The sequence below is a fragment of the Pogoniulus pusillus genome, chromosome 10 (assembly GCF_015220805.1).
Source record: "Pogoniulus pusillus isolate bPogPus1 chromosome 10, bPogPus1.pri, whole genome shotgun sequence".
Classification (NCBI taxonomy): Eukaryota; Metazoa; Chordata; class Aves; order Piciformes; family Lybiidae; genus Pogoniulus; species Pogoniulus pusillus.
In genome coordinates, this window is record NC_087273.1 from 26,732,158 (window position 1) to 27,823,358 (window position 1,091,201).

A 1,091,201-nucleotide genomic window follows, 5' to 3' on the forward strand; every position below is an offset into this window, starting at 1 on the left:
GAAACATGAGCAGTCAAAAAACAGTAAATAAAGGAAAAGTTGAATATCCACAAATAAGTTTGGACAGTTCTAGGGCTGCCAGAACATAAATAGTGTTAAAATGGGTAAGAAATCCCTACTTCAAAAAACAAACAGACAAATAAAAAGAAACCCCAAACTGACAAGACCATCAATTGAACTCATGGTGCTTTTTAGCTGAAGGTACAAAGATGCTCTACAGAACTGATCAGATCTAGGATTTGGCTCTACTGCTTATGTAGTTGAGCCATTGTCCTGATAAAAGGTTCTTATAGTTACAGATTGATAAACCAATTAGCAAGACACAGTGCTTCATAGGAGGAGCAGCTGAGGAAAATGGGGTTGCTTAGTTCAGAGAAGAGAAGGCTAAGGGAAAGTTCACTGCTCTCTATAGCAAGAGGAGACTGAGAGGTGACCTCATCAATGTTTCTAAGTGTGTAAAGGGTGAGTGTCAGGAGGATGGAACCAGGCTTTCTTGGGTGATGCCCAATGACAGGACAAGGGGCAATGGGTCAAAGCTGAGGTATAAGAAGTTTCATTTAAACATGAGGAGGAATTTTTTCCCTGTGAGGGTGACAGAACACTGGAACAGGCTGTCCAGAGAGGTCGTGGAGTCTCCCTCTCTGGAGATACTAAAAAAAAAAAAGCAAATGAATGCATTCCCGTGTGATCCTGCTCCGGCAGAGGAGTTGGACTGGATGAGCTTTCAAGGTCCCCTCCAGTCACTGGCATTCTGCATTCTATGATTCAGTCACTAATGATAGGACAAGAGGCAATGGGCTGAAGTTGTGCCAAGAGAGGTTTACACTGGACATTTTCAAATATGTCTTTATTGAAAGAGCAGTGAGGCCTTGGAACAGGCTGCCCAGGGAGGTGATAGAGCTGCTGTCCATGGAGGCATTCAGGAATTGTGTAGACGTGGTGCTTCTGGATACAGTTTAGTAATCATGGTAGCTGGGTTACGATTGGACTTGATGATCTTAAAGGTCTTTCCCAGCCTTAATGACTCTGATTCTATAGCAGCCATAAAGCTGCACCTCAGGTTGAGAACCTGTGCAACATATGTCTTTTTCCACTCATGAAAGAAAGAGCACACCCAAAGAGGAAGAAGTCTTTTGTCTCCATCTCCTTTGAGAATAACAGTGAGGATATCATCAGACTTTCTGATATCATAACATCCCTAAAAGGTGTAATTTAACAATGCGACTTACAATGTCTATTGTGTGCCCTTTCCCAACCATTTTATGATTGCATTGCCTGTGCCCCTCACATAAGTCACTACTTAAGCTGTAAGAGCCCAATTAATTATTGTGATTCCATGATCACAAACTATCTCACAAACTCTATTCAGGACTTTCTTGTTACAGAGTAGTACCTACTGTTTATGCTGAAAATGTGCAAGAGAACTTGCATGACCTACTAACATCCATCTGAATGTTTTGTATCTAGTCTGAGACAGTGGTCTACACTCCCTCATGAGGCATCTCAAGTATCTTTGACACTTTTCTGAAACAAATCAGTCTATCTCCTGATTGCAGAAGAAATGTAATGAATTTAATTTTGATGCAAGGCTTTAAAATTTGTTAGATAAGTCCCACCCATGCACAGTATATTTTTCTTACTCAAATGCTGGATCTTGTTTAGTTTCCCAAAGCTGTTACATGGTAGTTTTGATATCCTGAGTGTGATGCTCCAGGGCTTCTATGTCAAACATTTTGAGAAGAAAGAACAGAAGTACTTCCTTCATTCAAGCCATATATATAAATAAAGACAGTGCAGATGATGTTATCATTTTAACAAGTGAAAATAAACCTCAGGAATGCTATAGCAAGTTTTTTAAATGGTTTTCCCTTTTAATACAACAATATGCTTTAGGCCACTTTTTGAGGGCAAGTTGAAACTTTTGAGATGGTTCTCACTGATGAAAAGTTTTCAACATCCTGAGCTACATGGAGCTAGGTGCTAGGCAAATGATGCCTACTATACTTCTCAGTAAAGGGAACTAGCCTCAAATGAAATGCAGTTGTGTTACAATTGTGTTTTGTCAGGTCTCATCAAACAGATTAAAAACAAAGCCATTTTTTGTGTCCTTTTTGGGTGCTATAGTTGTTATGTCTCCTGTTTTAGTCTTCCATGTAGAACGCTACGTGCACTATACATTTATTTAGTATGTATGTGCACTATAAATTTGCTACTTACTAATCTAAATTTACTATTCCATTAAAATTAAAAAGAAAAATTTCAAACTTAGGGAAAAACACATTTTTGTGAGCTTTGAGTACTTAACTATGAATTGGTATTCATCGTCGAACTGGAAGGAAGAAGACAGGTAGATAAAACTGTCAACTATGGATGTAACAGCAATTGCCACTCTGCTTTCCTTTCCTCTTTATCTACCTTGAAAGGTTACAGTGGAAAGAAAAAACAATTAAATAATTTTGTAGTAAGCAGGTCATCTTTTAGTGAGCATCAAAAGTGCTCAGCAAAAAAACAATCACATACAAGTACATTCAGGAGTGGTGGAATTATGTTAATGTTGAGTTTCAGTGCACTAGGGGGCAACAAACACAGCATTGCAGTACAGGTGTCTTTTTGTAACAGAAAGACTACCAAGAACTTTTTAAGCCTTATATCCACAGTCCCAAGATGTGAGGAGAAAATAAGACAAATCTTCCTGTTGCTTTCATATATCACTTTCTACTAACTGAATCAACAGCAATAATTTTTACTTCTCTACTTTGTTTCCATTTAAAGTGACAAAGCCTAAGTCCCCTCTAGCTTTGAAAAAAAATGTGCACCCCACAGCCTCCAACATCCAGGTAGCTTTTTAGAACTCACCAGATCTCCAAGGCTACAAATCTTTAAGAACATAGTCCTGTATGAGAGAGATATTCCCAAGCAAAACTGAGAAGCAAGAAGTGTGGAAATAATATTTAAAGGCAGATCTTCGACCAGTGGTCACCCAAAAGCTGGATAACTGAGTGTTGGGCCTGCATCCCTCTTTGTTTACAAAAATCAAGAAAGAAACAGAGTTTCACAACCAAAGAAGCTGGTTGTTGCACCATTTCTGAAAGGATTTTGGAAAAAGCAGTTCCCCTCTTCTTTCAGACTTTTGGACAAAAATAAGCTACCTATCACGGTTACAGGGCTAGCTGCATTCCTCTTCCTTTTCCTTATTTCTCTGAATACATTTTTCCTCCTCCAAGGATATAATGTTATAATCTATCCACTATGCATGGACCAATGTGCTTGCCTCCCTCCTCTGTTTGTGCTCTGATCTGGCTGGGCAAAACCAAGCCAGATGCAGAAGCTGGATAGACATTTCAGAGTACTGGGCCTCAGTTGGCAGGACTCGTTGAGAGACCAGTGAGTGCTGGCTCATGTCCACACAGGCAGATACTTCAGCTCCACCTCAGCCTACAATACAGCATCAGCTCTTCTCCTACAGCCTGTTAAGCTGGTATTAGCACCTGTGAAATTTCTGTTCAGAAATTCATGAGCATAGTAAGTACAACAGATAAGTAACCTTATTATTTACCAATGGCTTGACATACAGAGAATAAAATTTATAGAGAAGCTTTGAAAGCTTATGTGCAAGTCTACTGCAGCCCAAGCATTTCTCTTCCTACAGTAATCAGCAGTGCAAGCTACTCTGGGTGCCACAGACCTGGTTCCTCCACCAAACTTGCCCCATCATGAATTACTGTAGCCTACCTGATCACTTGATCTCAAAGATTTACCCTCAGAAATAATATGTGTCTGGGTCTAGCAGTTCCGTCAGTTCTTTAGGTACTCTGTTGAAGAGTACCTAAAACGTGGTTCTGAGAGTTCACTTGTAGGCATCACAGTTGGCACTAGCAGTAGGAATGGATTTTGATAAGAGAATTGTCCTGCTGTATAATATAACTAACTTCATATGTAAATTGCATTTATGAGTCAGAGCTCTTAACTGATCAATTATGTTCAAATATTTCAGTGTGAAGTGTTGTAGAACAACAAGAAAGTCAGGATAAGCTCACCAAGGTAATGCTGTAAGCACTTCAGCTAAACATCAAAGAGACCATCCTATATCTTAAATTAGCACCAAGGTTCCGTATCCATCAAATTTCACCAGGTGCTGCTTCACAAAGATTTTACTTTAAGGGGAAGGGGGGAAATGCCTAGAACTTGCCAAGTCTTCTAACGGCCTAAAAAGCCTGAAGGAAAAGTGAGATGCACTAAAAACCAGAAAATATATGCTAGTGCATTATTGTCTACGATCAGCCCACTGAGCATTGCTGCTCCAGCTCAATGTTTGAAGCCAACAGCAATGTGCTTTGCCACCACTGAGGCCTTGGACAGGATGACTTGGTAGGGGTGGGGTTATCACAGAATAATCACACCCTTGGGTATTGGGTACACAACCACATCTCAAATCTTGTAACACCCCAGAGGTGTGATTATCTGCTGTCATGCTTTAATTCTTAATTAAAACAAGAGCTGCAGCTCCGATAAGATCTGTGAGAGGATTATGGTCATTCCTGGTTAGACAAGGGGCAACGTGTATCTTTGGAATTAAAATTCAGGTGCTTTGGTGAACTCTGCAATGTTGAACCGTGCTTGAATCCAGCTTGGCTTAGTTTTCTCTTTGATATGATTTAACCATGAGGCAGCACACACAAAAAGCAGCAGTCCCCAGGAACCAAATACTGAGCAACTCAGCAAACCATACAGAGTTGCCATCATTCAAACATCTTTTTTTTCTGTTCATTTTAATCACCTCTCAGCATTTCACATTAAACTGTAAATTCAAAGTGTGTAAAATTAAACAAAACTGTAAACTTTAAGTGTTCTTCTAATGATAGTGGGGGGGAAAAAATGATCATTGTTACTACACGTTCATATAAGTCACAAGCAGCCACAAAAACAGTGGAGGAATGTCTTGATGCAATGTGCACTAAATTACCCAAGTTGCAAATCCAAAGGTGGATATACAGCCCGAGGAAAAATGAACATAAAGTGCTTTTGTGATTTTTAAAAATAAACCTCTTAATTTTATTTTTAACAAATATTAACCCAACTTAAGGTCTCTTTTAAAGGTTACATTTGCATTTGCAAAAAACTTCCGAGCAATTTAACCACAATGAATTTTAACAAGGCAGCTTCCTGTCCTCAATGCTTACCTATTTTTTAAATTTTATGAGACTCTTCTGGCAGTTTTGTAGCTGTTAAGATGAAAGCCTGGATGCAGGCATACTTTAAAAGTAGAGGAGGTGGAAGAAGAAGAATAAAAAGAAGAAAGGAAAATAATCAATTTGGTATCAAATTTATTCCAAAGCCAAAAAGTGTGGGGTTTTTTTCTGATTGTGAAAGAAGACATGCAGGGAGGTCAAAGGTCAAGCAAAGAGGAGACAGTATTGTGTAGGAACTGTCACGCATCACCACCTATTTTGACATGCACAGGGCCGTTTGTTGTCTGTCGAACATGCAAATTAAGTGCCTGCTGTCATAGCTAGCCGATATCTGAAAGTGGAAAATGAGACCACCTGTAACCAGTGAATGGAGTGATGGACAAGCATTCAGAGCTCGTCATTTCCAACGCCATTCACACCACCTCCGAATTGCATATGACATGTAAAAATCTTTTCTTAATATTCACAACCGGGAAGTTTGGGGAATTATGGAGGCTTCAACTGCTGCATCTAATGGGTTCTCCAAGCAGACAGCTGTGACTGTGAGCTGGCTTGATAATTAGGTGTCCAGGAAGATTTTATGCTATGAATCAGTTAAAAGGGAGAAAAGAAGAAGAAAATAATGGCAAGCAAAACTCGCTGGAATGGAAATCATATTAACCCTTGCACATCTTCCTCGGCACTTGGCTTTTGCAATTCCTCTGAAGCAAGATTTGCAGAAATCAGACACATAATAATTTGTCTTCTGTCTCTGAGCAGCACTGTCTTCCTACTCAGAAAATCGCACTCCAATCCTGTTTGATGCTTTGTTTTCCTGAAGAGAGCTGAGAAGCATTAAATCTAAATATGCCAACCCCTCCTCTGTTTGAAAGCAAAGGCAAGGCTTTATCTGAATTTCTAGTTAATAGGATGCATAGGATTCTTAAAGAATGGATTCATTGTACCAAAGTCATGTCTTGTCATGTGCCTGTACATATGAAAATCAAACAGTTTAGCTAGCTCTTCTGTAGTCCTTTGCATGCCATCCTTACTTTTGTACTCATATCTGTCTTTGTGCATGGGATGCCATCAACACTCTAGGCAGTATAAGACAAGAAAAAAATGTGATCTTCCTGATTCTTGCTTCTGATTGATAATAAAGCTGTTCTAAGCCACTTAGAATAGGAGAGTTTAGATGTGCCCAGTTGCACAAGAAGGTTACAAAACTTGTTATTACATTCAGAGCCTAAGTTATTCATGCTAGTGTTCTTTCCTAAATCAAAAATAAAGTTCTCCCATTTACAATTTCTGTCCTAAGTTCTGACACCCATTCTGGACTGGTTTCCTTTCAGACATAAAGAAGACATGTACATGTGCTGCAGACAATCAGCATTCAGGATGTTTTTTCAGCCCAGTGAGGGCGAATCAAGAGTTCATGTATGGAATATTATCCACCAATACATCTAAGCATAAATAGAGATTTTTTTGGGAGCTCATCTGAAGTCCTTCTGTGCAAGGACTGCAGCCCTGCCCCAGACTGCTGAGGAGTGAAGCCAGACACTCAAACCCAGAAGTTAGAGAATTACTGGTATCATAAACACATTTCTCCAAATTATGCAATTAAAGTAAAACAAACAAACAAACCCCCCCCCAAAAAAAAAAAAAAACCAAACCAACCCAAAAAATCTCAAAGCACTGCATTTTAAATTGATTTCATTTTTTTAAAGTGTTACTTTTTTTTTTAAATTTGTATTGTACCAAGGCATAAAATGTGAGAGCTGTTACACCCTTGCCCACAACCTGCATTCATTGCTTCTCTGATTTAGTTCTGATTCTCTCTTCCCTCCTGTGGCAGGGAGAGTTTAGAGAACCTGAAACAGGACTCACTGAGTCCTCTGAGACTGGGAGGGGAAATCAGAAAAGCAAGAAATTAAAAGAACTAGTGAATTGGTACCCAAGGGAGAAGAAACAGAACAGACACTGGAGAAAGAAAGAAAGATGCCACCTGCACATGTTTGGAAGCTATCTCTGTCCCATTTTCTCTTGAATAACATGGCTGCCTTGTCTTTCCCTCTGTGTTCTTGTCCCATGTATTTCAGACCTGCAAGTTTTCTTGAAAGCACTGTTTATCTTAATTTTCCATATGCTCTAAGGAAAAGAAGAGTTAAACACCTCAAGGAGTACTCATTGCCAGTCACAAGTCAGCAAAACCTATTTGTTGGTTTGAATCTTTAAGTCTTCTGGGAAACAAAGCAGGAGAGCTTGGATCAGACACTTCCCAGCCAGTACTACACTGCTGGGCACAGCTGAGAAGTGTGGATAGTTACATCTAAACACTACCCTGAAATACTATCACTGTTTCCTGCTTCCTCACAAACAGCACAGTTTGCTGCTGGGCAAACAGAAATGGAAAAGGAGGGAGGGGTGGGAAATCAAGATCTCTGTTTCATCCCTTCACATCTGCTCCAGAGAATAAGCATGTTTCTCTCTGCCTGGTATCAAGATTCACACAGGATTTAAGACAGGCAGCACAAGAGTGGCATCTCACTAATTATGCTCTAATTCACAAATAGTAGAACATCTAAACCACCAACAGTTAAATCCATTCACTGTGTACATTTCCACAGAAGCAAATGTTTGGAAACAAAACCAGATTAAAGATTTCCTTGTCAAAATACCTTCCAATTACTATACACATGCAACACCCTCACATGCCCCTCCAGTGCCTTTGCAACTGCCAGACTGTCAGTGTGACCAGAGTTGAAATAATCCCTCATCTTGAGCATATTCCAGATCTTTGTATTTTTTAACTCCCTGTAAACTTGGAGAAGAACAAGCCTAAGCATCAGTTACTGGCTTCTGATTTGTCCCTGAGCCAGCTCACTGTCTGCAACATCTGTGCTGGCATAAACAGGAAAGCAGCACATTGCCATGCAAAACCAAAAACCTTCAGCTGGCATTGTTGAAGGACTGTGTAGCATGGACCTACAGCCAGGGCCATACTGTCCATCTGCATATCAGGGAGCTAGATGGGAGTATGAGAAATTGGGTTCCACTTCTGCAGTGTGGTCCTAGGCAATCAGTTCACTTCCAGCAGCATGGGTACATCAGACTCTGATGTCATAACCGCTCTTAAGCCGATACCATAGATTAATAACAACAGTTCCCTTTTCACATATTTTGCTTTGTTGCTACCATGCAAATAAAGCAAGCTTTGTTTTATACATATGAGCTATTAAAATATGACTACAACCTTCAAAGTCTGGAAACGTCCATCTCAGTGTGCCTTGTTCCAAGTTCCAAACAAGAGAGAATAATTCTCAGGCATCAGAAATAGGCTGTTGGGTGTGATGAATTTGTTATCTCCATTACATGAGAAGCTAGAGAGAGACCAATGTCCGTCAGAAAGCTCTTACTAGAGTAAGAGGGCAGAAGTAGCCATCACGTGCCTTCAGGTCAAACCAAGGAGGGAGGTGTGCATCACAGTAAAGCAGTGTCGCTGCAACAGTATGCTACTCTTTCTCATTCAGGTCAGACTTTTCAGCCAGCTGACACATTTCCTAAACTCTGCTTTCACTGGGAATGGCTCAGGCAGGTCATGAGCTGACACTAAGTGCTTTCCCAGCACAGACCTGAGTAGCAGGGACAGGGAGGAGTTTTTTACAAAAGAATTCTACTCTCTAGCATATTGCAAGACCAAAAACCCAAAGCAATCATATTTGAAATGTCTTCCTGCAGGCCACACATTGCCACTCTTTCCTCATAGTAACCAACATGTCAAGCATAACACCTGATTTGCCCAACAACACTGGTAACAATGGCCAATTATTTGTGGAAGAAAGATCTCATGAATACAATTGTGTAAGTCCTCCTACTCACTGTGGCAAGTCACACTCTTTGGAGCTTATCTAGCAAAATAGTCCATGGGATAAAGCATTGCACTTCCAACCTGGTTTGACCTACACACTCCCAGGTCCATATACACCACAAAATACTCATGACTTCTGAAAATTCATCTTCAGTAAGTATTTTACCACTTAATCTGAGACTCCTATTTCTGTAGATATTCCTTGTGGAGATTTTATTTGTTTTTTCTTAATTGATTGCATGTGTCTAGGTTGAGCACTCATCCTGCTGGCAGGAATACAATCCAAGGACATAGAAGTTCTCTTCATTCTGGAGAGACATAAAATATCAGTTGGGCAGACAAGTGAGGCCCTTCACTTCATTTTTGTATGAAGGTTTTATAGAAACTTGCTTATTCTAACATATTTGTCCCTGAGAAGCAATGCAACTAAAAAAACCACAGTAAATGATAAGTTTTATTCAGCTAGGTACAACCTTCAATAAAGCAACCCAATGGTTCATTTTGTAGGAAAGGAATTTACCCAAATGCAAGACCTGTTTACTATTCAAACAGACAGCCATTTAACCCTAACATGACTTAACAGCGGTGTGGACACATGGAAATTTCCCTCTTTACAAGGCAAATTTTCACCCTTATTAAGTAAATAAAATAACAAAAATTCTTCAGAGATTTCCATGAACATTTTCAGGCTACATGACCTATGTATTGCATTATCACTAACATGCATTTAATCATTATCTGTATTATGAAAAATTACTTGCATAGGAAAAATACCTTGCTTGCTTAAATACACACAAGAATTAAAATGCTCAGTTAGGGGTGATTCTTAAAAGCAGCAGACAATTTTAGCCCTGTATTCTCAAGGTGCCAGGGGAAGTATAGGCTGGATGTTAGGAGGAAGTTCTTCACAGAGAGAGTGATAGGCATTGGAATGGGCTGCCCAGGGAGATAGTGTAGTCACCATCCCTGGGGGTGTTCAAGAAAAGCCTGGATGAGGCACTTGGTGCCATGGTCTAGTTGACTGGCTAGGGCTGGGTGCTAGGTTGAACTGGATGATCTTGGAGGTCTCTTCCAACCTGGTTGATTCTATTATTCTGATTCTATGATTCTAAGTATGCATATGAACACAGCACCACTTCTTCATGATTATGTTCTCCAGTTTCCAAGCTAATGTACTGAAGCTTTCCACCAAAAGAATTTCCAACAATAGGTGATGCCACTAATAAGGAAAAAGTACAAACATGTTTTCTGTCATGGAGAGTAGCAAAAGCCCTTAACAGGCCTCCCTGTTGTGAAAGTTATAGTGTCTCACATTAATGCCAAGAGCATCGCAAAACCAAAACAATCCTTCAGTCCCATGAGAAAGTCTCTCCCTAGTCGAGATAAAAGGTAAACATTGGCCACTGTTTTCCTAACTGTCGGCCTTGCTTCTCATGCTCGCTCGACACCTGGTGTGGGCCGAACTTGGGGTGGTCTTAGAAATTGTTTTGGTAAAATTCTCCAATTGTATGGATTGATTGTAACTTTGTGCCAATCTGTAAGAATAACGTAAAGTAGCCTGGACTGGTGGGTTACACCTCTTTTGAACATTATAAAAATGGTGTGCCTTCCTGGATCGGGAGCTTGCTCACTCACTCACTCTCGCTCTCTGCTCTCGACTCTATGCCTGCTCGCTGCCTGCTTCGTTCCTGATCGGCCCTGCCCGACGAAGGGGCCGCAGAGACCCAAAGCCCATTTAGGCCTGATCCTGACAAACAGAGGGACACTGCCCAAAACTTCAAACTTTGCTGAATTGAGCTGCGGAACAGTGAGTAAATCAAAGAAAAGACTCTTCTACCTAAAGACTGAATAACTTTAAAGACTCAAAAGAACTCTAAAGAAATCACAGACTCTCTTTATTTGCTATTTTCTGAAATGTTATTCTACAACCTCAGATCAAAAAGAATTCACGTGGGGAATTTAGTTCGGGAGGGGGATCTCCGTGTTTGAGCAATAAATCACTTGAAATTTACAAGTGAGCCTTCGTGTATTTTCCCCTAATCCCCCCAAACTATCTTTCCTACTGGCTTTCTGCATAAGCTTTGTTTCCCATAGAATTTTTGACTTATTGGTTTTGTTATGTTTTGCCACGTGACTTTATCCAGCTATTTCAGAAATACTCTCTCACCACTCTGAAACACATATGAAAGCAAGAGAGAAGAGCACACAGCATGACTACAAAACGCGCTATCGGAGGAAGTAAACAGCCCCAAACCAAACAGCATACAAAAGTGGGCACTGAACAGTGTGATGAAGTCCTCAAACCGGAGTTTTATGATGGCAGCTTAAAGTTTCTTACATGCCCTTGTGTTGCAGCACAGAATGAGTCAGGGACAGCTGCACCAATTCTACACAATTAGTCAAGGTCAGACAGTGGAAAGGAAGGACACTCACTATTTGTCAAGAGCACAATGGCAGGAGGCTCAGCCTTTCTCCGCCAGGAATGACTGCGCGCTACAGGCATTCAGTCAGTGCTGAAATTATGCCTGGCCCGCCCTTTGTTGTAGTAGAGAGGGGCAACCTTTCCAGACAATCCAAGTGTAACAACTAGCAAGGCAGAGCAACAGCACAAAACCAAGCTTCTTTTAAGTGCTGAAAGCATATGTTCTTGACACAAATTAATGTTTTGACACTTGCAGAGACTAAGGTAATCATTTCTACAAGCTTCAACTGAAAACACTAAACCCGCTTAAAGCTGTTCCTTTATTACTGATTATAAGGGTTGCAGATTAAAACCAAAATCCTAGCAAGTCACTGGCAATTATTTTGCTTACTCTGAAAGGTTTTGGTGATGTCTGTGGGTTTGGGGTTATTTTGGGGGGGAGGTTGTTGGGGTTTTTTTGGAGGTGGTCTGTTTGTGTGTGTTTGGTTTTGGGTTTTGTTTGCTTGCTTGCTTGCTTGCTTGGTTTTTTTTAATGTGCATTTTTCAGTAACCCTATAAACATATTCAGAAAAAAAAAAAGAGTCAAATTCTGGACAAAGACACTACCCTCAACATAGATAGGGAAGCAGAGAGAGAAAACAAGAAAAACAGTACAAAGCATCTCTCATAGTGAGGAGGGGAAGGGGAGTGATAAACAAAACACTTTTAACAATGAGATTTTATTTCAATGCTTAATTATATGCCCTTGGAGTTGCATTTTGAGTTTCTTTGTGACACAGAACAAATACAGAAAAGGCAAAAAGGTAGTTATAAATAATGGATGTGAAGTAGTAAATCTGGTACAGAACTCAGAGCATTACACTGCAATGAATGGGTTTAATTGTGTAAATTCTGTCACTTGTTCATACAAGTGTGGGGGTGCAGAATGTGTTTGCACAATTCTGTGTGACTCTAATGAGACCTTTTTTTAAAGGGCTCTAGAAACGTCAATGCATTTTTAAAAGTTACACTATTTATGGCAATTCTGAATGCCAATATCATATATTATTTGTTCCATCATATTTGCAGTCGTCAAAGGGAAATGATTTCTAAATACTTAAGGTGGGAATTCTTACAATTAAGGCGTTTGGAATTCCTACTCCAAGTCTCTGTAATTAAAAACATCAAAGGGAAAAAATATTCCTTTTCTGGATGCCACCTGAAAACTAGATCACATTAGCTTTGGAAGGAAGGAATTTCTCCTTCAGGTATTTTTGTCAGCTACTGAGGCTGCACAAGTCACACCTGTGGTTGCACACTGCCACAAAAGAATGAAGGATGGAAATCCAGGAGCCATCAGGCCGACCCCAACCGTACTGACCTCTTTCTCAGTTGCTGTCCCGCAGACACATCAGGATGTTGAAGAACATTTTTTTAAATGCTCACCATCTGTTTGGTAGTTTTTTTTCCTCCAAAAAGCTTTCCCCATGTGCTCTGAAGCTGCAGTTAGGGAGCCATCTGCCCCAGCAGAAAAAAAAAAAAAAAATATTAGGGAAAGATTCAGTAAGGAGAGAAAATGGGAGAGATTTTACCTTGACTTAACTTCACATTCAAGATACCATACATTCATAATAAATTTCTACCTAATTAGATCTGAAAAACAGATTTTCAGTATCCTAACTTTAAAACATGCTTTTTCACTTTTTGCACAAATTTACTTCTTCAGGTATTTAGTAAAGACTGAGGTTTGATTGTGTGAACTGCATCTGTTAATTGAAGCAAGAACCTAGTGCACTACCTTCTAATTCTAAATCCTCAATAGCACTTCATTACTGCAGTGTTTACAAAACAAGGCATCCCTGACTGGTTTCTTTATCATATTTCTGATGTCAGCTGAATAAATTAGAACAGGAAAACATCAGAGTACAATGTACCTTTTCAAGCCTTTAGCTTAGTGAACCAGGATAAATTCAGGCAAAATTACCTTTTTTCCAGTCTGGTGGCTTTGCAGGAAGTTGGTGCCTTTTTCTTCTGGTTTAGCAGCCCCTTCCCATCTTCCTTTTTTCTAGAAGAAAGCCCTGCAAGGTAAATGAAATTTGCAAATGGTCGCTTTCAAGATGCTTGACACACACCTTCTGTATTGGTAGGCACAGTTACTGCTTCCTGTGATAATTTAAACCTAAATTCTGTTCATTCTAATCTTTCTCTCTCCCAGTCCAAAGCAGAAGCTGTGCACCATCCTCCATTCACTGGTTCTTATCTAATTGCTAGAAGGTGAAGTCAGGCCCCATGTTTGAACACATTGCTGGTCAGCAGAAAATATTCAGCCTTGTCTAACATTGAACAAGGAAATTTATTTTAAAAGAGCAGAGAGAATTTCTTAAGCTATTCATTTTTTTTCCCCCACTAAATCTATCATAAATCAAACAGACCAAAAACTCTGCTTGGGAATTACTGGATCTGAGAAAGAACTTATTCAAATTAATTCATCTAGCTAAAGGCAACTGTTATTTAACTGCATATTTTGATTTTTTTCAGTATGAAAAGCTAGATATTCCTATTCCATACTGACTTTTCACATATTTGGAAAGCTGAATTGCAAAACCTCAGAGCACATTAGGAAATAATATGTTGCGGCATTATTGAGAGCGTTTTTTCCCCAAACGTGTCTGCTGCTGTACCTACTATCACTACCTGACTGATTTGCAAATTTTCTGCACACAGCCCAAAACTGGAGAAGTATTGCTTTAAACTTTTATCAAGTATAAACTATGCAAGTAATAGCATTTTACATAAAAGTTTTACCCACAGGGGAAAACTAAGAATAATAAAATATTCAATATTAATATTGAGTATCTAGCAACCTACAAGCTATTTTTACAACATTCATTCAAAGTCACTATGCCACCATTGCTCAAACAAAAAATATCATTAAAATCCAGCTAAAAAGGTATCAAATAGGAGCAAAATGTTTTAATAATTTGCCTCAACGTTGTGGGCTGCAGAATGTTCTGAGTACAGATGCACATAGAGAGAGTGATTTGCCATTGGAATGGGCTGCCCAGGGAGGTGGTGGAGGCACCGTCCCTGGGGGTGTTCAAGAAAAGAATGGATGAGGCACTTGGTGCCATGGTCTAGTTGACTGGCTAGGGCTGGGTGCTAGGTTGGACTGGATGATCTTGGTGGTCTCTTCCTACCTGGTTGATTCTATGATTCTATAATGGGTAGTTAAACATTTTTATGTCTAAAGTGTTTTAATTCATTAGCAGGGCTCTATGATAGATGCATATTACACTTAAAACTAGGTATAAGTTTGATGGGTGTACATTTTACCCAATAATAAATAAGAATACTCAGCACCTTCAGGTAGTTTTTAAAACAAAAGTCACTGATGGTGAATAAAATGCAATAAGCAACATTCCTAACAGTATCCAACTTGTCACATTGATAGTACCTTTATGCATTTGACAGGAGTGTCTTCTCTTAAAGAGATTAATAGTCACAACTTACGTATCACCAAAGTTGAACTGATCTATACAGACTGTCAAGAGAAGGGCAAATGGATGGGTAAATTAGAAAACACCGAAATAACTTTCTCACTGCTGTAATAAGGAGGGAAAAGAGGAAGGGTTAGGCCTCTGAGAATTCATTAATTCCTTTCTGATATCACTCATAGTAGTATCTTAGGTTCCTACCAACCCTAAGAGACTGAAACACAGGGAAGTCAACTGTAAAGACATGAGTATAGAGCAAATTATAAACTGAAGCAGAGTTACACTACAAATATGTTAACTCTTAAGGTTTATTTCTATGTGCTTTAAGTATCACTGTATTCATTCATTCTGAGTGCTATGCTGGACTGAAAACCTTTGAAATAAAGATGTCTGAAAGAAGGCAAATGGATCCAATACCAAGACATTATGGACAGATGAAATAAACCACCTTCATCTAAACCAAATAAATCTATTTCTAGTTTAATAATATTTACTACCAATAGAAAGCACTTGTGCAGGCAAAATGCAGTGCACAAAAAAAATTAGATCATTAAACAAGTTATCACTGGAAGAGTTAGTCTTCTTTAAAGAGGTAATCCATAGCTGAACCAGCACAGAAATAAAAAATCCAACTTTTTCTGGCTTCCTAGAGTTAGAGGAATTATGATGACAAAGGTGTGCCTGTAGAATCCATATATTAAAATCTAGTTATTCTCTGAAATATGATACAAATCAAGATCAAAGATTCTACTGTGAACCATCCCAAATAAAGATAGAACTATACTGCAAAGAAAACAAACTCTTACATTCATAATACATCTCATAGTCACGTATAACTGGACATTAAGAGGAATTTCTGCTGCTATAAATACTGTGTTGCAGAAATATATATTTCATTATCTCACTCCTATCTGTTAGAGGCATGAAATACTTGCAGGACAAGAAGAACATAAAAGTTCCTTCCTTTTAAAATTCAATAGTTTGGGGGAAAAAATTTAAAATCAAGTCTGCATTTACTGGTTATTACCTCCAACATCTGCTAAAATCAGTGGCTAAGATAAGAGCTCAGGTTCTGGATATTTGATAAAGGGCCTTGACTTTCAGAGGACAAGTGCTCACCACTTTCTGAATCATTAAGTAGAAAATTAAGAGCTGTGTTCCTCTACCTTGGCAGAAGCACACCACATGATTTAGGTGATGAGTCACTGAGCTGGAATTTCTATGATCAAATATTCACAATGAGATCCTTGAGAATGAGCTACAGACCAAGACCAAGAATTATTCACAGAAGTTATCGGGTGAATAGTTTTGAATAATGAGCACATAGGAGAGTCTTTGCATATACAATCTGTGAAGAAAAAAAAATCAGTCAGTTGTGGAATAAATTATTAATTTTAAATCATGTAGCTGGCTCTAAAGCATATTTACATTATGGTGAACAGTTAGCCTGACTGTACACTGCCTGCCCTGAACGCTGCCTGTGGATTTTAATTGCAAATTTTTCACAACAGCCATGCACTGCAAGAATAAATGTCTGAATTGAAGTGATGGTGAGAGTTCATTGTGGAACATAAAATATATTACTTCTTTGATCAAAGGTCAAACCTAGAATAGCAATGTAACCACACACCGGCTGGGCATAGGTGAGAAGGCTCTCATAAATCCAGCAGAAGTGAAAGCTGTCACTACTTTCTTTTTATGAGCTTGTTTGATGACAGTGGCCTGAGGTATCAATTAAAGGGAGTTACTTTATGACATTATTAGTGCAAAGTGTGCTCAAAGGTGAGCCTATTTGTCATGCCTGATTAACACCAAGTATGGGGAAAAAATTAAAATGGCAACAAACCGAGGAAAATCTGTTTTCAAAGAGACGCAGGCAAACTGCTTTCCCTAACCACAAATTCTAGTTCCTTCTCTCTTCATTTTGGTTTTGTGGGGGGTTGAGGGGTTTGGTTTTGGTTTGTTTTTTTAATTTATGATACAGAATAGAACTTCTTAGCATCCACTGGTACCATGACAGCTATTCGTGCTACAGTGCAGATAATTGTACTGAATATTTGGGTGGGAGGTTTTGGTTTACTGGACTCTTTAACCACACTGTTATTTAACTTGTTACTTCTCACATTCTAAGCCAGCTGACTGATCCTCCTACAGGACTTTGACTCAAGAAAGAGCATGCCAACCAAACTCTTCAGTAATTTTCCTGGCTGACAAGTAGGCTTGCTAAGCACATTTTCAACAAAATCTCAAAATCCTCCAGAAAAACTCCAAGGCTTACAAACACTTCTGAAGAGTTGAGAAGAACAAAGTTGTTGCAACCAAATTAGATTACATTCCAGATTTTTTTTTAGTTTAAATACTAGGCCCTGTGGCCCAGAACTTGACAGAAGTCAAAACACTCAGCAGCAAACCTGTATAGTTGTCTCCTTCCCTACACAGTATTAACACCCAAATTTTATTCATTACAAATCCTAAGCATGAGTCTACATTACAGAATTCTGCCAGCTGAATGACATTTCTTAGAGAGTAATCATTTTACCTGAAAAAAATGTACTTGAATCTAGTCCAATTAAAGCAGTAGTTGCATCTAAATCATCTTAAGTTATCAGGAGGATGTAGGTACACTGTGTGCAATCATGTACCAAGAGGAGTACTGCGTCCAGTTCTGGGCCCCAGTGCAAGAGGGACATAGAACTGCATGAGAGAGTCCAGCACAGAGCCACAAAGATAATTCAGGGAATGGAACATCTCTCTTACAAGGAGAGTCTAAGGGAGCTGGGGCTATTTAGCTTGGAGAAGGGAAGACTCAGAGATGACCACATCAGTATTTATAAAGATGTAAATGTGAGTGCCAGAAGGATGGAGCCAGGCTCTGCTGGGTGATAGCCAATGACAGGACAAGGAGCAATGAGTGAAGATTGAGGCATAGAATGTTTCATGTAAACATGAGGAATATTCCCTGTGAGGGTGACAGAACACTGGAACAGGCTGCCCAGGGGAGTTGTGGAGTCTCCTGCTCTGGAGGATATTCAAAACCTGCCTGGATGCCTTCCTGTCCGATCTGGTATAGACGATCTTGCTCTGGCAGGGGAGTTGGACTGGATGAGCTTTTGAGGTCACTTCCAGCCCCTGACATTCTGTGATTCTGTGATTTTACCAAAATTACTGGGTTTTTTGAGTAAATGTTGGGAAATACTGGTGTCAGAGCACTGGGGCTATAGTAGTTGGGTAAAACACTGTAATGGGATAGCAGAAATGCCCATTATTAAAGGCAGGGGAAGATCCTAGGAATGGCAACAGACTTCTCAGTATCAGGCCAGAATGAAAAAATCAGTTCTTCAGTTTAATTTTTTGCTGAAATCATTGGATGATAACTGATCTCCCATCAATGATAAGAAGAGGAAGACTTTGAGGGGAAATGAGAAAATACTTTGCTGCTGTCACCTTTGCTTCTCTGTGTCTGTAAACCTTTTGTCTGTTATGATTCGGCATGACCCAGTCTTTTTAGGAAAGAATGAATTTGTTACCATTAGTGTTAACTCATAACAAGTGTGCTTCAGTGTGGATTCTTTCCCACTATTTTATCACCTTTCTGTTTGACCTTTCTATTAGGAGGGATAGCTTTCTACAAGATGCTTTAATTACCTAATTTTCATAATATTGCATTCATGCCCTGACCTAATTAAGTGGTAAAGCTCCACAACACTTGCTTGGTATTTCATACGAACTCCACAATTCCTTACTCATTTTTTTTCTTGTCTGTACATTGTCTCCAACTGGCTTTCTCAGTGTTTTATTTTCCCATGCCAGTAAGTTCTCCAGCATTCACACCCACACTGGAGTAAAAAAGTAATTTATAATTAATGGGATGAAGCTGAAAACTGATTTTGACTTTCATGTTTTTCACATAAAGGGAGATTATAGTTAACTTTATTGGACATTTGAAAGACCTGCACAGTACTGAAGAAATTCTGAATGATGTTAAAGAGGAGACATAAACAAGGGACAAAGATCAGAAATGAGAGCTTGAGCATGAGGCATTTTTTTTTAAAGTATCAATTTAGCTTCCTTTTGGCAAGGGGAGGTTAAGGAAAGAGAAAGAAATTGTTTCAGGTTTATTCATCTAATGACTGTTAGAAACCTAGGAAAAGTTCCCATGAAGATGCATAGGTATGCAGTTAAGAAATGTGGTTAGACTTGTTAAACATAAAAACAACATTGCTTATTGTGTCTCTGGCAAAGGAGAAACATTTATTTTTGATAACTGGGTTTATGCTTATTTAGCTGTGGTTTTCTTTTCATTTTTTTCCCAGTGGATTTGAATGGAATCCTCTTGTCTTACACTGGAACCCCAAATTACTAAAACACTTCGGGTCTGGGTGAGGCAAACTGAATACATAGTTATAAGCAGATTTGTATTCTAGGAGACTTCCAGGAAAAAAACCTAGATTATGAATCTGGTTTGAATCCTGTCATCATTCCTTCTCACAGAGTCTGCAAAAAGGCATGAGCTGCACATGCGCTTTAACAAGGGTGCAAGGTGCTGTGCAATGGACAGTTAAATAATGTCATTGTTGCAGAGGGGAAATTAATTATGTGAGATGATATTTTCTCCAAAATCAATATTGTTTCTTAATTTTGCTATTCAGAACTCTCACCACCCTGACCACTACTTTGAAAAATATTTCATTTCTCGCCTGGTCATGGAAACGTTCTGTGGATAATATCTAGATCTAGTAATAACCAGCAAAATATATAAACAGTAATAGAACTGGAGGAGAAGATTCCCATGCTCAAATGCCACTTGCCATCAATATGCCACTTGCCCAGCAGAGGGACTCAAGAAGCTCGTTCTGCTCATGGCAGAAGGCAATGGAGAATCACAAAGAGGCATTTAAGCATTTACTCACAAATTATTATTATTATTATTATTATTATTATTATTATTATTATCCAACTTGCAGGGCTTAGCCACAGTCCAGACAGTGGCCAAACACTTTCAGGGGACGCTGTCTTGTCAGATGTTGAGACTTAATTCTTCCCAGCTTCTGGGGAAAGGATGCAGACAGTCTCTGACCTTGTCTCCTGTCTCTTCTGGATGATCTGTATGTATGTCCAGGAATTCATGGCAGGACCTTCAGGTGCAGAAGGCAGGGTGTTGTGCAGTCTCAGCACGATGTCACTCTGGCCACACAGGCTGATCACAAGCAGGCATCCAGGGTCTGCTCCTGGTAACTTGTGGCAGTGGAGTTTGCCAGCAAACAATAAGGCAGTGTGCAATAGCAGCAGGCAACGACAGAGCACAGCTGAGCACAGCAGAGAGCAGGGGAGCAAAAGCAGGTTGTTTACCTGCATATCTCCTTTTATTAATGTGGGCTGAGATCAACTGCCCTTTGGACACCAAATAGCCAATCAGGATGGCAGTTAGCCAAACCATACCATATTAGGCAAAGCCACAGGCTCACTTTTCCCTAATTTGGGCAAAGCACAGGCCTTGCACTGGGCAGGCACAAGCTAAGTGTGTGTACCTTGTTTACCACAGGGCCCTGGGCAGCCCAGACTCAGCGGTTCCAGGTTCTTTTGTGTCCTTTTTTTGCACTTGCCTCTGGTGGAGCAGAAAAACATGCCTAGGCAAGGCAGGACATGTGTAAGCCTATTTTGGGCCTATCAGACCTACCACAACAGACATCAAACATATCTCAGTGTGTTGACTTCACTCTGTAAAGGGCATCTCAGCCAGTAAGCTGAGAACCTAGCACAGGCAACCTATGCATATTGTGCTTCATCTGTGCATCTGTGGAGGACTTTACACTTCATACCAATTGAGACTAGATCACAGAATCACAGAATCACAGAATGTCTGGGACTGGAAGTGACCTCAAAAGAGTCATGAAGCTGGTGGGAGGCCTGGAACACAGCCCTGTGAGGAGAGGCTGAGGGAGCTGGGGTTGTTTAGCCTGGAGAAGAGGAGGCTCAGGGGTGATGTTATTGCTGTCTATAACTACCTGAAGGGAGGTTGTAGCCAGGTGGCTGTAGACAGATGGGGATCAGTCTCTTCTCCCAGGCAACCAGCAATAGAATGAGGGGACACAATCTTAAGTTGTGCTGGGGGAGGTATAGGCTGGATGTTAGGAGGAAGTTCTTGACAGAGAGAGTGATTGGCATTGGAATGGGCTGCCCAGGGAGGTGGTGGAGTCACCGTCCCTGGAGGTGTTCAAAAAAGACTGGATGAGGCACTTAGTGCTGTGGTCTGCTCTGAAAGTGTGTTTAGGCATATCAGGATGTTTAACAGCACATTGCTGGCTCATGGTCATCCTATCATCAACTAGGACTCCCAGATCCAAGGTATCTTGGCTCTTCACTCCCCCAATATTGCTGAGGTATTTGGAACTGATGATGTCCTAATCCTGTTACTCCATAAACATGTGCAGAAAGTGCATTGCTCTTAAACCTAGTTAAATAAGAATCCACTTCAGTTCCTGAGAAATTTTCAATCTCATCTCACATAGTATGGTGAAAGCCCAGAATCATTAGGAGAAACAGGGATGCTTTGTTTCTTTTGCTTTACAACAAAGCATTAGACTGCCTCCTATTCTTTACAACACAGATTTCTGAAGGAAAACCAAGAAGTATCCCATCTTTCCATGGCTGCATATCCTACTTTGCTGCTTAGAAGGTGGAACATCAAGAAATGTTCTAACAAACAAAACACTTCAGTATTTTCACATATATTCAGAAAATAGCTCATTGTCTGATCTGACATTTTTTACATTGCCATATCTCTCTGTAGGTAAACAGAAACAATAGTGAGTGCCACACAATGGAAGAGCCATTTAACCTGTGAATTGCAAGGTTATTTTTGTAGCTGTGTCCTGTCTAACCAGCGTAGCAGATGATTTACGGTCTCCAGCAGAGCTTCATCATCATTGTTCTCACCTTTATTTCCATCATAGTTAATTAAAGGGAAGGTCATTGTCACCTTATGTTTTAAACCTTCTTAACATAATATATCACCCTGGGTATGCTTTAATAAGGGGATCTGTGAAGGAATGCTGCTATAGGAAAAAAAACTTTACGGCATAATCCATCCTGTTAACAATTACACCTTAGATTTACACATAATGAAAGTTAATAAGCAGACAGAATGAAAGCTACATCTTGATACCCATTCAAACCTTGATTAATTGGCTGTGTGATCTAATGGAATAAACAGTAGTATGCTTTTCTTGACTTCAGGCATATGTATGAAGAATGAGTTTCTAAGGAAAGATCTTCCCCTGAAATAATTTTAGCATACAAAATACTGTACCAGTGGGAAAGGGGAAAGAAAAAAAAGGCACATATTTTAAATAGTAGCAAAGAAATCTCTTCTGATGTTAGATGTACAAAATAAATTACATTTAAATTGGAGATTGGCTCAGACAGATTACAAAATGTTCAAACAATGAAGACAATGGTTCTTAACACAATTTCAGTAGGTGTTAGTATTTTTAACCCCCTGAGGGAAAAATTCAAACTGACTTATAACTATCTACTGAAGAGAACCAACTCTCTAAAATGTACAGAGATCTAGGGGGAAAGAATCATTAAAATGAATATTTAAATATTTGCTCCAGAAGATCTCCAAAAATTCTCTATGCTTAATTATATTAAACTTTTTTTTTTTCATTTTTATGCTTTTTATACAATCAGACAAATTATGGTCTAGACATACATGAAAAATAGAGTTTTGTAGCACTGCTGTACTGGTTAGCTACAGCAAATCCAAATGCTGAGCACTTCGTGGCTTACTAAGCTCATACCCATGCTAGAAGACAAAGGTGAATTTTATATTATTGTTATTATTATTAGATTAGGCAATATACAAAAGTCTAGTTCTTTGTCATTCGTGTCTGTAGAGTTTCCTGTCCTCATGTTATAACTAGAGCAGACTTCAGCTTGCAGCCTTCAGGAAGCAATTCCATGGTTGCCCTGAAAGAGAAATTTTTGTCAACTCCTTCCAACGACAGTTGGAGACATCAGAAGAGCAGCTAATAAACTGCCACTTGGACAGCTTGCTCTTGACACCAAGAATACTTTTGAAAGCATACCTCTCTAGGCCATAGAAACATGGTATTAATTCTCTCCAGAGACAATATAAGTGCATTATCGTCTTATTTGTCATGACTTGTCTTCTGGCAGCATTAATGAAATCCCTGGAGGCCTGAAACCTAGATCTGTGAGAACTTCCATGGAAAAGTCACAGATCAGGTATAGACACTATGAAAAAAAGGTTTCCATACACTCAGCACTATGCTGAAAGCTTGTGGTACTTCAAGACAAGCATATTAGAATACTCATGCAGCAGCAGCTCTCATCGATGCACATGCTGAATGTTGCTGTGTAACTGTGGGGAAAAGGTGGATTAAGTAACTCTCTGCACTGTATTCACCCACCAAGAAGTAGCCTTCATTTATAGTATGCTGATCTAAAACTTTGCTGAAACACCAGCAAGTCATTTTGGCTAGTAGCATAAATAACGTACTGCAACAATGCTGACCTTATCAGGACATCCTGTGCTTACATCTAGCCAGTACTTCAGTAACTCCAGACTCACCATGCTGGTGCAGAGCAGCCAGAAAGGAAAGCAGGACAGTGGATGAGGATGAATACAGATCTTATGCTTCCAAATAGTCTAGCTGGTCCACTTATTCTGCTGTGGGGTTTTTAGTCATCTTTATTAGAGCAGTTCATTTTGCTTCAAGACCAAAGTATTTCATAGAACAAAGCCTAAAGCAAACATTATTACTTTAAATACCCAGCTTGGGAAATGTAGGAAAGAGACCTCTCTTCATACACATTTGCAAGAGTAAGAAACTGGCCACAAGGCATAATCTACACCAATCTGACCAGCTGGAAACCTGAAAGAACCACCAGATGGTTTAATTCATGTTGCCTTCTGGTTGCGTTCAGTTCTCCTATGTTATTGTACAAAATTAGACATTTAGCAGAATAATGCTCTTTGCATAATCGGTGTGTTGCTTTAGCTCCTCCTAAGATGTAAGGAGACCTCTTAAATTTTAAGGTTTTTACCTTTTCTCACCTAAAACTAATATTGCCAATCTAAAAAATTGTTGTCATCAGTCAAACAAAGCAAAAAAATTTATCACTTTAACACCAAAATCCCATTGGGGAAAAAAAAAACCCTGTGTTTCTACTGATCTGTTGGAAGGTAGGAGAGCCCTGCAGAGGGACCTGGACAGGCTGGGTGGGTGGGCAGAGGCCAATGGGATGAGATTTAACAAGACCAAGTGCAGGGTTCTGCACTTTGGCCACAACAACCCCAAGCAGCGCTATAGGCTGGGGACTGAGTGGCTGGAGAGCAGCCAGGAGGAAAGGGACCTGGGGGTACTGGTAGACAGTAAGCTGAAGATGAGCCAGCAGTGTGCCCAGGTGGCCAAGAGAGCAAATGGCATCCTGGCCTGTATCAGGAACAGTGTGGCCAGTAGAACAAGGGAGGTTATTCTTCTCCTGTACTCAGCACTGGTCAGGCCACACCTTGAGTACTGTGTCCAGTTCTGGGCCCCTCAATTCAAGAAAGATGTTGAGGTGCTGGAACATGTCCAGAGAAGGGCAACAAAGCTGGTGAGAGGCCTGGAGCACAAATCCTATGAGGAGAGGTTGAGGGAGCTGGGCCTGTTTAGCCTGGAGAAGAGGAGGCTCAGGGGTGATCTTATTGCTGTCTACAACTACCTGAAGGGGCATTGTAGCCAGGTGGGGGGTGGCCTCTTCTCCCAGGTAACCAGCAATAGAACAAGGGGACACAGTCTCAAGTTGTGCCAGGGTAGGTATAGGCTGGGTATTAGGAAGAAGTTCTTCACAGAGAGAGTGATTGGCATTGGAATGGGCTGCCCAGGGAGGTGGTGGAGTCACCGTCCCTGGAGGTGTTCAAGAAAAGCCTGGGTGCTGAGAGAGCTGGCAGCTGAGCTGGCCAAGCCACTCTCCATCATTTTCCAGCAGTCCTGGCTCACCGGAGAGGTTCCAGGAGACTGGAAAATGGCCAACGTGGTCCCCATCCACAAAAAGGGTCGGATGGAGGAACCTGGGAACTACAGACCCGTCAGCCTGACCTCAGTGCCAGGGAAACTGATGGAGCAGGTTCTCTTGGGGCCAATAACTGCGCACCTGAGGGATGGCAAAGATCTCAGGTCCAGCCAGCATGGGTTTAGGAAGGGCAGATCCTGCCTTTCTAACCTGATCTCCTTCTATGATCAGGTGACCCGCTTGGTGGATGTGGGGAGGCCTGTGGATGTGGTCTATCTGGACTTCAGCAAGGCCTTTGACACTGTCCCCCACAGCAAACTGCTGGCTAAGCTGTCAGCCCGCGGCTTGGATGGTAACACTCTGTGCTGGGTTAGGAACTGGCTGGAGGGCCGGACCCAGAGAGTGGTGGTGAATGGTGCCACATCCAGCTGGCGGCCAGTCACTAGTGGTGTCCCTCAGGGATCAGTGCTGGGCCCCATCCTCTTTAACATCTTCATAGATGATCTGGATGAGGGCATCGAGTCAGTCATCAGCAAGTTTGCAGATGACACTAAGCTGGGGGCAGATGTGACTGAGCTGGAGGGCAGAAGGGCTCTGCAGCGGGACCTTGACCACCTGCACAGATGGGCAGAGGCCAATGGGATGGGGTTCAATAGCTCAAAGTGCAGGGTGCTGCACTTTGGCCACAACAACCCCATGCAGAGATACAGGCTGGGGTCGGAGTGGCTGGAGAGCAGCCAGACAGAGAGGGATCTGGGGGTACTGATTGATACCCGCCTGAACATGAGCCAGCAGTGTGCCCAGGTGGCCAAGAGAGCCAGTGGCATCCTGGCCTGTATCAGGAGTGGTGTGGTCAGCAGGAGCAGGGAGGTCATTCTGCCCCTGTACTCTGCACTGGTCAGACCACACCTCGAGTACTGCGTTCAGTTCTGGGCCCCCCAGTTTAGGAAGGACACTGAGATGCTTGAGCGTGTCCAGAGAAGGGCGACGAGGCTGGTGAGAGGCCTCGAGCACAAGCCCTACGAGGAGAGGCTTAGGGAGCTGGGGTTGTTTAGCCTGGAGAAGAGGAGGCTCAGGGGTGACCTTATTGCTGTCTACAACTACCTGAAGGGTGGTTGTGGCCAGGAGGAGGTTGCTCTCTTCTCTCAGGTGGCCAGCTCCAGAACAAGAGGACACAGCCTCAGGCTGCGCCAGGGGAAATTTCGGCTCGAGGTGAGGAGAAAGTTCTTCACTGAGAGAGTCATTAGGCACTGGAATGGGCTGCCTGGGGAGGTGGTGGAGTCGTCGTCCCTGGGGCAGTTCAAGGCAAGGTTGGATGTGGCACTTGGTGCCATGGTCTAGCCTTGGGCACTGTGGTAAAGGGTTGGACTAGATGATCTGTGAGGTCTCTTCCAACCTTGGTGATACTGTGATACTGTGATGAGGCACTTAGTGCCATGGTCTAGTTCATTGGATAGGGATGGGTGAATAGGTTGGACTGGATGATCTTGGAGGTCTCTTCCAACCTGCTTGATTCTATGACTCCATGATTCTACACATTTGGCAAGTCTTTTTCTGACCTCCCACTAAGGAAGGAGTGCGCAGGTTACTGTGCCAACTCTGTTTGACGTTCAAAGATAAACCTGGCCCCTACTTTAGAAGCTTCTGCTGACTAACAGGTAGTATAGAACTTAAAACTTCTTACCAAATCTCAACTACTAATTAACTAATTACTAAATGCAGGAAACTTCTCTGCTATTCATATGCCCATCAAAGATTCATAATCAATACAGCCTTCACAGTTCCTACAAGGCTTTGCAACCCTCCCTGAAAGCAGTGTAGTCATTCCTCTTTTACTTGCAGGGATTCTGCGTTACAGTATCACAGTATCATCAGGGTTGAAAGAGACCTCACAGATCATCAAGTCCAACCCTTTACCACAGAGCTCAAGGCTAGACCATGGCACCAAGTGCCACGTCCAATCTTGCCTTGAACAGCTCCAGGGACGGCGACTCCACCACCTCCCCGGGCAGCCCATTCCAGTGTCCAATGACTCTCTCAGTGAAGAACTTTCTCCTCACCTCGAGCCTAAATCTCCCCTGGCGCAGCCTGAGGCTGTGTCCTCTTGTTCTGGTGCTGACCACCTGAGAGAAGAGATCAACCTCCTCCTGGCCACAACCATCAACAGGAAATAGAGAAAGGATGACCTACACCTGCTTTTTACAATCACCTTTGCTACCTGTCCCTTCCATGAAAACTGCAGAACTAGAGGCGTCAGGCATTCAGGTGAGTCTTTAAGACCAATGGAGTCTGTCACTCCTCTCAGCTCATGGTGCCTGCAACAGAGCCCCAAAACAAAGTTATGCAGCATGACAGCTCTGGCAGACTTCCTGCAAGGCAAGAGAGATGTTATGTTAGCAAACAGAGAATCAAGCAACTCTGAAAAAGTTTCACAAGTTATAGAAATTTGACAAAATTGTAATACCTCCACTAATCTACAACAGATAATCATAGAATCATAGAATCAACCAGGTTGGAAGAGACCTCCAAGGTCGTCCAGTCCAACCTAGCACCCAGCGCTATCCAATCAACTAGACCATGGCACTAAGTGCCTCATCCAGTCTTTTCTTGAACACCTCCATTAATGGTGACCCCACCACCTCCCTGGGCAGCCCATTGCAATGGCAAATCACTCTCTCTGTGATGATCAAGCCTGACTCTGGTTAGCCAGAAATAGTTCCAGTCTGTCCTCACAATGACTCTTATGTGTATTTTTTTTAAAGTGAGATTATGAAAATAACAGAGATCTTGGGATGCTCCTCATACAGTGACTATCCTGTACTCAGATGAACAATTCTCTTAGCTGCATCACTTCTGACAGCATCCAGTAATAAGCCCATCTGCAGTAGAAGGCTGTCCAGAGAAAAGAAGCAGGAATTCAGAGTGTGCAGAGTATGCAGTGCCATAAGCCTTGGGAAGCAGCTGTGAGACAGAAAACAAAAGATTTTCTTAGGCCTTCTTCAAAGTACTAGGGTATCATCTAAGCCTCCTTTTTCTCCTTCACAAATTAGAGAACAAGTAGATAGCAGATATCTCAAAGAAGAATTTCTGTTCAATTGGTCATCACCAGCAATATGGGATAAAAAACAAACCAAAGGTTTGAGAGAAGGTAAGTCCCAACGTGGCCTAATTTATAGTAGAGGAAAAGATGAGCTTTTTGGCCTCCAGGACTTGGAGTCTTTACTTGACACAGGCATTTTAAGTGACAGAGAATTAAACAGAGATGCAAATAATGTGACATAAAAATATCCCCCCAAGATATACTGCATTTGATACCCTACCTCAAGAAACTTCATAAAAATAAATAATTATATATATATAAATAAATAATTTTCCTTTGGACTGGTCATTATGAAATGACTCAATAGGTGTGCCTAAGCCTAAGATCTAGTCTTAAAGCCTGAAAAAAAAAGCCATTAAAAGTTTGCTGGAAATCAGTAATAGAACTCACACTGCAGTCATAGTGAATGCACTTAACCTCCTGATATACCTACCTATCCTGCTATGGAAGATCTTATGATCAGTACTGTATCAGTATCTGTGTGGTTAGAGCCAAGCTCACAACTTGCCAGTGCATTCATAGCTTGTAAATAAAGTTTTACACCTCTGAAAATTGTGTCAGGTTTCTTGCCCTATCCCTTCCTCCTCAAAATACTTTTTTTCCCCCCTATTTCCTCCCAAGACAGGAAATTCACACTGTTTTCAGGTACAGCCAGAGTTTTCCAACACAAACAAAATACCACCTGTCAAAAAGTCCTTGTATTTGTTGAATTTTTATGGTTTAAAATATGACAACAATGCCTCTTACTAATAGTTTGAGGCTGCATTTACAGGTCTCTTTAAATTTTCCTGATGGTTAGGTTTCAGAAATCTAGTTGGTCATACAGTTGCCTGACAGTTCAGCATGGCCCTCTCTGATGTAAATGATTTGCTGGAGACAAAAAAGTTAAACATTGTGAAACAAGCTCAGTTTTCAGCATTACACAACGGAGGTAGAGAATAGCTAACAATAAAAAGTATATGTATTTCAGGCATTGTTTACTATTTATATCTTTATAAATCATGTATAACATCTCACTGTATTCATATTTTTACAGCATAAATTCCGCAGGTGACAAGTTGTGACAGTCACACAAAATCTGATTTTATGACATTTTTCCACTTGCTGCCTTTGGTATTAAAAAAAATCAGGTTATCATCATTCTGCTTCATATTTATAGCTCCTATAGAATGACATGGAGAAATTTCAGAGTAGGCTAGTTACATTTATATGCATTTGTTTTCCCACATATATGAGACTGCACATATATATATATATATATATATATACACAAAATCAGTAAATTTACTGTAATCCACACCAGCACTGTTAATATAAATCATATAAAAATGCTGTACATTAAGAAGTAGCAATAAATACTCTCGTTGGGACTTCTTTTTAAAAACTATTCCTGTTTCTCTAGAGACTCTGAAGAGAAAACACATCAAAAATAGAATGAACTAACTCTGTTCCCCTTGAGGCCATCAGCATTGTGACTAGGCGAAGCCTCTGAACTGATTGTGATTTACAAATTAAGACTAATCAGTTAAAACTTTCCTCTGATTTCTCCTATAAGTGCCTGGATGATAGAATTCCAAGAACAAGCCAGATTTCCCTTTTCTTAAATCAGGGGGTGTTGTGGAGGACCTGTAGGCCCAAAAGCAGGCTTATTTATGCCTGCTCTGCCTGGACATGTCTCTCTGCCTGCACCAGGGGTAAACGAGCACAAAGGGACACAGCAGACCGGGGCCATAAAGTCAGTTGCCCAGGACACCTGATTGTGTAAGTCCCCACACGCCCAGCTCGTGCCTGCCTGGTGCTGGGCCCACCTGATTCCCATATTTGGAGTCCAGGCCTGTGGGTTTAGCCTAGTATGGTAAGGTTTGGCTGACTGCCAACCTGCATGGTCATTCGAGTGGCCAATGAGACCATTAACTCTCGGCCCACATTTAATCAATAGGGGTGCACAGGCTCACGTGCAGCCTTCCCCACATTGCCTGCGGCTCCGCCACATTGCTTGCTTGCCTGCCTGCGTGCTTCCTTGCAGCTTTATGCCTGCCTTTGTATGAGTGCCTGCTGTGCACCATTGCCACGGGTTGCCAGGAGCAGACCCACTTGTCTGCATTCAATCGGCCTGAGGAGCCAGCATCAGACCTGTGCTCAGACTGCACAGAATCCTGCCTCTGCACCTGAGATCCTGCCTGCATACCCCTGGAGAGAGCAGCCAGCAGAAGCCAGCAGCAAGGTCAGAGACTGTCATTTCCCCTGAAACTGGAGGACTCCAGCCTCAAAGTCCACAGGCAGAGACCCTGAAGAATTGGACACTGGCAATAGGCTGTGACGTAGCTCTGGAGGGTGATTTCTGATTAATCCGAATTGTTAGTAAATACTTGAAATGCCTCTGTAATTTCTATTACCTCTGCCATAAAGCAGAGAGCAGCTTTCAGCTCAGCTTTGCTGGGCAGATAGTATAAGACCCCAGGCGGCATTAAGCCGCGGGGAAAACTCTCTCTCTGTTAATAGTTTGAATGTTTGCTAGTTATTAATAAGTTTCTGTAGATATATATTCCCATAATGTCTTCATAACAGTGTAAAAGAATCATTTTAATATTAAAGTTTAGTGGTTGGGGGTGTATTTATTCACTATTAGAAGTGAATAAATACATATACATATATTTTTATAAATATACTCTCACATTAATTAATTTCTCCCCTCCGCCTAATCTGTGTAGGTCACAGAATACCCCACCCACAACAGGGGGGTACACCAAAATACATGGTTAATTACTTTGTATACTTTGTATACTGGAAAACATACAATGCTGCTTAGGCTGCCAATACTGCTTGTAAAGCATGTAACAGCAAATACAGATACACACTAGAGAAATCACTGGGGTTTATTGCTGACATTATGGCAAGCAACACACCCCCTAAACTTTTCAGATTGTGTCAGGAAGTTATAGAAAAAGATGATCTGATTGTCTGGCACATCTGGACAGGTTTCTTTTCTGAGCACAAAAGTGGAAAGAAAACTGTTTGGGGATCTTTTGCATAACTGGCAGAAGCATTTCTTTATTTGTCTAATTTGAGTTCACTTTGTTCTGTTTTAGTTTTATGAGGATTTGTGAATATTAGGGGATTTGTTTTTTGATTGCAGTTTTTAATATTACAGTTCCATAGTGCATATTACACTGCTTAATGCACAATACATCCTATCTGTAACGCAATTCACAGATTGCATGAGACTGGAAAGGACCCTCTAAGGTCACTTTGTCTAACACCCCTACAGTGAGCAAGGACACCTCCAACTAGAGCAGGCTGCCATTGAATCTGATCTAGAATATCTCTATAGGTGGGGCCTTCATCACATCACTGGGCCACTTGTTTCAATATTTTACCACTCTCATTGTAAAGAACTTCTTCCATATATCCAAACTCATCCTACCCTGCTCCAGTTTAAAAACATCACTCCTTGCCCTGTTGCTACAGGTCTATCTAAACAGACCTTTCCCAGCCTTCCTGTACATCCTCTTCAGATATGTAGGCAAATATACATTCAGAATTGTAGCTGTAATATTTCCCTAGTCCCTTCTTCTCTCCAGCCCAAAATCCTTCAGCCTGTCTTCATAAGGGAAGTGCTTCAGCCCCCTGATCATCTTTGTGCCCTTCCTTTGCACCTGCTAGAGCAGGTCCATATGTCTGTTGTGTTGGGTGCCCCAAAACTGGACACAGTACTCTAGGTGAAGTCTCACCAGAGAAGAGGAGAGGGGCTGGGCATGCTTCTTTTCATGCATCCCAGGATGCAATCGTCTGGGCTGCAAGTGCACATTATTTTCTCATGTCTAGCTTCTTGTCCACCAGTACCCAATCCCAGTTCCGTTTGCCCTGTAATAAGAAATAAGTTTGAGATTTTGTGCTAACATGGTTTTAGGACTGCTTGTCTAAAATAGGGTGGAAAGGAGGAACATAGGATATAGACCTACAAAAGATCAGTAGCATGATGCAGAAAACAAACAAACAAACAAACAAACAAAAACCCTCTCACTCGCAGGAGGTTATAGAAGAATTTACTCCATTTAGCTCAAATAAACATTTCAAATTTAAAATATTGTCCAGATTTTATGGCAACAAAAAAAATTTAGCTCTTTAAATATCATATGCATTTTTTTCAGGCATGTTTTTGAAACAGCTTAATCTTTTGATATTCTTGGAGTACTGCCTAACATTTCAGTAGCATTTTTATCTTTATAAGAATACATTTGTAAAGTAATTTACATGCATCTCTTCCATTTCTATTTTGTCATGAAGCTATCAGGATGTTTTTTTCAGACTATTGCAATATTTCTTAAGTAGCCATATGAAGAATAATGTTTGAATGTTAAGCAGAGATATATTAAACCTTGTTGATAATCAGATTCTGAGTAACTTCTTTTGTCTAAATTCAACTAATTGACAAATGTTTTCCTAGACTCCAGAAGTCAACTAAACAAAATATTTATTTTGTTGTAAAAATTTGAAATGTTTTTGGCATCTCTCATTTTCTTCTGCTGGGGTCCACTCTAATGATGTGCTCTAACAAAGCTTGCAATGGCACAGAGAAATGTAAAGTCTGTTGCAACGATGGAAGGCCAAAAGATAAATCCCACTATATCACTTCAGAATAGGTTTTGCATTATGCTTTACAAAGAACTCTACAGACTTTTTAACCTTTCAACAGGTTATTTATGCCCTTGCATAACAGGCAGTGGTGTTTCAACCCTTCCAGAATGTTCTTCAGAGAATATGCTGGAACTGATCTGACGTCACACATCAGTTGGTCACAGCATTTATTAGAAGACAATTCCTCTTGAGAAAGAAGAAATGCATTAAGTAAATGCAAGTGAAACTAGTAATGACTATGCAACATGTTAATCTGAATGAACTACTATCAATATCTCATGTTAATTCTGTCTCCAAGGACCACCTCCTTGTATGACTACCATATGCTTTTATCCTTTAAAAACGCCAACCCTCTCTAGCATCTATTAGAAGGATTTCTCCCAGGCGTTGTGATCATGTTTCAAACCACTTATACTCTTGGACAGCCAAGGGACTGCTTTCTCTCGATCAGAAACCTAATGCTGAATACTCAATACTTCAATGTGTCAAATTTATGTACTAGCATGAATTAAAAAGCACCAGGCAGTAAACTAGCAAAACTTGAAGAAAAATACGCAGTACAGTTCTGATCTAATACATGTATCTCTGCCAAGATGCCATCTTGCATTGGTTCAATGGAACATTCCATGTCACAAAATGCAAAACACACCACATTGACTCCATAAATATTTTTAACTTCATAACACTTAAATAAGACTTAGGTAAAAATTTGAAAACTATATTTCAATTGTCAGCTTAGAAAACTGATTTTTCGCCCCCTTTAATCAACTTGAAATCTGTTAGGACTTTGATTTCTAACTCCAGTAGGAAGATAAGACAAAAGAAAGTAATTACACCGTCACAATGATAGCTAGCATGTATACTTTAGACTCAAAACCTAGCCTGAATAGTATGTTAGAATGTGGATACTGATTGCTTCCCCAAAATTCCTGCTGTTTTACACACACAGATCTCATGATTAGAAGTTACTCTTTTCATGCATAGTGTATCCTGTAGTTTTCCTTTCTGTTTTACTGAGCAGTCTGTAGTTACCCAGCCCAACCCCGGTCCACACACTAAAGGGAAGACTCATGGAAAGGGGAATTTTACCTCTGTACTGCACAACTGTTCTTCCAAGTCAGAGACTCTGACCTTTCAGGCCTGGGGTGTGACTTCAGGAATGCACCCATCAGAGGTATCCTCCCCTCACTTCAGATGGAGGGCATGAAATTCAGGCAATTATCAAGAGTTCTGTCTGCAAGGCCACAGTGTGTCCGCAGTTGAATGACAGACACAAAAGAGTTTGAAAAGTACTACTCTTTTAAGATAGATGTCACGTCTGACATTTATGGTGTGGAGCTGTCAGCTGGGAGTGACAATACATTCACTGCCTAAATATTCTTCTCGCTCTCCACCCCAGGGCTGCCGCTGCCCAACTTTTGAGTAACTGCAGGCCAAGATCTGGTGCTTAAGGAACAATCATGAAAACTTGTATCTTCAGATAATTCATTCCTTTCCATAGATTGCCACTTCAAGTTTTGTGAGCTCTGGGCTAAAATTACAAGTTAGGAGCACGCTTTGTCAAGCTGGTGCTGATCAAAGGAACTGACAACATAATTGCTTTATCAAGACGAGTATCTATTTGATGTTCTTTTAAGATTCTGCCCAGCTGCACTGCTAAGAGGAAATTTATGAGGTTTTAGAACAGATGTAACCAGGTTTAGAGCTATGGGGATCCTTTTCTTCCTCCAGATGTACATGTAGTCATGTACAAGAATTTCATACTTAGTTTCGTCTCCCTCTGGTTTTTGTGTATGTGTCCCCTCATTCATGTTTCTTGAGCTGATAATGTCATGGACATTTTAATTAATCCATAAAATTCTTAACATAATATACTATGTTTGCTGCAGTGGGAGAATGCTGCTGTGGGAAGCCAGTGGGGGTGGGATCGGGGTACTGGCAAGTCCTCACAGTTTTGAGCTAGCTGCAAGCAGTATAGTATGCTTTATTGAGGCAATACAGTGGCTTATATGGTACTTGGAAGAGGCGTGCACAACTAACCTAGTTTGAGATTGGTACAAGTGGAAAGTACAGGTTGGCAGCATTATGTCAACAACCTGCTGAATCAACCCCCTGGGCTGGCTAACCTGGCCCCTTGCAAGTGGTGCTCCACCTCCTGCAGCTGCACATAGGGGATGCCACCCACCGCCTGGCGTCCTGCCTCGAGATGGACTCAAGGACGCTTTGCAGCATGGGTGCCCAAGTTTATCAGCTCATGTCCTGTTAGCAAGAAAATTCTCCCACAGAAGAATAAAAACTGACTAAATAAAAAAGTAATAGTACTTCAAAATATTTTAAGTCCTGCTATGCATTGCTTTAGACCACAGTTAACTCCTAGTGGTGCTAGAAAGTTGCCTAATCCGTATAGCTGCTGTTATGCAGACTGCATGGATGGAAAGCAGAAAGTTATGTTCTTAAGACTAAATGCAGACTATTTGAACAAGTATTAAGTAACCTGCTGATTTGAAAAGTAAAGCATATTTCATTGTATGGCAATATTACGAAGCACAGAGGAACGATTTATTAAGTAAAAAAGTTCATCTGAATGCTCTACTTTTAATAAAGACATTTGAATAATTTTCCCTATGTAATGGTTGCAGTCAGCCCACATTCAGAGGAACGTTAAACTCACATTGCCATTAATTTTTCATATATGAATTTAAAATACTTTACCAAGAGAATCCCTGGGAGGAACATTTAAAATAATTGCATGCTTGCATTAGTTAGTAGCAATTCAGGATGATGATTCTGTAGTACAGGCTCTGAAAGTTCTGTGAAGTTAGGAAGAAAGCTTTAAATCCATCACATGCACAGCATTCACTGAAGTTTAATGCGATTAAAGAAAATTATTTAAAGTTTCATAAATAATCCAGTATTATATATATTTATCTGCTGTAAGATTCTCTTGTGGTGAAACAGGAGGAAGATGATCACAGCTGAAAGATCTGTAGAAGGGCAGATTTGATGATTGAGCCTAGACTATGTCTCGTGTTTGCAATATAAAGGATTAGTCCTTTGCTAACTAGCTTACCATCCAGCAATCAAAGCGTGATAACTGCAGAAAGAAATTACTCAGTACAAGATTCAGGGAGAGTCTATACAAAATTTGAGTTTATCTAGGCAGACTTCCATTAACTAAGTACAGATGTATTCTGTGCTAATGCTGAATACTAATAGTACTAAATACTGAAGAAGAAAAAAAAAGATAAATTATTTTAAGTTTTTTTTTTCATTTAAAATAATTTTCTTGAAGTATTTTCATTCAAGAATTGACACTTTCATTCTTCAAATTCTTATAGTACTTTTCCATGATTTTTTTCAAAAAGCAAGAGGTGTCTGACTCTGGACATTGAAAAACATAGTTACAATATTTTTTATCTGGTGGGCCAAATTTTAGGCCACTAGGTTTAGAACTCTTTTTTAAAACTTTTGGCCCTAGAAATGTATCAATGAGTTCAAAACTCATCTAAGTTTTGAGCAGCAACATGCTAAGGAAGACTCACTTGGGAAAAAAAAAAAAGGCAGGATGATCATGGATGTTGGTCTTTTTACCCTAGTAAGTGACAGGACAGAAGGCAGTGGCCTTGAAGTTGCACCAGTGGAGTTTTAGATTGGGTATTAGAAGAAACTGCTTCATGTGAGCCCTACGAGGAGAGGCTGAGGGAGCTGGGATTGTTTAGCCTGGAGAAGAGGAGGCTCAGGGGTGACCTTATTGCTGTCTACAACTACCTGAAGGGTGGTTGTGGCCAGGGGGAGGTTGCTCTCTTCTCTCAGGTGGCCAGCACCAGAACAAGAGGACACAGCCTCAAGCTGCACCAGGGGAGATTTAGGCTCAAGGTGAGGAGAAAGTTCTTCACTGAGAGTGTCATTGGACACTGGAATGGGCTGCCCAGGGAGGTGGTGGAGTTGCCGTCCCTGGGGCACTTCAAGGCAAGATTGGAAGTGGCACTTGGTGCCATGGTCTAGCCTTGAGCTCTGTGGTAAAGGGTTGGACTCGATGATCCGTGAGGTCTCTTCCAACCTTGGTGATACTGTGATACTGTGATACTGTGTTATCAAACACTGTCACAGACTCGCCAGGGAGGTGGTTGAATCCCCATCCCTGGAGGACAGAGAGATGTGGTAATAAGGGACAATATTTAGCACTAGTCTTGGTAGATAAACAACGGTTGGACTCCCTAGTCTTAAACATCTTTTCCAGCTTAAACAATTCTATGATTCTGTCCTAGTTCTAAGGTCAAATCCTGGTTAAAAGTTTAACTCTAATTTAAGAGTACTCCGCATCTTGAAAGGAATTCTTTAGAGATTTTGGCAGCATCCAAACTAAAACCAAGGAAGTAGCTCTTCTGATTTGGAAGGCAATTGTAAGAAAGTGAAGCAGGGGTAGATTCACAAAGTAATCAACAAGCTCTGTCTCCATCCAATCCAGAGGGTGCTTGTTCACTTTGTTTTATCTGATTTTGGTTGTTGTTTTCTTTTAATTTATTACTTTTAAAGAACAACAACAGCTAACTCCTCATGTAATGCCTTTCTCTGCTGCAGTATTTCTTTACCTTAAATAAAGCAAACTTCCCTTTCCCTTACGTCTTGTACTTTTCCCACCCAGAATTTTGCCATTGCAGGTGCCTTAGTCTTCTAGGTGTGCCTCTTCTAGTTACTGGCAAATCTTATTAGGTGACAAAAAGGAATTTTACAGTTCAAAATATCCACACATGAGAACCAGATTCCTTTATTCTCTGAACTTTCATGAATAAGAGAAGTGTTGAAGATCATAGACAACTATAATTCAAACATTTACAATGTTAATGCTCCCTCATCTCCTACCACTGAAAGATTTTGCTCTGATTTTGAGAAGAAGGTAAACAGAAAGGCAAGTAAATAATTTAATATAATCATGTGGAAGTTTCTCATACAAACTCCTTTCTTTTTCAAATTCTATTAAATAAATAGTGAAGTCACTATATTATCTGAAATAAAACCCCACTAGTTCAACTCTGCCTAATTTTCAAACACACTATTGCAGTGAATTTAGTAGAAATGTATTGCGTTTAATTCTGGGCAGAATATGGCTCATTGTAAATACCTCCTGTTCTACCATGGTAGTTTAATAAAACACAAAATTGTTTTATGCATCTATAGTCAAAGACAAGATAAAAATGCACAGTTGGATATTCAGCTTTGTTCTTTGACTGCTGTGGCAAGCTCTTATTTTTTGGTGTGTAAACCTTTATATATACAAGTAATATACCAATTAATTTGTCTGGGAGTTTAAGTGATTTCAACTTGAAACAGATATTCTCATCTGGCACATCATTCAATTACCCATCAATATGAATGTTAGGAGAAAAGCTAAGTATAGAGATCTTACTTACATGCTATGTTTTCTCTCCTGCACTAGTATAAATCAAAATTTGGAGGGGGGGAAAAAAAAAAGATTAGATGGCAGTACAAAAAAAGGCAGGATTTCTGCAAGACCCCATCTTGCAGCTCTAAATGGAAAAACATATGAACACGTTCAATAGAGCTGAAGTTTAATATTACTATCCAAATTCCATTTTATCCCACTCTCACTACCACCAAAGGAGGGGTTTTATGTTGGAGATAATATGATACTGCAGTATAAGCCCTCCTCAGATTTCAAACAGGTCAACTTGTCAAAGCTTTTTAAGGGAGCCAATTACATTAATTTTCCACAGCAGAGAAATACATATTTCATTTCCATCTCCCACTAGAGATGGGGCCCAGGGATTCTGTTTCGAAAGGCTCTTATCACTAAGTAACATTCGTACCCCCAAAGGAACCTTTGGCAGTCACTGGTCCATTGATATAATTGAGGAAGGTATGAGCTGTCTGACACTGCCATGGCATTGCTCAATAGCGCTGTGCACTAAGCACTCGGAACAATGAAGCTTCGGCAGACGGCCACATTGTCAATAAATTTCAATTACACTAATTGCCAAGAGTTCAATGAGTGCACTTTCAAAGGGGAGGGGGAAGGACGGATGGAAGATTAAAAAAAGCCTATGCCTATGAGGGCTAAAGAATAGGATGCAATAAATAAACTGCAGCTTCTAATGGGGGCATTAATGTATTTTTTTTAACATGGCTTAACAAGATTTTACAAGCTGTACCGGTTTCATGGATCCTGTTTTACATTTCTTTGTTACAGTCTCCAAACAACCTATACAGAGACTCAATTATGCGGCATTATCTTTCGGGGAAGAATCATTTTCTTAGTTTTTTATGTTGTTCGTGTTCTGTTCAGGATGGATAATGCATTTGAAAGCAGAATGCTGTAATGTCAATTCCATGAGCAAATGAGGCTGCTCACTGAACAGGCATATAGCAACGAAATGCATCACCTTACCCAAGTGACACAGTCACATACCCCAAATTAATTAGAGCTTTGCAGGAAACTTACATATACATGTGTATTCACTCCAATCACTATTAATATTAGGCACACAGCAGCGTGCACAGTATAGATATAAGTAATTGATATGCATACCTCTTACGCACAGATTATTTATGACAATGTCTGAACTTGAATAAAAATATTGGTGACTATTCTGAGCTATATCTGAAAATTGTTTGTGTAATACGTGCCAAGACCCTAAACAAAGTATTGCCTGTTATATTTAGTTCTATTTTGGTTCTAAACATAGCTTTCTTTGTAAAGGGAGAGGAGAAGGCACTTTGTTTAGTGTACTTTCAAAATATTATCAAAACTCTAAATGAGTAGTTGGAAGTAGAAATTTATAACTATGATTACACAGTGCAAGAACTTACAGGACTTTCAACAGTTCCCACTTCACAGAATCACTGAAACATCCAGGCTGGAAAAGACCCTCAAGATCACCAAGTCTAACCTATAACCCTACTCTACAAGATTCACCTTCACTTTGTTAAGAACTGTATCTATGTATGAATTAAATAATTGTTTATGTCAAAAGGGACCTAAGAAAATCTTCAGTTCAACCTTTTCCCCAAAGCAGGGCCAGCTGTAAGGTCAGAACAGGTGACACAGAGCCCTTTGAGTTGGTTTTGAAAATGCCAAGGAAACAGTTTGCCCAGCCTCCCTAAGCAACTTGTCTGTCCTCGTAGCAAAAAAGATTTTCCTTAAGTCTGCTTAGACATTCTCATGTTTTTGCTTGGACTTCATCCCTCTTGTCCTTCACCATGCCTTTGATTCATCTTCCAATTAAAGTCCTTGTTGTATACAGTTTGATGGCACAGACAGTGTGCATCAGTTCCAAAAACATACAAAGCAAAGCGCTGGGGTTGTTCAGCCTGGAGAAGAAGAGGCTCAGGGAGGACCTCATTGCTGTCTACAACTACCTGAAGGGAGGTTGTAGCCAGGTGGGGGTTGGCCTCTTCTGGCAGGCAACCAGCAACAGAACAAGGGGACACAGTCTCAAGTTGTGTTGGGGGAGGTATAGGCTGGATGTTAGGAGGAAGTTCTTGCCAGAGAGAGTGATTGGCATTGGAATGGGCTGCCCAGGGAGGTGGAGGAGTCACCATCCCTGGAGGTTTTCAAAAGAGACTGGATGAGGCTCTTAATGCCATGGTCTAGATGACTGGATAGAGCTGGATGATAGATTGGACTGGATCATCTTGGAGGTCTCTTCCAACCTGGTTGATTCTATGGTTCTGTGTTTAAAGAGTTACATCTGAAAGTGTGGCAATATCAAAAAAAGCATTTGAAGTGTGTTTCCTCCAGTCCAGTTCACTGTCTTTAATGGCATTCAAAAAACAAAGCAAAACTAAACTAAACAAAAATCTGCATGTTCTAAAAAGTCATGCATAAAACTTCAAAAGTTTTTACTGTAACCCAAAATAGAATTCTCAAAGAACGGTACAGAAGAGAATGACAGCTTCAAAATCAGTTCAGGAAACAAAACACGCTTGTAGTTCATATTCTTAAATATTTGTTTCTTTAATAAGAAACTAAAGAACACAATAAAATCACTTCACTTTGATAAAATTAGGTCTTCAACATCTCAGTGCACCACTGAGAATGATGACAATAATGACTAAAGTTGTAAAGGGCTCCATAAGACACCAGAAGAATTTATAGTACAGTAGCTCCAGGCACAAAAGTTGGAAACAGTCACTTATCTACACAGGAGATTTTCTACAATTTAGCTAAAAACAAGAGCAGATGACCTCAGTTTTCTGGGTAAAAGGAACAAATACTATCTGGCAAGAGAGAGGTGGAACAAGTGGAAGACTTAATTTCCTGCTCCTCTTGATTACGTTTATGAGTTTAAGCCCTTTTTTACACCTCAGAAAGACAGGAGCAAGATTTGCCTGTGGTCATATAGAAAAAACTAAGGAAGGGCTGAGAGAAGGACTTAAACCTCCTGGAGGCAAAATGACCCGATCACAGTATACAGAGATTTCTGTGGCTAGCATGACAAGTAGCAAAAGATAGAGAAATGCCACAGCATGGGAAGGAGGCTCATCACTTAAACAGAAGTTAATGACACTACATATACTAGAGCTGAATGAAGTATGGCTAAGGAAGAAGAGCAAAGGTGATGTACTTCTCTGCATGATGTAAAGAATCTCCTAGATAAATCTGGAAGGGAAGAAGTAATCATTATTTTCACCTTAAAGGGCAAAGAAGCAGAAGTAATAAAAAGCATTTAAGAACTATTTTCAGTAATATATAAAGATTCTGAAACACACAAAGAGTAGCCCTGGAAATCATGGTATCTCTAATAAAAAGCGTGGGGGTTTTGGGTTCATGATGTGTTAGGTCTTGTTCAAAAACCAGAGTGGAACTTAAAGCACGTTTTGATGCATTGTACTTTTGCTAACCCAAAGAAAATTAATCTGTGAGTGCTCATTACCAGATGCCTCTTTCCCATCCATTCTTCCCCACCTAAATTTCCAAGAGCTGATCTAGAAGTGGAATTTAATGTGAAAAACATGAAAATTCTGAGAAGCCTTCTGAAGAACCAATGCTTGCAAAGAGGAATAAGCACCAAGAGTTTTTGCACCCAAACAAGGTGAGTAGTGCTATGTACTCTTCACCCTGCACACATGCTGCATACTAACCATCCTGCACACCCATGGACCAGACTTACTGCAGTTTTCATTGCTAGTTATTTAAAGCAGATGTTGTGACCAAAGTACATAAAGTTTGTTTCTCATACAGCTCACAAAACAGTTTGCTCAGGCCAAGAACTCCCTGCTAGGCATTTCTGTTAATTCCAGCATTTTCCTTAGCAATTTCAAAACTGTAACACAAATTTTCAATAGTTTTGAATCACAACATAACAGACTTGTGTTTTGGCTGTGGTAGATGTTCTGATTGCAGATTATTTTTGTTTACTGATGACACAATACTAATTTTAACAACACCAAGTAAAAGCCACATTTAGACTAACAAACATTTACTGTCAGCTGATAAAGAGGTTTTCTAGGGTTTTTTTTAACACAAAAAAATATGCAGACACCAAAACTAACCTGTCAGCCTAAATATGTTACTGTTTATAGAATCATAGAATCAACCAGGTTGGAAGAGACCTCCAAGATCATCCAGTCCAACCTAGCACCCAGCCCTATCCAGTCGACTAGACCATGGCACTAAGTGCCTCATCCAGTCTTTTCTTGAACACCTCCAGGGACGGCGACTCCTCCACCTCCCTGGGCAGCCCATTCCAATGGCAAATCACTCTCTCAGGCAAGAATTTCCTCCTAATATCAGGCCTATACCTCCCCTGGCACAACTCAAGACCATGTCCCCTCATTCTTTTGCTCGTTGCCTGGGAGAAGACACCAAACCCCACCTGGCTACAACCTCCCTCAAAAGAAATATCAAAACCAAAACTAAAATAAAACCACAAACAAAACAAAACAAAACAAAAAAACAAGAAAGACAAACTATTTCCCTGTCTAGTCATTTATATTCTGCTAATCAAAGCAAAGGAATTATTCAGAACACAGCTACACGCAACTTTCTGCATGATTCTGCAGCATGTGAAGAGGTTTTTGTTTTTCAGAGACATAAATAAATGTTATAGTATTTACTGTGTATGGAAAGTAGGATGGAAACATGCAAATATTTAATTCCTCTCAGACCCAAAATCTTAAAGAAGGAATCTTGTGTTGTTGAAAACTGGGAATCTACAGGAGCATCCCATCCAAGCATACTAGAGAAGTGTGATATATTAAACCTGACAGGATGATGTTCATTAATCTTTGAAATGTAGTCGGGACGCCAGTAATTCCAAGAGGCATTACATTAAAATGAAAAGCCCCCTTATGGCAAATGAAGGTAGTTTTTTGTTTCCTGTCATCATCCATTTGTAACTGCCAATAGCCGCTAGTTAAATCAATGCACCTGATAAATATTGCTTGACTGAGGAAATCTAGAGAATCATCATTTCTTAGCACTGGGTATTTATCTTGTTTTCTTCTTACATTTATTTTTTAGCAGGATGGTACTCTGGAAACCTGCTCATACCAGTTGGCTTTTCAGCAATTAACATTGGCCTCAGGGCAAAACTGAGAGGGAGATGGTTTCAGGCCAAAGTGTATACTCTGGCTGTTGCTTTATCACTCTCCTTTGCAGAGAAAGAGGTGTTTGGACAGGATTTCATGATTCACAATGCTTTTATTCAACATGTACTTCTCTCAGATGTATGGTAATATTTGGAAGACGTTGGAATAGAAAAGCTTTGCTTACCATTCAACTACGGGAAAATGAAATTAAATACTGCACCTATAACACAACTCTAAAACTGGATTTATGTCCTGGAAACAGGTGAAGACTGGATCTACTCAATGATTTACCCATCCCTCATCTTTAAACTGCTACAAAATTCAAGCAAAAGAGTGCAAAATGTTTCAGCATTTATTGTTTAATCTTTTAGCTGCAAATCACAGAATCAAAGAATCATAGAATCAGCCAAGCTGGAAGAGACCTCCAAGATCATCCAGTCCAACCTAGCACCCAGCTCTATCTAATCAACCAGACCATGGCCCTAAGTGCCCCATCCAGTCTTTTCTTGAACATCACCAAGGATGGCAACTCCACCATCTCCCTGGGCAGCCCATTCCAATAACAAATCCCCCTCTCTGTGAAGAACGTCCTCTTAATATCCAGCCTATACCTCCCCTGGCACAACTTGAGACTCTGCCCTCATTCTTTTACTGGTTGCCTGAGAGAGAGACTGACCCCCACCTGGCTACAACCTCCCTTCAGGTAGTTGCAGACATGATTTGTAAAGGAAATGCAGAGAAGTGAGTCTAGGAAAAGGTGTGCATAACTGACCCAGTCTTCTAAAATCTCATCTATTTGTTGGGTTTGCATGTAGTATACAAAACATAAAACACAAATTCAAGGTTTATCTCTATTTCTTTGCAAGAAATACTTCTATCTCTCACTTATAGAAAGGCAGTGTGTTCCCAAAGTGCCCATTTCCCATGATTGCTTCACTATTTAACAAACCTAGCCTGTGATCCATGCATTTGAGCAATCTAAGATTAATGATAGATAGGTTTTAAAAAGTAATGGTAAGTATTTGTGTATTTTTCTGTAGTGGTAAGATGCCCACCAAGTTTAGATTTGCAACAGAAAAGAAGCTCTTCCTAGTGATTTATAGATGCTTATTTACCAGATAGGCAAAGAAACAGAAAAAACAATACATTGAAATCTGTTCTGAAGCATAGGGTCAGTGATCTTCTCTGCCAGAAACTTCCTCTTCGATCTTGAGTAAGATAACCTGAACATCGTCTCTCATGTTTAAAACAGGCCAACAAATCCAGCCCAAGATGCAGTGGCACTGTGTAGATACAGATGTTGTAAAGCATGAGGCACGCAGGCAACAGCTTTGAGAGTTGTGAGGATACAAAAACACAGCCCCTAAACCAGATAATATCTCAAGGGAAAGTTATTTCACAAGAATGGTATGTGGCAAATGAACAAATAAAACACAGTTGGCAAATTTGATAACAGTTTTGGTATATAGTTGGTTAGATCCAATACCAAATCACTCTCCCAAGACAGAAAAATCATTAAGAAATAATTTTGCCTCATTAGGCTTTGGTCCTTGACCTCCATGCCAGTTTAGTTGGACATGCTTTTGTTTTGAGCTGTTTAGGCAGATTTTGTTCAGAATTTGTATGCATTTAATTCATGTGTAGCTTGAAGCATAAAAATGATGTCAATAAACTCATCCCAGCTGGCTATGTATTTAAGGTTAGACGTATGTATATGCCTTTTGACCAAAGACTTAAGATTCCATGACTGCCCTGTGCTTTAACCCAGTTACACCACAATATGGACAAGGCTACTATTTTGAGTGAAGGCTCAGATCTTTCAGCACACCCAGTACAGTCTTCCTGAAGATGAATGGCAGGGGAAAGTAGGGCAGGGAGACTATACTGCTGCCTTGCACCACACAAGTATGAAAAGAAAAGCTGGTGGAGGACTGCCCATGTTTTATATCCCACCCTGCATTCACAAACATTAATGCAGACAACATCAAAGGCAATGACCATGATAAAAGCTATTGGAAAGTCTCACTTAGAAAGAAGAGAAAGGAAGCATTGATGTATTTTGTCAGAAATAACCAATATCAATAGCTACATATCTACATAAATGAGCCCATTCCATTTTTGATTTATCTTTTAATATCATTTGATGAAGTCTCACACTTTTGTCATCACTGCCATTCAGTGGCCTTTATCATAACAATGGTCATCATCAGGAATGCTATTATCATCTCTGTCATAAATATAAACCTATAATCTTTGCAGTAAGCTTTATGATTTGGCTTCAGCATAAACAATACAGGCTCATGCTGTTCCACTGATCAGCCTTAGCCTGTAAGAGCTGAAACCCAATTCACTGCCTCAACAGCCAGCTTAAGTGGAGGTGCCTTTAGAAACATAGCCCTGCCTGGCTGGCATTCTCTATCCTTCTCACACCTTCATATTCAGGCAGGGATAGCTTGCTCCTACATTTGACAATATATATTTCACATTTGGTAATTATTCTTCATCACATTATCATAATGTACCATGTCCTAAGGGCAACAGCCCTTTGAGATTCAGTTCTCTTGGCCTCTCCCATTAATACAGGCCTACTGGCTGTTTTATATGATTGAGGTCTGACTCACAGAAATACAAATAACATAAATTTAGGCCACTGGCTTTTTAATCTCCCCTTGGCTCCCTAGTAAGGCAAATGACAATATTCTAATCTGTTTTCCATTATAATTAAGGCTCTCATTTAGTTTATGGTTTTATAATTGGAGAAAAAAATCATAGGTCCTTTCCACTTCATAAGGAAATCAGAGCAATTCTGCACGTTACTGAAGAGGCCATAGGCAGTAACAGAAAATATATTTATATAGAAAGAGAGGTGGCTCAGAAAGGTTCTCCTTTCCATGGTGATGAAAAAACCTGTCCACACAGCACAATTAGCAAGCACAAAATTTGTTTGCATCTAGCACAATAAAAGGAAAGCCTGCCCCATAAGCATAGCAGAAAAGTTAGCATGGAGAGTGATTTGCCATTGGAATGGGCTGCCCAGGGAGGTGATGAAGTTGCCATCCCTGACGATGTTCAAGAAAAGACTGGATGAGGCACTTAGTGCCATGGTCTAGTTGATTAGATAGGGCAGGGTGATAGGTTGGACTGGATGATCTTGGAGGTCTCTTCCAACCTGGCTGATTCTACGATTCTGTGTTTTCCAGGTCTTTCAGGATGCCCTGACACCACAAGGGCCAGAGTGACAAAACTGATGGAAGGTCATATTCCAAACAAGTGTCTGCTAAGAGATGTACTATTGTATTGGCACCTCTAGGGGTATTTCTCACCTGCATTTTCTCAAACAGTGGTGGTTTTTCAAGCTTCTGGTGTTTAGTGAAGCAGATGCCATTGTAGCTGACAGGTGAGCTGGTCTCTCTGACAGAATGCTGAGATGCAGATCTGTATTAAAATAAACCAGCCCCTGTCATCACAAGATTACTCCACAAGTCAGAACATGTCCCAGGAAGGACAGTGATGACAGGATTTATATAGAGGCCTCTTCAAATACTAACTTTATGAACTACAAGATGTACTGCATAAAACAGTATCTAATTGCTGTTTACCATCAGACACACACTTAACACCTAACATCCACACACCATAGACTTTCTACATGGCCACCCTTCTGTTTAAGTTTAAAAGAGCTTCATTGCTTACCTAACTATTGTATATGGGGAAGTGATTCCACATTGTTTTCCCTTTGCTTCTCAGAGAAAACTATAGTGAGAAAGTTATTTCAATTTGCTTACAGAAGAGGCATTAAGATCAACTTCAATTACAGTACTGTTGATCAGCAGTCAAAGAACTCTGCTACAAGGTGATCATGATTTCACTGCTAAGGGAGAGTATTTTTACAAGAATTACTTGGGAAAGGTATTATCTGCCTTGCAGATGATACAAGAGAGTCTGCACATAGCAGCAAGAATCTTTGAAGTGGAGATGGGATACCTGTACGTAGTGCACAATAACCATCCTCCAGAGAAGCCCACTGTTAAGATAGAATCAAGACTACTCTTGAGAAAAGGTCTTCAATTCTATTGTTTTTTTTTTTCTGATAGTGCCAGAGCAATAAATGTCTCAGCTTTTCAAATAGTAACTTAGACTAGCTACTAACAAAAATTCAAACTGAAATTATGTCACAGACAAGAGAAAAAAAGAACTTTGGTGCTCTTCTACCCATTCTCTTTTTGCCTGTTTAAAATATCTTTTAATGGATACTTTTACTGATTTTTTTTTTCTCTTTCATTATTTTTATTCTGCAACTTCTTAAATCTGAAAGAGTCTCTGAAAATGCTGAGTAGTAAAAGAGAAAGGGAAAATAAAGTAAAGACTAAATAACAGGTAATATCAATTTCATTGCAAAAAAGGAAGATGAGAAAAGAGCATTAGGCCTGCATAATTTTGATGGTACCATTTCATCAATGTAGTGTTTTTCAACAATGGGGGAAATAAAGAATCAGATAAGAAGTTGCTCTATTTTGTGTCATGATAAAGGTAAAAATTTTGAAGTTGCTTCTGTCTTGGTGAAGTTGTTCTGCCAGCTTTCAACCAAATCCACTGATGTGTTATTTGGCTTCATGATTCTCTGATTCTGTGATTCTATAAAACACATAATGAAAGACCTATGAGAAGAGAAGTTTGAGCAAGTTTTCTCAAAAGCAGTCAAGTGTTTCCAAAGACTGTTTGTAGGAATAATATAGGAAATATTTACTATTTAAGCCTTAGAAGCAGTGGCTGCGAATATCTTTACGTGACCCTAAAATCTTACTACCAAATACTGAGTCAAACAGTATTCGGAGTTTCAATAGACTGCAATACCTAAATTTAACAGTAAGACAAAATAAATACAAAAGTGAAACAACAGTTTTACTAATCTTGTCACTGCAAAACAGTTTCATAGGGTCTGAATTTCCATCATAATTTGTAGTTTTGCAGAACAGATTGCCAGACTTCAGTACTACAGTATCACAGTATCACAGTATCATCAGGGTTGGAAGAGACCTCACAGATCATCAAGTCCAACCCTTTACCACAGAGCTCAAGGCTAGACCATGGCACCAAGTGCCACGTCCAATCTTGCCTTGAACTGCCCCAGGGACGGCGACTCCACCACCTCCCCGGGCAGCCCATTCCAGTGTCCAATGACTCTCTCAGTGAAGAACTTTCTCCTCACCTCAAGCCTAAATCTCCCCTGGTGCAGCCTGAGGCTGTGTCCTCTCGTTCTGGTGCTGGCCACCTGAGAGAAGAGAGCAACCTCCTCCTGGCCACAACCACCCCTCAGGTAGTTGTAGACAGCAATAAGGTCACCCCTGAGCCTCCTCTTCTCCAGGCTAAACAATCCCAGCTCCCTCAGCCTCTCCTCGTAGGGCTTGTGCTCAAGGCCTCTCACCAGCCTCGTCGCCCTTCTCTGGACACGCTCCAGCATCTCAATGTCCCTCCTAAACTGGGGGGCCCAGAACTGAACACAGTACTCAAGGTGTGGTCTAACCAGTGCAGAGTACAGGGGCAGAATGACCTCCCTGCTCCTGCTGACCACACCATTCCTGATGCAGGCCAGGATGCCACTGGCTCTCTTGGCCACCTGGGCACACTGCTGGCTCATGTTCAGGCGGGTATCAATCAGCACCCCCAGATCCCTCTCTGTCTGGCTGCTCTCCAGCCACTCCGACCCTACTTCTCAGACAAGGCAGTTAAATATATAAATTAATTGACAAAAGATTGAAGATTAAGATTCTTGATAAAAGAATCTGAAAATGTGCTTAGGTAAATTGATAAAATTATGATACAGACAATCATCTCTTTGAATTAAAAAGAAGGCAGCATGCTTGTGTTTAAGCTAGAAACCATTGTGGCTTTGGGAAGAAGAAAATGAAAAATAAAATAAGTCAGCAATGGTTAATATTGATTATCTGAGACAGGTGTTTAAGAAAAGCCTGGATGAGGCACTTAGTGCCATGGTCTAGTTGACTGGATAGGGCATGGTGCTAGGTTGGACTGGATGATCTTGGAGGTCTCTTCCAACCTGGTTGATTCTATGATTCTATGAAACCTTAAAGTGAGTAGGACAGAAGAGCACATTGAAGACCTGAGAAGTTTGGAAGTGAACACAGGCTTCAGATTTCAGAGAATGCTACAGTATCTGTAGGGGTGAGATGTTATCTGTCACTCATGAAAAGCCTAATTATCACAATCAGTTTGTTCATTAGGTATGATACCTCCAGAATTAATTTACATCCACAAGAGTGGATGGAAACACTCCAAAGCCTTATGAAATCCAGGAAATAGAAGACATGCCTGGTCAATATCAGCTCACTTTGCAATACAATTGCATAAAATGTCAGGCAATAAATGGTTTCTCAATTGTTTAGCTCTTATGTGGAATGTCAAAAAATTCTTACAATTCTACAGCCAAAATCATGTTCAGGTCTTGCTGACTCGTGGGTCAAATTGAAGGCCCCGAAATGCAGAAGTCCTAATTTAAACCAAAGACATTAAACTTAAATGTCAATTGGGGGGGGGGTGTGGGGGTGTGGGGGGTGTGGAGGGTGGGAAGGAAACAAAAAGGAGAAAAAGGGAAGGAGTAATCTGAAATTATGACAAAGTCATGTTTAAAAAGGAAGACATAAAATAAATTAATCACTGGTCAAATAAGTAACAATATAATTCATTCTGTGACAGAAACATAGAATCATAGAATCATAGAATCAACCAGGTTGGAAGAGACCTCCAAGATCACCCAGTTCAACCTATCCCCCAGCCCTATCCAGTCAAATAGACCATGGCACTAAGTGCCTCATCCAGTCTTTTCTTGAAGACCTCCAGGGATGGTGACTCCACCACCTCCCTGGGCAGCCCATTCCAATGCCAATCACTCTCTCTGACAAGAACTTCCTCCTAACATCCAGCCTATACTTCCCCTAGCACAACTTGAGACTGTGTCCCCTTGTTCTATTGCCTGGAGAAGAGACCAACCCCCACCTGGCTACAGCCTCCCTTCAGGTAGTTGTAGACAGCAATGAGGTCACCCCTGAGCCTCTTCTTCTCTAGGCTAGACAACCCCAGCTCCACACAACTCTGAGAGATATCCTGCAGTCAGAAAAATATGATTAATCAAATACAAAGAGAGATTTTACATGGGCAAAATTTTGAACACTCTTTTGTTACGGTGTTTTGAACTTGTGCTTGCCTTCCTTTGAGACACTAAGAAGAAACTGCAACACTGGGAGCTACCGAAAGCTAAAGTGTTCTAAAGTTTCTCAGCTGGACACAGCCACCACATGTATAACTAGAAATACCTGCCCCTGCAATTTGTACTCTAAACTGAAAGAAGAAGCACACATTTCTCTCAGGTTTGTTTTTGTTTGGTTTGGTGTGTTGTTTTTTTTTTCTTTATTATATTGCTCAGTACCTCCAAAACATGAATACAATCAAAACACAGTCCTAGGAAACAAGCCAGGACATAATGGTACTGATCATACCATTTCATGATACCTTTCAAAGAATTACTGACAAATAATTTCCCTTGATAATTCCCCTTGGGAAGCTAACATTACTGTTTTCCATTTTACAACTGGAGAAATAGGGGAAAAAAGATTAAGGAACTCTCCCTCTGGCTGCATATCTTGTTAATATTTTTCTCAGAAGCTGTGAGGTGCCCACTAGCTCACACCAATACCTGATTGCAATGATTTTAAATGTACATTGTACCATCAGAAACATGAGCCTCACCTACTACAAAATCATGAGGCTCACAAACAGCTTAAGCCCACTGCAGTGACAGTAAGACACAAACACAGTTGAGTCACATTAAGTTTTCTTCAGATGAAGCACATTAAGAGTTCTTCAGATACAAATGCAGGTCTTGCTGTTCTGGCTCAAACTTGCCACCCATCATGCCCAAGACATTGTCTCCAGCAGTTGCCAACACCAGGTGCTTTGGTGAAAGATGCAAGAATGCCCCTCAGATGCAGGATAATCGGTCTCCCTTGCAGGTCTCCCCCTAATCCCTTTAGTTATAGATTCTCTTAAATCCTAATGTGTGAGAGTTTTCATCCCTTCAACTACTCTTTTTTTTTTAGCATTACTATCCTAACTCTTGTGGATATTTTTGTATTCCATACAAATGCCCCTTCCCACTCAGAGGCTTGCAAAATGCTTGGTTTCATCTTCATCCATGAGTTTCACAGTTTATACAGGCACTTTTGGTAAGTCCTTCCTAAATATCAAGAAACAAGGAAATCTGTGGTCTCTTGATCTTTGTTCTCTGCTGCATGACTTTTGGCCTTTATATCTTAAAATCACATACTTTAGCAATCCCCACTCTCATCTGACTCCTCAGGTAAAACCTTGTTTCAGATACATTTATGTCACTAGCCTCTGTCTCTCTTTTGGTCCTCTCTGCTATACTTTCTTTTTCCCAAGATGGACTTTCTATTAATGCCCAGTAAATTTTGCCTAATGCCATGCTGCTGGCTGATACAATGACTGCATGTGCAATTATTTATTTTTTTCCTGTATTTCTTCCAAAATGATGCCACTCACAGCCACCTAGTCTGACTGAGTCCATGTGAAACTCCTTAAGGCTTCTCTGGACTTGATTAATAAGTAACCTACAAGGAGTTTCCCTACCAGTAAGGTGGTGTTGCTGCCTCATTTCTCCTTCCTCTTCTCAGATAACTAATAAATACATTACACAACCACAGACCTAGTACAGAAACTTGTGGCTATTAACCTTTAGCCATGATGAAAATGGACCATTTGTTCCTGCTTTGTCTCCTGCCTCTCAGCTACTTTTTGATCCATGATATTACAGTGCCCCACGGCTACTTGCTTTCTTTTAAGAGAGATATTATCAATCCACAACCTTCAAAAAACCATGCATGGCTAGCCACAGAATCACACAATAGCTTACAAATCATGACATATTAAGACATAATAACAATTCTGTTTCTCCAGGTGTCCGATTCCTGAGCTAGACTGATTCATGCACTGTAAGTCCTGAGCTGCTAGGTTAGAGGGGATTTTAGAAACTTCTTTGGTTTGTGTTTTCACAAAAACTTCCCTTCCCATTTCCTGACTTCTATAATGAAGAATCTAAAAGAAACAGAACCAGCTAATGTAAGGAAAACTCCATGTTTGGGGCATTTAAGAGAAAATCTCCAGGAGCTGGCAATGCTAAGTAGTATCTCACATATGGTCCTATCAGAAGCCTTTCTAAAGGTATGTTCAACATCCTCTCTGCTCACTTGCTGACACATTCAAAGAGTTTTATTTTATTACTCTGCCAAAGCTTGCTTTGATGATCTGCACTGTTTGCCTACAGATCATTATCTTTCAACTCCTTTTTCTGCTCAGTTTAACTCCAGCTAAGCACCCAGTAAAGTTTATCAGCACCTCTAGAGCTATTCTAGAACCCTTTTAAAAGAAGCAGTCAGCATTTCTACCCTCTTATTATTTGTCCAGTCTTCCCATTTTTAACTAAACTGTTGCTTTTGTTAGAAATTCAACCAAGTCATACTTAAAACTCCTTTAAAACTCTTGGGTGTTCTGTATGAGCATGGTGGCTTACTTCTTTTGAAATTATTACTGGCTTACTACACCTGCACCTTTCAAAAGTTGAAAACTTAGCCTGTGCTTTTATAGATCAGTGAGACCCGGTGAGAGAGAATAAATGTAAATAAGCAGATATTTTATGTTAAAGGATACATGGATTGCACAGAAAAAAACCTAACAATTTGTATGAGTACAACAATGAACACGAAGAACAAAGGGTAAGAAACCCCAGGCAGAATAGAAGCAGATGAAATAAAGACAAGGTGTTCAGGGCAAATACTATACCAAGGATTGCCTTAGTGATTGTAGAAGGCATACTTACAGATACTTATTTTTTTCAATGGTTCATGCATTTCATTTAATTTCCTCTAGATGCTATATCTACCCTTTTGGAGAAAAAGAAAGGTTTCCTGCTCTATCTTGTTTATCAGACCTAGATGAAAGAGGTAGTCTTATAACACACCTTGCAAAAAGTATGTGCTCTTATTAAAGACTCACAAGCACTTGAAGTTTAAAATGTAAACTGTGAGAGCCTCACTTCTGCTCATTTGCCATTGTCCTACTCTTTTGGGTCCTGTGCAGTTGTGGATAATGATAGAACCCTGGAAAACATGAAAATCCCTCTAAGAAATTGTCATAATAAAGGTTTGACGAAACTTACAGCATCAGGGGGCACAAAGGGGGTACAAAGACAGTTTGCAAACACAGAATAATTAAGAAGTTCTGCACAGAGCATTGCTGCTTGGTAGCAATCAGGAATACAAGAAGAAGGAAAAAGTGGGTCAGAATTTGAAGGAGAACAAAGTAAAATAAAGATAAATATACAAACTCTGTCAGAAAGAGAATATGATGTTGGGAAGTATACGATGGCTCCTTCCCAAATTACTGACACAAATACAAATAAGAACCTGGGAAACATCTTGCTTGGTTGGTTTGGTAAATAAAGAACTTTTGTGTGAGGAAGTAGTAAGCTAAAGGTTTATCTTGTGTTACTGTACTTTCTCTACTGTTTATTTGACATATGGGTTCTAGAAACTCAAAGTTTCCACTCACAGAATTTGCAGAAGTGGGATTTTAAGGACAAGGAAAACAATTCTATTTTCTTGTGAACTCTTATATGGGAGATTGCCAAAGTTATGCTTCCCAAAGACCACAAATCAAAAGCAAATTCTGCCACTTCTGACTTCCATGCAGACCAAGAACTTCCCCAGAACTGGTAACTCCAAATGCTAGAACTGTGAAGCATTAGAGGACACAGACCACGTCTAGCCATCCTTGTGCGTCTCCTGAGTTTGTACTTTAAGTTTTTTACACTGTTGTTATGGTCTGACAAGGTCACCATACAATGCCGTATGTGCTGCTGCTGCACCATTTGGGGAATGAATTGCTTATTTCCCCTGCATCCAGAAAGCACATCACGTGGGAAATATTGGTTTACATATCATTTTAAAGCAAAAGCTGATTTCCAATAAAGCCTGCAATTGCAAGAAGAGATGAATTTATTCACAAATGCCGAACAGCACTTCAGATTTCCTAAGGTACTTTGGCACAATAGTTATATTACACTGCCATCCACTGACTCTCTCCTGCAAGAACATGCACTGACACAGCTGCTGTTTTACACTGCCTTGGCTTAATTCCCGCTGAAGGGCCAAGCATCCCCAGACAGATATATTCCCAATTCATTTCCTCCTGCAATGATAACTGTGAAATTTACCAAGCTCACAAAGGGAGAGAAATAATTTCTCTAATAGCCTTAATGGGTTTTTAGAGACCTTGGCTAGCAGCCAAGAGAGACTTAGACATGGCTTTGCAGGCAGCATGAATGCAGAGCTTACTTTCATATGTGTGTGTGTGCACGTGCCTTGTGTGTGTGGTTTCATTGTCAGATGTGTTTCAGGGAAAAAACAATTATTAATTGAACCCCATCAGCACTGATGCGCCCACCAATAGTTTTCCCTCACTGACATCAAGGGATATGAATGAAAACTAATTGTGCTTCAAAGAAAAGGCAAATCACAAGTCTGTTGTAGGATTAGGTTTTTCATTAATTAAGATTGTTGAAATAAACAGCAAGAGAGCTGTTATGGACTTTTTCATGTATACTTTAGTTCCCATTTCTCTATTGAAATGCGAGACTGTCATGTTATTACAAAAGATCAAAGAAATGAACACACTAGAAAAGCCTGACAAGCTTTCAGAGGGAAAAAGAGAGAGAGAGAGTGAGAGAGAGAAGAAAAAAAAAAAAAGAAAGAGAGGGGGGAAAAGGCCAAAACATTAAGTTTTACTTAAGTAAAATTCCCCCAAATAGTCCACCAAAAGTATTTCTAATATTTCACTTACAAAGCATTCAATAATAAACTCTAAAAATTAGAATTTCACAGCATGTGCTTTACTCATACTCTCCTTCAAAGAGGAGCCAAGCATGTAAGGACAGATTTTAGAAGAAATAACTTTGACAATTCAAGGGCTGCTATAATTGCCACAGTAAAATACATTTGTTTCCTTTTTGTTATAATACGTGTTCATCAGCTGGCATATTACAGGAGGAGGTGTCCACACGCCAGCATAAGCACACTGCCTTAAAAACTCTATAGAAGTGGATCTAGGTTTGTGACAACTCCCATACTTAGGAAAGAGTGACTAAGCCATGAAGGACTTCAAATTAAGAGCAGGCTAGGAAGGAAGGAGCATGAGGAGTACAAGGACAGTCCAGCTGGTTAGACTGTTTAGTGGCAGATCTGCATCACAGATGCATGCATGGTGTTGTGGAGCAAGTGCAGAGGAGGGCAATGAAGCTGGTGAAGGGCCTGGAGAAGATATCTTATTAAGAGCAACTGGAGAAGCTGGGGCTGTTTAGTTTGAACAAAAGGAGGCTGAGGGGAGACCTTATCACTTTCTACAACTACATGAAAGGATGTTGGGGAGAGGCTGCTGACTATCTATTAGTGATAGAACAAGAGGGAATGACCTGAAGCTGTGACTGGGCAGGTTTAGACTGGAGATTAGGGAAAAAAAATTCACAAGAAGAGTGGTCAGGCATTGGAATGGGCTGCCCAGGGAGGTTTTTGAGTCATCAACTCTAGGTGTGTTTAAAGCTCATTTGGATGTGGTGCTCGGTTTAGGGTAAGCCTTGTAAAGTAGGGTTGTTGGTTTGACTTGGTGATCCTGAGGGTCTTTTCCAACCTGAATGTGTCTGCGATTCTGTGATAGTCATGAGGGATTGGGGGTCACAAAATCATGTATTCTATCATGACTGTGGTGCAGATGGCATGAAGAGAACTTAAGAAGCCTCCTCTATGGCAGACTGCCACTGCTTGGAGATGGGTTTAAAATATGTTTCATTGTAACAGAGTGTTTAGAAGCTGATGCACATATAACAGGCAGAAATAACAGACCAAACTTAGCGTGTCTTCCCAAATTATCTGCCATGAATACCTGCCCTGGTCATACAAAAGAGTAAGGAGAAAATGTATTTCGAGTGTTTTCATTTGGAGCACTTTAACATGATTTACCAGTCTCTCAGCCCTTTCCATCTCTTAGCCTTTAACCCCTTATTCCAGTCTGCTATTGAAAGTCACTCATTTCACTCTCCTACTCCTACCCACACTGGCAATGGAGTAACTTTTCTTGGGTGGGTTCTTGCTGTCTTCTCACAGTGAACTTTTAGATGCCAGGCATATAATGAGCCACAAACCATCAGTCAGGCAGGAGCTGTAGACCTTCACAAGCACCAGCCACCACCTGCAACTCTTGCTGTTCAGTAATTGCCAATTGCTTTGTTATGCAGCAATATCTACTATTGCTTCTCACTGTTAGCTATTCAAGAACAGCCCCCAGTGGCTCATCAGCCATGAAGTACTACAGATTTCCACAATCTGTGATCTTTATGGATGGATATTATAGTCAGGGGAATCTACATATCTACTATGATTATATCAATGCAGTTTAGCATACTGGAATTGATGCATCTATGTTTTAATAGTGCTTACATAGAGGAGTTTTAATATAGGCTATGCTATTGCTTTATGAAGGCTGGAAAAAATTGCTCCTGAAAAAAGAATAATTGAATGCTGCAACTAGGAAGTTCTTCTTGCTGGATTCTGGTTAATGTAACAGTAAACCTCTATCTCCTTGGGTTTCAGGTTAGTTCAATGATACCTGACTGCAGAGTCCCACTATTTTGAAAGTCACCTACAGAAACACAATAAAGCAGTAAGGCACAAGGCTACAATATTTAGAAGGATAAGAGAAAGGGAATCATTTTTAATAAAAGGTCATGAAGACCACATTTGTGCTTCTGAATCCCAAGATGTTGCCTTTCAAACCATTCCTTTTAGTGCTACCAGAACAGAGTGGTTTCGTTTCAAAACTGAATTTCCTCTTTGCAACTACCTTGATTTTTTTTCAGCCTCAAAATACTTGAGTTATTTTCCACAGCAACATTGGAAGAATAGACTTATTTTGTCTTCATAGAAAAGGAAGAAAAACTTCAAATTCACCAATTTTGCTCTAAACAATAATTCTTTCTCAGACCTCTAGTCTCAGCATAGCAGAGATTAAATGGTGGTTTAAGGTTGGCCCTCTTGAGACAAGTGCTTAAAGCTGTTTGAACATTTCTGCTTTATCCCTTGTCTAAGAGCTGCAGTGCTAAAAAGAGTTCTCTTCCTCAAAGATCATGGATAATACAAAACATTTGCTGGATTTCAGCACTTGTGAAAGTGGGAGACTAAGCACATGCCCTAGAAGAATGCCATATATATGCATCTCCAGAGGCAGAATTGCCACATGCCCAAAATACTTTTTTCCCCTTCTTTTTATTTAATATTGTTTCTAACACCTGGAATCCCATTTTATGTTTGCCTTGCTTTTTCAAATATCTGTAAGCTACTGCAGCACATGTGTATCAATTGACCAACATATTAATGCCATCTTTTAGGGGGACAGGAAATTCCAAATAACTTTATATAGTCACTAAGAGCACTACACACCTCACAGTGCCTAACCAGACAAAACTGCAAAATGGATGGCTGCAACTGGAAAGTGGTAAGCTGCATTTTAGGTCCATAACCTTTACTATTACATACCTAACATTGTTCATAGTTCAGAACTAAAGAAGACATCCCAGGTTCAGCCTCACCAGATTAAAATCTGGTGCCCACTAGTACATAAAGACTGTCATTTGAAAGGAACTTTCTATTCAATTCCAAACTCACCATCTATCTAGGTAGCAATCTCAGACATGAAGCCCTAGGCAAAGCAGAAGGCCATCCTCTAAAACACAGAAAAACCTATTTCCCTAAGGACTCCCGAAAGCTTTGTATGGTTAATATGCTGCCAGGCATACTGAGGCAAGGTTTTCCTCAGCTGCTTGCAATGCCCAGGAGGTGGACAGAGTGCAGAACACATCATGTCACAATCACTTTTGTGGCCACTTATCAGAAAAGCAGCATGGGTTCAACCAACAAAACTTAACCTTAACTTTAACCACAAAAAAATCCCTTTCAAACTTCTCTTGAATGTTGTTTGGGGCTTTTGTCCTCTTTTTATTTTTTTCTCCTTTTTCTTTTCCCTATGTGTGGTGGTTTGAGGTTTTTGCATGTATTGCTTCTAAGATCACAGTTCTACCAATTCAGATGTGTTCTGGTTAGATTTTCTTACTTAAATTCCCTACACTACATTGTTCTTTCTTCCAAGGAGGTAGCAGAGACATCAAAACCACATATACACAGAGATTTCTACTTCTGTGATTGCCTCCAGATGATACAAACAAGATAATTTCTCATTTTGCTTTCTCTATTACATTAATTCCTCTTGTTTACAGACTACGGCCATACTCTTCCACCTTTGTGGAAGTGAACTTGAGGTATCGTGTTCGCCAGCCACTTATTAGTCCATAGTCACAGTGTTGTTTTTCCTGGCATCTTCTTACTTGAAAACTTTAGATCTTCCTTGCATCATGCCAGTTTCAAGATTAACAAAGTCCTCTGTTAGGATCTCTACCTACATTACTTCTTAAGTCTGAAATTTCAATGTATTAAAACTAAACCTTTAATCATTGGAGTAGCAGAGGAGAGGATGGGGGAGGGGCATATGGTCAGCACACAACAGTTTCTCTCTACTGCCCCTATATACTCACACTCCACACCTTCACCACTGACTCTCCTCCTGGGCTCTGTTCTTTCAGGAAAAACATGTGCTCCAGCATGGGACCCCTGTGGGATACAGTCCCATTAGAAAATATCCCCTACTACCCCATGGAGCACTTCCCACTCCTCCAACCTCATTCCTCCTTTTGCTCTTTCACATTCATTTTTTATTCCTTTCCTCTTCCTCCTCTCCTTGTGTGGTGTTTTCCACCCTTTCTTACACACAGTTTCTCCAAGGCACCACCATCTTGGCTGTGGGGCTCAGCCATGCCCTGCAGTGGGGCTGTTGGAACTGACTGAACAAGCTGTGTCTGGGACAGGGCAGCCCCAGTTGCTCCTCATAGAGGCCACACACATGGTCATGCCCTGGCCAAGCCTGACACCTGCACTTGGTACAGGCGAAATGATGAGGATGTAAACATTTAAGGCCAGAAGGAAGCAGCAGAAGGCACAGTCTGATGTGAAGTATTGCATTTCTCCTCTGCTCTGCCCTTCGCTGGCTATAAGCTTATAAATACCTACAAATCATTTACCTCCAAAAAGTAATCAGTCTTTATTTGAAGACTCAAACTGAGACTGCATCACTCACCAGCTTAGTTTTTTTTTACCATTTAAGATGTGTGCCTCATTTTTCATCTCAATTTGCCTGTTGAGTTACTCATAGCCATCAAGGCATGTTGCACTGCCAGCATCGCAGTCTTGCCAGTGTTACAAACACACTTCTGAAGCTCTTGTAACATTCAGCCTCCAATTTCTCACTGTTACTTATACTTTACCCTTTTTTTTTCAGTTTTCACCAATTTCATTGTTCATTCACTAGATCTAGAGATCTGCAATAAAGCCTTCTAGGTGAAAGCTTTATTTTAGAGCTTATCAACTTTTGAAAAAAGGAGGCACACCAACCAGGAAGTCTTTAAGGATATTGTAAGGTCATGTAGAAAGAGAATTAGAGATGAGAAAGCTCAGTTAGCATCTGGTCAATTTGGATAAGGATAATTAGAAGTGTTTTTATAAATACATTAATAAAAAAAGGTGAGTCAAGGAAAATCTCCATTCCCTATTGGATTAAGGGAGGGACATAAGTTATGAAAGAGAAGGAAAAGGCTGAGGTACTTAACAGCTTCTTTGCCTTGGTCTTTAACAAAAAGATTGGCTATCCTCAGGACCACTGAACTCCTGAGTCAGTACACAGGAATGGGGAGCAGAATATTCCTCCTATAATCCAGGAGGAACAGGTTAGAGACATGCTGTGCCACTTAGATCCTTACAGGTCAGTGTATCTGGATGGGATTCATCCTAGGGTGCTGAGGTAGCTGGCACAAGAGCTGGCTAAGCTTCTCTCCATCACCAGTCCTGGCTAGCTGGAGAGGTCCCAGATGACTGGAAATTGGCCAACATGATGCCCATCCACAATGAAGGCAAATAAGAGGATCCAGGAAACTACAGGCCTGCCAGTCTGACCTCAGTGCCTGGCAAGGTTACAGAGAAGACCATCCTGAATGCCTCAAGACAACCAGAGGGTCAGGCCCAGCCAACATGGGTTTCGGAAAGGAAACAATCTGATATCATTCTGTGACTGGGTGACCTGCTTGGTAGACAAAGGGAGGGTTGTGGATGTGGTCTGCCTAGACTTCAGCAAAGTCTCCCACTGCATCCTCCTGGAAAAGCTGGCCACCCGTAGCTTGAGCAAGCATTCTCTTTGCTGGGTTAAAAACTAGCTGGATGAGCAGGCAGAGTGGTTGTGAATGGTGCCACATCCAGTTGCTGTCTGGTGACAAGTGGTGTCCCCCAGGGATCAGTACTGGGCCCAGTTCTATTCAACATCTTTACTGATGACTTGGATGAGAGGAGAGGATCTAGTGCTAGTAAATTCATGGATGACACCAAGTTAGCGGGGGAGGGTTGATCTGCTGGAAGGTAGGAAGACACTTCAGAGAGACCTGGACAGATTGGGCCAATGGGTTGAGGCCAACAGGGCAAGGTTTAACAAGGCTAAGTGCAGGATCCTCCACTTTGGCCACAATAACCCCATGTGGTGCTACAGACTGGGGGATGAGTGCCTGGAGAGCAGCCAGGCAGAGAAAGACCTGGGAGTGCTGGTCAACAGCTGGCTGAACATGAGCCAGCAGGGTGCCCAGCTGGCAGAGAAGGGCAATGGTATCTTGCCTTGTATCAGGAGTAGTGTGGCCAGCAGGACTAGGAATGTAATTCTGTGAGGCCTTACCTCGAGTACTGTGTGCAGCTCTAGGGGCCTCACTTCAAGAAAGATATTGAGGTGATGGAGTGGGTCCAGAGGAGAGCAATGAGACAGGTGAGGGGGCTGGAGGGAAAATCTTATGAAGAGAGGCTGGAGTTGTTTAGCCTGGAAAAGAGGAGACAGGGCCTGGAGCTGCACCAGGGGAAAGTTAGGTTGGATGTTAGGAAGCACTTCCTCAACTGAAGGGTAATTAGACACTGGAATGGACTGCCCAGGGAGGTGGTGGAGTCACTGTCCCTGGAGGTGTTTAGGAAAGGTTGGATGTAGCACTTAGAGACATGGACTAGTTGATGTGATGGTATTAAGTCATAGGCTGGACTTGATGACCTCTTGAGGTCTATTCCAGCCTCAGTAATTCTGTGATTCTGTGAAGGGCTGTCACCTACACGTTTCTAATCTCTCACTTTCCAGGCAGTATTACACTCAGTTCAGCAGACATGTCTTTTTGGTTTTTTAGCTCTAGGAGCACAATCATTTTTCCCCCACAGAGATTACAGCCCCATGCAATTGTAAGAAATATCATTTTCTCTGTGCTCATTTATTTAGTAGGGATATCCTGCCCGTTAGCCCTGATTTTCAAGCTAATAACAGACTCCTAACACACATAAACCCTTTGGAGCTCTGCAGCAGCCTCTTTCATCCCCATCACCTCAAGGCTCAGCTGCACATCTACCCTCCTTTTATGCAAACAGCTAAAATCCAGCTCACCTCCAGTCATTCCAACCCTCACCACCCTGTAGCCTGTATGCCCCTCTAAGCTGCACAACAAGATTACTCTCGAGGAAAGGCACAATCTCCCCTCTATCCACAGAATTTTCCTCATCCAGAATGCAATGTGCTGACCAGCCACAGCCTTGTTATCAGAGCACATGGTGTGTGATCAGTGAGCAAAATAAATAGTTCAACCATTCATTACATTGTGTTTTTCACATAGTTTTACACTAATAATAGTGCATGTGATGCCAGACTGAGGTTTATGCACAAACAGACAGGCTATATGGGCCGAGTATCAAGAAACTCCATGTTATACTTTAGGGAGAATTAGGTCACCACAGAGGGCAGACAACACTTAACACAAAGTGCACTTGAATAAACATTACGTGGAGCTTTGTGAAGTATCCACTGAGGCAACAGCATCACTGCAATCGCCAGTGCTTTAGAAATTACACCTGGGATTTTTTATTTGTGTTGCCATATTTGGGGTTCTCTTTTTCTTTTAAATGTGATCACCCCTGCTCTTTCCATAATTTGTTATTGTGTTTGGGTTTTGTTCGGTTATTTGTTTGGTTTGGGTTTGCTTTCATTTTTGGTTCTGGGTTTTTGGGTTGTTTTAGGGTTTGTTTTTTTTTTGAGGGGGTTGGGCTTTTTTATTTGTTTGGGTTCTAGTACTTTCAATAAAGTATTACTTTGCTGGTTCTCAGATCTTACATGCTTCACCACAGAAATAGTGTCATCCACTCCCAGTGTGCAATAATTTGCATGTGTTCTTGAACTCACTCCGCGGATAGAAGAAACAGCTTCATATTAGAGGAGGATACAGAGGGCCATAGCTAGGATGATTTACCAGTAATTGCTAGTTCCTCTGCATGGGTAGTCCATAGTGGTTTTTCAAGACACTCTTGAAATCAGAAACAAATGTCATCACCAGGAAATACAGGCACAGAAGGTTTAAATTTCTCACACCAACTTACACAGCAGAACAATTACAAGACCAGCTAAATAGTGTTTTTCTAGAACATCTGAGTCCTTGTTAGCAGGTTCATGTGTTGCAGTATGGCCATTGTGTTACAGACAAAATCTGAGTTGAAAAGGTTTGTCTTTTAGTGTTCCTTACCTCAAATCCTGTCTAAAATGTTAGCATTATAGCTTTGCATATCTGGCGTAGTTCACACAGTAGTTAGTTGTGATGTTGTGATGGTTTGGGTGTTCCCCACCCCCACACACTTTAGAAATTACCCAGACTAGTCTCAGTCGGCTCTGGGAATATGAATGAAGATATTTATTTACAGCTAGCACAATATACAAGCAGATATTTACAGTATATACAGTTATAGACAGAAATATACAAGGTAAAAGGTGATACAGAAGCACAACTCCCTTCCCAGAAACCTGAGTCCCCAGGAGGGGCTCTCAACCACCCCTGCACTTTCCCCCTGCCCTTCTCAACCTTACCCCAGTCCTAAAGAAGAACAGAGGTTCAGCCAAGAGGTTAAGAAGCAAAGGTGAGTGGAAGGTGAGGTGCAGCTCAGTCAGAAGCCCAAGGCAGAGTGAGTGAAAATGGCGAGAGTGTTATCTAATGTTTTCATTTCTCCTTCAGCAAGACTCTGAGGGGAGTAGACATCACCATTGTTTTCCTTTCGCAGCCTATGATCTAGTTCTTCTCACCAAAACATTCTACCCTGCTTCAAACTAGTGCAGATGTTGATCTCCTTATGATATTACTAAATCACAATATCTTGATTATGGTCTTTTATTATATTGAAATACTGTGGTATTCTTAAGTCCCAGGTGACTACAAGAGACACAAAAATATGCTCCACTGTACACAGAATGAAAGATATAGATACTGTATCTGGAGAAAAGTGGACATGTACTGTAGATAATTAGGTCAGACTTGACAGCTTCCAAAGTCCGCTTTTGTCCCATAATATTTCTAACTCTTAGATGCAGTTACAGTAAAACTGTTAATAATCCAAAGGGATTGAAGTTTTGAAGGTCTTTGCTCTTCATACCATTTTGGATTTTCTCATTGACAGTAAAAATCATAGACCAAAACTTGTATAAATGAGGATTTAAACTATATTTTTATTTTGGCATTGTAACTGAGCCTAATAACATTGTTTTGCAGATCAGAAGAGATGCTATTATTAATACACTTTGTTAACCATATAAGCAATGCTGTGGGACTTTGACATACTCTGACACATTTGTAATTCCAACTTTAATTAATTTGTAGAATAAATACATTTCTCAACTCCTAAACACTTAATTTCACTCCTCTGCTCGACTCACTCATCAGTGAAAGCTCATTCAAAGAAATCTGAAGGGTAGAATGCAGTCAACTGCAGCTGATTTTCTCTCTGCCTGGAAGTATAATAAAAGTCTAATTTGGTTCCATGGGTATGTAATAACTAACACACAGTCAGACTACTTCCATGAGAATAAGAAGTGTCTCTGCTGGTGTTTTGTTCAACCAAGGAATGCACTTCTGAAGCATATCTCCAAATCTACCCACGTTACCATATTTTCCTTTGCTTTGTGTAGCAGTCTTAGAAAATCCATTTGGATGGAATTAAACTGGAAGATGCCTGCTCCCCAGCAGTACATGTAAAGGTTATCAGGTGAAGACAGGCATTCTGACCACAGGACCAGACTAGAACTAGACCAAAGTAAACCCGGTGGAAACATGTATAGTAGGGGTGCAGGATCATTTAACCCTGCAAATCTGTTTCTATTGCACTGAAGTAATTTAATGGTTAATATTGATGCAGCCAGTGAACTCAGATGCATTGAGTGCAATCAGACCCTCTTTAAAGACTGAGCAGAACAAATCTTCTATGCAGAGTTGGAAAGGGAGTATGAGGGGTCCTGGACTTCTAATTTAAATAAAAGCACAGTGTGGAATGACCAATCTCAACCTGAACTGGTTTGGATTAATTAACCCTGCTGATGCTCTGAATGTAGCATCTAATGGCCATAAGTATTGCAGTGAACAAAGCTCAAAGCTTTGTGCTTCAGGGCTAAATCATGTAAATCCTTTTTCACACTCACCCTCCCACACATCACCCTCACTTAATTTTCTCAGACCATATTATTTTACCTCTCAACAAGGCCAGTACTAAACCTACTAGTTCACACAGTTTCAATTCCTCTAAATCACATGATCAGTGGACTGGAGGGATTGCACCTCTCTTTGATGCCTGCATCTCACTGTTTTTGAATTTAGCAGTTCAGTGCAGCATGTCATAAATCTTCCAGGTCTGAAGTCAGTCCTATGATAAGTCTGGATCTAAAAAAACTAGAGTTGCCCTGGTTTTTCAAAGTCATTAACAATTCAGTAGCTTCCACTATCTTCTTGGAGTTGCTGGGCAGATGGCAGAAGTCTTGAGTCTCCTGGAGGATGTAGTCAGGTTACTAAGAAAAAGATCAGAGGACAAAATATGTATTGAGCATTACACTAAATAGCTAAAGCAATCAGGTGGTGTGTGTGATTGTCACTAGTCCTGCAAACTTGATTTCCTGAAGATACTGATAGTATGTGAATCACTAAAAAACATTCACTGTTCCCTAGTTCACTGTATTAGCCAGAGCTATTCAAATAACTGGGTTTTACATGGGTCTTGTGTACCTACAGTTTCTGTGGCTGCTCAGTTGTAAGACTTCAAAATCTCTGAGCTGATAGAAATAGAACTGGTCAGGTAGCCTTTGCCAAATGTATTATTCAAAGAGTACTGCTGTTATTCATCAAAACCCTTCTTCAGCAAATAGCTCTTAGCAGCACTTGACCAATTCTGTAGCTGGCTGAATATTATTCAATGAATAAATTAATTCATGTATAATGGCAATTTTTGTTGAATAATTTATTTGAGGAATGTTTTTTCAAGTATTTGACAAGCTCCATTAAATTCCAATAAAATCTAAGACATTGCCTAATTAAAAATAATTAAAACTCTGTTTACAAAAATTGGCCTTATTCTCTGCTAAGTTGTACATGCTTTATGGCATTTGACTAACTCTCCTGTTCCCAGATAAAGTTTAGATAACCCAGGCATAAAAGCAGCTCCAGATTGCTCAGAGCTTTAAACACATATTTTCACTGCTATTTACATACTGCAAGAGACATAAAACATATGCTGAAAAAAAGCTGTGTACATATCTATATCTGTGTGTCTTCTAAACCACAGTTAAGATTTCTATCCAATCATGCGATTTGCATTTCACACCATCAATATTATACAGAAATTGTTAGGAAAAAAAAAGCTTTATGAATTAACAACAGGACTAGCATTTCAATATAACACTTAAGATCATCTTACTGTGACAATATCTGCATTTTTTTTTCCTGTGGAAGGCTGTAGCAAACATTATGATTTAAATGTAGCAAACATTATGATTTAAATGTACTTCATGCAGTATATGTGCATACAGAGGAAAGCATAAATCAGACTGTTCTACCTGAAGGGACATTGTAGCCAGGTGGGGGGTGGCCTCTTCTCTCAAGCAACCAGCAATAGAACAAGGGGACACAGTCTCAAGTTGTGCTGGGGAAAGTATAGGCTGGATGTTAGGAGGAAGTTCTTCACAGAGAGAGTGATAGGCATTGGAATGGGCTGCCCAGGGAGGTGGTGGAGGCACCGTCCCTGGAGGTGTTGAAGAAAAGACTGGATGAGGCACTCGGTGCCATGGTCTAGTTGACTGGATAGGGCTGGGTGCTAGGTTGGACTGGATGATCTTGGAGGTCTCTTCCAACCTGGTTGATTCTATGATTCTATGCACCCACTGAAAGATGACATTTAGATTTCCAGGCAACTAATTTCCAGTGAAATTATTGTAATAATTGCTGTCTTCATATTCCTCAGCTGAGCTACTCAATACCTTCTTTGCCTCATTCTTTAGTAGTAGGACTGGTTAGCAATGGAGAGCAGAATGAAGCCTCTATAATCCAAAAGGAAATCGTTAGTGACCTGATGCATCACTTACACATACATAAGTCTGCAGGACTGGATGGGGTTGGATGCTGAGAGAACTAGCAGAAGTGCTCACCATGCCACATTCCACCCTTTACCAGCAGTTCTGGCTAACTGAGGAGATCCGAGGTGACTAGAGATTGTCAAACAGGATGATCATCTACAAGAAGGGCTGGAAGGAAGATCTAGGGAACTATACACCTGCCAGTCTGACCTCAGTGTCAGAGAAGGTCATGGAACAATATGTGTAGGGCAATCAGGGTATCAGGTCCAGACAGCACAGGTCGTAGAATCAGAGAATCATAGAATGGTTTAGGTTGGAAGCGACCTCAAAGATCATCCAGTTCCAACCCCCCACCATAGGCAGGGACACCTCCCACTAGAACAGGTTGCTCAAAGTCTCATCCATCCTGGCCTTGAACACTTCCAGGGAGGAAGCAGCCACAGCCTCCCCGGGTAACCTGTTCTGGTGTCTCACCACCCTCGTTGGAAAGAACTCCTACCTAACATCTACTTTAAATCTCCCCTCTTGCAGTTTAAACCTACCATTCCTCATCCTGTCATTACAAGACCTTGTAAATAGTCCCTCCCCAGCCTTTATGTAGCCCCCTCCAGATACTGGAAGGCCAAGGTTTCCTCAAAGCCTTCTCTTCTCCAGACTGCAGAGCCTGAACTCGCATAGCCTGTCCTCATAGCAGCCCTTTGAGCATCTTCATGGCCTCCTCTGGACATGCTCCAACAGTTCCATTTCCTTCTTGTGTTGGGGGCTACAGGTTCATGAAGGGCAGATTATGCTTGATGTACCTGATCTCCTTCTACAAGGTAACTCACTTAGTGACCACTGTAGGTTTAGTATTAATTGTCCAACCATTGAGATAAATTCCTCCAGAGGACTAAACAGTTCCAAGGGGCAGACAGTCCACCCCAGAGAGAGGACACAGGATATGGAAATTTGTTATTGCACCCCATATTCTGCATGTCCCTAGGTAAGGAACAGACCTCTCTCAGTCTCTGTCTCTTTCTCTCTGCCTCTCTCTCTCCTCTCTGCTCCAAGTGTGTGGTTTCTGCTATCATCTCAGTTCATGTGAGCGTGAGGCCCGGCTGGTGAGCAATTTCTTTCTGCGTAGCTAAGGCCTTTGTCCTGGAGTCCTGTATACTGCTAAATTCCTCTCCCTCTGTGGCTTGAATGGGAGAGGAAAAGCTGCCTGGTTCCCCCCCGCCCCCCACCCCAGCCTTGCCCTGCAGGCGTGAAGGGGGTGAACAGGGACCCTTCCAGCACCGTGCAGTGCCCGCGCTGGAATCGGGCTGGGATTGGCTGTATCCTTCGCGTCTAAGGAAGTGGTAACTCTGCTCTTTGTCTAGAGAGGGTATAAATATTGGGGGCTTCCCACATTTGGGGTTCCCACCTTGGAGTTCGTTCCTGCCTGAACGTTCGTGCCTGCCTGAGACTTCTCCCCCCCGCCCTCGCCTGGCCTTGATACAGAAAGAGCTGTTCCAAAGGACTGCTACATCCATTAAGGTTCCTTTGTGAAAAGCCTAATGACTCTTAACGACCCTCCTGCAGCTGCTGAAAGGGAACAGAGGGACAGGCCACACGACAAAGTCAGCCTGATCGTGAGTTATTTTGGCTCAGCTTTATTAGTAAGTGGGAAACGCTATTAATTAATAGCTAAAGCCTTTTCCATCTTCTGACTTCCAAAATAGTCAGACTGTCAATGGCATCCTGTAGATATTCTCAAGGCAACTGAATCTGGTAATTAAAACTAAATTAATTTCTGTATATATAGTTTTGGGGGCAGGCTTTTGGGAAAATAAAACAACTCTATTTTTGTATAAAAATTCCTGACTCGGCCACATTAATTCCCTGCCTCTGCCACAGCCTTCTCTGGGGCTATCCTGGGGGAGGAGCTGGGCACTGAGGCCTAATATGGACCTGTTGGGCCTGGTGTTGGAGGGAGAGACTTGATGGGTTGAGGCCTAGCTAAGGCCTGGTTTGGGGCCCATCTGAAGACCTGGGCCAAGGGTGATTTCTGAGTGTGTTTATGTCCTTTGTACCTTTATACCTTTTGTACTTGTGTTTGCTTTTGTAAATGGCATTTCCATTTAACCTCCAATTCTATGTGAGTGTTTTCATTTTAGTCCTTTGGGGTAAAACACCTTCTGTCCCAGCTCAGCCCAGGACAGTGACCGAGGGAAAGGCTGTGCATGTTTTCTTACCTGGACTTTAGTTAAACCTTCAACACTTTCCCACAGCACCCTTTTAGAAAAACTGCCTGTGTGTGGCTTGGATGGGTGGATGTCGGAGAACACGTTCGGTGGAGCGCTATGGGAAGATGACTCTTTGGTCACCAATATGGTTAGATGGTCAAATCCACTTTATTTCCATGATACAGTGACTTATATGCACTTCTAGCAAGAGGTGTGCTCCACCAAGATTGGTTACAGTCAGAGGGTCCAGAGCTACATGTAAGGCGTGAATAGGTCAACTTATCACAACATTCTAAGGGTCAGCCTCCATCACCACCCACTCCAGCCCCTTGGTTATCTAGTCTCTGCCCACTGCAGCTGTGTGTGGGGTGCTTAGTTTTTTACAGCTCAATTTCCTGAACTATCTGGGAACCAAAGACGTTCCCAGCACAGGTTGCTCATGTTTATAATTCTTGTGTGCTCTGCTAACAAGAATTTCTCCAACAGGTGGATGCTTCTCTTGACTAAAAACTGGCTGGATGTCTGGTCCCAAAGAGTGGTGGTGAAGAGAGCTAAGTCCAGTTGGTGGCTGGTCACTAATGATGTTACCCAGGGATCAGTACTGGGGTCAGTCTTGTTGAGTATGGTTATCAATCACCCGGATGAGGAGATTGAGTTTTCCCTCAGTAAATGTGCAGACAAGACAAAACCGGGTGGGAGTTTTGAGCTGCACAAAGGTAGAAAGACTCTGCAGAGGGATCTGGACAGGCTGGATCAATGGGCTGAGGTCAGTTGCATGAGGTTTAGCAAGGTCAACTGCAAAGTCCTGCACTTGAGTCTGCTACTGCTACAGGCTTGGGGTAAAGTAGCTGCCCAGCAAAGAAGGACCTCAATTGGCTGACAGCTGAGACAAAATGAGCCAGCAGTGTGCCCAAGTGGCCAAGAAGGCCACCAGCATCCTGGCCTGTATCAGAAACGGAGTTACCAGCAGGAACAGAGAAGCAATCCTGCCCCTATACTTGGCACTGATGAGGCTGCACCTTGAATACAGAGTTCAGTTTTGGGATCATCACTACAAAAAGCTACCCAGGGGAAAGCAGTGCACCCTTAGGGCCAAGACAGCCAACAGCATCCTGACATGCATTAAGAAGTGTCCAACAGGTCTAGGGAGTTTCTCCTCCCTCTCTACTCTGACCTTCTGAGACCACACCTGGAAAACCATGCCCAGCTTTGGGCTCCTCAGTTCAAGAGAGACAGATATCTTCTGGAGAGAGTCCAACAGAGGGCTACAAGGATGATTGAGGGAGTGGAACATCTCTCCTATGAAGAAAGACTGAGAGAACTGTGGGTGTTTAGCCTTGAGAAGAGAAGGCTGAGAGGGGATCTTGTCAACATCTATAAATATTTGAGGGGCCAGTGCTAAGATGAAGGTGATAGTCTCTTTTTGGTGGTAAGAGTGATAGGACAAGGAACAATGGGTACAAGCTACAACACAGGAGGTTCCACCACAACACAAGGAGACACTTCCTTACAGTGAGGGTGATGGAGCACTGGAACAGGCTCCTCAGATTGGTTCTGGAGTTAGGGTTAGGCCTCCTTTTGTGCCTCCTTTTGTCACCAGTCTTTGAGCATGAACCTAGTTTTCCATGCTGCAGTTCTGTCACATATGTTGGTGGTGATCAAAACTTTGCCCTGGTTCTTATTGCCTAGCACAAAATTCAAACCAGATGCAAAACATCAGGCTGATATTTTAGTATCAATTGATCAGTCTTAGGGGGAAAATACATACATATAGGTGGGATCCTTTTATTTAGTAGATCAAAATTATTCACCCCTGAAAGAATGGCGAAAAAGCAGTAGTGGGAATCTGTTCACAAGATTATCCTGTTGGAAGGATTTTCACTACATGGGATTATCTGTAATGAGATTAACCACTGGGAAGTCAAATTCTGAATGCATGCTTCAGGGAGACAAAATGTCCACTAAAACAAAAGAGAAGTGGGAGGTAAAATCTACAGGATTCAAGGTATAGCTTAGTCCTGAAAGTCCTGTTGATCAAGCAGCAATAATAGGAAGAAGATTGGTTGGGAAACAGTCAAGAGACACGTCAAGTGTACATCGTTAAATGTCTAAGGACAGACTGAGGAAAAAGTTTTCATGGAGCAATGTGGAGATGTGGAAAAAAGTATATTAAGTTTTGAGTAGGGTTACAGAGATCAGCTCACATAGGATTAAATAAGAGCCTAGAATGGAGGCTAAACATAGTCTGTAAACCACTCAATAAATTTAAGAGACAGACATTTGGCAAACTATGTTTCTAATAACTAGAACTTCTTTGCACTTGTGCAACATTCAGACAAACCCAAACATGGGTTTTGGCTTTGCAAAAACACAAGGAAAGGAATCGCCACTAAATCTAAACTTAGATCAAAATTAAGATTTTAATCTTCCCAGTTTCAGGACAACTCAGTATTTTGGCACTTCTGATTAACCTCAGATCCTGCTAGTGGGCAAGGTTTCATTTTTTAAATATACTCCAAAGCAGAGACAGAGGTTGTACATTCATCCAGAAGCACAGCTGTAGCTTTAGCTCTCAAACCCTGGGCATTTTGCACACCTTCGCCTTTTCTTGGGGTAAACACTCTCATGGGGCATACTTTCTCTGCAGTGACTCAACTTTCTTCAAATTGAGTCTATCTTGCCCAGAACAGTAACTGATCTCACTCTGTTATCCTTATCCATGAGCTTATCATTTTATTTTCCCTTCCCAGTCCTGATGAAGAGTCACAGAATCATAGAATCAGTCAAGGATCACTTAGTTTCAACCCCCCTGCCATGTGCAGAGACATCTCACACTACATCAGGCTGTCTAGAGCCCCATCCAGACTAGCCTTAAACACCTTCAGGGATGGGGCTTCCACCACGTCCCTGAGCAATCGGTTCCAGGGTCTCACCACTCTCATGGTGAAGAACTTCTTCCTAACATCCAGTCTGAATATGCCCATTTCTATCTTTGTTCCATTCCCCTTAGTCCTATCACTACCTGACATCCTCCCCAGCTTTCTTGTAGGCTCCCTTAAGATACTGAAAGACCACACTAAGGTCACCTTGCAGCCTTCTCCTCTCCAAACTGAAGAGCCCCAACTCTCTCAATCTCTCCTCAAAGGACAGTGGAGTGATAAAGCAGGTTTGGTGGGCACCCAGCACCCATCCAAGGTCAAAACATCACATAGGACAGTACTGCCTATCTGAGGAAGCCCCCAACTTGCAGCTAGCCATAAAGACACAGTACTTCATTACAGGAGCATGATTCAGGAGAGAGAACTGGAGTTGTTCTAAGTGGGATGCCAGACCTGCAAAAACATGTTAAGGTCTCAGTCACGAAGAGTATTTGAAAGGCTTCTTAAGGCCTTGCCTAGTCAAAGACCCTTCATCTGGCAAATGCTGCACACACTCATTCAGTTACATTCTTTTACTTCAAACATACGATTCACCACTCTAGATTTAAGCTTTTAAAACATACCTGCTTAAAACAGTCCTATGCAAATAGCTGCTGTAAATCAATTGTAAACCTTTTGTCATGTACCTGTGAAAAAAAGATGTACATTTAAATAACCTCTACAGAATCCATGTTTATCAGATTTATACATTCTTAGCAAGCCTGTTTGCTCCAGAAGATATTATTCTTACTGTTTTATTAGGCTGAACACAAATTCCACAAGTTTGAAGTAATGAAGACACTCAGGATTTGAAGACTGAAATGTTGTTTCCTAACACAACATCTCTGAAGCTGTGTGCATGCTCTACTAAACACCTCACTATAATATTCCTGACAAACATCCTGTGCCCTGTCTTTTTCATTACTGAGCCTTCAAGAATGCTTGACCGTTCATTTCAAAAGGTGACTAGATCAGGTAACGATAGTTTTTGTTTGCCAAATCAAAATGTGAAGTCAGATATTTGAGAGCAATTGTATATCATTAAATGAAGACACTTTACATTTTTCCTGACTTATTGTTTAATGTACTCTGAAAACTAAATAATTAGTATTCAAGCACCAAGGTGAATGCACCATTCCCATCTATTCATCCTCAGAGAACTGAAAAATCTGCCTCATCTGACATTGAGGACCTAATTTTTAATAGCTGGGAAATAATCAAGAAGCTGTCAAAGTCATACATTTAAAGTTAGGGAAAATTAAATATTTCCAGCAACTAGAGAACTCATTGTTATACAAAGGAACTGAAAACTTCTGTTCCATTTTCTACGTGATAAAATTAGGAATAATCTATCACAGAGTCACAGAACTTTAGAGGTTGGAAAAGGCCTCTAGAGATCATCGAGTCCAACCTCTGTGCCAAGGCAGTATCCCCCAGGGTAGTTCACACAGGAACACATCCAGGCAGGTTTTGAAAGTCTCCAGAGAAGGAGGGGACACAGTCTCAAGTTGTGCCAGGGTAGGTATAGGCTGGATGTTAGGAGGAAGTTTTTCACAGAGAGAGTGATTTCCCGTTGGAATGGGCTGCCCAGGGAGGTGGTGGAGGCACCGTCCCCGGGGGTCTTCAAGAAAAGACTGGATGAGGCACTCAGTGACATGGTCTAGTTGACTGGCTAGGGCTGGGTGATAGGTTGGACTCGATGATCTTGGAGGTCTCTTCCAACCTGGTTGATTCTATGATGATTCTATGATGATTCTATGATGAGACTCCACGACTTCTCTGGAAAGCCTGTTCTAGTGCTCTGTCACTCTCACTGTAATGAAGTTTCTCCTCATGTTGAGATGAAACCTTCAATGTTCCAATTAGTAGCCATTGCACCTTGTCTTACTGCTGCTGACCACCATCATATACTTCACTGCATTATGCAGCACATGAGCTAAGTAGCTAAAAGCAAATATTTTTTAACATGAACTATTTTCCTCTCCAAGTTATCATTATCATGGTAGGCACTAAATAATGAACAAGTGCCCCAACTCCTCTAATTCACTTAAAGTTGTTACATTATCAACTATTTCTAATGCAGTTTGGTTGCTGTCCATAAAAAGGGTGATTTCTATATTACTGGGAAAATGGCATATTTCAACTCTTTCGAAGCTTTGGGAGCAATAGATAAAAGTTCACATTACAAACAAGTTAATTATTATTTCTTCATCAGCCTAAGGAACTGGCATTTCGCTTACAATACACAATTTTTTTTCTCCTTAAACATAGCTTTGTAGCACTGATTAAATTGTTCTCATACAAAGATCCTCTGTAAGAGTGGCTCTGGTACCACACAACGTATCTCTTATGACTTTCATAGTTGCAGCATAGTTTCTATAACTGTGAGTTTAAGTATATAAAAATTACTTTTATAGCTTTCTTTTTCTTTCTCTTTTTTTTTTTTTTGCTGTTGTTGGTTTGGGTTTTGTTTTTTTTTTCTAATCTGACAGCCTTTCATGAAGAACCAAGCAACTGTTTTTCAATTATTATAAACTTAATAATGAAAAATAGTTTGCTGATTTTTCTGGAAAATGTAGCATTTCTCCTCAGAAACAATCAAGCAAAAAGCAGTTTACACTTTCTAACTGCCTCACAAATCATTTGATATTTTTATATTTTGAAGTACCTGTAGTCCTCAAGTTTTCTTAGTTTGAAGTCTTTCAGTTTATTTCACTTTTACATTTACTGTCAAAGTTGTGATACATTCACCTCTTATTTACCAATCAAAACACCCAAATAAATTCAGGTCAGCTTCCTATCACTATCACTGCCCTAATGAGACCCCATCTTGAGTACTGCATTCTGGTTTGGGCTCCTCATTTTAAAAGAGGCAGGGATCTGCTGGAGAAGGTCCAGTAGAGGGCTACAAAGATGATTAGGGGACTAGAATACTGCCTGATGAAGAGAGGATAAGACACCTGGGTCTTTTTAGTCTGGGAAAGAGAAGACTGAGAGAGGATTAAGTAAATGTTTATAAATGTCTGAGGGATGGATGTCAGGAGAAGAGGAGATGTTCTGGTCACTTGCTCCCTGGGACAGGACAAGGAGCAATGGATGTAAGCTGCAGCACAGGAGATTGCACATCAACACAAGGGGGATCTTCTTTACTAGAAGGGTCGCAGAGCACTGGAACAGGCTGTGGAGTCTCCTTCTCTGGAGACTTTTAAAGGTCTGTCTGGATGTGTTCCTCTGTGACCTGAACCAGATTGTATGGTCCTGCTCTTACAGGAGGGTTGGACTCAATTATATCTTTGAGTCCCTTCCAGCCCCTGACATGCTGTGATCCTGTGATACCGTGATCACAGAATATGTGGTGCACTGATCTAACCATTCAAGGTATTGTGCATCATAAAACCAATATGACAAGTATAAAATAAGAAAGCCCATGACAAATAAATACAATATAATCACCTTCAGACGATCGGGACATTGAGTATTCAACAACTGCTCTATGAATAGATAGCAAATATACCTTTCTGAATTTCAGTGGTAGAGGTATTCACACCTTCACAATTTTTAAAATTTAAGATCATTTATTTAAAAAGTCATTGCAAGTATAAAGTACTTTAAATGCAGGAGCACAGAGTACTCCTGTTTGGGAAGCCTTGATTTTAGACCAAGTGAGCTGAGAATACAAAGCAGCCTTCAGAGCACCAGCTCAGTTTGAGTCATTCTGATATCCTTCTGATGGACTGAACACTAGTAATACTTCTCCCTGCTTGTTGTGCTAGGATTTTTTTCCCTCACTTGTCTGAGTGAAAGCTTTGTACTTCTCTGCTCATACTGCCTCGATAAATGAGTCTGTATCCAGCCTGATGGATCTTTTCCACCACAGTTCTCTGAAAACTTCATCTGTCCCTTACCGTAAGCTCAAAAAAAAACCCACTATGTTTTCCAGTACTGCTAGATCAATACAATGAAGGTTTTATTTATCTTTATTTATTTGTTTGGTTGGTTTTGTGGTTAGCAGAAAGATCAGGTATGCTGCTTAGAATTTCTATATGCTTACTGTTGAAAACATATTTTGTTAACTCCTACGTTGTTCTGCAAAGGTTTGATTGATCTTGTCAGGCTTCCTCCTATTCACATAATAGATGAAATGGAAAAGCATTAAAAGTAAGAAGTTAAAGTAACAGGGGGCAGAAAGTAACTGTATGCACTTTTCAACCTTATAGAAGCTGTGCCATTGAGCAGATAGGAACAGGTGATTGATGCTCCAGTTCATGCCCAGGTTTGTGAGTGTGCATAGCATGCCTACTGGCAAAGGTCAAACAGAGGATCTAAGGGTTGCTCATAGGAAGATATCTACCTGCACAGGTGAGAGCAAGTACAAAAGGGCGAGAACAAAAGTAGAGAAGGAGCATGAGGAACTTTTGGGTCAAACTGGAAGGCATCTCCAATATTAGACAGCTGCCCAGGGGGGTGACATTTTCAAACCACAGTTTTGCAGCAGGATGTCTGTGAGTTTTTTGCTAGTATTTCATAAATTCACAGAGTCATAGAATGGTTTGGGTTGGAAGAGATGTTAAAGATCGTCTAGTTCCAACCCACCAGCCATAGGCAAGGACACTTACTACTAGAACAGGTTGCTCAAGGCCTCATCTGCCCTGGCCCCTCCAGAGAGGGGGCATCCATAACCTCCCTGAGCAACCTGTTCCAGCATCCAGAACTTTCAGCTACTTCAAGGCAGATGTTTTAGAACAATAATCCCAGCTGCTGCATTCCCACACCTACACTTGAACAGAGAAAATTTGTGTCTTTGTGGTTAAAGGATCAGTGACTGAATATGGAGCCAGTAACAATGGCTTATTTAACCACTAGCTGATATTAATTCTCTCTCCTTTCCAAAGGGCAACATTAGGCTATTTCCATCCCTTGCTGAGAAGTCATTCATAGTTAAGCTCCTGGTGATTCTGTGTGTCAGGTCAGCTATTCAAAATAGTGCAAGGAAGATGCATGGCTCTAACATTTGATAGCACTGTTAAGTCAGTAATAATAAACATCTGCAACCTGCTGCATTATTTCCTTTTCAAAAGAAATCCATCTCTAATCCAAACTGAATATAATGTTGTTTTCAGCAATAAGCTCCTGGAGTGCCTTAATTTTATATGATTTCTGCTTAAGAAAAAATGCACTTTTGCAGGATCTGCCAAGAAGGGTTATCTGCAGGGATATATAGTTAGCTGAACAACTAATAGCCACCACAAAGAATATTACCAAATTGCATGAGTTATTAGCTCCTAAAGAGTAGTTCTGATGAACAGAGAATGAATTACAATGAAAGGTTAAGCAGAAGTAAAAGTAGCTATACATCTTCTATTATTTGTGCTTCTTTTAAAATACCTATTTTTCATTTTGGAGTTTCTCATTCCCTTAGGTACAGCATGAACTTAAAAGCAACCTAGATTCTTCACAGGATTTTTAGAGTATATGATGGATCAATAATTTGTTGGTTTGTTTATGAAATATGCCAACTTACTGGGACAGAGTCATTTTTAAGAGGAAAGAAAGATCAATATATATGTGCATAGATTTATGGGTGGTTTTGTTGCAGTCAAAATAAGCCTTTCTTTTTAAAGAACTCTAAAAGGCAAGCTTGGCTTTTCGTTCCCATTGATACATTGGCCTGAGCAGGCCACTTTAGTTCTAAATGCTACTTGTGAATCTTTCATTCTGTTAAAGTGCTTTTGGAGTCTAATTTGAGTAAGTTCTAAAAACACAAGCAAAATGTCTACTAAGACTTATGGCAACTACAATTTTTCTGTTTCTTTAAATAAGTGAAATATTTGCCTAGATCTATGAGTCTTTTCCACTGTGGTACTTTTTCTTCCATGAGATTACAAGGATGGAAGTTTCTCAGCAGAAATTACAGCACTTCATAGGAGGAACAGAGGCTTTAGACCCTCCAGTTCCTAGTTGCTTACCCCACACAGGGTCACAGGTTCTTTCCTGGCTCTTGCAGCAGCAAAGCAAGTGTAGTAGGGAGAAAGACTGAGCTCAGTCAGAAGATTAAAGTCTCTGTCTTTGTGGCAGCAGGATAAAGTATACAGTGCATGCAGAACTGCCTGTAAGGGGATAGGGAACATTGCATCTACATCAGTCTCATGTTAGCTTTCAGTACTCTCAGTGCCAGGACACACTCTAAAATTTAAATATTAAACTTACCTGTCCCACTCCCTTTTTGCTGCCAGATCTGAAGACACGAAAGTCCCTCAGGGTTTCAGCAATGCTAATACTGTTTGCTAACTTTTTGCTCCCAGCTGTGAGCATTCATCTCCTGAGAGCACACAGCACTCTTGCAGCCATTCTTCACACATCAGCCAGAAATTCAAATTAGGTGTGTCTCTACCTACCTCATCCTTACAGTTAATTTTGCTTATTTGTGTATTCTATGGCTCTGTAACAACTACAATGGTTATACGGTGGTAGTGCTGTAGATACAATATGTAACTTTTACCTAGCAGATACAGCATTTGCGTGGCACAGAAGTAAAAACAGTCAGTCTGTCCTCTTCCTGTGCAGGTCAGGTCACAAGACAATTTTGCACAACAATCCTAGGAAGAGTGATAGCATCTCCTTCTTGAAAATGCTGAGCAAATCTTTCAGAAATGCAACCTCAGGAGTAGAATTTGCATCTCCTAGGCAGTCCACTGTAAGGTGATCCTATAAGTGATGTGAGTTTTGACATCTGTCTGCCTTGACAATATCCAGAATCCTTCAAAGCCACACTGGTCACTTAGCAGCTGTCTCCTTGCATTCACTGATAGGTGTGATGCATGCCCAAACTGAATGAGGCAAGTTTAACCTTCCCATAGATTGCTTCTGCAGAGGATGGGTTTGAAATATGAAAACACAGCACTTGATGCAAATCTCCCTGTAGTCAGTTGTTCACTGACTCCTAGTCACAGAATAGTCTCTTCCTGAACACAACAAATCTGAGATCCAGGCTTTTCGTGTGACCATGCATTCTCTTTTGCTGCTGCTGGTAGGGAATATTTTTTGATTTACTGAAAACCAATTCAGAATGAGCTGGCCACTGCACCTCAATGTATCTGTTCCAGTCAGATCAGCAAAGGCTTGTCTCCCAAACAAGAGTAAATATTTTAATCAAAGACATTTTATTACATACACATTGCATAATAATAGAAATAAAACATACACTGGAAGAAAAATAACTATTTTACTTACTGGATAGATAACTCTACAAAGTGATAACCTTATTTATTTGGTTTTAAATGTCACTAAGGAATGAATCTTATTACTGTTTGTTGAAGAAAAAAATATACAATTGCATATTTTCAGTCTTTCATGGAGGCTAATTTTTTTGAGTAGTTTGTCCATGATTACAGTGTAATTCCACAAACTTTGCTTAGAAAGTAAGACACCACAAAATTGATTTTTACTGCTTGAGTAACTAAGCTAGTTTATTGATCTTGCAATTCTTTGTGCAATTTCAGATATCTTCCTTAAAATACACTAGAACAGTGCAGGGTTGTGTGTGGGAAGATGATAACATGATACAAGCCTCTTAACCAACCACTCTTAATTCCACTGTTTGCCAAGTTGTATTGTCTTTCTCAATGAATACATTCACTGCCACATTTTCTCTTTCTCACTTTCCCTCTGTCTGCTATAGCATGCAGAGATACTGAAGGCATCATTAAAGTGGAAAAAAAATAGAAGTAAATTTAAAAAATTAAAAAAAAAACCCAAGTTCACCTTGTTAAAATCAAATTAACAATTAAAACAAGAAGAAATAGCAAATAAAATAACAACAAATATTTTATAAAGATGATATCTCTAGTATTTTTGTTGTTGTCTGTCTCAGAGTCAAGAAACAGAGCTGCCCCATCTGTTTATTCGTATGCTAAAGGTTTCCAAATTGACTCATTTAAACCAAGGCATTTACAGGCTTCAATGTCTTGTTATTTTCAGAATTAAAACAAATCCACAAATTATCTAGGGAATTTGGTTTTCCTTGTTCTAATCTACTGTTTGATTACATTGTCAACAGAACAATTGCAAAATCATACAACAAATAAACTTTTCAAGGCTTTGCAGAATGCCTGTAACTTTATAAAAGTAACCAGAGGAAATTTACCTTTCCTGTCTTGTTCTGACTCTTTGGCTGTCGTGGGTAAAATTCTTAGTTGCTGTCCTACTGATTAAAAAAAGAAAAGGCTTCAAACCACAGCATACACTTCTGTCAGGGCTGTCAAAAAGGGAGAGAAAATTACCCAAGAGTTCTGGCTGTTCTTTGAATAAAATGAAGAAGAAAGAGTACTTGTATTTTTCCTCTGTTTATATTTTTATTTCTTTCAATGTACTTGTCCAAATCTAGACATAATTTTTCTTCAGCTCTTTCTACCACTGTTGATTTTATTGCCTGTTTTGAACATTAATTCAGTGCAGCTTAAAGAGGTTACATGTCGCAGGTAAGTAGCATGGATGTAAGTAACTACAGAAGTGATGGCCAATTTCAATGGATAATTTACATGTATGTCCTAGAAAAACATACCACATTTAAGTAATTACTCTTTCTGTTATGAAGTAGATCTCTGTTAACAGTGAGCTAAGCAAAGTGTGAAACTATATAACCTTCCACTCCTTACTGGACCAGGAGGGGAACACTATAACTGATGATGAAGCAAAGGCAGAGGTCCTGAATGCCTTCTTCGCCTCAGTTTTCAACAGTAAGGAGGGAGGAGTTCAGGGCAAGTGGCCTCTTGAACTGGGGGATGGGGTCGGGGAGCGGTGTGTTGCCCTGGAAATTCATGAAGAATTAGTTCAGGACCTGCTGAGTCATCTGGACACCCACAAGTCCATGGGACCAGATGGGATCCATCCCAGGGTGCTGAGAGAGCTGGCAGCTGAGCTGGCCAAGCCGCTCTCCATCATTTTCCAGCAGTCCTGGCTCACCGGAGAGGTCCCAGGAGACTGGAAAATGGCCAACGTGGTCCCCATCCACAAGAAGGGTCGGATGGAGGAACCTGGGAACTACAGACCCGTCAGCCTGACCTCAGTGCCAGGGAAACTGATGGAGCAGGTTCTCTTGGGGCCAATAACTGCGCACCTGAGGGATGGCAAAGAGCTCAGGTCCAGCCAGCATGGGTTTAGGAAGGGCAGATCCTGCCTTTCTAACCTGATCTCCTTCTATGATCAGGTGACCCGCTTGGTGGATGTGGGGAGGCCTGTGGATGTGGTCTATCTGGACTTCAGCAAGGCCTTTGACACTGTCCCCCACAGCAAACTGCTGGCTAAGCTGTCAGCCCGCGGCTTGGATGGTAACACTCTGTGCTGGGTTAGGAACTGGCTGGAGGGCCGGACCCAGAGAGTGGTGGTGAATGGTGCCACATCCAGCTGGTGGCCAGTCACTAGTGGTGTCCCTCAGGGATCTGTGCTGGGCCCCATCCTCTTTAACATCTTCATAGATGATCTGGATGAGGGCATCGAGTCAGTCATCAGCAAGTTTGCAGATGACACTAAGCTGGGGGCAGATGTGGCTGGGTTGGAGGGCAGAAGGGCTCTGCAGCGGGACCTTGACCGCCTGGACAGATGGGCAGAGGCCAATGGGATGGGGTTCAATAGCTCCAAGTGCAGGGTGCTGCACTTCGGCCACAACAACCCCATGCAGAGATACAGGCTGGGGTCGGAGTGGCTGGAGAGCAGCCAAACAGAGAGGGATCTGGGGGTACTGATTGATACCCACCTGAACATGAGCCAGCAGTGTGCCCAGGTGGCCAAGAGAGCCAGTGGCATCCTGGCCTGCATCAGGAATGGTGTGGTCAGCAGGAGCAGGGAGGTCATTCTGCCCCTGTACTCTGCACTGGTCAGACCACACCTCGAGTACTGCGTTCAGTTCTGGGCCCCCCAGTTTAGGAAGGACACTGAGATGCTTGAGCGTGTCCAGAGAAGGGCGACGAGGCTGGTGAGAGGCCTCGAGCACAAGCCCTACGAGGAGAGGCTGAGGGAGCTGGGGTTGTTTAGCCTGGAGAAGAGGAGGCTCAGGGGTGACCTTATTGCTGTCTACAACTACCTGAAGGGTGGTTGTGGCCAGGAGGAGGTTGCTCTCTTCTCTCAGGTGGCCAGCACCAGAACGAGAGGACACAGCCTCAGGCTGCGCCAGGGGAAATTTCGGCTCGAGGTGAGGAGAAATTTCTTCACTGAGAGAGTCATTGGACACTGGAATGGGCTGCCTGGGGAGGTGGTGGAGTCATCGTCCCTGGGACAGTTCAAGGCAAGGTTGGATGTGGCACTTGGTGCCATGGTCTAGCCTTGGGCACTGTGGTAAAGGGTTGGACTTGATGATCTGTGAGGTCTCTTCCAACCTTGGTGATACTGTGATACCTTCTATTTTACAAAGAACCTGAAATAATTCTATTAATACATAATGAATCATATTCCTTTTTTTTTTTTTACAGTTTAATTTCCAAAGTCAAAGGTAATAAAAAAAAATGTATCACCCCAAAAAGTAATGTATCTGAGATGATGTGCTAAATTTTGTATTTTTTTAGATGAATTTGAGCTGGTTAACAAGATATGAAAAGACAAATATGTTGTATGTTAGACCTCCACAATATCCAGTTAATTGACGAGTCTACTTAAAATTACTATTCATATTAGACTGTATTAGAGATATTATTTTCACATCTATTTTATGCATGATTATTCAACTATCTGTTCTATCAGCCGTTGAACAACTCATCTTTTTTCTTGATCTCTGCTATTTATAGTCAGAAATACTTATTTTAGAAGCTCCCACGCTCTCTGACACAGCAATACTCTGCTTTTCCAAGTTTCTACAGCATGAACAAATAATTCCTGGTAATAACTATATGAATCATTTAATCTAATCTAAAGTCATAGCACAGATGCTGAGCTAGGAATTTTGCTATAATACAAAACACCCAAAGTAATTATGAGGTCAGTATGAAAGTTAGAAAATGACTTCATGAGGATTCTCATTTACAAATTTCATTAGGTTTTGTAGAACTGAGTGGGAAACTGATTTTCATTATTTCTCAATTTGCTGGGAAAGATGTTCCATGACTGAGTAGTTGTTTACTGTGCTTAATGTTAGAATTCCTGAAACAATGACTAGTTTTGTTAAAACCCTTGGAGATCAGCTTACACCTCACCTTCAAAGTCCCAAAGGAATGAAATTCATTACAACTGTGATCCCATTCTTTGTGCGTGTTGACAATGTCTTCAGAAAAAAACCCACGGTGATTGAAAAGACCACACAAAACAATTTCAAAATGCTTTAGGCACAAACTATGTGAGTGACAACTACAAATTTAAGTGCTGTAATTCTTTGATTAATATAAAGAAAGTGATTTAGATTATTTTGATAACAGCCTTTAGGGAAAAAAAATGACACTTAAAGGAATATAAAAATTTGAAGTTTGAATTACTCACCTAAGATGTGTTTTTATAAATAACCTGTCACCTATATTTTGGAGGGAGAAGAAAAAAAACAGCTGAGTTATTGGCTTTTTACAAAGTAAACTACCTACTGTATACTCTAGAAGTGACACTTACATTTTTCCTTACCGTATCCAAAACCTCAACAACCTGAAACATATAATAACCTATTACAAAGCCAGAGTATGAACATGATAAGAAAGGAAATTCAGAATTAACTTCTAGTTCACTAGAAAGAGCAAAGCTATGCTCTCTTCAAAAAAATGCTTCCATACAAAGACTTTTCTACATTAATAGCAGTTTTGAGGACTGGATATACAGACCAATAACATGTAACCACTTAGGGCCTTCTACATTAACATGGAATAAAGCTACCTGCTTTAAGAATGTATTTGAAACATAGTTCATCTCAAAGGATCTACTTGTTTGCTGTAAACGAAATCAATTTCCCTCACTTAGATGGTCAAACAAAGAATTAGACATATACATTTTAAACCAGGAAGGAAGGAAACAAACATTCCTCCTACATCACTTGCCTAGACTAAGTTTCAGTTGTTACACCAAGCAACAGCAGCAACAAGTAATGTATATCTTAACACCTTAACAGGAAGTAAGTGACAGCATTTGCTGAAATTGTCATTCATTTTTCGTAGCTAATTTCACATCTGTTCAATTCCTCATCTCATTATTCAAGAAAATAACTTGATCTTACCCAATAAACACATCTTCAGAAAACTCTTTGCTGAGAACTGTCAAATACAGTGGAGTCACCATTCCTGGTGGTGTTCAAGAAATGTGTGGACATTTGGAACATGTTTTAATGGCTGTGGTGGTGTTACTTCAATGGTTGGACTCAATGATCTTAGAGGTCTTTTCCAACCATAACAATTCTATGATTCTATGTTCTATAATACTTGAATATTAAATTATTTTAAAAGAACACAACATTTATGTTTTTCTTGGTGCAAGTGAGTTATGAACAATCAGAAAATTTGCAGAAGGGCTTAACAATAAGTTCAGTCAAAAGCTGTGTCTCAAAGATCAATGGTCCAAATGGAGATCAGTGACAAATGGTCAGGAGTCATCGGTCTTAGGACTGGTGTTGACATCTGCCAGCAACATGGACAGTGGGATTGAGTGTACCCTCATCAGGTTTGCCAATAACATCAAGCTGTGTGGTGTGGTCAAAACACTGGAGGGAAGGGTGGTCATCCAGAGGGACATTGACAGACTTGGAAGCTAGGCCTGTGCAAAATTCATGAAGTTCACAAGGCTAAATGTAAGGCCCTGCACATGGCCCAGGGCAAACTCAAGCACAAATACGGGCTGAGCGTGGCACAGGAGTTTAAACTAGATGATCTTTAAAGTTCCTCCCAACCCAAACCATTCTATGATTGTAACTCATAATTATTTTGCTTATATAAACACAAAGTCAAATGTTAAAAAAAAAAAAAAAGTAGTATGACTAATTGCTGAGAAGAATAAGAACCATAAAATAGCAGAATCATTTTGGTTGGGAAAGAACTCCAAGATCAAGTCTAACCATTATCTAACTCTACCAAACTTGGTGCTAAATTATGTCTTTTGTCTTCCAGTATAACTGCCTTGGTCAACCAGGTCTACATAGAGCTAATTGACCAGAACCATTTTTAGATAGCTTTTGAACATCTCCAACGTGGGAAACTTCACAGCCTTTCCAGGCAACCTGTGCCAGTGCTTAGTCACTATTGAAGTTAAAAGTATTTCTTTCAGAAGAAACTTCCTGTGTTTCAGTTAGTGGCCGCTGCTTGAGGTTCTGTTACTGTCACTGAAAAAGAAGCCTGGCTCTGTCTTCTTTGACTCTTCCTTGAGGTATTTGTATACAATAATAAAATCTTCCCTGAGCCTTCTCCGAGCTAAACAGTCCAAACTCTCTAAGCCCCTTCTTATATGACAGATGCTCCAGTTTGTCCATGTGTCTCTCATAGAGTGTCCAAAACTGGATCTAGCACTCCATACAGGACCTTGCCAGTGTTGAGTTGAGGGGGTAGATCATTTCACTCAACCTGCTGGTAGCATTCCTCATGCAGCCCAGGCACCCACCAATCTTGTTTTCAGCAAAGGCTAATTTCTAGCTTATGTTCAATGTGGTGTCCACCAGAACCTCCAGGACCTTTTCTCCAAAGCTGTTTTCCAGTCAGCGAGTTCCCAGAATATTCTGGTGCATGAAGTTGTACCTTCTGAGGCACAAGGTTTTGCATTTCCCCTTGTCAAACTGTGAGTCCATTTCTTCAGCCTGAATGGCAGCAAAACCCTCTGGCATATCAGTCACTGCCTTCAGTTTTGTGTCCTCAGTGAACTTGATGATGCTACACTCTGCTGCATCACCCAGATCATTAATGAAGATGCTGAACAGAACTAGACCCAGTGTTGATTCCTGAGGTGCAGTACTAATTACTGCCATAAAAGTCAACTTCATGTCACTGACCATCACCCAATTTTTAGTCCAACTCACTGTCTGCTTATCCAGTTCACACTTCATCAGGTTCTCTAAGAGTATCTTGTGGGATACAGACTCCTGAAGATAAAAAGCAGCCCCACAAGAGTGCTTGACCACTCTCTCTACAACTTTGGATACAGATCATAGACTTGTGTAGGTTAAATTTTCCTCAAGCTATTCCTGTCTCAGTCTACATCCACTCCTCGTAGTTCTCCTTGAACCCTTTCACTAAGCAGCAAGACATGGGGCATGTCTAGGTTCTAATTTAAATTCCCAGAGACTCAAATACAGTTGATAGAACCAATAACAATTTACAGAATGCCCTTCTCTCTTCCCCCTTCTTTCCCAAAAGAAAAGGAATTGGAGAGAGAGGAAAGGTGTACAGACTCAAATAAATAATCTCACTGAGATTTGGAAGTTAAAAGAAGAAAAGTGTAACAATAAATAAGAGGTACATGAGGTAGGGAAGTTACAAAGGTGTAGGGAAGGGAAAACAAGGTACAAAACATATAAGTATACAACCAGATTTGATGGCAATGGGTTTTGTCTGCCTCATGGTGATGATGGCCACACAGCGAAACAAAAAGCAGCAGGAAATGGGAATGGTGATGCAGGCAGACAGAGAGAGCAGGAAGTCCCCCCTGCTTTTGTAGATCTTTAGACAGGAAGGGGGATTCATGAATCCCCCCAGGGAGGGGTCAATACCACCTGGAGTCAGATTCAAGGTCACTCCCCCAGAAAGGCTAACCCTGTACAGGGCATTTTTAAGAAAGATGTTGAGGTGCTTGAATGTGTCCAGAGAAGGGCACCAAGGCTGGAGGGGGCTGGAGTACAGCCCTCAAGGAGAGGCTGCAGGAGCTGAGGTTGTTTAGCTTGGAGAAGAGGAGGCTCAGGGGAGACCTTAGTGCTCTCTACAACTACCTGAAGGGAGGCTGTAGCCAGATGGGGGTTGGTCTTTTCTCCCAGGCAATCAGTGACAGAACAAGAGGACACAGTCTCAAGCTGCACCAGGGCAGGTTTAGGATGGATGTTAGGAAAAAGTTCTTCACAGAGAGAGTGATTGGCATTGGAATGGGCTGCCCAGGGAGGTGGTGAAGTCACCATCCATGGAGATGTTTAAAATGAGACTGGATGAGGCACTTAGTGTCATGATTTAATTAATTAGAAGGTAATAGGTGATAGGTTGGACTCAATGACCTTAAAGTTTTTTTTCCAGATTGGTTAATTCTGTGATTCTGTGATTTTATTGGTGAAGACTGAAGCAAAAAAGGCACTAAGCACCTTAGCCTTATTTGTTTATACTGCTGCTAAACCACTCATTCCATTCAACAATAAGCCCATACTTTCCTTGTTCAGAATTTTGTTACTCATGTCAATTCAGAGGTTCTTGTTGCCCTTCATATCCAGCACAGGCGTCAAATCATCTACCATGATTTTCTACACAGTGTTTCGTAAACTCTTTCTTCACGATCTGTTCTCGCTTGATCTATCTGTGCATATTGCCTGTTTGTAGAGGAGCTTCACCATGAGTTCTCTGCTTGTCCATGTGAGTCTCTTCAGTGTCATTTCTAGGCTGAGACACCAAATGGGTACAGGAATTACACCATTGTGCTAATAATAGTACAGTAACCTAGAAAAATCTGTGTGCATCATAAAATAATTTGGATGAACATAGATAACGAAAGGGTGATGTATTGCCCTCCTTATGAAAAAGCTCAGCAGATTCACACAACCTTAATGAAGCCAGAGGTGAGAGAAATGAGCTTTAGCAAAACATCTAATGAGGTATGCATTGAAGATTTAGCCTGTTGAGTAAAATTCTAGTCTGCTATTTTTAAAAGCCTCTAAGGAAATTGGAAGGCAAGCCCACAGCAGTGCTCAGGGAGCTGGACATCCATGATCCTTATGCACCTTTGCAAATCCCAGTTCACACCTACACAAGTTTGCAAAAACTTTGTAAATTCATGGTAAAAGAAGATTTCACTCTCAAAGGCTTTGAAAGCCGTCGATACAATTTTTAAAACTAGCACAGAACTTGACAAGAATCCAATCCAGAAGACAGAGAACTGTAGCAGTGTCGACAGTTTGTTCATAGAGAGGATAGTGTTATGAAGGGGTGTCCCGGGTTTAGGCTGATCCCTCCCCCAGGAAGAAAATTCACAACACAAAACCCTTCTTTTTTGAAAGTCAGGGAAAGATGAAATTGTATTTTCTTATAGTATAAGTATAACAATGTAAAGAGAGATAATAACTAGAGAAGGAAGGAAGGGAAAAAAAATAATACAATAACCTTAAGGGAGATGGGGGAGGGGTCAAGCAGCGGCGAAGCAGCAGTAGCCAAAACAGCAGCCGGGGAAGATAGGCGAAGCTAAAGCAGCCGAAGCCAGCGGGAGAAGGGGGAGAACAAACTGTGCTTCTAGACATTAAGTTCTTGATGCTCCCATGAAATTATACTAATTTATCTATTGTTGCCATTTATGTGGCCTATCCCTGGAATGTTCATCTCTCCCCTATGTCTGAGCTAGAGGATCAGCTCAAACGGCCACAAGGGGCTAGTTGAAATCTGAGTTTGGGGTGAAATGCAATGAGGCCAATTCAAAAGTTATTAAATAATTTATTGATATACACAAAATAATCCCCCCCAAACTTATCTACAACTGTCCACACAAGTTCTCGGATGCAGTTAGCAGAACTATGTTACAGAATGTCTCTGTACAATGGAAGTTTGAAAGGTCTCAGAAATGTCTTTGATAGAGTCTGGCAGCTTAATTCACTGCCTGTGAGGTTAACCAAATTCCTTTAGCAACTTCAATAAAGAATTCAGAATGCTCACTAGTCCTCAGTCTTAATGTCTGTGGCCCAAAACATACGCAGGAAAATATTCAACAGAAGTCCTGTGGTGAATTCCACGTGGGCTGCGATGTGGAATCGGCTGCTGGCTGAGGTGGCTGGCAAGCGGCAGGTGAGCGAGGAACGAATGAGCATGCTGTCATGGAAGAAAGCAAAGCCTTTTAGCAGGCCCATGTTGTGAACACGACAGTGACTCACATTGAAGGCCAAAAACATTGCAAAACCCAAAACAATATTCCTATCTGACTTTCCAGCAGACACAGGGTCCCTGAGAAGATTCCTCTTTCAGGGGGCCGAGACATAACATCAGCTCTGTTTTGAATCAGGGACCTTGGTTCCCATAGTTAGCTGACCATCTGTTGGGGGCTGACCCCCTGGGTGGCCCTGTAGGTTGTTTATGGCAAGGATTATCCAATTGTATAAGTTGATTATAATTTTGTACCAATCTGTAAATTTAACGTAAAAATCGCCTGAACTGGCTGGGCACACCCCTTCTGAACATAAATACTGCACTTACCTTAATTGAGCAACTCTCTGCATCCTCTCGCCTTCTCCTCACTCCTGAACCCTGCATCTCGATCTTAACCCTGCTCTTCCTCTGAATGATACCATGCCTGCACAAACATCGCAGCAATAGAAGCTACAAGCCAGCTCGGCGCGAAACGGGACAGCGCCCGACCCCCGTCAACCTTGCGAGCCGACACCCGACTCGATGGGACCCGCAGACGCCCAAACGGCGCACCGCAATTCGTAATTTCTCTAAAACTCTTCAGAACTGCATTTGGACAGTGAGTAACTGATAAACTTTTATCTAAAGACTGAATAATTTCTCAAGACTCAGAACTTTCTTAACATCACGGACTCTCTTTATTTTAGCCATTCTGCATTTCAATTCTCGACCGCGAACCAAGAGCTCACGAGGGATAACTATAAATAAGTTTGGGGAAGGGGATTTCTAGTATTTATAATAATAAATCACTTTAAACCTTTATAAATCGACCTCACATATTATTCTCCGAACTTCCCCTAAACTCAGTACCACGACACATGCAAGCTCCTTATTCACCTGTTCACCCCCTTTTATAGGACAATGGCCGAGGCTAATGGGCTGCTGACTGAGCAACATCTTACTTCCTAACCTCACCTTCCATTTGGCCTAACCCACTTTGCTTCATAACCTCTTGGCCCAACCTCTATTCTTCTTTAGGACTGGCATAAGGTTGAGAGGGGCAGGGGGAAGGTGCAGGGGTGGGTGAGAGCCCCTCCTGGGGACTCAGGTTTCTGGGAGGGGAGTTGTGTTTCTGTATTACCTTTTACCTTGTCTATTTCTGTCTATAACTGTATATACTGTAAATATCTGCTTGTATATTGTGCTAGATGTAAATAAATAGCTTCATTTACATTTCCAGAGCTGACTGAGCCTAGTCTGGGTGATTTCTAAAGTGTGGGGGGGCAGGGAACACCCAAACCATCACAGCACCCTAAAAAGAAACAAAACAATCTTCTCCTGAAACTCTGACAGAAGCCTGTAGAAGTGGCTAGTAATGGTCCCATAAAATAGATCAGGTAAACTTAAGGTCTGTTGAGAATTCTTTTAATCCACTGAAGTCCTTAAATAATACATAGCCCATAATGAAGAACTGTGCACCAGCTGTTTTGAACTCAATGGACAAGAAAAGGTAAATCCACAAAAGTAAACTAAATTTAAAAAAAAAAAAGGCTCTGACATTAGTGATGAGACTTTAGGAGCAGTCACAGCCGCTTCAATTGCAGCTCTGTAAGATCTATGGTATCACTTGGAGGCAACTCAGACCTCATCTTTTCAATCCTTTCTTAAATACTTTAAAAGATTATTGAATGACATTTTTTGTCCAGAAATTTTACTGATGTACTGACAGAGTAATTTGGGTTGTCACAGAGTAATTTAGGTTTGAAAGGGCCATAGGAGGCCATCCAGCTGAACATATGGCTCAAGGCATGCTTAACATCAAAGCTAGATCAGATTGCCTAGGGCCTTGTCCAATCACATTTTGAGGATGAGTATTGCACAACAAGTCCAGGCAAACTGTTCCAAGGCATTAATGCAGTAATGGTACTAGAAAGACAGTGCAAGAAATTGGGGGTATCTAACAGACACTGGCACATTAAGGATTTCCTCTCCTTCCATCAGTGTTAGAGGGCTCCATGTCATGCAGGACTGCTTGGGCAGAGGGTTCCCAAGAACAGCAACAGTACCAGTGGCACTTCCACAAAGGCTAAGAACAGGCCCTGCAATCTCATGCTATTCTTGGAATGTCCTGGTTTGAAGGGGAAAAATAACATCACTTATATAAAAAAAAGGAACCTGAAAATTAAGGAACTGGCTTATGTTGAGACTGCAAGAAACAAGAACAGTGTGAAGAGGAACTGAAAAGCTGCCTTCAACCATTCTGGGTGTTACCACATGGTGTTGTAAAAATGGGTGAAATCAAGTTGTCTGCATGCTTGCAACACAAAGTAAGCTCCTCTCAATAAATGTATGTTTGAATATGGTCCTGAACATATTTAATGATAGACATGAGATTATGATTTTTTGGTTTGGAGAAGAGAGATGACTCCATAGTAACTGACTGTCAATAATAAAAGCAGTTGTTTCTTCTCATAGGTAAATAGTGATAGAACAAGAGAGAACGGCCTCAAGCTGTGACTGGGTGGGTTTAGACTGGACATTAGGAAACATTTTTTTCCCAGCAAGAGTCGTCAGGCATTGGAATGTGCTGCCCAGGGAAGTGGTTGAGTCACCAACCCTGGACGTGCTTGAAAGTCTTTTGGATGTTGTGCTTGAGGATATGGTTTAAGGGTGAACTTTGTAGTGTAGGGATATTGGTTGGACTTGGTAATCCTGAGGGTCTTTTCCAACCAGAGTGATTCTGTGATTCTTTGCAAACAGCTTCTATGACTTCAACACACACTTAGCTTTTTCTGTATTCTTGCTTTTACTGCCCTTCAATCACTTCCTAACCAACTCCCTTTTGCTCCTCTTTTCAAATGATTCACTTCCTACTAAATTTAATTGTGGAGCTAACAAGATGGATCCAGCAATGAGCAGTTTACTCAAGTCAGGCTGTAGGTTATTTGCTGCTTGTCTATTTAAATTGTCAACTCTGTGTTCATGCAGCGCTTAGAATAAGGAGAATCAATACTTGACTGACCCTTAGCCACTATAATAATAAATATGATTAATAACAATGCCAGGATTATTTTTTTCCTTTTCCCTGTGTAAGAATGCTAACAGAAATAAACTCACTGAGGAAAGATGAAAGCCACCGCTTTAGTAGTTCCCACTGCTCTATCCTATCCATTCCACCTGCTGCTTAAATCTGGATTCACAAGGCCACATAAACAGTCATTCTACCTCAAACTTTGCTCACTTTTTTCACTGTATGAAAGATAAGCCTCTGCTGCTATACAGAGTGTGATAGTTTGTTTAGCCTCCAATATCTGATATCCTTTGCTTCCCGAAGTTACCTTTAGATCATTATTTTATCAGTTAGACCTTTTGCACTCTGATACCTATCAAAAGAGAGCCTCCAGTGTCTGCATGTTGATAGGAAAGTTCTGCTCAGAAAAAAAAATCACCAACTTCTGTCTTATTTAACACATTCTTTTTTTTGAACTATAGTCTGTCTCAGAGTGTGACCACCTAAGATTATTACTTTTCATGCAAAACAAGATGCTCTCCTGTTTATTTAGCTAGTTACAATCCATTCTGCTTTTCATAAAGTTACCTTATAAACATTTGTAGGAAAGAGTATTTATACTACATGTTGTACAGAGCCTAGCAAATTTTAGTCTAAGTATTACTAATAATTTAAAAGAAAAATTGAATTTTGTAATTTTTTAATGTAATATGTCTGTATGAAAAGGTGCAGAATGTTGATGGACTCAGAAAGCCTCATCTGAGATTAAACCCAAAAAAAAGGAGTCAAAATCTGATTATCCCCTCCACCAAATGAGCAGCTTTTGTCTGAAGATGGACGGATATCTCCCATCTGCAGTTAGTCACAATCACCATCACAGCAGGCAGTTACTGTCACTAGATGTAATTCCTTGTGCAAATGTTCATATTAAAACCAGAAGTGTAAGCAACAGCCACTCTATCCAAGATTTATATGTGGTGAAAGCAGTTAATTAACTGTGTTATTCTTATAATTCTTCTTATAACTGTATTGGTTCCTGTAATAATTTTGCTTGAAAAGTTTTTGCATAGGGAAGGCAAAAATGTATCATTGATATCTGCTTTGTGCCCTCCATAGCTAAACACATTTTCACCTCTCTTCTCTATACCCTGGCACGCTTCTGATGTATTCCTAAAAAGTCCAAAGGCTCACAAATTGATGGATAGCAAATTTTCCCATGAAAATTACTGTGACAGAGGAGTGATGCAGGCAGGGACTTGAGAAATACATACATTCAAAATACACAGGAAAAGTGTGCCCTATGGGAGAGGATGGGGATAGAGAGGTAAGAGGCAGATCATCCTTATCACCAGCTGGAGATTCTGGGGTTTTTCGTGGCTGTTTTTACAGTAGCTGTACCAATCAATTCACAGTGAGCTCTGCTAGTTCCTGTCACTATGCTGTTTTCCTGCCCTTCCCTCTGGATGGTCTTATTGACCTTGATTCAGAGGAGGAAGATGATGAGGATGCAAACATAGCATCAGACAGAGAACAAAGAATTCATGTGAAAAGATTTATACAGGATATTCAGGCCCACAAATCAGGTGGCTGAATCTGACAGACAACACATCACATTCAGCAGGGTCTCAGGCACCAAAAAGTCAGTACCTTCTCCAGCAGGAGATCCTGATGATCTTGCTGTTCGTTTAGAATGGGGAAAACAGGGCTTAGTCAGCATGGTGATGTTATGGGTTAGGAACTCTCCCCCACCACCACTGTTGAAATGTGCCAGACTAGCTCAGATGGCTTGGAAGTAAGATGGAGCTATATTCACAGCAAAGCAAAATTCACATGCATATATACACAACATAATTGCAGATATTTACAAGTAGATACATATTAGAAATAATACAGAAATCCAGACTCCCTCCCAGACAAAGAAAACTGCCCAGAAGGGGATCAAAACTACCCTCTCTTTGCCCCTCTACTTTCCCAGATAGACAAACAAAAACAACCAGCAAAGCTTATGTTGTTATTTGTTAGTGGAGAGATTAGAGCAGGGTGAAGGAGAAGCGAATAAGAGCAGCATTGCAGAACAGAGTGTGACAAATCGTTGACATTTTGGCTTTTTGTCCCTTTCAGCAAACCAATTAATGGTATAGACTTCATCATTATTTTCTTTTTCACAAACAATGATCTAATTTCTTTCACTGAAACATTCCAGTAAGCCTCAGATCAGCACATGTGGAAGAATGCCACAACACAAGGGGGAACTTCTTTACTGGGCCTTTTTAGTTTGGAAAAGAGAAGACTGAGAGGGGCTTTAGTAAATGTTTATAAATATCTGAGGGCTGGATGTCAGGAGTGGGGGACAGGCTCTGGTCACTTGCTCCCTGGGATAGGACAAGGAGCAATGGATGTAAGCTGCAGCACAGGAGGTTCCACCTCAACACAAGGGGGATCTTCTTTACTGGAAGGGTCACAGAGCACTGGAACAGGGTCCCATGGAGGCTGTGTAGTCTCCTTCTCTGGAGACTTTCAAAGGTCTGTCTGGATGTGTCCCTCTGTGATCTGCGTTAGGTAATATTGTCCTGCTGTTGCAGAGAGGTTGGACTCGATGATGTCTTTGGGTCCCTTCCAACCCACAAGACTGCTAAAGCTAAGCAACCAGAAGCTGAGTGTCTGAGTGAGGAATGAGCTTTTTATTTAAACTGTTTAAAGGCTGATTGTGTTCCTGTAGGTTTTATCATCTGTAGCACTATATTAGCTAAAAAACCCCAAACATTTAAAAGTTAGACTTGGAATTGTCACACAATTTAGTACAAGAATACTTATACAAAATAAGGGTAAAATTTTCTACTTATGATCACTATGTATCAAAAAGTAAAGTAGTATTTAAATATAACAATCTTTCAGAATGCTTATGTCAACGAGACACAAAATAATCCCAGAAAATGTGCAGAAAATCCACATCTATCCCCTGCCCACAGATGGATAGGCAATTTATTAAAAAAAAAAAAACAGCCCACACCTCCCCAAAAAACACCAAAGCTTAGTCTAGAGCCTCCATGTAGCATATTTAAGCATGTTATTAAAACACGAAGTAGTCAGGCCAGTTTCATTTATTCATGTAACCAATGTTGTCACACTAAATACTATTGTATGAAATTAACTGTACTTACAAAGAGCTACCACAGTGCTATTGTGACCACGAGAAGTGACAAGACCTGCTCAGGATGTTCTGGTATCATCATTGCAGCAAGGTGTTATCTCACACAGCTTTGCACAGCTCGTCATGTCTACCAGTTGCCGTAGAGGAAGAGATGCAAGATCCTCACCCTACTTCCACATAACTTTGTCTGTGGAAAAGTGATTAAGACAGGGTTAGAGAGTGGAAGAGAGACATATTCCAACAGAATGTAAGGACTGTTACGCTACATTTACAACTGTGGCTTAGTGGAAGATAATTGCCTTAGCTTCTAGCTATGTCCTTCTTAAGGTTCTAGGGATATTCTGGCCTCCAGAAGAAAGCAGGACTCAAGTCCAACACACACAGCAATCAACATCTTATGTTGCCAGTATTCTTCTTGTTAATGTAAAGTAGAAGATTCCTGACAATGCAATGCCAGCAGCATCAGACCAGAGATGGTAAAATACAACCGCTCTATCCCTGACATGAATTCTGCAGGAATCCAGAGGACTGGGAGTCAAGCTGTCCTGCATTTTGGTAAAGTCCAGCCCTGCCCATCTCTGCCAAGCAAAAAAGGCAAAGTGTAAATTACATTTGCTAAACAGAGCAGGTATCATTGCCTAGGAGGGCTTCTCTTTCTCATGTTGTCAACATAAGCTCAAAATTCAGTGATAAATAAAGTGTGGAGAGACCTCGATATCAAGCCCGAGGAAAGCCAAGTTATAATGATTATATATTAGCTGTTAAAAAACTCATTCAAAACACAGCACCCAGGATTTTGCAGGAGTGTAGAGTGTTTCTGGCTTCATAAAGACACATATTCGAGGTTTTAATTAGCACTGTGACAATTTTGAAACTGCTGTCAATCAATCTTGGAGGGAAAAAAATACACCACACTTGTCAAGTTTGCATGCCATGGGAGAGTTAAATTGAAATTAAAGTGAATTTTAAAATATGGGAAATAATTGGGGAACCAGGAAAAAGAATCCAGAGAAATAGAAATATATGAAAAGTATGCTGCTCATTATGCTTTTTTACTTTTTTCTAATTAACCTTCGTTCCATTCCCAACTCACCTTTAATAAAATTAATGAATGATCATACAGTGAGTGATATACTGTTCAACATTATGCAGATTTGCCACATCATGTGTACACATAAAAGCATGCCCAAATGACCTAGCATGTGTCCATTGGAAATGCAGCAGGATGGTTTATATTATGTGAGTGAGATTCCCAAAGTGGTAAGTACAGTTTATTAGCATACTCACACAACCTAGTTTCAAGTGCAAAAGCAAAGTTGTGTATTCCCTGAAGTCTGCTTAGGAAGATTACAGAGGATGTTCACATAGAACAAAAGGGTATCAGCATCAAACACTTTCGTTCTCCAGTCAGTGCAGCTCCCATGTAAAAGCTGAAATCTGGGAGGACTGCAAACATAAGCTTCTGAAAGAGAACTGTGGGAAAGGCATAAAACTACTGTGAGACATGCACCCAAAACAGTAAGCTAACAGGGACGAAATAAAGCAAAAGCAACAAGGAAGTGAAGCATGGAGGAAAACCTGACACTGTGCTCTGAAAACAGCTGGGTGAAAGAAACCAGAAATCCTCAGTGGAGAAAACAAGCAACACTTTATTTTGGTCCTAAAGCTACCATATTCATATAAACACATATGTATTGGAGTCAGGGTGTGTGCACACACAATTTATAGATTGAAACATACACAAAACATAAAAAATGTCCTATACAAGTCTATGCAAAACCCACCTTTATCCACAATGTCAGTAAAAAGATGTAGTGCCATCTGTACTTTTTCAAGCAACCAGCTCTCCATGGTACATACCTGAAATACCTCTATTGCTTTAAGGCAAAGACCCTGATACTGTTGTCACTGCAGACAGGTCTAAGAAACTGAAAGAATTTACATACCAAGTGAATAGGAATGACATCTATAACTGCTGTGGCTGTCCAGAAACACAGTTAATACTCTATAAGTCTGAGTCACTGAGAAAAAGTGGCATCCTTCTGCAACATTTTGCGACCTTGGAATTAAGTGGTAAGATAGGCAGGATAAGGAAAACCCAAATCCTAGATAGCAAAGGAGTTCAATTCCTACCCACTGTTCTACTTCAGAAAGCCTAAGTTCAGCATTAAATGAACAAGTGAGGTCTCTCCAAAGCAATAGTTCATAATCCTAATGATAGAATAAAAAAGCTTTGATAAGGGCAAGCTTTAGCTGGTGAGATTTTATACTATAGACTCAGAGGAGCTGCTCATGCATAGGTGCTCTGTGCACCCACAGGGTTCTGTTTCTGGGGAAGAATGTGATGTACAGCACTCTGTAGAAGCCTGTGTGCATTCTGCTCTCTCATGGCCAACCCCCTACATGGAAGGTAATATCCTTCCCAGCTCTTACCCCTTCTTCAAGAAAGCAACCAGAGTTCAGGCTTGCTTAAATGTGAACCTAAATGCAAAACGATGTTGATATAAATAAGTCAGAGACAGAGTCTCTTTCACTCCCTTCATATTTAAAATCTTACTGAGTACATGAAAATAATTCTGGGGCCCCTCCATATCTCACTAATGCCTCTTAATAATTCTGCAGCTCAACCATTAAGATGAGTGGACAAGCTGAACTGGCTCCTGCATATTCATTCTTTTTTCTAAGCCAGTTTTCTTAACCTTAGTTTCTCTTTCATTTCCCAAGGTAAAGATGTTAGCCCTTCAAACATGAGACACGACTGAACAGTTTTCTGCTGAAACTATAACTGTATTTTTTTTTCTCACCTTTTAACAATCATCAGAGACATAAATAGCTGATGTTTGCATTCTTTTTTTCTTGAGGACCGCACTGAATGAAGGTAACTAGCTGCTCTAAAATATTATTTTACAAAACAGCTGGTTTACTTCTGAATAGAAGCAAAGAAATGCCACCTGCTTCAGAATGACTGCTGTTAAACATTTCTGCAAGAATACGGCCAGGTAGATCAAAACACCTACATTCAATTTCACAGGGTGCTAATGCCTCAAACTGCCAACTTAAACAGCTTTCCATGACCTCTACTTCCCTTTATGCATGTACACTTCTTCTGCTGACAAATATATAGTATCTGAAAATGTTTTGCAAACAGAAATTAAATCAGCTGTGTAAATTGGCCCTTTGCAATAAGGCTGTATTTGCTGCTGCTTTTAATCCATGCCCTGTGAGAAGTATGGTTTTAAAATACATACTTGAGTGTACGTACAGAGTTTTAACAGACATGGCATTGCAAACAAGCATAGACAAATATTGTGACACTTGAGTTCTTCATTAAAACTATTTATGATCTATACAGTTCTTCACTAAAACAATTTTTGATCTATACAGTTTTTCTTTTGTGAATAGAGAGCAAAGCATCAGATAACTCCAGAAAGTCAATTAAAAAGAGAGAGAGTTCATCTTAATCACAGGGCTTTTCCTATCTATTTTTTCCACTAGTTACTTAAAACCACTAACTTGAAATCAGTCACATGCTGTCTTCAGAAGTTCACTCAATCAAAGGGCCAAGCTCTGAGTAATCAAAGATCTTAAATCACTGGAGCTCCCAACATCAGCCACGGGAGGATTAAAAATCCAGTAGCCAGAACTCAATTCTTCGATCTAGCCAGCACCAGTGCATTATGAGAAGTCCCTAAAGCCCTAGATCACAGCCCAGCCTTTGCCTACTGTGGAGCTAAGTAGAAACCGTCTTTAATTCCTTAGGAGATCCTATCTTGCCAGATGAAAATAGATATTGGCCTCTGTGCGTAGGATGATTAGAAGAATGAAAGAGGATTAAACGAGATGCAAGGGGAAAGGCTCAGAGTGGCTCATTTACATGGCATTACTGCTGACAGGTGTTAACAGAAGAGAGCAACCTGAAGGCAAAACTATATCTGAATTAAAGCTGTATTTATTTACTCAAGTTATAAAGGGATTAAGTCCTGTTTATTTTGCCACATCCAGCACTGTTTTATCTATTAAGCACTTTGATGCTTACTCAATTGTTGTGTCATGCGTTGCACAGCTGTTTGGGGATGTGTTTATCTTCATTTTAAACAGAAGCTTTTAAATGTTTCAAACATAAAATATAGATGCTAATGGCAAGTTAAACATTTACGGCTGTCTTCTTGTCTCCCAAAATGGAGACAGTTTTAAAACAGACAATGGGAAAAATAAAAAGCACATTTGGAAGTACTTCCCAGATTGCTGTCAGGAAAAACCAAGTAGAGGAGAGTGTGTATCACACATAGGCAGTGTGAACACAAAGGCACTGTCACTGACAAAATCTGATTATTCAAAAAAGCTTTAATTAAGGAGGAAAATTATTTAGCAAAAATTCCACCCAACCCAGATCAGTCTTTTTGTGAATCAGTGTTTGCTCAAAAGTCAGTTTAACCTCTCATAAAGTAGCTATCAGTTTAGAATCATAAAATCATAGAATCAACCAGGTTAGAAGAGACCTCCAAGATCATCCAGTTCAACCTATCAACCAGCCCTATCCAGCCATCTAGACCATGGCACTAAGTGCCTCATCCAGGCTTTTCTTGAACACCTCCAGGGTCGGTGACTCCACCACCTTCCTGGGCAGCCCATTCCAATGCCAATCACTCTCTCTGGCAAGAACTTCTTCCTAATATCCAACTTATACTTCCTCTGGCACAACTTGAGACTGTGTCCCCTTGTTCCATTGCTGGGAGAAGAGACCAACATCCACCTGGCTACAGCCTCCCTTCAAGTAGTTGCAGACAGCAATGAGGTCACCCCTGAGCCTCCTCTTCTCCAGGCTAAACACCCCCAGCTCCCTCAGCCTCTCCTCATAGGGTTTGTGTTCCAGGCCTTTCACCAGCTTTGTCGCCCTTCTCTGGACACGTTCCATCACCTCAACATCTCTCTTCAATTGAGGGGCCCAGAACTGGACACAGCACTCAAGGTGTGTCCCGACCAGTGTTGAGTACAGGGAAAGAATAACTTCCCTTGTCCTACTGGCCACACTGTTCCTGATGCAGGCCAGGATGCCATTGGCTCTCTTGGCCACTTGGGCACACTGCTGGCTCATATTCAGTTGGTTGATAAAATGATGGTAATGAGTTGGATTTTCCTACACCTTCAAATAGATAAATGTATATTAAAAAAAATATGTTCTTATACATGCATACACATATGTAAACAGAAACATACATGTTCACTCTGAGTGAAGCCCTGTAACAGCTGCTCCCAGGTGACCCAGCTCTCAGGGGACTACAGAAACTCTCTCTGTTTTGCCAGCAACATTTAATTGTAAAACCCAGTCTCAGTGCTGCTGACTGTTCTTATACACTTAGCTCCCTCATTTACCATTCCAAGTTTGCAGATGATCTTCTGGGAACTGAAAACCTAACTGCATCACTTAGCTTGCCCTTGCCTGCTTGTGGTTCAGCAGACATACTTTCCTTCTCCTATCCTCATTGTAGTAATATCACTTTGAATATGCTTGTGTGTTAGCCCAAACTTAGCCAAACCATTTTTCACAAAGCATGGTGAGAGTGGTGAGAAGAAAGGCATAAAGACAGACAGAAGCATAAAAAACCTTCCAGAGCTTCATTTTTCAATCCCATACAAAACTATTACTGCTCAGTGCTGTTACAGGCTCACCTGTGTTCATACTCTCTACATGGAAATATATATCAAGCCATGAAGACACACTTGACTGACATCATGCTTATCATTCTTTCAGTAACACCAAGAGTTTTGTCTTCCAGTTCTACATCTGATTCCAGCAGGGAGACCTGACATGCTAAGAGGCTGTGGAGGTGAGCTTCTGTATATTTCTTTTCAGCAAAGAAAAAAACATCAGATAAAGACAATGGAAAATTACTTCAGTCCCAAACTGTAAAAGACATAGTTATGCGTTTCTACAATAAGAATACTCAGCTGCCTTGAAAACCACAGCTAGTAAGACTTGCCACTGCACCTTACACTCATTAAGAGGTCCATCCAGATGGAATGGAGGCAAAGCTAAGCACTTGGTAGGAAAAGCTTCCACGTATTCCTGGCAAAGACTGTACTGCTTTTGTTACTAAAGCATTTCACCCATCTTTTTCTCTTTCTTATTCATTTCACCCATCTTTTTCTCTTTCTTATTATCCATGGGAAGGTATCTGTGCTATGATGGGCAAGAAAAACAAGAGAGTAAGCAAACAAACAAACAAACTTCACAACCCCTTTTCTCCCTCTCCCCTCACCACTTCCCCTCTCAAAAAAAAACAAACCAAAAAAACCAACCAAACAAGAAAAAGAAAAAACCACCTGCCAAACCCCACAAAACAAACAAACAAGAAAGCCCAACAAAACAACAACAAAACAGCCAACCAAGCCAACAAAAATCACAAAGAAAGAAACACATGGAAAAAATGGATTGAAGACTTTAGTAATAGATAGCCCTGCCTTAAGAAAACACTTGTGAGCCTTTATCTCACGTAGGGCAAGTAACCCCCTGTAGGTATAAGGGTCTAGCAATATGTCTATGTCTTTCTTCACATCTCCATGTTCACCAGACCATTAGGTCATGCTTCTAGTCACCTGAGCTGTCCCCAGCTCTCTGAACATGCTCCTCAACCATCCAAGCACTTTTTGCAGCAATGCTCTCGACCCTGCCTGCAGCTGAAGCATGACCTACTTACAGCTGATTTTCAAAGGTACTGTGACCCTGCCATTGTTGAAGATTTTTTTTCCTCGGTAGTGCAGTTCCTTGTATTCTCCTGCAAGATCAGACTCTGCCATTAATACTTCAGAGGTGAATACTGGCCCTGTTACATCAGGTACACTATTATGCACAAAGGAAACAAGACTGAAGTAAACAAGATTTTCAGGCATTAAATAATAATAAAAGAACCTGCAGACTTTAACGAGCCTTTTTATAGAGCTTCAATGCCTCTTAAAGTAAATAGGTCAGTGTTGATAGAAAAACTGGGATCTGATTTTATCCTTTTATATTTTCAGAATGCTTTCCAGCATCCAAGCATAATGTGAGGAAAACCCACAGGCCTATGTGCTCATGCTCCTCTAGCCTTAGTATTGATATTAATGCCAACAAAATTAGTAATTTGACAATTAGTTTCCCACTTACCTGAAAAGACATGAAAGGCAGAAAGAAAAGTAGTTTAACTAAATTATAATGTGGCTGTGACAAGTCAGGTTCCTGACATGTTCTAGCCTTCCAACTTTAACATTTTCATGTCTGCTTGGCAGGTTATTAAAATAAATGAGGGTGTGTTGGACTGCTGTTGCACTTTTCTCTAATGGGACTTCAGGAATTTGCAAGCCGCTACCGTAAATTGACCGATCGTGAAGTCTGAAAGAAGTTGGCTAAAGTGGACAATTAGGAGCATTTCTCCACAGCTGAGTGAAATATTCCTTGTTATTTTAATAATTCAGGCACAGGCTAATTTTTGGAGGCTGAGTTTGTCAAGATAATGTGCCTTGTGCTTATCTGCTTGTCATTTTTAACTCAATCCCACATGTTACAGGTGCAGTCTAGCTTACAAAACAGGCAAATCACTCACAGTGGAATCTGCATATGGAATATAGATATATTGTACTAAGGAAAAACAGGCCAAGAAGTCAACAGAAAACTGTGGTAGGAATGCACATGATGGTAAAAACTTTTGATGTTTGATAGCTGCTGTATCCCTCCTTATGCTGATATAATTAAAGGTGTTATTTGGCACTGTGCATGCACAAATATGCATAATGTAAAGCATCGTGTAGATTTCCTCATAAAGAGAGATGGGGAGGCCACAGCAATCCCATGTGGGATGTAGATGTTCTGAGTAGACACAGTTGTCTTTTTCAACATAAAACATTTCAATGTCAAAAATGTGGAACATGCAGGGAATAGTTTCTTACTTCAACTGAGAGAGTGAAGATTGCCTTTATGAAAGATGAAATAGCTTCTACAATCACTATTAGGGCAGGTCTTGGTGGTGAAGGTTACACTACTGAGCTAGAATTTTTAAATCTCTGGTTCTCTTTTCTCTTCTATGGCACTACCTGTCGCTTCTTCTCTGAGAGGCAATGACAATAACATTCTCACCATGCATTGTTCTCTCATTTCCTCAAGATGGATTTCTGGCCTGACCTGAACCATACAGAATCCTATGTTCAGGTATAAACTAGCTGGAAAAATCTTTAACTAGAGTTAAGACTTAATGATGAGCTAGGAGATTTCAATCCCAGACAAAACAACTTCAAACCTGCAGTGGGTGAGCATTTCAAGAGCAGTTTCTTGAAAGTCAGTATAAGCCTTTAACATACCAGCCTAGAATGAGGAGACCAGGAACTACGTAAAGAGAACTGTATAAAGAACATCTTCATGCTCCAGCATCCTTGAGGGAAGGCACTACATGCCTTCCCTGACATGTCCTGTCCAGCTATCATGGATGGACACCCAGGGAAGAAATACTGTACATATAAAAGTGCATTTAGAGGTTTAGATGGATGGTAAAGAATTTCAGGTTACTTATGAAGGCTAGGCAATAGCTGGCTCTTAGTCTTCTCCACCATGACATACACACATATACAAAGAATCATAGAATCATAGAATCAACCAAGTTGGAAGAGACCTCCAAGATCATCCAGTCCAACCTATCACCCTGCCCTATCCAATCAACTAGACCATGGCACTAAGTGCCTCATCCAGTCTTTTCTTGAAGACCCCCAGGGACGGTGCCTCCACCACCTCCCTGGGCAGCCCATTCCAATGGGAAATCACTCTCTCTGTGAAGAAGGTATGTTTCTGTTTACATATGTGTATGTGTTTGTATGTATAAGAACATATATTTTTGAATATGCATTTATATATTTGAAGGTGTAGGAAAATCCATCTCATTACCATCATTTTATCAACCAGATTTCTCCTCCCTTGAGGTCATGCAAAAGGGCTCTTTCCTAGAAGGCCATGCAATATACCACTGTGAGCTCACCAGTGAAAAAAGTCATGCAGATGGCACAATCTCTGGTATTGCCATCATACCCATATATTCCAACAGGGATGGAGCAATACTACCTTATCCTATTCTGAAACAGACTGAAGACAATTTTATTAACTGGGTTAAGAGATGGAGGATATAGATCCCCAATGGCAACAAAAAGGAGCCCATTAAAACTTGCAGGACCATGAAAGGTCTGGTGGAGAGAGAGTGCACTTAACAGTGATGAGGCATGAATGCTTAAAATAATGCACCATGAGAGTTCCTGTTCGCAGGTCATTCCTAGAGATATTCTAAAACATGGAGAACAATCTGAATTCTGATATTTGCATGCAAATCAGGCTATCCATGTGTGAACAGGAGCATTTATCATATATTATTCATTTCTGATTGCATTTTGAAAGCTTCAGTCATTCAGTCAGGGAGCAAACCCAGTCCGGGGCAGCTGGGGTGGCCACTCAGTGTGAGACATGAACAGCACAGAGAGAACAACTGAAGCAAACAGTTCAACTATTTACTCTCAAAGACTATTTGTATAAAATTATCCATGTAACAATGTGCGCCCATAAACAAGCAACTTGCACTCAGCAACTTGCAAACAGAACTCATGGAACAAATTACATGTTAGAAATTAGTCTGAACGGCTCTCAATGGCAAAACTCTTTATGTCAGACCTATGACATTGTTAAATAATGAAATAGTGGAGAGGAGCGTTTGAAGTCTATGCACACTACCACTTTCCAAGAATACAGGTTTAGAAAAGGGACTGTGGCTGCTGCATCTGGACTTGAGGGAAGAAAAGGTCAACATATGAGCCTAAGACAATTTTCAAGGAAGTTGCTCTCTGCAAGGAAATAATGAGCTGTAAGGGTAGCCAGCAAAATTTGCCTTTGGTCAGGTAGAGCTCTATCTGACCAAGACTGGATCAGAATCAACAGAAAGATGAGATATCTACCTCAAGGGAATAAACCAAAGGTAACAAATTACAATATTACTGAGACAACAGAAGTAATGTCTGCAGTAGGATTCCCACAGCTATTGTCCTGTAGGACCTCAAGTTAAAAACTAAATCTTTCCTAGAAAAGAGCAGAAGAAACATGTAAGCTGGTAACTCTACTCCCTCAGCAAAAGAACATTATCTCAACATGTTACTGATGCCTGTTTTCTCATTATTATTTTTCCCTTCTCTCCAGCAGATTTTTAGCAGAAAACTTCTCTCCAGTGGGTTCCTCAGCCCCTTGTCCTCTCAGAAGAGGCAGAAGGGGACTACACCTTTGTTTATCTGCCAAGCATATACTGGTGTGAATATGATAGAATTGTATTGCTTTATAGCAGGTTGCATGGCCAAGAGGCATGATGTCACTTCTGGTAATACAGATTGCATGCCTAGACTGCATGACTAGGTAATATATAGCAAATTACCTCTGAGAATTATTGGAGGACCTTGTCTGCTTCTGTTTCAAAAAACACAGAAAATCTTTTTCCTTTAAAAAAAACACAAAAGTTATTATTGTTAAAGAGAGGCACTTGAACCCAATGTGTTTCATCACTGAGTATGGAGCTCAAAATGACAAGAACACTGCACTTGACATGTTAAAGTTGCAACGAGAAGAAACTTGGTTTATGTTTGGTCCTCAAAATACATTTTAGTGGCCAAGGACAAGAAGGGAATTGCCAATTATCTGCAACAAACAGAGACAAAAAAAAAACCTTGCTACAAACAATTCCACAACATTTAGAGCTAAAGTATTGTGATTATAAATGGTAGTGTTTGCCTAATTGTTTATGTGTCTACCCCTGAGCAAATCTACGTTCACACACAGTTTGTCTCTTCTCTGGAGGAAATATCCTAACACTTAGAGATCTGCAGCCATTACTGTACAAAACGAGAGCACACTAATGAGTATGCATGCAGGTATTCCCCATATGTACATTCAGATGCAGAGAAGACTTCTATAAACTTAATCTTTAAAATACTTAAATTAAATATTTGCATGTAGAGTTAACATTTGAGCAGTATATGTAAATGCTTATGGCCTGTTCTCCCAGACTGGTTAATAACTGCACTTCTCTTTTGCAGAAGCATTCAGTTGTTGATGCCTGCATTTTATTATAAAGATGTAGATTCAGAGTCCTGAAATTCCCAACATAAACAATAGAGCAACTACATTTCCATTGCCATGCTTTCCTCCTTTTCTCTATTCAGCCTAATTGCTAAACAATCCTATTATCTAAATCATTTTTGAAGCTTCAACTGATATGAAATAAAGAGAGACTGAAACCAGAAGATAGGACACCTCTTCTAACAGGAGAACTACAGTTCCTTCAAGAATTCATTTATGAGTGTAGCTAGAGATAAACATAAGTCCAAACCCACTTAATTCTGAATTGTTACATACAATGAAGCCTGAAATATCTCAGAGAGAATAAGCATCTGACATTTATAGACACTTTTTACTATAAACCACATGGTATGACTTCCCTTGAATATTTATAACAGAAATATTAAGGATAATTTTCAGACAGATTAAAGAATCATAGAATCAACCAGGTTGGAAGAGACCTCCAAGATCATCTATTCCAACCTATCACCCAGCCTTGTCCAATCAACTAGATCATGGCATTAAGAAGCCTTGATATTTCTATATATCCCATAGAATTCCAACCTGTCAAGATACAAATGTGGACAAAAAGCTTGACAAAAGCTTAATAACTGTGGTGGTTTGGGTGTTCCCCACCCCCCCACACTCTGGAAATCACCCAGACTAGACTCAGCCAGCTCTGGAAATTTGAATGAAGCTTATATTTACAGCTAGCACAATATAAAAGCAGATATTTACAGTATATACAGTTATAGACAGAAATATACAAGGTAAAAGGTAATACAGAAACACAACAGCCCTCCCAGAAACCTGAGGGAGGGGCTCCCAACTGCCCTTCCACCTTCTCCCACCCCTTTACCTTACCCCAGACATTGCCTTGTGCCCCAAGAAAGAATGGAGGGTCGGCCAGGGGGGTTAGGGAGCAGGTGGATTAATCAGAGATATGGTAGGTGAGGTTAGAGAGAAATGCAGCTCAAAGCCCAGGCAGTGCACGAAAGCTTTATCTGTGTTTTAACTCTTGTTCTTATATATCTCAGCAAGCCTATGAGTGAAGTAGAAATCACCATTGTTCCCCTTTCACAGCCTGTAGTCTAGTTCTTCTCACCTAAACGTTCTAGATAGCTTCAAACTAACACAATAATTTTTAAACCATCATTTTTATTATGTTATTGTCATTATCAGTGTATGTTCACCAAATATATGTTAGAACTTGAAGCAACTTCATGATAAAAGACTTACTTTACTCAACATTTGAAATTTTATCTACCTCACTGTGGTAGGGTTAAACTTATTGCCCAAAATAAAGTCACCTAGCTCAGAAGATCTGGAAGCAAATGAAGCTACATATTTACAGCAAGCTAAAACCTAAAATCTTTATCATACAATGCATATGTACAAAATATATTTACATATATTTACAATTGTTTGTGGTTTAGAAATAACAGAGAAATCCCCTCCCCAGATAAAGCCCAGAGGGGGCCAACTCTCACCTTCTTCTCCACCCAGAGAGAAAACCTAGAAGACTCCAGCTGTGATCTACTCAGTCAAGGTTAGTGTAGCTGTGCAAGATCAGCCAGCACAGGGGACAAGAAAAGGAGAACGAGGAGGCAGGAAGCAGCAGAGAGCTAAGAACCATTTGTGCAACAGATTATCTACTAGTCCAGCAAACAAATGAAATTATATAGACTTATCTATTATTTTTGTTTTATAACCACTCCTCTATTTTATTTACTTTCCACCTTTTGTTCTATTCAATGTTCATATTTTCAAGTGAAGCTAGTGTGTTAACTCTACCACACTCACTCCACTGTAGAAATTGTTGCCTAGCACCTAACAAGTGAGCCAGTGGAAAATGCAGAAATATTCTGAAGTATATTGTCACATATTTGCCCCATATTTTCAAGGTGACCACATCTTGTTTTCAACTTGTCAACTCACTGCTTAAAAATAACAAGACTGGTTATGTCATGGTATGTTATACCATGATATATTTGGATGATAGTATGCAAGTGTGTTATACAACTACACAAAGCACGTGTAATATTGCATATGAACCTTAAAAATAACCTTTCTACAAATAACTCTTCTCTTATTATGTTTTCCCCTTCAGAAAGCTCTTAGAGAGAAACCTGCCCTTTACAGGAAAAATTATAGTGATTAGTTCCAATAACTTGGGCAACTAAATAAATATTTACAGTATCAGAACATCCAGTAAAAGCTCATGTGCATGGACCTAGGTGGCCTCATATGGATTATCAGTTTTTGCAATTAGTGTGTAAATAAACAAACAGGATTAAAGAAGTCAAGGATACTGCATCACAGAGTGAGTATGCCTTGCTCATTTGTTTTGACAAGCACAGTTCTGTTTTAATTGTGAATAATAATGCTACCCAATAACTTCACAGTTAAAGTATCACAGGATGATTGATGTCAAGAATGTACCTTGAAAATACATCTGCGAGGGTATAACAGGAAGATAAGTTCAAAAGCAAATTTGATCAAATGATATCTGTCTTTTCAAGGGAGTTTTAACTGCTTTTTTCCCTTGTATTTCATCACAAACTTTGTTGTATGTTTCAGTTTTTCAGCCAACCAGAGAGTATTTTCCGAGTTATCAGTCGCTGATGCAAAATAATTCTTAAGAAACTAATTTCATGCTCCCACATACTTTTTCCTTACTCTACTCTTTTTTTCTGGTGTTTCCAAGGGTATCAACTTAGTTGTGTAATGTCAGGCAAAGCAGATTTTCCATGCTTTGGCTTACTCACCTACAAAAACTGTGCAACATGCTGATGGTGCAGAATTAATATGCTGTTTAATCAATCTTCATAGATGCACTCAGCTTCAGAACCGCAGTAGCATGTATGTAGCAAGGACTAACATACTTGACTTCACTTACAGCATCAACAGAGTCATTAACAGTGGAATGCAGTTCCAATTTGTAAGTGTTAAAATCATTAAGGAGTCATGCCTTTTGCATTTTAGAGACAGAACATGCTAGTATTTCTCCAAGCCACATCTGCCATTTTGCTAATGCAGCACTGAATATACTGGAAATATATTATGGTATAGAAGCAGCTCTAAAGTACTGCTCCTGAGACAGAAAGACTGTCACAGTTTTTTCGGTATGTTCAGTTTTATTTTCCTCCAGTGTGTAAAAATGTTAATACTTAAGAGCAGGACTTGCTATATGTCATGAAGCTGTCTTTTTAATGTCTCCCTGTTCTGAGCTATGTTCCCTATGACAGATTTTGTTATGAGATTGCTAACACAGCAGCTGTTTAAATAAGTGTTAAAGATTAATTATTACCATTATTTCACAGGCGTTTCCAAGACATAGCAAATGCTAGATAAACTTTATAGCAAGACAGGGACTGTCCCCACCTTCAACTCTCCACGCCCCCACCCCGCCCCCCCCCCATCCATGAGATAGGAAGAGCTGTTCAGATGTGCTCCTAGTTCATCATCTCTGAAAGTCAATGGACAATTGATCAGGCTACGGTCTTGCAACTAGAGGTCATGATTAGGCCTGTAACACTGTACTGCTTCACAGATGTGATAGCAATTGGGGTGTAGATGCTTAGTAAAGAACTAGCATATTTTTTTCTCACCATTAGTGTTGTTTCTACCTGCTCAGATTTATTTCTTTAAATAGATTTGTTGGTTAATAATGTCTTACATTAACGTCGTCTTGATCACTGAAGAACAGATTGGAAGCTGAAGAAGCTGTGCCTAATTGAGTAACCATTACTACCCCAGTAATGGGACACATGAAGCATTTTATCTGCTTTCTTTGTAGATTGTTAATTTAAATGGATGGTACAGTGATAAACCAGTTAGAGTTAATCAGCTGAAGAAAACCGCAGAGAGACAACATAAGGATCATTTTAATGCTAACTCAGAAAACTACAGCTGCTGTAAAATACAGTCATTAATAATTAATAGAGTTGATGAGAAACTAATTTCTGAAAAACTGGACATAATTCCAAAGCTACTCATGGACAAAAGTCCCTGAATTCCTTCAGCATAATGATCTGAAAAGGTCTCATGTTATAATGAGAAAGTCTAAAGTGTTGCAAAGGAGTTTGGTGTTCCTTAGATTTTGTACCTGCAGTGAAAGCAACTGCAAGGGACACATACAAGGCAGCAGCACCTAGGGCTATACTTTGAATTATAAAAACATATATGTGCTTTATGTGTTTTCAGACTTAATTAAACATCTCAGTATCACCTACTCAGGGCTTTGGTCGCCTATGGACTCTTAACAACAAAATGTGCTTTCAAATTATCGCTGCTGAATGGTATAATTTTTGAACAGGTTTTCTCAAACATTGATAGGAATTTGGGGTTTGGGGGTCTGGAAGTTTTTGGTGCTTTTTTTCCTAGCAATACAAAATGAATAACACACAGTTTAAAGGACTAGGATACTGTTCTTGCTCTATTTATTAATATAAACTTGGCAGGAATGTGAATCAGTTCCATCATGGTTCATAAACTCTGGATGTCCTACTTCCATTTGGGACCAGAAGAGAAGTGAAAGGAAGGCTCTTGTGTCAATGTGAATGTCTGACTTTGTGAGTTTAGAAGATGCCATTAAACATTCCAGGGTGTTGGATGCTCATTGTAATCCATTCTTTGGGAACCTTTGCCTGTGCATCCATCACAAATTAACTCCAAGGAATCTATAGTTATTAGATATGTTCACAAAGAGCACTTCTACACTAGAAAGTGTAGCAAACAAATGAAAAATATCTGGTTTTTTAATGGAAAACCTCTTCAGGCTGCACAATGCTTGAGGTCTATTTACCTTGTGATCAGCAAAGCAAGGTCTTGTCTGCAACAACCGTTCGACAAGTCAGCTGAAAAATATTAACAAGAATTTTGGTCCCAAATTCTTGCTGTTATAAACAGCAAGTCTCTTTAAAGTTAGTGAATTGTAACATGATTACTCAGGTCTGTAAAGCACAAAGTACAACCTGTAAACAAGGATTCTAGACTAAGGTATGGGAATCTTGAAGGGGACAAATCATTACACAAGTACACTGAAACCAGTAGGACTCTACAACAGTAATGGTCTGTTGAATTCTAATCAGGTTTATTAATGGTCTGGATTTTAGGCTGAATAAAATAACTATTTCTGAACAGTTTTTACTCTGAACTCCATAAAGGCAAATACTAGATGAACCCTTACTAAACATAGGAGGAATGACTTTTCCTATGAGTCTTACATCACCCTTGGTTTTTTACAGGAATCAATTAAATCTCTTAATTTAAGATTTATTATCATTGTCCTTGACCTCTTCAAAAAAATCCTTTTATTCTTGTAATCCTCTTAATTTCACAGCAACATTGATCTATAAAACTTCCTTGCAGAGGCAGGCAGCTACTACAGCACTTCTAACTCCATCAAGAGATGAGTGAATGATGGTGCATTTCCCTGACCTCCAGTTTGCTTTATGGAGATACCAGCAGGCAGAATCACTCTGTAAGTCTCCATGTAATAATACTGCAGAAAAGCACCGAAAGAACTAGGTCTGGGGACATATTCCCATTCGTCCATTAACATTTGCTAAGATCATCTAAGGAGTTATAATGAAGCAGTGGCTTTACTCCTTCTCTGGAGAAAGAAGGAAAGGAGCCTATGATCCTTCCTTATGATCACTTCCCTCTGTAGTGAGGAGAACTTGAGAAAGCTTGGATGTTCCAGCTTAACAGCACTCTAAAACAAAGTATCTTTCTATTTAACTTGCTGGTATCCTTGCAAAAATAATCCACAACTGCATCAAAAAATCATCCTGTCTTCAGATTTTAACTAAAAAAACCAGTCTTGTGTCCCTGTTTACGTTGTGGCATGTGATATGATCAGTCTAGCTACTTGCATTCACGTGGGTGGGCAGACAACTAAGCAATAAACAAATTCTGTAGGGCAAAAGCTTGTTCTTTTTAAGCAGCAATCTATAATACCCAACAGCTGAATATTCAGAGAAGATTCATAATGAATCACAACTAACACTGCATAGTACAGGTCACTCCAAATGAAAGGAATGTTTAATTTATAAATTTAAAATTCCTCTAGCCCTGTGTTGATGATGTTCCTTTTCCACTATTGCAGGAGTCTGAGAGTGAAAAGAAGAACTGGCCACTTTGAAGTCTTGGTCTTATTCAATTTTGTGCAAAGATACAGCTACTCTTGACGTTGAAATATTTTCTGGCACCAGTGCCTCCTCACAGCTAAGCACCAAATGTTACCATATCTCCCTCTCTCCCTCATGTGGTATTTGACAACACAAAATGCTGCTCATCCAAACATGAAAACCATATATGGATGCAGTTTTCAAACAAGTGCTGAGCACTCAAAATCTTCTTTCAGATCCAGCTGCTACACACATCTGTCTGTAAGAATCAAGTTAAAGATTATTTGTGCATTGTCAGCAAGCATGCTTTCTGTTCCAGGCTTCCTCAATACCCATATTATTAGTCTACTGAATGCTGAATTATCATAGGATAACCAGGAAGCAAAGATGCTCTGGTTGCTTACTGCAGGGGAGAGAGAGGTGGGGAAATATCAAGAAACCAGAACATTCAACAACTGAACATGTAGCTGGCTTCTCCTCTGTAAAACACCAAAACAAAACAAGGGAGGATAGATTAATTCCCTCTCCAGCAATCTCCTCTTCAGTTTCCCTGAAGGGAGCATAGTCTGCTGTTTCATAATAACATCAATCATCCCCCAAACTTAAGTACAGCTCATTCTATCACAGTATCACAGTATTATCAGGGCTGGAAGAGACCTCACAGATCACCAAGTCCAACCCTTCACCACAGAGCTCAAGGCTAGACCATGGCACCAAGTGCCACGTCCAACCTTGCCTTGAACAGCTCCAGGGACGGCGACTCCACCACCTCCCCAGGCAGCCCATTCCAGTGTCCAATGACTCTCTCAGTGAAGAACTTTCTCCTCACCTCCAGCCTAAATTTCCCCTGGCGTAGCTTGAGGCTGTGTCCTCTCGTTCTGGTGCTGGCCACCTGAGAGAAGAGAGCAACCTCCTCCTGGCCACAACCACCCCTCAGGTAGTTGTAGACAGCAACAAGGTCATTCTCATCAAAGACAGAATACCAGTCCCACCAAAAAAAAAAAAAAAAAAAAAAAATTAATAAGAATAAATTCCACATATTCACATCTACAAAGCCTGGCAGAAATCATCCAAGTAGAGGCTGCCAATATGTCTGCAATCAAGCCATATCTGAGAAATTTAGCACCATTCCAGGCCTCTACAGGGAATGCTTCTCACCTTTTCTTTCTTGCTATCTGAGTCTCAGTATGGCTGCTGTGCTTTCTCTACCACATGAATGTGTCTGGCAATGATTTCTTGGTTTAGAATCAGTACTTTATCCCTGCTACCTAAGTATATCTCTCAATGCCTGGCAAGAAACTGGCTTCTAGTCAGAGAAGAATCGGTGCCATGCACTATTTAGGAGTCAGTGTGATTGCTAAAGCACTCACTTTTGAGAACTTGGACAGAGTAGTGAAAATGGAACAGAGTACTGTTGCGGAGGGGGATTTCTCTTATTCCTCCCCTATTAGGGGGAGGTGAGAAATTAATTTGAGGTGGTGTTAATTTTTTATAAAATTATTTATTAAAATTAATATTTACAAATTTGTACCACCCCCAACCACTATGTAATCAAGTTCTATTGCATGGTTATGAAAACAGTTGGGATATGATATATTTACAGGGATTGGATTATTAATTATCAATTTATCAACTATAGACAGAGAGAAAGATTCCCTTAGGCTTAATGCCTGCTTAGGAGCTATGCTGTTTGCCCAGCAAGAGCTGAAACTCTGTCTGCTCTTAAGACAGAGGTAACTTATTTTACAAAGGAACTAAAGCTTGCTTAAATGTGTTGCTCTTAAGTATTAATCATTAATCACCCTCCCAGGATTGTGTCACAGTGTGCGCCCAGTGTTCGGGTCTTGGTGAGGCTGGAATCTGTCCCGGCTTGCAGGTGAATGAAAGTGTTCCCTGTCTCTGGGGTAAACAGGATTTCTCTGACCTTCTCTCCTGGTGTGAAGTGGTCTCTGCCTTGGTGCTGCTGGTCCTTCTAGATGTCATGTGTCCAGGGATGGTCAGCTGGCAGGGTTTCCAGGTGCAGGAGGAGGATTTGTCCGTGCAGCTTCTGACACGGTCTTCTCAGAGCTAGCAGGCTGCTTGTGGGTTAGCAGACAGTCTGGAAGGTCTGCGGATCTAATTCTCCAAGCTGAAGCAGTGGGCATGCAATGTGTGCCAGACTGCTGGGAGATTGATCTCCGTGGACAATTCGAGATAGCTCTAGGCTTAGGCAGGGGGCTCTCAGCTCCCCATATATGTATGAAGTGCAGGTGTGCATGTGCTCTGCTTCTCAAAGGGCTCGCAGACAGCTTAACTGCACCTGGAGATCAATGCAAGAGGGCTGAGCCTCAGTAATGCTTGCAAGTGGGTGAGCAAGGGCCTGACTCTGTGTCTAGGCCTCGCAAGCAGGTCAGGGCTGCTATACGGATCAGGGAGCTGAGCTTGAACCTCTGAACACTCTGAACACTCTGAACGTGTGGTGCTCCTTTGCACCCCTCTTTATAGACCCTGAGCAGAGATTCATGGCTCGTTTTGGCCACCTAAAGTGACCAATCAGGCTGGCAGTAAGCCCAAACCTTACCTTAATAGGCAGTAGCTGTTTGCCTGGACCCTCCCAATTAGGGAATCACCTGGGCGGACCCCAGGGGTACACGGGCTGGGCGTGTGTGTGTTACACAACCTGTTTGCTACCATGGGTCCTGGCAGAAACACATGTCCAGGCATGTAGAGGCATAGAGAGGCCTCAGTTTTGGGGCTGCTGCCCCTCCACCACAAGTACCTAATAGGAAGGAAAGAAATAATGGAGGGAACAACAGAATCTCTTGAATTCAAGACTCTAGAAGTACATATTAAGCTGTCAGCATTTAAGTATAATAGAAGACAAAGAATTTGCCAACATATCACAAACCTATAATGTGGGTTCAAACTACTTCTCTTCCTTGATAGGTGGTATAATGGAAAGAGAGGAGCAGCAGATGTGATATATTCATTTTTCTAAAACTTGGTAATTTCCCTCATGATACTCTTGTAAGTGAAGCAATACAGGCTACATGGAGATTTAGTTACAACAGGGTGACCACTCACTTGGTAGAATAGGAGTACGTTAGGAATACCAGTATCAGACTGGGAACACAATTCATTTGGAGCAGAACACTAATTTGTCTTTGTCCAAATTCTATTCAACACATTCACTTATAACTTCAATGGCAGAGAAAAGAAAAAAAAAAAAGAGAAAAAAAAATAGATCTTCTGGATATGGAAGGCCTCACACCAAAGATGAAAGTGGTATTAAAATGAACTTGACAAGTCATGAAGACATTCAACAGGCAAATGTAAAGGACTGTGGCTTGGAGAAGTGAAGTGCATATTATGATACAAAGAGAAACTGCACAGCTAGAGCAGTGAGGAGTTGTTACGGTCCTTGAATCCACAGACTCAACATTGTGATATTACTGCTGTGAAAGGAGAATCTCTTTTAGCACATACTGGTAGGACTGTGACATACATGACCAAAGTGGTAAAGAACATTCTATGCTGTGTTAACTCAGCCTTGGCTGAAGCACAGCAGCCAGTTTCCAGCACCATGCCAACTGAAAGCAGAGAAGTGAGAGAAGTGCCCAAGAGAAGAATGGTAAGAAGCTTAGACAACGTGGCTTGGGAAAACAGGTCCAGTCTTGGAAAAAAGCACTGAGAAGAAGCTCTAAAAATACTCAAGATTTCTACTAAAACATGAAATCATCAATACTGTTTCATATTCAGTGAGAGAGAAACAAAAAGTAATCAGCTTTGATGGTAGCAGAAGACACTTAGGTTGCCTTTCAGGAGAAATGTTAAGAACTATTCCACTCTGACAAAGTTACCTGAGAGGCTGCACAGTCTCAGTCACTAAGGCTTTTGAAGAAAATGTTCCATGGGTGTCTGTGAGGCATAGGCTAAGAGTATTTACCTAGGCATGGAAATGCACCAGCTTTCTGAACTCGTTCCCAAACACATACTGCTATGAAAGTTATTATCTGCCTTCTCGAGGATTTAGTCAGAACAGACTGGAAGGTGGAGGAAAGGTTTTGTGCCACACAAAGACTAGGCTTCAGAGTGCTTGGCTCAGCACTTAAGAAGGTCCAAGGCAACCAGCAGAGAAGTGAGGGTTGGCTGCTCTATGAAGCAAGGGGAGACAGGCAGCAAGGCAGGCAGAGGCTTCATCAGCAGGGGCACAGGTATGCTGTATTTAAGAGCAAAGTAGGTCCACTGGCAGCAGTCAGAAGCAAACTTTCAGGCTACTGCTCAAGCTGTATTGTTGAGGCAGGTCAACAGCCAAGCCAGGCAGTTCAGCCCACCGGTCAGTGACTGGCTCAGTGGGGTATGTGCCCAACACGGGCATCTGTAAGAAAGGTCAAGTGGCAGCAGCAAGCTTAAGTACACCACTCAAGCAAAAACAGGAAACCAACGAGAATTCTCACAGCTCTTTCTCACACACCTTCTGGGTGTTTAGCCTGGAGAAGAGGAAGCTTAAGGGGGACCTTATCGCTGTCTATAAAGGAGCTTGTTGCCAGGTGTGGGTTGGTCTCTTCTCTCAGGCAGCCGGTGACAGAACAAGGAGACGCAATCTCAAGCTGCACCAGGAGACTTCTAGGCTGGATGTTAGGGAGAAGCTCTTTACAGAGCTCTGTAATGCTTTACAGAAGTGTAAAGTGACAGGCCATTGGAATGGGCTACCCTGGGAGGTGGTGGAGTCACCATCCCTGGAGGTGTTTAAAAAAAGATTGAATGTGGCGCTTGGTGCCATGGTTTATTTGATTAGACAATGTCGGGTGCTAGGCTGGACTTGAAAGTCTTTTCCAACCTGATTGATTCCGTGATTCTGTATGATTTTTGTGGCTCTTTTACTACAGTTGTATCCAAAGCCACACAGCTGCACCATATCAACTCCAACTTTATTCCCAGGCTGCCAAAACCATAGACGGGAGGGGGTGGAATTAAAGACCCAACAAACAATTAGGAAGTGACATGGAATCCACTGCTGCATTCATTTACCTTTCTTCAGTGAGTACCTCCTAATGTTTTTGTGGGGTTCTGTAGATATCATGTGCATGGTTATTTAGAAATATTATCTGCAAACTCCTACTCTGGCAAAAATTAACAAAATTAGTTGCCTCTTTATAGATGCTAATTACAGTTCAAAGGTGAAACAACTGAACCAGCATAATAAAATAAATCCTGGCACACACACAGAGATAATACTAAGATATTTTAAATACTGACTTCTTGGAATTAATACACATATAAACAGGCAGAAAAATTAAACAAATTCAAAGTTCATATTTCTGATACTAACTGCAATGTTTTCAGATGTTAATATTGCTTTAGAAAGCTAAATTTTGTTAAATAGGTCAATTGTGAATGCCTTCTCTGTTTGCAGTATCATCATTAAAATTAAGAGAGATGAGATCTGCAGGTATTCTTACTGATAAAATAAAAAGAACATGCCAGATGTTGAGTAAGAATCAAAATGTAAATGTGATTAAAATCATGTTACTAACTAGTACCAATGAACCAAATATTTCCTTTTTAGAAAGCTTTGTATGTATCAAAGTGACACCATTACAGGAGTGATATACACAGATTCCATCCGGGGATCAGCTACATCCCTTCACAGCAGATATTACACTTGACCTTCTAGTCTAAAGCTTGTGCTTGCTAGTTTACAGTCAGCTTCTCTTTGAGTCAACTTGTCAAACACATGGGTCACATTTTCCAAATGCCAGCAATAATCTGCAGTACGATCACCCAGAATGCCTTATCTTCAGGAAAGCAAGAGGTGGGGTCATTCTATTCTGTTAAGAAAACAGAAATAAGTGTTCAACATGACAAGTCTCAGATCTCTGAGGCTCTGATAGCCATGCAAAGATTCATTTATCAGAGCCCACAGCTTCCCATCAGCTTGGATTCTTCTCTTGAGGTAACTGCTTGAATTGCTGCACGTGGCCTGGGCCTCCTCACAAACCTCCTCTAGAAAAAACAAGCTCTTCCCTAGGTCTGCCATGCTTCTGCAGCAAGGTACCCTGCTCAAGTCTCAGCAGAAGGATAAGTGGTATGACAACTGACTAGTGAGCAAAACAAATAGCAATTGCAGTACCAGTTCTTGTTTTAATTGTAAGGAAGCTCCAACGATGCTCAAATCAATGGTCACAAATCCAGCACAAGATTTTAGTTTTTAAATGGCCTAATCTTGTCATTTTTCTACTGTGTTTAGTTCAAGTGTTGCAAACTTCATATATTATCTGTTGGCTGAGACTGTGATTTTCAGAGCTAATGTAGGTAGCTGACAGAGACTATGCTCCTTCTCCATTCTATCTGTCCACATTAGTCGTTACCTGAACTGGCACATATGTGAGGGATTGTGCTGCCTGCATTAACTGCTATCAAATCATTCAATCTGTACAATACCTATGACCGAATCATTTTAATATTATACCATAGATTGATGAATTTTATGGATTAGATCAGTTTAAGATGATGGAATTTCCCAAATTATATTGACTTGGAGCATTGGAAGAAGGTGTGAAAAATGAAACTGAGAGTTTTGGTGATAAATCAGATTACAAGGTGTTCTGTTAATGAGTTACCTTAAGATTCCTCTGCCTTCTTGTTTGTCTGAGCCCAAAGTACTTTTGGTTACTCGGGTGTATTTCTCTAAAACATTTTGGCATTTTTAACCACACCCCAAGAGCAAGAAGTGTTCTTGTTCAGAGTTTTGGGGACAACAATATCTGGAGACAAAACAATGAACTGACTGAACATACTGGGGGAAAAATGGGCAAATTAGAACCTTTCCCCTGGGATATAAAATATAGCATTTGATATATTAAGTTATTATTCTGTTCTCAATAAAAGCCCTCACCACCACAAAAAAAAAAAAAAAAATTAAAATCAACTCTAAAATTATTGTAGTTTTTCACTTTGAAGTTATTCCTTCTCTACCCTGGATTGCAGTTCTTCCTCCTCTTCTTCATTAGTCAGGCTCGTGCTGCATTCCCCAGCAGTGGAATATTCAATTATTTGTTCTGACTCATGTAATTCCCTGTATTCCAAGCTTGTTAATGTCATTACAGGGCTGAAATAAAGTGATTACTCTAAATGAGTATTTATCCGATAGGCAATGCAGTTCCTGCCCCCTCCAGCTGACAACAGATGATTGCAAGTGTTCTCTGCTCCTTCACTTGCACCTCCCCCTACTTCTCCTGTCAAGGAGGAAACCATAACATTGTGGTGCTCTGTGAAATACTGTCAGATGGCGTAAAATACATATAATAAAATAAAAAGAAGCGCAACCTTCCCCGGCAGAGTTAAAGCTAATGACCACTGCTTCCACTCCCAGTCAGTGATGACAGGTTGAACTAACTGATAATGGCATGCCTGCTGTTGAGCTGGCCACTTATGTTATTTCTCTTGACATGGTTCTGGGGAAGGCCTAATTTTTTTGACATTTGACCATGCAAATTTGAGTCCTGATACATTATTCTGCATTTACATCCTCCCAGTGTTGCTGTTTAAAATGTGCTACAAGCTCCTTGAGCTCAGCTAATAAAGGCCACAGAATGAAAGAAAGTTAAATATGAATGTAAGAAGAGACCTAAATGAAGGGCTAGCTTGTACATCTCAGAGATGACCTTCTGGAAATGAGCAAGTGGAAAATCCTTTTTAAAGCAAATGGTAAGAAGTGTAACATTGATCTTATTTTTTTTCTTCTTCAAAAAATTTTTTTTGAGATTCTAAAATATTCACAAAAAGGAAAACATTAAGTTTTACACAGACACTTCTTCAGTCAGCAATTCAGCTGAGTGTATTTTAAGCCCAGGTTCCATTAATGACTCTTAGTAATACACCTTTCCCAAAGAGCCAGAAATTCTTAGCGCTTCATTAAATATAAGAAAAACTATGGCTTGCTCTCTCTCTCTCTTTCTTTTCACTTGCTCTTAAATTTTTCACATTGTTGAAGTCTAAATGTATTACCTGTGAGCAAACCCAACTTTTTTTCCACCTCTTAAAATTAATTTGTATAAATTTACTGCTTATGAACAGCAATAGCTTGACAGCTCTGAGAAAAACACATCTCACTTTAGCAAGAGAGTGGGTGCAGGGTAGACCTCTGGCTCCTCAGCCAAGGCTTTTACATCAAACCCAAGTGAATCATATGCAGGAAGAAGTCAGCACTGAATGAGCCTTTTACACATGCAGACAAAGGTGAGTTGTGGTAAACCTTTTGTTATCTTGTTTTTCTCTGTTGTCTTTTCTCTGCCACTGCTTTTTATAACTAATGTCTTGGTGCATAAGCCAATATCCACTGAAGTCAGTAGAAATTTCTCCAGCTTACATGTTCTGCTTCCCTCTCACATGAAAGCACCAGTAATGACATAGCTTCAAGAGGATTATGCTGCATCCAGCTCCCAGTGTCCAGCATGTTGTTAGCACCCAGAATGCATGAGGCTTCCCCTAGTCAATCACACTCAAAACCAATGTATTTTATGAACAGTACCTCTAAGCACAATTAGAAGAGAAATCTGCTGTGAATGAAACTTTGGCCACTGTGCAATCTGGGCCTCCCAAGTAGTCCATCCACACTGTAAAGTTGCATTAGCTTATTCTGTAGCAATACTCATTTATACAACCCTTATTTTTCTAGCAGGTTCCTCTGATTTCACACATGCTTGCTGTGACAGGTTATGCAAAATTAATAACCTGTATTAATTTTGATATCCAAGCAAAGATTGTTAATAACTATGAAAACTGTTTATTAACATTAAAACTCACCAGAAAACTTATTCACAGGGTTAAAAAATGCATCGGTTTGTAAATTATACACTCAGGGAACAGGCGAAACTAGAACATATATCTCTTAAAGTGGCAAATGCAAACATTATACTGGAAGAGAAGATTCTTGCAGTTGATTATACCATGTATCCACTAGAGGACACAGGAAGCTCCTTTCTGCTTATGGCAGAAGGCAATTAATGAATTAGAAGAGGCTTTTAAGTATTTATTCACAAAATATTATCAGGCAGTACCCAAAGCACATGGAGGGGTTGCTGTTAGCAGTCTCAAAGCTGTTAAAGGCTTTGAAGTTTTCCAGGCTCTTTCCTCAGGAAGCTGGAATTCTATAGCATAGTCTCTGATCTGGTTCCTCTTGATTCCCAATTCAGCAGAAGCCTTGAAGAGGGGCAGGCAGGATGCAATGTGATGTGCAATCTTGCCACAATGTCATGCTGGCTATGTAGGCTGATCACATGCAGGCATTTAGAGTCTGCTCCTCGTAATCTCAAGGTGGTGGAGTTTCCAGGCAATTTCAGGATGCAATGAAGCAGCAAGAGCACACTGTGCTACCTGCTCATCCCTTTCTATCCACACAGCCCAAGACTAATGGGCCTTTGGACATAGATTAGCCAATCAGAACGGCACTTTTCCAAGCTTGACCACATTAGGTGAAGACAGATCTTTGATTTTCCTTTCCAAGGAAAGCAGTTGCTTCCCCCAGCACAGAAGGGGGAGAAGGGGGACACATCCAGACAAGCCAGAGCCCTCTCTCCCACAGTTGCTTCTCCCCACTACAGAAGTGGGGAGAGAGCAGAAAAAATATGCCTGGGCAAGCCAGGGCATGGATAAGCCCATTTTTGGCCTATCAGGCCTACCACAACACTTGCCAACGACTAAACGATCTGCAATGCAAAATGAAAGACACAGTTTGTGTGATACTGGTATGGTTTAGTCAGAGAACTTGAAGATGTTGTGATGGTTTGGATGCTACCCGCGCCCCCCCCCCCCCCTTAAGAAAAACGCCTAGACTCAGTGGCTCTGGAAATTGAATGAAGCTTTATATTTGCAGCTTAGCACAATATACAAGCAGATATTTACAATATCTGCCTACCAAGGGTGCAGCCCTGCTTGATCTGCTGCTCACAAATAGAGAGGGGCTGTGTCATGGAGGGCCCATAGGCCCGAAATAGGCTTATACATGTCCTGCCTTGCCTAGGCATGTTTTTCTGCTCCACCAGAAAGGTAAGCACAGGAAATGGGACACAAAGTACCTGGAGCCACTGAGTCTTTCCTGCCCAGCTTGTGCCTGCCTAGTGCAAGGCCTGTGCTTTTCCCAAATTAGGGAAAAGTGAGCCTGTGGCTTTGCCTAATATGGCATGGTTTGGCTAACTGCCATCCTGATTGGCTATTCTTGTGTCCAAAGAACAATTAATCTTGGCCCACAATGATAAAAAGGAGATAGGCAGGTGAGCAATGTGCTTCTGCTTCCCTGCTTTGCTTCCCTGCTCTTTCCTATGCTCTCTCTCTGCTGTGCCCAGCCCTGCTGCTATTGCACACTGCCTTATTGCTGCCTGCTAAACTCCACTGCTGTCAGTTACCAGGAGCAGACCCTGGATGCCTGCATGTGATCAGCCTGTGTGGCCAGCGTGGCATCATGCTGAGACTGCACAACATCTACCTCTGCACCTGAAGGTCCTGCTTAGAATTCCTGGACATATATACAGATTGTCCAGAAGAAGCCAGGAGAACAAGGTCAGAGATTGTCTGTGTCCTTTCCCCAGAAGCCAGGAAGATTCAAGCCTCAATGTCCAACAAGACAGAATCCCCTGAAAGCATTTGGGCACTGGCTGGACTGTGGCTAGCCTCGGTGAGGTTAATAATAATAATCTGTGAGTAAATGCTTAAATGCCTCTTTGTAATTCTCTACTGCCTTCTGCCATAGAGCAGAAAGAGCTTGGGCCCAGCTACTGGGCAAACAGCGTACTTGACCGCAAATGGCATTGACCGTGGGAATAGTCTCTTCCAGTTCAATTAATGTTTATATATTTGCTGGTTTTATTAGATGTAGATATTATCCATAGAATGTTTCCATAACCGTGTAAGAACCAAAATACTATTAAAATTAGTGGTTGGGGGTGGTGAGAGTTCTGAATAGCAAAATTAATAAACAATATTAATTTTGGAAGATATCATCTTGCATCAGTTAATTTTTCCCCTCCCCAACAGGATGTTTGGGGATGTGGTGGTTGGAGGCTGCCTGGAGTCCAGTGACCATGAAATTATAGTGTTTTCAATATATGGTGAAACCAGGAGGGGCATCAACAGAACCTCCACGCTGGACTTCCAAAGGGCAGACTTCAGGCTATTTAAGGAACTAACTCAGAAAGTTCCTTAGGAAACATCCCTTAAAAACAAAGGGGTCCAGGAAAGTTGCACCTACTTCAAGAAAGAACTCCTGAAGGCACAGGGTCAGCCTGTCCCAGTGTACCAGAAGACAAGCCAATGAGGGAGGCAGCCAGACTGGATGGGCAAATTGCTGCTAAAGGAACTAAAGATAAAAAAAGAGAGTATATGGCCTTTGGAAAAAAAGGGGAGGTTTCCCAGGAAGAGTTCAAGGATGTTGCTAGGTCTTGTAGGAAAAAAATTAGAGAGGCAAAAGCCCATTTAGAACTTAGGCTGGCCACAGCTGTGAAGGAGAATAAAAAATATTCCTATAAATATATTAATGGCAAGAGAAAGGGCAAGGACAACCTCCAGTCCTTATTAGATAGAGAGGGAAATATAGTGACAAAGGATGAGGAAAAGACAGAGGTGCCTAACACCTTCTTTGCCTCAATCTTCAATAGTGGGACAGGTTGTCTCCAGGACAGCTGGACTCCTGAAATGGCAGATGGAGTCAGGGACCAATATAGTCCCCCTGTAATCCAATTTCACCAGGACAATTTGAACAGCCATGTTGAATACCCATGCTACAACTTTTCAAATGACAGTGTAAGCACAAGAAGGTGCAAATTTGCTTTGTAATTTCCCTTTGAAAACTCAACAGACACTTAGCTGAAAGGAAATCACATTTTACACTGTATTTCCCCAGAGGGAAACAGTCATCAACACCCTAGTATTCATCACCAGTTTGTTTTTGTAATCCAGTAGCACAGTAACCACTAGCCCAGTGTGCTCTTTAGAGGATAACTGGTATTGGCATATAACCAGTGGAGCACCTGGGTAAAATGACTCTTCGTTCACCAATATGGTTAGATGGTCATAATCCACTTTATTTCTGTGATACAGTGACTTATATGCATTCTAGCAAGAGGCGTGCTCCACCAAGATTGGTTACAGTCACAGGGTACAGGGTTACAGGTAAGGCATGGATAGGTCAGCATACCATCACAATCTGAGGGTCAGCCTCTGGGGCTGGCTAAACTCTGCCCACCTGCAGCTGCACTCCACCCCCTGCAGCTGCATGTGGGGGGAAGCCACCCTGTGCCTGGTATCTAACTCTCAAGATGGACTCAAGGACATTGCCAGCACGGGTTGCTCATGCTTATGATTTCTGTGTCCTTTGCTAGCAAGAATTTCTCCAACAAACTGGAATATTTTAATGAGAGAAATGAGATTATTTGCTGTGAAAAGAAAATAAGGTGATCTCTATAGTACCCATTTGTTCTGTTGAGAAATATTAAAACAATGGTGCAAAGATGACCTTACTGCTGTCTACAACTACCTGAGGGGTGGTTGTGGCCAGGAGGAGGTTGCTCTCTTCTCTCAGGTGGCCAGCACCAGAACGAGAGGACACAGCCTCAAGCTGCGCCAGGGGAAATTTAGGCTCGAGGTGAGGAGAAAGTTCTTCACTGAGAGAGTCATTGGACACTGGAATGGGCTGCCCGGGGAGGTGGTGGAGTCACCATCCCTGGAGCTGTTCAAGGCAGGATTGGACGTGGCACTTGGTGCCATGGTGTAGCCTTGAGCTCTGTGGTAAAGGGTTGGACTTGATGATCTGTGAGGTCTCTTCCAACCCTGATGATACTGTGAAGATAAGTCAGTCTCTGCCTGGCTGTCACTGTGTTAACTCTTCTGCCTGAACCTGCATATTCTCAACTAATCATTCTGCTTCTAACACCTTGCTGACCTCTCCAGCTCACCTTGCATGTAAGGGAGAGTCTAAGATAAGGAAGGAGGTGGAAAGAAGGAGGGGGGTTGGTTGGTAGCCCCTCCTGGGCACTCTGACTGCTGGGAGGGGTCTTGCATTTCTCTATTACTTTTAACTTGTGTATTACTGTATACAGGTGCAAATATCTGTAATATATTGAATATATATGCTTGTAAATTGTGCTAAGCTGCAACTATAAAGTACCACTCCTTAACTTCCAGCCAGATGAGTTAGTCCAGTTAATCTGGGCCAGGGGTGGGGGGGGGAGGGCGTGAAACTCCAAAACCACTTGACCCAGTAAGAGAGAAAATAAAAGATTTGAAGTGAACCGTTAAAAGTTTTTCAAATAAGTGGTACCTATCTAATTTAAACACTTTAGAGTGTGTTTGTCTGAGAAAAAAAGCATCCAAAGATACAGTGACATGAGTGGAAGCAGAAAGGAAGGGAAAAAAACAAAAGAGACACTGGCCAAAGCAATACACTCTCTGAGGATCATGATTTTCCACAGGAAAAAATTCCACTGAGTTAGTTGAAAAGGCCAATGTCCAGCAGTGTAAGCTCAGAGTTTCTAAACCTATTCATATTGTCTCTATTTCACTACCAACATTTCCCACCTAACTACTTCTCAAGGAATTGAAGAACAAAAATAAATGCTAAGAGATGACAACAGAATGGGATCTTTTTGACCCCTTAATAGGGAGCAAAACCATGAGAGTCATTACATTTGTTTCAGCCCTTCAGAAAGGATTATCAAGCATTGGAACAAGCTGTCCAGGGAGATGGTGGAGTCACCACCCCTGAGGCTATTTAAAAGATGTGTAGATGTGGTGCTTGGGGACATGGTTGAGTGGTAGTGGTTTAGCAGTGGTGGCATGGCAAGCTCTGAGTGAGTGGTTGGACATGGTGGTGTCAGAGGTGTCTTCCAGCCTCAACAGGTATATGATTCTATGACTCCAAATACACAAAGCTTCTTCTCAAGGTCAGTTTATTACACCTCTTCAATACCAACAAAATGCAAGTTAGAATTTGCAAATAGCTTATGGTTCTGATTTAATTTGTATAGCATGTAACAGCACTTCATAAATTGCACAGGCTGTCTTGTCTTCTTGGAGACTCAATTTATCCTAACTCCACAGCAAATTGCTTTAAATATTAGTATTTTCCTGACCATAATTCAGCAAAGAAAAATTTTGTAGCCATATTGACTAACAGCTACTTAATACAGAATTTATCACCTTTTTTTTCAAGTGAAAGTGACTGCATAATGAGCAATACTAATGTTGTTCATATTTATGCATTAGATACATACTACTACCCTCTGCAGAAATAAATTATTCCACCTACAATGCTCTCTTTCGAGCCAGAGTCTGTTTTATAAATATATACCATAGATTTAGAAACATTCAGCTGCTATCTATGCACTCACATAATCTGAAGCATACATTTCATCCTTTCCTGAGTTAGAAGGGTGTGTTACAAAATCATCTTATATCCACTCATACTTTCACATTGCAATCGAAAGCATTTACCCAGCGGCTGCATCTTTAAAAACACATCCTGAATTACTGACCAGTTATTAAAACATCAGTAAAATCCCAAACTGGGACCTCTAATGCTCAGTAGAATTTAAAGGCTGTTACAAGGATTTCAAACAAACTCATAAAACTCAGAGATAGGTGAGCAGTGGAGCTTAGCTGACTACTTAGCTGGGTTATCAATAACAGAATCAGAATAACACGTTCAGCTAATGCCTAAAAAGAGAAAACTGGCCTATGCAGAGGAAGCAGGTAGATCCCTTCCAAAGACCTCTATTTCTGAAAATCCCATCTCTTTATAAGATTAATGCAGGATTAATAGCAGTGCAGCTGTATTTTTGTCACTTTAGCTAACCACAAATATTCTGCTTCTACATGACATTACCTTAATGCTAGCTAAGTATAACTCACCACGCTCTGGGGTTATTTGCTGTTGCGATTTTAGCTTGCGCTCATACTTTGTCCCAAGTAGTAAATAAAAAAACCCTGCCTGACTAAAATAACTTTTGCCAGCGACATTTTGATCTTGCCTGTCCCTACTTGCAATTCCTGCTACCTTTGCAGTTTCTGCTATTAATATATATGACCTCGATTAAGCAACAGAGTTAGGCCACAGGCTTACTGCTCTCTTAGACCCTGCGCTCTGTTGGACTACAGTCTTTATGCTCATGTTGCAGTGACCTGGATTTTCCCTGTTTCAAAGAACCTGTAAAGTTAATTTGGAGAGAAGCAACAGCAGCGTACAATGGGAAACTTGTAAGCAGAAGGCATAAGAAATGGTTTAGAGCACAGGCTGACTAACAGAACAAATTAACAGCGAGAACCTGGGCAGCAAAGACCAGACAAATCACCTGAAAGAGCAAGAACGCACTCCCGAAAGGGTGGTTAGAGTGACATGAACTGGGAGGGATGTGGCAATATGGAAAAATTAATCAACTCTCTGAGACTCATGTTCAGGACATACTGGCCATCTGTTGCTTCTAGAAAAGTCTATGTCAAAAGTAAGATAAAAAACCACAGCCTCTGAGAGCCTTGAAACATGGCTTGGCAACGTGGAAGAAAATACTTTCCTGGACTCTCCGTGAAAATCCCTGTCCACTTCTCCCTATTCTTGTGCTGGGGAGCCTGGGAAAGGCTGGCCCTGGCAAGTTCCACATTGCTTGCTACTTGAATTGATACTCATTTACTGTGGTTCATTTACTCCCACTATTGGCAATAAACACAAACAGGAAGCAATATGTATCAACAACATGAAAGGAGGAAGGGAGGGAAGCAGGAGGGAGGAGAAGGTTTAACAGTGAAGCACATTCTCCAAATAATTTCAGGCAGCTCAAATGCTGCAAATGAAGCACAACCAACATCTCAGGCAATCCTGAAGTAGCTCTCCTGTAAAATGATATCCTGATAGAGAAGCCAGGACTAACTCTTAGCAAACTTAGAAAGCTATTGATGCAATTTTTGTGTGGATCTTGACTATCTGGATGCCCTAGGAGATGACAGAATCACTATGGTTGAAAAAGACCTTTAAGATTATCAACTCCAACCATTCTTTAAAGCCACCAGGGTCACTACTACACCATATTCTGAAGCAACACATCCAGATAGCTTTTAAAAACATCCAGGGATGGTGATTCAATCACCTTCCTGTGACTTGTGAGAAGGGACCAATGCCCAGCTCTCTGAAACCTCCTTTCATGTAATTGTAGAGCACTAAGGTCTCCCCTCAACCTCCTTTCCTTCAGACTAAACAACCTCAGCTCCCCAGCCACTCCTCATGAGACCCTTCACCAGATTTGTTGCTCTTCTGTGGTCACAGTCCAGCAGCTCAGTATCTCTCTTACATTGCAGCACCTAAAACTGACCACAGTACCCAAGGTGCAGACTCACCAGTGCTTGGTACAGTGCGACAATTGCTTCTCTAGTCCTGTTGGCCACACTACTCCTGATGCAGGCCAGGATGCTGTTTGCCTCAGCCAGCTAGGCACACTGCTGGCTCATGTTCAGCTGCCTATCAATCAATGCCTCCAGGTCCCTTCATGCCAAGCAGCTTTTCAGCCACTCAATACCAAGCCAGTAGCTTTGCATGGGGTTGTTGCAGACCAAACGCAAGTTTTTTGATTTGGCCTTGCTGAAGCCCGTACAATCAGCCCCAGCCCATTGAGCCAGCCCATCCAGAACTCTCTGAAGACCCTTCCTATCCTCTGGCAGATCAACATTCCCACCTAACTTGGTGTCACCTGCAAACTTACTGAGGGTGCCCTCAATCTCCTCATCAAGTTTGCTGATTAAGATATTAAATGAGAGCGGCCCCAGCACTGAGTCCTGGGAACATCACTTGTGACTGGCCACCACCTGGATTTAATTCCACTCACTACCATTCTCTGGGCCTGGCCATCCAGACAGTGTTTGATCCAGCAGAGTGCATACTTGTCCAGGTGTGGTAGATTTAGGAAATCACCCCCCAATTTAAAGTTTGCCAGACCAGCTCAGACCGCTTGGAAGTAGGATGAAGCTGTATTTTACAAGCATATATACACAATATATTTACATATATTTACAATAATATACAATTCAGAAATAATATAGGAATCCAGTTCTCCCCCCTGGATAAAGAAAGCCTGGAAGAAGCCAACGCCACCTTCTGTCCCCCAAATAGAAAACCAGCAAGGTCTCACCTGTTATCTGGTCAGTCAAGGCAAGCACACAGCCATGCACAGGGAAGCAGTGGTGCAGGTGGAAGTCAGAAGGCAAAGTGAACAGAGAGAGAAATTGTTTATACATTGTCATTTTATCTCTCTTAGCAAACCAATGAATGATACAGACTATCTTTTTTTTTTTAAACTAATGCCCTGCTCATCCAGTCTATAATCAAAGAATGTCCAGAAAGTTCCTCTCTTTTGTTTATAGTTTAGAACCAAAAGTAGAGCATTAGCTCTTAAACTGCTACTCTGAGCATAAGGCAGACATTTTTCTTGTGAGAAGGCTGTGGGGAACATCATCAAAGGCTTTACTGAATCCAAGGAAAACAATATCCACAGTCTTTCCCTCATCCATTACTCAGGTCAGCTCACTATAGGAGGAGATGAGGTTTTGTCTCAGTTCTAGTTTAAATTTCCCAGAGACTCAAATATAGTTAGTAGAACCAATAACAATTTATAGGATGCCTTTCTCTCTCCCCCCTACTTTTTTTTCAAAGGAATTAGATGTATAGAGGAAAAGGTAAAACACACCCAAATAAATAGCCTCACTTTGATTTGGAAGTTAAAAGAGAAAACTTTAATGATAAATAAAAGGTATTTGAGGTAGGGGAGTTACAAAGAGGTATAGGGAAGGGGAAATAAGATAATATACGATCAGATTGATGGCAGTGGGTTTTGTCCACCTCGTGGACTGATGGCCACGTGGTAAAAAAAACAGCAGCAGAAACAGGAAGGTGGCACTGCCTAGCAGGGAGACAGGGCAAGGGAGAGCAAAAGAGGAAGTTCCTCTGTTTATAGGAGGGTAGACAGGAGGTGGGAGTGGGCTAAGCACTACAGGTGCAGCAAGGTTCAGGCCCACCCCCAGGGAGGAGTCAGGAGGACCTGGGGTCAGGGTCAAGACCACTCCCCCCAGGAGGGTTAACCCTTTACAGGTTTGTTAAGCAGGACCTGCCCTTCATGAACCCATGCTGATTGGGCACGGTTGCCAGATTGTCAGGTGAATGGTTCAGTATGGCACTCAAGATGATTTCTTCTATGACCCTCCCTCACACACAGGTCAGACTGAGAGATCTGTGGTTCCCCAGATACTCCTTCTGGCCTGTCTTGTATCACATTTGCTAAGCTCCAGTCAACAGGGACCTCCCTGGTTAGCCAGGACTATCATGAAGTGTGTCTCAGTAAGCACATCTGTCAACTCCTCCAGTGCTCCTGGGTGCAACCTATCTGTCCTTATAGACTCATGTATGTCTAGGTGGTTCAGCAGGTCACTCACCATTCCCTCTTGGACTATGGAGGTCTCCATCTGTTCCCCATCCTTGCCTTCCAGCTGAAGATGCTGGCTACCTAGGAAACAGCTGGCCCTGCTACTAAAGACTGAGGCAGAGAACACTGTTTTTCCCTCATCCTTAGTCACCATGTTTCCCCATGCATCCAATAAAGGATAAAGATTCTCCTTAGTCTTCCTTTTGTTGTTGGTGGTGTATTTATAGAAGCACTTTTTATTATATTTTACAGCAATAGCTAGATTGAGTGCCAGTTGGGCTTTGGACCTTTTAATTTTCTCCCTTCATCCTTGTAGTCCTCTTGAGTGTTCTGTACACCTTTCCATAAACTCTCCTGTTGTTCCCAAGTTCCAGACAGAGCTCTCCATCCATCCAGGCTAGCTTTCTTCCCTGAAAGCCTGTCTTCTGACACCCAGCTGTCAGATATTCATAAACGTTTATTAGATCCTCTCTCAGTCTTCTCTCTTCCAGACTAAAACCCCCAGGTTCCTTAGCCTCTCTTTATCAGGCAATGTTCCAGTCCCCTAATCATCCTCATAGCCCTCTGCTGGACCCCCTCCAGCAGATCCCTGTCTCTCTTAAACTGGAGAGCCCGAAACTGAATGCAGGATTCAAGATGGAGTCTCACCAGGGCAGAGTAGAGGGGAAGAAGAACCTCCCTTGATCTGCTGGTGTTGTGGTAGGCCTGATAGGCCCAGAATAGGCTTACACATGTCCTGCCTTGCCTAGGCATGTTTTTCTGCTCCACCAGAGAGGCAAGAATGGGAAAAGAAGACAAAAGGACACAAAAGAACCTGTAGCCACTGAGTGTGTCCTGCCCAGGGTCCTGTAGTAAACAAGGTACACACACTTAGCTTGTGCCTGCCTAGTGCAAGGCCTGTGCTTTGCCCAAATTAGGGAAAAGTGAGCCTGTGGCTTTGCCTAATATGGTATGGTTTGGCTAACTGCCATCCTGATTGGCTATTCTGTGTCCAAAAGGCAATTAATCTTGGCCCACATTGATAAAAGGAGATACACAGTTAAACAACGTACTTTGCTTCCCTGCCTTTGCTTCCTTCCTCTTTGCCATCTTTCTTTGCCGTGCTCTGCCATTGCCTGCTGCAGTTGCCTGATGTCTTATTGTTTGCCTGATAAATTCCACTGCCATGAGTTACCAGGAGCAGACCCTGGATATCTGCTTGTGATTGGCCTGTGTGGCCAGCGTGGCATGGTGCTGAGACTGCACAACATCTGCCTCTACACAGATTGCCCAGAAGAAGCCAGGAGACAAGGTCAGAGATTGTTTGCCTCTTTCCCCAGAAGCTGGGAAGAATTAAGTCTCAATGTCCAACAAGGCAGAGTTCCCTGAAAGCATTTGGGCACTGTCTGGACTGTGGCTAAGCCCAGCAAATCAGGTAACAATAATAATTTGTGAGTAAATGCCCCTTTGTGATTCTCCATTGCCTTCTGCCATAGAGCAGAAAGAGCTCCTTGAGTCCATCTACTGGGCAAGAGGCATATTGACCACAAGCATCATTTGACTGTGGGAATTTTCTCTTCCAGTTCAATTAATGTTTATGTATTTTGCTGGTTATTATTAGACCTAGATATTATTCACAGAAAGTTTCCATGACCGTGTAAGAACCAAAATATTTTAAAATTAATGGTCGGGGGTGGTGAGAGTTCTGAATAGTAAAAGTAATAAATATTGACTTTGGAAAAATGTCATCTTGCATAATCAATTTCCCCTCCACAACAGCTGGACACACTTCTCCTAATACACCCCAGGATCCCATTGGCCTTCTTAGCCACAAAGGCACATTGCTGTCCCATGGATGTTATGCACCAGCACTCCCAGGTCACTCTCCTCAGGGCTGCTCTCCAGCAGGTCACCTCCCAGCCTGTACTTTTGCAGTTCTTAGTTTCAATTCTTAGTTTAGGTTCTTAGTTTCCATTATAGCTCTTGCCCACCAGAGGACTTAAGAAGCTCCTTTCTGCTCCTAAAGCAGAAGGGCACAATAGAATCTAGCTACAGAATTTCTTAGAGAGGCTTTGAATATTTATTCACAAAATAGTATCAGACAGTACCCAAAACTTGAAGGGAATTCTGTCGGTGTCTTGCAAGTTGTTGCAGGCAAAGCAGAACATAATGTGGCAGGGCAGAGCAGGCAAAGTAAATGTAAAAGTGAAAGCAAAAAAAAAAAAAAAAAAAAAAAAAAGCCTTGTGGCAGAAGCCTGATTATTGTTTTGCCCCAAACTAAACATATTAGGTGAAGCTAGGAGCTTGCTTTCCCTTATTTGCCTTATTTGGGAGGAACATGTCTGGGCATGTCTTGGACCCTCAAAGTGTGTGTCTCCAAGCCTTTTGTCTCCTCCTTGCACTCTGCTTCCCACCTGGCCCCGGCAGAGGGAAAGGAACCATGGGATCATGCCTGGGCAAGCCAGGATATGTATCCTCCATGACACAGTCCTTAAGTCAAGATGGTCCAGGAAGTGTAGACAGTAGTAACTGCCACTGCAGGAAACAAATCAAAGTGACTTCCCTGCAAAGAAAGATAGCGATGGAGTGTCTGTGAAGGGAAACATCAAATTATTGTTCTCTTTCCCTCAGTTTCATGAAACTTCTTGAATACATGACATGGTGGCTTAGTTTTGCCAAGGATATCAAGTCTACAGAAGTGGTATGTCACTCTCAATCTTGCAGTTGGAAATGACAAAGCAGCAAGCACGGTGTAACAAAGTCAAAAATAAGATGGCCCAAATGAGTTGATTTATCTATACCAACCAGATCTATGGAGAGTGTCTTGGAAAAGAAGTCTGCTTTCATTACTCCAGCGTAACCCTCTCTCTGCCTAGGCCAATTGCCTCTTTACGTAGCTAATTAGAGCAGAGACACTCTGCTTATCTCACCAGCTGCTCCACCGAGATGCAGAACACAGTTGTGTCTTCTCAGCCAGCCACAAGACAAACATGTGAATGTCTGCTGTGGAAAAATCATTGTTAATGCCTATTCCACAGCTTGCAAGCTCTCATTTGTTACCAGTATCATCGAGTGACTTTGGAAGATGGTGAAAAGGTTCTTGCAACACTAAGAATCTGGCTGCACATTTGAATATGACAAACACAAAGGTGGATGCATGAACAAGACCTTTTCATGGAGACAAAAGCAGAACAAGCATCAGGGAAATGAAGCTGGCATCTGGTCTGTTGAGCAGTGATGCTAGGTGAGTGGGTTCAGGTACTCTACCAGGGCATTGACATGAGCCAGGAAAACAAATGTCATTGAACACAAAATTCACACTTCTGAGTCACAGCCTCTTTACTATTGATTCTGGAGTGTGAAAGTGCACCACCTTGTTTGAGGGGAAAGACTCCTTTTGACATAAAACTGCTAATGGAATGTGCTCAGACCTGGCCTCTGTATTTGGTTTTTTAAACAATCCTATTTTTATATGACAAAAGACTGGTAACTCACTTTGGTTTCTATTAACTCCCAACTTTAATTTCTGTTGAGGTCATTGTTTTGTACTGCTTCAGAAATCAGACTGACCATTTCTTGACTTTGCTGTAGTGATCACACTTTAAAACTTCTGTTTCAGGAGTGGGGAAAACTGATTATTCTAAGTAATAAACCTGTACAGCACAGCAGCATTTTAAGATATTGAATCCTACACTTGAATTTTGGGTTTGCACCTTTTCAAAACTTTGGATGGCATATAACATTTGAAAACATCTATTTATTTTCTTAATTATTATTTTCACCTCATAATCTTAGTTTCACGATAGTTTTGTGAGGATTAGTCTGAATCAAACTTAAGGCTTTTTTTTCCCCTTTTTTCCCTTTTCTTTCCTTTTTTTTTCTTTTCCAAAACAGAGCTGGAATCTGGTCTGCAGCCTCATTTTCAGTAATCTGGAGCTGTTTTTGGTCCTTTGATCATGCCAAGCCTTACAGACAGAAAAGTTCTACTTTAAAATTCCACATGTGTTTGGAGATGTCAATAAAGTTCTTTTAAAGTGTCAGAAGTGATTGCTCTGTTTGTAGTTTTACTAATACCAATTGCAACCCTGTTGTCTCCAATCAGAAGAGGGTAACTAAAGCAACTAAATGAACTCTTCATATTCCCCTACCCACCCCAGACAGCAAACTGCGCAAAACCACCTAGGCACATAATCAGATGCACACATGTACACACATGCCAGCCTGCTTCTTTGGAAGGGATATGTTAAAGCATTTTCACTTGGGATAATGAAGGAAACATGTAAATATGGCCCTTTATGCTTTCAAGAAAAGCTTTGAAAATGCACATACTCCACTCCCCCTAAATTATGGTAGAAGATGGGTCATAATAACTGATGTAATAGGCAAGAAGGGAGAAAGGAGCACAATTCCCTAAACTCAATAAAATAAGCAATTACTCTTGTTATCTGAATGGCTCTGTCAGTGGAGAAGTTGTCTGTGTCATAACAGAATCTAACAAAGCCTGTTGCCTTTAAGCATCAAAGAGTTTGGCCTTATTATCTTTCTAAGATGTGCATGTATAATAAGTTTTCCCAACAAATGGCGAGGCAGCGTCTGTGGCAAAATATAAAACGGTGATAAACTATGTCCAAATGATTAATTCACAGAATTTCTCCATCACACTGCAGCTACATGTGCCCGTCTCTTCTGTTATGCCCTTGGAGATTTTCATACTAAACGTATGTGCATATTTTTCATGGCCACTGATATTTGAATTGCAGCCTGCTCCCATGCAGAACATAAAACACTTCAAACTGCATAATGCTGACTAAATTATAAGTTCTCCAGTGGCCTGAGGTAGCAAGGGCCATAATAATGAGTGTGCTTAAGTGGTTTGTGTAGATCTTTTTTCCCCTTTAATTTTAATGCCCTGACTTGCTGCTGCCTTTTCTAAAGCTAGGGATTGTCTCATACAATCATAACAACAGGGAAATAGAAACTGCATTATGCTTTGAAAAAACACAGGATGCAAAGCAGAGGCCTCAGTCATCAAGCACAGTGATAGTCAATTCAGCCCTGTCGATCACATGGAACAAAAAATGCTTTGGTGACTTTGTCCATACTTGTAGTCACATATAAAGACAATTCAGACCACAATTACCAGATACAATAAAAACCTACAAACCATCCAATCACTTTCATAAAGCGCATGCCAAAAAGAGTAAAATCGTTAAATAAATTGAAAACAAACAAACAACAACAACAAAACCACCACAGCTGGAAGCTCACTTGATTAAAATAATCATGACAGCAAGTAAATGAAGCCTGCCAAAATACTGAGAACTTTACTCATGGCATCACAATAGGTCAAAGCGGACATCTGTATGAGCTGTAATGAGCACTTAGCAATCTTTGCAGTGTTTTCAGTGTTCTGGTATTGGTTATTTTTCTTGGGTTTACTCAAAAGACAAATGGACAAAAGTGCTTACACTGCAGCAATGCTCACTTCCACAGTAATTGGAAAAATATACACAAACTGCGCTAGTATCCACGGATGTTTATAGTCAGGCAGATAAAAAGGGCCTGGGCACATGTTATCCGTTTCCATCAACTTCCTCCACCTCTACACAGAGGCCATTTTTGGATAGCAAATTGAGGCGGGGAGAGCTATTGACTTCTGAAATCAGAGCAGAGGAAGACAGGCTCCTTGCAAAGTCCTTTTCATGTGCCCCTCTTCTTTCCACAAGGTTCCAGGAAGTTCATTTCTACATTCCCCACTCTATGGGACTGAGGCAGATGTTTTAACTCACTTATCACGGGATACAGACTAACCTCCATCTGCACCTAACCGCTTTGTCTGGCCTACAGTCTGAGGCTCTATTTGCAGAGGACTGTGAACAGATGTAGCTCAAGTGTTCCTGTGTTGAGTTTTAAGACCTTTTCTTCACTGTGAAAACAAAAAATAAAATTCTTCTGTAAGCATTATCAAGACTTAAATGAACACTTTTGCCCTAGCTTCAGAATCCTGGTGTGGAGCTCCTGGGTCAGCGAGTAGTAAGAGCAACTCTGTTGGCATAGCAGGTAAAGACCTGCAGTGGCTCTGCCAGCTGCCTACAACAAATAAGAAGTCTTGATGAACACCAAGAACTCCCAGGAGGCATCATCTCTTCCCTCTGGCTTCTTTGACACATCTTCACAGTATCACAGTATCACAGTATCACCAAGGTTGGAAGAGACCTCACAGATCATCAAGTCCAACCCTTTACCACAGTGCCCAAGGCTAGACCATGGCACCAAGTGCCACATCCAACCTTGCCTTGAACTGCCCCAGGGACGACGACTCCACCACCTCCCCAGGCAGCCCATTCCAGTGCCCAATGACTCTCTCAGTGAAGAACTTTCTCCTCACCTCGAGCCAAAATTTCCCCTGGCGCAGCCTGAGGCTGTGTCCTCTCGTTCTGGTGCTGGCCACCTGAGAGAAGCGAGCAACCTCCTCCTGGCCACAACCACCCCTCAGGTAGTTGTGGACAGTAATAAGGTCACCCCTGAGCCTCCTCTTCTCCAGGCTAAACAATCCCAGCTCCCTCAGCCTCTCCTCGTAGGGCTTGTGCTCGAGGCCTCTCACCAGCCTCGTCACCCTTCTCTGGACACGCTCAAGCATCTCAGTGTCCTTCCTAAACTGGGGAGGCCAGAACTGAACGCAGTACTCGAGGTGTGGTCTGACCAGTGCAGAGTACAGGGGCAGAATGACCTCCCTGCTCCTGCTGACCACACCATTCCTGATGCAGGCCAGGATGCCACTGGCTCTCTTGGCCACCTGGGCACACTGCTGGCTCATGTTCAGGTGGGTATCAATCAGTACCCCCAGATCCCTCTCTGTCTGGCTGCTCTCCAGCCACTCTGACCCCAGCCTGTATCTCTGCATGGGGTTGTTGTGGCCAAAGTGCAGCACCCTGCACTTGGAGCTATTGAACCCCATCCCATTGGACTCTGCCCATCTGTACAGGCAGTCAAGGTCCTGCTGCAGAGCCCTTCTGCCCTCCAACTCAGTCACATCTGCCCCCAGCTTAGTGTCATCTGCAAACTTGCTGATGACTTCCATAACTGAGCACAATGAATTCACTCTCATTTCCTTGTTTAGTTTCCCATTCTTTTGGACACTGCTTAGACATTTTAGTTATTCAAAGTAAGTTCAAAGTGAGACAATAAAGGTACTGGTTAGTTTTCAGAGAGTACAGCCCTACTTGTCATATCTTGAACGTCTGCAGTTCCTTTCCTCTCTTTAATTTTACACTTCGTGACTCAGGTATTGGGTTGCAAATACAGTCTAGAATTATTTATTTAATCTGTCTTTGCACTTGAAATAAAATCAGGAGACTATTCACAGAACCCCAGAGGGGGTGAGGTTGGAAGGAACCTCTGGAGGTTATCTTGTCCAACCTCCTTGCTCAAGCAAGGCCACCTAAACTAGCTACCTGCGACCATGTCAAGACGATTGTGGAATATCTACAAGGATAGAGACTCCACAACCATCTGGCTTTGTATTTGCACCCTCATTTCAGACATTGGTACATGCTGATAAGATCTTCATAGTGGTCCTTCACTGAACTCTCTCTGATTTCTCAGCTGATACATATTTCACCAGCTTCTCCATGAGAAATTTACAGGAGACAAATTTGAAAGCCTTAAAGAACTCAAGTTAGGTGATATCCACTACTCCCTCCTCATCAGAAAAGCCAGTCATTTCATTGTGGAATGTTACAAAGCTGGTCAAACATGATTTCCTCTGGTTGAATCTGTGATGGTTTGGGGGTTACCCCGCCCCCCCACACTTTGTATTTGCCCCAGCTAACTCAGACGGCCTCTGGGAATATAGATGAAGCAATTTATTTACAGCTAGCAGAATTTACAAGCAGCTATTTACAATATATACAGTTATATACAATTATATACAGAAATATACAAAGGATAAACAATACAAAAGCACAACTCCCCTCCCAGAAACCTAAGTCCCCAGGAGGGGCTCTCAAACCACCCCAACACCTCCCCCGGCCCTCTCAACCTTACCCCAGTTCTCAGGAAGAAGAGAGGTGCAGCCAAGAGGTTAGGGAGCAAGGTTAGTAGGAGCAGGGTTAATGAGATGTGACCAGGTCTAAGGCAAAAGAAAGAGAGAGAGACAAAATGGAGAAAAAGTCTTTCTTCTTCCCAGAGTTCTCAGCGAGACTGTGAGAGAAGTTGACATCAATTGTTTTCATTTCACTGCCTGTTATCTAGTTCTTTTACCAAAACATTCCAGCTTGCTTCAAACTAGCACAGAATCCATGCTGATTCCTCCTCATGACGTTCTTGTCTTTCGTATACCTGGAAATTGTTTTCACAATTATCTGCTCTATTACCTTTGAAAGCACTGAAGTGAGGCTGACTGACCTGTGGTTCCCTGGGTCCTCCATTTTGCCCTCTCCAAGTCAGGAGTGACATCTGCTTTGCTCCAGTCCTCAGATACTTAGCCACCATGATCATTCAGAGATTACAGAAGGTGGCTCTACAATGACACCTGTCAGCAGCTTACAGGTGCACTCCATCAGGGCCTGTGGGCCCTGGACACAGTCTGTCCAGTTTGGTTATTTATTTCCCAACCTGATCTTCTTCCAGCAAGGATAAGTCTTCCTTACTCCAGACTTTCCCCTTGGTCTCTGGACCCTCAAATTTCTGAAGTCAGGTCTTACTGGGAAAGACTGAGGTGAAGATGGCATTCAGTACCTCAGCCTCTTCCACGTCATGTTTCACAAGGGCCCTTGACTCATTGAGCAGCAGGTCACAGTTCCCCTGGTTTTCCTTTTTTTCCCTTTAAGTAGCTCAAGAATCCTTTTTTCTTACCTCTGATATCCCTTGCTAGATTCAATTGCAGATTAGTTTTGGCTTTCCTAGCAGCATCTCTGCATTCTCAGCTTGTGTCTCTCCTTTTTATAACAGATTTTGCCAGGAGCAACTTGCTAATCTGCACAATCCTCTTGGCATTTTTCTCTGAACTCCTCCTCATTGCAATGGACTGCGCTTCAGCCTGAAGGAAGTGACCCTCAAATATCAAACAGCTTTCTTGGGCCCCTTTTCCATGCAGGGCCTTATCCCATGGGAGTGTACCAACAGATCCCTGAAGAGGCCAAAGCCTGCTCTGCTGAAGTCTAGGTTTGTGATATTGCTTTTTGTACTGCTTCCTTTCTCAGGATTTTGAACTCTGCCATCCCATGGACACTGCAGATCAGACTGCCTTCAACCTTCACATCTTCAACTAGCCCTTCCTTGTTCACAATCATGAGGTCAAGCAAAGCACCCATATGCATTGGCTCCTTTACCAATTGGGTGTTGTTCTCGGTGCTCTCCAGGTAACTCCAGGGCTGTAGTGTTCCACCAGCAGGTATCAAGGTGGTTGAAGTTCACCACAAGGTCCACAACCTGTAAATATGAGGCTACTTCTGTCTACAGAAAGTCTCATCCATTTTCTCTTTCTGCTCATGCCACCCATAGCATACATTCACCACAATGTCACACATACTGGCCTGGTCATTAATTGATACCCATTAAGTTCTCTCATCCATCCCATAGGTAGATCTGTTCTCTCACATAAAGTGCAGCTCCACCATCTTCTCTTCCTGACTTGCATAACTCCATTTCAGCACTTCCATCCTGTGGGCAATCACACCTTGTCTCTGTGAGCCTGACACCATAAACCTTGGGCTGCACACAGGTTTCTACATACTCATACTTATTGCTGCGTGTTAGTGTATGTACACTTCGGAGACAAGATGCTGACTCACAATAAAGGTCTGGGATCTTTCTGTAATGATGCCTTGTAAGCACTTCCTTGCTTATGTGCAAATGCTTGAGGTGACCCTGCATAAGCCATGTTTTGTTAACTTTGTTTACTCCTATTCTTACCACTGTTAATATTAAATAAGATCCTGAAAGCCCAGTGTTTGGTGTCTGAGCAATTCTTTTGCCCACATGCATACACAGCTAGCCATAAGTAATGACACATATATTTGATCATGATTGTTGTACAGGGTATACCACCAAGAAAAGGCAAGACTGGCTCAGCATACCTGATTTGAGTTCAAGGGGCACCAGGCATATTTTGTAATATCCTGAAACATATATCTGCATATTTTGGTACCTTAATCCATCCAAATGAGTGATTTTCCAATCTTCATGCATAGATAGATCATATATTTGGTTTGGGCACCTTTTTCATTGTGCAATCTGTTTGCTTTACTAGCAAAAATAAGTTGGGCATGTATTTTAACACATGAAAAGTCAGGCAAGTGTCTTGGTCCCACAACATAAATTTGTGATTCTTAAAATGCAAAACTCCTAAAATTATTCTATTCTCTTCATTTGTCTGAAAAAAAATAAAAGGGCAATCATCTAGCTTCAATCAGTTTCCTTGTTTCTGGCATAACTTGTCCCATGTTTTAAAGAGCTGAAACAGCTCCTGTTGGGTTTGCTGTAAAGTGCCGGAGAGCACTCCAGGGCTGCAAGCACCTGCAGCACGTCCGTCTTGCTGAAGTCAAAGGGGTTCCACTGAGTCCAAGTGGACACCTAACCTACAAAGTGGTTTTCTGAGGGAAGTGCCAGCTTTGATTTGTATCCTTATTCAGAGAGCAGTGAGCCTACAACTCACATGTGGCTACAGGCAGATTTTAATTTGAAACTAAGAATGCTACAACCAGTACTACTGCTACAAGAGAAGAGTCAACTCTGCTGACAGTGTGGCGTGTAGCCATCCTACATAGCATTCTCCTGAGACAGGCATTCCAGCTCTTAAAGATGAATGAAATGTTTTCTTTGTCGTCCTGATCTTAGCTTATCCCCAGAGATTTTTCAGAGAAGGTTTGAAAATAAAAATGTGGTTTAGGAAATCTTATTTACAAAACAGCATGTAAAATAGTCAGCTTTCATTACGTTTTAATGAGCAGGTAAGCTTTGTTCAGCTTCAGAAGTGGAATACTTACACCACCTTCCACAGTAAAACAATGCATTGCTTATCTCTTGGGCATTCACATGTGAGTCTTGTCAAAATCTATTGCAGAGTTCTTAAGTGTCATTTTTAGGATGAAAGATTGTTAGAGAAGTATCTCACAAACAAACTTTCAAGAGCTGACTGATGTTTGAGGCATCTTGCTGTGAGTAAGACACTGCAGTTTGTTCAAATTAGTTTACAAGATTTCTCATTTTCAGCTCATTAAAAGCACGAATGCTGGATGCTAACGAATTATGGAAGGAAGGTGATTTTTATCTATCCCTTTGGAGCACACCCTGTGTTCCTCAGCTCTCTTAGGATTTAATATGTGATGAAAGGTTCAATTTAGCAAAGAGAACATTAAATTAACAATAAAAAGGGCTTCCACCCAGTACTTCAAAAGGACATTTATGGCATGCCTCTAAAGTTCTACCTGCACTTTATGTTTTAATTGATTTGAGTGAAACACATGTACATTTTTCAGTCCCTTTGGATAAACAGTCATAAAAACCGGACACCTATTTTTTCAAGTAAAATGCTGTACAAAATGGTCACTCAAACTGAAAGTCTCATCTAAAAAGACCATGTCTGTGTGGCTCAGCCTCCTTGTTAAAGGATTTCCTTTCTCCATAAGAAAGAAATTCCTCTTTCCTACCAAAACCAGCCCTATGAAACGCTTACCAAGAGCAGCAAGTAAGCTGATAACTTGGTAATGTGGCCACCTGTCAGTTAGGCACTGACCCAATGCTACTCACTGATTTCATAGAAACTGCAGAAAAGATGTTAGCTTGTAGTAACTTTCAGGTGCAACTAACATGTGATTTAGAGATGCAATGTCACAGAGGGAGCAGGTTTCTTGTTCTGCAAAATTTTATTCACCCCATCTTGGAACATCATCTCTTTGCAGGCTGAAATAAACTGCAGACACACACATTCCCTCTCCTTAAATTACTCTTGCTTTGATGTTGTTCATGGCATAGTTTTAAGACTGCATTAACCAAGCACCAGGCAGAAATATGGGTGCAAACTGGTTCCACTCATGGCTCTAAGTAAATGTAAGCACTGTTAAGACTTATTTCTAGCTTCTGTGTCCCACTCACTAAAACCCTTGACCTTTGTCTGTGCAGAATTACCCACAGCCAAAAGGAACACGCAAAAGCCAGGTACTTAAATTAACCCCTCACACATGCTTGAGTAGTTAGGCACCTCATTCTGCTTGGATTTACAGTAATGCCTCCCATAAGTTGCAATTACTGAGTGGCCCTCCAATTTTTATTTAAATGCCAGTCAGACCACTTCTCTCTCCTACATCCTTCCACCAGCTGAAGAAATACACCAGCTACAGTTCTTGTGGTGCAAGAGATGCCATTGTCACTATAAAATGTTCCTATTAGAATAACTGAGCACTTTTCAGAGCAGTCTGGACCACCCTAAGGAGATATTGCTGAAAGACAGACAAAGCAATAATCACTGATTACACAACTATTCTATTGCCAGAATTACACGCTGTGTTTGCTCTTCATGTTGTTTAATTCTGTTTGGAGACTGCATCCTTCTGACAATGAAGACAGGTCATAGAGCTTTAGTGATTAAAATGAGCATCTTCAATCCCCTTAATTTATAAAGTATTTAAATCTTTGCACTTCTGCGAGGGCTGTCACTTGCATTATTTGTCCTTCTCTTTTTAATGGATGGTTGTAGTTCCCCTACACTGATCTGAAATCTGACACATTCTTTTCTAATTAAGGACATCTAATGGGAAAGTTACACTTTCCCATGATGCCTGCTGCAATAAATCCTTCTAATTATTAATGTATCCAAGCAAGTGACATCTCATTATTTTGGGTGACTTCACAAAGCCATTTGACAGGAAATAATGATGACTCAACTCTGAATCTAAATTTGGAAGAATTTAAGCAGATCAGAGATTTTTTCACTACCCTAAAAATTCATCAATTCATATAGCTTAAACTCATTCTCAATCTGAAGAGTTTAGATGAGCTAAACTTCTTCCCAGTGCAATGGGGATGCTGACTGGATTGGAGAACAACACTGGCATATTTTGAGGCCTATATGGGAACACAGCATTCCCATCATATTTTACATCCTTGAGCTTTGTATACTTCATTTCTACAGTAAATAAAAGTAACAGTTGAGGACGCACAAGGACAGTTTTAGGCAGTACTTAGAATTTGGTTTACCAGTCACCAATATTGTTTTGGTTGGTTCTCCTTTTCCTTATGTAAACAGGATGAAGCTTAGACCCTGTATCTGTTTCAGAGAGCACTCAGTGAGTTCACCCTGCTTCCCTGTCATGGAGGGACAAAAATAGGCTTATTCATGCCTTGCCCTGCCTGGACATGTTTTTCTGCCCATAACCAGAGGTAAACACATAACGAGCACAAAGGGGCACAATAGGCCTGATGCCATAAAGTCTGGCCTGCCCAGGGCCCCTGATTGTGTAAGATGGCTGTGTAAGACCCCACACACACCCAGCTTGTGCCTGCCTAGTGTAAGGCCCATGTGACTCCCATATTTGGAAGGTCCAGGCCTGTGGCTTTTCCCTATTATGGTAAGGTTGGCTAACTGCCAACCTGATTGGTTATTCTAGTGGCCAATGGACCATTAATCTCAGCCCACATTTGATAAATGGGGGTACACAGGTAAACAAAGTGCTCAGGCTCCTCCGGATTGCTCACTTGCTCTCATTATTATGCTATAGCCTGCCTGTATCTACGGAACTCAGTCTCCTGTGCAGCCATCCACCTATTGCACACCCACTGCCTTATTGCCTGGTACGCGCCACTGCCACTGAGTTACCAGGAACAAACCCCACTTGTCTACATGCAATCAGCCTCTGTAGCTAGTGTAAGACCATGCTGAGACGGCACAGCATTGTACTCCTTCTGCACCTGAGGTCCTGCCTAAGAATCCCTGGACAGAGCGTCCAGAAGAAGCCAGTAGACAAGGGCAGACACTGCATCCTTCGCCAGGAGAACAAGTTCAGAGACTGTCCTTTCCCCAGAAGCTAGGAAGATTCATTCTTTCCCCTGAAGCCAGGAGGATTCCAGCCTCAAAGTCCATGGGCAAAGGGTCCCCTGAAGATTGGACACTTGCAGAGGCTGTGACGTAGCCCCAGAGGGTGATTGATAATAAGAATTTGTAAGTAAATGCTTTAATGCCCCTGTAATTTCTATTGTCTACTGCCATCAAGTAGAAAGAGCTTTCAGCCCACCTTACTGGGCAAGCAGCATGTTGACCCCAAGCAGGGATTAAGCTGCGGGGGAAGTCCTCTCTCTGTTTAATAGTTACTGTTTGAGATATTCCTATAATGTCCTCCATGACCGTGTAGATCCAAATTAATATTAAAATACAGTGGTTGGGGGTGGTGAGAGCTCAGAATATTGAAGTTAATAGATTATATATTTTTATAGAATATTATCTCACACCAATTAATTTCTCCCCTCTGCCACAATCAGCGTAGGCAGCAGAATACTTGGAGGGCAGAAGGGCTTTGGAGGGCAGAAGGGCTCTGCAGCGGGACCTTGACCGCCTGGACAGATGGGCAGAGTCCAATGGGATGGGATTCAATAGCTCCAAGTGCAGGGTGCTGCACTTTGGCCACAACAACCCCATGCAGAGATACAGGCTGGGGTCGGAGTGGCTGGAAAGCAGCCAAACAGAGAGGGATCTGGGGGTGCTGATCGATACCTGCCTGAACATGAGCCAGCAGTGTGCCCAGGTGGCCAAGAGAGCCAGTGGCATCCTGGCTTGCATTAGGAATGATGTGGTCATCAGGAGCAGGGAGGTCATTCTGCCCCTGTACTCTGCACTGGTTAGACCACACCTTGAGGCCTGTGTTCAGTTCTGGGCCCCCCAGTTTAGGAGGGACATTGAGATGCTTGAGCGTGTCCAGAGAAGGGCGACAAGGCTGGTGAGAGGCCTTGAGCACAGCCCTACGAGGAGAGGCTGAGGGAGCTGGGATTGTTTAGCCTGGAGAAGAGGAGGCTCAGGGGTGACCTTATTGCTGTCTACAACTACCTGAGGGGTGGTTGTGGCCAGGAGGAGGTTGCTCTCTTCTCTCAGGTGGCCAGCACCAGAACGAGAGGACACAGCCTCAGGCTGCGCCAGGGGAGATTTAGGCTCGAGGTGAGGAGAAAGTTCTTCACTGAGAGTCATTGGACACTGGAATGGGCTGCCCGGGGAGGTGGTGGAGTCGCCGTCCCTGGGGCTGTTCAAGGCAAGGTTGGACGTGGCACTTGGTGCCATGGTCTAGCCTTGAGCTCTGTGGTAAAGGGTTGGACTGGGTGATCTATGAGGTCTCTTCCAACCCTGATACTACTGTGATACTGTGATAGAATACCTCTCCGCAACATTCCCATGGAGCTCTCCGTGCATCAGGTCACATGGAGCAATTGTGTTAAATGGAAGAAAAACTGACAGAATTGTTCAGATGGTGGCATCAAGCTCTTGTGTTGGTGCAGGCTGATTCCTCAGCCTCCCTCTCACTGTAAACCTGGGCAATCTGTTCACAGTACAGCAAAATAAGACACTGCAAATTATGAGACTCTCTCACCATCCAAAGCACTGCTATCACTGCCTGGACAGCCACCACCAGGCAAGCATGACCCCTTCCCCACCGCTTGACCCACAGGCCTTGGCCACAGTGACATTTCCCTGGCTTCCTCCCTGCTCCTCAGGGCACAATCCAGGGTTGATGGTCACATCAGCTTCTCTCACTGCATTTTGGAGACCCAGTGTGTTTAAACTGTGCTGGAGGGAGGGTTTTCATCCCGATGACAAACCTAGGGATTCCCCAAGCAGCCAGCCCAAGTGAGGTGGACAGGGAGCTCATTACCTCCACAGTTTGCTGAGGAAAGGGCAACGTTAACTACCAGCCTTTCCCCAGAGTATATCAGCAATCCCCCAGCTTAAACCACCTACCCCCTAGCTTGCACCATCTACCCCCAGCCTGCACCAGCTATCCCCAGCTCACACCAGTTGTCCCCAAGCCCATGTTGCAGGAAGCAAGAGGTAAATTTAGTAAGAGAGTAATCCCCTTGCATTCTAGCCAGGTCCTCAGAGATTACAGGGGCTATGTGCAGATGGACTTACCTCTTAACAGGGATGGGTTGCTGCAGGTCTGACACCAGACACACTTAACAACCCAATTTTGATGTAGGTCCTGTTCACTTCAAAGGGATGCACAAATAACAACAGAATTTCCCATGAATATAGGTCCAACGCCAGCTGCATGAACAGCCCAGCTCGCAGCAGGTCCAGTTGCATTTAAGCAGTCAGATGTATGAATAACACAGTTTATTTACACTTGCAACACACATACAGATTCTCTACGACTGCTGGTGGTAGAAACTTAACTGCAGAAGTTACTATACAGCTTTAACAAAATACAGATTATGATTACGCTCATAATTACGTGGGACAAAATACACTCAGCAGCATAACCAGGCTGCAGCTTACCAAAAGGGCATCCATGATGGTGAAGGCAAGGAGGACAAATCCCATCAATGTGTCCCTAGGGCTCTGTTGTTGAATTCTTGTTCACAAATTGTGTTCCAAAACCAGCTAACATTTATACCTCAGGTTTCTATTGTGTAAAGTGTGGGGGTGGGACTGTAGCCATATCACTAAGTGGACTTTTCTGTTGCACAAACATTTCTTAATGGGTTTTCAGACTTGATGTTTTCTGTTGTGAAAAATTGTCTTCTGCCAGGAATAACCACCTGCTGCCAATAAGAGTTGATTGCATCTGGGAACAGTTAACTGCTGTAATAAGCAGGAGAAAAAGAATGCCAGGGCCACACCAGGCTCAAATAAACATTCATTTTTGATCCCATCATAACCTTGAGGGGCCTGGAGCACAAATCCTATGAGGAGAGGTTGAGGGAGCTGGGCCTGTTTAGCCTGGAGAAGAGGAGGCTCAGGGGTGATCTTATTACTGTCTACAACTACCTGAAGGGGCATTGTAGCCAGGTGGGGGGTGGCCTCTTCTCCCAGGTAACCAGCAATAGAACAAGGGGACACAGTCTCAAGTTGTGCCAGGGGAGGTATAGGCTGGATATTAGGAAGAAGTTCTTCACAGAGAGAGTGATTTCCCATTGGAATGGGCTGCCCAGGGAGGTGGTGGAGGCACCATCCCTGGTGGTGTTCAAGAAAAGCCTGGATGAGGCACTTAGTGCCATGGTCTAGTTGATTGGATAGGGTGGGGTGATAGGTTGTACTGGATGATCTTGGAGGTCTCTTCCAACCTGGTTGATTCTATGATTCTATGGACAGCTGGCCTCCACTTAGTAACAGTGTCTGGTTTAGAACTGGATGCTTATCAGCAGTTATGAGCTTTCCTATTTCCACTATTTGTGCTTCCACCACTTCCATCTCATGGCTACAGTCCCATCCACACACTTCAATTTGGTTTCAAATTCAGGAATCAGTACCTGGGACATCGATTGACCTATCCTCCTTGTCATCTTCTCCTGTTAAAGGGGCATAATCAGTAAGCTGAATCATCATAACACTAACAGCTTTCATCAAAGTCGATTTTACACAAGATGCTGCTATACTTACAATAATTATCATCCCAACAAAACACCAGTACATATTTTATCAAAATTTGGATCCAATCACTAACATCAATCCAGCAATTCACTGGCTCTCAAAGTTCAAGGATGCCCTTCACCACATGTCATATCTTCTCTAGTTGGATGTTCAGGTCCTGTGTAACATTAGGAATGTGAATGCAGCATTCTGTACTGGCAATGTTCAGATAGCCACAAAGTTCATTTTAGTGTAACAGCATTAAGTCCAGTGCCACACAGTTCTATAGAGCTGCTTCTGAAGTAGATTGTAGTTGCCTGTTAAGTAACTGTAGACTGATGTCAGTAGCATTAGCTAATTCTTCCACACGATAGGCTAACTCACTTATCCACAATCACATTCACACAGTAGCAGATCCTAATCCCCAAAGTCCTTTCATTCTCCAGGCTATATATATATATAGTCATTCCTGGGTCTTGCCACCCATCTACATATCCCCCTAATTCTATTTTTGCCTGTTTAGTGTAAGCCACTCAGTGGCATTAAGTCCATGTGAGACACAATGTTGGGAGGTCTGGAGTACACTGAAGTTTGGGCAACTCAGTCCATAAAGAGGTATACACCTTACCATCACTGCAGGCCAAGATCAAATCAGCTGGAATATCTCCAGGGGCAACACAATCATTGTAGGGTACAAAATTTGCACTTACTGCCTTGTATCTATTGCACAGACAGCCCAGTTATGTTGTTTCCAATTAGAACAATGTATCAAGTTTTGGCAAGACCACAACACTGACTTGCTTGATACTGGGTCAGAGGAGAATCCCTTGTCAAACGGTGTGAAACCTTGAGGGCCATAGTTAGATTGAAACCAGGAATAAACGTAGTTACAACCAGTTCCTTTACTACGGCCTTGCTTATGAGCTTTCCTATAATTTCCATTATTTGTGCTTCCAACAGCCCACACCAGTTACCTCCAGGCTGCACCAATTATCACAGTATCACAGTATCATCAGGGTTGGAAGAGACCTCACAGATCATCAAGTCCAACCCTTTACCACAGAGCTCAAGGCTAGACCATGGCACCAAGTGCCACGTCCAATCCTGCCTTGAACAGCCCCAGGGACGGAGACTCCACCACCTCCCCGGGCAGCCCATTCCAGTGTCCAATGACTCTCTCAGTGAAGAACTTTCTCCTCACCTCGAGCCTAAATTTCCCCTGGCGCAGCCTGAGGCTGTGTCCTCTCGTTCTGGTGCTGGCCACCTGAGAGAAGAGAGCAACCTCCTCCTGGCCACAACCACCCCTCAGGTAGTTGTAGACAGCAATAAGGTCACCCCTGAGCCTCCTCTTCTCCAGGCTTGCACCACTTATGTTCTCACTTCGCATTTGTTATGCTCCAGCTTGCATCAGTTATGCCCCAGGTTGCACCAGTTGTCCCCCAACTTGGTGTGCCCCAGCTCACACCAGTTATCCCCTGCCTCAGGCCGACAGCTCGCACCAGTTGTGTCCCACCAAGCTCTAGCTGTGTCCCACCTCGCACCAGCTCTCCTTCACCTCGCACCAGGTATCCCTATTCTCAGCTAGTTTCTCTTGGCCGCTGCCGCAAAGCCACTACCGCGAAGCCAATTGCGGGGCGACAGCGCCCCCTGGCGGCCAGATGCCGTCATGGCGCTCCACCCGCACTGGCCGGTGTCGGGAGCTGAAGCTGGGGGGCGGAGGTTGAGGCCGCGGACAAGGGTGGAGGCTGGGGCCGGGTGCCGGAAGCCAGCGGCTGCGGCTAGCGGCCGACGATTGCCGGGCGCTGGGCCCGAGTAGAGGCGGGAACTGCGGCAGAGGCAGTCCCGACGCTGAGGATACCGCTGGTAATCTCATTTAATCTTTGATCATTTTTATCACAGTTCTGCAGTGCACTTTCTTGGAGATTTTGCTTAGAGAACGCTCGTTTCTGTGCTTGTCAATAGGCATGAATAATTCAAGGCGATTTGGCAGAGGCTGAAGTGCCCATGATAAGGGTATCAAGAGATCAGAGGAGACTCAAAGTTTGCAGAAGGGGTGAAACTGTTAAGCTGCATCTCCGATGCCTGGTCTGCCTGTAAAAGGCAGCCCTTGCACAGCGGGCTTTATCCAGCAGAGTCCTGAGATGCTTAGTGCACCCTCTCCTGTCCTGGAGTCCAGCTGGGTGGTGCTGTAAAAAGTGGTTATTTAAAAAAGCTCTCTGAGACTGCAATTTGAAATTCTTAGGGAGCAGGCATCTTTTATTCCTGGCCAGCAGATGGTCGGCAATAGCTCCACAGAGTGTCTGCCTCACCATCACAGACACCAAGCTTTTAGACCCTTGTTACACGCAGACCTATCCCATTCGCAGCTTTTGCCTCCCACCCGTGCATGCTCTCAAGTTCCGGAGTCTCACACCTGTTGGGCGAGGGCATCTAGGAAGGTGAGTTAGGCTGTTTCCATTTCACCCCCTCCCTCCCCCCCCGCCTAGTCTCTCAGCTGAGTGCCTTGGGGATGGCAAGAGGGTAGGGGCTCATTTTCTTCTTGTGGAGCCTCTTTCTGCTGCCTTTGCCTTAGGGAGGGTAGGGTGTGGCTGCACTGAGCCGTCTCACCCTCCCTGACACTAAACGTTTCCACTGCCTCTTTCAGCTCTGCCACCAAGCTGAGCAGACCATTCACCTGGTCACATTGCACACAGGTGTTGCCTCTGTTTATCTCAGGTACAAGTGACAGGTTCGGGCACGCCTTGCAGCTGGGGACGTGGACAGTTGTATGCTCCTGTATAAGTGCTAACTGCATTGCTGCATTCCTTCTTGCAATAGCTTTTGGCTGAGTAGAAGCCGCAGCTGGGTCCTCTTCTGAGCGGGCGATGACCACTAGTTGAGCTAGCCCCAAGAGCCAGGAGGGGGACTGCACCCTGCCCTCAGGCCTGCCCTGTGAGCCCTGCTTGCACCAACTGCTGCAATGCCCAATTTGCCCACCATGTTTGCCTGCCATATTTGCTTCACTCCCTGGGGTCTGCTCTATGAGGAACTTTGTCCACTGTCACTCTTCCCCCCCACACACACCGAGTCAGAGCTTCTGCTCACAAGGCGCTCATTCTTCCCACACTGGAGGGGGGGCTCAGGCAGTCTCTCTCTCCTTGTACTTTTGCCTTCACAATTTTGCCAATGTAAGAAGGCTCCTCTGGTGCACTCCTCTGCTCTAGATCCCTACGCCTTGGTGGCTTCGCTGAAATAGCAGGTTTATAATTGCTGACATCACCCTTGTCCCTGCCCACACTGAGTCAGGACCTCGCTGTTTCCTGCTCTGGCTGGGGCCTTCATCATGATAGGACTCCTTTCACCTTGCAGCTGCTACAGGCTTGGATGGTGCTGACTGACTTTGCAGATGGTCCATGTTGCTGGCTTACAACCACCAGGTCCCCCAGGTCTTTTTCCGAAGAGGTGCCTCCCACACCACTCTGCCTGTATTGTTGCACAGGTTTCTTCCTCTACTAGCTCATTCCTACACCCTGTGCCGATCCTGGATGACAGCTCTACTGAGCATGCTGACTGGCCCCCCCAGTTTAGGGTCACCTGCAAACTTGCTGATCAAACAATGCATCACCTCCTGCAGGTCACTTACAAACATGACAAACAGGGCAGGTCCCAGGAGAGAGTTGGGCAGTGGTAGTGTTCCTGTCTGGGCACCTAGACACTTGCAAATGTTTTTATAGTGTTTCTATCTTCTCATTTCAACACTCAGAATATATTGAGCAGATCATAGAGCAGTTTATCACTAATGCCAGTGCAAATTCTTCCTGCAGCTTTCTGTTGTCAGTGCTGGTCACTACATAATGAGCTGAGCAGGAAATATTACTAGTTGTCTACTGCTGAAGGAAAACTCTGGCAGAAAACTGATTTACTCAACATCACAGAATGTGTCTGTTGTCAAGGCAGGAGCAGTACTCAGAATGTGCTCCCTCCTGGTCACACACTCATCCCAAAAAATCATCATGTGGCAACTATCAACAAGAACATAGTCTTCCATTCAAACCCTGAGACAAATAAATACTTCCACCATCCACTGACCTCTGCATGAGTCTTCACTGCATTATAAATACATGTGTCTTGTTTACAAACAAAAGGGCAACACAATGGTGAAGCAAATAGACATCTGGACTGCAACATGCACTTGGCTCTGATAATAACCACTCATTGGGGAATGCTAAAAACCTGGGATGACAGGCTGAAATAAAGCAAGTACACAAACTGAAAACAGAAGCTAGCAAAAATGTTTTTGTTGGAAATGCAAAGTAAAAAATTGTTACTTGGTGGTCTTATGGGTAATTTCCAAACGAGAGTGGGTTTGATTTCACAAAATACTGTGTTTCAAGAGAAATGCCATTACACACCTCTTGTTCATTTCTTAAAAACTTTCTATGCAAGTTTGAATTTGAAAATGCAAAAAGCACAGGAGAGTGGTTTTCTCCTTTGCCAAATCATCCTTTGCTTCATCTAAGAAATCACTGGAGTGTCTTTGCCAGAAGTCTTAAAGGCCTGAAATGTAAAACCTAGTTCTTCCTGTGTTTGTGTGGAAGTACATTAGAAGGAATCCAGTGTAACAGGGGGAAACCATACACATAAACTGAACGTGGCATAACATGGATTGCCATCCAATCATCAACTCTGGCTTATGTATTTGCTTCTTCTTGGGCTTTTCCTGCCTGTAGGGAAGAAGCAAACTGCAGCAGAAAGCCAAGAATATTCTTGTGAAACGTCTGCACAACTCTTCCCATATCACACATTGACTTCAGGAGAGAGAGCAGGTGTTAGTCATGGTGTGCTTATGCACATTTCCCCCACATTAATTTCAAATAAACATAGGTACATAATGGCCAACATAGGGCAAGACTATGGCTCGTTTTCACACAATAAACAGGCTACACCAGTAGCATTGTTTTGTTGCTATATCTGGCCAAGTCAGTGTTTTGTCTTGGGTTTGAGTCGTACTTCATCCTCTTGGTCTCCAGTCTCTACGTATGAATTGCTCTATGTGTTTCGTTGACCCAATAGAAAAGAAAGGCAAGATTAAAATAAAGTCTGCTACTAGTATGTGCAATACTTGCTTTATCAAATTGCTTCTTATCAGATGGGAGAGTGACGGGGCCATCCAAGGCACTAAACAATGGCACAATGAAAGCCAACAGGGAGGTGCGCTCCAACAAATTAAAGCAATATCCGAAGTAGTATGACAGACAGTTACTTATCTAGGAACATAACTGCTCTGGTAGGGCATAAATCCTGCCAGGTTGGTTTAACCCTTGCTTTCATCCTGGTGCAGGTCCAGAAGTAGATGAGCAAAACAATGGAGGTCTCAGCCCCAGCAAAGCCTTGGGGGCTAGGGGATTAGCACACATGTCAGATGTCTTGTGCATCCCCTCAACGTGCATGTGTGCTCACATGAGGCATGAAGCTTTGAATTCATTAGCCAGAACAATGATGCTAGTGCCTATGGCCAGTTTAGTTTTCACAACGATGTACTTAATGGGGGGTGATTTAGAAACCTCCTTTCTCCACTGACCCTCCACTGGGAGCCGCACCCCAGTTTGCAGCTCGTTAAGTGGGAATCATGGCAGCCGCATGTTTGCAGCTTGCACTAGATCAGCAGCAACTCAGTTTTTCTCTCCTTCCCTCTGCCTGGAATATTTTGTATTTTACCCCAGGATTATTATCGTGAGTTCTGGAAGCATCTGTACAGGAAACTTACTCAGGGACCAAAGCGTTGTGAGTACCTATGCTGGAGTTAATGCTAGGACTCCATAAGCACCGTTAGAATTTTCCTGGTTTTGCATTCCTATTCATCCAAGTTCTGATGGTTTAAACTGTTTAATTATTTGTTCATAAATACCCTTTGTGTAACTACTTCCTGTCAACCAAAATTTCAAAGAACCACAGGGAATTTTCCCTGCTTTTAAATATTAAAAATAAAAATGTTCATACAGAAATTAATATTCATAATAGATTATTGATTTCTAACACAATACCCATGTTCTCCTTGTATATGTATACTGTTGTTTGAAGAGGACAAATTGTGTGATAAAAACGAGACCTCAATGGATTAACCCCCAAGTACCAAGGAAGCTGTCTGGTACTTGATCAGTAAGTCAGCAGCAGCAGCAAGTTTGCAGAGGACATCAAACTAGGAGCAGGTGTTAATCTGTTGGAGGGTAGGTGTGCCCTGCAGAGGAACCTTGACAGGATGGATGGGTGGGCAGAGGCCAAAGGGATGAGATTTAACAAGGCCAAGTGCAGGGTTCTACACTTTGGCCACTACAACCCCAAGCAGCACTGTAAGCTGTGGACAGTGTCTGGAGAGCAGCCAGGAAGAAAGGAAACTGGGGGTACTGGCAGATAGCAGCTGAACATGTGCCAGCGGTGTGCCCATGTTGCCAGGAGAGCCAATGGCATCCTGGCCTGTATCAAGGACAGTGTGGCCAGCAGGACAAGGGAGGTTATTCTGCCCCTGTGGTTAGCACTGGTCAGGCCACACCTTGAGTACTGTGTCCAGTTCTGGGCCCCTCAATTCAAGAGAGATGTTGAGGTGCTGGAACGTGTCCAGAGAAGGGCAATGAAGTTGGTGAGGGGCCTGGTACACAAACCCTATGAGGAGAGGCTGAGGGAGCTGAGGGTGTGCAGCCTGGAGAACAGGAGGCTCAGTTGCTGTCAACAACTACTTGAAGGGAGGCTGTAGCCAGGTGGGGGGTGGCCTCTTCTCCCAGGCAACCAGCAATAGAACAAGAGGACACAGTCTCAAGTTGTGCTTGGAGAGGTATAGGCTGGATGTTAGGAGGAAGAAGTTCTTGCCAGAGAGAGTGATTGGCATTGGAATGGGCTGCCCAGGGAGTCGCCATCCCTGGAGGTGTTCAAGAAAAGACTGGATGAGGCACTTAGTGCTATGGTCTAGTTGACTGGATAGGGCTGGGTGCTAGGTTGGACTGGATGATCTTGGGGGTCTCTTCCAACCTGGTTGATTCTATGATGCAATTAGACCTGATGGGTGGGATGCTCTATTTCCAGATTATCTCAGCCCAGATTCTGTCACAGTTCCCAGTTTAAATCCAGAGTGGCTTGGGTTTGGTGGAGTTACACCAGTAGAAATCAGGCCAGTATCTGGTTCTTTAGCTCAGTATTTTTTTACAGGAAGGTACAAAGTGAGCTCTTTTGTTAGAATTTCTCAGTGAGTCTATTTGCCAGAAGTAGAAAACCATTATTACATTTGGGCAGAGCTATCACAAAACCCAGCACATTTAGGAGCCATCTAGGAGCACTGCCTAATCTAAGAACACCATTGTCCTCTAAACTGAGCCACAAATGGACAATATTAATGTTGTAAGTCTAATAATCAAGGTTAACATTTCAGGATAATTCAAAAGGTGCATCTGTCGTCAGGTAGAAGGAATTGCTTGGCTGAAAATAATTAACTGCAGTGTGGGAAACTTCTCCTAGAGCCGCTGGCTTCCAGAAGAGTTGGTCTGCCAGCTGGCTGGCTGAACCACACTACTAGTCAGCATGACTTCACAGTCTGTTACCTGGATAAAAGAGAGGAAAACACTTGTGGCTCCACTAGTAAGAGTTGTTCTCTTATTCTAGGATTTGCTATCTGTTTCTAAATCTAACAGATTGTTTCCTAACCCTGTACTTATTTCAATGAATTTGTTTTATTGTACTTGTCAATGTGGTGAGTGCCAAGAGTGATGTTAGATGGGCCAAGGAAATGCAGGGGATTGCAGTCTTCAGTATGTATTGGTTTCTTTTTCCTCAGAATATTCAATCTCACCATTTTAACATCGACTCTCACCCACTTCAGGATGATGCTGTGCTTGCTTGAATGTTGATAACACAAAGAAGCACAGCAAATTTTAGCTAGAGCCTGTTCACTCATGTTTGCTCACTTTGTCCAAGGAAGTGGAAGGAGGACCCCAAAGTTCACTGTGCAGGCTAAGAAGCCAAAGCACATTTGAAGAATGGGAACCATGCATTCTATATTGCTGTGCAACTGAAATGATAGGATTGGGACACAGCTGAGAAACTACTATGAGGTTCATCATAAAAGGAGGTCTATAAGCCACCAAAAGACTAGCAGAGGTGTATACAGAACACACATACTGTTGTCTGAAGAAGACATGTAGATGACAAAGTATCTGTCTACAGAATTCCAGAAACTGTGATAAACATGAGACCTCAAGGGACCCACCCCCAAGTACTGAGGGAGCTGTCTGGTGTCATTGCAAGGCCACTCTCCATTGTGTTTGTGTAGTGAGTGCCACATAGGCCCAAACAGGCTTACATATGCCTTGCCTTACCTGGACATGTTTTCCTGCCCTAACATGTTCTTCTGCCCAAACCAGGGGTAAACACATTAAACGGACAGGAGGGGCACAATAGGCCTGGTGCCAACAAAGTCTGGCCTGCCCAGGGCCCAGGTTGTATAACATGTGCTTAGCGTATGGCCCACCAGGTGTAGGCTCCATGCTCTGCCCATATTTGGGGGTACCAGACCTGTGGACCCTTCCTCATTTGGTGTGTTTTGGCTGACTGCCAGAAGCCTATTGGAGGATATCATGGCCAAAGGACCATCAATCTCGGCCCACATCTGATAAATAGGGCAATGCAGGTAAACAAGGTGCTCTTGCCACTCTCTCTGCTCACCTCTCCCTGCCTGCCTGCTGCCTGGGGCCACTACCTCTGTTCGCTTTACAGGATCCTTTGTTCCACGACACTCTGCACCGATCCACTGGATTGAGCGAGGCGTTCCTGGCCAGCCGCCACTCCAGCTCGCTGTATCACCCCATCACGTTCATGGAATCTTCTCGGACAGCGTGCCCCAATTCAAATTGAACTATCAGCTCCACGCAAAATCAACCACGTGGCTTTACACATATTTTGGGAACACAGATACTGAGACCTCCAACTAGTGAGTATTTGAACTCTCTTGGTTCAAGTTGCTAAAGAATTTTACTAACTTTACCAGTGGCACTTTGTGCTGCAAGACTCTCTGACCAGGACATTTCTAAAACCTCTACCAAGTTGCTTAATTCGTCTGTAAACAGACATTCTGCAAAACAGTTTCACCAACCGTGTACCAAGAATTTGTGTGGGTTAGCTGTACATAAGTTTGGGCGAAATTCTCTTTGTATATATTAATAAATTATTTAATAACCTTCAAATCGACCTCATATCTTACCCCAAATGCAGACTCAAACCCGTCCACAACAGTTTGAAAGCTCTTGGTGATTAAGCAAGGTTTCTGAGGACCGGAAAGAACCATATGTTAGTCAGTCTTATCTTCAAAAAAGGCAAGAAGAAGGATTAAGGAGAACCAATTTACCTCAACTTGATTGAGGGGTCTTTGATGGAGCAAAATAATCCTGGAGATAATTTTAAGACAGTGCTTGAGAGCAGTCAGCATGGATTTACAAAGAGGAAATAATGCCTGACCAACCTGATAGTTTTCTACAATAACTGTCTCAGTGGATGAAGAAAGAGCATTGGACGTGGTCCTGATCAATCAGCTCTAAGTGGTATGCTTGAGCAGAGGAACACTGGACAAGACAATCTCCAAAGGTCTCTTCCAGCCTTAGCCATTCTGTAATAACACTGTAAAATTAATCTGTGTTGTTAAGGACTACACACAACTAAAATGCACAATAGGAGATAAGCAACACAATGTATTAGGAGCATTTATAAACTGAAGCTGTTATGTTGTATTCTGTGGCCCAGATGGCTTGAATGTGGATCACTGCATACACCACCTAATTACCAGCACAGAAATTGGTGCTTTCTGTTTGCTGTGAGTCTGAGTAAAGGAATTTGAACTACGGATTTCAAACTGAATTCATGGTAAAAAGTAAGCGCTTTGGCTTTCTGAACTGCTGAAGAGTCCCAGGGGATTCAATACTAATCCAAATACTGAAGAAACAGCCTGAAGAAGAAAACCAGTAATCCCAATCTAGTAAAAATACTTTCTGCTTCCATCCCTAATTATTTCCCATTTGTTTTCTTTTTATTCCATCTTCCCCTTCTTAGGACACAGTGGCAGCAGAGTGACCTGGAAAAAATAATTATGAAGAAATCTGTTGAGAACAGTGAGAACATGCCCATGGTGATCAAATCCACTGCATAGTGCTGGCTTCTCTCTGTGCAAAGTGATTTTTTAATACAGCTCAGCAAAGGGAAATTTCTGCTCCCACTAATTGCAGGCCACTGATTTGGTGGTGTTACAAATCACCCAGACTTATAAACCCCAAAAATTCAAGAGCCACATAACAAGTATATGAATGAACACAGAATATTTTGAGACCATTTATAAGAGTGTGTCTTGAATTGGCCTGTTTTTTTTTCATTCACCCATTTATCACCTCAAGAACCCTGCTCCAGTACAGTTCTAGCCACTGCTATCAGCCATAAGGCATTCCTCTTAAGACCAGACAGACCAATTCTGAGAGTGTTGTACACATCTCCTGATGAGAACTGGGAGGAGTAAGAAGTCAGTTAAAATGCAATACATAATGTTGGGAATACAGCAAATCTTACTTCAAAAATCTATTTGCTTTTGGTTTTATGACTGCATGTTAACTCCATTAAGTTTTAATGCACACTGGAAAGCTATGAATGACAAGTGGCAAAAATTGCTTTGAAACAATTCTTTGCTGTGACACTTTAAGGAGGACAGTGCATTAACAGCTTATTTCAATAATACAAACTTCTGAGATCACATATTCTGAACGAGCTTTAAATATAGCACAAGAAGTCCAGGTTTAATGGACAAAGCCTGTTTCCACTAAATGTACCCTTGTACTGCCAAGAGAGCTTTGAAACAACAACAAAAAAAATCTGGAAGTGGTAAGAAAGTTTGAGGCTATTAGTGTCAGAGTCAGACCAGCCAAGCAATTCTAAACTAAGGTGATCTTGGTACTAAGGAAATCTGTTCGCATGAACTTTTACGTTCCACTTCACTTTGGAAACCGCAGTTGTTCCCTAGAGAAGCTACCTGGCTTCTGAGGCATTTGCTGAAGCAGAAGAAATACCACAGACAATTGCTTGAATAATTTCCAGATAATGAAGCATCTTTATTTAAAATCTGATCTTGATTAATACACAAAGTGCAAGAAAAAGAGAAAATTAAATTCTAAGAACTTTCTGAAAGTTTCCAGTAAAATTGTCAGTTCTGCTCAGCAAAATAAGACATTGGTCACGTCCATAATTCTAGACTGAATAAGAACTGTTTCTTGCAGTGTTTACTTCTTCTGGCAAAACCAACAATGAAACAGAAACTCTTCATTATGAGGTAAGAAAACTTTGCTAACAAAGATCTTCATTTACACTAAAAAAGAGGACACAGAAAATGAACAGCAAACGGGAAACAGTTTTTCACCTTCAAAATGTCTGTCAATCAGGACAGGTCAATGAAATTATGTTCTCCACCTCTGAGTCATCTCTTTGTCCAAGCACACAATCTAACCATGACCTTCACTGGGTGTCATGGCTGGCACCTCTTACAGGTACTGTGGATACCTTAGGGCATGGAAGTGTCAGAAGGTATCTAGATAACTGAATCAAGCTTCTGGTCTAGGCTGGTCAGATACTGGCTTTTGAGGCTCCAGTGACTGCACTATCCAGACCTCTACTACATACTGCTGAGCTGATAGACACATGCATGTAGCTATTGGTCTCGAACCTACCTCCTAATAACCAGCCATGGTAAGCAACCTGTTTTGTGTCTCCACTTACAGCTAAATCAGGCAGAAAGAACAGACCACCTTGAAGAATTAAGTGCACCATAAAACTGTGTCTTTTTGTTCCTGTGTTAATAAAGCTAACTCTTTAGATAGTGAGACTTACTGATGGAACAGCCTGAGGAACCTTTTCTTGCCTGCTGTGTAAACACAGTCTATACTCATGTGCTGATTGGTGTCCTTTGACAGTGCCATCTTTTGTTCAAATCTCTTTGCTAACATCCCCAGATTTATGGCACTATTTAACCTTAGTCACAATGTATCTTAGGAATTGGTAAACAAATACATAAACTAGGGGAACTAAAGTCTAACTCTTCCCCATCTTAGAGCAATGTCTTATGGGGCTGCACCACATGAATCTTGAATTATTTTCTGCGCAGCGAGGCAGACTGAGCCAGAGGAACAAAAGCGTTCCCTTTAAAGCCTTGAGGTTTTACAGTCTCTGGACACTGGTACATAAGAGTTCGAACCCTCTCTGATTGTAGAAAAATGCATCTCAACGTTGCAGTGACTTTCACACTGAACTATTATTCAATGCCTTATTGAAGAATACCTAAAAAAATATAAATGAACATCAACTCCCCTAGTTTATTGGTGAGTACTTCTCCTTCCAAAGAATAAGGCACACATGGTCTTAACAGGAATGTAAAGCCTTCTCACTTTGAGGTTTCTCTACTAAGCAGGATTGAGGTGACTCTCTGCAGAGAGTACAGGGTGTTTGGATTGCCACTTTGTGCATGAAAAGCACAAAACCGCATAGGGAAAGTGTGCTGCCATAGGTACTAGGTAGTAGGTGACAGGTTTCAGCTCATTACAGATCACTTATTCCCAGTAACATTGAGACGCTCCAAGGTGCCACTGCACAATTTTGGTTCAGAAGCAACAACTGTTTCCTAGTCATAATAAAAAGCTGCAATTATTTCTCTGCTGCATTTTAGAGTATATTAACCAAAACCATCGACATGTTTCTTTGAGAAAGGACAGAGCCATTAGCTTAGTATTATATAGTTTGCACTCAGCATGAGGTCTGTCCTGCCATGCCATCTGAAAACGCTGAAAACTGAAATTAGGTATTTTTACACTAAATGGTGAAACTAACCTTGAAGCACAATTCTGCATAAGGAGTGATTTTCTGGGGCATCAGACATGCTGTAAACACAAAATACCATGCTAAATGTCGATAATAACTTTGTTGATGCATGTGCACTGCAAAAGAAAAACTTGGCCAAAATGACTTTGCACATGGCTGTAGTATTGACACTTGAAATGTTAACAAGAGTGCCAAGGACCTCAGGGCACTAACAGGCTTTGACTGCCCTCATCAGCTCAAAAGCATCACTTTTTTCTACAGTATTCCCCTGAAACCTCTTCTCCTCTTCCCCCTAGGGATCTAGATTTCAAGGTCAGCTCTGATGCAGCACAGCTGCATAACCTGGTGGAGCCATCCTGGAGCAGTACTTCATATGGCCAAACTAATGAAGTCATCACAGAAGCAGCTGACACAGCCAGAGGCACCTGAGGGACAGCAGCGGCATCACCACTTTCACTGGTGCTCTTATCTCTGTCTATCACTACATTCCCTTCTGTCCCTATCTTTTCTAAGCCCCACTACAATCAATATGGTGAGAAGGATGGAGTTCTGTATAGAAGTAGTTATTTGAGAGCTCTCCTCTGCATTGACTCTCCAAGATCTGCTTGACTTTACATACATGATCACTCCTGGACTCACACTGAGTTCAGCCAGTTGTAAAGTTACATATTTTTGAGTCTTCAGAAAGACAGATTCAGAGGCTTCTGATGACTTGTCATTTTAATTGCTTAACAGAGGTTTCTGAGTAGATTTTTTTCCCACTCATGTATACTGTATCCATTCCTTTCAAAATCATTACAAAAAACAAGTTACAAAAATGCATTTTAAGGACCCGCCAGTGTTGCTGTTCCACAAAACCCAGTCAGCGACATTTGTTCTATTTTCAAAACAATCAATCAGAAATACAAAACATTTTGACACTATTTCTGTTTAAATATTGGTGACAGATTATGTGTTTCTTTAAATAAAGTGCTATTTTTACAATTAAGTATTTAATACTTACTTTTACTGCTGTTCTAACCTCTCAAAGTTGAGTAGATAAAGTGTATTTCGTTTAAGGAAAAATGCAGCATTACTGTTCCCTTGTATTCCTTCTCATGAAACCATTACATTTTCTATTTGAACTCCTCTATATCCAGTGAATAGAGGCATATTCAGTTTAAGTATTTCTCCATACAGAAACTCATAATTCCTGGTGGTTTTCATGCCTTCTTCCATGCTTTTGATGCTCTTGACTGTACCCATACAGGCCTCCTGTATCTATGGGTAAGAGCTGAATTAAAACATCCATTTTCTTCTACAGTCATTCATTCCTCCTGCTCTTCTGACTTTGTTCCTCTCAAATCCAGACCACTCATGCCTTGAACAATTCAACACTTAGGTTGAACTATAAAGGCAATCTCTTTTTCACAGTCTTTGATTCTTTGTGGGATTTGAATGCACGACTGCAGGAAGTCCTATGCAGGTGTAGTTAGGACTAACTTCTCAAATTTTCATTTGTACACTTGGATTTACTCAATCAGATGCCGCTTCAACAGAAGAAAAAAGCCAAAAAAACACCCTTTTTTTCCCCAATGGCTACCTTTTGGGAGAAACAGCTTCTTGTGGTTTTATAGTGCAGCCAGGTGCTGTAAAGAAAAAAAAAGAACAACAAAAAAAATCTGAAGAATTGCAATCAGCAAGCCTCACAGCTTTAAAGACTACAGAGTCATTCCACAACTACTGGAAATAGGTCCATATGTTCCAGTATCATTGTGACACTGGACTCGATGTGACCCTGTAATTCCTTTTTACTCAACTTAAGCCCTCTCCTGTAATGAGAAGATGAAAAATCAGTCAAATGTACAGACATCATCCACTGCCACAAACCCTTCCAGTACCTCTTTTCTCAAAGTGTATTTTTCCAGACAGTGACTACCTAAATCCTGTATCATTTTTATTTGCAAGTCTATAGTGATTTTGCTCCTATTTTCACTTCTCACTGTGCAATCTCTGTAACTCACTCCTCTGGCTAATTTCCATTCATTTGATATTTTTATTCCAAATCTCCCAAAGTGGAAAGTAAATACACAAAAGACTCCTCAGTTCCCCTCCACTTCCATTACATACTTTTAAGATATCAGATGTCTAAGTAAGTATCAAGATGCAACATGCTGTCATGTAAACACAAACTGCAAGACCAGGATTTCCACAAAGAAATATGAATTGAATGGCATCATTATTAATCATAGGCACAGTTACTCCTCATTTAACTTAAAAACATTCAGTTGTTCCTTTTGATATCTAAATCCTCCCTTTGGTTCAGTGCCCCTGCTGGAGGTAAGGGTGTTCTTTTCTTCTTCCTACCTGTTGTAAATTGAGTGTCATGTTTAGGTGGAGGAGAGCAGCTGGATCTCTATGCCGAGTGACAAGGATCATCTTTCTTTCATGCATTTCAATAAATTTGATATCTGAAGGTAAACTAAGCTAACATACATAAACATATGGGACCTAATGAGATGTATCCCAGAGTTCTGAAGGAATTGGCTCATGCAGTTGCAAAACCACTCTCCGTATTTGAAAAGTCCCTGGTGATTAGAAGAAAGGAAACATTACACCCATCTAGAAAAAAGGTAAAGCAGACAACCCTGAAAATTACTGATCTGTCAGCCTCACCTCTGTGCCTGGGATCATGGAACAGATCCTCCTGGAAGCTATACTGCAACACATGGAGGACAGGGAGGTAATTTGAGACAGCCAGCATGGCTTCACCAAGGGCAAGTCCTACCTGACTAACCCTGTGGCTTTCCATGATGGGGTAACTATATTAGTGGACAAGGGAAGACCAACAGATGTCATCCATCTGGACTTTTCCATAGTCTTTGACACAGTCCCCCACAAGATCCTTCTCTCTAGAGATAGGGATTTGATAGGTGGACTGTTCAGTGGGTAAGGAATTGTTTGGATGACTACATCCAAAGGGTAATGATTAACAGCTCATCATCCAGAGGGAGATAGGTGACAAGTGGTGTCCCTCAGGGGTCACCAGTGTTGTTTAATATCAGTGACATAAAGAGATTGAGTGCAACCTCAGCATATCTGCAGATGATACTAGCGGAGCAGTGCAATTGCTAAAGCTTTATCAGTGACATAGAGAGATTGAGTGCAACCTCAGCAAATCTGCAGATGATACTAGCAGAGCGGTGCAATTGCTACGGCTGAAGGACAGGATGCCATCCAGAGGGACCTGGACAGGCTGGAGAGGTGGCCTGTGAAGAACCTCACAAGGCTAAATAAGGAAAATTGCAAGGTCCTGAACCTATGGGTCACTCCAATCCTCAACTTCGGGCTGTGGGATAATGCAATTGAGAGGAGCCCTGCATGAAAGAACTTAGGGGTGCTGGTAGATGAGAAGTTGGACATAAGCCAGCAGTGCATGCTTGCAGCCCAGAAGACAAATTGTATCCTGGACTGCATCAAAAGAAGCATGATCAGCAATTCAAGAGCTCTGGGTGAGAGCTGCGTCCAGCTATGGGACCTCCAACACAAAAGGGATATAGACCTGCTGAAGCGGGACCAGAGAAGGACCACAAAGATGATCACAGGCTGGAGAACCTCTCCTGTGAAGACAGACTGAAAAAACTTGCTGTTCAACCTGCAGAGGAGAAGGCTGTGGAGAGACCTCATAGCTGCTTTGCAGCACCTGAAGGGGACCTACAGGAAGGCTGGGGAAGGACTGCTTGCAAGGGCTTGTAGCGATAGGATGAGGGGCAAAGGTTTGAAACTGGAGCAGGGTAGATTTAGGTTGCACATATGGAGGAAGTTCTTCACAATGAGAGCAGTAAAATATTGGAACAGTTTGCCCAGGGATGTGGTCAAGGCCCTGTCCCTGGGGACACTGAAGGTCAAATCTGATGTGGCCCTGGGTAGCCTGACCTAGTTGGAGGTGTCCCTGCTCACAGCACGGCGGTTGGACAAGATGGCCTTTGAAGGTCCCTTCCAACACAATGCAATGTGTGAAATCTGTTAACTGGAAGTTAGATTTACTTCCAACAAATCTTTGGGGTTTCTTAATACTCTAACAGATAATTTGTGTCCTTCAGAGTATAAACCTTGGATGCACTCTTGGCTTTTTTCATGTAATTCTTGGAGAAAGGGGAAATTTCTACAGACATGGGCAAGTCAACTTCACAAACTGTTTCCATTTTTTATCACAGATTTAAAAAGGAAGACTTCCTTACATATATATAACTAGCATATGGGATTTTATTTCTGCTCTTCTGGAAGAAATCATTTCAGTTGGGTTTGCTGCTTTTTAGTTTTATAGATTCCACATGAACTTTTATCAGCTTTTCATTTCTGATTTGGCACATCTGTGTTGAGATGTAGCCCTCTCTCCTTTGGTGGAATTTCTTTCAATTAAACTGCAGACCACTACCAGATCTCTTCAGCCCCACTGCATGACTCCATGAATTTTGACCTTCCCTCAATCCTCCCCCAAGAAACCTCAACCCTAAACAATTTGTTCTGGCCATCAGGCACTCAGGAAATCCAATTTTCTTTTTCACCAGAATTGCTTAAGCAAAAAGGTCACTAAAACTACAAACAAAAATTTTCCTGGGGTGATGTAATTTCCTCAGAAATCTCGACTTCATGCTGCCACTTGCTGTTTCATTGAAGTTGGAGTCCAGACAAAGGAGGAGCATTTTGTTCCTCAAAGCAGTCATCTTGCCTCATGCCTCCATGGGTTGGTCATCTGCTCTAAATTTAAACAGTGAAGTGGCAAGCTAAATCTGTGTTTTACACAGTTCATTGAGTTAGAAAATACCAGTATCTTCTTAGTAGCTTCTCTTATCAAGAACAGGGTGATTTGCATGCACTGGCAATTTTCCAAGTCCTTTTTTTTCTCCTTTGAAAATTACCAAAGTGTCAAAAAAAGCCCTTAACATTCACTCTTGGAATTCATTAATTTTGGCAGACTATTCTGAAAGTCACCAATTAATTCCAAATAAAAATAAGAGACAATGGCAACACTCTTCATGTCTACTCACAATAGGGACAGTAACTATGGTGCCCTCCCTGTAATCTAAATGGCTTATGGATCCAGTGAATCCACTGAAGGATTTATATCACAGCACAGTGTGTTTGGGCTGAGATGGGGTTAATTCTGCTCAAAGCATCTTTCTAGTGCTGTGCTTTGCAGTGCTGTAACTGAGTGCTGATAACAGAGTAGTATTTTAGCTACAGCTGAGCTGAGCACCCAGGCTGGGTTTTTCCAACATCTCCCCTGTCCAAGAGTAAGCTGAGAGGACACAGCTGAGCCAGCTGACCCAAACTGGCCAAAGGGACATTCCATGCCATATGACATCAGCTCAGATACAAGAACAAAGTGAAAGAAGCAAGTTTGGGGAGATTTGTCCATGGTGTCTGTCCTCTGAAAGTAACCATCAAGCGCAGAAACCCCTGCTTCCCAAGACCAAACACCATCTGCTGGTAGAAGTAGAGACTAACATTTCTCTCTGCTTTTGCTTTCTGTGCAGTCTATTGCTCTGTTTATTGTTACTATTAAATTACTTCTATCTTATGTCTGGCTTTTGTTGTATTTTCCCCTCTCCCCTGCTCATTTAAGAAGGAGACTGACAGAGCAGCTTTGGTGGGCATTTGGCCCCCAGCCAGGGCCAAAACACCATATACAGCTAGGGCAGTCACCTGCCCTCTGCAGTTCAGGCAAGGCCTGGACTATGTGGCTAGCACAGCCTATCCCGGTTACTTCCGTGTGGTGGTTTAGAGCTAACCTTCTAGCCTGATTCTGAATTATAAACATAGAATAGGAAAATTCCAGAGATGTTGAATAGAAAAAAGTAGTAAAAAGTAAACAAAATAGGAGATTGGATGCAAAAGAAAAATAAAAGATAAGTCTCTATTGTTCCATTCGCTTGCTGGTTTGGTATATAATTTGCTGAACAAACTATCCTCTCTTCATTTTCCCTTCTTCACTCTGGCTGCTACCTAGTCCCTATGCATGGCTTCACTGAACTTGGCTGAGACTCCTTATGGCTAAGTAGATAGCAGCAGTGGAGCCTGATTTCTCTCTTTCGCCCTTACTGTGGTGGTGGGGGAGCTATTTGACTTTTTTCCCTCGTCTAAGGAGGTTTTTGTGTTATTTCTGAATGGTAAATAATTATAAATGCATGTAAATATATCTTGTACATATACATTGTGTTTTTATGCTTTTAGATTTTAGCTTGCTTGTAAATATAGCTTCGTGTTGCTTCCAAACCTTCTGAGCTAGTCTTTTATTTTGGAGGTAACTTCAACCTAGCATACACCAGCATAGGGAGCAAGAATTCTCTACCATTCTGACAGAAACAGCAGAATCATCTCACTTGCTCCCTCAGGGAGCAATCAATGTACAAAGGAATCTTTCTCCCAACAGTGGGTTTTATTATAGTTGAAATAACTCATCTGCCAAAATCCAACAACTCGTCAACAACTATTCCAAGAGTTCTTGTAGCATTACAGCAAGTTCAGAAGCAATGACCTGAGCAGGAGATACTCAACCAGAAGCTATCTGAGCCTAAAACAAACCAGCAACTGCTTCTGAACTGCCAAAAAACCCCAAGAACCAAAACAAACCAAAAAGAACAGTCGCTATCTTCCCTACACAAGCCTGTTAAGTGAAATTAGTTTTACGTCAACTTCTGATGGTTTTGCTCTGTTTCTACCTCTCCTGCTTTTCCTGCTACCACATTTCTTACAAGTGTAAACATACATAATCACTCCAGTTATCTTTTCCAATCTAGAAACACTCATCTGGATGCTTTACTACATCTGTTGGTGCCATTTCATACCAGGTTTGAGGAGTAGTGTGAACTGAGACATTTTGGAAGGAACTGAAGCTAAGGCAGCTTCAAAGTCATGGACAGGGAATAGTGTAGGATCTGTAGACATTGCCAGGCTTGGTGATGGCAGTTAGGCTACAGATCTTCCCCAATTATAACCTACATTTCCAGAAAGTCAGATTTTAGCAATTTTCCCCGATTTTTGATTTCTGGGTCCTATAGATATATTTGGATTGTATTTCATTATCTTCTTTGCACCCCTACAGACTGGAAACTTCACAGAAGCAGAGCTATACTGGCAGCCACTGTTTTAGATACAGAGCTTTTAAAATTACTCAAAATATTGCAGAAATCACAGTGACAGGTGTGAAACAGTGCTGCTGGCACAGCTGGAAGAGCAGGATGTTTTTATTATCCTGTGAGCCACATCTAGCTTCCTAAAAGGACAAATCATGAAATGTCATTCTGGCTAATGGTGTCCAGACAGGCTCCTAGGATGAGCTGTAGAGAAAATGGTGGCTGTGGACCATGAAAAAAGCATAAAATTTTCAAATATTACTTTTGAAACACATCACTGGATGCAGCCAGCTACAGATGCCACGATGCCAATCCATGATTAGATTGTAATGAGCTACAGAATTCTGTTTACACCAGAAAAAGCTTGGGAAGGTTTCCATTTCAGAAACCTTTTTTTTTTGTGGGAGCCCAACATATCTTAACCTGAAGTACTGGTAACAAAAGGTTGTGAAACAAATACATGAAGCAAATAAATTGCTAAATCAGATGTTCTAGAGGAACATAAGGATTAAGCAGCTGAACTGCTGAGTACAGAGAACCGGTTCTTGTTTAAATTGGAGTAGAGTTGAGAAGCAATGATACAAATGCTAATTTTTGTAGTGGTTTAAGAGAAGCTCCAAGGAACAGAACAATGAGATGTCTAGTAGTAAGAGGCAGATCAACATCAGCTGTAACAAAGAATCTAAAATGTTGTGGAAAACCAAAAAAAGGGGATCAAAAAGGGATCTGAAAAGTCTTGTCTCACCAAACTACTGGAATTCTTAGAAGGTGCCAACGATCTTGCAGATAAAACAGGTTCAGCTTGGCTTGATGCCTGGATTTTTACAAGGCATTTCACAAGGTCCAAGGCTTGGGGTGAGAGAAAGTGAGACTAAAGAGTAATTTTTTTCCACTACTAGCATTTCACAGGGATCTGGATATTTAACTCAGGATATTTAATGATTTTGAAAAGGCATACAGAGCGAAGTGCAAACTTTCCCATGTTTCCATGTAAATAAAGGCAAACCAAAGACCGGCAAGCAGACCAAAGACTGGCAGAAGGATTTCATGAGACATCAGTGCCCAAAAAGTAAGACAGACAAAACTTGATGAAGACAAATAGGACGTTAAAGCACATGGAAAAAAAGGTGTATGTGTAGTTATATAAAATGATAGACCAGCTCTGAGCTCACTCAGTAGATAAGATAGGTTGTAAGAGACAGTTCCAACTAATACCAGTTCAGCCTTCAGAGTCAAAAAATCAGAGTACTAGAAGCAATTAGGGAAGGATAAGAGAATTGAAAACAAAATAGGACTGAAAAACATACATCACTATCATGATATTCCTGCATCTTGAGTATGGTATGCTAGGCTGGTACCTCCAAGTCTGAAAGGACATAATAGAAAACAGGTCAGAAAAAAATATGGTATAGGGAATGATTGAGCAGCTTTTAAGTCTTCTGTCTGGAGAAAATATGACTGACTACAACAGGTATCTGCAAAATCATTAGTGGTATAAAGGCAATGGAGAGGCAAAAATTATCCACTGTATCTTCAGATGAAGAAGTCAGGGCATGGCAAATGAAAGCAAGCAGCTCTTCACACCAGTGTCAGGTAAGATCAGATGATAAAGCTGAATAGATCATGAAACTTGGATTTGACTCAGTCCAGTTGCTCTTACGCTCAAAACTATTAGACATTCCTGGAAAATATTTCAAGTTCCAGAGCCCACAAAAGGGTCTCACTGCTACTATTTTTCAATAAAAAGCAGCTTATCTGCTGCAGAAAAATCTTTTCATCTACATGATCTCTTCTCTGCCTTCTTAGTTGCTTCTGTTGCTCTTTCACAGCTCTGTTTCATGGAGCTCTCGTACACAAAACCTCAAAAGCTAAACCTCTGATGGCAGCCTCCTTGCAGCATCTTGTCAACTGGACAGCAGAAGAACTGTTGCCTCCATTCTTACAAAAGCATATTCTCCCCAGCACTGCCACCATTACGGTCTTTGGCTATCTTCAAGACACTATTAAGCTCAGTGGTTAGGCTCAGCAAGTTGCTTGGAGACATGCTACATCTGTATGCTTTTTTCAGTTCTTGAGGCATTCCAGTGAATCACAACATGTTACTACATCCCAAGTAGCAGCTTCTGCTCACCTACTAGTACCTACAGCAGAGGCTCTTCAAGTTTGGGATGTTATCAAGAGATATCCAGAAGTTCTCACCCATGCTGATTACTCTGAAAATGGGAAGTATGCTGCACAATGCATAGTGACATTTGATGGTGGCTTTCTGGCAGGCAGACTATTTGGCATACAAAAAGCAGCAGACACTCATCACCCCAGCCCTGCCCTGTTTTCCACAAGACAACCGAAGACCTGCAGTTAGTACCTACTTTTACACACCTAAGGATAATCAGCTGACTGAGACTGGAACAACTAGGACCTGCTCATTATTGAGGCCTCCCAAAGAATACAATACCTGAAATATTACTTAATATAAACCAGTGAACAGATAACATTATTTTATGATTGGATGCAAGCACCAAAATAAGCAGCTGAAGGACACTAAGTCACACTTTACCATGATCGATTTTTCAAGGCCATTCAGTGGCTTTCATGTTCCTCCTAAAACATGGACCCACATATGAAACCCACACATGAACAGGTTTTGCCTCATTCCTTAACCTTGCCTATCAGATGCATACCTGCCTTTAGCTCATTTGGCTGGCAGGTCAGAGATTTGCAGCTTTTATATCTAATGATGACTGTAGTACATGTATTTATTTGTTACAGGTCAACACCACCTTTCTGTGCATTCTGATAATAGATAGTACATTTTAAAAGGCAGTTTCTCCAGCACTTAGCACTGGTCATTGGAACAGAGGTATTCCAAAGAAACAATCATATAAAAATATTTATTATACAAAATAACTAAACACACACATACCTAAATACATAATTAACACAGCTATCTAACCCAGTATGCTGAATTGTAAACCCTAAATACATTTAATCTACCTGATCACACTGAAAAAATTGTCTCCTATGAATAGCATGCAAAAGTAAACTATGAATTACACAGAAATGCACCTCCCACTCATGACATATTCACACTATATATAGTAGAGTGTATATTATAGTTCTCTATACTTATATCCATGTTTTGTGCTTAATAATGCCTAACAAAAACTTATGCTTATTTCAGCTAATACTGAGGTTTGTATAAAAGTCTTACAAATAATCTACCCTTTCATCTTGCAGTCACCTCTGCAGTCTCAGTAAGACACACATGAATCATTAACCCAAAAAGCAGTTAACTGGCTTGTTTGTCACGTTCTGTCTTCTAACCAGTATTAATTTCAGGTGCTACTTACACTGGGAATGACTTGGAGGCCGTGTGTTACTAACACTGCTCTCAAAGGAAGAGTGAAAGTTGTGTATAGTTTCTTGTAAAATCTGTCTCTCTCGTCCCTGCAAAAGTACAATAAATTAAAATAAAGCATTTGTGAATTTATGTTTTAAAATAACTTACTAAGAGTTCACCCAAGAAAGAAGTGCCAAAATGCATGTCTATGGCCACAGAGTCACAGTGTACTGTTAGAAATAGGAACAAATCCTATCAGAAACCTCGCTAAAAAACCTTGTAGTAATGTTTTCCTGAAACTACCAGACGTTAATAGAAACATTTTCAGTTATCTCCTTTCTAGCTTTACAGCATGGTGCAATACCTATAAAAGAAAAACAATAGGTAAGTCTGTATCATTTCCTTTGTTTGCTGGATTAGTATATAATTTGTTGCACAAACAGTTCTTGGCTGTGATGCTTCCTGCCTCCTCCTCTTCTTTTGTCCGTGCTGGCTGATCTTATGTGGCTACACTAACCTTGGCTGAGCAGATAACAGTGGGGCCCGGTTTTATCTCTGGGAGGAGAAGAAGGTGGCTATTAGCCCCTTCTGGGTTTGTCCAGGGTGGGGAGGATCTCTGTGTTATTTGTCACTTGTAAATACTTATAAATAAACGTAAATATATTTTGTACATATGCATTGTATTATATGCTTTTAGATTTACTGTAAATATATAGCTTCACTTTGCTTCCAAATCCTCTGAGCTAGTCTGGTGATTTTAATTGGAGGGGTAATATTAACCCTACCACCTCAAAACTGAAAAAAGCAGCTGAGAAGTCTCATCAGGCCTGAATAAAGAAAGGCTCCAGTTCACAATCCATCTGACACAAACATTGCTTACTGTATGCCACTGTTAGCAAATTTGTTTACATCTGAATTAAATTAAAAGGCAATAAAAACCTGTAAGGAATTGTAGGTGCTATCTACCTGATCACAGAGAAATCAAAACCTGTTAAACAAAACAGAGACCTTTCCTTTCACATTATGTTCTGTAGCTGGCCTATACTGGCCAGACTACTTTTCGTGGCATCGCTGAAATCAATATTCAATATGCAAATGAAAACAGTAATTTGGCTCTTCTAACTAATAGCTTCAACCAAATCTTGAAACATATGTTAAGATAACAACGTAAGCAAACCCTGAATTAGTTTACCAAGTACAGTACTTCAAAATGTACCTTTCCTGCATTTAGTTCAGAAATAGCTGCCAGAATTTGCTGCCTTGATCCATCAGTTTTAATACCCAGCTCTTTCAGATCACCGTCAGTAAGTGTAAGGAAGGCTTCCATGTCCACCTAGACATGAAAAAGAAAAAAAGACAAATTTACCTAGGCAAAGGTTGACTATCAAAGGTCAAAAGTGTCTGGGCTTTCTCCAGCTTACTGTAAATTTCATGCACAGAAAATTTTGTCAATGTACCAGTCTGTTGTCAGGTTTTAAATCTGTTGCTAACAATTAATTATCACAGTATACATCAAATATTGAGGTTTTTTAAGATAAGCTCTATGAATATAAAACATACTCTCTATGAAAATTCCTCTACTTAGAGTAGAAGCTACCCAAAGATTTCTCTTTCCTTTCCCTCCCCTTGAAGTGTTTTTGGAATTTCAGAATATTGTGTACTTTTCCAGTGGCTCCTGAGGATGACCTGAGGTTTGTTCATTTATTATTTTTAATTACATCAACACATCGTAGAATGAGTTGGGTTGGAAGGGACCTTAATTACCACCTAGTTCCAATCCCCATGCTGTGGGAAGGGCCACTTTCTACTACACCACACTGCTCAAGGCCCCATCTAACTTGGCTTTGAACACTTCCAGAAAGGAAGCATCCACAACTTCCCTGGGCAACCTGTTCTGGTGTTTCACCACCTTCACTGTAAAGAATTTCTTATTATCTAGTCTAAATCTTCTCTCTTCCAGCTTAAGTCATTCCCCTTTGTCCTATCATTAATCAAGCCCCTGTAAAAAGTGCCTCCTCAGTTTCTTGTAGGCTCTCTTCATGTACAAGATGTGTTGTGATAAGAACAAGTATCTGAAATTTTTGATATTGATATAACCTTCACATGTACAGCATATGCAGTTCTACAAAATGCTTCTTTCCCTATCATGCATGGGAACAATAATTAGCCCTTTGCATTATGATAAAGCTAAATAATCTGTGTTTGTGGTGCTGTATCCTGAACTCTGCAGCAATGTTAATTGATTTTGTGTGTCCCTTCACTACTTCTGCCTTGGGCCAAACACACATGCAGTTATTCTTTACATCTGATGCTGTCTTAAACATTGTAATGAATTAGTTTTAAATCTTTTCATCAAAACTTACTTTCACTAAATCCTTCAGGTAAGTCACTGTCACAGGTCTCATCTACAATGATGCTTTGGTTCCCCAAACTAATCCACTTCTTGTTTACTCACAACAGAGAAATAAGAGCAAGGAGCCATCTCAATGACTCACACTCTGTTGCTCTCCTCTGTAAATATGTCAGCTGTGATTCCAGGGATAACACAGTATGCCCTATAAACTGTTTAGCCACATTGGATACAGACATATATAGAAAGCACAGAATGTATCACAGTATCACAGTATCAGCAAGGTTGGAAGAGACCTCATAGATCATCAAGTCCAACCCTTTACCACAGAGCTCAAGGCTAGACCATGGCACCAAGTGCCACGTCCAATCCTGCCTTGAACAGCCCCAGGGACGGCGACTCCACCACCTCCCCGGGCAGCCCATTCCAGTGTCCAATGACTCTCTCAGTGAAGAACTTTCTCCTCACCTCAAGCCTAAATCTCCCCTGGCGCAGCCTGAGGCTGTGTCCTCTTGTTCTGGTGCTGGCCACCTGAGAGAAGAGAGCAACCTCCTCCTGGCTACAACCACCCCTCAGGTAGTTGCAGACAGCAATAAGGTCTCCCCTGAGCCTCCTCTTCTCCAGGCTAAACAATCCCAGCTCCCTCAGCCTCTCCTCGTAGGGCTTGTGCTCAAGGCCTCTCACCAGCCTCGTCGCCCTTCTCTGGACACGCTCAAGCATCTCAATGTCCCTCCTAAACTGGGGGGCCCAGAACTGAACACAGTACTCAAGGTGTGGTCTAACAAGTGCAGAGTACAGGGGCAGAATGACTTCCCTTGTGGGAAAAAACCCACATTGAAGCACCTTTCTCTGTGGGAAAAAACCCACACTGAAGCACCTACCTATATTAAAATCGTAGCTTCAGTGCAAAAAGTACTGACATTTGCAGCATCCTGAAGAATGCCTTGAATATTACTGAGTACATCTTTCAAGGTCCTCTCTGCCACCAGAAATGGCTGTAGAATTTTAAATTTGAGATTGCCAATCACAACTCTTATGCAATGTGTGCTGCACCCCAGCTCTTCTGAAAGAGTTAACAACAAGAAAAAATAATTAAAAATACATACCTCTTGTTCCTCAAAAATAGGCTGGTATTTCTCAAGTGACAATTTTTTAAGGATGCCAGTCAGCTCATCTGAAATAACAGAGAAGAAAACAAACAATTAAACAAAAAAACATCCCATAGATCAGGAAAGATGTCAGTGACCTCTGCATTGTTAACTGCTGAAGACATATATTTAAATATATATTCCTCACAGGAAACATGGTAACAAAATCCCAATCACATTGACTCTGCATCAGAAATTAAAAGATGAGTTTACTGTTTTCTCACTTCTGTATACTCTTCATTCCATCTAGTCTTACCTTGCTAGGATAAAATCCTTCTTTTGTACTGCCCTTTCCTCCTCATTGAAAAGACATCAAAAAACCAAACCACTAAGGACAACATAGGTACTTCAGTTACTTAGCATCTACACTACTTGGTGTTTGGCCCAGATCACACTGGTCAGGCAGCAGAACTGCCTCAGCAGGCAATGAACTGAACGGTGTATTTCCATGTCATGATCCAGAAAGATCACATGTAGGGTAAGCAACCACTCAGCTGCTCATTCAAAACACTGATAGAACAAGGGTATATCACAGAATCACAGAATTAATGAGGTTGGAAAAGACCTCTAAGATCACTGAGTCCAACCTATTACATAACACCTTCTAATTAACTCAACCATGGCACTAAGTGCCTCATCCAGCCTCTTTTTAAACACCTGCAGGGATGGTGACTCCACCACCTCCTCAGGCAGACCATTCCAATGCAAATCACTCTTCCTGTGAAGAACTTCTTCCTAACATCCAACCTAAACCTGCCCTGGTGCAGGTGGAGGCTGTGTCCTCTTGTTCTGTCACTGGATGCCTGGGAGAGGAGACCAACTCCATCCGGCTGCAACCTCTCTTCAGGTAGTTGTAGAGGACAATAACCCCCAAGCCTCCTGTTCTCCAGCCTGAACACCCCCTGCTCCCTCAGCCTCTCCTCATAAGGCTGTGCTCCATAGAATCACAGAATCAACCAGATTGGAAGAGACCTCCAAGATCATCCAGTCCAACCTAGCACCCAGCCCTATGCAGTCAATTAGACCATGGCACTAAGTGCCTCATCCAGGCTTTTCTTGAACACCTCCAGGGACGGTGACTCCACCACCTCCCTGGGCAGCCCATTCCAATGGGAAATCACTCTCTCTGTGAAGAACTTCCTCCTAACATCCAGCCTATACTTCTCCTGACAAAGGATACTTCCAGCCTCATCACCAGCCTTGGTGCCCTTCTCTGGACACATTCAAGCACCTCAACATCTTTCTTAAATTGAGGGGCTCAGAACTGTGGCCTAACCAGTGGCGAGCACAGGGGCACAAGAACTTGCCTGGTCCTGGTAAACACACTATTCCTGATACAGGCCAGGATGCCATTGGCCTTCTTGGCCACCTGGGCGCACTGCTGGCTCATGTTCAGTCAGCTGTCAACCAGTACCCCCAGGTCCCTCTCTGCCTGGCTTTTCTCCAGCCATTCTGTCCCCAGCCTGTAGCACTGCATGGGGTTGCTGTGGCCAAGGTGCAGAATCACGCACTCGTCTATCCAGCCTGTCCAGGTCCCTCTGCAGAGCCCTCCTAAAACCTGGACCTCTTCTTATTCCGTGCCTGACATCCAGGCATCTTGAACACCCATAGCTGAAATACAGCTAATATGAAATCTGGGCAGAATTTAAGTCTCATATGCTTACCTTTTAAGGCCAACAGCACTAGATTTCGTCTCAAAGTTTAGGGAAACCAAAGTGGGAAGTCCTGATAGTGACTCATCCCACATGTTTAGGCACTTAAAAAGTGTTAAGTGTAGTTTTAGAATAACCTGCCATTACCTCTCTTAACTACACACTACCTCTCTCAACTAAGGATTGTTTCTTTTTATTGCTTTGCTGTCACAAGTGACTACTTCTTTTTTTTTCCCCCCTCAGAAGTACCAAAGTGGTCAGTCAAACTTAGAAATCCAAATTCAAAATTAAATGAATGACTACATTACACAACCCATCTATATTCAATGTTTCCCATATAAGCTCATTTTCATTGTAAAAACATCACTTTTCCATTCCCAAATATACTTTGCTTTTATTTATTTAACTTCTTTGTCTTTTGATTGTCCCTCTTCCTTCATAATTAGTAGAAATGTGAAAGAGAATTTCAGTCAAGGTTCTCTGAAGACTTCAAGTGTCTTGAGATGGGCACACTTTTCTGTGCACCACTCTAGAAGCCTCCTTCTTTATATAGATGAACCCACTGAAAAATGAAGTGAAAAATTCTAGTTGACTCTCATTTTCTGCCAAGGTTTTGTTTTTTTTACCTCAGGTCCAATTACTTTGGTATGCTTAGAATGATTTGGCAAGGCTAAAAAGCTAAAAGCTTTAGACCCCTGACAAGTGAGGTTCATCCATGGGAAAAGGCAAGCAGCTTTAAAACCATACCAGAAGAACTTTTCCATGCAATTTGATTAAAAATATCATCTACAGGAAGAAAATAAAAGTTTTGTTAGAAGCTCTTAGATATATTATTAAACTTTTTTTTTTAACATTTTTTGATAGTCTTCTCACAGTATGCTTTAATCATAGGTTGTGATATGGGAAGAAACTTCCAGGGTCTCTAATCCCAGAGCCTTGTTGTCATAAACTGCAACATCTAACACCTTTCACACAATATTTTCAGCTAAAAGTCTTCCATGTTTTCTTTTCCTCTTTCCCTCTTCCAGCTCCTGTATTATGCATTGTCTGAACAAAACTTGAAACCTCTATCTTTCACAATTCTTGAACACATTTCTCTTTGCTTTTATATTATGTTTTTCTTCTATTCATACCTCCACCTCCTCCTACTCATACCTCTATGTCCTTACCTACACCTCTGAAGAAAGAAAAGGCTCTCAGAGCTCTTACTGATTCTGCTGCATTACTCCTATTCATCACCTCCTTTGTACTACTCTGTAGTAGTAGGGTAAGATTACCTTTCTCCAAGTTTTCAGAGCCTCCTTTTACTCTCACATGGTTTTGTCTTTCATGATTCTCTACATCACTGGTTCTCAGAATAGGGACAAGCTGTTGATGGTCCACCAAGTGGTTTCCTAAAAAGAAACCATGCACACCTCTGAGCCCTGCTGCCTTCTGTTCCTTCGCAGCAATATGCAAAGAAAATCTATTTTTTTATTAATTTAAGTTTACTTGAGAGTAAAACAAAGTTAACACTGTAGGGCTTCTGTACTTACTCTTCTGATTACTGCTAGACCTATGAACATTTGTACAGCTGCTGCTAAATCACATGACAGCAAGAGAAGTCCTTGAATTAAAAGACAAGTATGACGAACCCAGGAAGTACTTAGGCTTCTGATAAACTACCTCTCCTACAGAGGAAGCTCACTATCATAGTGCTCAGGGAGCAGTCACAATATTTGGCTGCAACAGGTGAAATCAGAGCAGCTGATAGCTTAGAGAATCCCCATCTCACCCACCATCAAGCTACCTTCCCTTTCTTATATATTCCTAAACCAACGCTCATGTTATGAAGCAATCATTATATAATGGTACTAACTGAAATATGTAAGGATTGCATTACAGCTAAGCCATGAAGAGAACAGAAGATGGGTCAAATATCACCTTTCTTGGGCATCAAATGGAGGTACAATGACAACGGACAAAGCATAAATGAAAACAAAACCAATACAGACACTTTCAAAAATCCCCAAAATAGTATAAAATGCCTCTTGCAGGGACTTCCCACTTTTGGCTTTTGCAAGAAACGCTGAACCAGATGATCCTTGATGTTCCTTCCAACTTGGTATTCTATAATCTCTTATTTAAATGACTCTGCATCATGGGGTTTGTTTGTGGAGGTTTTTCTCCACTTTTTTAGATGTTTACAGAAGAAAAGAAAGTAAATGATATCCTGTTTCCACTACAGTAAATATGACTTTCAAAAAATAAAGTCTTGTAATTAAGACTTTTAAGAATAAAACTTGAAAGGCTGCAATCTTATTGAGAAAACAGTAATATTCTTTCCTTTGACCTAAATTTAAAAGTAAGGTTCAAATAAGGCTATTTTTTCAAGTAAAAAAATAAATGCAATGCCACTTTTAAAATCAACTGCATGTAGCTGTGACTGGCTGTGAATCAAAACTGCATTTCTGTAGTGCCATGCTTCACAGTATTTATATTTTAAAAAAATCAAATGCAAAGAAAGCATTTTGTACCCTCAGCAAAGGGTGAAAAACAGGATTTAAGCAATAAAAGTGGGAAGGAAGACCAGGTAAGAGTAGGCTACCTGCATGCCCTATGCTAACTCAGTACTGATCTTTCCTCAAATGGAATGGGTCACACCTTTTGGGAGATCAACTGTCAGTTACTGCAGGAATGCCAATCTCACAGTACGAAACACCAAAACAACTTCTCCAGAGAGAAAGAAGTTCTCAGTCTTGTGGGGATACACACTAACCCAATACAGTTCTGGCTTTAAATGCTTGGTGCTCTCATTAACTCATCTTGTTTAATTATGTGACTTACCATCTTCTGTAATAGTACCACTGCTGGAACCATTGCTCTTGCCCTGTCTGTGAGATGAAGAGAGGGAGGACTCTGCATTGTGAACCTTAGGAGATGGGGAGGGTGATGGGGAAGGTGTGAGAGTTGGCGATGTACTTTTAGATGTAGATGAAGTCCCAGATGGAGGCCTTTTGTTCATCTCCAGTTTTTGCTGTAGTTAATAATACAAACATTTCAGTTTAAAAAAAAAAAAGTTTACACACATATGACACTTCAATAGCACTTAAGTTGCATATAATTTCTGCAGAGCATGTAGTCACAACTAAAAGCTTCTTGATGCATATTGAGCCATACTGATTTATCCCAGGTTAGAGTCTGTCCCCTCAAATTTATCAAGAAAAAAACATTTATTAAGCCTGTAATTCTGGAATAAGGAAGTGATTTTTTATAAAGCAATACCATAAATAGAAGCACTACAATAATTCTTTCTGTAAAAGCTGAAATTACTTTTGACTCTGAAAACACTTCTTTTTAATCCAGATATTTAATAAAACAAATAAAGCCTTAATTAAAGCTTTTTAAAGTATATCAGATACTGATTTGAAGCAGCACTTTATGCTGGATCAACCAGAACTACATAGCAAGCACAAACTGTATTTAAACCCCTTGCTCCACTGGAATGAAAGTTTCCAGTCAACTCTTAGAATTTATTATCTAAAATGACTCAAATTTTCAATTTTATTAACTCTTTTGTAAACATTTAATCAATTTGGAGGCATGGAAAAAAAGGAAATTAAGTTAATTAAAATGAGGAATAAGAATATGTATGTATATTAGTGTTTTCCAAAGCAAGTTAAGGTACATCATCTCCTAAATTCTTCAATCTACACATGACTTCATACATTTTGTTGTTTACATGACATGATCTAAAAAATTGTCTTAGGTGATTTTTTCCTGGTTAACTTAAAATATCTCTGCTCAGTCAAGCTGAGCTGGGTAAAAAGGGAGGAAGAGATAATGACAGTAGCTCATCTCTCTGATAACTTTTCTTCACTGCTATGGCATAAATGAAACTTTTCTAGTTAATGAAAGATAACTGTGTCCAGCAGAAGCATGGAAGTGATCATGCTCCTGTACTCAGCCCTGGTGAGGCCACATCTTGAGTACTATATTCAGTTCTGGGCACCACAGTGTAGGGAAGACATTTGAGTGTGTCCAGAGAAGAGCAACAAGGCTGGTGAGGGCAGAGTGAGAGGATGACAGGAAATGGATTTAAGCTGTGCCAGGGCAGGTTTATCTTTGACTTTGAAACAGAAATGTGTAAATGTGGCACTTTAGGATATAGTTCAGTGGTTACGCTGCTTTGGTTACAGTTGGACTCAACAATCTGAAATGTCTTTTTCAAACTTAATGACTCTGTAAGTCTACAAAACACAGATTAGAAAGATAACACTACTAGATAGTAACATTCCTCCAATATTCTATCCTACACCAGGAGTAGGGGGAATGGAGCAAAGCTGGAGATTCAGACTGGACACGAGGAGGAAGTTGTTCAACGTGAGAGTGGTGAGATCTTGGAATGGGTTGCCCAGGGAGATGGTTGAGGCCCTGTCACTGGAGGTGTTTAAGGCCAGGCTGGATGAGGCTCTGGCCAGCCTGATCTAGGGTAGGGTGTCCCTGCCCATGGCAGAGGGGTTGGAACTAGGTGATCCTTGTGGTCTCTTCCAACCCTGACTGATTTTATGATTCCATGAAGAAGATGGTGTTGGTCCCTTCCAGGGTTTCTTTGTCTGGGGTGGGGTGTGTTGGATTGGATGTTTGTATTATTTCTAAATGGTACATAATTGTATATAATTGTAAATACATTTTGTATATATGCTTGTAAAATTAGATTGCTGTAAAGTACAGCTTTATCTTACTTCCAGACCTTCTTCTGAGCTAGTCTCAGAAGATTGTTTTTAACCCACCACATTTTCCAAGATATAAATAAGCTGAGAGGAACTGCTAAGAGTTTAATTATAAATACATTGGTTAGACTACCTCTGAAAGAAATAAGCATTTGGTAGCTGTTCAATAGAGGAGATGTTACTGAAGAAAGAGGGTAATAAAGTAGTTTTGTCTACATGAAAGAAAGAGATAGATCATTTATAACCCAGGGAGCAGTTAGCCAGGATAGAAAGGCAGGAAAGTTTATTAAGTGCCAGAGAAGCAGTATGAGCCCATAGCTTTTCAGAGCCCAGCAGAATTACAAATTTTAGCTCCCAGTCTCATCTTTGAAAAGCAGCAAGTAGTCTCCTCAGAATCAGGACTGACAGACCAAAGACAAAGTGACTATTTGCAGAAACTCTTTTGGCATTGGTAGGTGCACATTTATTTTTCTGATTTTTGTCCAGCAATTGCCATTAACCCACTGAACAACTCTGTAACTTCATTTATCATAGATATAGACCAATTGAATGCACATATTTCTTACTGCTGTCATGTAAGACTGCAGAATGAGATAGGAAGTGTAATGATTTTATACCCTGACCATTTTTTGTTTCTTTGGGCAAATTTTCAAGAAGAATTCCAAGAGAAGATGAGAAGCAAACAAAACAAAGCAAAACAAGCTGTTTTAGGATTACACAAGCAACCAAGTTGAGAAATTTTGCTCTTAGTCATGTTTTTTTACTGTATTCCGAATATCAGACATCAGAACTAAATCCCCAGATTTTCTTCTTGGTCTCTGAAATATAGTGTTTCCCTGTGGGAATAAACCCATACATTTCTCAATAGTGACTCCTGTTACAATGCTGCATTCTAACCTGATTCCATAGATTCTGATGATTTAAACCTTAACCTTAACAATTTTATACAAAGGAGCTCTTAACTTCAAAGTATATGCATGGAAATGGACGGGTCACAAGAATAAAGCTATACCAGGAAGCTGATAGTTAAGTCACCACAGATAATGTAGTCTGGACTCACAAGCAAAACCTGTCTTTGGTGATAGCTTAATAGTCACACTGTTCAAAAATAACACTTTGTGGAGCAGACTGGATAAATGCATACTGTTGTGGTCAGCAGATTCTAGCAGGACTTATCTCAAGTCATGCACTCAGGTTGTGCCTTTGGAGGAAAACTAGCTGCACTACTGCAAAGTCCAGAGAGAACTAACTTAAAACACTGGAGTCAATGAAGGCCATAGAAAGAAGTATGAGAAGCCAAAATTAACAGTTCAGGTATACCCTAAGATCAAGTACTGTATTTGCTGGTTTTAAAATAGTGGGAAATTGTTAATAAAGCAAAATTCTGTTTTATCACTAGGTCTGATCTTTTCTAGACTTGTAGAGGTTTGTAGACCTTCTTGGCTGTGCATTGTCATGCACTTATATTGATCAACCATCCACAACTGAGATATGAACTACTAAGATCAGTCAATTTAGAAATGAAAAAATTACCTTTACAACATGTCCATTGCCAACAACTGGAGCGCTCTGCAAATCAGACAGAGTGGATGAAGGAGGTGACTGAACTGGACTATGTTGTTGGCTGGGTTTCTGTTCAGATAAGCCTGCTGCTTTTCTTCTTTGGGCTGCAATCTGAGACAAAACATTATCTGCACTGCCACCTAAGAAAAGAATAAAATGAAAACAGAGTCAAGAAAACCATCACACCATAGTATTTCTTAATTCTCAATTCACATCCCTCCACTCTTTTGAAAACTGACTGAATGAAACAAGTCTCTGATATAGGTTTTATGAGCTGCTTCACTATATTGTTATTATGCCATGTACAACACATGCAGCTTTATTTTCAATTGAAAATCAATTGTTATTTTAAACAAAAAGCAAGCAACATGGGTTAAGACCAGCTCTAAAAAAATGTATGTTACAATGAGCAAGTATCCATTTGCCTCATCACAGGTGTACTTGATAAGACCAACGTGCTTTTTCTGAGACAGGGGCTAAATTATGAGACTTCTGTAACATGTGAGGCTTTTGTTCCCTTATGTAAGTCTCCAAAATCCAGTCCTGTTTCAATACAATTTACAGAAGTTTTGTTTATACAGCTGCAGGAGCCATCACCACAAACACTATTTTTTCAGCTGAGTCAGGAAAAAAATTTACTTTCTTATTAAAAATAAAAGCAGGGCAGGACCTGATCTGTTATGCAGTTCTCCTCCATGTCTGTTAATTCCTGCAATGTTATTAGATCCACCAGAAGAATGGGGAGAATGATTGAAGTTATTAGAATTTGAAGGAGATGCAGGTCTTCTTGCGAATGTTGGTAACTTGACTGGTCTATTACCTTTGCTAATAGACGTCTGGAAAACAAAAAGAAGAATCATTTTCATCTTCCTTCTTAGAGGGAAACAAAAATCAAACTTCAACTGCTATTTCATCTTGTGCAAGTTCTGAAACTTCCACTGAAGAACACATAGGGTATCTGAAACAATGTTGGTTTGGATATACAAATATATTGAAGATATACTGATATAAACACACAATGCACTTGAAAGACAATATACACACTATTATGAAAAGAGGGATTATTATCACTTGAAATCTTTTTTCCTGCAGAATCCTGACTTTCTTTCCCACCTTACAAAACAGCTACCATCTACTTCGCATCCACCATATCCTTGTTTCTTCCTCAGCTGCAACAAGTGACACAAACATTCCCTCCTCTAGTTGCATTTTCATGTCCTCTTCAACTTAAACATCACCTGCATCATTTTACAGGCTATTGTTAACTGTCCATGTCCTACTTCAATTCTTCTACTTTTACACCATTGGACACTGCCGAACATCTGACATATGGCTCTTGCAGCTCAGCTTTTTCATGTTTCATATTCTGTTGCTCAAAACACTTCTTCCAACTCTGACTTACTAGGCTTCTCTCCTTCTCCCTATTCCCTTAGCAAAACCCTTCTTCCCTCACAGAAGGATCAACGGCAATGCTTCCTCTGCTCTTTATATATGGGTGCCAATTATCCACTTACATCATTGCAATCATCTTTTTTACAATAATGAAAATTTGCCTTCCTGTGATCCATCACTTCCCTTCTAATACTCCACATTATTCCATCTAAACCACCTTAATTAAAATTAAGCTAACTTTCACTTACAAAAGTAAGACAGAAAGAAGACCCTCCTGAAATGTCTTCATTATCCCATTTCTACAACTGACATGAAATACAGTTCTGGAGTAGTAAAATAAACTCTTCTCTACACTTGGCCATTAGAGTGTAAAAGTCAGGGGAGTAAACACTTCTTTTTCTCCTACTATCTACAAAAGTAAAGGTTGTCAAGATTGTTTTGCTTCCTGTTTCAAGATAAACAAGCTCTTCTCCTTTTGTTTTGTGCTTTTACTAAAATGATTTTAGAATCAGGTAAGCTTCTTCTGTAGAAATTATTTATTCAGACTTTCCCCCTAATTAAAGTATTTGCACATGGCTATATGCTTTGAAGACTAATTGCTACAATTTTATTATTAACATTTCAGAATATTCTGTCTGTATACTTCTGCCTCTGATATTTCTTCCCTCTCCTTCAGCTCCTGAGAATCGAGAAACTTTCATTCTTTTCCTCCACCTCTACTTTTCTTCCAAATGGGAGCCACACTTCACCATACCTACCTTGGCAACTAATATATACAAGTAGAACCAGTGCCCACTTTAGTAGTTAGCAGTCAATTTGTTAAGGCTTTGTTCTGGATAACAGAAAACAGGTCATTCCATTTCATACAAAACATTTGTTCCAATTACGTTCTTTCTGCAGAGATGCATATTCCTCCGAACAGCAGACCTTAAAAGGACCAAGCACTACTGAGACACTGCCTTTAAAGTCATCTCTAATCAGAAGCACAGAGTAGCTCTCCAGTAAGCAACGCCTCAACATAACAGTCATTTTGTACACATTTTGTTTGCTTACTATATCAGAGTTCCCACTGCTGTTAAAATCGTGCTTGATCGCCTTCTGTGGCCAGGCCGTTCTCATCTGTTCAGCTTTGCCATCTTTGCTGAGTCGCGGTCGGTCAGAATTCCAAAGCTCAAAACTGGAGGGTGGCAAGAAAGGTGGGATCACTGCTTTCAGCTTGTCACTGGGCAGCCTGGTGAACGGAGCACTGCTTCTCAGCTGCGAGAGGGAAACAACAAAAGGGGAAAGAGCAGCCTGTCAAGAAACACAACTGGGAACTGACAGCCTCAAAATTTTAAGTTAAATAAAAAGGCAGAGACAAATGCATTTTTAAACAAAGTAAAATGGAAACAGGTCACAAAAACAGTACTTCTGACACTGTACAATGCACAGCAACAGACAATCCAGTGGATGCTCTGACACCTACTATCGGGCTGCCCATTCCTTTAATACAATTCATGAAGTGCCAGAAACTGCCTCTTCCTTTACCGGGATGAATCTTACTTCAAATGCCATTTAACACTAGTATGAGTAATTAATTTCCAAACAAATGAGGTAGTCTTTTCTGTATTCCCAGGCAGGACACAAGGAAACAGTAAACAACTGCCTGCTCCTCCTACATCTGCTCTCCAGAAAGAGAAAAAAAGTCACCAGCACAACTAATTTGGTTCTCTGGAGCTCTGTCAGTCACATAATAAATCACTGAATCTTCTTCAAAAAGAGCATAAAGGATAACCACTAAAATCTAACGACTTCTCCAGAGAGCAAGATGTACAGGAATTTAAAGCTACAGCATAACAAAAGAATTAGAGTAATACAAATAAATATTCAAAATTAAGTATTTCATAGTTGCTTCTACTACTAACTTCTCACCTTCACACTGTGATGTTCCATTCACATTTTCCTCACAGCATACTGTTTGTCAGCAATTCATTCAGTCTGTTTCATCTATTTTACTAATTCACTGCTGAGGTACATACACACACAGAGGTATGAGTAGCTCTTGAAAGGAAGTCAATACTTGTGAACAGCTTCCATTACTACTTGTAATACTCCCTACTCTAAGAACTACTGATGTATTGCAGCCTGTCAGCTCATGCCTAGTGACCAAAACCAAAGGACAGCTCTCTTTTTAACAGTGAGTTGGACAGCAAGTAAAAAAGTGAAAAATTATGTGGGTTGCACGACCTTCTGAACTGGGCTGGACACACCAAGAGCACTGCAACATACCATGGTTGTCAATAACTCATCATCCTTCCCTCCATTTGCAGGGTTCACACCTGAAAAATAAAATATAAATATTTAATATAAAAATAATATAAAAAACATAAATTACACTGGGTTGCTTTCAAGCTCCTATTTTTGTTCTTAAAGATAGCTTATTGATTTCAAACAGTCAACAGCTTTGCCCTCAGTAAGCACACACAATTTAGATTTCCAGTGACACTGTCATGTACCTAAATTAAAGTTAAGCCAACAATCTTATTTCAAATCACAAACTGTGTAGGTCTTGCACAGAGAACTCTACATTTTCACTAGATGTACTCAACAATTTGGTATTTTCTGACTTCTCTTCTTGGAATTACTTGTTTCCAATATACAAATTAATTGAAGATACTAACATTTGAGTGACCCGCCCCTACTCTCCACCTTAATGGCATTTGCTACAGAACAGTAACATCATTTATCTTACCATTCTCCTGCTTAAATGATGCTGCATTCATGTTCAGTATGATCAACATTCATGAACATAAACATTTCTCTCTGTGCTACAAATACACTTCATATATTTCCAGCTATATTAAGTTAAATATAATCTGAATCAATAAATTAGAAATAGCATCATCTTGACTATCCCATGAGAGCTCATTTCCCATAAGACAACTGTGGCTTTACCACTAGCTTTGTTATTTGTAATCCAAGCTGCAGTAGCATCAAGATTTCCAGAGGCGTCCGTATCACTCTGTGAAACTGCTTTTATGGTGGAATTTAGTAGTGGTTCAGGCTCATCAGGAAAAGGCACAAACTGATTGGAAGGAAATCCATGGCGCAATGTCTGAGTCAGCTTCAGCTTACGGAAACGATTGGACATCCTGCTCCACCAGGACTAGATTGATAAGAAGACACAACAATTTAGTTCCAACTAAAAGAAAAAAAAAGAGAAGAAATGCACAATTCAGTAATCCTTACAGCACTGACAAGGAGTTTTTGAGACAAACTACAAAATCAACATTAAAGTGGTTTGCAATTATGAATAGAATCCATGAGCATAAGATCAACCTCTTTCCTTACTTTTCATCTGGTAAATGCCTTACAATATCCTTCCATGCTGTCTGAAAAGGCAAGTAAAAGTACTAGGGCAATTTGGAAGTTTTTACAGCTACATGGTAAATATTTAACCTTCCCAGTAACTTCCAATTTCATCATCCATTCTTACACTCTGGTAGCAATGAGCTGGCCTGTGTACTTCCTGCTTTTTAGAGGAGTTCATCCAACTTACATGAAATTTTCTCCTTAAGACCTTCAAAATCAGTGGCAAACAAGAAGAGTTCTGACAGTATTCCTGTAAAACTAAAGACTAACAATCCACGCAGTGCTACTACACAGATACCTAAACTCTACCAGACTGGAAAGACTATAAACTAAAAAAGAGCAAAGCAAGGAACCACAAACCTCAGGACTACTACTTCTATAATTGACACCATACAGGTATCACATACATGGGAATTGTTACACAAAAGGACCATCTTTGCTCAAAACAAAATTTATCCAAGTATTTACAGTCTCACATTTTCAAAGGCAGACAGCACAAAATGTTTCAAGTATTTAGGAGGATATTTCTCTAGACTATACAAGACCTATAGGCTATATTAAGAAGATTTATGCAATCTGTATCAAAGATTATGTGGCTTGTAGGTAACTAAGTCAGATTATAAATATCTTCTGATGATTTCTTATTGAAATTGCTTCTTCCCTTTCAGGAACACTTAAAAAAATAATAACTCTATGTAAAAGTAATGATACTTCATCAAGACAGCTTTATGTGATATCTATCCAGGTAATTTATTTTCCTAGTTTACTTTTTATTCCTAGCCATTCTTTCTCAAGCTACATATTCCCCTCTATCCTTGGCATTTAACATTTTTCAACTGCTTACTGATATATGTCTTCCCCACTGTCATACAGTAGAAATAATACAAACTGCCAACTTATTGCCTGTAAATCAATCCTTCTGACACATGATCATTAAAAATATTCTAAATCTGCACAGAGCATTAGTAATGGATAGACTTCTCAGACCTTCATATCTCTTTGGAGCCACAACTAATAAAGATTTACATTACTTTCGGCAATAAAGACCTGATCAAAAAAGGCAAGAAAGACAACAGATCCAAGGAAGCAATAAAACCCACACAGTTCACTATTTTTTCACCATTAAAAAGGAAATAAAAGGGAAAAAAGTCTAGTTTTAATACAGTACAATGATCTCAGAAAGCAGACTGCCTACACAGCGTGGTTAGGTTTTGTTCACTGAAGCTAGCTTGCCTCTGTAACAAAGCTTACACCTTTGTTACTCTTCCACAGCGCTTCTGCTTTATTAACATAAGATCATATTACAAACTAATCTGAAACAAACTAAGTACAGCCACTATGGTACCACACAAAAAAAAACCCTACTACTCTCTGTCCGTAAAGGAATGACAGGGGAAAGGTTCATCTTATCCTCTGCTGTTCAGAGTATGGCTGGCTGAGCTCTGAAGTTTCCAATCTGCTGTTGTGGGAGGTGGTCACCTCTCCATCTACCCTGCCACAGCATACATGAACTTGCAATAAAGGGCTTGAAAGCAGACTGAAGCAGGCAAGTAATAAAAATGTATTTGTGGTTAAAAAGAGTCTGTCAAAAGGCTGCAATCTAGCAGCGGTGTTAGAAAAGACAATAGCATCAAACAACAGAAAATGCTGCTGCCATTTGAAAAGTATTTCAGACATTTTTAACAGTATTAGGCATGAAAGAGAAAGAACGAAAGATGTCTGCCCTCAGACAACCTTAATCTAAAAAAAAGAAGCTAAATGTGATAATTCACACTCATCTAACACCTATATTAATTTGTGGATGAAGCACAAGCAAGAAGAAAAGAGAGGAAATAATTTTTTTCCACATGGAAAAGGCAAAACTTTATTTCCAAGTTCACAAAAGTCAAGAAGCAAAACAGTTAATAGTTCCTGATTCAAAAGGGTAAAGAATGAGACCATAGTCATGCACTACATTACCAGCAGAGCCTGTATTATGTATACATTGCAAATAAAAGAAACATCACAAAGTAAGAAGTCTACTAGTTAATGACAACAATTTTTCAAACTGGAAACACTGAAAAGCATTTGTCTGTTTGGTTGTTTTTTAAACTTCAAAACCAGCCTATTAATATAATTAATAGGAAGGTAAGAAAATCTGTGCATTTATTTATCAGAGTAAAAATATTTATTTGTCTGTTTGGTTGTTTTTTAAACTTCAAGACCAGCCTATTAATATAATTAATAGGAAGGTAAGAAAATCTGTGCATTTATTTATCAGAGTAAAAATATTTGACACAAATTAAAACAGGACAAAACTGACTAAAATTACCCTAGAGTAATTATTATTAGACAACATGAGCTCTGAACAAATCAAGGTAAGAGAATGACAGAAGTTACAGAAATCAGGCAAAAGGTAGATACATACTTGGTCTTACCCTAAAGAGAAAATCTGAAAATTTACCAATTAAAACACTGCACTTGAAAGGCTGTCAGCAAAAAAACCTGCATGTCACCTGTGCTAGTTTGAAGCTAGCTAGAATGTTTTGGTGAGAAGAACTAGGTTAGATGCTGTGAAAAGCAAACTCTGGTGATGTCTACTTCACTCATAGGTTTGCTGAGATGTATAAGAACAAGAATATAAATATAGATAACACAGTCGCTGTCTGGGCTTTGGGCTGAACTCTCTCTCACCAACCTAATCTGCCATCTGTGTGACTAATTCATCTGCTTCCAAACCCCTCTGGCTGACTCTCAAAACTACCTTTAAACATAAGACAAAGTCTTGGATAAGGTAGAGGAGTAGGGAGGAAGGTGGAAGTGTGGCTGAGAGCCCCTGCTGGGGACTCAGGTTTCTGGACTCACTCAATTTCTAGAACTGCTGAATCTAGTCTGGGTGATTTTCCAAAGTGCGTGGAGGCAGGTAACACCCAAACCATCACACCACTACAGCTCATAAGAGATGGCTGGTATGGGTTTGTTGGGAATAAATCCCACAAAAATCAGTACCTTGGTCTGACAAAATAACTATCCAAGTGTGCAGGAAGGAAAAAAAAGTGTAACAGATTGGCTTTACTAATGCTTTATTACCATTCCATGTAACTCTAATTGAATGACTGAGGAAAATAGGGTTCAAGTAAAACTGATAAAGAGGAAGAATCATGGCCAAAAGCACACTGAGAAACAGATTACCCACAACTGGATCTCAAAGTGGGAAGACATACTCTGTGGAATGAGACAGAAGTTTGGCAATGTTCATTAACAACAGCACCAATGAAATGGAACATATTTTGTACAGTTGGTGGAAGACATCTATCCAAATAGTTCTGTGAGCACCTTAGATACTCTAAGCACTAACAAACTGACATTACTCAGTAGGGGTCAAGCTGGCATGAAAGAAGAAATCCAATGTACAACAAGAGGAATTAAGTAGCAGGAAAGCTATATTAAAGAAAAAAAAATCTGAATCATAACATACAACAAAACTACAGAATCACAGAATGTCAAGGGCTGGAAGGGGCCTCCGCAGCTCATACAGCCCAACCTCCCTGCCAGAGCAGGATCACCTATGCCAGATCATACAGGAATGCATCCAGGCAGGTTTTGAATATCTCCAGAGAGGGAGACTCCACAACTCCCCTGGGCAGCCTGTTCCAGGGTTATGCCACCCTCACAGGGAAAAAAAGTCCTCCTCGTGTTGACACGAAACTTTCTATGCCTCAACTTCCACTCATTGTCCCTTGTCCTGTCACTGGGCATCACCAGGAAGAGCCTGGCTCCATTCTTCTGGCACTCATCCTTTACATATTTATAAACATTGACGAGGTCACCTCTGAATCTCCTCTTCTTCAAGCAGCACAGTCCCAGCTCCCTCAGTCTCTCCTTGTAACAGAGATGTTCCATTCCTTTAATCATCTTTGTGGCTCTGAGCTGGACTTTCTCAAGCAATTCTATGTTCCTCAAGAACTGGGGGCCCAGAACTGGGCACAGCACTCCAGATGCAGCCTCACCAGGGCAGAGTAGAGAAGCAGAAAAATCTCTCTCAACCTATTAGCCACACTCCTTTTAATACACCTCAGAATGGCATTGGCCCTCCTGGCCATGAGAGCACATTGCTGGCTCATAGTCAACCTCCCATCCACTAAGATCCACAGATCCTCTTCCCCTTCACTGCCTTCCAACGGATCAGTCCCCAACCTATCCTGATCCCTGAGGTTGTTCTTTCCAGGTGCAAGACTCCACACTTGCCCTTGCTGAATTTCATTCAGTTTCTCCCTTTCCAGCCCTCCAGCCTGTCCAAGTATGGCTGAATGGCAGCACAGGCTTCTGGTGTGGCAGCCACTCCACCCAGTTTGGTATCATCAGCAAACTTGCTGACAGTGCCCTCTGTGCCCTCTTCCAGGTCATTAATATACCGAACAGAACTGGTCCCAGTACTGACCCCTGTGGGACCTCACAAGTCACAGGCCTCCAACCAGACTCCTTCCCATTGACCACAACTCTCTGGCTTCTTTCCTTCAACCAGTTCCCATCCACCTCACTACCTGATCACCTAGACCACACTGCTTCAGTTTTAGCCAGAAGGATGCTGTGGGAGACAGTGTCAAATGCTTTACTGAAATTAAGATAACCATATCCACTGCTCTACCACCATATATCCACCTGGTTATCAGGCTATCAGGTTGGTCAGACATGACTTCCCCTTGGTAAAACCATGTTGACTTCTCCTAATGACCTCCAATGTCCTCGATATGCATAAGGACAGTGCCAAGGATAAGTTGCTCCATTACCTTTCCAGGTATGGAGGTGAGGCTAACCAGCCTAGAATTACCTGGGTCCTCCTTCTTACTCTTTTAGAGGATTGGAGTGACATTTGTCCTCCTCCAGTCGCCAAGTATCTCTCCTGTCTGACATGACTTACTGAAGATGGTGGAAAGTGGTCTGGGAATGACCTGTGTCAGTTCCCTCAGCACCCACAGGTGCACACCTTCAGGATCGATGGACTTACGGACATCCAGATTACTTAACTGTTCCTTAAGCCAGTCCTTATCAACCAGGGGAGACTCATTTGTCATGCTTTCCTCTGATGCCTCAGGTGTTAGGGACTCCTGAGGACCGTCTCTGGCAGTATAGACAAAGAAGGCATTTAGTAACTCTGCCTTCTTTGTGTCCTCTGTCACCCAGGCACCCACCTCATTCAGCAGATGGCCTACACTGCCTCTAACATCAGCTTTTCCTGAAATGTATTTGAAGTAGCCCTGTTATCCTTGACCTCCCTTGCAAAAAAGTATAGATGCAGAGTGTCTCACTGCAGCAAAAAAAAGTGAATTTCACTGTTAACAGCATGAAACACATAACTGTGCAAGTTGCTCTGGGATGCCACTATGTGATTCTGAGACTCCAAGACTCATTTTGCATATCTCAACTTGACAGAGAGAAAATAAGAAACAGTACAAAGGTTAGGAAATGTAACCTCCACAACAAGGAAACTAAAATGTATTATTTTTGTTTAGAAAAGAAACTAAAATGAAGAGAATATGATAGTTCTTAAATATTTATATACTTCTTATAAAAATGAAGGTGGCCACTGAAAAGAATCTATCAACTTCATATGCAGCAAAAAGAGATATAGATTAGATCAGGGAGAAAAAGGTTTACCACAAGAAGCAAGAGGCAGTGGAACAGGGGGCTGACAGAGATGATGGGACCCCGGGATCACCTTTACCACGGTGAAGAAAAAACAGAAACTTCCTTCAAGGATGTTCTTGGCAAGTTCATTCTGCCTCTTCAGATAAAAGCAAGTAAGCCTCTCAAATTCCCTCCCATTTTTATACTTCCATGATTTAATATACTCCACATTCTGTCATTTGCTATAATCTAGATAGAAAATTTATGTACTGCCTGAGCCACCATCACTATCTTTGTTTTACAGTCCTGGCTCAGCATGAAGCTGTTGTCCACATGGAAGCACTTCTGCTACAAAATGCAGAAGAGGTCCCTCACTTCTACACCCTCTTCCCATGCTGATACAGAGAGACCAGAGTTTGATGGCTTTCCACACATCAAAATATGTCATTTTTACCCTCTCTCAACATTTGTGTGCAGAGTAAGATATGTAAAATATTTGTGGTCAGACAGAATAGTTAATAAAATATTAAGCAATGATGAAAGAAGGTGATGTATTTGCTTTATATAAGCCATAATCAGGTACCTATACAGAATGCAATTTCTGCTGAAAAAGTGTTTATGACCCAACTCATAAACAGTGTAATATTCTCTATTTTTGAGACCAAATGCTTATAACATTCCACACATCGAAATACTAAATTTGTGTCAGTAGTCATGTACATATTTAGCTTTTAAATCTCACTTCATAGAATCATAGAATCAACCAGGTTGGAAGAGACCTCCAAGATCATCCAGTCCAACCTAGCACCCAGCCCTAACCAATCAACTAGACCATGGCACTAAGTGCCTCATCCAGTCTTTTCTTGAAGACCCCCAGGGACGGTGCCTCCACCACCTCCCTGGGCAGCCCATTCCAATGCCAATCACTCTCTCTGTGAAAAACTTCTTCCTAATATCCAGCCTATACCTCCCCTGGCACAACTTGAGACTGTGTCCCCTTGCTCTATTGCTGGTTGCCTGGGAGAAGAGGCCACCCCCCACCTGGCTTCAAGCCTTTGCATTGCAAGAGTTGCAATCCTACTTGTTCAGTCGTGCTCCGTAAAGCAAAAGCTGTTCTGACAATTTCCTATCTAAGTAACTGCCTTCTTAAACAGGTCCGTCTAAACCAATACTGATGCTGTATAATTTCAATTGATATAATAATCATTAAAAATAACCATTTGTTGCTTCATAGTTAAAACTGCTAAACAGATTTGAGCTAAAGCAGAACTTTAAATGATCTTTAAAATTCAAAGCAAACAATAGGCTGAAAATTGCCATATGTTTATCCAATACACTGAAAAAGTGAAATTGTGGACTCAAACAGATTATGACATACACCATAATCAAAACCAAAACTATCCACCTAAGAAAACAACAACAAAATAAACTAATAGTTTTTTTCTTTCTCTTTCACAAAGGGACAATGTAACTTCTAGTATCTCTCTTTAAAGGACACACAACTTGTTCTTATTCTGGTTTCCCACTGGACTATTGCCAATTTTAAGGTGAGGATACAGCACACCAAATGACATGTGAGCCTGAAATGCACACTCTTCCACTCTTCATACTAAATATTAACATTTCTGCCATGATCTTAATTTTCAATGTCAATAGTCTGTTTCCATATATGGTTGAAAAGAAGTCTACCCTCTCTGCTGGAGGTACACATGAGAGGTAGCCTCTCAGTCTCCTGGGCTGTGCCACACAGATCCAGGAGTATTTTCAACTAGAACTCCAGTTCCTTCCTACATCCTTGCTTCTTCCAGGGTCTACTAATATCATAAAAGCAAAATATAGGAACTACTGCTGCAATTCCTACATAAAACAAAGATATAAATAAGCAGTTTCTGACTGATAGGACATGCTAATCACAGCCCCATAAGACACCTGCTCCAATTTAAAAAACAACACACTCTTACAAAAATAATAAAAATTAGCAATGAGTATAAAACCAGTCTGTCAAAACTGAAGTACATTTGGATTTTAAAGGCAGATTTCACAGTATCACAGTATCACCAAGGTTGGAAGAGACCTCATAGATCATCAAGTCCAACATGTTACCACAGAGCTCAAGGCTAGACCATAGCACCAAGTGCCACGTCCAATCCTGCCTTGAACAGCTACAGGGACGGCGACTCCACCACCTCCCCGGGCAGCCCATTCCAGTATCCAATGACTCTCTCAGTGAAGAACTTTCTCCTCACCTCAACCCTGAATTTCCCCTGGCACAGCCTGAGGCTGTGTCCTCTTGTTCTGGCGCTGGCCACCTGAGAGAAGAGAGCAACCTCCCCCTGGCCACAACCACCCCTCAGGTAGCTGTAGACAGCAATAAGGTCACCCCTGAGCCTCCTCTTCTCCAGGCTAAACAATCCCAGCTCCCTCAGCCTCTCCTTGTAGGGCTTGTGCTCGAGGCCTCTCACCAGCCTCGTTGCCTTTCTCCGGACATGCTCAAGCATCTCAATGTCCCTCCTAAACTGGAGGACCCAGAACTGAACACAGTACTCAAGGTGTGGTCTAACCAGTGCAGAGTACAGGGGCAGAATGACCTCCCTGCTCCTGCTGACCACACCATTCCTGATGCAGGCCAGGATGCCACTGGCTCTCCTGGCCACCTGGGCACACTGCTGGCTCATGTTCAGGTGGGCATCCATCAGCACCCCCAGATCCCTTTCTGTTTGGCTGCTCTCCAGACACTCGGACCCCAGCCTGTAGATCTGCATGGGGTTGTTGTTTCAAACTAGGATCATAATGGAAACACAGTTCCAAGCTTATAAACATAGTACCTTCTGCTACTTAGGAGATGTATTTCTAGGCACTGAAATGCTTTGATGCAAACTCCTCCTTAAAAGTCTTCTCTTTGCCCTACCATCTGACAAAAATAAAGTTGAACATATTCCACATTTCACTAGGACATCAGGAAGGAATTCAGAACAGACAACCCCCCCCAAAAACCCAGTTACCTACTAGATCCAAAGTTCTTAGAAATCACTTTCTCTGCTTCATACATTACAGGAAACAATGCACTGGTTATTTATTGAGAATTCATGTAGTTACCTTTAGACCCCCTTTATCATCTGGCAACACTGGGACATTTAAGGATTGTCTACTTCTGGAACAAGGCAAAGATGATCTGTTCAGTTTATTCTTGTCTTTGTCTACTTGCATGCATGCTGATGCCAGTAACCGTACAAGCTCCGTGTCTGAAAGACAAGATGATAATGTTTCGTCTTTAATCTGTTTTGTTTTCCAAAACGATGACTGCTATGCTGACATTTTATCTATAAATCCCATACAAGCAGTACTTGATCTAACTCTCAAACACAAAGCAGATTAATCCCCCAAACCTTATTTCCTGACCTAAGTTTCCCACACCTTCTCCCCACACAGAGTGCTGCAGGCTATCACCTCTCTAAAGGTATAAAATATTACACGTGACCAAATGAACTGCTTCCTCCACTTTGTAGGAGTTTAAAACTATATTGTGACACTCTCTTTTCTCACCTGACACAGAAGAGAGTAGAGAAAAGATAACATTCTTTCTTCAAGTGTAGGTTGCAGAAAAGAAGCTTGAAATTAAATCCCAAAGAGAAAGGAGATGTTCAGCCTGGACAATGAAGGGACTCTAAAGACATGGTAAGAAAATGGTGGAGAAAAAAGTAAGGAAAAAAAGTCGAGGAAGAAAAAGAACAAGCATGTGATCAGGACAGGAGAGCAAAAAAAACAACCTTCTGTAAATCTGTTTTATAAAGAAGTCAGAAACTTTCAGAAGCATAGACAAAACTGACATACATTATGTATACAGAGAGAGGTAACAAGACAAACTGTCATACAAGATGTTAGTCATAAAATCAATCACTGTTTCTTTCTAAGATTTCATATTATTAGTGATCTACTTTTGGCAAAGGAAAGGTATTTACTAGTGACCATAAAGAGTAAATACAGAAAAAATAAATATTAATTCAACAAGAATAGTGTGTTTTGGATTCAGATAAAGCAAGTCAGGTACCATGAAAGGTTAACAGTAACAAATTATACAAGCTAAACAAACTAAAACAAAAAACAAATTTGTTCTAAAGCGGTCCTGTAGAAGCAATCTGAACCTTGAAGTTTGCTTTATTCTCAGCCTTTACAGATGTTGTAAGAGGTTCAGCCAGGAGTACACTGGTTTTGCTCTGACTGCACTCTCTTTGTCCTGTCCCTTTATTGTTGTTTACTGAGCAGAAATTGAAAGCTCCAGTTGACAGCTCTGTGCTACTTACACTACAGACTAGCTGGGCCACCAGTCAAACGCCACTGAACTAGCTCTGGTGACACTGAAAATATTGTTAACATTTTCACAAATGAAGGCAAGCAGAATCCATAAAATCTGTTATCCCATACATGCAAACACTCATCTAACAAAGTAACTCAAAACTCACTGTTTTCAGGCAGTATGCTCTCCTGATCCAGTCCAGACTACAGAGGATACTTCCTACCAACTTTAATGTATTTTCTAGATGGAAAAGGATGTTTATCTGTTTACGTTGTATATTTCCCCAATGCTCTTTGAAATAACATACCTGGATCATTCAGCAACATTATCAGGTCAAAAGCTGTATATCCATTTTTTGCACGAAGATTGACATCAGCTCCTTGATTTAACAAATACTTCACAACATCTTTATTTCTTTATAGGAAGAAGAAAAAAGGCATTGCTCATGTTACAGATAAGAGAAAACCCTAATATTCAATTTTCACCCTTTTATACCAGTGGTCCTCAATTAGAGATCAATTTTCTTTTTACTGTAGTTAACCAAATCTAAAATTTGTTCACAGGCATTCAGAAGCTCCCACGATTCCTTTGTCAGTCACTCTTTACTTACTATTACACTAATCAACACACAGAACATCAGCCTGAAAAAAAAACTAACTTGGACAGTTGCTGAGGCAGAACTTGTTGTCAAATACTTTCCCAATGAAAGGCCGTAAGTGCCCAGGGCATAAAAAGCAGATGGAAAGACAAAGGCAGTAGAGCAGTCATCACTTGCTATCAGTAACACTTTAACACAACTTCATATGCAGAACAGGTAAGAAACTGCATATAGAAAAGCCAAACTGAGGACAATTGATAAACTCCAAACAGTACTTCACTTAGAGATATAAATTATGTAATTGAGAAGAAACATTATCCCATCCTTGAGGTGTTTAAAATGCAGAAACAATCAGCATGAAATAACAACCAACACAAACACTTTCCAACAAAAGCTCATAAAAGCTAGCAACAAAAGGAAAGCACTGTCCCATTCCCTTTAGCCCCTCTCCCCCTTCCCCCACTCATGCACCTGAATAAATAAGCAAGACTTGCCATGTCAGCTAAAAGCAATGCTGTAATTCAGCCTACGAATAAGTGAACAAAAAACAAAGCTAGAGAAAATAAATTTAATACAAAACTCTGTTTGAGCAGAGGCTGACCTTGTATGAAAATGATGTGCATCAGCAACAGAGTAAAGATGTTTTTCAGTAGCAATAGGTGACTGCAAACTCTAATACTGAAGCTGCCAGACAACACTGGGAGGGTTTACAAAATGTGTTGGTGGGACTATGACGTTATCCTGGTTGATTAGGGATAGGTTTTATCCTTCACAGAAGCCTCTAGGCTTCTAAGAAGCCAAATCCTTATCTCCAGGACTGGGATGTCCTTCCACTGAGGCACTGTCTTAGTTGGTTTTACTTAAGCATGAACAACACCAAAGCTTCCACTACCTCAAACAACTGCTTATGTCAGAAGGACTGATTAATATAATCAGAAAGGGAATTTTCATAACACAGTCCTCCAGGAAAGTCAAAACTCACAGAATCACAGAAACTCACAGAATAACAGAATGTTAAGGGCTGGAAGGGACTTCTAGAGATCATCAAGTCCAACCCCCTGCCAAAGCAAGATCACCTGAGGCCACACAGGAACACATTTTTCAGGGTTTTGAAAGTCTCCAGAGAGGGAGACTCCACAAACTCTCTGGGCAGCCTGTTCCAGTACTCTGTCATGCTCACTGAAAAGAAGTGTCTCTATGCATGGAGGTGGAACCTCCTGTGTTCTAGCTTGTTGCCATTGTTCCTTATCCTATCACTTGGCAGCACCAAAAACAGACTATCACCATCTTGACATCCACCTCTCAGATATTTATAGCCATTGATCAGATCCCATCTCAGCCTTCTCAAGACTAAACAGCCTCAGACCGCTCAGTCTTTCTCCATAGTAGATGTCCTAAGTCTTGTCATCATCCTTGTAGCTCTCCACTGGAGTCTCTCCATCAGACCCCTGTCTCTATTGAACTGGGGAGCCCAGAACTGGGCATTGGATGTGGTTTCACCAGGGCAGCATAAAGGTGGAAGAGAACCTAATTAGACCTCATGGACACACTTTTCTGGATGCATCCCAGGATGCCACTGGCCATCTTGTCCACAAGGGCACATTGCTGCCCCATGGGTAATTTCCTGTCCACCAGGACTCCAAGGTCCTTGGAACTACTGCTGAAAACTTTCACAAAGCAATGATAATTTTACCTCCTATTTTTCACCTTTCTCGCACTTTCATAGACAGGTGAGATCTACTGACTGAAGATAAAACCTGGAGCAGCTTTAAAGAGTCCAGCACAGAGCCACAAAGATTACTATAGGAGTGGAAAATCTTTCTAAGGACAGGCTGAGAGAGCAGGGTCTCTATAGCTTGGAAAGGAAGAGAATGAGGGGTGACTTCATTAATGTTTATTAAATATATGAAGGGCAAGTATCAGGAGAATAGAGCCAGGTTCTTCTCAGTGATGTCCAGTGGGGTACTGGGTGCAAGCTAGAACACAGGAGGTTCCACACGAACAAAAGGAAAAACTTTTTCACTGTGAGGGTGACATAACACTGGAACAGGATGCCCAGAGAGATACTGGAGTCTCCTCCTATGGAGACATTCAAAACCAACCTGGACACATTCCCGTGTGACCTACTCTGGCAGGGGGTTGGCCTAGATGATCTTTCAAGGTCCCTTCCAAACCCTAACGTTCTGTGATTCTGCGATCTGTACTTGCATCGTTAATGTGAGCCTTACCAGATGGTAATGAATCTTCCCCTTGCTGAGGGTCTTGTCTACAACAATGGAGAAAAGTTCACCATCCTAAATATCCCATATAGGAACAATGCCAAGTATATGACAGAGACCAGTGTGCCCAGGTGGCCAAGAGAGCCAATGGCATCCTAGCCTGCATCAGGAACAGTGTGGCCAGTAGGACGAGGGAGGTTATTCTTCCCCTGTACTCAACACTGGTCAGGCCACACCTTGAGTGCTGTGTCCAGTTCTGGGCCTCTCAATTCAAGAGAGATGTTGAGATGCTGGAACGTGTCCAGAGAAGGGCAACAAAGTTGGTGAAAGGCATGGAACACAAACCCTATGAGGAGAGGCTGAGGGAGCTGGGGGTGTTTAGCCTAGAGAAGAGGAGGCTCAGGGGTGACCTCACTGCTGTCTACAACTACCTGAAGGGAGGCTGTAGCCAGGTGGGGGTTGGTCTCTTCTCCCAGACAACCAGCAACAGAACAAGGGGACACAGTCTCAAGTTGTGCCAGGGGAAGTATAGGCTGGGTGTTAGGAGGAAGTTCTTGACAGAGAGAGTGATTGGCATTGGAATGGGCTGCCCAGGGAGGTGGTGGAGTCGCCATCCCTGGAGGTGTTGAAGAAAAGCCTGGATGAGGCACTTAGTGCCATGGTCTAGTTGACTGGCTAGGGCTGGGTGCTAGGTTGGACTGGATGATCTTGGAGGTCTCTTCCAATCTGGCTGATTCTATGAAATTCTATGAAATCACATGTGAAGTACCAGACCAATTTCTGGCATCTGACTCTAGTGCCTTCCTGCATTTATACAGTAACTTTAGAGAAAATGACAATCAGCTCTCCAGTGGGTGCACTTCAGAAAACCCTATCAAAAATAAAGGGTGAATAGAAGAATATGAATGGAATGTAAGAATTATTTTAAGACCAGAAAATATGGCACATAGAAGGGTAATTGCCTTGAAGTTTCAGAACTTTATGTAGGTCAATAATCCTGGCAGAGAGTGACACTACCCTAACAAAATACAAAAATCATCGAAGGATGGAATTTGAAATTTGCCTGCCTGGTGCACTGGCATGTTCTCAGCACTTACAGAGCAAGAATCAAGCTCCCAGCTGTGCCACTTGTTCTGAAATCCAAATAGCATTCAGGTCTGCTCTAGAAAGCCAAAGCTAGTGCAAGAGTTATAGAAAACTGAGGTTGTAAGACTCCCAATTTCCTGCACCAGCCTTTGTGCTTCCAGAGTCAGTACTGAAAAGATTTTTTTCAATTGAATATAAGAAAAACAAAACTTCATTACTGCTAGACCCAAAGACAGCACATATCTTACCCATGGTATGTGGCCTGCATTAGTGCTGTCCAGCCATGAACATTATCCTGCTTGTCAATATCAGCATTTTTCTCAACCAGAAGCTGAACAAGGGGCAGCTGTCCAGTTACAGCCGCAATCATTAACGGAGATGCACCATCAACATTAGTAATATTGACCTGACTTAGGTCTTCATCAACTATAGCTTTAACCAGTTGAAAGTTTCCTGAAACACAAAACACAATCCACAAAAGCAACAAGAACTGCTTAGTCACTGAATTAATATGTATTTTGATTTGCTGACACTGGTCTACATGTAGTGCAATTAAAACAGAAAAAAATCAGAGTGCTACAGCAACTGCAAAGCTAAAGCCAAATATCTGTACTGATCTTTGGGTTTTTAATTAATAGTTCAGTACATAAAACTGGCATAAACACGAGATACTGTTCTCCCTACCTATACTTACAGTACAATCTATTACAAGATCATTTTCTGAAATTTAACCACCAAGATATAAAGACTGTATAAACTGCAGTGCACCCCACATGTGAAGAAACAAGTATGGAATACTTCTGTTAAACTGTCATATGATGTCATACAAGGAAAACTGATGGTCAGGAACACAATTTGTCCTTTAAGAGGACAAAGTTCTCTATTCCATTGCCATAGGCTGAAATCGCAGAGAGCAACGATTTTAGAATCGGGAACAGTGGGTACAAAGGCACTCTGAAAGGTGGTGATCATCCCTTCCCTTGAGCAGGCAGAACGACATCCTATGTCACACTGACTTTTAAATTCCTCTTTAAGAGTGGTTCATTGAGTCTGAAATTCTCTACTGATACAAATCCACAACCTACCAAGGAAGAATCCTGTCAGTACTTACCCAGTTTCAAGGCATGAAAGACATCAGGTTGCCTCTTTTCTGAATCTGGAAGAAACAAATATTTCTATTAGCAATCATTTTTAAAAAGCAATTGCATATAAGTACTGTAAAACATGTGTTTAGACATACATTTAAGAAGAACACAGAAGACACTAGTAACCTTTTTATTCCCTTCAGGGAGGATGAATAACTTGTATGGTTCTCTGTGCAGACCTAAAGCTACATACTATAACAAAAGCACCAGTACAGCCTTTTGCCTTTTAACTTCCCTTCTCTATCAGGAAATTATGTATGGAAACTCTCTTATGCTTCCTGCCTGGAAGGCTAAAATATCAATTAAAAAACCACAGCATGGTTTTGTGGTTTATTGCAATCCTCTTTACAACAGCAAACACTTAAATAGTACAAGATGATTTTGAAAGGTGACTTGAAGTTTTACAGGCTCCCTCATTTTTATTTCCTCTTGAGTACTGACAGGTTAATTTGTAAAGGTCACAAAAACAAGAGTGATGATTTAACTACACAGCTTGCTATTTATGCGTTAATAGACAACCTTCAGCTCCCAGATCATCACCATCCCCATAGTAAGAACTGCAATTATTACAAATTTTAATACTCTGAGTGAGAGTGCTCCTTTGATATGGCTTCGAAGTACTCTGCAACTGCTGACACTATGTAAGATAAGAAAAAAAAAACAGGGAAGAGGCTCCATATAAATTTTATAAAATCCTGATATTAATTAGGCATTCCCCACTCCTCCAAGGAACAGAAAAGTAGGGGACATGTTGACTTCTTATTCATCCATACTAACACTTGGCTTTCTTAGAATACACAGTCCACTATCAAAGCCTTTGGACAAGGTTTCATATATTCAGAAAACGTCAGAAAAAAACATCAGGTTACCCTCATCTGATTTTCCACATGCAACACCCAGCAAAGACAGTCTGATGATGAGTTTCAGAAAGGCATTTAACCTTGATTGCAGCTGTCAGATACTGCACATCTCTGCTGAGTCACTCCAGGTCTAAACTTCACTGCAAAACATAGTGTCTACTTCCCATTCAAATTCTTTCAACTTTAAACTCACAGACTAATGCCATATAAAAAAGGCCCTCTGGTACTGGAATTCCTGTCCTTAATGTGGAAACTTTATTAATCACATCTCTTAACCAACTCCTCGTGACGTGAGGCAGATTGAACTTCTTCAGCTGCTCCTTCCAAGGCAGGTTTTCTAGATTTCACATATTTTAAGTTTTCTTTGAGTCTGCAGTATCCTGTCTTTTACAGCCTATTGGTTTTTTTTTATGTCCCCTTCCTTAGTGCTATTTTAAACAGACCTTTTTAATTCTCTTCCTAAATGAGCACCTGGATCGTGTGTTTTAAAAGCAAAATATGAAAACACTTTAAAATATTTCACACATTTTTTCTGTCAGTGACAGCAATCTCACCAAGCTAACATGAAGCAATTTGCAGAAGCTGGGCATCCCAGCCTCACTCAAGGTACCTACTCAAACATTCTCAAAAAACACTTGTTAAAAATTATAAAGAGCAACTTACACATACAAAATAATAATTTCAATTTCTAAATATACAACCAACATTTCAACAAAGTAAACCAAAGAACTAACACTCCATACCTGCCTGAGGTCTGATTGTTGTGAGAGATTCCAGGTAGTCCTTCATGTCTTTGTGTTTGAAGCCAACAGAGATTTCAAAAGGCGTTTTATGTAGTACATTCAGGTGATCAGGATTAGCACCTTTCTCCATGAGCTGCTGTGCCAAGCTCACCTTTCCGCTAACAGCTGCCAGCATTAAAGGACTCCAGCCCATAGTCTTCACAGTGTAATTACAATCAGCTCCCCAGTCTAATAACAGATGAACCACTGCCTCATGTCCATGCTGAGCAGCTGCCATTAGTGGAGTGATATCAGGAAGGTCATCTCTGCTGCTGTTGAGTATACTCGTACTAAAATGGTCATAGTTGTCTACGAAAGCTCCAGACTCCAGCAACAATTTCACCATGCTGACATGGCCGCCTCTGGAGGCCATTGTGAGGACACTGGCTCCTAACTTATTCTGTGCATTGAGATCAGCACCATTCTCTAGCAAAATGTGAGCCACGCTTATATGACCAAACCTCGAGAAAAAGCAAAAGAGGAGAATTACCACATCAGATCACACAAAGGCTTCTCAAAGAAAATCAACATACTCCGGAGCAGAGAAACCTTTGTTACCAAATCAGCCTACTGACTAATACACTATGTGGGATCATGCATGCATCACTGAATGAAACAGTGGTCACTTCACTGGAGGGGAGCAATCAGCAGCTGAAGACTGTAGATTATATCATTCCACGTGTACCAGTGACCACGCTTATAAATGAGGCACCTATGTAAGAGGATGCTCCAAACAAAGCAGCTAGGTTAATTTTTAATTGCATATCATCGATACATTACTTCATAAACCAGAGAGGGACTTTCATCCTTATATTTCCAGGCCTGTATCACGTTCAAGAGTCTAAGTCAGTCTGTTTGCAGATATGTTAATTAAGTACCCTCATTACTACTGAACAAGTATACCTGAGTCAAAACTTCAAAGAAACAACAATAAAGAAAAATACAAAACAGAACAACAATAACAAAAGACCTGAACCATCAAGGAATACCTACAATGGAAGAAGGCTCAGAGAATATAGCCAGTGGCCACAGATGCTGTAAGGTAAGATGGATTTCTCTCAACACTATAGGGACCAGACAGTGGCCTTTGTTTTAGAGAAAGGGCTCTACAACAAAGTGGAAATGTGAATGGCTTCCAGAAAACAATCAATAGAAAGTATTATCCTCTTGAGTCAGCCAGACCAGCATAGAAGTGTTTGGCAGATCAGCACAACGTAAAGCACCAAAACTGAGAAACCAACAAAATGAATTTTGGTGAGAGCAAGGGCTTGAGCTGGTTTCCAGTGGCATAGTCCTTCCTGGAAACTGGGGACACCCAGCATAATGGACATGCTGACGGTTTGGTGGTTCACCTGTGTGCTGCAGCTGCTATGGTAGGCTTGTGTTACGACTTCAGGAGACTGCTTTGTCAGTAGGCTAAATTAAAATCCCATGTTAATATCAAGTACCTTTCAATAAGGAAGCTAGGTATTAAAACGTTAACCCTCCCTTGTGTGAAATATATAAAAGAAGTTATTGAACCCCAACACCAGTTTCACCTGTAACCCAGCTTTGATACCACTTTAACAGAGGCTTCAGTAGTTTGTAAGCAAGCAGAAGTTGATCATGTAAGAGACACCCAAACAGCTAGGTAACCATAACACAATGAAACCATTTACTGTCCCTCAACAGAAGAATCTCTTATTTTAATAAACATAATACATGGACGAGACGTGTATTTTGTGTTCTTATTGCCAAGTATCAGCTGTCAAACAAAGATATTGGCAGGAAAAGGAGGCCTAAGAAGAATCTCTGTCCCTTGTTGGATGCAGGGGGGAAGACAGTGCTTGAAGGAGAGGAAAAAGCTGAGGTACTCAATACCTTCTCAGTCTTTAGTAGTACTATCAGTTTTTCACTGGATACCCAGTTCCCTGAGCTGGAAGACAGGGATGGAGACTACTGTAAGGGTCACAGAGTACTGGAACAGGCTCCCCAGAGAAGTTGTGGAGTCTCGTTCTCTGGAGACTATCAAGACCCATCTGGTGCTAGGGAAGATTATAGAGCAGATCATCTTTAATGTGACTATGGAGCATGTGCACAGCAACCAGATGACCAGGCTCAGACGGTATGAGTCCATGAAGGACAGGTCCTGCTTCATGAACCTGATCCCCCACTATGACACAATCACTTAGTGAATGAGGGAAATGATGAGAGTGTTGTTTATCTGGACTTTAGTAAAGCCTTTGACACTGTCTGCCACGGCCTCTTCCTAAAGAAATTGGCTATGCACAGCTTGGACAGGTGGATGCTTTGCTGTGTAAAAAGCTGGCTGGATGGCCAGGCCCAACAGAGTTGCAACTAAGAGAGTTAAATCCAATTGGCATCCAGTCACTAGTGGTGCTCCCCAGGGCTCAATTCTGTGGCCAGTCTTGTTTAATATCTTTATCAACGATCTGGATGAGGGGACTGCTTTGCAGAGGTATCTAGACAGGTTAGATTGATGGGCCAAACAGAGGGGTTTAACAAAGCCAAGGGCCCCATCCTGCACTTGGGTCACAACTCCATGCAACACTACACGCCTGGGGAAGTGTGGCTGAAACGCGGCCCAGCAGGAAAGCACCTGGGGGTGACTGGTTTATAGCCAGCTGAAAATGAACCAGGAGTGTGCCCTGGTGGCCAAGAAGGCCAAAGGCATCCTAGTCTGTCTCAGGAATAGTGTGGCCAGCTTCAGTAGAGAAGACACTGTCTCCCCATACTCAGCATTGGTGCACCTTGGAAACTGAGATCAGTTTTGGGCCCCTCATTACAAAAAGAAGGAGTGGGTCCAGAGAAGGGCAGTGAAGCTGGTGAAGGGCGTGGAGAACAAGTCTTATAAGAAGTGGCTTAGGAAACTCAGACTGCTAAGTGTGGAGGAGACCTCACTGCTCTCTGCAACTACCTGAAAAAAGGTTGTAGTGAGGTGGGTGTTGGTCTCATCTCCCAAGTAACTAGTGACAGGATGAAAGGAAATGACCTCAAATTATCACAGTATCACCAAGGTTGGAAGAGACCTCATAGATCATCAAGTCCAACCCGTTACCACAGAGCTCAAGGCTAGACCATGGCACCAAGTGCCACGTCCAACCTTGCCTTGAACAGCCCCAGGGATGGCAACTCCACCACCTCCCTGGGCAGCCCATTCCAGTGTCCATTGACTCTCTCAGTGAAGAACTTTCTCCTCACCTCCAGCCTAAATTTCCCCTGGCATAGCCTGAGGCTGTGTTCTCTCGTTCTGGTGCTGGCCACCTGAGAGAAGAGAGCAACCTCCCCCTGGCCACAACCACCCCTCAGGTAGCTGTAGACAGCAATAAGGTCACCCCTGAGCCTCCTCTTCTCCAGGCTAAACAATCCCAGCTCCCTCAGCCTCTCCTCGTAGGGCTTGTGCTCAAGGCCTCTCACCAGCCTCGTCGCCCTTCTCTGGACATGCTCAAGCATCTCAATGTCCCTCCTAAACTGGGGGGCCCAGAACTGAACACAGGACTCAAGGTGTGGTCTAACCAGTGCAGAGTACAGGGGCAGAATGACCTCCCTGCTCCTGCTGACTACACCATTCCTGATGCAGGCCAGGATGCCACTGGCTCTCTTGGCCAACTGGGCACACTGCTGGCTCATGTTCAGGTGGATATTGTGCCAGGAGAGGTTTCGATTGGACACTGGGAAACATTTTTTTACTGAAAAGGTGGTCACACACTGGAACAGGAGGTGGTGGAGTCACCATCCATGAAGGAATTTAAAAAATGCACAGACACTGCACTTCAGGACACGGTTTAATGGCCAACCTGATGATCGTAGAGGCCTTTTCCAACTGAACAGATTCTATGATTCCTACGTTCTTGTGCATATAGCAGCTAAACAGATGTTAGTTCAGGAAATTCCAAAGAACACTACTGTACACTAACAGCAGACATAAGATGAAAACTCTGTAGTCTGCTTTCAAAAAGTACACAGCTGCAGAATCAAGCCTCCAGGGCTAGTCTAGCAACCAGTCCTGAAGACTTCACTGGGTCACCCCAGTGGTGCCTGCAGCTCCTGCACACGATTAATTTTGTGCATATATGCTATCTCCTTTCAACAGCACTAATCACTGCCAGAATACTAAAGACGTACATGGTTCAAAGCCTACCTTTGTACAAACACTTAGGTTTCTTTTCTGGTTATCCATTAAAAAGAAACATGCCCCTCAATTCAAGAAAGATGTTGAGGTGCTGGAACATGTCCAGAGAAGGGCAACAAAGCTGGTGAGGGGCCTGGAGCACAAATCCTATGAGGAGAGGTTGAGGGAGCTGGGCCTGTTTAGCCTGGAGAAGAGGAGGCTCAGGGGTGATCTTATTACTGTCTACAACTACCTGAAGGGGCATTGTAGCCAGGTGAGGGTTGGTCTCTTCTCCCAGGCAACCAGCAATAGAACAAGGGGACACAGTCTCAAGTTGTGCCGGGGTAGGTATAGGCTGGATATTAGGAAGAAGTTCTTCACAGAGAGAGTGATTTCCCATTGGAATGGGCTGCCAGGGAGGTGGTGGAGGCACCGTCCTTGGGGGTCTTCAAGAAAAGACTGGATGAGGCACTTAGTGCCATGGTCTAGTTGATTGGTTAGGGCTGGGTGATAGGTTGGACTGGATGATCTTGGAGGTCTCTTCCAACCTGGTTGATTCTATGATATGATTCTATGATTCTATGTTCTCCCACTGTATGGTTTTCAGTGATATCTACAGTACTTTTCAAATGGCAGTGCATCATTTCTTTAAGATAGTGAGAGGATTCTAGTGACTTAAGTGTACTGTTTTTTAGAGAATAAGCATATGGTTTTAATTAAGAGGGAAAATAATAATGTTTCTGCAAATTTTTCCTCTTTTTTAAACCTTTACAGAATAACAGAATTGTTGAACCCTGTCTTCCTTAGCGGGAAACAGCTGTATGAGTCATTCTTTGGGAACTTTCTATGGGCTTTAACTGAAAAGAGAAATGTTGACTTTGAAACAGATCCTTTTCTTTCACGTATCTTCATCTGTTATCAAACAAACCGAAAACAAAACCACGTTTCTCCTCTCAATAAAGCATTCAATTATTATAGAAAAGCACTGCCCTCCAAGCTTGCAAAAAGTGCCTGTAAACCCAAGGAATACTTGTATGTGCATGTAAAGATAAGCACAAACACGAGCATTAGCACGGGAACCTCTCACAACCCGGCAGAGGGCTACATAAAGCACAGCATCACTGATGCAGAAAACAACCCGGATTTGTCATTACAACTCTCAGCAGTGATTTTCCACATTCTCCAGCAAGCCACTTAGGAAAACACAGAAAAGCCAAAGGAAGCAAATTATTTCTGTTTGCTTCAGTATGTTTTATGTCACAAGTGACTCTTCATCAGGTAGATAAAATACGTGACAGAAATTAACTCTAATTTCTAAGGAAGGAATGAGTCATTTTCACATTCAGGTTCTCTTTTTGTGACTCTTCACTGCCTTAACTCAAGCATCAAGAAATCGCATGCACAGCTTCAATCACCGCATCCCTGATACCGAAAAATGAAACCTAACTCCACCATCATAATACCTACCCAAATTTAAACTCGACAGCTCCTCCTCCCCCGCCCCCGGGGAAGATAACAGGTGACTATTCCGCTACCCCCGGGAAAAGCCCCTTACACCGACACCGACCGGCCGCGGCCTGCAACATGGCGCCTCCCCGCCGAATGACCCGCCTGGAGCCCCGGCGATGCTCCCGGTCGCCCTCCCCCAACCTGAGGAGCAAGATCTTGCTGGCGAAGAAGGCGAACGCCGGCAGCAGCCCCGGGGCGGGACAAGGGAGGGCCACCAAGCCACCTCGGCGGCCCTCCCTTCCCCGCCCCGGGGTGCTGTCGGCGCGATTACCGCCCTGCAGCTGACTAGGCCAGTGCCAGTGCCCCGCGGCAAGGCGGGAGGGCGGCCAGGGATTCTTGAACGCTTGATCTGTCCCCTACCTGGCCGCCTGCATGAGTGGGCTCCATCCGTAGTGGTTCCTGCTCTGTACCGAGGCCCCCTTCCGCAGCAGAAATCGCACCAGCTGCTCGTGGCCTCCCGCCGCGGCGAACTGCAGCCCGGTATTGCCGGCCTCGTCGGTGCAGTCCACAGGCACGGCGGGGACGGGCGAGGCGGACGGTTCCCCGCAGGGCTCCGCCACAGCCCCCTCGGTACCGCAGGAGGAAGGGGCTGCCGGGTCGGCGGTGCCACCGCCGGGCAGCCCCAAGAGGCGCCGGGCGGTCTCGCAGTCACCCTGCTCGCAGGCGCGGAGGAAGAGTTGAACCTGAGGGGGCACTCCGCTCTCCCCCATGGGCAGCACCGGCGAGTCCCGAGCAGCTTGGCCGCCCGCGCCCGCCCTTGCCGCAGGCAGCTTGGCAGCCGCTGGGACGGCAGCGGGGAGGAGCGGACTGTGCGGCGGGAGGAGGCCAGTCGCGCTCGGAAGGCGGGGAGGGGCAGCCGCGGTGGGGCATACGCCGCCCTTCTCGGAGCCGCTAGGAGGCTTGCCAGCTTGACCCGGGGGCTTCCGCGCCTTTCTCCGCCGAGCCACCCAGTCCTGTCCCGGTAGCGTGACCCCTCCTTGCTCCACCAGCGACTGGGTCACTGCGGCTCCCCCGTTGTTTTCCGTCATCCGCTTGCGTTTTCCATGCCGTGTTCGTGCCGTCTTTATAGACTCCCATACAAATAAATGTCTCTGTAGTACACCTTTTTTCTGGCTGGTGTCATCGCCGCCCTCATTCCCTGAGCGGCTTGTTCCCTCTCACCCAACACGACAACCTACACTTCACCCAAGTGTGTCCCTGTCTGTCAGCTTAGGCTATACTTAAGCCTATACTTGCACCTTCATACCCTCTTTTGCCTTTAGCTCAAAACCAGTTTCTTCGCTGAGATTCAGGATTCACAGTTGAGCCATTCCCCCAGCCCCAAATCTCCTGCTCCCTGATAGCACCAGTTTTGAATTGAAAACTTTTGAGCACAAAAATATTTCTTGGGGCATTTCTAAGTATCTTTGCTCTAGCTTGAGCTTCCCAGGTAAGCTGATCTCTTTTCCCAGGCCACCCTGACAGACCTGGTGGCCACCTATGAATTAATAGATGAGGGGCAAGCAGCTGATGTCATTTACCTGGACCTGAGCAAGGCCTTTGACACTGTCCCACACCACATCCTGGTCTCCAAGCTGGTGAAACATGGGTTTGATGGGTGGACCACTAGATGGGTAAAGAACTGGCTTCATGGTCACATCTGAAGAGTGGCTGTCAGCAGGTTCACGTCCAAGTGGAGGCCAGTGACAAGCAGAGTCCCTCAGGGATCAGTCCTGAGACCAGTCTTGTTCAACATCTTTGTCAGTGACATGGACAGAGGCATTGAGTGCACCCTCAGCAGTTTGCTGACAACACCAAGCTGTGTGGTGCAGCAGACAGGCTGGAGGGCAGAGATGCCATCTAGAGGGACCTGGACAGGCTGGAGAGGTGGGCACAAGCCAGCCTCATAGAAATTCAACAAGATCAAGTGCAAGGTCCTGCATCTAGGTCGAAGCAATCCCAAACACCAATACAGACTGGGCAGTGAGTGGCTGGAGAGCAGCCCGGAGGAAAGGAACATGGGGATGCTGGTGGACGAGAAGCTCAACATGAGTCAGCAGTGTGCACTTGCATCCCAGAGGGCAAACCAGATCCTGGGCTGCTTTGAATGATTATGCAAAATCAATAATTTGTATTAATTTTTACACCCAGGTGATGATTGTTAATAATTATGAAAACTGTTTATTAACATTTAAACTCACCAGAAACTTATTCACAGATTCAAAAAACACATAGGTGGAAATTTATACAGGCAGGGCACAGGCAAAACGAGATCACTTATCTCTTAAAGTGGCAAATGCAAATATTATACTGGAAGAGGCTGTGGTGGAGGGGCAGCAGCCCCAAAACTGAGCCTTCACCATGCCTCCACATGCCTGGATATGTTCTTCTGCCAGGACCCACGAGGCAGCAAACAAATTGTGTAACACACACACGTCCAGCCCGTGTGCCCCTGGGGTCCGGGCAGGTAATCTCCTATTGGGAGGATCCAGGCATGTCTCTACTGGCTATTGGGGTAAGGTTTGGCTTACTGCCAACCTGATTGGTCATTTTAGATGTCCTGATAAGCCACGAATCTCGGCCCAGAGCCTATAAAGAGGGGTGCACAGCAGCACCACGTGGTCAGACGGTCCAGACCGTTCAAACCGTTCAGAAGCTTAGAGCATTCAGACTCAGCTCTGATCCACAGCAGCACCCTGCTGCCCTGACCTGCTTGCATGGCCTAGACATAGGATCAGGCCTTACTCACTTGCAAGCATTACTGAGGCTCAGCCCTCTTGCATTGATCTCAAGGCGCAGTCAAGCTACCTGCGAATCCTTTGAGAAGCAGAGCGCATGCACGCCTGCACTTCATACATATATGGGGAGCTGAGAGCCCCCTGCTTAAGCCCAAGAGCAGCCGTACATACTGGCTTGCTGCCTTACATTCATCTACGGAGATCGTCTCTCTGCAGCCTGGCAGACCCTGCTTGCCCGGCATATACTGCTTATCAGCTAAGTCTGGAAAGATCCAGGCCCAGCAGACCCTCAGACAGTCTGCAAACCTGCAAACGTAGCCTGCTAGCTGTGAGACCGTGTCCGAAGCTACACGGACAGATCCTTCTCCTGCACCTGGAATTCCTGCCGGCTGATCATCCCTGGACACACGGCTTCCAGAAGTAGCAGCTCCGAGGCAGAGATCACACCAGGAGAGTAGGTTAGAGAAATTCTGTTAACCCAGAGACTGGGAACTCCTATCATTCCCTGCAAGCCGGGACAGATCTTCAGCTCCACCAAGACCCGAATATTGGGCACACGCTGAGACAGAATCCCAAGAGGGTGATTAATGATTAATACCTGAGAACAACACACCTCTAAGCAAGCTTCAGTTCTTTTGTAATATAAGTTATCTCTATCTAAAGAGCACACACAGTTTCAGCCCTGCTGGGCAGACACTAGAGTTGTTAAGAGGCATTAAGCCTAAGGGAACCTTTCTCTCTGTCTATAGTTGTTGATAATTTGATATTTCCATTTAATAATCAATCCCTGTGAATATATTCCAAGCTGTTTTCATAAACTTGCATAAAGAACTTGGATTTCATAGTGGTTGGGGTGGTACAAATTTGTAAATATTAATTTTAATAAATAATTTTTTAAAAAATCAAAACTGCCTCAAATTAATTTCTCACCTCCCCCTAACAGGGGAGGAATAGAGAAAACCCCTCCACGACAGAGGCTTGTAAGTATTTAGTCACAAAATTGTAAATCAGACAGTACCCAAAGCAGTCTGTCCGATTGGCTGCTGAGACTTGATTTCTCCCAGGCTTCTGGAAAGGAGGCAGACAATCTCTGACCTTGTCCCTAGCTCCTCTGGATGATCTGTGTGTCTCCAGGACTTGTAGTCTTAGCAGGAAGACTCTCAGGGACAGGCAGGATGTCTTGAGGTGTGCACAGTCTCAGCACAGTGTCACGCTGGGGGCTATGCAAGGCGACCATCTGCAGGCATTTGGAGCCTGTTCCTGGTAAGCTCTCCAGGCAAATTTGGGATGCAAAATGAGGTGGCAGCAGCCTCGTGCTGCCTGCTCATCCCTTTATCAACATCCAGCCTGTGCCTAGTGGGGCACTGGACATCAATTAGCCAGTTGGAATGGCACTTTGCCAGGCCTCACCATATTAGCCAAAGCCAGGGCTTTTGCCCTCCCCTCCCAAGGTTGCTTCCCCAGCAGAGAAGGAGTGTGGGAGGTGGGGGGGGGGGGGGGGCAGACAAACACGTCTGGGCATGGATAAGCCCGTATTTACCCCATCAAGCCTACCACCACAGCTGCATCAGGAGATGTGTGGCCAGCAGGTCGAGGGAGGTGATTCTCCCACTCTACTCCACTCTAGTGAGACCCCATGTCGTGGAGGGCCTGTAGGGAAGTCATACCTCTGAGAAAAAGAAAATGGGAAATTTTAGCATGTGTTTTGTGTAAAGACTTTTGTCTCTGCCTTCATGAAAAGGCAGATATATATATTAGAAATAGTGTCATACAAAGGGATATGCTTTTCCAGTGTATTTAAACTCATTACTTAGAGTGCGAGGACAAAAAAGGATCACAGGATGTCAGGGGTTGGAAGGGACCCAAAGAGATCATTGAGTCCAACCCTCCTGCCAGAGCAGGACCATACAATCTATCTCAGGTCACAGAGGAACACATCCAGACAGGCCTTAAAAGTCTCCAGAGAAGGAGACTCCACAGCCTCCATCGGGAGCCTCTTCCAGTGCTCTGTGACCTTTCCAGTATAGAAGTTCCCCCTTGTGTTGAGGTGGAACTTCCTGTGCTGCAGCTTACATCCATTGCTCCTTGTCCTATCACAGGGAGTGAGTGACCAGACCCTGTTGTCCCCCCCAGCAACACCCAGCCTTCAGATATTTATAAACATCTATTAGATCCCCTATCAGTCTTCTCTTCTCCAGACTAAAAAGCTGCAGGTAACTCAGCCTCTCCTCATAAGGCAGTGCTCCAGTCCCCTAATCATCCTCATAGCCCTCTCCATCAGATCCCTGACCCTCTTTAACTGAGGAGCCCAAAACTGAATGCAGTACTCAAGATGAGGTCGTACCAGGGCAGAGTAGAGGGGGAGGAGAATCTCCCATGACCTGCCAGACACAGTCTCTTCTTAATACACCCCAGCATCTCATTGGGCTTCATGGCCACAAGGGCACATTGCTGTCCAACACTCCCAGGTCCTTCTCCTCAGGGCTGCTCTCCAGCAGATCACCTCCCAGCCTGTACTGGTGCAGTTTATTATTCCTTCCCAGGTGCAGGACTCTGCACTTGTCCTTGCTGAATCTTATTTGGTTCCTCTGTGTCCAGCTCTCAGTCTGTCCAGGTCTCATTAGATGGCTGCACAGCCTTCAGCTGTATCAGCCAAGCCTCCCAGTTTCGTGTCATGTTATGAAGGGGAAATTAATTAATGTGAGATTATATTTTTTGCAAAATTAATATTGTTTATTAATTTTGATATTCAGAACTCTCACCACCCCCAACCACTACTTTTAATAATAATAATAATCATCATCATTTCTTCGCACTGTCATGGAAACATTTTACAGATAATAACTAGATCTAGTAATAACCAGAAAAATATATAAATATTAATTGAACATAAAGAGAAGATTCTCGTGGTCAAATGCCACTTGAGGTCAATATGCCGCTTGCCCACTAGATGGATTCAAGGAGTTCTTTTCTGCTTATGGCAGAAGGCAATGGAGAATTACAAAGAGACTTTTAAGTATTTACTCACAAAATTACTCACGGGGCTAGCCACGGTTCCAGACAGTACCCAAACGCTTTCAGGGAACTCTGTCCTGTTGCCTGCTGAGACTTGATTCTTCCCAGGCTTCTGGGGAAAGGAGGCAGATAATCTCTGACCTTGTCTCCTGGCTCCTCTGGATGATCTGTGTATCTCCAGGGCTTCTTGTCTTGGCAGGTGACTTTCAGATGTAGGCAGGATGTCTTGCAATGTGCAGTCTTAGCACGATGTCATGCTGGCTATGCAGGCCAATTGCATGGAGGCATTTAGGCCTGTTCCTGGTAAACTCATGTCAGTGGAGATTCCAGGCAAACAGTAAGGCAGTATGCAACAGCTGCAGGCAACAGCAGGCACAAATAGAACGGCACAGCATGGCAGAGTATGTTGTTTACCTGTGTATCTCTTTTTATCAATGTGAGCTGACATTAATTGTCCTTTGGACACAGAATAGCCAATCAGAATGGCAGTTAGCCAAGCTTGACCCTATTAGGCGAAACCATAGGCTTGCTTTACCCAAATTTGGGGAAAGCACAGGCCTTACACAAGGCCGGCACAAGCTAAGTGGGTGTACCTTGTTTGCCGCAGGAGAAAAACCTGCCTGGGCAAGCCAAGTGTGCTAGTTTGAAGCAGGCTAGAATGTTTTGGTGAGAGAAAGTAGATAATTGGCTATGAAAGGAAAACATTGGTGATGTCTCCTTCCCTCACAGTCTCGCTGAGAGGTATGGGAACAGAAAGTAAACATTAGAAAACACTTTTCGCCATCTTCTCTCTCTGCTTTTGGCTTCAAACTAAGCTACATCTCCCTAACCTCACTGCCACTAACCTTGCCTCTTAACCTCTTGGCTGAACCTCTTTTTCTTCCTAGGATTTGGGGTAAGGTTGAGAGGGGCAGGGGGAAGGTGTAGGGGCAGTTGAGAGCCCCTCCTGGGGACTCAGGTTTCTGGGAGGAGAGTTGTGTTTCTGTATTATTTTTACTTTGTATATTTCTGTCTATAACTGTATATATTGTAAATAGCTGCTTGTATATTGTGCTGCTGTAAATAAATAGCTTCATTTATATTCCCAGAGCCCGTCTGAGTTAGCTGGGGTACCTTCTTAAGTAGGGGGGGGGCGGATAACAGCCAAACCACCACACCAAGACATGTATAAGCCTATTTCTGGCCCATCAGGCCTACCACGACATGTTATCAGCAAATTTGCTGAGCATACTCTGTCTGTCTGTCTGTCCACTCATCAATGTCATTGATGAAGATGTTGGACAGTACTGGACCCAGCACTGATCGCTGGAGTACTCCACTAGTTACTCCACTAGTCCAGCTGGACCTGGCACCACTCTTTGAACTCATATATTACTCATAGCACTGAAGTTAATATATGAGTTCATATATGAACTCATATATTAACTTCATTCCTTTCAGGCAAATAGACAGAAATAACATTGAAAAAATGTACTAACAGACAAAAAAAAAAGATGGTAAGTGCCTGTACTCTAGGATGACTAAGATTAATTCCACCATGTAATATTGACTCTTGCTTCAGAATTGTGATCTGTAAGCAGGCCTCCACTTTGTCTAATATAAACAGCTGCTATAACTTAGTGAGGAATTTAGTTCATTTATATGTTTTAGAATATGCCATAATTTTGGCCAAAGCTTAAAAAAAAATTGCAAATTGGTATTTTTAATCATGGCATCCACACAAGAATGTATGAACAATCAGTCAAGTTTCCAGCATGACAGACCTTCAGTAAGATGTCACATCATACCATATTCCACACACAGAACTGGACTTTTGTTCCAGTACTTTTTGACAGCTGAGCTTGCAATCTATGGCTTCCTTTATGTACAATTTATCTTCTACTCTGTGCGTTTCATGCTTGCTACTTACCTAAAGAGAACATTTGTATCTCAACAATGCACACCTACAGCAAGCAAATATACCAATTGGTGCCTTTGGCATGCACATCTTTAAGTCATCCTGACTTCCATATGACCTTTTGGACAAGGTATTTTGTATGCATATATATTGGTGTATATAGGCATACATATCTACATATGCACATACCTGTACCACAGAGATCTCCAAACTCATACAGGCTTGGTCCTGCCCAAGTCATCCACTAAATAATGTCTGGTTTTATTAGTATGTTCAGTATGAGAATTACACAGCATCCATTAGTCTGATGGCAGATCCTTGAAATAGCTGACAGTTTCTTTTTCCCTCATCAAGTCTGTGTTTTTAAACTATTTTATTTTTAGGCCTCTGTACCACTGTTCTTCCTCTCATCTAGATTTCTCATACATTCCATAGCCTCTGCACTATGCACCCAGCTTCACGCTTGACCCAGAGCCTACTCTGTAAAACAGGGTCCTCACTGAAGGACCAAGGACCTCAGCACCCACCTTTTGGCACAGATCTGCCACTGGGAAAGCAGGGTGCAGCCTATTTCTCGGGCTTACGTGTGCTATGCAGCTGTCTCAAATAAAGACATAACAAAAACACATTAATGAAAAAAAAAACCTTGGCACTGGTAGGACAGTAGGCAAAATAATACAATTTTAAAAACACAAGTACACTTCTGCTGACAAAGGAGAGGAACAACAGCCAAGGTGGGAGTTGTAAGGGGGAGGTATTGTTTCTTTGCAGGGCAACGCTATTTTACACTTAAAGTGATAGTGAACAATGACCCTTAGGTCCGAAGCTATATCTAGTGGGTGTGTTTTAGAATTTGGCTGAATGTTCATCTCCTTGAACAAATTTCCTATCTATCTGCAAAGTATTTGTACATCATGTTCCTCTGATAATTCTTTTTCAGAATACATAAGCGTTGGCTGTTACTAAAACTAGGAACATAATTCTGGAACACATTATCTGGTACTTTCTTTCCCCCTGAAAGCATGAATTTGGGAAGCTATTTGAACTTTGGATTTATTAAAAACAGAGTCTCTCTCAGCTGGTACTTCTCTCCACACCATTTCCATTTTAGAGTTTTGTTTCATTTTGGGTGAAAATAAATAGGCAAATCCTGCCTGACAAACCTGGTGGCCTTCTATGAACAGGTCACAGTATTAATAGACAAGGGGAAAGCAGGTGATGTCATTTACCTGGACCTGACCAAGGCCTTTGACACTGGGCAGTGAGTGGCTGGAGAACAGCCCTGAGGAGAGGGACTTGTGGGTGCTGGTGCATGAGAAGCTCAGCATGAGCCAGCAGTGTGCACTTGCAGCCCAGAGGACCAATCAGAGACTGGGCTGTATCAGGAGAAGTGTGGCCAGCAGGCTGAGGGAGGTGATTCTCCCCCTCTACTCCGCTCTGCTGAGACCCCACCTGGAGTACTGCATCCAGGTCTGGAGCTCCTATTACAAGAAGCATGTGGAGATGCTGGAGTGTGTCCAGAGAAGGGCCAGGAGGATGATCAGAGGGCTGGAGCACCTCTGCTATGAGGACAGACTGAAAGAGTTGGGGCTGTTCAGTCTGGAGAAGAGGAGGCTCCCAGGTGACCTTCTTGTGGCCTTCCAGTGTCTGAAAGGGGCTTACAAAAAAGTTGGGGAGGAACTTTTTGGGCTATCAGGAAGTGACAGGAGTAGGAGGAATGTCGCGAAGCTGGAGATGGGGAGATTCAGACTGGACATGAGGAGGAAGTTGTTCAGCATGAGAGTGGTGAGACCTTTGAATGATTTGCTCAGGGAGGTGGTTGAGGCCCCATGCCTGGAGGTGTTTTAGGCCAGGCTGGATGAGGCTGTGGGCAGCCTGATCTAAGGTAGGGTGTCCCCGCCCATGGCAGGGGGGTTGGAACTGGATGATCCTTGTGGTCTCTTCCAACCCTGACTGATTCTATGATTCTAATGACAACAACAGGAAAAAAATTGCAAAACACTACCAACAAAACCCCTAAACCTTGAACCATTGAAAAAGGTAAATTTTAAAGCTTTTGCAAAGTTTAGTTCCTCTGCAGTTTTATTCTGAAATGTATATTTCATCACTACAAAATATGAATAACTTTTAATAATAATAGATGTGTAAAATGATTCACTTTAACTTATCTCTTCAAGCTTTCATTGTCTGTAATGCAGTTCCTTCAAGAAGCACATATATTTTAGGTCAACATTGCTGCAGTTCAGGTGGATATTTCAGTGAGCAGCAAATACACACTTAATCTCAGGTAGAAGTTTTTATGGTTGATTATGTATTGTTGTGTTTAGCCTTCTTCTCTGACCATGTTTTGAAAGCTCTAGTCAGTATTTTTTTTTTTTTAGGGAAAAATACAATTTCACATTTTTTTAAATAAACTCTCCAAAGGTATAAATTACTCCACTGATCTTCTGTTTTAATTGTGGCACCTGAGAGCACAACTGATCTTCCCACATAGGTTTTATATGACTTTTCTGGTTACGCTACTTATTTCTTATTGAAACTGTTGAAGCTATTGAATTCATAGCTCACTAAACACTCTTGTTGATGTTTTAAAATAAATAAATAAGTCCTCTCAAACCAATTGTTTCTATTGTTATTAACCCATCTGTACCACCTCTCCTTTCCCCTACCTTCCCCCCCAAATAAAGGGCAAAACACCCCCAAAAAAACACAGGATTTCTTATAATGAACTTCTCCATTAAATCACTGTTGTGGACAGAAGGAAACTTATAAGTTGGAGATTGTTTTTTATTGTCTAGGGCTTATTTTTACATTCAAAGTAGAAGTATTTATGCTTTAAGCATTTCAGCTCGGAAATTTCAATCTTCTCATCTTCATTAAGCCCCACAAACTTTTAGAGAAATTTAAGTGAAAGTGTCTTTGACTTCACATTTTTTACGTCTTATCCAAATTTATTTGTGAATGGAACTAATTTATTCTTAATTCCTTTTTCATTAACACCATTATTGAACTTTCCCTTGCTCAACTTCTTCAGATTTATGTGCTTAGACATCGTCCCCAGGGAGCTAACATTTACTGGTCTCAATTTCAATCCTCACTGCAATGATAATCACAGAAAGCCTTCCCAGCTACTTGCTTTAATGGCATTATTATTACTAAGAGCTGCATCTCTTACTTTCCCAGCAGCTATAAACTTTGTGTGTGTGTGTGTGTGTGTGTGTGTGTGTGTGTGTGTGTAAGCAAAGAAATGCTCTCCTAGCTTTTTTTCAAGCCCCTTCTTACTTTTAAAATCTGATGGAAAAGTATGTATGCTGGTTATCTTCTTCAACAGTCTTGTCTGATTTTACTCTGCCTGCTGCTGGTTGCATAGTTGCAATGTCCTGTCCTGTCAAATTCTGTTCCCAGTTTCCCATTTTTTTTAATCTCAAAACTTGGTTTAGTCATGTGATCATATCCTTGTGTTTCTTCCATATTGCTCTGATACTTAAATAAGATACTTATTTCCTCTATTACTTAAGAACCTCTGCAACAGAAATCTCTTACTCTCTTTCTCACTGTTCTTAACACTGTGGTGGTTTGGCCCTGGCTGGGGGCCAGATGCTCACCAAAGCTACTCTATTACTCCCCTTCTTAGATGGACAGGGGAGAGGGTAAATATAACAAGCGAGGAACGTGTCAAGACAGAAGCAATTTAATGGGGCAGAAGTGAAAGCAGACTATGCCCAGATACTTCCCAGGAACCAGGTCTTCAATCCGCTGAGCAGTTGCTCAGGACAAATACCATCAATAAATGCCCCCATGCTTCCTTCTTTCATTTAGCTTTTTTATCTGAGCTGATGTCACATAGTATAAAATACTTGGGTCAGCTTGCCCAGCTGTGTCCACTTCCAAGATCTTGCCCATCCCTCAGCCTACTGCTGGGAGGGGGGAATTTTGGAAAAACACAGCCTTGGTGCTTCACTCAGCACTATCCACAAGACTGGCATGTTACCAACACCCAGCTACTACTGCAAAATACAGAAGATGCTATGGGGAGAACTAACTCCTTCTCAGACAGACCAAATACAATCTCCACCCCTTATTCCATACCATTTGCATCATGCTCAGGTTTCACATATTTCAATATATGTAACCATCTCACTGGATTTGATTGTCATACTGAAATCCCTTCTTGTTTACACTTACAACCTAAACTAATATTTAAACCATCTTAATATTCAACATACAGATTTATACCTTTTAATCAACTGCTATCCCCAGTTATTTAATAGAGATATGTTACTTTTCCATTCCATGAGCTTTTCCCACCAGCTGTGTCCCTGTCTGTGGTGTTCAGGATTGGAGAAGCAGTACATTCTACTGTTGGGCACCAACACCAGCTTGGTTTCAGTCACTGTTGCATTCCTATTCTTGCAAAACTCGCCCTTCACCAAATCAGCTCATCCTACTCTGTCACTCCTGCAATACACAACTCTCATCCTAGATTATTTTGCCCCTAAGGTTAAATCTGCATGAGGTACACACTGAATCGCCCCATCCTTCCTCATTACCCAACAAGTACACCCAGGACCTTGAGTAAAGACAATCTGGTGAATGCCTTTCCCCATGGGAGGAGCAACTCATGCTGCCTTCCCCAGACACTTCCCCATGGTGAAACTACAGAGACCTTGTATCTTCTGACAGTGTGTACAAGTTTTGCTTGGGCAGAACCATGAAAGTTAGCAGATCCTCTAGAGTTAACTAGCCAAGCGGTTTCTGCCAAGTTTGCATTCCAGTGCTTACATACCCTGTTACCCAATGCTCTCAATATGATCTTTAACAGTTCATTATATTTTACAATCTCCCAAGAGGCTTGTGGGTGATAGGGAGTGTGATACGCCCACTCAATGCCATGTTTCTTGGCCCAGCAACTGATGCCATTACTTTGAAAGTAAGTCCCATCATCAGATTCAATTCTTTCAGGGTATCATGTTGCCACAGGATTTGTTTTTTTTTTCCAAGGCCTAAGATGGTGATCTGGGCAGTGGTATCGTTTATAGGGTATGCCTACAACCAACCTGTAGTTGCTTCTACCATTGTGAGTATGTAGCATTTGCCTTGGCACCTAGCCACCACACTTTGTTCCCGAGAGACAACTCTGGTGGCTAACCTGATTGCAGCCAGAAAACCATTGGAATTGGAAAGTTGCTGTATGGAGTCTCACACAACAAGTTATTGAGGCCACAATTCTTTCCCACAACAAAGAGCTCTTCTAAGAGGCTGGCCAGTGTAGACAGCTCTATGATCATCTCTGTATTTACTGTGGCTACATCAAAAGCCCACCCTTTGGGTTCTTGAAGTACCCTCTCCTGAGATAACCTATGCCAAGAATACAAGGGGCCTCTAGGCTGGTCACAATGGGGTGCTTTTCCCACTTGTTCCCTGTTAAGCACATTAATAGAGACAATAATCAGCCTCTAATACAGATAAATCTTGGCATCCCTCTGTCAGTGCAGAGATCCAGACAGGTTCTGTGCCTCTATATACTGATGGCATCAATGTACTTCGTGCACCAGTGTCTACTAACACTTTATATTTTTGTGGGTCTGATCTGCCAGGCCAGCAAATCCACACAGTCCAGTACACTGCATCATCCCTTTCTTCCTCCTTGCCAAAGGCAGGGACCTTTTATTTCTTGTCCTCACCAGAATATTCACTGTCTGACCTTGGTGGTGCCAGATCAGAGGTTCCCTCACCAGGATCAATGAATGTAACCTCAGTTCTTCTCCACCTGCAAGATCATTTGTTGCCTGCTTGTCCACTGTTTCTTCGTTACTGGGACAAGATCATAGTTGGTGTTTGGGTCCCCAACTCAACCATGGTTTCCGCAGATGAAGTTTGGGTGCCTGCTCCAACTACAGTCCTTTGAGAGTACTCAGTGGCTCGATAGGTACAGGCCAGGCCCCAGCACAGAGCAAGAAGCTGTTGCTTTTCATTGGAGCAGGCTGGTCACTTTCTCTCAGGTGATGCTTCAATTTACTGGAGTTACTCACCTGTTCCAAGGTAAAGTCCTAGGCTATGGGAGGTGATACCAGTCCTAGGAATCTGCCCAAATCCTTCCACACACCCTGCCACTCAGGAACCAGCCACCTCAGGGCCCATTTCAGCACCACCTCACCCAGAAGCTGCCTCCTTTTATGCCATGATGAGACCAGGTTCCACAATGCCCATAATGTGCCAGTAATATTGATTAGCAGTATTAAAGAGCTCACCTAAGGGTGGGCAAGGCCCTTGGGAGCCTGCAAATAAAATCTTCTACATCAATCCCAGGCAGGGAAAGATGACAGCTCTCACAAGAGAACTACCCCAGTACAGCAAGGCTACCAACACCAGAAAAAGACACATAGCCACTCTTGCTTTCAACATGTTCCCCAACAGAGCAAAGCAGAGATCCCCAATGCTGCCAGCAAGCTCCATGACCTGCAGAGGATCTTACAACTTAACTATAGAAAGCCTAGCAGACAACTGCTATGGTTTGTTTTTTTTTTCCCGGTCAGGAAGCCAAAAAGGACTCTGGTGGTTTGGCCCTGGTTGGGGCCAGATGCCCACCAAAGCTGCTCCATCAGTCCTCTTCTTATATGGACAGGGGAGAGGGAAAATATAACAAGAGGCCTGTGGGTCAAGATAGAACCAATTTAATGGGGCGAAAGCAAAGGCCACACAGAGAAGCACGGCCAAACAAAAATATTACTCTCTGCTTCCCATCAGCATACAATGTCTGTCTGCTTCACAGAAAACTGGGCTTCACAGTATCACAGTATCACAGTATCACCAAGGTTGGAAGAGACCTCACAGATCATCAAGTCCAACCCTTTACCACAGTGCCCAAGGCTAGACCATGGCACCAAGTGCCACATCCAACCTTGCCTTGAACTGCCCCAGGGACGACGACTCCACCACCTCCCCAGGCAGCCCATTCCAGTGCCTAATGACTCTCTCAGTGAAGAACTTTCTCCTCACCTCGAGCCGAAATTTCCCCTGGCGCATGTAATGGTTGCTTCAGAGGACAGATGCCCTCACACTTGTCTGTTTCACTTCGATTTTTTATGTGAGCTGATGACATGTGGTATGGAATACCTCTTTGGTCAGTTTGGGTCATCTGACTCAACTGTGTCCCTTCCCAAGGTCTTGCCCATCCTTCAGCCTACTGTTGGAGGTGGAATGTTGGAAAAGCACAGCCTTTGCGTAGGTGTGTTATCAACACCCAGTTCAAAACACAGTACTACAAAATATGCAGTGGGGAGAACCAGCTCCATCTCAGCCAAACCAAATACAAACATTCAGTCCTACATTTTGCTCTTTACATCTTCCCAATATCCTCCAATAACTTCCTGTGGGAGTCCAGGAGGATCTCCTTCTCCTTTGATGAACTTCAGGAAGCCCTTGTTGCACTCCCTATTCTTACCATGTTTGTTACTCTATTCTAAGTAATCTTACACAAATAGAAAAGCCCAAGCATGTATGTTCCATACAACCAGATCTAAACCAGCAGCATGTTCCAGAAATGTTGGCTGCATCTTTAGGGTTTACCTCTCCTCCTGTGTACTCAGTACCAACACCATCAGTTGGGTTTTCTTCATTTAGGAAGGATGGTGAGAAAGGGGACAACATAATCCATGGTTATGGAATTACTAGTGCCACTGAATTCTTCAGAACAAAAACCAGCTTCCTTTATATACAGTGTATATGCTCATGTCCAGCATATTAGTATTTGTTCTACAATATTTACACAAGCACACTTCACTATTATTATGCTTGTTATTCCAGCCAGTATGAAACTAGATTTTATACATTATCTGAGATAGATAACCATATAGCTGAATAAGAAGTAATAAAATTATATACACACACACACATTCATCTGCAGTGTTGCATAAAGTGGGGGTTAAATTTAGTGAGAGATGAATCCCCTTGCATTCTACCTGAGTCCTCAGAGACTAGAGGCTATGCGTGACTGCACTTACCTCTTAATAGTGATGATGATCAGAATGGGTTGCTATAAGTCTGATACCAGACACATTAACAGCCCAGTTTTCCTGTAGGCCCAGTTCCCTTCAAAAGGAACAGTTGGATGCACGAATAACAACACAATTTCCCATGATTATAGGTCCAACACCAGATGCATGATCAGCCCAGTTAGTAGGTCCAGTCACATTTAAGCAGGCAAATGATTGCTGATGATAGGAACTTAACTGCAGAAATCACTACACAGCTTTAAGGACACACAATTGTAATTACATGTGTAATTATCAGGGACAAAATACAATCAGTAGCAAAACAGAGGTTGCAGCTTACCAAAAGGGCATCCATTCTAGGGAGAGCGAGAAGGACAAAGCCTGTCAATGTGTCCCTAGAGCTTTGTTGTTGAATTCTCATCCACAAATTAGGTTCCAATAAGGGCTAATATTTATACCTCTATTTTCTGTTGTGTAAAGTGTGGGGGTGGGACTGTAGTCATATCACTAAGTGGTGCAGAAGCATTTCTTCATGGGCCTTTCAGACCTGGTGTCTTTCACTGGGAAAAAAACATCATATTCTGCTAGTAAAAGTCGATTGTAGCCAGGAATAGTTGACTGTTGTGATAAGACAAAAGGAATACCAGGGCCACACCTAGCCCCAGACAACATTCCTTTTTTATCCCATCACAAATGAGGACAGCTGGGCCTTCACCCAGCCAAAGTGTCTGTTTTAGAACTGGATGCTTAACAGCAGTTATGACCTTTCCTTTTTCCACTATTTGTGCTTCCATCACTTCCGTCCCACGGCTGCAGTCCCATCTATGCACTCCAAATTGGTTTCAAATTCAGGAATCATACCTGGATGCTTGTCAGCAAGTTATGCTATCCTGTTTACAATATTTGTGCTTCCAACATGCAGATCCGCCTAAACTACTTGATTTATGCTATTTTGCTAGTGTCAGGATGATTCATTATTATTCAGCACTCTTCTGTCCAGAGCAATAGTTGACAACCTCTCTGTTTGTTGTCACATAGAATATTTATTATCATGTAAAATCAGAAACAGCTCATAGCTGTGTGCTGTGACCCTGTCTGGCACTGACAAGGTTTTTCCCCTTTCTTAGCATCAGACATGTTTTCATCCACTGCTTAGCAATGCTGGTGAGCACCACCCAGTACTGCTAACCAGGCTGAAGCTGCTCTCCTGGGATGACTGGTGTTGTCTGCTGGGTTGATCTTGACAGGCCTCCAACGGGAGAGGATAGTGCAGTAAACAGTCTTTTTGTAAGATGCGTAGAACAAGTGACACCTGGAAAATACAGTTTCTGTGACGCCTGAAAAATACAGTTTCTTCTCCCTGCTGAAAGTGAGAGCTAAACTGTATCAGTTATGTTACACTTATGTTAAGGTTTTTCAAATGTAAAGTCACAAATTCTCACGTCATCTCACAGTCCCAGGATCACAGGTTTAGATGGATGGAGCTGCACCCTGTTAGGGGATGGAGGAAAAATGCTGCCGGACATGTTGTTGAGTATGAAGCAAACAAGGAAGTTTTGACTAAATGTCACAGCTTCTTTTATCCCATAGTACGGCCAAACCATGAGATGGGCTGCCTGTTATTTGGATAATAAATTTTGGCTTTTCACCTGTCCTCTGCATTTTTGAGACCACACCATCTGACTTTTGTTGTGTTTTTGGTTTTTGGTTTTTTTTAACCAAGAACACTGCTTTCTTCAGTGAGTTTGTCTTTAGCTCTCATGCGTTCTTGGCCCAGTTCTGTTTACTTCTAAAGCACCGGTTGTGCTGAGGCAGCAGAATGAAGTCTGATTTTCTACTGACTTGTTTCCCTCAGCCCAAAGCTGTTCTGAGTCCTTTCATGGCAAATAACCTCCCTCATCATCTGCCTAGAGCCTGGATGTCTGTCATGAGACAGGAAGCCTTGGGACCATCCAAATGATCTGCAATGGTGAAAACAGCTTGTTGTGCCAAACTTTCCTTTGCTGGGGGTACACCTGTGCATTTGCCATATGGCTACCAATGTAGATGAAGGTGACAGGGTTACCTTTTCCCTGAAAGGCGAGGGCAACATCCCTTCCTCTCTCCTTCTCCCCCTAATCCCTGAAGTACATGACCCAGCAGCACTGGGCTGGTCCTTCCCTGAGAGCACCTGTGGCTGGGTCAGGACCATTACTGGCTCCACTGGTTGTATTCCCAGTGAAGGCTCAGAGCAAACTGGAGGAATGTGCCAACTACCTTCCAAGAGGGTAGAACACCTCTTCTATGAGGACAGGCTGAGGGAATAGGGTCTCTTCAGCTTGTGGAAAGCTCCAGGGAGACCTTATAGTGGCTTACCAGTATCTGAACGGGGCCTACAAGAGAGCTGAGGAGAGCCTATTTATAAGGGCTTGTGGTGTCAGAACAAGGGACAATGGTTTTAAACTAAAGTAGGTACAGCTAGATTAAAGATTAGGAAGAAGTTCTTTATGTGGTGAGACACTGGAATGAGTTGCCCAGAGAAGCTGCATACGCCTTATCCCTGGAGGTGTTTAAGACCAGGCTGGATGAGGCTTTTGAGGTGTCCCTGCCCACGGCAGGAGGGTTGGAACTAGATAATCTTTAAGGTCTCTTCCAACTCAAGCCATTCTGTGACTCTGATTCCCTGTGGTGCCACAGCCCTCGGGGCCACGCAGCCTACCGACCACCATGGTACGGCTCCAGGGGAGCCGGTCGGGGAGCGGGCGGGCGCAGCCCGCGCCACAGACACGCGGAGCGACTTCGTCGCCCGGGGCCGCAGGCGGGTGGTGCTCCCCGCCCCACGGCACCGACCGTGAGCGGCTCTTCCGCACCGGGCCCCTCAGGGCTGGCCGGCGGTGGCGGGGCGGGGAGGAGGGAGGAGCCGCGGGCGGAGGAGCCGAGAGGGTTTCCTGGCGGGGGCAGCGTTGGCAGCAGGCGGTTGGCGCGGCGTGGGCAGGTCCGTGAGAACTTCGCCGAGTCCTCCTGGGACAGAGGCGCGCCCATCGCCGCATTCGAGTCCGCGTGGGGCCACCCGCGGGCCCGCCGCCTCTTCAGCATGGCCGGCCGCCTCGGCCGCGGGATGCGCTGTGGCAAGCGGGGCCGGAGCTGCCGGGGCGAGGGCGCGCTGCTGGCCCTGGGGCTGCTGGCTGCCGTCGGCTTCCTCGCCTGGCGGCATGGCCCGCCGCCCCGCCACGCCACGCTCCGCGCACCGCAGCCGCCGCCGTCCGCCGACGCGGAGCTGCTGCGGAAGCCGGTGTACGCCAAGCCGGCCCTGGACCTGAGTGCGCTGGGCGAGCTGGGCCGGGCGGTGCGACTGGAGCTGAGCCCAGCCGAGAAGCGCCGCCAGGAGGAGAGCATCCGGCTGCACCAGATCAACATCTACCTGAGCGACCGCATCTCCCTTCACCGCCGCCTGCCCGAGCGCTGGAACCCGCTGTGAGTACCCGCCGCGACACCTGCCGCCGCCTCCGGCGTCGAGTGACCCCAGGGCATTCAGGGCTGGGGCGGAGGAGACGTGCCCACCCGCGGTGCGGTTCGCTAGACCAGCCTTTCCAGGCAGAGGAGCGGCTGAGGTCAGCGGGATAACCGTGTCTCAGCTGCAGCTCACTCAGAAAGGTGAAGGCTTTAAAAACTTTCTTTCCTCTCCCCGAACGCTTTCAAAGCACAGGGGCTTCTTACGAAGTTAGCTGGGAGAGTGGGAGCCAGGCACAGTCAGCGACAGTTCCCTGGAAGTAGCGTGTGAGTGGTGCGTGTGCTGCCCGAGAGAAGTAATTTTCCTTATAGCCCTCTCAGCTTGGTTTGAGCCCTTGAGCCTACTGCCGTGGTTCTGCTGCTGTCCCCTGGGCAGGTCACCCCAGGCATCAGCGTGCTTTTCCAGTCACACCCAGCTTGGCAAATACTGCACTTCCCAGCCTTCAACTTTACGTTGTATTCTTTTCAACTTTTACGTTGCTTCTTATGTGACACAGTATAAGGCGGATTGTTTCATCATCTGATATACCAGGAACATGCTGCTGTTTCACGGTATAGAAATGCTTATAAAGATGTATAATGTTTTCCTAAATTGAGACTTTTCATGTTCTTGGACACTTAGTTGTCAGTGCAAGTTTACCGTGTTATGGTGTAATCACTTGAAATAAGGATTAGGTACTGCTAGGAGCAGTGATTCTAGTTTGTGGGCAACAGATCAGTGCAGAGATATAGTCACGTAATTGTTTAGGTTGGAAAAGACCTGTAAGATCCAATGTTAACCTAACAGTGCCAACTCCACCTCTGAACCATACCACTGAGTCGTGAAGTCAGTGCTGCATAGCAGGTCTGACTGTATAATCAATCAGACCCAGTGCAGATTACTCAGTTTGGCTGAGTGGCTCATCTCAGCATGATGCTGTCATGCGAGTGCTGTCCAGATGGTGAGAGGCATGGGTTGAGTGGTTACAGGTATGTGCCGTTAACCACAGGGGTCAGGACAGAGCCAGGGCCGAGTCTCTGCTTCACCCGATCTTGTCCTCAGCCAGTTTATTTCATTGCAACAAGTGCGTGTGGTACACTAGCAAAGAGATGTGAGAAACTCAAGAGTTCTGCCTCTACCATGCATTAGCTTCAAATCAGTGTGTCCTGTTTGGTAGTTCACCGAAGTGTGGTTATAAATGCTGAATCTAACCTGTGAATACTAGAATGTCTCTTTATAAAAATTGCAAGGCAGGTGCAAGATCTTTTTACCATAAATTTAAGTGTGTTGGTGGACTTGTTTTTCTTGGTTATCTTTTATTCTGCCCCTAGAAGCAGTCTACAGATTGTAATTTAAAGTGGACCATTTTAGTTGCATTTCTGCAGGGGAAAAAAAAAAATCCAATTATTCCAGAATTCTTGCCATTTCTTTCTGACAGAATGTTGGAGGAAATGGAAGAGCACAGTTATTGGTGCAGGGGACATTATAGATGGGAGGGAAGATACTTGAAAATTACGCAAATTGGCAGATGGATTTTACTACAATGAGACATCCTTTTTAATTTGAATATTTGGATGTTGAAATGACAAAATGTATCCAAACCAAAAGGATTGCAAGGCATCACTGGCATAATCTGAGAGATAACAGCCTACTGAGTCTGGGGCTGCAGTGTACTGTTGTGGCATTTTCTGGCAGACTCCTCATACCTTTTCACAAAGCTAAATCTAAATTATGGCAGGACTATCACACAACAGCTATCCAAGTCACACAACAATTACTAAAAACTCCCACCTTCTCCAAAGACAATTTTGCAATAGTTAACTACCTGTATTACTGCAATAAAGTTAACTGTGTCTCTTAAAAAGGAAGACCATGTGAAAAAGATCTAGGAAGAAGAAACAAAAATCTTGAAAAAAGGTATCCATGAGCCCGTAGAGATAGAAAATTAATTACATGTCAGCATAAGTCTAGTTGGTATAGGTTCAAAAGTCAAGTCTAGGAAAAATATGATTTAGTTTCTTCACTTTAAGGTTAGTAATGCTTGACTACTCATGATCTTCAAGGAACATTTGGGTGAGGCTACAATAGTAGGTAATAAGTAGTAATGGTAGACTTCAACCAGACTACATTTGCCCACAAAAATGATGCAAAGGCTAAATTTTTAGATATCAATAAAACAGGTGACAAATGCACCATGTTTTAGTAGAGTCCTGGATGAGAAACAGAGAACCATGTGCAAGCAAGCCTTGGATCTCTTCCAAGTCTATTGTTTGCAGACTGTGGTGGGGAATAGAATTAGTAGCAGATAGATAGGCATGATCATAGATTCATAGAATCAACCAGATTGGAAGAGACTTCCAAGATCACAGAGTCCAACCTATCACCCAGCCCTATCCAATCAACTAGACTAAGTGCGACTCCACCACCTCCCTGGGGAACCTGTTCCAGTGGCAAATTACTCTCTCTGTGACGAACTTCCTCCCAATATCCAGCCTATACCCTGCTTGGCACAACTCTTTACATGTTCTTCTGAAAACTGATCCTGTTTTCTACTGAAAGACAGACCTGGAGAACTTAACAGTTTCTATCACTTCCTGTTGATGGTTCCTGCTTCCTTTAACTGTCTGCACTTGAGGTCAGCAACTGATAATAGTATGTTTCATCACAAAAACTTTTTAGTTTTATTGCTGTCTAGAATTATGTTCTGTATGTGTGTATACATAAATATACCTATGTACATATGTGTGTATATACACACACATAGTATCACAGTATCACAGTATCATCAAGGTTGGAAGAGACCTCATGGATCATCAAGTCCAACCCTTTACCACAGAGCTCAAGGCTAGACCATGGCACCAAGTGCCACGTCCAATCCTGCCTTGAACAGCTCCAGGGACGGTGACTCCACCACCTCCCTGGGCAGCCCATTCCAGTGTCCAATGACTCTCTCAGTGAAGAACTTTCTCCTCACCTCGAGCCTAAATTTCCCCTGACGTAGCTTGAGGCTGTGTCCTCTCGTTCTGGTGCTGGCCACCTGAGAGAAGAGAGCAACCTCCTCCTGGCCACAACCACCCCTCAGGTAGCTGTAGACAGCAGTAAGGTCACCCCTGAGCCTCCTCTTCTCCTGGCCAAACAATCCCAGCTCCCTCAGCCTCTCCTCGTAGGGCTTGTGCTCAAGGCCTCTCACCAGCCTCGTCGCCCTTCTCTGGACACGCTCAAACCTCTCAGTGTCCTTCTTACACTGGGGGCCCCAGAACTGAACACAGTACTCAAGGTGTGGTCTAAGCAGTGCAGAGTACAGGGGCAGAATGACCTCCCTGCTCCTGCTGACCACACCATTCCTGATGCAGGCCAGGATGCCACTGGCTCTCTTGGCCACCTGGGCACACTGCTGGCTCATGTTCAGGTGGGTATCGATCAGCACCCCCAGATCCCTCTCTGTCTGGCTGATCTCCAGCCACTCTGACCCCAGCCTGTATCTCTGCATGGGGTTGTTGTGGCCAAAGTGCAGCACCCTGCACTTGGAGCTATTGAACCCCATCCCATTGGACTCTGCCCATCTGTCCAGGCGGTCAAGGTCCTGCTGCAGAGCCCTTCTGCCCTCCAACCCAGCCACATCTGCCCCCAGCTTGGTGTCATCTGCAAACTTGCTGATGACTGACTCGATGCCCTCATCCAGATCATCTATGAAGATGTTAAAGAGGATGGGGCCCAGCACAGATCCCTGAGGGACACCGCTAGTGACTGGCCACCAGCTGGGTGTGGCACCATTCACTACCACTCTCTGGGCTCGTCCCTCCAGCCAGTTCCTAACCCAGCACAGAGTGTTGCCATCCAAGCCATGGGCTGATAGCTTAGCCAGGAGTTTGCTGTGGGGGACAGTGTCAAAGTCCTTGCTGAAGTCCAGATAGACCACATCCACAGGCCTCCCCACATCCACCAAGCGGGTCACCTGATCATAGAAGGAGATCAGGTTAGAAAGGCAGGATCTGCCCTTCCTAAACCCATGCTGGCTGGACCTGAGCCCTTTGCCATCCCTCAGGTGTGCAGTTATTGTCCCCAAGATAACCTGCTCCATCAGTTTCCCTGGCACTGAGGTCAGGCTGACATATTAAACATCTGCATATGCAAACTATTACAAGTGTTCTTTTGGTAAAATTTTCTGCATAAGTGTTATAGAGGGGTTTGAGTCTGAGTTTGGGGTGAGATATGAGGCTGATTTAAAGGTTACTGAATAATTTACTAATATATACAAAGAGAATTTCCCCCAAACTTACATACAGCTAACCCACACAAATTCTTTGATACAGTCGGCGAAACTATTTTACAGGATGTCTATATAGAGCCAAATTAAGCAACTTGGTAGAGGTTTTAAAAGTGTTCTAATCAGAGAGTCTTGTGGCATAAAGTGCCACTGGTAAAGTTAATGAAATTCCTTTAGCAACTTGAATCAAGAGAGTTCGAATACTCACTAGTTGGAAGTCTCAGTATCCGTGTTCCCAAAATATATATAGCGAAAGCCACGTGGTTGATTTCTCATGGAGCTGATAGTTCAGTTCTAATTGGGGCACGCCGTCTGAAAAGGTTCCACGGGCACGATCGGGCTGATACAGCGAGCTGGAGCGGCGGCCGGCCGGGAACGCCTCGTTCAACCATCCACTGGATAGGTGCAGAGTATCACAGTATCACACAGTATCATCAGGGTTGGAAGAGACCTCACAGATCATCAAGTCCAACCCTTTACCACAGAGCTCAAGGCTAGACCATGGCACCAAGTGCCACGTCCAGTCCTGCCTTGAACTGCCCCAGGGACGGCGACTCCACCACCTCCCTGGGCAGCCCATTCCAGTGTCCAATGACTCTCTCAGTGAAGAACTTTCTCCTCACCTCAAGCCTAAATTTCCCCTGGCGCAGCCTGAGGCTGTGTCCTCTTGTTCTGGCGCTGGCCACCTGAGAGAAGAGAGCAACCTCCTCCTGGCCACAACCACCCCTCAGGTAGTTGTAGACAGCAGTAAGGTCACCCCTGAGCCTCCTCTTCTCCAGGCTAAACAATCCCAGCTCCCTCAGCCTCTCCTCATAGGGCTGTGCTCAAGGCCTCTCACCAGCCTCGTCGCCCTTCTCTGGACACGCTCAAGCATGTTGTGGAACAAAGGATCCTGTAAAGCGAACAGAGGTAGTGGCCCCAGGCAGCAGGCAGGCAGGGAGAGGTGAGCAGAGAGAGTGGCAAGAGCACCTTGTTTACCTGCATTGCCCTATTTATCAGATGTGGGCCGAGATTGATGGTCCTTTGGCCATGATATCCTCCAATAGGCTTCTGGCAGTCAGCCAAAACACACCAAATGAGGAAGGGTCCACAGGTCTGGTACCCCCAAATATGGGAAGAGCATGGAGCCTACACCTGGTGGGCCATACGCTAAGCACATGGGCTTATGCAGCCATGTTATACAACCTGGGCCCTGGGCAGGCCAGACTTTGTGGCACCAGGCCTGTTGTGCCCTTCGTGTCCATTTAATGTGTTTACCCCTGGTTTGGGCAGAAGAACATATTTGGGCAGGAAAACATGTCCAGGTAAGGCAAGGCATGAATAAGCCTATTTGGGCCTATGGGCTCTCTACTACAATAAGAATGTAAAGAAACTACTAAACGGTGGCACAGTTTGTATAAGGCCAGAAGTTAAATATGTTGTAGGATCAGAGAAGGTGGAGGTTGAAAGGAATCTCTGGGGTGCCTAGTACAGCCTCCTGCTTGAAGCAGGGCCATGTCAGCATTGGTGTGTTGCTAAAGGCCCTTCTTGTCCTGTGAAATTTTGAACGTCCCCAAGGGCAGGGATTCAGCAGTCTCTCTGAGCACTTCTTTCAAGTTTACATAGCTGCCACAGAATTTATTCTTCCACACACACTGCCCTCATAATGTCTCCTGGATGGCCCATGTTGTCTTCCCAGTATCTGTCCTCCATTTCTTGAGTTTATACACATATGGAAGGTAACCATCATAGAAAATTTGATACAAGCAATTCTTCTCCATCAGACATCGAGCAGTTGAGGGCCATGTTGTGACTGATGCCCTGTAAGTGCAGTGGGATGGGCTCTGGACTGGGCATTTTGGCTGCTACTGCTCTGCCATCCCCTGTGCAGGGTAAGGCAACATCCTTCTGGGACTTCACCTCAAGTACTCGTTTGACAGGCCTGCAGGACTAGGCAGACAACCAACATGGTCTTTTAGACAGCCTTTTGCAGTTTCTTAGAGTATAAGAAATACCTTTCCATTCTTTCTGCTTGGGTTCTTTTGATTAAAAACTGTTCTCAAGCATTATTCCTGATTTTAGACATCCATTTTAGACAACCTAGAGGTGCTCCAACCCTTTTATTCCCTTCTGTTTTTCTCACAGTAGGAGTTCATTGCATGTTTATTTCAGGGATGGTTGCTGTAAAATCACATTACCCTTGTTTTGGCTGACTCTTCTTGCAAAAGGAACAAGGCAGGGATAGGCATTCTGTGCTGACTCTGTTTTGTGCTGTCTCTTTCATGGTAGAAGCCTAAATCAGCTCTTGAGCCTTGTTTCACATGTGATTGGAAGTAAATGAAATTTTAAGTCTTTATTTACCTAGCAAATGATTTGGAGTAGCCAAGAAAGCATCCAAAATATTGAATGCGATCTGCATGATAATTAGAAGCTATAAACAAAAATGTAGAGATTGGTTCTTTAATTCCTGATTTTTTTGGTGTGTTTTGGAGATATGTTTATATATGTATGTTTTATGTGTTCATGTTTTTGCATGTATGTTTTTATATGTATGTTTAAGTATCTGTATGTAGATAGATATACACAAATGCTTAAAAAATCCTCTGTCATTGCCATTTTTTGGTGTATTGTGTAACAACTTTGTGCTAAGAGTTTTCTGACTTTCAAAAACGCTTTTCCCATCTATTCCCAGGACTTAATGTGATTATTTTACAGTGTCCCTTCGTACCATGGTTGATTTGTTTACTGGGTTGTAAATGCCAGTCTCCTGGCAAATTCCAAGAAGAATCAAGATTTAGGTTTTCTTCCATCTTCTTATCCAAGAATTAACAACATCTGATTTTTATTAGGCATGCTGCTCCTGCCAGGAGTTTTAACCTGACCCTGTTCCAGGAAATGGCACAGCACTCAGGTGTTTCCTCCTCAGCTCACCATGACTGCCTGACTTTACCCAGGAGCTTCCCCTTAGAATCACAGAGTGGTCTGGTTTGGAAGGGACCTCCGAAGGTTGTCTAGTCCAGGGGCATCCTCAACTAGATCAGGTTGCCCAGATCCTTGTCAAGCCTCACTTTGAATACCTCCAGGGACAGGCTCCAGCCACCTCCCCAGACACCTTGTTCCAGTGTTCCACTGCCCTCATGGTAAAGAACTTGTTCCTAATAACCAATCTCAATCTGCTCTTCTTTAGTTTGAAGCCATTGCCCCTCATCCTATTGCTGCAGGCCTTTGTAAACAGTCTTTCTCCATCCTTTTTGTAGGCTCCCTTCAGGTACTGGAAGGCCTCTATTAGGTCTCCCTGGAGCCTTCTCTTTTTCAGCCTGTCTTACAAGCAGAGGTATTCCACTCCCCTGATCATTTTTATGGCACTCCTCCCCCTTCATCAATGCCCTTCCTATATTGAAGGCTCCAGATCTGGACTCACCAGAGCAAAGTGGCAGAATCACTTCATTTGATCTTTTATCCAAAAGTGAATTAACTGCAGCACCTTTTTCTGAGTATGTGTAGGAAAAATGAACTCTTTGGTGAGCAAATCTGCAGCAGTTTGACCTTGTCAGTGCATCCTTCTAACAAGCAGCTGATGGTGTGTTGTGTGCACAAGGCTTGCCTCAGCACAGGTGTTTGATCAGAGTCTGCAAGACACAGCACTCATCTAGTCATTAGGGAATGCTTTGATAAAACACTTAGAGGTGTATTTAGTTTAGTAGTTTTGTAACATCATGGTTGCTGATTAGTGAGGTTTTTTGTTTACTGAGCTTTTCTAGGATGGACAATTGGTAACTAGTAACTGTATTAACTACATCCCTAGTCATTACTTAATTGTTCATTAGCAGCATTCAGCAGGCTTTAAACTTGCAAAGCAGTGTGTCTGTGGGACATCTCAGTGTTTACTCATACAAGTCAAGAGAGGGAATAATAAATTTGCAGCATTGTACACTTGATTTTTGTTTGTGAGTTTTTGTTGTTGTTATTGTGTTTTCACACGCTCCTCTGTTTTTGGAGACTTGATCTTATCACAGTGTACTGTGCTGGATTTTATCCAGTGACTGGCCTGGAGGGTCTCTCCTAAGGTGATTTGTTTCAGCAGACAGAATTTTGGGAGCGTTTACCTGGGCTGGGACTGGGTGGTGGGAAAGTGTGAGCCAGCATTGCTTTAACCCACACTGCTTATGTGTTCCTTATGTGTATCCAGCCTTGCCCTGGATAACGTGGCCGTTCTGGGAGTTATCAGCCTCTTCCTGCTATCTGCTTTGCTAGTTGGGCCAAGACACACCTTCCATAAACATCAGCACCTTTTCCTGTAATATCCTAACACACATGTGATATGTAGGTGTGCAGAACAGATGCAGCCATCCCATGCTCTGATAAGAATTATTTGTAAAATATTACTGATGATTCAGGGTAGTTTTATGTGAGAAAATTGATTAACATGAAAAATTGGGTGGTGTTTTAGAGGAGATAGCAATAATCTGATTTATTATAACCTTTAATTCCACTGGAAGTGTCACATTTCTGTATTCCAGGGTTTGATGTCATAGGGCTGCAATGCCTTTGGCTCACACACTGCTAGATTGCTTTGCCACAAGGAAGGGTGAGGAGCATGTTCAATTGCATGATCAGTCTGGAGTAGGCAACATGGCCTGGTAGCTCTGCAAGGTGGCTCAGAAACGAGTGTCTGTGTTGTGATGCTGAGCATTGGATACATGGATGGACCTGCTAAACCCTAAGCTGCTGCTGGGAGCAGGAGGAAAGGGAGAAGTGAAAAAAGGGGGAAGAAGGCTGCAGCGCAGCTGTGTCCTCTGCCATAGCTTTGGAAGGGTGGAAGGAGGATGAGATGTTTTCTCATGTGTAAAGATACCTGGTAGACCCCTGAGTCTGTATTGCTGCCTCTGCAGTTTATGAGGTGGATATGGAGAAGGTAAAACAAGACTGAGATGCACATGCCTGATGCTGTTTGTCTAGATCAGCTCTACACAGAGCCCACAAAGTGCCATTTTTGAGCTATCTCACTAAAAAGGCTCAACTCTGTTCAAATTAGCAAGAGAAAAGGATGCTGTGTTGTGAGTTGCCTTTCCAATGGCCCACTGTAATGAACCCAGCAAGCCTGGTGCCTAGCCCACCATGTGAAACCCAGCTTGAAGCAGGACTCTTAACAGTGTTTGTTAGGTGGCACTATGATAGTACATTTATGGTAATGCCCTGTACTGTAGTCACATAAATCAAGTTAAATCAGATATAGCAGTAATGTGCCATTGGGAACTTCTTGAGGGAAGTTTCACAATCTTGAACCTGCCTGTATTATTGGTTGTTTGCACTGAAACCTTAAAAATAGACCTTATGTAGTATACATTTTAGAAAGCATTAAATAGTGTCTGAACAGATTGTATTCTTAAGAGGTCTTTGAAAACACACAGGACATTTCATATTTTTTTGTAAGAATATAGGTGACTGTGAGTGTAGAACTTCAAATTTGGAGAATAAAAATGTACATTCCCTTGCTGTATTGCTCTTGCAGTCGTGGTGAAAGTCTTACATAAAAGTACATTAGCAACCACTCCTAATTAACTCATGGCAGCATGCCCAGTGTGCACACATTCATGCTTTCTTTCCCTGTGTATTGATACACATCTCTAAGAGAAACAGCTCCTTACAATGAAATAAATGGAGTAATTACATTAATTGACACAAATGTTCTCCAAAATAGCTCATTTAATTTTGTTTAGGCATTTCCTGACTGATGTCTCCTTAGTTTCTAATAAATAACCTATTGTAAAACTTGCCAATGGAAGACTTTGTAGTGTAGATTTCAAGATTAAATTATTAAACTTGTCAGCAGTATTGTCTTGGTTAGACCATGACTTGCAAATGTAATAAATAAACCCAAAACTCCATAGTAATGTGGATGCATGATGTACATGCTTTGCTTCAGTTTGCATTTTGTCTGGTTTGATGTTTGTTTGAGTATAAGAGCCAGTAAAGACGGTACATAATGAACATGCCTTTAAGTTTGTTTTCAGGTATGTACTCTCGTTTTCTGACTACAGATTTAAAGGGTTGTGGATGAATAGAGTTAGAATTTTAAAATGTTATTTTTTTTAAAGTATAAATTGATAAAGAAAAGCTTTATCTTTTGACATTTGTTGTTTTATGCTTGTCATTTAAGCCACGGTGATGAAGCGAGAGGATTCGGGGAACATCCCTCCAGTGAGCGTGACACAGAGTGCCTGAGAGAAGTGAGGATGATGCAGAAACAGGCTGCTGCTGGAGCTGTGCAGTGCATCAGCCTAGTTCCTGGGAGATAGTCAGAATTAGTCACAGAATTACAGAATGGCTGGAGTTGGAATGGACCTCTGGAAATCATTTGTCCAACCCTCCTCTAGAGCAGGTTCACCTAGAGCAGATCCTAGCCTTGTTTTCTCTGGGCGCAACTTCACTGTGCACTGTAAGTAAATGTAAGTGCGACTCCACTGTGCACTGTAAGAAAATATAAGGCTGCAGAGAACAGGAGCCACTGGAGGAGAGAGGCTCAGCAGGTGTCTTTGCATCACATTATTGTTGTTACCCATTATATAGCAGTGTTCTTTAGTGACCTACAAGTCATACTAAAACTTTCTTTTGTTGGCCCTAAAGAAGCTGCTTGCATGTGCTGGCAGTACGTTTTTTTTCTCAGCAACATATCTTGGTATCTGGTAACATTTTGCAAAACTAACCTGATGAGAGATCATGGGATGTTAGGATTTGGAAGTGACCTCTGGGGATCTTTGAATCCAACCCCTCTACCAGAGCAGAACCATATAATCTAATGTAGGTTGTTCAGGAACGCATCCAGACAGGTCTTAAGAGTCTCCAGAGAAGGAGGCTCCACAATCTCTCTGGGGAACCTGTTCAGTGCTCTGTGACACTTATAGTAAAGAAGTTCTTTATCATGTTGAGATGGAGCTTCCTGCACTGTAGTTTACATCCATTGCCCTTGGTCGGGTTACAGGGTGCAAGTGAGAAGAAGTTGTCCCTTCCTTCCTGACATGCAGCCTTTATATATTTATATACATTTATTAGATCCCCTCTCAGTCTTCTTCTCTCCAGACTAAAATGCCCTAAATCTGTCACCCTTTATTTCTAAGGCAGTGCTCTGGTCCCTTGATCATCCTCATAACCCTCTGTTGGACTCTGTCAAGGGACCCTGTCCCTCTTGAACTGGGAAGCCCAGAACTGGATGCAGTATTCCCAGTGGGGGCTCACAAGGTCAGAGTAGAGGGAGAGAAGAACCTACCTCAATCTGCTAGACACACTTTTAACGCACCCCAGGATCCCACTGGTGTTCTTGACCACAAGGGGACATTGCTGTCCCATGGATAGCTTCTTGTCCACAGACCCCCAGATCCTTCTCCTTAGAGTTGCTTTCCACCAGATCATCTCCTACCTAACCTGTACTGGTGCAACTTATTATTCCTTACCAGATGAAGGACTCTGCAGTTATCCTTGTTGAATCTCATTAGGTTCCCCTTTGCACAGCTCTCTAGGCTGTCCAAGTCTTGCTGAATGGCCACACGGCCTTCAGGTATGTCAGCCCAACCTCTAGTTTCATATCATCAGCAAACTTGCCAAGCAGACTCTCTATCCCTTCATCAATGTCACTGATAAAGATGTTGAATAGGATTGTATCTAGCACTGATCCCTGGGGGACTCCACTAGTTACAGCTTTCTAGCTGGACCTGGCACCATTGATCACCACTCTTTGCAGTGTACTGTGTAGCCAGTTCCTAATCCACCTCACTGTCTGCTCTTCTATCCCACACTTCCTGAGCTTGCTCACAAGGATGTTACGGAGGACAGTGTCTAAAGCCTTGCTAAGATCAAGGCAGACTACATCCACTGGTCTCCCTGCATCTACCCATTCAGTTATGGCATCATAGAATGCTATCAGGTTAGTCAAGCATGATTTCCCCATGGTAAATCCATGCTGACTACTCCTGATAACTTTCTTCTTTTCCAAGTGCCTAGAGATGACCTCCTGAATGAGGCAGAACCTCTTTTGCTTCAACTTACACCCATTGCTCCTTGTCCTATCACTCCTGTGTTTTTTCAGGGATGGAGGTTAGGCTGACTGGTCTCTAGTTTCCTGGAACCTCTTTCCTGCCCTTTTTGAAGACTGGAGTGGCACTGAGTTTCCTTCAGTCCTCAGGCACCAATCCTTTTTACCATGATTTTGCAAAAAGGGTGGAGAGTGCTAAAGCGACATCAGGCAGTTCTCTCAACACTCTTGGGTGCATCTCATCAGGGCCCATGGACTTGTGTTTGTTCAGTTTGTGTAACTGATCCTTAACCCAGACTTTATTGACTAGTGGAGAGCCTTCCTTCTTCCACGCTTTCTCTCCTTCATCCAGAGTCTGGAATTCACAGGGGCTAGTCTTAGGAGTAAAGACTGAAGCAAAGAAGGTATTTAGCAACTCTTCCCTCTCTGCATCCTCAGTTCTCAGGACTGCCTTCTCATTCAGCAGTGAGCCCACACTTTCCCTATTCTTTCTTTTACTAATGATATATTTGAAGAAGGCCTTCTTGTTCGCTTTTACTTCCTTTGCCAGTTTTAATTCTAAGAGGGCTTTGGCCTTGCTTGTTGCCTTCTTACATGCCCTGACAATTTCTCTATAGTTCTCCCAAGTGACAAGTCTCTTCTTCCATGGACTGTGAATTTCTTTGTTCCAGAGATTTCCTTCAGAAGCTCCTCGCTCCTCCATGTGGGTCTCCTAGCACATCAAGCTTCTTTTTTACTCAAGGGAGCACACTTGTCTTGGGCTTGGAGGAAGTGGCATTTAAAAAGTGGCCAACTTTCTTGGGCTCCTTTACCCTCCAGAGTTTTAGCCCATGAGATTCCTGCAAGTAGATCTTTGAAGAGTACAAAATTAGCCCTGCTTTCCTGAAAAAAAAAAAAAGAACCTACTCAACATTGTTAACTTAGGTTGTTTTGTTCCCTGTTTTTTTTTTTCAGTATATAATTTTAATATCTATGTAAATCGCAGAATTAACTAATTTGGAAAAGACCTCTAAGATCATCAAGTCCAACCTATCACTTAACTTTTCTAATTAACTGAACCATGGCACTAAGTGCCTCACCCAGCCTTCTCTTAAAACACCTCCAGGGGTAGTGATTCCACCATCTCTCCGGGCAGCCCATTCCAATGACAGTCACTCTTTCCATGACGGACTTCCTAGTAACATCCAGCCTAAACCTGCCTTGGCACAGTGTGAGACTGTCCCCTTGTTCTGTCCCTGGGTACCTGGGAGAAGAGACCAATCCCTGCCTGGCTACAACCTCCTTTCAGGAGGTTCCTATGGTTGAATAAGATAATGAGAGCATTGAGAACATTTGTTGGACTTCAGATGACAGTGCTACTGCATTTATTGTCCATGCTTGGAGATATATTTATAAGCAACTCATTCCCTCTTGTCCATATTAAGTTTTTGTGAACTGTTTGGTAGTTATGGTAATTTAGGTTTAAGGCAGTGCATCAGGCAGCCAACAGTAAGGACTATAAGTGGTTTCCTGTCATTTAACTTTAGCAGTAGAAAAGTTAGCATCTGCTCTGTAGTTATATAAGGAGAGGAAATTGGGGAACAAAGATCTGTTTGTCTGTGCTAGACAAATTCCTTAAGGAAGATGAGGTGAGTTGCATTGTGGTTCTGGTTTTATGGACATTCAGAGTCCAGACCATTAGTGCAAAGACATCACCTAGCTATTTTAGGTGGCTGAGATGCAGTTAATCTTGTCTTAACGTGATCCTCTATATGGGGAAAGGACACTGTTAGGAATCTCAGGGTGGTGCAGAGGATCACCTTGGTCAGAAACAAAAGCAGCTTGCAGTATAGGCAAGTACCTATTTTGCAACTGCTATCAGTAGTTTATATCCTTTCTTCATTTTATTGATGTATTGTAACTGATACACATTTGTTTTCTGAATAACCCAAAGTAGGAGTGAACTGATTCACTTGGAAAGTAGGAACTTGGATACTTGACAGGCACAGAGAGTAAAAATACATCCTGAAGTTTGCAAAGGTGATGATAAAAGGTACATTGCTAAGGTGATTCTGTTACAAATAGGAGACGGGAAAGGGAAAAGATGAGTTCTGACCGCTAGGCTGTAGGTCAGGTTTTGCACTTGTGAAGCTTGTGTGTCTTGTGAAGTGGCAACATCTAGTGTCTGTGTGCATGCTGCTTATTTGTTGCTCGACAACCGTTTCAGGGATTCATTTGTTGCATTAAGACTTTTTTGCACTGTTCTTTTGCCAGGGTTTAAATTCCCCCGTGGGAATATTTTAGCAGGAGTCTTTGAAATGTTTGTCAGTACAGAGAGGTAATGAAAACTGTGCTTCATTTTAGCAGCAGTATTGGAGACTGAAAACAGTTGAGATCTTGTAGTAATCTAGTACAGAATGTATGTTTTAAGAATAATTTTTGAGATAGCAATGCAAATCTGCATAGAAGTTGATCAACCTTTCTTTTTTTCCCTGTTTTTTACAAGTTGCTGTATGGGATGATCATATTTCTCCCCAAAATAAACTTAATGTACTAAAAAGCTAATCTTTCAGTCACACTCTGTGTGTACCAGTATGCAAGGTGAGAGACATGGTCTCTTCCTGAGGTGGGTTGGCATGTTTGTCATACCAGCCCTTTGTGAGGAAGCACGCTTCAGGGGTCTGGGCACTGTCTGGAGTTCAGCAGCCTGACCTGTCAGGGCACTCCTCTGCACTTGTGTGCTGCCTACCACCATGGAACTAGGAAATAAACCACTCTTTTTAGTTTTGGTCTTTTTTCTGACTTCAGAGACCTAAGAAACATGTATTCTGGTATGTCTCATAGGAGGCTGACCTTTTTCCACAGCGTGTAGGGTGTGCTCAGTAGCAGGAATAAGTGGTGAATCACAAACAGTTTGGGGATTTCCTCGGTCTGTGCCAAATTATGTTTCCTGTCTCCAGCGTGCAATTTTCAGGCAAATCCACTGAAATCTTCAATCTATAATTAGGGTTATAAGCTTCTTTAGACCCTTCAGATTTCCTTTTAAAAGTAATGGAATACAGCATTTGTATTACGTGAATCTTTTAGACACTTTCCAGAGAAAGTTTTCCTGGATGTTTTACTATTTCTTTGTTTTTTTCCTTCAGTTTTCTAAAATGGGTATGTAAAGATCCTACTTCCAACAAGACATGAACTGAAATTACCTGATACAAATGACTGTGATATAGAAGAATATTTTTATTCTGGCAATGCTGAACATAATTTTGTTTTCAACAGGCTGAAGTAAATATGTATTTCTAAATCTGGATTAACATCTTTATTGATGACCTTGATTCAGGCATTGAGATTGTCATCAGTAAGTTTGCAGATGACACCAAGTTAGGTGGCAGTGTTGAAACGAATGAGGGTAGAGAGGCTCTTCAGAGGGACTTGGGTAGGCTAGACCAATGGGCCAACATTAATGGGCTGAGTTTCAGCAAGGCCAAATGCCAGGTCCTGCGCTTGGGTCACAACAATCCCAAGCAGTGCTACAAGCTTGGGGCGGTGTAGTTGGAGAGCTGCCTGGCTGAAAGGGCTCTGGGGGCTGTAATAGACAGGCAGCTGAATATGAGACAGCAGTGTACCCAGGCAGCCAAGAAGGCCAGTGGCATCCTGCCTTATATTAAAAATGCTATGGCCAGCAGGAGTAGGGAGAAGATTGTCCTCTCAGACTCAGCTCTGGTGAGGCCACACCTTGAGTATTGTGTTCAGTTTTGGGCACCACAATACAAGAGAGATTTGGCGGTACTGGAATGGGTCCAGAGGAGGGCAGTGAAGCTGGGGAAGAGCCTGGAGAGTAAATTTTATGAGGAGTGACTGAGGGAGCTGGGGATGGTTAGTTTGGAAAAGAGGAGGCTGAGAGAGACCTCATTGCTATCTACAACTATCTAAAGGGACATTATGGAGAGGCTGGAGCCGATCTCTTCTCACTGGTAGTTGGAGACTGTACAAGGGAGAATGGCCTCAAACTGAGTTTGGATAGGTTTAGATTGGATATTAAGAGAAGGTTTTTCACAGAGAGAGTGGTCAGGCACTGGAATGAGCTGCCCAGGGAGACAGTGGGTTCATCCACCCTGGATGTGTTTAAGGGTCATTTGGATGTGATGCTTAAGGAGATGGTTTAAGGTGAATCTTGCGGAGAAGGGCTATAGGTTGGACTTGGTTATCCTGAGGGTCTTTTCCAACCTGGATGCTGGTGTAATTCTTTGATAGAGTAGATCTTTCTGCATTAAAAAAAGAAAGACAGAAAGAAAGAAAAAAGTTGATGAAGATGTCACTTGTTTTTAATGTGTTTTAATGTTTTAATGAACATTTGGCAAAACAAATCACCTGTGTTGCCAGCTGACGGTGTGAGGCAATGCTCTGTGAATGCCCCTGTTGGCCCTGGAGGGACAGTGTGATGGTTTGGGTGTTACCCGCCCCCCCACTCATATGAAAATCACCCAGACTAGATTCAGCTGAGCTGGAAATTAAAGAATGAAGCTTTATATTTACAGCTTAGCACAATTTACAAGCAGCTATTTACAATATATACAGCTATAGACAGAAATACACAAGTTAAAAAAGTAATACAGAAACACAACATCCCTCCCAGAAACCAGAGTCCCCAGGAGGGGCTCCTAACCACCCTTCCACCTCCTTTCCACCCCTCTACCTTATCCCAGACTTTGCCTTACCTTCAAGGTGAGTTTGGAGAGTCAGCCAGGGGGGTTAGGAAGCAGAAGGATTAGTTACACAGACAGCAGGTTAGAGAGAGAAGGGAGGCAGCCAGAGCCAGTGAGAGCAACTCATTTATATTTTTATGTTCTTGTTTGTATACATCTCAGCAAGCCATGACTACATGTTTGCTCCTATTTAACTGTCACAAGAAACATTCAAAGAGCACACAGATAACATATTACTTCTCAGATAAATCTGAACAACTTTCAAGTAAGATTCTAGAGTATGTTAAAGAAAATACCTCCTCTATTATACAGGTGAAGAAACTAAACCCGGGGAGGGACAACAGAACAAAATTCAAATTTTTCAACTCAGCATCTTACTTTTGCTGTATAAACACTATTTAGACCAATTCCCACCAGTTTCCTAGAGAAAACACTGTTAACCAATGGTATTTCTTTTCTGAGTGACAATCTAATTTTGAGAGCAACAAAAAGTATCATACAGACAAACAATTGTTTACAGAATTACAGAATGTGAGGGGCTGCAAGGGCCCTTGAAAGATCATCATAGAATCATAGAATCAACCAGGTTGGAAGAGACCTCCAAGATCATCTAGTCCAACCTATCACCCAGCCCTATCCAATCAACTAGACCATGGCACTAAGTGCCTCATCCAGGCTTTTCTTGAAGACCCCCAGGGACGGTGCCTCCACCACCTCCCTGGGCAGCCCATTCCAATGGGAAATCACTCTCTCTGTGAAGAACTTCTTCCTAATATCCAGCCTATACCTACCCTGGCACAACTTGAGACTGTGTCCCCTTGTTCTATTGCTGGTTACCTAGGAGAAGAGGCCACCCCCCACCTGGCTACAATGTCCCTTCAGGTAGTTGTAGACAGTAATAAGATCACCCCTGAGCCTCCTCTTCTCCAGGCTAAACAGGCCCAGCTCCCTTAACCTCTCCTCATAGGATTTGTGCTCCAGGCCCCTCACCAGCTTCGTTGCCCTTCTCTGGACATGTTCCAGCACCTCAACATCCTTCTTGAATTGAGGGGCCCAGAACTGGACACAGTACTCAATGTGTGGCCTGACCAGTGCTGAGTACAGGGGAAGAATAACCTCCCTTGTCCTACTGGCCACACTGTTCCTGATGCAGGCCAGGATGCCATTGGCTCTCTTGGCCACCTGGGCACACTGCTGGCTCATCTTCAGCTTACTGTCTATCAGTACCCCCAGGTCCCTTTCCTCCTGACTGCTCTCCAGCCACTCAGTCCCCAGCCTATAGCACTGCTTGGGGTTGTTGGATCCAGTCCAATCCCCCTGCCAGAGCAGGATCACCTATACTAGATCACACAGAAACACATCCAGGTGGAGTCTGAATATCTTCAGAGAAGGAGACTTACTGTGAAGCGTATGAGTGAAGTAGACATCAGCATTATTTCCTTTTCACAGCCTATAATCTAATTCTCACCAAAATATTTGGGCTAGCTTCAAACTAGCAGAGACAGACAGGTTTGTACTTCATTGCCTAAGTGTGTGTGCCTGTGTGTGTGCATGCAGAGGCATCATATGCAATGAGTGTGGCTACGCAGCATTCCGTTCACGGGTGAGAAGCAGTCTGCTGCTGGCCTCGTCTGCCTGAGTGTCGTTTCTCCTCAGTGCTTCCTCATTTGCTGATATTTATTACAAAAGTACCTTATGCACCTTTTTTTTTTTTTCCCTCATAGGAATCTTAATTTTAGGAATGTTCAGATTCAGACTATTTTTTCTTCTTTTTATGCCACAGATCTTAATAGGTGTTGCCCAATCTTTAAATAAACCTGTAAGTTTTGGGTTGTTTTTAAATTGCAAACACAGCATCATTAAATAGTAAATATGTTCTCAATGTGCTGTAGGTAAGCAGTTTTCATTTAATGTAATTTTCTGGGTGTTTTGGGAAGCTTTGATGCAAGGAATTTTGTTGGTCACGTTTTCTACTAAACAGTTCACAGTATCACAGTATCATCAGGGTTGGAAGAGACCTCACAGATCATCAAGTCCAACCCTTTACCACAGAGCTCAAGGCTAGACCAGGGCACCAAGTGCCACGTCCAACCTTGCCTTGAAGTGCCCCAGGGACGGCGACTCCACCACCTCCCCGGGCAGCCCATTCCAGTGTCCAATGACTCTCTCAGGGAAGAACTTTCTCCTCACCTCAAGCCTAAATTTCCCCTGGCGCAGCCTGAGGCTGTGTCCTCTTGTTCTGGCGCTGGCCACCTGAGAGAAGAGAGCAACCTCCTCCTGGCCACAACCACCCCTCAGTTCTCATTTCTTTGTTCAGCTGTCTATAGTGTAGGTTTGGGAGGACTTATTAGTGTCCTGTTTTGGTAGGAAAGATCATAGTTGCACAGAATGCGCTGAGTTGGAAGGGGCCTCCAAAGGTCATCCAGTCCAACCCCCTCTGCACTCAGCAGGGACATCCTCAGTGAGATCAGGTTGTCCACAGCCCTGTCCAGCCTCACCTTGAATATCTCCAGGGCTGGGGCCACAACCCCCTGGGCAACCCGTGCCAGTGTTCCACTACCCTCACGGTGCAGAATTTGTTCCTTACATCCAATGTAAATATGCTCTGTTCTGGTTTGAAGCCATTGCCCTTGTTCTGTCCCTGCAGGTCTTTGCAAACTTTTTTGGTATCTACTGTAACCTTGCAGTCTGCAGGAGCTTAGGTATGTCTTTCAGCCCCTTACAAGCCTCAGGAACTCCAGGCAGTAAGCTGGAGAAATAACAAAATTCAGACATTTCTACACTATTTTTCTTGTTTTTTTTTTTGACAACACTGCTTGTACAGAATTGCCTATGAAAAATGAAGAAATGGTAATAAGTACCATCATTATTTTGAAATTCTTTCAGACCAGGAGAATTCTTTAACAATTTATACATTTGGCTCAGCTGTAAGATTCTTGGCATCCTTATGTTCATTTAGGGAAGTTCATATATATATATATATATATATATGAAATACATAAATACATTCTGGAGCTTAATTCAAAGATTTGCAAACTTCTTGTCTCTCCATAGAGCCAAAGCTATGCATTTCTATGTCTGTCTGTGTTTTTTTGTGAGTTTCTCTATTATATCTTGGCAGTTCTGTGGTCTTCCCCAATTCTGCTTCACTGCAGAAGGCCTTTCAGTTCTGTTGCTATTTTTTTTCTTTTTATATTTTGCTGTTCCTTCACAGTTAGATTTTTACTGTCTAACAATTGCTTTACTTTCCAAGGCACGAGTTATCAGTAATTTATGCTACTCTTTTTACCATGTTGTTGCAGAGGGGAAATTAATTGATGGGAGATGATATTTTCCAAAATTAATATTGTTTATTAATTTTGCTATTCAGAACTCTCACCACCCCTGACCACTAATTTTAATAATGTTTCAGTTCTTACACGGTCATGAAAACATTCTATGGATAGTATCTAGATCTAGTAATAACCAGCAAAATATTTGGACAATAATTGAACTGGAAGAGAAGTTTCCTGCCTTCAAACGCAGCTTGCGGTCAATATGCTGCTTGCCCAGTAGATGGGCTCAAGCCCTTTCTGCTCTATGGCAGAAGGCAGTAGAGAATTACAAAGAGGCATTTAAGCATTTACTCACAAATTATTATTACCCACTCGTGGGGGCTAACCACAGTCCAGACAGTGCCCAAATGCTTTCAGGGGACTTACCCCTGGCTCCTGGGGAAAGGACACAGACAGTCTCTGACCTTGTCTCCTGGCTTCTTCTCGACGATCTGTGTATATGTCCAGGGATTCTAAGCAGGACCTTCAGGTGCAGAGGCAGATGTTGTGCAGTCTCAGCACGATGTCACGCTGGCCACACAGGCTGATTGAGTACAGACATCCAGGGTCTGCTCGTGGTAACTTGCGGCAGTGGAGCTTACCAGGCAAGCAGTAAGGCAGTGTGCAATGGCAGCAGGGCTGGGCACAGCAGAGAGAGCACAGCAAAGAGCAGGGAAGCGAAAGCAGGTTGTTCACCTGCCTATCTCCTTTTATCAATGTGGGCCAAGGTTAATTGCCCTTTGGACACAAGAACAACCAATCAGGATGGCAGTTTAGCCAAACCATGCCATATCAGGCAAAGCCACAGGCTCACTTTTCCTTAATTTGGGCAAAGCACAGGCCTTGCACTAGGCAGGCACAAGCTAAGTGTGTGTACCTTACACCACAGGATCCTGTGCAGGCCAGACTCAGCTGCTACAGGTTCTTTTGTGTCTGTTTCCAATGCTTGCCTCTCTGGTGGAGCAGAAAAACATGCCTAGGCAAGGCAGGACATGTATAAGCCTATTTTGGGCCTATCAGGCCTACCACAACACGTTTAATTTTTTAATATGTATATTTTAATTTTTTTTCAGTAATCTTGGGCATGTTTTGGCCATTGATTGTTCTTTTGCTCGAGATAATACTGTGCAAAGACAGCACAGACATCAGCCCAGAATGCCTCCTATTATTTCTCTTTCTAGACACTGTTTGGGGTTGCAGAAGTTGTCATAATGTTGCTGTGGAAATGGGACTTGTGGAAGACCAGATACCTGAAGGTGTTTGTATGATGTTTCTATGTACTTAGAGTTCTTTTACAATCCTTTATATGTTTCTGCTTACAGGTAGCAAGTAGCATCCAAAATCTTCATTTGAGAATATTTTTTTCTGAAAATAAGCAAATGCAAAATGTACTAAATGTAATTCCCTTCCTTACAGCTGCAAAGAGAAGAAGTATGACTATTATAGCCTGCCAAAGACCTCCGTTGTGATAGCTTTTTATAATGAGGCTTGGTCTACACTTCTGCGAACAGTTCACAGCGTTCTTGAGACATCTCCAGATATACTTTTGGAAGAAATTATCCTTGTAGATGATTACAGTGACAAAGGTAGGAAGAATAATTGTAAATAATGTTGAAAATTTTTTTTTAGGGTCAGGTAGTCCACAGGAGCAAAAGGATAGGCTATTTAGGTAACATACTATAAAGCTGTACAACTTAGTCATCCAATCAAAAAATATTGTTCTTGTAGAATGCCAGTGAGGTTTTTGACTTCTGGACCACCTTTAATTTATAAAGGGGAAGAATGTTTGCTGTGTCATAACATGCTTGCATATACAGATAACCTACAGAGCATTTCATGTTTCCTAATTTAAGCAAGTTTGATTGTTGCAGGATTGTTCTGGTGTATAGTGTAGTGAGAGCTACCTGGTAATCTATTTTTGTTTGAGTTATGGGGCACAAAGACAACGAATGCTGGCACTGTTTACCCTGTGTGAATTGTGTTAAGAATAAAAGTTTTACATGGAAAAAGTTTTGTATAACATTAGAGAAGCACTTTAAAATTTGGAAATGGATTACTGAGGTAAATACAAAGCATTTGTTTTCTTGGTTTGTGCCCATCCAAATTCTGTGCTTTTGCCTTGTCCTTTCCTAACTCAGACAGTACATGATATAAACTCCTTGTTCCAAAACTGTATGTTTTTTTTCTCTGTTATTTGTTACAGAACATTTAAAGGAGCGTTTGGAAAACTACGTGGCTGGCTTACGCAAAGTGCGTCTCATCCGTGCAAATAAGCGTGAGGGGCTGGTTCGAGCACGGCTGCTGGGAGCATCCGTGGCGAAAGGAGACATCCTGACATTCCTGGACTGCCACTGTGAGTGCCATGAGGGCTGGTTGGAGCCCCTGCTGGAAAGGTGAGCTTGTGCTCTGGGGTGGTTTCCTGGAGCAGAGAGAATCTGGCATACTTCTGAAGTGGAAAAACGGCTCTTGGTAGAGGCTTACAAAAGGTTACTGAAGTCTGGGCTGGGATGAGGTAGTGAACAGAGGATCAAGTTCCTCTTCTTCTTCACAAAAGTTTTGCTTTTAAGAAAGAGGAGTTCTTCAACTTTGACTCTACCTTAGAGAAGGTGGTTACTTCTGTTAGCCTGGATGCTGGATGAGAAGGTCTGGAAAGATGCATGCCCTGAGACATCCCCTGTTGCAGGGCAACAAACACATAATCAGACTGGAAAAGTAGTCAATGCCTGACTTCCAGTTCTGAGGTAGTCCATCTCTTTGTCCAACTGGAGAGAGATTTCCATAAGCATATACTGTCTTGAGGCATGCATGTCTTCCTGATTCCTAGTGGAATTTGTGTTCTTGAACTCCTCATCTCCATTTAAAGTTGCATCTGGAATAAGATGTAATATATATTTATTTATTATTTATTTAGTTGTCTTTACAATTGTCATATTCAACCTTTTCCTCAATTTTCAGACCGAATTTATTCCAAATAACTATGAGCAGTGTAGATAGTGGGAAGAAAGGACAAGTGGTAAAAAAATAAAAGAATAAGCTTGTTTTTAACTCCTGTCCTCTGAAGAAAGAGTGAGTACCCAGCTGTGGTGTCAGCTGTGTGATTTGTTCGCTTCGCTAGCACGCCACTAGATGGCAATCTTGAGGAAGGATTGGGATAATTTCAAGTGTACTAAACCACTTCCTGTGGAAAACCAGCCCTGGATGTGTCTTGGAATTTTTGCCCTTCTTGCTGCAGATGCAGAGGTACATATCTAAGGGGGTGTGTTTGCATGATGTATCTTGACTGCTCTGGAAGCAATACAACAATGTTAGCGTTTTGCAGTGCAAACAGTAGTATATGTAAGCTGTCTGTGCATTGTATGGATTAGTTAATTCTTAACTTACAGAAAAGGTGGTGGCTTTTTGCTTCCTTGATTCCTTTCGAAACAGAAATTATGTTCTAGATACCGGTTTTGATCCTTTTCCTTTATAGAGCAACAAAGCATTTTTGCGTTTTGTTGGAAATATTTTCCCTCTGTGTATGTATCATTCTCATTGCTTTGTGTATAAGCTTTTAAACAAGTCATATGTGAGATAGCAATATTCGTGGAAGCCCTTTTTTGCACTCTATCAAACTGAATTTCAATGGGAAATCCTGAAGAAGAAAACAGCTATGTCGCATGTTTCCTCTGGCGACAAGGGACCATTGCATGTTTAAGGCAGTCTTTCCCAGCTCAGACAGTACTTTTTTGGAACCATTTCTGCTTTCTGCCACATTTCACCACCACAAGCTGCTTTAATTTCAGAGTCAGAGCCTCTTGGTCAGCCTGTGGGTTTTAACCTTAATGATCTCATGAGAAACTAACTCCACTTGAGTGACAGATACATCAGGTCTCTTCCTTGTCTGGCAATATAACATGTTCAGTTTTTCTCCTCTGCAGTACTCAAGTTGAAGGGCCAAAACAAGTACCAGCACTTTAAAGTCAAATAAGTAATTTTTTTTACTGAGCTAACAAGATGTCTAAACCTAGTGTAGGGAAAACTGCTAAAGAGGGATTTACAGGAAAAGTGTTAGCTTGAAGTTGAACTCTGCTGCTACTGAGGGGCCATTGCAGAATCACAGGGCCTGGAAGGGACCTTGAAAGATGATCTCGTCCAAACCCCCCTGCCAGAACAGGATCACCTATACCAGATCACACAGGAGCACATCCAGGTGGGTCTTGAATACCTCCAGAGAGGGAGACTCCACAACCCCCCTGGGCAGTCTGTTCCAGTAGTCACCCTAAAAGCGACAAAATTTTTCTTCATGTTTATTTGAAACTTCCTGTGCCTCAAATTCCGCCCATTGTCCTGTCACTGGCTGCCACTGAGAGGAGCCTGACTGCATCCTCTTGGCGCTCACCCTGTACATATTTATAAACATTGATGAGGTCACCCCTTACTCTCCTCCTCTCCAAGCTGAACAGACCCAACTCCTTCAGTCTTTCCTTGTAAGGAGGATGTTCCACTCCCTTAATCATTTTTGTGGTTCTGCATGGGACTCTTTCAAACAGTGAGAGAAGCTGAGGTGAAGGCAGAGGATCCCATGTAAGGGGGTCTTTTGTAAGGGAAAATGCTTTCAGAATGGAATCCAGAAAACCCTTCACAGTACTGATAAATGGGAGGAAAGACTTCTGTCTTCTTCCAAAAGTAGACCTGCAAAAAAAAGTCAACCCTGATGTATTTTCAGTATGGTAAAGATTTTATCTGTCTTGAGCGTGTCCAGAGAAGAGCAACGAGGCTGGTGAGAGGCCTTGAGCACAGCCCTACGAGGAGAGGCTGAGGGAGCTGGGATTGTTTAGCCTGGAGAAGAGGAGGCTCAGGGGTGACCTTATTGCTGTCTACAACTACCTGAGGGGTGGTTGTGTCCAGGAGGAGGTTGCTCTCTTCTCTCAGGTGGCCAGCACCAGAACGAGAGGACACAGCCTCAGGCTGCGCCAGGGGAAATTTAGGCTTGAGGTGAGGAGAAAGTTCTTCACTGAGAGAGTCATTGGACACTGGAATGGGCTGCCCGGGGATGTGGTGGAGTCTCCGTCCCTGGGGCTGTTCAAGGCAAGATTGGACGTGGCACTTGGTGCCCTGGTCTAGTCTTGAGCTCTGTGGTAAAGGGTTGGACTTGATGATCTGTGAGGTCTCTTCCAACCCTGATAATACTGTGATACTGTGATACATCAGCATTGTTGATAGGTCTGTCATTCTTCAGTACTATCTTATTTCTCATTTTTATCTCCTATGTTGCCAGGGTTCCTGGAGGCCTCCTTTATGTATGTTGGAGATCTGATTCTTATGTCACATATCTGTTTTGTTTGGGTTTTGTTGGTTTTTGGATTTTGGTTTGGCTTGGCTTTTTTTTTTTTTTTGGTTTTTGTTTTTGTTTTTGTTTATTTAAGCTCGTGGCTGCTTTTGGATTTGCTGATGTAGTGCTTGGTATAACTTTTTGCTGATGATCATAGTTACAAGAAGAACCACTAGCCAAGAGCCTAGCTATCGTACTCATCTTTGCAGAGTGATGCTGCTTTCTAAATATCTTTAGTGCAGCTACCTAAACAAAATAGGTGTTTTCATGGAGAATGCTGTGCTGGATATGGCAGCCAAGCCAGATGATGAATGTATTATCTTGAGCCATCTGGCATACCTCACTTCCACTGTCCAGAAAGATTGATGCTTGCCAGGTGCTTACAGCTGAGTCCTTTTGATGCATCCTGGGAAGCCTTTTGATGCACCCTTAGCAAAATGTCAGTGGTTATTCCTGTAGCTATCCTTTCCTTGCATTGCAGCATGAGTTGAAAAGGAACAAAACTTTGCGTTAGGTATCTGTGAGTGTCCTCTGTTCTTGACAGTTTGATTTTTAGAGATGTATCTAATGGACACAATTTTTTTTCCTGATCACACTAGGATTGGAGAAGAGGAATCAGCTGTTGTTTGCCCTGTTATCGATGTCATTGACTGGAATACATTTGAGTACTTGGGAAATGCTGGTGAGCCCCAGATTGGTGGATTTGACTGGAGACTGGTCTTCACTTGGCATACTACACCTGAAAGAGAACAAAAAAGGAGGAAGTCCAAGACTGACGTGATCAGGTTAATTTTTATGCATCTTAGGAAACTGTAAAAGCTACAAGTGCTTTTGATTTCATTTTGAAATGCCAGGTGCTGAAAAATACTTAGGAAACGAGCATTTTACAAAAAGTATGTATCTTGTTTTGTTGCTTTTATTTCCCAAATAGCTCACCCTGCTCCTGAAAAAATACTACTCTAAAAGCTGAAATGCCTGTGTAATCTTCCATATGGAATTGTTATTGCACAAGCAGTCTCTGGTCTCCTTGAGACAAACTCCCATAAATTCTTATCAGAATACATAAAGGTGGTAAATGTTTAACTAGTACTAAAGGATGTCCTCTCTGCAAAGGTAGAATGTAATAAATGTATTGTGATCAACGGTGAAAGGAGAAAAACATCAACAAATAAGAAGGCCAAAGTAGTTTTGAAGACTATCTGCACTGCAGTGATAGTGGTGATTCCTTGCTCTGCTTTGAAAAGTGAATCAGTTTAAGTTCTTCATCTGGATCAAATGCTACAGCTCTACCCACCATAATTTCTATAAAGGGCTAACTCATAGGAGCTTATGAAGATGACTTCCTTGTGTGGCTTATTTTTTTTTTTAAGACAAGCTGCAATTAGTATTATCTGTCACTCCATACTGTATTTTTAGGAGAGATAAAGTAAGAATACCAACAGTGCATCAGAAAAATGGATCCTGTAAGCAAAATCCTTATACTTAGTTTGGAAGTTACTATATTTCAGTAGTGTATTTTAAGAAATGAAGCAGTTATTTGGCATTTTAATATCACAGTTTTGTTAGTCCTTGCTTTCATTTATAATGATGGACTACAACAAATACAGAATTCTCTCAGAATTTTTTTGGCCCTTTTCAATGTCACTAATCCTGATTAGAATACCCAGTACTTCACAAATATTAATTAATTAATCCTCAAATTAGAGAAATGAATGTTATTTTTTTTAATGGGAAAAGCAAGCAGTAATTTAAACCTTCTCAGCATATACTACTCTGCAACGTCCTGAAAAATAGTTTCAAAATAGATTAAATGTTTTTAAGGCCTTTAGTTTAAATACAGTGCTTTTCTTCTCCTAACAAGAAGAATTGTCTATGCCACGCCAGGGGGAAAACAGTGAGCAATAAAGCTTCAATGGTAGCCTGAGGACTGTGAACTCAGTAAGCGTCTGGAGTAAGCAGCAGTGCTGAGAGTGGTGTCAGTGACAGATGTGTTTGGAAAGACAAGATCTAGAGTGAGACAGAGGAACTTGACTGGTTATGGAGTTTGCTTTCTTTTTTTTTCCTTCTATCTTTCCTCATCTCTTTCCATTCTTGGAAACAATATGTGACAGTGTAAGACAGTGTTGCTTCAAAAAGATGGCTGGTAGAATTAGTTTTAGCACATTAAGAGTAACTGATCATTCATTGATGTTTACCTCAACAGCAGTTTCTCCTGAAGTGTCAACTAAATTTAGTTCCAACCAGCATTATATGCTTGGCACTTTAAAAAGGGCCTGTTTTCTAAGGCTGTAAGCAGTTAGGAACAGTAATGCATGAATTAAAGTTTATATATATGTGCACACACTACCCTACTGAAAGTACATTCCTTAAGTGTGCTATCACTTGTGGAACCTTGTGGTCTGCCATGAGGATCCCATCTTGATCCCTGCTTTTTCTTTCAAACTTAGCAAACAATTAAAAATAAATACAGATGGGCAAATCCTAGAAATAAAAGAAAATAAATCTTTTCAGGAGCTCCATGTACTTAATTCTGCTCAGATATTCATGGGATCAGAAATGTTGTTATTAATTACTGAAGCACAAATTTGTGTTTACTTAAGTAAAATATGTAAGGATATTGCACTTAGAATTGCAGAGATTGCTAAAATAATTCTTCTACAAAAAAAGCATATGTTCTGCTATGTGAGACTAAGAGGTTAGTCATTTATGGCCACTCATAATTGCAAAAAAATAGTGTTAAGACAATGTTTATCTTCTCTATTTTCATGGTTATTTTTGTTTTAACACATTCTGGAGCTTGCTTCTGATACAGTTTTTTACTACAAAATTAAATTTAAATGGCCTGATGATACACTACTTAACCTATCAATGTCTGGCTGTTACTTTGTATCCAGAAAAGACTGAGAAAATGGAAAATAAATATATACAGTATTTTTCATCTGTTGTTTCTTAATTTGGTACTTCAAACTTTTTATTCCAATCAGAGTTACTGTTCTCTTTTATAGGTCTCCAACTATGGCAGGTGGATTGTTTTCTGTGAGCAAGAAGTATTTTGATTATCTTGGTTCATATGATACAGGAATGGAAGTCTGGGGAGGAGAAAACCTTGAATTCTCATTTAGGGTAAGTGGCTCAATTAAAAGGGCTCAAGTGGCCAAGAAAGCCAACAACATCCTGGCTTGTATCAGAAATAGCATGACCAGTAGTAGCAGGGAAATGATTGTTCCCCTGTACTTGGCACTGGTGAAGCTGCACCTGAAATACTATGTTTAGATTTAGGCCCCTTGCTACCAGAAGGCCATTGAGTTGTTGGAGTGTGTCCAGAGAAGGGCAACAAAGCTGGTGAGGGATTTGGAGAACAAGTCTTATGACAACTGGGGTTGTTTAGTCTGCAGAGGTTGAGGAAAGACCTTAGTGTTCTCTACAACTACCAGAAAGGTGGTTGTAGTGATACAGCTGATAGGTTTCTGTAGCACATCATACAGGCAAGTAGCCCCAGGCACCGAAGGCACATATGGATTGAGGATCATAGAATCATAGCATTAACCAGGTTGGAAGAGACCTCCAAGATCATCCAGTCCAACCTAGTCCCCAGCCCTAGCCAGTCAACTAGACCATGGCACTAAGTGCCTCATCCAGTGAGGTGGGGGTGTTTAGATGTTGCTGAATGGTGTTCTTGTGTCTGCCCACAGTGCTGGAGACAGTCAAGAGAGATAAATCAGTATTAATTCTGTTGTATCCATAGTTTCTAGATTTGCCAGACCTGAAAATTAGGAGCAAGGATACTGAAGAACACTGTAAATTGATTCATTGTTCTTTTAGTCTCTGAAATCATCACCTTCTCAATGACATGAAAGGACTTGTCTTCAAGTCTCCTCTTTCTTGTGCTCTGGTTATTCTAAACTGAAGGAAAAAAATCTCTGTGGTTTTGAGTGGTGCAAGAACAGAGCTTTGGCTAAAAGCATGATGACTAAGAGAGATGAATGAATCCTGATCATGAATGCAGGATCCAGTCAATGTGTCTTGTTTTCAAACTGCCTAATGCTATTTGACCGCATAGAATTTCACTTCATGGACACAACGAACATTTGAACTCTTCTTTCAGAAAGGTGCAAAACACAGTTTCATGTTCCTCCTCCTGTACAAGGAGTGAAGTGGAACATGGTTCTGTTTTCCCCCCTCCTCTTTGCTCTTGGTCCTGCTGATGGCACTGCAATATAAGTTTGATTCTGGGGACCAACACTTGGTACACCTACTGTCTGTCCTTCAACTCATCATTATGGCATGTGCAAAAAGATGGAATCATGTACTTATAAGTGGTTTCTTCTGGTGGAAATTTCATTGCCTATGAGCCTGGATGATAAGTCTCCAGTTGCTTGGGGCCTCTTTTCATCTTTTTGTATTGTTTCTTTCTCTCTGGATGTGGAAATCTGCCTTGAGGAAGGAGCAGCCAGAATGTGTTTGTGTGGCAGGGGAGAGCCTTCTACCTGCTCATCTCCCAACAGATTGTGCAGGAGTGGCTCAGCTGCAAGCCACCAAGCAAAATTGAAGAAGAGGTGGGCAGGAACGGAGTATTTTCCACAGTTTGTCTTTTTTCAGGAGATATCTGTGTATAAAAACTTTATATTTCTTCCAGTCCTAAAACATTAGACTGGAGATGGCAGAGCTCAGAAAGCTTTCTTGTTTATCACGCATTGCTCTAGCATTAGATTGGTTGTGCAGAAGCCCTGGGCAGGGAGAGAGGATGCCAAAGTGGGAGCTGAGCAGGTAGTGTAGAATTTTGTAGTGTTACAATCATCTGTCTCCAAAAAATAATTTTAAAAAATCGCTCCTCTACATGTATCCAGATGAAAGTAAAATGGAATGTCACCTTGTTTTCTTTGTGTGGTGAAGGGAGACAATGTGCTTTTATAAGGAGAGCTGCAAGGTAGCCAGACCGAGTAGAGAAATGTATTATCATGCACATGAGCATGCAACATATGCATGAAATCTAATTTGCTTCTCCGTTGCAGAAGGTTGAATTCATTTTAGGGGAGAATCTTCTGCAGAGGCACTTATGTAACATTTGGTAATCCACTAGGGTTTCTGCGTTGACTTCCTTGCTTCAATTTATTGCTGTTCATTTCTACATGATTATATATAGAGGTTGAAATGTTTTCCATTGAAATAAAGAGAAATAAACCATGTGAGGAGTTGTTTTGCTGCAATATATTTAATTTTTACATGTAATGGGAAAACAAGAGAAGTTTTGAACTGTTTTAATGAAAGAAGCGGAATTTAGTAAGCATTGCTTAGCAACCTACAGTCATGGTTTAGAGAAATTCAGAATTTTAATTATTGAAAAATAAACTTTTCTACTATTTTCTTTTTGGCAGCAATTTAACAGAGATACAGTCAGTCTGTTTTACTTAATTTAAATTAGACTTAATTATAGAAGAGCAGAATAATGTTCTTCCTCCTTAACTGTACATTTTGCCTTTGGTAGTTTTTATGGTCCATTCCTCATATCCTACGTAGCCAAGAGAGCCAATGGCATCCTGGCCTGTATCAGGAACAGTGTGGCCAGTAGGAGGTTATTCTTCCCCTGTACTCAACATTGGTCTGGCCACACCTTGAGTACTGTGTCCAGTTCTGGGCCTCTCAATTCAAGAGAGATGTTGAGGTGCTGGAACATGTCCAGAGAAGGGCAACAAAGCTGGTGAGGGGCCTGGAACACAAATCCTATGAGGAGAGGCTGAGGGAGCTGGGGTTGTTTAGCCTGGAGAAGAGGAGGCTCAGGGGGGACCTCATTGCTATCTACAACTACCTGAAGGGAGGTTGTAGCCAGGTGGGGGTTGGTCTCTTCTCTCAGACAACCAGCAATAGAACAAGGGGACACAGTCTCAAGTTGTGCTGGGGGAAGTATAGGCTGGATGTTAGGAAGAAGTTCTTGCCAGAGAGAGTGATTGGCATTGGAATGGGCTGCCCAGAGAGGTGGTGGAGGCACCGTCCCTGGAGGTCTTCAAGCAAAGCCTGGATGAGGCACTTAGTGCCATGGTCTAGTTGACTGTATAGGGCTGGGGGCTAGGTTGGCTTGGATGATCTTGGAGGTCTCTTCCAACCTGGTTGATTCTGTGATTCTATGATCTCATTTTAAAACAGACTCATCAAAACAGTAATCATCAATAAACATACGCTTCTACGGAATATAGGAAGTATGGAAGTTGTTAACCTATAATAAATTCCATGGTGCTTAATATTTGCTGGCAAGCAGATCTGGCATGATCAAACTCTACTGTAAAAAAATAATCTTGGATGTAGGAAGCCATTGTTTAGAATCAGCTCTCAAAACAGGAGATCTGAAAGTGGATATCTAGTTTCACAGCAGCTTTCAGGTTGGGGTTGGCAGTTGCACAACCTATATCTGAAAATACACAAGTTGTTTGAGATATCAGTATGGATTTCTAGATTTCTTCTGTATTCTCTATAATGCAGTTCAAATGGCAAGTATGTTTGTAACTTCAAAAGAAACTAAAAAGAAAAGAGAAGACTCTCATGAAAAAGAAAAAAATAAAATGTTACATCCAGGAAATAAAGATTATCTACTACTCACTCTCCATAGTTGAATGAATTTCCTATACCATTAAAGAAACCATTAGTTTTAAATGTAAGCACATATAGTATAGTGTTTATAGTTTTGTTACTAAGCACAATATTGTGCCACATGTGAAGGTCTGATATCATATCCAAAACCAGACCAACTGAGACAACATTCATTTTGGGCAGCACAATACAAGAGAGATGTGAAGGTGCTGGAGTGGGTCCAGAGGAGAGCAACAAAGCCAGGGAAGGGTTTAGAGAATAAATCTTATGAGGAGCGACTGAGGGAGCTGGGGATGGTTAGCTGGAGTAAGAGGAGGCTGAAGGGAGGTCTCATTACTGTCTACAACTACCTGAAGGGACATTATGAAGAGGCTGGAGCTGGTCTCTTCTCACAGGTAGATACAGAACAAGGGGAAATGACCTCAAGCTGAGGCTGGGTAGGTTTCGATTGGACATTAGGAAGAAGTTTATCACAGAGAGAGTGGTCAGGCACTGGAATGAGCTGCCCAGGAAGGTCGTTGATTCACTGACCCTGGATGTGTTTAAGGGTTGTTTGGATGTGGTGCTTAGGGATATGATTTAAGGTGAATCTTGTAGAGTAGGACTTGGGATCCTGAGGGTCTCTTCCAACCTGGATGTTTCTGTAATTCTGTGATTCTGTGATTATTTTCTAAACTGAGAGATAGGAGAGAAATAATAGCAAGTAACATTAAGAAAAAACCCACAACCCCCCCTCTCAACCAGTCTGAAGGCAACATCCATCTTATGTATTTGGAAAGCCTCTGTTGTGGCTTTCTGGATACCTAAAAGTCCCAGAAAGAGGGAGAGGGAAAAAAAGTCCCATCTGATCTGTTGTCATTAAGTACAGAAACTTTATTTGCTGCCTCATAGCTTTCATTCCTGTTGTGTTTATTTGAATAACATATAAATAAAACATACATCAACTAATTTCTCTTATCCTCCATTTACAAAGAAGAGGAGCTGTTACCTCTGCATGGCTAATACTTGAGGGGAGTTAGCTCACTGGTGTGCCAGTTCTCAAGAAACTTCTATGAGAAGTCTATTGGAACCATTGGTAATAGTCTCCAGTTTGTTCCAAGAGCAACATCCTGTTCTGCCTTTCCTCCCACATGATAGTTTCAGACACTTTTTCAGGCACCTGTCAGTAATAGGCTTTCTGCCACACTGTGTGTAGTAATAAATGGAAAGTGTCTAGCTGTGCTTCCCTTTAATTGCATTGAACTTGAAGTCAGAGGCTGTGTAGGTGAACTGCCAAAAGTCCAGTTTTAAAAGGAGAGGTGAGACTTGAGACTAGTATTCCTGCTTCCTGGTCGTTTATGGGCTTTATCTCCAGAGCCATGTATTTCCTGACTTGGAGAGCTAAAGGCATGAGGATGAGGGCAGAATGAATTCTGCTAATTCCACATTCAAAGTCAAGTACTTTTCCTTGACAGCAGGTAGGAATGTTGGTTTATACAGGAGAACCTATTTCACTAATGGTGGCTGGACCACCATGGGTCAGTTAGAGAATTAATCTGCTTTTTCTTTCCAATGAAAAAGGTTGTATTTTATGACCAGGCACCCACACCTCTTTTCTGCAATAGTGAATATAGAAATGGAAGCACAAGTTATCATTCTCCAATAATATGATCAGAACATGAAAAACAAGAACTGGAAATATATCTCTGTTCATAGTAGTGCCTACGTAACTTGCCTTGTAGGCCACAGGCCTTCAGAGAAAGCAAAGCTGAGAAAGGGATAATTGCAAACCATATATGACATTATCTACTTGGTACTCCCAATGATTTGCCCTGGCTTCACAAGGATGTTGTTATTGCCTATGAATGAGACACACAATTGTTGTATGCATTGCTTGCAGCATACTCTGATGCTTTTAGGAAGGTATTATCCTTGCAAAGACTTACTGCTACTGTATTCTTCTACTTGCAAAGTTTCAAGTTAATGATGCAGAGTGTCAATTCTTTGTTCAGATATGGCAGTGTGGAGGAAGCCTTGAGATCCACCCTTGCTCACACGTGGGCCACGTTTTCCCCAAACAAGCTCCATACTCACGGTCTAAAGCTTTGGCAAACAGTGTGCGTGCCGCAGAGGTGTGGATGGATGACTACAAAGAGATCTATTACCACCGAAACCCACATGCTCGCCTGGTGAGTTGAAGTTCATTGTTCTTGGCACTTCCACAGAGTTTGTTTTCAGTGAATTAACTATTCCTTTAGCTAATACTTAACATTAAGTGTTTTTTCTATTTATTTTTTATGCTTTATGAAACATTTTCGTAGAATCATACAGTGGTCCAGGCTGAAAGGGACCTTCAGAGGTCAGCTAGTCCAACTCTCTCTGCAGTAAGCAGGGACATCCTCAACTAGACCAGGCTGCCCAGAGCCTCGTTGAGCCTCACCTTGAATACCTCCATAGAAAGGGCCTCAACCACCTCACTGAGCAATGTTTTCAGGTGTTCCACCACCCTCATAGTAAAGAACCTGTTCCTAACATGTAATCTAAATCTACTCTTCTCTAGTTTGAAGCCATTGTCCCTCATTCTGTCACTACAGGCCTTTGTAAACAGTCTCTCTGCATCCTTCACATAGGCCCCCTTCAGATAATGGAAGGTCACTATTAGGTCTCATCGGAGCCTTCTCTTCTCCAGGCTGAACAACTCCAGCTCCCTCAGTCTGTCCTCATAGCAGAGGTGCTTCAACTCACTGATCATTTTTATGGCCCTATTTCCCAAATATAGACTAAGTGTATACATAGTTAATTTTTAATTCCATGGAAAAAATCAGAAATTCTGTAAGACTGGAAGGTGGCCACATTTGTGCCAACATTAAATGAATACATGCATAGATGAAAAAATAAGGTTAAGCAAGGTGACCCAAGTGAGGAGGAGCTGTTTAGCCTGAACTGGGGACTTCTATGAAACAGCTGTTACAGGATCCCATAAATAATGAATTACAGAAGAGACATGCAAGTAATGAATGCTAATCAACAATGTCCAAGGGACAGTAGATCTTTAAGTGAACATTATGGTGATAATCTTTAGCAAAATTAGCTCTCTTGTGATAACTCTAAAGCTTTGGATAGATGTAAGACAAAATGGATTTTTCTGTTTGATTAACTTTGGCACAAGGCTTAAAAAAAAATCAATATCACAAAGATTAATTAAAAGCAGTCCTGGAAACTCAGATGAACATTCTCATGCTAAAACATTTGGAATATCAGTTGTGGGTTGTGGTTTGTTGTTGTTGGTTTTTATTTCATTTGTTTATTTTTATTTAGTGTGTGTCTGTTGTATTTTCTTTTGGGGTGGCTTTGTTTGTTTGTTTCTAAATAATGCTTTTATCTTCTGTTAGGAAGAAAACATAAAACCACTTGCAAAAATTTCAAGAGATAAATGCTGTAAAAATTGAGCAGGTCAGAACAGTAGAACAGCATGTCAATTCATAGCTTGGATATATTTATCCTGAGGAGCCTGTAGGCTGAAAGACAGTAACACTGGAATACCCTCACAATGTTTAGAAACTACTTACATGAACCTCTGGCACAAAGTCCAAACTTCGGGCCTAAAAGAAATCACTCTCTGCTGTTGCTTGTTAATGGAGGTGCTTCTTCTCCCCAGGCACTTCTCTTTTCACAGAAGGTTTTCTGAGTGCTGCCATTCTGGCTTTGTGCAGGGGAGAACTGCCTTGGGGTGGGCTGCTGGGTACTTACCTCTGGCTATGCTGGACCAAAGCTTTGGGACCAGGCAGGGTGACAGGGGTTCTCTACATCTGAATGGCCTACCCCAATAGACAGCTGTGAGGAGAAGAGCGCTCTTGAAACCATTAGGCTTTTAAAGGATGTGCTGGGGAACACTGAGGAGGCAGAATTTTGTTAGCTTCCATCTTATGTTCCTTTGGATTCAACTCGGTAATTAGATTATTGTAGTCTATTCATTTGTAATAATTGTTTAACATCCTAAAAGCCATTTAGGTTTTATTATTAGACTGTGACTTTGAGAGAAATAGGAGTTTTGTGTATCCCAAGATGGGAGCTCACAAGCAATACCAGGCCAGTTCTGCTTGTTGAATGCAAGCTGTAATGCTGTAAAGTTTTCTTGTACAGTTCTGAGCCACTAATGTCAGTGAAGACAGAAGTTGAACGAACTTTAAAGGATATCTGAGTGTTAGTTTTGCATATTGGTTCACTGTAACATGGTGGATGTAAGATGTGTGGGTTTTTTGCACATCTGCTGTCTGTAACACTCTGTGCACCACTTGTTGCAGTGGTTGAGTTCAGGCCGTTTCGCTTCATCTAACCCAAATATTCGGTCCCATAGCATAATGACAAAATGATTGATGCTACAGCTGCAGAATTTGGTTCCATAAAGTTTTGCTTCAAGATGAATGTTCAGACCTCAAAAGCCAATGCATCTTGCTGTTTGTTTATTTCATCAGACATCTCTGCCTCTGCTTTACATCTGCTTTTTGTTTCCAGTGGTATTTTCCATAGCTTTCAGAAATGCAAATACATTTGTGGTTTGATGAAAGAGTGTGTCAGGCAACCTGTAAAAATCTGGGGTTGCAAACAGCGTTTCATGCCTCACTGTCTGAAGTCCCTAGTCAGTATAATATAAAGATAGATTTTTGAAGGCAGACATGAAAAGATGTGAACTCTGCTCCAGTCTGTAACAAGGAAGAGTCTGCAGCAGTAGCATTTCTGTGATTGTTTAAGATTTCCTACGCCCCACCAGCCAAAACTATGCATTTCAAAGGAATCATTAGCAGATTTAACAAATGTCATCAGTTGAGTGTGTAGTTGTCTGTACAGGTAATGACAGATGAAAATGCAGTGGCTAATGGAAGGGAATAATTTAAAATTCTCAAGATTCATTCACTGCTTGTGAGATTTACAGTTATCCAGCTAAAGGAAGCTTTATTTTCCAATATGCCTTCTCAGTTCCCAGCCATCTGTATTCAGGGACTTTCTTTCTTTGTGATTTGGGCAGTTTCCTCAGACAAATTATCTTCTAGAATATTTAAAAGTTTTGTGTGCACCATTCCAAATCTTTATTTTCAACATTTAACAAATGACAGTGTCTATGAGGCTTGTAAATAGTGGAGTTCCTCAGGGGTCTGTACTGGGACCAGTATTATTCAGTGTATTCATTAATGACCTGGATGAGGGCACAGAGTGCACTGTCAGCAAATTTTCTGATGGTGCCAAGCTGGGTGGGGTACCTGCCGCACCGGAGAACTGTGCTGCCTTTCAGAGAGACTCAGACAGGCTGGGGAGTTGGGCAGGGAGAAATTCAATGAAGTTCAACAGGGGCAAGTGTGGAGTCATGCACCTGAGAAAGAACAATCCCAAGTATCAATATAGGTTGGGGACTGACCTGCTGGAGAGCAGTGAAGGGGAGAAAGACTTGGGAGTCCTGGCAGATGGAAGGATGGCCATAAGACAGCAGGGTGCTCTTGTTGCCAGGAAGGCCATTGCCATTCTGGGGTGTATTAGAAGGGCTGTGGTTAGTAGGTCGAGGAAGATTCTCCTGTCCCTCTACTCTGCCCTGGTAAGGCCACATCTGGAGTATTGTGTCCAGTTCTGGAACCCCCAGCTCAAGAAGGACAGGGAGCTGCTTGAGAGAGAGCCCAGTGCAGAGCCACAGAAATGATTAAGGAAGTTGAACATCTTCCTTATGAGGAAAGCTTGAGGGAGCTGGGGCTTGTTAGCTTGTAGAGGAGGAGACTAAGGGGTGACCTCATTCATGTTTATAAATATGTAAGGAATGAGTGCCAGGAAGATGGAGCCAGCCTCTGCCCAGTGATGGGACAAGGGGCAATGGGTGGAAGTTGAGGCATAGGAGGTTCATGTGAACCTGAGGAAGAATTTTTTCCCTGTGAGGGTGACATAGTACTGAAAAAGGCTGCTCAGAGGCATTGTGGAGACTCCCTCTTTGGAGATATTCAAGAACTGTCTGAGTGTGTTCCAGTGTGATCTGCTCTAGGTGATCCTGCTCTGGCAGGGGACTGGACCAGATGATCTTTTGAGGTCCCTTCCAGCCTCTAACAGTCTGTGATTCTGTGCTTCTATGTAAGGATGATGAAACCAAATCCAGCACTCAAACGTGGGGATTTTTCCTGACTAGAAGTCCTACTCATCACTTTAACATACGGCTCCTAATAATGTATACAGATAGTTTAAAAGAGAGCATCTGTTCTGTTGGGGTATTTTAATTTCTTTTTTTAATTCCTTTTCTCTTCAGGAACCATATGGAGATGTGACAGAAAGGAGACTGCTTCGAGAGAAGCTGAAATGTAAGGACTTCAAATGGTTCTTGGACAACGTGTACCCAGAGCTTCATGTACCCGAGGACAGACCAGGCTTCTTTGGAATGGTATGTGGCTGCTGGGAAGGGGCCCTCTCACAGTTTTCTGAGCTCTTCTGTTAACTCAGCATGAAGGTAATTTTATGCCAAAATCAGTTTGGTAAAATTCAGTCAGAAATGGTAGGCTTTAAAACACAGTTTCTATCAAAACTTTATTCTAGGGGATGCTGTTTGTGAAGGAGTTCTCTGAGAGTAGGTAATGCTTTCATGAATTACAGCTCCAAGTGACATCTTGAGACTGTTACAGGCATTCAAGGAAAACTCATTTATTGCTTGAAATGCTGTGTAGCAAAAAAAAACCCCAACAATAGAGAGCACCAAATAATTTTAGTTTTTAATTGATGACTTGAAAATAGAAAGGGTGTGCTTTGCAACATGTATTTACACACCCAATGAAAACTATGATGCTCTGGTGATGGGAGCTGGTGCTGCGTGCTCCTAGATCATACAGGATTTTGTACATCAAAACCAACATGTTAATTTTTAATCCAGTGATGACTTTAGACCAGCACAGATTCACAAGCAATTTGCATTGATTCAGTATTAGAATCTTCTCCTCTTCTAAGAGTCAACAACTTTCTATGCTGTTTGCAGCCCATACATATAAACTATAGCTCCATGTATATCATATTACTGTAATCTCATTTGGAAGGAATGAAAACAGAGATGATGCAGCAAATATCTGCTTCCTCTGAAATATCAGTAGATATCTGCTGTGTGTCTTATTGGGAAGACAAGACTGCACCTTTCTGCCAGGCAAAGATGTGTAAAATACCTTCCTGATTATCAGTGTCACAATGAATTAGAAGCACTTTTGCTGCTAACTCGATCACTGCAGATCTAGCTAAGCTGCATTCCCACACTGCTGCAGTCCATTCAGACCTTATCACAACAGTCACGTCCTGCTGCCATCTGCACTTCAGTTACCAAGTCTCTGCTGGATTTCCTTCACTGGAGGAAAAACCTTGATCACTGTGGGTGTAAAGAGCATACAGGACTCAATTCTCCCCACAGTCTTCCCCAATAGCTTTGTTACTTGCTGAACAAAACCTATCTTAGTGTCAAAAGGCTGTGATTTCTCACAAGGAGCTGTAATTCCCACGGGGAGCTGTAGAAGCTCCTGTAGGGAGCATGTAAGTGGACAGAAAAGCCCTCAGGAGCCTCTGAGAGAGTAGCTACCTCCTCATTTTTTCTCGGATCTTGTACCTGGGTTGGTCTTTTTGTGTGATCACTAACTTGAAAGGTGATAGCCAGTACTTTGAACAGACACCAGTACAACATTGGCTTGGTTTTGTTTTTTTTTTATGCTGAATCACTTGCAAGGTCAGAGACAGTTGAAGCAGTAAGATACTGTAAGTTTTATCTTCCAGGAGCACTTCAAAAAACTTATCCTCCCATCTACCTCCACCCTTTGCTCTCCAGAAGATGGATGGTGGTGATACCTCTTCAACCTGCAGGGGAGGGAAAGGGATCTGTGCAGTTCCTTTTGTGATTTAACTGTGTCTTCCTCTAGACAAGTGTTGACAACACCTAGATATAATAATTCTTGCTCAAAGCTGCTCTAAGTATGTACAGTGTAATATATTCTCTAAAAACAGTTCTTAAATGCTGTAATCTAATTGTGAGCATGATAAGAACACACCCTTTTTTTGGCAGAAAGAATTAAAATGTGATTAAAGTGCAGTTATATTCTTATTAGCAGTGCAAAGTTGGCACCTACTGATTCAGCTAGATTGTGGATATTGAGTGCTGTCTGCTAACTTCAATGCATCACTGATGCTGTTCTTCACTCCTGCCCTAGCCATGTAGTTCTTTTCTGGTTCACAAACAACCTGTGGTTAGAAGTGTCAGCTTTGTTACCAGCTTCACTTACTGTGAGCTTATTTGTTTGTTCAAAGAAATTGCAAAGGGATATGGAAGTTACTCCCTGTCTTGAAAATCTTTACACTGAATTTGAAAACTCTAAGATTACCAATATATATTACTGAAATAAATGCAAGAGTTACTGAGCAGCCCTCAGTGCCATGCACTGACTGCTATTTTTGTTTCTCCTGATGCATAGATAACTTTTTTTACTGTCTGTACTGAGCTTGGTTGGCTAAAAGGTTAACTGCCTAAAAGATTGTGTAAACATAACTAATTTTGAATATTTTAACCTGAATTACATTTGCATTCTTGTAAACTGCTTAAGGCCTAGAAATGAGGGAAATAGATCACCTTACTAGTAAAATGAGTACCCAAAGGATGCAGCATCAATACTGTGAATAAAATCATATTTCAAGAAGGGGTGCTATCAAAGTCATGAGCCTTATCATTCATAAAATGTTTCAGTTTCTTTTTTTAAGTCAGACTTCTCCATAAAAGTTCCAGTAATGGAACAGTAGAGTGAAGTTCATAATGTAGTATTTCATCCATTAAGGCTATGCAGAGGCCATTAGGAGGTGAAATTTTGGAAATTTCAATTGCTGCAGGAGATAGCAGCATTTAGATAGAAAGGTAACTACATGAACTACTTAAAAAATCAATTGCCACAACTTCCAGGGTATTCACTTCTTTGCGTAGCATTTTTGTAGGAGCACACTGCAAGTCCCTACCACTCTTCTAGTGAAAGAGCAAAGAAAATTGATGGAGGTTAATCTGACTGCCCATTTGAGCTTCCAGTGCAGTGGTGCACTAGGTGAAATAGAAGCTTCTTGAGCTCCGAGTGAGAGTGCATCAGATTTCTTCTTATGGCAGCTCAGCTGCCAGAGTAGGGGCATAGTCATGGTCACATGGTTTATCTTACAGCGATATACAGATATGAGGAAGACATTTTTTACAGTGAAGATGATGAGGCACTGGAAGAGTCTCTTGAGGTCAGGTTAGATGGGGCTTTGAACAACTTTATCTAATGGAAGATGTCACTGCCTATAGGAAGGGAGGGTAGGACAATGGAAGTTATTCTTCCCCTGTACTCAGCACTGGTCAGGCCACACCTTGAGTACTGTGTCCAGTTCTGGGCTCCTCAATTCAAGAGAGATGTTGAGGTGCTGGAACATGTCCAAAGAAGGGCAACAAAGCTGGTGAAGGGCCTGGAATGCAAACCCTTTAAGGAGAGTCTGAGGGAGCTGGGGTTGTTTAGCCTGGAGAAGAGGAGGCTCAGGGGGGACCTCATTGCTGTCTACAACTACCTGAAGGGACATTGTAGCCAGGTAGGGAGTGGCCTCTTCTCTCAGACAACCAGCAACAGAACAAGGGGACACAGTCTCAAGTTGTGCTGGGGGAAGTATAGGCTGGATGCTAGGAGGAAGTTGTTGCCAGAGAGAGTGATTGGCATTGGAATGGGCTGCCCAGGGAGGTGGTGGAGTCACCATCCCTGGAGGTGTTCAAGCAAAGCCTGGATGAGGCACTTAGTGCCATGGTCTAGTTGACTGCATAGGGCTGGGGGCTAGGTTGGCTTGGATGATCTTGGAGGTCTCTTCCAACCTGGTTGATTCTATGATTCTATGACTAGATGGTCATTAAAGGTTTCTTCCAACCTCAGCCATTCTGTGGTCACACAATTTGGTCTTCTGGCTTGGGTCAAGCAGCTGCCATGTTTAAGCCATACAGTGTCCTGGGCAGCTGTACAGGCAGTGTGTTTCTGGTCCTTAGGTTCGAGGTAGCTTTGGAATTTTGTATGCAACATGAACTAAACATTTTTACTTAGATTTTTTGTTTGATTTGCTTTTGGTGGAAGTGAGGCTGGTAGACTCTTAGTGAGTTAAAATGAGATATTAGTGTTTCTGGAAAGGCTGGCAGTCCCATTTAGGTTCTTGTGTGGAGCACTGATGTGTTTTTTTCTGTTGTGGCATCTGATTTGGCCATCCTTGAATGTGCACTTGTGAAAGCTCAAAACAACCTGAACCTCAGGTCTGTGTGCTGTGCAGATTGCCCATCTAGATAGGCCAGACTAAGCCTGTTCAGACCTTAGCCGCCCTGGGGAGGTATGGTGTACTAGGAACTTCATCTTGTGTTTTATATTAGCACTGCACTGTTGTTGCACTGTGCAGCTAGGCGGAAACGAGGAGCTGGGCAGTGCTGGCATCTCTACATGTTCTTTGTGACTGTGGAAATGAGTGGCTGCAAGCCTAGGAAATAATCAGGATTCCTCTCCTCTACTGAGGTGTACTAAGTATAGCTGGCATTCAGGGCACATATCTGAGGTAAAGGTTGTGGTCATCTGGTGAATTTGCCTTTTAGCTTGGCATCCAGATTACTGTTAAAAACCAGTGTGGGCACAAACCTCAGGATTTTATCTCTCCTTTTCTGTAAGTTTGACCACTTGGCAGTGAGACTGCATTACATTTTGATACCAGAAGTTTTCCTTTGTTCTTTTGAAACAGTTTGTAGCTGATCTTCCAGAAGAATGTGAAGCAGCCAAGCTGGTAGATGTCCATTGTGGCTACCTAGCTGATAGCATTTTTCGCTTCCTACTCCTAAAAGTGTTTTTGAGTGACTGAATCAGCTGGGAAATAATTTTTCTGTTAGCAGCTTTCTTCCACATTTTCTGCCAACATCATCTTGCTTTCAGTGAATTTCCAAATTCTTAGTCATAATTTTCATTTAATTTAGACCAGAGATAACCTTGGGGGAAAAACTAAGAAGGAAAAATGTTAAGCCTTTATAACTATGAAGACTTTTTCCACCTGTGACAAAAGAGGCAATTTTGTGAATTATCAAAGTAACAGGTGATATATATGGACAGGCTTACAGAAGAAGAGATCTTAGCTGTGTGGCTGAAGTTATATAGTCAAAGAGACTATTACATGTATGGTATTAGAAGTTCTCAGTTGTCATGCTCCAAAACAGCCTCCTTTAGGTTATCTCTTTAAAACTGCATTATCATACAATTTGTAGAGCTATCATTTGAGTATGAATTGGGACCCAAGGTTATGGCTGACTAGACCTGGAGATCTGATGCCCTTCACAGGAAAATATTCACCACTCTGTTGGCTGTACAGCCTCTGAAGGCTTTAAAGAAAGTGGAAGAAGTTCAAGTGTTTGATCTTTATCCAAAGTGAAGACACCATCACTTGAGATGTGCTTCTGTGTTCTTGAGCCCCCCAGAGAGAGGCTGGAGTGAGCAACTGAATTCCAACAGCAGTGTCTTATCATGGATTCCTTATGAGGATTTTAGTCATCAATGTTGCATACCAATTTCAGCAATGCATTTAAGAAGTTAACAGAAATCTTATGATATTTGCAATCATTTTTCCAAAAAGAGTGATAAGAAAATGCTACACACTCAGTCAAATTGTTCCCTGTGATTGCTCAGATCACCTTTGAGGTAAAAGCTTATGCCTGGTCAGAACCCCAAAGCCATTGGCTTAGTACGAATTCACGTCTTGGTGTGTCCCACAGTATCAGCCACTCATACCTCTAATGCATCAGCAGCAGTGCCACCGTGGCAGAATAAAGAGGATTCTGATCTGTTTTATGGATGAAGAGAAAGTTTGGCTGTGTTCCACTGGCTGTATTTATCAACTAATGTAATGAAGTTGTAATGTCAAATCTTTTGTTGATGCTTTGCTTACAGTTGTATGAAATGGATTTTGTCTTAAAACCCCCCAAAACCTAAGAATTATTTGCAGAGTGCCATCTGTATTGTGTCATTATATGCAAGTGTCCAGATGTTAGGAAACAACAGATTTAGATATCTCCAAGCAGTAAGGGATAAATTGCTCTTTAGTACCTTTCCCAGCCTCCAAATGGAGGAGAGCACAGCTGCAACATTTCAACAGGAGGCATATGCTGTAGGAAGACACAGCCAGTAATCCTGCATGGGCAGAATTTTTTAGGACTGAAATGTGTGTTAATGGCAAGGTGACCAACATTTTTTCTTGCTTCTGTTTCTTTAATGCAGCATTCTGCAAAAGAATTCAGGTAAGCCATGGAGAAAATTTTGTTCTTATTGCATGACTTGTTTATGGTGGATATGAGAACAAAGATAGCTTCAAAAGTGACTGGATGATTACTGTTTTGATAGAACTGTTGCATGTAAAAGGAACTTAAATCGTGTTCTTACTTAATAGGGGAAAATACTGCTTTCATAAATTCTCTCATACTTTTACCTGCCTTGCAACAGAGGGTGGGGTTCATTTATTTATTTGTTTGCTTTGGGCATAGATTATGCTGCAATCAGATTTTCAAATCTGATTATTGTCAAATCTTTGTCATTTCAGATCAGGTCATTTAACATCTTAGTATGTGCTATTTCCCCAGATTAGGCTTCCTGATAAAGTGTGGGTATAAGAGAACATTTATTAGTACCTGATAAAACAAACCACAAGAGTCATGTTAATACATGAACTGTCTATGTTTAGAAATATGCCTGCACATATCACAAGCATTTATGCATGAGAGTGAAAAATGAGAGAACACACATGGGAGAATCCTGGCAGTACAAGTTCAGCTTTAAACCATCTGGAATGAGTGTTAATAATCTTGTACACAACTTTTGTTTTGCTGCCTGTATTTGGACATTGAGTAACATGTATAGGAGAGTTGCTGTAGTTCTGGTGGTGCACAGCATTTTAAAACAGGTTATTGAAAATTCCAGGCCACAAAAAGGAAGCACATGCTCGAGCATGTGCTGGGGGCTGACAGTGAAGAGTGCATGCTTGGAGTGGTAGTGAAGGCATTGGGTTGTCTGGAAAGGCACCAGTCTCAAAGGTTTTGCTGTGTTTATCTTTTCTTGGAGCAAGTAGGTAGACAAAATCATACATTACTAAACATACAAAGGGGGCTCTGATCCAGAGGACAGCTGTTGACAACTGGAACTGATTTATGTTTTTAGAGATATGGTTACCATTTTAAACTGGTTATGACATGAAGTTGGCATTTCTTGATGTATAATGTAGAAATCTGAAATTTTATTGTTTATGTAGTTCCATGATAATGTTAAAAATCATCTGTAAATTATCATGTTTATTTCCTTGTTTTTTTAAAGTGTAATTCTTGCCTGGTGTTATGAAGGTAAACAAAATGTCTTCTTTTGACAGCTTTAGGAGGGGTGCAGTGGTTTAGTGCTTTCCCATCAAATCAGGCAGTGCTTTCTGTAGAAAGGTTGCCTGGAGTTTTCTTTTGCTTCTGGTAAATTTGGGCACTAAACTAAGGATGAATCTTATTATACACCACATTCAGATGTTAGTTTATCCTATCCTGAAAAATTACACCAAATGTATATTGAAAACATTCAGAGAGCAATTAAGAGACACATGGCATGTAAAGTTAGAGTTTGGATCCAAATATATACATTATGCTCTGAAAGGAGACCCTCACAACCCCAGCAGCCCTGCAAGGGGTCCCAAGCCATGGTGGCTCCGTGGTCCTTCCCAGTCTCCCAATATACTGCTGTTGCCTTGGGCTGATAGCTTAGGTATGCAGAGTACTGGAAGCTTGGACATCTCTTAGTGAGAGTGGGCACAAAGCAGTGGAAAGAAGATATTAAATAGCAATCAAGCTGAAAGCAGGGGAAGAAAAGTCTATGTAGAACACAAGTATTTAATTTTCTGACTTGTATGGTTTGCTCTGTGGTGGGTTTGTGGGTTCAGTTCCTGTAGGGTTTGTCTTTGTTCGGTTTTAGCCTTCTGCAGTTCCTTTGGGCCTGTTCATTTTAAGAAGCTGAGGATACAGCTAATCATGATTAGGGAAGAGTGGTGAAATTACTCTTTGCTGAAGTAACTCTTCTGAGATCTACTCTGCTTATGTTTTTTTGTCTGTGATATAATTGCACTCAGTAACGGGAGCATTCAGCTTGAACTTACGTTTACAGAACCTGTTTTGCTCTGTGTAATTTTGAATTTGGTTAAATAGCTAATACCAGGAGTCAGTAATTGTTATGGCATCATTTAACTTATTGTCAAGTTACTTTTGTCTCTTGAATACTTAAATGCAAATCCTTGGCAATTTAATGTTTAAAGTAATGTAACTTAATATTTTACAATATGAAAGTTGTACAGTTGTGGTATAGCCCCAGCTGGCTATGAGGCTGCTTACACAACTGCCACCCCAAGGTGGGATGGAGAGAAAGATTAGCAGAGAAAGGCAAAAATCCTGTGGGTTGAGATAAGGAGGGTTTAACAGAACATAAAGAGAGAAGGAATAACAATAATACTGATGAAGCAGCATATAAAGCAAGTGATACAAAATGCTGTACTGACCGCAGTGGCCCAGCCTGTTTGCCTGACCTTGCTGCATGCAGTCAGCCACTTACTTGAAACATCTGCACTTACCTGGCCAGCCCTCACCTTATGAGGCCATGATGTCAGCTTGGCATCTAATAGTCCATTGGCTGGTTCAGCTGGCTCTCTTAGCTGTGGCCCCTGCCAGCTTCTTGTAATAAACAAGCAAATAAATAACCCTATCCTGGCTAAGTCCAGGACTGCACCTATTCTGTCAGAGATCAGTAATACTAATAAAGAATTAATATCACATCAAGTGTCTCTTTCCAAAGGTTTATCTTACCTGCTTTAATAATTTCTGGTCCTGAACTCTGTCTGCTTGTTCAACCTCAAGAAATTACTGGAGTCCTTTTAGAATGAATTCCACTAACATTGCCCATTTGACAAACTGAGAAAAGTATGCATAAGAAAATTGAGCAAGTAGATCCTACAGGGGAAAAAAAGACATGGCAGACTCTTTTGTTCTGCCTGAATTGCTGGTTTGTTGGGTTTCAGCACAGCTTTTCAAAATTCCTACCTACTTCATTTGCAAATACACTGTAACATGGTGTCATTCCTAGGGGAAGCCGTTGTGTCTGGCTGCTTCAGTGCTTCAGTTGTATTATAACCACATTAGTCACAGAGAAATGTTGCCATTGGATCCATTTGCTCTATTCCAGTTAATTTGCAGTAGCTCTGGAATGTAAACTTATGAGCTTAAAGTACTGCAGCATATCTTCCATACTTCAGATTAATACTTTGTTGTTTTGTTTTGATTAGCTGAAGAACAGAGGAATGGCAAACTTCTGTTTTGATTATAACCCTAAAAACGAACATCAAGTAACTGGACACAGGATCATACTGTACCCATGTCATGGCATGGGACAAAATCAGGTAAGATTCATGTTTTATTGCAATATTGACCAATACTATTGTAATTAAAAGAAAAAATGGCATGGTAAAGGTATTGCAGTAGGTGTGAGAGAATATCTTGCCACTATGAGGTTATATTAATCTACTTTTGATCTCAATCTACAAAATGCTTTTGATTCTGATCTATCTTCAGGTCAGATTTTCTTCAGTCTGAAGATGTCTCTGACCAGACCAGGGAACTCATGCATACATTAATTATGGCTTTCCACAGAACTCCTTAACAGGGTATGCTGGTTAGAGGCTAATTGGAATATTTTTATACCAGGAATTAGATCATTGGCTGTGAAAAGAAAATAAAGTGATGTCTGTATTACCCATTTGTTCTGCTGGGATATATAAAAACACAGACACAAACACAGATAAGACAGTCTCTACTTGGGTATTGCCGTATTAACTCTGCTGCCTGACCCTGCACATTTCCCAACTAATCATTCTGCTTCTAACACCCCTTGCTGACCTTTCCAGCTCACCCTGCATGCAAGAGAGATTCTGAGATAAGGGAGAGGGTGGAAAAAAGGTGGAGGGGTGGTTGGGAGCCCCTCCTGGGCACTCTGATTTCTGGGGGGTGGGGTGTGGTGTCTTGTAATTCTGTATAACTTTTAACTGTATACAGTTGTAAATATTTGCAATATATTGTATATATGTGCTTGTAAACTCTGCTAAGCTGTGAATACAAAAGCTTAATTCTTTAACTTCCAGCTGGATGAGTTTAGTCTGGGTGAATACTTGTTGGGGGAGGGGGGAGGGGAGTGGGTGATGCCCAGAACCACTACACAGGCATTAATAGCACAGCAGGGCAGCTATAGTGCTTATAGGCCAGTGTGCATTCATCTCCAGCTGGTCTTGTGTAGATGAGCACATCTCTGAGCTTTTGTCTGTCTATGTCTCCAAAGACCTTCATAATATTGTAAACCTCATCTAGTTCTACCTGTGTCTGTCATCGTGCCTCTTCCTCTTGGTGGTTGTGTAACCGCACAAGATGTTTTCAACAGTATCATCTCCTGGGCTGGGGCTCCAGGCTCCAGAATCCTGGAGAGCAATGATCACCTCTTAACACTTTCATTCATGCTCTTTCGGTTTTAACTTCTGAAGCTGAAAATGCTTGCTAGTGTCTTTCTCCGTGCTGACTGCAACTGGGCACAGCAGTGGTTACTTATGTTACCTATAAAGCTCTCTGCATAATGCTGTGGTAAAAGTGCTGTGGGACACCCTCTGCCAATGTGCAGTGGCTGTTTTGCATAGTTTTGAGTATCCATCTTCTAGAATTGAGGTTTGGTGTGGCATGCAACATGTATTTGCCTACCTGGATTGATGTTTGGCTTCTAGCCCAGATTAGAATGTGTGACATGGGGAGGGGTAGAGAAATATGCAAGGTCTTGCTGAGAATAAGTACATAACTGTGTGGCAGTTTGGGTGTCTTGACTGGGATTTTAAAAGGAAATTAATTTAAACATTAATAGAAGAAAGGAAAAACAATCTTGAAAAAGAGCCAGAGATGTGGCAGATAAGCAGGATATCTCTTACCATTTTGAACTCTGCTTTAAAAATACATAAAAGCTCGAGGAGTGGAAACCAAATCTGTATTGTAGAGAAAGCTTCTTGTATAAATTGTATCTTAAATGAGAAAAGGAAAACGAACAGCAGTTTGAGCACTGTGCTTCAAACTGGAAAAGAAAGTCGATTTGTTTCTGCTAGAAATTTTATTGCCTTAAATATTACAACCTCATTTAGCATTGTTTTTTAGCTTATGTCAAGTTTATGTTGTAACTTTCCTAATGCTTCTCTTCTGGAGGCAAAGATGCAGAGGGGGGACAGGGGAGAATCTTGTGTCATCTGTTCTGACATATGTTTGTCAAGCACACTAAGCCATTTTGCTGCCTCACTTCAGCTTCATGCTCAAGCATACTTCTATGCACCTATGCAGAAAATAAGTTAATCAGATAATGTAGCTAAGCCACTTCCTTATGAGGAAGAGTTGATAGCTTTTGTAGATCAAGAAGTATTTCATGTATGGGATTACATGCTCACACACAGAATTGATTTATAGTTTTATTTTTTTCTTCTCCTTCCTTTACAGATTATAGAGGGTAGAGATACTGATTCTTTTGGTACTTCTCTGACCAAAAAAAAAAGTTTGTTCAAATTTTATCCCTTTCACCAAGGGGAAATAAAGACATAGGATGAAAGTCAAAGGCAAAAGAGAAGTACATTTCAGAGATGAGTTGCCATGAGATGACATTTTTGCAGCTGTCCATTGTTTAGCTAGCACTAAAAGATCGACCTAATTTACTGCGAAGACGCCACAGCGCTGGGTGTTAGTGCTCTTACGTCTCTGCTGGCGGCACATACATCGGCACACCGGGGCGGTAGGCAGCCGACAGAGCAGGGATGCTCTCCGCGCTGTGCAGTTACTGCGCCCTCTGCTGGCATCCAGGCTGCAGGAGGAAGGACAAACGGAGGAGCTACCTGACTGCAATATAAACCAATAAAAGGAAATACAACATGACAGAAGGGAATTGCAGAGCATGAGGAGGGAAGGGCAAAAGAATATCAGTGAAATTTGCAGAAGGCACAGGACACAGTCTCAAGCTGTGCCAGGGCAGGTTTAGGCTGGACATTAGGAAGAAATTCTTCACAGAAAGAGTGATTGCCCATTGGAATGGGCTGCCTGAGGAGGTGGTGGAGTCACCGTCCCTGGAGGTGTTTAAAAGGAGGCTGGATGAGGCACTTACTGCCATGGTTTAGTTGATTAGAAGGGACAGGTGTAGTTAGGAGCTACAAAGAGGGAGCATGAAACGGGCAGAATTAGTGGAGACCCAGTTAGTGTAAAGAGGCAGGGGTACTGAACATGGGAGCACAGATTTTAGCTGACAAATGGAGACATGAGTACGTGTGACAGGCAGTAGTTGCAAAAGAAGTGTACAGAAGGGATTGCTGCAGGTAGGGGAACAGAGGAAGACTGAAACAAGACAAGACATAGAAGCACAACTGAGATGGGAAGCAGCAGGATGTTTCTCTCTGTTTTCTTCCTATCCCTCTCTGCTTTTGACAGTCATTCTTTAAAGTTAACAGGCTGCACCTAGTGGTGTGGCAGATGACAGTGGCAGGACCAAACCATTCAAATTCAAACATGTACATCTGCTACTGCCAGGTGACAGAACTGATGGTGACAGAGTTGGTCATCCTCTAGTTGTATCAGTGCTAAGGAGAGCAAGGAAATCCACCAGCTTCACAGATGTTTGCTGGCAACAGGCAGCCCATAACTTCTGTTTTGCCCTTGGAAGGGAATCTGCCATCTCTACCTCAAGCTCTTCTTCCTGCGCTCTTTCAGTCTGCTCTCATCATTCCGTTTAAGCAGCAAACTCTCATTACAAAGTTTTGCTCCAGTCCCCTGTCCTACACCACACATCATGAACAGCTCCAGTTTCTTCAGTCCATGGTCTTTAACACTTTTTTTCCATGCTGGCTGGCTCCTAGTCTAACATCCTTGTTTTGTCTTTCCCCTCATTTATTCCTCCCACCAGTTACTGTCCATCCTAGGTCATATTTTGCTCCTTTTCATGTGCTTTTTTTCTTTCCTGGCTAGCTCCTATTTTTAATCTTCTAATCTCTTCCTTCTCATCCTTTCATCCAGTTGCAGTTTATTCCATCATTCAGCACTTTGTTCCTCAAATTGTACTCCCTGTTGCACACTTACACTATCTTGTGGTATAAAGGAATGAAGTTTATTCTCCAGGCTTCAGCTCTGTAAAGTTATTCTCCAGAAACATCTTGACATGATTCAACATTATTGAAGGTTAAGTTGGGTAGCCACACGTGTCTTACACTCCAGTGCACCCATCCTCTGGCATGCTAATGGCTGCTGGCTGTTTATATAGGGGACAACTGCAAAACCTCTTCTTACTGGGAACAGTTCTTCACTTAAGTGATCTCTGAATATGTATGTGCACTGTGCTGAGAGGAGAGAGTTCTGTGCTCTTGATTGTTTATGAAGTCCAGCACCTGCTCCCATTTTTTATTTTAATATGTAAAACTACTTTTGGAAAACTAAGGTCTCTGGTAATTTGTTGATATTTTTCCTTAAATCGATAGACTAAGCGAGAAGGTTCCCTTTTGCCCTTTTGAGTTGTGTTTGTCTAAGCAGCCAGAAGATTAACTGTGGGTTGTTTAAAATCAGTGTGTTCCTTATAGCAAAAAGGTGAGGATATGACTGCAGTGGTAAAAGCTGAGTGTATGTGGAAGAGAGGCAGAAAGTAGGCAAAACACTGGCTACTCAATACTTGCATCTCAAGCTGCCAATGTTCTGTGCAAGTGCCTGCTGTGGTAGATGAGAGTGAAAGGCTTTGAAATTTAATACCGCTAAAGCCCGTTGCTCTCTTGGCATGGCTGGGAGACAGTCCTAAGAGCACCAACGTGTGATAACAGGAAGCTGACCTGGTATGGTAAAAGGATGGGAAATCGCTGATGAGCCTGCTTTGTCTGACTGCACTGCTCCAGTATTACCATTTGCAGCTGAGAGATCTGAGACAAATAGGAAGAGGCAAACAGATTGCTTAACAAAGCCCTCAGGTTTTCCCTGAAAGGGATTTTGCTGCTGGTTCTCCTACCCAGAAAGTACCTGTCAAAGATAAACTTTTTTCCTCCGTGCAGAAGAGTGGTACCCAGACACAGAGAGGGATGAAAAATGTGTTCTGGGATCTGATGAAGTAGCCAAAATCTATTTCCATCCCCTGTACCACAGAGCACTGATGCAGGTGGGGTGTATCCTGTAGATTTCCCAGATGCAATAAGCACCGTGTAAAAGGCATTATTAAGTTTCCCATGAGCACTTAAGGGAGTCTACTGGTTCTCTGAAGGAAAGAAATGCAGTAAGGCTACAAATTATTGAGCCATGAATCAGTTTGAAAATGCTTCCTTTCTGCCCACAGAACCATCTGGGCAAGGAAAGAGCACTAAAAACACCTCACCATTTAAGGCAGAAAAGATTTACCTCAGGTATTGCTGGAGCTTGAAAAGGCCTGAAGTATTTATTACTTTTGAAACAATATAGGGTAACAAACTGCATAACGTTCAGTGGGCAAGGAGGCAGCAGTGCTTGGTTGCAACTGCTGTAACCCTAATGCTTAATATTATCCCCAAATTAACCACTTTTAGTTGCTCTTCTCCAAAATCTGATGCAAGTCCTTGAGAGGCCATTCAGGAAATATGTCAGTAGTACAGAGTGCTCTGACTGTAGTAGCTGCTCCATCTATTCTTGATGCATCTGGTGCAATCAGCAGCTTGCAGGCTTTCACTGATATTGAATGCAGATTTCTAAAAGGAGTTATTATATCTTCTAAATCTGCTAATGAGCAGGGCTCTAAATGTGGCCTTGTAAAAGTGGCAGCTGTAAAAAAGTGTCCATCCAGACACAAATGAGCAGAAGTGAAGCTTTTTCTTTATTCATGACTCATAGGCTTAAAACGAGTGCCCTTGCATCTCACTGTGGAGTGCCAAGTAGTAGGCTTTCCATGTGCTAATCAGATACTGAACCCGGGAACTGTAAGTCTGAAGGCCAAGGAATACCCTTTGCCTTTCAGAGTGAAAAAAACAAACCCCTCCCAGCCCCCTTTCTCTTGCCCCCAAACCAACCAACCAAAAAACAACCAACCAGCCTCCCCTGCAAATGATAATAATGAAAAAAACCCAACCAACTAAAAAAAACCAGAGTTTCCTGGGTCTTATCTCAGCAGGTAAGCTTCAAACTTGAAGTTGCTGTCTCAAAATACTCTTTTCTTTTGCAACTTATCACAATAAATGGTGGGAAACAGATTAGCTCTAGGAGGGGATCACTTGCATCACTGCACAAAGAAAAGTCCTGGAGCTCCACAGACTAACACAGTGCAACAGCCATCTTGGCAGAGAAATTCCTGATTGTGATAAAAGGAGGGACAGATTACAAGGAGTCAGCATAGGCTAATCAGAGCTCTTATACCTGGAGATGTATGACAGACTTTGTGATCACATAGTCTTGGTTACATTAAAACCCTACTTCCAGTTTTTCTTTCAAGGTTAATTAGGTTGGTGGTTGCTAAGGGTGATTTTATGGTATGTTCAAGCATATGCATTTCTGAATCCATAGATTCATAGAATACCAGGTTGGAAGGGACCTCAAGGATTATCTAGTCCAACCTTTCAGAGTAAGAATATAGTCTGAATGAGGCCCAGCATCCTGTCAAGCTGAGCCTTGCCATTGTGTAATGTTGGAGAACCCACTACCTCCCTCTGGAGTTTATTTCAATGTCTAATAGTTTGAATGATGAAAAAAAATTTCTGGCCTCCAGTCTGAATCTCTCCAATAGCAACTTGTGCCCATTACCCCTTGTCTTTACTGGGTGACTCTTCGTAAAAGGGAATCTCCCTCCTCATGATAGCCACCCTTCATGGACTTGAACATGGCTATGAGGTCTGCACTAAGCCTTCTCTTCCCAAAGCTGAACAAACCCCATTCTCTTAGCCTTCCTTCACATGACAGGTCTTCCTGTCCTCTGATTATTCCTGTGGCTGTTCTCTGGACCCCTTCCAGCCTGTCTGCATCCTTCTTGTGTAGTGGGGACCAAAACTGTACACAGTACTCAAGCAGAGGCCTGACCAGCACCGAGTAGAGTGGGAAAATGACATCTGTATCCCTACTTGTGATACTCTGAATAAGGCAACTCAGCGTCCTGTTGGCTTTCTTTGCCACTGTAGCACACTGTTGACTCATGTTCACTTTTGTTCACAACCTACTTTTCTAGAGTGAAAGAAAACAAAAGAGGATACTTTCTCTCCCTCATCCTTTTGTTTCCACTAATGCAGCTATACTGTTGGGAACAAGTGATTTTCTGATGAGTATAGAACTCTACTGCATATAATCTAAATCAGATCTAAGCACTCATCTGTGATAGTCATCTAAATTATTTACATGCATGCTAACTACAAACAACTCTCAAACTCTGCTGCTGTTCAGTGAAGTCCAAAACTTGGCAAATGTCCATGGTAAATACAAAACTTCTAAGGAAGCCTTCAACCTTAATTGCTGCAGAAACCAGAATGTCTCAGAGTGTGTTCAGAACACCTCTGTTGAATCTTGTACTACAAGCACAGCCAATAAATTGTCTTTAATAAGAGTTCTGTTCATGTCTAGAAGCAGCTGTAGCTGATGTGCTTCAAATAATATCTTAAAATGTTATATAATAAAATGCTCATCACCATGCATCCTGAGTACTTTGTAAGTGGAAATGAACCTTGACCAAACTGCACTTGGAACTATACAGTGAGCAATTCCTTAATTAAAAGTAACATTGTTTTGTGACAACAGAATTGAGAAGGCATAATGTCAGGCTATAAACTGTTTTCCGTCCTATTTTTAAGGGTGATCTGGAATGTGAAAGCAGAATATTACAGTGTAATTTTGCAAGGCCTTTGATGCTGGAACATCTGTCTTCCAGGGCATTTATTCAGCATTTCATACATTTAAAGTGCTACTAGAATAAAAAAGTGCTGTGGTGAGATTGATTTTCTGTAAAAGAGTAAACAAACAGCGACAGTTAATGCTTCTTGAATATTTCCGGCAGAATTAGTCTCCACAATAGCAACTTTAATATGCTAACTTAATTATAGTATCTTGGTATAGTGTTTTAGTGTACCCTCCCTAGAAATACTTTCTTGTGTGCATAGGAAATGACTGATGGTCCTGTGTTTCTTTTCTTGGGTTTGCAGTTTTTCGAGTATACATCTCACAATGAAATACGTTACAACACTCGACAGCCAGAAGTCTGTGCAGCAGCGGATTCAGGGACAGACTACTTGACAATGTACTTATGTCACGAAAATGTCCACAGTATTCCTGAAGAACAGAAGTTTATTTTCAGAGAGGTAGGTGTGCCAGCTTGGTTTGGGGCTTGTTTTTCTTTTGGGAGTGGTAAAAGGAGAATTGTTGAGATTTTTTTCTTTATATTTTACTGGCTACACATCATGCAGGCCACAACATTGGCATAGATCTCTAGGAGAAATATGCAATCTCAGCTTTTAATATCTGAATGTAGAACCCGGGTGTAGAAGCAACCTGCAGATTGAATACAGAAGCAACATGCAGGAAGAATAGGAAGGTAAGGGAAATGCCCTTCTTAACCTCAGAGGAGCTGGGAAGGTTGACAGAGGTCTCTGTTCTATATACATCTAGTATCTTCCATGAGCTGCTCTATTTTCTCTCACATCTCATGCTTACTGTCTTCTGCTGAGAACTGAGGATCCTCCAAATAGCCCCTTCCCCAGCTAGTCTCATGGTTGGCCTACTTCTGCTCTCCTTTCATTGACTTCTTTTATTTCCCAGTATTTATGCCACTTAATATTCCTGAAACTTCACATCTTAGTATTACTTTACACTCTTCCATGCTTTTGAGCTGCTTCTCCTCTGCAAACCATCTGTCGTGCCCCTCCCTTCATTGAGTGCCTGAACTGCTCCCTGAGCTTTTCTGCAGTATAATGTGCAGTTGTGTAATTTGATGCACCATACTGGGACCAGTGCTGTTCAATATCTTCATCAATGATATAGACAGTCAGATTGAGTGCACCCTCAGCAAATTTGCTGATGATACCAAGCTGAGTGGTGTGACTGACATAACTGATGAATGGGATGCCATCCAGAGGGACCTAGGCAGGTTAGAGAAGGGGGCTTAGGAGAATCTCTTGATGTTCAATAAGGTGAAGTGCAAGGTCCTACACTTGCATCATGGCCAATCCTCATTATCAATACAGGCTGGAGGATGATGAGATTGAGAGCAGCCCTGCAGGAAAGGACTTAGGGGTACTGGTAGATGAGAAGGTGGACATGAGCCAGCAGTGTGCACTTGCAGCTCAGAAGGAAAATGGTACCCAGGGCTGCATCAATAGAAGCATGGCCAGCAGGTTGAGAGAGATGATTCTACCACTCTGCTCTGATGAGACCTCATTTGCAGTACTATGTCCATGTCTGGAGTCCTCAACACAGGAAGGACATGGACCTGCTGGAGTGGGTCCAGAATTGGGCTGCAAAGGTGATCAGAGGGCTGGAGCACCTCTCCTATGAAGACAGGCTGAGACAGTCGGGGTTGTTCATCCTGGAGAAGAGAAGGCTCTGGGGAAACCTTACAGTGGCATTTCAGCATCTAAAGGGGACCAAGAGGAAGGCTGGGAAGGTACTGTTTAGAAGGGCTTGTAACAACAGGAGCAAGATAGATTTGGGTCAAACATTAAGAGGAAGCTCTTCACAACGAGGATACTGAAATACTGGAACAGTTTGTGCAGAGATGTGATGAAGGCCCCATCCCTGGAGATGGTACAGGTCAAACTTGATGAGGCCTTGGACAGCTGGTTCTAAGTGAAGCTGCTATGGATGTGATCTATCTGCAAGACCTTTGACACAGTCCCTCACAACATCCTACTGGTCAAGTTGGAGATATATGGAATTGATGGGTGGATTGTTCAGTGGATAAGGAATCGGCTGGATAGGCACATCCAGAGGGTAGCGCTCAAGTGCAGATGGAGAGCAGTGGCAAGTGGTGTCCCTCAGGGGTCTGTACTGGGGTCTGTACTGGGACCTGTACTGGTTGAGATTTCTATCAGTCCTATAGGCAGTGGGGTCAAGTGCAGATTTGCAGATGACACCAAGCTGAGTGGGGCTGTTGATATGCCAGAGGGACAGGATGTCATCCAAAGCGACCTGGACAAGCTGGAGAGGTGGGCCCAGGTGAACCTCATGAGGTTCAACAAGTGCAGGATTCTGCACCTGGGCCAGAACAATCCTCCCTAACAATACAGACTGGGGGAAGAGGTGATAGAAAGCAGCCCTGTGGGAAAAGACTTGGAGATGCTGATGGACAAGAAGCTGGACATGAGCAGACAGTGTGAGCTTGCAGCCCAGGAACAAATCACATCCTGGGCTGCTTCCAAAGATGCATTGTCAGCAAATCTAGAGAGGTGATTCTGCCACTTTGTTCTGCTCTGGTGAGACCTCAGCTGGCCTACCATGTCCAGGTTTGGAGCTCTCAATACAGGAAGGACATGGACCTGATGGAGTGGGTGCAGAAGAGGTCCATGAAAATAATCAGGGGGTCATGGCATGAGTGAGCTGGGGTTGTTCAGCTTGGAGAAGAGAAGGCTCCAGGGAGACCTAATAGCAACCTTCCAGTACCTGAAGGGAGCCTACAAGAATGATGTGGAGCAGCTGTTTACAAAGGCCTGCAGTGACAGGACAAAGGCAATGGCTTCAAACTAGAGAAGAGAACATTTAGGTTGGATGGTAGGAACAGATTCTTTACTATGAGGGTAGCGGAACACTGGAACAGGTTACTCAGTGAGGTGGTTGGTGCCCCATCCTTGGAGATATTCAAAGTGAGGTGTGACAGGGCTCTGAGTGACCTGAACTAGTTGAGGATGCCCCTGCTGACAGCAGAGGGGGTTGGACTAGATGACCTTCAGAGGTCCCTTCCAACCCAGATCATTCTGTGAAACTATGATTCTATGATTGTGCTCACAGTGAGGGCATTGTACAAGATGATCTTCCAGGGTCTCTTTCAACCCAATGCATTCTGTGATTCTCTGATGAAAAAATACCTTATGCTCTACTCCTGCCCCAACACTGCACACATCTATACCTTTCTTCTGCAGCCTTAATGCCTACTCCTGAAGGGAGGTTTTAATTTTTAATCTCTGAAAGAGTTTCTGAATGCCTGAGAGAAAATAAATTGGATGAAAAATGTGGCCTTGGTCAAGTTCTGGAGTGTTATTATTTGGCTAAGGGAAAAGGTCATATAATATATCCAAATGGTATGTTTACATAATGTGTCTGCATAATGCATCTAACCTCCTCAAGCTCCATGGCTGACAAATTTCATGCTTAAATACTACCATAGGTGACTCTGGTCCAGACTGAAGCTTGCAGTGATAGTACTGGGTTAATTTTATGAATGAAGTTTTATTTTTAATGCTTGCTTTCAGCAAAACCTTTCAAGGTCATATGCATTAATTCCTAAGGCAGCACGTATTGAATGACCCTCAGTGACTTCAGGAAGTACTTGAGCAAACACACTTTTGGAACACATCTGTTTCCACTGCATTGCTAACCATTCATTTTAAGAATTATTTTAATCTTCTTTCTTTTTTGTGTTCACTTTGTGCCTGATTTAAATGTACTGCTCTGCTCCAGTTTCTCTCCTTCAATTGCATTAAATCAAAATCACCAGTCCCCACCTTTCAAGGCAAGTGATGGGTGAGGTGGCAGTACCACATTTCTCTTACTTTGTGTGGGGAAGTGTCAGACACTGGAAAAGCTGTCCTTATGGATGTAGCATAATCAAAGATTTGAACAGCCTTTGCAGCAGCTTGGCAAGAATTAAGCTCTTATGGGCACTGAGTCAAAAACGAGCGAGGCAGATATTGATTAGTCCCCTCAAAAATGTGAATTATCACAACAGAAACAGGAAAGTCATTCAGCAGCTGAGGCTGTCAGCAGAGCCACGAGCAAGCACATGCTGCTGGGCATCGGGGCCTGTGGCTTAAGGCACAATTAGTGTGACACTCCTGCCAGTGGAAGGAGCAGACTTTCAAAGGAGTCAGGGTTATGCTTAGAAACAGGGTGTTGGCATTTTTTTTCTGAAGCTGCCAGAGGCTTTGGAAATAATTATGCGTGGGATGTCACCTGGACTAAAGTGTGCTACTTTGAAGCAGGCTAGAATGTTTTGGTGAGAAGAACTAGATTACAGGCTGTGAAAGGAAAACAATGGTGATGTTTACTTCCCTCATAGGCTTACTGAGACATATAAAAACATAAGTCAAAACATAGATAACACACTTGGCACACCACTCTCACTTGGGCTGCTGGCTGAGCTGCATCTCTCTAACCTCACCCTCCACTTTGGACTAATCCACTTTGCTTCCTAATCCTATGGCCAGACCTCTATTCTTCCTTGGGACTGGGGTAAGGTTGAGAGGGGTAGGGGGAAGGTGCAGGGGTGGTTGAGAGCCCCTCCTGGGGACTCAGGTTTCTGGGAGGGGAGTTGTGTTTCTGCTTTACCTTTTACCTTGTATATTTCTGTCTATAACTGTATATACTGTAAACATCTGCTTGTATATTGTGCCAGCTGTAAATGATAAGCTTCATTCATATTTCCAGAGCTGGCTGAGTCTAGTCTGGATGATTTCTAAAGTGTGGGGGGGCAGGGAACACCCAAACCATCACACAAAGAATTGGACTTGAAGCAGGAAAGGTCTCCACAGCTGGCTATGCTGTCTTTTTATAGCTCGCTATCTTAGTTGACAGCACTCCTGGATTGTAGCAAGTGATGTGAACTAGAGATTAAATGTTCTTGGAGACTCCCATAATAGGAGGATCTGAGGCCTCAAAAGGTGTTCTTTAGGGAATCTCACTGTGGAGGCCTGTCAGACCTTACACCTCTGGCACCTCCAGCAAAGCAAGCTAAGTCCACATACATCTGCAGGCAGGGGGCATGCACATATATTTGTGCCTTTCCCAGTGAAAATATACTCTGTGAAGAAAGGGGAAAATCTTTTGCTAGAAGTGTATCCAACATTTACACTTAACTAACAGCATTCATACTTCACTTGCAAGATGTGCATAAGTTAGTGAATTTAGGTAATGCCTGTATTTGGCTTTGATGTTTTCTGTCCAGATTTGTAGTTTCATAGAATGGTTTGGGTTGGAAGAGGCCTTAAAGGTCATCTAGTTCAAATACCCCTGCCATAGTCTAGGGCACCCTGCACTAGACCGGATTGGTCGAGGTCCCATCCAACCTAGCCTTGAAAACCTCCAGGGAAGGGGCATCCACAACCTCCCATTTCAGTGTTCCACCACCCTTGCTGTAAAGAATTTCCTTTTAATGTCTAATCTAAATCTGCACTCCTCAAGCTTCAGTCTGTTCCCTCTCATCCTTTCAGTACAAGTCTTTGTAAAATGTCCCTTCCCAGGATTTTTGTAGGTCCCCATCAGGTGCTGGAAAGCCACTATAAGATCTCCCTAGCGGCCCAACTCCAGACCTGCTTCAGCAGTTGCATGTCCTTCTTATGTTGGGAGCACCAGAACTGGATGCAGTGTACTCCAGATGGGGTCTCACCAGAGCAGAGGGGAGGATCACCTCCCTTGTCCTGCTGGTCACACTTCTTTTGATGCAGCCCAGGATACAGTTGCCTTCTGGGCTGCGAGTGCCTGTTGTTGGCTGATATTGAGTTTTTAGTCAGCTGACACTCAGAAGTCCTTCTCCTTGAGACTACTCTCAACCTACTCCTTGCCCAGCCTTTGTTGGGATTGCCCTGACCTGAGTGCAGGACCTTGCACTTAGCCTTGCTGAACTTCATGAGGATGGCTTGGGCCCACCTCTCAAGCCTGTGCAGGTCATTTCAGATAGCTTCCTCTCCCTCCAGCATGTCAGCCAGACCTGACATCTTGGTGTCACCTGCACACTTGCTGAAGGTGCGCTCAATCCCAACAAAGATGTTAAACCACACTGGTCCCAGTACTGACACACCATGTGTCATTGGTCTCCATTTGGACACTGAGCTGGTGACTGCAACTCTCTGAGCGTGGCCGTCCTGCTAATCTTTATCCTTTGAGTGAGTGCTCTACCCCTCAAGTCCATGCTTTTCCTGTTTGGTGGCCAGGATGTCTTACGGGATACTGTCAAATGCTTTGCCCGAGTCCACGTAGATGACATCTGTTGCTCTTCCTTTATCCACTGATACAGAAAGCCAGCAAATTCACCAGGCATGATATGCCCTTGGGGAAGCTGTGCTGATTACCACTAATTACCTCTTCTTCATTTTCTGCATGCTAGTAAAGCCTTAGACGTTGCTATTCTGGCGCCATGACAAAAAGCAATAGAAGTGGATGAAGTTAGCACATCTTTTACAGGCCTAGATGTCAAGATAGGAATCACTCTAAATCAATACTAATGTAATTTTAAAAGCAGGATCTTCTGATAAAGTTTCAGAGATCCTCAAGTCAGGCATTTTGGCATGACACAGAATCACAGAATTACCCAGGCCAGAAGGGACCTCTAATGGTCATCTAGTTCAACCCCTCTGCACTGACTAGGAGCATCCTCAACTAGATCAGATCATTCAGAGCCCTGTCTAGCCTCACCTTGGACATATCCAAGGTGGGATGGGGCCTCAACCACTTCTCTGGGCAACCTGTTCCAGTGCTCAACCACCCTCATTGTAAAGAACTGTTTCCTAACATCCAATCTAAATCTGCTCTTCTCTAATTTCAAACTGTTTCCCCTTGTCCTATCACTGCAGGCCTATATAAACTGTCCTTCTCCAGCCTTCTTGCAGGCCCCCTTCAGGCACTGGAAGGTTGCTATTAGGTCTCCCTGGAGCCTTCCCTCCTTCAGTCTGAACAACCCCAGCTCCCTCACAGCAGAGGTGCTCCAACCCCCTGATCATTTTCATGTCACTCCTCTGGATGTGCTTCATCAGGTCCATGCCCTTCCAGTATTGAGGGTGCCAGACCTGGATGCAGTACTTCAGGTGAGGTCTCACCACAGCAGAGTGGCAGTCCTCATGAGGTTCACTTGAGCTTAGCTCTCCAGCCTGTCCAGTCCTGTGACATTTGTTTCTTGTGTGACATTTATTTCTGACTAATGTCTTCTGTTACTTTTAAAGCACACTGAGAGGCCTCTAACGTTTAAGATATGGAAAGCAAACACTATTTCTGTCTCTTGTAGGATGGTACCTTGTTTCACCTACAAACCCAGAAGTGTGTACAAGCTGAATCAAATGCTTACAATGGTAACCCAGCACCATTGCTACGACCATGTACTGGCTCAGACTATCAGAAATGGTTCTTCAAAGAAAGAAGTTGATCCAGATGCCACCTAGGATATAGCTGAACAGGAAAACAAGTTCTCTCTAGTCACCAGTTAGCCTCTTCAAAATCACTGGAGTGATATATTTTTGTATAGAAAGAACTGTGATTAGTTTACAAGCCTTGGATTTACTTTTCTGGATCTGGCACTAAGCATTGAGAGCTCCATAGAGTAAGTGCAGTGGTTGTCTCATGCCACAGAATCTGCTCTTTTCCTTTCCCCTTTATTTGGCTGCTATAGAACTGCGTCTGAAGTGTCTTAGGTCCTTTTCACAAGTGACAATATATTTTTTTAATCTACTGTGTGAAAGTAAGGCAGTCAAAATAATTGCACTAATGTTATCTGCCAACAACTTTAAATGTGTATTTTTCTACTAAACCATTCTGCAGTTGGGCCTTGTAACAAATAGTGGTTGATAATTCATGTCCTTTAAGTACCGAGAAGGTAAATGGAGGCCAGATCTGCCCTAAGTGACTACCACAGAACCCCCACTGAAGACTGTGTGGATTTGCACATGAAGGCAGAGGTCTGCATATTTTTGCACAAATAACAGTCTAGATGCATAATGATTGCACATGCTCAACAGTACTACACTTTAAACGTTGGGACAATTTTAGATGCTTATGGCACTTGATGAGTTCCTAATCATGCTTAAGTCTGGTTTTGGAGCAAAGTGGGGATTTCTTAAAGAAATAAGGTAACAATGTTTAAAAGTGACAGCCTGGGAAAAGCTGTTTAGATTCACAGCTGTGTCCTAGACTGCACAGCTTTAATGTTGTATGGGTTTTCAACATGCATAAAACTTTACAAGATCAGACCCTAGAAGTAATTCTTTTGACCAGTTTCAAAGTTAAAAGTAGTGAAAACAAATCTAAGAAATTGTATCTTTCATCAAATTGTAAACATTAAAATGATTCAGCAACTAACTGGTATGATCTGCAGCTGATATTAGTAGAATTGTCTTTCAAATATAACTTCCATTTCGTCTGAGAACTCCTTATAAAGTTGGCCAGGTCAGTGCATAGAGTCTTACTGAAAACCTGGGGTTTAATCTACAGTGGTACAAGATGTTCTAAGCCATGGTATGTGAGATATGCCTTACCCAACGAGACAAGTAGTCTGTCTAGCAATGTATTTGGTCACTGACCATCATCATTACAATGTTGCTTAAAAAAGTTCAGCTGTTAAAGTTTCTTTATCGGCTGGAGGCATGCGTATGTGTGTAGAAGCTTGAAAATGTCAGTCTCTTTTCCCTCAGAAGTCTTGGCATCTGTTTCAGTGAGTTTTGGGTGTATTTTGTTATTTGTGTTTGCTCATGTTTTCTATTAAAAAAAATGTCCAGTCTTTTCTTTACATTCTTATATATTCATGCCATTTCAGCATACCTATTTATACAGATAAGGGGTGAGTGGAGGGTTTCTGTCTGGTGGAGATGCCTGTGTAAGTTCTACCAAAGTAAACCCATGTAGATGGAATGTTTTTATGAGCACCTTTTGTCTCTGTGGTCTCAAATGATGAATCTGATGTTAGAATGAATAAAATATTTTGTGTTTTGGTAGAATGGGAAATATCTTTCCAACTTTTTTTTTTTCCTTATGGTCAGTGGCTTTCTTTTAATCATTTCTCTGAGCTATTAAGGCTCTGGTCCCTGCAGTGCTTAAGAGAAGACAACTTTATTTTATGGTCGTTCCCATTCCCTTTTCTGAACTCAGTAATGCTTCTGTTCACTTATTCACAGCAGTGGTGTGCAATTTGTGGAGCCAGAAATCAGAACTGTGTGAATAAAACAACCAAGAGAGCTCCAGCAACACAGAAAGCATTTTCTATTAATTTGTGCTTTGCTTTCTTGATTGTTGATTGAATTACATTAGTAAATTAATGACAGCTCACCTATTGCAATTGTAGACAAAACTCTTATTGATCTCCATAAACAATGAGGTTTTCTTGGCTTTGGGACTTCAGGATTTCATATCAGGTGGTAGTACAAAAGTGAAATTTAGTGATTGGAAATTATTTTCCATACATCTTCACACTCTGTACTTGTTTAAAGGGAAGTGTTGATGTTTTGGGTTTCTAGTTACATGCAGATGAGCTGTTTTCTCATATATTGGCAAACCTGCTGGCCTGGATTGAATGTTTGCTGGGCAGTCATACTTATCTTGAGTTCAAAAGTAGACACTTAGGTTGCCTGTTCAGTCCATTTACTTACCATTTTTTCTCACAGATGTCCTTTTCTTCTCCACTCACTGGGGCTGTATTAATACCTGGCTTCAGATTTGGAGGGTGAAGGACTGCATCAAGCACCTTCCAACAACGCACATCTTTCAACTTCCTTTTGCAGGAGCTCAGGGTTACCTGATTCTGGGGGCTCAGGGCCATCACAGGCTAGACTTCGGGCTTCTCCTCAGCAGGGAAGGGACTGGATGTCTCACAGAAATGGAAGAACTAGAGGACTTTAGTCACAAATTAGTAGTCACAAATTAATACTTCGTCTGGTTCTAACATTTTTGAAAAGGAGAGAGAGAGGAACAGTTTCCACATGGTCCAAATTAAGAACCAGTAGGTCTCCCCTTCCTCAGTATTCATCTTCTTTGTATACTTACAGCCATGTCCTTCTTTTTCTGTTTGCCATGGGAAAAAACTACCCATGTGAAGCACCCCAAACCTGCAACTCGAGCTTACTGATAAACTTAGATTAAAATAATGTGATGCTGGTAGCACAAGCTGGGAAATCTCAAGTCCTTCCATTTTGTACCATCACAGTTCAAAGTGAGAAAGGACGTTTTTTAAATACAGAGAGAATGACTGAATGAATTGTCCTGAGAAGATATCCTCCCAGTGTTCAGTACATTGTATAAAAATCTAGGATAGAAATGAAGAAGTCTAAATTTCAAATGGATTTTATCCTGTCCTCACTGCCTAACTGCAAACACAGTGTGATTCTGTGTTCTCCCAGGTTGCTTTCCTTCCTCATCTGATGTTCCTTTGATGTCCTCAGTTATGGACATGGTTGGGGCACAAAACAGTGCAAAATGTTTTACATATTTTCCATATGTTGTGCTGAATACACCTTGTGAGAGAAACAATAATATGCAAGGAGACTTTAACCCTTAATAGGTATTGTCCCCAAAATGAGAATTTGGAAATGTAATGGGGTTGTTTCTGATTCTTAATAAAAAATAGAAATACTTCTTAGTGTCTCTATTTATTTCTTTAAAAGTGCAATCCAGATTGCAGTCTGATATCTATTTTTTATCATATTTCTTTGAATTCATTAAGCAACTATTTTAACTTTAAAAAAAAGTTTATTTCTCCACTATTCTCCTTTCATTGCAACATTGTTCATCTTCTGCATACACTGTATTTTCACTTCAACAAGGTATTAACCTTCCTTCTAGGAAATAAACCAATAAAACTTCCTTACGTGGAGTCTTGACAGAACCATTCCACTGGAAGATTGTTAGAGTTTGCACCAACACACATCACAGTATCACAGTATCACCAAGGTTGGAAGAGACCTCACAGATCATCAAGTCCAACCCTTTACCACAGAGCTCAAGGCTAGAACATGGCACCAAGTGCCACGTCTAATCCTGCCTTGAACAGCTCCAGGGACGGTGACTCCACCACCTCCCCAGGCAGCCCATTCCAGTGTCCAATGACTCTCTCAGTGAAGAACTTTCTCCTCACCTCGAGCCTAAATTTCCCCTGGCGCAGCCTGAGGCTGTGTCCTCTCGTTCTGGTGCTGGCCACCTGAGAGAAGAAAGCAACCTCCTCCTGGCTACAGCCACCCTTCAGGTAGTTGTAGACAGCAATAAGGTCACCCCTGAGCCTCCTCCAGGCTAAACATCATTGTATATGCACCGGTCAGCGTGAATTGAAAGCAGTATTTCTTGCTAGCCCTGCTGAAATAAAGCTTCAAAACTGTGTTCTATTTTTGTTTTATTTATAGGAAGTGATAAGATTTGCTGGAAGGGGAAATTTGCATTGTTCGGTAACACTGGGGCATTGTGCTCCTATTCCCGGTGTGATACTGCTGGGATGGTAATTCAGAATCTGATGTTCTTTTATTTGGCTCTCATAAAGCCTTTAGATTGGGAGATGAATTTGAAGCTGAGCTTTGTTCTGTTCTGGAACTCTGGTAGGAAGTCATAGCAAGATATCTAGAGGGGCTACAGGGTTTGGATAACACAGTTGTGTATGCACACTTGTAAATGTGGGGGGCTTGGCAGTATTTGAGAATGCTGCATGGGCCTGTAGCAAAGACAGAATTTTGGCTGTGCTAGTGAATTAGCTGAGGTGTTTGGAAAAGTCCTTGGGAGGGAGGAAAGAGGTGAGTAGTTGACCTCCCCTTGTGCTATTGGGTGATAGCAGGTGACTGCAGTAGCCATATCTGGGTTTGAATTAGAGTATTGCAATCTTCAGCCACTTCCCATTTACAGAGGGAAACAATTCTGTGTGTATATGCAGTACTAAAATTGCTATGCCTAGATCAATGGTTTTCAATTTTTTTTCCCCCCAATCCATTGTTCACTGATATTTAGATGAATGGACAAAGCCTGTTTAGACTAAACCTAGTCAGCACCAACAGGAATGACATGGCTGTAGATGATGTATTTTTAGAGGCTTCAGGATTTCTAAAGAGGTTTGGAGAAAAAAAACAGTGCAGGACCTTTTCAATGACTTGTAGTAATTTCAAAAGCAAAAATGAAGAAGATGCAGTCACTGGCCTAATGGGTTGCACAACTGGTGGTTTGGCCCTGGCTGGGAGCCAAATGCCCACCAAAGCCACTCTATCACTCCTCTTCTTAGATGGACTGGGGAGAGGGGAAAATACAACCAAAGGCCTGTAATAATATAGAAGCAATTTTAATAATGCAAAGTAAAAGCAAAGGCCACATGTGGAAGCCAAAGCAAACAAAGATGTTATTTTCCAGTTCCCAGCAAGCTGGATGGTGTTTTGGTCACTCCTGGGAAGCAAGGCTCCAATATGCGTAGCAGTTGCTCTAAAGGACAGATGCCATCAACAAATGTTCCCACACTTCCTTCTTTCATTTAGCTTACATATCTGTGCTGACGTCATATGGCATGAAAATACCTCTTTGGCCAGTTTGGGTCAGCTGGTCTGGGTATGGCCCCTCACAAGATGTTGCCTACCCCTCAGCATACTCTTGGGGTGGAGGAAGGTTGGAAAAGTACAGCCCTGGTGCTGGTTTCAGCAGTAGCCAGAACACTGCTGTGTTAACAACACCCAGCTATAGCACTGTGAGACACAGCATTAGAAAGATGACCTAGAGAGAATTAACCCCAGCTCAGCCAAGTCAAATACTATGACATCTTTCTTGTAGTGTGTAATGGAGGAGTAATTAATTAATTGTGAGATTATATTTTTTCCAAAATGAATATTGTTTATTAATTTTTACATTCAAAACTCTCACCACCCCAGACCACTAATTTTTAGTAATAATTGGTTCTTTGCATGGTCTTGGAAATATTTTACAGAGGAATAACCAGATCCAGTAATAACTAGCAAAATATAGACATTCATTGAACTGGAAGAGAAGGTTCCTGTGGCCAATATACTGCTTGCAGTCAATGTACCACTTGCCCACCAGATGGACTCAAGGAGCTCCTTTCTGCTTATGGCAGAAGGCAATGGGCAATTACAAGAGGCTTTAAATATTTAATCACAAAATTATCCCCCAACTCATGGGGCTAGCTACAGCTTCAGACAGTACCCAAACGCTTTCAGGGATTTCTGTTACTGTCTTGTCAGTTGCTGAGACTTCTGATTCTTCCCAGTCTTCTGGGGAAAGGAGGCAGACTATCTCTGACCTGGTCCACTGGATGACCTGTGTATCCAGGACTTCCCATCTTGGCAGGAGACTTTCAGGGGTAGGCAGGATGTCTTGCAATGTGGAGTCTTAGCATGATGTCACGCATGCTGTCTACTCAGGCTGTTCACATGGAGGCATTTAGAGCCTGTTCCTGGTGAACTCAAGGCAGGCAGTTTCCAGGCAAACAAACTTAGAACATCAGAGTTTGTTACTTTGTGGCAGAGCTAACTTATAGCTTAGCATTTCATGGCAAGATGCAATAAGGCACTAACACAGTATACTGCCAGGAACAGGGAGCAATAGCAGCAGGCAACAGCAAGCGTGAATACAATGGCAGACCACGTTGTGTTACCTGCTCAACTATTTTATCAATACAGCCCAAGATAATGGGCCTTTGGACACAGAACAGCCAATCAGAATGGCAGTTAGCCAAGCTTGATCACAGTACATGAAACCATAGGCTTGCTTTACCCAAATTTGGGAAAAGCATAGGCCTTGCACAAGGCAGGCACAAGCTAAGTGTGTGTACCTTGTTTATCACAGAAGGTAAACAAGTCTGGGCAGGCCAGAGTCCTTAGACTCAGTGGCTCCAGGTTCTTTGTCCTCTTTCCTGCATTGCTTCTCCCCATAGCAGAAGGAGGGAGAGCAGGAAAACATGCCTGGGCAAGCCAGGACATGGATAAACCTACTTTTGGCCTATGAGGCCTACCATGAAGTAATGGAAGAGGACCATTTTCCAGAGTGGAAGAGGACTTGCAGCAGATGCAATTTTTTTCTTGGTGGTAAGGGAAAAATAATTTTTCTGGGTTTCTTTAACTTAGCAATGCTTAGAATTAATTTAATTAGCTGCTGAAGAAAATGTGGTCAAGGAATTTGCACCAGTGCAGGTACTTAGACCTGAAATGCATGAACTAGTTTCTTTGTGCTAAGCAAGTCTAAAGAATACCTAAAGAACAAAAATGTTAGCTGTGCAATGCTGTGAGAAGACAGTAATAACTGAAATTGAAAATGACCATTATCAAGAGTGAATTTAACATAACTGTTGTTACCAAAATACAGTTGGAGGATTCACCTGATTGAAATGTTGAAGTGACTGGGTTACATGCTGGGAAGAAAGTGATATTTGATTTTCAAGCAAAGAGAACAGGATTTAAAATTCTTGTGAAATTATATTGTAATGAGAAATAAACAGATGCAGAGGGTGTCTGGGGCAGACAACCAAATAAGAATATAAAGCCTTTTTGCATGACAGATAAAGGATGTGCACTACTGCAGAAGATTTCATCCTAGGACATGCGCTTTGCCAATTTCATGATAGCAAAATATTCTGGGGATTTCTAAGGAAAAGAACCAAACAGTCTGCTGGGCAGGTGGCTGTGTCTGACACAATCTTTAATAAGCACTTTGGTGCAGTTCTCACAGTATCACAGTATTATCAGGGTTGGAAGAGACCTCACAGATCATCAAGTCCAACCTTTTACCACAGAGCTCAAGGCTAGACCATGGCACCAAGTGCCACGTCCAATCTTGCCTTGAACTGCCCCAGGGACGGCGACTCCACCACCTCCCCGGGCAGCCCATTCCAGTGTCCAATGACTCTCTCAGTGAAGAACTTTCTCCTCACCTCGAGCCTAAATTTCCCCTGATGTAGCTTGAGGCTGTGTCCTCTTGTTCTGGTGCTAGCCACCTGAGAGAAGAGAGCAACCTCCTCCTGGCCACAACCACCCCTCAGGTAGTTGTAGACAGCAATAAGGTCACCTCTGAGCCTCCTCCAGGCTAAACAATCCCAGCTCCCTCAGCCTCTCCTCGTAGGGCTGTGCTCAAGGCCTCTCACCAGCCTCGTCGCCCTTCTCTGGACATGCTCAAGCATCTCAATGTCCCTCCTAAACTGGGGGGCCCAGAACTGAACACAGTACTCAAGGTGTGGTCTAACCAGTGCAGAGTACAGGGGCAGAATGTCCTCCCTGCTCCTGCTGACCACACCATTCCTGTTGCAGGCCAGGATGCCATTGGCTCTCTTGGCCACCTGGGCACACTGCTGGCTCATGTTCAGGCGGTTATCAATCAGCACCCCCAGATCCCTCTCTGTTTGGCTGCTCTCCAGCCACTCCGACCCCAGCTTGAAGTTCTCCTTCAGGCCTCCTTTTATTTAAAATGAGCTGTTACCTGGGCACCTGTTATGCATAAAAAAAGGATAGTAGCTATGAAAGAAGAAATTTCTCAGTGCTGAGAACTGGAAAGAAGCAGGGGTTACAAATTATGAATATACATCATGTTGAAAACTTTTTTGTGTTCAACGTGAAAATTTTTGATAGGATTGCAAATGAAATATTTAAAAGTGTCAGAAACAAAGGGTTTTTAAAAGCTAAATTTATCTTCAACACCTTTGTCTTCAATTACATGATACTCTTGCACTGTGTTCCCTCTTTAAAAAAATGTAAACTGTCTTTTTCATGCCCCACTGAATGTACAGGAAGGGATTTGAGCAGCTTACTTTGCCTAATCCTTGTTGTTCAGTATATGGCCTTATTTACTTCCCCATAGTAAATCCCTAGCCTGAAAAATAAAGGTTATTTTCTTAGCTCATTTCATGAAACTTCAGTGTTGGTGTCTCAGTGCTTCCCAAATATTTATTACTCTCTTCACAGTATGACTATGAAGGAAGATCACCTGTATTACTGACAGTGACAAAAAAGAATGAGAACAGATGCACCACATTATTAAATACTGTAATTTGAAGTGTAGCTTTGCTTACTTTAAATTATGTCCGTAAGTACACTCCAGACTTTTGCTGTTCAGACACAGGAGCTGGGATTCATTTGACCTAAGGTGGTCATCTTCAAACCAGAAATGTGCATACAGATGACTTGTCACTCCGGGCTCACACCACAGACAGAATGATGCACGGAATTATGTATAGAGAAAATTTCCTGCCAAGCACCCCAAAAAATGAGGAAGGTGTCATCAAAGACTACCTCTGAAAAGCCTGCCTTAGCTTTCTGGACAAACAGGTGTAAATCTTGGTTTCCTAGACCTACTTTTGGAGCTGTTTTTCTTGTCCATGGTAAGCATTTGCCCCAGGGCATAGGACTTCTAGGTAAGTTTCTTTCACCTACCTCTCCAGCATGATTTCTCAGTGCACTGCACTGGCACCACCAACTGCCAGGCTCTGCTTCCCATGCAAGGGCAAGCAGCAGGCTTCACACTGGAAGGAACCATGCAATATCTTTCCAACCTGTGTTTGGCAAGAAGCAAGGAGGTGCATTTCATTCTTAAGTTAACAAAGGGATGTTTGATGCTGTGTCAGCAGCAAAGAAGCATGTCAACAAGCAGTTACTAATAGTATTCAAAGTGTTCACCCTGTTGTACTGCACAACTTGGACTCAAACTTTCTTTCAGAAAGACCAAGATCTCAAAAGCTGGGGAACTGTTTTCGTTAAGGGAAAATACCTCAATGCTTAGAAACCTGATGACATTCCAAAGACAGTGTGTGTGTGTGTGTGTGTGTGTGTGTGTGTTAATACAACGTGAATACTGTTAAATGATAACCAAAGCCACCCAAGTAGCTGTAGTCCTGGTAGCTAAGTACCGGAGTAAATCACAGAATGGTAAAGGATGCAGGCAGTGAAGAATGATTTTCTGTGAAGCAAATTTTGAGAAACAAACTTGGTGTCTGTTGCAGGTTGAGTTGAGAATGGTGAAACATTGTTTTGCATATGAAATTCTGACTAAACATAAAACTATACAAAATTATACTAAATCAATATGGCATCTATTCCTGTTGGCATCCTACCAAGATCTGTTCTTGGTGTCACGATGATCAGCTTTTTGAAGGAAACTGTTAAAATTTGCAGGTAGCAAAGTGCTAATCACATTATTTCTACAAGCACATAGTTTGATTTATACTAATGCAAGATTCCATGCGCAGGAGCAAAGAAGCAGGTCATGATTTCAGGCAGAATCGTCCAAAACGTGGTGTAAATTATTTGATCAAGAGGCAGCACCACAAGGACAAGAAGCTGGCTGGTTTGCCTGTAAGGATGCATTCTCCTGAACTGCCTGACCCTCAGAAGCAGCTGGTGCCAAAGAAGGTGCAGAGGTTGCTGCTGGTAGCCCAGTGCTGGCAGGTTACAGGCAGAATAGCCAATTCCTGCATGAAGTGGAAAAATGAGAGGTGCCTTTGAAACACATCCAAGAACAATTCCTGAGGTGAAGGAAAGTTGGTCTAATTATTTTACGGAAAGAAAATGCACCGATTAATCTTAGCCCACGCGTGTGGGAAAAGTTCACTGATACCATGCCCCCTTAGGCTGATAAAAGCATGATGAGAACACTACCAGTGGTTGGAAGCTTGGGTAAGACAAACTGTAACTGAATGTGAGTTACACCTTTCAGTAAACTAATTAATGATGGAAATGATTGATCAAGATATGGGGTGGACGCTTCATTACTGATGCCTTTAAGCCACCAACGTTGGGTGTCATTCTGAGGCAGTGGTTGTGAAGCAGTGAGTATTAGGAGATGACTGGTGGAGGCCTTCCAGGCCAAGGTCAGATCATGACGATCTTAGAATTTATTAATCTATGAAGATTCTTTCCAATTTATTGCACGGCTGTCACTGTCGCGCATGAGATATGAATTACATGCACTAGCTTGATCTCCAAAGGTTTGCCACGACTTCAAGAGAATCATGAATACATACAAAAAGTGAGGTGCCTAAGACAGGGTGAAGCAAAGTTGTCTTGCCAGCAACACCTCCTGCACAGGATCCACCTGCCTGGAGACACACAATGACCGGTGTCACCTCCTGGGGCTCTTCAGGAGGCTGCAAATGAGACCACCGCGGCTCAGGGGCTTTGCAAAAGGTGGCTGAGTGTGGGCAGTGCAAAGGTGTGAGGACACGCTAGGCGCAAGACCTAGCGCCTCGGTGCCTAGGTGTGGTATCGGGGTGCGCTGGAGGAAACCTCGGGGCCGCACACGAGTCCTGCTGCAGCCTCAGTTTAGCACAGCCACGCGCGGCGCCAGGCGCAGGCGTGCGGCGAGTTCCGCGGGGGAGCCTCTCCGGGACCTTCCCCTCCTCGGCGTCCGAAACGGGCCCGACCCCCGCGCGCCGCAGCTCCCACGGCCCGGGCGCGCGCCTGCGCGCGGAGGCAGCGCAGCCGGGGAGCGCGCGCGGGGCCTGCCCACGTGCCCACGCGGGGCAGGGCGGGCGCGCGCACGCCAGTGGGTGTCTGCGCGAGGGTGTGAGGGCGCGCGCGTGCCAAGCCGCGCGTGGGGCCGCAGCACCTCCGTGCGTGGAGAGCGCGGGCTGGGCGGCGCGGCACCAACCGCCCGCAGGCGGCCGCGGCAACACCGCCCCGTGTCCGTCAGCCCGACACCTGGGGAAGGTGCCCGGCTCACGGGCATCGCATGCTAATGCCGTGAAGGGAGCGAAGCTTGTCCCGGCCCGGCCGCCACACACTTTGCTCTGCCTCCCGGCCCGCGCACCCACTTCTGCCCGACCCGAAGGACAAGCGGAGGCGGCACCTCCCGTCCTGCCGCGGTGGAGGTGCCCGGCCCTGGAGGCGCCCGCGCCCGCTGCCCCGGCTCCTGGAGAATGCGGCATTAGCACTCCCGCCCCGACTCGGCACCGCTCCCCTTCTCCGCCTCCCCGGCTCTAGGGGGGGCTTTTTCCTTTTCGGCTTTTTCTGCCGAGATCCTTCTTTTATTTTTTTTCCCTTTCGGAGGAGGAGGAGGAGAGGGAAGGAGGGAGGTGTTCATTAAGGGCTGCTCGGGCCCCCCCTCCGCGCCTGAGAGGTGCTTTCCCTCCCTGAGCGGAGCACGGGGAGATCAGCCGGGAAGGCAGAGGCAGGTCCCGTTCCCTCGGTGTGCTGCCGGGGAAAGAGGAGGAGAGTGCTGGGGAGCGTGTCTGTGTGTGCGCGGTGGTAGGGGTTATTTATTTATTTATTGCTCCTGGTGGTTGCAGCTGGCAGACCTGAGAAGGAGTAGGCGCCATTGCCAGAAGGATTATTGCCAGGGGAGGGGGGGAAGAGAGAAGAGACCCCGAGGCTCCAGAGAGGCGGCTCTTTTCCTCCTGCTTTGGCTCCTGCCGCCGGGGATGCGCCCTGACTGAGAGGGGTTCGGCTCCCTTACGCCGCTCCGACCGTCCTCCCCACCCTCAGTCCTCCTCCTCCCCCCCATCCAGCAGCATGCATCCCTCTCCGCGGAGACCGGCCGCTGCCACCTCCAACCCTGCCATGCTCTTGCTGCTCCTGTGCCTGGGCTGGGCGCCGCCGGGCTGGGGCTGGCTGCGGGGCAGCTCCCGGGGGGCGGCCGGGCTGCCCCCCAACGCCACCACGCCGATATCCATCATGGGTTTGATGCCGCTCAGCCAGTCCGAGGAGGACCAGAAGAGCAAGATCGGCCGGGGCGTGCTGCCCGCCGTGCAGCTGGCCATGGATCAGATCCGCAACGAATCTCTGCTCAACCCCTATTTCCTGGACCTGCGTCTCTACGACACGGAGGTAGGGACCACCGCGGGCCCCGCGCCGCCAGGCGCAGGGGGTGGTGCCGCCGCCCAGTCCCGGGGCGCTGCGGTGCCGGGTCGCAAGGGCAGCGCGGACGCCCGGGCTGGGGCTGCGGCTACCGGCGGGGCCGTGCGCGGCGCCTGCGAGCCCAGTCTGCCGGGCTAGCTCCGCAAGGCTTGGACAGATGTGGGGGCACGAGTGGTGGAGGGAGAGGAAGTGAAGCTGGTGGGCTGTATCCTGCACTCGCCCTGCATATCCGGAGCGGCTCCCCCGGCAGCCGGGACTCGCCTCGCCGCTCGTCCCGCCGCCCCGGCGGACTCCTGCCCGGCGAGGCGGGGGCTGCTTGCGGCGCGGGGGCTGGTGCCTGGGTGGCGGGGGTGTCTGCCTGTGGCTAGGATCGGCTGTCCTTGCATGCACGTACACGAGTTGGGAGGACAGCTGCCTCTTGCTGTAGCTCCCTCGCCCAGCAAAGCCGCGGCCGCATCCCTCTCCAAAGCCGCTACCCGGTCAGCAACAGATGCACGCCGGCCGCTTCACTCCCCCTCGTAGCCAGCGGGCACACGCTGCCATCTCAATTTATCCCCGTTCTGCGCTGGGACGAGAAGGGCAGCGTCCGCAGCCATAGCTTGAGGAGGAGGCGGGAAGGCTCTGGCAGGGTTTTGCTGGGTCTCCCTCCTCCGTCTCCCTCCTCCGACTGGCTCGGCGAGAGCAGGTGGGCGCTCGCCGGGGAGGTGCGTGGCGGGTGGCAGCGCGGAGACTCGCCTCGGAAAGAGTTAAATTTGCGGTCCCGCGGACCGTCCGGCAGGATGCTTGCGAGCTGCCCCGCTCCGGACCGCTGCCGGTGCCGGCGGGCCGGGCTGGGAGAGGAGCCCTGCGCTGTGCCTGTGCTGGGAAACATCTTCCCTTTTACCTGGTAGGGAGAGGCAGGGAACGAGGAGAGGGCTTTGTTAAATTAGTTCCCACCACCAACCACCCACAACTGCATTTGGTTTTGGTCGGAACTTATAACCGTGTGTTTGCGAGAGGTACGTTATTGGTTCAGTATCGGGGCTTTCCTGAAGATGGCAGTGGTTTCTTGTGTAATGCTGGCGTCGGGTGCTCATTTCCAAGACAACCCCCGATAAAGCAGCGAGTAGTGAAAATCTTCCTGGCTGTAATTTAAGGAAGCCCCTGTCTTCTCCCCTTCCATTCTCAGGATCCGCGGGGAGCAAGCTGAGAGCAGCAATGACAGGCTGTACTGCTTCGTGACAGTCTTCGTCCCTGAAAACTGTGGCAAAAGCGTCACCTCCGAGGGTGGCTGTTTTTTATTGGCATACATTTGTCGTAGGATTTTTTTTTTTTTTAATATCTCTGATCAGAAATGTGTGGAGAAATACTGGTGAAGATGTAATTTGGGAGATAGCATGCTGCCATCGTGTTGTGTTGTGTGAATGAGCCTGAGGTACTGAAAGGGACTACAGGCAAGATTGGCCTGGAGTAGCTGTTTCTTTCCTTTAAACCCTGAATTTCAGGGAACTCTGCAATCATAATGAAAAGAATTAAGGGGGATTTTCTGAATGGCATTACCTGTTTCATAAAGTGGGGTGTTTGTTAGGAAAAAAACCCGTCACAGTTCTCCTAACCCTGTTTTCATTACATTATTCTATTTAAATTCTTCCCTCGGATGGAATTGTTACAAAAATAACATGCATAGAAAGTAGAGAAGCCTAGGCAGGATCTTCCTTCTTTGTACAGTAACATCGTCATCAATAAGGTGCTGCACTTCATTGCAGTCAAAATATTTTGAAGTTCTTAATACGGATTTTGGATTCTGAACTAGGTAGTTAGCGTTAAAATATTCTGGGAAAAAAAAAAGCCATGCTTGTTCTGGCATGAATATCAGTTTCTTAAAAATCACATTTTTATACTGTTTTGTAATCTAGGGGCATAAAGAAGAAGGGTCATGTTGCCAGCTTGCTGTGTGGCTTCAGAATGCTTTTAAGCAATTAATAAATTGATGGTTATGAAATGCTAAGTCAGACAGACATATATATATTTGGAGCACAGTTGGATCATTATTGCATGCTTAATAGTGATAAGTAAATAATGTAGTGTTCATGAAGAGCACTAGATTGCACCAAAACAGAATAGGCTGATGTCTGGAATACCCATTAAATATATAATGGCAGTGCAAACTTTTTCAGTCGGTTCAGACGTTACCTTATTCCATCAGTGCACTTACGGTAAGCAGAAGGGTAGATGGCTCACCATGCCCACTTGGTCCTCAGCCTGTTTTGTGAGATTGCCAATAAAAAGATATGCCTGAAGGGCCCGGATCCTTATCATTGCATAATCACAGACCAGGGAGTAATTCTCTTGCTCGTCACTTCACAGGTGGCGCTTGTGACATTGTTAGCTCTTGAAAAGAGAGTGTGGAGCCTTGGACAAATGGAGTTTTTTTAATAGCTTGAGAAATAATTGTAATGTATTTATAATGCTTGGGAAATGTATAGCAGTGATCCAGAAACTCATATAGTCTTCCTCACATCTTTCCAGAATCTCCTGTTGTTGCAATCTGATGGCTATGTTGCAATTTTGTGTAGTATTTTAACAAAAAAACCTCTTGAAAAATAGTAATGAAAATAAACAAATGGGATTTTTTTTTTTAAAGTTATACAGTCAGGTAGTTATCTGTCAGGGTTGGACTGAGTGTTATAGTTTGCTTGATATTTCTGATTCGTAGCATTGTCATGTCTTTACTTTCTGATTAGCCATTTAAAGAACTGCAGTGTGCCTTCTAACTTGGACTGCTGTTTGTCAGCACTTGAACTCGCCAGCCTTTGAGCACATGAGCAGCAGCTGTAGCGTTTTTCAAAGCATTGAAACTGAATTAAGCACTCAAGTACAATCGTTAGTCAATGTTTCAACCAGTTGTGTCTGAGTTACACCTTTACTGCAAGATATGACCACAGGTTACACCAAGTAGATAAAAATGTAGAAGCTTCTGTCTTGAGTGTTTTTGGTGGTGGAATGCCATCCTGATCCACTTCAGTGAACTCTGTTTAGCTACCTCACTGGCATGTTTTTATCGTTTTGGGTGTGGGTCAGTCAATACAACAAAGCTCAGGTGTAGGCATTTTCAGAATTCTAGTCTAAGTCAGTTACTTTAATTTGTGCTGTTCATTTCAGTGAGACCAGGAGCAAACTTTAGATGGAACTCATGGGCAATTTCATAGCTATGTTATTTTAGAAACTAAAAAGAAAATTTATAAAATGATAATCTCTAAAGTGTCTCTTCCGAGTCACATTGAAATTAATGGCAGTAATTCACTGATTCCAGTGGCCCTTGGATCAGGTCCTAGAAGTTAAGAGTGCTTGATAGCTTATGGCTTTGGATCAGTAACTGTGATATATTTCTTCTTTACCCCATCTGTCCCTGGGATGGTTGAAAATACAAATAAATGTTTTGGAAAATAATGACATAAACCCCTCTATGCACAAAGGAAAGATGATTTTTGCTTAAGCATCCTGACACACATCTTTTACAAGACAAAACCCAGAATAACACTAAAATAATTAAACATTCTAGTAGACATACTCTCAATTTCAGCAGTACTTAATTTGCTTCAAACAAAAACTGACCATACAGAAACTAGAGGAGGAAGCCTAGTGAAAGAAGACAAGGGCTTTAATGGAAGTTGGATGTCTGCCCTTCTGCATCTGGACATCTATCTTCAAATATGGAACATATTTTTCTCATTTCTTGTAGGAGCAGTGCTGCAAGTGGTGCTCATACAGGCTGAATTTGTTTTGAATCTAAACACGTATAAGTCAAGAAAGCTGTGTGTGCAAGTTACAATTCTGTCACTTTTTTTCTGAAGATCAAAGTGAGTCTTAACAAGCTGAAAAAATACCTTCAGAAGTAAGTAGGGTATATTATCACAAAGAGGGAAGAGAATTCATGCAGTGTTGCTGGTATTATTTTATTTTCTCTAACTGCTACAAATAATTTGTGGTAACCCTGATATAATCTCATAATAATACACTCTAATACATAGAAGGGTGAGCTCTTGAAAATGCAGAGGGTTCCACAAAAGCTGGAGGAAAATGTGCACTTACTGACAATTAATACCTATTTGCCTTTGTCCTATGCTCAGTTAGTTAATAACTTAACTAACTTATCTGAAAACTTGTATTATAAGCAGACCTCTTTATTTTTTTTCTTATGCTAAAGAATTATCTGTATTTTCAGTAAAACTCTCCTCCATGAAAGTGTTGCACAGACCATGCAGCAGTCTGGGTCATTCCTACCATTTATTGTAATAAGGTGTCTATCCAGGAGTGTGGAGCTCAGTGTTCAGTAGCACCTGATGGCTCTTGCAGAGCAGTAAAACAGCTATGAGTTTCCATCTGACAAACTCTGCCTTAAAAGAACTGAACGAGGGCTCCCTGCCTCTCCCTCCCTAGAAGAGGTTGCACACAGTGTTGGTTATGCCCTTTGTCTTAGAAAGCACAGATTCAGGTAATTCCTGACAACAGCTGGATTTGTGCAGGAAATATGGTGCACCAAAGCAGTGAGGACTCTGGGGGTGAGCCTGACACTCCAGTTGCCTGCTCTGAGTATGGAATTTTATGCAGGCTTATTTTCATTGTAGACACTACTCAAAATGGGGCAGATAAGGTGTTGTCATGGTCGTTTAGGAGTAGCAGTCAGTTGAATATACAGAAGATGTCAAGGTCTAAAATAGGATCCTGTTTATAGTAGACTGAACTGGCAGACATTTGTTCTTGTCACATGAGCTTGTGCCTGGCATATGCTGAGGTACCAGCTATTACCAAGTGTACAGGTATTACCAAGTACTTGTGCTGTCTGATGTATGCAGAGTGTAGCATTAAAATGCAACAGGCTACATGTATGGGTGACAGTCCCTGTCTGATCTACTAGTGTTGCTTTGCTGGGAAGGAATATATTTCTTTACAAGAGTCAGCATCCCCTTTGTCTTTTGTGTAATATGGCTCCACTTACAACATAAACTCTTTTTGCTTAGAGTTTTGTGAACTTGGAGGGAATAATCTAAAAGTTAAGTGTTTATGTTAATTCTATGCTGGCTTCTCTACTGATGCTAAAATGTAGGTGGGGAGAGGAGAGAAATCATGTATTCATTGCACCCACTCTTCTGGGTGCGGATCTCAGACCTGCAGCATGTATATCCTCTAAATATCTCTGCAAAGATATTAAAGCCAATGTATCGTTTTTTTGGCATATGTCTTGTAATTTCATGTATAACTTAGACTATACATACTGCAAAACACACTGTTATGGAATCTTTTGATTCAAATGCCAAACACACTCCTTCAGCAGGGAAAAAAGTATTTTTTTTTAATAAAACCAGGAAGAAGGTTCCATTTACCTTTGAAGAAAGAGGAAGAAGGTCCTACCCTCTGATACGGTTATCAATCAGAGTGAATTGGTCAAGTTTGTGGAAAAGGTGGGATGCAATATGCTGGTGATAACTGAAGAAAATATTTGCAATAGGAAAAGGGAGAGGAAAGAGCTAGGAAAGACACATTTAATGCTGCCATTCACATAAAGTTTTAAAGTGTAATATTTATGTTGTTTTAATTAAACACATGTAACCATTTGGGATGACAAATAACATTACATGTGCTGGGGTTTGAGCAGAATTGAGCAGTCTGAAAAACAAGGAGAACAGGCAGGATTAATGCCTGTTCTCTGATAAGAAGCACAGGGAAGCGGCCTTGGGAAGCCTAGCAGAGAAGCTGAGAAAGTTAGCTGCTATCTGTAGCTGAGCTGTGCGAGGGGTCCTTGAAGGGGGCAGGCTGGTCAGCCCTGGGAACAACTGAATGTTTGCTGTTAGCAAGAGCCTGTCAAAAGTATGCACACTTGTATTGAATCCACTATATAAGTACCATTTTTAGCTTCAATAAATGGATTGACCTTACATGTATTGTATTGGTATAAGTTCATGTCATTCCAGTCTCCTGCACAGCCTTTGAGGAACCCAGCATACATGTCAAGGCTACAGACTACCATCTTACATCAGGGATCTCAGTGTGATGTTGCATGTCTGTCTCAAGCTTTGTTCTCTGCTTTAAAATTTTCTTGCTTTATAAATAGTTTCACGGCATGTGGTAGAAGAACAGTGGATATGAGCAAACTGCAGAAGCTTGGAGCCCAACAGCTCTTTCATGAAACTCAGGTGGAGGTCATTGCTCTCACAGGAAAGTCAATACTTTTCCTTAGCAAAGGTCAAAGCATTGCATATGGAGGTCTGCTTCAGGGGAATCAAGTGGTGCAATTTAACCAGGAAATCCTCTCAGTGATCCATTTTGGTTCACATAACTTTTGGAGTGGCTAGGACTAGTAAAGAGGTACAATAAAGCCAGCCACTGTGAATATGACTCAGTCCTGTGAAAAGGAGTGTTGATAGACAGCAGCCCCACATATCTCAGAGGCTGTGGGATTCCAAACTGAGAGGGTAAAATGCACATACATTGCAATTTTCTGAATTTATTTTTGTGTTAGGAATCCTAGAAGTAAATTGCTGGCAGAACCTGAAGTATTCAGGAGCCAGATGCACTGTCTTTGGATTTGAGGGTCTGGCTGAGCCAGAAATGCGATTTGCAGCACTTTCAGGGTCACCTGGCTCCAGCTTAGTGGGCCAGTAGCCTGACTCCTGAAGCAACCTAGTTCAGTCACAGGATCTCTTTGATTTAGAGAAGGTAGCACCCATAAGAATATCTGGATTATATTTTCAGTTATATTTCCTCTCCCCTTGCTGTGCCACCAACACTTGTGGAATGTCTTCTTTGCTAGACAGGGACTCCTTTAATGGCAGAGGATTTTGCTGTGGGTAAGGTCTGCTGGATTTGGGGGGCACTTGATACTGCCTTCTGAGTGGAAATGGGATGTACTGACTGGCAAACACTTTTTATTTTTATCAGTTTTGGGGGGTTTTTTGCCTTTATGATGGACTAACCATGTAATCTCATTGCCAAGTGAGTGATTAATGTCCAGCTTCTGAGCCATTAGTTTTTGTTGCCTTTACATCCCACTTTTTTTTTTCATCATGCTCTCCAAATAAGTGTTCTGAAAATGTGAAAATGAAAGGTAACAAATTTAAGGGAAATATTCACTTTCTCTCTGAAGATAACACTCAGAAGGAACAAAGAATAGAATGGCTAACTCACATGGAGTGCTGAAATTGTTGTTACTGAGGCTTCTGAGAGATAAAGGACCAGATAATGCGCTAAGTGCTTCAAAGTGAACATCATGAATTTGAGGCATAGGATTAGAAAACTTAGGTTTCCTTGTATGGCCATGGTACTTCTCTTAAATAATTAAGAAGTTCTAAGAGGAGAGGACCATTAGAATTATCCAGCTCTTACAATACAGGCCATATATTTCACTTGGATATTTCTGGCTGCTCCACTGTGAACTAGAATATCGTACTTTAAAAAGCCCTCCTATCTTTTCTTCAGGATCCCCCCAAATCCTCCTCCCTGGGAAACTTTTCTCTGTGATTTACTTGAAATCCCTTAAAAAGCTCATTGCTATTTCCAGCTTAAACTCTGCTGCCCTTGTAGCAGCTGATGTTGTGAGAGTAGCAGCTCACAGCTCTTGCATATTCTGCTCTCCCTGCAATTCCTTCCTACAGAGCTGGGAAATCAACAGCAAGATGAGCTGTGGAGGGTGACCAAGGTTTTGTGACATTTTAATGTTTATCGAGAGAATCCTGCCTTGTATGAAGGGATTATATTCCACTGGAAGTGGAAATCTTCTTCCTTTCTAAATATTGTCTCAGACCAGAAGTGAAACCCTTCTTAACTTGCTTTTTGGCAAGCTGTGTCTGCTGAATTTGTGTGCGCCTTCCCTAAGTAGCTGGTTCTGCAGAATACTTTTTAAAATTCTTGTCTGAACCCCATTTTCTTCTCAGCATAAGGCCATTCTTTTTCATAAGCTCGTTCTGCCACATTCCCTTTTAGAGGAGCTCATCCTGACTGCCTGATTAAGTTACTTCCAAAATCTCAGTTATTTTTTTTTCACATATCTTTAAAAATATATTTGCTCAATCTTTTATTTCCTTGAAGTAGTTATATATTTTAATTTACTGTTTACCTGTGGTGGGCCTCAGCTTCTGTTGCAGCTTCACTGAACTACAGAATTAAGTGAAGAATCATACACACAATAGGTGTCTAAGTAACCATTTTACATCCAAAACCTCCAGGGAGTAGTAAGAGACCTCTTTGGGATGTTAATTAACTTCCTTTCCACTGTTTACTGCTTGTGCTTTCACAGGGAATTTATTTTTTTTCTAGGAAAGAGCACCTACCTCTTTTACATGTTTTACTCTATACGGAGTGATAGATTTTGACAGATTAACACCTCCTGTGGTACAAAATGTAACATGTAGCATTTTTGAAGCATTGTGATTATCAAGCATGCACTGCTGTGTATTTTGACAGCATCATATACAGATATTTTAATATATAGTATACTGAAATCTGCATTTCTGTGAGGTCTTTCATATAATTTTAAAGTTCTGTAAAAGCACCTTGGCTTTTGCTTTTCCCTCTTGCCTGTGAATTTGGAGAACCCCAGGTATTAAAAATTTACGGGAGTCTGACAGAGATAGAGAGACTATTTCCCCCCCACCTTCCAGATTCTCCTTTTCTGAAAATTGTAAGCAGGACCAAATTTCCCATTATTGGTGAGAATCTAATCTGGAGGGATGTGCAAGTGACAGATAGGCAGTGTAGTAGAAGAAATTAAATAGCTCCACTATGTAGAGCAGGTGATAGGGAAAGTTTTGCATTCCAGATCCAAGTTCCTCTCTGCTCCTCTTTTGCCATGATGAATGCTGATGGTATCTGCTCCAAATTGTTTCTTTTTTGAGAAAAATTTAAGACTTTCAAGTTAGGTCCCTGAACTGAAGATTTGCTTTCCAAAAGCACTGAGTGATTTGCATTTTCTGTCAACATCAGTGGGAATTGCTGAATACTCAGCACTTTAGAAGCCTGCCCACCTATGAAAAAGCAACGTGCTACTGTGAGGAGGAGACCTAGAATTGCCACTTCTAATTAAGAACAAAGGCATTTATAGTCACTTGCTTTAAAGTTTCAAAATGCCTGATGGGATAAAATGCTGATTTTGTTCAGCCTTTGAGATGCAGATCCTTTTAGGATCAGTATCAATATTCTCAAAATTAAATATCTTTAGAATTAGATTATTGAGCCTCAGAGATCTTAGTTGAGAAATATGCAAGGTACAGGTTATTAAAAAAACCAAACAACCCAGTCATTAAAAAAAAAGTCATTTTTATAATTAACTTATACCTGGAAAGTGTATGTTTGACCTTGGCAAAAATAACAGTTGTGGAGTGACACAGTGGGAGTACTATCCCTAGGGCTTTGTTACTCAAGGCAGGTCTATACAGCTGGCACAATTATGTCATAGGTGGGCATTAGGAGGTGTTATCGCAATGTCAGCAGAATCCCCCAGTGCAGTTACAGCAGCAAAGAACTGTTTTTAACTGGTCTAATAAAGGTCATTTCATTTAAAGGGGATAATTTATTGAAGGGTAGAGAGTGTATTTTCCTTGACCACTGAATTCAAAAGTTTGGTATTAGAAATATTTTTTTAATGCATTATAGAGCAAGTTAGAGATTAAACTGCCTCTGAACATTGAACGAAATGGACTGGGCTGCTGCTATGTTTTTTTGTGTTTTCTTTTTTTCTTTCCCTCCCAGCTTTTTACACATTCCTGTGACTTTCTTCTGAATCTTCTACAGTTTATCATCTTCATTCTTAAAGTGCTGCCACTAGAATTTGATCTATTACTTCAAGAATAATCTCACTGATATTGTATATACTAGTAATTTTATCTCTTTTCTTCAAGCCTTCTGTTCAGAATGGAGGAAATTAATTTGATCTTTGTGCAGCAATGCTAGGGAAGAGAGAAGGGAAGCAGAGATGAGATTCCTAGGTAGCATGCAAGGACTGAGGAACTAGGATGTGCAGCAAAAAAGAATTTTTCATTTGCCTTCTCTGTATGAGCTTCACTAGCTACAAGCAAATCTGGTCAGTTTTGGTAGAGCTGTTGGAAGCAAGTACCCTGGTCACTTAGGTGATACTGTGGGTGTGAAGTAATTTTAGCTCAACAGTCAGCTAGTTGAAAAAGCTGAGACATGTTAGAATAGATAATAGTGCCTCAATATTGAGGCTCCTCTTGGCGTAGGTAGAGGCTTGATGTAAGAACAGGAGTTGCCATCCACAATAAATCATAATAATTTCCAATGCATTACCAAGTTTTTTTAGGATGTGTGAGTGCTCTGTAATCTAATTACACTGAGCGATTAAGCAGCAAGAGCAGAGAGACATGAGACAAGAAGAATGAATGATAACCTACTTTGAAAAAACTAGCATTTGAGGCTGGGATTAGAACATTCTATAAATGTTAATGGGTGTTACTTAAGTGGGAGGAGGTTTTGTGTGCGAGGCGTGAGGTGACATATAGCTAAAATATATAGCCAGCCCTTAACACAGTTAATACAGTCTGTAGTCAACCTCTTACATAAACTAATAACTTCTAAAGTGATTTATGATTCAGAAATACTGATCAGGGGATGAAGAACCCAATTTTAAATGCTGTGAAGACAGAGGTTACTGTGGTAAGGAGGAAAGCACAAGTAATTTTTCCTTTTGCCTTTGGAAAGTATTGGCTATAGGCAATACGTTTATGCCAGGTGTTTGGGGTTTTATTCTTATTTAAGTTCTCAGGAACTGTACTCCTACAAGGGAACATAATTTCCTCCTACAGTTTTCCTCTGAAAATTACTCAGTTTGTGTAGATCTCACAAAGGAGCTGCCAACTGTGAGTCATCTGGTCACCAGCTCACTCCCAAGGTTTTGAGCTAGCTCTAGCAAGAGCTATAGTGATCCTTGCCATGCTGAAGAACAATTATTTACCTTTGGTAATGACTCCCGGAATAACAAGGGCATGTTTCAGATGAGGCAGCCTTCATTTTCTGACACTGAAATCAAGTTTCAAAATTAGTATTGTAATGTTGTAAATTCTGTTCCATACTTGGAAAATACATGTAAATGTAGTCATAGAATCATAGAATCAACCAGGTTGGAAGAGACCTCCAGGATCAACCAGTCCAAGCTAGCACCCAGCCCTGTCCAATCAACTAGACCATGGCACTAAGTGCCTCATCCAGTCTTTTCTTAAACATCTTGAGCTATGCCAGGGGAGATTTAGGCTGGAGGTGAGGAGAAAGTTCTTCACTGAGAGAGTCATTGGACACTGGAATGGGCTGCCCGGGGAGGTGGTGGAGTCGCCGTCCCTGGGGCTGTTCAAGGCAAGATTGGACGTGGCACTTGGTGCCATGTTCTGGCCTTGAGCTCTGTGGTAAAGGGTTGGACTTGATGATCTGTGAGGTCTCTTCCAACCTTGGTGATACTGTGATACTGTGATCTCCAGGGACAGCAATTCCACCACCTCCATGGGCTGCCCATTCCAATGGCAAATCACTCTCTCTGGCAAGAACTTCCTCCTACTATCAAGGCTATACCTCCCCTGGCACAACTTGAGATTTTGTCCCCTTACTCTGTTGCTGGTTGCCTGAGAGAAGAGACCAACCCCCCCGGCTACAACCTTCCTTCAGGTAGTTGTAGACAGCAATGAGGTCCCCCCTGAGCCTCCTCTTCTCCAGGCTAAACAACCCCAGCTCCCTCAGCCTCTCCTCACTGGGCTTGTGCTCCAGGCCCCTCACCAGCTTCGTCACCTTTCTGTGGACATGTTCTAGTACCTCAGCATCTCTCTTGAATTGAGGCAGAGACTTTCCATAGTTAACTGACACAAATAGAAAATGTTTTCTCATTAGTTTTAACTTTGCCTGTGTTCTTCAAATGTTTGGGGTGAAATTTCCTTTAGGACAGAGCAGACATGCAGCCTGTGTTAATCCCTAGGCTGAACTGTTGTGTGATGTTGAAGGAGGAATGTGCTAGGGTAGCTGCACCGCAGTGGTGCCAGTACTGGCATTGCTTTTGAAACATCACACAGACAAAATGTAAATGCAGCTTTCAAAATGTCCATAGAGGTAGAATTCCTGTAGCTCATGCTGAGATCAAGGAGGGGACATAAGCACAGCAAAATATCTCACCCAACTTACTGGCAGGTGAAGCTTTTCTAAAGGTAGAAAGAATAATATGACATATCAGATTAAGTCTTCACAATTGTTACATTTTGGTAGTAAATTCTTAGGATGGTGAGTAAAGTCAGCTGAAAGACTCTATCTTCAAATGTCTGAGAAGGACATAAGAATGTGCTTCTGTTGGTATTAAGCCTCAGGAGATGTTACTCTAAACCTGAAAATTATACCTGTGTGATCAGTCATGTGCATGATTATTTTTTTCATTGAAATTAAAACTTTTGGGTATGCTTTGGCACAAGTATTAGAGGATTAATTAGCAATAAAATTGCTGTTTAAGAAACAGTTGTTTGGTTATATAGTTAAACGTTTTAGTAAGGAAACAGCTTTTAAGGAAGCAATTAACATGAGGTTGCTCTGGTATGTGGTTTCGTTTAACCCAGACATAGGTTAAATGCAGTAGTGCTGAGGAGACCCAAGAGTAGCACAAAAGGAGAAGAAAAGACTGTTTAGGTTGAAGTGTATCTATGGAGTGTGGTGATGCTCCTTGAAATATATGTCCATCCATATGGTACTGAAAATGATTTTGCAGACTCTGATACACTGTTGCTCCCTCATGAATTTAAAGCCATTGGTTGAATGAGATGTGGCAGCATGTTTATTTATTGAAGATGGAAGAGGATGCTGGATATTCAAATCACATTGTTTTTGTTACTTAAATATGAGTGAAGCTATGACTCATGGAGTTCCATATTCCTGTTTGGTTGGTGAAGAAATTTAGGCATAAGATAGAGAGTAGTTCAAAGCACCTTAGCTGCTGAGGTTTGTCAGCATGAATGCCTCCTGATTTCTTCCTCTCGCTTAGTGTAATCAATGCTAAAACAACGCTGGTAAGGAAGACTGGCCCAAGGACTGTTCACCAACAAAATCCTATTTAAGCCTCTAAGAAAAGTATTAAATGGGATTTAAGCAATATCTTGGCCTACACTGGCCCTTCTGCTAAGGGAATACTTTCCTCTTGTGTTTAAAAAAAAATATTTTCAATAATCACATTGTGGAATCATTATCCTAAGAAACAGAAAGTGCCTAGTAAGTCATTGTGTTAAATTGTTGCTGTGCTGGACTGTGCTACCTGAATGTACTTCCTATTTAGTGTTGTGACCAGCTGATATGCTGCGTGTCTCAGTCTAGGGAATTCCCAGAATAAATTTTTACCCTGCTGCAATTCATTTCATAAAATCATAGAATGATTTGAGTTGGAAGGGGACTTTAAAAGTTATCTAGTTTGTCTTCTCCAAAAAATCAAGCATAGCCTTGTACAGGGAGAAACCCAGTATCTTCTTCCTCACATGAAGGCCTCCACACAGCCTTCTGCTTTCTGTCTATAGGCAGTGTTGATTAAGAAAAGCAAGGGTTATGCATCAGGTATTTATGTTCCTCCCTGTGTTTGTGTCCAAGAATGCATCAAGAGGAAAAAGAATTAATATGGCTCTTTTCTTGCCCATCCAGTTGCCCAGATGAGTTGGCAGAAGAGTCATTGTGAACAGTTAGTAATAAATTGAGCATATCTTCTGCTTGTGACTGTTTGCTGGCCCCAAGGCAGACATTTATTGCTTCTTTATTTAATATTATTTTGCTTTTATAACATTTATCTATTTACTGTCATGCTCTCATGTTATGCAACATGTAGGTTGCAATTCTAAATGAGAATGTTTATAGGTAGACTTTATTCAGAGATTTTCTGAATTTCTACAAATTCTCTTTTTAGTTGTATGTCAGTTTCAGAATAATTTATTGACCTAGGACACAGCTCTTAGAAAACTAAAATCTGCAAAACACCTTTACTTTCTGAGAAAACGGATACTTTGTTTTGAAATGTCCATCTGCTCACAAAATGAATTGCCAAGCTCTGAACATATAATTTCAAATTTGATTTATACTAAACTAAACTTCTGCCTATGAGTCCTTTCATTTGTTTTCCTGTCAGATCATTAAGTTATGAAAAGCTCTGAGGTTTTGGGTTTCCATCCCAGCTTGGTACAGGACATTTCTTTTGAAATCTTGAATTTCGACAAGATGGCAAACCAATTTGCTGTTGAGCTGCACGTATAATGACACTACACTGAAAATAGGAGCTTCTTATGTCTTGGGCAAACCAGGATGTCCCAGGCCAGATGTTCTTTCTTTCCCTTTTCCTGGGCTTGACTCTTGTATTCCCCTGCCTTGCCTGTGACTGCATACTAGCAGGTCTGAGGGGTTTTCTGTGCTTGGGGAGAGATGGCTGTTTAGATGGAGGAAAGGGGTCACCCAGGTGGCTGCTTCCACAGGATTAGAGTCTCATTATGGCTTGGAAGCATTTAAGGTGGATGGTGCTTGCCTGAGGAGTGAGGTAGGCTGTGAGTGCTGCAGAAAAGAGCTGCAGGTTCTTCTTTGGTGTTGCGGTCTCAAATATATTTCCTTCTCACCCCAATGAGTTTTGATTATCCTGCAGCAAAGAAGGTTTTCTCCAGCGTTACTATTTTCTCTGCATTTCTGCATCCACAGCTTCCATTACATTCCATAGGCTGGCATATTACTTGGAAAACTGCAAATAGTGTGGTGAAATTAGCTAGCTACTATAGAATGTGAAATGCCTGTCAAAAACTATGTGACTATACATAGGGGCTGAGTCCTCCATATTCCCACAAGTAGCAGTGATTTTAAAGGTAGCATGGCTCTTCTGAGAAAAGCAGAATCAGGCAGAGGATATACACTTTGCACTGATTCAGCTTTTGCATCAGAAGTATATAAAATATTATCAGTACTTGAGACTGTGTATTTCCTATTTGGTCTACGTGAAGCCAAATGAAAATGTGATCTCTGCAAGATAAAACAAACTGAAGCAATCTTCTGATTTGATGATGTAAAGATTGCTGCAAAAACGAGTTCACTATGCAATCACTCTGATCAATCCCTAAAGTATCTATTTTCAAGGCAATCATACTAATCAGTTTATTGATTTGTCACCTATGGATGAATATTCCTGCTACAGAAATGTTTAAAATGACACATGTTTAAAATTAGACTTGGCAGAGCAATTTGCCTGAGATTATTCTTGTGAAGTATTGATTCACAGCACTGCTGTGAGCTGGATTACTGTCCAAATTGGAAAAGCCGGCCGTGGAGAGGTCTTTATCCTTTAATAACAATTAGCTCCTTTCTTAGAGGGACACAGCTGACTGAAGCAAAGGAAAGCTGCAAAATGTCGGGTGACCAGGAAATCTAAGGCCTGCTCTGCAGGGAAGTGGGCTGCAGGGGAAGGAAAGAAGAGAAAAGCCCTGGGAAAGATGATTTTCTGGAGCTGGAGACTAGACACATTGGTGCTGTTCGTGTTAGTAATCATCAGGTGCTCTGAGGAACTGGACCGCACTCGTCTCTCTCTTCTTGGGCTTTCACCTGCCAGCTGCCTGATTGATCGGAGAAACCTAACAGCAGGTGTGTTACCTGCTGTCCATTTAGCCTTGAAACATTTACACAAGCATTCATGGATGTTGAAGAACTATGAACTCCAGGTATCGTTCCATGACACGCAGGTAAATGGACGTAGGTGTAGAGTTGTGTAACGGTTGAGCCCCCTTTGTGAGCACAAATTTAAAGGCTTGCAGCTGAATTCCTCCTTGCTGAATTCTGCTTTGCTCAAACACAGCAAATGTGGATGTCCAGTAAAGTTTGAGCTGTTAGGTAGGTACATGGCTATGACAAGGATCTTGTAGTATAATCATGCCCTGCTGTGTTGGAAACAGGAATAAAGAACATGTGAATTGGGAGGGATGGCAAACCCTATGGCTCTTCAAATGTTTCTGTGGTATCCAGAAAGTGTTGTCCAATTACATGGCTTGCTAGGTTACTCTGTTCTTCTGTACTGCCTTCCATGTCTTCTTCTTCCTGCTTTTTCTAATGGCAGTTCTGTAGATCGCTGCTTTCTATTTCTACTTCATGCTGTGCCACTGAGGCAGGGCATATGCCTGTGTAAAGCCTTGGTTATGATTCAAGGAAAAATAAAGGGCTGATACGAGAGGTAAGGATTCTGAGAAATTAGAAACAGAGTTTTGAGTTGGTGTCTACCATCATAAAACTTTTACATTTGAGAAAATCTGTGGCTTTTTACTGTTCCTTCTTGAACTGAGATATCTACTGTGGAAGTTAAATCAAGACAATTAATTTCTAAGACTTTTAGGCTGGCTAAAGCAACTGTGAAAAAATTTAGCAGTGAAGACTCACGAATCAGGGTGATCTGGGACTGTAAACCTGTTCTGAAGGAGATTTTCACTGATTGAGCCTGTCTTCTGCATCAGAGGTGTGTTGTGGAGGAGACAACCTCAGATTCATAAACACTGACATAACATACACAGGCTCTGTATGCAGTAGCAAACTGCTTAATATTTTGAAGTTTTGAAGTAAGACATCTAAATATATTTTCTTATCTATAAACCTTTATACATGGGCTATACTTGCCATGAATGAGTTGTTAAAATCTGACTCTGTTACACTAATAACAGTTGCACTACATTATATAACAGGAAGAAGGTGTGCTACATCTTCTTTTGAAGCTTTAGAAAATTATCTGAGAGCAATTCTTAAGTCATTTTAATTGTGCATTTGTTTTGTAAGCACTTACATGTATTACTGAAGCCTTTAATATATAACAAACACAACTTCATATGCTGTGAAGTTGAGTGTAGTTTAATAATGTAACATGAATGCATCAACTGCATACACTATTTAAAAGCATGTCTGTCATGTAAATTGCTTTAGTACAATTCACTGTTTATTTGTTTACATGTTCCTACTGCAAATGTAATTATAGGTGCTCAGTCCTGAAAAAAATGGGTATGTCTTCATTTCCCTGGTAAAAAGATGGAAGTGTGCAGTAACATTTCATCTTAAATAACCTAACAATGTAGATGAGAGTTTAAGTGGGCAGCAGTAAAAACCTACTGGTATTTTCTCAGATTCAGTGCTTTTAATCCTATTTCATTTGAGCTGCAGGGGTTTAGGTGGATGTTTGTTTAGTAATTGTGTTTGCATAGTTTACAATTTTTGGAGCAATTCCAAAATATTTTCCCTGACATAAACATTCAAGAGATTTGAATTTCAAAACTTCAGTTCTGTTGCACCGACCTCTACACTTTGAATTGAAATATTGAAGTAATCTGTAATTATCTTGTTGAAGCAACCTCTGGAAAAAGACATGTCATGATGACTTGGAAAGAGATCAACAAAATGTGAGGCATTTAGATTTCTGACTTTATTCCTGGCTCTGAGAGCAGAGTGCATGGCGTCTAGTTTTAAGTACTGATTACAAGCAAGGTACAGAGGTCCTTGTATTTTATACTTTCTGAGGGACAATATGGATACAAGAGAAATCATTCTGTTTATTAATGTTGCAAGCCTGGATCTGCTATGTAATGACCTTATACAGCCTTTCAATTAACTTTCTTTTAAGTAGAAAATACAGGTGGTTGGCTCTATGGACATGAGGTCTTTCAGGAGTGGGACAGATAACTGACTTTTCAATATGGTTAACTATAAAGAGAGAAGAAGTTATATAAAAAAAAAAATTGTGTTGCTTGTGCTGAAACAAAAAAAAAATGGAAGGAAACCCTGCCACCCAACATAGAAAGTAGCAAAAGGGTTGCAGGGTTGTAGCCTCATTCAAGAGCACAGGGAAGCAGAACTGCACTCTGTCTTGTGCCCCCGAGGCTCTGACTGCACATCCTCTGCCTCCCATGAGAGTGCACTGCCTTACCACATGGTAGGGTGCTTTGGGGAGGCTTGTCAGTCTTTTGCTTTGCTACTGTTTTATTTCAACTAATTAAGCTGTTGCTACTCCAGAATGTGAATAGTAACTATGAGGCAGAGAGCGCACTCTTGCAGGAACTGTCTGAGCTCTTTTTATTAAATGAAGCTGTTTCAGCAGGAGCCTTTGGGAAAACTTCATTCAGCAGAGTACTTTATAACCTGGTGGCTTTGACATTGAGCTGAGAGCTGAATGCTTTCTTTGACTGATTTCCTTCAGGTCTCCCATGATTTAATGTGCATTTCCTAATTACTGCATTGTCAGTTCCTTGGAAGTGGAAATCCCACGAACACTTATGTTGTAGTACTTCAGTGTAAAAACATGCTTAAATATTCACTGTGAATGAAGATTGAAAATGGTCTTCTAGTTTAGTGGATGGCTCAAATGGTCTGCAGTGTTTGTTTATATCAGAGGACAATATTAACAGGACTGCTTTGTCCCTTTCCCAGCATGGACATCTTGGAGAGGGATGTGATGTGTTTGCTGCTCTCCAACTGAAGCAGGGTTGAACTTGGGTTGTGTGGAGAACCCTAATCCTTGAAGAGTTGGACAAAGAGTGTGTGAAGGTAGAAAAATGCTTCTGCAGACTTGTGAATCCAGCCATGGAGCAGCTTTTTAATGCAGTAGGGGAAATTATGCCCTTGAGATTTTTACCCTTTAGAGGGGGCATTCAGGTGTAATTGAGTTGTTGGCTTCTGACTTTATTTCTGTCTTTCACTGTATGGCTGACATCTGGAAGCTCTTCTTCTGTGCCATCCTCAGGGTGAGCAGGCTGGTGACTTCTTACAGGTTTGGGCAAATGTAAAAATAGTTTCACTGGTTGATAAAGAACAATAACTTGTTCCTTCAGAGTTATTCTTCTACTTTTACCTAGTTTCTCTGAGCTAGTAGCCGATATAAGGTCTGTGAAGCCGATGCTTTGATTAGTGATGTTAATGGATGCAAGCATACAAGTAACTCTACCACAGGGATTTTCTGAGTAGTGCTGATTTGCGCTCAGATTGCCTGTTGACACTTGGCTGTGTCTATCCTAATGTGTATCATCTCTGACAGGGATGATGACACTACATGTCCCAGTCTGACTTAATGGCTGGTTGTCTTTTCTTTGGTAATAAACTGGTTCATTTGCCATGGAGTGACACAGTAACATGATAGCTGTGTGTCAGCTTATCTAAGGCATACCGTTATGTGTGTATTCCAAAAAAAACCAAGCAGTAGTGGAGTAGTCCCTGAAAGTGACATTGATAAATAAATTATTTCTACCGTGAAAACTTCAAGGCCTGCTGCTTCTTTTCTTTTCCTACCTAAGGAAAAAAAAATCTGCTTTGGACTGAATCATAGAATCGTAGAATGGCTTAGGTTGGAAGGGACTTTAGAAATCATCTACTACAACCTCCCTGCCGTGGGTGGGGACACCTCTCAATTAGATTCAGCTTTTCAAGGCCTCATCCAGCCTGCCTTTAAACACGCCCAGGGAGGAGGTACCCTCAACCTTTCTGGGCTGCCTATTCCAGAGTCTCACCACTATTGTACTGAAAAAACTTCTGCCTAAGATCTAGTCTAAACCTACTCTCCTTCAGCTTAAAATTGTTCCCTCTTCTCCTATCACTAGACACCCTTATGAAAAGTCCCTTCCACTCTTCCTGCAGGTTCCCTTCAGGTATTGGGAAGCAGCCATAAGGTCCCCCCGGAATCTCCTCTAGTCTCCCTCAGCATATCCTCATGGCAGAGGTGTTCCATCCCTTTCATCATCTTTGTGGCACTCCTCTGGACTTGGTTCAACAGCTCCATGTCCTTCTGATGATGGGGACACCTGAGTTGGACACAGTATTCAAGATGTAGTAAACTGAAGCATTATGCTAAGTTTTTCTGATTAATGCACAACATGGCTTAGTAATCACAGCATTACTTATTATTAATTATAGTATTATTTAATAAATAATAGGGAAAATATCTACTGGTTTTCATGCATGCAACTCATTGCATATGGTCTGAAACATTTTACACATTCATTTCTTCTGAGATGCTCTGTGAAACCATGTGCCAGTGCAGGCATAGGAAACAAAAGCACAATGTTTGGTACAATTAACATTTTGGGGACTTTTCTAAATTGGTGTCCTAGGAAGATATTAGAAGACCATGCACTTGGCAAGTCAGTTCTTCCCATCTAACATACATGTGAGCAAGGTGTTGTATTTTGCCTGTTAGAGAATAGTTTCTCAATACACTATCCTAGTCATGAAAATTGTGAACAATAAAACACTTGTCAAATGTTAATTTTAACTTTTCTGAACTGCTGTATCACTGTCCCTATTATTAGAATTGTCTAACTGAAAACAAGAAAGAAAAGACGTTCTGTTATCTACATTTTTTTCCCTCAGAAAACATTTTACTATGGTTTCTGGCAATAGCTCTTTGTTTTGCAAGCCATTATTTAAGGAAGAAGAATAATATGAGCCTGGCTAAATTCCCTGGAAGCCGTTCTTGTGAACTGTCATCAAAGGTATCCAATTTCAGTTTAATTCTAATATTTCACTTTTCAGTGCAGCAGAGGTTCAGAGATGTACAAAGAGTGCACAACAGTTGCCTTATGTTAACCCTTTCTAAACGTTATTTGAGCAATTCCTCATACAGCAAAATGAAATACAGACTTTCCTACCTTTTGGCCCCAGATGGCTCTGGGTTGATGAAAAACTCAACATGAGCCAGCAGTGTGCACGTGCAGCCCAGACAGCCAGCTGTGTGCTGGGCTGCAGCAAGAGAAACATGGCCAGCAGGGCAAGGGAGGTGATTCTCTCCCTTTACTGTGCTCTCGTGAGACCCTACCTGGAGCACTTTGAGCAGTTCTGGAGCCCTCAACACAAGAAGGACATTGAACTGTTAGAGTGAGTCCAGAGAAGAGCCACGAAAATGCTCAGAGGGTTGGAGCAGCTCTGCTGTGAGGACAGGCTATGAGAGTTGTGGCTCTTCAGCCTGGAGAAGAGAAGGCTTCGAAGAGACCTTGGAGTGGCTTTCAAGTATCTGAAGGGGCCCTACAGGAAGGCTGAAGAGGGACTATTTACAAGGTCTTGTAATGACAGGATAAGGGGTAATGGGTTTAAACTGGGGGGGCGGGAGGAGGGAGAGGGGGGAAGATTCAAACCAGGTGTTAGGGAGGGGTTCTTTCCAGTGAGGGTAATGAGACACTGGCACAGGTTGCCCAGGGAGGTTGTGGATGCTTCCTCAGTGGAGATGTTCAAGGCCAGGTTGGATGAAGCCTTGAGCAACCTGTTCTAGTGGGAGGTGTCCCTGCCTATGGTGGCGGATTTGAACTAGATGATCCATGAGGTCCCTTCCAACCTAAAGCATTCTATGATTCTGTGACTCAGTCTTTGTCCATTGATGTAATTCTCTGTCTTCTTAGTGTCACTGTTCATGTATTTCAGGTCTTTGAAATTGCTCAGTATAATGCACGTTATGTATATGAGTGGTGCATATCCAGACATCTGATGTGACAAAGATTATTTGGGCTTGACACTTTTTGTTTCCTGTTACTACTTCTGAGCCATAAAGAATTTGAGCAGAGCTGTTAGTTGAATGATCCAGTGAAAGCTGAAAACCAAGGAGGGGGTTGTGGTACTGTGAAGCTAGATGTGTTTCCTAATAGAGGGGCTCTGCTAAGACTTCATCTGATGTGGACTTAGAGATCTGGGGTAGGATTTCCTGTACCTCACAGGAACAGGCACTTCTCTGTGGAAAAATTCATCTAACCAATTTTAGGAGACTTATTTTGAGACGAAAAGAATTGTACTTGGAGAAAGCTTATTTCTCTCTGTGAAGTATAAAGAGAGCCTCAGCTGGCTATTACAGACATAGATGTCTCCTGTGTGGAGGTCTGTATTGCGTCAGCTAGAGTCTACCTAGCTGTCTGTGGGAATTGTAATGTAAGAAGCTGCGGTAATGATGTGTTTCCATCACCCTGCTTTGCAGTGGGATTTCAGCAGGCGGTCCAGAGAGCTCTTTTTCCACTAGGGCCACTTCATCTTTATTGGTTACAAAATATCTTTCTTTGGTCTCCCTTGACTAGCCAAAACACCTGGAAACCAGGTCAGCAAAGTCATATCATGCTGGGAGCTGGTGTGGTAGCAGCACTGTGGCCAGAAGTGAAGACGAGGAAGCTCCTCTGCGCAACCCTTATGGGCACCCAGTCCACTCCTCACCAGACCTGATGAAGAGCTTGTTGCTGCCATGTTGTGGATAGCTGTGGTGTGGGTGTACTGCCTCAGTGGTGGCTTTTTCAAAGGTGAAATTTAGTGACACTGGGGAAACATATCCTGCTCTCTGGTCATGCTTTTAAATCTTGAATTAGAGTTAAAGAAAGAAGATTGTGAGGAGACCTATTCAAGCAGACTGTACTTTCTGTCAAAATCACAGGGACTGTGATGTCACGTTCCTATCGCCAAGTCTTGATATCAAAAGCCAAAGAAAGGATAGTTTAGATAGTCTTGACATAGATGATCTTTTAAGATCTCTTCCAACCCCTAACATTCTGTGATTCTGTGAGATAGAATTTTGGAAGTTACATGCACTTTCAAAATCAATTTCAACTGAGATGGTGGAGACTTTTAAACTATATTACACATTACAATTCAAAGCTGAACAAAGTAGATTTTTTTAAAATAAAAAAATTAACATTTCAGTCAACATGAAATGGATTATTTCCAGACTTCTCTGTCATAGAATCAGAGAATCAGTGAGGGTTGGAAGGGACCACAGGGATTATCTAGTTACAACCTCCCTGCCATGGGCACAGACACCCTACCCTAGATCAGACTGGCCAGAGCCTCATCCAGCCTGACCTTAAACACCTCCAGAAATTCTTCATGGAGGAATTCAGTGTTTGGGATTTTCTGTTTCTACTAACATGGAAACTTCTTGCAAAATTTTTGCTCTGCATCTGTCTCCTCATGGATTTTCATTGTGTGAAATTGTAGTCTTTACTGTAAAAAGTTTCACAAAGTGTCTCTTTTTAGAGTCTGAGATGAAAATGGAGATCTGTCAGAATAATTGGTTCTGGAAAAGAATTAGTGCGTTTTAGCATGCTTTGTTTAGGGCAGCTTCAATGGAAATTTTTATGCTGGTGTGTTGTGTTTGAATGAATCCAAGCCTCTGGTGACTATTACTGCTCTTGGAGCAATTTGTGTGATTTCTGTGTCTTGTGCAGTCAGCCTCTGAAGAAATACTGCCAGTGATGTCTTCATTCTGCTGTCATTCTCAGGCACATTTTGCAATTTTCTTAGCTTTCACTTGTAGCACAGTGCTAAAACAATGCAGGCACTTACTTTGCTTCTGAAGGCAGGAAATAAAAAAAAAAACAACAACACTGGATCATTTTCAGCTAGGGTAAAGTGTGGCAGCCTTACAAACTGCTCTGAGAATGGTAAACTACTGGATGGCTACCAATGTCAAGAGAAGTAAACCAGGATTTCTTCCAAAGCAAGAGATGGTCAGACAGCCTGACTGGTTTGAGGAGTTGCACTGAATGGTTAAACATTGTCGTTTTTACCAAGTTGGTGGGGTTTTGTTTGTTTGCTTGATTTGATTTGTTTTGGTGTTTGTTTTCTTTTTTTCCATAGGCAATCTTTTAAAATAAAAGTGTTTTTCACTTTCTGATACCATCTGTCCATTTTAAATGCCAACTGATACCATTAGAAGCATTTTCTTGTTTAACACAGAGGTGCAATAAATATTTTAAACATACAGTAGGAATCTGGAATGAAAAAACAGATCAAAGCATGGTTCTCTGAGGCTGTTCATACCCAGTCCTGGTTGTTCTCCAAATCTTCTATGCATGTCATAGTCAAAATACTCAGTCTTGCTGTCCATTTCCTCTCTCTGTGGCTTGGTTCCCTCTACAGAGATCTTGCTTGCAGTTAGCATATGCATTATCTGGGCTCACAGACCTCCTTCTTCTGCCCATGACCAGTGCCCCTGCGTGCTCTGTGATTTCTCATCTACCCACAGTAAGCAGAAGTGGCAGAGATCCAAGAGAGAGGAGTCATTAACAGGAGGCTGATGAAATGTTGTGAAGAGAAAGTAGGCGTTTCACAGGGTTTTAAAAAAGAGAAGGAGCAGGGAAAAGTGTTGCCCCAATATATTATGAGCAATTTCCAAGTACAGGAATCCTTGTGGAGTGCGTAGCTTGGTATCATCTAAATCACAAGAAATTAAAAAAACTCCAATGCTGTGAAGAGAAGGCTATATTTGAAGAAATGGGGTTTGAAGCTGTAGTGAGGGATGTTAACTTTAGAGGTATTTAACCACAGAAAGAAAAAAGAAATACATTTTTATGCACATTTCTGTTTGGAATTGTCTTCTTGTTGGTGACTGAATCCCATGTTGCTCTAGTATTTTATCAAATATATTTCATATTGGAGGTTAGATTCAAAATTTTCTGAACATGATGTTAAATTAATCCATTTAAGGAAAATTATGAACTTTTTGTGATTTCTCCCCACCGTTTTGTGATTAGAAGTCATTCAGTTAAATATTTGTTCATTTTTATTATGAAGGCAGGTGATGCTGAATGGCATTCGCCATTTCATTCCAATGATTTTTCAGTTCTGAATCAACACTAACAGAATTAAGAATTCTTCAATACATAGGAAAAATCTCATGATGATGTGACAGGTAGCTGGAATTGGTTATAATATTTATGTGATACCTATTAAATTATTAAAACCTTACTGATAAAAGCAATCATGTAGGCACTTGTATTACAATGGGAAGAATACTCTTGATCTGACTTTCATTTACAAAAAGCACTGTTTTAAAGTTGCCTTAAAAAAGGCTGATCTCTAAGTCTGTGTAGACAGAAACCACACACTAAGAATGAAATTCAGTTTAAGTATCTCTCCACAAAACTTGAAATACTATATTAATAAAGTAGGGTATTTAAACTGTGGGCTGGGGGAAATGCAGTGACAAAAGTCAGAGGGCTGTTTATGTACTGGTAGCTGCAATCAAGGTGGTGCTGTAATACAAGCGTGCTTTTAAGCCAAGCCTTTATCCTTGAGACTAACATCTCTTAATTAAGAGGTCGTAGGGACAGCATAGAAAGGAAAAAGTGAAAGAAAAGTGAAAACTTTTCTACATATTCACACTTTCTTTATGGGTGAAACTATGAAGTACATTGGAAAGCCTCAGCTTTGCAGCATGACCTGCATACCAAAGAACAGAGAAAACCAGATGACTGACTGTAAGCCTTGAAAGGAATGCTTACATATAGATACTGGTGTAATAATATTTTTAATACAGTAATCTTGGCAATGATGGACATGATGGTAAAAGTGTTAGTAGTCTGAATGTGGTGTTATAACAAGAACTACTAGCTCTTTGTTTCTGTTCTGTTGTAACTGCCGTCTGTCCTAACTTGATCAAAACCTACCAGTAGATGAAGTTGTAAAATATAGTAACCTTGTCTTCATTAGCCTGAACTTCCATGGACTACTTAGTCTATCAATCAAGTGGTTCCCACATCAGAGTCACCAGTCTTCCTGAGAACTAAAATTTATCTTTTTGAAAGGTGCACTTTTTTATTCAGTCTTCCAAGGGTGAAGAATTTACTCTATCTTCTGCAAAGTTGTACCAATAGGCAATTTCATATGTTATTTCTGGTTAAACGTTGATGGTTTCATATTTCAGTTGTAATATATAATGCCATCTCTGTTAGATTTATGATTTATGATCATACTGTCATCTCTCTTTACTGGTTGTGGATCATATTCATTTTACCACTTTGTATCAGCTGTGATAACCAGATAAAGTGCTTTTATTTTCTTGCTATGAGGCAGGAGTTATGGTGTTCACTGAATCAGCTCTCTGGAGGGAGAATGGAAGAGTATCGCCATTCTCCATTCCTCTTCATGATTCCTACTTCACCCTCCTGCTATGGAAGTATGGTTCCTATAGCAATTGACTGCTGTTTGTACTGACATGCTGAGGTCCAAAGAACAATAAAGATATATATATGTGATATACGAAAAGAGACCTATTTAGTTTAAAATCATATATGAAGATAAAAGTGTCTCTGGAAACTTTGACATGTCCTTGAATTGTCAGCACGTAGAGGGTGCTTATTCTCTCATCTTGGAATAATGCTGAGATACAGGCTGACTTCATAAAATGTAAGGACTTTAAACTGTAGTTGTTTCAGTCTGAATTTTCTTGATAGATGACCTTTTCTGCTTGAGAGAAATTTGAAACCCATCTCCCTAATGACAGAAAAACTCATTAGCATGAGAAACCAAGGATATTTAAAGATTCTAGTTTTGCATAGCACTGAAAATTTGTTAATCTTTATTTAAAGAACATTGCATCTATAAATATTCAGTTCTCTCAACAGAAATTGTATGGCAGACTCGTGAAGTACTTTGACGTTAGGCTTACCTGGAAAGCCTGTAAGTGTAAATATGTGTAGCTATGTAGTACTGTAGGAAAAGGTATGGGAATGTGGGCTTCATCTCTCCTGTACAGGAGCTCTTGTGCTTTATAGGCATTTCTTCAAATCTCTGAAAGAGGACTGCAAATAAGATTATCATATGTCAAACAATGGTATTCCTAAAGCTCACAGTAGTTTTCAAACAAGTGCTTTCTAATACCTATCAGTTGTGGGGCTCTCTGCCTTGATCACTATGGAGAATAATTTCATTCTTGCTTTTATGTAAGTATTGCTGGTTTAGTCTTATAAAATTGCTAAGTAGACCTGATCCATAGCCAGGATACATATGTATGAATAAGACCCATCAAATCTGAACTGAGATAAGTGATGATGGATACAAAGATGATGTCTGATTCATCACATCTATTTTTAGATGTCTGAGAAGGTCAGCCTTTATAGTCAGATATTTAGATGTCTTCTTTGGGGTGAGATGAATCTTGTCCTAGAAGAGCCAGTTTCTTTCCACTTTCTATAAAGCTAACCTAGAATACTTAGCATAACTGTCTAAATTTGGTCAAATGAGTCACACCGTGTATCTGGGCATACAGACAGTGAATTGTTTGTACTGCTCAGATACATTAATATCAGGAGCTTTTGGACCAGCTACTTTGCAAAGTTGCACATTTGTTGTTTTCTTGCTCTTCCCAGTTCATGAACTGAATGTCTCTTAATGGAAGAAATACCTTCAGTGCTGTGTGTGGTAATGGAGTACCTGCATACCACCTAGGTTTTCACATGAGGGACCTTCCATTTAGTGTCTGACATACTTGGAAATACATCTTTGCACCCAAGGGTCTCCTATCTCCCATCATCTGTCTATGTCGGCTAATATGTGTTCTTTTTACTGCAACTGTAGATTTCATGTGTCTCTAATTTTATGCTTCCAGTGCTGCTTCCAGCACTGTGTTCACATTTGTTTTCATTATTGTCATTTTTATTATTGTTGTTTCTGTTATTGTCATTTTCCTTAGTGTCACTGTTTTGTTATTGTCATTTTGCTGGATGCTTTTTCTAATTAATGATTCTATAGCTTTGAAAATGTACTCTCTTTTGTTATTTTCTAAACTTATTTCTATACTAGGTCCTTATCTTTGTTAGTATTATTCGTAGCAGCCAGTTTAACAGCAGCAGCAAATTTCCAAGAAATTAACCATCTGTTTATTCATTCCATATACAAATTAAAATGTTTAACATTATGCTTCTTACACTGACAGACTAATCATAATCACCTTTCCCAAAGCTGGCAATTTGTTGTATCATCACCATGATACTTCAGCCACGGTTCAGACTAGCCTGACACACACACACAGAGTCACAGAATCACAGAATGTCAGGAGCTGGAAGAGACCTTGAAGGATCATCCAGTCCAGCCCCACTGCCAGAGCAGGATCACCTATACCAGATCACATTGGAATGCCTCCAGGTGGGTTATGAATATCTCCAGAGAGGGCGACTCCACAAACCCCCTGGGCAGCCTGTTCCAGAGTTCTGTCACTCTCAGTGAAAAAATTCCTCCTCATGTTTACATGAAGCTTTCTATGCCTCAGCTTCCACTCATTGCCCCTTGTCCTGTCATTGGGCATCACTGAGCAGAGCCTGGCTCCATCCTCCTGGCACTCACTCTTTACATATTTATATACATTAATGAGGTCACCTCTCAGTCTCTTCTTCTCCAAGCAGCACAGCTCCAACTCCCTCAGTCTCTCCTTGTAAGAGAGATGTTCTATTCCCTAAATCATTTTTGTGGCTCTGTGCTGGACTCTCTCAAGCAGTTCTATGTTCCTCTTGAACTGAGGAGCCTAGACTGGACACAGTACTCCAGATGTGGCCTCACCGGGGCAGAGTAGAGGAGCAGGAGAACCTCTCTTGACCTACTAACCACAGCCCTTCTAATACACCCCAGAATGGCATTGGCCCTCCTGGCCACAAGAGCATACTGCTGGCTCAAATTACATGTAATTAATGGCTCAGTCACATGTAATTGGTATGAGACAAGATAAAATGATATACTAAATTTCAAATATTCTGAGTCAGTTCAAGTGTAGTTTTCAATTAAAATTCCCACACAGATGCATCAAGAAAAGCAATGGCATTAAAACTGGAGTGCAGTGCATAACAAATGAAACAGAAAATAGTGGCTACAATATTATAAACAGAGATCATAGTCAACAGTGATGCATCTAGGTATGAGCTGTACTCTACTCCATAGTAAATATGAATATGCAAGTAATAGAAAGGGTTCAGAGATGGATGATGAGGCTGCTCAGAAGCTTGCAGATGCTTCAGTCAGAAAAAGTGTGCTCACAATTGACATCCATTTGAATCCCCATGCTGCCTGATTTGGAACACGAGGTCAATCCCAAGTATCGCATTCCAGGGAACTTAGTTGAGATCCCATAAAAAAAACAAAATCAGAACACAAAACCCTCACTAAACTTTTTTTTTTTTTTAATTTTAGCTATTGCATTTTACTTGGGTTAATTAAATATTCATTGGCTCAGCCATCACAAGTACAACCCTGTTGACTGATTTCTGGGTTCACTGGAGAACTCACAGAGATTCTCTGTATTGCCTGTTTTATTTGAGTGTTTAGGGCACTTCTTGTATTGTCCCATGCACAATGCACAGGTGTGTCACGCACACCTCTGTCCTGTACCAATTGCTCTAGCTTGTTTCAACTGATATATAAAATTACTGCTTCCTTTATTATTTTATGTAAAGATTGCCCCAGATCTACCTCTTCTTTTGACTCAGGAATAAAATCATAAGAAAATGTGGTAAAACTCTGGGTACTTGAAATGAAGTTGCTGCGTTAGAGACTTTCCATAGCACAAAAATAAAAATAAAAGAGGACAGAGCTCTGAAGTGAATGCTGGAAGTGGTGAGGAGGGTGATGTGATGAATGGTCAGAAAGCCACTCTAATACTTTAATTGAAAAATAGGCTCACAGTCTCATGTGGTTGCAGAGTAAAACATGAAAAGGTGATAGGATGCATTCAGAAATCAAAAGGCAAAAAAGCAAGAAAAAAAATTATTGTGAGGGTCAGTTTCATGATGTCTTGGAGCCTGGCTCATGACTTTTGAATATCTATAATGGATGATACTAGAAAAATATGAGAGCAGTCAAAATATGTAGCAGTCAAATAAGAGCATAATATTAGTGATCCCTTTTTCAGTGAAACTTAAATTCTTGTCTTTTTCTCCCGTGCAAAGTAGACATTTTCTTTATGTCATTCCAGTTGACTTGTTAGCAACTTCAGACTTATCTTAATGAATTTAATTTATCTATCTTAATCTTTTTCTTTTGGATTTTGTTGTAATGGTTCTATTTCTTAAGAGGCTTTAAAATTTATCTCTGGTAGTTGCGTGCAATTTGTTTAGGTATGATTGTGCCAAAGCAGAAATGTGAGTTGAAATTGTGTGTATAACAGAGCGAGTAATTAATAAACAGAATGAAGTTGGTCAGATAAGAGTCCTCAAAATTTCTGCAAACAGTAATATAATGTGGTAATACTTTATATTTTACTGTAGTGAGTGGATTTTATGGCTTGGTAAAAATACAAAGATGAATAATTTGCTAGAAAACCAAATGATAAATACTTTTTTTTCAGTTCTAAAGCATGTCACTTAGAACTTAGTCCTCCAACTAAATACATTCCTCCTAAAGACTGTAAGACTGAGCAGTTAGTGGTGGTGTTCTACAGAGGTCAATTAACACTGGAGCTGATTTTGTGTCGTGTTCAGGTTATTTATCTGGTGGATGAAATGGGGTGCTCCTGTAGCAAGTTTGTCACTGACACCAGAATGGAGGAATGGTTGATAACTGGGGGCAGGGCTCTATGCAGAAGGAACTCAATATGATTGGGTTGAAAGGGACCAGTTTGTGGCTCTTGACTATAAGACTTTGACATAATGGTGTGGGGCTCACAAGCAGATCAAGTATGGATTAGTGAACTGGACTGTGAGGTGAACTGAAAACTGCCTAAATTGGCAGGCTCAAAGTTTAGTCATCAGCAGCTTTGATCAATCATAGTCTAGGTAGAGAAGTGTCGCTAATTGTGTACCCAAAGCATCAGTACTGCAGGCAATATTTCTTAATTAATGATCAGGATGATGGGGCAGACTATACTCTCAGCAGATCTCCAAATGATACTAAACTGGGAGAAATGGCTGTCATGCCAGATGAGCATGAAGTTCAAAATCCTCTCCCCAAGGAGCAATAACATGGAACAGCAGTACACATTGGGGCTGAACCAGTTAGAAAGGAACTTTCCAGAGAAGGTCTTAGAGGTCCCGGTGAAGAATAAGTTGATCACAAGCCAACCATGTGTCCCTGAGGCAAAGACCAATAGGATTCTGGGTTCACTACATTAAGAAGAGTACTGCCAACAGGTGAGCAGGTTTTGTATAGTATCTGTCACTGGACATACTCAAACATGACTGGACCCAGACCTGGACAGCTTGGTTTTTCTTACCCTGCTTTGGTCCGGGATGTTGTATTGGATGATCCCCATAGGTCCCTTTCAATGTCCTCCATTCTGTGGTTCTGTCATTGTCTAGCAAGATGAGCTAAGTTGAGCCTGAGTGGGTAGTCCAGAAGAAATTTCAGGAACATATGATATATGAAGTCCTGGCAGGCTAATAATTTCCTGCTTTGTCCATGGTGAAAGCCACTGTGTAGAAATTAAGTATGAAGTTACCTAGATTTAATAGGAAACTGGAAAGATAATTGGAATTGCTTAAGGATTATATATTTTGTTTAAACATGGTAAAGAGCCAGTTATGCATGTTACTTCACTCCCTGTCCAGCTTAAAATTTGCAGTCTTAGTAGTGCGAAAGAGTAGGGCTTAAAAATCCCAACACCTAAGAAAATGGCAAGACAAAGGAGAAAAGTGCTTAGTGAAATGAATACAAGGAGGGAATTATTTATATATATACACACACATATATAAATAACTTAAATTCTATAAGAACAGTAGAGATGGATTAATGCTAATTAGTTATGAGCAAAGCTACATTTTACCAGTATTTATGCAAACCTTCATTTTGCTATAAATATTTTGCAGCAGCACAGTGAAGTAAATGAGTGAAGTGTTTGGTACTCCTGCACTCTGTGTTGCAACATTGTTCAGGCAGGTAAACAGACTTCTCTTAAAAACAGACAGGTCTGCCCGACCAAGCAAGCAGCCTGGGAAGAGTTCTGTGCTCTTAATTCCTCAGCCTACCGGAGATGTAAATTTTTGGCAACTTTTACAAGCCACCAAGCATATTAACATAACTGGAACCAGTCAGCAGTTGGTTTAATTTATTATATTAAACCTGACTCAAATGTCAATCTACATGTAAGATGAACAGTGGTAGAATAACAGTTACTCATCATGAGGCTCCAGATGTTTTTAGAGTTGAATTTGAAAGATGCCTCAGGAAAAAAAAAAGCTGTGCAAAAATCTTCAATTATTTGAAAATAAGGTGGTTTATAGAAAAGAATAGAGAAGAAAATAACTTTTATGATTATTATGAAAGAGTCTTCAGTCTGGAATTCAGGGTTGTTTTGAATCTGAAAGAATGTGATTTCAATATAAAGGGAGATCATTATTCCATATTTGTTGTTTATGGCAGTAATAGCAGCAGTAGGAGGAGAAGGAGTAGGAGTAGGAGTAGTAGTATATTCTCACACAACATGTAGTCCTGGGGAGAAGCAGCTGTCAAATTCCCCATCATCCTGAATCATCAGATGAGTAGTGCTCAGTTCCTCTGTATGGAGCCCACAGTACTGGTGCATGTTGGGTTGGCAGAACACTCTTGTGGGTTTCTCATAGGGCACAGAAGTTCATAAAGTTATAAAGTGCTTTACATGTGGCAGTAGTGATGTCGCTATCTGGTACAATCTGAGGTGGGATCTGACATTCTCATTATATGGGGCACCGCAGGATATGATCTTAAGAATGGCTTTTCATAGGTCTGGTAGAAGTCTGCATGGACAGCATTTGGAGAGTGAACCAGGAATGTATCAATGAGACAAAACAAACACAAATTTCTATGAAAGAAATTCTGCTTATGTGGCTAAAGCCTGAAAACCTGTTGATGTGTCCTGTCCAGTGAATGCTGAGGCCAAAACTAACAGTGACTGCTTGCTTTGTTTATTGAAGACTCCATACATAACAGAGCTGGTAACTGGCTTTTAATGGTGTTTTTTGATGTAGCTTCAAATTGCTTTTATGCTAGGACTCCCATAGCTATTGAAGTGAGTTGAGTAGTTCAGAGTATATTTTAAATCCTTGTGGTGGGTTAGGAACTTTCCCCCACCCCTCACTGAAATTTACCAGACTAGCTCAGACGGTCTGGAAGTAAGATGAATCCCTACTTACAGCAAAGCAAAACGTACAAGCATATATGCACAATATATTTACAAGTATATACAGTTACATACAAATTAGGAATAATACAGAAACCCCTTCTGAACAAAGAAACTGCCCAGAAGGGGCTTAAAGGTACCCTCCTCTTTCTCCCTCTGCTTCCCAGACAGGCAAACGAAAACAAAAGCAGAAAAGCTTACCTTGCTATTTGTGAGGAGGGAGATATTAGAGTGAAGAGGAAGTAAATAGGGAAACGTCCCAGGACAGACTGAGAGCAGATTATTTACATTTTGGCTTTTTTATCCCTCTCAGCAAACCAATGAATGATACAGACTTCATTATTTTGTTTTCACAGCCAATGATCTAATTTCTGTCACTGAAGTATTCCAGTTAGCCTCAAGCCAGCACAAGCCTGAAAGTTAGAAGCAGGCAAACTCAGGGCTATAAGCTGTGAACATTTCTGCTGGAATCTAAAAAATAAAAATGCAACATGTTCTTCCTTTCAGACATCTGCACAGAAATTCAGGACACTGTCTATAAATTGTTGTTGATTTTTTTCCTTGGTCTTAGCTGGAGGATGGAATTAAAATTTAATGTGAACTTGATGAATTGGAGAAATAGTCTGTAAAAAATAGATACAATTCAATACAGACAAGTGCAGAGTTCCAGGTCTAGCAACAGAAAAAGTTCGTAAATACTTTACTTGTCTTTGTCTTTGATTCATGTGACTTAGTTTGGCAGTTTTTCTCAGTTTTAGATGAAACATTAAATATTCATTACTATCATTGGGACATATATTTTAACAAAAAAGATTATTAGAGAGGATTTGGGGCCATCACTTCATTCTACACCAATTTACATTGGCTGTAACACATTATCTACCCAGAGAATCTCTAAATCTTCCTTAAAAGATGTTTTTAATTTATACAGTTAAGACTGTCTATCTCAAGTGAAAAGTTATTTGGTAAGAACAAAGACCAGAAACAACATGCACTGAGGTCTAAACGATATTTGAGAAGTGGTTGTGTGAAGCACCTACTGTTTTTTTTTTTTTTTCTTTGCTTATCTCTTTTATGTCTTGTTTCTGCTGTTTTTTCTCAGTTCTTCATTGTTGTACAGCTCATTCACTGAAGTTCTGCATTTCTTCCTGTCTTCCCATGCATAAACTCACATATTAATGTCTGGCAAATGCTGCCAAATGTATGTGAAATAGTTCTTAGCTTCAGTGCTGGGAGATATTATTTCAGCTTCAGATGCACAGGACGTTTGTGACTGCTGTAGTGTTCTGTCCTGCTGCTTCTATATTCTCCACGTGCAGGGCGTTCTGGGGAGGAGCTGCCAAAGGCAGGGAAATGCCAGGGGTATAAATGTACTTGCCACATCATACGGAACACACAAGCCCACGTTCCCTCTCCTTTTTCATTATGAAACAGCTAGGGAGAATGGAAAAGACCTTTCAACCTGTAGAACTTAAATGTGGTGGATTTTCATTGTGCCAGGAGTAATGAAATGTGAAAACATCTCAAATCATTACAAATTCTAGATCATTAAGAAAAAAAGATCCACAGTAGAGGGTCTATGCTTTTTCCTGTTTAGGGGGTGATCATCTTCTCTGTACCTTCTCCTGTTCCTTTCACCTCCTACAGCAGCCCCCTGCCTTCTGCTGCTCCTTACTTGACATCTTTACTTTTTACTGTATCTGCTTAATTGTTCTAGTTCTTGTGTTCCTTCTCTGTGCCTTTTCTTTCACAGAGTGTGATTTCACCTTGCCCTTGTAACTGGCCAAATGATTATCTATAAGGTTTTATTCTTCTGTACATAAAAATACTATCAGGAAATTAGCTTGCTACTTAAACAGCCACACTGCCCTGAAACAGCCTGCTGAATCAGTTATTCAGAGTATTACTGAAACATTGATTGCTGCACTATTCCTAAATGAAGCACAAATTTATGTACTTTATCTTCTCATGACAGTGATAGTCTTAAATCATACTTTTGAGCATACTTTTGTTTTATTGTAGTTTATTTTGAGTAAATGGCTTTCAAACATAAATCACATCATTGTTTCTCCAGCCAGCCTCACTGGGAGGCATAAACTGGCTATTGAAGGTAGAGTTGTAAATCTTAGAAGATAGGACATCACTGAAATTAAAGGTGGAAGAAAGCTGTTTTGCTACAGTATTGATCAGGTAGTTGTCTCCTAGTTGTGGATAATCTGACAACATTTTTCTGTTTGCCACTCAGGAGTATGGAATATTCAGATCCTAGCACTCAATCGTTGTGAAAGGCTTACCTGTGCCTTGATGAACAGAGGAAAACTGAGGAGCAGTCATGTGTAATGCCAGCAGAAAGAAGAGTTACTATACAGAGTTAGTCCTAGGAGCTACTGCACGCATTGTACACAGCAACAACTGTGCAGGGTTTCAGGCAGGCAAAAGTGGCATCACTGCCTTTGTGGTAGGGTCTCATGTTCCACAGTTTTTTCACAAGAAACTGAAGTGCCATCACTGTTGTTTAGAAAGCTGGTTTGGAAAACTGGTATGGTAATAACATGTAGCCTAGCCTCTCTGCAGTTCTGATAAGAATAAAACAAACAAACCCCAAAAACCCAGAATAGATATTTTCACATATGCGGCATGGTGTCAGAAAAGAAGTAACCTATGTGCAGCCTTAGACTTTGCAACCTCCATTCCAGTCTTGGCAGATTTGGAAGGCAGACAGTGTGTTCCTTCCTTACATTTTTTCAAGCTCCTTGATTTTTGTGTGTTTAATAGCATGCTGCTGTCAGAAGCTTACTGAACCTAATGGTTTGTTTGTTTGTTTGTTTTTTAATGGTAAATTTGGGATGGAGCAATGGGAATGCAAATGAATTGATCTTTCTGCTATCTTAAAGAGTGTTGCCTACTACCTGCTTGTACCCTGCCAGGCAAAAACATTGCCACACTAGACAGTCTGATCCCCATGGTCTGTTGAGAAGGTAGATCCATCATTTTTTCTTTGTTTATTGGGAGAGATGCAAAATATTTCTAATTTTAACTCACACTCTAGATCAATATGCTGATTCTGATACGTAGTAGGTGTTGTCCCTGCCATACATAAGCTTATCAATCACACTGATATGCATGTTAATCACTACTTTCCTAGATTCCTTGTCAACCATAAGAAATGCCTTGATGGCATTGGAACCAGCGGCATCAACACTACTACAACATCCAACTCAACTTCCTGTCAAAAACCCTTCTCATCTTCCTGCAGCTCTTGCTCCAAACACTCCTTCCCCTTAACCCCCCACCAGGTCCTGGTGTGAGATCACAGGACAAGATCAGGCATCTGTGCATCAGGTCAAGAGGAGATATGGGAGAGGTATCAGGTATGAACAACCTTCCTGCAATAAATCCCCCTTTTTATAAGTGACACTTTTATGTGCTGCGTTCATCACAAGATGGATTAGCTGCCATGACTGAACAGACTTAAAATATATCCAAACTGTGCCTGAGAGCTGGTCGGATCCATCAAGAAAGCAACTCCAGACTACAGATTTTGTACTTCATTACCTCAAGTGGAGGCCAAATGCAGCAGTTTTTGTGATGATATGGGTGGGGGTGCATTTCTGTCCTGGTGGCACAGAGATGAATGGAGACTGTATTGCTACCAGAGACTGATGTGTCACAGTGGGGCACAAAGCACAGTTGCATTCTTCTCTGCCTTGCAATTGCTTTAAATGCCCTTGTAATCGTCTGCTCCCCAGGACTCTTTCACTTCTGTTGACTACTGCATTTCCTCACCTTCTTTCTTTCTCCAAAATAAGCCTTCAAGTCCAGCTGTAGGCTGGCAGAAGAACATCAGTTTCATCTTCTGGAAAAAAACTTATCCAAGACACATCACTTGAATATCTTTCCGTATTTAATCAGATATAGTAATGCAACAGCATTAACTCAGTGGAGCATAATTTAATAATAACTTACATTCTACAGTGGTTTTGATCCAGCTGTCTGAAAACACTTTAAAGCATTAATACATTAAATTTAACACTGTCCATCTCGTGAAGTAGGTAGGCATTATAGCCTTAATTTTACAGATGAGGGAACACAGGCACAGAGAATTTAAATGCCTGGCCCAAGGTCAAATGAGAGATTTCTGCTAAAAAGAGGAAGGAACAGAGTGCTTCCTTTAGCTTTACAGCAATATATCCAGCTGCTGCCTTTTTATGGAACAAAATGTGTGCATCAGTGAAATGTACATACATTAACAGTTGTATTTGTTTATCTTTGTAGCTGTAACAAGAGAGTAGTATAAATTCACAATCAACAACATACTTCCAAACTGAAGGTGTGCATCAGAGTGAGGAATAGACCAAAGATGACATTTTGATCATTGAGTTTGTTAGGTTATACACTAATCTTCTACAGCATTATTATTTTTTCTTGTTTCTCTCATATGAGGTTTGGTTTTGAGAAATAAATGCACTAAATAAGTGTGTAACCCTTGCAATAGCTATCACAGGTTCTTATGAGTCCAGATCACTGCCTCTGGAGATGAACACAAGACCAGATCCTGGGCTTTGTTGCAGTGCCATAGAGACCATAGGGAGGTACAAAGTCGAGGCAAAGGCTTTATTACAGATGGCTGTACTGACTTTGAGGCTTCAGCATAAGAAGGAGGAGGATCTAGAGTGCTGTCTGGTGCCATTTTGTAAGAATGGGGACATCAGAGTTTGGCCTAGGTCAGTCTGGAAATGTTGGCCAGAAAAGAGGCTGTGCAAATAACTTTTTTCTTCCGAACTTTTGAGGGTGAGTTAAGCACACTAGTCAAGGAAGAGCCTTGCCATGGGGCTTACATTCTGAAAGGGACTAAAGAAGGGTTTCACCATGGTATTTAGAAGTAGTGCTGATGGCTCTGTGTAGACATGGCATCACTAGTTTTCAGAAAGTGGCTGAGAACAACATCAGAGGATATGGGCTGAGGAATGGCCTGGCCATGTAGCCAAGTCACAGCAGAGGCAGGCTGTCACACAGCAAGAAGGCAAGACATATACAGAAGAAAAGATTATGCAATGTCAGGATAGTGGGTAATAATGAGCCTTGTATCTGTATTGCTTATTTCTAATCTTACAGTACTCCTTTGCTGTGTCTCTTGCAGTGTGTTGGGATACTTTTCTGACTGTGGTCACTTGGATAGGTACAAGAATGGGTTTCAATCCATTCCATTCTGTAACCATACATGCTTTTATACACAACAGTAGAATCAAATAATAGAATCATAGAATGGCTTAGGTTCTAAGTAACCTCAGAGATTATCTGCTCCAACCCCCATGCCATGGGCAGGGGTGCCTCTCAAGCACACTTGCACGCCCAAGGCCTCATCCAGTCTGGCCTCCACCTGGACACCAAGTCATTGATTAGAACTCTTTGAGTGTGACTATTTAGTTCCTTATCCATTGGGTTGTACATCCATCAAGTCTATGTCTCTCCATTCTAGAGACAAGGATGTCATGTGGGACAGTGCCAAATGCCTTACACGAGTCCAGGTAGATGATGTCAGTTGTTCTTCCCATATCTACTGGAGCTGGAACTCTGTTATAGAAGGCCACCAGATATGCAAGGCATGGTTTGCCTTTTGTAAAGCCGTGTTGGCTGTCACCAATCACCTTGTTATTTTCCATCTGTCTTAGAGTAATTACCAGGAGATCTGCACCATGATCTTACCTCATACAGAGTTGTCTGTATTTCTATGGGTTTTCTTTGCTCCCCTTTTTAGGGGAAGATTTCTGTGCAAAACAGGTCTTAAATAAAGTCTCTTTAACAGCAATGAGGTCTAACACTGCCTGGATAGATGGGCAGAGTCCAATAGGATGGCGTTCAATAGCTCCAAGTGCAGGGTGCTGCACTTTGGCCACAACAACCCCCATGCAGAGATACAGGCTGGGGTCGGAGTGGCTGGAGAGCAGCCAAACAGAAAGGGATCTGGGGGTGCTGATTGATACCTGCCTGAACATGAGCCAGCAGTGTGCCCAGGTGGCCAAGAGAGCCAGTGGCATCCTGGCCTGCATCAGGAATGGTGTGGTCAGCAGGAGCAGGGAGGTCATTCTGCCCCTGCACTCTGCACTGGTTAGACCACACCTTGAGTACTGTGTTCAGTTCTGGGACCCCAGTTTAGGAGGGACATTGAGATGCTTGAGTGTGTCCAGAGAAGGGCGACGAGGCTGGTGAGAGGCCTTGAGCACAAGCGCTACGAGGAGAGGCTGAGGGAGCTGGGGTTGTTTAGCCTGGAGGCTCAGGGGTGACCTTATTGCTGTCTACAACTACCTGAGGGGTGGTTGTGGCCAGGAGGAGGTTGCTCTGTTTTCTCAGGTGGCCAGCACCAGAACGAGAGGACACAGCCTCAGGCTGCACCAGGGGAGATTTAGGCTGGAGGTGAGGAGAAAGTTCTTCACTGAGAGAGTCATTGGACACTGGAATGGGCTGCCCGGGGAGGTGGTGGAGTCGCCGTCCCTGAAGCTGTTCAAGGCAGGATTGGACGTGGCACTTGGTGCCATGGTCTGGCCTTGAGCTCTGTGGTAAAGGGTTGGACTTGATGATCTGTGAGGTCTCTTCCAATCCTAATAATACTGTGATACTGTGATACTGTGATATTCTTATCTTAGTGTATTTTAATTTCATACATGAGAAAGTTACTGTAAAAAAAAAGGCTTATATGATCCAGAAAGCTGAAGGCAGCTTTCCCTTTTTTTAGTGCTATGTTCTCCTCATTGCAGAGGATAGAGCATGTATGTTTAATCTAACTTTTCTCCCTGGGGCCAAACAAGTTCTCCTAAGGAGATTTTCTTTGTGGCTCTGGAAAAATCACTTTATTTTCCTCAGCTGTTCCATCTTGTTACATGGATGCATATATCCTAGAAGTACTTGAAAATTTGTGATTTTCCTTCCCTCCTTTGCCCGTAATCAGTTGCTGCCAGCCACTTCCACTTCCCTAAGTGTATATTGGCTTATTGTCAATTTGCCCAACATAATCTATGTAAATGCATAGAAATGCTTTTATCTCTACTCTCCCTTCCCACTTAATTTCTTCTAAGATTCTCTGCATCTCTTTCTGTTTTTGTTGCGTGCAGCTCTGTTCCCAAGTTTTGCATAAATACATGCACTTATTCAGTATGTCTTTCCTGCCACCTGAAAATTCCATAGGTCTTTCAAGCAGTGTCAGTTGCATTCATTTGCCTATGCAGAGAGGTTTTTAGATACTTTTAGGAATCATGAGCAAAAAACCTTTGTAAAGCAAAAAAGTCCTGCTGGATTGATTTCCCTTGTTCTCTGCAGAGAAGAGGACCAGAACAACCTAATACTCAAATAGAAAATATGTTCTGACTGCATATGCAGAAATTATGGCTCTTGCTTCCCAGCAGCAAGTATGCTGTGCTAATTGCTGATGGAGGAAATTAAGCCCCAAGGTCAAGGTGGAGTTTTTTATTTGGTGTGGAAAAGCAAATTATCTTTTATAATCTGATCTGTGTAGATTGGTTTGATCTGCATCGATTTTTATCTGAAGATCTATACAACAAAGGACACTTCTATTCAGGTTCACATCACATGTTCAAAGTCCTGCCTCTCCAACAAAATGGCTTTTATTCTGGAAGTGCTGTCTAACTGAAAAATACAAAAGGTTGCCAGAGAGCTGCTTAGAAGATCCAAGTGTCTGTTTCTCCTTAAGACTTTAAGTAATGGGCAGAGAATTTGGCAGGTGAAGGTTTTTCCAGAGATATTTGCTGCATTACAGGCATTTTTTTTTGATCAATTGTAATGCAATTAATGGTGTATTGTCTTCTCACTAATCTATTGCTATGTCAGAAAATATAATAGTGTGCTATATTCACCATATATACTCTATTGTACTGTTCATTCTAAAAGTAATCTCAAAGATGGCCTCAGACTTTCAAGCACCTTTAAGAAACTTTTTTGGAGTATTTTTTATTTCTGGGCAGATGCTTGAGTTGATACAGAATGATGGCTCAAAGGTTTTGACCAGAGTTATTGGACCAGAACTAAGTTTCCTTTTGTACACAGTTTGAAAGTTGCATTTTGAAGCAGGTAAGGTCTCCAAAATGTTCTAATCTTGAAGACTGGCACTAGAGAGCCAAATAGGAAGTTATTTGCCACAGAAGGGCAACTCCTGGTTTCTGAGTTACGCAGGGATGAGCTGGTGGTAGAAGGAGAGTGGAAGAACATGGATAATCAGTTGGTTATTGGAAAGTATATATCGTCCAGACTGAAAAAAAAAAAGAAACAGGAAAACAGAAGGCAAATCTGACACTACCAGCAGCATCCAAAAGTACCTGCGCCCACTTTCAAGTGGAATTCTTTCCAGGAACTTCTTGTGCTTATTTGTGCTACTTTGAGCCTAGCTAGAATGTTTTGATGAGCAGAACTAGATTACAGGCTGTGGAAGGAAAACAAGGCTTATGCCTACCTCACTCATTGGCTTGCTGAGATGTATAAGAATAAGAATCAAAACATAGATAGGGCACTGGCTTCTGCTGCTGGGGAACTGGCTGAGCTGCATCTCTAACCTCACCCCTCTCTGCTATTTCTTTGACTAATCCACTTTGCTTCCTAACCCCCTGGCCGAACCTCCATTCTTCCTTGGGGTTGGGGTAAGGTTGAGAGGGGTAGGGGGAAGGTGCAGGGGTGGTTGGGAGCCCCTCCTGGGGACTCAGGTTTCTGGGAGGACTGTTGTGTTTCTGTATTACCTTTTACCTTGTATATTTCTGTATATAAATATATATACTGCAAATATCTGCTTGTATATTGTGCTGGGCTGTAAATATAAGCTTCATTCAATTTCCAGAGCTGGCTGAGTCCAGTCTGGATGATTTCTAATGTGTGTGTGTGGGGGGGTGGGTAACACCCAAACCATCACATTATTCCTGCCCTTGAGGGTAGTAAGGTTTTCCTTTGCATGTTGCAGTGCCAGGCTCTTGCACCACTTCATCTGCCAGCAATAGAAATCTTGGCTGCTTTCTTCTTTTTTCTATTTTTTTTTGAGAATGTGGGTTTTAATTTTGTTCTGAGAATGGTGGCTGAGGGGTTCAGTGTGGTTTTAAAACAGAAGTGTTTGCAGACACACATCAGAAACTCTTTCCCAAAGGAAAAGCTTGCCTAGTTGCTCTCTGCTTTTTTGGGAGCAATTTCAGTCCAAGTGAGGTACACCTTGGGCAGAAGTTGCCTTTCCTACAGGCTGCTCTTCAGTAGCTGTTTGCTGACTGCTGTCTGGATTCCAGATTCTGTGGAGCTAGAGCTGATTTTCATGATTCTTTTCATCCTGCTATTTTGATTTAATGCAACTTTAATTTTTAATGAATGTATAAGAAATATCTACTTTTTGACATATATAAACTGAAAATTGCAATAAAATTTAGATTAAATGTTTTGGTGAAAGATGGAAGAGTGGTTTTGGCAGGCATTGTAGCACACTGACACCTCACAGATTCATTGTGTCTTATGTTCCTTTCTTCAGGCATAATGTTTAACAACAATATCAATCTTTCTGATTTTTTTTAATTGACTAATGAATAATAATTTCATTACTTGTTTCCAGATTTTGCTGTGATTTTGTATTTGCACAGTTAAAATCCATGTATACTTGGATGTTAGGGAGAAATTCTTCACCATGAGGGTGGTGAGACAACGCAGTAGGTTACCCAGAGAGGTGGTGGAAGCCCCATCCCTGGAAGTTTTTAAGGCCAGGCTGGATGTGTCTCTGAGCAACCTGATCTAGTGTGAGCTGTCCCTGCCCATGACAGGGAGTTGGAATTAGATGATCCTTGAGGTCCCTTCCAGCTCTGCCAATTCTATATGATCACTCAGTGATTTATGTCATTAATACAGACAATTCTATGATTCTATGATACACTTTTGCTCTCAAGATGGATGATTTAAAATACAAATTGTAGTGTGTTTGCTCAGACAACAAGAAATGCTACATGGCATGTAACCTTTGCCAATACTGTTGCAAAATTAAACAATAAGAATTTCAAATGTAAGAGGAAATGTGATCCAAACCATTCTCCTCTTCTTGCAGGAAGACTGATGTAAGACAATGTAAAAAGCATCTTTGTATGAAGGAATTTGTTCCACATAACCATATTTTACTTTTCCTCTGACAAATTCTTTGAAGATGCCTATTTTAATGACTGTTGAAAATTTATTGAAGATCTGGAAGATTATCATCATTAACAAACTTACATCTTCGGTACTTTTGTAGGATTGTCAAATATGATCCTAATTTGCCACAGGCATTGTCTGTTTATTAAAAGTGGCACTTTCCCCTTTTCCTCAAAGTATATGGCTGATACGTGCAGAGAAAACCAAGTCAGGGGACAAAGACTGTGCCTTAATGGCCCTCAACTGCAACATTTCTGGATTTACTCAAAGTGAAGACCTGAAACAGACTCTTCCAGTTGCTACCTGTGTGGCAAATAATTTTAATCAAAGGAACATGAACTGTTTGGTATCTAATTTTCAGAACAAGAGCTTTATCTGTGTGTACCTGTAGTATATGTACACAGATGTGTGCTTATGAACTCCCCATGTGGTGGACAGTATTTTTTTCCCTAAAAGGCACATTTGCTAACCACAGAAGGGGTTAGGTTTGTGTTATGGCCTTTTTCTGTCTTATTATTAAGACCAGATGTAATGTATATTAAGCTTGATCATTTTATCCTGGATACTTGCTTTACAAATTTAATTTAATACAGACAGGCTTTTTTGAGCTACACTGCGTAAAGTCTTATGCTGCACAAGAGGAATTAGTGAGATTAGTGTCTGTGAGCACTCTGCAGGGGATTCGTCATACAGCAATAATTTGGGTCACAATGCCTTATAAAGCCCACGTTAGCAAGAATTTTTCAGCCTGAATTTAAGCTGGTGCATCATTCAAACAAGCAGAACTTTCTTTGACTTTTGACCCAACAAGTATCTTCGGCAGATCATAAATGTTTGGTTAATGACTCCTTCTGGAAAATCTGTTCATCTGTCTGGGAAGAGTTTGCCAAAAGTGCATGTAGCCTGATTAGCCTCTTACATGGTTGGCTAAGTGTAAACAAGGGACTTAATGCTAGTCAGAGCTAAGAGGTTCAAATAAGAGATTCTGATTTCTTTGCCTCTGTCCTAACTAATCTCATGTTGTATGCACATCATGTGCATGTGTCTAAGGAGTAATAGTATCGATAGTTATTTTTTTCCTTGGGATACCTTCAAGTGAATAACAGTAAAATGATCACAATTTTTAATGTCTTGGTAAAACTGTGAGTAGTGCATAAGCTGTTTGCAGAATCACGAACTCGTTCTTTTGGTTTTCATACATTCATTTGAAATGCTTTATTTGCTTCAAAAGGATTAATCTTAATAGCTTTAAAAATGAAAGCCTAAAACTAGCTGGAATTGTTGGCTTAGGACCTACAGCAGGGAATTAGTGGCTTCCCACTCACCACTAATGAGTGGATTTTTTTTTTTTTAAAGCTCTGTTTATTTATGAGCACTGTTGAATACAAATTCTTTTTAAACAAGTTATATTAGGGAACCTGCTCTGCTTGACTTAAAAAATACATTCAACAACCATATTAACAAAATGCCATTTACTCAACTAGCAGCATGACTTCATCTCACATTTTTTTAAACAAGCAGCAAGCTTAAAGGAGAAACTATCTAGATTGTTAGTGACTATAGACTTCTGAAAAGTTAGTTCCAAGAATGAATTTCTTCTTAGCATCAGGTACTCTTTGGGCATCCTAAGATACGAGTGCATTCTATCATTCACTTTTGTTCTGTACTCAATATGTTTCAGAAACACTGCTGAAATACAGTATTGAAGGCAGACAGTAAAGTGATTTGCTAATAATACTGAAGACCACATGCCTTAGGAGTATTAGGGGAAAAAATATTTCACTTCTATGGGATAGCATAAGTGTTCCTCTGTAAAAGCCTTTGTCTATTATGCCAATGTTACTCCTTTTTCATGCGGGCAAAAAGGGAATAAATGTGAACAGAATAAAAACAGACTAGCAGTTGGGTGATTTAGATCCTGGGGAGTTTTAATATATGAAGACAGAAAAGACTAAAACAAAACAAAAAAAAAAGAGAGTTTCTTGACTGTTGGGAATTGGACCAGTAACACTCTTCCTTTTTCTTCTATACTTCCTCTTTTGAATCCACAGTGTGTAAGAGAAAACTATTTAGCCTAGCTAAGAGATTTTATTCATTCTTCTACCACAGTTTTAACATTTTATTATGTTGTCATTGTTACAAAAGGAATTTTTTCTTCTTCTTGACTTTCTGTTTTTTCCATCTTCACATTTTTCTGCTCTTAAATTTTCAATCATGACATTCTTTTCTGGTGTTCCTGTTCTTAAGCTGTGGCACTGGGACGTGCTGTTTCTGGCTCTCAGCATGCTGTGATGAGCATTTCTGGGTAGCTGTTGCCAATGTGGACTCTCCAGACTAATGCATGAATCTGAGCATCTGTGGGAGTCACAGGTGAACTCAGTTAAGCTGAACTCCAAGCAGACAGCCACTTTCCTTACCGCCCTTGTGAATGTGCGTTGGTGTTGGCCTGGGATTCTTAAATAAAGTCTTTCCTGCATCTTACTTTTTTACCTAACACTACTGAAAACCAGATTACTTTTTATTGGGAAGCAGAACTGCACAGCTCTGACCATCTGCTGCTGCTTAGTGGGGAAGCGATTCTGCTCCTGGAACAGCATACCAGAAAGGTCAGCTGGTTTTATTTGCTCAAATTACTCCATTGACAGGTTGACCTGTAATTGTCTTCGTCTGCTGTAACAAATTAAAACTCAGTTATAGTGGGTAATGATTTGCTCCATTATCTGTAAGATAGAGGTGGGATAATTTACAGCATCCCTGTTCTGTACTAGAATTGCCTATCAGATTAATATGTGGGGGAAAAAACAAACAAAACAGACACTGCGATAAAATGTAGCATGAAGTGGATTGTACTCCAGCTCCCACATTGTCCAGGTGGAGATCTTGTTTTGCCTTTCTGATGTGATGTATACAATAACCTGTTGGTGGTTTTGCTAAAATATGTATGCATATGCACACAGAGAAGAACTGACTGTTGTTTGGCACTGGCAAAGGTTCATCTTGGGGGAAGATAAGGCTGCAGATCATTACAAAAGATATATGGAATGATTATAGATCCAATATTTTATGTATTATATAATTACTCTATAAACAGTGTAAAATAGTTTTAATTAGTGCATACTACCAGAGAGTATTGAAAGGTGTTGCTCCTTGACAAGGAAGAGACTGTCAAGCTTGTCTTTGAAATGATTTAGGTTAAAAATGCAATATCTGAAAAACAAGTATTTAGAAATATATGGAAAAGGAACCATTTACACAGCGTGCAACTGCAAATGTGGCATTGATTTTTTTCTCTGTTTATCCCTTGGCAGCTTCCAGCTGAACTGCTATGCATCAGACTCCATCATTATGCCTGGCAGCTGCAGTGCAACATGGTTTTAGAACTTTCTGTGATTTTAGCAGTGAAGCACAGCAAGCACTTTACTGGCAAAAAAAAAAAAAAGAAAAAAAACCTGCAATTGAGATATTTTGTGTATCCATGGTAATGATGCTCAGTAAGGCAGGAGGCCTTCACATTGCATTGTCATTAGTGACTGCTCACAACAGCTTACCCAGTTCTGAGTTGCCTGACACATACAGAACCAGCACAACTTATTGCCCAGTTTTACGTCTCATATAAAAGTCAGGTCCATCAAGATTCGTTTTCTGTATCTCAAATGCCATAGTGCTGGAAAGGAAAGAAAAGGGAGGGGGGGAAAGGTACAGAAGTTACAAAGAAGTGTTCATCGAGTGTGGATGTGGTTTCCTTCAGAGTCCTCATTAATGTTTATAAATATGCACAGGGTGAGTGCCAAGAGGATGGAGCCAGGCTCTTCTCACTGATGCCCTATGATAGGACAAGGGGCAATGGGTGGAAGTTGAGGCATAGGAAGTTCCATGTAAACATGAGAAAGAGTTTTTTCAGTGTGAGGGTGACAGAACACTGGAGCAGGCTGCCCAGGGGGGTTGTGGAGTCTCCCTCTCTGGAGATACTCAAAACCTGCCTGGATGCGTTCCTATGTGATACGGTATAGATGATCCTGCTCTGGCAGGGGGGGTTGGACTGGATGAGCTTTCAAGGTCCCTTCCAGCCCCTAACCTTCTGTGATTCTGGAAATGGTGACCCTGCTGGATGTCCCAGGATGAGCAGAGTATTTCCTTCTGAAAAGAGTATTGTCATGTATATTGTCCACACTCCCATAGATGTGCTATGACATGAAAATGCTTGAATAGCCTAGACAATCAAGTAATTCAGAAAGGCTACGTGACCTGAAAAGAAGCAGCAAGTTCAGGAATAGTGAGAGAAGTGACAGGTATTGGCCAGAGAGGCTTCTGAAAGATACCTTCTTTCTTCAATCCTTAGTGCTGCTGGCATGAAAGCTTTTGTTGTGTACTAAAGTAGTACATTGGTAATACAGCCAAAAACAGAGGAACTTTTTCTTGCTTGTCTTGCTTCTTATCTTCTGTAGACTTTTTCATCAGAAGCAAATGCATGGTGTTTGTATTTAAGCAAGTAAGTTGCTCTGTTATTTTATTTTAAAATCTGAAAAGCATTAGATACTTAAGACATGATGTGACTGGAATTAAATGTAATTCATGTCTCACACACACTCCTTTAAAAAAAGCATGAAAAAGAAAGCAGTTGAGGCTAAAAAACATAAATGAGAACTGGCTTTAAGTGTGTGAGTAGTCCCACTTATGTAAATCTCTGACTCAGTCTTTAGATAAAGTCTTATCATTGGAAGCTATAAATGTGTTCTAATTCTTTTTGAATGAGGATCAATGTGAGGAGGTGTGGAACTCCAGTTTCAATTCAGAACAATTTTATTCCATTTGAATTTTAAACAGAGATACTAAACTTTAACTCTCACATTTCAAAGGGCATTTTTAGAGCTGGTCAAAGGTAAGGGACATTTATATTTTGGGTGTCAACTACTAGTCAAGCACTATGGCATTTTTTATGGATATAAATATTCTCTTGGGTCCCTTCCAATCATGTGTCATTAGATAAAAAATAATCAAATCTAAACTCCCTATAGCAAAATGTTTTAAATTGCAGATATCTACAGAAAATACTGAAAAATCTTTAAAGCCAAAATACTTTGGGGGCCTTTTCTTCAGGAAACTGCCTTAATTAGTCTACTTACAAATGGATATTTGTTAGTATGCTTGTAGGTAAGAGTTAAAATATGTTAGTATGAGACCAAGCCAGTTAGGTGTGTACTGCATTAGTATAGTGCATATGCTTGAAGACACTTCTGGAGATTGTCTAGTCTAACTTTCTGGTCCAAGTAGCACTCTCCTTCATGCTGTAGCAAGTCAGCCACAGCTCAGCCTAACTTCGGAAGTCTTCAGGGTGGAGACTCTGTAGCCTCATCAGCCACCTGCCCTGGTGCTGCTCTAATGTATATTCCTGGCATCCAGCTGAATCTATCAGGCTGTAGTTTGCAGCTATTGCCCACCACTGTTACACTGTCTGAAGGATTGTCATCTTCGTAGTTCCTTTTCAAGTACTGTTACGTGGCCACACCACCTGCTCTCCTGCAAACTAAACCAGCCTAGCTCCTTCAACCTCTCTGTGCTGATTGTGTTCTCCAGGCTACTGACCAACCTGATAACTGGACTTTTGCTGGAGATCCAAAGCTAGCTAGACTAGTCCAAATACAGTGCCAAATAGAAGAGAATAATATCTTTCCTCTTACAGTCTAATTACATCTGATTACATTGCAGGCTAATTGCATCACATCAGTGCTTGAGAAATGTTTGAGAAATATAGGAAGATATTTTCTAAACAATGCTGTTCTTACAAGTTCCACAAAAATGGAGCATGCTTTGCAAGGAGTCTTGTCAGTGTAAGCAGTACTGTGTGATCTGAGAAATGGATGGCAACACTCTGTGCTGGGTTAGAAACTGGCTGGAGGGCCGAGCCCAGAGAGTGGTGGTGAATGGTGCCACATCCAGCTGGCGGCTGTCACTAGTGGTGTCCCTCAGGGATCAGTGCTGGGCCCCATCCTCTTTAACATCTTCATAGATGATCTGGATGAGGGCATGGAGTCAGTCATCAGCAAGTCTGCAGATGACACCAAGCTGGGGGCAGATGTGGCTGGGTTGGAGGGCAGAAGGGCTCTGCAGCAGGACCTTGACTGCCTGTACAGATGGGCAGAGTCCAAGGGGATGGGGTTCAATAGCTCCAAGTGCAGGGTGCTGCACTTTGGCTACAACAACCCCATGCAGAGATACAGGCTGGGGTCGGAGTGGCTGGAGAGCAGCCAGACAGAGAGGGATCTGGGGGTGCTGATTGATACCCACCTGAACATGAGCCAGCAGTGTGCTCAGGTGGCCAAGAGAGCCAGTGGCATCCTGGCCTGCATCAGGAATGGTGTGGCCAGCAGGGAGGTTATTCTGCCCCTGTACTCTGCACTGGTTAGACCACACCTTGAGTACTGTGTTCAGTTCTGGGCCCCCCAGTTTAGGAGGGACATTGAGATGCTTGAGAGAAGGGCGACAAGGCTGGTGAGAGGCCTTGAGCACAAGCGCTACGAGGAGAGGCTGAGGGAGCTGGGATTGTTTAGCCTGGAGAAGAGGAGGCTCAGGGGTGACCTTATTGCTGTCTACAACTACCTGAGGGGTGGTTATGGCCAGGAGGAGGTTGCTCTGTTTTCTCAGGTGGCCAGCACCAGAACGAGAGGACACAAACTCAAGCTACGCCAGGGGAAATTTAGGCTTGAGGTGAGGAGAAAGTTCTTCACTGAGAGAGTCATTGGATACTGGAATGGGCTGCCCGGGGAGGTGGTGGAGTCGCCGTCCCTGGAGCTGTTCAAGGCAGGATTGGACGTGGCACTTGGTGCCATGGTCTAGCCTTGAGCTCTGTGGTAAAGGGTTGGACTTGATGATCTATGAGGTCTCTTCCAACCCTGATGATACTGTGATACTGTGAAATCAGTGCATGAGTCTTCTTCATCGTAGTTGTAAATAATGACCTTAGGATGCAGAGTAAGCTGAAGTTCATCTTTGATTAAGTTGCAGAAGGAAGACAATGTGGTAGGTGATGGCAGGCTAGTTTAATATTGTCTTCTGGCTGTAGGCTGAAAAGATGAGTACCACATCCCTTCTATTGTATTGTCAGGGAGGACAGCACAGGGGGGACCTGTGGTAACTCTGTGCATGGAGAATGCCTCCTGTCTCTTCCAAAAGAGATGCTGCTAGTCTCTGCAAAGGATTCCCTTCACTACTACTTCTGACATCCATTTTTAGTTGTCTCATTAAATGATTATATCATTTTAGAAAATGTATTTTTAAACCTGTGATTATTAATTACTCTGAGAAGATTGACTGTGGAACCCCTCTTAATTCCATACAGAATCAAAGAATCTCAGAAACATGCAGGTTGGAAAAGGCCCTCAGGGTCACCAAGTCCAGTTGGTATCCCTTCTGTACAAGATTCACCCTAAACCATATACCCAAGCACCACATCCAAATCACTTTTAAACACATCCAGGGTTGTTGACTCAGCCATCAACCTGGGCAGCCCATTCCAATGCCTGACTACTCTTGCTGTGAAAAAGTTTGCCTTAGTGTCCAGTCTAAACCTACCCAGTTGCAGCTTGAGGCCATGCAACACACTTGATGACTGTAAAGGATATTTTAAGAAACAGTAGTTATATCACAAACTTGGTCTGTAAGTTATGTGTAAGTTTCTATGTAGAAATTACATTTGAGTAGATTATCTTCTGTTACACTCCTAACCTCTTGGATTTTTTTGGTCCAGTTTGACATTTACAAGAGCTCTCATTTTAATAAAAACAATGGAAACATATTTCCTGTTTTGATGTTTTGGGTTTTTTTTCCTTTCAATTCAACTTTAAAGGATGTTGGTTTCATTTAGAAATGTATTCATTGTGAGCAGCCAGATCAGAATTAGGGTTTAAATGAAATACGACTTGGCATAAAGGGGCAGAGTGGAATCTGCTTTGTAATTATAAACCAGTGTAGGACTCGATGTCCAAAATGCCTAATTTTTTTCTTTTTAATGTTGCATTGACAAGAACAGTCTTGAAAAGAGTACTTTTTCATATGAGGTAGCTTTAGTAGCCAAAAAGATATTCCTATCCCAGAAATCTTGTTCTCTTGGTACAAGATGTATGGTAACAGTGGCATGCAGCCAGTGTGGTGGAAAAGCACAAGCAATTAGTGTAAGAAAAAAAGTTAAACAGATTGACTGGTGCGTAAGGATTTTGCAAGCATCCTGTTGGAACAGATCTGGAGTGTTTGAAAGAGTGCATTTTTGTGCACAGATGTTTTTCTGTAACATTAACGTGTGGAAGTATGAAGATCTTCTTAGGGAAGGTGGCAGCTGGGCATAAAAAGCTGTTGTTTTCGACAGAGAGGAGACAAGATTCGATACATTTACTGTTGATTGAATTATTTGGGGAGTTATGTTTTATGCAGTGAATAAGGTAACATGAGTAACAGTGAGAACAGAAGCTAGCCATAATAATAGAGAAATGACTAAACAAAATCATTCTTGATGAGAGGAGTGTAGAAGGAGAAATTGTACTTTGCACTTTACGCCTTTTTTTTTCCCCTTCCCTCTCTAGATTTTGAACTAAAAGTAAAACTTTCCATTTTTGCAGGGAAGAGTCTCCAAATGTACACATAGAAAAACATCATTTTCTGGAGGACAAAAAAGGGATTTTTTTTACTTAACGTTACTGAAATTATATTTATTCTGCTGTGTTACAGAATACTCCAGTCAGTCTCACATCCTGCAGCATTCAACATGACATAAAATCTTACATACAGAAAGGAGGAACTGAATGGCCAAGCAGAATTGAGTGCTTAAGGAGAAGACTGAATTTAGAGTGATACTGAGTAGAGCAAGCTGTAGGGTAAGGAAAAACTAGAAAGATGAAAGGGTAAGAGCTGGAGAAGGAGAGAGGGAAGGGTAAGTTAAAGCTGAATTTCTCTATCAGGTGGATGAGATGGAGTGGTATGTAAAGAAAACCAACTATCTCACTTGCACTGACAGCCTGAAAAGGTAGTGAGACGGGGAATAAAATGTGACTGGGGGGAATGACTGGTAGTATTTATTGTTTAGAGTGCTTGGATGGTTTTTTGGTTGTTTTAAATTTTAGTCTTTTTTAATGGAAAATAGCTTGTTTGGGCAGTGCCATGGTCTAGCCTTGAGCTCTGTGGTAAAGGGTTGGACTTGATGATCTGTGAGGTCTCTTCCAACCCTGATAATACTGTGATACTGTGATACTGTGAAAGATGAGAGGCTGCTCCGGTAGAGGTAGATGAACAGAGGTCTGCACAATAGGAGGCTGGCAGCAACACAAAGGGAGCTTGCAGAGCATCCAGGAGGCTGTGGCGAAGAACAGGGACCACAGCCCCAGAGACAGAAATGACAGGAGAAAATTTCCTAGAGACAAAGCAGGCTGGGCACAGATTATTGCAACTCAGAAAATCACTGAGTTGGCCAAGATCGGGCTGTGCAGCAAGGACCTGCCTGCATTTGGTGTTGTGAGAGCAATAAATTGAAGCAGACCCAGAAGCTGTCTCTCTCAACTGTCTTGATGATTCTCAGTGGTTGAGGACATCTATCTCAGGCTATTATTTCTTTCCAGAATGTAGTTCTACAATCAATATGTTGCATTAATACAACATGTTATGAGAAGAAAATAATTTATGTAGTCAGAAAATTGTGTCTATCATCCCTGTCTCTGCTGTACAAAATAACACATCTTCTGAATACTTGATACAGATTCTGCCTGGGATGGAGCAATCTCTGTAGCTTTCAGGCTAAGCTTTCCATCCTCTGCTCCAAAAGGCAGACAGTGCAGCCCAGATAGAGGAATTTGATTACACCAGCCAAACAATATAGGATAAGAATATCCTCAAATCCAAACCACTGATGCTTCTAATGCAATAGCAACTACTAATACTTAAAAGTGTTTGCTCTGTGTTCTTTTAGTTTGTGGGGGTTTTGTTTGTTTTGAGTTTCTTTTAAGAAACAACATATAGGAAGACTGAGATGGGAAGTTCTCTTGCAATAATGATCACAGAACTGGTTTCAAGGTTTTTTGTTTAAGACAAGGCACAATGTCTACATTTTCTCCACCTCCTCAAATATCCCACTAGAGTTTGAAGTGCTGTAAGTGAAGGTAACCCAGTGTTTCCATTTAGGAGGTTACTGACAAAATCTTTTAGCAAAGGTCTTGTTACAGCAGCACTCGCAGGCTGCGTGTGTTAGTGAGCAGCTGTGTTTGCTTCATCCCCTGAAGCCCTGACACTACAATTACAGATGGGGTAGCCTGGTATAATACATGGAGCCCTTTGCTCAGCTCTCCTTCCACCAGAAACCAGAGTCATAGAATCAACCAGGTTGGAAGAGACTTCCAAGATCATCCAGGCCAACCTAGCACCCAGCCCTAGCCAGTCAACTAGACCATGGCACTAAGGGCCTCAGCCAGTCTTCTCTTGAAGACCCCCAGGGACGGTGCCTCCACCACCTCCCTGGGCAGCCCATTCCAATGCCAATCACTCTCTCTGCCAAGAACTTCCTCCTAACACCCAGCCTATACCTACCCTGGCACAACTTGAGACTGTGTCCCCTTGTTCTGTTGCTGGTTTCCTGGGAGAAGAGACCAACCCCCACTTGGCTACAACCTCCCTTCAGGTAGTTGTAGACAGCAATGAGGTCACCCCTGAGCCTCTTCTTCTCCAGGCTAAACAACCCCAGCTCCCTCAGCCTCTCCTCATAAGGTTTGTGTTCCAGGCCCCTCACCAGCTTTGTTGCCCTTCTCTGGACACGTTCCAGCACCTCAACATCTCTCTTGAATTGAGGGGCCCAGAACTGGACACAGCACTCAAGGTGTGGCCTGACCAGTGCTGAGTACAGGGGAATAATAACCTCCCTCGTCCTACTGGCCACACTGTTTCTCATACAGGCCAGGATGACATTTGCTCTCTTGGCCACCTGGGCACACTACTGGCTCATCTTCAGCCTACTATCTACCAGTACCCTCAGGTCCCTTTTTTCCTGGCTGCTCCCCAGCCACTCTGTCCCCAGCCTGTAGCACTTCTTGGGGTTGTTGTGGCCAGAATGAAGAACCCTCCACTTGGCCTTGTTAAATCTCATCTCATTGGCCTCTGCCCACCCATCCAGCCTGGACTGAGAAGACAGTGTACCCTAAGTTCCATCCTGCCCTAAAATAACATAGGCTGCATCTTACAAAATCATTTACTGCTCTTTCAACTGTTCTTTGTGGAAAAATTATTTAATACATATTCAATCAACCTAACTTTGGCCATCTAAAATTTTTATGTTAGTGTGACTGAAAGGGGAAGGGAAAAAAGATAATGCCTAAAAAGTTTTCGTTGTAGTCTAATAAGGTTTTACTGTTTTGGAGCTGTTGCTGCCTTCTAGTTGGAAATGTACCACTCAAGCTACATTTACCTTGCAAAGTACCCTGGCCACCACATAATAATGGTCATTGGCCTGAGCAGATCTTTGGGCTGATCCAGTGTCTCAGTTCTTACCAAGCTGCTGTTATGGAGGACAGGTAAACCTGAAGATAGATTTCGTTGATGTCTTGGCTTGGATTTTTTTGTTGTGTTTTGCTTGTTTGTTTTCTTCAAAACAAAGGAAGTGTTTAGTTGTAAGTGTTTATTTCCTAGGATAATGCGATGCTTTCCTGTAGGAGTGTGAGACACTACTATGCTGCCTGCTGTTTTCCTCTTTATCATTTCAGTATAATTTTGAAAGTATATGAATATACATAGCATGCAAATTAGAGTTTATAAATCAATAATGAATAGTATTTGCATTACTACAGATGCAGATTTTGAGGTCAAGTTGCAACCATCTAAAATAGTTTTACAAGCACCTCTCTTTACCTTGTCAAAAATAGCTCCTTTCCGGAAGCAGTGGCTGTCTCATGAGCCACTCAACTATTTTAGATAACTTGTTTTAGCTCTGTGATGCTATTTGCTACATCCTACGTGGATAATCTGTGCAAATGCAGCAGTAAAACAATTTACTTGCTGGTAATCCTGTTGTTCAGAAGGCCAGACCTTGTAAGGCATATTTGTAACTCTGCTTGTACAGTGCCTGGATTAAACAGTGATTCCCTTACTAGGAGAACCAAACGTGAAGTGTATGTTACAATGGGAAAGAAATTCAACTTGCATGAGCGTCTTACTCCTTGAGGTGGAGCTGTGAAACAAAGAAAAGTAATTGTACAAATAAAGATTTGGACATCAGTTTCAGAGTTAAGAAATTAAAGTCTGTGAGAGTGCCTGGAGAGAGAAGAAGGATGAGTGGAGTAACAATCTGATACTAGATTGCCTCTGATACTAGAGGCATATCCAGGCCAATGACCTTAATAATGGTGAATGTCTGCTGTGTATAGAAACATTTATGACTTCATGCTGTAACATAGGTTGTCCTTTATAAAAAAATACCCTTGAATATGTTAGGCAAAGACTCAATTTGCTTGAAAATATCATTGAGAGATCACCCCTGTGGACATACTACAATAGTAGCGTCTTTAGGAGACATCAAACCATATAGCCCGGGAGAAGCAGCAGCTTTAAAATGAGAGCAAACACTCTTCATATGGAATCGAAGTGTTAATAACTTTTACAGATACACAGGCAGATTCACAGCTACTGACTCACTGATTTTTAACTTCAAGAGACTTAGTGTTAGATACTTCCTTTTAGAATGTCTACAAAAAAAATCCCATTTTATCTTTTTTTTTTTTTTTACCCTCTGCATACCATTTGGCTGGTACAGCCAGCTTTGAAGGGCATGTTGCTTCTCTGTTCCTGGTGCCATAGTGATGGCAATAACATTAGTTTGGTTCTATGAAGCCTCAGGGGAGTTATGCACAAACACAGATGACACTGTAACATTTGGCTGAGGAAATTCTTGATTGTAACCTGATAGCATAATGAACAGCAGAAGGTGTCAAGTGTTATTACAGTTAATGGGCCTCACTTTTCTTGTCATGAGCTTTAACATCGCTAATCCTCTTTGCAGCACAGCATCCACTGTGATAAGGCAGGAAAAAAAATGCCATGACTCCAAAAATCTGGTCTTTAGGTTGGTTATAAGGTTTTTGGTTGTGGTTTTTTGTTGTTTTGTTTGTTTTGTTTTTTGTTTGGCTGTTTGGTTGTTTTTTCTCCCTTTTGTGTGAGAGCACAATGCAATAACAAAGCCAGTAGAAAGAATTAGTGGAGTACAGAAAAATACCAGCAGAAGGTAAAGGCAGCCTTCCAGTACAGCTCATGTCACACCTTATATGGACTATCTTGTTTATGGCAAATGAAGCTTTGAAGCCAGCTGCAGCTGAAAATGTGATTGCAAGCATCACACTAGTGGTACTACATCAAGTATTACTATACAGAGACAACCAGAGTCCTCGGACTAGCATCTAAAAATGGGTATAGCATGAAGGACACAAGACTAGTTTCTAGCAACAAAGTACAGGTGACTTATTCAGCAGCTATGTAACAATAGCTACTAAGATAGGTGTCAGTCTCATCTCTCTAGTAACAAGTGATAGGCAAGAGGAAGTGGCCTTAAGTTTCACCAGAGGAGGTTTTGGTTGGGTATTAAAAGAAACATTTTTACTGAATGTGTTATGAAACCCTGGAAGTGGTGAAACAACTATTGGTGTGTTTAAAAGACACATAGATGTGGTGTTGGGGACAGAGTTTTGCACCAGACTTGGAAGAGTGAGATGGTGGCTTGACTTGATGATCTGAAAGGTCTTTTCCAGCAGAAATGATTCTATGATTCTGTGAATGTCAATTCACAGAATCATAGAACATAGCTGGTTGGAAGAGACCTCAAAGATCATCCAGTCCAACCTTCAACCTAGCACTAAAAGGCCAACACTAAACTATGTCTCTAAGTGCCAGGCCTCCATGCTGTTTGAATGCCCCAGGAATGATGACTCCACTTCTGCCCTGGACAAAGTAAACAAGATAAGACGATAAAATCATTGCAGATAACAAGGAAGATGTATCCTGAAAACTATAAAAAAGATAATAAAAGATGAATAAAGCAAACCGTAAACCTTTTATTTATAACTGAAAAAATGTCATTGTATTCCAGTAAAAGCAATGTGAGAAATAATAAATATGTCCTTTATGGAAGCAATTAATGTAAAGGACAGAAGCCTGCTGGCATGAAATAATGATTTGCTGTTCATAAATCTGAATGTGTTATTCAACTGGTATTTACAAAATGTTGTTATATCTAACTAGGGAATTAATAAAGAGATTGGAAATAGAAGGGGCACAGTTCAGTTCTGGGCCCCTCAGTTCAAGAAAGACAGGGAACTGCTTGAAAGAGTCCAGCACAGAGCCACAAAAATAATTATTGGAATGGAACATCTACCCTATGAGGAGAGACTGAGGGAGCTGGGGCTCTTTAGCTTGGAGAAGAGGAGACTGAGAAGTGACCTCATTAGTGTTTATAAATATGTAAAGGGTGAGAGCCAGGAGGATGGAGCCAGGCTCTGCTGGGTGATGCCCAGTGACAGGACAAGGGTGGAAGTTGAGGCATAAGAAATTTAATTTAAACGTGAGGATTTCAAACAAAATATTCCCTGTGAGGATGACAGAACACTGGAATAGACTGCCCAAAGTGGTTGTGGAGTCTCCCTCTCTGGAGATGAATATTCAAGACCCACCTGGATGCATAACTGTGTGATCCTGTGTGATGACCAGTATGATCCTGCTCTGGCAGGAGGGTTGGACTGGATGATGTTTCGAGGTCCCTTTCAGCCCCTAACCTTCTGTGATTCTGTAATGCAGTATCATGCAGCTTTATGAGCTGCAAATAGCTACTTGAACCAAGAAGAATTCCTTTGAAAATTCTAGTTTCAGCACGTTGCAGAAGTAAGCCAGGTTTTCCTACTGTAATTCCTTATTGCACGTGGCCAGAGGCACCAGCTAGCACTTAATGACAGAGACAAGAGATTTATAGCAGCGACAAATACGACGAGCATCAGCGAGGTTATATATAATGGAAGTGCAAGTCACATACCTCTACAACCATAACTCTGACAGAATAAGCACTAAACTCTTGTCCTTAGGGGGTGATTTGAATTATTACTATGGCCTGGTTATGAGGATAGTTTACTTAGTAAAAGATTTGAGCTTTGGCAGAAGCGATGCAAGAAAAGCAAAACTAAAAGTGTGGAAGTAACTTGAAGGCAATTGTGAAACAAAGAACATCACCTGGAATAAAAACCAGGGGTGAATTGTAAAGTGGTCTAAACACCTTTGCATCCAACTAACTACTTTTTTACTTCCTCCTTGTAGGGGGAGAGTCAGCACAGAAGTTGCCCCAGTGAGCAGCTAACTGGAGTAGACTAGATTGTCACTGTTGTGTCTTGAACATGAGCTTGTGCAACTCTTGAATTCTTGAAGCTCACAGCCTTCAAGTGCCCAAGTGCAGTTTTTGTGTTGAAGCAAACCCATGCACCTTCAAGCTGGCACAGATCCTGCTGGGTATGGTGTATGCTAGATGTTGTAGGCAGGTAGCCAACAGGCCTGTCCAAGCTCCTGCTCCATGGATCACTCTAGTTTAAGCCACTGCTCCTTTGCAGTAAAAAAGCAAATTGTTCACAGGCAACAAATATGAATTATTTCCAAGAGCTTGAATTAACTCTTTGCAGCCTGCTTCCTCAGTGAAAGGAAGGGCAGATGGCAGGTGACTGCTCCTCACAGAAAGAACCAAGCCAAGTCTGCAGTTGCTGACTGCTTCAGCTCCTTATCCACCCTGGGCTGCTTGAGAGGGAAGACTTCTGTAGAGCTTTTACATTCATCAAGCTTTATATTAACTAAATTCAACCTGAATTGGTAAATAGTTTACTATTTTCTTTAAAAATAAAATAATTTAAAAACCCTTCACAAAACAAACATCTCTCTTGCTTAGCCTTAGTCACAGCCTAACATCTGTGAAGAAGCATTTCTGTTAATGCAGTGCCAATCAGGGCAGAGAAGCACAGCTTTTCACAGGTGGCTCTCATTTTCTGGGTTGCTGACTTGAGACCTCAGTGTTTGATTTTCAGAAGCACTGAGTACTTGCAGCTGCAGCTGAAGTGAATAGTAGCTAGGCTTTGTGGAAGAGTATCATGAAACAAGTCTTCTGGAAAAGCAGTTTTCAGCACTTTCAGACTGAGCAGCCAAAATTAGTAGTAAGTATGTGGTGGGTTTGTGGGTTTTTTGACCTTTCCCTCTGGGCCGTGTTTGAATCTTTGCCCTGTGTTAACACAGCCTGCTCTTACACATCTCTCTCCCCACACAGATAGAAGGGAAAGTAACACAAAGCCCCCACTATACTGGGTCGAGATAAAGAGTTTTACTGGAAATGAGATCATATAGTGCACAATTACCTTAGCCTATTTGCAGGAAAGCACTGCAAAATGCAGAAGCAGCAGCAGAATCTAGCGACCCACCCCCAGCCCTTAGCCAGCCCAGCAGAAAAGACCAACACCTTAAAACCAGAAAGTGGAAGCAGCAACCAGAAGCAGGTAAACCACACATGTTATAATTGGAACTTCAAGCCCCATGATACTTTTCTCCAGCCAGCACTTTCATTTTAAAGGTGGCATAATGTCAGCATGGTCTCAAATATCAGCAGCAGATTCAGCTCGACCCACGGCAGGAAGAAAAGCAACTATCATTTTCTCTTCCTTCCCTCTTGTTTTCAGAATCACATGAGGTGGTACAATCATGTGCAAGAAACTGTAAGGTCAGGTACAGTGTCTCTGTGTTATGTAACTAATTTCAATTACTGCCTTTTTTAGTGAAGTAAATGAGAAAGAAAAGATCTTGAAGGACTGAAGTACTTCGCCATAGAGCAAAGAGAGGCCCTAAGCTGTTGCAGGCCATAACATGATCTGTAAGTGCACACAGAATATTATGAGTGATTAGTTCTCAAGGGGCCTGCAGGAAGGCCAGGTGAACATCACAGTTAAAGAAGTTGGTAGTAGCTTAGAAATAACAGTACTGTAAGTACATAAAGCATGGCACAGTGATTCCTATCTTCTGTGGTTACTGTTGGGTTTGTTTTATTATGAGGACAATGTAGGGACAGAGATGCATCAAAGATTCATTGATGTGGCAGTCTAACAAAGTCATCTCCTATTGCAGGGAGAAGAATGAACTGTGTGCCTGAGCTGCTGGGTTTATTTGTTAAAATGTTAGAGGGGAAAGTGTGACCTGGAGAAGAATAAGGAATCCTTACAGTCTTGCACACTCCTCTGCATAGCTGTTGTAAAAAATGCTGTAGCTGATTCTGATTAGTATCCACATATCTAATTGCACTCAGCCTGTTTATGATTGTTTGTGCTTAGGATTTTATGGCAATTCTGCATGCAATTAGTTTAGAAGTTGGAAGGTGAGTTTTAATGAATCTGCTTGTACTGATTTAAGATTTCCCCTGGCAGTTGGAAATTGCCAATTTCATTATAGTCAGAAGAATAAGGTGAGCTGTGGTTCAGACTTTCTATCTTAACCCATATTTGACTGAAGTGCTGATGTGAATGGAGCCAGACTGTCAGCAAGAAGAGCTGAAATGCAGGCTCACGTCTTGCTTTCTGTTTTCTGTTAGGGGCAGAGCAATCCTGTTTGGTGCTTATACTAGTACCCAAGTGCTAGATGTCAATGCTAACTTTTAAAGCTCTTGTCTGCCATCCTTTTCCCGCTTCTAAAGCTTTATTACTGCTGTGGTATCAGTCTGCAGAGTGATGCAGTGACTTTTTTTATCTGCATGTATTATCAATACAAAAGTCATTGTAGGTTTAGCGCTCCTACTGAACTTGATGGCTGATAAAATATGACATCTAGAGAATGCTCTGAAAAGATGAACAATTTTTCATGCTACTGACTAAACAGTTCAAACACTGAACATCAGTAGGATTTTGCTATCTAAGAAGTCAAACTCAATGAAATCTTTTTAACTAAGAGAGGAGATTCAGTGTAGGTATAAGGCCAGAGATAGAGGTAAAGCCAGAAGCCCAGCTGAAGTGTATGTACACTAATGCACACAGTATGGGTAATAAACAAGAAGAGCTGGAAGCCTTGGTGCAAGAGGAAAAGTATGATGTTGTTGCCATCACAGAAACGTGGTGGGATGACTCACACAACTGGAGTGCTGTAATCAATAGCTACAGACTCTCCAGGAGAAACAGGTGAGGGAGAAGGGGTGGAGTGGCCCTATATATTAGGGATGCTCTGGATGTCATGGAAGTAGAGATTAAGGATGAACAGGTTGAGTCCCTATGGGTAGGTGGGTAGGAATTAGGGAGAAGGCCAACAAGGCTGACAGCCTGGTTGTAGTCTGTTATAGACCACCCAACCAGGAAGAAGAGGTTGATTTATTATTCTTTAAGCAGCTGGAGGCTGCCTCAAAATCTCTTGCCCTTCTTCTTGTGGACAACTTTAACCTGCCAGACATCTTCTGGGACTTTAACACTGCAGAGAAGAGGCAGTCTGGAAGGTTCCTAGGGTGTATGGAGGACAACTTCTTATCTCAGCTGTTAGATGAGCCTATCAGGGGTGCAGCCCTGCTTGACCTGCTGTTCACAAATAGAGAAGGGCTGGTGGGAGATGGGGTGGTTGGAGGTTGCCTGGGGTCCAGTGACCATGAAAATACAGAGTTTTCAATATATGGTGAAACCAGGAGGGGCATCAACAGAACCTCCACACTGCACTTTGAAGGGCAGACTTCAGCTTATGTAAGGAACTAACTCAGACAGTTCCTTGGGGAACAGCCCTTAAAAACAAAGAGGTCCAGGAAAGTTGGACCTGCTTCAAGAAAGAACTTTTGAAGGCACAGGAACAGGCTGTGCCAGTGTGCCAGAAGATGAGCTGACAAGGGAAACAGTCAGACTGGATGGGCAAGGAGCTCCTGAAGGAATTAAGGAAAAAAAAAGGGGAGGTATCCCAGGAAGAGGTCAAGGATGTTGCTAGGTCTTGCAGGACAAAAAATTTGAGAGGCAAAACCCCATTTAGAAATTAGGCTGGCCACTGCTGCTAAGGAGAGTAAAAAATACATATATAATGGCAAAAGAAGGGGCAAGGACAACCTCCAGTCCTTACTAGATGCAAAGGGGAATATAGTAACAAAGGATGAGGAAAAGGCAGGAGTACTTAACACCTTCTTTGCCTCAATCTTCAATAGTGGGACAGGTTGTCTCCTGACCTCCTAAGCTGGCAGATGGAGCCAGGGACCAGTATAGTCCCCCTCTAATCCTTGAGGAAGCAGTAAGAGATCTGATGAGCCACTTGGATCCTCACAAGTCCATGGGACCTGACGGGATCCATTCTAGGGTGCTGAGAAAGCTGGCAGATGAGCTGGCTAAGCTGCTCTCCATCATTTATCAACAGTCCTGGCTCACTGGAGAGGTTCCTGAAGACTGGAAGCTGCCAAAGTGATGCCCATCCACAGGAAGGGTTGAAAGGAGGAACCAGAAAACTACAGACCTGTGAGCCTGACCTCAGTGCCAGGCAAAGTCATGGAACAGGTCATCATGAGTGCCGTCACAAAGCACCTACAGGATGGCCAAGGGATCAGGCCCAGCCAGCATGGCTTTAGGAAGGGCAGGTCCTGCCTCACCAACCTGATCTCCTTTTATGATCAGGTTACCTGCCTGGTGAATGTGGGGAAGGCTGTGGATGTAGTCTACCTGGACTTCAGCAAAGCCTTTGACATCGTCTGCCACAACAAGCTCCTGGCCAAGCTGGCAGCTCATGGTTTAGACAGATTCACTCTGTGCTGGATCAAGAACTGGCTGGATGGCAGAGCCCAGAGAGTGGTGGTGAATGGTGCCACATCCAGTTGGCAGCCAGTCACTAGTGGTGTTCCCCAAGGATCAGTGCTAGGCCCAGTCCTGTTCAATATCTTTACTGATGATCTGGACGAGGGGATTGAGTGCAGCATCAGTAAGTTTGCAGATGACACCAAGCTAGGAGCAGGTGTTGATCTGTTGGAAGGTAGGAGAGCTCTGCAGAGGGACCTAGACAGGGCTTGCCCACAGGATGGGTGGGCAGAGGCCAGTGGGATGAGATTTAAAAAGGCCAAGTGCAGGGTTCTGCACTTTGGCCACAACAACCCCAGGAAGCGCTACATGCTGGGGACAGAGTGTCTGGAGAGCAGCCAGGAAGAAAGGGACCTGGGGGTACTGGTAGATAGTAGCTGCAGATGAGCCAGCAGTGTGCCCAGGTGGCCAGGAGAGCCAATGTCATCCTGGCCTGTATGAGAAACAGTGTGGCCAGTAGGACAAGGGAGGTTATTCTTCCCCTGTACTCAGCACTGGTCAGGCCACACCTTGAGTACTGTGTCCAGTTCTGGGCTCCTCAATTCAAGAGAGATGTTGAGGTGCTGGAACGTGTCCAGAGAAGGGCAACAAAGCTGGTGAGGGGCCTGGAACACAAAGCCTATGAGGAGAGGCTGAGGGAGCTGGGGTTTAGCCTGGAGAAGAGGAGGCTCAGGGGTGAACTCATTGCTGTCTACAGCTACCTGAAGGGAGGTTGTAGCTAGGTGAGGGTTGGTCTCTTCTCCCAGGCAACCAGCAACAGAACAAGGGGACACAGTCTCAAGTTGTGCCAGGAGAGGTGTACACTGGATGTTAGGAGGAAGTTTTTGCCAGAGAGAGTGATTGGCATTGGAATGGGCTGCCCAGGGAGGTGATGGAGTTGCCATCCCTGGAGGTGTTGAAGAAAAGCCTGGATGAGGCACTTAGTGCCATGTTCTAGTTGACTGGTTAGGGCTGGGTGCTAGGTTGGACTGGATGATCTTGGAGGTCTCTTCCAACCTGGTTGATTCTATGATTCTATGATAAAAAAAGCATTTGGAAATGTGAGTGGTGAACACTGGCGCAGGTTGTCTGGAGAGGTGGTAGAACCTCCATCGCTGGAATCATTCAAGGTCAGCTTGAACAGGGTTCTGAGCAACCTGATCTAGTTCACATTCCTGTTCACTGCATGGAGGTGAACTGCATGACCTTTAAAGGTCCCTTCCAACCCAAACTATTGTATAAGATCTGAAATTTAAAAAAAAAAGTGAAAGCACACAGAGACACCTTTAAACCAGGAAAGAAAAAATATTTCTGAAGCAGCAAACTGAGTATTCTTGAGCAGTTTTCTGCAGAGGCTGCGATAAACCCTGGATAACAGCTCTGAGCCCTCCTGCCACTCAGTGTTTCAAAGACAGGATTTTGTTTCCTTGGTTTTCAGCTTTGAAACAATTCCAAGTGGCGCTCCATGCAGCAGGACAACAATACCTGAAAACTGGGACAGCATAGTCACTAGAAAAATTGCATGCTTTCAGTGCAGTGCAAGTGAAGGAGACTTTCTAACTCCTAGCAATAGTACTATCTCAATTAGGAGAAAAAATTCTGCCAGCTTGCTTTATTACTTTGCTAAGCTGCATTCTATGAGTCACCATCAATTCATCTGGTTTGACCCAATTCAAAGTAAATACTCATCTGCCCTGATATGACCAGAAGCAACACAGCTCTCTGGTAGCTATAACTGTTGTGGAAAGGAAACTACACAGAATGTTTAACAAACAATATTGTGTTGCACCTACTGCCCTGCTCAGAGATGTGTATAATGTTGTGTCAGCATATGGTTTATTTACATGCTGGCTTTTTCTAATACAAAGAATCCTTCTTGCACTTCTTCGTGTAAAATGGCTTCAAATCCTGCCTGCTCTCAGTTCTGTCCTTTCTGCTCTTTGTTGGTGTTTGTCCCTGAGAGACTTTCAAATTGGCCAAATCTGTCAAGGCTTGAAGGTCAGTTGCTGCTATACTGAACCTCACAGATCTCTCTGTTTCCAGTCCTGGCCTGTGCTCAAAACACTTACTGGGGTTCTCTAGCATCGCATCAGTGTTTCTCTACATCTGCCTGTAGTGCTGTTGGCAGGCAGCTGGGATTCAGCGAAGAAGGGAGCTTTTTAATGCTGTCAGGTCTTTGCAGATCTTAAATGTTTTCCTTCATCCTTTTGTTACTGTTGAGTTCATAAGCTAATTTGCTGTGGGCTATGAAATGTGGATAGTCAAACTGGGTGCAATACAATACTGCTGTCTGCTCCTTTGGTTGGTGAATCTTAGCTCTGCTGTTCATTGTCTCCTATCCCCATCTGCCTGGGTAGTGATTTCTTGAAAGCTGTGTGTGCTTAGCTGTTAAACTGTTTGCGGTGTAGGGGAAAATGTGAGATGTTCAAGTTATGCTGGTCATGTAAACTCTGCAAATCCATGACAGGCAAATTGGAGAGAAGAGAGCTGGAAGGGTCTTTGAGAGGCTGTGTTCTCATGTATCTGTCCAAATAGAAATGAATTGATTGTAACTGTCACTTCTTGTAAGTGTTTGTCTATCCTAATCTTAAAAACCTCCTAGGATGGAGATTCAAATCCTCTTCCAGTCATATAGCCTAGATTTCAGTGTTGGGCACAGGAAATATACTCTACTTTGAATCTGTGATGCAAGCCCATACTTTACTGCCAGCAGATATGGAGGAGAAAATGATATCCAAACTCTTTTTAATTTATAACTTGGAATACTTTAATTTACTTACTTAAAAATTTACCACTTAGCATACTTGAGGAACTCTGATGAATGACTACCAGTTTTTGCCTTTCAGGGCAGTGTCACAACTCATTTAACCTTTCTTTACGAGCTGTACTTTTTAGTCTTCTGCTTGGTCCCAGCACTCACCCAATAGCCAACTGTGGGGAGTCTGGAGTTTTAGTAGCCATAGGTGGACATGTTGGTAAGGACCTTGTTAGTGCTATACAGAGCGAAAGGACTTTGCTTGTCTTACAGATAATCATCTTCCTGTATACTACAGTATATAATAGTATGGGCTTGCTTTTTTAAATTAAGTATATAATACATTAGCAGCATCTGCTCCTAATGGTTTTTTATTTTAACCTGTGCCAGTAATCTATAGCTCTGAAAACTTAAAACTTGCATTTGTTCTTCCTGAATGAAGAAGATACAGGCTCATTATTTTAATGGAAGCCCCAGAAGGCTAGCCTAAGCTATTCACTGAGGAGGATGTCGAGGTCCAGAGAACAGAGATTAACAGTACCTCTGTCCAGAGGAGCAAGATCTGTTCTTACGGATTTCTGTGTTGTGAAATTAAGATGCAAACGAGACCATAGATCACCACAAAACTATTTATTAAAGGATAGGGTTGGACAAAACAGAGGGAGAGAGGGGAGAAGGGGGAGAGAGAGATAAAGAGAATGACGGAGAAGAAAAGAAGAAGCAGGGAAGGAAAAGAGCTGGGATCACATTACCCTCAGTCGCAGATGTAGGGGAGAGAAAGAGACGGGTGTGTGGCCCAGGGATGATCCTCTGTGGAGTTTGTCAGAGGTTCTTTGGCTGGTGTGCAGCTCTGGTGGTCTGGTGGAGGTGCCACTGGTGGTCTGGCAGAGGTGCCACTGGTGGTCCCGTGGAAGTGCCACCCTTTGGCAGGCCTTGCTCCTGCCTTTTATACAGTTCTCTGCTCAGTGTCCAGCTGCAGCTCCCCAGGATATCTTCCTGTGTATTCTTATGCATTCGCAGGGGTCCAGCGCCACCGGGGAGAGAGCCTCCGCCCCCTCCCTGGCTGTACCTGTCCATACCCTGAATACACACAAACCTTTTCCCTTGGGGGCAGCTGAGATAAGATGTAGGCATCCTGGGCATTCCAGCCAGAGCGAGGTCCAGGAGTTTCCAAGGCATTGTCTGTTGATTTGCATCCCTGAGCTTTAGGCCAAGCACCCAGTCTGAGTCCAGGAAGGTAACAAAGGCAATCTTTATCTTTGTTGGTTAGGGAGAGACGATGCAATCTTTATCTCTGTTGATGAAAGAGAGAGAGGATTTAGACTCTTACAGGGGACTACTTTTTTTAATATTTTTTTCTGCATAAACCAAACAGAAGTGCTAATTTGCAGTCAGTTGGATGTTGGTCGTGTTAGCTTTATATATTAGCTATTAAAGATGAAGTGTCGGAAGATCACCTCATAATATATTTAACTGGCATCTGTAATTTGGGTGAGCACTTTGTATGGCTCTGCTGTCAGAAGACTTCTCAGTGAAACAAATGACATTCATGGGCCTGTATCTGTACAAGGGTATGTGGGAAGGAATAGACTACTTGGCTCTCCCTGGCTTCTCCTGAAACCTAGTCATGGGAACGCTTTTCTGTTTGTCTGCTTTTCAAAGCAGTACATAAGGCACTTAGTGCCATGGTCTAGTTGACTCGATAGGGCTGGGTGCTAGGTTGGACTGGATGATCTTGGAGGTCTCTTCCAAACTGGTTGATTCTATGATTCCATGTATGGTGGTTGTATTACTTCAGACCAGAAATTATCTCTGTTATACACTTGCAACCCAAATATTCCTCTGGCTTTCTGTAATTCTGAAACTTGCATACAAAGCCCTTCCTCTGAGGCCATACTCAAGCATTCAGCTGCAAGTTCTGGATTTAGTCAGTCAGCACTGAGGCATGCACTAACGACCAGGACTTTTAGTTCAGAAGAGCAATTTATGGAATACCTCAGAAAACAGCCTGCTAACCTATCTTTCAAATTCACAGAACCACACAATGTTAGGGGTTGGAAGAGACCTCGAAAAATCATCTAGTCCAACTGCTCTGCCAGAGCAGGCCCACCTAGAGCATAGGTCACATAGGAATGTATCCACCTGGGTTTTGAATGTGTCCAGTGAAGGAGACTCCAGAACCTCCCACGGCAACCTGTTCAGTGCTCTGTCACCCTCACAAATAATGCATCTTTTTGTTTTTTTTGGATAGATCTTTTGCAGAACATGCCTCCATATGTGTGGGCTAGCATTGTCCAAAATAACTTTACAATTCTTTCACCCTTTTGGATTTCTATTTTTGTCTAGAAGGTGAACTAAAATCAACTATTTGTTGCCATTTACTGAAAGATATCTTTAATCCCACTGAGCAAAGAAAGACAGAAAATGCAAAGGATCTTGGAACTTCTGCATCTGACATGCTTTAGTGATTTTACTGGTGATGATTGTGATGTGCTTCATGAGCTTCTTGGACTGCTTGTGGTGAACATGTGAAAACCCCTAATGTTCCCAGTGAACACATTGCTACTTATGCAGGCAGACAATTGTTCTGAGTGTTAGCGTTTATCTTTGCTTCACTAACGATCTTTTGTTAGCATCAACGAAACAATTTATCAGCCTCTTCTATGAAGATCTCTGTGCATTACCTCTTTTCTTCCAGATTTCCCCACCTTCTAGAAAAGAATTTGTGTATTTAAAAATGGATCCTACAGAAACAGTGAAACAGACTATTCCTTATCAACTGCTACCCTGATGGCATGTAAGAGGTTATCTGAATTTGAGTTTGTGAGGGACAGTTTAAGAGGGACAGGGATCTGCTGAAGAAGGTCCAGCAGAGGGCTATGAGGGTGATTAGAGGACTGGAGAACTGCCTGATGAGGAGAGGCTGAGGGACTTGGGGCTTTTTAGTCTGAAGAAGAGAAGACTGAGAGGAGATTTAATAAATGTTTATAAATATATGAGGGCTGGGGGTCAGGCTTTGCTCACTTGCTTGCTGTTGTGATAGAACAAAGAGCAATGGATGTAAGCTGCAGCACAGGAGGATCCACCTCAACACAAGGGGGAACTTCTTTACTGCAAGGGTGACAGAGAACTGGAAGTGGCTCCCCAGAGATATTCTTTTTCTGGAGACTTTCAAGACCTGTCTGGATGCGGTCCTGTGTGACCTGGTTCTGCTGTGGTAGGGGGGTTGGACTCGATGATCTCTTTGGGTCCTTTCCAGCCCCTGACATCCTGTGATCCTGTGAATTCTTCAGCTGGGGCAGAGGAGGCTAAACCAAAATACATGAAGCACTTGACTGGTGATGGAGAGCCTGGCAGCATCTCAGAGTTCTCACCTAATCTGCTGTCCTGGTTTAAGACAGTTTGCTCTAACAAATAAATTCCCTCTGTGCAGATTGGGAGCAAAAATGAGGAAAACACTCAGAAAATGCCTTTAAGTTGAGATAGGGAGAATTTAATGGCATAATACAATGTAGAATATCCCTAGCCTATTTCACAGACAAGCAAAAGCATGAGTGGCAGCAGAAGCCAGCAAAAAAATTACCTCTCCCCACTCCAAGCCTGCAGCCAGCAAAATGGAAAAGTCCAACACCCCACAACTTAAACTAGAAGCAGCAACTGGAAATAGGAAGCCTCTCATGTTACAACCTGAACTACAAGCTCCATGATACTTCACTCCAGCCAGTACTTTCATCATAAAACCGGCATGACATCAGCATTGCATCAAGTACTCATCAGCAGATTCAACTGAACCCATGACACCTGCCTTACTAAGCTCTGTCTGGAAATGTTAAGTAGAAAAATACAGATGAATCTTCAAAGGTTTTAGAAAGACTTGTAATTATTGACTCACAGCCTTAAGGAAAGAGTCTAACTCTGCTGATAACAGGATTTAAGGTAGGGAAGCCATAGTGCTGGCAATTGAACAACTTGTATGAAATGATCCTGAGAGAGGGTTTAAAATCCTTGTCTCAAGTATGACAATTTAGTTTTTAAGTCATGCTGTGGTGCAATGATGAACTTGGAACACAAACTAGCACTGATTCTGAAAAAATACCAGCTAATAAATGCGGTGGAAAAATGTTTACCTAGCTAGTCAGTGAGTTGCCCAGAACCAACTATGTGTGCCAAGCTGCAAGAAAAAAAAAAAAGGAAAAAAATTGAAGGACATCTTGCAGATGGTAGTTTATGTAAGGCTAAATTGAGCCTATATAGTACACTATGGGCAGGACAGAGCAGTGTGCTTCTCTAAAGGATCCATGAGAGTATGTGATGTCCCGTGTTGACTTCTCAGATTCTAACGTCCCTGTTTCAAAGAAAATTGCTGTCCCTTTAGTCCTGGCATGCCTCACTCCCTGATGCATTGACAAGCAGAAGCTGTGCTCTCTTCCTGCTGTCATCGTGTGCTAGGCACACCAGACTCTTGCTCTGCTCCATTTCAGAAGCTGAGGTCTAGACCATGGATGAAATCTCGCTCATTGTTTGCAGGACAATTATGATCCACCCCGTACAGTCCAGGTAGAGGAATTGTGCCACCATAGGAAGTCCAGCAGCTGCCACGGTACCTGTTTGCTCTAATACAGAAATCTTACCTTGAATCAAGCTAACATGACATGTGCAATCAGTGATATTTATGGATAGAAACATGATACAAATAGAATTTAGACAGGAAACAAAGTGCTGAATGGTCTTTTCCCTGCCATCTTAATCCCCTGACCAACCTGTTAATTTAATCTTTGTTTAATAATTAGATTACAGAGAGTAGAGAAATTTTTTTTGCTTAATGGGAATAAGTGGGAGCAATGAAGTGAAACATTTAAAAATAGCTTTAAATTATATTGTGGAAAATGATAGGAAAAAAAGAAGGCAAACCAACACAGACTTATTTCATGCTTATTTGTGTATATATGAAATAAGGCTCCTTTTATTGCTGTGTAAGAACTCAGTATTTGAGTAAGAATCTGTTTCAAGATGAGAGTATACACTGACTGGGGATTAAGTGGGTAATCTCATGAAGTCCTCTAGTCCTACGATTCTAAACCTGGTTAGGTTCATTTGAGAGTATTGTTTCACTGTGTTTTAAATTTCTTTATGTAAACATTTCATTATAAATCCCACTGAATAGAACACATTATAATTCAGTATTCTGTCATGAACTAGACTTTGAGTGCTGTGGGGATTGGATGAGATTGATGGGCTTTGTTTTGTTTTCAATTTCTTTGAATAGCAATGGTGATTACCTAACAATCTGGTGATTTCCTGTGAGAGATAGAAAGTAAATGTCTTTTCAGCATATGTGGCTTTTACATAGTGGTAAGATGCAGTTTCTTTATAGTAGCTGACCTGTATATCTATTTAATTTTTGTTTGATCTGGTGAAGCTATGAAAGTGAACAGTGACATAAGTTTTATGGCATGTAGAGATGTGGCCTGGTAAGCTCTAAACAGATTCTTAGACTAGAGAAGTCTGGGAGAAAAGACCTGTATATATACTTCCTTTTTTTACTGCTGTGTATGAAAGAACAGCTTTCCCTTGAGACATGGAAGGAGAAATACCATATGTAGTGTGATTGATAAAAACAAGGCTGAGAGGAAAGTAGTTATTTATGTGGATTGTAGCTGAGCAGTAAGACTTAGGCAATTCTTGTCTTCTGTAGAAGATCTGCAATCACCTTGATGCTGCTGTCACTCTAAAGCTGCTGATTGTCATCATAGTATCATAGAATCAACCAGGTTGGAAGAGACATCCATCATATCTGGTCTCAGTCAAGATCTAGTGGTTAAGTACATAGAATAATTGTATTGTGTGTGGTTTTATTCACAGTGATGCAATCTGTAAGATTTAGTAAAAGATGCGTTCCTTGCTCCTACATAAAGCCAAATAGCCACCAAAAGGGAAGGCAAGAATTGATACTTTATTGGAGCTCAGTTACTGCTCCAGTGTAGTAAAGAAATACTTCCATATCTTTTGGAAAGGATAATTTCTAAGAGGCCAGTCAGAATGTCTCTGACATCATGCAGGAACAAGAGTGAAGAATGAAACTCCTACATAAGCAGATGTAAGAAAAAGGGCTCCAATGTAACTTTTTTCCTTCCTTTTCTCTCCAGAGCTGCCTTGCATATGTATGTACTTGAGTGCTAAAGTGGTATTTATGTGCATGGATCTCCCACTAATTCCTAGTGTTGCCTATCATGTTACTGCAGCCTGCTTTCACATCTTTGTCCTTTTCTATCCCAGAATTAATTGTGCTATTGATGAATGTATTTTGGATCCAAAATACAGTTTTTGAATCTTTTGTATACAAAAGCTACAAAGTGAGGCAGTGAGGTCTGTTAAGCACCATCCAGCCATTTCATTGGCAACAACTCTTTTCAAGCACCCAGCTGCAAGGCCATCCAGATGGTGTTTCTGTAAACATCATCTCACCTGGACTTACAGCATCCTTGACTGTTACAGTTGCCTGGTTTACCTCTCCTTCATCTTAAAGATAGTTTCTCACAGTATCACAGTATCACCAAGGTTGGAAGAGACCTCACAGATCATCAAGTCCAACCCTTTACCACAGTGCCCAAGGCTAGACCATGGCCTCCTACTTGTCTGATTTTACCTCCTTCCCCTGACCTCACTGGTCCTCTGCACCTCACCAAACTTCCAAAATGTAAAGTCAGCCCTCCTGTACACTGCTTCTCCACAGCCAGCTTTCCAGGTATAGCTCTGACTTACAGTAAGACAAATCACAGAATCACAGAACTGTAGAGGTTGGAAGGGACCTCCAGAGATCATTGAGTCCAACCCCCCTGCCAAGGCTGCCTAGGGTAGTTCATGGGGTAGGTGGGTTTTGCAAGTCTCCGGAGAAGGAGACTCCACAACCTCTCTGCATAGCCTGTTCCAGTGCTCTGTCACGCTCTCTGTAAAGTTCCTCCTCATGTTGAGGTGAAACCACCTATGTTCCAGTTTGTAGCTGTTGCTCCCTGTCTTATTGCTGCTGACCAGTGAAAAGAGATTGGCCCCAGCCACTTGACACCCACCCTCAGATATTTGTCGTCATTGCTGACATCTCTCAGTCATGTCTTCTCCAGACTAAACAGACCCAGGTCTCTCAGTCTCTCTTTCTAGGGGAGATGCTTAAGTCCCCCAGCCATCTGTGTGGCTCTCTGCTGGACTCTCTCCAGCAGGTCCCTGTCTCTCTCGAACTGGGAAGCCCAAAACTGGACACAGTATTCCAGGTATGGTCTCAGCAGGGCAGAGTAGAGGGGGAGAAGAACCTCCCTAGACCTGCTGGCCACAATTTTCCTGATGCAGCCCAGGATGCCATTTGCTCTCTTGGCCACAAGGGCACATTGCTGGCCCATGCAGACCTTGGTTTTCACTAGCAGTCCAAAGTCCTTCTCCACAGAGCTGCTTTCCAACAGGGCAGCCCCCAACCTCTTCTGGTGCCTATTATTGCTCCCCAGATGCAGGACCCTGCACTTGTCCTTATTGAACTTCATAAGGTTTGCCTTCACCCAGCTTTCCAGCCTGTCCAGATCCTATTGGATGGCAGCACAGCCTGAGGGTTGTCAGCCACCCCCTCGCCCTTCACCCCCCCAAGTTTTGTATCATCAGCAAACTTGCTGAGATACACTCAATGCCCCCATCCAGATCGTTGATAAAGGTATTGAACAAAACTGGACCAAATACTGGTCCCTGGGGAACGCCACTGGCCACAGGACATCAACTTGATTTGTGCCACTGATGAAAACCTTCTGAAATCTGTTGTGGAGCCAGTTTTCAATCCACCGACAGACCAGCCATCTATGCCACATCACCTGAGCCTATCTATGAGGATGTTGTGGGAGACAGTATCAAGAGCCTTGCTGAAGTCAACATGTATGACATCCACAGCCCTTCCTTCACCTACCCATTTGGTCATAATATCATAGGAGACTGCCAGGTTGCTCAAGCAAGATCTCCCCTTGTTAAATCCATGTTGGCTACTCCTGATAATCCTCTTTTCTTCCATGTGGTTAGAGATGGCCTCCAAAATTTGGAGAGGAAGAATTTAGCTGCCCAAATAATACTTGTGAGACAAATTGTTCCTCATCTCTACAGTGGCAGAGAAGTTTTATTGAAGAGTGAGAAATTATTATACTTCAAATGACAAGTAGAATTTCAAATCACAAACTAAACCTCATTATAAATGCTTCAGTTCTGAGTCTTCATATCATTTCTGCTGCACTGAGGAAGTGATAAGGTTGTGTGTTAAATGCTATCACTCCATATTTTGCATAAGGGAGCCTGGAAAATCTTGGTATTATATCGTAATGAAACATGCAGCCATTAGATTGTATTAAACTTTGGCTGGTAAATTGGTCTGTAAATATAAATCCTTTCCTCCCTATGGACATTTACAAGTTATGACAAAAATGCCTTTTGATTTCACCTCTGATGAGATAAATGGAAGGAGAACTTTACTTTTGTTAGGCATGACCATCTACTCTGGCCTGGAAAGGCTGTGTTCCCCTAGTAAGTTTATAAGTTGGATTAGTGAAGGTGGTCACAATTACGGTATCCTGTCCACAAAATAGATAATAAATGTTCCTGCTTCCAACTGCTACACTGGAGAAAGAAAAAAGGCACAAAAAAAAGTGCTGGTTAGATGAAATTGCAAGAGGGCTGATCTCCTTAAGGACAGCTTTGGTCTGAGAAGTCATTCTGGACTATAACATCTTATGGAGACTCTTAATTTCTTCTTTCTGATCTGTATGTGTTTAAGGAAGACACGCTCTTTCAGGAGCCTGTAGAGACTGAAGTCTCACACTGACCAAAACCTGCTACTGTTGTTGAATGCTGACAGACAAAGCATCTAGTGCTCTATGTCTGCCACTGAGGGATGCTTTATCTGAAGGAAAGTGCCACTCCGTCTTACTAGAGCTTTAATGTTTCCTTTGACCATTTATGAAAGTAAAAGGATATGGAAGTAGCAAGTCATGGAAGTAGCAAGTCTTGGCAGAAAGGATGCAAGCCATATATTTTAATTAAAGTTTTGTTTGTTTGTTTAAATCTTGGTTTTCTTTACAGCTTATATTTACTTTACTTGAAATTAGGTAGCTCTGTCTGTCAGCTGTTTTCAGTCTGATTGATTTGAAAGTCTAATAACTGATTTTTTTCAAGTTTAAAATATATGTTTTGAAGTTAGGACCTGAAAACAACCAACATCAATTTACTTGTGTTTTTAATTCACAGTGAGCCACCACAGTTAATTGTATTTATTCATGCTCTGTGTAGAATGTCAGTTGATATTTGGTATAAAAATTGAGTATAATGATGATACATGTAGCAACTTGAGGCAGTATCTTGGTAGCTGATAAAAATGTATGATTCTTGGGTGTATGAGAATATCAAGGAGTAATAAGAACATTTCATAGCTATTTTTAATTGCTTATTAAGACCTTTACTCCAAGAGTATATTCCATCCTGGTTTATCTATTCAGGAAAGCATCTGGAAAGGATTCAGAGTTTGGAGAAAAAAAAGAAATAGAAAAGTGGAATTTGGAAAAATAGCCTTGACCTGGGAGAAGAAGGAAGTCTGTTTCTTTTATCCAAGAGTTGCTTGAGAAGTTACCTGATCACAGCCTGGGGCAGGATTGTATTGGAGATTGTTGCATGGGATAGAACTGGCTGTAAACAAGCAGGGAAGAAACTTCTGACACTGTCTGCCACAACAAGCTCCTGGCCAAGCTGGCAGCTCATGGTTTGGACAGATTCACTCTGTGCTGGATCAAGAACTGGCTGGATGGCAGAGCTCAGAGAGTGGTGGTGAATGGTGCCACATCCAGTTGGCAGCTGTCACTAGTGGTGTTCCCCAAGGATCAGTGCTGGGCCCAGTTCTGTTCAATATCTTTATTGATGATCTGGACGAGGGGATTGAGTGCAGCATCAGTAAGTTTGCAGATGACACCAAGCTAGGAGCAGGTGTTGATCTGTTGTAGAGCAGGAGAGCCCTGTAGAGGGACCTGGACAGGCTGGATAGGTGGGCAGAGGCCAATGGGATGAGATTTAACAAGGCCAAGTGCAGGATTCTACATTTTGGCCATAACAACCCCAGGAAGCTCTACAGGCTGGGGACAGAGTGGCTGGAGAGCAGCCAGGAAGAAAGGGACCTCGGGGTACTGGTAGATAGTAAGCTGAAGATGAGGCAGCAGTGTGCCCAGGTGGCCAAGAGAGCCAATGGCATCCTGGCCTGGATCAGGAACAGTGTGGCCAGTAGGACAAGGGAGGTTATTCTTCCCCTGTACTCAGGACTGGTCAGGCCACACCTTGAGTGCTGTGTCCAGTTCTGGGCCCCTCAATTCAAGAGAGATGTTGAGATGCTGGAAGATGTCCAGAGAAGGGCGACAAAGCTGTTGAGGGGCCTGGAACATAAAGCCTATGAGGAGAGGCTGAGGGAGCTGGGGTTGTTTAGCCTGGAGAAGAGGAGGCTCAGGGGTGACCTCATTGCTGTCTACAGCTACCTGAAGGGAGGTTGTAGCTAGGTGGAGGTTGGTCTCTTCTCCCAGGCAACCAGCAACAGAACAAGGGGACACAGTCTCAAGTTGTGCCAGGAGAGGTGTACACTGGATGTTAGGAGGAAGTTTTTGCCAGAGAGAGTGATTGGCATTGGAATGGGCTGCCCAGGGAGGTGGTGGAGTTGCCATCCCTGGAGGTGTTGAAGAAAAGCCTGGATGAGGCACTTGGTGCCATGGTCTAGTTGACTGCATAGGGCTGGGTGCTAGGTTGGCCTGGAATATCTTGGAGTTCTTTTCCAACCTGGTTGATTCTATGATTCTGCTGTCCAAAACACCAGCTGCCACCTAATGACTGTTTTTGACTTACAGGCTGGTCTTGATTTCATAGGAAACTCTTAACTTTTAAAAAAACCAAAAAGATCAAATAAAATTACATAATGCCTTTTTTTTTTTAAATAGGAATCAGAGGATTTGTAGGCTGCAGACAGCATAAGCATTAAACAGTGTGGTTCTACCCACTGAAAGATAAAAATGGGATTACAATGTGATTAATGAAATTAAGAAGCATCTTTTGAGATGTCTGTCATCTTTATTGAAGTGCCATTGTTAAGAAATTTGTTTCATACAGCAGTTTTTTAATACATGGAAAATGTATGTACATATAATGGGGTCACAAATTCAAGCTTAGTCATTAGGAAAACAGAAACACCCTAAAATCCTTCTTCTACTAAGGAGCAAAAACCCCAATGCATGCAGGAACAGCATCCCAAAACTCAAGTTCCAGTAAATAAATTTTGGGTAATAGAACATCCATTTATGTGGAAAACTCTGCAGAAACTTATTTAATACTTAATTATACATGTTTCTGTTTGTATTCAGTCATCTCAGCCTACTGCAGAGAAAAAAAAGTTTTTATTTGTTAGCCACAGAGAAGCTGTTTCAAGAGGCCTCACTGAATTTCCATCCCATTGATGCAGGGGTGGCAGCAGTAATGCAAATACCCTTGGGCAAGGCTGTTTGTGGTGACTGCTGATTCCTAAATTGAAAAAAAAACCAAACAAACCAACAAAAAAAAAAGGAATTTAAATTATTATTCCACTAAGAATTTTAACAACTGGATGTGAGTCTTGAAATGCAGTGTTAGTAAAAATTGAACAGATGTAGTATGCCTCAAATTATATCAGAGTAGAAGTCCAGGGCTCTCTCTTTGTGTGGGAAACCTTTTCTTCATGGTATCTATGATAAAAATTACTTGGTTGATGGTAAGGAACTGGTCATTGATCTGCAGAAAATGGTATTTTTTGCACAATAATGCACATTTGGAAACAGAAGATCTCAGAAGTAAAAAATTAAGCTTGTGAAGGAGATGGAAATGAATCAAAAAATTATCCCCAAGAACTGTGGTTAAAGAATCATAATCTGATTGGAATATACACAAATGTTCTCCATCCTGAGTTTTGTGTTCAGGCAAAATGTGCACTTCTCTGCTGGAGTTTAAGAGGGACAGGGATCTGCTGGAGAAGGTCCAGCAGAGGGCTATGAGGGCGATTAGGGGACTGGAGAACTGCCTGATGAGGAGAGGCTGAGGGACCTGGGGCTTTTTAGTCTGAAGAAGAGAAGACTGAGAGGGGATCTAATAAATGCTTACAAATATCTGAGGGCTGGGTGTCAGGCAGGGAACAGGCTCTTCTTGCTTGCTGTGATAGAACAAGGAGCAATGGATGTAAGCTGCAGCTCAACAAGGGGGAAGCTTCTTTAAGAGTCACAGAGCACTGAAAGTGACTCCCTAGAGAAGTTGTGGAGTCTCCTTCTCTGGAGACTTTCAAGGCTTGTCTGGATGCGTTCCTTTGTGACCTGAGCTAGATTGTATGGTCCTGCTGTAGCAGGGCAGTTGGACTAGATGATCTCTTTGTGTTCCTTCCAACACCTGACATCCTGTGATCCTGTGAATGAGGTCTGAAAAGTTTACTTTCTTCTAAGTAAACTCTTATGAGGTGGGGCATGAAGGACAGCAGGCAGCTGCTGCTGCCACACTCCCGTTTTGTTATTACCCGTAGGTGGTTTGCCCTGTTCCCTGCAGCCAGCACAGGGACGCAGTGGGGGTCACACTTCGGGAGCAGTAGATGCTGCCTGGCTGCTACATAGCACCACAGCTGCTGCGATTTGGCTTGGGAGTCTGTGCTGGGGGTGTGAGAAACAGAAATGAAAAAATAATGCAGATGGCTTTTATCTACAGCAATGAAAACATCTTAAGTTTGTCCACTGTTTCCATGGTAACCATGCCATCATATAGTCTCCCTGGGTTACAGGCAGGAGGAGGAGAAAACAGAGAGTCTTGAAATATGTAAACCAGCATATTCTTATGAGAAATTGTGTTGCTCAAAAAGCAAATAAATAAGGGTAGGGTTTTTTTTGGAGAGCTGCATCTGTGCTTGCATTTGTGCAATCTCACAATGGCAGCAGCTCTATTGATGGGACTGTCAGCTATTCAGAAAGCCATGTATGAGAAGTAAGTCTCTGTCACATCAGGTGGAATTATTCAGAGGCTTGTGACACTTGGATAAAAGGCTAATATATTAGCACATTACATCCTTTCGGCCTTTGGGTGCAGTCCATGCATATTCTGAAACTGGGTGACTGAATCACCTGGATTGGAGGCATCTCTAATTTTTGTTGTCAGTGTACACTCAAAAGATTGCTCTTTATCATGCTGATAAGTTATTCTGTTACACTGTTTGGTCTTTCCTATTGACAAAGCTGGACTTGGGTAGCAGAGAAGGGCTGCCTGGGTTCTAGCTGCTGCTCTCTGAGCTAGGCAGAAGACCCTTGTGCTGGTAAGGGCAGATTGCATGATGCTCTGTTCCAGGGAAAAGCGTATACCTTGAGAGGGGGCCAGAGAGGAGCAAACATACATGGTGAGCAAGGAGCTTTACTCACAAGGGCAGACCAGCACAGGCATGACTTAGGAGTTTCCACCTTGAGACCTAAAACAAGCTTCAGTCATATTGCCATATGGCCCTGTTGCCTCAGTTCCTTGGTGGTGTCATCTCTCTGTCCCTTTCTTCTTGCAGTTAGATGTGGAAGGGGTGTGGGTTATGACCAAGCCTTATTCCATTAGAGTTTCAATTTGTTCTTTTTCTTTTTGACTTCCATTACTCTCTGCCCTCACTTGCCCTTGCGGATGGCAGCTCAGGTGGCCCAGTTCTTGGGCACAAGATGTTCCTATTCAGCTGGGAGCCCAGGAGGACACTCCATGAATATGTGAAAGGCTGGATTTCATTTACATGAAATTATATTATACATACATAAATATCTAGTGCATATTTATCATCTGCATCTGCAAGACATGTACTGTATCTAATAGATCCTGTACGGGACTGGTAAAATTTTGCCTTCCAAATGCAGACTCACAGAAAATGCTCTGCTTGTGCTTTCTACAAAGCCAAGGCACACAGTTCCATCAACTAAGATGAGTACCATGGACCCAGTGACCACTGTTGACTGGGGCCGAAACACTTTGTCCTTCTGTAATTCTGAAAATCTTGTTAATGGGCAAGAAAGATGCATATAAGTAAGCAAATAAGCACATACTTTATATAAGTAAAGCCAAGCATTTATTCTTCACATAAGTTATTTCTGACACCCTCCAAATATCTTAAACTCCTTTTGTCATGCTGGGTTGCCTTTCCAGCAGATGTCAGGCCATTTGTAGTCTCCTGTGAGAATAACAGTTTGATGTAGAGGCTTGCTCAAGTTGTTTAAAGATGTCTTCATCAACTTCCTTACTTTGATCATGTCGTGTGGTGCATGAAGCCTGTAACGGCAAACACCCCCAGTGTCTGGCAGCGTGAGTGGCATCCTAGCGCCCCTGCACAGACCCTTCCTCCGGCAGCAGCCTTTGGGGTGTGGCTTCCAGAGCAGGCTTCTTCTCACGAGATTGAGTGCTCCTGTCTGATGCTTATTGTGCTTGTGAGGAAATGGTAGCAAGGTATTGTGTGCTGTGTGGTGAAGCTTCTCCCAGCAGGTCCTGTCTTCTGCAGCAATTGATGTCACTCAACTTGATTTTAGTCCCTGCAGTTCCAAAGCTTGATTCAGAGTTCACACCTCTCAAATGTAACCCTTTCCTTAGAGTGCGGTGTATGTTCCTGGTCGTGTGTCAAGTAAGCCAGACTAGATCGCTGAAAACCTCATGTTTTTTTAGCTCATCCTATGCTCCAGAATGCTGTTACCATTCGCCTGGTTTAAACATTGTTTCCCATCAGCTACAAACTGTATCAACAGAGATTTTGTATTTCCTTTTAAGAAGGAATCTGCCCTTTTTTATGACCTTGATCAAAGTAGAGAGCTTTAACATTTGGCAGTCTGTTTGTGTCAAAGCATGATTTGATTGATGGTATAGCCAAGGCATACTTGCTACTCAAAGCCAGAGAGTTGAATCTGCTTGTCTGTCTTAGGTGTTTTCTCAGCACAGAAGTTGGTAGCTGGGAGCTTCCAAGAAGATACTCCTAAGGATGAGAGAAGTGGGGCTGTTTAGTCTTGAGAAGAGAAGGCTGAGAAGGCATCTTCTCAATGTTGATATATATCTGAGGGGCAGATAAAGGTTGTGATCATGGTCTCTTTTTAGTAGTGCCTGGTGACAGGACAAGAAATAAAGGCTAAGACTTTGAACACAGGAGGTTTCACCTCAGCACGAGGAGACACTTCTTTATTGTAAGGGTAACAGAGTACTGGAACAGGCTGCCCTTTTGTGGAGGTTGTGGAGTCTCCTTCTCTGGAGACTCAAAATCCACCTGGATGCGTTCCTGTGTGGTCTGCTTTATGTGATCCTGCTTTGGCAGAGGGGTTGGGCTCCATGATCTCTCAACATCCCTTCCAATCTCTTACATTCTGTGATTCTGTGCTAAGTGCATCTATATGTGTGTGTATATATGTCTATCTATATGTATCTTCTCACCTTCCTAGCCCAACTAACAGAAAGTCTGAAATTTGAGAATTATCAGTACAAAAGCCAGCATAGATACAGCATAAGGTCTTGGGGCAAAAGTGGAGATAGTAGAAGAAATGTGAGTAATTTTCATAGGTGAAAAGGAAACATAATGGTTGTTTTTTTCCACAGATATTCTCTTGGGTGCTTAAATTACTACCTGGCCTGTTTTAGAGAGTTATGGAAAGGAAAAAAAAAACCCTTGTGAGTTCAGGCAGCTGAATGTCATAATGATGAGCACTTTGTGGTTATGATGGCTGCCTGTAGTTTGGTTTTGATTTCTTTCGGTGCAGGTCCTTGTCTCTGCTTTTTGTCTTCTCTCCTCTACTTGAAGTCATCAAACACTCTGCAAGACTCATGTCTGCATGAAAAATAATAATTTGGACATAGAAAAGGTGCTGCTTCCAGCCCTCATACGGTCACCACTACAGAATTTGCAAGAAAAGAGCATAGCTCTTATCATCTGGAGTAAATATAGTGACTGGTATCTGCAATCAGTAAATCTCAGCAGAGCTCAGTCTGTGTTTATCTTGTGTATTTTTATCATGATGTTAGGCATGTTGTAAATCAGTCACTGAATGGCCCTGATTCCTTGTTACTCACTCTCAGCTGATGTGTGTGTTTTCAAGGAGATCTGGATTTTGGAGGACTTTGGAGCACTTTGGGAATTAAAGCTGTAAGTGTAGGAGGGAGAAGGAGAGGAAATACTCGTGAGCTCCTGTCCAGCAGTCTTTGCAAATGCCACTTCTAAATAACTGCTACTCCCTCAGGGTAGGATAGCAAACTTTGCTTCTGCAAGTAGGCTTTGACAATAGAGATAAGCTAAAAAATTGCTGCCTTTCAATTTTATCCAGAAAATGATGAATTAAGTGTTAAAATGCAGTGAGAAACACTAGGTTTACTAAATGATGTGGCTTGGCTGGCTGCTTTAGGGATAGTGTAAAGGGTTCTTTCCTATGTGTAAGTTTACATGGAGAAGGGCAATTCAACTAGAAGGAATTTCACCCTGGATCACAACTTGTTGAAAACTGTTGGTAGGACAGAATTTAAAGAAATAAGAATATGGCAGCATGTGTAACTGTGCTGTAAGGATCTCAAAGTGTTAACAGAAATTGTATAAATCTCTCTCTAAAAATATGCATTTATTAAGAATGTTGGTGGAGCTGCACGAATTTTCACCAGGGCTGACTTACTTTCATATGTATAAATCTTGCTTGCTTGCATGGTCTCTAAAGCAATTTGAAATTCCTTATTTGCATATTTATTTCTTAACCTTAGCATAGCAATAAAATGTATAACCCTCTCCTTTTTATTATGTATCTCATGTTCAATTTTTAAATTACAGCAAGGAACCAATTCATTAAACTGTAAGCTAAGATAACTGCAGGGAGTTTTAAAAAATGAATTTTCTAATGAGGGAAATGTTCTGTGATTTTAACTGCAGCTGTATTGTGATATGATCATGAAACATTTTAAACTTTGGGGCTTTTTTTGGCTGTGTTTGTAAAGAGCCAATATAATGTCAATATCTGCATGTAAAACAGAACATGACTTTGCTTCTGCCATGTCAGTACTTCATTAATGAAAGCTTCTGAGAAGCTGCCTTGGGATAGAGAACTCTTCGATATCTTTCCCCAGCGTGAATCATAGTATCATAGAATCAACCAGGTTGGAAGAGACCTCCAAGATCATCCAGTCCAACCTAGCACCCAGCCCTAGCCAGTCAACTATGCCATGGCACTAAGTGCCTCAGCCAGGCTTTTCTTCAACACCTCCAGGGACGGTGCCTCCACCACCTCCCTGGGCAGCCCATTCCAATGCCAATCACTCTCTGTCAAGAACTTCCTCCTAACATCCAGCCTATGCTTTCCCTGGCACAACTTGAGACTGTGTCCCCTTGTTCTGTTGCTGGTTGCCTGGGAGAAGAGGCCAACCCCCACCTGGCTACAACCTCCCTTCAGGTAGTTGTTGACGGCAATGAGGTCACCCCTGAGCCTCCTCTTCTCCAGGCTAAACAACCCCAGCTCCCTCAGCCTCTCCTCATAGACTTTATGTTCCAGGCCCCTCACCAGCTTTGTCACCCTTCTCTGGACACGTTCCAGCACCTCAACATCTCTCTTGAATTGAGGAGCCCAGAACTGGACTGAAGGGTTAGGGAAGGATTACCTCCACTTCCAAATACTTCTGAAATCATTGATAAGTATTAGCTCACTTTGCAGAAGGAATATGTGCAATATAGTGACAGCCAAACAATCCTGTGTTTGTAACTAGTACTTACAACTAAGAATTTTCTAGAAGTAGCTTCTTACCAGAAGAAAAGATAAGCTAAATATTTCACAGAATCACAGAATGTTAAGGGTTGGAATGGGACCTTGAAAGAACATTGAGTCCAACTCCTCTGCCAAGGTAGGATCACCTAAGGCACACTGCACAGGAATGCATCCAGGTGGGTTTTGAAAGTCTCCAGAGAGGGAGATCCAAAATCTCTTTGGGCAGCCTGTTCCAGTGTTTTATCACCCTCACTGTAAAGTGGTGGAACCTCCTGTATTCTAAATTTTACCCATTCTCCCTTGTCTAATCACTGGGCACCACCAAAAAGAAACTATGACCTTCACCTTGACACCCACCCATCTCCTCCCTCAATGAGATTTCAGTGTCCATGAGAACATATCTTATGGAAAACTAACTCTATCCCAAATGAAATCAGGACAACAGGACTACGATAAGTGTAAAATGAAACAAATGCACAAATGCTAATATTGCATTTGTCTATGTCATCTATGGAAAACATCCACTAAAAAAAAATCTCAGTGACATTTTGTACAGAAAGGAAGACTAAGTTATTTAGGTCATTTTCTAGCTTGCAGTATAATGTGCTCATTCTCTTTGGGAAGAAAAATAATTTTGCTTAAATCTCCATGTATTTGAATCATGCAAATCACTTCAATATACAAATAGCTTTTCCAGATAGCAGTCACAGTGTTGCAATAAGTGATGCTTTAAAATTAAATGAACCAGTTTAAACTTTAGCATTTATGTAGTATTTCCGTGCTGAAAATATATTTCAAAGTGATTATGATGTTGCCTTCTCAGTCTCCAGTTCTTCTATTGCATGCCCTCTTCTTGTAGTCTAAACATTCTGTTCAGGGGTGGAATAGTCAAAATATTCACGATGCTCAAAATAGTATGTGGAAATGAAAATTATCAGGACTTCAAGTTCTTAAGCTTATTTAATTCCATCTTGATGTAGTTGGCAAAGAAGTGGGACTACTCCCTGCACCTTTTATTTTGCAGGATATGTAAGTCAAGCTCGTTTAGCCTTCCTCCAAGACAGACTTTCCATTCCCATTGTTATTTTAGAAGGCTCTCTGTGCATCTGTTGCACTATGAATTAACCATTCTTGAATGCTGATTTGAGATGCACGCAGTAGTCCTCCTTGAGGTTACCAGCTATGTTTGGAAACACTTTAGTAGCTAATTAAAAAAAACATACTTGATGTTTTCACACCTGAATGTGATCACTTGTTGAATTCAAATATTCTTCCCTCTGTTTCCACCCAAAACACTCCAAACTTAAAGCATGTACTTCTGTTCTGCAGTGTGTGTCCAAGCTCTGCTAAATTTTAATGATTCATTATGTTGTTCCTCTGGGTTGTAATATTTTAGTGAATGTCTAAACTCTTGAAGAGGGTGAAATAGGGCAGCTGAATTTGTTAAGGAGACTTACACAGATTTTATGCTATATAGTGTGGTAGAAAATCAAGTATGAGCTTCTGCTCCGCTGATTTGCCTTGCATAAGGCTGGTGCTGATCTGCGTGCTGGAGCACATGTACCAACATCATTGGTGTCAGATGAAAGATTAAAGGGTAAAATCAGACAAAACAAAGCCCTAGCCTATCTTTGCCCTCTCTTACTCCTTTGTTCTTAGGGAAACCCTAAGCTGGGAGGCAAAAAATTATGGGGATCATAGAATGGTCTGGTTTGGAAGGGACCTCCAAAGGTCATGGACTCCAAGCCCCCTGCAGTCAGCAGGGACATCCTCAACTAAATCATGTAGCCTGGAGCCCTGCTGAGCTTCACTTTGAATCTGTCCAGGGATGGAGTCCCAACCACCTCCATGGGCCGCCTGTTCCAGTGTTCCACTATTCTCATAATAAAGAACCTGTTCCTAAAATCCAATTTAAATCTGCTCTTCTATAGTTTAGAAGCCATTGCCCCTCATCCTATCACCACAGGCCTTTGTAAACAGTCTTTTTGTAGGCCTGCTTCAGGTACTGGAAGGTTGCTCTTAGGTCTCCCCAGAGCTTCTTTTTTCTCCAGGCTGAACAACCTCAGCTTCCTCAGCCTGTCTTCATGTGTTCCAATCCTCTGATCATTTTCATGGCCCTGCTTTGGACCCGCTCTGTCAGGTCCATGTCATTCCTGTATTGAGGGCTTCAGACCTGGATGCAGTACTCCAGTGCAGAGCAAAGTGACAGAATTGCTTTTTGGGATCTTCTGGCAACATATCTCTGGATACAGCCCAGGATGTGATTCGGCTCCAGCTTCTTGTCCATCAGCACCCCCAAGTCCTTTCCCACAGGGCTGCTTTCTATCGCCTCTTCCCCCAGTCGGTATTGATAGTGAGGGTTGGTCTGGCCCAGGTGCAGAACTCTGCACTTACTATTGTTGAACCTCATGAGGTTCACCTGGGCCTCTCCAGCTTGTCCAGGTCCCTCTTGTTGACATCCCATTCCTCTGATTTATTGACAGCCCCACTCAGCTTGGTGTCATCTGTAAACCTGCTGGTGGTGCACTCGACCCCACTGTCTTTAGCACTGATACAAAAAATAAACAGTACAGGTCCCAGCATAGATCCCTAAGGGACACCACTTGTCTCTGCTCTCCATCTGCATTCAAGCTGTGGAGCACTAGCCCCCCCGGATGTAACCATCCTGTTCACTGAACACTCCATCCATCAGATCCATATCTCCCCAACTTGGCCAGTAGGATGTTGTGGGGGACCATGTCTAAGGCCCTGCAGAAGTCCAGATAGATCACATCCATAGGTTGTCCCTTGTCCACTGATGTAGTTACTTTATCATAGAAAGTCACTGGGTTGGTCAGGCAGGATTGCCCCCAGTAAAAGCATGCTGGCTGTCTTGAATCACTTCCCATGTGTCTTAGAATATGATTGCTGAAAGATCCTAGTATTTCCTTCTGCAAAGTGGCTCAGTTGGCATTACTGTAACACAAGGGAGAAAGCATAATAGAAATACAAACCTGCTGTATTTTAAAATAAAAAGGTAATTTTCACCTATCTGTGCATGAAACAAACCTCCCAGAGCAGTGAGTCTCAAGGCACAAGAGGCAACTCTGAAGTCACTCAGGAAAAAAAAGCTTTTTTTCTGGTATGCCTGAACACAGAGAGTATCCCTTGGTTACACTACTGGGTTTCTCTGCAGTACATTTCTGTTCACCTGTATATGCAACATGTACAGCTATGTTATATAGTCAAGTTCTTAGTTCTGGATTTGGACAATGCAGTTATGGTGCTTGCTGTAGTCAAAAAAGTGTTTGCATCCTGCCAGCCCAGTGTAAGCAGGTTTATATAGTTATCCTTGTAGAAAGTCAGTGATGCTCTGAGGCAGAAGGCATGAGCTGCTGAGCCAGTACATGTGGCACCAGCAGAAAGCTGTACAAAGGATTGCTGTTATGAAAGCTGAATTGATAAAAGCTTGCTTGTCCATATGCAGTGCAGCCCTTTGCTACAGGGTGTGTTTTTGCCTTGAAAGAATGGGAATCCTGATAGTCTATCCCAAAGGAGTTACTTTCCTTGGTGATCTACCACACCACGACTCATTTCTTCCTTCAGAACAGTGGGGGGATCTTTCTTGTGCAGCATTAGCTCACTTGCATTAATTTTCTTGCATTCACTTAGGAGGTAAGTAGATTCAGGAGAAGAAAACACCGTATTTCTTATAGTTGTACAAGAAGCACAGTAGTGAATACAAGAGTGAATATCCTAAGGTCAGATTCAAACTGTGCAGACTAACTTAATGTATCGACAAGGACAAATTCACACCTGTCAGTGCAGCTACAGCCATGAAAGTCTATAGTCCTGAATCTTTATATTTATCTGAGATCTAGTATGTTTAATGTGTTCGGTGTTTACCTCAAATAGTACCTCTAAGAGTATTTTCTCATGCAAAAATGTCTTTAAGAAACCAGAATTTCCATGATTGCCTACTTCCACTGCGTAGAAGTCATAGAATCATAGAATCATAGAACCAACCAGGTTGGAAGAGACCTCCAAGATCATCCAGTCCAACCTAGCACCCAGCCCTATCCAGTCAACTAGACCATGGTGCTAAGTGCCTCATCCAGGCTTAGGAACAAAACCCTAACAAAAAGCAAAGTCTAAAGTGTTTTAAGCTACAGACAAGAATGAAACTGTGCAAGAAGTGAGGTATGCTGGATGAATAATGCTTGTGGGTTTAAATCCTCACCATTCTAATGTTGCAAGTAAAGCTGCTGCCTCCCATTGACCGTGCTGGTGTTTACAGCCAGTTGTGCACTAAACATAGGCTCAGGGGTGACCTTATTGCTGTCTACAACTACCTGAGGGGTGGTTGTGGCCAGGAGGAGGTTGCTCTCTTCTCTCAGGTGGCCAGCGCCAGAACAAGAGGACACAGCCTTAGGCTGCGCCAGGGGAGGTTTAGGCTCGAGGTGAGGAGAAAGTTCTTCACTGAGAGAGTCATTGGACACTGGAATGGGCTGCCCGGGGAGGTGGTGGAGTCGCCGTCCCTGGGGCACTTTGAGGCAAGGTTGGACGTGGCACTTGGTGCCATGGTGTAGCCTTGAGCTCTGTGGTAAAGGGTTGGACTCGATGATCTGTGAGGTCTCTTCCAACCCTGATGATACTATGATACTACTATGAAATCAATGGAATGAATTCAACTTTATTCTGCAGGTGATAGAGTTGGGCTGGTGGTTAGGCAGAAGTCTGAGTAATTCAGAACGATGCACAACAAAGGAGTGGAATGCTCTTATTGCCATAATGCTGTGTCGTTAGGTTCATTCACAATTTCAGTTATTTTTAAGGTTGCAACAACTTCTTCTGTGTTGTGGCTGTGTAGTCTCACATATTAACTGACAGTGACTGACCTGAGACTTCTTTACCGCTGCAGTGTTTCCAGTTGTTATAAATGACACTCACTGGGAACACTGCATCAGATCTCTAACTTACTGCAGGAACAAAACGACTTGCAATAGTGTGCCAGCTTGAGAAGGAAGGTTGTAATTTAGAGACCAAAAAGAGAACTAAGAGGTGTTAATTATCTCGTCCCTTTGTACATTTGTCAGTTTTTAACTGGCCATTTTAGTTTTAATGTACCAAAGAACTCTGTCCCTTCTCTATTTTGTTACCTAATGCCAATTCATTGGTGTGGCTGTGATATTTGCCATAGTATAACTTTGGAACTGCCCTCTGTGAAAGACCTGAAGGTGATTTTTTTTCAGTTTTGTAAATCAAGATGGTATAATCCAAATATTGGTAACAAGATGATCTTGTTAAAAAGACATGTCAAAAAAAAAGTCCTTAACTATAATACAGCTGTGATAATTGTGATATCTTGTATTTTCCCCTTGTACCACATTGTTATACAACATGAAAATGAATGATTTTTTGTTTGTTAAAGTCATAAAATCATAGAGTCAACCTGGTTGGAAGAGATCTCCAAGATCATCCAGTCCAACCTAGCACCCAGCCCTAGCCAGTCAACTAGACCATGGCTCTAAGTGCCTCATCCAGGCTTTTCTTGAACACCTCCAGGGACAGTGACTCCACTACCTCCCTGGGCAGCCCATTCCAATGGGAAATCACTCTCTCTGGCAAGAACTTCCTCCTAACATCCAGCCTATACCTCCCCCGGCACAACTTGAGACTTGAGTCAATCCAATTGTTACTATTTTAAGTGAAAAATACTCATTTAGTGACAAACGGCAATAATGGGAGACAACATCTTTGCCCCTGTCTTTCTGAAGCAGCTTTGTGTGATTCAGCTTCAATATATTTATTTCTTTTAGCTAGATATAGCCCTTAATCTGCTGTTTCAGTACCTTGGTTCTCTGGCTATTATTTTTTTTTTCATGGCAGGAATATTAATCCAGAGTTATTGGAGAGATTTATGCTGTTAGACTAGTAGCATCAGGATTGTGCACTTAAATCTTCTAGCGTAAACTTCACGTGAATGTCAAAAGTATCTTCTGCCCCAGCACTTTACAGACCAATCTGAAATGTCCTGTAGTCCACCCAAATTAAAATTGGTAGTCTTGTGAGGAGAATGAGGAGAGAGAGTTACTGATGTTAGTATGTGTTACTAATAAGATCACAATTACTTCTTTTGGAGGAATACAAACAGGAATTAATATATTTAAGGTGAGGCTGGACAGGGCTCTGGGCAGCCTGATCTAGTTGAGCATGTCCCTGCAGAGTCAGTTGGGACTAAATGACCTTTGGAGATCCCTTTCAATCCAGACCATTCTATAACTCTATGATTCTACATGGTAGTGGCACTGGGGATTACGGATGGGACAGTAAACACAAGTCAGAGCAGACACAACTGGAATACAAACATGTTTTCAGCTAACTGGTGCCGCATTTAACTGTAGATGTAGGGTACAGTTAGTGGTTTTGCTCCATTTGATGAATGTTTGACATCCAGTTTCCTTGCCACCTGGGTTCCTGTCTGACCTCTCCTTGGTAGGTGTGGTCAGCAGGAGCAGGGAGGTCATTCTGCCCCTGTACTCTGCACTGGTTAGACCACACCTTGAGTACTGTGTTCAGTTCTGGGCCCCCCAGTTTAGGAGGGACATTGAGATGCTTGAGCGTGTCCAGAGAAGGGCAACGAGGCTGGTGAGAGGCCTTGAGCACAGCCCTAAGAGGAGAGGCTGAGGGAGCTGGGATTGTTTAGCCTGGAGAAGAGGAGGCTCAGGGGTGACTTCATTGCTATCTACAACTACCTGAGGGGTGGTTGTGGCCAGGAGGAGGTTGCTCTCTTCTCTCAGGTGGCCAGCACCAGAACAAGAGGACACAGCCTCAGGCTGAGCCAGGGGAGATTTAGGCTCGAGGTGAGGAGAAAGTTCTTCACTGAGAGAGTCATTGGATACTGGAATGGGCTGCCTGGGGAGGTGGTGGAGTCGCCGTCCCTGGGGCTGTTCAAGGCAAGGTTGGACGTGGCACTTGGTGCCATGGTCTAGCCTTGATCTCTGTGGTAAAGGGTTGGACTTGATGATCTGTGAGGTCTCTTCCAATCCTAATAATACTGTGATCTATGTCAACTTCCAACCTCTAGTTTAGTGTCATGTGAAGTACTTACTATGACCTTATATACCTTGATGTAATTTGGGCTTGAACCAATAAGATATAATAGTGAAAAATGGTTTCTATTATAACAGTCTTGGGAGGGTGTTGAAAACTGAAGCTTGCCAAGACTTACTCACCTTCTATTCTTTGTTGGTTATTGTCCTGCACTGGGGTATGAATATATCTAAGCATCACAACAAACCTAAAGAGATGAGGCACAATTACAGCAAGCTTCTATACAAAGCATGGTAAACGAAAGAGGTTTGCAGTTCATTCCCTATCCCATTTTCCTGATCTTTGCAGTGGTCTGCCTCCACCTGTCTGTGGGGTACTGAGTTTCACATTGCTATTTAGAAATACCTAGCACTTCTTCAAGTAATGGAGATAATGGCAATGTAGTTAAGATTCTCACAAAGGCATCAATTTCAGCAACAAAATATCTATAGCTTTTATTAGAGAAAAGGTTATCATTTGCTTGCAAAGAGTCTAGAGACTTCATTCGGGAATACATTCATCTGGTTCCCTGCAGGTCAGTCAAGAGGTGTGCAGAGGTCAGTACATCTATTCAGTGCTTAAACAAGATCAGAACAATGCTGTTAAGAGAAAGCACAGTGGAGTTCCTAAATTCTGGTCACTTAAATGTGTTTAAGATTAAAATTCTACTTCAACAGACTCCCAGCGTTAACCTGCTTTAGCTTTGTTGTGTAAGCCTGGCAGCTCCAGAGTCAAATGCCTGAACCATGTGGCAATGCTGAGGCATCACCCATGTGGGTGAAAAAGTGGTTCAGCAGGGAGGCCAACACATCTTTAGGAAAGGGGAAGGGAGGCATTTGGAGGAAGGAAAACATTATCTTGCCCTCTATTCTAATTCACAGATTCAAAATACAATTGGATGAACATGTCTGAGACAGCCCTTGTGACAGATAATGCTGGGACTGACTCTGGGAGTTTTCCAGTGAAAATGTTCACTATTTCAGCACAACCTAGAGAACTGCTTTCTTGTTGGCAGAGAGGCATCCACAGTCTTAAACACTCTGCTGTTTCTATCCTTAAGGATTAAGAGATAGGTGTGTAGGCCTGCCCAAAAGATTAGTGTAGAATTAGTGTGTGACAACTGTATGACACATTAATCACTACAACTTTTAGTTTAATTTCATAAACTACTGATCATCAACTTCATCATGTTGTAATACTGCATCCTCATTTTGTACAGCATCCATCATCAAGCTAACTGGCTTTATGCATTACAGGATTAAATGACAAATAGTGTGATTTTTCTAGATAATTTTTTGGTGGCAGTAAAGAACCAAATTCTCTTTGAAGAAGTTTCTCTTGTGAGTTGAGTGGAGTGCAGATAGCATTGCTCATAAAAGCTTGCCATGAAAATATGGACAAAAGGATACTGTTTCATTACAGAAGGCTTAGGAGGAGTTCCCTGCTTCCTTGTTTTATTAGCAAGAGCTAGTGTGGCATGCAATCCTGTGCCACAAGGAAGTTATTTCTGCCATTGCACAGTCTCTCGGACAAGGTCTCAATCCACTGCAGTAAAATGTGAGACCACACCTGGAATACTGTGTCCAGTTTTGGGCTCCCCAATTCAAGAGAGACAGGCATCTAGTAGAGAGAGTCCCAACAGTGAGCCACAGGGATGAACAGGGGACATGAGCATCTCTCCTATGAAAAGAAACTGAGATACCTGGGACTGTTTAGTCTAGAGAAGAGAAGACTGAGAGGAGATCTCAGTGATGTCTACAAATACCTGAGGGGTGGGTGTCAAGTGGAGGGGAGCAACCTCTTTTTGGTGGTGCACAGTAGTAGGACAAGGAACAACAGATGCCAACTTGAACATAGAAGGTTTCACCTCAACATGAGGAGAAATTTCTTTACAGTGACGGTGACAGAGCACTGGAACAGGCTGCCCAGGGGAGTCGTGGAGTCTCCTTCTCTGAAGACTTTCAAAATCCATCTGGATGCATGCCTGTTTGGACTACTGAAGGTGATCCTGCTTTTGGCAGGAGGGTTGGACTTGGTAATCTGTAGAGGTCCTTTCCAATCTCTAACATTCTGTGATTCTGTGCACCCTGGTATCGTGTTGCAGTTTTGAAACAGGCAAGTTAAACACATTTTAATGAGTATGACTTCATCCTATATATACTGCAGTCCTAAAGCAAAATATTGCATAGACTAAGGATGTTAACTCAAAGTTATAGATGCAACAAGGGAGAGAACGAGGTTTAAAATTTAAGGATAAGTTAGTGGTCAAGAAAAAGATATCCTAAGTTACTCAAGAAGTGAAGATTTTTCTAAGTAGAACAAGAGAACTAAATGATACTACTTCTTTCTTTCAAAATTATTATATATATATATTTATATCTATACACACAGAGCTGCAAAATTCAAGATGTCTTTAGTGAGCACTTGTGACCTAACTGAAAAAGAGACTGAGAAATACTGACTTCAAGGATAATGGCAGAGAGCAAAGTATAAGTACCAGTTATGAAGCATGGTCTTTCACTGAGTGATTAAAGGTATTTAGGATGTCTAAAAAGTAGACCACACTATTGGTGGGAGCTTACTTTGAGACACAGAACAATTGGTAATGGTCAGAGATCTGTCCCCATAGGCCTAACTCCCTCTATAAAGACACTTTGCTTATGTGTTCTATGTTTTGGAACATATGCCAACTGTGGGTTTTGTATGGAACAGTGCTATGAGTTTGATTTGCATCTTTTCTCCAGCTGAAGGAAAGTAAGGAGAAAGGAAAGCTGTAAGAAAAGCAAAAATGCCCCACATGAAATGCCTGATCAGAACACAGATTAAGTAATCTAATATTCTGCTAACCTACAAATAAGGCTTCTCTGTGATTGCCCCATGGGTGCTATGCAATACAGATGAGAAACCAAGTGATTGTTTAATTCTCTGTGGGAGTAAAATCGACTAACATAGTGATAGAAGTGAGAGATGGAGTGTCCTTGAAGAAATTGTTCAAGATGTTGTGCATATTTGGTGTTACTTTAAAGGAGTATAAAAACAAATGCAGTTTGTTGGTGAGAAAGGATTGGGAGATATGGTTTTGCTGCAGGTTGAGTAAATTTGAAATAGTGAATTTGTAGCTGCTCAAAAGAGAGGGTGACATTTTGTACATGACTGAAGTTTGGTAAATGTGATCTGATATACAGGGAAATCATCGTAGCAAAATCTCTGGAGAAGTTTAAATGTCATACACAGGGAAAATTAGAATGCACAAGAATTCCTAAATGTCTAAATACTTGATAAAATGCAACCTCATGTGGTAGTTTTGCACCACATAGAACTTGGGATTTATGTCCCAAAGGTAAATTACCATGCTGACTTGGAATTTGGGGGTGAAATGAATATTAAAGTGGACTAAATATAAAAGGTAGCAATATGTACAAATACAGATATACATAAGCAACTAGACAGTAGCCCAGCTACCCCTCTGGACACCCCTTTGGACAAAGCCCAGGGGTTATAGGCTGACACAGTATTGTCTCTCCCCACTCCCAGTTAGTGTTCTTACCTTATTGTTGTCTACAACTACCTGAGGGGTGGTTGTGGCCAGGGGGAGGTTGCTCTCTTCTCTCAGGTGGCCAGCGCCAGAACGAGAGGACACAGCCTCAGGCTGCGCCAGGGGAGATTTAGGCTCGAGGTGAGGAGAAAGTTCTTCACTGAGAGAGTCATTGGACACTGGAATGGGCTGCCTGGGGAGGTGGTGGAGTCGCCGTCCCTGGGGCACTTTAAGGCAAGGTTGGACGTGGCACTTGGTGCCATGGTCTAGCCTTGAGCTCTGTGGTAAAGGGTTGGACTTGATGATCTATGAGGTCTCTTCCAACCCTGATGATACTATGATACTATGATACCAGTAACCCAGACAGTGGCTGGCACGGAGGAGAAAAGCCAAGTTCAGAGGAGCACAGAAGGAAAACAGGAGAAAGAAAGAGAGACACACTGTAACTCCAAACTGCATAGATTGTGTTAGACCACTGGAATGGGATAAAGATTTTTGTTCAGCCTCTTGAGAGTCCATTCCCCTGAACTCTTTTTGAATTCTCTAGAAAACTTTTATTTACAATTTAGGACCCTAGGCCTAAAACTGTAACATCTCATAATTTGTAGAGGTTGCAATTATTTGTGTGTATGGATATATTCAGAAAATGTTGTGTGTGATTGTGGGAATGCAAAGTGAAGAAGGATAATAACAGGCAGATGCTGACCTTGGTTCCCACCAGCTACTGGCCACCTTATCTCAGACAGGATAGAGAGTGGACATCTTGTTAATGAGAAAAACAAGGTGGAGTTTATGCAGAGGACTGCATGATCAGGTTACCTGCCTGGTGAATGTGGGGCAGACTGTGGATGTAGTCTACCTGGACTTCAGCAAAGCCTTTGACACTGTCTGCCACAACAAGCTCCTGGCCAAGCTGGCAGCTTGTGGCTTGGACAGATTCACTCTTATATGGGTCAAGAACTGGCTGCAAGGCCGGGCCCAGAGAGTGGTGGTGAATGGTGCCACATCCAGTTGGCAGCTGTCACTAGTGGTGTTCCCCAAGGATCAGTGCTGGGCCCAGATCTGTTCAACATCTTTATTGATGATCTGGACAAGGGCATTGAGTCCTGCATCAGTAAGTTTGCAGATGACACCAAGCTAGGAGCAGGTGTTCATCTGTTGGAAGGTAGGAGAGCCCTGCAGAGGGACCTGGACAGGCTGGATGGGTGGGCAGAGGCCAATGGGATGAGATTTAACAAGGCCAAGTGCAGGGTTCTGCACTTTGGCCACAACAACCCCAAGCAGCACTACAGGCTGGGGACAGAGTGTCTGGAGAGCAGCCAGGAGGAAAGGGACCTCGGGATACTGGTAGAGAGTAGCTGAAGATGAGCCAGCAGTGTGCCCAGGTGGCCAAGAGAGCCAGTGGCATCCTGGCCTGGATCAGAAACAGTGTGGCCAGCAGGACAAGGGAGGTTATTCTTCCCCTGTTCTCAGCACTGGTCAGGCCACACCTTGAGTACTGTGTCCAGTTCTGGGCCCCTCAATTCAAGAGAGATGTTGAGATGCTGGAAGATGTCCAGAGAAGGGTGACAAAGCTGGTGAGGGGCCTTGAGCACAGCCCTACGAGGAGAGGCTGAGGGAGCTGGGATTGTTTAGCCTGGAGAAGAGGAGGCTCAGGGGTGACCTTATTGCTGTCTACAACTACCTGAGGGGTGGTTGTGGCCAGGAGGAGGTTGCTCTCTTCTCTCAGGTGGCCAGCACCAGAACGAGAGGACACAGCCTCAAGCTACGCCAGGGGAAATTTAGGCTGGAGGTGAGGAGAAAGTTCTTCACTGAGAGAGTCATTGGACACTGGAATGGGCTGCCTGGGGAGGTGGTGGAGTCGCCGTCCTTGGAGCTGTTCAAGGCAGGATTGGACGTGGCACTTGGTGCCATGGTCTAGCCTTGATCTCTGTGGTAAAGGGTTGGACTCAATGATCTATGAGGTCTCTTCCAACCTTGGTGATACTGTGATACTGTAAAAGTATAGAGGTATTTTCTCTTTCCACAGGGGCAATGAAACATGCCCACAGGCAATAGAAGCGCATGGTAAGGGAGGAAAAAGTATGAGCAAGGCTTCCATCAGCTCTTGTCTTTTCCCTCTTTCAAATACGTTAACCTGTAAAATATAAACCAACTGTTGCTAACCTCAGGTTGCTGAGTAAATAATTCTGAACTTTGGTGTAATTTCTATGTGTGCCATTCAAGTGGCAGTGCTCATAAACACCCTTTAAATGCTCCCTTTGCTCAATGAAGATTGACATTTTCATGGTGCTCCAGCTGCCAGTGCAGCGAGGCATTGTGGGCATGAGAGAATCAGAATAGTCCCTGCGATTGCACTGAACACAGGTCCCTTCCACCCCCTACCATTCTTTGATTCCATGGTTTTACAAACACGCTGTCTAAACACGCACAGTAATTTTTCTAAGGAATGTTAAAGACATAAGGATGCTTTTTTCATTATTCAGCACTGGAATTTCTGAGTCAGCACCAAAGCGAGAATCGCAAGAGCTGTTCTATTTCATCCTGTTTGCAGGATGCTTTGCACATCCTTTTACTGTGCCTTCCTGATGCTAGCAAAAAGATGTAGCTCTGTCTAGGTTTCAGGTTGTATCCAGTTGTGAGGGTGATGACTGGGCTTCATTTGGGGTCTTTTCCCTTTTTTTCCCTCTTCACTTACCCCTTTCCCCTTCTTTCTGTCACAGCACCATGACCTCTTTTCTAAGGTAAAATATTATAGGTCTGTCTGCTGGATAGACTTTGAGTTTAAAAACACACATTTTTCCCACTCTCCTTGTTTAGGAGTTACAAGGGTTCCTAGTGAAAGGTTATCAAGTTCTTTCTGTATCATCTGTAAATCATGATGTCAAAGTACCAAGAAATTAACAAACCTAATTCTTGCTCTTCTAATCTGTGTATAATGAACCTGGCACCTTTCAGAATTTCAGCACTGTACAGTGTTCAACTTAGAATCATAAAATCAGCCAGATTGGAAGAGACCTCCATGATTATCCAGTCCAACCTAGCACCCAGCCCTATCCAGTCAACTAGACCATGGCACTAAGTGCCTCAGCCAGGCTTTTCTTGAAACTCCACCACCTCCCTGGGCAGCTCATTCCAATGCCAATCACTCTCTCTGACAAGAACTTCCTCCTAACATCCAGCCTATACTTCCCCCGGCACAACTTGAGACTGTGTCCCCTTGTTCTGTTGCTGGTTTCCTGGGAGAAGAGACCAACCCCCACCTGGCGACAACCTCCCTTCAGGTAGTTGTAGACAGCAATGAAGTCACCTCTGAGCCTCCTCTTCTCCAGGCTAAATAACCCCAGCTCCCTCAGCCTCTCCTCATAGAGTTTGTGTTCCAAGCCTCTCACCAGCCTTCCCATCCTTCTCTGGACATGTTCCAGCACCTCAACATCTCTCCTGAATTGAGGAGCCCAGAACTGGACACAGTACTCAAGGTGTGGCCTGACCTCCCTCCCTTGTCCTACTGGCCACACTGTTCCTGATCCAGGCCAGGATGCCACTGGCTCTCTTGGCCACCTGGGCACACTGCTGGCTCATCTTCAGCTACTCTCTACCACTACCCCCACATGTCTTCCTGGCTGCTCTCCATCCACTCAGTCCCCAGCCTGTAGTGCTGCTTGGGGTTGTTGCGGCCAATGTGCAGAACCCTGCACTTGGCCTCGTTAAATCTCATCCCATTGGCCTCTGCCCACCCATCCAGCCTGTCCAGGTCCCTCTGCAGGGCTCTCCTACCTTTTAACAGATCAACACCTGCTCCTAGCTTGGTGTCATCTGCAAACTTACTGATGCAGGACTCAATCCCCTCGTCCAGATCATCAATAAAGATATTGAACCAGACTGGGCCCTGTTCTTTGGAACACCACTAGTGACAGCTGCCAACTGGATGTGGCACCATTCACCACCACTCTCTGGGCCTGGCCATCCAGCCAGTTCTTGGCCCATATCAGGGTTAATCTGTCCAAGCTACACATGCTTTGATAAAGGGAGGAGAAGAATTCCTTGTAGACTGTTTTAATTCTGTTTTTGTGACAGATGTGTGGATCAGAATAGAAACAAAGACTGTTAGGCTATGTAGTATGGAGGTGTATTTGTGGATTGAGTGCAAGAGATGTGGTCAGAGAGCCTTGTTAAATGCTTTTATCTTATGGCACACTAAACAACTTCATGGATATTACTGCTGCACATTTTGAAATCCACTTATTTCTATTTCCCAACTATGTTCTTGAGAGATGGCAAGGTAACACAGCAACTACTTAGCTTGGGTCAATCATATTTATGTATAACATACAAAAAAGAATATTCTAAAACAATCACTAATGGGATTTTCATGTGGAATTTTTATAATTACAGCATGGTGATCTAATAATGTGAAACTTTTTTCCAAGCTGGCTTAGTTTTTTAACTTAACTTCACTTATTTTCCTTGGTGGCTGAAGAAAATTAATGTAATAAACTCTGTAAGGAGATTTCAGTGGTTCCTGATGCACTCCAGCAGAACAATTTTCATCAGAACAACAACAAAAACAGTGCCCTGGTGTCTAAGGGCTGCTCCTCTGCCAAATGAAAACATCCATTTATAGAGCATGGAGCTATTAGGGCTCTTTCCAAACTGAAAAATATAACAGGAAAAAAATGTACTATCAGAAAGCTTCAGGCATTGTTATTTTTCCGGTGATAGGCAGGCAAAAAGATTTCAAAAAGGAATATTACAGTGAGGTAGTGTCAGTGAATGGAGCTTTATGAGTTCTCTAGCCCTGTTAGGAATGGTCAGATCACTGTGGGTGCCAGGCTCTGATGCCTTCTACTGGGTTTAATTATTTTGCCTGACTAAGTGACATTAAACGTTATCTTCCAGTCACAGAGATGCTTCTTAACTGTATCAGCAGTGTTTAACAGCTTTGCTTACTTGAAAGACTCCCAACAGCTTTGTGTGACATATGCATCATTTTTGTGGAAAACTAGGGGTTTATTGACATAAAAATTGTAAGTATTGTGGTCTAATTTTAACTCTAGCACATGGAGATGACCTGGCCAGTGATTACAGTGAGTTTGCATCTGTTTTATGTCAGGCCTGAAGTGATCACATTACTGTTGCTGCCTCCAAATGTTCACCTTATTTTGTTTCTTATGTGTTGTAATGAAAGGGATTGCTTTCCCCAAATTATTAGTTCAGCTGAAGTTTCATCCTCAACTCCAGTCTTAGGGAATGTAGGCGTATCAATAAATGTATGATAGCTCCAAAGACAGAATTGCTTGTCTGCCACGTCACTTCCTTGAGATTAAGAGATGCTGCCATTTAATTGAAATAAATTGCTGTTTAAGGATCACTAACCAAAGACTCAATACACTGATTTCTAGGATTAGCAATGTTTTGAATGTGACAGTGCACCACTGAACAAAATCAATAGCTATTTTATATCCCCAGATAAATGAGAGGTTTTGTTCTTTGCTCATACTTCATTGTGTTTCCATGGCCTACTTTTGAACTTATATTAATGTAGTTAGAACAAAGTCCTCTGATGATGATGATAGTGAAATTACTGTAGCAAATAACTGCTGCAAGGAAGAGGAGGATCAGGCATGTATGAGTAATATCAAAGTAATTCTTTATGAAACTATTTTTACAAGACACTACTGAAAACCATAACTTAAAAATTAGACAACAAGACATGTAGAAATGATGCCATAAATGGACATCCTGGTTAGCCCTGGTAGTGTTAATGGCTACTACCCACTGCCCACTTTATGTGTATGCAGCCATGGATCTGGTTAAGTTATAGGTTTAATATCCTTTAGTCAAGCTAAATATAAGTGAAATTAAATATCCTCTTCTTAATTTTTGTGGTTCAACCTCAGCCAGCAACTAAGCCCCACTCAGCTGCTTGCTTACTCCCCCCAGAAGGGATAGGAGAGAGAATCAGGAAAAAGAAAAAATCCTTGGGTTGAGATAAAGACAGTTAAAGCAAACCCCATGTGTAAGCAAACCAAGGAATTAGTTCACTGCTTCTCACAGGCACGCAAGTGTTCAGTCATCTTCAGGAAAGCAGGGCTCCATCACGTGTTAATAGCTTGTAGTGTTCTGGATGAGGTCCCGATGCCTGCCTGCCTGTCTCAGAGCCCACGACTCATACTGGAACTATTGGCAAAATTAACATTTTCCTCTCTGTTCCAGTGCCACAATAAGGGCTTGTTATGGTACACCTTCAGAAAGTTCAAACAGTTAAATGGTTTAATTTATTAAAGCAACAGATACAACCGCTTCAGAATTAGTGGGGCTACAGGGACTAACTGCAAGATGATCTTGGGTTAATAAATCCTGGCTAATATCTGACACAGTCAGAGACACAAACCTTTGCAATAGCTGTAATATAAAATAGAAAGCACAGCAAAAGCTAAGCTGTGTCTTGAAGGTGCATTTCTTACAAGAAGGGTGTCCCTGTCTTGGGTGGAGAAAAAGGAGCACATCCCATCAACTGTCCTCATCTCCATCTTTCCCTCCCATCTGCTGCTGCACATCTTGCTTCTGGCCCTGCACATCTTGCTGTTGGTGCTGGGGCCATTGCATACTGAAAGATGTTCCTGTGAGTTTTATATCCTAGCCCTGAAGGTCTCTAGCTTCCAGGTGACATTTAGCATGATTTGGGAGGAGAGTTGAGTAACATAGTGATATATGTTTAGCGTGTACTTAGTTTGGCTTATTAGCATACTGAGAGGCATCAACTTTAGTACCAAAATTGCAGATAATTAGGCAAAAGTCTTCACTCAGGCACCCTGTCCCTCAAAATCTGTTATGAAGTTGAGTATTTATGTCATCTGAGCCTTCAGCAGTTTTAGCCAAAACAGGGCCACCCTACCTTCAGTAAATTCCATCCTTCAGCTCTTCAGCAGGCCTGCCTTGTGGATCTTCAGTTAACACAGACAGCTGCTGAGTGTAAATGACCTAGGTGCCAAAGTGTTCTAAATCACCTTGCCTTCCTGTCCCACAGTAAGCTAGGCAGTTATGCCACATGGTTACCTAGGAAGAGAAATGCTATTACTCCAGATGCCCCCATCTCCCCCTGCCCCCTACCTCCTTCTCCCTCTCTTCTTCTGCCCACCTTTTCCTTCTTCTCCTCCCCCAGCTTTATATGTTGAATGTATGGTATGGAATATCCCTTTGTGTATGCCCCCTCCCAGCTTCTTGTGCACCCCTGCCTACTTGCTGGTAGGGTGGTGTGAGAGGCAGAAAAGGGCCTGTAAAAGGGCTGTGTAAGCACTGCTCAGCAATAATCCCTGAATTGTCAACACTGTTTCTACCATACATCCAAAACACAGGCATGTACTAGCTACTATGCAGAAAATTAACTCAATCCCAGCCAAATCCAGCACAATAGTGGTACTTGGACATGGTAGGAGCTTAGCTGGATGCCTTGTAAAGCCAGAGGATCATTATATTATTATTGCAGTAGTTTTTGATTACAGTTGTAAGCTGAAACATGTCTTGAAAGGGTATGCATGTGTAGGAACACTCAAACTGAAAAGTAGGACAGGGAGAATGGAAAATCAGCAAACAATGTGAGTACAACCTTAGTAGATGCACAGATGTCTTTTGTTATAAAACACACCAGGGAGGCAGCTTGCAGTGCAGCCAGCCCAGCTACAGCCTTGCTTCAGAATGGGAGATTTTTTGTGTCTTCCCTGCATGAACCACCCACCCACCTGCTTGCCCCTGATTTCGGGATAAGCTGATGTAACTCACTGGTCAGGAGGAAAAAAAAATCACCTATGTACTTTTATAGTTTCAGCCTATTCAGTATGGGATCAGATGATTCACTGAACGTGTGGCAGGAGCAGAGTCAGGGCTTCTTGCTCTTGTCAGCAGCAAGGTGTTAGTTCAGCTTCAGTCACTGGAATAAGCTGTACCCTCAGCTGCATTAAGCTTTAAGGCTTTTTCTGCTTGCTGTAACTTAGTATTTTTCAGGACTTAAAAAAGCAGCAAAAGGTCTACCTTCATGTAAGATAACTTTCACCCTAAAAAAGAATATTTCTTCCCGTGGATGAGCATGGGAATGTAGAGTGTCCTCAGAGGAGACATTAGTGACCTGGAAAACTGTCTAGTTTGCCCTTTTGAGGACAGGCTCACAGTGGCTTTATTAAAGGTCTTGCGCTTTTAAGGAGAATCTTGTCAGATATGAGATACTGAAGTAGTAGAAGGTAATAGACCCAGGAGAGGAGGAACATAGAAGCCACTACCTGAGTGTTTATGAAATAATGACAAGCAGAGAAGGTGAGAGTATTGTGTCTTTCCCATGGAGGTGATACTTGTTTCTTGCCCAGCCTGGGCAGACTGTCCCAGCCCATCTCACTACTTGTACACTTCCAGTGTGTACAGAGAAGACAGGCTGGTAGGTCTGACAGTAAGATTTAGTCTTATGAGTCTGTGAGGTTCTTTAGGCTGCTCAGTATATCCTCACAGCATTTACTGTTCAGGAAGCATATGTTTTAATATAATTTCCACTTGCATTCTGTGATGGTTTAGCTAATTTGCCTGCTCTCCCAACACAAAAGTGAGGGGAAAAGTAATACACACAACTCAGGGCTGAGATAAGAGATATGAGTTAAATATAACGTAATGTGCTAGTCTGAAGCTAGCTAGAATGTTCTGGTGAGAAGAATCAGATTACAGGATGAGAAAAGAAAACAATGGTGATGTCTGCTTCACTCATAGGCTTGCTGAGGTGTGTAAGAACAGGAACACAAACATAGATGACAGAGTCACTTTCTGGGTTTTGTGAACTTCTCTCTCTCTAACCTAACCTGCCGTCTGTGTGACTAATCCACCTGCTTCCTAACCCCCCTGGCCAACCCTCAAAACTACCTTAAACATAAGACAAGATCTTGGGTAAGGTTGAGTGGGAAGAAGGTGGAAGGGTGGTTGAGAGCCCCTCCTGGGGACTCAGGTTTCAGGGAGGGGAGTTGTGTTTCTGTATTACCTTTTATCTTGTATATTTCTGTCTATAACTGTATATACTATAAATATCTGCTTGTATATTGTGCTAACTGTAAATATAAAGCTTCATTCAATTTCCAGAGATGCTGAGTCTAGTCTGGGTGATTTTGCAAAGTGTGTGTGGGGCAGGTAACACCAAAACCATCACACATAAGATATTATAAGCACAATGCTTAATTACCTTAGTGATCTAAATAATACGATGCATGCTTACCTCAGCTAAGGTGTTTGCAGAAGGAGCACAATGAAATACAGTGGGGGGGAAAAAACACCATAAAAAATAAAAGCAAAGCCAGCAGCTGTGTGGCTCCCACCTGTTTTGCCACCATGCCTGCAGAAAAAGCCAGCACCCAAGAACCCAGAAGCAGCAGCTGAAACAGGAAGCCTCTCATGCTGCAACCCCCATAATTCTTTCCTCTAGCACTTTCATTTTTGAAGCTGGCATGACTGCAGCATGGTAGGAATAACGGCAGCAGGTTGAACTCAATCCATGACACATTCCTTACTTTGTTTTACCAGAAAAGAGTTTCAGCAGAGACTTTGAGTAGCAGCAGTGGATGTACTGATTTGGATGCATCTGATCTTCCCCGTGTTTAATGACTGTTCAGAAACAATGTCATGGAATAGGTTGAAATGGAATTTTTCGGTATCTTGAGCAATTCAGAGTGCAGGTTCCTGATGAGAAAACATCATAATTAGAAAGTAGAAAGTTAAAAATGCACAGTACAGACCTTTACTTCCTGATCTGTGAATAACTGGTAGCAGAAGTAAACTTTTCTTGTGTGTGTGCATAGGAGCTAACTTTGGCAGGGACAAATCATTACTGTTAGAAATTGTAGAAACTCATCTTTCACTCTGTTGTTCCCTGATGACAGTGTTTGGCCTAGCAATGATTTGGGACCCTACACATAACTTTGAAATGTGAATGCACCGTGTTAGCAACAAAGCACTGGATTCCATCCAATTCTGAGTCTATATAAAATTAAAATGCATGGCCTAATGACAAACTACAGGTGAATATGAGAGTCAGGAATGCAGCAATATCCTACCTCTTGCAGAGTATGATTGAGTCAGGGAAATGCGTGCACCGTAGGTCAAATTTTGATATTGGGCTTACTGCAGTCTTCTGCTGCCCCTCTGCAGGCTGCCTGTACTCCTTGTTTATCTTTTGATTAATTTTTAAAGGTCTTAGGTTTTTAACTTGTACTACCTGCATGTGATGGGTAATTGGAAGATGGTTATTCCTTCATGCACTTCTGGTCTTACAGCATTTGCTGAACACTGGGTGAGGAGGTGGGAAAGAATTGTACAGAAGCTATTACAGCTTCTGCATGCTGCTGTTCTCTGCTGAGGTAATGGTCTGTGGACAATCCTAAAGGTCTTTGTATTTCAGTAGCTTTGTACTAGTGTGCTTATGCAAGGGCTTGTATCCCTTTCTCTTCATGGTCTGCGAGGTAAAAGAAAGATGAGGGAAAAAAGAGAGGAGGTATCTAGTGTGAGATACTTAGCCTCTTGAAGCTCCTATGTTATTTTCCAAGGGTAGGTTGTTAGTCAAATTAATACAGATATGTTACACTCAAGAGACATATGTTACACCCAAGAAAGCCAGACATATCTTGGGCTGCATCAAGAGAAGTGTGGCCAGCAGGGCAAGGGAGGGGATTCTGCCCCTTTACTCTGCTCTCCTTGGACCTCCCCTGGTGTACTGTGTGCAGTTCTGGAGACCTCAACACAAGAAGGACATGGAACTGTTGGAGCGAGTCAACAGAAGAGCCTTGAAGATGCTCAGAGCATTGGAGCAGCTCTGCTATCAGGACAGGCTAGGAGAGTTGGGGCTCTGCAGCTTGGAGAAGAGAAGGCTTCGAAGAGACCTTGAAAGTGGCCTTTCAGTACCTGAAGGGGGCCTATGGGAGGGCTGGGGAGGGGCTATTCATGAGGTCTTGTAATGGCAGGATGAGGAGTAATGGGTTTAAACTGGAAGAGGGGAGATTTAAACTGGATGTTAAGAAGAAGCTCTTTACAGTAAGGGTGGTGAGGCACTGGCACAAGTTGCCCAGGGAGGTTGTGGATGCTTTCTCCCTGGAGGTGTGCAAGGCTAAGCTGGATGAGGCCTTGAGTGACCTGTTCTAGGGGAGAGGTGTCCTTGCCTAAGGCAGGGAATTGGAACTGGATGATCTTTGAGGTCCCTTCCAACCTAAACTATTCTATGATTCTAAGAGTATATTAGCATTAATGTCAGGAATATCTGAGACTAATATCATTGGGGGTTGGGTAAGATGACCTTTGGGGGTCCCTTCCAGTCCAGTGTAATCTGTGACTCTCATTCATGTTTATTGGAAAAGCAAAACCCAAAACAAACAAACAAACAAAAAAAACCAACCAAAAAACAACAACCAAAACACCACTAAAAAATACCCAACAAACAAACAACAGCAACAACCCCCCCCTCCCTCACACACACCCGAAAAAAAAACCCTGACCTACACAAAAAGAAAGGATCATGTCAATAATACTCTATAAAGCATAGAGACAGAATGTCCTGTATTTCACCTCCTTATGCTAAAATAAGCAAATAAAAAAAGTCAAATGCAAATTTACTTAAAAATACATTTTCCATACTGGCACTGCAGTGTGTTGGACTACTTCCTTTTTGTTTGAATGCCAACATTTGAGTATGCTAGATCTGAAAAAGCCTTATGTGAACTTCACTGAATAACAGAGCACACAATAATGAAGCAACATACATGATGTTCTCCCAAGTGAAAATGATTCTGAATGCTTAGTAGAGGAGTGTTAACTGTCTGTTAGAAATCTAATTTAGCAGTGTGGCAAGGCTGCCTTGTAAAATGATTTAATCAGTTCTCTGCATTATGGACATTATTTTTTAGAGGGTATTTGATGCATGTCTATCTGCTGCAGCAACATGCCCAGCCTCTTGCACTTTTTTAGACAGGTTAGGTTGTACCCTTTGAAGTGGGATGCTGGTATTCAGTGGAAAAGCAGGGGAGCAGTGTTGATAAGGTACCTGTTGGGTTAGACGTGAGCCCAAGCTCAGGTTAGTAGAGCTGGGATGCACAGGGGACTGTTGAATACACAGGGAAACATATAGAAGCTGTATGGGCAGGTGCTTATTTCTGTCGCTCTTTAGCAGGAAAGATGTTTATTTCTAACTGGGCTCTGTAAGTAAGCTTGTCCCTGGGGTAAGAATATGCAGAAGGTATGAATGGAGAAAGATTTCCAGCATAGTGTGAAGGAGGGGGATTGAAGTAAAAATAATTAGAATGTCTATGGGCAGAAGCAGTGTTAGGGTTATGGAGTACTCAGGGAAGGGATGAGAACTCTACGTGATTGTACATTCATGCACACACATCTGTCACCTGCTATTTCCTTGTCTGTTGTAATCAGTTGGTAGGAAATAAAAAGAATTTATTTGACCTAGATGAAGTTGTTCCAATGAGATCTGTCCTTAGAGGACAAGGGTTCCCAGTGACAATTCAGATGAAGAGTATTTTAGCCCAGATTCACTCAGTGCCATTCATGCTTGTCAGGATTGTTTTGGGTCCCCTTACCTTTTCTCTTTTTACTATGTCTTCTTTCCCATTCATTTTGCTACCTTAAACTTAATCTTCTAAACTTGTTTTTCACCTTCTGGATCTATCAAGTATAGTATTTTCCTGAAAGATGTGGTTGTGTTGCTGCAGTGCATGAATTGCATTTAAGTGTTTCTCTTCTCCTAACCTGTGTTAATTCCAGTGTGAAATGCTGTGCACTGTGCAGCTGGGGAGTAAAGCGGTGGGGAGCAAAGGTCTGGTTCCACAAGGTGCAGCACATGTTGGCAACTTTTGAGGCTAGTCCTACTCCAAGGGAAAGTCCTGAGAAAAACAATGAATGGATATTAAGAATGTTTATTCTAAATCAAATCCCACTTTTCTGCTTTGTTTACCAAGATTAGCAGATGCCTTCTTTCCAGGAATATAGCCTAGACAATCTGGTGTTTTCTAGGGGAAGTTGTAATTAACGTTAAGTTATAAATACCTTAAATGATTATAGCATTTCAATATTTTGTTGGAGTGATTACATGGAAAATGACTGTCATTGCTTTTTGCCTAGCTTTTTGCAAACTCTGACTTGAAAAGAATTATTCTTGGACCTAAGCAAAGGGTGACACATCCCATGTCTGGAGATTAAATATTGTGTTATATTTTTTGTCACCTGTTTGAAGTTGCTGGATGAGCATCAACGCATCAGAAATAGAGAAAGAAAGAAAGAAAGAAAGAAAGAAAGAAGGAAGGAAGGAAGGAAGGAAGGAAGACAAATAATCACTTGCTTGACTAAATGACGTTGAAAAAAAACCCCAACTTTTAACTAGACAAATTTGAATTCATCTAGTTAGAAAAACTGAAGCAAAACAGTCTGATGTTAGTACAAAGAAAACAACAGATGATACCAATTGTCCAGCTATCCACAGCAATTTGTAAACAATGATCTTTATGCTAGCAGGGAAAGAATCATGACAGCAATGTTGTTTTAGAAAGGAAAACAAACCCCAATATTTAAAATAAAATCTCACATGGGAGTCAGAGATCCTGCTGTTATTTTGTGAAAATTGACTGTGCAATTCTTTCTCAAGCATGTTATATATATTCTTATTGCTGTCTTAAGTAAGTGCTAACCGAAGTAATCTTCAGCTTTCCCAATGCAAAGTGAGTCTTGCTGGTATTGGAAAGGTGTGATATAAACCTTAGCTTAGAAACTTTGCAGTTTCTCCTTGCATAGCTTTATCTAAAGAATGGGGTGAAGACCCTATTTGTTTTTCAGAGCTCATGGGTACTGCTCAAAATTTTCCAGACCTCGTTGCATGAATACTGGAATCATTGCTGGGTGAGCTAGAATTAGTGCTGCATTAGAGTCTACTGTGACTGGACATGATGTTGAGAGACTGATTTTTGCCATTCTTACCTTGCTTCAGCTCCAGTGACTGATTGCTATTAAAATATCACAAACTCATTTTGACTGAAAATGTCCTGTGGGGATCATCTGGTCTGATATACTGCTCAAAGTAGAGCTGATCCTGAAGATATACCAGGTTGCATAGGACCTTCTTTCCAAGGATGGACATCTCCTAGGCTCTCCAGTTAATTTGTTCCAGTCCTTGTTCATTCATTTTGCCCTTTTTCCTCTTAAATCTGATTAGAATTTGTCTTACTGTAACAAGACTGTGAATTCTTGTTCTTTTGTTGGGCATCTGAGAAGAGTGGCTCCATCTGTATTCCCTCTGTTAGGGACTAGAAGACTGCAGTTAGAGATCTTGGTAGCCTTTGCTTCCTGAGGCTGAAGGAAGTCAGCTTCCTCAGCTGTTCCTCATGCATCATGTGCTCTATGACCATTTTGATGCCTGTCCTTGAACTCTCTCCTGTTTATCAGTATTTTATATCTGAAGGCTCAAAAATGAGCACACAATTTGAAAGGTAGCTTCTACAATGATGACTAGAAGGGACTAGTGACTTCCATCAAACCACTGGCTATGCTTTTGCTAACACAGAGCAGTTTGCGGTGAGCGCTCACTGCTGCATAGGCATGCTGCTTAATTGTGTTCAATTTCTGGTTTGCTAGACTCCCACTTCCTTTCTCAAAGAGTGATACTTAGCCTGCTTCTCCCTGGCCTGAACTGTTGCTTAGGGCTGTTTTCTCCTCCATGGAAGACTTTGGATTTGCCTTGATGAAGCTTGTGAGGGTGTTGTCAGCCCATACCTTTGACTTGTCAAAACCTCAGTGAAGGGCAGCCCAGCCCTAAAATGTACAAACATTAACAATCTGATTTGGCTGAGCAAGGTGAAGTCTTGGCATCTGTCCTTGTCCACATGGCCCCATGGTGTGTGGGATTGCCTTTCACTTATATAGCTTTTTCCTTTTAGTATCTTCTGAAGACTTCCTGAGTCATTGTAATTTACTGAAATCCCAGATAGTCTCTGCATTTCTAGTTTCTTATAATGGGGTTTAGTATTTATAGGTCCTCAAACTCTTCAGGGACCAATGGAATCAAGTAGCATTTAGATTTCAGTCTAAAAGTCTGAGAGCACTTGCTGGGAGGGGATAGATTCAGTGTAGAAGGATGGTTATCTGGCTCTGACCTTTGTGTTTAGATTATTAGTTGGTATTTAGAGCCTCATGTTTGTGTCTCTTCTCAGATTGAGGTAGTTTGGTCCTGCCACTTGGAAGAATCTTTTTAACTGCCAGACCCAAGATGATCTCAACAAGCCACACTTCTGCTTTTATATTTTAGATGTCCTGATATTTTTGAGTGAAATTAGAAGCATTTCTCTGCCTAGGTGTTCAGATGAAAAAGACAAAAAAAGAAAAAAAAAGAAAAAAAAATCTTCTGCACAGGTATTGGTTTTCTGGTTTATGTAAAAAGAAAACAAAGTTATCTCATACAAAATAAGCATGTTTCATTTAGCAGAAGAAAAAGTCTATTTGAAGATGTTACTGGATGATAAAGATTTTCTCAAAGTTTCAAGTGTCTGAGTGAGTAGATAGGAGTGCTTACAGAAACCTGTGAGATTTTCAAATGGAGCTTGTTTGCAAATGACAGGCAATTAAATTACTTATAACAGATTAAAGCTGTGCCAGTATCACTTCTTTTTCATTATTTGTGTTCTTTTGCACAATCTGGCATAATCTGTGTGTTACTTTTAACAAAATCTGATTTCTTGGGAAAAAAGAAAGTTTGTTTCTATGCTGAGGTAATAATTCCTAGCAGATTAAATTACAGAAGTCTTTCATAAGATATGTCATTTTACATCTTAGTGGCCTTTAGCATCCTTCTTGCTGGACACCATGAACTTGTATTTAAGAACTTATCCAATAGAATCATAGAAGACTTAGAATCATAGAATCAACCAGATTGGAAGAGACCTCCAAGATCATCCAGTCCAACCTAGCACCCAGCCCTATCCAGTCAACTAGACCATGGCCGTAAGTGCCTCAGCCAGGCTTTTGTTGAACACCTCCAGGTGTTCTCCACCACCTCCCTGGGCAGCCCATTCCAATGCCAATCACTCTCTCTGGCAAGAACTTCTTCTTAACATCCAGCCTATACTTCCCCCGGCACAACTTGAGACTGTGTCCCCTTGTTCTGTTGCTGGTTGCCTGGGAGAAGAGGCCAACCCCCACCTGGCTACAACCTCCCTTCAGGTAGTTGTAGACAGCAATGAGGTCACCCCTGAGCCTTCTCTTCTCCAGGCTAAACAACCCCAGCTCCCTTAGCCTCTCCTCATAGGGTTTGTGTTCCAGGCCTCTCACCAGCTTTGTTGCCCTTCTCTGGACATGCTCCAGCATCTCAACATCTCTCTTGAATTGAGGAGCCCAGTACACAAGGTGTGGCCTGACCAGTGCTGAGTACAGGGGAAAGAATAACCTCCCTTGTCCTGCTGGCCACACTGTTTCTGATCCAGGCCAGGAAGCCATTGGCTCTCTTGGCTACCTTTATATTTCTTAATATTTACTGAAGATGAGACATACAGAAACTAATAGTGCTAAATGTTTTTGGAAAGACCAAACTGGATTCAAATGCTCAAATGCCATTTTAAGGTATGTGTGCAAATTCACTGACAGTGTTAAACCAACTCATTGAGGAAGTATGGGATGGCTGGTATAAAGTTGCTTATAATACACCTAGTGGAGATAGTGCGCAAACTAATTGGGAAACCATCAGAACAAGGCTCTGAAAAGTCTCTTTTAAATTGTCAGGAGTTAGCTACTCAAAACAAAAATTATTATTTTGTTACCTGTGAGCTAATCTCTGTTTTCTGTGTGCTGTGGTACAGAGCAGAGGTACACAGCACTCGGAAGTTGCTAATCAGTCTTAAGTACTGAAAAGCCTTTTGTGCATTGATTAGAATGTTAAAAAGCAAAGTTAAGAAAAAAATTCTCTGAATAATGCTGCAAATAACTCTTGTGGTGTAATTTTGCTAAATTTATTTTCTGCTGTGATCTCAAATCATTATAATCTTGTTTCTCATGCTTATGATTGTTCATAATTTATTAATAAAGTAAATCCACAAAAGTGATTACAAAACTATGAGGAAAGCAGCAGGCAAATTTTCTGTTTTCCTTCCCTCAGCAGAGTTTTGTTATCATAGTGAATTTAAAGCACGAGGCATTCTGAAATCTGGAGGTGTAGTTGTTTTGTCATCTGCTTCAGTCTGCTGTCTGTTTAAAAATTCTGGTGAGCTTAGCTTAAAGAGTGATTAAGTTTTGTGGTTGTGGGAGATACACAACACTTTTTTTTTTTCCAGCTCAGGCACATGTTTGCATGCTAACACACCATATGGCACCCAAATTCATGTTAATAGTGTGCACTTTTATGATTAATATGTATCTTTGCCTGTCTCTCTTCTTGTATAATAGCTTCAGCTACATTTTGAGCACACGAAAGGCAGTACTCAGTCTCTCATTGGTTTGCATCTGTCAGTGTCTATAGAAGACAGTGGAGCATCTATGCCTGTTTGCTTCACTGAATTCAGTGTTGCTAGGGAATACAGTCTCCAGTGAACCTCAGGATGGAGTTATTCCATAGTGTTATGAACTGACATATGAGACATTATTTATCACCATGTGCTGTTCAGCTCAGCAAGTTAACTCCATTTGCCTGGAAAGATATGTAGGATGTGGTTGTTTTTGGTTTTTTGGGTTTTTTTTTGCTTGTGAGTTTCTTCTTTGCTATTACTGTGTAGAAGTCTTCTGGTAAACTCTCATAATCTTAAAGCCAAGATATGGCATGTTTCAAAAGAGCATCTTCTTTTGATTATTTTTGCAGAGGGACCTAGACAGGCTGGATGGGTGGGCAGAGGCCAATGGGATGAGATTTAACAAGGCTAAGTTCTACATATTGGCCACAACAACCCTAAACAACACTACAGGCTGGGGACAGAGTGGCTGGAGAGCAGCCAGGCAGAAAGGGACCTGGGAGTACTGGTAGATAGTAGCTGAATATGAGCCAGCAGTGTGCCCAGGTAGCCAGGAGAGCCAATGGCATCCTGGCCTGTATCTGAAACAGTGTGGCCAGCAGGACAAGGGAGGTGATTCTTCCCCTGTACTCAGCACTGGTCAGGCCACACCTTGTGTACTGGGCTCCTCAATTCAAGAGAGATGTTGAGGTGCTGGAGCATGTCCAGAGAAGGGCAACAAAGCTGGTGAAAGGCCTGGAACACAAACCCTATGAGGAGAGGCTGAGGGAGCTGGGTGTTTTTAGCCTGGAGAAGAGGAGGCTCAGGGGTGACCTCATTGCTGTCTACAACTACCTGAAGGGAGGTTGTAGCCAGGTGGGGGTTGGTCTCTTCTCCCAGGCAACCAGCAACAGAACAAGGGGACACAGTCTCAAGTTGTGCCGGGGGAAGTATAGGGTGGATGTTAGGAAGAAGTTCTTCACAGAGAGAGTGGTTGGCATTGGAATGGGCTGCCCAGGGAGGTGGTGGAGAACACCTGGAGGTGTTCAAGAAAAGCCTGGATGATGCAGTTAGTGCCATGGTCTAGTTGACTGGCTAGGGCTGGGTGCTAGGATGGACTGGATGATCTTGGAGGTCTCTTCCAACCTGGTTGATTCTATGAACAGTGCAGTATTTATTTATGTTCTATGAATATTCACCCTCAAAGCATACCAGTCAAATAAGTGTTGCAGGAAGATCTGTGGCAACCAGCAATGCTCTTTTTCTCTCCCCTCTGTCCCTGATCCTGCATGCACACACCAATACACACATATACAATTCTGATTTGCCAAAGTGGGAAATAATATATGAAGTCTATTCACCCACTTCACTGTGAGATCAGCAGGCTTTTATTTGAACAGCTATAAATATTGTCTGTAATTTGTCAATTTGCTTTATATGAAGTGGGAACCATTCACATAACTCTTCTTGCTGGGCTGTAGAAGGGCAGCAGTCATAGTGAGTCATAGAGTCATAGAATGAACCAGGTTGGAAGAGACCTCCAAGATCATCCAGTCCAACCTAGCACCCAGCCCTTTGCAGTCAACTAGACCATGGCACTAAGTGCAGTGAGGTGATGGTTTCTGATAACAGCCTAGTTGGTGCTAGTTGTGCCAAACTGCAGTGTGCCACCTCTCAGATTTTCTCAAAACCTTGAAATCCTAGTACTGACTTTCTAGTATGTGTTGTTGATACTCATTTTAAAATAGATGTGTCTCCTGCACCACTGCTTTCCACAGCTGCCCACTTTTGTGCAGTATAGGTAACCAACAGAAAATCTACTATAGTCTCTCTTACTGCACCTCTGTTTTGTGACAGAAGACTTAATGACAGCAACCTCTTTTCTCCCCTTGAGGCATTCTGAATTTTGTATTTAAGCCACTTGAAATCTAATAAGATATTGAGAGCGCTGTTTCATTTTGAGGGTGGTTTCCTTGGTCATGGTCATTGTCAGTTTATTATTTCACCTTATCAGAACTTCCACATTTTCCTTCAGTTTGTTGCCTAAAAATACCACCAAGATATTTGTAACTTATCCACATAATTTCTCTTGCTTTTATAATGCCATAGTAAGAGGGAAAAAAGAAGATCCTGAGCTGTACAACATACAGGGTTGTTTTTTTTTCACTTGATAGTGTCAGCCATGCATCACAAAAGGATTAAAGTCATCCTATTAGTGTCTTATACCATTTCAACCTGTTAGGATTATGAGTGACAGTCAGTATGTACTTGGCAAAAGGATGCTTTAAAATAAAAAACAAACACAAATAAACAAACAAAACCAACCTGGACAAGTTAGGACTCAGTCTGCCAAAATCATGGAGATTTTTAAGGCAGAGAAGTCTTTGCACAGCTGAAAAAGTGGACCTACTTGTCTATCCAGGTACTAGTCTGAGTATTTTCTAGATTCAGTAGAATTTAGTCATTTAGAGGTCAATTAGCCATTTTTGGTAGAGTTTTAACAAGTCAAAAATTCAATTTACACAGCCATGAATTCTTCTTACACACATGAGCTTTCCCTGCAGGGTAGCAGTGCCTAGCAGAGCATTATGTATCAAGCTAGCAGCAAAAGTCAGTATGGTGCCAAGTATAACCAGAGTGTGGAGGTAAATGGGCGAAAGACAAAGGCTTTGATAGTTTGGAATTTCTTGGTGCATCACTGAGATTTCTGTAGAGTTTGGAATTTCCGTAGAGCAGGAATTACTAGTTCAGGGAGATATCTCAATAGAGTTAATCCTAGAATGACAGAAGGACACATAGACAAAATAATGTCTTTTTTGAGGTTACAGCTCTTGCCACCTTGGTTGGCAAGCAGGCAGGGAGCTGAAGAACAAATGAGTTCATTGTGAGTGCGCCACAAGCATATACTACGTTTAACAAACTTAATTATGTAACTAAGGAAGACAATTAGAGTGACCTAATTAGGCTGAGATGCACAAGGTAGCAGGTCTTGGCTTCTAGTATGGATTGTTTTGAGTTGCCAGGTTTACACTAAATGTATTTGTTTTTAAACATTTGTCAGGTTGATCTCAGGATGACTGCAGGCTTGAACTTTGGTGGACATTTCACCTGCATACAGCCCAGGTCTGTTTTGCTATTGCTTCATCTGCCTTTTTTTTTTTTTTCTTGGAGCATAAGGAGGGAGCCCTCAAGGGTTGATGCAGCAAGGCAAGCAGTACTCTGCTCTTGGCAAGCTCAGTTAAGACTCTCCAAAGGGGAAGAGTATGATCATTTTAGTTGCAGCAATCCCAAACTATGCTCTTGAATGTGAGCTTTGAAGGATTATTTGGCTGTTTGCTAGACTGTCTTCATTTTGCAAAGGAACAACTTTTTGCAGTTTGCGACACAGAAGCAGCATCTTGCTTACATAACTTTAAAGCCAGAGAAATTTAGCATCCTGTGAATGTGACAGGACTATGATTCAGATTCACCATTCCCTGTCTTTGAACTAATGAATTTCCTAGAATATAAACCACAACTAGATCAAGATGAGCCTTTTAAATATGGAAAACTCAAATTATGTTGGGCAAGTTATTAAATAAAAGGCTTGAAGACATATCTGCAATAACCTTGCACACAGAGTTCATGAAATTCAAATCCTTTTTAAGCAGATTTCCATTCCAACAGCAGCCTGTACTTCCAGGGCTGTTCCTTTTCTTTGCTTTGCCTCTAAGGCTTAACTTTGAGTCTTCTCCTCACTGCAACTAATCCTGTGACACCTGAGGTTTGTGTCAGTCTGCCAGTTCCCTTTCAGAGTCTCTCACAGCTATCTGCCTTCCTGCCCTGTTCTGCCCTCAGGATGTGCTTGTGTGGGTGGGAATTGGGTAGCATGCCACTGTGGCACAATGACCTTACACACGGTGACTTTTTGTCATGGAGGATTCAAGCAGGAGGCACATTCAGTCTCTCAGCTGCTGCAGTTCACTTTGCTGCTTTTCAATAATTTATTATTGTGTTAAAAGTCTCTGCTTTCCAAGACATTCACAGAAATGGTAAGTTGTTTGGACTGCATAGTTCTGTGAGTTTATTTTGACAGTTTGCTCTGCATAAAATATAGTGGCCACTTGGGTCAGGAGAAGGTTTGAGTGTTGTAGCCATTGCAGGTGTAGTCCACCTAGTGGAGCAATCCACTGTCAGGTCAGCTCAAGTCACAGTTCAAAACCTGTTTTTCAACCTGGGGGAGGAAAAAGATGCTCTGTTTTTTTGGGGAAAAAGAGCAAAGTATCCTAAAGGATGCTTGGATTTTGAGGACTTTTAGTGCCTGCTGACTGTAAAGCACCGTGCCTACTCACACACTCAGTGTCATGCTGGGTGGATAGTAGTTAAAAACCCCCATGAGTTCTCTCCATACCATCTTTTTTGCCAGGTATTAAGTGGGGAACCCCCCCCCGAACTATAGTGGTTATCTGTGCAGATGTTCACTCTATCTGTTCCAGCCTGAAAGTCCTATACTGTGGTAAATGACTGTAGTCTAGCACAATGTTACTTTAAACCAAATTAAAGTGTACTGTAAATGTGGCATTTATGGACTAACTTAAATGGTAGCTTATCAAAATGATAACATGTTATTTGTGCTGAAGTAAAGCATCTTAGCAGAGTTTTATTCATCAGAGAAAAAGTTCAAATGTTTTACATCACAGAAAGACTTTGATTAAAAAAATCCTAAACATCTGATGAAGTCTGTTGCACCAGATTTTTGCAACCTTTGGGGTCAAGAAATTTCATTTTGCTGTTCTTAATTTATAGATCCCTTTTTAAAACTCCTACTTTGTCTGTCATATTTTTCTTCTGCCTTGTATCTGTGTTTCCAAAATTCTTACTGGAGAATTAAACTTCTTACTGGAGAATTAAACTTAGGTGGCCAAGAGAGCCAATGGCATCCTGTCCTGGATCTGAAACAGTGTGGCCAGTAGGACAAGGGAGGTGATTCTTCCCCTGTACTCTGCACTGGTCAGGCCATACCTTGAGTACTGTGTCCAGTTCTGGGCCCCTCAATTCAAGAGAGATGTTGAGATGCTGGAGCATGTCCAGAGAAGGGCAACAAAGCTGGTGAAGGGCCTGGAACACAAACCCTATGAGGAGAGGCTGAGGGAGCTGGGGTTGTTTAGCCTAGAGAAGAGGAGGCTCAGGGGTGACCTCATTGCTGTCTACAACTACCTGAAGGGAGGTTGTAGCCAGGTGGGAGTTGGCCTCTTCTCCCAGGCAACCAGCAACAGAACAAGGGGACACAGTCTCAAGTTGTGCCGGGGGAAGTATAGGCTGGATGTTAGGAGGAAGTTCTTGCCAGAGAGAGTGATTGGCATTGGAATGGGCTGCCCAGGGAGGTGGTGGAGTCACCATCCCTGGAGGTGTTCAAGAAAAGCCTGGATGAGGCACTTGGTGCCATGGTCTAGTTGATTGGTTAGGGCTGGGTGCTTGGTTGGTCTGGATGATCTTGGAAGTCTCTTCCTTGAGGTCTCTGCTTGATTCTATGATTCTGTGATTCTATTAAAGGAAAAAATATAAAATTGCAAACAATGTTAGTTCAGAAAAAGCCATGCTGGGAGCTACATGTACCACTTAGCACTCTTAATGAAGGACATCATCCTCTGCAGGAAAAGAGTTTAATCTAACTTTCCAAAAATACCAGACGCCTTCTGACCTTTTATTGAAATCCAAATATATTCTCAAGAACATCCTTGTGCTAGCTTAATAGATGTTTTCACATTTTCCAGGTAAAGTGACTTTCAGAAGCTGTAAGAACAATTCTGATGGGCCTCAAAGTCACCTGGTGCCTCTTGCCATCCCTGGTGGATGTTTGTTTAGAACCTTCTATGGTTGTGTGATGGTTTGGACTCTTACCCGCCCCCCCACACTTTTGAATTTGCCCCAGCTAACTCAGACAGGCCTCCAGGAATAGGAATGAAGCTATTTATTTTACAGCAGCAAATATACAAGCAGCTATTTACAATATATACAGTTATATACAGAAATATACAAAGGATAAACAATACAGAAGCACAACTCCCCTCCCAGAAACCTGAGTCCCCAGGAGGGGCTCTCAAACCACCCCAACACCTCCCCTTGCCCTCTCAACCTTACCCCAGTTCTCAGAAAGAAGAGAGGTGCAGCCAAGAGGTTAGGGAGCAAGGTTAGTGGCAGCAAGGTTTATGAGATGCAGCTTCGTCAAAGCCCAGAAGCAAAGTGAGAGACAAAATGGAGAATGCTATCAAATGTTTTCTTCTTCTTCCCAGAGTTCCCAGCGAGACTGTGAGAGGAGAGACAACCATGTTTACCTTTCACTGCCCGTTATCTAGTTCTTTTACCAAAACATGCCAGCTTGCTTCAAACTAGCACAGGTTGTATGTGCTGGGAGGCAGCCTCTGCTGCCGTGTGCCTGAAGCACGCATGAGAGACAGGAATTCAGCTTCATGGTCTGAACCAGGAAGGTACTGAGGGGTTTCTTTCTGTATCTTCTTATTCTCAAAGCAATGCCTTGTTTTAATTTCTGTAGGGGTTTAGGGCCAGGAGCTACCCAGTACCAGAGGGCAGAAGTGATATTTATGCCTTCTGGGGAGTAAAAATAGAAATGCTGCACACCGACTGGGAGTTTACAGAGGGGGGGATGCGTTCTTTTTTGAAAGTCAGGGAAAGATGAAATTGTATTTTCTTATAGTATAACAATGTAAAGAGAGATAATAACTAGAGAAGGAAGGAAGGGAAAAAAACAATACAATCACCTTAAGGGAGATGGGGGAGGGGTCAAGCGGCGGCGAAGCAGCAGAAGCAGCAGTAGCCAAAACAGCAGCCGGGGAAGATAGGCGAAGCTGAAGCAGCCGAAGCCAGCGGGAGAAGGGGGAGAACAAACTGTGCTTCTAGACATTAAGTTCTTGATGCTCCAATGAAATTATATTAATTTATCTATTGTTGCCATTTATGTGGCCTGTCCCTGGAATGTTCATCTCTCCCCTATGTCTGAGCTAGAGGATCAGCTCAAACGGCCACAAGGAGATTCTATTTACAAGTGCATAGGCACAGAAGGCAGTCAGGTAGAATGAGCACATTCACACACTAGGACTAAAACCTTCTGGAATCCTCCACCCCATCCAACCCCAGCACAGGCCTGAGAGCAGGCCAGAGCTGCCCTCCCCTCCCTACCTCCGGCCTACAAGGCCTCCGCAGGCCTCATGAGGCAGCTCAAACCTCCCTGCCAGCTGGGAGCCATCTGCCCCACACAAACATGAGGCAAGCAGGGACCTGCTCTTCCCTAGTGTGCTGGTTTGAAGCAGGCTAGAATGTTTTGGTGAGAGAAAGTAGATAATTGGCTATGAAAGGAAAACATTGGTGATGTCTCCTTCCCTCACAGTCTCACAGAGAGGCATGGGAACAAGAAAGCAAACATTAGATAACACTTTTCGCCATCTTCTCACTCTGCTTTTGGCTTCGGACTGAGCTACATCTCCCTAACCTCACTGCCACTAACCTTGCTCCTTAACCTCTTGGCTGAACCTCTTTTTCTTCCTAGGATTTGGGGTAAGGTTGAGTGGGGCAGGGGGAAGGTGCAGGGGTGGTTGAGAGCCCCTCCTGGGGACTCAGGTTTCTGGGAGGGGAGTTGTGTTTCTGTGTTGTTTTTACCTTGTGTATTTCTGTCTCTAACTGTATATACTGTAAATATCTGCTTGTATATTGTGCTAGCTGTAAATAAATAGCTTCATTCATATTCCCAGAGCTGGCTGAGACTAGTCTGGGGTGTTTCTAAAGTGTGTGGGGGGGCGGGTAGCACCTAAACCACCACACCGAGGAGAGAAGGGAAGGGGGGAGAGGCAGGGAGGAGGAGAGAGCAATATCAGCCAGACACTGCTTTATGACCTGTGACACTTGAAAATGGAATAGAGTGACAGTGTTACAGCATCCTGGGTGTCCAGGTCTGTCCCTTGGGACTCTCTGTCTGTTTTCGGAGGACTTCTTAAGCAGCAACTTGCCCGAACCACCACAAATTTCTTATCAGAGAAACATCTCTCCGTCTTCTCCTTTCCAGGCTCTTCATAAGAGAAGTGCTGCAGTCCCCAAATCATCTTTCTGGCCCTCTGTTGGACTGTCTCCAGTAGTTCCTTGTCCCTCTGGAGCTGGGGAGCCCAAAACAGGACACGATACTCCAGGCGTGGCCCCAGCAGAGCAGAGAGTGAGGAGAACCTCCCTCAGCCCTCTGGCCATGCTCTTCTTAATTTACCCCAAGATACCGTTGTTGTTCTTGGCCACGAGGGCACATTGCTGGTTGATGCTGATTTTTTTGTTCACCAGCACTCCCAGGTCCTTCTGAGAACTGCTTGCCAGTGGGTGAACCCCTGAGGTACATAGTGTTATTCCTTCCCAGATACAGGACCGTACACTTGTCTTTGTGGAACTTCTGCCCACTTCTCCAGCCTGTACAGACTTTGCTGAATGGGGACACCACCAGCCAGCTCTCAACCCACCTCACTGTCCACTCGTCCAGCCCACACTTCCTAAGCTTACTTATGAGGATGCTATGAGATAGTCATAATCTTGTTTCCCTCCACATACTTAGCATGATCTCTCATAAGAGAGGTGCTCCAGCCCTGTGATCATCTTTGTGGCTCTCCTCTGGACCGGTTCCAGCAGATCCATGTCCTTCACATGTTGGGGGAATACTCCTCTAAACCAGAATCACTGCCTTGTGCTGAGAAAGAGCAGCTACATCTTGCAGAGTTTCAAAATTAAACTTTTTCCCATCAACTTTGATTCCAGCTGGCTGCACATCCTCCTGAGCTGTTGCACTGCACCTCAGCAATGCTGTCCTACTTCATACAGCAGCTGCCCTGACTGCCAGAGCTTTAGTGTGGAGTGACTATTGCTTAAGGACATCCAGTTGAGGCCCCATCCCTGCAGACATGCAAGCTGAGGCTCAACAGGTCTCTTGGCAGCCTTATGTAGTTGAGGATGTCCTTGCTGACTGCAGAGGAGGTCCGACTGGATGATTTTTGGGGGTCCCTCCCAGCTCAGACCATTTTATGATTCTATGATTCTAAGTGAGGATGTCCCTGCTGACTGCAGAGGAGGTTGGACTAGATGACCTTTGGAGATCCCTTCCAACCCAAACCATTCTATGACTATAACTTTGTGACCTCCGTGATCTGTTCCTTCACCTTTTCATGGATTGAGGTGAGGCTGACTGGTCTGTAGCTTCCTGGATCCTCTTTCTTACACTTTCTGAAGACTGGTCTGACACTGATTTTTTTTCCAGTAGTCAAGCACCTCTTCTCTTCTCCATGACTCCTTGAGATGGAGAATGGCTTAGCAATAACCCTATCCAGCTCCCTCAGCATTCATGGGTGTATTCCATCAGGGCCTATGAATTTGTGAGTGTCCAGATTGTCTAAATGCTCTCTAACCTGATCCTCCTAGACTGAGGAGGTGTCCATCTTCCTCCAACCTTTTGCTCCTGCCTTCAGGTGCTGGGATTCCTGAGGGTGAGTCTTAATGGTAAATGCTAAAGCAAAGAAGGTATTCAGTAATTCTGCTTTCTCCGTATCCTTTGTAACCAGAATACCTACCTCATTCAGCAACAGGGCCACCTTTTTTCTGGTGTTTCTTTTCCTGTTGATGTACTTGAAGAAGCCTTTCTTTAAATGACACATCTTCTCACATTTGTGACTTCTTCTCTATATTCTAAAAAGCACAGGGAGTGGAATGAAAGGAAATCGAACTGAAATAGTCAGAGTGTGACAGTGAAAGCGTAGGCTATTTATGGTAGTGTAATAATAAATGGTAATGAATGAAGGGAAGAAAAAGAAAGATGAGGCATGTACAAAGCTGAACAATTGACATTAGTGACTCTGTGTTCAGTTTGCCAAAATTATCTCACTTAGCTCTTCATTTTGCACTTGAGCTGCAACTGACAAATGCCTTGTAAATCTACTACAGCACATCACTCTCTCAAAATGAGAGGCAACAAAATACTAAGTAGTATGCAGCAATAGATTTAACTGACAGTGATCTTGGGGCTCAAGTGTCTGAAATTATTGACACCTTTTGATGTTATTTACTGCAAAAGCACAACTGATTTGGTAGAAAAAATATTACAAGGCTTTTGATGCAATAAAGGTGCACATTTGATGAATAATTAACTTTTTTTTGTACCGTTATGAATCACTGTAATGTTAGAATTCTTTGAATAAAAATTAGAAAAGCTGGAGATTGATCCAGCTTATTCTCAATAATAGGAGATATTATTTCTGTTTAAACATCTTTGAATATATTGTTTTTCCAACATGATTCCTCTTGATTTTTGTACTTTTCCATATTCTTCTTTTTTTCCATAAAATGGAGAGATATAGATTATGCAGAGTGGAAGAACTAGAAATGAGCAAGATGTTGATTTCCCTGTTAATATTGAATGTACCAAAATACCTAATAAGTGGGATGTCAGAGAGAACTATGCAATATCATGGAATCATAGAATGCTTTGGATTGGACAGGACCTTTAAAGGTCATCTAGTCTAAACTCACCCTGCAGTGAATAGGAACATCTTCAACTATATCAGGTTGCTCTGAGCCCCAAACAATATGACCTTAATTATTTCCAGGAATGGGGCATCTACTGCATCTCTGAGCAACCTGCGGCAGTGTTTTATCACCCTCATTTGCTTAAGTACACTTTTAATTTATTACATTACTGAAGTACTAAGATTTAGTTTTGCTTTTTACATATTTATGCTCTGAAACAGTGAATATCCAAATGCATTTTAAAGATACTTGAAAAAAAATCTAATTCAAGATGACATTGTGTCTGTGGATGTTCATCTGTTTTAATTAATGCTGCTAATGAGAGAACATCTGCAATGCTGTCTTCTGTAGTGTTATTGGACTGATGAAGAAGTGAATGAATTAAATAAAATGGAATGTACATTGTGGGTGAGCAGATACAGCATGGATATTATAAAATCTGTCTGGTCCAGGAATATCTGAACCAACACTAGTTTGATTCTGGTTCAGATGGTGGTTGCAGCTGCAGAATAATTCATCAGAACTCAGTAAATTGTACTATGGAATCTGACTAATTGCTTACCTTGCACAATAGGATGTCTCTAAAGCCCAAACAGTAGCTTTCTGTTAGGTCTTCATGAGATGATAATGCTTTGAACTCATGTTCACCATCTTACAGACATCCTGACCAGTGTTACCTGCATTATGGATTTCATTGCTGTGCAGTCCTAGAACAACTTCTATATTTGATCAGTGATACAGCCAGAAAAAGTGGATACGGTGAATCTTATCTAAAATTATTCAGGTGTGGATTCCTCCATGGGCTACGGTGTTGGGTATCTGTTCCACTGTGATCATCCATGAGCTGAAGGGGACAAACTGTTCCACTATGGACTGCAAGGGAGTCTCTGGTCCAGTGCCAGAAGCCGCTCCTCCCTCTCCTTCACTGACCTTCATGTCTGCAGGGCTGTTTCTCACACTTTTTTCTTTCTTTATCATTCCTCTTTCACAGCTGCTGTGCAGTGTGTGTATACCTTTCCTTAAATGTGTTAGCACAGAGGTTCCATCAGTGTCACTGCCAGCTTAGGTCAGTGGCAAGTCCAATTTGGAGCTGGCTGAATCTGGCTCTGTTGGATATGGCTCAGCATCTGGTGTCTTCTCACAAAGCCACCCCTGTGACACCCCTGCTATTAAAGCCTTGTCATATAAACTCAATACAGATATGTTATTGTAAGAGAATGGTCTTCTTACCACAAATATAGAAAATGTTTCTTGATTATGTCCTGAAGTTCTGTCTGTGTAACACTTACAGAAAAGACCTCAACTTCCAAGCTGAATACAAGTTCATTACGAAAAGAGAAACACAATTTGATCTTTGCTCTTACTGTATATTCAGTCATGATAGAAACTCAGATGCAGTCAGTTTTGATTATACAAGGTTTATCTGTTTGTTACACTCCAACTCCATTTCATATTGGAGTTTTTAAATTGGAATCATCCAGTGTGAATGTTAGATACTCAAAGAAATAGTAATAAGACCGAAGATAGGTTATCTAAAGGAAAACAAACAAACAACAACAAAAAGCCAAACAAAAGGATAAAAGAAAAATCAATTAAAGTATATAAACTCCTGTTATTAAGAGAGATAGGAAAATATTGTTTATCATGCTGGGTGGATGCTGTTCCTAAGTAGTGAACCAAAAAACATCAAAATTATGTTGAACAAGTAGCTGAGCCTTTGTGAGGTGTTTAAGCAATCATTTAGGAAATGAGATGCCAGAGAGTGAGTGGTGTCACCCTTGCTGTGGAGTCAGTGATTTAAGAGGCAGGTGGCACCCAAGGCAGAATATAAGCTATTAAATGGGATGCCAAGCACCAGTACCTTATTGATAGCACTTTGTACTGTTCTCTGTACTGCAGGCAGGATCAGATAAAGAAGTTGCTAGGTCAAGTCTCAAAGTATGTCAAGAGTTGTCAAGGTAAGAGTGTTAATTATTCACTGAATAGATTAGGATCTCCTCTCCTGTGTCCACCCATAATCTAAAATGAAATCTGATTGCTAGTAGTTAGAAGATGATAGAGGAAAGCATATACAGAAGAGCCCACAGTTTGGGATGGCTTTGATGTAGTTGGTAGAAGGGGGTGCTTTTGGTTTTGGTTTTCAAATTCAGAACATGTGAGTGGCTATGGTGGTTCAGACCAGACTTGGTGCAGGTGTTCAGCATTGTTCTGGAACAGTGATTAGAAGGACAGGGCAAGCTCTTAATCCTACTTCCCCACAACACTGTCCCACTCAGAGTCATGGAATGCTAGGGGCTGGAAGTGACCTTGAAACATCATCTAGTCCAAGCCCCCTGCCAGAGCAGGATCACCTGTACCAGATCATGCAAGAATGCATCCAAGCTCACTCTCTAGAGATATTCAAGACCATCTCCAGAGAGGGAGACTCCACAACCAGTCACCAGTGGTCTGGGATTCAGAAGTTTCCTGAGAAAGGTCACTCTCTCTCTATTAATAAGTTTTGAATTGTTTTTACTCTATGAGCTAGTCTGATTTCTTTTCATATATTTGTGAATTTTAACATTTATAATATTCCCTGGCAAGACATTTCACATCTTCTTTGCATGGCATGATGTTTAGGACAAATGAAAGGGAAATGCTTTTTCTTTTAATGGATAATTATGTTGTCACCAGGTGTTGTGGTTGTTAGAGTGGTGATTCAAGAGCAGTTGTACAAATTCATAGAAAGAAAATCCAGTTCCAGCATTCAGAAGTAAAAAAAGATAATTTCTGACTTTGAAAGTACCTAAGTTACAGATACTAGAAATCAGAGAAGATACCTTAGGAGAAGCACTCCCTGACCATAAAACCAGGCAGAGGATGTAAGGAGGATGTAACTTGATTAATCTTTGTTGTAGCTCTGAGAAGTTGTCTGTATGTTCCTCACTGAGTTTTCTGCATTCTTTGATGTCTTTTAAAATGTGAATGATGATCAGATGAAAATAAATGTTGGTGTTTCTCATCTCTTAGCTCCTTCCAAGTTGGTAGTCTAACACAGACTTCTTGAGCAAGATCTTTCAGTGGATAGGAATAAGTCTTTGTACCTCTGTTCTCCCCGTTCAGAGAAGTCTCATCATGTATTTATGAGCACTTGCTTCTCTTTCCAATGATATTCAGTGCAGAGTGCTGTTGAAAGCTCTCATATCACTTGAAAGGGTTTGATATTTCATTATGCAGATAGCAGCTGTTGGTTACTCCCTCTCATCATAAAGAATGTCAGGAGTTCAATAGATATGAAAAGTGTTTCTCAGGTTTATTTTTGCTCAGCAAGGAGTGTCATGCCAGGATAGAGGTGAGAAACAGTTGGGCATAGCTATCCAACAGCTAGAAATCTGAATACAATCATGCATCAGTTCCAAATAGTTCTCATCACTATGTGAATCTAACAGGATCCATTCAATTACAGGTATCTGCTCTTTTGCCAGTGCTGTGTCGGGGTCCGGAGGCTGGCGAGAGGCGAGATCGGGACACTGATGACTTGAGACAGCAGCTTCTATGCATCAGTACGATTTATTAAGGCCATACAGTGGCTTATATGGTGCTCAGAGGAGGTGTACCCAGCCAGCCTGGGGCTGGTACAAGTGGGCAGTACCGATTGGCCCCAAGTCACGTGCAGGGTGCAGATAGGATACCCTTATCAAAACAGCCCGTGGTTCCACCCCAGGGGGCTGGCAGGGTCAGCCCCCTGGAGCTGTGTCTGCCCCAGGGGCCGGCAGCTTCCAGCCCCCAGCAGGTGTGCGTGGGTTGCTCACAGTGCCTTCCAGCTCAAGGACTTTCTCCCATCACAAGGTCTCATGTTTACAGCTCATGCCCCGCTGTGGGAGAAATTCTCCCACAGTGCTGTAATTACTCAAACCTGTCCATGTTACGGGAGTTAGCAAAGCTTTATGTACCAGACCCGTGTGAATTTCCATTCTGTGCTCTAAGGATTCGAGCTCTGCCTTATGCTTATGGCCCTAAGGGTCTGAGTACACACCCCAATGTCTCACTGTCTGCCAGACAGCCTTCCTGGCAGCCTGCAACCTTCACGAGTTGTGCTGCATCTCTTGATTTCAGTGATGTGTCCCCTTCACATGGAACATCTTTCCTCTCAGCTGTAGCGAGCCTTTGGAAATGGTAGAGAAGGTCTTGTTTGTGTACTCAGCTAATGGGCTGGCTGGTCTCTCCAGAAACATTTCTTGTCCTTGTGCACCCCTTGTGCTTCAGGCAGGGTTTCCTCCATGTGTATGCAGATCCTTTTCTCAGTGGAGGATGATAGTTTCAGTTGCCAGCCTCTGCTAGGAAGAGAAATCAGGAAGGTTAACACTTCAGTCCCCAAACCATTCATTTGGCTATTTTTCTTAATTAAAATGGGTGATTCTGTTTCCTTAGAAATTGAAAGTGTGGCTTTATTAGGTGTGATATTAATCTGTTTTTTTTTTCATAGTGACAGGTAGGACTCTCCTCAGATGTTTGTTTGGTAATTTGCTTACATTTGTCCTTGGGTATTGTCCATGTAATCTGTATCAAGTCAGTGTGTTAAGAGATACATTTGATGTAATTATGTCATTAATATGTATGTTTGTAATTTTTGTGGGGCTTGTCACTGCCTTTTAACTGAGTCTAACACAGCAATTAATGTGTTTGAGGTGAGTATTTTTCAAGCCTCTTTCTTGAAAGAAAATTGTGGCATGTACCAAAACTCACGTGTTTGGAGTTCTGGTTGTGGTACAAACCCATTTCTTCCATGAAAGGTGTCACAGCCATCCTCAGTGCTTCAGTGTGCACTCAAGATGAGCAGCACAGCATGGCTGTCTGTTTTTATATACAAGGCTGTGGTTCAGCTCAGCAAAACAGAGATGCTGACAATTCAGGTGAAAAAGTGAAACTATCTAGCAATATCCTTTGGGTGATATTTTTCATCATTTAAGTTTGTGACTTTTTATGAGGGATCCTTTCCTCTTCATTGCTGGTAGTCATTCTCCAATTAATTAGTTAGCTTCTTTTTATCCACAAATGTCCAGGACTTTATAGTTTCTGCTTTTTAATGTGGATTTTGGTTCTTACGCAGTCGTTTGGTGGACTGTTATTAAATTGCTGCATAGTGTTCCTCCTGAAACTAGTAGCCACTTGGCCTTTACAATTGCAGAACTTGTTTGCTGATTATATTGTGGAAATTTCAGTGTTGTCTGTTCTTGTCTTTCAACAGTGCCCACTTCTAGGGTTATATATATTGTTTGGCAGTAGAAGATCATGAGCAGCAATAGAGGTCTTCCAGGATCTCTGAAAAAGTCAAGTTTTGAAAGGGCTTCATGAGCTTACTGAGGATCTATTCCTCAGTGTGTAAGCAGGAAGAAAGCTTTTCTAACTGCTTGTCTGTCTGGCTTCAGAGGAATATTTTTTGTGTGTGAATGTTTATTTTTTAATATTTGTCACAGACTGTTCTGTTGCTTGCAGGGAAGAATGTTATACACAGTACATGCTATGAAATGTGACAGTAAACAAATGTGAAAGTCCACTTTCTCCCATCTTTCTCATTTTCCCCTATTTTTTCTGACCAGTTATGACTAGACACAGTATTGTTCTTTATCTTTTTCTCTGGACTGTTCTAGCAGTTTTGCTCAAGGAGCACACTGAGTCCTGTAAGTATTTGTGGTGGCCTAAAAGGGAGATGAGATTAGTCAGGAAGAAAGTATGAAGATGGAAAGGTGATAGCATTTCTCCTCCCCCTCTACTTTGCCCTGATGAGGCTGCATCTGGTATACTGTGTCCAGTTCTGGGCCCCTCAGTTCAAGAAGGACATAGAACTGCTTGAGAGAGTTCCATACAAAGCCATAAAAATGATTAAGGGAGTGGAACATCTTCCTTACAAGGAGAGACGGAAGGAGCTGGGGCTCTTTAGCTTGGAGGAGACTGAGGGGTGACCTCATTATTGTTTATAAACATGTAAAGAGCAAATGCCAAGAAGAAGGAGCCAGGCTTTTCTCAGTGATGCTCCATGACAGGACAAGGGACAGAGGGTGGCAGTTGAGGCATAGGAAGTTCCATGTAAACATGAGGAGGATTTTTGCTCACTGTGAGGGTGACAGAACACTGGAACAGGCTGCCCAAGGAGCTTGTGGAGTCTCCCTCTCTGGAAATATTCAAGACTCACCTGGATGCATCCCTGTGTGATCTGGTATGGGTGATCTTGCTGTGGCAGGGGGATTGGACTAGATGACCTTTCAAGGTCCCTTCCAGCAATTCTGTGTTTTTAACTGAATCATAGTGGAAGAGTAGTCCACCCATTGTTTTATGTACCTTATAATGATCAGTAATATATCTCAGCAGTGTAAACCTTTCTCTTTGGGAGAGATGAATAAAGTTTTCAGCATACCCTCCCAAGAAAATCACTGTGTGAATGAAAAGGGGTTGAAAAAGTATCTTCATAAACATGAAAAGATTGAGTAAATTTTAAAAAAATTATAATAGCAGTTCTGAGTCTCCCAGTGAATTGATCGACTGGGATCCATAACTGCATTCTTTAACTGGAGTGAGTAACAATTTGCAGGCAAACAGTTAATCAGTGTTTTGTGATGTTAAGAGTGAATTTTAGCATGAATTTTACTTCATGCTAAGTGCTTCAAATAATAGACTGTATGCCTGTATTGTTTAGAATATTGAATTTTATTTCTCCATAAATTATTTGTGTATGTAACTCTTCATGGGCTACAGATTCTTGCTATAATTTTACTATCAATGTCCTCCTTATTTCATATATGACTTGTAATTCTTTATTAACTGTTAGTTAGTGGTACATTTAAAACATGTAACATAATGAAAAATGAAAAAAAAATTATATCTGGTTTAAGTTGGTATCAAAACCCAACAATCTCTATTTCTGCAGCTTCAAATGGTGAAGCAGATGAGGATAAACACTTGGCTAAATGTCAGTTAAGTTCAGATATCTAAATCTCTAGTGTCCTTGGCAGCTTATAGAAGTAAAGAGATAACTGAGCCTTCTAGTTGCACTTGGAATAAACTAGTCTTTAGTTAGAGGATGGAGAAGTAAGAATGGAGGATGATGCTGCTTCACAATATAATCTGGCCACCAGTCTTTCAAACTGACAAAAAAGCCTTTACCATACTAAATGTTTTGGATGGTTGTTTTGTTTTGTTTGGTGTTGTTCCACATACACACCCCACCCCCCCCCACCCCCCCCCAATAAGCAGGGAAATATTGTGCTGTGTTATGCAATTTAAAGTGTAAAAGAAGTCTGCACAGTAAAAATCTGTATCTATTTGAATAAGTGGGAGTAGTAATTCTATTCTTATAGAAAGAATGCAAATAGAGTATTTTTTTTCCTTGCAACATATTAATTCAGTAAGGAGATCAATATAAACTTGCAAACTCTTTAGTCAAAATCTTTATTCTCAGCACAAAATGCTCTATAATAACTGCTTGGATGCTGATAGTAAGTGAACTGTTTCCTTGAATTGTCATAATGAAATATTGGAGCCTGGCATGTGATCATTCCCTTAAAAACTATATTTAAGGAAGACTTTGTAGAGGAAGCAAGAGAGGGCAGAAAATTTTGTTTCAAAAATGTGAGATAAAGAAGTGGCTGCCAGTGAAGCAGTTGCAGCTGACATGATAGTCTGTTGGCATTCCTAACTTTCAGCATGGTTTGGAATCAAATTCTTAACTTCAGGTACATAATTCGTTTGCTGCAAGTTCCTGAATTAAGTCATTACTTAACAGAAGTTATGAGTGATTAATACTACACTACTGGAGTACTTTTTCAATGCTGACTAGCATCACCCTTTGTTTATTAGTGCTCAGTCATGGTGTTGGTTTATGGTAAAATTCTTTAACTGTGAAGTAACAAAACAAACTAATTATCAGAGGAGGTGAGAACAAGTCAGGTTAGAAATGACCATCAAAGGTTGCTTAGTCCAGTCTGTCGCTCAAAGCAAGGTGAGCTATGAGAGCAGGACAATTAATTCTTAGCACTTTAATATAGTTTTGGTATTTTTGAAGACTTCATGTTGTCCTTATAAATATCAGGCTCTCTACTATATATTTTTTGCACAGAATACCAAGATTGGACAGTAAGGAGAAGTTATTGTAGCATTCTTCCTTAGAGACAGAACTTTCTTTAAAGAGACCATGAGTAGTGTTAAGCTTTCCTCTGACTATGGAAGTCCTGATGACATCTGGTGTTACATTTCAAATTTTGCTTTGGGAAATGGTAGCTCTGAGTGTGAAAGGTTTCAGTCAAGCACATTTTGTTAGGACTTTTTTATTCTTTGTCATATGGCGATAGAAAAATACAGATGTTGCAGCTTTGTCTTGGAAGGAAAACATGAAGGGTTTTCAACAATGTAAGAAAAGGGTATTCTTCTTTTTGAACAATGAAAGAAGAGATGTACTTTTGCTACAAATTGTGATATTGAATATTGCCCTTTTTTTTTTTTTCTCCTAGTGTGACAATGCAAAAGGACTCAAAGCCTTCTATGATGCAATAAAATATGGACCTAATCATCTGATGGTTTTTGGTGGCGTGTGTGCAACAGTTACTTCTATCATTGCTGAATCTCTGAAGGGATGGAATTTGGTTCAGGTAAGGCCCTGAATGGAATACATTCAAATGCAGACTATCTCGTATCTTTGTATCATCTTTTTAATTTAAAATGTAGTATTTGATGCTTTTCAGACAACAATTTGTCAATTGTCTTATCTCAGATTTGAAGGTCAGTGAACTTATATGTAAAGAAGAATAGTTACTTCCACATATCATTGAATTTTAAGGCTTGGCATTGTGTTCAAACTGCTTGCAAGTGTGGGACAGTCGTTGTGTGTCTCATTAGATAAATTAAATAAAATTATTGTATCTCAAAAAACAATCTAAATGAGTTAGTCATGATAGGTGAACAAATCTACAGTTTATCCAAAGTTAGAGGAAACAACTCATCAAGCCTTAAATTATGGTTTATTGATGTCTTTACTTGGTCTCAGCCATAACGGGATAATTTCTATCAACTCTAAAAGTGTTGGAGTTGGATAAATTATAAGTAGCTACTGGATATGTATGTCAGAATTTGACTTATAAAGCACATTTGTGAGTCAGCTGCTTTTCTTTCTGACTTTCTCAAAGGTGAAATTTGTGGAAAAGTTCCCTCTGCTGAGGAGTCAGAATTTATTAATACCAATCAGATGATAACAGCATGATTTTCTCAATTTTTTCAATCGCCTGTCCAGTGATCTTTGGATTGATGACTGTTGATGCAAAGTAGCCAGCCAGTTTTGCTTTCCACATGTGGAAATGCCCTGGCTTCCTATTCAATATTCATGTTGGTCTATCATTTGTGTCATTCTAGAGCACAATAATAAAATAATAATTTATAACAATTACCTGAGGTCTCAGCTACAGGCTGCTCTTTTCCATCAGGAATACTCGCTGAGTGCAGAATGAACAAATGAGACATAATTAAGTTTGTGAAGTAGATGATGATCAGAGTACAAATGGGAAAATCTTAGGAGGATGATCCGAGTAGTTTGTGTTTGCAATGCTTGTCATATCAATTTTTTTCTTCTCATGCTTTCAGAATTTTTTCTGATGTGAAAAACATCAGTTCTACTATAGAAACAAAATAATAGTGTATCTCTAGGCAGAATGGAGAAAGCAACTGGAAACGTGAAACTGTCTTTTAACACTGTCTTTTAAAAACTAGGCAGTCCATGGCCTGTAGCAAAGTATGTGGCTGAAGCTTTGGGAGTTTTTTGGAATGTTTTAAAGCATTGGATTTCCCTGTGCTAAATCCTCTTCATTTGCAGTCATGTTCTGCTTGCTAAAGTCTGAAAATCGATTTGTTCATGAAGTTGCTCAGTGAGAAAGGGGAATTAGAAATCTTCTGTTTACTTTTAAATGCCTGAATTTGCCAGTATATATGTTAACTTATATGATGATATGAAGCACTACTACTAGACAGCATCTGTTCCTTTGTATTTAACCACTACAACTGTGACTAAATCTTAAACATTATTTATGATATCAGTACATGAAGGGATTCTTTGCTACTTGGGCTCAGTATTCTGCAGGCACTAGATAAATGCTACATGGCATAACTCACTTTGTGTCAGGATCTTGTGCATTGATTGACTGAATGATGAAAGAACAGAAATGACACCGTGGCTGGGAAGTGTGACGAGGCTTAGTGGTTAGTATAGCAGCATTGGAAGGTGTTATGTCATACAGTGACAGCAATATGTGTATCTGCAAACTGACAACTGTAGCATATATAAGATGGTGGGAAAATGGAGTGCAAATCCTTCCACTCCTTAGGATCCACTGTGCATCCATCCATCTTTGATTAAGAGCATAACTTGAATAGAAGGGATAGAAATCTGTAGTTCTTGTACGTGTAGCAATAATATTCAGCCTGATAAAAAAAAAAATCTTCCTTAAAAAAAATAAACTTCACCTCAAGGAATTACAGCAAATTCACATAAGTAGTTATAAGAACTTGTGCTCATAGTGAAGTCATTTCTTATTGCAGTCAAGAAGAGAGAAAACAGCATGTAGACAAAAACTAATCTGACATTGCATTACTGAATAGAGGATTTGAGTGTCCGACTCCATCACTTTGTCCCTGTTGAGGCAGTCACAAAAAGAGAGCTCTTAACCCTAGCAGGAATGTTTGATTTGACTTACACAGGTGTCATGTGGTTGAGCAAAGAGATGACTGTCTTCCATCAAGAGAAATGCAGGATGCCAGTAGTAGTGCAGGAAGGAGTGAGGGGGAAAGGAATAACAGAATATAACAACTGAAAAATTGCTCTTATCAGCAAATACAGTATGAAGCTGCAAATTTTTTTCTGAAAGGCTTTCACCCTGGAACTTCACCTTTCTGGGTGCTTGCTTTTCCTCTCTTTGGGGGAATTTGTCTTCTCTACTTCTTCACCATTCTATGTGTTAAAGAGTCTCCAAAAAGCCCCCACAAAATCAAAGGCAAAAAGTGAAAATGTGTTGGAAGTGTTCATGCTGCATTTGCTACTGAGGCAACATAGTAGTGATGAGAGTGGGAAAAAATACATTTTTGCAAGGCAGCTTCACTCTCTGCCCATCTTACTGTATGCTATTGATAATGATATTGGTTTTTTTAAGTGGTTAATTTGGGTCACTGATGGCATGTGACAATGTCAAACAGGGAAAAGTGTCAGAAGCTGAGAATAGCCTCAGTCTGAAGGTGACTTGCCCTATTTTTGTACCATGTCTACAGAGAGGGTACCTTTTGTCCCTTGTAATGACAAATTTTTATTTACTTATAATCAGCAACATAAAGGGAGGTTCAGTTCCCATCTGGCTGCCTTGAACTGCTGGCTGATTTAATTACCTCTTCAATAAAATTAATGATTATTTGTAATGGAGTGTTTTGTAGCTGTGGAAAGAGCAAGCTGTTTTGTTTTGCAAACACTTATGTCACCCTTAAGGACTTTCACTGAGGTGTGCTGGGTGATGCAACCTGCAAACTATTTTGTAAATACACATTCTTAGCAGGACATATGCAAGCACCCATTCCTTACCTTCTCAAGTCAAAAGCCTGTGTGCCAGCAATCCTTACTTTGTGGAATGGCAGCCGGAGTGTGGGCTGGAGGCTGCATGTGTGGCTTTGATCTCTGGTCTGTGGTGTGGAATCCATTTAAACCTTTGGTATTTTGGTTAAAAAGTGCCAATAGTATTCTGTACATCTGACAGTGAGTGATAAAGGCACAAAGGTATAACACTGGGCAATTGCTATTCTGTAGGTGGTACATTGTAGATTTCAATGTAAAATCACTCTAGACTCATCCTATCTGTGTTACTTTTCAATATGAATTCAAGGCAATTAAACAGAGTGAAGAAGAATCAGTAATAGCCTCTACAATGTATTGCAAAAGACCAGTCACATATTTTTATGTCATAAACAGAAGTATTCCTTATAGTGCAAAACAGAGATGTTCTGCAATTTAGCACTAATTTCTCTTCTATTTCAAGTTAGTCAGCCACTATTTACCTTTCCATGTGAATTTCTTACATTGGCAAAAAAATATAATTTGCATAGATGTCTGTTTCTCCCATTTTCTGTTGTCATCTCTCACTTTTCCTGGTTGCCATTATAACATAAACATTTAAGCAGAATGAGTACCTTGACCAAACTGGTCTTATCTTGATTCATGGAACTTCTACATTTTGGAGATTTGTCTTTTTCTTCTGTTGTGCCATTTACATTCTCTTATGGCCTGTTTTGTTTACACTTTTCTTTAACTCTCTCAGTAAGCCTTTGCCAAGGAGAAAGAATAAATCCTGGGGCTTCCTTGGAATATCCTCTGTTTCTACATATTTAATGTAATCTAGTCATAACTGCTGGCTTCTAGGCAGTAACTGAAACAGGTGATGCAGTGATTAAACTGTAATGACATTCAAAGCAGAGAAATCTTGGTTTGGATTCAGCATCTCCTGGTGGAAAGTTATCTGAGAAAATTGTAGGTACCCTAATCATGAATCATTACTCACTTTATATTAATATAGAGTAAATTTTCATGTGTTAGAAAGAGAAAATTCTTTTACTTATCTACCTCATGTAGTTGATAAATAAAGAATACACACTGACATTTGGTTGGTTGGCTGGGTTTTTTTTAACCCAGAGAACCGTAGGTATTCAAGATCTTATCTCTGAATACCCAGGAATACTGGTGGTGTTCAAGAAAATCGTTAATGTTTTCAAGTCTTTGTTTTCCTTCTGAAACAAGGCTAGTATGATTGCATTGTCAATTCCTCCTAATGATTTCTGATCAGTGGCCAATTGCAACCATTTTTTTAACAAAGGATTTCCCAAAGGCTGTTAGCTTCTGTACATGTTCGTGAATATGAGCTGCTGAGGAGAGAGATCCAGAAGGACAGGAGAGACTGTAGCATGAGTCAGAGAACTTTGAGCTAGCTGTGGTATGTGGTGCTCTTTGTTCAGCTGCTGTTGATGGTAAAGAGACTGACTGCGTTGAGAAGAGAGTTAAAAAAGCCATAGGAAGAAAGCTGAGAAAGTACACAGAAGGGGCTGAAATCCAGAAAGGTATGAAGTAGGAGCTGGGAGACATGTTTGTGTGTATCTATAGAAAAAAACTTTAATTAGCTGGCTCTGTGACACATCAAAATTCTGTTTAATACAATATTTCACGACTATATGCAGGCCATAATTGATGTTTTTAACACTTAAATAATGCAAGCCATCATAGAAGTTTCTAGACTGGCTATTGAATTTCTTCTTGTTGATACCTGAATTTTCTAAATCCTCATGCTTGTTACTTGGAGATCTGACATGGGCACATAAACATTTAATTTAAAAATTGTATTTGATTTGGAGTTTTCTGCATTCCTTGTCATGTTTGTTTCAGTACCGTGCATTTGTGTGATTTTTGCCTTCACTGCATAATTTCCATGTGTTATTAGTTAAAGCAATGAAAAGGGCATTTAGACTAGTTTAAGAATATTAGCTACTTCTATCTCTGAGATGCAGGCACTCCCACTTGAACAGGACTTTCTCCCATTGGAATATGACCCAATGCACCACAAAATGAGAGTCTTTGGCTTGTTGGCCCACAAGTCGCCACCTGTTATCTCTCTATCTACTTATTTATTTGAAATTCTTTGTCCATTTTCCTTTCCTATTTTATCTTCAGAGATTGGAGGGATTTTATAGACACTCTGCACTGGAGTTGTACTTTTAATAGGAAAAGCATGTGTGAAGGAGTGTCTCTTGAGGTCTTGTTATTATATAAGGTGCAAACCTCACGACATTCTGGTCTCACTTTTGGGAGTTAGCTGAGCAGGAAAGTTTTGCTTACTTCACTGTAAACATACCTGAGAACTCCTGAACAGGAACAAAACGCAGCAGGACTGACCTTCAGGCAGAATTTCATGTGAATTCTCTCCTCATTTGAGAGAAGCTTTGATTAATTTTGAGAGAAACAGACCTTTTAGTCTTGCAAATCCTCCCCTTGATACACATTGCCAGCAGAAGCTCTGCTGTTATTGATGTGGCCTTGCTGAAGCTCTGTGGTTGCTTCTAGGGAAGCAGATGCAAGGAGAGTTGAAACTGTTCAGCAGTACCATACCTCCTAATTAGACTGCGTTTCTGCACCTGGATGGATGCATACCAGCACAATGTAGAGCAGACTTAGACTTGGAAAGTAGTTGTATATTCAGTATTAAGCTTACATAAATGAATGTTGCAGTGCAGCAGGGGGGGCCAGTTTAAAGCAGGAGACTTAATTTAGTGACAGTAGTTCTTTCACAGTGACAAAAACACTGACTCTGGTTCAGAGTGCTTAATTTCAGTTGTATCCCAGGGCAGACATTAGCTTTACATTACTCTTAGTAGCAAAATTTAGTCCTCAACTTTTAAACTGAAATGTTCAGAAAATTTCCAAGCTCAAGCTATGGTAAGAAATACACATCCTGATTCCAAATACACTGCAAGATTTAAGAGGACCTTCCTTTCCCTTTTTCGGCCTAAATGTATGAAATTGATTTCTGTGACTTTCCCTCAGTTGGAAATTGGCTTCTGACCAGCATTCACTTTATTTAAACATTTTAAGCTGTTCTTTTTCATCTTGTTTGTCTTGTATTTCTCCTGCTGGAGAAAACAGCAAAACTACAGTAGACCTTTGATCTAACTTCAGCAAGATCAGTTCATTACATAAAGCGGAAATAAAGGCATTTCAGTATGGCCCCAGAGTTATGTCAAAGCTGTCAAATACTGAACCTTTATACTTATTCTAAGTATGAGCTACATGTTCTGACAGAAAAAAAAATAATAAATCTTCCTTATTATTTTATGTTCTTTGTAGCTGTTTTTCCATAATCATTAATTGTTTCTAGTTAATGTTGGATCAATAATAAAGAATTGTCCTGAATAACAGGCATAACCTTGCGTTCATGCAAAATAAGGCTTTAATAGAGTTGCAGGAATCAAGCAAGAGGCTCTACTCTACCCTAACGCACACCTTTTGTTTTCAGTTTTCTCTTTTTATATCCTATTCTATTACAGATTCATTACTAATTCTAAGAAAAGGTTGGGTTTTCCGTATCAGTTCTAAGAATGGGAGGTGTCTCTTCCACGCATGTCTCTTTTTATCCGGTGGTCCCTCTGGTGGTCTTCAGTGATGAAGTAAGGGGTCTTCCTCAAGTGTCCTTTCCATGAACTCCAAACTAGTAGTGTCCTTTGTATGACTCTTCCTCTATTTGCTCATGTGCAAAGGCTGTCTCTTCCACCTGCCTCCCTCCCCCCCCACCTTTCTAGTTTCTATTTATTTATTGCTGTTATCTTAAGCCAAGTGTATGCTTCTGTGATGGTTGTGCAAGGAGGAGTGCAGCTCCATTCAAAACCCCCCTTCCTCCCTGTCTGTGGCCTCTTGCCACAAAGTGATCGGATCAAACATATGTTTCTCACAGAATGATTGTCTAGGGTACAGATCCAAACTGGAAAGACAAGAGTGTCACTTTTGTCAGGCTGCGTACTTTGAGGATTGGGACTTTCTTTTTTTTATTCTAAACAAGTCAAATACTCCCCCTTGTTATGAAGGGGCCAGTTGAAATCTGAGTTTGGGGTGAAATGCAATGAGGCCAGTTCAAAAGTTATTAAATAATCTGTTAATATATACAAAGATAATCCCCCCCAAACTTATTTACAACTGTCCACACAAGTTCTCGGATGCGGTTAGCAGAACTATTTCACAGAATGTCTCTGTAAATGGAATTTTGAAAGGTTTCAGAAATGTCTGGCAGCTTAGTTCACCGCCTGCGAGGTTAACCAAATTCCTTTAGCAACTTGAATAAAGAATTCAGAATGCTCACTGGTCCTCAGTCTTAATGTCTGTGGCCCAAAACGTACGCAGGAAAATATTCAACAGAAGTCCTGTGGTGAATTCCACGTGGGCTGCGATGTGGAATCGGCTGCTGGCTGAGGTGGCTGGCAAGCGGCAGGTGAGTGAGGAATGAACAGAGCACACAAGCTCCTTATTCACCTGTTCACCCCCTTTTATAGGACAATGGCCGAGGCTAATGGTCTCTTTGGCCACACTATCACCCAATCACCTTTGGCAATCACCCAAATACACCCAAAAAAGGAAGAACCCACAGGCTGTTCTCCTCCCAAAATGGGGGTGCATACACCTTGCACACGACAGGGGCTTGGGCCTTGTGAAACCCTTCCTATGCGACCAGACTAAACCAGACTAGGTTGTCTGGGTTTCTTTTGTCCTGTTTTCCTGCCTCTGGCTGCAATGCAGACAGGCAGGTGAACATGTCTGGACAAGACAGCCTGTGCAGGTCCCTCTGCAGGGCTCTCCTACCTTCCAACAGATCAACACCTGCTCCTAGCTTGTTGTCATCTGCAAACTTAACAGATGCTGGACTCAATCCCCTTGTCCAGGTCATCAATAAAGATATTGAACAGGACTGGGCCCAGCACTGATCCTTGGGGAACACCACTAGCCACTGGCTGCCAACTGGATGTGGCACCATTCACCACCACTCTCTGAGCTCTGCCATCCAGCCAGTTCTTGACCCAGCACAGAGTGAATCTGTCCAAACCATGAGCTGCCAGCTTGGCTAGGAGCTTCTCGTGGCAGACAGTGTCAAAGGCTTTGCTGAAGTTCAAGTAGACTACATCCACAGCCTGCCCCACGTTCACCAGGTGGGTAACCTGATCATAAAAGGAGATCAGGTTGGTGAGGCAGGACCTGCCCTTCCTAAACCCATGCTGGCTGGGCCTGATCCCTTGGCCATGATTCTATGATTCTATGCTCAAGCCCATTTTGTGACCCCTGGGACTCTCCACCACACCCCTCCATATACATCCCCCTTGAACCTGAGCAGTCTTTTGAAGAAAGATAAAATACACTGAAAAACCCCACACCCATACCATGACATACAAGCTTTGATGAATTCCAAACACAAAGCCTTGTGTTTTAAAGCTAGCTCAATTGAGTGGTAAGGTGTTTAAAATATCTGGCTTAATTTATTGTCAGAATAAATAATGTCTTTTTCTTTTTTTTTTTTTCCTTCCTTTCCCTTTTGGTAATTTCTATGAAAGAATGCTGAAATATTTTCTTGTGTGGCTTTTGTAGCTCCTCAGCTAGGATAGACCTGCCAGGTAGAATCTTACTCAGTTATGAAAATGTTTCAGTATTGCGCCTTGCAGCTCCCTTCACCACTGCAGAAGGTATTCCTCCATGTGCCCTCAGGCTTGTTTACTATTATTTGCTGCTGCTTTTTTCTGGAGGTGGTTTTGGGAAGCCTTAGCTTTATCTGCCCCATCTTCCTTCTGTCTTCCTCACTGTTTCAATATTGTATACAGACTCAAGGTTTACTTCTTTGGGAAATCATTTGTGGTTGTGCATCACCACTGTGCTACGTGAGGGTCTGCGGTACACTGTAATTTCTTTTTCACATTTGGGAATACTTTTTATGGCATGTTTTCCACTACCTTGTCTGTTGTCTGTTTTCTTTACGGTCCAATTCTCTGGGCAGTAGTGCTGCTAAATCACCTTCTAGCCCATAGGTAGTCAGAGCATCTCCTCTTGACTTTCTCTGGGAAATGTGAGGATGTAGGATGTACCCGTGTGATGCTAATACCCCCATTAATGGTAATCTGATTCTGTTCACAGTACTGCCAGCACAAAGAATCACTGTTTGATTTGTTAATCCCATTGCTTCCATTACTCTGTGACCCACAAACCCGGCTTGAGGTCATCTATTTGTAAGTGGGACCATTAGCATAGTTTCTCGGCAATAGCTGCGCCGAATTTTGAGCTCCTCTCTGCATTTTTCCCTATGTCTGACTTTACATAAATCTTGTTTTTATATCACAGTATCACAGTATCATCAGGGTTGGAAGAGACCTCACAGATCATCAAGTCCAACCCTTTACCACAGAGCTCAAGGCTAGACCATGGCACCAAGTGCCACATCCAATCCTGCCTTGAACAGCCCCAGGGACGGCGACTCCACCACCTCCCCGGGCAGCCCATTCCAGTGCCCAATGACTCTCTCAGTGAAGAACTTTCTCCTCACCTCGAGCCTAAATTTCCCCTGGTGCAGCCTGAGGCTGTGTCCTCTTGTTCTGGTGCTGGCCACCTGAGAGAAGAGAGCAACCTCCTCCTGGCCACAACCACCCCTCAGGTAGTTGTAGACAGCAATAAGGTCACCCCTGAGCCTCCTCTTCTCCAGGCTAAACAATCCCAGCTCCCTCAGCCTCTCCTTGTAGGGCTTGTGCTCAAGGCCTCTCACCAGCCTCGTCGCCCTTCTCTGGACACGCTCAAGCATCTCAATGTCCCTCCTAAACTGGAGGGCCCAGAACTGAACACAGCACTCAAGGTGTGGTCTAACCAGTGCAGAGTACAGGGGCAGAATGACCTCCCTGCTCCTGCTGACCACACCATTCCTGATGCAGGCCAGGATGCCACTGGCTCTCTTGGCCACCTGGGCACACTGCTGGCTCATGTTCAGGCAGGTATCAATCAGCACCCCCAGATCCCTCTCTGTCTGGCTGCTCTCCAGCCACTCTGACCCCAGCCTGTATCTCTGCATGGGGTTGTTGTGGCCAAAGTGCAGCACCCTGCACTTGGAGCTATTGAACCCCATCCCATTGGACTCTGCCCATCTGTCCAGGCAGTCAAGGTCCCGCTGCAGAGCCCTTCTGCCCTCCAACCCAGCCACATCTGCCCCCAGCTTGGTTTCATCTGCAAACTTGCTGATGACTGACTCCATGCCCTCATCCAGATCATCTATGAAGATGTTAAAGAGGATGGGGCCCAGCACTGATCCCTGAGGGACACCACTAGTGACTGGCCGCCAGCTGGATGTGGCACCATTCACCACCACTCTCTGGGTCCGGCCCTCCAGCCAGTTCCTAACCCAGCACAGAGTGTTGCCATCCAAGCCATGGGCTGACAGCTTAGCCAGCAGTTTGCTGTGGGGGACAGTGTCAAAGGCCTTGCTGAAGTCCAAATAGACCACATCCACAGGCCTCCCCACATCCACCAAGTGGGTCACCTGATCATAGAAGGAGATCAGGTTAGAAAGGCAGGATCTGCCCTTCCTAAACCCATGCTGGCTGGACCTGAGCTCTTTGCCATCCCTCAGGTGTGCTCTTATCAGCCCCAAGATAACCTGCTCCATCAGTTTCCCTGGCACTGAGGTCAGGCTGACAGGTCTGTAGTTCCCAGGTTCCTCCATCCGACCCTTCTTGTGGATGGGGACCACGTTGGCCATTTTCCAGTCTCCTGGGACCTCTCCGGTGAGCCAGGACTGCTGGAAAATGATGGAGAGTGGCTTGGCCAGCTCAGCTGCCAGCTCTCTCAGCACCCTGGGATGGATCCCATCTGGTCCCATGGACTTGTGGGTGTCCAGATGGCTCAGCAGGTCCTGAACTAATTCTTCATGAATTTCCAGGGGAACACACCGCTCCCCGACCCCATCCCCCAGTTCAAGAGGCCACTTGCCTCCTCCTCCCTCCTTGCTGTTGAAAACTGAGGCGAAGAAGGCATTCAGGACCTCAGCCTTTTCTACATCATCAGTTATAGTGTTCCCCTCCTGGTCCAGTAAGGAGTGGAGGCTCTTCTTGCCCTTCCTTTTAGCATTGATAAATTTATAGAAGTGCTTTTTATTGTCTTTCACGGAAGTGGCAGCCTAAGTTCTAGCTGGGCCTTAGCCTCTCTAATTTTTCTCCTGCATAATTTCTGCAATATTTCCCCTTTGAAAGCTAACTCAAGAAAATATGTTGATTGGCTTCCCATCTGTATATGATTTTTATGCTTTAAAGGTTATGTTGCTTGAAAATGCTCTTATTTCACTGAAAAAAATGTGATAACTTTGTTGCATTTTGGTTGGTTCTTGACAGTTATTACAAGTTTGCCCCTGAATGATCAGATTATATTATTCTGTTTCCCTGATGATTGCAACACTCCAGATATTCTAGAAAGTTGGTTTAAAGCTTCTTTTACCACCAGTTCCCCAAATGTGATGCTTCTGATTATTTTCATCAATTTCTGTAGAGCAGGAGTTGGTTGTTTCATTATGCTATTAGCCAGACTGCTTTACTTTGTTTCTGAAAGGTGGTGTTGACTGTGTTCTGCAAGACGAGCTTGCTAGACTGTTTGGAAAGCCCTGGGTTTGCTTTCTTTGCAGTCCCTTTGACCAGCCTAGATGTGTCATAGGCTGCGATACCATAGTCTGAGGGGGTAACAAGAGACGGGGCAAAGGCCTGATACAAGCCAATCCAAATCCAATCCGATCCGAATCCCATCCAAATACAATGCCTTCATTGCACCCCAAGCATGGGCTTATATACTTTTTTATCAGAAGGCTATACAGGAAGGTTACAAATCATCTCAGACTCCAATTGGTTACATACACCTGCATTAGCACTACGTTAGGATTACACACTACTTGGCATAGACATTCTCCATGTTCTCTCAGCAACACGTATATTGTGTCTGTCAATTCTAAGTCAGCAGAGATAGGCAAAACCCACAGACTCCAGTCTTACACTTGTTTGCATTTGCTACACCAGTCTCTAAGGTCATTCCAACCCTCTATCAGCACTTACTGAACTCTTGCCTGTCTATGGCTGGACAATAGCTGCACCATAGTTAGCCAGTTATATAAAATCACTGCATTTAATATTACTATGTCCAACACAGATGAAGTAACATCCTCTTCCATGGCTGCTGCTACTTCCATTGGAACATTAATCCTGGCCACTGTGAGATAGCAAATACAACTTAATCAAGGGAAATTTTGTATGATAAAAGTTGCTTCTTCATATTGTTACTTTCATGTTATTAACACTACTTCATTTACTCCATGTTTTTTCTTCATGTTACTCTCCTATTACAGGACAAGGGAAACTTTCTCATGTGGTAAATTTAACCTGTTTTCCCCTGAATGCTGTTTTGGCAACAATTACTTAATTATTTATTTTGAGGGATAGCATAATTCATACAAATTCAGCTACAACAGCTCCTGGGCATAGATTGAAGAACAAACTCATAAATCAAGCAATTGCAAAACAAAAGTCCCTTTACATAATTTTGAAATAAAATAAAATATTTATTGGCCTTAAAACCATAGAAAGCTTATTTATGCTTCACTGAAGAAATGTATTTTATGATACGCTGGTATGGTTATTGAATAGAAAGCACCAAAGTACAAATCCTTAGGTAAGAAAAGCTGCTCAAAGGGCATAATTCTGAAGTATATGGTTCATCTGATATTACAAATGGTATGGCATCCCTCTTGATCTGATATCCTTAGTATACCTCTGAAGCAATTCCTGCTGACTGGTAGATATTTGCTGCATGTTTTCCCCTGGTGTCAGTTAAGCTTTAACGTCTGGAGAAAAAGGTCTATAAAGCAGGAGATAGTTGTGTTTTAATTGAACTTAAGGTGATTTGGAAGCACCTGTATTTCCTTCAGCCTTAGTACAGACAGTAAACCCAGAATCTTAGTGTCAGGGAAAAAGGATATGATCACTGTAGCATAGGAGCCTTTAGGTTCTGTTATAAAAACACCAATAAGTGTGTGTAAAATTGCTCCATAGTTGGAGAAGAATGTTTGATCCTAAGATTACACTGAGGACAGGAACATATTCACAGCTCTTAAACATAAACTTAATAAACATAAACTTAAACACAAACATAATGAGTAATTTTCTTTTCCTTCTCATCCCATTCAAGATTACAGATAGAGCCTAAACTTAGCCTTTTTGACTGAAAAATACTTCCACAACTGCACCTTTTCAAGCCTTTCAGAACCTCTTCTCTCTCTGTGTTGTAATTCCCAATTGTAGCTGCAAATCCAGATTTACTTTGATTTCTTGTCTTGTGTCAGTTTCATTCATTTTTTAGGATGTGAGTACCTTGAAATTTCTGAGCTCTGTGTTAAGCTATGACCTATCCTGCTTCTAATTCTCTGCATAAAGCAAAGTGTTTCCTTAGTGAAGTGTAGTTCTCATCTTCCCTTGTTTTGTAGAAGTCCACTAGACTTTGTTATCAAATAGACAGCCTATCAGTTGATTAATAAGTTAAGCAGGATTGACAGTATAATCACTGTGAGTGTTGTTTGTGTTATGCTACAACATTAAGCTAGAAAAAACTTCTGTGTTCATTTGTAATTAAGGTACTCTGAGAGCACAATATCTATCAAGATGTGGATTCATGATGCTGGCTTGCTTACTGAAAGCAAAAATATTAGTGACAAGGCTTCTGAGAAGTTTATTCAAATCCTTTTATGTTCAGATGAGGATCAAGATGTATGTGATTAGGAAGTGAAAGATGCCCAACTCAATGGTCTAAAGTTTTGCATGAAGTGCTTGAGAGATGCAACTTTGTATTCTATAAAACACAGCAAGAAAGTTCTTAATCTTAACCCTCTGGAAAGTAAAAACATGTAAAAGAGTGATGATGGTCTCAGTTTGAAGTAGTCCACAGTTACCAATTAAAAGCTGGATGCTGACTTTTTGCATTTGTAAACAAATTCCCAAACTGGATCCACTATTCTGTTTAAGAATATCTGTAGCTGAAAGGAAAAGATCAGTTCTGGAAAAGTGAGGTACACTTGCAACACTGAAAATAATGTCTGTTGTTTGCTGTAAAGATATGCTGAAGAGATTATTTTCCTAACATCTCTTGTTTAATTTAAACAAACAATCCAAAGATTTGTTTACATAAGTAGAAATTTATTTATTTATTCACTGATTCTCTTCTGAAGCCTTTGAATGCTGCTGAGAAAAGCAAAGTGACTGGGAAAGCAATAGAGAGGATCAGTATTATGTTTAACTATTATTAATAAAATGAAAATAAAACAGTGAACAAGATGAAGACTAAGATATGTGTCTACCTGTATAAGTACACACACACATATGTGTTTAAACTGCCTTCAGTGTTTTTTATGTCTCTGCCTGTTGCTGATGGGGCACAGTTACATTGCAGATAAATGTAGCTGCATTCTCTTACACTGTATCAGGATTAATTGTCTTTCAGAAATGTGGTTGACACGCATAGGTGGGTGCTACATAAGCAGCCTGCTTAGAATTTTTTTTCCTGTGACTTTTTGCTCTCCAGTTGTTTTTGCCTTTCACCTGTTTTCCATTATTCAACTTGCTATAAGAAGATAAGAAAATGTCTCATTTATGAATCTGAAAGAGGAAAGAATCAGAACCAGCAGTTCTGATTACATAACATTACATAACGATCCTATGTGTTATTTGTGGGTATTGATACAGCAATTCAGAATTAGAGGTTACAGACTGCAATTAAACCATTCCTGTGAGAAATTTGACTATAGAGACGGAAGTTTAAGAAACAATTTTTACTTAAGAAATTTCAGGCAATAATTTAAAATTCTTGAGTTTAGCTATTAAAATTTAGTAATGTTACAGTTGCTAAGTACAATGATGCTTAATGACACTAATATGAATGGTGATAACGAGTTCTTTGAGTTGTCAGTGTGAAAACTCTTGTGACCAATGTGACTTTGTCCTTGCTTTTTGAAGGCTTCCTGACAATGTGATAAACTCCTGTCTCTATGCTGGTTTTCTCTTGGAAATAAGAGAAAGTGCAGAAAATGGTTTCTCCCCTCCCCCTCCTCTTTTTTTTTTTTAGAGCAAAGGACAGAAAAGTGCCATAACAGGGCACTGAGTTTCACTGCTGACACATATGGCTTTAGATCAAGACCTCAAGCTACAATTATCATGAAACTACTTTTATTGCAGCTACAATTGTCATGAAGTCACCTTATACTTAGCACCAAGGGTTGCATGTGGCACATCCTCAGTTACAATACAAGACTTCCTTCATAACAAATGTGCTTGTGCTGTCTTGGCTTGTCTCTTTTTCACTGTCTAAGGGCTGAACTACAATAGGAGATTTATGATTCTGCTACTTAAGGCAACTGCCTTAAAAGAAGGTTGTTTGGAGTTTGGTTTTGTGTTTCTCAATTATATAATTTAAATAGGAGATAAAACTAAGTATTTTTTGTACAAATAGCTCTGTGATTTGAACTTTCTTTATAACCCATTTTTAACTTTTCTATGTCCCATTGCCACAAGAAGTGCTAGGAGGACTTAAAGGCAACTCATTGCCAATTAATTAGTCATGGATTGCAGAATGCTCATTTGAACAGCAGACATTATTTTTTTATTACTGGAAGTACACATTTATTATGGCAAATGAACAAACAGGGTGTAATTCAATGATCTAACTGGTTATGTGAACTAGGAAAATGAAACTTTAAATGTTGTTACCCAATATTTCACTGTTTTACAGGCAGATTATTATAGTATTATAATTGTCCTGGAGGAACAGCTTGCATCTCCAGTCACAAATGAATTCACATTGAATATGACATTTTTAGCATAGTTGTAAAGGAGAAAAGGCTCTGTGCAGTAAATCTAATGATTCATTTTTGCTGAGAATAATGGATTGAGTGCTACTTTTGAAATCTTAGCTGCTTGTCCATATACTATATAAATCTTACCTGAATGTGTTCCCCAAAAGCTGAATTTATAAAATGCACAGACCCAGAAAGCAAATCTTAGCCTCAAGTGTAACATTATTGCCTTAGATTCTTAGAGGGATAATGAAATGTGGATCACATTTATTCTACAGAGGTTCAGACTCGTCCATGGATGAAATGAGTTTTGGTGACCCCACTATATGAGGACACCTCTAAGTCCAGTTCCAGCATTCATCTTCTAAACTTGTTGTCAGACATCGTGCTTGATCTTGCAGTGCTTCAGTGAGAACGTCTACTTATTCTGCATACCTTCTCACAAGCCAACTGTGAAGGCATGCTTGATTCTATCCGGAGGAGTCTAGTCCCAGATGATAATGTTTGTGAGGTTTGTCAGTATTTTAGCTTGCACTTTCTATAGTTATTATTAAAAAAAATCAGAAGAGATCAAAACAAACTCTGAATCACAATCAAGATTATTGTGGCCAATATAATTTCCAGGTTTGTACCTCCGTTTGGTCATTGAGGGAAACAAATCTATCTTTCCACAAAATGACAAAAGTGCAGTCAACTGTCTCAAGTGATCCTAGCTTAGTGAAATTAATGTTTAAGGATTGGAATTGGTACTGTCTTGGCTTGCTTGTTAGTAGCTGATACAGCAAAGCTTTATGTGACTGCCTGTGTCACTGCAGAGGTGGAGGACCTGGATTTTCACTTCTGTTAGGGTGCTCCAACCAATATTGCTAAGGAATAATAAGCATAACTACCTTTCAAGTTTATCTGAAAACAGAAGACTGACTCATACATATCTTACAGAATGTTTTGGTCCCTGGAGCGTGGAGTTAGTCTGCTGCCTAAGCCCTCTGAAGGGTAGGATTTCTGAATGGAATGGCTAGCTGCTGTAGCTGTAACCACCTCCATGCTCAGCATGGGAGGTTATTCTTCCCCTGTACTCAACACTGGTGAGGCCACACCTTGAGTACTGTGTCCAGTTCTGGGCTCCTCATTTCAAGAGAGATGTTGAGGTGCTGGAGCATGTCCAGAGAAGGGCAACAAAGCTGGTGAAGGGCCTGGAACACAAACCCTATGAGGAGAGGCTGAGGGAGCTGGGGCTGTTTAGCCTGGAGAAGAGGAGGCTCAGGGGTGACCTCATTGCTGTCTACAACTACCTGAAGGGAGGTTGTAGCCAGGTGGGGGTTGGCCTCTTCTCCCAGGCAACCAGCAATAGAACAAGGGGACACAGTCTCAAGTGTGCCGGGGTAGGTATAGGCTGGATGTTAGGAGGAAGTTCCTCACAGAGAGAGTAATTTGCCATTGGAATGGGCTGCCCAGGGAGATGGTGGTCCCTGGAGGTGTTCAAGAAAAGCCTGGATGAGACACTTAGTGCCATGGTCTAGTTGACTGGATAGGGCTGGGTGATAGGTTGGACTGGATGATCTTGGAGGTCTCTTCCAACCTGGTTGATTCTATAATTCTATGATTCACTTAAGTCTTTGTGTGCTGTACAGTGATCCTAAGAGCCTGACTTTGTATCCCATTACTCTGAAAACTCATGAATGTTCTCAGATTATGTGTGTTTGCCAGGTATTCTTGAAACCATGTCTGTTGCCTACTATATTGCAACTGCTCACTGTGTTTAACTACCATATAGAAAATTGCATTTCTAATTTTAATATCACAGTTTGCTGCTGTTGAACTGGCTGTAGTGAACAAAATGAAAAGTTATTAGCCAAGTCCTTTTTCCTGTTTTGCAATCTAATTGTCATCTGGAGAAATCACCTCAAAGTTGTTACAATAACTTTATGGTCTTGATATGGAGGAAGTTGTATGGCTTTGCTGAGCTTTTAAGCCAGTATTATACATTGAATACTGATTGAAAAAAAAAAACAACAAACAAACCCTTCATGGAGAATCTGCCTGATTTTAGGAATGTCTACAATGTACAAGGCAGCTCCCTTCTTGTCTCAGGTGGACCCAGGTGCTGGGTATGTAGGAATTTGCTTTTCTGTGCTTTATCTAGACACGCTGTAGTTGGTACTGGTTTCTGTCACTTAGCACAGAAGTAGGTCTTAACAAAATATACTGAAATATACTGGAGGGTTTGTTTGTTTTTTTGTTTGTTTTTCGGGGGGGGGGGGGGGAAGATGTCCATCAGATAAGATAATGAAGGTGATGCTGGTGCTTATAATTGTTAAAATAATGCAGTTGGAAGACTTACCCAGAAATATTGCAGGTTTAGAGTTTTCCCCTAAGACAGTCAAAATGACATCTGAGGAATATAGCCAGTACAGTCCTTCATAAATTCTGTTTTTCTGGTCACAAAAACCTTTTAAATATTCTGCTGTGCAGTGTGGCACCACTGACATGATGACTGTGCTAGTTTGAGGCTATTTGAAATATTTTAATGAGAAAAATTGGATTATAGGCTGTGGAAAGAAAACAATGGTGATGTCTACTTCACTCATAGGCTTGCTGAGATGTATAAAAACAAGGACACAGAGATGAGACAGAGTGTCTCTCTGTTGGAGTTGGTGTCTGTTTTCTTCCTGGTCTTCTGCTGTGTAGCCCAACTAATCATTCTGCTTCTAAACCCCCCTCGCCAATCCCCCAAACTCACCTTGCCTGTAAAGCAGATTCTGGGATAAGAGTGGGAGGTGGAAAGAAGGTGGAAGGGTGGTTGGGAGACCCTCCTGGGGACTCTGATTTCTGGGAGGTGTGTTGTGTTTCCATATTAGCTTTAACTTGTATATTTCTGTATATAGCTGTACATATTTGTAATGTATTGTAAGTATCTGCTTGTATATTGTGCAAAGCTGTGAATATAGTTTCATTCCTTCACTTCCAGCTGGCTGAGTCTAGTCTGGGTGATTTCACTAGGGGAGGGAGAGCAGGTAACTCCCAAACCATCACAAAGAATGTGCAGGATAGTTGACATCTTGAGTTTAGGATGATGGTAAAGACAACCCCTGTGCCTTGAGCTGAGGGTGGCTCCCTATCTATATTTTTTTCTCCTGTAGAAGGCTTAACATTGTTGTACCACTTCTAAAATAGGAGCGTTTGCATGCTTTGTCAATCAGTGCCTAAATAACAATGAACGGTAGTCAGGTACTTTGGCAGGATGCGTATCAGTGCTCTCTATCAGCCTGTGGTCTACATGGATGGATACAGAGACTTGCTACCTTGACTCATGTGCTCAGTCTTTGCAGAGGAATTTCGCACTCACCATTACCCTTGGCATTCCTGCCAGCTAAATATACCCTATTTAGTGTATGTCTTGGTTTTGACTGTGTTTTCACACCATAATTTCTAGTTCAATTTATGAGGAAACTAGATGTACACAGCATCCAGAATCCTTTTCTGAGCCCCAGCTCCCTGATGGGGTTTTTGCAGCATTTGACCTGTACATACTGGGATACTTAATTTCATCTACAACTGAGTTTGTAGTTGCTATGAAACCTGAAGGGCAATGAGGCTGGTGAGAGGCCTCGAGCACAAGCCCTGCGAGGAGAGGCTGAGGGAGCTGGGATTGTTTAGCCTGGAGAAGAGGAGGCTCAGGGGTGACCTTATTGCTGTCTACAACTACCTGAAGGGTGGTTGTGGCCAGGAGGAGGTTGCTCTCTTCTCTCAGGTGGCTAGCACCAGAACAAGAGGACACAGCCTCAGGCTGCGCCAGGGGAAATTTAGGCTGGAGGTGAGGAGAAAGTTCTTCACTGAGAGAGTCATTGGACACTGGAATGGGCTGCCTGGGGAGGTGGTGGAGTCGCTGTCCCTGGGGCTGTTCAAGGCAAGGTTGGACGTGGCACTTGGTGCCATGGTCTAGCCTTGGGCTCTGTGGTAAAGGGTTGGACTTGATGATCTGTGAGGTCTCTTCCAACCTTGGTGATACTGTGATACTGTGATACCATATAAACTCATGGTAAGGTTAGAAACAGAAAACACCTTGTTCATTAATTACAGCCTAAGGCTCATTTTCAGAGTCTAGAAGCATATAAAAGAGCAATCCATCTTTTTTCTCCTGAGACAGAAGTTTGAAAGTAGATGACCAATCTTAACAACTTTATTTTTTGTTAAATGTGGGATATGATTGTCACGGAGGGGGATTCTGCCACCTACGCTGATTGTGGCAGAGGGGAGAGATTAATTGGTGTGAGATGATAGTCTATTAAAATATATAATTTATTAATTCAAATGTTCTGAACTCTTGCCACCCCCAACCACTGAATTTTAATATTAATATTTGTTCTTACACGGTTATGAAAGATATTATAGGAATAATATCAAACAATAATGTATTAATAACTAGTAAACATTCAAACAATTAAACAGAGAGAGGAGTTTCCCTGCGGCAAATACCGCTTGGGGTCAATATGCTGCTTGCCCAGCAAGTGGGCTGAAGCTCTTTCTGCAATAGCAGGAGGCATTAAAGCATTTACTCACAAATTCTGATTAATTATCAATCACCCTCTGGGGCTACGTCACAGCCTGTTACAAGTGTCCAATCTACAGGGGACTCTTTGCTCATGGACTTTGAGGCTAGAATCCTCCCGGCTTCTGTGGAAAGGACAGTCTCTGACCTTGTTCTCCTAGCAAAGGATGCAGTCTCTGCCCTTGTCTCCTGGCTTCTTCTGGATGCTCTGTCCAGGGATTCTTTAGGCAGGACCTTTGGGTGCAGAGGCAGGATGTTGTGCTGTCTCAGCACTATGTAATGCTGGCCACTCAGGCCAATAGTGTGCAGACAAGTGGGGTCTGTTCCTGGTAACTTGGCGGCAGCGGTGAGCACCAGGCAATGAGGCAGCGGGCGTGCAATAGGTGCACGGCTGCATGGGAGTCTGAGCTCCATAGATACAGGCAAGCTATAGCACAATAATGAGAGCAAGTGAGCAATGTGGGGGAGCCTGAGAACTTTGTTTATTTGTGTACACCTATTTATTAAATGTGGGCCGAGATTAATGGCCTCTTGGCCACTAGAATGACCAATCAGGTTGGCAGTTAGCCAACCTTACCATAAAAGGGCAAAGCCACATGCCTGGACCTCCCAAATATGGGGATCACATGGGCCCAGCACCTGGTAAGCATGAGCTGGGCGTGTGGGGGTCTTACACAACCACCTTACACAATCAGGGGTCCTGGGCAGGCCAGACCTTATGGCACCAGGTTTGTTGTGCCCCTTTGTGTTTGCTTATGTGTTTACCTCTGGTGTGGGCAGAAAAACATGTCCAGGCAAGGCACATGTAAACCTATTTTTGGGCCTATGGGCCCTCCACTACAGTGATTTTTGGTACATCTGAACTTCTACCCATGTCAATTCTTTGGAATCGATCAAGGATAGGACACTCAAGGTACTTGTCCTACAGGAACAAGTAACTGAATTTTTTTATATATATCAAGTAAGGGAAACCTTCAGTTTATCAACAATCTAGTGGATAACTTTAGAAAAGTGCTCAAAAGAAGAATATTATATAATTTAGATATTGATTACAATCAATTTTTAAACCTTCAGAGTAAGTTTTTTTCCTGTATCGCTGTAGTGATTTTTCACCACCAACATAGATCACAGCATCCCTTATTTTGCCAAAAGTTGTGGCCAAAGAAGCCATGGCATCATATATGAAAGTACATCTACCAAAACCCATAATCTTCTATCTCTTTTTGTTCAGGACACAGTCAAGAAATACAAGTTCTAATATTCCAAAGCCTAAACATTAATAAACATTAATTAAAATTTGATGCTTTCTAAGCTTTATTTGAGCAAATTCAGAGATTAAACATCTCTGTATTTGAAGATACTCTCTGTGCTGGTTCCTAGATCCTATGTGCTGCTTTCATAGAATCATGGACTACATCAGTTTGGAAGGAACCCTCGATTGCCATCTTGTCCAACTCCACTATGCAGACCAGGGACATTTAAAACTAGATCAGATTGTTCAGGCCCCCATCAAGTTTGCCCTTGAATGTCTGCAGACATAAGGCTTCTACCACCTCTCTGGGAAATGTGTTCCAGTGTTCACTGCCCTCACTGTGAATAACTTCCTCCTTATGTCCAACCTGTATCTACCTTGCTCCGGTTTAAAACCATTTCCCCTCATCTTATCTCTACGTACCCTTGTAAGCAGTAGCAGTCTGTCCCCACCTTTCCCAGAGGCCCCCTTTAGATACTGAAATGCTATAAGGTCTTCCCAGAGTCTTCCCTTCTGTGTGCTGAACAACCTCCACTCTCTTAGCCTGTCTTTGTAGGAGAAGTGTGGCATCTTTCTGACTATTTTTGTGGCCTGGACCTGCCTCAGCAGGTCCATGTCCTTCCCGCGCTGAGAACTCCAGAGCTGGACACAGTACTCCAGGTACTTTAATTGTGTATAATAAATAAATACTCATGAATGTCCAGAATGGTTTTCTATGTCAGTGTCTTTATTGTTTTATAATAAAAACTATAAAATTCTGCACTGCATGATAGAATATGCAGATCAGAGATATAAAAAGTATTGAAGTTTTTATTAAAATAGGTACCATTTGATGAAATGAAGCAAAATTAAAACCCAGTATCTGTTAGTATTTCTAATTCTGTGTCTTTATTAGTCTGTATAGCTTTCTCTTGGATGAAGATGTGAGTTTTTAATAGTTTTCTGCATAGATCAGTTTTGAAAGAGTTATCTGAGAGATAAATACTTTAGTATTGTGCTTGAAGAGCACAAACATATGCACTTATGTCTCTTAAGCCTATTTGACTCTGAGTTTAATTTTTGTTCAGAAATATGCTTGTGATATCTGGAGCCATAGAAATGAGACCTATATTTGCAGTGCATGAATTAGATGTTTGTAAAATGCATTCCCTGGGTTTAACATAAATGTATTTCCTAGTCTAGACACTTTAACATTGAAACAAAGGAACTTCTAAGTAGATAGGCAAGAACATTTTCTTTACCATAGGTGTAGTAAAGCATTGCAACAGGTTTCTCAGAGGTGTTGTGGAGTCTCCATTCTTGTAGAACCCCTGCAGTTCCCCTGAGCCTTGACTGTGTTGGGAAAACTGTAACCAGCAGGTTGAGGGATGTGATCCTTTTTCTGGTTTTAGCCCTGAGGAGTTCACATCTGGAGTGGTGTGTTGATGTGCGCAGATCTGGGGAGACAGGAGCATATTGTTATGAGTCTAATAGAGGCCCACAAAGATGATGAATGGATTGGTGTGTCTGCCATATGAAGAGACACTGACAGCACTGTGACTGATTAGCTTGGAGAAAAGAAGGCTTGGGTGGATCATGTCGGTGTGTATGAATACCTGATGGAGGAAATGGTCACAAACTGAAATGTAGGGGTGACAGAACTTGGAAAAAATATGGAAGGTCCATCTCTGGAAGTGTTCACAAATGTGACTGGACAGGACCTTGAGGAACCTGCTTGAGTAAACCTTGCACTTTTTTTTGGCAGGGAGGTTGAAGTAGACAATGTGCCAGGGTGCCTTGTGCCTCAGCTGTTCTGTGATTTTGGAAATGTAGCCCCTTGTCTTTGCTTTAATTTTTGTAGTGTAGACTAAAAAAATTGAAGCAATAGCAGTGAAATTACACTGACGGGCTGAAATCACTACAGATTGCCTTATCAGCTAAAAATAATGAGGAGGTTTTTATTTTAATCCTGTTTAATTCAGATTTCATTTATTGTTACTGTTTTTTCCTAAATCCTCCTTCAGGCTTTAAAAGCAATAACAATGAAGCAGAGAGCTACAGCCTCTGAGTTGAATTGAGTGTGACTCCATGCTCAAATACGTGTTTCTGAAAACCAGAGATCTTAACAGCACAAATGACATTGATTTGACTCTCCTTTGAGCAGAAGGTCAGACTCTCTGATCTCCTGAGCTCTCTTTTGTTCCGTGATCCTGTGATTCTGAAACTGCTGAACCATGGCAGTTCCTCTTATGTTTAGGACACTAAAGATGGTTTATCTTTCACACGTGATAATTCTGAAAGTGTTGGCATTATTGGCAATTGCCAGAGCATGCCAACTTTTTAAATTCTGGGTTTGTGTGTTTCTAGATGATAGCAGAGTCATTGAAAGGTGATCATGTTGCTTGTTTTTTACTTACAGAGAGTTGATTAATTTTATCAGAGCCCTGCAATTGCCGGCGTTGCACCACCAGAGTAACAATTGCAACACCAGTGTGGTTAGATAATTGTTCTCCAGTTTATTTCCATGATACAGCGACTTACATGCTAACTTGGAAGAGGCGTGCATAGCAAGCTTAGTTAGGATTGGTACATGTGGAAGGTACAGATTGGCTTAAGGTTATGTGTGAGGTACAGATAGGTTAAACTTATATAAACAACTTGTAGGGTCAGCCTTCTGCAGCCAGCACTTCCTGCCTCCTGCAGCTGCATGTGGGGGGCTGTTATTCACTGCCTTAGTTCCTGCCTCCAGGATGGACTCAAGGACACTCCAGCATGGGGTTGCTCGTTGTTTAGTAGTTCATGTCCTCTGTTAGCAAGAAATCCGTCCGCATGCGATTACCTTTTTCTCTGTAGATAGGGTAATTTTTATAGTGTCTGTCCTGCAGAAAGGAGAAATAATCTTGAAAATAGGAATATTGTCAGGACTTGAGCATCTCCCCTATGAAGAGAGACTGGGAAACCTGGGGCTGTTTAGTCGGAGAAGAGAAGACTGAGAGGAGATCTTATCAATGTCTACAAATATCTGCGGGATGGGTGTCAATTGAACGGGGCCAATCTCTTTTCACTGGTCAGCAGCAATAAGACAAGGAACAACAGCTACAAATTGGAACACAGGAGGTTTTACCTCAACATCAGGAGAAACTTCTTTACAGTGAGGGTGACAGAGCACTGGAACAGGACACCCACGGGGGGCTATGAATTCTCCTTCTCTGGAGACATTCAAAACCTGCCTGGATGAGTTCCTGAGTGAACTACTGTAGGGAATCCTGCCTTAGCAGGGAGTTTGGATCTCTGGAGGTCTCTTCAAACCTCTTAAGTTCTGTGATTCTATGATTCTTTGTACTGATCTCTTCTGCACTAATTAATTTTATTTTGTGTGTTAGATCATGCATCGCTTTTTATTTGAGCTGCCTGCCGTCAGATCGGTGAAACCTCTTACCTAGTGCCATTTTCTTCTGAGGCCGTTTCTGCAGAGCACTCTTGCAGCAGCAATAGCTTTCAAGAAAGCAAAGTATCTGTTGTGAAGTCACTTCTAATACTTTTCTTGAATTGTGGAAATCGTAGTGTTTTGCCAGAAGTTAAATCCAGTGGCATCCTGGCCTGCATCAGGAATGGTGTGGCCAGCAGGAGCAGGGAGGTCATTCTGCCCCTGTACTCTGCACTGGTTAGACCACACCTTGAGTACTGTGTTCAGTTCTGGGCCCCCCAGTTTAGAAGGGACGTTGAGATGCTTGAGTGTGTCCAGAGAAGGGCGACGAGGCTGGTGAGAGGCCTTGAGCACAGCCCTACGAGGAGAGGCTGAGGGAGCTGGGATTGTTTAGCCTGGAGAAGAGGAGGCTCAGGGGTGACCTTATTGCTGTCTACAACTACCTGAGGGGTGGTTGTGGCCAGGAGGAGGTTGCTCTCTTCTCTCAGGTGGCCAGCACCAGAACAAGAGGACACAGCCTCAGGCTGCGCCAGGGGAAATTTAGGCTCGAGGTGAGGAGAAAGTTCTTCACTGAGAGAGTCATTGGACACTGGAATGGGCTGCCCGGGGAGGTGGTGGAGTCGCCGTCCCTGGAGCTGTTCAAGGCAAGGTTGGATGTGGCTCTTGGTGCCATGGTCTAGCCTTGAGCTCTGTGGTAAAGGGTTGGACTTGATGATCTGTGAGGTCTCTTCCAACCCTGATGATACTGTGATACTGTGAAATATAACTTTTATCAAGTGTTCAAACTGCAAAGTCTGAAATTACACCAGACATGTAGAATTGCTTACTTTATGGCCTGCTTTTGGGGCATATGGAAAGTGTTTGCCTCAGTTGTGTCTGATCATTTCCGGATACAAATGTGGCCTTCTGTGGCTGGATGTGGAAGGTATAACTTCTTGCTGAGTATATTGACAAGAGGATTGAGGAGTAAATGGATTCCAGAAACCTCGCTGTGGCAGATAGACATTAATATTAAAAGGTGTGCGGCATATGATGTGGGCTTATGTAAGCTTAAAATTATTCTTAAACAAGGAAAAATTGCTTTCCAGAAACTGTGAAGTATTGAAAACATACTGCTTCCCAGCTGATAATAAGTACTTTTCAAAAAACTGCAATTTATGTGCAGATAAACAGAACTCACAGCATCTCTTGCCATAATGATATTTGATGGTTTCTGAAGTGTACTAAAAGCAGAGTTCCTGGCCCTCTTTGTTAGTTACCAAACAGCCTTAACAATCAAAAAATATGACAGGCAGTAACATTTAAAAGACCTTTCGAAATATCCTGTCAAGCCAAAAAGCCAAAGAAGGCAGCAGACAGAAATGTACAGAAATCATGTGGGGAAACAGCTGCCTTCCATCCTGAGCAGAGACTGAATAAATTGTGTGGCTTTTGCTTTACTGGAAAAGAAAAAAAGAAAGGAAAAAAAAAAAAAAGAGAAACTCAGGGTGAAATTAATTGCAATGAAAGTAAAGAAGAGAAAAAGTGTTCCATTTTTAATGCAAATTGATAATATTTTGCACAATTGGTCAGTAGTATATCAATGGTCAGGGCATTCTTAGTATTAGTTGAGTTTCAAATGAGAAGAACTATAATTGCTCATCTAATAAACATCAATTTGACCTTATGTGTTCCTGAATCCAGTTGGAAAGATTGGCATGATTGGAGCATTAAATTTAACAGCCACAGCCTCTTCAAGAAAAATCAAGTGGGCAAAAGTCAATAGAGAGGACTCAAAAATAGCATTTGTTGTTGTGACACCTTGAAAGAAAATGATTATATTTCAGAGATTACTGTCAGATTAGAGAAATATGGAGGAAGTAATCAGAATAGAGTTATTCCTTGATGTTTGCAGAAGACCTCCAGATCACACTAGAAAACAAGATGATGAACTCAGAATGTATGTAAGGGAAAATGAAGGTGTATGATAGAGGACTTCAGTCTGCATGAAGTATGTTAGAAGTGTCATGAACAACAACAGAAAGGATTGTTGAACGTAAGGCTTTATGCTTGACATGGTGTATAATTTTGGGGCTTTTTAATAAAACTGCTCCATATTCCGACATCTACAGGCTGCCCTCATTCTAAAAATCAAAGGAGTGAAAAGCTGTCTTGCTGTCTGACATTTAATGAAAACAAAATTAAAAAAGGAGAAAGTAATAACAACTAATGGAAATTAGGAGGTAAGAATATTTGGAACATTGCAAGGTCATGAGCAATCTAATGTAATTAGCCCTGCTCTGGGCAGACATTTGTTCTAGACGACCTCTGGAGGTCCCTCCTCACCTAAATTATTCTGTGATTCCAGGATGGTAAGAGAAAGGAAAACAGCAGTAAGACATGTTTAAGTACGTTAGGAACCAAAAGAATTCTAAAAATGATACTAGTTTGTTAGGAGAAAATAGCATTGTCAGTAACAATGTATAAACAGTAGAAGCATTGATTTTTTTCTGTGGCTCTTTTTTGGGGGAACTGATGACAACAGAAAAGCTGTAAGCTTTTCTGTAGTAACCTGTGAGGATGGTGCTTGGATATTTTAGAACAAGCTGTTCTAAATTTTGGGATTAGCTCATATCTTCTCAGTCCTGACAGACAGAGTCATGGAATATTTAGGCTGGAAGAGACCTCCAAGATCATCCAGTCCAACCTAGCACCCAGCCCTAGCCAGTCAACTAGACCATGGCACTAAGTGCTTCATCCAGGCTTTTCTTCAACACCTCCAGGGATGGTGACTCCACCACCTCCTCAGGCAGCCCATTCCAATGCCAATCACTCTCTCTGGCAAGAACTTCCTCCTAACATCCAGCCTATACTTCCCCTGGCACAACTTGAGACTTTGTCCCCTTGTTCTGTTGCTGGTTGCCTGGGAGAAGAGGCCAACCCCCACCTGGCTACAACCTCCCTTCAGGTAGTCACAGACACAGCAATGAGGTCACCCCTGAGCCTTCTCTTCTCCAGGCTAAACAACCCCAGCTCCCTCAGCCTCTCCTCATAGGGTTTGTGTTCCAGGCCCCTCACCAGCTTTGTTGCCCTTCTCTGGACACGTTCCAGCACCTCAACATCTCCCTTGAATTGAGGAGCCCAGAACTGGACACAGTACTCAAGTTGTGGCCTGACCAGTGCTGAGTGCAGGGGAAGAATAACCTCCCTTGTCCTACTGGCCACACTGGTCCTTCCCTGATAGAGACGGTACCGTTCATCAGTCAAGGGTATACGGTAGCTGCGCTTCCCTGCTAGAACCTCCAAATTGTCTATGTAAGTTTTCTGACAAATTAGTCAAATAATTTTGTTACTTTGTGTCATGAATTTCAATGCCTTGTACAACTGAAGAACTTCAAAGAGACCGAAAGGAAGCTAACACTGCACTAGTAAGTTAAAAGACTATAAAAAACAGTTTGAGTTGACACAGGCCAAAGTGCATCCTACAAAATAGGACACATGATATAGGTTTTGACTAATAATGAAAAGACAGAGGAAAGAGGAAAATGACCAATATGTATACATGAAAAGTTACCTCCCGTCAAACTCACCTTGCTATGATAAAATTATAATTTCTGTTAAGGGGAAGAAAAACAAATCCACACCAAAATTGAACAATTACAAACAAAGCCAATCAACAACTATAAACCCCACAAAACAAAGAAACAATCCCTGAAAACCCAAAGTAAACCCCCAACAAAACAAAACCAAAATTCCTTGAATTAGTTTCTAAGGCATTTGCCTTGCAAGGGTTAGAGAATTGTAAGCAACGAAAACAAGTCAGTATCACAGAGTGGTCCTGATTAGTGAGAGAACAGCACATCCTAATACATTTCACTCTCATCTCTTCTGGGCCATACTCACCTCTTCTGGAAAGCAATGTTCCCTAAAAGGACTATAATCTTTATAGGTAATTAGCTTGTCATTGCAGTGCGATGCTGCACTCAACAAAACAGGAGTCTTGGATGGATAGGCAGATAAATAGGAAAATTCTTAGAAGAAATTCCATGTCCAGTTCTGGTGCCCATATCAGAAGACATTCACAAATGCCAAAGTTTTCAGAGAACATCTATGCAAATGGCTAAAATGCAGTAAAAAGATCTTCTTGTAAAGAGAGATTCCAAGAATTCTGTTCGGCCCCTTAGACAGATGATGGTGACATTTTATCACCTGAACTATGTAAAAACTTCTTATAACCACTTCAGACAAATATCAAGAATAAATCAAAGTGGAAGCTAGATGAAATAAGGGTAGAAATGAAGTATAAATTTTTGACAGAAGAAATATTTAATAGAACAATTTACTGAAGCCTTCATTCAATTGTATCTTACCATCAAGTTAAAAGCAAATGTTGTTTTTTTTCTAAACTATGGAGTTCAGAGCAGTCCTTCAGTATGACATTCATATGAGGTCACCCTAGATCCCTCAAAATTATTTAGTCTAGCCTTATCTGCAAGTCAGTGACACAGACATTTTTACAGGGAAATTGAAGTGTTATCATTTATAGCATGAAAGAATGAAAAATTACCTCTATTTTTTTATTAACAAATTAAAAGCCAAACAAACAAACAAACCAACCAACCAACAAAACAAACAAAAGTAATCCAGTAAACCTTCCTTAGATAATGGGGAAAGCATTTTTTTTCTTAACATATTAAATGGAAGATATTCCTCTGGAAATTGAATGAAGCAGACCTGTAGTGAATATGAACAATTCACTGCACACAAGACAATTTAACAAAAAAAAAAAGAAGAAGAAAAAAAGAAGAAAAAAATAATTAGCATGACTGGATAAGTTCTTTGCTCAGATCTTTAAATAATTTTGATTTTTTTTTCCCCTCCAGAAATCCATGATAAAAAATTTGAATGTCTCTCTGATGATTTTTGAGGACTGTCTATAGACAGGCAAATGTCTTTCAAGATACAGTATTTGGTCTTTTCACGAAGCCAAACATTTTTCATTTTCAACTAGAAAGCATGTTCAGGTGAATCTGATTTCTTGGGAAAGATAGCAAGGAAATAGCATTCAAATCAAATTAACTTGCAGGGAGAGAAAACAATTTTTATATATATATATATATATATATATATACACACACATATATAAAATTTGCTCTGAAATTGGACCTGAAAGAGTCTTATTAAATGTTTGAACACCAGTTGCTTAAATAATGTAAAAAGTGTAGACTCCATTTTCATAATCAGTAATATTCTAGCTATTCTATTGGGAAGAAATATTTGTTTCTATGCCTCATGATGTCAAAGATGCAACAGATTCACTTGCTGCTATGAAGAATTGGAAGTACCCTTTCAGGAAAATTGTCCTCATGCTTTTTAACTGCATTGGGGCCATTTGGCTAGGACTCTAAGTCAACACCAACATTAGCATTTTAATTAATATCTGAAGAATGGCTTAGAAATAGAAACTATTGTTGTTCCTACTTACATGCTTCAGTTCTTTCCAAGGGGTGGTGGTGGACTGCACATCCTATCTTCAGAAGGAGGAACCAAGAGCCACGTGGGCTTCAGAAACACAACTAATGCTTCTTACTCTAGATACTAATGCTAACCTACAGGAGCAGTTTAGAACTAATCTCTACCATGTGGTGGATACTAGGTCTTTAGCACCAACTGGTTTACTAGGCAGATCAGCCCTTCTTTCTTTGCATTGCTCACTGGTGTACACTCAGACTGATGGAACTGAAAGTATTCAGTAGATCCTTGTTCCCTTTCTGTGGCAGAAGCAGCATAAACTACTAAAGAATGGATGATGCCTTCTACTATCACCTAGTAAATATTACTCCTGAACAACTGTTTGGCTTCTGTGTTTTTCACTCCTGAATCTTTAGAAGCCCATTTTGCAGCCAGAATCCTGAATATTCTCAGGGTGGGAATGGGGACATGAGTCTATATGGGTAGAGTTACCACACAGAGCTCATCCAGTTATGTGTTCAAGGCCTTCCACACTATTACTATGGGCACAAACTTCTACTGAAACTGCTGTTTTGTAGAAGCTGAAAATAATTTATTTGCAGAGTACAAAATTTTTAAATCAGTAGAAGCAACTATAACATTTAGTTTGACATCTAATTAAAACTCAGGCTAAAATATTTTATCCCCTGTACATCTTTCTACAGCCTAGTAATTTATGGCTAAGCTAGACCATATCTTTGTAAAAGACATTCATTTCTGATTTAAAATGTTCTGCAGAGGATCCAGCATACCCTTAAGTGAGGTGTTTCATTGATTAATTGCACCCACTCTTAAAATATTTCCAGTCCAACTTTGCTTAGCTTCAGTCTCCAGTCATTCATCTTTGTGCCTTTGTCTGTCAAGAAACTGTTTGCCACTGAAAAATCTTTTAGTGTACAGGTGCTTACAAATGAAGGCTTTGCTGCCCTTGGAAAAATAGTTCAGTAAAAGCAACAGGCATTTTCAAAGTTCCTTAAAGGAAGGAAAGCAGAATTGAAAACATCACTTTGTTTTCAATTCTTTCCAACTTCAAGGGACTAAGGAGAGGAGAAGTATCAGTTTTGTTCTTTCTATATGGTATATTTATACTGAGCATGGAAGAGATGGAGAGAACTTTTTGATTTTCCTCAAACCGTGGCCATGAGTTGAAATGTAGAGTCTGAAATGGTGCTCCTTTTTGTTACCTCACAGATGTCATCCTTTTCAGAGAAGTACAACATGGTTGTTTTTTTATTCTTTCTAAATCATTTCTGTCTCAAGCAGTCATTCCTATTGCAGCAGCTATGAACTAAGGCTTTTTATTTTTTTTTCATCCCTGAATGATAAAATTAAGGAAAAAAAAAAAAAGTAAATGTAGAGAAGGTGGAGTCAGGCTCCTCGGCTTGAAATGTACTGGTAAGGTAAGAAATGATGGATGTAAATTGCAACATACAGATACATTTATTCTATTTTTATTAACCATGGGAATGGTCAGAGACCGGAACAGGTTCCCAGAGAGATTTTTGAATCTTTGTCTGTGCAAATGCTCAAAATTTGACTGTACATGGCCCTAAGTTACCTCATCTTTTAGACACTGCTGTGCTAGTTTGAAGCTAGCTGGAATATTTTGGTGAGAAGAACTAGATTACAGGCTGTGAAAGGACAGCAATGGTGATGTCTACTTCGCTCATAGGCTTGCTGAGATGTGTAAGAATAAAAGCAAAACATAGATAAGGGAGTCCTCTCTTCTGCTGCTGGCGAGCTCTGAGCTGGATCTTACTCTCTAACCTCACCCTCCATTTTCTTTTCTAATCCACTTTGCTTCCTAACCCCCTGGCCGAACCTTCATTCTTCCTTGGGACTGGGGTAAGGTTGAGAGGGGTAGGGGGGAAGGTGAAGGGTCAGTTGAGAGCCCCTCCTGGGGACTCAGGTTTCTGGGAGGGGAGTTGTGTTTCTGTATTACCTTTTACCTTGTATATTTCTGTCTATAACTGTATATACTGTAATTATCTGCTTGTATATTGTGCTAGCTGTAAATATAAGCTTCATTCATATTTCCAGAGCTGTCTGAGTCTAGCCTAAGTGATTTCTAAAAGTGTGGGGGGGCAGGGAACACCCAAACCATCACAACTGCTTAAAGCAGGGAGTTTACGTGTATGATATACTGGTATACTTTTTACCCTAGATTCGTATTTGATTCTGTGAAGCAACACTTCAAGTGAAGTTACATGAGTCTTGATTTCATTGAAGGAAGCTGACATGGTCTTCCTCCTCCACCTGGCTGAGAACTTTTGTGAAGCTTATTGAAAACTGCTTGCCTTTAAGGTTTGGAGAACAACCCTACGAACAAATTACTAGGCCATCTAGCCTAAATTTGCACGGAATCACAGAACTTCAGAATTTGGAAGTGACCTCCAGAGATCATTGAGTCCAACCTCCCAACCAAGGCAGGATCCCCTACAGTAGTTCACTCAGGAACACATCCAGGCAGGTTTTGAAAGTCTCCAGAGAAGGAGAGTTCATAGCCCCCCGTGGGCATCCTGTTCCAGTGCTGTGTCACCCTCACTGTAAAGAAGTTTCTCCTGATGTTGAGGTGAAACCTTCTATGTTCCAATTTGTAGCTGTTGTTCCTTGTCTTATTGTTGCTGACCAGTGAAAAGAGATTGGCTCCATCCACTTGACACTCACCCCTCAGATATTTGTATACATTGATAAGGTCTCCCTTCAGTATCTTTATCGATGATCTGGACCAGGAGTCCATTATCAGTAAGTTTGCAGATGACACTAAATTAGGAACAGGTGTGGATCTGCTGGAGGGTAGGAGAGCCTTGCAGAGGGACCTTGACAGGCTGGATGGGTGGGCAGAGGCCAAAGGGATGAGATTTCACAAGGCCAAGTGCAACCTTCTACACTTTGGCCATAACAGTCCCAAGCAGTGCTACAGGCTGGGGACAGAGCAGCTGGAGAACATCCAGGAAGAGAGGGACCTAGGTGTGCTGGTAGATAGTAACTGAAGATGAGCCAGCAGTGTGCCCAGGTGGCCAGGAGAACCAATGGCATCCTGGCCTGTATCAGGAACAGTGTGTCGAATGAGGGAGGTTATTCTTTCCTTCTACTCAGCACTGCTTAGGCCTCACCTTGAGTCCAGTTCTGGGCCCTTCAATTGAAGAGAGATGTTGAGATACTGAAAAGTGTCCAGAGAAGGGTGACAAAGCTGGTGAAATGCCTGGAAAACAGCCCTATGAGGAGAGGCTAAGGAAGCTGGGGTTGTTTAGCCTGGAGAAGAGGAGGCTCAGGGGTGACCTCATTGCTGTGTCTGTGACTACCTGAAGGGAGGTTGTAGCCAGGTGGGGGTTGGTCTCTTCTCCCAAGCTACCAGCAACAGAACAAGGGGACACAGTCTCAAGTTGTGCCGAGGGAAGTATAGGCTGGATGTTAGGAAGAAGTTCTTGGCAGAGAGAGTGATTGACATTGGCATGGGCTGCCCAGGGAGGTGGTGGAGTCACCGTCTCTGGAGGTGTTGAAGAAAAGCCTGGATGAGGCACTCAGTGCCATGGTCTAGTTGATTGGACAGGGCTGAGTGCTAGGTTGAACTGAATGATCTTGGAGATCTCTTCCAACCTGGTTGATTCTATGATTATATGAAAGGGTTCTTTATTGAACTGGTAATCCAGATTGGCATCTTTGTTGACATGTAACAATAAACTACTCATGTTCTGTATTGCTGATTGCTAAACTTCAGTTTCACAACTTGATCTTTTGACAAACGATTCCATTTGGATAGATAATGATGATGTCTACAATTCCACTTTTTTTAGTAAGTAAATTGAGACATTGCATTTATTGAAAATTACACCATAAGACTTACAATCAGGAAACAGAACTCAGTTTTCATTCACTTGTCATTTGTCTCCCAGTTCTCTAGCCATTGCAAAATATTGCCTCTGTCAGACAAGCCAATGCACAAGTTATGCTAATTAATAGCTAGGAGAAAAAAATAATCTCTTATTCTAGCACAGTATATTCTGTCACAAAATTTAAACAAGTATTACTCTATTACCTAATTCATTCACTTTAATCAGACAAAGGATATGCCTGTCTTTGTAATTTTTTTCCATAAATAAACCCTGAAGTTTGGAAATAAATTTCAGTCAGGGAAGCCAGGCTGTCAGTATTGAAATTCAAAAGTATCTCTAAGATTATACTCTTTGATATGCATCTGACAAAAATAAACATGTTACATAAGGTCCTGATTCATCAGACAAATTAACTATGTGTTTAACTTTTGAGCTTAGAAGTGAATGTAGTAGTACTCACTAAGTACACACGTGTCTTTATTCAAAATGTCAAGAGTCATTATTAGGAGCATAACTGCATTTCAGCTCTACTGACCAATAATATGTTTGTTGAATTGGCTGGTTGGTTCATTTTCTTTTTTTTTTTTTAGCAAAAATAAACATTTAAGTAGTTACAGACCTACAATAAACATATTTTCAACTCCCCAGGTAACCTTCATATTATCAAGGTATTCAATCAAATATGCTTACTAAAAAACCCAACACAAATCAGGGCTTTTAATTTCATGACCTTTCTTTTCCTTTGTGCTCTCTGTCCATATGCAGTTATGCATCACATTTCAGGTAATTTTTGCTACACATTTCTTTTCTCCTTCTTTGGAGGTGTTCAAGAAAAGACTGGATGAGGTATTTAGTGCCATGGTCTAGATGACTGGATAGGGCTGGGTAATGGGTTGGGCTGGATGATCCTGGAGGTCTCTTCCAACCTGGTTGATTCTATGATTCCTGTAATCTTCTCAAGACCATTGTTATGAAAGCTAAGCCAGTATTTTCATCTAAATTGTCTTCTTTGTTCCTTTTACGTTATTGCTGCTATTATTAACATCCTTCCTGTATGCAATATTGGCTTAGAAGTGATTTTTTTCTGAAAGAGGTGCTTCTGTATCCTTGCAGCAGCCACAGCTGAAAAAGATCTCAAAAACTCACCACAGTTATCAATGTGTTTTCTACATGGCAGAGGGTGGTTCTTTTTCCTGTTTTTGTGGTTTGATTTTTGTCTGGATCTGTTTGGAACATTGTAAAAAGAATTTTAAGAATCTATGCTGCTTATACACAATTTTGCATGTGTATAGGAGGTAGCTTTGGGTTGGGTTGGTTGTGTTGGTTTTTTTTGTTTGTTTTTGCATGGAGTGATCTTCCAGCTTTCTGATTAGGAAATACTTTCATATGAGTGATGTTTTTTTCATAAATAAACTGGTCAGAATATGGTAATGCACATGTGTGGTTTGGGGATCTGGCAAGCAGTTCATGGATTAAAGTTTTTCGTACAGATGGTCTGAAATGTATGTAAAGTCATTTGTATTCTGCTGCTTAACAACAGCACCACATTCTCTGATAGCAACTTCCGTACCTTGCAGCAGCATCCATTAAATTCCATGGCAATATCAAGTTATTTTATTGATAAGTAATACCCTTGTTTTTTCCTCACTTCTGCCCCTTGTAAAAACACAAAATATGACTCATACCTGAAAATAGTCAACACATTTTAAGTTGGCTTAATGTTTTCAACAATTGCTTTCATGTGCTGTCCAAGCAGTAAGGCCACACTTTGCTCACTGAGAGTGCACACAATCCTTGTCTGAACCTGCTTTTTCCCACGTGAAGAAATTAAGCCTGATAGAGCAGCTTTTCTTTATCATTCCCATGACTGTGTACTACTGCTCCGTTCATTACCTTGTTTGAAGTTTGTGGTGTAACATGCAATGTAAGAGTGTCTGTGGAACAGATAGCTTAAGCTGTGTGACTGAAGCTACTGGCCGAAGTCTCCAGCCCTTCCTGTTCTCTCCACAAACCTAACACTAGTGCTTGCTTCCCATCTTTTTGAACCATTTATTGTAACCTAATTAGAAATACTCAGTGGGCAAATCTTCAAGAGTCAGGTGCAAGCAGGAATGGCTGGTTGCTTTCTCTAAATGAATTGGGATGGTAAAACATTTTCACTTAGATAGAACATTATCATTTAGCTTATGCAACTTTTTGGTATAATTATGTTTAAAATAAGGTTTGTCACCAGCAGAGTGGTCAGCAGGCCAGTAATAGCAAGGGACTAGATTCTGATTTGCGAGGTTGTGTCCAGTCTGTATTGCAGCCAAATAACAAAACCAGAAGTTACTAAGTTGAAGTAACAAAAATGGAAAGAGAAAAGAAGAGAAAAGGCGCCACTTAGAGCTGTCATTTTGTAAATATATTTGGAGTGCCCAAACCAATTTGTGCTACCAATTTAGTCTCTTCACAGCTATTTAGCTTACTTCTTTCCTGCTTGCTTCAGCATGTGATTACAAGAAGGAGAGGAATTAAATCATAGAATCATTAAATGGCTTGAGTTAGGAAGGACTTTGAAGATTATCTAGTTCCAATTCCCCTACCATGGGCAGGAACAACTTGTACTAGATCAGGTTGCTCAAGGCCCTCTCCAACATTGCTGTCAACATTTCCAGGGTTGGGAGCCTCCACATCTTCTCTGGGCAGTGCCTCCCCACATAGATAATTTTCCCCCCCAATATCTAGTCTAAATCTAGCTTCTTCCAGTCTGAAAGCATTACTCCATGTGTTGTAACTACATACCTTTGTAAGAAATCTCTTTCTAGCTGCCCTGTAGGCCCTCTTCAAATACTGGAAGGCTTCCTTTCAGATAATGACACGTGACATAAGGTCCTCCCAGAGCCTCTCTTCTCCAGGCTGAACAACTCTTAAGTTCCTCAGCCTGCCTTCATAGGAGAGTTGCTCTAGCCATCTGATCATCCTTGTGGCCCACCTCTGGACCTGCTTTATCAGCTTCACGTCCTAATTATTTTGAGGGCTTGAGAGCTGGACACAATATTACAGGTGGAGTCTGAGCAGAGCAGAGTAGAGGGGCGTGACCTTCTGGCCTTGCATCTTTTGCTGCAGCCCAGGAGACAGTTTGCTTTCTCAGTTGCAAGCACACATTGCTGGCTCATGCTGAGCTTCTCATCAACCAGTGAGCTAAAGTCCTCCTCATCAGGCCTGCTCCCTACCTAGTCATTGTCCAGCCTGTGTTTGTGCTTAGGATTTTCCCAACACAGGTGCAGGACCTTATGCTTGGCTTTGTTGAACTTCATGAAGTTGGCATTGTCTGTCACCAAGCCTGTCAACATCCCTCTGGATGGCATCCCTTCCCTCCAGCATGTCAGTTCCACCATGCAGCTTGGTGTTGTCAGAAACTCGCTAAGGATGTTGTGGGGAACAGTGTCCAATGCTGTGTGCAAATCTAGGTAGATGATATCAGTTGCTCTTCCCTTGCCTGTCAATACTATTTACCTTGTCAGAAAGGGCCACCAGATTTGTCAGGCAGGATTTGCCATGTTGGCTGCCACCAATTACTCCTTCACATTTTGTGTGGCATAGCAGAGTTTCCAGGAGGAAATATTGCATGATTTTGCTGGGCACCGAGATGAGCCTGACTGGCCTGTAGTTCCCAGGTCTTCCGTTTTTGCCCTTTTTGAAAATGTGAGCTATGTTTCCCCATCTCCAATCTCTGAAATTTCTGGTTGCCAGGCTTGGCAGCTTCATCTGCTAGTCCCCTTGGGACACGTGGATGTGTCTTGTCAGGTCCCAAGGGATTGTGCATTTCAGATTCGTTAGGTGGTCTCAAACCTGTTCTTCACTTACAGTGAGTAGCTTTTAATTTTCCCAATTCCTGCTTTTACCCTCTCTAACTTGAACGATGTGGGTTAGAGCTCTTGCTGGTGAAGGCTGAGAAGAAGAAGTCTCTGAATAACTCAATCCTCTCCTCAGTTCCATCTGCACTTTAGCTTACCTGGTACATGCTCGGCCATAGTCTGACATTATGGGATTTGATTTTTTGATGACAGAAGACATTTTGGTGGATTGTTCTGTGACCAAAAATGAATTGCAAATGGAAATGCTCCTGATTTTTAAAACTAGAGTACTTCATACTAAAGTCCATGCTAGAAGTACATTTGTGAGCATTTTAAGTTTTGGGTCTTTGTCATAATGTTAATTTTTTGTCTTTTCAAAATTTTTTGAGCCTTTCTGTAGTTTTTTTTATGTTTCTGCTTAGTCCACTGTAGATTACTGAAGATTTTTCAGGCTGGATTTCCCTTGAACTTCACCCATCTAGAATGATAGAATGATGGTGTCTAAGAATGTCTTCTTTAATGTAAAAAAGAAAAAAGAAAAAAAAAGGAGTTTTCCTGGCATGTAATGTAATGATGTAGAAAGCTTTGGAATACATGAGATCAAATGGATCCTAATTTAGATACATCTTGCTTATCAAATGCAAAGACTGATTAATGAATATGAAGTAATTTGAGTAGCTTTGGTAGATGAACTGGTTCCATGGTTTTGCTGAAGCAAATGCAAGAAAAGAGAGAAAAAATAAGTTGAGTTTACTTCTCCAGCACAGGCGGAGTGACCTATGTTGCAGAAACTGTAGGATGTATAGTTTGAGGACTTGAATATTGCATGGGTTAAAAAATCTTAAAATTTAAATTTATGATAATGTCTGGGAACATTTTGGTAATTTTTTTTTCATGTTTTCTTCAACCTTCTTTTCCTGAGATTCAAAAAAACATTTTGAGAACTTGATTTACATGCTGGGAGTTGATTTATAGTGTTACTGACCTTCTCTGTCTTAGCAAACAAAATATAATGTGATCCCATACTCCGTTAAAAAAGTCAGGTTTTGTGTGTGGAAAGGTATCTTCCTTCTGTGCAAGGGCCAGCTGCATTTTCCTAAGAGCTGTGAGAGCTTTGCTGTTTCTGGAAGTCTTCTGAATGGTGTATTCCAGATGAAGCACAGCTGATTGGAAGCTGGTGTGAGACGCATTTAATGACTTAGGTGAGGAGCTGGGTATGGGGACCTGTGGTGGTCCTCTGTGCCTTGCACCTTACATGTCCTCTGTTGATCCTGTTTGCTACCATGCCATTGGTGGATAGAGGCAAAATCTGAAAGGAGAAAGGGCTGTTTCTGTTTGCTTGTCTGTTCCCAAGCCTCTTTCTCACAACCATTGTGACATCAGAGAGGGTACATTGTTCCTTGTGCTCCCTGTTGACAGTGTTAGGAGCTTTTAAAATCCAAGATACTGTTATCCTCTGTGTTACTCTCTTAATGGTTACACATGAAGAAGGAAACTGTCTAGACTGTTAGCTGTCTTATAGTTGAGGACATCACTGTGAATTATGTTTTTTGTAAAGGGAAGATTTAAGGTGTATCGCATTTCCTCTGTCAGTTTTCGACAACTGCCATTAAAACAACCATGTGGTGACTTGCAGGAGGGTTAGGCAGATTCTGCTGCCCTTCTTACTGTGACAACAGAGTACAGAAAGGGCTTTATTAACAAGCAAAAAGACTGGAAGAGGAAAACCAACTTTTTAAAGGAAAAGAGTAGAAAAGATAAGGTGTGTACTTTGAAGGATGTTAAAGTGCTTCTTAGTAAGTTGTCTTATGATATATATCTTTTCTGCAAGTAAAATCAGTTTGAAAAGTAATGTTAGCTTCCTGCTGATTGCTTAGATACTCAAGCTGGTTTGTTCACGTCCATATTTTTTACCTTTTATTTGCTTCAGTTGTATATAGCTAGGATAACCATAACAATAGTTTGGAGGCTGACAGAAAAATCTACTGAGGTGTCATTTCTTCCCACTAAGCTTCTAAATAATTTTTATGTAATTAAAAGAACTCAGAAGATGTGTTTTTTTCCTATGTTGCAGAGGGGGAATTTTGCCGCCTAGGGCAGAAATTAATTGGTGCGAGATGATATTCCAGAAAAATATATGATTTATTAACTCCAATATTCTGAACTCTCACCACCCCCAACCACTGAGTTTTAGTATTAATATTTGTTTTACACAGTTATGAAAGACATTCTAGGAATAATATCAAACAGTAACTTGTGTTAATAACTAGCAGACATTCAAACTATAAACAGAGAGAGAAACTTCCCCATGGCAAATACCGCTTGGGGTCAGTATGCTGCCTGCCCAGCAAGTGGGCTGAAGCTCTTTCTGCAATAGCAGGAGGCAATAGAAATTACAGAGGCATTAAAGCATTTACTCACAAATTCTGATTAATTATCAATCATCCTCTGAGGCTATGTCACAGCCTATATAAGTGTCCAGTCTTCAGGGGAGTCTGCCCATGGACGTCAATGCTGGGATTCTTCCAGCTCCAGGGGGAAGGACAGTCTCTGACCTTGTTCTTCTGGCTTCTTCTGGACCACTGTCCAGGAATTCTTCTGACAGGACCTTCAGGTGCAGAGGCAGGATGTCATGCAGTCGCAGAGGCAGGATGTGCAGTCTCAGCACGACGTAACGCTGGCCATGCAGGCTGATCGTGTGCAGACAATGCAGAGTCTGCTCCTGGTAGCTCAGCGGCAGTGAAGCTTACCAGGCAGTGATAAGGCAGCGGGTGTGCAATAGGCGCATGGCTGCATGGGAGACTGAGCTCCATAGATAGAGGCAGGCTTAAGCAAAAGGCAGTGTGGGTGAGTTGCTTTGTTTACCTGTGTACCTCTATTTATCAAATGTGGGCTGAGATTAATGGCCCCTTTGGCCACCAAAATGACCAATGAGCTTGGCAGTTAGCTGCAAGCACACCATAATAGGCAAAAGCCACAGGCCTGGACCTCCCAAATATGGGGATAGCATGAGCCTAGCACCTGGTAAACACGAGCTGGGTGCATGGGCTTATACAACTACCTTGCACAGTCAGGGCCCTGGGCAGGCCAGACTTTATGGCACCAGGTTTGTTGTGCCCCTTTGTGTTCGTTTAATGTGTTTACCTCCTTTGTGGGCAGAAAAACACGTCCAGGCAAGACAAGGCATATGTAAGCCTATTTTGGGCCTATGTGCCCTCCACAACATCCTAGTGAAAGATGTACTGTCCTTGTGAAAAATAAATGCATGCTTAAAACCGTATACATGTTTTTTACCAGAGTTGTTTTAGTCACTGGAGATTGAAAGTATTTTATAGAATGAACTTCTGAGGCTGAGGGAGCTGGGATTGTTTAGCCTGGAGAAGAGGAGGCTCAGGGGTGACCTTATTGCTGTCTACAACTACCTGAGGGGTGGTTGTGGCCAGGAGGAGGTTGCTCTCTTCTCTCAGGTGGCCAGTGCCAGAACGAGAGGACACAGCCTCAGGCTGTGCCAGGGGAGATTTAGGCTCGAGGTGAGGAGAAAGTTCTTCACTGAGAGAGTCATTGGACACTGGAATGGGCTGCCCGGGGAGGTGGTGGAGTCGCCGTCCCTGGAGCTGTTCAAGGCAAGGTTGGACGTGGCACTTGGTGCCATGGTCTAGCCTTGAGCTCTGTGGTAAAGGGTTGGACTTGATGATCTGTGAGGTCTCTTCCAACCCTGATGATACTGTGATACTGTTAAATATACTATGTGAGCTTTGGAGGAGACCACTTTATGCTTTGTTTCACTGTTTCATGTTAGATGCAATTGCTCAGATTTTTTTATTTATTTTTATTTTTCTTGAGAACAAGGAAGCATCTGTTTAAAGAAGGTATTTTCAGCTTTTGCTTTGTTGACAGTTTGCAGAACAGGCTAAAGAATGTACGTGGGTTATTAATGTGTGTCTGTTCTGACCAGAGAAATACTTTGCTTGTTGTGACTTCTGAATCTCCTCAGAGAAAGTGATTGAAAAGACTGGTGATGATTTTTTAGTCTTTTCTTCTGCTTTCAGTATTATTTTATTGGAAACAAATTTAAGTTCAGTTATTTTACCAGAAATATTCTCACCAGTTGTAGCTAGGGATTTAGCTGAGATGACTCTTGAAATTAAAGGGCCAAGCCAAGTTGTGGTAAGATCTTAGTAAATGGAACAATCTTCATTGATGTGTATGTTTGAGAACTTTCTGAGTGTTTGGTTTCCAGTCTTCTGATTTGCAGAGGCAAAGTACAGTATAACTGGCTGAATGGCAGAGCCCAGAGAGTGGTGGTGAATGGTGCCACATCCAGTTGGCAGACAGTCACCAGTGGTGTTCCCCAAGGATCAGTACTGGGCCCAGTCCTGTTCAATATCTTTATTGATGATCTGGACGAGGGCATTGAGTCCAGCATCAGTAAGTTTGCAGATGACACCAAGCTAGGAGCAGGTGTTGATCTGTTGGAGGGTAGGAGAGCCCTGCAGAGGGACCTGGACAGGCTGGATGGGTGGGCAGAGGCCAATGGGATGAGATTTAACAAGGCCAAGTGCAGGGTTCTGCACTTTGGCTACAACAATCCCAAGCAGCGCTATAGGCTGGGGACTGAGTGGCTGGAGAGCAGCCAGGAGGAAAGGGACCTGGGGGTACTCATAGATAGTAAGCTGCAGATGAGCCAGCAGTGTGCCCAGGTGGCCAAGGGAGCCAATGGCATCCTGACCTGTATGAGAAACAGTGTGGCCAGTAGGACAAGGGAGGTTATTCTTCCCCTGTTCTCAGCACTGGTCAGGCCACACCTTGAGTACTGTGTCCAGTTCTGGGCCCCTCAATTCAAGAGAGATGTTGAGATGCTGGAACATGTCCAGAGAAGGGCAACAAAGCTGGTGAGGGGCCTGGAGCACAAATCCTATGAGGAGAGGTTGAAGGAGCTGGGGTTGTTTAGCCTGGAGAAGAGGAGGCTCAGGGGTGATCTTATTACTGTCTACAACTACCTGAAAGGGCATTGTAGCCAGGTGGGGGTTGGCCTCTTCTCCCAGGCAACCAGCAATAGAACAAGGGGACACAGTCTCAAGTTGTACCAGGGTAGGTATAGGCTGGATATTAGGAAGAAGTTCTTCACAGAGAGAGTGATTTCCCATTGGAATGGGCTGCCCAGGGAGGTGGTGGAGGCACCGTCCCTGGGGGTCTTCAAGAAAAGCCTGGATGAGGCACTTAGTGCCATGGTCTAGTTGATTGGATAGGGCTGGGTGCTAGGTTGGACTGGATGATCTTGGAGGTCTTCCAACCTGGTTGATTCTATGATTCTATGATTCTATTTGTATTCTATGATTCTATGATTCTACACTACAGTTCTTACTGTAAAGCTGTTAAAAAAGTTCCTGGGAAAATTCTGTCTCTCTGTATGCCTATCAAGTTTAAAATACATTCAGTTTTAAAAAATGTTGTTAAAAAGTATTTGGATTTAAATAATTAGCTGTGAATCAAGGTAAACAGTAACTGATGTTTTATAAACAGCTAACAGTGATGGCCTTTCTCTAACCTGAACACTTAGAAAATATTTTAATCATACCTGTGTTATAAAAAGCACCGTGTAAATACTAAATTTAAGTAAACAAACTCTATACTAGATATCTATATGCTTTGCATGTATGGAAATGTTAATATTGATCATAATTTTTCTCTTTTCTTCATCAGTAATCAATTTTTTAGCTTGCTAAAGTACATGTCTTTTTATTCAGCCACGTTTTCAAGTCATAGATTGTGTCACCTTGATTCAAACACTTCTTTTCAGTGCAATAGCTTAATACTTGTGGTGAAAGATTTACTTTTCTGATATGAAAGGTATCAAAAGATATCCCCTTGACAATCAACAATATTCCTCTACAAACAAGATAAGTCCTGCTTTTGCTGTCATTCCTTTTAATAATCAGTACAACTTTGAAGTCACGGAGCCCAGTGCCAAATGGTGTCCCTCAGGAGTCAGTGCTGGGACCAGTGCTGTTTAATTTCTTTGTCAGTGACATGGGCAGAGGAGTCGAGTGCACCTTCAGCAAGTTTGCAGATGACACCAAGCTGTGTGGCACAGTCGACTTGCTAGAGAGCAGGGATGCCATCCAGGGGGACCTGGACAGGATGGAGAGAGGGGCCCAGGCTAAACTCATGAAATTCAACAAGGCCAAGTGTAAGGTCCTGCACCTGGGTCGGTGCAATCCCAAGCACAGATACAGGCTGTGTGGAGAATGGCTGGAGAGCAACTCTAAGGAAAAGGACCTGGGTGTCTGGATTGCTGAAAAGCTCAACATGAGCCAGCAGTGTGAGTGCAGCCCAGACAGCAATCATGTGCTGGGATGCATCAATAGACATGTGGCCAGCAGGGCAAGGGAAGTGATCCTCCCCCTTTGCTGTTCTCTCATCAGACCCTACCTGGAGTACTGTGTGCAGGTCTGGAGTCCCCAACATAAGAATCATAGAATCAATCAGGATTGGAAGGGACCACAAGGATCATCTAGTTCCAATCCCCCTGCCATGGGAAGGTACACCCTACCCTAGATCAGGCTGTCCAGAGCCTCCAGGGATGGGGCTTCAACCACCTCCCTGGGCAACCCATTCCAAGGTCTCACCACTCTCATACTGAACAACTTCCTCCTCATGTCTAGTCTGAACCTACCCATCTCCAGCTTTGCTCCATTCCCCCTAGTCCTCTCACTATCTGGTAGCCTAAAAAATTCTTCCCTAGCTTTTTTGTAGGCCCCCTTCAGATACTGGAAGGCCACAATGAGGTCACCTGGGAGCCTCCTCTTCTCCAGACTGAACAGCCCCAGCTCTTTCAGTCTGTCCTCATAGCAGAGGTGGATCATCCTCGTGGCTCTTCTCTGGACGTGCTCCAGCACATCTACATCCTTCTTGTAATGGGGGCTCCAGAACTGGATGCAGTACTCCAAGTGTGGTCTCAGCAGGGCAGAGTAGAGGGGGAAAATCACCTCCCTTGACCTGCTGGCCACACTTCTGCTGATGCAGCCCAGGATCTGGTTGGCCCTCTGGGCTGCAAGTGCACACTGCTGGCTCATGTTGAGCTTCTTGTCCACCAGCACCCACAAGTCCCTCTCCTCAGGGCTGCTCTTCAGCCAGGACTTCAAACTGTTGAAACAAGTCCAGAGGAGGCCACGAAGATGCTCAGAGGGCTGGAGCAGATCTGCTATGAGAACAGGCTATGAGAGGTGGAGATTTTCAGCCTAAAGAAGGAGAAGGCTTTGAGGAGACCTTGTAGTAGCCTTCCAGTATCTGAAGGGGACCTACAGGAAGGCTGGGGAGGGACTACTTACAAGGTCTTGTAATGACAGGACAATGGGTAATGGGTTTAAACAGGAAGAGGGGAGATTCAAACTAGATATTAGGAGGAAGTGCTTTCCAGTGGGGGTGGTGAGACACTGGCACAGGTTGCCCAGGGAGGTTGTGGCTGCTTCCTCCCTGGAGGTGTTCAAGACCAGGTTGGATGAGGCCTTGAGTGACCTGTTCTAGTGGAAGGTGTCCCTGCCTATGGCATGGCTTTGGAAGTGCATGACCTTTGAGTTCCCTTCCAACCTAAACCATTCTATGATTCTATGATTTTTGATTTATGTCAAGTGATGAATGTTCAATTTATCCTTGTTTTTATGCAATACTTGGTTAGGGGTTCACCTGCTGGAATGCTTTCAATTTCACAGGCACAAAATAGTTTCTTTTTATGCCTCTATCATTCAATATTTCAGCATGTTTGAACAAAAACATGGCTGCAGTCCTGCAGCTTTCCTCATGTTAACACAATACATCTGCAAGGTGCCCACTACTCCTTTAAGTTAAAATACTTAGCTCAGTTTTTTCTTATTGCAATGTAATGAACAAATGGCAGTGTTATTAGGCAATGATGATTATTCTCTGACTGGTGCAGTCAGCAGTGTCAAAATCAAATTTACTAGCAAATACTATCAAATCTTCTCACTGTTGTACCAATAACATGAGCCAATACATAGGATTTTACAGCAGATGCCACAAGCACCTCCCTCTTTCAATTTTTCTCTGTAAACAATAAAAATTTCTACTTTGTCCTGCAAGTCACCTCCTCACAAGCAACTGGGTATTCTTTATTACACAATGATCTTAACTTCCCTTTGAAAACCAAGAGCCTATGATGCCTTCTTTGCTCTTGCAGGTTACATGTGAGAACGTAATTTTGTTCAGGAAAGCACCTATTGCTTGACACAGTCCCCAGAGCTCTGTAAACAGATGTAATTTTTTTTTCACTTAATAAAAGCTAAAATAGCCTTCTGTTTTAGAAATTGAGGCTGAAAACATGTTCCTTTCTACACAACCTGCGAACTATTCATTTCCCTTTATCCACAACTGATTTCCCAGTGAAGTGAGAAGAAAGTTCTTAAGAAGATAAAATAATAACATCTGAATGTGCTGGTGTGCACACAGTACACTTCCTAGTGAAACTGAATGTCACAAAGAGCTTGGAAAGCCAATTTTAGAGCTGATGTTTATTGTCTTTTTCTTTCCTGCCTTTCCTAGCGTTTTCTTTCCACTTCATCTTCTGTTTCTCATTTACTTTCTCCTTCTGTGTTCTATTGCCTTTGAGAACTCCCAGATGATTCTCCTGTACTTTAGTTCTACTTACTCTCACAACTGCTTTCCAAAACAGGATCATTGAACAGTTAATGCTAGCACTTAAAATGAGTGAGCAGCCCAATTAGATCAACCAAGGGTAAGGAAATTCATGGCTCAGACTTATTTTCTGCCAACTCAGGAGGACAAAAGAACTTCAAACAGCTCCCACATTCTGCCAGGCATAGCAGTGCAACATATAATTGGAACCAGAATGTCCATGCTGGTGTGGATGTCACTGTTTTCTGCCCTTAGAGAATAAGAACATTTACTGTTTTCTGAAGTAGAATTCCATAGAAGAAATGAGAGAATTCATAGTTTTGACCTCTTAGATACTGTGTGTGAACAAATAAACATAGCTATTTAGGCCTTCCTAGGAGTAAAAGACAGTAACCAGCCCTCCTGTTCAACTTATGACTGTTCAGTAATTCCTCCATAACTCTGGCTAGCTTCTTACATAACAAAACTGTGTGGTTTGCTTCTAAGTAACACAGTGCATTGGAGAGCAGTGTTATTGTGCTTGATCTTAAAATATACAAAAGAAATCCCAACAGTAGAACGATAAAGGAGGAATCAAGCTGTTGTTGGTTTGTTGGGGTTTTTTGGGCTGTTTTCAAGTTTTGTTTGTTCATTTGTTTTATTTTCCTGATCAAGCTTCCTATGTTTCTGAAAGATTTTGCAGCTCTACTGCTTGTGCTTAAAGTTGTGGGTTTTTTTAAAGCTGTATGTATACATATCCATGCAGACATACCCTTCCTTCTGAGAAAAGAATGCTCTCAGGACCAGGATTTTGAAAGTGTGTGTTTCAGAGATGTGTCTTGCTGCCACAGAACAGAGTTCAACACCATTACCTTTACCAGCTGGCATGCTGATCACATCCCCTTCCTTCCTGTGCCAAGAGTCTGTGCCAGCTCACAAGCATAGACCAGTCTTTCAGAGGTTTGGTACTGAATATGATTTTCTCTTTCCATTGCTTCTTATTGGCAGAATTGAGATAATTTGCCCTGTTGAACTTCTGAGATGAATTCTTACATTTGACAGTTTCCTGTTCTCTGTCTTACTCTTGCCTTTCACTGACTCCCTTTAGTCTTGCCTTCAGTGAAGAAGGTGGCAGAAGCTATATACTGCCACAAAAATGCAACATCAGATTATAGCTTGTTATTAATTTAGTTCTCCTTTATTTGTGCAGCAAGGTAGAAGTTAAGAGACAGTGAGGATATATGCCCTTAGCACTGGCTGCTCTGCTTTTTAGTAGGTTGCCAAGCTGTATTTGATATCTAATGTCTCACGTTTGCTCAGACCAGCTTGTAAGTAATCTCCTCTAGGTATAACTTCCATTTTGGTTCAAGAAGCCAGTTAGATTTTGACTAAAATATATTCTCTCTCACTGTAACTGGCATAAATTTCAGAGTTGATAATCCTAAATAAAGTGTTTACCATTGGAATTTTTCAGAGTTTTTATATATAAGCATATAATTTTATTTACTTTACAGCACAGGATGGTGTCTGAGTCATTTAAAATTTCCCCTCATGTACCTTAATTTTGTTTTTTGAAAGGTGCAATTAAAATTTGTCTGCAATAAGAATTCGTTGCTGGCATAAGAATACTTCTGCAAGTTTGCATCGCTTTATAAAGCCTAACCAAACCTTAGCAGACCTTTGCAGTAGAATTACTTATAAGAGATTTTTAAAGGTTAGTTTCTTTTGCCTTCAATAAATTTCTTATGATAAATATTTGTCAAACATACAGACAAGTTTCTTGTATTAGTTTCTCCATAAGAATATTGTTTCACTTTAGTCACTGTTTAACAAGGCATGTCACTGGTTAATCATGGTGAAAAAAGCCTTCTGACTTGCTGCTGATGCTGCATCAACAGATATCCTGCTTCTTTGTTGAACTCAAAACATTTCAGAAGAGCTTTATATCTGGGACAGTATTTAAGTCCTCAATGTAATTGCTCTTGCCAATTGTTCCACACACCAGTTTAGCATGGAATGAGATTATTAACAAAATGCTAATTTCTAATCCTTCCAATTTCTTTATGTAGTTAGTGCAGAAAGAAAGAGCAAGAGACTGCCACTGCCCTCTAGAGAGTAGGAACAGTCCCTGAGTTAGACATTGACTTCAAGAAGAGCCTTCATCCCCTGCAGAGGGCTAGAGAAACTAAAATAGCTAGTGTGATCTAGCCTGGATTTCTAACTCATTAAGAAGGCTTAATTATATCAACATGTTGGAGATTTTTTCTGTGATATAAATTCACCTTCCATCTGCACAACCCTTTCATCCTTGTTTTTTAGCTTTTAGCTTCTAGTCAAAATATCTTCTCCATGAGCGTCTCAATTAACACCGGAATGTCACTGAAAACTGTTTCTGAATTTGGTATGGGAAAAAAAAAAATAGAGATCATTTGCATGGGAGGCATACATAGCCTCTTACTGCTTGTTGCTCATTTTAAAAGGAATTTGCAAGGAGCTCTTTCTAGCTCACACACTTAGTTGATAGGATTTAGTTTAAATTAGTCCCTGAATGCACCACAGTATCACAGTATCACAGTATCATCAGGGTTGGAAGAGACCTCACAGATCATCAAGTCCAACCCTTTACCACAGAGCTCAAGGCTAGACCATGGCACCAAGTGCCACGTCCAACCTTGCCTTGAACACCCCCAGGGACGGCGACTCCACCACCTCCCCAGGCAGCCCATTCCAGTGTCCAATGACTCTCTCAGTGAAGAACTTTCTCCTCACCTCCAGCCTAAATTTCCCCTGGCGCAGCCTGAGGCTGTGTCCTCTTGTTCTGGTGCTGGCCACCTGAGAGAAGAGAGCAACCTCCTCCTGGCCACAACCACCCTTCAGGTAGTTGTAGACAGCAATAAGGTCACCCCTGAGCCTCCTCTTCTCCAGGCTAAACAATCCCAGCTCCCTCAGCCTCTCCTCGTAGGGCTGTGCTCAAGGTCTCTCACCAGCCTTGTCGCCCTTCTCTGGACACGCTCAAGCATCTCAATGTCCCTCCTAAACTGGGGGGCCCAGAACTGAACACAGTACTCAAGGTGTGGTCTAACCAGTGCTGAGTACAGGGGCAGAATGACCTCCCTGCTCCTGCTGACCACACCATTCCTGATGCAGGCCAGGATGCCACTGGCTCTCTTGGCCACCTGGGCACACTGCTGGCTCATGTTCAGGCGGGTATCAATCAGCACCCCCAGATCCCTCTCTGTTTGGCTGCTCTCCAGATACAGAACACCAACCTTGTAGACCTTTGCTCAATATTGTTTGATAAAGATCAACCATCACTTGGACATAAACCCTGAATTTTCTGCAAGAAGTTAGGTAGAATGCATGATAAACAACTAACTAGATTTCACATCCTTGCTTACACTGTTCTGTAGAAATATGTGCCTCTGTAGTTTACATTGCAAGTTTCAGCTTTTTTGCTCACAAAATTCTTTGTTGTCCTGATTCACTTAAAATGATATGTCTTTTAAATACAAGCAATGGAGTTTTATTCTTTGTACCACAAAGTTTTGCTATGTTTTCTCTTACTGAAACAAGTGTGCTGTGACACATATTTGGAAATGCTTCTGTGTTTATTTCCCCTGTCAAAACTTACTCTCTAAAAACATTAATTTTATATTATTTTTTGTCATCATGGAACTCCTCAAGGAAATATATCCTTGTACATTGAGCATATGACTGACATGTTAATATGAGTTCCTGCTTTGTGATTGAAAAAGACTGGAACTTCTGTCTGATTTTTTTTTTTTTGTTTAGTTATCTGCAATTAGTATCACAGAATCATAGAATCACAGTATGCCAGGGCTGGAAAGGGACCTTGAAAGACCATCTAGTCCAACTCTCCTGCCGGAGCAGGATCACCTGTACCAGATCACACAGGAATGCATGCAGGCAGGGTTTTAGTATCTCCAGAGAGCAAGATTCCCCATCCCACTTGGGCAGCCTGCTCCAGTGTTCTGTTACTCTCACAGGGAAAAAAATCCTGTTCACGTGTAAATGAAGCTTCATATACTTCAGCTTTCACCATGACCCCTTGTGCTGTCCCTCTTGAACTGGGAGGCCCAGAACTGGGCACAGTACTCCAGATGTGGCCTCACCAGAGCAGAGCAGAGGGGCAGCAGAACCTCTCTGGACCTACTGGCCAAAGCCCTTCTAATACACCACAAGAGCACACTGCTGGCTCATGATCAACCTCTCACCCACTAGGACCCCCAAATCCTTTTCCCCTTTGCTCCTTTCCAACAGGTCAGTCCCCAACCTATACTGATCCCTGGGGTTCTTCTTTCACAGGTGCCAGACTCTACACTTACTGTTTTTGAATTTCATCCAATTTCTCCCTGCCCAGCTCTCCAGCCTGTCCAAATAGAATCAACCAGGTTGGAAGAGACCTCCAAGATCATCGAGTCCAACCTATCACCCAGCCCTAGCCAGTCAACTAGACCATGTCACTGAGTGCCCCATCCAGTCTTCTCTTGAAGACCCCCAGGGACGGTGCCTCCACCACCTCCCTGGGCAGCCCATTCCAATGCCAATCACTCTCTCTGTGAAAAACTTCTTCCTAACATCCAGCCTATACCTACCCTGGCACAACTTGAGACTGTGTCCCCTTGTTCTATTGCTGGTTACCTGGGAGAAGAGGCCAACCCCTACCTGGCTACAATGTCCCTTCAGGTAGTTGTAGACAGTAATAAGATCACCCCTGAGCCTCCTCTTCTCCAGGCTAAACAGGCCCAGTTCCCTCAACCTCTCCTCATAGGATTTGTGTTCCAGGCCCCTCACCAGCTTCGTTGCCCTTCTCTGGACATGTTCCAGTACCTCAACATCTTTCTTGAATTGAGGGGCCCAGAACTGGACACAGTACTCAAGGTGTGGCCTGACCAGTGCTGAGTACAGGGGAAGAATAACCTCCCTTGTCCTACTGGCTACACTGTTCCTGTTGCAGGCCAGGATGCCATTGGCTCTCTTGGCCACCTGGGCACACTGCTGGCTCATCTTCAGCTTACTATCTACCAGTAGCTCCAGGTCCCTTTCCTCCTGGCTGCTCTCCAGCCACTCAGTCCCCAGCCTATAGCGCTGCTTGGGGTTATTGTGGCCGAAGTGCAGAACCCTGCACTTGGCCTTGTTAAATCTCATCCCATTGGCCTCTGCCCACCCATCCAGCCTGTCCAGGTCCCTCTGCAGGGCTCTCCTACCTTCCAACAGATCAACACCTGCTCCTAGCTCGGTGTCATCTGCAAACTTACTGATGCTGGACTCAATGCCCTCGTCCAGATCATCAATAAAGATATTGAACAGGACTGGGCCCAGCACTGATCCTTGGGGAACAGCACTTGTGACTGGCTGCCAACTGGACGTGGCACCATTCACCACCACTCTCTGAGCTCTGCCATCCAGCCAGTTCTTGATCCAGCACAGAGTGAATCTGTCCAAACCATGAGCTGCCAGCTTGGCTAGGAGCTTCTTGTGGCAGACAGTGTCAAAGGCTTTGCTGAAGTCCAAGTAGACTACATCCACAGCCTTCCCCACATTCACCAGGCGGGTAACCTGATCATAAAAGGAGATCAGGTTGGTGAGGCAGGACCTGCCCTTCCTGCCAAATCTGGCTGGATGGCAGCACAGCCTTCTGGTGTGGCAGCTACTTCACCCAGTTTGGTGTCATCAGCAAACTTTCTGACAATGCTCTCTGCGTGCTCACCCAGGTCATTGTTGAATATACTGAACGTAACTGGTCCCCTGTGGGACCCCACTAGATACAGGCCTGCAACCAGACTCCATCCCATTGACCACAGTTCTCTGGTTTCTTTTCTTACCAGTTCCCATCCACCTCACTACCTGATCACCCAGACCACACTGCCTCAGTTTAGCCAGAAGGATGCAGTGGGAGGCAGTGTCAAATGCTTTACTGAAATCAAGATAATGTAGTATATAGTTTATGTTTACTTATGCTAGCAGTCTTCTTTTAATTCTCTGTCACACTGTAGCTATGGAGGCTTCCATTCTTCTCATACATTTCACAGTTTTCTCTTCATGGGCCTCTTTAAGCCCAGGCTTTTCCTGCCAAGACAGTTTTATTTCCAAAAGTAACCTCGCTATATTCAAATTCAATTTTATAAAAAACAAATTTCATTTCAAGTTAATCCACATGGATGTGATTTAGCTGCATTACTTAGTTGCTTTCTGTAACTCAGGGGCTTTATGTTGCAGCTGATTTCACATAACTAAAAGTGGGTTGTTTCCTGACTGTGAACTTCCAAATATCATTGTGTGAGTCACTAGCAAATTTCAAAGAGGCAATCAGATTATGGGGAGAGCACAGAAGACAAAGGTATCTTGTTGGAGCAAGTAGTCGTGCTGGAATTAAGTGGTTTATGAAGCTGGAGGGACATTACAAGAATTTTTATGTGAGGTTTTTCTGGTATGAGGCTTTTTTGGTTTGTGTTTTTTTTTTGTTTGTTTGTTTTTGTTTTTTTTTTTAATAAGAAAAACTGGCAATAGAATTTCAGGGAGATCAGAATGGATGGACCAAAATTAGTAATTGAAACATTTTATGATTAAGAAAGCTCACTGTCATTTGGAAGCTATTTTTGTTTCCATTCTTTTGTGTGTTTCAAGAAAATGCAAGACTTTTCAGCTAGCCCAAAATAAGATTTTTGTGCAGAAATTGCATTACTTTGCAAGTATCCATAATAAGCTCACATTGTACAATTTGCCTTTCAAATTCTGTCATTTGTATAGATGTCGTTTGCTGTCAATTTACTGTTTGAGGAATGGTGTGGCAGGCAGGACTAGGGATGTAATTCTGCCCCTGTACTTGGCACTGGTGAGGCTTCACCTTGAGTACTGTGTGCGGTACTGGGGCACTCACTGTGAGATGGTTTTTGAGGTCCTGGAGTGGGTCCAGGGGAGAGTGACAAGACTGGTGAGGGGACTGGAAGGAAAGTCTTAAGAGGAGAGGTTGAGGGAGCTGGGGTTGTTGAACCTGGAGAAGAGGAGACTTAGAGGGGACCTTTATCACTCTCTATAACTACCTAACAACCTGAAGGGAAGTTGTAGTGAAATGGGGCTCAGGCTCTTCTCCCAGGCAACTAGTGATAGGACAAGAGAGCGTGGTCCGAAGCTGTGCCTGGGAAGGTTTAGGTTGGATATTAGGAAGCACTTTCTTGTGGAAAAGGTGATTAGGCACTGGAATGGGCTGCCCAGAGAGGTGGTAGAGTCACCATCCCTGAGGTCTTTAAGAAAAGATTGGATGTGGCACTTGGTGGCATGGTTTAGCTGATGTCATAGTGTTAGATTATAGGCTAGACTTCATATCAGAGGTCTCTTCCAGCCTCAGTGATTCTGTGATTCCCACTGGTATTAAATGAAGACCTGCCATTTCTTTTGGGAAGTGGGTGAGAGGATGCACCTCAGCTAACTTGGAAAAGAAGTAGAAGGTAGGAAAATAGTGTCTTTTGGACTGAATGATGCAAATGGAAGTATTCTGGTTTGAATTGCTCTATTTCTATCACCATATAATTATCACACAACACAAATGAATGTAGGTCAATAATCAACTCTGTGTCTTGGTGCTAATCACAGTGCAGTCAGACATCACTTTGGTCACCTGCTTAGCAATTATTCAATGACCTTAAAGACTGTAATCAGCAAAACTGTTACTATTTTAAAACATAGACTTTATATTATGAAAATAAAATATTTTTTATCTTAAAACTGTTGTTTCAGGAAAGCATGTTGAGTTAAAAGTATTATCTTCACAGAGTTCTGTCATTTTAGATGATTCAGAATTGGAAAGTGTCATGTTTAGGTGGAACTGTAGTCCTGTGATGTACTTTATGAATCTAGAGACCTAACAATCCCTTGTTAGACTCATAAACCCCACTGAATCTGAAGTTTATTGTGCAGTGTTGCATTGCAGTTGAGACAAGATTTGATTTTTCATTTGAAAGTATCATTAGATGACTGCATGTTTCCCCAGTTTGCTGTTGCTGTACTGAATTTCACTGTGCTATAAAACATGCTTCATGTTTTCAGCTACATATACATTTCCTTACAGACGCTCTTCGAGTCTTTCAATCTCAAAAGTCTTGATGTGGATCATATTACTAGGAAAATCTACTGAAGAAAATTGAGAGATGCTTCAGTGTTATTTATTATCCATTTTTAGGATTTTCTTATGAATGAATGGCTCTAGGTCCACAGGTTATTGACTGTACACCAAGCCACTTTCTTTTCTTCAGAATATGTTGAATTTCCCCTTGCTCCCTCCAGAATTTTCACATGTCTTCATTTCCCCTTCTCTGGGCATGCAATTTACTTCATCCTAGTATCAGTGATGCAACACTTTGACCTGCTTTTGCTCGGGTGGCTATGCTGACCTTTTTGTATTCACAAATCTTTTTGCAGGGGATTTTGTCTGCATTTAGCATATTTTTAAGTTCTAAATTAGTTTGATACGTCCAGATCAGTTCCACTTTTTTCTGCGAGCACACCTGAGTGGAATATAATTAAGCCCTGTATGATAAGAACAATTTCCATGGGTACATACTGTTATGTGTAGTACTTGCATTGACATTTTAATGTTGATATTTTATAGCTGCCAAGTGATAAATTTTACAGTCTCTCTTCCAATGTGATATATAATTCTAATTTCCATTTTTGAATGAAATGCAAACAGAATAAAAATTCACACACACACACAAAAATGTAAGAGAACTACTTCAGGATACCTGGCCGAGGTTAAAACATCCTAAGTCAGATTTTAGAAATCCATCATTAAGATGAAAGATTTATGAAAGGTGCTACAAAATAGTAACCTTCTCTATGATCTCTGTTGAACTACATGATGAGGCATGGTCAGACTTCTATAGAGCGGGAACATTTTGGGCTTGTCCATATTTTTTCAATGATATTATAGTGAATGGGAATGGGGAGATGGAGGATGTTCAGACTATACATTTTGTCAGGTGAAGACTGTTCCATGTAGCCAGGTGGGGGTTGATCTCTTCTCCCAGACAAACAGCAACAGAACAAGGGGACACAATCTCAAGTTGTGCCAGGGGAAGTATAGGCTGGGATCTTAGGAGTAAGTTCTTGATAGAGAGAGTGATTGGCATTGGAATGGGCTTCCCAGGGAGGTGGTGGAGTCACCATCCCTGGAGGTGTTCAAGAAAAGCCTGGAGAAGGCACTTAGTGCCATGGTCTAGTTGATTGGTTAGGGCTGGGTGCTAGGTTGGAGTGGCTGATCTTGGAGGTCTCTTCCAACCTGGTTGATTCTATGATTCTATGATTTCATACTATAGGCATACTTTTACATCTCACTTGATAAGAAATGGCAAACAGTAGAAAACATATTGCAAGACATGAGAAAAGCATAACAGATATTTGCGTTATCGATAGATAATGAATAAAAAATGTGACAGCACTTCCATTTTCTATTTCAACTGTTTTTAAGAGTTCATTTATAAGGAGCTTTCTGTCCCATTTGGCTGACAAATACTGACATCTGAATCTTAATGCTACCAGCATCGTCTCATCTTACTAAATCATTCATGAATGTTGCACTACTTTTAGTCTCTTTATTCTGTCAATGATTTGGTGATAAAAATAGAAATGGAGCTTTTTTTTATTTCAGTGATTTGATGCATTTGCAGTAGATGCAGATTGTTAGCTTTTTTAGATGCCTAAGATATGGACCTTAATTTTACAGCCTCCAGGCTTCTAATCTTTTGTTAGTGTTTGTGCTCTTTTAAAGGAATAACTTCTCAACTACCTTTTTTGTACTGAATGGAATCAATATTTCTACAACAGTAGATACATACTTACAAAACAAGAAAAGGTAAATTGAAGAGCATCTCCAATAAGAATGAGGAAATATTATTAGCTAAAACTGTAAATAATTCAAAGAACTAGTGTTGTTCTACTTACAGGGAAAAAAAAAAGAGATAATGCTAAACACTAAAGAGAATGAAGGAAAACAAGAACTGTCTCCCAACTCCTTATATGACCTTCAAGTAATAGAAAATGAATTCATGTTTCTAACTAGGAATAACAACCTAGTGTTTTAAGATGTGTGCTGTGTAAGAGCTGTGGAGCTAAAAGTTGGGGAAAATGTCAAATAGAAGAAAATTCATTCCTTCAGATGAGCCTATTGTGTATGACTGCTTCTGCAGAAATAGTGAAGGAAGAAAAAACATAGAATACAGTGGTGCATGCATCTCTATTTCAAAAGAGAAAAATAAATACATTGTTATAAAGAGTTTGTGGTATGAACAATGAATCTCTGGTCTTCCCTAACTTGCATTAGGCTAAGCAGCTGAATCATAGAATCAACCAAGTTGGAAGAGACCTCCAAGATCATCCAGTCCAACCTAGCACCCAGCCCTACCCAGTCAACTAGACCATAGTGCTAAGTGCCTCATCCAGGGTTTTCTTGAACACCTCCAGGGACGGTGCCTCCACCACTTCCCTGGGCAGCCCATTCCAATGCCAATCACTCTCTCGGTCAAGAACTTCCTCCTAACATCCAGCCTACACTTTCCCTGGCACAACTTGAGACTGTGTCCCCTTGTTCTATTGCTGTTTGTCTGGGAGAAGAGACCACCCCCCACCTGGCTACAACCTCCCTTCAGGTAGTTGTAGACAGCAATGAGGTCCCCCCTGAGCCTCCTCTTCTCCAGCATAAACAACCCCAGCTCCCTCAGCCTCTCCTCATAGGGTTTGTGTTCCATGCCCTTCACCAGCCTCGTTGCCCTTCTCTGGACACGTTCCAGCACCTCAACAACTCTCTTGAATTGAGGGGCCTAGAACTGGACACAGCACTCAAGGTGTGGCCTGACCAGTGCAGAGTACAGGGGAAGAATAACTTCCCTTGTCCTACTGGCCACACTGTTCCTGAAGAAAAAGACCACATTTATACCAAATACTTCTGACTTTCAAGAAGCCCTTTTGAGCCCTGAAAAGCTCCATGGCAATTAAGACACATACTCTGCCTCCTTTGTTTTTAGAGAGGCTTGCACTTTCCTGCCTTACAGGAGCTTTAGAATAAAGCAAAGCTGCACTGCTAAGCCTCTGTACTAAATCTGTGTTGGAATTGTGCTACTCGTTAAAATTTGCTCTAGGATACCTTAGCAGGGATTACCTTAAAAAATAAGTAAAGACAGCAATAAACAAACATCTACCAAATCACATTGGAGTGCAACAATGTGTAGAGTTTAGTTTTGAGGTCAGTTAGCTTTCAGATATTGAAAGGATTTTGTCCTTTTCCGTTAAACCACTTCCTATGATTACGTTGTAAAACTGAACATGTTTTGCTTTCTTTAAACGTATGCTCACTGCTAAATGAGTTTAAAATGCAAGTCAAGAAAGGAAAATGGTGATGCAGCAAGTAAACCAGAATTGAGATTAGGGTGCAGGTTTTTGCTCTTGAAGAACAGGCAGCTGCTCCATAGTAAGCTTTCTTTTTTTAGAACTGAAAGAGAAGGGATGAACAAACACCAATGGATAAACCTTAATGTGAATTGTATGAGAGTGCCTTGCAGCACAGGAAGCAAGTTGTTATGTGAACTGTGCTTATTTTAATCCATGTTTCTTTGATGAGAATTTGCCCTTCATTTGAAACTCTGTACAACATTAAAGTGACATCTTATCTCTTACAGGAAAGGCATCACATAAGTGATGGTAGTTGCTTTTTTCTGGATTCAAAGAATCTAAACTACTTAGGGCAATGCAGTGACTCCACCTGGCTTTGGATTAGGCCTCTGCACAGGAACTGGGAGTGGAAGACCCATGTTCTGGAGTTCTTCTGACATCAGCTTGGATAGCCACAGGGATGTTGCTGAAAGATAAGATGACTGGTGTCTTCTGGAAACTTCTCTCCCCAGTTTTTATTTTCTTTCTCTTTGTTGAGGGGCTGTAGCTTGGAGCTGTATGCTGTAAGGTGATACACTGGTGTTGTGGAGGCAGGGAATTAATGTGGCCAAGCCAGGGATTTATACAAAAATAGAGTTATTTTATTTTCCCAAAAACCTGCCCCCAAAACTATATACAGACATTAATTTAGTTTTAATTACCAGATTCAGTTCGTTTGAGAAGATCTACAGGATACCATAGATAATTTGACTATTTTGGAAGTCAGAAGTTGGAAAAGGCTTGTTGAGCTGTTAAATGAATAGCTTTTCCCACTTAATAATAAAGCTGAGCCGAAATAACTCTCAGCAGGGCTGACTTGATCCAGCAGCCTGTCCTCTCACTCTCTTCTGATGCCATCCTTAAGAGAGTCGTCAAGCAGTATTCAGGTGCACAGAGGGCGCTAATGGGTGAAGCCATCCTTAAGAGGGGAGTGCTGGGCTCTTTCTGGAGCATCTATCCAGGCGGGGTGGGGAGGAAGTCTCAGGCAGGCACGAACGCTCAGGCAGGCCATGATCTCTAAGGCGGGAACCCCAAGAGCGGGAAGTCCCTCAATATTTATACCCTTCCTAGACAAAGAGCAGAGTTACCACTTCCTAGGCACGAAGACCACAGCCAATCCCCAGCCCGATTCCAGCGTGGGCACTGCACGGGGCACCCTTCGTGCCAGAAGGGCCCCTTGCTCACCCCCTTCACGCCTGCAGGGCTGGGGGAGGGGAAAACAGGTCTTTTTGTGCCTTTTCCTCTCCCATTCAAACCACAGAGGGAGAGGAATTTAGGGGTATACAGGACTCCAGGACAACTGGATAAACTGGATATGCTGGAAAAAAACAGCATGAAAGAAGTTCAGTGGAATACCACATCTGCCAATATTGAACTTCAGTTTCTTGATGCTACACTATGTGATTTTTTTCTTTAAATTGCATACTTGAAAGATAAGGTACTAATTTAACTCTCTGAGATTTTATTCCACTTTCTTTCTTACCATCTTCTTGGCTACTGTTTATGTTTTCATAACTCCTTTGGAAACTCATTGTGTCTCTCATTGGCTTCTCTAGTGTCACATTGTGGGAATCACTCCATGATCTTCATAACTGTAGGCACACTTTTGCTGTATCTATTTTGTTTCTACTGTCTTATTTTAGAAGTGGAGAATTGAAAAAAGAACTGGAAACAGTATTTCAGATAAGGGCACATTGTGGATGCTAATACACAGTCCTAAGGATGTTCTCTATTCTGCAGTATGATCTTTTCCTAGAAATGCTCAATATTCTGTTGAAATGTTTGAATACCATTGAACTTCAGTGCGATCTCTGCAGAGGTCATAACCGTGCGATGACTAACATTCTAGAGTGCAACTTTGTGTATACCTCATCAGAGCTGTAGGTTTTATTTGGTTTTACTAAATGGGTATGGCTTCTCATGAGCGAATAGAATCATAGAATCAACCAGGTTGGAAGAGACCTCCAAGATCATCCAGTCCAACCTAGCACCCAGCCCTACCCAGTCAACTAGACCATGGCACTAAGTGCCTCATCCAGGCTTTTCTTGAACACCTCCAGGGACGATGACTCCACCACCTCCCTGGGCAGCCCATTCCAATGCCAATCACTCTCTCTATCAAGAACTTCCTCCTAAGATCTCAGCCTATACTTCCCCTGGCACAACTTGAGACTGTGTCCCCTTGTTCTGTTGCTGTTTGTCTGGCAGAAGAGGCCAACCCCCACCTGGCTACAACCTCCCTTCAGGTAGTCACAGACACAGCAATGAGGTCCCCCCTGAGCCCCCTCTTCTCCAAGTTACACAACCCCAGCTCCCTCAGCCTCTCCTCATAGGGTTTGTGTTCCAGGCCTTTCACCAGCTTTGTTGCCCTTCTCTGGACACATTCTAGCACCTCAACATCTCTCTTGAAATGAGGAGCCCAGAACTGGACACAGTACTCAAGGTGTGGCCTGACCAGTGCTGAGTACAGGGGAAGAATAACCTCCCTCGTCCTCCTGGCCACACTGTTCCTGATACAGGCCAGGATGCAACACTATTGATGCTCAGATACACTGCACTTAATGTGTCTACCTTAGGCTTTCTTGTCTGCCCGTAGAACATAAAAATATTTATGGCACAATTTGATGCCTTATGTGGACTGAGAAATCTGCAGGGATTATTTATAATTCTCATAAATTCTTGAGAGATCTGAAAGCACTTACATGAAAACATATTCAGTGTAGGTTATGATGTCATGGAGTGCTGCATTTTTCATTTGTTACCAAAAAAAAAAAAAGGTAGCAAAAAGCCTCTTTACAGCTATGAGGGAGTTATTAGCACAGATGCTCTGACTTGTTGCAGTCTTAGCTCTAAAGCTGACTGCTGAATACTGTGTATAACTTTGAATACAGGTGTTAATAACAACAGAGAAAGTAAGATGTAATTATTCTATCACCTGTGCAGCTGTGAGGTGTAGATTAAATAATTTACCATGTTTCTTTTAGAAGAAGATAAAAGTAGCACTGCAAAACTGAGTCAGTTAAAGGCAAATTTAAGTCACTGCAACTGAAGTAGCAATTGGAAAGTCATCCACATCCTACTAGCAAACCATGATTTTCTCTGGACTTGGGTCATCAAAGCTGGTAGTTTGTGTGACATTTTAACAGAGTGACCTGTCATGCATGTGTATGTTTCCTTAATGCTCCTTGAGAAGTGGTATTCACAGGAAATCTGTTGACTTGGGAATGGAGCAGAAGAAAACTGTCTTCCCACCATACTACCAGTGATGGCCTTTTGCATTCAACTTTGTGCTTGTCATACTCTTCACTTTCTTTAGCCAGTATTCCTTTAACCAGTATTCCAAACACCATGGGAAAATGCATCTACCTTTTTAAGTTTGATGTATTTTTCATTTGACATTGTTTTCAGAGTGTCTGCAGCACCTGTGCTTTTAAGACAGAGTCACAGAGCAGTGATGTTGTAAGTTGACTTGTGTTCTAGAACATAAATCAATTACAGTCATGGTCCATCATCCCACCCTTTTTTTGTTTTTGGTGGGAATTTGTTATATACCAATATTAAGACTTTTAAAGGTCCATACTCCAGTGACTCCAGCGGTTGCTTGATCACAGAAGCAACAATCGTGGAGTCTTATGACTCTATAAGACTCCACGATTGTTGCTTCTGTGATCAAACAACCGCTGGAGTCACTGGAGGTGATGAGGTTTAAAAGCTCAAAACTGAGAATTTAATATTTGCTTATTTCTCCAGGGATAGGGCCTCAGCTACATCCCTGGGCAACCTGTTCCAGTGTTTTATCACTCTCACTGTAGAGATCTTTTCTTCCTTATGTCTAAACTAAATCTATCCTGCTCCAGTTTCAAACCATTGCCCCTCACCCTATCTATAAGCTTTTCCAAATAGTCCTTCCCTTGCATTCCTGTAGGTCCCCTTCAGATATTGAAATGTAGCTATAAATTCTTCCCAGAACCTTCTCTCCAAGCCGAACAGCCCTAATTCTTTCAGCCTGTCTTCATAAGAGAAGTAGGAGATTTTATAGGAGATCCATGATCTACTGTCACTTAAACTTGCTTCCTGTGTAACACTAATCCTCATAACACACCTATAAATTTATAGATTGTGATTAATTAACTAATTAGCTTTCTCTTTGGTATGATCTGGAAAGTTTCTGACCTCTTGCTGTAGGGTTAGCATTTACCAATTCCAATTGCTTTTGTGGGGTTTGCATATTAGTTGAGGCTGGGAGGCATCTCTGTAGGTTGTCTAGTCCAATTCATGTGCTTGAACAGGACCACATAAAGCTAGTTGCCCAGAACCATGTCCAGATAGCTTTTGAATATCTGCAGGGATGGGACGCTACAACTGCTCTGGGTATCTTTTATCACTACTAAGTCATCCTCATAATAAACAAAACCAAAACCAAAACCAAAAACAAACAAAAAAAGAGAAAACAATCAAGAAAAAAAAAAAAACCAAAACCAAACCCAAAATTTCCCTGATGTTCAGAGAGAACCTCATGTGTTTTAATTTGTGCAGATTGAATTTTGCCCTGTGTCACTGGGCACCAAGTAAGAACAGTCTGACTTCTTCTTCTTTTTTCCTTCCCATCAGATATCTCTACACATTGATGAGCTGCTCCCCAAGCCCTCTCTTAGCTAGTTTGAACAGTCACGGCCCACTCAGCCTTTCCTTATAGGAGAGATCACAGAATCGCAGAATCATTTCTGTTGGAAAAGACCTCTAAGATCATCTAGTCCATCCATTGACCTAACACCACCATGGCCATTAAACCACGTCTCAAAGTTCCATGTCTACACACTTTTTGAACACCTCCAGGGATGGTGACTCCATACTCCGGTCTCCTAATTGTCCATGTTGCCCTTTGCTGGACTCATTCCACCAGTGCAACCCAGTTTCTTCAGAAATATTAATTTGGTTTCACTCTGTTATTTGATGTTTAAGTGTCATATTCTAAAGAATCGTCTTTCAGTTTGCCATTTTTGTTTCCTTACTAAAAACACAATTCTAGAATCTGTAGTTTGATACTGACAGATGGATAATGCTGGAGTCTCTTGTCTACAATTCTGCAAACACACATCAAGAAAAATGGAAAAGTGTTGATTTTGAAACTGGGACTTCATGTTAACCAAGTGTCTTTTACTTGCTGTAAACAAAGGAATTGGGTAACTCCACTGAACTGAAAGAAAACAACACTGTCCTATATAAGACTAAGCAGCAGTGCTTGGAGAATACCAGCTTTCAGTACCTAAAGAAATTATTTCTGAATCCTTCCCACTTTGTAAACTGTGAAGAAGAAAACAGCACCAATCACCCTCACCAAAAGCTCTAACAATCTCCCCTTCTTCTGATTCCCACCAATAGTGCTTATTTATTTTACATAGCTGGATAGTGCTGCCTGGGTCCAAGTCACCCTTGCTCAGCTACAGGTTTCCTTTTGTGCATTTGCAATACTGATTATTTGAAATAGGAGTACAATTTTATATCCATCAGAGAAGAATGAAGGTAAACTCTAAATACAAGTGATGCACATGCTTAAATTTCAGGCAGTAACAAGTCACTAGCTGTGGTGAAGTAAAAAAACACAAGCTTCATGTATAGTCTGGTTTTGAGTTTCTTCTATGGTCTGCTCTTGATCCTGTACTCTCTTTTTCATTCAGCTAACTGTCGCGGAGGGGGACTCTGAGACCTACGCCGATTTTGGCGGAGGGGAGAAATTAATTGGGGTGAGATAATACTTGTGATGGTTTGAGTGTTCCCTGCCCCCCCACTCTTTAGAAATCACCCAGACTAGTCTCAGTCAGCTCTGTGGAGGCACCGTCCCTGGAGGTCTTCAAGAAAAGACTGGATGGGGCACTTAGTGCCATGGTCTAGTTGATTGGACAGGGCTGGGTGATAGGTTGGACTGGATGATCTTGGAGGTCTCTTCCAACCTGGTTGATTCTATGATTCTATGATTCTAGTTCAGCTGGCACAATATACAAGCAGATATTTACAGTATATACAGTTATATACAAAAATATACAAGGTAAAAATAATACAGAAACACAACTCCCCTTCCAGAAACCTGAGTCCCCAGGAGGGGCTCTCAACCACCCCTGTACCTTTCCCCTGCCCCTCTCACCCTTAGCCCAGTCCTAAAGAAGAATAGAGGTTCAGCCAAGAAGAAAGATGTTGAGGTGCTGGAACATGTCCAGAGAAGGGCAACAAAGCTGGTGAGGGGCCTGGAGCACAAATCCTATGAGGAGAGGTTGAGGGAGCTGGGCCTGTTTAGCCTGGAGAAGAGGAGGCTCAGGGGTGATCTTATTACTGTCTATAACTACCTGAAGGGGCATTGTAGCCAGGTGGGGGGTGGCCTCTTCTCCCAGGCAACCAGCAATAGAACAAGGGGACACAGTCTCAAGTTGTGCCAGGGTAGGTATAGGCTGGATATTAGGAAGAAGTTCTTGCCAGAGAGAGTGATTGGCATTGGAATGGGCTGCCCAGGGAGGTGGTGGAGGCACCGTCCCTGGGGGTCTTCAAGAAAAGACTGGATGAGGCACTTAGTGCCATGGTCTAGTTGATTGGATAGGGCTGGGTGATAAGTTGGCCTGGATGATCTTGGAGGTCTCTTCCAACCTGGTTGATTCTATGATTCTATGATTCTATGTTAAGAAGCAAAGGCTAGTCCAAATGGAAGGGGAGATTAGGGGGTGAGATGTTGCTTAGCCAGCAGCCCGAGGCAGAGTGCGACAAAATGGTGAGAGTGCTATCTAATGTTTTCGTTTCTTCTTCAGCAAGACTCTGAGGGGAGCAGACATCACCACTGCTTTCCTTTCACAGCCTATGATCTAGTTCTTTTCACCAAAACATTCTACCCTGCTTCAAACTGGCACAATATTCTATAAAAATATATGTATATTTATTAACTTCCAATATTCGCCACCCCCAACCACTGAACTTTAATATTGCTATTCTTTTTTACATGGTTATGAAAACGTTCTAGGATATATATCTACAGAAACTTATTAATAACTAGCAAACATTGAAACTATTAACAGAGAGAGTTTTCCCCGCGGCTTAATGCTGCTTGGGGTCATATACTATTTGCCCAGTGAGAGTGATCTGAAAGCTGCTCTCTGCTTTATGGCAGAGGTAATAGAAATTACAAAGGCATTTCAAGTATTTACTCACAATTCAGATTAATCGGAAATCACCCTCCAGAGCTACGTCACAGCCTGTTGCCAGTGTCCAATTCTTCAGGGTCTCTGCCTGTGGACTTTGAGGCTGGAATCCTCCAGTTTCAGGGGAAATATGAGTCTCTGACCTTGCTGCTGACTCCTGCTGGATGCTCTGTCCAGGGAATTCGTAGGCAGGATCTCCAGGTGCAGAGGCAGGATTCCGTGCAGTCTGAGCACGGGTCTGATGCTGGCTCCTCAGGCCAATTGAATGCAGACAAGAGGGTCTGCTCCTGGCAACCCGTGGCAATGGCGCACAGCAGGCAATCATACAAAGGCAGGCATAAAGCTGCAAGGCAGTACGCAGGCAGGCAAGCAAGCAATGTGGCGGAGCCACAAGCAGTGTGGGGAAGGCTGCACATGAGCCTGTGCTCCCCTATTGATTAAATGTGGGCTGAGAGTTAATGGTCTCATTGGCCACTTGAATGACCATGCAGGTTGGCAGTCAGCCAAACCTTACCATACTAGGCAAAACCCACAGGCCTGGACTCCAAATATGGGAATCAGGTGGGCCCAGCACCAGGCAGGCATGAGCTGGGCGTGTGGGGACTTATACAATCAGGTGTCCTGGGCAGCTGACTTTGTGGCCCCGCTCTGTTGTGTCCCTTTGTGCTCGTTTACCCCTGGTGCAGGCAGAGAGACATGTCCAGGCAGAACAAGGCATAAATAAGCCTATTTTGGGGCCTACAGGCCCTCCACAACACTAACTAGATTCAATTTCTTGGAGTTTTTTAATTTTATTTTACTTCTTTCATTTATTTGTCTTGCATACTGTGAATGCTGAAAGGAAAATCATCTTTAGGAAATTTATATTTTGTTTTTAGATGGGCTATTGAATAAAATCTAACACATTGAATATAGAAATGTCATGAATTGGAGATAGTTTTTTTTTAACTCAGAGTGGTGATAGAGACTTTAAATGCATCAATATTTATCTCATGCTATTTTTTTACTTTAGAAATTAAATAAAATCTTAATTTTCACCTTTAGGACAGAATAGTCCAGGTGCAGCAGATGGAACTTTGAAGAACAATTTGCAATTAATTTTCTTGTATCAGTGTTGAAAATTTTAAAAGATGCTCTCTTGAAACACGTTTGTTATTTCCACCTTCTAAAACATCTTTCACTTAATAGACTTGGGCTGTCACTTTATGAATGTCTAGTGTTTAGAACCATGATGGCAGTGTCCTAAAGAATGATTTATTCTGATCAGCTGTCAAGAAGATAATACTGTAAACAGCGATATAAAATAATATCAAAACAGATTTCAGACCTGTGTTAACCAAAGAAATAGGAGCACTTCTGGTCATGACTCATCTTGTACCTGCTGCAAGCCTTACAGTCATTTAGCCCAAGCTGTTCAGCCTGGTTCTTCCAGAACAATGGAAACCACTCAGAGAGCTTGGACCCAGAAATCTAGCTGAGAAGAAAGTGAATCTATCACAAAATTGTCTTCCCAGAAAGTGCTATCAATTTTCAAAGCATCCCCTGCAGCCTATCTGATACGACTGTTATATCTTGCAGAACAGTTAGGAGGAAAGGGCTTAAACTACTTGAGATTTTGTATTTAAAACATCTATGGTTTTCTATTTCAATCCTCTATGGATTTATTACTGAAAGCAGAAGGACTAGAAATATTCCAATACTAATAATAGGTGCTGAATCATTCCAAGCCTCCTTTTTAACTAAGCAAGTTCATTCTGCATCGACAGTGAGTTTTAATGACTCTGTGTTTTACAAAAAATGTTTTAGCTCAGAGAATGACAAAGGTAATAGCAGCATGACTACAACCAAAGGAAGACACCTCAGTAGTGCTTTCAACATCAGCTACCATTCATCAGAAATGGCTGAAGAAAAGATGTAATCTGCATTTACCTAAGTGAAGTATTGAAGATAAAAGTAAAATCAACCAATCAAAAGTGGCATAGTGTAAATTCACCAGTGGAGTTCAAGCATATTTTATGACAACTGTGAGGAGGCTTGGGTAACAGCACAACATTCTGTGATTCTGTGAACTGTGTTTTTCTCCTGAGATATGGAAGAGAAGACATCTGTGATCAGAGCTAGGAATAATTTGTTCTGATGTAAAAGACTTGATAATAAGTTTACTATTTTTTCCTAATAATCTGGTTATTAATTTGATTTAGATAATGAAATATTGAAAAGGTACAATGAAGTAAAATACTAGGGTGCTGTCAGATATTTTAAGACAACATATATTTCTGAATATGGGAGTATAAATTGATATTTAATTGATTCTCTGTGAAATCAGTCATTGGTCCAAGACTGTTGAGGACAATAAGGATTGTGCCTTAATCTGTGATTAGAAAGCAGGAGAAAAATGACATAAAATCTGAGTCTGAAGGAAAACATCAGAACTGATTATGGAAGGGCTGAACATGTATCAAATGAGAAATGGTGTCATTCTGGCAAAAGAGGCATTTTAAGTTGAGTACATTGATTGAGAAATTACTAGAAGCAATTAACAATGATGTGATCTAAGTTCCACTATAAAACCACACACACATCACTGCAAATAAGTTCTAAGTCTGACCTTCTGTAAGCCAGTCACCACTTCCTAATAAACAGCGAGTCATGCATGCACCTAAGTAAAGAGAGAGCAAAATGCAGTTATGGACCTGATCCTAGTTTGGCCATAGAAAACTTTTGCATAGAAGTTGGAAAAACAGAAGGTAGAAACAAAAGGAAAAATAGCCTTTATTCACAGAAAACCCCACAGACACTCACAGAAAGTAAAGATTCTTGCACCAAGAAGGAGAAAAAGATGTAACAGAAAATATGATGGCAAATTGAAGTAAAATCTTTTCACTTTTTGGCAGTTATAAAGACAAAGCCTGACAGTCTCCCAGTCTCCTCCCCTCTCCCCTTCCTTCCTTCCTTCCTTCCTTCCTTCCTTCCTTCCTTCCTTCCTTCCTTCCTTCCTTCCTTCCTTCCTTCCTTCCTTCCTTCCTTCCTTCCTTCCTTCCTTCCTTCCTTCCTTCCTTCCTTCCTTCCTTCTTTCTTTCCTCCAAACAGTTTTGCACTCTAGCTATGTCCTGAGATCTTGTTCTTATGATCAACAAGATTTCCCCAATCACGGGGAGCCACAATCTCTACTCTTTCTCTAAAAGATATTTTAATTGCACCATATCAAAGGTCCAAATATCTGGAGTGGGGAATATCAGAACTACTCTATTACTGTGAGGGTCAACGTGAAGCTTTTCAATATTTCCTCTTGACAGCTCAGTGTCACACTGGGATGGAACTGAGCTAGAGCTGCTGCATGGCACTACACTTGGCACTACACCTTGCCTGTTGAAAATGAGTTCACAGTTCTTACCTCTGTGCTCATCCATATTGCCCACACTTAGTGTAATGAGGTGTATCAATTAGGTTATACCTCCTGGTTTTGTGCACCTGAGAATTTGCCACACAAACACACACACAAATCAGATACAAATCTGTGTTAACAACAGTTTTGTGGCATGCAGTATATATCCGAGTCCTTGCTCAGGTCTAAATTTTTTTCTATCCAATCACATTATATTTCACTTTCACTTTTCACAGTTATTGTTTCTTCTAACATCACAGCAAGTCCATATTATTCCCTTTCTTATGACTAAAAGTTATATGTCTTTCAAAATAGCTCAATAACTTCAAATAATACTATGGTGCAAAAAATGATGGTAAAGTGTTTATATTTTTACAGTCTCTCTACTGGCATCTCTTAATTGCCCTAACAGCAAGGAAGAAATCTCATGGAAATAGATTTTTCAATATAAGCCTTAAAAAATGTCTGTTCAGACAGAAAAGAGGCTTGGCAACCTTTGCAATCTATCTGTTTTATGAGGCTTTGGAGCATCTGCAATGTAAGAAGGAATAATACACCTCTGATATTTATTAGCAGTCGTATCTCTACATCTGATTGCCCGATCGTTATATGTATATATATGTATATATATATAATTGCAAACCAAAGGCAGGGTAACTATGACTCCTTTCAGTTGTGTAAAGGTAGCTATTGCAATATTTTGTTTTTTCCTCTTATTCTGATATCTCTGCTTGGGCTAAAGGAATGCAAATGGTCCCCTTCCTCACCTCGTCTTCCAGAATCTTCCAATAATGAGCCTGTCTAGCTTCTTGGAGCAGTTGCTTCTTATAAGTAGCTTTAACTGCAGTGAAGGAAAAGCAAGTAGCTGTTTTGTCTTGGCTAGTCTTAAAACTTGTCTATCACATACCACTTGATTTAAAGAATGTATAAGGTGTGCTATGGGGTTCATAATTTTCTAAGGTGGTTTTCAGAACGTTTTCTAAAGTGGTTCTTAGTAAATCTTGTCATTGTACCCAGTAGTAAGTAGGTATTTCTGAGTTCTTGTGATTCGAGAATGCTGAGCTTTACTACGTCCTAGAGAATCTCCAGAGTTCACCAGAACTGGATTTGTAAGTTATCTTTTCCTCTTAAAAAAAATCTAAAATAGCTTAAAGTCAGAATCAGGCTGGCAGAAGTCTGTTTAAGTATCTATTCCTAGTACTCTTGTAAAAACTTATTAGCTGAGTTTATTCTTGAGAGTATATGCTATACAACGGTGTGCAATTCTTCAGAAAAAGAGAATGTGAAGGAAGAAATTTCCTTTCAGGCTCAATGAAGTATTTTTAAGAATTGCAATTCTTTAAGCTGGTAGAGAAGACAATTCAGCTGAATCAAAAAAAAAAATTCGATTTCTTAAGCTGAAGTGTTCACTGAGTCCTTTACCCAGTGTCATTATGACCAAGAATGCTGTATCTTCTCTAAAGTAGTTTAAAAACCTGCTGCATTTCACCTGTGATCTTAGGTATGAATACCATAGTGTAAAGTACAATACAATACTTCCTTAATCAATATGCCTCAGAGATGACTCATCTGTGCCTTTAAAAGTGCATACAAAGAAAAATGTTGAGTAAGGCCCTTTAAACTGTCATGAAAAGTGTAAGTGCCAGTGTCTGGAAAGTAAAATTAGCAGAAGCCCTACGAGGAGAGGCTGAGGGAGCTGGGATTGTTTAGCCTGGAGAAGAGGAGGCTCAGGGGTGACCTTATTGCTGTCTACAACTACCTGAGGGGAGGTTGTGGCCAGGAGGAGGTTGCTCTCTTCTCTCAGGTGGCCAGCACCAGAACAAGAGGACACAGCCTCAGGCTGCGCCAGGGGAGATTTAGGCTTGAGGTGAGGAGAAAGTTCTTCACTGAGAGAGTCATTGGACACTGGAATGGGCTGCCCGGGGAGGTGGTGGAGTCGCAGTCCCTGGAGCTGTTCAAGGCAGGATTGGATGTGGCACTTGGTGCCATGGTCTAGCCTTGAGCTCTGTGGTAAAGGGTTGGACTTGATGATCTGTGAGGTCTTGTCCAACCCTGATGATACTGTGATACTGTGAAATTAAGAATTAGATACAAATGCTCAACAGAAACCATAATTAGGTGTTGGTGCTGAATGATATTTTAGATAGCATCACTTGAATTATTTAATAAAGGTTTCTCACAGCTTCACTAGAAATTGGATGAATTCTGATGTTTTGACAAATTCATGTTAGGCTTTTGCTTTAAAATTCCAGTAGTACATCACCCAGTTTAAAATGTGATGATGCACATTTGTTGGATGTTCTTGAATGCATTGAAATAAGGATGCTAAATCAAGCTCTAAGATCAGCTCAGCAGTAGTGATTTTCAAAGTCAATATGGCGATAGATATATTTGGGCACTTAGAAAATAACACTTTTGTAGCAACAATGCAGAGCAATACCCTCATTGTTTTTCTGTTGAGATACCAAAATCTGTTGCAGTGAGCAAAACCTTGGAAAACAAGGAGGGGGTGTTTTAAAGAAACAACTGTGTTGAAGGGGAAGCAAAAGAAGAAAATAAACTCTTTCAAACAAGTAGTGGCTTTCAAACCACAAGTGACAAGACAGGCTCTCATTAAATGACAAGCATAAAGACCTCTTTCAACTTCTATTTATTAGCTTCCAGGCATTTTTCAACCTATCACCTACTGTTAAAAAATTAAGGCTTAATTAATTCTACTGCTCAGTTAAAACCTCATGAACAGAGGAGAGATTTCAAGAATCTTAGTTGTGAGTATAAAACACCATTCCTGTGATGCAAAGTGCAAAAGTGAGCTCTGTGTTAAAGCTGTCTTACAAGACTGAGAGATGCCCTTTGCCAAGTGTAATGTTTGCAATTAAAATGGAGTTAAATCATTATTCCATAATTAACTAGTATTCAGAAGTCTTTGAAGAAAGAAGAAAATATACATATTGAGGCAGGACAATCTTGGGAAAAATACTGTCCTGAAATCAAGTAAATAAATCCCCAAAAGGTCTTTTCTTGTTTATTTGGGTTTGTTGTTGTTTGTTATATTTCAACAAGTTGAAATTTTGCAGCTTCTAATAACATGTTTTAAGTATTTACTGCTCTGTAGGTGACTAGCAACTGGCTGTGCCATAATATACATTAAGAGAGATGAGATGTGCATCAGTAGCCTGCATAATGCATTATTCATAGATGCATATCCTTCATTTCCATGTAGCCTGGGCACCCAGAACCTACTTTGCATGTCTATGCCTTTCTTTTTTGTAAAAGGAAAGAGTGGGTCCATAATTTCCCCCCCTATCAGCCATTAACAATACAGACAATATCCACACATGTGAAAGTGATTATAATCTGACTGGTTCAGTATGTTAATAAAACACATTGTAGCCTTCTGCATTGACCTTTCTGGGGACATATAAATCTTACATTAGAGTGATATAATGCAAGTGAGATTTTTTTGTTTGTTTGTTCCTTTTAAAAAAGTAACAACACAAACCCTTCAACAGACACTTTGGTTAAATGCTAAAAAATGGTTTGATTATTAAAGCATAGATGAAATGCTTGTGTTGAGAAAAGGCTGTCTGGCATGCATTCTCACAGAAAACAAGCAAACCAGTAGCTACAACCATAGTTTGGGTAAGGTAATGATTATCACACCAAGCATGTTGCAATTTAATGTTAGTTTAAGTTTACATTCATAAGTCTCTAAATTTACTCTGTTACATCCAGTTAACATAATAATACTTAAATATTGAACAGAAAATATTGCTTCAGGGTCTGACGTTTTTCCTGCACCTTCTCACCCTCTGATAAGAATCACAAGCACTTTTTATTGCTCCTTCCTTCAAGCTCTTATTAAAAACACTTACTTAAAGAGGGGATGATGCAGATGTGTCCAGCAGTGTGTTAGAGGCAGCATTGTATGCCCCATGCTCTTAGTGCCATGGGAGAAGGTCTACTTCCTGCTACTGCTACCTGGAGGAAGACCTATTGTCCATCCAGATACCCCATTCCTTGCTTAGCTGGGAAGGAGAAAGACTGTTGTGGCTAGTGCCATTGAATTAGTTGTTTCTTTATTAAAGGTGATAATGCTTACATGTACAGAGGTCCTTTTTTTCTCGAGGCAATCACATCTTTATGGTTTTGTGATCTGTTTGATTCTCACCACAGAAGCAGAAGGCAGCAGAATTTCCTCTGTTAGGTGTGACGTCATTAAACTTCAATTAACATCTCTTAGACTTTCTGAAACTGTCTTAAAATTCATTGCAGCAGAAAGGCAAGACTTCTGGAGACAGACACTTTGCTTAAGTCCATGCATTACATATTTAAATTTTGCAGTCTTGCATAAAGTTGTTTGTCTGCCATGATTGATTGTTTGTAAATGTAATTTCAATAGAAATCCATTAGTACTTTAATCCTGTAGGCATAAGTGAACAGCTCATTACTTTACTACCCAGTCAAGTTTACAAGAACACAAATTCTTTCACTTTCTTCTCTAAGTTATCAGTAACATTTGAGGCATACACAGTATGACTAGAGATTGACAGGAAAACAGGCACACACTCATTTCTTCTGCAGTCTTTTCAGGGATAGGTATCAAAGGTAGCATAGACTGAGTGTTTAGTTATGATGTAGCACAAAGCCCAGGCATATGATGACCTTCCATGCTTTATGCTACTGTACTTTAATGATCAGGATTGGTGTTTACTAAGTGTTTGCAGTGTTGGACTCTCTGTGTGTTATATCTATAAATCTAAGCATAATTTTTGTAGACAGTTGTTTTGCTTTGCCAGTAGCTAATGACAACACACAGAAGGATCTGTCTTTGACAAGTATCACAAGCAATATGTGCCCCATATGCATCAAACTTGCAGGCTAAAGCAAAGCCTTTAGTGTGACTTTAGCTGTCATTTTTGGCAGGAAAATTTCTCAAATCACAAGGTGTCCAAAAGTTAAATATACTGATCCTGTTAGAGAGTTTTATGCCAAAGAATGTGAGATCTTGGGAAATGTGGCACCTTATGAAGCAGCATATATTTTGCTGTTACTTGTCAAAAATATCATTGGACTCATTAGGAAACAGAATCACAAAAGGCTTCCCCCTCAGGGGGCTAAATGGGCAGTGTACTTATTTAACCTTAACTGACAGACAGCATTACTTTTGTCCACTAATTTTGGTGAGAATTATTTAAAAGGCATACATGAATGAAAAGGTGGATAGGGAAAATAAAAAAGACTTCTGCTGCCTCCTGCAGAAACACCTAACCCCCCCTGACTGTACATGAATAGGTTATTTCTCTGTTTATGTGTATATATACATTAGTCTTGTATACATTTATACAAGTATCATCTTTGCTTTTGCTATATTTAATTAAAAATCTGGTTGCATTTACTGTTGGCCTGACGTGACATAACATCCTATGCAGTCCTGATGGCAGCTCAGTAGGCTGCCACAGACGCTGCAGTAGAGCAAATGCCAACTCACGCCTGCAGGCAGATGGGAAAGTAAAACATGCATGTTATTTCTAAACCACTTTAAAAAGTAACTTATCTTACACCATCAGATAAAAACATATTAAAGAAAATCTGTCTTTTTACACATTTAGATAAATATGTTCTGTAAGGACCAATTACACTGGGTAATGTGTTTGAACAAATATGTAGCAATTAGGGTATTTTGTTCAGTGTATCTGCTGTGACTACAAATCATATTAAAGCCATGTTGGTAGCAATCTTGTTTTCATTGCTTAAAAAGAAATTCATCTGTGAAAGACTGGAAGCTGAAGGAAATATGTCACAGTCTTTGTTTGTTTTTTTTTTAAGCTGTTCAGTTGAAGACTAAGAAATTATTAGCCACCAGGTACTTTAAAACTGGTGACGGTGAGAATCTTCTCTTAATATTGTCCTCGTGACATGTTTCAGTTGGGATAGACTGAATTTTTCAGAATCATAAACCCAAAATAAAGAGGAAAAAGAACCCATAAAAAGAAAACCCAAAAACCAAAACAACCCAAATCCACTGTTCTGGTTTTGACCAGGGGTAATGTTCCTTTGCTTTGCTAAGATGCAAAGGTGCTTTCTATGTAATCAGGTAACTCTTGTCTGCCATACCCATAATTTATGGACTTGTACATGAAAACAGTTTTTCAGCATTTTTTGCTGTTAATTGTAGACTTTCTTCATCTGTGTATTTTCTAAGGAAACATTCAGTTATTTTAGAAGTCGTGTGACATATCTAGCAATACAGAATCAACACCTAAACAATGGGAAATTTGTTTACTGCTGCCAAGAGCTGAATAAAGGTGTAGATAATTAAAACCTGCTCAAAGACTGTAAACTACGTATTCAGTGTAGACTTCCACTGATGGGAAAACCAAAGTGCACTTCTTTTTAGAAACTAATGTGGCTTATAAGTCCTGCTTCATATGCTGTCAGACATATGTTGAGAAACAGAAGTGATAGCAACATAAATCTTCATCTATCTGTCATGTACAATATTCATCTAGATATATGCATACAACTTACATAAGAACAGAAATTAAAAAATGTAGATTAAACAGTACATGAAAGTGGAAAAGTAGGAGATGGAGGGAGTGGGGTTTAGCTACTCTTTTATGTTACATCAGGTATAGAGTGGAATCAGTTGAAATAATTTCCTATTCAACTTTCTATTCATGTTTAGTAAATTTGTTTCCATTAATTTAACAGTTGAGTTTGAGTCAGTTTGGTTTGGTTTTTGGTGTGTTGTTTGTTTGTTTGTTTTATTTCCTAAAGACAGTGCAAAGTTTGCTTCCTAGCTCAAAGTGGGCCTCTGGTCATTCCTCGTGCTTGTCTTTGGGCAGTCTCTCTTTGGTACACAGCCTATGTGAAGTGTTATTTCCTAAACTGGACCAATGTTATTTTCTGGGAAAACACTCATTTCTCATTTTATGTTTATACAGGTGATTATTTCTGCCTGCAAATGTGATAGCTTACCCATAGTTTTATTGAATTTCTGATTTGTTTCCAAGCTCTTTCTTCAGGTTGTTGAGATTTTGTTTATTAGTTCTAATTTTGACCTTTAATTTGCTTAGAGCCCATCTCTATGTAGTGCTGTCTGATGATGTAATAAGAATGCTCTGTGTTCAAAGGCTATTGAATAGTTAAAGCACCAATCCCATACTCAGACAAAAGTGTCAGTGGAATAGCAGTGGCATAAAAAGAAATCAGAATCTCCAGAAGAATCTCCATCTCCTGATGAGTCATGCCTGAGCTCAGAAATAGTGTAGCCTCTCTGCCCCTCTGAATTAGCTTTGCTTACCGGTGAGCAGCCGCTGGAAAGTTTTCTCTGGTTTACTGGTTTCTCTGACAAGAAAGGCAATTCTGGAATTTGAAGCATTTAAAGTTGAGAACAAAAATGCCAACAAACAGCAAAGAGCACACTGGCTCTTGGAGAAAAGTGGAATAATGCCTACGAGGAGTCCAGAAACCAACAGCTTCATGCTCTTTTTCAGCTTTTGATTTCTGTTCAGCTAGTTAGTACACCTTACATTACCAAGGGCTGTCTGAGTTTTGACTCTGTCATTACCTTTCTAAAGAAAACAGTGTAGTAAAGCCCAAAGAATTAGCTCAGCTCTCTGAGCAATTTTGATATACTGGGAGATGTAAGGGGAAATGTGATAATGGGATAAGTATTCAAGACCAGTATAGCCTGTGTCCATATATGAGTGTGACACTTGAAGGTTTTGTGCTCAGAGGTGAGCAATGACAATGACTCTTAGTCCAGAAAACCTGAGCTGCAAACAAAGACTGAAAGAAATGAAGTTATTCAAGAAGGGGTGGGAGGGAAAAATAGAGACATACTTCAAGCACAAAGGAGGTGACTGCCAAGAAGAGAGCAGAGGCAGCGTCTTTCCTTCACTGCAGTAACAAAGATTCATCTCAGACTTCAGGAACAACTTCCCAATGTTATTAAGTGTTTGCCAGAATATTTAAGGAAATTAAACAGATCATCTGCCAGAAGAGCTTAGTTCCCTTCTAGCCTGCTGTAGGACTTGGATCCTGTTACTCCGTGCTCACACACCTGACTTCAATCCGTGACTCGTTCCACTTGTTGCATGTCTAAAAGCTCTTCCTCAAATGAAAAGGAATCTGTAAATGCATAATGATTTTTTTTCATCATGGAAAAAAATACTTCTCAAACGTCAAGCCTCATTTAACAGGAAGTCTGCAATCTTTGGCTAATGTTCTTCAGAAATTATTTTTTCTAATTATCTCCCAAGCTGTACCAAGTTCCCATTCACAGCAGTGATATAGAAATGGATCTCTCATGACAGAACAACAGGGTCTTTATTCCATCTTTACTCTTCGGCAGTATTTATGAAACCAGCTAGTATTCTCTTGTACTATTCTAGTTCTTGGGTTATCATCTAATTTCTTCCCTCTGTGTCTCATTTAGTGGGTATAGTTCTCTTCTCACAATAGATGGAAATATTCTGCTTCCTCCTAGACAGATTTTTCAGCTGATATGTAGCTTTTATAGCCATGGTCAGAATGCATGCATCTCTATATGTACTTAAGGATATTATGTCAGAATATCTGTGGGTCTTTCTAGTCTTACCTGAGACAAGCAATGGACCAAAATAGCCTTAAATTTCATTTTAGTGATGCTAGAAATGTCAGCTAATTTTTTTTTTTCAAGCAAGTGTTGTATTCTGTGTTCATTCCAAACCTCTCTGGCACCGAAGGTCATTTCTGAGGCCAAGACTGAAATCCTCCAATTGAACATGTATTAGTTTACATTCCGCTGAGTATTTATAAATCTGCCATTTTCCTCAGTCTGCTTAATCACCACATGAATTCATGGACCTATTTTAATATCTCAGCCAGTTTCTGCAGAAGTGTCTATCACAAACCAAATGGAGAGTTAGTGGCCAAACTCCTCTCTCTGCTCTTGGCACAAGTTACGCCAGGGGAGATCTATATTTAGTGAAGATTTTTTTTCCTAATAGCCAAAATGTTGTCAAACTCTGAAAAAGGCTGCCTAGGGAAGTGATTGAGTGACCATCCCTGGAAGTATTTAAAAGACCTTGTAGGTGTGGAGTTGAGCGATATGGTTTAGTGGTGGTCTTGGCTGTGCTAGGTTAACAGTTGGACCCGATGATCTTAAAGGTCTTTCTGACCTCAATGATTCTATGATTCAGTGGTTCTATAACTAAATACTCTCAAGGCACTTATGCCATGAAACAACTTGTTACAACTTTAAGGGGTAATTTGAATATGGGATAGTGTTTGTATCTAATATTGCATGTAGAACAGCTTTGAACACCTAAACAAAAAAAATGTAGAAGTTACATTTTCATGAATGAGCAAGCTGAGAAAGTGTGGGGTAGAAGAGCAGACAGTGAGGTGGGTTAGGAACTGGTTGCAAGATAGAGTTCAGAAGGTGGTGATCAATGGTGCCAGGTCCAGCTAGAGAGCTGTGACTTGTGGTTTCCCCCAGGGATCAGTGCTGGGGCCAGTCCTGTTCAACATCTTCATCAATGACATTGATGAGAGCACAGAGTGTCTGCTCAGCAAGTTTGCTGATGACACCAAGCTTGGTGGAGGCTTGGCTGATACAGCTGAAGGCTGTGTGGTCATCCAGCGAGACCTGGACAGTCTGGGGAGCTGGGCACAGAGGAACCAGATGAAGTTCAACAAGGACAAGTGCAAAGTCCTGCATCTGGGGAGGAATAATAAACTCCACCAGTACAGACTGGGAGATGATCTGCTAGAGGGCAGCCCTGTGGAGCGGGACCTTGGGGTCCTGGTGGATAACAAGTTAACCATGGCGCAGCAATGTGCCCTTGTGGCCAAGAAGGCCAATGGGATCCTGAGGTGTATTAGGAAGAGTGTGTCCAGTAGATCAAGGGAGGTTTTCCTCCCCCTCTACTTTGCCCTGGTGAGACCTCATCTTGAATACTGTGTTCAGTTTTGCGCTCCCCAGATTGAGGGACAGGGATCTGCTGGAAAGGATCCATCAGAGGGCTACGAAGATGATTAGGGGACTGGAGGGCATGGCTTATGAGGAGAGGCTGAGGGACCTGGGGCTTTTTAGTCTGGAGAAAAGAAGCCTTAGAGGGGATTTGATAAATGTTTATAAGTATCTGAAGGCTGGCCAGGAGGAGGAGAGACAGGCTTTTTTCACTTGCTCCCTGTGATAGGACAAGGAGCAATGGGTGTAAGTTGCAGCAAAAGAGGTTCTGCCTCAACACAAAGGGGAACTTCTTTACTGTAAGGGTCACAGGAACAGGCTCCCCAGAGAGGTTGTGGAGTCTCCTTCCCTGGAGACTTTCAAGATCTGTCTGGATGTGTTCCCATGTGATCAGTGTTAGATCACCCAGACTAGACTCAGCCAGCTCTGGAAATTGAATGAGGCTTATTATTTACAGCTAGCACAATATACAAGCAGATATTTACAATATATATACAGTTATATACAGAATTATACAAGGTAAAAGGTAATACAGAGACACAACTCCCCTCTCAGAAACCTGTGTCCTCAGGAGGGACTCCTAACCGCCCCTTTACCTTCCCCCTACCTTCTCAACCTTACCCCAGTCCCAGGGAAGAATGGAGGTTCAGCCAGGGGGTTAGGAAGCAAAGTGGATTAATCAGAAAAAAAATGGCAGAGGAATGGAGGGTGAGGTTAGAGAGAGATGCAGCAGGAGAAGTTGTGAGTGCCTTATCTATGTTTTGATTCTTCTTCTTGTATCCCTCAGTAAGCCTACGAGTGAAGTGGACATCACCATTGTTTTCCTTTCACAGCCTGTAATCTAGCCCTTCTCATCAAAACATTCTAGCTAGCTTCAAACTAGCACAATAGGTATCCATCTATAGAGGATGCTCTTTTAACCAAGATACCTCTTTAAAAGCTAGATAAGTTATTTAGGAAAGTAAGGGTTAACTCACAAGGGAAATTCATTATTTGTCCAAGGGAGAAACATCCATGCTGTTTTCAAGACAGTTTTTTAATTCAAACATAAGACATTTTTTTAATTCAAACATAGAAATCTGGTTTGCAGTTTGGTGATTGCTGGAAAGCCACAAATCCACATTCACACAAACTTGTTAATTAGGCCTTTGTTCTTAGTAAGTTATTAACTAACTTAGTTGAGTCATCGCCCACAAGCTAGTCAGTGGGTACATATCCTCAGATCCTCATTCATACACAAACTCCCTCATTTTTAGCCCCAGCTTGCCAGCTGGCCCTGCAGTCGTGGATTGAACAGAGCTGTCAGCCCTCAAGATTCAATTGCAACACTTCTGATATTTGGTGTTTTACTTAGCACTTTCATTCCTGCATTGTTGTTATGCAAGAATCTCCATCCTCCCTGCAAAAATAAATTCTTGTTCTCTTTTTCCCTCTGACAATGAGTAGGTCAAGCTTGAGCTGCAAAGCTTTCAGAACAGAGGGACAAATAGAAAGAAAAAAAAAAGAGAGAATGCCACTGTGAATTCTTTCTAAGATTATTTTAATTGAAGAAGAGAGCAAGGGGGAGGGTGTGGGTGGGAGTGTTGATGCTTGATGTTAGTAGTACTGTAGTAATTAGTGATTATTTGTTTTCTTGGTCTGTTTATCTCCATCAGTAGTCATCAACAAGTTGTTATAGGTTAACTGCTAAAATGGCTTCTTTTAGATAATACTTCTGAAAATGCCTTTGTCAGTGCCACTAAGTGTTCATCCTCAGTAAATCATTTAGAAAGAGCATTCTACAGCCATTCTGACATTGTAATCTGCCTTCAATAGACATTTTCTTTGTTTAAAAGCCCTTCTGAGATGCAGTTGGATAGTGGCAGAGTTCAGTGATGCTGCACTGTGCCAGTGCTATGCTCCACCCCTCTCCTTGTATTCTGGGATGGGAGATGAGCTCTGTGATAAGAGTTTGTTGGTCATTTCTGTCATTGTATCTTGGCATTTCAGGAATACTCATATAAAACTGGTTTGGCAGATCCTAGTGTAGCTTACAGTGATTTTTCTCCTGTTGTGAGTAATAAAAAGGCTATATTGTCTCTTCTGAGGTTACCTGGCTCTTGAATGAGTACTTCTGAAAAACTTCTATCACTGTAATATGTCATATAATAACAGTCTTAATGCACACCATTTTATTTAGGAGGGCAATCAACTGTCTCTCCAACTTGAAGTACCTCAGGAAAGGCCTTTACATTATGTGACCTGTCTAGAGAGCAGCCCTCTGGGTTCTTAAACTGTAATGTGATAGAAAATTCTTGAAGATGTATTTTACAGGTGAAATGTTATCTGTGAGATGCTTCTACTGACCTTTAACCCTTATAAGATATGAATCCATTGTGGTTTTAAAACGTGCATGTCCAGGGTGCTTGCCATTATCTTCAAATGTAGCACAAGCCGGTTCGTTCAGGGCGCTATTCATTTTTCCATCCTGCTGTGTCTGAATGTCTGCATCATTGTATTACGTGAGTGCATTTTTCATACTTAAAAATAGATTCAATAACTGCCTTCCTTCTCTGCCTTTCATTTTACAACTGCAGTAGCAGCTACATTTCCTGTCTCAATAGCACTTATGAAGCAATTAGGCAAATTTGCAACAGATCTCGCCACTGAATGCTGGACAGATTTCTCTTTATCCTTGCTGGGACCTATGTGTGTGAAAGCTAACAGATTATACCCTAATAGCCTTGTTCTTTTCCTTTCCCTGCAAGAAGCACTCTTCTCATTTTACATATGGCCCATTTGATTTTGTCCTACAAAATGAAATTAATGGATCCTCTAATTCGTCATTTGTAATTAATTAGTACAAAAAATTATTCATCTTTGTCTCTATTGTACCTTCTGTTGTCTTCAGTGACTACTGCTTGTAATGATACGCTGAAGGGAATTATTACAAAGCAAATTAGGTTTGTAAAGAAGAAAAAAGAAAAGTTCATTAAAAAAGAAAAATAAAACCACACCCAGCAGATACCTACAGCAATAAAAAAAATGTAGTATTTCTGTAAAATCTCACCATTTCAATTAAAATGACAGAATAACTGATTTTTTTTTCTGGTAAAATCAATAGATTTTACCTAGCACTGTGATTAAATGCATCTTAACAAAACTAAACATTCTGTAAATTTCCTTAGATAAATATAAGATGAAAGAGCTCACCAGTCACACCAATCCATCCCTGTGTTTCTACTCTCTATTATGTAACTGCGATGGTTTGGGTGTTCCCTGCTCCCCCACACTTTAGAAATACCCAACTAGTCTCAGCCGGCTCTGGGAATATAAATGAAGCTATTTATTTACAGCTAGCACAATATGCAAGCAGATATTTACAGTATATACAGTTATAGACAGAAATTGCTGTCTTATTGCTGTCTACAACTACCTGAGGGGTGGTTGTGGCCAGGAGGAGGTTGCTCTCTTCTCTCAGCTGGCCAGCGCCAGAACAAGAGGACACAGCCTCAGGCTGCGCCAGGGGAGATTTAGGCTCAAGGTGAGGAGAAAGTTCTTCAATGAGAGAGTCATTGGACACTGGAATGGGCTGCCCGGGGAGGTGGTGGAGTCGCCGTCCCTGGGGCTGTTCAAGGCAAGGTTGGATGTGGCACTTGGTGCTATGGTCTAGCCTTGAACTCTGTGGTAAAGGGTTGGACTTGATGATCTGTGAGGTCTCTTCCAACCCTGATGATACTGTGATACTGTGATACTGTGAAATATACAAGGTAAAAGGTAATACAGAAACACAACTCCCCTCCCAGAAACCTGAGTCCCCAGGAGGGGCTCTCAACCTCCCCTGCACCTTCCCCCTGCCCCTCTCAACCTTACCCCAGTCCTAAGGAAGAATAGAGGTTCAGCCAAGAGATTAAGAAGCAAAAGTGAGTGGAAGGTGAGGTTAGGGAGATGCAGCTCAGTCAGTGCCCAGCCAGAGAGAGTGCGACAAAATGGTGAGAGTGTTATCTAATGCTTACTTTCTTCTTCAGCAAGACTCAGAGGGAAGCAGACATCACCATTGTTTTCCTTTCACAGCCTATGATCTAGTTCTTCTCACCAAAACATTCTACCTTGCTTCAAACTAGCACAGTAACAAAGCCAGATAAATCAGAATGTCCATAAACCAGAACATTATCTAGATGATCCAAATAAGTTATGCTTACTGCACTACATCAGTGTGTTTCTGTACCATTCCTCAAGTTTTCCTTTTAATATTCCTCCTTTTCTCTCATGGACAAACACATCTTCAATACAGTTAGGAATCATGTTATAGGCAGACTTACTGCCTTCCTCCTTCTGAAGAGCTTTCAACCCCTATCTATGAGTTTCATCTCAAGCGTCAATGTGCTTGGCCATTTAAGGGTTTGTGTTACTGAAGAGAACTTTCTTGCTGAACTCCAGCAGAAAGGCATGCACTTTTTAAAGGATTAATCAAAATTACAAGAGATTAATTGTGTAAAATGAATTGTGTAAGATTAATTGTGTAAAATGATGCATTTCAAAACTAATAACAAAAAAAGGCAGCTACAGATGTGGGGTGTGACCCACCTGTGACTGTAAACCACCAGTGTGATGTGTATGAAAAGGGTAACTCAGTTTTTTCATGGCAAGAGGCTCTTCAAGGCAACAGGAAACAATTAGTACCATACTACAAGTCACTGGGGGCAACACCTCATTAGAGTGTTAGAATATTCTGAAAAAATCTAGCCAAAACATTCACAGAATTTAAACTGGAGCAGCCCAAAAGAGGTGAATAAGAGAATGGAAGCTGTGCCTTGGGGGAAGAGATTAAAAATATCATAACTTGAAATGTTGATGAGAGAGCAGATGAGTACAGTCTGTCCGGCTTTGAGGCTAGTTATCAGGGAGGAAGGATAATTCTGTTGCAAGAGCAAATGCACATGGAGTGCTCATAAACATCCCAAGAGTGAAAATTTAGGACAGCCTACATCAAAGGACATGGTGAGGGCAGAGAGATAGGGAATATTTAATGGCTGTGTGTAGACTGTGTTACCATATCTATATAGGCAAAGCACAAGAAACACATGGGAGTTTGGGATGAAACAGCTGGACTTAGGATAAATGTTCAAATGTCTGTCTGGTTGGTAAAACCAGGAGGGGTTAAGGGGTTTCAAGCTTTTTTGGTTGTGGTGATTTGGACAATTGCTATATGAATGCCACATAAATAATAATACCACTTAAGGGTTTCTATTAGGTGCATGCAAGGACTGGAAAGGATTTCACACTTTTAAATTATTTCTTTTTACATTGCTTATTCAATTATTTGTTTATTGCCTTACATTCCAGGTTGGAAATTGGCTTCAAAAAGAGACAAAGCAGGTCAAGGCATGATCATATTCCTATTAGTAGGCATATTTTTCACTTTATGTGTCCTGCTCATGAATGCAGGTAGTTGCCTTGGTTAGATCAGGATCACAGGTCTGCTGCCTTAGGGTGGTGGTGACTCCTTCCTCTGCGATGTGTGATATGGCTTGCAACTTCAGGTTGTTATGGTATGAGATAAAAGGTTTCTCTCCAAAAGATCAAAGGAGCTGAAGAGCAATAACAGGCAGAGGAACCCCAGAAGCTTATCAGAGAAACGCAGCACCCTGACCCAGCTACTCAAAAGTCTGAGGCTGATGGGCTCCATTGTCCACATTTGAGGCACATCAGGATCAGTCAGTGGGAGAGGATCTCAGAACCACGTCTGAAAAGTGAGAAGTTACTGCCTATAGGGTGTGGGAATTGTTATGGGATGCAGGAGAAGAATGTCTTGTGATTATGTGAGACTTATGGGATGTTTAGAGGAGGTGCCACAGACAGGGGAAAATGAAAGGGAGGAAGAACAAGAATGGGAAATAGCAAGGGAAAGTATTAAAAGAGGATGGTTGTATGTAAGCAGGTTCACTTGTCTGGCCCTGACCTGCCCAGGTGGACTAGCACCATTTGTTCTGTCTTCTCATCAGACTCCATTTCTAACTGGTTTTCTGGCTGAGAGCTCTTTATTCCGTGCACATATGTGTGTAAGGAGGTCTAAGTGCTAGCAGCTGGACTGGGAACCATGACTCACAGGGCTTGTATGCCTACAGTGCCAGGAACTGGAACAAGTGTGAGTATGTGACACATATGCTGTCCATGATCACTAGCAAACACTAAGCTAGACTAGCTGGTGAGCAGGGTAAGAGCTTTGGGAGTCAAGTATTGAAGCAGCCAGTAGTCTGGGCCAGAGAGCAATGAGACCAGAGTGGGCTGTTGGAGTGACTAGGAAGCCAAAACTAGCTACTAAAGAGACCATGGGACCTGGGGGTTCAGCTGAGAGACCCCTTTGCACATGTCTGTGCCTGAGGCAGCTGGAGACTAGAGGACCCAAGGGAAAGTTGCTGGTTATGCTGTAGGGCCAGTGGCTGAAGAGACCTGTGGTGTACATCTGTATGCCTAAGCACTCAGGATATGCTCTGTGTATGTCCAGGTGCCAGCGGGTGGGGATACCCAAGTGTCCATGTCTGGACAGTCTAAGTCTGAAAGACTCCATATTGCATGTATGTATGTATGATTTCCACTAATGAATTTTAATCCTGACCAGCCAGAAAGGGAAACAGAATTAGACCATTGATGCTGTGTGTTTGTGCAGGCACTTTGGTTTTGGTCAGTGTTCACCTCTGAGGCTGGCTGTACGTATACACTTCTGTGTATACATTCTGTATTGGGATAGTTTCTATGCAGGCAATGCCTGCTCAGCCTTGCTACTGGCTAGACCTGGGGGCACAGAGCTGTGACATTCTCTCCTCTGTTGGGCCACTGGATTCAGCAGCTCTAACAAAGGTCAGTAAGAGTTCCACAGAATAAATTCCCTGTTTCTGCGTAGGTCAAGGGCATTGGCAGGTTCTCACTTTGTGGCACATCATTGCTGTTTCCACAGAGGTTTTACTACAGGTTTTCAGTTTAATAAAGCACATGTGAAATATTTTGTGGCTTTGAGTTATTGTACCACATGGTCTCTAAATTCTTCTTCCTGCATGATATCCTGCAATTGCTGAAATGGGATTTAATGATCAAAGTCTAGTTTTATTTTGCAGTAGGCAGATTATATGGAGCAACTGAAAACAGTTACTTTTTAAGGAGTCGTGTCATTTCAAGCTTCTGGATTGGTCTTGTGCATTAACTTACTCTCATACCAGGTTGAGAGGGACCTCAAGGATCATCTAGTCCAAGCTTTCTTGGTGAAAGCATGATATAAACAAGATGTCCCAGTGGCCTGTCCAAGTATCCAATGCTGGGGAATCCAGTTCCCACCTGAGGAGATAATTGCAGTGGCTGACTGTCTCATTGTGGAAAAAAATCATCTTGTGTACAATCATAATCTCCCAAAGAGTAACTTGTACCCAGTACCCCTCCTCTTTTCCATATGATTCCTTGTAAAAAAGTACCCTCCATCTTCTGGATAGCCACCCTTTAAATACAGGAATATGGTGATAACGTCTCCCCTAAGCCTTCTGTTCTCAAGACTGAACAAACTAGGCACTTTCTGTCTTTCCTAATGTGGCAGGCTTCCCCGTCCTTTGATAATCTTTATGACCCTTCTCTGGACCTTCTTCAGCCTGTCCACATCTGTGTAGCAAGGACCAAAAGTGAACACAGTTTTCCAGCACTGAGTAGAGTGAAATGACTTCTTTATCTCTGCTAGTGATGCCCTTGTTGATCCAACCCAGCATCCTGTTGGCTTTCTTTGCTGCAGCAGCATGCTGTTCACCGATGCTGAGCTCTACCAGGACTCCCATCTCCTTTTCCACAGCATTGCTCTCCAGCCAGGTAGAGCCTGTGCTGCATTCCTAGATTGTGTTTTCCCAGGTGCAAGACCTTACACCAGTCCTTGTTGAACTTCATAGGGTTCTTGTAAGCCCACTCCTCCAGGAAAGAAGCACAGAAGAAAGGGTTGACATCTCCTCGTTTGGTACAGGTTCAGCTGCTGTATTGACATATATCAGCATTAGAGGACAAACTCCAGTCCCACTGGACTGTGAGTTAACACTACTATTCATACACAAAAGCATGTCTTTTTTGCTGCAGAATGCTGTTGCAGATTCACATTCAAGCTTGTGAACTATAATGTGTACAGATCTTTTTTTCCTGCAGCCAAGACAAACAAGTTGGGATTTATGCTTTTATAACTTGGAGAGCTTCATTGTTCCTAAATGTCATAGAATCATAGAATCAGCCAGGTTGGAAGAGACCTCCAAAATCACCCAGTCCAACTTAGCACCCAGCCTTATCCAGACAACTAGACCATGGCACCAAGGGCTTCATCCAGTCTTCTCTTGAACACCTCCAGGGATGGTGACTCCACCACCTCCCTGGGCAGCCCATTCCAATGCCAATAACTCTTTCTGTCAAGAACTTCCTCGTAACATCCAGCCTATACCTCCCCTGGCACAACTTGAGACTGTGTCCCCTTGTTCTGTTGCTGCTTGCCTGGGAGAAGTGACCAACCCCCACCAGACTACAACCTCCCTTTAGGTTTTTAATTTCTTCTTACTGAATTTCAGCCCGTTTTTTTTTTCAGCATGTTTCTCTTATTCATCATTGTTCTGAATTCTACAACTGCATTTCTGTATCTTGCATCCCCTCTGAACTGTTATCTGCAAATGTGATAGCTTACCTGTTACTTCATCATTTGGTGCCATAAGATAGCAGAACTGGAATAGACTGCATGAAATTGGAATAGGCCATATGTGACATCCTATGAAGTTTTCATACCCAATTCTCTTCTGTATTTTTCTAGCTAGTTATATACTAACGAGCAGGTCATTCATCCTGCTTACAGTAGTTGCTAGATTGCTTATAAAACAAAAGGCTGTACTACCATTCAGCCAGACTTGGACTAGAGGATTTGGCAGGAAGAAATGTAATGAAATTCAACAAGGGCAAGTGTAGAGTCTTGAACCTGGGAAAGAAGAACACCAGAGGTCAGTACAGGCTGGAGACTGACCTGTTGGAAGGCAACAGAGGGGAAAAGGATCTGGGGGTCCTAGTGGATGGGAGGTTGACCATGAGCCAGCAACGTGCTCTTGTGGCCAGGAGGGAAAATGGCATTCTGGGGTGTATTAGAAGGGCTGTGGCTAGTAGGTCAAGGGACAGGTTCTCCTGCCCCTCTACTCTGCCCTGGTGAAGTCACATCTGGAGTACTGTGTCAAGTTCTGGGCCTCCTAGTTCAAGAGGGACATAGAACTGCTTGAGAGAGTCCAGCACAATGCCCCAAAGACAATGAAGGGAATGGAACATCTCTGTAACAAGGAGAGACTGGGGAAGCTGGGGGTCTTTAGGTTGGAAAGGAGGAGACTGAGAGGTAACCTCGTCAATGTTTATAAATACGTAAAGGGTGAGTGCTAGGAGGATGGAGCCAGGCTCTGCTCAGTGATATCTGATGACAGGACAAGGGGCAATGGGTGGAAGCTGAGGCATAGGAAGTTTTGTGTAAACATGAGGAGGAATTTTTTTCCCTGTGAAGGTGACATAACCCTGGAACAGGCTGCCCAGGAGAGTTGTGGAGTCTCCCTCTTTGGAGATACTCAAAACCTGCCTGGAGTTGTTCCTGTGTCATCTGGTCTAGGTGATCCTGCTCTGGCAGGGGGATTGGACTGCATGAGTTTTCAAGGTCCTTTCCAGCTCCTGACGTTCTGTGATTCTGTGTGATATGACAGTGTCAAAAGCCTTGCTTAAAGCAAGATCTGTGGCATCCCTGTTTCTTCTTCAATTACTAAGTTTGTTTATTAAAAGAGATGATCTGGCTGTTTTAGCATGATTTGCCCTTTCTGAAGGAGCCAGCAGTGAATAACAAAGAAACTTGAAAATAGAGTCAGGCAGTAAAGTTTTGTACTTCAACACATCCACAATAAAAAAAAAAACACAAAAAAACCCCAACAAAACAAACAAATCAAATCACATTTAGACATCCTTTTTTTGTAAGATACTTTAATGCATCAATGCATTAATGTTAATATCACATATTTAGATGTATAGTATATAAAATGCAACCCAAGGTGAACAATGGAATTGTGGAAGAAAATGTTTACACTTTTTTTAAAAATAAAGTGAGGAAATTAAAGGTAATGTTCAATCAAAAATCATAGAATCAGCCAGGTTGGAAGAGACCTCCAAGATCATCCAGTCCAACCTAGCACCCAGCCCTTTCCAGTCAACCAGACCATGGCACTAAGTGCCTCATCCAGTCTTTTCTTGAAGACCTCCAGGGATGGTGCCTCCACCACCTCCCTGGGCAGCCCATTCCAATGCCAATCACTCTCTCTGTGTCAAGAACTTCCTCCTAACATCCAGCCTATACTTCCCCCAGCACAACTTGAGACTGTGTCCCCTTCTTCTGTTGCTGGTTGCCTGGGAGAAGAGACCAACCCCCACCTGGCTACAACCTCCCTTCAGGTAGTAGTAGACAGCAATGAGGTCACCCGTGGCTTTTTATGCCTTTTATCAAACCAATGGATGATACAGAATTTATCATTATTATTCCTTTATAACCAATGGTCTCATTTCTCTCATTAGAATATTCCAATTAGCCTCAACCCAGTAGAGCACTTTTGGTTTTTTTATCTTTGTAATAGAAGAATGTTAAAGTACACTTCTATATTACAGGGCTGAACTGCAATACAGCTTTTTGCTTATGTTGATCCTGAGAATTATTTCACTGTAATATTTCCTTGAGCATCTTTGCAAGTGACGGCAGTGATATTTCAAATAAAATTTTCTACTCGATTCTCTGCTGCACCGAACACTTCATTTTGGTATTCAGAAGCAGAGCTTCTTTGCTTCTTTCTGCATTCTCAGCGCCCTGTGTTCTCGGTGGTGTAGCTTTCAATATTTTCACATTGCTCAAAATCTGTGTGACTTTATTAGCACTGTGCTGAGCTGGAGCTAATATACCCTGCTGAGGGCCATAGCTGCAGCACAGAGCTCCGGCGGAGTGTCTCCTGATATGGCAAGAATTACTTGTTAAACTCTATACTTGTTGTTGACATAGCAGCAGCATTTTGAAGTACTGACTAATGCTTCCACAGCTGTAGGTAGTATCAGGCACTTGCTTATTATTAGGAAAGTTGCCAACATATTAGCAGTGTTTGTATGCACAATTGCTGTAGCCGGAGGTACTCTTTGTTGTTAGGCACCGCTGTTAGAAATGTTCCTAAAATGTCTTGAATCTCCCATTACTGTATCCCCAGCTGACTGTGGAAGCTGATAGCGTTGACAGAATGCTCCTTCGAGACTATAAGCAACACCCATATGCCAGCATTTGTTACTAAGTGAAATAAATTGTTACTATCGCCACCAACTTGCTGCAACTACTAGTAATAGCTGCAAACTCCAAAGCAGGTGATTAATGCCAGCTCGAAGCCTTGCTGGATGTCGGCTGGAGCTTGTAACATCCAGAAACTCCCAACTGCAGAACTCCTGACGGCTGCAAGCATTGCTGACTGCCTAGCACTGCATCTAACAGCTGCAAACCCCGGAATAAAGGATTCACAGCATCTTCTCTATTGTTGATCTTTGCTTGGCTGTGGTGAAATCTAATTGCCAGGTTAAAACCTGAGGAATTTCAGAATGTCCATGTATTATTTTTGTGGTAAGCTTCATTCTGCAAAAATATTGAATTAGTTTTGGGATTTTTTTTTGTAATTTACAGCTACCCTCGTATTTTCAAGGAAAAAAGGGGCTAGATTCTCAGTGTGGATGAACTCACTATTTGTTGTCAGGGTGTAGAGATGGGCATGTATGGAACCACTTAGGAAATTTTTATCCCAGGAACAGTTCCATATTCTTTCCTATCACTGTAGAATTGAAAGCAGCCTGAGGATTAGAGACTTAGCTTCCAACTAAGAACTGCCAGAGTTGCAGTGATGTGCCAGCAGCTTCCACCCCCTGGTTGTTGTCTGCATGGGAAGCTGCAGTGAATATAAGAAGACTTAGTAATAACACATAAACCTTTAAAGGTGTAAATCAGTATGTATGTATAAAAGGTCAGTGCATAGCCCTGTTGTCCTCAGGTGTTTAATATGCCATGTGGCTGTACAGGATTTTTAAGGCATGCAAATAATAACAACATATCTAACATTACCAGCAGTATACACAAAGCTACTGATTGATCTAGGATTGTAAGAGGACCAAACCTAGTATTTATCCATGAACATCTACTCTTTTTGTTAACAGAAAGAATACTTCCACTGCCTCTGCCAAAATTGCCTTTATTAGTTAAGCAACTTATATGCAGATCTTGAAATGCTGACTTTCTCATTAAATAGAAATATTGTCTAGACTGCTAATGCACACACTGCATTACCCAGGTTATTAAAGTAGTGTTGGTCCTGAGTTCTTGTGAATTTTTACCTGGCCACTAGTTTAGTTACTCTCTTCAAAGCAAGAACTATGAAGTGTAAAACAAAATGTGAAAGGAATAGATTCTGGAAAAAAAAAAAGTAGAAAAGATGGTTCCTCAAGTAAAATATGTGGATCTTTTTGCTATGCATTATTATGCAGGCCAAGAGTTACAACTTCAAAAAGTAGCTACCTGACATAAATCCATGCATATATATTAAAAAAGCCAAAACAACCATGAGGAATGTTAAGTGTAAAGACATCAGAAAGATCCAATGAAATCTGATCCACAAATTTCATAGAATCATAGAATCATAGAATCAAGCAGGTTGGAAGAGACCTCCAAAATCATCCAGTCCAACCTAGGACCCAGCCCTAGCCAGTCAACTAGACCATGGCACTAAGTGCCTCATCCAGGCTTTTCTTGAACACCTCCAGGGACACCAACTCCACCACCTCCCTGGGCAGCCCATTCCAATGCCAATCACTCTCTCTGGGAAGAATTTCTGGAGGTTGGGACTTTCCTTTGGAAATGTCTCTGTCAGTGGCTGAGAACAGGTGTCTAGGGAAGAGCAGGTGCAGAAATGAAGGAAATGTGGTGTATGTCTGTGTTTTGATCTGGTGTGCTCTCAAGGTTTTATTAATCAGTGTCTAGCTTGGGCACAGTGAACCCCAGCATATCTTTGCCTTCCTTTTTGGAGCAATATGTTTGAAGGAATTTGAATGAAGGAATTGGAAGATTGTGTGGTTTTTTTCCATTCATCTCCTTAGACTGTCAGCTCTCGAGCTTCATGAAGGGATAGCAAACTTATAGCTGATTATCCAAGGTGAAATCTAAAGCTACTCTCTTATCTGCAGTTCTTAGATGGATGACAATTTCTGAGTGCAGAAGCAACGAGATAACTGTATTTGTGGGATTTGTGAATTTGCATTTGTGAAATCATGCATTGGAATTATGTGACTCATATAACACTGTTTTTCAATGACAGACATCTAAATAATGGGACATTAAGCAGGCTACCTGAACCTTGATTATTGCACAGTAACTGCAAATACAGAACCAATACAAAGAGTTGAGGCTGAGCACTGTTAGTCTGTACTTAGTGAAGATGTTTTCTATACAACTCTGTATGAATAATAGGGCTACAGGGCATCATTTGTACAGAATAATGTGTTTGTTTTACTATCAATTTGTTGTCACAGAGGAAAGTAGAGTGATATATAATACATAGTATTCTGCTTTAGAGCTTTAACTTGCAACTGTGCCTTAGTGGTTTTTAAAAGTCATCTTTATGACTGCTTTATTTTGCTGGTTTTATTTTTCTATTTTAATCTATTTTTATGACGAATATTTTGAGTGGATGTCAAGCATGGAATTCAAATACATATGGTGGCATTTAAAAATATATTATTTAGGCTACATGGGGTCAATATGAGGGCAAATACTGATGAACATTTACAATAATGACTTGGATGATGGGACAGGGCACACCCTACTGAAGGTACAATGAAAATTAAATGATTGTTTGGTACACCAGATGGTTGTGCTGCCATTCAGAGCAATGTCAGAAAGCTGGAGATCTTGACCAGCAAGAATCCCCTGAAGCAGAGCAAAGGGATATGCCTGCTTCAGAGGAGGAACAAGTCCCATATACTCACCTATACAAGCTGGGCAGAGTTTAGCTAGAAAGCAGTCTGGGATTCCTTGTGGACACCGAGTGAAATGTGAACTAGCAGTGTGCCCTTGCTGTGAAGGCAGCCAGCAGCACCCCTGTATTGCATTCGGGAGCGTGTTGGTACCTGGTCAAGGGAGGTGGATGAGTCTTTTCCTCTACTCAGCCCTCACTAGAGCACATGGGTCTGGGCTCTCCAGAGCAAGAGATCTGGACATACAGGAGCAAGTCTAGCAAAAGGCCACTGCAAGCATGAAGTCACATAGGCATCTCTCACATGAGGAGAGCCTCAGAGAGCTGAGGGGAGAGAAGGCTCAGGAGAGATCATGTATGTATATGTGTATCTAACATTGTATAACATCATTAGGAATTGTTTTTAGTGCTTTGATTTTGTAAGAATGAAAACTGTGTTTGGTATTATGAACAACTACTTCATTTCCAAGAATCAACAGCGGGCATAGATTGCCTGCAGTTATAAATCTCAGTTGCACTCCACAACAGCTTGTGTGTGCTCCTCATGTCTGGTTGGATTGAAGCTGCTAGGGGCAGAAGTGCCCTGCAGATTGACTGCCTCTTCTTTGTGTATCTTCTTCTCTGACCAGTGGTCTTTGGCAGCTGTGGGGCAGAGGCTAGGGAGAGGGATCACTGCAGAAGGCTCATCTCTCACTGCAGGGAGTGAGAGACAGATTAGCCAGGACAGGCACCACTTTCTCCACTTTTGAGTTGTTAAGATGCTTGTTCTACCCTCTCCTTTCTACCCCACCTTCCCCAGGAGCAGCTTCTCATTCTTTCTTCTTCCAAATAAACTGAGTTTTTGCTGGGGATAGAAGAATGAGTTTTTTTCTTCATATTGAAGGTCTCAAGAAGGAGGCAAATGTTGGGTATTGCTGGAGAAAAGGGAGAGATAAGAATGTGTCTGTTATCAACCTCATCCCCCTCACACTCCAGATGCTTTGAAAGCTGTTTTTAAACAGTGCTGTACCTTCCTGGAAAAAAAAAAAAAGGCACTCAAAAATATCAAAAGGTTGCAACATTTTTTATGGACTTGTTGCCCTTTCCAGCCATGTTCCAACCTCTGCCCTATTCTAGCAACTACACTGAATTTTATCCTGCAGACTCAGAATAGATTTTACTGCCATTTAGAGGTAGAGGCCATCAACAGAAGAAAATTATGTGTTTAAATCTTTGTAGATATCTTATGAGTTCTCAATAACATCAGTAAGTAATAGCATCAAAATTTCTGATTTATTATGTACTATCACTACCCAACCTGTGAAAGAAGTGTTCACAGGAGGTTCTTTTAATTGATGCCCAAGGAGTAAGGTGAGGAAAATTAACACCAAAATGGGTGGAATGACTATAGATTTATTAATTACTTGTTTGTGCAGATTGCTTCAATTATACAGCTGCTCTGAAGGCGTGTGACACTATTACCAAATGCATGCCAGAGTGAGAGAGAAGTGAGATAAGACTAGAGGCAAGAGAAGAAAAGTATCACCATTCTAGCATTCCTGCAGCATCCTAGAATCAATCATAGAATCATAGAATCAGTCAGGGTTGGAAGGGACCACAAGGATCATCTAGGTCCAACCCCCCTGCGATGGGCAGGGACACCTCACAGTAGATGAGGCTCTCTAGAGCCTCAGCCAGCCTGGCCTTTAACACCTCCAGGAATGGGGCTTCCACCACCTCCCTGGGCAACTCATTCCAGGCAACTCTCGTGGTGAAGAACTTCTTCCTAACATCCAGTCTGAATCTACCCATTCTTAGCTTTGTTTCATTCCCCCTAGTCCTATTGCTACCTGACATCCTAAAAAGTCCCTCCCCAGCTTTATTGTAGCCCCCTTAAGATATTGACAGGCCACAATAAGGTCACCTCGGAGCCTTCTCCTCTCCAAACAGAACATCCCCAACTCCCTCAGTCTCTCCTCATAGGAGAGATGTTCCATCCCTCTGATCATCCTCATGGCCGTCCTCTGGACATCTTCCAGCACATGCATATCCCTCTTGTAATGGGGGCTGCAGAACTGGATGCAGTACTCCAGGTGGGGTCTCACCAGTGCAGAGTTAGAGGGGATCCATGATCTTGCATGGTAAATGTCTTCTTGCCTTGTGATGCTGTCTTTTATTTCTGAATTCCTTCTTGTTCACCACCCAGGGGAGTTCATACACCCTGCTCATGTGACAACTCAAGTGTCTTAGAGACCTGTTTTGTCCGAGCCATTCTTGGGGTGCCTATGCATGGTGTGGTAGATGCCCGACAGCAAGTGCCCCTGATATTCTGGGTGACTACTGCTTCACCTTTGTTTACACAGGCTGAGTTGTACTAGAAGGAGGAGGCAACCACCTTGAGCTGGTGCAGGTGTGGGTGTTCTGTAGTGTCTGAATCACAACATCCTGTTCCAGGAACAGAGCATTATGATTGCCTGCTTGGAATACAAAGAAAAGAGAGCAGAAAAGCAGTCTGTTGGAGACAAACATCTATGGCGTGGTGCAGCTTTCACACATACTCCACTGTTATTTGATCAATAACTTAAAAGTGGACATAATTTTAAACACCAAAGGTCTTGAAACAACTACAATTTCAATGATGTCCTGACACCATCAACATATTTTATAGCCAATATAGGGAAGGAGACTATAATACTTCTTTTGTTGTTGTTTTTTTTCTGGATCCACCAATTCAAAACATTTCCAGACCATATGTTTTTTAGGCTTTACTCTGTTTTGCTTTTGGGGTTGTGATTACTGTCTCCAGGGAAACATCATGTCTATAGTGCACCATTTTGTGCAAAGAAGAGTGAGAAACCCTTCTACCCATCTGCCTCTCTTCCATATTTAGCTGGTTGTCATAGGGGAATAATTGTGCCTAACTCCCCAAATAAAAACAGAAACAAAAAAAAAAAAAAAGGTTAGTTTGGCTGCAGTATCTGTCCAGAGTCCTCTTTCTCTCAATTTTGCCACAGTGATTATGTAAAACCATGAAGTATAGTGTAGAGAGCAGTGAGTTAAAGCTGTAGTCTCTTCTCTTTGATTTAATCATTTAAAGTTCATTTCCTGCTATATTTCAGCTGTGTCACAAGTGTCTTTTGGTAAAACAGAACATGCAGAAAACTGACAATAGAAAGTGAGTGCTTGGCTCCATGACTGTGAGAGGTCAAGTGTCATGCAGCAGTTGGAGCATAGCAGGGTCATGTAGTATTAGCTTAATCCAGCAACAGTTGATATCAATGGGGGTTTTACAGAAGACTTTGCCTGGGCTTGTGTGTACCACAGGTCTGCTTGCAGCCTTAGTCATGTGGCTATACATGCACAAAAGCTTAAAAGGAGCAGCTGTGAGTACATGGGCATTATTTTCATAGAATCATAGAATCAACCAGGTTGGAAGAGACCTCCAAGATCATCCAGTCCAACCTAGCACCCAGCCCTAGCCAGTCAACTAGACCATGGCACTAAGTGCCTCATCCAGGCTTTTCTTCAACACCTCCAGGGACGGTGCCTCCACCACCTCCCTGGGCAGCTCATTCCAATGCCAATCACTCTCTCTGTCAAGAACTTCCTCCTAACATCCAGCCTATGCTTTCCCTGGCACAACTTGAGACTGTGTTTGGCTGTTGCTTGAGGATTAAGGTAAATGGGCTTGCTGGTCATGGAGGAATGTTATGTGGGTATGGCACTACATACCTGCTGACATTACAGAAATATCACTGGCTTCAATGGCAACTCTTATTCAGCAAAGTAAACCCTTGCTCCGTGAACTACTTTGAGTTGTTTACGCAGAAATGAAATAGTATGATGAGAGATATGTAAGCACAGGGCTAAGACTGGTTTGAAACACCTGACCTGAATCTCCTGGTATGTTTAGGATTGACAGAAATTGCAGTGAAAGTCCAGTTACCTTAAACCTTAGTGCTACGGTAAGATTATTTCCAGACAGTGAAGATATGGATCCACTTGAACATTTTGTGACATTTGTATTTGCCTTTTAATAAGATTTTTGAAAAAAATAAGGTACTATTTGGTTTACTAACTATTTAGTTTATTAAAGAGATCAAATACCAAAAAAATCCTCAGAGTTTAAGAGTTTGAAGTGCCTTTGTTTTGAGTTTGGCTGAGATGGAGTTAGTTCTCCCCAAAGCATTGTTCATAGTGCTGCGTTTTGTAATGGTAGCTGGAAGTGTGTTGATAACATACCAGTGCTTTGGCTACTGCTGTGCAGTGCTTGCACAGCACTAAGCCTGTGCTTTTCCAGCATTCTCCCCATCAACAAGAGTTTTGGAGGGGTCATGGCTGGGCCAGCTGACCCAAACTGACCAAAGGAGTATTCCATACCATATGATGTCAGCTCAGATATAAAAGTTAAGTGAAAGAAGAAAGTGTGGGGACATTCATTGATGGTGTTTGTCCTCTGGAGCAATTGCTAGGCATATTGAAGCCCTGGTTCCTGGGAAGTGGTTGGACATTGTCTGCTGATGGAAAGCAGAGAGTAGTATTTTTGTTAGCTTTTGCTTCTCTATGTAGTCTTTGCTTTCACTTTTGTCATATTAAACTGCTTCTATTTTGACTCACATGGCTCTTGTCATATTTTCTCTCTATTGGGGAGTTACCAATACAGCAACTTTGCTGGGCATCTGGGCCTCAGACAGGGCCAAATCACCACAGTCTTCTAGGCACCTCACTGCTGTTTCATATGCTTAAATACCTATGTTGATCTGATAATTTTAATGCAGTTTGTTTGACCAAGTGCAGTGTAGGTGGCTGCATCTGATACAGTCACTATAGTCTCTTATTAATGCCTACAGTAGTGAGAAGCAGATGCTTCTAGGGCGTGATTCATCTCACCTTGAAGTTTATCTCAGGCAAGTCAATAAAAATAATGATATATAAGTCACATCAAACTTGAAGCTTCACACTTCTGTAAATATACTGGGAGGTAAAATTCCTCATGTAGACTTAGGAAAAGTTGTAGAAGGCATATGCTATCCTCTACTTACTGGTCTTTGAGGTCCACGTGAACCAAGGTTTTCAGTGGCTGAAGTTCCTTCATTGAACATGAGAATGTGTAATTATGCAGCTAGTTAAATGCCTATAATTGCACATTATCAGCCCAAGTATTCACAAAGCCAGGCTTTCATCAGATTATAAATAAGGCCAAGATTCCTCCTGTTCACTGTGTCTGTCCACAGAGTCTGTCCATGATTTGTTTTGGTCTGTCCATCTCATTTTCCTACAGTGTCTTTCTTTTCTGTGTTCTGAGTAGCACTTTTGTGCTCTTTGTCATTTGTCCATCTATCTCATGATCTCTTATCCAGCTCTTGCAGTGTTGCTTATTTTCTGACAGGGTTTCCTCCCTGCTTTTTATCATCAGCCTTGTTTTGGAATGGGTTAAGAGGTTGTATTCAAGCCGATTGCCTTCTGATCACACCTTATCTGCATTTTGGAAAGTGCTTTTCTGCTTAGAATAACCTGAATCTCACTATGTCATGGATTGAGTTGAATCTGATGCTGTTATTCCTACCATGATGCAGTCATGCCAGCATCAAGAACGAAAGTGCTAGCTGGAGGAAAGTATTATGGGGCTTGAAGTTCAGATTGCAACATGTGAGGCTTCCTGTTCCAGTTGCTGATTCTGAGTTCTTTGGTGTTGGCTCTTCTCCGCATGCATGGCGGTGGAACAGGTAGGAGTCGGATAGCTGCTGGCTTTGGTTCTCTGTTTTATGATGGTTTTCTTTTGCTGTATTTAAGTGCACTTCTAAGTGCTAAGGTAATTATGCATTGTGATTTTGATATCTCGTATTAAACTCTTATCTCTGTCTCATCCCTGGGTTGTGCATATTACTTTTCCCCTCAGTTTTGTGTTGGAGACAGCAGGCAGGTTAGCCTTTGTACTAAGCCATTATGCTGTACAGTGGGACAATCAGGAGTCCAGGAGGCTGGAGAATAAATAAACTTCTACTGTGTTAAAGACAAAGTTTGGCAATTCCAGTAATCTATGGATAGTAACCAGGATGAATCTGATAACCACATTAAGAAAAAGAAAAATTGCTGCAAAGATACCATGTGCACATTAGGAAAAGTGCTTTCATTGTTATTACTGATCAGTCAAAGACATGGTCTCTCACTTGTGGTTTACCTTCTCTTCTCTTATTGGATAAGTGATCAGTTATATCAGGAGCCTGAATTTTGAAAGACGTAGTTTTCTTCAATAAGTAGGTTTAAAGGGGGAGAATAGAAGATAATAATTTATTGTTCATGTAACAGTGCAGAGGATTTCTGAATAATCAACCTGTAAAATAGACAGTGAATATAACTAATCTTTTTCTTTCCCACTCAGATGCACAGTACGTTAATGTATCTCGTTAGTGCATCTCTTGGTATGTATTCTTGATAGAGCTGATACTATTTTAACTGTAGGACATACTTCAAATTTCATAGTGAAGTCTGTTAGCATTGAATTAATTGTAATTCCTCAGGAAAAGAAGTCCAGATCAGCATCTTCACCTGAATATCCGTGATTTGCAAACCCTATGAGGAGAGGCTGAGGGAGCTGGGGGTGTTTAGCCTGGAGAAGAGGAGGCTCAGGGGTGACCTCATTGCTGTCTGCAACTACCTGAAGGGACATTGTAGCCAGGTGGGGTTTGGCCTCTTCTCCCAGGCAACCAGCAACAGAACAAGGGGACACAGTCTCAAGTTGTGCCAGGGGAAGTATAGGCTGGATGTTAGGAGGAAGTTCTTGCCAGAGAGAGTGATTGGCATTGGAATGGGCTGCCCAGGGAGGTGGTGGAGTCACCATCCCTGGAGGTGTTCAAGAAAAGACTGGATAAGGCACTCGGTGCCATAGACTAGTTGACTGGCTAGGGCTGGGTGCTAGGTTGGACTGGATGATCTTGGAGGTCTCTTCCAACCTGGTTGATTCTATGATTCTATGATTCTATGATTTGTATTTTCTGATCAGGAATTGAATTGGTCACCTTTGTCAAAGTTGCACTGCATTTGTTCTGCTGTTTGGCCCATCAAATGTCTGTCTCATTAGGAGTTTCTCCCATGTAGAGGCAGTAAAAATAGTATATATTCACATTTGGCAGGCATACATCCAAGTGTAGTGTTTGAAGAAGACCAGAAGGACTTAGTAGTACCTCAAATAGCAGAATCCAAAGTCCGGAAATTGTTAAGATCAAGTGGACAAGGTCATAATATATGTGGTTAAAAAGCAAAAAGGGAGGAAAAACCCTTAAAAATGCAGAAATTTGGTCAGAAAGCCTGCATAAAAATAAATGGCAATGCAGATAACGCTAGCTTGCAAATAAGAGGGTTGGGAAGAGGCAAGCGACTTTCAAAAGTACAAGTTAATCACTACACATGAGAAGTGAGTAATAAATAATGAATTATATGAGATTGAATTAGGAAAGATATTCAAGCCAGCCTTCTAAAACTAATAAGCATTACCAAACTCTAATGCATATACTGTGTCCATATGAGTTCCTTCTCTCAAATCAATACGAGTCTTGAAATATTTAAAATGAAACTACATTCTTAAGCAACTTCCTGGCTGTGTGGCAAAGATCAAGCACAAAGATATTCCTTACATGTGAAAAATTAAGGCTATGCATGCATATATGGATGCAGAGTGATTTATTTCAGGTTTTTTTTTTCTCCCTTGGGTGGCTGTAAATCATGGAAAATATTGTCAGAAGAGCAGATTAATAAGGACTAATTTCAGGAATAGATGGGATCGTAGTGAACAATTTTATGGAGTGACAAAAAAGATAACAAGATCTAGAGAAAACATTCAGCTTTCAGCCTGCAGGAACTAGGATGATGGCATCAACTGAGGAAAAATGGTTGAGAGATCTAGTTGAAGTGTACATAATCTTAAATGGTGTAGATAATGTTAATGCTTTCTACCCAGCATGCATTCTAAGACCAGGGGCAAGTACTGTTCTTAAAATCAAATGCAGACATAAAGAAACGCTTATTAAATTAATAGTAACTGCTGAAGTGACCTACGAGGCATAGGTATTAAGAGAAACACATTGAGGATTACTCAGGCAACAATTAGCTGATGTCCTGGAGGCACTGGCGCTGGGAGAAAATGCTTATGCTTTCTTCATTATCCTCAGTGGCATTCAACAGGAGTTTTCTGCTTCATAACTGTACTCAGGCCAAGACTGTTGATAGATTATAGATAGATTATAATGCCTCATATATATAATAGATTATATTATAATAGATTATAATGCCTCACAGTGTTTTTTTTTACAGCCACTTATAGATTAGAAACCAAAGAATACAGCTTTAAGTTGGCAAATAGTTTTATGATTTAGTTTGCCTGAACATGCCTGTACAAACATTTCTTAGTTGCATATATTGCTGAAAGGTTTTGTACATGCAGTTTTCTGTCTAGAGCATCTTGTTAAAATCTCTAATGATTGCAGACAAAGAAAACCATAAAGTATGTGTTATCTTGTTTGTTTCTTAAAGGAAGATTAACAGCACATTTGACATTTTAATGTCAAGCATATTATCATAATTGTGATTGGCATTTCTGCTGAAGATTCTTAATGACAATGTAACCCAAGTTGCCCTTGCTGCTGGGCAAGCAGTACTTATTTTGCTGGCAATGTCTAATGGCAAAGAAACTTCTCTAATTTTTTAAATCAGTTTTTACTACACCACTTCCCCTCCAGCAGGCCCTTGTTTTATGTAGCATAATCCCTTTCTATCCATTATTAGAGAAGATATAACTGTTCCTTCTCTGAGCAACTGATACCAGACTACTCTCTAAACACTCCTGTTGGGGCTTGACTGCCTCTTGTAGTACTGAGATACCCAAAAGTTACAGGCCTAAAAGAAAAGGAGAAATAGCCTAGGCAGAGTGGAGAAGAATTAGTGCTGGCTTATTGCTCCCAGGACCTGATAGAGTATCTCTGAGCTGTGCTGCTCAGTGTAGGGTAAACAGCTTCTTTGTGTATCACTACACTGCATAGTGAGGATGTCACCTGTTTTGGCTTGAAAAATATGGGATGTCTTGCTTGGGTTTTAAATCATAGAATGATGAAAGAAACAGTCCACTAACAACTTAGGGCTGTGCCAAAAAGCATTTTTGTGAAGGTGTTAGTAAATTGTGAGCTAGCTTTACATTTCCAGTTAACTTCACATTTCCACTAAAGGAAATAAAAGATGGAAAGGGTCTGAATTAGAGTGTTCACCTTACAGAAGAACTGAGGAGTTCTCATCTCCAATGGTCCTTCCTTCCATTTTCAGTAGAGTACGAGGTTCCTTTGGTCTCAAGACATTGCCATATTGCAAAGTTAAGGTATCTGGGGAAATTCTTTCCCCCTTGGCATCATTTAGAGGTAAAACATAATAAAACAAATATCTTGTTTAAAATCCAAATGCAGACAGAACAGATGTAGTTTTAACATGTGTTAGCTGGATGAAGTCTGACAAACAAACAATATAATAGAATGATAATAGTTTTGGGCAGCCAGCCAGGAACACACAGTTGTGAATAGGTCTGGAATGAGGTTTTTTTCTTTCTTCTTTTTCTTTTTTTTTTAATGGCAATATACCCTGTTTTATCAAGGGTAAAAAAGATGTTACAAAGTTGTTTTTCATTAGATTTTGTGGATTATCAGTTACAGACAAAAGAGAAGCAAGCTGGGTAGCGAGAGTACTGGCGTAGGAGACTCTGCTTGATTTGAGATAAACAATAATGCTGTGACTGAAGCAGAGAAGGGATTTGAAGCCGAATTCTGGTGTAATCCAGGCCAGTAGCCAAATGCTAAGCAACTGAGTGTGACAGACAGAGATATACTACCCTCTTTTGCAATGCCGTTCCATTTATGAAAATGCTGAAATGATTTTGTCTTTTATTCTGTCTGGAAATAAAAACCTATTTTTGCATCAACTTCTGTAGATCTGCTATTTAATTACAATTCTCTGATCAGCCTCTACCAGTAATTAGAGCACCTGTGTTAGATGTAAATGATTTGTGCCCACTCTAGAGCTGAAAATATTTTCTGGAGAGTAGAAAAAGCAGTTAAAGATTTTCAGATTTATTCCCTTAATGCCAAAGGGTTTTTTAAGTTGAGATCTGCTTCAAGCTAAGATAGAATTTTTCAAGTGAATGATCATAAAAAATGTGCAATGAAAATGGGGTAGCAGTTGCTTGTTTCCATTAACAGTGAAAGAATCAAGTGTAATGCTGAATTTTGACTTTTGGATGGGGTAATCTGTTTGAGGTGATTCTGCTCCTGTTCAGCTGGCTACCTACTGAAATTCTAGGTCATAAAGTCTCTAACAACTTTACTAGTTTCACTGTTAACCACTGAATTGAAGGACACTCCATAACTCTGTGATATACTTCCTTGGCACATCTCAGAAGTAAGCATTAGCCTGTTAGGCAGTATTTATTAGAACATGCAATGGATGCCATTACTTGAACTTGGATTTGATCTGTAACTTTATTCTGCTCTAAATACTAATAACTATTCTATGTTCTGTTCACCTGAAAAGTTACTCTAGGGGTTCCTTTATTTTTTTTCTAACAAGTACTTCAGTGTAGGCTCTGGCTCGTGTAAAAAGCTGAGTAGAAGTTTAATCTTTCAGCTCAAGAGGTAGGTGAAGCAGTAATGTTAATGTCTAGGTAATTTTCTCTCTTTCTTCCCCACCCCCCCCCCCCCCAAGCAAATCTGCTACAGTTTTCAGCTAATGTTTATCCTCTCGGTTACTTAAGAGGAAAAAAAATCCTCAGCTGAGTATCAATTAAATTACTACTCTTCAACATAATCCACAAACTTTGTGGCTTCATGAGAGCTGAAAGTTTTAGCAAAAGAAGACCAAACTTTACCTCCTCCTTCTTGCACAAGGACATCTGCAGTTCCTGCTGAGTAATGTGGGGCATAGGTCAGGCTACCTAAGTGCGAGACAAACAGGACTGAAGACTCCTTTCCCTATAGACACACATCTTCCAGATGAAGTACTTCTTACATGGGTTTATCTACACCACTTTCTAGCCTCAAAAATATTGATTATTTCAGTATCCAGAATTACTTCCTGAAATTTCTCCAGAGCAGCATGCAGCTGAATATCAGTCTTACTGTGACTGCATTAATTCACTGGAATGCCGTCATCATGGAGGCAAATGCCATCCAACCTTGAGAACAGCTGGATGTGCTTTTTTTGGAAACTCCCAGGTGCCAAAAGGCAGTCAGTGGAAGCAATTTCAGACACAGAATTAATGAAGACAATGGCAGATGATATTGGGCAGGAGTACTTGGCCAAACATCTAATTTTTAAAGGAAGTGTAGTTCTAATTGGATGGGTAATGTGTTATGGGTGATAGAAGGGATGTTCATCCATGAGAACCATTCTTGTCCAGTGTGTTTAATACAGTGTGTATTTTTATGTTCCTGTTTGGATGAGGCATCCTGCCCATGTACCAGCTAGTGAGCCATCATTGAATTACTCCCAGACTTTTATTTTCTTATTGCAACTGTCATACTGAAAGCCCATGCAGAATTAACAGAACATCCTTTTAATGATTGTTAGTTTTATTCATTATAGTACTGAAATTTGTCTAATCCCATAAAATCTTCTGAATGCAAGTATAATGCAGCCTCCAAAGCTTTCATTCAAGTAAATATTTAATAATATTTATGACAGGTAATGTAGCTGATTTACCACTTCTGGAAAAGTATAATTTCTTGTTAATATTTTCTTCTTTAGTCTCTTTCTTTTATTCTTTCAACTTACATTGATGTGTCAGCTATGCTATTTGGAAATCAGGATTAGAGTACAGATAGTAGGGAAGATTGACACATTTATTCCTAGGTTTGGTTTAGCACCAGCTCCTTTATTGTCTCTATATAGACATTCATCACTAGCAGCTGTGCAGGTAAATTGTTAGGAAACATTGTCTTTGTTTCTTGATCCTTATTACTGTGTAATGCTTTCACCTCCTTTGAACATCTATGCAATGCCTCCATCAGTGAAATTGTTTCATTTAGCTTCTTATGTTGAAATACTTTCCAAATATATAGGTGTTTGTAACCATCTTTGTGATGCTGTTTCCATATAACTTTTCTCTAAACCTTCCATCAAAGTTGGTTAGATATACGTTGTGTGCATTGTGGTAGGAAGGAGCAGTCAAATATCACCTACTTTTTTTACTTTTTTTTTTGTTTTGTTTTGTTTATACATTGCATGGTATGAGGGACCAGGACAGGCTGGATGGGTGGGCAGAAGCCAATGGGATGAGATTTAACAAGGCCAAGTACAGGGTTTTGCACTTTGGCCACAACAACCCCAAGCAGCACTACAGGCTGGGGACAGAGTGGCTGGAAAGCAGCCAGGCAGAAAGAGACCTGGGGGTACTGAACATGTAGCTGACCATGAGGCAGCAGTGTGCCCAGGTGGCCAGGAGAGCCAGTGGCATCCTGGCCTGCATCAGGAACAGTGTGGCCAGTAGGACAAGGGAGATTTTTCTTCCCCTGTACTCAGCACTGGTCAGGCCACACCTTGCGTACTGTGTCCAGTTCTGGGCTCCGCTATTCAAGAGAGATGTTGAGGTGCTGGAACATGTCCAGAGAAGGGCAACAAAGCTGGTGAGGGGCCTGGAGCACAGCCCTGTGAGGAGAGGCTGAGGGAGCTGGGGTTGTTTAGCCTGGAGAGGACGAGGCTCAGGGGTGACCTCATTGCTGTCTACGACTACCTGAAGGGAGGCTGTAACCAGGTGGGGATTGGTCTCTTTTGACGGGCAACCAGCAACAGAATGAGGGGACACAGTCTCAAGTTCTGCTGAAGGAGATATAGGCTGGATGTTAGGAGAAAGTTCTTGGCAGAGAGAGTGATTGGCGTTGGAATAGGCTGCCCAGGGAGGTGGTAGAGTTGCCATCCCTGGAGGTGTTCAAGAAAAGCCTGGATGCCTCTTAGTGCCATGGTCTAGTTGATTGGACAGGGCTGGGTGCTCGCTTGCACTGGATGATCTTGGAGGTCTCTTCCAACCTGACTGATTGTATGGTTTCTTAAGGTTCTCTGTAGTATTCTTCTTGATGATATAACAGCTATTTTCTTATTCCAAGTGTGTTGTTATATTAAAATATATTCATAGCTCAAATAGTGGCAAGATCAAGTTCAGTGTTAGATTGACAGAACATATCTGGGCAAGCTGGTTTGCATAGTGAGGTTACTATTAGTTTTTAAATAGTGAATTAACATTTAATCTAAATCTTCACATTTTGTGTCTTTTAATATTTATTACAAAACATCAGCTATTCAATTAAAAATGCAGTTTAATCATTACACTTCAATTTATTCTTTGTCTCTGGGTTAAAAGTATATTGCTTCACTTGTTATGTGACATCATCTAATTCTGTCTCACTAGTTGCAGCAGGCAAATCTGTTAACTCTTCATTATTCATTAGTTTCCATTCTGGTCTTTCTAGCTCCCGGGACCATCAAGTCATCACATGCCCATGCTCTTGTATTATTATTGTTGGCACAGGGCTTTCAAAGTGTTACAGCTCCTGACAAGGCACACAGAGGAATGGTGTGTGGTGTCATGAGTAGACACTGCTGCAAATTGTCATCTTCTCGAGTTTCATCCTTGTTGTTTTCCTATGACTATTTTCTGTATATGCAGATTTGTACCATTGTAAGAATATTTTCTGTGGAGCTTTCTGACATTCTGCCTTTCTGGAAACTCCTTGCATTTTCCATAGAAAATATTGCATCCTATCTAAGTGTACACGACATGCAATCTTTAGTTATGGTGATAAATTAGATCACCAATCAATTGAATCAGCAGTTTGTGTCTGTCGCGGAGGGGTATTCTGCCGCCTACGCCGATTTTGGTGGAGGGGAGAAATTAATTGGTGCAAGATAATGTAATATAAAAATATATATTTGTTGAACTCAATATTCTGGACTCTCGCCACCCCCAACCACTGTATATTAATACTAATATGGATTCTTACACGGTTATGAAAACATTCTAGGATAAAGTATCTACAGTAACTTGTTAATAACTAGCAAACATTCAAACTATAAACAGAGAGAGGATTTTTCCTCATGGCAAATACCATTTGGGGTCTATACACTATTCGTCCAGCAGAGTGGGCTGGAAATGGATCCTGCTCTATGGCAGGGGCAACAGATATTTACAGAGGTATTAAAGCTTTTACTCACAACTCTTATTAATCAATAATCACCTTCTGGGGCTACATCACAGCCTATGCCTAGTGTCCAAACTTCAGGGGAGCTTTGCCCCATGGACTTGGAGGCTGGAATCCTCCTGGCTTGAGGGGAAAGGATGAATCTTCCCAGTTTCTGGGGAAAGACAGTCTCTGACCTGGTTCTCCTAGCGAAGGGTGCAATCTCTGCCTTTGTGTTGCTGGCTTCTTCTGGATGCTCTGTCCAGGGATTCTTAGCAGGCAGGATCTCAGGTGCAGGAGGAGAATATCGTGCAGTCTCAGCACAATTCTCATGCACCTAGCAGGCCGATCGTGTGTGCAGACAATTAAGAGTCTGCTTCCTGGTAACTCAGCAACCGTGGCGCTTACCAGGCAATGATAGGCAGCGGGCATGCAAAGTGTGCATAGCTGCTCAGGAGTTCTGAGCTCCGTAGGTAAAGGCAGGCAATGCAGGATCTAGTCCTGATAACACAGTGGTATACAGATGTGCACAGCTGGCTCCACATATACATATATGTATATAGGCAGGATTAAGTGAGCGCTGCAACTAAGGTACACAGGCAGGTGAGTCCAAGCTGCAAGTGGGTCAGAGCGTGAGCGTCTGAGCATGGGGGTCTGAGCACATTGTTTGCCTGTGTACCCCTATTTATTGAATGTGGGCCGAGATTAATGATCCCTTGGCCACTAGAATGACCAAACAGGTTGGCAGTCAGCCAAACCTTACCATAATAGGCAAATGCCGCAGTGCCTGGACTTCCCAAATATGGAGATCACATGGGCTTACACCAGGGAAGCACGAGCTGGATGTGTGGGGGCTTACACAACCTGTTGACAACCAGGGGTCCTGGCAGACCAGACTTTATGGCATCAAGTCTGTTGTGCCTCCCTTTTGTCCATTTAATGTGTTTACCTCTGGTTTAGGCAGAAAAACATGTCCAGGCAGGGCAAGGTATAAACAAGCCTAATTTCGGGCCTACATGCCCTCCACAACAGTGTCCTGTTTAGCAATGTTGATTTATCAGCATAGTTTAGCTTTCTATAAAAGATACAGGAAATAGAATCATAGAATGCCTTGGGTTGGAAGGGACTTTCAAATGTCATCCAGTCCAATCTCCCTGTAGTGAGCAGGGACATCTTTAACTAAGTCATATCCCTGTCCAACCTGACTTGTTCAGATGATTCACCACTGTAAAAAATTCTTTCCTTATATCTAGTCTAAGTCATCTTTATTTATGATATGGATGAGGGGATTGAGTCCAGCATCAATAAGTTTGCAGATGACACCAAGCTAGGAGCAGGTGTTGATCTGTTGGAAGGTAGGAGAGCCCTGCAGAGGGACCTGGACAGGCTGGATGGGTGGGCAGAGGCCAATGGGATGAGATTTAACAAGGCCAAGTACAGAGTTTTGCACTTTGGCCACAACAACCCCAAGAAGCGCTACAGGCTGGGGACAGAGTGTCTGGAAAGCAGCCAGGAGGAAAGAGACCTGGGGCTACTGGTAGATAGTAGGCTGAAGATGAGGCAGCAGTGTGCCCAGGTGGCCAAGAGAGCCAATGGCATCCTGGCCTATTTTCAGGAACAGTGTGGCCAGTAGGACAAGGGAGGTTATTCTTCCCCTGTACTCAGCACTGGTCAGGCCACACCTTGAGTATTGTGTCCAGTTCTGGGCTCCTCAATTCAAGAGAGATGTTGAGGTGCTGGAGCATGTCCAGAGAAGGACAACAAAGCTGGTGAGAGGCCTGGAACACAAACCCTATGAGGAGAGGCTGAGGGAGCTGGGGTTGTTTAGCCTGGAGAACAGGAGGCTCAGGGGTGACCTCATTGCTGTCTACAACTACCTGAAGGGACATTAGCCAGGTGGGGGTTGGTCTCTTCTCCCAGGCAACCAGCAATAGAACAAGGGGACACAGTCTCAAGTTGTGCCGGGGAAAGTATAGGCTGGATGTTAGGAGGAAGTTCTTCACAGAGGGAGTGATTGGCATTGGAATGAGCTGCCCAGGGAGGTGGTGGAGGCACCATCCCTGGAGGTGTTCAAGAAGAGACTGGATGAGGCACTTGGTGCCATGGTCTAGTTGACTGGCTAGGGCTGGGTGCTAGGTTGTACTGGATGATCTTGGAGATCTCTTCCAACCTGGTTGATTCTATGATTCTACTTCAGGTGATATACTTGAAAGTCCTTTTGCACTGATTCTTTTCATACTGACTTAACATTCTTGTTTTTCTTTAACCTGTATAAACAGTGTTCTGATGAAACTCTGCTAACTATAATCCGTGCATTTAGTCACTACACAAGCAGCAGGAATAACTGGCAAAGTCAGAAGCTTCATTTTAGCTGTTAAATATAGTCTTTCATTTTAGAATTTGATCAGACTTAATTATGATATTAAGACAGCAGGACTTTCACTAAGTTATGGCATTGATGAAGAAATTATCATTAATTTTTCAATACCTTGGTGTATTTGGTCCTCATTTTGTACTACAGTACAAAAAAGGAATCAGATCTTTATAGTTTTCAATTCTGTAGAATGAAGAAATGTTGGGAAGTTTGCCTTTCAGAGAATCACAGAATAGCTTTGGTTGGAAGAGACCTTCAAGATTGCCTACTCCAACCTTAAACACAGCACTGCAAGGTCAACACTAAGCCATATCCCTAAGCACCAGGTCCACACACCAATTAAATGCCTCTGGAGATGGTGACTCCACCACTACCCTGGGCAGACTATTCCAGTGTTTAATAACCCTGTCAGTGAAGAAGTATTTTCTAACATCCAACCTAAATCTCCCCTGGTGCAGCTTGTAACCATCTCCTCTAGTCCTGTTGCTTGTCATCAAGGAGCAGAGGCTGGCACCCTGCTTGCTCTAAACTCGTTCAGGTAGTTGCAGAGAGCAATAAAGGTCTCCCCTCAGTCTCCTCCAGACTGAACAACTCCTGTTCCCTCAGACAGTCCTTGTAGACCATGTGCTCCAGGCCCCTCATAAGCCATGTCACCTTTCCTTGGACAGGGTCATGCTCCAGCACTTCTCTGTCCTTAGAGAGAGGGGCCCAGAACTGAACACAGTATTTGAGGTGTGACCACATCATTGCTGAGCACAGAGGGATGATCACCTTCCTATTCCTGCTGGCCACAGTTGGCCACCTGGGCACACTGCTGACTCATATTTTGTCAGCTATCACCCAGTACTCCCAGGTCTCTTTCCAAGTTGCAGCTTTCCAACCACACATCCTCAAGTCTGTATTTTACCATGGGGTTATTGTGACCCAAGTCAGGATGTGGTACTTGGCCTTGTTGAACCTCCTACAATTAACCTTAGCTCATTGGTCTAACCTGTCCAGATCCTGCTGTGAAGCTTCCCTACACTCTAGCAGATAAACACAGCCACCCAGCTTGGTGTCATCTGCACTCAATCCTCTCATCCAGATCATTAAGAAAGATATTAAAGAGAACAGGCCCCAGTACTGAACCCTGGGGGACACCACTAGTAACTGGGTGTCAGCCACTGATCATTTCCTCCCAGATTATGGAGGCTGCTTTCTGAAGGAGGCTACAGCCTCCCTTCAGGTAGTCGTAGACAGCAATGAGGTCTCCCCTGAGCCGCCTCTTCTCCAGGCTAAACAACCTCAGCTCCTTCAGCCTCTCCTCACAGGGCTGTGCTCCAGGTCCTTCACCAGCTTCGTTGCCCTTCTCTTGACACATTCCAGTATCTCAACATCTCTCTTGAATTGAGGAGCCCAGAACTGGACACAGTACTCAAGGTGTGGCCTGACCAGTGCTGAGTACAGAGGAAGAATAACCTCCCTTGTCCTGTTGGCCACACTGTTCCTGATACAGGCCAGGATGCCATCAGCTCTCCTGTCTTCCAGTTCTGGGAGCTGAACCTCCAGGGAGTAACTTGTATTGCTGACAAAGACTGAGGGAAAGTAGTCATTCAGCAGCTCAGCCTTTTCCTTGTCATTGGTCACCAGATTCCTTCCTGCTTCCAGTAGAGTGTGGAGATTTTTTGCCCCTTCTTTTACTGTTAACATATTTACAGAAATATTTTTTATTATCTTTAGTGACTCTGGCTAGATTAAATTCTAGCTGAGCTTTAGCCTTTCTAACCTTCTCCCTACATACCCTTGCAACAACCTTGTACCCTGCGCCTTCTTCCATAGCCAGTAGACTTCCCTTCTTTTCCTGAGTCCTACCCAAAGCTCTCTACTTAGCCAGGTCTTCTGCTCTGCTGGTTCATTTTACAGTGCATGGGGACAGTTAGTTCCTATGCTAGAAGATTTCCCTCTTGAGGAACATTCAGTGTTTCTGGACTCTTTTGTGCCTCAGGAGTATCTTCCAGGGGAGGTCACCAACCAATTTCCCAAACATGTCTAAGTCTGCCTTCCAGAAGTCTGAGGATGTAATTCTATTGACCCTGCTCTGAACTTTGTTAAGAATTGAAATCTCTACCATCTCGTGGTAAAGCAACCAGCCTTTACATCTCCCACTAGTCCTTCTGTGTTTACTAACAGCAGGTTTAGTAGAAGGCTACCAGATTTGTCAGGCAGGATTTGCCCTTGGTCAAGCCATGCTGACTGTACCAAATCACCTCTTCACTATTCTCCTGTCTCAGTAGTGCCTCCAGGAGGATCTGCTCCATGATCTTACTGGGCACAGAGGTGAGACTCACTGGCCTGTAGTTCCCCAGCTGCTCCTTCCTACCCTTTTTGAAAATGAGAGTTATGTTTCCCCATTTCCAGTCAGTGGGGACATCACCAGACTGCCATGACTTTTGGAATAGAATAGAGAGCAGTTTAGCAACCTCATCTGCCAGTTCCCTCAGCACCCATGGATGTATCTCATCAGGTCCCGTGGACTTGAACACTTTCAGGTTCTTCAGGTGATCATGAACCTGATTTTCACTTAGGATGGGCAGCTCTTCCTTCCAGTCCCTGCCACTGTCTTCCATGACTCCAGGACTGTGGCTGGAGGCCTTTACAGTGAAGACTGATTTAAAGAAGTTGTTGATAACCTCAGTCTTTTCCATGTCAGGTATCCATTAAATTGAAGTCTCCCACAAGAACATGAGCTAGTGATTTCTGAGGCCTTACTCAGCCACTTATAAAACACTTTGTCAACCTCTTCATCCTGGTTGAGTGCTCTATAACAGACCCCTGCCATGACATCTGCCTTGTTGGCCTTCACCCTGATTCTTAGCCATAAACATTGAACCTTATCATCGCCATCATCATCATGCCCGAGACAGCTGAGATCTTCCTTAATACACAGGGCCACCACCTCTCCTTCTCAGCCTGTCCATTCTGAAGAGCCTGTAGCCATCCAGTGCAGCATTCCAGTTCTGGATTCACCCCACCATGTTTCCATGAGGGCAATTGTATCATAGTTTTCCTGCTGAATGACAGCTTTAAAGTCCTTCTCCTTATTGGCCATGCTACATGAATTGGCATGTATGAACTTCAGTTGATGTGCCTTTTTCTAGGGTGTAGGGGTCTAATCCCTGCCTGATTGTTCACAGGCATCACCATGAGGAGTCCTAGCTTGTCAATAGCCCTTGCATCTCCCCTGTCACATGGCCCACTGTCCTCTGCCTTCCCTGAGGTAGCTGTCATTCCATCCCATAGATGTTCCAGGCTTGTCTCCAGTGAGCCTGCTTTTCCCCCTTTCCCACTTTGAATCTAGTTTAAAGCTCTGTCAATGAGCCCGGCCAACTCCTGTAATAAAATTCTTCTCTCCCCTTGAGAGAGGTGTACCCAGCAGGCCTGCCATCATGTAAACTGATCTATAATCAAAAACCCCAAAGTCCTGCTGGTGGCACCAGTCCTGAAGCCAAGAATTGATATGTTGGGTCTTCCTTAATCTTTCTGGATTGGTTCCTGCAACTGGAAGGACAGAGGAGAACACTACCTGTGCTCCCACTCCCTTGAGCAGTTGACCCAAGGCACTGAAGTCTCTCTTGGCAGCCCTCAGTTTTCTTTTTTTCTAGTTTGTCATTGCTCATGTGGAAAGTCAGTAATGCCTCTGTGGGCCATACCAGGGAAGAGAGATTTCTTGCTGCAGCCTTAACTTGAGCCCCAGGGAGGCAGCACACTTCTGTTAGAAGTGGATCAGATCTACATGTTGAGACTTCCATTCCCTTCAGAAGGGAGTCATCTATAATGATGACTCTTCTGAGCCATTATGATGCTATGCTTGGGCTTCCTTAATCTTAGAAATACTTCTAAGCCAACCGATTCGCCTTCCTTATTGACTGGCTGCACTTGCAGAGCTTCATATCTGTTTTGCAAGGGCAGTTGGGGGCTGGGGGAGTAACTGGGGTAACTTGACTGATGCACTGGGCAAGAATTTATTGCCATTGTGCCCTATCAAGGGGGGGGGGTGTGTAAGATGGATGAGGAAAGAGTTTGCCTGCTGCTTTGACCATGAACTTGCCTCCACTCACTCTTTTACTTTAGGCTTCTGCTTTCAGCCTGATGGGGGCAGGACACAGGTGCCACCTGATCTGGGGTGCTCTCTAATGGGTGTTCCCATTTCTGAGGGCAGAACCTGACTCCACCAGTCCACAGTAACTTTTTCAATAGATTCAAGTTTCAAAGCAGCTACGAATACACAACTGTAGCCCTAAAATATGGAGGATTTATGTTTGGTTACCAAAGGCTGTACCATATGTGAATGGACTCACATAGAGTCCATTGTTTGATCACCTAGATTAATGTTTTTGTAATGCATATTTCACTGATATTTCTGTGTAGATGTGCTGTGTCACACACTTTTCTAACAAGCTTGCATTGTGCCAATTCATTTATTAACATGATCTTTTCATTACTACTTTTTATCTTTTCACTCTTTGTCCATTTGAAAGCAGAATATTGAGTGCTGGTGATTGTTGGGTTAAGTTCATTGCATGTCCCTAAACTCTCATAGGGAGAATTTAGTGAAAATGTAATTCAACTTCTGTAAGAAGAAAAAAAATAATTGAAATGAGTCAACAAATAAATCGTTAATTAAATATTAATTGATCTCTCATGAGTTTCTTACTAAAATGGGGAAGCAATGCAGATTAAGGCCACCCATGGTCTGTGTGACTCTTGAAAGAAAGGCATCTCATGTCTTAGACAGATTCACTCTGAAATGGGTAAAGAACTGGTTGGACGGCTGAGCCCAGAGAGTTGTGGTGAATGGTGCCACATCCAGTTGGCAGCTGTCACTAGTGGTGTCCCTCAGGGATCAATGCTGGGCCCAGTCCTCTTCAATATCTTTACTGATGATCTGGATGAGGGGATTGAGTGCAGCATCAGTAAGTTTGCAGATGACACCAAGCTAGGAGCAGGTATTGATCTGTTGGAAGGTAGGAGAGCCCTGCAGAGGGACCTGGACAGGCTGGATGGGTGGGCAGAGGCCAATGGGATGAGATTTAACAAGGCCAAGTACAGGGTTTTGCACTTTGGCCACAACAACCCCAAGAAGCGCTACAGGCTGGGGACAGAGAGGCTGGAGAGCAGCCAGGAGGAAAGGGACCCGGGGCTACTGGTGGATAGTAAGCTGAAGATGAGCCAGCAGTGTGCCCAGGTGGCCAGGAGAGCCAATGAAATCCTGGCCTATTTTCAGGAACAGTATGGCCAGTAGGACAAGGGAGGTTATTCTTCCCCTGTACTCAGCACTGGTCAGGCCACACCTTGAGTCCTGTGTTCAGTTCTGGGGTTGTTTAGCCTAGAGAAGAGGAGGCTCAGGGGTGACCTCATTGCTGTCTACAACTACCTGAAGGGAGGCTATAGCCAGGTGGGGTCGGTCTCTTCTCCCAGCAACTAAAACAAGGGGACACAGTCTTACATTCTGCTGAGGGAGGTATTGGCTGGATGTTAGGAGGAGGTTCTTGACAGAGAGAGTGATTTGCTATTGGAAAGGGCTGCCCAGTTAGGTGGTGCAAGGTGTTCAAGAAAAGACTGAATTAGGCACTTAGTGCCATGGTCTAGTTGACTGGATAGGGCTGGATTGGATGATCCTGGAGGTCTCTTCCAACCTGGTTGATTCTATGATTCTGTGACTCTGAACATATTTTACATTCTAATAATTGCTTATAAAATCTTCCCATTTTGTATTTAAAAAACCGATTTCTTTAAAAAGAAGATGAAGGAGAATGTTCTTTTGTAATTCAGATGTCAGTGGTATTACTCATAAATTTGGATACATCTCTTCTCATTTTACAAGGGTGAGAAATCTAAATTATGAGATTTCCTTATCTTTCTTGAATCAATGAGGAGAGGTAAGGTTTTGCTTCCATGTTTCCCAAGGAAATTTGGGCAAATAGTATACTAATATAGGCACGTGAACGTCAAAGGATGGATCTGAATTGTTCTACTTGTAGCATAGATCTTTGTCCTAAAGCCCCTTTACAGCTGCAGAGATGCTCCTCATGCTATGGCCATTTACTCTTCTGATCCAAAAATCCTACCTTTCAGTCTTTGAACCTGAGCTAAATGAAACTTGCTGATGCTATTTGTCACTACTGTCACTTCAGCATTGCTCTTTACTTCTTTTTCTTAAGGGTCAATCAAATTATGTTCGATCCAAAGCCATAATAACTTGAAAAGCAAGTCCTTTGCAGTTGCCAGGCTGCAAGGAGCCAGGATGCTGGAAGGCATTCCTCTTCATGCTGGATTTAAAATTGCTTCTCTAGGTCCTTGTTTCCACTTTCGTTGTGCTGTGGATGCACAATGTTCGGCATTACAAGACTAGACAGAAAAGCTGGATAGGTCTGCCTGGCAAATCTTCATTCTTTTTCCCTTGAAATCAGCTCTTCGAAAACTCATTGTTAACTATGTATGTTAAAAGCATTCATGCTCAATGTTACAAAGTTCTAGGTGACCCAACCAATATGGTTTTGAAAATTGGGATGACAATCTCATAGTGCCTCATAGTGTACATTTTACATAAAATCCAATAGAAGAGCAGTTGCTACATTAAAATGTTTTGCCTTAGAATTGCAAGGCAGAAGAAGGTCTCCAAAATATTCTTCAGCTTTTGACTAGTGAAGAGAAAGCATCTTGCCTTTTCAAATGGTATAATGTGAACTGTCCAGTTATGCACTTCCAGTTGTTTGGATTTCCAGGCTTTTAGTCAGGAAAGCAAGCTGTATTCAGCTGGTTATAACAATACAATGTGTTCTTTGTGAGTCTAAAATCAGAGAGAGAACCAGCCTTTGCGGCCCTGGGAAGACAGCGGAGGCAGGATTGGGGTAGTCAAGAGACAACTCAGTCTGAGTTAGCTGCAAGTAGTACACTTCATTGAGGCAATACAGCAGATTATATGCTACTTGGAAGAGGCATGCATAACTAAGATTGAGATTGGTACATGTGGGAAGTACAGATTGGCTCAAGGTTATGTGTGTGGTACAGACAGGTTAACTTTACAATAACAACCTGTAGACTCAGCCCCCTGTGGCTGGCTGACTCTGCCCACATGCAGCTGCATGTGGGGGGTGCCACCCACCACCTGGTTTCCTGCCTCCGAGATGGATTCAAGAACACTCTGCAGCACGGGGTTGCTCATTGCTTATTAGCTCATGGCAATCCCTCCACAAATCTTGTCTCCACCAGGCTAAATCTAGATTTTATAAACCTGAAGAGAAGGTCAGAACTGTTGTTTCAGATTGAAACTGCCTATTCTGAATTTCAAAAAAAAAAAGGATATTTAGCCCTAGTTTACTGAATGCTTGATTGAAGAAAGTATAAACTTAATGCTATGGTTTGATGTGCTTATATAGGCTTGAATTCACCCATGTTTTCTGACTATTTAAAGAATTTGAAAGACTTAATGTAACAACTGTATTAGGGAAGATACTTTATGGCAGTCAAGCCAATTTACATTAAATCAGTACTTTTAAAAATCCCTCAACTACTATGTATGGCTGGAAGAAAAGCATCTGAGAAACAGATTCCTATCAACCTAAAGAATACTGAATGCCCAGGAGTACCTTTGGAACAGGAACATTTGCAAAAAGTAGCTATGTGGACATTCCCATCGTAACACTGCATGAAGATCATTCACAAAAATATTCTGTCTTTAACTTGGGCAGAAGAATTCAGGGAAATTTTCTGAGTGTTTTGTGTGTGTGCATCTTAAAAAGTTTCTTTTCTTGCTCATTATGAGCATTCTCAAACCATGTACAAATTGTGATGTTGTCAGACACTTGGAATTAGCCAACGACTCCTCCTTGACATCATGGATCATAGGGGGCTGCTTCAGTGCAGGAAACTGGGAGCCAGTTAAAATTTTGAGCTGCTGCTTTGGATGTGTATAGGGTTAACACTCCAGGGGGAGTAACCCTGAACCTGACCCTAGATGGTCTTGACCACTCCCCAGGGGTAGGGCTGAACACCACCAAGTGATGGTTAGCCCACTCCCCCTTCCTGTCCCATAAAAGCAGGGGGACTTCCTATTCCTCTCTCTCTGTGCACTCCCTGCCTTGGTTATACCACTATTACCATCTGTTCCTGGTTTCTCTTTGTTTCACCACATGGCCATCACCCACAAGGCAGAACAAGCCATCACAATCAGGTTGTATTTATGCATTTTGTATTTGCTGTTTTCCCTTCCCTAACCTTTTGTAACTTCCCTACCTCAGATACCTTTTTAAGTTATTCCAAATGGAGTGAGATTTATTTATTTGAGAGTGTTTGCCTTCCTCTCTCTCTCTCTCTCTCTCTCTCCTTCTAATCCTTTCCTTTTGGGAAAAGAGGGGAAAGAGGGAAGGGCACTCTACAAATTGTTATTGGTTCTATCAAATTTATCTGAGTCTCTGGAAATTTAAATTAGAACCTAGACAGGATGCCATAATTATTCTATCTCTTTCTGCTACCTAGAGCTGTTTTATTACCTGAAGAGAGGAAGAAGTGATATTAGAGGTTCACCCTCCAGTTTAGGTATATATAAGAGTTTGAGAATATCCAGTTTGAGCTATTCACAATTTTTATGAGGAGAACACAGAGGGATGGTTATAGGGAATTCATCACAGATTTACTCCCTTAGAGCTTCTGCACAAGGGCTAAGTAAGATACATCATCTCAAACAGAATTTTGTGCCAGTGATTGAAGATTTCCCAGTTTAATTTTGTTGCAGGTGGTTTATAGAGCTAAGGTAGTTAAAAATTCTCTTTGAAAGTCCAAACTGTACGAGAATGAAAGTTGCCTCAATGTGTGAATTATGCCTTGTTACATTCTTTGGCTCCTAGATGACTCATGGTGACTTTTTTTCTCTCTTTTTTTTTGTCTTGTTTTTTATTTTCAGCTTTCATTTGCAGCAACAACCCCAGAATTGGCTGATAAGAAAAAATACCCTTATTTCTTCCGGACAGTGCCATCTGATAATGCAGTAAATCCAGCAATTTTGAAGTTGCTCAAACATTACAAGTGGAAGAGAGTAGGAACTTTAACCCAGGATGTACAAAGGTTCTCTGAGGTAAGATTTGCTTACTTTATAGTGCACAAAGAGACCTACTAATATCAGACCTTCAAGTAGCTAGTTCCTGCATTAATAACATTAATAGCAATTAAGTAACAAGAAACAGATCCAGTGTTTCAGTATTGTTTGGGTTTGTTGAACTAGGTCACTGAATAAACTTAATTCCTTTGTGGCATTTATTTGACTGTCTATAGTAAATACTCCCTATGGGATCTCCTGTTTTTTTTTTTTCACACCCAAGATTGTTTCTGTAGCAAAAGTTCCTTTCTGATCTTTGACTTGCCAAGGAATATGATTTTGAAGGAAGCTTGTATCCTGACATTGATTCACTTAAAAGAGACTGAATCTAACTTCATCATGTTCTATTTGTGCTCTGATTTATTATAACATCAATCTGAACAGAGAGGAACAAAATCTGATAAGCTTGTAGCTGAAAATACTGGAATAACTTACTGAGACAGGAATGGCTGAAACCCCCACAATAGATAAGATTCATACTTTGCACCCTCTAAATCTTCTGAATTTCAAATTTGGGTCACAGAAATTGCAATAAAGTATGGGCCAAGCACCCTAAACATTGTTTTAACAATGGAGTAGGTAAAAGAAAATGTCTTACTTCTTAAGTAATTAATCAGAGCAAGACAAGGGAAAGAGGTGTCCCAATAATTGACAGAGTGGCAAAATTAATAAGAGGCATGACAGGTTCTTGGTTGTAGTTTTTTTTATCTGGTTTGTTTTTCTTTCTGTTTGGTTTTTTTTTTCCCTCAGCATTCATTAAAAAAAGAGGCCATTTTCTGAAGACTAGCATAATTAAAACTTGTGAAGAGGGATAAGAACAGGTTAGAGTCTGCTTATCTGAGTCAGATATTTTCAAATTGTCTGGCACAATTAATTCACCATGCAGTACTTAAGAAATCTAGAGGCTTCTCTTATGAGCTTGGAGAATTAAAGGGTAAAAAGTAGAGGGGAGGGAAGAAATGCTTGTATCTCTCTTACCAAAAAACACATAAAGACCCAGGGAATTACAGACCAGTGAAGCTAAATTTAATTCCTGGAAAGACTCAGGCAGATAATCTGTTGAAATCACATAAAAAAAAACCCAAAATGATGCTAAACAATGGCCAAACTGGACTTGTCAAGAATAAATCATGTAAAGCAGTCTAATTTCCCTCTATGTCAAGAAAAAAAAAAATCTTGAGGAGATGGAGTAGGTGATAAGTATGATGTTTTATGACTTGAAAAATGTTGAAGGTGTTTGTAAAGAAATCTAAGGAAACTTGATCTTGAGGAAGATTCTGTAAGAGCAATCTCTAACCAATATTCCTGCCACCGAGGTTAATTGACATCAGGTCAGGTGAATGTAAAATAAATAGTGAAGCAAAAAGATCATCAAAAAGTATGTTATTCTTTGTCCTTCTCTGGCTTGGAATTAGAATTTCAAAGTGCTTATCTCTATTTCACTGTCAAACAAGAAGAATGAGATTCTGTCAAGTGTTTTTTTCTCTAGGAACAGATAAGGTTTTCTGTAGATAGTGGAGTAGAGAAAATGTTTATTAAATCTGCGGTTGATGCTTACTTGGGAAAGGCTGCAAGCAAGAGGACAGGATTACCCTTCAGAATGATCTTGGCAAGTAAAGAAAGGTTTTAATCTAAATAATGTGTAAGTGAAAAAAGTTAAAATTGCCGTCTAGGCAGCAGATCTCCACAAAAAGTTCACAGTATCACAGTGTCAGGGGCTGGAAAGGACCTCAAAAGCTCATCCAGTCCAACCCCCTGCCAGAGCAGGATCACCTATACCAGAGCACACAGGAATGTGTCCAGGCAAGCTTTGAATATCTCCAGAGAGGGAGACTCCACAACTCCCCATGGCAGCCTGTTCCAGGGTTCTGTCACCCTCATAGGGAAAAAATTCCTCCTCATGTTTACATTAAACTTCCTATGCTGCAAATGCCACCCCTTGCCCCTTAGGCATCACTGAGCAGAGCCTGGCTTCATCCTCCTGGCACTCACCCTTCACATATTTATAAACATTGACGAGGTCACCTCTCAGTCTTCTCCAAGCAGCACAGCCCCAGCTCCCTCAGGCTCTCCTTGTAAGAGATGTTCCATTTCCTTCAGCATCACTGACTCTGCACTGGGCTCTCTCAAGCAGTTCTATGTCCCTCTTGAACTGTCGGGCCCAGAGCTGGGCACAGTACTCCAGATGTGACCTCACCAGGGCAGAGTAGAGCGGCAGGAGAACCTCTTGACCTACTAACCACAGCCCTTCTAATACACCCCAGAATGGCATTGTCCCTCCTGGCCACAAGAGCACATTGCTGGCTCGTAGTCAACCTCCCATCAATTAGGATTCCCAAATCCCCTTCCCCATTGCTGCCTTCCAGCAGGTGAGTCCCCAACCTATACTGATCCCTGGGGTTCTTCTTTCCCAGGTGCCAGACTCTACACTTGCCCTTGTTCAATTTCATTCAATTTCTCCCTCTCTAACCCTCCAGCCTGTTCAAGTCTGGCTGAATGGCAGCACAGCCTTCTGGTGTGGCAGCCACTCCACCCAGTTTGGTATCATCAACAAACTTGCTGACAGTGCACCCAGGTCATTGATGAATATATTGAACAGAACTGGTCCCAGTACTGGCTCCTGTGGAACCCTACTAGTTACAGGCCTCCAACTAGATCCCACCTCATTGATCACAACTCTCTGACTTCTTTCCTTCAACCAGTTATAGGAAACACTACAATGAGCCACAACCTGGGTAAGGACCAAGAAGGTCAAACTGCTTGACCTGCTGTAAAAGAAGGAAGAAAACAAACAGATCTCATTTTTTTCCACTCCATTTGTATCATAATATTTACAATACACACAGAGTGAATTTCAAGTCTGCTTAGTGCTCATTAGATGTCAGTTGGAACACCACATCTAATATTGTCTTCAAGAAGAAACTAGACCAGGCACATGTGGTCATCTGGTATAGGTGATCCTGCTCTGGCAGAGGTTGGACTAGATGATCTTTCAAGGTCTGTTCCAGCCTCTAACATTCTGTGATTCTATGGCCTATAAAACGTAATAGTAATGTAAAAATGTTTTTTATGGGAAATATTTAAAGTGCAAAACAGCAGAATAGATTGGCTAGGTTGTGGAATTTTCATTGTGTAGATGACTAAACAAATCACAGAATCAACCAGGTTGGAAGAGACCTCCAAGATCATCCAGTCCAACCTAGCACCCAGCCCCATCCAGTCAACTAGACCATGGCACTAAGTGCCTCATCCAGTCTTTTCTTGAACACCTCCAGAGCTGGTAACTCCACCACCTCTCTGGGCAGCCCATTCCAATGGCAAATCACTCTCTCTGTCAAGAACTTCCTCCTAACATCCAACCTGTACCTCGCTCAGCACAACTTGAGACTGTGTTCCCTTGTTCTGTTGCTGGTTGCCTGGGAGAAGAGACCAACCCCCACCTGGATACATCATGAGGATTTTTGATCTTCCTTGGAAACAGGAAGGTGGACTTCACATCTGTCAGGGTTGCTTTAGCAAACCCCCAAAAGCTGCAGTTTTAATATTTCTAGAGTGCTGCACTTGAATTCAAAGTCTTTCCACTCCTCTTGAGAAGAAAGCAACAACCTTCTGTACTAGACTGCAAACTGATTTTAGTGTGATTCATTAAAGCCTTCAGGTAATGCAAGATCCAGTTAAAACTTCCATGAATTCAGGTGATTGTTACAGAACACATTGAGTCCTGTGTCTTGGAAATTACTTGAGCTCCATCCTTCATTTTTCACCTCTCTGCAGTTTCTTCCTTCCCTTTGCAGACACATTCTCTCTTCCTCTCAGGAATAACTGGAAGAGATAATTAATTGGGTGTCTCAAGCAGTGCAGGATGTGAGCCACTGGCAACAGAGAGAGAATATGTGATTACTTAGCCCCACTGCAAGGAAGGAGGGCAGGCCTGGACATTGAGGCTATACTCAGCCGAGGCTGCAGACCAGGACAGGGAATCAGTCTGTAGGTCAGCATCAGGTCTAGTGACTGCTGGGCAGGCCCATGCCAGAGACTGAAGACACAGTTCTAAAATTCTGGGTGGAAGTCTCAGAGGAGGGAATATTAAGGAAAAATTAGTGATTGGCTATTGGAATGGGCTGCCCTGGGAGGTAGTGGAGTCTCTGTCCCTGGAAGTGTTTTAAAAAAGACTTTGTGCCATGGTTTAGTTGATCAGATAGTCTTGGGTAAAAGATTGGACTTGATGATCTTGAAGGTCTTTTCCAATCTGGTTAATTCTGTGATACTGTTAGTGACCCTCAGGTGCTAGTGTAACTTTATCTATTGAAACCTTAATTCTGCCTCTAAAGTAACATCAGGAAAAACTACCCCTCTGCCAGTTTTGGAATGTGACAGAGTTGTTGAATACCATCTGAAACTTATCTCCTTGCTGTAAAATGCTGATGAATTTATGACGTGGTTCCTCTTTTCTGTGTTTAAAATGTGTTACAAGCCACTAGACCATAAGTAACTGGATTTCATCTGTTTACTCTCATATAAAATAAAACAAGCAGAAGTAAATTAATGGGGTCTTCAGAGAAGCCTGTGTAGCAACTGAGGTAGTTTTGCTCTTAGCAATTCTCCCTCTTTTTTTTTTCCCATCTCCCAAAAAGACTATCAGTTTTTAAGTCTAGAAGGCTTAAGTTCCTCCAGTTGCACTTCCACCTAACCCCATGTAGGGATAGGTACTGCCTCCTTATTCATATTGTACAGAGAAGACTTTATACCTGTATGGTTTAGTCAATGGGAACTCTAATTGCATCCCTTCAGCTGCAATTTAACTTCTGAGTTTTTTCTGTTTCCTGTCTCTGCAATTTGTGCTGTGATCTTATGTCTTAGTAATCAAAGTTTACCCAGCTTGTCCAGAAGCTACCTGCCCCTGAAAGTCATAAAGCTGAGATAGGTTTATTTACCTTGCAGTGTCTAGATTATCAGTCTTAGTCCATTTTACCTCTGGAGGCCAAAACCACAGAGGATGTCTTGCTCCTATTCCAGCCATTTCCCTTGAGAACTCCTCCTGGAGAGATTTTGCATTATCACCCATCTCCTGTTACCTGGGGGAAATAACTTCACTTTCTTATTAAAAAATATTATGTTTTCCTTGTTCTCCAGGTCACACAGAGAGGCAAAAGACAGGTAGAAAGACTAGAGAAGTTTACACCAGCATGCTTTCAGTTCTTAAAGCATATGGACAATATCTGTGTATCTGGTACTGCTAGCGTGGCTTGAGGCTCTCTTTCTTAGCATTGCTTGGATCCCAAGGGTTATGACATTTCCAGTGACCTGAATCCTGTGGTTGCCAATAGGATAGCTCACACTTAACATCCTTTATGAGTTATTCAGCTTTCTTTGTACAATTTGAAATGTCTCTTTGATTGGATTAATATTTAAATTGTATAAGTTGTCTTGTGTGCTGGTTTGAGGCTAACTGGAATATTTTAATGAGAGAAATTAGATCATTGGCCATGAAAAGAGAAATAAATAGTAGTGATGCATATATCACTCATTCATTCTGCTGAGAGACATAAGTAGTCAGAATATAAGATAAGGCATTCACTTCTCACTTCTTTTCTGTCAGTCTGTGTGCCTGGTTGCATCTTACCTTAACTCCTTTGCATGAAACCTCTGTAACCTGGTCTGACCATTTCCTCTAACCTCCTTGTTGGCTCCTTTGACATCTCACCTCAGGTCTCTGCAGATTTATCACAGGAGCTATGCAGAGATTTATCTGGTTATTTCTGAGCTTGGCAGTGGAGGGGAGGAAAGGAGGGGAGTTGGTCGGGAGCCCTCTTGGGCAGTCTGGCTGTTTGGGAAGGATTTTGAATTTCTGTATTACTTTTAACTTGTCTATAATTGTGAATATTTGTATATGTAATATATATATGCTTGTATATTTTTGTACACTATAAATATAGCTTCATTCCTTAACTTCCATCCTGCTGAGTTAGTCTGATACTCCCAAACCACAACATCTTGATACAAAGATAATGTACAAACTTCATTTGTTAACTAGGGCAATTTCATATTGATTAAGCTTCTGTGTCCTAGATTCTGGGAACTGCTACCCTGTTCTCATCCCTGGGAGAAGAATCTCCTGCAAAAGTTAATAGTTCTGTGGCAAAGATTTATAAATTAAGTTACAGAATTTCCAGTTTTAAGTGTTTGCTGTGGTATGTAATCATAGGATAAACGTAAGTTTAAGGGACCTCAAGAGGTTGTCTGGTGCAGCATAGTGCTTAAAGCAAGGCTAGGTTTAATGTTTATCATCCCTGAAGAACTTTAATGTTGCACACAGAGTTCTTGAAAAAGTCCTGACTACATCCTGCTTCCAGTTACCAGGTGAACTTTCAAGTGACTGGAGATTATGCAGCAGTTGGAGCTTCCAATTTTGCTGCTGTCTAGCACTACTTGTTCTTCAGTAATGTATTTTGAATTAGGCAAACTAAATAATATTCCTGTGGTTCGTGTTTGGTGCATTTCATGTTTGGGTGGGAAGAGTAATAAGAATGAAGTCATGCTTAACTGTCAGTAACTGAGAACTGTTGAGAGCCACCAGTTCTGTAGAAAGTGCAAAAGCTTCAGAATATGACTGTGTGTTGCAGAGGGGGATTCTCAGTGCCTACACATTTTTGGCAGAGGGGAGAAATTAATTGGGGCAAGATAATTTTATATAAAAATATAGATTTATTAATCTCAATATTCTGAATTCTCACCACCCCCAACCGCTGTATATTAATATTTGGTACACAGTTATGAAAACAATCTAGGATAAAATATGTACAGAGACTTTGTTAATTAACTAGCAAACATTCAAACTATAAACAGAGAGAGGAGTTTTCCCCATAGCTTAATGCCGCTTGGGGTCATAAGCTGTTTGCCCAGCAGAGCAGGCTGAAACTGATTCTGCTCTATGGCAGAGGCAACTTTTATTACAGAGGTATTAAACCTTTTACTCTCAACTCTTATTAATTATTAATCACCCTCCGGGGCTGCGTCACAGCCTATGTCTAGTGTCCAGACTTTAGGGTCTCTGCCAGTGGACTCTGAGGCTGGAATCCTCCTGGCTTGAGGGGAAAGGATGAATCTTGCCAGCTTCTGGGGAAATAGGTTTCTGACCTTTTCTCCTGGCGAAGAGGAGATCTCTGCCTTTGGTGCTGCTGGCTTCTTCTGGATGCTTCTGTCCAGGAATTCTCAGCTGGCAGGATCTGGGGTATAGTAGGAGGAGAATATCATGCTGTCTCTGGCACAGTTCTTCACAGCTTCAGACCATGTGTGCAGACGATTCAAAGCCTGCTTCCTGGTTATCTCGGCGGCAACGGCACTTACCAGGCCATGATAGGCAGCAGGCATGCCAAGTGTGCGCGGCTGCTGGGAGTCTGAGCTCTGTAGGTAAAGGCAATGCAGGATCTGGTCCTGATAACACAACGGTGTGCAGATGTGCACAGCTGGCTGGAGACTATGGGCTCCTCGTATATATATATATGTGCAGGCTTAAATGAGCTCTGCAGGAAAGGTACTCAGACAGGTGAGCTGCGAGTGAGTTAAAGCATGAGGTCTGGGCCTCTGAGTGGCTGAGCTATGCAGGGTCTGTGCCTGAGGGTCTGAGCTGAGCAGGTGAGTCAGAACTGAGCACTTTGTCTACCTGTGCACCCCTATTTATTGAATTTGGGCCAAGATTAATGGTCCCTTTGGCCACTAGACTGACCAATCAGGTTGGCAGTCAGCCAAACCTTACCATAATAGGCAGAAGGTTCTTGCCTGGATTTTCCCAAATATGGGGATCACATGGATTTACCCCAGGGAGACAGGAGCTGGGTGTGTGTGGGCTTACACAAGCTGTTTACAACCAGGGGTCCTGGCAGAAAAACATGTCCAGGCAAGTCAAGGCATAAATAAGCCTCTTTTTGGGCCTACAGGCCCTCCACGACACTGGGGAACAGAAAAATGTGTGATCAAGTACTGGGTTTCAGATAATGCTGTGTTTACTGATCAGTCTTCAGTCTTTTATTGCCTCTCCTGCATGTTGCTCATTTTATGAACATTTTTTAGTTCATAGTACATTTAAAGCTGGAAGTTGGCATTGGGACACCAAGAGGGATTCTTGCTTCCCTGTTTTGTGATAGGACCCTTCCTTTAGACTGGCTTTAGTTGTTTCTTACTGTTCCTGTCATGTTAAAATTCAGTGAAACTGCATCTTAACTTCACATTCGGAGGCATGTTCACGACAGATTTTAACAATGCACCTTTCCTTTCCACTGACTAGACAGTCTGGGATTGTTTTTAAAACATGTTAAATTCTGTTCCTCTCAAGTGACTCTTTGTTGTTCTCTACTTTTTTAATAGTTACCTCTTTATGTGATTCCTCTGCTTCTTCCTGGAAATATTGAGAACTCCTAAAGTAATGTTATCAGTGTAGGTGGCATTTCAAAAAGACAGAAGAAAGGAGAAGTGCACAGTAAGCTAATGGAATAGATTAACAATATGAAAAATAAAAGATGAAATAATCTCTCTCATGATGCTGACACAAACTTTATTGATTTTGATAACCTAGAAATGCCTTGGTGACAAGGCATTCAATAGCTTGGTGACAATGGCGTTCAACAGCTCCAAGTGCTGGGTGCTGCACTTTGGCCACAACAACCCCATGCAGAGATACAGGCTGGGGTCGGAGTGGCTGGAGAGCAGCCAGACAGAGAGGGATCTGGGGGTGCTGATTGATACCCACCTGAACATGAGCCAGCAGTGTGCCCAGGTGGCCAAGAGAGCCAGTGGCATCCTGGCCTGCATCAGGAATGGTGTGGTCAGCAGGAGCAGGGAGGTCATTCTGCCCCTGTACTCTGCACTGGTTAGACCACACCTTGAGTACTGTGCCCAGTTCTGGGCCCCCCAGTTTAGGAGGGACATTGAGATGCTTGAGTGTGACCAGAGAAGGGCGATGAGGCTGGTGAGGGGCCTTGAGCACAGCCCTATGAGGAGAGGCTGAGGGAGCTGGGATTGTTTAGTCTGGAGAAGAGGAGGCTCAGGGGTGACCTTATTGCTGTCTACAACTACCTGAGGGGAGGTTGTGGCCAGGAGGAGGTTGCTCTCTTCTCTCAGGTGGCCAGCACCAGAACAAGAGGACACAGCCTCAAGCTACGCTGGGGGAAATTTAGGCTGGAGGTGAGGAGAAAGTTCTTTACTGAGAGAGTCATTGGACACTGGAATGGGCTGCCTGGGGAGGTGGTGGAGTCGCCGTCCCTGGAGCTGTTCAAGGCAAGGTTGGACGTGGCACTTGGTGCCATGGTCTAGCCTTGAGCTCTGTGGTAAAGGGTTGGACTTGATGATCTATGAGGTCTCTTCCAACCTTTGTGATACTGTGATACAAAAACTAAAGATAAATAACCCTTGCAAGTGGACAAAATAGAACTTTTTCTGTCTGACACGATTAACACATAACATTTCTTAACATTGTGTTGCATTTTGCACACTGACATCATCTCATCTACTCAGTAGGTTGCCAGGGCCTATTTTGCCTAATTTGAGAATATTTAGCATCTAGAAATTCAGATTCTCATCTCAGGGATGAGAATATAATAATGAGGAAAAAAATGTTCCGAAGAAAAGCAGTCATTAAACAAGCCTACTCAACATAGTGTATCCCTGCAAGGTAGAAATCTTATTAATCTAGAAGTTTTCTTATTGCAGCCTTACTCTCTAACTTTGGAGTGTGCAAACTAGCATCTAACTTTGGAGTGTGCAAACTAGGATCTGAGTTAGTGGTCAATTCTGTTAAGAGTTTGTTGCATAAGGAGATTCGGTGAGAGAGTTACTGAGGGGCTGAGAGGGATTAGGCAGAGAAAAGGAATTAAAAATCTGGTAGCTTTTCAAATTGCAGATGGAGACCAAGCTCTTGGCACCAGGTTTTGATGGCTGTAGGTATACATTATTCACACTTCAGGTTGTGATTACACTCTGACTTATTAGGGTTGGCTTCTGAGGAAAAACAAGAGTAGAGATTTCCACTCTCCATCACAGCTGCTGAGAGGGTTTTGGGCAGAAAGAAAAGTTCTACTTTTTCTCTGTGAAAGAGCTTGGAAGCATGAGATTTACCAAGTAACAGCAATGTTTAAGGTGGAAACTCTGAACAGTATCCATTGATCTCATCCTAGAAGGAGGCCTGTACCTTGAACTTTAAGAGCAGAAGAGTAGAGAAGGGAGTCAGAAGGTTAGAGAAAGTGGAAGTAAATAAAAAATATGGAGAAAAGAGAATGAGGACAGAAAAAAAGGAAACCTTTCCAATATAATTATTTAACTATAGAGATTTTTTTTCCAACTATCTCTTCCTAATGTTTCTTATTATTTCAAGTTGCCATGTCTTCATCCTAGATTCTGTCTTTGGGTTTATTTTCTGTGTCATGTCATTCTTTCCACAAAGCCTTTCAGATTCCTTTTGCTGGTTCATGTTTTTGTCTCTAAAGGAAATGAAAAGATCTTTGTCTGCCATGTCTTTCCTTTCCTGGTTACATTTCCATGTGCTCAGCTGCTTCTGGAGAAGCAGCAATATCCTTCTAACATAAATTTCTATAGTCAGGACAAAATAAACAGATAAATTCTGCCCAGTACCCAGTAATATTTACAAAGGTAACTGGAAATAAAATAAGTTGTTAGGCCTTTTTGAAATGCTAATATCAAAGTTTTGAGGCAAAGGTTGTTTTTTTCATTGTTACTGGGCAGTTATTGACATAGTCTGTTCTTCCTATGCTTGGAGGATGCTTGAGATGCCTTGATATGGTCCTAAATATTCTTTGTTGAAATATATACTGCATCAGACAAAGAGGTTTTTTATTTTTATTTACACTGGTCTAAAAGAAAAAGCTAAAGTAAATTTTCACCAAGTGTCAATGCTTACTTTGAAAGTGAACTTCCGATGTAAAAGTACTAGAAAAACAGCCTGCATTTAATCCAAATTTGTACATTATTTACACCCTATAAAATAAAAACTAATTATTTCTTTGCTTTTTTCCTGATCTCAGAAAGTTACACTCCTTTTTTACCAGAATCATTCCCATTATTTTGATAAACAGAAAGATGGAGGTTCTGTCCTCATCATTTCTAAGTTGACCTGCAAAGCTGAAGTACAGGCATAGATGTACCTGAATACTTCAATCATAGTATCATAGAATCAACCAGGTTGGAAGAGACCTCCAAGATCATCCAGTCCAACCTAGCACCCAGCCCTACCCAGTCACCTAGACCATGGCACTAAGTGCCTCATTCAGTCTTATCTTGAGCACCTGCAGGGATGGTGACTCCACCACCTCCCTGGGCAGCCCGTTCCTGATTTCTATAGCAAAAACTTAGGAACAACTTATTTCAGGTTGTCTTGAGCTTACTAAGAATAATAAGTTCCCTTGCTCTCTCTTGCAATTCTGCTTTCCTATAATTCAAGTTGGCCATTAAGATCTTCACAGAGAAGCAGTTCTCTGACAGTGACTTCTACTAATGTTAAAGGAAACTATTCACATAAATAGGAAACTGTTCTCTTTGCTGGTGTTTTAAAGTGGCTTAAGGGGAAAGAATCACAGCAATAATTGAAAATGGAAGAGATAGAGACATTTCTTTTAATAAGAAATTGCAGATTCTGCAAAGAAGTTTAGGCATGTAAAATGTAGGTGGTCACTTGCTGGAATTTTCTGAAGGGCATCCATAAAAGGATTTTTTTTTTGTTGCCTATTGTGCAAACGTCATCCACAGTAGGATTTCTCTTTTCTTTTATGGCAATAGTATTCTGTCCTATTTCTTTTCACCTTTTATTCTGTTTCCTAATATTTGGGGTGTTCTTTGTTAGTTTTTGTTGTTGTTGGGTTTTCTTATTTGTTTGTTTTGGCTTCCAAAAATCAGAAGGGGAAAAAAAAAGTAGGTTAGAACACCACCTGGCAGAGAATTAGAGCTATGCAGTGGTATTACATGGTTGTGTCATCTTGCACTGGAGATCTATACTCCACTATGACCTTACAAGGCCACAGGTTTCCCATGAGCTGGGAAACAAAACCAAATCAAACTTAAGAATTTTCAGAGAACTGTTGAATTCCTTCATGTGTAAAACTTATATTGTGCATGTGTGATAGGTTGGTACTTGCAAGGAGTGAAATGATCAGTACCTTTGACACCTCTAATACCTTGTGGCTAAAAAACTCATACAGTTAAGAGTTTCCTAATGAACTAGATATAAAAATCATTCTTTTATCTGAAACCAGGACTAATTTAAACTCAAAGAAAAAAAATCATAGAATCAACCGGGTTGGAAGAGACCTCCAAGATCATCCAGTCCAACCTAGCACCCAGCCTTACCCTGTCAACTAGACCATGGCACTAAGTGCCTCATCCAGTCTTTTCTTCAACACCTCCAGGGACAGTGACTCCTCCACCTCCCTATTTAGCTTATATTGAAAAGCTGTTTTAAGGCAATGCTTGTTGTAACAGATGTCAGCAATGCACATTGAAGTTTTATTGCAATGCCCCATATCTGTTTTGGGCTTTGCTATGCTTTGGTGCTTGTTTTTTAGAAAATGATAATACAAGGATGAAATATTCTAAACAGTGATTTAACTTGCAAGCATTCTTCTCCCACAATAGTTTTGATTTGGTATCTAATTATCACCCATTCATCAGGAAATTGCAGGATATTTTCAAATTAAAATTGATGTTGCAGTGGTAAAATTTAAAAGTGGGCACAGTTGTGCACAGGATGTAGATGAGTAGTAGGAAAATGTCACGTTGTCCAGATCAGATGAGAATAATCTCACTTTAATGAAATAAACATTTCTGAAATAATTGATCAAAATTCAGGGTCTTGGTTGCTACGAGGTCAAAACAAAACCTTTGAGAAGTCATGGAATGTCTTTTGGAATGATGAACTTTCCCAGAAGAGTACACAAATTTAACAGAAGCCATTCTTTGTGAAAAGTAATCTGTAAACACTGGAGTCAAGAGGACAAAGCAGTTGTTCAACTGCTTGAACTTAGCACATGCTAGTTCAGTGGCTGGGGCCATTACTTAAGTATGATTTAAAAAATATGTCCATCTCCTATCACTTTCATTAGGAATTATTAAAGCTAGAATTACCTGAGAGTATGAGAGTAGTTATTAAGTGTTCTTCTTTATTTTGTTCAGTGCTATTGTCTATTAATGGATACATTTATTTACTGGGCTTTTTTTTTCTTTAAGTTATATTATCCTAAGAAATATTTCTGTGTTATTCTGCTTGTGTCCAACTGAAATTTATATCATCTTTTCTCTGTCTTCATTCTCAATTTTAGATGGCTTTGTGGTGACTCAGGCTTGAGTTCCAGCATGTTGCAGAATCTCTTGTGCTTTGTGAGGAGAGTGGAACCTTTGCAGTGCAAGAGAAACCTTTTCCCTTTGTAAAAAAAAAAAAGTTATGAATTATGATTATTAATTTCTATATGGATAATTTTTATTAATATTCAGAAATCGGGAAAATTCCCTGAGGTTCTTTGGATTTTGGGTCAACAGGAAGCAATTGCACAGAGTTAAACAGTTTAAACAATCAGAACTTGGAAAACAATAACATGAGAACAGGAAAATTCTAAGTAATGGCTTTGGAGTCTCGGCATTCACCCTGGCATATGTGCTCACAACTCTTTGGTCCCTGAGTAAGTCTCCCGTATGAAAGACACTTTCAAACTCGTGCTGATCCCAGGGTGAAATACAAATATTTCAGGCAGAGGAGGAAGGAGATGCTGCTAAGCCACTGGTGTGAGCTGCAACTCGTGGCTGCCTGTTAAGGAGCCGCAAATGGGGAGAGACTCCGTGCAGGCAAAGGCAGGGTGCAGAAAGGCTAATGTAGAAAGGCTGGTGTAGAAAAGTCATGGTTTCTAAATCATCCCCCTTTATATACTTAAGTTTGCAATCCAACTGGCCAATAGGCACTAGCACCATTGTTCTGGCCAATGAATCCAAAGCTTCGTGCCTCCTTTGACTACTCAGGCAGGGTGAGGGCAGCACAAGACATCTGAGATCATAGAATCAACCAGATTGGAAGAGACCTCCAAGATCATCCAGTCCAACCTAGCACCCAGCCCCATCCAGTCAACTAGACCATGGCACTAAGTGCCTCATCCAGGCTTTTCTTGAAGACCTCCAGGGATGGTGACTCCACCATCTCCCTGGGCAGCCCATTCCAATGCCAATCACTCTCTCTGTGGAGAACTTCCTCCTAACATCCAGCCTATACTTCCCCTGGCACAACTTGAGACTGTGTCCCCTTGTTCTGTTGCTGATTGCCTGAGAGAAGAGACCAACCCCCACCTGGCTATAGCCTCCCTTCAGGTAGTCGCAGACAGCAAAGATGTGGTGCTAAGCCCCCTAGCCCTCAAGGCTTTGCTGGGGCCAAACCCTTATTGTTTGCTCATCTACTTGCTCCTGGACCATAGCACAACAGGAGAAGGAGAGCAAGGGTTAAGCCTGCCTGGAAGGATTTAGGCCCTACCAGGACACCCTTAGAAAAGGTTTTAAGAAAAGACATCACAATCATCTCTCTCAGACTCCAAATCTAAAAATGCAGGAGAATGTATGGAATGCCACATGGTCACAGTTCTGCTTTCTTTTTGTGTTATTCATTTGCTCTACAGAAAGGGAAGAAAGGCTTCAAGGGGAGGGTTGAAATTACTCTCAGTCATCCCCAAAACATCTGTCTGCCCTGTCATCAACACAGTGCCGCTCCCCATCTGATTCTGTGTGCTACAGCACCGAGCTGGAGATCTCAAGAGAACCAGTGATGTGGGCTGCTCTGTAGCGTATGGCTCAGGCAGCCGTATCTCAGGCATGTCTCCCAGAGAAATAAGAACATAAGCTGTTAACATCTGGCCAGTCTTTGTTCACTTGCCTGGAGCAGGCAAATTGATCTGCATATAGTTTGGCTTCCAGTATGGTTTCATGTTTTATTTACTCCTGTTTAACTGCAAGCTGCTGATGAAAGGGGAAGTCATCTCACCCGCCCCAATTCATGGGCTAATTTGAATTCATTCTATTTCATGATACAGCCCTTCAGGGACAGCACACTTCCTTCAGGACACAGAGACATGTCTCTCCCAGCATCAGAGGGAGGCTCCAGACGCTCTGTTCAGGGTAGAATTTGGAAGGTTGCATCCACCATCCAGAGCACCACATGGCTTCTAACCTGCAGGGTCAGCTGCTCCAAAACCTGCTGGGAAACTACTCTGTGATGTGTTGCTGTCATACCTGAGATTGTTTATGCTGGTTTGAACAAAGTTGTCTCTCTGTGTCTTTCACTTCCCCTTTCTTCTTCTTTGTAGCCTTCTGTGCAAGCTGCTGTGCTGTCGGCTGCCTGTAGGAGCTGTGATCTGAATATTGCTCTTAAATAGACCTCTCATGAGCACCAGATGATGAAAGGGTTCTTGACCCTCTGTAATCAGATAAATCACAACATAGTTTTATCAAAGGAAGATTATGTCAAAGATGATAAGATAATTGATTTTTTTGGAACTACTAGAGCAGATTTTAATGCTTAGCTGAAATGTACGTTGGTTGGTACAAAGCCCTGCAGGAGCTGGGCTGAGCAGAGATAGTGGGATTGGTGCAGGGAGTTCTAAAGCAATTCAGGAGCACAGGCAGAGGGAAGACTGCAGGAAATAGTGTTATAAGGATACTTCTCAGGACAGAGAAGTTGACAGTGACTTTTGGTTTTGTAAGAGAATAGCCCTGGGAGCAACTGTTTTCAGTGTGTTAATTAATGTTTTGAGGATGAGAACATATAAACATGTGAAAGTTGTAGGTGACACAGGGAGCAAAGAATTTCCCATAATAAGAAGAAAGAAATCATCATAAAGGATGGTCTGTATGAACCATGGAACTTCTCATGTGGTAGGCTTCCTAAAACTCTCAGGATTTTAATTTAACAGATCCTTCCTGTTGCAGGACCCTAAGACATGCTTTCAAATTCTCTCCCTTTAAGCTGTCTTTCTGTGTAGCATTATAATATGGCCTTTAATTCTTGATTGCAGATTTAACTTTTTGTTGTGGAACGGCTTTTACAGCCCACAGCATATGAAGAGACTTTCTGTGTGGTGCGTGGATTTTTTAATCTATGTATCAATTCTTTGGTTGTCCCAGGCAGTTGCTTTCAGTGATAGGTTTTTATAGATTTTATACAGGCTTTATTCTTAACAAGAATCTTTTTTCTCTATTCTTTCCTAGCTCTTATAAAACAGAATTGTAACCCTGAACTGCTTCTGCAAGTGAAGATTTTCAGCTTCCTTAATCAGTGCCCCATCAGTTTGTGGGGAACTCATTTATGTGTGTTTTCCTTTTGTTAGAAATTACAGAATTAATTACACTCTGATTGTTGAAAATGTTGTGGTGAAAGTCATGCTGTTATGCTACTGAAAATACACTTGAAGGGGTTTTAAGTTCATTATGAACAGTTTTTGCCCAATGCCTCATTTTTAATCCAGATCAGACAAGCTTCTGTGATGGTTTGGGCTCTTACCCGCCCCCCACACTTTGTATTTGCCCCAGCTAACTCAGAAGGGACTCCAGGAATATAAATGAAACTATTTATTTACAAGCAGCACAATATACAAGCAGCTATTTACAATATATACAGTTATATACAGAAATACACAAAGGATAAACAATACAGAAGCACAACTCCCCTCCCAGAAACCTGACTCCCCAGGAGGGATTCTCAAACCACCCCAACACCTTCCCCAGCCCCTCTCAACCTTACCCCAGTTCCCAGGAAGAATAGAGGTGCAGCCAAGAGGTAAAGAAGGAAGGTTAGTGGCAGTGGGGTTAAGGAGATGTGACTAGGTCTGAAGGCAAAGGCAGAATGAAAGACAAAATGGAGAATGTTATCAAATGTTTTCCTTCTTCTTCCCAGAACTCTCAGCGTGACTGTGAGAGGAGTAGACACAACCATGTTTACCTTTAATAGCCTATTATCTAGTTCTCCTTACCAAAACATTCTAGCTTGCTTCAAACTAGCACAGCTTCCTAGATGTTGTATTGGCGTTCCCTGCATGAGTACTTCCAGCATGCATATTTCAAACCTTTGTCTGCAGTTGGTATAAAGAGAACTTGAACCAACCCTTTCTGTCAATGTCAAAAACTAAATTGCACACATTCAAAATAGGAGTTAAATTCACTGAAAATATTATTGCAGTGGCTGTCACAGCTCAACCTCCAGAGCTCTTTGCAATTGCAATGCTAGAGGAAGCTTTAAGGAGGCTCGTAAAGCTGAGTCCGTAAAAGTGTTTAAGCTCCTTGTCCCTAGCTCCAAGAACTGTGGAATTTAGTTGTTCTTCTTCCTTACAGAGTTGATGGAGTAGTGGATAAATTGGTGTTGGGTGCATTCCAAAAGTAAGGGAAGACAGCACACAGACTAAGGAGATAGTGAAGGTAGCCAAGAGTCAGCACTAAGATTTCTGTGTGCTATAAATCCTACCTCTATCCAGGAAGTTAAAGACAGTTTTGGGGAGCTATGGATATATGCATTTGTACATGCAGGATTCATGTCCCTGAACATTTTCTGGACACAGAGTGCTACTTTCTGTACATCAGACGCTGAACGGAGGTTAGTCCTTTCTCTCAGAAAGCTACTTCTGCAGATGATTGTGGTGGTTTGGGTGTTCCCTGCCCCCCCCTCTAGTGTTTGCCCAGCAAGGGCTGAAACTGTGTGTGCTCTTCAGATAGAGATAACTTATATTACAAAGGTATTAAAGCTTACTTAGATGTGCCCTTAGGTATTCATCATCAATCACCCTCCCGGGATTCTGTCTCAGTGTGTGCCCAGTGTTTGGGGTCTTTGCAGCTGGAGTCTGTCCCGGCTTGCAGGGAATGATAAAGTTTCCCAGTCTTCCCAGTCTCTGGGGTAAACAGAGTTTCTCTAACCTTCTCTCCTGGGGTGAAGTAGTCTCTGCCTTGGTGCTGCGGCTTCTGGATGCTGTGCATGTCCAGGGATGATCAGCTGGCAGGAATTTCCCGATGCAGGAGAAGGATTTGTCCGTGTAGCTTCTGACATAGTCTGGCAGCTAGCAGGCTGCATTTGCAGGTTTGCAGGCAGTCTGAGGGTCTGTTGGCCTCTGGGTCTTTCCAGACTTACAGGATAGCTGGCAAGTAGTATTTATGCCGGGCTAGCAGGGTCGATGCCGTGCTGCATGGAGATGAGCTCCATAGATTAATCAAGATAGCTCTAGGCTTAGGCAGGGGGTTCTCGGCTGCCCATATATGTATGGTGCAGGCATGAATGCGCTCTGCTTCCAAAAGGATTTGCAGGTAGCTTGACTGCACCTTGAGATCAATGCATGAGGTCTGAGCCTCTGTAATGCTTGCAAGTGAGTGGGGCCTGATCCTGTGTCTAGGCCATGCAAACAGGTCAGTGCAGCAGGATGCTGCTGTGGATCAGAGCTGAGTCTGAATGCTCTAAGCTTCTGAACAGTTTGAACCTCTGGACAGTCTGACCACGTGGTGCTGCTGTGCACCCCTCTTTATGGACTCTGGGCGGAGATTCGTGGCTTGTTGGACATCTAAAATGACCAGTCAGGTTGGCAGTAAGCCAAACCTTGCCCCAATAGGCAGTAGAGACATGCCTGGACCTCCCAATAGGAGATTACCTGGGCGGACCCCAGGGGCACACGGGCTGGAGATGTGTGTGTTACACGACCTGTTTGCTGCCTCGTGGGTCCTGGCAGAAGAACATGTCCGGGCATGTAGAGGCGTGGTGAAGCCTCAGTTTTGGGGCTGCTGCCCCTCCACCACAGTAACACAAACACAACTCCCCTCCCAGAAACCTGAGTCCCCAGGAGGGGCTCCCAGTGGCCCCTTCATCTTCCCCCTATTCCCTCTCAACCTTACCCCAGTCCCAAGGAAGAATAGAGGTTCGGTCAAGAGGTTAAGAAGCAAAGTGGGTTAGCCAAAATGGATGGTGAGGTTAGAGATGCAGCCCAGCCAGTAGCCCCAGCGAGAGTGAAAGTGATGGCAAAAGTGTTATCAAATGTTTTTGTTTCTTGTTCCCATACATCTCAGCAAGACTGTGAGCAAAGTAGACATCACCATTGTTTTCTTTTTACAGCCTGTAATCTAGTTCTTCTCACCAAAGCATTCTAGCCTGCTTCAAACTAGCACAATGATGATATTTTTGTCTTAGCTTCTCTTTCAAGAACGCACCCAGGAAGTGGAGACCTCTTTGCCTTCCCCTTGAATCTTCTGAGAGGAATTTGAACTCAAACCAGTCCACCACCAGGACCTAGCCCTAATCAGCAGAGGAGTAGATATATGCATCCTTTGCTGGCAGTAACTCCAAGTACTTTTGCTACTGAAATAAATGGGAGCACAGCCCATTCCAGAAGGGTACGGTGTAGGTGGAAAACAAGGAATGTGTCCAGATACTCTTAAACAGATGCATGACAAGAAATGCTTATATTTGCTCTGCACTACTCTGAGGGAGGGAAGTGGGTGGTGAATTGCTGTATTTCGTTCTGCAAATACACATATACTGAAAGGAGGAGGATTACAGAATAGAATTAGTGTTCTAGAGAACATTTAACTTACAAAACCTTTTTCAAGGTTCAGCCTGCATACGGACATTGAGCTGGCAGTTGTTTGGATGATGAGAAATGAGCAGATGTTGATCTTTCTTCTGCAGAGACTGTTCTAGTCATCCTCAGATACATACAGTCAGTAATGTGGTATGAGCAGGACTGTCTTCACTGTGCCTTTGTTTACTGCACAGAGACAGAGCGGAGATTTGTTCTGACAGGCTTTGTGTCCCCAGTCTAAACAAGGGATGCTAGAAGAAACTAAAAGTGCACCGTGAAATGCAAGATGATATGTGGCAATAGCAGGTCCTAATGGGCAAATCGAAGCTTCGTTACTAATACTCTGTGATCAAGTGCAACCTTCCAAACAGAACAAACAGGTATCAAGGACTGTGGGATACTATTAAACCATCTCATTTGCATACCATTTCCTGATAAGTAAATAAACAAATAAATAAACATGTATTGTATGTAAGTGTGGGAGGAAAGAGGCTATGACTGCAGTTATCAGGACTGATGCTTCGCATGGTGACTGCTGAAACTGTGGCTTCTTACAGAAACAAACGTCCGTCTGTAAAATGAACCTTCTGTTCAGTACAGAATCATACTCCCCTACAGTTACTCTTGCCTTCAAGCACTGGATGCAACAAACTGCTTGTTTGTAGTCACCAGGAAGAAAGAATATTTTTCCTAGACCTTACTTGGCCCTTTGGTTTATGCTGAACTCCTCTGACCCTGTCATCCTCCAGCTTGGAAACTTCCCTTCTTTGATCTTTCTGCCGGTTGAGGTTGCATGTAGTAGAGGTATGGTCTACTGTAACCTCCATCGATGTAAAGTGATTCTGTGTATGAAAGACTAATTTAAGTTGAAGAATCCTGCTGCAGCAACTTTATCAGTGAAAAATTATCCTGTCACTTCCTTCATGTCATTTTCATCACTGCTCTGCATTACCAAGAAGATGCCTACATGACATCATCTTTCTAAGACTCTAAAGCAGCAATTCATATGATCATTAAAATCACTAGTTGGGAGATATAAAGGAGGAAAACCTCTTTCAAGATGCTTAGAACAAATTACATACATCTACATTTTTATTGTAGGGTTTTGTATCCAGTCCTGATGATCACAAAATTCATAACAATTCAGAGACCCTAAGCAAGCACTGATCCAAATTTCTATGCTTAACCATTGTCTTGCTTACAAGGTCTCAGCTCTGATGTATTTCTTTGGCTATACTGAAAAATTATACTCTTTGCAGTACCAGAGATTGTAGGGCTGTCTGCATCATGCTGAAATGGTATGCCCTGGAGAGGGAGAGAAGAGAAATATATGAATTATCTTTTGATTATGATATGCTGCACTCTAGCCTTCAGCTCTTATTTTGCTTTCCAGTTGTTTTCTTCACTTTAGCTTTATTTGTTTAATTTCAGCCTGTATGATCTTATGATGTACTACCAAATTAATTTGCCTACAGCCTAGTAAAAATCTCATTTTTTTGCCTCTGTCAGGTCTAATGATAGCAAAAGCGTTTGCTCTTGCACTGGTGGAACAGACAAGTGCTCTGTTACCCTTGTCAGCCTTCTGCAATTGGTCTCGAGGTCTGCCCTCAGTGCAACTTCGCTTTGCTTGTCCAGTTTACTGGAATGAAACACCATGGTATTTGCTGTGAAAGTTTCTGTGATGGATTCCCATCAACCATGTTTTCATGGATGCTTTTGTTTATATGAATATGAGAAACTTCAGGACAAATACTTGTCAAAAGCAAAAAGCAAGAACTTTCACCTGGAACCTAGTTGTCTTTAGCTTTTCTCTTCTTTTGATTTTTTTTCCCCTTTGTGTAGCTCTATAAATGCAAAAGCAAAGAACAGCCTCTACCTTGACCACTTTGTTTAGCATAAACTTTATGATCTTAAAATGTTTTGCTTTTTTTTTTTCCATATAAAATACTTTTCTTCAGTTTAGAAAATCTACCTCTGATCGAGCCTTTCACTCTCAGGCAGAATTCTTGTACGTTATTGACTAATTTAGGTGAATTTTAGTGCTACAGAACTAGGTAATGATTAGTTCTGAATAATCTTAACAAAACAGACCTTTCCCCCCCCAACATTGTTATAAAGAAGACTGGATTCAGATTTGGTACTCTTACATGTTCAATGTACTAAAGGTGTATGACACATGTAAAGCTTCAGCTTTAATGCAAACATGGTAGCATAACTGACTCCTTAAGACCAGAATGCATCCTTTGCTTGCAGGGACTGCTCTCTGTGTGGGATTAATTTTGTGTAATCTTAGGCACAGTCATGTCTAGTAATGCTAGTCAGTAGTGTCTAGCCTAAGATGGTCACTTGAATTTCTTTTATGGCCCATGGGCACCACTTATGCCAAGCTGAGATGTCTCAATATATAAAAAGAAGAGGATACTCTCCAGATTCCTATTATATTTCATTGGCTAATTTAAACCAGGAGCAACAGGGGTTCTTAGTTATGGTTAAATGTGAGAATGGTAGGCACAGGTCTGAAGAATAAGGTGCAGGGTGATTGAAAGACAGACTTCAGGAAAAATAAAGCAGAGTGAAAGAGCACCTGCCTCAAATGCACACAGATGCATACAGCCTGGGAAACATGCAGGAGGAACTTGAACTGCATGGGCAGTCACTAAACTCCAAAATAACAGAGGAACAGTGGGAGAATTTGCTTGGGTTGTGGATAGCTGCACGCTCAGCAAGAAACACAGGCAAAGAGTGAGAACTGAACTGAACTGTCTGCCCTCCATTGTGAAGGAGCAGCTTGGACACACAGATCTCTTCTAGGGAAGAGATGACTAGATGAGGCAGAATCAAAGGGAAGACCATTAGGTGTGACACTCCGCAGGTTTGTTACTTGTCCAGTCAGATTGAGAAAGTGAGAAAAGCCATCTTTAAGCAACTTGAGGAAAATATTTTGCACAACTATTGTGTTATTCCCTGCAAGAAGAACAATGTTTAATTCCTCTGATTTAATTCCAGTGAGGCACTCTGACTCCAAGCACGCAGAACCTATATGATCTGTGCTATAATGTGCTTAGGAATAAGGGGGAAAGATAAACACCCATTACCCTTCTGGAATGGGAACATAACTCACCAGTTCTATACTTTCTGAGCACAAAAGGACAGGAGTATCAACATTTAATCTATTTTTTTCCCCAGATGCTAGCCTTTTAGCATCTCCTCTAACCTTCCTTGTCTATAATCCCTTACTGAAAAATACAGTTGAGTGTTGCTAGGTCGTGATAACAATTGCCATTGATCAACATTTAGTGACGGCAATCAAAGTCCACAAATCAGTTCTGACTGAAGTCCTGGTGTTTGAATACTGGATTAATGTATTTGCATAAGTAGAAAGCATTTAAATGCAATTAAATGGATTAATTTGTATTTTTCTTTTGGAAATACTGCTTCCACTGAATGAATATTTAGCAATCTGTGGTAATTCATAATGAAGTGATTTGCATTTACTAGAGATCCAGGTAACCTTAAACAAGACTCCCAGTTCCTTTGATACTGTGACAGAAATTCTATGTCTATTTAAAATAACACTGTAGACCAGTATTGAATGCACATTCGTTTTCAGTCATCAATATCAAAGATCTCCTTCCTGTAAGATTTAATGCAAAAATGAAAGACAAGCAAGGAAAAATAGTTCATTTTCAGATGTACAGAGTAGAGGTGTTTGCATTTCACTCAGAAACACAAGGAAGAGGAGCAAGGGATGTAAACTCAATCACAGAAGCTTCCATTTCATTACGAGAAAATATTTTCTTTACTGTGAAGTTGACAGAGCAGTGAAACAGTCTGCCCAGAGAGGCTGTGGAATCTCCTCTAGAGGTCTTCAAAAACCATCTGGATGCATTCCTGTATGACCTGCCCTAAATGGTCCTGCTTTGCAGGGGGTTGGACTTGATGATCTCTGTGGAGAGATTTTTGCTAACAGGACATGAATTGATAAACATGAGCACCCGTGCTGGGAACTGTCCTTGAGTCCATCTTGGACTTAAGATACCAGGCGCTGGGTGGCACCCCCCACATGCAGATGCAGGAGGTAGAGTGCCAGCTGCAAGGGGGCAGGGTTAGCCAGCCAAGGGGCTGATCCTGCCAGGATTGTTGGCATAATATAAGCCTACCTGTACCATGCATATAACCTTGGACCAACCTGTACTTTCCACATGTACCAATCTTGAACTAAGTTATCTGTGCACACCTCTCCCAAGTAAGCATATAAGTCCCTGTGACATAGAAATAAAGTGGAGAACAACCACTTAACCAAATTGGTGAACCAAGAGTCGTTTTATCCCAGATGCAACACCAGCAGATCTCTGCAGATCTCTTCCAACCCCTACCAGTCTGTGATTCTCAGCAGTATTTAGGCCTATCTGCAAACTGTGAAAAAAAGAAAGCTAAGTAGAATCACTAGATAAGCAGATACTAAATTCTATGGGACCTGACATTTCACAATAGATAAGCAGATACTAAACTCTATGGAACCTGAGATTCCACATGTGATCCTAAGAATATGTCTGCCAAAAAAAGGTGAAAGTTCTTACCTGTCTCTAAGGCAGAAAACTTTCAAAAAGGATGTTGTTTATTAAGGCTGAGTTTCTGTCAACCTCTATTGCGTGGTTTGGATACAATACCTTCTGAGTGAAATCAGAAAGTGCCCTCTGTGTTTCAGGAGTACAGACTGAATGTTTGATACATCTCCTTCTGACTTTAAAATGTTGGTATTTGTGTTTAAAAAGTCTGTTATGTATCAATAGATCTTCCTATGGCGTTGTGTAGGATAATGCAGAAATCCTTCCTTGAGCTTTTATTGCTGATTATGACATCATATGGTATGGATTAGCCCTTCAGTGAGTTGGGTCAGCTGTCCTAGCTGTGTACCCACCCGCCCAAAATTTTACCTGTTCCCAGATTAGAGACTTTTAGGGACAGAGGACCTTGGCACTGTGCAAGCACTGATTATCAGTAGTCAAACACTGATGTTTAATCACAAGTGTTTTAGCCACAAACAGAAATCACAGCATCATGCAGGCTGTTGTGAAGAATGTTGGCCACAAACAGAAATCACAGCGCCATGCAGGCTGTTGTGAAGAATTTTAGCTACAAACAGAAATCACAGCACCATGCAGGCTGTTGTGAAGAATTTTAGCCACAAACAGAAATCACAGCACCATGCAGGCTGTTGTGAAGAATTTTAGCCACAAACAGAAATCACAGCACCATGCAGGCTGTTGTGAAGAATTTTAGCTACAAACAGAAATCACAGCATCATGCAGGCTGTTGTGAAGAATTTTAGCCACAAACAGAAATCACAGCACCATGCAGGCTGTTGTGAAGAATTTTAGCCACAAACAGAAATCACAGCACCATGCAGGCTGTTGTGAAGAATTTTAGCCACAAACAGAAATCACAGCGCCATGCAGGCTGTTGTGAAGAATTTTAGCCACAAACAGAAATCACAGCATCATGCAGGCTGTTGTGAAGAATTTTGGCCATAAAAAGAAATCACAGCATCATGCAGGCTGTTGTGAAGAATTTTAGCCACGAACAGAAATCACAGCATCATGCAGGCTGTTCATAGAATCATAGAATCAACCAGGTTGGAAGAGACCTCCAAGATCATCCAGTCCAACCTAGCACCCAGCCCCATCCAGTCAACTAGAAAATGGCACTAAGTGCCTCATCCAGGCTTTTCTTGAACACCTCCAGGGACGGTGCCTCCACCACCTCCCTGGGCAGCCCATTCCAATGCCAATCACTCTCTCAGTGAAGAACTTCTTCCTAATATCCAGCCTATACCTACCCTGGCACAACTTGAGACTGTGTCCCCTTGTTCTATTGCTGGTTGCCTGGGAGAAGAGGCCACCCCCCACCTGGCTACAATGTACCTTCACAAACAGAAATCACAGCACCATGCAGGCTGTTGTGAAGAAAGATGATTTCCTAACTTTGTTCCATCCAGACCCAATACATCACATTACTGCTTTGTGCTCAGCTTACTGCCAGTAGAACGGAAGTTATCTGTTTTTCTTCAGTAGATCTTAAATAGTTAAAAAGAACTCAATATTTTTATTATCTACATGTATTTATTCTCATTTCATCAGCATGGACACTGAGGGGCAAATAAATGAAATGCATTATTGTTAGAGTGGGGGTTAGAATGGGTGCTAGTAAGAAGGTCAAAATATGAAGGCTTGACTATATATCTAGCATGAAATCATTGTTTCATGGTCAAAACCCAGATAGTTGTATTCATATATATATATGAAATCCTGTTTCACATGTATTCATGCTCAGGAATACCAGAAGGTGGGAAAATGTACAATATTCTTTGTCACTGTCCTAATGGCTACCAGTACACATGAAAGAATCTGTCTTCTTTCATCTTTAACTTAAAGTCACTATATTTTGTGTATTTTTGTCTGCTAGATTTAAGAGATGAGTTAGAGAATCTCCTTAAGTAGGTAATTTATCATGTACAGACTGTATCATCATGATTCAGTTCTGTCTTAATCCATCTTGCAGACCATTTAATCTCCTACTGTACAGTCTATTTCTAAATTACAAATCAATCTTACTATTTTCTTCCAAAGTTTGAAGGTATTTTTTTTGGCATTGCTTTTAGTGGAAAAATGGATAGAATTGGCTATCTTCAGCCTTAGGAGGGAAGTGTACAGGAACTCTAGGTACTTATGCATATGTCTTTTTTATAGGCATATGTTTTGAAGCATGAGTCTTTTTGCAGGTGGGCACAAATTGCTTTCAATCCATGCTGCAATCTAGATGCTGGCAAATCTCTGAACTGTGCTCAGCTCATGAGTGAATAGGGCTAAGGATCCTGTAGAGCCAATTGTCTCCAAACAGGAGTGCATGCACCCCAGAAGGAGTGAATATGATCTGTTAGGGTGCAGGGAGAAAATAGTTGAAAGTCCATTTGTACTTATTTTTATCTAAAAGAATAAGGAAAATAATAGATTCTACTAATATTTAATACACAGATTGACAGTCAGTATATATGCTGGATGGTCATATAAGGGTTCATAAGGTACCCTGAGGGTAGAGTGGTTACTTCACAATGCAGAGGGTTTGAAAATGGCATCTTCACTCATTCATTTGCTTTCAGCATGTTGCAATGTATTGCAGTTTACATGTGCCCAGTTAAGTGGACTTAGGGCTTACATTATCTAGTTCTTATTATACTACAACATGGGCAAGTTGTTTTAAAAGGCTGCTGCAAAGAAACTGCAGATTGAAGGTGATACTGATGATACCAGTACAAGTGATCAAGAAGGAAATGGTAGAGCTGACACTTCTCCTACTGCAAGAACAAGCTCCTCATCAGCCACATTATGGATAAAAACAATGGCAAGCTAACCAGATCTGACAAGAAGCTTGCAAAAAAAAATCCTCAAACCACAACATTATCACAAAAACTATGTGAATTTGATGTTGTAGCCAAGTGGGGGTTGGTCTCTTCTCCCAGACAACCAGCAACAGAACAAGGGGACACAGTCTCAAGTTATGCTTTGGGAGGTCTAGGCTGGATGTTAGGAGGAAGTTCTTCACAGAGAGAGTGATTTGCCATTGGAATGGGCTGCCCAGGGAGGTGGTGGAGTCACCATCCCTGGAGATGTTCAAGAAAAGCCTGGCTGAGGCACTTAATGCCATGGTCTAGTTGATTGGATAGGGCTGTGTGCTAGGTTGGACTGGCTGATCTTGGAGGTCTCTTCCAACCTGGTTGATTCTATGAATTCTATGAATTAAACATAAAGATCAATCTTTAAAAGCAAATTCTGAGGTTTCTTCTTCAATGGCAAAAGACAAAAAGCTCACACTATGGAGGCAATTCTTGTTCTTCCTGTTGTGCTAAAAAGAGCTGAAGAGTAGGAGGTTTGATGCAGCTAGAAGTACAGATGCTTGTAATGTGTCTCACCTTATGGTATTCACTGGATTCTGCTTCAGTAGTGAAAGAGATAAAGTACGTTCTTGTGAGCCACCAATGGAAAAGATGTATTGCAGAAGATACATTCTCAACAGGAAATTATTTCTTTAGTAAGAGTAATGTTTTATGGAAAAAAAAAGTAAGTGTAACCAGCCACTAATGGAGCAGCTGGAATAAAGAATGTATTCAAGGGTAAGGTTACAGAGCTAGAATCTCATGCCTGCTTCCTTTGCTGCATCAGTCATAGGCAGCCTCTTGAAGCAAAGATGCTGGAGCCAAAATCTGACAGAGTGTTATCAATGTGGTTAATTTTATAAAAAAGCCACCAACAACTAAACAGTAGAAAATTTAGAATACTCTAGGACAAGACCACAAAAGTCTTCTGTATCCCACAGAGGTTCACTGTTTTTTTCATGGTGAAGTACTGAAAAAGTTGTCGACCTTAAACTGGTTACTGCATTTTCTTTTACAAAAAGACAAATGTTCCAGAATTGGTGACCTTTTCTTTCATGACAAGAGGCTGTCCATAGCAGATACTTTGCAAAAGCACAAACACATTTAATGTGCCCATTCATCATGAAGGTGACACTTAACAGTGAGTAAGTCACTGCTTTTCGGAGGAAACTTTTGCTATGGAGGAGCATTTTGGAAGCAGGTGTTTGGAGAAGTTTTGATTGTGACATGATTTTATTGGCCAAAACTATACCAGCCAGTCACCTAATAAGGCCTCTAATATCTGTAAATTAAAACCCATGGAAACTGGATTTTCTAGGTTGTTTAAAAATCATCCCAAGAAGAGTATCACATCACCTCATGACCTAAGGAATTAGAGAGGGAGGAGGTGAAGAGGGAGGAATCCCCTCTTCTCTTTGCTATGCCCTTTTATGCACAAATGTGTATAGTAACTTTTGTGCTCCCTTAGTTTGATGTGCTCTTGTAATGTGGAGGAGAATTGTGATGGTTTGAGTGTTACCCCCACACTCTTACGAAAATCGCTCAGGCTAGACTCAGCTGAGCTGGAAATTAGAATGAAGCTTTATGTGTACAGCTTAGCACAATGTACAAGCAGCTATTTACAATATATGCAACTATAGACAGAAATATACAAGTTAAAGAGTGATACAGAAACACAACTCCCCTCCCAGAAACCAGAGTCCCCAGAAGGGGCTCCCAACCACCCTTCCACCTCTTTTCCACCTCTCTACCTTATCCTAGACTTTGCCTTACGTGCAAAGTGAGTTTGAAGAATTGACCAGAGGGGTTAGGAAGCAGACAGATTAGTTACACAGAGAGCAGGTTAGAGAGAGAAAGGAAGCAACCAGAGCCAGAGAGCAACTCTTATCTATGTTTATGTTCTTGCTTTTATACATGTCAGCAAACCTTTGAGTGAAGTAGACATCACCATTGTTTCATTTTCACAGCCTATAATCTAATTCCTCTCACTAAAATATCCCAACTAGGCTCAAACTAGCACAAGAATATAGTTCAATATCAATGCATTGCTACTTAAAACTTCCTCACACAAATTAGTGATGGCCAGTGGAAATGATTAAATGTCTCCTGTAGTGGTATGGTGATTTCTCAAAAGCTTCAATTGCCAATTCTGGCATTCTGGAGTGCCCCTAGTTTTATGGAAGCAAGCCTCTTTAGGCATTATTCACCAAGATCTCTAATTGAATTTTAAAAAATAGCTGAAACTTTAAAGAATTATTCATATTGCAGGCAGGATCAACAATTCCAAATTTAAATATGCCTGCAGAGCTTTAACAGAAATATTCTGTAAAAAAAAAGAACATTTGAACAAAATTAATGATTTTCTCCTGGCTTCCAGTCCAGTCCAGCTTCTTCTTGCCAGAAGACAGTTTGCTTGTGTGGGCTATTTGGTTTGTTCCCCGTGCTTGTAGGTATCTTTCTCATTTAATGGAGGAAGATTAATGGTACATGATATGAACATTTGGAGGTTGTTAAAAACAAGCAAACAAACAAACTAAAAGGATATTATCCTTCAGACTGATGTAAGAAATGGTGTAGAATGCATTTAAAATAGAAATAGAAAGAAATTGTTTTAAAGTATTTTGTTCAGTTCTGGTGATGTCAAATGCGTAACCCCTAGTGGGGCTATGTGTATTCTCTCCTCCCTAAGAGAGCTAAAATCAAGCATTATGTGTGCTTTTGAAGTTACAGAACAGCTTTTCATGCCTGATTGCTGTTAGTTCTGGTGGGGATACAGAAGGGTAAAGTCTGATTCCAGGTGTTTGATGAATTTTAGGCACAATCCATAATGTTAAAATGAAACGGGCAGTGACAACAAAGAGTATTCGCTCACATGGACGAGGAGATGATCTCCAGTCAAACCGATGTAGCTTTCACCACCTGAAGTTGCCAACAAGTTGTGCAATGACTCTAAATGAAACTATTTGCTTTATCTGGAGCATAAAGTGCTTCAAGTAATTCTCATGTAGCCTAGAAGATTTGTGTCTTCTGGTTTCCCTACGTCAACTCAAACAGTATTGGCAAACTTCTTACATTTTTGTGTCATTTTCCAGTCATGGCTCAAACTGACTTTACTTTCTTAAATCATGTAGCTTGTTTTAATGTGAGTATGGAGGATTCCTCTGCAGGAAAAGAGAATATGAAGCCATTGAAATGGAAAGATGCCACCATTTTCAACTATGTTGCTGTAAGAATGATTGCAAACACAGTAAGACTGCTTACAACAGCTTTAATATGCCAAGATGCATATTAATGCCTATCCAGAGTAACACAAAAAAGGTGCAGGATTTATTTATAAAGGAGTTGATATAAAGTATACCAAGCATTATTGTGATTTAAGAAGCTTCAGGAAGTGATATTAGAAGAAAGACATTTCAGAACATAGAAGCCTGCCAAAGGAGAAGAGAAAGAGCAAGAGCAAGAGCACTTAATGAAATCATTAAGGGGTTCAAAAAGATATGTACAATACCCAGGGGAAAATTTCTTCTCTAGAATGACTTTTCACAGGTAACTTGAGTACAGCTTAATCTGACAATTGAAACCTCAGCAGAGGAAGTATGTGAATCAAACCGAGACTCTCAAGTACAGTAAATTATCACCACCATATGGCATCCTTCTGAGGATTCTGAAGTAAACAAAGTGTGAAATAACAGTCATACACCATTGAGGGAACTGTTGCTGCAAGGTTTTCTTCAATATCCAAAAATGTTAATAAAGCTTCTGTATTTTCTTTAAACTTGGAGAATAATCCCCAAACTCTGAAATAATATTTAATCATTTAGGAGTCCTAGAAAACATAGAATCATAGAATCATAGAATCAACCAGGTTGGAAGAGACCTCCAAGATCATCCAGTCCAACCTAGCACCCAGTCCTATCCAATCAACTAGACCATGGCACTAAGTGACTCATCCAGGCTTTTCTTGAACACCTCCAGGGACGGTGCCTCCACCACCTCCCTGGGCAGCCCATTCCAATGGCAAATCACTCTCTCTGTGAAGAACTTCCTCCTAACATCCAGCCTAGACCTCCCAAAGCATAACTTGAGACTGTGTCCCCTTGTTCTGTTGCTGGTTACCTGGGAGAAGAGGCCACGCTCTGGTGCAGTCACTAGTTTATCTTACTTTGCCTTAGTTTAAATTAGATTAAAAAGTTAATGTCACTTAAAGTCGGCACACCTTATATTTAATGGAGAGGTGGTGGAGGCACCCTCCCTGGAGGTGTTGAAGAAAAGTGGATGAGGCACTTAGTGCCATGGTCTAGTTGACTGGCTAGGGCTGGGGGATCAGTTGGACTGGATGATCTTGGAGGTCTCTTCCAACCTGGTTGATTCTATGATTCTATGATTAATTTAACTAGCATGGATTAACTGAGCTAATAAGTAGCTTGATTATCTAAGTTTCTGGTTTCCATATGAAAGTGGTTATGGCTTCTGCACATTTTTTTTTAGATGCTTGGTATTTTTATACCAAGCGGTTACTCCAAAGCCCTCAGCAGAAGACAATCATGTCTGTCATGACTAATTTAGGAAAATGAACAAGGTTGTGATGGTTTGGGCTCTTACCTGCCCCCCCACACTTTTGTATTTGCCCCAGCTAACTCAGACGGCCTCTGGGAATAGAAATGAACCTATTTATTTACAGCAGCAAATATACAAGCAGCTATTTACAATATATACAGTTATATACAGAAATATACAAAGGGTAAACAATACAGAAGCACAACTCCCCTCCCAGAAACCTGAGTCCCCAGGAGGGGCTCTCAAACCACCCCAACACCTCCCCTTGCCCTCTCAACCTTACCCCAGTTCTCAGGAAAGAAGAGAGGTGCAGCCAAGAGGTTAGGGAGCAAGGTTAGTGGGAGCAAGGTTAATGAGATGTGACCAGGTCTGAAGGCAAAGGCAGAATGAAAGACAAAATGGAGAATGTTTTCTTCTTCCTCCCGGAGTTCTCAGCGTGACTGTGAGCGAAGAGACACAATTGTTTTTCATTTCACTGCCCATTATCTAGTTCTTTTACCAAAACATTCCAGCTTGCTTCAAACTAGCACAAAGGTATATGTGATAGTGCAGTTGAGATTTACAGGTGGAATTTGCAAAAGTCTTTTCTGTAGATGAAACCGCGGCTGGGTATCTGAGGAAGATCTATTTCCCCACATATCCTAGATTATGTAGCCTTCCAGCTACTCTATCTTACTTGAAATATGGTGTGAGCAGATCCAAAGGGAAGAATTTGGTTCCCACTAAAACTGGATTTCAACCTTTTGGATTATAGACTTGAAAATGAGAAGGAAAGAAGTTTTTCTGTAACACCGGCAGTATCTCAGTTCATAGTTTTAAAGCTCCACAGTTCTTCCAGTACACATGAGTGAGTGCAAAATCTTGATGCCAACAATTACAGCCAGATTCACACTCATGCTTTGGAAGTTCTGAGCTGCTGCTGATTTGCTGGGTCCTACAAACAGAGAGGATACCGCCAAAGAAAATTGTTGTTCAGAAACATTTATGAAATGATTCAAGTTTTCTACTTCATACAAGTGAATATAGGTGGTGTTTGTCACAGACAGCTGATGCTGAAGCATTTTGAGAGAATTACCAGATCCACAGTGCTTGCATGTGTAGAAGGTAGGCATTTGTGTTTGTAAATTGGTTGTTTCCTCAGATGATATTCCTAGTGATCACAAGCTTGGTCTTAGTGATCACCTGAGTACATAAACCAGAATAATCAGTATGTTATAGCTCTTATTTTAAAGACTCCCAAAAGGGTTTTTTTTCAATTATTTTTTGAAAATGAATCATTTTGATGACCTTTCAATACACAGTTTGCCACAACAAGCTCCTAGCCAAGCTGGCAGCTCATGACTTGGACAGATTCACTCTGTACTGGGTCAGGAACTGACTGGATGGCAGAGCCCAAAGAGTAGTGGTGAATGGTGCCACATCCAGTTGGCAGCTGTCACTAGTGGTGGTCCCCAGGGGTCAATGCTGGGCCCAGTCCTATTCAACATCTTTGTTGATGATCTGGATGAGGGGATTGAGTCCAGCATCAGTAAGTTTGCAGATGACACCAAGCTAGGAGCAGGTGTTGATCTGTTGGAAGGTAGGAGAGCCCTGTAGAGGGACCTGGACAGGCTGGATGAGTGGGCAGAGGCCAATGGGATGAGATTTAACAAGGCCAAGTGCAGGGTTCTGCACTTTGGCCACAACAGCCCCAAGCAGCTCTTACAGGCTGGGGACAGAGAGGCTGGAGAGCAGCCAGGAAGAAAGGGACCTGGGGGTACTGGTGGATAATAAGCTGAAGATGAGGCAGCAGTGTGCCTAGGTGGCCAAGATAGCCAATGGCATCCTGGCCTGCATCAGGAACAGTGTGGCCAGTAGGACAAGGGAGGTTATTCTTCCCCTGTACTCAGCACTGGTCAGGCCACACCTTGAGTATTGTGTCCAGTTCTGGGCCCCTCAATTCAAGAGAGATGTTGAGGTGCTGGAACGTGTCCAGAGAAGGGCAACAAAGCTGGTGAAGGCCTTGGAAAACAAATCCTATGAGGAGAGGCTGAGGGAGCTGGGGTTGTTTAGCCTGGAGAAGAGGAGGCTCAGGGGTGACCTCATTGCTGTCTACAACTACCTGAAGGGACATTGTAGCCAGGTGGGGGTTGGTCTCTTCTCCCAGGCAACCAGCAATAGAACAAGGGGACACAGTCTCAAGTTGTGCCAGGGGAGGTATAGGCTGGATGTTAGGAGGAAGTTCTTGCCAGAGAGAGTGATTGGCATTGGAATGGGCTGCCCAGGGAGGTGGTGGAGTCACCATCCCGGGGGGTGTTCAAGAAAAGCCTGGATGAGGCAATTGATGCAATGGTCTAGTTGACTGTCTAGGGCTGGGTGCTTGGTTGGCCTGGATGATCTTGGAGGTCTCTTCCAACCTGGTTGATTCTATGATTCTATGATAAAACTATAAGAAATGCTTGCTACTTTTGTGTTACAAATCTTCAAATCAGTTTTTTCTAACTTCACTTTCCAAATGGATTTAAGTCAGAGACATCAGTACAACAATCCAAAGAATTGCAATCTTAAGAAGACAGAAAAGGATGACACAATTTAACAGACAGATGCAAATCAAAGCAAATCTTGAATGGAAATGATACACAATGAAGAGAAAGAGGAAAACATTTTTTAAACTCCCAATTACTTTTTTCTGTTCATTAGTATCACTTCAGTTAGCATCTATTTTACTTCTCTAAAGTAGTGGAACCTACTTGGGTGAGAAGAGACAGAAGGTACTCTGTTTCAAGAGGAAAGGAACATGGTGGTGAAGCGTGGTTTACGTACTACAGCTTTCACATCTGTTTATATTTGGTGCAACTTTATCATGTGATAATTGAATATCCTTGAAATGCTGCCTATTTCCCTTTCTATATATGGAATAAAAAATACAGACTTAGAAAGTTTAAAACACAGGTTTGTTTGTTTTTTAACAAAGTTGATTTGAGCAAAACCGGAGTAGTACATTGCTGAGTGCAAATTAAGTTGATAAAATGCTTTATTACACTGCTTTCACATTTGAAGCAAACCTGTCTCTCCACTCCTAAAGATCCTACTCCAGTGTATTGCAATGAGTACAACCACTTACAAAGGTCAGGCACAGAATAGAATGAAATCTGAGCTTGATATTGCTGACCTTTCCACATGTAGTAAGTCTGAGAAATGTGGATTGCTATTTTGGAGGATTATAGAAGTAGTAATAATTCCATGTAATCTGTGTTCCCACAGATATGTTCTCTGTAATCTCCCTTTCATCAAATGTTATCCATTTTTTATATTAGCTAAAACATATATCCATATTTTTAATCTCATAATAAGATATACTTCTGGATGCAGAGGTTTTTGTAAATAATGATTTAGTCACTTAAGTCTAATGACATTGACCAATTAGTAAATAAATGTAGCTTCACTACAGCAACTAAATACATGTTGCAACTAAAAAATTGCCCCAAGTTTCTGAAAGAAAAAAAAACCAAAACAAACCCACACACAGATAAGTCCACAGGTTTCTGAAAGAGAAAAAAACAAACCAAACCCCCACACAGATAAATTCACAGGTTACTGAAAAAAAATATAACAGATGAACAAAGACTTCTAAGCTTTTCACAAACCCCCTGGTTGTACAAACCTTCTTTACTAGCCAAGAAGCAGAAGAATCTGTGCGTGGTTAGACTGAGAAATGGTGCAGAGAAGTACTGCAATCCTCTGACCTTGTCTTGAGAATGTTTTGTAAAGGTAAGGGATCTCTGTGGTTTCTAAATTTTAGTAGATGCTTGTGCTACTGAAGCACCTTTCTGATAAGAGTTAGATTTTGAGAGCTAAGATTCAGCTACAGTTCAGCTGTCTGTGAGCTCTTGTATCTGAGTGTCATCTCACCTCCATTAATAGTTAATGGAGAAAAGACAGGGAGGTGCAGGGTGCAATCCATCTCACCTCTTTTGGACATCTATTTATCGACAAGAAGACTCGTTCCTCAGAAATGCCCATTTGTCTTCAGTCTGCCAATATCCATGTAACACCTTACCTAGTTAGTGTTGGAATAAAAAAGATTTCATCCATCATGGATAGAGATACATTACACAGAAGTGCAAATGCTACTGCTGCTTTCATTCTGCTCAATCAAGGAGGATTTGACATAAAGATACTTCACTTTATAATTATAAATCATAGAATCAGTCAGGGTTGGAAGGGACCACAAGGATCATCTAGTTCCAAACCCCCTGCCATGGCCACAGACACCCTACCCTAGATCAAGCTGACCAGAGCTCCATCCAGCCTGGCCCTAAATGCCTCCAGGGATGGGGCCTCAACCACCTCCCTGGGCAACCCATTCCATGCTCTCACCACTCTCATGCTGAACAACTTCCTCCTCATGTCCAGCCTGAACCTACTCATCTCCAGCTTTGCTCCATTCCCCCTAGTCCTGTCACTCCCTGATATCCTGAAAAGCCTCTCCCCAGCTTTTCTGTAGGCTCCCATCAGATACTGAAAGGCCACAACAAGCTCTTCTTGGAGCCTCCTCTTCTCCAGACTGAACAGCCCTGTCCTGGAGTCCTGTACCCCTAAATTCCTCTCCTGCCCGGACTTCGGGGGGGAAAGGGGAAAAGCCGCCTGGTTTCCCCCCCCCTCGCCTGCCCTGCAGCCGTGAAGGGGGCGGGGACTGCCCTGTGAAGAGGGGGACTGCCCCGTGAGTTCCCGCGCTGGAGCCAGGCTGGGATTGGCCGTGCGCTTTCGCGCCTAAGGTGTGGTAACTCTGCCCTTTGTCTAGCCAAGGTTATAAATATTGGGGGTCTTCCCGCCTTTGGGGTTCCCGTTTTGGATTTTGCGTGTGCCTGGACGAGTTCGCTCACTCTCCTGTGCCTGGACTGCAGAGAGACTAAGGATTTGCTTTACTGTTAGGCACACCTTTGTCTGCCTAACGACCCTTAACGACCCTTAACGACTCCTGCAGCCGCTGGAGGAGGAAGACAGACCGCACGAGCCAGCCTGAGTGAGTTATTTGGCTTAGCTTAATTTAGTAAGAAACCGCTATTAATTAATAGCTGAGTCCTTTTCCAAAAACTGACTTCCAAATATATATAGTCAGATTATTAATGGTATCCTTGTAGAATTCTCATGCAACTTAACCTGTTTATCAAACGAAATTAATCTTTGTATATATAGTTGTGGGGGCGGGTTTGTAAAAATAAAAATATCTATTTTTGATAAATTCTCGATTCGGCCACGAATTATTACTGCCCTCCGCAACAAGCCCCAACTCTTTCAGTCTGTCCTCATGGGAGAGATGCTCCAGCCCTCTGATCATCCTCGTGCCACTTCTCTGGACATGCTCCAGCACATCCACATGCTTCTTGTAATGGGGGGTCCAGAACTGGATGCAGTACTCCAGGTGGAGTCTCACCAGAGTGGAGTAGAGGGGAAGAATCACCTCCCTCGACCTCATGACCACACTTCTGCTGATGCAGCCCAGGATCTGGTTGGCCCTCCAGGCTGCAGGTGCACACTGCATCATAGCTCATTCATTGCTGATAACTGTTTTTTAAACAGTATTTAATTATTGATCATAGTATTGTGTCAGAATTATCTCTCTTGATGAGTTCTGCTCAGAATTCTTTTGGTAAGTGTCTTTGACTTGTGCATATATAGAAATTGCTGATCATTACTATATTTTGTCCACCTGTAATAAGGTAATTAGTTGTTGAGTCCCTAATTTTTGCTTCATTAATCAGTCCATTTGCTACACAAAAACTGTTATGTGAGTGTCTTTGAGGCTGGTGTAATAGTGTATGCTTTGTGATAGTTTTCTAAGCTGTGATTTATATATATTTTTGTGTCATCACATGAGACTTTCCTTCTTCTTTTATGCTTATTTCCTAATCTAGACCAAATCTACCAAAGTAAGGTGGTTTTGTTATGCATTCTAAGTAGTTATAAAAAATATTTTTTTTGTCTGATCACATTCTCTAAACCTTGTGAAATTTTACTCATCAGAAAAAAAGATACAGCTATATTCTGTGTTTTGCATTCTATGTTCTAGTAACACTCCATACATAATAATATACAGTGACTTTGTCTTTCTCCACATTCTCTCCTAGATTAAGTGTTCAGTATATCAGGGGTTGTTTAGCCTGGAGAAGAGGAGGCTCAGGGGTGACCTCATTGCTGTCTACAACTACCTGAAGGGAGGTTGTAGCCAGGTGGGGGTTGGCCTCTTCTCCCAGGCAACCAGCAATAGAACAAGGGGACACAATCTCAAGTTGTGCCAAGGGAGATATAGGCTGGATGTTAGGAGGAAGTTGTTGCCAGAGAGAGTGATTGGCATTGGAATGGGCTGCCCAGGGAAGTGGTGGAGGCACCGTCCCTGGAGGTGCTCAAGCAAAGCCTGGATGAGGCACTTAGTGCCATGGTCTAGTTGACTGGCTAGGGCTGGGTGCTAGGCAGAGAAATCACCTCCTCGCTCAAACTGTTTGTAAGTCACCTTAAAGCCTCTTAATAATTATCCCTCCTACCACAAGAACCATAAATTCCCATTAATTCTTTTGACACATAACTATTAGGGTTAACATCAGAGTTCACAATTATGTTTGATTTCTATGACCAAACAGAAAAGGAAAAAATTTTTTTCTGCTTTAGAGAATTTGAGGGGAAATTAGAGCATTTTGTATGTGGCTTTATAAAGGTTTATATTTAAACAGGTTTGTGTGGTAGTCATGCACATGTAAGTTTTATATGAATTCACATTTACTGTGTAGACAGGAGGAAAATGAGCAGTTTTTCACTGGAAGCTACAATTATATACATATCAAACCCCAATAAAATATCCCAATTTTGTTCTGTTAGTATTATTATTACTGTAGTGCAAAACACTTGGTCTGAAACACTCAGGCCCTTCTTACAGGGAAGAGTTATGTTGATTGGATTTTGTTTTCAGATTAAATCCCATTTAGCTTGCAGATTAAATCCAAATCTTAATTCAATAAAAGGCCATATTTTTCTTGAAAGCCTGCACTGACATTTCTTCCCAAGTAAAAACCCAATATCCCAGGATTCCTTTTTTCCTTCCCTGAAAATCACACACCATATAGGATTAAAAAAAAACCCAAACAACAAACAGACAAACCAACAAACAACCCAAACAAACACAAAAAAACCCCAAAACACAGCTCTGATTTTATTTCTCTTCTATGCAGTAAGATATTTTTAATTGTTTTTTTGTTTGGATTTTTCCCCCCTGTAAATAGGACTATCTTCTAATAAATAAAATTATATTTTATTGCTTCCTTTTGGTTATCTGCACTATATATATTTTGGGTTGGGTCAAAATAAGCTTCTAGTTCTCCTTTCCTTTTTTGTAGTCCCAAATGATGTGTATACCAATGGAATTATAGCTCAGTTTTCTTCTTTATCTGAGGACAGTGACATGTATCAATATTTAGTGTTACATAATTTCTCTTCCCCAGATACAGTATTTCTTGAAACTAAGCTTCATTCAGTACTTTTATGCTTCTAAATATGAGTAATGTATTTGCTTCATTGGAATTAACTTAGAGATAATTGTTTGCTTGTAAGGCATTGTATAAGGTGAGATCTCTCTACTAATCCCAGCAATTGGTGAGAGGCCTTGAGCACAGCCCTACAAGGAGAGGCTGAGGGAGCTGGGATTGTTTAGCCTGGAGAAGAGGAGGATCAGGGGAGACCTTATTGCTGTCTACAACTACCTGAGGGGTGGTTGTGGCCAGGGGGAGGTTGCTCTCTTCTCTCAGGTGGCCAACGCCAGAACGAGAGGACACAGCCTCAGGCTGCACCAGGGGAGATTTAGGCTTGAGGTGAGGAGAAAGTTCTTCACTGAGAGAGTCATTGGACACTGGAATGGGCTGCCCGGGGAGGTGGTGGAGTCGCCGTCCCTGGAGCTGTTCAAGGCAGGATTGGATGTGGCACTTGGTGCCATGGTCTAGCCTTGAGCGCTGTGGTAAAGGGTTGGACTTGATGATCTGTGAGGTCTCTTTCAACCTTGGTGATACTGTGATACTGTGATACTGTAATTGTAATCTGCCCTTTGCATTTACTCACAATGTATATTTTGTCCATGTCATGAGGAAATACTGTTTCTTAAAATTGTAATGCATGCATTTGTTTGTTACACATCTGTGCAATGAAAGTCATTCGGTGCAATGTTCTGAAGTACACAGTGTAAATCTTGACAGCAGGAAATCTTAGTAAAAGATCTGACTGTATAATCCATCTAGTCTGACCAGTTCTCGTTCATTAGGAGTCTCTTATGATCAACATCTGGCAGGATTAGACTGCCCTGGACAGCAAGGATTTAGCTTGCAGTACTTATACGCAGCTTTAGTGAACCAGAAGGTCATCAGAAGTATCTGCTGAAAGCAAAGTAATATGATTATCTAAAACCTATTAAATTTATTTTGTAACTGGCAGGGTTAGTATTAAATGAGAGAGCTGCACCTTTAAATTTATGATTTGAAACCTAGTTTGACTCATCGATTGATGGAGATTCCTGAATCCGAACTGTCATCCTTAGATTGCAAGGATCCTGACAAATTCATCAGGCATATCTCATTTGTTTAATGGTTTTGCATGGGAAAAGGGATAGTACTGGGTTGATGAAAATGAAATATTGTGTTGGAATGGATGCTAGCTATTTACTACTGAGGAGCAGGTGCTTGCACTAATAGTGCTACTGAAGTGGAAAGACTGCCACCTCACAACCCAGGATACTGTTTCAGCTCAGCCTTGCCCCAGCAGTCTTGTGAGAGTACTGATCTCTCTCTATCACAGCTGTGCCTGGCATAGACCCTGTTAGTTTGGACCTGTTCCCTAACTTGTCTTCTGACCTGTCTTGTCAATACAGACCTGCACAGGAATCACAGGCCTGTGTCTGATCCTAGTTATTCTCACCAAACCAAATCATGTCCCAGACTTGTGGATGGACTTCCCAGCTTTACCCCGAAACTGCCTTGATGTCAAGAACTTATCTGGAGGCATAGCCTCATGACTGATACTGACTCTTTTCTCCTAATCTGTCCTTCTTCCCTCTCTGGGGTGCTGGCTGGTGAGGTCCCTGATTCCAGGGCTGCATTACTGCACTCCTAGCTGTCTTCCTTACAGAGCATGCTGCACTCTAGCATGCACTTCTTTTCCTTAAACGTACACCCATCCTCTCTGATATAGACTACAAGAGTGTTGCTGTAGTCTCACCTGGATTGGCTTTTTTGCCCTTTTTTACAGCCTGTCTAGTCATTCTGTCTACTCTCAGTTTGCTACAGATTGAAGAAATTAATTTCTTCCTTGGCAGTGCAAGTTCTTGTATCCTCAAAACCACCTTCCCTCACAGGTGTGAGGTCAAGAGACTTTGATGTTCATCTCTGACATCACTGAATTTTATACAACAGCTAAGAGTTACACAATTATTGCTGCCATGCACGTCACAGAAAGGAAAAATACACCCAGACTTGGCAGCAAACTTTTAAATCTTGTTTTAGTCATATGAGCTGTATCATAGAACAGCTCTGGCAGAATGAGGAATGAAAGCTAATTCTCTTGCATCCCATATTTTCTTATGCTTCAAGCACAAGAGCCATCCTTTTCTACCTGCAGCTGCATCCTTTCCACATGGCACAAAGCCTTCATTTTTGGGGAGCTTCTACCTAGGTAAACATTTGCACTCCACTAATTTTTTGAAGTTGACCACACATCGTAGAGCTATTAAATACATAGTAAGGTGAAATACTTATTTCCTCCAGCTTTGTATTCAGAGTGGTGTAGAAACAACTCTTTTTTTCTTTTCTTTTCTTTTTTTTTTTTCCCAGTAAGCATAGAATCAGAGAGTCATAGAATCACAGAATCAACCACATTGGAAGAGACCTCCAAGATCATCCAGGCCAACCTAGCACCCAGCCCTAGCCAGTCAACTAGACCATGGCACTAAGTGCCTCATCCAGGCTTTTCTTGAACACCTCCAGGGACAGTGCCTCCACCACCTCCCTGGGCAGCCCATTCCAAGGCCAATCACTCTCTCTGGCAAGAACTTCCTCCTAACATCCAGCCTATACTTCGCCCAGCACAACCTGAGACTGTGTCCCCTTGTTCTATTGCTGGTTACCTGAGAGAAGAGACCAACCCCCACCTGGCAACAATGTCCCTTCAGGTAGTCATAGAATGGTTTTAGTTGGAAGAGACCTGCAAAGGTCATCTAGCCCAGCCCCCTTGTACAGTTGGAAGGAACACATCAACTAGATCAGGTTGCCCACCTTGGATATCTCCAGGGATGGGGCCTCAACCACCTCCCTCACTAACCTGTTCTGATGTTCCACCAGCTTTATGGTAAAGAACTTTTTCATAACGTCCAATCTAAATTTCCTCTTCTCTAGTTTGAAACCATTGCCCCTCATCCTATCACTACAGGCCTTTGTAAATAGAGGGTAAGTATCTCCAAGCACTGATTTGTGAAACCTTCCAGCTTTGTTGATGGTCAGGTCTTCAGGTCTGGTAATTCCTCTTTCGGGAAAATGAAATGTTGGTGTCTTTAAAGTGCATGAAACTTATACAAAGACATAGAGCTATGACATTCATTAAATTATTGATAAGAGACTAAAACAACACAGTATTATTCTACCTCTGCATTGTAAGTTGGTGCAAGATTTACTTGGAACCTGCAGATTCCAACAAGAGTTTAATGCAGTTTTGTTAACAACTTTTTAGAGCAGTTTCCTCTAGTGGAAGTTAACCCTATTCTACACAATAAAGAAGAAGACATATAGTAGTTTACAGATTTCTTTGTTCAAAGTTGGTGGATGAAACAATTACTGCTGAACAACAAAGCTGCCTGTCCTGCTGGTAATACGCTTTCCGGGACAGCGAGCACCTGCTGAAACAAAACATGCAGCATTTTGTATTCTGAGTTTGAAAAACTTAATCCAAAATTGAGACATTCACTACAGGGACTGATAGCACTACAACTGCAGGTGAGGTTTTGCAAATTCTGTTGTTGGACCCAAATCCAAATCAGAAGATTCTGGAGTTAAAGGTTGTGACGGTTTGGGTGTTCCCCCCCCCCCCCCCCCCCCCCCACTTTAGAAATCACCCAGACTAGACTCAGCCGGCTCTGGGAATATGAATGAAGCTATTTATTTACAGCTAGCACAATATACAAGCAGATACTTACTACAGTATATACAGTTATATACAGAAATATACAAGGTAAAAGGTAATACAGAAACACAACTCCCCTCCCAGAAACCTGAGTCCCCAGGAGGTGCCCTCAACCACCCCTGCACCTTCCCCCTGCCCTTCTCAACTGTACCCCAGTCCCAAGGAAGAACAGAGGTTCAGCCAAGAAGTTAAGAAGCAAAGGTGAGTGGAGGGTGTATTAGAGAGATGCAGCTCAGTCAGAAGCCCAAGGCAGAGTGCCACAAAATGGTTAGAGTGTTATCTAATGTTTTCGTTTCTTCTTCAGCTAGACTCTGAGGGGAGCAGACATCACCATTGTTTTCCTTTCACAGCCTGTGATCTAGTTCTTCTCACCAAAACATTCTAGCCTGCTTCAAACCAGCACAAAAGTGTTTGAAGAAAGTGAAGAAGTAGGGAGAAAAACAGAAGTTTCAATTCTGTTGGATATTTAGAATATTTCTTTAGAAAGAAAGAAAAAAACTTGAGAAGGGTGGAAAAAAAGAAAGTATGGAAATAGGAAACAAAGTTTGGAAAATATAGTGGAGCTACCCCAGACCTCAGATTAGAGGTCATAGACTTGAAAGGAGGAAAAAACCCACAGTGTCTTCTAGAAAAATAATGTAAACCTTGTAAATTTGTGTAAATTTCCCAGTCTCTTCTTGTGGTAATTAAAAAGAAACTCCTTTCTCTTGCCAAAATCTCCACAATAGATGCATCTGAAAAGCATCCAACATCTGACTGTGGCAATGAATGTAAAAGGTTTCCAACTTCTGTGGTACCATATTCCATAAGAAACATCTTTTGGAAGCTTAATTGCTAGTTCAATGTGAAATCTAAGAGCTATGAAAGCTACATAGTATCAGGCTTCTAATGGATGGGGCAGGGGCATTTTCAAGGAACTTCCTCCTAACATCCAGACTATACCTCCCCTGGCACAACTCGAGACTGTGTCCCCATGTTCTATTGCTGGTTGCCTGGGAGAAGAGACCAACCCCCACCTGGCTGCAATGTCCCTTCAGGTAGCTGTAGACAGCAATGAGGTCACCCCTGAGCCTCCTCTTATCAATGGATAAAATTGCTGCATTGCAGAAGCCAGATTATAGGTCTTTATCTTGAAGATATTTGCAAAAATAGAAGCAAGTTTTAATGCTCCCTTTTTTTCTTCCTTTTTCTTTTTTTTTTTTGTCATCTAGAACAGCATATCAAAAGCATATCTAAAAGTAGCATATCAAATAAATATATTAATTGCATGCTGGCAAGAAATACACCTACCAGAACCACTAACATGCTTAGAATGGGAGGATGCTTACAAACACATATTAAAGAAAGGCTGAAAGATTGCTGAAGAAAGTCTTGAGAGTCTGTGTTGAAAGTAGAGAAGAAAGCAGAAGTCTCACCTGTGACCTTTCGTATCTCATTGCGTGTCCTTCCTTTTACTGTATACTTAGGCATGAGTACAATAGACTTTTGCATGGATAAAATGTCTTCTCATTATATAAACTTTATTGTTGTTTATTTTGTTCTGTAGTCAGATGAGTGGAGGAAAAAGAGCAGTGAGTAATCTCTAAAGTAGTTATATGGAAGAAAACCTTGCATCTGTAAAACGTACTGCTTTGTATGTTTTCTGGCTTCTTTGTGCTATCAGGCAGCTCAAAGAGCACAGAATCTTGCCACTGTGAGAAAAACAAGTGAAAAAAATCCGTTGGCATTGTTGCATGTGCCACCTTCAGGCAAACTATAGTTCTTGCTGCCCCGTGATAAGATGCATGCTTTAAGAAAGTGAGAAGAGACAGAGAAGTTCATTAGGCTTTACAAATCTCTAACTGATGTAAGCTGCAGTCTGTTGATTCATGCTAGGACCAGCTGACAGCTGTTTCAAATGTGTACTCAGCACTAGAAATATGTTCTTTTCCTTGGATTTTACCTTTACACAGTCTCAAATGTGACTTTGGCTAAAAGAAAATTTTTTATCTCAGCAACTCTGGGAATGCACAAGAATTATTCATCCCCATAATGCAAAGTGGGAGCCCACTGTGAAATTCTGTCACTTGCAGTAGATCGATGTAGTAAACCCATTGACATTATGGTTGTAAAAGAATAGTGCCTTGATCAGATTTTAGGTGAGGGAAAAAATGTGCGATCATACATCATTGTCACAATCATTGCTTGTCATTACAGTGACAAATATAGTCCACCTGCTTCCTCCTCACTGGTTTGTCTTCTTCTCAACTTCTGACAGGTGAGGAACGATCTGACTGGTGTCCTCTATGGTGAAGACATTGAGATTTCAGACACTGAGAGCTTCTCCAATGATCCTTGCACAAGTGTAAAGAAGCTTAAGGTATGTGCTACTGTTACAGGAATAAAGAGGCAGTTTTGATTATGTCACAGCATTTGATTTATTACTGTTTTTTTTTCCTATTAAAAAGTCTAATAAACCAAAAATTGAGTAGGAATGATACCAAATTCCATTGCATAAAAAAGTGGGTTTTTTTAAAGAAAAGGCATTTTGAGGGACTAGTCATGCTTAAATCAATGAATACCTATGCATATAGCTAGTGTTTTGATAGTTCCTGATACAGACACTAAATGAAGCAAGTTGTTGTTGGCTTATTGTTTACACCTAAAACACCAGTCTTAGGGATATATCTGTGTAAACTCCTGAAGTTTGGAACCAAAATGGTTGTAATGGAAATGATCATCTAGCAAAAGCACTGAGTACCTTTCCACTAGCTTCATTACACATGTTGACTTATTTGCTTTTATCATCTACATTATTTCATATGAATCATGGGGGGTGTGGGGGGGGAAGGAAAATAAATGTGAAAGCAGAATAATTTACCATCCTTCCTCTGCTATAATGATTTATTAGGTTCCTGGCATCTCATCAAATTAAAACTATATTTCAGCATTACCACACAGTGCTACCAATAATAAACATAAGAAATGCAAATCTTAAGCTGCATATGAACATTAAAAAATAAATGAACAGCAAGAGAAAGCACTTCTGAATAGTGATAATCGAATAATTTCAGGCATCAAGTACGTACTACACACAATCAAAGCTACAATCCTTCAACTATTTAAATATGTTGAAAACAGGTTAAGAAAAACCCAGTAAATTGAATGGCATTAAAACCTCAAAACTTAAGCAAGGTTTTTCACCTGTGTAAGCCTAGACCAGTACTGAAGCTAGCTGAAAAGGTTCTGAAACATGCTAAACTAAGTGTGCTTTATTGTTCCCATAGGCTTGAGTTGTAAGCCTGAATGCTGGAAGTATAACTACTTAAAGATTATGTTTGCAGGAAGTTCTTTGTGTCTCTCCAATCTAAGCCAGTTTGCATTTCCTGTCTGCAGTTGAAAAGACTCCAGGATGTATTATCAGTAAAGTCCATATTTTCTTTTACAAAATCTTTAAGCCCTAGCATCAGAAAAGTAATATTTTTGAGGACAAAGCTATTTAAAACCAATGAATGATGTAGCAACAGGAGAAAAAAAAAGCATATTTGTATATTTAGGCTGAAGGCTGGAGAAAGCAATGAGATCACAGCCTTCCTATATCATAGCAGTAGTATCACAGTATCATCAGGGTTGGAAGAGACCTCACAGATCATCAAGTCCAACCCTTTACCACAGAGCCCAAGGCTAGACCATGACACCAAGTGCCACGTCCAACCTTACCTTGAACTGCCCCAGGGACGGCGACTCCACCACCTCCCCGGGCAGCCCATTCCAGTGTCCAATGACTCTCTCAGTGAAGAACTTTCTCCTCACCTCAAGCCTGAATCAGCAGCACGCTGTTTGTTTTATAGGGGAGACCAAAAGACTCTAACAAACAATATATTAAGGTTATCTCTTGATTTCTCCTTTAAACCAAATAATAACTGCAATAATAATTAAGCAATTATCTAGGCAGTCTCTTCGGCAGGAATTAAGATTTCTTGGACTAGATGACCTCTAGAGGTCCCTTCCAACCAATGCATTCTGTGCTTTTACTGGTTGTTAGGTACATGCCTCAGCCACCAGTTAGCTATCCAGTTCTAAAAACAGTCATTCCTTTCTTCAAGATATAAACCTAATATAGATAAACTGGTATCTGATTACTGTACTTGTGATTCAAATAGTCATGAAATACCATTTATTTCTGTAAACACAACTCAAATTAATGAAATTAATGCTTCTGCAGTGTAAAATTGAAATACCTGGTACGATTGGAAGAAATACATGTTTTCTGTTCTTCCCAGAAATGCCTTCATGTTCTCCTGGCTTCTTCTGGATGATCTGTGTGTATGTCTAGGAATTCTAAGCAGGACTTTCAGGTGTAGAGGCTGGATGTGGTGCAGTCTCAGCACAATGTCACACTGGCCACACAGGCCGATCGCGTGCAGACATTCAGAGTCTGCTCCTGGTGACTTGCAGCAGTGGAGTTTACCAGGCAAACAATAAGGCAGTAGGCAGTTGCAGCAGTAAACAGCAGAGCGTGGCTGAGCACAGCAGAGAGAGCAGGGAAGCAAAAGCAGGGGAGCAAAGCACATTGTTTACCTGTGTATCTCCTTTTATCAATGTGAGCCAAGGTTAATTGCCCTTTGGACACCAAATAGCCAATCAGGATGGCAGTTAGCCAAACCATGCCATATTAGGCAAAGCCACAGGCTCACTTTTCCCTAATTTGGGCAAAGCACAGGCCTTGCACTAGGCAGGCACAAGCTAAGTGTGTGTACCTTACACCACAGGACCCTGGGCAGGCCAGACTCAGTGGCTCCAGGTTCTTTTGTATCTGTTTCCCGTGCTTGCCTCTCTGGTGGAGCAGAAAAACATGCCTAGGCAAGGCAGGACATGTGTAAGCCTATTTTGGGCCTATCAGCCCTACCACAACATTACATCAGCTTAAATGTTTGCAAACTCTGAGCATGCACTTACAAATTGTATGAGCAATAACATTTCTGCATCAAACTTTCTTCTCTCTTGCACAGAGGACAAAAAATACAAAAATTAAATTGCAGTTTATGAATTCCAGTTCAATGCAAAGATTTCTGTCTGATCTCCCAAATACAGTGTGTGTTTTGGATCCTGACTGGGCAGGATCTCTCATTCTATCAGTCAAGTTCATTAAATTTTAAAATTTTGGGTGATTTATGGGTTTGGAAGCAGCCTCAATCTGTGTGAGTGACATGTACATTAACACAAACATCAGCATTTCACAGAATGTTTTGGATTGGAAGGTGTCAAGGTCTGGAGGAGCAGAGATGAACAATATCTCTGTCCAGAGGAGCTAGACCAGTTCTTATGCATTCCGTGTTGTGAAATTAAGGTGCAAACGAGACCATAGATCACCATGAAACTGTTTATTAAAGGATAAGGTTGGGCAAAACAGAGGGAGAGAGGGGAGAAGGGGGAGAGAGAAAGATAAAGAGATCGATGGAGGAGAGAAGAAGGAGCAGGGAAGGGGAAAAGGCTGTGAGCATATTACCCTCAGTCACAGATGAAGGGGAGAGAGAGAGACGGGTGCGTGGCCCAGGATGATCTTCTGTGGAGTTTGTCAGAGGTTCTTCAGGTGGTGTGCAGCTCTGGTGGTCTGGTGGAGATGGTCTGCCCTCGGTGGTCCGGTGGAGATGTCACTGGTGGTCCGATGGAGGTGCCACTCTTGGTCTGGTGGGGATGCCACGGGTGGTCCGATGGGAATGGTGGTCCGCTGGGAATGCCATGCTTTGGCAGGCATTTCTCCTGCCTTTTTATACAGTTTTTTTCTCAGTGTCCAGCTGCAGCCCCCCAGGGCATCTTCCTGTGCATTCTCACACATTCGCAGGGGTCCGGCGTCGCCAGGGGGAGGGCCTCTGCCCTCTCTCGGCTACACCTGTCCACACCCTGCATACACATCCCTTGGGGGCAGCTGAGATAAGATGAAGGCTTCCTGGGCAGTCCAGCCAGGGTGAGGTCTAGGAGTTTCAAAGGTATTGTCTGTTGATTTGCATCTCTGAGCTTTTGGGCCAAGCACCGAGTCTGAGTCCCAGAAGTAACAAGATTAAGGAGAGATGATGCAATCTTTGTTGATGAAGGAGGGACGGTGCAGTCTTTATCTTTGTTGATTAACAAGAGAGAGGATCAGACTCTCACAGAAGGGACCTTTAGAAGTCATCTAATCCAACCCGCCTATAGTGAACAGGGACATTTTCAGTTAGAGCAGGTTTCCCGGAGCCCCAAACAACCTGACCTGCAATGGTTCCATGGATGGGGCATCTACCACCTCTCTGGACAACCTGGGCCAGTGTTTAACCATCATATGTGTAAAAAAATTCTTCCTTTTCTGTAGTCTAAATCTCTCTATTTCACTTTCAAACCGTCACTCTTTGTCCCGTCACAACAGGCCCTGGTAAATAGCCTGTCCCCATCTTTCATGTAGCTTCCTTCAAGCGCTGGAAGGCTGCTTTAAGGTTTTCTTCTCCTCCAAGCAGAACAAACCCAGCTCTTTCAGCCTGTCCTCACAGCAGAGGGGTTACAGCTGTCATGCTGTTTTTGCTGGGAACACTTGTTAAGAGTTTGTAATTGTTATTCTCTGATGTTATTTTTTGGGAGAAATCACAGAATCATAGAATGGATCATAGAATGGTTCAGGTTGGCAGGGACCTCAAGGATCATCCAGTTCCAACCCCCTGCCATAGGCAGGGACACCTCCCACTAGAACAGGCTCAAGGTTTCATCCAACCTGGCCTTAACCATCTCCAGGGAGGGAGCAGCCACAACCTCCCTGGGCAACCTGTGCCAGTATCTCACCACCCTCACTGGAAAGAACCCTTTCCTAACAGCTAGTTTGAATCTCCCCTCTTCCAGTTTAAACCTGTTACCCCTCATGCTGTCATTACAAGACCTTGTAAATAGTCTGTGCCCAATTCTGCCAGCACGTCATGACAGTGTCAGCTGATGTCTGGCAGTTCACCTTCAGTGATACCATAGCTAAGGTCAGAGGCTCATCTATAGTTCAGGTGAACATGCATGCATTTAGAGGACAGAACATGTGGATAGTTCTATTGACAAAATTACCCAGCTTCAAGTAGATTTATTGATAACATCTTGACTGTCATGTGCATGGCAGAAAAGGAAACAGATTATCTGAGATTTTCATTTTAGATATTCCATAAAGAGACTGCCAAGACATTGACTTTTCCTGGCACATGAGATATTGTAGCAATCCTTCTTTGGGAAGCTGTGTAATACAGCATTGTGTTACTCATTAGAAATGAGACATTAAAATCCGATCAAAGGAGGGAAGCTCTGTAGGCCAAAGAAGAAATGGCTGCTTATTCCAGCATAATGTACATCACTCAAAACCTCTGAAAAGGCTAAAGGCAGTGGAGGAGACAAGTTGTTTTTCATCCCACAGTGGAGCTTCTTAGATGTCTTGATCCTCACTGTCTTCAGCTGCCAGTAGTACTAAAGGCACTTTATTTTTAGTGGATTGATATCGTCTTCTATGTGAAAGAAAGAAGGGAGCAAGTCCATCATTCATTTTGGAGTCTGTGCTGTAGTTTTCATTTATAAAACATGTTTTTATGGAGAGTCCACTACAACTGTGGGTAAATGAAGTGTAACTGTTCATAATTTTCTTGTTCAAACTTCAGTCCATATGGGAACATATGCATTGCTTACTGAGGGACAAAGCTTAAATGCTGATATTGCTACTCTAATCTCTGAGAAGAGTAAATATGACAGCTCACCATCTGGCAAATGGTCTAAACATTGGTCTTCTTATATGTGTGCAGTTTTGGGAGTTGTCTTCCCCCTGGGATGTTTTTAATCATCTCATAGATCACCTGTCTAGTTCCATGAATTAAAACCTCTACTGTCAAATGTGCTTTAGCTCCAAGCAAGCAATTTACAATTCTGTGAGAGACTTCTTGATACTTGCTGGGACCCAGTGGGTGACTTTTTTGACCCCTACAGGAGAGATATACCACACGAACTTGCATCAGTCCCATGAGAGTAGATGTAAAGGAATAGTATATCCTTGCCAGGAACTCATACTGGTTCATAGTAAATGTCACTGAGGGGGGGAAAAATACATCTCAGTAAGTGTTTGATGTATCTCTTTGCATGATACTGTAATGTGGACAGATACACTGGCCTATGAGTGCTGACATGAACCTACCTCTAGTATCAGTGCCAACTTCATCATTCATCCACATAAAATCACTGCAAGGAATTTAAGCTATGTCCAGCTGCATGAATTTGAAGCTTCAGTGTGCCTTATGCAGGACAAAGTCAGCAAACCCAAGGCTAGCATCAAATGGATGCTTAAGTATCATACTGAATGAAATTCTTTAGGAATAAATCTGAGAAAGATGTGGAAGGGAGATCAAAGAGCAGAGTTGGAGAGAAAGAGGTTTACTGGGGAGTGTGTCATTGCCCAGGACCTGATATCGAGTCACTATTCATGGAGGGGTCTTTTCCAACTCTAACAATTTTATGATTCTATGTTCCTGTAGTTACATGACTGCATAGTAAATTTTCCACTCTCTTTAACAGCAAGCAATAAACCCTTGGGTGCTACATCTCACAGCATCATATTGATATCTTTGTGTTATGAACAGGAGGAATCTTTTATGATTTCCCACACATGACTAACCAAGTAGATCTATGTATTATGTCCTTCATGGTGCAATCTTATGAAGCTGGTCAAAGGAGAAGATATTCAGCCATGTAGTCTCTCTCAGCTTGACTCTGTGATCCCATACTCTGCACTTTACCCAGTAACATGCCTGTCTCATTCTGTATCTTCATCCCAATATGAAGTTCCTTGTGTACTCAATCCTACGTTCTGCTTCTCTGATTTCTCATCTTCCTCTGAGTACCTTTGTCTTGATTATTGTTCCGTTTGCTTCTGGACGTTCTGAGATTGCACTTGTCCTAACAGCAATTATTTTTCAAGTTTCCTATTTTTCATCCTTTCGAAAAATGTGAATTCTCCCTCTCAAGCTTCTTATTCAATAACAATCTTAAGTCTACTGCTATCCCTCCAGGTTTGTTCAACAGACACTGCAGGTGTGTCTTCCAGTAACTGTCTCATTTTCCCAGATGCTTTTGCAAAACAGATGCAATGCTATGCAAGTGAAAGTGGAAAAAGACAGGGTTGATGTTTCACCCAGCCTGGAGGTATTGCCAAGGTTTAGTCAGTCAACACCCCTAATCAAACCCTCTTCAGTCAAGGATAAAAGCTGAGTCACTCTCATGGGTAACTCATTTTGAAGTGAGTGGAAGGCCTGATATGCAGATCAGACTTTGGGAAGTCTGCTGCCTCCATGGAGCCCGGATTAGTGATTAAGGTGGCAGCTTCCTACCCTGGTACACCACTCAGACTTAATAACTGTTGATCTTTCATATAAGAAGCTATGAATTAGCAACAAGAAGTCCAAGTGCAACGAAGAGAGACTTCAGGGCTTTGGGATGACTAGTTATGGGATCAGGAGCACGAGCAGTGTTCTCCTCTATCTCTCCAATTGGCTGGAGTCACAAGGGAATAAACAAGAAGAGCCAGCAGATCAATGTCTGGCTCCAAGCCTGGTGTCACCAGCAGGACTTTGGGTTCTTTAATCATGAGTTGATTTACAGGATGTCAGGCCTGCTGGCAACAGACGACAACACCTGTTGCAAAGCAGGAAAAGGATCCTAGCAGGGCTAATTGAAAGAGCTATAAGCTAGACATGAACGGGGAAGGGCACAAAACCAAGCTTGGTAGAAATAAGCAGGATGGCAGATGCCAATGTTTAAAGGATGATCTGCTAGCAACGTCTTTCAGTTGTGTAAGCCTCAACAAGACCAAGGGCAGGGTCCTGCACTTGGGTCACAACAGCCCCATGCAATGCTACAGGCTTGAGAGGAGTGGCTGGAAAGCTGCCCAGTAGAGAAAGATCAGGGATGTTGATCAGTAGCTGGCTGAACATGAACCAGCAGTGTGCTCAGGTGGCCAAGACGGCCACTGTGCCTTGTGTCACAGGGACCAGGGAAGTGATTGTCCCTCTCAGCACTGGTGAGGCCACATCTCAAGTGATGTGCTCAGTATTGGGGCCCTCACTACAAGAACATTGAGGTGCTAGAGCAGATCCAGAGAAGGGCACAAAGCTGGTGAAGGGCCTGGAGAACAGATCCTAGGAGGTGTGACTGATGGAACTGAGGTTGTTTAGTCTGGAGAAGAGGAGGCTGATGGGAAGCATTAGCACTCTCTACAACTACCTGAAAGGAGATTCTAGCAAGGTGGTGTTGGTTTTTTAGACTGAGGGAATCCTCTCTTGAACATGTAAATCACCTTGTGATCATGATTAAGAACTGAGAAGAACAAAGATCATCCTGAGCAACGTGCCTGATGTGTCATCTCTGCCCACTGAGACAGCCACTGCTAGGGGGTGTGGTGGACAGTGGATGGCAAAGAGGGGCAGAGGCTGCACAGTGCAACCCCTTCAAGCACATGGGAAGAACCCCTGGAAGTCAGCTCTGTAATCTGATAAAGGTGTGGGGCAGGTGGAAGGGCACAAATATCACCTGGGACATGTCAGGTTGGAGGCAGCAGCCCAGGAACGCCTGTGTGTCCCACTTCCCCCTCTCCTCCCCAGGAAGGACCATGCGGTGGCACTTATCTCCCCTGCTGTTCACTTCTCCATTCTCTCTTTCTTTCTCCATTCTCCCTCTCTTTCTCTCTTTACTTCCCTGTTTTGTTTACTCCACTCTCTCTTTGTTTAATAAATAGTCTTGTCTCTATATATGAACTTATTTGTGTCTTTATTTTACTCATGGAAATGTTCAAAAGAACTGTGTCTCCTCCCCAACTTCCAAGTCAAGACAAAGCCCTAGTAACAAGTGAGAGAACAAGAGGAAATGGGCTTAATTTGCACCAAGGGAGGTTTAGATTAGATATTAGAAGAAAATTCTTCATTGAAAGGGTTATTAAACACTGGAGTAGCATCCCCAGGGAGGTGGTTAGCTCACCGTCCCTGGAAGTTTAAAAGACACATAGATGTGGTACTAAGAGACATGGTTTAGCACCGAACTGGGCAGAGCTAGATAATGGTCTTTTCCCACTGAAACAAATCTATGATTCTCATTTTCAATGGCATTATACTTGAAATGGAGGACTCGTGACTTCTTTAGTAGGTGGTAAACCCCAGTAATTTGTGTGTCAAATGTAGGCAAAAGAACTTTTGGATATTGCATCTTCACTTGATCATACATCCCAAGGACAGCAGAACAGATCAGGGATCAGAGCCATAGCTGATCTTTGAACTCGAACCATGAAGTTTTCTAGCTGTGCATCAGAGATTCCCAAGAGCTTGGTTTGGGTGTGGTTCTCACATTATGGATATCCTGCTCTGACTTTGGAAACTCAGCCCATACTGGGAGTGAAAATTCCTGCCTGACAGAAAATCCCCTTTCCCTGAAATCCTTAGTCATATATTGAGAAGGTCAAATATTCAGAACTGAGATCTGCTGACAGGTGGACAAATCAGCAGATGCCCCCAGTGACTTGGGTGCCTGAACAAGAGCAGAGCATGTTTGCAAACAGGATTGACTACTAGTGTTAGAATGGGTGCTCTATGTGATAAGTTTCTTATGTTCATGTTTGTTTGCATGCCTGTAGAACAAAGGAATTGCAGAGCCACTTACTCATGGGACTGAATCTGCAGGATGTGGCTCTGAATGCTATAGTCGAACTAACTACATACTGATACTAGTATAAGGTAATCCTTGCAGACAGTAGTGTTGTTGAAATGGGATATTTCTGAGGGAAAAAAAAAAAGTAGAATGGACTATGCAGTGTTTGTAGTGCTTTACAGTAAAAGGACAGTCTTTGTGGGCCAGGAGCTACCCAAGACCAGAGGACAGAAATGATATTTACTCCTTTTAGGGAGCAAAAGTGAACATGCTGCACACCAATTGGAAGTTCCAAAGGGAGATTCTATTTACAAGTACAGAGGTACAGAAGGCAATCAGGTAGAATGAGCACATTCACACACTAGGACTAAAACCTTCTGGAAGGTTTGTGCTCTCCCCCACACAAACATGCAAGCAGGAACCTGCTCTTCCCGAGGAGAGAAGGGAAGGGATGAGAGGCAAGGAGGAGGAGAGCAGTATCAGCCAGCCACTGCTTTATGAACTGTGAGAGCTGGAAGAGAAATAGAATACCAATGTTACAATATCCTGGGATGTCCAGGTCTGTCCCCTGAGACTCTCTCTCTCCTTAGAGGACTGTGTCTCTGTGATCTTCTTAAGGGCACCTGGCCCAAACCACCACAGTGGGAAATCTACTGTGTTTTATGTGATAATCAGGTGGAAGCAGTGTCTTAAGGCATGGCACCACACCCTGTGGGCAGTACAACTTCACTCTGGAGGTTGTTTCACAGCCAGCATGCAGCATTCTTCTGTACACCCTGCCAGTGGTCTCTGGCACTCCCAAACTGTGAGGCTGCACAACATGGGTTGGGTTGGGTTTTTTTTTTCTTGTTTTAGAACTAGTTCTCCTCTCGTTATAAAGTGGAAAGGAATTTGTTAAAGTATACATTTAATAATTAGATGCTGCATACTCTTTTAACCAAATTCTGCTACTTTTTTTTTTTCCTTTTTCAGATACTAAGTCTGCATTTTTATGTTCAGTGTGTTTGTGCTATTCACTTGGCATTCCAAGAAAGATGACAGTTGTTTTTGATATGTGAAAAACATAAATAAAGGGCCAGAAGATTTTTGGTGCATAATTCTTAGATCTGTTTGTTGTTCTTTTCAAAAACTGTGTGATGGTTTGGGTGTTCCCCTGTTCCCCCCCTCCCCCCCACACACACACTTTAGAAATCACCCAGACTAGACTCAGCCAGCTCTGAAAATTGAATGAAGCTTATTATTTACAGCTTAGCACAATATGCAAGCAGATATTTACAGTATATACAGTTATAGACAGAAATAGACAAGGTAAAAGGTAATACAGAAACACAACTCCCCTCCCAGAAGCCTGAGTCCCCAGGAGGGGCTCACAACTGCCCCTGCACCTTCCCCCTACCCCTCTCAACCTTGCCCCAGTCCCAAGGAAGAATGGAGGTTCACCCAGGGGGTTAGGAAGCAAAGTGCATTAGTCAAAAAATGGAAGGTGAGGTCAGAGAGAGAGGCAGCCTGGAGCTTCCCAGTAACAGGAGTGCTTTTATCTGTGTTTTGATTTTTATTTTTATACCTCTCAGCAATGCTATGAGTGAAGTCAACATCACCATTGTTTTCCCTTCACAGCCTGTAATCTAGTTCTTCTCACCAAAACATTCTAGCTAGCTTCAAACTAGCACAAACTGTAATGCTATCGCTATAATTGATGTAATGTGTTTAGTTTCATTGTTGGATTTGTTTAAATGCTTCAGAAAGATTTACATTATCAGTCTGTGGCTAAATGCAAAATTGAAGACAGGGAGGCTAAATGAAAATGCACAGATTCAGACTGAACAAAGCATATTGCATTCTTTCTGACTTCAGGCATGCTAAGAGTGATACTAATTTCATGCATTTAATTGTAGAAGCATTCTAGTGTCTTGCACTGTCCATCATAATATTTTCTGCTGAACAGGAAATAAGCATTGAAATGATCTGAACTGGTAATCTTTGATAAAGTGATTTAATTAAAACTGAAATGTTTGTTGCCATTGAAATCACACTGAATCATCTGTTCCTTATTTATCCTTGGAGAGAGAAAGAGCTATTAGTAATTCTAACCAAGTGTTTTGTAACAGAAATGAAAAATTAGATTTGCTCAAAGTTTTTTCTAAGACCTTGGCTTTTCTGTGAAATAAAAGATAGTAAGTCATGAAATCTATCTGTTCTGAATTTTATAGATCTTTGCAGCAATTTTTCACAGCTATCCCTGGTCCCAAAGAAATGTTTTCCTGTGTATGTTTCTTAAAATGTTTCCAAGTATGAAAGTAAAATGATCTCTTTTGACTTCAGTCATAGATCCTTAAAATGTGGTGGATTATTTTTTTAGTGTGTGGAGGTGGGAGGGAGGAGGAGAGGAGAGATTGACAATGTGTTATAGTGACTGGAGAAGAGATGTTGTATGAGCAGAACCTTAAAAAATTACTAAAGTGGGCATAATATCAAGACATTTTATCTCATAAAACTTCAGTCTCTCAGCTTTACAGCATTAGCTCATGTAAGCAGTGAAAAGCATATATCTTCAGCTGTTTTTAATGTGCAACATGTTAAAAGGTATCTTGCAAAGGATAAAAAGAATATTTGATATTTTTGTGTGATTGAATAGTAATATTTACAAGACAAACATTGAATCATAGAATCATAGAATCAACCAGCTTGGAAGAGACCTCCAAGATCATCCAGTCCAACCTAGCACCCAGCCCTAGCCAGTCAACTAGAGCATGGCACTAAGTGCCTCATCCAGGCTTTTCTTCAACACCTCCAGGGATGGTGCCTCCACCACCTCCCTGGGCAGCCCATTCCAATGGCAAATCACTCTCTCTGTGAAGAACACATCAGTGCTATTGCTTAATAATTGTCTTCAAACATCTCAGCTTCTCTCTTTTGCAGTATTTCAAGTTCCTAAACTTAACAGAGAATTAAGTAGTTCTGAATTAATTTTCCTGTCCATAGCTGTAATCTGTGCTCTGTATGTAATCAGAATAGCCAAATGAAGTGGTTTCTGGAAAGGCTGTATTTAACTGTCACATATTTTATTCAATCTTCAGGGTAATGACGTTCGGATAATCCTTGGCCAGTTTGATGAGGAAATGGCTGTTAAAGTTTTCTGCTGTGTAAGTAAACCTATTTAATTACATATCAGAATAAAGAATATATTACATTTGTATAAAAATCAATTTGAGCATAAACATTTCTTCATGGGGTTCAGCTCTTTCAAGTTTTTTATGCTAAAGAGAAATTTCACATACTTAGCTCCATTTCTCTTTCAATAAAGTACTATGTACTTTAGTGGAATTTAGGCACACTCTGCCTGGTTAGCTGCTTCTTACTGCTTCCCTGTAGTGGCATTGACTGCCAAATTGGGCTTGAACATTTCTCTTCCTGTCAGATCCGGGGAAACACAAAACAGAAGATATCTAGAACTGCAAGATTTGTATCTCATCCCAGAGTTGTATTCTGGTGGTAATGTCTGCCTGTATGTGGTTCCACACGTTTTGCTTTCAAAGAATAGGACATTCAAGCAGTTCTGATACGTACAAGCTAAGTAGCCCCAGTCATTTCTGCTACTCCAAATACTAATTTTTGTACAGTTCTTGTTCACTTTTTGCTGCACACTGTACATATTTTACATGAAAACAAATACTAATTTGTAAAAAAATGAAGATTTTTTTTTTTATTAAAAGAAATTCAGCAATACACAAAGTTCTCTATCCTCACCATTCATTTCTGTGTGTGCACATGCTGCAAACATGCACAGTGTGATTGTCACTGAAAGTAGCAGAATTGAAATGTGGATCTTCATTTGTAGCTGTTAAACAAAGGAAAATCTCAAGGCAGGTAGATTTGCACTGCCTAAGTTTTGTATTGGTATAACCATATTAATCCAGTGTGAGCCAAGAACACAATATGTTAGAAAAGTAAAAATTCTATGATCTGAGTTTGTTTGGGTTTTATTGCTTACTTAAAGACATTGTTACCTATTCAAGAGAAAAAAACAAGGCAAGGCAGAAGTTCCAAATCTGAGTGCTACATGTGCCTCAGACACAAATTTGCTATTACTCAGCAGATGTCCTTGTAAATTTTGGAAAGGAGATTGTGGAGCATATTTGGAAGGAACAAAATCTAATTGAATCCACAAGAAATTCAAAGTATTATTTTCTGTTTCATTCTTCTGATCCGAGAAGTGTTTGTGTATATAGATCTGTTAGCTTTGGCACTTAAATTGGATTGACAGAGATAATCTCCCATTTTTCCATTCCATAGCCTAGCTCCTCTTCAGATGTCTTCCAACTGAGCTCCATTTCTCCAGCTAGGGAGCACATTTCCTGGTCAGAAATGACTTTCAATTTCACATTAGACAAGAGATTGGCCTCACCTATGTCTCTGCCTTTAGTACCTAGTTGGATTCCTCTACAATTCTTTCTCAAGTCCATGTGCATGTGAAGCCACTGAAGAAATCCTTTAAGTGCTTGGAGGGGCAGGGTGTCTTTTTCTCTGCACTTTCCTCTAGTCTGAAGAATTTCAGGTGGGAGATAGGTCTTTCATATGAACACCTGCAGCTATCTATGGCAGTGGTTTGGTACTAACATGGGAAGTGTGCTTAAATCAGACTTGTTGGGTGTTTCTGAAGTGCATTAATGTAAGAAAAAATGAAGCCTGAAGAAATAAGAAAGATTAGGCTTGCATAGATGTATTTATACATGAGAGTTTCAGTAGGAGACTGAAATCAGGAGAGGGCAGTTCAAATAAAGTAATTTATATATTAATGCACTATGATATGTCAGTAAGCTTGTTATTAGTCATAAAATGTATTGTTGACTCATGCACTCCTACAGCTATTGTGTCTAAGAACACAATCATTTAGATGTGTCAATTTTTTTAACCTTTTTCCCCAGATGCATCTTCAGAGAGGTTTCACTTGCCATTCTCTTATATTTTGCAGGGTGGCTGATGTCAGCTAGATAGAGGCTTGGAATTTGTTAAAGGAAACTGCTCTTGTACTAGTACAAGATTTATTGAATCATTTTTTTCCTGACTGTGGTTATAACTGGAATGTTGTTTGCTAATGATCTACACAGATGGGTAAAATCTTTGAAGTCTCCCTCAGTTTTCTGTCTAGATTCAACAGCTAGAAAGTAGGAAATACATTGGAGTTTATGTAGAATCACAGAATCATTTAGGTTGGAAAAGACCTTTAAGGTCACCGAGTCCAACTGTAAACATATACTGTCAAGTTGTGATGGTTTGGGCATTAACCCGCCCCCCCACACTTTGTATTTGCCCCAGCTAACTCAGAAGGGACTCCAGGAATATAAATGAAGCTATTTATTTACAAGCAGCACAATATACAAGCAGCTATTTACAATATATACAGTTATATACAGAAATATATAAAGGATACACAATACAGAAGCACAACTCCCCTCCCAGAAACCTGAGTCCCCAGGAGGGGCTCTCAAACCACCCCAACACCTTCCCCGGCCCCTCTCAACCTTACCCCAGTTCCCAGGAAGAATAGAGGTGCAGCCAAGAGGTTAAGAAGGAAGGTTAGTGGCAGTGGGGTTAAGGAGATGTGACTAGGTCTGAAGGCAAAGGCAGAATGAAAGACAAAATGGAGAATGTTTAGTTCTTCTTCCCAGAGTTCTCAGCGTGACTGTGGGAGGAGTAGACACAACCATGTTTTCCTTTCACTGCCCATTATCTAGTTCTTTTACCAAAGCATTCCAGCTTGCTTCAAACTAGCACACAAGTCCACCAGTAAACTGTGTACTTGGATACATGGTTTAGTGGTGACTTGGTAGTGCTGAGTTAACAGGTGGACTTGATGATCTTCATAGAATCAACCAGGTTGGAAGAGACCTCCAAGCTCATCCAGTCCAACCTAGCACCCAGCCCTGGCCAGTCAACCAGACCATGGCACTAAGTGCCTCATCCAGGCTTTTCTTGAAGACCTTCAAGGGACGGTGCCTCCACCACCTCCCTGGGCAGCCCATTCCAGTGGGAAATCACTCTCATCTAACCAAAATTATATCATTCTGTGTCCTTAAGTGCCACATCTAAATACTTCAAGAATGGTGAGTCAACAACTTCCTTGGACAGTATGCTCCAAAGCTTGATAACCTTTTCAGTAAAAAAAAAATTCCTGGCATCCAATCTAAACCTCCCCTGGCACAATTTGAGGCCATTCCCTTTCATCCTACCACTTCCTACTTGGGAAAAGAGACCAAGACCCTCTTCACTACAACCTCTTTCAGGTAGTTGGAGAGAGCAGTAAGGTCTCCCCTCTGCCTCCTGTTCTTCAGACTAAAGTCCAGTTCCCACAGCTGCTCCTTACAGGACTTGTGCTTAAGAGGCTTCAGCAGCTTCACTGCCCTTCTTCAGACACTGTATACTCATTTTCATTTTGTCTGGCTATTTCCTTCCCCTTCAAATACACACACACGCTAAGATGCAGAGCACAGAACTAAAAAATAAATGGACTAAAAGATATTCTATGTCAGTGGCAAACTTTAAAAGCATGACAGGACTAATTAAAGCCAGAACAAATATTACCAGGTGTTTCCTACAATGATTTAAATAAGCTTAGCTATTCATTTAACACTAGTGTCAAAAACAGTTAGCAATTTTAATTCTCTTGGGAATCTTAGCTTTCTAATGTTGTTTTCACCTCAGTGAAGTGAATATAATATTCTTCATGCAATAGAAATTAGGATATTTTGTTCAAATCTTAAGACTTCAACAATCAAAATGATCAGCTATGTTGGATAGATACAATCTCTTTTTTTTTCCATTTGAAATTGCATCTTCTTGACAAAAACTTTGGTTCTGAAGAAAATTTTATATAACAAAATAATATTTGTTAGTAGGAATTTTTCCAGCTTTGAAGCCATAGAGGTAATGCAGTATAGCCATGCACACATGAAGCCTGACACCTAGCTGATATGATTATAGAATCATAGAATCAACCAGGTTGGAAGAGACCTCCAAGATCATCCAGTCCAACCTAGCACCCAGCCCTAGCCAGTCAACTAGACCATGGCACTAAGTGCCTCATCCAGGCTTTTCTTGAACACCTCCAGGTATGGTGCCTCCACCACCTCCCTGGGCAGCCCATTCCAATGCCAATCACTCTCTCTGTGAAGAACTTCCTCCTAACATCCAGCCTACACTTTCCCTGGCACAACTTGAGACTGTGTCCCCTTGTTCTATTGCTGGTTGCCTGGGAGAAGAGACCAACCCCCACCTAAAGATGATTATTATGCACAGGTCACTGCATAAGCTTTAGTAAATATTTAATAATGACAGAAGCCAGGCTTAAGGATTCTGTTCTCCTTTATTGTTTTATTACTGAGTCTCTGTTTTAGAATTAGAGACACTATTGATTTTTAATGAGAAATGGAATTTCATTACAGTTCAGAAGTCTATAGGACTTCCCATAGGGATGGCATATAGGCTGTGTCCATGATGACATGAGGGAAACAGGGAAATTCAGTGCAGTTTTGCAGGCCCATTTACACAAACCACAAGGAATTGTTTACTGCACATAAAAAAATCTCTTACTGAAATTTCTGTGTTGTAAATAAGCATCTCTCTGTGGATTCAAAAAAGACTGGAAAGCTTTAAGAAAAACAATAAAATCAATCTCATAAGGAAAAAAAGTGTTTTGGACAGTTTCCTATCTGCTTGACAGCAACTCAGGATTTTGCAGCCTAGATAGGGCATGAATGAAAGATTAGGTAAGACATAGGACTTCTTTCTGCTGTTCTGATGGTACAAAGCACTTTTGTACCATCTTCACCTTTCTCTTGTGTGCTATGAAATCTTCCCTTTAGAAACTAAAACCTTTAAGAAGTCATCTGTGTACTTTGAAACAGTTCAAGAAAGACATATTACAAGGAAATTCCACATATTTCAAGGAAATGTTTCTTTGAAGTATCAGAATCATCTCCAACTAGCAGAATCAACAGAGAGGAAGTAGTGGCAAAACCCCATTGTGTTGATATAAGCCTTCTTGGAGCCCAAACTCTGAACATTGAACACTAACAACCATGCTGTCAGTACAAAAATGACAGTATGATCACGGTGCTCATCTTTGGAGCAGCTGATTTTGTTCCTTTTTTTGCTTTCCCCAGACTACCTTTCAGGCCCTACCATTCCACCAGATCTCAAGTGTGGAGCAGCCAGTTCTGAAAGTGTTTGTTGCTTGGGTTTTTAAAAATGCACTCTTGCAGGAATGTGAGAGTGCCTGCACTACCTTGTTGGAAATGATCCCTTGTTTCCAGGATGTAATTTCTGGCTATTTTGAAACTTGCAGTTTTCCACCCATATCCCAGAACATTTGCAGATTATGCAGGACACAAATTCAAGTGCTTATGCAAGCAGAACATTTCCCACAGCTCCAATTTCAGAACAGTTCACAGCCAATACCTTCTTGGAGCATATGATTTGATACTTTAATGTGTATAGCATAGAGGAAGCTATAGAAGTTTATCCTTCTTCTGTGTTAGTTTGTGTCCTTGGTGAATTGAAAACTGTCAAATGAAAGACACATATCACTGAAAGGTCTTGAATGACCTCATTGTTCAATGGAAACTTTTAGATATCAGGAAGCGTTGCAGGATGGGATCCATGTGTTCCTTTCAGGTGGACCTGGGGTGCACTGTTGCTACAGCTGTAGCAGAAGTGGAGATGTGAAGGAGGGACAAAACAGACGTGTTTCTGGAAGGATAGGATTAAAGAGAAAGGAAAGAAACAATTTATGTGGAATGTGAAATAGGTAAGATATGAAATGCCAGACACCGGGTTTCAGACAGGAGCGGTTTCAAGCGGCATTGTGTATGCATGAAATGTGATTTTGGCAGAACAAAAGCTCCCACAACCAAGGGCCAAACAAATCTGCTTTGTGCACAATACATTTATGAACTGATTTGGCACCATTATAATAGCTTTCACAGATTTAAAGCCCAATTTTAATTTGAGTATTAACATAGTTAGGTGGCTGCCCCTATTGAATTTTTGTTATTCATCTTTATTTATCTGATAAGCTTTTGGTATCAACTTTAGAATACTTTTCAAAACAGTTGTGTTCTGAATTACTAATATGTTCTGTTTGCAATCTCATAATTTCCTCCTTCCATAACATTTTCTGTGAAGATCACAGGATGTTAGGAGTTGGAAGGGACCTGAAAAGATCCAGTCCAACCCCCCTGCCAGAGCAGGACCATACAATCTAGCTCAGGTCACAGAGGAACACATCCAGACAGGCCTTCAAAGTCTCCAGAGAAGGAGACTCCACAACCTCTCTGGGGAACCCCTTACAGTGCTTTGTGACCCTTACAGTAAAGAAGTTCCCCCTTGTGTTGAGGCGGAACCTCTTGTGCTGCAACTTACACCCATTGCTCCTTGTCCTATTGTTGTGGAGGCAGGAATTATTGTGTGGCTGAGTGGAGAATTTTTATACAAAAATAGTTATTTTATTTTCCCAAAAACCCGCCCCCAAAACTATACATACAAAGATTAATTTAGTTTAATTAACAGATTCAGTCGCTTGAGAATTACCTACAGGCATACCATCAATAATCTGACTATTCTGGAAGTCAGAAGTTGGAAAAGGCTTTAGCTATTAAGTTATAGCATTTTTCTTACTAATAAAGTTGAGCCAAAATAAGTCACGATCAGGCTGACTTCCTGGTCAGGTCTGTCCCTCTGTTCCTTTTCAGCAGTTGCAGGTGGATCGTTAAGAGGTATTCAGCTCTTACAAAAGGTGTCAATAGGTGAAGCAGTCTTTGAAGATCTCTCTGAATCCAGGCGAGGATGGGGGGGAGAAGTCTCAGGCAGGAAGGCTCAGACAGGAACGAACTCCAAGGCGGGAACCCCCAAAGGCGGGAACCCCCAAAGGCGGGAAGCCCCGCCCCAGTATTTATACCCTCGCTAGACAAAGGGCAGAGTTATCACACCTTAGGCGTGAAAGCGCACAGCCAATCCCAGCCCCATTCCAGCGTGGGCACTGCACGGGGCACTCCTCGTGCGGGCAGGACCCCTTTGCTCACCTACTTCGTGCCTGCAGTGCAGGCGAGGAGGGGGGGGAAACCAGGCGGCTTTCCCCCTCCTATTCAAGCCACAGCAGGAGAGGAATTTAGGGGTATACAGGACTCCAGGACACCTATCCCAGGGAGCAAGTGAGAAGAGCCTGTCCCTCCTCCTCCTGGCAGCCTTCAGATACTTAGAAACATTTATCCAAACCCCTCTAAGTCTTTTCTCCAGACTAAAAAGCCCCATGTCCCTCAGCCTCTCCTCATAAGCCATGCCCTCCTGTCCCCTAATCATCCTCGTAGCCCTCCGCTGGACCCTCTCCAGCAGATCCCTTTCCCTCTTAAACTGGGGAGGCCAAAACTGAACGCAGTACTCAAGATGAGATCTCACCAGGGCTGAATAGAGGCAGAGGGAATATTGATCTGCTGGACACACTCCCTTGATCTGCTGTACACACTCTTCTTAATGCACCCCAGGATCCCATTTGCCCTGTTGGTCACATGGGCACATTGTAGCAGTTTTCCACTTAGGAGCAGTAAGGCTTCACCATGTATTTCTAAAAATTGGATTTTTTTATCTAATAATTGTGTCTTGTATCGCCAGTATTGCTTATATTAGGAGCTAAAGAAGCATGAACCCTGTTGTTTTGAAATGGAGTCTGAGTGAAATGTCAAAGGAAAAGTATCTGCTTACAAGACAGTGAGAGAAAAATCTGAGATAAAATTTCTTAATTTCATCCCAGAACACACTTCACAATGCAATAGAAGATCTGTCATGAATACATTAACTTTCAGGCACAACAGCATACGTGCCTGACTAATAATGTGTTTCAGTTTCTTGTTGTATGTGTCTGCTGTGAATTGAAAGGAGATAACCATCGTCTCAGTATCTTGGAGCAGTATTCAGTATTCAAACAACACAGATTTTCACCTGAAAAAAATCTTGCTGTAGAAAGAAAAGAAATCACTGAGATCTGCTTGCTCTGTTGGTGTAGCACTGATTCACGCTGCTCAGAAGAAACTGCTTCCTCTCTGCTGTAGCAGAGTCACATACTTTGTATTTGCAACCCTGTGATTTGATGGTGCCTAGAATCCAAGTTTTCTTGTGTAACCTTATCCTGTTTTATGTGGATGATATTAGGTTGAAAATAACAGTTTAAATGTGGTAGCATAGTGGTCCTACCACATGTGTAGTAGTTGTGTTATGGAGAATTTTCTCTGCCTTCTTCTAGTGCTCATCTTTATCTCCCCAGATTTTAGAATTCAGTGTTTGTTTTTATTTTTGCTTTAGAATAAATGGTCTATTGAAAGCAAAATGTGTTTTAGTAAATTCTGTTCTCGGGATCTGAATTTTAAAGATGGGAATCTTCAATACTTTGTCATTATTATCCAGTAATTATTCTGAACCATTCAGAATACTTGTGTATTGCACCATAATTTCATTAATAATGGAGAAAAATCATTAAGAGGAAAAAAATGATGTTCAATATGTCTGTTACAATGTCTCTTAGCTTTGCTGTTTTTCTTTGTAGGCTTATGATGAAGACATGTATGGCAGCAAATATCAGTGGATTATTCCAGGGTGGTATGAAAATCTTTGGTGGGAATCCTGGATTAATTCCTCACAGTGTCTCAGCAAAAATCTTCTTACAGCTATGGAAGGTTATATTGGAGTAGATTTTGAGCCTCTCAGTTCAAAAAAGACGAAGACCATATCAGGAAGGGTTAGTATTTTACCTTCAACTATTTTATTACACCATCAGTTGTCTCACCAGTGTCTTGACAGAACAAAACACCAAGGAGGGTGGTGAAGTGAAAGGGTTTTTTCTACAGCGAGCCAGCAGTCATCACGGTTAATCATATCTTTCTACTAGCTTGCAAGTTTTTAGTATTTAGAATTCAGTTCTAATTCTTTACATGATAAGGAAGCAGTAAAGTTTCTCACCTCAAATCCTCTCCCTGCTGCATGATCATTACAGTTAAATGTGCAGTAAAACTTGAATTGTAGTCTGAAGTATCCTATGCTGTGCCATGAGAAGTTGCATAGTTGCACACAGAAACAGAAATCTTTTATATTTAAACCTAAGCCTGTAAATGGCCAATTTCATTGAAGATTTGTTCCTCTCAGAAGTGGGGGAGCCAGGAGGGGGACAGGTTTTAAATGTATAAATATGTGGTATTTCCATAAACTATGTAACATTTTCTCACAAACACAAGCAAACTCTGGCCAATATATAAACATCTCAGATTTTGCTGCTTTTCATCTTTTTTTTTTTTTTTTCATCTGTCTTTTGTGCCTTGCTGAGCAAGCAGGAAAGGCAGCTTTACAAAAAGGCAACTCATCATAGAATCATCATAGAATCATAGAATCAACCAGGTTGGAAGAGACCTCCAAGATCATCCAGGCCACCCTAGCACCCAGCCCTAGCCAGTCAACTAGACCATGGCACTAAGTGCCTCATTCAGGCTTTTCTTGAACACCTCCAGGGACGGTGCCTCCACCACCTCCCTGGGCAGCCCATTCCAATGCCAATCACTCTCTCTGCAAAGAACTTCCTCCTAACATCCAGCCTGTACTTCCCCTGGCACAACTTGAGACTGTGTCCCCTTGTTCTGTTGCTGGTTGCCTGGGAGAAGAGGCCAAACCCCACCTGGCTACAACCTCCCTTTAGGTAGTTTCAGACAGCAATGAGGTCACCCCTGAGCCTCCTCTTCTCCAGGCTACACAACCCCAGCTCCCTCAGCCTCTCCTCATAGGGTTTGTGTTCCAGGCCTCTCACCAGCTTCGTCACCCTTCTCTGGACACGTTCCAGCACCTCAACATCTCTCTTGAATTGAGGGGCCCAGAACTGGACACAGCACTCAAGGTGTGGACCGACCAGTGCTGAGTACAAGGGAAGAATAACCTCCCTCGTCCTACTGGCCACACTATTCCTGATACAGGCCAGGACGCCATTGGCTCTCTTGCCCACCTGGGCACACTGCTGGCTCATCTTCAGCCTACTACCTGCCAGTACATCCAGGTCCCGTTCTTCCTGGCTGCTCTCCAGCCACTCAGTCCCCAGCCTGTCCATGAATAGCATAGTAAACATGCAAAACATAGACAAATTGCCACTCGGATAATTTCATATTAAGCAAATAGTTGCATATGTAAAGGTTGTTTGATTTTCATTGTCCTATAACGTTCAGTCAGGCCACTAATTTGCAGGGTGACAGTGTCATTCTCTGTTACAGTATGTGGGTAGCTTTGGTTGAACTTAAACCTTATATGCAAAAGCAAAAGCAAGTTGTCCTTCAGAGAGAGGCTGAAAACCTGCTTTTTCTGCATGCTCAGGTCTCTTTCCCAGTTTCACCATGTTTTTAGAATTCTAGTTTCATTGTTGAGTTTTGGTTTGGCAGCCTTTTTCTGTATCCATGCATGTTTCTAAATTGGAGGTCCAAGGTGTAGGTTTGGACACAACTCTGTAAAATGTTAAATGTTGAAGCAAAAATGAAGTTTTTCTCCTCTGCAGACTCCACAACAATATGAAAAGGAATACAATGATAAGAGAGGTGATGGACAATCCAGCAAATTTCATGGTTATGCCTATGATGGAATATGGGTGATTGCCAAGACCCTGCAGCGAGCAATGAAGTATTTGAATTCCACCAACAAGCACCAAAAAATCGAAGATTTTAACTACACAAATCACAAACTGGGCAAAATTTTTCTGGATGCTATGAATGAAACCAACTTCATTGGAGTAACGGTAAGTCCTAAACAGATACTTGTAGAGTGGAGGAGGCTTAGGATTTTATGTCAGTAGCTGAATCATGCTTTAAATATTAAACACTCTTGAAAAAGAAACACAGGTGTGTGTTTCTTTTATCTTTGGAGCTTCCACAGTTCTACTTTATCTAAAAAATTAATGTTGTTGCTTTGAGACTGTTGCTTGTTACCTGTCTTCTGGTATCAAGTGATGACACTGTACAGTTTCTCAGTTATCAGATTTTTCAGCATGGATGTCATCTGAATTAACAACTCAGGTGTTGTCGAGGGAACCACAAGTGTTACAAGATGCAGTGACTTCTGAAGCAACTGTTTTAGCAGTTGAGGTGTAGTTGGAATGTGATCTGAAAATACCTGCTATTTCTCTCCATGATTTATTGTCACAATAAGATATAGCACGCTGTGTCACGGAGGGGGTTCTCAATGCCTACGCCTATTTGGCGGAGGTGAGAAATTAATTTGAGGCTATATAAATTTTATATTCAAATATAATTTATTAAATTTATTATTTTGAACTCTCGCCACCCCCAACCACTGTATATTAATATTTACGTTCAATCCGTGGTTATGAAAAACAATTTAGGACAAAATATATACAGGGAATTAGTTATTTAACTAGCAAATATTCAAACTATAAACAGAGAGAGGAGTTTTCCTTGCAGCTTGATGCTGCTTGGGATCTTTGTGCTATTTTCCCAACAGGGTGAGCTGAAACTCTTTCTGCTCTATGGCAGAAGTAACTTATATTACAAAGGTATTAAAGCTTTACTCACAAGTGTTATTAATTATTAATCACCCTCCCAGGCTGTGTCACAGCCTGTGCCCAATGTCCAGACTTCAGGGGATCTCTGCCCGTGGACTTGGACGCTGGAATCTTCCTGGCTTGAGGGGAGATGATAAATCTTCCCAGTCTCTGGGGTCGTAGGTTTTTTCTAACCTTTTCTTCTGGCGAGGGATGATCTCTGCCTTCGATGCTGCTGTCTTCTTCTGGATGCTGTGTCCAGGGATATCAGCTGGCAAGATTACAGGAGCAGGAGAATGATATCTGTGTTGTCTCTGGCACGGGTCTCCACACGGGTAGCAGGCTCTCTGTGTGTGCAGACAATCCAAAGTCTGTGTCCTGGTTATCTCAGTGGCAGTGGCTTTTACCAGGCAACAATAAGCGGCAAGCATGCAAAGTGTGCTCGGCTGCTGGGAGCCTTAGCTCCGTAGGTAAATGCAGGATCAGGTCCTGATAGCAATACAGCCTGCAGATATGCACAGCTGGCTTAGGAGGCTATGGGCTCCATATATATATATATATATGTGCAGGCTTAAATGAGCTTTGCATCTAAGGTACGCAGGCAGGTAAGCTGCAATTGAATCAGAGCATGAGGTCTGAGCCTCTGAGCGCTGCTAGTGAGGGTCAGAGCTATGTCTGAGCCTTGCAGGTGGGTCAGAGCAGCAGGGCGCTGCAATAGGGTCCGAGCTGACCTGAGCTGCGGGTAGGGTCAGAGAGCGCTGAGCCTTGCAGGGTCTGTGCCATGCGGGTGAGTCAGAGAGCACTGAGCACGTGTCACTAGAGTGACCAATCAGGTTGGCAGTTAGCCAAACCTTACCATAATAGGCAGAAGGCTCTTGCCTGGACTCACCCAAATATGGGGATCACATGGATTTGCCCAAGGAGACACGAGCTGGGTGTGTGTGGCTTACACAACTTGTTTACAACCAGGGGACCTGGCAGAAAGACATGTCCAGGCATGTATAGGCATAAAGAAGCCTCTTTTTGGGCCTACATCCACAACACGCTGATGTCTTCAACTCCAGTGCTGAACATCCTAGACATTCCTACAACATACTTCATCTGCCATTTCAGTTTGTTTGTAATTTGTGTACTTTCACATTCAAGTACAAAGCACGTTTAGTATGACTTGAGAACTAACCACATACGGTAACAGCTTCAACCTGTTTGCAATTGCACTATTGCAAACTCATAACGAATTTCATTTTTATTGATGTTGCTTCTCATTTCTAGCACAGTAAAACAGAAACAGTAATGTGGCCTTAAAACTTCTCAGCTACTTGTGTTTGAGGTGACATCAGTCAGAAGTTAACAGCACATACACATTAAGCAACCTATTTCAGGGAGAATGGTTTTCACATATTCCAATAGCAACCCAGTCTGGAGGAGGGAGACTAAAAATGTCTCTGTCCAGAGGAGAGGGATTTGTTCTTATATGTTTTCCTGTTGTGGAATTAAGGTACAGGTGAGACCAGATACCAAAAATGATAATATTTTTTATAGGATAAAGTGAACAAAACAGAAAAGAAGGGGAGAGAGAGAGCGAAATGGAGAATGAGAAGAGTGGTAAAGGTATTATTTTGCTGTCCAGAGAAGGGAGGGGAGAGATGGGGTTTCCAAAGTCCAAGTCCTTTCCAGTTTACCCAGGGATGTTTCCATAGGGTGATGTCTTCTTCTTTGTGAGCTCTTATTTTCTCCTTACAGCAGGTAAAACTTAGGTCATGGCATGGTTGTTGTTAGTAGTGTTGGTGGAGAGAGGATTCCTGGGGTTCTATCTTCAGGTTGGATGTCCATGGTGCTGTCTTCTGCCACTCACCTTCTCACACACTCACCAAAGCCGTGTCTTTTATTCAGTTTTTCGCAGCTCCCCTGGCCACCCCAGTCACATTAATGCAAGTGACTGCCAGGTGCGCTGTCAGTGGGCACAGCTGACCAATCAGGCAGGTCGTTTACAACAGTTGTTGTACATCCATGTGCCTGCAGAGGTCCAGCACCAGCGGTGGGCGTTAACCCCTCGATTCAATGCACATCCCTGGGCATTTCAGGATAACCACTTGAGCAAAGGTGATTTTTGTCTTTGTTGATTTATATGTACAGGAGAGACAAGATTTAGTCTCTCACAACAAGGTACCTGCTGGAACACACATGATTAGGCAATGTGCCTGGGCCCAAGACATGGCTAGAGAAGGAAATCAGTTTTGAGGAAACATCTTTCAGCAGTACATGCAAGGCACCTCCTTGCATGCAGAAAGTTGGCACAATCTCTGCAGTGCCTTTTCACATTCCGTTCTCTCTTTAGTTTAAATTGTCTTGGGTATTAGTTAACCTCAGCAGTTAAAGCAGGAGGTCTGAGGCTGTCATATACGTCACAAATTAGGTCAAGGAAGAAATGCTTATGTGTAAACATCAACAATGCTCAGATGTTGGTGCCCTTGTTAATTGCTGAAAAAGCCTATGTTTTTCTGTCACACTGAAAATGAAACTAATTTAGGATTTTTGTGTAAAAATTAATCATCTGACAAGACAGTACTGGAATCTAGTTGCCTGCACAATGTGAGTTTGGAACTCATTTTACACTGAATAACTGAAGGTTTCAGTAAAAAGATATCCCATTGCATATACAGCAGGGCTGGATCTCTGGTAGAACTTTCTATCAGTACTATCTAGGAGCCAGACTCTGCAGGAACTGAGACACCTCTGGTCCAAATTTTTCCAAATACAGTATGTCTCAACATGCTGGCAATTGTATGTTGTCAGGTACTTTCCTCATCTTGTTGGGTTTTTTTTTGCCTTCTTTTTAACCTTGACAGCTGCTTGTGATAAAACTGTTAGATTTGATAAGTACTGCTTAATTGCTCCTCACTGATCCCTTTCCCCCCCCAGAAAAATCAAAACCTCTAAGAGGAAGAAGACTCTTTTTTATTAGTTTTGGAGCCATCATCAAAATCTCCCACATGAACTGCATCCCTTTAGGGAGGGAATGAATCAAAGTTTCACCAGCCATGTTCACATAGTTTCTTCCCTCAGGTATAATGTTTTTTAACAAAATTGCTGCATGGTTATTCACTGCATTTAGTGCTTGTCTAAGGCACTTTGTAAAACATTTATCTTTAAGATGGGTCGACCAGAGGTCACTGGGACAATGTATAGCCCAAATCTGGTATTTGGGTCTGATACCTGGATCATGTTTCTTGTTCCTGTAAGACATTCACAAAAATATTTTAATCTGAAAGACATGGAGAGAAGAAAATCTGCACAGATGCACTTTCTGATGATGTAAGTGGAGCAAGGAATACACAAGCTTTTTTTTTCACAGTATCACAGTATCACAGTATTACCAAGGTTGGAAGAGACCTCACAGATCATCAAGTCCAACCCTTTACCACAGAGCTCAAGGCTAGACCATGGCACCAAGTGCCACGTCCAACCTTGCCTTGAACAGCTCCAGGGACGGCGACTCCACCACCTCCCCAGGCAGCCCATTCCAGTGTCCAATGACTCTCTCAGTGAAGAACTTTCTCCTCACCTCGAGCCTAAATCTCCCCTGGCGCAGCCTGAGGCTGTGTCCTCTTGTTCTGGCGCTGGCCAGCTGAGAGAAGAGAGCAACCTCCTCCTGGCCACAACCACCCCTCAGGTAGTTGTAGACAGCAATAAGGTCACCCCTGAGCCTCCTCTTCTCCAGGCTAAACAATCCCAGCTCCCTCAGCCTCTCCTCGTAGGGCTGTGCTCAAGGCCTCTCACCAGCCTCGTCACCCTTCTCTGGATGCGCTCAAGCATCTCAATGTCCCTCCTAAACTGGAGGGCCCAGAACTGAACACAGTACTCAAGGTGTGGTCTAAGCAGTGCAGAGTACAGGGGCAGAATGACCTCCCTGCTCCTGCTGACCACACCATTCCTGATGCAGGCCAGGATGCCACTGGCTCTCTTGGCCACCTGGGCACACTGCTGGCTCATGTTCAGGCGGGTATCAGTCAGCACCCCCAGATCCCTCTCTGTTTGGCTGCTCTCCAGCCACTCCGACCCCAGCCTGTATCTCTGCATGGGGTTGCTGTGGCCAAGCATTTTCTGGCAATATAAGGAATAAGCCTTTTAAAACAGATATTTAAAGTTTTGCATTGAATGTTCAGAAAATTGAGGGAACAGATTGATTTGTGCCAGACATATTCTGAAACTTTTAATTCTTCAGTTTAATAACTTGCTGCAATTTGTGACATAATTTGAAACTTTCACTGGAACATCAATTTTAGGTCTTGGAGTGCTCAATCTCATCTTAATATTACATTTTTTTAAAATAATATCATATTAAATAAAATATTATAAACATGAACAGGACATTCACTTATTCTAGAGTATCTGTGCTAAAGAAAAACTAATTTCTGGGAAAAAAGACAACGTAGAAAGGAAGACTAAGTCTATACAATGGTATAGTTGTTAATTATTAGGTATTATTGGCCAGCAGTGTGCACTTGCAGCCCAGAGGGCCAACCGTATCCTGGGCTGCATCAGCAGAAGTGTGGCCAGCAGGTCGAGGGAGGTGATTCTCCCCCTCTATTCCACTCTGGTGAGACCCCACCTGGAGTACTGCATCCAGTTCTGGAGCCCCCATTACAAGAAGGATGTGGATGTGCTGGAGCATGTCCAGAGAAGGGCCACGAAGATGATCAGAGGGCTGGAGCAGCTCTCCTATGAGGACAGACTAAAAGAGTTGGGGCTGTTCAGTCTAGAGAAGAGGAGGCTCCAAGGTGACCATATTGTGGCCTTTCAAAAAAGCTGGGCAGGGACTACAAAAAAGCTGGGGAGGTACTTTTTAGGCTATCAGATCATAACAGGACTAGGGAGAATGGAGTGAAGCTGGAGATAAGTAGGTTCAGACTAGACATGAGGAGGAAGTTGTTCAGCATGAGAGTGGTGAGAATCTGAAATGGGTTGCCCAGGGAGGTGGTTGAGGCCCCATCCCTGGAGGTGTTTAAGGCCAGGCTGGATGAGGCTGTGGGCAGCCTGATCTAGGGTAGGGTGTCTGTGGCCATGACAGGGGGGGCTGGAACTAGATGATCCTTGTGGTCCCTTCCAACCCTGACTTCTGTGATTCTATGCTTCTAAGAGAAGAAGGTAGACAAGAAGCTGTTGACAAGCATCTAAAAATGCAAAGTCTGTTAAACAGATACATCTTTCTTTATGCTTTCTGTGAATATGATATCAGAAACATAGGTCATAAATAATAAATCCCTTCACGCAATTGTAATTTTCTGTGAAGTTATTTATAGTAAAGCACAAAAAATATAATCCCTGATGAGTGATATTTTTTGTGGAATATTTTATCAGTTTAGAAATGAATTTGTTTGGAGTGCAGTGTGCTAGTTCCTGACTAGGCAGAATGTCATTCTTTCACTTTTATGGGGGGTTTTGTTCTGATTTTTGTTCTGGCTTTTTTTCAGCTTAGGCAATTATGCATTAACTTGATACAGCTAATCTGTGTTTTGTGCATCAGCAGCTCAGTACATAGATGTTTCTTATTCTAATTAAACTGCTAGAAATCTATTGGAAAGAAAGTTATAGCTGTTCCTTAAACATTTCTGAAGGTTCTGCTCTTTTTCTGGGGATCTTTTTTATCTTAGCAAAATGAGTCTTTCTGTTATTTTTCCTTCATCCTTATCTGACTTACAGCCATAGAGTCATATAATTGTTTCTGTTGGAAAAGACCTCTAAGATCACTGAGTCCAATTGCTGGCCTAACACTACCATGGCCATTAATCCACATCCCAGAATGCTATGTCTCCACGCTTTTTGAACATCTCCAGGGACAGTGACTCTACTACCACCCTGGGCAACCTCTCTGAGCAACATCCAACATCTGACCACCCTTTCAGTCAAGAAAGTTTTCCTAATATCCAATCTAAACCTCCTCTGGCACAATTTGAGGCCATTTCTTCTGTTCTGATCCCCACTTCACCACAACCTCCTTTCAGGTAGCTGTAGAGAACAATGAAGTCTCCCCTCAACCTCATCTTCTCTGAACTAAACAATCTCAGTTCTCTCAGCTACTCCTCCCAAGACTTGTTCTCCAGACTCTTCATCATCTTTGTTGCCCTTCTCTGGACATGCATCAGTAGCTCAGTGTCCTTGTAGTGAGGGACCCAAAACTGAATACAGTATTTAAAGTGAAGCTTCACCAGTGCAGAAGGACAGAAAGACTTTCCTACTCCTGCTGGCCACACTATTTCTGATACAGGTCAGGATGCTGTTGGTCTTCTTGGCCACCTAAGCACACTGCTGGCTCTTGTTGATTATCACATATTTCATGTTTTATGAGAAAATATTATTGTCATTATCTGCTACACTTTTTCAAAGGTAGTTGTGGTTCAATAGTGGTTTGCAGGTACAAAAGACCTTTGTGTTGAGAAATGCAATGTGAAAAAGGGATGTTCCTACAGTTTTGTTAATCTGAATGTCCTAATTCTGCAGTTGGATTCCTTGGTGGTTTTCAAATCAAGGCAGGCATTGTGTAAATTAGAATGGTCCATCTTCAGTGACCAGGACAGGAGTCCTTTTGATTTGGGACTATCCTGGTTTTCATGGTTTATGCTTTTCTAATTCCTTGCTTATCAAAGCACTTATTTTGTAGTGGGAAAGTTACTGAAAAAAAAACCTGTGATGGTTTGGGAGTTACCCCCCACACACACACTTTAGAAGTCACCCAGACTAGACTCAGCCGGCTCTGGGAATATAAATGAAGCTATTTATTTACAGCTAGCACAATATACAAGCAGGTATTTACAGTATTTACAGTTATATATGCTGTATATATTTACAGTTATATTTATACAGTTATATTTACAGTATATACAGTTATATTTACAGTATATACAGAAATAGACAAGGTAAAAGGTAATACAGAAACACAACTCCTCTCCCAGAAACCTGAGTCCCCAGGAGGGGCTCTCCACCACCCCTGCACCTTCCCCCTGCCCCTCTCAACCTTACCCCAGTCCTAAAGAAGAATAGAGGCTCAGCCAAGAGGTTAAGAAGCTAAGGTGAGTTAGGCCAAATGGAAGGTGAGGTTTGGGAGATGCAGCTCAGTCAGAGCCCAGACAGAAAGCGAGACAAAATGGTGAGAGTGTTATCTAATGTTTTCATTTCTTCTTCAGCAAGACTCTGAGGGGAGCAGACATCACCACTGTTTTCCTTTCACAGCCTATGATCTACTTTTTTTCACCAAAACATTCTAGCCTGCTTCAAACTAGCACAAAACCCAAAAACCCTCTTAAAGCATTTTGGACAATTCCCCCCACACTTTTCTTAATCTAGATAAACCAGTTCTGGAAATATTGTCAGCCCTAATGGTTTGTAAACTGCCAGATGCCTGTTTTCTTTCAGTTAATCTAAGTGTCAGAAGATGAAAGCTAAGAAATAATCACACAATTAATTTTGATATAGTTTAGGTATCCAAGGAGTCCCCTAATGCAGTTCATAGAGCCTCCAAAGGTAATTTACAGTAGGAGAGTCTACTGATGTCTCTGTTGAAGTGTTACTGCTTTGAATCAGTACAGAATGATAATGTATGGGGAAACAAAATATATATCTGGGAAATCTACATGTCTGCCTGTCAATTACACAGAACTCTATCAGCATACTACCTATAACATGCCAATCCTATGCGTGTGAAAGCCAAAGAGAATTTTCCACAGAACTAAAATATTTCTTCTAAAGCAAGATTGTTTGCCTAAAGGATTAAAAAAAAAACCCTCAATAAAAGCAGAACTTTGTTGCATGTAGTACTATCATAACTTAAACTGTAGTCTCAATAACTAGTGAAAAAACAGTGTTCTCTTGTCAGTAATACTGAGTCATATTTAGTGCATACTGAATTAAAAAAAAACAAAAAACATCAACAAATAACTAAAGACTAGAAGGATTTGGGTTCAGTAAATTTTTTCCTTACTCCCCTCTTTTTTTATATAAAAACTATACATAGTACCTTAAGGCCACAGCAATGTTTATGTGGCCTGCATCAGGAATGGTGTGGTCAGCAGGAGCAGGGAGGTCATTCTGCCCCTGTACTCTGCACTGCTTAGACCACACCTTGAGTCCTGTGTTCAGTTCTGGGCCCCCCAGTTTAGGAGGGACATTGAGATGCTTGAGCGTGTCCAGAGAAGGGCAACGAGGCTGGTGAGAGGCCTTGAGCACAGCCCTACGAGGAGAGGCTGAGGGAGCTGGGATTGTTTAGCCTGGAGAAGAGGAGGCTCAGGGGTGACCTTATTGCTGTCTACAACTGCCTGAGGGGAGGTTGTGGCCAGGAGGAGGTTGCTCTCTTCTCTCAGGTGGCCAGCACCAGAACAAGAGGACACAGCCTCAAGCCACACTGGGGGAAATTTAGGCTGGAGGTGAGGAGAAAGTTCTTCACTGAGAGAGTCATTGGACACTGGAATGGGCTGCCCGGGGAGGTGGTGGAGTTGTTGTCCCTGGAGCTGTTCAAGGCAGGATTGGACGTGGCACTTGGTGCCATGGTGTAGCCTTGAGCTCTGTGGTAAAGGGCTGGACTTGATGATCTATGAGGTCTCTTCCAACCTTGATGATACTGTGATACTGTGATGTTTGTTACTACTAATAATAATAATAAAAGGTGGGATATACTTGGAAAGATATTAAACACATTTTTTTCTCATAATGGTAAAAGTTCATGTAGGTTCTATGGAGTAGCCAAGTAGTAGGGAAAATACAATGTGTGCTGGGGAGTGCTTTAAATTTTTTTTTAAATGCAAAACATAATGTTAACTTTAAAAGTACTTCCTTTAATTTTCTTAGCACTTCCCCTTTGTGAAGCAACCGCTGATGTTACTGTTCTCTCTGGTTTGTGCCTGAAGCCCTATAACTGTTGGCACTGCTTGGATTTATTGCTGCTGTCTGTGATTGTAAATCAGGCTTCAGAATTGTTATTTCTCATTCTTGTGGTCTCCTATTATTTGTGTGCAATGGAGAAAGAATTACAGTGTAGGAGAGAGAAAATTAAATACATTGTTGTCTTTCCTTTTATGTAAGTCAGAGACTCTAGCACAGTAGGATAAAATTCCATCACAGTAGCTGCTGCAAAATTGAAACCAGAGCCATGAAATAGCTTTCAAGTCTGTCCCTGGCATCCTGCATTTGAATGGATCCAGTCTTGTTTCATAAGTGAAAAGATACTTATTGATGTGAAGTTCATTTTGTAGTTTGGTGCTGGTTATTTCTGAAGACTGGTTTTAGCAGCCTGCCTCCACTTTCTAGGCTTCAGTAGCCACTGTGCTGTTGAGAAATCTCACCAACATAGGAAGTGTGGCATCAGAACAGGAACAGGGAGAAATTATTTATTTCATGTCATGCAGGAAAAACAACATGCCCTAAGATTGTTAAATTAAGGAATACGTTGGTCTTTGACAGAGAACCTAATGGAACTACTGTGGATTTCAGCAGAGTGAAGTTATGCTTAATGTGGAGATCCAACAAAGGTTTCTGTAGTGGCATTGATCAGTGTGGTTAGTTTTGGGTGAGCAGCTCTGAATTAAGCCTCAAGACCGATACAAACCTGAAGTCAAATTTTCTGGGTTGGTATGTCTGAGGTAGGGCAGACATGTCCGAGGTAGGGCAGACAGTAAAAGTGTTGAGGGGAGAGCAGAAATTTGAGTTCAGTAACTTCTTGTTAATCTAAAATAGTGCTTAGAAGTACATTGATTTTATAAAGGGGTGTGGGGTTGTGGGGGAATGGGCGCTTAGTGTGCAATGGAACACCTAACACTGCAAAAATATCTGCTCCTTAGAAATGTTTTTGAATGTTCCATCAGATTTGACTTGGTCTTAATTTAGAACATTTGAAAATTTGCATTTGGTCATTATCCATAATTGGGTGATTTAAGGAAGTTCAATAAGCTCACAAAATGCATAATCAGGAAACTATATATATGTACATATGCATGCACAAATATGCATGTGCTCATAACCCTACTCAACTGTTAGCAGACCTTATTTTTCTCCACACCTAACCCCATGGATTATGAATGTGAACTACTCAGAATCTAATGACTTCTATTCTTTTTGATTTTTTGGAACCTGCTTGCAGGGTTTCTTGTGTAGCACAAGAAGGAAAAACATGAAGAGTTTGGCTATGTGCAGGACCTCCTATGTCTCTTTTTGTTTTTCCTGAACCTTGAATCTGAGCTTCTGGTGGACATAAATATGCTGAATCTATTTCCTTATTCCCTTGTGATTTTCAGTGCATTATCCAACTGCAATGAGCAGCTAAGTAGTACAATGGGTTGGTGAAACAATTTGCTCTCTGTGGTCAGTTCATTTAGGAGACTCCTTAAAATAGAGAGCCGCTAAAGCAAGCCATCAGCAAGTTTGTGTAGGTTAATAAACAGTGTTTGCTCGTTAGGAATATTCAGTGCAAATGTTTTCATCTGCCAACAATGTAAAACTGCATACAGAAGGAAATCCTAACTCTCTGAAGTGAGAACAGATTAGCTGTGACATTTCGAGATTAGCCCTCAAGCTAATCAGCAGTTGATGATTTAATAGATGTAGTAGGTGGCAAATAAATAAGGCTTTAAGTCTGAAGTTGTAGAACACTGATTACTGTATCTGTCATTCTAATATATGGATATTTGATGGAAATCAATGAGCAGCATACATTTACAGAAAAACTAGGGAAGCAATTTCTAAACACCTGGCTAACATGTCTTTGTTTCATCTGCTCTACATTTAATCTTGTCTATATCTAGAAGGTGTTTAACATAGCACATAACATGCTGTAGAAGCTCCTTTTTTGCTACTTGTGAGTACAAAGAGTTGAAGTTCCTAAAAAGAACAAAGAAACTAAGCTCTAGTGAAAGTGAATGCATTGTCTAAGGGGTGGTCCAAGTTGTGCCTCTATGAATAGTTCTTTAAGCTTTTGAAGAAACAAAGCACATTTCAGTAGTTCTACAACCTTGGTACTTCTGAAGTGTGGTTTGTTTTGTAACTGCCTTCTCCTAACCTACCCTTGTTTTTATCTTACTTGTTTTTGTTTTCTCTTGTTCTGTGTTTCTTTTCTGTATTCTTTGAATTTGAGAGATGAAACATGTTCAGTTCTGGGTCCCCCAGTTTAGGAGGGACATGGAGATGCATGAACGTGTCCAGAGAAGGGTGACGAGGCTGGTGAGAGGCTGAGGGAGCTGGGATTGTTTAGCCTGGAGAAGAGGAGGCTCAGGGGTGACCTTATTGCTGTCTACAACTACCTGAGGGGTGGTTGTGGCCAGGAGGAGGTTGCTCTCTTCTCTCAGGTGGCCAGCGCCAGAACAAGAGGACACAGCCTCAGGCTATGCCGGGTGAAATTTAGGCTTGAGGTGAGGAGAAAGTTCTTCACTGAGAGAGTCATTGGATACTGGAATGGGCTGCCCGGGGAGGTGGTGGAGTCACCATCCCTGGAGCTGTTCAAGGCAGGATTGGACGTGGCACTTGGTGCCATGGTCTAGCCTTGAGCTCTGTGGTAAAGGGTTGGACTTGATGATCTGTGAGGTCTTTTCCAACCTTGGTGATACTGTGAAAAAATAAAATCTATTAAATTTGGAAGCTCTTTCCTGCTCCAGATTGTCTGTTAAACTGGGAGAGAGTATCAGTGGTTTTAAGAAGAGTTTTTAAGGTAGTATCATACTCTTCCAGTTGGTTTTGTGTGTGGTTAAGAAGGACACTTGGAAAAAGAAATATACCAAAAGAGAGAACAGCCTTTATATGCTGAGCAAGTAACACAGGAACTGCAGATTCTGGTATCTCTTGCATAAGTAAGGTATTGCTTTTACTGATGGTTAGATAGCCTTTTGTGTTCTATTTAGACAGAAGTGCTAAGTAGGCAAGGTGTTTCTTGGCCACCCCTCCAGCATGTATTAGAAGAAGTAAAAATGTTATGTACCTTATTCATTGTGATGCTTCACTTCTCCAAATTATTTTTGAAATGCCTGTTGAAACAGGATGATAGGATAAAATCTTAGGGAAACTTAGGAGGAAGTGGCCCTATTGCCCTAAGTGTACTGAGGAAATGTCTCTGAAAAATAACAGAAAACCTGGAGTAGCTCCATCCACTTAATACTGTGGTTTCAAACCATGTCAACTAAAGGCAGATGACCAGTGTGGATCTCTGGAGATGATCTCATGTCACAAAGAGAATCATGGACACCATAGTTCACCATAGGCAAACCCATGGAAAAGAATTAAGGATTTGCAATATATGGTATAAAACCTGTTTTGAGAGAATCTCTCCTGCAATTGCAATCCAAAATGGAAAAGGTGGTGTAAGATGTATGATATTAAGAATGTTGCAAATTCTAATGTTTTGTCTGTGAAATGTAACCATTCTGTCACTGAAACTGTGGCTTTAACTTCTGGAGAAAAGAGTGGGACACTGTTCTTAAGGGAAATGCAGAAGGAAAACAAAGCATGATGAAGGGAAAGTCTCGGATGCTCAAAGTGCCCTTAGGTCTGATGCAGTTCTTGGTAACTGTGGTAGCACATAACATGTCAATTAATACAGTGGCCTAGCAAACAGCTGTCATTAGTGCTATGATCACACAGAACAGGTTACAATTATTTCAAGTCCTTTTCTTGCATGTAAAGTACAATTGCTTCTTCCCCAAGAGAGAAGTGTCTTGAGTGCAGAGGGGAAAAACAAAGAGTAAGTATGGTTGGAGGCCCTGAGGGATGAATGAGACAGTGATGTGCATTACAGCCCAGAAGGCAAATTGGGCTGTATTAGAAGACCTGTAGCGTAGCCAGCAGTTGAAGAGAAATGATTCTGCTACTCTGCTTTACTCTGGTAAGACCTCACCTGCAATACTGTGTCAAGCTGTGGGGCCCCCAACATAAGAGAGACATAGACCTGCAGAGGAGGGCCACATAAACAATCAGAGGGCTGGAGCATCTCTCCTGTAAACACAGGCTGAAAGAGTTGGAGTGATTCAGTCTGGACAAGAGAAGGCTCCAGGGAAACATTATAGCTACATTTCAATATCTGAAGGAGACCTACAGAAAGGCTGGAGAAGGACTGTTTAGAAGGGCTTTCAGTGACAGAATGAGGGGCAATGGTTTTAAACTGGAGCAGGGTAGATTTAGGTTGGACATAAGAAGGAAGTTCTTTACAATGAGAATGGTGAAATACTAGAACAGATTGTCCAGGGATGTGGTTGAGGCCCAGATCTGGAGACATTCAAGATCAGACCTGATGGTCAGCCTAATCTAGTTGGAGGTGTCTGTGCTTACTGCAGGGGAATTGGACAAGATGATGTTTGAGGGTCGCTTCCAACCCGATGCAATCTGTGAATCTGTGCATTAAATCCATAGCTGTGCCCCTACTCTCAAAATGTCTTTTTTTGAGGATAATGAGACTGAAAAAGAAGACTTTAAGAAGAGGTATATTTAGGAGAATGTAACGGAAAAGAAGATTTCCTGGAAGGTTTTCATATAACCTCCATTACTGGGAGTTCTGAGTGCCTCTTGTACTGGTTTGTTTAATAGTGCAGAGTTTAATCAAGATCTTCTCACCTGATTGTGCCTTTCTTAGAACTGATTTTACTGTCCTTGACGAGCAGATCACTAACATTGTCTTAATTTCATAGAAACACATCCAGATATATGTGCCAGGACCATGTGTTTACTAGATGAGCTATGTAAATGTTTACTAGATAAAGCATGATAGTCCTGAGGAGCAAGCTAGGCTCTTTACCTGGCAGATGGTGTGTGACCCAAAGAAGTGCATACTGGTACAGGCACAGCTGACCCATGCTTCCTGGTGTGGTTTTCCAGATGATGGAATGATGTTAGGTAAAACTCTTATGAATTACAATTCTAGCATAACAGATTTTCCCACTGGTATACTTATTTCTGTATTTAGAGTCACTAAGGGAAGGATAAAAGCATCTATGCCAAATTCAAGGATGTTACGGCTTCTATCTGCCACATCTCCATTTGAAATGACATGCAAAGACATCTTCCATGGATACTTCCAAGCTCTTAGCTGCTCTAGGGATAACATTCACCAAGTATAGTACAGTCTTCAGTTGCAGCATATTTTCCCAGTATGCACAGTGGTCAGAACACGAAGATTGTTCACCAGTATTATTCTAAGGCTGCAAACTCTTTCCTCAGACTTACCTCTATCTCCTTTCCCTCTAAGAAGAGATCAATGCAGAAATATGTGAGTTAGCTTAAAGTATGAAATGTGAATGTCATTCAGTCATGTCTCTAGAGTTAAAAACCACTATGATTTTAGAGATAAAGTGTTTTACAAGTGGTATAAAACCGAATTCCTGGTGCTTGAGGGTATTACAGTTCTTGTTTTATTTTCCATGGGAACAGATGTTAGCCCTTTTGCCTTGGGTTTCTTCCAGCTATGGTAATTCTTTTCTGTGTACCTAAAATTCTCACTGAGATTTCAGATGAGTAAGGAAGTTATTTACCATCTCTAATAAATGCCAAAGATTTAATATATATTTTTTTCTTTTCTTTTATTAGACATTGCATATTATTATTATTTCACTGTACAGGTAAAATATAGTTAGATTTTACTATTCCTGTTTCAATCAGTGGTAAATCTCTTTTAACTTCATTGTAAGCAAGAGAAGGACCTTTCCTAGCAAGGTGCTTTAATAAATAATTTGTGGATATAACTTAAAATGTGATTCTAAAGTACTTTTTGCTCACAGAAACCATAGAACATGCTTCCTCTGAAATGCTTTCTAGAATTAATGAATGTATTTTAAGAGTACTGATCAGTTGTAGTGCTGTAAGTTAGTAATGAATGATTAGACACAAGAGCTTGTTCAAACACATTCAGAGAATGCCTCTAGATAGTGTACTGTGTGGAATTTACATGACTCAGATGTCAAATAACTGAGAGTGATTAAACCAATATGCTGGAGTACAGCAATTTGAAAAGTAACATCCAGTGATGCGTATAAGAGATGCAACTTCTAATGCAGATAGTGTAAATCAAAGAAATTTAGGCTGGAGGTGAGGAGAAAGTTCTTCACTGAGAGAGTGATTGGATACTGGAATGGGCTGCCTGGGGAGGTGGTGGAGTCGCCGTCCCTGGAGCTGTTCAAGGCAGGATTGGACGTGGCACTTGGTGCCATGGTGTAGCCTTGATCTCTGTGGTAAAGGGTTGGACTTGATGATCTGTGAGGTCTCTTCCAACCCTGATGATACTGTGATACTCTGATACTGTAATACTGAATATTTTAGTGAATGGTTGTGCTCATTATATATATTCATTTGGCACAACAGTGCAATTCTTAACTGGGTATCAAATATTTGGGCATATGAAATATGTTAAAAAAAAGTAAAGGAGAAATCTCAAAGAGCATGAAGATAATATTATGAAGGCTGAAGCGATAGGAAGACTATTCATAAACCAGTTTGTGAAAAGCTTAAGAATGTGTTTTCTACTGCTGCTTGAAGAGCAGTTATTATACTACTCTAAAATCTTCTTGATATTTGTTTTGTTTTATGTTAAGTGTTGAGAGTTTAGAGAATGATCAAAGCACATAAATTCATAGAATCATAGAATCAGCCAGGTTGGAAGAGAACTCCAAGATCATCCAGTCCAACCTAGCACTCAGCCTTATCCAGTCAACTAAACCATGGCACTAAGTGCCTCATCCATGCTCTAGTTTGCAACAGAAACGTGCAAATTTTGTGTTGTGTTTGTTTGTTTGGGTTTTTTTTGTTTAATCAAATCTGATCAATTGAGTACTGTGTTCAATTCTGGGCCCCCCAATTTAAGAGGGACATTGAAATGCTTGACCGTGTCCAGAGAAGGGTGACGAGGCTGGTGAGAGGCCTTGAGCACAGCCCTACGAGAGGCTGAGGGAGCTGGGATTGTTTAGCCTGGAGAAGAGGAGGCTCAGGGGAGACCTTATTGCTGCCTACAACTACCTGAGGGGAGGTTGTGGCCAGGGGGAGGTTGCTCTCTTCTCTCAGGTGGCCAGCACCAGAACAAGAGGACACAGCCTCAGGCTGCGCAAGGGGAAATTTAGGCTCGAGGTGAGGAGAAAGTTCGTCTCTTCCAACCCTGATGATACTGTGATACTGTGAAAACTTGGTACATTGCAAGTACATTTCAATATTTCTTTTTTTTTTTTAATTATTTCCATAAGTGTTTGGAGTCACTGTCAATGAGAAAGATCAAATCTAAAACCAGAACACGTTTTTTTGTTTGGATGAAGAAGGTATTTGGAGCTATCCATGATTTTTGTTTTTGAACTCAGATTTCATAAATAATTTTTGAATTTAAAAAAATATTTTTTCTAGTCAAGCAATGAAGTAGCTTACAGTAAAAACTACAGTATTAAATAAGCTTATTGAGTAAATTCCAACAGGGTAAGCTTGGGTTTAAGGTGCTATTCCATAGAATCATAGAATCAACCAGGTTGGAAGAGACCTCCAAGATCATCCAGTCCAACCTAGCACCCAGCCCTATCCAGTCAACTAGACCATGGCACTAAGTGCCTCATCCAGTATAAATATATCTCTAAATGTGACAAAATCTTACAGCAGGTTCATTTAGGAAATAAATGGTGAAGTGTAAAATTAGTTCTAACTTTCTTATTTTTAGCTTTTACATCACTGATTTGGATAGTCCAAGAAAAGAAACAAAAGAAATGCATTTTTATGATAATTTCTGTACCACATTTACAAAGCACTGTTGATTTAGGTTAATTGGGCTACTTCTTTTCATTGCTGAATAGCTGCATGGCAAACTTCAATTTATCTTCTGTTTTCATCTAGGTTACACCACCAGCAGGCAATTTTTAAAAGCTTCTAAAATGAGTCCTTTGTCTTCATTGAAAGTGACCCACATTGATATTACAAGAATTAGAATTTAGCCTGATGGGAATTTTTGTATGCACCTAAGAGCAAAATTTTCCTTGGGGAATATTTAGCAATGTGACATTTTAACTTTTTGGCCAGAAAAAAAAAAGTTAAACTTTTAAAACTGTATTTTAATTCTCTGTGCACACTGCAGTACTTCTGAGATTTTGGCTTCACCAATTAACATACACTCCACTGCTGTTAATCTTTATGACAGCTCAAGGCAAAAATATTTCCTAACTTCAGTATAGCATTCTGCTGAGTGTGAATCCACCTGCAATGTTAAAAATGATGTTATTAGCTGACTTAGCCTGGAAGTGCTCTGGGGTTGTCAGGTCTGATGTTCAATGGATTATATTTTCATACATCACTGCTCCTCTTTTCTGGCAGTCATGATTTCTATGATGAACTAGTTTTCTTCCTTGGAGAGGTGCTCCAGTTGCAAATAGGATTATTGGAGCCTTCAAGCATTTTAGAGAAACACGGGAAAATTAAAGTATTATAATGACATTTATTGTAGACAAATGCAGAGGACATTTTTAATCAGCTTTCTAGTATTTCTGGAATTGGTTTTTAAGACTTCAGTATTTGTAATTTTCTGTTTTTTTCTCCCCAGCACCCTCTCATACCAGTTTGTGGTTTAGTTGACTGGATAGGGCTGGGGGATGGGTTGGACTGGATGATCTTGGAGGTCTCTTCCAACGTGGTTGATTCTATGATTCTATGATTCTATGAATAATGAGGATTATTTTAATTGCCTAGCCTCTGCTAGAGCAATGATAATATAGAGTACTTTTATAAGATTTCAAAATACAACAAAGGAACTTCAGTAGTGCATATCTACATATATATAAAATCAAAGAATCACTGAATCATTTCAGTTAGAAAAGACCTCTTAGATCATCAAGTCCAATCATTAAACTAACACCACTATGGACATTAAACCATTCCCTGAAATGGTGTGTCTGTGCAGTTTTTTAAACACCTCCAGGGACAGTGACTTGACTACCTCCCTGGGCAACCTATTCCAATGCTTCATCACTCTTTCAGTAAATATTTTTGTTCCTAATATCCAATCTAAACCTCCTCTGGTACAGTTTGAGACCATTTCCTCTGTTTCTGTCACTTGATACCTGGGGGACGAGACTCATCTCCAACTCACTACAACCTACTTTCAGGTAGCTGTAGAGAGCAATGAGGTCTCCCATCAACCTCATCTTCTCTGGACTAAATGAGCTGCAATGTGGATAAGAGCTGAGCTGCGTTGCAGGAAGGGTCAGAGAGCTGAGTCTGAACAGCTAAGTCTGAACACTCTGAACACGTGGTGCTCCTTTGCACCCCTCTTTAAAGACTGTCGGCCAAGATTCGTGGCCCTTTTGGCCATCTAAAGTGACCAATCAGGTTCGCAGGAAGCCAAACCTTACCTTAATATGCAGGAGCTGCTTGCCTGGACCCTCCCAAATATGGGGATCACCTGGGCAGACCCAGGGATACATGGACTGGGGGTGTGTGTGTTACACAACCTGTTTACTACCATGGGTCCTGGCAGAAAGCATGTCCAGGCATGTAGAGGCATAGGGAGGCCTCTGTTTTGGGCTGCAGCCCTCCGCCACACTAAACAATCCCAGTGCCCTCAGCCAGTCCTCCTAAGACTTGTTCTCTAGGCCCTTCAACGACTTTATCGTCCTTCTCTGGACATGGTTCAGCATCTCAATGTCCTTGTATTGTACCAAATACAGTATTTGAGGTGAAGCCTCACCAGTGCCATGTACAGAGGGGCACAATGACTTCCCTACTCCTGCTGGACACACTATTTCTGATACAGGTCAGGATACTGATGTGGGTCAGCTAAGCACACTGCTGGCTCATGTTTATTACCATATCATTTTATTGTGCATTTTGAATGTAGAGCAAGGAAACGTATTCAAAGTTTTATCAGAAAACAGTAATATAGTAATCTGCTACACTTTTCTGAAAGGTACAATCAATAGTGGTTTGCAGGTACAAAAGGACTTTGTGTTGAGAAATGCAATGCAAATGAACAAAAGGCCTTGAAAAGGGATGTTCCTACAGTTTTGTAATTTAAATGGTGTAGGTTGGAAAGGACATCAAAGATCATCTAGTTCCAACTCCCCACCATAGGCAGGGACACCTCCTATTAGAACAGGTTACTCAATGCCTCATCCAACTTTGCCTTGAACACCTCCAGGGAGGGAGCATCCACAACCTCCCTGGGCAACCTGTTCAAGTGTCTCACCACCCTCACTGTTGGCTGCATACGGTTGCTGTCTGGGCTGTGTGTGCACACTGCTGGCTCATGTTGAGCTTTTCATCAACCCAGATCCCCAGGTCCTTTTCCTCAGGGCTGCTCTCCAGCCGTTGGCCACCCGGCCTGTAACTCTGCTTGAGATTGCACTGACCCAGGTGCAGGACCTTACACTTGGCCTTGTTGAATGTCATGAGATTGGTCTGGGCCCACCTCTCCATCTTGTCCATGTTCCTCTGGATGGATCCCTTCCCTCTGGCAAGTTGACTGTGCCACACAGCTTGGTGTCATCTGCAGATTTGCTGAGGGTGCCTCAATTCCTCCATCCATGTCACTGACAAAGATCTTAAACAGCACTGGTCCCAGCACTGACCCTTGTGGGATGCCACTTGGCACTGGTCTTCAGGTGGACATTATGCTCTTGATTAACACTCTCTGTGTGCAACCATCCAGCCAATTCCTTATCCAGCAGTGCTCTACCCATTCAAGTCCATGTTTTTCCAATTTGGTGACCAGGATGTCATGTGGGACAAAGTCAAATGCCCTGCTCAGGTCCAGGTAGATGATGACAGTTGCCCTTTCCTTGTCCACTATTGCTGTGACTTCATCATAAAATGCCACTAAATTTGTCAGGCATGATTTGCCCTTGGTGAAGCCATTGCTGGTTACCACCAATCACCTCTGCTTTGTTTTCCACTTGCCTTAGTAGAGCCTTCAGGAAGATCTGCTCCATGATCTTGCCAGACAGAGGTGAGATTGACTGGTCTGTAGTTCCCAGGGTCTTCCTTTTTTTCCTTCTTGAAGATGGGTGTTATGTTTGTCAGCAGGAACTTCACCAGTCTGCCATGACCTTTCAAACATGATGGACAATGGTTTAGCACCCTCCAGTTCCCTCAAGACTCGTGGGTGGATCTCGTCAGGCCCCATGGACTTGTGCATGTTCCGATCCTTTAGAATGTGCTAATTCTGTAGTCAGATCCTTTGCTGTTGGTGGTTTTCAAGTCAAAGCAGGCATTGTGTGATTAGAATGGTCCATCTGCAGTTTGACCAGCTTTCAGGACAGGAGTCCTTTTGATTTGGGACTAGTCCAGTACTGTCTGGTGAAGGACAAAGTCCTGCCCCACACAGTGGAGGAAAAATAGCTTTTTGAATCATTTGTGGAGTATTGGGAGCTGAAGGTCTTGCCTCATCTGGCTTTTTAGGCCTTCATGCCACTGCTTGACTTGCTTTTTGATTAACTGTGGTGGTGCTCTGCATCTGCCTTGTGACTGGTACTGCAGTCTCAGCATGTTCACGTTGAGCTACTTCAGTTAAAATGTTCTTCAACAGTTAAAACATTCTTCAGAAATTAAAATATTCTTCAGGCGTTACAAAGGGGAGAAGTAACAGTGATGAGAAGTGCCTATCTCAGCTGAATGTGAATTCTGAGACAGAGGTAAACTTCTGTAGCCCGGAGGTTCTTGTTCTGCTGAACTCAGATGTTTGAAGTGTACCCGAGAAGCACATGAGCTTATTGGTAATTTTGTTGTGAATGACTCTGAAGCTTTAACATTTGAGACCCAAATACCTGTCCTGTCAGTTAATGTTTCTTTTCTCTTTCTTATGTTTTACTTTAAATCTTTTACTGTTCTTTGTTTGGCTACACAATTTATTCTCCATTGTGACAGCTTCATTGATACAGAAGCAAGCCAAAACTTTTAAAAAAGCAATTATGACATGACAAAATTTGATAGGAGATTAAAAAACATGAATTGCCTCAGGTAAGAACACATAGATCAGTTAAATTGCATCTGGAAATAAATCAGTTGAGCTATACCTACAGCACAGATAATTGTTTTCTGGACGAATGTTTTGGATGAATGCTAAACAAACCAACACAATCATTCAATGCTGTGTAACACACTGATCATTGTGGGTTCTGTGTAGACCTCAGCAGCATCACAAAGCCATTGTAACAACCTTTCTGTTGCAAACTGAAGCTATTTATTGATATGTGATTTTGTGTGTGTGTGTGATTTTAAAGCTATTCTTTTAGTGGGATTCATCATATATGTAGGCTATTATTTGAATGCAAAGACCAGATACTCTGAAAATTTGTATCTAGATGATGTTTTCTGTTAGTTCCCATGTGGAAGGTGAAGGTTATTTTATGGCCGTGTTGTAGTTCAAATCTGAACTTGGTCAGAAGGCCACAATTAGTATTCTAGAAATGGTGGAGGCACCGTCCCTGGAGGTGTTCAAGAAAAGACTGGATGAGGCACTTAGTGCCATGGTCTAGTTGATTGGTTAGGGCTGGATGATAGGTTGGACTGGATGATCTTGGAGGTCTCTTCCAACCTGGTTGATTCTATGATTCTATGATTCAGTGCTTAGTTTTTCAGCATAATGTTTCAGACCTCTGTGTATTGATGACAAATTTTCCCTCCTGCAGAAAGTAAGGTGAAAGTTTATGTGAAGAAAGACATCCTTTAGTGCCCATTTCCTAACAGTGCAGTAGAGCAAATCAAGCTTTTCCCTCTCCTTCATGTCTGTTTTCCATAACATAGCTATTCAGTTCCAAGGGGCACAGCAGGGGCCATTTCCCCAATTTCAGGCAACCTCTAAACTGTTGATGGAGGGGAGGGAACCAGGTCCACAGCACTTCTGACGTGCATCCCAGCTGTTGCTGGGCTATGGCAACAGCAGTGGCATAGGAAACAGAAATCCCTGTAGATGTGGTTCAGGAAACATTTAGATAAGTGTGTGCTATGGATCATGAATATTAAGCACACTTTCCCTTAATACCTAAGTAGTGGCATCTGAGTCACTGGGTTCATAAATTTCTATAGCTGTTACTGCAAATAGCAAATATATGGATGGAATAAAGGAAGGGAAATGTTATAACTACCTCTCCAATTACTTCTTTGCAGATCTGGTTTATATATTTGGTCACTTGAGGGCTTTAAGATCTGGGAATTTTAGATCTCTATTTTTATGATGCATCAGTGGGTAAATGTCAGGTGTTAAAAATGTTTAGGCAAGTGAAGACACAGCTAAGCACGTTGATTACTGATTTTTTTTTGGTGAATGTTATTGTTTATTATGTATTTAAATATAAGCATACTGCGTGGGATTTGTGATTGAAATCAATCTATAGAGAATCTCTATTTTAAGTATCCTGATGATCATGTTATCTGCCTTATACATCCACTGGTTTTTAGATAAATGTTTTGATGAATTTGTAAATTGGTCAAAAGCTCAAGTAATAAAAAAGAGCAGTATTAGAATTCCATACAAATTTTAAATAAACATGGAAATTCCTAACTATTGCCCACTTACAGACGTCAAACTGCATGTTTCTCCAGCTTAAATCAAGAGAATGTATAACCACATGTTTAAAAGATGTAGAAGTTCTTTCTCTATTTCTTAATACAGATAATTAAAAGTATTTGGGGCAGAACAGCTGAATTTTATATTTTTATTTCTGAAAAACCCTTTCCCTAAGGCTTTCAAACTGTTCATACTGGCTTTCTCTTAGGCTCTGATTAAGTGAATTGCTTAAGAGCACACTGTATCAGGAACAGTGTGGCCGGTAGGACAAGGGAGGTTATTCTTCCCCTGTACTCAGCACTGGTCAGGCCACACCTTGAGTACTGTGTCCAGTTCTGGGCCCCTCAATTCAAGAGAGATGTTGAGGTGCTGGAACGTGTCCAGAGAAGGGTGAAAAATCTGGTGAGAGGCCTGGAACACAAACCCTATGAGGAGAGGCTGAGGGAGCTGGGGGTGTTTAGCCTGGCGAAGAGGAGGCTCAGGGGTGACCTCATTGCTGTCTACAACTACCTGAAGGGAGGTTGTAGCCAGGTGGGAGTTGGTCTCTTCTCCCAGATGACCAGCAACAGAACAAGGGGACACAGTCTCAAGTTGTGCTGGGGGAAGTGTAGGCTGGATGTTAGGAGGAAGTTCTTGCCAGAGAGAGTGATTGGCATTGGAATGAGCTGCCCAGGGAGGTGGTGGAGTCACCATCCCTGGAGGTGTTCAAGAAAAGCCTGGCTGAGGCACTTAGTGCCATGGTCTAGTTGACTGGGTAGGGCTGGGTGCTAGGTTGGACTGGATGATCTTGGAGGTCTCTTCCAACCTGGTTGATTCTATGACTCTATGAATATTAAGCATACATATTCCAAACGGACTGGTGAAGGGCTGTATTGAATCAACTCTTAAAAGATTACTTTCCTTGTTTTGCAAGGTAGACTGTAACCCAGTAAAAGAAATGTTTCCCATATAGAGTTAACATTTAATAACTTCTCTTTGTGGAACTCTTCTGCAACATCCCAAACGCTAACACTAAGAGAAAATAAATTTGCTATCCAAAATGTGACTATTACACAATTTTTAATGCTCATCTTAGTGAAATTAAAGGCATGTCAGACTTAGCTTTTTTCAATAAGGGCATGCCGCAGCCTGGGGGCTTGTCATGGCTGAAAATCTATTTCATGACATGCTTTTCACTTCTCTGAGCGACATGTGAGGCAGTGCTGCAACCTGAACTGCAGAGCTAGCAGAGAGACAATGTGTTAGTCTTTTCCAGACTGCATGGATTTTATGATGCTAAGTTATAAATTGAAGGATCAAATGGAGATAGTAAAATTACAATAATAACTTCACTGTTAGATTAAGTTTATTCTTTGAAGTATGCAAATGCTTTTTAAAATGCATACAGCATGGGTTCCTCTTAGTAACAAAGCACAGCTGTGTGTGATGCAATCCCAATACGATACATCAGCATTATTTTTTCTTGTGTCTTTCATATCAGCTACATATCAGACTGCTTTTCACAACACTCAGCAATGCCTGGCTGCACACAGGAAGGAGCAGCCAGGGAAGAACCTGCTCCAAAAACCTCCTGAGTCACTAATATCATCTCATTCAGCAAGAGAAAAAGTGAAAAATTCTGAAACACAGCAATTCCCTCCTGCTTTAATGAAAAAGGAAAAGAGGGGTGGCTGTCTTTCTCTGTCAAAGTAAAATTGCTTTCTCCATTTTTGTAAAAATAATTAACTCATCATGGTAAAATGTTTAAATTCTACAACATTCACAAGATCCTGTAATTATTGCTTCAACTGTCTTAGAGTGATAATGATGAGAAAAGTTACTTCTAATAACCTTTTAGCTAAATGCAACTTTAAATTTGTATCCCTTTAACCTTTGTTAATTGGCCTAAACAAGGCCCAATTTACATCCATAATTCAGACTACAGTATTTATTTGACTTAAATACCGACTACAATTAATAAATGTACATGGTTTGCTTTGCAGAGCAATCATGCAAATGCTGTTGTGCACAGCCTTGAAGCCCTGTGTACGTGATTTGCTCTTTACCTCCATCTCTCTTCCACTCCAAGATGACACTACCTTTTATTCTTATTTCTATACTTCCAACAGTGTCCTGCTAGTCATGGCCAGAGCTTGAAGTCTTTGCTAAAGACACATTTCTCTCTCCTACCCTTCATTGTGCTGTAGATCTAATCTGCTTCTTCTGCTATAATTCTTCTTTAATTACCTTTGCAGTACCTAAATGAAAAGCTTTTTTTTTTGGTTTGCTGATTGCCTCCTTCAAATATTCGTGGCAGTATCTCTTTTCACTTGGTTATTCAGTCTTCTGTAGAGATAGAAAGATCTTGATCCTCCCCTGGAAATTAATCTCCATATACTTAATTTGATTTAAATTCCTCTACCAACGCATATGTTAAGAAGTTATGTGGCAGCAAGCAGGCTGATGATTTAATTGATGTGTTCTGAGAAAGGAAATAGTATTTGACATGTGCAGTGTTAGCAAAAGCTGCTTTTGTATCGTGGCTTTCTGAATTTCCCTTCATTAATTCACATCATTCTGCAGTTGAAGTGTTTGTAAGTGATAGGAGTTTTCTAGCTGTAAATTGTTTCAAAGCTTACTCTAGACAGACACAAACACTTTTGGTTCTTCTCATCATTTTCCCTCTTTGTCTCTAGTTAGTACATTAGCTTGTTTAGATCTGCCTTGTTTTATTGTAAACGCTGGCTATTTTGCTGTCTGGATTCCTGAAGCCCATATGTTTTGTGAGCTTAATCTGGAATCCTCCCCAGCCTTCCTTCGAGCAGTCACACACAGGGTGACAAAGATGCTTTTACTGACCAAGTATGTCCAGTTTGTCTCTCTCTAGTGTCAATAAAGTCTAGATAAGACCTTTGAGTGATTATGATATTTGCTATTTGCTTCTAACATGCAATAATTTGCAAGCATTGATAGGCATCGATTGCCAACATTTAACATTAAAAATAAGAAACATTTCTTCAAAACTTAATTCTGCCAGAATTGTCCCCCAAACCACTAACAATACTGTTGTTGACATTTTTATGTTCTACTGTGTCATCAAAAACTAAATGATAAGGGCTTGGGGGTTTGTTGGTTTTGGAGGTTTTTTGGCATCTGTGTGAAGTGAAAAACACTTCTAAAAACTCCTCAAACCCAAAAAAAAATGTTTTCAATTCTTCTAAATTAACAGGAGAAACATGGAAGCTTGTTCCTACTAGTTATGTAGGAAAACTATATATTGAATGCTGCTTATTGGATGTTGTGGACAAATATATTGTTTTTACAATCTGTATGGAAAACAAAGCAAAACCTAACCTAACCTGCCCTGACTTCATTATAGAACAAAGGTTAAGTTTAAAGATGGTGCAGCTTGCATACCATCAGTGTTTCAAAGACTGTGTGTCCTCATACTGCTAAAAAAGGTGAAAATAAGAAGAAAAAACCCAAACACGAAACATGTGTAAAATCCAGATGGTACTGTTTGCTTCAGCAGAAGAGGTCATCATTCTCTTCAGATTATCTGTCCAGGACATGAAAGAAAGATCATTCATCTTAAAAAGCAGCATCTCATGTTCTTATTTCAGGCCTGCTTTTTAGCTGTCTCCCCATTTTATCTTACTGTTTCATTTTCAGTTTTGTGGTATCAGCAAACCCACTATTCTGGAGAGTAAACTGAGCACTGATGGGAATGGAAAGACTGAAAATAACTGCTCCCTTGCTACTCACAAGGTTGTTTCTCAGTAAAAGCAGAGTAACCCAGCAGCTGTAGTCTTGGAGTGGCATATGTGAAATGTGATAGTGCACCCTGCGGAGGCAGCTCTAGAGTCAAGCCTGCTGTGGGTTAGGCACAATTTCCAAGTTTATCTGAAGAGATATTCTGTGATAGGCTCTGACAATTTACTTGTGGCACAGTGGCTTGATTTCGAAGGTCAGACACAGGAATCAGCTCAAAGCGTTGTGGAATGTGTTAGAAGTGGAGCCAGCAGCAATTTTGAACTCATATTCTTAAAACAACTATCTGCATAGTCTTTCTTCTTAATGGATGGTGTTTCATGAAGCCTGAAAAGCTCTTCTTGTATTTCTGCCACATTGAAATAAACAGCTAGGTTTGACAAAACATGAAAGTTTTTACTGGACGTGATGCTTGTAGGAAGTATGCAGTAGCTGAGAGCGAAGTGCGAAAAGGAGAGAATGAACTAACCCAAAATTTCAGTTCTGTTTTTATGTTCCTTGTCTTAGGGAATCATAGAATCATAGAATAGTTGAGGTTGGAAGGGACCTCAAAGATCATCCAGTTTCAACTCCCCACCATAGGCAGGGACACCTCCCACTACAACAGCTTGCTCAAAGCCTTATCCAACCTGGCCTTGAACACTTCCAGGAAGGGAGAATCCACAGCCTCCCTGGGCAACCTGTGCCAGTGTCTTATCACCCTCACTGTAAAGAACTTTTTCCTAATATCTAGTCTAAATCTCCCCTCTTCCGATTTAAACCCATTACTCCTCATGCTGTCATTACAAGACCTTGTAAATAGTCCCTCCCCAGCACTCCTGTAGGCCCCCTTAAGGTGCTGGAAGGCCACTTCAAGCCTTCTCTTCTCCAGGCTGAAGAGCCCCAACTCTCATAACCTGTCCTCATAGCAGCCCTCTGATCATCTTCATGGCCTACTCTGGACTCGTTCCAACAGATATTACAATGGCTTATAATAGTCCATGTTAAAAATATAAAATAAAATAAATGGAAATAAAGGTCTTATTCTTCTCACTGAGAGCTCTTAGTATGACAATTTCTTTTGCTTGGATGTGATCTAGAATATTTAGTCCATTATTTTCCAAGAGAATATTTCCATGAATAAAATATCCATGCAATGACTAGTGCCTTGACTTCTAGGATTAAATCTTAAAGAGGTTCAGAAAACCTCCAAATGATGGTCTTCATTAATAAAGTAGTGCATATTCCTGGTAAAAGTAGTAATCATTTGGACACATTTTGATGTAAAAAGAAAAGATGAATGCTGCCCTGGGACAGAAGTTTGTATTAATTAGACTTCACTGATGTCAGAAGAAAACTTCAGATATTTTCTATGATGTTGTTGATCAAATAAGGATTAGAATGTTTGGAGACATTATTTTTTCCCCAGATATGGCCTTTAAATAGGATATTGATAATCTCTTGAGGGTAAGATATAAAAAGGTTTGCAACTAGGAGCAACTTAATAACTGTGTCCCTATGTTCATACCACTACAAATGAAGTAAAATAAAGTTCAGTCTTTAAAATGTAAGAGTATGAACATTGTGTCTTTGTCTGCAGGACAGACTGTGTCCACCCTGGGGGATAAATCAGACAGCACTTCTGTCAGACAGCACTTCCGTGGCTTCAAGCCACGGAAATTATTGTCAGGATTTAGAAAATAAAATTCCTTCTCCTGAATACCTTGAGTCAAAAAACAGTCACGTCCTTATCAGCAAACGTCTCACCTCTTCTGTTCCCGTATAGGCCCCCTACCACACTGCCAAAGGAAGATTTCTGATGGCAAAAAAAAAAGGAAAAGCCTGACAGATTAAGCCTTCTTTGTCTGTAGGAGTTGCCAATGTACATTATAGAAGAGAGAAATGTTTGAGAAACAATACTACATAAATTCCTTTACCTAACTTAGACAGTAAAATAGCCCAACAGTACCTCCTCTTACCCAGATCTGCACTGAAACTTCCTAATTATTTTGTATGAATTCTTGTCCATAAGATAAAGATTTTTCTTTTATAGTGAGACACAGCAATATGGCCCTTCCAGGAAGTTAACTTGGTTTGATATCTTCAGACAAACAGTCTGATATAAGTAGTATTTTCCTTATATGAGTATTCTAAGCTTTTGAAAACAAGACAATTTATATGCTAATAAGATTTCCATTATTGCAGCAATTGCTTTCTTGTCCATTAATTACGTTCACTTTGATCAGTCAGCATTAGCACTGTGCATGAAATAGCTTTACAAATATTTAATAAATGAGTTCATGTTATTAGTGTTTTAAAAGATAGCCATTCCTACAAATTAACAGATTCTTTTTCCAGCAGCATATAAAGATAAAATATGATCTAATCTTAGAAGCAGTTGTTTGTGTTAGCTGTCTGGCAATTATTAATTCCTTTTATGAGTGATAGAAAGAAAGTAGAATCTCCTCTTAAGTGCTGGATCCTCATTCTATCTGGAATTCAACGTTGTCATATCACTGCAATGTAGTGAAAAACATCATAAATATTCATTGAATGCCAGTGGCAGAGAAGGAAATACTTTCTTATTCTAATAGCACTTTCATTCTTGACAGATGAAATAAAAGGCCTCTCATTAGTTATTTTTGGGGCATTTAATAGGAATGCCATATATTTTGCCAATTAACATAGATGATTGATGACAAGGATTAAAAAAAACTAGAAGTAACTGATTTTAAGGGCAGCTGTGAATACAAGGTTTGCTGCTATTGTGCAGCCCGGTGCAGTTTGTCAAAGCATTAAAAAGAAATTTACTCCTATTCAATTCAGTGTGAATGTGTTGACCGAGATAAGGAAAAGGTTATGATACTGGAGATAGCCAGAGAAAATAATGGAATTTGTCATTTGTCTTCCCTTAGGCTGTTTAGCTATTACTGCTGTCTTTCTTCATGTACTCCTTTCCAAGAGGGCAAGCGCCTGATGCCGGCATGCTTTAATTACAGAGGTGTCAGCATGAGATTCAACTCATTGTGCTTATTTAGAACTTGTAGCATTGGATCTTTTGTAGGAGAATGAAGGATATTGCCTATTTAAACAATGGTTCATTTGTTTTCCAGCAACATGTCTTCCAAACATAATGCTTCCCAGACCTTGAAGGTCTAATCTCTCAAACAGGGCTGAAGGAAGAAGCCAAATTGATAAGATAATCGTTTCTGTACTGCCAAGGAGGCTTCAGAGTAGGTGCAAGCTTTCCTGGGAATGGAAAAATAGGCAAAGCAAGGACTGGGCTGCTGGACTTGGCTTCAAAGATCTTGCCTTAAAATCAGTTCAGCATCCTCTGCAGAACAGAGTTTAAGGACTTCCTTCAGCATGAGCTGCAGTGCTGCCAGCAGTGGTCCCTGAAGTTCTGCACTGGAATTGGCTTGCTCATTTGCTGGACCAAACTTCTGGGGCTCTAAAAGAAACTCAGCCCAGCTTAGCAGGATTCAGGGGTATGGAACTAGGGTACTGCTGTTGAGACATTCATTTGGGGAAAAGAAAATCTCACCTTCTATTCAAATGAGTGCAGTCGTTTCTGAATGTAAGTTAGGGAAATTAGTGTATATTAGCATATATTATCCTCTAGGGAGTGTAGTTATAAGTCAATCAAAATTTGTCTGTTCTTTTAAATGATATTCATCAGCCTTCTGATACACATACAAATATTTTTCTTTTCCAACATTTAAATATGGAAAATAGGTTTTACATTTTCAAAAGAAAACATTTAATCTTTTCTTTTCAAATAAAAGGTTTTTAAAATAGTGAAAAATACTTACATCACATATCCATGTCAGAACAACTATATGTAAGTAGAGATATATCAATTTCAAAGTCTCTTCAGTATTAAACAGCTGAATTGTGTTATTCTGCCAGATTGTCAGAAGAGAACCTTGGTCATTCAATGAATAGTATGATGCAAAATTTGCTACACAATTTATTTCTTAATGCTCACATACACACATCATATAAACTACAGGTTAGTAAAAGATATTAAATAAAACCCAAGTCTAGCAGTTCAAGGTTTGTGTTCTTTTGACTATGCCCAGCATGGTGCTAGCTCTACCTTGTAACAAGCCTATAGGAGTGCATGGAAAATGTAGCGGAGTAGATCTGTCTGAGTGTCATGCAGTCATTTGATGCAGGGTGACAAGGAGTTTAAAAGGTAGCTAGAATATAACTACATGATAGGTGACCTTAGACTGAGGTGAAAGGGCTAGGAGTTTCTCCACAATGCCAATATCAACTCTTGAACTTACTGAATATGTTTATTTATGCCTCACTCTAAAACTCAGGGTGTTATTCATACAACTTGTTGATGATATGGATTTAGAAGGTGCGATAGAGGACAATGAAAATGCCATGTAGAAAGAGCTAAAGCATCTTGAGGATTCCAGTAAGAGACACTAGAGAAAATGAAGTGAAAAACTCAAATGTATGCACTCAGGCAACCATCTGCTTTAGACATCCCACAGACATTTATGGAGAACGTAAATGTCCAAGGTTTAGATACCAGCAGCCCGAAGTGGTTCATCCCCAGGCTCATGTTCAAGGCACTGAGATTCAGTTCCTACCTTAATTCTGAAACTTGTAGTTTCCTATACCTGTTGTGCACAAGAGGGGCAGTGCAGACTGGACAGGTAAAAGCCTACTTCCTTTATAATACCAGGTTTTGTGGTGGGAATGTAACTCAGATGTTTTGGTCTTTTCTTTCCATGTGATGGCTCAGATATTGCTTAGTGTGCTGAGAGGAGAAATACTTAACTTGCCAAAAACACAGGGGTAAAAGCTGTCTAGTCCAAATGATACTGTGAGCCTGAAAGTAAATGTATGGCCAAAACTAAGAGGAACCTGAAAATAGACAAGAAATTTAAATGACTGAAAGATTCAGGTTCAGAAGCAATCTTCTGATGGGAGTGATGGAAGTGAAAAATTCCCCATGTGGAGTTTTTTAACTCCAAAAAAAGATGTTAAATATGAAAGCAGCTCTTTGCAAATGCCTTGATGGGTAGTAATTCCTTCCCAATTCTGATATTTTTTTACTTTGATTCTGCCTGTGGTCCTCTTAAAGCTAGGATTGGGAGCACTTCCTTAAAGACACATGCAAATTTGTATTTATTTATTTGTCCACAAGCAGTCTGGACAAGCAGTTTGAATAAGTAGATTCACTACACAAAGCTTCATAGCCTGTGAGTCTGATTGTATTTCCAGACTCAAACTGACTATGTTTTTCTGTGTAGATTTACCAGTTCACTTGCCTGGGTGCATCTGAATTAGTCTGAAGGATGTGGTTGTAGATGCTGTGTTGGGTCTGAGAACAGTGATGGGAAGAGAGCTATGTAGCCCTTAGCTACTTCATGTCATTAATTGAACGTTGCATACTGTGTTGAGTTAAAAGAAAAGCAAAAAGAGGACTCAATTTACCAATAACTTCTGCTTATTTTAATTTAGCTACTGTGACTTAAGGGGTTGCAACAAAATATTTTCTGTTGCCTTGTTTCCATCTCTATCATTATGTTCAAAGGGAATCTCAGAGTCTACAAATCATATCTTCTAAAAGTAGTTTCCTTGTTAAATGAGTACATGTTCTAGATATGCCTCAATTTTTAGTACTACATTGACTCTAAATTAATTTTAGACAGAGAATCTATTTGAAACAGCAAAGTATTTCACAAATGTAAATGTATCTATCACAACTGAAAGATGTTTGAATATCAGTATCCCTTTACTTTAGTGGTCTGAAAATGTAAGAGAGAAGTGAACCCAAAGTGACACCATTACTCTAAGCATTGCTTTGTGGTGTCTGAAGAGAGCTAAGCCTTTGAGAGCTCTCATACATGCCAGCTGGAAGGCTGTTACGCTGTGTAGGATCTAATGGTACATGATGATGATTCTTCACAACTCAGAAACTGAACTGAGCCTTTCCCCATGATTTTGGATGTGACTGCTTTCTGGAGAAATATGGAGACTGCTGCCTTTTCTCACTAAAAAACTGCTGCAAGGATATAAATAGAGAAGCTTTAAAGTTTTGAACCTATGCTGGCTATATCTCACTGATTCTCTGCAGGTTGTTGGCACAGGTTAGAACAGCCTGAAGGATTAAAATGGACAATGAAAAGGGCTGAATTTGATTTTGTGAGGAATATTTTGGTTAGACCTTCTTCCAAACTTATTCAAATCTCTGTGCCCAGCAATGCTAATGTACTTCTCTGCAGCTTTGGGTCCAAAATTGATGATGATAAAAGCATCACCTAAAGGAATGCAGCACTAAAGAAGTGGGAGCGGATGAAACACTTATTTCATTATCCTCAGACACCGCTGTCTACAGGAGTTCTTTCTGATATGGAAAGAAATATAGTCAAAACATGAAATTTTAAAGAAAAGTAATTCTAGGAGTCCTAGAATTAGAAATAGTTTCGCCTAAGCTAATAGTTGTAGTTTCAGCTTTAGCTGACAAGTGTCAGAATTACTATGACATTTCAGATGATTATATTTTAAACATCATAGCAAGTCTGATAGTTGTCAAATAGAGCCAGAACTACAAGTGGGCTAAAATAAAAGGCTGTTGGAAGCTTCCTGTGAGTTTAGATGAACAAAAGATTATTGTTGTTCCGTTGTGAAATGGAAAACCAGCCCATCTCAGTGACTCTTTGTCCTGGGTTAGGGTGGATCCCTCCCGCGGTAGGATAAACTCACCACAACAGGGATATTTTTTTGGATGGCCACGGCACCGGGCAGACGGATTGCTCACAGAGCAGCATTAGCAAGTCAGACTCATGGGCAGTTCCTTTGTGCCTTGAGATGCCTTAACTGATTTGCCTAAGAAAGGTTTCAAGTCCTTTAGTCACTAGAAACATTTCATGAATACCGAATAAAAGAGTTTGAGTTTCTGTGTAAAATTTGCACTGAATAAAAAGGGGAAAAAATCAGTGTTTGTGCTCTAGGCATGGGTGGCTATTCACTAAAAAAGCCTTTTAGCTGATTCCAGTTGTTTTCTTCCTGATTGACATTGGCTCACACTTCTGCCTGCAGGGGAATTTTCAGGTGTAGAGTTGCCGTATAGCACTGGAAATGAATGTCTGATCATAGCCTTTTCTCTAGCCAATAGCAATAATCATCCCAGACTGACAGGTATTCATACTTACAAAGGGATTTGCAATGCTGTCTGCTCTTCTTTTTTTTTTTCTTTAAATTTTCCTTTCTCTTTAAGGTAATTCTAAGTTGCTCACTTAATGATCTGAAGATACTGTGGTCAGCACTTGCCCGTGGCTAAAGCCAATGTGCTGTACTTTGAATGCAAAGAACTTGCTAACCACATAGGCTGCCTGCTCATTAGAAAGAACCTGGTAAACAAAGTAATCTCCTGTGTCCAGCCAATGTGACAAAGTCATGTGCATGGAGAGGAGGTAGCAGCTCTTGCAGTCTTTTGAGTCATCCTCAGAACAAATGAAATACAGCCTGCATGATTATGCTTTCTGCTGGGATTAATGTAGTTTAAAGAAAATGGAAGAAATTACTTCAGAGCATCATCTGAAATTGCACTGTTGAAGAGATAGCACTGCTGCTTAATGCAGTGTCCTTAAAAGGCTTTATGCCATCTCTTCTGATTCATTTTTACTTACAAAAGCAAAGGGGAAAAAAAACCCATGGCAGTGAAATATAATGTCTGCAGATACACAGAGCTAGAAACTGAAATCATCAAGGCTTCAACCTCAAAAGAACAAGTCCAAACATTATCTCAGCAGTTTATATTTACTTTTTAATAGACACTGAAAAGGGCTTGAGTTCCTAGTCCCAGTGCTTCAGACTATTTCCTTTCTCTGAAAGGACAGGTTGTTTATGTCAATGTTTTTTACACATATCTGAAAGAGATTGAGTCAAGAGTAAAGGAATTGTTTTCCTTGTGCTTTAGAGGGCCAACTCTAGATCAGTAAACTCCTAAATATTGGTAGTCAGCACTTGGTTACATATCTCAACAGACTTGAAAGCATTTGTTGTGGACAGTTCCAGTGCCTGTCATTTTGTTTCCAAAGTACTCAGAAAAGCTTTCAGAAAGGTTTGTCAATTATATATGTTTCATTTCCTTGTCTTTCCTGACGTTCTTTTAAATCTAAGGCTACTGATGACCATATTTCAGGCAGCTAACACAGAGCTGACATGGGTTTAGCCAGCTGAATCTGCTGATGAGTATTCAATACAACGTTGATGTGATGCCAGCTTTAAAGCGAAAGTGATGGCTGGAGGAAAGTGTCTTGGGGCATGTAGTTCAGATTGTAACACAAGAGGCTTCCTGCCTCTGGCTGGTACTTCTGCTTTCCAGTTTTGGAGAGTTAGTCTTTTCCACTGGGCTGGCTGTGGGCTTGGGGAGTGACTTAGGCTGCTTCTACCTTTGCTCTTCTGTGAAATAAGCCAAGGTACATCATATTTTCTCATCAAACCCTCTTTATCTCAAACCTGAGATTTTTTTTTTGTGTTACTTTCCCTCCCAATTTATTGGGGGTAGAGCTGGACTGTGAGAATGGGCTGTCTCAAACTGTTAAGGAGGGGTTTGAACTTGGGTTTGGGGTGAAATGCAATGAGGCTGATGTAAAAGTTATTAAATAATTTATTAATGTATGCAGAGAAAATTTCCCCAAACCTATTTACAACTAGCCCACACAAATTCTGTGATGCAGTTGGTAAAACTGTTTTGCAGAATGTATCTATGCAGTCAAATTAAATGACTTAGGAAAATCTTTAGAAACCTTGAGTACTGGGTTCAGTTCTGGGCCCCCCAGTTTAGGAGGGACATTGAGATGCTTGAGCGTGTCCAGAGAAGGGCGACGAGGCTGGTGAGAGGCCTTGAGCACAGCCCTACGAGGAGAGGCTGAGGGAGCTGGGGTTGTTTAGCCTGGAGAAGAGGAGGCTCAGGGGTGACCTTATTGCTGTCTACAACTACCTGAGGGGTGGTTGTGGCCAGGAGGAGGTTGCTCTCTTCTCTCAGGTGGCCAGCACCAGAACAAGAGGACACAGCCTCAGGCTGCGCCAGGGGAAATTTAGGCTTGAGGTGAGGAGGAAGTTCTTCACTGAGAGAGTCATTGGACAGTGGAATGGGCTGCCCGGGGAGGTGGTGGAGTCGCCATCCCTGGAGCTGTTCAAGGCAGGATTGGACGTGGCACTTGGTGCCATGGTCTAGCCTTGAGCTCTGTGGTAAAGGGTTGGACTTGATGATCTGTGAGGTCTCTTCCAACCTTGGTGATACTGTGATACTGTGATACTGTGACTGGCAGCACAAACTGCTGCTGAAAGGTCAAGCATAAACTTTTACCAACTTGAGTAAAGAGAGCTGGGGCACTCACTGGCCAAAACGCTCAGTATTTGTGCTCCAAAAGCGTAAGCAGGAAAATACAGATAGTGAGAGCCAGGTGGTGGACTTCAGGTGGTAATGATGCGATGTAGCTTTGCTGCGTGTTCAGTCCACATTGAGCAGGTTGTCTGAGAATGGTCACGGGCACGAGAGAGGTCTTCCGTGGCTCTCAGGGAGCCATCGGGGGGTCAGCAGCCACCTGGGCACAGCAGGGTCCAGGCTTGCTGCCTGGAGCAGTCCGACTGAGTGCTGTGTACAGCGAGGAGTCTGCCCTCGGGCTGGCACGGCGGGCTGGAGCGGCGGGCGGCAAGTCCCAGTGTCGAAACTCGTTGCTAGGTCGTTGCTGGGTCGTTACCTGCATTCGGGCTCGATCTTCCGCTGGGTGGATGCAAAGTGTCGTAGCTCACAGAAGCAGGTAAAGCGAACGGGTAGCGAACAAACAAACACAGGTAACAGCAGCAGGCAGCGAACAAACACACACAGGTAACAGCAGCAGGCAGTGAACAAACACACACAGGTAACAGCAGCAGGCAGCGAACAAACACACACAGGTAACAGCAGCAGGCAGCGAACAAACAAACACAGGTAACAGCAGCAGGCAGCGAACAAACAAACACAGGTAACAGCAGCAGGCAGCGAACAAACACACACAGGTAACAGCAGCAGGCAGCGAACAAACACACACAGGTAACAGCAGCAGACAGCGAACAAACAAACACAGGTAACAGCAGCAGGCAGCGAACAAACTCACACAGGTAACATCAGCAGGCAGCGAACAAACAAACACAGGTAACAGCAGCAGGCAGCGAACAAACACACACAGGTAACAGCAGCAGGCAGCGAACAAACAAACACAGGTAACAGCAGCAGGCAGCGAACAAACACACACAGGTAACAGCAGCAGGCAGCGAACAAACAAACACAGGTAACAGCAGCAGGCAGCAAACACACACAGGTAACAGCAGCAGGCAGCGAACAAACACACACAGGTAACAGCAGCAGGCAGCGAACAAACAAACACAGGTAACAGCAGCAGGCAGCGCACAAACAAGCACAGGTAACAGCAGCAGGCAGCGAACAAACACACACAGGTAACAGCAGCAGGCAGCGAACAAACACACACAGGTAACAGCAGCAGGCAGCGAACAAACACACACAGGTAACAGCAGCAGGCAGCGCACAAACACACACAGGTAACAGCAGCAGGCAGCGAACAAACACACACAGGTAACAGCAGCAGGCAGCGAACAAACAAACACAGGTAACAGCAGCAGGCAGCAAACACACACAGGTAACAGCAGCAGGCAGCGAACAAACAAACACAGGTAACAGCAGCAGGCAGCAAACACACACAGGTAACAGCAGCAGGCAGCAAACAAACACACACAGGTAACAGCAGCAGGCAGCGAACAAACACACACAGGTAACAGCAGCAGGCAGCGGACAGGCAGGGAGAGGTGAGCGTCTTATTTGCCTGTATTCCCCTGTTTATCAGACGTGGGCCGAGATTAACGTTCCTTTGGCCATGATATCATCCAATTGGCTTTTGGCAATCAGCCAAAAGATACCAAATTAGGCAGGGTCCACAGGCCTGGTTCCCCCAAATATCGAAAGAGCACAGGCCTTGCAACAGGTAGGCCACAAGCTAGGTGCTTGGGCTTGCACAACCTGGGCCCTGGGCAGGCCAGACTTTATGGCGCCAGGTCTATTGTGTCCCTTTTGTGCCTGTTTGTGTCCGTTTAATAGGTAAACGTGTAAGCCTATTTTGGGCCTATGAGCCCTCCGCGACACAAACCTGGACAAGAGCTTATGTGGACTGTGAGAAATATATATTTGATCCGATCAATTCGTGGCAGGAGGCCCAGGACAGGGAGGAAGGGGGGGTTTGAATGGAGCTGTACTCCTCGCACAACCATCACAGAAGCATACACTTGGCTTAAGATAACAGCAATAAATAATTAGAAGCTAGAAAGCTTGGTGGAGGAGTGAGGCAGGTGGAAGAGACAGCCTTTGGCATGAGCAAACAGAGGACTAGTTTGGAGTTCAAGGAGTGGACACTTGAGGAAGACCCCTTACTTCATCCCTGAAGACCCCTTACTTCATCCCTGAAGACCACCAGAGGGACCACCAAGTAAAAAGAGACATGCGTGGAAGAGACACCTCCCATTCTTAGAACTGATACGGAAACCCCAACCTTTTCTTAGAATTAGTAATGAATCTGTAATAGAATAGGATATAAAAAGAGAAAACTGAAAACAAAAGGTGTGCATTAAGGTAGAGCAGAGCCTCCCTGCGCACCCAGCCCTGTACATTGCTTGATTCCTGCAACTCTATTAAAGCCTTAACTTGCATGAACGCAAGCTTACGCCTGTTATTTATGACATGGACACTGAAAGATACAGTTCACATAGCATAAAAACTCAGTCACTGCGTAGAAATGATATGGCAAGAAACATCTGCCTTCTAAGTGCTTTGCCTTGTGCTAACCGTAAGCCTAGCTGACTATGTAAAAGTGCTGTTATACTGTTTGCTGCGTGATTTCCTGACTAGTATCCATTTCCCCCCACCTTCACCTGCTTCTGTGTTGGTGGTATGTTGTTAGGAATGTTCTGCTCTAGACCTGCTTCTGTGTGTGAAAGAGGGCTTAGATGTTTATGAATCATACTTTTGCTTGCTGTGCTTAAAAAATCTATTATTGTGCTGTTCCATTTCAGCATAGGTGTAAAATTGTGTATATGCAGCTAACCACTAATCTAATGGAACAGCTTAGTCTGCACTTATGCCCTTGTACTAGCAACAGCACACTTTTAGGCAAAGACAACTGACAACAGGATGCTGCTGAGATGGAGAGAAGACTTAAGGTGCTGGTTTTCGTTTGCCATTTTTTCCAGCCAGCTGTGGAATACAACCTTTTCATTGTTTTTGCCAGATGATTTTGCCCAGAACAGTGTTTGTCCTTTATTTCCAGATGACCTCTGGTAGGAACTTGTACATCTGCTTAACATGTCCTTCAGTCATGTTGAAACAGTTTCTGTAACCTGTTTAAAAAATCAGGGATATTTCCTGAACTCTGAGATAAAGCTGATTTTCCATTTACCTTTCTGTCTACCAAGAGTTCACAGAGGCAAGACAACAATATATGAAGTGTGCCATGAGGTCAGTAAACTGGTTCACCTCCTAGTCCTCTGTTTCTAAATCAAACAAATATATAAGCAATCCCCACTCAATGCAAATTTCAGAAGTTTGCTACCTGCTGTGCAAGGGAACAAGATGAACATCACTGATTTTCCTGGTTTAGTACAGTGCCCTAATTGTTTTGAGTGCCTTCTAGTTCTACTATCACGGGATCTGATGAATTCTGGTTCTTCTTTCTTATTTTCCATCATTGTCATGAATACCAGGAAAACAAGGAGGAAAAAAATCTGTGCACTTATGCTACATCAATTTATCTTCCTTATTCCCCACTTTCTTTCTCCAAACCTCATATTTTGCGTTTGGAAAACTCGCTTGTTCTCAAGTATATTTTTCAAGCATTATCTCTCTGGGGCAGATATATATTTAATGCTTAGAAAGGAGCATGTTGGTTTTTTTTCTGCTGTGTTACGCCTTCTCTCTCATGACTAGAACACAAGTGTCCATTTAGATGAGAAATGTGATATTGCTTCACTGAGAAAATTCTAGCCAAGACCAGATTTTAACCTGTGCCTCACACCTGCTCTTTGAGCTCTCTGCTGCTGCTGCTGCTGTCCAGACAGCAGTGTTCAGTTACCCACATATTTTAAAAAACATCACAAGAGAAAAGAGGCAAGGGAAAGAAATCCCTCTGGATCACACAACTTTTCAAATTTATATCTTCAATCTTTAGATAGAAACACTTTCTCTGGAAATAATCTCAAGGCTTGAAAAGCAACACTCACTGCCTCTGCTTGGATCAAATGTTCTAGAACCATTCACAGCAACCTAAGGCTATAACATCATGGGTTCAGGAGCATTGTTAATTTTATGGAGCATTGTAATTTTCATCATCCCATGCCTTCTGCTCTCCTCACTGTTCCAAAGGTGACAATTATCTCTATAATGGAGGGTGACACTTTCATTGCTGTCTCCCTAGTTTCCTCTCTTGCATCTCCTGGGCTTAGTGATTTGTTTCCAACTGAGTGATGCAATGAAGTTGAAAACAAAGGCATTGGGTACAAGCTGCCCTCATATGGAAGTTTTCCATTTTGTTTCAAAAGTGAGGTTGAACTGGCAGAGCTAAAATCTTGTTTGGTTACTTTATAGGCTAAAACATATTCCTATTCCATATAAACACTACTGTCTTAGATGTGATGTTTGGAGGGTGAAATAGGTTATAATTCACAGCTTGTAGCTCTTCACCACTCAGAAAATGCAGAATCAAGACCTATGGAATACCAGGTTGCTGTTTTGTGTGCATCAGGGATGTCATGTCTGTACCTAAGAAACTTGTATGGGTAAATTGAGTGTGTAACATATGAGCAGAGGGCTACATAGATTGCAGGTAACACAGGAAAGCTTCTAAAAGATGCTGAAACTAACAGAGGATGTCTGTCTCCCTCCCTCCTAGTTCTTTCTGCTGGCACCTACATCCTTTTAGGGCTCCTCTGTGCTCATTCTGTTTCTGGCACTGGAAAGCAATTCAGAAAAAGCATATTCTCCACTTGCCAAAGTAGTGCAAAGTGAAACAAGATAAATGACAGAATACATTTTGCTGGTTTAATAGGCCACTAAAACTCACACAGGGGCCTGATGAATGCCAACCTACCACCAGGTAGATGTAAGACTACGCAGCTGGGAGTAACATGGGAGGACAAGACCTGACCTTTGGGTGTCAGCAAACTCTTAGTTTTGTTGTCCCGAAATGCATCATCCTCCCTGGCTCCTATTTTTTATTGGACTTAGTCCAATTAAGGACATTATAGGATAATAAGTACAGCTTGATTTCAGCAGGTATCACAGAACTTATAGAGATAATTTTAATTGCATACTCATTATTCTTTGTTGATAATGCACTGGGTTGTAAATTTTAAATAGTTGCCTTAGTTAGCTCATTCTTTCTCAGGTATTTCTGCATGCATTTAGTTAAATGCTTTGCTTTATATTAAATATATAACTTAAGGACCCTGAAAGTGCATAAATTAATTTTTGGAAAGAATACTGTTGTTACTTTTGGCCTTGATTTGCTCGTGCAGACTCAGATATTTCAGGGAAAGCCACTCTTGTGGCTGATAAACACTCTTGTACAGGGAGATGACTTGCCTTTAGGGTGGAGGAGCCCAGATTCCTGGACAATGAAGTGGAAGTCACACAGATCTCTGAGATGCATTGACCCATTGGAAAATGCTCAGGCATACAAATCCTGTGGCAATTAACCATCTTACATGGCAGCTGCAATGTGTGTGTCAAGACACTTGGTTTGTACTCTGATGAAGAGATATTTGTGTTATTAATTTGAATACATAACTATGACATTTAAAATCAACAATTGGATACCAAGATAAACAGAGTGTACAATGCAAATTTGAATGAATGAAAAAATCATAGAATCATAGAATCAGTCAGGGTCAGAAGGGACCACGAGGATCATCCAGTCCCAACCCCCCTGCCATGGGCAGGGACACCTCACACTGCATCAGGCTGTCTAGAACCTCATCCAGCCTGGCCTTAAACACCTCCAGGAATGGGGCTTCCACCACCTCCCTGGGCAACCCATTCCAGGGTCTCGCCACTCTCGTGCTGAAAAATTTCTTCCTAACATCCAGTTTGGATCTACCCATTTCTAGCTTTGTTTCATTTCCCCTAGTCCTATCCCTATCCAACACCCTAAAAAGTCCCTCCCCAGCTTTCCTGTAAGCCCACTTAAGATACAGAAAGGCCACAATAAGGTCACCTCAGACCCTTCTCCACTCCAGACTGAACACCCCCAACTCCCTCAGTCTCTCTCCCTGTACTCAGCACTGGTCAGACCACACCTTGAGTACTGTGTCCAGTTCTGGGCCCCTCAATTCAAGAAGGATGTTGAGGTGCTGGAACATGTCCAGAGAAGGGCAACAAAGCTGGTGAGGGGCCTGGAGCACAAATCCTATGAGGAGAGGTTGAGGGAGCTGGGCCTGTTTAGCCTGGAGAAGAGGAGGCTCAGGGGTGATCTTATAACTGTCTACAACTACCTGAAAGGGCATTGTAGCCAGGTGGGGGGTGGCCTCTTCTCGCAGGTAACCAGCAATAGAACAAGGGGACACAGTCTCAAGTTGTGCCAGGGTAGGTATAGGCTGGATGTTAGGAGGAAGTTCTTGCCAGAGAGAGTGATTGGCATTGGAATGGGCTGCCCAGGGAGGTGGTGGAGGCACCATCCCTGGGGGTCTTCAAGAAAAGCCTGGATGAGGCACTTAGTGCCATGGTCTAGTTGACTGGCTAGGGCTGGGTGCTAGGTTGGACTGGATGATCTTGGAGGTCTCTTCCAACCTGGTTGATTCTATGATTCTATGATTCTCTCCTCATAGGAGAGATGTTCCATCCTTCTGATCAATGTCGTGGCCCTTCTCTGGACACCTTCCAGCACATCCATATCCCCCTAGTAGCTGTTTGATCCCATGTGGGGGAGAAGGAAGCAAGCATTATCTAAAGCAAATTTTTTTGTAGATGTAGTACTGAAAGTCATGGATATAAATTCTATTTATTTATCTCTCTGTTTACTGCATTTGAGGTGATTTGCAGAAGAAACTACACAGTAAATGAAATGATGGTAAAAGTACAGACCTGACCCTAACTGAGAGAGAGCAGTCAAGAATCTTCTGAACTCTGGTTTTCACTGATTGATGAAGAAAGTTAAAGCCATGGGAAAAAAAAGGGGTGAGGGGGGAAGTGTTGACTATTGATTTAAGTGCATGTGAAATAAAAGAATTCTAATTTGGGTATGAAGGCTTTGAGGAGACCTTGTAGTAGCCTTCCAATATCTGAAAGGTGCCTACAGGAAAGCTGGGGACTATTTACAAGGTCTTGTAATGACAGCACAAGGAGTAATGTGTTTAAACTGGAAGAGAGGAGATTAAAACTAGATGTTAGGAAAAAGTTCTTTACATGTTGCCCAGGGAGGTTGTGGATGCTCCCTTCCTGAAGGGTTGAGGTTGAACAAGGCCTTGAGCAACCTGTTCTCTGGGAGGTGTCCCTGCCTATGGTGGGGGGGTTGGAACTGGATGATCTTTGAGGTCCCTTCCAACCTCAAACATAGAACCATAGAGTCATAGAATCTACAATTCTATATGAGTCTTTGCCCAGAGCTGAATCTTAATATTGCCAGTGATAACACTAATAATGTTCTAATAAATACTAGTGCTCAATAGCTTGAAGAGTGTAACACATTCATCATATAGCCAAGATAACTACTTTTTACCCACTACAAAAGAAAAATCAAGTATCATCATAAACAGCTGCTTTAAATAAATTTAAAAATGCTTACAGTAATTTGTGAAATGTAATTCTAAAGAAGATAACTCTCTATCAAAATCGTATTATGGTCTGTTATCTCCGTGGCTTGGCACGAGCCGTGGAAGAGCATCAGATTTTAATTGACTTTTCATGCTATAAATCAGCACATCATTTCTGCAGGTTTCTGAACCACTGGCTGGACCAGTTCCTACTAGCATTGTTGTCTATTTTTAAAATGTAATGCTGAAACATTTTATTTTATTATATATTTATATCACTTTTTTCCAGCCCCCCCGCCTCAGTGTACCTGACTTGTTTTTCATAAAATTATGGTGACAGCATAGAGTAATGTGTGACTTTTGTTAGTCTCCTTCCTGTTCCTGTTCCAGGCATCACTATTTGCACAGTTTTTCAGTCTTCATGGGGAGTGGTTCTTTCTGCTATGCTGGCAGAATCAAATACTGCAGTAGCAGCAACAGTATGTCCATGTCTACTGAGGCTGCCTAGTGTCTTCTCACCCAGCACATAGGAATTTGAGACTCTTGAGGGGTTTAAGGTACTTTACACACCATAGCTACTTATCACATGGTATTATGAAGCAGCATGTTCCTGAGGAGTAAAGAACCAAATGGTAACTGCAGCTGTGGTTGCAGTTTGGATTTTTAGATAGTAAATATGTGCTTATGTCATCATGAATTGCCTAGAGAGTCCCTGCCTAGAGAGTCCTGCCTTGAGTATTGCTATTAAGCTTTTTGTTGATTTTGCCTTTAAAACCAGATTTATTCCTTGGATTATACATGGAATAAATACCCAATTTCAGTTTCTTGAATTTGTGTGAGGTTTTATTCCTGTTAACATCTCTGTGTAACATACAGACTGGTTTGTGAACAACACCCAGGACAATGTCAGACCTCATAAACTGGCTACAGATTGTATTCCTTGTGGTAGCCCATCTCACTTTTTAGTGTTTTCCAGTAATCTCTAAAAAGTAAACCATTGTGATTGAATGGCTTTGCAGTTAACAAGGGCATTTTCATGTGTTGTTCCATAATTCTTTCATGTCATCCATATCTTTATCTATTGCCATAAATATTAGCAAAGGGAGCTGATAAAATGAAACAAAACAAAATAACTTCTAAATCCATAATTCTGGTTTTGGTTCTGGTTTGATTTTTTTGTTTTCTACAAATTTTTGCATGTATTCAGAACATTTGGACGTGATTTGTGTTCTGTTGATAGTTGCAGGAGATGTCAATGAGGATGCATGTATTTACCTCTGTAGTCATTAGATGCATATTGTATATGTCTGTCCTACTGGATGGTGAAAATGTGGGTGGTTTTGCAAGAAGCCATTCTAATGCTGCAAACTTCTTGCACTTGGAATTTAGAAGATTTTGTGATGTTATAATCTCAATAATAGATGACAATCATAATGACTGTCATCATAGATGACAGCAGTGATGCTTGCTGTATTTTTATCTATAAATAGCACTCTAGTAGACTAGAATTTACAACCTATTAACTTGTAACAAAATGTGTAAGAGGAGACAGAGTTAAAGGCAGTAAAGTCATAAATCAAATGGAAAAGTAACTTTTCCACAGTGCAAATTTAACTACAAACATTTTCTATGCATGTTACAGAACCAAGAATTAAATAAGGTTGTGACTGGATTGTCCATATCTGCAATAACTGACACTGGAACAGCATCATTACAAGTGTTGTCTTTAGTAATTTCTACTAGTTTTTACTTAAACCAAGGAGTGCTTGGCATTTACAGGTTCACAGATTCACAGGGTGCTTTGGGTGGGAAGAGACCCTCAAAGGTCATCTTGCCCAGTCCCCCTGCACTGAGCACAGACACTTCCAACTAGACCAGACTGCCCAGGGCTGCATCAAATCTGGTGTTGAACGTCTCCAGGGACTGGGCTTCAACCACATCTCTGGGCAACCTGTTCCAGCATTTTACCATTCTCTATGTAAAGAAATTTTTCATGTCTAACCTAAATCTACCCTGCTCCACTTTAAAACCATTGCCCCTTGTCCTGTTGCTACAAGCCCTTCTAAACAGTTCTTCCCCAGACTAACTGCAGGTCACCTTCAGATATTGAAGTGTAGCTATAAGACCTCCCTGGAGCCTTCTCTTCTTCAGGCTGAACAGCCCCAATGCTTTCAATCTGTCTTGATAGTAGAGGTGCTTTGCATAGCAGAGGTGCTCCGTTCACCTGATTGGTTTTGTGGCCCTCCACATGTCTCCTTTGTATTGAGGCTCCAGAGCTGGACACAGTAGTCTGGGTGAGGTCTCACCAGAACTGTGCTGAGTGGCAGAATCACCTCTCTCAACCTGCTGGCCACTTTTCTTTTGATGCACTATAGGATGCAATTTGCCTTCTGGGCTTCAAGTGTGCATTGTTGGTTCATGTCCAGCTTCTTGTCCATCAGTACTCCCAAGTAATTTTCTGCAGGGCTGCTCTCAATTTCATCATGCCACAGCCTGTGTGCATTATGAATATGTTCTAAGAAGTGAATGGATGTTAAAAACTACTCCAAGCTAAAGGAGAACTGGATTAATGCTGTGTCATGGATTGAGTTGAACCTGCTGCTGTTATTTCTCCCATGCTACAGTCCTGCCAGCTTCAGTAATGAAAGTGCTAATAGAAGCAAAGTATTATAGGTCCTGAAGTCCAGATTGCAACGTGGGAGGCTTCCTGTTCCAGTTGCTGCTTCTGTATTCTGGGTTCTTGAGTGTGGTCAGTTTCTACAAGCATGGCAGTGGAAAGAGTAGGAGTCAAGTAGCTGCTGGCTTTGGTTTTCTGTTTTATGCTAGGTTTTACCCTGTATTTCACTGCTATTGAGAGTAATCATGCATTGTACTATTAGATTAATTAGATTATTAGCTAAGGTAATTGTGCATTGTGCCCATGATACCTTATGTTATATTGAACTCTTATCTCTTTATCTCAGCCCTGAGTTGTGTGTGTTACTTTTCCCTTCACTTCTGTGTTTGGGGAGCAGGCATGTTAGCCCTTGCACTAAACCATCACAGGCAGCTAAGGTGCACACATAAATATGCCTGCTAATGGTTTATGTTCTCACCTGGAACTGTGTTAGCAGCCACTCTTTGAGATTTATGGCAACAGGTTTTCAGTAGGAGCAGCTCCTATGTCCTTCTGCAGCTGTCACCTGAATCTCTCCCATTACCAGCGCTCATTCCTCTTGCTCTTTTTCCTTTGTCACAGATTGAGGGGTTTGGCTTTTTAAGGCTTAGCACAAAGTAGCTTACACTTGTTGAAGGGTGTCACCTTCTCTTTATCAAAGGGAATTGGTGTCCTGTGGCTTGCAGAAATGTGGAGTAAGTGTGCTGTACTACATTTCTTATATGGCTCCAGCAAGGAGCTGATTTCAGTAATTCAGATGGTTATCTTAGTGATCAGAAAGGGTTATCCAAAAAGAGGCTGTCTTGCCCAGAGAAATGTGTTGTAGCCTTAGACGAGTATGATTTTGTTTCTCTTACCCTGTCTGCTAAAACAAAGATTAATGGAGATGACCACAATAAACCAAATTGGGGATGCAGTGTAATAGCAATCTATACTGACAGCATTCAGCACTCCACTGCAGGTTCTAAATATTAAAAAAGCTTCTTAGCATAATTGAATGAAAATCTTTCATATTCAGTTATGAAGTAGCTGAAGTAAGGAAGAAATTTGACAAGAGATTTTCTTAATTTAAGTCAGAAAGATGGGATGAAAGATAGGAGCAATTTCCTAGGGATATGTGAGGAGGTTTCAGCCTTACGTAGCACAACAAAGAGTAGTACTGATTTAAAGACATTACCTTTAAAAAGAATACTAGGACTTGTGTGTTGGTGTATTACAAAACCAAGCCACAAGAGCTACTGGCATCCAATCAAGTATATAAGTGTATATGATAAAAATAGGTGATAGAGACCTTTGGAGACCTGTATGATGGATGAAATGCAAAATGATTTTCTTATCTGATAGCTCTTATATATCCTTGATAAAAACAGTTACATAGTGAAAATCAGCTGTTTGTATATCTCTTATCATCTGAGATTCAGTAAGTTGCTTGCTTTATTTTGCCTTTGTTTCCATCCATGAGAAGTGGATAACACTGGCCAACTTTCTAAGTCCACTTGAAATCTGTGGTGTTATTGAGGGTTTTTAACCTTCTTGAATCTGTTATCTTAAAGTTTAAACCTTGCTTGTGGAATTTTAACAGCTAATAGAAATCAATTGCAGTGCTAATGAAACTGTGTCATGAGAGATTTACAAAACTTAAGGTGTTTATTTATTTTATTTAGGGTCAAGTTGTTTTCAGAAATGGAGAGAGGATGGGAACCATCAAATTTACACAATTCCAAGGTAAGTTGCAAACAATTTCTTTTCATTATAATTATGCATGCAGCTTCAAAGTTCTGTGTCAGTTCCATTTGTTTCAGGGTGCTTTAAATATGTACAGTTGTTTGGAAAATTAACTGCTTGGAAGATGCAGGCAAGGTACTTAGAAAGATATGTTGCCCATTTAAAACACTGCTTTGAACCCAGAGTGATGCGAGGCGTTTCCAGATATTTCCCAGAATTGATCTAGAAGAAAATCCACATGCTTTTATAAACCACTGTTCTATAACAGCCAGCAGCTGTTGAACAAAATCTACTGATCAGCTAAGCATCCACTTCTTAATACAGTTGTTTCTGAAAACCAAATCTGAAGAGGAATTTAAAGAGGATTTTTGCTGTTACGCCTTTTAAGTTAGTGTTTGTGCTCTCTGAAGACTCACTTTTGACATTCTGCAACTGCTTGCTAGAAGTTGCTTCAGGATTCAGTCCCTCAGCATGCTGGGGACACAAACTACTTATCCCGTATCTTTGAGGCAGTATACTACAGAATGCAACTTGCCAAGCCTACTGCATACTCTCAGCCTGAGCTGCTCCTGGAGGGAACTATCTTAGCAGCAGAGACCACAATGCACATGTGGAGATTTGTCAAGGGTCATTTGCAGTTGTGGATGAGATGCCTGCTTGGGAGAGTTTTCTGCAGAAATGGTGATTCACAAAAGGCATACTATATTTGTTTCTACAGTTGATAGAATGTTTTGGCTCCTATGCTAAGGCTGAGATGAAACTTGAGATGATTGCATTTGGATGGTCTCCTGAGAGTAGTAGTGAGAGACCTGGTGAATCCTTTTCAAACAAGGCATGAGAAAGATGCTTGCACCCATTTGTGTTCAGGAGATCACTTTAAACATAATTGTGCTGACCAAGTTATAAAGGCTCATCTTTTAAACAGAAATCATCTGCTGTATGGGCATTATTATTAATGAACAGCAATGCACTTGAGGGAATCTGTTACTCATGCTAATTTACTGAAGCAATCTTTGGGATTGCTCTTGCCTTTACAGCTATAACTGATGCTATTAACTCATGTTCCCTGAAGCATTTCTGCCCACCAAAACTTTGCAGACGTCATCTTATGATAACACCAGTTAGAATTCTTGCTCAACACTAATGATAAATATTGATCACTTCCTCTGCTTCCTCCTTCTGCCCCCACCCTGCCATTTTTTTCATAAAAGCAGTGTTTACAGCCACATGAAAGAATCATGAGAAAATGTTGTAAGGAGATTTTATAAGAAGTGTTCATTCTTCAAAAGTCTGAACGAGCCTTTATGCATTATGCCTAAGGCAGCTATGTGACCATCTGAGCAAGGAAGAAATTTGGCACATTCCCTCCGCACCTTAGAGCTGTGATTGAGGATCATGGGGACTTGCAACATGTGTCTTCTAAACTATTCTGAAGGAGCAATAGGAATTCAGGATAGCTGATTTTAAACATACTTGCATTTCCAGTTATTCAAGTTCAGTTTCTTCATGGTGTTTTCTGTTTCGTATCAGAGGGTATTCAACACCAGTGGTTTTTACAATCAGTTGAAGTACAGTCTGGTCAGTAAGAACAGAGGAGGCAGCCACTCAGTTTATAATTACCTGCAATTGCAAAGTTACTATTTCAGAACTGATTCAGGCACATGCTCAAGATTTGGATCATCAACCAAAGGTTTACAGTTCACCTACTGGAAAAAATAACCTAGGCATCTGATGGAGAAATGCCAGAGGCAGGCTGGGTTATCTCTCAGGACAGCAATATATCTGAAGCCTGGTCTTATCTTTTCTTTAGTTCCTTACTAATGCTGAAAATTAAAAGTATGTACAAAAATGTATGAGAAATGGAAGTAAATAACAGTATAATAACACAGGTGAAAATAGTATTTTTTTTAATTGCAGGTTCTAGCCTATTAACAGATTTTTGCTTCTTTCTCTGGTATTGTTTTTATAGAGAGCTTTTTATATTTAATAGTTGGGTATAACTTCATTGGTTAGGAAGCTTTCTGAATCATTCACATTAAGTTTTAATAAACCTAGGACTATTGGGGAAGTTCCCAATAATGGAAAGAAGTTAATTAACTCCAGTGCTTAAAATGATAAATGGGCTTTTCCGCTGTAGTTACAGCTTCTGGGTGCTACCAAGCTTGAGACAAATACAACTTATTCATTAAACTTGTTTTTTTTTTTTCCAAATACAATACAAATCATGATGATTTCTAGGAGGAAGAAGACCACATCATAGATGTCTTGTAAATGCTCATAGGAGATTAATTGTAATTATGACTATAGCATATATTAAATGTTTCATTAGTTAATTATTCAAACAAAGTAATTGTGTACCATCAGTTTTAGTGTTCTATAGCTCAAAAGTAATTTCTTCATCTGCAGTGGTTTATAGTTCTGTTAGCAGTTTGAATGGCAATATACTTACCACAAATAATTTAATGCAGATAGGTGAAACAGGTAAATAGGTAATCCTTCATCAGTAGAAGGATTCCTTGACCAAAACCGCTGTTCATCATTTGCCAGGGTAGAAAATCAACTGAGTAGACTCAAGAGCTTACATTTCTGTTCTTTGCTGGAAACTTTTCTTTAATGAGACTATCTGCAAACATTCTGCTCAGGAAAAAGCAGACAGTCATGCCCGCCAGAGGCAAGGGAAAACCAGCCTGTGAGGCATCAGAGGGCTACTGCAGTATGCTTGATACACTGTGATGAAATTTTGAATGGCTGTTTTAATTTTAAATCTAGATATAGTTTTTCTCAAACTGATGCTAGTCATGGCTCTTTTTTAAGCTTCTATACAGCCTGTTAGTGTTGCAAGTGGTCAAACAGATGGTGCCAGAGACAGCTGTGACTGAACTACTTACTGCTTTATAGATCATAAATACCACCCAGGATTGATTTAGTATGCAGCAGAGGATACAAAGCACATGTAATAGCATTTTCTTTCCCTACCTTACTGGCAAATAAAGAGCAGTCTGTCAGTCTAGCTCAAATATGCAAGTGATGTTTGAAGCTGGCATCCTTCCAAATGATTGGCATTTTTTCTGTGAGTGCAACTGAATGGCTGTTCCCACAGAATCACAGAATTGGCAGAGTTGGAAGGGACTTCAAGAATCATCTAGTTTCAACCCCCCTGCCATGGGCAGGGACACTCTCCACTAGATCAGGTAGCCCAGAGCCCCATCCAGTGTGGCCTTAAAAACATACAGCAATGGCCCTGAACCACCTCCCTGAGCAACCTGTTCCAGTGTCTCACCACCTGTATGGTGAAGAATTTCTTCCTAATGTCTAATCTAAATCTACCCTCCTCTAGCTTGGACCCATTTCCCCTAGTCTTATCACTACTCAAGACCCTAGAATGTCCCTAACCAGCTTTCTCATAGGCCCCCTTCAGATATTGGAAGGCTACAATAAGGTCTCCTTGAAGCCTTCTCTTCTCCTAACTGGACAATCCCAAGTCTTGCAGCCTATCCTCATAGTAGAGGTGCTCCAGCCCTCTAATCATCATCATGGCCCTTCTCTGGACACATTCCAGCATGTCCATATCTTTCTTGTAATAGATGTTCCAAAATTGGAGGTGGGGTCTCACAAAAATGGTGTAGAGGGAAACAATCATATTTCTTGACCTTCTAGCCACACTTCTCTTGATGCAGCCCAGGATCATAGAATCATAGAATCAACCAGGTTGGAAGAGACCTCCCAGATCATCCAGTCCAAAATAGCACCCAGCCCTATCCAGTCAAATAGACCATGGCACTAAGTGCCTCATCCAGTCTTTTCTTCAACACCTCCAGGGACGGTGACTCCACCACCTCCCTGGGCAGCCCATTCCAATGCCAATCACTCTCTCTGGCAAGAACTTCCTCCTAACACCCAGCCTATACTTCCCCCGGCACAACTTGAGACTGTGTCCCTTTGTTCTGTTGCTGGCTGCCTGACAGAAGAGACCAACCCCCACCTGGCTACAATCTCCCTTTAGGTAGTTGTAGACAGCAATGAGGTCCCCCCTGAGCCTCCTCTTCTCCAGGATAAACACCCCCAGCTCCTTCAGCCTCTCCTCATAGGGTCTGTGTTCCAGGCCTTTCATCAACTTTGTTGCCCTTCTCTGGACACGTTCCAGCACCTCAACATCTCTCTTGAGATACGATTGACTTTCTGTGCTGCAAGTGTACTTCTCATCTACCAGCACCCCCAAGTCCTTTTCTTCAAGGCTGCTCTCAAGCCAGTCACTGCCCAGCCTATATTGGTGCCTGGGATTGACCTGACCCAGATGCAAGACCCTGCACTTGTTCTTGTTGAATGTGATGAGGTTGGCATGGGGCCACCTCTCCAGCCTGTCACAGTCCTCCTGGATGGATCCTTTCCCTCCACCAAGTCAGCTGCACCACACGGCTTGTTGTTGGTGGCAAACTTGCTGAAGGTGCACTCAATGTTGCTGTCCATGTCACTGATGAAGATGTTGAGCAAGACTGGTCCCAGTACTGATCCTTGAGAGACTCCACTTGGTACTGGCCTCCTCTTGAACACATGGACATTGACAGCCACTCTTTTGGGTGTGGACATGTGGTAGTTTGGCTTCTATCCCGCCCCCCCCCACTTTTTAGAAACACCCAGCTAACTCAGCCAGCTCTGGGAATATAAATGAAGCTATTTATTTACAGCTAGCACAATATACAAGCAGATATTTACAGTACATACAGTTATATACAGAAATATACAAGTTAAAAGTTATACAGAAACACAACTCCCCTCCCTGAAACCTGAGTCCTCAGGAGGGGCTCTCAACCACCCCTGCACCTCCCCATGCCCCTCTCAACCTTACCCCAATCCTAAGAAAGAATAGAGGTGCAGCCAAGAGGTTAAGGAGCAAGGTTAGTGGCAGTGAGGTTAAGGAGATGTAGCTTCGACTAAAGCCAGAAGCAGAGTGAGAAAATGGCAAATGTTATCTAATGTTTTCCCTTCTTGTTCCCATACATCTCAGCGAGACTGTGAGGGAAGGAGACATCACAATTGTTTTCCTTTCACAGCCTATTATCTAGTTCTTTTTACCAAAACATTCTAGCCTGCTTCAGACTAGCACAGGCCATCAAGCCAGTTCTTTATCCACCACATGGTCCATCCATCAAACTCATATTTTACCTGCTTGGAGATCAGGATGTCATGTGGGACAGTGTCAAAGGCTTTCTTCAGGTCCAGGTAGATGATGTCAGCTGCTTTCCCCTTGTCTGGTGATGCTGCAACCTTGTCATAGAAGGCCACCAGGTTGTCAGGCACAATTTGACCTTGTGAAGCCATGTTGATTGTACCCAACCACCTTTTCATTATTATTCTGCATCAGCAGTGCCTCCAGGAGGATCTGCTCCATGATCTTACGAGGTACAGAGGTGAGACTGACTGGCCTATAGTTCCCTGGATCATCCTTCTTTCCCTTTTTGAAAGTGGGGGTTATGTTTCCCCTTTTCTAGTCAGTGGGGACTTTGCTGGGCTGCACAACTTCTGGAATGTAAGAGAGAGTGATTTGGCAACCTCATCTGCCAGATCCCTCAGTATCCATGGACATATCCTGTCAAGTCCCATGGACTTAGACACTTTCAGATTCACAGATGGTCATGAGCCTGATCTTCACTCACAATGGGCAGTTCTTTCTTCCAGCCTCTGCCATTGTCTTCTGTGACTCTGGGAGTGTGGCTGGAGCCCTTGCCAATGAAGACTCAAAAGAATTCACTGAGAATCTCAGCCTTCTCCACATATTTGTCACCAGTTCTTCTATTTTCTTTCTGAGGGGTCCCAGACCTTCCCTAGTCTTCCTTTTGCCATTAATGTACTTACAGAAGTTTTTGCTCTTTCCCTTGATCTCCCTGGCTAGATTTAATTCTAATTGAGCTTTAGCTTTTCTAACCAGGTCTGTTGCTACTCAGGCAGTTTCCATATATACTCCCCATTCTAGCTGTTCTTTCTTCCACGCCTTGTACAGTTTCTTTCTGTGTGGCAGTGCGTCTTAAAGCTTCTTACACATTCAGGCAGGTCTCCTAACATTCTTTCTTACTTCCTTCTTTGTTCAGTATACTTCGCTTCTGGGCACAGAGAAGGTGATCCTTGAATATTGACCAGCTGTCCTGAGGCCCTCTTCCCTCTAGAGCTTTGTCCCATGGTACTTTGGCCAGCAGATCCCTGAGGTGACCAAAGTCTGCATGCCTAAAGTCAAGGGTCCTAAGTTTGGAATACATCCTCCTAGATGCCCTGAGGATCTTAAATTCTAGCACATCATGGTCACTGCAGGCAAAGCTGTCCCTGAGCCTCATACCGGACACCAGCTTTATCCTGTTAGTAAGAACAAAGTCCAGTGTAGCATCTTTTCTGGTTGGTTCCTCCACCATTTGGAGGAGGGGATTGTCATCTCTGCATTCCAGGAACATCCTGGATAGCTGGTGCCTTGCTATGTTGTCCCTCCAGCAGATATCAGGCCAGTTGAAATATCCCATAATGACCAGGGCCTGTGAATGTGAAGCCATTTCTATCTCTGCTTGGTTCTGCTGGTCAGGTGGCCTTTAGCAGACCCCTACTGTAACATCATTCTCGTTGTGAAAGATGTAGTTGAAGTAGGTGGCCAAAATCTTTTGGCTAGAGAGAGCCTGAAAGAGGGGCTTGAGAAGCAGGGAGGGCAGCAACAAAACTGAGTTTGTAGATTGCTGTGATACAGGAGGCTGCAGGAACAGATACATACCTGTCCTTCAAAGTACTTCATTTTGACATATCTTTTCTGATTAATCTGACTGGAGCCTGAAAGGCACCTTGCTTTCAGTCATATTCCTATTCCTGTCATGCATGACAGATAACCTGAGATACTTCTGTGATGGAATAAATTATAAAAGGAGAAGTAAAGCTGAATTGTAAACAAATACCATTGAAATATGCATAAATCATGCTTCTTGTATATAGGAACACTTGTACTACACATATTGAGAAAACTTGAAGAAATTGGGTGATCATCTGCTCTGTCTTTCTGGGAAGAATTTAAGAGTTTCAATTTATTTAGCCAGGTAATATGATATGGCATTCGTTAGTGCTGAAGGCTTATCTGGGTATCCAGCAAGAGTGAGAATGTGGCTTATCAAGTGCAACACTGTTGATCTTAGGAAAGGCCTCACTTCATTTCTGCCTTGTAAGCCCTAGACATTATTCTTTGAGTTTAATCAACAGAAATGAACAAATGAATGTCTACTCTACAATCAATAGCAAGGTACATGAGAAGCCAAGATTGCTTTCCTGGAGCCTCAGTTCACCTACTTAATTCTCCAAGTTGTTCGCTGTCCACAGCTTCTTAGGTGAAGGAGACATTGGCAATTCTCCAGAATCACCTATAGATACAACAGCTTGTTCTCCAGACACATCAGTCCAACACTGGAAAAGCTTCCTTCTGTTATCCTCTACACAATCCAGCAGAGTCTTAACTCCTTTTGGTTCTCACTTTCATAATGGTTCATCTAAAGAATAAACCTATGAATTTTTTTTAATGTGTTGAATGTCTGTCCAGTATAGACACCACAGAACCACTTTGTGGATTTTCTTTCTGTGATAGTATTTAAGCAATAAAACCCAACACACAGAAAATATTTAATGAAAACTCTGAAAACTTAAATTTGAAATACTTCCTTGCACATATCAAGAATCAGTGGGTTCAGGTTTCTCTGCTTCTTCACTGTATTTACAAAGTGAGAATAAAATCTTGGTTCTTAATCCTTTTTCAGCAAATAAGAGGTACCTTTGAAGGGCTGGCTCATGCTTGATTGTAGTCAAAAAATATACCTTTGGTAGATTTCTAGGTGTACAATATCCACTCCACTTTAGCTGTTTATGAGTAGTGTAGTTGCATTGTGGCTATTTGTATCTCAGTTACCACTATTTTTCAGCTTTGTGATCAATTCATCTCATCAAATTCAGTTTGTTAAGCAGTAGCCATGGCGGTTTGTATCAATTTTTGAGCACACCACACATGTGAATCCCTTGTCTGGTACAGATCTGGAGTCCAGAGATCTCAGTGCCCAATGATGTATGACCTGATAACCTGCTTGAATCTGACCATGATTATTTTTATGTCTAGTGCATAAAAAAAATCCAGTATTGGATCACATTACAAGTTCTGTCCAGTTTGGCATCTGCTTTTTAGTGGATACTGAGGGAGGCATATGCCATATGTTACGAGTTTCACATCAGAGCATGGGGCATATCAGATTGGGTTTTCTCTGTTTTACACTCTGAGTTCCCAAACAAGTTTTTTCATCCTGCCAAAGCGTGTCTTTGTACCTTGAGGTCTAACAGGTGTATGTGAATTTTTCCTCTATCAGTTTGTCACATTTTTCATGGATCCATTTTTATTTTTGGCCTTCTAGACATCCAATGGTAATGAGTTTCACAAAATAATTATGTGTGTAATAATTAAAGTCCTTCCATCTGTTTGCTTGTTTGTTTTAAACCAGCCATCTCACAATTTCATTGCATATACTCTGCTTCCTGTAATGTGAGAAGCAACAAATGCTTGTGTCTTACTCACTTTCTTCATCTCATTCATGTTTTGCACTTGTTTTGTCAATGACTCTCTTTTGGAAATGTGAATCCTTGTCATCTACCTTGCATTTTTATCATATAAAAGCTGCTCTAAAATTCTGGAAAACCCTACCTCTCCTGATGCTCTTATTCCCTTTTTGTGAGAGCCACACATAGCGTTGAAATGTCCACCTTCGTACCTCATGCTCCTGAATGACCTTTCCATCTTATTTTAACCACTTTCCCAGTATTCTGCTAAGTGAGCACAACACTGATGTATTCAAAAAGCCAACTACAGTAAATTCAAGGTCTCATCTTGAATGCTATTAGTTAATTAGCAGCACCACAATATATGTATACTTAGTATTATTTTTCTCTCATAAAGGAGATTGTATTTTTATATATGTTTAGAGTTATTTTTCTTTTTTACTGTCTGATTGTTTTGGACAAATTTCCTATTCAATTTCTCTTTTTGGAATCGTAGAATCAGTCAGGGTTGGAAGGGATCACAATTTTGCAATAATTAATCACTACAAAAGTTTAAGGTAACCAGCTCTAGAAGGTTAACAAAAATTAATAACCCACTGAGAAGGGGTCTGTCTGAGAAGGACCTGAAAGAATTGTCAGCTCTCTCCTTCAGAGCTCTCCTACTTTTACTGACATTTTAAAAAGTTTAAGTTTTTTGGTTGGTTGGTTGGTTGGGTTTTTTTTTGCAGAATCCTGCCACCAGTAAACTCATTCAAATGTTTCATTCATTGGTGTTGAAAGCTGCCTAATCTTTTCACCACCCAGTCTTCCCTGGGACCATTTAAAGATAGAGTCCCACTTGAGGGCTGCAGAGCTGCCCCACTGCTCTCTGCAGACCCTTAGCATCTCAGAGAGATACTTTTTTTCTGGAAGGAGTTTTAATATGATTTCTACAGGGAGATAAAAAGAGCTGGAATGCTTAAAATAAATGAATCAGACTCTGGTATATATTCAGGGGAAATACTTCATTTGACATAGCTAATAGAGAATGCATTTTACTGTGATGACATTGTATTTGGCCTGCAGTTCAAATACTTTCTCAAGAGATACAGACCTATGAAACAGACAACTTTAATTTTTAATGAATGCAAAAGAAGAAAATATTTATCTAAGTCACTAAAAGGATGTAGATTTATCACTGGATATTACAGCATTTGAACAGCTAAACCAGAATACTGTTTAGTAATACATCAAGCCAGAATGTCAATGTTTGTATAGTTGTAGGCTTGAGATACCACAATAAGGTTACAATGCCTGACAGATTTCTTAGTCAATGAATTTTCCAACAAAGATTACTTGACCAAAATTTCCTTTAGACAGCTGCCTGTGGGATGGTAGGCAGCATTAGCAGTGGTAGGAGAAAACTAATATGACAGACAGAGCCATTGTAGATAAGGGAGACAAACAAGGAACACTGAAAAACAGTGAAGATGGGTTTTTCACTCTGTAGGTGACCAAAGGCACTTCTGAATTGTATGCCACAGAATTCATACAGGTGTTGGCACTAAACTTTTGAGAGCACAGAACCAGTATTAATCCAGATATTATTTCCTTATTAAGGAGCTGTGCATCACTATGTGCTAGATCCCTACACACATGTGACTCTGATGTGCCAGGCCATTGGATCCACAGTCTGGTAAAAAAGACTAAATTGTTTCTCAAATCTACTAGTCCCCCTTTGTGCATCCTAATCATCATTACATTTTGTTCTACCATTACAAATGCTGATTTAATTTCAAGTCGTAGCTGATCATACAATCTTGTTCTCTAAGCTGAAATTTTCATTTCTCTAAAAACAATATTTCAGTACATCACCACTGGAATCCATGTCAGAAATTAAGGAATTCTGATTCTGTAAACATGGTAACAGAAAATGAGCACAGGTAATTCACAGATTTAGGATGAGAAAAACCTGTGAATTTTGTTTTCAAATGTCCACGCTTATGTAACACTCGGCAACAGCACAGGTGTCATTGTCTGGCTCAAATCTCATTATTTAAAATAGCTGTATTTCATTTGTCATAATTCTGTGGTGTTCATCTCTGCTTATTTTCACTGAATCTTTCTGACTTGCTTAAACAGGAATTTCTCATCCTTCCTTCCAAAGGTAACAAGATGGGGATGCCACTTCAGCAATTAATAACTGCATTTCTTTATTCCAAATAGCAGTACAGTTTGTAGCCACATGAGATGAACGAGAGCAAGCTCAATTTTTATAGTTCATTCTTGCAGACTCTGGGAAAAAAAAAATCATCAGATATTTAGGACTTACTTAGGCAAAGCATCTTTAAAAAGCTTTCTAACTTCTTCTTGCCCCTGGAACAAAAGGACTAAGTGATATTTTTCTTACTCTTGAGTTATCGATTTAGAAGTTGAAGCCAAAGGGAGAACATGAATGGAAACCGATCAGAGAAATGTCTGCTAACAGTCCCATCCCTCTTGGTATTTGTTACCTTCAACTGAAATGCATGTATAATTTTTTCCTTAAATGATTATGGAGTGCAAGGGCTAAATTCTTCATAAGTAAATTATTTCATTTTATTGATCTAGTACATCTACCAGTAAAGATGTGATTTCACCACAGAAGATTTAGCGGCAATTTAGTTCACACTACTGCCAGAATGAGAAATGCATCAAATTAATAATGTACATATAAGAAGCAGAGTCAAGAAGAAGAACAGGGAGTTGTCATTTGTATATAAAGTTCAGTGCAGTTTTGTATGTTCCCTATTGACACGAAGCTCTTTCATGCCTCACTGTGTTCTCAATACATTCCTTCCAGCTTTTTTTACCTGTGCTATGCACATATTTTTCCTCCTTGAATTACTTTTTGCATATCCAATTCAGAGCTATCCAGACTGTGCTCGACCTTGACAGACTGTGTACAGGCTTTGATAGTTAAATGTCTTCTGTGGGAGTATATATGTATTACAATCAATTTTCTTTTTATTGTAGTAGATTTGGGACTTGCCTGGTCTGACTGGGTGGGCTCAGAAGCCCCTCTTGGAATGGGAAGCATTGGCACAGCTTCCCTGTCAGTGGCTGGGCCACTGCAGTTCATCTTGGGGCTACTGCTAAGAGCTACTTTGAAGGAGAAGGGAAAGAGCAATATCTCACTGAAGGAGTACCCCCTGAAGTCCATCTTCATGACTGCATACTTTTGCACTAAGCAGGCTGTGTAGCTCTTCCCTGGGAAATATGTATTCCTATCTATCATAAAGCCATGGTGGATCCTTGCCTCAATTAAAAGTATGCAATAGGTCCAAGGTGAGCAATACAGATTCCCTATTCTGCTCATTTTGAAAGATCAGGTTCATTGTAAGCCTGGTGAGGCAAATAGTTCTACTGCCCTGAACAGTATTAAAGTGGAAAGCCAAGTATGTCAGGAAAAACTTATTCCTGTTCTACTTAATCTGCATATTGGAAAGAACATGGTGCCTAACATCAGAGACACAAATCCTTTAGCAATGAGTTCTACTCTTCTACAAGACTGCTTGGACCACACAGGTTGTCATGTGGAAACACAAGACATCAGCGAATGACAGGGATGCTGCACTTTAATGAAAGCTGGGAACTTGAGCAGGATCTTGAATACATAGCTTGTGCTTCTTGCATCTAGGACAGAAAATAAGGAGAGGCTGCCCCTGAGCAGAGCAAGGGAAACCTAGCCTTCCTCTCAGTCCATCTCTTCAAAAGGTCAGTGAAGAAAGTGCTATAACACAAAGTGATTTTAACCTGACTTTGCTAATGTGACATTTGGAGCATGGTTGTGGCAGCCTAATGTGACAGCAGGCCAAGGTTGTGTTGTTTTTGTAAATGGCACAGGGCCTGATAAAAAAAGAGTAAGATGTCCATGCATATGATGTGTGTGTTCCAGAGGGGGATTCTCAGTACCTACACCTATTTGGTGGAGGGGAGAATTTAATTGGGGTGAGATAATTTTATATAAAAATATAGATTTATTGATTTCAATATTCTGAACTCTCACCACCCCCAACCACTGTAATATTAATATTAAATTTCGATACACGGTTATGAAAACAATCTAGGATAAAGTATGTACAGGAATTTGTTATTTAACTAGCAAACATTCAAACTATAAACAGAGAGAGGAGTTTTCCCCGTGGCTTAATGCCGCTTGGGGTCATATGCTGTTGTGGAGGCAGGGAATTAATGTGGCCGAGTCAGGAATTTTTATAGAAAAATAGAATTATTTTATTTTCCAAAAAAAACCCCACCCCTAAAACTATATACAGAAATTAATTTAGTTTTAATGAGCAGATTCAGTTCGTTTGAGAAAATCTACAGGATACCATAGACAATTTGACTATTTGGAAGTCAGAAGTTGGAAAAGGTTTTTGGCTATTAAATTATAGTGTTTTTCTTAATAATAAAGCTGAGCCAAACAACTCACAGTCAGGCTGACTTGGTCCAGCGGCCTGTGCTCTCGCTTTCTCCTGATGCCGTCGTTAAGGGTCGTTAAGAGGTATTCAGGTCTGCACAAAAGGTGTTAATGGGTGAAGCAGTCCTTTGGAGCTGGGCTCTTTCTGTATCCAGGCCAGGCGAGGCGGGGGAGAAGTCTCAGGCAGGCACAAACGCTCAGGCAGGCACGGATCTCTAAGGCGGGAACAAACTCCAAGGTGGGAACCCCAAGAGTGGGAAGTCCCCCAATATTTATACCCTTCCTAGACAAAGAGCAGAGTTGCCACTTCCTAGGCGCGAAGAGCACAGCCAATGCCCAGTTCGATTCCAGCGCGGGCACTGCATGGGGCACCCCTCATGCCGGAAGGGCCCTTTGCTCACCCCCTTCATGCCTGTGGGGGAGGGGGGGAAACAAGTGCCTATTCTTCTCCCATTCAGGCCACAGAGGGAGAGGAATTTAGGGGTATGCAAGACTCCAAGATGTATGCTATTTGCCCAGCAGAGCAGGCTGAAACTGATTCTGCTCTACAGCAGAGGCAACTTATATTACAGAGGTATGAAAGCTTTTACTCACAACTCATCAGTTATTAATCACCCTCTGGGGCTGCGTCACAGCCTGTGTGTAATGTCCAGACTTCAGGGGGATCTCTGCCCATGGACTCTGAGGTTGGAATCCTCCTGGCTTGAGGGAAAATGATGAATCTTCCCAGTTTGTGGGGAAATAGGTTTTCTCTAACCTTTTCTAGTGGCGAAGAGGCGATCTCTGCCTTTGGTGCTGCTGGCTCCTTTGGATGCTGTGTCCAGGAATTTCTCAGCTGGCAGGATCTGAGGAGCAGGAGAATATCGTGCTGTCTCTGGCACAGTTCTTCACAGCTAGCAGGCCATGTGTGTGCATGCAGGCACTCCAGGGTCTGCTTCCTGGTTATCTCAGTGGCAGTGGCTGTTTCCAGGCAATGATAGGCAGCAGGCATGCAAAGTGTGCACGGCTGCTGGGAGTCTGAGCTCCGTAGGTAAATGCAATACAGGATCTGGTCCTGATAACGCTGTAGCGTGCAGATGTGCACAGCTGACATAGGAGGCTATAGGCTCCATAAATATATATATATATATATATATATATATATATATACGTGCAGGCTTAAATGAGCTCTGCAAGAAAGGTACGCAGGCAGGTGAGCTGCGAGTGAGTCAGAGCATGAGGTCTGGGCCTCTGAGCATCTGAGTGGCTGAGCTATGCAGGGTCTGTGCCTGAGGGTCTGAGCTGAGCAGGTGAGTCAGAACTGAGCACTTTGTTTACCTGTGCACCCCTATTTATTGAATGTGGGCCAAGATTAATGGTCCCTTTGGCCACTAGAATGACCAATCAGGTTGGCAGTCAGCCAAACCTTACCATAATAGGCAGAAGCTCTTGCCTGGACTTTCCCCAAATATGGGGATCACATGGGCTTATCCCAGGGAGACAGGAGCTGGGTGTGTGGGGGCTTACACAACCTGTTTACAACCAGGGGTCCTGGCAGAAAAACATGTCCAGGCAAGCATAGGCACAAATAAGCCTCTTTTCAGGCTTATAGGCCCTCCACGACAGTGTGCTTTCCCCATCAAAAGGGAAACAGTATGTAAAGCCCCTGAAGTGTGACTCACAAAGGTCAGAAAACTCATGAAGGGCTTGTGCAACTCAAAGAAAATAGCAACAGTTTTGAAAATTCATTCATGAATTTTCCACACTCATAAAATGCTAAATTGGATTTAAGGTTACAGTTGTATATTGAACCTACAAATCATCAAAACCTTTTTTAGTTGCTCATATCCAGATCTGATAATTTCAGCTGACAATTTGTTCTAGTTTAGAGCTTCCCGGAGACCCAAAGCCCTCAGAACAAAATTAAACTCAGGATGCCTCTCCCTCCATAAAGAATTTTTAGGCAGAAAGGTAAGAGGGGTAGAAAATACTCACAGAATAGTCTTGCTCCAATTTGGAAGTTAAAAGAAAAAACTTTAAGGGTATATAAGGTAAGGGAATTTACTGAGGTATAAGGGAAGGAAAACAGATACAAAAATATATATAAATCCAGATTGATCACAGAATTAACCAGGTTGGAAACGACCTCTAAAATCATTAAGTCCAACCTATCACTTAACCCTTCTAATTAACTGAACCATGACACTAAGTGGCTCATCCAGTCTCCTCTTAAACAGTACCAGGGATGGTGATTCCACCACCTCCCTGGGCAGCCCATTCTAATGCCAGTCAGTCTTTCTGTGAAGAACTTCTTCCTAATGTCCAGCCTAAACCTGCCCTGGCACAGCTTGAGACTGTGTCCTCTTGTTCTGTCCCTAGGCACCTGGGAGAAGAGACCAACCCCACCTGGCTATAACTTCCTTTCAGATAGTTGTTGTAGAACACTGGTGACAGTGGATTGCCTGGATGGGGGTGGATTGCAGGAGGTAGCTGGTCAGCCACATGGTTAGCTGGCCACCTGGCTGAACAGAAGCAGCTGCAGCAGCAAGGGAGGGGTGTGCTGGTGATTGGAGGTGGAACAGGAAATTTTCCTGACTCTTATAGGGTTGCAGGCAAGAAGTGAGAGTAGGCTAACCTTTTGCCTGGAGTGATCTCCTACTAGGAACAGTCAGGGGCACCTAGGGGCTCAGGTTTCAGACCATGCTTACCAGGAGGGGTCAGGTGTACCTGGGGTCAGGTTCCAGATTACCTTTCAGCCTCTTAGAGGCTTAATCCATAACACAATCTAAATGTTAATCTGCTATAAATACTAGATTATTGCTTGTGTTGCAATTCATTTTTTAGTGCTCTAGGGCTTGCTTTTATCACAGAAAGGCCCCCAAGACTCAGGCATCTTTAGGCTAGCTGACAATGTACTATGTTAGATCAGTATTGCACATAACTCAAATTGTAGGCTGGCTCTGGAGTTAGTGGAGTTTAGAGAAACAAGAATTCTGGGAAGGACTCTGGGCTTGTAAGTCATAAATACATGTGCCTGATGGATATAGAGTGCCCTGCTGATGCCATGGACCAGTGGGTAAGTATGCTACTCTGTTCCCACTGTGGGCTTGAGTTGGATTTATGCTTCTGTTTCCCTTATTGATTCATATTTCAATTTTGTTTTGTTTTTATCAAAGTGGGGAAAAAAGGCTGTGTGTGATGTATCTGCATGTATGGAAGAGGCTGACTAAATGTAAGAAATATAAAGGACAGTGTGTTGTAGGGAGAGACAACTGAGTCATAAGACTTATATTTCTAAATCAGGTGTTCTGACAATGATGCCCAAAATGGATTGTCCCCAAATGGAGCAAATATGAAGCCTGGCTGTTTTGTAAGATGAAGTAGTCAAATAAATGTGTCTCCCACAGTTTCATAACTGAAGACCTAAACATATAAGCAGTTTTCCAAACTTTTCTCTCCTCATTTATTGTCATTGACAAAAAAAGATCTTGCCAAAATAATGGCAATGTTTTCTTGCCTTTTTACTGAATTACAAAAGAAAAATGGTCTAGGTAGGGGCATTATGAAGTTCCTACACTCTACCTTGTGGAATTTTATTTTGAGACTTTCTTGGCATGCAATCCTGAAGGGAATAAAAAAATATCTTAAATCATTTGTCAGGTTCAATTTATTTGTGCTAATTGGCCTGGGGCTCTCCCATTTAGCAAAACCTAGGCTTCTCTTGCGTGGGCAGAGAAGCTGGAAGAAAAAGCTCATCGTTTGGCTGCCTACAGATCCACCCATACAAAGCAATGCAGCTGACACCCTGGCAGAGCTGCATATCCCATAGATCCATGGACAGATGTATTGACGGAATAACCCTAAGCCCTCACAATCTGCACACAGACTTGCCTAGGCTGGTCAGCAGATTCTAGCAGAACTATGCACTGCCCCATTCATGGCAGATTGGAGGGATTATGAGCACTCTTCCCTCAGCCAGACAAGGCAACACAATGAAGGTGTACGCATCCTAAGAGCTGACAACAACTATGGAGAGTTGGTATGCATTAAAATTATGTTTGCCTAAACTCCTGAGTAACTAAGAGCTGTGGATCCCAAGGATGGTGAGATAAAAGCTGAAATATAGGCCCTAACAGTATGTTGTTTTCTCCTTTCACCAGCTCTCTAATATACAAGATAAAAGAACAGGTGTAAAAGTGGTTTGGCAATATTCTTCACTACAAAATAATTGATTTCATGACTGCCAGTAATTTGTATTCATTCAATCACTATTCATTCTAGGTGGATTGATATTCTCATAATTTTGGATACATTTAGGGTGAAATACTATAACAGAATCATATAAAATCACAGAATGGTTTGGATTGGAAGGAACCTTAAAGAGCATCTGGTTCCAACACCCCTGTCATGGGCAGGAACACCTGCCACTAGATCAGCTTGCTCAAGACCTGGTCCAACCTGTTCTTGAACATTTCCAGGTGCTTCCATTATGAAGTATTCTATTTGAAACTAGGTATATTTCATTTGCTTGCTTTCCTTTCATCTTCTTGGCTTTGCAGCTGTTATTAAAAACAAAGAAAGAAGGGGAAGGCATGAGTAAGGGAGAGAAATGTAACATTTGCGTGCCATAAACTGAGCATTTAAAAGCAATTATAGGCTCAAAGGTAAAAGCTCACAAGTATTTTTTCCCTTCTATTTTTAAGTATAAAATTACTAATGCTGACAACCTCTAGCAATTGAAAAGTTACAAGCAGCTGAGGTAAGCTCATTCAATGTCCAGATATGGAAACTGGAATACTCTATGGTGACAGACTGAATTTTAACTAGGTGAAAGATTAGGTCATAGAGTGGCTTTTAGTCACTTTGCATTAAGAATGTGAACTTCTGTCCCTATTTTACATTGCTCACAATGGAGATGCAAACACAGAATTGAGATGTTTCATAATGTTGCTCTAATTCAGTCAAGTGGATTGCCACTTAGCATTTACAGATAGTTTCCTAACTAGTATAGAAACAGGAAGGCTGCACAAGATGAGCAAAAAAGGAAATACATGATGCAGGATTCTCTGAGTTTCCCCTCTGTCAGTGCTTTTGTGTTTGTTGGTATCTTCTCAGAGCAGATAACTGCTAGAAAACTAGTCCTTGAAAACTAGATGCAGTTTTTCTTTTGGTGAAAGTGCTAAGTACTTTCCAATTAGTTAAATTTCATAATATATATGTCTCAGATCCATCACAAACAACATACATGGTGCCCTCTGTAATTATCATGTCTGCATTTTTCATCTTTTGTAGAGGGCCAGTAACAATCAGTCCCTGAAATACTGGTAAATTCCATTGTGCTTTGGCTAGAACATTCTCCTGTATATTCCCTTTTCTCAGGTGATATGAGTTTGCTGAGAGTTGTCCTTATCTGAGATTTGTGAGCTGCTGTTCAGGAAATTGCCACTGATTACTCAAAAAGATCTGGGTACCTTATAGAGGTCTAAAGCAGGAGGAAAGCTTCCTGGCTTCTTGTACACGTGGTAGGTTTCCCTTCCTATACTACAATTTAGTTGCTCTTCTCAAGGACAGGGCTTCTTTCCTGTCGTCCATTATTATGAGGCTAAAGATGAGAGGGAATATTCAGGTTAAACATCATCCAAATCATCAGATAACTGCGTAATAGTCAAGCAGTGGAAGAAACTGCCAGGAAAGTTATGCCATCTGCATTTCATTTTTCAGCATAGGCTAGTCTTCTTTTCTACTAAAGATGGTGTTAGGTAATTTATCCTGATGAATTGGCCAAGAACAGATAAAACTGCACAATAAGTGATTCTGCTTTTCATCTGAAATGATTCTACAAACCGTGCTGTTTGGTAGAAATCAGTAGTTGCTCTGTTAGGTGGATAAAACCCAATCAACAGATAAAATATAAATGAAGCTACATCACACTGAACTGGGTCAAACTGCATTGGAAATGGGTCAAGCCTTTAGGAATCCTTCCCTGCTGTTGATTATAATGAGTGCACAAGGTTTTAAAACCAGCTTACTGGTTTAATCAGCAGTAGCTTGTGGTATGATGAATTACTGCTGGGTCTATAAATACTTCAATTAAGTGATGCTTTATGAAGATGATGTAGTTGTACTATTGTAAACTCTGAGCCTGATATAGCAAAGTTCTGAGTAGATCCTGAAACATGAAATTTATTAGGCATTCAGGACTTCTGGCAACATAAACAATCAAATTTATAATCTGATAGACAATAAGAGAGACCTCATGTTTCACATGGATTATATATTCATCTGGGGCTATATCTTGTTTTAATTTTTAAGGTACTGTTCTGCAGCCTACTTTGATCTCATTGTATGTAATAAAGAAGATGAACTTATGATAATAATAATAGTATCCAGTTACACTGTATGTTATTGAGGCATATGAAGTATAAGTCTTTATTTCCTTGAGGGAATGCAGAGATATGCCAGGCATGTGAAAATATGCTGCAGTACCTTCTCACAGGGGTACACCTGCAAATGTCTGCATAGATTTTAGTGTTTGCAAAAGTGCCTGTACAGTTAACCACTAGTAATGACCAGTGTTTTTTTTTCATTTGGTTTGCTTTTGAGACATGCACAAGTTAACTCTGTTTGCCAGGTGAAAATGATCTGATAAGTTTGGATGATGAATTTGTTTTATTCATTAACTGAATATTAGGCAGTTCATTTAAAGTTTATTGCTTTCCCTATTATATAGAATGACTGATTTAGATCCTCAGAGCTGTTCTTGAACTTCTTGCATGTCCGTATTTACACCAGCATTTGTCTGCTCTGGACTCATACTAAAACATGCCACATCTGAGTCCTAATACTTTTGGCTGGTCTGCAGTCCTTCAAAAGGAGGCTGTTGGCCACACCTTTTCTTGAGACATCCCCATGCATAGATGGCAAAGCACCAATGTGAAACATCTGTAGTTCAGATTTGGTTCTGTCCTATGCTTGATGTAAAGCAGGGATTTACATTGAAACCTCTGTTCTGAAGTTACTGAACTGCTCCTGAGAGATATCTGGAGTAAATTTCTAAGTCTAGGAGATATGTGCCTTGCTAATTATTTCTGTATTTGTGTTTGACCTTGGTGCCTAGTTTTTTATAGTCCTGTAATTGAATCTCCTGGCCAACACAACTGGAAACAGAAGTGGAAATTCTATAACTTACATTTCATCACAGACTTTTGAAGTGCAGGGAATACTAAGAAAATAGCTTAATTGATTAAATCAGTAGGAAATCTCAAGAAACAACCTCAGCCCAAATATATCAGTGCAAAAGCAGTCATCCTTGGCTGAATTTAGTTTCTGTCGTGCTCAGCTCTGTACAGGCTTAACTGACAATAGTATTTTTTTTATATATATAATGAGCAGGTACTGGGCTTTTGTGAGCAGATATTGTTTTCTTTAGTGCCCTTTTTACAAACATTTGTTCCAAAGATTTGCTCTTTAGGTCTTTTGAAAGCTGTGCTACTACATAGAATAAATCTGTGTGTAAGAATATTTTCATTCAGATCTTTTTTTGTTTTCATTCATCTTTTGCAAGATGGTCATCCCAGAAAATGAGAACTGTCTCACCTCTGATATCCATGAAAAGTCAAATATTTCACCCAGGTATTTCAACACCTGCAAGTTGTCTTGATTCATCTTAAGGAAAAGTACAGGCAAGTCCAGAATGAAACTCAGTCTTATTCTTAAATATGTGTCTAGTGTAGACCAAGCAAGTCGTGCTCTGCAAGAAGAGCCCAATTTCCTCAACACCTGCCTATGGAGTCTGGAGAAGTTAGTTGAGATATAGAAGTCTACACCATACTTATTGAAGTGTTCTTCTAACTAATAAGCAGTGTAGTAGGTATGAAAGGGAGGAATTAATGAAGTAATAACAGCTAGCTGCTATTCACTGCTGTTCTGTAGATTTTAAATCTTTAGTCACTTCTCATATAATAAAACTTAACCACATTCAGACACTTGGTATTTACTGGCTTTAAGTATCACAAAAATATGCTGCTGAAGAGTAACTCAAACAAAATTAAATATGTAAATTTGAGAACTCAGCATCCTTGCTGAGAAAGCTTAAGCTGCCTTTTTCTATTCCTTCAGTAATGTCAATTATGATTAAATTAAGATTAAATTAATTTTAGATCCCCCCTCTACAATGTAATTTGGAGAATGAAGCAAATGCAACGACTAGTTCCTGAGAGGAGGTACCCTAAATTACTTCTTCTAACAGCACAAGGGGAAAAAAGGTGGCCTTAACATCCTAACTTATACTGCTACACAAAGTTTTCTTGTACATGCAGATCATGACAAACTCTGAACAGTTATACCATCCATAAGCCTGGAAGGAAGCTTTCAGCCAGATTTTTATGCTAGGCTCTGTTGCACTTCTTTTTCTCTCCGTGATGAACTTCGATTGGGAAGATCCATCCATAGGTGAAAAGGACTTTTGTAAAGATAATCCTTCAGCCTTTAGACTGATTTAAAGGTGGTTGTGAGTAAGAATTTATTGTGAAAAATGAAGCAATTTAGTTTTAATAGTAGATAATAGAGTAAGAAATGGTTTTGAATGTATACCTGAACAATGCAGTTTAGGTTAGAGACTCAACAGCCTGTGAAATAGGGAGACTTTCCTGTGTGTGGTAGCTAATGTATCTTCAGCAGAAGGCTCCTGTCTAAACAGTCGTGTGGGATGTGACACCTTGGGCTAACAAGCTCAGTGCAGGATGAACTTTAAGAGCACAGAAATAGAAATACCTGGGTTTTGGAAGCTTTGTGGGCTCCCTGAAGTACCTCTCTCATTGCTTGTTGACTTGGACAGCTGTGTCTGACTTTCCCCTTGTCATGCCTGGTGTTCAGTGTAGTGAGGAAGTTTGATATCAGAGTAACTGATACAGACAGAACTGAGTACAAATGGAGCTAACTCCTGTCTGTTATCAAATTTATACACAATATATTGATGATCACAGCTCTGCAACCAAATAAAATTGCTCTGTATTTTACTATAACTGTGTAATTTTAAATAGTTATTTTCTGCAATATCATTCTTTCATCTTTGTTAACATTTATTAAATGTGATTAAATGTAGTAATCCTGGTTAATATCTCGGAGAGAGATCTAAATATTCTTAAAATTATTTTTTGCATCTTTTGGCTTTGCTTGGCAATCAAATCAAGTTGCATGGAGTGAGAACTATAAGTTGATTTCATTAATTCACAGTTTATTTTTACCAGAGCCAAAGTATTGAGGTACATTGCTGTGTGATTTAGAGCTAGTCCTTTAACAGTGGCTTTAAAACTCTTTATTTTGTTTCTGATTGCTACAAAATCTACAGTACTATGATTTCAGAATAATATCATTTGGGCTGGCATACCCTTAGCAAAAATAAGTTGCGACAATTCTGCACAACCTGGTCTTCAAGAGGCTTATTTTCTTTCCAGTGTAGAACTAAATTAGTCATACACAGATTCCTCTTAGAAAATATCTTCTGCAAGAAGCAGAGAAATTCAAGATTCTTCAAATGGATTTTTACCAAATTATGTGTATAGTGCTCTCCTGATTATTAAATTACACTCTGTGCTAGGTCAAGATATAGAATAAATGATTATCATTTGTTTTAAGTGAATGGGAATTAGATAATTAAGAAGCATATTACTAGGTTTCAAATAGCAGGTAATTTTGTGTTAGCTATTGCAATGAAAGATTAGGATGGGGTGTAAAGAAGGAAGCTTTTATTATGAAATTGGACCACTTGAAAACAAGACTTACTCAATTTCTCTTACTCAAATCAGTAGGCAGGTTTTCACAAACCCAGTATTAACTATTGAAGGTAACAGACAATGTGTAAGCTGGATCACAGGACTTAGGTTTTGCTTGCAATTGTATGCAGTTTGTGCAGTATATGTTTTGGAAAACCTCACTGAAAGAAACAATGGATGACCTGAGTTAAAACCATAACTGAAGGAGGCCTATAAAAAAAGCTGGGGAAGGACTTTTCAAGATATCAGGGAGTGACAGGACTAGGGGGAATGGAGCGAAACTGGAGATAGGTGGTAGGTTCAGGCTGGACATAAGGAGGAAGTTCTTCACCGTGAGAGTGGTGAGAGCCTGGAATGGGTTGCCCAGGGAAGTGGTTGAGGCCCCATCCCTGGAGGTGTTTAAGGCCAGGCTGGATGGGGCTCTGGCCAGCCTGGTCTAGGTTAGGTTAGGGTGTCCCTACCCATGACAGGGGAGTTGAAACTAGATGATCCTTGTAGTCCCTTCCAACCCTGACCGATTCTATTTTATACACTATCAAAAATGCAGTATCCATTTATATTTTCTGTCTGTTTCTTCATTTTCTAGGCAAAACTCAATAGCACATATTTATGAGCAAAAATCAAACTGAGCAGGTGCACTGTTATGATTGGCAAATGTAGATACTGCTTTTGAGTTGGATATGATTGAATGAGACTCTTTGGACCTTTTTTGGAAATGTTCAAAACAATAGTGAAATGCCCCAAACACTTGGCTAGTTTTGAGGAATTTAAACTCTCCAGATATGAGATTAAGGATCTTGAGGCAGGCTAAAAGACCTGTAAATAATATTAATTCAGGGGGCATACAAAGATTATGAATCTACATGTCTGTTTCTTAGGGCTCTTCTCTCCAAGATTAGCTGCTGTAACTTTCAGTAACGAAGCATGGTGAGGCAGTGTCCTTATCCTTCTGCCATCTCTATGCCTCCCACCACTTGTGCCTTTTGGTCGCTGTGCTCAGCATGGTTGCGTTACCTGATCACTGAGCTTTGTGTGTCCTGGAGTTGTACATGTGTTTGCCTGCTCTCCGCTCTCTCATTTTTCTCTCTGCCAGTCATCCTGGTCTTGCAAAATACTTTTCAGCCATATAGTCCTGCTGAAATTTAAAGACAAACCATGAAAAACAATGACATTTTCTCGCAGACTATGGTTTTTTTTTGCTGGCTTAGGGATTATTGCCGTTAGGGATAGTTGAGGTACACTGCCATGTAAGTATGATATTTTGGGTGTATGGAAGGGAAGGTGTGTCAAAGTCCTCCAGAGATGTAGTACTTTGAAGACAGGAGCATGAACTGGAAATGACTGTGTTACTGGTGGCTGGTCCAGAAGAGTTAATAAAATGTTCATGGTAATTCCACCGTCCCTCCCACATGCATGCACAAGCAATACCAGAAATCCTGTGATGTGCTGATCTTTGGATAAAGCAGCAGCTTCAAAGTGTGCCAGAAACACTAGAAACACTCTACACAGGAAAGAAGTAAACCAAGTGATGCAGCAGGTCGACAAGGTCTGAAGAAGTGTTTCAGAAGTGTGAATCTCTTTCACCCTGGTTACGTGAATTGCAACAGTTATCCTCTACAGCTCAGGTACCAAAAACGTCTGCAGAAACAGCCTGTCTCCTGGAGCTGGCTGTGGGAGTTAGAGTATTTTCCTTTTAAGTAAGAAAATTCAATTTCTAGGAATATATCTGCTGCTGTGTATCAGAAATTATTCAGCAGAGCAAGACAAAGCAAGCTACAGTTCAGTGTTGGTTCTGTACAGACGAGGCAGGGGCTGTGCCAAACAGCAGTGCTCTTCTGTGAATGGTGTGATCGAAAAGGAGCCAGTGACAAGTCCTGCTGCAAGACCAGAGCAGCAGAGGATGCCACACCAACATGCTTCTGTTGAGCAGCTGTGCTTTCCTCCCATGTTTACACACACTTCTGAGTCAATGAAGAGTCTAGTTGAGTAAACAGGTGATTTAAGCAGGAAGGGCTGACTAAGCTTGTATTGTGACACGCAACACGTGCCATAAATTCTGTTCTCTTTGTTGCCCCTTCTCTTTCCTGGTCTTGGTTCTACCAGACCAGGACATCTCCATTCCTTGGAAACAATCAGGAGGTGCTAGGTGCTTGTCGTGGAGGGGATTTCTCTGTTCCTCCTCTGTTAGGGGGAGGTGAGAAATTAATTTGAAGCGGTGTTAATTTTTTATAAAATTATTTATTAAAATTAATATTTACAAATTTGTGCCACCCCCAACCACTATGAAATCAGGTTCGTTGTGCAAGATTATGAAAACAGCTTGGGATATATTTACAGGGATTTGATTATTAAATGGAAATATCAAATTATCAACAACTATAGACAGAGAGAAAGATTCCCCTTAGGCTTAATGCCTCTTAACAACTATGCTGTCTGCCCAGCGAGGGCTGAGACTGTGTATGCTCTTAAGACAGAGGTAACTTATTTTACAAAGGATTTAAAGCTTGCTTAAATGTGTTGCTCTTAAGTATTAATCATTAATCACCCTCCCGGGATTGTGCCACAGTGTGTGCCCAGTATTCGGGTCTTGGTGGAGCTGGAGTCTGTCCCGGCTTGCAGGCGAATTGATAAGGTGTTCCCAGTCTCTGGGGTAAACAGGATTTCTCTGACCTTCTCTCTTGGTGTGAAATGGTCTCTGCCTTGGTGCTGTTGCTTCTTCTCGATGCTGTGTCCAGGGATGATCAGCTGGCAGGATTTCCAGGTGCAGGAGAAGGATTTGTCCGTATAGCTTCTGACAGTCGTCTCACAGCTCGCAGGCTGTGTTTGTAGGTTAGCAGGCAGTCTGAAGGCCTGCTGGGCCTGGATCTTTCCACAGTTACAGGACAGCTGGCAAGCAGGGTCTATGCCGAGCTTCAGGGAGACTTGAGCTCCGTAGATAAATGCCAGATAGCAAGCCAGTGTGTACAGCTGCTCTAGGCTTAGGCAGGGGGCTCTCAGCTCCCCATATATGTATGAAGTGCAGGCGTGCATGCGCTCTGCTTCTGAAAGGGTTTGCAGGCAGCTTAACTGCACCTTGAGATCAATGCAAGAGGTCTGAGCCTCAGTAATGTTTGCAAGTGAGGCCTGATCCTGTGTCTAGGCCATGCAAGCAGGTCAGGGCAGCAGGGTGCTGCTATGTGGATCAGAGAGCTGAGTCTGAACGTTCTGAATGCTCTGAACTTCTGAACACATGGTGCACCTTTGCACCTCTCTTTATAGACTCTGAGCCGAGATTCATGGCTCATTTGGCCATCTAAAGTGACCAATCAGGCTGGCAGTAAGCCAAACCTTACCTTAATAGGCAGTAGATGTTTGCCTGGACCCTCCCAATAGGGGATTACCTGGGCGGACCCCAGGGGTACACAGACTCTGTGTGTGTGTGTTACACAGCCTGTGTACTGCCTCGTGGGTGCTGGCAGAAAAACATGTCCAGGCATGTAGAGGCATAGAGAGGCCTCTGTTTCGGGGCTGCTGCCCCTCCACCACAGAGCTTGACAGTAGCAATGTCAAGGTGAGGAGGGTATCGGGAATAAGGAAAAGAACTGTAAGTGGAATTTGAGAGGCCCAGGTTTCCAAATGATCCAGGCATTGGTATCACACAAGAAATGTGACTGCTTTCTAGGTTATGTCTCATATGCTTCTAGTTTCTGTGTGCTTATGGGCTTTGACCTTTATTGTTTTACATCCCATTGATCTTTCTTAAAACTACTTAATTCTGGAAGCAAGAATTTTGTCCTGGATTTTTCTGTATCTACCCAAAACACAGGAAAGTGAAATGACATTGTAATTTCAGTCTTATACTGAAAAGTAGTTAGTAAGAGTATTTGACTTGCATTACAGGCACCCATTAATCTGTAAAGGTTGTTGCAGAGCAACTGCGTACAAGAAGAGGAAGATACATAAAATGTATCTAAGTTTAAGAAGCATTTCTCTAATATAATTTTGCACTGAGGCTCTTAAAATTTGAAGGGCTAAAAATGTATGGTCAAATAGGTACTTGCTTTTCATAATTCTGCTGTGTGAAACACCTGGCATTGATTATGCTTCTGCTCTGTTCATTCTTTTTTAACTTCCTCTTCCTGAAATATTTGATAATTTCAATTTCCATTGAGAGCTGTAACTAGTGAGAGATTGGTAGCAGTTGCTTAGATACACTGTGCACTCTGAGACATACTGACTTCAAGTAAGAGTTTAATCCCCTTCTCACAGTTTAATCACTGTAGCTTTGGCTTTCCAGCTTGCAGCAATTAAAGTTCAGAGGATGACTGACTTTTGTAGATAGCTTATAGATTTTTTTTAAAACTTTGGTTTTAAACTGTTTTGTGCAGTTTCCACTTTAAGGCTTCCTCTTGCTTTTGTACACCAAATAAACCCCAGGTTCCTTTGCTTATCTAAATTCATCTATAATTTTGAGGCAAAAGGCAAAACTTTATGCTAGAAGAGGGAGACAAATACTCTTCCTACTTGAAACACTAGATTTGGTCAAGATTTTATTCCAATGGAAATGAAAAGTTGATGGCACTCATTTTGTACAGCAGTTTTCCAGTTTTGTGGATCTTCAGAGGTTATTTGGGCTTTTATGTCTAGCCAATTGTAAAGTCTCTACTGTTGTTCACTGTCATACTGCAATACAGTGATACGTGAAAAAGCAAGCAAACAAAACCCCCAAACAACAGCAGCACTTCTGCTTTTCTAATGTTAATAATCCTTTTAAGGGTTAATAAACATTAATAGATGAGGAGCGAGAAACTGATGTCATTTACCTGGACCTGAGCAAGGCCTTTGACACTGTCCTGCCCCACATCCTGGTCTCCGAGCTGGGGAAACATGGGTTTGATGGGTGGACCACTAGATGGGCAAAGAACTGGCTTGATGGCTGCACCCAAAGAGTGGCTGTCAATGAGTCAATAACCGAGTGGAGGCCAGTGACAAGTGGAGTCCCTCAGGAATCAGTCCTGGGACCAGTCTTGTTGAACATCTTTGCTGGTGACATGGATAGTGGCATTGAGTGAACCCAGAGCAAGTTTACTGATGACACCAAGCTGTGTGGTCCAGCAGACACACTAGAGAGAAGGGATGCCATCCAGAGGGACCTGGACAGGCTGGAGAGGTGGGCACAAGCCAACCTCATGAGGTTCAACAAGACCAAGTGCAATGTCCTGCATCTGGGTCGAGGCAATGCCAAGCACCAATGCAGGCTGGGCAGTGACTGGCTGGAGAGCAACCCTTAGGAGAGGGACTTGGGGGTGCTGGTGGACATGAGTCCATCATCAGTAAGTTTGCAGATGACACCAAGCTAGGAGCAGGTGTCGATCTTTTGGAGGGTAGGAGAGCCCTGCAGAGGGATCCTGACAGGCTGGATGGGTGGGCAGAGGCCAGTGGGATGAGATTTATCAAGGCCAAGTGCAGGGTCCTACACTTTGGACACAACAAACCCAAGCAGTGCTACAGGCTGGGGACAGAGTGGCTGGAGAGCAGCCAGGCAGAGAGAGACCCTGGGGGTACTAGTACATAGTAATTGACCATGAGCCAGTAGTGTGGCCAGGAGAGCCAATGGCATCCTGGCCTGGATCACAAACAGTGTGGCCAGTAGGACAAGGGAGGTTATTCTTCCTCTTTACTCAACAGTGGTCAGACAACTCCTTGAGTCCTGTGTCCAATTCTGGCCTCCTTGATGCAAGAGAGATGCTGAGGTACTGGCCTGTGTCCAGAGAAGAGCAATGAAGTTGCTGAGAGGCCTGGAACACAAACCTTAAGAGGTGAGGCTGCAGGAGCTGGGGTTGTTTGGCCTCGAGAACAGGAGGCTCAGGGGTGACCTCCCTGCTGTCTACCTGAAATGAGCTTGTAGCCAGGTGGGGGTTGGTCTCTTCTGCCGGGCACCCAGCAACATACAGGGGAACACAGTCTCAAGTTGTGCCAGGGGAGGTCTAGGCTGGATGTTAGGAGGAAGTTCTTCCCAGAGAGAGATTTGCTATTGGAATGGGCTGCTCAGGGAGGTGGTGGAGTTGCTGTCCCTGGAGGTGTTCAACAAAAGACTGGCTGAGGCACTTAGTGCCGTGGTCTATTTGATTAGACAGGGCTGGGTGCTAGGTTGGACTGGATGATATTGGAGGTCTCTTCCAACCTGCTTGATTCTATGACCCATCAGGGTGCACTTGCAGCCCAGAGGACCAACCGTATCCTGGGCTGCATCAGGAGAAGCGTGGCCAGCAGTTCAAGGGAGGTGATTCTCCCCCTCTACTCCACTCTGGTGAGACCCCACCTAGAGTACTGCATCCAGTTCTGGAACCTGCATTGTAAGAGGGATGTGGACATGCTGGAGTCATTCCAGAGAAGGGCCACACAGATGATCAGAGGGCTGTAGCATCTCTTCTGCTATGAGGACAGGCTGAGAGAGTTGGGGCTGTTCAGTCTGAAGAAGAGTAGTCTCTGAGGTGACCTTATTGTGGCCTTACAGTATCTGAAGGGGGCCTACAAAAAAGCTGGGGAGGGACTTTTTAGGCTCTCAGGGAGTGACAGGACTGGGGGGATTGGAGAAAAGTTGGGGGTGGGAAGATTCAGACTGGACATGAGGAGGAAGTTCTTCACCATGAGAGTGGTGAGAGCCTGGTATGGGTTGCCCAGGGAGGTGGTTGAGGCCCCATGCCTGGAGATGGATGAGGCTCTGGCCAGCCTGATCCTAGAGTAGGATGTCCCTGCCCATGGTAAAGGGATTTGAACTAAATAATCCTTGTGGTCTCTTCCAACCCTGACTGGTTCTATGATTTTTGCCTTATATTGTATTTTCATTCCTGCAGGCATAAATCCTGGCCTCTTCTAACAAGTAAATATTCAAACTAAAATCACCCTTGCTGTATGCTGTCAATTTTCTGGGCAGAATAGATTCTTTCCAGTTTTGTCAAACTGTTTTCTTGCCATACTTAGAAGTTCTATTTTGATTCTGGAAACTCTTAGATGAGTGGCCAAGAGGGCCAATGAGATCCTGGGGTGCATTAAGAAGAGTGTGTCCAGCAGATCAAAGGTTTTGGTCTGCTCTGGTGGGACTTCATCTTGAGTACTGCGTTCACTTTTGGGCCTCTCAGTTTAAGAAGGACAGGGATCTGCTGGACAGAGTGCAGCAGAGGGCGATGATGATGATTAGGGGACTGGAGCAGTGCTTGATGAGGACAGGCTGAGGGACCTGGGGCTTTTTAGTCTGGAGAAGAGTGAGAGGGGATTTAATAAATGTCTATAAAGATCTGAGTGTTGGGGGTCAGAAGAGAGGGGAGACAGGCTCTGCTCACTGCTCCCTGGGATAGGACAAGGAGCAATGGATGGAAGCTGCAGCACAGGAGGTTCCACCTCAACACAAGGGGGAACTTCTTTACTTGAAGGGTCACAGAGCATTGTAAGGGGCTTCTCAGAGAGACTGTGGAGTCATCTTCTCTGGAGACTTTTAAGGCTTGTCTGAGTGCATTCCTCTGTGACCTGAGGTCGATTGTATGCTCCTGCTCTGGCAGGGGGTTGGACCCAATGATCTCTTTGGGTCCCTTCCACCCTCCAACATCCTGTGATCTTGTGAGTGTGTTTAATGTTGTGCCCAAAACCAGAACTGTGCTTATGCATAAATGCTTGTGTGTTCTGGCTATGCTTTGCCAGACAACTTTATTCCAGAGATGCCTGTCAGGTGTATTATATAACTGTTCTATATTAATTATTAAATCCTTCATTATTTAGAGCAATTATAATTTAATGGCTGTAGATTTCCATGGGAGGTTTTGTCTCTTAGTTCAAGTGTGCTTTCTGTAGCTGTTCATATTCCAGATGAATAAGTAAAAGGAAAAATAATTCAGGATTTAAAAATTGCCAGTACAATATTGAGGTATAATATATTTAAGGAAACTTTTGAAGCAATCCTTAGATATAAAATTAGGGACTATCACTTCAAAACTCTTCTTTGTATCTTAATCAGTCTTCCACACCACTTTCTTTGCTCTTAGTAAAATGTATATTGTTCCTAGTTGGTATTAAAATGTGATTACCTTTGGGTCTTTTTCCTCCTTTTTTTTTTCCAGTGGGATAGAAATACAAAGAAAGTGAAATACAAAGGAAGTGAAGGTTCACTAAATTTGCAGAAAAAAATAGTTATTTCTCTGTGGCTTTCACTTTGAACAAGTTCCAGATGGAATGTTTCTTTCATCTTGAATACAAGATCAGGCTAAAAAAAGTAATCTGAATTAGTTTTCTTTTGCAATATATTTTCCCTCCCTGTTTTACCACCGTTAGAATTTAAAAGGAAAAATAAAGAATGAGTAGGGGTTATAAAGTGCTGAAATTCAAGCCTAGAATGCATCCTACTAAAATGTACCTGTAGTAAGTATCACAGTATCATCAGGGTTGGAAGAGACCTCACAGATCATCAAGTCCAACCCTTTACCACAGAGCTCAGGGCTAGACCATGGCACCAAGTGCCACGTCCAATCTTGCCTTGAACTATCGCTATTAAATGTGCGTCAGGGTGGGTTACATTCTGATGTGATTGTTACTATCATCTTGCATTTCAAAATAGGCCTCTTCCTGACATACAATTCTCAAAAGCATCTGAAAATCAAGGGTGTCAAATAGAAATTCATAAAGGGAGAAAGATGATTGGAGGGGCCTGGAGGGATGGGCTGATACACAGAACTTTCCTGTTCTATGAGAACGGAGTAGGGCATGGTCATTTTTTTTTTCTAGCTGCCAACATTTTGTGCAAAGGTTTAATTTCTCAAGTGCCCTTGAGCATGGGGCTGGTGCCACAGCCTTACCACTTGCATCCCTTGGCCAGTACCCCAGGCTTTATGTTCCTCACACAAGTGCTCATATTGTCACAGCACCATTCCCTCTGCTGGGTGCCATAAGCTTTCTAAACTTCTCAGATATCCTCCTGGGGGTCAAAAAAAGACAGGCAAGAAACATAGACTTTGAAAGGAGTTTCTCAGCAGCCACTTCTGCTTGTGGAAACACTCAAAGCAGCCCTCTCAAGCGCACTTTTCTCACCCAATGAATCATGTGATTCTTGGGCTAGATGGGCGCCTGGGGATGTGTAACATTTCTTGTTTTCTCACTCCCTGGTGTGCCATCCTTAAATGTAGCACTGTCAAGCCTGTCCCTAATGGGAAGCATACCTCCCTGAGGACAAGGAAATACAATCTCTGATCCCATGTGGCTCTAAGCCCTGAGCCAGTCTTCTGCAGGGGTTGCTGGTTGTCAGGGGAGGGCTAAAGCTTGAAAGGCTCCATGTGGCCTTCAATGACTATGAGCAATGACTCTCTTTATCTCAGCAGTGGAAGCTGGAAGAGTGATCTAGGGGAATATTACTACTTGATTGCCTTTGAATTCTCCCCTATATCTCAACAAAGGGTCACTTACAGATGCAGGTTGTTAGACAAGTGGGCTCTTTGTTGCTCTAAATTCTTTCCTGGAATTTTCCCCCTGCTCTTTCTGAATAAAATACCTAGAATAAACAAGACTGGGTGAGTCAAAATTGGCTTTTTGTACAGGGAAGGAAAAAAAACTGGCAGTTGCCATACAGATTATGAGATAGAAAAGCACACAGTTTTCAGCTTTGTATAAATGGGCTCAACTCTGCCTCAGCTATCTTATTTTATATCTTAGAACGAGGACGGTGGGAATTCTGCCTTTGGGTTTGACCCTGAATCATGAAGAAGATATTCAAAGCTCTTCATGTGCTACAGTGGTTTCACAGGCCAACTGTTGTAATGGCAAGAGTGGATATTGAAGGACATAGTGAATAGTGAGATCCAACATTCATAATATGCACAACAGCTGTTGCTCTCTTGCCATCTCAGGCACAGTAATTGTGGAACTGCAACCTTTAAATAGTGCACTCTTAATTCTGAAAAAAAAAATAAGGATAAAATAGAAAAGGAAGAAGACAGAGCATCTCATTTTCTGACCTCTCACTGGGGCAGACCAGGCACACACAGCTGGATCTGAGGTTGCTCAACATGTGCTGAGTCCTCCCCTCCCAGGGCAGGGGTAGCACAACCCTGACAGATGGTGAGGGAAGACCCTAATCATGTAATCATAGGTGTGCATCCAAATGTGTGATAATGGAGGTTTTATTTTGTCCCTGTGTTGTATGGGATTACCAGAAGCAGGCATGCCTTGCTAAGGGGAGGGAAAGCAACTGCATTGTAAGCCACTCAGTTACTTCACCATGTCTATGCAGTAGCTGACATGCTGTTCTGGTCCTCTTCTCTGGCCAAGCATGGGTCTTCTGTGGCTGGGGACATTTTTGTTTCTCTCATGTTATTCATTAAAGTTTGGTTATCATGTAAGTTAGAGAGTATCACCCAACCCTCGGAAGAAGTGCACCATGCAGCTTTTTCTGTATGTCTAAACATCCCCCAAAGGCACTGTGGCAGACTTGGCAGCACTGTTCAGGTCAGCTGAAGCTGTCCACAGACTGGAGCTCCTGCCAGTGGTTCTGCTATACAACACCACCCTGACAAGGAAAGAAGTAGCCATCCAAGGTTTTCTAAGTAACTGCTTTGATTGTTTGTTTTGTGGTTGTTTGTTGGGTGGTGGTGTTGTTGTTGTTTGTTTGGTTTGGTTTTGGGAGATGTGTGGTTTGGTTTTTGGTTTGTTTTGGGGTTTTTGGTTTGATTGGTTGGTAGCTTTTTGGGTGGTGGTTGTTTTTTCCCAACTGCAAATATTAAAAGGTACTCCACATCAAAATGATTCAAAAATTGTGTTAGAAAAGTAATGATTTAGATAAATGTAGTGAAATATTTCTTTTGGGCATCAGCAAGAAAATAAAACTAAATGCTAGGGTGTTAAACATACTGGAGGAGGATAAGGTCACTCTAATCTTGGCTGATTCAACTAGAGTGTGCAGCTGGGCTGGAGTCAAGGAAATACAGGTGCCCAGGACTGTGTTTCCTGTGAGGACATCACCTGTTGGTGGCCAGTCACATCTCCTGTCAGGTTTATATGGAAGGTTTAACTGCTGAGCCAGCAGATGGAAGCCAGGATTAGGCTACTGTCTTGGGTATCTTGTTTTGTTCAGCTATAGATGAACTTTAACCTGACTCAGAAAAGACTGACAGTAGTGCCATTCCCAAATGTTTCTTCCTTAAATGAGGCTGCTTGGTGAATTTGCCTTAAGTTCATGAGTAACTTCTGGCTTAACTAGAAAAAAAAATTCTCTGGCAATTTGATAATGGTTCAAATCTTTCCTTTGATGGACTTTGCTGATAGCACACACTGTGCTTACTCAGACTCAGTTTCCAGGGCACCAGAGAGATAATAACTGCATTTACTCCCTTTGGATAAGAGATCTGAAAACACTACTGCTCTGTTATCTTGAGTTTCTTTGAAAGTCTCATGGACTGTGGAAATGAGTATGCTGCTGTCCTATGGTTTTCTGTACCTCATCTTTGAATTAGTGCAGTATCACAGTATATCTTGAATTGTGCCTTTACCCTCTCTGACATTTCAGCACTCTAAAATCAAACTCAGTAGGCAAGAAAACATGATCACAGCCTCTCTCACTGGTAGTTCCATCTCCTGCACAGTCTTGGTTTCAGCTGTCCCTCTCCCAGAGAGGCTCTGAGAGATGGAGCTGCTGCTGGGCTCTGCACAGTGCCAGAGGCACTTCTCTGCACATCAGTTGGCAGCCGTGTCCACACCTGTTGTTGCCTCAATGGCCTTTCAAATCTGGGAAGATCCTGGAAAGTGTCCTGGGAAGCCAGCCCAAGCCTGTGCGTCTGCACAGATTGACTTCCTAGCACACCCACTGCAGAAAGTGAACTAGCGTATGAGAATAAAGCTAATTAAAGGCACACAACAAGTAATAAAGTTGTGTTATTAGTTAGCAATTGAGAAAATTCCTTCTCGTGGTGGCTGCCTGGTGTTTTATTTAGGCAATCTTATTTCCCACTATAAATACTGAACCAAGAAAAACACACTGGGTTTAGATTCTGCAAGGGACAGATGCTGCCAAGTGAAATTAGTATATATTTTAGTTTGTAGACCATGTTACATATAGATAAATATTTCTATTTTAAAACACATATATGCTTGCACTCTGAGGTACTGTTTCAATTCAAAGGATAATTTACTTTAGCAAATAAACCATCATAACAATGACAATTTATATTCTCTGCAAATGTAACCAACTCATAAAAGAGGACAAACAATAGAATAGGAAAACTCGTAACTGGATTGAGGTGTTGCAATTACTGAACATGAGGAAATCCTAAAATATAATCATAAGAAAAGACTGGATGAGGCACTTAATGCCATGGTATATTTGACTGGATAGGGCTGGGGGATAGGTTGGACTGGATGATCTTGGAGGGCTCTTCCAACCTGGTTGATTCTATGATTCTGTTGAATATTTCTTTGTGTCTCTTATCTGTCTTGATGGAGCTAAAGGTAATTCAGATTACTGACGTGTTTCAGTGGCTGTAGTGTTTGATTATGGTTCTCAGTTAGGATTTTGTGATAGAAGTATTAAAACCAAATGTTTGATCTCATAACCAACCTTATTTCAAGCTACCAAGGAGTTTATTAAGCCTCTTAAGAAACAGGAACTTCTTTTTGGAGGAATTAACATAACCTGTGTACACTTGCCTCATCACAGGAGCCATTATACTTCATGAATAATCTGCCTTCATTATTCTGTATATGTTTATACCTTTCTCAGTTTCATGAAGGAAAAGTATAATGAAGATGTTCACAATTCAGATTTTAAGGAGTAATTGTTTTAAAATCAAAGTCATCATTTTTTATTTCGTCATGTAGCTCTTTGATCTTCATAGATGATCTGGATGAGGGCATCGAGTCAGTCATCAGCAAGTTTGCAGATGACACCAAGCTGGGGGCAGATGTGACTGGGTTGGAGGGCAGAAGGGCACTGCAGCAGGACCTTGACCTCCTGGACAGATGGACAGAGTCCAATGGGATGGGGTTCAATAGCTCCAAGTGCAGGGTGCTGCACTTTGGCCACAACAACCCCATGGAGAGATACAGGCTGGGGTCGGAGTGGCTGGAGAGCAGCCAAACAGAGAGGGATCTGGGGGTGCTGATTGATACCTGCCTGAACATGAGCCAGCAGTGTGCCCAGGTGGCCAAGAGAGCCAGTGGCATCCTGGCCTGCATCAGGAATGGTGTGGTCAGCAGGAGCAGGGAGGTCATTCTGCCCCTGTACTCTGCACTGGTTAGACCACACCTTGAGTGCTGTGTCCAGTTCTGGGCCCCCCAGTTTAGGAGGGACATTGAGATGCTTGAGCATGTCCAGAGAAGGGCAACGAGGCTGGTGAGAGGCCTTGAGCACAGCCCTATGAGGAGAGGCTGAGGGAGCTGGGATTGTTTAGCCTGGAGAAGAGGAGGCTCAGGGGTGACCTTATTGCTGTCTACAACTACCTGAGGGGTGGTTGTGGCCAGGAGGAGGTTGCTCTCTTCTCTCAGGTGGCCAGCGCCAGAACGAGAGGACACAGCCTCAGGCTGCGCCAGGGGAGATTTAGGCTAGAGGTGAGGAGAAAGTTCTTCACTGAGAGAGTCATTGGACACTGGAATGGGCTGCCCGGGGAGGTGGTGGAGTCGCCGTCCCTGGAGCTGTTCAAGGCAAGGTTGGACGTGGCACTTGGTGCCATGGTCTAGCCTTGAGCTCTGTGGTAAAGGGTTGGACTTGATGATCTGTGAGGTCTCTTCCATATCTGAGATAGGAATGTATTAATTCCACATGAATTGTATTACTACATTTCTATGCAGAGCTAGAAGCCAATCTAACAAGGAAAATACTAAAATCAGGGAGGTAAAGACAAAGGTTAAAACAAATCAGTAAAATTAATTTTTATAAGCTTTTTAAAAATGCAGATGCTTGAACTTTTAATGGAAAAGCCTTCTTGGGCTATAAAACAACTAGATTCCTTTTATGAGTTCAGGATATTTAATGGCATTTTATGTGCTTCTTGCTATATCCTGTTGGATAATATAGTGAAATAAGCCCAGGGTTAAGACTTCTTAGCTTTTATCCTGACTCTAAGGCTGACATGCACTATTTGGCCTTTGTCTGGTTTAACCTTTCTGTCTGTTTTGCTTTATGGATGCATGCAAGACAGGTCTTGAGAACTGGCCATGAAGAGTAATTACCACTTTCAGCATATGCTGCTTTCATAACTCAGGATTTCCTGGATGTTGTGTGCACTGGTATCCAGGATTTCAGAAATAAAACACTAAACAAGAATTCAAATGAAGGAAATAGTTATGCCAGAGTTAAAGATGATGGCAATGCTCCTTTAAGCAAACCAGATTCTTAACTTTAATAACAAGGGTAAGAGCTATGGCAATTCAAATCCTTGCAAAGGTAACATTTTTCTTCCTTAATTCTTCATTTTCTGGCAGCTTCTACTGAGGAATAATCTTCTGTCTGACCTGACATTTTCTTCCTTATTTGAACTGTGATTCTTAGTTTCAGCATTTCTGTCTTTAAACAAAGAAATGATTACCTACAAGTGGATAGAAAATAATGAAAAAAAGCTTTGCTCATTCATTATTTATAAGCTTCTCTTGTGATTTTTTTTTTTTAATTGGAATCTTTCAACTTGTATTGTTTATTGCTGATGTATGATAAGGATAACTGAAGAGCTTCCTGGTCCTGTTTGACAAGGATATATTACAGAAGTTAAGATTACATTAATTTGCTAAGAGTTTCTGCAAGATCCACAACATGAAATGTTTCTGTATTTATTCTGAAGAAAATTAGCTTTCATGATGCCTGATTTGATTCAGCAATGTAAAGGCATTTGTGGTAGATTGTTATTTTGTGAAACAGCTTTCCAAATGAGTGAGACAAAAGTAGAACAGGTTAGAAGAGATTTTGCAGGTAATTTGCAGGGGATTCACTGAAATATGGAAAGTGATCTCATACTTGCCATCACTTTGCAGTTTCTAGCTTAGATTTTTCACTACTTGTGTTTGGGCTGTCTTCTTTCCTGGGACTTGTTCTCTGAATAACCTTGATCAGAGGATTGCTGTTGCTCCCAGCAGCACATTAGCTCTCCAGGAGCTTTTGCAGTAGGCAATAGAGGGAATGAGAAAGAAGAGTTAAACCCTGTCAGAGATGAATGACTCCTAGGTGACTGACAGTTTAAAGTGCTAAAGTAAAGCATTCACTCTTTAAAAGGGAATGTGAGCAGAAGCCAAATTGGAAAAAGACAAGCCACAGGACACCATAATGCACTGTGTCCATACACCCTTCATTCTGCCTCAGGGCTGAACCTGTTGTTAATAGCTTGTGAATTGTGAACATTCAGACAGGTTAGATGTATCTTGGAAAGTGTGACTGCAGTAGCCTGATTTTTTGATGAATGTATAGGAGATTTATTTGATATTTGAAATTAAAAATCCTTCCAATTTGAAGTGTAATTCTCTTCCTAAGGATCTTTAAGCATTTTAGTTGTATATGATCCGTGCTCAGTTTTACCTGTTGCTAGCCACTTGGGCATTTTCTGATGCATAAATATTCTCTGGCAGTCTTGTTGGTCTGCAGTGCATGGGTAAGGAACTACCCATGTGCTAGAGCAAAATGTTCCTCTTCTAAGACAAAGCTTAGTAGTATCCGATCCTGAGATAGGCTTCCAAGCGCTAAATATGCAGCAAGATTTTCTAATGTGCTAAGAATCATAGAATTACCCAGGTTGGAAGAGACCTCCAAGATCATCCAGTCCAACCTAGCACCCAGCCCTAGGCAGTCAACTAAATCATGGCACCAAGTGCCTCATCCAGGCTTTTCTTGAACACCTCCAGGGACGGTGACTCCACCACCTCCCTGGGCAGCCCATTCCAATGCCAATCACTCTCTCTGTGAGGAACTTCTTCCTAACATCCAGTCTACACCTCCACTGGCACAACTTGAGACTGTGTCCCCTTGTTCTATTGCTGGTTGCCAACCAACTTTCACGTGGTTACAACCTCCCCTCAGGTAGTTGTAGAGAGCAATGAGGTCCCCCCCTGAGCCTCCTCTTCTCCAGGCTAAACAACCCCAGCTCCTTCAGCCTCTCCTCATAGGGTTTGTGTTCCAAGTATCTGATCATTCCCACTCAATTGTGACAGGTTAAGCTGACAAAGAGTGGTAGAAGAGTGTTAAAGTGATGTTAAAGAAAGGTTTTCAGCGAGTACAGTGATAAGTTCCTCACTGGAGAAGGAACTTTACAAAAAACTTTAAAAAACTTTTTAAGGAGAAGGAGCCATGGTGGCAGCACCTTATCCAGGGGTGATTTTCTGGACGAACCAAGACCTAGATACTGTGTGTGCTTTCAGCTGTAGGTTCTGACTTTTTTCTACTGCTTCTAAATTAAGAATAGACTAGGTATCCTTTAGATGAGAACCCTCATTGGCCCTTATCCAGAGAATAGCCCATGGTAAATTTATTAAGTTTACTTTTAAATTCACTTTGTATTTGTTGTAAAGTGAATATTCATCACTTGCATGTTTGTTGTATTTAGCATGGAATTAGCAGAGTCCTGCATCTGGGTCAGACCATTCCCAAGCTGTATAGGCTGGACAGTGACTGACTTGAGAGCAGCCCTTGAAAAGAGGACTTGAGGGTGCTGGTGGATGAAAAGCACAACATGAGCCATCTGTGTGCACTTGCAGGCCAGAAACCAAACTGTATCCTGGGCTGCATCAACATAAGTGTGGCCAGCAGGTTGAAGGAGGTCATTCTCCCCCTCTATTCCACTCTGGTGAGACCCCACCTGAAGTACTGCATCCAGTTCTGGAGCCCCTATTACAAGAAAGATATGGATGTGCTGGAAGGTGTCCAGAGAAGGGCTGTGAGGATGATGCTATGGAGACAGACTGGGAGAATTGGGGTTGTCCAGTCAGGAGAAGAGAAGGCACAGAGGAGACTTTGTGGCCTTCAAGTATCCAAAAAGGGTGTACAAGAAAGATGGGGAGGGACTTTTTAGGGTGTCAGGTAGTGATAGGATTAGGAGGAATGGAGCAAAACTAGGAGTGGGTAGATTCAGATTGAATGTTAGGAAGAAGTTCTTCACCATGAGGGTGGTGAGGCACTGGAACAGGTTGCCCAGGGGAGTGGTGGAAGCCCCATTCTTCAAGGTGTTTAAGGCTGTGCTGGAAGTGGCTCTGAACAACTCAACCTAGTGTGAGGTGTCCCTGCTTATGACAGAGGGGTTGGAATTAGGTGATCCTGTGGTCCCTTCCAGGCCTGACAATTATATGATGCTATGAATTCTAACCTTATACAAAGCTGCAGTGCCATAACAAAACAACAAATAGTAGTAATGCGAAGGTTAAAGCTTTGGTGTCCTTTAATTTCATTTACAAGCATGAGGTTTGGGCAGTATGGTACTGTTAGGGCAGACCTGTTAGTTTATTTTTGTTTTGGTGTTCTAGACAGTTTTTTTTACATTGGTATGATCAGCTAAACGTGTAGGAGTTCACATCAATATACCTCTTTTAGTAACTTCATAACACACTGTGTTATTTCAGAGTACCCTCAGCATTATCATCATAAATTATAATAGTAATCATGCTAGTGTAAGCATTTTTATATTCTTTCATCACCACTGGGGTTATTTCTACTGTTTCAGTCAGACTGACATACTTGAAGGTGCTATAAGCTTCAGACATATCCTAGCCATTTGTGAGAGTTGGGGCATTGATAATCTCATTCCTAGGTACTAAAGACTTCCTCACACACACACTCTTAGGTTTGTACATCTCAAAAAGTCTCACTTTTCATCTCAGTCTGAGGTGGAAGTTTGTATGTCCCATCTCTCATGCCTTGCAAGTGCTTTCTCACCCTTGAATATCTCTCAATAGAAAATATCTTCATGATGTGGAAATAGGTACACATATAAAAATGTAGTGGAAATACAATGAAAAAGCCTGAAATTAAGCATAGTCTCATATGGAAATTCTCAGTGTCAGTGGATAACCACCATACAGGCATTTATAATACTGTTGTGCTGTTCAATACGTTTGTTTTCCTCAGCTCATGTCCACTGCAAGATTATTTTTGCTTTTATCCAACAAGAATGTTGTCTTGGTTCTAATTTAAATTCCCAGAGACTCTAATAAATTTGATAGAACCAATAACAATTTGTAGAGTGCCCTTCCCTCTCCTCCCTCCTTTCCCAAAAGAAAGGGTTTAGATGGAGAGAGAGAGGGAAGTAAGCATACCCAAATAAATCAATCTCACTCGATTTGGAAGTTAAAAAGAAAAGTTTAACAATAACTTAAAAAAGAGGTATCTGAGGTAGGGAGGTTACAAAGGTGTAGGGAAGGGAAAAGCAAACACAAAAGGTACAAATACAACCCGAGTTTGTGATGGTAGCTTTGCCTCGTGGGTGATGGCCACGTTGTATGCAGGTATACAGGGAGCAGAGTGATGCAGAGAGATGGAGAGAGAGAGATGCAGAGAGTGGCACAGAGAGAGAGAAGAACAGGAAGACCCCGTGCTTTTATGGGACAGGAAGGGGGGGAGTGGGCTAACCATCACCTAGTGGTGTTCAGACCCACCCCTGGGGAGGGGTCAAGACCCCTAGGGTCAGGTTCAGGGTTACTCCCCGTGGAGTTACAAATGTGTAACTACATGATATGCAGTTAAAAATCTGTTAGGTTATTTTTTTCAATTGTGACTCAATTAAGTGGCAGTGTTCCTTAAAATGGGCTTTAAAACTCTAATAAAATATGTATAAAAAGTGTTTTAATTCACCTTTAAAAGTTCTTTGTTGGCAGAAGGCTTTCATCTTGGCCACGTGAGTAATCTATTCTGTGACAATTAATTAACAGCAAGGATTAGTTGTTTATAATTCTCTTTGATAGGCATAGTTATCTGTCATGTATTTCTGGACCAGTTTTCTCTGGATTGGTTAGTTCATTCTTTCCTATTCCTGTCTGAAAGAATGGCTGCAGATTCAAGTTCTAAAATCCCAACACTCCTAAAATGGTGCAGACTAGCATTATCTCCTAAAATGTAGTGGTTTGGATGTTCCCTGCCCCCACACACTTTGGAAATCACCCAAACTAGACTCAGCTGGCTCTGGAAATTGAATGAAGCTTGTATTTACAGCTTAGCATAATATACAAGCAGATATTTACAGTATATACAGTTATATACAGAAATATACAAGGTAAAAGGTAATACAGAAACACAACTCCCCTCCCAGAAACCTGAGTCCCCAGGAGGGGCTCCCAACCACCCTTCCACTTTCTCCCACCCCTCTACCCTACCCCAGGCATTTCCTTGTGCCCCAAGGCACTGATCTCTGTGATCAGAGAGACAGAGGGTGAGGTTAGAGAGAAATGCAGCTCAAAGCCCAGGCAGTGCTCAAACTCCCTTATCCTACGTTTATACTATGATTCTATGATTCTGTTCTTATACATCTCAGCAAGCCTATGAGTGAAGTAGACCTCACCATTATTTTTCTTTCACAGCCTATAATCTAGTTCTTCTCATCTAAACATTCTAGCTAGCTTCAAAGTAGCACATAAAACAACTATGTATTTCTCATGTTTTGATTCATTTCAACCTGAGCATCTCTCTGTCATGAGTATGGAAGGGTGAAGTTAAATACAGTGGAAGCACAGAAGAAAGAAGTCAACATAGGATTCTGAGTATTGCGCAAAGCACTTTGTTGGTGTGTTTATTTGAAGGAGTTCCACTGCCTCCTGTTCTTTGTTTTTATTGAGCACACAAAGATTTTGACAGATATAAACTAAATTATATAAACAGTATACTGATGAATAATACAGAATTTCCAAAGGGAACTCAAGGGCATGGCATATAGGAAAGTAGAGCCTGCAGTCCCACCCATAGCTATGTTGGCCTATGCAAGAGAGCAGAGAGTCACAGTGCTGCTTCCTTGCTTCCTTTATTTAGTATTTGGAAGTGACTGTAACTGATGTTTGAGGAACTGAGAAAGCAGCAGCTGTAGTTGTACTGCTCTCTGGGTGTATAAAAGAGTACAAAAACTATTTGTATCTTCCACTCAGCATCCCTGTAATCATGCCATGAAATGGACTGTGTATCCTTGTCATGAGTGGGATTCAAATGTGCTGCTGTTATTCAAAACTGTCCTGCCTCATGCAATCTTTGAAATGAAAATGCTAGCTGGAGCAAAGTATTATGTGGCTTCAGATTGTAACATGACAGGCTTCCCATTCTGGTTGCTGCTTTTCGGTTCCACAGGTTTGGATGTTGGCTCTCTTCTGCTGAGATGGAAGCAGGTCCCTGAGGAATGGGGGAGTAGCTCTCTGGGTTTTTTGTTTGTTGTTTGCTGCTTTCTGCTGTGACTTCTCTGCAAAGAGTCTAGGCTAATTGTGCATATTATTATTACCATCTCATTTATCCAGTAAACTCTTACCTTAACTCTTTATCTGAACCTGGATTTTTTTGTGTTACTTTTCCCTCACAACAATTCTGTGCAGCACTACAGGCTGGGGACAGAGTGTCTGGAGAGCAGCCAGGCAGAGAGGGACCTGGGAGTACTGGTTGACAGCTGACTGAGCATGAGCCAGCAGTGTGCCCAGGTGGCCAAGAAGGCCAATGGCATCCTGGCCTATATCAGGAATAGTGTGGCCAACAGAACCAGGGAAGTCCTTTTGCCCCTGTACTCAGCAGTGTTTAGGCCACATCTTGAATACTGTGTACAGTTTTGGGCCTCCCAATTTAAAAAAAGTGTTGAGGTGCTTCAACATGTCCAGAGAAGGGCACCCAAGGCTGCTGAGGAGGCTGGAGCACAGCCCTATGAGGAGAGGCTGAGGTAGCTGGGGGTGTTCAGACTGGAGAAGAGGAAGCTCAGGGGAGACCTTATTGCTCTCTACAGCTATCTGAAAGGAGGTTGTAGCCAGGTGGGGTTGGTCTCTTGTCCCAGGACAGAACAAGAGGACACAGTCTCAAACTGCACCAGAGTAGGTTTAGGCTGGATGTTAGGAAGAAATTCCTCACAGAAAGAGAGATTGGCATTGGAATGGGTTGCCCGGGGAGGTGGTGGAGTCACCATCCCTGGAAGTGTTTAGAAGGAGACTAGATAAGGCATTTAGTGTTAATTAGAAGGTATTAGGTCCAACCTATCACTTGGACTCAATGATCTCCAAGGTCTTTCCCAACCTGGTTGATTCTGTGTTGGGGGGATTGGGGAGCAACAGGCAGATTAACCTGTTTTAAGGGTTTAACCGGTTACAATCTTTCTTCTCTATAAAAATGTGATTTGTTTCCCTCGTAGACTACATTCCACAATTGTAACTACTTTAAGATATCAACTATCTTTATGACTTTCCTTGACTTCAATACATTTTAGCATGTGCTTTATGAACAGTCCTGTAAGGGTCGAGACATTGATAACATCGTTCCTAGGAACAGTTCTTTCCCCCATACGCTTGGCTTCGCATATCCCAAAAAGTCTCACTTTTCAGCTCCATCTGCATTGGAAGTTTGTTTCCCCAGTCAGCTCTATTGAGCTGGACTCCTAGAAGGGTTAGCTCCTGGTAGCCAGCGTAGCTAATTGTAGGCTACCTCACCTGCAGTGCACTACATTGCATCTACCATTCATAGACACATTCTCAGTGTTACTTTACATGTAAAGAAACCTAGTAAGGAGTTATAAATGTTGAAGAGGAATGGCTTTGTATGTCACATGGAGCAATCACAGGAAATTTCTCTGTTGCAGAAAACGCAGATATACACTATCCTTTCAGTATGCTTCCCCACTTACGATGTGCTTCTCACAATTAGTCTGTGTTGTGGAGGCAGGGAATTAATGTGGCCGAGTCAGGAATTTTATATAAAAATAGAGTTATTTTCTTTTCCCGAAAACTCACCCCCAAAACTATATACAGACATTAGTTTTAATCACCAGATTTGGTTCTTTTGAGAAGATCTACACAGATATCATAGCTAATTTGATTATTTTGGAAGTCAGACGTTGGAAAAGGCTTCTTGAGCTATTAAATCAATAGCGTTTCCCACCTAATAATAAAGCTGAGCCAAAATAACTCACAGTCGGGCTGACGTGGTCCAGCGGCTTGTTCTCTCGCTCTCTTCCAGAGGCATCTGAGAGTCGTTAAGACATACTCAGGTGCATAATGGGTGCTAATGATGGGAAGCTGTCCTTCAGAGCAGAGCGCCAGGGGCTCCTGATGCAAAATCTATCCAGGCAGGGGGAGGAAGTCTCAGGAGGGCATGAATGCTCAGGCGGGGGCGAACTCTAAGGTGGGAACCCCAAGGTGGGAAGTCCCCCAATATTTATACTCTTCCTAGACAAAGAGCAGAGTTACCACTGCCTAGGCATGAAGAGCACAGCCAGTCCTCAGCCCGATTCCAGCACGGGCACTGCACGGGGCACTCCTCATGCCGGAAGGGCCCTTTGCTCCCCTCCTTCAAGCCTGCAGGGCAGGGGGGGAAAACAGGTGTTTAGCCTGGAGAAGAGGAGGCTCAGGGGTGATCTTATTACTGTCTACAACTACCTGAAGGGGCATTGTAGCCAGGTGGGGGGTGGCCTCTTCTCCCAGTGTTGCGGAGGGCAGAAATACGTGGCCGAGAAGAAAATTTATCAAAAATAGATATTTTTTATTTTTTACAAAACCCGCCCCCACAACTATATATACAAAGATTAATTTCGTTTAATAAACAGGTTAAGTTGCATGAGAATTCTACGAGGATACCATTAATAATCTGACTATATATATTTAGAAGTCAGTTTTTGGAAAAGGACTCAGCTATTAATTAATAGCGGTTTCTTACTAAATTAAGCTAAGCCAAATAACTCACTCAGGCTGGCTCGTGCAGTCTGTCTTCCTCCTGCAGCGGCTACAGGAGTCGTTAAGGGTCGTTAAGGGTCGTTAGGCAGACAAAGGTGTGCCTAACACCAAGGCAAGTCCTTTGGTCTCTCTGCAGTCCAGGCACAGGAGAGTGAGCGAACTCGTCCAGGCACAGGCAAAATCCAAAAGCGGGAACCCCCAAAGGCGGGAAGACCCCCAATATTTATACCCTTCGCTAGACAAAGGGCAGAGTTACCACACTTTAGGCGCGAAAGCGCACGGCCAATCCCAGCCTGGCTCCAGCGCGGGAACTCACGGGGCAGTCGCCGCCCCCTTCTCGGCTGCAGGGCAGGCGAGGGGGGGGGAAACCAGGCGGCTTTTCCCCTTTCCCCCCGAAGACCGGGCAGGAGAGGAATTTAGGGGTACAGGACTCCAGGACACCCAGGTAACCAGCAATAGAACAAGGGGACACAGTCTCAAGTTGTGCCAGGGTAGGTATAGGCTGGATATTAGGAAGAAGTTCTTCACAGAGAGAGTGATTTGCCCAGGGAGGTGGTGGAGGCACCATCCCTGGGGGTCTTCAAGAAAACAGATCCCTGTCAGGAGTAGTAAGGGAAATCCACCACGGTCCTCTCCTCCTCTTCCTCTGCCCTTGCACAACAAGTATGAGGCGCTGCATGCAGAGGGTACAGAGGGTGAGAGCAATGAGGAGCATCCAACTGAGACATTGCCTAGGGTGGAGCAGTCACCACCAACTGTGGTGAGTAGCTCCACAAAAAACAAGAAAAAGAGAAGAGTTGTGGTTGTTGGAGATTCTGTCTTGATGGGGACAGAGGGACCCATTTGTCGTCCCGACCCGTCTCACAGGGAGGTCTGCTCCCTTCCTGGTGCCCGGGTTAGGGACATCACCAGGAGAATCCCTAACCTAATCCAGCCCTCTGATTATTACCCCTTGCTGGTAATACAGGCTGGCAGTGACGAAATTGAAAAGAGGGGGACCAGGGCAATTAAAAAGGAATTTAAGGCCCTGGGGAAATTGATAGATGGGGCGGGAGCGCAGGTGGTGTTCTGCTCAGTTCCCTCTGTGGCAAGGGAGTTCACAGAGAGGAACAGCAGAACCTACGATATCAACAAATGGCTGAAGGGATGGTGCGAGCGGCGGCGTTTTGGGTTCTTTGACCATGGGGGAACTTTTACTGCGCCGGACCTACTTGATCGTGATGGGGTGCAATTGTCTAGGAGGGGCAGGAGAGTCCTGGCAATGGAGTTGGCAGGGCTCATTAGACGGGCTTTAAACTAGGTCTGAAGGGGGTGGGTGAGGAAATTACTCTCTCTGAGAAGGAGAGAGTGGCAAAAAAACTAGGGACAATTGGGGAATCGAGAGCCCAGCTGAAGTGCATCTACACCAATGCACACAGCTTGGGTAACAAGCAGGAGGAATTGGAAGTCCTGGTCCACCAGGGTGACTATGATATAGTTGCCATTTCAGAAACTTGGTGGGATGACAGGCATGACTGGGCTGCTATACTGGGGGGATATAATCTCTTCAGGAGAGATAGGCAAGGGAGAAGAGTAGGAGGGGTGGCTCTGTATATTAGGGAGTCACTCCATGCCACTGAGCTTGAGGTGAGGGACTAAGGTGTTGAGAGCTTGTGGGTTAAAATCAGAGGGAGGACAAACAAATCTGACATCCTGGTTGGAGTCTGTTATAGACCACCCGACCAGGATGAAGAAACAGATGAGATATTTTACAAACAGCTGGAGGCTGTCTCAAGATCAGATCTTGTCCTGGTGGGTGACTTTAACCTGCCAGATATCTGCTGGGAACTTAATTCAGCAGAGAGGAGGCAGTCCAGGAGATTTCTAGAGTGCATGGAGGACAGCTTCATGTCCCAGCTGTTAAGCGAGCCTACTAGGGGTCAAGCTCAGCTTGACCTGCTGCTGTCCAACAGAGAAGGGCTGGTAGGAGATGTGGCAGTGGGAGGCTGCCTGGGGTGTAGTGATCACGAGATAGTGGAATTTTCAATATACAGGGAGGTAGGGAGGCACTGCAACAAAACCTACACCTTGGACTTTCGGAGGGCAAACTTCAATTTGCTTAGGAAACTTATTTCCAAAGTCCCCTGGGCAGCAGTCCTTGAGAACAAAGGGGTCCAGGATAGTTGGACCTACTTTAAACAGGAGCTCTTGAAGGCACAGGAGCTGGCAGTTCCCACGTGCCGAAAGATGAGCCGGCGGGGAAGGCGACCAGCCTGGATGAGTAAACAGCTCCTGAAGGAATTGGGGGGAAAAAAGAGGGTGTATCACCTCTGGAAGGAGGGGAAGGCTTCTCCTGACGTGTTTAAGGAGGTAGCCAGATTATGCAGGAGAAAAATTAGAGAGGCTAAGGCCCAGCTAGAACTTAGGCTGCCACTTCCGTGAAGGATAACAAAAAACACTTTTATAAATTTATCAACGCTAAAAGGAAGAGTAAGAAGAGCCTCCACTGCTTACTGGACCAGGAGGGGAATACTATAACTGATGATGTAGAAAAGGCTGAGGTCCTGAATGCCTTCTTCGCCTCAGTTTTCAACAGTAAGGAAGGAGGAGGAGAAGAATGGCCTCTTGAACTGGGAGATGGGGTCAGGGAGCGGTGTGTTCCCCTGGAAATTCATGAAGAATTAGTTGAGGACCTGCTGAGCCATCTGGACACCCACAAGTCCATGGGACCAGATGGGATCCATCCCAGGGTGCTGAGAGAGCTGGCAGCTGAGCTGGCCAAGCCACTCTCCATCATTTTCCAGCAGTCCTGGCTCACCGGAGAGGTCCCAGGAGACTGGAAAATGGCCAACGTGGTCCCCATCCACAAGAAGGGTCGGATGGAGGAACCTGGGAACTACAGACCTGTCAGCCTGACCTCAGTGCCAGGGAAACTGATGGAGCAAGTTATCTTGGGGGTGATAAGAGCACACCTAAGGGATGGCAAAGGGCTCAGGTCCAGCCAGCATGGGTTTAGGAAGGGCAGATCCTGCCTTTCTAACCTGATCTCCTTCTATGATCAGGTGACCCGCTTGGTGGATGTGAGGAGGCCTGTGGATGTGGTCTATCTGGACTTCAGCAAGGCCTTTGACACTGTCCCCCACAGCAAACTGCTGGCTAAGCTATCAGCCCATGGCTTGGATGGCAACACTTTGTGCTGGATTAGGAACTGGCTGGAGGGCCGGACCCAGAGAGTGGTGGTGAATGGTGCCACATCCAGCTGGCGGCTGTCACTAGTGGTGTCCCTCAGGGATCTGTGCTGGGCCCCATCCTCTTTAACATCTTCATAGATGATCTGGATGAGGGCATCGAGTCAGTCATCAGCAAGTTTGCAGATGACACAAAGCTGGGGGCAGATGTGACTGAGTTGGAAGGCAGAAGGGCTCTGCAGCAGGACCTTGGCCGCCTGTACAGATGGGCAGAGTCCAATGGGATGGGGTTCAATAGCTCCAAGTGCAGGGTGCTGCACTTTGGCTACAACAACCCCATGGAGAGATACAGGCTGGGGTCGGAGTGGCTGGAGAGCAGCCAGACAGAGAGGGATCTGGGGGTACTGATTGATAGCTGCCTGAACATGAGCCAGCAGTGTGCCCAGGTGGCCAAGAGAGCCAGTGGCATCCTGGCCTGCATCAGGAATGGTGTGGTCAGTGGGAGCAGGGAGGTCATTCTGCCCCTGTACTCTGCACTGGTTAGACCACACCTTGAGTATTGTGTTCAGTTCTGGGCCCCCCAGTTTAGGAGGGACATTGAGATGCTTGAGCGTGTCCAGAGAAGGGCGACAAGGCTGGTGAGAGGCCTTGAGCACAGCCCTATGAGGAGAGGGTGAGGGAGCTGGGATTGTTTAGCCTGGAGAAGAGGAGGCTCAGGGGTGACCTTATTGTTTTCTACAACTACCTGAGGGGTGGTTGTGGCCAGGAGGAGGTTGCTCTCTTCTCTCAGGTGGCCAGCACCAGAACAAGAGGACACAGCCTTAGGCTGCGCCAGGGGAGATTTAGGCTGGAGGTGAGGAGAAAGTTCTTCACTGAGAGAGTCATTGGACACTGGAATGGGCTGCCCGGGGAGGTGGTGGAGTTGCCGTCCCTGGGGCAGTTCAAGGCAAGGTTGGACGTGGCACTTGGTGCCATGGTGTAGCCTTGAGCTCTGTGGTAAAGGGTTGGACTCGATGATCTGTGAGGTCTCTTTCAACCCTGATGATACTATGATACTATGAAAAGCCTGGATGAGGCACTTAGTGCCATGGTCTAGTTGAGTGGATAGGGCTGGGTGATAGGTTGGACTGGATGATCTTGGAGGTCTCTTCCAACCTGGTTGATTCTATGATTCACACCTTTTCCTCCCATTCAAACCACAGAGGGAGAGGAATTTAGGGGTTTACAGGACCCCAGGACAGTCTAGTCCGAGTAAACATTCCATACAAATTTTTTTTTGTGGAGCACACTGGTTTGTCTTCACTAACAGAGCTATTAGGTTTTACCCTATTGCTATGGAGTTGTAGCTAGACCCAAATCAAGGTGTGTGTCCTGTTCGATGTAAGTAGGTGATGTAGACTATCTAATGTGCACATGGTTTGTTGTACACATTCTGGTGCCTGTTTCCTTTCCAGGTTTTGTTTTGATGTTTTAGATCTGCAGGTAATACCTGTCATGCTACAAATACATACCAAAGTGAATTGGTTCAGCTTTTAGCAGTAACCATTTTAGCTGTTAAGTGACTACTGGGAAGATTTTGCTGTTTAAGACTGTTAAAGATTTATGTGTGTATCTGTTTCACAGAGAATTTTCAGCCAGTGACAAATAGTATAACCATATTTACTCCTAATAGCATGTCATGCTCTGTAGATGGGCTTTGTGAAACTGCTGCTGCTGACCAGGGAATTGCGCTTTTATTCCAAACTGGGTTTAGGGCCCCCATAAGAGGATCATTCTCATGTGCAAGGCAAATCAGTTTCCAGAACTGCAAACTCCAGATTTTTATGAGGGTATAGCAAATGCCTAAGTTATCTCTGCCAGATTTACAGTTAAGCCTGCAATTCTTCATGAACGGCTTTAACAATAATAAGTGGAGCTTATGTAAGGAAAACTTTTGCCTCCTGTGAGCCGTTGGATTAGTATTAATTAGTGTAGGTTGTACTAAAATGGACCTAGCTGCTCCACTCAGCAGAGATGAACAGGATCAGTTGTTTTGAATGAGAAGGGAGAAAAAGTTAATGTGGAGCTATTGGCTGAAATAGAGCCTTTTCAAACTTGTCATCTAGTTGGAGATCGTAAGCTTCCAAAATCAGTGGCACAAATATGGTGATGAGCTCAAAATTTAAATGTAAATTGGGTTGTGCATTTCTGAAAGGAAAGTTGGCTCTGATGAGCCAATTCAAAATTGTATCCCATGTACCTGTGCTTTATATGTCTCTTATCAGAATCACAGGATATTAGGGGTTGGAAGAGACCTCAAAAGATCATGTAGTCCAACCCCTCCACTGCCAGGACAGGGTCACTTAAAGTAGGTCACACAGGGATGCATCCAGGTGAGTTTTGAATGTCTCCATAGAAGGAGACTCTGCAGTGTCTCTGGACAGCCTGCTGCAGTGTTTTGTAACCCTCACAGTGAAAAAGTTTTTCCGTATGTCCACATGGAACCTTCTGTGCTCCAGGTTGCACTCATTGTCCCTTGTCCTGCCATTTGGCATCTCTGAGAAGAGCCTGGCTCAGTCCTCCTGGCATTCACTCTTCACATATTTATAAACATCAATATTAAGTTTTAGTGTAAAAGTGATAATTTAATAAGCTTCTGCACTTCTAAAGCATAAAATAAACCAAACAGAGAGGGCAGAAAACAATCAATGCCAGATGTTACCAGATGGGTGGGGCAAATTGTGTGCTGGACTTCCAGCTATGGCGGTCAAGGCAGCAACCAAACAAGTTCCTATGCCCGTGTTGCTCTATTCCATTGGGTGCAAGAAGACCATGTATGTGATGATAGTCCCAAAATAACAGATGAGATTAACAGTGAAATTTTAGCTCTAGTCAGTGTTGGCTTTAATTACATAGCATGGTGTGTTTTGCAGTCAAGGTACTAATGAGTTGCTAATTCCTAGTCAGAATAGTAGATTAGATTCCCAGAATACTTATCGACTACCCGGTCTGCTACATACTGGTTGGAGTCTGCCACACTGACTCCCTTGGGAAATACTTCACTAGATAAGATGTGCTAGTTGTTTAATGAGAGTGGAATGTGTGATTTAGCCATGACCTTGCAGCAGAATATCCTGCATAGTGTAAGTGTATGATCTTTAAGCTAGAGATGCATTCTCTGATTATGTAAATGAATTTTCAAAATATTTTGTGTTTCTTTAAAGAATCAGGAATATTTCTTTTAGTGATGTTAGCTGCCTGGCATTCTGCTTTAATAATTCATTCACTTCAGGCATATTTCTTTTCCTTTTGATGTACTGTCAAAAAAAAAGAGGCGGCAAAATCAGTTAAAGAACATGTGAATTTTCATAATCAATTTCTTTTCTTTGTTTCTCTGTAGAAAGAAAGGAAGTGAAGGTGGGAGAGTACAATGCTGTGGCTGATGAACTGGAAATTATGAACAATAGCATCAGATTCCAAGGTAGGACTGAAATTTGAAAGAGGAAAAGGAATGACATGGATTAGCTGTATGTGGTTTGTAAGACTGCATGCTGGTTTAGGATTCTTAATATTAAAAAGCTGTATAAAGAGAAAGGGAACTGAGATGTTCTTAAAAAAAATAGCAGCATACTTCCAAACAGAAAATCACAATGTTGTCATATTGTATACTTGGTCACAGGAATCAAAACAAGAGAAATTCAAATTTATGTGTGTATACAAATGTTCTTTGATATTTCAACAAGCTATAGATATGTCTTCTATTTCATCTGCACTGATTAATAACGTTCTGATTTCATTCCCATTTCCTATTCTCCCAGTTCTTGTCAGCTGAAGGATACCCTTCTGAACTGTATTTGCACACACACAAGAAGGAGGTGGTTGTTTTCCTTTGGGAGGTGTCAGACAGTTAGAAGACAGGGTTTCAAAATCGTATAATCAACCAGGTTGGATCCAAGATCATCCAGTCCAACATCACCCAGTGCTATCCAGTCAACTAGACCATGGCACTAAGTGCCTCATCCAGGCTTTTCTTCAACACCTCCAGGCACGGTGACTCCACCATCTCCCTCAGCAGCCCATTGCAATTGCAAATAACACTCTTTGTGAAGAACTTCCTCCTAACATCCAGCCTAGACCTCACCCGGCACAACTCGAGACTGTCCCCCCTTGTTCTATTGCTGGTTGCCTGGCAGAAGAGCTGGCTTCACCCTTGGTTAACCTTGACATAGCCCGTGTGAAGCAGGGACAGAGAGGGTCACCCCATTCAGCCCAGCAGTACTCGCAAGCTCCACATCAGGCATGTAGCCTGTGTTGCCGTATCTTCTGCCATTTTTGATCTCTTGCTGCCCCAAAGTTAACATAAAGTTTTCCTCTGCCCTCAAAGCAGTTGGGGTAGAGGCATACCCACAGCTTTCTAAGCATGTGGTCATGGTAGCCAGGTATCAGCTGAAACTAGTTGTAAGGGTCTCTCTTGTTGTATATAGGGATATGCATTATTTTTAAAACTAATAATTGAGACTTAAGCTCTGCTATAGTGCAGTTCATTAATGGAAAGTAAGGTCAGCTTCATGACATCTGTGTGGTTTCCCCTGGGAGCAGTGGATGGGTATCAAGCTGCTGTATCCCACACTCTGCTGCTTCTGCCTTCAGTGTCCCAACACTCAAAGTTTACATGAGCATGACAAGTTTCACTGCAGTGATATAATCCATTAATAAGATCCTTTGCTGGACTTCAAAGAGCACAGTTACATGAACTTCTGAATCTGAAAATGAGGATTTGGAAATAACTGTCCCACTTGTCAACGTCTGGTACCCAGCGATTATCTTTGCTGCAAGGATGATGTAGTTAAATACTGATTCAATAAGATTAATTTCCACAGAATATATGCAGGATGAACCAAGTAACAAGAGGCATTAAGTGCTGGGAAAAATTCTCTGTTCAAAGTTTTTTTCCTAGGTTCTTGTTCTGACCATATTTAGTGTTCCTTCCACCTATGTCCTGTTTTCCATTTGTCTAAAGATTCATTACGTGACTCAGGAACCCTCTCCATTACCCACCTTAACTTTTCACTGAGACAATCACGTATTTGATGTGGAGGACACTTCCAGGCAGTATAAGCAAACTTAGTAACTTTAAATATTTGAAATTCAGAGTAGGAAATATTGCCTTGTTTAAAACTTTGCATAAAATTGCATGCAAGAGAACAAGAATTCATTGCATTAGGTAGAATTGGGGAATACAAGCCAAAATATTGAAGGTGTTTGTTTTGACTCCAGGTTCTCAGGTCTAGATAAAGGTCCAGGCAATTACAGAAGATATTTAATATGGGATTATTGCTGTTGAGGCAATCTTTGGCCTCTGAGGGCAAGTTCTGGTATTCCTGTCTTATCCATGCACTTCAATATGAAATCATTTTAAATACCCACAGAAAGCCATACTCACGTTTCAGTTGCAGTTTTTCTGAGTGAAGAGTCTCTTTTCCCAGGCAACCAGCAACAAAAGAAGGGGGGACAGTTTCAAGTTGTGCCATGGGAGGTATAGATCTTTCTCTTCACAGAGAAAGCGATTTGCCATTGAAATGAGCTGCCTAGGTGGTGGAGTCACTGTCCCTGGAAGTGTGCAAGAAAAGCCTGGATGAGGCACTTAGTGCCGTGGTCTAGTTGAGTGGATAGGGCTGAGTGATAGATTGGACTGGATGATCTTGGAGATCACTTCCAACCTGCTTGATTGTATGAATTGAGTAGCCATTGAACAAATGAAAAAAAATACATTTTATAGAATAACTGAGTATTTATATTTAATAAATACAAATTGTCAATGTACTCTCTCTATTTTATGCTCTGTAGATGCATAGTCTGAAGTGGAAAAGGGGAAAATCTTAAGTACTTTCCTCCACTATCAGATCATCCAAAGATTTGATGATGGAAGTCCCTTGACTGCCACTTCACTGGGATCATCTGAAAGCAAATTTTTTTGCAGACATAAATTTTAAAGGATAGCAAGTTTCCATTGCTCAAATTGTTTCAGCTTAGCTGGTATGAGTAATGCCATTTCATTGAAGAAATATTTGAATATTCTTCTATGTGCAAAGCAAAAGAGTGGATGTGAAATTTTGCTACAGCATCTTCTAGTCAGTTACACACAACTCTGCAATCAACAGATGCACTAAACTAAACCTGCACAGCCATTTTCTTAAATGGCACTGCTCAGTCCTGTGTTGTCATCTTTTGCAGCCCTGCAAGAGCTGATGTGAAAGGACAGGCTCAGACGCTGTGGAACACGTGAATCCCTTTCTGAAGGAAGATAGTGATGCAAAAGGCTTTTTGGCAATCCTTTGCACTAATGAAAAGAAATTAGTACTGAAAAATGGAGTATGGGAAGTAGGGCATACAGCATTTTGGAAAGCAATTACTGTCATGCAACTGAGAAACCATTAATGAGTAGGAGCTGACTGCTTATCAAGCACATGACTTTCAACATAGTTTTTAAGTTCAGGCATTCAAGTTTCTGTCTGCAGGGATTTGCAAAATAGGTCTGTTCCTATAGAGCCTTTGCTATCAATTTTCCATGTTTGTAGAGTTGTGAAGACACCAACAGTCATGCATCTCTCCCCTCCCAGGGCTTTCCCAAACTTGCCCACAGCTAAGTACCCCATTTCAGCCCCTCAGGGTGATCAGTTCTTGCCCCAGTGATGCCACACCAAGGCTTATTTTCAGCTGTGGACAGGATCTAAGCAGGCATTTTGAATTTGCCATCGTGCAGAGAAACATCACTGTTTTCTACTCATTGCTCTGCCTCTTGTTTCAGAAAAAACATAATCTATAATTGTAACATTTACAGCCCCAGTACAGGTTTTAGCATTTATTTACACTTTAAAATGAGAATAGTTAACATGTATTTTGTGGGGTTCTACATTACAGTTGTAGTGCAATTTTTTTTCTCCAAAAATGTGTACCTGCTTCAGAAGTACAAACTTTCTTGTCAGTCAGTGTGACTAACACATGTCTGTCTCAGTCAATAATTTAATTATCTACTGATGTGGTTCACAGTTGCTAAAATCATTGACTCAAGAGGCAAATTTTCTTTTAGAAATTCTATATCTGGCTGAGCTTTATCCTTTTTTTCCCCTCTTGTAATTCTAGGACTTGAGCCCCCAAAGGACAAAACAATTATACAAGAGGAGCTACGCAAGATCTCTCTGCCTCTTTACAGCATCCTCTCTGCCCTCACCATCCTAGGAATGATTATGGCCAGTGCTTTCTTGTTCTTTAACATCAAAAACAGAAATCAGAAGTAAGAGGCTCTTGATACTTATATCACTACTTCTTTCATATTTAAATGCTATGTTTGTAGAGTCTGTCATATATATATTTAAGGAACATGTTAAAACTGTGGGAAGATGATATTTAAAACTGTTTAAATGAAACCACTGTGTAATATATTCACACTGAAAAAGATTGTCTATTTGATAAGACAAGTTCCTTTCCACTGTTTGGAAAGTGTAATTTTTTTACATTTATATTTGACTGCCTGCTATGAACATTAACTTTAGATAATTAAGCCATTGGTAAACCAGGAAGTCTTTTAAATAAGCATTTGAACACCTGAAACAGTGCTAGACTTTATAAAACAGAAAACAGAGTGCATGCCTATAGACTTCATGGAATTCTACAATAAAGTTATCTGTATGCTTGGTTATGAAGAAAAATCCTCATTATTGCTCTAGTAGCCTAGCAGTAATCTTTTCTTCTTTAATGCACTGTCACCTTTTGTCCATAGACTAATAAAGATGTCCAGTCCGTACATGAACAACCTCATTATCCTTGGAGGGATGCTTTCTTACGCATCTATTTTTCTTTTTGGTCTTGATGGATCCTTTGTCTCCGAAAAGACATTTGAGACACTTTGCACAGTAAGTAATTCCATATATTCTAGTTGAAGATAGTCTTCTCAGAAAGCTTTACATTAAATGCAAGCAGGAAAGTTTGATAGTTGGATGTCTCATTCCATTTAATTCATTTGAAATAATGCTCTTAGTTCTTTCCTGAGTTATTTTATGGCACCAAATACTGAAACGTGCACAAAGCTGTATCATCATCATTTTAAATTATTAATGTTATTAATAATCACTGATAGTAAATTAATGTTGTTATTATTATGACTACTACTGAAATATTCAAGTGAATTGGGATTTAACCTTAGATTAAATGTGTAGATGTACTTTCTTGTTTTGAGATTATATGTATGATGTGGATTATTTTAAAGGTTATATTTTTAACATGATAACTATGTTTCTTTTAGAGATTTCATGTTATTTTAGACTTCGTGACTGCTGCTTGTCCAGGTGTTTTTATGCAGCCTTTTTAGCTTAGCCTCCAAAGATTCCTACTACTATATCCAGGCTACACAAGGCTAGATCCATATATTCAGATTTAATCAAAACAAGCAACTCTGAAACCAAATTAAATATGTCCACCTAGAAGTTTGTAATGTCTTAATAGCTCACAGTAATATGCAGCCTGATTTATAGAGGCCATTTAAACAAAAAGGAAAGAACTTCACTTTAAAGGTATTCCTTCCAAAACCAATGCAAACAATATTTGCATTTATAAAATATATTCTCCTCAAAGAAATCCTAAAACTATTCTTAACACATTGCTGAAGAATATCAGACTTACTCAGAACTTATCCTCACTATGCTTTTGATCCTTCTTCTGATCTCTATAAAAATGCAGTTCACAGCACTGAGACTTCTAAATAACAGTTCAAAGCACAGAAGTTGGATGCCTAAAGCTAGTTGATGATGCACATGCATCCTAATATTTAATCTGCAATCCTCCATGCTGACTAGGACCATTGCAGGAGTGAAATATCAAGTGTCTTGTTTAGTTGTGCCTTTTGAAAACACAGGAGACATCTTTAGTACATACTATGTTACACTAGAAGAAACAGCGTATGTGAACATACTTCTGTGCAAAGTCTTAGCTTCCTTAATTGGACCTGGACACAGCTGTATTTTAGACACCTAAACATTAGCAGCAAAAGAAATCCGAAGGAAAGAATACCCAGTCTTCTGCAACCAGAGTGCCCATTCTCTATACGGCTTTTAAAAAGAGGTGCCTCAAGGAATTCAAAAGACTGATCCTGTGCAGCAATCCTGAACTATTATACAACTCTCTGAATGCACAGGGGAAGTGGAAAATGCCAGTATCTATTTTTTATCCAGCAATTACGCTCTTTTTTTTGGTGAAATGGCTTCTAATGGAGCAGAAGTATAATTAGGAAGCCATTTGTTGGTATCAGTCCCCATTCTTTTCTCAGCCTCTGTTGCAGAAAAATCTAGTGGTAGGAGATTTTGCTGCCTGCTCAACCTTGAGGGGCTTGTAATCACAGTCCCTGACTTCATTGTCAGGCTGTAAACCATTGTACGACTTGGCTCCAAACCTCCTCTTGAAGGAGCCAAGCACCACTGAACAGAAGGAAAGAAAGTAGGAACCAGAGGTACTTAACAGGTTTCCATCCAGATTTAGCTATATAAAATTAAATTTAAGGCTTTCTTTAAATGTGAAACAGCTCAGTCTTATCTCCAAAAAAATGAACCAACATCCAAAATCCTCTGCCTTTTTGTGACCTAGAACATTTCTGCTCTCCGATTTTCTTGTAGTTGCATCTGAAAATGTAAGCCCTTCTCTCATATTCTAAATGCAACAAAATGTGAGGGCCATTTTCTTCTATCTTTTTTTTTTCCCTTCAATTTTTACCTGTCACATCGTGTTGTCTCTGTCTATCTGCAGTAGATGTAAAGATCTGGGCAGGCGCTTGAGTAAGCAAGCTGGTTTGCTTAACTGACCAATAGAAGTATGAGGGAAAATGCTGAGTTCTTAAAGCCAAACTGTGGTTAAGAAGAATTGACACGTGCCTTAAATAGAGATTATTTTTATTTCTTTCTTTTTTTTAAACATAGGTAAATGTTAACAGTGCAGATACTGTGAGATTTCTCCCCATGTTTTCAATTCAGTACAAAAGCATTTCTGATTGTGCTTTTCTGTGTATGGCTACTGAACGAGAGAATGCGGTCTCAAACTGCACCAGGGCAGGGCTGGACATTAGGAAGAAATTCTAATGATTGGCATTGGAATGGGCTGCCCAGGGAGGTGGTGGAGTTGCCATTCCTGAAGGTGTTTAAAAGGAGGTTGGATGAAGCACTTAGTGCCATGGTTTAGTTAATTAGAAGGGTTAGGTGATAGGTTGGACTTGATGATGCTAGAGGTCTTTTCCAACCTGGTTGATTCTGTGATGTAGCTTATGAATGTGAGCTCTGTCAGTGACTACTACTAGTCTGAAAGATTAAAGAAAACCTTTTGAAGCAGTGCATCAGGAATTTTCTTTTTAACTTCCTGCTTATTAAAACAGTTTTTATATTATAACTTTTTCATAGTTTGTGCTTCTATTAAAAACCTTCATTGCATGGCCACCATTGACTGAGGTAATGCATTTTCCTTGTATCTAGAAAACTCTGAATTAATACTGGGAGATTAATAAATGTGGGAGACAAATACATTTTTCTGTTCAGTAACTCTCCTCCTTTCTCCCCAAAACATATGCTGGGTATAGCATGTATATTTGGCTCCATGTCATGCACATGTGCATGTACATGTGGCCCCACATCATAAATATCCATATCTCCATATGGATAATATGCTTAGTAGTTTCATAAGGATGACTTACAGATACTGATTCTTATAGGATTAGTCTGGTGCAAATCTCTCTGGAGCACAAATCCTATGAGGAGAGGCTGAGGGAGCTGGGCCTGTTTAGCCTGGAGAAGAGGAGGCTCAGGGGTGACCTTATTGCTGTCTACAACTACCTGAAGGGGCATTGTAGCCAGGTGGGGGGTGGCCTCTTCTCCCAGGTAACCAGCAATAGAACAAGGGGACACAGTCTCAAGTTGTGCCAGGGTAGGTATAGGCTGAATGTTAGGAAGAAGTTCTTGACAGAGAGAGTGATTTCCCATTGGAATGGGCTGCCCAGGGAGGTGGTGGAGGCACCGTCCCTGGGGGTGTTCAAGAAAAGCCTGGATGAGGCACTTAGTGCCATGGTCTAGTTGATTGGATAGGGCAGGGTGATAGGTTGGCCTGGATGATCTTGGAGGTCTCTTCCAACCTGGTTGATTCTATGATTCTATCTGTTTCCCTGCAAATGTACAGGTTTGATTACCCATTCTAGCCATATTAGAGGTTGATATAAAATTCCCATTTTATACAAGACTGTGGCTTAGTCTTTAAAATGACCAGCTATGATGGGGAATGATCATGAAAAGCCACTGAGCTGAAAATGTGGGTGTAACAAGTACATTTCAAGCACAGAGAAGAGCCCTGCGAATGAAGAGGAATAATTTTTTGTAGGCAACTACATTTTTTTATTTGGCCTGTATAAGCACATGAAAAACTAAAAAGCTGTCATTAAGTGTTATCCCCTCTCTAAGCCAAGTAATCATAGAATCAGCCAGGTTGGAAGAGACCTCCAAGATCATCCACTCCAACCTAGCACCCAGCCCTAGCCAGTCAACCAGACCATGGCACTAAGTGCCTCATCCAGTCTTTTCTTGAACACCTCCAGGGATGGTGACTCCACCTCCCTGGGCAGCCCATTCCAATGGGAAATCACTCTCTCTGTCTCCTGTACTTCAAAAATGATTATGTCTGACAAGAGCTGTGGTGTATATACAACAGCAAGTTCATTTAATTAGATATGTTATATGTGGTCCATGTGTAATTTTCTGATAATTCTTTTCAATACCTATAGGAGGTCTTGAAATACTCCTGAGTCTACCCAAGAGGGGTAGTATGGCTTCCAAATTATGGATATTAAAGTGCCAAATGTATTGTGTGTGCTTCCTTTATAGCGTAGTGTTTGTAGCCTTGTTTGGAGAATGACATGCTTCATAGTCTCTGGTCTTTTAACTTTTCTAAAACCTTCATCTGCATGTGGTGTATATTTTATGCTGTAGTAGCACAAGGGTACCAAAACATGATCCCACATTAGATCAATAATACTTGAAAATTTCAAAGGACTTCCTTGATAAGTTGTACAACTATTTCCCACTCTGAGGCACTGGTTGTAGGAGGATGTGATATGTAAGTCAATATGCTGAAACACAGAACCACTTATTACTTGTATTTTATAGTACTGTATAAGCCTTTGAAATTATATAAGTTTTACTGTGTGCTAGAGTGGGCAGTTGCTTCCCAAACTAACTTGTTTTTATCTTGGTGTAGCCATTTTGTGTGGAAAAGTAATCAAGTGTATGTAAATAGGTAATAATCTGTGTTCTTGTGGTAAGAATTTATCATACTAAATGTGGCATTATTTGGTTCCATGTCACATTTAGATATTAGGTGTCATATTGTAAAACTTCAATTACACAGAATTAAAACTATGCTAAGTGAATTCTAAGTAGGCAGTGCAATATAGAACTGTTAGATCATGTCTTAATAGCAACTTTGTTGGTTACAAAGAAAAAGCAATGCAATTTTTCATTAAATGCTTATGTGTGCCAAAGTAGAAAGTGCTTCAGGGAAGAGAGAGAAAGAGAATGAGTATTATCTTTGGTTTTAATCTCAGGATTACCATGATATCATAGTTCTTCCCAATCAGATATTCTGAGTACATGTGTATTCATGGCAACAGTGATGTTATGAACCTTAGGTATACCTTAAAATGGGACCTTCGATTGTATCCCTTTCTTTAGAAGCAATTAGACTTTTCTGGCTAATATTTTTCTTGATTATGTATTGTGAACAGTTCTGGCTGGCACCTGAACATGAGCCAGCAGTGTGCCCAGGTGGCCAAGAGAGCCAGTGGCATCCTGGCCTGCATCAGGAATGGTGTGGTCAGCAGGAGCAGGGAGGTCATTCTGCCCCTGTAGTCTGCACTGGTTAGACCACACCTTGAGTACTGTGTTCAGTTCTGGGCCCCCCAGTTTAGGAGGGACATTGAGATGCTTGAGCGTGTCCAGAGAAGGGCGACGAGGCTGGTGAGAGGCCTTGAGCACAGCCCTACGAGGAGAGGCTGAGGGAGCTGGGATTGTTTAGCCTGGAGAAGAGGAGGGTCAGGGGTGACCTTACTGCTGTCTACAACTACCTGAGGGGTGGTTGTGGCCAGGAGGAGGTTGCTCTCTTCTCTCAGGTGGCCAGCACCAGAAAGAGAGGACACAGCCTCAGGCTGCGCCAGGGGAAATTTAGGCTGGAGGTGAGGAGAAAGTTCTTCACTGAGAGAGTCATTGGACACTGGAATGGGCTGCCCGGGGAGGTGGTGGAGTCGCTGTCCCTGGGGCTGTTCAAGGCAAGGTTGGACGTGGCACTTGGTGCCATGGTCTAGCCTTGAGCTCTGTGGTAAAGGGTTGGACTTGATGATCTGTGAGGTCTCTTCCAGCCTTGGTGATACTGTGATACTGTGTAACGTGAAAGGCAGGTTTTGTTCTTTTGTACTGACCTTTTTTTGTAGTATTATGTCTACCCATCCGAGTAAACTACTAGGCAAGGTGGGACTCCATGGTTTGTATTGGTGGTGGTTTGGGTGTTACCTGCTGTCACAGAAGGTAGTTTGGGAGGTTGTGGGGAAAATACACGAAGGCTCACTTGTATAGTTCAAGTGATTTATTGCTCAAACATGGAGATCCCCCTCCCAAACTAAATTCCCCACGTGAATTCTTTTGATCTGAGGTTGTAGAATAACATTTCAGAAAATAGCAAATAAAGGAGAGTCTGTGATTTCCTTAGAGTTCTTTTGAGTCTTTACAGTTACTCAGTCTTTAGGTGAGGAGTCCTTTCTTTGGTTTACTCACAATTCAGTGGTTCAGATTAGCAGGATTAGAAGCTTGGGCGGTGTCCCTTTGTTCGTCAGGATCGGGCCCAAGCGGGTTCAGGCCTCTGCGGGCCCCTCGTCGGGCAGGGCCGATCAGGAGTGAGAGGTCACCGGGGCAGGAGCGAGGCAGGCAGGCTAGCGAGCGAGTGAGCGAGCAGGTAGGAGCAGGTACCAGCAAGCTCCCAATCCAGGAAGGCACACCATTTTTGTAATGTTTTCAAAGAGGTGTATCCCACCAGTCCAGGCTATTTTACGTTATTCTTACAGATTGGCACAAATTATAATTAACCCATATAATTGGACAATTTTTACCAAAACAACTTCTAAGACCACTCCAAGCTCAGCCCACACCAGGTGTGGAGCGGGCATGAGAACTGCCATTCCCCCTAACCAAAACAGTGGCCATTGTTTGCCCTTTATCTCGACTAGGGAGAGACTTTCTCATGGGACTGAAGGATTGTTTTGGTTTTGCGATGCTCTTGGCATTAATGTGAGACACTATAACTTTCACAACAGGGAGGCCTGTTAAGGGCTTCTGCTACCTTCCATGACATACTCCACCCCCTGGCTCACATTAAGCCAAAATGGGAAAACGAAAACAAAATACAAGTATTGTTAACTATTATACATATATGAACAGTATACTAATACATAAACATAACTACAACCTAAGACAGATTAATCTCATGTGCCCACCCCCTGAATAACACACAGCTTTATTGAATATTTACAAAGCAAGAAAAACCTGTTATATGCGAAAGCAATTCAGAAGTCTGGGTCCCACACTTTGGAAATCACCCAGACTAGACTCAGCCGGCTCTGGAAATTGAATGAAGCTTATATTTACAGCTTGGCACAATATGCAAACAGATATTTACAGTTATATACAGAAATGTAAAAGATAATACAGAAATACAACAGCCCTCCTGGAAACCTGAGTCCCCAGGAGGGGCTCCCAAGGAAGAATGGAGGATTGACCAGGGGTTTAGGAAGCAGAGTGAATTAATCAGAGAGACAGAAAGTGAGGTTAGAGAGAAATGCAACCCACAGCCCAGACAAAGAGCGACTCCTGACTACATTATCTATGTTTGGATTCTTGCTCTTATACCTCTCAGCAAGCGTATGAGTGAAGTAGACACCACCATTATTTCTCTTTCACAGCTTGTAATCTAGTTCTTTTCACCAGAACACTCTAGCTAGCTTCAAACTAGCACAATATTGCACCTTTTATCCACCCAAGAGTACTGAGGGAGCTGGTGGAGGAGCTTGCTGAGCCACTGTCCAGCATCTGCCAGCAGTCCTGGCTAACAGGGGAGGTCCCAGATGGCTGTAGGCTTGCCAATGCAATACCCATCTATAAAAAGGGCCAGAAGGAGAATCCAGGGAACTAGAGACCCATCAGCCTGAGCTTGGTACCAGGATTATGGAGCAATTTATCATGGGCGTGCTCCCAAGGCATGTGTAAGACAGCCAGATGATCAGGTCCAGTCAGAATGGGTTTGTGAAAGGCAGGTCCTGCTTGACCAATCTGAGCACCTTCTATGACCCAGTGACCTGCCTAGTGGATGAGGGAAAGGCTGTGGATATTGTCTACCTGGACTGTAGTAAAGCCTTTGACACAGTCAAAGCCTCCCAAAGCATTCTTCTGTAGAACCTAGTGGCTCATGGCTTTGGCAAGTGTACTCTTTGCCAGGTAAAAATCAGGCTGGACAACTGAGCCCAGAGAATTGTGGGGAATGGAGTTAAACCCAGCTGGCAGTCAGTCACAGGCAGTGTTTCCCACTGGGCCAGTCTTGTTTAATGTAGTTGTTAATGGTCTTGATGAGAGGATTGAGTGCTCCCTTGATAAGTTTGCAGAGAACACCAAATTGTGCAGGAGTGTCAACCTGCTTGCAGGTAGGAAGGCTTTGCAGAGGGATTTAGGCAAGCCAGATCAATGAGCAGAGCTCGGTCATATGAAGTTCAGCAAGGCCATGGGCTGAGTACTGCACTTGGGTCACAACAGCCCCATGCAATGGTACAGGCTGGAGGAAGAGTGAATGGAAATCTGCCTGACAGAAGAAGACATAGGACTGCTGGTTGGCAGCCACGTGAACATGAGCCAGCAGTGTGCTCAGGTGGCCAAGAAGGCCAAAAGCATCTTGGCCTGTATTGGGAATAGCATGGCATGAGGAGTAGGGTAGTGACTGTCCCTCTGAACTTGGCACTGGTGAGACTGCACCTCAAATACTGTGTTCAGTTTTGGGACCCTGACTACAAGAAGGACATCGAGTTACTGGAGCATGTCCAAAAAAAGGCAGTGAAGCACCACTTGGTCTAGAGAGCAAGTTTATAAGGAGTGACTGAGGGAGTGATGGTTGTTAAGCCTTGAGAAGAGGAGGCTGAGGGGAGACCATATTGCTCAGTAAATTACATGGAAGGAGATTGTAGTGAAGTGGGGCTGGTCCCTTCTTCCAAGTAGCTAGTGATAGGACAAGAGGAAATGGTCTCAAACTGTATCAAGGGAGGTTTAGATTGGGTATTAGGAAAAAAATTGTTACTGAAAGAGTGCTGAGGTGTTGAAGTAAGCTACCCAGGGAAGTGGTGGAGTCACCTTCACCCCTGGAGGTGTTCAAAAAGCATGGTACTTTGGGACATGGTATAGTGGGCAGAGTGATGTTTAGTGGTGTGGGTTGGTGGTTGGACTTGATGAACTTTGAGGTGTTTTTCAACTTTAATCATTCAATGATTCTTCTGGGAAACACTGAACCTGCACCAGGTGAGGACTGCAGGGTGCTATAAAAGTGGAGAGACATCCTGAATACCACATCAGAAAAACTGAGGCTGCAGGGAGGAGCAGGGAGGAAAAGCCAGGCGTGAGAAGTTATGGAATGGGTTCCTAGTGTTGGGGCCAGGATGTAGAGTGATAGTGGGAGACGCCAAAGCAGCGCTACAGGCTGAGTTCAGAGTGGCTGGAGAGCAGCTAGGCAGAGAGAGACCCTGGGGTACTGGTAGATAGTAGGCTCAACATGAGCCAGCAGTGTGGCCAGGAGAGCCAGTGGCATCCTGGCCTGTATCAGGAACAGTGTGGCCAGTAGGACGAGGGAGGTTATTCTTCGCCTGTATTCAGCACTGGTCAGGCCACACCTTGAGTCCTGTGTCCAGTTCTGGACTGCTCAATTCAAGAGAGATGTTGAGGTACTGGAACGTGTCCAGAGAAGGACAACAAAGCTGGTGAGAGGCCTGGAACACAAACCCTGTGAGGAGAGGCGGAGGGTGGTGGGGTTGTTTAGCCTGGAGAAGAGGAGGCTCAGGGGTGACCTCATTGCTGTCTACAACTACCTGAAGGGAGGTTGTAGCCAGGTGGGGGTTGGTCTCTTCTCCCAGGCAACCAGCAATAGAACAAGGGGACACAGTCTCAAGTTGTGCCAGGGGAAGTATAGGCTGGATGTTAGGAGGAAGTTCTTGACAGAGAGAGTGATTTGCCATTGGAATGGGCTGCCCAGGAAGGTGGTGCAGTCACCATACCTGGAGGTGTTCAAGACTGGATGGGGCACTTAGTGCCATGGTCTAGTTGATTGGTTAGGGCTGGATGATAGATTGGACTGGATGATCTTGGAGGTCTTCTCTTCTAAGCTGGTTGATTCTATGATTCTATGAAATCTCAAAGTTGTGGAGCTGGCTGTGAGGAACTCTAGAAGCAGGGTTTTGCTTGTGAAGATGAAGCAGGGAGAGGGAGAAGATGTATGAATCTTGTCTGTTTATTTATTTCTACTTTTTCTCCCCTTGTCACTTCAAGTTTTCTCCATTTAACCATTCAGGGGAGGACTAAAAAAGAAATATCTAGGCAGTGCCATCTGTGATGGTTTGGGAGTTACCCACACATCCCCACCCCCCTTATGAAATCACCCAGACTAGACTCATCCAAGATGGAAGTTAAGGAATGAAGCTTTATATTCACAGCTTAGTACAATATATGAGCAGCTATTTACAATATATACAGCTATAGACAGAAATATACAAGTCAAAGGAAATACAGAAAGACAATACCTCTCACAGAAATCAGAGTCCCCAGGAGGAGCTTCCAACCACCCTTCCACCTTCTTTTCACCCCTCTACCTTTCCCCAGAGTTTCTGTTACATGCAAGGTGAGTTTGGAGGATCGACAAGGGGGGTTAGAAAGCAGAAGGATTAATTACACAGAGGCAGCCCAGGGGAAAAACACAGGCTCCAATAGAGACTCTCACACACTGTCTTATCTATGTTTCATATTCTTGTTTTTATACATCTCAGAGAGCCTGTGAGTGAAGTAGACATCACCATTGTTTCCTTTTCACAGCCTATAATCTAATTTCTCTCACTAATGTATTCCAGTTTGTCTCAAACTAGCACAGCTGTCTCAAAGGTGTGGCTGTCTTAGTGTACTATGGAAAAGAGCCACTTGGACTGGGTCCTGTGCTACCAAATAACATCTAGACTTGGTACTTGGTTAGTTGATGTGTTGTGTACCCTATATGCTATTCAGGCACTGCAATAGGTCTTGGGTGCTTTTCCCCTCATTTGCCTAATTCTTTTCCTCAAATTATTTAATTTCATCCAGGATTAAAAAAAGCAAGAGACAGAGGCTCAGCCCTAGTGAACTGCAAGAGGATTTGGACCTCTGATCCACTATTTTGTCTCTGGAAGCCACAGTCATTGTTTGTATTTTTAGTCTGGCCTTTTTCATTTCACTTGTATTCTTTAGTTTATTTCCCATTTAATTGTTTAGCTGTTAATTTTAATCTTCCTTACTGTGTAATCAGTTCCATAATTGTTCTCACTGTCGTGCAGTCTGAGACTGAGACTGCTCTCACTCCTGTTTAATTCAGAGGCAGTTCTGTTACTGAGTTTAACAGAAGCCTGATCAGCTTCTATTTTAGTCAGTGACGTTTCTTGAGAGGAAAAAAAAAGTAGTAGAGACCGAAGTTACAAGGTTGCATAGATCTTCAAAGCAAAAATATTTCATATACTGAAGGAAATATACCACAGCTTTGCAAGAGATTTATTAAGGTAATATTTTTAGAATAGTTTGCCTTTTCTTCTGTAAGACAACAGACAAAGTTTAAATCTCCATTACAGAATCAGGAGCAATTGTAATATCTTTTACGCTACCATTGAAAAAATGCTCTGAAATATATTAAGAAATCACTACAGGAGATCTCACAGCATGTGAAGAACCACTGTATGTAATTTATGTGGGAACAGCAGGGTTCAATTCTCTAATGTTATTGCCACTTAGGTTTCACAAGAGCTGTGCCAGTGCTACACACATTCTAAAGAATGAGTTAAAAGTTATAAACATGTGTCAAAAAATATTTTAGAGAAATGAGAAAAGAATACTTCAAACATATTAACTCTTTCTTTGTGTCCTGCCTGTGCTCACGATAGAGATTTTGCCATGGTTAATAGAAGCAGGCTCAAGCCCTAAGTTGAGGTGACACATTTTTGTTTGTTGTAATTATCCATTATATCCCCAGTTTGCCATGAAAAATAGAAGGTACTTCATTTTCAGTTCATGAGTAGTTCACAGAAATCAACAGAACTGTCTACTTAAAGATAATTGTGCTCTCCAGGGCTGAAGCCACAGTGTGATTTATACTCACGTTTGCGGCTTTCAAATGCCTGAGTCTCATACCAAGGTGCAATGAAGATGCCCAGCAATAATGCTCAGCTGTAGCCTAACAGTTGTGAGCACTGCAGCTTCCACCTTGTGGCACATGCAAAACTGGCTAATTATTAATATTCCTAAATATAATCAGTCTGACTCTCATAACCCAGGCTGGAGAGCGTCTGGAGTGCTAAGTTCTTATGAAAGATTTGAAAGCATTTATTTTAGAAGAGACCATTATGGTTAAGGTCTTGAGATAGTAAAAATGAAGCTTTCAAGAATCTTAAAACTGTGTGGTTCCTCTGCAGGAACATGACCTAAATGATTTGCTACCTGGAGAAGAAATTGTTAAAGAACCAAGCTATTTCATTCAAACAAGACAGCCAATGGTGTCCTGGCCTGTATCAGGAATAGTGTGGCCAGTAGGACAAGGGAGGTTATTCTTCCCCTGTACTCAGCACCGGTCAGGCCACACCTTGATTACCGTGTCCAGTTCTGGGCCTCTCAATTCAAGAGAGATGTTGAGGTTCTGGAATGTGTCCAGAGAAGGGCAACAAAGCTGGTGAGGAGTCTGGAACACAAACCCTGTGAAAAGAGGCGGAGGGTGGTGGGGTTGTTTAGTCTGGAGAAGAGGAGGCTCAGGGGTGACCTCATTGCTGTCTACAACTACCTGAAGGGAGGTTGTAGCCAGGTGGGAGTTGGTCTCTTCTGCCAGGTAACCAGCAACAGAACAAGGGGACACAGTCTCAAGTTAGGATGTTAGGAGGGAGTTCTTGCCAGAGAGAGTGATTTGCCATTGGAATGAGCTGCCCAGGGAGGTGGTGGAGTTGCCGTCCCTGGAGGTGTTCAAGAAAAGCCTGGATGAGGCACTTAGTGCCATGGTCTAGTTGACTGGCTAGGGCTGGGTGATAGATTGGACTGGAGGTCTCTTCCAACCTATGGTTCTGTGAAATAACTGTTATGGGGAGGGGCGGGGGGAAGTCACCTGGAGAGCTGATAAGAAGTTTGTAGGTTTTTTATATAACTTGTGGAAATTCCTCATGCTGATATTTGGTTTTCTTTATTCTTCATTCCGAGTCTTTAATCCCATCTTCTTGTTTGCTTGATGCTAGCAAACTGTATTGGCGTAACAAACTTAAAGCTGTAACACACACACACGAAAAGGAGAATATGTATATATTAAATTCAGAAGGTTATCTTCTTTTTTCTTTTTTTTTTTCTTTAAATTTAAGAGGTGTGGAATACATCACTTCCTCCTTTGAAATGTTTATTAGCATTTTCCTGAGCTCAGTACCTTCCCAGGCAGTCTTCATCAGTTGATGGCTGTGTGGTCTTCTGAATGCATATGCAGTGTGGTCAAATATGGGAAACTAATGGAATTTCTTCAGCAGTGTAACTTTGTACTGTGATGGTTTGGGTGTTCCCTGCCCCCCCTACACTTTAGAAGTTAACCATACTAGACTCAGCCGGCTCTGGGAATATAAATGAAGCTATTTATTTACAGCTAGCACAATATAAGTCAGATATTTACAGTATATACAATTATATACAGAAATATACAAGGTAAAAGGTAATACAGAAACACAACTCCCCTCCCAGAAACCTGAGTCCCCAGGAGGGGCTCTCAACCACCCCTGCACCTTCCCCCTGCCCCTCTCAACCTTACCCCAATCCTAAAGAAGAACAGAGGTTCAGCCAAGAGGTTAAGAAGCAAAGGTGTGTGGAAGGTGAGGTTAGGGAGCTGCAGCTCAGTCAGAAGCCCAAGGCAGAGTGTGTGAGAAAATGGCAAGAATGTTATCTAAATGTTTTCATTTCTTCCTCCCAAACTCCTTTGTGAGACTCTGAGGGAAGTGGACATCACCATTGTTTTCCTTTCACAGCCTATGATCTAGTTCTCCTCACCAAAACATTCTAGCTAGCTTCAAACTAGCACATGTACCTTTCATCAGTTCAACCCATTTTCCAAAACAATTTTATTTTAAAAAACTTAATATAATTGTAGTAGTGTTAAAATAAATAATTTAAAGTCAATTGAAATAATATTATTGTTTATCTGAAAGCTAACAGCACCTAAAATAGAGACAGGTTTCTAGGTTTCATTCTTATGGCAAGTAAGCAAGGAGAGAGTTTAACTTCTTTTGTTCAGGATGTTTCTGATGCTTTCACCACTTACTAATTTCCCTTTATTGACTCATTTGCAATTAGATGTCTTTTATTAATGAATTAGTTATAAAATCAAATAACTTGTTAGGTCTGTCACATAGATAGAAATAGCAGCAACTTTACTATTCATGCAACAAGATGATGGGAAAGGTGCAGATAGGTTTGTGTGAAGAGATTAAATAGCAGCTAGCCAGCTAAAACTTGAGGTTTAGAGGAAATAGGATGCAAATGGAAGTAACTTTGTATGAGGCTGTTATACTCTCCATGCTTATTATAGGATGGAAGAATAGTCTCACTTAAAAAAATATTGGATAGGTTTAAAACAGACATATTTTGCTGCAAAGGGAAGTTGAAAAGAAATGCTTCCACAAGACGTAAGGAGCACCTTGTTCAAAAATGCAGTGACTCTTTAGTTGAACCTTACAATATTTGTTTACACTCCTTACAGCATTTGTTTAAACATTAATGTTTGACAAAGGTGGGATTTTTATTAGTTTTAAATAAATGCCATATCTGTTCCAAGTCTGGAAAGTGACTCAGAATGGCCTTTTATTTTGTGCAGTCACTTTTAGTGCTTAATGTTTTTCAACTGAGATGCCCATGAAATAAATGAGTTTTGTGTTTTTTCAGTTATCACGAGTAATGTGAAGAGCTTCTGTCAAGTAATTTATTAAAAGGACAAGTTCCAATCATGGGTGCATGCAGAGTGTTTTCAAAAATAGATCCTAACCCAAAATAGTGGAGGAAGTATAATAAAAAGAAAAGACCTGGGAACTCACATTTTAACGTCTGCATAGACATACTTGATTGTGGTATGCCAAATGATATTATCTTCTTTGACATGAGTTGTCTTTGAATGACAGAAAACAAACAAAACAAAAGAAATCATTAGGATTAGTGCAGTAAGCCAAAACATCTTGTTAAAAAAAAAAAACAACCAAGAAATATAAGCAGATAATTGGATGGTGTAGCCTAAAATGAAGTGAATCATAGAATCAACCAGGTTGGAAGAGACCTCCAAGATCATCCAGTCCAACCTAGCACCCAGCCCTATCCAGTCAACTAGACCATGGCATTAAGTGCCTCATCCAGTCTTTTCTTGAACACCTCAAAGACAGTGACTCCACCACCTCCCTGGGCAGCCCATTGCATGGCAAATCACTCTGTCTGTGAAGAGCTTCCTCCTAATATCCAGCCTATATCTCCCCTGGCAGGAGGATGGAATGAGGAGTTTTGTAATGACCTAGGCTTTTAAGATAAAGATAAGCAACAGTCATTTTTACGAATAAATCTTCTGCAGAAGCATAGGAATAGCTTTTGCATGAGGAGGGTGATCATTCTTGCCTTCTCCCATTGAAACACATCATTAAAAGCTTCCAGCATGAGAGAATTACTGATCATAGCCATGGCATAAGATGATCATGGTGTAACATCGTGGTCACAGTCTCCAGTTATTGCTGTTATTTTCACCGTTGTGCTAGTTTGAAGCAAGCTAGAATGTTTTGGTGAGAAAAACGAGATGATAGGCTGTGAAAGGAAAACAATGGTGATGTCTCCTTCCCTCAGAGTCTCGCTGAAGAAGAATGTAAATATTAGATAACACTTTGGCCATTTTTGTCTGCACTTTCTGCCTGGCTTCTGACTGAGCTACATCTCCCTAACCTCACCTTTGCTTCTTAACCTCTTGGCTGAACCTCCATTCTTCCCTAGGACTGGGGTAAGGTTGAGAGGGGCAGGGGGAAGGTGCAGGGGTGGTTGAGAGCCCCTCCTAGGGACTCAGGTTTCTGGGAGGGGAGTTGTGTTTCTGTATTACTTTTACCTTTATATATTTCTGTATATAATTGTATGTACTATAAATAACTGCTTGTATATTGTGCTAGCTGTAAATAAATAGCTTCATTTATATTCCCAGAGCTGGCTGAGTCTAATCTGGGTATTACTAAAGTGTGGGGGGGTGGGGGTACATCCAAACCACCACAACGGTGTTCTTTCAAATGAGTGGAATTCGGAGGTATAATGCCCTTAAGACTAGGAATGGGCAGATTAGATGAATTTGAGAAGCCATTTCTGTTTTCTAAACGTTTTGCTCCCCTGGCTGCCTTAGTGAATTCTAGCAGACAAATTCCTGGTAATTTTTTTTTCAAAATTAAAAATCATCTGAATCTCACCATCTCATTTCCAGCAACAACAATCCCATTTTGACAACATCTCCTGGTCTATTTAAACTAGAATATTCCCAGCATAGCCAACAGTTATATTATTGCGATTTGCACAACTCAGATCAGAAATACATAAAACATTTTGAACCAAACATGCTAGAAATAACAATTTTTTTCCTGAATATTGGCTTAGAAACAGATTATGAGAATAATTGCATTTTTGACTATTCCAAAGAAGCGATTACTGTTTCAGTGAGAACAAAACACGGAGTCTTACTAGGGACATGAAAATACCACGTATCTGTTTGATAAATATATCACTGAACTGTACACAAAAGAACTGAATACTTATTAATAGCAGCAAAAAGATTGAATGCTGAGTATGGTTATCACAGCTCAGTTAATGTGAGGGCAAAGATTTAACTGGCTAATATGAACATGTTGATATGAAACATATTTTTAAATCACTCAGAGTTGCTCTAACTAGGGTTTTACTGAAGTCATTGGCATAATGCATGATAATGAGTTACAAGGAAAGACTTAAAAATATTTAAGTTAAAAGAATACTTTACTGACCTTTGTTTTTTGGGGTGTTATCATTTCTTTTTTTCAGGGCTGTGTGCAAGAATGTCACAAAGTGACAAAACTCACATGGTTTGACTCTCAGTTGTTGTACTGGTGAACTATACATTCAGGGTCAGTATCAGCAATGCTACAGAGTAAACCACAACATTAGATGATAGTTAAATATTAGTTAATGCTCACAGATTTGTAAACAGCTTCTAGACACAATCCTAACGTTTTCTAACAAACACAAGTGCTGAGTTATGTGCAGGCGCTTCCTTCTTGCAGGACTTGAGGAGAGGCTCAGGGACTTGGGGCTTTTTAGTCTGGAGAGGAGAAGACTTCGAGGGGATTTGATAAATGTTTCTAAGTATCTGAAGGCTGCCAGGAGGAGGAGGAACAGGCTCTTCTCACTTGCTCCCTGTGATAGGACAAGGAGCAATGGGTGTAAATTGAAGCAAAAGAGGTTCCGGCACCGCTTCAACACAAGGGGGAACTTCTTTACTGTAAGGGTCACAGGGCACTGGAATAGGCTTCTCAGAGACGTTGTGGGGTCTCCTTCTCTGGAGACTTTCAAGGCCTGTCTGGATGTGTTCCTCTGTGATCTGTGTTAGGTAATATTTTGGACTTAATGATCTCCTTGGGTCCCTTCCAACCTCTAACATCCTGTGACGTGGATTTACCCTCACAGCCTTTCCTCTGGGGGTACAGGTACTCCTACAAACACCTGTCCTGCAGGAAATCTAAACTCTTTTCCTTTGTGCATATCTCTGCAAACTAGTAATGCTCATGCCATGGAGACAGCACCCACCAAGTTCACACTTGTACATTCAGGGTGTGTGTCCCTCCATGGTAAGCAGTGTAAATGCCCTCTCATGCAGTTTTGGCTGTCCATTTTTATACTGTTCTTTCCCAAAACCCAGGGTTCTGCGTGTACTTTTCTGTCACTAATTCTCTATTATTGACCAAATGAATGTTATTTATTTATTTCTGTTAAGTAATTTCCTGACCCTTACTATTTTGTCGCTGCATTTTGAGTCAGTTATCTTTAATTTTAATCTGTAATGCTCGCTTAAAATAATAATTCTGCTGCACACCAGAATTTTGGTGGAGGAAAAAAAAGACATTTTGGATATGAAACTGGAAATTCTGAAAATGTCTGGAAAAGCAAAAACTGGATAACATATTTATAAGTTAAATATTTATATTATCCCTAACGTAGATAATAGATCCCAAGTCTTGCATCTTACTACAACATCTAGTTTCTCATCAGTATGCACGTCCTAAAGTTACAAATTAAAAGTCTTGACCTCTCCAGAGATCCTATGTGAAACTATGTTGATTTCCAGTGGAAAACAGTGCTTTTAGGTCAGCTGGGGACTTTTTTTTCTTTAACCCTGTCCTAGAATGTCCTGGTTTTTGTAAATCAGATTGGTTTTATAATGAAAGGCAGCTATATTGGCCCACTATACGTGGTCAACATGGGCAAAAAAGAAGGCTGGCCTGCCTTTGTTCTGGCTTTTACTTCCCTGGTTTTAGTCATTGTCTCTCCCTCAGTTCTTCCATCTCAATATACACTACATTTTATTTTGACTTCTTTGTTTACTTTTATGCAGTTTCCATTTTTGGCAACTGGCCTGTGTAGAGTCTCTAGAGGGAGGGGATTGTTCCACCTCCTGGTGATTTCTCAGGCTCTCAGGTTTGGCTGTAGGCTTCCAGCTCCCTGCTGTGCCTCTCACATGATCCTTCACTTGCTATGTTCTTTAGTCTCCGGTCCCTTTTTGGGGAAGAAAATAGTCTGTTCAGGGTATAAAAGTTTCCAAACAGCCAAACTTCCAGGATAATGAAAAGAGAAACTTCCCACGAAGTAAGAAGGGGCTATGCAGATCTCTCTGCAACTGTGAAAGGCATTGGCTTAGTCTGAAAGTGAGGACCTAACCACAAAGATGCTATAGGCAGGTGGGAAATTGCACAAAAATCCTTTGTAGCTTGTTTTCTGTCCTCCCTGCTCAATTGGAGGCTTTTAAAACAAGCAAACAGCAAACACAAAACCAAAAACCCACACAAACCCAAACCAAACCAACCAAAATCCCCAGAAAACCCACCAAACTCTGTGAACCTCACTAGGCAGAAAATATCTGGACAGGTCTGAGTCAAAACTGAGGCTAGCTCAGGGTTCCATACATTCTGTGTGGGCTTGCCATCTACCTTTTTTTTGGGGGTCCATATTGTACTATATTTGATTCAGATGTTGTCCCTGAGGTCTGCCCACCCAGGCTATGTCTCTGTCTTGTCATTTTCCCCTACATGATCATTTAAGATCTCCTTTTCTTAACTTTCCAGAATGCTCAGGATCTGCATTAAGCAACACCTACCTCACATAGTATTTCCTCTTGTTTGGTCTGAATAATTTCTCTACCTCTCTATTTCTGTTCAAAATGTTGCTATTAATGTTAGAGTTCCACACCCTTTTTATGTTCTTAGTCTCTTCATTTTCTCCACTAGTTCCTTACTCTGCACAAAATGCAGTAAAAGTGGCAAAAATGCAGAATATTGTAACAGAGTTGTTTTATTATATATGGAAGAGATTGTTGATTCAGCATCAAAGGTGAATTCAGCATCAAAGGGAGGTGGTGGAGTCACCATCCCTTGAGGTCTTCAAGAAAAGCCTGGATGAGGCACTCAGTGCCATGGTCTGGTTGACTGGCTAGGGCTGGGTGCTAGGTTGGACTGGATAATCTTGGAGGTCTCTTCCAACCTGGTTGATTCTTTGATTCTATGAAAGATTTTTTATACTTGGAGAGGGCATGGCGGGAGGATTAAAAAAACACTGAAATACTGAGCGAGACGATTCAAAAATGTCAGTGTTTCTGTGAAGTTTTTTTCTCAACATCTTGAGAAGAAAGTTAATTGAAATTCTGATACCCACATTGTCTGCTGAAAATTAAATGGGTTTATCTCTTTTGTTTTCTATATGTATTTATATTTTTAGGTCCGAACATGGATTCTTACAGTGGGATACACAACTGCATTTGGAGCAATGTTTGCAAAAACATGGAGAGTTCATGCCATTTTCAAAAACGTGAAAATGAAGAAAAAGGTGAGGGGAAGTAAACTGTTTTCTCATTGCCCTGTTAATGTAATGTTCTCGCGGGTTTGCTGCCTTTTGTGGATGGCCAGACTTGCTCTGACTCTCTTAAAGTGTCTCTTACACTTTGTGAAGGATAAATTTGGCAAGAGATGGATCCCCTTGTGTTCTAGCTGGTCTTCAGAGGTTAGAGGGAATAGGGACAGCTGAACTTGTCTCTTAATAGATACACCATTTGTTGCCTTGACAATAGGCCCAATTCCAGCTACCTGAACAGCCTGCCTGTTAGGTCTGACCACATTCAAAAGAAGCAGTTGAGCATATGAATAGTGCAGTTTATTTACATGCAGCATATGCAGATTCTTTAAGATGGCTGATGATAAATGCAGTAAGCTGCAGATTAGCTCTGTAGCCCTATAATGTGCTTGCAATCACAAACATAAAGTCTCCCAGGGACACACTTGGCTTGGTCAAGGTCGCAAATCTTACCAAAAGGCAACTCTTCTGGAAGGGATGCAAGCAGCAGCACAGACCACCAGATACAGGGAGGTGGTGGAGTCACTGTCCTTTGAGGTGTTCAAGAAAAGCCTGGATGAGGCACTTAGTGCCATGGTCTAGTTGACTGGATAGGGCTGGGGGATAGGTTGGACTGGATGATCTTGGAGATCTCTTCCAACCTGGTTGATTCTATCCTATACTCATCTAGCCTTCTGACAGTGTCACATTCACAGATCCTGGATGGTTTGATATTGAGGCTTTCTTGTTCTTTTTAGTCTCAGAGGTGGTGTTAAGCATGAGGCCTTCAGTCTTTGTGTCAAGAGGCACACAGTGCAGATTTTGGTAAGCTATAAAAGTGAATTTGGATCTTCACTCTTTTTTTAGTATGTTTCAGCATCTAAGGGTCTCCTTCTGATAGATCCATAGCTGATATGAAATTCTTTCTGTGTCTGCTTGGGATACAGGTATGTCATGGAGGCGCCCACAGAACAGGCATCAGCATGTACCCAAATGTGCAGATTTGGTGTAACCAAAATTGCCCTGCACTTCAGATGTCAGTTGGGAATATACTACCACACAGCCAGTTAAGACTTAGCCTTAAGCTTCAAGGAATATTCTTTCTAGAAAGAGGAACCAAAATGTGTGTGCATGCACTTGTGAAGGGGGAAACCTTCCACTCAAGGGTACCCAAAATATGCATATGCCAGTGGTGGGGTGAGGACACACTCAGTCCACAGAAATATCCTTAGATGGTATTCCGTTTGGAGGGCAGAGAATGCAACTGCCTGGCTGCTTGCTTCAAGGAGACCAACTCAAAATAGCTCTGTAGAGGGATGCTATTTATGGCCTGGGCCCAAGTTGGACTGTGATCAGTTCTAGTTAACTGGAGAACTGAACCCACAGGACCACCCAAAGGTAGGGTGAGCCTGGTCATGGAGGTGCTGGTTAATGTCTGGGAGGTGCCAAGCTGATCTTCATCAGCCTCTAGCAAGCCTTGGTCCTTTCTCGGGTGTCTGTCAGGCTTTTGTGGTTTTGTCAGAGTGCTTGTACCTGCCACCAAGAGTTACCCCAATGTTTCTCATGGATTGATATCAGGAGGCAAGAGAAAATACACTTTATAAAGTTCCTATTTCTAAATTTACTTGAAATTGCATAATCTTATCCTAAGAGCTACAGTAGCTGTTGCCGGCGTTTTTAGTACAGCAAACTTCTGTAGTTTAGGAATAATACAACACTTCATATAGATATTGTTCCTTTGATATTTTTCCCATGGAGCTCCTCTTTTGCACATTAAGTGCATCTAATCAGATGGCTTTATTTAAAAATGAGAAAATCAGTGAATAGGAATATTTCAATAGGAAAAAAGCCATTAAGAGAAACGTGCATGAAATGGCAAAACACAATTATGATAGAGTAAGAAGTGTTGTATGCAGTTTAACTATGAGCTGAATAGATTTATTCGAAGTTGTAAAGAGTCAATTCCACCCAAAATAAGTAGAATGGTATTGCAAAACCTTGTCAGATTCTTCCTCTGTTTCTTTCCCTTTGTGTGTGGTCATGTAAAAGCTGTACTATTTATTTTTCTTTTTCCTTTCTTTTTTTTTTCCCCCTAGTGCTATGTTATTTTTTCATCAGTTGCAGCATACAGGGAGTTGCTGTCACCACAAGGTAGACCTTTCCCTAAGAAGACTTGGACTTTAGATAGAGAGGGAGTTAACTCAGTTCCTAAGAGGATTTATATCTCAGGTTATTAAGGAAATACATGCCATGGCCAGAGCTGGAGTTAGCACTCTGGCACCTTAGCAGCAAAACCATCTAGTATTTCCCTCTAGTATTCAGTTACATCACATTTGCTTAACTGTTTGTGAATTTAAATCTATATATAACTCTTGTAAAAAATAATGATTAAATGACAAATATCCTTTTAGTCAGTTTTAAGATAAGAAATTTCTTTGCCATGGAAGTAGAGACCATTCTTTCTGCATTTATGCAAAGAGCCCACCACAATCTCTCAGTTAATCCTACCTATTTTTTAAAGATCTTACATTTCTTGTATTAAAGGTTTTTAACCAAAGCTGAGCCAGTATTTTACCATCTTGCAAAGTTGAATTTCATACTGCAAATATGTTTTCAGCTACACTGGTAGAAACCCCTGTAAAGTTGTGAAGTTACACAAATTGCTGCCAATGTAGCACATAGAAGCACTTAGTAACCTTTATTATCCTGAGAATTTTATAATTTCCATACTACATATTAATCCAAGTAGGTACTTCAGTGGACTGTCACTTAACTATTTGCTCTATTGTTTTTGGTAAAAAATGTTTTTGGAGTTTCAAGATGCTACTAAGTATTAAAAGTAATTGTCTAGACTGGATGTTAGGAGGAAGTTCTTGCCAGAGAGAGTGATTTCCCATTGGAATGGTCTGCGTGGGAAGGTGGTGGAGGCACCGTCCCTGGAGGTGTTCAAGAAAAGCCTGGATGAGGCACTTAGTGCCATGGTCTAGTTGATTGGTTAGGGCTGGGTGCTAGGTTGGACTGGATGATCTTGGAGGTCTCTTCCAACCTGGTTGATTCTATGATTCTAAACATAATCATCAAATTCTAGATAGTGCCTGTTCTTCAACAGGTCCACTGACAACTGCAATTTGCAATTGTTTATTCACAGCTGGATGTGAAAAATTATTTAAGATCAATTAGGAAGACACTAACCAGTATAAGGGAGATAAACTTTCAGACATCTGAAGGAGCTGACCTATGAGATGCTTTGCTTGGCCATAAACATCAAGGCCATTAGGGTACTTTATTCAATATTCTGGAATTAAGTAAATAACTCATTTTGTTCTGTAAGCTTTAAAGGATGGCTTTCAGGATAATCATCTTGTTTTGCTTTATTTGGATGTCCTGCTCCAGAACACAAGCATGAATCACAAAAAGACACTGGTTTTCTTAATGTAAAATAAATTACCTATCCACTATGAATGTTTCCTAGTTACACATTTCCTGTCTTTGATTTGTCAGGATAGGTAACACTGTTTTGAAGAGCTGATTGAGAAAAATGGCATTCTGATGTCTTAAAAGGCAGACGTTTTTGTTTTCAGTAGGTGTACTTTTCAAAGTATTTTTTATCTGTAGAAGCAGAGACAGTAGAAACTTTCACAAAGAGTATCTAAGCAGATAAATAGGCAAAGGGAGACCTGGATGAAAAATGACATAATAGAGCAGATTGATGTTTCAACGTGAGGAGCACAAAGTTCCAAAATTATTTAAGTACTGTAGATACTACTCATTTGTGATCACTTCAGTTTCCATCTGTATGTGACATTTATGTATCCCACCATTACCTGTCATCCTGAATGTTTTCATGAGTCTCAAGTTGTGCTGGGGGGGAGGTACAGGCTTGATGTTAGGAGGAAGGTCTTGACAGAGAGAGTGATTTGCTGTTTGAATGGGCTGCCCAGGGAGGTGGTGGAGTCACCGTCCCTGGAGGTGTTCAAGGAAAGCCTGGATGAGGCACTTAGTGCCATGGTCTAGTTGACTGGATAGGGCTGGGTGCTAGGTTGGACTGGATGATCTTGGAGGTCTCTTCCAACTTGGTTGATTCTATGATCAGGAAAAAAATCCAGACAGAAATTTCTTCACACAGTGGAAGAATCTCTGTGTGGCCTTTGAAAATATTAGTTCATTCATTTCATGAAAGTGAGTATTACAAAGGGAGAAAAGAATGCCATGAATGAATCTATTTATCCTCATCAGATAGGGCAAGCTTGCTTCCAAACTTTCACTCAACAGTCAAGAGTTCAGCAGGACTTTGTGAAGAGATGAGTGGATTTCTGCCATGTTGTGAGACTGAATATGATGTTCAGTAATACACTATAGCTCCATTTTAGTGCAGTGAAAAGTGGAACTCAATGATTTAGTGTCTTGATTTTTGTTAATTTCTGTTTATGAAACTCTCAAAAATCTTTATTTGCACCTGTTTTACATCCACTCCTTTGATATTTGGGGGGAAAAAAAAGATAATAAAATAACATTCATAATATACTACTTCTGCTATCAGGCTGCTAGCTGTCAAATTTTGCAGGATTCCCAGAACTCTGTTACCACCTTTGATCTTGCTGGGGCTCAAAGGAAGCAGATTGTGAATGTATTAATTTTAGCTCTATCTGAAACAGAAAGGTACAAGAGAATTAATTTCTGTCAAATGAAAATTACAAAATCAGTAGGGGGAAATAAACTTTTTAAATTTTAAAGAGGTTAGCAGAGATAATGGAGATAGAATAGAACTATTATTAAAAATAACTATAACACTTATAATTAAGGTGCAATTCTGGTTTCAATAAATCTCCTTCCTGTTGGCGTGGGCAGCAGAGCATCTTCTGCACAGTGAGAGATGGAGACTGCTTTTGTGTTCTTCTACCCAGTAGTAAGACTGGCAGCGGATCAGAGGGAGAGAATATGAGTTGCAGAAGAGCATGTTGTGTCCTGGGGAAGCTTTAGCTAGCTGAACCATTTCAAGAAGCCATCCCTTCTCATAAAGTTTAGAGGCTTGTAACGCTGTCTTTTTTTGATGGGAACTGTACTGTCCTAGGTTTGAGTGGACATTAAAACAGTCCTACTTAGTGATTTCTCCTTCATAGCTGCAGTATGCCAAATAACGACCATTCACTTCTGAGAGTAAATAGCAGTAAGTTCAAAGCAGTGGTATTTAAAGTCTCCATAAGCTTTATATATTCTTCTAGAAAGACAAGTGTTTGACCATTTGCAGGAGAATACAATAAAACATGATGATCTGCTGCTTGTTGCAGTTCATGTTTGAAAGTACTTCTCAGTTGACATTGCCGTGATAAGATTGTCTTACCCTTAACATTGTACATTCTAGATCTATTTGTAGCTTAATTTTTAATTTTGAGGGATGTTATCAACATCAGGGAGGAGAGGGGTGTTGTCAGTGTAGTCAGTTACTACTACCACTGCAGACTTCTGGTGGCAGATGTCTTTTATGTAGACAGTGTTGTTACAAGGTAAATACAGAATATAATTGTCCAAAGGATGTATGACAGCATCGTTTCATAAGACTTGTGCTGCTATATTTTTGCCAACATTATTCTACCCATTTATGACACTTCATAAACTCTTCTCTGTTCTTACATTTACTGTGTGACTGTAGAGTTATCACAGAAGAGAAATAATTCAAGAGCTTAACAAGGATTGAGAAATGATATTATCAGTGTCACAGAGTTAGAAAGCAACAACAAACCACAACAGAGAAAAATTACTTACCAGTCCAGCCTGACTTAGTTATTCCTGCCAGGCTGCAGTCTGGCAAACCTTTTGTTAAATCCAGCCTACTAAGGCCTTAAAAGACTTCTGAGGAAAGCTGTGGTCTTCATGCATTGCAAAGATGAACAGGAGATTGTACAGCCTACTTTGTTAACAATAGCACAGGGAAGGGAGGCTGGCACTGTGAGGAGTCCGCAAGGCCAAGAGTTCAAGAGCAAAGAGGCTGAGAATGAGAAATCAGATCAGCTCCTTCAGGCTTTGGGGGGAACAGGAGCCCCTCTGGATAAAAATAACAGAGAAAATTCTTATCATTATAGAATCATAGAATCAGTCAGGGTTGGAAGGGACCACAAGGATCGTCTAGTTCCAACCCCCCTGACTTGGGCAGGGACACCCTACCCTAAATCAAGCTGGCCAGAGCCTCATCCAGCCTGGCCTTAAACACCTCCAGGAATAGGGCCTCAACCACCTCCCTGGGCAACCCATTCCAGGCTCTCACCACTCTCATGGTGAAGAACTTCCTCCTCACGTCCAGTCTGAACCTACCCATCTCCAGCTTTTCTTCATTCCCCCTAGTCCTGTCGCTCCTTGATATCCTAAAAAGTCCCTCCCCAGCTTTTTTTAGGCCTCCTTCAGATACTGTGGGAAAAGGAGTTGAGAAGAGACATTGAATTTAGAATTCCCAGAGAATTAAAATAGGATTGGGAACCAGCAAAATGTTCAATGGGGCAGGGACTGCAGTGAGCAGTGGTCGAGAAAGCTGAGTATAGTGGTCCATAGAGGCCAAGTTTGAGATTCAAGTGACAATCTCCAGTTAAGATATTAGGTCTGGTTTAAAATTAGTTTAAGCTTGGAATTTGGAGGCAGGATGGCAAGCCTGAAAGGTAGGGATATAAACTGGAAAAGCAACATAGGAGTTTAAGAGGAGTAGGAGGAAAGAAAAAGTTTAAATTAGGATTGGCTGTAATGGTTGCACATAAGTGTGGGCAGAGCATAAAAATTCAGCAGAGGATTTTAGGGTTTCACTGTTCTTTTTTTTCTGCTACTATGTATCTGTAAAGCCTAGAGGCAAAATATGTGCCTTGTCTTCCTCTTAATGCTGTTGTACCGCTCACTATAGCTAATAGTTGCTCTTTTAGCTCAAGCTGATGAGGTGCACAAAGATCTAAAGGTTCTTTATGCTGATGTGTGCAATGCTCCTTATAATTGAATTCTCTTCATTTTAAAAGAATGGGCTAAAAGGCTTATGTTTGGCTAAAAAGTCAATCATTGAAAACCTACAGCTTGCTAGGATCTCTGCAATGTATGTTTGTTACCCCATTTGCATGATTAGGACACCAGTGAAGCCTTGGTTTTTTCTAAGATACCCATGTCCTGGCAGGGTGAGTCTACTCTGTGCATGCAATAAGACTTTATAGTGAAAGAAGCAGCTTTCTGTTGCAGCCTTTTCCACCCAAACCAGAAAATAACATATAATGGAAAAGGCAGTAGGACTTATGGAAAAGATTGTCTCAGGTTTAAGGCAGCTAATTGCCAGGGAGGAAACATAATTAATCACCAGAATTGTTTATTATGCTTTAGAAATCACTCTGAGCCCAGCATTCAGAGAAGGATAACACTTGATTTTCAGAATCAGATTTATTACCTGAGTGAAACAAAACAAGAATGCTCAAACTCTTTAGGTCATTGCCTTCCCACTCCATTTTTTAATATGAATTTGGCCACCCCACCTCTGTTATTTGTATACTTAATGATCCATAAACTGAGGCACATGGAAAACTGGAAGGAATGAGACCATCCATGCTCTTTCTGTGGACATGCATGTTGCTCTGAGCAGCCCTCTTTGGGCTCGGAAGTGGTTGACTGTGTGCTTTCACCCCTTGGTACCAGCTGCAGGGAAGCTGTCAGTACCTGTGACTGCACAGAACGTCCCTGTGGGAAAAACAGAGAGAGGAAAGCAGCTGGAGGCCACATGGTTACAGGTTTAAGTGCTGCTTGCCTTGTCCTCTCAACTTGTCACTGTTCATTGCTATTCCCATCCTTTATTTCAAGACCTCGTTGAGAAAATCTATAAAATCAATGTCATCTCTAGTTATAACTTTTTCTATAGTCTATTTTTTTCAAGCCACCTATGGAATTCAGAATTTATTACAATCTGTAATCTCTCTTACAAAAGTCTTATAGAGGTTTTGGAAAGGATATTCATTATCTTAATAATTTAAAAATAGATGAAGCAAAGTTCTCCAGACACACCAACGGAGGTTTTAAGTCAGAACATCATAGACCACATCTTACTTACTTGCTCAAGTGCCTTTCTAGCTATTCATTAGCATAAATGTAGTTCATATTACCCAAGCAGTTCTTTCTGTAACAACTACTATAAAATATTTTTCCAGGTCATTTTTCAAACTGTAAATATTTATACTTTTTAGGACTTTTTTTTTTTTAATCTAGCTAGAGCTTTTTGTGTGCATAACAAAAAGCTCTGTGCTGGATTTCCTCTAAGATATGCATATATTTTAATAAGTCTATACAAGAGGTCATAAGTCTGAAAGGGAGATGTGTCAGGATCCAATGATTTGCTTTGGGTAACCATACCAACAGTACAACGATCCATTAGGGACCATCTGCTGCAAATGAACCAGCATATGGATACCTAAAGAAATGTTCAGCATTATTATTCAGTCTTTGAGAGTAAGAAAGAAGACAGTGATTTGAAGTTTGCTTATGACTCGAATTATTATTTCATTATGAATATTTACCACCACACACCAAGTAATCCATAATACTTACAGTGCAGTGTAAATTATTCAGGTATAGCTTCATGCTTTATTAATACAGTACTTCCAAAGTGATGTAAGTGGATACCCTTTATTTTCCTTTTTTCCCCAAATAGATGCAGCTATAAATTTTAAGTCTAAAGCTTAAAAAATAGTCAGTGTAATCCTAGAATCCATGTTTAGACATAAAATAAGCATCCTGTTTTTATAAGAGCTGATCAGCCCAAATGCCAGCCAGGGAACAATAGGAGTCACATTTCTAAAATTTACATTTCATATAAATAGGGATTTGGAAGCTGAATCTCAGGCTCTTGTGACAGAAGGAAGTTGAGCTAATGAAATGTACATCTAGGAGAAAAAAAAAATCTCCTTTTGAAGTAATTTATATATGTAAATTTCTACATGGTACAGTTTGATAAGGCTAAACCTCTGTAGTAACAAAAACAATGAAAACTGTGCGAAATGTAACTGCTTATCAATGGTACTACAACTCTAATTTCTATGTCTTATAAGACTAATGGATGACAGAGAAATCAAGAACATGTTGCTGTACAGCACGAGGCAATTTCTTCCTGAATAGCTTGAAATTGGATTGTAAATGTAATCAAGTGCATTGATGTCCCCAGCTATTTGGTAGCGATGTAGTATGCTTTCCCACAGACTTGTTCATTAAGGAAAATATTAAAGTCTAGGTGTTTTAGTGTTATCTCAAACAAAATCAGACCATTTCTTCCAGACTATTTAAATATTTTGTGCACTCTTTTCCTGAAGATTTGGAACACTTGCAGCACTAAAAATGAGAATTCATAGCCTTAGTAGAAATTCCTCCAAGCTCATGTCCCATGCAATCTCAGGCTCAGCAGATGCATTTCTCTCAGAGGTGAATTGGACCTGCTGTGTTGATGGGATACGCAGTTTCTCTCAAGGCAGCACATCCACTTATGGTAGTGAGCAGAACCCAGCACAATGCTGAGGTTGTTCTGCAAAGCAGTGTATACCATGAATGGTTGGTGCTAATGCTGTCAAGTTGGATTTAGTGCCATTTGGGAGTTTAAGACTACAATGTTTCTCATTTTTGTCCTTTCAAGGGTAGCTAGTCATGTTACATCACTCAGTGTGTTCCTTATTGCTGGATTAGCAGTATTAGTGAACCAATCATCTCTGCATTGTAGCCGTAACTGAGGCTCAAGCTTCCAAAGATGAGGAATTTTATAGTGGTTTTTTTTTAAGCTATCACTGAATTCCTCACCTTCTCTTAACTCTATAAAGCTTCTATCTTCTGCTTCCACTAGGGAACATCACCCTAAGATGTTCTTTCTTTCATGTCGAGGGAAGATGTCATCCAATCGCATAGCTTCTCTTGGCAGCAAGGCATTAAGTCAACACATCCACATTTGCAATGCCGTTTTTGAGAGGATGAGTCTGTCCAAAGATGCTCTGCAATTATCCTGAGCATGAGTCAGCAAAGACTCATTCAAGGAATATGTGCTTTAGCAGGCTAGTTAATGTAGCTGCCCCATCCTCAAAAACAAGCTCTTTGATTGTGACCAATTGTTTGCTATTATTGATAGTATGACACACTCCAGTATCCTGGAAAGCAGTAAAAGCAGATTCTCAGACTGCAGATGTCATAGTAGGTTCTCACATTTTTGGTGCATAAATAAATATTAATATATTTCATCAAAATAACCTCTCAGAGAGTAAAGTGTCTTAAGCCTAGCTTTTTATCACCAGTGATTTACTAGTCTGTCATGGGTTTTTTGTTTATGAGCATGAGAGACTTGGATTATTCTACTTTACTCTTTTTAAGGAAAAAGGGCAGTAAAATAATAATGCTCTTGCTGAATTGGAGAGGAATGCAAAAAGGTCATATTTAAAGATGTGCAGGAAAAAATTAATGAAGCCTTAACACGAAATACACGAATATATAAGAATTCCCCCAAAACCTTACCTCTCAACCAGGCTAAACTACCAAAACCCCAGTGCTTGTTTTCTTCCCGCCCCCCAATATTGTCTCCCATTTAGGCTAAAACAGGTATGAGTTGCACAGCTAGAAATTTGCTGCAGTTGTAGCCTTGAAGACCACAGCTCACAAGGTAGTCCTGCATAGTCACCTAGATAAAAATCCTTCTGGAGAGCTGAATAGAGAGGGAGAAAAGAGAACCAATTGACTTTGCTGCCCACTTACAAGGTGTTGGCAGGATTATGGGATTGAATAACAAAACTACAACATCCAGGGATGACCACTCCATGCCCTGGGATGGATTTTGGTCTCTGTAGTTTTCCTGGGAACCTGGGATCCCTCAAACAATGACATAGTAAAAAAAAAAGTTGCACTAAAATATGTTTGAAATACTTGAATTGACTCCTTATAACTACCTTAATTGCAGTGTGAAAAGTGTTCCCAATAATAATCATAGAACCTATTATAGGAAATACTCATAATAGCTGTTGGGAAAAAACCCATTGTGGAGTTATTTGGAACAGTGCATAATGTGTTAGCAGTAATCTTTTTTTCTCATTCTGTTACACAATAGAAATTAGGAATGCATTAAAGCATATTTCTCTAAAATATTAATGGCTTTAATAACTCAAACCCAGATACCTCCTTCAGTCTGCATACGGCAAAGTTCACCTGTCTACCACTATCACCAGCCTTGCGGCACCATCCTGCTTGTACTGATCCAGTGAATGTAGGGGAGCAATCCTAAGGAGTCTGTTATCACTCTGGGAGAAATGAAAGCTGGTTTATACAATGGAGATAATATTATGAAGACAGGTTTAGGAATAGTTATATGTTTTTATTTCTCCAAAGCCTTGCAGACTTTACATTTTTATTTCCCCAAAACTGTTATTTTTCTGTTTCCCTTCTGATTCAGAGGGAGGGCTCCTATCAGCGTTATTTCTGCATGTACCAAGGAGAGGAACATTTGGTTTCAGATTTCTGAGAGCTTCAATGATTGCTGTCAGTGCTATTCATTTAATTGAATAAGGTGTAGGAAGCTTCATAGAGGGATTCTTCAGAGAGTTGCTCTCTACAGATTCCATCCCAGGAGTCTGGGAAAGAGACAACTAAAGAAAAAAAGTTACTGAATAGCATTAAGTATTTATCTTGCTAGTGCCAGAAGGCGAGGGATAGATCTGTCACCTAAAATGGAAATGGTTGATCTGTATTAGGAATCTATTTCTATTTAAGAATTGCCTTCTTAAATAGAAAACTCCCTAAATTTTCAAGGAAAATGAAAGTATGTGTTTCTTTCAGAACTGGTAAGTAGGTGCAAAAATTCTTCCAGACCTGCTGTGTTTCTATGAGATAGGACAAAACAAAACAAACAAAAAACAACCACTGAAATTTAGCTAATAGTACTTCCTTTAATCTTATTTTTTTTTCATTCTGACAAAGAGAAGTTCCTGTTGACTCTGAAAAAGAAAAAAGTTAGGAGGAAATTCACTATTCAGTCCATATTGGAAAGCTATTTGTGGAACTCAAAGTGGAATCCTGGAGAAGAGAGTAAATTTTCATCTATGGGACCTGGTGAGATGCATCCAGAGTTCTAAAGGAATTGGCTGATGTAGATGCAAAGCCACTCTCCATAACACTTGATGAGTTTTGGCAGTCAGGTGAAGTCTCTGGAGTCTGGAAGAAGGGAAACATTATACCTATCTATAAAAAGGGTAAAAGAGTTACTCTGGAAACTACAGACCTGTCAGCCTCACCTCTGTGCCTGGGAAGATCATGGAACAGATCCTCCTGGAAGCTAGGGAGGTGATTTGAGACAGACAGCATGGCTTCACCAAGGGCAACTGCTGCCTGGCCAGACTTGTGACCTTCTGTGATGGCATAACTGCATTAGTGGACAAGGCAAGACCAACAGATGTCATCTATAGGAACTTTTGTGAAGCCTTTGACACAGTGCCCCTACGAGGAGAGGCTGAGGGAGCTGGGATTGTTTAGCCTGGAGAAGAGGAGGCTCAGGGGTGACCTTATTGCTGTCTACAACTACCTGAGGGGTGGTTGTGGCCAGGAGGAGGTTGCTCTCTTCTCTCAGGTGGCAGGCGCCAGAACGAGAGGACACAGCCTCAGGCTGCGCCAGGGGAAATTTAGGCTCGAGGTGAGGAGAAAGTTCTTCACTGAGAGAGTCATTGGACACTGGAATGGGCTGCCTGGGGAGGTGGTGGAGTCGCTGTCCCTGGAGCTGTTCAAGGCAGGATTGGACGTGGCACTTAGTGCCATGGTCTGGCCTTGAGCTCAGTGGTAAAGGGTTGGACTTGATGATCTGTGAGGTCTCTTCCAACCCTGATGATACTGTGTGATACTGTGTGTAACATCCTTCTGTCTAAGCTGGGGAGGTATCAGTTTGATGGGTGGACTTGTCGTGGTTTGGGCTTAAGAAGACCGCAAAGAGAGAGTCCCTCCAAAAAGTGACAGAAGGTCCCAAGGGACAGATGTGGATGTCCTAGGATATTGTAGCATAGTTACTCTATTCCACTTTCTGGTATCACAGTCTGTAAAGCAGTGTCTGGTTGATACTGATCTGTTCTCCTCCCTGCCTCTCCTCCCTTCCCTTCTCTCCTTGGGAAGAGCAGGTCCCTGCTTACCCCATGTTTGTGTAGGGGAGATGGCTCCCAGCTGGCAGGGAGGTTTGAGCTGCATCATGAGGCCTGCTGAGGCCTTGTAGGGAGGGCAGTTTTGGCCTACTCTCAGGCCTGCTGCGGTTGGATGGGGTGGATGATTCCAGATCCAGATTTTGATCTGGTAACCTTGGCCTGGTTTTTAATTGTATTAATTCTACCAGAATGCCTTCTGTGCATATGTACTTGTAAATAGAATTTCCCTTTGAACTTCCAATCAGTGTGCAGCATCTCTGTTTTCACTCCTCAGAAGGAGTAAATATCATTTCTGTTTTCTGGTCTGGGTAGCTCATGGCCCTAAAACAGCACAAGACTTCAGTGGATAAGGAAGTGGTCGAATGGTGGCGTTGTTTAGCCTGGACAAGAGGAGGCTCAGGGGGGACCTCATTGCTGTCTACAACTACCTGAAGGGAGGTTGTAGCCAGGTGGGGGTTGGTCTCTTCTTCCAGGCAACCAGCAACAGAGCAAGGGGACACAGTCTCAAGTTGTGCTGGGGGAAGTATAGGCTGGATGTTAGGAGGAAGTTCTTGCCAGAGAGAGTGATTGGCATTGGAATGGGCTGCCCAGGGAGGTGGTGGAGTCACCATCCCTAGAGGTGTATAAGAAAAGCCTGGCTGAGGCACTTAGTGCCATGGTCTAGTTGACTGGCTAGGGCTGGGTGCTAGGTTGGACAGGATGATCTTGGAGGTCTCTTCCAACCTGGTTGATTCTATGATCCAAAGAGTAGTGCTCAACAGCTTAATGTCTAGATGAAGACAGGTGACAAGTAGTGTCAGTCAAGGTTCTGTACTGGGACCAGTGCTGTTCGATATCTTCATCAATGATATAGACAATGAGAGCGAGTGCACCCTCAGCCAGTTTGCAGGTGATACCAAGCTGAGTTGTGTGACTGAGTAGTCTGAAGGGTTCGATACCATCCAGAGGGACCTGAACAAGCTGGCAAGATGAGCTGAGAAGAATCTCATGAGTTTCAATAAGTCCTGTGAGGTCCTACACCTAGGCCAGTGCAATCCTAGATACCAGTACAGGCTGGTAGATGATGAAATTGAGAGCATCCCTGCAAGAAAAGTCTTGGGTGTGCTGGTATATGAGAACCTGGACATGAGCCAACAGTGTGCACTTTCAGCCCAGAAGGCAAATCACATCCAAAAGTGTGACCAACAAATTGAGAGATATGATTCTGCCACTTGACTCTGCTAAGACCTCACTTGGAGTACTGCATCCAGCTCTGAAGCCCCCAACACAGGAAGGATATGAACCTGATGGAGCAGGTGCAGAGGAGGACCAGGAAAATTATCAGAAGGTTGGAACACCTCTCCTGTGAGGACAGGCTGAGGAAGCTAGGGTTGTTCAGCCTGGAGAAGTGAAGGCTCTGGTGAGAGACTGTTTACAAAGGCTTGCAGTGATAGGATTAGAGGCAATGACTTCAAACTAGAGAAGAGCAGATTTAGACTGGATATTATGAACAAGTATTTTACCTTGAGGGTAAAGGTTGCCCAGGGAGGTAGCTGAGGCCTCATCCCTGGAGATATTCGAGGTCAGGCTTGACAAAGCTCTGAGCAACGTGATCTAGTGGAGGATATCCGTGCTGACTGCAGGGTGAGTGGACTAGATAACCTTCATAGGTCCCTTCCATCCCAAAACATTCTGTGATACTATGATTCATAGGTAAAACTTTTTCTTCTTGATTTAGAATGATGTTCAGCTTTAAGGTCCATGTCATATTCATGTGCAGATTTAGTTTCTAATAAGTTAAGAAATAATGAAAAGTTTTCCTTCACTCCAAAAGGAAGCCCAATGTTCAATTACTGTTGTTTGCCAGATTTCTAGGTGATCTCATAAACTAGTTAAGGGTAAGGTCCTGCAGGGCAAAATGGATGTGCTGTAGAAAACAAAATGAAAAAAAGCCCCACAAAAGGTCTGCAAAATAATGAACTAATAGATAACTGAAGTTGCCATGGCAGATAGTACTGCCTGTGACAGTTCTACAAAATCCCCAAGAGTTTCACCTGCAGAAACTTCATCCCAAAGCTTTAGACAGATTTTGTATTTCCTGTGATAAGACCACAAGGTCCATGGAAGATCACAGTATCACCAAGGTTGGAAGAGACCTCATAGATCATCAAGTCCAACCCTTTACCACAGAGCTCAAGGCTAGACCATGGCACCAAGTGCCACGTCCAATCTTGCCTTGAACAGCTCCAGGGACGGCGACTCCACCACCTCCCCAGGCAGCCCATTCCGGTATCCAATGACTCAATGACTCTCTCAGTGAAGAGAAAGATAAGGACTTTGATCTTGAACTTCACAGTCACAAGTTTTTAGGAAAAAAATTGTTTTGCTCAGACAGAGACGTTGCTGAGAGAAATATATGGCCTACCCATTTCTGTTCTGAGTGATTTTGTTTTTAGGACAGATAACTTCATATCCAGATATATAGTCCAGACTGGTAGCAATGGCATTTATGACAGTGGGCAGATCTGCCAGGATGAGACAGATTCACCTATCCAATCACAGATGGTAGAAAATATTACTCACAGATGCTGCTGTATGTGAGCTTGGCTTCAGCAAGGAGCCAGGAACACTTGCAAAAATGGATTTTATAAACTGCCATGCATTTCTCCCCAGGGTAATTTCCTGTATGCTAGAAGGAAGAGAAAAAAGGGGAAAATGGGAATCGTCTTCTGAAAGAAGTATTATATATTTGGTTGTAAAGAACCTCGGTGGTTCATGACTTTCTTTTGTTAGACAGAGAAATTGTTGAATTCACAAGTTCTGAGTCAAGACTCCTTCAGTGCATCTGGTGTTTCCCAAGGAGTGAATGTACTGAACTTTGGGAGTGCTGGTGGGTGGGAGTGATGGCTGGTGAGGGAAAGCTGGGCTGGGTGGAGGTAGGAGATCGGCAAGCCTTTTAGAAATGCTGCTAGTGAGATACCAACAGCATTTCTCAGAGCAAATTTACATCAGGAGAAACTGTTAATACTGGCAGAAGTGAAAAATAATTGGATCATCATGTCTCGTGCTGAAAAGCTAGTGTTTTGATGAAGGGTTCTGCTTCAGAGCTGCATTACCGACGTGGTTTTGCCAAGGACAAACCAGGGTTGCGATGGGTGTGCGAGATGGCTTCAGGAGCCCTGCTTTCAGCTTGCACACCCTGCATGCTGCTCTGGTGGTGCTGTTTACAGACCTCATTACAGTAGCACAGATCACTTCCTCAGAACTGGCAGAACTGAGAGACGAGTAATACCTGCTGCCACTGACAGCTGCTGTTATGCACCTCTTCCCTTCTATCCAGAAAAGGGACATTCACAGTGTAATGCTGGGAAAAAAATGCTCCAAAAAGTAGCCAAGGAAAAGTTCCACTCTTTTCTGAGTTCTGCTTTTACTTATTCTAATAATTACCTGCCAAAAACCCTCAAATGTTACCAAATTTACACGTGAACTAGGATATGAATACTGACTTACAGTAGCACAAGCTCAATTACAAATGAAAAATGGCCAAGAGCAAGGATGGGCAATTCATGACTTAATGCTGAAAGGAAAGTGTTAATGTGAGATTTCTTTGGACCCTTTTAGTGAGTGCATAATCAGGATTTTAAGAATATCTTTTCACTCTTGTTGTGTTGCTATACCAGTTGGGTTAATATTGCCAGGTGTTGGTAAATCTACATCCAATTTACATTTACATCCAATCTACATCCAATGCAACATTAGTTTCAGTATCGATTGGTCCATATTAAGTTGTATCATGTGTTATGGGTCCTGGTTAAAATGTTCTCTGTTTTCATTAGAAAGATCAGGCCTCATTACTGATGCTTTAGGGTTTCTTACAGAGCAGAGAGAAATGCTTCTGGCAGATTGTCTCCACATATCTTGAAGTTTCTCAAATGCTTATTTTCAGTTGAATTTAATTGTCTTCACACCCTCAGGGCAGGGATGGTGGTAAGGAAGAGTCATATTTCAGAATATTAACTTCTCTGATGTTAAACTGTACCCAAGATCACTGGGAGGGATTGAAGGTTTCTGTCTCTACACAGTGGCTGCTGAGATAGGCTGGAGACAGCCAGCTTCAGTAAATGAAACCAACAAAATTACACCAATATAATAAATGACCTAGTCATTTAAGAGGGAGAAAAAGAAATCTGGCTTGAGGTGCCCAAATTTCATCTAACTCCAAATTCAGTTTGGACTTAATTCTCCCTAGTTTTCCCTTCTATGTCTACACTCATACTAAGGGCAGCACTAGGTCTGTTTCACCAAGTCCTGCTTGCAGGCGTTAGATAAGAGATTAAAAAGCAAATAGGACTTTTTTTCTGCAGAGGGCAACCTCAGTGATTAACAGTAATTTTTCTGCCTTGACTATAGCTTGGTAAACAACTAAAAGGTTAGGCATAGTTGTTTTCCCAAAGAAAACACATGACTAACCTGTGTCTGAGAATTGTTGCTTAATAACTGCTTTCTTTTAAACTTAATGGGGAAATTCTCTGCCACAGTCTTCCTTACTCCACATTCCCAGCAAGATGCCTTTTCCTTGCAAAGTTCTCCTTGCCAAATTCTTCAACAGTAAGCAATACCCACATAAAAGCTGTTGGAAGAGACCTCCAAGATCATCCAGTCCAACCTAGCACCCAGCCCTATCCAGTCAACTAGACCATGGCACCAAGTGCCCCATCCAGTCTCCTCTTGAAGACAGACCTCCAGGGATGGTGCCTCCACCACCTCCCTGGGCAGCCCATTCCAATAGGAAATCACTCTCTCTGGCAAGAATTTCCTCCTAACATCCAGCCTATACTTCCCCCAGCACAACTTGAGACTGTGTCCCTTTGTTCTATTGCTGGTTATCTGGGAGAAGAGGCCACCCCCCACCTGGCTACAAATGATGTACACGTACATAAACACTTCTAACCTTTGTAGTATAGAAAAAAATACATCATCCATTTCTGCTCCCTGGGTAACAGGTAATGTTAAACACACACGCACAAAACCTCAAAAATGAATTTTCAACACCTTGCAAGTGTGTCCTCTACATCTGAGAAGGCTACGAAGAAGTGAATTCTGTAAATCTTCATGAAAACTATCTAAACTCCTGCTGCTCTAGTAGAACACTTTTCCACATTTTCATACATAAACACAGTGGTGGATCTCTAGAATAGATTTTTGTCAATTTCTAGAAATGGAACCTTAACTTCAATATGACTGTTTAAGAGTCCTCCCAATTTCTTTTTAGAAATCAATGTGCACTGTAGATACTTGTAATATCCGTGAGATGCACGAGAAAACTTTGTGTCTTCCTGCTTTCATTATTTGATATTTCCAAAGCTTTTCTTCATTCGTTGTTAAAATCCCTTTTTTAATTAGCAACCTGTGTTTTTTTCCCTATATTGGAATGAAGCTGTATGGCTCATGGCAATCTTACTGTTTGTTTTGTTTGTCTCTCCAGATCATTAAAGACCAGAAGCTACTGGTGATAGTTGGAGGGATGCTACTGATTGATCTTTGCATCCTGATTTGCTGGCAGATCGTGGATCCTTTGAGAAGGACAGTGGAAAAGTATAACATGGAGGTACGTCCTCAAATGCAAGTAGTACTTATGGTTGCATATCAGTATTCACAGCTTTCTATAGGACTAGGCTAAAGATCTTTGTTGTATGAAAGCTAGTCAATCTGTGTGTTTGGGGAAAAGAATGGTTCTGGTTTTTAAAAGCAAATAGAAATGAAATAACTGCAAGCAAAAGAAATGGTATCTGTAGTTGAAGGTGCCACATTTCTTGTGTCGCTTATGGGGGATTTTAGTTTACAGGGCTGTAAACATAGGAGACTCCTCTGCTAAGACTCTATATTAGAGTTGCAATAAATAATAGATTATCAGAACCCATTAGAAGATTTCAGTAAGAGATCATTCAAGATAAGTGCAGGGGAGGTCACTGCTTAGACTGCATTCTTTGCAGAGATGTTCAGGAATTATGTTTGCCTACTGATATATTTATTTTCAGTAATAATACGTGCATGCACACATACTGATTGTTCCTATTTTAATGTCATACTTACAAAGGTCAAACTAGAGATTTTGATAGGGAGGAGGTAATAGCTTAATACCATCTGTATTTTCCAGCATTCTGGTAAGTTTCTAAAAGCAGTACTTTCTAGACAAACTGACAGCAAGAAACAGAGCGACAACAAAGTAGAACTAGGGGGAAAAAAAGTCTATCTGTACACAGGATAGCAGTGACTGAGTGTTTATTGCCTCCAATGTGTAAACTGGTTATGTTTGAAAGCTAGATTATATTAGGACAATCTAGAAGTCTCATTCTATTCTCTTGATGGTAAGAAAAAGAATGGTAATTTTCTCTTCTGATGTTAACATTTGCAAGAAAATATATTATATTTTATTCCATTCTTTTTACTTCAGTCTTAATTTGCAGTGTAGCTGCAAAGGAGAAGATTTTACTTTTTACTTGAGTATAATTTGTAGAAGATGCCCCCAAAACTACAAGGGGTGCCTTTCAAGAAGTCGTTTTAGAGTCTACAAAGACATCTTTTGGTCATTCCTTAAAGTCTGAATATTTTCTTGAACAGAACCCTCAGTTATTACAGTTTAAAGTAAAAAATAGAAGTCATAACTGAAGTTTGTCTTGTGCAGATACTTCATTGTTAGCATTTAGCTGGTGGAGCACCTTGGGTAAAGTGACTCTTTGTTCACCAATATGGTTAGATGGTCATAATCCACTTTATTTCCGTGATACAGTGACTTATATGCATTCTAGCAAGAGGCGTGCTCCACCAAGATTGGTTACAATCAGAGGGTACAGGGTTACTTGTAAGGCATCAATAGGTCAGCATACCATAACAATCTGAGGGTCAGACCTCCAGACCACCTACTCCAGCCCCCTTGGCTATCTGACTCTGCCCACTGCAGCTGTGTGTGGGGTGCTCACTTGTTTACAGTTTGATTTCCTCGGCTAGCAGTGTCCCAAGGCCGTTTCTCAGCACAGTTGCTCATGTTTATCATTTCTGTGTCCTCTGCTAACAAGAATTCTCCCACACTTCTCTATATTTGTAGAGCTTGAAACAATAGAAATTTGTTGATAGCCTTATTCACTTAACTCCAACTGGATTGCAACTGGTATTTTAACTGTCAGTGTTGTTAATGGTTTCATAGCACATATAAAACCAAACATGATGACTGGTCACAAAATGCAATGAGGTAATGCTCCTTTCAGTGCTGTGGGTGAATGATTTAGAAAGACTTTTACTTCTTTCCCTGACCAAAGGGAAGCTAACTAAAGATCCTAATATCTGATCCTATTAGTGAAACTTCTGTAGACAGCAGCTGTATCTGTGAAGTTATCAAACCATAAATACCATCTATTTAAAAAATAACGATTGTTGCATTTGTAAAATATTGCAATTTTCAGCTAAATTTGGTATATTACAATATATATATATATAATCTTTGATTTTATAATATACATTACTAAAAACTTGCAGTGTTTTTGCACGTTTGGTACTACCCCCCCACAGGGGGCTACCCATCAGTTGCCTGAACTTTGTATCAGAACTGAAATTCTCTGGGAACTCTGTAAGCTCATGCAAACTCACACTGACTTAATGCATAGGCAAGAACATGTTATATTTTGAACACTCAGCACATCATTTACTTAAACTTACACTTAGAGCTCTTAGCTATTACTGTAAGTTGTGCAGCATGTTTTTGAAGCTAATGGATTTGGGATGGGAATGAATTAAAGACACTATGCAGGCAAATTTGGTCATTAAGATACTGTATGTATGGTTGTATCTTGTGTAAAGAGTGAGATGAACTGCAATTGTGAAGCACACCAAGGATCAGAAACTCAGTAGTAAGAGCAATGGCATTAGCATTTGTCTTTTTTATTTTGCACCTATTTTAGTTTGCATTGTAAAATATTATTGTTATTTTTAGGGGATTTAAGTGCGTTCTGCATTGGTAAATTCTTTTTGTATTTGAAAAATACCACATAGTATTACTGGAGGCAGGTTTCTGTTTTGTTTCAGGTGTACTGTGTCACATATATTCTTTGTCTCGCTTCCTTCTATGCAATGATTTCAAAGGGGTATTTTCTCTCAGTTAAAGTTGATCCAAGTGATAGAGACCAAATCAGATGTAGATTCCAGGTTTATGAACACAGTCACCCTAGCTAATGAGTTCTTTGAGTGCTGTTTTATCTACAAATACTCATCAGCTTCCTATATGAAAATTCTGCTTTTGGCTGCTATTGAGTGGTTCTCTATTTGCTGCGTCTTCATAAACACATCAATCAAAGATGACGAGCCCAAAAAATGACAGTGTCCTTTGCTGTTTGCCATTATTCACAAAATAGTTCCATTTGAATACCACCACCAGCAAATCAAAAATCCAGACTTATTTTTCAGAGTAGTTTGTAAGTCAAGCTCTCCATGCCTTAAAAGCTGAGAATGGGCAGGCTGTGTCTAAAAATACAAAGGGAAATGAAGGTGCTTGTGGCAACTTCCTGTCCCTGACATATGGAAGAAATCAGATGGGGCATTTGGTCTGTCAATTTTCAGACTGATTTCTGTCATCCTGACCCTAGAATTCAGCACATCTATGGCTGCCACAAGATACGATGCTAAAGAAGGTAATGACTGAGCCATAAAGCATCCAGATCCTACAAATATCAATAGGGCAGTTATTTGCTGTATGATATATAGATGACCAAAAAAAGATGGATAAAAGCAGACAAGTTACAGGTAGAGGCATAGACCAGTTTAAAGTACAAGAATCTCTCTGCAGACACTAGGCTTGATTCTCATGTAACACAAAAGCATTTTCTGATGTAAAATGCTTCTCAACTTCAAGCAGAAGTGTAAAAAAGTGGAATTTAATCCATGATATTACTTCCACTTGTCTGGTTTGCTTGTTGCACTGGCTGTAACATTTCTCCTCTTGCTGATGTTTCTTTCAGACCGGTGAAGACTCCAGTCCCATTTTTCCTCATTAGCTTTTTACTATGATGAACTTGGCATTTACTTTTATTTTTTTTAATTCACCATTTATGTCATAATCAAATTGTCTGTGGATATAATCAGATTTTGACTAGATTCTGTCAAACTAAGTGAACTGGAGTGCATCCTCCCTCACCATCCCACCACCCAAGTTCTTGGGCTCATGAAGCTGTGAGGAATTACATGTCTTCTATCTGTGCAGCTGTAGAAAAGCTTTGCCCTGGTGGTGAGACTCCACCAGCTTTTACCAACCATCTGGATTTTGTCCTGGTTTCTCAAAAAGACAATGCTTTATGTGCAAGGGTGCTCTGTGTGCTTTTCCTCCTGCCTAACAAACGTTGTCAATTTCAGTCATACCTCACAGAGCATATACAGCTTTTAAGGACAAAGCACTGCTACAGATCTGATGGAAACAGCCAGCAGTGTGGAGGAGAGGTTCTGGTAGTGTCTCCCCTAAGAGGAGGGTTGCAGAATGAGTTTATCCTTTCTAAAGGTAAACTTTATACATGACTTGCTATGGAGGAGCTTCACACTTAACTAGACACAGAGAATCCATCCACAAGACAAAAAATAAATAGGAAACCAGCTTGACCTAGTTTCAGTTGCTCACTGGTACACCTACACTGGAATGAAACCACAGCTTCAAACAGCAAAATTCTTTACAAAGTGGAATCTGTTCTCTGTGTGCAATAACCATATCATAATTCAATTAGGTACTTACTACAGTTCAGTAAGTCTGTGTGTAGACATACAGTCACACTCACCTCTTACTCATAATACAGAGGTGTAGTAATTCTTTTGCTCTAGAGTTTAGTTTGAAAGCCTCTGTCTAGCTTGTGTTCTCCCAACACAAACATCTGACAGTGATTGAATTACCATGGATTTGGAAGGTAAACAGTGGCAATGATTAGTAAATAAACACTTGTATACTAGGAAAGATGGATAGATTTTGTAATTCCTATTAGTGTTAGAATCACTAAAAGTAATATTTTGCATATTGGATGCCAATATTTCATGGAGAATTTAAAACCTGTATATCCAGGGCAGCAAACTTTGCATTCTTTGATGTCTTAGTACCAGTTGTCTAGTTATCTCTGCAATGGTTCCACTTTTGATAACATTGTCAATATTAAAACAAACTAAAACAGCTTTATTCTGACATTTGGCATAGCAATATTTAAAGTTTCACACTGAATTGTCCTGGAATGGCAATAAACTTGAAATGGAGAAATAATGACCAGAACAAAGTGCCATTTTAGGAGACACAAAAGAGAAAAACAGATCAATGTGTGTGTACTTCTAGCATTGATATAGAAATAAAACATGGAAACTAAGAACACACAAATTTATATGAGGACATTGCTATAACAAAAATATCGATATGCAGGAAAGACTCAGTAGGCTATGCCAGAGGCAGACAGGTGCAGTCTGCTAAAGAAAATTTGGAGTAATTTCAGAATAACCAATTAATCATTTCAGCAAGTGAAATGCAGAGTTCCTATGCATTCCAAGTGTACAATTGTGCAATCAGACATACACTGCTAACCAACGAGTCAAAACATCAGCTTTGACTTTTGAGGGAGTTATAAACACTGTAAAAGCAAAAAATAGCTATATAAGATGGACAAATTTATTGCTCAGACTATTTTAGAAGTGGGGAGTGCTTTGTAGTTCAACAGATTAAAGAACCCATAGAGATACAGTTAACCCTTGATTTCATTCTCATTAGGATACAGAGTCTGTTCTAAGATTTTGATGTCTAAAAAACATTTCTGTAGCTGAAAATACATCTTCCTTAGCTTTGATAGCTTTGAAGAAACAACAAGCAAAAATATCAGTAGAGTGGTACTCAACTTCAGAAAGGGGAGCAACATAAAACTAAGACAGTCTTGTAAAGAGATGTTAAAGAGCACAGTGTAGAAGTTGAAACCTTTGCAGATAGCCTAGAGAGTGTAAAGAGTATTGTACTGGAGACAAGGAGTAAATGCATGCCACACATCAAGTAAGACTTGAAAAAGAAACTCAGCATGACAAAACAGCAGGAAGATGTCCTTCGAAAAACAGAAGTTCTATCCAAATGAGAAAAATAGAAAGGATCACAAAGTCTGGTGAGTTGAATGGAGAACACAATAAAGCAGTCCTAAAAAAAACTCTTGCAGAAGACAAAAAAGGAGTAATAAATCTTCCTCTAAATATCACTAGCAGGAATTTTGCCAGGGAGTCTTCGGGGACAATATTTGATCAGAGTACAAGAGCATTACTTGCAGAAAACAAGGCATGCAAAGTGATTCAATAATTGTTTTGTTGCTTTATTCAGCAATTTATTTTTTTGTGGAAGAGCTTGTGAAGATTGCTATGCTAGAACCTTTCTGATGAAGTGAGAAGTGACTGCAATTGCTGGTAGAGCTAGAGAAGCTGACCAGAAAGAAATTGTTAGAAACAGATTATATTCTCCCAGGCTTGCTAAAGCAATTCAAAGGAGTGATGGTCAAACTACTGACAGCAATATGTAATCATTAGCTCAGAACTGCTTTGATATCTGAGCAAAAAGTTGCAAATGTCTTACCATGTTTTCAAGACAGAGTGGAAATCTCAAATTTGTAAGTTAATGTCTGTGGCAGGCCAATTTGCAAAAATTATAATCAAGAGTGGAACTGGAAATAAATATGTGACATTGACATGGCATTTGTGAAGGAACAGATCATTAAAAAACTTAGTCAAGTCCTTTGAAGGAGCCAGAAGGCATATGAAGAGAAGTTGACACAGCCTGCTAGGTGTCCAAAAAGGACTCAGCAATTTCTTTCATCAAAGGCTCCCATGGAAATTAAATGGTCATGGGCAGAAGCCCATAAATGGATATAAAATTCTTTAGAACAAGTAAACAGAATTAAGCAATATATAAAAGTTAATTTTCTGGGAGGGAAGGGAGGATGTAGTCTGTATTGTCCTTCAGGACATGTTCTAGTATCTGTGCCGGGTCCTGTATTGTTCAATGGAAGAGGAATTGAATGGTGGGATAGCAGAATTTTAATGATTATAGTAAATTAGTCCAGAAAATAAAAATGAGGGTTAATTGTGAAGAATTCAGGAGGGACATTGCAAAGCTCAATGCAAAGTGAAATGATCTTTCTTGATTGCAGCTGCAGCAGCAAACCTAAAGATTATTATCTCATTTGCTATGCAAAGTCTTACTGACATAGGGGGAAATGGAATTCTAGATTTTGATTTTTAAATTCAGGAGGTGGAAACTCATAAACAGATTAGGTAAATCCATCACATCTTGAATATCTTTGAATAAAGCAGAATAAGCCTGACTTAATTACAATTACCCAAGTTATTAATTCCAATAACTAACCCAGGAAAAAGAAAATCACAGTGTTAGCTGACTTGACACAACTATGTGAGCACTCAGAGATGCTGAATATATTCTCAGTGGAAGGATGCAAGTGCAACAAGACTGGAAGAATAAATGTTGTCTGTGAGATTGCTTGTAGTGCAGTACCTGGAGAAATTAATTTCACAGAGATATTATTTGAACTGTATATGAATTCAACTAAATATATCATGATGGGCCACTGGTAAGTGAGTGTGAACATAACTGAGATGTGTTACAACGACAAGACAGGAAGGAGTTCATATAATAGGTATGGAAGAAGAAGAAGGGTTAAAAACATGTCCAAGGTGAGCATAGTGTCACACCCTAATAATTAGACTAATTAACTAAGAGCAGAGGCCACCCAATACAGAATTTCCTTTAGTACAGCCTTTCATCTTGTGATTTCTATCTCCATTTTAAAATGAAAGATATGGGAAAACCAGGATTCGTTTTGAGGGGAAATTTTACTTAACTCATCAATCAGTTGCCTGCATGCTTCTTTCATATTCTTTGAAAATACTTTCTTGCTTTTACTTTTTTTTTTTTCCTTTATTTTTTTGTCTTTAGCCATGGCATTGCTGCTGTCAGAACTGGAAAGTACTCGGGCCAAAAATTATACACAGAGGAGGGGGATGTGTGTGTGTGTTTGTATACACATAAAAATGTGGGAGTAAGAAAAATCTGGAGTTGGTAAAGATGTCTGCTCAAGTGGATTTATGCAGGTTCTTTGCCATTCTGGAACAATCAGACCGTGTTCTTTTCTCTTTCTCCATATGTATATATGCAGAAGCAGATGTGTTTAGGGGGTGTTGTTTACTTTATGCTATTGAGCTACTCAGTCAGCTAACAGCTGGATTAGAGAAAACTTTGTCAAATGTGCATTCTGAAATGAAGAATATAATTGGCTGAAGTAGTTTCTGGGGGTGTTTAGCCTAATGCAGGTCAGGGCTTGTTAGTCAGTTTATTCTTTAAATATCATTACTCCCATCTGTTTCCCCTACTATTTTTTTAATAAATTTAATTTCTTTCCTTCCAGTTTGAAATATTACAGACTGCGGGAGCCAAATGTCTCCTGAAATCTGTAGCTTGCTTTCAAACCCTGACATTGTAGCTCACAGCAGGCAGCCCGCCAGCAGTAGCTGAAACCGAGAACTCTTACTTGCATCTGCTGGGACTCACCAGTGGCTGGCAGCCGTTCCAGAGAGGAGAAAAATGAATGGCCATTAGAATCATCTGTAAACCTACCACCAGCCCAGAACATCCAGAGCAGGTCCAAAGAAAGAGTAAATATTAAAAAACAAAAAGCTATTTTACCTCTCTTTCTTGTTTGACATCAGTTTCCAAGGAAACAGAACAAAACATGAGAACTGGGAGCCAGCAGCTGAGATTGACTCAGCTGGTGGCTAGTCCTGCTTCTGTTCCCATGGAAACACGTATCAAACTGGCGAAAATAAAGAACTAGGGCAGGGTCAATTCCAAAATGGCAGGATGAATGGCTGCTGCTTTAGCTACTTAATAAGATGAAACTTGCTGGTATTTACTCCTCTTCAGTAAGTAATTCCAATTTTAGTTCTGTATTCACTTCTTAATTCCTAATAAACACTTCTTCCCAGCTTCAGGAATGTAGGAACCACCACAATTGCCTTGTTGAGTGGCTTGTTTGCAACATTGACCAGCATGAATACTTTCAGAGGAGGATGTTAGAAGTGTGTAGTGTATATCTGAGAGGTCATCTGTCCCACCTGAATTTTCAGCCATGTTTCATCATTAGTGCCTTCAAATGGGCTGCCTGGGGAGGTGGTGGATTCACCGTCCCTGGGGCTGTTCAAGGCAAGGTTGGACGTGGCACTTGGTGCCATGGTCTAGCCTTGAGCTCTGTGGTAAAGGGTTGGACTTGATGATCTGTGAGGTCTCTTCCAACCCTGATGATACTGTGATACTGTGATATCTCTTGACTGGTTTATACTCTCACTATCTGAATACTTTTGTTATGACTATAAACATCAATTGGTTTTAACTCTTGCTGTCTTTGCACAGTTAAGTGTAGTTACTAACCAGGCACCATGCAAGGAACTTTCTATTTTCAGTCTTGGAAATGTTTGGTTTCAGTCTCATTGAACATACATTGTTTTTCTTTTAGGGAAAAATAAGAATTGAATCTTCCACATCTACTTTTTCAGAAGCATTCATTACTGAATATCTCTGTGTTTACTACACAAACTCATTTCCCCCTTCCCTATGTGGTAGTAAGTTCCAATCTTATTAAGCTTTTTCCTATGACACAGAAACTCTAAAGTATCATTTTTTAGTTGACTGATGTTACATATTTTAAAAGACCAGCATAATGGTATTGTTTGTTGTTCATCCTGTTCCTTACATTTACTTTATACTTTTCAGTGTTGTACATCGATAAACAAAGTTTTGGGCTTTCCTCTTAAACTGATTCCCAGATTGCTTTCATGCACTAATTAAGACCTCAGGAAAACTTAGTAGTATTTCTATTGGGTTTAGGTGAAAACAGCTTTATAGTTGAAAACATATTCTGTTTGTCACCATAGGTTCTACTCAGTTACTCTCCTCAAAAGTCTTTAGATTCAAGGAACCTCTGCAATTTTTTTCCTACTTATTTTCCTTTTTTTTGATGCCAAGTAACAATTTAATATGGAATTATGGTTCTTAGAGTGGAATATATAAGCAATGTACTCATGTTTTATAATGTACAATTATTGCTACTTGTGCTGCTATTATGTAGTCACACTTCTGGCTTCTCTCTGCTGTTTCATGAACACTTTCCTGTAGCTCCTCTGGTTCTGAAACTCAGCTGTCAGTGGCACTCAACAGGACCTACCCTTTCCACCACATTGTACTGCCTTTGGGATTTCAAGATGTAACCCCCAGTCCTGGGAGAAATAGACTATTGGAAATAGACTATCAGATGGCAGTTATCTAACACCAGCAAAATCATTACATACATGTGGATTAAAATCAGCCCTTTGCCACATTGGTATCAAGACTACTGAGATTGCTGTGTGCAGTATGAAAATACCAGTAAATGATTCATAACCTAATTAACATTAAAAGCAACAGACATGTCTATCAGTGATACCTGGCTGGTTCACACAAAAGGCACTGTGACAGTTCTGTTCATTCACCAAGGAGGCACAGTACATGATAGACCCAATGGGATTTATTCACTTTAAAGGCACATGATACATTAATTTGTATTTATATCTCTGAAGACTGATGCCAGAGCCAATTTTAACATTGATTTTCACAGAAACACAAAATTAACCAGGTCAGAAGAGGCCTCTAGGATCATCAAGTCCAACCTATCACCTCACTCTTCTAATTCACTAAACCATGGCACTAAGTGCCTCATACAGTCTCCTCTTAAACACCTCCAGGGATAGTGACACCACCTTCCTGGGCAGCCCATTCCAGTGCAAATCACTCTTTCTGTGAAGAATTTTTCCTAATGTCCAGTCTAAACCTGCCCTGGTGCAGCTGTGTCCTCTTGTTCTGTCCCTGAGTGCCTGGGAGAAGAGACCAACCCCTGCCTGGCTACAACCTCTTTTCAGGTAGTTGTAGAGAGCAATGAGGTCTCCCCTGAGCCTTCTCATCTCCAAGCTGAACACCCCTAGCTCCCTCAGCCTCTCCTCATAGGGCTGTGCTCCAGCCCCCTCTCCAGCCTTGGTGCCCTTCTCTGGACATGTTCAAGCACCTCAACATCTTTTTTAAATTGAGGGGCCCAGAATTGGACACGGTACTCAAGGTGTGGCCTGACCAGTGCTGAGTACAGAATGACTTACCTGGTCCTGGTAAACACACTATTCCTGATACAGGCCTGATACAGGCCATTGGCCTTCTTGGGCACCTGGGCACACTGCTGGCTCATTCTCAGTCAGCTGTCAACCAGTACCCCCAGCTCTCTCTCTGGCTGGCTGCTCTTCAGCCATTCTGTCCCCAGCTCGATGCAATTAGCAGCAAGGTTGGTGCAGGACAGCAGTGAGATTTTTGGAACTCAGGAGCTGACTACCAAGTAGTAGTATGTCTGGACTTCAGATATTCAGTAGTGGCATGCTTACAAGGGTTTAGAAGCTCATCTCCTCACATGCTTTCCTTGTTCTTTCAGACATAAATATCTCGGAGTCTCTAGACGTAGTTTTAGCTGAGCTGCATATTAAGTGACAAGATTTAGAGGTGTAATAATCCAGACAAGAATATTTTTCACTCTTGTCAGTGATTTGAGTTTTCCACATCAGGAGGAAAAAAAAAAAAAAAAAAGCAAGAAAACTTGGCCTCTGCTTAGTCCCAGAGCCCAGTTAAGAAAAACATCCCAAAAACAGACTCTGGGAACTGGCCTATATTCCTTGTTGCATTCTATCCTGGCCATTCAGTGTTCAGCCCTTTCTAGCTTTGTAACATCTCTCTGCTGTTCTCTGGAAGCAAACAGCACTGTATAAAGACAGACTTTAATGCTTATGTCAGGAAGCAGATGCTGATGCAGATGAAATGAAGCATAATGAATTACTCCAAGAATATGCTGAGGCTACAGTAGAGCCCAATAAAATCCTTCAGCTAGACTTCTCTGAAGATAGCAAATTCTGTGTTAAAATAGCTATTTAGGATAGCAAATTGTCTGCTGTAATTAATGCTTCTTTGGGGAAGAATACTCCCTTCATCCTTCAAATGCTTGATAGGTTGATACTGAAAAGGGGTACCTTGGGTATCTTGGTGCTCCTTTAAAACCTTTAGTCATGAGCAGTGTGATGAGAAAGCAAGCCTCAGCTTATATTAAGTGATTATAGTCAGGATATCCTGAGTCTCATTCAAGACATTGTACTGAAACACATTAGTGGCAGTGAAGGTTTAGTTCTTCTGTCAGTGGAGAGAAGCAAACCGTCTAGTCACCTGCCACAGGATCTTTGTGCAGTACTTGACCATGAAGTAATGGCTTCTCATCTAAAGGACTCACTTTGGCTCTGCACTATAATGACTTCAGCGCTCCAAGTTAACAGGTACTTAGAGATGAAGTGCCCTGTAGTGCCCTTCTGGTTCTAGCATACACGAGGAGACAGTGAGCCAGACAGACAGCCAGGACACACAGAGAGGCAATGAGTAGATGTCAGAGTGCTGCACCATATTTGCACCCAAACCCTGAAGACTCTGTCTCTCCCTGGCAAAGCTTGGTGATTGTAAACAGCTATTTTTCAAACTGCCAGCCTGTCACAAGTGGGTTCCTCCAGGCATTAATATTGGGCCCAATGCTATTAGATGTCTTAATAAGTGATACAAATGATGAGATCAAGTGTAGCTAATGAAGTTTGCTGATGATACCAAACTCAGTGTGGAGGTAGACATTTTGACAAAATCATTATCCCACTCTAGTCAGCAAATGTCAGGCCATACCTGAAATACTGTCTACAGGTTTGGTCCCTACTGTACAAAAAAAGTTATGAACAGGCTGGAGAGGGTCCAGATAAAGGCTACAAAGATGATCAAAGAGCTGGGAAGTCTGCCACATGAGGAAAGGCTGAGACAGACAGGTTTGTTCAGCCTTGTAAAAAGGCTTAGGGGAGACCGTGTTCCAGTGTTTAAAGGGGGACTACAAAGAAGATGGGAGACTCCCTTTTTCACAAGGTGTCACACAGAAAAGACAAAGAGTAATGGGGACAAGTTCTGACTGGGCAGAAGGGGAATTATTTTCACGATGAGATTCATCAGCCACTGGACTAATCTCCCAAGGGAAGTGGTGGATTCTTCAACATTGGACATTTTAAAGATGCAGCTGGACAGAGTGGTGGGACATGGCTATTCAGACCATATGTTTGCCAAGAAAGGTTGAACCAGATGGTAATTGAGGTCCCCTCCCAACTGATATTCTATGCTTTTATGAAAGCAATGCAGTCTTAGTTGCTTATACCTTAGCATCTGCAAAACACCAGTACAATATATTTAGACATCGAAATATATATATTCTGAAAATTACTTTAAAAACCTGCTAGGACCAGCACAGGATATTTGCTGCAAGTGCCTTAGGCTGTTCTCTGCTTGGGTTTCCCATATAGTAGTAAACTATGACCTTTGGAAGCCTCTATTGTATGTATGTAAGGACTGTTTCACTTTAGGTAGAGTAGCTTCTTCTCTGGTAAACATACTCTAAGAATTCAAATGTATATTTCATGTGTAGGTGAGAAAAAGCTCTTTCTGAGATCTCCCAAATACTAGAATGAATTTTTAACAAAACCAGCAAGACTTTGCAAATCTCCTCATGCCTACAAAAGCAAGGACACTTTCTGAATTAGCTCTCTCCAGCATCGCTATCCAGCAGAACATGTTTATGTCTGGAGAAGAGGAGGCTCAGGGGTGACCTTATTGCTGTCTACAACTACCTGAGGGGAGGTTGTGGCCAGGAGGAGGTTGCTCTCTTCTCTCAGGTGGCCAGCGCCAGAACAAGAGGACACAGCCTCAGGCTGCGCCAGGGGAGATTTAGGCTGGAGGTGAGGAGAAAGTTCTTCACTGAGAGAGTCATTGGACACTGGAATGGGCTGCCCGGGGAGGTGGTGGAGTCGCCGTCCCTGGGGCAGTTCAAGGCAAGGTTGGACATGGCACTTGGTGCCATGGTCTAGCCTTGAGCTCTGTGGTAGAGGGTTGGACTTGATGATCTGTGAGGTCTCTTCCAACCCTGATGATACTATGATATGTATTTTATTTTAAAACACCCTACTCTATATTCTTCTCTCTCTAGGAAAGAGAGAGAGGAAACACATAACAGCAGTTAAGCACATTGGTTAATAGGGCCACTATGCATTACTAATCCTTCAGTGACATAAATTCTCAAAAGCTAGAAAACTGGGGTTTGTTTTTTTTTTTTTGCTTTATAGTGGTGTGATCACCCTAAAGTCTACTTTCCAAACTATATTTGTTCTCACATTTGCAGCAGCTGAGTCTGTACTCTGACAAGTGCGTATCTGCCTTCCATGCTCTTCCAGTCTTCTATAATGCTTTCTTATGTTTATGTCCATGGACCCTCACGCTTACCAAATCTTACTTCATGTTCACTTTCACTACCATAATCTGCAGATTGTTGATAAAACTGATGATGCAAAACTCTGGCAAACTTTTGTCTTAGGTCACCACAGTTTTGGGTCAGCAGCTACTGACAACAACCTGGCTGCAGGTGTCTGTGGTTTAGGTGCCACTGGGCTGGTGTTGGCATGCTTGTGGACAGTCAGCTCAAGGCTTCCCGTTAACATTTGATCTAATGGTTTGTGGTAACAGTCGAGTAAGAACTGTTTGCTAACTTAATTATGTAGAAGTGTTGGAATTCATTCCTACTGGATGAGGATGGGATGTAGCCCAGAATTTGTGAAAGTGATAGTGTGTCAGAAAAATGTGAAAGCAGTGCCTCATAAAGGGAGAGACCTGCTCCCCCACAGCTATAGCTTCCTGGCAGTACTCCTTGTCCTTTTCAGCGCTATGTGCTGCCTCCTCTTTGTATACACTAAGTTGACAGCAAGAACACTGCACCCCACAGGATTTCTGTGACCTGTAGCAGCTGCCTACCTGCCCTAAACCCCTGCTTATGCAGTCCACACCCAACTGCATCCCTGTGTGAGGACCATCAACTCACAACTTGCTTAAGTCCTTCTGTGTATTCCTAGACATCTTTTTCATACCATGTTCCTTACAACCTTTAGAATGTAGAAGCAGCACTTACTGCCCTTCAATCCTTTGGCTTAAAAGCAATTTGCATGAAAAGAATATGTGTTTTAGGCAGTCTTTTGCAAAACTACACTTTTTATTAGCTTATATTTTACAAATAAACATCAGTGTTACCTCTGAGCATACATCATACGAATAACAACCATGGCACAGCAATGTGCCCTTGTGGCCAAGAAGGCCAATGGCATCCTGGGGTGTCTTAGGAGGAGTGTGTCCAGCAGATCAAGGGAGGTTCTCCTCCCCCTCTACTCTGCCCTGGTGAGACCTCATCTTGGATACTGTGTTCAGTTTTTGGCTCCCCAGTTGACAAGGGACAGGGATCTGCTGGAAAGGATCCATCAGAGGGCTACGAGGATGATTAGGGGACTGGAGGGCACGGCCTATGAGGAGAGGCTGAGGGACCTGGGGCTGTTTAGTCTGGAGAAAAGAAGACTTAGAGGGGATTGGATAAATGTTTATAAGTATCTGAAGGCTGGCCAGGAGCAGGGGGACTGGCTCTGCTCACTTGCTCCCTGTAATAGGACAAGGAGCAATGGGTGTAAATTGCAGCAAAAGAGATTCCACCTCAACACAAGGGGGAACTTCTTTACTGTAAGGGTCACAGAGCACTGGAACAGGCTCCTCAGGGAGGTTGTGGAGTCTCCTTCTATGGAGACTTTCCAGGCCTGTCTGGATGTTGTTCCTCTGTGATCTGTGTTAGATAGTATTGTCCTGCTCTGGCAGGGGGTTTGGACTCAATCATCTCTTAGGGTCCCTTCCAACCCCTAAAATCCTATGATCCTATGATATACAGTAAATTTAATGTATCATTTTATTTACTATGAATCTTGGTGGAGTAATTTCTGTTACTTGAAAAGAATGTCCCTGGAGATGTTCAAGAAAAGACTGAATCTGGCACTCAGTGACATGGTCTAGTTGATTGGATAGGGCTGGGTGCTAGGTTGGACTGGATGATCTTGGAGGTCTCTTCCAACCTGGTTGATTTTATGATTCTATGTAGAAAATTTGTCACGTCTCTTCATGAAAAAATGCTGATACTTAATTTTTAAGTTGTCTTCACTTCCTGCCTTAACTCCAGCAATGTCATGAATACAATGCTTTGCTTTTCAGCTACATTTAAAGAAATTCTGAGTTGTCTTTTATCTACTTGCTCTTGAAAACATATAATCCGTCCTCACTTTTATTATTTCTTCTCTAATATGTGTCTTTTTTGTGTTAACTTTCTTGTTACTGTTATATGATGAGGGACTCCTGGTTATCTCTAACAACAATTTGGCTGTAAGTGCCTTGGTGTACTTACTTCTTTAATATTACCATTTTATCTGACAGGTCCAATTCATTCTGAGATAGTTTTATTGCTTGCTTATGCAGTGCCTGTGACCCAAGTAAGAACTTCAGAAATTTGATAATCTTACTAAGCAGTTGATAGTTCCTTTATAATATTGCTGTATAAGATTTGTGCTTATGAGGCAAGAACTCCCATTTTATAAAAATACTCTGTTTACATTTTAAAACCATTGTACTTGGTTTTTTTTCATTATCAAATAGAATACTGTGTAATTCTTGCTAATGTAGAGCAATTGCTTCCAATATGTGCTGCAGAATTAGATATTCCAGAAGGCACCTATTTGTGAAAAAAAATATTCTCTACATATTTAATTTCAGTATGTTAGCTGTAGATGTATGTATGTGTATATGTATATATTAATGAGTGCTAATATGTGCATTTATACATGTGTAATTAATGTTTTGACCATTCAGTTCTGGTCACAGGCCATGTCAAATTAAAATGTTTTTCTTCTTGTGATGGTTTGGGTGTTCCCCACACCCCCCACACTTTAGAAATCACCCAGACTAGACTCAGCCAGCTCTGGAAATATGAATGAAACTTATAATATTTACAGCTAGCACAATATACAAGCAGATATTTACAGTATATACAGTTACATACAGAAATATACAAGATAAAAGGTAATACAGAAACACAACTCCCCACCCAGAAACCTGAGTCCCCAGGAGCGGCTCTCAACCACCCCTTCACCTGCCCCCTACCCCTCTCAACCTTACCCCTGTCCCAAGGAAGAATGGAGGTTCGGCCAGGGGGTTAGGAAGCAAAGTGGATTAGAAAATAAATGGAGGGTGAGGTTAGAGATGCAGCTCAGCCAGTTCCCCAGCAGCAGTGAGAGTGGTTATCTATGTTTTTATTTCTTATTCCTATACATCTCAGCAAGCCTTACGAGCAAAGTAGACATCAACATTGTTCTCCTTTCACAGCCTGTAATCTCCTTTCACAGCCTGTAATCTAGTTCTTCTCACCAAAACATTCTAGCCTGCTTCAAACTAGCACACCACTTTCTAAAACTTTGCATCTAGATGGGCTTCTGTGGCTAGTGGTGTCCTCCAGTGCTAGGTCCAGTCTCGTCCAACATATCTATCAACCACCTGCATGAAGGGGCAGAGTACACTCAGTAAATCTGCTGATGATACAAAGCTGAGAGGAGTGGTGATACAAAGCTGAGAGGAGTGGCTGACACACCAAAAGACTGTGCTGCCATTCAGTGAGGTCCGTGTTAGATAGTATTGTCCTGCTCTGGTAGGGGGAGGTTGGACTTGATAATCTCTTTGGGTCCCTTCCAACCCCTAACATGCTGTGATCCTGTGATCCTATGTCTAGACAGGCCAAAGAGCCAGGCAGAGGTGAACCTCCTGAAGTTCAGTAAGGACAGGTATAGAGTCCTACAGCTGGGAGAAAATAAGCCCACGCACCAGTACACTTTAGGGGCACACCTGCTGGAAAGCAATTTAGTGGAGAAGGACCTGGGAGTGCTGCTGGGAAAGTTAATCATGATCCAGCAGCGTACTCTCATGGCCAAGAAGGACAACAGTATTCTGGGGTGCATTTAAGATGACAGTGGCCAGCAGTCTGATGGAGGTTCTCCTCCATCTCTACTCTACCCTGGTGAGGCCTCACCTGGAGTATTGTGCCTAGTTCTGGGCTTCCCAACTCAAGAGGAACAGAATACTACTGGAGAAAGTCCAACAGAGGTCTACAAAGATGATTAGGAAGCAAGAACATCTCTCTTACAAGGAAAGGATGAAAGATCTGGGGCTTTTTAGCCTGGGAAAAAAGAAAACTGAGAGGAGATCTTATCAATGCCCATCAATACCTAACAGGTGGAGGATGGGGCTGGGCTGTTTTAAGTGGTGGCCAGTGATAGAACAAGAGCCAACAGGTACAAATTAGAACACAGGAGGTTTCACTTGAACTGAAGGAGAAACTACTTTACTTTGAGGGTGATAGAGCTCTGGACCAGGCTGCCCAAAGAGGCTGTGAAGTCTCCTTCTGCGGAGCCTTTCAAAACCCGACGGGACATGTTCCTGTGCAACTTGGTCTAGGCAAACCTGTGTTAGTAGAGGATTTGGACTAGATGATCTCCAGAGGTCCCTTCCAACCCCTACCACACAAATTCGTGAAGCGTTCCATATTTTTTTAGATGCTTGAGCGTGTCCAGAGAAGGGTGACGAGGCTGGTGAGAGGCCTTGAGCACAGCCCTACGAGGAGAGGCTGAGGGAGCTGGGATTGTTTAGCCAGGAGAAGAGGAGGCTCAGGGGTGACCTTATTGCTGTCTACAACTACCTGAGGGGTGGTTGTAGCCAGGAGGAGGTTGCTCTCTTCTCTCAGGTGGCCAGCACCAGAACAAGAGGACACAGCCTCAGGCTGTGCCAGGGGAGATTTAGGCTGGAGGTGAGGAGAAAGTTCTTCACTGAGAGAGTCATTGGACACTGGAATGGGCTGCCCGGGGAGGTGGTGGAGTCGCCGTCCCTGGGGCTGTTCAAGGCAGGATTGGATGTGGCACTTGGTGCCATGGTGTAGCCTTGAGCTCTGTGGTAAAGGGTTGGACTTGATGATCTGTGAGGTCTCTTCCAACCCTGATGATACTGTGATAATTCTATAATCATGTGTTGTTCTGTGAGACACAGAGGAGGGAGGCTCTCATGCTTTCTGACAATCTTGAATGTGTCAGCTGCTAGCTCATGTGAATTTCAAGAATCTCTCATGAAATGGAAGACTGAGAGGGAACCTAATAAAGATATATAAATATATGAAGCCTGGGTGTCAAGAAAAAAAGGACAGCTTCTTCTCACTTACACCCTGGGGTAGGACAAGGAGCAATGGATGTAAACTACAGCACAGGAAGAGAATCCCCAGAGAGATTGTGGAGTCTCCTTTGGAGGCTTTCAAGACCCATCTGGATATGTTCCTGTGCAACCTACAGTAGATTATATATTTCTGTCCTGGCAGAGGGGGTTGGACTCAAGGTCCCTTCCAACCCCTAACATCCTGTGATCCTGTAAAATGGTATAGGCCCCAAACACAAATTAAATAGTCTGTAATTCTGATTTTGGTAGGGAAAAGCTGTTCATCAGCCTTGTTATATATTCCTGTGTGCTGGTTACATCTTTGCAGAAAAGGGATTTTGGTCTAACAGCTTTTATTAGTCCCCTCTCATTTTATGGGTCTCTTGCAAATAAAAGTGGAACAGAACATAAACATGATAAATTTGTAGAGCTAATGACAGAAAGTAATTTACTATTGAATTTTCTATTTGCAATAATACTTTTGAGCCAACATCTGCCTTGTTGCAGCAAATGGAAGCAAAATGAAAACTTCTCATCCCAACGTGGAGGTGTTCTCCAGCTTTGTTCTATAGTTTGAAGGCACATATCGTTAATGTTTCCATTGGAGTCTAATCTTGCAGTAATGCTGTGAGCAAGGTTTTAAAGCAGTATGTTTCATATTCATATTTGCATGTACTAAAATAGAAGAAAGAACAGCCAGTTATAGCACTGTGGAGACACATTCAGGATGGAAACGTGTGTGTCATAGCAGATCATCAAACAACATTACAAGAAATGGCATTACAAAAGAATCAGGCTGGAGCAAGATGGAAAAGATCACTGCAGGGGCAGGAGTGTGATAATTTGGGTTTTTTATCCTATTTTATTTAAAAAATAAAATAATAAAATTTTAATCTGAAATTAGAGTCATATCCAAAATGGTCAATGTACTTAAGCTCTTAAAACTATGAACTTCAAGCCATTCCCACAAGTCACTGTGACACTCATTTCATAGACTGAAATCCCAAGAAGGAGTTCTGTTTTCAGTGAAAATTAAATGATAGTTAGAAGTGAATGTAAATAATTGCCATGTTATGGTGAGCTCTTGATACATAGTTATAAGAAAATGTCATCTTTGGTGCTTATTAGAGTCAAAGAGATACATTTAAGTGTAAGGAATTATAAGCAAATAAATAGAGAACAAAATATGAAGCAGTAATACCAGTGCATAAATCCAGAGTGAAATTGCACTTAGGTTCTAGTGTTTATCCATTTTTATTTGTATAAAATTGTGACTCCTGAAAAGAAAACTAAGCTAAGAATTGAAATATCGAATCATTGAGACTAAAGGGGGCCTCCAGATGTTTTGCAGTTGAACATCCCTTCTCAGAGCAGTGTCACCTGGAGTAGCTTGTTCAAAATCATGTCCAGTCATTTTGGGAATATTTTCAACTCTACAACCTGTCTGGACAAGATATTCCAGTGTTCAACACCCATCTTCTGTGGTCTCTTGTGTTGGCTTTCCAGCGAGCATCAGGGTGGTTAAGTCTCTCATGAGAACCAGGATCTGCAAACATGAAGCTTTTCCCCGTTATCTGAAAATGGCCTCTTCAACTTCTTCCTGATCAGATAGTCAGTAGCAAACACAAATCACAGCATAGACTATTTTGTTTTCTCCTGTAATCTTAATCTATAATCTCAGAACTGGCTCATCATCCATCTCAAGGCAGAGCCCAATGTATTCCTACTACTGTCTCATGTAATGGACAATTTTTCTTTCTTCCCTTCCCAGCTTGGTCCTTCCTATTTATCTGTTGCAGCACTCCAGTCATGGGAGCTTCTCACCACATCTCTGTGACCCTAATGAGGATGCAGCCCTGCAGCTATGCAAATATTCCTAATTCCACCTGTTTATTCTCCATGCTGCATGTATACATTGGTGTACAGGCATTGTGAAGAGCTGCTACATCATGCTGACTTCTTAGGAAAAGCATGAATGCCTCCCCCACTGTTCTTTTCATCCTTGTCTCCCTGGCATTTGCATGCATACACTTCATGTCAGCTTCTTCCATCCTGTTTTGTTGTTTTAAAGCTCTTTCTTGTATTCCTCACCCTGCCTAGTCTTTTGCTGTTCAAGAAAAAAACAGTGCTCTGTTGCCTATATCTGGTGAAATTGTCAGATACCTGTACTTGCAAAAATCTTCTGTGCATCACTGAACTTCCCTGTGCTTCACTGCTTTATGGAAACAGAAGTGCTGTGTGGAGGCAAAAGCTTTAAAAATTCAGAATAAATACATACAATCGCTAGACAGGAAATGTAGCTTCCACAAACCACGTTAATAAATTCTGAATGAGGAATGAATAATCTAGTCACATATGATTTAAAGAAAATTAACCCATAAAGGGACAGATGCAGGCAAGAAAACCTCTTCTATTAAAGTTAAAAACCCTATAGCTTGCTTAACTTCACAGAATTGATGCTAGGAGGGGAGATGAACTGCTTAAACTGTATGCCAGTACTGACATGAGTGAAAAATAGTTACAAATTTATCATGAGTAAATAGCATTTGGAAGTGAGAAAATGTTTCTAAGGTGCTCAGTTAGTTGAAGAACTAGAATTGTCTTCATGTAAGGGCACAATGGTTTCCTATTTGATATTCAGCATTTAATAAGCACATGGAAGAGATTATATGTGGAGACTGGACCCATACTTCTGTGTTCATAGAATCAACCAGGTTGGAAGAGACCTCCAAGATCATCCAGTCCAACCTAGCACCCAGCCCTAGCTAATCAACTAGACCATGGCACTAAGTGCCTCATCCAGGCTTTTCTTGAACACCTCCAGGGACGGTGCCCTGGGCAGCCCATTCCAATGCCAATCACTCTCTCTGTCAAGAACTTCCTCCTAACACCCAGCCTATACCTCCACTGGCACAACTTGAGACTGTGTGCCCTTGTTCTATTGCTGGTTGCTTGGGAGAAGAGGCCACCCCCCACCTGGCTACAATGTCCCTTCAGGTAGTTGTAGACAGCAATGAGGTCACCCCTGAGCCTCCTCTTCTCCAGGCTAAACAGGCCCAGCTCCCTCAGCCTCTCCTCATAGGGTTTGTGTTCCAGGCCCCTCACCAGCTTTGTTGCCCTTCTCTGGACACGTTCCAGCACCTCAACATCTCTCTTGAATTGAGGAGCCCAGAACCAGGTCTCACATATTCAGAAAGACCTTGTGAAAACTGCTTGCATTCCTGTTATTTTCCAGTTAAAGGCTGGCTAGCTTCGTCTGGATTTCGTGATCTTTTTGCAGCCATAAATGGCTAACACAAGAGACAGAATACTACTGCTATCACTGCATCTCCTTTAAAATGGTTCATTTGCCCCAGGCTTCAGGATTTAGCTGTAATGAAGATGAAAGATTGATGGCTGACTGCTGACCTACTTTGAGGAAATGAAAGAGCAGGTGGCATGCTGCTGACTCGGAAAGTGAAAGACTGTACTAAATGCAGAGAAATAAAAGCACGGCTAAATAAAGTCTCCTTTAGATCACAGCTATTTTTCAGTAGTCCAAAACATAATAATATACATCTGGGAACCTCAAAACCTCTTTTATATATTTGTGTGTGTAAATATATTTAACCTATTTGAAATAGTTATTCTCATTTGACATAAGAAGGCTCCATGAATTATTGCTAGGGTTTTGAATCTATCCAACTGTCACAGTGCATTGTGATAGCAAGAGCTAGATGAGGCAAATTACACAAAATAATGTTCAGCTTTAAGTGTGACACACTTGTGTCAGTGCTTGCAACAAACTGTTCACCAACTTTGCTTTAACCTTTGGTCAAAGAGAGGCATGTTCATCTAAGGAGAGAATTAAGGCATTGCCAGCTGTGTGACAGAAGTCTATAATAGTGACTACCAGCTCTCAAACAAACAGTTGCCACCTTTTAACTGTGAGCAGTGTGCTCTAGTTTGTCTGGGACCTCAAATGTGAATCATGAGAAGAGGCTAAAGGAGAACATTTCCAGTTTCTTGTTAGCAGTCTTGGGTTTGAAGCAAGCCAGTGAGTACATGGGCAAATTGATCTGATGTTGACCACCAAATATGGCTGTGAGTTCGCATGACTGTCAAGTTAATAGAAAATGGCATCATTTGTAAGCTAATTGCTTTCATTACAAAGCAATTATCTTCCATGTTTTGGAGCAGGTAGAGAAGAAAAGAGCCATATTGCCTACCTTGAGATCTAATGGGAAATGGACTGAGCTGCAAGCCAAGAGACTTGTGTTGTAAGTGAACATTCTCCCCTTACTTCTTGCATTTCTACACTTCCAGCAACCCCTCATTGTTAACTACAGTGTCGTGCTGACATCTTGAAGTGAAAGGAAATTTTGCAATTTAAGTATATCCCTCTTTATTCATCTTCAGATGGCAACAGGACCCTAGTTTGTCATTTAAAGCATCCAATTCTCATTCATTTGGGGAAGAGTCAAAGGTGTGTGCTATTTTTAAATCAAGTCTGTCTCTGACTTTCAGAAAATTATTGTAAAAGTTCAAGATTGTGATAAAAGGGAACTTTGTAGATCTTTTGACTCCTGTTCTTTTACGTGGAGTGCTTTTTGTTTAGCCTTTGGGTGTAATTCAGACATGGGAGATACTGACCTATTACGTTGTCCAGTCTGTAGCTATTCCAAAGACTTTTCCTTCTTTTAAGTCTAGGAATAAAATCTTATTTTAGTGTCTGACATTCAGCCTATCTTCTAAAACGGCTTAGTAACACATTAGTCATTTGTCTTTATTTTCCAGTTTTGAAAGGAAGACAGCTAGAAGAAGTGGCCACTTGTAATTTTGGTGTCATTCAAAGCCTGACAGTGAAGGGGAAAAACATGGACATGTTTATCAGGAAAAGTGCCAAGTGTAGGTGCTTAGCTGCCTTTCCTCACCCTGCAGAACATTCCAGTTAGAAGAAAATGTGCATTTGGCTTTTTTTTTGTGTGTGTTGTGGGTGCAGGAGAGTTGCAGGTGATTTTGCCTTTGTGTCTGAGTAGCGATATAAGTGTGCATCCTCAAAAAGCCAACATTTCATTTCAGCATTTTTTTCCTAAAAAGAATTATTTGTTCTGAGTTGTTGTATTAATAATTATGGGTGTGGTTGCCTTAGGCTGTAGGTACTGTGATATTTAAACTTCCTTTTCTCTGGTTTTGATGTACCTTACCATGTGTCTGGCAGATGTTCTCACAAAGCAAACGTGCTTGGTTGCAGTGCAATCCCAAGTGAGCATTGTGCCCTTGATCATCACTCTCTGTGTGCCACCATCCAGCCAATTCCTTATCCAGCAGTGCTCCACCCATCAGGTCCATGTTTTTCCAGTTTGGTGACCAGGATGTCATGTGGGACAGAGTCAAATGCCCTATTCAGATCCAGGTAGATGATGACAGTTGCCCTTCCCTTGTCCACTGTTGCTGTGACTTCATCATAAAAAAACACTAAATTTGTCAGGCATGATTTGCCCTTTGTCGAAGCCATTGCTGGTTACCACCAATCACCTCTGCTTTGTTTACCATTTGCCTTAGCAGAGCCTTCAGTAGGATCTGCTCCATGATCTTGCCAGACACAGAGGTGAGACTGACTGGTTTGTAGTACTTGGGGTCCTTTTTTCCCTTCTTGAAGCTGGGCATTATGCTTGTCCTTTTCCAGTCAGCAGGAACTTCACCAGTCTGCCATGACCTTTCAAATATGATCAGCAGTGGCTTAGCAACTTCATCTGCCAATTCTCTCATGACCTCTGGGTGGATCTTGTCAGGCCCCACGGACTTGTGCACATTCAGACTCCTTAAGTGCTCACAAACATGATCTTCAATTATAGTGGGCAGATCTCCTTTCTCCTCCTCTTTACTTTTGCCCTCTGGGACTTGAACACTGTGGTTGGAGCCCTTGCTGTTGAATGAAGACTGAGGCAAAGAAGTCATTGAGCACCTCAGCCTCATCCACATCCTTTGTCACCAGATCTCTATTTCCCTTCTGGAATGATCCCATATTCTCCCTAGTCCTCCTTTTCTCACTAATATACCTGAAGAAGTTCTTGTTCCCCTTAATGTCCCTAGTCAGATTTAATTCTAGCTGTCCTTTCGCATTCCTAACCTGAGCTCTGCTTGCACAAACAACTTCTTTGTATTTGTCCCAGGTTACCTGTCTTTGCTTCCACTCTCTCTCCTGGTGTTCTTACCTGCCTTCCTGTTTTTTGGGATTCATTGCTCCTGGGCCTGGAGGATCCTTGAACACTGACCAGCTTTCCTGCCCCACTCCCCTTCCTTCCAGGTTTTTTTCTCACACCAAGCAGGTCCTGAAGAGGTTCAAATATGCTCTTCTGAAGTCCAGAGCAGCAAGTTTGCTATGCACTCTCCTTTATGCCTTGAGGATATTAACCTCTACCATTTCATGGTCACTGCAGCCAAGGCTATCCTTCAGCTTCACTTCACTCACCAGCCCCTCCTTGCTTGTGAGGACTAGGTCCTGCATAGCAGCTTTTCTTGTGGGTTCCTCTGCCACAACGAGGAGGACGTTATCATCAGTGCATTCCAGGAACCTCTTAGATTGCTGCATCTACACCAATGCACGCAGCTTGGGTAACAAGCAGGAGGAACTGGAAGTCCTGGTCCACTAGGGTGACTATGATATAGTTGCCATTTCAGAAACTTGGTGGGATGACAGGCATGACTGGGCTGCTATACTGGGGGGATATAACCTCTTCAGGAGAGATAGGCAAGGGAGAAGAGGAAGAGGGGTGGCTCTGTATATTAGGGAGTCACTCCATGCCACTGAGCTTGAGGTGAGGGACTAAGGTGTTGAGAGCTTGTGGGTTAAAATCAGAGGGAGGACTAATAAATCTGACATCCTGGTTGGAGTCTGTTACAGACCACCCAACCAGGATGAAGAAACAGATGAGATATTTTACAAACAGCTGGAGGCTGTCTCAAGATCAGATCTTGTCCTTGTGGGTGACTTTAACCTGCCAGATATCTGCTGGGAACTTAATTCAGCAGAGAGGAGGCAGTCCAGGAGATTTCTAGAGTGCATGGAGGACAGCTTCATGACCCAGCTGTTAAGTGAGCCTACTAGGGGTCAAGCTCAGCTTGACCTGCTGCTGTCCAACAGAGAAGGGCTGGTAGGAGATGTGGCAGTGGGAGGCTGCCTGGGGTGTAGTGATCACGAGTTAGTGGAGTTTTCAATATGCAGGGAGGTAGGGAGGCACTACAACAAAACCTACACCTTGGACTTTCGGAGGGCAAACTTCAGTTTGCTTAGGAAACTTATTTCCAAAGTCCCCTGGGCAGCAGTCCTTGAGAACAAAGGGGTCCAGGATGGTTGGACCTACTTTAAACAGGAGCTCTTGAAGGCACAGGAGCTGGCAGTTCCCAAGTGCCGAAAGATGAGCCACAGGGGGAGGCGACCAGCCTGGATGAATAAACAGCTCCTGAAGGAATTGGGGGAAAAAAAGAGGGTGTATCACCTCTGGAAGGAGGGGAAGGCTTCTCCTGACGTGTTTAAGGAGGTAGCCAGATTATGCAGGAGAAAAATTAGAGAGGCTAAGGCCCAGCTAGAACTTAGGCTGGCCACTTCCGTGAAAGTTAACAAAAAGCACTTTTATAAATTTATCAACGCTAAAAGGAAGGGCAAGAAGAGCCTCCACTCCTTACTGGACCAGGAGGGGAACACTATAACTGGTGATGTAGAAAAGGCTGAGGTCCTGAATGCCTTCTTCGCCTCAGTTTTCAACAGTAAGGAGGGAGGAGTTCAGGGCAAGTGTCCTCTTGAACTGGGGGATGGGGTCGGGGAGCAGCGTGTTCCCCTGGAAATTCATGAAGAAGTAGTTCAGGACCTGCTGAGCCATCTGGACACCCACAAGTACATGGGACCAGATGGGATCCATCCCAGGGTGCTGAGAGAGCTGGCAGCTGAGCTGGCCAAGCCACTCTCCATCATTTTCCATCAGTCCTGGCTCACCAGAGAGGTCCCAGGAGACTGGAAAATGGCCAACGTGGTCCCCATCCACAAGAAGGGTCGGATGGAGGAACCTGGGAACTACAGACCTGTCAGCCTGACCTCAGTGCCAGGGAAACTGATGGAGCAGGTTATCTTGGGGGTGATAAGAGCGTACCTGAGGGATGGCAAAGGGCTCAGGTCCAGCCAGCATGGGTTTAGGAAGGGCAGATCCTGCCTTTCTAACCTGATCTCCTTCAATGATCAGGTGACCCGCTTGGTGGATGTGGGGAGGCCTGTGGATGTGGTCTGTCTGGACTTCAGCAAGGTCTTTGACACTGTCCCCCACAGCAAACTGCTGGCTAAGCTGTCAGCCCATGGCTTGGATGGTAACACTCTGTGCTGGGTTAGGAACTGGCTGGAGGGACTAGCCCAGAGAGTAGTGGTGAATGGTGCCACATCCAGCTGGCGGCTGTCACTAGTGGTGTCCCTCAGGGATCTGTGCTGGGCCCCATCCTCTTTAACATCTTCATAGATGATCTGGATGAGGGCATGGAGTCAGTCATCAGCAAGTTTGCAGATGACACCAAGCTGGGGGCAGATGTGGCTGGGTTGGAGGGCAGAAGGGCTCTGCAGTGGGACCTTGACCACCTGGACAGATGGGCAGAGTCCAAGGGGATGGGGTTCAATAGCTCCAAGTGCAGGGTGCTGCACTTTGGCCACAACAATCCCATGCAGAGATACAGGCTGGGGTCGGAGTGGCTGGAGAGCAGCCAGACAGAGAGGGATCTGGGGGTGCTGATTGATACCCACCTGAACATGAGCCAGCAGTGTGCCCAGGTGGCCAAGAGAGCCAATGGCATCCTGGCCTGCATCAGGAATGGTGTGGTCAGCAGGAGCAGGGAGGTCATTCTGCCCCTGTACTCTGCACTGGTTAGACCACACCTTGAGTCCTGTGTTCAGTTCTGGGCCCCCCAGTTTAGGAGGGACATTGAGATGCTTGAGCGTGTCCAGAGAAGGGCGACGAGGCTGGGGAGAGGCCTTGAGCACAAGCCCTATGAGGAGAGGCTGAGGGAGCTGGGATTGTTTAGCCTGGAGAAGAGGAGGCTCAGGGGTGACCTTATTGCTGTCTACAACTACCTGAAGGGTGGTTGTGGCCAGGAGGAGGTTGCTCTCTTCTCTCAGGTGGCCAGCGCCAGAACAAGAGGACACAGCCTCAGGCTGCGCCAGGGGAAATTTAGGCTGGAGGTGAGGAGAAAGTTCTTCACTGAGAGAGTCATTGGACACTGGAATGGGCTGCCCGGGGAGGTGGTGGAGTCGCCGTCCCTGGAGCTGTTCAAGGCAGGATTGGACATGGCACTTGGTGCCATGGTGTAGCCTTGAGCTCTGTGGTAAAGGGTTGGACTTGATGATCTGTGAGGTCTTTTCCAGCCCTGATGATACTGTGATACTGTGATATCTGTTGTGCAAGGGCAGCTGGTAAGACTGAGAACACCAGGAGGGGGCTCTCCTGCCTCTGTGGGGAGGGGACTTGTCTAGGTAGCAAGGCTGCTAGCCTTGAGCTCTCTGGTAAAGGGTTGGACTTGATGATCTATGAGGTCTCTTCCAACCTTGATGATACTGCGATATACATTAACAATATCATAGAATCATAGAATATCAGGGGCTGGAAGGGACCTTGAAAGCTCATCCAGTCCAATTCCCCTGCCAGAGCAGGATCACCTATGTCAGATCACACAGGAATGTTTCCAGGCAGGTTTTGAATATCTCCAGAGAGGGAGACTCCACAACCTCCCTGGGCATCCTGTTTCAGTGTTCTGTCACCCTCACAGGGAAAAAATTCTCCTCATGTTTAAGTGAAACTTCCTATGCCTCAGATTCCACCCTTTGCCCTTTGTCCTGTCATCAGGCATCACTGAGTAGAGCCTGGCTCCATCCTCCTGGCACTCGCCCTGCACATATTTATAAACACTGATGAAGTCACCTTTCAGTCTCCACTCCTCCAAGCTGAAGACCCCCAGCTCCCTCAGGCTGTCCTCATAACAGAGACGTTTTTTTCCCTTAATCATCTTTGTGGCTCTGTGCTGGACACTCTCAAGCAGTTCTATATCCCTCTTGAACTGGGTGGCCCAGAACTGAACACAGTACTGCAGATGCAGCCCCATTAGGGCAGAGCAGGGGGGCAGGAGGACCTCTCTTGACCTACTCGCCACAGCCCTTCTAATACACTCCAGAATGACATTGACCCTCCTGGCCACTAGAGCACATTGCTGGGTCATGGTCAACCTCCCATCCACCAGCACCCCCATATCCTTTTCCCCTTCACTGCCTTCCAACAGATCAGTTCCCAACCTGTCCTGATCCCTGGGGTTGTTCTTTCCCAGGTGCAAGACTCCACACTTGCCCTTGCTGAATTTCATTCAGTTTCTCCCTTTCCAGCCCTCCAGCCTGTCCAAGTATGGCTGAATGGCAGCACAGGCTTCTGGTGTGGCAGCCACTCCATCCAGTTTGGAGTCATCAGCAAACTTGCTGACAGTGCCCTCTGTGCCCTCCTCCAGGTCATTAATATACTGAACAGAACTGGTCCCAGTACTGACCCCTGTGAGACCCCATAAGTCACAGGCCTCCAACCAGACTCCTTCCCATTGACCACAACGCTCTGGCTTCTTTCCTTCAACCGGTTCCAAATCCACCTCACTACCTGATCACCCAGACCACACTGCCTCAGTTTAGCCAGAAGGGTGCTGTGAGAGACAGTGTCAAATGCTTTACTGAAATCAAGATAAACTACATCCACCATCATCAGTCCACCTGGTTGTGTCCTCATAAAACTCTATCAGGTTGGTCAAACATGACTTCCCCTTGGTAAAACCATGTTGACTGCTTCTAATGGCCCCACTGTCCTTGATATGCTTAAGGACAGTGCCAAGGATAAGTTTCTCCATTACCTTTCCAAAGATGGAGGTGAGGATGACCAGTCTGGATTTATCTGGATCCTCCTTCTTACCTTTCTTGAAAATTTGAGTGACATTTGACCTCCTGTAGTCCCCAGGCACCTCTCCTGCCCACCATGACTTACTGAAGATGGTGGAAAGTGGTCTGGCAATGACCTGTGCCAGCTCCCTCACCACCCATGGGTGCCTGCCATAGGGACCCATGGACTTATGGATGTCCAGATTACTCAGCTGTTCCTTAACCCAGTCCTCATCAACCAAAGAAGACTCCTTTGTCATGCTTTCATCTGGTGCCTTAAGTGTCAAGGGCTCCTGAGGACAGTCTCCAGCAGTATAGACAGAGACAAAGAAGCCATTTAGTAACTGCTTTCTTTGTGTCCTCTGTCACCCAGGCACCCACCTCATTCAGCAGAAGGCCTACATTGCCTCTAATGTTATCTTTTCCTGCAATGTATTTGAAGAAGCCTTTTCTGTTATCCTTGACTTTTCTTGCATGGTTGAGTTCCAACGAGGCCTTAGCCTTCCTAGTTGTTTCCCTGCATCCTCTGACAACAGCCCTCCCTGTACTCCTCTCAGGTGGCCTGTAGACTCTCTTCTTCCACCTAAGTTTGCTTAGCAGTTCCTGACTTAACCATGTAAGTCTTCTGGCTCCCTTTCTCAATTTCCCACTTTCTGGGATGCACTGATCTTGAGCTTGGAAGAAGAGGTCCTTAAACGTCAACCAACTATCGTGGGCCCCTCTGCCTTCTAGTGTCCTGTCCCATGAGATTTCACCCAACCATTGCTTGAAAAGCCTGAAGCTGTCCCTCCTAAAATCCAGGATTGTAGTCTTGCTTGATATCCTGTTCCTACCAGATAAGATCCTGAACTCCACCATCTCATGATCACTAAGGCCACGACTGCCCTCAACCTTCAGTGCTTCAACCAGACTCTCCTTGTTGGTGAGGATAAGATCCAATGGTACTCCTCTCCTAGTTGGCTCCTCCACCATTTGCATAAGGAAGTTATCATCGATGCACTGGCAGAACCTCCTGTACTGTGGCTGGCTAAGTAGCCTTTCCAGCAGATATCTGCATAGTTAAATTCTCCCATGAGAACCAGGGCCTATGATTGTGAGGCTGCTGTTAGCTGCTTGTAGAAGGTCTCATCAACTACCTGATCCACAACTGTATCACCCATGCTAGCCTGTCCCTTAATTCGCACCCACAAGCTCTCAACTCAGCCCTCATCCACTCCTGGAATATGGAAAAATGATCCTTTTCTACTGATCTTACTTGACCCAAACCATGAGAAACCGGAGTGAAGGTGAGTGAAAGAAGAAAGAAGAGTAGGGCTTAAGGATCAGAGGCCCAGAAGCCAGCAAAGGAAACAAGGCAAAACCGTGTAGCTTCCAGTGAAAATGACTGTGCTTGGAATGGGCTGCCCGGGGAGATGGTGGAGTCGCCCTCCCTTGGGCTGTTCAAGGCAAGGTTGGACGTGGCACTTGGTGCCATGGTCTAGCCTTGAGCTCTGTGGTAAAGGGTTGGACTTGATGATCTGTGAGGTCTCTTCCAGCCCTGATGATACTGTGATACTGTGATATCTAACAAGCATCTATAAAGAAAATACAAAGATAATTTTTATCTTGTCTCAAACACAGACTGCAAAACAGGAGCTGGATAATTCTTTTTGAAAGGTTAATGAAGTCTAGCTATTTAAATTATGAGTTTTGGAGTGCATTTTGGAAGTAGGACTGTTTCAGTGGAGCTAGTAAACATTAATTTTAAATAACACTCTTGCCTTAAGAGATGTAGTCAGAAAATTGCATGGTGATGTCCATGTTCTTCTTCTGTTTAAGAAGCACCTTGTACCTATGTGAGGTGGATGCTGTTTTCCTTTTGTACTAAATTAGAATCCATGGAAATTGACTCTCACTGCTACCACCATGTCTCTGTATCCCTAGACATGTTTTCCCTATGAAGTTGGGAGGGGTTGAGTAAAGGCTTATGCTGAAGTGTATGTACTTTGTGACATCTCTAAATTGATTTCGTCCTGCCTTATACCCATTTCATTCACATTGGAATTAGTGCCAGTATACAGTTCTTAATACAAAATCTTTTTCTAATTCTGCAATTTTTTTTTTTTATCACCACTTCAACTGAAATAGTTTTAACTGATTTATGTTAAGCCAGTGATGCTTATTTTGTAGGGAAGCCACAAAGTTCCAAGCTTGCAAGTTACTTGTCACAATGACATGCTCACTCTGGGTGCAATAAGTTGAAGAGTTGGGATCTTGTTCTCTTCTCCAGCTCTGCATCTGGAAGAGTTAGGTATTTGAATGCTTCGGTTAGAGTCTATAACTAGTTGGTGTACAAGGGGATAAAGAGTTGACTTATGGAAATCAAGGGGAAAACTGATTTGCTTTGGGATTCACTTTTTCTTGGTATTGTCAGTGTCATCAATGGAATTACTCATTGTAAGTAATTTGTGAGATTTAAAATAGGAGTGGTCTGTAAAAAAAAAGTTCAGTGGTGATTTTTTTTCTTCCCCCTCCTCATTCTTGGTCACTACCCTCCTTGTTTGCCTAAGTCTTTCAATGAACAGAACTGTAGCTTTTTATCTTTGATGTATATCCCCTTTGATTAGGAGATCATCAATTATTTAGATTGTTCTAAACCTTGCAGCTTAATACTTTGAACATAAGACTGTAAGTAGAGCATTTTGAAGATCAGTGTTTAAAAATAGGTCATGTTTTTCAAGAGACTAGCCAGTTCAGTGCTTGAAAATATGGAAAGCCTCCTGATTAACATTCAGTATTTATTAACCTAATATGGACTTGTTTTTAAAACATTAGCCATATTATTTTCTTTATTTAGAAAATATAAATATTCTTATGAAGATTACTTAGTGCCATTTTTGTTATTAACAGAAACTATTAAAACCCAAGAAAAGCAATATTTAAATGGTTCTGTTGAAGAAGAGGAAGGTATTTTTCTAATTTGCTTCAACATCCATTTCATATGGTTTGGGAACCTTATAAAAGTATCAGTGTTGTTTTTCTATGATAATTATCTCTTGCATGTTCTTTATTATTATTATTAATAGTAATAATAATATTTTGCATTTCTGAAGCACTTTTCATCTACCAACCTCAGTTCTTTTAACAAACAGCTAATTAGACTTCAAAACACAGTAAGTGGTGTTATACCCACTTTTCTGCAGGGCAGTGCTGGAGGACAAACCATGCTGCCTCTCAGTAGGCAGTCCAGAATGCTTGAGAGGATGAGAAGGAACCCCCATGAATATGCATTGTGCATTAATATGCCACGAGGGAAGTTTTCCTACTTATTCCAACTAATTAGCTCCTGGCCTGATAAGTGAAAAGGACAGAAATTTCAACTGCTCCCTGAACTGAATGCTTAAAAGTTTTCCTCTTATCTAGTCATATGTTAGGAGGAAGTTCTTGACAGAGTGATTGGCAGTGGAGTGGGCTGCCCAGGGAGGTGGTGGAGGCACCGTCCCTGGAGGTGTTCAAGAAAAGACTGAATCTGGCACTCAGTGACATGGTCTAGTTGATTGGATAGGGCTGGGTGCTAGGTTGGACTGAATGATCTTGGAGGTCTCTTCCAACCTGGTTGATTCTATGATTCTATGATTCTATGTCACAGTAACAGTAAAGCTTTTCACAGTGGCTTCATATGCCAGAGAGAAGTTCAAACAAAACTAGCTGCTTACAGATATTTTTGAATTAAAACATATTTCCATCTTGGCCTTTTAAAATTGTGACAATTTCATTTCTTCCAGCTTTGCTTTTTTTAAGTTTTGGGTTTGTTTTTCACATAAGTGCTGGCCAAATGCTTTCAACAATTACTGGCCTGAAACTGTAGCTCCTGATACTCTACTAGTTTCAGTGGCTTTCCAGGTGCTGTGATGTTTTAAGAACTCGTTACATAGAGGTATATTAGCAATTTTCACTCCACATCAATCCTGATACAGAACTAGTTATCTCATCAAACTGTACATTCAGTTTAACAGCCTTCTTTTAAATAAGGAGGATAAATATCTACCATGAAGTGCCTGGCCTGGAAAATAAGTGGATTGCAGTGGATATTGGCAACTTAGACCTCAGCAAGGCTTTTGACGTGGTTATAGATGAGCTGTTGAAGTAGAGGCTAGATGAAGACAGTGAGCTGAAAACTTGGAAGTTTAGTTGGAGGCCAATAGCTTTTGGTGTACCCCAGGGATCAAGGCTGGGTGCAGTCCTGTTCAACATCTTCATTAATGATCCAGAGAATGGGGCAGAGGGTACCCGTAGCAAGGTTGCTGGTGACACAGAACTGAGAGGAGTGGCTGATATACTATGGGGTAAAGCTGGCATCCAGGCAGACCTTCGCAGGCTGGAGAAATGGCTGACAGGAACCTAACACAGTTTAACAAGAGAAGTGCAGATTCCTGCACCTAAGCAGAAAGAACTGCTGGAAAGCAGCTCAGCAGAAAAGGACCTGGGGTTCCTGGTGGACACCAAATTGACCACAAGCAGGTAAGGAGCCCTTACAGAGGCTAAGGGTATTGTGAGCTGCATTAGGCTAAGCGTTGCTAGCGAGTCAAAGAGGTGATCCTTCCCCTCTACTGACTACCGATAAGGGCACTCCTGGAATGCTGGATCCAGTTCTGGGCTCCTCAGGACAAAAGAGATGTTGGCATACTAGAGGGAGTCCAACAAAGAGCTGTAAAAATGAAGAGTCTGGACATCTGTTCTGTGAGGAGAGACTGAGAACGCTGAGGCTGAGGGGGATCTTATCAAAGTATATAGAGGAAGGGGGTAATGAGGATGGAGCTGGACTCTTTTCAGTGGTGCCCAGTGATGGGACCAGAGGCAATGGACACAAACAAAAAGTTTTCTCTACGTCAGGAAACACTTTTTGTTTGTGTGGATGACTGAGCACAGGTTGCCCAGGGAAGTGGAGGAGTCTCTATCCTTGGAGATATTCAGAAGCTGTCTGGGAAACCTGTAGCTGGCCATACTTGAACATTATTGTTGCACTATATTACCTTCAGAGATGCCTTTCCACCTCAACCATTCTGTCATCTTTTGATTATCTGAAATGAAAATGTGAATTTCCTAAGCTCAAGGCTGCTTGGGATTTCCTCCCAGCTACTAATTTTACCTTGGTTGCCATGGAATCAAAGGCAGAGAAGCAGAAGAAATCAAGTAATGAAGCCTACAAGTAGTTTCTCAAGGGAACAAGGAACCACGTAAGGTAAATTGATAATAAATAAAAACTATTGCTCACTTTACTGAATGTTTGAGAAAATATCAGAAGCATGTCTTTGAATGCAAAACTATCTGGATTCATATTTTGCATCTTTTTTGAATAGCTGCATTTTCTCCCTATTATCCTGGATTTGTTACTAGTGTAATTTTTACACAGTAACATGGCTTTGTGTTTTCTTCAATTTATTGCGTACGCAGAGGATGTTAATAAGACCAGTGAAAACACCCACCATTTAGATCTTGCTTTAAGAGCAAATTGAGGCTGTCCAACACACAGGTGAACTTCACTGTCATTTTTTTTATGGTGTTTTAAAAAGGAAGTTTTCACTGTTCACGAATTTGTGTCCTGGAGACTAGGTAGAAGACCACTGTGAAAGGAAGAACATCAACACTGACTGCGATATTTATTGTACCTATTTCTTTAGTGTTTTTAAAAGAGAATAAGCTAAAACTACTGGTAGAAATTCCTTTTCTTTAACATGATGGTGTCATGTTGTCTACCTCTCATGAAGCAGCTTCTCATAACATACATCATAGCTTTTTTGCCTCTGTATTTTTTTCTTAATGGTCGAACTGCTGATTCAGTCCCTGCTCTGCACAGCCACCAGCATGTGCTTAGTGGCTGAACTATACTTTTTTCTAAGCTGTGGTGGTTTGGGTGTTCCCTGCCCCCCCCCACTTTAGAAAACACCCAGACTAGAGTCAGCCAGCTCTGGAAATTGAATGAAGCTTATATTTACAACTTAGCAGAATATACAAGCAGATATTTGCAGTATATAAAGTTATATACAGAAATACACAAGGAAAAAGGTAATACAGAAACACAACAGCCTTTCCAGAAACCCAGAAACCTGAGTCCCCAGGAGGGACTCTCAACCACTGCTTTACCTTCCCCCTACCCCTCTCAACCTTACCCCAATCCCAAGGAAGAATGGAGGTTCAGCCAGGGGGTTAGGAAGCAAAGTGGATTAGTCAGAAAAATGGCAGAGAAACAGAGGGTGAGGTTAGAGAGAGAGATGCAGCTGAGTTTCCCAGCAGGAGTAGTGGAGTGCCTTATTTATCTTTTGATTCTTCTTCTTGTATCTCTCAGTAAGCTTGAGTGAAGTAGACATCACCACTGTTTTCCTTTCACAGCCTGTAATCTAGTTCTTCTCAACAAAACATTCTAGCCTGCTTCAAACTAGCACATAAGCACATCCAGCATTCCTTTTACCACCAGATTCCATGACAAGAAATTGTATCTTATTCAAGGGAAGGGAGTGAAGTTTTTTAAATACTCATTTTTTAAAGCTTATTTTAAAAAATAATTTATTTGCATTTCTTCTGTTCAAACAAAATAAATATTCAGGACAATCCATGTGAAAAAGTGATACACAGGGCCTCGGGGGTGAAGGGCAATTACAGAGGGTAAAATATGGAGGTGGCGTATTGTAAAGTCAGTAACTACTGGGGAAATTCTAATGTGAGCCTGTTTGCTAAAAACTGTAATGTTTTACAAGGAAAAGCATTAGGAAACTGGCAAGCACTCTGTACTATTTTGTATACTTATCCCTTTTTTCTGATTTGTAGTAAGCAGAAAATCTCAGGTACTCAGACGCCACTAAGAACCACAGTCTCTGTAAATTACGTGGGTCATCAAATGCAGATTATCAACTGTGAAAAGAAGCCTTCTGCTGATCCGTTATGGAGCTACATGAAATTTGCATGAAAATAATTCACTGCCTAACACTAGAAAGAGTGGATTATCCCAAGGAAATGTCTCCAAGGGCTTTAAGATGCAGCACAGCTGTAGTCTTTTACATGACCTGTTTGCTGTGTCTTGGCTAGTAGAGCTGAACAGTTGCAAACCCTCTGATAGATCTCAGTTTTGCTGAGTAAAACTATTTGGTGTGTAGGGATTGCCATTTATCTGACTATCCATAGGCTGCAGTATTTGTCCTAGAAGTAACTCTGACAGAATAAGGGCTATAGCAGCAAGTGATATCACCTGCTGAAAGAACCAGCTGTGAGCAATAAAAATGATCAGAGAGTATTGTTTTGGCAAAGTGCAGGTTTGTCTTTTTATTTTCTTGTTTGTCATTTTAATGTAACAGATGTGTGCAATCAGAACTTCTTCCTAATACTGAAAATGTGAGAATACATTCCTGCATATTTTAACTTAAAAAAATTGAAAACTATTTACCATGTATTCATGTTTGGTAAGAAAAAGTATAGACTTTCTCCTTTTTGTTTAACATTGTGGCAATACCTGTGCCCTTCCTGGCTGGAACACAGAGATGATTAACACAAATGTTAAATGTTCTTCTTCATTCCCCTTCATTCCTTGATTTCTTCTTTCTCTGCCTTTTTCTCAGTGTATATTTTGCATCACAGAATCACAGACTCAATTGTGTTGGAAAAGATCTTCAAGATCATCAAATCCAACCTATCACCCAACATTATCTAGTCAAATAAATCATAGCACCAACTGCCACATCCAGTCTCTTTTTAAACACTTCCAGGAATGGTGACTCCACCACCTCCCTGGGCAGCCCATTCTATTGGCCAATCACTCTTTCTGTGAAGAACTTCCTTCTAACATCCAGCCTAAAACTCCCCTGGCACAGCTTGAGACTATGTCCCCTCATTCTGTCACCGATTTCCTGAGAGAAGAGACCAACATGGCCACAACCTCCTTTCAAGTAGTTGTAGACAGTAATAAGGTCACAGAATCATAAAAACATTCCAGTTGGAAAAGACCCCCAGGATCATTAAGGCCAACTGTTATCTCTACTCTACAAAGTTCACCCTTAAACCATATCCCCAAGTATCACATCCAAACGACTTTTAAACATATCCAGGATTGGTGACTCAACCACCTCCCTGGGAAGCCCATTCCAATGCCTGACCACTCTTGCTGGGAAAAAATGTTTCCTAATATCCAGTCTGAACCTACCCAGTCACAGCTTGAGGCTAATCCCTCTTGTTCTACCACTATTTACCTATGAGGAGAGACCAGCACTGGTGTCTCCACAACATCCTTTCAGATATCTGTAGACAGCAATGAAGTCTCCCTTCAGCCTTCTCTTTTTCAAAGTAAACAGCCCCAGCACCCTCAGTCACTATTCTTAAGATTTCTTTTCCAGGTCTCTCACCAGCTTTGCTCTCTCTGCACTCACTCCAGTATCTTCACATCCTTCTTGTAGTGAGATGACCAAAACTGAATACAATACTCAAGATGTAACCTCAGCAGAGCCAAGTACAAGGGGACAATCACCTCCCAACTCCTGCTGGATACAGCATTTCTAATCCAGGCCAGGCTGCCATTGGCTTGCTTTGCGGCCCAGGCACACTGCTGTCTCATATTGTTTGTCTGTTACAGCCCTCAGGTCCCTTTCTGCCAGACAGCTCTCCAGCCACACTGCCCCAAGCCTGTAGTGTTACTTGGGGTGGTTGTGGACCAAGTGCAGGACCTGGCATTTGGCTTTATTGAAGATCATGCCATTGACATCGCCCCACTGATACAATCTATCTAACCTGAGCCTCCTCTTCTTCAGGCTACACAACCCTAGCCACCTCAGCTTCTACTAGGGCTTGTGCTCCAGCTCCCTCACCAGCCTTGTTACTCTTCTCTGGAAACATTCAAGCATCTCAACATCCTTCTTAAGTTGAGGGGCCTGGAACTAGACACGGTACTCAAGGTGTGATCTAACCAGTGCTGAGTACAGGGGCAGGATCACTTCCCTAGTCCTGCTGGCCACACTATCCCTGATAAAAGCCAGGATGCTACTGGCCTTCTTGGCTACCTGGGCACACTGCTGGCTCATGTTCATCTGGCGGTCAAACAGTACCCCCAGGTTTTTCCTTTTTTTGCATTCTTGTGGCTGCCTTCTTTCCAGATTACTCCTTTCTTCTTTATTTGTTCATTTTAACCTACTACAATTCTTAGCTTAGCTTTTGCCATTGAAAGCTTGCATTTACTCCTCCTTCCAAGGGAAAATTTTTGGTTTTCTTTCTTCTGCTGAGGACACACTTGTGTTTGGCTAAGTAGAGTACTTCCCTTTCTGCTAATTTTACCTCTGCATCTAGCGAGGTGTGCACTTACTTTGCCCAGCTCAATATTCCATAGTGTGGTTCTACAGCAAAAATATTAGCCACTGCTACTGTGTGCAGCAGTTTTGAAGTTCACCATATTGCTGTAAAAACAAGCTATACAGTGCACTACCTACTTACTCTCTGAGATATCTGTATCCACTACAGATCAGCTCTTTCTCAGCCTCTGAAACTATTATTTTTTTTCCCTTGAGTCTTTTCCCCTGAGAGCCTGCCTTTCACTTCTATGTAGACAGAGTCAACAATGAGACAATAGATGTGTATCTGCAACTATGGAGACACTGTCTTTGTCACAGAATTGCAGAATCTTAACAACAAAATAGAAATAAAAGGCTAAGAAAATGAATTACTGTTTTGATAGTTAATAATACACATTCATAATAGAACTTCATCTGAAGTGTTAATAATACATGCAAAAAAAAAGGCTTGTTATGAGAGAATTATAAGCAGGCATTTTTGTCGTAGTTGCACTGTCAGAAGGGAATGTACTGGTGGTGGATCAAGCAATGTACTTGTTTTTCCAGACTACTCTGATCAGTACACCGGTTCATTGAGATTTGAACATTAGTATTACCCTTCTCTAAGACACTTTGCTTGAAAGCCAGTGATTGACAGCCACCTGACCCAGTCTTCACTTCCACTTAAACTTTTATACAAGCTTAACACCTTCCCTGGGTCTTTGATTCATGTGTCAGCCTCCTAATATGTCTTTTTGTGCTGAGAAAAAAGCACTAAGTACTTTTATCTCCTTCAGACTGAGAACCCCAAAATAAACAGCAGAAAGAAATGCTTCATATGACAGCCTGTCTCCTACAGAAAACAGAGCTGTGAAGTGCGTAGACAGATGGCTGCTGCAGGCAAAGCATATTCTCAATGTGCTAAAAAGCAGATTTTTTTCATAAATATTCTGCAGTTTGGGCTTTTGTTTGTTTGGGGTTTGTTTTTTAACTGATGTTACATAAAGGTATTATTAACATTGAACAATGTGTTGTTGGGTTTATGCTCGCTGGTGAATGGGGCAACATCATCATTCCCTTGAGACTCCTCACTGGAAGAACTCTCCTAAGGCAGGCAGGATTGGTTTGTGATCCCAGAAATATCCTCATTTTGGAGATGACACAGAAATTATAAATCACAGAGCAAACCACCTCTGACAGTTTTAGCTGCATTCTTTCCATTAACTTATAGGTGCTTATTATTAGAGTTCAAATATCTGACACTTAAGGAAAAGCCTTTTTATCCTTCCCTGAATTACAGAATTTCTACTGCTGTTACCAGCTGTTGTCTTCTTCATCTCACCAATTTTGAGACTTCTGCACTAATGTTATATCAAAGTATGATATTTTCATGGAATCATAGAATAGTTTGTCTTGGAAGAGATTTTAGCTCCAACTCCCCTGCCGTAGGCAGGGACACATTCCACTAGATCAGGCTGTTTAAAACTCACTCAGGCAGGTCCATGTCTATCTTGTGCTGATGGTACTCAAGTGAGTTCTCACTAGAGCAGAGCTGGGGTAAAAGTCACTTCTCCCAACCTGCTGGCCACATGTCTCTTGAACTTTGTAGTTGATGTCATTGAACTGCAGGACATTTTCATGTGGCTATCTCTCAGGCCTGTCAAGGTCCTTCTGAAAGGCATCCAGAGCATATTGACTGCATCACACAGCTTGGTGTTGGTAAACTTGCTGAGGGTGCCCTCAACCCCACTTTCCGTGTCACGAGGAAAGACATTAAACAGCACCGGCCCAAATAGAATCATAGAATCATAGAATGGTTTAGGTTGGAAGGGATCTTAAAAATCATCTAGTTCCAACACCCACCCACCCCCCTGCCATAGGCAGGAACACCTCCCACTGGAACAGGTTGCTCAAGACCTCATCCAACCTGGCCTTGAACACCTCCAGGGAGCATCCACCACTTCCCTGGGCAACCTGTGCCAGTGTCTCACCACCCTCACTGGAAAGAACTTCTTCCTAAGAGCCAGTTCAAATCTCCCCTCTCCCAGTTTAAGCCCATTACTCCTCATCCTGTCATTACAAGACCTTGCAAATAGTCCCTCCCAACCTTTCGTGTAGGCCTCTTTCAGATACTGGAAGGCTACTATAAGCTATTCTCGAAGCCTCTTCTCCAGACTGAAGAGTCCCAACTCTCCTAGCCTGTCCTCATAGCAGAGGAATAACAGAAAATACTGACCCCTGAGGACTGCCACTCATCACTGGCCTCAGCTGAGACACTAAAAGTTTTATGGTGCTTATTTCTTTCCTTTTACTTGAATATCCTCTCACTACTGTGTTTTCCATCTACCAAACTTAACCACTGATGGCATCAAAACAGCAGATAGGCACTCTTTAGTGTGAAATTTTGCAGTTACATCTAATAATGTAATAGAGAAACAGAGAACATTTTATTACATGAAATGTATATTGTGAAAAACTGGAATACCTGGGTTACTGTGAGTGCAAGAAAACCTGCCTTTTTATTTTCCTGTAAAGAGCTTGCTTTTCTGTTTCTTCTCTCAGACACAGGACACAGTTTAGTTTATTCCACACTGCATGCTCAGAAAGTAGGACTTCTTATCCTTCATTTTCTGTTCTCAATAGTTCTCTTGGTAGTCTAATAACTTTTGAAAGAGCCATGTCTGTTTCTCTAGCCTGAGGGAACTGTCAGACCTGACAGACTGCTGAGCCTCTTCCCTTTAGCCATTCAGGCCAGGTCATAGGTTGGAAGAAAAAAAAGATAATCACAAAAGTTGACACTGAGGCTTTATCTCTGCAAAGAGGAATCATGAAAGACATCTGAGTGAAAACCAGAAGGAAATGGGTCAGAGAAAGTAGCATAAAACAGAAGTGCTGTTAAATTCATGGTGGTGAACATAATTAATGACTACGATCATACAAAGTCAGTGCTTGTCAGCACTGTTAGTAGTCTGAGATGAAAATCCTCTCACCAAAGCTGGTACCAGTTCCTGACCTAGGAGTCTAACCTGTGTGGAAAAGGACCTGTCACCTGTTGAAAATGTAATTGCATTTGTTAAAAGCATTCTCCTTTATTCTTTTGGGGTATTCCTTTTGTATTATCTGCCTGTACGTCCTTGTGGTGTGAACCAATTAATTTCAGGCATCCACCTAATATCAGTCATGGGGCTTTGAGCAGTGCTTGGATTTAAGTTTCCAGTCGTGACTTCATCTCAGAGCAGCTGTACCAGTCCCAGCAAAGTTTTGTACAATATTCAAGCCGCTGTGGGAATCCAAATCATACCTGAAACTTTCACAAAGTTAAAGGTCCTATCCTTTGAATGCTACTTTGCAACTGCATCCATCCTTTATAATGCAGGGATTTTTTTTTTATACTTAAGATGTATGTATGTAGTTGTAGAAAAGGAGCACAGACCATGGACTATCCTTGTCTCTGCCAAATCCACAATCTCTTCCCTGCACAAGAGGTATTCCCCTTATGCCTTTTTTATATCCTGTCTCTGCCTTCTAGTTGATATTAAGGGTGATTTGATGGAGAATTGAGTAACATAGTTTTGTGTGTTTGGCATGTACTCTGTTTGGCTCGTTAGCATACCGAAGGGTGTCAGTCTCTATTGTTTGTACACATCTCAACCTCTCCCTTGAAGCGCACTAAATTAACCTGCATTCCTGTCACATGGCGAGCTGGGCAGTTACTTCACATAATTACAGATGAGCAGAGACATATTTCCCTGAAAACTTAGATCCACTTTCTATGCTTTTTCTCTTAATATTATGATTTTCTGTCCTGCAGAATTTTTATTGCCATTGGTATTACTGGTGTCCTGCAAGCAGTTTTGTCTTTTCATCCCCTGCATTTCATGCCCATGAGCATCCTCTTTTTTACTCCTTTTGTGTGTATAGTAAAGCTTCACCATCTTATGTCAACTCCAGATTTGGTGTACATACAAATTTTCCTGTAATTATATTAAGAAGTGCATTACTAATGTGATTAATTTTAATTTTCTGTTATGGGCAATGCCACATGCTTCAGAAGATGGTGTGAAAGCTCCACATGCACATGGACTGCGCTGTTGTGTGCCCTTATAGAAGTTTATGGCTGACTTACAGCTATGTCTGGTCTTTTAACCTGTCCTTTGTCCATTCTACCTGAACTTGCAAAAGGAATACCTAAAACTTATTTACTTCCCAGGTCTTGCTGGAGACCCACAGCAATTATGTTTTTGGCTCCTTTGGAGTCTCAGAATTCTGTCATTTCAGTGACCTCTTTCAGTAGATTTTTCTTCCTACTCACTGCACCAGCCCACATGCCTGTTTATGAAGCTGCACACTGTTTTCCATCTGCAGCTGCCCATTTCTGCAGAGGTTTTAACGTTACTCAGGGTTCTGAATGAGAATACAAATATTTTCTGGGAAACTTACTGAAGTTCTTTGTTCTCTGCCCGGAACCATACTGACTACACTGTCACAAAAGTTAAAGGGCTCCTGCGAACTATTTCAGTTATATTTCACCATGACAAAGTAAATGGAAGTTATTCAAAAAGAGATTAAGTGCCAGCATCTAATTTTTATTAGGAATGAAAAGTCACAAAGATTAATAGTTTCTGGTCTAAGGGAGTGCTTACAGAAGAAAAAGCTTAACCATGAAATTGACAGTGTCATGTTATGAAGGGGTAATTAATTGATGTGAGATTATGTTTTTCCAAAATTAAAACTGTTTATTAATTTTGATATTCAGAACTCTCACCACCCCCAACCATCTTGCATTAATCAATTTCCCCTCTGCAACACCAATATACCTCTTGCAGCTAATATACTGCTTGCTCACCAGATGGACTCAAAGAGCCCCTTTCTGCTTATGGCTGAAGGCAATGGTGAATTACAAGAGGCTTTAAGTACTTACTCACAAAATATTGTCTCCCACTCATGAGGCTAGCTACAGCTTCAGACAGTACCCAAACTCTTTCAGGGGATTCTGTTACTGTCATGTCAACCGCTGAGGCTTCTGATTCTTCCCAGGCTTCTGGGGAAAGGAGGCAGACAATCTCTGACCTTTTATCTTGGCTCCTCTGGACAATCTCTGTACCTCCAGGACTTCCTGTCTTGGCAGGAGACTTTCAGGTGTAGTCAGGATGTCTTGCCATGTGCAGTCTTAGCACAATGTTACGCTGGCTATGCAGGCCAATCACGTTGAGGCATTTAGAACCTGTTCCTGGTAAACTAGAGGCAGGAGGTAATGGCAGAGCACATTGCATTACCTGATCAACTCTTTTTATCAATATAGCCCGAGACTAATGGGCCTTTGGACACAGAATAGCCAATCAGAATGGCAATTAGCCAAACTTGACCATATTAGGTGAAACTATAGGCTTGGTTTACCTGAATTTGGGAAAAGCATAGGCCTCGCACAAGGCAGGCACAGGCTAAGTGTGTGTGCCATGTTTACCACAGGATGTAAGCAAGTCTGGGCAAGCCAGGTCATGTATAAGCCTATTTTGGCCAATCAGGCCTACCATGACATGTCAAAAGGCCTATTTTTTTTCACCTGACCTACAAATCACACCAAAACTACCTAATAGTAACAATTTTTCTCATCCAAATTCAGCAGCTAAATGTTTTTAATGGAATGACAAGTATGTATTTTACTACAAAATGAACTGTCAGTTTTAGTATAGAGAAGATAAACAGCATGTTTTGAATTGACTCATTTCCATAAAAACAAATGCAGCCTTTTAATTTGAACTATGTTGTTTTCCAAAGACTGACACTTTTGGTTTTCATTTCCATAAGTTTAAAATTTTCAATTCTCATCAAAGCAGTGAAAAATGGGAGACAATTAGAAATCTTTTGTACCTTGATATTATTTGTAAACATTCTCTTCACATGGGAAGTGCACTTCTTATCTGTGATTGTATTTATTTGTAAACTCTTTAAAAATATTTTTAAAACAATTACTCTTATGGCTCCAGCTATTTTAAGGTTGAAAATATATTCCCAATGCTGGCTTGTGTTTCTTAAACAGATAGAAGTATATACAGAGTGAAGCAGTAGACTATGAACCAACTCAGCCATTGAAATATGTATGCTAGAAAAATGTTATTCAGTTTAACAGCTAAAGATGTTTCCTTACCAGAGACAGATCTAATAAGACCCTAAAGGATGTGAGGCTAAATTCTGCTAATCTTTATGTGCTGAGGGTAGGATGTCTTTGTGAGCAACGATCTCTGGCATTAACAACAATATCCTTGGATGGAAATGACAAGACAGAGGTCGCCTTGTGGTGAAATGAATGAAGGGTGCTTCAGTGCCTGGTCTTTCACACAGACGCTGCTGGGCTCACCGCTTACCACCCAGCTGATCTGTTGCTTTCTGTATAGATCACATTCCTACATTCCTTCAGCCATCTAGAGGTGCTGTAGTTGTAGACAGACTTAGACAGAGGCAAGTTAGTACACATGTAAGCATCAGTGACCTGTAACCAACCATCCTTGAGCTGCGTGATGGAAGTTTTTTAGTAAGATGCTAGTACACAAAATGAGATTTAGAGAAATTTAGTCATATTCTTTGACTTAACAAACCCAGCTTTCTTTGGTTTCATGTAGTTTTGTAGCAGACATGGCTGAATATATTCTTTAGTAGTTACCAAAAAAAACCCACAAAACCAACCAAAAAAACCCAAACAAACTCAAAATCCCAAACAAACCAGTCTTAAACATTTGAGACTCATTACCAGTTACTGGCTACCATCACTGCAATTTATTGCAAGCAACCTAACCTACATATTTTTATACTTCTATTACCAATTGTAACTTACTGTTTCAGTAGCTCTTTTCTCAAATAATGAAAGGTTAATTAACATGTGGTGTTCTTCACAGAAGCCTTCTTCTGAATGTTATCAAACAAGTTCTGACAATACCAATAAAGGAAGAGGATTTATTATTTCCAGAATGATGTATTTACAGAGAATTTTAGTGGTTTGTCTCAGACCTTAAGAATTCATCTCCAGTACCCTAGTTGCACAATGTGTTACGGGTTATTTTGCACAACATATTATGGCTTGTTTTGCTTCAACATCCAGCTGCCTGTTAGTTGCATGCTAAGTCTGTCACTACTGTTGTTTCTGGGATCCTGGCTGCTGCCCACCTGAAAATGTCACTAACTGAGGATACAACATTAGTGATAAGCTGTCTACCCAGAGTTCTATGGATACAGTACTTTTGCCCTGGATTATCAACCTCTGAAAATGAAGGTTTAAAATAAAACTGATGATGTAGCCTTAGCTACGGCAGAACTCTTAAGTAATTTCTGTTACAGCACAAAGTCTGGACATCTTTTTAACTCTGTAGCATTGTGGCATGCTGGAATTGAGTAATTTCTTTGATGTGTAAATGCACCTTAAGGAGGACATTAAATATTTCAAATAATTGGTATGAACATGAAATCTCTCATTAGTGTCTGCTAGACAGCTGCAAAGTGCAGATAAGAAAATGCATGTGCTAGTACAAGAAAATACTCAACAAATTCTCAAGGGAAGCTTTCTGTCTAGAAATGCCTCTCTTCCTATTGCTTTTCCAGCCTGTGTATGTACAGTCTGTGTCTACTGCAAAAATTCTGGTGAAGTGGAAAAGTAAAGCACTGTGCATGTTAATCTCCTTGCCACAGAGGATTTTCCTTGCAGTGACATGACATCTAGACCGCCAACCAAAATCATTTTCCCACCTACTTGCAGAACAGAATTTGAATGGTGCTTATTTAAAACTCTTTAATTTGTCACATTTGAGTTTGAAATGTGTTTTCAATAACATCGACTGAAGTCCATTCTGAAACTGACATGACTGTCTAAAATGAAATGACAACAGTAATTAACATTCTATTTCATGGTTAATTAAAATAGATCATATCCTAAGAAAACACAAACTTCATCTCATAGAACTAGTTAATTAGTCTTTTGGAGGCTGCTTTTATGAGGTCTGCTGCTTTCACAAGTTCAAAATCTGTTTGTTAAAGTAATTTGGTTGTAAAGAAATCATCTGGACTGCTTCTAGGGAAAGAGAAAATTTGCTTTTTCACAGATACTTCTGGCACTTAATGAGAAAGTCTGTATATATAAATTCACCCATCCTGAGACTGAGCAAATTGTCATTCAGAATTAAGGAAGGACTTTGGAAGGGAAAGGAATTTCATAACAGGCGGATTTTCAGTGTTCATTGTGCTTACTTACCGCACTGAGAAGAGAAGGGCAGTCAAGTGTATGCTGGCAGTATAACCATATTGCATAAAGTAGTTTAGTGGGGAGACCAGAGAAGAAGGCTGGAAAAGGAATTTGAGTCCTTCAGAGGTCTGAATATTTTCCAACTTGCCAGCGTTGCACCATGGGAGTAACAATCATAGACACCAATGTGGTTACCTAATCGTTCTCCGTTTATTTCTGTGTTACAGCAAGTTATGTGCTAACTTGGAAGAGGCGTGCATCACTTAGGGGAGATTGGTACATGTGGAAGGTACAGATTGGCTTAAGGTTATGCATGAGGTACAGATAGCTTAACTTATATAAAGAACCTGTAGGATCAGCCCCTTGCAGCTGGCAGGCCCTGCATCCTTGCAGCTGCATGTGGGGGGCTGTTATTCACCCACTGGTTTCCTGCCTGAAGGACACTCTGCAGCACAGTTTGTTCATGCTTACCAATTCGTGTCCTTAGCAAGAAATCCATCCACACCAACTATATGACAGGATAGAGTTACTGTGGTGAAAATCTGATCCTTTTTTCAGTGGTGCTCTGAAAGCAGGGTAGCATGATGTCCTTCATAATGCGGAATCTCAAAGTATCGAGAGCACCTCTCCATGTTATCTGTTGTGACCTGCTTTATGCATTAACCATTCATTGTTTTACACATGCTTTTAAAAACGTGCAGGTTCTCCAACGATTGCCTCCTTTCATATAGACTTAGCACTGATGAAAGAGTACCAGTTGGTAGCTTTGGTGAATGAATGAAGCTTAGTGTCTACAGGCTGGGATTCAGGAAAATTGTTCTTCTATAATGGTCTACAAGCAAATTAAAACCAGAAGGGAGAAGTATCTCATTCTCTAGGTAATAGGCATTTCAATCACAGTGATTTGTGCAGCTCTAGTTTTTCAGTAAGCATACAGACATAAGGGTGGATAGGGAAGCTGAATTCAACAGCCAACAAGATCACCTCTCAAGTCATTCATGCAGGAATGACTCAGTTGGGCTGTAGTACAGTAGACATTATGCAGAGGAAACGTTCTGTTGCCTATGAGGCTGAAAGAGAAAAAGCTAGCTTAATGTTACTGATAAATAAAGCAAGTTTTAAAAGACCACAATAAATATAATCAGGTAATAGAGTTCTTGGGCAGCACTTGAGCTAAGGTATTCTTTAGATCAATCTCATTGCATTTATCTGTCTAATATCTTGGGCCATATATAGTTTTTCAAGTTTTAGATCTCTCTTATATTCAGAACAAATGTTTTCCTTTGGTGCTATTGCAAGAACCATAGCACAGTGCCTAGTAAGAAATACAGACACAGATGATGCTGAGACTGTAAATTAGATATATCATGCCAGGCTTTTCTTCTTCAATCCAGGAACAGTCAAGTGATAAAAATACTTGTTTTCACCAGTTGTCTCAAGTTATCTTACATACATAACAAAATTAAGTTTAGTTCAGAGTATTTTTTCTCTTTCTGCATGAGTATGGAACTTTGACTTTCTTTTCAGACCTGATGAGAAGGTCTCCGAAATCCTTAGATTTATTTGATTTTTTTTCCCACTAAATATAACAAAATATATCACCTTCTACAAAACCTGCTTCTCCTGTGTCATTAAAACACCAGAGCTGGAACAACACTAATACTATAGGAATTTTGTTTCATGATACAGTTTACCAAGGGGGAATATTTATAGCTGTTTCATTAAAAACCTGAAATTTATCCTCAGTTCTGCCTAAAATCTCCTTATGTAACCTCAATTGCCCCTCAATTCAAGAGAGATGTTGAGGTGCTGGAATGAGTCCAGAGAAGGGCAACAAAGCTGGTGAGGTGCATGGAACAAAAATCCTATGAGGAGAGGCTGAGGGAGCTGGGGTTGTTTAGCCTGGAGAAGAGGAGGCTCAGGGGGGACCTCATTGCTGTCTACAACTACCTGAAGGGAGGTTGTAGCCAGGTGGGGGTTGGCCTCTTCTCCCAGACAACCAGCAACAGAACAAGGGGACACAGTCTCAAGTTGTGCTGGGGAAAGTATAGGCTGGATGTTAGGAGGAAGTTCTTGCCAGAGAGAGTGATTTCCCATTGGAATGGGCTGCCCAGGGAGGTGGTGGAGTCACCGACCCTGGAGGTGTACAAGAAAAGCCTGGCTGAGGCACTTAGTGCCATGGTCTAGTTGACTGGCTAGGGCTGGGTGCTCGGTTGGATGATCTTGGAGTTCTCTTCCAACCTGGTTGATTCTATCATTCTATGATACTACATGATCATTACTATTGTATTTAACATGTCCTGTCTTGCCGAGCTCTCCAACCGAGCACCCAGCCCTATCCAGTATCACAGTATCACAGTATCACCAAGGTTGGAAGAGACCTCACAGATCATCAAGTCCAACCCTTTACCACAGTGCCCAAGGCTAGATCATGGCACCAAGTGCCACATCCAACCTTGCCTTGAACTGCCCCAGGGACGACGACTCCACCACCTCCCCAGGCAGCCCATTCCAGTGCCTAATGACTCTCTCAGTGAAGAACTTTCTCCTCACTTCGAGCCGAAATTTCCCCTGGCGCAGCCTGAGGCTGTGTCCTCTTGTTCTGGAGCTGGCCACCTGAGAGAAGAGAGCAACCTCCTCCTGGCCACAACCACCCCTCAGGTAGTTGTAGACAGCAATAAGGTCACCCCTGAGCCTCCTCTTCTCCAGGCTAAACAACCCCAGCTCCCTAAGCCTCTCCTCGTAGGGCTTGTGCTCAAGGCCTCTCACCAGCCTCGTCGCCCTTCTCTGGACACGCTCAAGCATCTCAGTGTCCTTCCTAAACTGGGGGGCCCAGAACTGAACGCAGTACTCGAGCTGTGGTCTGACCAGTGCAGAGTACAGGGGCAGAATGACCTCCCTGCTCCTGCTGACCACACCACTCCTGATACAAGCCAGGATGCCACTGGCTCTCTTGGCCACCTGGGCACACTGCTGGCTCATGTTCAGGCGGGTATCAATCAGTACCCCCAGATCCCTCTCTGTCTGGCTGCTCTCCAGCCACTCCGACCCCAGCCTGTATCTCTGCATGGGGTTGTTGTGGCCAAAGTGCAGCACCCTGCACTTTGAGCTATTGAACCCCATCCCATTGGCCTCTGCCCATCTGTGCAGGCGGTCAAGGTCCCGCTGCAGAGCCCTTCTGCCCTCCAGCTCAGTCACATCTGCCCCCAGCTTAGTGTCATCTGCAAACTTGCTGATGACTGACTCGATGCCCTCATCCAGATCATCTATGAAGATGTTAAAGAGGATGGGGCCCAGCACTGATCCCTGAGGGACACCACTAGTGACTGGCCGCCAGCTGGATGTGGCACCATTCACCACCACTCTCTGGGTCCGGCCCTCCAGCCAGTTCCTAACCCAGCACAGAGTGTTACCATCCAAGCCGCGGGTTGACAGCTTAGCCAGCAGTTTGCTGTGGGGGACAGTGTCAAAGGCCTTGCTGAAGTCCAGATAGACCACATCCACAGGCCTCCCCACATCCACCAAGCGGGTCACCTGATCATAGAAGGAGATCAGGTTAGAAAGGCAGGATCTGCCCTTCCTAAACCCATGCTGGCTGGACCTGAGATCTTTGCCATCCCTCAGGTGCGCAGTTATTGGCCCCAAGAGAACCTGCTCCATCAGTTTCCCTGGCACTGAGGTCAGGCTGACGGGTCTGTAGTTCCCAGGTTCCTCCATCCGACCCTTTTTGTGGATGGGGACCACGTTGGCCATTTTCCAGTCTCCTGGGACCTCTCCGGTGAGCCAGGACTGCTGGAAAATGATGGAGAGTGGCTTGGCCAGCTCAGCTGCCAGCTCTCTCAGCACCCTGGGATGGATCCCATCTGGTCCCATGGACTTGTGGGTGTCCAGATGGCTCAGCAGGTCCTGAACTAATTCCTCATGAATTTCCAGGGGAACACACTGCTCCCCGACCCCATCCCCCAGTTTAAGAGGCCATTTGCCTCCTCCTCCTCTCTCCTTACTGTTGAAAACTGAGGCAAAGAAGGCATTCAGGACCTCTGCCTTTGCTTCATCATCAGTTATAGTGTTCCCCTCCTGGTCCAGTAAGGAGTGGAGGCTCTTCTTGCCCTTCCTTTTAGCATTGATAAATTTATAAAAGTGTTTTTTGTTAACTTTCACGGAAGTGGCCAGCCTAAGTTCTAGCTGAGCCTTAGCCTCTCTAATTTTTCTCCTACATAGTCTGGCTACCTCCTTAAACACATCAGGAGAAGCCTTCCCCTCCTTCCAGAGGCGATACACCCTCTTTTTCTCCCCCACTTCCTTCAGGAGCTCTTTGCTCATCCAGGCTGGTCGCCTCCCCCTGCGGCTCATCTTTCGGCATGTGGGAACTGCCAGTTCCTGTGCCTTCAAGAGCTCCTGTTTAAAGTAAGTCCAACCATCCTGGACCCCTTTGTTCTCAAGAACTGCTGCCCAGGGGACATTGGAAATAAGTTCCTTGAGCAGTCAACTAGACCATGGCACTAAGTGCCTCAGCCAGGCTTTTCTTGAAGACCTCCAGGGATGGTGACTCCACCTCCTCCCTGGGCAGCCCATTCCAATGGCAAATCACTCTCTCTGGCAAGAACTTTGTAGAATCATGATCATAGAGTGAGTTCCTTTATCTTTGCAACCCTCAATTCAAAAGTAGATGGCTTTCTCTAACATGTGCTCTAGGGCAGGTCATTTTCATTTGCGTAATAAAGGAGAAAGTTCTTTCTGTAAAGATGTCATTGGATGGAAGATGTCCTCTGATTGACGCAACAGGGCAGATTATTTAATGGTCTCTTTTGGCCTGAAAATATATGGCTTCTGTGTTTTGAGCATCAACCCAGTAACAGCCAGTGTGTACATATATATTACAATACTAATTAATACACAGAATTTCTCTGTTCATTATTTTGATGAGACAGTTAAAAGCTTACATAACTAAACTTGAAAATGGGTGCCTACATTATTATGATATATAGAAAGACAGGAATCTAACAGTTTTCCGTGTTAGATTTGCTTATTCAAATGTGTCTCAATATTTGCTTACTCAAGTGAGTCTCAGTATTTCAGTCTGGATTTTCTTACAGAGGAACCATAATTGTTCTGCCTATACATAGCCTAAAATTATAATATCTCGTAATAAAATAATTCAGAATTTTATAATGTCTTTTATTTTTCATATGAGATAATTTTGGAGGTTATTTCATTGATAATAAGAGTCCACAATAACGAATTCATTTCAATATGTCATCATCCTTGCAACTGCAGTTCATTATTGCTATGAGCTTCTACTGTGATTCAGTTATATTTTCCATGAAGGGCATTATCCCAAATGACCAGTTTGGAAGAATTGAAGTTGCACTCCAAGTATTTGATATGTCTTAGCTCTTGATTGGTCACCTTTCAAATTTCACAGTGTTAGTTTAGCTGAAGGGGTTGGCCTTGGGGTTGGAGAGTTTTGGTATTTTTTAGGAATAAACTTTGAAGATGAGGATACCATTATAATCTTGCATTTTCATGTTTATCTGCCAAAAATGTTCTCCAAGATGAGTCTTCAGTCTCAGAGGATTACTTACTGATTATAGGCAGAAGGTGTAAGGAGCTCCATAGCATTCAAACCTCAAAAGACACTGATAGTGATTCTATTTTGCATTACCACAAAATAATCTTCTTCTAATCATCTCACAACAGAGAATTTTTCTTACCATTTGGTAATCCTTTTCTTTTTTGTCTTTCCAATTACACTGATAATTATTTTCCACTATCTTGGTACAGTCTGTAAATTTTTCCCGCTAGGAATTTTATGTTGAGTTTCTAGAAGGAGGATAAATTTTGTTTCTAAGTTTGGTTCCAAACTGAGAGTATTTCAATACACCTTAAACATATGGGTAGTCACACTGAAGTCAACAGGTGACTCATACTTGATGAGAAGCATATGGTTAAGTGGTAGGGGTTTTTTTTCCAGGTTGGAATCTCAACTCATACTGGCAAAGCTTGACTATCACAGAACTTGTTATTCCACTGTCTGTAAGACCAGGACACCTGACATATTTCCATACTTTCCCTCTTGTGTGCTGTGAAACTGTATTTTGCAGGATTTCTTTTTATATATGTGTATGAGGTTAGAGGAAAAGCTGATGCAGTGTGGTCCTATGCAGCTGCAAGTAAATTATGTAGTCTTCACAATGTAAGTGAAGGCTGCATGAATGGTTCTAGTGATGCTTTGCAGAGATCATCTATGAGTTCTATGAAGACTGACAGAGTGGTATCAGGTATTGGTACAGTAACAAAGGTTTTGTTGCATAAATAGTAAAGAAGACTGTGTCTTTCCTGAGTTCCAGGTCTATTTCTTTGTACAACTCTGCCATGAGTTTATTTTTTGGTCACAAAAGAGTGCTAGGTTTGCAATATTCATTTCATTCATTAGCTCTGAAGGGATTTGGTTTTACCATTGTTTGCTGCTTCCCTTTCATGTGCATTCTTTATACATAATTGTAGCAGATGGATGAGATTATGTCAGGGTGATCTATTTAGCATAATCCATTCATTTTTTCCCTATTGCTTGTTTGTGTAATGAAAATTAGAGACACTTCTGAGAGCAAAGTCAAAATTCATTCATACCCTTTCCATCCTATATTTTAGCTAACTAGTGAATTTTTTCTCTGGTATTTTTGTGGCAACAGATCCATGTCAACAAGAATATTACTGGGACTTCCTCCAGTTTTGATGAGTTTGCTGTTACTCAGTTTTGTTTCCTACTGTATATGCAGTATTTCTCCTGTTTGAAAGGAGAGGCAGGTAGCTGCAGAGGAGATACTGGATCTGAGCAGACTGAAGCACCTACTGTGCGACCTTCGTTTCACAGTCTGCAGCATCTGGGAGGGGTCAACGATCAGATACAGTTTAGCACTCCTAGGATAGCTTCCACTTTGAGAATGTGCTGAAATGCCTTTTAGAAACACCTCAGTTGCCACGAGCTGTGCTCTAGCAGATGATCTCTGGGCAATTTGCTGCTACCAAATATCCCAGCCTGATGTCTGCTGGGGCTCTACAGATCACTTACAGAAGTGACAGAATGACATCTTAGCTGCCACAGTATGCCATCTGAGTTAATAACCTAAAAGAATGTCAGCAGTGCTTTTAAGTTAATGTGTGAGCATTGGATTGCAGCAAGTGTATCATCCATTCTGCCATGCCTGCTGCAGTGGCAATAACCTGTGCCAGAGGTAAACAGGTCAGATTGGTAACCTCTTGAATCTCCATGAATTCCTAGAGACCACAGAAAGACTCTAAATCCATCACTGGCTGCACTGGGAATTTAAATGTCCAACTTAGATACTTAGGCACGTTGAATCATTCTCTTTTTGCTTTTTTTCCCCATAGCCACTATTTTATTTACAGTCAAAAAGCCAGTAAGAGATAATTCCTTTTCAGAATCTGTGCCAATTAGATCATGCCAGCAGGCCTGGTCTCTCAGGTCTCTTTTCATTCTGTTTAATTTATCATTTCAACCCGTTTGCCAGGTTTAGATGTGAGCTTTATTGGCCTAGAATTGCCAAAATCAAGCTCTGGAGTTTTTAAAAGTACAGACATTTCTGCTTAAATAAGACTTCATTTTGGTAACTACTTTTAATGTATATCTGTTTCCAAACCAGACTCTTTTCTCCCCAGACTACCATATTTATGGGATGGAAATAGATGAGGGAATCAGGCACTTAAATGTCTCAGATTCTTTTGCAGTCTTACCTATGGAGTGAAATTCCAGTAGGTCAAAAGCTTCATATTAAGGTACAAATTATTATACTGAGAGTGACTATTACATAAATTAAAACTGTGATCTGCCCTTCTGTAAGGTGTTTGCTGAAGAGCGATTGATTGTAGGGGATGAATCTTGTGCCAAACACCTAGAGTCCCTGCAGAAATATGTTGGCTTCATGTCTCTACCCTTCAGCCTGCCATGTCCTGCCACTAGGTTTTCATGAATGCTGCTGTATCTGAGAGTTTAGCTAAGCAGGGTTGTGTCACTATCACAGAATCACAGAGTGTTAGGGGTTGGATGGGACCTTGAAAGATCATCCAGTCCAACCCCCACTGCCAGAGCAGGATCACCTTTACCAGATCACACAGGAACACATCTGGGAAGGTTTTTAATATCTCCAGAGAGGGAGACTCCACAACCCCCCTGGGCAATCTGTTGCAGTGTTCTGTCACCCTCACAGGGAAAAACAAGTTCTTCATGTTTACATAGAGCTTCCTATGCCTCAACTTCCACCCATTGCCTCTTGTCCTGTCATTGGGCGTTGCTGAAAAGAGCTTCTTGGCACTCACTCTTTACATATTTATAAACATTAATGTGGTCACCTCTCAGTCTCCCCCAAGCTAAAGAGTCCCAGCTCCCTCAGTCTTTCTTTGTAAGGAAGATGATCATCTTTGTGGCTCTGTGTTGGACTCTTTCAAGCAATTCCCTGTCCTTTTTGAACTGAGGAGCCTGGAACTGGGCACAATATTCCAGATGCAGCCTCATCAGAGCGAAGTAGAGGGGCAGGACCTACTCTCAACCTACTAACCACAGCTATTCTAATACACCCCAGAATGGCATTGGCCTTCTTGACCATAAGAGCGCATTGCTGGCTCATAGTCATCCTCCCACCCTCCAGGACCCACAGGTCCTTTTTCCCTTCACTGCTCTCCAACAGGTCAGTGCCCAACTTGTACTGATACATGGAGCACCTCTGACTTTCATGTAGGTCTCAGTTATTACATCAAGGGTTTGTTTCATCCTCATGTTCTGCTGACCCCTACACAAACCAAAAATACACTTTTGAGTTCAGTGGATATTTTAGCACACGTGAAAAATTTAGTGTTAAGAATGAGTATAAATCACATCATTTCAAGTGCCAAAGAATCACATTTCAAAAAAACAGTCTTTAAGGTGGACTATACTGTTCCATGAGTACCTGTGAGTGGAGGGCCTGTAGGCCCGAAAATAGGCTTATTTATGCCTTGCCCTGCCTGGACACGTTTTTCTGCCCAAACCAGAGGTAAACACATAAGCGAACACAAAGCTGTCTACAACTACCTGAAGGGAGGTTGTAGCCAGGTGGGGGTTGGTCTCTTCTCCCAGGCAACCAGCAAGAGAACAAGGGGACACAGTCTCAAGTTGTGCCAGGTGAAGTATAGGCTGGATGTTAGGAGGAAGTTCTTGCCAGAGAGAGTGATTGGCATTGGGATGGGCTGCCCAGGGAGGTGGTGGAGTCACCATCCCTGGAGGTGTTGAAGAAAAGCCTGGCTGAGGCACTTAGTGCCATGGTCTAGTTGATTGGCTAGGGCTGGGTGCTAGGTTGGACTGGATGATCTTGGAGGTCTCTTCCAACCTGGTTGATTCTATGATTCTATGATTCTAAAGGGACATAACAACCCTGGTGCCATAAAGTCTGGCCTGCCCAGGACCCCTGATCATGTAAGGTGGTTGTATAAGCCTGCGCACACACAGCTCATGTTTGCTGCATGCTAGGCCCATGCTATCCCCATATATGGGAGGTCCAGGCCTGTGGCTTTTCCCTATTATGGTAAGGTTGGCTGATTGCCAACCTGACTGGTCATTCTAGTGTCCAAAGGGCCGTTAATCTCAGCCCACATTTGATAAATAGGGGTACACAGGTAAACAAGGTACGTTCTCACTCGCTCGTTATTAGGCTTAGACTCACCAGCACTCCTTTTGTTTATGCCTGCCTGCATGCCTGTTTGCTTTACTGTTATTATGGAGACACAATCTCCCATAGTCTCCTGGCCAGCTGTGCATACTTGCACGCCACTGCGGTGGCTTACCAGGACTAGATCCTGTATTTCCTGCCTTTGCCTGCGGAGCTCAGTCTCTTGTGCAGCCGTGCACCCTATTGCATGCCTGCTGCCTTATTATTGCCTGGTGCGCACCACTGCTGCTGAGTTACCAGGAGCAGACTCCAGTTGTTTGCACGCCATCAGCCTGCTGGCCAGTGTGAGACCATGCTCAGACCGCACGGCATCATACTCCTTCTGCACCTGAGGCCCTGCCTAAGAATCCCTGCACAGAGCGTCCAGAAGAAGCCAGGACACAGGGCAGAGATTGCATGTGTTGCCAGGAGTACAAGGTCAGAGACTGTCCTTTCCCCAGAAGCTGGGAAGATTCTCCTTTCCCCTGAAGCTGGGAGGATTCCAGCCTCAAAGTCCACGGGCAAAGACTCCCCTGAAGTCTGGACACTTGTATAGGCTGTGACTTAGCCCCGGAGGGTGACTGCTAATTAATCAGAATTTGTGAGTAAATGCTTTAATGCCTCTGTAATTTCTATTGCCTCCTGCCATAGAGCAGAAAGAGCTTTCAGCCCACCTGCTGAGCAAGCAGCATAGTGAAGGTAGAAAATATTCCATGTACATTACTGATAAAATAAGATTGCAGAACTTTTATTACAAGATTTGGCACATCCAAGTTTATACAATCACAGTTCAGAGGTAAGGTTCCCTACCAGTCATAATTAAAGAACTCTTACCATGATAATGAAGAAATCTGAAACAGATTAATGTTTCACTCCAGACAGTTGTTTCATTCCTTCGTTACATCAACTGTGCAGTGGCTGTTCAAACACAGATGATTTTAAATACACTCTCTCTCTAACCATGGCATAGGCCCCTATGATATATTTGAAATAACTAAGCCTAGCAGATTAAGTTAGGCATCTGTTGTTGCCAGTGCGGTCATGTAGACAGAACTGACACATTACTTTTGTATCTTTTGAGCCTTGACTCTAATGTGAGTTCCTGAATATTTTAGATCAACTTATTCTGGGATGCCTCAGCCATTCTTGTTATTAGTATATTTTACTAATAGTGTGTTAGTGTTAAATCCTTGAGCGCTTCTTTGGCACTAAAGAATAAAAGTGTGTCTTTTGCTATGGGTACTGAATATTTCATAAGTGCAGACCATAAGTGCTGCAAATTGCTGTCTGTAGTGTTCCTACATATAATACACTTAAAACCCAGGAAATTATTTTCTCTATATCACTTAAATGCGTTAATAAAACCCTTGATCTCTGTCACTGCTGACAATAATGCAGAATAGCAGTGAACCTTAGGACTATTTATGTCAGTCTACGCTGATTAAAGAGTATGAAAGAAATAAATTATGGAGGGGTATCTTTTACTAGCCAACTTAGTGCTTATCCTTCTTTCTGAGATTGTTTCTAGACCAATATACCTAGTAATGTAGATGCTATTTGCTTGGAAACAATATCAGTCATTTATTTCCCTCAACCTTTTAGTGTATTTAAAGCAAAAAGGACTATTTAGCCTATTTAAAGGAAAAAAAAATAGATATTTATTGTTTGCCAGCTCTTTTTTTCTGTCTCATTTCACTTCATATGTTCTGGAATCCAGTTTTCTAGGCAAGCCAACTGCATGTATTCCATTCACCATTCTACCATCTGTGAAGTAATTAACTTTTGACTTGCGGAAAAAAAACCAAGAAGAATTACAATCATCTTATTTGTTCCTCAGTACTCTTGGAAGATAAGAAATAATATTGGTTCTATTTAAGCTGAGGGCATGCATGAACATCCAAAATCTGGAAGTTACTCACAGCTTCCTCTGGAGTAGCCATGTTAGCTTTTTGTAGCTACAATTTTGTTCTCATTGCTATGAGGACTGCTGTAGTGAGCTGTATTTCTGCATCTGGGTAGAGTGTGGCCTTAAAACATTATACAAGCACTTTATGAAGTAGTCTGATGTCGACTGACATCCTTCTTTGCCAAACCATGTCGGCCCCAGAACTAAGATTTGCAAAACTGTGTAGAGATTTTTCAGTATTTCTATGTGGTTTAGGGTAGGAAAGTAAGATATTCTCATTTTTGTTTGTAATTTGCAGGCAGATTTATATTAGTATGAACATTAAAAGAGGATGCTGCTTACAACTCTCACATGAGACTAGTTTTCAGTTAAAGGAACACTTTACAGAGCTGTTACAATGCTGATGGCATTAGGTCACAAGCCATTTCTGTTACGCAGAAGAGCAGAGAACTGGCAAAATATCTGTTTACACACTGCCTGTACCAATTCACAGTCTGATAAACTAGCCTGAAGTATTCAAGTTTGTGCTATAGAGAAACCATGTGTAGCTACTCTTCCAGCTTGGTACCCTGATTACTTTTCTCCCCTGCTGTTTTAATCCATCTGAATTGACAATAGGGCAAATTAGAGGTATCACAGAATCACAGAATTAACCAGGTTGGAAAAGACCTCTCGGATCATCGAGTCCAACCTATCACCTATCCCTTCTAATTAACTAAACCATGGCACTTAGTGCTTCATCCAGCCTTCTTTTAAACACCTCCAGGACGGTGACTCCACCACCTCCCTGGGCAGCCCATTCCAATGCCAATCACTCCTTCTGTAAAGATTTTTTTCCTAATATCCAGCCTAAGCCTGCCCTGCCCAGACTTTGTCCTCTTGTTCTGGCACTGCATGCCTGGAAGAAGTGACCAACCCTTGCCTACCTACAACCTCCTTGCAGGTAGTTGTAGAGAGCAATAAGGTCTGTCCTGAGCCTCCTCTTCTCCAGGTTGAACAGCCCCAGGTCCCTCAGCCGCTCCTTGTAGGGCCATGCTCCAGGCCCAACAACCAGCCTTAGTGTCCTTCTCTGGACCAGTTTTCCCATCTTAGCCCCAGATATTGCCTCTTGTAAGGAGGAGTGGCTGGACAATTTGTGTATTTTGCAACTCAAAAGATGGAAAAGATTATAAGCTCTGTCAGGCTGTTTTCTGAAGCAGTTCAGGTACTGCTTCATGCATGGTTCAACCATCCTTCATCATAGGTATACAACAGCTTCAGGCATCCTACTGGAATCCTCAATGTCAACAATATCAGGATTACAGTTTTTCCTTTAGAGCTGCTAGTACTGCAGGAAACATTTCCTGAGATGGGCATTACATGGACTTTCCTTGCTACACTTTCTCAGGAATAAGCTTTTCAAATAACTGTCTTATCTGACTGCTGGTGACATTTCACCTATCAAGTAAGTGAGTTGGACAGTTTGTGAGAATGGTAACTGAGGAAGCAGGATTTCAGGACAGGAATGACAATTTTACACAACACAGGCTTGCAGCATAACAAACTATTCAAAAAGCATATCTCCTGGAGAGCTGAAAGTCATCCTACCAGCTAATAAAACCGAAAGAGCTGAGCAAAGACAGGGAAGGACAGCAAGTTTGCAGATGACACCAAGCTGGGGGGAGATGTGGCTGGGTTGGAGGGCAGAAGGGCTCTGCAGCGGGACCTTGACCGCCTGCACAGATGGGCAGAGTCCAAGGGGATGGCGTTCAATAGCTCCAAGTGCAGGGTGCTGCACTTTGGCCACAACAACCCCATGCAGAGATACAGGCTGGGGTCGGAGTGGCTGGAGAGCAGCCAGACAGAGAGGGATCTGGGGGTGCTGATTGATACCCGCCTGAACATGAGCCAGCAGTGTGCCCAGTTGGCCAAGAGAGCCAGTGGCATCCTGGCCTGCATCAGGAATGGTGTGGTCAGCAGGAGCAGGGAGGTCATTCTGCCCCTGTACTCTGCACTGGTTAGACCACACCTTGAGTCCTGTGTTCAGTTCTGGGCCCCCCAGTTTAGGAGGGACATTGAGATGCTTGAGCGTGTCACAGTATCACAGTATCACAGTATCACCAAGGTTGGAAGAGACCTCACAGATCATCAAGTCCAACCCTTTACCACAGTGCCCAAGGCTAGACCATGGCACCAAGTGCCACATCCAACCTTGCCTTGAACTGCCCCAGGGACGACGACTCCACCACTTCCCCAGGCAGCCCATTCCAGTGCCTAATGACTCTCTCAGTGTCCAGAGAAGGGCGACGAGGCTGGGGAGAGGCCTTGAGCACAGCTCTACGAGGAGAGGCTGAGGGAGCTGGGATTGTTTAGCCTGGAGAAGAGGAGGCTCAGGGGAGACCTTATTGCTGTCTACAACTACCTGAGGGGTAGTTATGGCCAGGGGGAGGTTGCTCTCTTCTCTCAGGTGGCCAGCACCAGAACAAGAGGACACAGCCTCAGGCCGCACCAGGGGAAATTTAGGCTGGAGGTGAGGAGAAAGTTCTTCACTGAGAGAGTCATTGGACACTGGAATGGGCTGCCCGGGGAGGTGGTGGAGTCGCCGTCCCTGGGGCAGTTCAAGGCAGGATTGGACGTGGCACTTGGTGCCATGGTGTAGCCTTGAGCTCTGTGGTAAAGGGTTGGACTTGATGATCTATGAGGTCTCTTCCAACCTTCGTGATACTGTGATACTGTGATAAATCAGAGAACAGGTGTACTGATCCATGCTCAGACTACAGATAGGATTTGAAACCGCTCTCTCTGTCACAGGGCTGGACAAGGAGTGGCAGAGCCAGACTCCACCTTTCCACATGTTGCAGAAAGGAGATATTTCAGCCCAATTAACCATCAAAGCACAGCAGCAACTCAGCTTCTCATCTCTGCAGGCCTTTCAAATCTCGTGGGTAAAGACAGGGAAATTATGGAATAAAAATTATTACAAACACTTGCTTCCTAATAGGTTCTCCATCTGAGATACTCTGAAAATTGTCCACCTGTCTTCAATTAAAAAAAAAATAGGAGATAGGAAGGATTTTAATATACTATAAACAGCACCAAATGATTAGTTTGACTTCAGGGTTTAGATAGCTGGTGAGCTGTGTATTGCCTACAGCACTCTACAATTTTATTTTTCCTCCCCCAGGATTCAGATTTGGGTCTTGTCAATAACATTGAGAATTTTAGACTTGACTATGTGCATTATCTTGCAGTTCCATCTTGTAGTTTCAACTCTGCATTCAAAATTATAAAGATACGGGTGTGGATAGTATTCTTGAGGAATATGGATGGGTGGCCTGAAACTGGTAGAATAAAAAATGTGGCATAGTATTTAAGAGGCAACATAATCTTTTACCTCTTTTTTACCCCCTGTGTTTGTTGCAGAGGGGGTTCTCAGTGCCTACGCCTGTCTGGTGGAGGTGAGAAATTAATTTGAGGCAGTATTAATTTTGTATAAAAATAGAATTTGTTAAAATTAATATTTACAAACTCTTGCCACCCCCAACCACTGTGTAATAATATTTAGTTCTAGTGCAAAGTTATGAAAACAATTAGGATATGATATATGCAGGGATTTGGTCAATAACTATTTCAAACTATTTGCAGAGAGGGAAATTTTCCTTTGGCTTAGTGCCGCTTGGGAACTATGCTGTCTGCCCAGCAGGGGCTGAAAAGTGTCTGCTCTGAGGCAGAGGTAACTTATATTACAGAGGAATCGAGTTTTACTTATAAGTGTTGCTCTTAATTATTAATCACCTTCCCGGGGTTGTATCACAGCCTATGCCCAGTGTCCGGACTTCAGGGGCTCTGCCTGTGGACTCTGTGGGGCTGGAATCTTCCTGGCTTGAGGGGAAAATGATAAATCTTCCCAGTCTCTGGGGTCTTAGGTTTCTCTAACCTTTTGTTCTCCTGGCGAGGGACGGTCTCTGCCTCGATGCTGCTGGATACCGCATCCAGGGACGATCAGCTGGCAGGATTCCAGGAACAGGAGGAGGATGTCCATGCAGTTTCTGGCACAATCTTCTGCATGTCTGGCAGGCCGTGTGTGAGTGGGCAGACAATCCAAAGGTCTGCTCTCCTGGTTCTCTTAGCTGCTATGGCTTTCACCAGGCAAAGCTGGGAGTCTGAGCTCCATAGATAAAGCAAGGTAGCTGGCCAATATGCACAGCTGGCTCTCAGCTTAGGAGGCGATCGGCTCCTTATATATATGTATCACGTGCAGGCTTGAATGAGCTCCTGCATCTAAAGTATGCAGACAGGTTAACTGTGAATTAAATCAATGCACGAGGTCTGTGCCTCAGTGAGCTGCATGTGAGGGCCAGACTCTGTGTCTGGGCCTCGCAAGCAAGTCAGGGCAGCAGGACACTGCAATGTGGATCAGAGAGCTGAGCTGTGCTGCAGGAAGGGTCAGAGCTGAATCTGAACAGATCTGACAAGAGCTGAGTCTGAACATGTGGTGCTCCTTTGCACCCCTCTTTAGAGACTGTGGGCCAAGATTCGTGGCCCTTTGGCCATCCAAAGTGACCAATCAGGTTGGCAGTAAGCCAAACTTTACCTTAATAGGCAGAAGCTGTTTGTCTGGACCTTCCCAAATATGGGGATCACATGGGTGGACCCCAGGGATACATGGGCTGGGTGGGTGTGTGTTGCACAACCCAATTTACTACCAGGGGTCTTGGCAGAAAAACATGTCCAGGCATGCAGAGGCATAAGGGGGCCTCTGTACTGTGATACTGTGATATGGGCATTCAGGCCCTCCATGACAGTGTTGTAGAAGTTAGCTATTCACATTCCTGCACAACCCAAACCAAAGTATTTTTCCCAGGGATTTTAGCTAATGATGGCCTAATGTTTTTGGAAGAGAGAGAGATAATTTCTGTAACATCTGATGTTAGGCAGTTGAATCTTCTCAATTTGTGCAAATCCTTCTGTAGTTTGAGTTCTTTGTGATATTTTAATGCCTGGAACCATTTTGTACAATCAGCAAACTTTAATAATGCACAGACCAATTCTCTCTTTAGATAAACATGTAAAATAAGTATTGTTTGTATTGACTCTGAAAGACATAACCTTTTGAAACTGCTGAGCAGTGTGAAAATGGCAATTTTCTGCTATTATGTGCTCTAACCCAGTATAAAGCTAGAGTCATTGTGACTCTATTGATTTATCAGTTATACTTAGGACTCCTAGGAGTGGGATTGACTTTTTGGGTGGATTCCTGCAGAGTCAGTTCGCACAAGAAAGGTGTAGGCACACTTGAGGGAAGACAAAATGTGCCAAAGTTCAAGCTTTTTTGTTCTTCTTGTTGTTGATTGGTTGGTTTGGTTAGATTGGGGTTTTTTGGTTTAGCTGACAGATCAGATGTTAATCATCTCAAATTGCATCGGTGTCATACTACTTTATCAACTAACATCTCAGACAGATTCTTTGGCCCTGATTTAAGTTGCTTCTGTCTGCAGTGAACAAGATTGCCTTTTTAGAAAAAGGTTTACTATCTTTAGAAGCAGTTGCTGGTTTTAAGAATAAATTGCATAAACAGGAGATTTAATTGCACTGGATAATACACAGTATTTTCTGAGCAGAGCCAGCTCAATATGCAGAAGTGCCCAGAAAAATAAAGGAAATGCATTTTCCAGCTGTTAAAAATATTTGATCAGTTCTTACTAAGCAGCATAACATAGTTGAAACACACACACATTAAATCTAAAATCTTAAGTATGCCTATTGAAGTAGTATCACAGTATCATCAGGGTTGGAAGAGACCTCACAGATCATCAAGTCCAACCCTTTACCACAGAGCTCAAGGCTAGACCATGGCACCAAGTGCCACCTCCAATCCTGCCTTGAAGTGCCCCAGGGACGGCGACTCCACCACCTCCCCGGGCAGCCCATTCCAGTGTCCAATGACTCTCTCAGTGAAGAACTTTCTCCTCACCTCAAGCCTAAATTTCCCCTGGTGCGGCCTGAGGCTGTGTCCTCTCGTTCTGGTGCTGGCCACCTGAGAGAAGAGAGCAACCTCCTCCTGGCCACAACCACCCCTCAGGTAGTTGTAGACAGCAATAAGGTCACCCCTGAGCCTCCTCTTCTCCAGGCTAAACAATCCCAGCTCCCTCAGCCTCTCCTCGTAGAGCTGTGCTCAAGGCCTCTCCCCAGCCTCGTTGCCCTTCTCTGGACACGCTCAAGCATCTCAACGTCCCTTCTAAACTGGGGGGCCCAGAACCAGTGCTGAAGGTTTGATACTAACATCAGTTTAATCTGTCTTTTACCCACTAAGCTTTTTTGAGTCTTTAATATTGAAGACTGAATATAGCTATGTGTACAGAGTTGAGTTCAGTTCGTTATCAACATCATCCGACCAAGACTGCTTCCTTTTTAACCATTGATACACTGGCAATTAAAATATCACCTTCCCAAATATCTCTCTTAGGTTACTGTGGCAGGTAAGGTATGGTACTTTAAATACCCTGATACTGCTATAAATTAAAACATTTATAAATGTCTTTATTCATTTGTGTGAGGTTTTTTATATTTTAAGTTTAACTGAAGTTTTCTTCTCCAGCATTACAGGTGAGGCTTACGTTACATTTTGAGCAGCCAAAAAAACCTCAAATACTCAAAACTCATCCCAAACTCCCCGAAATAAATTCTGTATGGTCAACAGAAATAGAATGCTTAACACTTAACAAAATGAAGGAGAGTTTCAGGGGAAATTCACAGCAAAGAAGTGGCTTCAGCACAGTAGAATCATGTATTTTACTCTTGGATGCAACTGTGTTCATTTGGGTAATCCTGTAATCCTGTAGCACACCCTTGCCATGAGATCAGAGTAACACAAGAGCTGCACTGCATCTGTTCATGCTTTACACATCAGCCACAGTTTTGCCCTTTGCACTTGTATATATCTCTTGCTAGTCAGAGTGTTGCATTTACTTCACAGATAAATCCAATCCAGTTTATTCCACTTGGCCTACAAATGCTACACATTTTTCCTAATTTTATTACCAGAGGTTACAATAAAGTTGGTGAATTTGACTTTGACCTCTTGAAACCCTTTTTCTCAATAGAAATCACTTGATGTGAAAGTCAAATTTTCTTTGGAGTCCAAATGTGTTAACTTTCAGATTTATGGTGTAAGACTTCTCCCATCACTCAGGGGGCACCAAAGACCCAGAGACCAGAGCTCACTCGCATCAGCAGAGGTTTGGTGGACAACTGTCAGTGACTATTCAGTACACTATGCATTCTGCCAAGAGAGTAAAGTCTGCCTCTGTGGGAGCCACAGAATAAATATCCTTTTCAGTACATTCGTTCACATTATTTCTTTCAGTCCTTGAATGAAATACCATCTGGTCTTGATGACTTGCTGTAATTGCATCTCTAATTGCTCTGTAGCTTCCTCCTCAGAGAGTTCAGTCTCTGTGAAGGACTTATTCTGATTTACCATTAAAGTTGCCTTCAGTATGACAATTCAGTTATCAGGACTCTCCTCTTTCTACATCTTACTTCTTCAAACTCAGTAGAAGAATAATGGTTATCACAAAGTAAGATTTTTCTGATCTATAGAAATTGTTCTTTGGTTAGAGATTTTTTCTTGGAAAATGTGTTACAGATCAGACAAGTAAATAAAAGAAAGAGACTGAGAACTCCTTAGCATTGAAAAATCCAGTATTTGTTATTAGTTCTGTTGCTTACATCTCTCTAGACTCAGGACTGATATTATCATTGTCAGTTACATTGACATTATGCTTTCAGTGTGGAGTGCTTTCCTGCATTTAATACTCCTGTCTCTGTTCCTTAATAGTTTATTCTGATGTTGCTCAAAGTCATACTGACTGCCTTTATGGTCTTAAGAAATCTTTTTGAAGTACTGAAAATAAAGAAGAACTATTATTTCACACATTTTTCATCAATGTGCATTCATCTCTCAGGCCCTCTACTCATGGCCCATAGGTACAAGTTGTTAGAGTATTCCAGTTAATGATGTGTGCCTCTGAAAAGTTTAAAGTTCTCTGTGAAAGCTAAACAGCTCTTCTTTGATTGCCTTCAAGCCCATGCTTCAATTAAGGAACCCATAAAGGAAATCTTTTTCTGATCCACGAACCAGTAGTGGAGATTCTAAGACAAGAGCATCCTGTAAACAGGGCAAGGCACAAGACATCATCTCCTAAGGTCATAGAATCATGGAATCATAGAATCATGGAATCATAGAATGGCTTAGAATGGAAGAAACCTTAGAGATCATTTACTCCAATTGCACTGCCATGGGCAGGGAGACCTGTCAGCTACACTCAGCTGCTCAAGGCCTCATCTAGCCTGGCCTTGAACACCCCAAGGAGAAGGCATTCACAACCTCCCTGGGCAGTCTGTTCCACAGTTCCACCACCCTCATACTGAAGAACTTCATCCTAAAATCCAGCCTAAAAATACATTCTCTCAGCTTAAAACCATTTCCTCTTGTCCTGTCTCAAGACACCCTTATGAAAAGTCCCTCTCTAGCCTTTCTGTAGGATCCCTTCCATTATTGGAGTACATCTCTAAGGTCACCCTGGAGTCTTCTCTTTTCTAGGCTGAACAACCCCAGCTCCCTGAGCCTATACTCATAGCAGAGGTGTTCCATTCCTTGGGTCATTTTTGTGGCCCTCCTTTGGACTTGCTCCAGCACCTCTGTGTCCTTCTTATGATGGGGCCATAATTGAGCATGTTTAGCCCTACCTCTTGTTTCCCCCTTGTTTTTCGGTTGCAGTCTCTTTTTCTCCAATGTCTGGAGTTATTTGCAAATAGGGTTTGTAAACCAGCATAATTTCATAAAAGACATTAGATATTTTCTGTCTCAGAGCTGCAGAAGGATGTTCTGTTGCAAGTTGTATGACTTCCCACTACACATCCCAGAGAAAATGGGATGATACAACCAATACAGCTAGGTCAGTTTCCCTGCATGGATCTTCAGCTCAGGATAGTGACATTGCCTTTGCTTTTGCTCATTAGGATATCAGGATTTTTTTACAGGTTGGGAGTTCAGCCCTGAGATCCTGAGCAATTTTGGCAAGGTTTCAGGTCAATATCTTCAATGTGGTTAGCATAAATCCTTGCATCACAATGTGTTCATAATTGTTATCCCACATGGCTTCACTTGTAAGATTTCTCCTGAGGCTACCTCAGCACTGGCTGTCAGTCAAAAGCAGCATGTAGGTATTTCTAATATCACTTCTCTAGGATTGTCATCACACAGGGCTGGAGAATGCATACAGTCTCACTGTCATATTTCGTAGAATCATAGAATGGTGTAGGCTGGAAGGGACCTCAAAGATCATTTCGTTCCAACCCCCCACCATAGGCAGGCACACCTCCCTCTAGAACATGTGGCTCAAGACCTCATCCAACCTGGCCTTGAATGCCTCTGGGGAGGGAGAATCCACGACCTCCCTAGGCAGCTCGTTCCAGTGTCTCACCACCCTCAATGTAGGGAACTTCTTCCTCCATTCAAATGTATGCTTTTAATACATGCCTCAACAAAAGACCTATAGGCCCTCAGTTGTTCACTCTTCCTGAAAAGGTATTGAAACTCATACAATCCAGTTTGCCTGCAACAACTTTGTTCCAAAAGAAGAAGTCACACTTCACACCCTGACAGATTGCAGTGTGCATGTTACATTGTCCATGTTGCGTGAGCAAGGGAACAAATTTCAACCTTATATATTCAGCACAAAATAACTTGCACAACACAACAGTTGCCAGGTGTAAACAACTGCCCACCAGACTGTTTTTTATGGTCAACAATGCTCAAGCAGCCAGGCAATGTGAAAAGCAAATCTAATCAGTACAAGAAGAGGCATGAGTAATGAGTGGAAAACATACCATTCTGTACCATAAGAGGCCACCTTCCAGGCCCTCCCTGAGATGCCCTTTGCCATCCTTATAAAAATCCTGCATTTTTAAAGCCCAAACCTGGGTGCTGTTAAGAAACTGCAATCTTTCAAAATGTTTTGTCTATGTCTATTACCTGCTTTTCTTTCTCTTTACACTGTCACATTGCTGTCCTTCTCAGGTAATTAATAGTGGATTACAAGTCTCTAGCATCTCTGAGATCTCAGGATCACAGAACTTTAGAGGTTGGAAGGGACCTCCAGAGATCATGGAGTCCAACCTCCCTGCCAAGGCAGGATGCTCTAGGGTAGTTTTCACAGGAATGCATCCAGGTGGGTTTTGAAAGACTCCAGAGAAGGAGACTCCACAGTCTCTCTGGGCACCCTGTTCCAGTGCTCTGTCACCCTCACTGTAAGGAAATTTCTCTTCACGTTGAGGTGAAACCTTCTGTGTTCTAATTTGTAGCCATTGCTCCTCGTCTTATTGCTGCTGATCACCAAAAAGAGATTGGCCCCATCCACTTGACACTCACCCCTCAGATATTTGTATACACTGATAAGGTCTCAGTCTTCTCATCTACAGACTAAAGACCCCAGGCCACTCAATCTCTCTTCATAGGGGAGATGCTCAAGTCCCCCAGTCATCCTTGTGGCTCTCTGATGGACTCTCTCCAGCAGGTCCCTGTCTCTCTTGAACTGGGGAGCCCAAAACTGGACACAGTATTCCTGGTCTGGTCTCACCAGGGCAGAATAATGAGACATTTGAAGTCCTTAGATGCACAAACCAGCCAAAGAGAGTGAGAGATATGGAAGCATACCTTATGTACAATCGACACACACAGAAGAATGTGGCTATAGTATATTCAGCAAACATATGAACATTACCTCATTGGGTCAGTGGGAAGAGGTATGACACAGAAATAACCTGGATTTTTTTTTGTTAAGTCCTCTCCTTCTGGATACTCTGTGAACAAATATGAATGTTATATTTGGTGTTAAACTGTACCACTGCTACAAAAACATTTATGCTGGTCACATTATTGTAATTAGTGTAACGGGCTAGCTATTGGTTAGTTAGAAAAATCCTTCCCTAACTAGATGAATATATTGATATGATTTGTGAAGCACCTACTGGTACTGGATTTAACAAAATTATTCTCCAATTTAAAAACATTGTGAACTTTATGACAAATTAATACATTTTAATAGAGCAAATTTGTTTTTCAAACACAGTGCTTGTTCACTACTCATAGAATCATAGAATCAACCAGGTTGGAAGACACCTCCAAGATCATCCAGTCCAACCGAGCACCCAGCCCTAGCCAGTCATCTAGACCATGGCACCAAGTGCCTCATCCAGGCTTTTCTTGAACACCTCCAGGGATGGTGACTCCACCACCTCCCTGGGCTGCCCATTCCAATGCCAATCACTCTCTCTGGCAAGAACTTCCTCCTAACATCCAGCCTATACTGTCCCCAGCACAACTTGAGACTGTGTCCCCTTGTTCTCTTGCTGGTTGCCTGGGAGAAGAGTCCAACCCCAGCCTGGCTACAGCCTCCCTTCAGGTAGTTGTAGACAGCAATGAGGTCACCCTTGAGCCTCCTCTTCTCCAGGCTAAACAATCTCAGCTCCCTCAGCCTCTCCTCATAGGGTTTGTGTTCCAGGCCCCTCACCAGCTTTGTTGCCCTTCTCTGGACACGTTCCAGCACCTCAACATCTCTCTTGAATTGAGATGCCCAGAACTGGACACAGGACTCAAGATGTGGCCTGACCAGTGCTGAGTACAGAGGAAGAATAACCTCCTTTTTCCTGCTGGCCACACTGTTCCTGATGCAGGCCAGGATGCCATTGGCTCTCTTGGCCACCTTTTTGTAAAGTGCTAATCATCCATGCAGCAAATGCAAACAGTACTCAAGTGATAGGCGATAAATCAGAAAACACTCTTTCTTTGTTGTTGTTTGATAAGTGACTTGCTATTTGTCTTCAGGTTATTTTTGGTATGAGGGAAGGTGCTAGCATTTATCTGGATTTGTTCAGCAAATGTTGGAATTGAATATTTTACATTAAACTGCTCAACAACATGAGAGTTTAAAACCTCTGAAATTCATGAATGATTCATATTTAATAAAGACAGGAACACATGCTGACAGAAGTCAAAGAGTTATGGAGCCTTTCTTGTAAGATGTAGAGACAAAACACATAATTTGTCTTTAGACAAGAATAACCAAAATGTCATCTGAGATCCATGCACTTTGACCTCTTTTCACTGAGTAACTCAACAGTTGCATGACAGGTGCATTTGAAATACTACATTTGGGTGGGATTGGGAAGCAAAACAAGAGCTAGGTTTGTGTGTCAGCAGAAATGAAAGACATGGCTAATCTAGCTGGAACAAAAAAAACTATGCTGCCCCCTTCAGATGGAGCACCCAATCAGACACTGTTTCACTGGAATGGCGAAAGACTTACAATCAGTTTCTCTGATAGGATGATGAATTCTGTCATATTTTTACAAGCAAATGACATGGACTCACCAGACTGGGATTTAGGAGAAAAGTTAATTTAATCCAGAAATAATTGACAGCATGAGAGATTGAAAGGGTCAAAGGGGGCAAAGCAGAAAGCGCTTTCTTAGAGAAGTAATTTTTTATTCAGTATGACTAAAGCAATCTAGATGAGCCTTCCAGATAGTCAGACTAGATAAAATATTCAGCCAGGCTATTCTAATCTGGTCTCTGTCTATGCTGTATAAATCTGTTTTTAATCTGCGTTCACTTGCCCAATATAAATAATATACAAGTAAGATTGTATAGCTGAGATGAAAATACGAGGGCATAATAATTCCTCAGTGGTCTCAAATCCAGCCTAAAAATTGAAAGCCTGAATTCTGATGCCACTTTCTAAACCTGCTGCATGTCTGCTGTCCTACTGATGGTTCCTGTGGGGAAATGGAGGGCAGGTGTTCCTTTCTCCTTTTCTCTGTAGAAAGAAAAAACATTTTCCTGATTTTCCAGGCAAAAAGGAGATTTCCCATAAACCTCACAATGATATGTTCTGATACTCTCATTGCATTGCTACAGGGATGTCTTTAGTCATACTGTTGTTAAAAAGAGCAACGTAGACCATGATTCTTAGTCTGTTGGGAAGAACAGCTCTGCAGACACAAATATAATGGGAATTCTGGAATGAAACGCATAGGAACAGCTGACATGATGGTATTTTGTTGCACACTAGATATACTGGCCTCTTCTGCATCACTAAGTCAGTCATTGTAGCAAATCAGACTAAAATGTAGAGCTTTTCCTGAGATATGGCTACCTTTCAACCCAAACCCACCCCACTGTCTAGCAGTACTTATCTGCAGAAGTGTATTGCTACAGACACATCCAGAAATTCTTTCAGGCATGACATAGTTTATTTGAAGAGATATGAGCACTGTCAATGGCCTGTCCATGCTGTGATGGAAAAAAAAGGATCAGGAAACAGCGGCTTAGACTCCATCCATCCAAGCCAAGAATCTCTGAGGGCAGAATATCTTTATTGATGATCTGGATGAGGGGATTGAGTGCAGCATCAGTAAGTTTGCAGATGACACCAAGTTAGGAGCAGGTGTTGATCTGTTGGAAGGTAGGAGAGCCCTGCAGAGGGACCTGGACAGGCTGGATGGGTGGGCAGAGGCCAATGGGATGAGATGTAATAAGGCCAAATGCAGGATTGTACACTTTGGCCACAACAACCCCAAGCAGCACTACAGGCTGGGGACTGAGTGGCTGGAAAGCAGCCAGGAGGAAAGGGACCTGGGAGTACTGGTAGATAGTAGGCTGAAGATGAGCCAGCAGTGTGCCCAGGTGGCCAAGAGAGCCAATGGCATCCTGGCCTGCATCAGGAACAATGTGGCCAGTAGGACAAGGGAGGTTATTCTTCCCCTGTACTCAACACTGGTCAGGCCACACCTTGAGTGCTGTGTCCAGTTCTGGGCTCCTCGATTCAAGAGAGATGTTGAGGTGCTGGAGCATGTCCAGAGAAGGGCAACAAAGCTGGTGAGGGGCCTGGAACACAAACCCTATGAGGAGAGGCTGAGGGAGCTGGGGGTGTTTAGCCTGGAGAAGAGGAGGCTCAAGGGTGACCTCATTGCTGTCTACAACTACCTGAAGGGAGGTTGTAGCCAGGTGGGGAGTGGCCTCTTCTCCCAGGCAACCAGCAATAGAACAAGGGGACACAGTCTCAAGTTGTGCTGAGGGAAGTATAGGCTGGATGTTAGGAGGAAGTTCTTGCCAGAGAGAGTGATTGGCATTGGAATGGGCTGCCCAGGGATGTGGTGGAGGCAGCATCCCTGGAGGTGTTGAAGAAAAGCCTGGATGAGGCACTTAGTGCCATGGTCTAGTTGACTGGCTAGGGCTGGGTGCTCGGTTGGACTGGATGATCTTGGAGGTCTCTTCCAACCTGGTTGATTCTATGAGTCTATGAAAAAACAGTTTCTTTCCTTTTCCAATATCTGCATCCACCAGTGCTAAAGCTTCTTTATTTGATTCTTTCTAAGACCAAATGTCTTGGATTCTTGTGCATGAGCCTAACCAGATTTCCAGACTGAATTACATTATAGTTGAGTAAATTTTAGTTTAATACTTGAGGTCCTGTGAAGAGAAGTTTGAGCCTACAGGACAATATTACTAATTGACTACTTTTATTCTTAGTTTTGTGTTGCTGAGCTGGTATATGATACGAAAAAACAAGCAACCTAGGAGGTCAACAGGCAAATTAGAAACTGGAATTAAAGGGAAAAAAATTCAAGCACCTTAACTGGGGCTTGAACAGAATTATGTAATTAAATCCAAAACTGCTGAAGGCTACTGTGCAGCTGTCATCTAAACCAGTAACACTCCATTTGTTGCTTTAAATACCTCCCGAATCATAGAATAGCTGGGGTCAGAAAGGACCTCCAAAGGCCATCTAGTCCAACCCTCCTGCAGTGAGCAGGGACATGTGCCATGAGATCAGGTTGCCCAGAATTCCTTCAAGCCTGGCCTTTTGACTATCTCCAAGGATGGGCCTTCAGCTACCTCCCTGGGCAAACTGTTCCAGTGTTCCACTACCGTCATGGTAAAGAACTTCCTCCTAATGTCCGACCTAAATTTCCTCTTCTCTAATTTAAAACCATTGACTCTTGTCCTAGAGATACAGATCTTTGTAAATAATCCCTTTCCATCCTTATAGGCCCCCTTCAGGTACTGGAAGGCCACCATTAGATCTGTCCAGAATCTTCTCTTAGAATCATAGAGTCTTAGAATCAACCAGGTTGGAAGAGATCTCCAAGATCATCCAGTCCAACCTAGCACCCAGCCCTAGCCAGTCAACTAGACCATGGCGCTAAGTGCCTCATCCAGGCTTTTCTTGAACACCTTCAGGGATGGTGAACGACCCCACACAATGAGTTACCTCAGTCTTGGCAGAATGAAGCAAACTCCAGCACTTGGAATGGAAACATCACTCATCATACTAAGATTGAGCACCTTAATCCAGACATCATTAGGTTTAGCTGATTCTGAGAAACTTAGACTTCAAAAAGAAAAACATTTCTGTGACAGTTGCCTCTATCCTGTTAAATAACCTTTTGGATAGCTCAAGATAATGTTGGGCTTGTTTGCCCAAGAACTGGGGCACCAGTTTCAGCTCCTTCCTGAGCATTTAATCTCCCAGTTCATCAATCAATGCCTGAATCACTAGGCATTGACTCTTCCTTGTACAAACATTTGTCTGTTTCCTGGAAAATTATGTCACTTTGCATTATTGGATTTGAGACACAATCTTTGCAGATGCTTGATCCCTAATCTGAAGGTTACTGGGTTTTGCCATTTTTATTTTTTCTGTTTTATTCAATGAATCAGAAAGTGCTTCCCCTTCCCCTCATCACTGCTTTAAGGTACTCATTTTTATGTTGGCTTTATTATTGAAGAAAGGCTCAAGGGTATATTTGATGAGAGGATTTTGTGATGGAGGGAAAAAAGAGAAATTGGATGATGTGCCTAAGAGGCAAGATTTAATTATCTTGCTATGCTATTGCCTAATTCTAGGCAGCTTTCAACTGAAGATACTACTTGTTATGGTTCCCATTTGAGGATATATACCTCTGTCCATATATCTAATGTAGTCAACAAACCTGTGAAGGCAAATATCTGAGAGATAGCTATCCCTGTCCTTACTCCTAGAATCATCATTTATCTGATCCAGCCTTGAGAGTACATTGCTGTTGGGCAGCAGCAAATTAACTTTGTGAGATGTAATGTTTAAAAATTCTTCTTATCTATCTAATAAATTGCAGCCTTAAAAAAGAGAAGAGTCTGGCCTAGAGAGTTAAATTTATCATGACATTAATCTGACTATGTTTTTACTCTGCTTAAAGTTTAATTAGATTCTTTCTCTCTAATAAATCTCATTTTAATTAAGACAGCCCAAAATGAATTATATGGACTGTTACTGGATGCTCATTGCTGAATATTTCAAAGATAGATGAAGCTGACTTCTGCCCTGAAGTGAAGCCCACAGAGCATGTGGACATAAACACTGATGGGCATGAGATGGCAAATTGTAATAGGAACTAGAACTACAAGGCTTCTGTCAGTAGATTTTGGCTAGTAGACCACCCTGGCCAGGCAGAGAAAAAGCTTTGAATGTCTGTAGGGAGTACATAAGACATACTGTCAGTCCTGTTTATTTTGGAGATTCTTTTTTCGTCGAGTCATACAATCAACCAGGTTGGAAGAGACCTCCAAGATCATCCAGGCCAACCTAGCACCCAGCCCTAGCCAGTCAACTAGACCATGGCACCAAGTGCCTCATCCAGGCTTTTCTTGAACACCTCCAGGGATGGTGCCTCCACCACCTCCCTGGGCAGCCCATTCCAATGCCAATCACTCTCTCTGCCAAGAACTTCCTCCTAACATCCAGCCTATACTTCCCTCAGCACAACTTGAGACTGTGTCCCCTTGTTCTATTGCTGGTTGCCTGGGAGAAGAGACCAACCCCCACCTGGGTACAGCCTCCCTTCAGGTAATTGTAGACAGCAATGAGGTCACCCCTGAGCCTTCTCTTCTCCAGGCAAATTTTTTGCAATGATCAGCCATGCAAGTGCCACATGCCAGAGGTACAGAGCATAGCTGCTATAGTATGTGCAAACTCATGTACAAATTCAACTTACTGCACTACAGCTGAGTCACAGAACTTCAGCATTTATCTGTAATAGTCTGTCCCCATCAAGCACTTTTCCCCTCCTTAAAAGGGGAATGCCAAATTATACAAACAGCACTCAGTTTTTCTTTGTAATTTGCATTGACTTGAAATGGAGTTGTTCAGTTATACTTGAAGGCAGAATTGAGTCCATAAAGACCTCATTCCTGCAAAGTGTGACATACATGCAAATGACTCTTCCTACACAGATTCTCATTGACAGCATTAACTTTATGGTCAGCTGTATGAGTTTGCAAAAATCAGTACCTTTGACAAGGGGGGAAGCTTTTTGAACATTAGATGCATGGCTTTTTACAGCCATTAGAAATTATTATTGAGTCAAAGTTTTCATATTTGAATCGTAGACATTTTTAAAAGCAGCATTTCTTCTTCAGAGAATATGCCTAGATATATAGTCCTACTGGTTTACTGACAGATATTGCCAGATATAAAAGAAGACATTTCTTTGGCTCTACATGCTTTCATACTCTAAAACTTTTTATGTAGAAGTTCATTGCACATAACTGGATGATGAGTCCTTAACGAGTTTATTGGACTCTATGTGCTGGGTTAGGAACTGGCTGGAGGGCCAGACCCAGAGAGTGGTGGTGAATGGTGCCACACCCAGCTGGCGGCTGTCACTAGTGGTGTCCCTCAGGGATCAGTGCTGGGCCCCATCCTCTTTAACATCTTCGTAGATGATCTGGATGAGGGCATGGAGTCAGTCATCAGCAAGTTTGCAGATGACACCAAGCTGGGGGCAGATGTGGCTGGGTTGGAGGGCAGAAGGGCTCTGCAGCGGGACCTTGACCACCTGGACAGATGGGCAGAGTCCAATGGGATGGCATTCAATAGCTCCAAGTGCAGGGTGCTGCACTTTGGCCACAACAATCCCATGCAGAGATACAGGCTGGGGTCGGAGTGGCTGGAGAGCAGCCAAACAGAGAGGGATCTGGGGGGTACTGATTGATACCCACCTGAACATGAGCCAGCAGTGTGCCCAGGTGGCCAAGAGAGCCAATGGCATCCTGGCCTGCATCAGGAATGGTGTGGTCAGCAGGAGCAGGGAGGTCATTCTGCCCCTATACTCTGCACTGGTTAGACCACACCTTGAGTCCTGTGTTCAGTTCTGGGCCCCCCAGTTTAGGAGGGACATTGAGATGCTTGAGTGTGTCCAGAGAAGGGCAATGAGGCTGGTGAGAGGCCTTGAACACAAGCCCTACGAGGAGAGGCTTAGGGAGCTGGGATTGTTTAGTCTGGAGAAGAGGAGGCTCAGGGGTGACCTTATTGCTGTCTACAACTACCTGAGGGGTGGTTGTGGCCAGGGGGAGGTTGCTCTCTTCTCTCAGGTGGCCAGCACCAGAACAAGAGGACACAGCCTCAGGCTGCGCCAGGGGAGATTTAGGCTCGAGGTGAGGAGAAAGTTCTTCACTGAGAGAGTCATTGGACACTGGAATGGGCTGCCCGGGGAGGTGGTGGAGTCGCCATCCCTGGAGCTGTTCAAGGCAGGATTGGACGTGGCACTTGGTGCCATGGTGTAGCCTTGAGCTCTGTGGTAAAGGGTTGGACTTGATGATCTATGAGGTCTCTTCCAACCTTGGTGATACTGTGATACTGTGATACTGTGAATTGCATAAATGAGAACAAAAGACTTCTATTCGAGTATTGTGCAGCTGGTGCTCTATATTGTAGTGTAATAAAAATTGGTTACTGAAATGTTGATAGGGACACAGTTAGTATCTCTATTAGGATAATAAACTACATTAACAGTTTTTCCTCAAAGGATGGACTCACGGGACTAAGGTTTTAGATGAAGAGTGCACAGATCGTATATATGGTAGAAGAATTACTCCAATAGTAAAGAGATAAAAGCAATAGCAACTGATTTTGTTATAGGTTGATGCCATCCAGTGGTTCAGTGGAGCACTGAGGGGACATGTTTTGAGTAGGATTTGATACAAGGTACTATGTTTTTAGATTAGGCCACAGAATTATTCAAATTAATTTGCCTTTAGTGATTATGAGTTTACTTGTTTTAACATTAGTTACCTGATTCATGGTGTTGCCCAGGGCTCAGTGCTGGGTCTGGTCTTTCTCAGTATGTTCATCAATGACCTAGATGAAGAGATGGAGTGTAGCCTCAGCAAATTTACTGATGATACAAAACTGGGAGGAGAGGCTGACATGCCAGAGGGCTGTGCTGCTGTTCAGTGAGACCTGGGCAAAGTGGACATCTGGGCAAAGGTAAACCTAATGAAGTTCAACAAAGTATAGAGTTCTACACCTGTAGAGGTATAGCACCATGCACCAATACATGTTAGGGGTTGAGCTGCTGGAGAGTAGCTCCACAGAGAAGGACCTGGAGTTCTGGTTGATACTATGTTATCCATGGGACAGCAAGGTGCCCAGGTGGCCAAGAATGCCAGTTCTGTACTTGGGCACATTAAGAAGAGTGTGTCCAGCAGGTTGAGGAAGGTTCTTCTACCTCTTTGCTTAACCCTAGTTAGACCTCATCTGGAATATTGTGTACAGGTAGACTGAGAGACCTGGGGACATTTAGTTTGGTGAAGAGAAGGCGTAGAATGGACCTTATCAATGTCTGTAAATACCTGAATGGTGACTGTCAGGAGGAGGGAGCCAGTCCCTTTTCACTTATATCAGTGATAGGATGAGAGGCAATGGACATAAACTCAACCAGAGGAAATTCTAATCTCAGCATGAGAATAAAAATTTTGCTGTAAAGGTAATAGAGCACTAGAACTGGCTGCCCAGATAGGTTGTAGAATTTCCTTTAGAGGTCTTTGAAACCTGCCTGGGCACATTCCTGTGTGACCTGCCCTAAGTGGTCCTGCTTTACATTGTGGTTGGACTCAATGGCCTCTGGAGGTCCCTTCCAACTGCTAGATTCTATGATACCCTTTATATATGCTGTGGCCTGTATACATATACTCAGGCTTACATTGTCTTGCATGTGTGTTCATGTACACATGTGGACAATGATAATGATGTTATATAGTACAGTTTCCACATGAGAGAGCACACCTTATAATAGCATGGTTATTAAAAGTAAAAGCAGCTTAATTTTGCTGAGGTACATCAGGTTAAAAGTACATGCTGCAGGTATGGAGCAATCATTTTAGTTCAGAGTTCTGTAAAACAATAAACCTTCTATTTTAGCAGATACTTGTAAGGGGAGATACACTGAATGAGCTGCATCCAGTTCTGAATGCTGTTAGGAGTAACCTGTCATCATAACAATACTGCAATTGATTTATGTGGCCTCTATTTAGAAAGTAAGGAACTACCAAAGAACTTAGCATCACATGGGCTCTAGATTGATGGATTGCATTGCCAAGATGCAGAAAAATTGCCTGTAGATGTTAATTTTATAGTGTTCAGTAAGTGGAACTGATATTCTGATTAGTTTCAAATTAGAGAATCAGTGCAAAATTAAAAAAAATTAACTCAAGCCCTGACAAGAAATCTGCTCAGTAGCTTTTTATTATGTACAGTGTTAATATTCAGCCTCCAAAATATTGCTGTCTTTCAGCAGCATGAGTTCCTCAGTTTTAGGCTACCACCGTTATTGATGTAAAAAAGGAATGACATCTTCATGGTAACAAAAACATCCCTCAAGAAGAGTACTGGTTCCATGAAAATCTGTCACTAATCAACAAAGAAAGATCAAAAGACTGGGTTATGTCTTGAGTTTGTGTTGGTTAATAATGTTGACAAATATGTGAGGAGTAAATGTCAAGAAGGGGCCAGTCTCTTTTCAGTGGTACTCTGTAATAGGACAAGGTGCAACAGACACTAACTGGAATACAAGAAGTTCCACCTCAACTGTGAGGATGAGGGACAGAGAGGTTATGAAGTTGCTTTCTTTAGAGACATTCAAAATCAAGTTGGACGTGTTTCTGCATGACCTGCCCTAGGTGATGATGCTTTTAGCTGAGTTGGAGTCAATGATCTTTGGAGGTGCCTTCCAACCTCTGCCATTCAATCATTTAATGATTTTATGATTCTGTGCTTTTGCAGTTCTTCCAACCCCTGTCAATCTGTTGTCCTGTGATTCACAATGAACCTCATACATGCAAGCAATTATGAAAGAAGAATACAAACCATAATCTGAATTTCCATATTTGAAGAGTTCTTATGAGACAAGCTTTTACAGGAGCATTTGTGCTATCTCAGTTACACTCTAAAGTCTTTACTGACAATAACTAAACCCTATGCTCTGAATTCAGGTATCTCAGGTGCCTTAATTAGGTGGACATTCTTCATAACTAGGGTGCAGTCTGAAGAGCAGCACTGTAATCCTGGAGAGATCAGAGGCCATCTCCTCTCCATTCAGACAGCGACATTATTGCCACTGACCTGTGCACTCCAGCCCTAGCCTGTTCTTCTGGAAGGACTAGAACAAGAGATTGTCCAGGAGCAGTAGTAAAATGTGGCAACGTTTTCTTCCATGTACAGCAAACATTCAAGAGACAATTCTCAGGTGCCTCTTTCACCAGTTTCTCTGCCCATGCCTCCTGTTCTCATTCCACTCTCCCCAGCCCCCATCTTCCTCATTGCTGTGGAATATTCAAAGTGTCTGCCTTCCTAAAAGAGTAAAGGCATGTCATATGACAGCGCTGCAGGGGACTGTGCTCCGAGCAGAACAGGACTTGTGCTGCTGTCAAAGTTCACGTATCAGGAGGAAACATTAAAAAAAGAAAATCAGAAATAATGAGGAAGTGTCAGTGCTGGTTATCTCAAAAGGCAGCATGTTCATTTTCAATTTCTCTAATTCCATCTGTCTGCAGTGTTGATATCCTCTTGTTGGTATCTTAGAGACAAAAAAAAAAATGGTGAGCTGAAGGAGAGGAGACCATTTCTTATAATCATCGTTAGGTGTGTGTTTTTCCAAGATGTATTTGGTTCCTAAGAGTGGTCGATTCATGTTGATGTGGTCTGTCAATCAGTGTAGTCATTCTGGATTACATAGTATGCAAAGACCTGATGTTGGCAAACCTGGCTCAATCTCTGCAGGCATTTACCATAAAATAAGCATGAAGAAAATGTTTGTCTTCATAAGTATGTTTATATGATATAACAGTTTGTTTATATGACATAACAGTTTAGGGAATTGAGGAAGGTATTTGGATTTGTGTCTGTTTTGAGCATGTCCAGAGAAGGGCAACGAGGCTGGTGAGAGGCCTTGAGCACATGACCTATGAGGAGAGGCTGAGGGAGCTGGGATTGTTTAGCCTGGAGAAGAAGAGTCTCAGGGGAGACCTTATTGCTGTCTACAACTACCTGAAGGGTGGTTTTAGCCAGGAGGAGGTTGCTCTCTTCTCTCAGGTGGCCACCACCAGAACAAGAGAACACAGCCTCAAGCTGCACCAGGGGAAATTTAGGCTGGAGGTGAGGAGAAAGTTCTTCACTGAGAGAGTCATTGGACACTGGAATGGGCTGCCCGGGGAGGTGGTGGAGTCGCCGTCCCTGGAGCTGTTCAAGGCAGGATTGGAGGTGGCACTTGGTGCCATGGTGTAGCCTTGAGCTCTGTGGTAAAGGGTTGGACTTGATGATCTGTGAGGTCTCTTCCAACCTTGGTGATACTGTGATACTGTGATCAGTGCAAAACAGCTCTGAGAGATCAGAAACAACTCTTGTTACCTTTTCCTTGCGAAAAGGTGCTCCATATTGGAATACCTGCAATTCCCCATGGAGTGACAAGTGATAGCATCAGCACATGGTAAACACACTTTGAAGTACATTCGAGAAATTACTAGGTTATATCATCCTATGTGGAAGTTGCATGAATTTCAAAACTGCAGGTTTTGCTGGGAAGGATTTTACAGTCATGAAGGGGAAAAGAAAAAAAAAATTTTCTATGTGCTGCTTTTCTTTTTTTCCCCCTTTTTGTAAATAGCAGAATCAGAATAAGAAAGGAAAGGGCTGATAAAATGCAAAATGACTGACAAATGGAGTTATCCCACTTCAGTTTTGACAGGAATGTAAAGAGCATTGAAAACAAGCCAGTTTCCTGGCAGTCTGTTTCATAGGAATTCCTATTCAGTAACAACAATGATTACAGCAGCAAATGAAACTTTAAATTCAAGTTACCAAAAAAGCCTTTTGAATATTTAGTTGTTGCAGAATATTTTTTTCCCCTTGAGTGTCAAGCAGCACGCAGTCAATGCCATGTGAGCCTCTCTCCAACTTGTGAAGTCTACACAGGCATAAGGTTTTTGTGCATCTGTTAACAGATAAATGCCTTCTCTCATTTAGCAATTATTACTTTTTCTCCCCTAATCTCAGCCACAGGCAGTTAAGTTTTACTTTGATCTATTGTCTTGTCTGTATATCACTTGTCTGAGATCTGAAGGGAGTGAAACATGACTGAGTGCTTGTGAACTGGCATTAATGTGATTTAACTCATTTGAATAGGTTTTGGATTAAATTTGACACTATTTTTATCTGTAAATTTGGATAGATAGTTTCCATAGTTGTTGGCATGGGAAAGCATGAGCATGTGGATTTGCTGCAGTCATTGTAGGTGCACACATAACTCTGTGCTCTGACTGTGTTAAGTGGTAACACATAATTCTGTGCCCCACTGTATACTTATGTCAACTATTCCCCACCTTCTCTGACTTTGATCTTGTCCTTTCCTCTGAAATGCAAGCAAAAGAACAATGGTTTTTACACCATGCTAAAAGTTGCAAATGGTGTGGATGAGAGGAATAAAACTCAGGGCAAAATGCAAGCTGCCTGTCGTGTCTTCTGCAGAAACTCTGCTTCTTTGGTACCCTCAGAGGCTGCAGCACAGAGTAATGATTTCAGTAGTGGATTTTGCTGTTATTATTTAGATCTTTGTCAGACTATTTAGGGCTTTATAGGCTTAAATTGTTCCTTCCACTTCCACCTAGGAGCTCACTGGAGGCCAGTACAGTCATGCTGAGGGTAGTAGTATAATGGGCTTAACTCCTATTCATCCTTTCATATAACCAGGTTTCAACATCTCAGGCATCACAGGCAGGCTCTCTCAGAAAAGGGTATTACAGTGACCTTATTTTGGCAAATCCTGCAGTGTAAGGGAAGCAACATGGGAGAGTAAACTGGTCTCTGCATTGGAGTGCAGGAGTGACATGGCCAACCAAAAGCAGGAGTTTCTCCTGTTTAAAATAAGTTGCTACTGTAACTTAGGATGAGATTACCTCTGACTTGGTGAACTATGTAGCACCTGAGTGCTAAGCTTATCCAAGTATTGGATAATATATTCCACTAGTCCACTTGTTCCTATAAATTCAGGTGTGGGTACCACAGGAATGTCTTTGTCTTCCTTACTCCATCCAGAGCAGTCCTGGGAGTCAAACAGTAAGGAGGCACTGTTCTGAATAATGGTTGTGATCAGTTCACAACATAATGGTCTTACCTGTCATTCAAAACATCCTTATTTTTTGAAGCACCCTTATAAAATGTTTGTTACTGAAGGTTTATGTGAGAATGATATTTGTAAGCAATATTGTCTGGAGGCCAAAGCACTTTCTAGTGTATTATTTCTCATGGTCCCTTGCTGCACTGCATAGTACTATGAGCTAATTAAAACTGTTGTCCCTCAGAAGTTACTCTATGTTTATTTAGTCAGGCTGAATATGGAAAAAAAATGTTTGTAGGTAAAAGTGTATCTGTAATTGAGATTGCTGCAGATAAATCCCACTAGGTTTCTTGTTTAGTTCTGTCAGGCCACATTGTCCCAACAGTGAGACTGTCTGAATTCCCCAACACTTGCCATGTGCAAAGACACTTGGCAAAGGAAGGATAAAACACATGCTTGGTGGGTTTGTTTTCCTAATTATTGTTAGGGGTTTGCAGACAAGCTTGTAGCAAAATGCTTTCATTTTGCTAGCTCTGCATAAGGATCATGAAAGGACATCTTCCTGAAGAGGGCTTTAAAGGAGAGTAAGAAAAGGGAGTTATGGTCTAATTCAGAGAATTAATTCAGAAACGTCTCTACTGTAGAGTGCTCACCACATCTTTTACACACCAAAGAAATAGGCTTGGAGAAGGCACAATTGCAATAATGGAAGAAACAAAACACTCAAATACAAAAGCAGAGATAGAGATACTCAAGTTCTTGGTAGAACTTGTAATTTAGTTAAAATAATGTGTAATATTTACCATTCCATTATAAACTGCCGACTTTGAACTTAGGCATTCGAGAATGCTTGGTCTATGATATTATTAATCATTATAGTTTTAGAAAACAGAGCTGATGATAACTTACAAATTGTAGACATCCACTCTGCCTTCAACAGGCAAAAAGTTACCAAAATCAATTGGTAAATAATGATTTTATAAGCATGGAGATAATAAAATAACAAAGTCACATGATGCAGCCAATATCAATTCATCAAGAAGAAGTCAAATCAATGCTTACCTTTTTGATAGTGTAACTGGCCTAGTGGATACAAAGGTGTGATGGTTTGGGTGTTCCCTGCCTCCCCACACTTTAGAAATCACCCAGACTAGTCTCAGTCGGCTCTGGGAATATAAATGAAGCTATTTATTTACAGCTAGCACAATATGCAAGCAGATATTTACAGTATAGACAGTTATAGACAGAAATAGACAAGGTAAAAGGTAATACAGAAACACAACTCCTCTCCCAGAAACCTGAGTCCCCAGGAGGGACTCTCAACCACCCCTGCACCTTCCCCCTGCCCCTCTCAACCTTACCCCAGTCCTAAGGAAGAACAGAGGTTCAGCCAAGAGGTTCAGAAGCAAAGGTGAGTGGAAGGTGAGGTTAGGGAGATGCAGCTCAGTCAAAGCCCATCCTGAAAGTGAGACAAAACGGCGAGAGTGTTATCTAATGTTTTCCTTTCTTCTTCAGCAAGACTCTGAGGGGAGCAGACATCACCACCATTTTCCTTTCACAGCTTATGGTCTAGTTCTTCTCCCCAAAACATTCTACCCTGCTTCAAACTAGCACAAAAGGAAGCCATAGATGTGATGTATTTGGGCTTTAAATTAGGTTTTTGACACACTACCAGTTACATTCTTTAAGCAAGTGAGGGGAATGTTCTGGATTAAATTGCCATCTGGCAGGAGCACTCACTTGTTTCAGAAATGTACTAAAAATTGGTTATGACAATTCACTGTCAAATTGGGAAGATGTTTTTATACAATATGCTCTACGGACCCTTTTCTCTGTTTTGTTCCAGTTTCATTAATGAGCAGAAAATGCTCATTAAAAAAGTTGTGAATGTTCTTATCTCTGATAAGAAGGGAATGTTTTGGAGGACAAAATTAAAATTTGGATGTCATGGTAGTTTGAAAAAGTGATCTGGAATCAATGAATTTGCACTCAGTAAACATGCAAGAAGGGCTACAGTTAGCAAGGAAAAATAAAATGAAACTAAATGTGTGATAAGTGTGATAATGTGTAGTAAGTGTGATAATACTGTACAAAGGGGAAGGGGTGGATCTCAATCTAAGTATGAAGCTACAGTTTAATATTGATAGAAAAGGAAAAAAAAAAGAAGGAACAGATGAATTGCAATAGTTGTATGGAAGGCACTGGAGATAGAAGGCATTTTATTTTACACATGACATTTTAATTAGAACATTATGTCAGATACTTGGATTTCAGAAAAGATGAACAAATGGCTGAGAGTCCAGAGAAAAGTCAGAAGAAGCTTGAGAGGTTTAAAAAAATGGCTTGTGAGTGAAGTCTGAGAATTTGCTGGTTTGTCATGCCAAGCTAATGTGAGAAAACTTGTCATAAAAAGAGCAGTGAAATATTAAGATCACTGTAATGACAAGAAAGCAGAATTTCCTCCTGAGGATATGACAAAAGTAGCTAGCTGAATTTTTCCAAGAGAGAGTTAAGTTAGATGCTAGGGAAAAGTAAGCATAGGGACAGATTGTGCTGGAACATGCTAACTGTGCAGTCTCCTTCACTGGAGATTTCTGAGGACTTGTTAGATGAATGCGTAATCAAGAGTGAGCTGGGTATACTTCATCCTGTCTCAGAGGTTTCTTTCATTCTAGCTTTGTCTGATTTCTATTTAGTAATGCAAATGTCTGAGATTAGTACTTGGGTAGATTCTAGAAAATAGCTCTGAGGTGAATTCAGGCTAAAGCATCTCTGCCAACAGACGCAGCAAAGCCTACTGAGGAGACCTTGAAGGAGGGGTAAAGGGAGATGATGAGCCATAGTCCAATGAGGAAGCAGTACACTGCACTGGCAAGAAAATGCAGAGGGTATGGTTTTATAAGATAGAGTCTAAGGATGGCAGAGTGAAGGAGGCCCACTTCAAGCATATGCACACAAATAGAGTAGTGCCAAAGAGGACAGCATCATGGAGAGAGCGCTCATATTTTTTGATAAATCAACATGCTGTAGCACCTCTCTGAAATGCATTTACATCCATGTGCCATAGAACAGAAAAAGGAGGAATCAAAAGCATGTGTGCAGTTGCAGGGCTATAGCCTTGCACAGACATAATGGGAAGGCTTCCACAACCAGCAAGGACAGGTCTTTAGCAAGGACAGGTGAGGAAGGTTATAGAGCCATTCAGCTTTTTGTGAGCCACTAGCAAGAGTTCATCAGGCTGTGCCATGAAACAGATGATGAGCCTGTCAACACTTTATGGGAGACGATTAGAGGGCAGGCTGCCTTGTGACAGGTGTCTGCTGGAAGCTGCCGGATGGTGATAAAGATGTGGCTGTCTTTAGACAAGGAGAGGTCTCACTCTAAAGCCCTTGTTCTTATGGTGTACCTGGTATATGCTGGATGGCAACACAGTGTTAAACATGCAGTCCTTGGAATACATGGAATGCATTGATGAGAATTTCCTAGTAGTGGTGACCAGTGATCCACCAATGGCTGGTGCACCACTGGTCTGGATGCTTGAATCATAGAATCAACCAGGGTGGAAGAGACCTCCAAGATCATCTAGTCCAACCTATCACCCAGCTCTAACCAATCAACTAGACCATGGCACTAAGTGCCTCATCCAGGCTTTTCTTGAAGACCCCCAGGGACGGTGCCTCCACCACCTCCCCACACAGCCCATTCCAATGGGAAATCACTCTCTCTGTGAAGAACTTCTTCCTAATATCCAGCCTATACCTACCCTGGCACAACTTGAGACTGTGTCCCCTTGTTCTATTGCTGGTTGCCTGAGAGAAGAGGCCACCCCCCACCTGGCTACAATGCCCCTTCAGGTAGTTGTAGACAGTGAAGGATTTAGCAAATAAAAGCTGGGGGAAGTCTTGGCTGCAGTGTCCATGAGGTGGAGTAGATCCCAACCTGAGGGAAGATGGCATTGTCATAACCACCTCCACAGGGCACCTGCCACCATCTTTGAGTCAGTATAGAGATAGAGCAGTGGATATCTTTCACACTCAGCAGTACCTCAAGCCAATTGGATGGCTTTCACCTCTGCAAACTGACTAAATTCATCCTTTCCTTCATCAGCTTGGGCATCTTGTTGTGTAGGACTCCACACAGCAACCTTCCGCCTTCTGTGCTTTCTCACAGTGCAACGGCACTAATCAGTGAACAGGTCAGAGAGCTTCTTATTGTTTGGCAGTTTTATGGTGGAACCTCCTCAGCACATGTTACTCACTCCTCCTCCAGTGACATCCCAAAATCCTTGGCTCTGGCCAATTGTGATTACTTCCAAAGATCCTGGGCAGCTATGGCTCCCTATTTGAGGCACACATTTACTCCATGTGGCATCAGTTGCATGGTGTGTGGAGTAAACCATCTCTTTGAACATCCAACTCAGCACTAGCAGTCAGGATGCCAGGAAGAACTATGCTGCCATATCAACCACTTCCAAGGCAGCTCAAACTCCATCATATGCTGCCAGTATCTCTTTTGGAGCTAGAGTGTAATTTGCCTTGGATCCTTTGTATACCTGACTTCAAAATCCTCGGACTGTGCCTCAGGTTTCCCTGAGTGGTTGTTGCGGAGGGGAAATTAATTAATGAGAGATATTTTTTTCCCCAAATTAATATTGTTTATTAATTTTGCTTTTCAGAACTCTTTCCACCCCGTGACCACCAATTTTAATAATATTTCAGTTCTTACATGGTCATGGAAACATTCTGTGGATAATATCTAGATCTAGTAATAACCAGCAAAATATATGACCAATAATTGAACTGGAAGAGAAGATTCCCTCAGTCAAATGACGCTTGTGGTCAATATGCCTCTTGCCCAGTAGATGGACTCAAGGAGCTCTTTCTGCTCATGGCAGAAGGCAATGGAGAATCACAAAGAGGCATTTAAGCATTTACTCGCAAATTATTATTACCCAACTTGCAGGGCTTAGCCACAGTCCAGACGGTGCCCAAATGCTTTCAGGGGACTCTGTCTTGTCGGACATTGAGACTTAATTCTTCCCAGCTTCTGGGGAAAGGATGCAGACAATCTCTGACCTTGTCTCCTGACTTCTTCTGGATGATCTGTATATATGTCCAGGGATTCTAAGCAGGACTGTCACATGCAGAGGCAGATGTGGTGCAGTCTCAGCATGATGTCACGCTGGCCACACAGGCCCATCACATGCAGACATCCAGGGTCTGCTCCTGGTAACTCACAGCAGTGGAGTTTAGCAGGCAGCAATAAGGCAGTGTGCAATGGCAGCAGGGCTGGGCACAGCAGAGAGAGCAGGGCAAAGAGCAGGGAAGCAAAGCAGCAAAGCAAAAGCAGGTTGTTCACCTGCCTATATCCTTTTTATCATTGTGGGCTTAGATTAATTGCCCTTTGGACACCAAATAGCCAATCTGGATGGCAGTTAGCCAAACCATACCATATTAGGCAAAGCCACAGGCTCACTTTTCCCTAATTTGGGCAAAGCACAGGCCTTGCACTGGGCTGGCACAAGCTAAGTGTGTGTACCTTACACCACAGGACCCTGGGCAGGCCAGACTCAGTGGCTACAGGTTCTTATGTGTCCATTTCCTGCTCTTGCCTCTCAGGTGGAGCAGAAAAACATGCCTAGGCAAGGCAGGACATGTGTAAGCCTCTTTTTGGTCCTATCAGGCCTACCACAACAGTGGTCTCTGCAAGAGGCCCCAGGTAGGACCATTCTTCCTAGCTGCAGTGAAGCTGCATCTTTAGCATCTTGTCCTGTCCAGAATGACCTGTGACCTCCTGCTTGCACACTCTCCTCTTTAATTTGTTCAAGGGCTTGTTGCTGCTCAGGGCTCCATTGAAAATTTCCAGATTACTTGGTAGAGAGGACTCATAATCAGGCTGTTGTCTGGGATATGCGTCCTCCAGAAATCCACAACACCTCACAAAGTCTGGATTTCCATTTTACTAATGGGTGGAGACATAGCTGATATCCTGTTAATTGCATCTATTGGGATTTGGTGGTGTTTATCTTGCCACTTTATCCCTATCAAATAAATGTCTTGTGCAGGTCCCCTGATTTTACTTGATTTGATGGCAAAACTGACCTTCAGAAGGATTTGAATGATTTCCTTCACTTTCCCAAAATTTTCTTTTTCTGTCTTGCCCCATGCAATGATGTCATCAATGTACTGCAGCTGTTCTGGAGCTCCACCCTGTTCCAGGGCACTCTGGATCAGTCTATGGCAAATGGTGGGGCTGTTTGCACACCTAGGGCAATAGATTTTAGGTATACTGGACAGGTTTTTGAGTGAAAGTGTGGCCTGCACTCTAGTGCTATATGAGTAGAGAAGAATACATTAACAGTGTCAGTTGTGATGTACCACCTAGCTGTCTTTTGCTCCAGTTGATTGAAGCTCTAGCATCTCCAGCATGACAGCACTCATCGCTGATGTAACTTCATTCAGGACATGGTAGTCTACTGTTAGTCTTCATGCTCCAGTAGACTTTTGCATGGACCACATGGGGCTTTAGAAGGTTGAGCAGGTTTTGCTGATTGTCCTCTGGGTGTCCAATCAACAAATCAGTTTATGGATTGGAATCAAGGAGTCTTGGATGGTGACATATTGCTGATGATGTTGCACTGTGGCGTTAGTGATTGGCATCTGCTGTTCTTTAACCCACAGAAGGATCCCATGAGAGATTGAGCCAGATGGCTCCATCTCTAGAGCAGCTTATAAAAACATATTAGTACCCTTTTGGATCCTTACAATACCTTCTTCAGAAGCAGTCTATGCAAAGGATGGACAAGGGCTCTGGGCCAGTCACAATGTGGTTTTTGTGCCATTCATTCCTAGTTAGAGTCACTTCCAATACTGTTGAAATCCCTCTATCATCCCAGAAATATAGATAAGCTTGAACTCTCTGTGGCTTGATGGCCTTCCACACCTGTGGGTTTGACATGCCAGGCCATTAGATCCACACAGTCCAGGAAACCCAATTGTCACTTTCCTTCATTTTCCTTCACCTGGCTGGAGTCAGAGCCCCCTTAATCCTGATCAGAAATGCTTACTTCTGTGACAGTTCCTTCAAGAATATCAGCAGTAAGATCAGCCCTTCTACTCGGTTAGGGTCATTTCCCACTGTAAACTGAAGAGGTGTTTTTCCTTGAGAAATCCTGTTTGGTGATTGTTTTCCCTCACAGCTAATGTGGAGCTTTGAATGGAATAGGTTTTCTCTCCCACTTCTCATGTCCTCTCTGCAGTCACATAGCTAAAACCGCAGGGTATATTGTGGTGTGTACCTCCCAGATTCTCTCTCTTATACAGGGAAGTGTTTACTCCTAAAAGCTGAGATACGGGACCATACAGGTAAGGCCTAGGACGTCGCTTCTTTGAACTGATGGAAGTCCTGGCACAGTTCCTCCTCAGTTGAAATGTAAGCCTGCATGGAGGAAACTTCTGTCACGTTGCTGAATCTGACCAGCCAGTTCATCCACTGTTTGTCCATAGCCATCTTTCCAACACACTACTGACAATGAGTCAGCATATGATGGTCGTGTCCTTTGTAGGAGCTTCTGCCACATGGGTTGTGTGCATTGGATTTCATCTGGAGCTGAGGGTGACTGCTTGCCATTCTGTTCATTATAAATCACCTCTCATAAAGCTAGTTACTTCAAGTACTGCATACCTCTTTCCATGGTGGTCCACTTGCCTAGGTGATGCATAACATCTTCCTTGATGGAGTTCCTTTCCTTCACACTGGACAAGAAGCTGCCTTCCAAACTAGTGACCCTGTTATCCCAGTGTCAAAGAAACTAGCTGATAATGTGTTTGTCTGGTGGCCAAAATCCTTGTGCATGTCTCACAGCTTCCTCAGGGGCAGGGATTGGGTGATTACCTCTGGATCTTCCTCTAGTTCTCATGACAGACCTGGTTCATTACCATCCCTCATGAGGCAGACTAATTTTCTTATGTATGTCTCTTTCTGTGTAGGGGTGACCGAAACCAACACAAGCTGGTTCTCTGGTGCAGCGGTGGCACATGCTGCTGGGATTTTAGTAGCTACAGTGCCCGCAGGTCTGTCTTTAGGTCCAAAGACCTCTTCTTCTTGAGGGCACTGAATAACCTTGAACAGGACTCAGTAGACATGGACAAGGTTCCAGCACATTGTCTCTTTCAGGAATTTCCAGGCTGACACCATGCTTCCAAGTATTTTGCTGGTTTTTCAGGATACTGTAGGTGTTCAGGGGTAAAATTCCAAAACGCTGGATATGACCACTGTCCTGGCTGCTTGTCCATACTGTCCCATAGGCCCTGCCACTCATAACCATCCAGCCTCAGGGCAGATCTCTGAGTGGTATTCTTGGGGAAAAAAAAGTGTAGCCTCGAAAAAGACCTAGGACACAAAGCAACAAGAGTATGCTAGTTTGGACATCCCAAGGATGTTGTCAAAAACTGAGGAAGTCTCCTCCCCTGTCTCATCCATAGTATGAGTGAGATTACTAGTAAACAATTATGCCATATACAAATACCAGCTAAACCCCATGCTCACTGCTATAACCATATCCTAAGCCAACAATACCCAGTACAGCAATATGACAGACCTGATCCACTTCCCTGAGTTATGAATATCACCACAGGGAATACAGAGTGCGTAAGGATTTATATGATATCAGCATGCAGATAGATGGACGCACATTGGTAACACAGAATCATAGAATCAACCAAGTTGGAAGAGACCTCCAAGATCATCCAGTCCAACCTAGCACCCAGCCCTAGCCAGTCAACTAGACCATGGCACTAAGTGCCTCATCCAGGCTTTTCCTGGACACCTCCAGGGACGGTGACTCCACCACCTCCCTGGGCAGCCCATTCTAATGCCAATCACTCTTTCTGTCAACAACTTCCTCCTAACATCCAGCCTACACTTCCCCTGGCACAACTTGAGACTGTGTCCCCTTGTTCTGTGCTGGTTGCCTGACAGAAGAGATCAACCCTCACCTGACTACAGGCTCCCTTCAGGTAGCTGTAGACAGCAATGAGGTCCCCCCTGAGCCTCCTCTCCTCCAGGATGCACAACCCCAGGTCCCTGAGCCTCTCCTCATAAGATTTGTGTTCCAGGCCTCTCACCAGCTTCGTCACCCTTCTCTGGACATGTTCCAATATCTCAATATCTCTCTTGAAATGAGGAGCCCAGAACTGGATGCAGTACTCAAGATGTGGCCTGACCAGTATTGAGTACAGGGGAAGAATAACCTCCTTTTTCCTGCTGCCCATACTGTTCCTGATCCAGGCCAGCATGCCATTGGCTTTCCTGGCCACCTGGGCACACTGCTGACTCATGTTCAGCCTACTATCTACCAGTACCCCCAGGTCCCTTTCTTCCTGGATGCTCTTCAGCCACTCTGTCCCCAGTATGTATTATGAAATTGTTTTAACAGTCTTTGGTCAGATGTTTCATTTGGGTGCCAAAAGGACTGTTGTGGTTTCAGGAAGAGCTGAAGCTAGCCCCCATGCAGCTGCTCATGCAACTGTTCCATGCATCTCCTCTGCCTGGTAGGATGGGAAGCAAGAATTGGAAGCAAAATACAAACCACTGCGAGCTGAGATAAAGAGAAATTAATAGAGCAATGGAAAGAAAAAAAGAACAACCAGCATGACAACAGTAGCAAAAAAAGTCATACATCAAATGAATAATATAAAATGTGACATTCTCACCAGACACATCCAACGCTGTGCCACCCACACTGAAACCCACCACCAGACAACCACTGCAGCTGCCCACCATGACACACACAGCCCCCCTGACCCCCTCACTTCCTTTTATATAGGGATCATGATGCATGTAGCATTGAATATCCCACTGGCTGTCCCACCTGGCTGTCCCACCTGGCTGTTTTGGGCATGGCCCCTGTCAGCGTTAGGTGAAGAAAATTAACCCTATCCTAGCTGAACACAGGACATGCTTCCAGTTCCTATTATTCTGTGATTCTTTGAAACCACAATGTCAGGAAGCCTGAACTGAACAAGGAGCTTCTGACTGTACATGGACCTAAAAGGAAATTGTAGAAGAGGTGGAAACTGGGACAGGTGAAAAACAGAGCAACATAAAGACACTCTCTAGGTATGCAGGAATAGTGCCAGGAAGGCTAAAGCCCATGTGCATTGGAATCTTGGGAGATAAAGGACTTTACCAGGCACATCAACAGCAAAACTGAGATGCAAAAATGAAGGCCTGACACTGAATGGGACTGGGAACTTGATGACAAAGAACATGGAAAGTGATGAGGTATCCAATGCCTTCTTCACCTCAGCTTATTCTGATAAAATTCACCCTAAGGAACTGCATCCCTCTGAGACCAGAGGGCAAAAAGTGAAGCTTTACCCTCAGCTAGGAGGATCACATTAGGGAACATTAAACCAGGTGGATGTGCACAAATCTGTGGGACCTGACCAACTATATCCATGAAGATGCAGAGAGCTGTTAGATGTCATTGTGAGGCCACTTTTGATTATTTTTGGAAGACTGTTGTGACTGAGCAAGGTTCCAGAGGATTGCAAAATCAGTGATCACTGCTGCCTTTGATAAGGGCAAGTAGAATGATCCAGGGAACCAAAGGCCAGTCAACCTCTCCTTAATTCCCATGGAGCAAATTCCTCTGGGAACCATTTCCAAACACCTTGTGTGTTAGCCATTTTCTAGTCCTTTGTAGGAATATGTATTACAGTAACTTTAGTGTAATACACAGAGGTGATATGTCTGGAATGTTGAGGTTTGATTCAGTTCAGTTGAAATGTCACCTACCCTTTTCTACCTCAGCAGCAAGCAGACTGTAACTTTTAGCATCTCACAAATGCTGGTGAAACTCCTCCTAGTCAGATAGTATCTTCCAACCAGCACACTCCTACTTTCTTGTAGAGGTCAGACTTAACAAAAATGCTTGCTTATTCTGAACTCACCCATTTCTGCATGACCATCCTAATGCCATAGCTAGACATAATAAATGAAACCGTCTGGGGCTGGTAGATATTGGGAGAGAGAGTGAAGATGAGATTAACTCAGTGCAGAATGAGTTGCAGAAGTAATAAATTCATTTTTAAGGGAACAATTTTCAAGGAGTTTAATTTGCAGAGTAGGAAAATTAATTGAAAGCATGAGTAATTGTCATCTTTCCATCCAGCAAAGAGAGAAAACTAAAGGGAAACAGTTAATATAATTGGAATGACAGGAAAAAGAAACAGTCACTCATAATTGTTCTTGCTGACAGAGTAATTTTTTTCTAGAATACAGTCAGAGGTGCCTAAACATTACTTTCAACAGCACAAGAAATGTAAATTCTATGCAGTCAGCTATCTGTTATGACCAAAACAGTTACACATTAAGTCAAACACTTACAGGGGACAATCCATATTTCAAATTTAAATGATATTTTCACAGTATCACAGTATCATCAGGGTTGGAAGAGACCTCACAGATCATCAAGTCCAACCCTTTACCACAAAGCTCAAGGCTAGACCATGGCACCAAGTGCCACGTCCAATCCTGCCTTGAACTGCCCCAGGGACAGCGACTCCACCACCTCCCCGGGCAGCCCATTCCAGTGTCCAATGACTCTCTCAGTGAAGAACTTTCTCCTCACCTCAAGCCTAAATTTCCCCTGGTGCAGCCTGAGGCTGTGTCCTCTCATTCTGGTGCTGGCCACCTGAGAGAAGAGAGCAACCTCCCCCTGGCCACAACCACCCCTCAGGTAGTTGTAGACAGCAATAAGGTCACCCCTGAGCCTCCTCTTCTCCAGGCTAAACAATCCCAGCTCCCTCAGCCTCTCCTCGTAGGGCTGTGCTCAAGGCCTCTCCCCAGCCTCGTTGCCCTTCTCTGGACACGCTCAAGCATCTCAATGTCCCTCCTAAACTGGGGGGCCCAGAACTGAACACAGTACTCAAGGTGTGGTCTAACCAGTGCAGAGTACAGGGGCAGAATGACCTCCCTGCTCCTGCTGACCACACCATTCCTGATGCAGGCCAGGATGCCACTGGCTCTCTTGGCCACCTGGGCACACTGCTGGCTCATGTTCAGGCAGGTATCAATCAGTACCCCCAGACCCCTCTCTGTTTGGCTGCTCTTCAGCCACTCCGACCCCAGCCTGTATCTCTGCATGGGGTTGTTGTGGCCAAAGTGCAGCACCCTGCACTTGGAGCTATTGAACACCATCCCCTTGGACTCTGCCCATCTGTCCAGGCGATCAAGGTCCTGCTGCAGAGCCCTTCTGCCCTCCAACTCAGTCACATCTCCCCCAGCTTGGTGTCATCTGCAAACTTGCTGATGACTGACTCCATGCCCTCATCCAGATCATCTATGAAGATGTTAAAGAGGATGGGGCCCAGCACAGATCCCTGAGGGACACCACTAGTGACTGGCCACCAGCTGGATGTGGCACCATTCACCCCCACCCTCTGGGTCCGGCCCTCCAGCCAGTTCCTAACCCAGCATAGAGTGTTGCCATCCAAGCCATGGGCTGATAGCTTAGCCAGCAGTTATAATAATTATTATATCCATAATTAAGATATAAGCAAGAGACACACGCACAAACAAATCCTGTGTCAATGCTTAACCTGTATGTTGAACTCTTGATGCAAAACAAAGCCAAAAAACACCTGCCTTTGGAATTTAAGGAGGAGAATCATGCAGTGCTGTGAATCTATATTGGGGATGTAGGGAAAAACTGTCTTGAAAAAATTAAGACATTTTAGCGTTTGCATTTGTTCTGAATGAGTGTAAGATTGAAATAACTGTTGTTGTTTTTATATATGTAGAACAAAGATACTTTTTCTAACATGCTTGTTCTCATATTCATGATGATCATGGCTGAGTCTGCCTAATTCTGGGCATGGTTCTACATGGTGCTTGCAGAATTTAGTGCTATTCTGGAGACTGCTAATTAGCAGCTGGCCTAAAGGAGTTGTTCCCCAAACTAAGCAGAGTGGAGGAAAGCTACAGCCCTTTGCAACACGTGGAGTAGTGAGATACTACTGTATTTGTGATGATAATGAACTGTCATGTACCAAAAGAATTCCTAGCTGGCAAAATATGTCTTGTTTTTAAATCCTCACGACTGGTTGAATTGTGAAAAGTGAGTGAAGTGGATCTGATAATCTGGCCCGCATGACTCCTTTACAAAGTAAACATTATCAATGAACACTTGATTTCCTGTACCCTCAAGGAAAATTGCTTCGGAAGAAAAGCCTGCTCATGAGTGGCTTTTGATAGCCTCTTTTCAAATGCTTATCTTCCTGGATCAGCAGGCAAGTCTTGTTTGTTAGGAAGGCTCCACTCTATCTGCTTCTTTGGCATACCAAGGGCAATTCAGACACATCTGTATCTTGATTTTCATCATGTTTTGTTCTGCTGTAAATATCGGGTTTATTGACATATCAGCCTCTCTGATACTCCTCTGCTGACTGAAGATGTGAAATTCCCCACCTCCATTTTTTATAACAGCATCTCCCAGAGATATAAAGAACAGTAGCAAGGATTGGAATAAAAAACCCACAGTTGACAAGTGCTCAAAACCCAGCTTTGTTCATTCTTTGTGGTTATTTGCACTAAGGTTAGCTACCTAATAGTGCTTATGCTACAGAGCAGTGCTTCCTACATGATTTGCCTTTTCCACTATTAAAATACTGTATTCTTGTGTTTGAGATACAGGCTGGGGTCGGAGTGGCTGGAGAGCAGCCAAACAGAGAGGGATCTGGGGGTGCTGATTGATACAGGGGAGATTTAGGCTTGAGGTGAGGAGAAAGTTCTTCACTGAGAGAGTCATTGGACACTGGAATGGGCTGCCCGGGGAGGTGGTAGAGTCGCCGTCCCTGGGGCTGTTCAAGGCAAGGTTGGACGTGGCACTTGGTGCCATGGTGTAGCCTTGAGCTCTGTGGTAACGGGTTGGACTTGATGATCTGTGAGGTCTCTTCCAACCCTGATGATACTGTGATACTGTGATACCTGCCTGAACATGAGCCAGCAGTGTGCCCAGGTGGCCAGGAGAGCCAGTGGCATCCTGGCCTGCATCAGGAATGGTGTGGTCAGCAGGAGCAGGGAGGTCATTCTGCCCCTGTACTCTGCACTGGTTAGACCACACCTTGAGTACTGGGTTCAGTTCTGGGCCCCCCAGTTTAGGAGGGACATTGAGATGCTTGAGCATGTCCAGAGAAGGGCAATGAGGCTGGTGAGAGGCCTTGAGCACAGCCCTACGAGGAGAGGCTGAGGGAGCTGGGATTGTTTAGCCTGGAGAAGAGGAGGCTCAGGGGTGACCTTATTGCTGTCTACAACTACCTGAGGGGTGGTTGTGGCCAGGGGAGGGTTGCTCTCTTCTCTCAGGTGGCCAGCACCAGAACGAGAGGACACAGCCTCAGGCTGCACCAGGGGAAATTTAGGCTTGAGGTGAGGAGAAAGTTCTTCACTGAGAGAGTCATTGGACACTGGAATGGGCTGCCTGGGGAGGTGGTGGAGTCGCCATCCCTGGAGCTGTTCAAGGCAGGATTGGACATGGCACTTGGTGCCATGGTCTAGCCTTGAGCTCTGTGGTAAAGGGTTGGACTTGATGATCTATGAGGTCTCTTCCAACCCTGATGATAATGTGATACTGTGACTTTATGGTAAGAACTTTCACATCAGACGGCTGCTGGTATTGTTCTACATAAAATAAGGTTGGCACTGTGTTTCAGGCACTCCATAACCTCTAACAATCAGCATAAGTTGTCATGATCAAGGACAGAATTAAAATGCAGCCATGCAAGAGATGCCATTTCTGCACATTCAGGGTGCCTGTGTAATCCTTACTGCATAGCACAATTATTCTGCAAATTGTAATTTTTTTTTATTGTCAGGGGGAAAAAAGCTCTTTAACACTAAAAATAGCTGTCTGTTCTGCCCTACAGAATTAGCCTTTTAGAAAAATTCCTCAGGGCAAAAAGAGGTAAGTATGAACTTGACCCACATCCAGAGACTTCTGTGAATGTGAACCCCATGGGCTTTTGGTTGGGCGATGACTAGAACTGCAGGAAGTTTTTCTCTTACTCTGTTTTTCCTCATGGCAAAGCAAAGTAAGAATGAGAATGAATGCCAAAACTGTGTTAGTGCCTCCATATCACAGAAGTAAGTGAAGACATAATATTCTGTCTTCAGAAATAATAGTAGGTATTATTACAGGCTGGGGACTGAGTGGCTGGAAAGCAGCCAAGAGGAAAGGGACCTGGGGGTGCTGGTAGATAGTAGGCTGAAGATGAGCCAGCAGTGTGCCCAGGTGGCCAAGAGAGCCAATGGCATCCTGGCCTGCATCAGGAACAGTGTGGCCAGTAGGACAAGGGAGGTTATTCTTCCCCTGTACTCAGCACTGGTCAGGCCACACCTTGAGTGCTGTGTGCAGTTCTGGGCTCCTCAATTCAAGAAAGATGTTGAGGTGCTGGAACATGTCCAGAGAAGGGCAATGAAGCTGGTGAGAGGCCTGGAACATAAACCCTATGAGGAGAGGTTGAGGGAGCTGGGGGTGTTTAGCCTGGAGAAGAAGATGCTCAGGGGTGACCTCATTGCTGTCTACAACTACCTGAAGGGAGATTGTAGCCAGGTGGGGGTTGGTCTCTTCTCCCAGGCAACCAGCAACAGAACAAGGGGACACAGTCTCAAGTTGTGCCGGGGTAGGTATAGGCTGGGTGTTAGGAGGAAGTTGTTGCCAGAGAGAGTGATTGGCATTGGAATGGGCTGCCCAGGGAGGTGGTGGAGTCACCATCCCTGGAGGTGTTCAAGAAAAGCCTGGCTGAGGCACTTAGTGCCATGGTCTAGTTGATTGGCTAGGGCTGGGTGCTAGGTTGGACTGCATGATCTTGGAGGTCTCTTCCAACCTGGTTGATTCTATGATTCTATGATTCTATGATTAGATGTGTATCTACAAATCCAGGTGGACTTTAGATACAGAAAGTAAGAATGTCTTCTGCCCTGCAGTTTTGATGATATTATCATGGGAGGTTTTATAGCTTTCTTGTCTCCTCTCCTGATAACTTTGCCTTTATGCAAAATTTTTTGTCCTATTAATTTCAACAGGATACTTCTCAGGATTAACATATCTGTTTTGGCTGTACTTCTTTGAAATTAGAAGTGGATCCATTCCTGCCATTACACAGTCTGCTCTTCGTTGCCAAATAAAAACAAAAATAAGTGGGACTGCTGCTTTGTTCTTGGTCCCCTTAATTATCCTCAGGACATATGTAGCTTTCTCATAAAAATATATATATGTACACACACAGAGATATATATACACACACACACATATATATATATCTTTATATGTAAAACTTCTGCTTAAATGCCTCTGAGGTCAGCACCATAAATATTTTTCAAATAAATAAACTAGAATAGGGATAAACTATGGACGTAAATGAAGTTTTTAAGTACTATATTTTGCTTTGGCCCTTGCACCGTGTGGAACAGAGTATTGGGAGACAGTTCTTGTGTGTCTTTAAAATCCTGTCGACTGTAATTCCATAGAGTGGGCTCGGGTATATGTGTGGAAACTACTTGCTGCTGGCAGAAAGCATCTCAGGGTCAGCCGTGCTACCGCCGCCTGTGACATATGCGCTATTTGGCAGAGGCATTTCTCTTCCCTTCCTAGGAGGCAGGCCTCATCCATCCCTTTGCTGTTGCCATGGCCACATTCTTTCTTTTAGCATCCTTGAGTGGAGAGGAGTGTGATCGTGTTGCTTTCCCCAGGAGATTGCCTGTGTACTTTCGCGTGGCTTGTGTGCAACATCAGTGTGCCGGAATGATGAGTCTTGGTGATGCACCCAGTGAAATAGAGCAAGTTGAAGAGACACTTTAACCACAGAGGCAGGCAAACCAGAACCTGGTCGTCAGCTGTAGGTGTTTCACACTCCTCATTTTGGCATTGAATTTAAGAGTCTTCTTACTTGAGATAAAAGCAAAAAAAAGACCAAGATGTATTTATAAATCTATCCTATCTCTAAATGCATATTTATAACACATTCTACCTAGAGATGTGGGTTTCCCTGGATTAAGAAATTTGGGTGCAAATGAAAAAAAAATATAGAAAGAGCAGCACCTGTGAGCCAGTTCAGGGATTATCTCCTCACACACTCACCACTTTATCTTATTTCACAGCAATTCCTTAAAATCAGTAAATAGTCATATTTTTGCAAGAAAAGCTTTGGTTTCTCAGTAAATTAATCTCCTTTTGTCAGCTTGCTTTGGTGATAACATTTTATATTGCAAGTGGCTGCGCTGTAAAGATTGAAAGAAGGTTTATGTGATAACCCCACAAAGAAGCAATGCCAGGCTTGTGAAGTGCTCTTTCTTTGCCCAGGTGCCAGCATTATCAAGAGTCAATAGAGAAAGAAAAAACAGGATGAGAAAGAAAATAAACCTAACTGCCTCCACAGTGTTCTTAGACAAAGCTTGTTTCTCAATGCTAAGACCTTGTTGTTAAACAGGCAGAGGGGAAAATATGATGTAATGCCATGAGGTGTGAAAAAATGAAACATTTGGAGTTTAGGAATATATCTGCCATTAAAATGGAAGATGGCTAAGGTTGTTTAACGTTAGTGAAACAGGAGCCATTCTACTGTGCCCTTCAATTAAAGCAGGGTTTGAGCCTATATAAAGATTACTTTCTCTGCTACGTCCTTTTCAGATTCTAGCCCAGTAATGATGCTTCAATTCAGCATGATGGCTGATAATCATTGTTATCTCAGATGTGCAGAGGCAGGGGAAAAAACACCATCTTCTGATGGCTGCCACCATAATCAAGTGACAATATATTCCATGACTAAGGAACGGGAACTTTATTTGAGAGAAATCATGAATGCAGTTTATGCAGTCATGGGTAAAGACAGAAGAGAATTCAAAATAAGTGTGTTTCAGCTAGCAAGCAAAAACACATTTTAAAGGTCAGATCACTTGATCTTTTAATTGCAATATTGGTGGTGCTCAAGACTTTAGCTATATTATCTTTTATGGTAGCTTATAGCAAACTCAGACATACATCCTGTTTGCACATACTGTGAATTATGGGGTCGAGTAAGCAGGGGCTCACAGTCCTTCCAGGTGCAGAATGATAATTCAAAGATAACAGCCTTAAAATGAACCACAGAATTCAGAGGCTGAGCATTTATTCAGAATGTGAGGTGGATATTTAGATTCAAAAGCCCAGCTTAGTAATTTTGGATATGCACAAGTCCCTTTCTCCCATGAAAAGGGATTTTTACAATCTTCTGTGCTCCAGAGTGCAGAGCCACCCGGTGGGTATTAGCAGCAGTGCTTTGCTGCATTTAGTACCAAACCCCAAATACTCTTATTTTCAACGTTCCTTTTACAATTTCTGTTTGCAAAATTCTTCATTGCCTCCAAATTCTTAACGTTGTTTTTCCTTTGGTTTGTTTTCTTATTCATTTGGTCGGTTTGTTGTCATTTAGTTCTCTAGGTGTGCAATTGTAATTAATCTTTGCTGAACAGTATTCCCTAATGAGGCTTATTGTTATTACACAGCCAGATGAAGCGGTTTAGCAAAAAGAAGTGAATTACTTTGAAGTACTAAGTCGCTTGCTTTGAAATATCTTAACAGATGTAAACAAAATTCATCAGATAGTTGGAGGTTAAAAAAATAAATGCTTCATGCAGATGCATGTTTGAGTTAGAGAAACAGACTTAGTGTTTCTCTGCCTGCTGGATCCAGAGATTTAAGCACTGTGGCAGACTGCAAAGGGCTTGATTCAGCTGTGGTAAAATCCAGCCTATGCAAGACTGAATGTTGGATATGGGCTGAAAAAGAGGTACCAGTGGTCAGATTGTATGACATCATAAACAAGGGCTTCCTCTCTCTTCCTCATTGAGGTCATTTCTGGTTTTAGTAAATATTGACATAATTGCACACACACAAAAGAGAGCAGTCTTAGTCAGACTGATTCTCCACCCACGTGACATTTGCTGAGTAGGTAATAGATGCATTAGTGTTCATGTGAGTTAGCATCTATTAATATGCTTTGTATCTATTCATACAGAGAAAGAGCATCAACAGGTGAAATGCAAAGCATGCTGCCCATTAGAGCAGCAGGGTGAGGCACTTTCTAGGAAGGTGGGAACTAGGAATGCAGATCCCTCAAAGCAGGCATCTGAGTTTGGAGATCCTGATCTGTTGAATGAACACATCCTTTCTTCTACTGTGAATTTGGGCTTTCTTTAGACTTCATCTTCCAACAAGTTTCTGAAACAGTATTTACTCTTAAGAGCAAGTGATCTTTTTAAAGAGAAATTTACTTCTTTTTAGTCACAGTAGGAGAAAAAAATGAGAACAATCTGTACAATCCACAACAAATGTGAATAGTTGAGTCAAAACTTGCTTGATTCATCTAAGTTAAAAAAAAAATACCTCACAGCCTTAATTTCAAGTGAAGGATATTTTATTAAGTACTCACATTACCACTGACATTTCAAAAGGAGCATCCACTTATATTTTCCATCAGAGTTTTAAAAAGACATTGGAAAATCAGGGAGTAAGTTTTCTAATTTCCAGGACTTGCAGGCAAACTGGAACTTCTTCCAGAATTTTGAGCACTGTTTAGCCTGAGGTATATCTGAGAAGTTCCATCTCTTTGCAGAAAGCAATGGCAATTATAGTTATATGGCTTTTTATTGGTTTAAATTATCGCCTCTGTGTAACTAAATAAGCAATGCAGAGCTGTTATGAGCTACTTAACATACACTTGCCCCATCTCACCTTATCCCCTTCTTTACAGCCTAGTTGCATTTCTCTGGGCCTGTGTAACATGCCTCCTGCTTTCCTGATCTGTCAGGTGGACTATGTAACCTCAGATCAATCACAATGCACACGTCTGGCTGCTCTGACCTTGCTGCTCATTCACCATAAAGGTCTAATGTACATTTTCTGCCTGCAGTCCATTTCTTTGTTGTTCTCAGAAGCATGTAAGGTAGCTGTGGGCTGAATGAGTATCCTGGCAGGGTGCCCACAGCCTCAGAAGCACAGGCTAAGGATCCAATTTGTAGGAAAAAGTCAGTCCAGGGTTAGCATCCAGCTTCTTCAAATTCATCCTCTTTTAAAATATTGATCCTTCAACAGAACTCTTTCTTATTTTTGCTGTCCTTTTTCTTTCATTAATTTAAAGTACAAAGCATTCTCAGATTGATGTACTCTACATAGGAGGCATTTCTAATCTGACTGTCAGAATTACAGTGCCTGTTGTTCCTCTGCTTATATACAGGCTGCTGTTTTGTCTCGATCTTTCATGAGACATCTCATCATCTTGTAAAAAGAATTGATAGATGCAATTAAAGAAAAATTATGTCATTTTTGCTTGCATAAAATAGATAAAGTCTTATGTTGGACAGATGGGTAGAGTCCAATGGGATGGGGTTCAATAGCTCCAAGTGCAGGGTTGTTGGCCACAACAACCCCATGCAGAGATACAGGCTGGGGTCGGAGTGGCTGGAGAGCAGCCAGACAGAGAGGGATCTGGGGGTGCTGATTGATACCCACCTGAACATGAGCCAGCAGTGTGCCCAGGTGGCCAAGAGAGCCAGTGGCATCCTGGCCTGCATCAGGAATGGTGTGGTCAGCAGGAGCAGGGAGGTCATTCTGCCCCTGTACTCTGCACTGGTTAGACCACACCTTGAATACTGTGTTCAGTTCTGGGCCCCCCAGTTTAGGAAGGACATTGAGATGCTTCAGCGTGTCCAGAAAAGGGTGACAAGGCTGGTGAGAGGCCTTGAGCACAGCCCTATGAGGAGAGGCTGAGGGAGCTGGGATTGTTTAGCCTGGAGAAGAGGAGGCTCAGGGGTGACCTTATTGCTGTCTACAACTACCTGAGGGGAGGTTGTGGCCAGGAGGAGGTTGCTCTCTTCTCTCAGGTGGCCAGCGCCAGAACAAGAGGACACAGCCTCAGGCTGTGCCAGGGGAAATTTAGGCTGGAGGTGAGGAGAAAGTTCTTCACTGAGAGAGTCATTGGACACTGGAATGGGCTGCCCAGGGTGGTGGTGGAGTCGCCGTCCCTGGGGCAGTTCAAGGCAAGGTTGGACGTGGCACTTGGTGCCATGGTGTAGCCTTGAGCTCTGTGGTAAAGGGTTGGACTTGATGATCTGTGAGGTCTCTTCCAACCCTGATGATACTGTGATACTGTGATTAACTTTTTAAATCTTTAGCCCAAATAAAGTATAAACCTTGGTGGATAATTCAGGATAAACCTGAACTGTTTTGTACTTTTCACCTGGTTTGTTGTGTGCAGAAGCCTTTTATTTCAGTTCTGTCTTACAGAAGTAGCTAATCACTGTGAGCATTCAAGTAGAGTTGCTGATTTTGTGAACATGCACATCTACCTGCCAAAGCCATAATTCACATTAAATGGAGATTGCAGAATTTACTGTATTTTGTGAGCTAGGTCACATGTGATCTTAGTGTGATGAAGCAGGACAGAGCTGTTGTGAGATCCAGGATTCCTGCTGTTAACATCTCCACTGTCTGTGATTACAAGAGTGATTGGAATGCCTCTTATATCCCTGGTGGTTCAAAAAATAGTCATTCTATTTGGAATACCATTTCCTTGACTCGTAGAGAGATTTGTCCTCTTACAGGAATGAAGCAGAGCACTACTACATTCTAAACTTCCGTAAGTTTGTTAATGGAGCAAGGTCAGTGGAGGGCCATTAACATGGCAGTGGCTGGAGCACTTGACCTGAGAGGAGAGGCTGAGGCAGTGCATCTTGGTTCAGACTTCAGAAAAAAGGAAGCTTCAAGTGCTGGAACGTGTCCAGAGAAGGGTGACAAAGCTGGTGAAAGGCCTGGAACACAAACCCTATGAGGAGAGGCTGAGGGAGCTGGGGTTGTTTAGCCTGGAGAAGAGGAGGCTCAGGGGTGACCTCATTGCTGTCTACAACTACCTGAAGGGAGGTTGTAACCAGGTGGGGTTGGTCTCTTCTGCCAGACAACCAGCAACAGAACAAGGGCACACAGTCTCAAGTTGTGCCAGGGGAAGTATAGGCTGTATGTAGGAGGAAGTTCTTGCCAGAGAGAGTGATTGGCATTGGAATGGGCTGCCCAGGGAGGTGGTGGAGTCGCCGTCCCTGGAGGTGTTCAAGAAAAGCCTGGATGAGGCACTTAGTGCCATGGTCTAATTGACTGGATAGGGCTGAGTGACAGGTTGGACTGGATGATCTTGGAGGTCTCTTCCAACTTGGTTGATTCTGTGATTCTAAGGTGTCTTAACATCAGCCTTCAGTACCTGCAAGGACATTATTGAGATGGGTGAGCTTCTTCTCAGAAGTGCATAGTGGTAGGGTGAGAAACAATGGGCACAAATTGAAATGAGAGACCTGGACTGGACACAAAGAATATCTTATCCACATTGGGTACAGTCCCTTGCTCAAACTGGTTGCCCAATGAAATTGTGCTGTCTCTGTCCATTTTAAGATGGGACTGGATAGGTAACCAAATCTGATTTCATTGCTTTGAGCAGTGAATTAGAGACAGGTGACTGAGGTCCCTTTCAGCTAGAATTTTCCTGTGAACCTATGATACATGGTTCTAAAGGAAAGCTGTCTAGCAGTATGTCAGAAACATACTTAAATGCAGTGTTGACACAGTAAGAGTTAACATGGGAAAACCTCAAAGGTTTACCCATCTCGAGAGACCTCCAGCAATGTCATGCTCAACTGGATTTGTTCTGATAACGGAGCTTTGCCATGATTATACCTAATGATCCTTAAAGCCACAGGAGAATATAATTTCCTCTCCTTGTCACAGGCATGGAAATATCTACAGCAAAGTCGACATTAGGAGGGAATAATTACAGTCATGGGAAGTTTTGACAAGAGGAACTCATGAAGTGAAGTGTGCCATCCTTGTTTAGTGCTGGCTATGCAGTAGAATGGGTTCCTTCTGCATCTACCATTCTTTTTTAAATTAGCATAAAGAAACTAAAGATTTTTAAATATAATATTAGAACTTTTACGTTTTTGTAAGATATCTGGAGCTGTTCTTGGAGTTATTTGAATTTTATTTAGATGTAAAATTCACATTAATAGAGTTGTCTCTGCTCAGTCTGAAAAGACTCTTCAAGACAATTTGCTATGACTGTCATAGGAAAGACTACATAAGATGTGTTTACAGCTTCCAGTTACACTAGAGTTGCATGTTTTAAATAACAAAGGTTATTTGTGGTGACTGCAGAACAAACTTGAAATGTGATTTGTCTTTTCTATATCTTTTAACTAAGCAGTAAAAGGAAAATCATTTCAATAAAGTGCTTGCTGAAGATTTCTTCTTTTTCTTCAAGTTGTGTTTGTGAATAAACATAAACTCACTTTGAGGTGGTACATTTATCCTTCTGTCAGGAATGAATTTGCTTCTGGGTTTATCATGTTATTAATTTAGTACCTATGAGAAAAAAAATCCTAATCCAAATTGAAATATTCAATGAAATAGAACGCTGAATAGGCTCCAGTAAATTGTCAAATGACAGGGTTTCTGCAAAGATGCCCGTTCTTTTCAGGCATATAAGAAGTATTTAGCTGTCAACTTTAGTATATGAGCCTTTTCAGGGATAATTGCTTTGAAACCAAAGAGAGCAGCCACAAAGTGTGAGTCACTACATCCAGTTGTGAAAAATAGAAACTAAATACATACTACATGCTCTAATAGTCATATATGAAGAAGGTAGACATTTTCAAATACTTTTGTAGGACAAACCTCCTACTTTTGAGTATGAAGCCTAGACCAAAATGTAATCCTAAGAAACAAAATGTGTGGTAGTCAATGAGGACACTTTTGGAGTTCCCCATTTCAAGTGCAGCAGAAAGTGAAATGGTCTGCTTTCAAACACCTTCTACATGTTTTGAATGCTACACCAGGGGAAATTTAAGCTCGAGGTGAGGAGAAAGTTCTTCACTGAGAGAGTCATTGGACACTGGAATGGGCTGCCTGGTGAGGTGATGGAGTCACCGTCCCTGGAGCTGTTCAAGGCAGGATTGGACGTGGCACTTGGTGCCATGGTCTAGCCTTGAGCTCTGTGGTAAAGGGTTGGACTTGATGATCTATGAGGTCTCTTCCAACCTTGGTGATACTGTGATACTGTAATATGAGATTACCATTCCTTTCAGACATCACAAGTGTTCCTGTTCTTTATATTTTCTTTAAAGCACTTTCTGCATGCCTATATTATACTGAAATGTTCTCTTCCCAAGAATACCTGAGAAAAAAAAAGCATGAAGAGCAGCAAAATTTTAATGTGTACCCACTTGAGCAATTGCATACATTTGCAAAAGGTTTTCTTACAGCATCTCCCTCTTTTACTGCAAGATACAGAGTGGTAAATACATCATGAAAAATGAACTTTTATGTGGGATATAAACTCATGATCCAGGTAATCATTACCCTGTTACCAAAATGCATTGCGGCATCATTACCTTTACGATTTAGAGGATGGTGATTTTGTTCTCCTACTTTAGTTTGAAAAGCACATAACAGTTTGGAAAAGGCTGGCTGCATACATCCATAGGTTAGAAATAAACTGAAAAATATATGGCTTTGATCTAATAAAGGAATCATAATCATAGAATCAACCAGGTTGGAAGAGACCTCCAAGATCATCCAGGCCAACCTAGCACCCAGCCCTATCCAGTCAACTAGACCATGGCACTGAAGTGCATCAAAGTCAGTGTGATGATCACAGTTACATAACTAGTTTATAGAGAAGTCGTTGTGTGTGTTTGGGTAGCCAAATTTATAGCTGACCACAAATTAATTGGGGCAGTTAACTTTAGGAGAGTTGCAAGACAGTTTAAAAGGACTGAGGAAAGGGCAGAAATGAGAAGCATAACTGAAGAATTTCTATTTTGGAGAGCAGTTTTATAGCTGGTAACGATGGTAGATGTCTGTGGCATAGTGATGAAAGTGGCAAACACAGAAAGGTAAGAACAAAGAGATAAAAGAGAAATTGCAAATGGCAGAAGAACAAAAATCATGAAAGACTTTAGAGGAGATGCTTTCTAAAAACCTCAGAAAAGACATGGGAGCAAATATGACAGCAGTATGAAAAAATAACTAATGGTGAAAAAGGCTGAACTGTATTTACTCTTTCTAATGTAACTTAAGCAAACTGACAGCAGAAGCCTTATTTTTATCAACACACTTTTAAAAGATAAAAGGTTGTGCTTTGCAGACTGTGCATAATTAACCTGTTGAACTCACTTGTGTAAGAAACACAGGGGAAAAAAGTCTAGCAGAAAAAAAAATTATAAAGAGTCTAATCTTTATCATTTGTAATATAGAATTTACCACTCACTTGGAACAAAATAATATCCCATCAGCTTGAGCAAATGATTTCCCCTCCCTGGAAAGATGGTTAGCTAGAAAGTTTTGTACACTTTGCATTGCACATCTTGAAGCAGCTGTCTTGGCTGCTGTTCTTATCTACAGTGACAGTTTCTTTGTCTTTGCTGTAGTGCAGTGAATATATTTTAATTATCCTAAAAATACAAAAACATTGAGGGAAATTATCTCTTTTAGTGCAGATTCACACCTATCTTTGTTAAAGACACTACTTCAAAATAGCAACAGTAATAAGGAAGGCCTAAGTTTCTCTGCAGTGTTGTATCTGAAGTCCATTTAAATGGAGTGAAATGCTCTTTACTGGCAGCTATAAATCAGTTCTTGATGTAAATGAAACAATTCTACTATCACAGCAGAGGACCTCAGGATAGGTCATTCCTCTCTCCCAATTCTCAGAAGCACTTAAGGTATTGAAGTGTAAGGTTGAATCTTCATTTCCTGCCAGGTTTGTCTTTTATATTAATTTAGTAATTAACAGTTCTGCAGTTAAAAGTACAGGTGGAGTCATGTGATGCTCAGTACAAAATACAGTTGAATTTATTGATAACTGTGGTAGTAGATGGGCAAAATGGTTTGTTAACTAACTCAGGATTCCAGTTAGGTCCACTGCAGTGCGGTTACCGCCACAATGATTTTGGGCAATCTACTTAATCTTGCACTTTCACAGTTCCCAACCACTAAAACATGACAATCATTCTTTTTCTTCAAGACATATTGGAGTTTCTCTGCTGTTGGGATTGAAAGTGGGGAATTTTCAGTAATCCATTTTAGGGTATTATTTCTTCCATCTATAGCAGGTGTGCTAGTTTGAAGCTAGCTAGAATGTTTTGGTGAGAGGGATTTGATCTCAGGCTGTGAGGGAGAAAACAAGGGTGATGTCTACTTCACTCGTGGGCTTGCTGAGAGGTATAAGAACAAGAATCCAAACATAGATAAGGCACTTCTCCTGCCCAGGAGCTCTGGGCTGCATTTTTTTCTCTCTAGCCTCTCTGCCGTCTCTCTGATTAATCCACTTTGCTTCCTAACTCCCTGGCTGAACCTCCATTCTTCCTTGGGACTGAGATAAGGTTGAGAGGGGTGGGAGAGGGTGGAAGGGCAGTTGGGAGCCCCTCCTGGGGACTCAGGTTTCTGTGAGTGCTGTTGTGTTTCTGTATTACCTTTTACCTTGTATATTTCTATATATAACTGTATATACTGCAAATATCTGCTTGTCTATTGTGCTGGCTGTAGATAATAAGCTTCATTCAAATTTCCAGAGCTGGCTGAGTCTAGTCTGGGTGATTTCCAAAGTGTAGGGGGACAGGGGATATCCAAACCACCACATCAGGGGAGGTTAAAAGGGGACCATTTATAATAAGATGAGTGAAAAAATTATATAATTGTACTTCTCACAAAATTCCTATTAAAAATACATGGTTCTCCTCCCCTTTTATTTTTGCCAGCCAAATGATGACACAGACAGTTGAGCAATTTCATATTCTCCCAAATGCAACTTACCTCTGATCAAGCATTGTCTGTGTGTGTAACTGATTCAAATATTAAGGACTTAAAGTCAGGATTAACTGCAGGAGCTGTCTGCATTATCAGGAAACAAAGGCACTGACTCTTGATTGAGCAAATTATTTAACAAAGGCAATGTAGATAGTATGTATGCATCTTTCTGACACCATCTGTTCAAAACATGGCTAGTATAAGAATATATGACAGAATTACTCCCATTTAAAGGGAATTATTTGTTTACTGTGTACAAGCAGGCAGTGGAGATAATTTTAGTTTAAAAACATGATGATGACATCTGTTGATGGTAGTTCAAAGTGCTGATAACGATGTTGACTCTTCATCACCTTCTTGGTTAGTTGAATCATACAGCAATTTATCAATAAATGTTTCATTTACCTTGACTTCTACCTCATTTTGAACTTGTCTCATTCTTAAAGCCAGCCAAACAGCTGTCAGGATTGATTGCTGTGCCACATGTAATGAAATGCTTGACCAAAAGTAGCAGAGGATTAGAAACACTCAATGGCCAGCAACTTCTTTATTCAAGTACTTCTCTGCAAAATTTCTCAACCTCCTTCCTAATGTGCAAACCTTGCCACTGGTTAGCTGTGTTCCTCTCATTTCCTTCACCAATGCACAGCCACATGAATAACTGAGTCCATTTGCAAGTCTTTGTACCAGTTAATAGAATTCCTGGCCCTAAATTAGGTTTTGAAGTGCCTTATTTATGCATCTTCTATCCTTCAGTTTACAACTAAATATCAAAGTGCACTCTCTTCCTGCTTTGGAAATGAGGTTTTAAACATTACTGTGCTCCAGCAAGTTCCAGCACTTAAGTGGAAGATGCTGGTTGAAATTCAATGAGATGGAAAAGAGTTTGGAGTTCATCTCCATCCTTATAGACAATCTGTAGGATGAGAAGAGGGAAGAGGAAAAGGATTCTTCCACATCCTTCCAACAAAATGAACTTTACACATGGACAGGTACTGCTTAAACACATTTTGCAAATCAGGCCCAAGTCAGCCATGTGGGAAACATTTTGTGATAAGGCTGATCATAAGACAGGCTATGGATAAGCAAATATCCTGAGGTGCCAAGCATGCACCTACCTGCACAAACAGAGGTGCCTAGCAGTAATGTTTGCAGAGGAAACAGAGATGTCACAGGGACCACTTGTCTACAGAAATGGCCTGTCCCATGGGTACTAGTGCTATCAAAACAATGGACACACATCCTTGAGACCCAGCATTCACATCCCCTTTGTAAAAACAGCCATGAACATCTTTGTGACACTTCTCTCTGCCTTAATAATTCTATTTTGTTGTCTTTGGAGAGCAGTCTCATAAAATGTCCTCCATCTACCACATTTGAAAGAATGGCTTACTATTTATACCTGTGTCCATATACCCCTTTGTTCTTCATGTTCTAGTGGCTGTTTGAGGTGGGTTTGCATTTTCATGATGGATATAAATAGGATTTGCAAGGAAATTACTTTTAGTTATTGTTTAAGGTTCAACTCTAGTTACTGCCAAAACAGACTTCTGCTTCTAGCTTTAGGACTGGGAACTGAGCTACAAAGAAACAGGAACTGAAATAATTGAATCAATTACTATCTTTGGTTATTTTACTGTTAATCTGTGTAGCCTTTGTAGCCTTTATAGTTTCATAACAATAATGTCAAAATTCATTTTACTTGACTTTTTTTTTTCTTGAGATTCATGCCTTTTCAGTACTCAGAACTAGGTCTTGCTTGAGGCAGTCATTTAATTTGTGAAGGAGTTTTTTTTCCCCTAAACTTTGTCCCAGTGTGGCGTTCGACCAGTTTATGTGCAGCTAGATAAAATAATACTTTGACAAGAGTTTATTAGTTTGGGTTACCATTTATCTCCTTTGGTATTATGCATTCAACAGACTTTGTATGATTGGAGGTCATCATTATAACCTATGAAGAGAGAAATAGTTTTGAAGTTAAACATAGTAGTTTCTGTTTGGTTTGGGTTACCATTTATCTCCTTTGGTATTATGCATTCAACAGACTTAGTATGATTGGAGGTCATCATTATAACCTATGAAGAGAGAAATAGTTTTGAAGTTAAACATAATAGTTTCTGTTTGGCTTGGGCAGCTCTGGATGTAGTGGGCAATTATTACTAGGTCCTTGCAATCTCACTCTTAGAGCCTTCTCTCAGACATCTATATCCCTTTCCCACACACTGCAGGTGAAAGATTGTCTGTCATTCAGCCTCCCACAGGCTAAGCCCCCCACAGGCCATATGGGCAATGTGGCTTCTTCCCTAGTGCTTCCCAGGTTTTCTCAGCCTTGTAGCAACCTGGGTGTTTCATTCTCACCTCTGACACCAGAAAAGAAGGAAATCATAAACAGACAGTGTACCCACAAACACCAGGGAGGAAAAGAATCAAATTAATTAGCTATCTGCAAAACATGCAGAGCTAAAGAGGGGATCTCCTTTGGAGAGAAGAAGATGGACAGTGGCAAGGGAAGCAGAATAAAAGAAGTGTTGGAGGCAGATGTATTGGTTGACAGCAGTTTTTGTTGCGTGGTGGTGCATTGCCCGTGGAAGACTAGCTATAGCCATAGCACCACAGAAGGTATGTGGAAATACAGAGCCAGGACCACAAATTCATTTAAATTCTTAATTGGCCAGATGTCTCATAGGCATCTAAGTGCAAATTAAACTTCTCACAAGTTTAGCATAGTTGTAACTTCTCCTTGCAGGCTTTTGAAACCCTCTTACCTTTTTCAATAGCCAAATGCCATTTCTAGGGGAGAACTGCCTGAGCCCTTTTTGTTGTTGAGCAGCTGGGCACCTCCACCTCTGCTCATGAACTAGAATCATAGAATCATAGAATCAACCAGGTTGGAAGAGACCTCCAAGATCATCCAGTCCAACCTATCACCCAGCCCTATCCAGTCAACTAGACCATGGCACTAAGTGCCTTATCCAGTCTTTTCTTGAAGACCTCCAGGGACGGTGACTCCGCTCCGACTGATCTTCTGTTTGTACTCTTGGAGTATGTTATCTGCATTAGAAAAAATCAAACAAAACCCCACAGAATCAAACTTGCAGATCTCTAGATTGTAATATCCTGATTCTTTTTTGTGAACCTCACCCATACTCCCTTCTCCCAGGGACAGTGCAATTCATAAGACTGTACATGGAAAGCAGAGGAAACACCTTTGGTTTTGACTGTGTTATTGAAGTTTCTACCCATAAATTGAACATTTATTCAGTGCTACAAAGACACCCTCATTGTAGGTTTCCACAGCAGTTTAAATGTATTTGCCATGGTAGGCTTTATTTTTGAAGACTTACTTTTCGGTTGGCCATCAAATCTTTGCTGCCTGACTGAAAGCTGCTTTCCTTTAAGTGTATAGCAACTCCACTCAAGCCAAGTTGTACCAGAGCAACTGAGAGCACTATTGTCTTTAAAACAGTATAAACTTATTGGGATAAATGTTTGATCTTCTAAGTGTATTGTGTAAGCTAAAATCGCCCTTCATATACAGCAGATAATTGCATTAGGGCTAAATGAATTTATTGGCTTAATGGTTTTATCCTGGAGCTTGGCAAGATCCTGAGAGTACCTCTCTTTACTGCCTCAATTGATTCCTTGGATGAAAGTGATGGGACTGAAAGAAATGTGCAAGGTGCAAATGCAAATGTGCCACCACCCACTTCCCCACTTCTCTGTTATTTGTTGCTGTTTACATAGCAGCTAGGCTTGTGTGACATATCAGGTGAGTAAAGTGTTAGGTTGCTGCCTGACAGGATAGGAAGTCTGATTGTTCACCACCTGTCTTAGGCATTACTGCTTGCACAAAATGAAGGTAGTGTGTGTTAACCTGATGGCAAATGTAAATTTTTCATTTGCCTTTCTCTCCATTAGAATTGTGGTTTATGCTGACTGTTCAGGGAGATATACCAGCATAAAAGATGTGTGCTCTGCCAGCTATGCTCCTGGAACAGGAATACAAGATGGTGAAAGCTTGCTGTTGTGACAGCAAAGAGGCAGGAAGAATAGCTTGCAATTCTGGAATTCTTTCCAGAAGTGACATCTATGATGGCAAAATGCAGATGAGAAAGAAGTGAAAATCTGCAAGGCAGATCTTTCCCACACCTCCCTTGCTTTCCCTTTTTTGTATATGTGTTTCCTCTTTTACCTGTATTTTTCATACCAGCTGGAATCACTGTCAGTTTTAAGAGTGGTTTAAGGTCACCCATACAGAAGTATGGTTCATTAGTTCACCTCACAACAATTAATCACCTTCAGTTGCTCTAAGTTTGCTCCAGCCTTCAGCCTACAGACAGTCATATGTTTGTTTTCCCTAACTTCATGTTGTTAAATATCCACTGGTTAGAGATCAGCCTTCTGGCAACCATGTTAATCCTTTAGACTTTCCTGACGACAGAGTATCTGTATAGAAGTGTGGTGAATTGAGAAAATTACCCCCCAGATAAAACTGAAATCACCAGACCAGCTCATATGGCTTGGAAGTAGGATAAAGCTCTATTTTACAGCAAGAATGTATTTACAATTAGTTACAATTTAGAAATAACACAGGAGTCCAATCCTCCCTGCCCCTGACAAAGAGAGCCCAGAAAGAGACAACACCACCTTCTTCTTTCCCCCCAGGTAGAAAGCCAGCCAGGCCTCATGTGTTATCAGGAAAAGGTTAGTACATGGTGTGGAGGAGTCAGAGAGGTGAAGGAACAGCAGCAGAGCCAGAGACCAAGAGCAAAAAATTGTTTATATGCTGGGTTTTTATACCAATTGGCAAACTAGTGAATGATAGGCTGTATCATTATTTTCCTTTCACCACCAATGCTCTGCTCATTCATTCTGTATTCAAAAGAGTGTCCAGAAAGTTCCTCTCTTGTTTATAATGCAGAACCTAAAATAGAGTGGTAGCTCTTAAACTGCTACAAAAAGATGCAGAGGGAGAGGGGGAAAGAGAGAGAAGACCAATGGCCAAGTGATTGGCCATCAGAATGGGCTGAACAGGGAGGTGGTGAAGTTGCTGTCCCTGGAGGTGTTTAAGGAGAGACTGGATGGTGCCAAGAGGAGGCTCAGGGGTGATCTTATTACTGTCTACAACTACCTGAAGGGGCGTTGTAGCCAGGTGGGGGGTGGCCTCTTCTCCCAGGCAACCAGCAATAGAACAAGGGGACACAGTCTCAAGTTGTGCCAGGGTAGGTATAGGCTGGAAGTTAGGAAGAAGTTCTTGCCAGAGAGAGTGATTGGCATTGGAATGGGCTGCCCAGGGAGGTGGTGGAGGCACCGTCCCTGGGGGTCTTCAACAAAAGCCTGGATGAGGCACTTAGTGCTATGGTCTAGTTGATTGGTTAGGGCTGGGTGCTAGGTTGGACTGGCTGATCTTGGAGGTCTCTTCCAACCTGGTTGATTCTATGATTCTATGATTCTATGGTTTAGTTGATTGGAGGGGTTAGGTGATGGTTTAGACTTGATGATTTCAAAAGTCTTTCCCAACCTGGTTAATTCTGTGATTCTGTGATCTTTGATCTATTCCAAAACTAAGGAACACATTGTTTGACCCTTGGACCTAATTAAACCCCTAGACCTATCAATCAAAAACACTGATTGTGACCAATCAGGCTTCATGAGCTCCATTTGATGCAGTACTTCTTTAAACAGAGAGTGAAGTAGAAGAAGTAACAAAAGTCAATCTGTTCCTTAAAACTCTTGCTTCTGGTAGATGATGTGATCATTTTCATTGAAAATTGAATTGTAGAAAGTCATATGAATGTGGCTAAACACAGCCTGGGAAATTTATCTGAGAAGAATACATTCTGTATCTTGGAAGAAAAGTAAAACATCCAAAAATCTAGCAGTTGCTATGGAAATGCTCAGATTAAATGTAAAACATGCATATATTTTCAGTACACCCAGCACTTTGTGAATTGAGGACATATGTTAGAGGAGAAGCCATGTACATGAACACCAAGCAGAAGATACAACATGGCACTTCTTTTTCTGTGGATTTTTGTATGGAATATTCCACTGGCATAGCTGCACTTCATTCTGAGTGCAGGTAAAAGCCCATACTTGAAGACCAAACTATTTCTATGCAAATGTCAGGACAAGTTAGAAACTTGAGCCTGAGCTAATTGTGCCACTGCCTACCCTGTTTTCACTTGCAGCACTACAACTTGGCCAATGTTGGGCAAACAAGCATAGTATGGAGGAACTTCTAGAAAGAATTTAAGGGGCAACTATGAAGGCTAAGGCCTCGCTGGAACTCAACCTTGCAGGGGAGATCAAGGACAACAGAAAGGACTTCTTCAAATGCATTGCAGGAACAGCTAATGTTAGAGGCAGTGTAGGCCCTCTGCTGAACGAGCTGGTGTAATGGAGAGGTAATTAATTAATGTGAGAGAATATTTTTCCAAAATTAATGTTGTTTAATAATTTTGATATTCAGGAGTGAGTCTTGTGTCGTCGTCCCCCCCCTTCCCCAACCCCTAATTTTAATAATAATTGGTTCTTATGCAGTGGTCATGGAAACATTATACAAAGGACTAACTAGATCTAGAAATAACTAGCAAAAATCTATGAACATTAATTGAACTGGAAGAGAAGGTTCCTGCAGTCAATATACCGCTTGCAGTTAATTGTACTGCTTGTCCACTAGATGGACTCAAGGAGCTCTTTTCTGCTTATGGCAGAAGGCAATGGTGAATTACATGAGGCTTTAAATGTTTACTCACAAATATTAACCTCCTGACTCGTTGGGCTAGCTATAGCTTCAGGCAGTACGCTAATGCTTTCATGGATTTCTGTTACTGTCTTGGCAGCTGCTGAGACTTCTGATTCTTCCCAGGCTTCACAGGGTGCTGGGGAAAGGAGACAGACATATCTCTGACATGGTCCTGGCTCCTCTGGATGATCTGTGTATCTCCAGGACTTCTTATCTTGGCAGGAGACTCAGATGTAGGCAGGATATCTTGTGATGTGCAGTCTCAGCACAGCATCATACTGGCTATGCAGGCTGATCACATGAAGGCATTTAGAGCCTGTTCCTGGTAAACTCAAGGCAGGCAGTTCCCAGGCAGTTCAGGATGCAATAAGACAGTAAGGCAGTATACTGCCAGGAGCAGAAAGCAATATCATCAAGCAACAGCAGGCATGAATACAATGGCAGAGCACATTGTGTTACCTGCCCATCTCTTTTTATCAATACAGCCTGAGACTAATGGGCATTTGGACACAGAACAGCCAATCGGAATGGCAGTAGCAGAGCCTGACCATATAGGTGAAGCCATAGGCTCACTTTACCCACATTTGGCAAAAACATAGCCCTTGCACAAGGCAGGCACAAGCTGAGTGTGTGTACCTTTTTTACCACAGGATGTAAATGAGTCTGGGCAAGCCAGAGTTCTTAGACACAATAGCTCCAGGCTCTTTGTCCTCTTTCCTGCAGTTGCTTCTCCCCATAGCAGAAGGGAGAGCAGAAAAACATGCATGGGCAAGCCAGGACATATATAAGCCTATTTTGGCCTATTCAGGCCTACCATGACAAGTGAGTGCCTTATCTCTGTCTATACTGTTGGAGACTGTCCTCGAGAGGCCCTGGCATGTGAGGCATCAGAGGAAGGCCTGACAAAGGAGTCTTCCTTTGTTGATGAGGACTGGGTTAAGGAACAGCTGAGTAATCTGGACATCCATAAGTCCATGGGTCCCTATGGCATGCACCCATGGGTGGTGAGGGAGCTGGCACAGGTCATTGCCAGACCACTTTCCACCATCTTGAGTAAGTCATGGTGGGCAGGAGAGGTCCCTGGGGACTGGAGGAGGGCAGATGTCACTCCAGTTTTCAAAAAGGGTAAAAAGGAGGACCCAGATAACTCCAGACTGGTCATCCTCACCTCCATCTTTGGAAAGGTAATGGAGAAACTTATCCTTGGCACTGTCCTTAAGCACATCAAGGACAGTGGGGCCATTAGAAGCAGTCAACATGGTTTTACCAAGGGGAAGTCATGTTTGACCAACCTGATAGAGTTTTGTGAGGACACAACCAGGTGGACTGATGATGGTGGATGTAGTTTATCTTGATTTCAGTAAAGCATTTGACACTGTCTCCCACAGCATCCTCCTGGCTAAACTGAGGCAGTGTGGTCTGGGTGATCAGGTAGTGAGGTGGATTTGGAACCGGTTGAAGGAAAAAAAGGCAGAGAGTTGTGGTCAATGGGATGGAGTCTGGTTGGAGACCTGTGATTGGGTGAAGTGGCTGCCACACCAGAAGGCTATGCTGCCATTCAGCCAGACTTGGACAGGCTGGAGGGTTGGGTAGGGAGAAATTGAATGAAATTCAGCAAGGGCAAGTGTAGAGTCTTGAGCCTGGGAAAGAATAACCCCAGGAATCAGTATAGGTTGGGAACTGATCTGTTGGAAGGCAGCGAAGGGGAAAAGGATCTGAGGGTCATAGTGGATGGGAGGTTGACTGTGAGCCAGCAATGTGCTCTTGTGGCCAGAAGGATGAATGTCATTCTGAGGTGTATTAGAAGGGCTGTGGTTAGTAGGTTGAGAGAGGTTCTCCTCCCCCTCTACTCTGCCCTGGTGGGGACACATCTGTAGTACTGTGTCCAATTCTGGGCCCCCCAGCTCAAGAGGGATATAGAACTTCTTGAGTTCTTGAGTCCAGTGCAGAGCAACAAAGATGATGAAAGGAATGGAACATCTCTCTTACAAGGAGAGCCTTAGGGAGATGGGGCTGTGCTGCCTGGAGAAGAGGAGACCGAGAGGTGATCTCATCAATGTTTATAAATATGTGCAGGGTGAGTGCCAGGAGGATGGAGCCAGGCTCTGCTGGGTGATGCCCAGTGGCAGGACAAGAGGCAATGGGTGGAGGCTAAGGCTCATCTAAACATGAGGGGGATTTTTTTCCCTGTAAGGGTAACAGAACACTGGAACATGCTGCCCAGGGTGGTTGTGGAGTCTCCCTCTCTGGCGATATTCAAAACCTGCCTGGATGTGTGATCTGGTCTAGGTGAACCTGCTCTGGCAGGGGGGGTTGGACTTGGTGATCTTCCAAGGTTTCTTCCGGACCCTGACATTCTGTGATTCTGGAAACAGGAAAAAAAAAAGTCTGGAAAGGACATTGGACTGAATTCCACTTCCTGACTCCCATTCTCTGTTCACTGTGGATCTGACACAGACTGAGTCTTTGAACTTGTACAGTTTGCATCATACTCCAGAAATTGCCCACTGCCTCCCAAGGCACCCTTTTGGCCACAGGACAGGATCCCCAGGAGTCAGGCGTTTCACTGGTGCTCAAACCATTGGCTGTGTGCACTAAGGAGAAGACAACCTACTGTGCCTTCTCTCCTGATCATCTTCAGTAAGTCCTGTACTTGCTGCACACGTTCAGACATACCTACGTATGCTACAGCAGCACAAGTGATTCACAGATTGCATTGTGTTGGAAAGGACAATCAGAAGTCAAACACCCTGCAGTCAGCAGGGACACCTTCAACTGGATCAGGCTGCCTAAGGCCATATCGAGTCTGCTCTTGAATGTCTCCAGGGACAGGGCCTCAACCAACTTTCTGGGCATCTTGTTCCAGTATTTTACCACTCTCACTCTAAAGAACTTCCTCCTTATGTCTAAACTAACCTACCCTGCTTCTAGTTTGAAACCACTGCTCCTTGTCCTATCACTACAATCCCTTCTGAACAGTCCTTCCTCAGCCTTACTGTAGATCCCCCCTAAGATACTGAAATGTAACTCTAAGGTCTCCTCAGAGTCTGCTCTTCTGCACACTGAACAGCCTCAGGTCTTTCAGTCTGTATTCATAGGAGAGGTGCTCCAGCTCTCTGATCATCTTTGTGCCCCTCCTTTGGACCGAATCCGGGAGGTCTTTGTCTCTCCTGCACTGGGGGTCCCAGAGCTGGACACAGTATTCCAGGTGAGGTCTCACCAGAGCAGTGTTGAATGGCAGTCACCTCTCTTGACCTGCTGGCCATGCTTCTTTTGATGCAGCTCAGGATGTGATTTGCCTTCTGGGCTGCAAGTGCACATTGTTGACATGTCCAGCTTCTCATCCACCAGTAACCCCAAGTCATTTTCTACTGGAAAATCCTGTTTGGCTGGATGCGACACCTCTAAGGAGCTGCCAAGAGTAACTTCTGTTTGGTGTTATGGTACAGAGAAACTACTCTAACAAGTCAGGTTTACCATACAAGATGCTCAAGCTGCTGAGAAGTTTGGGGTGCACATGTTGTATGAGGAGTGGCTGAGGTTACTGGTGTTGTTTAGTCTAGATAAGAGAAGGCAAAGGGGAGATCTTGTTGCTCTCTACAGCTACTTGCAAGGAGGCTGTAATGAGGCCAGTGTTGGTCTCTTCTCCCAAGTAACTAGTGGCAGGATGGGAGGAAATGAGTTTGGATTGTGATAGGGGAGGTTTGGATCAGACATTAGGAAAAGAGTGGTGAGATGTTGGGACAGGATGTCTGGGGAGTTGGAGGTGTTCAAGAAGTGTGTAGATGTGGCACTTCATGATATAGTTTAACAGTCATGGTAGCTGGGTTATGGTTGGATTGGATGTTCTTGGAAGTCTTTTCCAACCTTAATGATTCTATATTTCTATGATCACTATCAGACATAAGTTGAAAAACACAGATCTAGTGTGAGACTATAGCTAAAAAAACCTCTCCAAGTGCCTGTCTGTGGTGATGCTGTCATGGTGAATGTCTAATCAGCCTTAAGACTACAATTTACACAATTACTCTAAATTTCTGCATGCTTGAAAGACAGCTTTTGTAAGGTGATTTGGGTTTCTGTTTTGATCTTCCTGTTAAATGATAATTCAGCAGTCTAATGCAAATTAAAATAGAAACTCTGAATCTTCAGCTTGCAGCTTTTTAAATGTCAATTTCCTCTTTAAAAAGGAGAAATGCCTTATGAAATGGTAGTCACACATGCACATGTGCAATTGATAATGCAAGTTATTCACTTTAATCTAAATCTTGGCTCTGATGTGAACTGGCTTCCCTCCCTGAGGAAATCTGTGTCTGTCTACATCAGCATTTTGATTTGGGAATGCAATTCTGGAATAGTTCTCTGAGATGAAGATAGGAACTGGTGTCCTTTTTTGTTGAAATCAGATCAGATGTGTTCCCACTGTGCTCCATCCACTGAGGGGTATTCAGGCCACAGGACTTTGTCTGACTAGGTATGCCTAGCCCAGGACAGGATACAGACAGTAATACAAAGTACCTGCAGTTGTAGGAACCACATCCAGCTTGGAAAATGCAGAAGGCAGCCAAAGCCCTCTTGGAACTGAAGCTGGAAGTAAAAGAGAAAGACTTCTTCAAATATATCAGTGGAAAAAGGAAGCACAGGGAAGGTGTGGGGCCACTGCTGAATGAGGAGGCAACCTTGATAACTGAGGATGTGGAGAAGACAGAGTTGCTGAATGCCTTCTTTGCTTCAGTCTTTACACCTAGGGCTGAACTCCCCTATGTACTCCAGACCCTGGAGAGGAAGCCTGGAGGAGGGAATGCTCCCCACTGGTCAGTGCAGACTGGGTTAGGGATCAGTTGCACAAATTGAACATTCACAAGTGCATGGGCCCTGATGGGATGCACACAAGGGTGCGGAGAGAACTGGCTGAGGTTATTGCTCATTTTTGCCAAATGGCGGTGGACAGGAGAGGTGCCTGAGGACTGGAAAAGAGCCAGTGTCACTCCAGTCTTCAAAAAGGGCAAGAAGGAGGTCCAGGGAACTACAGACCAGTCAGCCTCACCTCCATCCCTGGAAAAATGATGGAGCAGCTCCTTCTGGAGGGCATCTCAAGGCACTTGGAAGAGAAGAAGGTTATCAGGAGTAGCCAGCAAGGGGAAGTCATATTTGACTAACCTGATAGCATTCTACCATGACATAACTGAATGAGTAGATTCAGGGAGACCAGTGGATGTAGTCTACCTTGACCTTAGCAAGGCCTTTGACACCATCTCCCATGATATTCTAGTGAGCAAGCTCAGGAAGTGTGAGAGGGAAGAGCAGTGAGATGGATTAGGAACTGGTTACAAGTAGAGTTCAAAGAGTGGTGATCAATGGTGCTAGGTCCAGCTAAAGAGCTGTAACCAGTGGAGTCCCCCAGGGATCAGTTCTGGGTCCAATCCTGTTCAACATCTTTATCAGTGACATTGATGAGGGGACAGAGTCTGCTCAGTAAGTTTGCTGATGACACCAAACTGGGAGGCTTGGCTGACACAGCTGAAGGCTGTGCGTCCATCCAGCGAGACCTGGACAGACTGAGAGCTAGGCACAGAGGAACAAAATGAGGTTCAACAAGGACAAGTGCAGAGTCCTGCATCTGGGGAGGAATAATAAACTCCACCAGTACAGACTGGGAGGTGATCTGCTGGAGAGCAGCCCTGTGGAGAGGGACCTGGGAGTGCTGGTGGATAACAAGTTAACCATGGCACAGCAATGGCCCAAGAAGGCCAATGGGATCCTGGTGTGTATTAAGAATAGTGTGTCCAGCAGATCAAGGGAGGTTCTCCTTCCCCTCTACTCTGCTTTGGTGAGACCTCATCTTGAATGCTGTGTTCAGTTTTGGACTCCCCAGTTTAAAAAGGACAGGGATCTGCTGGAGATGGTCCAGTGAAGGGCTACAAGGATGATTAGGGGACTGGAGGGCATGGCTTATGAGGAGAGGCTGAAGGACCTGAGACTTTGTAGGCTGGAGAAGAAAAGACTGAGAGGGGATTTAATGAATGTTTATAAACATCTGAGGGCTGATCAGGAGGTGGGAGACAGGCTCTGCTCACTTGCTTCCTGTGATAGGAAGCGTTGGGTGTAAGCTCTTGTGAAGGAGCAGTGGGTGTAAGCTGCAACAAAAGAGGTTCCACCTTATCACAAGGGGGAACTTCTGTACTGTAAGGGTCACAGAACACTGGAACAGGCTTCCCAGAGAGGTTGTGGAGGCTCCTTCTCTGGAGATTTTCAAGGCTTGTCTGGATGTGTTCCTCTGTGATCTGTGTTAGATAATATTGTCCTGCTCTGGCAGGGGGGTTTGACTTGATGATCCCCTTGGGTCCTTTCCAACTTCTAACATCCTGTGATCCTGTGAAGATCATAGGTGTGATCTTGGCTCCATTAAAGTAAAAAATAAGATTTCCATTGAATTTGGAGAAGGTATATCATGCTTAGAGGAGGCAGTGTTCCCATCCTGGCAGCTGTGTGACAGGAATTAACAGTCAATTTTTAGATATGCCTACTGGATCCAAAGTCATAATATCCTCTGAATTACACTCATCTGCAGAGCTAGAAAAACACACTCTTTTGCACCCTTCACTAAAGACACATTAATCCTGCTGGGTCATCACATTAATGGATAGCTTTAATAACATCATGGCTTGTTTGTTTGCCACTCTCATACACACAAGAATAAATGCCTCTGCTAACACAGTCTGCACCTGCCTTTTACAGCCATTTTTTAAACACTATTTGTAGATACATGAGTGTTCAGGATTTGTTAAGAAGTAGTATGATGATGGTAAAAAAAAGGATGATGGTAAAAAAAAGAGTATATTTAGTCATGTCCTTTGTCTGTGCATTTATTATTTCTCTATCTATTGTTTCATTTAGACAATGCTGAGGGTTGAAGGTAGCCATTCACACGTACAGGTAGCCCCACATCCTGTTCCGTGAGGTGCCAGTGAAGATGCTGTTATGTCCATACAGGCAGGTGTTTGATCAGGGAAATTCAGATATATATTAGTGTTTCACCAAGTAAAATAGTCTGGGAAACAAACAAAAAAATAAAACCACAAACAAACAAACAAACCCAGAACAAACAAATGGTACCTGGTGAGTTGGATTTCAGTCTGTAAACTACCTGTAACAGGTAAGGCTCAACAGGGCTCTGGGCAACCTGCTCTAGCTGAGGATGCCCCTGCTTACTGCAGAGGGAGTTGGACTAGATAACATTTGGAGGTCCTTTCCAACCCAGACCATTCTATAATTCTATGCTGTTATCTTCATAACCTGTGACAAATGGAAATGACTTTAACTACAGAGTTAAACATTACTGGATTCTTTTGAGACTATTTTGGCAAACATAGATCCTATTAAAGAGAGTCAGGTGTCACAATTGTGAAAACATATTGGGAATTGAAATCAAACTATGCCATCTGTATTATGAACATATACGTTTTAATTGAAAAGAACATATTTACACAGCTAATACAGATCAGAGTGCATTGGTAGAAGCTGTTGTTGCCTGTCACAAGAGACCCTGTCATCAGGTTTGATCTGATCCCTATGAGAACAACACGTATCTCGGTGTTTAGATTCATGGTCACTTGATTAAATCCAAATTGCATACTATGACTGTAATATTTCACAGTATCACACAGTATCACAGTATTATCAGGGTTGGAAGAGACCTCATAGATCATCAAGTCCAACCCTTTACCACAGAGCTCAAGGCTAGACCATGACACCAAGTGCCACATCCAATCCTGCCTTGAACAGCTCCAGGGACGGCGACTCCACCACCTCCCCGGGCAGCCTATTCCAGTGTCCAATGACTCTCTCAGTGAAGAACTTTCTCCTCACCTCCAGCCTAAATTTCCCCTGGGGCAGCCTGAGGCTGTGTCCTCTCGTTCTGGTGCTGGCCACCTGAGAGAAGAGAGCAACCTCCTCCTGGCCACAACCACCCCTCAGGTAGTTGTAGACAGCAATAAGGTCTCCCCTGAGCCTCCTCTTCTCCAGTATATTTGGTACAGTACTTGAAGGCAGTATATTTAAATATACTACACTGAAAATGGAAACCTTTTATTTGGTTGCAATTAGCAGCTATAGTAATCAAGATACCAGAGACTTTATTAGAGGGCAAAAATATTTAAGGAACAATAAGCCATTAATATGCTTCCACAAAAATTTAAATGCTTAGAGGCAGATTGTGACAGCTTGCTCATACACCACTAAGGTACTATTTAACATGCAAATTAGGTAATGTGGACTATCTGCTTCTGAAGCACTACATTCAGATATCCTTATTAATTTTGCTGATCCTTTATTGCACATGTTGCCCTAATTATTGCAGTGATAATTATTTCTGACATCTTGCACTATTTAATTGAGAAGGGCTATCATAAATTGCCCGTTAAGGAACAGGTTTGTGTAGCTTAACTCAGATAAAAAATCCAGGTAAAACCATGAAAACTCTAATATCCTAATATGGTGACATTTACATGAAAACTCTAATATTCTAATATGCTGAAATTTAAGGTAAGATTTTTTTTATCATAAAAATAATATTATGAGTACTTTGAAACAACTCTGCTTTGGTGATGCTTTAAATTTTTTTCATGAGCAATAGATGTTCTAATCCCTGAACTGTATGCAAAAAACCCATGCCACTTACTCAGTAATATGTAGATCTTGGTGTTCTAGCAGGTTAGCTAAATGCCAGTCTACTCAAATGGTTGCATTTCTTCATCCCATTGATGATTTTTCCAGCACTGCTTGTGTTGTATGTCATTCATACCCATTCTTGATGGGAAATAACATCAAGGTGATTATGGGACAACGAGGCCTTGTTTCTGTGGAAATACACATTCACTTACACCAACATTTTTAAAAGAAAAATCAGTGGTATAAAAGCTTATAAAAATATGAAGTTAGTTTTTAAATATTAGTCAGGTTGTGTAAATAATTATATTCTATGTTTCCTTTCCATACATTGTCTGAGGAGCTGTGCGTGGGATGGACCCTGAGACAGTTCATACCCCGCTGGCTGTTACAGTGTCAGTAAGAGATGGTGCTTAGGGACAGCATGTGAACCTGGTCACTTTCTGCTTCAGCTACTCCCTTCTTTTCTCTTTAGTTTGGCAGGCAAAGGGGAATATTTTCACCATTATTTTATTTCTTTCCCACAATCTTCTTGAAACAAATGGGACCAATGCTCCAGTCTCCTTAAGTTTTCAGTATTTCCTCTCTTCCATCAGATCTCAGCATTTCTTCCAAGGTTTGTTTTTGTTCTTGACATATTTGTGATACTCTTATTTAATCGTCTGATTAATTTATCAAAAGTCTGCTCTGCTGTATGGAAGAGTCAGATGATCAAGAATTGTCACCACTGACACGTTTTCAAGTCTCAGATGAGTCATGAGCACAAGCTGAAGCTTCAGTTTCTTATTAGTAAGGAAATCTTCTTCCAGAAAGGAAGCTAAGAAGTCTAACCTTTGCAAATAGGATCTTTTGGCTCTTCATATCGCTGCTCCAGAGATCCTCAGTGTGGATTTACTTTGAGGAAGGTCACCTAAGACCTCTTTGGCAGGACATTCTGTATTTTCCTTAACTTCTCAGTGCACGTCGGTAAAACTGAGATTTTCTGGGGTCTCACTGCTGCTGTTTAGTCTTACCCAGTTATTTATGCTGGTCGTGCTCTAGCATGGCAGAATGTAGCCCAGCACAAAGTGCCAGAAAGTTGCAACTGCAGCCTTGTCACACTTCTACCTTAAAAGGGATATGGTGACAGTGTAATAATTGCTCAGGTTGCTCAAATAGAACAGTTTTCTCCCAAAATGTGTGACAGGCTAGTGGCTGTATGTGGATACTGCAAAGGAGGTTAATGTCAGGTCAGACAAACTTAGCTGACACCAGCCATCACTATTCAGAACTGTGCTGCTTTCCTCGCCCTTGTGCTGATATTGCCAGTCTGCCTGGGCTTACCTTGTCCTCTGCCTGTCTGTCTTTGAACAGTGAAAAATGTATGGAAGAACAAAGACATCGATCCATTCACTGTTCCTTTTCAGTGCCATGATCTCAGAAATGAAAACCTGGGTGTGAGTGTAAGCTGTTGGGGCCTGTGCTAAGAAAGAATTTTTAAGGGCTTTCATGTGAGCTGTCAGTGCACCATGGAAGGATTACATGTGCTCACCTAAAATTATATGTTAGGCATTCTGAAAAAAAATAGAGGGAAGATTGGTAAAATCCCTAAGCACACCCTATGAAAATAAAGGATGGATAAATTCAGCAGATGACAAAAGCACTTTACATCACAAGTAACCACTGAATTCTTCCAAGCCAGTGAAGGCTACAAACCTTGCTGCCAGTACTGGATCCTGAAACAGTCCTTTTATACTGATATCTGCCACACCTGTACAGGGAAGATTGTAGGTAAGGTCATCTGGTATCTACCAAGACAACTTAATGGTCACATAACAAGAGAAAAAAAAATTATACAGCTGTAGGTACACATTGTATATTTAGTTATAGAAAATGAGAGTGATCACAAAACTATGCCTCCTATAATTCCCTAGGCTGAAAATAAGCATTTTGTTTTATACAGATCTTTTAATACAAGAATTCACATAATCTTCCCCTGTACTCAGCACTGGTCAGGCCCCACCTTGAGTGCTGTGTCCAGTTCTGGGCTCCTCAATTCAAGAGAGATGTTGAGGTGCTGGAACGTGTCCAGAGAAGGGCAACAAAGCTGGTGAGGGGCCTGGAACACAAACCCTATGAGGAGAGGCTGAGGGAGCTGGGGGTGTTTAGCCTGGAGAAGAGGAGGTTCAGGGGTGACCTCATTGCTGTCTACAACTACCTGAAGGGAGGTTGTAGCCAGGTGGGGGTTGGCCTCTTCTGCCAGGCAACCAGCAATAGAACAAGGGGACACAGTCTCAAGTTGTGCCAGGGGAAGTATAGGCTGGATGTTAGGAAGAAGTTGTTGGCAGAGAGAGTGATTGGCATTGGAATGGGCTGCCCAGGGAGGTGGTGGAGTCACCGTCCCTGGAGGTGTTGAAGAAAAGCCTGGATGAGGCACTTAGTGCCATGGTCTGGTTGAGTGGCTAGGGCTGGGTGCTAGGTTGGACTGGATGATCTTGGAGGTCTCTTCCAACCTGGTTGATTCTATGATTCTATGATCTTATAAGTAGCAAAATGTACTTTTGACAAGAAGTAGGAACTGCAAGGTAGAGTAGGTTCTGCTCATACTGCGTATATGTCATACATACACTTCAAAGGCCAATGTAAATCAGCTGTATGATATGGAGCTTAACAATGTAAAAAAACAAATCTATGGAAATAAGAGAAGGATTTTATGGTTTCTAGAATTTGTTTCACTTTGGCTTGCTTTCTTGTCAACTCAGAATTTCTCTGTCGTGTATCAGAGCAAAGAACCCACAACATTTAATGTGTGTGGTAGACCTGTGTTAAATGAAATCTGGCTGGACAGATGCTGAAAGAAGATAAATTATTTAAGAGCAATGTTGCATAAAACTTTCACTGAACTGAGAGAGAGCAAAAATTCCCATGACTACCCACTTCACTCCAAATATTGTCAGTAGAAGTGGCAATACCAACATAGCTGTTTATAGACAGAGGACATAATGGAAAAATCAAAAATCTCCATGACTGTGATTTTCTTTGTTTTGGGTCCATGTAAATTTCAAAGGGGCTTAGTGCAACTATTATTGATTCTTACTCATGTTAACCATTCGTATGAAATGAGAAATGCTTGCTGAATAATATCTCAAGATTATCTATATTTTTTTCCTATACCTTTTAGACTATCTTAACATCTCTCTACTAATTTAAAATAAAGAAAAGAGGAATTTAGACATTTTATGGCATGTTTGGTTTCCACATGCACTTCGGTCTAACTTGATCTTGAATACTGTGGTGGTATTAATCCTGATATGGCTTCAGGGCAGCCATTGTCCAGCATATTCTGCTCCATTCCACTCTTCGGAATTCAGGAAAAATTCTGGCCCAATGATCCAATGAAGTAAGACTTTTTAGAGAAATGTAAGACAGGTCCATAGTGAAGAGCACTAGGAGCTCAATGGTTGGCTTATTGAGGACTATGTCAGGAGGTTACTGGGCCAAATTTTGTAAATACTAACATAGGAACAGAATTTTATTACATAACTTTTCAATTCATTAGACAAAGCATAATAAAAACTGCAAGAACCTAACACTAAATTGATTTTACAAATAGGGAGATAAATTTTGTCTAATTTTTACAGTCAACAGAATTGACTCAGCGAGAGTTGTAGAGGCTCATCATCCCTTAATGTTTTATTTCTAAATGAGATGATTTATATCAAGCTGTTGTTAATGCAAAGCAAACCTACAGCCTGAGTTTTGCTGAATATGAGTTGACCATAGAATCATAGGATCATAGGGTGTTAGGGGTTGGAAGGGACCCAAGGAGATCATCGAGTCCAACCCCCCTGACAGAGCAGGGCAATACTATCTAACACAGATCACAGAGGAACACATCCAGACAGGCCTTGAAAGGCTCCAGAGAAGGTCTTATTTAGTGGAAATACTACTATGGAATCCTAAGCCTCACTTCAGATTTCTTAAGGTAGGAAAGGCATCAATTTAAAATTGAAAGAGTAATTTCAGTTTGCCAAGAGCTACCTCTTTCACAGCTGAAGCAGGAATTTGCCAGAAATTAAGGCATACTTTGTGTACCTTTAGTCACCTGTACTCAACTCCTGCCTGTAGGCTCTGCTGGCATAATTATGCCAGTAAAACTTACAAAGAACGTGACTAGTTCATTGGTGTCATTCTCTTCTAACCAAGGATTATTTATACCATGAAGTGTGAATCTACAGAAATAATCTAAATAATCTGCCAATCTGTCAGTGGATTTACACTCTGACTGCTGATGATATTCCTTAATTTACATTCTGAGATACTGTTCTCAGAAAGCATTGAGTAGTCATAGGATTTGTACACATGGAAAAAAACCACCACCACCACCACCAAAAAACCTCACACAGTTTCTCCATGCAGAATTATTTTGGTAGAAAAGTGCTAAAATGTTCTTGTTGACCTTTGATAACTGAAGAAAATATCTTTTTAATTCAAAATGACCTTTCTTTTCCAAGCGGAGTTAGGCTATATCAAATAAGGTTAAGATTTATAAAATATAAACAAAACTTTTGAAGTAATAAAAACACTTCTGTTGATCTGACCTTTACTTATTTATTCATCTGTTCAGTTCTTGGATAGTGGTATGTAAAAATGTTTATATATGAGACAGTACCAGTTTTGCAAGGTGGGAGGAAAAAAAATTGATGTCTTCAAAACTGTTATGAGAGACAAATGATTTCATGTGCTTCCATATATTAAGATGCACTTTACATGTGACAGCCAACAAGAAATTAGGAGCCCAACAAGAAATTAGGAGCTGCTTTTAGACAAAGTAGCTTTTGTGATGGGGAAACTGGATCACCTAATTCTAGAAAGACTTTGGAGGAGATGTATTTTGCCCCAGGCCGGTTACCAAGAGAGCCAGTGGCATCCTGGCCTGCATCAGGAATGGTGTGGTCAGCAGGAGCAGGGAGGTCATTCTGCCCCTGTACTCTGCACTGGTTAGACCACACCTTGAGTACTGTGTTCAGTTCTGGGCCCCCCAGTTTAGAAGGGACATTGAGATGCTTGAGTGTGTCCAGAGAAGGGCGACGAGGCTGGTGAGAGGCCTCGAGCACAGCCCTACGAGGAGAGGCTGAGGGAGCTGGGATTGTTTAGCCTGGAGAAGAGGAGGCTCAGGGGTGACCTTATTGCTGTCTACAACTACCTGAAGGGTGGTTGTGGCCAGGAGGAGGTTGCTCTCTTCTCTCAGGTGGCCAGCACCAGCACGAGAGGACACAGCCTCAGGCTGCGCCAGGGGAAATTTAGGCTGGAGGTGAGGAGAAAGTTCTTCACTGAGAGAGTCATTGGACACTGGAATGGGCTGCCCGGGGAGGTGGTGGAGTCGCCGTCCCTGGGGCAGTTCAAGGCAAGGTTGGACGTGGCACTTGGTGCCATGGTCTAGCCTTCACCTCTGTGGTAAAGGGTTGGACTTGATGATCTGCAAGATCTCTTCCAACCCTGATGATACTGTGATACCATTGGTAATAAGGTAAGAGACGGGGAGAAAGCTTGATACAAGCAAGTTCCAATCCAAATCCATTTATTGCATTCCAAACATGGGGTTATATGCTTTCTATCAGAAGGCTACATAACAGGGTTACAAATCATGTTAGACTCTAATTAGTTGCATACATTTGCATTAGGACTACGTTAGGATCACACACTAATTGCTAGGATACATTAGCTACGCATTTCTTATCTTCTAACAAGGCACAATAACTTTTCTTAGCAAAGCTATATGATCTAGTCCTTCAGAGGATTTATCAACTTAGTCCTAAGAAGACAGTTATGGCACCTAGGTAAGAAAACAGGAAGATTAGACTTGAGGCCTCTTGTTTCACAGACCACGTTTCTTTCAGAGGTACTTTGATCCTTCACTTTCACCCAGCTCAGTGGCCTGCTTTCAAGCCCATGGCTTGTGCTTCAGGGTACCAAATTCAGACATTTCTATAGAATCACTATATGTAACATTACTGTACCCAACAGTATTTGCTTTTGCTACTACTGCTGTGATGCAATTATGAGAATATTCTTAGTAAGGTATCTTTAGCATTTACAAATCAGATTTGCTTGATGTCCTAAAAATAGTTTAGAAGGGACATTGAGATGCTTGAGCGTGTCCAGAGAAGGGCAACGAGGCTGGGGAGAGGCCTTGAGCACAGCCCTACGAGGAGAGGCTGAGGGAGCTGGGATTGGTTAGCCTGGAGAAGAGGAGGCTCAGAGGTGACCTTATTGCTGTCTACAACTACCTGAGGGGAGGTTGTGGCCAGGAGGAGGTTGCTCTCTTCTCTCAGGTGGCCAGCACCAGAACGAGAGGACACAGCCTCAGGCTGTGCCAGGGGAAATTTAGGCTGGAGGTGAGGAGAAAGTTCTTCACTGAGAGAGTCATTGGACACTGGAATGGGCTGCCTGGGGAGGTGGTGGAGTCGCCGTCCCTGGAGCTGTTCAAGGCAAAATTGGATGTGGCACTTGGTGCCATGGTCTAGCCTTGAGCTCTGTGGTAAAGGGTTGGACTTGATGATCTGTGAGGTCTCTTCCAACCCTGCTGATACTGTGATTCTGTGAAAAATCAAAGGTCTCCACTTAATACAACAGTTTCTGAATTATATCTTAGGGCATTCATAAAAAGAGTAACAAATTCCTTCAGCAGTGGGTTGGTGGGTCATCATCTAATCTTTTTGGAGAGTATAAGAGAATATATGCTAAAGATCAAAACATCCTTAATGTTGAGAAGTAATTATTTTTATTTGCCACAGCCCATGGACTGTTCATTTCTCAGAGCCTGCATAGCAGGATGGCTGCAAACTGGAACATAGAAGGTTTCACCTCAACATGAGGAGACATTTTCTTTACAGTGAGGATAAGAGAGCACTGGAACAGGCTGCCCAGAGAGGTTGTGGAGTCTCCTCTGGTGACTTTCAAAACCTGCCTGGATGTGTTCCTGCGCGAACTACCCTAGGGGATCCTGCCTTGGCAGGGAGGTTGGACTCAATGATCTCAGGAGGTCCCTTCCAATCTTTAAAGATCTGTGATTCTGTGATTTGCCTCTGAAATTGTCATACAACCCTGCTTCATCCTTCTCTGTTCTCCCAAAACTCACATGTATATTTTAATCCTCATAGTGAGTGGAATTTCAGCTTTTTGTATGAAAAGAGTGTCCATTTATTGTTGTCACTGCAATGCAAATAAGTGTAGTATTAAACATTGTCAAAATCAGTAAACAAATCAAAGGTATTATAGTCCTCAACAGAGAATGTAAGATTGTTACAGAGGTGAGAGTATTGCTCTCCTTGGCCCAAATAGATGAGCACAATTGAGGACCTGAGAGTTTTCTTGTTGAGAAGAGGAGCTGATAATAGCTTCTGTTAGCTATTGGGTGTCAAATCTGTCTTATTTACAGGAAAAGTGCTAGGTCCTGTTTCCCTAAGTGCCATGGAAAGAATGATAACTCACATCCTTGTTTACAACTCAGTGCCTCCCCACTAGAAAATTATCTGCAAAAAGAGCCTCTACCTAGGCCACCCTAGCAGTTCGTCCATGGCTGTCCTCTGCATGTTTGCTCTATTCTTCTTTATCTCTTTGCCATACTTACAGTTAATGCTGCCTGTTTTCATTACTGTAAATAAGGAAATACTGAATTGCTGCAGGCACTGAGAGGAGTGGCATGGCCTGCAGTGTAGCAGGAAATCTAGTTAGGAAAGAAGAAAAAACACTAAAAGAAACAAGTCTAACTTGTCAGCCACAATTCTAGGCAGCTTCACAGGAAAGGACAGGAAGGTCTCTGCAGCAGGACCTTGACCGCCTGGACAGATGGGCAGAGTCCAAGGGGATGGCGTTCAATAGCTCCAAGTGCAGGGTGTTGCACTTTGGCCACAACAACCCCATGCAGAGATACAGGCTAGGGTCGGAGTGGCTGGAGAGCAGCCAGACAGAGAGGGATCTGGGGGTGCTGATTGATACCCGCCTGAACATGAGCCAGCAGTGTGCCCAGGTGGCCAAGAGAGCCAGTGGCATCCTGGCCTGCATCAGGAATGGTGTGGTCAGCAGGAGCAGGGAGGTCATTCTGCCCCTGTACTCTGCACTGGTTAGACCACACCTTGAGTACTGTGTTCAGTTCTGGGCCCCCCAGTTTAGAAGGGACATTGAGATGCTTGAGCGTGTCCAGAGAAGGGCGACGAGGCTGGTGAGAGGCTGTTCAAGGCAGGATTGGACGTGGCACTTGGTGCCATGGTCTAGCCTTGAGCTCTGTGGTAAAGGGTTGGACTTGATGATCTGTGAGGTCTCTTCCAACCCTGATGATACTGTGATGCTGTGACAGAAAATATTCTTCCCCAGTTTGTGAAACTGATTCCAAGAAGTGCATATTTCTGGAAGAATCTGTACAGCACAGGAGGGTCTAGGTAGTAATAAAGGTCTTCAGTCCTCTCACCTGCTTTTCATACATATCTTGGCCTTTTGCTCTCCCTTCAAAAGAAAACACATATTCTACTGCTGAGAAAGCTTTAGGTCGTCATGCGCTTGTCCCGCTGCTTCCACACACATAGACAGAAACATTTTGTTATCCGTTTCCTAGACACGAAATTGGGGCAACATTCTCTGAAGAAATTATATGATGTAAAATTTCTGCTGAAGAAATCTCTGAGTGCACAGTGGGAAGACTTAGTCACAGTTGTTTGAAACACTTCAGCTTTGCCATTTCCCTCTCTTTGCTAGTCCGCATTTGTTTGTGGGGAGTTTCTTTACTCACTCAAACCTATTATTTTGCATTTCTCAGCCTAATCTATTATTTTTGTATGGAACTGCTTGGATTAGGGAGTGAAAGTAATAAAAATTTCAAGAAATCTCTGGGAACCTTTTGGCCTTCAGAACCCAGTTTCATTTAAGTAAAAATGAAGCACCACAGCAGCAAAACAAAAATCATTAGGTAGAGTGATGTTATAAACGGTGCTGAGAGACTGTCTGTACAAGTAAATGTGTAGACACATTCACAATATGTGAGTTTATAAATAGCTCTTCTGGCATTTTATCATCCTTCTGTCACACTGACTTACAATATATATGCTTGCTGCTTTATGGAATTATTTGTACAGGAGACAGATGGGGAGCTAGGAAGTAGGTTTGTTTTAAAGATGTTACAGTGTGACTGTCGCTGTATCTGTGTACCAAACCTGATGGGTTCAGGGTAGTAGGAATTGCAATAGTTATCTCTAACATGTTTTCTTGTTCTTTGCACCCAACCACCTGCTAAGTTAGACCTGGATTCTCTACAGATAACGAGTTGAGTGTGGTAAAATAACTACACTGATATCCTTGAAGCCTCAAAATGTGCTAGGAGGTTGTTTTTTTTTCCCTTGGTTTATATGATACAACTTCTTTAAGTTTTAGAACACAGGTTTTGAAGTTTGTTCTCTGACAGCACTAGGGATGTTCAATGATTATAGATGTAGAAATCTTTTTATTTCGGTTCCTCTTGCCTCAGAGCCTAAGAAATCATTCTCACAAAGTATTATTAGCCTCTGAATCAAACTCTTGGGAGGTTATACTAAGAACATATCTTCATATCATAAAGAATTGGAAAACAAATTGAGGGGAAAAAGTCACACACAGAGAGAACAAAACACAACAACCACCAACCCAAAAACAGGCAAACAAAAATGACCAAAAAAAAACCCATCACCACCAAACAAACCCCACAACAGACCAGGGAAAACCAGGGAGATGCATGTTGATATCCTAGCAAATTTTAGTTCAATGTGTGATGATTTTGTTCCTAGTCACTATTACAGAATTACTGTCCTGTGTGTATGCTATGCTAAAATACCACTCAGAATGAAGGGTTTTTAGGAGTCACAAACTGAATGACTTTGAATGAGGACATTGTTAAGAGCTGCAAAAAATATTTTAAATGTAATTTCAAGTGATTAAATATATCAAAATGAATTCTTTTGCAAACAAAAATAAGAATTCCTAATACAGAACTGGCTACAGCACGCTACATGCAAAACTGCTTAAATCCTTTATGTGGAAAACCTTTCCATGTGGATACACACTTTAGCACAGAGAAGGGTTTGATACAGTTTGCAAGTAAATTTAATTTCTTACAGATTTTATAGTATAAATGAGCTATAATTATCCTTGAGGGTGTGTGTGGGGGGTGAAGTTAATTTAAAAAGAAGTGAGGATGATCTTCTAATTTAGCAATGTCTGGGGTTTCAGATAAGGAATCATATTTGAGCTCCATATGACTATTAAATCTGCCAAATTAAAGATGCCAGAGATGTGTAATTCATGCTGCAGCCTAGTGGTAGTATACAGTCATTGTGCCAGTCATATGGGAACCATGTAAAGGGAAGATAAAGCTGAGAGTGGAATGGTATATGAAGACCGTTTCAACAGAAGAGTATCATCCTGTATTTGCCTGTGATAGGGGAGTGTGAGAGTCTAAATCATCTCTCCCTTGTTCAAATCAACAAAGATAAAGGTTAACTTCCTGGACTCAGCCCAGGTTCCTGTCCGAAAGCTCAGGGATGCAAATCAACAGGGATAGAGTGCCTTTGTGGATTTCCCAAACCTCAGCCTGCCTTCAATGCCCAGATTGTGCACGTCTCAAATCAGCTACCCCAAAGAGAAAAGACTTATGTGTATTTGGGGCATGGACAGGTAAGTGGTGCAGGGAGGGGGCAGAGGCCCTCCCCGGTGCTGCCGGCTGCTGCACACTTGTGAATGCATGGACACACAGGAAGGTTTCCTGGAGAGCTGCATCTGGACGCCAATCTAAAGAACTGTATAAAAAGACACGAGCAATGCCTGCCAAAGAGAGCACCTCCAGAAGAGCACCTCCAGAGAAGCAGCTCCACAAGAGCACCTCCCTCAGGGCACCTCCACCAGTAGAACTCCTGATGAACTCCACAGAAGAGCATCCCTGGGCCACACACACCTCTCTCCCCTCCCAATCTTCAACTGATGGCAACATGTTCCTTGTTCTTTTCCTTCCCTGCATCTTCTCTTTTTCTCTGTTGTTTCCTCTGTCTCTCCACTTCTCTCTCTCCCTCTGTTTTGTTCAAATCTATCATTTAGTAAGTAGTTCTGTGGTAATATATGGTCTCGTTTGCCCCTTCTTTCACAACACAGAAATCTCTAAGATCTCTGTTCTCCGGACCTTGACAGGGACTTGCACAGTTTATTTTAAACCTAGCAAACAGAAACTGGAAGTGTTTACTTTATGCTTCATATTTATCTTTTGAGAAGACTGGGGCCTAATCTTCTGACTTTCTCCCTGATGAAGGTGTGGCTGCAGAAATGGCAAACTGTCACACTGGAATTCTGCCAAATTTCTTAGAAGGCATGCCTGGATTGTCTACCTGTGAGCAGTGTTACACAGCAGCACCACAGCTCTGTACGTAAGGGTCATCTGCTGTACAGGCAAAGGGACCTGGAAACGTATTCTCATAGAAGAATCATAGAATCAACTGGGTTGGAAGAGACCTCCAAGATCATCCAGTACAACCTAGCACTCAGCCCTAGCCAGTCAACTAGACCATGGCACTAAGTGCCTCATCCAGGCTTTTCTTGAACACCTCCAGGGACAGTGCCTCCACCACCTCCCTGGGCAGCCCATTCCAATGCCAATCACTCTCTCTGGCAAGAACTTCCTCCTAACATTCAGCCTATACTTCCCCCAGCACAACTTGAGACTGTGTCCACTTGTTCTATTGCTGGTTGCCTGGGAGAAGAGACCAACCCCCACCTGGATACAGCCTCCCTTCAGATCAAGGAGTTTTGGGCACTGGTCAATAGCCCAGGTCTGTTCACAGATGTTTGCAGAATGAAATGCTTTGTGGAACATAGACCCTTCCTCCTATTAAAACTTTACATATGTAGAGATGTAATGGCAGTAAAGACATAAAATAAGTCAATGATACATTAATCATGATCCAATTGTATTTATACATGAGAAAAAAAAGAGGAGATAAAATCTGTCTTTATAAGGATGAAATAACATTAGGCCTAGAAAGCACAGATGCCTCGGGGTACTTTGTCTTCTCTTCACAGACTTTATCTGAGACAAGGACAGATGTCCATTACACTGCATACTTTTATTTTACTCAACTGGAGTTGACTTCCTAAAGGATTTGGAGCAAATTGTTCAATGAAAACTGCACGTGGCCTTGAAGTTGTGACTTTCTGCTTCTCTAACATGGGCCACTCTGGAGAGCAGCTTTATGAGCCGCTCAGGGAGGTGGATGTCTTTAAGGGTCGTTTGGATGTGGTGCTTAGGGATATGCTTTAGGGTAAATCTTGTAGAGTTGGGTTATAGGTTGGCCCTAGTGATCCTGAGGGTCTTTTCCAACCTGGATGTTTCTATGATTCTGTGATTAAATGAAGGCTGTAGGTTTGTATTGCAGTCCATAGGCAGATGGAGGCACCAGGAGTCTCATTGTTGCTCAGTTATTTTGAGGAGGTGTAGGAAGGCACTCGGCACTCAGTAGTCTCTGTCATTGTCTCTGTTGGGGTCCCTCATGCAAATTTCCCTACAGGTTTCAGACAGCTTTAGGCTTCACCCCTCCCTGTGGCAGTACCCACCTAAGCCATTGCTCACCTGTTATGAGGATCTGGCAGTTCACATCAGACTGAAAAGCAATGAAAATGAAAAGGAAACAAAATTACAGAACTGCCTAATAATTTTGACATGCATGGAGAAGGGATATAAACTTTCTGTACATAATCTGTTTACTGGTGTGGATTGCTTTCTAGACCTAGCAGATCTCATGTAAAACACTCATTTTACCAGTGATGATACACAACTCTTGTATGAAGTGTTTATGTTCAGCTGCTGAAAACACTCCAGAAATCAATGTCAATGTCAGAAACCTTATTAGGTTTCAGAAGAGGTAGGAACACTTCAGCCTAATCACAAGACAGGAGGTCTTCAGGCCTTTGAGAGTGACATCTGAAGGGCATTTAGATTGTTTTCTATAAAAGGAAAGGGCAAATTTCCAGTACATATATAGTCACTGGTAGCATTTATGTTGTCATCCCCTCTAAAGCAGTAACAAAGTGCACAAATGGTGGATGATTAGAGAGGTCAGTGAAGTGCTCATTTCAGCTGGAATTGTAGAGTGTTTTTTTAAATTCTTTTAATATCAGAAAACATCCTATGGTTTTTTAACCCAGCTTTTCACTCTGATTAGTTGATTCATGCAAAATCAGTGAAGAAACAGAATGGTGAATTAAAAGCAGTAAAACAGGAATGTCATTTTGGAGCAGCAGCGAGCCATCGGCACCAGTACAGTTCACTGCACAAGTATTGTTACTTACCACATGCACAAGACACCTTGCACACCTAGAAGGTGCTTGGAAATAAGTGCTGTCCCCTTGTTGCTGTCCCCTTGTTGCTCCAAAAGCATACTTTTGGCGATGCTGCAGTCAGTATGCTCTCTTTTCCTTTTTCTCCCCCTTAAGCACTTCATAGGATGTTCTTATGTCACGTAGAAAATCTGAGTGCACTGATTTACTCAGTTAACATAATTTTTAAACTATCATTGCCTTATAAAATCTGGCAACCTTCCTACTAAGGAAATGATGCCACTTCTTTCTCCCCAATAGTGCTTGAAAACAAGTTGTGTTTTCTACTCAGTTATTTTTCTGCCTGGGTCTCTCAGTTTTGAGTAATGAATAGATATGTGCTATGCAGATTTGAAGCAAATTTGCATTAGAGATAATAATATAGTGAAAATTAAATGATAATCTACCATTAACCAAATAGGAGCTCTCATTTCAGTGATACCCTTCAAAATAAGAAACTATTCCAATTACTCATAGTTGGTTGAAAGTGATGGAATCCTTCAGTCTGAGTTGAAAATTCAGTCCAGGGAAAAGGGGAGTGAATCTCATGACATTGTCCATTGGACCAAGCAGAGTTCTACATTATTTATAAACTTCCTGAACCATAGAATCATAGAATGGTTTAGGTTGCAAGGGACCTCAAAGATCTTCTAGTTCCAACTCCCTGTCAAAGGCAGGGAGACCTCCCACTAGAACAGGTCACTCAAGGCCTCATCCAATCTGGCCTTGAACACCTCCAGGGAGGCAGCAGCCACAACCCCCCTGGACAACCTGTGCCAGTGTCTCACCACCCTCACTGGAAAGAACTCTATCAGTTTAAACCCATTACTCCTCATCCTGTCATTACAAGACCTTGTAAGTAGTCCCTCCTCAGTCTTCCTGTAGGCCCCCCTCAGATACTGGAATGCTACTACAAGGTCTCCTCGAAACCTTCTCTTCTCCAGGCTGCAGAGCCCCAGCTCTCATAGCCTGTCCTCATAGCAGAGCTGCTTCAGCCCTCTGAGCATCTTCGTGGCCTTCTCTGGACTCTGTCCAACAGTTCCATGTCCTTCTTGTGTTGGGAGCTCCAGAACTGCACATAGTATTCCAAGTGGGGTCTCAGGAGAGCAGAGTAAAGAGGCAGAATGCCCTCCCTTGCCCTGCTGGCCACGCTGCTCTTGCTGCAGTCCAGCGCACCGTTGCTGTCTGGGCTGCCCTCACACTGCAGGCTCATGTGGAGCTTTTCATCAAGCCTGACCCCCAGGTCCTTTTCCTCAGGGCTGCTCTCCAGCCATTCACTGCCCAACCTGGAGTTGTGCTTGGGATTGTGCCAATCAAGGTGCAGCACCTTACACTTGGCCTTGTTGAATGCCATGAGGTTGGCCTAGGCCAATCTCTCCATCCTGTCTAGCTCGCTCTGGATGGCATCCCTGCACTCTGGCAAGTCAGCTGTGCCACACAGCTTGGTGTCATCTGCAGACTTGTTCCATGGAAACTGAATAGAGGGAATACATGGCAGGAGGCTTCTATAGGAGGCTAAGGTATAAAAGTGCAGTTTAGCATTTTGGAAAAAGGACTCTGTAGCACAGTCCTGTTCATACTTCAGTTACACTTTCAGAGATGTGTTTGAATGATCCATCATGTGAGTTGCATCCTAGAAAAAAACACGTTTGAACATAACAGTGTGTAGCTTTTATATGGAAGGGTAGTTTCCCCTCAATGCTCTGGGCACTTGTCATTGATGAAAGAGAGTAGGATAGTTCAACTTATCCCGACACATATTCACAGCATCTTGAATGTTGTGATGCCACTTAGTGTTTGCAATTATTTCAATTCTTCGGCTAATGGTTGTTTGATTGCCATTAGCAGCCATCAGGGTGGAGTCATAAGCTCTCTGAGAGAGTTAATATTGCCTTCTTCAGTTTATCTCATTTTATTTAGGACACTGTATTTCAGAGACCTTTATTCTCTCATTAAGGGTTTCTACAGAAGTCCAGGACGGGGAAGAGTTTTTGAATGATAATGTCTGGTCTCCTGCATGGTCTGCAAAGAGAATTGTGACTCCTCTGACTGTGACGTGAATAGCATAAGGTCGTTTGTTACCTCTCCATGCGTATCTCCTTATTTGATACACTTTTTCTTTGCAGTTTACAGAGTTAGGGGCAATGCCTCATAGAGATTGATGGAAGAAACATTAATGCTGTGACCACTGTAATCCGTAGCAAAATTCATACAGAAGCAGCAAGAATAAGAAGCTCTATGAAATTACTCAGGTGTCTCTGAAGCCCTTACATATACAATTCTGTTTTGGTCAGTGAAATCATGATTTTTCCTTGTGTTATATAATAATCATTACACTTCTGCGTGAGAAATTTGACACAGGCAATTCATCAAAAAGGGAAATTACAGAGACCACTGAGACAACCAGGTAGAGAAACAGGTCTGAGTTGATCTTAGTTTAGCTGAGGTTCAGATCCAGTGTTGCAAACAAAAAAGGAAAAACAGCTTTTGGTATTACAGTGTTTTCTGTAAAGGGAAACAAACTGTATGGACACACAGCTCAGAGGAGCCAGGGGGAGCAGTCTGTGGTACCTAACTACAACAGTGTCTCTTAGAATCACATACAAGCATCGTCTTGGTTTTTTATACTTGGACTCCATTAAAAAGCAGTTTGACCAGACCCTAATATAGAATCACAGAATCAGTCAGGGTTGAAGGGGCCACGAGGATCATCTAGTTCTAACCCCCCTGCCATGGGCAGGGACACCCTACCCTAGATCAGGCTGGCCAGAGCCCCATCCAGCCTGGCCTTAAACACCTCCAAGCATGGGGCCTCAACTGCTGCCCTGGGCAACCCATTCCAGGCTCTCACCACTCTCATGGTGAACAACTTCCTCCTCATGTCCAGTCTGAGCCTACAGATCTCCAGCTTTGTTCCATTCCCCCTAGTCCTGTCACTCCCTGATATCCTGAATAGTACTTCCCCATATTTTCTGTAGGCCCCCCTCAGATACTGGAAGGCCACAATAAGGTCACCTGTGAGCCTCCTCTTCTCCAGACTGAACAGCCCAAACTCTTTCAGTCTGTCCTCATAGGAGAGGTGCTCCAACCCTCTGATCATCCCAGTGGTCCTTCTTTGGACACACTCCAGCATCTCCACATCCTTCTTGTAATATATGCTCCAGACCTGGATGCAGTACTGCAGGTGGGGTCTCAGCAGAGCGGAGTAGAGGGGGAGAATCATTTCCCTCCACCTGCTGGCCACACTTCTCCTGATACAGCCCAGGATCTGGGCTGCAAGTGCACACTGCTGGCTCACGTTGAGTTTCTTGTCCACCAGCACCCCCAAGCCCCTCTCCTCAGGGCTGCTCTCCAGCCAGTCACTGCCCAGCCTGTATTTGTGCTTGGGATTGCCCTGACCCAGATGCAGGACCTTCCACTTGGTCTTGTTGAACCTCTATGAGGTTGGCTTGTGCCCACCTCTCCAGCCTGCCCAGGTCCCTCTGGATGGCATCCCTGTCCTCCAGCGTGTCTGCTGCACCACACAGCTTGGTGTTGTCAGCAAACTTGCTGAGGGTGCACTCAATGCCTCTGTTCATGTCAGCAGCAAAGATGTTGAACAAGACTGGTCCCAGGACTGATCCCTGAGGGACTCCACTTGTCACTGGCCTCCACTTGGACATGGACCCATTGACAGCCACTGTCAACAGGTCTAGTTCTAGTTCTGACTATATTCTAGTCGTAGAGACCATAGTAGCCAGTATCCATTTGCTCCTCCTGTCAACTGTTTCTTCTCCTGTAAAAAAAAAAAAAAAAGAAAGAAAAGGTGAGGGGGTGTGAGTGGTTCTGTCACATTCCTCTGAGTCTTAATTACAACTTCTCCCTCATACAAGCAGCCCTGATAGTCTGCAAGTCCTCTTGATTCTGTAGTTGTATGCAATCTCCTTTTCAAAATAAGTGGAAATCTGCAAAGCTTCCATGAGTCTTAAATTTTGCATAGATATTCACTTGCTCTAAGCATGTTTTTCCAGATTTTTGATGATTTATGCTCTCTTCTAATCTGCTGCTGTAGTTTCCATGGTAAATGGTCTTTGATTTAGCTCATGGTTATCAAAGAAAAAAAACACCTGAAACACAGCAGTGTTTCATACATTTTTTATCAGGCATTTGCCAGTGACACAAAACTGCAGGTGAAAGGAAGGCTGACTTTAAGTACATTTATTTTCATGCTTGTGCCTCCAAACAGTTTGCCTTGTAGAAAAATTAGATGCCTAAAGCTGATAAATGTGGCTGACGCTGATAAAGACAGAGTGACTTCAGGCATTTTCTTTCTCATCTACAGTAGAGGTGACCTCACCTGTTGGCAGTTACCTTGTGGTTGTTTCCTCAGATCTTTGCTTTTCACTGTGTTCCTTTGCAGGTTTGTGGGTCAGCAGTCATCACAAGCTGCTTTAAAGTTGTCTACTCTGTATTCTACAAATCCTCAATATAAGGAGAATAGGTTTAAGTATCTCTGAGGTGTGAATACAAATGAAATATGAGTCCAAATATTTCCTCTTTTGTTTTTGCAGCCAGACCCTGCAGGCAGAGATATCTCCATCCGACCAATCTTGGAGCACTGTGAAAACACTCACATGACAATTTGGCTTGGGATTGTCTACGCTTATAAAGGGCTGCTGATGGTAAGCATATCTTATTCTGCACAACACTGACTTCAAGCTGCTGTTAGCTGATAGGCATGAACTGAATTATACTTCCTTTCCTGATGGCTGGCTGGAAGTGAATTTAAAACATCTTTTATAATTGCACCTGTCCTAAAGTTCATGAGGTAGTAATAAATTAATATATGCATATGTAAAATAAATAAGACCTTAATAGCACTTAAGCTGAGTACTACAGAAAGACCATAAAGCAAGAAATTCAATAGTGCAAAGATGGGACTGTGGATAAGGCAACTTTGTAAACAAAAAGCCAATTCTTTGAATTGTTTGAAAAAAAGCAGGACTAGGTTATTCTCAGTTTGCCTCTGAGTTGCAAATGTGCTTCAGGAAGAGTTGCAGGAGATGCAAAATTAATCTGGAGCCTGAATCTAACCCTTTTGTCACTCAGGCCCATCTCAAAAAGATTTAGTCACAAAAATGATCCTCAGAGACCAGGAATCTCAAACCATAATGGTTTAAAAAAAACAAGCCATGTAAAGGTGACTTAGTGATTAAAAGCTTCTAAGCCTGAACATCTTTAAATCATCTGATTTTTACTGCACTGACCAGCTGGACACCTATCTTGAGTTGAGTTGAGCCCCATCTGGATTCTAAAACTGGATAAACATTAGTTTACACTGCCCAAAGGGGTCAATCTGTTCCTTAGGACACCCATGAAAGAGTGTGCCCAGCATGGCTGGTGCTCCTGCCCTGGGGAAAGCTGAGGATGGGATGCTGCTGGTGCCTGAAGTACTTGTCTTCTGTCTTCACAGCAAATGACTGCTCTGCTGGGCTGCAGAATCCTGCTGCTTTTCATGCTGCTTTTTTTCAGCCTGAAAGCTCTTTAAATACACAATATAAAATTCAACAGGAAAGGACAATTGCTTGGATTTTTTAATTCCAAGCACTCAGTAGTTTTGTGCTCAGACTGGTCTGTTGGGGAGTGTCTTCAGGCAAAGGCACCAGTATTCCAGTTCCCTGAGTGAAAGCTGTGATCCTAAAACTGCTACACAAAAGGAAGCCTTCCCAACTTCCCATTTCAAAGACAGAAACAAACAAAACAAACCAGTGAGCCTTCCCTCCATCCCTGGAAAAATGATGGAGCAAGTCCTTCTGGAGGGCATGCAAGGCACTTGGGAGAGAAGAAGGTTATCAAGAGTAGTCAGCATGGATTTACCAAGGGGAAGTCATGCTTGACTAACCTGATAGCATTCTATGATGACATAACTGAATGAGTAGATTTAGGAGACCACTGGATGTAGTGTACCTGGACCTTAGCAATGCCTTTGACACCCTCTCCCATGATCTTCTAGTGAGCAAGCTCAGGAACTGTAAGATGGAAGAGCAGACAGTGAGGTGGATTAGGAACTGGTTACAAGGTAGAGTGCAAAGAGTGGTGATCAGAGGTGCTAGGTCCAGCTAGAGAGCTGTAACTGGTGGAGTCCCCCAGGGATCAGTGCTGAGTCCAATCCTCTTCAACATCTTCATCAATTACACTGATGAGGGGAAAGAGAGACAGAGTTTGATCAACAGGTTTGCTAATGACACCAAACTGGGAGGCTTGGCTGATACAGCTGAAGGCTGTGCAGCCATGAAGTGAGACTTGGACAGACTGAGAGCTGGGCACAAAGGAGCCAAATGAGGTTCAACAAGGACAAGTGCAGAGTCCTGCATCTGAGAAGGAATGATAAACTCCACCAGTACAGACTGGGAGGTGATCTGCTGGAGAGCAGCCCTGTGGAGAGGGACCTGGGAGTGCTGGTGGATAACAAGTTAACCATGGCACAGCAATGTGACCTTGTGGCAAAGAAGGCCAATGGGATCCTGGGGTGTATTAAGAGGAGTGCATCCAGTAGATCAAGGGAGGTTCTCTTCCCCCTCTACTCTGCTTTGGTGAGACCTCATCTTGAATACTGTGTTCAGTGTTGGGCTCCTCAGTTTAAGAGGGACAGAGATCTGCTGGAGAGGGTCCAGCGGAGGGCTACGAGGGTGATGAGGAGACTGGAGCACTGCCTTATGAGGAGAGAGTGAGGGACCTGAGGCTTTTTAGTCTGGAGAAAACTGAGAGGGGATTTAATAAATGTTTTATTATTATCTGAGGGCTGGTCAGGAGGTGGGAGATAGTCTCTGCTCACTTGCTCCCTGTAATAGGATAAGGAGCAATGGGAACTTCTTTACTGTAAGGGTCACAGAACACTGGAACAGACTCCCCGGAGAGCCTGTGGAGTCTCCTTCCCTGGAGACTTTCAAGGCCTGTCTGGATGCATTCCTCTGTGATCTGTGCTAGATTGTGTGGTCCTGCTCTGGCAGGTGCATTGGACTCAATGATCTTGCATCCCTTCCAACCCCTGACACCCTCTGAAGCCACCAAACAACCAACTCTAGCTTTAGATGGCTATTTTTCAGACAAATGTCTAAGCAGGCTGTGAAATCTTGCTCTTGCTCAGACTTAACTGATCCTCACAAAAGGATCAGGAAGTAGTAGAGATTCCACATGTCAGCGTGTCTTACTGGGCAGCTCTGAGCAGCTTTGAATTCGCAGTAACCTTAAACAGCATTGAGTGATTTGTGTTTTGAAGGCAAGGATGCCAAAATTTAGGAGCCATGACACTGACCAGCTCTAGGGCCAAGTGTCTCCTGGTGCAAAAACATAGTACACCACCCAAAATACAGCAGTGGATCATATGTGGAGCTTCTCTGCACAGCAGTGATCTAGCCTAGCTCAAAACAGATCCCTGCAAGTAAAAGGGAGCCAGGGCTCCTTCAGGCTGCCAAAGCCACTGTGCCCATCTGCAGGACTGATCTGCAAGCCTTCAAGGAGGTGGGAGCTTCTGAAATGCCTTCTTGTATATCTTTGTTTGCTTCTTTCTGATCATCATAGTGGAAATTTCTGATTTTGTCTCTTTGTTAAGCCAAATCTTCTGAAGCGATGCAGCTAAACTGGAAAGCATAACTTCAGTACCCACTTGCTGACAAGATATTTAAATTTACATGCTATGAGATGATGCTTTGACTCCATTAGGTCATTTATTTATCTTTAGAGATGAAGTTCTTAACTTTTCATCCTTTATCGCTGGTTTGACATATCTGTCAATAAATTCCTGGTCTTCATAGAGTATTTTTTCATTTTGCATATTTCATCTCACAAGATTTTTCTTCAGTTATTTGTTGAAAGGAACAATGTTTTCCACATTTTTTTCCTTACTTTCCAATTTCCTTGCATAGAAACTTTGAACAGTTCATTTTGTGTTGTTTCAGGCAGAGTTTTCCAGTGTTCCTTACATGAGTACTTAAGATGTTTGTCTCTGTGGTTCTGTTTGAAAACAAACCAGTAAATATGCTGTTCACTTAGAGTGATATAAATGAACAAATCAGTTAAAGTGCCTTCTAAAACACTGAGGGATTCAAATAGTGAGTTGGGGGATCGTTATTTTCTTTTTCAAAAGTAACTTTAATAATGTTTTAAATTAAAAATTAGAGAGGGAAAAATTGTATTATCTATTTTAAAAATACATACCCAGCCACTTTCCTTTAAATTGCTTTTCAAGTTTGAGTCATGCTGGACAGCAATCAAACCACACTGGTGTATAGGGTTAACCCTCCAGGGGGAGAGACCCTGAACTTGACCCTAGGTGGTCTTGGCCCCTCCCCAGGGGTGGGTCTGAACACCACCAGGTGATGGTGAGCCCACTCCCCCTTCCTGTCCCATAAAAGCAGGGGGACTGCCTGTTTCACTCTCTCTGCACCGCTCTCTGCTGCACTCCCTGCCTCGGTTATACCACCATTACCATCTGTTCCTGGCTTCTCTTTGTTACACCCACGAGGCAGAACAAGCCATCACAATCAGGTTGTATTTACACCATTTTGTATTTGCTATTTTCCCTTCCCTAACCTTTGTAACTTCCCTACCCCAGATACCTTTTTAAGTTATTGTTAAACTTTTATTTTTAACTTCAAAATCGAGTGAGATTTCATTTATTTGGGTGTGATTCCTTCTCTCTCTCTCTCTCCATCTAATCCCTGTCTTTTGGGACAGAAGGGGAAGAGGGAAGGGCACTTTATAAAATTGTTATTGGTTCTATCAAATTTATCTGAGTCTCTGGAAATTTAAATTAGAACTGAGACAATTTATTTGATTTGGTTCTCACTAGTCCTTTGCTCTAGGTTGGTTGGTTGGCATATGAGCTGGACTGTTTTTTACAAGATCATAGAATCATAGAATCAACCAGGTTGGAAGAGACCTCCAAGATCATCCAGGCCAACCTAGCACCCAGCCCTAGCCAGTCAACTAGACCATGGCACTAAGTGCCTCATCCAGGCTTTGCTTGAACACCTCCAGGGATGGTGCCTCCACCACCTCCCTGGGCAGCCCGTTCCAATGCCAATCACTCTCTCTGCCAACAACTTCCTCCTAACACCCAGCCTATACTTCTCCCAGCACAACTTGAGACTGTGACACGTTGTTCTGTTGCTGGCTGTCTGGGAGAAGAGACCAAGCCCCACTGGGCTACAACCTCCCTTCAGGTAGCTGTAGACAGCAATGAGGTCACCCCTGAGCCTCCTCTTCTCCAGGCTAAACAGCCCCAGCTCTCTCAACCTCTCCTCATAGGCTTTGTGTTCCAAGCCCTTCACCAGCTTTGTTGCCCTTCTCTGGACATGTTCCAGCATCTCTCTTGAATTGAGGGGCCCAGAACTGGACACAGTACTCAAGGTGTGGCCTGACCAGTGCTGAGTACAGGGGAAGAATAACCTCCCTCGTCCTACTGGCCATACAGGATGCCATTGGCTCTCTTGGCCACCTGGGCACACTGCTGCCTCATCTTCAGCCTACTGTCCACCAGTACCCCCAGGTCCCTCTCTTCCTGGCTGCTCTCCAGCCACTCTGTCCCCAGCCTGTAGCGCTGCTTGGGGTTGTTGTGGCCAAAGTGCAGAACCCTGCACTTGGCCTTGTTAAATCTCATCCCATGTGTAGTGTAGTTTGTAGATATGTGACTCTGAGTCTGTAAATGCCATTTGGCATTATTTCAGATACACAGTATTTCATAACCAAGAATGAAATACACACATTTTGTTACTCCAGTGCCCTTTTATCCCACCAATCGCTACATATGAAAAAGGGTGCTACCCTTCTGAATCGCTTAAGTAACTGCTATGGTGAGTTACATGAGGACAACAGGACCACTCTATTTTATCTCATCACCAGAGGTGTTTCTGTGTGCTATACATATTTCATCTTCAGAACAAAACCCAGACCCTCTCATGTTACTGTATCATTTTTCTAAAGGTTTATCTATTATGAAATTTCAGAAGTTGTAATAATAAAATGCCTCCAATTTAACATATTCCAGACTAAATAGCCAGTGGTGCTAGTTACAGCACCATGCAATATTTAAGGTGGAATGGCTTAATGATCTACTCAGGTCAGAATTATTCACAATGACCTCTTATCTCAAAATGGCTCATTATTCACAACGACCTGTTGACTCAAAGGTATAGAGTAATGCTGTCCATTCTGACGACTGAAGTGCACTGATGCAGCGAATAGAAGTGCAGGGAAGGCAAGGCAAGGGGAAGCAAGGGAAGGCAGGATGTGTGGGTTTCTTCTATATTAAACTAAGCACACATTGAAAGTCAGATTCATGATTCTTCGACTGCCTTTGAGGAAACTAATGTACAGGGTTATCCCTCCTGGGGGGAGTGATCTTGAACCTGACCCTAGGTGGGCTTGACCCCTCCCAAGGGGCAGGTCTGAACACTACTAGGTGATGGTTAGCCCACTCCCCTTCCTGTCTAAGATCCATAAAAGCAGGGGGACTCCCGTTTGCTTGCTCTCTCTCTCATCCTCCCTCCCTGCCAGCATCACCATTCCTGTTTCCTGCTGCTCGTTGTGTTTTACCACGTGGCCATCACCACAAATTGGACAAACCCATCACAATCTGGTTGTATATTTACATGTTTTGTACCTTGTTTTCCCTTCCCTATACCTTTATAACTTCCCTTCCTCATGTACCTTTTATTCATTGACAAACTTTTTTCTTTAAATTTCCAAATCACAGTGAGATTATTTATTTGGGTCTGCATACCTTTCATAGAATCATAGAATCAACCAGGTTGGAAGAGACCTCCAAGATCATCCAGGCCAACCTAGCACCCAGCCCTAACCAATCAACTAGACCATGGCACTAAGTGCCTCATCCAGGCTTTTCCTGAACACCTCCAGGGATGGTGACTCCACCACCTCCCTGGGCAGCCCATTCCAATGCCAATCACTCTCTCTGGCAAGAACTTCCTCCTAACATCCAGACTATACCTACCCTGGCACAACTTGAGACTGTGTCCCCTTGTTCTATTGCTGGTTGCCTGGGAGAAGAGGCCACCCCCCACCTGGCTACAATGTCCCTTCAGGTAGTTGTAGACAGCAATGAGGTCACCCCTGAGCCTCCTCTTCTCCAGGCTAAACAGCCCCAGCTCCCTCAGCCTCTCCTCATAGGATTTGTGTTCCAGGCCCCTCACCAGCTTTGTTGCCCTTCTCTGGACATGTTCCAGCACCTCAACATCCTTCTTGAATTGAGGGGCCCAGAACTGGACACAGCACTCCAGGTGTGGTCTGACCAGTGCTGAGTCCAAGGGAAGAATAACCTCCCTCGTCCTACTGGCCACACTGTTCCTGATGCAGGCCAGGATGCCATTGGCTCTCTTGGCCACCTGGGCACACTGCTGCCTCATCTTCAGCTTACTATCTATCAGTACCCCCATTTCCCTTTCCTCCTGGCTGCTCTCCAGCCACTCAGTCCCCAGCCTATAGCGCTGCTTGGGGTTGTTGTGGCCAAAGTGCAGAACCCTGCACTTGGCCTTGTTAAATCTCATTTCCTCTCTCTCCATCTCATTCGTTTTCTTTTGGGAAAGGGGGGAAAGAGGGAAGGGCATCCTATAAATTGTCATTGGTTCTATCAACTGTATTTGAGTCTCTGGGAAATTTAAATTAGAACCGAGACAACTAACTGCATGGAGGCTTCTCAATCACTGAATCCAGGCTCCTCAGGATTGGTTACAAGAGAAAGAAAACTGTACTAAGTCTTGCCTTCACCCACAGCTAAGTCACATCATACATAAGGCATAGGAAGTTCTTTGTAGACAGGAGAAATATTTTTTTCTCTGTGAGGGTGACAGGATGCTGGAATAGGCTGCCATAGGTATTTGTGGAGTCTCTCTATCTGGAGATATTCAAGACCCACCTAGATGCATTCCTGTGTGATCTGGTATAGGTGATGCTGCTCTGGCAAAGGGCAACCCACTTCCAGCCCCTAACATTCTGTCATTCTGAGATTCTGTGATAAAGGACACCAGGTTTTCCTATCTCACATTCAGCTCCTAAAAGGCTACATAGAAATTTAAGGTCTGTCTGCGTGTGCATGGTGACCTTTGGTTGCAGTATGTCTAGATTTTGATTTCTGATGTTGTAGACATGTTTGAAAAGTACCTTTGTTTCATTCCAAAGGATGATAGAAGTCACAGCTTAATCCTGCCAGCAGTACACTTTTAGTGAGTGCACTGACATCTTTCTGAGAGGTACAGGTTTTAAACTGTTTTTCTGATGTCAGACAGAGCAAGACCAGATTAAGGATGCAGTGCACTCCTCTGGAGCACTCTTCTTATTAGACTTGTCTGCAGTTGGATTCTTCTCTGCCTTACACTATGTTTAATTAACATTAGACTCAAGATGTGCATATGTTGGAATTTTCCTTGCATTGCTGATGTGTTATTCCAGTTAACTATTATTCACCTACTGAGAAGCAGGCTTTCAGGGCCAAGGTATAATTTCAATTTAGCTGTTGCTCTGCATATCAAATCCTATGTTTACTCTGTGTTAATTGAGGAGTTTTTATGCAGCAACTGATATTGCAGAGCACTTCTGATACATAGGTTTTAACCTTGCTAAGGATGCAAACATCAGTATTTCATGGTGGAGACATGCATCGTGGGACTTGGTAATGGGTGCTAAGAATAAGAAGTTTAATTTCTTCTAATGATTAATTTTCCAGAATTCTCTTTTGGTCAGCATAGTTGATATACTGCACAACAGTGCAGTGTGATTTATGAAGCCAAACAAGGTATTAATTCATATATGTATTATGTTTAATCTTAATTTCAAATCTGAAGTAATCTTCTGCCTCCTTATGCTTTCTAGCCATGAAATTGTATTTGTATAGCTCTGTAGTGGGTTGGGACTTTCCCACCCCAAATTGAAATTTACCAGACCAGCTCAGACAGATTGGAAGTAGCATAAAGCTCTATTTACAGCAAAGCTAAATTTACAAGCATGTATGCACAATATGTTTACATGAGTTTACAATTATATACAATTTAGAAGTAATACTGAAATCCAATCTTCCCCCCCTGGACAAAGAGAAAGCCCAGAAGGGCTCTCTCTCCCCAGACAGAAAACAACCAGTGAGGCTTATGTGTTATCTGATCAGCCAAGGTTAGTGGAAGAGATTAGAGAGATGAGCTAAAAGATCCAGTGCCCAAAAGCAAAGAAGAATGAATTGCTTATATATAGGCTTGTTATAACTCTTAGCAAACCAATGAATGACATAGACTTTATCATTATTACTCTTTTGCAACCAGTGATCTAATTTCTCTCATTAGAATATTTCAATAAGGCTTAAACCACTACGAGCTCTGACCTCCAAACCTTGAACCTTGTTGAGTCTTGCATATGTTATCCCATGTTCACTAAGATGAGCTAATGTCTTCCTTTCTAGGCAAAGTACCTGAAGTTTGGCTAAATTTCTGAGACCTTTCCAAAAAATCTTACTTCTTTATGAGGTGCTTGAGCATGCCCAGAGAAGGGCAACAAGGCTGGTGAGGAGGCTGGAGCACAGCTCTGTGAGGAGAGGCTGAGGGAGCTTGGGATGTTCAGCCTGGAGAAGAAGAGGCTCAGGGGAGACCTTATGGTTCTCTACAACTACCTGAAAGGAGGTTGTAGCCAGGTGGGAATCAGTCTCTTCTCCTAGGCAATCAGTGACAGAACAAGAGGACACAGTCTCAAGCTGTGCCAGGGCAGGTTTAGGCTGGATGTTAGGAAGAAATTCTTCACAGAAAGAGATTGGCATTGGAATGGGCTGCCCAGGGAGGTGGTGGATTCACCATGCCTGGAGGTGTTTAAAAGGAGCATGGATGAGGCACTTAGTGACATGGTTTAGTTAATTAGAAGATGATCTCAAAGGTCTTTTCCAACCTGGTTAATTCTGTGGTTCTGTGAAAATGACAACTAGTAATTGGTTACCATTCTCCATGTTTGCTTCTTCTGCATCCTTTTCAGACATACTACAGCCTCTTTTGAGTCAATATGCAAATATGGGACAGTATTAATTTAGGAACGTTTGGAAACCTATCCAATTTCATTAACTTCTCATGAATAGTCACATGTTGAGATCTGTCACCTAGATTTCAATAAGTTTAGGGGTTTTTTAATTGATTTTGTAACATGTTTTTGAATAACAATTCTGTGCAGTATTAAGGCAAACATTACAGAGAAATCCAAGTAAACTGTAAATGTAATTATCTTTATTCAGTCTCACAGTCTCATTGAGGGAAAAAATATGAAGTTATAATGCTACCTCTGTTTTCTTTCTTTTTCTTTCTTTTTTTGTGATTCACTGCCTCTGTTCATGTATCAGCTGTTTCATTAGTTTGCTTAGGATAGAAATTACCATAATAGCTCTGTAATCACTGAAGATGCTTTATTTTTTTCTTTTCCTATATGGCCTCTTTATATCTTAAGTGGAACTTTGCCAGAATTCCAATGAATAGCTGTTAAGGAGGTGTGTAAATCTGGGTTAGAAGTGAATTGTAATCATAGATTCCGAGAATGGTCTAGGTTGGAAGGGACCTCAAGGATCATCCAGCTCCAACCCCCCGCCATAGGCAGGGACTCTCCCACTAGAGCGGGTTGCTCGAGGCCTCATCCAACCTGGCCTTAAACACCTCCAGGGAGGAAGCAGTCACAACCTCCTTGGGCAATCCATTCCAGTGTCTCACCACCCTCACTGGAAAGAACTTCCTCCTAACATCTAGTCTAACTCTCCCCTCTTCCAGTTTAAACCCAGTACCCCTCTGCTGGGGAGGGGAAATTAACTGATGCGAGATGATATTTTCCAAATTTACTATTGTTTATAAATTTTGCTATTCAGAACTCTTGTCATCCCTGACCACTAATTTTGATAGTATTTTGGTTCTTACACGGTCATGGAAACATTCTATGGATAATATCCAAATCTAGTAATAACCAGCAAAACATAAACATTAACTGAACTGGAAGAGAAGGTTCCCGTGGTCAAATGCCACTTGTGGTCAATACACCACTTGCCCAGTAGCTGTGCCCAAGCTCTTTCTGCTCTATGGCAGAAGGCAGTAGAGAATTACAAAGAGGCACTTAGGCATTTACTCACAGATTATTATTATTATAGCCCCTTGTGGGGGCTAACCACAGTCCAGACAGTGCCAAAATGCTTGCAGGATACTCTGTCTTGTTGGACATTGAGGCTTGAATCTTCCTGGCTTCTGGGGAAAGGACGCAGACAATCTCTGACTTTGTTCTCCTGGCTTCTTCTGGATAATCTGTGTATATGTCCAGGAATCCTAAGCAGGACCTCCAGGTGCAGAGGCAGATGTGGTGCAGTCTCAGCACAATGTCACACTGACCACACAGGCCCATCACGTGCAGGCATCCAGGGTCTGCTCCTGGTAACTCACGGCAGTGGAGTTTAGCAGGCAAGCATTAAGGCAGTGTGCAATAGCAGCAGGGCTGGGCACAGCAGAGGGAGCAGGGCAAAGAGCAGGGAAGCAAAACAGGGAATTAAAAGCAGGTTGTTCACCTGCCTGTCTCCTTTTATCATTGTGGGCTTAGATTAATTGCCCTTTGGACACAGAATAGCCAATCAGGATGGCAGTTAGCCAAACCATGCCATATTAGGCAAAGCCACAGGCTCACTTTTCCCTAATTTGGGCAAAGCACAGGCCTTGCACTGGGCAGGCACAAGCTAAGTGTGTGTACCTTACACCACAGGACCCTGGGCAGGCCAGACTCCATGGCTCCAGATTTTGTGTCCATTTCCTGCGCTTGCCTCTCTGATGGAGCAGAAAAGCATGCCTAGGCAAGGCAGGACATGTGTAAGCCTATTTTGGGCCTATCAGCCCTACCACAACACCCTCATCCTGTCATTACAAGACCTTGTAAATATGAGGCCGATATAAAAGCTATTAAATAGTTTATGAAATATATATAGAAAATTCCCCCAAAGTTATTTACAGTTGGCTCACACAGATTCTGTTATGCAGTTGGTAAAGCTATTTTTTTGCAGAATGTATCTATACAGTCAGATTAAATTGAAATGATTTAGGAAAGGCTTTTAGAAAATGTCTATCACTGGAGGCTCTTGCAGCACAAACTGCTGCTTAAAGGTTAAGCATAAACTTCACTGGAGTAAAGAGAATTAGTTTACTCACTGGTTAAGAGTCTCAATATTTGCAATCCAAAAGCATACACGAGAAAAATACAGTCACAGGCACGTGGTGGACTTCCACGTGGTAATGGTGCGATGCGGCTTTGCTGCTTGTTCAGTCCAGATTGAGCATGCTGTCTTGGGTTCAAATGCAGGTTCCCAGAGACTCTAATAAATTTAATAGACCCAATGACAATTTATAGAATTTATAGAGTGCCCTCCCCTCTTCCCCCTCCTTTTCCCAAAAGACAGGGAGAGAGAGAAAGGTAGGGACACCCAAATAAATCAATCTCACTCGATTTGGAAGTTAAAAAGAAAAGTTTAACAATAACTTAGAAAAGGTATTGGAGGTAGGGGAGTTTACAAAGGATAAGGAAGGGAAAAACAGCAAAATACAAAAAAAGGGATGGATACAACCCGAGCAATGTGATGGTGTCTCTGCCTCGTGGTGTGCTGGTATGCAGTATGAGTGTGTGTGTCAAGAGGGAGCCAAGGCAAAAAAGAGAGATGAGGAGCAGGAAGTGCTCCTCTTTTATACCACAGGAAGTGGGGGGGAGTGGGCTAACCATCACCTGGAGTGTGGCCCACCCCTGGGGAGGGGCCAAGACCCCTAGGGTCAGGTTCAGGGTTACTCCCCCAGGAGTGTTAACCCTATACACACGCCATCTGAGAAGGCCCACGGACATGAGAGAGGTCAGGAAGGCATCAGAGTGGTCAGCCACCTGGGCAAGGCAGGGTCCAGGTTTGCAGGCTGGAGCAGTCCGACTGATACGGCACGGAGTCTGCCCTTGGGCTGGCACAGTGGGCTGGAGCTGCAGTCCGGCGCGTCCTGGTGTCGCAACTCGTCACTAGGCTGTTGCTATGTCGTTACCTATACTCTGGCTGGGCTGAGCTCAGGTAGGCAGCTGTATGGCAGCCTAAGAGCAAGCCGTTTTCAGTCCCTTGACTCGCTCAGGCAGGGTCAGGGCTGCCAGTCATAGCAAGTCCCCAGTTATGCACAATGCAAAGCGTGGTGGCGCACAGAGGCAGGTAAGGCAAACAGGTAGTGAACAAAGCAAAAGCAGCGGCAGCAAACGAGCAGTTTGCTAAGTCTTTAAGCATTTTGACAAGCGTCTTTGACCAATAGCAACAGGTAAAACCAGCCCTAGAACCAGTCCTGAGTTACTTCTCAAAAAAAGGGAGATGCACAGGCCTGGGATCCTGACCTGTGTTTATGTGATGGTTTAGGCTGTAACCCACCCCCACACACACTTTTGGAAATGCCCCAGCTAACTCAGATGGACTCTGGGAATATAAATGAAGCTATTTATTTACAGCAGCACAATATACAAGCAGATATTTACAGTATATACAGTTATAGACAGAAATATACAAAGAAAAAGTAATACAGAAACACAACTCCCCTCCCAGAAACCTGAGTCCCCAGGAGGGGTTCTCAAACCACCTCAACACCTTCCCCTGCCCCTCTCAACCTTACCCCAGTCCTGAGAAAGAATAGAGGTGCAGCCAAGAGGTTAAGAAGGAAGGTTAGTGGCAGTGAGGTTAAGGAGATGTGGCTCGGTCTGAAAGCAAAAGCAAAGTGAGAACAAAATGGAGAATGTTATCTAATGTTTCCTTCTTGTTCCCACAGTCCTCAGCGAGACTGTGAGAGAAGGAGACATCACCATTGTTTTCATTTCACAGCCTATTACCTAGTTCTTTTCACCAAAACATTCTAGCCTGCTTCAAACTAGCACAGCTTATCACAAGCAAGTTGCAAAACAAGGCCAAGTATGGGGTCTGTGATAGACTGAGAAGCGACAAAGCTTTTGTCTGCTTTCTCACTTCTTCCACCCTGGAAGAAGAAGCAGGAAGAGGGGCCAAGGTGGGTATTCAGGCAGGTGTTAGGGCGTGTGTTGGATATGTGTTCTAGGTGTAATTTGGACCTCCCACCACAATATCAACAGTGAAGTCCAGGAGTCCAGGCAACTTCTAAATCAATTCTGAAAAATTCCTGTGTGCAAGATACCAGTTGTCTCTGATTGCAGCAGTTTATGGTGACAGGGCTTTCAAGAGATCACTGCTGAAATTAGTTGCATTTCACTGTTTCTGCAAGGCACGAATGCATTACTCCATTTCTGTATAAACGTAGAACAAAAATATTCTTATCATGCATCATTACTATTGAATTTGTTATCTTCCCAGGCATGAATCGTTATTTTAGGAAGAAGTTCTTCACAGCAAGAGTGATTGGCTTGGAATAGGCTGCTTGGGGAGGTGGTGGAGTCACCATCCCTGGAGGTATCACAGTATCATCAGGATTGGAAGAGATCTCACAGATCAAGTCCAACCCTTTACCACAGATCTCAAGGCTACACCATGGCACCAAGTGCCACGTCCAATCCTGCCTGGAACAGCCCCAGGGATGGCGACTCCACCACCTCCCCGGGCAGCCCATTCCAGTGTCCAATGACTCTCTCAGTGAAGAACTTTCTCCTCACCTCCAGCCTAAATCTCCCCTGGCATAGCCTGAGGCTGTTTAAGAAGAGATTGGATAAGACACTTAGTGCCATGATTTAGTTAATTAGAAGGGTTAGGTGATAGGTTAGACTTGATGATCCTAGAGGTCTTTTCCAACCTGATTAATTCTGTGATTATTAGTATTCTTTTTTTTCTCCACATATATTTTTAGAAATGCTCATGAATTCTATTATAGCTGCTAACCACTGATTTTCTACTATGTATTTAACTTCCCTTTCCACTCTCAGTATTTTAGAAGTTGAATTAATAATCAATATTAGGAATTTCCTCTTTTTAACTTCTGTTACATTCTGCCTAGTCTTAAGACAATTTTTTTTTTTTAACTTGCTTGTTTTAAATTCCACAAAACCCCAAACAATTTCTTTTAAGGTAGGGAAAGCTTTTTTTAAAGCATATACCAAACATCTTTCAGTTGCTGCTTGTAAATAGTCCTGTTGCTTCCCCTGCTCCCTTCCGCAGCAGCTTCCCTTGCTTTGGTGGCTAATCTGTAGGCATTCTTTTTCTTTTTCCAATGGTCTCATCTACTTGGAAGTGAATTTGCAGAAAGGTTTTGAATACCATAGTTTAGAGTTTGGGCTGCAGTCAGTGGCCAGTCTTCAGGCAGCACCTGGTGCTCCTCAGTAGACAGGAGGGGAGAGCAAACTGGCAGGGTACATGGTCTTCACCATCCAGAAATGCCTCTTCTCTTAATTCCAAAGGTTGGTTGTGCGACAGGCACCAGTAAGCAATATCCAGCCAGAATCCAGGCATCTGTTAGTGTTCACAGAAGCAGAAACCTGGGCACCAGCAGTGTTCAGACACTTGCTGACAATATTGATGGGCAAGTTGACCATTTCTGGCTTCTTCCTACCACTTCAGGTGCTTAAGTTCTCTCCTTACATGTAGCCCATGAGCTGCCGGTAAGCACTGTAGCTGTGGTGTGTAACACCTGCTCTTCATTTTTACTGTTTTACTATATCTGCATAAGCTGGTGAATGGCCTGGAACACAAATCCTATGAGGAGAGGCTGAGGGAGCTGGGGGTGTGCAGCCTGGAGAAGAGGAGGCTCAGGGGGGACCTCATTGCTGTCTACAACTACCTAAAGGGAGGTTGTAGCCAGGTAGGGGTTGGCCTCTTCTCCCAGAGAACCAGCAACAGAACAAGGGGACACAGACTCAAGTTGTGCCAGGGGAAGTGTAGGCTGGATGTTAGGAGGAAGTTCTTGCCAGAGAGAGTGATTTGCATTGGAATGGGCTGCCCGGGGAGGTGGTGGAGTCACCATCCCTGGAGGTGTTCAAGAAAAGTCTGGCTGAGGCACTTGGTGCCATGGTCTAGTTGATTGGATGGGGCCGGGTACTAGGTTGGACTGGATGATCTTGGAGGTCTCTTCCGACCTGGTTGATTCTATGATTCTATAAAGTTTTTGTTGGGCTGGTGTTTTGGGGTTTTGTTTGTTTGTTTTCACTCTGAGGAAAATGAAGCAGTGGAGCAGGTTGTTCAGAGAGGTTATGCAACCTTCATCCACAGAAAGTTTCAAGACCAGACTAGATCATGCTATCAACAACCTGGTCTGACCTCACAGCTCAGCCTGCTTTTTGAGCAGGAGGTTACACTAGAAGATTTCTTCAAGTCCTTCCCAATTATTTTATGATACTATATCAGCAATGCCTATTATTAATTAATAACCTTATCAAATCAATTTTTTTTTGCACAAAACCTGAACAGTCTCCAGATTGTTAAAATTCCTGATTATTTTCTGAAAGTGCCTTCCATTTTTAACACATTTACTTTCATCCTTTCCTAATTCCCTTCATGATTAAGTACTTAGAGAAAGGGACTGCTGCCTTCTCAATTAGTTTGTATGATTCCAACCCATATTTGTGGTGGATTTAGCACCAGCCCATCTGTCCCATCTTTAAACTGCTAGAGTGAGAGACAATTAAGCTTTATGGTGGGGGAAGGTAGTTTATAGTGGTACCAGGTATTTGTTGTGTTTTTAATGATATATTGACTGTTTTAACATCCAAAATCCTAGAGTTATGTGGAATACATTTTCCCTATTATGACTATAAGAAAACTTCAAAAACATTCTTCAAGCATTTCAGACACTGAAGTATATCCTTACATGTCTCTTGAAATCAATTTTCATAGATTTAAATGGTAGCACACAGTTGTTTTTATCAGAGATGCATAATCATTTTGCAGTGTCATGATTAGCTGTGGCAGTCTTATGCTACAGACAATGCAAAACTACTATAAGTGGATCTTCACTAAGTGTGCATTTGTTTCAACTTAGTTACTCTAACATAAGTCATGGCTAAGCTAAATTTTCACAGACTAAATTTAAATAGTCTGAATAGAAAGAAAGGGAAATATTTTATTAACCTGTTGATTTGCAAGACTGAAGTATTAAGTGGAAAATTACATCTGAATGCATGTTAGTGTCAATAGCTTTCTGCCACTGCTCTTCCATCTTGCCCTGTGCAGGACCATACCAAATGCCCTGCAGCATAAAGCGATCTGCCAAGACCTTCACAAAGAAAGCCCTTCAGCTGAATAGTGAATATCATATCTTGCAAAGAAAAAGATATGCAGCTATTATACTAATGTTCAACAGAAATATCCCTTTAGTCCTGGCTATCCAGAGCAATTCTGAAGTTTTACTGTTCGATATCATTATCGATGATCTGGAGCAAAGGACTGAGTCCAGCATCCGTAAGTTTAAAGATGATGCCAAGATAGGAACGAGTATCAATCTGTTAGAGGGTAGGAGAGCCCTGTAGAGGGACCTTGACAGGCTGGATGGGTGGGCAGAGGCCAATGGGATGAGATTTAAGAAGGCCAAGTGCAGGGTTCTGCACTTTGGCCACAACAACCCCAAGCAGTGCTACAGGCTGGGGACTGAGTGGCTGGAAATCAGCCAGGAGGAAAGGGACCTGGGGGTACTGATAGATAGTAGTAGGCTGAAGATGAGCCAGCAGTGTGCCCAGGTGGCCAAGAGAGCCAATGGAATCCTGGCGTGGATCAGGAACAGTGTGGCCAATAGGACAAGGGAGGTTATTCTTCCCCTGTACTCAGCACTGGTCAGGCCACACCTTGAGTGCTGTGTGCAGTTCTGGGCCCCTCAATTCAAGAGAGATGTTGAGGTGCTGGAACGTGTCCAGAGAAGGGCAACAAAGCTGGTGAGGGGCCTGGAACACAAACCCTATGAGGAGAGGCTGAGGGAGCTGGGGCTGTTTAGCCTGGAGAAGAGGAGGCTCAGGGGTGACCTCATTGCTGTCTACGACTACCTAAAGGGAGGTTGTAGCCAGGTTGGGGGTGGCCTCTTCTCCCAGGCACCCAGCAACAGAACAAGGGGACACAGTCTCAAGTTGTGCCAGGGGACGTATAGGCTGGATGTTTGGAGGAAGTTGTTGGCAGAGAGAGTGATTGGCATTGGAATGGGCTGCCCAGGGAAGTGGTGGGGGTGCCATCCCTGGAGGTGTTCAAGAAAAGTCTGGCTGAGGCACTTAGTGCCATGGTCTAGTTGACTGGCTAGGGCTGGGTGCTAGGTTGGACTGGATGATCTTCGAGCTCTCTTGATTCTATGATTCTAAAGCCCACACCGTTAGAGAAAACCCAAACCACTATTTTATGACACATTTTACATCAGCAATTACATGTCTTAGTAGACCAAAATGGAAAAAGGCTTAATGTTAATAACTAACAATGCAGGAAGCTCAATGTGTTATTGGTGGAGATGTTCAAAGTAACTTGAAGTAGACAATTAGACTTGACAGTAGGATATTGTGCTCCTTAACTTTTGGATAACTGCTTTCTATGGGAGAATACATAGCCCCGAGTTATTTCAACCTCTTCTGTGATGCACTGTAGCCTCAGGATGGGAACTGAACTGTCAACAAGGAGCTGCCTAGGCTAGCTGATAAAAAAGTGAGGACAGATGAGTCACTCCCCTCTCTGAATCCAGCACACTAGCACTGCTAAGAGTCACCTGTCTCCATCCTGACGTGTTCATGCACACCTTCTCTAAGGATTGTTTAATCAAAGTTCTCAGTAGAGATCAGAACTAACATCCCATGAAGGTACCCAAGTAATTAAGCCTGTCAGTCTCTCATCATACCAGGTCTGAGAGCTCTGAAAGAAGTTTGAGAGCTCCTTCTAAAGACCACTGCTACTCTGGACTAGTGAACAGAGCTCAGGCAAAATTTGAAATTGTGTCATGTTGTCCAAAGCTGAAGCTATGCAGTAGTTATCACCAGCATTACTGTCTTGAATGAAGATGTCTGCCACTGTATTTTTCAGGAGTAGAGGGGTGGTGTGCAGGGAAGAAGCCTTTACCAGCGTGAGCCTTCCAGGAAAAATAGGAGAGACAACTGCATTGCAAATCCCAGCAGGCAACCTTAAATATCAGATAGTCTTTAAACTGTACAGCTGTCTCAAGACTTAGATATGCTCAAGTGTAATGAGAATTGTGATTTATGTACCTGGGGAAGATTAACATTTAAAGTTTAGGTACCAGGAGTAAAGAGCATCTGAACTGGTTTGATAAGTGTCCATGTTTTCAACTGGAGCTCATAAGTTTCACATTCAGAAGCTGTCAAGGAATCACAGAATCCTGGATCTTGCACCAGCAGCACCTGCTGTGTCTCAACCAAGCCATATTCATGATTTTCAGGAGTTGTAGTCGTAAAAGTGAATCTTCTGTTTGTGCACATTGGCTGAGCCTCAGGAAGGGGAACAATAAGAAAGGCATGTGGAAGGAAAGCAAAGTGTAGTGTTTCCTCAGGAAGGCTCTGTCTCACAGGAGAAATCTTACCAATTGCTCAGAGCCCTGCAGGAACCCATGGCAGGCAAACAAGGAGTGATCACCACCGTCCTGGTAGCAGGCTGCAGAAAGCTCTCAGCTTTTATCCATGTCTGAGTCTCAAAGATGACCTGCAACTTTCAGAAAGGGAGACCTGTCTTCCTGAAGCAAGCATTTTACCCAACATGCCAATAAAAATTAAAACTAATGCTACTGAATTGATGGTTCATCACTCTAAGGAAATGCAGTTGCTGCAAGAGCCTCCCCCATTCTTTAGTTATAATACAAGTAAATATTTTCCTTTCATCTGGAAGACACTTAACCATTTTCCACACTGTTCTCAATTATAAATGAGAATGGGCCAAGCCATAACCCCCACAGAAGTGTTCATATTATCTTTTTCCATTATAATTGATGTTTTAGATTGCTTTATAACAGCCTTAGCTATAAATTCATGCTCATTATTTGTAATAACTACTGGCCTCATTTAAGCATGTTGGCTGTCTTCCCAGAATAATGCTTTTGGAATGGGAATCTGTTCGTATTGGGAGAAGTGAAGGAGAGGAAGGGGTGACCTACCACCCTAATAAATCTCATTAATAATTGGTAGTGGGAGAAGACAGAAACCTTCTCTATGGTTAATCAGTTTCATCCCTTTAGAAACACGATATAGACATGCACACAAGGATTTCTTCTACCCCCCAAAACAGTTCATCCCAGACCAGCCTATTTGTCATTCAGGAAATGACAACTTGTAGATTTGCTGAGCAGATGAGCTCCACAGCACTGGCAGCTGAGGGAATGTGAAACAGGCAGCCACTGAGATGAAGTGTCTGAGACTATGGGATATTTATGCTGAAAAAAATCATCACCAGTGCATGTGCCCAGTGCAGCCAGGACAATGCAGTGGGTGATTCGCTTTTGCAGAGCCTGTGAAGGCGTCTGCACGTTTCCTGCTCTGCCTGTGCACTGTGCCAGAACCAACAGCAGAGGAGTGCTGCCTGCATCCTTCCTCATTGGAAGTATCAGTTTGGTTACCTGAGCAGCTCTGAAAATATAATAGAGGACGAGCTGCTTTTCTGGCACAAAACTACCCATCTTGACAAATGGCTTGTCCAGCTGCCTTACCTGAATGGCCCTGAGACTCCTCCACAGCAGCTTTCTCCCATGCTCCAGCAGCTGCTTCTTTTCTTCCTGTAATTCTTAGGCTGCTAGGAAGCACGTGGGAAGAGGCAACACTGGAGAGAGGTGTGGACTCTACTTCTACTAAGGGAGATGTGTAAAACAAATGAGGTAGGCCCGTGGCAGGGAAGCAAGCAAGTTAAGACTATATCCTGCAGAAGTGTCTAGAGATGGCAGGGTGGGAATGGTGTCATGGAAGACTTAAGTAAGGATCGCTTTAGACTTAAGTAAGGAATATTGCTGCTGTTTCTGGGAAAAGCCATCCCAGCCTGCATATCTAGATATTGATTGCAACAATGATGGCAGCATTGGAAATTGGGTGAGAAAGAGGCTTGTCTGGACTAGACAGCATCTCCAGCCTGTCACAGTCCATGGGCTGAGAGTAACTATCTAACCTGTCAAAGCCTTTCACCCAAGTCTACTTATGATCATGCCACAGGACAACGTGTGCTGTAGGTAAGAAATTGAAGTAAGCTGGCAGACAAGCTCAGCAATGGGAGGGCAGGGCTGGAAGTTTGGCAGTAAGTCCTCGTTTGCAGTGCCTGGGCGAGCAGGTAGCTGGCTGCAGCCTGCTACTTTCTGTGGGAGTGCAAAGGAGCTGAGTCATCAATGACTGGGTTTGTTGCCGTTGTTAGTTAGGGTAAAAACTATGTAAATAGTCAAAGACATCTGCGGTTTTTTATGTCCAGTTGTCACTACAGTTGAAACTACATAAGGTCAAAACTGCATTTGTATAGCAAACATAAAATCTGTGAGTTCTCAGATCTCTTGTGCTTGGTCCAGGTTATTTGCCATTGAAATTCTTTATGTTTTTCCTACAGTTAAAAAGCAGAAGTAATTTTTTTTTTTACTAGGCATCTCCCCAAGTTAAATCATCACAGCCCTCTGTTTTCATGGATTGCTATATGTGATTGAGTTGTATAGAAGATTATGGCATAGAATCGTAGAATCAACTTGGTTGGAAGAGACCTCCAAGATCATCCAGTCCAACCTAGCACCCAGCCCTAGCCAGTCAACTAGACCATGGCACTAAGTGCCTCAGCCAGGCTTTTCTTGAACACCTCCAGGGACGGTGACTCCACCACCTCCCTGGGCTGCCCATTCCAATGCCAATCACTCTCTCTGTCAAGAACTTCCTCCTAACATCCAGCCTATACTTCCCCTGGCACAACATGACAGTGAACGAATGGGATGGCCTAGGAAGAAAGGTACCAAAGTCAAAGGAAGTGCACTGTTTCTGTTTCTCCATCTTGTCTGTCCCTGAAGTGTGATCACAGAAAGCTAGAAAATACAAACCTCATGTCTTGGGTCTCAGCAATGGTTCTCTCTGTCCTTCCCTTCCCTCCAATACAATCTGCTGTCCACTATTCTTCCCAGGGCACTATAAACTCTTCCCAGGCTTTGCCTAGACTGTAGGCTGAGTTGCCTATTTACAAGATCTGGAGTCTGTTTATTGTTTTACCATGTTGCCAGAATCCCTATGAGGAATGTAAGAGAAAGAAAATAATCTTTGCAGCAGTCCCCTTAGTAGAAAAAGTCTAATTAAACATCAAGGGCTTCCTTACACTAAAGACTTTCCCCTGCTGAATTGCAAAAGCATATTGCAAATAACAAAAGGGCTAAAACTTAAAAACAGACAAAAGAAAAAAGTAAATAAAAAATTGCCACAGGAATGTTTTATGCCAGAAAATTGAAAGGCCATTACCGACTCCCGCTATAATAAAAGACTTCATAATTGCAGCCTGAACAACTAGGGTGACACTTTCTAACATTGTATATTTGTCTCCCATGGGATACATCTTGGCAGGGCTGTTTATTAATGTAGGTGATAATCCTAGAATGAATGACTGAATTAGGAGCAGTACACAGAGAAGAGCTGCTAAAAATAGCTGAAAGAACAATACACTTTATCTCCTTGGTGGAATCCTTGAAAACAAACATGAGGTAGTCTCATTAGAAACTACTGGAAGTGTGAAAAAAAGGTATCCATCATGATTAGAGAAATTTGTTTCCCCCAAAACTAATTCCAAGTTTCACATTTTTCTTTTGAGAGGGGGGAATATGTCCTAGTGAACGAAACAAACAAGGTAATGAGATGCTGGGTAAAAGGTAGATGTGTATCTCTGTGCTGTAATAATCGCCTGTATTTGTCAAGATAGAAAATTCCTCAGATTAAAACTAGTACCTTTTTTTCTGAGTGTTAGCCAATTCCTCATATAATTATGTTTTCCCCTTCACATTTCTTTTACCATTTCAGTTATTTGGGTGTTTCCTGGCCTGGGAGACACGAAACGTCAGCATTCCTGCTTTGAATGACAGCAAGTACATTGGAATGAGCGTATACAACGTGGGAATAATGTGCATTATTGGTGCTGCTGTTTCCTTCCTTACTCGGGACCAACCCAATGTGCAGTTCTGCATCGTTGCTTTAGTCATCATATTCTGCAGCACCATTACACTCTGCCTTGTGTTTGTACCTAAGGTAAGTGAACTTGTTTGGCATGTGCCTGGACTTTTTTTTTCCTTCTACATTGCTTTTTGTGATTTTATATGTAAAAAAATCATTGCCTTTTCAAGTACTCTGCCACATTGGGTTGGAGGGCAGAAGGGCTCTGCAGCGGGACCTTGACCACCTGGACAGATGGGCAGAGTCCAATGGGATGGCATTCAATAGCTCCAAGTGCAGGGTGCTGCACTTTGGCCACATCAACCCCATGCAGAGATACAGGCTGGGGTCGGAGTGGCTGGAGAGCAGCCAGACAGAGAGGGATCTGGGGGTGCTGATCGATACCCGCCTGAACATGAGCCAGCAGTGTGCCCAGGTGGCCAAGAGAGCCAGTGGCATCCTGGCCTGCATCAGGAATGGTGTGGTCAGCAGGAGCAGGGAGGTCATTCTGCCCCTGTACTCTGCACTGGTTAGACCACACCTTGAGTACTGTGTTCAGTTCTGGGCCCCCCAGTTTAGGAGGGACATTGAGATGCTTGAGCGTGTCCAGAGAAGGGCGACAAGGCTGGTGAGAGGCCTTGAGCACAGCCCTACGAGGAGAGGCTGAGGGAGCTGGGATTGTTTAGCCTGGAGGAGAGGAGGCTCAGGGGTGACCTTATTGCTGTCTACAACTACCTGAGGGGTGGTTGTAGCCAGGAGGAGGTTGCTCTCTTCTCCCAGGCATCCAGCAATAGAACGAGAGGACACAGCCTCAAGCTGCACCAGGGGAAATTTAGGCTCGAAGTGAGGAGAAAGTTCTTCACTGAGAGAGTCATTGGACACTGGAATGGGCTGCCCGGGGAGGTGGTGGAGTCGCCATCCCTGGAGCTGTTCAAGGCAGGACTGGACGTGGCACTTGGTGCCATGGTCTAGCCTTGAGCTCTGTGGTAAAGGGTTGGACTTGATGATCTGTGAGGTCTCTTCCAACCTTGGTGATACTGTGATACTGTGATTTCTTATGTGCAAGGTAATCAGGGTCTCTGTTTCTATACCTACAAAACAGTAAGACTCTTTCCATTCACTGGCATGCTATAAGGTCAGCTATGTTGAAGCCTCTAAGGTATTTAGTTTGAAAAAGAGGAAGCAGAGGGAAGACATCATTGCTGTCTGTAGCTACCTGAAAGGATGTTGTGGAGGGGTTGTTGCTGGTCTCCTCTCAGAGGTAATTAGTGATAGAACAAGAGAGAGTGGCCTCAAGCTCCAACTGGGAAGGTTTAGACTTGTGGTGGTTTTGGAGTTTGGCCCTCCCCAATGATTCGCCAGACTACCTCAGGCAGATGGAAGTTAAGGAATGCAGCTTGTCTTGGGTTCAAATGCAGGTTCCCAGAGACTCTAATAAATTTAATAGACCCAATGACAATTTATAGAATTTATAGAGTGCCCTCCCCTCTTCCCTCTCCTTTCCCAAAAGATAGGGAGAGAGAGAGAGAGAGAGATAAGCACACCCAAATAAATCAATCTCACTCGATTTGGAAGTTAAAAAGGAAAAGTTTAACAATAACTTAGAAAAGGTATTGGAGGTAGGGGAGTTTACAAAGGATAAGGAAGGGAAAACAGCAGAATACAAACAGGGATGGATACAACCCGAGCAATGTGATGGTGTCTCTGCCTCGTGGCTGCCACGTGGTGTGCTGGTATGCAGTGTGCGTGTGTGTGTCAAGAGGGAGCGAAGGAAAGAGAGGAAGAGGATCAGGAAGCTCCTCTGTTTTATAGGACAGGAAGTGGGGGGAGTGGGCTAACCATCACCTGGAGTGTGGCACACCCCTAGGGAGGGGCCCAGACCCCTAGGGTCAGGTTCAGGGTTACTCCCCCTGGAGTGTTAACCCTATACAGCTATATATTTAGAGCAAAATTTGCAAGCAGATATACACAACATATACAGATATTTACAACTATATACAAGTTCAAAGTAATACAGACCTACAAACCCCCTCCTGAACAGCAGAACTGCTCAGGAGGGCTTTCAAAATAACTCCCTTCTTTCCACTCCCACCCTTATATCAGAAGTCTTACATACAGGGGTGAGATTGCCAGATAAGGAGTTAGAAGTAGAATGATTAGTTGGGGTTGCATAGGTTCAGGCAGAGATACTTAATGCATCAGCAGCAGCCAGAGGCACTGACTGACTTTCTTGGTTCTGTATCTCTTAGCAGAACCTATGAGTGATCTAGACATCACTATTACTTTCTTTTCACAGCCAATGATCTAATTTCTCTCATTAAAATATTCCATTTAGCCTCAAACCAACACAACTAGATATTAGGAAAAATGTTTTCACAGAATAGCCAAGCATTGGAATGGGCTGCTCAGGGAGGGGGTTGAGTCACCAACCCTGGATGTGTTTAAAAATCGTTTAGATGTGCTGCTTGGGGGTATGGTTTAGGGTGAACCTTGTAGAGTAGAGATATCAGTTGGACTTGGTGATCCTGAGGGTGTTTTGCAACCTGGATATTTCTGTGGTTTTGTGATTCTGTATTCAAGTATGACAGTGAATGGTGATACTGAAGGTATATTAACTGGTACATTAATGGACTACTCAGATGGCAAGGTATACACTTTCATTTCCTTTTGCTCCGTTGGGCTGTGAGAATGTGTGTTTGTTCTGCATTGCTGGAAGAACTAAGAATACACCTACCTAGAGAGAGTTAGAACCTAATCATTTCACTTGCAGAGTTAAGTTCTAGACGTGAGTATGACAGGGCAGGAAACTGCTTGAAAAAGTCCAGTGCAGAGCCATGAAAATGGTAATTGAGTGGGACATCTTCCTTAGGAGGAGAGACTGTGGGAGCTGGAACTCTTTAGTTTAGAGAGAGGAGACTGAGGGGTGTCCTCATTCATGTTTATAAATATGAAAATGGTAAGTGCCAGGATGGAGCCAGGCTCTGCTCGGTGATGCCCAATGATAGGATAAGGGGCAAGGGATAGAAGTTGAGGCATAGGAAGTTTCATGTAAACATGAGGAAGAATTTTTTTTTCACTGTAAGGGTGACAGAACACTGGAACAGGCTGCTCAGGGGAGTTGTGGAATCTCATTCTCTGGAGATATTCAAGACCTGCCTGGGTGCATTCCTATGTGATCTGGTCTAGGTGATCCTGCTATGGCAGGGGGTTAGACTGGATGAGCTTTTGAGGTCCCTCTCAGCCCCTAATATTCTATCATTCTCTTATTCTGTCATCCTCATTTAAGGGAAAACTGAGTTCTGCAAAAGCTTACTTTAGCAAAACTTTAAATTCTGGGGAATGTGTTTGATATTTTGAAGTAAAATATTTAATTGCATTAATTTTAAGTGCCCTGCATAAACCCAGCTTATCACTCTAAATCAGATCTGCATGCAGTTGGATAGCTGAAACATTTGGAAGGCAAGGGTCAAGATGCAGGTCCTTTCACCTCTGGAGTCAGGTTTTAGGTTTTGGAGATGAGAAATGATAAAAAGTGTGGGACTCTTTACTGGTTCGTGTTCAGTCAATATATTGAGCGGTTCTGGTGCTACATGGCATCCCTAGAGATGGGTCTAATAGGGGGACCAAGAAGTGTATGTGTAAAAGGAACAAACTAATGAATTGATCCCATTGTTTCCTCTGAAAAAAAGTTAGAGACACAGAGCAGAAATAGAAGGTGAGTTCTGACCTGTAAACCACTGGAATAATTTGTTCTCCAGGACCAACTCACCAGGATATTTTTAGAAGTTCCAAAATTCACTTCTCAAATATTTTAAAGTTGTACAGATGTTTACAGTCATATTTTTATCCTATATTTTAGAGGGAAATGCAACTTTGTTCTGAATTCAAGCAAGATTCACAAATATGGAAAGGGCTTTGAAATGCTGCAAGATGTAAGTGTGTAAGCTGTAGGAAAAGCCATATTAAAACTGATGCCAAAAATACCTCCACAGAGTGTCAGAACTCTCTTCAAAGAGAAAATATTACTAATGCTATGACATGCTCTTATGTGCCTTTGCTTTCATGCTCCTTTGCCCATCCTTCTTTTCTGCTGCCACAGGCTCCAAAATGGCTTTTCCCTTCCTTTTTTTAACCCCATCATCTGCTTTCCTTTTAAACCTCAATTACCCTGCCCTCATTTTTCCTCTCAGTTCTTTCTATTCAAAATACAAACGTGAAGTGTAGCCTTCTAGCATCAAGGACTTAATCTCATTCCGTGTTTTGTCAGGTTTACAAGTGCTTAGCTATTTTGCATTAAAAATGGCCATTGCATAAGATATTTGGGGGGGGAAAGGGAAGAGAAAAGAAATTGAAGCAAGAGCTAGAATACAGCACTTCCAATGCCCACATGAGTGCCTTCACAGCTAGAGAGTTCTTCGTACACTCACATATTTTGCCCTACAATTCTTCTTGCCATGCTGTGCCACAGTAACAGCAGGACAGCTGGCAAGTACTCTCCTGCAACTTGCTGCAGAGCAGATTTCACAATAGCCTGTCTGGACCCCACAGAAGATTAGCCCTGACACCATCCAGTTTATACATCTAGGTAAGGTGTCAGTGTGAGAGAGACACCAAATCTTTCTCTTAACAATTGTGTACTTAGTCAGTACAGTTTTGGTGCTATAGGAAAGTCACCAGTGAAATACTGAAGCCTGTGGCTCATCAAGGAAATGATAATGAAGATTGCACTTTTTTCATTTATTAAGCTGTGGCCAGAGAGATGAAAGCAGCAGTGTGGGTTTGGGCCAGGTGAGTACTTCTCTGCTGTACAGATTAAAACACATTCCATTTGAATAATCTTCAGCAGTCTCCTGGGCCAGCAGTGTTGGAATGCAATTTTGCTTCACAGTCCATTTATAAATCTAAATAGGCAACATTTTAAGGATGTAGGCAAAAACTAGGGAATGAAACATGACATTTCTCCTGCAGTTCTTGTCAGCTGTACTAAGCTTATTTACTTCCAACAGGGCAGTTACTACTCTTCTTCAGTTAAATGTCCACCTCATCCACTGCCATTTCCTTCAGCATCAAGTGCCTCAAAAACACATGAGCAAAATCCCACAGTAGAGTAAGGCTTGTAATTGCTTGTTGCCCACTCCATTTGAAGGCATCCTCAAACACCACTGTTGATATCCATTATACTACATCTTGCTTACAGTAACTGTAGACATTCTTGTGCTCCAGCCAAAAACAAGCTGAAGATTTTAAAACTATGACAGCCTTTTAATACATGGCTCCATGAATGGTGCCACCCCCATAAATTTGGATTCTTTGACAGTGATATGATCATACAGCACCAGGGTTGCTGACACCAAAGAGGAGACACCTCTCTCAAAGGGGGAAGTGTGTCTTTGCAGAGGAGATTGCAGGGCTGGTTGACAGGGCTTTAAATGGGATGTGAAGGAGGAGGAGGAGGGTAAAGTCATCAGGCTTCCATGTGGCAAGATGTGGGAAGACACACCAGTGTGGGAGCAATGGGGGACTAGTAAGGCTCTCAACCTGCTGCCCAGAAGCATGCTGGGGACAAAATAATGCAGTCAAACTCTTGCAGAGATGAGCCAATTCCCCTTCAGGTAGAAGCTGCCAACAGGGAAACATTACATGGTAATCCACGTGGTAGTGATGACATAAGGGGTAGAGATAGGTTGATAGCTACAGAGGTGACTGAGCATGGACAGGTGGGATCTGACCCTAGGATTGGAGTACAGACTGAGAAAAGAGTTCCCAAAGATCAGGGTAAGGCAAAATCAGTCAGTAAGGCATCTCCAGTGAAGGCACAACTGAAATGACTCTAGAGTAATGCAAGGAACATGAGGGACAAACAGGAAGAATTGCAAATCAGTGCAAGTCTACAGGGTTATGATGTCATTGGCATCATTGAGACATGGTGGGATGGATCTTATGACTAGAGCTTGGGGAGAGATGGTTATAGACTCTTCAGGAAGGACAGGCAAGGGAGAAGGGGATGGGCTGTGCCCTCTACATCAGTGATAAACTAGAGTCCATGGAGATCCACCTGGGGACGTGCAATGCAAAAACAGAGAGCTTATGGGTAAAGGTTAAATGGAAGGCAGGGGAAGGTGACATCATAGTAGGAGTCCTATGATTCTATGGTTTGTGAATTCAAGGATATCTTGTAGAAGCAGTCTGCAGAATTCAAGCATACGTTGTGTATAATTTTGCCTGTTAGAAGTTAACTGTTACGTCTAATTACCTTTTTAAGGCCATCATGTCTATAGTATTTTTCAGCATACTCATCACTTCTTTAAAAGAAGCAATCCTAAACTGTGTTTTCTCTTCATTAAGTGATTTTTCCTTGTTTGTCCATGTTTATCAAACTTCCATGTCCTTCTGTTTCTTCTGCTTCACTCCTTTTGAGACAGAATGTGGTGCTCACTTCTTGTTGCCCACCAAGTGCTCACATGGTTGGCTGCAATGACAATAAGACATTCTGCTGCAGTTTCCTGTAAAGCAACAAGGCTAAATGTGTTCTAGAGGCTCAGGATTACCACACTGATTCTATGTGTTGGAAGCACTTTTTGTCTGTTTGTACTGACTCTTTGTAGACAATCAGCTTTGACTATTTGATGAAACTGAAACTACACAGATGTGAGATATCAAGAAACAACTTCCCCTGTCTTTATGGCCAAAACCCCCCAAAAACTTACCTAACGTTATTCCTTGTATAGCGAGAGCCAACAGCACTGCACATGGAATTTTCCACCTAATCCCCACCATGTAAATTTACTTATTAGAGCATATTTCCTTGAGGCAAAACATCTAGTCTTTAGCTGTAAACTCCAGGATGAAGATGAGTCAGTTGATGGATAGCTATACTTCTATCTTATATTCAGTTTGAACTTAGACCACATCAAATTGCAGAGCTTTTATCTTGTCACCCTTTTGCCTGCTAATTTAAGAAGCCTTGTAATTAACATTCTTCACCTTTAACTTTATTTTAATGCAGTTTTTGGTCTGGGAGTTAGACACACCATCGTTACAACCAGCCTAATTAGAATCAAAGAAATAGGGGAGAGGACAGGCAGGGGCTCTAGGAAGACTCAGCTACAGCAGGTTACATAAGGCTTTGAGCAGTTCAGTCTTGACTGTTTCCAGGGATGAATAGTCTTCATCCTCTCTGAGCATCTATGCTTTTGACCATGCTTAAGAGTAGAAAAATTATTTCTTTCTGATGTTTAAATGACATTTCCTGCTTTTCAGTTCGTGCCTACCTTCTTTTCATTGTGCACCACTGAGAAGAGTTTTGCTCCATACTCTCCACCATCTCATATTTATAAACATGAATAATGTGTGTGTGTGTATCCTCAATCTCTTCAATGTCAAATCTAAGCAATCATCAGCCTCTGCTTGTACCATAAAGGCTCCAATCCTTTCTACATCTTTGTGGCCCTTCACTGTGTTTTATTCAGTATATTTACGTCTCACTTGAACAGAGAAGCCCAAACCTGAACAGAGTGCTCCAGGTGTGCTCTCACCAGGGCTGAGTAGAAAGGTTACTGCTGGCCCAGGGTACTACAGGCTTATGTTCCACTTTGTGTCCACTACAGTTCCTAGTTCCTTTACTGGAAATCTGCTTTGTAGCCAAACACCTCACAGCCTGTTTGGGTGAGTGCCTGGGATTTCTTACTCCCCAAGGACAGGACTGGGTACTTTCCTTTGCTCAGCTTCAGGAGATGCCTGTTCACCCCATTTTCCAGTCTCCTGGCATACCATTGAACAGTGTCACAGTCATCTGGTGTATCAGTCAACTACTCCTTCTCTTTGAGTATTATCTGAAAACTTGCTGATAGTACTCTAACCTACCACCCAAGTCACTAATGAAGATGTTAATGAGTATTGCTCCTAATCTGAAACCCTGAGGTACAACACTTTTGACTGGCTTCCACAATCCTTTGAGCCTGTCAGTTGAGACAGTTTTCCATCTACCTCACTAGACCACTTACCTAGTCACTACTTCATCAATTCAAATGTGAGGACATTATGGGAGATAGTGTTGAAATCTTTCCCTAAGTCAAGAAAACTCTCTCCCATGTCTACCAGCCCAGGCATCTCACTGAAGAAAACTATTAGGCTGATCACACAGGAGTTCTCCTTCATGACCCAATGGCAACTGCTTCTAATAACCTTCTTGCTCTTAATATGTTTGCAAATGGTTCCCAGGTGGGTTTGCTGTAGCCTGTGATCAAGATGACCAGGGAATTTCATAGAATTTCATAGAAACAGCCAGGTTGGAAGAGACCTCCAAAATCATCCAGTCCAACCTAGCACCCAGCCATATCCAGTCATCTAGACCATGGCACTAAGTGCCTCATCCAGGCTTTTCTTGAACACCTCCAGGGATGGTGACTCCACCACCTCCCTGGGCAGCCCATTCCAATGGCAAATCACTCTCTCTGTCAAGAACTTCCACCTGTCATCCAGCCTATACTTCCCCCAGCACAAGTTGAGATTATGTCCCCTTGTTCTATTGCTCTTGAGCACAGCTGTGACATTTTCTTTCTTCCAGTTCTCAGGAATTTCTCCCAGTCAGCATCACCTTCCAAATGTAATTGAGCATAGCCTGGCAGTGACATCAGCCAGCTTCCTTAGGTCTCAGTGATACACCTCACCATATTGCATGAACTCGCTGCATTTAGTTGCTTTAGGCATTCTAGGGGTCTTGAAGTCAAGTTTTACCAGTGAAGACAAAGGTGAAGAAGGCATCAGGTATCATAGTATCACAGTATCTGTACCTTGGTCTTCTCCTTTATTACCTGAAAAAAGGAAATTTATTGTCTTCAAGCATCATCTCAACCTGCAGACTTGGTCTGTACAAACATGCTAGGGGCCAAGTGTTTCAGTGTCTGATCAGTCAGATCTCTCTGACTCAAAAGTTAGGTCTTTATTTCATGACACTGCAGCTGCAGAACAGTTTCATGCTCTGAAGAGCAAGAGAACCCAATTCCAAAATGGGACTATGCCTCAAAACCTGTCTGTGCTGTGCTTACAAAGTGATTGCCCCTTCTCTTTGTCAGGCAACTCAGCACCTTTGGTTTTATAATGATTTGCCTATGCTCTCAGGGCAGGAAGGTTCAGCTTTGCCTGTATATAAATATATATGTATGCTGCTTGGCAAGTAATCATGAATTCCATGTTCTCTGGAGTAATCTGAGAGGCTCTCTCCCCCTTTCCAAGCAGCTAGTAGTTTTGTCTCCTCTTGTCGAGGTGATATTTTTATGTTGTCACTGAGTGTTAAATCTTCCTTATATTTGCTTAAATTAAATGTGTTTAAGGTTAACCTTTTTTTCCCCCCTTAATTTCTTTTTTTTAAAGTGGCTTCTCTAATTTTTTTGAGCAGATCTGGTTTATTTTGGGTCGCTAAAACCTAATTAAGTTTCTGCTACCTCCAGAGTGCGAGCTCCCATGAGTTCTCTCTCTTAATACTTCTGTTACATGCCTCTCTCTGCTTGAGTGTTACTGGTAACAGTTGGGAAGGAGAAATTTCAGGTGCAATTCTGCGTGGGAAGAGAAGGGCTTGTTTTTAACTAAAAGAAGGAATGTATCCTTTCAAAGTATAAAGATATCAGTAAAGGAGGAAAATACGTTTGATGAAATATTCAACTATATTTTAAACAGAATTAAAATCCAGTTAAATATATTTTGCATTATTTTTTCCTATTTTTTTGGGTACTTCCCCTTGCAAAAATGTTTTGGATCAATGTGTTCTGTAAAGTCATGCAGAAATCGTCTCAAATACTGCACTTAGTGCCATGGTCTAGTTGACTGGATGGGGCTGGGGGCTAGGTTGGACTGGATGATCTTGGAGGTCTCTTCCAACCTGGTTGACCATATGATTCTACTGCACATGGCAAGCAGAGCTTACTTTCCTGAACTGTGTGCTTGAGAGGCAGAAACACAAACTCTTTGTTTGCCTTTGAACATTTTGAGATGCGAAAGAAATTCTGGGGAGGTGGTGGAGTCGCCATCCCTGGGGCAGTTCAAGGCAAGGTTGGACATGGCACTTGGTGCCATGGTCTAGCCTTGAGCTCTGTGGTAAAGGGTTGGACTTGATGATCTGTGAGGACTCTTCCAACCTTGGTGATACTGTGATACTGTGTAAATAGCTTGCAGAAATGAAATCATGGAGAGGACTTCTTACAGCTTTTAAACCTTTCAGCTCATCACATTGAGGACAAATCCAGATGCAGCCACACAGAACAGACGATTTCAGTTCACTCAAAATCAAAAGAAAGAAGATTCAAAAACATCGACATCGGTCACCAGCGTCAATCAGACTAGCACGTCTCGGCTAGAAGGACTGCAGTCAGAGAACCACCGCTTGAGAATGAAAATTACAGAGGTATTGTTCATTGTGTCTACTGATTAAGCAGTTATAAAACTATATTGTCTTGCAATTCTGTGATCTGATATAACATTGACTACTCTCTAGTGGAAAAAAAATGTGCTTTCCCCACAGAAAGCTTTTGAAATCAGCAGATTATTTATATGCATAGCTAATTTAATGGGATGAGATTTAACAAGGCCAAGGGCAGGGTTCTGCACTTTGGCCACAACAACCTCAAGCAGCGCTACAGGCTAGGGACAGAGTGGCTGGAGAGCAGCCAGGAAGAAAGGGACCTGGGGGTACTGGTAGATAGTAGTAGGCTGAACATGAGCCAGCAGTGTGCCCAGGTGGCCAAGAGAGCCAATGGCATCCTGGCCTGCATCAGGAACAGTGTGGCCAGTAGGACGAGGGAGGTTATTCTTCCCCTGTACTCAGCACTGGTCAGGCCACACCTTGAGTGCTGTGTCCAGTTCTGGGCTCCTCAATTCAAGAGAGATGTTGAGATACTGGAACATGTCCAGAGAAGGGCAACAAAGCTGGTGAGGGGCCTGGAACACAGCCCTGTGAGGAGAGGGAGCTGGGGCTGTTTAGCCTGGAGAAGAGGAGGCTCAGGGGTGACCTCATTGCTGTCTACAACTACCTGAAGGGAGGTTGTAGCCAGGTGGGGCTTGGTCTCTTCTGCCTTGCAAGCAGCAACAGAACAAGGGGACACAGTCTCAAGTTGTGCCGGGGGAAGTATAGGCTGGATGTTTGGAGGAAGTTCTTGCCAGAGAGAGTGATTGGCATTGGAATGGGCTGCCCAGGGAGGTGGTGCAGTCACCGTCCCTGGAGGTGTTCAAGAAAAGCCTGGATGAGGCACTCGGTGCCATGGTCTAGTTGACTGGATAGGGCTGTGTGATAGGTTGGACTGGATGATCTTGGAGGTCTCTTCCAACCTGGTTGATTCTATGTTTCTATGAAACAGATTTATGTCTATTATCTTAAGGTAAAAAGCACCTTTCCCATCATGTAAACTAATCTCTCTAGCACAAAAGTTGTGAAGTTTCTTCAGTCTCATCTGAGAAAAAGGCTAAGTTTATGGCTATAATTTTTTTATTTTTAATTATGTCCATCCTTAGGAGATCTAAAATGATCACAAATCAGCCTTGGACTGCCCATTTTGTGAGCCAAGACAATCATAACTGTTCTATATAAATTAGAAAAAATTAACTTGTTCTTGCCTAATCTGTGAAGTATTCTTACACCCTGAAGAAAAAGTATTTTACTGCATGTTTTTCTTCTTCATTCAGATCTTATTTAGGTAACCAAAAGGCATTTACTCACCCTACCAAAGACTCAAAAAGCAAAAGTTATTTCTACCTCGTAAAGGAAATTTAGTTCAGCTCTGCCAGGTCCCTTTTATGTGAAAGCCTTGCAGTTTTTAATGAAGACTCAACTGGCTACTGACTATTTCAGTTGTTTTATGCTACTGTAGTTTGGGTTTTTTCACTAAGCCTCCTAACTGACAAGACCTCAGCCCGTGCCTTACAAGGCTCATGATGGTGATCATCGATAAGGCTGGTCATGATGACTGAGCCATATTAGTGGCCTGTTGGTCCTTTTAGACTTTGCTTAAACAGATTAAATACTCAGAACCAGTAGGTCCAAATAACAGTTTCATTCAAGAATCATGGAGATTTGGAGTATTCCTTTCTGTGGCTATCAGACCCCCCTTTGGCTTATCTAAAGTTGAGTTGCTATATCCCAGTTCTTGCAGGAAAAAAAATGTAAAGTTAAGCCAGCAGTGAATGGGACAAATTCTGGAAACCATATCCTGGACAGCTGCTCACTGACAGAATCCCAGATCACCATTAGGATTCTTCTATCTGGTTATTTTCTATTGGGACTGTAGCCAATTGACTACAAGTTAGCCTCTGCAGAGAGGACCCTGTGTTTAGCTCAGTGCTAAAAGCTAGTGGTGTAACTGCCTGGCATTTGTGCTGTGGCTCTCACAGCCAGAAAACATCTATGTAGCTCTCTCTCTTCCACTACCCTTAAAGGATGCTCTGGGGAACAGAGAAGACTGGTGGGTTTTTTTTCTTTCAACTCCTTTTATGTCCATACTTTTGCTTCTTAGAAATTTATGCTTGCATTAGCAGTTTAGTGCTAGCTATCAGATTACACAATTTAAGGCAAGAAATATATAAAATATGGAGGTAATTTTCAAATCACAAAAGCATAGAGTGTTCTCAGCCCCAAAACTAAACACTATGAGTTGGACTTCTAAATTTCACACACAAAAAAGACACAAACTAGAAAACTAGAAGTCTAACAGAAGTCTATCTCTCTGAGAAAGGTAAAAGGAGTAAAAATAGTCTTTAAGAAAAGAAAATATTCCCAGCAGAGTTGACTGCAGTCACTCACATGGCTGGGCATGCCCCTGCTACCAGAGTTCATTTACATTCTCCCATGTGTTTGATATTTTGGTTGACTCAACAAAGTGGTGCCACATTTGTAGGTATCAATAATAAATACCAAAGAGGTTTTCATACTGCCCCATTTCTTTCTAAAGCAGCAGTACATCTGAATTGCTTATACTGTTGACTACTGAAGCTTATTCTTTTTGCATGGCCTGTGTGAAGTCTGCCACAAGAAGCTCCTAGCCAAGCTGGCAGCTCGTGGCTTGGACAGATTCACTCTGTGCTGGGTCAAGAACTGGCTGGATGGCAGAGCCCAGAGAGTGGTGGTGAATGGTGCCACATCCAGTTGGCAGCTGTCACTAGTGGTGTTCCCCAAGGATCAGTGCTGGGCCCAGTCCTGTTCAATATCTTTATTGATGATCTGGATGAGGGGATTGAGTCCAGCATCAGTAAGTTTGCAGATGACACCAAGCTAGGAGCAGGTGTTGATCTGTTGGAGGGTAGGAGAGCCCTGCAGAGGGACCTGGACAGGCTGGATGGGTAGGCAGAGGCCAATGGGATGAGATTTAACAAGGCCAAGTGCAGGGTTCTGCACTTTGGCCACAACAACCCCAAGCAGCACTACAGGCTGGGGACAGAGTGTCTGGAGAGCAGCCAGGAAGAAAGGGACCTGGGGGTACTGATAGATAGTAGTAGGCTGAAGATGAGCCAGCAGTGTGCCTAGGTGGCCAAGAGAGCCAATGGCATCCTGGGCTGCATCAGGAACAGTGTGGCCAGTAGGACAAGGGAGATTATTCTTCCCCTGTACTCAGCACTGGTCAGGCCACACCTTGAGTACTGTGTCCAGTTCTGGGCTCCTCGATTCAAGAGAGATGTTGAGGTGCCGGAAAGTGTCCAGAGAAGGGCAATGAAGCTGGTGAGGGGCCTGGAACACAAACCCTATGAGGAGAGGCTGAGGGAGCTGGGGTTGTTTAGCCTGGAGAAGAGGAGGCTCAGGGGTGACCTCATTGCTGTCTACAACTACCTGAAGGGAGGTTGTAGCCAGGTGGGGGTTAGCCTCTTCTGCCAGGCAACCAGCAATAGAACAAGGGGACACAGTCTGCAGTTGTGCTGAGGGAAGTATAGGCTGGATGTTAGGAGGAAGTTCTTCACAGAGAGAGTGATTGGCATTGGAATGGGCTGCCCAGGGAGGTGGTGCAGTCACTGTCCCTGGAGGTGTTCAAGCAAAGACTGGCTGAGGCACTTAGTGCCATGGTCTAGTTGACTGGCTAGGGCTGGGTGCTCGGTTGGCCTGGATGATCTTGGAGGTCTCTTCCAACCTTGTTGTTTATATGAAATTTTATGATTCTATCACAGCTGAATGTGTTTTGTTCCCTATAGCATGATTTTTAGAGTAAATGTATTGGGGGTATGAGAAAGCTGTATTTGACACATTACCACCTGCCTTCTTATCTGATTATAGACAACTATGCACTTACCTGAAGCAATGGCTCTTGAATTTTTAGAGATTCATATGCTTTGTTTTGCAGCTGGACAAGGACTTGGAAGAAGTCACAATGCAGCTTCAGGACACTCCTGAGAAAACAACCTACATTAAGCAGAACCACTACCAGGATCTTAATGACATTCTTAGTATACGGAACTTCGCAGACAGCAAAGGTGAGAGCAAATAAAATCTATTAGTAGCTTAACCCACCAAGATTTTGAACAACAATCTTGTTGGATTGGTTCCAGAGTGCTTGGACCTTGGTAAGACAGACCTCTCAATGTTTTGGTTGCATTACAGAAGCCATGCAGATGCATGTAATAAGTAGTTATTCTCTGCACATATGTCTTTGGTTGTATGCTCTATCTGTATAATACACATGATAAAGTATAAGACACATGGCACAACCATGTGTCAAAAAGTCAAGTTTTTTGTGCTGCATGGAGGGAGGAATGTCACAGAGTGTTTCAGATCTTGTGTGAGTTAATTGCATCAGCCTTCAGCAGGAGGAAGCCCAGGTTTAATAAGTGCTCACCAGAGCAGGATGTTCAAATCTTTTTGGACTCTGCTATTGAGCATGTAGAGGAGAAGCATGTAAATATTTCAGTGCTGATTTGGACTCTAAATGTAGAATTGAAGGCATTTATGTACGAAAATTCTTCCCCAGGAACTGATTAAAAAGAATTTCATGACAACTGTAATATTCCTAAGTTGTTTCTACTGTGTCTCTTGCATTGCTCCCTGAAGAAATACATCTGAAAGAATCGCTTCCATTAGCGCTATTTCACTTTTGGGAAGCCATAAGGTCTGGTGCATAGTACAATAAAAGAGGATGCCAGGACACCCAGCTTCCATTTCTGACTCTAGAATGGATCTACTTTATGACTTCTGGCAAATTATTTTGCATAGCTGAATTTCACTATAGCATGTGAAAAAGCAAGTTGCCCTGTGCTGGGAACTTGGGCTTGCATGTTTGTTGCAGTGCTGAGCTCAGGCTTCCTATTAATATGGAAGAGTAAGCTTGGTTAAGTGGAACAGAGGCTTTAAGTATAGCTGTTGAAGAATAGTTTTAGAATAACAGCAACAGTTCACATAGGCTTTTGGAACAGTCAGAAATTTTGGTTGGGTAAGGTTACTTTTTCTTGTGCCTTTTCTTTTAGCCTGTGTATACCCACAGTTATGTAACTGTCATGAAAAAAAGGTAGCCCTTCATAGAATTCCCAGTGTCCTTCCTTAAAAAAAAACCCAAAAGCCACAGAATGAGGGAAAGAAGGAAAAGGAAAACATAAATAGCTGCTGGAGGCGTGTAATTATTGGACTTAGATCAGCAGCAAGAGGTAACATCAGTGAGTGGGATGAAGCCGTTTTACCAAGTGTTTGAAAGGAACACATAGAATGTTCTACTCATATCAGATGCTCCAGGAAAAATAATAAATCATGAATAATACTTCAAGCAGAAAAGATGCAGTGCATTGTGCCAAATGCCCATCTGAATTTGGGTATGAGATATAAAAATTATTCTCAAGAGATAGGCTGGGTATAAATTTAGGATGGGATACTTCCCACAGCAGGTTGCACTCCAGTAGCAGTAGGATGCTGGCAAAGAAATCGAGGAGGAAATATAACCCTTCTGCACTTGCTTGTGGCTCTACCTACAAAAAACATTGATAACTAACTTCTGCTTTAAGCAGCAGCAACCAAGATTGTCTGGGTTCCTAATATTCCCCCTACAGAATAGCTTGGAACTATGTGTTTTGTTGATTTGCAGGGTAGATATTTACAGGATATATAACTTCTGTATATTGAGGTCGCTGGGCACAGTTTTCTGAGCAGACATACTGCATAAAGCTACATATAAAAGCGGGGCACAAGGAAAGAAGGTTGTCTTCCTTTGACTGTCTTTATATTGAACAGCTTAGAGCATCCATTCACCTGGGAATGAGGAAGACTTGGATCTCAATTTGCATCAGGTATTTAAGCCTGATGTCGCAGCTGCCTTTGGTGAATGGCCCAACCTTTCTGGAGTATCCAAATGAAGTGGCATCATGTTCAAACAGCCCTTGTTAGCCTTTTTTTGCCCCTTCATTTCTGTTTCTTCTGCCCCTTTTTCCACTCTTTCCCTGTTTTTGACTCTCCTCTCTATTTCTCTCGCCACATCTATTCCAAGTAGTCAACCTATGTGCTTAGTTTAAATTTGGTATTCCAATCAAAATAACAAGGCTTCAGAGAGTTCATGCTGCTGAGTCACTGCTGCTTCTCTGCAGATGCAAACAGACATCACTTAAATGGTACTTAAAAAAATTGTGGCCCTTACAGCTACAGGAAAGCTAACTCCAAATGGCATAACTATGTTTTTGTGTAGCTATGTATTTCTCTAAATGAAAGTACAGAAGCTTGAAATCAAGTCCCTGGTAGTACTTGAGGGAAGCTTCAGAACTGTAAAAAATTTATTAGCATGACCTAGAAGTGACCATGTCTCTCACCTCCACCATGCAACTCAGGAAGCCAGATCAATGTTGTTTTTAAGGTGATGACAAGGTCTATGCCTACCTTGGACCTTGTGAAAAGGTGTGAGCTGAGAGAGAAGGAGCAGGACAATGAAGAGAGATGCTAAATATAGCAGCTGACTTGAGCTAAATACCATAGCAGAGCCTTTGCCACGTTTGCATTGTGGACACGTCTGAATCCTATGTCGGTGTCCTTTATGAAATACTTGGCTGTTTGGAGGAAGTTCAGATAGAGGATGCCATGTAGTGTATCCCCATTGCTGTTGCTTACAAAAATGTAGAGTTCTGCACTTCAGAGAACAGTTAGTAACACAGGACTTCTGCAATGCATCTCAAGTCCTAATCAAACCTTAATGCCACACGTTTCTCAGAGTAAAAATCCCTGATTCCTGCAGCCAAGTTTCAGAGAAGGTTATCTGATTTGTCTGTTCCTTCTGCACCACCTTCATTTGCATCAAATATTAACTTAGGATACAAAAGTTAAATTACTTTAGCCAAAACAGGTAGACAGAGCTGTGCACTCCTATTACTGCCTTACCTCAAAGTTTCGTAACCTTGCAATTCCTGATTGCTTATTAACAGAAACAACTCCTGCTGTAGCCCAGGAGCTCTTTGCTGGCACGGGGAGTCCGTCTTTACAGGACATTTCAGCACGTCTCATTTCTAGAGAGATATTGCCTGAGACACTCATCTCTTGTTTACAAATGCATGATGTCCCTGAGATACCTACAGCACCATGGCTATATAAGAAAATCAATCAGCAAAATTTGGCTTAATGGCTTAATTGCTTTTTCTTTTAATGTAGGCTTTCATCTGCACTGCTAGATAGCTTTTTGTGGTCAAGCAGATTTCAGCATGCTCCATGGACTGTGGCTCTGGGACTTCAAATGACTTCCTCAGTTGAATTTAAAAGGGCTCCCCTTTAATTCATTAGATATAATCCTCAGATGATTTTGATTCAGTATGTCTCCTGGTGACTTCAGCTCTGCACGGCGCAATGTTAGCTTCTCCCCTGGCATTTGTAGGACCTGGTCGCCTTTGCTGGAGCACAGTGCTACATTACAGCCTGGATTTGAGGCAGGCATGGGCTGTGTGTGAGATCCAGGCTTGGCTTGGGCAGTTCCTGTAACTGGCAATGCCATTCAAAAGGAGAGCCAGGCTTGGAGACATAGCTGAGTTTTCCAGGCTGACATTTGGAAAAAGGAGTACAAATGCTTCTAGCTGTGATGCTGTGTAAAGAGAAAGGTTATGCCACACAGCCACAGGGAAGAAATACCCTGGCACAGGCACAAACTAGAGCATCCCAAAAGGCCTCTCTGCACCCATGTAGCCAGCATGCCAGGAACAGGAGACTTCATGAAGGTTGAAGATATTTCTACTGTGCAAATTCCTGCAGAGATAAAAATTACTGAGAAGAAAAATACAGAGGGGAGATACTGTGTTCTAGGGAGGGTTGGATAATTTTGCTACACTTGGAATCTTACCATCTTACTCTATTTGACTTCTGACATTTTATAACACAAAGATGTTTCTACATGAATGATTCATAGATTGCAAGGGCTTCACAAAAAGCCAAGCTCGGAAGAAATCCTGCAGAGGAATCTCCATTTATATCTGCCTTTGCCAGTACATTTCAGAGTATGCCAAGATAAGAGGACATGGCCTGAAGCTGCGCCAGGGGAGGGTTAGGTTGGATGGTAGGAAGCACTTCCTGATGGAAGGGGTCATTAGACACTGGAGTGGACTGCCCAGGGAAGTGGTGGAGTTGCCATCCCTGAGGTATTTAAGGAAAGATTGGTTGTGGCACTTAGTGCTGTGGTCTAGTTGATATGATGGTGTTAGGTCATAGGCTGGACTTGATCTCAGAGGTCTATTCCAGCCTCAATAATAATTCCAGTAGTGTCCTGGGGAAATTAATGAATGACACTCATCCTGTGGAAAGGTAGAGCCTTGCAATAGTCACCATTATGAACAAACCCTGTTTGCAAGTTCTGTCTCTACAGAGAAATTAATGACACCCATCCTATGGAAAGATAGAGCCTTGCAATAGTCGCCATTATGAACAAACCCTGTTTGCAAGTTCTGTCTCTACAGGCTTGCTCAGAATGCCTGTTCTGTTGTGAGCCAGAAAACAGTCTTTACTCATTGCTGTAAATGGACTGGGAGCGTTCATTTGCATGTCAGATATGCCTACATACTGTCAGTTCTCACCCCACTCCAATGTTTCCCAGTGTTAGTTGTTCCCCATGTAAAAGCAGCTCAAAAGAAAACAGATTTCAAAGGCATGTTGCTCATAAACGTGAAGCAAAACAGAGTTCATCTGTGACAGAGAGGGAGAATATTACTTTTATGAAGTTAGTGTGATTCAGGCATTAAGCTTGAGATTGAAAGCACAGATTCAAAGGAAAGCCTTTCAGAAATCACTCCTTTGAAGGAATGCTGTTTTAAAGAAAGGATATAGTTCATTATATCCCTTGTATATGGAGTTATACAGAGCTATGTATGGCAGTTTCTGTGAAGCCTGACAAATGCCAGAGGTTCAGTGCCTGCCCTTCCTTGCACAGAAATAAATCTGTACTAAAGGTAGTTTCTTCTGATTGAATGTAGTATGAATCAGAGGAGATTCTCACTGGCTTTTCTTTTTTAAAAGTCTTCTTTTCAAAATACAACTATCAGAAGTCATGATTTAGACTGCCTGGGGTGGTGTTCTGAATTCAGAACTTCCTCTGATGTACCCAGCAGATGCTGTGATCATTTTAATTTTTCCTTTATTTTATTCTCATCCTATTCACTCGAAAAGCAGGACCTCACTGGTCACGTTTCACAGTCCAAACAAAAGAAAAAAGTGGAAGATTACAGGAGACTTTCAAAATTCTACCTCTATCCTTAAAGTTTCCAGAGTTCATTCAATCAGCAAAGTTTTCACTGTCAGCTCTTGTTAAGTCATTATTAAACCACACTTGCTTCCTTGTGGAGATTAAATTTGCTTTCTAGCAAAGAGAAGACAATATTGGAAGTGAAAGATGTGGGGTGAAGAGCAGTTCTGCCATCTAGTTGTAAGCCACCAGAGAAATATTGCCATTAAAGTGTAATGATGAAGATGTTCAATAAAGCTTCAGTGTACAAACATCAACAAAACAGGCTTCTAGTCAAAGAAGTGCAGTTTCTGAAATCTTAGGAGGAATTGCAGCATTGGCAGTGACTTGGTGTTTTCTGCCTGCAGCTGAACAGGAGTCATTGAAATACATGACACGTTTGAGCCAGCTCAGGTAATTTTGACAGCACCAGGTTGTGGAGTGATTATACATACAGCAGAACTGAAGTGAGTGTCACCCCCGGCAGAAGGAGAGATGAGCAGCTGGGAGCAGTGACCTCCTCACCCAGCTTCTCTACAGCCAGCATCAGATGTTCTCTTGCAGCTCAGAGCTTTGTAATTGGAAGTTGTTTCTCTGTTGCAGGTAGGCAAAGGTTCTGAGCTAAAGCTTTTTGGCTCTCACCGACAACTGGGCAGCAGGTTCTGTTTTCTAATGAACCCATCAGCGAGTGCTGTTCGAGGCCCTTGAGATCTATTTGTCTTTTTTCCTGATGGTTTTCTGAAGGGAAAGTGCTCAGGCATCACTTACCCAGACTTCTGAGTTCTGGTTTGAGGTCTACGAAGGTGGAAATTACTTAGAAAGTGCTTCTGGCTAATGTAAATTCAATTTTGAAGACAGCTAAATCATCCCAGTGCAACTTATTCAGTAGTGTCTGCAGTGGCAGACAGTACCTTGACAATGAAGGGCATTTTTCAAGTGGCGTACTTAATGGGCAGAGGAAGAAAAGATGGGAAAGTACTAAAACCAGTGCTAGACTTTGCAGGGGACACTGGCAACTCAAATGTTTGCCATTACCCTTAATTAATTATGTTTCAGTTGTTCAGTTACATAAAATCCGTTTCCACAATCCTATATTTTGAGTGCATGTGGAAATAGCTTTTTTTTTTTTTTTCTTTAAACTCCAGCTTCTGGAAATATATGACTGAATAAAGATCTTGCTTGTCATTATTTAAATTAAAAATACATGAAAAAAACAAAACAAAGCATAACAGAGAACAAAACCAAACAAGGAGGAAAAAAAAATCCACCCAAACAAAACAGGAAAAAACAAACATTCTAGTTTCCATAGCTGCAGAATAAAAATCTAACAACTCCTCTCCCATAAAGCTTAACAAATAAAAACTCTGTAACTTTTCTGTATTTTGAAAGAAGTAAAGGAAATTGTGGCAGTTTTATGTGGATTTGGTCTGCTTCTCATACGTACACATTAAAGCTTGTATCTGGTTACCTTGTGTACAGAAATGTGTGCAGTGTATTAAGAGAGAGTCATCTGCAAGAGTGGGAAAGGAAGGGTCTATTGAGAACAACACCCAGTGATATATGGGCAGTTGGTGCTGAGGGGTGAGTAGGCAGAGAATGCATGATTTCTGCTCTACTTTAAACTAAAGCCCCCACCTTTTTGACAGAGACCACCTCCTTCTCTCTCACTCTGCATCTCTCGCAGCCTAACTGTAAGCACAAGAAATGCCTTTTGGAGTTTACAATACAGGTTAATATATGAAACCACATGCTCCCAAAGCTCAACAGTTGCATATCACAGCCATTTGATTGAGAATTGAATCTTCAGTGGCTGTGTGAGAAGGTTCAATAGCCTGTCTTGGCCAAAGGAGCTGGAATTGTGAAATAGTTAACTAAGAGGCTTTTCCATCCCTAATTACTCAAATTTTCACTTTGGTCTTTATCACAAAGTCATCAATTTCCACTGTCAGGTCAGATCAGCTCATAACTGATGGTTGTTTTTAATGACAGAAGTAAGTGCTGTTCTTTCTGTGTGTCTGCTTATAGCCATCACAAGGCTTTTATGCAAACGTCAAGCTCCATATACAAAGGAGTGCAATGTATGGAAAATAAAAACTGAGTTCCTGTGACAGTAAATGCCACACCAGCAAACTTCAGGCTGCCTTGAGATGATAGACTTCACTGCTTATCTTAGCCACTGTCAGATTTGACTCTTTGCTGTCTTCTCTTCACATCTAAACCATCACTGAATCCTGTCATATCTTCCTTTTAAGCAATCTTCTTGCTGCAACTAAATTCCTTAGCTTTCGTATACTGACATTTTCTTGTCCCCAACAGAGGCAGCTTCATGTGTTCTGATTCCCTCCTTTCTCACCAGACCCTTCTCTTCCATGCAACATAAATGAAAACTCTTCTCTCCCACTCTTCTGACCTGTAGACTCCCCGTGTTTACACATTTTTGCATCCTAATCTATTCCTTTCTTTCCAAATTGCTTTGTTGGATTTTTCACAGACAAAAGTGAATACTGCAAAACAACGCCAGGGACAACTGTGCCGAGAAAGCAATTATGCATGTCAAAGTTTGCCCTCAAAACATTCCTGTTTCTGCTTCCAGCTTCTTTCCTCACTCTTTTTCAGCTGCTTGTTTTGTCCTACCAGTGCCTGTCAACAGCATATATATTCCTAGCGTGCTGGGACCTGAGCATTATTTGGGGCTGCTGAGCATTAGTAGAACAGAAAAGCAGCTTAAGCCTTCAATATGCACTATTTTAATTTTCTTTTTACTATTTTCCTGCTTTTGCCTCTCAAACCCATTTTGGCATTCCAATCCTCCTCTGTCGTTTTCAAGAATTTGCTTCCTAGTCCTCTTCCATGCTCCTTGATGCCTGCAGCAAACGCTGCTTTGCTGTGTGTGTGTGGCAAACAACTGCCGGTGATGGATTTGGAGCTGCTCTGTAATTATTTATGAAAACTGTGCACTGTCCTCATTACTCAGATGTTTTCCATGTGACTTTATTTGGCTTACACAGTAGGAGAGTTTGGAAAAAGCAGACAGGAAGAGAAAGGACTCCTGGTGAAGACAGCTGCCTTAAAATGGCTGTGTTCGTCTGCGTTTCTCAGGGGGTCTGATGCCACAGGCTTAAGCACAGCTAGACAAGGACCCCAGGACACCTGAGGGAATCAAGTGAAGCTACCTACAGTGAAAATCATGATTTTCTATGGTATCACTGTGCAGAAAAGGGAACAGCAGGAGAAAACTTAATGAAATCATTAGCTGTCCTTCCTGCAGACAGCCTATGAACCAGTGCAACTGGTATGAATCACATTTCCATGCTAAATGATAGTAGATCGCTAAATGGCAGCACTTAATTGCTTATGTGGTTGCAAGAGTACCCAGGTTTTATACATCAGTGAGATAGTGTTTCTAGGAAAAGATTTAATAAGAGTTTTTTTTTTCCTATGAAAAAATAACATTTTTTGAGTGCAGGATATTATGATGGGGCAGAGAGAGTGTATAGGGCTTCATAGGGGTGGGCAGCAAGGTTTGGCTTATGTTGTTTGTTGGTTTCTTTTCAAAGGTGGGAGCCAAAGGAGGACAAAAGAGATTTAACCCCTTTTCTGTTTCTTCCTGGTAGTTCCTACAAAGGAGCACATCATGAAAAGCATAAAAGTATCAAAGACTCACAGGGAAACCTGAGACAGTACTGGGATATAAGCAGAAATAGTTTATTTTGTGACATTATGAATATCTGGGAAGTTTCAAAATGAAACAATTTTACAATCATCTCTTGGTCACAGAAAAGTAAAACTGAATGTTTTCTCCATCCAGATGGTGAGAAAGCAGTGTTGAAAAATCATCTTGATCAAAATCCACCAGCACAATGGGGCTCATCAGACCCTTCCAGAACAAGCAAAGATCCTATAGAAGACATCAACTCTCCAGAACAGTAAGTATACACCTTTCTGTGTTGGTACAGAGAGAGGCACCTCTTGCTCTCTCAGGTATGCATGTGCTTGAGCACACACATTCTACTGTGTTAGCCACAGATCACATCCTGGATGCCAGATGCCTTGCTGATAAGATCTTAATTCAAATTATTATATTTCAGCAATCCCATATTTATCTTTCATGTATTTTCATGGGAAGACCTTCACTCTAAACCCTTTCACCCAGCCCTAGATACAGAGAGAGCCTGGACCAGCAGCAGCAGCTCCTGATGTACCAGTGGGTAGCATAGCACAGCAACACTGTACTGTGATACCTGCCTGCTCATGGTCCCCATAAAATTTAAAGGATATCAGGGGCACTAGATGCTAAAATGCCCCAAAGACAATCTAACATGCTTCTTTTATATCATAGAATCATAGAATGGTTTGGATTGGAAGGGATCTTTAAAGGTCATCTAGTCAAACTCCCCTGCAGAGAGCAGGGAAATTATTAGATCTGGTTCCTCAGAGCCCCATCCAGCCTGGCATTGTTTCCATGGATGAGGCATCCATAAAATCATGTCTAAGGTTAGTGCAGAGACTTACAGGACAAGCTGTGCCCAACCATCAATGTATGTTAGGGATGACCATTGTCAAAAGTCCAAGTCCTTCCATACACCAGCCAGAGGGGTTCATGGTGTACGTAGCCATTTTGTTCTCTTTTAGTTGTAAGCTAGCTGAGAATTAAAAACAGTCTGAGGGCTTTCCAATGTTGCCATAGCAGCTGGACCTGAGTTTTGGCGTAGGAAAGCCCAAACCCTTAGAAACAATGCTGCAGCTAGAAGGAAAAAGTGGCACAAAGCACTTGCTAGATTAATGGAGGGAAAAGAGTCTTATGGCATCAGCTTTTCTCTCTAGGAACTTATATAATAAAATCACACACTACCCTCTACCAACTCAGCAGGACCTGCTGTGGGTCAGAGAGCTCAGAGAAGCACTGTGCTTGTTTATCCCTGGATCAGCCATTTCCACACAACAGCCTGGTTACCTGGCCACTACTTCATTGGGTGCTAAACTAATAGCTGCTTGACTCGTGGTTTGTACATAGGCAGCTTAAAACCTTATTTTAAAGCAGAATAAATTAAACAAGTTACCAAAAATCAGTCACTTCTTATGTCAGTGATAGCAAACCTGATTTCAGATAGCAGTTACTGCCTGTACTACCTGGTGCAGGAAAACACATGGGTTTGTAACTCTGCCCTTGCACTCAACTTGCACTCAAAAAACCCTTCAACCCAAACCTGCGTGGGAGCTAATATGTACACACATGCACACGTATGCAACAAAAAAAGCCCCTAGCATCAGAAATCTGGTTATTTGACAAAAGCAGAGCTCTCACTAGAAAGCTTTCATGACTCCATGGGGTCATTAGAGTGCTCTAATGCATGGCTGTTAGAGTTCTGTCTTTTTGCAGCATGGTTTGTCAGAAATAATGTAGTGTGAAGGTAGCCTCATCCACACATGGCCCCCTTACATTAAAAGGGATGCTAAGAGAAACACAGGTACTCAGATAATCCACTTGTCCCAAAACAGATTTAATACAGAAAATCATTTGGTGATGACAGAGCTTCCTCTGGGCTAGCGGTAACTGATCAGAAGACTCAGATTTCCTAAAGGTCTTAACAAGCAGGTCAGTACAAATCTGAACAGTCACTGACATTTATGGAAAGCAATTAATAAAGTCCTGCTAAGTCAAAAGAGAGTCATTCGGCACTTGCAGAGATGTGACCGTGCCAAGTGCAAGGGTCAGTGCGTCCCCTGAGGATGCAGTGGCAGTTTGGGTACCAGAACCACACACTCCAGGCACAGTGGACCTTTGAAAGAGGAGAAGTGTATCCATGTTCAGGACTAGGGTTTTGTGATTTCCTCTTTCATAAGACATTGCCTCTTTGCACACTCTGTGCTCTCTAAGAGTATCTTTCTTCACACATAGGGGTTTTTCCATCACGTCTGGCAGCACTCCTGACCTTCCACAGTTAACAAATGCATCACATTGGTCCAAAAAAAAAAAAAAAGAGTTAGAGGCAAACTGTAGTTTGTGCCTCCTCTTTCTCATCTCATTTCACTTCATGTGAAATGCATTTCACTGCATTTCACTGCTCTGTGTGAGCAACTGGCAGAGAGGTGGTCACGCAGTCTGCTGAACCTATTCCTTATTCGAGAACACAAATCACAAAGAAGGTTAGTCTGAAAAAGAGTTCCTCCTTCCCACAGAGCTATGAAAGGAGAATGTAAAGAGAATCATTCACCTCCAAAAATGTTAACTCTCTAATGGCTGTAGCAAAGAGAAACATTCCAGCACCCAAGAGACCTGATGTCTTCCAATCTGTATGACTGGAAGGCAGCCTTAGAGCATAAATATAGATGAAGCACAGTTTTTCTTTGCCTCTTTACTCCCTTTCCTGCTGGGCAGGACCTGGTAGGTTATCTACAGTGCCATGTAAAGTTGGACATACCCAGTCAGATACGAGGACCAAAACCTGAGTGCTGACTGCTTTATCCCCTCTTCATACTTACTACACAGTACAAGTTAACACTTCCATGGCAGCAAAGCAGGGCTGCTGCACAGGCTCGAGCCCTGCACTTTGATTTTCCATGGTGCTTTTCAGTGTACTCCCTAGCACAGGTACATCAAGTGGTGCACTCCTGTGTAATACTCAGACACAGTGTGGTGTTCAGAAACCTTCTCTGGGGGCAGTTTAGCTACATGGATGGAAGCTGCACCATGCAAGTTCATCTCAACTCCAGAGAGCAGTTTGAACCTGTTTAGGACAGGTAGAACAGTTCATTTCCCAGTCAGCCAGGTGCCTCTCATGGAAAGTTAACTCTTTCCTGCTGGGCAGTCCTACTTACTTAAGGAAAGATCACACCAGTCAGGTTATCTGCATGATGCCCACGTAAGTACACTCAATAGTATCTCTTCTGTGACCCTTAGAGACACTTTTCTGTGCACCTTCATTCCTGCTTAGCACTGTCTCATCTCGTATTTGACCGACATTTCATGAGTTAGGTTTTGGCTTTCTTGAAATTTATACCATTCCCATTTTAACAGCAACAATATCTAACAGTTTTCCAGATCTCTGAGTAATGGATTTCTGCAGGACCTCACTAAACCCTTGAGAACACCTAATCCACCTGTAACCCTTACAACAGAAACCACCTTGATTTTGGGGTTGTTTTTTCTTTGTTTTGGTTTGGGTTGGGGTTTTTTTTGAGCTAAAGATTTGCTTTTAGCAACACTTAAAAGAAATTCAAATGCCCTGCTGGAGCCAGTTACATCAGTTCTTGTAACCAAAAGTTCTCATTAACAAAGTTGGTTATGACTGAATTATTGCCTTAAAGTCACATGCTCCAGCATGAACATGTCTCTGATGTTCAGTTTCTTCACTGACAGTGGTTCATATTAGTCTGTCCATTATCCTACTCAAAATAACATTAAAATACAGTGGATTTAGGATGATTAGTTTACTTGCTAGTGCAATGTTTTGCTTTAGAACTTCTCCAACTTCTCAGCAATTGCTAAAAATCTACATTATTAATGGGCTGAATAATTGACAGAAATGATCCCTGAATGCTTAGACAGATTACACATCATCACAGAATCACAGAACCATCTTCTTGTCCTATCACTTGTTACCTGGGAGAAGAAGCCAGCCCCCACCTCACTACAACTTCCTTTCAGGTAGTTGTAGAGGTCTCCCTTCTGCCACCTCTTCTCCAAGCTGAACAACCCCAGCTCCCACAGCCACTCCTCACAGGACTTGTGTTCAAGTCCACTCACCGACCTCATTGCCCTTTCCTGGACATGCTCCAGGACCAAAATGTCCTTGTAGTTAGGGGCCCAAAACTGAGCACAGTATTCAAGGTGTGGCCTCACCAGTAAGATCACTTCCCTGGTCCTACTGACCACACTGTTTCTGATACAGACCAGGATGCTGTTGGCCTTCTTGGCTACTTGAGCACACTGCTGGCTCATGTTCAGTCCTCAGTCAACCAGTACTCCCAGTTCTCTCTCTGCCAAGTAACTTTCAAGACACTCTTCCCAGACACTGTAGCATTGCATGGGGGTTGTGTGACCAAAGTGCAGGACCTGGCACTTGACCATGTTGAATGGCATACAGTTGGCCTTAGCCCATTGATCTAGCCTCTCCAGACCCCCTGGCAGAGCTTCCTTCTCCTCTAGCAGACTTGACAGGCCCACCCGATGCTGTGTTGTGTGCAAACATACTGAGGATAATACCCTGTTCTAACACAGTACCTTGGTGAGTGGCAACACCTTTCCTTTCCACATCCCTCAGTGATTGTCTGTGATTCTAAAGCCATTTATACTAACCATTCCCTCCTTAAAACATTTGACTATATCTGTATCTATGTTTTGGCATCTAGTCCTTTGAAAGTCACATAGTCCAACCCCCCCCTACATGAAGCAGGGACATCTTTAACTAGATCAACTCGCTCAGAGCCCCATCCAACCTGACCTAGAATGTTTCCAGGAATAGAGCATCTACCATCTCTCTGGGAAACTTGTTGCAGTGTTGTAAACAATTTCATCTTTATATCTAATTTAAATCTACCTATTTGAGTTTTAAACCATTGCTCTGTGTCCTATTGCTACAGGTCCTACTTAAAAGCTCCCTTCAAGTACTGAAAGACTTTTTGTAGACTTGCTGTGAACCCACTCTGGAGATCCCAGACCTCAACACAATACTTCAGATGGGGTATCACCAGAGCAGAGTAGAGGGGCAATATCATGTTCCTTGACCACTTTTCTTTTGTCATGCTGCTCAGGACACTGTCTACCATCTAGGCTGTGAATTCATTTTGATAGCTCATGGCCAGCTTTTCACACACCAGTACCTGCAAATCCTTCTCCGCAGGGCTGTTCTCAATCTCTTCATTCCATAGCCTGCACTGACACCAAAGGTTGCCCCAGAAGAACTGACAGAATATAGCAGGGGTAGGTGAATGGAGAAAACACTGATATTGGAGGGAAAAAAAATCAAACCCAAACAAAACAAACAAATAAAACACACACACACCCAAAAAACCCCACAAATAAACAAACAGAACCCAAAAAGAACCCCCCCCAACAAAAAAACCCAGCGGCAGCAAACTGAGGCAAGGTACAGGATCTGCTTTTGCTTAATCAGTAAATAGTAGTTCTGTTTGGATTTTGTTACTTGGTTTGGCTTTCCCCCTAAGAACTTTGCCTAAAATCTTAATTGTGTGTGAGTCTCCAGGCTGCAGTCCTCCACCCCAATTCCAGGAACTAAGACTAAGTTTTCAAGTGAAAATAAACTCCAAGTACAATTAAAACAGAGTTTGCCACCCACTGCAGCCACCGTTGGCACAACCAAATAAACATGCTTTGTCCATGGTATGGCTAACACTCAAATGAGTGTGGAAAAAAACCCCATTCACTTGATTATGCAACTGGATTCTCTTGGAATAGCTTTTAAAAAGCTCTTTAATGAGAAGTCTGTAAGAGCTGAACAAAGTGAGCATTTCCTCCGGTGGGAAAATAAGCATGGGCAATCCCACATTTGACCCTGCAGCAAGAGACAGAATGACAATCTGCAGTGCCAGGCTCATAAGGATTCAGCACATGGAAGCAGCTATCCATGCCACCTCTGCACTCCTTGGGAACGAGGCCTGATTTCATTGATAGCACCAGAAAGAGTCGGGCACAGCAGCAGAATCATAGTGAATGGATTTTGCGTGGTCCCCAGAACCTATTGCCAGCACTACCATCGTCAACACTGTGGATTAATATTTCATCAGACTTTTAAAAGGAGCTTGGGGCTTGGGGAAATGAGAACAATTTTCCTTGCTAGACAGGCCACAACTATTTCCACCACATCTCTGTATAAACAAGCTTTTGTTGTAGGGAGGAAACTGAAGAAAAGCAGCATTACATTTCTTTCCATATGAACTTGAAAGCTACACTGCTTGGGCCCACGAGCAATGCCTTGGGAGCTGTCTCTGCTTCCTAGCACAAAGGAAGTGCTCAAATCAGAAAAGCTGTGCAGAGGCAGGCATTCAAGCATGCACTTCTTATAAAGGCCCATCTGCACACAGTCATTATATCACATAACAGGGAAGTATACATTTAAAACTCTGTTGAACTGATACAATGCTTTGTATGGGCATTTGATTCTCCTCGAATCAAAAAGGTGGTCTTTGCTTCAGCTCTGTTACTTTGACATCTGTAATCTTTCTCAGAGCTTCAGGAGCGTATATCTCCAAATGCAGAAGCAATCTTGGTGTGATAACATCTTAATCACTGTAAACTTCAGGTAGATTTTGACTTCTTGCAAAGTGCCATTATATCCCCAGTATGGGGGTAGCAGTGCCCATGTCATAGAATCATAGAATCAACCAGGTTGGAAGAGACCTCCAAGATCATCTAGTCCAACCTATCACCCAGCCCTATCCAATCAACTAGACCATGGCACTAAGTGCCTCATTCAGTCTTTTCTTGGAGACCCCCAGGGACGGTGCCTCCACCACCTCCCTGGGCAGCCCATTCCAATGCCAATCACTCTCTCTGTGAAGAACTTCTTCCTAACATCCAGCCTATACCTACTCTGGCACAACTTGAGACTGTGTCCCCTTGTTCTATTGCTGGTTACCTGGGAGAAGAGGCCACCCCCCACCTGGCTACAATGTCCCTTCAGGTAGTTGTAGACAGTAATAAGATCACCCCTGAGCCTCCTCTTCTCCAGGCTAAACAGGCCCAGCTCCCTCAACCTCTCCTCATAGGATTTGTGCTCCAGGCCCCTCACCAGCTTTGTTGCCCTTCTCTGGACACATTCCAGCACCTCAACATCCTTCTTGAATTGAGGGGCCCAGAACTGGACACAGTACTCAAGGTGTGGTCTGACCAGTGCTGAGTATAACCTCCCTTGACCTACTGGCCACACTGTCCCATGACAGTCTTCTCCATGGAAAGGGGTCAGTGGAGCTGCCTGTGAGCACAGTTTCATAGAATCATAGAATGGTTTAGGTTGAAAAGAACCTCAAAGATCATCCAGTTCCAATCCCCCACCATAAGCAGGGACACCTCCCACTAGAACAGGACTCTCAAGGCCTCCTACAACCTGGCCTTAAACACCTCCAGGGAGGGAGCAGCCACAACCTCCCTGGACAACCTGTGCCAGTGTCTCACCACCCTCACTGGAAAGAACTTCTTCCTAACATCTAGTTTGAATCTCCCCTCTTCCAGATTAAACCCATTACCCCTTGTCCTGTCATTACAAGACCTTGCAAATAGTCCCTCCCAAGCGTTCCTGTAGGCCCCTTTCAGATACTGGAAGGATACTATAAGGTCTCTTCAAAGCCTTCTCTTCTCCAGGCTGCAGAGCCCCAACTCTCATAGCCTGTCCTCATAGCAGAGCTGCTCCAGGCATCTGATCATCTCTGTGGCCTCCTCTGGACTGGTTCCAGCAGTTCCATGTCTTTCTTGTGTTGGGGGCTCCAAAACTGCACACAGTTCTCCAGGTGGGGTCTCAGGAGAGCAGAGTAGTGGGACAGAATGCCCTTTCTTGCCCTGCTGGCCACACTGCTCTTGCTGCAGCCCAGCACACAGTTGCTGTCTGGGCTGTGCACGCACACTGCTGGCCCATGTTCAGCTTTTCATCAACCCAGACCCCCAGGTCCTTTTCCTTAGGGCTACTCTCCAGCCATTCACCACCCAACCTGGAGGTGTGCTTGGGATTGCAGTTTAATGGTTCTTTAAAAAAAACCAAAGCAAAACAAAGCCCAACCAGCTATGATGTTGTAGGTCTGCTTGCAAAGTTGGATATGGGATGTTGGTTTCCTAAACACTGGATTTTGGTGTAGGTGGTAGGTTTTACTTCTTTTAGAGTGCCAGCACAGTCCCACAGAACTGATGACAGGAACTCAACAGCATTCAGCACCTCAAAAACACAGACCTTGGCTGCAAAGGCAAACTGCTTGGAAAAAGCCATCAGTCCAAATTCCTCAGTTTGCACATTCCCTCCATGCACCTATGTTTGCCTTAGATGGAGTTACAAAAATGCATCCTTATTTGTAACATCCTTGTGCCAAGTGGTGCATGGCTTAAAATTCATCCTGTGACCTTGTGCATGTGTATGCAGTTAGCTGAGGCTCTGCATCCAGCTGGGGTGGGGGTTGCTAAAGCACATGCTTTCATTGCATGTTTAACTTTTTACAACATTAGCAGTCTAACAATTACTCTGAAAGTGCCTGGGAACTCCAGGAGGTTGTAGGATGCTGCCAATGCACCCCCAGATTCCTTTGTCATGTCTAGCCTGTTAAAAAAACTCCCCAAGGGGAAATAACACCACAGTGGCATAGCTCAACAGCAGCAAGTGTAATGTTCTTGGCATTAACCCTCTCTATCACAGCAGCAGGCACGGAAAAGATCCTTGCAGCAACATGAGAACTTGTAACATATTGCTTTTTCTTCTTGACTAATGCTCCTCTTCCTCTGTCTCACAGCATACAGCGACGGCTGTCTTTGCAGCTGCCCATTCTTCATCATGCCTACTTGCCATCCATAGGAGGAGTTGACGCGAGCTGTGCCAGTCCGTGCGTAAGCCCCAGTGCCAGTCCTCGGCACAGACATGTGCCACCTTCCTTCCGAGTAATGGTTTCGGGGCTGTAGGAAAGGGAGATCAGTGCTTCCTGAACTGTTTTTATGTACTCAATGACTGGACTAAACATCTGACCTAGAACTCTGCTACAAACATATAACATTGGCTCTTACCGCAGAGGAACTACCACTGAGGCCATCGTCACAGGAGTGCTCGTGTAACTCATGTGGGAAGGCAAGGCAGAAGGACGTGAGGAGTTTGATCTGTAGCCTTATTCATGGAGTTTTTATTTCTTCATGTAGAAGTCATTGAAAAACATTTCTTCCCAAATTTCTACTGGCACCAAGGAGGCTGGGAAATAATGGATCTTGCAAAAAAAAAAAGACACTAGGAAATTAAAAACGAACGAACAAGCAAACCCAACACTCAAATGTCACTGGGATTTATGTGGCTGCTGAGAACATGCAATTCTATACTGTATCCGTGTAAGGAAAATACCATGGTTAAGCTATACCATATTTATTGAGAAAGATATGCTCATTTTTACAAGAGTTGTGTTAACTTGCTGGAAACGTTCTGCACTGGTTAGTCTTGCTTGTTTTCATTTCAGGGATGATGTTCAGTAAGAAAGGAGGAAGATGAGAAGTTATGTCTCAGGTGCCATTGAGACTCTGTAATGCTGTGAGCAGGGTTCTCTGACTTGCAGCTCTACGTGAAACTCAAGCAGAGGCTGAAGCTCCAGCTCTTGAGTTGTTACCAGCTGGAGAGCTGCTGGTTGGAAGCAGAGCCCTTCACCCCTCTGCAGGGATGATGGTAGTGACTGCTGACCATCTGCAGCCTCATTGCAGCAAAGTTGCTGCGCTTATTTCAGAACGCCACCAACTGTAATGTGCTCAACTGGCTGGAAAAGTCTTAGGGCTGATGACTCAAGGAACTGAGGGCAGATGGGGAGTAGAGTCTTAATGTCACAGGACAGATCGTTTTTCATAGTTTGTTTGAATTATCTCACACATAATTACAATAAAATTAATTTAGTGGACTTGGGGGGGGAGGGGTTAGGGGCACAGTGTTTTGTTGCTGTAGGCAAAGCCTGCAGAGCACATAAATGTGAATATACACTGTTTGCTTTGTACTTGAGTGTGTGACAGTTGTAGTGGGCAATAGAGAGGACACATCAAGTTTACCAGTAGAATATCTTATCTGAATCCTAAAAGGACTGTGAAAAAAACAGCAGTTTTTAGCTCCATCCCCTGAACCAAAGTAATTAGGAGGAATGATAGTGGCATACCATCTGGACCAGCTCTAGAGCCAAACCCTCAAGCACAGGTGAGACACACATGCAGCTTTTTTTTCCCAAAGGGCTGTAAATGTGATACCTCACTGCCAGGGCTGATTGCTAAGAGAAGGGGGGGTGGGGGGAAATACGTGAAGCACCCAGTAGGCTCTCAGTTTTCTTTGACCAACACCTGTGCACCTCAGACCAAACCTTTCCAACGGCGCTCCTGCAAAGCTTTGTGGATCAGCAATGACTGAACCACAGCTGAAGAGGTTCATTAGCTGAGGGACTTAAGAAGCTAGCATAAATGTCCATTAAAAATAAAACACACCTCATAGTGGCCAAAACCAATATGAATATGTATCTGAATCTTACAATCAGGAGCATCACAAAATATTTCACTTGGCACATACAGTAAGAGAGGTTATGGAAATATCTGTAGCTTTTAGAACAAAAACATGTAAGTATAAACACAGATAAAATAGAACTCATTACTCTGTTTAAGCACTAAACACTGACGTTGTCACTCAATGTGTGTTGACAGTATTCTCTTGCTTTATTACTATCATCAGGGCCTGGTTTATTTTAAAAGGAATGTTAATTTAAAAAAAAAAAAAAGAAAATGACAATACTGTATATAATGTGTACACAAAGATCTCTGTAGAAATATTACTCCAACTTAGCAGGAAAAAGAAACAAGCAAACAAACAGAAGTATCGGACCATTGGAGGTGAGTGTGTGTGTGTGTGTGTGTCTGTAACTTCGTGAATACTGACTGTGTGATGTTTATTAGGTTTAAACCATGCAGTACATTCTTTGTCTCAATGATACTGTAGTTTATCCCATAACTTTTTTTTTTTTGTTGTTGGGTTTCTTTTTTTTTTTGGTGGGTTCTTTTTTTTCCCCCCCACTTTACTGCAGATAACAAGACCAACCAAGTGAACATAGCTATTTAATGTTTCTGTTCTTTTTATACTGCAGCAAAAATGTACTGTAAATTTATGAAGAGGCTGTGCCCCAATGGCATTTTCCAATGATGTTAGTGCACAAATGCTTTAAACTAGACTGGAACTGCCAGAATAAAATGTAAATGAAGAATTTCTTGTATAACCTTATACTGCATGAGATCAATTTTTAATAAATTGTTGCAAATCTGTTTTTATGAATAAAATATATAAAACCCTAGCTTTGTTGGTCTCACTGCCCCCAAAGCAAAACCATTTGTAATGTGTATGCAAATGTGTATATATGTAACCACATACATTTGTGTGAAAGCCTCCCTGGAGAAGGAGGAATCCTACTGCCATATCACCTTGTAGCAGAAGTTCAAATACACATCCTAGTAGTTAAAAAGTCCACATCTACAGAAACTAGAGGAGATTCTGCCCTGAAGTACAAACACTGCAGTACTAATGAGTGAAGTCCAAGCCCTTTTTCAAATGGGAAAAAGAAACAAAAATTTGCTGAATGTTTATGTCCAAATCAGACTTTTTCTATACATGGACTGTTCTCTATTGCAATAGAGAGTGTCAGTTTAGGAGAAAAAAAGAAAGACTTCACTAGTTCACATAAAATACTGAAGTTGAGCTGATCATAGAATCATAGAATCAACCAGGTTGGAAGAGACCTCCCAGATCATCCAGTCCAACCTATCACACAGCCCTAGCCAGTCAACTAGACCAGTGCCTCATCCAGTCTTTTCTTGAACACCTCCAGGGACGGTGACTCCACCACCTCCCTGGGCAGCCCATTCCAATGCCAATCACTCTCTCTGGCAAGAACTTCCTCCTAACATCCAGCCTATACTTCCCCCAGCACAACTTGAGACTGTGTCCTCTTGTTCTACTAGATCTTCCAGCTCTAGTAAAATCTCTGCTTGAGCAAATCAGAAATTTCTAAGAATAATAATTCATGAAGGCAAACACTAAACCTCTCAATCCAGTTACATGCAAGTGGTGAATTTTGTGTTCTAAACCAGATTCTTCTTCATGGCAGAAGAGGAGAGTGAGAGTGTTAGTGTTAGTGCAAGAAGCCAGCTAGAAGAAAGAGCATGTTTGCTTTTCAACAGAAGCACAGAATCACAGAATCAACCAGGTTGGAAGAGACCTCCAAGATCATCCAGTCCAACCAAGCACCCAGCCCTAGCCAGTCAACTAGACCATGGCACTAAGTGCCTCATCCAGGCTTTTCTTGAACACCTCTAGGGACAGTGACTGCACCACCTCCCTGGGCAGCCCATTCCAATGCCAATCACTCTCTCTGGCAAGAACTTCCTCCTAACATCCAGCCTATACTTCCCCCAGCACAACTTGAGACTGTGTCCCCTTGTTCTGTTGCTGGTTGCCTGGGAGAAGAGACCAACCCCCACCTGGCTACAACCTCCCTTCAGGACACAATATTCAAGGTGTGGCCTGACCAGTGTTGAGTACAGGGGAAGAATAACCTCCCTTTTCCTACTGGCCACACTGTTTCTCATACAGGCCAGGATGCCATTGGCTCTCTTGGCCACCTGGACGCACTGCTGGCTCATGTTCAGCTACTATCTACCAGTACCCCCAGGTCCCTTCCTTCCTGGCTGCTCTCCAGCCACTCTGTCCCCAGCCTGTAGCGCTGCTTGGGGTTGTTGTGGCCAAAGTGCAGAGCATCCTTAAGTCAGCACAAAATGACATAAAGCCCAAGATGAGGCAATTCAGAGCCACCACAAATATTTTTTCTCCCTAGATTTCTGATACAACTTAGTGGTCCCACTGAATCATAGAATCAGCCAGGTTGGAAGAGATCTCCAAGATCATCCAGGCCAACCTAGCACCCAGCCCTATCCAATCAACTAGACCATGGCACTAAGTGCCTCATCCAGGCTTTTCTTGAAGACCCCCAGGGACGGTGCCTCCACCACCTCCCTGGGCAGCCCATTCCAATGGGAAACCACACTCTCTGTGAAGAACCTCTTCCTAATATCCAGCCTATACCTACCCTGGCTGAACACATGCAAAAGAGAAAATACCAATGAAGACATAGCAGCATTGACTGTGGATTGTAGTACAGTATACCAGGTGCCAGAAGAATCTCAGACAGACACATCTAAGCTCATTCAAGAATGGAAGTAACTCTAGAATGACATTACTGTGAAAACTATATTCAGTGAGAAGACATGACTACTTAGAGTTGCTCAAGAGTGATAGGAAGGCAGAAATCAAGCAAAGCATTGCCTTATGAGGAAAAGGAAAAATTAAAAAATAAGGGGAAAAGATGGTGGGCATGTCAGGCAAGCCAGTTTGCTTAAACTGGTGAGCTTCCACAGTCAGGGTGAATACACTTCCTATGAAGTCATTAAAATGCTATTGAATCCATGGAAGTTTGCTAATGTTGTAAACACTTCTTTCAAATGATGAAACTGATGCTAAGGGAAGAGCAAGAAAAGCTCTTCTTCACTTTTATTTTTCTTTTAAAAGCTAGAACACCATAACACCTTTTTTAAAGGTTTGTAATCCAATCTTTTCTGGTCTTTTGGGAACTTGTTTGTTCATTACGAGTCCCCAGTATGGTGTGCCTGTTCTCTCTGAGACTGGATTACTGTTTGCATTCCTTTATGCTCAGGCTTGCCTGGCTGCTGGAAGTAAGCCCAACAACACCTGTCTCAGAACTTCCACAGCAGCCTGTGAATATCGGGAGGGATTTGCTGTGCTGTCACACCACAACCCAAAGGATGGGCCAGTCTCACTGTTCAAGCTGACACCCTCTGTCACTGACTTTAGTAGAGATTTTCTCCTCACAGCCTAAAACTGATAGGATTAATACAGTGATTTTTATCTGAGTTTGGTCCTCAATTCCTGCCTGCCTCTTCCATCTGTTCAGGTGGTGAATAGTACTTATGGCCATACTTTAAGGTGCACAAAAATTATCCACGAGTGCACTTTCAAAAGCACCCTGCCTCTTGAGCCAGCCAGGATTCTGCCAGTGTACTGCTGCACTTACCACTAAAAGACACTGCAGGGGAGCAACAGAAAGTCCAGGGCTTCACTGGAAGAGGTGGAGAGGAGACAAATGGAGTTTATGTTGGACTACTGGCAGGGATAACCCTGGATGGCAGTACCACCACATCACTGTTGCCACAGACCTCTTACCTGAAGACATTTCGAGCCACTCACTTTGTAAACTGCAATTGGTTTAAACTCCAGTCATGAGGTGCTGAATTGGACTGGATGAAGGGAAAGCATAAAGGGCAGTCAGGAGGAGAAAAATGTAGAGGCATCTTCAGTCACTGAGCATGTCCTTCACAACCTCCAAAAAAAGTGGATGCCTCTGATGGCATCAGATCCAAACATCACACAGGCATTTAAACCAATTATAGAACCTTGGAGGCTAGATTCAGCAGAGGTCAAATAGCTCTGAGAGCAGGAGCAGGAGATGGGAGTGCCAGCTGCAGGTCAAGCAGCCTGTAGGTTGGTGCACTAGAAGTACACAGAGAGGAGCCCAGAAGACCATGAGCTTCAAGATGAAGGATAGGCAAGTTCATGAGCTGCCAAACACAAGCTCTGGCTGGAAGTAAGGCTTTTGTCTTGTGAAGAGAGATTATGCAGCAAGAGCCCTGTGTCCACGTGCACTGGGGGCCACTTAAGCCAAAAAAATAATTCAACTACACTTGCAACCTACAGCTGTAACCACTTCAGGGCCCACAGCACTCACCTACCTGCTACTGCAGTGAGCAGTGTGGGATGCATGCTTGAGAGTGGCAGCTGCCACTCTGTGTGTCTGTGTTGAAGAGAGCACTGGCAGAACACTGAGCAAACTCAAGCAGCCTGGCATTAATGTAACTGGGAAACACCTTGAGGGCTTAGGCAGACACATCCATGCTGCCTCCTGCTTTGGGAATTTGTCAAGCAGCTGAAAGCAAGACCCATTCTAAGGACATGCACACACAAGCCATCCCCAGCTCATAATTAATTCTCCTTGGCCCTGGCCCTCTCTGGCACACAGTGCAGTATCCTGAGGCTGCATAGCTGAGCCTTGCTTGTTTGCCCAGGCTGAAGGACAAAGGAGCATGAACCAGAAATTAAAAACTGGAAAGGATCCTGCAGAAAACACATGCACAGCTCTGTATTCAACTGCTCTGCTGCAGTGTTACTCAAGTGGCTCCTACTCTACCCGCTCTGAGGCTACTCTAGAATATCCCAACACCAAGACCCCCTCCCAGTAGACAGAGGCATAGAGACATCTGTTCTACAGGAGGGAGGGAGCTGACATCCTCAACAAGTAGGTTAGCTGACAAAATAATTAGTATTGCTGGATAGGCTATCAACTGATGATACACACTAGAAGAATTCTTGTAAGAAGAGAGCATTCCTTTCCAGCATATGAACATCTCCCTTCAGGAAACTCTGCATTCCTGTTACTTTGGGCACATCTGTACCCCACAGTGCCAGCACAGCTCTTGCTACTCCAAAGAGTAAAACTGGTCCCCCAAGCTGAGAAACACTTCACTTGATCACCTACTAGAGTTGTGACTGAAGCAGAGAACCACAGACAAAACAGCAGAGATGAAACTCATCTGGGAGGCAACCCAATGAGTTCATCATATACCAATGAGTGTGACCAGGAAAAGGTGAAGTGTGATAGTAGTAGGCAACTCTCTTCTAAGCGGCATGGAGGCTCCCATTTGCTGACTCAGTCCTAAGAGAGGTCTGCTGCTTACCTGGGACTCACATCAAAGATATAACTGAGACACTATCAAGCTATTTATATCCCTATGTCTACTGCCCCATTGTTGCTGCTTCGTATGGGTGCCAGTGATACAGCCACAAATAATCTGAAGACTATGAAGAAAGATTACAATGCACTGGGAGCAGCAGTGAAGGACCCCAGAGCATTGGTAGCCTTTTCATCCTCCTAGTCGAAGATAAAGAGCACAAAACAGCCAGTCAGATCTGGAAAAATCCATGAATGGTGATGGGAGTGATGCTACAGCCAAGGCTTTGGTTACTTAGACCACAGGACTCACTTTGGGCACTGATGGGGAGCACCTCTCAGAGAAGGGCCAGAGTATCTTTGGTTGTAGGCTTGCCAATTTAGTAAGGACAGCTTTAAACTACAGTTGATGGGGGAGGGCATCCTCAACCCATATCACTGCTACCACTCTGAGACCAATGCCTGTAATAGATGCCCTGGGTCTGGGCCTGGAGAAGGATCACAGATCAGTAAAAGATCACCTGCAGTGTATGAGAATGAGGTTTTACCCAGTGAGTCAGCTTTAATGTAGAGCCAGTTTAAATGCCTCTATACTAATGCATGTAGCATGCACAGGACAAGACAGCATGGTCTGAAGCTGCACCAGGGAAGGTTTAGGTTGGGTATTAGGAAGCACTTCCTCATGGAAGAGGTGATTAGGCACTGGAATGGGCTGCCCAGAGAAGTGATGGGGTCACTGTCCCTGGAGGTCTTCAAGAAAAGATTGGATGTAGCACTTGGTGGCATGGTTTAGCTATTGTCGTGGTCTTAGGTAACAGACTGGACTTGATGATCTCAGAGTTCTTTTCCTCAGGGATTCTCTGATTCTGTGAAAATAAACCAGAGGAATTAGAGAAGTGCACACAGCTGCAGGGCTATGACAATATTGGCATCACTGAGACATGGTGAGATGGGTGCTTTGATGAGTGTGGGGATGAATAGGAAAGACAGGGGAGAAGAGGAGAGGTTGTCACCCTCCTCATCAGTGACCAGGTGGAATCCATGGAATACTGTCTGAGGAAGGATGAGGAACAGAGAGCTTATGGGTAAGGGTTAAAGCAAGGCAGGAGCAGGTGATATCATAGTGGGGGTCTGCTACAGACCACATGATCAGAAAAACCAAGTGGATGAGCCCCCTATAGGCAGATAGGAAAAGCTTTACATTCACAAGCCCTGACCTTCATGAGGGATTTCACCTCAATATCTGTTGGAGGAAATGCAGAGGAAGGCATTATCAGTCCAGAAGGAATGCATTGATAATAGTTTCCTCCTCCAAGTGGTAAAGGAGCTGACAAGGAAAGGCACTATGATGGACTTCATTCTCACTGGTGAGGAGGGGCTGATGTGCAGTATGAAGTTCAAGGGCAACCTTGGCTACAGTGTCTATGAAATGGTTGAATTCATAACCCTTAGGACAACAAGGAGGATACATAACAAGCTCACCAGCCTGAGCTTCAGAACAGCAGACTTTGAACTCCTCAAAGACCTGTTTAGTAGGGTACTGTGGGATAAAGCACTGGAGAGGAGAGGGGCCCAGGGGAACTGGGAAGTATTCAAGGATTACCTCCTCCAAGCCCAGGAACAATGCATCCTGACAAAGGAGGTGAGCTAGGATGCCAGGAGGCCTGCATGGATGACCAGGGAGATGCTGGGAGGCCACTATAAGGTCTCCTCAAAGGCTTATCATCTCCAGGCTGCAGACCCCCAACTCTTGTAGCCTGAACTCATGGCAGAGCTGCTGCAGCCCTCTAAGCATCTTGGTGGCCTCCTTTGGACTGGCTCAAACAGTTCCATGTCCTTCTTGTGCTGGGGGCTCCAGAGCTGCACACAGGACTCCAGGTGGGGTCTGAGGAGAGCAGAATAAAGGGGCAGAATGCCCTCCCTTGCCCTGCTGGACACACTGCTCTCAATGCTGAACACTTTGAGTTACAAAAAGAAAGCCTACAGAGGATGGAAACAGAGACAGGTAACCTGGGAGGAATACAAATCCAAGCAGACAGGGAATTAGGTTAGGAAAGCTAAGGCCCAGATTGAATTAAATCTGTCTAGGATCATCAAGGGTAAGATGAAAGGCTTTTATGTAAGTGACAAGAGGAAGAACAGGGAAAATGTGGGCCCTCTCTGGAATGATACAGGGGACCTGGTCACACAGCATATGGAGAGGGCTGAGATACTCAGTGCCCTTTTTTTGCCTCAATCACACCTTCCAAGTTGCAGAAGGAAAGGACAGGGACTGGAAGAACAAAGAAAGCTAATGGAGCAGATCCTCCTGAAGACTCTGCTAGAGCACATGGAAAACAAGGAGGTGATTGGTGGCAATCAGCATGACTTCACTAAGGGCAAATCCTGCCTGACAAATTTAGTGGCTCTTTATGAGAGGGTCACTGCATGGATGGATAAGGGAGGGGAAAAAAAACAATGGAAGTAACCTTTGGACTTGTGCAAAGCATTTGACAATGTCCTACATGACATCCTGGTGCCTAAATTGGAAAGACATGAATATTCTATGATTCTGTGATTGATGGAACACTTGGTGGATAAGGAAGACTAAAAGGTCACTCTCAAAGAGTCACCATCAGTGGCTCAATGTCCAAATGGAGACCCATGATGAGTGGAGTCTCTCAGAGATTGGTACTGGGACTGGTACTGACATGGGCAGTGGGACCCAGTGCACCCTCAGCAAGCTCTCTGATGACTCCAAACTGTGTGCTACAGTAGGCTCACTGGAGGGAAGTGATGCCACCCCGAGGGACCTTTACAGTCTGGATAGGTGGGCCCATGCCACCTTCATGACATTCAATAAGGCAACATGCAAGGTCCTGTACCTGGTTCGGGGCAATCCCTAGCACAAATGCAGGCTGAGTGACAAGCGGATTGAGAGCAGTCCTGCAGAGAATGATTTGGAGACACTGATTGATGAAGAGCTTAACATGAGCCAGCAACTGTACTGGTAGCCCAAAAAGCCAACCATATTCATTTATTTAGCATGGCTTGCATCTAAATTCCACCAATGGTATAGAAATTACTCACTATACCCTGGTTTCTGAAAGTATGAGTACTGTGAATTAACAAAAGAAGTATGTAGCCCTATTTGTAAAAGCATTTAATTCATGGTTAGTATTACTTATGTGTTCCAACAGTCAGTTTAAGCTGACCATTCCTTTACCCTGGTAGAACATGCAAAAGCTGTACAGCCTGGAGAAGAGGAGGCTCAGGGGTGACCTTATTGCTGTCTACAACTACCTGAAGGGCGGTTGTGGCCAGGAGGAGGTTGCTCTCTTCTCTCAGGTGGCCAGCACCAGAACAAGAGGACACAGCCTCAAGCTACACCAGGGGAAATTTAGGCTGGAGGTGAGGAGAAAGTTCTTCACTGAGAGAGTCATTGGACACTGGAATGGGCTGCCTGGGGAGGTGGTGGAGTCACCGTCCCTGGAGCTGTTCAAGGCAGGATTGGACGTGGCACTTGGTGCCATGGTCTAGCCTTGAGCTCTGTGGTAAAGGGTTGGACTTGATGATCTGTGAGGTCTCTTCCAACCCTGATGATACTATGATACTATGATACATATCCTGGGCTTCATCAACAGGTCAGGTGGTTAGCAGGTCAAGGGAGGAGATTCTGCCTCTTTGCTCTGCTCTTGTGAGATCTCACATGGGCATCTGGTACTGCTTCCAGCTCTGGAGACCTCAACACAAGAAGACCATGGCTCTGTTGGAGAGGTTCCAAAGGGCTACGAAGATCATCAAAGGGCTGGAGCACCTCTTCTGTGAGGAGAGGTGGAGGGAATTGGGTCTGCTCAGCCTAGAGAAGAGAATGCTCCAGGGACAGCCTCCAGTGGCCTTCCAGTACCTGAGGGGAGCCTACGTGAAAGCTGGAGAGAGACTTTTTATAAAGGCCTATGATGCCAGGACAAGAGACAATGGTTTTAAACTAGGGTAGGGTAGATTTAGGTTGGACATTAGGAAGAAATTCTTTGCAATAAGGGTACAGAGGCACTGGAGCAGGTTGCCCAGAGAAGTTGTGGAGACCTCACCCCTGGAAGTGTTTAACACCAGGCTAGATGAGGCTTTGAGCAACCTGGTTTACTGGAAGGTGTCCCTGCCCATGGCAGGGCCTTTGGAACTAGATGATCTGTAAGGTGCCTTCCAATTCAAACCATTCTGTGATTCCATGATATCTTAAGGAGATAAAGACAAGGGAGGCAGCAGCTCTACGACCACCTGCCTGAGTGTGCTCTGAGGGACATCTGCAGGTATAAGCTCTGCTAAAAGACCTGCCAAGAGAAGCAAATTACTGAGCATAGATCAGCTTCTCCTCAAGAAAGGTGAAAGGATGCAAAGACTTAGTCACTCATTTAAAGGCAGCCACATTTCCAAAGACTGACTCTCTCCTTGGTGAATGTCTAGTGGAGAGACACTGACATTAATAGGCAGAGTACAAGGACAGTAGCTTCACACTAGGACAGCAGAGAGGCAGTGGTGAGATAAGGGTTAAAGGCCTTACATTCACAATTCCAGAAGATCCACAACTCATCCTGACTCTCAACACTGGAAAGAAATCATCTTCAATTTGCTTCGGCTTCGTACTTAGATCCCTGGAAGACATTATTTGAGCAAAGGGGGAAATACATATACAAGAAGATGGCTTGAGAGTCATAAAGATGCAAATGAACAAGTGCCTCAGCTGCAGTCACTGCTGAGGAAAACATGTCCACCTCAGCATCAGCTACAAGCACCTCTAGCAAAAGATAGTGGCTGTCATCCCACAAAGCTAGCTGTACAAATGAAGCTGTTAAAATTGTTAGAACTGAAGCCAAGACCATCACTTGCTGCCTCAGTGTTGCTAGTGATGAAAATGGGCTCGAGTTTTCTCCAGATTTTGACCTCAATTCCTAGTAGGCTCAAGGTATGAAATCCAATTCGATACTTCAATAGCCTGGGCTATACTCAGGCTTTTATTATTACTGGGGGGGTGGTGAGGTGCAGGAGTGTAAAGCTTGAACATTACCAGTCCTTATGCACCTTTTACAGACACTAGTTCTTAAACACACAGAGAAAGCTGGTTTTTAACTGGACTCCCCAGTCAAGTCGTGGGGAAAGGGCATGTTTCACTCTTCTCCCTGTGTGTGCTGGTTTGAGGCTAATTGGAATATTTTAATGAGAGAAATTAGATTACTGGCTGTGAAAAGAAAATAACAGTGATGTCCATATTGCCCATTCATTCTGCTGAGACATATGAAAACAAGGCCACAAAGATAAGGTCAATCTCTGGCTGCCTGCTTGCTGTATTAACTCCTCTACCTGAACCTGCATTAACTTGAACTAATGGATCTTCTTCTAACACCTCTTGCCACCCTTTTCCAGCTCACCCTGCATGTAAGGGGGATTCTGAGATAAGAGAAGGGGTGGAAAGAATGTGGGTGGTTGGTTTGAAAGCCTTTCTGGGCCATTTCTGCTGTCCAGGGTAGGGTTTGTATCGCTGTATTACTTTTAACTTCTATATTTCTTTTTTCTTTTACATTAGAATCATAGAATCAACCAGGTTGGAAGAGACCTCCAAGATCATCCAGTCCAACCTAGCACCCAGCCCTAGCCAGTCAACCAGACCATGGCACTAAGTGCCTCATCCAGGCTTTTCTTGAACACCTCCAGGGATGGTGACTCCACCACCTCCCTGGGCAGCCCATTCCAATGCCAATCACTCTCTCTGCCAACAACTTTCTCCTAACACCCAGCCTAGACTTCTCCCAGCACAACTTGAGACTGTGTCCCCTTGTTCTGTTGCTGGTTGCCTGGGAGAAGAGACCAACCCCCACCTGGCTACAATGCCCCTTCAGGTAGTTGTAGACAGCAATGAGGTCCCCCCTGAGCCTCCTCTTCTCCAGGCTAAACACCCCCAGCTCCCTCACCCTCTCCTCATAGAGTTTGTGTTCCAGGCCCCTCACCAGCTTTGTTGCCCTTCTCTGGACACGCTCCAGCACCTCAACATCTCTCTTGAATTGAGGGGCCCAGAACTGGACACAGGACTCAAGGTGTGGCCTGACCAGTGCTGAGTACAGGGGCAGAATAACCTCCCTTGTCCTACTGGCCACACTGTTCCTGATGCAGGCCAGGATGCCATTGTCTGTAGTTGTAAATTTCTGTGTATATGTTGTATATATATTGTATATATATGCTGTGTATATATTGTATATGTATGCTTGTAAATTGTGCAAAGCTATAAATACAGCTTCATTGCTTAACTTCCAACTGGCTCAGTTTATACTGAGTGAATTCCTAGCAGAGGATCAGGATGGGGAGACAGATAACTCCCAAACCTGCACACTATGTATACACATTTTACTGTTTTCAGAGGCCTCCACAGAATTTCCCTTTCAGGTTATAGACTCTCCAGCTTCAGGCTGAAAGTAAGCAGAAACTATGTCAGGCTGCTGTTATAATAGAATATTTCTGTACTGAGACCTTTTAGTCTTTTCCTTCCCCACTCCCATCCACTCTGCTAATGCTGCTTTGCTTTTGTTTTAAACCCCAATCATTTATTCTCCTAAGAATCAACTGACATTTGAACTTAAACAAGCCTATTATTATGGGAGTGAAGCTCAGCAAAGTGGAAAAAAAAATGCATGAGCTGTTCCAGCATGTAAAACAAATAGGAACAGTACTTCCTACAGTTCAGAACCCTCAGAGTTATTTCACTGGGACAAATGAAAATAATTTCAAAACAAAGTCAAGTAAATGTAGCCCAGATTTGACCACTGAGTTAGAAGACAAAGTCATCTCTTCGTTATCCCTGAGGGGCTGATTCAGGTTGCCACAACCTGGCAACAAAGCTGATTGCTCCACCCGATGGGGACTGTTTGCTCACTGCTCATTAAGAAGCTGCCCTCCTCTCCCCAAAAACTGTCGTGTAAGGTTTTGAAGGTGAATGAATTGTCTGTGAAACGCAGACTAGCACATGTAAATTCTCTGTGGACCTTGCTTTGCTTTGCAATAGCCTGCTACTCCTCCCCTCCCATTATGCTCTTTATGAAACTGGCATTTGATACAAAACTACTCTTATTAGGGACAAGCAAAATTGTCATCAGGGTGGAAAGACATCTAAAGACATTTATTTAACTAGTCTGTGGTACAGCAGTTCAGTGTTAGGAGCAGAGAACTGATGAATGCAGAGGCATCTCCCCACCTTGGCGATTAGGAGCAGTCTCATCAGATGCCCATCAATTCCTCTCCACACAAGTTTTCTTTGCATTTCATCCTAACCTGACCCAGGACACCAAAACTCACTCCTCCTCTTTGATTCCAATCTTTAACAAACTCTTCTGGATGAAGATATATACCATGTATATCCCAAGAAAATTAAACCACTCTAATCCTGCTGTCCCTGCTCAGCTCAGCTACTGCAGCCTGTGTGCTCACAGGCAGGCAAAGCAGCCCAGACATTTGTCAGATGGACAATGCCTCCCAAAACAACATTTCTAACATTTCCCTGCAATGCAGCACGCAGAGAGGCTGCACTGTTGCACATCTCTGCTTTTGCTGTCTCTTGTTTTGCTTTGCTTTTTTCTTCAGCTTCTTAATCCACTTACCTTCAGATGCCACCTCCATTGTTCTCTATGCAATAGTTGTTACTGATGCTGAAACCCCTGTTATGTTCAAATCCTTCTGAAAAGGCTGTCAGTCCTTACTTGGCAAACCATTAGGATCAAACACTCACTTCAGGTGAGTCCCAAAATAATTTGAAGAATTAAAAGTGCCTATTTAAATACAGCCTTCTTTTAAACAAGATCTCATTTTCCCCCCCTGTCAGCAACCATCAGCCACTTATTTTCTTCTACAAAGAAAAAGCGCTTCAGACTTAGTAGGCAGGCTTATGATATTTTTCCATAACCCTTACTTTCTGGGTTTTTGGGGGGTTTGTTTGGTTGGTTGGTTTTGTAATGTTGCTGATTTATTGTTTGTTTGTTTACAAGCAAGATAGAAACAAAATTAACTTTCCCATATGGAGAACACCAACCATAGAGTGCTCGCTTCTGTGCAGCACAAATGCTGAAGCATAAACTGCTTCTCCACATCCAGCATGCAGAGCATGTATCCCAGGCTGTGCGGGTAGAAGCTTAGTGCTTCAGTCGGATGCAAGATAATAAAATGATCTTGGGCCTCATTAACTCAGCCTGGTGATACGAATATTAACACAGATTAAAATCCAAGCTCCAAAAAGAAAGCTCAGTCCTAGCCCTCGTCACAGGCAAACTGCAAGCGACAATAAATTCCTTGAATTAATGGAGTTCATCATACTCACAGTAAGACACTGTGCCAGTTTGAGCCTAGCTGGGATATTTTAGTGAGAGGAATTAGATTATAGGCTGTGAAAAGGAAGCAATGGTGATGTCTGCTTCACTCATAGGCTTGCTGAGATGTATTAAAAGCAAGAATACAAATATAGATAACACAGTTGCTGTGTGGCTCTGTCTGCCTGTGCTTCTCTCCCTAACCTGCTGTCTAACTAATCCATCTGCTTCCTAACCCCCCTGGCCTATTCTCCAAACTCACCTTGAAAGTAAGGCAAAGTCTGGGATAAGGTAGAGGGGTGAAAAGGAGGTGGAAGGGTGGCGAGAGCCTCTCCTGGGGACTCTGTTTTCTGGGAGGGCTGTTGTGTTTCTATATTACTTTTCAACTTGCATGTTTCTATCTATAGCTGTATATGTTGTAAATATCTGCTTGTATATTGTGTTAAGCTGTAAATATAAAGCTTCATTCTTTAATTTCCAGCTGCTGAGTCTAGTCTGGGTGATTTCATAAGAGTAGGGGGGCAGGTAACACCCAAACTAGCACAGACACTCTACATTAAGGTCTTCTCTGATGGTTTTGGAAGCTTTGTAGCTAAATGCAATTTCAAGAATTAAATATTTTGTTCTGCACTTCACTCATGGCTTTGATGAATACCCTGCTGCTCTGGCTGCATATACAAACAACCAAAAAAAAAGTCTAGGGAGGCAATTTTCTTTCTTTCAGGACCTACATCAGCTTGTTATGAACAAAAACAGTTATGAACATATCAGGACATAGATGGCCTTGCTGAAATTCATTTCATGGGGTATATTCAGAATTATGAAAAGATGTTTCTCATTAATTTCTCTCCTTTGGCATAATGCTTTCCTTTTACAAATAGTCAGTTCTTTTGCTCCATTCTAAATAGATTTTATATTACCTTCATTATGGTTGCATTGCTAGCACTACACCCATGATGCAAATAGGATTCTTCATCTTACTTTCCACTTTTATATTTCCATAGGGAAACAGTGTTTACAGAATCACAGAATCACAGAAACATCCAGGTTGGAAAAGACCCTCAGGATCACCAAGTCCAACCTGTAACCCTGCTCTGCAAGATTCACCTTAAACCATATCGCTACACCACCTCCAAACAACCCCAAATCACATCCAGGTTTGGTGACTCCATCACCTCCATGGGCAACTCATTCTAGTGCCTGACCACTCTCTTCAAGAAAAACTTTTTCCTAATATCTAATCCAAACCTCCCCAGTCTCAGTATGAGGCCATTCCCCCTTGTTCTGTCTCCAATTACCTGTGAGAAGAGACCAGCAGCAGCCTCTCCACAATGTCCCTTCAGGTAGCTGTAGATAGCAATGAGGTCTCTTCTCAGCCTCTTCTTCCTAAAACTAAGCATGCCCAGCTCCATCCAGTTACTCCTCATAAGATTTATTCTCCAAGCCCTTCCCCATCTTCCTTGCCTTCCTCTGGACCCACTCGAGCACCTCCACATCTCTCTTGTATTGTGGTGCCCCAAACTGAGTCAAGGTGTGGCCTCACCAAAGACAAGCACAAGGGGACAATCACCTCCTTGCTCCTGCTGGACACAGCATTTTTAATCCAAGCTGGGATGCCATTGGCCTTCTTGACCACCTGGGCACACTGCTGGCTCATATTCAGCTGCCTGTCTATTACAAGCCTCAGATCCCTTTCTGCCAGGCAGCTCTCCAGCCACACTGCCCCAAGTTTAAAGTGCACTGATTGCAGTTACATAAGAAAAAATAAGGCAGAGAGGAGAAAAGAGATTACTATTTAATTTATGCTGCAGAATGTTTAGTGTGGAAGTTCAAAAATGTGTTTAAGACCCTAACAAAGGGAGAAAGGTGTGTGAGGATCATGAGTTTCTCCAGAAGTCCATTGCAGTCTTGAACTGGCCTTTTGGAAAGCATCACTCTTTCCTTGCGGTGAAGTTTGTAACATGAAGTCATCATCAGTGATCCTCATCCCAAAGCTCTCGGTAATCTTTTAGTTTTGTTAAACCCAGTCACTAATTTATGATTTAAAAAGTACTTTCCTCAGACTCCACTGCATCACTTCATCCCCCTCACAAGATTTCTCTGCTACTCTGTTCCATTTCTCTGTCCCCTTCTTTCCTGATTGTCCTGGTTTAAGAGAGTCTGCTCTAACAAGCAAGCCCCACCCCCCAGGCTGGGAGTAAAAGTGAAAGAAACACACAAAAAGCACTGTGCGTTGAGATAAGGAGAGCTTAGTGGAATACTACAATGTAAAGTAACCTTCACTTGTCTTGCAGAAAAGCAAAAGCAGATACAGCAGCAGAAGAGAGCAAGAAGACTCCAATGCCTCCCAACACACACCCCCTCCCAAGCCCACAGACAACAAACTGGGGAAGGCCAACACACCAAAACTGAAACCAGAAGAAGTCTCCTACAACAGGAAGCATCCTATGGTCCAATCCAAACTACTAACCCCATCACCCATGGCCTCAGCCAGCCCTTTCCACTGGAAACAGGAAATGTCACAGGATGTTGCTCTGGCCAGCACTTCAGTTATGAAGCTGGCACAGTGACACCATAGAATCAACAAGCTTGGAAGAGACCTCCAAGATCATCCAGGCCAACCTAGCACCCAGCCCCATCCAGTCATCTAGACCATGGCACCAAGTGCCTCATCCAGTCTTTTCTTGAACACCTCCAGGGATGGTGACTCCACCACCTCCCTGGGCAGCCCATTCCAATGCCAATCACTCTCTCTGCCAACAACTTCCTCCTAACATCCAGCCTATACTTCCCCCAGCACAACTGCAGACTGTGTCCCCTTGTTCTATTGCTGGTTGCCTGGGAGAAGAGACCAACCCCCACCTGGCTACAACCTCCCTTCAGGTAGTTGTAGACAGCAGTGAGGTCACCCCTGAGTCTCCTCTTCTCCAGGCTAAACAACCCCAGCTCCCTCAGCCTCTCCTCATAGGGTTTGTGTTCCAGGCCCTTCACCAGCTTTGTCGCCCTTCTCTGGACACATTCCAGCACCTCAACATGGTATTGCATACTCAGCAGCAGCCTCAGCAGGCTATGCCCATGACATTACCCACCCCTTATTCTGTACCATCTGCATTATGCTGTTATAAATAGTAATTAATTTATGAATTAATATATTCATATCAGGTAAAAAATAATAAGCTATGGGAAATTATTTATTAGTATTAAATCTCACCAGAAAACTTATTTATAAGTTTTGCACACATGGTTCTTGGTATTTTTGCAGAGGAAACAGCCAATTTAAGCAATTAAGTAAACCAGAAGTGCAAACATTAACTCGAACTGTTCGAAAGAGATTCTTGCAGTCAATATTCTGGAGCCGTCAACACAAGAAGGATATGGAACTGTTGGAGTGAGTCCAGAGGAGGCCACAAAGATGCTCAGAGGGCTGGAGCAGCTCTGCTATGAGGACAGGCTAGGAGAGTTGGGGCTCTGCAGCCTGAAGAAGAGAAGTCTTTGAGGAGACCTTGGAGTAGCCTTCCAGTATCTGAAAGGTGGAGGGCAACAAGGCTGGTGGAGAGCCTGGAACACAAAGCCTATGAGGAGAGGCTGAGGGAGCTGGGGTTGTGCATCCTGGAGAAGAGGAGGCTCAGGGGGGACCTCATTGCTGTCTACAACTACCTGAAGGGAGGTTGTAGCCAGGTGGGGGTTGGCCTCTTCTCCCAGACAACCAGCAACAGAACAAGGGGACACAGTCTCAAGTTGTGCTGGGGGAAGTCTAGGCTGGATGTTAGGAGGAAGTTCTTCACAGAGAGAGTGATTGGCATTGGAATGGGCTGCCCAGGGAGGTGGTGGAGTCACCATCCCTGGAGGTGTTCAAGAAAAGCCTGGATGATGCACTTGGTGCCATGGTCTAGTTGACTGGCTAAGGCTGGGTGCTAGGTTGGCCTGGATGATCTTGGAGGTCTCTTCCAACCTGGTTGATTCTTTGATTCTATGAAGGGGGCCTTGTGAGAGTCCAAATCCTCTCTCTCATTCATCCACAAAGATAAAGATGGCATTGTCTCTCTTGTTCATCAACAAAGATAAAGATTGCATCGTCTCTCCTTAATCTTGTTACTTCTGGGACTCAGACTCGGGGCTTGGCCCAAAGCTCAGGGATGCAAATCAACAGACAACACCTTTGAAACTCCTGGACCTCAGCCTGGCTGGAATGCCCAGGAGACTTACATCTTATCTCATCTGCTCCCAAGGGAAAAGGTTTGTGTGTATTCAGGGTATGGACAGGTGCAGCCAGGGAGGGGGCAGAGGCTCTCTCCCCGGTGGTGCCAGACCCCTGCGAATGCATGAGAATACACAGGAAGATATCCTGGGGAGCTGCAGCTGGACACTGAGCAGAGAACTGTACAAAATACAGGAGAAATGTCTGCCAAAAGGTGGCACCTCCATCAGACCACCAGTGCATTCCCACTGGACCACCAGTGGCACCTCCATCGGACCACCGGTGGCACCTCTACCGGACCACCGAGGGCAGACCACCACCAGACCACCAGAGCTGCACACCACCAGAAGAACCTCTGACAAACTCCACAGAGGATCATCCCTGGGCCACGCACCCATCTCTCTCTCCCCCCTCCATCTGCAACTGAGGGTAATATGATCACGGCTTTTTTTCCTTCCCTGCTCCTTCTTCTCTTCTCCATCATTCTCTTTATCTCTCTCTCTCTCCCCTCTCTCCCTCTGTTCTGCCCAACCTTATCCTTTAATAAATAGTTTCACAGTGATATTTGGTCTCGTTTGCACCTTAATTTCACAACACGGAATCCATAAGAAGTGGTCTTGCTCCTCTGGACAGAGATACTGTTAATCCCTGCTCCTCCAGACCTTGACAGGCCTATGGGAAGGCTCGGAAGGGACTATTTACAAGATCTTGTAATAACAGGACAAGGAGTAATGGGTTTAAACTCCCAGAGGGGAGATTCAAACTAGCTGTTAGGAAAGGGTTCTTTCCAGTGAGGGTGGTGAGACACAGGTTTCCCAGGGAGGTTGTGGCTGCTCCCTCTCTGGAGGTGTTCAAGGCCAGGTTGGATGAGGCCTTGAGCAACCTGTTCTAGTGGGAAGTGTCCCTGCCTATGGTGGTGGAGGTTGGAACTGGATGATCTTTGAGGACCCATCCAACCTGAACTACTCTATGATTCTATGATACACTGCTTGCCCTCTTGGGAGACTCAAGAGACTCACTTCTGCCCAAGCAGAAGGCACAATCAATTACAGTTACAATCAATTACAGTTACAAAACCAAATCAGAACTCTAATTACAGAGAAGCTTTTTGAATCATTACTCACAAAATAGTATCTCCAGATTTCCAGGGCTTCAGACAGTTCCCAAAAACACTTTGAGGGGTTGCTGTCGGTGGTTTGGTACCCACTGAAGGCTTTTGAAGTTTCCCAGGGCTTTAGCAGAGTGCTGGGGCTTATACAGTCTCCGACCTGGTCTTGATTCCTTCCAGATCTCCAGATTCCTCATAGAGATTTGCAGGTGTGCAGGCAGACACGATGTCTTGCTGGGGGCTAATTATCACCTACAATGTGGAGGCACTTAATGCCTCTCCCTGGTAAACTGAGGCATGGCAAAGTTTCCAGGTGGACAAGCTTGAAGTACCAAAGCTTGTTGTTACACAGCAAAGCTGCTCTGGAGCATGGCAAGGCAGAGCACAATGAGGCAGGGCAGAGTGGCAGAGCACAGCAGAGCACGATGAGGCAAAGCGGAGCACAAAAGCAGAGCAGAGCAAAAAGAATGTTTTACAACTTGGCTCATATATATATTTTGCCCAAGTCTGATGGTTCATTTGTCCATGGAGGTTCACCAATCAGAAAGGCACTTTGCCAAAACTAACCATTTTAGGTGATACCAGCGCTTGCTTTACCCATATTTAGGAAAACACAGGACATGCATAAGCAAGTGCATGTACCCTGTTTACCAGTGCAGAGTAGACTTTTGTCTTCTTTCCTGCACTGCTCTCCAACAGAGGTGGAATGAGATCATGGGATCATGCCTGGACAAGCCAGGACATGTATTAGGCCTATTTTGGCCTTCCACAGCACATGTCCAGCAGCAGTTAACACCATACATTATATATCATTCACTGTCTATTCTCACCCAAAGTAGAGCCACTTTGCAGTACATAACAGACTTCATACTGCAGATGCTCTGCAGCTCCACCATGTTCCCACGCAGCCTGGGTCAGTCCATGATCAGTCCAAATGGAGGTGCTGCATTCCACCTCTGGGACATTTGATTCCAGTGACTCTTTCCACCCTTCCCAAGTGAAAACAAACTGGCTTGAATTCCAGTACCCTACTTCTGACCCATCCAGCTGTTAGGATCCCCCTGTCACACCATAGACAGGTTCCATCCCTCTGATGACATCAGATTACACTGCCTGCCTGTATCTACTAAAGCTTTACACTCTTGTGGATTCAATGTGGAAAAATAGGAACACAAAACCAGGAAAATTCTAACTATGCTTAAGGAGGCCTAGCATTAGCTTCAGCATATGTACTCACAATGCTTTGGTCCTTAAATTTCCTGTACAAAGATGCTTCCAAAACTCATGATAATGATCCTGGGGTAAAATACAACATAGTCCAGGCAGAGGGAAGGAGAGAAGAACTGAGCTGCTGCTGCTGAGCTAGTGCAAGCTGCAAACACATGGCCACCATGATTCCCAGGTTAAGGAGCAGTGAATGGGGATCTGCTCCTGGTGGAGGGTTGAGTGCAGAAAGGCTGTTCCTAAATCACCTCCCATTAAATACGTCATTGTGAAACGAAACTGGCCAATAGGCACTAGCATCATTGTTCTGGCCAAGGAATTCAAAGCTTCATGCCTCGTGTGACCATGCAGGCACGTCGACAGGCAGCACAAGACACCTGACATTTGGTGCTAAGCCCCTAGCCCTCAAGGCTTTGCTGGGACCAAACCCTCCATTGGCTCACCTGCTCAACTCCAGGGCCCGCAACAGGAGGACAGCAAGGGTTAAACCATCCTGGCAAGATTTATGCCCTACCAGGACACTCCCCATAGTCACATAAGTAAAACCACAGGGTACAACATGATGTGTATCTCCCAGATAGTCTCTTTTGAACAAGGACAAGCCTGCTCCTAATAGAATCATAGAATCCACAAGGTTGGAAGAGACCTCCAAGATCATCCAGTCCAACCGAGCACCCAGCCCTAGCCAGTCAACTAGACCATGGCACTAAGTGCCTCATCCAGGCTTTTCTTGAACACCTCCAGGGACGGTGACTCCACCACCTCCCTGGGCAGCCCATTCCAATGGGAATCACTCTCTCTGTGAAGAACTTCCTCCTATCATCCAGCCTATACTTTCCCCAGCACAACTTGAGACTGTGATAATAGCTGATATACAGGACCATACAGGGCCCTGGAAAACAAAGCATCCATGTTACAATCCAAACTACAACCCCCATCATCCTTCGCCTCTGCCAGTCCCTTCCTCCAGAAACAGGGACTGTCACAAGTTATTGCTGTGGCCCGCACTTTCATTATAAAGCTGAGCCACATAGATGATTAAGGCAATGGAACATCTCTCTTATGAGGAGAGCCTGAGGGAGCTGGGTTGCTTTAGCTTGGAGAAGAGGAGACTGAGAGGCAACCTCATCAGTGTTTATAAATATGTAAAGGGTGAGTGCCAGGAGGATGGAGCCAGATTCTGCTGGGTGATGCCTGGTGACAGGACAAGAGGCAATGGGTGGGAGCCGAGGTATAGAAAGTTTCATTTAAACATGAGGAAGATTTTTTTTCCCTGTGAGGGTGACAGAGCACTGGAACAGGCTGCCCAGAGGAGTTGTGGAGTCTGCAACTGTCATGGAAGCTATCAGAGCCCTTTAGCAGGCTTCATTTCTGCACAGGGTCATGTCTCACGTGAAGGCCAAGTCATCTCAAAATCAAAACAATATTTCCAGCTACTGTTTCAGCAGCTAAAGGGCCCCTGAGAATATTCCTCCCTCAGAGGGGTAAAAGGTAAATATTGGCTACGTTTTGAGTCAGGGACCTTGGTTCCCATAGCCCGCTGGACACCTGTTGGGGGCTGACCCCTGGGTGGTGTCCTGGAGTCCTGTACCCCTAAATTCCTCTCCTGTCTGGACTTCAGGGGAAAAGGGGAAAAGCTGCCTGGTTTCCCTCCCTCCCTCACCTGCCCTGCAGCCGTGAAGGGGGGGAGGACTGCCAAAACAATCCTTCAGTCCCATGAGAAAGTCTCTCCCTAGTCGAGATAAAAGGTAAACAATGGCCACTGTTTTGGCTAGGGGGAACGGCAGTTCTCATGCCCGCTCGACACCTGGTGTGGGCCGAGCTTGGGGTGGTCTCAGAAATTGTTTTGGTAAAAGTATGGATTGATTATAACTTTGTGCCAATCTGTAAGAATAACGTAAAATAGCCTGGACTGGAGGGTTACACCTATTTTGAACATTATAAAAATGGTGTGCCTTCCTGGATCGGGAGCTTGCTGGTACCTGCTCCTACCTGCTCGCTCGCTAGCCTGCCCGTCTGCCTTGCTCCTGCCCCGGTGACCGCTCACTCCTGATCGGCCCTGCCCAACAAGGGGCCTGCAGAGGCCTGAAACCTGCTTGGGCCCAATCCTGACGAACAAAGGGACACCGCCCAAACTTCGAATCCTGCTAATCTGAACCGCTGAATCGTGAGTAAACCAAAGAAAGGACTCCTCACCTAAAGACTGAGTAACTGCAAAGACTCAAAAGAACTCTAAGAAAATCACAGACTCTCCTTTATTTGCTATTTTCTGAAATGTTATTCTACAACTTCAAACCTAAAAGAATTCACGTGGGGAATTTAGTTTGGGAGGGGGATCTCCGTGTTTGAGCAATAAATCACTTGAACTGTACAAGTGAGCCTTCGTGTATTTTCCCCTAATCCTCCCAAACTACCTTCCGTGACAGCCAGCTCGGCACGAACTCGGCAGCGCCCAATCCTCGTAAGCCTCAGGGCCAGGGTCCAGCTCAGTCCGAACCTGCAGGAGGCTCGGACAAAGCCCTGGACTTCATAATACTCCAAAACCCTGCTGAACTGCTTATGGACAGTGAGTAACTGATAAACTCTTTCTCTAAAGACTGAGTAACCTCTCAAGACTCAAATGAACTCTCTTAAAATCACAGATTCTCTTCATTTTAGCCACTTTCTATTTTAAACTGTGACCGCGAATCAAGAACTTACATGGGATAGTTATAAATAAGTTTGGGGAAGGGGATTTTTAGTGTTGATAGTAATAAATCATTTCACAGTATCACAGTATCACAGTATCACCAAGGTTGGAAGAGACCTCACAGATCATCAAGTCCAACCCTTTACCACAGAGCTCAACGCTAGACCATGGCACCAAGTGCCACGTCCAATCCTGCCTTGAAGTGCCCCAGGGACGGCGACTCCACCACCTCCCTGGGCAGCCCATTCCAGTGTCCAATGACTCTCTCAGTGAAGAACTTTCTCCTCACCTCGAGCCTAAATTTCCTCTGGCGCAGCCTGAGGCTGTGTCCTCTCGTTCTGGCGCTGGCCACCTGAGAGAAGAGAGCAACCTCCCCCTGGCCACAACCACCCTTCAGGTAGTTGTAGACAGCAATAAGGTCACCCCTGAGCCTCCTCTTCTCCAGGCTTCTCCTTCTTTTATAAATTGGCCTCGCATGTTTTTCCCCATAAATTCCCCTAAACTCCATTTCACAACAGCAACCCACCTGGATGCATTCCTGTGAGATCTGGTATAGGTGCTGCTGCTCTGGCAGAGGGACTCTGTCACAAGGTCAGCATGGCATCCGATACCCAGCAGATTCAACTGGCTGAGCCTGTGACACTGACATAGCTGACACAGTGAGATGTCGAAGCTGTTTTTTTTCCTTCAGACTCCCCATGATAAAAATACAAACACCCTCAGCCAGGGGCATTTTATGTTACAATGCCTCTACCAGTTTTGGAGATACATCTGCATGTTTCCCCACTGACATGCAATGTTTTAAGCTGCACCATGTAATTCGTGGTAGTTTAAGATAGGTGTCTGTTCCTACATCTGTTACAGGGAAGTCTCCTATTGGGAGCTCATCCATCCCAGTAAGCATTATCCCATGAGAAGGGTAGGGTAGCCTATCATATGCTTTTCAGGGATACATTTACTTAATTGAAGAAGATTTATTTGGATGTTTGTGGTACACCGAGCACCACCACTGCTTTGTACATTGTCTTTTTCTTTATATTTAATACACAGATCATTGACTTTGCATATAATGGTTACCTCTTTGCTGCTGACAGTCCTCTGACATGCATACCTTCTTTCCAGCACTATTCTTGATGCAGTCACTGTGGGCAGAGCTATACTTCCCTGAAAACAGATCTTTCTGCATAAGAACATCCCACAATCTGCTAACTTGCTTTTGCACCTGTCAGGCAGGCATTTGGTTACCCATAAATTACATTATTCCTTCTTGCCCTACCTAGTATTCTCATTTTACTTCAGTCCTGTTTGTGAGAGTTTCTGGCTCCGAACCCTAAGAAGTCTCCTGTGCATTTCTCTAACTATTCTCTTTGCCCCTTTTTGAGTTAGAGTAGAAGTAATTCTGTTCAGTGATTTTACTTCTCTGCTTATTCTCTTCCAAGTAACTGCACTTTATGAAATTAAGAGCATATTTTTGCAGGCATTGTCTGCTTCTAGTAGCAATAATGCTTGATGTTTATAGCTAGTAACAAGGATCAGTATGCAGAACAAGGTCATCATTAAATCTTGTGTAGTACATTGAGGGTGCAGAAAGTAAAAGACTGCACCTGTGGGGAAGACTGCACAGACAGGACAGGTCACCCTACACTGACCAACAAAATACTCCATTCCATATAAGTGATATTCAGTATGAAACTGAGGGATCATGAGGGTCAAGCTCTCTTCTTTAACAGCTACTGTCTGAGGAGGACTCTGTCCACTCAGCATTTAAGGGTCAAGCTCTCTTCTTTAACAGCTACTGTCTGAGGAGGACTCTGTCCACTCAGCATTTAAGGGTCAAGCTCTCTTTAACAGCTACTGTCTGAGAAGGACTCTGTCCATTCAGGATTTAAGGGTCAGGCTCTCTTCTTTAACAACTACTGTCTGAGGAGGACTCCTCCCACAGCTGTTATGGTGGTCAAACCAGTGACTGGGCAGAAAACATTACTTGCAGCAGGAGAAGACGATTCAATATTCAACCACAGTTATTTCATATGGTTTCCCAGATGGAAGACCATAAAACAGGATGATGGTTTCCTGCAAAACAAAACAGTCTGGAGAAGGGGGAAAACATATGCAAAGATTCATATATTAAATGCTAAATCAGTTTGCCTGATGAAAATTATAAGGAAATATAGAATAACTTTCTGTACCCTTTCTAACCAAAGCGTTACACTGGAAACTGTTATCTGGACATACTGATGAGTTGTATGTGTACATGATTTTATACCTGTGCTAGTTTGAAGCTAGCTAGAATGTTTGGGTGAGAAGGATTAGATCACAGGCTGTGAAAGAGAAACAGTGGTGATGTCTACTTCACTCATAGGCTTGCTGAGAGGTATAAGAACAAGAATCCAAACATAGTTAAGAGAGTTGCCCTCTGTCTGGGCTCTAGACATTTTCTCTCTAACCTCACCTTCTGTCTCTCTGATTAATCCACTTGCTTCCTACCCTCCCTGGCCAACCCTCCATTCTTTTTCGAGGCACAAGCCAACATCTTGGGTAAGGTAGGGGAGTGGGAGAAGGTGGAAGGGCAGTTGGGAGCCCCTCCTGGGGACTCATGTTTCTGGAGAGGGTGGTGTTGTGCTTCTGTATTACCTTTTACCTTGTCTATTTCTGTCTATAACTGTATACACTGTAAATATCTGCTTGTATATTGTGCTAGCTGTAAATATAAGCTTCATTCAAATTTCCAGAGCCGTCTGAGTCTAGTCTGGGTGATTTCCAAAGTTGGGGAGGGGGGAGGAGGTGTGGAACACCCAAACCATCACAATACCACAGAATTAAACCTTCCTGCTGCCAAATTTGGAACATGGAACTCCTATATGCAGAGCTAATATAACCCATATTCTTGAACCAATGAGAAACATCCCATAAATATTCTTTTGATTTATCATGTAAGGAATTTTTGATAGGATGTGCTGGGCTAATACATTTTTTATAAAGCTGCTAATTTGGTAAAGAACAAACATGGGGTGAACAACACCAGCAAGTAGTTACGATTTCCTGTATTGTTGATACACAGCATGCCAAGATTTAGAGCTAACTTCATCAATAGCTATCATTGTCATGCCTTTATAAATTTCCCTTACTCTGTTGTTGGGGTTTTTTAATCATTATTTTCAATTTGACATCCTTGGGCCAATTAATTTTTAATTTAGGAGTGCGAAACAAAAATAGCTTCATGAGTCAGGAATTAAACAAATGAGAAATGAGCATATGCCAAAACTCAAGCCCTTGTAGCTGCTCTTTGAACGTACTGTGATTTATAGCAGCGAGGTGATGTGGTAAAGTTTAGAGTACAAAGCTTACTACATAATAAATACACTGCCTCCATGTCATTTTGCTGGCAATAACCCTCAGCAATTTTAATTAGAATCATAGAATCAACCAGGTTGGTAGAGACCTCCAAGATCATCCAGGCCAACCGAGCACCCAGCCCTAGCCAGTCAACTAGACCATGGCACTAAGTGCCTCATCCAGGCTTTTCTTGAACACCTCCAGGGATGGTGACTCCACCACCTCCCTGGGCAGCCCATTCCAATGCCAATCACTCTCTCTGGCAACAACTTCCTCCTAACATCCACACTATACCTCCCCCAGCACAACTTGAGACTGTGTCCCCTTGTTCTATTGCTGCTTGCCTGGCAGAAGAGGCCAACCCCCACCTGGCTACAATGTCCCTTCAGGTAGTTGTAGACAGCAATGAGGTCCCCCCTGAGCCTCCTCTTCTCCAGGCTAAACAACCCCAGCTCCCTCAGCCTCTCCTCATAGGATTTGTGTTCCAGTCCCTTCACCAGCTTTGTTGCCCTTCTCTGGACATGTTCCAGCACCTCAACATCTCTCTTGAGTTGAGGGGCCCAGAACTGGACACAGTACTCAAGGTGTGGCCTGACCAGTGCTGAGTACAGGGGAAGAATAACCTCCCTTGTCCTACTGGCCACACTGTTCCTGATGCAGGCCAGGATGCCATTGGCTCTCTTGGCAACCTGGGCTCACCTCCCCTTAACTGCAGAGACAGCTGTGGATGTGTATTCTTCCTATGAAAGTAGAGTTCTACAAGTTCTCTTGTCTAGGCTTAATTCTTTGCTATCAAAACTCAGTTTTGCAACATATTTACTAGAAGCAAGTAGGATGATGCAATTAAAGACCATACACACAGTGGTAAGCAGTGAGACTCCAGCAATGCAGTGAGGGAAACCGCAATCTGACACCACTACTGCCCGGAAACCACTAGAGAGCAGGCAGATCAGCAAAGACTCATTTCCACCAAAACAAAGATGCATGGAGGAGTGAAGACAGAGTGCCAAACCCAACATCTTAATCAGAAAGGAGCAACCTGACCTGGTTTCGTCCACGCCCATCACATGAGGATGCTCACTCCACCATCTTGGTAGGAGACCCGTCATCACGATGAGTTTTGATGGGAGAGGCTGCCTAGGTCACCTTGTAGACTCAAGGAAATTATTGCCTTAAGGGCTGTGCTATTCGTTGTGGGATGCAAGCGAGAAGCACCTAGGGATGTTGCAAGACAAATTGTTCAGAGGAAGGACCAGAGGCAGGGACAGTGAGGGGTCAAGATGCTTTCAGAGGAATAAGCATGGTGAGGGAGGGAAAGGTACAGAATGAGAAAGGGGACAAAAGCAACTGGTGTGTATGAACAGGTTATCAGTCAATACCATTCTCTGCCCATGCCCTGTGCCTGATCACTGTAGCCTGTCCTTTCTGCTCATTAAATTCCATTTCTATTTTCCTTGGTGAAGGGCTCCCTGCTTTGTGTGCATGGAGATCAAAGTGCTAGCAAACAGGGTTGTGTTACACAGCCAATTAGTCTGTGATGCCAGCAACTGGAGAAACTGGCCTGGTTGCTTGTATATATGGGTGTGCATACTGCTTTGTAATCACCAGCAAACATGGAGCCAGACTAGCTGTTGAGCAGGGCAAGAGTCCTGGGAGCCAGATATTGCAGCAACCGGAATTATCTTTCTGATAGCAGAAAGATCAGCGTGTCTGAGGGCTGGCTATTGGAGGGCTCTTCCCCAGTGTGATGGTTTGGGTATTCCCTGCCCCCCACACTTTAGAAATTACCCAGACTAGTCTCAGCCAGCTCTGGGAATATAAATGAAGCTATTTATTTACAGCTAGCACAATATACAAGCAGATATTTACAGTATATACAGTTATAGACAGAAATAGACAAGGTAAAAGGTAATACAGAAACACAACTCCCCTCCCAGAAACCTGAGTCCCCAGGAGAGGCTCTCAACCACCCCTGCACCTTCCCCCTGCCCCTCTCAACCTTACCCCAGTCCCAAGGAAGAATGAAGGTTCAGCCAAGAGGTTAAGAAGCAAAGGTGAGTGGAGGGTGTGTTAGAGAGATGCAGCTCAGTCAAAGCCCAGCCAGAGTGAGACAAAATGGCAAGAGTGTTATCTAATGTTTTTTGTTTCTTCTTCAGCAAGACTCTGTGGGAAAGTAGAGAACACCATTGTTTTCCTTTCACAGCCTATGATCAAGTTCTTCTCACCAAAACATTCTAGCCTGCTTCAAACTAGCACACCCAGTCTGCAGCTGAAAGGTGCAAACATCTCCCACGTTTCTCGGTGAAGGGTTAGCAGGACATCTTGCTACTGTTGCACGGTCAGGGTATCCAGACAGCAGCAACTGATAGTTCAGCAGGTAGGTCACTCTGTCTCTTGGTTGCCCTGGTGGAAGCAGTGAGACTTAGTCTGCTGTTACTACCTGAAGCCTGGTGTTCACCAAGGTCACTGGCCTCATCTGCAGTCTCCAAAAGGCATGACTTCAGCAATCAGCGATGGCTTTGGCACTCTGTCCTTAACTGCTTAGCTACTGCCACACAGAGGATTCACTTAAACTATGTTCTTCTGCCCCTCTGTCCCATTAGTCAGCTTCCAGCTTGATTTGTTTTCCCTTCACTGCTGAAGCTTTCTGGCAAAATCACTTAAATGAATTAAAGAGACACCCAGAGAGCAAAATGCCACCAAGAACCTCTGAACTGTTTGCTGCTTCTCCCTGCCGTGCTGACAGCTGAAGAGCAGATCTCCCAGCTCAGCTGTGAGGCTCAGATCCCTGCCTGCTTCCCAGCATCAGGAAAATTTGTAGCCATAGTAATAAGCAGAGTTAACCTGTCTCAGGACCAGAAATCAGGTGGTCAGATTATGACTAGGGCTAGATCTGCCCAGAGAGTTTTAAACTTGTCCTTCCTTGAAGCTCAAGCCCCTTCCATCCCCAAAACAAAGCATTTCTCTAGTGAATGTAGATAATCTTAGCAAACAAACGTGCCCCAGTATGTCTGTATTTCTAACTAAGGCATATTAGAAGGAGCATAAATCTGACCTCATAGTTCTCATTATCTTCTGTTGTCTGGTGGCAATCTTTTGGGGGGGTTTCCAGTCACTAATGGAATGAGAAAATCAGACCTATTCCCTTCCTGTACTCCAACTCGCTATGAGAAGTTGATATTCTTAGACAGAAGATGTTTGGAGTCTTGCCAAGAGGGAGAAGATTGATCTAGGTTTTCTGTCACTATTACAAGAGTGCTGTAGATTTATAAGCCTATAACATATCCTCACCTCTGTAACAGTCTGCCAGGCAGCTGGAAGGTTTCTAAATTGCATGAAAATACCAGTTTTAGGTTTTGTCACTACAGATACTTAGAGCAGCCAAATCCAGAGAACAGAGCAGAAGTCTATAGCAAAAGGATGAGCCAGATGGGAGGGCTCTACACGATGGCAGACCCCACTAAACAGTCTGACTGCACTGCAAAAGCTGAGCAAATTCCTGGAGCAGGCTTTCCTTAGACATCCACTCATATTTGCTGTGGTATATGTGAGCCCAGATGTTTCCTTCTGATGTATTTTGAAAGCACTCTTACCGCAATGGGTATAACAACACATATGGTTCAATTCTGCAGCAGCTGATGGAGAAGAGTGCAACAGTCGAGCTCCTTCACTGGGGTGAAAAGCAGCCAGTGACACTAATCACAGTATCACAGTATCACAGTATCACCAAGGTTGGAAGAGACCTCATAGAGCATCAAGTCCAACCCTTTACCACAGAGCTCAAGGCTAGACCATGGCACCAAGTGCCACGTCCAATCTTGCCTTGAACAGCTCCAGGGACGGCGACTCCACCACCTCCCCGGGCAGCCCATTCCAGTGTCCAATGACTCTCTCAGTGAAGAACTTTCTCCTCACCTCCAGCCTCTCCTCGTAGGGCTTGTGTTCAAGGCCTCTCACCAGCCTCATTGCCCTTCTCTGGACAGTGAAAGAGAAACATCAAGTGGAGAGGGTCATAAAGGTCAGTCATAGAATCATAGAATCAACCAGGTTGGAAGAGACCTCCAAGATCATCCAGGCCAACCTAGCACCCAGACCTATCCAGCCAGCTAGACCATGGCACTAAGTGCCTCAGCCAGGCTTTTCTTGAACACCTCCAGGGACAGTGCCTCCACCACCTCCCTGGGCAGCCCATTCCAATGGCAATCACTCTCTCTGTGAAGAACTTCCTCCTAATATCCAGCCTATACCTACCCTGGCACAACTTGAGACTGTGTCCCCTTGTTCTTGTGCCCTTCATTTTCCAAACCATTTCCCCCTCACCTAACCCACCTTATTCTTGGGTCATATCTTCACAGCCAACACTTTTCCCGTAATTATGGCACTGCTGGAGCACATATGCATGAGATGCTTTGGCATCTTCAAAGCAAGAGGCTGTGCTAGCACGAAGGCAGGAAACCAGGCTTTGTACCTCCTAACACTGTTTTATTTGATTGTTTGTCTGCTTTTATTTCACTGGTTTATCAGGTTGCTTGAGCCCCAAGAAAAATAACATTCTGGAGGCAGCAAGTTAACTTTTGGAAACTTACAGGGCTCTGCTTTATTTTGGGTATTTTTGAGATCCATGGTAAGCAGTGAACCATGCCCTGTAAAACCACAGAGGGAATCATCAGCAAACAACAGAGACATGTCTAGAAAAAGTGTCTAATTTGGTACAGGAGAAAGCTAACAGCTATGAGAACACCACTTGAATATACATAAGAGATGTCAGTTTGCAAAACCGCTTCCCCCTTGCAGGTAATCGAACATGCAAAACAGAGGTACCCAAAAATCACTAATCATTTCCAAAGCCTTAAGGTAGGAGGTCTTCTCTCAAGAAAGGGAGAATGTGCTGCCTCTAGATAAGTCTCGAATTTAACACAGAATGGTAGGGGTTGGAAGGAACCTCCAAAAATCAATGAGTACAACTTCCCTGACAAAGCAGGACCACCTAGGGCAGGTCACACAGGAAGACATCCAGACAGGTCTTGAAAGTCTCTAGAGAAGGAGACTCCACAACCTCTCTGGACAGCCTGTTCCAGTGGTCTGTCACCCTTACAATAGAGAAGATTTTCCTCATGTTGAAGCAGAACTTCTTGTGTCCAGTTAATATCCATTGCCCCTTATCCTACTACAGGATACCACCGAAAAGAAACTAGCGCCTGCTTGACACCCACTCTTCAGATATTTATAAACATCATTGTTTGGTAGGCCTGATAGGCCCAAAATAGGCTTACACATGTCCTGCCTTGCCTAGGCATGCTTTTCTGCTCCACCAGAGAGGCAAGCATGGGAAACAGACTCAAGAGAACCTGTAGCAACTGAGTCTGGCCTGCCCAGGGTCCTGTGGTGTAAGGTACACACACTTAGCTTGTGCCTGCCCAGTGCAAGGCCTGTGCTTTGCCCAAATTAGGGAAAAGTGAGCCTGTGGCTTTGCCTAATATGGCATGGTTTGGCTAACTGCCATCCTGATTGCCTATTCTGTGTCCAAAGAACAATTAACCTCAGCCCACATCGATAAAAGGAGATGGGCAGGTGAACAATGTGCTTTTGCTTCACTGTTTTGCTTCCCTGCTCTTTGCCCTGCTCTCTCTGCTGTGCTCAGCCCTGCTGCTATCGCACACTGCCTTATTGCTGCCTGCTAAACTCCACTGCCGTGAGTTACCAGAAGCAGACCCTGGATGCCTGCATGTGATGGGCCTGTGTGGCCAGTGTGACATTGTGCTGAGACTGCACAACATCTGCCTCTGCACCTGAAGGTCCTGCCTAGAATCCCTGGACATATACACAGATCCGCCAGAAGAAGCCAGGAGAACAAGGTCAGAGATCATCTGCATCCTTTCCCCAGAAGCTGGAAAGATTCAAGCCTCAATGTCCAACAGGACAGAGTCCCCTGAAAGCATTTGGGCACTGTCTGGACTGTGGCTAGCCCCTGCAAGGGTAATAATAATAATAATCTGTGAGTAAATGCCTAAATGCCTCTTTGTAATTCTCTACTGCCTTCTGCCACAGAGCAGAAAGAGCTGGAGCCCAGCTACTGGGCAAGCGGCATATTGACCACAAGTGGCGTTTGACTGGGGGAATATTCTCTTCCAGTTCAATTATTGTTTATGTATTTTTCTGGTTATATTAGATGTAGATTGTTATTAAATATTATTAAAATAAATTAAATATAATTAAATATTATTAGAATTAGTGGTCAGGGGTGTTGAGAGTTCTGAATAGCAAAATTAATAAACAATAGTAAGTTTGGAAAACAGCATCTTGCATCAATTAATTTCCCCTCCCCAACAATCGTAAGACATCTCTATTATACATTAAACATTGTGACCATTAATAAGGTCTCCTCTGGAGGAAAATAAGTTCTTTTTATACAAAGATGTTGGCAGTTTTACCTAGCTCTTACCAATTTATTTAGTCTTTCCTGGCAAGATACCACATGTCTTTATGGAGTTGAAGAAAGGTGGGGGGTGGCCTCTTCTCCCAGGCAACCAGCAATAGAACAAGGGGACACAGGCTCAAGTTGTGCCAGGGTAGGTATAGGCTGGATATTAGGAAGAAGTTCTTCACAGAGAGAGTGATTTCCCATTGGAATGGGCTGCCCAGGGAGGTGGTGGAGGCACCATCCCTGGGGGTCTTCAAGAAAAGCCTGGATGAGGCACTTAGTGCCATGGTCTAGTTGATTGGATAGGGCAGGGTGATAGGTTGGACTGGATGATCTTGGAGGTCTCTTCCAACCTGGTTTATTCTATGATTCTATGATTCTATCTTTCTGACAAAGTTGTCTGCTTTAAAGTACACATAAAACAGATATTTAAAAAGTCAGCCAAGCTACTGGGCTCAAAGGTACAATACATTAAAAGAAGAAAAAATCCTCACATATATGCTAATATCAACCACTATCCACCATTCACAAACCCCTCACTAAGTCCCAATCATCAGCATCTCCTGATCTATCCTAGTCTTCTCACCCAGGAAGTTTTACAGCAAAGCCTCCAGACACACAAATACAGTCCCTGAAGGCCAAGCATAAAAGCAATTTCCAAGGTCAAGATCTCTTCTGATGAAAATACCCCCTGTCTCCACTTCCTTCAGCTAAGCTGTGATATGTCAGCTTTAATGCTTCAGGCAATTGCAGTTGTCACCAAACGACTCAAGAGAAAGTTGGCCTTTAAGGTTTTGGACAACTTTTACTACTTTCTGGAGTACTTCAGCAACAATAATAAATTATCTCAAGGTCATTATGTAATGCAAAACGTGGGGTTAATCACAGTTTAACTGATGGGCTTGGTCACACACAGAAACACAGTGCATTTGGAAATAAAAGGCAAATAAGGACTTTGAAAGACTCTGATTCCTGTATTGGGTACAGGCTGACAGGAATGGGGCTGACTCAAGTCAGGGAGGACTTCACTAAGAGCTTACACTTTGAAATCTGGAAGCTAAATTGTACTTTCTGAGGGTTCAAGGAGAAGCTGAATGCAGAAGTGGTGCTTGTACTAGTTTGAAGCTAGCTAGAATGTTTTGGTGAGAAGAATTAGGTTACAGGCTGTGAAAGGGAAACAATGGTGATGTCTACTTTACTCATAGGCTTGCTGAGATGTATTAGAACAAGAATCCAAACATAGATAAGAGAGTTGCCCTCTGTCTGGGCTTTGGGATGCATCTCTCTCTAACCTAACCTGCCATCTCTGTGATTAATCCACCTGCTTCCTAACCCTCCTGGCTGATCCTCCAATCTCCCTTGGGCATAAGGCAAGATCTGGAGCGAGGGAGAGGGGTGGGAGAAAGGTGGAAGGGCAGCTGGGAACCCCTCCTGGGGACTTAGGTTTCTGGGAGGGGAGTTGTGTTTTTCTATTACCTTTTAACTTACATATTTCTGTATATAACTGTATATACTGTAAATATCTGCTTGTATGTTGTGCTAAGCTGTAAATATAAGCTTCATTCAATTTCCAGAGCCAGCTGAGTCTAGTCTGGGTGATTTACAAAGCGGGGGGATTGGGGGGGGAGAGGTAACACCTAAACCATCACAGTGCTACATAAATAAGCTTTAAACAGAATGGGAGAACACAGGCATCACATGCACAGCAGTACGGAAAACCTGAATCAATCCTGAAAGTCAGAACTTTCACATCTTAGAGGACAGCAGTAAGAGCCTTGACCTCATTCTCTTTCAGCCCTGCTCCTGGTTTTGTCACACTTTAATGCCTAAGGGTGCAGAAATCCATGTAGGAGACAAATTAACCTGTTGCATAAAGGAAAAACTGTCTTTCTCAGATAGTTCTGGAAGTGTTCCAGGTGTTCTGGGCTGCTGATCTCGATGATCTGACACATGTGGCTATCACTTACTAGGTTTGCTTTGGCCACACCTGCTGCTATTATTATGAAGTACAAGTGCCACGAATCTTGTATTTCAATTACTTCTGCTGGTTTGTCTTGTTGGGCCACCACTGACACCAACCCCAGATTGTTTCTTAGATAGGTTGTACCATGCTCCTTGCAAGAGCCACAGAGACTGTGAGTGCAAAAATCTCTCACAGGTCCATTCTCATGCCTGTGTATAAAGGAAAACTGTTTAAGGGCAGCCCTATCAGGTGTCTAAATCAGACCCTGTCCCTGCTGGCACCTGGTGAAGCTGTACAAACTAGCCAGGTATGGCTTCCATCTTCTCTATTCAGGACCTGCACAGTCTCTCTCCATCTTTTCCTTTGTGTCTCTATGTCTAACAGAGAAGTGTATTTTCTTTTTTCTTTCATTACTCTTTTTGCCTGACTGTAGGATTAGACACCAGTTTCCAGTACAAGCCCAGACTGGAATGGGACAGGTACATACTGAGTGTTTGACTAAATGAAAATGCTCACAAAAGCATCATGATTTTGAGATCTCCATCTCAGAAATGATGACTTAAAATAGCCTCGGAATAGCATCTACCACCCACCCCTTGCTGAAGACCTGGTCCCTCAGTGGGACAGAGCCAGCACCCCACTGTGGGTAGACGCTGCAGCTGCAGCATCAAGACTTCTTCACACCCTTCCCCAGCAGTCTTCGCATCACTGAGAGGGTGGTAACTCCCTCTCCACTGTAGCAACCTCCAACTTCTGCTGTTCTCCATTGTTACCATCAGTCATAGGCACAGCCTGTCCCTTCATCTGTCATTAAAGCATAGATATGGCAAAGCAAAGGCATCCAAGGACCTCATTACATTGAAACTTGCCAAAAGCAGTGGGCAGTGGACTTGATGTCCCTAATTTAGCCAGGTGGGGGGTGGCCTCTTCTCCCAGGTAACCAGCAATAGAACAAGAGGACACAGTCTCAAGTTGTGCCAGAGTAGGTATAGGCTGGATATTAGGAGGAAGTTCTTCACAGAGAGAGTGATTTCCCATTGGAATGGGCTGCCCAGGGAGGTGGTGGAGTCACCGTCCCTGGGGATCTCCAAGAAAAGCCTGGCTGAGGCACTTAGTGCCGTGGTCTAGTTGATTGGATAGGGCTGGGTGCTAGGTTGGCCTGGATGATCTTGGAGGTCTCTTCCAACCTGGTTGATGCTAGGATTCTATAATTCTATGAAGAAAAAGTAGGGTTCTACCCTCACCACTGATGTCTTCTTCCTATCGCTCCTCTGTAAGCAAGCAGTACACAGAACAACTGGTTTAGGAAAAGACCTCTGAAGGTAATCTAGCCCAATCCACCTGCTCAAGCAGGGCCATTCAGAACCAGTTCTCCAGAACCATGTCCAGATGGTTTTAGGTTATCTTTAAGGAGATGGATTCCACAACTTCCCTGCATCCTCCTGCACCTGCATTTGACCACTCTGACTATAAAGAAGATCCTTCTCATGTATAAATGGGATTTTCCATATTTCAGTTTGTGCCCATTGCCTCTCATCCTTCCACTAGCAACTAGCATCCTCCTTCCTGAGATCACATTGAGTCAAGACCTTTGTTATGCCAAGGGCATCTGCTTGAGTCGCTACAGGGGACTGTGTCCTGCAGAGTGACTCCTGTGCATAGTCCACAGCAGACTCTGTTGGTTGCCTCTGACAGCTCTGCTCCTACCATCCCCCTGCATTTTCAGTTCTCTTAATTCTCTTAATTAGAGATAAAAAGGCCAGGACACAGTTGCCTCTACATATCTGTTTTTCTCTTCCCAGGTATCCTTCTTTGTTGTCTTGCCTGGATTAATCCCACTCAGTGTCTGTCCCTACTCTGCTGCAACCTCCTCCCTATGTGCTACTGCTTGGACTTCTGCATGGTCTCTTCTCCTTTACTAGCTGCACCCTCTTATCAACCCCACCCTCATTTACCAAGCATTCAGGGCAATCAGAGCTGAAGTTACCCTTGCTCCCAGGCAAGCCAGGGCCTCACAAATCTTTAGGAAGTCCAAAAGGATTACACTGAGGAGCTCAGCCTTACCCACCTTCTGACACAGTTACGAGACAGAACTTTGTCACAGAGTTACAGTAATATTTTTGTTTATCCTTCCTACTGCCTGTCCACTAATTTTCTTACTTTTATAGCTCCTACTGTTTTTCTCAGTACAAGCATCAAATTTGCCAGCCTACAGCTCTCCCAGTCTCTCTTGAAAACTTGTTTTAAAAACTGGCATGATGCTTGCAACAGCCTTGTAACAGCAAACTGGGTTTACACAATAGGTTGCACACTGCTGCGTGCAGATCAGCTCTTGCATCTTTGCATTCCCCTTTAAGAGATCTGGTTATCTTCCAAAGAGATCTGGTTATCTTCCAGTGCTGGTGATCTGGTAATGCTCTTTTTGTTTATGCCTTCCATAATCTCTTCTGCCATCACTTAAAACTGGACAACTCAGCATGTGATTTTCTATGATGCCCTAATGAAAGATGAACTCTGCTGCCAGAATCCTTTCCCCTGAAACATCTCCTCTTTTCCAGATGGTGCGAACGGGGAGCAAACGCTCTACTCTCTCACACACACCTACTCCCTGCCTACTGAAAACGTATTTTTTTGTGCCCACACTCAGAACCAAGAAGTAGAAGTGCTGCAATTTCAGTATACGCTTTTTGTTGTACGTTTATACAATCTGCTCTCTTTCTGTTTCTCCCAACCCAAAGACTGGGGCAGCTGACCCCAGACAGTGTTGGGTACTTGTCCTGGTAGGGCATAAATCCTGCCAGGACAGTATAACCCGTGTTCTTCTCCTCCTGTTTTGTGGGTCCAGGAGTGGAGTCAGATGAGCAAACAATAAGCGTGTGGTGGAGGGGCAGCAGCCCCAAAACTGAGGCCTCTCTATGCCTCTACATGCCTGGACATGTTTTTCTGCCAGCACCCACGGTAGTGAACAGGTTGTGTAACACACACACACCCAGTTCGTGTACCCCTGGGGTCCGCCCAGGTGACCTCCTAATTGGGAGGGTCCAGGCAAACAGCTACTGCCTATTAAGGTATGGTTGGGGCTGCCAGCCTGATTGGTCACTTTAGATGGCCAAATGGCTGCCAGCCTGATTGGTCACTTTAGATGGCCGAATGAGCCACGAATCTCAGCTCAGAGTCTATAAAGAGGAGTGCAAAGGAGCACCACGTGTTCAGAGTGTTCAGAGGTTCAAGCTCAGCTCTCTGATCCACATAGCAGCACTGACCTGCTTGCATGGCCTAGACCCTCACTTGCAAACTCACTGAGGCTCAGCCCTCTTGCATTGATCTCCAGGCGCAGTTAAGCTGCCTGCGAGCCCTTTGAGAAGCAGAGCGCATGCACGCCTGCACTTCATACATATATGGGGAGCTGAGAGCCCCCTGCCTAAGCCTAGAGCTATCTCGAATTGTCCACGGAGATCAATCTCCCAGCAGTCTGGCACACATTGCATGCCCACTGCTTCAGCTTGGAGAATTAGATCAGCAGACCTTCCAGACTGTCTGCTAACCTACAAACACAGCCTGCTAGCTGTGAGAAGACCGGGCCAGAAGCTGCACGGACAAATCCTCCTCCTGCACCTGGAAACCCTGCCAGCTGACCATCCCTGGACACGCAGCATCCAGAAGCAGCAGCACCAAGACAGAGACCACTTCACACCAGGAGAGAAGGTCAAAGAAATCCTGTTTACCCCAGAGACAGGGAACACTTACCATTCACCTGCAAGCCGGGACAGATTCAGCCTCATCAAGACCCGAACACTGGGCACATGCTGTGACACAATCCCGGGAGGGTGATTATTAATACTTAAGAGCAACACATTTAAGCAAGCTTTAGTTCCTTTGTAAAATAAGTTACCTCTGTCTTAAGAGCAGACACAGTTTCAGCCCTTGCTGGGCAAATAGCATAGCTCCTAAGCAGGCATTAAGCCTAAGGGAATCTTTCTCTCTGTCTATAGTTGATAATTTGATAATTAATAATCCAATCCCTATAAATATATCCCAACTGTTTTCATAACCATGCAATAGAACTTGATTACAGAGTGGTTAGGGGTGGTACAATTTTGTAAATATTAATTTTAATAAATAATTTTATTAAAAATTAACACCACCTCAAATTAATTTCTCACCTTCCCCTAATAAGGAAGGAATAAGAGAAATCCCCCTCCGCAACAACGGGTTTGGCCCCAGCAAAGCCTTGAGGGCCAGAGGACTTAGCACCAGGTGTCTTGTGATGCCCTCAAAGTGCCTGCGTCGTCAAAGGTGGCACAAAGCTTTGGATTCATTGGCCAGTTTGATTTTCAAAATGAAGTATTTAAAGAGAGCTGATTTTAAAACCATGCCTTCCTGCATTCAGCCTTTCTGCACCAAGCCTCTCCCCATTCATGGCTCTTCCTGCCTCTCCCCATTCATGGCTTATTAACCATTAATCAGGGCAGCCACGTGTATGCAGCTCACACCCACCAGTTTAGCAGCAACTCAGCTCTCCTTCCCTCTGCCTGGGATATTTTCTATTTTACACTGGGGTCTTTATCACGAGTTTGAAAGTGTCTTTGATACAGGAGACTTAGGGACCAAAAGCGTCATGAGTATATATTAGGAGTGTGTCCAGCAGATCAAGGGAGGTTCTCCTTCCCCTCTGCTCTGCCCTGTTGAGACCTCATCTGGAATACTGTATTCAGTTTTGGGCCCCCCAGTTTAAGAGGGACAGGGATCTGCTGGAGAGGGTCCAGCAGAGGGCTACGAGGATGATTAGGGGACTGGAGGGCATGGCTTATAAGAAGAGGCTGAGGGACCTGGGGCTGCTTAGTCTGGAGAAAAGAAGACTTAGAGGGGATTGGATAAATGTTTATAAGTATCTGAAGGCTGGCCAGGAGTCAGGGGGACAGGCTCTGCTCACTTGCTTCCTGTGATAGGACAAGGAGCAATGGGTGTAAGTTGTAGCAAAAGAGGTTCTGTGTCAACACAAGGGGGAACTTCTTTACTGTAAGGGTCACAGAGCACTGGAACAGGCTCCTCAGGGAGGTCGTGGAATCATCTTCTCTGGAGACTTTCAAGGCCTGTCTAGATGTGTTTCTCTGTAATCTGTTAGATAGTATTGTCCTGCTCCAGCAGGGGTTTGGGCTTGATGATCTCCTTGGGTCCCTTCCAACCCCTAACATCCTATGATCCTATGAGTACATATGCCGGAGTGAATGCCAGGACTCCATAAGCATAGCTATATTTTTTCCTGGGTTTGCATTACTCTTTTCCATGTTATGATTGCTTAAACTGTTTAATTCTGTGCAATTACTTCCTGGTGACTGAAAATCCAAAGAATCAGAGGGAATTTTTCAGATTTTTAAAATCTTAATTAAAATTAATATACAGAATTTAATATTCCTATCTAATAACTACTATTAATTTTCAATACAGTGCTGCATTTCCAATCACCAACCAACTGGCCTGTAGGCTGGTGGTAGAGTGCACTCAAGTCCTCCATATCAAAGAATAAAACTTGGCTGATATGTATAATACTTGTGATTTCCTCTGTCATAGAGTCACAGCATCAACCAGTTTGGAAGAGACCTCCAAGATCATCCAGTCCAACCTAGCACCCAGCCCTAGCCAGTCAACTAGACCATGGCACTAAGTGCCTCATCCAGCCTTTGCTTGAACACCTCCAGGGACGGTGCCTCCACCACCTCCCTGGGCAGCCCATTCCAATGCCAATCACTCTCTCTGGCAAGAACTTCCTCCTAACATCCAGCCTATACCTACCCTGGCACAACTTGAGACTGTGTCCCCTTGTTCTGTGCTGGTTGCCTGGGAGAGGAGGCCAATCTCCACCTGGCTGCAACCTCCCTTCAGGTAGTTTTAGACAGTAATGAGGTCCATGGAAATAGCCCCACAGAGATTTCTCCAATGGAGCCAAACTGTTCCTATTCACCACTTGTTTCAACTTCAGATCCTATAATCAGGAAGAGAGGAGCAGCCCTTTACTGAGATGATCATTTCCCGTTCACAATGCTCATATGCACTATACAAGATCATGACTTGTTTAGCTCTGATTCCTGCCCTGGGGGATCACACGAATGAGATGTAAATCCATTCTTGTTCCATCAACAGAATCATAGAATCAACCAGGTTGGAAGAGACCTCCAAGATCATCCAGGCCAACCTATCGCCCAGCCCTAACCAATCAACTAGACCATGGCACTAAGTGCCTCATCCAGTCTTTTCTTGAAGACCCCCAGGGACGGTGCCTCCACCACCTCCCTGGGCAGCCCATTCCAATGCCAATCACTCTCTCTGGCAAGAACTTATTCCTAACATCCAGCCTATACCTACCCTGGCACAACTTGAGACTGTGTCCCCTTGTTCTGTTGCTCGTTCTCTGGGAGAAGAGGCCAAACCCCACCTGGCTACAATGCCCCTTCAGGTAGTTGTAGACAGTAACAAGATCACCCCTGAGCCTGCTGCCTGTTTCAGAGGACCAGCTATCACATGCCTTTACACGCTTGCATTGTGTGGGGCGGGGGGGGGTGTCTCCTTCCCTCATGTCACTGTAGCTTACGTCTCTCTGTCTCCTTAGAGGGCTGTTATAGTTTTGAAAGGGCCAAGCTCCACTCTGTTGGCTCTGACAGGAGAAAAAGGCTGCCTGCCCAAGCCTCATGCTTACAGGGAAGCTTGTGCAGACTTAAAATATGCATCATCCCACTGCTTTCCATCAAGGAGGACTGCTGTGGATTTCCACTGCTTCATTATGCAAAAAAAAAAAAAAAACACATAATCAAATATTCTGCCAACCAAACTGGCTGTGAAAATGAAATGTTACAAGTGACCCAAATAAAATTTAACTGCTGTGTTTCTCATTTGCTTGTAGCAAAGGTAGAGCCGTCACCAGCTCTGATCCCTGAGCGCAGATTACAGAAGCAGGCTTCCTGGTGTACTTTCATGTGTTTTTAAGGGAAACCAAAATTAATTTGGCATAGTGATTCAGGTGTAGATTTTAATCTGCATTTCTACAGTCAGGAAAACACTTCTTTCCACCTAAATGGGCATAGGCTTGCCATCTGGATTATCCTGGTGCGATTTCACAGTGGTTACTAAGAACATTTACTGTGGCATAGCTGATTTGAGGGAAGTGGGCTCATAGGTGATTGTGTAGCATCTTACTTCCTTACTTCATTTTCAACACTAATGATAATTGTTATATATAATACAGCAAAAGAGAATAAAGAATATTAAAAGTTGGCTTATGCAGCGTAAGCAGCAAGGCAATGAGACCCCAGAGAAGCCTGATGATAGATTTTGTTGTCAGTGAGCAAGACAGCTTCATTACCATGAAGCACTACTGAGGAAGGGGGAACCACTAATAGCACATCAGACCTACACAGCATCCATACTTTTGCCTGACCATGCACTTGGGCAACAGTATGGACACCGAAGCACGCTTCACTGTACCAGTGTCTCCAAGATCAGCTGGTGGCTAAACTCAGTACATCCATAACAAACTTCAGTGAGCACTCTTAAGTAAAGAATTTATATTACATATAGCACATTTTTGTTTTGAAAACTAAGGGGGGTGGTTACTGGTCCTAGACCTGATCCCTCACCATGCTGCTTTTGCCTTCCTAGCCTGGACAGGTGTCTAAGACCAACAAGAGACTTGGCCTGTCTTGTCTCAAACAACTTGAGGTGGAACCATTGTAAGAGAGGAATTAGAAGAGAGATAGATCAAGCCCTGGCAGAGCAGTAAGCTGCTTTTCTCTACTCCCCCATATGGTTGGAAAACATCAGTTTAAGCATGCACCAGCTGACAAGTCAAACTTTGTCATCCCCATGAACTTTCTCTCTTGGTTTCAATTCCCAGACACAGAGTGTCCAGTTTCAGTTCCCAGCTATTGCCCCCTGAACTCTCGATACCACTCAACCACTCAGATTCCAGACAGTTGCTGCCCTGAAGGCAGTCCCAGACTGCCTAAGACTACATAAGCATTAGCACTTGTGCTTACCTTTGGCAACCCACCACCTATGGAACAAGCAAGACAACTGGCAGTGAAATCTCTGTTTTCTCTCTGTGTCTTTCTTTTCTCTTGATTTCCTTCTACTCTTTTTTTTTTTTCCTGATAGACATCACCTGGTTTGTTCTAAAGTAGTTAAGGAAATTACACCTGTGCCAAAGTGCCTTTGCCTGCAATGCTTGTTGGTAGTTGTTAGGAAAAAATAAAACAAGACAAAATCCAGCTGTGCTAGTTTGAAGCAGGCTAGAATGTTTTGGTGAGAAGAACTAGATTACAGGCTGTGAAAGGAAAACAATGGTGATGTCTACTTCACTCATAGGCTTGCTGAGATGTATAGGAACAAGAAATAAAAGCATAGACAACCACTCTCACTTGGGTTGCTGGCTGAGCTGCATCTTACTCTCTAACCTCAACCTCCATTTTGGACCAATCCACTTTGCTTCCTAACCCCCTGGCCGAACCTCCACTCTTCCTAGGGACTGGGGTAAGGTTGAGAGGGGTAGGAGGAAGGTGAAGGGGCAGTTGAGAGCCCCTCCTGGGGACTCAGGTTTCTGGGAGGGGAGTTGTGTTTCTGTATTACCTTTTACCTTGTCTATTTCTGTCTATAACTGTATATACTGTAAATATCTGCTTGTATATTGTGCTAGCTGTAAATAAATAGCTTCATCCATATTTCCAGAGCCAGCTGAGTCTAGTGTGGGTGATTTCTAAAGTGTGTGGGGGGGGGGCAGGGAACACCCAAACCATCACACCAACAAATTATGTTGTATTTTGCATCAGGATCATTGTTGTGACTCTACTGCTGCTGTAGCCTCACCAAGCAGGGATAGCCCTCACCATCCAGCAAGGGGGCAGATACTTAGGGTTTGTGTTGTTCCTGAGTGCCACTCTCATGAATCTATCCCTGTTGCAGCCCTGCTGGGCAGCGATGGCCCTTTTTGTGGGATTACAAAAATTCACCTCCCTCATTGTCCATTGAGTAGGACATGAGCACAGGAGCCCATTCTCAACTTCTTGCCAACCTGCTGCAGTCAGATTCAAGTTTTTTGAAGTCTCACTTTGAGCTGGTTTCTATCAGCTGCAATCCCACCAGAAGTGCAGGATTGTAGAGAAGATCCCAACTAGTTCCTCACCAGCTGTTACCATCTGCCTCCCCTACACATTTCCTCTCATCCAGAAACGCCGGATGCTGGGCTGCAGCTTTCTCTCATCACCAGGTGTCTCAGCAAGAGGCAGGTTTCCTTCCTTTTTCTCACCTTCTCAAGTTGGGATCCAGAAGATTTTCTCTTCTTTCTAAACACAGGGAAAGAAGCGAGGAGCTCTCCTGGGAAGAAAGAAATTGCAGCCAATTCTTTTCACCCTGCACATCCAGAACTCCAACTCCACATCTAACAGCTACTAGAAATTCGCAAGTGCAGATGTAATACAGCCAAATAAAACCCAAGTACTGTTTCATCTGCCAGACAGAAACACTTTAGTACTTTCTTACAAGAGCATTGTTTCATAACCTCAATACTCAGCTCCTTTCCCCAGTCAGTTAACAGTGTTTCCAGAAACGCTCATCCATCTGCTGACTTTGAAGGACAGCTAAAACACTTACACAGCAGCAGCAATCAGGGTGCATCAACTTTTAAGCCAAAAATAGGACACTCTCCTAGCAGTAAACTTTCTTTGTCATTTAATTTTGCAGCTTTATTGATTTTCTTTTCTTTTTAAGACTGCTTGGACCCTGGAATGCATAAAAGATACTTTAGAATGGTATGCTACATTAGGCTTCAAATTATTAGCTAATGCAACTCTATACCAATTCCTGTTGTCTTTGTTTTCTCTCCCCTTGTATTAGGAAGGGACCTTAAATGACTATCCTAATTCCAGAACTAAGAAGATAGCAGTGCCAAGATGTATTCCTTTTGTCCACTCCTGCCATTCTCAAAACCACTGGATTGCCCAAATTCATGGCTAAGATTTTCAAACCCACAGTTTTCTATTGGGTTTCTTACTCACACAAGTGACTTTCCAGTCACTGCTTAGGTGCATTCAACAAAGACACCCTAAATATTCTGTAATCTTGATGAACCCACAGCTTTTTACCTGCCCTCTGGTAGCTTTTCCCAGTGGTTAAACAAGACTTTTCCCCTTTCAAAGTCTCAGAAGCCTTCAGAACCTCCACAGGAAAGCAACACCTCCACAGCCAGGCAGCAGCCAGGTAACCCAACTCTGCAGAAAAATGCAGGGTAATTACAGCTTCATTTCAGCAACAGGGACAAGCCACTAAACCCTAGACACTGGCTGTCTCCTGTGGAACAGAGGCAGCTTCACTTCACCAGAGCAAGGGAGGCCCTTTGGGGAAAGTACTGTGAAGAGATGAGCCTGGGGGAGATGTTTAAGCCACACATTAGTTTTTGTTGCAACTACACCTGCTCCCTTTCCTCTGCTGCCTGTCTCTCTCCATAGCCAGGCACGCTCAGATCACAGGATCACAGGATGTTGGGTTGGAAGGGATTCTTACATTGTTGGCTGCTCTTGCTCCTGTATGGTGCCAGGGCTTGCACTTTGCTTCTTAAGGCTCTTTTTGAAGGGAAAATTCCTTCTTGGAGAGTATAGTAATCCACATTAACCTTAAAGTTGTTTCTTTTAATGCATCTGAGGAAGATCTGAGTGCACTTCTTTCAAAATGCTTCTTGGGCAGTAGTTTTTATCCTTTTTTCTTATTCTTTAAAAATTCAGGTAACTTAAAGGTTTAGAGAAGTTGTTTCTCCTTTTTTTTCCTCAGTATTTTCTTTGTTGTGAATTAACTTGGCATTCAGTTGAGACTTGGCACTACTCTTGAGTAATAAAATTATGAATTCGCAGGACCACAGGATGTCAGGGGTTGGAAGGGACCCAAAGAGATCGAGTCCAACCCCCCCTGCCACAGCAGGGCCACACAATCTAGTTCAGGTCAGAGGCATCCAGGCAGACCTTGAAAGTCTCCAGAGAAGGAGACTCTGCAGCCTCTCTGGGGAGCCTGTTTCAGTGCTCTGTGACCCTTACAGTAGACAAGTTCCTTCTTGTGTTGAGATGGAACCTCCTGTGCTGCAGCTTATATCCATTGCTCCTTGTCCTATCACAGGGAGCAAGTGAGCAGAGCCTGTCCCCCCCAACCCCCCCACACACACCCAGTCTCAGATATCTCAGTCTTCTCCAGACTAAAAATCTCCAGGTCCCTCAGCCTCTCCTCATCAGGCAGTGCTCCAGCCCCCTAATAATCCTCATAACCTTCCATTGGACTCTCTCCAACAGATCCCTGTCCCTCTCAAACTGGGGAGCCCAAAAGTGAATGCAGCACTCAAGATGAGGTCTCACCAGGGCAGAGTAGAAGCAGATTTCATCTTGGTACCTGAATCATCCTCAGGTTCTCCTCACCTAAATAGGTGGCAGGTATCACAGTATCACCAAGGTTGGAAGAGACCTCACAGATCATCAAGTCCAACCCTTTACCACAGAGCTCAACGCTAGACCATGGCACCAAGTGCCACGTCCAATCCTGCCTTGAACAGCCCCAGGGACGGCGACTCCACCACCTCCCCGGGCAGCCTATTCCAGTGTCCAATGACTCTCTCAGTGAAGAACTTTCTCCTCACCTCGAGCCTAAATTTCCCCTGGCGCAGCCTGAGGCTGTGTCCTCTTGTTCTGGTGCTGGCCACCTGAGAGAAGAGAGCAACCTCCTCCTGGCTACAACCACCCTTTAGGTAGTTGTAGACAGCAATAAGGACAAGTGTTGGCATCCTCACCGCCAGATTTCCAAGTACCTGAGCATCACTATTCCTTCAACATGTTCTGTATTGCAGCTTTACCCTGTTCCAAATCACCCTGGTGCTGCATTCCAATGTCTGAAGAACTCCTCACACCACTCACCTATTGGGCAGGCACACCTGGCTTCTCGAGACTTGTCCCACACACCAAGCATCCTTGTCAGCAAATCGTGCTGTGTATGCAGCAAGCCATGCTTCCAGCCTTGGCCAGTTCCCTTTGTTTTCATTCAGCTGCTGCTGTTAGCACTTTTCCTCCCCCCACAACAGAAACAAGACATTGTCACCTATGATTTCGCAGGCAGTGTTAGATTTTAATTACTAAAAAACCAAGCCATGCTGAAAGCATACTTATTCACATGGCTGGGAATTGAAAGGACACTAGCTGCTTAACTAGCAAGAAAGCAATTTTATTCTTTCAGGTGTTTTTTTTTTTCCTTAGCCTAATTGCCAAGGTCTGGGTTTCTTAGTTTAGTTACTAGGTTTGTTCTGCAGTTTCAGTTTGCTTGTTCATCCCTCTGCAGGTGGAAGGTGTCGTTTGTGAACACAGCCAGGAGGAAAGGGACCTGGGGGTACTGGTAGATAGTAGGCTGAAGATGAGGCAGCAGTGTGCCCAGGTGGCCAAGAGAGCCAATGGCATCCTGGCCTGCATCAGGAACAGTGTGGCCAGCAGGACAAGGGAGGTTATTCTGCCCCTGTACTCAACACTGGTCAGACCACACCTTGAGTCCTGTGTCCAATTCTGGGCTCCTCAATTCAAGAGAGATGTTGAGGTGCTGGAACGTGTCCAGAGAAGGGCAACAAAGCTGGTGAAGGGCCTGGAACACAAACCCTATGAGGAGAGGCTGAGGGAGTGGGGTTGTATAGCCTGGAGAAGAGGAGGCTCAGGGGTGACCTCATTGCTGTCTACAACTACCTGAAGGGACATTGTAGCCAGGTGGGGGTTGGCCTCTTCTCCCAGGCAACCAGCAATAGAACAAGGGGACACAGTCTCAAGTTGTGCCAGGGTAGGTATAGGCTGGATGTTAGGAGGAAGTTGTTGCCAGAGAGAGTGATTTGCATTGGAATGGGCTGCCCAGGGAGGTGGTGGAGGCACCGTCCCTGGAGGTGTTCAAGAAAAGCCTGGATGAGGCACTTAGTGCCATGGTCTAGTTGACTGGCTAGGGCTGGGTGCTAGGTTGGCCTGGATGATCTTGGAGGTCTCTTCCAACCTGGTTGATTCTATGATTCTATGATTCCATGATCCAAATCTGTACAACCAATAGTAAGGAAGGCATCATTTTTAAATAAAGCATTTTGTAATCACTTTAAAAAATACATATATACAATGTTTGGGTTTTATTTTAAATGGAGATCAGCTATTCCCTCTGCTGAAGTAGAAATCTGATGGGAAAAATGGGATATTGCCTGAGGGAAACTGAGGAAAGAAGTTTAGTGACTCACTGAGAATTTCTGATGGGGAAAAAAACTAAAAGACAAATAAAGAAAAGTTGTGATCTGTATTCAATTCAGCCTGCCAGAGATAAGTGTTATCCTCTACATCTCCTTCCCTTCCTAATTATTTTGTCAGCTTCAGTAGTTCTCGATCTGGGGGTCACCAAAGCCACTTGTGAGTAACCTGACAACAAAAGGCTCAGTATTGCCTATTTTGATTATTGTTTCACTCTCATTCAACTCACAGCCAGTCCAGAAGGGCTTTTTAGTGTCTGTCTGATGATCTGTAAACTCACAAATCAGAGAGTGGAAGTATCTGCCCTTCAGAGACAAGTACAGTCCAAGGCTGCTGGTCCCTTGAGCGCCACCAGACACCAGTGGGAGCTATTTCCTCTTCAGTGTCTGTCCCAGATGTGCACTTACTCCTCCATTATTCCCCTTTTTCCATCACCCTTAGGTGACACTTCAGCTTCTTCTGGTGAAGCCGTCTGAAAAATATGTGCTGTGCACAGATCAAAGAGAAGCAACAATTAAAACTGGGCAAGTACATTGCTGAAGTTTAAAGGAGAAATGCTGGAAAAGACTCAGTGAGAGAAACGTAGAGATGACGAGCATGGCATTTTGCAACACCAGAGCTCCTTTTGATGTGTGATTTCACACAGTCATAGCTGGCGGAAAATGCTCAGAAGACCTTTTCAAAACTAAGGAACTTTCAGAAATACTCCAAACTTCCTTAGACACAGCTCCATCAGCTTTGATGTGGAGAGATGAGAAGGAGAAGATTGAAAAAAAAAAAATGGAATACAGGCAGGTACCTTTTCCTTTGCTTTCACTACCCACTTGTCAGATAATAGCAATGCTAAGACTGCCGCTCTTGCAAGCAGCCAGTTTTCTCTGGGCCCTGCAGATCTGGTTTAGATGACAGCCTTATGCAACAAAGCTGCTGAAGTTTGTGAAGAAGACGCTGTCAGCACTGAATTGGCAGCTTGGTGCAAGAGGCAGAGCTGGCAGTGATTTAATTTGTCTTCCTCGTACAGGCACTTCCTCACCGCAGCCATCGCCAACATCCCTGGAAGAAAGGCTGTGAGGGGGAAATGCATGTGAGAAAGAGGAAAGGTTTGCTAGTTGGCCAGTGCTTAGTGTTCCTGTTGAGACATTCAGGGTAAGAAAGAGGTCTGTTCCTTCTACTGCCTCTTCTCTTTCACTTCCTGTAGTTCACCTCTGTGATTTTCAGGTGTGAGAACCACTAGCTACCTACTAATGCCTTTAAGATAGTCAAGGTTTCATCCTGGGGACACCAACAGAACAAGGACACTGATAGTTTCACCGTGCGAGGAAGGATTAAACAAAGGGATTGTTGCACTGTGATGGTTTGGGTGTTCCCTGCCCCCCCACACTTTAGAAATACCCAACTAGACTGAGCCAGCTCTGGGAATATAAATGAAGCTATTTATTTACAGCTAGCACTATATACAAGCAGATATTTACAGTATATACAGTTATAGACAGAAATAGACAAGGTAAAAGGTAATACAGAAACACAACTCCCCTCCCAGAAACCTGAGTCCCCAGGAGGGGCTCTCAACCACCCCTGCACCTTCCCCCTGCCCCTCTCAACCTTACCCCAGTCCTAAGGAAGAATAGAGGTTCAGCCAAGAGGTTAGGAAGCAAAGGTGAGTGGAAGGTGAGGTTAGGGAGATGCATCTCAGTCAAAGCCCAGCCAGAGAGTGACAAAGATGGTGAAAGTGTTATCTAATGTTTACTTTCTTCTTCAGCAAGACTCTGAGGGGAGCAGACATCACCATTGTTTTCCTTTCACAGCCTATGATCTAGTTCCTCTCACCAAAACATTCTACCCTGCTTCAAACTAGCACATTGCACAGAAATGGTAATGATCTCCCTCACAAGAACTGGTGAAGGCCAGAGAGATGTGTCTTTTAATAAAAAATAAATTAATACCCACAAATATCTGCAACACAACTCCAAGGGCGACCTCAGAGTGGCTTTTTAATTATTGAAGAAGGAGTTCAGATGCTGCTGTATAGCGATGCTCTGGCTTTCAGGCTAAGTTTTCTGAAGTTTACTACAGACTCTGAAGATGGAGTGCATTCTAGCTTGAAAACAGAGCTGAGTGAGCATCGAGCTGCACTGGGATCAAAGTTTGTTAATATTTTAATGTTTCTAACATGGTGCAGAGTGCATGAAAAGTCTAAGCCTTGGGGACCATCCTGCTTAATTTATGTAGTGAGTCACTACCTAAACCCAAGACTTTAGTTTTGCCTTTCCGATGGCAGATTAAATTCTGGCTATTCTTGGTAGTCCAATGTTGATCACTAAAGCAAGCTCATTCCCTTCTGCATTTTTAACAAAGGAGAAAGAAAATGAATTTGATTCAGGACAATAAAAAGCGATGAGGAAGAGATGTTGGAGCTGATTGTCGCTTGCTATACTGCTTTTCAGATCAGCATTTGGCAAACAAAATAGTGGTGCTGGTACTGGAATAATTGAATGCTTGTCAGAAATGCAAGCAAAGGCCCTTCAGACATTATGTCTACTTCAAGTCATCTCTGGTCTATTTAAAATAGATGTCTGTGGAGCAAACACAATGGAGTGGGAAGCAGCACGGCAAGGCATGAATGGGTAGCAGATCACAATAGAGCTGGAATTAGCAATGCATTAGCAAGGATTCAACTGTTAGACAAGCAGTTGCAGGAAGGCTGCCTGGCAGGAGGGCGTCCAGGTGGATCAGGGAGAGACCACGTAGGGCTCTTAACCACAAAACCAAGCAACACACTGTTTTTTCAGCTCCATGGACAGAGATGTTAGGACAGCAGCCTTCCTAGTGAGAGGCTGATGTAGCATACATCTGTATGTGGGGGACATTTTTGTCAGCCTTGGCCTGCAAGCCTTAGTTCTGTGGTAAGCAGAACAAAGAAGAGTTCCAAGCTCCAGATAGCTGAAAACCATTGTTCCATCCATGACACATTTTGGGTCCCCTGCTGTCCCCAATGCCCCTTGTAATTCCATCTGGCTTAGAGCAAAATGCCAAGGACAGCTCATTTGTGGTCACTCAAGCAGTAAGAGGCTGGTGAGAAGGCATATATCTGCCCTCTTGACAACAAACTTGCTGAAACTCAGAGATGTTTTGGAAGGCATTCCCCCATCCAAACAAATCCATATGGACCACATTGCATTGTGATTGCTGCTTCTTTCCCCTTCCCAATGCACAATACTAGTTGTTAAGGGAAGATCTTCCATAGCTTTGGCATTTTAATTTGGGTCTAGTTTTCAGTCTCCCAAAGCAATGAACTATCTCATCTTGCCACAGCTGCTGGTCTGTGACTTGGAGTGACCTGAATTCAAGCAACAACCATGAGTTTGGCTTGGTCACTAGTCCCAAAGCCAGCTCATTTGTACAGCTGCTGATGACCAAGCTGTAAACTGAATTCAGCTATTTTAGGTGATTGATGTTTTCCTATATCTGATAAAGCCTCAGACCTCAGTATATGAGACAGTCTTTTAACCTGACAAATGAAGAAGTAAAACTTGTTCCACGTGTACTGCTACGATTGGCTTCTACCTCATTACAAAAGCCTGCATGCAGTGATTTAAGTTTTTACCCCAGTCTGAAAAGACAAAAGAATCTGACAATTTTGTTGCAGCTTTGCTTGTTGTGGCATGATTCCCCAAAAGGTTTCACTAAGAATGATGCATTATTCCGTTTGTGTTTTGAAAGACTACCACACTTCAGAGATGCTGCAATGTGACATTGGTTTGGTGTTTGTAAAAGACTTCACAGCATCTAGTCAGGCCAAGGGCTTTAGGAAGCAGAATGACACCGTCTGGGGACCAGCTAATCCTGTGGCAACCTAGAGAGTTCTATTGCCTGAAGCTCCTAAACACCAATCGTTGATCTGGGCTTGCAGTGGATCTCCCAAAATAGCCTGGTACTGACTATCCTACTGGAAAAGAGAATAGAACAGCCAAAACCCTGCAAGCTTCTGGCACCAACATGCCTCCACATGTCGTGAATGCCTGCTAGCAAAGCTTCATATGGCCATTATCCTATGAAAGGTCCATTTGCATATCTGTGCCACTTGGGAAGTGAATACTGTTTATGTTAGCCAACAGCTGATGACAAAAAAGGAGAACGTCTGCCTGGGACATGCTGTGCTTTACGAAGCTGAGGTGAAATGGTTGTCTGCAGACACGCTACCATGAGACGTGTCAAACCACTTTGAGGTTTGAACGTGGGAACAGCATCACAGTCAAAGCCACAGCTCTGGCCAGTTTCAGGTCCATGACTCAGAAGAGAGTTTCCACTGGGCAGCAGTACAGGGTGGGAGAAGTCTGTCAGAAAAAAAGACCTGAAAGAAGAGCCCCAAGCCCCTGCAGCCCATCTGTGGGAAGGCAGCTTGTCACCACCGCTGGATGAATCACAGAATCATAGAATCATAGAATCAACCAGGTTGGATGAGACCTCCAAGATCATCCAGGCCAACCTAGCACCCAGCCTACCCAATCAACCAGACCATGGCACTAAGTGCCTCATCCAGGCTTTTCTTGAAGACCCCCAGGGATGGTGACTCCACCACTTCCCTGGGCAGCCCATTCCAATGCAAATCACTCTCTCTGTGAAGAACTTCTTCCTAACATCCAGCCTATACCTACACCTGCACAACTTGAGACTGTGTCCCCTTGTTCTATTGCTGGTTACCTGGGAGAAGAGGCCACCCCCCACATGGCTACAACCACCCTTCAGGTAGTTGTAGACAGCAATGAGGTCCCCCCTGAGCCTCCTCTTCTCCAGACTAAACAACCCCAGCTACCTCAACCTCTCCTCATAGGGTTTGTGCTCCAGGCCCCTCACCAGCTTTGTTGCCCTTCTCTGGACACCATCCAGCACCTCAACATCCTTCTTGAATTGAGGGGCCCAGAATTGGACACAGCACTCAAGGTGTGGTCTGACCAGTGCTGAGTACAGGGGCAGAATAACCTCTCTTGTCCTGCTGGCCACACTGTTCCTGATGCAGGCCAGGATGCCATTGGCTCTCTTGGCCACCTGGGCACACTGCTGCCTCATCTTCAGCCTACTATCTATCAGTACCCCCAGGTCCCTTTCCTCCTGGCTGCTCTCCAGCCACTCAGTCCCCAGCCTGTAGTGCTGCTTGGGGTTGTTGTGGCCTAAGTGCAGAACCCTGCACTTGGCCTTGTTAAATCTCATCCCATTGGCCTCTGCCCACCCATGAAGTGGTGGTGCAGAATATGAGTCTCACATCCCAAAGCATGTCAGCCTCCATATCAATCTCCGAGCCTGCCACACCAACACTGCTGTCAATAGCTACTCCTGTCACAGGGTAAACTACACCCCAGTGACTCAGAGCACATATGGCACCTTTAGGAGAAAACAGGGATAAAAGAGCTTCTTCAGAAACATATGTTCACCTTTCTTCCACACCTACACAGCAGTACAAAGTGCAGAACAGGCTCCACGCATGCATCATCATCATCATCATCATCCCCACAGCAGAGCACAGCCTGCTCCCAGACAGGGCAGGGGGTTTGCAGCCACTGAGCTCCTAGGTAAACCTCAATACTCTGCAGCACCTTCATTTGTTGTGGTTCTGCCACACTGAAGATGTGCTCAAGCTGAAATCTGACATTTTTGCCTGATTTGGACTGGCTCTTTTCCTGTCTGCGATGCCAGTCCTCACCCTCAATCAGCCACAGTGGGAGGAGGGAATAAGGACTAAAATGGGCAGTAGTCTTCTAAACATTTGTTTCCTCTTAAAGGAATATCAAAACCAAACTTTCCTTTGTTTGCTCAAGACAAATGGAGACAAGTGGGTACTACCTTTTTATGTGAGTTCTTTGAATAGTTAGTAGGGCATCTATAAAGATGATCAGTCAACCCCCACCACCACTGTAGCAGAACAAGTCTCTGAGACTTAATAGAATAATTTCACAAGCCCTTCCTTGCTTCTGGAGATTCTTTTAGCCCCATTATAGTGAGTTGCAGAGAAAGGAGAGGTTTCAAAGTGCATTTGCTTCTTAAAAGGTCTTCCTGGATGACAAAGTCAGTCACTAGTGGTGTCCCTCAGGGATCAGTGCTGGGCCCCATCCTCTTTAACATCTTCATAGGTGATCTGGATGAGGGCATGGAGTCAGTCATCAGCAAGTTTGCAGATGACACCAAGCTGGGGGCAGATGTGGCTGGGTTGGAGGGCAGAAGGGCTCTGCAGCAGGACCTTGACTGCCTGCACAGATGGGCAGAGTCCAATGGGATGGGGTTCAATAGCTCCAAGTGCAGGGTGCTGCACTTTGGCTACAACAACCCCATGGAGAGATACAGGCTGGGGTCAGAGTGGCTGAAGAGCAGCCAAACAGAGAGGGATCTGGGGGTACTGATTGATACCCACCTGAACATGAGCCAGCAGTGTGCCCAGGTGGCCAAGAGAGCCAGTGGCATCCTGGCTTGCATCAGGAATGGTGTGGTCAGCAGGAGCAGGGAGGTCATTCTGCCCCTGTACTCTGCACTGGTTAGACCACACCTTGAGTACTGTGTTCAGTTCTGGGCCCCCCAGTTTAGAAGGGACATTGAGATGCTTGAGCGTGTCCAGAGAAGGGCGACGAGGCTGGTGAGAGGCCTTGAGCACAGCCCTACGAGGAGAGGCTGAGGGAGCTGGGATTGTTTAGCCTGGAGAAGAGGAGGCTCAGGGGTGACCTTATTGCTGTCTACAACTACCTGAAGGGTGGTTGTGACCAGGAGGAGGTTGCTCTCTTCCCTCAGGTGGCCAGCACCAGAACAAGAGGACACAGCCTCAGGCTGTGCCAGGGGAAATTTAGGCTGGAGGTGAGGAGAAAGTTCTTCACTGAGAGAGTCATTGGACACTGGAATGGGCTGCCTGGGGAGGTGGTGGAGTCGCCGTCCCTGGGGCTGTTCAAGGCAGGATTGGACGTGGCACTTGGTGCCATGGTGTAGCCTTGAGCTCTGTGGTAAAGGGTTGGACTTGATGATCTGTGAGGTCTCGTCCAACCCTGATGATACTGTGATACTGTGAAAGTGCTGCCATACACAAAACAATAAAGAAAAAATTCCCCAAACAAACACAGGAAAAGCAAACAAACAAACAAGCAAAAATTACCCCCAACCCCCACACAACAAACCCAAACCACCACCACAAAACAAAACAACAAAACCGCACCAAAAATGCAAACCCAGAAATCACTGCACTGCTCTGTAACTCATCAGGGCACAGTAATTCCCTCCTCCTATGATGTGGAAAAGGACAGGCTGATGAGGTATAGCACTTTCCTCTGGACCTAAAAAAAACCCAAATCAATAACTTGTTTGGTTTTAAATCTGTAAAATCCTCTCTGATAATTCTGTTGGCAAGATCAACTGGAAAAGGTTTCCAGCACCTGCCATGGTCTGTTGGGAGGCCTTCCACCCACTGTACAAACCCCTCTCCTGACGTGGCTGTGAAGCCTCTCAGCAAATCAAAGTCACTCACCAACCTCCTCTAGTTTTACTGAGTCAATAAAGGAAATTCTCACCATCATGACTGACTGATTCCTTGACAGAGCTGCAAAGACGCAGGAGGCTTAATATCAGCTGCTGCACAGACGTCCCAAACATATGCTGCCAGTACCTTCAGCCTTGGGTTGTGGCTGCCCTGTTATTTTAGCATTAGGTTTATACTTCAGCAGCAAGTGCTAATCACTCCACAGCGTGCAGCAATTCTGAGGCCTCTGCAAGTTGTCACTACAGACCAGAATGATAGGAGAAAAAGACAATTTAGGACTTAAATGAGGAAAGAACAAAAGCATCCGCAGACAAGAAACCACACTCCATCACAAACGCCCAAAGGATGGCATCATCTGACCTAATTGTTTCAAGTGGGAAAGTATTGACTTGTTTCAAAGCAAACCCAAAGTAATCCAAACAGACAGGCAAACAAAATCTTTGCCAATACTTGCAATAAACAGTTCAGGTAACTGGGAACTCCCAGATAAATATTAATACATGAAAAGGTGCAAAGAAAGGGCAACAAATACTTCTATATTGGTAGAAGTGTAGTGCTGGGAAAGAGGTCAATGAAAACAAGAGTAGAGCTGCCAAAAAAGGGACTCTCAAGGCAAGATTCATCAGACTGGAAATTGAAATCCAGGGTGGGGGATATCTAGATGTCTAGAAAATCAGGAATCACAAGCAGATAGTGAAAAAACCCCAATCATTTTCTTTTCATAGAATGGTTTGGGTTGGAAAGGACATAAAAGATCATCTAGTTCCAACCCCCCACCATAGGCAGGGACACCTCCCACTGGAACAGGTCACTCAAGGCCTCATCCAACCCTGGCTCCCTCCAGGGAGGGAGCAGCCACAAGCTCCCTGGGCAACCTGTGCCAGTGTCTCACCACCCTCACTGGAAAGAGCTTTTTCCTAACATCTACTTTAAATCTCCTCTCCCAGTTTAATCCCATTACTCCTCATACTGTCATTACAAGACCTTGTAAATAGTCCCTCCCCAGCCCTCCTGTAAGCTCCCTTCAGATGCTAGAAGGCCACTCCAAGGTCTCCTCGAAGCCTTCTCTTTTCCAACTCCAGCTGCTCCAGCTCTCTGAGCATCTTCGTGGCCTTCTCTGGACTCACTCCAACAGTTCCATGTATGCCTTGTGTTGGGGGCTGCAGAACTGCACACAGTACTCCAGGTGGGGTCTCAGGAGAGCAGAGCAAAGGGGCAGAATCCCCTCCCTTACCCTGCTGGCCACGCTGCTCTTGATGCAGCCCAGCACATGGTTGCTCTCTGGGCTGCACTCACACTGCTGGCTCACATTGAGCTTTTCATCAAGCCTGACCCCCAGGTCCTTTTCCTCAGGGCTGCTCTCCAAACATTCACTGCCCAGCCTGGAGCTGTGCTTGGGATTGCACCAACCCAGATGCAGGACCTTACACTTGGCCTTGTTGAATTTCATGAGGTCAACCTGGGCTCACCTCTCCAGCCTGTCCAGGTCCCTCTGGATGGATCCCTTCCCTCTGGCAAGTCGACTGTGCCACACAGCTTGGGGCCATCTGCAGACTTGCTGAGGGTGCACTCGGTTCCCATGTCCATATCACTGACAAAGATGTTGCACAGCACTGGTCCCAGCACTGACCCCTGAGGGACACCACTTGGCACTGGTCTCCTGGTGGACATTTTCTAATACAATAACAAGGAGTCAGCAAATGGTCAAAACAAACAAGAGATACATCTTCCTACGGTCACAGACCTAACCCAGGGGACTCTTTCCCAATAATCTCTTGGGAAATTATGGGTTTGCATGGATTCAAAAAGCTACTGTATAAACCTCTGGAAAGAAAAGGAACTTCATCAACAACTAGTAGGCACAAGGATGTTTCCTCTGGTTTAAGACACTCCTGAAACACAGTCACAGAAGTCTGGGAAAGTTTCATCATATGAATTACAGAAACATCCAGGTTGGAAAAGACCCTCAGGATCACCAAGTCCAACCTATAACCTTATTCTGCAAGATTCTCTCTTTATTTACAAATCACAGCTGCCTTCAGGACTGCAAGTGCTTAAACCCTTCGGCATCCACATAGTTGCACAATCTTTCAGAGCACAAAATAGAGACAGCAAAACAGAAGCAGGAAAATAAGCCTCGCTTTATACTTCAACGGGGTAAAGAAAATCAAATGTTATTTTTTTGTAAGAAATGCTTATCAAAGAAACTCTGCGTTTAAACACCTCGGAGGAGACCAAATAGCTGTCCCTGGATGTATTTGTGATGGGGTAAAGAAGGCAGGGGCTGGAGATTTGTATTTATCCTTTTTCTTGTACTGCCACCTGCTGGCCGCAGGCATGCAGAAGCCACAAGCTCATTGCTTTTCTCAGGTAGATGACCCCAAGTTAAGGCACTTAAAATAGCTTCCATCTCTTTTCCTCTGAGAGGCAAGATAAGTACTTTTAAAATATAGGGTTTGTAGGGCTGAGGGACTGCTTAGATTTACAGCAAATGTGATAGATCTCATGCGTGGTGTAGTCAGCTCTTCCTTATCTAAATATGTGACTGCTCTGGCCACCCCAGGTCACAGGGCAATGGCCAATATGGATTGCAGCTCTGCTGTGGGCTCTGGCCATGCATGTGTGCTGGATGCTGTGCTCCCTGCAGGCACACATCCTGTGCTCAGAGGGAGGCAGGAGACAGCACAGCTCCCAGCCAGAGCCAAATCATCTCTTCCTTCTGAAAGTTTCTACCACACCAGTGGTAGAAATGCAGTGTAAGGATGCTTAACTAGCACAAAGGAGGATTGTTTTGTTCCCATGGACAGTGTTGCCACATGACCAGAGTGATGTCAAAGTCCAGATCTCATGATGCTGGAGTAGGCTGTGCAGTGGGTAGCAGAAAGTCCCCAGCTCTGCAGACACACAGGCTAAAATCTGCAGCTCTCAGTCTCACGATTCCATCATGACTACACACACTCAAATGCTTGTGAGACAATAGTGTAGGAAAAGGGCAGGATAACAGTAGTTCAAAGAAGAAAGCATTATCAACTTGAATTTCATGAGAAGGAAACTGTAAAATAGACTTTAGACTGATCTATATTAATGAGACCATGTGTAGTAGTCCACTTTTGGGTTCCCCAATGGAGGAAAGATCTCTAACCAGAACAGATGCAGCAGAGGGCCAGCGAGATGGTGAGGCAGATGGAGCAGTTGCTCTGTGAGGAGAAGGACAAAGCTGGTTCAGCCTGGGATAGAGAGGGCTTTAGGGACACCTATGCTGGGTTAGGAACTGGCTGGAGGGCCGGACCCAGAGAGTGGTGGTGAATGGTGCCACATCCAGCTGGCGGCTGTCACTAGTGGTGTCCCTCAGGGATCTGTGCTGGGCCCCATCCTCTTTAACATCTTCATAGATGATCTGGATGAGGGCATGGAGTCAGTCATCAGCAAGTTTGCAGATGACACCAAGCTGGGGGCACATGTGGCTGGGTTGGAGGGCAGAAGGGCTCTGCAGCAGGACCTTGACCGCCTGAACAGATGGGCAGAGTCCAATGGGATGGGGTTCAATAGCTCCAAGTGCAGGGTGCTGCACTTTGGCCACAGCAGCCCCATGCAGAGATGCAGGCTGGGGTCAGAGTGGCTGGAGAGCAGCCAGACAGAGAGGGATCTGGGGGTGCTGATTGATACCCGCCTGAACATGAGCCAGCAGTGTGCCCAGGTGGCCAAGAGAGCCAGTGGCATCCTGGCCTGCCTCAGGAATGGTGTGGTCAGCAGGAGCAGGGAGGTCATTCTGCCCCTGTACTCTGCACTGGTTAGACCACACCTTGAGTACTGTGTTCAGTTCTGGGCCCCCCAGTTTAGGAGGGACATTGAGATGCTTGAGCATGTCCAGAGAAGGGCGACGAGGCTGGTGAGAGGCCTTGAGCACAGCCCTATGAGGAGAGGCTGAGGGAGCTGGGATTGTTTAGCCTGGAGAAAAGGAGGCTCAGGGGAGACCTTATTGCTGTCTACAGCTACCTGAAGGGTGGTTGTGGCCAGGAGGAGGTTGCTCTCTTCTCTCAGGTGGCCAGCACCAGAACAAGAGGACACAGCCTCAGGCTGCACCAGGGGAAATTTAGGCTGGAGGTGAGGAGAAAGTTCTTCACTGAGAGAGTCATTGGACACTGGAATGGGCTGCCCGGGGAGGTGGTGGAGTCGCCGTCCCTGGAGCTGTTCAAGGCAGGATTGGACGTGGCACTTGGTGCCATGGTCTAGCCTTGAGCTCTGTGGTAAAGGGTTGGACTTGATGATCTGTGAGGTCTCTTCCAACCCTGATGATACTGTGACATTGTGATACCTAATAGCAGCATTCTGATACCTGGGAGGAGGACATGAAAAAGGCAGATCCCAGCTCTTCATGGTGGTGATTTGTAGGAAGATGGGAAAGAAGGCATAAGCTGAAACAAGAGAGGTTCAGGAATTATGTAGGAATGATTTTTCACCATGAAGACAGCCAGCAGTGAAATGGGTTTATCAGACAGGCTGTGCAGTCTCCACCCCTCAAGATTTTCAGAATCAGTCTGCATGAAGCTCTGAGCAGCCTGATCTGGATATCATAGCTGAACCTGCCTGGAGCAGAAGTTTAGACTACAGAATTCCCTAGGCTCCCTTCTAATTTTAATAATCCCACAATCCTACTGTTCTGTGAACCATGATTTGTTTTATTTCAGTTAACAAAACATCCAAGCTAACAACTTTCTGCAGCACTAACCTGTTGAAATGCACTCTCGAGAGCTGTATGGGAATTACAGAATTCCACATTCCAGACACTGAATCACAGAATCAGTAAGACTGGAAAAGACTTTTAAGATCATTGAATCCCACTGTAACCCAGCTTCCATGACCATTAAACCATGTCCTGAAGCACCACATCTACACACTTCTTGAACACCTCCAGGATGGCAATTCCACCACCACCCTGGGCAGCCTGTTCCAACACCTCACCACACTAAGCAGAGAATCATAGAATCATAGAATCAACCAGGTTGGAGGAGACCTCCAAGATCATCCAGGCCAACCTAGCACCCAGCCCTAGCCAGTCAACTAGACCATGGCACTAAGTGCCTCATCCAGTCTTTTCTTGAACACCTCCAGGGACAGTGACTGCACCACCTCCCTGGGCAGCCCATTCCAATGCCAATCACTCTCTCTGTGAAGAACTTCTTCCTAACATCCAGCCTATACCTACCCTGGCACAACTTGAAACTGTGTCCTCTTGTTCTATTGCTGGTTGCCTGGGAGAAGAGGCCACCCCCCATCTGGCTACAGCCTCCCTTCAGGTAGTTGTAGACAGCAATAAGATCACCCCTGAGCCTCCTCTTCTCCAGGCTAAGCAGCCCCAGCTCCTTCAGCCTCTCCTCATAGGGTTTGTGCTCCAGGCCCCTCACCAGCTTTGTTGCCCTTCTCTGGACATGTTCCAGCACTTTAACATCTCTCTTGAATTGAGGGGCCCAGAGAACTGGACACAGGACTCCAGGTGTGGCCTGACCAGTGCTGAGTACAGGGGAAGAATAACCTCCCTTGTCCTACTGGCCACACTGTTCCTGATGCAGGCCAGGATGCCATTGGCTCTCTTGGCCACCTGGGCACACTGCTGCCTCATCTTCAGCTTACTATCTATCAGTACCCCCAGGTCCCTTTCCTCCTGGCTGCTCTCCAGCCACTCAGTCTCCAGCCTGTAGTGCTGCTTGGGGTTGTTGTGGCCAAAGTGCAGAACCCTGCACTTGGCCTTGTTAAATCTCGTCCTATTGGCCTCTGCCCACCCATCCAGCCTGTGCAGGTCCCTCTGCAGGGCTCTCCTACCTTCCAACAGATCACCACCTGCTCCTAGCTTAGTGTCATCTGCTGAAGTTCTTCCCAATATCCAATCTAAACCTCCTCTGGCACAACTTCAATCCATTTGCTCTTGCCCTATCTCTAGTTACTTGGGAGAAGAGACCAACACCAGGTCAATGCAACCTTCTTTCAGGTAGTTGTAGGAAGCAATAAGATCTTCCCTTAACTTTCACTTTTCCAGACTAAACAACCCCAGCTCCCTCAGCTGCTCCTTGTATGACATGCCCTCCAACCTCTTCACCAGACTTGTTGCTCTTTTTTGAACTCACTCCAGGACCTCGGTGTCTTTCCTATACTGTGGTGCCCAGAATTGAGCCCAGTAGTCAAGCTGTGGCCTCACCAGGGCCAAGAACAGAGGCACAATCACTGAGACATGGTAATATTTTTAACATGACAAAACAATTTTCTGACAGATAGGAAAAGCTGAAGCTATCCTTTTCCTAGTAGTAACTAACCAAAATCAGCATTTACACCTTTTTATTTGCTTTACCAGACTAATTATAGGGGCAGTCTACCAGCCTGAATCAACGCTTGCCATAGAATCATAGAATCAACCAGGTTGAAAGAGACCTCCAAGATCATCCAGGCCAACCTAGCACCCAGCCCTAGCCAGTCAACTAGACCATGGCACTAAGTGCCTCAGCCAGGCTTTTCTTGAACACCTCCAGGGACGGTGACTCCACCACCTCCCTGGGCAGCCCATTCCAATGCCAATCACTCTCTCTGGGAAGAACTTCTTCCTAATATCCAGCCTATACCTACCCTGGCACAACTTGAGACTGTGTCCCCTTGTTCTGTTGCTGGTTACCTGGGAGAAGAGGCCAACCCCCACCTGGCTACAACCTCCCTTTAGGTAGTTGTAGACAGCAATGAGGTCACCCCTGAGCCTCCTCTTCTCCAGGCTAAACAACCCCAGCTCCTTCAGCCTCTCCTCATAGGATTTGTGCTCCAGGCCTCTCACCAGCTTTGTTGCCCTTCTCTGGACATGTTCCAGCACCTCGACATCCTTCTTGAATTGAGGGGCCCAGAACTCGACCTCAACAAGTCCCAGTGGGGTTAGTGAACCAGAACTGCTGCTGAAGGTACAGCAATATCTGTGGTACAGAGAGACCATATGCAGGTACAGAAAAAGGCAGCAGTTTGATCAAAGCTCCTGTGGAAGGTTCCTGCATTGCATCTTTAGGGCATGTGGAGGTCAGACAGACCCATCCTGAAGACCTACATGAAGCAACTTACAGGCATTTCCCTGCACTATACCTTTTCCAACCTCCCTGGCTGAACCTCTTCTACAGAGAAAGAGGAATGTGTGGTGCAGCTCAGTGCTCTCTGCACGGGTGGTGAAGAATTGTAACATCCAAAGAGCCTGTAGGTGACAGCCTCATATAGGAACTTAAACATCAGAAAGATGCCATGCTCTCAAAAGCATGCCTGTGGAACACAGATAACCTCTCAGAGAGGTGCATCTCTCTGTGAAAACTCCTAGGGTGGAGATTCTCCAAGATCATGAAACAGGATTGTTTCATCTTGAAAAGCACTAAGAGCAGCACTAGGAGTCTCCCTTGGGGAGACTGCAGTCAGTTCATGTTTGTGGAAGGGAAAAAAATTCCCTCTAGTGGCAGGTAGACAACTTAAGCTGTAGCAAAGGGGGGAAGGTGTGCTGCTCACACATACACCAGTAATTTACTGTCATGGAAAAACGAGGTAATGAAAGTGGGCAGCTTGTGTAAATACTGAAAGCCCAAAGCTCAGTGAAGAAAGAATTAGCAGAGAGAGAAGGCAGAAGAGAAAATACCAAGAGGCTGTTATATTCAGTACACAAACTCTCTTAAGATCATGTATTAAAGAGCAATGGATTATCTTACAAGAACAATAGGAAGAGAGGGTAGGATGCTGAGAAAATAAGGATTGATCATAAGAGGATTTAAGGGCCTGCAAGAATGCAGAAGGGACTAAGAAGGCAAAATGCCTTCTTTGAAGAGTGAGTAAAGAGAGAAAAGGCTTAGCAAAACCCCACAAGACCAGGCATCCTTGTCTGCATAACATCTTGATTCAAGGCAAAAATCGCTCTTCTGCAGTAAAATTTGGGTTGCTGCATCCTTGTTACTGCAGTTGGGATCTGCTGGTGTGACACTATTGTAACATGGCAATCACCTAGTGCATAACACCTCCTCTCCTCTTGTCTGTACAGCAGCAACATTGGCTCCATCACACAAATGCCAATTACATGGAGCAGCTCTCTTAGAAGACTTCAAGTACAGGGCACAGCTGGCTGGCACAGCTACCCCAGGGTACTGGAACTAGCTCCTTTATTACTGTACAGAATGGGGCTTTGTCACACAGGCTTCCCTCCAGGAAGTACAAGAGATCATCTTTAGTTTTATTACTGCATGACAGCATAGACGAGTTACCTTAGAAAATAAGATGATGGTGCTAGCAAAGTTGGGAAATGCCACTGAACACAAACAAGCCAAATACAGTCCTCCAGAGCTGGTCACACAAAGTAAGAGCAGGAGCTGCACCTCTCTGAGTACCAGATACTGGCAAAGGGAGCCTGTAGCCTTCCAGGCTGTCTACCAGAAAAGGCAGAAGCCAGACAGGGGAATCTGGTGGTTGGCACATGAACAAAAGCAGAGCCTGACTGGGGAAGAGGAGTGTCTGAAGGAAGGTCCCAGCACTGTCAAGAACATGCCACACACAGGGCAAAAGTGGGGATGGTCAAAGGGTTGGGAAGTTCATGGGACAAGCATGCTGCCCTACACCTCAAACCTACCACTGCAGATCCTGATAAAAGAGCAGTAGTAGACCATGGCTAAACTGTGCTCAACAACTCCCATCTCCAGCAGCTTCCTAAGGCACTAAAGGCAAATTTGGATTTTTGTACTGTCAGAGATTTTGCCTCATTCTTTGTACATCTCCAGATGCTCCTTAAAACAGAGCAGGCAGTATTTCTGCTGCCCATTTTGGTTATTTTAACTTTCCTTATTTGCAACAGCCACTTCTTTAAAGTGAGATTTGAGACTAAATGAGGACACAGCTGTTTCCTCCTTCTCCCCTATCTCCACAATAGCTGCAACTGGCAGCGAGCCTCAGAGCATTCTCATTTCTTCCCATTAAATATTTGGGAAAACAGAGATTACTCAGAGTTGCCAAAGTGATGTTTTCAATAGCTTAGAGCTCAATAATTGACTTCCTTGAAATTTTCACCAGCTTCTCATTACATCTGAAGCCCCAGCCCACGAGACAGATGACAGCAGAGAACTATACTTCTGTTTTTCAAGGCTTAGCATGATGTGGAACCTGTTCCTTCTTTCCCACTTCATAACTGAAGAAAGCAATGGGTTGCTGCTGGTAGCAGTGTTCGGAGAGCCCAGACAAGGGCTGAATGTCAGCATCTCTCATCTTCCAGGCTTACATAACCAGGTCCTTTTGTCCTCTGGATAACAGCAGACTCCACAGCACTTTCACCACTAAAATCAGTGTCAGTACACTTTTTGGTCCAACACAGACTTGAAGATGACTACACCCTGGACTATGAGATTTGGATAATCTCAATAACCATTTGATTTTGGTCCTACTCTCTGGTTATAAACAACAAGACCCATACCATTTTTTGCTTGCTTTGGCATATATGCTTCTACTGTATGACAAGACAATCCTACCACTTTATGCAGGGCAAGCCTCAGTCAGGTCACTTGGGCCACAAGTCCATGTAACATTACAGGCTTGGGGAAGACTGGTTGGAGAGTTGCTCATCAGAGAAGCACCTGGGAGTGTGTCCTGGTTTAAGCTTCCCAGAGACCTAAAGCCTAACAGAAGAATGATATATGTGGGATACCTCCTTCTCTCCCCGCTTTGGAAAGAAAAGAATTAGGTATAGAGAGTGAAAAGGGGCAAAACACCTGTGCTAGTTCGAGGCTAACTAGGATATTTTAGTGAGAGAAATTATGGGCTGTGAAAAGGAAACAATGGTGATGTCTACTTCACTCATAGGCTTGCTGACACGTATAAAAACAACACAACCATAGATAATGCAGTTGCTGTGTGGCTCTGGCTGCCTGTACTTTTCTCCCTAACCTGCTGTTGGTGTAACTAATCCTTGTGCCTTCTAACCCCCCTGGCCAATCCTCCAAAATCACCTTGAACATAAGGCAAAGTCTGGGATAAGGTAGAGGGGCGTAAAGGAGGTGGGATCATGGTTGGGAGCCCTTCCTGGGGACTCTGGTTTCTGGTAGGGCTGTTGTGTTTCTGCGTTACTTTTAACTTGTATATTTCTGTCTACAGCTGTATATATTGTAAATACCTGCTTGTATATAGTGCTAAGCTGTGAATAGAAAGCTTCATGCTTAATTTCCAGCTCAGCTGAGTCTAGTCTGGGTGATTTCATAACAGTGGGAGGGCAGGTAACACCCAAACCATCACACAGTACCACAGCATCACAATATCATCAGGGCTGGAAGAGACCTCACAGATCATCAAGTCCAACCCTTTACCACAGAGCTCAAGGCTAGACCATGGCACCAAGTGCCACCTCCAATCCTGCCTTGAACAGCTCCAGGGACGGCGACTCCACCACCTCCCCGGGCAGCCCATTCCAGTGCCCAATGACTCTCTCAGTGAAGAACTTTCTCCTCACCTCCAGCCTAAATTTCCCCTGGTGCAGCCTGAGGCTGTGTCCTCTTGTTCTGGTGCTGGCCTCCTGAGAGAAGAGAGCAACCTCCTTCTGGCCACAACCACCCCTCAGGTAGTTGTAGACAGCAATAAGGTCACCCCTGAGCCTCCTCTTCTCCAGGCTAAACAATCCCAGCTCCCTCAGCCTCTCCTCGTAGGGCTGTGCTCAAGGTCTCTCACCAGCCTCGTCACCCTTCTCTGGACACACTCAAGCATCACAACACCCAAAGAACAGTGTTGTTCTGATTTGGAAGTTAAAAGGAAAACTTCAACAATAAAATGAAAGATATTTAAGGTAAGGGGAGCTACAAAAAAGTATAGGGAAAGGAAACAAAATACATGCAAAACCAGACTGATGGCAATGGATTTGAGGTAGATTCGGGAGGTGGTTGGCTGGCCACGTGGCAAGGCAGGAGCAGCTGGACCAGGGTGGTGCTGCCAGACAAAGCAAGGCAGCTGGAGCAGGCTGTTCCTCTGCTTTAACAGGGTTCCAAACAGCAAGTGGCAGTGGGTGGACCTTTGACCTGCGATCAGGTTCAACACCACTCCCAGGAGGAGTCAGGAGGACCACCCCAGGAGGGGCTAACCCTTAACAGGGTGCTGGTTGACAGCCAGCTGAACGTGAGCCAGCAGCATGCTCAGGTGGCCACAAAGGCCGATGGCATCCTGGCTTGTATCAGAAAGAGCGCGGCCAGCAGATCAAGGCATGCAATTGTCCCACTCTACTAGGCACTGATGAGGCCTTGAGCCCAAGTCCTGTGAGGAACAGCTGAGGAAACTGGGGTTGTTAGCCCTCAGAAGAGGAGGCTGAGGGGAGCCCTCATGGCCCTCTACAAGTACCTCAACGGAGGCTGCAGCAAGATGGGGATCAGTCTCTTCTCACATGCATCAAGTGACAGGACAAGAGGAAAGCAGCTCAAGTGGTGGCAAGGGAGGTTCACACTGGATTATGAGGAAAAATTTCTTCACAGAACAGGTTACCAGGCATTGAAATGGGCTGCCCAGGGGGGTGGTAGAGTCACTGTCCCTGGAGGTATTTAAAAGGGGCTTGGATGTGGTGCTTAGGCACGTGGTTTAGTAACTTAGCAGTAGTAGTGGGACTGTGAGCTCTAGGCAAGTGGTTGGGCTAGATCATCTCAAAGGTCTCTTCCAAACTCAACAGTTGTATGATTCTGTGATTCTAAGCCTGATGACATAAAAGTTTATTCCTATCTTTGGCCTTAAAGTCTACTCAGAATTAGCATAGAGCAAATAAAATACTTTAGCTTGTGTGGATCCAAAATGTCATTGGCACAGCATTATCTCAAATATATCTGTCACCTGCTGATAACTCAATACCATTCTGTCATCCTGCCAGCTTCAAAATGAAAGTGCTGGCTGGAGCAAAATATCATGGAGCTTGAAGTTCAGATTGTAACATGAGAGGCTTCCTGTTCTGGTTGCTGCTTCCAGATTCCAGGTTTGGGATGCTGATCTTCTCTGCTGGCTGCTGCGTACCTGGGGGCTGCTGTGTGCTTGGCTGGGTGTGTGGTGGTTTGGCTTCTATCCCGCCCCCCCCCCCCCCCCCCCCTACTTTTAGAAATGCCCCAGCTAACTCAGACGGGCTCTGGAAATATAAATGAAGCTATTTATTTACAGCTAGCACAATATACAAGCAGCTATTTACAATATATACAGAAATATACAAGTTAAAAGCAATACAGAAACACAACTCCCCTCCCACAAACCTGAGTCCCCAGGAGGGGCTCTCAACCACCCCAACACCTCCCCCCTGCCCCTCTCAACCTTACCCCAATCCTGAGAAAGAATAGAGGTGTAGCCAAGAGGTTAAGGAGCAAGGTTAGTGGCAGTGAGGTTAGAGAGATGCAGCTTCATCCAAGCCCAGCCCGAAAAGTGAAGACAAAACAGAGAATGTTATCTAATGTTTACTTCTTGTTCCCATACTTCTCAGTGAGACTGTGAGGGAAGTTGACATCACAATTGTTTTCCTTTTCACAGCTAAATTATCTACTTTCTCTCACCAAAACATTCTAGCCTGCTTCAAACTAGCACAGGGTAGAACCGTTTTAATGCTGGCTTCTGCTGCTGCTTGGTAAGGTAACTGTATAGCATCTGATCTCAGGAAATTCTTTACCTCAACCCAGAAGCCTTTTTCACCCCTTTTGTGTTACTTTCTCTCCTGTCTGGGGAGGGAGAGGGGTATTTGTGAGAGCAGGCTGTGCTAACCCAGGACATCCCAACAGGTGGCTCAAAAATCATCTGTCTTAACCAAGACAGTCTATTTTGGCAGGACACAAAAGGGGTGAGATAACAAGAAGTGAGATAAGGAGAGGATGCAGTTAAGGCTTGAGGCTTGTTGAGAGAGTTTTATGTATTTTTTTTACCATGGTATATTTGCTGTTGATGCATTTGCTCTGTGTGGGTGGCAGGGACTGATGTGCACATGTTATCTATGCACTCTCCTTTATCTATGCACTCTCCATGGTGTTGTTTGTTGCCTCAGGGGGGTGGCTTAGAGCTGTGCAGTTGCTGTGCTGGTTACTGGCATGTTATTACACAGTTATTCCACTGCCCATTTGGTTTAGGTGCAATCTCACACAAATGATGGGCTGGGAATGTCTACAGCAATATAGGTCTCTCTCAACAATACCACCTGGAGATCTGCCTTGAGGATGGGTAATTATGAGTGGCGGGGTGTGTGGGATATGGGCAAGTGCCCAGGCTGGTACTCACCTCCAGTGTTTTGGAATTTCACCCCTGAACAAGTGCAAAATACAAACAGCCTGGTGAAATGCCTGAAAAAAGTCTGTTGTCAGCCTGGAGGTTCCCGAGATGGAAATCACTGCGATGTGTTGGGGTCTGGCCCATGCCTACTCAGCCCTTCTCATGACTGTTCAGAGCACTCAGGGGCAACAGAAGGTCTCTGGACCTACAGACACAGCAAGCATCATAGCTACTCAGATGGCAATAGCAGGCATGGCAGCTGCACCAAGGAACCAGCCAGTGCCAGTATCAGCTGCCCCTGTACAGAAGAACAAATAGACAAGGAAAGCAGCTCCTCTGGCAAAGGATAGGGATGAACCAAGGTCATCATGGAAACAAGAGGAAGAGCCAGGGGTGGTCACTCAGTCTTTAGCTCTGCTTTGGAAGATGGCCAAGGACAAATGCTGGATGAAATGACTACCAGGCTCCAGAAAGTCTCTCTTCCTCTGGCCCAGAAGGTCGAGAAAATCCAGGAGAATATGTTCTATTCCTCACCTGGTCCCACATTCAGCCATGAGGAGCAGGCACTTCTCTCATTCAAGAGGGAGAATCTTGGAGGTCTGCAACACAGCCTACCCTGTAATTGATGTGACCATGGGGAGGACATGACAAAGTGGGATGGAAAAGCCACTCCAGTCCTGGCTGCACAAGTACATGGATTACAGGGAAATTCTCCTATGAGGAATGCTGCCCCAGGTTCCTGTGGAAAATGGCCCCAAAAGAGCAGACAAGCTGATGCTGTCTCTGATCCTCCTAAAGGGACTCCCAAAGCATCTTCACAAAGTGCAAGTGATTCAGATCAGAATTAGAGGGGCTCTGCTTCCAACCAGGAGGAGTGGGACAGCTGGGTATGTTGGACTGTGTGGATCCAATGGCATGTGGAATCAGGAAGAGTATAAATCTTTAGTAGATACAGGCACACGGTGGGCTCTGATGCCATCAGACTATGAGGACTGGAACTCACCTGTATTTCTAGTGTGACAGGGGATCTCAAAAGCTTTAAACAAACAACAAATCATTTAAACCTTCTGTCTTCCCTAATTTGCAAGCTTAAAGAAGTCTTTAAATGTCTCTGCTCTGTGGTAAGTGCACTTTTTCTTGTCCATGTAAATATGCCATAATTGAGATTTCATCCTGCAGAATATTCCCCTTCATAATGGTGCATTTCCCAGGTGGTCTTGAATGGGACACCCTGGAGAGTCTCATGGCACCTCCTTATTTACATTGCCTTTGAATCAGGTAGGGGGTAGATAAAGCAGCAATAGAACTTCACAATGAAAGCTTGAGTGGAAATAAATACTCTGGTGTGTAGTATTTGAAAGCGGATCCAGAGAGACACAGCCTGGGATGACTGCAGGCTTTTGAAACGTTGTTAGTGGGAATAGCTGACACAGAAACAGTAACAGTTCATCTTTCACAATGAAAAGTAAAAATATTTAGAATTTTGATGAGTCACCAACATCTACCTGGACCTGAGTAAGGCATGTGACTTTGGCCCACATGACATCCTGGTCACCAAACTGGGGGGGGGAGCACTGCTGGATAAGGAATTGGCTGAATGGTCACATGCAGAGAGTTGTGATCAAGGACACAATGTCCACCAGGAGACCAGTGCCAAGTGGTGTCCCTCAGGGGTCAGTGCTGGCAACATCTTTGTCAGTGATATGGACATGGGAACCGAGTGCACCCTCAGCAAGTCTGCAGATGGCACCAAGCTGTGTGGCACAGTCGACTTGCCAGAGGGAAAGGATCCATCCAGAGGGACCTGGACAGGCTGGAGAGGTGAGCCCAAGCCAACCTCATGAAATTCAACAAGGCCAAGTGTAAGGTCCTGCATCTGGGTTGACAAAATGTCAGCACAACTCCAGGCTGGGCAGTGAATGGCTGGAGAGCAGCCCTGAGGAAAAGGACCTGGGGGTCTGGGTTGATGAAAAGCTCTACATGAGCCAGCAGTGTGCATGCACAGCCCAGACAGCAACCATGTGCTGGGCTGCATTAAGAGCAGCGTGGCCAGCAGGGTAAAGGGAGGGGATTCTGCCCCTTTGCTCTGCTCTCCTGAGACCCTACCTGGAGTACTGTGTGCAGTTCTGCAGCCCCCAACACAAGGCATACATGGAACTGTTGGAGTGAGTCCAGAGGAGGCCACAAAGATGCTCAGAGGGCTGCAGCAGCTCTGCTATGAGGACAGGCCATGAGAGTTGGGGCCCTTCAGCCTGGAGAAGAGAAGGCTTTGAGGAGACCTTAGAGTGGCCTTCCAGTATCTGAAGGGGGCCTACAGCAGGGCTGGGGAGGGACTATTTACAAAGTCTTGTCATGACAGGACAAGAAATAATGATTTTAAACTGGAAGAGAGAAGATTTAAACTGGATGTTAGGAAAAAGTTCCTTACAGTGAGGGTGGTGAGACACTGGAACAGGTTGTCCAGGGAGGTTGTGGCTGCTCCCTCCCTGGAGATGTTCAAGGCCAGGTTGGATGGGGCCTTGAGCAACCTGTTTGAGGACGTCCCTGCCTATGGTGGGGGATTGGAACTAGATGATCTTTGAGGTCCCTTCCAACCTAAACCATTCTATGATCCTATGATTTTTTTTTTCCTGGAATTGAAATTTCAGGATAAACCTCAATACCACTATTGAGGTATTTTCCAATAGCAACACATGGGAAAAAAAAACAAACAAATAAACTGCTTTTAAAGATGTTTGTTCTTTTGTTCTTTTGGTACCATGCAAGAGTTACATCTATTGGTAAAGACCATTAGGGCAAAATATGAGGCAAGTATTGGTGCTCTGTTAGAGCTTGAGTTACATATTTGTAAATTGGGGTTTTTACCTTTACCTTGGTCTCTTGAGTACACCAACCTTGCCTCTCAGACAACACACAAGGGCATGCATCTTTGTCTGTTATTTTAATCAACTGGGTCATTTCAGCCCAGCCAGTCTGAATAGCAGTGCTCAAAGGTAAACCAAGGCTGAGGGAGCTGGGGGTGTTTAGCCTGGAGAAGAGGAGGCTCAGGGATGATCTTATTATCTTATTACTGTCTACAACTACCTGAAGGGAGGTTGTAGCCAGGTGGGGGGTGGCCTCTTCTCCCAGGTAACCACCAACAGAACAAGGGGACACAGTCTCAAGTTGTGCTGGGGTAGGTCTAGGCTGGATGTTAGGAGGAAGTTGTTGCCAGAGAGAGTGATTGGCATTGGAATGGGCTGCCCAGGGAGGTGGTGGAGGCACCATCCCTGGAGGTGTTCAAGAAAAAGACTGAATGAGGCACTTAGTGCCATGGTCTAGTTGACTGGCTAGGGCTGGGTGCTAGGTTGGCCTGGATGACCTTGGAGGTCTCTTCCAACCTGGCTGATTCTATGATTCCACAGATTTTATAGCCTTGAAATAGACAGGAGGGGAAAAAAAAAATCCATCAGTGTCTAGACAAGAAGCTGCACTTTCAGCCCACATGCTGGATATGAAAATCCACACATAAAAGCTGTAAAAAGTAATGAATCACATGAAAAATAATGAAAACCACAATCTACAGAGGATCCAAATCTGGGAAACAAGGCCTCAGCTGCATCAGTGCTGATGACATTTCATTAAATCTATGGTGTTATTTAGTGGTAGGGTACATGAGTGCCCAAGTCCATCAGCCTTTGGCCCTTGCTACTTCAGGAAGCAGTACTGGATGGCTGCAGAGGCACCAAGCAGCTTAGCTAAACCTCCATAGATCGAGTTGGGAGCATGCCAATGTAAAGGTTGGTTAAAAAGTAAAGTGTAAGTAGCACTATGGAGAGCCTCAGTTTATAGAGGATGCTGCATCAGCTTTGCATTCTGCTAGACCACAGGTTTAAAATAAACACACTGCTCTTGTCAACACTGGTAACAGAAATGAAGAAAGAAACTCAGAAATACATAATATTACTAGAGTTAGAAAAGTTGTGCAGAGGATTAGGCTGCATTTTGATGTGTAGCATTTGATTCTGGGCTGTAATCACTTCAATACCACCCTTAAGACTGGTAGGAAAGGGCAGCACAAAGCTTGGACCACATAGCAAATTTGTACTCCTGACCACTGGACTTGATCTCGCATTACACTGTTAGGGGAACACAAATGCAGTATCAGAGGCTGTGTTGCACAAAGTCAGGACTTCCTAAGATTGGAGGTGGCAGGTATTTTTTTATAGTCTTGAAGATAAGCACTACAGACTGGGGGCAGAGTGGCTGGAGAGCAGCCAGGAGGAAAGGGACCTGGGCGTGCTGATAGATAGTAGGCTGAAGATGAGCCAGCAGTGTGCCCAGGTGGCCAAGAGAGCCAATGGCATCCCGGCCTGGATCAGGAACAGTGTGACCAGTAACCAAGAGAGATTACTCTTCCCCTGTACTCAACAATGGTCAGGCCACACCTTGAGTACTGCATCCAGTTCTGGGCTCCTCGATTCGAGAGAGATGTTGAGATACTGGAACATGTCCAGAAAAGGGCAACAAGGCTGGTGAGGGGCCTGGAACACAAACCCTATGAGGAGAGGCTGAGGGAGCTAGGGTTGTTTAGCCTGGAGAAGAAGAGGCTCAGGGGGGACTTCATGGCTGTCTACATCTACCTGAAGGGAGGCAGTAGCCAGGCAGGGGTTGGTCTCTTCTCCCAGGCAACCAGCAACAGAACAAGAGTCTCAAGTTGTGCCAGGGGAGGTATAGGCTGGATGTTAGAAGTTCTTCAGAGAGAGAGTTATTTGCCATTGGAATGGGCTGCCCAGGGAGGCAGAGTCACCATCCCTGGAGGTGCTTAAAAAAAGACTGGATGAGGCACTTAGTGCCATGGTCTAGTCGACTGGACAGGGCTGGATGATAAGTTGGACTGGATGATCTTGGAGGTCTCTTCCAACCTGGTTGATTCTATGATTCTATAACTGGAAAAACTAAAAAAGATTACACTTACTTCAACTTTGTTTTATGAAGTATCTGCTATAGAGTGATCCTGTGAACCTGCAAAAGCAGAGACTAAGCCCATCTCTCAAAGTACACCTGTGCACAATCTTAGCAATCATTTAGGGTAGGTCATGATCTGCTCAAGGGTGGGGATGGTCTACAGAGAGGTCTGGACAGGTTAGATCGATTGTCTGAGGCCAGTAGGATGAGATTTAAAAAGACAAAGTGCTGTGTTTAAGACCAGGCTGGATGAGGCTTTGAGCAGCCTGGGCTCAGGGAAGATGCCCCTGCCTATGGCAAGGGTGTTGGCACTAGGTGTCTTTAAGGTCCCTACTAACTCAAGTCCTTCTATGAGAAGAGGAACCAAACTTTTCAAGGGACTCATAATAATCATAAGGGGTATTATCCTGCCATTTAAAGAACTCTGTTCTTCACTGGACAGCCAAAGCTGCTCCCAAAATGATTGCTACAGTTACATTGATTTTGACTCGGAATAACACTTACATTGATCCAAATAATTTTCTGGTGTTAGTTAAGATAACAAAATCAGTATCTGACTTGTTACACTGATGGTGATTTACAAGCTGGTTTGAATAGACTTTAGTGGATTTAGTGAGAAGAAAAAAAAGGTATACATAAAAGTCATGCCCACTAAATGCATAGTAAAGCAATGTGTACAGAGATAACATCATATACAGAAAAATATTAATCATATGCTGAGGTGTCAAGAACTGATAATAAAGTGTCTATTACAAACATTTAGGCTTGGGGAATCAATGGACTAATCTGATGTATTTAAAGCTGGAACAAAGGGGTATATTCTTCAATGCAATTAAATCACAAAAATCCCAAGGGTGAAGGGAAGGATCACTGCATCATGTAATAGCCAGTGCTTATTTAATGGCAGCATTTCATGAAGAGAGAGGGACAACAGGACAGTTCCCTCTTGCTTACAGGCAAGAAGGCTTGCATGGCAAGAGACACTAGTATTGGAAAGTATTATTGAATTGCATGTTAGATACAAACTTTCAGTCACGTCATAGAAAAAGCTTCTGCTTTTGCCAACTTCAGGCAGTCTCACAAGTGCTATGTCATTTTTAACCCCTCCAGGACAGAATCTATGATTGTTTAAAAATTCCCAGACAAGTTCACTTCTCAATGCTCAAAGCACACATGTAAGGAAAGCATGGAGTACCACAAATAAAGCATTGCAAAACTTCTCTGTTAAGAAGTCAGGTTTTTATTCCCCTCAGCCATTTTAAGAATAGAAAAACAGAACTGAAAATAAAAAGCTAAAATACAAACCCAATTAAACCAAATAATTATTCTGAAAAGAGTTTGGCTCACTCCAAAAGAACTGTACTCTACCTAAAGATACAAGACAATAAACATTTCAGTACAATTCCAATTATTTCTGCATTACCAATTCAGGTAGAAAATGGTTCTAGAATAAAAATAATTTCACTCTCAAAGTTTAACTGGTTTCAAACTGACTTTGGAATTGGAGACAGAGCTGCTGAGGTCTATTATTGTTCTATTTCAATTACAAGACAGTAAGACAAACATGTTAACTGGTTCAAATCATCATCAGGACAAAGAGCACTCAAAATTTAGCAAGTGTCCAGTATACGGAACAGCTGCCACCTCTCAGCTTCTGCCGATTGCTATTTGTAAGCTTTCCCAGCCTTAACTGTAGAAGATAGCTCTCAAGCAGGATACAAGGTGGCTCTTCCATAGCAGTCTGCTCAGAAAGGGCTCATGTACTCATGAGTAGACACCAGAGAACTTACGTGGTCTGTAAGTTAGACTTCAAGCTCTGATTGACCAAAAGGCAGGAGTTCAGCACTCTGCACAGCAGAAGAAAGAGACATACCAACAGAAAAACAAACAAGCAGGCCAGTCCAACCACAGGGACACAAACTACTAAATGAAGGCAGTCTAAGGACATGGACCAAGGCTGTAATACACATTCAGAAGGCAATTAGGGAAAGCTGTATAATTAACTCTCATCTCTGGTTAACTGCATGTGCTTAAAGTCACACCGTTGGCACTGGCAGGTCAATCGAGAGGCCAATTTAGGAATAAAGAGTTCACCTCAGCACTCCACTCACAATCCCAAGCACTGAAGAACTCAGGTACTGACAGCTTCCTGTTCAGCCTCTGAGTCACAGCAAGCAAAACTGTCTTATCCCATCCCTCAGTTCCAGGATATTCCCCAACCAAAACATATAAAAAACTGTATTCCTGGAACTGCAGAATTACAAAAATATTTGACATTTCAAATTGCCACCAAAATTGCTTTAATAAGTTAAATGTCAGATGTTTCACTTTTCACAACAGAACAGAGAAAATTCAACCACCAAAAAATGGCTAAAAGCTGACATAAAATGTTGTGAATCTATCTGTCTCATACAGACAGGCCTGCTGCCTGCTAAAGAGCAGATCTGTTGACATTGAATATCTTAACACAGTGATCAGCTCCACAACTTGCAAGCTGCAACCACTCGCTGCTGTTTGGATCGTTATGCCCAGCCCTGCCCGCATGATGTCTCCAACATAAACGTTTCACAGCAAGAGCATGACTTTGGCTGCAACAAAAAGAAATCCACACATAACTGCAAAATGTCAAACACAGTTGGGCACGTAAGTGTAAACATCAACATTTACATAATTAATACTCTCAACACTAGCAACTGAGGAAAAAAATGACTTGTGATAACCAGCAGGTACTAAGTTCTTGAAATAAGCAGGGTCATTAACTGTAATGACATTTTCTCCTCTCACTCATCAATAATTTAAACAGCTATTGATTAAAGTTTTACCACATTCAGCTGTAGGTCTCACATCTCAATTACCAAGATATGACAGATTTCTGGCTTTGAGCCTGCAACTTCCTGTTATCTGGTGTGTCTTTCCAACTCACTTCAAGCATACACAGGCTAAAGCCACAATCAGCTTCCATTTCTGGTATTTCAAATGCCAGTGTGTCAGGAAAGAATCTAGCAGAGTGCTTCAAGAAAAACATCCAAAGTTTCTCTACAGACCTCCTCCAGCTGTCACTGCAGCAGCATCCCATATAGTGTGGCATTTCTTTGGTTTCTGCCAGAACTGCTCTTAAAAGCTTTCTGTCATTCAAGCAGTGAATGCCCAGGTGGCAAAGAAAGCCAATGGCAGCCTGGCTTGTGTTAAGAAATGCTGTGTCCAGCAGAAGCAGGGAGGTGATTGTCCCCTTGTACTCATCTCTGGTGAGGCCACACCTTGAGCACTGTGTTCAGTTTTGTGCACCTCAACACAAGAGGGATGCACAGGTGCTGGAGCGAGTGCAGAGGAGGGCAAGGAAGCTGGGGAAGGGCATGGAGAATAAATCTTATGAGGAGACTAAAGGAGCTGGGGACGGTTAGTTTGAAAAGGAGGAGGCTGAAGGAAGACCTCATTGCTGTCTACAGGTAACTGAAAGGACATTGTGGAGATGCTGCTGCTGATCTCTTGTCATCGGTAAACAGTGACAGAACAAGTGAGAATTGGCTCGAGCTGCTACTGGGTAGGTTTAGACTGGACATTAGGAAACATTTCTTTTTTCACAGAAAAGAATAGTCAGGTGTTGGAATGGGCTTCCCAGGGAGGTGGTTGAGTCACCAATCCTGGATGTGTGTAAAGGTTTTTTGAGTGTGGTGCCTGGGGATATGGTTTAGGGTGAAACTTGCAGAGTAGGAAAAACGTTTGGACTTGATGATCCTGAGGGCCTTTTCCAACCTGAATGTTTCTGTGATTCATCTTGAAATGTTTTGCCAATGTATACAGATAGTGATTATTCTCCCCCTCCCTTCAGAGGTTTCTATCATCTTATTTTATGGCTAAAACTAATAAAAATTCTTTTCCCCCCTTTTTTTTTTAATATCTTTAAGTGGGGCTAACAAAGGGTAAGAGTTCTTAAAGCATTTGCACATCATGAAGTATTTTGAGATTTAGACTGCCTTCCCTGGCTTTCACTGGAGCTTGTCAGGTTCATTAACACATCAAAGTAATATTTTTAATCAAGTTTTGCTTGAAAAAATGTTTAGACTTTCAGGGATCAACCTTTTCCTGAAACAGTAACAAATTTTTTATATATAAATAAACCAGTTTCATATAATTTTACACTGTCAGAACAGAAGTCCAGCACCATCAGTTATCAGTCTCAAGATCAGTATTTATTTCCTCCTAGCTTTAAAAGACATACCTGTCGTCCATCTCTACACATGTGGTCCAATCAGCTTGTCTTGGCTCTTGCCCACTCTGTTTCCACGTGTACAAGATAATCTTCCCACTCTCTAAGCCTACTGCAATAATGTATCTATTAAAAGAATAATTGCATTAGTCCTCAAAGAGATTACAGCTGGCTCAGTGAAGCTGGCTCAAATGCAAAGACAGAAAGAACTAGCACTCAAACACTGTGCTGCACCTTGTCATTCAAATCACTATCTGCTTTTCCATAGGGAAAAAAAAAACACTACTAAAAAAAATAACCCTCCATAATTTAAATCAAACCTTCATAAAAAATAAGTAAAGCAGAAATCTGAATATCTGTGTATTTGGCTAGGGAAAAATAAGAAAGTCAACATTGTTGGAAGAACGAAATGTGTTTCAGGTATGGTCATGCCCCTTTCCCCACCTCCTCCAGCCTCTCTTTTTGCTTTCTGATACACGGTTTGAAGAAGTCACCACACACTTGAAAAGAAGGCTAAGAAAGAAAAAGGTAGAGGTCACTCTGTCAAGGAATGGGTCAAAACATTGGACAGGTAAATTTGAGGAGCTATTTAGTCACAGCTGATTAAAGTGGAAAAAGCCTAATTTCTAATTAAACACAAAATGGTATAACAGGGAGAAAGCAATACCTTCCATCAGCAGTAAGTAATCGGCTGACACCAACAGCAGTAACAGAATCTCCCACATCCAGTACCGTTGAACAAGGCTTGATTGAATCCAACATATTCTCTTCAGCACTGACAGATAAATTGCACTGGCCCCAGATAATGACCTGCAACAAAGAGTCATCTAGGAATTATCTCTGTACTCTTCTGTAAATGCTTTTACAAAAACACAGGGAATAACTTAGTTAAAATATTGCCAAGGCACAGAACAAAGTGGATGACCACTAAAATAGTAAAAAAAAGAAGTCTATCTACAAATAGCTGTTTTAGACAGTCTGATTTCACTAAACATACTGACATCAAAACCAGATTCTGTTTATGGAAGTCAGAGGAAAATGTAGAGACCCAGAAGAAGTATGTTATATGCTTCCCTTGCTGCATGAAAGAAGGGAGAAAGTTCAAGTGGCAGACCACAGCCTTGTACATATGTATTCAAGCAGTTTATTTAGCAGACTAAAGACTCACTGATTTCTCTGGTGACACACACAATGAGCTTGTCATTCATTTACAGAAAATGGGCTCTAGCATTCGCTAATCTAAAATACACTTAAAATCATTCTGGGCCTTTACAGTTCCTTTCATACTAATTACCTTTTTGTCCCGACTGCCAGTAATAAAGTACTTGCTATCTGGTGTCCAATCACAAGTCCAAATGATTCGACTGTGAACAGCTGTATTTTTGTCCGTGTGTGCACAGCAACTGAAAACTGGCCCTGGAATAAAAGAGAGAGGAACACTTCTGCTTCATCTACTCTACACATTAAAATTAATTGTTAACCTTTCTTACTCTACATAAAAACTGCAGGAATACTTGGACATTACTCCACTCATCTTTAAAGCAAATAGGAATACTCAGCAGCATGCATTTTCCAACATTCTCACAGTGATAACTAACACCTGTGCAAGACCATATGTGCTAGTTTGAAGCTAGCTAGAATGTTTTGGTGAGAAGAATTAGATCTTAGGCTGTGAAAGGAAAACAATGGTGATGTCCACTTTCCTCAGTCTCTTGCTGAACAAGAAATGAAAATATTAGATAACACTCTCGCCATTTTTTTTTCCTCTCACTCTTGGGCTGCTGACTGAGCAACATCTTACTCCCTAACCTCACCTTCCATTTGCTTCTTAACCTCTTGGCTGAACCTCTATTCTTTCTTGGGACTGGGGTAAGGTTGAGAGGGGTAGGGGGAAGGTGCAGGGGCAGCTGGGAGCCCCTCCTGGGGACTCAGATTTCTGGGAGGGGAGTTGTGTTTCTGCATTACCTTTTACCTTGTCTATTTCTGTCTATAACTGTATATACTGTAAATATCTGCTTGTATATTGTGCTAGCTGTAAATAAATAGCTTCATTTATATTCCCAGAGCCGACATAGTCGGGGTGACTTCTAAAGTGTGGGGGGGCAGAGAACACCCAAACTATCACACCATATCAGTCAGTCCTTACAGCACTGAAACAGCAGGAATGTTGATCTTTTACAGACTTACCTGTTTTAGATGAATTTTAGAAACTTACCTGGTTTAGAAGAATTTAAAATGGAGACCTTCAAATTCCTTCATTGGAACACTGACTTCAAAAGTTTTAGAACAGTGTAAAGTTTACCACACATAGATGCATCCTCAGTAAACTCACTACAGTTCCTATTTACTAGTACAGTCCCAAAAGCTCACACCATAATGACTTAACCATAATTATCTGTTCTCAAAGAGACAGGATACCCTTTCAATATGCATACAGTCAGGCAGTAAATCTGCAGATCAGTAAATGGCAATGACATTCCTAAGCAGAAAAGGCTGTTACTGTGGGGCACTGACTTTGAATAACCACTTCTTTGGATGCCAATACCATCAGTTTTGCTTTACACTGATAATGACATTCTTTGTAGATAGAAAAGTTATTGATGAACAGATGAAAAAGAAGATTTTCTCTACTTCCCATGAGATTTCATACTCCTTATCCTGAAACATTGTGTAACTACTGCAGAGGACAATATGCCAAGCTTTAAAATAGAAGTCTGAATAGAACAGAAATCTCAAGCCAGGAAACAATTGGCCACTGTCTGAAGGGGCCAAATCTCACTGCCAAGTCTCTAGGAAAACTCTACAGAGCCCAGCAGTGTTTATGTGCTATTAAGCCAAGTGCAACAATAAACACTTTCAGCACAAGCATCTGTTGGAGGAAGCCATTAAAGCATTCAATAGTTCAATAGCAATCTCCTCATGATTCTGAGGGTGCAAACTCCTAATGAGAAAGTCAACTGAATCTTTATTATCAGCCCTTTTTCCAGAAAGTCAGTTCTAGTCAAATCAATCAATTGTGAGACCACAGGGAGGGGTCTACACAGCACCTGGCCTGCTGAGGTCAGGTGGGGTTCAGTAATCCTGGGTCAAGAACCAGCAGGGCTCATTCAGAGGGCTTTAAACTATATAGGAAAGGGGATAAAACTAGATTTGATTGAAGATGACCTCGGGAATGGAGTAACAATGTGGAGGACAAAACCATCAGCCCAGACAAGGTCCAACTGTACTTCACTGGGGGCTCCAAGCACTTCACCTGGGGCCCAGCACAAATGCCCTTATATGACCACATGCAATACGGGCAACAAAGAGGAGGAGCTGGAGATGTTGGCATGCCTGCAGCACTACGATCTGATCGGCAGAGAGACGCGGTGGAATGATTCCTGTGATTGGTGTTGGGTAAGTAGGACATAAGCTCTTCAGGAAGGACAGACAGAGATGAGGAGCAGGTGTTGCCCTTTATGTCAATGACCAGCTACAGTGCTTGGAGCTCCACCCCACCTGGCAAATCACGAAGAGAAGACTGAATGCCTATGGGTCAGGGTGAAAGGAAGAGCAGGGGACATTACACTTGTGGGCCACAAAGATGATCCAATGGCTGGAACACCTCTGCTATGAGACAGCTTGTGTTGTTCAGCCTGGAGAAGAGAAGACTTTGGTGGAACTTTATAGCAGCCTTCCAATACCTGAAGGGAAACTGCATGAAGGCTGGAAGGGACTTTTCAGAAGGCTGTCTGGCAACAGGAGAAGGGAAAACGTTTTTAAGCTGAGGTTTAGACTGGATCTTAAGAAGAAGTTCTTCAGTACAAGGGTGGTGAGATTCTGGAACAGGCTGCCCAGGGAGAGTGTGGATGCCCCCTCCCTGGAGGTGTTCAAGGCCAGGTTGGATGAGGACTTGAACAACCAAGTCTAGTGGAGAGGCCCATGGCAGGGAGGTTGGAGTAGATGATCTCTAAGGTCCCTTCCAACCAAAGCCACTCTATGATTCTATGATTATCAGAAGGCTACATCAAAGACACAGATTAATCCTGCTACTATTAATCTTTAAATGTTTTAAGGAAAATGGCAACTATTTGGCTACTTGAAGCCAAAAATATTAAACTGCAGCCTTCAAATGTGTGTGTGTATCCACTTCACAGATCTTACCTGACCCTGACGAGTCTTGTTTCCTCCACAGTGACCAATTCCTGTCTCTAGAAACTGCTAATAAAAATTCTTCATTAGGAGAAAATGCCAGCTGAGTAACAGTCAGATTGTGAAACAGCAAACTCTGCAGTTTCTTCCAAGAAGTAGTGCTCCACAAAATAATTGCTGCATGTTCTTTTTTGGAAGCCTATATTGATGAAAAAAAAAAATATATATTTGTTTTTGTTAACTCTCACTGATAAGGCACAAGTATCAAAACACTATAAAGTTAAGTTTCAAAGCTTGCAATCAAGTTAGAAACTGCTTTCCTCTGGGAAGTTTCAAGATTGCTTCACTAGTTTCTACTAATCCTGACAGTGTATCAGTAAGAAAATGTTTTGTACCTATACTTGTTGGAAATTACCTCACTAATATCTTCAAATGAATCATAACAGCTTATCTCATCCACTCTCATCTTTGCAAGGCAACTATCATCTGTACAAAAATCATTTAGATTTAAGGGAGAGAAGAGCACAAACTGAATTTTGACTCCTGCTCTCAGTCCCAGAAACCCAGTAACACTTTTCACTAGATGGTGCTAGAATCTTTTCTTACCTTACACGCTGAAGCAATTACAGTGTTTGAATTATTGCAAGCAACACAAAAAATTTCATATCCATGTCCATACCTGAAATAAACATGGAAAAAATATTTAACACATTGAATCATAGAATCAGCCAAGTTGGAAGAGACCTCCAAGATCATCCAGTCTAACAGTATGTATCAAGGCTCTTACACTAACTTATAACCCTTTGCAAAAATGAAAAGCACCTGTCAAAACCTTCTCCCCACTGTTTCAGTATTATGTGTCAAATAATTCCTATTAATGTATAGCATTTAACATAAATATTTGTGCAAATTCTTGCATGTTTAGGAATTGACTACAGAACATAAACCATCAGTACTGCAGGTGCTACATTAATGATAAATAAAGCAGACAAATGCAGCATCTAATGTTTTCCTAGTCTCTTGCAAAGCAATTTTAACAGTACCAACAAAAATCAGAAGCCACATATGTGAAGATTGCCTAAGAAACACACCACAAACAGCCAGCCAAAGGATGCCTGTTCTGTGAAACACTGGAAGATTTCTGAGCTACAGCACAAGAACCATGTCAGAAGATAGCAATGTAAAAACCCCAAAACTTCTAGATTCCTCCAGAGAGCACTTCTTCACCAGTCTTTGTATGGATTCCACTGGAATACAAGCACATATACCTGGACTGGAATATAACTAATAAGCAGAAATGCCAGGAAGACTAGCACAAAAACAGTCACAAAAGACTGGGAGTAAAAATGTAGACAAAATCTATGAACGGCAGACAAATATCAGTCAAACAGCAGTTGCAGGGCAGAGGGGGGGTGGGTGTCCTTTGATTCCTAGCTCTGAAGAGATGGGAGTTTTCTTAATGACTCCTTTGGTCTGCATTGTTGCAAAGAAGTTCTTCTATGTGACTGATGCTCATGAGATTTCACTTGTGGCCAGAACAGCCATCTGTTTAAATGACAAATCACTGTCTGCATCTGCTAAGTGGAGTCCAGAAGAATTGCTGCTGGACATATCCCATAGACAGATTCCCACACTTGTGTCTGAAGGCTAGGGATGCACTGTCTTTTGATGGAGTATAACTGTGCCTGGACCTTCAACAGGGAAAGGGACTGGTGGTTGTGCTCATCTGGAATGTTAAATTGCAAATTCCATTTTATCTTACAATGATGCCTTCCCCTTTTTCTGCCTCCAGCTGGAGTTTTATCATATTACCTACTGCTAAAGCACATTCTTGGAGGACTGAGTACCAAAAAACATTTGTTGAAAGTCAAGTTTCTAAAGCTCTCAAGTACTTATTCCATGGGAAGTATACATTTCCTAAAATGCAATGAAGGAAAAATAAACTGCAGAACTACATGGGAAACAAGTCACAGAATCACAGACTAACCACACTGAAAAAGACCTCTAAAATCATCAAGTCCAGCCTATCACCTAACTCTTCTAATTAACTAAACCACAGCACTAAGTGCCTCACCCAGCCTCCTGAAACTCCTCCAGGGATACTGACTCCACCACCTCCCTGGACAGCCCATTCCCATGCCAATCACTCTTTCCTAACACCCAATCTAAACCTGCCATGACACAGTTTGAGACTGTGTCCGCTTGTTCTGTCATTGGGTGCCTGGGAGAAGAGACCAACCCCACTGGGCTACAACCTCCTTTCAGGTAGTTGTAGAGAGCATTAAGGTCTCCCCTGAGCTTCCTCTTTTCCAGGCTGAACACCCCTAGCTGCAACTCATAGGGCTGTGCTCCAGCCCCCTCACCAGCCTTGTGCCCTTCTCTGGACATGTTCAAGCACCTCAACATCTTTCTTAAATTGAGGGGCCCAGAAGTGGACACAGTATTCAAGATGTGGCCTAACCAGTGCTGAATACAGGGGGAGAATGACTTCCCTGGCCCTGCTGGTCACACTATTCCTGATACTGGCTAGGATGCCACTGTCCTTCTTGGCCACCTGGGCACACTGCTGGCTCCATTACGTCAGTTTTATCTTCTAAATGTGTAGCACTGAAGAGCACTTGACCGAAACATTTTGAGTTTCTGCATGGAACTTTGTCCTTGCTAAACAGTAGCACTAATTTAAAGTGAAAGGTTACATTTTATGTCACACAAGCAGGACTATCACAGGTCAGTCAGACAGCCTATATAATCCAGTGCTGTCTCCCAGAAAGAGAACAAAGTTAGTAGCAACAGATGATGCTGTTTACAAGAGTGTATGACCCTTGCAAGTATGGAAGCTTCAGTACATTGTACCCATACATGCAATGTGGTCCTTTTGTTATGTAATACAACACCAAAAACGGTTCACAATGGAGTGAAGCAGCTACATGAATAAAAAATGAGATGACATTTTCAACCATAACCTATTTTGCCTTAGTAGTGTGTGTCGTGGAGGGGTTTTCTCTGTTCCTCCCCTGTTAGGGGGGGAGGTGAGAAATTAATTTGAGGCGGTTTTGATTTTTTATAAAATTATTTATTGAAATGAATATTTACAAATTTGTACCACCCCCAACCACTATGAAATCAAGGTTCGTATTGCAAGTTTATGAAAATAGCTTGGGATATATTTACAGGGATTGACTATTAAATAGAAATATAAAATTATTAACAATTATTGACAGAGAGAAATATTTTCTTAGGCTTAATGCCTCTTAACAACTCTAGTGTTTGCCCAGCAAGGGCTGAAACTGTGTGTGCTCTTTAGATAGAATCATAGAATCAACCAGGTTGGAAGAGACCTCCAAGATCATCCAGGCCAACCAAGCACCCAGCCCTAACCAATCAACTAGACCATGGCACTAAGTGCCTCATCCAGTCTTTTCTTGAAGACCCCCAGGGATGGTGCCTCCATCACCTCCCCAGGCAGCCCATTCCAATGGCAAATCACTCTCTCTGTGAAGAACTTCTTCCTAATATCCAGCCTATACCTACCCTGGCACAACTTGAGACTGTGTCCCCTTGTTCTATTGCTGGTTGCCTGGGAGAAGAGGCCACCCCCCACCCGGCTACAATGTCCCTTCAGGTAGTTGTAGACAGTAATAAGATCACCCCTGAGCTTCCTCTTCTCCAGGCTAAACAGGCCCAGCTCCCTCAGCCTCTCCTCATAGGATTTGTGCTCCAGGCCTCTCACCAGCTTTGTTGCCCTTCTCTGGACATGTTCCAGCACCTCAACATCTTTCTTGAATTGAGGGGCCCAGAACTGGACAGAGATAGAGATGACTTATATTACAAAGGTATTAAGGCTTACTTAGGCATGCTGCTCTTGAGTATTAATCATTAATCACCCTCCCGGGAATCTGTCTCAGCGTGTGCCCAGTACTTGGGGTCTTCGCAGCTGGAGTCTGCCCCGGCTTGCAGGGATGATAAAGGTTCTCCCAGTCTCTGGGGTAACAGTATTTCTCTAGCCTTCTCTCCTGGGGTGAAGTGGGCTCTGCCTTGGTGCTGCGGCTTCTGGATGCTGTGCATGTCCAGGGATGATCAGCTGGCAGGAATTTCCCGATGCAGGAGAAGGATTTGTCCGTGTAGCTTCTGACATGGTCTGGCAGCTAGCAGGCTGCATTTGCAGGCAGTCTGAGGGTCTGCTGGGCCTGGATCTTTCCAGTCTTACAGGATAGCTGGCAAGCAATATCTATGCCGGGCTAGCAGGGGCGATGCCGTGCTGCATGGAGATGAGCTCCATAGATTAATCAAGATAGCTCTAGGCTTAGGCAGGGGGTTCTTGGCTCCCCATATATGTATGGTGCAGGCATGAATGCGCTCTGCTTCTCAAAGGATTCGCAGGTAGCTTGACTGTGCCTTGAGATTAATGTATGAGGTCTGAGCCTCTGTAATGCTTGCAAGTGAGTCAGGCCTGATCCTGTGTCTAGGCCACGCAAGCTGGTCAGGGCAGCAGGGTGCTGCTGTGGATCAGAGCCGAGTCTAAATGCTCTAAGCTTCTGAACTGGTAAACAGTCTGGACCACCTGAAGACGTGGTGCTGCTTCGCACCCCTCTTTATGGACTCTGGGCCGAGATTCGTGGCTCGTTGGACATCTAAAATAACCAATCAGGTTGGCTGTAAGCCAAACCTTGCCGCAATAGGCAGTAGAGACATGCCTGGACCTCCCAATAGGAGATTATCTGCCCGGACCTCAGTGGCATACGGGCTAGGCGTGTGTGCGTGTGTGTTACACAATTTGTTTGCTGCCTCGTAGGTGCTGGCAGAAAAACATGTCCGGGCATGTAGAGGCATGGTGAAGCCTCAGTTTTGGGGCTGCTGCCCCTCCACCACAGTGTGCAATCCATATCAATTTTATTATGCACAGGCTGTCTGGACTTCCAAAATGTCCAGACATTTTTATAGTATTTTTCTAGTGTCAAAAAGGATCTTTCAAGACTACTACATGAAGTCCACATGCATACAAACATAGCCAGCAGTGTGCCCAGGTGGCCAAGAGAGCCAGTGGCATCCTGGCCTGCATCAGGAATGGTGTGGTCAGCAGGAGCAGGGAGGTCATTCTGCCCCTGTACTCTGCACTGGTTAGACCACACCTTGAGTACTGTGTTCAGTTCTGGGCCCCCCAGTTTAGGAAGGACATTGAGATGCTTGAGCGTGTCCAGAGAAGGGCGACGAGGCTGATGAGAGGCCTCGAGCACAAGCCCTACGAGGAGAGGCTGAGGGAGCTGGGATTGTTTAGCCTGGAGAAGAGGAGGCTCAGGGGTGACCTTATTGCTGTCTACAACTACCTGAAGGGTGGTTGTGGCCAGGGGGAGGTTGCTCTCTTCTCTCAGGTGGCCAGCTCCAGAACGAGAGGACACAGCCTCAGGCTGCGCCAGGGGAAATTTCGGCTCGAGGTGAGGAGAAAGTTCTTCACTGAGAGAGTCATTGGGCACTGGAATGGGCTGCCTGGGGAGGTGGTGGAGTCGTCGTCCCTGGGGCAGTTCAAGGCAAGGTTGGATGTGGCACTTGGTGCCATGGTCTAGCCTTGGGCACTGTGGTAAAGGGTTGGACTTGATGATCTGTGATGTCTCTTCCAACCTTGGTGATACTGTGATAGTGTAAGGTACTCCACCTGGGTCAACAAAATCCCAAGCACAACTCCAGGCTGGGTGGCAAATGGCTAGAGAGCAACCCTGAGGAAAAGGACCTGGGGGTCTGGGTTGAAGAAAACCTCAACATGAGCTGGCAATGTGAGTGCAACTCAGACAGCAACCACGTGCTGGGCTGCAAGTAAGAGCAGCATGGCCAGCAGGGTAAGGGATCTTGCCCCTTTACTCTGCTCTCCTGAGACCCCACCTGGAGTACTGTGTACAGTTCTGGAGCCCCCAACATAAGGAGGACATGGAACTGTTGGAGCAAGTCCAGAGGAGTCCACAAAGATGCTCAGAGGGCTGGCGCAGCTCTTCTATGAGGACAGGCTACAAGAGTTGGGGCTCTTCAGCCTGGAGAAGAGAAGGCTTTGAGGAGACCTTACAGCAGACTTCTAGTATCTGAAGGGGGCCTACAGGAGGGCTGGGAAGGGACTATTTACAAGGTTTTGTAATGACAGGATGAGGAGTAAAGGGTTTAAACTGGAAGAGAGGAGATTTAAACTGGATGTTAGGAAGAAGTTCCTTACAGTGAGAGGGTGGTGAGACACTGGAACAGGTTACCCAGGGAAGTTGTGGCTGCTCCCTCCCTGGAGATGTTGAAGGCCAGGTTGGATGAGGCCTTGAGCAACCTGTTCTGGTGGGAGGTGTCCCTGCCTATAGTGGGGGGGCAGAACTCAATGATCTTTGAGGTCCCCATTCCAACCTAAACCATTCTGTGTGTCAGCATTTAGGCTTTAATCGCAGCCTGCTGCATATACATTCGCTATGGTAATTTTCCAAGACGACTCTCATAGGATTTATCATGTTTGAAGTTGTTAGATTATGCAAAAAAAAATGTAGCAAGCTCTTCATTCTAAAACCTACCCAAGCAAACACTTCTCAAAACCCCAACACTAATTCTTAAAAATTCTGTGTCAAGTTAGAGCTGTGAACATACAAATGTCAATGACAAGCTATTTTTAGCAAGGCAGTTCCTCACTATTTTTCTGCTGCTATGGCAACTTGAAATCTATATTATGTGATTTCATGTTACTTCTTTCAAGATTATCCTCAGCTAAAAAATGAAAGTCTGTGAATGCTTTGCATCTTGCTGCCCTTACATAAAAGAACCCCTATCATCAACAGTGACTAAAACCAGGGAAAATTGCTCAGACAAGTCACCTGAAAACTACTGTAAAATGCAGTTATTTTAATGAATGCAGGATAGAAAAGCAGGCAGAAGGCAGACAGCAGTCTCATAGCAGAACATCAAAGATTTATGTCTCACTAGAATTCAAGAAATGTCAAAGGCAAATGAAAAATTTTCATCTTGGGTCCATCTGACTACTAATACATCCCTCAAACTACTTACAAAAGAGGGCACTGAAAACTCTGGAAGTGTAGCCTAAAGTTACTGAGACCCTTAGAGAACAAATTAGGAGACAACCTTCATTTGCAAATTGTGGATCTCAGAAAAGAAGGAACAAAATACAAATGAAGAATTCTAAAACCTTGAGACCTCAAAACAACTATCATCATGACTACATGACCCTATTACCTTTGCAATCCACAAGGCTCTCCACCAGCATTCAATACCTAAACTGGGTTTGTAACCATTTCGCTCAACATTTCTCACTTGGTTCTACTCCTAGACACATACTGTTTTGGCTGATGCTTCCACCTACTGCTTCTTACAAGTCTATTAGCCTTTAGGGAGAAGCTTCATATTTGATTCCTCATCCTTTATTTCCAGACCATAAAGACAAACTGTGCCATGAAGTGGAAAGAAGCAGAAAATTCTTTGCACACAAGTTTTTGAGTGCAGGCAAGGTTTTAAGCAAATGCACTGAACAGACAGACATAAAGGATGTGTGCTGGTTTGAGGCTGATTAGAATATTCTAATTAGAGAAATTAGATCATTGGTTATAAAAGAATAATAATGATAAATTCTATATCATTCACTGGTTTGTTGAAAGGAATAAAATGTAAACAATTCTGTCACTCTTGCCTTAGAACGCTTGCTCCTTTCACTTCTCCTTCACACTGCTCTAACATCTTCTACTAATAAATAAGCTTTGCTAATAACAAGTAAGCTTTGCTAATTGTTTTGTCTGTCTAGGAGAAAGAAAGAGTGGTTTTGAGCCCCTTCTGAGCAGTTTATTTGGGAAGCAATTTGGATTTCTGTATTATTACTAATTTGTATATAATTGTAAATACATTGTGTATATATGCTTGTAAATCCACTGTTGCTTTACCTTACTTCCAAGTCATTTGAGCTGGTCTGGTAAAATTTCAGGGGGGGTGGGGGCCAGAGGGTGCAGCACTGAAAGAGGCCCATCAGAATTCAGCACTCAGCTAAGTGCATAAAAACATGACACAGTTCCTTAGAGCAGACCAGAAACTTTGCTCTCTTGGAATAAGGAGGAAAAAAACCCAAACCACCAAGGACTGATGTCCTATACAGATCTCCAGAAGGCAAACATCTGAAAAGATGATGAAAGTCTGATCATTACAAATTGAGAAGAATAGCTTTGTGCTAAAATCATACATATTTCACTGGCACAGAAACAACTAGTGAAATCAAATTTTGTGGCTCATCATTCCAAACAGCCATTTTCTGAATTGTCTCCTAATTTTCATACACCTATGATTTATCCATTTTACAAGCATTACTCTGCACACAAAAATCAAATCAGGCAGCAAAATAGGAAGAGTTACACCACCAGACTACATTAATATGTAGCAAGAGTCTTCTGGAAATTTTGCAAACTGAAAACACAGAACCAAACTAAAACAAAAAAAAACCCAACCACAAAGAACAAACACAACCACAGGCTCACCCTTCCCCACCAAAGAAACAAAGCAAAAAACAAACACTTACAACTTCTGAATTTCAGGCCACAAGGTATTCTGCAGCAAGTGATCCTCCGGGGGAGGTTCTAAAAGACATTTGTACAGCATACTCAAGTATGGTATTACATAATCTAAAATCAGCTAAATAGTTTTATATCCAAATGAATGTCATACCTGTAAGGATCAAGGGCTGAAAATAAATCTCAGGATACTGATTTGAAATGGTATTAAAACTTTCTTCATCCACAGCTGGTTGAAGAGACATATCTCCTATTCAAAGCAAGGACTTCATTAGCCAAAGAGAGTACACTTGACAGGAGGGGAAATATGAGCACTTATTATGCAAGTAACAAGCATCTGGTTTTACAATAGAAGTAACTGAAATTAGATTTCTCTGCTTCCAGAGTTACAGTAACAAGAGTATTACAATCTACTTATTTCAACCCATGTTAATGAAGACAACATTTTTTTAATTATCAAAAATCTAACCTTTAGACTAATTCCATTCTGAGACTGAATTCTCTCCATCAGCACAGTCTTAGACATTCTTAGAGCCTTCATCTGAAAGAAGCAGTCACCAGGAGCTGGACCTGTGCTTCCCCAACATTAAACCTTTCCTTCTCTGAGAATGTTTAGGGCCAAAATCTCAGATATAAGAATACCTAAAATGAAGGTGGGCCTCTAAAAGGAAAGTCATACTAAAGGAAATGCAGCTACTATTTGCAAGCTCCATCAAAACTGCTCAGGGCTTGGGTCTTAGCTTTAGGCAAAAGTACCATCAGTAACTGAAATTACTCAGTTCACCACAAGTGAAAATTCAACTCTGTCCTCTACTTGGAAAACATTATTTAAGAAAACAGTACAGAGTTAGGAACAGTTGCTCCTGAAGAGCATCTTTTTGCCAAGTGTACATTTCAAATACAGTAGTTTATAAAAGCAGGTACAGGAAAAGCAGAACAGAAAGACTACCTTCTCATTCATCCTGTCTTCTCTCCACTTGAAAATGAAATTAGCAACACTTATGTAATTTGCTATCTAATCATTGCTCACCATGAAGACTCCTGTGCAGAGTAAACAAGAAGAGAGGTCTGTGGAGCTTTTACTTAAGCCATAAAGTGCTGACAGCACTGGGTGGGCAATGGTGAAGAAAATTTGACAGGTTTCTTATTTATAGTGCTGCTTCTGAGCATGCCACATAAAACCAATGACAATCATTACGCTGTGTGACAGTACTGTGGGAGAAGGAAGTTTTGTTCTCTCTCTGAGTGGAAACGTTCATGAGAAAGCAGGAAAAAGAATTTTTGCCAAAAAATATTTTACAAGCTACTTTGAGTACAACAAGGCTATTTTTCTGTCACAGAAGATTTAAGGAAATTTAACTGTATTGCCATTGAAGACCCAGGAGACAAAGCTTATTAAACTACTTCTTTTTTAAATTCACACCTTCTGATAAAGCTTTAAGCAGAGAAAAGAAGCAAGTCTGACTTAATTTGTTAGATTCCAGTATAAGTGCAGTTTTACCAGAGAATTTATTGATTCCAAAATTGCATGTCCTGTCCCCAGTCTCAAGACACTACACAACTGTTTTTATCATTCTTGACAGTTGTTTGTCCCTCTCTCCATGTTTCCCAACAATCACAGCGTTCCCTCCATCACTTCTCCAAGAAATTAATGTGGTGCCTCATCAGCCTTTACCAACAGGCCAACTAATCAGTCTTTATAAAAACATCTGGAGAAGGTTTATGACTATTTTCTCTGGAACAAACAATATGACTGATCCCCCTCAAAGCATCATTACTTCCATAAGCTTCCACAAGGCTGCTCACATTTGAGCTAAGTGTGAAAAGCACTGACAAAGGTTCAGAGGTCAAGGTACTTTATAGAGAAATCAGAAGTAGTAACAGGTAGTTCTACTTTAACCATTCTGAACTCCTCTGAGTAGAGTCACTTTCTACAGGGGTGCAGGATATAGGGGGGAAAGACCATTTTGGGTTTGCATCAGACATTAGGGAATGTTTAGGGAAGAAACCAAAGACAGAAGAAAGCAGGAAAGGTTCTCTACTTTTATTTCTAGACTCCAAACTTGCAGCCAAGTTGACATACCTAACAAAAAGGCATATGCTAAAGTAGTCATTTGAAAATGCTAAACTTTCCACACGAAGCACCATTGCCATTATTTCTCATTAACTGTACCTTCAAAAACAGCTTTATTGGATAATCCCAAAGCTGGCACAGTTGCACCTTCTGGAAGATCAGATGATTGCTGAATTCAAGGAAGAAATAAAAGGTTACAAGCCTCAGCTGAAAAATTTTGCTGTAAAGCATGTATATTCACCCCCAATAAAAAGTTTTCCTCTACAGTTTCATTTATTCTAGGATATACTGAGAGGAATGCAGTTTTTAAACACAATGGGACTGGGAAATAAGTCTGTTCTGAGATTAAATCATTAAGCAGCATTTTGGAAAAGAAGACAGAGAGTGAATGCCTGTGCCCACAACATCAAACATAACCCACTACATAACACAGAGATGTGGCTAAAGTATGTGGTTGTTCAGACCAACATAGAGAAAAGACAAATCATCAGACAGAAGATACTCCCATAAAGGCATGGGGAAAAGCCAAAATTTAGAATGGGTAAGTGAACTTGGGGCCTTTTATGCAGAGATGAAAAAGATTAGACATATTAGCTGTAAAACCTGTTCCTTACCATATCTGAAAAGTTCAAAGACAGAGTGTTACACAAAATTGGATTAATCATTAGGTGACAGCTTAAAATCCTGTGTTATTTGAATATTCATAATTCAATAAGAAAACTGTATGAGACATACAACAGTCTAAGACCTCTAAAACAAAGTGGTTCTCTACTACAATCCACAGTATAATACAATCCCATGGATTTAAATTTAATATAATCCTATTCAACCCTTTTTGAATACAAAGCTGGCTTTTGGGGGTTTAAGTATTTCGGGGGGGGAAGGCAGTCAAGCTAAATTAAGAAAAGGCTTACCCACTGTAATGAAAAAAAAAAAAGCATTCACAGAAAACAATTTCAATAAACCTATTTAAGAGCAGCTGCATCATAAGAGCTTGTGAAGTCTTCCCCTTTAAACAAAGCCCGTGTGAAACAGTGATATCAAGGATCAATATATAGCACTCGGAGGAAGATCTGATAAGGAAAGTCTACATAAAAGTGAAGTAATTACATCTGCCAGCATTAAAAAAGCACAATATTATTTGCCCAACATTATTAACACAAATGCTTGCTAAGTCCTGCAAAATTAAACCACTAAATAACTATTTATGTAACTTCTTACTATCAAGAATGAACAAATTTCTTTCCCAGATAATTCAATTGTTAAATGAAATGGAAAAGCTAATTTATCTCTTAGAAGCTGCACAGAAAACACTGCTTTTGAGCCAGAAATGCAAAGGGCATGCAAAGCACTGTACAGAGGCAACTGAATAAGGCCTGCTCCACAAAATACAGGGAAAACTGGGATTAGATCTTAAAGTAAATTGGGAGCAAACAAAAGACTGCAATTTGGCAGTCTTGTCTTTTCACAGAGTAGGAAATTATCAACAACTAAGAACCAGAATGTAAAAGCCTCAAGATGATTTGCAGTATCAAGAAGAAATACAGCCTGAGCAAGTAGACATTTATAAATGTTTATATGCAGGAACTAACAACAGTGCTGAAAGCTTTGTTACTTCCAAGCATGCAATTAAAAAAAACCAAAACCAGCAACAAGTAACCACACAACAATAATCACATCTAGCGGCATCCTGGCCTGCATCAGGAACAGTGTGGCCAGCAGGACAAGGGAGGTTATTCTTCCCCTGTACTCAGCACTGGTCAGGCCACACCTTGAGTCCTGTGTCCAGTTCTGGACGCCTCGATTCAAGAGAGATGTTGAGGTGCTAGAACGTGTCCAGAGAAGGGCAACAAAGCTGGTGGAGGGGCCTGGAACACAAACCCTATGAGAAGAGGCTGAGGGAGCTGAGGATGTTTAGCCTGGAGAAGAGGAAGCTCAGAGGTGACCTCATTGCTGTCTAAAACTACCTGAAGGGAGGTTGTAGCCAGGTGGGGGTTGGCCTCTTCTCCCAGGCAACCAGCAATAGAACAAGGAGACACAGTCTCAAGTTGTGCCCAGGGAAAGTATAGGCTGGATGTTAGGAGGAAGTTCTTCACAGAGAGAGTGATTGGCATTGGAATGGGCTGCCCAGGGAGGTGGTGGAGTCACCGTCCCTGGAGGTGTTGGAAGAAAAGCCTGGATGAGGCACTTAGTGCCATGTTCTAGTTGACTGGCTAGGGGATAGGTTGGACTGGATGATCTTCCAACCTGGTTGATTCTATGATAGGCAAGACTACTACACACACCTTAAAAATACATCACACATGGAGGCAAGTAGAAAGGAAAGGAAAATAAGGTTAAAGTTCCAGAACTTTTACAGAGTTTGGTGCAACCTGACATTCTCTAAGGAATTATTTTCATGTGAGAAGAGGGCTGTCATCATTTAGCATTGTCTGTAGCACACTTACATGAGAGCATAGCTTCTCCATCGGAACACCAGTGATGTTACTGAAATTTTCTATGAAATTCCTGGGAGCACAGAAAACTCGAAGCACTTTTTCATCTGCTCCCGACACGAACTGAAAGCGGCCGATCATCGCCAGGCAGCGCATGTCATACCCATGGACTTGAGGCCTTGCAATTTCATGCCAGGTTACCTAAGACAGACAGGCAGTTAAAAGACAATTCTTAACCAGAGAAGCAGTAAGATTTTGAGTACTTTCTTTGCTGATTTTGGAAGGGAAGTTAGTAACAACCTACTACTGACATCCATAAAACTGTATACATCAATCATGCATCATAACATCATATATATATATATGTATACATATATATTGTATACATCAATCATACATCAAACACATACATCAATCTAATCTTGTTTTTCCACCAAACTCCCATAGCTAGTAAGACTAGCTAACTATATCCCTGCACAGGCACATTTAAGGCATTTGCTCACCTCTGTTACTGAGCACACACCATGCTTACTGTGACTTTTTAAGCTAAGCAGTCAGGAAGAAGACATAAGTTGCTTAAGCAAGAGGAGGACTGTAATGCTACCTAACTACTTTCAAAACTGCAACTCTGGAAAAAAACAGTAAGAAAGGCAATAATAACTAACTTGCTTCCCTACTCAAAGCACAGCAGCATTGCCGTCAGCAGGCTACAGGTTATTACTTCCCCTCTAAGTATTTGATTTTAGTGAAACTATTTAATAAAGGCTTTGTAAAAAATGACAAAACCAAAACACCTTCTTAGAGGAAAAACATCTGGGAAACTGATGGTTGTAGGAGCGTTTCCATTTGAAGTATTTTTTTTCTGGTTTCCTGAAATATTCATATTCACATTCCAATTTAAAACCAGAGTTAGCAGCTAACCAGGAATTAGATAGTTTTATAGTTGCAATAAGTAGAAAAAAATGGAGAAAAAAATTAGTTAAATTGCTTTTCTAAGAATCTCATTTATTATACACACACACACACAAAATCTCCTTTAAAAAAGCTTCTCCTCTGTGTTGCTCAAATACACTTTCATGAAATGATCTTTAGAATTTTTATTTGCTGCTACTCCTAAATGATAATTCAGTTAGAAAAATAACAGCTAGTATAGTTAAAATTAATTAAATTTAATTAATTTAGACTAGTTCTGTAGTAAAATGCCTGGAAAACTACAGCCAAGACAGAGTCTACACTGTATGGTTATCACACAGACATAAGGAAAGGCATTATGTGGACTATAAGCTGCAAATATCACACTAAACATTCGACTGATTTTCAATGGTCAAAGCTGACAGAACCTCAATGGAATATATGAGAAACCCTACAAAGACCTTATTTTCCAATGAGGAAAAAAAGCAAACCACAATAGTTAATTCTTAAAACATTAAGAACCCCCCAAATACGCAAACAGTGCAATAAACTCCTCTTACATTTTACTAGGTGCATCTCTGCATACTTTAGAACACAGAACATTAACAGGAACAAAGAAAGTAAACAATCAAAACGCCCCCCAAAAAAAAAAACAAATCCCAAAATCGAAAAAGAGAGCTGCAAAAGCCACTCTATTAGGTTCTTCCAGAAAAATCAGGGTTCAAATTTGCATGAGCAATTGAAGCTGATTGCCATCCTTCACTTCAGATGTTTGAATTGAGATTTTTAAGAAGAGATAATTATTTGCATTTAACATTTAGTTATCTTTTTAAAGAGAAAAAAATAATATTGAGATATAACACTAACTTAACATAGATATCTGAACCATCCATTGTGTCTTGTTGAGACAAACATCAGATTTCACCTGCTATAACTTTTCAGATGTTAAACTCAGTATGGTGCAGAAAACAAAGCATTTTTAAATCCTATGGTATCTAAGTAGAACTAATTACCTGGTTTTCAGCACTCAGAAGCCCTGAAGGTATCCCTTGAAATGAGTCATTTCATCTCAACCCTCCATCTCACCCCACCAACAGGGTACTATAGCTTTCTCCCACATCCCATGCAGCAAAAAGTGTTGACACCACTTGGATTAGTCAAATTAGTCAGTTGGCTGCTCTGTGTCATAACAGGAAGGGGAGGAACAGTAATTCAGTTCACACCAGATATGAATACTGCAATCACTCTGCTAATTCAAAGAAATCAAAATTTTCAGGGACAGCAGGACTAGCTGTACAAGCAAATCACATAAAGGTCAGTTCCTTCAGAAAACAGGATAAAATCTGACAAGCAACACACAGAATGAAGAGTGGTAGCTCAGTAGGTCCCAGAGAACATGATACTGACAACTCTTTTGAATGCTGCCAAGTTACATCATGTGCTAGTTCTGGACTTTATCTCCTCATGTTAAATACAACAAACTATTTTTTCCACAGAGCTGTTGTGCTGTCCAGATGGGATATTAGGAAAGGATACTGGACATGCCCTTCCCACAGCACAAAGCAAAACTTAGCACTTAAATTGGGACTGTCATGACTTCTGTGTGGCCTGGAAGAACATCAAAGAACTGGTTCCAAATCCACTCTCCCAGAAACACCAGACATTCTATGTGCTGGTCTATACCACAGAAGCTTTGATGAAACATCTCTAACAGCCACCATTTGAATCTCCCAGCTAAGAGCACAGCTTGCACATGGCTTACGTGACTTCAATTAGTCTAGATTCTGACAGTTTCCTGAATGGAACATTAGTACTGTTCTGCCAGAAAAGCTGTATTTGTAGATGAGGAAAATGCATGAGCCATTAGAAACTTTTGCATTCCTAGACAGTGTTTTCCACACCAGAGTTTAGACTCATTTTAGAACAGGCAAAGTTATTCACAAAAAAATCTTCCTGAAAAGTTGCTTGCACGGGTACAGCCATAAATCAAATGGTACAAAAAATAGAATTTTTTCATAATCCTGTGTACAAAACCCAGAAAAACAGTTAGAGTCTTTAGGATTACCTGCACTAGAGCTTAGCCAAGCGTTAAACAAGGACAATAGATGGTTATTAGAATCAGCCACATAGTTGTCCTTCTGAATTACTGCATGGACTGGGTTTTAAGACTCTAGGAGGACACTTAATGAAGGTAACTCAGAGGTGAACTCAGGATTAAAGAGCAGTCATGCTTTGTGATTGCTAAAACTTTGCCAATAATGTTCTTAAAGTGACAACAGCACATACTGAAAAATTCAACCAAGCATTTACAAAAGCAATTTTGAACAGATCATGGCTTGGAGAAATATGAAGAATGAGTCACACTGAGGTGACTTAAGTCAGGACAGGTAAACTGTCTTTACCACACTCACAAAATTTCTGAAGATCATACCTCTGTCTCTTGTTTTCTCTTCCACGGAGCAAAGAGTCTAGTTGTTTGATCAGAACCAACACTGATAACAAACTCTCCTTCTGGGTCCCACTTCACATCTTCTACACTGTTAAAATGTCCTGAAATCACCACTTCTGGAGTCCACTCTTTCTATCAAAAATTAAACAGCAAAGAAATATGAAGTTTTCAAATGACTGAATGGCATATTCCAACCAAAAGATAAGTATCAACATCCTTATAAGAAAGTACAAAACCCCAAAACCAAACCAAACTACACACACAACAAAAAAAACCACCAAAACCCAACCAAATAAAACATTTGAAAACAGCAAATTATTATAACTCAGAGTGGCCAAAGAGATACAAATATTGATCTACTGCTCCAATGCAAATGAAACTTGTGGATTTGGTTCAGCTGCCACTTCCAAAGGAAGCATAATCTGAAAGGAGTTCAGTCTGTTCCACTGATTTCATGGTCTCCATGGGAAGCAACAGGTTTTAGAGCCTGGGAGATTGCAATGTCCCTTCTACGAAGGAGCAAGACTCCAACACTCAGAGAAGGACTATTTCATTGGTTTTTACTATTACACTTTTCATTAACAATAGAATTTACCACAAGTGACTGTCTCCAGCTCTGGGGCCCTCAGCTTAAGATGTTGAGGTGCTTGAACATGTCCAGAGAAGGGCAACAAGGCTGGTGAGGGGGCTGGAGCACAGCCCTACGAGGAGCAGCTGAAGGAGCTGGGGGTGTTCAGCCTGGAAAAGAGGAGGCTCAGAGGAGACCTTATTGCTCTCTACAACTAGCTGAAAGGAGGCTGTAGTCAGATGGGGTTGGTCTCTTCTTCCAGGCATCCAGTCATAAAATAAGAGAACACAGTCTCCAATTGTGTCAGGGAGTTAGAAAGTCATCAAGTTAGAGTGATTGGCATTGGAATGGACTGTCCAGGGAGGTGGTGGAGCCACCATCCCTGGAGGTATCTAAGAGGAGGCTGGATGAGGCACTTAGTGCCATGGTTTAGTTAATTAGAAGGATCAGGTGACAAGTTAGACTCGATGTCATCTTAGAGGTCTTTTCTAACCTGGTTAATTCTGTTGGTAAGTGTAATTCTTTTAAGCACTGTTACTACCGAAAAAGCAACATACCTTATTCACTGCAGCCTGTTTCCAAAGATGTAGGGCTCCATGAAAAGCATGAGCAATGATCATTGAACCATCTGGACTAAACTGGCCATCAAAAAATCCAAGGGTATTGCCACCCACTTCACCTACCCGCACCTGAATAAATGATCAGAAGTGAAATAGCCATGAAAATTACTTTCTATTCATACAATCTCATGAGATGAAAATTTACCTGTAGGCAACAGCTCACACTCCACACAGAAATATATTTTAAATACTATTTTAACTGCAAAATTGAGCATAAAACAACATGGGAATTACAGCTGCATGGCACTTTAATGAAGCCTCCTTTCAGAAATATCTTGGGATATAATCTTGCACACTCACACAGGAAAAATAACTATGCTAGGTGACATGAGAAAACAATCTTTGTACATTTCAGTCCAGTTTGGTGGATACAAAAGTTGCTTTGTTGCACAACAGAGAAAAATATTCCAAAGGAACAGCAGCTCATGATTTTTTTTTCTTAATTTCCAAGATGCACTATGCTATTTCCACTTCCCTTTTCTCCACAAGGCTCTACTACTTGATTCATATTTTAGCCTGGTTTGTGCCTTGTGATGGTGCATACATGTTTGTTAATTGCTCTAGTGCTCCTCCAAGTTTGTAATTACATTAGAAGGTTATTAAAGTTACATTTTCAAGTACAACTCAGAGATAAAACCACAATTCCTTTCAAACTGAACCTGTAACAATCCCTCTCCTATTACACAGCTGGTTTTACAATCACAATGAAATGAATCTATACTTCATTCTATGGCAGAGAAGATTGGTATTTCCTTTATCTTTGATCTCATTTCAAAAAATACTTCTGACATGGAAGTGACTTTGATCATGGAAATGATTCTGCCATGCTAGAGGCAGAATTATAGTCTCACCTCTGAGCAGGAGAATAATCTTGTTCACCATACCCAAACTGAAGAGAGAAAAATCGGATGTTTCCCTTGCACCCTTCCTCCAGCTCAGGTTTCCTTCTCTCAATGCAAAAAGTTTGATCTAAACAGCAAGCTTCACATCTGAGGACTAGGCAATACAAATGGAATGCACAGAGCAAGAGTAACAACCTGCAGCAAGTTTTACTGCACAACCCATTTTGAGAAGCTTGAAGATTTAGCTACAACCGAACATGACATCTGTGGACAACAAACGGTAACTCTATGTGATTGTTCTGCTACAAACTAATTTCTACTTGTAGTAGAAAGGCACAAGAACTTTTGAATAGAACAAGGAAAATTAAATCTATTAACTGCATTTCTGGTTTTCTCTTCCAAGAGAGGATCAGAACTTTCCTAGTGACAGGAAAGACCATAAACAATGACTGGCATAATCCAACACAAATAACTTTAGCTGAACTATTGCCATTTGGAAAGGCACATCATCTGAAAACAAAAGACATCTACCAAAGCACTGGATAAATCTGGCTTTACTACTTGTCTATTTAGGATAATCCCCTTCAGAACAAGGTTCAAAATACTATAGTGAAATATGAACATCCAGTTCAAATGGAAGAAAAGCCTAATGACACAGCCCAGGAACAAATTATTGTTCAGCAAGACCAGGCTCAGGAATTATGTGCCAGCTGCTCTGTAGTAACTGTTTAGGTACACATTCCCACAAGGATTAACTACAAGTAATTCAGGACGGTTTCATCCTCTTAGCAGAGGCACACAGTGTGTGTTACTTTATAGCACCTGGTTTGCTCTACTATGAACACTAGCTGAGCACAAACTCCCCTTAGAAGCACCCTAATAGCAAGCAATAAAAAAATATACTGTATCACATGTTTGAAAAATATAGTTTCACTTGCAACACAGCATCAAAATGAGTCATTTTGCAAGAATGCTCTTGTCCTTCTCTCCCAGCATTTAATAGTTTTTGTTCCATCCAGCAGACACATGATGCTGGAAACTCAACTTGAGTACAATACATAGCGTGAGACTGACACTTGCCTGCTCTAGCCAGACTCCAGATTCCTTATCAGGCTCCCAGATGATCACAGTTTTGTCCATTGATGCAGACAATATCCTCATAGGCTGTTGCATGCTGCCACCTACAGTACAAGGAAAATTATTACCCCGCAACCTATGAGAAGAATACTTTTTTAGAAAGGAATTTGGTCATACTGAAATCTAAACATGCTAAGAAAAGCATTCTGCGTCAGAGTGACGTAGTGCAGTACTTCAATGCCTGATTTAACAGGCTCTGGATTCTTCCTAGGCATTCATTAGGAAGTGGTGTATTTCTCAGCTGTCATCTCTCAAAGGCAATGTAAAACATATGCATGAGAACAACCATATTTTACTATTTATTCACTCCAAATTGACATTGAAAATGTCAATTATAAGAAAATCATAGAGCTTCACAAAAACTGCACAGCACTTCTCAGTTCTATTCCTTTAGATATTTTTAAAGAGAAATTTCCAGGTTAAAACAAAATAATCTCTATGACAGTATTCACTGGGTTTTTTTCCCAAATGAAGCATTGGACTCACTATAGCGTTCAACAGACTCTAGCATCTTGTAATACATACAGCAATAAGAATGGCTCTCCAAAATGCAGTGAAACCAGTTAGAATCACAGGAACCTTCCAGTTGGAAAAGACCTCCAGGATCATCACTCCAACCAACATCTCTACAGAGTTCACCCATAAAACATATCATCAGGTACCACATCCAAACAACTTTTAAACACATCCAGGAAACCGTCCAGACAGAAAGCAGAAGAGGAAATTGGTTCATTATCCAGTTCAGAAACCTGTAGCACTGATGAGGAAACTTTTGAGAATAGAGATATTGGTGGGCATCTCTTTAAGGCATGACCTCATGTCACGCCAGGGCTGATTGATACCCGCCTGAACATGAGCCAGCAGTGTGCCCAGGTGGCCAAGAGAGCCAGTGGCATCCTGGCCTGCATCAGGAATGGTGTGGTCAGCAGGAGCAGGGAGGTCATTCTGCCCCTGTACTCTGCACTGCTTAGACCACACCTTGAGTACTGTGTTCAGTTCTGGGCCCCCCAGTTTAGGAGGGACATTGAGATGCTTGAGCGTGTCCAGAGAAGGGTGATGAGGCTGGTGAGAGGCCTTGAGCACAGCCCTATGAGGAGAGGCTGAGGGAGCTGGGATTGTTTAGCCTGGAGAAGAGGAGGCTCAGGGGAGACCTTATTGCTGTCTACAACTACCTGAGGGATGGTTGTTGCCAGGAGGAGGTTGCTCTCTTCTCTCAGGTAGTCAGCACCAGAACGAGAGGACACAGCCTCAGGCTGCGCCAGGGGAAATTTAGGCTCGAGGTGAGGAGAAAGTTCTTCACTGAGAGAGTCATTGGATACTGGAATGGGCTGCCTGGGGAGGTGGTGGAGTCGCCATCCCTGGGGCTGTTTAAGGCAAGGTTGGACGTGGCACTTGGTGCCATGGTCTGTCCTTGAGCTCTGTGGTAAAGGGTTGGACTTGATGATCTGTGAGGTCTCTTCCAACCCTGATGATACTGTGATATTACCTTCTGCATTGACAATGTCTCTCTAAGATCAGCTTGCCTCTAACTAAGGAAGAAAATCTACTTCGGGGAACCCAAGAGTAGGCAGGCCACAGAATGCAAGCTGCTGCACGCATGCAGCAGCACAACAAATAAACCTAACGGAGTTTTTCAGTTTCCAGAGTAAGAGTTGCAGGCCTGTACTCCATCTAAACCTCGCTTTAACAGGGAAAACCTTTTAGTGATGTTTAAAATAAAAAAAAAAAGTCAAAAAACAAACAACAAAAGAAATCCAAACAAAACAACAGATAACTAAAGCAATATTTCTAAAGCCAGGCCTGTACCTTTCACTACATGTATTTGGCCATTCTAGCTGCACACTAGTGTTCAAGTGTCGTATATACACTGGAAAAAAAAGCTGTGCTTTATGCTGCTGCTCAAGTCACTTGCCATCAGGAATTCAAGCATCTCAGAAAAAAAAAAGTCACTTTTGCCAAGACAAATCAACAAGGACATTCTCATGATGCAACCATGCCATATCAAGAATGTCTTTCCATTGCATTTCACGCAGACGCACACCAGAAAATCACAACCGAGGCTGTCAGAATTAAAGGATTTTAAAAGATAAAAGACTAGGGCAAGATGCAAAATTAAACTGTAAGTAACTTTTTTCCAGTGACAGTCTGCATTAATGCCTTAGAGCTACAATGCTAGCTAGAGAAAACTGATACTCAAGGAATCCCTGGCATGTTATATTAATGTACGGATGACTGAAGATTAATCTCCTGAATGCTGCTATTTGTTCCTTTTCAGTCCACGAAAAAGTAAGGAGAGCTCCTGAGTGAATGCTGACCTTCCAAAGAACAGACATTTCAAAAGTATGAGCCAAGGTAAAATATTACAGCTATAAATTTGCACTGATCAAGTTAATTTTTATTCCACAACCAGCACATCTATTACATTAATGCCAGTACAGCTTAGTTACTTTATTTCATCCATTAAACAAAATGAGCAAGAGAGCACATCATGCAACAGACAATGAAAGGCAGAGCCTGTGCCCTAAGTTGTGCTGAACATTCAGCCAGAACATCTATCTACTCATAAAACATCATTTGCCAAATGAAAACATTTTCACAGTGCACACTGACAACTGAACGTGCAAAGACATGGCTGGCTCTATGTATACAACCAGGAACCTGACTGCTAAGTGTTTGGTATCGTTTTTTACCTTTGCAAAATGAAGGTTGCCAGTGGACTGCATACACCCAGTTTTCATGACCAGCCAACACAGACTCCAGAGTAACTGCATACGTTGTATCAGCATCTACCACAAATCAGAGAAAAGTACATTTCTTTCTAAAAGCCAAGACCAGGTCATTTCTAGTATCTTCAGTGAAAAAACCATCATCTTTCATCATCTACCAACATCTCAATAGCCTGTTAAACATGAGTAGCTTCTTGAAAACCCGATTTTGCTGCAAGCCCTGAGTACCAGACTGACACTAAGAGGTCAGCCTGCTGTCTCAGAGTGGTATCACAGAATTCTTGGAGAACTCTCAAGCAATTCTGAAATAAATTCCATGGCATGAGCTCTACTCACACTCTTAACTTAAGCACACTTACATTTTCAAGTGACTGTAAATACGTGCATTAAGATACTTGAAAAAGATTAATCAGGATTTACAGCAAGTAGCACAAGCTCTCTTCTCTCAGGTGGCCAGCACCAGAACGAGAGGACACAGCCTCAGGCTGCGCCAGGGGAAATTTAGGCTTGAGGTGAGGAGAAAGTTCTTCACTGAGAGAGTCATTGGACACTGGAATGGGCTGCCCAGGGAGGTGGTGGAGTCGCCGTCCCTGGAGCTGTTCAAGGCAGGATTGGACGTGGCACTTGGTGCCGTGGTCTAGCCTTGAGCTCTGTGGTAAAGGGTTGGACCTGATGATCTATGAGGTCTCTTCCAACCTTGGTGATACTGTGATAACCTAAAAGTAAGCCTTTGCAAACTTATCTCCAGTATTTTTTTGAGGTTTAAGTAATAGTAGCACCGCTTAATGCATCAAATCTCAAAGAAAATTAAAAGTATGTTATTAAGCTGTAGAACTGCACAACGGCTTACCTCCCACAGAAAAAACACATCTTGTGACTATGCACGGTGTTTGGAACAGGTGTAACAATACACTTTAAGCTCTCTCACTGCTTTATCACTTTTTGTAGCATATTGTTAACTTTACATAGTCATGGCTTTAAAACAGTAACTCTACTTTTTCTTGCAGCTGAATAAAAATAGCACAAGCTGGTATAAGAAACAAATTAGATGGTCACTGTCTTGTTAGGCACCCTGAAATCACAAGCAGATTCACAAGGGAGAAGTTGTGCAAGTTTTGTTTAAGCTGTGACCTACCTTTGACAGTAAAAACGTTCTCTTTGAGTCTTATAGAGTTGTCTTCAGTTTCTGCAAGTTGCTTTGATTTTGTACACACTTTCCAAATTCTTATCAAACAATCCTGAGCACAGCTTGCTAAGAACAGGTCTTCACCTATTAGGTTTCAAACAGTTAATTAGATAATACAGTTAGAATCATGTTTTCATTGCAACCACTGCCATGACTAACCTATCATCACTCCAAATACGTACTACAGCATTATCCTAATTTTTACTATTGTACACAGTGCCATAAACTGCTGTTTTATTTCAACATCAATTTAACCTCCCATTTCAAGCTCTCCACTAGTTTAGAACACATTGACTACGGACATTCTTCTTCTTCTTAGATCTGTACATTCTGACAGCCTCAACACTCATTAAAAACTCCTTTCCTCCTTTTATCATGATGTAGCATACTCTAGTTCTCTCTACTTTTCCTATTGCAAGACCTACTTGATCAGTTAACATCTGAACAGATTCTTCCTTTAATCTCCTATTTTTTATTAAAAAAAAGAATTTCCCCTCTAACTTCCTCCCTTTGAAAATGGAGCCAATTCATGCTCACTCAGCTACATGCATTTGCGTATTGAAAAGAACAACTTGCTAAACCCCCAGTTGTGTTTATCTAGCAGTCACCTAAAGATATTTGAAGCAAGTAAGACAAAATGAAGGATGTAAACTCAAGACATGAGTGTTCTGTATCAACTCAGCTGTGGCCACAATTGTTTTTAGCTGAAATATAACTGTAGTATAGGTTCAACAATTCTTAAGTGTTTTAACAGGACATGAAGTTCTGTCTTGATTTCAAATATTTGTACTACCATCTCAAAAAAACTCACAACACACAATGCCACCCCCCCCAAAGAAACAAAAAAATCACAACCACAAGAGATCAGGTCCTCTATGCATCAAAACCTTCAGATGGCAAAACAAAACAGTAGTACTATCATTAAACCAGGATTCTGCTCTATTCATCTTTTATACTGACCACAGACTGCCCATTCAACGCCTCTTATCCAATCTTCATGGCCAGGGAGTATTAAGGTTTTCTGAAACTGAGTAAAAGTTTCTTGTTATGTCATAGAAATGCACTTGATTCCCATGTACATATTAGCAATTGACTGGCTTTTCAAGTATTTTAATGTTTGCAGGTTCTATTGTTTGACACTGGAAAAATAAGCTGCTACTAAGTATTGCGATTTACTGATAGACTCTAAGAAGGCCTTTTTGGTCTTGCCACATTTGGATAAATGTGTGTGCTAGTTTGAAGCTAGCTAGAATGTTTTGGTGAGAAGAACTAGATTACAGGCTGTGAAAAGGAAAACAGAATTATGTCTACTTCACTCATAGGCTTGCTGAGAGATATAAGAACAAGAATCCAAACATAGATAAGGCACTTCTTTTGGGGGAACTGGCTGAGCTGCATTTCTCTTCAGTCTCTCTGCTGTCTCTCTGATTAATCCACTTTGCTTCCTAACCCCCTGGCCAAACCTCCATTCTTCCTTGGGACTGGGGTAAGGTTGAGAGATATCTCTGTATAGAGAGTCTTAAAGGGTTGGACTTGATGATCTGTGAGGTCTCTTCCAATCCTAATAATACTGTGATACTGTGTGAAAGGATTTGAAATGCATCTGATCAGTTTCAAAAAACAAAGTAATTTTTATAAACAGATAGATTTCAACTGTAAAATTCATGAGTTTACCAAAACACAGCCTTTACCAGATCACTGAACATGCCTTATCCTCTCTGAGCATAACAGCACTCTCCATGTTTCATTAGAATGTCCTATTATGAGTGTGCATTCTACCTTGCAGTTCATACAATCTTTTTGGGGTTTTCAAGAGTCACCATTAACAGGACTCTTACTGTTTCAAGAGGGATGCATAAGCTTAGATTCTAATCACTCTTCTAAACGAAGTTCTTGTGAAAAATATCAGGATGACAATAATGTTTCTTTGAAATATCTCTAAAATGAGAACTACTGAAGCCATTAAAAGGTGTCTGCAGAGCTGAGAAAGCCCAATTAAAAAATTCCTTCCTAGCTGCTAAAAGGGGGGTTACATCAGAAGCTTCCCAAGGAAGTTTATGTTCTGTTAATAGTTGCATGCATGGAACTACACAGGTACTTTGAATCCACACAGAACAAAATGAGGCCACTTCTCTTTCAGGTCTGTCCAGTCACTAAGTTTTTTAAATGTATTGTCCTGGAAGGTAAGATACACACTAACCAGAAGTCTTATTTCATTTAAAAGAGAGACTGAAGTCCAATTCTACTAGGATAGCTGGTGAAAATTCTTCTTAAAATTGAGGGAAACTGTGTGAAAAGAAAGACATGTAAAAGAAGAGAAAAATCCACAGTCCTTCATAAGTTTCTTACCTCCAGGAAGAGACAGCAGCATTAACCTGCTTATGGAACTGAAGATGGAATTTGTTTCTTCCGATTACCTTACTTTATCCTCTATAGACAGACTGCATTTGATAATGGCTAAAGTGCTGTTAAAAGTTTGGTCAACAGCTGGCAAAACAAGTTGTGATCTCTGAACACTTTTGGCAGTCACACTGCATACTATTTTTTTTAATCTGAAGCATGGAAGAAAACAAGTTCCAGCTTTTGATTGAGGAAAATTGACTGCACAACCACTAATATAAGAGTCTTTCTTTAGCACACGGAGACTTATGGGTGGCATTCTGCCATTTCTATTGCTAATTGCCAGAGAATGTTACTAAATTGATTTAAACTCATGGGCTATGTAGGAAAAAAACAAGAAGCAGCTAAGCAAGCAAACTTTCTTTCCAGCTTAATGCCTCACAAATCACTAAACAAAGCAGATAAAAGCTGAAGTATTTATTTTAATTACAGGAGAAGAAAAAAAAAAAGGGGGGGAAATTTCATTACTGCATGCTGCAGTATCAACAGGCAAAAATTATCCAGGAGTTAGCTTTGCCTCTCTCAAATAATCAAAAAGAAGTACTTACTCTTTAAGGGTCCAAAAAAGTGGACACTAAAGTATGTTAGTTTCAGTGGGAATTTCTGCACGGTAGGCTCATTGGAGCACTGTGGGGTAGGGTTTGTGGTTTGAGGGGGTTTTCAAGTGAACAATAGACAGAAACAAAAGATACCAACTTCTCTTCTGAAAAAAACAGTCATTCAATTTGTCATTAGAGTCTAACGAAACTTCTGAACAAGAAAGGGCAGAATTTCTCTGTAGGGCTCAAAAAAAACCCAAAACACTTAACTATGAAAAACTAAGTATTGTTAACTACAGATTCCAAATACTCCATGACAAACATGTATGCTTTCAGAAGATGACATTCAGAAGTATTCAGCTAAAGTGCATACTTAGCATTAAACATACAAGTCCACAGATAGATATCATACCAGTTTCATTATAAAAATGTATAGACAGAAAGTAGTATTTCCATATGAACGATTCAGCATGTGATTGTTTAGTGACAAAGGAGTTACGAGAGTATGTGCTAGTTTGAAGCTAGCTGGAATGTTCTGATGAGAAGAACTAGATTACAGGCTGTGAAAGGAAAACAATGGTGTTGTCTACTTTGCTCATAGGCTTGCTGAAATGTATAGAAACAAGAAATAAAAACATAGATAACCACTCTCACTTGGGCTGCTGGCTGAGCTGCATCTTACTCTCTAACCTCAACCTCTATTTTTGACTAATCCACTTTGCTTTCTAACCCCCCTGGCCAAATCTCCATTCTTCCTTAGGACTGGGGTAAGGGGAAGGTAAAGGGGCAGCTGGGAGCCCCTTCTGGGGACTCAGGTTTCTGGGAGGGGAGTTGTGTTTCTGTATTATGTTTTTTACCTTGTATTTTTCTGTATATAACTGTATATACTGTAAATATCTGCTTGTATATTGTGCTAAGCTGTAAATATAAGCTTCATTCATATTTCCAGAGCCGTCTGAATCTAGTCTGGGTGATTTCTAAAGTGGGGGGGGCGGGGAACACCCAACCATCACAGAGTGAGACATGAAATTCAAGCTCTTTTCAAAGAGGGGAAAAAAATCATCTTATTTTCTGATTAACTCTTTTATGAGCTGAATCAGATTTCCACCATCTGTATTTCCTAGGAAAATGAACTACTTGAACAGAGGTACCTGTATGCAGTGGCAATCTAGTACCAGATAGTAGTTAAAGAATGTAATAAAAGCAGCAGAACAATTAGATTATAAGCTGAGTGACAAGACAAAAACTGTAATTACCTGGCAATTGTGCTGTACAAACAAATATATTTTGCAGTCATCACCACCACAAGCCAGTATGGGTACTGAAAAGAAAAAAAAAATATTCATTACCCAAGTTACAAAACCTAATATTCTAGGATACAGAAAATTATGTAAAAAACAGAAATCAATACAATATCAATAAATAAGACAGACAGACAATACCACTTCATATTTTCTAAACTAGACACCTAATACTGTTTGAGATAAACTAGTATTTCAAGAACACATAACCCACAAATTCTGGCATCTAAATAAGATCACAGAATCAGTCAGGGTTGGAAGCAGCCACAAAGATCATCCAGTTCCAACCCCACTACCATGGGCAGGGACACCTTACCCTAGACAAGGTTGGCCCAAGCCTCTTCCAGCCTAGTCTTAAAAACCTCCAGGGATGAGGCCTCAACCACCTCCCTGGGCAACCCATTCCAGGCTCTCACCACTTTCATTGTGAATATCTACAAATACTTAAGATGTTGAGGAGTAGCTTCCTTCAAGCTCACCTATCTGCAGGAAGTCCAAATATTAAGTATTTTTAATTAATCACATCTTTTTTAACTGATATCAGCAGGCATTTGCTCTAAATAAAAAAGGAGGAAGCAGCTAAACACAGTGACTCAGAATTAACACAATTCAAGTCCTAAGTCTGTTGAACCACAGAATTAACCAGGATGGAAAAGATCTCTAAGATCATGAAGTCCAACCTATCACCTAACTCTTCTAATTAACTAGACTATGGCACTAGGTGCCTCATCCAGCCTCCTCTTAAACACCTCTAGGGACAGTGACCTTTCAGGGAAGCCCATTCCAATGCCAATCAATCTTTCTGTGAAGAATTTCTTCCTAACAACCAGTCTAAACCTGCCTTGGTGCAGCTTGAGACTGTGTTCTCTTGTTCTGTCACTGAGTGCCTGGGAGAAGAGACCAACTCAACCTGGCTACAACCTCTTTTCAGGTAGTTGTAGAGAGTAATAAGGTCTCCCCTGAGCCTCCTCTTCTCCAAGCTGAACAACCACAGCTCCCGCAGCTGCTCCTCACAGGGCTTGTGTTGCAGGCCCCTCACCATCCTTGTTGCTCATCTCTGGGCACATTCAAGCACCTCAACATCATGAAGTAAGTATAGATGGAAGTAGCATAATTATTACACCACAAATAAAGACCTAAAAAAGGAAGACAGACCACCACTCAGTGTACACATGGATATGTGTAGTCTTGAGTAGCAGTTTTCTTCTACAAGCTGTCTAGGAAGTGTGCAAAAAGCATATGTCTATCAAATCAAACCAGACATAACTTGGTCTAAGAGGAAAACAAGAAAAGTTAGGCAGCATATCTCTCCCACAGAAGATGATGATGAAAAGTAGTCAACCCTTACTCCAGTCTTTTTTGGTCATAAGGGTAAGCTAGTACATCTAGGGAGTGAAACAGCAAAAGAATGAGTCAAAGAAATAAATTATCAAAGTGAGATATTTGCATTTCTCAAGTATGGGTAGAAAACAAGACACTACATTCCACTAACATCAACTACATTTAAAATTAAATGTCATTCCTTTAAAGAGATAATTCTATCATTTTTACACCTGAACCAAAAAGCCATCTTGAATATTGATATGTTTATGTTCAACGTTTATTTCCTCTTTCTGCCTGTACCAAATGTATGCGTAGCTCTCTGTTCCTCCTCTGACATTTCTAAGTCACATTCCACATTCTAGCACCTTCATCACTTGTTTCTTCTCTCCAATCTCTAAGTCATACTTCACCTCCACCTCCTCCCTGCCTTACATGGAATCAGAAAAGCTGCTTTTGGCTGAAGGTAATGAGCTGTTTTGAAAATCCTAGTCGTCTTCTGCACAGAAATTGGGCAGAAATTTTTTTCTAGGGTATGATGCTTTCCCAAGAAACCCACTTTATGGGTGATGGTGTAAGTAATGACATATTTATTCAATTGAATGAACTTTTGACAAACCGAAACAAGAAAACAGTTATGATCTAGTTGCTGTGTCAGGCAAATGTAAAAGCTTTCACTCAAAATGTTCTGCCAAGAAGTACATAACTGGCAAACCTAGACTAGTATTTAGTTTTTCACATGAATGCTCTAGAGTATTAGAATTTGGATCTGATTGAGATCAAGTCCTGCACAAGAAATAGAAAGGTTGAGGTGGAAATTGTGGTCCAGTTGCAGTGAGGACAGTGTGATCAGCACAGCTTCAAGTTTATCTGCTCTTTCTACCACCAGTGGCAAAATTCAGTTTTGAAAAGACAATTCTTATTTATCAGAGGCCAAGCTATGACACCACAATCATCCAAGTGTTGGTTGGTAAAACAGTAAATCCTGTTACCAGCACTTCAGAAGCAGTGTTTCTGCAGACTCTACAAAGCAAAAAGCAACCAAACACAATGATGCAAAGCTTTTCTTTAAGACTCAGAAAACTACTGCAAGGAAATTCCTTAAGTAAGAGGCTGCCAGTAAAGTGCTTAAAGCTCCAGCAGCAAATGACTGTTCATGTTTTTATGCATATATTGGATTCCTTCACTCCTTCACAAAAACGTGAAGGAAAACAAAAAAGTTTTTAACTCTTTCTCCTTTTAATAATTAATTTTTAAGAACAATCAGTTAAAATACTAAGCACCACAAACTTTAGTGTCTTTTGAAAGTTAAAGCATCTATTATGTATAAGTCAATTTTCCATGTAAGCTTTGCAATTCTTTGCTTGGTGAAATTAGAGGTTACTGTAAATGCTTCTAGTTCAGGAGAGTAGTTTATGACTCTCAGAAAAGTAAATCTATATTTAATTCCTCAGAACTGCAGACTGTCCTCAAGAGAAAAGTTTTTGTGAATCTTAATGGAGATGCCAACACACTGAGCCCTGAAGCTCATTAAAATTCCAAATTGCCATTACAGATTTATGTAGTAGAGAGTTTTTTAATAATATATTTTAAGCTACTTTATTTAGATTTCAGAATTAACATACTCCTCTGAGCAAAACCAGTTCAGTTGCATGGACTGCTGTGCTAGGTTTGGGGAGAAATCACAGAACCTGGCTACAATACATTAAAAGGCCCTTTATACATTTCTAGGGGCAACATTTCCAAACATACATTTATGGTTCAAAATCTGAACTGATTGACAATTTTAGCAGTACAAATCATTCATATTGGAACTGACATAAAAAAACATAAATCTCTGTACAAAACCTACACAAATAATTTCTCATTTGAAAATAATTTCACTTCAGAAAATTTAAATAACCTTTTTCAGGTTATGAGCACTGTGTTGTTTTGGATAACTAACTTGAATTGAGATAGGAAGAGGCTATAATAAAGCATTGTCTTGTTCTGCATGCAACTTTAAGCAACACAGGGTTTAGAGGACTCTGGAAAATTGTGATGGAAAAACAAAATGCTTGGTATCCCATCATTTAAATAAGCTTCAAAGGATCCATGCAATTCTGATATCAGAATGACTTAGTTTTAAGAATTAATATGGTAATCTTCGCTTAAGGTTCTTCCAAAATGAGTGGTCACTGTTCTTATGTGCCACATGATTTCATCATTAAACAGATGCACTCCCCTAGAGTATTACAATGACAATCTTACTTGTACAGTATCATAAATAAGAAAATACTCTCCTGCTTTGCACTATGAATGTTTTACTCATCAAACTCGCATCACAGACACCTCACTTCTAACAAAAATTCACACTAGAGATAATGATTTTCATTTACTCACAAACCTTTTAACTTCAACAACCACCTGTTATTATATTTACAGAAAAAAAACAGAGCTTTAAAGTTCTTCAATGGTGCAGATGCTGCTTTTAGTATCAGACACACTCTGGAAATTGATGCTAGCATTTCCAAATGGAACAAACTCATTTTGACAGGGCTTTCACATCTCTAGAATTATTGCAAGCTGAAGAATAAAATAAGCTTCTCTATAACTGTTCTGGAGACATACAATCACACATCACAGTGTGGAACACATGTAGTGAACAGATGAAAACTCCAGATACAATAAGAAACTTCAGTATTTTTTCTTCTGGGAGCCTGGGGCAGTAGTCCATCTAGGAGAAAGGCTCCCAGGATAATTACAAACACAAATCTCATTCAGTACATGAATCTATGTTGAGGATATGTTAAAAAAAAAAAAAAGTCTTCTATAGATCTGCAACAAAAAAATTGTGTATGTGGCAGGCTAGAAAACATGAACATCTATGTTAATAGAAGACTATATAAACCATACTGGACAGTCAGGTTAACCTTACTCAGCCTCTATGGTTTAGATTTTAAGACTGAATATGTGACAAACATTGCTCATTAACCTGCAATTTTTGATGCAGGCATGAGGATTCTTTTCCAGGAATTTTGCCAAATAACAGGAACAAACATTCACCCACTTCTTGTCATGCTGCTGTGAAACCAACAGAGTCATCCTACCCTGTTCACCTACAGCTTTTTTAACTCCCTTTAACCTCTGTCTCAGGAATTCATCTAAAAAAATGCATCTGAGTATAATTTTGAAGACACTTTAATCAGCTAGTATTTTCTCATTCTTAAGAAAAAAATGATAAAATTGTTCAGAGATAAGCAGCAGCTTAAGCTGATTCCACAGAAAACAAAAAAAATATGGTACATGGGTCTTGAGTCAGTCAAACGAAAACCTGTTTGGGGGATTCTTAGATCTTACATTTCCTACATTGATATTCAGTCTGTGCAGCTGTACTTACCATTGCTGCCAGGCAAGAAGGATAAGCAGACATCCATAACAAATCCATTTCCAAACTGCAGAATTTCAATGCATTTAGCTGGAAAACAAAATCAGACAGCACTGATGTCATTTATCGCTAGTATTACAGTTACACCATCATTTCCTACTGAATTATGGAGTTAAAAAATCCTTAATTTTAAAAGGAGATTACAAAATTCTTTTTTCCAGAAACCTAAACAATGTTATCTTCTGTGGAGCCACAAAAACTCATCCAAAGTTAGCTGAGTTACACTGTTCTCCACTGAGCATTAAAGAGCTTCACTGTGCTAACACATCAGAAGTGTTAAACATTGCAAAATAAATCCTGCAGCAGCAATGTTCACTACACAGTAAGCTAAAACTGAATTCATTTGCTGTAAGAGTAAGGTGAGCAGAAACCAATCTTTCTGATAACATCCCCAAAGATCTTAAGTGCTTAAACTGGTACACCATCAAGATCAGAGTAACCAACAGGATAGCAAACCTTTCTACAGAAGCTGAACACATAGCAGTAAAACTTAAGAAAAAAGACAGGATTTTATGGTGTTCTACAAGGGAACAAGAATTGCCTTCCAGAACATGGGACTGAAGATTGGCAACTCCCACCTATTTCTGTCATGTAGGCAGGGCAATGTGAGCTCTTCAGGTACACCAGGTAAGGAAGAAGGTAACTTCAGAGATGCTGTCAGTCCAACTCAACAAACACACAATACTTTAGATTATTCACTCTCTTTCTTCACAGAATCACAGAATTAACTAGGCTGGAAAAGATCTTTGAGATTGAGTCCAACCTATCACCTAACTCTTCTAATTAACTAAACCATGGCACTAAGTGCCTCATCCAGCCTCCTCTTTAACACCTGCAGGGCTGGTAACTCCACCACCTCCCGAGGTAGCCCATTGCAACGGCCAATCCTGCTTCTTACACATTTCCAACAGCTGTTCTTCCATGTGTCCAAGCAAGGGCCTAGCCCACAAGTGACCAGCTCAATCTCACTTTTCTACTGTTAGCATTAATCATCTTACTACACAATTTTATTTTGCATATATATAGACAGTCATTGTTCTCACATTACAGGCCAAAATGATGGTTCATATCATCAGATCTTAGTATGTATTGAAAAGAACCAAGTAAATTCAGCCAACTCATGACTGATGATGAAAACAAAAGATAAATCACTTTCTACAGAAAAAATATGACCCAAAGCTATTAAACTGGTGTGACACTTAGCTTTCAAAGGGCAATACAGTGGTTTGATGTACCAAAGTCTGAAGGAAAAATCAAGGTAATTGCACTAAAAAGACTTGAGTATTTAGCCAGTTATTTCAGTAGATAAGCATCCATCATTCTATTAAGGCAATATGTTGTCCCCCAAGTTAAAAACAAACAAAGTTACCTTCAGAACCATTCCGGGACCAGATTCTCACAGTAGAGTCAGAAGCAGCAGAAGCTATCAGCAGATTTAAATCAGGTTCATTTGATTGGTAGACGGCATCCACAGCACAAACGGCTTCAGTATGGCCTTTTAGAGGAATGCTTTTCACATGCTAAACACACCAGAAAGTTTTACAAAGTGTAGCAGTCATATAAGCAGTGAAAAATAAATTCCAATCAATTTGAGAGAATTAAAAAAGAACAAAACCTGAATTAAAGTAATGCATAAATAGTTCAAATCGATCTGGATCAGACATTATTTCAAGAACATTCCTCCATCAAACTAGGTGCATTTTAAAATGCCAAGTCTAACCTAGTGGGAGACAGCCTATGAAACAGGCTAACCTATGCAGCCACTCACAAACCAATCCTTAACAAGTTAGGTCATAAAGTTGTTTGGTTTTTTTTCATCCAAATATGAGCACATTCTGAAAGGTCTTTTACACCATACTCCATCTTTTGCCTTCCATTTTACAGTATGAATAATAATAAATTAACATGTCATCTTACTTTCCCTCTATTTCTGACAAAACTCAATAGCTGCATTACATTGTCCTACAGATTGACCCAAAAAAGTCACTGGAAATGGAAAAAAGAAAGGTTGGAGGACAAGAAATATCAGCTCAAAATGAACCTCAAGGTTTGAAGACTTTAAGGCAGTTAAAAGGAGAGTGCTACAAGACATCAGAAAACCAGTGACTCAAAAATGAACAAAAAGGATCTTTTGATCCTGCTTTGCAAGTGGGTTGGACTTGATCTCTGAAGGTTCCCTTCCAACCCCTAGGACTCTATGATTCTTTGCTAGACAAATCCATCTAATGAATGATTACCCAATTTCTTAAGGAATGCCAATTTGAAAATAACAACAGAAGAAACAACACGTGAAGTAAAACAAAGCATGACAGAACGCCAACAATTTGAAGGAGATCCACATGGGCTTATACAGTCAGGGTAAACCAAAGAGATACAAATAAGAAATACTGACAAAACAGGTAGTTTATGGTATGGAAGAAACTAGCGAGGGAGAAGATTTAGAAAGAAGCTACTTCTGCTTACCTCTTTGTTCCATGTTCCTGTTCCATTCCATTCCCAAATAATGACTTGTTTATCAGATCCACCAGAAACTAACTCTGTTTCAGAAGCTAAAAAACATGTTTTGGCATGTTTTGTGAACACTTACTTTGTAGAGAAGTCAACAACATTAAGCAGTTACACTGGTTGCTATGGACAAAACACCATGTATCAACTGTAAGCAATGTTTCCACCAAAATTAAGTGTGGTTAATATGAGTTGCATTGTGCAGGACGGCTTAAGAGTAAGTGTATTCTCCAAGCAAACATAAAGAGAAACGTCAGAGAAACATTTAAAGTTATGTATGAATGTGGTAAATATATCTCTCTAAAAACATTCTCAAATCCCAACAGTATAATTTAACATTTCTTTATTTGTTTGGTCTTTTGGACAGAAAAATAAAGCAAGACAAATGTAACCAGATGGAACCGAAAGCTTCACAGGGAAATTTAAATCCCAAATTCCTTAAATTTCTTCTTACAAAATTTAAGAAGAAAATCTCTTAGTGCAATCAGTTGAAAGGCTGTCAACTTATCTCACCATTAGAAAGGAATATTTTCTTCATCGAAATACTTCCTCTCCCAAAAAAGCAACAAAGAGATTACATTAACAGCCTAGTGAACAGCCTCGATTCTGTTTGTCAGTGAGCTTCTATAAATGCCAAAGGGCAAATTTTATGTGTCTCTGACAGGTCTGTTCTAAGCAAATTTTATGTGTCTCTGACAGGTCTGTTCTAAGCAAATTTTATGTGTCTCTGACAGGTCTGTTCTAAGCAAATTTTATGTGTCTCTGACAGGTCTGTTCTAAGCAAATTTAAAGCCTGGAATTGCTATTAAGTGAAAGTCATAAATGTTTGAGACTCGTACATATTTTGAAAGATTATTTTTTCCAGGTATACAACTTCTATGTAACTTAGAATTTCACAGTCAGTGATTTCTTAAGACGCAGTTTACAACGTCAAACTCCAAACCCTTACTAAAGGGACCTGGGGCACAGCCGCCACAGCCGCCGACCCGTCCACTGTAGCCAAGACCAAACAGCCTAACGGCCTGGCGCTGCCTGCAGGGCCCGCAGAAGGCTGCCCGACAGGATCCCCTCGCTGTCAGAGCGGTTCTCCTGACTCTAGCCGACCAGATTCCCGGGGAGCCACCTACCAAAATACCTATCGGGAAGCTAGCCTCAAGGTGAGAGGATGAGCTGGCAGCGCTGCAGCTCCCTACTTCCAGTTCCACAGTATCACAGTATCACCAGGGTTGGAAGAGACCTCATAGATCAAGTCCAACCCTTTACCACAGTGAAGAACTTTCTCCTCACCTCAAGCCTAAATTTCCCCTGGCGCAGCCTGAGGCTGTGTCCTCTTGTTCTGGTGCTGGCCACCTGTGAGAAGAAAGCAACCTCCTCCTGGCCACAACCACCCCTCAGGTAGTTGTAGACAGTAATAAGATCTCCCCTGAGCCTCCTCTTCTCCAGGCTAAACAATCCCAGCTCCCTCAGCCTCTCCTCGTAGGGCTGTGCTCAAGGCCTCTCACCAGCCTCGTCGCTCCTCTCTGGACATGCTCAAGCATCTCAATGTCCCTCCTAAACTGGGGGGCCCAGAACTGAACACAGCACTCAAGGTGTGGTCTAACCAGTGCAGAGTACAGGGGCAGAATGACCTCCCTGCTCCTGCTGGCCACACCATTCCTGATGCAGGCCAGGATGCCCCTTGGCCACCTGGGCCAAGCTTCCCGCAAGCCCTCCGTTGCCGAGCCTCCCACCTCACCCCCCGAGCGAGGGGCAGCACCACAGCGCCCGCGCTCCCGAGGGCCAGCGTCCCGGCACCCCTCCGCCGGAAGGGACGCGGCGAAAGAGGAGGAGGATGTTACTCACCGCCACGGCGCCGCCGAACCCAGCGCACGCAGTTCACCCGCCCGGCGTGGCCGCGGAGCGCCCCGGCCACCCGTCGCACCTGCAGGGCAGAGAAAGCACCAGGCGTGAGGCCGCGCTGCCGGGCCCCGGCCCGTCTCTCCTCGCCACACGGAGTCTCAGCTCACCGCTGGCTCGTAGAGGACGACGTCGCGGCAGCTGCCGAAGGCGACGAGCCCTGCCCGCCCCCAGGACACGGCCCCGCCACCCGCCCGGTTGGCGCAGCAGGCGACATGACACACGGCCACGGGCGCCGCCATCTTCCTGCCCGCGCGTGCGCGACCTCGCGCAGCTCCCGTAGCAACGACCTCGCCGAGCGGGCGGGGCCTGAGGCGCGGAGGCGGGGCCTGAGGCGCGGAGGCGGGGCTTGAGGCGCGGAGGCGGGGCCTGAGGCGCGGAGGCGGGGCCTGAGGCGCGGGAGCGGGGCCTGAGGCGCGAAGGGCGGGGCTGGCTGGAAGCTGCTGCGGTGCGGGTCGGTGCTAGTGCCTAAGACTTGGGCTGTCCCGAAGTGACCCGCTCGGTGCCCTCTGCTCTGTGCTGTCCCGGCGGCCGCGGCTTTCGTGTACATGGGGTCAGGGCGAGTTAGCATAAGGCAAGGTGGCGGTGCGAAGAGCTCGGCTCTGGGCTTACACCGCTGAGCTTGATGTGAGGGAGCGCCGCGGTGCTCTGCCGCCGCTAGTACCAGCCGAACCCCAGGGCGCAGTAGCAGCTCTACGCGGGCGAAGGAGGTTAAAACCAGGGAATAAGAAACAGTGAAAACGAAGTTTGTTTTAGTTGAGGGGTGGAGGGGTCTGATTTTTTGTTGTTTGTTTTTTAGAGTGGAGAGTTTTCATCTGTTGCACTTTTCATCAAAACACTCAAAGGCTTTGAAAGTTTAAATTTTCTGTTGTTTTTGTTTGGGATGTTTTTGTGCATGGACATTGTTTCCTAACACGTGTTAGGAAAGAGCTTAACTATCAGAGATCATCTTGTTACTATCCATTTCTGATCTATTTCTATCAACAGTAAAGCCTCCCTCATTCTTAAGTCACTTAGTTCAGGCAGTGTTTAAATCACACAGAATCACAGAACTACCTGAGTTGGAAAAGACCTTAAGGTCATTGAATCCAGTCGTTAGCCTGACACTGACAAGTCCTCAACTAAGTCATATTCCTAAGCACTGTGTCTACATGACTTAAATACTTCCAAGGCCACTTCCCCAGGCAGGCTGTTCAAATGCTTGAAAATGCATTGAGTAAAGGAATTCTTCATAATATCCAATCTAAACTTTCCATGGTGCAACATGAGGACACTTCCTCTTGTTCTATCACTTGTTTGTGGTTGAATAGACTGACTCTCATCTCTCCACAACCTGTGTCCAGTTCTGGGCCCCTCAATTTAGGAAGGACATTGAGATGCTTGAGCATGTCCAGAGAAGGGCAACGAGGCTGGGGAGAGGCCTTGAGCACAGCCCTACGAGGAGTGGCTGAGGGAGCTGGGATTGTTTAGTCTGGAGAAGAGGAGGCTCAAGGGAGACCTTATTGCTGTCTACAACTACCTGAAGGGTGGTTGTAGCCAGGAGGAGGTTGCTCTCTTCTCTCAGGTGGCCAGCACCAGAACAGGAGGACACAGCCTCAGGCTGTGCCAGGGGAAATTTAGGCTGGAGGTGAGGAGAAAGTTCTTCACTGAGAGAGTCATTGGACACTGGAATGGGCTGCCCGGGGAGGTGGTGGAGTCGCCGTCCCTGGGGCTGTTCAAGGCAGGATTGGACGTGGCACTTGGTGCCATGGTCTAGCCTTGAGCTCTGTGGTAAAAGGTTGGACTTGATGTTCTATGAGGTCTCTTCCAACCTTGGTGATACTGTGATACTGTGTGATACTGTGATTTTGAGTAGTTGGAGAGTGATAATGTCTCCCTCAAGCCTCCTTTTCTCTGGACTAAATGATCTCAGTTCCCTCAGCCACTCCTTATAAGACTTATTCTCTAGACCCTTCACCATCTTCACAGAATCACAAAACATTAGGGATTGGAAGCAATCTCTGGAGATCATCCCGTCCAACCCACCTGCTAAAGCAGGATCACCCAGGGCAGGTTACACAGGAATGTGTCCAGGTGGGTTTTGAAAATCTCCAGAGAAGGATGCCACCATCTCTCTGGGTGTCTTGTTCCAGTGCTGTGTCACCCTCACCATAAAGAAGTTTCTCCTTATGATGATGCGGAATCTCCTGTGTTCCAGTTTGTACCTGTTGTTCCCTATCATATCACTGGGCACCAATGAAAAGAGACCATTACCTTCAACCTGACACCCACCCCTCAGTATTTATAGACATTAATAAGATCCCCTCTCAGCCTTCTCAAGACTGAACAGCAACAGTTTTCTCAGTCTTTCTTCATAAGAGAGATGTTCAAGCCCCCCTTGTAGGTCTCCCTTGGACTCTCTCCAGTAGATCCCTGTCTGAATTGAACTGAGGAGCCCAAAACTGAGAAGAGTATTCCAGGTGTGGTCTCACCATGGCAGAGTAGGGGGGGAGTAGAACCTCCCTAGACCTGCTGGGCGCACTTTTCCAGATGCACCACAGGATACCACTGGCCCTCTTGGCAACAGGAGCACATTGCTGTCCCATGCATAACTTGCTGTCCATGAGTACTCCAAGGTCTTTCTCCATGGGGCTGCTTTCCAGCAGGATGACACCTAGTCTCTACTGGTGCCTGGTGTTATTACTCCCCAGATGCAGGACTCTACACTTATCCTTATTTAACTTCATGAGGCTCATCTTTGCCCAGCTCTGCAGCCTGTCCAGATCTTGCTGGATGGCAGCACAGCCTGACAAGGTATCAGCCACCCCTCCCAGTTTCATATCATCAGCTTTGTTGCCCTTCTTTGGACAGACTCTATTATCACAGTATCACAGTATCATCAGGGTTGGAAGAGACCTCACAGATCATCAAGTCCAACCCTTTACCACAGAGCTCAAGGCTAGACCATGGCACCAAGTGCCACATCCAACCTTGCCTTGAAGTGCCCCAGGGACGGCGACTCCACCACCTCCCATTATCTCAGTGTCCTTCTCATATTGAGTGCCCTGAAACTGAACAGAACAATGGCCATGCTATTCCTGATATCGGCCAGGATGCCATTGGCCTTCTTGGTCACCTGGGCGCACCGCTGGCTTACGTTCATCAGGCTGTCAGGCAGCTCACTCAGGGCCCTCTCTGCTGAGCAGCTTTCCATTTACTCCTCCCCAAGCCTGTAGCACTGCCTGTAGCTGCCAGAGTTTATTGTGATGTCCTGGAACAACTGTCATAGGAATCAAGGGAATTTGCAGCTGAGCAATGGCCAGGTCCCTGGTTGCTTGATCTGAGCATGTTTGAGTGCCTCTGGTTTTCAAAAGATGAAATCATAGCAGATTAGAGAATTCCATCTGGGGTTTTTAGATTTTTTTTTTAATGTATTGATATATTTATTTCCATCCCTACCCAAGAAATTAAAACCAAACAAAGATAAAGACTGAAGTATTGAAGTTTTGCTTTGCATGGTCACTGGCCTAAAGAAATGGGATCAATAGAGGGCATTATACTGCATGGATGTGGTACAAACTGTCAGCCATTCAGCTGCACAGGCTGGAGGATTTTGCCAGCTCCCAGTGGCTTACAGGTGCAGCCTGCTTTCCCACAGGCTGTGTAGGAGTCTGGGCAGGACCTCTGAGACATGCGTTCTGCCTCCAAACTCTCTACCCCACCCATGCAGAACACCCTGGAACAGAGGCCGAGCTGGTGTATATGGGCTACTCCACAGCAGAAAGCATGAAGAGGGAGATGAAACAGAGGATGTGACTCCCTACAGCTGTCCTGTGCTTCCTGCCCCCAGAACACAGCCGGGATGTTCTGAAATACTCAAAGCTGGCCTGAAAAGCTGGCAGGCTTGTGCTGGAGGGAGAAAAGCTCTGTGTGGCTGTGCAGAGAGCAGGGGGCAGGCAGAGGAGCAGCAGAAAACAGGCGGGCGCTCAGGGGCAGTGTTCTGCGGAACACAGGGGATACTTAGAAGCCTAATCCGCTCCTGCCAGGCCCTTATCTCCCTGTGTGCCTAATGGATTCATGAGTACTGGCTGCAGGCAGTGCTGTAACCTGACACAAAAATGCTGCAGCTTGGCACAGCTTTTTTAAGTGGGTATTAGAGGAAGGAAGCTGTGCCCGATCACATACGAGATACAGCCAGAAATGTTGGCTGCTAAGGGAACAAATGACTCCTCATAGAAAAATGCATGGATCTAGTTATCAAAGCATGCTTCAAACGAGGAGTGCTGTGGCAGGGGCTGGGCGAGCTGCAGCCAGGTTGCACAGCAACCCCCCTCTCGGCATGCCCTGACAGCGCCGGTCGGGACTCCGGCAGGAGGAGGTCGGGCTCGGCCAAAAAGCTGGGGCACGTTGTAGGAGTCGAGTTTGGTGCTGTGGGAACAAAACTGTCTCTGACTGTAGTTGTGGGCAAAGTGTATGCTTTTCCAAGATGGATTTGGATGGGGGATTCCTCTGTGACACAGGATGTTTACTCATCTAACAGACAGCCTGCTGCTGCTTGCGTCTCATAAACAGGACTCTGGATGCTGCTTGCATTGAAGAGATTTGGAGGTGCCCATCATGCCTGAGGGTGGAAGGACAGTGTCTCTCCATGCTGCAGGGTTTGTGGGGCTGGTCCCTGTAGCCTTAGGCCACCACCTCAGGGACAGTGCTTCCACAGAGAACTTGAGGGAGCACATGGCAAGAGGCTGCTAGCAGCAGGTACTGCCAGTGATTGCTGCCTTTCCACCACAAGGGTCTGGCACCATGATACCCATGCCACGCCAGCACCTCCCAACACCAAGAGAACTGGCATAAATCAACATGCAATATGGACTTTGTAGGACAAGGGAGGTTATTCTGCCCCTGTACTCAGCATTGGTCAGGCCACACCTTGAGTGCTGTGTCCAGTTCTGGGCCCCTCAATTCAAGAGAGATGTTGAGGTGCTGGAACATGTCCAGAGAAGGGCAACAATGCTGGTGAGGGGCCTGGAACACAAACCCTATGAGGAGAGGCTGAGGGAGCTGGGGTTGTTTAGCCTGGAGAAGAGGAGGCTCAGGGGGGACCTCATTGCTGTCTACAACTACCTGAAGGGACATTGTAGCCAGGTGGGAGTTGGTCTCTTCTCCCAGGTAACCAGCAACAGAACAAGGGGACACAGTCCCAAGTTGTGCCAGGGAAGTATAGGCTGGATGTTAGGAGGAAGTTGTTGCCAGAGAGAGTGATTGGCATTGGAATGGGCTGCCCAGGGAGGTGGTGGAGTCACCATCCCTGGAGGTGTTGAAGAAAAGCCTGGCTGAGGCACTTAGTGCCATGGTCTAGTTGATTGGTTAGGGCTGGGTGCAAGGTTGGCCTGGCTGATCTTGGAGGTCTCTTCCAACCTGGTTGATCCTATGATTCTATGAATGCTGTAACAACATGAGGGTGGTATAGCCAAAAAGCACAGGAGGCTGGGTCTGCATGTGGACAGATCAGCCTGAACCAGCTCAGTGTCTTTCTTTCAGAAGATATTATGCCTGATCAAGTTGTAGAACCATATAATAGAATTGCAGAATGGCTTAGGTTGGAAAGGACCTTAGAGATCATCTACTCCAACCTCTCCACCATGGGCTGGGACACCTCTCAACTAGACTCAGCTGCTCAAGGCCTGACACAACCTGGCCTTAAACACCTCCAGAGAGGAAGCATCCACAACCTCTCTGGGCAACCTGTTCCACAGTCTTACCCTGCCTTACACTGAAGAACTTCCTAAGATTCAGGTTAAACCTACTATTCCACGGCTTAAAACTATTCCACCTTTTCCTGTTGCTAGGCACCCTTTTAAAAAGGCTCTCCCCATCTTTCCCACATGATCCCTTCAGTTATTGGAAGGTAGCTATAAAGTGCCCCCAGAATCTTCTCTTAAGCTGATCAACCCCAGCTCCCTCATCCTATCCTCATAGCAGATATGCTGCAGCCCTTGGATCATCTTTGAAGCCCTTCTCTGGACTCATTCCAATATCTCTGCATCCCTCTTATGATGGGAACACCAGAATTGGATGAAGTATTTGAGGTAAGGTCTCAGAAGAGCAGAGTAAATGGGCACAATCACCTCTCTTGACCTTCTGGCTACGGTCCTCTTGATTCAGCCTAGGATACAATTTGCCTGTTGGGCTACATGAATACACTGCCAGCTCATGCTGAGCTTCTCACCAATCAGTGCACCCAAGCCTCTTTTCTTCAGAGCTACTGTCAAACCACTCTGCACTCAGCCTGGATTTGTGCCTAGGACTGGCCTGACACAGATGCAGAACCTTGTCCTTTGTTGAGCCTCATGCAATTGGCACCGGACCACTTCTCAAGCCTGTCAAGATCCTTCTGGATGGCATCCCTTCCCTGAAGTGAGCCCACCACACCACACAGCTTGGTGTCGTCAGCAGACTCGCTGAGGGTGTGCTCAATGCCACTGTCCATGTTGCTGACAAGGATGTTAAAGAGCACTGCACCCAGTACAGGTCCCTGAGGCACTCAGTCACACAGGTCTCTGATCTAACCCAGCAATATTTTTTTGTGAGTTATGACACTATAGGATATTCTCTTATGTCTGAAACACAAAATATCTGGTGGTGAGTGTACAAGAAAGTCCAAATACTGGATAATTGTACCAATCAGTGTGCTTTTTGGGAACACTACCTTACAAGACAGTACTGGCAGTGGTCAGTGATGTTCCAAGGATGGAAAAGGACATCCTCTGAGCTAGTTACCAACTGCCATTCTTAACTCATGGCTAGTGTCCATACTGAATTCATGTCTGTGCTTGCTGTTTTCCTCCATCTTCCTAGAAAATAAATTTTTAGCTTTTCAGAATTATGTCTAAAAATAATCTTCCCCCCCCCCCAAATCCTTAGTGTAATTTTGAGGCACTAGAAGAATTTCATTCGATGAAGATCAAGAATGATTCTGGTAGTGCCTAAGATTTCAGAAACTATTCTGTAGCCTTGTTCACATCATCTACTTGTCACAGTTCGTTTCTGTCAAAGCAATTCCCATGCCAAATTCCCATGCAGGACTACTATTCATATGGAAAAAAAAAAAAAAAAAAAAAAAAAGGTTTATTAAGGTTAAAATAAATTCAACGTTTAGATATTGAAATATCTTTTCTTATTTCAGTAGCAAAATAGCCATTTTGATTGGAAACTTTTGCTAACAAGGCAGGTTTTGCAGGCACGGTGATTTGATGATCAGAGGGCTGGAGAATCTCTCCTATGAGGACAGATTGAAATAGTTGGGGCTGTTCTGGAGAGGAGGAGGCTCCCAGGTGACCTTATTGTGGCTTTTCAGTATCTGAAGTGGACTACAAAAAAGCTGGGTAGGGACTTTTCAGGATATTAGGAAGTGACTGGACATGGGGGAACGGAGCGAAGCTGGACATGGGGAGATTCAGACTGGACTTGAGGGGGAAGTTCTTTACCATGAGAGTGGTGCAACCCTGGAATGGGTTGCTCAGGGAGGTGGTTGAGGTCCCATCCCTGGAGGTGTTTAAGGCCAGGCTGGAAGAGGCTCTGGCCAGCCTGATCTAGGGTAGGGTGTCCCTGCCCATGGCAGGGGGGTTGGAACTCGATGATCCTTGTGGTCCCTTCCAACCCTGACTAATTCTATGATTCTATGATTCCCCATCCAACTCAGTTATGCCTGCAGACTTTTAGGGAGAGACTGAGAAAATGCAACATTAGTAAAAAATAAAAAATGCTATTTAACATATTTATCTAATTATGTCTATACAATGATGTGAAAATATAATAACATTGGAAATATGTTTCCACTTCCTGCAGAATGTTTCCAACCTATTATACAACATGTTTAGCCTAATTTGCTGGTTTTGTGAGGAAAATACAATGTCAGAAAGGTATTGCATGGCTGGTTAATTGAATGCATGTTGAGAAGAGATCTGGTCTTTGATAGAATAAATCAAGGTTTTATGTTTTCCTTTATTGAGTGGGGTCTTGTTGGTGTAGAGGAGTATGTATTATTAGACACAGTGCACGGTACTATGAAAAGCTGCATTCATATATTAGGTTTAAAGTTTAATTCTATGCAGTTTAATTCAACAGAACAACATTTAAAAGCTGTTAAAGTAGCAAAGTCAGGAACTCAAAGGTTGGGGGCTATGTTCTTGTACTTGTGGAATTTAGCCTATCTTTATTTGTCTTCATTGTATAGACGCCTTGTGAAGTAATCAT

The 1,091,201-nt window shown here is 42.4% G+C and overlaps 4 protein-coding genes and 3 long non-coding RNA genes across 8 annotated transcripts; 3 read left to right on the forward strand and 4 right to left on the reverse strand.

Moving 5' to 3' along the window:
* Window positions 1-159,459: 159,459 nt before the first annotated feature.
* ANKS6 (ankyrin repeat and sterile alpha motif domain containing 6) lies at window positions 159,460-210,967 on the reverse strand. 2 transcript variants are annotated; one of them, XM_064150054.1, is made up of 17 exons: window positions 210,442-210,967; window positions 204,423-204,922; window positions 202,786-202,830; window positions 201,923-202,127; window positions 198,079-198,185; window positions 196,574-196,719; window positions 187,454-187,664; window positions 186,788-186,837; window positions 185,573-185,776; window positions 183,798-183,963; window positions 183,098-183,267; window positions 179,679-179,868; window positions 178,130-178,246; window positions 175,159-175,226; window positions 172,919-173,035; window positions 171,713-171,809; window positions 159,460-162,872 (listed from the first exon to the last, which is right to left on the reverse strand). In XM_064150054.1, exons 1-17 carry the CDS (start codon window positions 210,789-210,791, stop codon window positions 162,823-162,825), a joined length of 2,793 nt encoding a protein of 930 aa, XP_064006124.1. In that variant the 5' UTR covers window positions 210,792-210,967; the 3' UTR covers window positions 159,460-162,822. The 2 variants fall into 2 exon arrangements, with proteins under 2 accessions (XP_064006124.1, XP_064006125.1); XM_064150055.1 differs by lacking the exon at window positions 178,130-178,246.
* Window positions 210,968-228,777: 17,810 nt separating this feature from the next.
* Window positions 228,778-294,906, forward strand: GALNT12 (polypeptide N-acetylgalactosaminyltransferase 12). The gene is made up of 10 exons (XM_064150056.1): window positions 228,778-229,157; window positions 250,861-251,030; window positions 251,648-251,837; window positions 255,355-255,540; window positions 257,761-257,878; window positions 263,329-263,505; window positions 267,597-267,728; window positions 276,683-276,796; window positions 284,576-284,731; window positions 291,577-294,906. The coding sequence occupies exons 1-10, from the start codon at window positions 228,778-228,780 to the stop codon at window positions 291,712-291,714; spliced, it is 1,761 nt and encodes a 586-aa protein (XP_064006126.1). The 3' UTR covers window positions 291,715-294,906.
* Window positions 294,907-302,891: 7,985 nt separating this feature from the next.
* On the forward strand, window positions 302,892-965,024 carry GABBR2 (gamma-aminobutyric acid type B receptor subunit 2). Its single transcript, XM_064150058.1, has 19 exons — window positions 302,892-304,057; window positions 434,491-434,628; window positions 552,948-553,118; window positions 598,153-598,254; window positions 610,628-610,693; window positions 619,144-619,335; window positions 621,124-621,360; window positions 669,476-669,536; window positions 721,650-721,730; window positions 725,393-725,543; window positions 726,030-726,162; window positions 745,621-745,728; window positions 764,347-764,469; window positions 907,881-907,991; window positions 930,259-930,483; window positions 940,604-940,786; window positions 944,700-944,829; window positions 953,827-953,944; window positions 962,469-965,024. The coding sequence occupies exons 1-19, from the start codon at window positions 303,743-303,745 to the stop codon at window positions 962,632-962,634; spliced, it is 2,811 nt and encodes a 936-aa protein (XP_064006128.1). The 5' UTR covers window positions 302,892-303,742; the 3' UTR covers window positions 962,635-965,024.
* On the forward strand, window positions 363,147-365,107 carry LOC135179014 (uncharacterized). The gene is made up of 3 exons (XR_010303851.1): window positions 363,147-363,238; window positions 363,851-363,945; window positions 364,197-365,107. It is a non-coding gene; the product is annotated as an uncharacterized LOC135179014 (long non-coding RNA).
* Window positions 679,093-683,368, reverse strand: LOC135179015 (uncharacterized). Its single transcript, XR_010303852.1, has 3 exons — window positions 683,291-683,368; window positions 682,546-682,748; window positions 679,093-680,366 (listed from the first exon to the last, which is right to left on the reverse strand). It is a non-coding gene; the product is annotated as an uncharacterized LOC135179015 (long non-coding RNA).
* LOC135179016 (uncharacterized) lies at window positions 936,668-938,515 on the reverse strand. Its single transcript, XR_010303853.1, has 2 exons — window positions 938,391-938,515; window positions 936,668-936,856 (listed from the first exon to the last, which is right to left on the reverse strand). It is a non-coding gene; the product is annotated as an uncharacterized LOC135179016 (long non-coding RNA).
* A 73,962-nt stretch (window positions 965,025-1,038,986) lies between the features above and the next one.
* ELP2 (elongator acetyltransferase complex subunit 2) lies at window positions 1,038,987-1,083,247 on the reverse strand. Its single transcript, XM_064150059.1, has 22 exons — window positions 1,083,077-1,083,247; window positions 1,082,913-1,082,991; window positions 1,081,029-1,081,114; window positions 1,079,935-1,080,085; window positions 1,078,518-1,078,595; window positions 1,073,774-1,073,838; window positions 1,070,539-1,070,605; window positions 1,069,528-1,069,662; window positions 1,068,357-1,068,452; window positions 1,065,610-1,065,710; window positions 1,063,625-1,063,756; window positions 1,062,482-1,062,631; window positions 1,059,151-1,059,339; window positions 1,056,803-1,056,872; window positions 1,054,784-1,054,879; window positions 1,054,638-1,054,695; window positions 1,046,714-1,046,786; window positions 1,046,120-1,046,306; window positions 1,043,271-1,043,392; window positions 1,042,644-1,042,786; window positions 1,041,989-1,042,102; window positions 1,038,987-1,040,357 (listed from the first exon to the last, which is right to left on the reverse strand). The coding sequence occupies exons 1-22, from the start codon at window positions 1,083,206-1,083,208 to the stop codon at window positions 1,040,201-1,040,203; spliced, it is 2,481 nt and encodes an 826-aa protein (XP_064006129.1). The 5' UTR covers window positions 1,083,209-1,083,247; the 3' UTR covers window positions 1,038,987-1,040,200.
* Between the last annotated feature and the right edge of the window lie 7,954 nt (window positions 1,083,248-1,091,201).

Excerpts from the sequence above, each read along its gene's own strand:
- ANKS6 (XM_064150054.1), bottom strand. The coding sequence starts at position 210,791 with ATGGGGGAGAGCGGAGTGCCCCCTCAGGTTCAACTCTTCCTCCGCGCC. Across the intron at positions 185,777-186,787 it reads ATGAGTTATTGACAACCATG|CTGAGAAGCAGTGCTCCGTT; the intron begins GTATGTTGCAGT and ends TCCCTCTCGCAG. Across the intron at positions 173,036-175,158 it reads CTATTTTTGAGGAACAAGAG|GTGGACATGGAAGCCTTCCT; the intron begins GTATGTATTTTT and ends TTTCATGTCTAG.
- GALNT12 (XM_064150056.1), top strand. The coding sequence starts at position 228,778 with ATGGCCGGCCGCCTCGGCCGCGGGATGCGCTGTGGCAAGCGGGGCCGG. Across the intron at positions 263,506-267,596 it reads GAAACCCACATGCTCGCCTG|GAACCATATGGAGATGTGAC; the intron begins GTGAGTTGAAGT and ends TTTTCTCTTCAG. Across the intron at positions 276,797-284,575 it reads ATGGCATGGGACAAAATCAG|TTTTTCGAGTATACATCTCA; the intron begins GTAAGATTCATG and ends TTGGGTTTGCAG.
- GABBR2 (XM_064150058.1), top strand. The coding sequence starts at position 303,743 with ATGCATCCCTCTCCGCGGAGACCGGCCGCTGCCACCTCCAACCCTGCC. Across the intron at positions 304,058-434,490 it reads TGCGTCTCTACGACACGGAG|TGTGACAATGCAAAAGGACT; the intron begins GTAGGGACCACC and ends TTTTTCTCCTAG. Across the intron at positions 619,336-621,123 it reads CGAAGACCATATCAGGAAGG|ACTCCACAACAATATGAAAA; the intron begins GTTAGTATTTTA and ends TCTCCTCTGCAG.
- ELP2 (XM_064150059.1), bottom strand. The coding sequence starts at position 1,083,208 with ATGGCGGCGCCCGTGGCCGTGTGTCATGTCGCCTGCTGCGCCAACCGG. Across the intron at positions 1,070,606-1,073,773 it reads TTGTACAGCACAATTGCCAG|TTTCAGAAAACCTTAATACT; the intron begins GTAATTACAGTT and ends ACTTTTACTCAG. Across the intron at positions 1,068,453-1,069,527 it reads GAACGTTTTTACTGTCAAAG|ATGCTGATACAACGTATGCA; the intron begins GTAGGTCACAGC and ends GATTTGTGGTAG.